A 1054285-nucleotide genomic window follows, 5' to 3' on the forward strand; every position below is an offset into this window, starting at 1 on the left:
TGACTTGAACAAGCATCTAGTTTTCTGGGAAGCAAAACAGAGCTCCTGTATGAAATGCTAGAGGTGTGTGTAAAAGGTTTGTAACTTGAAACATTTTGAAACCATTATTTTAAATCATCACAATGCTGTTCTGACTATTCTTGAAATATTCTAAGCTTAAAACGGCTCTGATGCCAACTGGAAACTCTTCTGGTAAATCAGAACAGCTGTTTCCGAAGTGTTTTGAGCCTAAAATGGGGCATTTCAGGTTGAAAACAGTCAAATTTACCATCCATGCTAAATAAGTGGTGTATGTTAGGGCACTGTAGAACTCTGAATATTATAAAACTGCTGAATATGGGTAGTTGCCAACCCATCTAACATAGCATACAGTAGTTATAGTCCAACCTTTAGATGAACTAAAACCCCAATCCTCCCCATCAAATGCAATGATCAAATTAGGTTATTGTCCAAATGGAACTAGGAAGACTTGGGTCCAAATCCTTATATATCCATGAAGCTCATTAGGTAATCAGTCAGTCCTACATTCACACTATTACCTCTAAAATGGAGGAGAGAGGCACAAACATTTTGAAATGGAAGAATCTAAATATAAGGAGTGGAAACATTATTTATGTTTATATCCAAGCAAGGAGAAAATCTCGTTTAGTTACATAAACAAGAGAACAGAAACATATAGGATTTAACTGAGAAAAAAAACATGCAAAGACTTCATATAACCCAGAGATTTTTCTCCCTGTTCAAAACAAAACAACAAAACAAAACAAAACAAAAAACATACAAGATATACTGAAACTCAGCAGCAGGCCACAATTCCTAACATAGGACAAATCTTCCCCAGCCTGCTACACTCCAGGTATGTTGGGAATTTTGCAGATTAGAGTTCCACTGCATTTGGAGACACCTGATTTGTTGGCTTTCTATAATGAAAATGATGAATGACTAACATTCCGAGCTCAGTTCTGCTACAGTTGCGCTCTTATTTTCTGAGAATTTCTTCTTCCTCTGCTGTCAAGCTTGACTAAAACAGGTTAAACCACATCCCATTTGAGAACTGAGAAAGATAGCTTGGCTCACTATAGACGTCTTTATAAATACATAAAATACTTTGCAAATCTAACAGTGCTGTATGGATGAATGGGATGTATTGTATTGTTTTGTATACCCCATATTCTTCAGGATGTAACACCTAGAGGTAAAAGAATTGGGGCTTTAAGAAACTAAGTCATTTTCCACTTCCTGCTGTGTCTCCAAGTGTCTGGAAACAAGATCCAGTTAGTAAAAGTTAACAAACAAAAAGTTCAGCTCCCCTCAGCTGCAGTGAACATACTGATCTCCTGCCCAGCCCAGAAGTCCTCTTCATCTCTACAGCAGTTCTTGCTGGTTTTCCTCCCTTTCCTCTAGTACAAGCCAAGAACAGAGCGTTACTGTGCTAGTCTCCCTCCAGCCTGGCCTGGGCCTCACACAGGGAGGACAGACCTCAGCTAATTCCCAGGCAAGGAGCTCAAAGCTTCCAGCCTTGCAGCCCTCCAGTGTCTTTAATAAAGTGTAGTCACTGTCCACACAATCCCTGTTGCAAAATAAAATATTTAAAAGAAAATGAAAGTTTTAACAAATGTGCAGACTAGACCACTGCATAACAGTATTTAGAAGAAATTTTGTTCTGGTGACTAACACACAGTTTGAATAGGAGTCTGGAAAGGATATAGTTGTAGATGTTAGAAGCAATGTTGTGTCTTCCTTCTCCCCTAAACACTTCTTAATCTCCTAAATTTTAAAAAATGTTATGTATACTATATTTTGTAGGACTGAGCAGTAATCTTGAAGGGGGAAAGGTGATTTGGAGCACATGGGGGTGCTCAGGCAGCACTTAGATTGGCAGATAAGGGACCATAATTCCTTATTTTTGTCCTTAAGTGCTCTCAGGAAAAAAAAAAATCCAAGATTGGTGATTCAGCATTCTCAAGAAATCCTTTGATGAGTTTAATAATTACTTAAAGCTAAGGAACATTTGCCATTGTAAAAGCTTTCTATGCAATTTTACACATGGAACTCAGGAGGAAGTTTCACTAATTTCGATGCAATTAACTCTCCCTAAGGGAATGTAAGATTTCAGCCTTAATCAAAGCTGAAATTGTTCACATTATGAGATAAGGTGGTCACAACAGCTATCTGTTCTCAGATGTTATGCCAAGGATATCTGAGAGACAAAAAATGCCTCACTTTACTACAACATCATATGTTGTGTTGTCAGAAATTTTCTGGATTTAAATACATGGTGGGAAATCATAAATATATTATAATGCAATCTAGCATCCAATGACTATAATTTTGTTTAAACAATTTCTATGTACTTTAATCTGTGCTAACTACTCAGTATAGATAAATCATGCTGGATCTGAGAGCCAGTTTGGTGTAGTGGTTAAGGTGCTGGCCTAGATACCAGGAGACTGAGTTCTAGTTCTCCCTTAGGCATGAAAGTTGGCTTGTTGTTAAGTGAATCACTGTGGTCGTTAAGCAAATCACATGGTCATTAAGAAATTCTGGCAAAAAACATCTATTGGGGATGCTGGATTCACTTAACAACCATGTAATTCGCTTGACCACCATGTAATTCACTTGACTACGGTGATTTGCTTAATGTTGTAAAAACGGTCATAAAATAAGGTCAGGCACATGGTGACTCACTTAATGACTGCCCCACTTAACAACCAATTTTCTGGTCCCTATTGTGGTCCGGAAGGACTACCTATGTATATAAAAAAGGTGGGATAAAATATAATAGTAATAAAAATAAAATAGTAATCTACAAACAACAAATTAGATATTTCAAAAAGTATAGACCTCTGAATTGTTGCATTTTGTATTTGCTACTAACTTATTTTGCCATATTACATTCCACAAGGAGAGGTTTTTTTCTCTCATTTTGCTTATCCTCTTCATTCCCCACACCCTTTTTTTACTTAGGGTCCCACTTTCCATTTTTACTTCTTGATCAGGAGCTGCGGGCCTAAAACAAATGAACTTCCACATGTATGAATGCTTATGGTATTGTTTTTATTTTAACTATATAAAAGCTAAAATAATTTAATAACTGAAGAAAAGCTAGAATAATTCCTGGCTTGGGGTAGGTAGCTGGTCATCTACCAGTTACTGAGACTGAATAGATACCATGTAACCAGGATATTTTGTTGAAGAAGAAAGAACCTAGGACAGATATGAGAAGTCCAGCAGTATAATCGAAGACACACAGGCTTTCAGTGTTAAAGTGTTTGAGATTTAATCAGTTGAGTCTAGTCCAAAATTATATTACTAGATCAGGAAAACAATACATAAAGCTGCCTATCTTGTATCCATCTCACACTGGCATCCCAAAACCAGTACAACTTCAAATAGGTCAGAAATTATTGGAGTCCGTCTTCAAGGAGTCATGACAGATCATGTTTAGATCACATATTTCATCCTGTTCTTTTCTGTGCATACTAAGCCCGGTGCAACCTTATACAGAGGTGTGTACATGTGTTAAATGTTGGGGACAAACTAAGAAAATGGGGTTTATATTTTCAAAGGCTTGTTAAACCATCAATAGGAAGAAGTTTATCCCAATTATTGTATCAAACTTATAAAATTAATCAACAATATTATTACATTGACTTAAGATAAAATAATTGCAGTTTGGATGAAAGCAACAGATACATTTGTAAGAAGTAAACAACAATAGGACATAATGCTTAAAAGGGCTCTTGGACTTCTTATTGCCCGCTCAACTGCTTTTTATAAACAGACATTGTGTGGACATTGTTAGCACGCAATCCTGTAAAATCATGTTCTTCTACATTCTACAACATGAAACCAATTTGTAGATATGCACAGATGTACTTGACCACTGATGTGAATTATTTTTAAAAATTCAGGAAGGTTTTGAACCACAGGTCAACCTATAGTTCAATAATATTTTTTAATCTAGTGATACGTGCCATCTAAATTTCATTTTCAATCTGAAAGCATTTTGGGGAAGAAAAAAATCTAAGAAAAAGTCCCTATGCCTGTTGAACTAATCTTTAGCATCATGATTCAGTTTTAATATTGATATAGAAAGGCAGTAGCCCCCTGGCTAAAAGACAAGAAAAGAGAGGAGGGTCTCTGCTTTATAATAAAAACATTCCTGGGCATCAGAATAATACTGACAGAGAGAATGTATTACCCAGGATGGCTTTTGCCTAATACCCAAGGGCCAAAAAGAAAGGCTGCCCACCCTGTTAGATGGCACAAACCACTTAAATAAATACTAGGGAGAGAACAGAAGTCTATTCAAGACCCAAAAGGAGACTGGAGACATGTCACTCTTTAAAAAGCAGCAACTGAGAGCAATAAGATATTCTCACATGTAATTACCATTCTTACTTCCAAGTTGAGAGGCAGTGTCCAATTGCAGATATTTCAAAAGTAGATCCCTTATGTATATATTGTGCTTATGAAGAGCCAATCTCTACAGTAATACAGATTTAAATTCTAAAGTAATACAGAGAGGAGATCAACACTGTATACTGAAATTTGCATCTCTCCACTTCTTCTAGGTTTCCTCCAAATGCACTCAGGATCCTAATTAATAAAGGAAGAGAGAGTCAGAAAAGGCTTTCAAATTTTGTTCATCTGCACGCTGAAGAGTAATTGGTCAAATTTTGCATCTATTAATTGTTGACATAATCTGTTGTGTGAACCTCGTGCAGCAATATAATTAGTTAAATAAAGGGAAAGAATACTACAGTCTTCCCTGGAGCATCCAGTAAAAATTTATCTTCCAAGATTAGATGATATGGCCACGTTTTGGGTACTACAGCCATAGACTACAAGGGCATGTTTATAACCGGAGAAGTAGCTTTGTACTTTTTCTTGCAATATATCTGAGTGAAAATTGTCCCCAATGACTGCACAGCAAGAAAAGAGACACCTCTTGAAAATGTACCTTTGAACTTCCTTCCCTGTCCCACAAAAATAAAACTAAATATACACGTGCCCTTCTACTAGTCTTACCTGAATAGGTTTGGGCAAAAACAGTGCAAAGCTTCCAAACGGAAATACCAATAATGCTGACCCCTGACATCATTTAATGAATATTCTAATTGGATTCAAATACCCCATAATTTGGGGTCATTGCCAGTGAGATGAAGGAATGCTAATTTTCCCAGGCAATCTTGTTGCAAACCTGGGCCCAGTTTGTGGCCATTCCAAGCCAAACAGGGAATGGGAATCCTTGTAGTCCTTATTGCCTTAATCGAGGATATTTCCCAGGATTCTCTTGCCTGAGGAATGCGCAGCGCTGAATGGCTCAAAACCTTTTCCTATTACATAGGCACAAACTATAACAATTAAACATATGAGTAAATAAGTCTCTGAATATAAAACGGACAAAAGCTTAATCAAAGGTTCAAGAAGTTGGGAATAAAGAGAGCTAATTAGTTTCACTCTCCATTCTTCCGCTCACTTAGCTCTGTTCTCAGAGAGGTGATGCTTAAAAAAAAGAAGCGTGCTCATGACAAAAAACAGGGTTATAAATATAAAAAGGAATTCATTGTCAAGCACCAGTAACATCGCCAGCTTTGTGCAGGCAGGGTGAGCTCAGAAATTCCCCCAGAAATAGACATTTTATTCAGAAGTGGGGGAAGGTCGTTTTTAGCACTGCAACTGTCTGGGCTGCTCCTTGGATGGCATCGGAAAGATATCCTTCTGGCAAAGAACAGTTTGTACTGAATGAAGAAACTCACAGCTAAAGGCGAAGCCATCGAGCTGGTATGAACCAAATGCTTCAGGAACTCAGAGAAGTGCTCCCAAATGATAGCCTTGGAGTTTGCCAGTAAAGCCAAATCGATACCTCCAAGGTGCTACAGAGTCAGATAAGCTTATTTCATTTCTTTTTTTAAAAAAAGTGGGATATGAAGACTGTCTGTTTGGCCTCTGCTGTGCTGGAGTGCTAGGATCCATTTTGGGGTGGTCACTGCAATCCTCCTGCAAGCTGCTACTCCATAATGGCCCGGTACAGTGCAGGCTCGATATAATCCTCACGGTAGCGAGAGTTGATCACCCTCTGTCTTTTTCTCTCTTGTTTGACTTCTTTCTCTGTGAAGATCTCTGTGAAGCGCATGTCAGAGGCAACAGACTGCAAATCGAGTAAAGACATAGAAATATTATAAGGACAATGATGAAAACTGGACTATGAGTTAGTTATAAGTGAATGATGATTCTTCACAATTTTCCTCATGCACAATAAAATGATATTATTTTGCTGGAAAAGAACACAGAGGGTAGATTCTAGGAATCTACATATGCAGTTGATCTGCTTTAGAGGATCTAAGTATGCACTTAGATCCACCTCAAGTTTTGAAGCCCACATGTGGGCATTCACCATTAATCTACAAAGTTGCAGAGTTCAATAATGGGTGCAACAAACAGTATTCTGAAAATCTATTGTTTCCTTTCCTTTGAAATGACTTTTAGAACCTTTAGTTTAATAATTTTATTATTCCCTTGAAGCATCTGGAACTGTCCCAGTGACAGAAGAGATGTCCATTACCCAAAGGTCAGTTCCTTATGTTGGAACTGATGTTCTCCTCTGTGAGAAGAACTACATGAATCAATAACTTTGGCTCTTTGACTTACCAGCCTTGATTTGACTCTTTTAGGAAGTTCTTCATTAAGTGTATACACATCATCCCTTTTTGCCATCAGCTGGGATCCATCTTCAAACTCCACCTAGAATCAGAACAATCAGGTGGATGTCAGATGAACACAAACATCAATAGCTACTTCCATATCATGCAATTCAGTACAGAATGTTTTTGTGGAGGAGGACTCCAGCAAACTGGCATGGAATTTCATGCACTCTACATCATGGAGGAGATAGCAGAACACTTGCTAGTACAGGAGAGTATCTAGAAACTAGTTCAGATAGCCAAAACTATAATGCATGAGAAATAACAAGTCTTTACACAAATGTTAATGTATCAATCAATGTATCTTTTGGAGCAACTAATTACACCTTTTTATCTTGCCCATGACAGGCCACAATACAAACTTCAGGGATTTCAGAACTCCCAAGTTAGCAATCCACAAAAACAAAGAGTTAAGAAGAGAGAAAATAAGAGAATCAAACCCATTTCCTTCCCTCACCTGGTACATCTGGATGACATGAGAGGCCACAAATGTAGCTCCATAGACCTGACCATCTGTCCATCTCACTTGAACAACTTCTCCTGGAGGGGGAGGACCAAGCTGGAGGCAGTCTCGACTCTGTCCATGTTGAGGAAAATTTGAGAAATATAAGCAACATCTACTGACTGGCAGACAGAAGCAGCATTGCCTAAAATAATGGACCCTGGAGAAGCTTGCCGACTGAGCTGGTACATGATGATAGATGAGGAGAGAAGGAAAGTATCCAATTTTCACTAAGTGGAATTCTGTTAGCACCAGTAGATAATTGCAATGAACTTAATCTTATAATCAGAATATTCCTGCCATGAACAAACTACAAGACACTCAAAACTATCCTTGTTCTAGAATTACTAATTTATTATATAGATATCTACATATGAACTAACACAAAGATTTGACAACACAACAGAATCTTCATCTGGAATTATTTTTTCTCTAATGGAAGATGCTAAAAGATACTGAACAGAAGGGAGGGAAAAGGGGAGAGATTTCTAATTCAAGAGTCAAATAATCTATGCTGTTTTGCTTTGCATTTAGCTTTGCATTCTGCAGTTCAAAAGTGTTGTCCAGATGCTTTAGAGATTTGACCCACTTCAGCAATCTGACGCTTTATATTTCCTAGAACTGTACATCTTCTGGTGCAATAGATTTTTTACTACAAAGCATACCACAATATCTTCTGGATATAGGTTATCACTGAAGGAGCCGTCATCAAAGTTGACCTCATAAAAAGTTTCCTTTGTCAGATTGACCACTTCACATTGATAGAAACGTCCGTTCTTGTGCTTGCTTATCACAGCCTGTCCCACAGCAAGATCCTGTAGAGCAGCCTTAGCTCGCTGAAGAAACAAAGGAGCTATAGTCAATATTATATTCAGAAGATAAACTCTATGGTTTAACCACTCACAATACTTAGAAGGTTGTAGAAAGTTGCACAAAAAGACAAGTGCTTCCTATGCATTTTCTGGAAAGTATGGAACGATTATTTCTGCGTGTCTTTTGCAAAGCTTTTTAATTTTGGATTTTTATGGTTTTTTTTTACTCTGTATTTTTTATTGCTATAAAAACTTTATAACATCAACTTTTAGTGAAGATATAAATAGAAAGTATAAATTCAATAGTAAATAACAACAAAAACAAAAGTAGCAGCATCTTTGAGCAGATAATCACCTTAGAACATGAGTCTAAGGTACAAAGCAAGCATTTCCATAATATAGTATGTTTTGAATTCCTGAACACTTTTACTACTGCCTTTCCCAGCTGATTAAGATGTTCAGAAGTAATGGGTCAAATACAAATGTTAAGTTAGTCTGAACTGAATATTAAGTTCCTATTACATACCTCTGCTTGAGATGGAATTTTATGCCTAAAGCAAGTAATAAAGACCACAAATGGCCAGTCATCTGGCTGCATCATGACTCCAGCTGCCTGAGCACAGCTGACATGGAAAGATGTAGGACAGCGGCCATGAGAGCACTGCACGCAACAACCAGCAATTCTCTTCCGCCGCTTCTTGCAGAAGACACATTTCTGTGAAGAGATAAGTTCAGCACTTCAAGCAAAGTGCTTCAGTTCCATATGTATCAGAAGCTTAGATACCTTGGATAACCACAAAAGACACACATGAGCCTTTTCAGATGTAGATTGGTTGTTAGATGTTGAAATCATGAACTATGTGTCGTTAGTATCCCTTGTACATGGTATGAGCCTCTAATGCTCACAAAACCTAAGTTCCAAATGGGAAATAACAATGGTCTCAAACTCTGGAACAGAGGCTTTGAAATAGCACAAGCAGGAGAATGCCAGTATGGCTGTGTGATATCAGCTGCAAATAAAAAAAGGAGAACAAATGCAAGGGAAGTAACTTAATAATCAAACAAAACAAATGTATGAAAGTTACTATGTCATACAGATCTTGGCCTTCACTGTTCAGCAATAAAAGACTCCAAAAGAGGCCTCAGAATTTAATCACTTTTTGGAAGCAAAACTATATAAACACATGTGACCTCTTCCTGACACACATCCTGAAAGATGCATTCAGGGATAACAGGAAAAGCTCTGAAAGATTAAATAGGATTAATGTTATCAGTGCCATCTCCATGCTAACTCTGGCCCCTAGTATTAAAGTTATAAAACAAAATATGCTGTAATGCAGATGAACTAGAGCCTTAAGGCATGCTATTTTTACTCATTACAATGCTTGTTTTCTGTGGAAGACAACAGACTATTAATCTAAGTAACAAAAATAAATCTCCATATAATTACAGAGTTTGGTTGTGTTACTGTAGGAGGATTAGGAAATGCACCCATCCCTTGGAACAAGTAACAATGGACATATCTGTTTTTCTTAAACTACATTGGAAATTCATTAGCTGTATCTTTGGCTGAAGGAGGATCCACATTTCCAATAGAAACCAGCAATTAATGTTCATCTCAGTGAAAATGATAATCTGCAGGATATTTTTGATGTCTGAATTTTTTGGATCCTCAGCACTTTTGTTTTAAACTGAGAAGTGGGTGAGAGGGTTATCAAATGTGAGTTTTTATTTTCAGGAATTCTGTCAAACCTGTATTCCAGGATTTATGTTCCATGTTTATTTCAATGGTACTTACAATACTCTTTAATGGCCAAGCACTTCCTTTAAATTAATACTACTATGGTACAATCTTATGAAGAAGAGAGAATACATGGTATTTAGTTACTACACAATTACACTGTATAGGTAGCTTATGTTATATTTCCCTGTAGATTCTTGTAGGGATTTTCTTGTTTTTACTTACATGCAACTTGCTAATATGTGACTATTGATGGGCGGCCTCCGTATGCCTCCTTTTGTTCATAATATATTACTGCATACACATTGGGTAAAATCAAAGCCCTGAATGTTTTTGTATTTTCATCTTCCTTTATATAATGGGATAGGCTTTGTCCTATCCCCTGTGTTATTTAACATCTATATGAAACTACTGGAAGAAGTTATTCACTGGTTTAGGATGAAGTGATACTGCTCTGTATCACCAACCTAAGCTGAGTTAGAGATGCCGTAGAAGGCCTGAATCAGTGTTGGGAGATTGTAAGGGTCTGAATGATGAGAAACAAGTTCTGTTTAAATTCTACTCAGAGTTGTTGTTTGTCAGTAAACACCCAGGAATATCAGCCCTAGTGCCGGCTTTTCATGGGTCATGCTTTCCCCAAGGAGCTGGTTGGTGACCTGAGGGTCCTCCTAGAACCATGGTTCCTGCTGGTGGAAGCCATGGCCAGGGATGCATTTGCCTGGCTCAGGCTGGCGTATCAGTTACAGATCTATCTGGATTAGGATACTCTGACAACAGGGACTCACATTCTGATCACCACACAACTGTACGATTACAGTACACTCCACATTGGTCTGCCTTGAAAACTATAACTGGTTCAGAATGTGGCAGTCATGCTGTTTACCAAATAAGCCTATTATTGCAAGATTAGACTTATTTTCAGGGCACTGCACTGGTTGTACTTCTTAACCAAGTCAAAGTGCTGCTCATTACCAACAGAGACCTATATGGTGTAACAGTGGAACATATCAGGGACTGCCTTACCAAACATGATTCTCCCTATCCAGTCCTATCATCAAAAGAGGATTTGTTGAGAATCCCATTCCCCTGATGGATATATCGAAAAGGGATAAGATAGGTATTTTCAGTTATAGACCCTATATTCTGAAGTACATTACCCCCAGAATCTTTACCCCCAACTCTTCTTTCATTTAGGAGAAATGAAGTCTCTTTTTTTTCCAGTGGGCCTCTGGCCCATGGTATGATTGTTGGGTGACCATTGGTTATTATGTTAAACATTATTTTATATCATGTTGTCTTATTCCTTTTTCTGTTTTTCCTTATCATGCACTACCCAGAGTGCTAGAGAATGGGCTACTATATAAAAGCTACAAAATAAATAAATAAATAAATAAATAATTATCAAGCTCTTTGGATATAATTCACATAGCTATTTCACAATTATACTGACTGATACTCAAGTTTATCATTCTTTTTTAGGAAGACTTTCTGTCTACCTAATAATTCTCTACCTAGGAAAGATACATTACTTCTGCACGTAGAGAAAGTATGAGTAATATTATCTAAAGATTATGGGAAGGGACGCTGAGAGTTGGAAAACATATTTTGAAAATTCTTTAACCAAGTAAGTGCTGGACCAGTTTGTTCTGAAGGTACATAGCATAGTAACATGACTAAACCCAAACATGATGAAGCTAATTATAACTAAGTTCTCTTGAAGAAGGGCAAGATACAGATAATGCAAACAAAAGCATATAAAACAACCAATGAAGAACGCACTTGAAATAGGGACATCTGTAGAATACTGTAATTTTTCAAAGTGGGAGTCTCATCAGCAGACTAATATTTTGCAATAAGATTGTCAAGTCAGTCTTGATATGCTGCTGAGAATGTTTCGTTATTGAGATTCAGCAAGCCCCTACCCTCTTAGCCTTCTGGAAGGCCTTGAAAAGCTGACTATTCCCCAGAATGTTGGGCTAAGGTGAGGCTGGAGCTTAGTAAATCTAAAGGTTAATGTATGGAAAAGTGTTTGTTTCTGGGGCACTAAGTTTTGGATGGTGGTTTTATTGTTTCCTTTATGTTTTTACTGCTGCTTTCGTGAGCTGTCCAGGGTTCTGATACATGATGGGTGGCCATATTAGTCAAAAAACAAACAAACAGATAGGACATAGACTGACCACAGCCACAGATCTGCTCAGTTTTCTATTGTGTAATAATCATTTCTCAGCTTTGACCTTTGGCATGCAATGTGATAACACTGGCCTTTCTTACTAAATTACTGTACAGACAGCACATATGCATGCCATGTGCTCTACATTATTAATGTACAGCCATTTGATTCTACAACTAATACAAGTAATTGTTAAGTTACATTTGTTATTATACTGCATACACCAACTTTCCTGAACCTGTCATCTTCCAGATGTGCTGGGCTCCAACTTCCATAATTTTCAGCCACCATGACCTTTAGCCCCACAGTCTTAGAATAACAGCAGTTTTGTCCAATACTTTTGGAGGGCAACAAGTCGATAAAGGCTGGTATATACAATCATCCAAAGTTCTATCACTTACATTATCACAAATCTTCTAATCTGAAGAGACTTTTCCTGCTTTCTCAGGGTTATGATACAAGAATCTCATAAAAGCATACAGTAAGCATGTTAATCAATTCAAATAACTATTTATTTTCTTACCAGTCTGAAGCGTTGCAGTGGAATTTTGCTGACATCAACTGGACTACGCTGGGCAATGTTTACAAATTTGGCCTCTAGAACTGCCACAGCACACATAACATGGACCCACCTGAGAAAAATCAGAAGTTTACTTAAGTACTTAGCAAATGTTCATTAAAAATTAGCTTCAGGATATGGAGAACCCATACTGATACTAGTAAAACAGCTGAAAAACAAATATCCCCTTAGTATAAAGAATAGTTAACCTCATGAACTACATGTCCTCCCCCACTCTCAATACAGCTGCACAAAGCATTTTAAAGAAGTGCTTTGCAAAAACATTTAGCATAAAAGTAACCACATACTCTGGAAGGCTCATGGCTGCTTCAAAGGTTCTCTGTCTACGTGTGAACAGATAACAGACTATCAGCAATGTGGCTGTCCATGCACACATGTTTGTGGACACCTTTTGAAGCAGTTTATGAACCCTCCGTAGGATGTGGTTGCTTTAACTATCTGAGAAGGGGAGCTTTGCTTACAACAGTATGCTTTGCAAAAACCTCAACTGAATGCTTTGCACAACCATAGCCTCAACCAGTATTGCATCAGACCAGGGGAACATCACTAATAAATCTGTTGTTTAACATTAGTTGATGCCTATTAGTCAAGGCCCCTTCCATGCTTATCACAAAAACTCACTTGTTGTCATTGGCTTTTTGAAGTGCACCTCCACGAAGTGAGCACAAGCAGCAATCCTGACAGACAAAAGAAAATCACATTACTGAAATCATACCAATTAACACTGTACAATTATAATGTACCATTATACTACATTTTATACTATTTTTAAATCTTCTCTGAAACACATAAATGTTCTGCAATGAGAATTGTACTGTGCAAGTTAAATAATTCTGTGCATTAACTGTTTTTCTCTCATAGAAGATCTCAAGCTAGTCCTACAGGAAATGAAAGGCTAGTGCTTACTAGAATGCATTTTATTAAGTCCAGTTATGGGCACACATAGCAGAAAGCTTTCCACACCTATGTGGAAGTGATGCAGGATCTGTTTTGTTCAGATGATTGCTCAAAAGCCTATGCCATTCTATCTAAGTAAGATGGTACTTCACCAGTGGTGCATGACAGCAGAGTTGCACATCAATGCTTCTGCACCATGAGAGTCAAATAAACCTGGAAAACATCTCGTAGTAGTACTCCATTCCCTAAACTAAATGTCTAAACCACGAGCTTGATAAACATTTCAAAATTTTAACAAGGATTCTCAATATCTGAATAAATGCTTGACTCAGAAGAGATTCAGGGGAGCTATCTCCAGTAGGGATTGTTAATTAAGCCAGCTTGAGCAGGAGGTTTCTGTATCCCAGGGCTAGATTCTGGAACACTCATGAATACACTTAATAATGGATGATACTGAGTCAACCACACCATTCATTTAAAGTATCCCATGAAGAAAAGTCAGATCAGAAACTAGATCTTGAGATTATATAGATTTTCTTTACATTTTAATGAAAGTCTTTCATGTATGTATATGCATCTATTTCAATAACTATCCCACAACTGCAAACATTTCAGTGATACTGAACTAAGGCTCATGCATGAACACAAAAGAATTTTAGCTGACACTGATGTACCTCTTCTAAAGCATTAGCTTTGCATCTAGAGCACTTCCAGTCTTCAGTTGCCTTCTCAGGAGCTACTCCATAACAACCTAAGATAAAAATAAGAATAGAAGGTCTGTAGGCTAAGCAGATTTTCTTAATGTTCTAACAAGAACCTGCAATGTTTCAATTTCCATAACCATTCTTATTTCAACAAATATTAGTAATGAATTTGTGTCCCCAAAATATGTTGGACCAGTCTTGGTTTAGAGGAAGAACCAAACAATGGCACAGAATATCACCCTAAGCATTCTATCATCTACTTGAAACATACTATTACTAATCAAAAAGCAATACTGATCTATTCATAATCTGATCCCTCATTTAAAAATATAAATTTCAAACCTGTGTTTCTTTATGATTTACTCAAGCCATGAAAATGGTCATGTTGGGTCAAATCTGTCTCTGGATCCTGTCAGTTCAAAGGATTTTATAATAGAAAAACCGATTGTTGTTATAAGTTAACTCCAGACATTAACTATTACAGTGCCCTACATCTTTGAGTTTCTCTTACTGCTTTAAAGCATCAGCGATATTCAAAGCATTAGGGAAAGGCACTCTTTCAAGCTGCTTAATAACTGGCATTCCATTGAGGTTTTTCCCTCTGAATTTTTATACTGTGGGTTAGTTTTCCAGTGGCAGCATCTTAATCTTCACATAGTATGAAAAGTATCTGGAGTGATATCTTTTATGTTTATTGCACTTTAATTTTAGTCTGCACCCATGGTATTCTCTGATTATTTTGTTCATATGAATCTGGTAGGCACCAAAATGCAATTCCTTGACTTCCTTCTGTGGTCTTCCTTACCCACAAAAACAACCAGGCATAAGCTGCCACACATTTACATTACTCCTTTTTAAAATATGGGAAAATGGAGGGCTAAATGGTAATATTTTATTTTGGGTGTCAATGGACAGTCAGACCTAAGTTATACAGTACTCACTGGCATGGACGCGGACCTGACAGCGCTTGCATGTGATCAGAATACTGGTGCCATCTTCCTCCAGATATGGGGTAGAGAGGCTGACATCTGTGCTACAACCAGTGGTAGTAAAACACATCTCAGGGATGAGGGGCTTAGTTCTCATCTTTCCATTAGGAGCATCTGGAACTGCCTGTGAGCTCTGACTTCCACAATCTGCCTGCCAATGAGAAATTATGCATTTTAGAAAGGAACAGCACTGCAGAAATTTAAAAAAAAAAACGCATGATCAGGAAAGCATACCAAATTTTTGTGCACTAAAAGGGTCCAAGGACAAGAATTGAAATAAATATTATTTTACTAGGTTATGCTTTAGGTAGAATGATTTTGAATTAAGTTTGATATAATGTCCTTCTAGAGAAGGGATACTGAATATTTCTGCTAAACAAATAATCAATAAACCTTTTTTTCCTGGCAGAATAAGGTAAAGAATCTATGTTTAACATAAAATTGATACAACATTGTCCAAATCTTCAAAGAGAAAGTACACACTACATCATCTCAGGTACACTTCTGCAAATATGACTCCAGCCCTAAGATTTTATTTTTTAATTTATTAAATATGTTACTCCCAATATAACAATCATCAAAAATACTTTTGGACTTGTTTTAAGCCTTCCGTGTGCTACTTAAGTAAGATCCAAAAAGTAAGTTATAGGATAAATTCCTTAACTGTTTTAAATAAGCAGTTAAAATTCCACACTATGCTAAACAGTTTCTGTGTTGCATTATTTAGTGAGGGAAAACTCTTCCATATGGGTTAGTAATAAATGACCCTAAGAAACAGAAACATGTGGATAGTGTTTGAAAAGCTATTAACATCTTAACCACCACACCATATAGGCTCTCAATGACTCTTCCCATATGAGATGAATGTGATACCTACTGAGCCCTAAGAGCCTACAGTCTCCCATCCATGCATTAATCAAGCTTAATCTTGTTTAGCTTCTGCTATCGGGCACTAGAATATGTGTCTGTGTGTGTGTATTTAAAAAAAAGCATACATTTGTTAGGATAGTATGACAGATGTTATAGAAAATCCCACTTACAATGGAAATACACTGGAAGCAGGAAAAAGTAGCTTCTGGCAATAATCAGTCATAAAACTGAAGTCACATTATTAACACAGCACTTTCAATACCTACACAAACTACATTCTACAGTGCTTCTGTACTACCCAGGCCAGGAGAAAGAATAATCTGCTTACCTGGTATGTTTGGAAGAGCATGCACACCGCACAATAGGGGGCCTGTTGAGCCATGGCAATATTATACTCCTTTTCCGCCTCAAAGTTTGGAGGACGATTCTGCCACAGCTGGCTGAGAGGCTTAGCCCATGCTTCCATCTCTTCAGTTTCTTCTTCAGGTGCTAACTGCTCAGACATTTCTGCAGTAAGGATCACAACATCAATCAAAATTTAGAAACATACATTTTCCCCTTTTTTCCAGGCTGTCAAAAGAATAACAGATTTAAACTACTGGAAAGATAATTAATAATGTGCCTCACTTCTCAGCCGTGACTGCCAACACTCTCTCTGTCTCTATTAGCAACCATTACAAACATTGCTTTTTACATTGTGTAAAAACTCAGACTCTAGCATATGGCTGCTCAGCCTATATAATTTGTGAGACCAATAATTTGGAAATAATACACAACCCCACAATTATAAAATGTGTTTGAAATACATGCTCTCTTTCCTTTGCCTGAGAGATCAAAGCGCTGTATTGGGTCCTAACTTGGTGGCTGAAATTCATCCTCAAAGTATATCAAGCTCACTTAGCCAAGGCTGCAACTTTCAAGGAATTGTGAATCAGATTGTGATTAATGAGTTCAGGTATACGTTGTACAAAATTCAAGAGCTTGCTCTAAAGATATATAGGATTAGTTTAAGACATCCAAAGACACTTATCAATCAGTGTCACTATCAGGCAAACACCTCTATTACATAAAAAGGAAGAAACGTGGAACTTACCATCATCACTAAGGCTATCTTTAACCAAGAGTGGGTGATGACGTGGGAGTTTGCTCAAGGGCTGGCGACGCCCTTTTGACTTCTTACGATCTTTTACAGATCTTATGTACTCCTTTGCCATCTGCACAAATCAGACAGAAATCAGTAGCTACAATACTATAGATTACAGTACAGCAATAACAGATTTTGTAAGAACTTAAAACTGTAAGAAGCAGTGGATTCCTTGGGGTCCTCTGAATTTGGTTATTTTCTTGTAGACATTTCATTACCCAGCTAGGTAACATTTTCAGTGCTAGAAGGGAGTGGGGTTTGCTCTCTGTTTATATACAGTAGCTTGCCCTGTCAGTGTTAGTGGGGGAGTTGTTTTTCTCCTTGGTAGTTCCTAGGTTAGGCTGTTGTTTACTGCTTAATTATTTGTCTGAGTTGGTAGTTCCTTGATTAGGATATTGTTTACTGCTTGATTGTTTGTCTGGTGTTAATCCTGGTGTTAATCCCTGTTTATCTGGGTGTTGATTGCTGGCAAGGAGGTGTTCTGGTCTTATTGTTTCTTTTTTATTGTCTCTTTTGAATAGTATGTAAATGTTATTATCTCTATGTGTCTATTGATGGCTGACTTGTCTGAATATCAAGCTTCCAGGAATTCCCTCGTGTTTTTGGACTTAGCTTGACCTAAGATGCTGACAGTTTCCCAGCTGAAACTATAGTTAAGTCTGTCCATGTGTTGTGAGATTAAGGAGTTTTCATCATGTCCTCTAACTGCTAGTTGGTGTTCTGGTAGTTTTCTGCCTGTCTGCCCTATATAGTGGGACACTATATGTTGTAGATGACTTCTGTTTTTTCTTCTTGGGCTACTGGGTCTTTTGGTTTACTTAAGATGTAAACCTTACACCCCGTCGCCAGCAATCAACACCCAGATAAGCAGGGATTAACACCAAGATTAACACCAGACAAACAATCAAGCAGTAAACAGTATCCTACCAACTCAAACAGTCAAGCAGTAACAACAGCCTAACCTAGGCACTACCAAGGAAAAAACAACTCCCCCACTAACACTGACAGGGCAAGCTACTATATATAAACAGAGAGCAAACCCCACTTCCGTCTAGCACTGAAGATGTTACCTAGTCAGGTAGTGAAATGTCTGCAAGAAAACAGCCAAGCTCAAAGAACCCCAAGGACTCCACAGTTCAACCCTGAGCTACATATATTCTCTTCTATTGTAAGAAGCAGGAAGAATAGCAGAAAGGTACACATTGTTTTTCAAGAAAGTACCTCCTGGACAGATCAGAAAGTGAAAATTACTTGTACTTTCTGCACTGCTTAAGCTCCATGGCATGCAAGACTTGTATTACGGATAATGTTCTAGATTACACTACAGCACTAACAGATTTTGCAAGAACTTAAAACTGTAAGAAGCAGGAAGAATAGCAGAAAGGTACAAATTGTTTTTCCACAAAGTACCTCCTGGACAGATCACAAAGTGATAATTACTTGTACCTTCTGCACTGCTTAAGCTCCATGGCATCCAAGACTTGTATTACAGATAGAATACTGTATTTTAGAATGCAGAACTACACCGATAATACATTTACTTGGTACCTAATGTGGCAAATATAGTCCTAGAAATATTTTCTGCAAACTACATATCAGCTTATAAGACTGTCACAAAGCAAAGATCAGACAGAAAGTACATTAGAAATTACAAGATTCCAAGACAAGTGTCTATTGAGAGCCCATCCTATGTATCACGATCAGTAAAATGTGTCTGTAGCATATACTATATAAGACAGATTTTGGATGTACCCTCTGATGTAATCTTACTTTTGCAAGCTCCTGTTCATCCATACGAGCTGTGGAACTGGTTTTCTTCCGGGAAGACTGTCCAGTCTCCATGCCGTTCACTTCTTCCTTAGCATAACTATGAACTGTGAGCACCTCAGCTTGTTCAATCGACTGCCTGGAAAGATCAGGAGGTTCAGAGTCTGAAGAGCCAGAACACAAAGGAGAGCTAGACTGAAGGCTGGAGACTGGGCTTGACTTCATGGCAGATTGGGTCAAAACTGAAGACACAGAATGTGAAATAGAAAGATCCAGGACAGCTGCTTCTGGTTCCTCTTCTTCTTCCTCCTCATCTAGTTTAACATTTTTCAGTTCTTCAAATTTTACTTCAGAGGAATCTGCATATTCTGGATCAAAAACAGTATTTGAAGAACTCTTCAGTAATTGTCACCAAAATAAAATGCTCTATGATATAAAAGCCTAAAAATTAAACTGAAACTAGGGTTTCAAGATGTGAACTATTAATTGGCCCAGTCTAGTTAGATGCTTTACAAGAGAGGCCTCACTCCTGTAATTTGAATCTCCTCTAGAACTTCAATAACAGATAACACAATGTCATATCTTGTCCTTTAATTTCTCACTATTCAAGCATTTAGTCAGTTTCCAGAATTTTTGTTATCAATTTATATATGCTCCAACCCTGTTCTTTAGTGTTGTATTCTTTCTCTCCCTGAGATTATCAAAACACATTTCCAAATCTTTTCAAGTTTTTTTTAAAAAAACACTACAAATTAAACCACTTTCTAATGATTTCATATTTCATGTCATAATTGTGGCTTCCATGAGAATTCTTGAACAACTTTGGGATGAATGTCTCCAATCCTGGAGGCTACTTCTCAATTTTTGAATTTGTTCTATGTTTTACTGACATGATTCTATTAATTTCTTATGTTGCTGAAGTCAAAGGAACACAAGTAATTCATCTAATATCTCTGCAGATGCTCCGGTTTCTTGAGCATATCTTCCATACCCAGAGTTAAGCACTACATCAGTTTACAAGCTGAATTTTTCCTCCCAATATTGAAATATTTTTCTATCTGTTGAAGACAGAAGTTGGGTTCATGCATCACACTAAACCTCAAATAGGTTGGCTACATTCAGACAACAAACCAGGCCAAAACTAAACAAATCTCATTATGGCTAAGCACATTGGAACAAGTAAAATGAGACTGGCTACCATGATAAGTAGCACCCAAGAAGTTACCTGGAGGTGCAAGCCCTTCATCCCCTTGCTGTATAGGTTCTCTAGCAGGTCCAACTGGAGGGGCTGCTTCCTCCATCTCAAACTGCACTGGGCCCAGCTCCTCCTTGGGAAAGGACTCGCTTTCGCTCACCTCATGAGGAACCTCTAAGCAGACTCGGTGCCGCTTGGTTCCAATGCGATGCTTTGGGACACTGCAAAAAGAAACCAACAAGTCATCTTTTAAATAGAACTCAGCCCAGCTTTCATATCAGATTGCTCTTTCTGAAGAATCAGTTGGTTTTATGACTTTTCTGAAGTATCTGAGAAAGCATAGCTCTAAAAAGAGATACACTTATCACTATGAAGCAAATATAAAATTTCTAGAAAAAATTATATTTAACATCATTTTGTCAAAGGATGATTGAGCACATGAACTTTCAATTCATATTAATATTTGGAACTGGTTTCTCCTCAGTTGTAAGAAACCCAATTTAACCAAAGGATTCAAATGAAACACACTTGACTATTATGTAACAAGATAGTAGCTATTTCAAATGCAAAGTATCTGTCATCAATATAAATTTACAACAGGTCAGAAGACAGTTACAAGAGAATTTAGGAAGATGAATTATTTAATTTAAAGCAATTCACAATATCCTTTGAAATGCTTTTTCCAATTTTTTCATGAACAGTCTGGTCCCAATCCCTAATTTAATTTCTGTTCATATTCCACAGCCTACTGAGGACTAAAGACTGCATACACATTTTCTAAAACTTACTGAATCTGGTAATTAAACAAAACAAGGAGAAAGGGAGAAGAAACAAGTCCCAATGTAATTGGTAGCCACTTAACATGGAAAATAGAAAAAGCTCCACAGATGCAACGGATTAATAAGTGAGTATCTAACATTGGTTAAGCCATCATTTATGAAAATAAAAACATTAAAGCATACTTCTTTTTCTCCATATCTTCATCTCCTTTGCATTCTTCCTCTATTTCAGTTTCCTCAGGGCACTGCTTCTCATTCTTAACTTTTTGAAGGAGTTCACCCTTAAAGAACTCAGCTGCTTCTGGTGTGGGAAGAGTATGGTCAATGACTGTCACATCTTTCCCAGCTTTCCAGAGTTTGTAACGATCTGGCTGGTATTTCCTCACAAAGACATCCATGGAGATTTTGACCATGTCCTTACGGCATGAGCACTACATGGGATAACAAAACAGCTGAGGCCACTTATATTTTCATTTCAATATTAACTTTACTCTGCAGCTATGCCTTAAGAGATTTATACCATTTCCTAGTAAGAATGAATAGTGACTACAAAGATTGGAGCCCAAAAGTAATTAGTTGCAAAAAGGGAGAGGAGAACAAAACAACATGCATCTAATATTTGTTTGATATCACCAGTTATAGATCTGTTGTGGGCTTTCCTTCTGACAAAGCATCTGTTGTTGCACTGCATACTTTAAAAAACTATTAATAATTAAATAAAATAACAGTGCACAGAATGGCCTTACAGATAGCTGAGGCTGCAGCTGTATGTCTGAAGCAGATATGAACCTTATGAGTTAACAGAAGAAGAGTAGAGATTCATTAAAAAATGGGATGTAGGAATGCTAACATATCAGAAAAATATGAGAACTAAACAAGCATTATTATCCTATTTCCATTTCACAAGCCTTACTGTTTATATAGCTGATGAAAAAAAAAGTCTCTCTTGAGAATTATGCAGACAGGCATACCTTATCCTTAACTAAATATTTACACCTGTCACCCTGACATTTATATCAAAAACAGTAGTCCTACATAACTATTCAGAGTTCTTAGAGTTCTACATTTCTCCATCTGAAGTCTTCTCTCTCCCCAAACTAACTAGAGGATTATTTGTATGAATGACTATTAATACATTTTTACAGATATCCAAACTTAAAATGGCTAGATCAACTTCAAAGCTCATGTTTAGCAGCAAACACAGTATTTGTTACATTGTTAACAAATAGGATGCATTCCCCATTGACCTCAAAATATTAAATTGATAAATGCTGATCCAAAATTCTGTTTGCCAATCATTTAAGAATAAGCAACAAGATTCTTACTAAAACAGACTGCTTTCCATACTCAATCCAACGAAGAGTGGCAAAATTAGTAGATTCAGCACAGTTGAAGCCATGATTAAAACCAGCATGATATCCATAAGGAAAAGTTATCATGAATTCACCTGCTTCCTGAGTCACCTGAAAGAGAAGCAGCTGGTATGGATTTCTGCACTTTATATAATCTCTAAAATTCATTTGATAATTATTTTATAATTTTCAGTACTACCAAGCTAGAAATAAAAGAGTCCCTATATCTAGCTTTTTCTAAGAATTATCTGATGAAAAGATAGCCCAGCAAATATCCTAGCAAAGCAAAAATTGTATCTTGGGAATTTATGGAATTCTCCATGAATTATGTGAAAAAAAGCATACACAGACCAAAACTGAGAGGGAGTATTCTCAGTATGAAGAAAGAAATTACCTCCAATCACATGATTCCTGCTATGTATTTTATTCTATTTCTCTCTTCCCACATGCTCAGTTCTCATTGGCTGTTTCAGGGTGCTCCCCACTCAAGATTCTTCCTCTAAAGATATTTTGAGCATCTGCAAAAATGGGAGGGGGGTGTTCTCCTAAGTCTGCTGATACCTCCCTACTGTGTGTAACTATTCCTAATTTAGAGAAGTGAAAACAAAATATAGGATGTATTCCCATCTGGCCTTTTCAGCTTCAATTCCTACAATCTTATAAGAACCTCAGGCTTTCTAGATTTCCTTAAAATATTAGCCAAGCCATAATTCTTTCCTTACCTTGTCAAATGGGATGCTGTATTTCTTCAGTATTGATGGTGAGATCAAGGTCATTTTGTGTCGGAGGAAAGCTTCACAACTCTGAGCACTTCCAGGAAAGAACCCTATTTAAGAAACAGATATTCAACATGCTATTGTTGAAAATGGCTATTCATACAAAACTTGTTGGCTGCAGGACTGAATATGTATTAGTATGGATTCTTCTAAGCTTAGCAATGTGTGAAAGAAAGACAAAGTAATCAGAGCCTAGAGGCAACTTTCAGACAAGAGGAAGTCTAGTTATATCCACTGTTCCAAATGGAGAAAAGAGAGATATGTACCATTTCTTTATTCCCTCTCTTGACACATAATGAAGCATCAGAGACATTTAGATTATTTTTTTAAGAGTCTTCATTATTTTTTTTCACAGAATGTAGAGAGAGCTTTAAGAAAGTTCTCACTTTCAAAAGTTCAAAAAGTATTATATTTTTGGGACATTTATAAATAAAGTGATATAACGGAACAAGAGTTCCATAATTTTTCAAAATTATTGCTCTTATATTAGTAAAGTCAGCTTAGGATTATTATTAGGTAAAAATTAAAAAAAAGCAGCTGCTACTGTTCTTTAAAAGCAATCAACTATACAGATCTATTTAGAGAGAGAGAGAGAGATGTTTACCTTTAGCAAGACGTTCCAACCGCTTCCCATGTTCTGGAGGAATGGAGTACCTGTTGTTGCAGACAATTACAAAAATAATAGCAAAAGGTTAAGCTTTTTTAGGCCTAAGTTATATAGTGATGCCAAAATATAATAAACCAATTTAATCATTTCCCACTTACTGTTTCATTCCTACACTGAGAAAATCAGCTTGCTTTTCCACAAGGTTACACTACTAGTTAATTTGAGAAACCTGAAGCTAAAGATAGGCAAAAGATAGCAGGGTTGCACAACCTGCAGCTCCTTCTCTCACAAAACCAGGGAAACTCAGGTACAAAATGTAATATGATAGAAAATTATTAAACACATGGGGAATAACATTAATAATATTTAATTAATTCAATTTAAATGAAATCAAATCAAATTTAGTTTTTATTCTGACCTGTTTGTGCCAGCTGCATATATTTTTAGACTGCAGATTTCAGTATGTCATTTGCTGTCAAATGTGATCCTCAATTAAAAAGGGATGCACATCCTTGATACACACACACGCACACATATACTGATACAGGCTATCTCACCAGGACTTTGGTTCTCCAAAATGCAGATAATTGATACTGTACAGGTCCATGTCCTCAGTATGCCAGGCAAAGGAGGTTTTCCACATCCCAAAGTAGAGATAAGGCGTATTTACTCCCTCAATGGTAATGCCACTTTCATTCTCCACTATATCCAGAATTGTATTCAGATGACCAATATTCCACTCATCTACATGCTACAAATAGATTAAACACAGTTTAAAAAAAGCAATAAACTAATAGCAATCACCTTGATATTCTTCACATAGAGGTCAAGACTTTTCTTTATCACTCTAGAGTACAGGATCTGGGATACTGGATTTAATTTACAGGAAGGTAGGTGCTTACCTAATGCCAGAAAAAAAATTCCTAACTGTACTAGCAATTTGACCAACAGGTGGTAGGCTCTCCTTCACTGAATATATTCAAGCATATACTAAATAATAACCTGTTGGGAAATACAGAGCAAAGGATTGAACTTGATGACTTAAAACTCTATTATTCTAATGCGACAGCAACTGTAATCATTCTTCCATTCACTATAACCTGCTTCAAAACATCTACATCTAGTTTCAATTTCTGCTAATATTAATATCAGTGTTATTTTTAACGTAAAAACAAACCTTTATTTTATTGTATCTCACTGTTCTTTTAGTTCCTGCCTATTTGTAATTTTAATTAGGGGGAAGGTATAGTAGTATTGAGAAAGGGTTTAGCAGAATGACCTGAAGATGACACTATATTGAGTGGAATCTGCTAATAAGATTATCATATTATGTCACATTATTGCAAAGAATCCTCATTGCACTCAGAAAACATAAGCAATACTTCATATACAGTATACATGAATAAAGTATCCAGTAAACTAGCTATCATTAGTTTAGTTTTATATATTCAAATATTTGTATGAAAAACGTCCTTTTGAAGGTACTCAAATAATTGTATTTTATGAACATTATTGTGGATTAATTTTGTATAAAGACAAAGTATATTACCAATTAGTGTAAACAAGAGGTCTCTAATAATGAAAGACAACACATATTTTATTGTTTATATATACTAGTCTCTAGAGCAGTGCTTCATATATTTCAGCTATATACACATTTAAATTTTCAGGGGTCAAACCTAGGAAGTTCAATTGATGCTTAGAACTCAAATGAAATTTCAATCAGTGCAAAAAACAAGTTAACGTCCATTAACAGATAGGGAAGCTATTAATTATGTCTCCTACTCCTCTTTTACCTTGTCATAGAGTGTGCCATTAACATCTGCACCATAGATGGGAGCATTAAAAGTGAGATTCTTCCAGTACTTGCGTTCAAGATCTTCAAAATCTGTATACCGAGGAGTACAGTACCTAAGGGAGCACAGGTTCACTGTCTTAATATAACTTGTCTATTCACTTTCCTTTATTCACTGACAAATGTCAAGAATTATCACAAGGCCAATTTTAAATAACGTATTACTGTAGATAAGCATCCCGGAAGTTAGATTTAAGAAGATAATCATGTACAAACATCCTAGATGAAAGAGCCAAAGACTCAACTTCTCTATCATTTAAATTTTTTAATAAAATTAACTAAGAGTTCAGCTGAATCATGTTCAAAGGCAGAAATCATTCACTTAGAAAGATGCTGCAACTTCTGCCAATATTATTTTAGTATAATGTTATTCTCTTAGTTTTAGTTAAGGCAGACAGCAGAAATAGATATCAGGTCAGCAGTATCTTACAGAAATGCACTTAAGAAACTAGGTTTTGATCCAGAGACTGCAACACACATATGGAGCTTCTCAGGGACGATCCATTGAAATATCTGCTCCTGAAGCAGTACAGTCCATTCACAAGACACTTCTTTGGAGCCATAAGGAGTATGATACAGAAGCAAATATTCTCAAGAAATTACATTCCAGTTTGGAATATACTGTATGCCAGATACTGAGAACAAAGACTTTGTTAAATTAAGACTCTTTGAGATTTGAACTATTACAAACTTATGTTCCATTACTACAGGCTGCCCACAGCTCACACTATATAAATACATATATTTGGAATCTTTCAATTTTAGACAATCTTTTCTTACTTGTCGCTATTTGCTATCCTCCTGAATTCTCGGACTGACATAGCTTTCTTCTGGATGTTATACTGTGTGAAGAGGCCTGATTGGCCAGTAACCACTTGCTGGATGGGAGCAGGGATGACCAGATCATCAATATCATCATACCATCTGCGTGGCTTCCATTCCTTAGGAGGAACAATCTAGAAAATTCAAGCAAGAAACAGAAAACACTCAGAAAATCTGGGAAGTAAGTAAAACCTTGAAGAAGAAGGCCTGAAGACGTCATTGCACACCTAGGCAGGACAAAGTGTTCATTGGCAGTATATTATGATACATAAACAGGTGCTCCATTAGGTTATAATAAAAGAAAGATGAAAAATTCAAATTATATGGTAAACTATAAGAATGAAAGCAGGAAATAACTCTTTAAGGGGATTATATTATACCAGAAAACCTTCACTGTAATTTTTATATGAGTAATTAATGGGAAAAATAAGCACAAGAATAGAACGTTCAAATGCTAGGTATCTAATACTTCCAATAGTCTGGCTCTTCAGCTACACACAGTAGCAGGATTATGCCTCAGCATCATATAGTAGTAATCCACATGCAATACTATCAACCCTCTTGACTACAAGTTGGCATTTTATAAAATTTTATAAAATTAAGCACAAGGTAAGTTAATATTCATAATCAAGAAATCTACTTCGGAGCACTACCATGCATCTGGCTCAGTGATTTAGTTTACAGGCACATATGCCAAAATGACTCTTATGATGACAGTGACCCATTGTCTCTAATGACCCGATTTACTGGGAAGACCTAAAGAAGACCCAAAATTAATTAAATACAAAGGGAAATGCCTACCTAAATGGTACATGCTCTTTCCACTGAAAACAATAAGGCTGTGCAAATCCTTTGAAAGCAGTGTCTCACAATGTGTGAATGTACAGAGCACTTATCTTTGAAACAATAAAGCACCCATGTGAGGCTTTGCTTTGCTTACTGGCTACATATGCATGTGTGTGTGTAAACAACTGAGAGCAGTTTTCAAAGCAGCCACGCAATCCTGGAATAAGATGCAGCTGCTTTATTGGTTCAACAGAGATGCTTTGTATATGCTCCTACATGTTGTGAAGCACAACTTTCAACAGATTGGCACAGATCTATGAAGCAACCAATTAAAATGAGTGCAGTTCTCTTTTTAGAATTCTACATACCCAAAGTTATAGATCAGTTTGTTCTAGAAATTAATCTTCATGATACCACACACCATAGAGATAAAAGTTGTAATATAGTTATGTACCTCTATCCAGAAATATTTAGGTTTCATTTCAAAGTCTATTTCAAACAATTGAAGTTAAAATAACATGCAACAAGAGAAGAAAAGTGGAAGTCCAGGATTTTCATTAAATAACTATTTGATTTCACCCCCCCAAAAAATAAGCACTATTTCCTCATCAATGGGATCTAATAAACTCTCTAGATACTATCTAGCCATAATACAACTTGCTCATTTGTATTATGCTATGATTGCCAACCAAATACATTATATTTTTCTGAATCAAATTTAATTATACTAAACATAAATGAATAAATCATAGTATTATCATCATTGTTCCCAGCCCTTCTTACCTTTGCTAGTCCAGCTCTATGGGCTCCTTGGGACTCTATATAGGCAATATAACGGCTGAAATTTTTAAATTCTTCCACAGTTGGATGGAACGTCATTATTCTGGCACTTGGATTTAGGTTCTCCAATTCGGACCCCATGGTTTTTGTTCACAATCTTTCTTCTCATATGTGAACCAGGAGAACTAGTGAACTAATACAAATAGTTATAAGGATTACAAGTTATAAGGATTATCCAGAATAGTGAGCGCACAATAAAGAGTGATGCATCAAAATATGTCCATTGCTTTCTTATATAACACTATGCCAAAGCCCCCCAACCCTTCTCAATTTTCATCATGTCTATTCTACACCTTTATGCTCCTAAACATCAATTACACACTCAGATTTGCAAAAGAAGCCTGGTAAATTACACGTACCAATTCTATTATTTGATAAAAATGCCTCAACCTTACATAACAGAAATTATTTGATGCTAGCTACAGAATGAGCAGATAGGATATGAATGTAAGAATTCAGAGTTTCATTTTAGGAAAATAGGTTATTTTCTTAGCTTAGATTATTATCTGCCATTGGGATCTGAATTACATTTCTCAACACAATTCTATTTTACACTTGGGCTATATATCAATAGTAGCAGGTTGGTTAGTCTTGATAAAGAAAAAATGAATGTATGTATGAAAGATACCTGCTTTACATGGAAGAAAGAAAGTTGTACCCACTAATGTTTCAATGTATTTTATTATAGCCATTGACAAATCAAAACCCAGCAAAGTGAACTTCTCTTCGTAGAAAGGTCTGTCTCAGACTGTGTTGACATATCACTCTCCCTTTTCTTGGAGGCTGGTTTCATATTAAAGAGAGGAGTGAGCAGCACCCTTTGGCTCTTGCTTTCCACAGAGGAAAGCAAGTTCCTACTCTGTAATCAATTTAAGACAACAAAGTATCCCAGAGAATTGTCCTGTTAAATGTCCAAACTTGGTCCTGAATGTTCTCCCACAGCCAATTTAGGCCACAGGTATTTGTTTCTGAAAAGAATGCTTCTCCAAAATGTCTATATTCTTGCCTTGCTTACTAGGCCCTCAAGAGAAACAGAGAAAAGAAAGATGACAAATAAAACTCTGAATTTAAATTATGTGTGCTTATTGTAATAGAGGAGGAAAGGGGGAATGGAATTTCATAAATCTTTTTTAAATATTGAAGCTGTTTTTAAAACTTAAAAAAAAAACTGGAAGGAAAGAAAGATTATCATCATTTCCCTGAAGTTCCTTGCTATTTTTTCTTTCCATTTTTTCCTTTAAATATCTCAAGTCATCCTGCATGACATAAAAGCAACTGTATTTGTGTACCCAATGCTCCAAGAGCCCCAACATCTAGAGGTTTTTTTCCCTAAAAATTCTTTCCTCATTTTATTTCCCTGCCCTGCCTCTTCTGTATGCAGCATGCCTTGTACCGACTCTCAAATCAATTCCGTTCCTCGGTCTGTGTTTTCTTTGCAACGCGCTGATGCTGGAGCAGAAAAATGTGTTATCTACGGACAGCTTTTGTGCTAAATGGAGAGGAGCCTGTTTTTTTGTCAAAATTTCGAAACTGTCCCTTGAAATTCCTCCGCCTATTGTGATCCTAACCCTCCTACACATGGATCGCCCGGAATGAGCTGCCTTGTCTTCCGCTGCAACGGGCAGCAACTGACTTTGACAACTGACTCCCTTGTGTCTGTGTTGTGCTGGGAGGAGGCACTGAGGAAGGGACCCAAATCGTCCCCCTCTCGGAAAGAGCCCAGAAGGCCCGGCGTTGACATAGCAACTTTTGAGCCTTGCTGTTTCGCCGGATGGGGGATCGGCTCGCTGAGATAAGGAGACCACCCCCCCTCACCCCGGGCTTCCCCTCTATCCCTTCCTCGTTTCAGGGAAGTCCAGCCTCCCCATGGTTCTCGTTTCTCCACAGCGCGATCCAGATCGAACGAGGAGCCCCGCCCGAATGAAGCTTTCCTTCCTCCCTATTCGCTACTCTCCCAGCCCACTCCAAGACTAATCCTTCCCGGTGGTCCCCCTTTACCGCATTTCCACTTACCTAAGGCCTCACAGGAACCACCTCCACTTCTGACAGGGCCCGAAATAGAGTACTGTATTAGCCTGGGGCCAACGCCGTCCTGTGTCCCGCCCCCCCGTCACGTTCCTGACGTTTCCCGGCCGCGATCCAATCCCCAGGAGTTCCTGCACTTGTTTTACCGTCTCATAGGTTGCATGAAGTGCCAATCACGCTCCTTTCCTTCGTTTCGTAAGCGTCGCGACGGCGGATCGTATTAGGGCTCCCCGCTGCGAAAGTAGTTCCGTGGCAATTTACGGGTTGAGCGCGACGCGGCTACGCCACTATGCGTTCGAACGATGTAGGAAGATCCCTCCGCTGCAGTTCTCTTTCTCTTCCTCTGGCGTCTTGCCCCATGATGCCAAACCGGCGTTCTCTTTCCATCCGCACAAGTTTCGCGTAATTATCGCTCAGATCCAGTCAGTAGGAAGTGTCTGAATTGACCAACCAATCATTGAGAAAGGAGCCTTGTTACTAGGCAGATATTGTTTCGATCAGAGGTAGAAGGGGCAGTGGAGAAAGCGAAGGAGAAGCTGCTGGTGCTGTTGAGGCTGTTATCTAACCGCTGCGTTTGCATTGCCAGCATCAAGTAGAGTTGGAGGGGAAAGTATTTAACGGTCACATTTATTGCTGTTTTTCATTTTGAATGCTAAACAAAAGTGATACCAGATCCCTTCTCTCCTGCAGCGGAAAATGGCTAATAGTTGATGCACTTTAAAACTTTTCAGCATAAGCTTGAAGTTCAAGTCGGATCAGGCTCAGGTGAAGTAAAGCGGTTGGAAATCTGTCTTTGGTCAAAGAGTGATTGAGACAGGGTAGTAATGCTACAGCGAGAGAGGAGGTTTGTCTGTGGTTCTCCAACTCTTCGTATCTCGTCCTTGAGGCGAAATAACCGGTGCTTTTTTGCTTTCTTTCAAGCGCCAAGTGACTTTTCCATTTCCATTCTTTTAAATACGCTTCTTTTTCTATCTTTTAAAATTTTTACTGGTGCTCTAATAACGTTATTATGGAGCATGATAAAATATGGACTATACATCTGAGAAATAAAATAACAAGGAAAAATCATAAAACTGATCAATAGAAGTAAATCCTGAGAGGGCCCCTGTACTTTTAAGATTTGAATGGCACTAGATTGCTGAAACATTATTTTTATGCTTACATACACTCCTCAACAGAGGAAGGTGCACCTGGCAGTCCTAAACTATATATTTGCTCATGTCTGCAACATTTCCATAGATGGTCCTTGGGTAACCTTTATTTCTGCCTTATCCACAGGTAGCCTCCTCTGTGGGATATGATGTAAGATAGCACTTTGAAATATAGCACACTGCGGTGTAAATCCTGGTTTACAAGCATTGAGACAGAATTTGTCAGATATATTTCTCCCACCCTGAGAGTGCCTGGGATTCAGTCATGGCAACATTCTGTGTATATTGACTTAGAGGGAAGTCCTATTAGGCTCAAATATATATTCTCAATAAACATATGTGGCATCTGAGACTTTGGCAGCACAAATTTGTTCTAGATTTCTGCCTTGATTGTAGCATGCAGCTTGTTTAGTTGGCCTGGAAAAGTATTGGTGTAGTACTAAAAACAATTGAATGCCAGATGTGAATCTAACCAAGACCCTGAATTTCTTAATAGTACTAAAGACTAAGATACTTTTTGCCTATGCCTTACCTAATACCACTAATGTGGTATGGAAAAAAATCCAAAATTGATAGTTTTCAATTGTTATATTTAATCTCTTAAATATTTAAGTTTCTAATAATTTAGCAACTGTTAGGGGGTATCAGAGTAATAATTATCTATTAAAAGCTTCAAAATTGTAATAAGTAGAATCATGACCTTAAGGTTTTTTGTTGTTTTTTTGGGGGGAGGAGTCCTATGTTATTCACATTGTATCCAGAATAACTGGATAATTGGTTCAACAGATGTACTCCTATATATCAAGTCTTTAATGAAGTGTTAAATCTTCTGGAATATTTATTAGGCTGTTTTTGATAGGAGCACAGACAGTGATATTGAAATCTTGGTTGTTGGCAGAAGATTAATAGACTAAATGATACGTTGTTTGGAAATGTTGAAAAGACTTCATAAACCACAGAGGTTGCTGAAGAAATGGTTCTTTATCTGACACATACAGTAGTCTTCCTTTTTATTCCAACAAGTTTGATGGTTTGTTATTCTCTGACCACCAAAACGTACAAGGAGCACTGACACACTGAACATTTGACATTTGAGTCATTGAGTACAATTATGCCATTTTAAATGGATGTTTAATAGCTCTTTCATTTTCCTTTGGTTTGGGGAATTGTGTTATGTATTTCATGTAGTTTTCTTACATTATTAACGCATTAAAGAAGCATTGTAAGAAAGCATTAAAGATGTGATTTGCCATCACCTTTTTCTGGGATTTTTTTTTCAACTTCCCATTCAACAAAAGTTAATAAACTCTTTAAAAATAAATATCAGTATAAGGTATTCTCACTTCTTAAATATAATCATGATAAAGAAGTGTATATTACTGAATCCTCACAAAATATTTACAAGTATATCAATAAAAGTTATTCCCAATTTTTTCTTAATTTATAACTTAATATATCCAAAAATGTTTGGATATTAGAAAACACTTGAATATCAAAACAACATGGCATACTGGTTTAACTTGTATATCAGATATCAGTTTTAAAAAAATAATTCACAGTTGTCCAAAGGCATTGGGTAGTGGTACAAATAAACGTTTCCAAATACATCTACATCATTAACTCACATTTTCATTATTAGGTTAATTTAATGTTAATTCAAGTTATACTTGCTTACAATAATACAGTTAAACTTTTAAGAGGGAGAGAAGAGCACAGAAACAGAAAGATTATGCTGGATAGAAATTTGGCTCTAGAATGATCCTTGGAAGGAGAAAGAGGAAAGAGTTCCTTCCAGTCGTAAGGAAAAACAATTAGTGCTTCCTATCTTGTCATACTTATTTATTGCATTTGTAGATCATCAAATCAAGAAATGACTTCCAGCAGTATTTATAGCAGTAATAATAGTAGTAGTGTCTTCTTTGAGTTGAGCTCCACTCCTTGTGATATAGAGCCAACCATGTTTTCCTGGGTTACAGCATACAAACTTGGTATCATTAAACAGCGTGGTCCTTAAGCAAGTCACCTGGACCCAATTTTTACAACCATTTTTACAATGCTCATTATTAAGCCAATCACTGTGGTCATTAAGTGAATCATGTTAAATGAATCCAGCTTCTCCAACAGACATTTTTTGCTGGAATTCACTTAATGACCATGTGATTAACTTAACAACTGTGGTGATTTGCTTAACAACCATTGTAAAAAAGGTAGCAAATCGCAATCATGTGACTGGGGATGTGTGCAACAGTTTGTGACAGTAATAAGTGCGAGTACAGGTTGTAAAGCACTTTTTTGGAGGCGTTGATAACTTTGAACTGTTGTTAAATGAACAGTTAAGTGAGGACTACCTATATTAACCAGTCCCAAATCTACTTAGCTTCTAAGCTCAGACAAGGGAACTGAGTGCTGCCATCTGTTGAATCACTTTTGTGTCAGGTGTTAGGTCATACTTTGGAGGCCTTCACTACCACCAGTATGTCACTGCTGAAATTAAGCTATCCAGAACAGGCTATCAGCAATATTCACATACAGGTAGTCCTTGTTTAGCAACAACAATTGGGACTGGCAACTTGGTCATTAAGCAAAGCGGCTGCTAAGTGAAACTGCGACGGTGCTTATGACCTTACTTCAACTTTGCTTTATAGACCTGTGAAGGTCATAAATGTGAGGACTAGTCACAAAATTACTTTTTCATCACCATCTTAACTGCGAATGGCTGCTAAACGAGTCAGTTGCTAAATGAGGACTACTTGTATGTTATAAGCCCTTGAAAAACAGGGATTCGTGTACACATTTAAATTTTTTTATCTCTCCTGAGCCACTGGCATCCTTTGGTATAGAAATCAAATACATATTTGTAAGTATATGTGCCACTAATCAGATACATGCATAGTATCCCAGGCCAAATGTGAAGAACCTCCGGAGGCAAATTCCTCTTTCCAGTCTTATGCTAAAGATGGTCTTATTGAATCTTTCCAGAACAAACCCAGAAAAAAATGGATTTTTTTCTTCAGCATCTAACAAGAAATGTAAGTTATTCTCAAGAATTCTTAATGCTCAGGAGAGTGGTACCAACAAATTTTAGCTCAGAAAAAATAAAGATGGCAAGAAAATATTGCAAGCTGGTCTCCAAAGACTTCCAGAGATACGGCCTGAAAAACTTTTTGTGATATTGAAAGAGCAAGCTGATGACTGACGACTAGCTGGGAGGGAAATGCTGTGTGTGCACAGCTTCTCCATAGGTTTACCAGGCACATTGTTTCATTTCCAAAGTCCTGGAGCAGCTTTTAATATCATGCAGGATGACATGAGCCATTTTTTAGGGTGATAAATGGTCTAGAATCAACAAAGGAAGTATGTAATGCTGGTGATACTTATTGTTACCATGGCTGCTCCTGGTTGGAGTCTACTTATTTAAAAAAAACAGCAAGAGGGCAGCAGTAGACAGTTGTTGGAAGGGACCAGAATTATTCCTGCGCTCAAAAACAATTACAACCAGGCTAAGTGAAAGGAAATCTGCCTCTAGGGAACTCATAAATGAAAATAAGTGAAAAAAAGTGTGAGATCTTTCTTTGATTTGGATTCCTCTATAAACCTTCCCATGTGGAGCAAACTTAATAGATTCCAATTTAAATTTACAATAATGCTTTCTTGATTGAAATAATCACACACTTGAGCAATACCATATAAATTTAAAATGTTTATATTTGGGGTCTGTTTTTCTCTTAAGGCAATATTACATGGGCTGTATCTCTCTTTTATTTCTCTTTTTATGCCATGGAAACACTTTCATGCCGTGCATTTTTCAGCTTTCCCTAATCTGAATTTTAACACTGAACAAACTAGTTTGTAACCACTGTGGGACTCTGCAATTTTCATAAAAGTGGTAGGGAAAACGTTGGTTCCTATTGGCTGAACTGACAGGCCTTATCATGGCTCTGAATATGCCGTCTGCTGAGGAGAATGATCAGCCATGCCTTTGGTTTCAACAGATGAGGTAAATATTTCTCACAAGAAAAAAGTGATGAGTGAGAAGCTTGATGGATAGAGGACCCAGGAGGTAGAAGAGCTGAAAGGCAAATGCTGAAATACGGGGAAGCTGAGGAAAAGTGATACAGAAGCTGAGGGAAGAGGAGACATGTGGCAGCCTTGGAAAAGAAGAAAATGTATTATCCATTCCTTTGCTGCCTTTCAGGAAGGGAAGGGGAGACAAGACTAAGGATTCCTCTATAAACCTTCCCATGTGGAGCAAACTTAATAGATTGCAATTTAAATTTACAATAATGCTTTCTTGATTGAAATAATCACACACTTGAGCAATACCATATACATTTAAAATGTTTATATTTGGGGTCTGTTTTTCTCTTAAGGCAATATTACATGGGCTGTATCTCTCTTTTATCTCTCTAAAATGTAGGTTCAAAGGAGTGCAATTTATTGCTGAAATTACTTTGCATGTTGTTATAGCTCCTGGTTCTGTCTGCAACAGTAGTAGATGGAAGTGCTTTTGTTTGAATCTCAACATTTTGGAGTCTGCCAAAGTGAAGATGTTAGTGGGTCTTCAACCCACATAAGCTATATCCAAAAGGTTGGGAGACTCCCAAGATAGAGCATACAGCAGACTTCTCCAGTCAGAACACCTCCTGGTGAGTTTGATTTGAAATTCGGTAAGGCTTAGCCAGCAGTGCTAACCTAGGGTATTGTGCTTCTCCTTACAATGAAGCAAAGTATGTCAAAGCTAGTAGTTTTGAGATAAAGGAATGGTAGTACAAAAAGATAATCAGCATGCACACATTTTACATGGGAAAGGAGTAAAATGCTCGAAGTACTAGGGCCCTCAGGAAATGCATGATAAAAAAGCCTTGAGGAAAGGAAAGCTAACAGCCAAACATATGTTTTCTGATTTAGCTATAAAGTAGGAAGGGGGATTAATTTTTACTATTAAAAAACTGGGGGGGAAGGGGATGCAAATCCACCTATTTCTGTTCCTTCCACTGCCTGAAAATCTTTTCCCTAAGCCCATTCTCAGTGCAAGAACTGAACTAATAGAAAGGCTGTAAAGTAATGCAATACTACAAAGATATGAGTTACCTTGCAATAAAGAATAGTAAGAAATATTAAAAACAAGACCATGGTATTGTCTTATTTGCTTTGAAAGTAGGAGTCAAACATGAGAGAGAGCAGCCTTTCCAAAACTAGGACCATCCAGATATATTGGTCTTCAACTCACATAAGCTATATCCAAAAGGTTGGGAGACTCCCAAGATAGAGCATACAGCAGACTTCTCCAGTCAGAACACCTCCTGGTGAGTTTGATTTGAAATTCGGTAAGGCTTAGCCAGCAGTGCTAACCTAGGGTATTGTGCTTCTCCTTACAATGAAGCAAAGTATGTCAAAGCTAGTAGTTTTATTTTCTCCTAGCCTCTTAGGGTATTTTCATACTACCACTATTATGACTCCCCAGACCCTCAAAAGCCATTTTAGAATGACCCATTAACATCTTCACTTTGGCAGACTCCAAAATGCTGAGATTCAAACAAAAGCACTTCCATCTACTACTGTTGCAGACAGAACCAGGAGCTACAACAACATGCAAAGTAATTTCAGCAATAAATTGCACTCCTTTGAACCTATATTTTTCTATTCCAGTATCAGTAATCTATTGCATAGAAAAAGCTGAGACAAATAATTTCAAGATAATGCTAGGTTTGCACAACTCACTGAGGCAACCATATTTTAGCCTATTGGTGCCAAGCAAACCCAGCCTATGTGGTCAATTTATGGTTCACTGATATGAGAGTACAGAAAATTGGCTGAGTTGAATAAGTCATGGTTAAATTAACAATGGATAAGCATCATGCAAACAAAATGTAAATCAAAAATATTTTTAAAATTTAAAAAACTTGCAAGCTATTGAGAACTTTTGAAACAATCCACATAGTACCATAATTTTTCCCACTTTCTTAGGGGACATTAGCTAAGCACTTGAAGGGTTTTTTCCCCCCCTCAGACAAAAAATAGCTGTGGAGTTTCCCAATCCCCAAGTTCATTCCCTTTTCTGCAATCATATACACAGAGAACAGATCACATAATACTATTTCCTGGTTTATATAACCCTGCTTTACTAAATGCATCATTTTCTGGACTTGCATGATACATGAACTATATAATAAATGAACCACATAATATACTGAACTATAACCAAAATCCCTCCTTCAGCTTTTCCCCACAAGATTGGGCTGAGAGACTGCAACTGGCTCATAGTCAAGTGAGCTTTCCTGACTGAGTCTGGACATAAACCCCTCCAATTTTAAGACTTTTGCCCAAACATACCTTAGCAACATATTTTGACATTGCCTTCATCTCACCCTCAGCTTATGAGTGAGGAAAAACTTACATCCCACTTACCTGAATAAGCATTAAAGTAGTATTTTCTCCCTTATTCTGCACCATCCAGGGCAGCTTCAAGGTACAAGTAGTCCTCACTTAACAACCACAATAGGGACTGGAAAATTGGTCATTAAATGGGGCAGTCATTAAGCGAGTCACCATGTGATCAAACCTGATTTTGTGACCATTTATACAACAATTGTTAAGCAAATCACCACGGTTAAGTGGATCGTGGTGGTTAAGTGAATCACATGGTCATTAAATGAATCCAGCTTCTCCAATGGATGTTTTTTGCTGGAATTCACTTAACAACCAAGTGATTTGTTTAATGACTGTTGTAAAAAAGGTTGCAAATCGTGATCACATGACCATGGGGGGTAGTGCAACAGTTTGCAATGGTCATAAGTGCAAATACAGGCTGTAAAGCACTTTTTCCGAGGCCATTGTAACTTTGAAGTGTCATTAAACCAACAGTTGTTAAGCGAGGACTACCTGTACTGAAAGATCTGTTAGGTTTTGTCACCAATTACCCTGGGGGAAAATCAGGTGTCTCTGTAACTTGAAATAGAGGCAGGATAGGGATCAGCAATGGGAACAACAAACATCATACTGATACCGTTTTTTGCCTCTTCAAGATAGGCGGACAGTGCTTCAACTCAGCAATGGTGAAAGGGCTGTAGTTCAGAACATTAACAAACGCATCATACCAGCTCACATTTATTAAGGGAAATGGTAGTGATAATGATGTAAAGATTCTAGTGTTCAGAAACAAATATGTGTCCTGTTGGCTCTGGAAAAATGAGAAAATCTTCCTGTATTTGAAATCCATGAGATTTCAAGAAAGACCTTAGATGCAAAAGGCAAGAATCAGGGACCAGACATAAAGGCCTGTTCATAAGTTCCAGCTAGCCCTACCCCAGCCTCTGCAGCTAATACTATTGCTCCTGGGAGGAGAGGGGGAAAAGCCAGTCCTTCATAATCAAGTTTGATTGGTTTTTTTCTGAAGGAAGGGAAAAACAAGGAATTTTGTTTGCAATTTCATCCTCAGTAAAATCTAGCCCATGGAGTAAACTTGGTAAAAGCACTCTTGACTGAATCAGGCATTGATAATAACTTAAACATTCTGGTACTAAGAAATTAATGGACACCAGCAGTGAAATAAAATCCCATTATTCTATTAATGGCAGAGGTGACAGAGCTCAATTTGGTAATTAACGCTCCAGTAACCCCCCACTGGAGCCTCCTTTTGAAGTTCCTTTGTTCAAGAATGACCACTTTAAGGTAAGTGGTATTTGGGGAGATAAAATGTTTTTCTACTATTTTATAATTTAAATTTTGTCCTTTTCTGTTCCTTAGCTTATGTTAAATTATACTTTTACTCTACCTTAAGAAAAGGTTCTTTTCTATGTGGAAGCTGCATCTGAGTTTGATATATAATCTATGTTTGCTTATTTGCTGTTTGGCCTATATTTGCTGGTTAGTAGTTATTTTAGATTGGGGACTATCTATAAGTAAGTACAGGTTTACACCTAGGCCAGCTTCTATATTGGTTGGTTAACTAATTAAGTGAGTTAACTTATTGAGTGAGCTGTAGCCTGCAGGTGTTCAGATAGCTCAATTGTGGAAGTGTGGATTTCTTATGGTGCTCACCGTATAGAACAAGCTCTCTATGGAGGTTAAGTGGGCCTCCCCTGGAATGTGTTGTTATTGTAAATTTAAAATGTATCTCTTTGTACAGACATTTCCTTAATTTCTTATATCTCTTTTTTGTTAGTTTTGGTAATTATTAATTGTGGTTTTGATGCTTTAGGACATTTGCATTTTATTATATTTATATTATGTAATTGAATTCCTGTATTATATAAATCCTGTAACTAAATCTCCAGGTTGATTTAAAACATAGCACATTGGAATTTTTATTTTCTATGAGTTACAAATAGGATTTTGTCACTGATCACTCTTTGTCTTTAGAACAGAAGTGGTATATGGTATGGAGCAAAGTAAGACAGAATTTGAAGTGCAATTGTGTACTGATGATGAACATGTAATTGCTAAGATGTATAAACTTTTGTTGAAATTTGAAATGGAAGAAGAACAGGTTGAAGAATGTATGATAAAGTGGGCTAAGAATTTTGGTTATAATATACAGATGGATCAATGGGAAAATATGTGGTCAAAAGGGTTGAAATTTACATTATTTTATGATCTTAAAGAGAATGTTTATAAAATGATGTATCTTTGGTACATGATGCCAGAGAAATTATCTAGAATATATAAAGACATTCCAAATGTATGTTGGAAATGTGATCAACATGAAGGGGCATCCTATCTTGCTTGGTGGACATGTAAAAAAGCTTTAAAAAATTGGATTCAAATACACACATTGATACAGAGGATTTTAAAGATTAATGTTCAGTTGAAGCCAGAACTTTTTCTTTTAGGATTGATGGATACACAGTTAGAAAAGAGTCATGGAACATTATTTCAGTATATGATTACTGCAGCAAGGTTATTGTGTGCACAAAGGTGAAAAGATTCAGCATTACTCACCATGGAGGAAAGATTGGTGAAATTGACAGAACTCGCTGAGATGGCCAAACTGACTTCTTTGATTAGAGAAAGGTCATTATTGACATTCATCAATGACTGGAAACCTCTTGTGGACTTTTTGTGTAAGAAAGAAAATTAGTTTGTGACGTATGGTTTTGATGATTAGAAAGAATAGGTTATAGAAAGAAGGGAATTATGATATAATCTTAGAGAGGTTTGATTAGAACTGTATGTATAACTGCTGAGAGGAAGATTGGGAGCCACTTCTTTATGTATATATTTTTTCATGTTTTCTGTTCTGTTCTTTTTCTTTTTTCTATCTCCTTTTTTCTTTTTCTTGTCTTTTCCTTTTTTTCTTTTTCACATTTATTACATTTTTTCCTTTGAATATACAGGTAGTCCTCAACTTATGATCATTCATTTAGCAACCATCTGAACCTCCAACAGTGCTGAAAAAAGTGACTTATGACTGGTCCTCGCACTTAAAATTGTTGCAGCAGTCACGTGATCAAAATTCAGGTGCTTGGCAACCAGCATGTATTTATGATGGCTGCAGTGTCCAGGGGTCACCTGATCGCCATTTGCGACCTTCCCAGAAAACTTCCAACAAGCAAAATCAATGGGGAAACATGTGATTCACTTAACGACTACATGATTTATTTAACAGCTGTGATTCACTTAATGACCACAAAAATGTCATAAAATTGAGTGTGGTCATGTGATGCCTTGCTTAACAACCACACTGTTTAATGACAAATTTTAAGGTCCTTATTGTGTTTATAAGTCAAGGACTACTACCTGTATTTATTATATATGTAAAATCTTTTAATAAAAAGTACTCTTAAAAAAAAAAGGAACAGAGGTGGTATATTATAGAAGTTTTTTGTAGACAATCTTGTGTACTTTGGGCTGTTGATATATACAGTGGTCAATCTGTTTGTAATACAATGAGTTTAAATCTTCAATGTAAAGCAATACGGAAATATCCAGAAAGTAAACTTGCTGTACAGGCTAGTCCCAGACCACTAATGGGCTAAATGTTTTTGAAGTTCTGGTTAAATTTCTCAAATGTTTTCTGTCTATGAATTCAGATGACAGTGATATTACATGTTTGTCTTAACAAAAACAGAAGCTGCAGCACTTTTCTCTGTGTTGTTGTGTCACTCTCCATGATCAGTGAGCTATTTTTTTTAATAAGGGGATCTGATCTCCCCCCGCCACCAAAATTAGTCCCCAAGTCCTTTCCAGCACATTCCTGAGCATAGAATATCGGGATATTGTAGATCAGTCCCAGCAGTCTCAGACTTAACACCAATATTTCCTAAACATCTGGATATTAAGTGTTTCAATGTCCAATATGGCTAGAACAATACTGGTTAGATACATGGATCTATAGTTTTTGGCTCAAAGGAACAAGTGTACATTGATACTATGTCAAGGTGTCACTACTGTTGCCTTGAAGAAATGCCCTCCCATGTTTACACTACCTTATTTTTATTAACAATTGGAAGAAGGAAGAAATGTGCTGTTTCAGAAAAGATGGCCTCAGCGTGTTTCAAATCCTTTGAAGCATTAGTTTCCAATTCCATAAAAGACCTGATTTTTTTCTCCTGTAAAAAATCATTCCTCCCCTAATTCCCCATATTGCTCAGAAGTTCCCTTCTTCATCCCTTTGTCAGACAAACAAACAAAAAAACCCAAATTAATGTGTTGACATATTACACCTATTAGGAATCCATTACTACAAGTCAAGTGCAAATGTGTTCTTTAAGTATTAAATAACAATTCTTTTGACCATATGTATGATAGATACAAAGTCATTGAATTTTGATAGATTTGGAGATGGCCCAGGGTATTTTCTACTTCAGACAAGTTTGGAAGAGTTAGTTTGTTTTTCAGGTGATAAAAAAATTGAGAAGCAAAGATTTAATGTCTCTTTTCTTGCATCAAATAATGTAGCCCAAATGCTTTTGTGAACTATGGATACTGAAATGAGTACGCTAAATGGGTTGCACAGGAACATTTTCTGATTCAAGATTTTCCAGAAAACTCTCAGCAGATGCTGGGGAGGAGAGGCAAATACTGGTCTGGGTTATTTTTAGACAAGGACCTGTTGTCATTAAGTTGCTACAACTAGCTATACAGTAGAGAGTAAGGCCAATGACAACCTAGAACTCTCTTTCAAAGAAATGGCCGAAATGTAGCATGCAGTTACTGTTTTCAGCTGCATAATTTCTGGAGTACAAGAACAGTATGTAAAGTACAACAATGCCAGATTACAGTGTGAGTAGATAATCATTTATGAAGGATGCAGTGAGGAAATGCTAGAGAACAACTGCTTTATTAAAATATTATATCTGCTCCTGGAAATGCAAGAATTTCACAGTTATTTCCTTTTAATTGTTAGACATTTCTGGCTATTAGTATATATTTCTATCACATTCCACAATATGATAGAAATCAATATAGGTTTTTAAAAATGCATTTCTCAAGGTTAAAACCTGAGCTTCTGGTCACAGAAAAAGTGTTTTTTTATGTTCCGGTTGAGCCATAGGATATTTACTGCTCACCCTTCCAGAAACTGATACAAATGCCCATTGTTATACTTTGTTATTATTTTCTAACATTATCAGGGGAAGTTCAAATTTCTACAAACATCTATTTCAGAGTCACTCTTGCTCTCCCCACTCCACAAAAGTAAAACATTAAACTAGTTTGGAAAGGGAACTACTGCTTTTACTTGTTCATGAGTATTTCTATTCAGTATAATGGCAAAGGCCTTTAAAGTCCCTGGGATTCTTGCTTTATAGCTGTAATTTACCTTCAGTGTGCTTTACAGATGCCTGCTGGAGCAAAGTGCAATTGGATTAGATAGGAATGTAGAAGAAAAACTACAGACAAATGCAGAATACATTAAGAGAATCAAGAAGTGGGATAAAACTCATATGAAAGGAGTAAAGCCTGAAAACATTATAGCTAATGATTGTCTGGGGAAACAAAGATTAAAAGAAGAACTTGAAGAAAAGGCTTAGCTAAAATTTGTTGGAAGAGATAATACCCTAGAAGAGAGGAGAAGGTGACATTTTAGTGGAATGGGAATAATGGGGAACATACAACTTAATAAATTTATTTTTGTTTTTCAGTTGTTAAGTCGTGTCCGACTCTTTGTGACCCCATGAACCATATCACTCCAGGCCTTCCTGTCCTTCACTGCCTCCCTGAGTTTGCTTGGTTTCATGCTCATTGTTTCAGTGATGCTATCTAACCATCTCATCCTCTGCTGTCCTCTTCTCCTTTTGCCTTCAATCTTTCCCAGCATCAGGGTCTTTTCCAAAGAGTCCTTCTTCGCATTAGGTGACCAAAGTATCTGAGCTTGAGCTTCATTAACAATCCTTCCAATGAGCAGTCAGGGTTGATTTCCTTTAAGATTGACTGGTTTGACCTCCTAGCAGTCCAGGGGACTCTTAAGAGTCTTCTCCAGCACCACAGTTCAAAGGCATCAATTCTTCGGCGTTCAGCCTTCTTTATGGTCCAGCTCTCACAGCCATAAGGTGGTCTGGTACCCCCATCTCTTTAAGAATTTGCCAGAGTTTGTTGTGATCCACATAATCGAAGGCTTTTGCATAGTCAATGAAGCAGAAGTAGATGTTTTTTGGAACTCTCGTGCTTTCTCCATGATCCAGCCAATGTTGGCAATTTGATCTCTAGTTCCTCTGCCTCTTTGAAACCCAGCTTGTATATCCGGTAGTTCTCAGTTCACATACTGCTGAAGCCTACCTTGTAGGATTTTGAGAATAACCTTGCTAGCATGTGAAATGAGCGCACTTGTGCAATAGTTTGAGCGTTCTTTGGCATTGCCCTTCTTTGGAATTGGAACGTAAACTGACCTTTTCCAATCCCATGGCCACTGTTGCGTTTTCCAAACTTGCTGGCATATTGAGTGCAGCACTTTAACAGCATCATCTTTTAATATTTTAAGTACTGTAACTCAGCTGGAATAAATGTATACAATGATGTTAAATTAATGGGATTAATTATTGAATGGTATTTTTTTCTTGTTCAAATAAGAATGAAAAGTTAAAAATTATGCAGTAAAAAAAGAATATACAAGACTTGGGCATGTCCAGTTTTGAAATGGTCTGATAATATATTTCAGATACATTTCATGGCAGTATCCTATGTAGCATATCCAATAAAAAAGTCTCCATATTTGTGGTAGGTAGCAGATTCTGATTGTCTGGTTTGTCACTCTTGTTTGAAGACATTTATGAACTACAGCTAATCTTCCCCAAATCTCTTTATCTGCTTTTCTTTGTGCTGAAACAGAACTTGTATGGTCCTCTATAGGAGTTGGAGATGTGTTTGGGATATGTTAGCAGCCTCTTCTGCTTTAGTGCCTCAGGAAGTGTTTCTCTCCCTCTTGACCTTTCTCATTAAAAATCACATTTTCTCCCTTTTACTTCTTGACCAAAGAACAAATTCACAAAGCCTTTGCTTTGGTCTTGTCCAGAGTAGATCAAGGGGATGTAGAGAAATAGATGTTTTGTTATTTAGTGGTGTTAGCTTCCCTCACTGATAGTGTTAGGTAGTGTTAGAGAAGGACTGCAAGTGAAGGATACATTTACCACAAAAAGTAATATTTAGTGATGGTGGTTGCTCCAAGTAAAGGTCTAAGATGAATTCTGAATGTGGTCCTCCTATTTCTGTTAGATCATTCTGTATTGTAAATGACAATAGTGAGCTTGAAACTTCATGGGTTCATTAGACTTGTTTGTAGTTTATACCACCAATGTTAAAGTAAAAAAATATTTTTGTTCCAGTAGTATACCCCGCATTCCCTCCCTTTAGACTGAGCTGTGAGCATGGTTATGAGCTGTGTAATGATAAGGAGAAAAATTGGTATGAAACATGCTTCTCAAGTGAGTTTCTTCCTTAATGGATTGTGTTTAATAGCACTGAAACTCCACTCTCAGCTGGCTTCTGCAGCATCCTGTTATTTTCTTTCCACCTAACAGCTGTATGTTTTGGAGCAAGATTGCTGTCTGGCTAAAGAACAGTTCTCCCTATTAGATAAGGATAGTCAAAGTGGAATAGCTTGGATTTGGAGTTTTGTGACGTTGCAATCGTTTTTCTTTAGCCGCAAGGAGTTTTTGATCTGCCTGGACAGGGGTGGGAACATGTAGCTCTCTGGATGTTGCTGAACTGCAGCACATAGCAGCTGGAAGTTAGAGTGGGAGTCCAGTGATATCTGGAGACCCACAGGTTTATCAACTGTGCTCCAGAAGAGGTAGGTTGCTGAACTATGTCAATCAAGAAAGCACTGAAAGAAGTACATACATTCAGAGATGAAACTCTTCAGCTTCTTATGCTTTATTCTTGGTTATAAAACAGTTGCTTTCTGTTGGGAACCTGCTTTTTCCATTACATTCTAAAGTTTACAGGAGGTCCAAAAAAATCCTCTCAGAAAACTGAAACTTAGAGGGTAGATGTCCAACTTACAAGGGAAACTAGAAATGTAACAAAGTTATGTTGCCTTTTGATACTTTAAGACTGGGAGACTGGGAGAAAGAACGAAATGATGTATATAATTATATGGTATAGTGGTTAAAGTGCTAGAGCAAGGAGACTTTATTTTATTTATTTATTTTATTCTAGTGCTCCCTTGCAAACCAAAGCTGGCTTTGGGACAGTCAATCTCTCTCAGCCCTAGACTCAGAAGTCAAAAAACATCTACCTATCAATCCACACTGCATCAGCATGATAGATTATGGTTTATAATATTCAGTGAAGAGGCACTCTTCCTGCAGAATTATCATCTGGATTGAATCAGGGTGATAATAATAATTCTAATTGGCAAGCAGGTTGCATTCAATGTTATGTGAGAAAGAATGAATGTAAGTTACTTAATGGGTATAGTTTGAATAGGAGAAACTTTACATAAGGGTGAATCAATTGTGGTTGGGCTTGAGAACCAAGTGTTTTTACTAGCCAGCTGTGCGTGCCACTTTGAATATCTGTTGCCTTTTAGAAGTTATGTAGCTAAGGATTTATGAACCTTTACTATGAGGACAGTGGGAGATTTGGAATTGAAGGATAACATGCGATTTAGAACATGAGCGGGCATGCACATGGCACTAGTTGGGAACATCTTAAAACAGCTGAGTCTTATTTTGAGCTTATGTGACTAAGCAATTAATTATGTGTTTCCAACTGGGGTTACTTGCATGCCCTTGGGCACTCTGAATCACATTTTGCCCATCAAATTCAGATCTCTGTATAGCCCTATTTACTATTTATTTTACTATTAACTATTTACTACTGAGATGAATTCCATAGTTTCAACAGTTTTTATCTTTTTAGTTTTTAATACTGGTTTTCATTACTGGTTCAAACACACATACGTATGAATATATTCTCTACATCACATACATTGATCAGCATTGATTAACTTTGTTATTGTTATACAACTATAAAATAGGTGGGAAGTGTAGAATTTAAATGAAGCAAATGAGCAATAGTGGTAGAAGGACTTCTGTTTTTAAGCCATTCACTTTAGTCCTGAGCAAAGTAAAAGAAGTGGGAGCAACAATTATTTTTTCTTTCATTTTCTCCCATAGTCTCTGTAGCAACACTGAGGCTTCCAGAGTGGCTGGAAATCTCAAAGCTCATCTCCCAGAAGCTCTTTGGGTCTTCACATCCTAGTTCCACCCTCTGCTTTGGGATAGTGGCTTAATCGTTTCTGCTGATATGACCTATCCTCTGTATGTGTGAGTGTGTGAAAAAGGGCTTTCACATCCTGGGCTGTCTTTCTGATGATTAAAAGGTCAGAACTCAAAGGTTGAAATACAGGTAGTTCTCACTTAATGACCACAATAAGGAACAGAAAATTGGTCTTTAAGTGGGGTGGTCATTAAGCAAGTCAGCATATGACTGGACCCAACTTTACGACCATTTCTACGATGGTCATTAAGCAAATCACGTGGTTGTTAAACAAATCCAACTTCTGCAATGGACATTTTTTGCCAGAATTTGTTTAATGACCATGTGATTTGCTTAACAGCCACAGTGTTTTGCTTAATGACCATCGTAAAAGTCGCAAATCACAATCACTTGACTGTGGGGTGTGGTGCAACAGTTTGCGATAGTTGTAAGTGTGAGTACAGGTTGTAAAGCACTTTTTCTGAGGCCTTCGTAACTTTAAACCATCGTTACACAAACAGTCATTAAGTGAGGACTACCTATAATTCCAGTAGTGCTTCCTCTTAGACTATGTAGTGTAGAGATATGGTGACTAAAGGATTCAGCCCTTCCTCTCCTCACCCGCTCACCTTTCATTTGGGAGATAGACTGATATCAGAGTAGGTAAATAAAGCCAAACTTTAAAGATACAAAACATTCTTTTTGACTCTGAAGTATTATATAGTGTGGAAGGAAATGATTACAGAGCTGCACAGAAATACAGCAGCTTGGACATTAGTTGAGAAGGAAAAAAAAAAAGCAACATCCTGGAATACTACAAATGAACAACCCTCTGCCCCAAATCTCTGAGAAGCCTGGAAAGAGTGTAAAATATTATAGATCCCTGTTAGGTTCAATAGATAAAATTACATCTTCATGTAATTACACAGGCTGAAATTAAACACTGTTATGACCTGTGCAGAGATATGAAGAAAATAAGACTTAGTACAATATCAAAATAGAAATAAAAAATCTAGCAAGCAGGTTCCTGGCTATAGGAATTCTGTATTTCTGTAGGAATTTACCTATTCCTAAAGAAATAGAAGGGTTCCTGAAGAATATTGTCCTCTGCTTCAATTTCCTGGACTTCTTCAGCTCCTTGGAGATTCCCAATGATGATCAAAGGCTGCTGGGAATGATGGAAACTCTGTGGCATACGCAGCGTCTCTTCACTGTATTTTATCTCTGTCCCTCTTTTTAACAAAGACAATTTTTTTCTTATATCCAGCAGAGGGAGGGGTTGAGGTAATTTGAACCTGAATGACAGGTGAATGACACATGACAGAAAGTCATAGCTCACTTCTGTCAACTTTTCAACAGATGAAGTTCTTAGCTCTGTTTTGGTGATATGGAGGGTTTTTCCTTACCTTGATTATACTCACAAACTTTCCCCCAACTTTTTGTGGTGTCTGGATCATAAGGTTGAGAACTAATATGTATATTTAGAAAAACAAAGAGCTTTTCAGGGTTTCCAGTATATTGACTTCTTGAACATAAAATACATTACAGCTTGAGTTTTCAGAGTCTAGAATTGTGTGCATTTTCTCACTCAGTCTGGATTACTAAAACTCTCTTCTAATTACATTTGGGGAAGTACTTTAGGGGTGTTTTTATTCTAATTAACTGCATTTTTGGTATTTAAATACCTTAACTTCTTAATTTGGAACCCTTAGAGCAGTTCGGACTTCTTCAATGTCCTTCTTTGTTGTCTGCAACTTAACTCTGTTTAACGTCATAATATTTATACATACATATACATATACATACTGTACATATCTACATACACACACATATACATATACATATATATATATATAGTGTGTGTGTGTGTGTGTATCCACCAGACTAAAAAATGATTCCTGGTCCATTCACTGCCCAAAAGCCCTCCATAACAACACTGTCTTAATAACTTCTAGAAACTTATTGTTATTATATAGTAATGGGATCAAAACATCTAAACTGAGATATCTGTCCAGAGCAGGGGTAGACACTAGACAACGTTTTTGGGCCAATATATTTTTTGGCCATTAGAAACTTTAAGAGAATATAATGTGCACTTTTACAAAATGGATCCCAAGGTATGGCTAATTAGAAAATTTCATTTGCAGAAGGCAAACTGATAAGATTGTTTCCTGCCTCTCTGCAGCCCCTCAAAATGTTCATCAGCGTTTCAATTTTCTTCCTGGATAGGTGGGCGGACTTTCAAAATACTGAGAGTAGCTATCCACTATTTTTATTTGCTAGACATTTCCATGGGGAATGAGGCCCAGAGGCATTTTTATAAATAAAGATGATGACAGAATGCCAGCTTTCCATTTATTTTCAATTAAAAAACATTAGGAAGGAAGGGAACTTGGCAGGTACCTAAAGAAGTCTCTGCAGGAACATTGGTACCCATGGCATAACATTGCTTTTCCCTGATGAAGAGAATGACGGAATATATCTGTCTACAGAGATTCCCAAGTTATAAAACTATAGAACTGTGCCCCAGGGAGATTTAAGATTGCTTCAAGAAATGTAATGTTTCCTATTGCTTTTGTAAAACTATGGATTAATTAATACAAACAAAGTTTACACATTACACTATAGTTTGATTATATATGGTTTGTTAATTAAGTCACAGCTGGCTGGATTCACATAATATGCTAAACCAGATGTCATGGTTTACAATAATTAAGTTTACACATTGTATTATATCATAATGTGATTTACTATTTGTGGCTTAGTGTGATATGTGGACCTAGCCACTATAAATAAACCATGATTTAAGGCTTAGAGTTGTACTTAGCTTCTAGCTTTTATTGAGCAAATCATGATTTACATTATCATAGCTTGGTGTGATGTGTGGTCCATATCCTTATGACATTTGTTTAAGGTTTTGATGGATATACTAAAGTTCCTGAAGTAAGTTGTCAACTTTCCTGCCCTAGTCAGTAAGAGTTTCTGCTATTGAAAACCATTGTGCTGTAGTAATTAAGATGTTGGGCGAGTGCCTGGGAGACCATTCTTTTTAATTTTTTTATTATATTTTCAAAAAAAATTAAAATACAGAAATCAAGAAAAGAAAAAGGAAAAAGGAAAGGAAAAAAAAGAACATAGAAAAGAAAGAGTAGCTTCCCACTTTCCTTGGTATAGGTATAAATGTAAAATATATTCACCTCTAATATCTAAAAGTTTACACAATAAAAAATAGTTTTTAATCTAATATTCAAAAAAGTCCTAAAATCAATCTATTTCAGTAATACACATAATTTGTACAAGATATTTCTATAAGTATAACAAAAATCATTCATTGAATCCCAAGATCAAAACTGCATTTTTTGAGTGCCAAGCAAAATATCTAAGAGCGGTTTCCAATTAGAAACAAAGCTAGACAATGCCCTCTCTTTGAGCAAAGTAGTCAGTTTTGCCATCTCTGCCAATTCCATTAATTTCAATATATATTCTTCAGCTGTAGGTATTTGTGAGTCTTTCCATTTTGGTGCATATAAAAGTCTCACCACAGTTATCATATAAAGAAATAAATTTCTGTTTTGTCTTTCCATTTGTTTATCCATTATACCTAAAAGAAAATTCTCTGGTTTCAATTGCAGGTCTAATTTCAAAATCTTTTGAATCAAAATACATATCATATTCCAATATTTCTTAGCCTTTTCACAAGTCCACCATAAGTGGTAAAATATACTTTGACATTGATTACATTTCCAACAGAAATTTGAAATTCCTTTATACATCTTTGACAATTTATCTGGTGTCAAATACCAACAGTACATCATTTTATAGAAATTTTCTTTTAATGTATAATTAAGAGTGAACTTTAATCCTTTATTCCACATATTTTCCCACTGGTCTAACATTATGTTATATCCAAAGTTTTTGTCCATTTAAGCGTTCTTTGGCATTGCCCTTCTTTGGAATTGGAACGTAAACTGACCTTTTCCAATCCCGTGTCCACTGTTGCATTTTCCAAACTTGCTGGCATATTGAATGCAGCACTTTAACAGCATCATCTTTTAGTATTTTAAATAACTCAGCTGGAATACTGTCATCTCCACTAGCTTTGTTGTTAGCAATGCTTCCTAAGGCCCACTTGACTTCACTCTCTAGGATGTCTGGCTCAAGGTCAGTGACCACAACAGCATGGACATCAGGGACATTAAGATCTTTCTTGTATAGTTCTTCTGTGTATTCTTACCACCTCTTCTTAATCTTTTCTGCTTCTGTTAGGTCCCTTTTCTGTCCTTTATCATGCCTATCTTTGCACTAAACGTTCCTTTGATATCTCCAATTTTCTTGAAGAGATCTCTAGTCTTCCCCATTCTATTGTTTTCCTCGATTTCTTTGCATTGTTCATTTAAGAAGGCCTTCTTATCTCTCCTTGCTATTCTCTGGAAATCTGCATTCAGTTGCTTATATCTTTCCCTTTCATCCTTGCTTTTCGCATTCCTTCTTTCCACAGCTATTTGTAAAGCCTCATCAGACAGCCATTTTGCTTTCTTGCATTTCTTTTTCTTTGGGATGGTTTTAGTTGCTGCCTCCTGTACAATGTTACGGACCTCTGTCCATAGTTCTTCAGGCACTCTGTCTACCAAATCTAATCCCCTAAATCTATTCATCACCTTCACTGTGTACTCACAAGGAATATGATCTAAGTCATACCTGAGTGGTCTAGTCGTTTTCCCTACGTTCTTCAATTTAAGCCTAAATTTTGCAGTAAGAAGCTCATGATCTGAGCCACAGTCAGCTCCTGGTCTTGTTTTTGCTGTCTATATAGAGCTTCTCCATCTTTGGCTGCAAAGTATATAATCAATCTGGTTTCGGTACTGACCATCTGGTGATGTCCGTGTGTAGAGTCGTCTCTTGTGTTGTTGGAAGAGAGTGTTTGCTATGACTAGCTTGTTCTCTTGACAGAACTCTATTAGCCTTTGCCCTGCTTCATTTTGTACTCCAAGGCCAAACTTGCCTGTTATTCCGATTACTCCTTGACTTCCTACTTTAGCATTCCAATCCCCTATGATGAAAAGGATATCTTTTTTTGGTGCTAGTTCTAGAAGGTGTTGTAGGTCTTCATAGAACCGGTCAACTTCAGCTTCTTCGGCATCAGTGGTTGGGGCATAGACTTGGATTACTGTGATGTTGAATGGTTTGCCTTGGATTTGCACTGAGATCATTCTGTCATTTTTGAGGTGGTACCCCATTACTGCCTTTCCCACTCTCTTATTGACTATGAGTGCTACTCCATTTCTTCTAAGGGTTTCTTGCCCACAGTAGTAGATATAATGGTCACCTGAATTAAATTCACCCATTCCTGTCCATTTCAATTCGCTGATTCCCAAGATGTCGATGTTCAATCTTGTCATCTCATGTTTGACCACATCCAGCTTGCCTTGGTTCATAGATCTTACATTCCAGGTACCTATACAATATTGTTCTTTACAGCATTGGACCTTCTTTTTGCTTCCAGATACATCCACAGCTGAACGTCCTTTCGGCTTTGGCCCAGCCGCTTCACTCTTTCTGGAGCTACTTGGAATTGCCCTCTGCTCTTCCCCAGTAGCATATTGGACACCTTCTGACCTGAGGGGCTCATCTTCTGGCGTCATATCTTTTAGCCTTTTGACATTGTCCATGGGGTTTTCTTGGCAAGGATACTGGAGTGGGTTGCCATTTCCTTCTCCAGTGGACCACATTTTGTCAGAACCCTCTTTCATGACCTGTCTGTCTTGGGTAGCCCTGCATGGTATAGCTCATGGCTTCACTGAGTTACACAAGCCCCTTCGCCATGACAAGGCAGTGATCCATGAAGGGGTCATCATTAGTACACAAAACATATTCAAACTCAATTTTGTCAGTGGTAAATTCATAACATCTTTTATCTAGTTTAAATCTTTCCAACAACTGTGCATATGTGAACCATTGGCAAACATAATCTAATACTAATTCTTCTCTCTTCTTCAGGTTAGGTTCTCCTTCAGAAAATGGTAAGACAATTGCATATGTATTGTCAAAGGCTTTCACGGCTGGAATATGATGGCTGGTGTGGGTCTTCCGGGCTGTGTGGCTGTGTTCTGGAAGTTTTGTTTCCTAACGTTTCGCCAGCATCTGTGACCGGCATCTTCAGAGAGATGCTCCGGTCTGTGCTCCTGCTCTCTGAAGATGCCGGTCACAGATGCTGGCGAAACGTTAGGAAACAAAACTTCCAGAACACGGCCACACAGCCCGGAAGACCCACACCAGCCACAATTGCATATGTCAACCATGCTTGCTTAAGTGCCATTTCTCTTCTATAAAAAGCTTCTTGGGGTGACAACCACAGAGGAATTTTTGGAGACAGTCTTACCTTGTATTTGTTCCAGATTCTCAATATAGTATGTCTGATAAAGTGGTTCTTAAAATCAATATTAACTTTTACTTTGTCATACCGTAAATATCCATGCCATCCAAATCTTAACTCATGTCCTTCTAATTCCAATAACCTCTTGCTTTGTAAAGTCACCCATTCTTTCATCCATACCAGACACCAAGGAGACCATTCTTAACTCTAGAAGCTCACATGGAAGCTCATTCTTTCTCAGCCTCACAGAGTGGTTGTTCTGGGGAAGAATTGAAGAAGGGAATGCTGTGTACACTGTCTTGATAAAACTGTGACACAAATAGAACTGTTGAACAGAGACACATGTCTGGGGTTGTAGCGATTTGCCACTTTTATTATCCAGCAGATTTTCTTAGAAAGTACAGTTGCATAAAAAGCTAACATTTTAACAGATGGCAAACTTAGTTCTGAACTGTGCACTAAGAGTGAGGAGACCCAGATCCAAGTCCAGGTTCAGCTGCTGAATTTCTTCAGGTGCATGTATTCCTTTGTAGTATGTAAAAGTAACATCACAAATGTATGTGTAATTGTTAAAATGTAATAAATGTTGATGACCAGGAATATCAGATTGTTTAAAATACAAATTAAATTTTCAATGAAATATTAACCTATTAAAGTCGCTATTGCTCATATAAGAATGATTATGAGTCAGTTCCACTTAACATCATATTAAATACAAATTGAAACAAATTGACTGAAAACATTGATTAATGCTTTCAGATTAATTAATTGTGATCAGATTATTCCTTTCTCTTAAAAAGATTGTTAACATTCTAATATTTGATGGTTTTATATTCACTATGTCAAGATGGTGTAATTGCCAGATTTTGATGAGGAAACCCACACTAAGTTCCACTCAGTCATAACATTCAGAATTACCATAAAATAAATTGGACTAAGAGATAGTAACTTGTCCAACTTATTTTATGGTAATGCTTTGAGGAGAAAATGAGATTCTAACGCTAGTCTCATGGATTTTCTTTAAGGAAAGCCAATATATAAATTATATGTCTTCCTTACTGCAAAATAAAAAAATACAGCTTGGATAATCCATGTATTTTAAGAATATTTAATTAAAACCATTGTAAGAATGGTGTTCTACTTTTTTTGTGGGTGATAGGGATATAAAATATCCATTTATCCCTTTAATTTTATAGCTACTAGGAGTTATTGGTACATCTGAACCTAACATAGTATTTTGCTAAGCTAAGGCAACCGAAGGAATTATTTATAACATATAATGAGGAACCTGTAAACTAATTTGGAAATGTATTTATCTTATGTTTTTCATGTAAAACATAACCCATGGGGTTTAGTTTAAATTTTCTGACTTTAGGATTTCCTTAGAACAGTGTTTCTTAAATGTTTTTCCCCTCAGGAACCCTTCCCACTTTTAAAAATTATGGCGGACTCCAAAAGAGCTTTTGTTTGTATAGGTTATATTTATCAATATTTACCACATTAAAAATTAAAATGGATCCATTCACTGCCACTACTGCTTCTCACAATTGTTTGATAGGATTTATTATCATCTTTGGTGGACCTGTGAAAAAGCTAAAAAAATTTGGGATCAGATATGTATTGTTATTCAAAAGGTTCTTAAAGTGAACATTAAAAAAACTCAGAACTGTTCTTATTGGATTTGATGGAGAAAGGATTGGAGAAACAACATGGAACTCTGCTGATTACAGCTGCAAGACTGTTATATACGCAAAGATGGAAGGATCCACGAACACCTACAGTGGAAGAATGGATTATTAAATGAATGGAATTGGCTCAAACAGTGAAGTTAACAACGTTAATAAGAGATAATACTGTTTTTAAATTTGTCTCCTTATGGCAACCCTTCTTAGATTACGTGCTTATGTGGGAAAAAATGAGGCTTTGATTGTGGGTTTTAATGATTAGATGGTTTATGTTGATAGAAATAATGTGAACTTGGATTAATTAGTGGTAAGAGATTAATTTATTTAAAAACTGTATCTATATCTGTATTGGAGATAGTTGGAAGTCACTTTCTGTTTCAATTTTCTATCTATCTTCACTATTTTAGTTTTTGTCTTTTTTTTTTAGCTCTATCTTCTCTCTTTGCTGTACTTTCTGTTTTGTATTTTAATTGTATTTTGAAATAATATAATAAAGTTTTTATTTAAAAAACAATTGTCTGATGGGATTTTAATATTGTATTATTTTTCAACATAGGCTGGCAAATGATTTTGGTTTTGCAGACCCCTGAGAGGGTCTTGGTGGGACCCCAGGAGTCCTTGGACCACACTTTGAGAACCACTGCTTTAGAATGTCCTGAGGCATACCTTGATCTCACACCTCCTTTAGGGTTATTACTGTTAATAATTTTATTGGAATTCCAACCCTAACCGATATAGTTCTTGGGTATGTTATGGGACTGCTGCTCCTATCAGCTCCCTATGTTGTGAGGAGATTACCAGAGTTGTGGATTATAACTAGAGATGTAACATTCAATCAGTTCAATTATTTGAGTAAAGAACTTGGGATTGTCTCCAAGTGTCTCACATTTGGCAGCATATTAAAATGAGGGGTGGGATTTAGTAGAGCTCTGCTTGAACCAGGGGCTGGTTTTGTGATCCTTCCCTTGCAGCCTTCCTGCTTTCTGAAGAGCTTGCTTGGGAGATTCTCTAGAGTAGCAATGAGAAGGGGGTACAGGAGAAGGAATTGGCAATGATTGTTTTTTCTTCCTGTTTCCCCAAAAAGGAGCCTCTGCTGGATTCTAGTGCCTGCCTTGAACAGGAGGAATGTCCAATTCAGACCCAAGAGCCATTTCCATTTTTTTTCCCCTCACAAAGGACAGCAGTCACCAGCAAAATCACCATAGCGCTGATAACTGCTTTTACTCATATGGGAATATAATCCATTAAGTAATTGCAAATTCATGTGCACACCAATTCCTTTAGTTGGTTCAGATACTTAGTGGTTAACAAGAACACCCTGGCTGCAATCTTACGCTCACAAACCTCCAGTCAGTTCTCCTGAATATATTTACCTATTTATTAATTATATTTATAACCTGCTGAAGTATTAGTAGTCTTCTGTGTGAATGTTGTTACTAGGTTTTCTTCTTGGAATCACTAGGAACTTTCTGTGAAAATGCAGTAAGAGAACAGCAGAATGAAGAATACTTCAGTTTTTTTTTTTTTGTATGCACAGGGTCAACTTTGTTTTGGGAAGTCTTCAGGAACGGCATCCTTCTTCGCACAAAAATGCAGGCTCATTGGATTATGCATGAGCCAAACTGGAGGAGAGAACAAGGAATGCTTAAGTATTGTTAAGCCTGTTGAGCGTATAACATGTATCATCTCCTTCTCCTCAATCATTCATGAGACTGGTACCGATGCTTGGCTGCATTTACCTTGCGTTCCAGTGCTGTCCCCAACAGGTACATTTAACTGGTGTATGTTGACTCTTGACTTGATACAGCAGGCATTCAGAGATGCATATGTGCTAGTTAGTGCAGCTTTCTTATTTTGCTCCTGGCTGCTTCAGAATTCAATCAGGAAATCATGTGTGACTGGCATATTAGCTATCATCGTTTGGGCCTCATTTTTATTTGTTCACTGAGTGTTAATTGGCATGTTAGAATGATCTCTTTCTTTGATTATATGCTTTTCCCAAAAAAATAAAAAAAAATGGGGAAGAGTTTATTGGATTCACAAGCTAACAGCCTTTTCATCAGTTGATTGTTTTGGATTCCACTGTGCACAAGCGTTTAATGGACTGCAGCATTTCTACGGCCTGAACGGCAATAATGCTCCATCCTGGTGGTGTACAAAAATTACCTCATCCTGCTGAGAACACTTCCCCCGAAACACGGTACTACTAAAATTACTGCAAGTATTTCACAGAAGTACAGAACAAAGGGTATGTTTCTTATGTGCTGTGCAGAAAATGAAGTGGCACAGTGGACTAAACATCTACAGTGAAAGGAAAGAGGAGAGGTCAAAGACCCACCATTGTGGTGGAACTAGTAGAAAATTGAACAGTAGTAGACGAGGCTGCAGTAGTTCTAAATTAAAGGACTGGTCTTACAAAGGAAACAGTGATAACTTTGGCTATGTTACTGGAATAATCATATGCAAATGGGAACTTTTCTTCCAGTAGCAAAGGCTGTGGGAATTCTGATGCAGATTAGCACAAAAGATGGGCAGGAACAAAAGCTTAAAGCCCCTTCCTTCCCTTGGAAGCTTGGTGATCCACACCTGCCCATCTCTGCCTCCTGCTTAGATTTCACCTTTAATAACTACATATACTATTCCTGGTTATGTGAATGGTGTTGCTTTAGTTTGGCCCTCAACTGATTTTAAAAAGGCATGTTATTTTATATGTGAAATGTGTATACTGTCTCAATTCAGTTGGACTCTATACAGTTTATAGTACAGTATATAATAAATAATAACAGAAAAATAGAAAACAATATCTATAAATAAAGCTAAGTATTAGATTGATGGCAAAGGCCCTCCGGAAAAGCCAGATTCTAACTACTTTCCAGAATGCCATAACAGTGGGAATCTCCTCCCCTTGAAGGATAAGCTCCTCCTAAGATGGGAGTCCCTACAGAGAATGTCTGCTCCGATCACACCTCCTGGTAGGTAGGGATGCTGACTGTCCAGAGTCTCTGATTGTTCGGATCTTATCAGGGAAATATAAAGATAGGCCCTGAGCCATTAAAGGCTATAGAATAGAGATCAGCACCTTGAATTGCCGTTGGAAGCCAACACAGCCCCTGCAACACAAGTGTAATATGAGAGTTTCAAAACTGACAACTGAGAATGTAGGCTGCTGCATTTTGGATCAGCAGGAGTTTCCAGGGAGTCTTCAAGGGCAGCCCCATGTACAATGTGAATTATTGTAATCTAAATGAGAGATAACAAGGGCATGAGTGACTGTCCTCAGTGCAACCTATTCCAGGAAGGGCTGCAAGTGGTGCAGCAGCTGAACCTGAGCAAAGGCCCTGTTGGCCATGGTCTCCACCTGCTCCTTTAGCAGAGCCAGATTGTGAACATGGTCTCCCCACAACCCCATCAAGAGTCAAAGATAGTACAGTGTTAGCCATCACTCCATCTTGCCTAGGCTGAGACTGAGCCCATTTCTCCCCATCCATGCTCTGGCAAATAAGGCAATGTAATCCATTCCTCATACGAAATGTGTCTTTGCTCCTCTCAGTTCCTGGTATAGTTAAATTCTTCTTAACCAACTTTGGACTTGTCAGGGAGGGGATGCTGCCGCTTTGCATATTATAGCATTTTCCCATGTCCCGTGTTTTGTTTGGGGGCCGCGTTTTATGATGACCAACTTCCAAATGTTTCTCGTTTAGGAGGATGGTTCATCTTACTGTACAGTACATTTGTGATTCCCAGTTGCTGGCTTCTAGTATTTGCAGAAGGGCCCTAAATGAAGCCCCCAGTACACATATTTGACTTTTACCTGCTGCTTTACTAAGCAAGAGGATAAGTTGGCAGGTATCTCTTCTTTGAATTTCCAAGTGAACTATTGCCTCATAGTTTTACTATGATGGGAGGGATGTCCAAGGAGTACAAAACTCTTATCTTATCCATTGTGGAGAAATTACCACAGTATTAATTTACAAATAGTTCAAGTGTGTAGTGTATGTATAGCATGATAGCCTAACCCATACCCTTAGGTTTAGGTACCTTATGAAAAGCAATGAAGACATGAAGCTCATTTTCTTGTAGGAATCACTTTGTAATAGTTTCAGGATGCTTTTTCTAGAGCATCTTTGAGAATTTCTAGGTGGGTAAAGGGTCCTGAAGATAAAGGGGATGCATGCATGAATCAATAAGCCAACTGGAAGTAATCATTACTAGGCATACCTAGAGTTCAATACCAGTAAAACTGTATGGCAGATGGAAGACCTGATTTTGTAGAATAGTGCAATGAAAGCCATATAGAGGCTTGCAAATACAACATCTTGCTGGTATTGGCACAATAATATATGCCCCAAATCTTCTCCACTGCACAGGTAGTGGACTGGGCACTATGTCAAATGCAACAACCGCATTTCACACCTCAATATTGTAAGAAGAGCAAAATTAACAGGAAAGCACTTTTTTATATTTACTGTACAATTAGATACTAAATTTCAAATAAAGCATGCTAATCATTTATTGTGGCTATTCAGTTATGGTCTAAAACAGAATGGTTCTAAAGGTATGTGTGGCTGACTGTTCCTTATGTATTTCTTCCCCAAAGTAGTAGTTTTCTTCCTTTATTGGGGCTTAGGATGAAATGCTTACCAGAGAGGTAATGCTTACTCTTTCCATAATACTACCTACTGGAAAATCTGGAGGCACAAAAGGGTAATTCTAAGTAGTAAATGCTGAATATGGTACAGTTCTGGTGTCTTAATGAAATCTTGGACTGTGGTCTGGTATATGAAGTAATAACAAATGAGCGAGATTTTGCTATTTGCTTTTTACCTCTTCAGGAAAAAAGACAGAGAAAACAGCTTCTGATCTAGATGAAGCCAAATATTTCATCAACAGCCCCACAAGAGTCATGTCAGGACCCTAATGCCATTATTGTTGACAGTTCTGCCTCTGCCAGTTCTATAAATAAAACAGCAGGCATAACAAATACAATGCTACTGGCTACTAGTGAAGTTATTACTCAGTGCTTACACTGCTTGAACTGTTGCAATAGCAACACTATTAAGTAAGGAAGGTAAGGCCATGCAACACTTCCAAGACTATCTGAAAATGGTGCTTTGGTTCATGCAAATAAATGTAACTTCAGACTCTTTAACAGAGCTGCCTCTTCTTTTGTGAAAGAAGAAAAAAATGCAAGAGGGAAGCCATGAGTTCCAGGAAAAGATGCAGCTGCTTCAAAGAGTTGTATACAGATGCTGTATTTGCATTTCCATCGAAGTGCTTTTTTGAAATTAAGCCTAAAGTGCTGCACAACTGTAGTATTTTATTTTACATTATACAGGGTGGAAAATTGACCTGTAAAGTGTTTTCTTTCTTCAGTATACTTCTACTATTATGTAGTGTGTTTGTGTATTGGCCTCTGTAAACATTATGCTAGATAGTTACAAAAGTTGAAGATTTTTTTTAAAATTACTTTGGGCTTAAACACGCACCCTACTTGTCCTGACTCTGAGATATTCTGCTTACTGATAGCCAAGGACAGGCCCTCACAATATAGCCTCCATCTTGGTAGCAGGCTTGATCCAGCAGAAGGGTGGTGTTTTCTACTGAAAAGCGCAATAAAAGATCCTATGCAAGCTTTCTGTGCCATGTGGGAGAGGCACCAATGTTAAGTTACAGTAAAGGAAAAAAATGCTTCTTATAGCTTATTTATGTATTTATTTCTACAAAAATAACCAAGCGTTTTGTGACACTTTAAAAATTAATCAATTTATTTTTGCATAAACTTTGTAGCATAGTCTATTTAATCAGATGCAAGCAGTATAGTCCTGTGAGAGATTACATACTTGCCCAGTTGTTGCTAGATATTCCTCTTCTTATACATAAGAAATGCTAGTCTTTGCTTTTAAAATAGCTACTAGCAAACAAAAATATAACATGACACATTTATACAGGCATGAGACCCAAATCCTGTGGCTGAACCAAATGCCAGTCCTTCCTCTGTATCTATGCTGGCAATACATAGGACCGAATAATGCTACTCACGCTTTCAGAGACACATATACTTGCTCATTCTCCAACACACCAGTGCCCCTTACCCTAGACAACTGTTCAATATTTATGCAAAAGAACAGGGATACAAATCAGGAAGAGCAATAGCCCAAATCCAGTGGGTATTTGAACATTTCAAAAGTTCCTAGGCCATTTTGTCTCAAATTTCAGTAGTAGCTTTTGAGAAAGAAATGACAGGGATTGATTTCATCACAGAACAAGTGAGCTGGAATTCAGTAATAGATTTAACATCATTTCTTCACAGATTAAACAAAGAGATATGCTAACTATGTATTCAATGGAAGACTCTCTTATGCTTGTTATTTTGTGCTTGCAAACTTTTCTCATCTTTCCTCTCACTGTTCTGCACTTCCCCTTCATTCTTGTCTTTCACCTTAGCTCTGTGTCCATGCAGTGCTTCTTTATTCACAGGACTCTGTCCACCTGATGAAGGGCATTATGATTCACAAATACTTTTGTGAAAATGATGCTACCCTTCAGGATGCTAGAAGACCTGTTATCATTATAACTGACACAAGCCAGTATTTCTCTTGAAACAAGGTTTTTAGTTTAAGTCACTTTATTCAGAGAACTGGGAAAAATGTGAACAAGAAATACAGTGGTGAAAGGAATTGTGGCTATATATTGCAAAAAGCTTGATCATAGTGAGTTGGACCTGTTAAGCTAGTTTACTAGAAATGAGGCCAAGAAATACTGCTGAACTGTTAAGATGAGAGGGGCTAGGACATAAAGTTGCTTGAAAAACCAAATTCTGAAAAAAAAAAACCAGTTCCCCCCTTTCGTTCACACACACACACACACACACACACACACACACGGCACCACTTTAAAGGATTCAACTTCTCAGAATTATTTACAAAACAGTAGATCAAAGTGAAAAGGAACTTCAAAAGTCAGATAAAATAATTGGTTTAGGCCAGGCATCCTTTTTGGCCTTCTGAGTGGGTGGAGGCAACAATTTCAGCCCCAGCCACTTTTGGTGGGTAACCCTTGACAAGCTGTGCAAAGAGTTGTGTGGTCTTTAGACCACAGAAATTGTAGATTCCAGCATATAGAAGATAAATAGAAGCATTGAAAAGAGATCAAAGGCAGTGTAAATAGTGCTTCCCTGGGAAGCAAATTCCAAAGGATGAACGCAGCTCACCTTTATAATGCAGGTGGTGTTTTTGGTGGTAATCTGATTCTCTGTTGTTTAGAATTTTGAAAGTTAAAACTGAACCTAGGATTCAGGAGCCTATAATCTTTATGACTTTATTCCAGATTTGGGGAGGTAGGAGAGAGCTAATCATGGATATGCAGGAATCAGAGAAATATATTCTGTAAATGCTCATAACCTAAACAATATAGATTTCATAAATTTCAGGATTATGAGTTCTGATTCAAGTTGGCACTAATAATTATGAGTGCTAATAGATAAGAAAAATATATTTAAAGTACATCTGCCTGCTAAAGCAAATCTAGGGCAACTACATAAATATAACAATAAGGAAATTAAGTACTTAAATCTCAAAATCACTAAGTAGCTGTTTTAGAAATCTTGCAGGCATAACAAATCTGTTTCAAATCAGTACTTACGGAGCGTCAGTGGATTCTTGTGATACCTTTGGATGTCCCAACTCTGCTATGTTCAGCTTACTTGCTTAGATTTGGTTTATAAGAAAAGTTCCTCAACTATGTGTGGATTCTGTGCATTTAAGTGATATATACTGATTGACAATCTAGTGGTGGGTTAATAGATAATATGAAGGATTTTGCCTTGGAGAGGAACAGGCCAATAAGAGTGCTTCCCTTCTCTTCTTTTTTGTTTCAAGTCTACTTTTTACTATAGGGACAGGTGCAATTAACTCTCCCACAGCTGTGATTTTGCAGAGCTCCTTCCTGAGGGTCTTATCTATGCTTATTTCCAAATAAAAGACAGCAAAACGAATATGTAGGAAACCCGATTATTCAAATTTATTAACATCAAGAATTATGCAATGATGCTGTAGAATTTTATTAACAAATAGAAAACAGACTGTATACAACAGTGACCCCTACAGCACTATGCTATCACAAGGTAAAAATGAATGTTCTCTCCAACATCACCACCCAGGATTGTTGATTTCAATGCAGTTTGGATACATTGGATAATACAGTTAGAGACCTTTCCACCACCTTTATTTTTAGAGCTATGCACCTGGGAGAAGACTGTAATCTCCCTGCCTTTAGTGCAAGTGTAAGTTAATAAAGAGTAATAATATATAGTACCATTAAATTAATTCCAGTAGTCTTGCCACATTGGTTAATTAAACCATCTTGATATTGTGGAAAATAATAGCATTCTAACAACTTTTAAATGTTTACAGGATAGCAAAATTTAGACCCAAACCCAGCCTCTAAGAAGTGATTTCCTTACCTGAAAACCCCCAATCCTTCTCCCCCTCCTATAACCAAGGCACCCCCATTTGGGGGCTGTTTGTGCAGGAAGGCTGGCCTTCCGGAGTTGTGCTCTTTTACCTTGGAAAATACTCTGATACGCTTCGTTGGCCACACTGTCTATGCAACCACACCTCAGGATGCTATTGGCACAGAAAGGACTAAATAGATGAATGTTGTGGTGAGGTCCCTTTTTAGAACTTGACTGTGTGATAGTAATGCCACATTTCCTCCCATCTTAACAAGACAAGCTCTGAGGGCAGTGGGTCTCTCTTTCCAGTGGAAAGTTTACATGGGATCTGTTGAAATATATGAGGTCACTGGACACATGTCAATAGGATCAAGTATCTGATCTAGCTGCTAGAGCCCCATCTGACAGACAAGCCTATGGAAAAAAAGACTTTAGAAGTAATCATTAGATTGGCTCCAGCTCTGTGGAAATGAATATTCTACAAAGGACTGAAGAGGGAGTTGAAGGATCCCAGAGCTATGAGCCAGGTGCTAATATTAACCTGGGAGTGCCCGAAAATGGGCAGCGCCACTATGGTTGAGACAACGTAAAGGGGGGGAAAAGCAAAAGAAAATTAAAACCCCACCACCTCTATTCTCCTGTTTTGCCTGAGCAAAACATTAAGACTTGCAAAAGAATTTTAAAAAAGAAAAGATATAAAAGGCTAGTTAACTATTTTACATATATAAAAAATCCTATCCCTTCCACCCAGTGACCCTCACCATGAAATGCTATGGGGGGGGGGGAGAAGGAAGAGGAAAAGGAGTGTAGGCATTAATGTAAATCCATCTGGTGCATGGAAATGTTAGAAGATGGTCCCATTTTTAGCATGGTGGCAATGTACCTAAATACTGTGGTCAAAACTGGTTGGTCATGGGGAGGCTGTTGCCGCAACAGCAGCATCTGCTCAGAACTAACAAATGGGTGGCTGGCTGGGAAGAACCCGTCTCTGCTCTTGGACATTCCTGCTGCAACTGGCTGAAAGCATTAGTTACGTTGCATAGTGATCAAAGCTGCCAAGATACTCCAGAGCAGCCCGATAACACAGCTGATACTGGTCCTGGAAGGAGAGAAATAAAAATCAGCACAAAGTTGTTAAGATAGCTATCAATTGCTCCATTACATCATGGTTCAGAGATTAAGAAGAAAATAGGAAGCCTTGCTCTACACTCCATATTACAGACTATATCTTTTTTTTTTTTACTTTATACACTTGCACCTCGCTTTAGTCGCCTCCTGTTCAGATTACTGCAATGTGCTCTACATGGGGCTGCCCTTGAAGACCATCTGGAAGCTGCAACTGGTCCAGAATGCAGCGGCACATGCAGTTTTGGGTGTCCCATGGTTCACCTGGGTAACACCACTGCTATGTGAGCTCACTGGCTGCCAATTGCTTTCCGGGTGCAATTCAAGGTACTGGTTATCATCTTTAAAGCCCTACATGGAGAGACCCTCTCTACCTGAGGGTACCTGCCCATCCTACTAAGTTAGATAGGGTGGGTGTGTTCCAGGTCCCCTCCCCTAAATGTTGCCATCTGAAGGGACCTTGGAGGCGTGCCTTCTCAGTGGCTGCCCAGTCCTTTGGAACAGCCTCCTACTGGAGATCAGAGGGACCCTTACCCTTTTAGCCTTCTGGAGGGCTGTGAAGACCTGGCTCTTCCCCCAAGTATTGGGCTGGGGGGGGCTGAACTGTGAGGATGTTTGGTCTGGAGCCTGGGGGGAAGGTTATGTTTTTAACTATGTTTTATGGATTGTTGTGAGCCACCTAGAGTCACTATATGAGATAGGTGACCATATAAGTCCTGTAAATAAATAAACAAACGTAGAAGGTGACTAGCCAGTACCAAGCAGATGCTACATCTTATACCAAATGAAAAGAAATAATCAGACTCATCTGTGTTACATATCACACTTCAGAGTGTCAAGCAATAAGGCTGTGCTGGGAGCTAATTCCCAGTAGAATTGGTAGGTTAAATGGCAAGCAGCTGGATGCTGTGATTATGTAAGTAACTCAATTATACAGAATTTTTGGCTGTGTTTACACTTAACCACCTGGAATTAAAATTGGTTTACTACTACATTACAGTACTTTTTTGGCATGCAGTTACCATAGGTATAAACTACAGAAGGAAAGATGAAGGATGAATATCTTTTCTCTCCCATCCGGTCCACTGAAAAAACAGACTGTCTTGACTGGCAATATCAAGAGTAGCAGTTGGGAATAAGATGTGTGGATCAGAAGGAGACTGTCTATAAAGATAGTTTAGTCTTTCCCCAGCAAATAAAAACTGCATTCTCTTGCTGCTCTCCTGCAAAGGGGTAAAGCAGTCCACTGGTATCTGGGGCTCCAGCTATCCTTTAGGCCTGGCAGGCTGACTGGGTATCATTAAATTATTCACAGTGCAATGGTATTCAGGTTGCCTTTCAGGATGAACTTATAGAGGGCTGGTTGATCCCTTGTAAATATCTCCTGGAGCTGTTCTTTTTTCATTCCGCTTGTATCTGTCTTGTCCCAGAGCTTCTGCAGATTATGGGGGCAGTTTGGGATTTGTGAATGCTTCAAAAATGACATGGAAAGATGTCTGCTATTTATTAAAGTACCCTGGCTTTTTTCAGGTATAAGATTAAGAAAAATATGACGATGCTTTAAAGAATGAATTCATTAAGTTAATTAAGTTCTTACAACAGCAGCATCTTTGTCCAGGCTTGTGAGGAAGCATGAATAAAGTCACTTTGAAGTATATACTATCTGATATGCTGTTGCATCATGTGATCCCTGAAAACTTTGGGTATTTTATTTATTTATTTGTTTAAATGTATTGGCTACCCAACTCCAGTGGACTCTGGGCAGTGTATTGCCCTCCAACTATTAAGTAATTGTAGCATGATAGGGGAGCAAAACTATTACCTACCTGACTGAAGAGTAACTGTATTATTCCATTTTAATTAAATTTGAATCAGTAACATCAAATTATATATTTGTCCTGACCCACCCCTCCTATTTTACAGTATGCCCCCGGCATACTATTCAAAGACCACTTGCAGGTCTTGACCGAGAAAAAGGTGGGGTTCCTTGGCTATTGCCTTGCATTTCTTCTAATATTTCTGTTTCTTGTAACAGTTTACACAGTACTCCAGGTACTTCTTTCCAGTAACTGAATAATTGGCCAAATCTGCTGTTTTCTCTTATTGTGCCTCTTATATGCTTAAAAAAGATACTACAGACATTTTGTTTGAATCATTTTTTGTTTTAACTAACTTCACTGTCCATATTCTACATCTCTTATGTGTCATAGGACACCATATATCATTACAGAAACGAGGGCAAGGTTGATAGCTGCCTAATTAGCAGATATGTTAGACTACTCTATTTTCAGAATTAGCCTTCCCATATTGTAAGGCACAACTTTGCTCCAGTCTCATCTAATGAATGTTCAAGTTTCGCCCTCTTCCATTAAAAGACAGCAAATAGCTTGGCAGGTGGCTATACCTCTGTCTGCACCATGGCTGGTCGCTGTGTCCTCAGGGTCTTCACAGTCTGGAACATGTCAACTACACCTTCATAGCGCATACGCTCCAGTACAATACTCAATGTGATGAACACCCCAGTGCGTCCGACCCCCGCACTACGTACAAGGAAGAGAGTAAATAAATAACAATCCCAGCTTGGACTGTGTACAAGGGATTGACACCCCAGAACCTCACAACTTCACACAAAAAACTGCATATTCTAAACAGCCTCAATTCAAATGCCATGCTGCATTTTTATGTTCACAACAGCAATTCTCTTGTCTTTCTTCTTAAAATGCTTCTGTGCACAGAACAGTGACATCATCAGTTCAGCAGCTCTCTAGTTTTCTTGGCAACCTTGTTTACCTCACCATTAACCTATCCCTAAGTGAGCTTTCAGAGATAGCTTAATGCCCAAACTTACCTGCAGTGTACTGTGATGGGTCCATCCTGGCCAAACTGCTCCTTAGTTTTATGTACTTGGCCAATGAAGTCAATAAAGCCTTCACCTGTTTTTGGTACTCCCTGCTCAGGCCAGTCAGTGAATTGGAACTGCCGGATAGTTCTTGATTGCCCATCCTAGTTGTGGAAAAGAGAGTAAAGTCACTGCATCCTGATTTCATCTTGCAATGTTGCTTATTAGTTCCTAGGAAGACGTGAGGGGAGTAAGTCAAATCTGAGCTCACTGGCTACTGAATTTTATACCAGAATGTCACTTGCTGTTAGGACAACAAAGCAATGCCTGATGATAAATGCCCTTCTGCACCATGATATTGCAGTTTCTGATCAGTGATGGAAACAATATTAAGGAATTCAGAATACACTGTGCAATACTCACTCTAGCATCAGTGACCTTAAACTCACGCAGGATGTATTGAGGCATGTTATATTCGGCCATGGGATCCACTACAAAGTACTGGTACCGAGCAGAGCGTTCTGCTGGCCAGTACTGGTGGCATTTTTCCTGAAAAGCAAAAAGAAAAAGAAAACAAAGAAAAGAAAAATTCATTAGTGGCAAACAATATAGAACTACTTGTATGGAAACAGTAAAAGGACTGAAGCTACAGTATTCAAAAGTGGCAATGTGAGACTCTTCTTAATATATGACTCCTCCCTCCCAGCAGAAAATGACTGATGAATTTCACCTTGAAAAGCTCTTTTTCCCCCTCAACATTTCCCAGTACACAATCAGGCTGTGCTTTCATCTATCTTCCCAGTTCCATGTTTGATAGGCTTCGACCTTTTCATTGTGTGGTCCTCAGTTGTTTCAGTGTCAGAGAGGATGTTCTTAGATGCTGCTTTAAAATTTGTCATCAGTGAGATGATACAGAGAAAAATCACAGAGATTCTTTAAATTACATTTAAAAATTCAGGTAGGTGCCTCACTAGATATTAATGCCATCACTGACCACTAAGTTCAGTGAATGAGAACTACATGGAACAAAACAGCTTGAAGGTTTAATTCTAAAATCCATATCTGCCTCCTCTGTTATTTCTATTCATGTTGGCACCAGGTAATGTTGTCCTAAACTCTCACATCATCTATTGAAATTCTCCAATTTTCTAGATTTTTAAGAAACATGATTGTCATACCCACTTATTTAAATAAATTCTAAAAAATGCCAAGACGGAGAGTCATTATTTGCAGGGAGATTTTCATGAGTTTCTGTTATTGTTACAAAATGCACCATTGAAGTAATTTGTTCCATATGGTTGGTGTCAAATGTGCAGTCTGGCATACCAGTAATATTTTCTTGACTTTAGATCTGCCACAATCTTGTGTTTGACTTTTTCTGCCAGTAACTGTATGATCTTATTTAGAATTTTCCATACATAGCGGTATGTATAGATTTCTTTGGTTGTGACTCTTCTCAGATACTTCTGGACTACAGCATCAAATTCAACCATCATCTCCACAATTTTAGGGAAGTTTCCATTGTTTGGCACATATAGCTGAACTGAAGAACCACTCAGAGCTAGATTTATGGTGGCAAGCATTCTTACGATAATGGTAAGCATTTTCAGAATGTTTTGGCAGGAATGAGACTCTGATGCAATCTTCTCTTGATGCTGATCATCTGTGGTGGCCTTGGTCTCAAGCTCTTCCCACTTATGGAACATTCTCTAATGGTTTGATGCCTTCTCACATGGCATGACAGATTTTTGTATTCCTTTGTTCCTCTAGAACCCAATGTAGCTTGAACTTTAGACTGGAAGAGTTTACCACAAAAACAACATGCAAGCCATGGTCTCTCCACTTCGTAATCACTGGGGGTTTCATGCGAGTAACATGTTAGATTAAAACTTCTGAATTCATTGTGCTTGGGAGCTTATTGTAATCCATGCAATACAAGGAACTCCCCCAAGCTACTGAGTCCACAGTCCTGGATCATACAGACTTAGAGAATTAAACAGCAGCAGTTGCTTTTTGTGCGACTTAACCACACTCTTCTCTTATCAGTACCTTTTTCAGTAACGTGCATGGTTATATCCATTTGAGATAGAGACACTGCAGTAGCTGCCAGGTCAAGAGTATCCTGGCTAACCAGAAGATCAGGCATCTCCTCACTACTCACCACCTCTCTGTGAAAGTCTATGTATCTCAGGAGAGCTCCTTCCTGCTTAAATACAAAAGTCTCCTCTACTTGCTTGCTTATTCTGAATGCTGCCCCGGTAGGTTATTGTTTTCTTTCATTTATGACTGTTCTCTGCCAGATTTGGAGACTCTCAATACTCAATTTAATGGGACAAATAAGCAGAGTGGTAGCAGAAGTTGAAGGAGAGAACATACCAGCATCCTAAGGGCCTAAGTGGCTCCTAGTACGATTTGGTCCTCTGTCTGTGAACAAGTTGACTGCCTGTTTTCCTCAAGTGGGTTCAGGGAATTAGGAGTTCCACAAGAGGCTCCCTGAGAAAGTGGTGTTAAATCAGCGCAGGGTCTTGGAGAAGCTACTAGATAAGTACAAGAGCTTTCCCCCCTCCTCCTCTTTCTCCTGCAGCTCCTAATGCTTACTGTTTTTTCCTCTCACCTCCTCTCCTGCCTACCAGTTTATGACCCTTGAACCCTCCTTCCTTCAGCACAGCACTCTATTATCTCTGTGCATGTAGAACTGAGAGAGCACCTATTCACCAACAACAGGCACAATTTTCTGCACTCTGCATACTAGTGATGCCTGCCTTCTCTGGTACTTGAGGCAATTGGCTCAGTTCACCATATGGTGAGGCCAGCCTCACAGACAGGATCAGAAGCTGGCTGAGTGGTTGCTCTCGCCCTCCCACTAGGAATGCCAGGAAAAATGCACCCTTGCCTGCTGGAGCAAAAAGAAGGAACAGCACAGTCAATGGATACCTTCTCCACTGTAGGAAAAATCCAAAGAACTCAGATGGTTCCAAGGATAGCTGTTTTGGCCACTAACTGGAACCCAGCAGAACCTATCAGCCATGAAGGTTTTGGGTAGCATCTTCTACCTTTTGTTAATATACTTGTGTCCTCAGTCCTAATGAGGGAAAGCATGTTTGGCTGAATGACCTATCCACGAATCTGGAAGCTCTTTGTGGAAATCAGATTTTGCAGTGCAATCTCCCCCCAGAATTTAGGATGCTTACTTACCCGCCCCATTTCTCGCAGTTTTGTCAGCATCACTACAATGGTGGAGTTGTGTTCCCACAGCATTCGCCAGAAATCCTCTGTAGTCTCAGCCAAGGGTCCCTGTGTGGCAATGTAAGCCTTCTGTTGTCTGCAAGATATCAAAAAGTTCAGATTGGTGGCCAAATCTGGCACTTCTGGGATGGGAAGGAGACTGTTACATACATCTAGGTCAGGTCTGGGCAGTCTTTGAGAGTTTTTAAAGTATTTTAGGGCTTATGTTGTAATTATTTTCATGTATTACTTCAAAATGGCAGGAAACTTGTACTGCCAATTTGGGGGAATCACACTGCCAGAATTCAGTAGCTTAGTTGGAGATTACATATCTTTGAGACTTTTGGTGAACATCTGATCAGCTACCATCACCTGATCCATCATGAAATAAATAGGACTATTCAAAGACACTCAATGCTGAAAAGATTTATGTTTAATATATATAAGAAACCTTGCATTTTCTAAAACATACATCTTGACTGGAATAACTGATAGATTATTGTTGCATTTATAATAAGACCATCACAGCTACTACCGGATAATCTGAGATGTGCCTTTTGCAAAGGAACCAAGCGGGTGACACATCACACCCCCCTCCCCCAAACTTTCTACCATCACAAAATCTAGGTCCAGAAAAACCAGAAATAATTGAACATCTGCATGCACAATGCACAGGACACTCCCTGTTTAAATATCCCAAAATCTATGTCTTGTGAAGGCAAGGATAGAGATCTAGATTCCATTGTGACAGTAAGAAAGAATGTAAATCCAGCCTGCTAACTGTGAGGCTGTGATACCTTTATCTTACCACTATGGGGCACTACAGATCCTTGAATATAACCTTAGGCTCTTCACTCACTTAATCTCTCCAGTGGTGCTAAAAATTAATGAATCTGGTGTAGGACAGCTGTAATGGTGCAGGACAGAGATGGAAGCTGCTCCAAGGTGGATTTATAAGACATCATAAAAGGTGAGAGTGGAGCAAGGGTGATGGGAGTAGAAACAAAGAAACAAATAGAGATGCAGTTTCAGAATTATCTATAGCACCTTGGGCCAGTTGATCCCTTTTGATAAGGTGGAGAATGATTGCTCACTTCAAATAGAAGGTTAGGAAGAGATAAACGGGAGCCTGCAGGGACAGTTTAGGTTAGACATGAAATGCTGTCTCCTGCAGTTTGAAGCAGGCACTTTCAGCAGCATCCTCTCCCAACAGTAGCGTTTCTGTTTTAGCACCATATACATGAATGTGGCACCTCACAGGGTTAGTGGTAGGATAGGAAGCAGAGATGGAGCCAGAAACCCATCTGCTTTTCTATCTCTAGCACAGCCCAGAGGCCTGACATCTGCTGAGGCTTTTTCCTGTTCTGTGGTGAAAACTTCTTTCATGTTCCTCTCTGCTACTATGTCTTTCTTAAGTCACCCTTCATACTGCTTTTGCAGCCCATAAGGTATCTTACAGGGGAGGATAATAAAATAAAGGTCAGGGCTTCCCCTCATGCAGAAACTACTATCCCGTGAAATATCTCTGCATCCACTGCTGTAGGCAAACAGCTCTGCAGCCTGATTTCTGTCTGCATCGTACCTTTCCAGTGATATCTGCTGGTATTGCAGTGCTGGGAGAAGATCTGACAGTAAGATGTGCGTGTGCCTGAGAATGAACTATACAACTGGCTGCCTACAGTGGGTTGACTGCAGGAAAACTGAGAATGGTGAAACCAGTACCTCCCGTCACTCAGTTAAATAGCTAATAAAGCCTGAAAGGAAAAGGAGGGAGGAGGAAAACCACTAGGAAAAAACAGTTCGATATACATGCCATGAACCTGACTGCCTCAGTATTGCTTGACAGAAGTGTTCAAATTAAAGAAGCAGAAATGAACATCACAAAAGAGATTCAGACTTTGGACAGGATGTATACTTTACCTGTAACCATCTACAAAGCTAGCATTGATATAATCTGAGCCTTCAACACCCCGGATTGGCTGCAGGCAAACCCGTGTCAGCTCGTAGGGCATGATATTCACTAGGCGGTTTTTGAATTTGTTGCATGGAAGATTGGCACTGATGAATCGTGAGGTATGTGCTTTAGAATTGGCAAGGAGCTGTAAAGAGAAAGGTGACAACTGGCAGGGGAAACAACACACAGTACTCCAGCAGCAACAGGTCCCACAACATCAAGTACAATTATTCATACTTAATACAGAAAAAAAAATACTGAAGAGATGATAGACTTTGTTTAGATAAGAATCACTAGCATGCATTCCAGCAGGGAGAATATTCTTGCTCATATTGAAAAGCTTCTAAGAATTTTGCTGCCAAGCCACTGTACCATTAAGATTTGAAAACACAACTGCCGCATTCCCACTTTATATTTTTAGAGGAGTATCTTAACACATCCTGCTCAACTAAAAATTCATGAGAACAGGCCCAAATTTGATCTACAGTATACATGCTTGTCAGCACTTCATAATATTGTCATTCAGCAACATTGTCTTTCTAATACTGATTGTGCAATGCCCCCCAAATAGCCCAAAGACACCTATCCATTATTTCTCTGGGTTTCCCCAATCCTCACTCTAAACAGGTATAGGAAGATCTATGAATATCCACATTTCTGGCTGATGCAGAATCTCCAGGAAATAGTTGTGCTCTGCCTCCTAGGTCTTGGGTCTGTGGAAGTTTATCTGCCAGGAAACCACTCATGTGCTCCATTATAAAGGAAGTATGCCTGGAAAGCAGGCAAGAGAAATTCCTATTGGCTTTTATCTAACGCAAGGTCGAACTGGGATTTTGGAATAGATTTTAGAAGCACACTCTCCTCCAGCAAGCCACTTCTCTCTCTCTCTCTGACTCTTGAGCCTAAGACCAAGTCACTTTTAGAGACAGGACTGGTATTTGTGTCCCTGGCAGTTGTTAAAATCTACTGCCAAGTCCCTGGTTTTATGTTCCTGCCCTTACCACTGCTGTCTGCTAATAGACAACAGTGAGAAGCAGCAGCAGCAGCAGCAGCAGCAGCAGCAGCAGCAGCAGCAGCAGCAGCAGCAGCAGCAGCAGCAGCAGCAGCCACTTAGAAACAGCATCTTGAGATTAAGGCCAATTCCTATCATAACAGAAAGGAGGTGATGCAAGAATGAGTACTGGTGGTTCTCTTGCTTCAGCAGTGTTTGCACTTGCTCTCTCCTCTTTCTCCTCTCTGGGAATGGTAGCGATGGGAGGAAGAAGCAAGTTTGCTGAGTCTTGCAACCCTGTCTCCTAACTCTCATTACAGTAGAATCAGACACCCAGCTGGTGCTGATGGCTCTTTCTTGCTTGCTCCTGCCACTCTTTCATTTAAAAGTAGTATTTATAGGAAAGACGAGCAGCTACTGTTAGCCATTATTCATTCACTACTTTCTCTGCATATATAGTTGAAGGGATTGAGCCCAGAAACAGAGGGCAAGTGAATGGAGGTATGGTGAGGAAAATCAAGCTAGCAATGTTCAGAATTCAGCACTGGTTTTGCCTTCTGCTGCTTGCACAATAAATCATTTTTTTGACTTTAAAATTATTTATCCCCATAGCCTCTTCTGTGCAAACACACATATGAAGGGAATTAGCAGAGCTATCAACCTGTATCAAAGGGTAAGAAATAGAAATAAGCTGGTGTGAAACTGCTACAGATGGGATAAGTGCTGACAAACACTGACCCTTGTGACCATGAGGGGTCTTCCATCTCTTGAAATACATCAAACCACATGCCACCTAAATCTGGCAGTCATCTCTTTTTCTTTTTCTCTATACTAGGCAGAACCAAGAGTGCACCAAGGCAGGAGGCATTGGAGCTGGTTGATTTCTCAAGTGTTTAAAGTAGTAATATTTCCAGGTCAGCTTTTCTTAGTGACATCACAAATACCCAATCTCCACTGGGTTCTGGATACAGCTCCAGCTGCTCTGCAAAGTAGTGCTGCTGAGAACTTCATTTCAATCTGCCTTCCTATATGCTTTCCTAGAAGCTTACCAGTACAGGACAGATATGTTGAGGACACACGACTCTGCATCCAAATGTGTTTTAATCACTTTCAACAGGGTTTAGAAATATACTAGCAATGGTATATCATTATCCTTAGAAATCTATCTTTCTTCAACCCAGGAATAAACTGTCAGTGAGTACCGACAAACAAGAGTCTTATCTAATCCTGCAGTTGCTCTGTAGATTTTACATACACAGGTAACATTGTAAATAATATTCTACTTGCCTTAAACTCCAGTTCCATTGCTGTGACACTCTCACCTGGAGGTACCTGACTCAGTTTCTGGATGTGGGCAAAGAGATTGCGGGCAGGCACCTCGGTGTTTCCACAAGTGGCTGCTTCTAGCAAGGCTTCGTGGATGAAGATATATTGATCCTCAGTCTGCACCATATAGTTTCTCTGTGAGCGCATGCATGTCACGTGCCCATAGATGTCCACTGTCTTTTCATGCTTCATCCTCTCAAGCATGGCATCAATTACAATGAAGCAGCCTGTCCTGCCTACACCAGCACTGTAAAAGCATGGCACAAAGCATGAAATTGGGCTCTGCACAGTGGTGAAGCTTTAGGTTATTCTGAATCTTTTCCTAGTATGATGCAAGAATAGCTTATCTTCAAGGTCACATTTATACTTCAGGTATTATTAGAAGTTCCTATATGAAACAGACTGACCTTTGGAAATAAAGTACAACCTGTTAGAATGCTGAGCTTCTAAGTAACTCTGTCTTGTCTTACATAAGCATCTCTTACAGAATAAGGCCAGTGTAACCTAATGTTACTTAGTTGAGGTAGTCCTTATGGGACAAGCAACTGACAACCCATCAACGAGCAACAGTTATGGTATCTGACAGCTAAGACTTCTGCAGCAGGACATTCCTTTGCAGCTGCCCACATGTAATTCTTTACAGGATCTTAATAGGGAGAGAGTATCTGTTAATTATACACAACTCCCATCTGAACCAGAGCATGAAGAGAGAACATTAAATACCGTTTCTAAGGAGTTTGTGAAAGCTGCAATGATGAAGAGGTTTGTTCAGTAATAGTTCCCTCTCAGCTGCAAGAAATAAATCACTGGCTGGATAAGATGCCGATTCCTAGTGAACCAAAGTTTATAGCTGAAGCACTTTTTTTTTTTGCCCCAGACTGCAGCATGAGAGTTTATTGCTGTACATGCAACCAGTGTGTATCTGTATATTTAGATAATACATGCAGTTTTATGCTTTTATGTACATGCAAAGTGATGCCAATATGTTGTTCTGTTGTCAGGCATATTTTAGCACCATGGTCTGGTTTTGGGATATTTCACCTTACTGTTTCAGTGAGATTTTTAATTTTTATTTGTTTTCATATTTCAAGTTTAAATGGGAAATAGAAGAAACCAGTAACAATGACATGTTTTGTGAAGACCGACATGTGTACAAGTTCAGTGAGATGGTGTGTTTTGCATATGCAGAATTCCATTCTAAAATTCCAGTATTAATGTTTTATTGTTTCTAATACTGTGGTTGTTTCTTAAAGAAAACAGTGGATTAAAAGCTTTGACTATAAAATGCTGTATATATTAGCAGAGGAATTATAATGCCAATACCATTGTTGCTGCAGCAGTAGGTTGCTTGTAAGTCCCAAATATGCAGCATTGCCAAAATATATACAGGTTTTTTCCCATCATGTTACCATGTTAGTTCATCAACATAGAACTCCTACATATGTAGGCATCAGCCTTACCTACAATGTACAACCACTGGGCCAGCATCAGGAGGATTGCATGCTTTCACTCGTCTTAAGAATGCTAAAATAGGAGTAGGGTATTCTGGCACGCCATGATCAGGCCAAGCCATAAACTGAAACTGCCGCAGTTCCCGCTTTTCACTGGAGCCATTCTGCAGACAAAGCCAAAATATTTCAGTTGGAATTAATGGGCAGTAAATGAATCTTTTGACTTGGCACTCATGTGCCACAGATTACTAAGGTCTCTTCAACGTGCAAGATAATTGTACATCTTCTCTCACTACATGCTTATTTTCTGTACCATTTGGTTCTATTTTTTAAATACTCTTTTAGATCCTTGCTGTGATTTGTTGTTCATTGAGTTTTCTTATGTTTGTAATTTGAACTCATATGCAATTCTGAAAGCCATATATACAGAAAGTAAGGTAGATGACCTTGACAGAGATATGCAGGAATTGTTACTAAGGCAAAAGGGGCTGAAACATTTTTTAAGTTGGGAGCAACGATGTAACATTCAGAAGCGGCTCAGGCAGATGCCTCCCTAATTCACTGAAGTATAAGTAGTAGTAGGAAGTACAGCACAATCAGACTTGCAAGATCCTGTTATAACCAATCTCAATAACAGTAGTTTCAGCCTACCTGTGGAATTGATTTCCTGGTCTACCTAGTAGGGCTGACAATATCTGAGGAATTCCTTTTAAATATTTAAAAATATTCCTCAGGCTATTCAAATATTTACTTAACTACAGGTAGTCCTCACTTACTGACTGCTGGTTCAGCAACTGTTTGAAGTTATGACAGCAGTGAAAAAGGAGATTTATGACTGGTCCTCAAACTTATGGCTGTCACAGAGTCCCTGCAGTCACATGATTATTATCCGGGTGCTTGGCAACTGATGCATATTTATGACAGTCGCGGCATCCCATGGTCACATGATCACCATTTGTGACCTTCAAGCTGGCTTCTGACAAACAAAGTCAATGGGGAAGCTGGCAGGAAGTTGCAAGTTGCAGTCATGTGACATCATGTTTAACAAACCACAGTGATTTGCTTAACAACTGCAGCCAGAATTAATGTAAGTAGGGTGCGGTCGTGTGATATTTCATTTTATGACTGCGCTGCTTAGTGACGGAGTTGCCAGTCCCAATTGCAGTGAGTGTGGACTACTTGTTCATCAATATATGTTAACACACCTGGCCTGCACTGCAGAGTTGAAATACATGAAGAGTCACAAAAGCTCTTCACAGTCAAGTGATGCACACATTTAGAAAGATACATAGCATGTACAAGACACTGGCCTGTCCAGTTCCATTCTGCTCTAGAATAGACTCATTTCAAACCGGACACAAAAGTACTAGATATGTTTCTGGGAAGTGAGGAAGATTACACTGTCTGTGGGGTTGGGATTTTTACTTTGGCTACCATCAGCCTTTTTTATTAATGTATTCTTATTATATGTCATGGACTATTTTATTTTATAATGCTATAATTGATTGTAATTTGTTATTCTACATCTATACTGCACTTAGTTATAAACATGTGATTCTTTCTCCTCTTTCTCAAAAATCCATTGTAAGTTGTGCATAGCCCCCTCCCTCTTCTTCCAGTACCTTGTACAGGGCAAATGTTCGGACTGTGTAAGTTGCAAGTTCCACTGTGTCCAGCAAAGTCACTTGGATCAACCCATAGGTCTCTGTGCCACGTCCAGGCCAGTATTGATCACATTTTACCTGTAATAAAACCCCAAAATTAATGGATAGTGCCTGGAATGCAATTTTCACTGGGTTCCATAAGATAGAGAGATTGATACTCGCCTCCTGTTCTAATTCTCAAATTTTACCTGCATCTACTAGGAGCCATTGATTGACAGAAGAGGACAGATTTGGGAATACAATACAGAAACACAAAACACTCAGATTGCATTTGGCCAAGACACACAAAGAAATTGAATACTTTTTGTCTTATCTTGCACCTCATTTTATAAGAGACTCATATGGCTAAATGACCAGGCAGAGAGCAAAGAAAGATAAGATACTTGATGCTCAGAGTCAGGACTAAGAAGCAAGGATGCTAATGGGTGTCAAGGAAAGAAACTGAGAGAAATGGTCAATTCAAAAGCAATTTCTTTCCATATAATTTTCTGTCCTTTCCCTGCTCTTTGGGAAGATTGGTATCTGTAGACAAGCATACTCATTTATCTTCCTCTAAGGGTGAATATGGGAAGCCTGTCTTCAACCTATAATCCTCTGCTTGGGATTCTGCTCAGGTTCCTAGCATAAGGTCACCAGCCTTGTTCCCAGGTATCAACTGTGAGAGGAGGGGCAGTGCTTTACTTGGGCAGGATACAGTAGGTTCCTAACAGAGACTGAGAGCAAGAAAGTTTGACCAAGGGATACCTAAGAAGGCTGACAAAAGCAACCGACTCAGGAGTGGAGTGGGTTCATCCTTTTGCCACAAACCCAATGCATGTGTATGTCTATGTGCACACAGGGAGAAGTTCCTTCAAAGGATAACTGAAACGGCTATTCTTGGCTGAGATAGGTAGTGTCCTAGGCTGGGAAGGGCCAAATAACTGGGAGATTAATCAGGCTATGATGCCCATTTTATTTTGTTTTTCATTCATACCCCCACACTTGCAATTACTCTTTGTCAAAGCCAAAGACTAGAGCTGGAATTAGCAGCATTTTTCTTACTCATAACACAACCACAGATGTGCCTGTCTAAATCTCCTTTTCTTCCAATGAGAAGGACTATGCACAACCCATACCGTGTGAGCAATGCTACATGTTCCAAGTCAGGTGGAAGTAGCAAAAAATGGACCATATTTCTCCATGTCCATTTGTCAGTATTTCAAAACATTCATGCATGCCAAAATTTTCCCAAACATATCTTGCCCTCTGCTTTCTATTCTTCTATATCTCTCCCTTGTCCATTTACACAATGAATCAATATTTGACTAAAATAGGAAAAAATACTCTGCCCTCTACAAGGAATAATAGGAATCAACTGGAGCTCTCAAGAAACAGTAAATGTAATTATACAGAGTGTGTGGAGAATGTGTAACAACAGACTAATTGGAAATCAATGGTGTTCTGCTTTTTAATAGTCAAATTTTTTAATGGGTGGGCCTTTCATTCCTGGATAAAAAATGAAAATGTATCCTAGATCTTAGAACAGTTCTACTGAGGTGCACCTTGTTTGCTGTGACTATCTGGAATCCTGTGTTCAGCCTGGATGGCCAAAGAGGTTTTTTACATACGTAACAGATGATATAACATAGGAAAACAAAAGTTGGGCTAGCAGTAATTTCAGCAAGGGGCTTATTTTCCACTCTTACTCCAGGGAAATTGTATTACTATGTATATACAAGCATAAAACAAACTTTGAAGTAATCTATCCCAGGGTTTAATAGAGAGCCCTAGCTGGTAATTGAAAATTATTTATTCATGACCAGATAAGAGTCACTCACATTTTCTGCCAAATTTACCCATAATGTTTATGCCCCATTTTCAAGCTCTGTAAATTTTATGCTGAAGCTGATGCACGATGGCACTAAACCAGATAAGAGAGCCTTTCTTCTGGCACTGCTCACTTCTCATTAATGTCAGGAACGCTCACAACCTGGAAATTCATTTACTGCTGGCAGCCCAGTGGTCCCTCAGTTGCTACGAGAATAAGGCGGGTTCTGCACACAGCTTGAACAATGGGAGAAGAGCTAGTCTAATAGACAGCAATACCTAGACCCATTCTAAAGCTCACTGTCTGCAAATCAGGGGAAAATCTCTAATATATTTGGACTTAAGCATATTTATTAAGTGATACAGAAATGGGAAGAGTGGCGGGGATGTTTTCTCAAGAAATGCCTAAAATCCAGGCAGCCTGGATTAATTTTGCACTTAAAGGGGCCTTAGAGGCTCAGAAAAGATGGCACATACTGCTGATTTTGTTGCCAGTTGCAAAGACATTGGATGTAGAAATGGATCTGCTCTTTGCAGCTTTTATGTAGTATACATGATAACTAAAAATGCTGCACCGCCAAACGGGTAGGAATTTCAGGTTATGAGTACCAAGCAGCTCACAGATTTTTCCCAAGACTGTTGCCATTTCACAGGATTTGGAAACTATTTGAAGCACTGAACTCCAGAAATCCCAGATGTCAAATGTTTAAGGCAACAATTCAAGGACAAAGCATTACTAGAGCTGAGAAAGTGACTGCACCTGCTAGCATTCGTCTGAAACAGCTCTCAAAACTCCTGGGCTGGGAAGAAGCCCTCATGCTTGGAGATAAGAAAAGGGTCAAGCTTGAATGAGCACTGAAAAGATGCTCAGAGGTGTTTCAATGTACATCCTCTCATTAGAGACTTCCCAAGTGCAGGGTTGAAGCTTTTAGTTCAGGTTTCACTTCTACCTCTTCAATGGCTGCTTGACTGATTCCATTCTAGGGTTATTATGATCCCTTAGAGGGGGGGTCCCCTAGGTGGGGGTTTCTGTTCTATAGCAGCTGTATTGTATCTGTGACTGCCAGCAAAGGCAAGCAGGCCTCTAATGAGTACTAGTATGAACTCTGTTAAGTGCAGAGGAACAAATGGGTAAGCGCACTCCCCCCACTACACTTGGCTGGGCGGGCAGGCAGGCTAGCTTGGTGAAGTATGTCACCTCAAGGGTGCTACTGCATCCTCCATCTCCTAGGAAGTAATTAGGACAGAGAAGGATGGGAAGTGTGCTACCAGAAGATAATGTGCATCTCAACAGCAGCAAGGCAGGAAACAGAGACAGGTGCCCAAAGGGCGTTACAAAACATGTTATCTTGGAGAAACACACTCTGTGGGGCATCTTCTGATAGCTGGGCAGCCCCCAAACAAAACTAGCTGGACTTTGGATATTCATGTATTCTGACACACACCAAAAAAGGGGAGGGGGCCATTTCTCTTTCACCTCATCTACAAACATTATTCTAAAACACAAAGGCCTCTTCTAGACTAATAAAGCCTAATTAATAAAGTACAAGCAAACAATGTGGCTACTGCTTAAACGCAATTATGCAGCAGCTGAATTGCTTAAATTACTGGAGCTTGTGGGGCATTCACTTCATACCCCAAACTGTTTAAGGCCCAAAGCTATCAGCATTTTGATATGCCTGAAGCACAATCAGATGTCACATCAAGAAACTGGGTCTTATTTTTTATGTTTGTAACCTATTTCTTGCCACTGCATTGCTAGAATAGGCTTATTATTATGTTCTTTCTCCTCCCCCACCCCTTCATCCCCACCATACACACAATAGTATTCTGGATGACTGCATATCATTCTGCTTGCCCCACCTCAAAAAAGCAAAGGGTACCACTGCAGAACATGCATAAAAGATGAGAAGAAAAACAACAGCATATATGGATTATCCTTAGTTGAATAAAGCTTAAACAATAGGGGGTATTTAGCTTAGAACAAAAGATTACTGAAGAGGGATTCAAGCGAGATTTATGAGACCATGAGTGATAGAGCAAGAACAATTAGGAAAAATTCACAGAAAGCTCGAAGTCACCCATTAAAGATAAAAGGTACGCATTTATGTATTTAAGTCAATCTAAAACATATTTTTTCAAAAATGCATGGCTAACTTAATGGAATATCTTGCTTTAGAATGTTATGATGCCACAGGTACACATTCTTTTTAAAGTCAGGGTATATTAATACATGAAAGACTGAACAGTAAATGGGCACTAGTCATGACACCCCAAATGCCAAGTAGGGCTTGCCATTCAACAGTACAAACAACACTTTTTCAACCTGAGATAGAAATACAGGCTCTTTCCAATGTGCTCTTCACAGTTCTGTAGTATTTTTATGACACAAAGAGTGGCATTCGTCTTTCAGTATTATTTCAGCAAAGCTCAGGATACATGGTTGTATGCATTGCTCTCCCTCCGCATATATCCCCCGCCTTTATTTAGCTGTTCCCTGAATATTCCCTATCTGTATTGCCTGACTCAAATCTATTTGACTAAAGAAATGAGTGCACCACAATCCTGTGGTTGGCATGGAAACATAATATATTCTGTGCTCATTACAAGAGATGCTACCTTCTGAAGAACTCTCTGCCCAGGATCTCCAGTTGAGCTCCATGTTTTGCAAGGGTATTCTGAAACATAGGCATCTTACATTCAGAGGCCTTAAGGTAAATAAATCCTGTTCATACATTCAAACTATGAGCACAGGAGAGAGAATTTAACATGGCAGTAGCTGTAACTTTTGGGTGCCAGACCTAGGAGAAGACATTTGCAGAATGGCTTATGCATGGAGATTACTTCCCCCCACCACAAATATCCATTTATAGATTATATATAATTGATACGCACATGTGGTGATATGCTTCCCAGTGTATGGGGGTTAATTGTGCCGAAAATGTGTGATTTGCTACTGTAGATATGATCCCTCCCTCTCCCTTTGAATGCTTTTGAACAACTTCTCAAAGAGTGAGATGAACTCAAGCCACTAATTCCCACAATGACTCATGTTGAGATTCTATCATTTATATGTTATTCCATGGATAAGAATTTCACCATGGCCCTTCAAATTATGAATCAGCCATAGCACAGGTGACAAATTAATCTCACAGAACTATTTGTACATAATTCAGTTAAGAATTTCTTGTATTAGCTGGAAAAGGAGGTTCCATGATGGACATGTTGGTACCATATATTATTTCCTTTTTTTCCTGCAATGTTGTACAGCTGTTATTTCCCCAAAGGTTTGCCCTCAGAGTTCTATTATATAAAGCTGCTAATATTCTTGGTTGCACTGTTTTCCCAGCATCACTTGTTTGTGATGGGCGGCTATACAAACTGAATAAATAAATAAATAAACATGGAATACAACTCTCTGAATTACTCATGATCTGTTGAAGAGACTGAGTTTGTCCATACCCGAGACTTTTCCTCCAGTCGGGTCATCATGACGATTGTTGCTGTACGTTGTTCCCATACCATCCTCCAGAAGTCACTGAGTGTCTCTGGCAGAGGCCCTTGTGTAGCAATGTAAGCATTCTGTTTCCGGTAGCCATCAATGTAATTGGCATTGATGTAGTCACTTCCAGGGACCCCTGCATGACAGAAAAAGGGCATGAGTTGAAAGTAAGCAGCAGCCTGTTTTGGTAATATGTTCTACGAAAGCTGCTTGAGCTAATTCCATTTCCAAATTCTGAAGAACAGCCAGAGAAAACAAAAGTGACAGGTCTCTTGATGCCAGTAATAATCAGGATGGACAATAATTCCTAATTTATGCCTTGTGTGGTGTTTAAAATTCACACTGGCACACCTGTGGATTCTTTTTTTTAAGTGCAGTTTAATATCTTTCGGGTTCTAGAAGGGTTGCCTTTTTGACTACTCTTTGATCTTTTTTTATGTGGAAATAAGATGGTTTCAGTTTTCACAAAACTTTTTGTTCTTCAATCTTTTAACAAGGTAAATGTTTTAACCTGCCTTTTCTTGATGTTCTGTGCGCTCACTAGAGCAGAAATGGAGAGCATAAATTAAAAAGTGTCCACTCTTCAAATTATTCTATGTACTGAAATTCTGTTAGTCATTTATATTCTGATTTATTCAATTTTCAGTGTGTGAAAGTATGGTCTGGAAGGTAGTGTATATAAGGTTTATGTATATAGTCTTTTTATAATTTTTTTAGCTAATTTAATCTGGATATTTATATTTTTAACTGTTTTTGATGTTTGATTTTAATTGTGAGCCACCCAGAGTCACCCTCTGGGGGAGATGGGCAGCATATTAAATAAATAAATAAATAAATGCATGCATGCATCTTCAGGACTGTGTAAGCTCAGAATCCTGAGCCATGAAGAGAGAGGATATTTATTTATTTATTTATCTGTTTATCGAATTCGTCACTGCCCATCTCGTTAAACAACTCTGGGTGGTTTACAAAACAATTAAAATCAATTAAAATTACAACATTACAATAATAAATAAAAAGATCCAAAATAATGGGCGATCACTCAGGGAGCATCTTCGAGGCACTAGCCACCCCAGGACTGGGTAGAGTTGTTATCCCCCCATGCAAGCTGGCAGAGCCAGATCTTCAATTTTTTACGGAAGGCCAGTAGGGTAGGGGTCTTCCGCACCTCTGGCGGGAGAATGTGCCAAAGGGCAGCAGGAACGGCCCTGAAGGCTCTCCTCCTGGGCCCCGCCAGTCGACATTCTCCCACTGACGGGACCCGCAACATGCCCTCTCTGCCTGACCAGGTGGGACGGGTTGATGTGACAGGGGTAAGATGGTCCCTCAGGTAACCTGGACCCATGCCATGTAGGGCTTTAAAGATGATAACCAACACTTTGAATTGGACCTGGAAGCAGACTGGGACCCAACGCAGCTCGCATAGTAAAGGTGTTCTTGGGGCACTCAAAATTATCTGTGCAGCTGCATTTTGGACCAGCTGTAGCTTCCAGATACTCTTCAAAGGTAGCTCCATGTAGAGTGCATTGCAATAGTCTAGCTGAGAGATGACCAGGGCACGAGTGACTGACTGGAGAGCCTCCTGATCCAGGAAGGGGTGTAACTGGCATACCACACGAAGGTGAGCAAAGGCTCTCCTGGCCACGACTGCCACCTGCTCCTCGAGCAGGACTCGTGAATCCAGGAGGATCCCTAGATTATACACCGGGTCCGTCCAGGGCAGTGCAATCCTGTCCAAAACCAAAGATGGTAAATCCTTGGATACAGAGGGGCCTCCAATCCATAGCCACTCCATCTTACCAGGGTTCAACTGAAGCCTGTTGCACCCCATCCAGACCCCCACAGCCTCCAGGCACCACAAAAGGGTGGTCACAGCATCACTCACCTCACCTGGGATGGAGATGTATAACTGGGTATCATCAGCATATTGATGATACCTCATCCCATGGTGACGGATGATCTCACCCAGGGATTTCATGTAGATGTTAAAAAGGAGCGGAGAGAGTCCCGAACCCTGGGGCACCCCACAAAGGAGGGGACGCGAGCTGGACCTCTCGCCCCCAATCAACACCGATTGGGATCGACCTTGGAGGAAGGAAAGGAACCAGTGCAAAACTGTGCCGCCCACTCCCAACTCCCCAAGTCTATCCAAAGGATACCATGGTTGATGGTATCGAAAGCCGCTGAGAGGTCAAGAAGAGCGAGGATGGATGTACCACCTCCATCCTGCTCCTGCCAGAGATCATCCATGAGTGCAACCAATGCTGTTTCTGTCCTATATCCTGGCCTGAAACCTGGATGAAAAGGGTCCAGATAATCTGTTTCCTCCAGGATCCTCTGGAGCTGCAACACCACCACCTTCTCAACTACCTTCCCTAAAAAAGGGAGGTGGAAGACTGGACGAAAATTGTCCAGTATGGTGGGATCCAGTGATGGCTTCTTGAGGAGGGGGTTCACCAGTGCCTCCTTAAAAGCAGCTGAAAACACCCCCTCCCTCAAGGATGAATTCACCATTGCCTGCACCCACCCACATGTCACCTCCTGGGAAGCTTTAACTAGCCAGGAGGGACATGGATCTAGTTGACAGGTGGTGGCATTGACCATCTGGAGGACCCTGTCCACTTCCTCAGGTTCAACAGGATCAAATTGTTCCTAGATAACAGGGTAAGAACATATAATGGGCATCTCTATAGATTGTGCCTCACGCTTGGTATCCAACTGGAACTGGATCCGAGCGATTTTATCCTCCAGATGCCTAGAAAACTCCTCTGTGCGGCCTTGTAAATGGGCTACTGAGCTGTCCTTTCCGAAAAGAGATTGCATGAACTTGAACAGGGCCGCTGGGCAGCGTTCTGCGGGTGCAATAACAGTGGAGAAATATTGACGTTTCGCCACTCTTACTGTCACAAGGTAGGCTTTAATAGCAGCTCTAGCTTGTGTTTGGTTGGGTTCGGTCCTTGTTTTCCTCCAGTGCCACTCTAGATGTCTTTTAACCCTTTTCAAAACCCTCAACTCCTCCGTAAACCACAGGGAGTGTCTGGTTCAATGGGTCAAGAGAGGTCGCACGGGCGCAATCTTGTCCAAGGCCTTGGCCACTTTCCTATTCCAGGTAGTGGCCAAGACCTCTGCTGGACCATGCAGCAGACTCTCGGGTATAACCCCCAGCTCCCTTTGGAACCTAATTGGGTCCATCAGTCGCCAGGAGCGGACCAATTGAATGGGTTCTACCTCCCTGTGGAGGGGAGTAGCTTAGGAGAATCTCAAGGCCACCAGGACGTGAACTGACCATGACAAGGGGGACAGATGTAATTCCTCCTTCAGATCACACTGCCACTGCTCTGACAAGAAAACCAAGTCCAGTGTGAGACCACTGTCCTGGTTTGGGTCATGGATAATCTGGGACAAGCTCATGGCTGCCATGGTAGTCATGAACTCCTGGGCTTTCTCTGAGGCACGCCCCAGGGACAGCAGATTGAAGTACCCCAAGACTGGGGTCCACTCCACTGCCAGCCCCGTGACAGCCTCCAGCAGCTCAGGCAGGGAGGTTGCTATGCAGCAGGGAGGCTGGTACAGTAACAACAATCCCAACTGTGCTTGTGAACCCAACTTCAGGAACAGGGTTTCACAGCCAGCCAGCCACTTGTGGAGCAGTGCCCCTGAAGGCCAACAGAGATTCTCTGATGACAACTGTTACCCCTCCTCCCCTACCCTGGGCTCTTGGCTGGTGCCAAACCATAAACCCAGCCGGTTTATGGTTTGGCACCAGCCGATTAAAGCGGGACAAAGATTATAATGATGCTGGTGCTACACTAACATCTGATTTTAACTCTGCTTGTAGTGTTCTGATTGATTTTAATGTATATTATCTTACAGGAGTCCTGTAGGAATGCAGCGGTTTATAAATGCAGTAAATAAGTAAGTAGCCCTTGACAGAATGCACATTGATGGGAAATACGTTTTAATGCACATTTAAGCATTACATAATAAGGAAATTGTGTGGAATAGGACAAACATCCTCAATCATTCTGGAGGCAATCATGGCCCAAGAAAGATTTATGCCATTATTTTTTTGCCTTGCTAATGCAGTGGCATAAAATCAAAGAATTAGCTATTAGATGTTAGGACAGCTTTGTAGCCTAAGTCTCTTTGACAACAATATATCTAGAATTCCATCTGGAAGAAATGAATAAACAATTATTTCAAATAAAGGTACAGTTGGTTTTGAAGCACATACTCCATGAATATCACATCCAATTTTGCAACCTGACATATATTTTGGAATTATTGACTTAAAATATAAAGCCATAAGGATAGACAATTATTACATTATTTTCTACTTTTGATGACCCACATCTCTTTCCCTTTCCCCAACCCAGTTATTGTTTTGTCCAAATACAAATATGACAACAGATTGAATGAATCAGGTCATTTGGGAATTGAGTGGTATATAAATTTAATAAATAAAATAAATTTGTAGTTGAATATACATAACTTGGAAAACTTAATTCCTGGCCTTACATAAATCCATGATAGTGAAAGTATAAGAACAAGGACTTATTTGGAAAGTCATAATGCAGAAATAAATAGATAAAACCAATAACACTGCTCAGACATCATGGATCTAAAAATTCTAGGGAGTGGTTGTCTACTCCTTGTTCTCTCATATATATGGTTAAGGAAGCAATGTACACTCTTAAAAATGCACTTTTTAAACTGACAGGATAGTGTCCATAGAGCAACATATATAGACTGACCAATTCAAAAATGTAAGCAATGAACAGTCTTTGGATCAAAGACCTATAAAACAACTGATTTGGATGTATTTATGAGTATTGAAGAATGTATGAAAGAGGCACTCTCTTTACAGTAAATACATACTTTCCTTAGGCAGCATTACTAACAACAAAGCTGGTGGAGATGACAGTATTCCAGCTGAGATATTTAAAATACTAAAAGATGATGCTGTTAAAGTGCTGCATTCAATATGCCAGCAAGTTTGGAAAATGCAACAGTGGCCATGGGATTGGAAAAGGTCAGTTTACGTTCCAATTCCAAAGACGGACAATGGCAAAGAATGCTCAAACTATCGCACAATTGCACTCATTTCACATGCTAGCAAGGTTATTCTCAAAATCCTACAAGCTAGGCTTCAGCAGTATGTGAACTGAGAACTACCGGATATACAAGCTGGGTTTCAAAGAGGCAGAGGAACTAGAGATCAAATTGCCAACATTGGCTGGATCATGGAGAAAGCACGAGAGTTCCAGAAAAACATCTACTTCTGCTTCATTGACTATGCAAAAGCCTTCGATTGTGTGGATCACAACAAACTCTGGCAAATTCTTAAAGAGATGGGGGTACCAGACTACCTTATCTTTCTCCTGAGAAATCTGTATGTGGGCCAAGAAGCAACAGTTAGAACCGGTCATGGAACAACCGATTGGTTCAAAATAGGGAAAGAAGTATGACAAGGCTGTATACTTTCACCCTGCTTATTTAACCTATATGCAGAGTACATTATGAGAAATGCCTGGCTGGAAGAATTACAAGCCAGAATTAGGACTGCAGGGAGAAACATCAACAATCTCAGATATGCAGACGATACCACCCTAATGGCAGAAAGTGAAGAAGAACTAAAGAGACTCTTGATGAGGGTGAAAGAGGAGAGTGCGAAAGCTGGCTTGAAACTCAATATTAAAAAAACTAACAGTAACAGACTTCATTTATTTGGGCTCCAAGATCACTGCAGACAGAGACTGCAGCCATGAAATTAAAAGACGCTTGCTCCTTGGGAGGAAAGCTATGGCAAACCAAGAAAGCATATTAAAAAGCAGAGATGCCACCTTGCTGACAAAGATCCGCATAGTCAAAGCTATGGTTTTTCCAGTAGTAATGTATGGCTGTGAGAGCTGGACCATAAAGAAGGCTGAGCGCTGAAGAATTTATGCCTTTGAACTGTGGTGCTGGAGAAGACTCTTAAGAGTCCCCTGGACTGTTAGGAGGTCAAACCAGTCAATCTTAAAGGAAATCAACCCTGATTGCTCATTGGAAGGATTGATAATGAAGCTCAAGCTCAGATACTTTGGTCACCTAATGCGAAGAGAGGACTCCTTGGAAAAGACCCTGACGCTGGGAAAGATTGAAGGCAAAAGGAGAAGAGGATGGCAGAGGATGAGATGGTTAGATAGCATCACTGAAGCAATGAGCATGAAACTGAGCAAACTCAGGGAGGCAGTGAAGGACAGGAAGGCCTGGCGCGATATGGTTCATGGGGTTACGAAGAGTTGGACACGACTTAACGACTGAACAACAACAACACACACTTTCCTTCAGCCTCATGTAAGTTTTTCATGTCCAAGCATGATTTTGAATCCTGAGGAACTTGTTTAGTAATCATCAAAAATGGAGTGCATCATATAAAGAACAAATAATGTTCCCTCTTTCAAACTGTTTTCAATTATGAAATGTTCTTGCTTGTCTTTGGCTGTTATCAGGATAACTGGAGAGGTAGCAAGACTCAAGTTATGCTTCATTTCAGCCATCACTTTATATTTACCTACATTTGTTTGCAAAATGGCCAAAACGGAATCCCAGATATGATATAGAGAGAGCATGGGTTATGGAGTCTTAGTGCCCATTCATTCATCTGCATCAGCTGATCAACACAGATTCCTGGCAGTGTTGCAACCCTGTTGCTATCTTATGTTTTGTAGCCAAAGTTGGATAGATTACAGTTGATTCCACATTACACTGCAGAAACTTCAAAACCTCAAAATCTTATGTCTGATGCTGCAGTTTATTAGCGAGAGTAGCTGCTAATAATCTTACCATCAATGGAGGTCAAGATGACACGAGAGTGGTCATAGGCAATCACGTTTGCATAGCGATTCTTTGGTTTGTTCACTTCCAAGTTGGAGTTCTCCCAGGTGAACTGCTGCCCAGGATCAATGGACTACAAGGTAGATGATAAAAGAAAAAGGAATGCTAAGATTCAGTGTCCCTCCTCTCTCTCTCATACACACACAAATCTTGTGGCATATTTATTACTTTCCCAACTATTATACATTTTCTCAATTTTGAAACAGTATAGAACAGCACACTGAGTAAACTTAAGTTTTATATGAGTTATCTGATTCACAGGATTTACTTGTTGGGTGGACATTCAATCTATGCTGGAGACAACACCCAGCAGTAATCTTAACTGGCCCTTTGCTATCAATTTAACGTTTATACCAGATGAATTCTCCAATATCTAAACCCCAAAACACACATGTGGTATGAATTGCTGAGTACTGTCCTGTATGAGTAAATTTTCATGTGCAGTATAGCTGAAAATATGTCACAATTAGCACTTTTTGATGGTTCAAAAAGAATAAGAGTAAAAGCTACTTATGCATGTACCAAAGCTATTTATGCCTGCACCAAAGAAAGTGGGAAGTTACTTTTTCCTTTTTGTATTCTTTTTCTGATCTTCTCTCTTTTTCTCTTTTCTTCTTTCTTCTCTTTTTCTGTATTTTACTCTTTGCTGGAATTTAATAAAGTTCTTTTTTTTTTTGAAAAAAGAATAAGATAAAAGCATACACACACACACACACATTAAGGGTGTGTGTGTGCATGTTACAGTTGAAGGCATCTCTCAAGAATGAACTGAGGATATGATGATTGAATTTAGGAGTACAGATCAGTGGACACAAAAGTGGAATGTGTGTATGTATTTATGCCTGCATATAAAATATAAAATGAACCGCTCTGTGCAACCTCTCTAGTAGCTTTTCCTAACTTGGCATGGCAAACATTCAATATTCAGTCTGAAATAAGCATCTCAGAATGTATTATTGAGTGGGTTAAAGCATAGTATCTCTCTCCCAACTGCTATTCTTTCCCTGCAAATCATTTCTCACATTACTTGCTAGCAGAGAAATCGCAATCCAGGTTCTTAGATCAATATTTGCTGTTCAACACTTATACCAGAACCAAATCCCTTATTTGCTTACCTCAGCTACTAAAAAAGAGAAGTATCAGTCATTTTTCCAATAAACCAGAAGTTTATATGCCAGGAAACTAAACAGCAAAGAAATGACAGCAGAAGTACTAAGGTACCCCAAGTAACAAAACCAACTAATCTACATTTAGGTTATTTCCAATATATTGAGGAAGGTCAATGGGTTGTATGCAATCCCCCAGTGCACCATTTGTAGTCCTGCATGACCAGATTTGATGGCAAAATGTCTACTTTGCGGCACTGCAATTCTTTGTGTTTCCTCACTTGAAGTAAGACGGGGAGGCTTCTGTGAGACTTCTGCTCCCATTTCTTTCTTTCAAAGCCTAAGCCTCTGACCAGTTCTGAAGACTTTAAAGGTGGAAATAGAAAGTGGATTTCCTCTCCTTTAAGGTCCTTGTGTTCCCTTAATATATATACATACACAAAGGCTTGTAAGTCCTCCAAAATGGATGGAAAAGCTTGGACCTGCCAAGCTGTTATCAACAAACAGCACACGTACCAGTGTCAATAGAAGGAATGATGGCCAAGTTCAAAATACTGAAGATGCCTTTCTGGCAAAATCGAACATCTCCACATCAATTGTAAAGGATTTTCATTTCAAGGAACACCAATTGGACATATAAAAGGGATTTTCACAGCTTCAGCAGGAAGGATAGGACATCATAACATGGCTAATAGGTGGTTTGGGAAATGCAAGATGAAAATAGACATTTCCAAAAGGATCCTCACAGTCTGTTATCAGCATAATAAGCAGGTAGTGCAATGTGACAGAACAATTTTTATAGCTAACTGTAGTCATACTAAGCACATTCCCAATTGATAAAGGCAGGTCCAGGGGTGGTTCTAGATGAAACTTTTATAGTGAAAAAGCTGTATTTCATTCATGGAATTTTATGAAGGATCAGCCAGGTCATCCTTCTACACTCAGCCAATATTTCCCTGTTGTCTCTTTCTAACTCTTCTAATCATCAAAGAGGGGGGAAAGAGTAGAGCAACAGTGCATTTTTTCAGCAGATGTGATGAGAAAATAAACAGCAGAGACATGTTTGGATGGGCTGTGGGGAATATGGATTTATTGCAGATGTCTCTCCTATCTCTAATCTAGAGAGATTGTGAATCTGACCAGGAAAAATCAAATAGGATTTATATTACTTACACACCCATCATCTATTCCTTTTTATGGTAAGCAACATTATGCAAAGCACAGGTCCCCTGAATGTAAATATTCCCTGGCAATTCAATGTTTAGGTTATAACAAAATGGCAGTGTTTGACAGCACTACAGAAAGCAACAAACTTCTTAGTCCAAAGTTGCCTGGGGCTGTTCATTTTATACTTAGGCAGGTTTGCTTTCTCCTAGGAAAAGGGAATTCCATCTGGGTTCCTTATAAAATATATTTCCCAATCTGCAATAAATCTCTGGTAGAAAGCTTTTGCTCTTGGACAGATATTTCACAGCTCCAAATTAGCACAAAAAATGGAGGCCATCTGAAATCTGACATTATCGAGAATGATGGACAGTTTAAAAGTAAGCTAATAAATAAACACAATTATATCCCAAACTACATTTCAGTAGATGTGATATAATATGCTCAAACTCAGAACTTTGTTCCTTCATGAACAAAAAGCTGATAATGCATTATACTAGATGTGAAAAACTTCTGCAGACACTTAAGAAAACAGTTACTCTGTCTCATACACATCCTTATATTCAAAATACCCAATCTACCTGGTATGCTGAATTTCATTATTTTCAAGTATATAAGAAGGGAAAACTTCCCCCAGAGCCATTTCACAGGCCTTGTTCAGGAACAGAAGGGTTAGGATCAGAAGTACAAAACACACCTCTGCTCTGTCACGCTAAAAGAGCTGCAATGTGTTGGAAGAGAAAGAGAAAGGTGGCACAAATCAACCATCCACCCCCAACTCCCAGCAGCCCATTACAGCAATTGTCTGGCTGTGAAGTGAGAAGGTGTAAAATCCTTGACTGTTCTATCATTAACAAGCCCATAAGAAGGCAAGCAGGTGAGAAAGGCAGGGGAAGGAATCCACCTGGCTGTGAAGAGGTGCTAATTAAATACGCCTGCAAATGACTGACTCATTTAGTAGTGAAATGATTTAATTTAAACTCTGTGATGAATTAATGTGCACCTGTTCTTCCCTTAACACAAACAAATGAGTAAATAAGGCAGAGAAGGAGGGGTGCTTAGAATGCACCTGAAGCCCATTATGCACAGTTCTACAGATGGGCCACACCAAGTAACTTTCCTCCTCCCCCTCCTGCCAAACTCCTTCTCTCATCTGCCCAGTGGTACTGCTTTGTTTGGTGGGATATTCAAGTTTCTTTGAACACATGGAGTATTCCTTAAGCCCTCATCCCAAGACATGGCTCTAACAAGTCCAACACGTGTCTTAATAATAGTAGCTCATTGTCAACACAACCATTGACCAATATTCAACCATAAAGCTGCTCAAATGGAGAAATAACAGCTCCTAAGTCAATCACATGGCATTATTCCTGCAGCCCAAAAGAAAATTTACAGCTTCTACAAAAAGAGTTATGTTTTTGGTAACTTGCACGTAACTGAATAAATGTACACACACTGGAGGAACAGGTCCAGACACCTGCATGCAAAATGCAACTGAAAACTTCACAACCCCAAATGTTCCTTGTCATAAAAGCTTGTTGCTACTGGTGTATTTTTCCACCAACTTTCCCAAATAGGATCTGCCCAAGTCTGCTATGGGCTGAAATATATGTCCTGTCTGCAAAGCAGAAAGAAAAGAGGGGTGGAATAGCAGAGTTGTACTCTGTTAATATAGAACTGCTCTCCTATGTGCTGATTTCTTAAAGTGACAAGCAGCATCTGAGGGAGCTCTAAGAAATGCCAGAGATCTTGTTCTGCTGTCAAATGGGGTCTAAGGAAACTCTGAAAGGGAAGGCTGGGAGGCTGCTTGGGGAGAAGGTAGAGAGCTGTAGTGAGGCACAGATCACATTTCTCTTTTTTGTCTGTAGTTGTCATCACAAAACTATGCATTTTCACCTTGCTAGAGCTCTGAAGGGTTCCTAATACTGTGGCAGATGGCTGCAAGGGAAGGGTTAGAAAATAATACAGCTCAGATTCACAGGAGCATTTGATAGTTTGATAGATATCAAGGGGTAAATATAAACATATTGTCTCAGCAGGTGGTTGGGAAGTGGAACATGTAGGGCTTCCTACTGCTTTTATAGGGTATCTCAGAGAGAATGTGCAGGACATACTGGGAGTTACAATTAGAGCTTCCACTCTAATAGCACAGAACAAGGGAAGAGGTTGCTGAAGGGAAGAAATATCCTGGGTTACTTTCCTTCCTGTTCCATGGTGGCAATGAATTAGAGCCAGTGACAGAAGCAGCAATTTTCAGGAATTTATCCAGTGCAAGCAGTGCTCTTTGACAGGCAAAAGGCTGCTGGGATTTGATCCAGAAATTCTTATGTCAATACCATAAGATTCTTATATATAAGAACATATAATATTATACAGAATTAACTGTCTGTGTATGTTTATAATCAGATTGTACCTGCATTTAACGAACTCTATGAATATGCCTTAGGAGTCTCAGAGTAAGGGCATATAAGGAAAACATTCAAATTTAAACCTAGGACACTTTCCCTATTTCCATAATATATCTACCCATGGAGGGAGATGCTCTGATATGTATCGACCAGGGATAAGGAAGTGCAGATACTTGGAATTCTGAGAGCTTGTTGTGGTACTCTCACAAAATGGCTGCTACTACACCCAACTGCTAGACATTGGACTGGAAAGGTTGCTCCCTGCTACTTCCTCTATTTATTCCTCCTTCACCCAGGATCCATTCCCTTCTCTAAACAAGCTGTAGCTATCTACCATTATCATTTTCTAAGATTATCTATGGTTCTACAATATGTGGGACACAGAGGTGTTCTTTTAAATGTATTTAATTAATTTATACCCTACATTTCTGCTCTGGCAAGTGCTCAAGGTGGCTAACAAAAATAAAAACTAAAAGAGAATATAAAATGTTTAAAATATACATTTAAATTAATGCTAGAATAAATACTAAAATCATTGAACAATTAAAAGCCTGGCACAAAGATCATCTTCACAGATTTCCTACATACTAAGAGAGGGGGGACCAATACGACTCAAGGGACTGCATTTGATAGCTTTGGACCAACACAGGTCTGTCTTTTCTCTTAGTCCAGAAAAAGAGTTTCTGATAACAGGGGCATGCTGGAAAGGGCTTTTCCCGCTGTTCTTATCAGGACAAGGTTGGTGGTTTCTTAGATCAGGGTTCTTCAACCTTGGCAACGTTAAGATGGGTGGACTTCAACTCCCAGAATTCCCCAGCCAGCCTGGGGAATTCTGGGAGTTGAAGTAAACCCATCTTAAAGTTGCCAAGGTTGAAGAACCCCGCCTTAGACAGTCAGATTCTAAGTTGTTTAGGACTTTAACGGTCAACATCAACATTTTCATTGTACAGTGGTAAGCAAATGGCAACCAGTGCAGATCTTTTCCATTTTTTCCTTCCAGTCTTGTTCTGTATTTGCTGATATACAGCTACCAGTACTTTATTTCCCTCTTCTGCAGCTCACACTATTCAGTGGGTTTTTCATCTGCACTTTGTACTTTTCTATTGGATAGTTGACCTATTCCTTGTGGTATCTCACTTTCTAGAAGTCATTTCCTTAATACATATTCTCTAAAGATTTCTGCAATCACATTTGTATAGAGTTTCAATACAATTTTCCATCTGCCTTTAACTCATTTGTCTCTATTAGATCTCTTCCATTATTATTCTTAAAATCTACTTATCTACATATTTCCCCTGATTTGTCTGATTTTAAAAAACAAAGTTATTTTCCTTTTTTAAATTTTCTTTTTGCTGACATTCTTGATTGAGATACTTTTCGTCCTTTCTTGCTTGACTTTCAAAGTCTATTTTCAGTTGTCGTACATCCTTTTTGCTGCCTAAGACTTTCATTTTTTATTTCTGTTTGGTTATCATGACAGTTTGTTCTGAAAGCTATTTGGATTTTATCTGAAATTTGTGAAGTATTCATTTTCTGCTTCAGTTCTCCACAGTTTCTTCCCATAGCCCCCAAGAATCTCCTTTAAATGTACCGAATTTATACATTTCCTTATACTGATCATTTGTAAGTTTTCCAGGTGAAAGCCTATGGGCTAACAATTGTATAAATTTAACCTGCATATTTATTAATTTTTTAATGATGGGGTTGTATTTATTTATTGATATATTTACTTATGTGAATTACCCAGAGTTTGTCTAAAGTAAGTAGGATATATGTAATGTATGATAAATAAATGTATACTTATGCCAGTATTTCATTTTTTCCCCCCATAGTCTGCATCTGGGAATATTCTAGCTGATTACACTGCATTTCTCTAGGAAATAAGAAACAGAATCCCAAAGCAAATAATAAGAATATATCACTCTACTAAAATAAATAAATAACCACAATACTAATGCCAGGCAGAGAAACTCTGCATTTGTTTTCCTACCTGTTCCCATTCAATTCTCTCTGCACTCATTTGGCTAGTTACAAGATGGCCAGTGGATGCAGGCAAATGTCACATATTTCATTCTATAATCATCTCTCTAGTGGTCTGCAATCTCCCTGGCTTCCCATATTTTACTTAATTCTTATGGCAAGACATCATGAGGGAACTCTACATGGACTTTTTCAGTAGTGAATCCTATTGTTATCTCTAATAAAGACACCTGTCCTTAGAAATTGTTGGAAATATTCTCTTTCTCTGGGGAAATTCAGAGAAATAGCCTATTCATTTTCTTTGCCCATAAATTTGATGGAGATTTTTAAAGGTCATTTGTTTCTAGTTCTAATAAATATAGCCAATATTTGCTTGAAACCTGAATTAGAAAGACTGGAGCTGGAAAGCTGCAGATCACAAATTTATTTATTTTATTATTTTTTAAAGCTATTTATATGGCTACCCAACTCATGGTGACTCCAGGTGGCTTACAGAAATAAAACCCCAAATACAAACCCACTACACCCCCACTTCCCTGGTGACAATATGTTTAAACAAACCACACGATGGGCTCCATATCAACCTGGGATCCCCAGGCCTGCTGGCAAAACCATGTCTTCAGGGCCTTTCAGAAGACTATCAAGATGGGGGGCAGTCTTATCTCTGTGGGGATAATGTTCCACAGGGAGGGAGCCACCACAGAGAAGACCCTTTTTCTTGGTCCCGCTAGATGGATTTCCTTAGTGGCGGGGGGGGGGATAACATACCCTGCCTCCCTGACCTGGTGGGTCGGGCAGATGAAATTGGGAAAAGGCGGTCCTTCAAATAACCTGGCTCCAAGCCACGTAGGACTTTAAACATGATAACCAGCATCTTGAATTGCACAAAACCATATATGAAATGCTAATTTTGAGAGACACTATTATTTATACTATCATTAATTTCCCTTGTAAAAGAGCAGGCAACTACAACTCCAAATGCTGCTTGCTGCTAACCTGACTTATAATCTTTTCATGTCATACTCCAGAAGAAAAAAGACTTGTCACAATCTCACTGTGTCCACATACAATGGGCTAAGTTCCAATTATAATGGGTTTGTATGAGATAAAATATATATGGATAAGCAAGCAAACAGGCACGTAGGAGGAGAATTCCAGTTTGTTTGTTTTGCATTCAGCCAAAAGCACTGATTTGAAGTGACACCCCTTTTCTTAATATAGGTAGATCAGCAATGTGAGGTTCACAGTTCTCCCCAGACTTCCTAGATTTTTCTCCCGCTTTTGAATACTAACCTTTAGGTAGCCAGTGCTTCTCTAAAGCTTCTTGGCCCCTATAATCTTGCCTTATGGATACAGCTTGTAAAATGTCTTCTGAATCAAGGGAGATATGCTACAGCAAGGGGAGGTGAGGAGCAAAAGAAGACAGCAGGAGCTATAATGCATATACAAGGCACATTCTCAATTTATGTTCTGCCTGTCCCCATATGAGTGTTTATTCATGATTTAAGCCTTTTGCAGTTGAGGTGGACCCTGCAGGGTTTGCTGCAAGCACATGAAAACATTTATGCTGTTACTGCTGCAGTGGAACTTTCTCCAACAAAGCAATTTTTCAAATTAATCATCCACCTAATAAATGGTTAATCATGGAGAAACCAGCTAGCAAGCAAGAGTCATGGTAGTTCTTGGGCTCTCAATACCATTATTTTGGACTCCATCACAGCATTAAGAGCGCTCCAGTGACCACTGCCAAGTTTCACCTTCCAACATAGTGATTAAGAAATGCAGGAGATACAGAAAATGTAATGGGAGAATGATCGGATTAGCATCTGTATTGCTTTCAGTGAACACCAACATCAGAAAGCTGCTGTATATAGTTTTTATGTTATGGGATTTTATAGAATGTATTAGAGTGAGGGATGTTTTGATGTTTATAGTTGCTGTGATTTGTTGTAAACCATCTGGAATCTCTGGTACCAATTGTAGCAAAGGGGGAAAACATCCTACCCCTAAAGATTCAGATATGAAAGAGCTAAAGGAAAACCTAAATGTGATGTGTCAATCTAGGTTGTGGGCAGAGACAAAGTCTGGGGAAATAAAAACTAAGCAGCTAATCAGGAGCAGGAAGATTTCCCTGTCGGATGAACTACTGAAAAGAGGAAAGGAGGCAGCTCAATTTTGTCTTTGTCAATGCCTTTTCTCTCAAAGAAGGAACTGGAGCATCTCCTTCTCAAAGCTAGAGAAGGAGAAAACTCCCAACATCTGGAATTGGAGATCTAGGAAGAATATAGTGATCTAGGAAATCATGGTGCTAGATGCAGATTAGACTTTTGGGATATTGTTTTATGGAGAATTATTTGAGTTGTGTGCTTTTCTTAGTCTTTTGTTCTACTTGTGTCTGTGTTCTCATTATTCCCATATTCCTGGGTGGGGAATAGCCACTGAGAAAAATCCTACAGAAATCACTGTGATTTCTTGTCCTCCTTTCTTCTCTTAGCTTCCAAATTCCATTTAATTCTTGAATCTTTACATACATGACTCAAATTCTTACTGAATAGGCTCTCTTTGAAAGGATTCTAATATTAGCACAATCCATGTTTTTTGCCTTGTTGGTTTGGTAAAGGATCTTACTTATTGGCAATGCTCTGATGATCATCAAATTTACACTGCCACCCTAGGCTGAACCAGAGATATTGTGGAAGTCTTAACCTCATATCTAGAGGCTGTGATGGTCTGGATGGGTAAAAGCAAGCTTAGACTCAATCCTAGCAAGATGGAGTGACTGTTTCTCCAGAGCCATTCTGGTCCCAGCTGTAGTTCTGGATGAGGTTACCCTTCCCCTAAAGGAGATAGTTTGCAATTTGGGATTCCTCCTGAATTTATGGAAGCCATGGCCAGAGATGCCTTGACCCGATTGAACTGGTATACCAGTTTTGGCCTTACTGGACAAAGCTGCCCCAGCAATTCCCTCACTGCTAAACAACCAGATTACCATAACATACCCCTCATTGGGCTGCCGTTTAAGACAGTTCAGAAGCTTCAGTTGATACAAAATGTGATGGACTGCCTTATATAAATGATTGATTGATTAGGCGACATCAAATTGGTGTCCATGTAGATAAATTTTCTCTAGGATGATATGTCCCCAGCATGGTCCTTCTGGTCTTCTAATGATGCACTATCTCCAGTGTAACTGAATCCATTCACCTTGCTCCTGATCATTCTTCTCTTTCCTTCCACCTTTCCCAGCATTACAGACTTCGCAAGAGAGTTAATGTGTCCGAAGTATGATAACTTGAGCCTGGTCATTTGTGCCTCGAGTGAGAAGTCTGGGTTGATTTGATCCATTTGTCTGTTTTCTTGATTAGAAAACTCAGGAATCTTCTCTAACACCAAAATTAGATTCTCAGGAATCTTCTCTAACACTAAAGTTCAAAGGCATCAATTCTCTTTCTGTCCTGCTTCTTCAGAATCAAACTTTTGCTTCCATTGAATGTACTAAGAAAAACAATGCCCTGTATGATTCTGATCCTTGTAGGTATAGACACACTTCAGCACTGGAATATTTTTCCAAGGCCTTCATGGCTATTCTACCAAGTGCTAGTGTGTGGCATGTTTCTTGACTGCTGATTCCTTTACTTCCACACTGCACTGATTGCTAATAGGTTTCCAGCTCCAATTCAATGTGCTGTTTTCAACTTTTAAAGCCTTACATATCTTGGCTCCAGGATAGATTAGTGATGGTCTCCTCCAAGTAAAATCTGCCTAGTCTATGCATGCCTTCAGGAATGCATGCTTACACGAATTCAGGAGGGCATGGGCCTGAAGACAACTCATGGTGGAGGCCCCCATGCTTTGGAACACAATACCCCTGAGCTTTGCCTGAACCCCACTTTGGTGAGAAGGTAAAAAGTGCTTTCTTTGAGTGGGTATTCAGAGTTTAGTAAAGCGGTTTATTGTATGGGCAACAATTTTAATTTTCATTTCTGCTTTTGTCCTATATTATTGTGCTATCTCTATTCTTCTATTTTATGTAAACCACCAGGAGTCATGACTGAGCTAAGAGGCACAAAAGCACGGGAAATAAACAGACGTTAGAAGACTTGAGAGTGGTGTAACTGGTAGTCAAACATTAGGATTTCATAAATTGTGAATATGGATATGGTTCTCTTATTACACAGTCAATGTCAGCCTTACCAGGTAGACCAGACAGGAAACATGACCAGCTAGACTAATTTTACTTTATTGTAAAGCTACATTAACAGAATCTTGCAAGTCTGAAAGTACAGTTCTCTGTTACCGTTACAGCCTGAGAACTTAGGGAGGGTCCTTCTGAGTTTCTTGCTCTGCCCACTATGCAGCTATGGGCTATGCTGTCTCTTATTTGACTATTCCCTAGCCAGCATCTCTTCGCCCCATCTCCCAAGTTTTTCCCCACATACCATTACAGTCAAGTATAGCATAGACAGTTACCCGTTTTTAGGATAACACAGAACCATCCCCCCCACCTCTAACCTCACCCCCAGACTCCTCACCTCATATTCCTGGGAGAATTTCAGTCCATCATTGGCTTTCAGTCTATCAATATTGTCAGCAAGGTCTGTTACTGGAATAGGAGGATGGTCACGCATGCCTGTTAGATCAAACAAAACAGAGGGGAACATTGTATGGGGAAGAATAATTGTTTAGTTAAAGGGAGAGGTCTTCTTTCATATGTGCATAGTGGAGCTGATGGCAATGTATAACAGTGGCACAGTGAACAGAACATGAATAAGTCAATATGGCATGCAGTGCCTGCACAATGGCACAAAGTATCTCTTCATGCTTAGATGAGACAACAATAACTATGTGGTTTACAAATATAACAACAGCCTAGAAAAGGTGAAGAGGCTTGGAGAGATGCCCCTGCACATCCTTAGGCTAAGATAGGGTTGCGGGGATAGCAATGAAGCACAAAGCTCCTGCAGAATGGGGCTCTGTCTTCATTTCATATCAACAGTATGCAGTACAGAACAGAAATGGAAATTGTGAACAGATGCCTGAGGAACAGTTTGTGTTTCTCTCAACAGCTTACTTATCATAAAGTGACTGGGGCAGACAACTCATAAGTATTAGTAACTATACTTCCATTGAAGAAGCATCAGTAAATCCTATCATTTAGTGAGACTGTGTGTATCAGCTTCCTTGAGTATGCATTCTGGGTGAGAATATACAGCCGAACAAAATAAACTTACAGAATTCAGTAAAACCCCATTTAATCATTTGAAGGGAGGTGATATCATGTCCATTTAATATGAAAGTACATCACTGGGGCAGTTTGCATCATTTGAGACAATTTTTGTCATTGCTGAAGGATACTGTTTAGGAAATGATATCAGACAAATGACCTAAATGGACATAAATGTTAAAAATTGATACAAAGGGTATCATTTGTGTCATCTGCATAATGACAAACTATGTAAATAATCTGGATGGTCACGGATGTTATAAAATTAAGGTAAAATTAACATAAATTTAACTGTTTCATCCAGATTACCTTGGGTGCAATGGACTCATCATTTGTTTTTTTTCCCCCAGGAGGGGGAATGAATCCCTGGGTAAAAATTTGGTCCACTGCATCTGAAATCTACTAAATAGGAGTCTGTTAAACTGAGGTCTCACTATAATTACTAGGCTTTGTTTCCTCCCCTGACATCTAATTTTGCCTTTGTTCTTTGGCAATTCTTCAAGCATCAACATTCATTTTCCTTTCCTCCATAGAAAGTGAAAACCAAAGTAAATTCCACAACCCTGTGGGGCCAATCAATTCACAAATGCCTTCTTTGCCTGCATAACATCACAATACCACTAAAATAACGCTTGTAGGTGGCACATTTTATTTGAAGCTCTGTAAGATGGAAGGAAAGAAAGAAAGAAAAAGAGAGCAAGAACACTTGGACTGAAGATGCTCCAGCAAGGTATTGCCAAGAAAATAAAAGCTGAAGTGTAATTCAGGGGATGAGTAAGTCTCAGCCTACTGGATAAGTTTTGGGTGGTGAGCATTTCCATAAAACATTACAAATTGGCTCCTCACAGCCTTATCCAAGGGCTACAGTCTCATGTCTCAGCCCAGACTGCAACTTCACTGGCAGATTTCTGAGTAGCACTGCTTAGAAGATTGTGAACCTTTAAACTCTTTTTCTTTCTTCCCATGCAAGCTGGAGCATCTTACGTGAGAAGCACCAAAAGCTTGCATTGATGAAACAGTCTGGCTTACTAGAAAGTGGTCATGATATCGCTAAATCTGTGGTGAGTGAAGTTGACCTTCATGACACTGAACAAAAGAAGATGAGAAAGAAGGGGTTGCGTGGAGTGAGAAATAGGCAAAACAGGTGGAAAGAAAACTAACTTGAGATATTCGGGCAACTGGGGCCACTGGCACCTGTAAGAACAGAAATCCCATTAGCTATTGCTGAAGGCAAAGTTAAGGAGTAAAAGAAGGTCAAAAGGTAACACAAAAGTTCTCATCACCACCTTCAAAACCAAGTTTGAGGAAAAGAATTTTAGCTCCACACTAGTTACACATATGGAAGTATAGTAGGTAAAGTATTAAGACAAGTATCAGTTACAACAAGGATTATTTTACAGATAATTTTATCACCAATTTTATCTTGTCTCAGATGACAAGAGTTAGAATTCTCTCAAACCTTATGATAAATGGTCTGGCCTTTTCCCAAGACTATGCGTTCTTTGTTACAGGACTCTTATGACCAAAGTGCAATCAAAATTTATACAATCATGTAACAGCAATATTACCTTACCTAACCTGCTTCAACTTTGTGAAAAAGAACATGAATATAAAGAAGCTGACAACTCATGCAAGAACTGTGTGTGAAGTAGAAACTATTAAAGTAGAAAGCTTAATATTTAATTAGTTGGATTAATTATGTACTAAGCAAGGCCCTTCTTACTTTAAGAGTTGTTACCAAGGATAACAACCACCAGACTGCTAAGGGTTTAGTGGCTGTCTGGCCCCAGAAAGCATCTATTCAACTCAGCCTAAAATTTAGAGACTAGATGGAGGCAACTGAGTGGTTCATACTGTAACAAAAGTGTCAAGAGTTTCTGTTGCACCCTAGTTGTTCCTAAAGATTAACTGAGAAAATAAAGTGGTGCAAAAAATGGGAGTAGGAGCTCAAAAGTTCTGGTCCAGACTGAACATAAAAACATGTATTCATTTTAAAGTTGATTTGCCTTCCTCAAACTGTACCTTTAACATGTCCTTTTTGCTATGCTTGGGTCATTTTTCACCTCCATGACCAGTTTCAACTATGCAAACTATATGTTGAAACAATAACTAAACTTTACTTGTTCATATTTTGTAGCCATACAACTTGTGTATGCATTTACTGCATAGCCTTATCCTCTGCTCTATTTCTAAGGTGACCTGAGTGGAGTAGTCATGTCCAACAGTAGAGAAAGAAAAGGGAGTAGGGTCACATGCAGCCATAAACAAACTTGCAGTTCTCACCTTGAAATGCTTCCCCCCCGCCACATAGTTTAGGGGAAAAAATGCCCCAACGTGATGTGAAGAACTTGAAAGCCAAATATGTCCTTTTTTAATGACTAAAATGGCTTAAATGCCTTCATGGATTCCACCAGCTAAGGAAGGCAGGATGGCAAGCTACTTCTGCATGAGCAAGTAAGAAAACAAACCAAATCTGCTCAGATGAGGGTGAAATAACCTCCCAAAAGCAGTAAATCTAAAAAAACACTCTCTTATGAAGAGACTCTATTTTGCTGAGGGTCAGTAGCATCTAATAATTTGACATATCATAAGAATTGGAAGGTAGGAAGCACTTCAGGAACCCAATCAGGAGCTAGCCTGCTAGCCTGCCTAGCTGATATCTGATCTATCAGCAGGCTGGACTTTCATTTGGTTGATTAATTTGAACCTAGTGTGATAGGTACACCCAGTGAGGAGATACCCATGACATGCGAGATAAGTACTGTATCTTTACAGTAACTAGGACAATACAGCTATAGCCTACCTGGTGTTTGGTAGTTGAGTCGTCTCATTTCAACAGGGTCAGAGGAATGGGCCAGCAAGGAGTCCTTCAGGCCAATGGAATGTTCATCCTTGGAAGAGGGTGAATTGGCCCTTTTCCTAAGGAAAAGAAGGAGAAGCTTATACAAGATAAATTTGGGAAACAATAACAAGATCATGGCAACAGTCTCAATAACATATGTAGCAGCAAGCAAAGGGACTATTAAAGCCCTCTATCAGACAGGAACACAATTACAAAAACTCATATTTCTCTTTCTCCTTTACTTGTAGGGGACTATTTCCTGTGGTGGAAGAATACAGAAGATTCTTTGTATTAAAAATTATTTAAAATGTGAAGAGTTGTAATGTACTAGGATAAGGGCTCTTTAGGGCGAAATTTATTGGTCCATTAATACTTGTCTTGAATTGCTGAAGGCCCCCCAGGCATTTGTTAATAGCACAATAAAATACACTGTTGTCTCTTCATGCTATATTTATGTCCACAGTTCTGCCACCTTACGCTCTTATTCTGGTAGATTTCACTAACTAAGCAGAGAGGAACCTGTCCAGTAATTAAATGGGAAAGTTTTGCAGGACATTTTGGGATAGCAAGAAATATTATTGGTGGGGCTCAATGATTTTCATTAAACTACATGACTCCATGTGGTGCTGCTGCTTCTTAGTAGTCACCCTAATGCATGTTACACATTTTTTTTCTTCAGCCAATTCAACACTTGCATAGGTGTATACATATATGTGTGTGCATGCATGCAAGTGTGCATGATTGTCTGTTTAAATCTCTTGAATACAGGTAAAGGCATTCTGATGCTCTCTTAGACAAAGCAAATGGTGACAGAATCACTTTCAGGTGGCAAAAGCCCGTTTGTTAAAAGGAAAAGAAGTATCACAAAATAGCATGAGCAGGAAACTACATGCAACTTATAGGAATTAGTGAGTGTCAGACTGCTCCAGGCAGATGCATTGCTGTTAATATGTTGCTTAAATAGCTTTCCATATGCCATACAAGGATGAACTCTGTTCAACATATTTATTATACATGCACATATATTTGTAGTGGGGGAGGAGAAAGGAGATAATTTATAGAGCAGCCATGCTTTATAACATCAGAAAAAAGTATTTATCAATCTGAATTCATCATCCAAACAGAAGTATGTACAAAGAAGCCAAGAAGCTTTGTTTTGGCCTCTAATTTCTGTTGAAAGTCAGTGCTACTCTATTATAATAGCATTACTTTGTTTTATCAATGATCAGTTAGGCCACAAAGTAAGCAACCAGGTAGAAGAAGTCTGGTTGGTAATAGGAAAAAGGAATAATTCAGAGAAAGGCTTGTTGAACTGATTTACAGATAGAGCATGCCACATTCTCAGCCAATCTCTGTGAGTGTGGACATGTATGTAAGCAAACAGAGAAACTCCAGGATACCAAATGCTTCCCTAAAACATGGTCATCTTATTTGTGAAGCTATTTATTTACCTCTAACCATGAGATTAAGTAGATAAAAGTTGAGGAAGTTCAGCATGGCAGAGTGGCAAAAGAGGCAGAGAAATATCAGAAACCAGGCTGGTCTGAGCAGCAAATGTTATGGCCTTAGCAAGATGAAACTTTGAATCTCAACAGATACAACAAAAAGAGAAAAATGCTAACTACCTTTCCTGTTTGCTAGATCCAGGGAGAGCAGAAATAAAAGAGGAAACCAGGATTATACAAAGATACTAACCATATATACAATAATCCAAAGTCACTTTCCTTCCCTCCACCCTGGAACCGTGCACATTTATTTAGAGCAAAATTATGGGAGGTTGCTTAAAGAAGAGATGGAAGACTTTGCATTTGCTGTAACTGAATAAATTGTTGCTATCTTAACGTCACAAGTAATTAATACTGAACATTTATGCCTAGAACATGGATCACAACTTTTATAACCATGATAGGGACTTCTGCTGCCCCACACAGAATCTTATTTTTTCCTGGATTAAAACACCAAGCCTTTCAATAAATTAAGGGGTGTAAGACACTTCTTGGCCAAAGATGTTATATAATTTAAGCAATAGGAATCCATGCACTTACAGGGAGTTGCTCATTTCCTATAACACACAAAAAGTTTATCACGTGTTAGCAGGCTCACTCATTCCATTCCAAAATGAAATGTATGGGCTATTATCTCCCATCCACCCTTGCCCTACAAGTGAGCAAAGCTTTGGGTAGAATCCAACTACCTGCTTAGAGATGGCTGATTTTCATCTTGGATTTAACATTATGTTAATCTCTGTACAGAATATAATGTCCTTGAAGCTGCCATAATATGGCACCATAGTCATCATGTCTTCTGTAAGCATAGGCTGCTGCTTACCTTTTGAAGAGTAGGATAGCAATAACAATAATGATGATCAAGATGACTGCAAGGACAGGCCCCATCACCCACAGCATCTCTGGTTCATCTTGCTGCTTTGGTGATACCTCCATCACAATCTCATCTGAATAGGGACTGGCTGCATACTTCTTCTAGAGAATGGGAGAGAAGAGTAGACATAGACAATTAATCAAGTTATTTCATCATTCTTTTGTTATCCTCTGCCCAATAACCCTATGAGGCCCACCTGCAATTTTCCTCAACAACAACCATCAAATACTAAAAACAATCTTCTCCCTGTTGGTAAGCAAAAATTCTGAATTACAACAGCCAGGAAGCACCTGGCTTGGTCCAGTTTTGAGCAAGTTGCCAGTCTCAAATGCACAAAGAGTCAAATTACAGTCTTTGGTGTTGCAGCCAATTGAACACTGTGGCTGATAGGTAATGACTAAGTAGTTTATTATACTTGCTATAAACAGACCACCGGGGTTGATTAGTCAGGGAACACCCCCTGGGCAAACTGCTGCACATTAAAAGAGCAAGTCACGGGTATCCCTGATGCAACAATGTAAGCCTTGAAAAGAAAAAGTTCACACAGGGTTTCTCACATATACAGGCTCTGAATTCAAAGGGCAATCTACAGAACTAGAGAAACCCTTGCCTGGTGTTCACTGGTCAGCACTTAGGTATGCTATTCTCATGTCAAAGTTGAGAGCATCTGTACATTCCCATTTCAGATTTGCCTTACAGGCCAGGGAGAGACACAAGAAGGAACATGATTACCCTTTTTGTAGACAGTACTAACTGCTGTGACCAAGGAAGCAGCATACATTGACTTCTTTTTAGCCACTGAAAAGACTCCTGCTGATCTAAAGTTGGGCAGCTTTAAACAGCCTCTTTGATTTCAGGCTTTTTTTGCAAGAGAAGCAGAAAACACTCTGGTATCAGTCTCTTCTCATGGATCCCCAGCAGGAAGCATATACAGGGCTTAATTTGAGCCACATTTCACCTTTGGATCTTGATTCAGTGTCAGACCTTAATGTAAGAACTTGTGAAGTAATAATCAGTACTTAGAGTCCATTTTAACACTACTGAAAATACATTCCAAATGTTCTGGGACTCAAGGAAGGAGCTATAGAGATTTTGAACTCCTGGCAATTCTCATTTTAGAAAGAAAATATGCTAAATGATAATATGATCTGTAATTTTAAAATTGCATGGTTCTTCAGCCAACATTACTCAATATAATGGTGATCAAAAGGGAAGCTTTAGTTTACAGCGAATATGACTTACCAAGCTCAATGTTGGAAGTAGCAGGTGGGTACCAGAACTAGAAGTAGCCAAGAAGAAACTCTAAGAGCACTGGAGCTTAGCTACAAAATTGCTGTGGCTGCACCTCAAAACATACCAAATACCTGGAAAGCGTGCTCTGCTAGCCGTGAATGTTTTAGCACATTCACTCCTGTATACATAGTTATACACAACCTTGTAGCACAGGTACAGGTTCCTCAGCTGGCTGCTCAGAGCCCTCCCCCCCCCCCACTTGCTAGCTGCACATTTGCTATGTCCGTCACCGAAGTGTTCAGACTGGGTGAGTAATGGAGCATTTGACCAGCTCTAACGAGCCATTACAAGTAAATGAGGCTGAAAGTGAGAGCCGCAGCATGGGACAGAGCAGAAAGACCCAAATATCTTTATTATGTCTGGACATTACTTACACATTTCATGGAGTAGCAGCACCACTATTACTCACCCTTTTCTCTCTCTCATCCATACTGGTTTGCAACAATAGATAATGCAAATGCTTATGTTGTTGAGGGAAACAAAGAGGTGCAAAGGAAATTAATTTTTCTCTTTTAGCCAGTCAGGCTTTTATACGGACAGGCAAGTGGAAGGAAAAACTTCCACAGTCTCCACTACGTTAATAATCCAACAGTGCTAACTCTTTAATTGTTCTCTTTTCTCTCAAGGTTCTTACCGTATCACCATCCTCCAGTGAAGCCAGCACAAAACAACGGTAGCTCAAATCTTCCGAAAGTGGCTTATTATAGAACCCTTTATAATTCTTTTCATCTCCCAAGACAAATGTTTCTGGCAGGTCGTCCACTTGGGCTGCAATATAAGGTTTGAGGCGTTCTGTCTGTCGACGCTGGCGCCTTTCTGTGGACCCTTGGTTTATGGCCTCAAGTAGCTAGATAGTGAAAGAAAGCTTGTGTAAGAAAAAGCTCTGCTACGCACCCTTGTGAACTGCAGTTCACCAAAGCTTATGCTTTTAATAACATTTGTTAGTCAAAAAAGGTGCTCCTGACTTTGTGCTACCACAGACCAACATGGCTCTCTTCCTACAAAAGACAAGTTAACCTTTCATTATATGAAGAAAACAAGAAAAATAGGTGAAAAGAGCTCAGGGTTGTAAACAATTGACAATATCTAATCCAAATATTTATTTATTGGATTTCAAGGCGACCCTACTCCAAAAAGATTCTGGATGGCTTACAATAGCTAAAAAAAAAAAAAATTAAAGAAACAGACTGCCTGGAGAAAACTACATAAATAATATCCAGGAAAAAAAAAAAGAACCTGGCCTGGAAACAGAGCCAGGTCTTAAGGGACTTGCGGAATACTTGAAGAATGGAAGTTGTTATGTATCTCTGGGAGGATGCTATTCCAGGGGGCAGGGGCTGTGACAGAAAAGACACGCTTCCTTGGTCCTGCAAGATGGCAACATTTAATTGAAGGGACCTGGAAAGCACCACTCTGCCTGATTGTACCGAATGGGCAGAAACAATTGGAGACAGATGAGCCCTTAAATAACCATGAAAGGTTTTATAAGTAATGACCAGCACTCTGAATTGCACCTGAAAGCTGGCTGGTAACCAATGCAGCTTGTGAAGCAGTGATGACACATAGGCATAGAGAAGTATCCATTACTGCCCATCCTGATGCATTCTGGATCAGCTGTAGCTTTCAGATGGTCATCAAGGGCAGCCTCACATAGAACACATTGTAGCAGTCCAATTGTGAGGTGACTAAGGTGTGAGTGACCATTGAAGGGCCTCCTGGTTGAGGAAAAGGTGCGACTGGAACACAAGGTGGACCTGTGGAAAGGCCCATCCTGGACACAGCTGCCATTTGCTCTTTGAGCAGTACCTGTGAGAACTAAAAGATCCCCAAACTGCATACTAGTCTCAAATGAGGAAGAACAAAGATGAAAACATCTCAGATCCAGGGGGGCCAAAGAGCCACAGCCACTTTAGTCTTGTCAGTCTTGACTCTGATGGATGTCCTCACTCAGCAGTTTCGTGTATATGTTAAACAGGAGGGGGGAGAGCATCGAGCCTTGAGGAACCCTCCTGTCAATACCAAGTGAGACCGACTACTGAGTAAGAAGGTGAACCACTGCAGTACAGTGCCCCAACTTCCAATCCCTGCAGCCAGTCCAGAAGGATACTGTGGTGAACAGTATCAAAAGCTGCTGAGAAATCAAGGAGCATGAGGATGGATGTAGCATCTCCACCCCGAATCTGCAAAGGCTGCTGACAAGCACAACCAGTGCTATCTCAGTACTGCATCCTGGCATGAAACCTGACTGAAATCGGTCCAGATAATCCACTTCCTCTAAGACCCTTTGCAACTGCTATCCAACCACCTTACCCACAAAGGGAAGGTTGGAAACTGGGTAAGAGCTTCTAAAATATCTATTGTGGAAGCCCATGAATTTGAACTTTCAGAGACAGATAATAATTCAGCAGGCTTTGAAATGGATTTATCCCATCCAACAAGCATACTTTGCAGTGTGCACTGGAGTACTGGCAGATATGTCATCTTCTTCCATATCTTGCCGTCTGCACTATAGCAAAGTTTTTCATAAAATCCCAAATGATACTAATAGATTTCATGGGGGATCCAAATAAAAAAATGATCAGAGTCACCCATAAATTCATCAAAAATGATATAAACACACCAAGAATTTAATTACATTGCTTGGAGAAGCTCTCAGATACTTAAGTGTGTTTTTCTAATGAATACAAATGAATGCCAGGCTCTGAACGGAAATTCTAATTTAAAATGAAGGAGGAGGCATGAAATATATTTCACACAAACTGGCAGAGACAGACATAGAGCAGCAGAACAAATATGTTGCCAGAAAGACAGAAGTTACATAAAATCATGCTGTTGTATTAGGGACAGAGGCTGTTGGCTTTTGGTCTCTAGAATGGTATTGTTGCCTTTTATCCATACACTGGGTCTTCAAGTCCTATCTGTTGAGATCAAATAAACATACACACAGAGTACAATATCTAAGCTTCAGTTTTACATCTTGCTTTGAAGAGAGATTGTGAAATAGAATTTAAGGGCAGGAGGAAATGAAGTGTGATCCATAAATGCAGTAAGTCCTCTGGGAATTTTAGTACAATGGCTTCTTCAAGTTAAAATGGGCATTTGAGCAAATTAGTACTTCTAAGAATGTAGGAGATGGTGATAAACCCTGCTATCCTAGAGGCATAATCTCACACATGCAAAGGCAATGATATCCAACTTCCGAAAACCCCAAATTCTCTATTAATACTACTACTATCCCCAGCACCACAGGGCTGGTGAATATGACTGCTATAATCTTCTCAGTTTAGTATATATGCTGTAGGTAACCCTGAAAGATTCTCAGGAAAAGATGGATCTTTACAAGTTTGTGGAAGGCCAGTAGAATATGGCCCTTACCATATTCTTGTCTTGGAGGGTAAGCAATTCCATATGATTGGGCCCCTGTCCCTTGGGATCCTGAGGAGGTATTCTCTGTTTGTGTAATGTGGGTAGATTTTATCAGGCAAAAGTGCACTTTTTAGATACCTTCATAGCATTAAGCGTTTTAAAGATATTAACCAGCATTTTGAACTGCACTCAAAAACCTACTCCTAACCAATGCAGTTATTCAGTTATTATGTTGTTTTATTCATGAGGGGAATCACACATATTTATCATTTAGGGGATCACAGATCCACCTCTCATCTGAGAAGTTTGAGAACCCCTGCATTAGTGTATTTCTTTCTTCTCCTACCTGGTCCAGTTCCATCTCATCTGGACTCTTCAGTCTGGAGGCAAGCATATTGCTTGTGTGCTCTGTTGGTACTACCACAATGTAATACCACCTGTGGAAGGAGAAGAGGGAAGAGGTGAGTTCTCCTAGAGATAATGGGATGCCCTCCATGACATTCCTGAACTGTTACTCACTACTTCACTTTCTTTGCACTCTCCAGACTATAGTCTGCTGTCATGAATTAGACAAATAATGTTATAAAGCTTAATTTTTTATAGCTCAGTACCAATTCCAGTGGTATGTTATGGAACCATAAACACAAATGAGACTTCAACAAGCTTTGTGAGGGGATTTACATACATTACATAAAGTAATTGGGCTGAATAAGGTCATCTTGGGTCCTTTCAGAGGAAAGGAAGGGAGATTATGGCTTTATGGCCTTAATTACCATAAAAAATAGATAACTGAAAGAAGCAAGATGCAGTGCAGAAAAATAATTGTCCAAAACCAGAATCAACCAGTAAGTTGCTGCTTCAAATCCTATACACTAACCTCTTGTATTTTCTCTCTGCTATTGTGAGATATTTTACAGCATTTTGTAGTTGAATTCACACAATTAATCAAAATATATGAAATCTGACATGATTCCCAGTTATGCCATCCTTACTGCCCATACAAAAATTTATTTACTTCACAGGGATTTCCTAATTTGAATAGGAAAATACAATACTAATTTCTACTACACTGTGTTTTTGGAGGATGAGAACACAGCAACAGATCAGTATCAGGGTAGAATCAGAATTGCGGGGAGAGTATACCTGACTGGCATAGAAGTCTTCACTTTTGGGAGAGTGAGGGTAAATTGTCCGTTATGGATATATTTGTATGTGGAAACAGGCTTGGTCTGGAAAACATTAGGTGCTGTCCGGATGAAGACCCGATGTTGCAATGCACCTGCACTACTTCCCCGGTTTGTTAGTGCAAAGGAATAATTTGTGTCTGGCTCCAAATCATTAATCAGCTTCTTCATAGAATGTCCATCTACCTCCACAGTCTGCCCATTGTATAGAATCTGAAAGCAAAGTAAATAATGCATTGCATCTCATACTCAGAAACTTCCTCCTAGGAAAGTAATGAATTTTGTCACCAAATTTCTATCTCCAACTGGGGTCTTTTCTATAATCTTCACACATGAGACTATGTGAAAACTGATCTTAAGTGTGATAATTACTAATATGAGGTACTATCTTGGGCATTTGTCAATTCTTAGATAGCACTGAGTTTCTAGTTCCACTTCAACTGGGCTGTAGATCTAGTTTTGAAACTGAAACTATCTTGAGCATTCTGTGGGAACATTGCTGTCAAAAATGTTACCTTATGGATTGTTTTGGAATTTACAGCATGTTTTGCTTCCGCAGATTGCAATATACTCCTACTTTTCCTATCTGAATGGATGATTTCAGAAGGTGGCACTAAGAATCTTTTATTCTGCAAGTCTCTGGAAGAAACAGCTTGATGCTGCCTCATTGGTTTTGTTACTGATTTTTTAAATATAATTTTTATTCAAGAAATTTTTAACAAGATAAAAACAATACAAATATTAGAAAAGAAACAAAGCAAATAAGGAAGAATAGTGAATAAGTAAGAAAGAAAATAGAGAGAAAAGATAAAAGATTATAAAGCGTTTGTTACTGATTTTCTATGTTTTAATTTTATGTTATTAAATGTAAGCTACTTGGACAAAGACACATGAAGAAACAGTAAAAATTCCTTTCCTCTCATGGCTGATGCAAACTTGCCCAGATAGGTGGTATCTGGAATACAGTGAGCCATCTCTGCTTTACTAGCCAGGGTTTGGTTCCATCTTTAACTACAGTCTAACTGTGACAAAGCAGCAGCAATTTAGAAAAACCCCTCAGTTTCTAAAATACAGTAAATATCTAACTAAATATTTGCTAAAAACTAAGATTATGGAAGGGAAGCCAATACTTTATATCCAGGAATATTCTACTTACCACTTGATGAAAATATGAAAAATCAGTCACATTTCACAAGAAAGTATATGCTCAAATACACTTTTAAGAAATAGGGAAGAAGCACTCTTATATCAGGGACATCAGGTTCTGATTGCAGCAGACCATTTTGCCATAATGCCACCACTTACTCATTCTACCAGACCAGTCTTTTTTTGGGGGGGGGGGTGTGCAAGGAATTTGTCTCCTGGTCCAGATGAAGTGATGATTCTTGCTGGAGGAAACTGAAAACCTCACTATTGATTCCAATGGAAGAGAATATGTGTAGCTCAGGGTTGAACTGTGGAGTCCTTGGAGTTTTCTGAGCTTGGCTGTTTTCTTGAAAATGTTTCGTTACCTGGCTAGGTAACATCTTCAGTGCTAGAATGGAATAGGGTTTGCTATCTGTTTATATACAGTGGCATGCCCTGTCAGTGTTGGTGGGGGTGTGGGTTTTATTTTTTCCCTCTGGTACTTCTTTGATTAGGGTATTGTTTACTGCTGATTGTATGTCTGGTTATAATCTTGGTGTTAATCTCTGCTTATCTGGGTGATGATTGCTGGTGAGGAGATGTTCTAGTCTTTTGTCTTCCTTTCTACTGTCTCTTTTGAATAGTGTGTAGATGTTGTTTATCTCTATGTGCCTGTTGATGGCTGCCTTGTCTGAATACCAAGCTTCCAGGAATTCCCTTGCATTTTTGGATTTAGCTTGGTCTAAAATGCTGAGTTTCCCAGTTGAAACTATGGTTAAGTTTGTCCATGTGTTGTGAGATTAAGGAGTTTTCATCATGTCTTCTGACTGCTAGTTGGTGTTCACGGATGCGCTCTGCTAGCCTTCTGCCTGTCTGTCCTACATAGTGGTTGTTACAGTCCTTATACTGTATGTTGTAGATCTCCTGTTTTTTCTTCTTGGACTACTGCGAGGGAATTCTTGGAAGCTTGGTATTCAAAAGACATAAGCAGAGATTAACACCAAGATTATCACCAGACATTCAATCAGCAGTAAACAATACCCTAATCAAAGAACTACCAGAGGGAAAAAACAAAACAAAACCCACCTCCCCACCAACACTGGCAGGGCATGCCACTGTATATAAACAGAGAACAAACCCCATTCCATTCCAGCACTGAAGATGTTACCTAGCTGGGTAACGAAACGTTTTCAAGAAAACAGCCAAGCTCAGAGAACTCCAAGGACTCCTCACTATTGATTTTCAGTAAAGAAATTCCAGAGGTCCCAGTTCTCCCCAATTAAAATAAGGAAAAAGAGAAAAATCATGAGATTTATCCTATACCTCCTTGTTATAACCCAGATAATATATGCTTTAATTAAATCTGTTAAAGAGAAAGATGACACCCTTTGGGATGTAGATTTAGTGTGAGACTGTTTATCAAGTGTAAATAATGCTAATTGTTCCCATGGAGATTTATCAGCAGTGCTTGTTAGATTATTAGGCTTTGGCATTAGGCATGGCATTCTACATGCTTGAATTAAACAGCTGGGCACAAAGGGAGCCTTGTTTGGAATATTCCTGCATCACAGATCATACCAGGGCTAGTTATAGGATGGTACCTAGCCCTGCACATAGCCTGCACAACCAGGATTGGCAACAGATATAAGGAAGTTCATTTACACTTCTTGTATTTGCATGGCTACTCACTGTTAGCAAACCACTAGCATCACCTGCTCCCAAGCCTCCGCATGGCCAGTTTGTGGGGGAAACTGGTGTCAACTCTTTGACTTAACTCTTACCAGTAGCCTCAGCTGTATTAATTGGGCCAGACCTTCTGAAACTTACACTGTAAGTTTATCAAGAATTAGCTTGATAATTCGTTAGTTCTACTAAGAACACACTGGATCTTTGGAACTGGAAATGAAGAAATCCCAGTACAGACGCCACTATTAATAAATGTGTCAGGCTTCCCAGTCCAGGACTCAGCTGTAAATCTTTAAATCCTGACTTTAACAGGTTTGACTACGCAACAGAAGTTGCATAGCTCTGTCAAGGTCATCCTCCTTACTCCTTCCAGTAAGCTTAATCTCCAGCAGCGGTTCTCTGTTCATTCAACACAGTGTAACTAAATAAAAATATTTATTGCAAACTAGAAGCCTTATTAAACAGTTGATTCCGCTCTGTCAAGTTGAAGGTACAGTTCCCTTCTTACACCCATGGAGTTTATACCCATTGCTGCTTCTTTCTGCCTTTCCCTTACTTCAGAGGATTCTTTGCTCTGTACTTCATGGCTCTGAAACTGAGTACTGCTGGTTGCTGAATAAATTTGCATCTCTGCTCTGAGAGCCTCTTGGCTTAACTCTCACAGTATATCATTCACTGCTAGCAAAGAACAGTAGACACAGCTACATACTAAGATGCCCTCAGCCTGCTCTAAGGCATTGTTTAGAGTGGTCAGATGTCCAGAATCATGCCAGACAGTCTGGATTTTGTAAAAATGTTCCTTGTCTTCCCTCTACTGGGTTCCCCTTTTGCCTGCCTTTTTTGTCGGTTCATGTCTGCTTTCCTGTAGGGTTAGCATATTTGGGCTGTAAAACTCCAGGCATCCATAAGAAATGGCATCTCTTTCCTGTCTTCTAGTGGAGGGCCAGACTTTTGCAGCCCAGATATAATAGTTCTACTCTCTGGTTTCTTGTAGAAGATTTGGAGGCAGTAAAAGCACATCCCGGCATGAGACTGACTTGGCTGTCCTCCAGGGAGTCTGCATGGTCATGGCAGAATGATCTGGGTAGAAAGGAAGTGGGAGAGATAAATACAAGACCTGATGCAAGATTCTGACCCTTTTATCTTTCTCCTGGAGGCCGTCAATACAAAATTAAATAGTTTGCTACAAGGGCAGCTGATGCTGGTAGGATCTGCTAGTTATAATGCCAACTCCCACCCCATGTTTGTTTGTGTGTATGAGTAAGAGAGAGGGAGAAAATGCATGGAAAGTTCTTTATGTATGTGAGAGAAAGTGTGTGTGCATGTGGTAGGGCAGAGTTATCAATATCAGCCTGGTAAGTACTCATCTAACATTTCTTTCTATTGTCAGAGGTTTTTTTAAGTTGGAGGTAAAGTTTGTTGACTCATCATTATCTTCCTTTCTTTTATCATGTCTCTTTTTTTAGGGTCACTATCTTCCTTTTTTTTAAGTATTTTAATGGGCACCCTATGTTTAAATATTATCTTAGGTAAGTGGAAGTTACTTTGAATAAGCTCCCATGGCACTAGGTTTATGTTTCTATGCCCTTTACTGATAGAGCCTGATAATTCAGGAGTAATTCCATAAAATTAGGAAACATTTTAGAACATTGAAATCTTCTTTAAAGCCAAGAGATTTTTTCTGGGAATGCAAGGGATTTGGACCCATACTTGGGAGGATTTGCCTAGCTGCTGATTGCCACACTTTAGTGATTGAGACTTAAAGAGGTAGGAACATACTCTGCAGCAGCTAAGACAAAGTACTTTGGTGCCAAAATCCTGATATGTGTCCCTAAGCTTACATGCTTAGATGGTTTAAACAAATAGTGACCTGATGGCAGCAAAACAACTGATTTCAGATAAATAGTCTGATCCCTTATCACTTTTATCGAATCAAAGCCAGAATAGGCCAACATGGAAGAGTCTACAGTAATTACTACTCTTAGATAAGGTTTCCATCCTGGACGCTGACAGTTCCTTACCTTGAATGGTACGGCAGATTTATAAGAATCAGGCACTTCCCAACTAAGCAGCACTGATGTTTTCATCACAGCACTGACACGGAAGTTCTTTGCGAACACTGCAATTAAAAAGACATCTCTTGAGCTTCTTCTGGGGAACAACGTAGGCAACTGTTATCAAATTCTGCCCTTTCACATCTTAGACTTAAGCTAACACAGATTTTTCATTTTCTTCTTTGGCTCATCATCACAAAAGGCCAAAAGGGAGTAGTTACTGGGTACTGGTTCCTCAAAGAAATCCCTTTTTGAAGTTTACATGAAATCAGTTGTGATAAAATGTTCATCTGCAAAGAAACAAAATCAATCATGCAACCCTCATGCCCATTCCTCCCCCCTCTCCTGTTATAAGGTATGGTAAGACTGAATAAGATAAAGGTAAAACTGAATGGACCATCTTTGATCCATTTTCTGTAATAGTAATTCAGAATATGACCACAGCAAGAAGTGCCTACCTTGTTCCATTGGCATCGTCCTCGACTGAATGCTGGGGCTGAGAGGTCCTGCTCCCTTGCTATTGTATGCTCTAACTTTGATGTCGTAAGTTGTATCAGATTTGAGATTGGTCAGAGTGATGCTTAGTTCCTTAGTAACATTGGTCAGGTTTTGCTGGCTGTTTATGTCTCTATACACAACTGTGTAGTTGGTAATTTTTCCATTCCTCTCAAACAGCAGGGGTGGATTCCAAGTCACTTTAGTGGTGGAGGTGGTAAGCCCCACCACACGCAGGTTCTGGGGGAAGCCACTTGGTACTTCCTCTGGAGTTGTTATTTCTTTCTCAAACTCCTCCCCAGGACCTGCCCTATTCTTTGCAGACAATTTGAAGATGTAAGTGGCACCCTTGTAGAGTTTGGTCACGGTGTAGTGATCGTCATCTTTTCCAAAGTGAATTATTGTCATCTTCTCCTCATCAGCACGTTTGTATCGCAGCATGTAGCCCAAGAGCTCTCCAATCATTTCTTTGGGAGGGAGCCAATTGATTAGGGCAGTATTCATGGATGTGGTGCTGATCATCATAGTAGGTTTGCCTGGGACTGTGGAACAAAAACTTTAGATCTTGAAGCACTCAAACAGCATTAGAGCTGAACTACATATTGAAAACCAGCAGCTACATAGATTTGCCTGGATTATGCTGCATCAGATTGCAGATAAATGATCCCATGTCTAAATGAATTAGCATGTTAAAAGCATTATGCACAACCAGAATGGCACATGTGGGAAATAGTTCAGTCTAGGAAGAGCTGTTCTTCATTGTATTTCTGAATGGGTAGTTTAGCTTCTACTACTCTCTATATTACATAATTAAATAAATAAATAAAAAACAAATAATTTGTCCACGACTTTAATTGGGGGGGGGGGGCTTTAGCTCCAGAACTAAAGAATAATTGTTAATCTAGCATTTCATTAAGTGATGTACCAACATGCAAAAGGAAACAAATTCTATGATAAATCATTTAAAATGCAGAAGATACAAGTATAGTTTTTAGCTTCATAAATAAACCCAAATTTAACAATTCTCCATGTTATAACCAAAATCAGTATCTATGGACTGCTTACCTATCTCTGTCTTAAATCATAATGCACCTATCCAAGCATTCCTTGAACCCCAACGTTTTTCAGAATGTCAAATAATCCAGACTTGGATAGTTTGAAGAAGGTGAAAAGTATTATCATAACATAGCTATTTGGTCACTAGCATAAGTTGTTGAGGACATGTCCAGACTCAGCGCTGGAATCCCTGCTAGTTTGATGCAGACAAATTTCATAGCAGCAGTTATAATTTCACCACCTGTGTGAGCTGGTGAGAGAGTGTAGCGTGCTGCTTGCAATCAAAATACACTGCGTTTGAGCTGATGAACTGGTTCCTGCTAGGAATGCTGATGTGATGCCTGAGCAACAACCTGATTCCAAATTTTATATGTGCAGTACAAATTAAGGGCTGCTCCCATCAAAGCTTAACACCTGCTGTATAAAATGGATGGTTTCATGTCTCAGTTACGCCCACAATAGACACATCTCTATCCCCCACATCAGGTGAGATTGATGTGTAAATCCATCAGCAGCAGAACTATTCAGAGCCTGTTTACTGCCAAAATAAGCATTAGCCTGCACTGGATTGTGGCACCCAGAGACAAATCACAACAGCACAGTAATATTCTGCCTATGGTTTGAGTAGGTTTAGTTAAGTTACGATGATGATGATGATGATGATGATGATGATGATGATGCTTCTCTGTGAAGACCACTTAGATTATGGAAAATGTTTAACAAACTTTACCTGTTTCATTGGATATCGTGGTGGTAGGGTGAACAGAGCTGGTATGACAGAGAAGCTGAGAGATAGCAGCACTAAAAATGTCATAAGGAGGAATTTTAAAAAGTTTCTATGGAAAGCTTATGTAAAACTGCGCTTGGAACTAATCTGAGATTTTGTCAGACTAATGTATATATGGGAGAAGGAGAGACTAACGTACTCTTTTCGTATGACAGCAACCCTCCAAAGATACTCCCCACCCCATCTGTTCTCCAAATGCCTAGCTTCTCTTTCTACCACTACATTAACATTTCTGGAACTAGTATAATCTTCAATGGAAATAAGTTTTAAGAACCATTACTGTTCAAATTGGGCAAATCCTAAGGAAGGGGTAGATAATAATTTCATTCATTGTTTTTGATCTGCCAAGTTCAAAATATGCACAAAATCTGGAGCCAACATAAATTAGCATACCGTAAACAACCAGGCAGCATTCCAAAACAAGAGACTACTACAGAAAGTCCTTCTAAAAAGCTCTGCATTGTCTCATTTGATATACTTGGATAACAGAAGACATTAACTACAAATCCTGACTATGCTAGGCAGTTTCAACTGAATCCTACTGTGCTTTTTATTGTGAACCTCTCTGTGTCCCTGAGTCCATTCCCTTCATCTGTTTGTTTGTCCTTATTTAGGCAGGAAGGAGGAGCAGGCATAAGAAATACAGCATTTCCCTAATTAGGGGTAATAATTTCTGTATTCGGGATCTCAACGCTCTTCTGTTCTATATTACATCTTTGCAGTTATATCTTCACTTCAAACAGCATTTCCAAACAGGTCCTCAATACACTCAGGAAATTATTCAGGGATATAGCTCAGAATATATGATTAAGACCTAGACATTACATTAGCTCATTAAAACTGTATACTTCAGTGGTTTCCAACTTAAAGCTAGGGACCACCAGTGGACTGAGAATGTAATAAGGGGGGTCACTGATACAGGTACTAACAGATTTTTTAAAACATTAAAGTCTCAGAAGATCACCAAATCTCATATGATTTTGGTGTTCACACTTGATGTTGGCAATTTCAGTATTTTTTAAAAGTTGGGGCTAATTTTTATTTATTCTGGGGATCTGAGGTATGTCATCAGGGGAAAGGTTACATGTACTGCATATAGACACAGTGTTGCCAACTCTTGGTCATGTTGTGTTCATTAAAAGCTGTTGTGGTGATCCAGATAAAGGAAAAGTTAGGAACTACGGATATAAATAAAGGTCTTTAAATGAAATCACCATGTGCTTGTAAACAGATATAATTTCTTTTCTCTGCCTGGTAAATTAAGGCCCTGATAGTTTAATCAAATTAATTATAGACAGGATCAGAACAGACAAAACAGTGTATAGAATCATCAATGTCAAGTGATGACCAAAGGACAGAGATAGACAACTTAGTGCTTATCCTTGCCATGAAATGTGATAATGGCCACCAGTATAGGTGGTTTTTAAAAAGGCAATTCATGGCTGATAAATCTACAAACAACTATTAACCATGAGAGCTAATAAGTGATGAGTGGTAACCTTTCAAATACCAATGCATGGGATAAGTAACACAATAGAGTCACTGTGTTCCTCTTCTGCTTGAGGCATCTGCTGGCTGCTAATACCTGCAGATTAGAAAGGTTGAAGTGGCCCTTGGGGAGCAGAGGTCCATATTTGCATTGTTTGTATTTAGTTAACTTCCATGCATCACCACCTGCAAACAGTCTACAGACCAGGTGAAAGAGGTAGAACTTTTCCATATACCTGAGTCCTCTGAAGATTAACATTTCTGCCAGCACATAACTCTTCAACTGCATTAATGATTCAGCAGCTCAAGAAATTAAAATAGGCCTGTCTATCAAGACATATTGTAGAACAAATGGCTTACCTGCTCCAGTTGTAGCAATCACTTTGGCTTTGCTGCGGGCCCCATCCCCTTTAGTGGTATAGGCTGCGATGCTGACAGAATAGGTAGTTTCTGGTAAAAGGCCCCCTATGATGGTTTCCTGTAGGGAGAAAAAGGTTTTCTTATATCAAGCAAATTGAAAAGGAATGAGTACCAAAGTATTTCTGTCTCTCAGATCTACTCTGGAGTTCCCCTAACCAATTTAAAAATTTGTTTGGTTCCAAGGTCTTTTATCTCTCACAGCTGATACATATACAGTATCTCTTCACTAAAACTACATAGGTGAAATTAAAAATTGGAAAGACAACTTTTTTAGATTCCATAATATAGGCCAAGAAACCTCTCTTTTATCAAATTATGTACACAGATATTCAACTTTCTTCTCCTAATTTGGATAGCAGCTGAAAAGATATGGTAGCATTTCTGGAGAAGCTTGTGGAACTCCACAATTATAATTGCAATGTGATGGGGATTACTTGTGGTCTGAATTTTAGTATCTCATAACTGAATGTCACCAGAGAAGAACCAAATGCTGTTGAGTAGATGATGATGATGATGATAACAGCAGCAGCAAAAGGCAGCTAGCTTGGAACAGCTTACATCCTGCGACAATACCTTTAATATTATTAAACAACATCTGCCTATCCCAGGTCTTTGGGAAGGACTTGATAGGTGGACAAAAATGCCAAATTCAGTCTAAACATCTGTGTGACCAACCATAATTTGTTATGGCTGCCCATTCCAGTAGACTCAGCAGCATACAAAATACAAATGCATAGTTAAAACATTTAAAAACAAAACAAAATGGACAGCCCAAACTAACATTAACAATAAAAACATGACAGTGGCCCCACCAACACATTAACCCCAGGTCTGGGAACAGAGCGTTTTGGAACTCCAAGTGAGTGGCTCATCCGTATCTCTGGGAGGATGCTGTTCCAGAGGGCAGAAGGAGCGATAGAGACACACAATATGGCTTTAACTGAGGGGACCTAGAGCACACCCACTCTGCCCAAAGTACTGGGCAGGCAAAAACAATTGGAGTAGCGGCAAGGAGAGATTAATCTGGCTTCATCTGATTAATAATTTACCTCTTCGGTCTGAAATTGTCAAATTAATCTCCCACCTCTATCTTTCCACTGTACTTACTTTAACTTGCAAAACTTTCCTTTTAGTTTGCAAATCTAAATCTTACTGTGTCTTAGTTTCATTTATGTACAGTGCCTTCCAGCATCTCTGTTTATTGAACTTTAATTGCTACGAACCACTTATGGGAGACAATTTTTATTTTCAAAAGTGGGATCAAAATTTAACAGAAAGGTTCCTCAGACCAACAAGTCACACTATATTATATGCATTTGGTGATAGGAAGGGTTTCTACCCTATCACACAAAAACAAACTGTGCTGCTATGTATCCCTTGGATAGATGGCAAAAACAAAAAACAAAGAACCCCACCACCAAACCCCAGGGCAGGGCAGGGCAGGGCAGGGCAGGGCAGGGCAGGAGACTAACATGGCTGTGATTACAAAAAATAACAGCACTTCTATCAGAATTGGCAAGGAAGGTTTCCTACAGAAGTCTGCAACACATACCAAGCTCACCAAAAGAAAACACTGAGATGGGCAGCAATATAGTGGGTGAAACTGCAAGTTAAACCACTTGCCATTGCATGCCCAGGTGTTCAATAAACTACCCATCCCATAAACAGGAGAAAACAGGTTGTAACAATAACTGAAGTGAGATGTAAACTCAACAGAAAGGAAAGACAAGGGATGCTAATTTTCCTTTCTCAATGATGTATTCACAGTTTTAAAGGAGGGGTGTCTAACCACATTTGAGGGGGTGAGGTTGGCTTTGTAGACTGGCTAGGGAAAGCTATTTGTGAGGTAGTTCATGCGCTTTTGTAAACTGAAGCCTGGTTTTGGCCTTGAATACATGAACGAGCAGTCTGCAGCAAGATTAATCAAACAACTTGATGTGTGAATGCAAAACCCTTGCTTAGTTTATTCAGAGAATTAAGGCATTCATAAAGTAGAGTAAGGATTCCTAGTTTCTTCTGCACTGACAAAGCCAGAGTCTTGTGTTCGTATGGCATGCTAACCAAACCACAGATAGCCTACTAGTTGCACCTGTTTGCAGGTGAAGCCCCTGGGTGAAAGAGGGCGCATTGGCCAATCGACCAGATGTATGGTTTAGTATGCTATGTAGATAATTCTGATAAGATATATTTATTCTGTGGCCACACTGGGATTCTGTCACAGGATTCCATGGAGAGCAACCTGTTAGAAAATGATCAAAATGTTTTCAAGCAGAATTTAAAAATACTAACCCTGTGCAGGGGAATTCACTGATACAACTGAATATCAAAGCAAATCTGTACTATGATGGATACAGCAGGACACTTCTTTGGTTTCTGAGAATTGTTAACATTTCTTCATTGTTTTCATTTACAAGCCCAAATTAAGAAACACCAATCGGAATGAGGCAGAAATTAAGAGTAGGAAAAAAGACTCCCCTTTTCCTGGAAGTTTGCATGAGTGACCCGAATCAATCAACACACATCACATCAATTAAAATGATGTGGAAAGAGAAACTAAAATATATAATGCTACAGGCTATAAGCATCCCCAAAATAAACATTTAACACCACAGTGCACACAAAAGAGATTCTTACATGCTATTGGAGAAAGTCAAGTATGCAGAAGGAAGGAAAGAAGAAAGAAAGAACGTGGACTTGGGAAAAAGAGTGATACCATTCCAAATACTATAGACATAGGGCTGTCACTGCAAACCCCTTCTAACATAGTCCTTCTGTTTAGGAAGGAATGGAAGTCACACCAGTTATGTAATTGAAGCATTCTTTTTCTCTCTCTGTTCCCCTCTCCCCAAAGGCAATGGTCAAGCTTCTTCCTTCAAATTTATACTTCAGAATTACTTGAAAAAAAATGGATTTGACTGTTTTGAATATGATTGTTTTCTTATTGTAGCCTGTGTTTCTATCAAAGGTCATAGCTGAGAGAGCAAAGTATTTTTCATGACTGGGATCAATGAGGTTTAAAGATTATAGATCTGATTCTGCCATGTAACCAGCTGGGCCAAGGATTGTAAAGAGGGGCTGCTCCCCCTTTATCTGCCTTAAATTGCATTGCAACAAGCTGGAAATAAAGATGACAGAAAATGTCAATTGCTTCTCTGCACTTAGTTGCAATCTAAATGCCAATTTGTTCAGGATTTGTAGCTGGTTGAAGCTCCACAGAGCAACTCCCCAGAATATCTGAGGATTGATGGGGATGTTTTGACAGCACTATGCAAAGATTTCACAAGCTGATCCTCAGAACCGTCTGATCCAAGCAAACACACTCATAAATGGTACTTACGTGGTCAGCAGAGTCCTTAAGCCTCAACTGACGGAGACGAGAAGGAGGAAAGAAAATGGAGATAGAATAAGGGAACGGTGATGACGGATTATTAACACGTTCATACGTGAGGTTTAGTGCTAGCAAGATCCAAATAATATATACCGTTCTTCCACAAACGTGTCTCTAAAAATGTACAAAGTATTAGACCCTGATATTTAACTTCCTTCCCCCTTTCTTAATTCCCATCACAAAACTAAGTAAGTTGCCTTTTCAACTTGTGCAGAATGAATACAGCTGTAAACCTAAGTATACCTGGGCATGCTTCACCAAAACCACCTGGGAATTAGGACAAAGTAGCCATGTATCAGGTGGCTTAAGGCATCTATTACATCTAGTGCAGGGGTTGCTGCCTTGGTGTACCTTTGATGTTTTAAACAAATGGCAGAATCCGTCACTATTTATCTTCATATTTACTGAGGAATTGAGGGAAACGGAATGGGTGAAGAGACGCCTGAAGTGCTGCTGGGGGGTGCTGATGAGAGAATCTGCCTCATGGCAGTAAGGGCAGCGAAATGTCACTATTTCTCTGTCCTTACTGTGTCCATGTATAGCTGTCCAGCGGCCTTCTTTGGGATGGCCCAAGCCCTCTTGAACAGAGCAGACTCAGAGGTCTACCTGCAGGGCTACTCAGAGGAATATGCTGGGCATCTGTCAGACAAACTCCCTCGGATCCGCTCCCAGTTAGACTCTGGCCTTGGAGGAGGTCCTATAGAGGTGGCTGGGGTGCAGTTTTGCTCAGTTATCTGGGAGGAGTTTGATTCTGTTGAACCTGAGGAAGTGGACAGGGTCCCCATAACTGAATTTGGTTACCTGTATGTTAGATCCATGTCCAGCCTGGTTGGCTAAGGCCTCCCAGGATGTGATATGTGGCAGGGTACTGGTGAATTCTTCCTTGAGAGAGGGAGTTCTCCTCCCCTTAAAAAGGCAATGGTTTGCCCCTTCCTCAAGAAGTCATCGCTAGACCCAACTGTTCTGGACAATTTTTGTCCAGTCTCCAATCTTCCCTTTTTAGAGAAGGTTGTCCAGAAGGTGGTTGCACAGTAGCTTCCAAGGATCCTGGATGAAGTGGATTATCTGAACTCCTTTCAGTCTGGATTCAGGCCTGCATATGGGACTGAAATGACATTGGTCGCACTTCTGGATGACCTCTGGCAGGAGGTCAATTGGGGTATTGCATCCATCCTTGTTCTTCTTAATCTTTTGGCAGCTTTTGATACCATCCAACATGGTACCCTTCTGAACTGGCTCTGGGGGTTGGGTGTGGGTGGCACTGTAATGTGCTGGTTCTCTTTCTTCCTCTGGGGCCGGTTCCAGTCAGTGTTGATCAGGGGAGAGAGGTCCCACTCTCAGCTTCTGCTTTGCAGGGTGTCACAGGGTTTGTTTCTTTCTCTGCTCCTGTTTAATATCTACATGAAACCGCTGGGTGAGGTAATCTCATGGGACAGGATGAGATACCATCAGCTGCCAACTCCACCCTCCTCCAACTAAGTGATGCTGTGGAGGTCCTGTCTTGGTGTTTGGAGGCTATGGAGGTTTAGACAGGGAACAATGGCTTCAGCTCAACCCAAGCAGTGGCTTTGGGTGTTGGGACCCCTGGTTCTGAGGACTTTCCATCTCTTGTTCTAGATGAGGTCACACTACTCCAAACGGAACTTTGGTGGTCCTTCTGGACTCCCAGCTCCTATTCAAAGAACAGCTGGCAGCCATGGCCAGGAGGGCCTTTACACAACTAGATGTTGTGCACCAGTTGCACCTGTTCCCAGAGTAGGAGGCCCTGCTCACGGTCATTCACACCTTGGTCACCTCTTGTATGGATTACTGCATCGCATTCTACATGGGGCTGTCCTTGAAGAGTATTCAGAAGCTTCCATTGGTGCAAAACGTGGCTCTGCAGACAATCATATAAGCTCCATGATCAATGCATGTTACACCTCTGCTCTGTGAGCTGCATTGGTTGCCAGTTTGCTTCCCATTTCAATTCAAGGCACTGGTAATGACCTATAAACCCTTACATGGCATGGGACCAGGTTATTTGAGGGACTGCCTCTCCCCAGTTACATCTACCCATCCCATCAGGTCCTGTAGGAGGAGCATCCTCTGGGTTCTGTCAGGCAGGGACTGTTGTCTGGCAGGGCCCAGGAAGACAGCTTTTTCTGCCATGGCACCCACCCTGTGGAACATCATCCCCCAGAGATCAGATTGGCCCTGACCCTGCTGGCTTTTCACAAGGCCCTGGAATAATAAACAAACAAAGCAGTTGTTTTGGTAAGGGTAAATAGGAACTGAAGCCCCAAACAGTTGGAAAGCATCACATTGCCTACTCATGATATTGTGGACTACGTATGGAAGTTCTGGAAGTCAACTCTAGAAATGGCATCTTGTTAATGTTACCCATAAAGAGTGAATTTTATCTGGTTTTTAAAAAAACAAAACAAAACACTTCTGAATGTCTCTTGTAGTCAGAAGCAAATATGACCTTAGCAGAAAGAGGGCACAGAAACTCTACTGAATGTTGTGGTTAGACTCAAAATGAAGAAGAAAACACAACATACTAAGTTTCAGGCAATAGTTGCACTTATTACCATCAATTAAAATTTCATGATCTGAATTCTCAGATTCTTGTATCCACAGTGGTCAAAGCAAGCAATAACTCAATGTGGGTCAACAGGCTTTTTTAAGGAAGATATACCAAGGCAGCAGGTTTCTCATCACTACTCTTATTTTCTATGTCTGTCACATTAAAAGAATTACTGAAACTCCTGCTGAAAGCACATTTACAAAATCACATTACAAAATAAGTGTATTTCTGACGTATAGCAGCTACTCACCTCTTTGCCTCCCCCAAAAACATGCCTAGGTTCTGAAAGCAGGGTCATAAGGATTCATGTCCATCCACTCTAGAAGGCTTAATTACCACATGCTATCTAGCTTTGTGATCTCTCTGCTGTAACTTGCTTTGTAGTAAAGGAAGGGATAGCAATGCCAGGGATGTTTTTACAATCAGCAAAACTCTGGACCGTTACTCAGACCAGGTGAATTTCAAAGCTACCAGTTATTGGCCAGCCACTTCTGTAGAACAGAATACCCAGGAGCAAGATGTCTTGAAGTACTAACTGAGAAAAATTTGTACTTGCTCACCATCCTATGTGCAAACTTTTCCTTATCCTGTTTCTCCCTCCCCAGCAAAATGTATTTATCTTTATTCATTTCCATTCCTAAATCAAAGAGGTAATGATTGCTGGTTTTCAGCTGCTGTATTTTAATTACTACTATTTTTAGTTATAGATAGATAGATAGATATTCTTTAGTTTATTACATGCTTTGGATTATTTCCAAAAAGTGCGGTTTAGGATAATGTCATTGCTAACAATAACAACCCCCTTAAAGAATTATATGGAATAAATATGTTAAAATAAGAATATACACATCAGCACTGTTACATAAGCTGTAAAAACAAACAATCTATATAGGTGAGCAAAACATTCAGAACTGCTCCACAATTACACATTTATTTCTTACAAGAACTGGGTAGAAATATATGAAATGAGCCAGCAAAATGGTGGTGCATATTCAATTTTAAGTTTGGTTTTTTTAATGGTTATACTGACAACTTCAGCATACTATAATCTTTCCCTTACATCAGAGGAACCTCTATTGTAGAAGCATCTCTGTGAAATTTGCTGCAGCTAAATGTTTGAATTTATGAAACTGCTACCTACCAGATAAAAACAGTTCTCTGCTAAAACAGCCCAATTGCTTCTTAAGTATTTAGTGTCACTGAGTAAGATGAATGGATTTTAGGAAGCCAAAGGCCTTAATAAAAAAAAAAAAAAAAAAAACCAGCTGCTGCTACTGCTTAGGAGTGATATAACCAATGCAAGCAGAGCTAATGTTGGCAGTTGATATTTATGTTGCCTACAATGTCACTATAACATTTATTTTTAGGTTTTATCTGACTTTTTGTAGCCACTGTCTTTATGACCAAGTCTACCGTTCTAATAAGAGCACTGTGAAATAGATTACTTTCACCAGGACTACTCTAAGACTTATTTTCTGCCCTGTTTGCAAACTAAGTTCTGCCCTAGCACCACATATATGCCTGTTGAATACACACTCTTTACTTTAGCTGTCAAATTGTTTTTAGAGCAGTGAATCTCATGTGGATCTTGTTAATGAAGCCAAACTCAATAGTCATGGAACTGTCTTTCCAGAAGAAAAGTTGCTACCCAGGACCTGTTTTTCAGAAAGGCAACAGCTGATTTAAAGTCTTACTGTATTTCTGGGTTTGTCTTATAAGTTGTTATCAGTCAATGTATACAATCAAATATCCTCCAGATGTTTTGGACAATTCTCACAAATTCCAGTCAATCTGACTAATAGCAAGGGATTGTGAAAGTCGTATTTCAGAACCAGGAGAATGCTCCACATTGCCTACTCCTGGGTGTAGGCAATTCTGTATGTTCTTATTTTATCCCTTCTAAGTAAAATACCTTTCTAACCTGACAATTAAAATAAGTAAAGTAGGGTTGTGTATGTGCTACAGTACAAAAATATCCTGTGTCTTGGAATCTTGAATACAAATCAAAATCTCCAAATATGACTGAAAAACATAAAATATATTGAAACAAAGCCCAGGGGGATTTGAAGTTTATATAAATGGGATGGAACACAGCAGTGCAATTTCTCTGATATTGGGAATCCAAAGTTAATGTCAGATTAGTACATTTAACTACTGTATTAGAAAAGGGCTGCTTCAGTTTTACACTTAAAAAGGTAGAATATGTCTGTGTGGTAAACCCTATAGCAGAGAGTACTGGCTCCTGAACACTGCTAACGTAATACAAATTCCTGAGATAAAGCATGGTTGTCTGTCCATGTAGGACACAATGATTGACTCTGTCCTGCTAGCTACTTATCAGCTGGAGGCAGAGATACAGGGCAGAAATTTACTTAAGTATAAAGTTCTCTGACAGAGCAATCAGTTACTGAATTCAAATGAAAGAAGGAATATATAGCATATTTTAACCCTCCCTTCTATTAATTTTAAACTTAGAATGAAGAAAAGTATATATGGCAAGATGTCCCTCTAACTGTTCTTGACCAATGTATAGCAGGGAGAGGAGGAAAAAAGAGGAAGCAAATGACAGGACAGATGTAAGCAGTAATATTTATCAACACAATATGAAAGCTGAGTGCATCTCTGATGATTAAATATGTCTTCAGGTAGGAAAAGCAGACTCAACGAGTTGATGTCCAATTACAGCAAGGAAAAAGCAGTGAATAATTGTATCAGCCAGAATCAAGAGAAAGGAAATATGGATGGAGACACTATGAGACACAGCAAGAACTCTAAGTCTCAATCTAATGTTCCATTGTTACGGATCATCCAGACTTCTCTTTAAAGGAAATGGCTACTCATAAGTCGTCATTGTATGCACTAACAACAGTTGGTGATAAGGAGGAGAGTACCTGCTCAGCCCTATCTGCATCTGAACTGGAAGAAGAAATTGGAATTCCCCTGAGAGACTGGGAAGACTGGAATCTGTGCACAGAGTGTAAGCATCAAAATTTCTTTCAGCACAAGGCAAAATGTAGTTTTTGAAAAAAAACCTCTCTTATTTGAGAAACAACTAGATGAGAGGAATAGCCCAGAGAAGCTCTGATTATAACAGCTTCCAAAATGAACGCTGTCAGATCCTGGAAACAAAGCCATAAATTTGTTCCAGTTCCAGTTGTTTATCTCAAGTGCTCAGCTCTAGAGGTTTCAAACTGCTCTTCTGACTACACTCTGGAACTTTTGACTTTGCTTTGTTTTGCCTTGATACCAGGATTTCCAATCCCTGGGTTATTCTGTTGATTTTGCTTTCACCTCTGTAGCTACTTACTGTCCATGAGAACTTCTGAGTTTAATTCTGAACTGATTATATGCTGTGAGTTTATTCTGTCTCCAACTTTGTTAACCAGATCAGATTGCTTTATTCCTAGGTAATACTGGTGTCCTCCAGATGTTCTGAGACTGGAATGTTTTGAATTGTTTGCAAGAAATTCTGGGAGTTCCAGCCCCATCACACCTGGAGCATGCTAGGCTAGAAAAGACTCAAATATTGTGATGTAAGGTTCATTACAAATAAAAGCCTTGTTTTAAAAATATAAATGGTCTATCATAAGGCAAGAGCAGAATACATTGGTGGAGTGGAGGAGGTAGCATAACTTAACAGCTTTGAAATATCACAGGAAATTTCCCTAACTATGTGGGCTGGGGTGTTTAGAGTTACTGTCCAAGGTATCTGGAGGGCAACAGATTAGGGACAGATGTTTTATAGATTCAAATGGCTCTTCAGTCTATTTGGACACATACATCCCATCCCCACCCAAAGACATATAAGTAAGGCATTCCAGAATCAACTGTAGGTGCATGATCGCTGCAGAAATAAAAATGGCTTAATCTATCTAACCAGGCGTTGTAATCTTCCCAACATTTTAGAAGGCAATATTATATGAATGTTTTTCTGACTTCATGACTGTTCTGAGGCAGCTGGATCATGTATGTTATACGTTGCTGCACCTTAGCCTTCAAGCCTTTCACCTGACAGTGCTTGCAGCTTTTCCATCTATCTGGTTATCATCCAAGAACACCACCAGTATAAAAATGGCAAGTGCCTTCAGGAAGCACAGATTATTTTAATTCCCATCCACACCAGCTGATTTCTTGGATGAGATCCAGAATTATCCTACAAACTGAGTTGACTTATTTATTTGCTAGGAATCCCTTGCTGTTTAAATACATCTCCGGTTTAGCCCTTACATTTCAACAAGAAAAAATGACTATAATCATATAATGAGATAAACTGGAAAACATCCCAACAAATGTCTGTGAACAGTAAGAATGAAGCCTCTTTCTAGAAAACAATTAATATTAATGTTAGCTCTTGTCTAGCAAATAGGACAATAGAAAGCTGTGCAAGGCATGGTCATAGACTATTATACTGTGCCTCTATTGAAGAAAGGTGTATACAGACTGCATCATGTAGTGTTTTACATCAAAGTTAAAGAAATTTAACTTTGTTCTAGTGCTGGCTGTTTCTGCATAGACTTCTTTACTTTCTTATACAAAATCTGTGGGTTCAATGGTTCTAATTAAATTATTTCATCCATCGGAGATTAACCATAAAGCTTACTGAGGGTCAAATCTTTAGCCCTACAGAAGGACAGCAAATTGTTGAATTACACTAGCTAAAGGGACAACTTTCTCAGAGAAAAACCACTGTGCAGCTTCCCAAAGATGAACATTTGAAAAGATTCATAGAAATTTTGATGATCTAATCCAAGAAGTATAATCCTGTGCTAATAGGTTCTTGTTTTATTCCTCCTCCTTACTTTTTGGGCTGGGCTTTATCTTCCAGTGTATGAAAGGTGTGTGTGATTTATTTTATTTTCTTATTTTTTGCTATGCTTTGCTCCCTGTTGAGAGAGAGATAAATAATTCATCTATACTCAGGAAGCAAATCAATTAGTCAATGCAGTTCTCCTGTAATTCTACTGGGTGCCATTAAAAAATCTAGCTTACAACTGATCACCCCTAGCTTGCAACTGTAGAAGCCCCAGGAACTACACATTTTTTTCAATATGAATCCTCCCTCCTGCACCCCCCAGTACCCAAGAGATATTCTGTTTTAGTAGATAAAAAAATTACAACAAATAGTTCAAAACTAAGACTTTGTTTCTTCTTCATTTCAGTGACACTATGAGTATAGTACTTACACTAAGCAAGTCCTGACAAGATACTCAGTTCCAAAAAGATAATATGCAATGCTTATGTTACCCTGCTCCCTGGAGTGCTGGATTATATTAGGAAGGGTCTTCGATTTCACAAAAACAATTTTATTCTAACCAACCTTTTTCCTTTTGCTTTCATCTCAGAAAGTTCTCTGATTTGACAAGTCATGTCAATCAAATATAACAAAACCTTATTAACACTTGTAGTAAAATGGAGAACCACCAGTAAAGCATAAATTTGTTTCCAGCATACTACTGAAGAATCCCAGACTTTCATTTAGGATAACTTAATTAACAGTTAGAAGGCAATTCTAAAACTCATTTAGTCCATTTTTAGCAAAATTAGCAACATTTAATAACACTTAACCTTTTGGATGTGTTATTCAAAAAGCCCATTTAGCTGTATTTTCCTTAAACTTATTCCAACAAATTAATTTCCTTAGATTAATCCTAACCTCTTATTTGTTACTTGAATTCCATTATTTGAGTTTATACTGGCAATCTCGAGTTACATGGCATTGTATACCACATACTGTGCAGTTGGCCCTAAACTCTAAATGTATTTATTTAGAGTAAATGTAAAGAATCTGTGGTCCTCTAGATGTATTTGGACTATAACTTCCATTATCCATGACCAATTAACTCTGCTGATTAACTCAGAGGGGATCTAAGAGTTCAGCAACATCTGGGACCATAGATTTCCCATCTGTGTTAGAATTTTAACTAGTCTTGTGAGCCAAAAAGTCCCTGACATATAGGTATTTCTGCAAATAAGTATGCACATTCATTCACAGTGGGCTATACCTGGGACTCTGCTACCATGACATCTTTGATGACATGTGGTCCAACTGGCTCATTGTTCTCCATCTTTACATAGGTGACTTGGTAACCTCGGATTTGGCCATGCTGTTTGTTGGAGATGGGTGACTTCCAGGAAACACGAATTGCTGTTGAGTTCACTGACTCTACCTCCACTTTCCGTGGGGGAGCACTAGGCACTGCAATGTACATGAGAAAACTCAGTCAGAGAAAAATCATCATACTGCATCTAACAGTGGTACTTTAATGGCTTAAAGGAATTGCTTTCTCTAATTCCCACTCTCCAAATAGTTTTCTCTGGAACAAGTATTTCTATACAATCATGTTCATATATGTAGACTTGTCATATTCCAGAGATTAACAGAAGAGTGAATGGCACATATTTACAACATCTTCAATGGCCTAGACTATCCTCTTATTACAAGAAGATGCAAAGCTTTCCTCAGACCTCTAAGGGTTCCCACCTCTATATGTATGCATTAAGGAGTGAGCAGAGAATAGGAAAGATTTATTAAGAAGAAAGAGACCTTTAGAACAATGTCTTAAGGTCAGTTGCTCCACTGCCTACAGCAAGAGGCAGTTCTGAAGATTGAGGTTCCTGCTTGTGCTTTCAGGTTATGGAGTGCTTTTTAATAAAAAGTGAAAAATGGCAGTTGCCTGAAAAATCTCAATTTTCTTACAAGGAAGCACTTTCTCATAAGTCAGTACATAACCTATTTACCATTTGGAAAAATCACATTCTTATTATTCTGGGTTCTCACACTGAGAGACAAAAATATCAATGCAAATAAAAAAGAGCATAAAGGGAGGGGATGGAGGAATGCTCTCTCAAAGAAGCTTTGCTTCTGCATATAAATAGGGAAATGTGTTCATTTTAGAGAGTCTCCTTGCCACACGGCTACTCAGCATTAGCTTGGAAGGCCAGAACAATATTCTGCTTCTGCAGAAGCAATCCATGGCACCCAAAAGCACACAGTGCTCCAATTGTCAGTACAATAGGAGGTTAATTGGAGACTGAGAACTGGGTGAAATCTGCAAGAATTATTCCACAAAAAGATATGGCTGTCCGGCAGGTGCTCAGCCTTAGGCAACAGATTATTTTTCACAGATCTCACTCCTAACTGTAGATAGTTACTGGAAATGGAGCATTGAGGGAAATAATGATTTGGTAAAGGAAAGGAGCAGGACAGAATGGGGAACAAGGTATGTTCTTCAGGCTTTCCAAAAAGCAAGTGGAAAGTAAATATAAAAACAGCGTTTTAACTAATTGACCCCTTTTCTTATTAGAGTCAGTTATGCCTTGGATATTGCTTGTGACAGCTCTGCAAGGCCCAGTTTTCGTGAATCTTACCTACAGAGCCTTATGCTAGTGGCAACTACCTGGGGATTGACTTATGCTGGGTTAGTACAAGTCACTCCAATTGCAAAAAGTATGTATTAACTACCAAATATATCTCAAGATACAAAAAGGATTTCACCCCACCTTACCTGCAATCTATGAAACATCAGCGTGTTGGAAGCTTTCAGAATCACTCCTGACAGAACCTACTTGGAATAGCCAACTATGCAGCCCTCAGACTATTGTTTCAAGTTTGCTGAGACATTTCTAGGGTCATAGCTTTCCTCTAGCTGAGGCTTTGCTAAATGAGAACTAAAGGAAACAAATCAAGCAGCAGAACATGCAGACGTACTTCCTTTCCTGGGAAGCAGTCCGTGAACACGGCTATGCATCACTTCCCAGAATCGCAGCAATGCAAAGAATAATACAGTAAAACCAAAGAATGCCTGCTCTCAGTTTAAGAGTGGCTCTCTTCCTCCTTTGTCTGCCTATGGCCTCTCTGGTCTTTTGCGGCAGAATGTAACATAAGAAGTGCCAGTCACTCTGAGTACTATCAATTTCTGGAGACGAGACTTAAGTTGAGACGACCTAACCGACCAGTCTAGCTAATGAAATGCGATGCAATGTTTTCTTTCAGTGTATCCCTGACAGAGAGTTACTCAGGAGATACAGAAAAGAAGCAGATCTGTACAGGCAGCAGCAGTCTGCCCATCAGGACTTATCTATGAACCCCACATGCAAGAGACCCATATTACTTATTGATTTATCTCAGGCTTCATATTCTAATCTAAACAGACTACAAAGGAGCTGCCCTACTTTTTAAAAACTGTGCACACAGTTGTTTGTATATTGTACAGTAAGGTCCACAGTTCATTCCTAAGAAACAAACCTGTACCAATCAACAGAGTCCCTGTTACCTTTGATCATACATCAGAACCTACCGTCTTCATCAGTGCGAACTGAGACAGGGATGCTCTCTGGTCCAGGACCAACATCTGTGTGAGCCCTCACCCAAACTTTGTACTCTGTCCATTTCTCCAAGTTGTTGATCTCCCAGCTGGAGTGCTCATGTCCAATGCCCTCAACCACATGCTTGGTGCTGTCCTCTCCTTCCACTGCCTGGTACGCGATGGAATATTGCGTGATGATTCCATTGCGGCTCTGAGCTGGTGGTGGTACCCAACTTACCCGGATGGTGGTAGAGCTGATGCTTACACATGCGACCTCTTGGGGTGGGGCAGAAGGGGCTAGGTATAAATAAATGAAGTGGGAAGATGTAGGGAAATGGTTCAGCAAAACGTATCATGTACAGTGAGATATTACCCAGCCAACAAAGATTCTCCTAATGTAGAACAAAGTCTGCATTTTTTGTTATTTAAAAAATATATGCACAGGAATTGGGTCCAAGAAAGACAACGTATACCATGCACAGGATGTAAAAAACCAGTTGTGCTTACTATAGTGTAAGTGTGCCATGTAGAGAAAATAAAATTAGAAATCACAGGACTTAGCTTATACTTAGAAGAGAATAGGAGAGTAGAAATCAACAAGAACCTGAGATTTGAAAAAGATAACAAACCAACTAAGAATAGTATTGCATCACTTTTAAATAATTTAGTGATATCCTTTCTGAGGAGTGATATTTGGGCAGTAGTTTGCCTGGATAATTTTGCTTAAACTAGTTAGTACATAATCCTGGAATATAAGGTCTACTGAATTTGATATCTAGCTCCACAGCTTTGAAGTTCCTGAGTAGGAACAGAAATAGAAATGATAAAGACCATGAAAAAAGAGATAAGAACATGATTTGCAGGATGGAAATATCACCAAGTAGTGATGGAAACCTGAAACACCACTTTCATTTGGTAAGCAGAACAAAAGTAAACGAACAACCCACAAAACAGATTTGTTTGATATATTCTACTGGAGGAAAAGCAGAAAAGTTATTAGGAAATGCATAAGAATTATGTGAAAACTCAAAGCTATACTTTGGATTGCAAGGACCAACATCAAGCTCAGAGTTATCTGAGGATGCTAAAGATATATGAATGGCATTTAAGCAAAAGTAGCAAAAGGAGAGATGGATACCATCAACGTAATATGAAAGAAATGGCAGAAGAATTTAAGCAATTCTTCAAAGAACTGACAACGGAATATTTTCAAACAACAAACTCACTGGAGTGTAAAACTTCTGATCAGTCACAACATTAACAAACATTACTGAACAATATGTGAAACCTTATTTTAATATGGCATAAAAAAAATAGATCTGGGGAAGGGCTCAGAGAATTGGAAAAAAAGAAGAAATTGGATCTCATGGAAGAATGGCTAAGCTACATCAGGAAGTCAAACTAAGAAGAAAACATTTCAAGAAATAAAGACATTTTAAAACTTTTACCACAAATGCTATTGTCTACTTAATGTCAACTATCTGAAATAATTTCTCAATTGTCAGACTGTTCTTTCTAAATGTAACAAGTGTGAAATAGGAGCTAGACATAAAGGCAGGTGCTATACAACCACTCCCTACTCAACCAGGTCAGATTATGGAAATCCTTGTAAAGCTGATTGATTGCTTGTTTATTAACTGGTCATGTTGGGTCCACTAGAGAATTTTAAAGGTATTGCAACTGTAAAAAAGTAATTAAGATAATATAGTAAGTGATCATAGTAAGTGATTCTCTTAGGAATCTCACAAAGAGGCCAAAATTATATATTATTTATATTAAAAGATCAAGCAGTGTGTGGGCATGTATCATTATTTTAAAATGATAAAACAGGCTTGCAAGCTCAAATGGACTAGAAATTTGGCTAGTAAAGGAAGAAAGACCCACCACAACAGGCAGATTGGTTTAGATGCCATTTTATAGTGCAGATTTTGCCCAAGTCATGGGAGGTTATGCCAATTTTAATGATCAGAGAGCAGGATTATGAAACTCTTTGAGTGAGATGGGCAGTGACTAAATTTGAAATATAAATAAATAAAAACTCACCTCCTTTGAACTTCTAGTATTAATTATAATCAAAAACTGATTAACATCATAGCTTTATTGAATACACTATAATACACCATTATATCTGAGGCTCAAGATAAAAGGAATTTGAGAAAAAGATGTAGATATACAGAAAACTGAGAAACTATGGGAAGCAATATGGAGACAAAATCTCTAACATCAGTGTTTGAAACATCAAAGTGCATCTCCATCAAATTGATTTATTGCCGATACCTCAGTCCTCTTAAAATGCCTGCTATCTAGAATATAACCTCACCAGTTTACCAGTGAGGTGTAATGATACTGGCACGTAAGTGTGGATATGGTAGGAATATCCAGAAAGTAGAAACTTTCTAGAAACAAGAACAAATTGAGTTTTTTTCTTTTTCTTTTTGTTTTAAAACCCTGAAGATCAGTCAAAGCTGAATTTACAGCTTGGCCTGTGTACTGATTCCAATAGAGATGCATTGTTCCTAATTAATTAATTAATTATTTATTGGTGGGTGCCAGAAAAAAATTGTCAAACCCTGCAAAAAAACATGGAATCCTGTCACTAGACCTATGCTACCATGATAATTCTGTTTCATTAGATGAAAAAGAAATGCAGATATATCCCATGCTTTCTGGAACATATGTATTACCTATTAGAGTTGTGTATGCTTCAAAAATAATTGGGGAGAAGTGCTTTAGGTCCCACAGAAGTATAGCACTTCTTTGCTCTACATTAAAATTAACTGATTTTTAAGGCTTCCATTTAACCTAAACAAGGGTGCCATTGCTTTAAGAATTACATTCACTTTAAAGAGTATGCTCCTTAAAGCAATGCCATCTTTTGTTCAGGCTTGCATGGAAGCCTGAAAAAAGTTGTGCCCCTATAATGAATAGCCAAGAAGTGCTGTGCCTGTGCAAGGTTGGAAGCACTTTTTCCTAATTATTCTGAAGCAGGTACATCACTACTACTTATTGTTTATACAACAGAAAAAAGAAAGTAGGAAGAATCCTCCACAATCATGGATGTGATCAAATGATACTCTCTGCTATAAGTATCTTTCCACTGTAAAATGGGACAATTATTCATTTTATTATCTCTGTTCACAACAGGTTGTTTTGTGTGATGTTTGATATCCTGGGATTCCAAGTTATGATATTTCCCTTTTGTTCTGTATGCTAAATAAAATTATTTTAAAATGATAAAACAGGCTTGCAAGCTCAAATGGACTAGAAATTTGGCTAGTAAAGGAAGAAAGCCAAGATAGTGAAAGTCAAAGTCAAGGAGAAAGAAACATGAGGTGCTTGAAACAGGTAGTAAACAGGTTCCCTGAGTAGAGATAGCTAAGCGGTTCCTTCCACAATTGACTCGTAAACAGATATTTTGGACAGTGGGCTTCACTGAGACAATTTTTGCCTGATATTACTTGACAAAACTCTTGGCAATTAGAAAAAGGAGAAATGAAAGATGTTTAACAAAGTACTATAACTGAACCAAGTGAGGCACAACATTATTTTTGACTGCTGATAGCTAATGGCTGGGTAAGAATCTCATCTGTGAAAGTGCCAATACACAAACAGCAAATTAACATCAGAAGAGGTTAAAATAAAATTCAACAATGGAAGCACAAAAAAACTGCATGAGATAAAAATATATACCAACATGCACCTACATATTCTGCACAGTCAATGTCATGACATTCACAAGTATTCATACAGGCAACACGATGACATTTGCAATGCTTAGGTTAAGTTGTCCCTGAAATATACAAAGGCCTGCAGTTCATGCTGACATGATGAATACTAGGCCTTTAGTAATCTAATTCCAATGTTTATTTAGGATTGGATGAACAGATCATTCCCAAACAGTATGCTAGAAGTGGTACCACTTTGTGTAGGGGCAGCATAACAACATACAGATTGATGAGAACATGTTTGTCAAGATCTTTCTCTCATAAAATTTAGATATAACTTTACAAAGTTCTAGATATTTTCTTTTAGCTTTCCATTTGAGCCAGGCTTGATCTAAAGTTGGCAAAGAGCCTTGGAATACCAGTTCCTCAAAATGACAGCCTAGTTCCAAGTGTGTAACTCTTCCCATCATATTCCACTGCTTTTCTCCTGCCAGATTCCTGATAGTTTAATTATTCAAAATCTTTGTTTATAATATTGAACCCCATGGATTAGGAAAATCAGCTATTTGGAGAAGAATAAAACATCTACTTCCCCTACCAGTTTTCCATTCTAAAGGATGCTCTCTAGTGAGTGCTTTACAGTGGTGAATGGGCCACTGGCTTAAGCATCTGGTATGTGTATGTGTGTGAAGTAATGTGCACCATTATGCAAAAACCACAACTGGTGAAAATTCTTGTCACTGATTTTCAGCATGAGATTTCTGAATTTTGCAGTGGTCTCTGTAGTGTGGACATACAAGCCTGGGACTGCAGCTTTGAACAGATATGTGAAGCATTATCCTGAAAAACTAATATCAACAAGTTCAGGGACTTCTTCCCTCTTTCTATATCTTCAATGCCAACTACATGCAATCTTTGGTGATAGACTGGGATCCACAACTGCTTATAATACAGTATCAGGATTATCCTCCTTTATTATGGGGTAGGCAAAATTTTTTATCTCTCTGTCTCTGTCTCTCTCTCTCTCTTCATCCGCCCATCTCACAGAAAGTGACTCTGGGTGGCATACAACAATTAAATAAAATAACAAGTAAACAAATAACAAATAAATAAAATAAAACAAGTAAACATAAACTATGTAGTTAGAGCCCAATATTTTGGCTTGGTAAGCACATTTGGCATTTTAAGGGTATGATAGTGCTATCACAAAAATAAATAAAAGAAGCAAAGAAATTACAAATAAAAATGGCTCCTCTGGGAATCACTCACACACTTCTTTCTGCATCTGTGAAGTGTGCTGTTGGTTCTGGATGTATTTTAATTTGTAAGTGGATGGAAGTGTTTTAAAATGAAAGTCTTGAGACACCTAATCACCTTTTATCCCCTATAATGTTTCTGTGCCCAACATAAACTCAGAAACAGTAGTAAACAGGAAGAAACAGGAAGTAAAGATGGCAGTAAATAGCAGACAGTGCTTCATTTTGATGTTGACCCTAGTAGTCCTGAAGAAAGAGATGAATCTCTCTGCCATGTCTAGTAAGGCAACCAAAAGAGGACTATGAAGGATCTAGGGAAGGGTTCAGGAGACCACCAGGACCAGGATAAGGATGATATTTTAATATGATAGAAAAACAATGTCAGGAGTCTACAGACAGTAAGAAAGACTGTAAGGCAACACTGAGATGATAGAGTAAGGAAGATCTGTTTGTAAATATGCATCTGTGTTTTTTAAATACATATGTTATGTAAGGGAGAGAATGAGTTATCTGGAGTTATTCCAGGAGGGAGGAAATGAATGGTCCAAAAGGATGGTATGGGCTAGAATGGGCTATTATGGGAGAGTATGGGTGAGTGGGGGGAAGTGGATCCTAAATAGGAGAGGTTGTGGGTTCAAAGGAGTGGCTGTATATTTTAATTTATTTCTGTGAATAAATAAATTTGATAAAGCTGGACCAATCACAGCAGCTATTTGAAGAATGGACTACCCCATTATATATTTTTGTGATAGCAATATTGTACTTTCAAAATGCCAAATGTGCTTACCAAGCCAAAATATTGGGCTCTAACTGTATAGGCATAGTATATTGCTCAGTTACACACAGCCTTCCACCACAATTCACATCCAGCACAATTCACAGGTGTATTGCTCTTTGTTTCTAAGGTCTGTCTGTTCTTTTCTTTTATGTACAATGACTGAGGAAGTACTAATTGTTACTTATCAATTCACGTCCTTCTTCAGTAATTGCTTCCAGTTCTATAAGTATCCCCATTCAGTGTGTTCTGCTATTATCTAATATTTACAACACCTACATTTGGGCATCATTTTGGCACTAAGATTACACAAACAGGGCTGCTGGAGTCCTTATGAATAATATGTTAATGGAAAATGAAAAGTAATTTCAGTCACAAGTGGACCAGTTCCTCCCTAGGCTGGTTCTATTTGGGAATGCACTGGCTCCAAACAGAAAGCTCTGCTGTTACTGCCACCACTACTTGCCCCATGTAGTCACTAAATTCTTTACAGATGCCATAAGAAATGTCTCTCTTCCACCCTGAATGTTTTCATAAAAGCAAGCCCTCAAATCACCAGTGAAAACAAGCTTATCTCACAGCTCTTTGATAACTTTAATCTGCTTACGTGCCACATTCTGAGCTGCCAATAAGTGGACACTGGGCTTATACTTCACTGGCACATGGGCTGAGAAGAGAATGAAAAGCAATCCACTGTGGGTCACCTTTTTATCTGGCTTTCTGATTAATGTTACTGTTGCCTAGTGCTGTATGCTATGTACCTGCAACATGGTACACCACACTACTTCACTCAGCATACATTCCATGCAGAATGTATTAATGATTCTCTCTACTTATAGAGACTGGAGATGCCCTTTTCCAAGCTAATTCACAGAGGTTTGCAACAGCAGTAACGTAATGTGTATGGCACATAGATAGCTGGATATTCTGGGAAGTATGGGAAAATGTGAGCAAAGGTGTTTCTCACAGGGTTATGAGCACATGCAGAGCAGGGATATACATGCACAAGGTGCAGAGACTGGATATCTAAACTTGTTTACAACTGAATGGAGGGTGGGAGAGGATGTACCAGTAAAACTCACAGAGAGACAGAGAATAAATCCCGTCTATTTGCTTTCCCCTGTACATCTGTGAGTCTACATGTTGAAAGGAAAGTATGATCTGAAAGATAAACAAGACTTACCCTGGCCAAATGGGCCTTGCTTCAGAACCATAACTGGCTTGTCACTCCTCATTTCTCTAGACAGGAGTTCTAATCCCCCCATTACCTCTCACACTGGCAACAGCATTTCCCTTTGCTTACATTCCCATAGCCAAACAGAGAAACTTACTGGACTGTGCTGTCCGGGCTTCCAAAATTGGAGTACAGACTCCTAGTCCCTGCTCAGAGCGGGCTCCTAGTTGAAACCTGTAGAGTGTGTCTGGCTTGAGCCCTTCGACTGCATAAGATGAAGTCTGGTCAAATTCTACCTTATGCTGGAAAAGATAAGAATCATTTTCTTTTTATTTGGAGAGGAAGTAAAGAAAGCCATAACTTTTAATGCTTTTTCATTCTTAAACTGCTTGGCCATCAATACTTACAGAATAATCAAGTTATTATACAATGCTAAACCGAAGTTACTGAATTTGCATATTCGTAGCCAAATCATGATCCTCACATTGAGGAAGCCAACAGTGCACAGCCTTGTACTCTTCAGAACAAAATATCTATTTGTAATGCAACTATAACATTCTGCAACATGTCAGTGTAAAAATGTCAGGAAGGCTCTCTACAAACAAAAAGAATGGATTTCCCCCCAGCATTCTGTTATAGCTGTATGTTGAGTAGCTTTTAAATCAGTGTTTGTGCAATCATAATATAGAAACTTATACAATAACTCCCTATCTGTCTGTCTGTCTCCATATATGTAAGTGTAATAGGAACCCAATGCATTCTGCACTAATCTCTTGGATGTAGTGTCCAGAAAGACGTCTTGGGTAGTACCGTGCATCCTATGATTTCATACAAGCATAGAAAAGTCACAGAAGTTAACGTTGGCCACAAAATTCAGCAACCAGTATCTCATTACCTTTAACTGTTAATGTGTAGGATTCTGAAGAAAAGTTATGAAAGACATGAGTTAAGCCTACTGAAAATTCAAAGTCAGAGAGGGACTTGATAGGGACTTCTAGTGAACATATCAGATGGGCTTCAGCACCCTACTGTCCCATTATCAGCAGAAGAAACTAACAGGCATATGCAGATTTGTTTTTATTTGTATAATTCATACCACAAAATCCAGTACTATAGAATACCAGTAATTTTTAAGGTACAGAGAACACAGAGCTTTGGTCTAGTATCATCCCAAATAACTCTTAAAGCCATTATTTTAGGTATTAGTTTACTGACAAATAAAAAAACTTTCAGACACCGAAGGCCCCAAAACATTTGTTAATGTGAAACAGCCTATATATGAGACAAGCTGTGGCTAGTTTTCACTTCTAAACCATAGCTTAACATCATAAGGACTAGATGGACAACCTCTGAAGCTTCATCTAAACATTCATAACAATGGGGATGCTTTCAATAATTATTCCTCATGGTCAAGAATCCAAGTGATTGCAGGAGTTCTTGATTCTCCCTCACACACAGAAATATATATGAAGGTTCACAATTATATGACCCCTTGTTTTTTCAGAAGCTATTTTCAACAACTATCTGCTGCACATACTTATATTTGGACAAGAGTCTAACTGGTACTATAGAAAGATCTCTCCTATTTCCATAGGAAATTACAGTATAGCGGTCACCTACTGTGATTCTCACCTGCATCCCATCTGTTCCCTCCCAGTAAACCAGCTCGTACTTGGTGATGCGTTCTTGAGAGGCTGGCAGCCAAGTCAGCATGATCCGGGTATCTGACTCTGCCTCAGCCTGGAAGTCTGCTGGTTGGGCTGGAACTAGGGACCAATGAAATAAGAATCAGTGGAGGGGGATCTGAGAAGCTTTAGGAAGTTTTCAAGATGCTAGTCCTATCATTACTGCATAACTTAACAGCATTTTCATCAACTCTGTTCAGTACATTCCCTTTCTTTTAGATTCCAATTTTAACAGTTTTTATTAAACTTATTAGCTAAGCAGATGTCCATTCTTGACAAACATACAGGGGTGATAAAACAATAGTATTTATAATCTGAAAAGGGTCGCATTTTCCTCGGTCCTAATTAAGAAGCATAAACTTGCTCCTCAATGGACATTGCCTGGGTCTGGACCATACCACAATCATGCTCTTTGCCTCAGATGCATGGTCCTTGGGAGAATTAGGGCAGAGCAGGACACAGAGGGGACAGTTTTAACACAAGCTTTTCCCAATCTATTCCTCCCTAAAAGTGTTGGGACTGCAACTCTGAGAATTCTGGGACATACAACCTCAATACACCTGAGGGGGGAATCAGACTGGGGAAAGCTCACTTATACCAAAAATACCTACCACCCTGCTGGGTCTTGACTTGAATAACATCAGAAGGGGGGCCATCTCCTACTGAGGTGAAAGCCAAGACACGGATACTATATGTAGTCTCAGTTATCAAACTGCCCACAGTGGTGAGGTGACTGTCATCAGTATTGTGCTTTTGCCACATGCTGAGTGGTAGATGGGGATCAGTGGTATAGTACACCCGGTAGCCTCGAATCAATCCATTAGGTTCTTCAGGTTGTTCCCACTGGACCAGCATAGTGCTAGCACTCAGCATCCGTGCTTGCACTTTAAGGGGTGGGCTTGATGGAGCTTGTTCTCCTGTCCGCGCCTCAACCAGTTCACTAGGGAGACTCCTTCCAATGTTGTTTACAGCAATAATGCGGAACTCATATTCTGAGAAAGGGCTTAGGCCACCAATACTATAGCGGGTGGTGGCCACACCATCCACTTCTTGGAACGTCCCCTCCAAAGATTTGGGCTTATATTGGATGACATAGTAGGAGATCGGGTCTGCATTCCCTGAGTCCCAGGTGAGAGTGACACTGGTGGCTGTTGTTTCAGTCACTAATGGCTCTGTTGGGGGCTTCGGCAGAGCTGAAAATGAGAAAAAAATCATGCTATTAGTGCAAACACTGCAATGCACAAAATATAAATGAGGTTCAAAATCTTAACATTCTTCTTTAAAGGCAGAAGTAATTTCACTGGAACATACATTTTATATTACACCCAACCATATATTACTTGAAGTGTTTTTTAATGAAAGGGTAAACATAGCAATCATGTTATTAGATGTGTTCACAGAGTTTGTTAGTAGCTGGTTAAATAACCATAATTTAAACAAGAATCCAAGTCAGGCTTTCAAAGAAAAAATGGTTCTTCAGCTGGGGTACGCTTCAGGAACTTTTGTTCAGGGCCAATTCACAAGACAACAGTACTTGCACTGTACCACTATTACAAAACACTGTTACGGGATGCAGAAATCTGTGGGAAGTGCATTTGGGTGATGGGATATTACAGCATCCTGGGTTATGATAACTCCAAGTATTAGCAGGAAAAGTCAAACTCTTCTTGTACTACCAGAGAGGAAAATCTTAGGCCAATATTGTGTTCTGGGATTCTTTTATATATTGATTTAATAGCAGGACTACAGATAAATAAATCAACATATAGGTCCAAATAAGAGAAGAATTACATCAGAGAAAGTAATATAGAAAACATCTCTCAGGTTTTGTTTTTTGTTTTTTTTGAGATTTGTTCTCTATTCTGATGTTTTGGTATCTGTTTTGTGCAGTAAAAAAAATTACCAGATACTAAATGAAAAGAGCTAAATGTCCAATGTTACTTGTGTCTGGGACAGAATTTGTTCTTAATCCCATAGTTCACAGGGGATTATATAGCATTGTTTGGCCAGTCCCCCAAGAAAAAAATAAGTATGTAAAATCCGAATATGATCTAGGAAAAGATAGCCATACCCAGATACATCTATGCCATAACTTCTATTTGGCCCTGTGAAGTGCAATAAAGGACATTTCTTTTACTTTGGGCAGTAATCTAGAACTTCTTACCTTTGACAGTAATTTGTGCTGTTGCATGGATTACGCCAAGTGAGGACATGGCTTCGCATGTATAGTTGGCTGATTGTGTAATATTGATCAATTCTAGAACATTCCTGCCCATTGGCATGTCATCTTCTTTTGTCAATTCCACATCTCCAACAATCCACTTCACATAGGGCATCGGAGACCCCACTGCTACACATGTGAGGTTCACACTCCCTCCAGGCATCACCTCATGGTTGCTTGGAGGGATTGAAAATCGAGGGGACACTCGCCGCACTGAAACAAGGAACAGACAACTAGTAGGGTCACAGCCTCAACTTCAGTATTACCTCTTGCTTTCAAAGTTGATGGATAGTGGGGACATCAACATTCATCCTACTAAGAAGTAGTAAATCAGTCTAGAAAAAGAGAATTCTGTGCAAAAAATGTTTACTAAGTCTCATGTTTACATGCCTCCTTTTTGAGTCATACTGGCATTATTTTAATCAGGAGGTCTGGCATGTTACATCATGACACTGAGATGCATCTCCATTTCAACTGCATCCTGCTAATTAGAAAATAAGTTCATTTCCCATCCATAAGGTGCACTAAAATTCTGCCGGGTGGAATTGGTTAGTATATCATTGCAAAGTGGTCTGCAGGCCAAATCTATGTTACAAGTACAGATTTTCTTTTAAAATTACTCCATGTATTATAACTAGCTACAAAACAGCATTCCCAGAGAAAATGTAAGGAGTGCCTAGCCCACGTCCAAGCTTAGTCAGTGTTTACTAGACAGCAGTTCTTTTTTGGAAAGGAGCTCAGATCCACGCTGACAGAAGAACACCTGGACAATCGGTCCTCCCCACCTTTAGGAATGCACTCCAGGGATGAATCACACTCCTTATTCAGTCATGCAGCATTCCTCACTGGGTTTATAGGCAAGCCCTCAGATTACTAAAGCTTGCTGGCTGTTAGCTGAAGCACTTCAGTTAGGGAAATGGTACATAAATGATGCTCTTCTCTAAGGCCAGTGTTACAGGCCAATTTAAGCAGGGACAGAGAAACGTAACTGCGCAGAGTAAATCTTTGTCTCCTCTGGGCAAACTCATTTCAGGTTTTATTTTAAAAGGATTGTGTTATGTCTCCTCCGGGAAGCCTGCTTCTCCAAAATGAAGTCAGTGCTTATGTGTGTGGAGTCCTCTTTTCCTTAATAGCACGGCCTCTCCAATTCATACAGCCTGGCTCTCAAGCAAAGAGCTAAACAGCAGAGAATCTATAGAAAAGACCTGCAGGGAGGGGGATTGTTGAGCAAGATGGGAAAAGCTTGCTCAAAGGGCCATGGTCTACTGGAAGTGTCGCCTGCTGGACTTCTTCCTGTGCTGGTTCTAGCACCACAAAATCATGTTAGAAAGGGACAGCTACTACCACATGGGTTGACAAGACTCAGTTCACGTTGATAAGCTAACAGTTCCCCTAATCAAATTTGCTTGAGTTCTTTTTGATGATTCATTCCTGAGCCAGCAGACTCACAGAAAGAAAACTGGCACAGAAGCCCCTACAGTACCATGAACAACAGAATGAAGATTTGAGGATAAATGAAACAATACTGTCAGTAATATGCGTATTACACACCTTTGTGGTGACAAAAAGGGGGCACATTAGATTCATACCAGCTGGAGGAATAATAAGGTACATGGTTTCAAATGTGTAAAAACAGGTTGTTTCTTTTTATCAATTATTCAATCTCAAATCAATAGTTACATGCATGGTTGCCAGTGAGAGACTTGCTACCTGACTGAAAGGAAGTACTTTATAAACACAAAGCAAATAAAACAGGGTCACATTAGCTCTAACACAATTATGAGGATATCCAGATACTTGATGGACATGGCAATGGGTCAACATGATGGGGGTGGTTGTCCAACATAGCCTGGATCTGATCGGCAAGAAGCAGGACTCTTCTCCTCCCCATCCCCCACACAATGAACATGATGCTGAGCCAGTAGAGGAAGAGTTTACTTATATATTAGGATTTCAATACAGTGGACCAACCAACTTCCCACCCACTCACCAACCAAACTGGTCTCAAACAAAAACAAGCTTTAGGAATAATGCTACAATCTCGTGCATGGCAATTATTCACTGACTTGACATGCGCCAGACAGACAAAAGACCAAAAAGGGAAAGAAACTAGTATATAGAATCTGAGCAAAAAAAAAAAAAAAAATCAGTGGGAGTGGTGGAAGTGCACAAAAATGCAATTACTGGAGTTAGAAATGAAGCCGGGAGAAATTCATGCAGAAGAGTCAAACACAATCAGTAGCATGCCTTTGCCATCTACTCCTGTGAGAACCAAGCAAGATAACTCCTACCTCCTGTTTGGATTATTTAAACCACATTCAAATATATGTGTGCATGCTCAGTAGTTAGAATTAAAGTAAGTTTTGACCAGAACAGAATTCCATGGCTTATCCCTCAAATATCAATCCTTAGCTATCTCCTTTGTTGCAATAAAAGAATCTGTCAGGACTATGCTTGGAAGAAAGAACACAGCTTGTGAATGTGCAGATAAGAGCTTTCGTTCGTTCAACAAAGTGCTATCAAGAAAACCTCTCGCCCTTTTTGAAAGCTGCTGTTTAGTATTCTAGTGGAAGAGGATGAGAAAAGGTTACTTGACAATATATCAGACATGGGGTTCTTCTAGCCTAACCACAGGATGAATGGCAATGAAAATCATTCCCAACTTCAATTTCTGGGGGGGAAAAAACAACCCAAAACAAGAAAAAAAAAAAGCAAATTTAAAAGAAGCCTGTAGGCAAGCCTTTCCCCCACGGTTTTGTTACCCAAAGATAGGACCTCTAGGAACAGAAAAAAAGATTTCCCCAAACAACTCAGCCAAATGCCAATCTCATGACTGAAAACAGATACACATCTCCTTAAGGCCAACGCTGACACTAAGCTGATGATCCCTTTTTTCCTCTTGTGGTACTTGATTTTGTGGTAACAGTGCCACATCTGGGACAGGGCATAAAAGTGCAGGAATAAGGTTGCGCCAGATCTTTTAATAGGCTATCCTGTTTCTGAGCCTTAGGCTAAAGGAATACATTCCTTTTTCCATTATGGCATTAATAATCCACACGCTGGCTTCCATCCATCCTAACAGAGAGGGTAATGGTGTTTCTGTTGCCCAAAATGGAGAAAATGAGGGTGAGAGGAACTGCCAGGTAAAAAATTCAAGGTTTACTGATGTCAGGCTCTGCTGTCTTCCTTAGCATCTCCTCAGTATTTCTGTTCCTCCCAGTCTGATTATAAATAACCATTAAAAGTACAGCAAATCAAACTGTAGTTCTCAATATGCTCAAGGGAAGAACAGGGACAGGGCAATCAATAGAAGCTCAGATTCTTCCTTATTAAATAAGGATCAGGGGAAAGCTATCCTTCCTTCCCTTCCCTTCCCTTCCCTTCCCTTCCCTTCCATTTTTAAAATTTATTTTAAACCTCACACTGAGGTCTTCAAGTCTGTAAAAGAGGAAAGGATGGACTCAGAGATGCTACAGTCAATCCAAGTTGGAATTCTCAAGATCAGAATATAACACTAGAGCAACTGGCAACTTCCTCATTTGCTTGAGTTCAGTGGGACGTGAAGCAGGACTGTCGGTCAGCCCTACAATTTTCTGACAGAGCACAACAGAGCTGGGGAATGTCACTTATGCAGCATCCATCCACATGTGCCAATGTTCTCCCAGGCTCTAATCTCTTGTTCTTCCGTGCTACTAGAGTGGGAAGTGAAGCAGAACTGTCAATCAGTATTACAACATTTTGACAGAGAACAGTGCAGCTCATGAAAGTCACTTACACAATGTCCACACGTGTCTAATTTCTGCCAGGATCTAGTTCCTGACCCTTCCTGCCACTGAAGTCAATTATTCAAGGAAATTCCAATCTGCCAATTACAGAAATCTTCATCTGATTTATAAAGCAAACTGCAGGTGCCAAATTGGTCTACACACATTCTAAAAATGCCTTTTCCCTGTCTTGCCAGAATTTGCTGCAAGGTGGGGGATTTTTTTTTTTAAATAAAAGCAAATAACAATTTCACATTTTGCAAGAAGCACATTGTGGAATGCTACTGTAGGATAATAATGTTTAGGATTTATTTTAGCAGATTTTCAAAGTAGAAATGCACTGTCATCCCTCCAGGGCACGGAATAACATAGCTTGCAAAAAAGATGGATAATCCACATGTTTCCCCACTGAGTTGAATATGTAGTCTGGGCAATAATTTATGAAATTATTCAGATAGAAAGTAAGTGACATAGTCTATCCCAAGCCACCACACAGCAATGGAGGTAGGAAAAATACCCCAGCAGAGACCAGAGGTTCCACTTTTAGAGGTTGGGATGAAGCAAACAATACTACAAAATATTGATAATTTAGCATACAATAATGTGCACTTTCCCTTAATCCAGGGCCAATGAGCATGATGCCTCTCCCATCACAATAGTGGCTTCTCAAATTTAATCAAATACTGAGGTCATTCTATTATAAGTCCTCCTCCCAGCAGTTTCCAGCTTCCTTTTGAGAATCTCCAGGTACAAGGCAATTGCTTAATACTGGGATGTTGTAATAATAATTAAATGGTTACAGTACAACAAAACTAAAATGAACAGACTCCCTGGAAAAGAACAGTGAGGATGGCTGACTTAACAGAATGTGAAGGCCATTAGCCAGCCTACTTATATTTGCTAAGGTTAAATTCAGACAGTTTTCCTGTTATATGGCAAATTTTATTTACTTATCTGATCCTATGAGAAAGTAAAATCTCTTTGCAAGATCATTTAAAAGCAGTTGATACTACTGCAGCACAGCTTTTCTTATATCATGAGCTTTAAATCTTGACTCATAAAAACTGGCCCATCTCCTACAGGAAATGTATTTGTTGATGCTATTTTTATGGCTCCTAATCCATATCATATTGGGTCAGAATTATGAGTTGTAAATTAAACCTCAAGTTATATAAGTTTTTATCTTAGGCATCCTGGTTTTGGTAAAAAAAAAAAAAAAGCCAGGATTACTCTCAATAGTCTAGAAAGAATGGCAAAATTGTTATCACCAGGACATCAAATGCAAGTGTTAAACAAATCTTTGACTTTTACAAAACTATCATTTTATTGAATTACCACTGCAACCAAATTATGAGGGGCAAAACATGCACATTTATCCCCCTTTCCTCATTTAAGATTAAAAATGGTAGAGCTGGTCTCAAGTAGAGCTTGACTTCAGCTGGCTGTTTTTGGTTGCCTTCCAGAAACATTTGCCACTTTCTGAGATTTTTCTTTTTTAATTCCCAGTCTAGCCAAGAACCATGGATTCCCCAGGGGGCTTTGTCTCCCATTCAAATAGTACAGTAATCAGAACTTGGCCATGTTTGATGTCCAAGGTCAGTTAAGGTTGGTTAGCTGTTACCTACCGAGGCTCAGTTAGGAGGAGTGGCATATAAATCACCCACTGAAAAAGTCTCTTGCACCAACAACAGTTACATATATATATTATATGGTTATAACACTCCTGATGTTTATACCCTTTTTTACTTGTCTCAGTTTAAGTACAGGACTTTTGCTTTGTAGGAAACATAGGCTAAGTCATGACTACTGGGATAATGTTTCCTTTAACTTATTTTGTTCAATTAATTTGCTTCTGGAAGTTAGAGAAGGTATAGACTGAAAATATTATGAATCATATCTGGGTAATTCTTTTACTCCTTTCTCCTCTTTACCACAATGATCTTAAAACAAAATCTTCTCATGGTATGGTGGTACCTGGGACCTTTCCAACCTATTGACAGAATCATCAGCAGGAGGAGAAAAATGGAAGAAGAAAAAAAATGCATTCAGAGGTTTATCTCCTGCTCAAACAATGCTGTACTATTTATATTTTAATGCATCCCTGAGTGCTGACATTTTATATACAATTTCCAAACCAGGGCTGAAACATTGTTGGATTATATTTCAGCTATAACTTTTAAGGCTAATTATTTGCACTGACAACCCCATATAACAGAGCATCTATCATTACAGCAGTGCAATGCCAAGGACCCATCACAGTTCAGTCTGGTGACATGCTAATAGCAAAGAAAGAAATCAGACTGCTGTTTTGAAATTTGCATTCATTTACTTCCGAAAATAACACAGCATTAAAGATGGAGAGAGAGAGAGAGAGAGAGAGAGAGAGAAAAAAGAATTGCTTTATCAACATAAAATAACTTTTTAATATATGACCTGGTAGCAATTGCAGAGCAGTAATTAAATGGATGGATGAACTCTTCATAACTGTAAGTAAAGGACAAAAAAAAGTCTAAGGTGTATTTGTTTAAATAAATAAATTTAGAAAGCCGCTTTACTCCCAAATGACTCTAGGTAGCTTACAAATTTAAACACTCAGTGCCAAACAAATTATAAACCCAGGAAACATCCCACTGGGTTATTTAGCACCTTCTGTATTTCACCTTATTAAATATTTGAGCTGTAAGGCATTAATGGGTGATGGACCTTAATGACATCCATTATTGTTTGGTGAAGGGCTGTTACAAATACAGCATTTTTTCTTCAAGGGTGACAAAAATATATGCATTTGGGAATAATTTTACATATGAAATCATTGTGTTTATTCTGGCAAATACCTTCAAACATGCATTGGAAATATAAGACACCTGGACTACTGCTATGTAAAGATGAAAACATTTTTCCTACAACTGAGGCTGGAACATGGAACTACCTCCAAACATGAAATGGTCCTAAGTGTCCATCTGTCAGCCAAGGCTGTTGGCAGTGATATATATTTCAAAGAACTCACTGGAAGAAATACTGCTATTTGATCTTGCACAGCCGAGCACTAGGTGTGAAGAATCTATGCAGCCTTATGATCTTTTCCCTATTTCTCAATTTCCTTCTGTGCCAGGATGTCATGGAATACTGCCTTCAATAAATTTCAGTTTAAGACTGGAAATAAGAAAACTTTTTTACTCCATTGTTGGTTAAGGGGAGCATGTTAAAAAAAGAATATTGAGAACAAAAACTACTGCCTCAGGACAACTGCAACAGCAGCTCATTAAACATACTCTAATTATAATCTTAATGAAGTATAGCTTGAGGGGCCTCAGTTTCAAGCAAATACAAACAGCAGCTTTACACAATTTAGGGCTATTATGCTATACATGAAGCACAAGAAACAGAAGAAAGCAGGAACCTTTTAATGCAGACTGCAAACATGAGATCACTATAAATATATGAAACAAGTCAGGGGACAATATGGGAAAAACAGTGGGGTGAGTGAACTGTAGGAGTTGGAGGTACATTACTTCCCCTTCAAAACTGATGTGTAAACATGCCGCAATTCCCAGTATGATTTGCTCTATTATAACTGGGACACATAAAGTAATAGATTTTGCTTATTCACAAAAGAGGAAGTACCGTGGGTAAAAATTTGCTGTTATGTTAGAATTACAGCTGGCTGGGGGACTAGCAACCTCAAAAACCATTTGTCCCTAATCCTAATAAGTAGCGCCATTTTGGAACTATCTGGCCTGACATTGCACTGCAGCAAAAATACTGGACTCACTTATTTCTGTCATCCAAGTTACTCCCCTCCTCTATAATACCTGGATGCCATGCAACAACACCAGTAATAGGAAAAAAAGTAAGACAGGGGCACCTTTTTCTTTCTCTAGTGCACAGTATAGCTGTTGCCCTTCTGGGAAAGACTAACACCCCTGAGGTTCAGACATACAAAATGAAAACACGAGGAAGTTCATCATTACCTACAGCTTTACAGTAATACTATACATAAACTTAGCATCTGAAAGTGATGGGGAAGTATTAAATGAAGTTGGAAGCCATTTTTTTCTTTGGGGGTGGGGGGACACCCTCAAGGCAAATGTATTTTAGCTATGCTGTCCAAATTAAGTTCCTTCCACTATTCTACTCCAATGCTTTATACTGTGTGTATTAATTGCCTCCTCACATCACACAACAGTCTAACTAAGTCACAAGTTAAGACAACACCCGCTTTACTACCTATGGTGCAAGTGCATGCACCCCACTCCCCCCAAAACAAGGAAAAATTTGCAGTGGGATTGCATGCAGATAAAGGTCTGTGCATATAAAACATCAAGCAACAAAGGCATGCAACTGTGGATTAATGCTGTCAGCAAGGTCATAGCAAGTTGGAAGCAGATTCCATCAGGGCTGCTGGGCAGTGCCTGGCTGGGAGCCAGTGGCCATCAGACCCCCTTTCTGCAGGGATGACTTTCAATCCCCTACTGGAAAAATCCCATCTGAGGTGGCATACTGTAGGTGGATAATAAGTGAAAAGGACCAACCTTCTCGCTGATCTGAGAGATGAAAGTTTGTTTTGTTTGATGACATTGTGCGATGAAGATGAGAAGGGAATAAAAAAAGACAAGGAGAAACACAGAGAGTAAAAACAGGCCAAGCTGCATGTGTCTGCACAGCACTGAAACAAAACATGATGATTGAAACCGGCCAGGACTACTAATTCTGCAAATTCACGTGCAGATATACAAACATCCACCCACCCCCACACACACACAGGTACACAAATTTGCCATTTTTGTTTCAAAACAGTAGATCCAGTTTCTTTTCATTTTCCAGATCCACATAATCCTCAACATGCAGTAAACAGCTTCACTCCTGGACAAGTATAGATAAGAATGTGCACACACTCAACCCAGAGGTACATACACACCAAATTTCATTCAATACAGGATCTCAAGTCAACCACTGCTCTAATATCAGAGGTACTTTAATCCCACCTATCCCACTCACAGTTTAATATGAGTACACCCACTCCCCCGCCCCCCCCATCATTGCAGAACACAGAGGAAGTATCTTGGTGAACAATGGGAATTCTTCTAGCACGAAGAGCGTCTTGCTCCCTCTTTCCAAACAGAGCTAAAGACAGCAGAGAAACATTAGCGCAATATGAACCCAAGAGCTGTATCAAAAATAAGAAAAAAAAAAGCTGGGCAAGAGGTGAAAATAACAGCCGCCCCAAATTGGCAGGGCAATCCAGTACATTTCCTGCTTTTGTTCCTGCAGGAGAGACAGTAAGAGGTTAGTTGTGTTTTCCAGAATATCTCATTTCATCTGCAGGAATGGCCTTACAGAAACTAGATACTTCTTGTGCTCTGTCTGAAACTGAACCTTTGCTGAGAGAATGTGGAGGCTGCTGTGGTGATTAGAAACTGCTTATGAGTCACATTTTAAAGCTGCAGAGAAATACAGGGGAAAAAACATGCTTATCAGCAGGCCATTCATTAAAAAACCTTCATGGGACAAGAGACATTGTAGATAGTACCATAAATAAATAATTGCCAAGGATAAAATAAGATGGGGCTTCCTCTACTTGGTCCATAATTAGGCTGTATCAAGGTTCCATGGAACCTTGGTACAACAATCCATGGAGTTTATCTTCAGCGTTGACGTAGTCTGAATTGAGAGAGGAGATTTAAGCCTTCTGGCTGTGGAGAACAGAGTTAAATAATCACCCAATGAAGGGCCAACAGAAATGTAATTATAATAGCTATTAATAATAGATATTAGGAATGTGCTATGCTTTGGATTTGAACCTCAAAAGGTGTTTTGGAATGGCTATGGGCATGTATGCTGCACTTGCTTGCGCCACCTTAAATAAGCCATATGATCCCAGGAAAATATGGCAACAGGGTGTAACAGGATGCTTTGGATTGGACATGGATATACTGGTACCTTTTTAACTCAAACGTTTATTTTCCTGGGATTGATGTGTTACTGTGCAAATCTAGGAAAAGACACAGCTTCTTTAAGGAGGCACTGGCCAGTGGGACATGTGCACCCATGCCCATCCTTAAGCACCTTTTTGGCTTCAGATCTGAAGTGTGGCATATCAATAAAGTACAGTAGAAATATACTATTGTTCTGTCTAAGAATGGATGGAACTGCCTGACTGATGTGAATGTATGTCTGAGCACGTAAGAAAGGGGCGGGGGGGAGGTTATACCATTTCCTTTTTTGTAGGACTACACCACTTTAAAATCTCAGTTGTTTCCAGGGCATTGTGGGAAGGAGCCAAATGTTCAGCCTCTGAGTATGTAGCCAAAGGAGAAAGATTCCATTGTTGACATAAGATCTGTTCTCATTGACAGGGAGACAGCAACTGGGAAGAAAGAACAATTTAATCTCAGGTCCCCAATTGAAGCCTAATTCTCACTAAGGAGACAGCATTTGGACTGTATAATTCCAGAACACAAGTGATTGCTCACCTACACAAAAATAATCTCTACACATAGAAACAAAGCTGTCATTGAACTGCAGTTCTCACTGAACTGCAGTTTTTATACAGTTTGGGTGATATTTTATATTAAGATACATTCAATAACAGGAGGATAATAGAAATTGATATTACTGGATATTTTACAATCACAAACAATGGGAATTATAAGATACCAGCTCACCCTTCCTTCTATATTTAAAGAAAATTTTACCACTGGGAGTCATGTTTGGAGGATATTGAGAAATTAGGGTTGTATATACAAATTTATATGCTTAACTCCCTATTTTTTCTATTGTTAAGTAAACTGACTTCTATGTTAATAATGTTAACATGGCATGGATATATATTTAAAATATTTAAAACTAGTTTTGTTTAATACATTAGAGATGCACATTTTTGTGATTCCCTTTTTTCCTCTCTTGCTCTCTGCAGCTATTGTTGTTATTCAAGCAAATAAGATCAACCATTTTATTTGATGTCACCCACAAACAAATTTACCATCTCTATGGGAACTGGACTTTAAGGTTTAGTTTTTTTTCAGAATTATCCACTTTCTATGAAAAGGACCTCTAGGACTGAGGTGAGCAGTATAAAAAGAAAACTGTGGTGTTCAAAGCATAACAGTGGGATGGTACAATTCAATAGTATATAGCCTGGCCTTACACTGGAGGCCAAACAAACTGGAATGATTTACCCACATGTATTTGCACTTTGGATTACAATAAGGAAGAGGTACTTATGAAACACACTAATATAAATAGCTACCTTTCTAGGCTGTCAGTCAAGAATAAGATTGGGGCCTGTAATTTGTTACTAACTGATGGATTATCTCTTAATCTCTTCTGATACTAATGGATTATAGGGAATAAATATCTAGAGCCGATTCTGCTCTGGAAAGACTGAGGGATGGGAGTAGCTATAGCTTTTCATTTCTAATGTTGAAATTGCCTGTGCTTTATTAGTAAATATTCCAACACTTACTGAATTGGAATGCTTACTGATCTCTGGCACTTTCCCCTCTTTTCAGAACCCTGGGACAGTAAAAACTGCAGTACATTACATCAGACATAGGAAGAACAACATTAAGATGCAATAACCATATAAATAAATAAAGGCAGCCACAAGCTCTTGTCCTACTAGCGCCTACAAGATCCAGATTTGGCTTTCATGGGCACTATTTGCTAAAAATAGCCATTAAGACTGCCTCACTTGATGAGGGCCAATATCATCAGAATGACAAAGGAGAAGCAATAACAGGACGCTATTCTCAGTGTTCAGTGGAGAAAAAACCCAGCAAAATATAGAGGATGAATCAAATCAGAACAATGGAGGGTTATTGTAAAATCCAACAAGAATATTAAACTAATAATTTAGGAACTATGCAAACAAATGCCAACCTTTCCATTTTTTAATCCTCTTCCTAAAAAATGGCACAGCTGGCCTTAGATGTTTATTACAAAAGAAGTTTCTTTTTTTCATATAACCATCTGGTCAGCTTTATTTCTCTGATTTATTTAGAAGAAAGGTGGGCAACTATTTTGCCCCTGAGGGAAGCATCCAGTGCTGGGTTCAACATCAAAAGTAAACAACTCAATAATGTACTAGATTGGCTGTAACTAAAACTAGGAAGTGATGGAAATAATATCTCCTGGCCAAAAGGGAATTGCATTGGTGGATTCCAAAGCCAACCCCCTCCATTTAGAACATTCATGTTTTGCATTTCTTCATTTCAATAAAAAGTTGTTTTACTATGAAGAGAACTGCAGCTTTTTAAAATTACTTTTATAGACTTCTGTAGTCCTGAAGGACTCTCAGAGGTTTACAAAGATAAAGTACACAATAAACAATATGCCATTTTAAGAAATGCAGCAATAAAAGATCCACAAACCAGTTAAAATGTTGCAGGCCCCACCAGTCAAGGAATTTCAACTGGTGGGATCTAGGAAGAGGGCTTTTTCTGCTGTGGCCCCTGCTCTGTGGAACAACCTACCTCCCGAGGTGCGGTGTGCCTCCACTCTCATGGCCTTCAAGAAAGGTGTGAAATCCTCGTTATGCCAGAAGGCCTGGGGGCCGGATGGGGGCTTGCACCAGTGGAAATGGCTTGTGGGGTAATTGACTATGCCCCCGCAGTCCTCTTGAATGTTTTTAGTATTTATGTATAGGGTTTGTTTTTACAGTTCATTTTTAATGTATTAATTAATTTTAATTATTTATAGGGTATTTTAATTGTTTATGGGTTTTTGATTTTAATTGTGAGCCGCCCAGAGTAACCCGTTGGGGGAGATGGGCAGCATACAAATTTAATAATAAATAAATAAATATAGAATAAAATTAATTAATCAAACCAAACTGTAACTGACCCAAGGTGAAATCAAGGCCCACACACCCTCTGGAAGAGCTCTGTTTTCAGCTGCTTCCAGAAGGCAATGAGGTTGGGAGCCAACTAGATCTCCACAGGGGAGGGTCACCACCAAAAACCTCAGCCCCTCCTCATATGGGGAGCTACTAGTAGCTTTATGTGCAGCTGTGCGCATATGTATTCAAAGATAAGCCAATTACATTTATGCCCAAATAAATAAGCCTAGGATTGCTGTTTTAATGAAAAAAGCCAATTTTGTTTCCAGCCTATGTTAAAGCATTCCACCGATTATGTGCCTACTATGTATAAAGTCCTCTTTATTCATTGTAAATCTGCAATATTATACAAAATGTATTTTTCTATTACTCAGCTTTATAAATCAGTTAAGTTTGTTATAAATTATATGAAAAATCTTCCATGTTCCTTGACTTTATTTATGTTTTTCCCTGTCCATTTTTAAATCTTTTACTCTTTAAACTATACAAGAATAAATTGGGCATTAAAGGGAAAACAGAAGTTACAATTCATTATGCAAAATCAGGGTTTATTTGGACAGAAGTGGCATAATTTTTCCAAGTTTATTTTTGAAGATAAATATTCCTTTAAGATCTCACTGCCATTAGCCCAAAATGATAAATCTAGTTTTTATACTGAGATTTGGACTTACATTGTCTGGCAGAATAGTCTCTAAGACATTGTGTGGGGGTGGGGATATTACTATTCTGTCTATTTACTCAGAGGACCAGGTGATCATTAAAACTTTATTACTTAACAATAACACTGAACAGATATCATAAGATATAAATTGTTTCTCTTTTAGGAGACTGACCAATAAATCTACTCCTCCATGTTTAATTACTCTTTGGCTTGTCATAAATTATCATACAGTAGTCTCTTTTCCCCCCTTTTCTTTCCCCTCTTTATTTTATCCAATTGTCAATGCTCTCTCTCATTTATCTTAAAATTTCTTCCTCTAAGTTATCTTAGCTTTCTGATTGCCTTCATTATAAGCAAATGGTCAATTTATCATTTACTTGCATTCTAGTAAATAGTAACAAGCTATTTTTTAATCACATATACCATTTCAGATGGTTGGCAAATAATATGAAATGGAAAGGAAGTGATTTAATTTCATATTATCTCATAATATCAATAACAGACATCTACTGCAGCTTTAAGGTAAAGCCAGTTTCTAATTCTAAATATGTGTTGGCTGTGTGCTTAAAAATGTTTGTACTGTTCTTTGTAAACCACCTCAAGTCATACGACTAGGTGGTATACATATACATGAAAGGAAGGAAGGAAAGGAAAACCCGTGGAAGAGATCACTATCAAATGTCTTTGCAAAAAATGTTACGCAATCATTATATTCAAACATTTTTTTTTCTTATCAAAGTTCTATTGCTCACTTTGAGGAAGAAATTTGATACTGACCATTCAAGTGATAATAGGTCCACATGAGGAACAGTGAATACACAAGGAACAGTGAACAGCCACCCCGCCCAATGGATACAACAATATAGCTTGTAGCAGGGGGTGCCTTCCTGCCTTTATGTGTGGAAAGTGCCAGCTCACACGGAAGCCTTCTCATGTTCACAGGCTTTCTTTAGCAAACAATTGCACTATACCATGGGTGAACAATTATTCCCTGAGATCACAGCATGACATAGAGAAAGGAGGGACTGCTCACCATTCCTCATGTGTTGAGGTCTACTTGTGAATGAATCATCTGAACAGAGCTATGTCTCCTGTGCTTATCTTATTACTCTTTTTAACTTCATTAGACTTATTCTTAATTATACATCCCTGCAGGAATGTGCTAGCAGGTGCTTAAATGAATTCAGCTATATTTCTTGAAATAAACCAATTCTGAAAATAGGGATGTTTCCACAGAATGATTTTATCTTTGAGCCAGTAGTTTCCAAACAGTTTCAGCTATTAGCATAAGTGAATCATACTCAAGCTTGACCCATCTAGTAAAATTATCTTAACTAGTTTTACACAGAGAATCTTTGCAGGGGAAGGAGCAAAACTCTGGCGGAGCACATGTTCTTCATGTGAAGGATCAAGTAGTAGGTGATATGAAAGATGCCAAGAGGCCAAGATGTTGGAGAGATGCTGCCAGGCAGAGCAGACAATATAGTGCTAGGAAACAAAAAAGCAGGCTCATATCATATAAAGCAGCTTCTTATGTCTCTTCCAAAATAAAGGGATGACCTTTTTTCTTTCTTTATGCAAACTTGTGTTTGTCCTTTGTGCTAGGAAAGTCATATCCACAGAAATACAAGGATTTCCCCCCATATTGGTTGTGAAACCAGAAACAAGTTGCCTGGCCTGAATTAATCCTTTCTCAAATACAGTTTTCACCAGAGTTGAAAACTAAGCATTGCTTAAAGTTATGCTTAAATCCAAGGAATTCCGGCATAACAGGATTTTAGAAGAACAATATGCATTTATATTACTGTTTGACTACAGTTAAGAATAACAGGCTGAAGTAACAATTAACAGTTACTGACCTTTAGAATTCTTGGGCAATCTCTGCTTGATTCTACTGAACGTAGTATTGCAGGCTTAAACTCAAATGTGTATCTTACAATAAAGTCTGTATCCACAGAACCTATTACAGTATGAGGCCAATCTGGCAGCAGGGCACCTTGAACAGTACAATGCTTTGTTACCACTGTTTTTTTGCGGGGGGAGGGGTGCTTTATTGACTCCTGGCAACTGCCCGGACTAGCCCCTGCAGTTTCCTTGACAAGATTTTCAGAAGTAATTTGCCACTTCCTAGGGCTGAGAAAGTGACTGGCCCAAGGTCACCCAGCTGGTTTTGTGCCTAAAACAAGACTAGAACTCATGGTCTCCTGGTTTCTAGTCTGGTGCCTTAAACCACTACATCAAACTGGCTCTTTGCCATGGATATACTACAGCACTATTCCCATCGCACCAGACAATCTAATTACCAGAGGTTAGATTTACCATATTGTGTATTTATTTCACAAAAATATAAAATACCTCTCTGGATTGCAGTGTCAAAGGAGGGTTGAAAAAGCAGGGCAAATTTAGTAAAAGTAGTTTTTAAAGGAGATAGGAATTGTCTATGTTACATTGTAACTCTAAAAAGACTTCCCAAGGCAACTTTAAAGAATTATGTGCCATAAAAACAATATCAGAATTAAGATGCAATACTAGACCTTCAGTCTCAAGTTAAATATATTACAAGATAGTCAGATTGAAAGTGATTTTGCTGCCCACCATAATCTCATCTAGATATCCTTGGAGAAGAATTTCTTAAATCAGCTTCTTCCACAGAAAAAGTCCTATCTTGCATTCCAACCATCCTTTTTTATTGGCAAGATGTACAGCAGGACCTCTGAAGAGGATCACACCCTACATACAATTTAATGTAAGAGAAAGCAGTGATCTAGATAGTCCTTAGATATCTTTTTTTTACTTATTGGGGTATGAGATCTATGTTTTTGGGATACAGTAGGCATAAAAACAAATACAGTGGTACTTCGGGATATGAACGCCTCTACTAACGAACTTTTCGGGTTATGACCAGCTCCGGCCACAAAAATTTACCTCGATGTGCGAACTCCGCCTCGGGGTACGGCCATTTTCCCGCCCCTGACACATGGTCCACGGCCATTTTCCCACCCAACACGTGGTCCGCAGCCGTTTTCCCGCCCCGCCCGGTCGTTTTCCCGCCGCGCCGTGCAGCGCCCGGTCGTTTTCCCGCCGCACCGTGCGGCGCCTGGCCGTTTTCCTGCCCCTGACGCGTGGTCTGCGGACGCCAGAATGGATTAACGGTAATTACATTGAACCTTATGGGAAAATTTGCTTCGGGGTGCGACCAAATTCGGAGGGCGGAACGGAGGGCGGAACGGATTAACCAGATTAACCCTATGGGGAAATATGCGTCGGGTTACGACCAACTCGGGATACGCCCAGAGTCACAGAATGGATTAAGTTCGTATCCCGAGGTACCACTGTATATGTATGCATGTGTGGGAGTTGCAGGGGGAAGTAAGCATCCCTTCCCTTCCCTTCCCTTCCCTTCCCTTCCCTTCCCTTCCCTTCCCTTCCCTTCCCTTCCCTTCCCTTCCCTTCCCTTCCCTTCCTTTAACCTCTACTGATGCCAAGCAGAAAGTGACCATCATGGCAGCAGTATCATGTGCTCCCAAGCAGCTTAATTATAATGTAATCATATGGCTACGCATTCCTTATTTTGCTTACTCAGATGTAAGAAGCAGGGAAAACGGCCTCCTAGTTTGACATAAAGCAGGTATAAAGGATAGTCTGGGAGTCAGAGAACTGGAAAAAACATTTCAGTCAGCTGGTTAGGGTATCTATTTTGTTTTGCAAAACAAAAGCATCTGCATAAATATTGTCTGGCTAACAGTACCTATGGCAAACCTCCACAGAAGACAATTTATGTAGTAACCTGTCTTTTATATACTATGGGGCTTTATCTCAATTCTGCAGCTTGGAATCCAACCCTGTAAAGATTATGTGCAGCAAAATGGAGTTTTGTTCCAAAATTTATGCTTTAGAAGCACAATGGTTAATAGAAAATGAGCCATACATGCAGGGCTGAAAAATCTTCCAACCAGAAGCTTGGCTCATGTCACCTTATCTGCAGAACCAGCCAACCAGTCAGGTAGCTGAACAACCTGCTCTTCGCATCAAGACTTGAGGTCACAGTTTACTGCACTACTTAAAATCCAAAGGGAGTTCTATATCTAAATAAAGACTGAGCAAACAGGGAATCAGGCAGGTTTGTGAAGTTCCTTTGCCTTCACAAGCTGTGCATTCAGGTGAAACATTAGCTTTCCCAAGTCTGTTTGCAAAGACTAGACAAAGGGAAAAGCACTTAAAACAGAATGTGGCTGAAAATGTACAATCGCTTATCCAACAGCGTAAGAGTGACATACACTCAAATAAACATTTCCACCCCTCCTGCTCTCTAGAGACAGAGAGTATTCATTTTAGTAGATTTGGTCTGATGTTTTTTTTTACAATAATACAAAAAATATAAGGTCAAGCTTAATCACGTTATGGGTATGAAATGGGTGTTTATACTGAGTTCTAAGCATATTTTAAACTTCAGCTTTTTATAAGTTTGTCAAAATTTTTCTGCAAAATGGAAAAGCAGCTGCAGAAAATGAGCCCAGAACACAATGAGAGCAACTGAGAGAGATAGAAGCAATCACCCAGCATGTCATCTTGGCCTCTCCTCAGAATAAGCATTCCTGGGCTTGGTTAAGGCAGCTGTCTGTCACAAATGGTCTGTATATGTATGTTCAGAAGTGTGGATGGGGGTAAGAATGAGGAGAAGGAAGGAAGGAAGATGAAAATGTTCCTTTTAAACAGGCAGTTGTTAGAATCCAGACCCTAGGTAGAAATAAAAGGTGGATTTAACTGCCCATCAAAAGGCACTACACTGATGGGCTTCCTCTTTTTTCCACTTTTAGGTAAGACCTAGAGCATACCTCTAAAGATCTCTGACATCACTTTTCTTGGCTGATGCAAAATCTCATCAAAGCGAGCACATGTTGTCTCCTGGTAAAACACCCCAGTGGAAAAAAACCCTGCTCTTAATGAAGTACTTGAGTCTTTGACCTCCAAATAGAAATCAAGGCTCCTCCTATTTTGAGCTCGGGGAATGAAACAGAGATTTGAAAATAGTCTGGCAAAATGGCTTTATGCAACAAACTGCAGCTGGATCACAGCAGGAACGGGAACTATTCTAATAGGTTTAGCAATTATTCCTGTTGTAGAGGAGGTGTTGATCAAGCAGAACTCATGAAAGCTACATTTATTCTAGGGCCAATGTAGGGTACTGCTCACCTGCAAGAGAACAGATCAAGCCTAGGAAGAGAGACCAACTAATTTTACACAGCCCCAAAGGCAGACTGTCTGTTTGTCTGTCTTTCTCTTTCTCTCTCCCTCACCCCCCATGAATGAATGGTGAATGGCAGATTCTGACACTGGCTCCTTCAATCTGACCATCACCCACATTATCCCAAAAGGCAAGAAAGGATCTTCCAGGGCTTGAGTTCATGGGCTAGAGATTTTAGTTTCATCACTCACAACATTGCTGCAATGTTGAATGGGTCATTTGAGAGGCAATGGCCATGGAAGAGAAGGGGGAAAGGGACAGAAGCTTGCCTTCTCAAACTTTACCTCGCACATAAAGGTTTGCTGGAGCAGAGTAACGGGTTCCTGCACTGTTTGTAGCGACACATTCGTATTTGCCTTGATCTGACTCCTCGCTGTTTTCAATTTGGAGAGCTCCTATGTAGAAACAAAACACAGACAACGCTGGTTATAACAAGATGTATGTTACTGCTCTGTACCCTCATTCCAACATGAACACAAAAGGACAGATGATGCCTGGTGCTTCTTGTAGGGTATCCATGCTTGTTATTATAAAGCATCTGTTGTGCCCAGACTTCATAGCTTCATAGTCAAATAAGTTATTGATACCTTTGTAGTTGCTTCTTATGCACCACATCAATTTCTCCCATACAGAGAAACTTTCAAAAGAATCCAATATTAAAATAACAAAGTTGTATATTGCTTTTTTCCACAGCAAAATACTATACTTATACAATATTTTAAATTGTTGTAAGCAATTCCAGGTGTTATATGGACACAAAAACAAAATACAACCCCAATAAATAAACACACAGTAAATAAAAAAATCCAAATGATTCTAATCTCAGTTTACTACCTTCAACTATTTCAACCTATAAAATACACTTCATTCCACAACAAAGTGTCATTAATTTACCCTTGAAAACCTACCAATAGAAAGGACCACAACTTTTTCACCTTGGGAAATTCCTTGTTTCTCTTGCATTTTACACACAATCATACTGCCCTGTCTACTAACAACATCTAAAAGCAAGCATCAGTAAATAGTACAACCAGAGCCTTTTTAGCACTTTGAGAGGCCCAGGTGCAGAAAGTTCATTTGAACGTTTTCCAGGCCACACATTTTCACTCACTGTATCCTATGCCATTGGTTTTTTGTCCACTGTAGTCAATAGTAATTGAAGTAACTCTTGATATTTCATTGGTTTTGCTGATTTGAATTTTGATCTATTTCAAAATTTAAAATACATTTTGGATGAGGTCCTCTCTATGCCACCATTCCCTTCCTTTAAAAAGGGTCCAAGTACCAATTATATCAAATCCAAGCAACCAGGCTGAATACTAAACTCTGCCTAGTTCACATTACAGATAAATACGTCTGAATCTGCACTCCTCTTCCTCCTTATCTTGCCACTTATGAATAAATCCTGAATCCTGTTTTGTTGTCTTCCAGATTATGGGAGATGTAGGCTTAGAATGATAAAGGCATAAAATGAATAAACAATGAATGTAAAAGCAGCCCTGATACTGCTATTCCAGGAATGAAATTGGTACTTCTTGGGGAATAAATACTTCATCGGTGATTCCAGAAGTTGAGATTCCATAGATGGTAGAAGGCAGCTTTCACTCACAAAAATTATGTACACACTTGAACCAAGAGAAAAAGCATTAACCTGTCTGCTTGTCAGAGTCTGAACCCATTTCTTGCCAAAGAAGACAGCACCATGAACAGAAATTGCTGTTTCTGGTCTCCCATTTCAAGCCATGGAGGTTAAATTCAGTTTTCATATTATTGGAATAGAAGGAAAACTAATGTGAATCAACTGCTGTCACCTACATTATTTAGAACAATAAACTGAGACTGTAGCCTAAGTCTGTATGTCAGGGAGAACTAATGAAGTCCACTGTGTTCTGCTATGTAATAAAAATGATACAGAGAGCCCTCTCGATTGTTGTATCCGGACTGGGGGAAAAAAAAATAAACTGATCAGGGAAGTCTGGCTCCTGCTACCTTTTGGGTACATTTCATACTTTGTACTTTTAAGCAGCCAGAAAATATACCTTTTATATCTTGCTGTTTAGCAATTCAGACAAAGTGTAGCAGCAACAATTTTGTGACTTTAAAGATCTGGCCCAGTCAATAATCAATTGTTATTACATGTTATAACAGTGGACAGTGAAGACATAATGATACTTTCTTGAGACTTGTGTTTGGCTTCCACTTTCTCTGAATTTAGAAAATCTGTAAATATCTGTCCCTCCACTAAACTTTTATAATTGTTAATTAGGTTTAGTATTAATTGTATTTTATACTTTTTGTATTTTAATTATTGTTAGCCATTCTGAGTACAAAACAAATATATTATTTGAACAGTGACTGATAACAATTGGAGGGAAGCACCAGGAAAAAAGACTCCTGATTGTCTGTTCCCTGATTGGGGATATATCCAAACCCTGGGTAAGTGAGTGCATGTATGTGTGACTACAATATTCCTCTCTCTAGCATATATACTGTACATGTGGTCTACCCTAGGGTGTGACTGGCAGATGAAAAACACTTGGGTAGCAATGGGGAAGGCTTTATAAAAGATGGCTAGAGGAAAACACTTTGGGGACTTTCCTTTACTCTCTATTTCTCTAGACAGAACTAGTCTAGAAATTAGAAATATCCTGGCTTTTGCTGAATCTGCCTTGCCATTCTAACACAATTTTTGGAAAGTAAGAAGTCTAAAAAGCAGGAACTGGAAATCTTATGCACAACTTCATTACTCATAGAGCGCTGTATTACAAGAAGCATGTACTAATTCTGGGCAGATCTGATCTTTTATTCCTGAGTGGATCAAAGCAACAATTCTGTACAGAGTTATAGGAGGGTAAAATTTACTAAATACAAGTGAGAGCCATGTCTGAGTTGCTCTGTAAATATGCATTTCTAATAATCACATGGACCTCAGAGAATGGCAGCCAAACATCTCCAAGCCCAATTTATTGGCAATTAAGCAAGAAAGGGAATCAACCCAGCAATTTTCCTATTGAAGCTCATTATGATCCTGCTTAATTGTTTCCTCCCTGAGGTTGATGATTGGCATGTCTGAGATCTGGAGTGAAACTGAGTTTCTGTGATTTATGCAAGGGCCGCAGTCACTGACAGACTTATTGAACTGAGCAGTTCACAAGGCAAATACAGGAATATAGTTCAGCCACAATTTGCCTTCTTTAGGTATATCATACCTCTGGTCTTCAAACACCCTCCCTCTTTTATTCCAGTTTAAAAAGGAGGGAGGAAGATTTGCAGGCTTTGCAGGCAGCAAAATTGCAAAATTGCCAAAGGGTGGCAGTCTCTTAGCAGGGTTAAACAGTATTAAATTTGTATAACATCAGAAGAACTACATGAAAGATTGATCAGCTTTTCTATTTTAAATTCATGTTCCTTTTGCTTTGAACACATCAAGCTCATATTAGGATAAGGAAAAGCATTAAGTACCTACTTTCACTGTTTCCCATGTATCTGTTATGCCAGCACATCACAGAAACTTTACTGCTGAGTCACTATAAAACTTTTGTGGCATTTGGCTGTATCACCAATTTTGGAAGATTACATTGCCATTAAATATTGAAAATAACTTGGGTGGGTGCCCTGGTGACTACACAGAAGCTTTTGGTGAGGAGGATGACACAGGTTGCCTGCACCAAATCTGACATGACTACACTTTCTGCTCCAAGAGAACAGAAGAACAGAATATCTCATTTTCCATTATGTTTATTTCATTCCACTTTATGGGAATAGAGAAAGTGGCATTTGATAAAGGAGAAATGTGTCAGTTCTTCTAAAGTTTCATTTGTTGCAGCCTATTGATCATCCCTGAAAACCCATGACCATTCATCTATCCTCTTCCCTAATGTGCCAGTCAGCAACCAGAGCCATATATCTCTGAACAGTCTATCAAAACTCACCCTGACCTTTCAGCCTGGGTCTCACCTGAAAAGCAAAGGGGGAACGTTAAAAGTGACAACATGCCTCGCAAATACAGAGCTCTCAGAAAAATGACAGCATCTCTGCACAGCAATGGTAAGGCTCATGGCTGCAAGGCCAACAGAAGGGTTAGTTTTCAAAACAGAATGCCCTGCTTCTGTGGTTGCTTTATCTGATTTCCTGTAACACCTTCATTCAAGAGAGATTGCTTGGCTTTCCCATTCAGTGTACCTATCAACTATGAATAATTGAAAATAAACATTCAACAAATTGCAAGCACAATAATCCATTAGTCTAGTCTCATTCTGATCAAATTAATACATCATGGAAATGCAGCAACTTACCTTTAGGAGGACCACAGAACAAATCATTATGTGAGCGTAACCTCCCTTCATAAAAATGCTTTCCTCTACCCCTGCTAGAGATTCAGTAGCCTGTATGTTTAACAAAAGGTGTCAGTCTGACAGAAATCCCGTATGAGATGCCAAGAGGTGGCTCTTGGCACTTAGAAAAATGTCGTCTTTGACATTCAAACAGGACACATGCGTTTTAAATAATGTCAGGCAAACTCTTAAAGTACCTCATTAGGACTCAGGGAGATTTATGTTTTATGAGATGAATGATTCTCATTATAACAGTAAGTCCATTCTCTCAAAAAGGATGTACCAAACATCTGGCAGTTCTGGTGCCAAGTTGTTGATGTCCTCACTTGTTAGTAAGAAACACATGATAGTTACATTCTAGGAAAAGCTTCAGTCTGGTGCAAGTAAAGATTGGGCTAGGAACATGTATAGCTTGGCTACTTAACATTTGGTTTTATATATACACACACACACATACACACACACACATATACATACATACACACACACACACATATACACACACACACACAAAATTTCTCACTGCCCATCTCGTTGAAACGACTCTGGGTGGTTTACAGCAGAGATAAATTAAATTTAACAAATTAAAGAGCTTTTGCTTTAAGATTTATGGTAGTTTTAGATAAATAGTTTAGAAGCTTATAACATTACAGCTGTTAGTCTTGAATCATTCCAAAGAGTAGATGACAATTAGGCCTATTCAAATCAAAATAAAGTTTATCATTTTGCCATGTGACCCAGATTTTCCAGAGAAACAACTCAATTCAAGTACATTTAAAATAATAATTCACATTTGCTCCAAAAACATTACACCACAACTGAAAACATTAACACCCAGCAACAGAACCAGTTCCAAAGAGCTGCTTTATTAACTCACAGCAATGATTTAGTGAAGAAAGAGAAGGAAGAAAAGAAAGGGGAGCACTGGACAATTGAGAGAGTACAATTTAGTGGTGGTAAGTTTCAGGAAATTCAGGGGTCAGTCAACAGCAGCAGTTACTGAAATCACAAGAGATCAGGATCACTGTATGTAGTACTGATTACAAGATTACTTCCAGGGACCACTTTGAGTATTTAGATTACAAAAATTACACTAGCAGGCTCGGGAATGCATAGCTGTCACTCTGGAGGTGGGCTGAACAACTGAAGATTTAAGATGACCAGATATATGTCTGATTCCTTTACTCTCAACAAATCTTTAGGCTATGGTGCACCACAAGGCTGTGTTAAGCTTTGGAAAGGATGGGGCTGGCTGATGGTATCTCTTCCCTCTGCCTTCATATCAAAAGGTCTGGCAAGCTGGATGGATGTACTTATAACCCTCATGCTTACTAAATGACCTTTCAAGAATTTATTTTCTTTTTAGTTGTTCAGTTTCTGTCAGCAGTAGTACCGAACAAAGAACATCACTGTTCTCTTGTGAAAATATTGCACCCTTCAGACACACACCATAGTGGAGATTTCAACTCTCCCTGGACTCAGTGCTCCAGATGGTAGCTGAATCTGAAAGATCAAAGAGCCCTCTGTGGCACGAACCAGAACTGCACTTTCGACTTCACAAATGTCCCATTGAATAACCCCCTTTAACCTATGTATGCCTGCAATGGATGATTCTACAAGGTGCCAGACACTAAAAATAAACAAAAACAAACACACGTGGGAGGGAATGGCAGATGAGCTTGTATACTGACAGAGTTTGTAATGAAAGAATAACTGGAGATGACATACTGCTGAAACGTGGCATGGCAAAAAAGGAATGGGGTGACGTGAACATTTGAGGCACAGTTTAGCATTCTTACCTCTGATTGGTGTACCACCTGGTGAGGTAATTTGAATGCAAATAAGATTAAAGAGAAGCGTTAGTACAACGAGAAAAGGGAGAAAATTATAACTAAAAAGTTTTTCAAAGCTAGAATCTGTATTAGAGCAACAGGAATAATAATAATAATAATAATAATAATAATAATAATAATAATAATAATAATATAAAAAAAGAATGTGCAGTAACATTGCCCTAGATTGGTTAGTAAAGCTCCACCAAGAACACAAAGTCTGACCTCAGTTAACATATCCTTGGCCCTCCCAAAGAAGGAGGGCCAACTACTAGGTAAAACCACTAGCATTCACTGTTACAACTGAAATGGAGCAGCAACTGGGAAATGGGTGCCATGCCCTTTTATTCTGCCAGAAGATGGGGCTGTGGGAGGATCAGTGTCAGTGAAATACAATAAGCATGTGTGTGTGCACGCATGTGTCTGTGAGTAAAGAGAAAAAAGAAGCATATGGAGTAGTTGGCAGGCCAATTCTTGGTTTAAGATTACCTGGACCACTGGGGACAAAAATCTGATTACATAACTGAAACTGGAAAACTGAGCAATGAATGCAGGGTAATTCCTGAACCAGGTTCCTCCTGAGCAGAAACTGTTGTCTTATGCCATTCAGTTTTAAAATATAAATGCAGGGGACATTCTTCTAGCCTTTATTTGGACTAACGGCTGAGGCATGCTCTTGCATATTTGTGCAGCAGGCCAAGAAGAGAATTCCTACCCTCTTTAACAAGGGAGTTGAAAATAATTTCGCATGCTATGAACACATCTTATAAAGAGGGCTTAGTGATGAAGCTAACTGCTTCCACGCATCAGGCAGAAGCACAGTTTCATAGAAAGGTTTGCTCAGTCTTGGCCCAGAGTGCAGAAAGAGAGTTGTATATATAAACTGACAGCAAAACCCTGGGTTTTGTCCCCTTGGTCTTATTTTGTGCAAATGAAGGCTGTTAGTAAGGACAGGGAAATTCATGCAGATCTAATTTGTAGGGAGTTTATGGTATGTGTTGGTTTAATGCAGATTTTGCACATCTGAACACCAAGCACTTACCAAAGAAAACTGGGAAGTTTAAACAGACAGAAAGAGAGGGTTAAACAGGACACAGAGCGTCAAATCATGTTCCGTGTATTGATCAATAAATACCAGTAACCATAGGAGTGCTGTGTATCTGAGATTAACTGCTCCCCACATTCCATTATCCACAGCACTGGTCACCCAATGGGTAACAAAGAAAGACACTCAAAGAGTTTCTGTAAATACAAAGAAGGCAGATTTTAAGCACATTTAACTTGCCTCTTAAAGAATAGTTAAAATATTTACATTTTTTATTTCCTTCTCTTTGCTCTCTCCTAGAGCCTATTCCTATAGGCAGTAGCCACCGCTTTTAATCAGTAGAAGCAGTTCCAGCTGCTTTGTCTGGCATTCTCCGCAGCCTAGATGATGTTATTCCATCTTCACTTTACAGGCTAGATTGTTTTTGCCAATGCTTTTGTTCACAGATAGGTGAAAAAAAGGAAAGCCCATACCAGTGCTGAAAGGGTAGATAATCTCTTACATAATAAATCTGCCTGTTTATCTGCTTCTCTAGCTACCACTCCATTCACCTCAAAGGAACAGTTCACATCACAGAAGCCTGCATGGCTCCCAAGTCATATCAACAGAAAGAAGAGGGTTATTGCTTCATTCACGTACAACAGAAAAACTGCTGAGTACTCACTCTTCTCCCCAGTCTCCCAATTACTACTGCAATTAAACACTCTAAACCCTGACTATCTTCTTCATACCTGCACTTAACTGACAACGAGACCTTCCACAACAGAGTGCAGCAATCAGTCTCCCAGTCAATGAAAGGACACCTGTTTTATGTTGGTCTCAAGAGGATGTGATGCTGATCTTGGAATGTACTCACATAGACCCCCAAAGGTCTGGAATTAATTGTCTATACAAACTGAAGAATCCCATGCAAACTCAAATTGGACTCCCTAAAGTGCAGCTGATTCATCTTTCTTGAAATTTGAACAGTTCAAGTTTTTTCTTGCCAGATCCCATGTTGCAGCTATTAAACAATTAAATAAGATGTTCTTATTTGCACAGAAGTCTCCAGAAGATTTCTGTTAAAAGTCAGGACTGCCACATAGATATCTGAACTACACGCCACCAAAGCAAAAATCAGGGCATTTTCTTAAAATCTATAGAACCACAGAGTTGGAAAGTATTTTAGAGGTCATATAGTCCAACCCTTTGCTCAATGCAGGATCCACTAAAATCTCTCTGACAGATGGCCTCTGTTTCAAGATCTCTAGTGAAGGAGAGCTCACAGCTTTGTGTGGCAGCCTGGGTGACATCTTGTACAGAGTCAGGGAATTCTTCCTGATCTCTAGCTTGGATCTACTTTTTACCCACTGGCTTTGATCCTTCTCTCTGGGCCAATAACTCCACTGTGAGACAATCCTTCAGATATCAGAAGACTGCTATTGTACTTTTCTGCAGGCCAAATATACCCAGGTTCTTTAACCATCACTTATAGGGCTTGTTTCTGGACCCTTCATTGTTTTGATAGTCCTTCTCTGAACTTGCTCCAATTTGTCACTGTCCAATTTGAACTGTGGTGTGCAGCACTGAATACAATATTCCAAATGAAGTCTGGCCAGGGCAGACTAGAGTAGAATAATTACTTCCCATGATCTGGACTCTGGATTCTATGATTCTGGATAATTTTAAAGGAGTAAATTTTCAAGATGGACCAGAATTCAGAATTACCCAGTGTATCGACTGATGAATTTTGTTTGCTCTACAAGAGGTTCTCATCTGATGTAGATGTGTTGAACTTCAATTCCCATCACCCCAACTACGAATGATGAAGCTGACAAAGAATGATGCAAACTTGATTCCAACACATTCATCTGAAGTACTATCCAGTGACAACACTTATTAAGAGGGAATGTTGCTCAGTAGTACAGCATGTAATTTCTTCTCAGAAAGTATCCAGATGTAGCATCTGCAGGTGATCAGATGTCTGCCTAAAACTTGGCACAACCTTTATGGGTTATGATAAGGAACACTGAGCTGAATGGATCAATGATCTGACACAATAAAGATACCTTCTTGGGTCCCATTAAGCTAACTTCTCACTTCTAGCCTGATCTTCGTAACTGCATAGTATTTATTGTACTGACCTAATACATTAGCAATATTTATTTATTTAATCAATGTATTAGTCACCTCAACCTCCAAAGCAATTCCAGGAATTATATTTTACATTTACAGTGGACCTAAGCTAAATATCTTGTGCAGCATAGAGTACAATGGTGCTGTCCAAAGTAATAATCATACCAGTTCTGACTTTCTTTATGGGGCAGACAAGAAAGCATTTGTATACAAAGCTTGCCCAACTTGCTGCTTAGCAAAAGGAATGCAACTCTCAGATATACATTATCTACTCACTGTTCTATCAGAAGTATTACCCAGAACAAGTCATAATCCTGGATTTCCTTTCCAGGCTCAGTTATGGAATGCCATCCCTGAGGCTATTTAAATACACAGCCTCCAAACTTTGTATAGTCCGTGTGTTAATTCAACAATATTTTATTCCAAAGAATCCACCAAGCCAGTATCAAGTAATTACTAATAAGGTACCGTCCAAAGAAAGGTTTTGAGGTAATATAATAAGATGTGAGCTAGCTTTTTAGTTTATACTTTTAAACTATTGGGGGGGGGGTTGTCCTGCATTAATATGATCAATTTTTCTCAGACAGCATTTAATCTACTATTCTCTGATAAATGCTCACTTGTTCTTTCCTCCTCTGAGATGTATGCCAAGTTTGTTCCAGAACAGGGAATGTCAATCTCCCATAAAACTTCAACATGGCTTGCCTGTAAATCTGTGTGAGAACAAAATAAAATCCTTTGGCAGAATAACTGATTTGTTCATTAAAAACAGAGTTTAGTGAGCACCAGTCTGTGTTATTATTTGATGTGCTATTATTTATAAAGTTTGACTATTAACATTTGCTATTACAGTTCTAGTTACTTTCCAGCTGATGCTGTGCGACTATTAATAAGTGAGATATGCCACTTTTCATGTAGTAATCCATTGTTTTCTCCTATTAGAGACTACTGCCTGATTCACCCAATACATTAAGTCCTGTTTATTTGGTTTTAGCTTAGTACAAGGGCACAACCAAAGCACTATGGTTTATAAAGCATGTTTTATGGCTTAACATAAACTTATTGCTTATTCTTATCTATTGCTGATGTATAAGTTTTCTTCATATCTCAGTTTATTAAACTCTAATTTAGCTATAAGGTCATGAAGTATACACTTTTGATTTCCAGCGTTACCCCATGTCATGTCTCTGGGTCAGCACATATTCTTATTTTGACATTCATTTTTTAGCCAAGTCCACTATGTTTTCATTTAAACATTTCATTTATGTTTTGTGTATCTTGGTGGTTCATTAATATCATTACATTGATATAGTTATTGTCACAATTTTCTCCTTGACAATAAAACATTTAATATGCTTTTATGGTGCTTCAAAGCATTATTTTATGAACAATAGCTTCAACACTGAATGATAGAGGCATGTGATAGAAACACAAACAACTATAATCACTGAAGTTTTATACCACAAATCAACTTGGAACAGAGGAATATTATTGCCAGTCTTTTCCAGATCCCTCTTCCTAGTTCATTTTCCTTTCCCCAACTGTCCTACATTTTGAAACCAACTTCCAAAATAGTTGAGATAAAACATTTAGTCATGTATGTATCTTTGTAAAGTCCCATCTATTTAACCACATATATCTTTAATCAAATGTAAATTGAATGTGCAAGTTATAGCAATCTGCCCCTCCTACTTTGACTGAATTTTAAAAATGTATAGTTATTGTATTTTGGGAAGTAGGCTTCTTTTTAAGTATTGTCCTGTTCAGATCTCTATAATCAATACAAAACTGCAGGGGAGTTTCAGTCCAAACCTGCAGTGGTTTTAAATAAATACAGTAAATGCATGAAAGAGATTTGAAGGCTTATTGAGATGGTGTTTAAAACATAAATGTATTCCTGAGCACTGTGATACCATGTTTCCAGTTAAATCACAGTTGTGGAATACCTTATCCTTATGTATGATTATGGAAGATGAACAGTTCTGTTACAAGTGTGACATACTTACTATTAAGAAAATTGTATTTATTACCTCTTTTCAGATATAAATAATTGGGTAGAGAGGAGAATGATACAGTCTATAGTATGCAGGATCCTAGAGAGTTCTGTCTACTTTCCCCCATAGACCAGACATTTAACCATTAATTTGATGATAGGAAAAGTATTATGAAGAGTGCTGGACAGCAGCATCGATTGGAATTGCTAGAGGAATTGCTCTGAACTCACAGGAGGCAAAGTCATTTGTTGACACAGGCTCAGGTGCACGGATGATACTCAAATCTACATCTCAATCGAGGCCGAACAGGTGATGCTCTCAAGATGCTGTCCCAGTTCCTGGAGGATATTAGGCTCTGGATGGGGAGGAACTAGATGGTGTGACTTTGGAAATCATATGATTCCAGGGATATTCCATTTTTAGATCTGGATAGGGTTGTGATGTTCCTGGTGTTTATGATGATATACTGTATGTTGAATTGTTTTGATCTTTATTTTATATGGTTAACCTGATTTACAAATCTCAGGCACATATGCTGCTCAGAGTTGTTAATGGCTCTAGTAGCTTATTGACCTAGTAAATAAATAAATAAACTTTACCCTTCAATGGTCCTGGACCACTGGGATAAGTTTTCCTGTAGTGGTCTTGATGAGGCCTGCTGAAGAGAGGGCAATATTCAAGTTTAAACCTGATATATTGTGTTCCTGATAATCCTGTGTGCCGAAACTTTTTTCCACAATAATCTCAAGTGTGCATGCGTGCACATATGTGTGTGTATGTGTGTGTGTGTGTGAATGTGTGTGTGTGTGTATGTGTGAGAGAAATATGGATATAATATGTGTGCTTTCTAGGCCCATCCACACACTCCCTGAAAGGAGCCACATAGGTGCTTATCCCTAAGATACGGCCACTGTAATACTGGAGAAGAAAAACTGTAATTTTTTTCTTATTTTTTAAAAATAGAGAAAATTGCCGGAATATGGGATTTCTATAGGCAAAAGAAAAGCCTCACAATGATAAGACTTACAATAACACTGTTTCTAAAGAAAAGAAAAAAAAGACTTTTATTTAGAAAGCATTATCCAAGGGGCATGAAGGAAAACAGATGTCCAGGCACTGTCCAGCAGTGAAAATCTTACTGATTCTGCAAGCTGGAAGAAAAAAACCTATTTTTCCATTCTGTTTGAAGAAGCCAGAGTCTTCAGCAGCTAAGCAGGTACAACACTGCTGCCTCTATTACAAGTTTCAGACTTAGAAAGTTTCTTCTTGCTGTTAAGAGAAACAAACTACTGGATTCTATCAGTGAAGCTTAAGACACATTTGTTTGAAATTGAATAAAAAAAAAAAATCTTAAGTTTCACTAGCATCTACTTAGGATCTTCATGAATATACTATTTTTGCTTATCTGAATTCCTTTCTGTCCTTACAAATAATGACCTCAAACTCTCTTCTGAATAAGTGGTATTTATTAGGCTATATGGTAAATATTGATTTACCATATAGCTGAATAAATTCTCTCTCAGACCTGCTAAGTCTCCTTCATAAATTAAATAACCAGAGAAAATTAGAATAGTGTATTAATACCAAATGAAATTCTGTGGAAATATGCTTGCAACACAGAAGGAAAAAAAAAAAACAGTCCAAATTTACGACATGATGGCAGTGCTAAACGTGTTTTGTTTTTAGACTCAAGTTTTCCTGTTAAGCTTGCTTTGCAGCAATGGAATAATGTGAAGTGAATGTTGCTGAGAGCCCATCCTGTGCTCAAGGGCTGCCCTACTCATTTGCAATTCCAGATGCAGAAATGTATTTAAAAGGCATGGAGAATAAGTATCCAATGGCATGCTTCCCTAATGCTGCCTGTGTAGCATCTTTCAAGTTAAATTAGTGAGGGTGTTATCTCCTTTCAGCACACACATCTTGAGATTAAGGTAAAGGTCACTGTGAAATTACACAAACTGTAAACGTATTAGTGTAATTATTGTTCACTGTTCTATATGGACAGAACTCGGTGTCTAACAGGTGTCAGTAAGGGACTAAATATAAACCCATAACTGTGGAATATACTTTGGGATGTAAGTACTGATCACAGCGGTTATGGGTATGCATGGTTCCTTGACTGAGGCAGATACTCCAGTTATCATTGCAGCAAGACCGTCCTTGCTTCTCTCCCTCTCTCACATCAGTGATCCAGCTTTTTATTACCAGTGGGCAACACTTCAGGAGAAGATAATAGCATCCTTGAAATGTTTAATTTCTTTCAGTACAATCAGAAATCAGACCGGAATATTTAAATTGTTAATAATTTATATGGCATGATTTTAAGGTGCTGTATGTTTTACAACCTTGATCTTACTCATTCTTGCGGAATTTCACAAAATCTTTTAGCTGAAAGATTTTCAATGCTGATGTTAAGATTTTATAGCCAGTGGGTATGATTGTTCAGAATTTAAAACTGCCAATTTCAATGTCCAAGTTTAGTGTCTGAATCCAAAATAATGTTTCAAAATTACAATAAATATTTCAAAATTGACTAGATGTTCATAATTACTTCTGTCCATGGACTAACTAAGCAACTGTTTTTTTTCAACCTGTAATTCTAAGTGGTGCAGTGAGTAATGCGTGTTCTTCTTTCCTGAAAAGAGAGTCTAGTAATGGAGTTGAAGAGACATACTACATAACTGAGAGATAGCAGAGGTTTAGGATATGAAAAGCTTTTTACCTGAACGAAGTTGCTTGATCCTGCCATTGCTAGCGGCTGTGTCCACAGGAAGGAAATCTTTGTACCAGGATATTTCGGGGTCAGGGTTGCCACTGGCAGCACAGAGCATTGTAGCTGTGCGGGCCTTCTCTACTACCTTGAGCTGGGGCCCCATATCTATAGTTGGAAAGCCAGGAGGAAGCTGGTTCTCTGCAAGAAAAACAACAACAAAGAAAATCCCATTAAAAGTCAATGATGAGAAAACTAGAGGCGAGTTTCCTATACTCCAAGCACCAATCAGTATATGATACAACCTTCCCTGGTTAATTGGCAGAAGACATTTCCTTGACCTGGATTCTGGACAGTAAATTGGACATCAGTGCAGAATAAAACAGCTCAACTGCTCTGTATATGTTTGCTGTGAACCCTCACGCAGCATGCATGGACAAAACGGACAAGTATCTTCTACTGAACTCTTCTGACTCTTGTTCTACTCTTCCAGCAGCAGATACGATTATTAAAAGAACTGATGAGCAAATGAATATTATTTATTTATTTATTTTATTTTATTTTATTTATTAAATTTTTCAACCGCCCATCTCCCCCCAATGGGGGAACTCTGGGCGATTCACAACAAACATTAAAACATAAAATATATAAATACATCAAACCTTAATTAAAAACATTACTAAAAAGAAGATGGAAGGACCAAGAGGATGAAAAATCTGAGGCTGGAGGCAGAAGGCCTCTATGGGGCTAGCCATCCCCATGCTTGAGGTATTCCCACCCTACCCCAGGCCAGGCGGCAGAACCAGGTCTTCAAAGCCTTACGGAAGGCCAGGAGTGTGGGGGCTAATCACACCTCTGGGGGCAGAATGTTCCAAAGAGCAGGGGCTACTACAGAGAAGACCCATCTTCTGGACCCCGCCAGTCGAAGTTCTTTCACTGAGGGGGTCCGAAGCATGCCCTCTCTGTGTGATTGGGTGGGACGGGTTGAAGTCATAGGGGAGAGGTGGTCCCTTAGATAACCTGGTCCCATGCCATGTAGGGCTCTAAAGGTGATAACCAACACCATGAATTGGACCTGGAAGCAAACTGGTACCCAATGCAGCTCGGGGAGCAGAGGCATTCCATGGGCCCTCCTTGGGGCTCCAACAATAGCCTGTGCGGTTGCATTCTGGACCAGCTGTAGCTTCCGGATACTCTTCAAGGTAGCCCCATGTAGAGCGCATTGCAGTAGTCTATCTGGGAGATAACAAGGGCATGAGTGACTGTTCGAAGGGCATCCCAATCCAGGAAAGGGAGTAACTGATGCACAACCCGAAGTTGTGCAAAGGCCCTCCTTGCCACGGCTGCCACCTGCTCTTCAAGCAGGAGCCGTGAGTCTAGGAGGACCCCCAGATTATGCACTGGGTCTGTCTGGGGCAGTGCCACCCCATCCAGCACCAAAGATGACAAAATCCCAGATACGGAGGAGCCATTAACCCACAGCCACTCTGCCTTACCAGGGTTCAGCCGAAGTCTGTTGTTCCCCATCCAGACCCTTACAGCCTCCAGGCACTGCGAAAGGGTGGCCACAGCATCACTTACTTCACCAGGGATGGAGATGTATAGCTGCGTATCATCAGCATACTGATGATACCTCACCCCATGATGACGGATGATCTCGCCCAGCGGTTTCATGTAGATGTTGAAAAGGAGCGGAGAGAGAACTGAACCCTGCGGCACCCCACAAAGGAGGGGCCGAGGATGGGACCTCTCGCTCCCTATCACCACCGACTGGGATCGGCCCCAGAGAAAGGAAGCAAACCAGCACAAGACTGTGCTGCCCAACCCCAATTCCCTGAGCCGTCCCAACTGGATACCGTGGTCGACGGTATCGAAAGCCGCTGAGAGATCAAGGAGAGCAAGGATGGTCACACTTCCACCATCCCGCTCCCGCCAGAGGTCATCCATAAGTGCGACCAATGCCGTTTCCGTTCCATATCTGGGCCTGAAACCTGACTGGAAGGGATCCAGATAATCCGTTTCCTCCAGAATCCTTTGGAGCTGTGATGCCACCACTTTCTCAACCACCTTCCCCAAAAAGGGGAGGTGGGAGACTGGACGAAAATTGTCCAGCACAGTAGGATCCAGGGAGGGTTTCTTGAGGAGGGGGTGTACCAATGCCTCCTTAAAAGCAGCTGGAAACACTCCCTCCTGCAAGGATGTAGTAACCATTGCCTGGATCCAACCACATGTCACCTCCCGAGCTGCTTTCACCAGCCAGGAGGGGCATGGGTCAAGATGGCAAGTGGTGGCCTTCACAGTCCCCAGGATATTAAATTAACAAACCAAAGTAATTGCAACAAACAGGGGCTGGATAGTCATCTATTGGGGACGGTGTAGTGAATCTTGCAGTGTGCAGGGAGTTGGACTTGAATGACCTCTTAGTTCCCTTCTAAACCTATGATTCTAGGGTGCACATTATGAAATTACCAAAACCTCTTCCAGACAGTTGAAGATACCTGAGGCACACTAAAAATGTGTAAAGTATCTCCCTGCCCTGCCTTAGTGCTTATGTACCACAGTGGTGGACCATTTTTAAAAACAGAGACAGAAAGAAGTAATTCTGTTCATAGTTGCTGCACTATTCTCACAGATAAGCGTGGCTAAGTTTATTATGAGGCCTCTCTTACAGAAAGTCCTCAAGTGCTCTAGAACAGCCTTTTGATAAACAACTGCCAAAGTGAGCTCGTACTTCCAAGGTAAGTGAACTCTTCTAAACATGAATTGCAATCAAGATAGGCAAATATATAGGAAAAGAGCCAGAACATAAAGGCTTTTTAAAACACTAGAACCTCAAAATCTTTGTTTGCAAATTAAACAAGGAAGAAAAAATAGTGCTATAAACATATACCAAATGTTCAACCACTACTTTTGGGTAATTATGGCTTTTCTAGTATCATCTGCGATTGAAAATTATGTATGCAGGATTATTTATTTCTCTGAACAGTCCCAACATTGCACCTTGAACAATAAGCTTAGCATCCTAAATTCAAAGACTCTATAGAGATCAAGACTGGCCTGAATACAGTATGCTTCATCTGCATCAACCTTTCACATCTAATGTACATATTCATAATCTTTGTAATATTTTCAGCTACTTAAAGCTTCAGTACTGGCCTTGTCCTGTATTTTCTATATCTCTAAATGATCAATTTGCAGGACCAAACTGAACTATTCAAATATTGACACTAAATACCTTCCTATGACATCCTATTAAAAATCCAAAACACAGCCTCAGCATTTTACAGCATGAGGCAACACAATGGATTGCAATCTGGCTTTGGTGTTCAGAAGGTAAGGGGCTCGGATGAAGAGCTACATTAAAAAAAAAAAGTTTTTTAAAAAACACAAAAACATAATTGGAGCTTAGTAAGAGCTTAAGCCATTTTGTATCTCCCAGTCCACCCTCCCAAGAAATCTCTTCTTTAACAGCAAACAAAAAAGTCTCTTTGTATAAAAGGTACCACTGAAAATGAAAGTTTTTTTAAAATTTGCTTTCTCTTTATTTTCAAAGACAAAAGGTACACACAGCTTAACTGGAAAGACACCAGAGCTAGCATTCATTGACAAGAAGCGGTAGTGCTGATTTAACCACAACACACACGCCTGTACAGTTCAAATTTTAACAAAAGCAGGAATATACAAGAGTATCACGAGACACAGCTTAGCTTGCAAGGCAGACACAAAGAGGAACAAACAAAAACTCTCTTTGAACTAGCCAAGTGTGCCCGATTTACCTTGCTGCTGGCAATATAAAGTAGGTGGTTAAGCCAAGGAGGCCAAACCCTCCAAGTGATCAAATGTAATCCCTAAACCTTCTATATATTTCTCAGTTTTTGTGAGATAATATTCTAAGTAAAGAATCAGTCAATTCATGTTTCTCTATGCATCTATACAAGTGCTCACAGAAAATGCAATGTAAGTATCTATTATTTGTATATGATTATTTATTTGAAGTATTTTTATACTGTGCCTCAGTGAAAAACACCATAATAGTTTACAAACTCAATAAAACCTGAATAAAAACAATCCAGTATATCAACTCGGGGAGTTAATGGTAGGAAAAATAACCTAAGTATAGGGGCCTGGGGTACAACAGAAGAAAAGTCTTTCTGTAGGACAGATGCTACTGTCACCATCAAGCTGCAGTCTCTAAATCAGGGCACAGAGCAAAGAACTCCTGAAAATCAAAAATGCCTGGGAGGCTGATATCAGTGGAGTCATTTTTTGGGTTTACCTTGTCCTGAGTTACTTAGGCTTTGCATGCTAAAATCAACATTTAACCTGGCTCAGTGGCAGCCCGACAGCCACTGCAGATCTTTTAGCACATGTTTAACCTGTGTGTGGTGTGGCACTCCAGTCAGTACTCTAGCTGCCTGCACTCAAGTACTCGGTGGTCTAGCAACAGCATCTGGAACAGCACAATATCAGTCCCAAGAGAAGCCTCATATGGAGTACATTACATTACTCTAGTCTTGAAACTACCAACCCACGAAGCTGTGGACAAGCTATTCCTGTCCAGGAAAAGGAGCAGTTGATGCACTGGCCTAAGCTAGTAATAGGTACTCCAAGCAAAAAGCTAGTAGTAGGTGCTCCCAGGTTACTTGGGTCTTCAGTGCCAGGGATGGATACAGGAGCACCACCGAACTGAAATGTGTGCCTTAAATGGGAGTACAACCTCATCTAGAGCAGTTATTTTCCTAGGTCCTAGACCTAGGAACCATTCATCCACAGTGCTTCCATCTTCTCAGAATTCATATTCAGCTTATTACCCCTTATCCAGTTCACCATTGCAATCAAGCAATTATCAGGTGTTAACCACTGCAGCCACAGCTCCAGGAAAAGATACGATGAAAAATAAATCTCTTAAATGTTTATTGACTCACTTTAGAATACCTTCGTTCATGAAACTGACACTTCACACTAATATTTTAACAAGATGGCAGAAATGCAGTGAAACTCGTCACGCTGACATCTTCCATATCAGCTGTTATATAAAAATTTAATAATAGTGATCTCTGTAGTCCTCTCATCTTGACAACAACACAGATATGGTGGAAAACTTCCATTTGTTGACACAATAAACAATTTAGTACTATTCTCATATAAAAGGGGAGAAACTATTTCACCCTTTCTTCTGACATTCTCCACAACTTCTCATAGACAGTCTTCTTGCTTACTCCAGGTTCCTGAAATAAATAGAAATAAATAACTCCCAAACTAGCTTTTTAGGTTTTCTTGAAATGAGAAAGAAAAGGTAAGAGTTGGGGTCTCTGACATGGCACCAGAGGCACAAATCTGCTGAAAGACATCTCCTTTGGCATTTTACAGGTTTTGCCCTATGACTTGTTTACATTTTTAAGAAATTATTGTAATTTTTTAAAAAAGGAACCTGGTCTGCTCAAAGAAAAGTATTAGCGTCCAGCATCATAATTCTTTCCAAAATCATCTCTGAACCCACATGGGCCTCAGATGTTTTTTTAAGATAATGAACATTACGGTGGCTGAAGCCCAGTTGTTTGCTTGGAAAGGTACCCATTTGTTGTAGAACAAAACAAAACAAAAGGACAAAGATAAGCAGGGTTAATACAGAGCCTTGTTCAGCAGGAGGAGGAGGCAGAAGGTAACATGTGGTACATCAGTTCTTTATAATTGGGTGGGTTTCTGTGGCAGCCATTTTAGATAAGTTAAGCACCCTAAGCAGGGATTTTTGAAATCTGTCCACATTTCTCAGAATTTCCAATATGTCCATCTGCTGGGGGATCCTTATGCCTAGAGGGATTTGATTCATTTTTAACATTCACAACCAATAATACTGGAAACAAGCTCATTCTTAGTTCTAAATGTTAATATTTTGCTTTGTTTTTAGGTTGCCAAATAAAATGTTTCACAGTGTTTTTGGACCTAGTCATAGATGTACAGAATGAGAAAGCATTTAATATTTGACAGATGACAATTCGATACCATTACTCTGATATTATAGAGCACAAAATCTGGGACAAAATTTAAAGTATATTATAAGAGAAATACAAAGGAAATTAATAAAGTAACTAACAGATGCAAAACTAACAGGATTGTTGCTTAAAATATACTCAAGTGTAAATATCAATAATTAAGCATATTCAAGATAATAAAAATTCTAGCAAGTGCCTATTTGAAATCCACAATATGACAAAAATTTAAAAAACCATTCCTCTCTGAAATTTCTGAGGGAACAATGTTTCCCATTTACCAAAGGGGAAAAACACCTACAATGAGATGGTGGTCTGATTCACACCAAAAAAAGGCCACTTCTTTATTATGTTAAATCCATGCTGTAGCTCCTACAAACCAATCCCAAACAGGGGATATAAAGACCATGACTTTAAATTCTGACAGTTTTCATTATTAGTGATTCCTAAAGGACAAGGGAAGGTTCTAAGAACCCAAGAAAGATAAATATGGAAAGGGTTGGTAGCTAACAAATGAAAGTGCCATTGCAAAATGGCAGAAGATGTGGAAAAAATAATATGGAGCTTAAGGAACAGATTGGTTAAGGCCATATACAAGACTGTAATCTTTTTTTCCTGACACACAAACACACACTCCAGCCTTTTAACAACAGAACAACAGGCACTTGACAGATGCAGTTCTCTTTTCATTCCATGTTGGAGAGGTGGGGAGAACTGCCCTGTTTCTTTTTGCCTGGCACACAGCTGTCAAGATATTCCCTCAGGCATTGTCTGTGTATTTCAAAGTTCTCGAGTAATTCAATACTGTATTATATATCATATTGATCCCATAAGAATATGAAAACATAAGAAAAACTATGCTGAATCAGAGTGAAGGTCCATCTCGTCTGTCAATGGCACAGACATGTTGTCTCTAGATTTCTGAATTAACATTCACATAATATATACTATCTTGGATATTATTCTAACAAAATGTATCCAGTACAAACCATACATCATTATGTTAATACGTCATATCTTGAAAGAAAATCTTGTCATCATAGTGTAAGGTCAGAGACTTCTCAAACCCCATATGTTGATAGGTCAAAACAAGAAACTATATATAAAAAAGGACTGGAAGCCCCAGACAGTGACAGAGTTATGGACTATACAAAGCAGAAAACTTTTCAGGGCAAGTAATTTCAGGTAAATAATGCAAGTTATATGTAGAATCTTCTGACTCATCCCAAAGTCAAGGAAAGAAGCAGTACCAGAAGTTTGAACTGAGTCAGTTGCTAGTATTTCAAAGATCTCAGAATGGCATTAATATAGATTCCTCTACAAATTTCAATTTTCTCTCTCTCTCTCTCTCTGAATGAATGAATGAATGAATGAATAATACAATATCACTGCAAATAAAATAAAACTTTAGCTTGGGCTGCCTGACATAGACTATATATTTCAAGAGACAAAATCCATTACCTATATGACTGGGGAAAACATGTTGGGAATTGTTTGCACTGCTAGTGAGGATTGGATAGCACTTTCCTCAAGAGAGAGAACCATCCCTCCAGTTTTAGAACCTATAATTTGAACACTTCTGAGGTATGATCAATCACAAAATTAAATGGATATCAAATTTGTCCTTTTTTGACTAAGTAAGTATTGATAGCTCAGTTCCAAGGATTTTAAAGATCAATCCAGTCAAGATATATGTTTCAATTCAGAATAGAAATGACTTCAGTTGTCCTGGTGCATAATCCATGACTAGATATAGGCACAGGAAGTATGGCTCTACTGATTTTTTGGGACATCTCAGCAGCTTTTGATACTATAGCATAGTTTGTCATCAAATTGCCTCCCTCTTCTTGACACCAAGACTTGAGAGCTTTTGGTATTAACCTAATCCATATTTGTTCAGCCAGATTTCAGGTGTTAAGTCTATACTATGCTTTCAGTTCCATTCTCCTATTAATGTCCTGTATTATTGTGTTTTTAGCTATTTTATGGCTTCAAATATCTAAGTTATTTAAAGAGGTCTGACTCAATTTTGTTCTTATTTTCACTGTCACTACCATCTTACTAGTATATTCTTTTAATTGTTTTTTTCCTTTTTCAAGAATACTGGTTTCCACTTAGCTTCTGGATCCGACATATCTTAGTAGGAACATTCATAATTTATTTTGTCATCTCTTTCATTCATTTCACGCTACTTTCAGCATTTCAATGAAAACACATTATGTTTTAAAAGTGAACTATCAGATTTTGAGTAAAAAAAAGCATTTGTTAATAAAAAGTTTACATTTCTAAGACTGCAACACATAAAATATGCCAATGATTCTGCTTCCTGAATATATAGCTTTTATCTAGTAACATGATGCTGGATTTCAATTAAGGCCGCATGATCAAGAGTGGAACAGCAATTCAAGAGCCAGACAAAAAGGCTGTGGTTTATGGAGTTTAGGTGCAACTCAAGTATAAATTATATATGAGCAACTGTCTCTGTGCATGTGTGCATTTACAAAACACATTCTTAAAACATATGGCCAAAAAAGGAAATAAATTGAATAATTTGTGGAGAGTGGCCCAATAGCTATGGTGGAACAAGTGATGTCCTGTTCCTGTCAAAGTCATACATATCCCAATAGCAACTGTGCGTCAGGTCCATAAAGAAGGGTTTCAAAAGCCATTTGGCATGAATGACAAAAAAAAACAAAGGATTCAGTTTACTGTTAGCAACAGATAGGTAGTAGTTAATAACAGCCCTGCCAGCAGACTGTGGTGTGGCACTCTGAAAAGACACACTGAAAGTATACTTTCAAAATGCTCCATTCTGAGTAGAGTGCTTTTAAGAGGATATTCTCTAGGGACATGAAACAACAGACAATAGCAGCGCATAAACAAATAGCAGAACATAAACAGACAATAGCAGAATATAAACAAACTGTTCAGAGAGACATACATAATCCTTAGCTCAGACATCTAAGGGTATCTGCATTCTTAAAAAAGAGAGAAAAAAGGTACCAATAAAGAAAAAGACCTGCAATCTTATTCTTTGGAGTGCCAATGAACCAATTTGCTAGATGAATTATACAAGATGATTCACATTATAATACTCCTGGCCTTTCCTTCAACTACATGCAGTTCTGTCCATATCATAAGCAACAATTTAATTGAACAGTTAGATCACTGGTGGCTCTGACATGGAACTCATTCATGTATTATATACATTAACTCAAAAGAAAGGGATCAAGAGGCATGGGAAATACCCGAACTAATTGGTTTGACAGAGAAGACAGAATGAATAATTGCAAGTTCTACATAAAGAGCAAAAAAATAGAGCAAGTAGCTGAACTTAAGTACCTTGGTGAATATTTAGTAAAAATCGGAAAATGTATGGAAAAATTGTAAGACATGCTAATGCCACACTTCCCAATCAAATTTTCTCATATCACCTGGTAATTCCTGAAAAGAATTATTTTGGTTAAGTATGCCATGCTGCCTAAACGTGAAATATTACTAGTTCTCTGCTTATGTGGCAGTCTTCAAGGTACTCACTGATGAAATCGTGGTCTACAAAAAGGAAGAGACTAAAAACGGCTGGTTTTTAATTGATGTATCCAATATTTCAGCTGGCCACTTTAGCACAGAATAGGTAGATCCAAATCTTGATTCAGTCCTGGGAGAGATCTTTTCATAAGGAAACATTTGGGATTCTACAGAACCACCTATCACCCCCATAACTGACAGTCTAAAGAAACCTGTGGCAGACCAAGTGTAGCCTTTAATCCTGTCTTAAGTCTTGCTGTGATCCTTGATTCTCTATCTTCATCTCTTGGCTGTTAAGAGCCAATTCAGAGATAGGAAACATACAGATTCTGTTGAACTATCTGTCAGACTGTATTCTTCAGGGGTCTATCCATCAGAAAAGTTCTATTTGTGAGGCAAGAAAATATTCATCTACAAGTAATGAACCTAAGAATTAGAAAGAGGAGGAGCTAACAGGATACATATAAAATCCTAAAACACCACTGGCTCTCTATGGATTAGCAATTCCTTTTTGAGTCCACTAAATTTTAAATCCTTGCTCCGGCTCTGGCTTCCTTAGGTAAACCAGGATTCAGCATACTTACCATGAATGAGCTATGTTCAATCAGGTGACTTAAAAAAAAAAAGTAAAATTTTGACTAAAATGTAATCTACCTTCTGGAAGAACAAATACTATAAACCTGGCAGTCAGAGCTTTATAAAAAACCTTTAAGAATTTTTAAAAAATCAAATAAAAGCAAGCTAGCAGTAAAATCATACCACAACCCTGGGATCAGAGTATTTATATTCCTTTTCTGTGTCTGCATCAATATAAACTCAATACCGTAGATCAGTCAAGTACCTGTGTAAAACTGCAGATATTTTATTCCTGCACATATGCTGATGTTGCATATGGTTATTATTCATGGAAGAAAAGAAAAATGTTTATATAATTCTCACACATATATATTCAATGAATGGTATTATAACATTATTTGCATCAGCAAAGCACTTACCCTTCTCATGTTAATGCCCAGATAGCTACATGATTTCTTTGTTACTGGAGAGGCTTCTGAGGCATCATTCATTAATAAAATGGCTCCTAATTTTTAAAACTCAGTATGTATATTTGGAAAACATCTGCAAGCTCTAGTAATAAAAGTTAAGGAGCACAGTGAAAAAATGGGACTAAAATTAAATATAAAGATAAAACTAATGACAACAGGTAAAACGACCAGCCTTAAAACTGACAATGAAGATACTGAAGTGGTGGAGAGCTTCTGCCTTTTAGGATCAACCCTCAATTGTAAAGGAACCAGCAATCAAGCAACCACAAGGCTAGTACTTGGTAGAACAGCCATGAAAGTCTTGGAAATGATATTCAGAAGCCATGATGTATCTATACCCACAAAGATCAGAATAGTGCAGGCAGTGGTATTCCCTATAACACTCTATGGGAGCGAAAGCTGGATTTTGAACAAGCAGGATAGGAAGAGTATTGACATTTTTGAACTTTGGTGTTGGAGAAGATTCCTGAAAATACTGTGGACAATCAAGAAAACAAAGTAATAGATCAGTTCAACCCAGAGTTCTCAAAGTACAAGTACAAATGACCAGGCACCAATTATTCTCCTTTCGATGCATTAAGCGAAGGGCTAGCTCTTTGGAGAAGGCTCCAATGCTGGAAAAGTTGGAAGGAAAGAGAAGAAGAGGACAACCAGCAGCAAGGTGGATGGACTCAGTTACAGGGACTCTCCTTGGGTTACGACCATTCATTCAGTGACTGTTCAAAGTTACAATGGCGTTAAACGAATGGTACTTACAACAGGTCCTTGTAGTTCCAGCCTTGGCATGCCCCCATGCTCATGTGATCATGATTTCCGACATTCCCTGCTAGCTTCCCACAAGCAAAGTCAGTGGGGAAAACGGCAGGAAGTAGGAAGTTGTGGTCATGTGAGGCCCTTGCTTAACGATTTGTGGGATCCTCGCTTAAAAATGACAACTGGGACTGCTGGGAGTGCCATTGCTAAGCGATGCAGTCTCATGACATCACGTTTACAACTGTGTCACTTAGCGATGGCAATTCCGGTCCCAATTGCCATCGTAAATCGAGGCCTACTTGTACAGTGGTAATGGGTATACCACTGGAAGATCTGAAGGATCAGGTTAAGGACAGATTGTGATAGAGAATATCTATGTGATTGCTAAGAGTAACAGCAACTTGATGGTACATAATCAAATGTATCTTTGGCTCCATGAAAGGGAAAGAAATGTGTTCCCTTAGCCCTAGAGTACAACAGCTTAATATGTAACTTCTGGGAATAAATCAAACACTAAATCTTGGACATGAGTATAACTTATTCAGAGCCTTTGGACTATCAAGGTTTCATATGCATGCATACTTTTTCCTAATTTGTATACCAGGTAAATGAAGGTTAGGAAGAAGAACAGAAATATTATTTCTGATATGATTTACTTTAACATACTATCATGCCAACTATATACAGCTAATTTTTCAGAAAACTGTATCACTGCTCAGGAAAATGTTATTCCATAAATATGTGCACTTAGGATTTTTCTGTTGTGGTCAATGTAGCTACCTGCCTCAGCAATAGATGAAATTGTTCTAAGTAGCCACCATTTAACAACATTTAAAAGTGAATGTAAATATACTAGTGCTGTAAATTTTGCCCGATAGTTTCCTACACTCTCCTCTAAAAATTAAGATAAAACAAGTAAGGCAGCCTGCAGATACTTCCTTATTTTCTGCCTCAGCAATGTAGACATACAAGTCTGACTTATTAATATTATAATATTAATAAGTTTATAATAATTAATATTATAATATTAATATCCTGCCTATTTTCAAAAGAGTTCTAGTTACAGTGAATCCTCAATTTAATAAACCATTCGAGAAAAGAGTTATCTGTTAAAGTAGAACAGCCATTAAATGCCAATGGGATTTTCCACATGAATATATTGCAAATTCTACCCATGAGTAAAATGGAAATGGGATTTTATATGTGGAATTTTGCTATTTTATACCTTTGACGTATGTGTAAAACAGTGGATGGAATTTTAGACATGTGCAGAAACATATAGTATACAGACAGATTTTGCATCCAAAGTCCACTAAATTGAAGTTACTAAATCCAGAATTAATTGTAGCTGTTTCTCCTGTTTCTTCTTCATATTTCTTAGTAAGTAACCAAAAGTCTTGCTACACAGAATCCATCATCCATCATTCTATGATAATACATTTGCTTATAATGAACAGGCTGATTCTTCTGACTGCCACAAAGCCATAAATGTTTCCTTGCCTGAGACAGTTGAAATCCCAACTCTAACATGACTTATTATTATTTTGTGCTGCCATATCTACAGTAACTAGACTTTGGTCAAGCAATTTGCTCAGTTACTATGTTAACATTCAGCACAGCTAAAGTAGCTTACTGGAAAGGCACTTCTAGAATCAGGTAATATCAATACTTGAATCTATAGGAAAGTCATAGTTCTCATCATCACGTCCAAAGTGAATGATCAGTATGAGCTTCAGACTCTTAAAAACGTATCACCAACTACATATTGTGCAGAAGTGATACTGTATCATTCACTGTAGTATATATTGGTCCCAAAGCACTCAACCCAGTTAAGATTTTAGGTTGGTAAAACTTCGGTCTCTATTTGGCAGCATCATTCAAATGAGAATCATGGAATCTCTCTGGAAAGCAGTGTATTCCAAGGCCATGCTAATTATAAATAGGTGCAGAATTCCTAATTACCAAAGCAGTAGGGATTTATGTCAAATTAAAGATAATTAATTTTTTCTTTCAATTATTTCATATTTTAATTGCTCTGTCTGTGACTTAAGTCATCCTTCATGTTTACAGCCATTTATGGTACATTTCAAACTTTGGTATTTAATTATTACATACCTTAATAGTTCTTTCCTTTATTCAGCTTAATCTATTATGTACATAGCTCTTTCAGGTGAAATTTAAACTTTGATGTGCATGAAGAACAGCTAATAAGAAAGTTCTGAATCAAAACCAAAGTGCCTGGAGAGTTAAGTAATCAGATCCTCAGCTGGTTCCAGATCTCAGATTAGAGGGGACACTATCACACATCCTTTTTTTCCCCTAGTCTTTAAAGGCATGAATTACTTCCAATCTTCCATTTCAGACACTTATTTGATGTATAGCACAGCAGAATACAGATAATCATGGTGGCTTTCATTAGCACACTGAGTGAAGTTCGTTAGTACTGATATACAAAAGACTATTTGAACTGCTACTGAACTAGTGCAGTGACATGCATAGGAGCCACACATTCAAAAGATTTTCCCAGTGATAACACAGCAAGAGGGAACCGTGTTCTTTGCCACTGAAGGTACATCATAATAGATTAGAAAATCACTTTAGAATGTCTGCATTTCTGTTTAAAATTAATAGCTTTGTTGAGATGATCTACCAACAGCTATTCCAGAAAAAATATTGACTAAATTAAATACTAATACAATAAAATTTATAAGTAGCAACAATAGATATTTTAGAGTATCTGGAAAAATATTACAAGCTAGAATCACTGGAATGGTACAACACATTGAATATTAATCTATATCAAGCCTGCACAACTCATAGAGGGGAAAGGGCCGTACCGATACCTTGAAAATAATTGTCGGTTGCAAAGGCATAGCTGGTGTGCTGAACACCTATTTGGTGGCTAGCAGTGCAGCAGAAGTGCTGGAGCTGGCAGTGTTGGTGAGGCTTGGAGGTGTTGGAGGCACTTGGAAGTGTGTCTTTCAGGGAGGAAGTAGCTGAAAAAAATAGGTGGTGTTGGATCTTTCCTGGCTGTGGTAATGTTTGGTGGCAGAGGATTTGCTAAGTTCTTTAAAAAAATGCTGGTGGGCTTCATAAGGCTGCTTGGTGGGTCACATGGAACTGGTGGGCGATATGCTGTGCAAGATTCGTCTATATTATAAAATAGCTCAGATGGTTGGCCCACTCTAATTTTTTTCAGTTCAATCCATTTTCCTGATAGTACCTGAACACTCAGATTTAGCAGTACCTATGAAGGCCCTTATGTAGATTTAAAAAAAATAACAGATACCTAAGTAAAAGAATCCTGATGTTACATCTTTACGTGCTACTTGGGACCTAGGGAAAAAAACTCTAACATGGAACTACAGCTATCACATCTTCTAAAATTATGCCTGTAATAACATAGGAAGGCTAGGTAGCATTAGTTACTGTCAGATCTATGCCAGCACTTCTCTGCCTGCTCTGATATTTCTACCTTGTTGGTTGCAGTGGTAGCAGCATTACTGTCTGAAAATCATAGCTTCTGTTCTTGACAGCCATAATTTTTAAAACCTCAAAATGCTTTACTTAATATTGGCGTCTATTTAAGAAAGGGGGAGGAATCAAAAAAAAAAAAAAAAGACTGAATAGGGGAAAGGGAGGAAACTAAGGGAAATGGGATGGCCAGGATGGAGAAAGAGATAAAACAAAGTTAGAGAGAAAGGATCCAGCTCCCAGGCACTGATTGGAATCTACAATCAATTATGGCCTTGATCTGGCTTTGGAATTCATATCCTTTCTTTCCTTGAAGCAGACTCTGATAAACTCCAGAGAATAAGTTTGAATAACAAAACTTGTAAGATGAGATTGACCATAGCCATTTTTGTTGAAAAGTATTGTGGAAAAGTATTAGATGTTAAGCACATAGATCAGTGACCTGCTGAGGAGTTTGTAATGAACACATCTCTATTAACTTCACTCCATAAGCTGACTTCCCAAATACAGTGGTACCTCTACTTACGAACGCCCCTACTTACGAAATTTTCAAGATACGACCAGCTCCGGCCCCAAAAATTTACCTCTACTTACGAACTTGCCTCTACTTACGAACCGGATCCGCGGCCATTTTCCCTGCTGCCACGCAGTCATGGCTTCCTGTGGGCGAGATCGCGGTAGCAAGGAGACATTCGGTGAGGCTTGTGGTGTGTTTTGTGGCGTTTGGAAGGTTTTTGTGGCGTTTGGAAGGTTTTTGAGGTTTAAAAATAAAATGCATATGTTTCAGAACTGTTTAGCCGTATTTACATTGAACCTTATGGGGGAAATTTACCTCGGGGTGCAACCAAATTCGGAGGGTGGAACGGATTAACCGTATTTACATTGAACCTTATGGGGAAATTTACCTCGACTTGAGACCAACTTGAGTTGCAACCAGAGTCACGGAACGGATTAAGTTCGTAACTAGAGGTACCACCGTACTTTCGAAGAGATGAACATACATCCAACTTGGATTAAAAGGTAGCATCATGGAGCTCAGTTGATTGCCTTAGAAAAGTTGTTGCTTTTTAAATTCTAATTATCAGTAGAGCTACAATAACAGAAAAATGATCCGAAAAAGCCAAATAAAATACAAAGTCATCAACACTGAGACAAGGGCATGAAGCAAAGGGGCTTTACTCTCCCGCACCAAAGGCCTGGGTGAAGAGCCAGGTATTCAGGGCCCTTCTAAACAACAGCATGGTGGGAACCATCCAGATCCTGGGGGGAAATCTCATTCCAGAGGGCAGGCACTGGTACCAAAAAAACGTATTTCCAGGGTCTTGATAATTGGCATAGTTTAATCAAAGGAACCTGAAGCAAGCCAATCCTGCAAGATTGAATTGGTTGGGCAAATACATGGTAGTCAGGTGGTCAGTCCCTCAAGTAACCAGGCCCTAGGCCATGTAGGGCTTTATAGGTAAGAACCAGCACCTTGAACTGTACCCAGAAGCAAACTGGCAACCAATGCAGCTCTCAAAGCAGATGTGTTACATGGGCAACTGAGGCATGCCCATAATTGCTCGTGCTGCTGCTTTCTGGACCAGTTGAAGTTCCAGGTGGTCAAGGGGAGCGCATAGCAGTAGTCAAGCCATGAGGTATGGGTGACTGTCTAAAGAGCCCCCCAATTTAGGAATGAGAGCAACTGGTGCACAAGATGAAGTTCTGCAAAGGCTTTCCTGGCCACTGCTGCCACATGATCTTTGAGCAGGAGCTGTGAGTCCTGTTCACAGACCTCAGATTGTGCACCACCCTTGAATGGGGAAGCGCAACTCCATCCAAGGTCAAAGATGTGGCACAAAAGGAGCAGGAAAATGACTTTTTGGAAACTTATCGAAACATTTTATACTATTATACTTATTTAAAGGTGACTAAATGAAAAAAGGCTTGGCCAGTCATCTTTCCCCTTAAAATTAGCAACACATGCAAAATTTTATTTATTTTCAAGGTAGGTTTCAAAATTTATGTTGATGGATATTTACTTTTTTTTTTATGAGGTAAGCTTTTTTATTTTTCTCTTTATAAGTTGGCAAATTGAGATAAATACTGCAGCTGGACTAAAAAGGACTGGACAATTTTATGATATTTAATAACATTTGTAGCTATAAAAGCTAAGAACAATAAGGGTAATGAAATCATATGCTGCAGGGCATAAGCAATTCTCCTATTCCCATCCCACATAAAGAAATATTTGCTAGCCAATAACAGCTAAGGAGAGTGAATGTTTCCTCCAAGTCACAAAAAAGGGTGTTTTGCTTCTTGTATATATAGTCCCATCTCTCATGTAAAGGATTTAATTTATTTCACCAGCAATTCTTCATACATTGCAACTGAGAGACTCAGTTTTCAGCTGTTTCTCTTAGTCACATTGCAATTGCTAGATTCAATGCTTTCTGTACGTATCCACCAGCTTGCTCACTCTTTTCCACTGTTATGTCAACCATGATATCAAGAAGGTCCATGATGGATACTAGTTTAATTTCACAAACTTTTCCGACCTTACCCTTGAATAGAACTAGCATATGCAGAACTCTGTTTTCCCAGTTTGGCCCCTTGTACAATGTATGAAGGAATGTCACTGCCCACAGCATCTCCCAAAAAAGATCCTGCAGCTTTAAATCCAACATCGAGGAAAGTGTAGATTCCAGAAGCTGGCTGACCAATATACTTTTATGGCAGCTATCATTTTAAAATACTGAATAGCTAAGGAAGTAGGCAGCTCCCTGAAGCTTGGCATGAAAATAACCCATGGCTACAATTTTACACACTAGCTCTCTGCAATGAAAAAAGAGCTGTAGCAATATGTTAGCCTTAGGGCTGTCCCTGTGCAAGTCACACACTGCAAGCCCTATCTATCTGCTTCACATAAACTATACTTCAGCCATGTGGAGTAGGGGTGTTCAAAGCAAAGAAGTGGCTTTCTTGAAGGAAAAGGAAAAAGAAAGGGCTATTGTGGTTCAGCTACATACACTGCATCCTGGAAAACTGTATCTGATCTTTCAGGTCCACTCATTCACTTTGTAGCTTTTTCATCCATAACCCAGTACCTGGGTTGCATTAACTCTGTGCATTCTGAAAGCTTCCCACAAACCCTCTACAACATGCTCTTGTAAGCATGAATGTTTTCTGTTCCCACAAAACATGTTGATCTTCCATCATAAGAGTCAACCTTCCTACTACCTTCAGGTGAGCTGGTTATTTTCCCATAACTGTGATGCACAAACACAATGTAGAATAAGAACAGTTGCTTACTTGCAACTGTGGCTATTCCGGTGGTCATCTGTGCTTCCACACAGGGAACTACTGACAGATGAAGAGTGGTTATGCTGTAGTACACTTACAGTTTTGTAGAATCTATGTGCAAAATACAAGTATAAAGGCAGAGTTTCTGAAATTGTGGTTGAGTTTCCCTGGGGTTTGCAAGCAAACTTCAGGGGGACTGATTCCCCCCACCAATGTGCACACTCAGATGCTTGTTCAGGCAGAGTGGAAACATGGTTTGACAGGCCTGTAACTATACTCAATCTGCTTGCTACACTTGATCAACTTGGGCCTTTAACAGATGACACATGCTTGTTTACATACCCACAGTGCTTCATTCGCAACCTTTACTTCCAAGAAAACTTTTCTGTGGAAGGGGATGTACAGATAGGCATGGATCAGCGGCAAGGGGGGGGGGGCTGTCTGAACAAAAGGACCTGGATATAGCTTGGATGGTTTCCATGAGAGGCAGAGATCAGATGGGAAGGTTGTTCCTGCAAGACAAGTGCTAGGAAGAGCCACTTTGGGGCCATTAGTGGGACTAAGGAGCAGAAGGAGTAAACTGCAACAATTGTGGCTGGTGTTCCTGTCAAAGGACTACATAGGGGGCTAAATCCTACATTCAGTCCTCCTTTGCCTCCAGTAGCAAAAGGCTTGGAAATTGGCCAGAGGTAACTGGTGGAAATAAATGTGTCTTCCTTCGGAATTTAAGATAGTCTGCCTACAGGGCCCAGCAACCCTAATCCTTCACTAGACTTGTTGCTGAGAGTTGCAATTCAGTGACATTTGGAGGCTGCACATTACAATTAGAAGTTGATTATTAAAAATAAGTGGTATTTTTATTTCTTGCCCATCCTGATACCAAAGAAGACATTAGTTTTGTTGGAGGGATGGGAGTCACACACATTGATTTATCATTTTAAGAGGTCATACTACCATAACATTTGAGAATCCTTGAGTTAAGATGTTCAATACTGCCTCCTTATGGTGATTTATGGAAAAACAGAACAATCTGACCGGTAGGAACCAACCTTAAAAAGCTCCACAAAACAGAGCTCCCCCCTTGCTTTTAGTACTGATATGTCACTGTCTTCCTGTACTCTTTGCTTCTTACCATTATGTCTGCTGTTGTCACTTTATGAAGAACATGTTTGCAGCATGAGACTTTGCCCTTAAGCAAATAATTAAATGCATCGCTCCTTTTAATATTAAACAATTGTTCAAATAATTACAGAAATTGGATAAGCAGAAATCACATAAACTTGCTGAAGTTTTCTCTCTCCCATCTGGTGTCAAAAGGAAAATGTGAGAATAATTACTCACACAATAATAATTTAAGTTATGCAAGCAAGACAAAATTAATATGATACAAGTTTCAATAGTAAAACCAAGGATAAAAATAAAAGGATACCAATAAGCCATGGGGAAGAGAAGCAGAAGGCAGCACCTGAGGAAGAAGACGTGCAGGTGAATTTGCTCCCTGAGCTGTACACCTAGGCAGACTCACCTATCAGGGACAGCTATGTATGGAACATAGCTACCTGTTCTGTGAAAAGCCAATGTCAGGTAACCTTGGCAACCAAAAGGTCTAGCAACGATAGGAGGAGAATGTTTCCTGAAATATTCATGGGACCAGGACAGAACATTCATTAGTGCTCTAATATCAGAAGGAATCAGTGGCATTTCCCCCAGCTCTCTCCTTGTTTATGAGGTGTACACAAACTTCGTGGCTATGAGGCCATGAAAGTGAGGAAAGCATAGTTCAAAGCAGAGACAAAAATGAAAAGAATAAGTAAGAAAAAAAGCAATTCTTGCTTGCTTTTTCAAGGCATGAAATGCACAGGGCTCAGCCTGGGAACTTGTGTGTATTATATGACGTGCTCATATGGGAGGAAATGAACAAACTAAGCATGTGCTCCATTAACTCAAGTACACAGTGTGTGCATGTACACAGACACACACAGCCAGCAACACTGATATTCAAGATCTCTCTAAACAAGCATCTTCAGTGCTCAAGCTGCATCAAGCTCTTATTGTTAGGATATTCTCAAGGTACATTTGTACTACTGCTTTATTGCTTGACAATTGCCAGGTAGACCTTATACCACTTGAACATTTGCACTTCCTTGGTACTAAATTTAGTATAAAAATCAGTTTAGCTAACACTGTAGCTGAAACATCAGCAGTTCTAACAGCTAAAGGCACAAACATTCAAAGACCAGCTCACAATGGTTAAGAAGTTTTACAATCATTCATATTGATTGCAGTTTTGAGCAGCTACTTCCAGTCAAAGACAAGAGGAAAGAGAAATCATAATGTGTATGAATTTCAGAAAGAGTAATACAATACAGGAAAACCAGAAACAACATTGTGGAGTTCTTGGTGCTCTCTGAGCTTGGTTGTTTGCTTGCAGACGTTTCATTATCCAACCAGGTAACATCATCAGGGCACTGTAATGAAACATCTGCAAGCAAACAACCAAGCTCAGAGAGCACCAAGAACTCCACATGTCAACCATGAGCTACATATATCCTTTTCTACTGGAGAAACAGCACTGTCATATTTCAAGTTACAGAAGTCAGTTCATATGTATGTAAGTAAAGTCTTCCAAATATTAGGCAAGTTTGTACCTACACTTATTCAGCAGCTAAAAAAAGGAGTACATGAAGGAAGCCCCCTTTTCCTATGCCAGCCTCAATCTGAATCAATTATTTATTATTTAAATACCATTTCTAGTTTGGCTGGCAGCTCACACTGTCTGGAAAGGGGCAGTCAGTGTATTCAGTCATTATTAACATATATTCTATTTCTGAATTTCAAAGGAGAGCGATCACTATTATTATACCAAAATGACAGCACCAATTTTAACTGCATTAAAAATCAATGGAGAAATCCAACTTCTTTACATGTAGTCCTCATTTAGTAACTGCCTCACACAGTGACCACTGGCAGTTACAATGGTGATGAAAAAGTAACTTTGCAATCAATGCCCACATTTATGACCTTCCCAGGGTCTCTCTCTCAGTCACATGTTCACCATTACAGTCAGTTAGTACACATTGTCCTGTGCCTCAGGAAGCTATCTTCCTGAGCTGCTTTTCTCCACAGCTGCAGTAAGTCCAAACCACAAGTTAACAAGCTTAGCTCTGTAATCTTAATTAGTTGGCAGCTGCTGTCTGAAATTGACCAGACCTTAATCAGTTTCACACTAAAGGCTTTCTTTAGCTTCCTAAGGGGCTTGCTAGACAAACAGCTGGGCACTAGCCATTCCTTTTGATGTGTATTCCCTACTGTGTGCCTGCTTACTCTTTTGTAATCCCTTCCTCTCCAATGAATGTAAATACAAACATCAATTCTCTTCTTGCTAAATTATCCTAGCTCCTGGGTAAGCATTCCAAAGGGCAGGGGAGTGGGGAATAAGGGCTATAAGATTTGTTCTTTTATTCAGAATTGAGTCCCAGAAACCTTCCTCATCATTTGGGCTCACCTGGCTGCTTGGAGTCATATCCTTCTGATGCTGTAAAGCAAAGGAAAGTTGATGTAAAATCATAAGCACAACTGTGGTCATGTGATTTTTCACTTAGCAACCACTTTGCTTAAAGACTGAGTTGCCAGTTCCAATTATTTATTTATTTATTTATTTAATTTAATAGACTTGTCCCCACCCATCTCCCCACAATGGGGGACTCTGGGCGGTTTACATCAAATTAAAACCATAAATACATAATTAAAAGTTATAAAAAGAACCACACTTACACAGATAGAAAAAAGATTAAAAAATCCAAGAGGCCGATGGAGGCCACACCAGGCCACTAAGGGGCTAGCCAACCCCATTTCTGACAACCTCCCTCCCCGCCCCAGGCCAGACGGCAGAGCCAAGTCTTCAAATCCATCCAAAAGGCCGGGAGTGAGGGGGCCTGTCTCACATCTGGGGGCAAGATGTTCCAAAGGGCGGGGGCTACAGCAGAGAAGGCCCGCTTTCTGGACTCTGCTAATCGGAGTTCTTTTGCCGAGGGGGTCCGGAGCATGCCCTCTCTGTGAGATCGGATGGGACGGGTTAACATTGTGGGGGCGGGACGGTCCCTCAGGTAGTTGGGTTGCTAAACAAAGACGACCTGTATTTAGTTAGAATGTGACATCAATTTACCTACCCCAATCTTTCCTCCTCCTCCTCCATGTAGGAAAAAGGAGATGTTTTCCTTTCTCTACTTTTGTTCTTATTTAGAGTGAAATGTTTTTTAAAAACTCTAGTAAAAATCCCAAAGTAAATGCAAATTCATTCTTTATGGAACAGATTGAACACTTCTGGGTTTATCTTCACACTGAATACAGCAAGTCAGACTCTAATTCAGTTACACCCATCCTGCAACGTTAGCAATTGCTTTTACTCCATATTGTGTCAACCTGGAAGAGTAGTACGCAACACCCCTGCATTATATTTTGTAATCAATCATACCTGTATTAGAAGCTAGAAGGCTATTCTGAGATCAGAGAACTTTTTAAAAAATCTGCCATAGCTCTCAGGTTACAGCAAATGTCAAATTATTGATATTTACTCATTTCTCTGTTGATTTATTTATAAGATTTACATGTTGCCCATTCCTTTTATGTTTCTGAGCAGCTTCATACAGTATGTTAAAGCAGCCATCAAAACAATCATTAAAAGATATAACAACTAAAATATAAAAATAATAACGAAAACATTAAAAGGCTTGGACAAATAAATAGGTTATAAACCTTCTCCTAAACTGTAATAAGGATGGAGGTGGCTTCAGTTTCAATGGCAATTTATTCTACAGCATGGGTCACATTGGAAAAAGCAAATTCACTTGTGATGTTGCACACATATGCAGCAGGACCCATAAAAGATGCCTGCTGATAACTTGACAGTGTGGAAGAGACTTTACGGGAGTAGGCATTCCCATAGATAGTTTAGGCCTAAGCTTCTAAGGTTTCAAGCACTGTTGTAATCATCTTGAATTGGGTCTGAAAAACAAAGGGAACTAGTGAAATTCTTTCAGCATGGAGGTAACAATTTTCAGATTGTTTCAAAGAGCTGCTCTGACAATATTCCAACCTTGTGGTTACCAGCAGAGGATTCACTGAAGGAGGTCTCCTTCCTCTAACTAGACTCCCACCAGATCTTTGCTCAGATCAAAACAAGCCACAAATGCCCTACTGATCTGCATACTAACTAGATATTTATATTCATTCATTCATTCAATTTGTATGGTCGCCCATCTCAGCAAGTGACTCTGAGTGGCGTATAAAAATATATACTTTTTATATGTTCAAAACCTAATATATCTGCACATGAAACAAGATCCAATTTGAAACAGAGACTATGATCTTTGATGCTAATATTAATCATCATCATCATCATCATCAAATTTATATGCCACCCAACTCCCAATGATGCTGGGTGGTTCACAAGTAAAAACATTAAAAACAAGAAAAAATACAATAATAGACAAAAATGAAGAATAGGAAATTGTAAGGATGACAAAAACCCAACAGAATTGAAAAAAAAATGGACCCACACAATCCAAAGGGAATTTAATCACCCTTGCCAAGGCCTGGGCAAAGAGCCAGGTCTTCAAGGACCTTTGAAATGCCAGCAGGGTGGGGGCCACCCATATCTCAGGAGGAATTGGGCACTTACGGGGTCCCAATAAATGGCACTATTTAATCAAAGGATTTCAGAGCTCACCCTCTGCCAGATGAAATCAGCTGGGCAGATACTACAGGAGACATTTATTTATTTATTTATGAATGGTTTGGTGATTTTCTCAAACATAGGCTCAGGTAGTACAGTCACAGTGAAGATATGCTGCAACATTTTCTTGCTATACACACACACAAGAAGATATACAAACAGAATACTTGTTCTCAGAGTGATTTCTGTAGCCATCTTTCACTATCAGCAATCTTGGGAGAATCTCAAGATAAGCAGAAACTGTTAAGGTATATGGAGATAAGCTTGAAGATGGAATGCAAGAATGGTTAAATAAACATCCGCTTAGCTCTGGGAAAGAAGAGGGTGTACGAAAGAAAGAAAAGTCAAAATAAGCCTGCCTTGATTCTCATTGGTGTAAGAGGACAGAACAAAACTGTCAGGCTTTCAAGATTCTGTTACTATATCTTACAACAATAAACTAGAGTTCCAATAATTCTTAGGGTGTCTGAACAACCACATCAGACTACCAATTTAAATAATAAGAAACCCATTAATAATGAGAAAGAAGGAATACATTTTCTTACTTGAGAAAATCAATTTAAAAATTTTAGTAATAAAAATGAAAGCAAACTCAAAAATAAAAGATATAAATATTGTGAGTAAAATATCAAATAAGCAGATCCTGAAGAGAAGGTAAACAACGTATGTCATCCAGTTGCATGATATTCCTAACAAAGAAACAGTGGTGGTAATCTGAAGTTGGGACTGAACTGGGAAAAGAAGCATAGTTTTTCCCACATCCAGAGCTTCTCACAGGGAGAAGTTGCAATGTACTAAGAAACAGCGGATAGTCAGCAGTGTTAGAGTTGGAATCAGAGCTGAAGAAAAAGAAAAATGGCTAGCAAAAAAGTTCAAGTTGTTAAGAAATGCAGATTCCAAGGTGATTTAAGATCACTGAACAAGAGGGTGACACAGAGAACCATCTATACCCAGCATATGTATTCAGAGGGAGAAGAACTGAAGATAGCAGAAAGAAACCCAGGTTTTGCTAACTATAAGTGGTTGCCAGCTAAGCTTAACCAAAGCCTGTGATTAACTCTTTGGGGAATTTAGTAGCAGCTCTATTTTAGGATAGGCACACTGTCATTTTAGCAGAAGCCACAGTATTGCTAGCAAAGAAATAATTAATCTCAGTATGGTAGATCAAGTAGACAATGAAGTAATTTACTAGTTTCCTTTGAAAGCCTAAAGAAGGGGGAACTGAAGCTCTGTATGCATTAGTTGAATGTCAGCTGCATAATTAACCAACTGAAACTCAATCTTGTAGAGAAACTAATGTCTTTCTATTGTTGTTATGTTAAGAATAAAGCAAAAACAATCTAAACAGTTCACAAGAAAGATCTTGCAAGCTGGGTCATGTCTGAACTCATAACAAGAGGCAATGCCTCTATATGGTTTACATAATAAATGTATCTCAGTCTGACGTGCTGCATCAATTTCTTTTATATAGTTTTATAAGGAACACAAACACATTTTGGAAAGATTTTTAAATGTAAGGTTGCGTTTAACCAGCCTGAATACAAAGAGCTGAGTTAAAAAAAAATCACAAAGCTCTACAATGCACTAGGCATTAATTGTGAACATTTGAATGAAACCTGGCTGCTTCCTTCACAGTCCTCCTTTCCTCCTAGAATTTGCATCAGCTCAGCCATTAGAGGCCAATTTAAGTCTTATGTGTTATACATTACAAGCATTTAACAAACTGTCTCATTATCAATTTAAAAGTAACACTTTCCATACAAGTCAATCTTTATGCTGATGCTGCAGTTTTTGAAATTTCCTAAAATAAACAACCACTCTCTTAATAATAATAAAAAAAAAACATAAGCTGGTGAATGAGCCAATTCAACTATAAGTAAAAAGTGCAACAGGAATTTTGGCAGCCCCAAAATGATAAATTTAGATGGCATGAATTCAAGAAACAATGAAAATGTACAATTGGATCTGCAATTAGATTATCATGAAAGTGACACATTCATGGTGATATCTGTACATCAAAATGCAAAAACTTCCTTAGTCACTTCCCTCCCAAAATTTACTCAATGCAATCATGTGACATGAAAGAGTAAGTTTTTTCAGCTATTGTTACTTCTACTTCGAGCCATAAAAGTCTGATGCACTCAATATCTTAAGTAACATGGACAAAACAGATATCACCTAGTGTGATTCTCTGAAAGCAATGTTGCAGGAAGGAGTAGAACCATCATATTCTCATCCCCATCTGACAAAGTTGGCAGAGAATATTCTAATAGTATACTCAGAAAAAGAAATAAGCTATCCACCAAGGTAACCAAGGCAGTTTAGAACCCAAACTCTGCCTGAAGGAGAATTGAAGAGATACCATTGCAAAGACAAAGAACTCCAACTGCAGTACCTCTTATCTCTTATGGCATAGTCTCCTGAAAGGTCAGTCTCCAAATGAAGCTTAATTATTCACACCAATAGATTAGCAGCATGAGGTAAGTTTCCTTCCTTCCTTCTTTCCTTTACAGACCGTATCCTATTCCCTGTTCCCTTCTCCAGTTTTCATGTCTGCTTCACTACAACCAAGAGCACAAGGAAAGCCTGGGTCTATGTCTGTTGTATAAAGTGTACATTATTCTGCTATATTTAATCAAACATTAAATGATAGCAACTGCTACAATTATGCCAGTGTAGCTGTTTTGCATGGCACCTGCTGGAAACTGAGGACACTGCAGAAATGTATCAGTGTGATAGAATATTTGTGGCACCAGCAATCCAGGACATATATATCAGGAGTTTTCCCAGGCTATAGCTGGCATTTGCTCTTCATTATAAGCATTCACACAATTATATAGTCAGATGTATAAACTGGACTCTAGTGAAAATAGAGGGAGAAAAAAGTGACAGTCAACTATGACAGATGCTCTAGGGTGATCATCCCAGTTGCATTCATCCTAAAGTATCCTTTGAATCATGGACATTCACTATAGAAAGCCAGAGTCTAAATACATTGCTCTCTCATCTAATTATGATTGTTCTTCTTTGGAATGACATCTGATTGCAAGCAATGATCTTTGCTAGGACAATTACCCAGCTTTTCTGTACCGAAAATCCAGCAAGAGAAATAACTTGGGATGGGAAAATACATAATGCAGAGGGAGGCATACCAAGTCTTTATATGAAACCATAATCTTTAGGCTTTACAATTCCATTTATTTCATTGTGGAGGCACTTTTCTTGCTAGTTACTACACAATTTGCTTGTAATCACCAGAAGAGTCTTTAAAATCTATTGTTCACAGTTGCTCCATTGTACATATTACACTGCATTTTGGCAATTTTGCCTTCAGAGTTATGCTGAAACATTAAAAATAGGTTACTCTAGTATTTCTTTTGATAATAAATCTTTTCTAATTTGAAAGGCTGTTTTTCCATTAACATGCATATAATTGATTGTACCCATATTTACATTTGGATGAAAAAGTTTAAGCATCTTTGGTTGTATGTTTTAATGAATTCCCGAGTGAACAGAAGACAGAAGCTCACACAATTTCTATGTGGTACAAAGTTAATGTGACAGCTTTCTGAAAATTTGAATGCATACTTGCTATTTACGTGCAGCTGTTTATAGATTCAGCATTAGAAAAGAATATGGCAGGTGCAGAAGTTTGGACACTCTTTCAGTTAGTACTTTGTAACATATTCTTTGGCAAAAATCACAAAAGTTTCTTGTAGCCAGCTAAAAGTGTTTCTGCTTTTGGTTTTGGAATATTTTCCTTGCAGAACTTTTTTAGCCCAGAAATATTCTTAGGTCTCCTTGCATGCACTGCATGTTTGCAATTTCCCCATAGATGGCAAGGGCAAGGTGTTTTTCTCCAAATGTTTCACACGTTCTTTCTCAAGAACGTGTATCTTGTATGGTTCTGGTTGAACAGTTCAATTTTTATTTGATCACTGCAAAGCACCTTGTTCCAAAACATTTAAGGATAATCGCAGTCTTCTTTTGCATACTTTAGATGATGACTTTTATAATGAGGAAAGGGAAAAGGTTCTCCTTCAACTCTCCCATTCAGACCACTACTGTATAAGCTATGATGTATTGTGCATCTGTGGATAACTATTCCAGTGTCAGGTAAAATTTTCAGCAGAGTGTTTGCCATGATCTGTGGGTTCTGTTTTGTAAATCTGACTAGCATTTGGATAATTCTAGCAGATTCTTCTTAATCTTCTAGATCTTGCCTTGATTCTGGTCACCAATCAGAAGCCAGCATGAACAAAGAGCCAATCAGGAACCAACACCACTAAAATGACCAATCAGGACTGGGCATAAAGAACCAATCAAGACCAACCCTCACCAACCTGCACCAATTGGAAACCAGCTCAGCAAAATGTGAAAGACGAATCAGAAGTCAGGGCACCTGGCTCTAAAGACAGAAGCCCAGTCAGTCCCTGCTCAGTTTTCTGTGGTCTGCACAGCAGCTCACTTTGCCTCTGAAGGTGTCAGCCACAGTTGCCAGTGAAAAGTCAGGAAATCTGTGGTCTAGACCACAGTCACTAAACTCTGAAGCCCAACACTGCCCAGTGTTTCTCACTGCTAGTTCAAAGCCTTTCAGATATTTTCTGAATATTTTTAGATATTATTTTAATAGCTTTGTAAGAGTGAATTATGTTCATTTTTAAATACTGGGACAGCTGCTTAGAAAGTAGACAGAACAACAATTTTGCAACTGTGAAATTGGCTTCACCTGACTAACTGCAGACCTAAACATATCTAAACTTCTGCACTGTTCTCTTATTTTGAATCTATAAACAACTGCACATAAAAAGTAGGCATTCAAATGTGCAGAAATATGCCATCTTTAACTTTTTACCAGGCAGAGATTGTGTCTGGATCTGTTCAGTTAGGAGTTCACTGAAACATAAAATTTGATCAAGTTACCTAAACTTTTACCTGCAACTCTACACACAATAAAGTCTTTTGCAGGTCTAATAAACCATAAACCTCAGTACAGTTACACATTGCTACTACTGAGTAAAATCTATCTATCTATCTGTCTGTCTAAGTTCAATAATATATTGAATCATATAGATAGATAGATAGATAGATAGATAGATAGATAGATAGATAGATATATTCAATATAATATTGCATTACGGAAGAAGCAAGACATTATAGGTTTATACGAGTTACATAATATTCCAGTGGAAAGACTCCTAAGCTTTCAAGTGGAAAAGGTTGCGACTAGTCTGAAGACATCTGAGAAAATCTTGAAAGGATCAAATACTTCACTGTAATGTTATCAAAAGTACTGCGACCAATACATTTCTTTTAAACCATATATGCTCCAGGAATTCTAACTGCATATCTTATCTGAAGCATGCCAGAGGGTGTATAAGTTCTGTATCTACTCTAAAAACATAATGTTGGTCTAGTTTATGACAGTGTAAGATACAGAAGGATAGGAAGCTATTAAGCCCAGAGCTTCTGCATAGTTCATTAAGCACTGCAGGTCTGTCAGCCCTACAAGGTAGACCAGACTAAGAAACCAATGCCATATTGGCCAGGACTACTTTTTTTCTACAGCTACAGTAACAGAATCTTGCAAGTCTGAATGTGCTCCCCACTCCCCCTGCTCATTTTATCTTTATGTGAACTAGGGAGGGGCCTGTCTGAGATATTTTCTCAAGTTAATTTCCTGGAATGGGCTCAAGACCCGCTTATCTGACCACTGCCTTGGTAGCAGCGCTTCTTCCTATCCCTCAAGGCCATTCCCTATGCCCTCTCCAAGGTCAGAGTAATAAAACAAAACAACTAAACCTCTTAGAAAAGAGATTTGATGAAAAAGAATTTGCTGATGGCCACTTCAAGCCATTTCCAATGTACAAATATCATTGAAATCTAAATAGGCAGATAAAAATGGATTATGATCTGAGATCAGACAGAAAAAAAGAACATCAAAATAAGGAAGAAGAAAATTAAACAAGATATACCAAAACTTATGAACATTGATCATATAGGAGAAAAGTAGTAAGTTCTTCTTTTGCTCTGAGTTCCCTATAAAAAGAGGTCAACATATTCCACTGAGTGAAAATTGTAGAAATATCTGGTCAAATGATTGTGTTTCTCCTTGAACATGTGTTCATTAATAAAAAAAAATATTCCAAATCTGTTCAACAGGAATACTATCAAATTTGTCCTCCAGTAGGGCTGAGGGTCAAGCATTGAGCTGCGCTAAAGACAAGTCTCTTCTTTGGTTAGCACATGTGAGATTAAAGAGATAAATAGCTTGCTGGTAATAAACCTCTCTGATCAAGACAGCTGTAGTGAAATAAAATACTGAGAAGAAAACTTGCAGTTGTGGATATCCATTTCAATTATGTTTTGCAGGATTAGTTAAAACCATCCTGAAAGGTTAGAAATGCCAGAGATTCATGGGAAAAGACTAATTTAAGGTTAGCTCTGTCCTTAATGGATGAAATATTTGACATACGATATGACAACCTACGTATTGGAGGAGGAGGGGTCTTTGGTAGCCTAAAATCAAGAAGGAGTCTGGTAGCACCTTTTTTAACTAACAAATTTTATTAAAAGGCGTAAGCTTTCATGAGATGCAACTCACTTCATCAGTGACTAAACTGACGTAGGATTTAAACTGGGGTTAGGTGGTGGGGGGAAGAGAGGGAAAACAGGATGGTTATATAGATGATGAAAATGTAACTGGACCCATGGAAATATTTGAGTATCTCATCAAATTACATTATTACTTAATAATTTTCACTACATTATCAGCCTGGACCTATTTACAGAACAAGTCCCCTTGCTTGATGTCATGGAAAATCTACATAATGGACACATAACACAATGTTATGCAGAAAACCTACGGATTGTCATGTAAACCTATTTATTTATTTCTTAAATTTATATGGCCAACCATCTCACATAAAGTGTCTCTGGGTAGCTAATACAATAAAAATAATCAATACAATTTTTAAAAACCCACAATAAATAAAACACATCAGAAAACAAAAAGAAAAATGGCCAGTGAGGATAAACCAGTCAGCAACAAATTCATTCAACTCATAGGCACAACTACCTCCCAACCTCCACACCTGAGAAAAAAGTCAGGTCTTTTATAAAAGTTCAGCAGTGTTGGGGCTAATCAAATATTGATCACCCCCTGAAGCCAACCAAATGTCAGCTCCTGAGAACCATTTACTAACTAGAGAGACATGGATCAAATACACAGGTGGGTGGGCTTATAGCCCTGAGAACTTGGTCCACATCCTCAAGACTAGCAAGATCAAACTCAGCCCATATAACAGTGGGTTTTAGTTAATACCATGGAACCTGTATCAAAGCCAGAGTTCAACTGTGAGCAAATCCAAGTGATTTTATTTGACAGTTGTCTACTCTAAGTCTAGTACAGACATGCTTCCAGCTTCCACCCAGAACACACCATCAAATCTATATAACCAGACTGTTTGTTACAAATGCATTTGTTCTAACCCTATTGACAGAAAGGCTGAATTAAACCAGGTATTCAGGAATCCCACCCAATGAGATTAATGGACAAATCAATAAAGCCAGAACACAGCCTGGAAGACCCATATCAGCCAAAGCCAGAACTATTCCCAGGGAGAACATATTAAAAGATAGACCACAAAATAGAGCACTACTGGTTGTCCCCTTCACCTCACAGTTCAAACCACTCAAATGCATTATTAATAAGCTACATTCCATACTGTATGGCATGCTCTTCCTCTAATGAGATATGTGCCATCATCAGCCAGTAATGCTCCTTTGGTTTTTACATAGGACATGGGCACAAGTTTGGCATTAGGACTCAAAACAAGGACAAAGTAGTATCAGAGCATTTCAACCTCCCAAGACACACTACTGCAGATCTCAAAGTGACCATTTTGGAAAAACAAGACTTCAACTGCATAATTGAATGAGAAACTGCTGAACTCACATACATCAAAAGGTTTTTAATGCATTACAGTTATTAATTGATAAGGTACTTGTAACCTGTATCTGCATAACCAACGTGTCTTCTCTTCACTCCACCACACTTCATCCCAAACTAAAATTACATTTGTTTAGCCACTCTATGCATCTGATGAAGAGAGCTGCAACTTACAAATGCTTATGCCTTTTAATAAAGTTTGGTAGTCAGAAAAGATGCTACCAGATCCTTTCTGATTTTTAATATGACACCCTAAAAACTGTTCTTATGAATTTGGACTGGACAATTTGCATGGGCCTACACTTCTTATAAACACAAACTCATTATTCACTTTGACCTGCCAACTTCTTAAAGCAGAGCTGTCTGTAGAACTATGCAAACAAATTTGCATTCTTATTTCTCCTAAACATATTTAATAAATATATATTTTAAAGTGACCAAATACCTTCTAAAATGATGCAGAAGGGAAGGGTAACAAAAAATTATGCAAAAATACAACTGGCAATGGACACCTGTTCTTATATTATTTTGATGTGTTTACCCTGCAGTTATTGAGTTGCTGCTGAATATGTAATAAAGACAGTGAACTGATTTTAGATTAGATGAATCATAGATCAGCTCTGCCTTATCCACAGGCAGATCTAATTTTGGTCAATCTGGTGTGAATACTGAACCAGCTGCAGTGTCACTATAGGAAGTGCTTGGAGACATAAACATATTACACAAAATAAGCCTCAACCAGCTTCTTATAATTGAGGATATAATCATTCACCAATGGATATTTGACTGACAGTGACACCAGCATAACTAAGTTATGGACTTTTCACAGCATCTGGCATGTGTCCTTTTCTGAAACCTTTTCTTGGCTAAGATGTAGCTAGACAGTTTGGAGGACAGATGCTTACCTTTAGTTTCTGCCAGATGTGCTGACAGTTTAGTGCTATAGTTTCTTTTCCATTTGATAACTACTGAAAAGTGACAACAATTTTCTGTCACCAGCTACATCAGTCACCATAATTTCTGTTGTTAGGATTGCCAATTTATTTCTATTTTAATTTTTTAAAATAATTTCATTTTCTAAGGCTGCCCACTTGCCAGCAACTTTGCACACGTGTTGGTCACAGGGAAGCTATCACCCTATCTAGATATGGTGAGTTAGCAGAGCTTGGCTTACAGGTGGAACACATGGTCCTATGTCTTCTGGATTTTTATGATAGGAGAAACAGAAGGAATGTAAATGTTACTGAATGCTTCAGCCAAAACTGTTTCTCTGTGCTTGTCTGACCGATAATGCTTCCACCACACAAAATTCTTATTTAACCAAGGACATTTCCACTGACCTGTGCACATTTCTGCTGTACATATGCTACATATATAGTCCTGTTCTTCATACCTTGAAAAATGTGAGTAATTTGGTAAGGAATGTTAAGGTGTTAGCTAGGAACATATATGTTCTGTGCATGGAACAGCTGTTTTTGGGTAGTCTGTGCCTGAATTGAAACATGCATGTTTTGGTCCATATACAAAATAAAATCAGGCTGTTTTGTTCTGGATATAGACCTAAATGTGGTTGTTCTGGACAGAGAGGGTTAGGGATGAGGTAAAGGCAGAAAAAGCCACAGATGAGGTGTTTCCATGGCGATGGCATATGGGGACCGCAGCAGCTGAAGGGAGGCAGGGAAGGGAAAGAAAAACACTAGAAAGACTGGGAAGTAGGTGGGACCATCAGATATGTCAGCTGAGACTTTGTCCCCTACTGAATTATTTAGTAAAGAACCAGTGCCTAGACTGGTACATTAGCAACCACAGCTGAGGGGAGGCAGGGGGACAGGGAAGGGAAGATGTGGAAAGATCAGGGGGTACGATGGCTAGTCGTAAATGCTGCACAGTGGCTGAGGTGAGGCATAAGGGGCGGTAGGGAAGATAAAATGCTAGGAAGAAAAGGAGGTGGGTGGGTAATGCACAGGCCATAAACTTAGTCTTCAAATGTAAAGGTTGGAAGGACCCCTGGAGATTATCTAGTCCAACTCCCTAAGTGCAGGTATCCATTAGTATAGCATCACTAACTCTCTTTGAATGAATTTTAAAAAGAGAGTCCACCACCTCCCAAGACAGACTGTTCAATTGTTGAATAACATTCATTCATTTGTTCATTCATTCACATGTGTTTTAAAGACCATCCAACTCCAAATGACTCTGGGTGGGTTATACTTTGAAAGCAAGAAACAATTTTAATGCAAACTGCTTATTTCTAAGCAGTTTGTCATTTCTTTATGACAACCATGTTTACTATGATATTTTCTGTTACTGAAATGTGGTTGTTCTGGACAGAGCCTATATACTGTAGTAAGTGGGAAAGCCTACTTACCTATAAAAAGCCTATATACTGTAGTAAGTGGGAAAGTCCCCATCTCAATTCTTAAAAATTGATGTAAAGAATAGCTTTGTTTTCTCTTTTCATAATTAAATCCTAAATTCAATTTGTACAAGCACAGAGAGGAGTAATCATGGTTATCATTAGTGGCCAGTAAATCATCACACATCCTGCATGTAGGCAGATGTACCCCTTGGGCACAGATCAGTAGTCTGTGAAAGACTAGCTTGCTTGAATCCATGGGAAATAATACAGTGTAGAAAAGAAGCCCACAAGGCCAAGGTCTTGAGTGGAATCCTGAGAGGTGTAGCATACCCCTCCAAAGGTCATCCTCCTCAAGACAGCATGAAGACCCACAGGCAGTTATGCTCAGGCATGTGCAAACTCCTTTGCACCGCCAGAAGGAATAAGCACAGAGAAGCACAGAGCTCTCTTGGTTGCAGAGAGGGAGATTCGTGGAAATACTGTATTTACTGTTGAAAGCCTCCCTCTTCTCAAACTATTCACTAGGATTACGAATGGCTTGTATTCTCCAAAGAGGACGTGATTATTAAATGCTGAAACTGCTCACATTGCCATACATGGCACAAATAAAAGAGAAGGCTCAGCTCTTAGCAGCATGCCAATTAAACAAGCAGGCAACACAATACTCTGGTAGCCCAAGAGGATGTCACTAACTTACTCTGGCTTTTATTGACACATGCTAGCACTTGTGGGCTTCATAAAGAGAGGTGTTTGTAAAGAGCAACTAGATGTCTAGGGAGGAGGATATAGGACTGCTTGATAGATAATATGAGCAAAACAATAAGACCAATCCTAATGGCAACACTATAAATCAGTACCTAGCAAGCAAGAGGCATTGAAAAGGCAGAATGCAGCATGAAAGCTTCAAGAATACAGCTACAATAGTAGTGAACAGACCTGAATCTTACAGGAGCTACTTTAGTTAATTTTTTATTACGAGATCCAGAGATACAAACAAACAAACAAGCAAGCAAACAAACATACCACTAAAAATAGTTGTGATCCCTATTGACAACAGCAGATATGAGCATAAAGAGTGGATAGGATAGTTGGTATTCACACCCTATCAAAGGATAGCCAGGATAGCCAGGATAGTTGGTATTCACACCCTATCAAAGAAGTACATTTACATTCCTTGCCATTAGAATCCTTTTACCATGATTGATCACTGAACATCTTTAAAACATTTGGTCATTAACAATGAAGCTGACACAGCATCACTTGAGTAGTATTGCATTTTGTATCAGGCCTTTTATTAGCTATGTACTGTAATATGCCTGAACTTCTAAAGTGAGTCCTTTAAAATAATGATAATCAACATATTTTAGTGATAATTGGTGGAAATAAGAGCTATCTGCTCAAATGATTTACACTTCATACTTAGCACTTCTTTACAAAGAAACTCCAACATTCAGTATGTCAAATATCCACCACTCAGAACCTATACCTCTGCTATAGTTTACTGAGCAGTACTCTGAAACACTGGAAGGCAATTTCACTATTAATGTTAGGGTTTACAACGTTACCAGTAGAATTTTCTTTTACACATGGAGAGCAAGAGAAAGTTAAATCAGTAATCATTAAAGGAAATGCTCCCTTAGGATATATATTCATGGCAAAGTATATCAAGTATATAATACAAATAAATATGTTATGAGAAAACTGGGATTTGAAAACTGAGTTCAAAATTAGTTACTTTAAAAAATGAAATAAAAACTGAAAATATAATAAACTGTTGAGAATTAACACATCTCCTGCTTATCATGGTACTCTTGACAGGGCTACCTACCAATAACCAGAATGCTGCAATCTTCTGAAAAATTTTCCTTGAATAGTTTTTATTTCTGTAGAGAAAACAGTACTTTTGGTTCTAAAAAAGAAGATTTAAGAATTTTATTCAAAGTATCTAATAATAACCATGTGGAAATTGTTTGTGTAAAGACAATATATCACTGAATTCTGCCTACTCCTGAGAGAGCATATACAGTTTCTCCTACTGCTTGCCAGAATAGACAATCAATGGAAGCAGCTTGAATACCCTACTAGTGAGCTTGCTAGATATGACGAACTAAACAGTACTGAAAATGAATGCTGGATTACATGTATCTTAGTCTGAATCCCTCACAGCTCTTCCGAATTATTTAGTTTTGAACATCAGTGAAAACAAGTATAAGATCAATGTAGAGTCCAGCCAGCTAAATGTATTTTTGATTGACCATCACAGGAGACAAAAGGAAAGTTGCCTTTGAGTGGACCTTGATTCCTGGCAATCTACAAGGTTGCATCCCAACACATAAGAGGTAAACTAGGATTTTTTAAAATTCCTTCTTCAGCCTATGGCCCTGGAATTCTCAGGTAGTCCCCACCCAAGTATTAGCCAGGGGCCATCCCTGCTTAGCTTTCTAGATCAGCCAAAGTGAGTTAGGAGATGCTATGTGCTAAGGTCTCTTAGGAAATACAAACAACAATGTAAATATCACTTCTAGTATAGAATATTCAGCATTAAAGTACTATTCACAAATCTTACTGACTAAAAGCAGCATTGTATAGTAACTTTAAGATACCAGAATTATAGCATCAAGAAGAGATTATTACCTATTTCTCATGAATCATATTTTCCTCCCAATATTGCCCTTTTAAGACACTAGTTTGGTGTAGTGGTTAAGGCACCAGGGTAGAACCCGGGAGACCATGAGTTCTAGCCCCACCTTAGGCACAAAGCCAGCTGGGTGACGTTGGGCCAGTCATTCTTTCTCAGCCCTAGAAAGCAGGCAATGGGAAACCATTTCTGAAATCTTGCCAAGAAAACTGCAGGAACTTATCTAAGCAGTTGCCAGGAGTCAACACTGATTCAAAGACACACACACACACACACACACACACAAAGCCCTTTTATATAGTAATTAGAAAACTTGAAAAAAACAGGAACATTCTGACCCGACTTAGCCACTATAGAGTCTCTTTAAAAAAAAAAAAAAAAAAAGTAAACAACTAATTAGATTGTCTTCAATTGTATCATTTACAAGCTAAACCAATCTAATTATATATTGCTGGGATGGGCAATTTTTATTGCTTAACAGTTTAAAAAAAAATGTTTGCAAGGCATTAAGCTTGACATTTTTTAAAAAACTAAGGGAGACTGCATGGCATAGACAATGTCTTAGTTGCACTAAGTAAAGGTTTGCTAACTGTGGCTTGCAGAAGTTATAACTGACTGGGTTTACATAGTGCATGAATAGGTAAACAATTGCTTACAAACTACAATGGCTGAATTCATACAATATGCTAAACCAAAATTAAACAAACTAAATTTTGGCTTTGTGTAATGGGCAAATCCAGTCAATGTCTACCTACAGCGACTGAATGACGTAACTTCTTCCAATGACAACAGCGGGAATTGGCAATCAAGCAGCTGATAAGAGTTTAATACTATTTAAGAGTTTAATTACTTTAGAAATTAAGTAATTAAAGTAATGGTGCTAGCAGCGAATTTGTTAAGCTATGGAGACAGTACAATCTGCAATTTACTCCTGCTGTATTGCTTGCCTGCCAAAGTCTGGCAAGAATTAAAATTGTACTGTCAAAGACTATGTTTTACATGATTACTCACTTTAAAGTTGATCAGAAAAAAATAAATATATTCAGATGTGTGTCTGTCAGAAATAGGAAAGATCTGACACAAATCTGAGACTCTAATAAGCTATTATGGGTCACTTTGAGTGCTTATTTTGTGTTTTTTTCCCCCCCAAACATGCTCTAGTGAATATAAGACAGCAATACTAAAAGTCTGTATTCCAAACAAAACTTCCTTTCCTCTTATCAGGGGGATCTATGTTCTCTCTCTCCCCTGTCCTATTGTATTGTACTCCCTTTCTCTTCTGCAGTTTCATATTCCAAAATGTTTACAAAAAGTCTCTCACTTTTATACTTAAAATTAACATTCTCTCCATCATCTTTTAAGGCAGTTTCATCTTTTTTTTTGTGTCTTTATTGGAAACAGAATACTTAATTCACTTTCCTTTCTTTGTCCTTTAGGGAGATGAAGAATTGGATGGTATCAGCTAAAAGGGATGACCATGGCAATTGTAGTTATCACATGGTTAATACAGGATAAAAGACATGACCACAAAATAACCAGAGTAAGGAAAACTTATTGTTGACCTGGATGATAACAGAGAGCAGAGAGCAAATCTTAGGATCCCAAACACATCATTATGATGCTTTAATTATTACTTCTAGCCCAATAATTATCCTTCAAATAGTATGAAGCTAAAATGATAGTATATATTCCAGGCTGCTTTCCCAGCTGCTGAGGAATTCAATCTGCTTCTGAGCTATGTCGATTCTGTCTTTCATATCAGAATGAGCTGTTTGCAACCAAACAGTACACCACAGTTTAAGAATGCACTAAAATTGGACCTTCTCCTATATCAGACTTTACCTAAACTGCAGAAAGTGCCCAGATTCTTTTCTTTTCTTTCTTTTCTTTCCTTCCTTCTCTCCCTCCCTCCCTCCCGCCTTTTCATTTATTCATTCATTCATTCATTCATTCACTCACTCACTCACTGGACCAGGTCTTGTCTTTGACCAAGAAGTTAACAAGAAAGTTACTCATGTCATGCCTGGACAAAGTTGATGTAATTTAGTGACCTCAGAGGAATCACTGAAGAAGGAAATTGCAGCTTAACAGCTTCTAAAAAGGTAGTCATTATAATATAGACAAACAGAGCCCTATTATTGGATGAATTTTTAAAAGGAGTTTAAAGAACAGCATCTACCCTAGGAAGGGCACTAGTTTTGAATGCCTCAATTGTCTCTGGATTTGAGAGAATTTTTTTTTTTTTTTTAACAATGAAGTGATTATCTTTCATTCCTTCAGCTGAAAACTAACACCATTTATTCTCTACCTTGGTTACATCAAACTTGGCATTTTAAAAGCTTATTTTGTTTTTTAATCTCAGTGCTATTTTGAATTGGCTTTAAAATGAATGTTTTTTTCATTCCCATCATGGGATTCAAAGTGTACATTTTGGTGCCTCTGCTGCATTTTCTCTACATGTAGCACTTACTAAGATATTATAAACTGATTCAAGCAGAAACACTTCATTTTTTACAGCTCTGCCTTTTAGAGAACTCCTTTTTAAATTCCTAATTGTACAGACTGGAATGCCACTAGCACTCCACCTAGCTTCTACAAGATGGTCTGCTGTCAGAAAGCATTTTTGATCACCATTGCTTAATTGATAATAAAGCTTATTTAATTCTGTTCTCAACTAATCATGCCTTGCCTACTTAGAATTTTAACAAGTGGCCATTGGATACATATAGTGTAATTGATTGATTATGTGCCATCAAGTTGTTGCCAACTCTCAGCAATCACAGACAGATTTTCTCCATGATGATCTGTCTTTAACCTGGTCTTTCAAGTCATCCAATGATGCACTCATCACCACTGTAACTGAGTCCATTCACCTTGCTGCTGGTCATTCTCCTCTTCTCTTTCCTTCCACCTTTCCCAGCACTACAGCCTTCTCCAGAGAGATAGGTCTTAAAGTCACCTTCAAATTAAACACCTGATAATTTCATGGACAAGTTTTCTTGGTAATCCTAAAGAAACGGTGCCACTGCCTTCTTCTGGGATTTTTTTTCCCACCTCCCAGTCTGGTATTCCCTAGAGGTCTCCCATCCAAAGAATAATTAGGCCTGGCATTGCTTAGCTTCCTAGTCCAGATGATGAGGCTGCTGAAATAAGAGCACACTGTTTCCCCAATACATGTATGATGTTTCAGAGGAGAAGTTAGATGCAACCATATTTTATGTTCACTAGGTGAGATTGTGAAAGGAAGGTAGAAGAGATGGAGAAAACTTCTGGCATCTTAAAAACTAATTAATTTCCAAGCCTTCCCCAATGGCTACTGCAGCTGACATAATAATAACTGAAACAGGTAAACCAGTTTATTGAGAATGAGAATAACAGCCAAGTATTTACTGCATAATAATCAATCTTGCCTACTACAGTTCAGAATATTTACAGTATCACGAATCTGATTAAACTTTTCCTATGAAAGGTCAACCATGGATAACAACAGGCTTTTTCTTTCAGCAGAATCTTCATTTTTTATGAAGATATTCTCTTAATACTTTTTGAAAACATATGTCCACAATGGCTTCTGAAGCTTTTTGAAATCAGTCCAAATGCTTATGTGGGTTTCTTTGGGAATATGCTAAAGTGTTTTTATAAATTTATTTCTGAATTTAAATTCAGATCCTAACAAACTCAAGGCTACTTTAATGCACCTCTTGCATGACCCCATTACATTAGTGTCATTGAATAAGAAATGGAAGCATATAAAAAGGTCTTTCAAAGCCTGGATTTGGTGCTATAATGTGAACTGATGAGGGGAAATTATTTTAAAAGAGATCTATTATTATCCATTATGATGCCTAAATAAAAGAGCAAATGCCACTGGCATTACTGCACTGAAAAGGGAAGTTAGAAAGGGCCAGATTCCAACACTAATGCTTACCTGGTGGCTATCAGGGCTTTATGGAATCTGTTTTTGCATCTTTCTTGTTTTAGTACCATTTATCTTTCTCCCATTTTAGACTAAATAAGCCTCTGCTATGTTTGGTAACCATGGAATGGGGGAAAGGAAGGGAAGAGAATGGACATGAAAAGCTGCTTTATACTGACTCTGACCAGTGCCACTTAATTCAAGATGGGGTGCCATCAACTTTCCACAGTTTCAGGAGATATTAGGGATCCCATCTGGAATCTTTATATGTAAGGAATTGCTCTACCACTGAGCCAGCTTATACCTTTTCATCACTAAGCCTATATAGGCAAACATTGTCTTTACAGTAGTAGTACTTTACCAGACTATTTCTCTCATATACTCCAGCTTTCCCTTAAACTCTAAAGATAAATAATAAACTTCTTCCCTTTAAGGTCAGGAAAGTTCAATTTGTAACTCACAGATTAGCATATATAGAAAGAGATTTACAGTATCCTGTATACAGGTAAGACTAGAACAGAGCAATCATATAAATCTCAGAACAGCCTTTTAGATTTTTTTTCTGAGCCTGATTAGAGTACTAAATCAATTAATAAGAATTAGGGAGTTTTTAGTTACGAGATAGATATCAATGAATATTCTGATGTTCTCAACTGTTAAGGATACAGTCTTATTACAGACTATAGACAATTTTGTGTGGAACTCTTAAAACATAATAAATTCTTCTAGAACAATAAAAAAGCTTATGATCTGAGCAAATGTTCAAACTTACAAAGGAGCAAGTTTACAAAACATCCAACAGAAGCAGACAGATTACAGACATCATCCGTGATGAAGAAATAGCATTATCAGAGACACAAACTGAATACTTTATTATAAATGGGCAAACTACGCAAAATGATTGGCAAAAATGACACATATGTTAACCACGCTGTACAAATTTCTTATGGTCAGTGTGAAGGTGCAAAGAACCCACTATGCTGTAGTACATGGACACAGAGCACGAGGGCATGCCAGAGTGGCTCCTTAAAATTTTAAGGGAAGAACAAAAATAGCTGGTCTTCAAATAAAGGACGCAAAGATATAAAGAGAACTGAGAGCAGGAAAAAGAATACAAAGAAACAGCTGCAGGAAAAAGATAAAGGTAACTATAAAGAAGTGAATTAATACTGCCAAATAGCGCTTCAACAGGGAATCTACAGCTCTATTAGGAATGAAAGGTCAGTTATTAAGAAAAGCTGAAGAAGAATACTGGTGGTTTCAAGAAACTTGAAGTAAATTTTAAGGAAAAAAATGCGTATGTGTGTTTGCATTAGTTCTGCACAATTCTGGGTGATGAAAGGGAGGCAAGGACAGTAACAGTTACTACCATCTGATAATCACATTCATTTTGTCTGAACTGAGAAACAAAGTACAATTTAAACCAAATAAAGCATGGCTTAACACTTTGGACACATTATGTGAAGACCTAGCTCTCTGGAAAAGGCTCTAATGCTGGGAAAGGTGAAAGGAAAGAGAAGAAGAGGATGACCAACAGAAAGGTGGATGGGCTCAATTATGGTTGCCATGGGAGACTTGAAAGACCAGGTTAGGGATAGATTGTTATGGAAAAAATCTATCTATGTTGTCACTAGAAGTCAAAAAATATTGATGGCAATCAATCAATCAATCAATCAATCAATCAATCAGTAGTATTCTATATGAATCTAACCAAAGTGTAATGAAAGGCTGATGAAGCAAGACTTCTTTTGTGGAGGAGCCATGCTGATTTTCTTTCAGCAAGGATTATACTTCTGTATGTATATAATCATTTTGACTTTAATACCACTTTCTAGATATTTACATGGGATAACATTTTAACTGCCTCTATTCCCATAAAATGTTAATTAAACTTGCCAATGCTTTGGCTATCATCCTATCCTCTGGAACAGAATACAATATTAGTGACATGCTTCGCTAGAGGATCAGCAAATTCCAATTTGATTTAGGAACTCTTGTGGGTATCTCACCCAGATTTAATGACACTGAGCTTTAATTAGACTTGATGCATCACCTTTATGTTGACCCTCCTTCAAATTACTAGTTCAGACTGAGTGTAGGTCCATTATTTTCCACTATGAAGATTGAGGCAAATAATTATAATAGCTTCTCTACAATCTCCCCATCCTCTTTCAATAATCTTTTCACACCTTTTTTGTCTTAACAGTCTTGTTTAAACAAGGAGAAAAAAAAAAGAATCCGACAAAAGATTTAATACACATCTGTACTTAGCACATTCAAGTCTCTGAGAAAGTAACCAACCAAACAGGAAAACAGATGTTTGACACCTGAGGCCCAGAAAATGGCCCGAGCTCTGCAATTAAATCTGCAATAAGCCTTGAGCCACTTATAACAAATTATGCAATAAATGGATACAATGCTAAACCAAATTGTGGAATGGATTTTTGAATCAGCAGTACAATTCATGATAGCCATTTCATTGCTATGAGAATTATCTATCACTTGTTGCCCTTTTCCTTCCTATTTCCACCTATAAAACTCTGAAGGGAGAGCCCTGAGGATTAAAATTTGTTACCTTTTTTTATTTCACATCCTAGCAACCTGCAGAGTGATGATGTATGTGCATAAGTTTATCAGAGACAGAATGTGTGTGAATGTTAAAACAGGTGTGTAGCTATACATGTGCAAATAACATGGGTATATCCTGGCTTCATCCACAAGCCCTGTGCACTCAGGTAGCTCCCTATCCCTGCTCTACTCAAGAGATCAGGAGACATTTGGGCAAGTCTGTTTCTTTCCCCTTGCCTAAACAATCATGAGAGCTCATTTGATCAGTTTTCCCCAATAAGTCAATGTACAGGAAAGTCTCCTTCCCACTTTCCAAATTACAGTTTCTGTTTGCTGATCATAGCCTGTACTTGGTCTATTGGTCAGATTCTTATTAATCATGATTTCAAAATGAGAGCTAGACCAGCAGGAAGGAGAACCAGATCAACACACACTGAAATGGAGGTCACAAACCTCATTTCATCAACTTCTGTAACACTGTAAACTATTCTGACCATAATCAACAAATTAAAAAGAGCTAGTTGAAAAGGCATCAAGGTAGCAAACAGATCATCTCTCTCCCAAGAGTACAGTGGTACCTCAGGTCACAAACTTAATTCGTTCCGCAACTCTGGTCGCGACCCAAATTGGTTGCGTCCTGAATCAAATTTTCCCATAAGGTTCAATGTAATTACGGTTAATCCGTTCTGAACCATATGTATTATTTTTTAAAACCACAAAAATATGAAACAAAATACAGTACAGTGTAGTACGAAGAGAGAGAACGCTAACCTTGCTTGAGGCGACTTCTGGCGTGGAGGACAGGAAGGCAGGTGGGGAGGCGGTTATTGCTTGGAGGGAGAGTCCCCCTCCCTATAGGAAGCCACGACCATGTGTCACAGGAGGGAAAATGGCCGCGGATCCTGTTTGTCACCTGATGTGGAGTTCGCGGACGGAAGCAAAATTTTGCAAACGGTGCTGTTCGTGACCCGAATTGGTCATGAACAGAAGCGTTCGTGACCCGAGGTACCACTGTACTAAGAAGCAAGAAGGAAAGTGCTACGCTGTAAAATCTTAGGTCATACTGTTTGAGAAATAACTCAGTCTGAATAATCATGGACATCTCAACAACCTAATATTTTACACTTTCAGATGGACTGAAAGCTTTCATCCTCTGCTTTAAAAAGTAGCTATCCAAGATTCGTAAAACAAAAGCTACCATGAATGACTTATCAGCATAACTGATAAGCAGGAATAGCACAATTATAGTGAGGTGTTGCCTCATCTCAAAATTCTCACTGCAGTACAACAGCAGAACATTTTTTCAGAGGTGTAACCTTAGTCTGTTGCACCAAAATAACAGTCTTGTAACTCTTTAGCAATGAACAGATTACAACATAAACTTTCATGAATTACAGTTCAATTCATCACATGCCTTAAATATTTTGAGAAGTGTATTTGTGTATATGCACATACACAGACTACAGAAGAAAGTAAATGAGGTTAGGAAGAAATTAAATGCAAAAAGTACAGACTGTAACAAGTACATTAAAGCTTAAATACATTAAACTCCCAATTAACTGACTAATGAGGGAAAGGGGCATCTGTTAAAGCAGAATGCCTATTATGAAAATAATAGGCATTCTGCTTTACTATGTGTATGTGTTTTTTATTAGCTTTATGCATAGATAGAATGGTGAACAGGATTTTATACATGTGCAGCAACATACAGCCAAGGTCTGGTGTGTATGTTATCAACTATGGTTATGCAAAACCATAGATAATGAAGGCCACTTGTATGTCATTTTAAGTGAAAAGAAAACTCTTTAGGCTAAAAAGAAAAAAAAAGTTTTAAACAAAAAGTTGCAAGAATGAATGAGAATCCTTAGTTGAAAATCCATAGTAGGATATAACTTAATTAGACTAAAAGGTCACAAAATAATGATAAACTTCTGAATATTGTGGATTTTATTTTTTTCCCTAATAGGTAGCAATGTTACCTATATTTCTTCTGTATCACTAATAACCTGTAAGAAATAAGTCAGAGTTAGAGCTAAATTACCACGATTATTTTCTACTTTACCAAAATGTATAATCTATCCTTAGCTACTAAGATCACCTACCTTAAATTGCTTTTAAAATGTTTTGCTAGCCAAGGGGATTTAGAAATCTAAGGCTCTGAGAAGAGTAAACAATGAGCAATTATTGTTTCAAATGAAACAAGATGTATGAAATGATTTTTTAAAAAAAGATGTAGATTTTGTATATATTAGTGGCAGGAATTCCTCCCAATATTAATCAGTAACCCCTAACTGTGTATAGTATAAAATAAATTAAGCAGTGGCAAAACAACCTCAAATTCATACTAACATAATAATATGCCTGGTTTGGAGAGAAAAGAACAGCAGATTCTCTTGAGATGCAGAAGCAGACTAATGTCCCAGGCTGACAAATGCATTATTTCTCTGTCTCTCCCATAGTATAATTGACTTGCCCTTCCTGGCATTACTGTCTGCTGCATTTGCACGTCCCATACAAAGACTGGTTTCATTCTCAACACCAAATTCTCTGGAATAGCTGTAAGTCTAAAAATGCTCATCTTCTGAGACCTTTTCTGTTAAAGTGTTCTGAATAATTTCTTTCACTTTTTGGCAATGTCTGTTACAGAACCTCCTCCCTGAAGCACAAAACATTTTTCTTTTCTGAATTTTCACATCATTTCTCTTAGGTTCACAGCAAAACGGATCCATGATGGGCTGGGCAAAGTTACAAGCTGATTATTCTTTTTCTCAGGAAAAAGTCTACGGTTTCACCATGAGGGCAAAACCTCAGGTAGTCTATTCACTTCCCACATGCAATGGAGAAAAATAGCTAAAAGAATCATTCAGAGCACTTGTAAAAGGAAAGCTTTCACTGAAGAACTTAGACTCGAGGCTTTAACAAATGGCTGCAATTTTAAGAGATTCAAAACCTCAACCTTTCCTAACAAATTTGTTGTGAAGAGCCAGTACCAAAGCTTAGTTTGGAAAAGATACCTTCCTCTGCTTCAGATGACAACAGCTGATGGAGGTGGGGTCCCTACAGCTTGTCCATCCAATTACACCAAGGAGCTAAATGGAGGAAAATTGGTAAAAATCCATGTCTTCAACTTCCTTGCCAAACTTCAGTGGAAACTCACACCTGCCTTCACCTTTGGCCCGATTCATTCTATTACAAGAAAGGAATTGCAAAAACAAAACAAAACAAAAAAACCCCTAGCCGCTGAATCAGAAACTTTTTGCACTGTATGAGAGAAATTAGAAGATCGGTTGTCATGCTCTTGAAGTGGACCAGGAACTGCGCTCAATAACCAAACGTCATTATAGCCACAGTAACAGATGGGTGAGATGAAGGATAAATGACGCACAGCACAAGATAAACAAGCAAACATAATGTGATTTACACTTGTATTCTTTGTCTAAGAAAACAGCAATGTCTTTGTAGAAAATGGATGTCACTTGCATATGTTTCTTCTCTATTTCTCTCCAATCAAAGCACTAACAGATTTATGACATTTAGGTTAAAAGTACAAATAATGGTATGTTTGATAGATAATTATTAATTTTTAATATAAAGCCTTCATCTTCATTTAGTCAACTGTATAATTAGATCCCATCCCCATGCACAACAGAATTGGTGCTATACCCATCAACAACCTTCAATTATAATATTTCATCTATTTTCAATGGCTCACCAATCAAATTATTTATATTTTTAATAAGTAAAGGTTGTTCTGAAACACTTTTATATTTTTAAATGTATATGCAACTTTCTTGCTCTGAGGCTTGCTTGCTTATTTCTTTATTTATTTGACTTAAACAGCTACCCATCTTATGTACCGTAACCCTGGGCTGCTCACAGAACAATAATAAAAACATAAAAACTATAAAAAGCACAACAAAAATTTCTGGCACTCCAAAGGCAATGCATCTCCACACATCCACATTCAACTGTACCGGACTCCAGCCTTTCTCTACCCCAACACCTGCAGGAAGAACCAGCTTTTCAAGGTATTCTGGAAGGCTAGGAGGGTGGGAACCCGCTGGGTCTCATGGGGAGGGACGTTCCGCAGGGCAGGGGCTACCATGGAGAAGGCCCGCTTCCTAGGTCCTGTGAGATGACAACACTTAAGGGAAGGGACCTGGAGTGTACCTACTCTATCAAATCTGGTGGGTTAATATAGCTGATAAATTAAAAAGGATGATCTATCTGCTTGGATTTATAAGTCACCCTTCTAAAGATCTGAGCAAGTTTTCTAAAGTAGACATAGAGTAAGAATATGTGTTATCCCCAAACAGAGATCTATATGATCACATTTGAGATCTTCACACTGCATGCTTAAAATGAAATTTTTTTTCCTGAATTAAGGTTGTAGAAAATAACTCCATATCCTTAGAATTTATTAACTAAATTTAGTAAAGTTTATCTTGATCCTGAATTCTACTGCCCATCTGGCCAGTGCTTAGTTACTATGGTTTTATTTTCCTTTACATATTAAATATCTGAATATGCACTATAAATCTAATTTTGTTCTCTTGGTAAACGTTCAGACGATGCCTTGAGATTTATTCCAACCTGCCATTATATCTTCTGCTTCTTGGAAATCATACTGCATATTATAATAATATATATTTTTTGGATGAGGAAGATTTAAAGCTTGGCTTATGTATGTCAGAAATGGACTTTATGTCAGTGCAAGAAACATTGGAATTATTATTTGCTTGATTGTAAAGAATATGGTGGCAGCTATTTAAGATTAAACAGAAATGATTGGTGAGTTTGACAGAATTATCTCTGGCTCTGCAATTATTATAATTCAACCACTGGAATCAGGCTTGCCCTCTTATGGGAAAAATGTCCAAATAAGGAACCTGTACTCTAGATGACTAACCACAGATTTATCTCATGTTAATATTCCTATCACTAAAATTCATGCTACTCCTTTATAAAGAATCCCTCCTGCAAAGTCTAAGCACTGTTGAATCTCTTCAACTTCTTCAGCCCATCTCCACCACTGAAAAGCCTTGTGTATGTGGCTGAATACCTATATCTTCCTTCTGTATGCACAATACCTACCTAACTTAATTGATAGGCAGACTCTGCATTAAATCCACCATTAATTTCAGATGAATTATGATAAAACAGATTTGGGGAAGAGGTTTGGCGAGGAGCTCCAAATATAGTAAAACAGCATTCTCCTTTCCAAAGTCTAAGCTGACTGGAAATTCTGGGATTCTGGAGTAACAGTCTAATCAGATCAGGAGGGCACCAGGATAGTGAATAGTATAACACAACTCTGCTGTAAATAAATTTAACAAACAGCCTTGGAATTTTGCTATGTCAACCTGCTTATTCTGGGATTCCCTAATAAGTTGATCGGCTCAATAGATTTTCTGAACTTAGCTTCTTTGAAAATGTGGCTCTGCATGATTTCCAATTTAAATTGTTTTGAATATTTCAGAAAGTTAATTTTATATGTTACAGTCAATCATATTAATTGCATGTAGGATGGGTAACAATTATATTGCATACACACACATAAACAGTTTTCAGCAGTTCATCTCACAGCTATGTCAAAATATTTTAGTTACTAAATATTGTAACTAATGTGGGCAACAGTGCTTCAAGCCATATTCTATAATGAAATATTTTTCAGATATGGTTATCTAATATAATAGCATTGGATTAGACCCTTGTCTTCTTGATAGAGCATTCTAGCTATTTAGCTGAGAAGTCATACCCTCTCAAATCTGGCCTGTTGAATAAAACACTTATTTTATTCAATAAATGCTTATTTTATTCAACAACTTTTGGTCATGCTTTTGGATGACCATTGGTGGGAGCAGGATGGGGGTAGTGCATCCATCCTTGTTCTACCTGACCTCTCAGGGGCTTTCAATACCATCGACCATGATATCTTTTGGGACCAGTTTTGGAGGCTAGGGTGGGCAGCACTGTATTGTGCTGGTTCTCTTCCTTCCTTCAAGGTCAGTTCCAGTTGGCATTGATTGGGAGTGAGAGGTCTTGTCCTTGACCCCTACCATGTGGGGTGCCACAGGGCTCGGTACTCTCTTCACTCCTATTTAACATCTACATGAAGCTGCTGGGTGAGTTTATCTGTCACCATGGGGTGAGGTATTATCAGTACACTGATGATACCCAGCTGTACATCTCTGCCCCAGCGAACTAAGCAATGCTGTTGATGTCCTGTCTCAGTTTCTGAAGGCTGTAGGATTGGATGGGGAACAACAGACTTTGGCTCAAACCTGACAAGACTGGGTTTTGGGGTCTTCTGGATCTGGGAATTTACCATCTTTGCACTGATGGGGTGGCACTGCCCTAAACAGACCTGGTACAAAATCTGGGGGTCCTTCTGGACTCATGACTTCTGCTGAAGGAGCAGGGGCAGTCGTGGTGGGGAGGGCCTTTGCACAACTTCGTGCTGTGTGCTAGTTGCACCTGTTCCTGCATCAGGAGGTTCTACTCTCAGTTACTCATGCCCTGGTCATTTCCCAAATGGATTACTGTAATGCACTCTACCGGGTTTGCCCCTGAAGAGTATCCGGAAGCTTCAGCTGGTGCAAAATGCAGCAGTGGGGGCAGTTATGTGTGCTCCTAGAACTGCATGTTACACCTCTGCTCCATGAGCTGCACTGGTGGCCAGTTTGCGCTCATGTCCAATTTGTTATGGCCCAGGACTCAGACTCTAACTCTGAAGAAGCTGCTCCAGCTGAACCAGTGGAATGTCAGCCTCAGGAGACACCAAGCCAGGAATCACCTGAGGCTGATCAAACACAGACACCATCAGAACAGCTGGAGTAGTCAGATGATGATGTACTGCCTCCAAGCCTTCAGACTTGACAAGTCGAGCAGAGAGCAGAGCAAAAATGCTCAATGAGGCTCCCTGTCAAGCAAGGGAGTAACTCTCTTAATTAAAGATAGCTGGCTGCAGCCTGATTTAAGAGGCAACCCTGACCCATGTTTCTCCATTGGAAACAACTATCTGATCTCCTGCTCTGGCATGTTGTTCCTGTGATCTTACTCATGATTCTTGAAACCCTGGCCTCTGGACTGGCTGACAAACCTGACTTGGCTCTCTGAACTTTGAACTGGATTTGACTTCTCTTCTGTGTGTTATTACTGAAAGCGAAACTCCTCAGGCAAGCTTTTTTTCCCAAAGATTCTGTTTTGATTTACATTCCTTTCCTTGTCTACCATTATCTACTCAGCCTTGAGTAAATTGCTATTTTTACCTAACAAATGTGTGTGTGAGTTTGAAACCTGAAACAGGATACAATTCAAGGTGCTAGCTATGAACTTTAAAGCCCTAAATTACATGAGGCCAGGTTATTTGAAGAACTATCTCTCCTAGGTTACATCTACCAAGCTTTGTTTGGTGGGACCCAGGAGGAGCGTCTTTTCTGCCATGGGACTCACCCTTTGGAACATCATTCCCCCCAAGGTGAGATTGGCCTCAATCCTACTGGCCTTTTAGAAGGCCCTTAAAATTTGGTTCTGGCATCAGGCTTGGGGATCCCATGGGAGCATGGAGCCTGTTACATGGTTGCTTTGTGTGTAAGTTCAGAATGCACTCTCCTGTGGTTTATTTTAATTATAGTTTTAACTGTTTTAATTGTATTTTTAATGGCTTTGTTCTTAATTATTTTGAAGGTTTGGTTTTTTATTCTTTTAATTGTGAGTGCCACCCAGAATATATATAAATTTAATAAATAAATAAAATGTTCAATTCCAAAATGACAATTTTTTCCAATAGCATATTCTACGTGTACAAGAAAATAATCTGAATTGCTGCAAAGTATTTGTTGCTTCCAAGTTCTTAATCATAATTTTATTTGCTGATAACTTTTCAAGAACAAAATGAGGAAAAGCACTGTTAAATGAATCACAGCATAGCATAAAACCGCAGCATATTCCTTATGATGTAACAATGCTGAACAAAATGGTATTTTCAGCTTGAACAACACATCAGTACTACTGAGGAAGCTTTTATTTTATATTTCATTTTTAATAGTAATTACAGGTCATATGTATGACAAGGAAGGATACACAGAGACAACGTTGCTCACAGTGTCAAGGAAGCCATAAGTGTCCAACAAACTAGAAACAGAATCACCATGACTAAGAGTACCAGACCCCAAAGTAATTTAGCACTGAGAGTTTCCTAACGCCATTCTGGATAAAATGCTCAGGATAATCTTGAGACCAAATATAACAATAGGAAAGTAACAAAAGGAGAAAAAAATGTAATGTATGACTTCAACTTAGATCAGAGAACTGCATATACAATTTGTCATTAATTTTTGATTTATACTCAGACCTAATGCAAGAGGTACCATTAAATCTATTATAAATGGTGACAAATGGTATCTATCATGATTTATTTATAAATAATAAAAATGAAACTTTATAGGGAAAGTCAAGATCAAATTTGAGTAAATTTCAAGTTTACCCAAAATTATAAATATAAAATGTATGTTAAAGATCAGGAAAAGTACTTCTAAATCCAAGAGGTAACCAATGTAGTTAAGCAGAAGTGTCACAGCAAGTTTGTTTTTTTAAGGCTTCCTTCAGAAAATGGAAGTCTTGCCTAATGAGAAAAAGGAATAGAAGTTTGCATCAAAATGAATGCAAGCAAACAACAGAAGCTTCTTAAAAAGGAAACCGAGGAGCATAATACTAAAAACATTAAGATCAATAGTAAACATTTCTTCATTATGCAGTGGTTAAATGAATTTATACAGAAGCTAAATGAATTACTGTATGAGTACTGTATGCCTTTGTTCTAATTTCAGGAAATTATTATACTGCCCAATTTGAACTTCCATGTGGTGCAACAATGCATGACTGCCAATCATCCCTCTGTGATTAATATGAAAGAAGGAATTTAAGGATGCATTCACTCCAAGATTCACTTCTACATGAACATGAAAAAACACCCGGCTGCTGTTTTAAGGAATCCATTCATTAAAGTTAAGATGATTTAACAGAGACTGTTGGGGAGTCTATCATCCCGTGACCAGAAGGATACTTTACACTACATCCAACTGCCATTCTGAGCCACCAGGAAAACAGTATCCCTGCGAGGCCTCAGCCAGCTGAGAGCATTTTCTATATAGCCAAAGGCCATGTCTGCAAAGTGAATTTGTCTATCTTGTAGTATCTGGTAATATGGAAATGGTAACCTGCGTAGCTGTCCAACAGCTGTCTTTCAGAAACAGCCCTGCCCCTTCACTGAGTGGGGCATCATTCCTTCGAGGATTTGCTTCTTGTTTACAGAATGGGCCAGTGCAATCCTTCTTTTAGCAGCTTTTCCTCATTTGCTAGAAATAGACAGGATGATTGATGAAATTGCAGTGGGTATTATAAGTGTACTGCATATATCTAGCTTATATCACATATACTTGGGTGGGATGGGTTTAGGCAAAACCTGTTCACTATGAAAGTCAATTTTTACTTTGGTGTGAAGGAGAGGATCATTTACTAGACCATCTTGTCCTGATGACAGATATATAGATTCCTCTCCCCCACAAGCCTAATTACATTCTTCTTGCCAGGCTTAATGCTACCATATTTCAGGTCAAAATCTAGGTAAGGAAATGGTGCTGTACTTCTACTGGGGTTAAGAGGGGGTCTCCCTAAAGAAGCAGTATACCTGTTAGTGATCAAAAAGAAATATTCTGACCTCTGTTAGTACTTGTGAGATTTAATTTTGATCTTTTCTCTAGGACTTCAAGGTGGTTTACATAGGTCGCCCTTTATTTTATCCCTACACCAACAATGTTATAAGATAGGCTGACTGGGACTGGCCCAAAGTCACCAGTGAGTTTCCACGACTATGGATGGACTTATAGCTGGGTCTCCTAGTTCAATACCTTAACCACTACATCACACTGGCATCAGCATGTTGGCAGCAACCCTCCCCCCCCCCCCCCAGCAGCAACTCAGACAAAGAAATCCAAGAGTTCTGGAATATTTCTCAATTTTGCCTCTACTTATTATCTTTTGGACCACCTCTGGAAGGTCTACCAGTAGATCTGGTAGATCGTGTGGTGACCAGAGGCTTTGAGAATAAGATAGTTTTAAATATATAATCAGTAAGGCAACCATTCAGGAGAAATCTTTATTCAATTTCAAGATGCATAACTGGAATCAGTCCAGATGTGAGTAAAGGACTGGTTCTTGAAATGCCTGGATACCTTGGGAAGTGCTGTGAGAGTTCTAGCTCATCTCCATCAGTCTGAGAATCACAGCCTCCATGGCAATTAGGAAGAATGACATGAACCACCCGCATCTTTATCTTGTGGAGAACTCTGAGAATACTTCTACTGGAACATATGCATATGGTCACCCAGAGGTCATAGGGGATGAAAGTGTATTGATCACTTCTGACTTGCCGTATGGAATTAAGAGAAGCAGTGGAGTTGCTTGTTCGTTGTTTCTAGGCTGACTAAAAGGGACTCCCATTTTGCTGATAACTGCTGGAGAATCTCAGGGCCTATATTCTACTCTCACTGGCTCACCTTGTCTTGTTAACCCTTTACTGTTCATACAGAAAGGAGATTACGTTCATGTGGATCATTAGCTGAGCAACTTTCCCTTGGACCTGGATCCCCCAAGAATATCTGTATGCACTCACAGAGATGTTCTCTGCATGCACCAAACTATGATACCTTTGAGTATGAGAGTCAGGTTGATCAAGGCCAGGCAGATAGACCTGAGATCTAGTGAGCAGACAGAAATATTGCCTCACAATTATGACCATCTCCTCCTGAGTGCTGCACCAATTAGAGGAAGGTTAGAATGAATGTAAAATTGCAGAAAATCTGCAATTAGAAACAATAATATTAATTGGTTTCTCCATTTTTAATACAGTCCAGAAAAAAGGGTAAGATTGCTAAGAAAATGGAAATGGAAAATCTAATATTGATGAGGATAATAAACCAATAATTAAAAGTTCAACTACTGCATTTGTGACAGTAGAAGATACTACAGACTATAACTCAACAGCTTCTGGTCCAACAATGGCTGATACATAATTAGCTACAGTTCACAATCATGATATCAGGATTGTTATGATAAAAATACATCCGAACTCTGCCAAATGATCCAGAAGGCATTCATTCAGATTTTTGTCCAATCCTATTATTTAAATTGTTTTGTTTGCAACTGATGCTTGTAAATTATTGTAGTCTGTTGAATTTACACTTGTTAGTAAACTGAAAGATTGCCTGGAAATCTCATGGGAGCCAGGTTTCACATTCTCTTTCAAATTCTGTATTGGAAAACATGTAGAAAGGCAACTCTTTATCAAGACTCAAAGCATAACTTTGATATAAAGCAACAGTCAAGTACAATAGCACACAGGGAATGTGCCACACACTGCAAAGCCTTATAATAAATACTTTCTGAAAGCTAATGCCAGATTTGATCCATGCTATCCCTGTGGCTGTTTATCATCATCATCATCATATAATAATGTGCCTTGTTTTAGAGGAAGCTGGCTAAAGATGGCTGTTAAAACTATTTCCAATAATGGATTACATGTCCTGTACTTACACTATTTCAACTTCAATTCTGACCAGCTTTGTTGATTTATAACAATGTTTCTCAGTTTAAGAATCAGTAGTCATTTCAAATACACAGGATGTAATGAATAGCTTCAGCAGCTCCTGATCAAACGCAAATTATGCCATGAAATTACACTATGAAGTACAGCTAACATGAAAAGGGTTCTGGATGAGCTTTTCCCATGTAGTCCATATATCATGTCTTTATTTATTTGCAGATTAACCTAAACTGAAATTTTAAATTGTGCTAATTCCTTATGAGGACGCAATCTTTCATTATGAACCCAAGAAGCTATCATATACAGAATAAGATCATTGGCCTGCCTAGTCCTAAGCTGTCAAAACTGAGGAGTAGCTGCTATCCAGAATTTCAGGTAGGAGTTTTTTAAACCCTAACAGTAGATGCCAGGGATTGAAGCTAGGACCTTCTATATGTGTAATATGTCACTGATCAGTGACCACACAGCCGAAGTCTGATTTGTGTTTTCTGCAGATAGAATTGTTACCTTCAGAATTTTGTTAAATGTTATTAATTATGATACTTTTCAAATGAATAACTGAAGTGGTAGATTGCTTCTGTCTTTTAGTCAACCATCAACAGTAAAGGAACAAGCAGTTAAGAAACATGCCGCAGACTAGAACTTGGTAGAGCAACTTTGAAGGCCTTGCTAACAATGTTCAGATGCCATGATGTGTCTATATTTTCAAAGATCGGAATAGGGTAGGCAATGGTGTTCCCTGTGACACTTTATGGAAGTGAAAGTTGAACTTTAAAGAAGCAGGATAGGAAGAGTATTGACATCTTTGAACTTTGGTGTTGAAGAGGCTCCTGAGAATACCATGGACAGCCAAGAAAACAAACAAATGAATCCTCAAATAATCAATACAGAGTTCTCACTCAAGGATAAATGACCAGGCTCAAATTATCCTACTGTGGACACATTATGTGAAGATCTAGCTCTCTGGAGCTTCCTGTAATTTTGGGAAACGTGGAAGGAAAAAGAAGAAAATGACCAGCAGCAAGCTGGATGGACTCCATTACAGTGGTGATGGGTACACCATTGGAAAACCTGAACGATCAGGTTAGGGACAGATTGTCATGCAGAAAATCTGTTTATGTGGCCACTAAGAGTCAACACTGATTTGATGGCACAATCACTATTAATTATGGTGATATTATACCTTTCAAATGAATTATCCTTCAACCAAAATCTCCCAAGTATCTTGTGTCTATTTAATAAACTTCTTACTACTATTCTCACATGAAGCTCACTGAATATGGACTACCTATAATGGATAAGGACTACTATGTATAATGAATGATCATGTATTGAAAAAGTACTGGACGAAAGAGTAAGAGTTTGTGTATAAAGTAATTTTATGGTAGAGAAAATCTCTTTTTGACAAGGATGGAATTTACATACAAAAATGCAGCAGGTAAAGTTCTTCCTAGTTAAAAGATGAAAACTTAATCAATGGGACCAAGAAAGAGACCAGCAAATTATTTAGCTAAACCACATCACCTCAACTATAGTCTTGTTTGATGAGTCTATATCCCCCCCCCCCAAAAAAAGTAAAGCTGATGCTTAGTCCTGGGTTCCATAACAACTGCAATCACAAGCATAAAACTATACAGGATGAACTATGAGCCTGCATAATTGAGCATCTGCCATTCTTTTTTTATTAATCCTAAGGAGCCATGTTTTTCTCCTTAAATTGTCTTCCGACTGGCCAAGATGCTCAGGTTCTTACACACCTTTTCAAAACACTTTCACTGCTGTTTTGCAACCATTACTGACCACAGAACACATATATAGTAATAGTTAATAGTATAAGTAAGAATTAATGTTTCATCTATACTGATTGTCCATGCAATAACTACTGGGAGATGCAACTATCTAGCATTCTATCACTAACAGGCATTACATATGTAACTACTACAGTAGACAAAAATTATACCATTATGTCTGAAGCTCTGTAGAAATAAGTAACATAATCTATATGTCATTTTGGCCAGATTTCTTTCATTAAATTCAGCTAAAAATGTGACAGTAGGACATAAACTGATGTAGATGAAAAGTATATCCAAATCACTTGTGGTACTACACTTTCTATGTATAAGCTTACTGGAAAGTCACTGAGCCAGAACTATGAATTTATTATACTTTTACTCACAGATATAGCATTCTATAGTTTCGTGAATCTCATGGGACTACAAACTATTTGAAGAGCTCCCATTGTCTACTAATGACAGTAGAGCAAATTGTACTGCGTGTGAGCAAATCTTTAACAACTGATCAACTATCTTCATGAAGGAATTTCTCTGTATTGTACTATGACCAAAGAAGGGAAAAAGTACCCGTGTATTTTAGCTTTTCAAGTAGATGAGAGGAATTCTCAGTAAAGGCTAACTAGATAACAGAGTTGGCCCTTGAATAGGTCATGCTGTATCATTTATCAAAAGTGTCCTAAGTAAGAACGTCATTATTTTCAGTAAGTGGAATGAATCTCCAGCACTACCAAAGGCTGGGACTTAACTACAGAAAAACTAAGTACACCTTATGATTCAATAGCTTGTAGAACCACCTTTAGCAGCAAGAACTTGAAGTCATCGTTGTCAGTATGACTTTATCAGTCTCTCACACCGTTGTGGAGGAATTTTGGCCCACTCTTCTTTACAACATTGCTTCAGTTCACTGAGGTTTGCAGGCATTTGTTTATGCACAGCTCTCTTGAAGTCCCACCACAGCATTTCAATCAGGCTGAGGTCTGGACTTTGACTGGGCCATTGCAACACCTTGATTCTTTTCTTTTTCACCCATTCTGTTGTAGATTTGCTGGTGTGCTTGGGATCACAGTCATGTTGCACGACCCAATATCGGCCAAGCTTTAGCTGTCAGACAGATGGCCTCACATTTGACTCTAGAATACTTTGGTATACAGAGGTGTTCATGGTCGATTCAATGACTGCAAGGTGCCCAAGTCCTGTGGCTGCAGAACAAGCCCAAATCATCACCCCTCCACCACCGTGCTTGACGGTTGGTATGAGATGTTTGTGCTGTGTTTGGTTTTTGCCAAACGTGGCGCTGTGCATTATGGCCAAACATCTCCACTTTGGTCTCGTCTGTCCAAAGGACAGTGTTCCAGAAGTCTTGTGATTTGTTCAGATGCAACTTTGCAAACCTAAGCCGCTGCCATGTTTTTTTTTAGAGAGTAGAAGCTTTCTCCTGGCAACCCTTCCAAACAAACCATACTTGTTCAGTCTTTGTCTAATTGTACTGTCATGAACTTTAACATTTAACATGCTAACTGAGATGTAACTCTTGAATTTTTTTGCAATTTCTCTGAGCATTGCACAGTCTGACCTTGGGGTGAATTTGCTGGGACGTCCACTCCTGGGAAGATTGGCAACTGTCTTGAACGTTTTCCACTTGTGAATAATCTTCCTCACTATAGAACGATGGACTTTAAATTGTTTGGAAATGGCCTTATAACCCTTCCCAGATTGATGGGCAGCAACAATTGCTTCTCTAAGATCATTGCTGATGTCTTTACTCTTGGGCATTATATTAACACACACCTCAATGCTCAAGACCAGCAAACTCCTAAAACTTCAGCTTTTATAGAGGTAGTCACACTTGCTGATGATCAACTGATCCAGGGTATTTGATTAGCAGCACCTGGCTGCTACTTAGCTTCTTCATACCTATGGAAGCAGTAAGGATATACTTAGTTTTTCACACATGGCTTCTCCATTTTGGCTTTCTTTTTGTAAAACAAATGATGACATGGTGTAATATGTCATGTGTTGTTGTTCATCTGAGGTTGTATTTACCTACTTGAGAACTGCTAAGGACCAGTTGATTTTTATTATGTCCTGATACGTAAAACCATAGAACTCAAAGAGGGTGTACCTTCTTTTTCACATGACTGTAAGTGTTGAAACAGGTATGCATTATGTTTGTATATGATTTTGGAATACCACAGATATGTGGGGGAATATTTCCCAAACATCCTTCAACATTTACCATATTGTAAAACTGTCATTACATCTCCCTTTTTTCTACACATTTTTTATACTGCAACATACCAACACTCAGTTCAATTTATAAATTTCATAAACTATTTCCAAAGAAATCCCAACACGAGTCAGCTAAATGCAACAAGAATTAGCCACATAGCAACAACATGGTTCCCAGCTACCACAGATCAAAATGTAAAAATGACAGTCCAGTTTTGATACAAAAATCAAAAGGACAAAATATAAAAATACTCCAAAATAAAACAATTCAATCAAGTAAATTCTGAAAAGCCAGTTCAAACAAAATAACCTTGACAGTCTTAAGAAAAGCCAGTAGAGAGGGTACCAGACTAGTTCAGAAAGCAAGGAAATCCATAATGTTGTGGCCCTCATAACAAAGGACTGTCCTGCGCCCATTTCCCTTTAATGTTTTTTTTCACCTTCCTGGAAGCAGGCAAAAGATGGGGAAAACCACTTTGGAGGAGACAGTCTCTAAGGTCAAAAGCCAAAAAAGGCTTTATAGGTCAAAACCAGCATTCTGAATTGGGCTCAGAATCATATTAATAATGAACGCAGTGACTACAGAACAGGTATTATATTACAATAGCGGCTGTTATTGCTAATGGCCTAGCCTCTGCATTTTGTAACAACTCCTGTTTCCAAGTCTTCCAAGTCAGTCCTGTGTAGAGTACATTACTTAGTACTATAACTCTGAGGGTATGAATTACTATTGTCAAGTCTACAATGTCAATCCAGAAAAGGCTACAACTTGTGAACCAGCTTAAGCAGGGCAAAGGTCCAGCCACAGCCCCCAAGTTGCAAATCATTTCCTTCAGGAAAGAATGCCCCCCATCCAGTGCAATTACTGGTTCAAAGTTAAGCCATGATATTTTGGGATAAATAGCAACTCTGTCTTATTGGAATTCAGTCTGAGCTTATTGCTTTTCTAACCAATCCCTGAAAGCCTCAAGGTGCTGGATCAAGACTTTCATGATATATACGGTCTAGCCTGGGACAGTGATGTAAAGCTGAGTACAGGTAGTCCTCGCTTAATGATCACTTGTTCAGTGACTGTTTGAAGCTACAACAACAAGGAGAGTTATGACTAATCCTTGTAGTTGCGGCTGTCACAGGGTCTGCAGTCACATGATCATGATTCAGGTGCTTGGTAACTGGCTTGCAATTACAACAGTCGCAGTGTCCCGTGTTCACGTGATTGCCATTTGCGATTTTCACTGCTGGCTTCTAACAAGCAAAGTCAATGGGCAAGTTGGCAGGAGGTCATAAAGGACAATCACATGACGTTGTGCTTAATGACTGCACAAGGATTCACTTAACGGCAACTGGAACTGCTGCAACTGCCATCGTAAGTCAGCACAGTCATGTGACATCACACTTTACAACCATGTTGCTTAGGGATGGAGCTGCAGGTCCCAAAGAGAGATGGATAACTTCCCCTCAGCAGCTTCATATAAATATTAAAGAGCATGAAGAAGATTGATATAAAAAATAGGTTTACAGAACAAGAAGGGGTATACTCTTCTCACTCCAATCCTAATGAAGGTAATCAATCAAGGCAACCAATGCAGATTTGGTCCCATGCACAGCTCTGAATCTTGAATGAAAGGTATCCAAATAATTTACTTCATCTAGGATATCATCTGTAGCTTCAACCTTCTCCAGTACCTTTCATAAATGAGAAGGGTGAAGACTGGACATAAGTTGTCTAAAGCAGATAGATCAAGAGATGACTTCTCTACCACCTCCCTCAAAGAAGCCTCCCATATCCAGCCACTTATGCTTCCACTAGCTGCTTTAAGTAGCCTGGCAGATATACAGTGGGGCAAAAAAGTATTTAATCAGCCACCAATTGTGCAAGTTCTCCCACTTAAAAAGATGAGAGAGGCCTGTAATTTTCATCATAGGTATACCTCAACTATCAGAGACAAAATGGGGGAAAAAATCCAGAAAATCACATTGTCTGATTTTTAAAGAATTTATTTGCAAATCATGGTGGAAAATAAGTATTTGGTCAATATCAAAAGTTCATCTCAATACTTTGTTATATATCCTTTGTTGGCAATGACAGAGGTCAAACGTTTTCTGTAAGTCTTCACAAGGTTGTCACACACTGTTGCTGGTATTTTGGCCCATTCCTCCATGCAGATCTCCTCTAGAGCAGTGATGTTTGGGGGCTGTCGCTGGGCAACACGGACTTTCAACTCCCTCCAAAGGTTTTCCATGGGGTTGAGATCTGGAGACTGGCTAGGCCACTCCAGGACCTTGAAATGCTTCTTACGAAGCCACTCCTTCGTTGCCCGGGCGGTGTGTTTGGGATCATTGTTATGCTGAAAGACCCAGCCACGTTTCATCTTCAATGCCCTTGCTGATGGAAGGAGGTGTTCACTCAAAATCTCACGATACATGGCCCCATTCATTCTTTCCTTTACATGGATCAGTCGTCCTGGTCCCTTTTCAGAAAAACAGCCCCAAAGCATGATGTTTCCACCCCCATGCTTCACAGTAGGTATGGTGTTCTTTGGATGCAACTCAGCATTCTCTCTCCTCCAAACACGACGAGTTGAGTTTAGACCAAAACGTTCTACTTTGGTTTCATCTGACCATATGACATTCTCCCAATGCTCTTCTGGATCATCCAAATGCTCTCTAGCAAAGTTCAGACGGGCCCGGACATGTACTGGCTTAAGCAGGGGGACACATCTGGCACTGCAGGATTTGAGTCCCTGGCGGCATAGTGTGTTACTGATGGTAGCCTTTGTTACTTTGGTCCCAGCTCTCTGCAGGTCATTCACTAGGTCTCCCCGTGTGGTTCTGGGATTTTTGCTCACCGTTCTTGTGATCATTTTGACCCCATGGGGTGAGTTCTTGCATGGAGCCCCAGATCGAGGGAGATTATCAGTGGTCTTGTATGTCTTCCATTTCCTAATTATTGCTCCCACGGTTGATTTCTTCACACCAAGCTGCTTGCCTATTGCAGATTCAGTCTTCCCAGCCTGGTGCAGGTCTACAATTTTGTTTCTGGTGTCCTTCAACAGCTCTTTGGTCTTGGCCATAGTGGAGTTTGGAGTGTGACTGTTTGAGGTTGTGGACAGGTGTCTTTTATACTGATAACAAGGTCAAACAGGTGCCATTACTACAGGTAACGAGTGGAGGACAGAGGAGCCTCTTAAAGAAGTAGTTACAGGTCTGTGAGAGCCAGACATCTTGCTTGTTTGTAGGTGACCAAATACTTATTTTCCACCATGATTTGCAAATAAATTCTTTAAAAATCAGACAATGTGATTTTCTGGATTTTTTCCCCCATTTTGCCTCTCATAGTTGAGGTATACCTATGATGAAAATTACAGGCCTCTCTCATCTTTTTAAGTAGGAGAACCTGCACAATTGGTGGCTGACTAAATATTTTTTTGCCCCACTGTAGGTCCAGTCCACATATCCATTTCCCCAGATTCAAAAAGTTAAAAGGTATCTCAGGTAACCTTACAAGACATTGCAGCAGTCACCTCAATAGAGATTGTCCAAATGGTGCCCATGCCAGGTAAATATGAGGGGCTTTATCCATGGAGAATCTTCATGGTTTCCTTTAGACATGTCATAGCAGTCTAAAGGAGTAATAATTCAATAGGGAATAGGTAATCTTAGATATTGCTAGAAAATACAACTGTGGATAAATAAGACTGCTTTATCATTGTGTAAGCTCAGACATGGGCTTGTACCTCTGCTTGGTCATATTTACTCTTAGAATTTCACCCTGGTCACTCTAAGCAACTTTTCAGATGCTTCATTCCATGGAACTCCTCGATAAACTAAGAAAGCTCCTCTGGATTGGTGATTGGGAGAAGGTGCTCAGAAGTAATCTCATCCAGCCTCCTCCCCAACTCTGTCCTGGAGAGATCTATATTGCACAGTGGAATTTCTTGCAGGATCACTGGGAAATTTCCCAAGCACCAGGCATTTTAATTAGTCCTCTACCTTTACAGAACTGATGGATGGTGACACTCTGCAGCTGCCAAAGGACTGTTAGTAACACCTTTTATATCTGGATCATTCAACACTTGCTCCAATGGAAACACCAGGTCCAACGTGTGGCCACTCACATGAACTGGAGCTGAAATAATTTGGGATAGGAACATAGTTACCATGGAAATAATGAATTCCAGGGTACACCTGGACCTCACTGTGGAAGAGCAGGCTGCTTGAAAAAAATTGCAGGCAACTTTACTGCCTTCTTTCCCTTCCTTTGAGCCTTCTCCCCAGTGTCAGCATGGCAGAGTTGCCAGTATAGCAGCAACCTTGACACAGGTATGGGAGAAGACGGGAGGAGATGTGTGTTTTGCAGCTCTACAGCTACCAGCAAACAGAGTACAGCAGCCAAATGAAAGGTGTTTTTCCTTCAGAAGGAGTGGATGGTCCAAAAGAGAGGAAAAGAAGTATAGAGGCCCAGCAAGATGAAGCACAACGTAAAAAAGGCGCAAGAGCTCTACATGCTGGCCATTAATAGAAAAAGAAGAAGAAATATCAGAGAAAGGGGACTTAAGATAAAACAGGTTTAAGAAAGAAACACTGATGTATACCACTAATAATATAGAGCATAGTATATAAGTAATTGTAATAGGTAATAGAGAACAAGTAATAGTAATAGAGTATAGTATATTGAATAGTAATAGTATAGTAGTCTTAGTAATTGTCATAATTGTCTTAGTAATAGTATAGAAATAGCAATAGAACAGAATATAGGAAGCACTCACATATCATTTTTATGTTGTTGTTTTTTTTACAAAATAAAATATCTTCCCAACTTTTATAGGGAGATATAAAGAAACCATCTGTCCAGGGTCCAGTGCTTTTGTGTCTCTCTTGAGTTTTGGTCAATCCAATTAGGCATGGTTTGCAAAAGAACCTGTGACACTCACCCCAGGGCACAGAGGTTGATATCCCCAGCATAAAATCCTGGGAAATTCTACCAAGAACCCTTGAGATCTAGGACTCCAGGAACGGCTGTTGCCAACAAATGGACAAATGCTAACAAATGGACAGTATACCAGCAGCAGCCCTAATATGTCCTCACAGCCCAATCCCACAGAGATGCACTTACATCATGGAACCCCAGAAGCAGCACAGCTGCAGCACAGCTCAAGTCTGTCTAATAATCATTGCCACTCTCACTCACCCCCAGCCATTGCAGCTGATGGAGGACCTGAGACCCAGGAGACAAACTTCAAACAGGAGTATATCCTGATCTTCATCCAATAGATTTCAGTAGGTTTAATACCACAATTAAGTGGCACTAAATTTTGTAGCAAAATTGTCTCAAATGTCCTCCACCATATTTTTATTTTGAGGTTCTATAACATTTGCCTGACAACGAACTGCACAAAATGTCATCACTGATATGCAATCTATTTTTATTTCTCCCTATGTACGTGCTATATAATAACTGAATCTGATACTCAGCTATAGCATCTGGCATTGGAATTAGATGTGAGTAAAAATATCTTTTAGTGGCAGTCAGTGAAGTCTGAAGGCCTGGCACATCTCTCATTTTTCTCCCCATTGTAAAATCAATCTCCAAAACTTTACCAACATCCATTCATTTTTGACAACATATTCCTTCCTCAAAGTACTACATTATTTTAAAACAGAACACTTATAAACAGAAACTATATGTCAGTATATAAATATCTTTAGCATGCATGGTTACAAAAGACATGGCTATTTCATATACAATCTAAGATTTAAAGGTTTACCACCAAACCTATGTTCAACAGGGAGATGCAACCAATCTCAATTTTGTGACAAATCTATTTGTATGGTATTTACACTTTTCAATTTTAAGTGTAACCTAAAATGTAATATGTGAAGGGGTCACTGAATTATTTTTAGATGGATAATCAGAACAGATGCTGATGGCACTGAATATACATCTCTGCTTCTTTTCTGGATCTTATGGTTTGTATTAGATGAAAATAAGCATGTTCATAGATATATATATACAGTATGTGTGTGTATGTATGTATATATGTACATGTATGTGTGTGTGTGTGTGTGTGTGTATGTATCTGTATCTGTCCGTCTGTCCGTCTGTCCGTCTGTCCGTCTGTCCGTCCATCCATCCATCCATCCATCCATCCATCCATCCCCCTCTTCAGCACTTTCCATTTAAAAGGGATCAGATCAGATTAAAACAGAAATAGGAAAAAGGACAAGTCAAACAACTAGATGCTGGGGGATCATAGGCCCAAAATACTCTTTAAATCAAGACTCTACACCTGACAAGAAATGAATTTTGAATCCTGCAGTGGAAAGATGTTTCTCTCTTCCATATACGGAGAGAACACAACTATTTATATTCTGTGCATTATTTTATACGCATTGTTTCTCTTCTGTTTGTTCAGCACTCCTCCCAGCTGTGCTCAAACTTTTCATCCCCTTAATTTATTTCTTCTCTCCTTTGAATGATAGGATGCTGCCAAGATAACGAACTATGCACACATCTATGTCTGAATTATCTGTGCCTTCGATGATAAATTCTTTTAAGAATTAAAGTTGCCCTGTTTCTAAAGCACCTTGTCTTAGCTCAGGACATGTGAGGGTTTTAAATACTGGAATATTACTTTACTCTGTGTTTTTAGTACACAATTTGAAAGCTCTGTACAGCTCTGAAGTGTTGCCTTAAACATCAGATCCAGATGATGCCTTTGTAGTATAAAGAAACATTCAAATTAGGTATAGGTTAGTCTTTATTTTTATATAACTCCTGAGCAGAGCTACAAGGACAACCAAACCTTTCTCTAAGGAGAAGCCTTATTTGGTAGCAGATAAGGATAACTCCTCTAGAGGGTGAAATGCAGAACTCACAGGTCTTATACAAAGAATTTAATAACACTATTAGTTTCAACACTCAGGTCCCGCATCCAGAAATAAGTCTTAAGATACACATTTTAAATAATAATAATTTACAAAACATCTCTTTCATCAGGTTTACTTTTTGCTTCTATGCTCTTTCCTTGGACTCTTCCAAACACTGTCTCGCTTTGACCCTTGTATTTGTAATTCTGAATGTATGCCTACTTTGTGCTTACAAAGACTATTTGCAGAAGAGGTGAGGAACCTATGAATATTAGCCCTCAATTTTCTGCCTGACAGGAAACATGTGGCCAGGCACTTGCTGCCTCCTACCCTAGCATTAGTCACATTGCTGATGGCTTGGAGTCATTAGTTAGTTAAAGTATATTTAGTTGGTCTCAATCCTTTAAATGAATCTTGGCTGGACTTCAGAAGCAGCATGTACTGTGGCAAGCTTTCTCTGATGTCAATTTATTCTTGTAAAATAGGAACCTGACCAAATGCAGTTTCTCTTCATTTCTGATTGATCTTGGGGTGAGAAGAAAATGGAGCTTACAGAAAGCAGACGGCATGTAAAATGACATGGTCCTTTGAGGCCTAACTTTATTTTCTTTGTTTTATAATTTACTTGGGTGACTATTGCTACTATTTAGGTAAAAGTATATTATTCATAATAGAGCTCAGATGTTCAGTGAAATGAATCCTCAAACTAAACATGTATTGGATCCTCGATTTCCTACAAATTTTCCAATATCTTCCATCAAATATTTGCCAGAGACAATCTTACTTTTAAATTATTGTTATAAAAAAGCTAAATTGATTAAGCCCTGGAACATATGAAACGTAAGTGATGTGCAAAGTAAACTTAGCCAGGCTATACTCATTTGAAATGAGAGATTGTAACTTCCAAAGCAAGAGGGCCTTTTGAGAAAATAATGAGCAGTTGTTAGCCTTTTAATATATGACATTAAGTGTTAGGGCCAAAGAAAAGAAAAGAGCACCATCTCTCCACTTGACATGAAATAGGTTAGGAGAGGGGAAAGATAAGGTTGCAGTCATCTCCACCATTTGCTGAAATTAAGTGTAATAGAAGTGATATAGTGACAACTTTTGTTTGGAGATAATAAAAAGTAGAAAATTCATTTTGTGAGCGATGGTGACCAGCCCCAATTCTAATGCCAGAAGTCTCAATAGAGATATCACTCAAAGGTGAATGTTTCCTTGCACAGTGTGAATGCCTGTTCCATGGAAGCCTTTGAGCATATACTTGTACATATATTGGCCTTCACACAATTTGTATGGAATTTGTAAGGAAACCAATTTGTTTCAGCTATACAGTGGTACCTCGGTTCACGAACTTAATTTGTTCCACAATTCTGGTCACGAACTGAATTGGTCGTGAACCGAATCAAATTTCCCCATAAGGTTCAATGCAAATAAGGTTAATCCGTTCTGACCCCTATGAATGTGGTCACCAACCGATTTTGGTCGCCAACCGAATCAAATTTTCCCATAAGGTTCAGTGCAAATAAGGTTAATCCGTTCTGAACCACATGTATTTTTTTTTTTTACCACAAAAATATGAAACAAAGTACAGTACAGTACAGTATGAAGACAGAGAACACTAACCTTGCTTGAGGCAACTTCTGGCGTGGAGGACAGGAAGGCGGGTGGGGAGGCGGTTACTGTTTGGAGGGAGAGTCCCCCTCCAAAAGGACATTGGGGAGATCTCCTTCAGGGGTTTCCTCTCGTCTCTTACTGCAGGCTGAGTTTTGGTGAAAAATCTGTCTAATGTCACTTGTTTTTTCCTGAGCTGCATAACCCTCTGGAAATGAAAGACCAGTAGTGGTTTAATCTTCAGCTTGGCGCTTGCGTTCGCTCACAGCAAAAGGGTCAATCTGTCCTTCATGGGCTTGTGCCCCGGCAGTGCCTTTTCCTCCTGCGTGATATAGGTTCTGTTCAGCATCTTCTTCCAGAAGAGCCCTGTTTCATCGCAGTTGAACACTTGCTGAGCGACGCATCCTTCCGCCTTCATGAATTCCACAAATTCTTTCTTGTAGGCTTGTGCAGTGGCCTTGTCAGAATTGGAAGCCTTACCATGTCTTGTCACACTGTGGATGCCAATTCTCTTGCGGAATTTATCAAACCAGCCTCTACTGGCTTTAAATTCTTCACTTGTTGCGCTTGTAGAGGGGTTTTTTTTTGCAGTAAATCACTGTGCAATTTCCTGGCTTTTTCACAGATCATAGCTTCACTAACGCTATCACCTGCTGGCTGTTTCTCATTCAACCACACTAACAAAAGTTTTTCCACCTCTTCCAGCACTTGTGTCCTCTGCTTGGTTAACATCGTTACTCCTTTTGCCACATCAGCTCCTTTGATGGCATCTTTATTCTTCAAAATAGTGGAGATTGTCGACTTCGCCATCTTGTACTCCAAGGCCAGATCAGTCACACGAATACCATGCTCATGCTTTTCTACAATTTCCTTCTTCAATTCAATGGTTATTTTCTTCAAAATCTTATTCTTACCATTCTTGCTCTGCACTTCCTTTTTACCACCATGCTTGCTCTGCACTTTCTTTTTACCACCATGCTTGCTCTGCACTTTCTTTAGAGCCATGCTAAAAAGCACACCAAAAAGCTTCACAGCCAGTGTCTGTCTGCGACCGCGATCTCGGCTACAGGAAGCCACAACCACGTCTCAGAGCAGGGAAGATGGCCGCGGGTCGTGTTCGTCACCCGATGCGGAATTCGCGAATGGAAGCAAAATTTTGCGAACGCTGCTGTTTGTGAACCAAATTGTTTGTGAACAGAAGCGTTCATGAACCAAGGTATTACTGTATATGAGAAGACCTCTGCATTTCAGACTGCCTATTGTATGTACAGACTGGGGATATGGTGTGCTTTGGATCTGAAGCTGAAAAGGTCCTTGACACCTATCAATACCTCCTTAGAGAAACCATGTTTTTTTCCTGGGCTTGCCCAGTAGCCACACAAATCCAGGAAAATAAATGTTAAGTGAGCTAAGAAGGTGCTGAGGGGGTCCTTTGTTAATTCAAACTTTTAATTTTTCTGGGACTGCATGGTACCATGTGAGCCCAGGAAAATACCGAGTTTTTTTTTTTTTAAAGAGGCACCAAAAGATGTGACATGTACATCCACACCTACTCTAAAGCTCCATTTCAACTTCAGATCAGAAGCACAGCACATCCTAAATGCAGACATATACCCTCAGTGAAAGTTACATGTACAATGTTGTAAGAATCAGGGCTGTTTGCATGATGAACATGACTAGTTTACTAGAACGAGGCACTTACTTCCTCTAGATAAAAAATTTCTATTACAAAATCTTAACAGCTAAAATTAGACTTTCTGGGGAAGAAAAGAGAGAGGGCATCAGTGATCTGCTGTTCTAGTAATTGTGTGGTTTATGTAGGAAAATTATGAATACTGAATTTGGGAAGGCAGGCTGTAATCATGCTTCAGGTAGTCTTTTGTTATCTGTCAGCTCCTAAACTAATATTTTCATAAGTCTTAATGCATGCATTTACAGTAATTTTCAGTTTTTATAATTTTACAATCCCCCTTGCAGTGAGAATCCTAGAGAGAAACCTGCACCCTAGAAACTCAGTGAATTTTGCCTAATATTACCATTTCACTGAAACTTCTTGTCCAGTTTTGGTACATTCGGTTTTCCTGTTTCTAATAACTATAAAAGTGTGAACATATAAAACCTCTAAGTACTTCCATTCCTAATCCATCTGAACCCTCAAGTAATGGTCCCTGTTTTTGTCAAACCAACAAACTTAAAACTAGCCTATATCTATATATTTTAGGAATAATTACATGGCCAACATTTCACTATGATCAACTCTATGTCTTCCATATTCTCATTTATTATATAGATATCTGCAATGATATACATGGTGTAGAGTAAGAGAAAGGCAAATTGCTGTGCAACTAACTTCCATTTTCCTGTCTGTTGAATGCTCCTTTGAGCATGGTCCACCTGGGGACAAAAGCTGCAAAAATAAAATCCTAATATGGCGTATTCAGTAACAAGTTTAACAGATTAGCAACAGGGTATGAAATTGCATGTTTCTTACCAGTTTTCCCTTTTCTAAACTAATTTCAAATGCTGCTTAAGACTCAGTGTGACAGAAATCTAGAAAGTAGATAACCTTATTTATTATTCATTTATTTAAATCTAATGTATGGCTGTCCATCTCACTGATGTGACTCTGGGTGGCTAACAAAAGTTTAAAAATACAACACAAAAAATGTGTATCAACGACAAACTAAAAACACAAAATGGTTGCTGAAGAAACCATATGCAAGCAATTACTGTCCAGATTCCCATGCCTGGGAAAATAGCCAGGTCTTCAAGATTTTCCACAGGTGAGTAGGGTCAGGGCCAACCTACTGTCAGGTGATATGGTATTCCAGAGAATAGGCATAGCCATAGAAAAGGCACACTTCCTGGTTCCTGCTAGATTACAGTCCCTGATCAATGGGACCCAGAACATGTCCCTCTTGCCCAACATAATGGGAAGAGGAGAGAAGATGGGAGTTATGTGGTCCCTCAGGCACCATCTGCCCATCCTGTTAAGCGATTAGCCACATACAGAAACACACCTGTGCTGATTACTTGAGTCTAGAAAAGAGTTGAGATTAGAGTCGGACACATTTTTCACACAGGAGTTGGCAGGAAATTATTAGTGTTGGAACTGGAATCAGGGAGAGGAGAAGAATATGGCTAGCAAACAAGAAGAAGAGGAAGGAGGAGAATGGCATGATGAGGGTTTGTTTCTCTGGTGCAAATATTCAGAAGGAGAATAGAATCTGAAGAGACAAGAAGAAATAATGGTTGTATTAGCCATGAGAGTTTGCCAACTATGTTTCAGTTAAAGCCCTTGATTAACTCTTTGGGGAATTTAGGGTAGACACACACAGTTATATTAGCAGAAGCAACATTATTGCTGGCAGAAAGATGGTTAATCTTGAAGTGGTAGAGCAGTTAGGCCATAAAACAATTCACTATATCCTTTGAAGGCAGAATCTGAAAGAGGGAGAGGGAACTGAAGCTCTGTTTGTGTAGCTGAATACTGCTTGCACAGTTATTTGAAAGAATCAGTCTCACAGACAAACTAATACTTTTCTATCCTGGATATGTCATGAATAAAAGAGAAAAAGAAACTCACAACATTAGGAAAAAAGAACTGGCCCCTTGAGAAATATTATCAGGTCAACACATGTAACAAACCAATATATACTACAGGGAAACTTCTTGCTACAAAGCATCTTCTTGCATAAAAGCCGCCACTCATTTCAGCGATCTTTCAAGGGCATGTGCACAGGGATGGAAATGTTTACCTACTTCATATTTTTAAAGGAGGCATTTTCCTGAGGCGAAATTCATTGTTAATATGGTGAAAGGCTACTTTTCTGGAGGAAAGTATCACAGACCCTGAAAGAATACATTTTCCACAGAATAATGAACCCCACAATATTTCTCACAGTCACAGAGTATATTTTCCTGCCCACTGGCATTTAGACAGCAGGGGCAGCAAATTCTCTCCTCTGGCTTGGCACATTTTATGGCAGCAATTTAAATGCCAGAGAACCTATTAAGAAATTCAGTCATATCTGAATATCACCAGAAACCCAAAACTGGGAACTACTAGAAGAAAGCAGTGGCAATTCCCTTCCATTTTGTTACCAAGGGAAGCTCAACAAAACCGTCTTTATTTTTCTATCCAAGCACCAGTGCAATTCTGGTATGGGATGCAACTAATTCAAAGACAGAGTATACTGACTATTATATAACCATGCTTTACATCAAACGAGATTACTCTGGGACATTCAATTATATACTTCATATCCAAAGAAAAGAGGCCTTCTAGGTTCTTCAAAGGAACTCTCTACTCTGGCCTCATCTAGAGGAATTAAAACAAACAAACCATGCCAACATATATGTTTTCCCTTGACTGATTCTTAGATACAACTGCGAGCTAACTGGCCACAGGGCCTACAAAGCAGGCACTACTGCATATCCACCTTTTGGATTATCATGAGTGACGTTCCCTGCATATCAGTACCACAGATATCAGACTGAGGAAAAAAACTGCTCCCTGAAATCAGAACTATCTCAATATGCTTCAGTCCTAGCTTTGTAAAGAAAGTAAGGATCCAAGATATGTTGGCTTTTCAGCAAGAGCAAGAAAAACAAGATTAGTTAGCTTTTTTGCTGTTATTGTTGCTAATGTTATAGGAGTATTTAAAGTTGCCAAGAAAAATAAAACTTTTTCATTATTTATTATAAGCTGTGAGCAAGATTCCATTATGCTCCTATAGGAATGTGCAGAACCAAATTCAACTCACTATCTATAAACACAAATGCATTTACATGTATTCTGAATGTTCAGGGACTCACACTCTTACGTTCCAGTCCTTCCCACTGGTATTTTAAAGGTTCTTATTAATTTTGTATAAACTGTGGCTATCTCTTCAGGAGAGTATCATTATATTAATAAATTCTATTTTAATTTATGGAGATGTTGAGCTAAAAATGCAGTATTTACTTAAAAAAAATAAATATATTTCAATCATTCTATTTACAGGAGTACAGGATAAATTTACTCTGCACAACCCATTAAATCTATTTCCACCTTTCCATCCCCCTCACCAGGACCCTTGAACTCCATAAATATAGACTAGAAAACACAGTACCATTTGCTGGTGAACTGCTGAGAAAAGGTTTCAACATGACTGGTATTAACTGTGCAGATCTGCAACCTTCTATTTATATATAAGATAATTGGCAAGTAGAAATATTTGCATTGCTAATTTTCTTCTATTAAGAACAAATCCAAGGTCTCCATAATAAAGCTTAATGGTTGCACTTAAATTGCTGTCCCCTCCCATCTCTTTCTTCTGATAGAACATTTCATCCCTACAGCTTACTAAATTCTCAAAAAGCTCACTGTGTCACTGCTCCATTATTACAGAGGTTGGTGCAACAACAACAGGATGCTGACATTAGAGACCACAGAGAAGAATACCCCCTTCAAAAAAAAAAAAAAAAAAAAATCCACCAAATCCCACTTTTGTGGGTTGCTATCTTCTCATTAGAAATTAGTGTTTCCAATTAATACATTAAATACAGAAATTCTAGTGTTTGATACTTCAATTGAATAAGAGCTATAGACATATATTTTAAAATCTTGAATTGGCTTGATAAACTGTATTTTTGTTTCTATTAAATAAGATATCATAATCCTTAATGGTTATTCTCCAGGACAGTTTTCCCTAATTGGTGCCACCCAGACACATGTCAGGTATGGCAATAAATCCTAACTTTCTTACAGAAGAAGCTCAAAGATACAACACAGCTGGATTACCTTGCTTTATTGCAAAAAAGAATTAAGTCATATGTGTGCAGAAGAGCTGCCTACTATGATACACAAAACTCTCAAGGCTAATGTATGTCTGCCTCAGGGTTTAAATTATAAGCCTCTTCCTCCTGTCTTTTTGAATCAGTGGAAATTTGGATGTTTTCTTCAGGGTCTTGAGACTGAAAGACACTTGTTCATTGTTTAACACTTCTGTCTTGCCATGGGTTTCTGCCTGCCAATCTCAGTCCCTACATATGTTGGAACTATATGCAATTTCATTACACTGGCTGGGGATTCTTTAAGTTATAGTTCCAGTACCCAGAAGTTCTGGATAGATCACTAAGCCCTGAATCCTAATCTCCATCTGTGTTATGAATTTCACAGATGGCCATAGGCAAACCATTACTGCAGCTTCCCACCTTACAGTATAAGGTTAACATGGATCTATCCCAAAGGACTATGATCAAGATTACAAAGCAATATACATGAAAATTCCTGGACCAACCTGAAAGGGCTATAGCAATGTTTCATATTACTTTTATGACTATCTCCCCAAATACAATATTCGTTTGTAGAGAGGAAGAGAATATACACAAGCAGCATTCCACATTAGAAGTGTTGGTGAACTGCCACTATACATGTAAATTCTGGGGCATTAATAATCACTAAGTATATCAAAGACAGCAGTTCTAAAATCTGCTTCCTTCTTCTCTGCTCATTGTCTTCTGACAACTTCCTTACTATTATCACCTACCTACTGCAATATCCTCCTTATTTTTTGAGTTTTAATAATCACCAAATGTCAAAGCAAGTAGCAGCACTTGGCTGATCATGTCTGAGCTTAAAAGCTAAGCAGGGCCTAGCCTGGTTAGATAGGAAACCACCTGATAATTCCAGGGTTGTAGGTCAGACTGTTTGATGAAATATAAATCCCAGAAGAAGACAATGACAAAGTGTGTCCAATACATATACTGTATACTAGGAGTTGACTTGAAGGAGACTTTATCAGAGAAAGCAGTTCTCCAGTGTGATCCTTCTCCTTCACTGGTCCACTTCTGACAACCTCCTTATCATTAGCAGCTTCCTATAACAATATCCATCCTCTGCAGGATGTGACCATTACTCTTGCATGCAAGAGTGACATACCCTCTGGCAGGGAGAATTAGTGACTTTTCATCTCCTAAATTATAAAAATACAAGAAATATTTTAATAGCGTGATTTAGCTAATTTTCATGAGAAATATTCAATTGCTATCTGCATTGTACAGGTAGTCCTCGACTTACAACCACTTATTCAGCAACTGTTCAAAATTACAATGGTGCTGAAAAAAGTTACTTACAACCAGTGCTTGAAGTTATGGCTGTTGCAGTGTCTCTACAGTCACACAATCATAATTCAAGTGCTTCACAGCCCGCCCAAATTCATAGCCACAGGGGTGCTTCAATTCCCCCCATCTGCCTATCTTCCCCTGGCCTCTGCCCTTTTGGCTGCTCTACGCCCTGCCTTGAGGGGCAGGAAGCAGCCCCAGAACCCCAGAACCCTTCCAATGGGGAAGGCAGGAAGTGGCTTCACCCAATGAGAAAGGGCTGGGAGTTGGTTCAGGGAGCTACATGTAAGAATTATTCGCCAGAGAAACTGCTTGCAAAGGGGTTTGCTTTTGCTGCCTTCATGCAAAAGGTTAATAGTAGTAGTAGTAGTAGTAGTAGTAGAGCACGAAGCCGACAAAAGCAAGCCCCTTTCCAAAGGCTCAGGGAGCCACATGTAAGAAAAGTTCATCAGAGAACCTGGGTTCAAAAAGGAGACAGCAAAAGCAGCAGCGTGTTTCTGCCTCGCCTGCGGGGGCTGGGCACAAAATGCATAAGGTCAGTGCAGGGAACTGGGAGAAAAGGCAGCTGTGTGAATGAATGCTTCCTGGGGCAGCTTTGCACAACTGGGCTGGGGCAGCTGCAGCTTTGTGCTATGCTGTGGCTCAGGGGCTTCTAACAGTCCCAGAGCCACATGGTTATGGGGCTGCTTACCGCCCCACAAGGCAGGGTGTAGGGCCGCCAAAAGGACAGAGATGGGGGTGGAGACAGGCAGGTGGGGGGAAATTGGAGACAGTCTCTTACCTTACTGAAGCTTGAGGCTGGGAGGTACCAAGCTTAGAATGGACTGGATTGGGGTGGTCCTCAGCTAACGACCAGTATAATTTTCTTAATGATGGCAAGGGGAATTGCCAGGATTGTGTCACTAAACAATGTGGTCACGTGACATCTCACTTTATGATCGCATCGCTTAGCAATGGAAATTCCATTCCCAATTGTGGTGGTAAGTTGAGGACTATCTGTAAAGGGTCCTTCTCACCTTGCTTGCCCCAAGTCATACTGCATTTCAAAAGGAAGAAATCTTCATCTTTTGCACCTCACAATGTTGCATTTGTGTATATGACAACCAATCTCAGAATCTCTCATATGTATACAGTTAATCTTTTCATTTAAAATCTACATCAGAGTTGAACTTGTCTCCTGGTGACTTGATGAATATGTCTGTGTAGTTTTTGTGGCAACAACACGCAAGCGATTTGCCTCTTCCTTAGTTCGGGATGGTTTTTCAATTTCCCAGCCTAAAATACCCAGAAGGCCATTTGATAATGATATCAGTAATACAATTTGCTTTTCTAGCTACGATTCATGGAAGCTTAAAACAAAAAATACACAGTGCCTAAAATAACATCAGTTGCAATAATAATAAAACAGTAACGTCTCAGTTGAGTTGAGCTTGACTGCATATCTGTATGTTTTTTGGCAACTACTTGGAAGAGATTTGCCATAGTGTGTTTTCCATATTATTTTTCAACTTTTCAGTTTAGTCTACAGCTGTGGGTTTTTCTGGTTGTCTCCTGTCCAAGCAGGATGCAGGTTCAGACCTGCTTATATTTTTTGAGATCATCATCATCATCATCTACTTATTTATTTATTTACTGTTAAACTTGTATGCATCATCAATGTTGCCTAGGTGCTGCCAACTGAGCTGGGTACTGATGTGGAATCAAATGCAATACAGGTTTTACTTTTATGAGCAACATGAAAATACCCATAAGAAGATATGTTTGCCACTTCTTCAATATCTTAATTACAAATGTCAAGAACACAATAATCTCCTATTCCTCAAGTGGCTGAACGAGGAAATGGTATGGTGTGAGTAAGAGAAGGCAAGCTGGAAAGAACAGGGTTAGAATCTTCTTGGAGCATGGTAGTAGACAAAGTCATTCATTCATTCATTCATTCATTCATTCATTCATTCATTCATTCATTCATTCATTGAATTTAGATACCGCCCATCTCACAAGGAAGTGACACTGAGCGGTTCACAATAAAACAACAAATAAATATTAATTAAAATACAATTATTATACATAAAATACATTATTACTTTATTCCCAAGCATTTCTTAATAACATGTTAATCTCCAAAGCCAGTAGAGGAAGTCAAAAGAAAATGCAGAAAGACTTTAAGAAGATACTGGTAATAAAAAGCTATAACAATGTTGGTACCGGCTTGGCTTTTAAAACAGTATTTTCTGCCATAAAACAACAATCTGAAGGTAAAAATATCAAATCCTCATTAAGCACTCAACATCCTGACCCAAGTTCTATGTTTTACACTGAAATTCAAAGCACATTCTTTTTTCCTGCTATTGGAAAAATGGTAAACATTTGTTCTAGTGTATGTATTTGAATAACATATTCTAGAATGTGGATCTAGGTTACATCACTTTTCCTATTGCCTTTCCTCTCACAGTAAGGAAGTCAGTGGTAGTCACTATTACATTAAAAGAAAAACTAGGGTTCAAAACAATAGACTAAACCAGAAAGAACATAGGACAGATAGAACATGCACCCAAATTATATGGCAATAGTTACCTATATTCCTTTTCCTAAGTCTAGTATGGAAGGGAAAAACTTAAACTTGGAGAATATGCAGCAACGGCAAAACTAACAGTATATATTCACAATAGAAGTTTAACCAAATTTAAGCAAGAATGGTTCCCATGCATACAATAAATCACGCAGCGTGGCAAATACAATCACTTACAGTTTGGCTTCTAAGGGTGCCTAAATATCTACAAATGTTGTAAATCAGCAGATGTATAAAAAGGGGGAAGTTAGAAACCCAATAGTTATTTTTCTTTTTTTAAACTGTTAAATTTTCTTTGCCTATCTACTTTTTCCTAACGCGTAAAAAAAATAACAATACAACAGAGACCTTAACACTAGTAATCAGCTGAAGACCAAAACCTTTATTGTACAATAAATACTTTGATGCAATCTGCAGCGTTTTTTGTTTCTAATGTTATATTCAATTCTGGATGAAAAAGGCAAATAATCTTATGCTTATAATACCGACATCCTAAATTGTAATTAATATTGATAGAATACTTCTTTTTCCTTTCTTTATTTCTAAGTTATCTAAACAGCAGAGTATCAATGATCTTTAGTTAATACGGCAGAAATATTATTGTACTGAAACAATATAACATATTAAGATTTACAACTTAAACAACAACAAAATTACAATTACTTAAAGCATCACAGCTGTACAATTTATGATGGAGAAGCAGAACAAAACAAGAAAAGCAATACTTAAGGTACAAATAGTCATATTATGAAGATGCAAAATCATTATCTGTACGTACAGATAGCAAGAGCAAGTATAGTATATGTATATCGGACGGCGAAAGCCGGCACGGCTAGAAGTAAAGAGTCTGAGACCAGACCAGACCTTCATCAAAACACTCTGCAAAGTGTCCTCAACACCCAAGGATGAGAAACAGGCTGCAAAAAGTCTGTTAACACATAACGGTGGGGGAAAAGGCATAGGGTTTAAACCTGGAGCCAACAGTTAAATATGGCTAGTTTCCTAGATTCTGTAGTAGCTAATCTTTGTTATTATAAGACCTTCTTTTGCATCTGTAATAAAAGCAACTTTTCTGAGCCTCATCCTTGAGTCTTCTCATGGTTAAGCTCATGAATGCATGTATACATTCCTAGAGAAAGATTTATTGTAAGTGACAATACATATGAATGAAACCAGCTCTGTTAACTTATGGAGGATCTCTTCATACATTATGAACAAAGACACTGTTATTATGATTTGTTCCAAAGTTATACAGTAATTAATTGGAAATGATAGGCAATGTGGTTTGAATAACAGAAGTTCTGTTATAATTAATCAAGTAACCATCAGGAGATATGTGAAAGCTTAAAAAAGAAAACATAATCAGAAAAAAACATTTTTTCCATTTGTTTTCCCACTTTTTTTTTTAAATAGCAAATTGGGAAAATTTTGTAAACTCTAAGATCTCTTTATTTATTAATTCAGCTTATATGCCACTCCATTTCCAAAGAATCTAAGAGGCTTACAAGTAACAATATAGAATTAAAATGTAAATCAGTAACATAAAAAAAAAAATAAGGCCCTGATGTGTTACCATTCTGGTAGCAAAATCTTCCAAATGCCTTTCTGAAGAGTCATGCTTCCATGCCTCTTCAAAAATGTAATGGAGAGCAGATGATCTGGCTCTCTGGGGGTTGGCTGTTCCAGAAGCAGGGGTCTACCACTCGGAAGGCTCAAACACAAGGTCCCCATAAATGAAATTTCCTCAGGTTCGGAACACTCTACAAGCCCTCTCTGTGTGATTGTACTGGGTGGGCAGATTCAATTCAGAGAAGACAGAGATATCCGGGCCCTAAACCATGTAGGGCTAGATGTCTTTGAGGCTTGTCTTTTAGAATGAAGAAGGCACTGATGTGCAAAATGTACTCTTATACTGCTATCCTTTTCCCCCCAACATGTTTCTATTAACTTGTAATACAGGTAGTCCTTGGTTAACTATGGTAATTGGGACCAGAACTGTGGTGAGCAGGGCTGGGGGAGGGTGAGCGAGTGGCCAGTGAGGTGCAGTGTGAGCATAGAGGGACTGGGGGAGATTGTATGGGTGGCTGGTAAGGTGTGGCACAAGTGCAGCGGGGCTGGGGGGAGGGTGCATAAGGGTGCGCGGATGGCCAGTGAGGCATGGCAGGGGTGGCTGCTGCTGAGTAGGGGAGGGTGAAGTCACTGAACAAATGGAAGTTAAGCAAGGACTACCTGTAGAAACACTTCTAGAGTTTTAGAGCTCTACAATTCCTATACATAGAGGACAAGCAGTGCAGCACAACTCTCCAAAGCAAGAGTAAGTTACATTTCTGCTTCCGGTGTGTGTAGGGGGCTCCTACCATCTTCTATGAAAATTCAGTGCCTGATTTTCTTGCAGACTTGTCTACTGATGACCTTAGAGATCAGTGGAACTGCTCCTGGCTAGGCTCCATAGGACAGAAAAAACACAAATAAGTTCCAAATATTTTAAAAATATTTGAATGTAAATTCAATTAATAGATGTAATTATTGCCTGACTGAATTATACTTTATACTGAGCACGATTGTATCAGTAAACCAAGTTATACATATTTTGCTTATCTTCTTAAAATGGCAGAGTGAAGCTAAATCACTAAAAAGTGGTATAAAAATAAATGTTGGATATATTTTAATTTTTCAAAAAATGATTGCTTTTTCTCTGAAATCCCTCTTTTTTTTTTTTCCTTCATAGCTTCAAGAATTAACACTTCTAACAATCACAAATTTTAAAGTAACAGTGTGGACATAATCAAAACACCACGCCAATCATGTCCAAAGAAGTTACAGGTAGTCCTCGGGTTGCAACAGCAATTGGGACCAGGATTGCCATCGCCAAGCAATGCAGTCGTAAAGTGGGATGTCACATGACTGCATCACTTAGTGATGACAATCCCAGCACTCCCAGTTGCTGTCATAACCTCAGGATGTGCGGGTCATTAAGTGGGAAAAAGTGGGAGTCCCAGGTAAAAAGTGCATGGGTGCTATGGGGGCGGGGGAGGCCTTGGGCAGGTCGGCGGAACCTGCATGTGGGCAGGGTGTGTACTGTGGACAGGAGAAAAAGCAGCAGGAATGACTTACTGAAGTGACTTTGCAACCTTCCCAGCTTCCCTGTTGACTTTGCTTGTGGGAACCCAGAAGAGAAGGTCGCAAATGGTGATCACATGACTGTGGGGCTGCTGCAATGGCCAGAACTTTGAGGACTGCTCATATGTCAATTTTTTTCAAGCTCCGCTGTAACTCTGAATGGCCACTGAATGGATGGACCTAAGCTGTATCTGTATCTCTTATTGCATTACTTGAGCACTAAATAGTTTTTTTTCCTATCGTTCTCCTACTAGTTGTAAAAACAGGAATTCACTCAATTTCTGGCACTGTTTCTTTATTGATTTGGAAACATTTATGTGCCACCCACTCACCTTATTCTCTTCTATTAGCTTTGGAAAGAACAGAGCAGTAGGGCAAGGGGGACAGTAAGCCACAGATTAATCCACTTTTCTCAGGTGACCTGAAGTTACACATGCTTTAACTATTCCTTCTACCTGGGCACATTCGACAAACGTGGCCTGGTTCAACTAGGACATGCAAAAATATGCTTTTACAAATAATAGCTGTTACAGACAAATGGACAGTTAAAGCACGGGATTTTATTATTTTGGTAATAGCAAAATGTAACAGAAAAGAGATGATTAAGGGGCAAATCTGCAGGAAAAAAAATGAAAACAAAACCCCAAAGCACTAACCAACATGCTTTATAGATTTTTGTAGAATATAAAATATCCAAGCATTCCATACATTTATTTATGTTCATATAAAAATAATACAGCTTTTTTCTACTACTTCTTGTAAATTTTCTTAAGACTCACTTAAGATAGGGCTTCTCAACTGTGGCACAGTACTTGAGAATAGTGCCTCTCTAGGGAGATTTGGCTTACTCCAATATCTTTGGGGCAATTATCTTCCTAGGCTTTTAAGTTCTGATGAATTTTTCCTGCTATTTTTCCTGTATTGGGTCTACATAAATTATTGTGAGATATCATTAGCTATTACATACACTTTTCACTGATTAACCCACCCACCCCCCAATTATTCTCTAAAGGAATTTTTATCATGGTTCCCGCAGAGGACATCCGCAGAGGACAAGGAAGAACCAGGAAACACCTTGGTTCTCTCCTGTTAGGAGCCAGGCCCTAGCAGGGAAGAACTGGCCCAAGCTACAAGAATAATTGCTGCCTCAGATTCTAAGCCTCCTCCCGCTGAAGTTCTCATCATATTGTAGAATATAGAGTTGATCCAGAAGGGTGTAACAGTTGGACCCAATCATCCTCTTCCCCTTAACTATTTTTATATCTCAGACCTGAAGGCAATGAAACAAATGAGACAATAGCTAGAGCACTGTGGAGGAAGACTCACAGTGAATTTCACTGAATACAGGTGAGAATTCACTGTGAAGTTTACTATGAGGCAGTGAGGGTAGTAAAGAAGCAGAGTTCTTTCCTACCTCCCCTGCATCTTCACAAAACAATTGTAGGCAGTTAAGGGCTTATTATACTCTGACCTTAAAAAAGAATTTATAGAACCACAATTGTAGATTCAGAAGTGTTACCAGAGGTCATCTAGTCCAACTCTCTGCGCAGTACAGGATCCACTAGTTCACCTCTGACAGATGGCCATCCAGCCTCAGTTCAAGACTTATAGTGATGGAGAACTCTCCATTTCATATGGCAGCCTGTTCCATTAGTTAACAGCTTATATAGTAGGAAATTCCTCCTGCAATCTAATTTGTAATTTTTAACCAACCAGTTTTGATCCTGCCCTTATAATACAGAATAAGTTCATTCCTATCCAAATATTTGAGGACTATTATCAAATCTTCCTTCCGTCATTATGATCACATCCTCAACCACTTGCTGTGAAAAATTTGCAAGACACTTTGAAGATGAAGGCACCTGCCTCTTACTTAAGACTCCACACAGTTAATGCAACTGTCTAGATGTCTAGAATGTTATCTAGGTGTATGGAATGAATTCCAGTAGCTGAAGGCTAAGGACACATGTAAGATCTCTGGACAAGTTCAACTGAGCACTTCTAGGCTCAGCTGTTGCCCATTTTGGTTTGTACAATTTAATGATGAGGGAATATCTAATTGGATTCAGAAGATAATTAACTCCTCTTGAAGAGACAAAGTTGGTAGTTGTCAATTTGAAAGCCATGGTGATCAGCTGCTCCTGAACAAATGTAATGCGAATCTAGAAGTGGTGGACAACTACAAACTGGTTACTAACATCCCACTGCTTGACTAAGTAGTTGCCATCAACACCAGGTACTGGGAGAAAGTGATTTCCAGTTCCACTCCCTCATCCTATAGAATTATCTCTGTTGAAGGAGTGACATGGAGAATGTAGCCCAGACTACTGAATTTTCTGGTGGCTTTCAATATCATCAAACTCAGGGCGGTTTGTTTGTTTGTTTTTGGATCACCATGAATTGGAGGCACTGTTTTACAGTGGCTTTAATCCTAGTTGTTTGTGGGTCATTTCCAGAAGATGATGCAGAAAGATTATGTATATCATAGAGGTCCTTAGAACTCAATTTTATCCTGCCACATTATTTAACATCTAAATGAAAATGGTGGGGGTGTTATTCAGGGATAGGAACTGTCATCAATGTGCAAATAATACTCTACTTTATCTCTTCTTTTCATCTAAGCCAAAAAGGTAGTGGATATTCTGAATGGGTACCTGAACATTATAAAAGACTAGATGACAGCTGATAAACTGAAGCTCAATCCACACAGGACAGTATTTTTCTGACTGGGCTGCTTGCCAATATCGGAGATTTCTCCCCCTGAAAGATCAGGTATACAGTTTTGGGGAGCCATAAACGGTTTGTTTATGGACCCATCATTGTCACTGGAAGCAAAGGTGGTTTCAGTGACTAGAATAACTTTTTATTACATCATGTGGAAGCTCCTGTAGAGAGATAGTCTGGCATCTCTTATACTTGTGCTAATAACCTCTGGGTCAGACTGCTGCAATGCACTGCATGCTCAATACCTCTAAAGACAATTTAGAAACTTTAGTTACTCTCAGACAGAGCTTTAGGTTATTAACTTTAAACTGATCAATACAAGGAAGAACCAGGGAATGCCTTGGATCTCTCCTGCTAGGAGCCAGGAGCCAGGCCCTAGCAGAGAAGAACTGGCCCAAGCTATGAGAATAATTGCTGCCTCAGTGAGTTTTTAGGTGCAATTCAAAGTATTGATGTCGAACTTTAAAGCTCTGATGGCTTGGGGCCAAATCATATAAAAATATCACCTCTTATGCATGCATGTCTGGACACTTTTCTAATCTTTGGAGGCCCTCTTTCCAGTGCATCATGTACTGAAGCTAGAGAGGTGGCTGCTAGACTGTTCACAGTTGTGGGATTCCGCTTATGAAATCTCTCCTAAAATGCACGGCCCGGTGCTTACATTGTTGCCCTTTCTGTATAAGGTTACTAGGGCATTTCCTTCTCCCAGGCATTTCTGTTAGTTTAATATTATTTTAATTGTGTCTAAATTATACTTGGATAGAAGTTAAATCTATATATGCGTGTGTGTGTGTGTAATATTTATTTCCTGCAATATTTATTGATGTAGTTATTTTATTGTTTTTATTCCATAGTTCTGCCATCCACCCAGAGAATATATGTTACTGGAGGCATTAGAAAGTCTAACAAATAATAGGCAAACTTAATTGTCATAAAGAATGCAAAGCATTGAATAGAAATGAACACTTATATGCTATTAACCTGATGGAAAACAGATAAATCTGCAAGAACACTCTTCTACCCAAAAGAAGTGGTGAAAAAAAAAGCCTTTCCAGGGAATAGATTGGCACGTGAGGCCCCCAGGCAAATGCTTATCTGAGCTGGTTTTAAAACATTACCAGATAAGCCTATTATCTTTTGTGGCTGCCAAGAGAAGGTCCAAGGCCCAGAAGTGGATATCCAGAGAGGATATTTTATTTCAAGAACATTTATGCGAACTATCAATATGTCTTGTGATTACTTAAAGGTCATCTGACAAGTGCTGGTGAGCTTTTAGTATTAAATGGACCCCAGTCTTTGATTTAGTAGAACTTGCTATATGCAATTACTTAAAACATTAATTTCTTACATTGACACTATCCAACACTGGCCTGCCTTTCTTCAGCAATGTCTGCAAATGTGTTGAGCTCATTATGTCAAATGTTTTAGTGTTAATATCCTCTGCAATTGCAATGAAAAAATGCATTTAATTCTGGACTCTTACAGATGGAGAATAAATTGAACACAGAGAAATTGATTGTGGTTTGTCAAAGAAAGCCAGATGTTGTGAGAGAAAGTTCAGTTTACTTCATTTCAACTCAACATGGACTTTTAAGGGATGTGATAATCCACCAACATAGGGAAACAATGCCAGACACTCAAAATGCTTCTGTATAGACATCTTCATCTTCTGCCTGTGGGAGAGGCCATAATACTTGGTGTGCCTACATTTTGCTGCCCACCCACTGATAAAATACACAAAGAAATCCATCTTTTACAGAAACTCCTGAGCACAGTCACTGCCTTTTCTCCTTCTTGTTCTCCCTCTAAGTAAATTGCAGCCAATTATACAGTTAGAACACTGAATGGAAAATCCTTCCTCTCTTTGGGTTAGAAGTTCACAATACATATATAATTGCTCTAATTTTTCCCACCTCCTTTAGGGAGAAAGGCTATTTCTCTTTTTTAAAGGATATTACTAACCCTCTGGCAATTCCATTTATCTCCCTGGCACAATGATTCTGAATGTATCAGCTCTCTTTCACAGACACAGAGACAGAAAAAGAAAAGGAAAAAAGCCCAAGGAACACCTTCTGAGACAATGGGAACAGCAACTGTACATTGCACACATGCACAAAGACAATCTCTCCCTCTCTTTCTCTCTCTCTCTTACAGAAACTGTGACAAGGCCAACACAAAACAACAGATGACACTTTCATAAATATTGAAGTGCAGATACCCTGTAATAATGCAGAGTTAACAATGTGCATATTTTATTTATGCAACAGACAGCAGGGATCTGCTGATTTATTTGCTAGAGCTAAAAGGTTTGGAGGCATTACTGGTGCAACCAAGCAGGAGGGGTTAAAACTAAATTTTAACATAAAATCCATCAGGAATCAGCATTGCTCCCTTATCCCATTTTCATAAATCCTGCCTGTTGCCTTCTCCCAAACACAGAGATTGTCAAGACTTTAACTCCCTTATACTTTACTCTTATTACATAATTAGTAACCATGTCAGCAGATTCCTAGGAATTAAAAAGACATCCTGAAAAGCCACCAGTCTGCCACTCTGCATGTTTAACTTCCTTTCTTGGAGTCTGAATGAAATAATCCCCAGGAACAGCCACAAATCATGCTACTCTTGATTTATTATTATCTTCAGATTCTTCCAAGACAGCAGTACTTCTCTCATTTAGATCACAGGATGCTGCTTCCCCATATTCATCCACATTCTGGAACTTGGAGTATAGCATAATAAATAATATTGCACTTATTTGCACACACAAGACTATTATTTTAATATCACACAGTAAACATTTTTATTTTATTTCTTATTATTCCAAGTAAACGAAGTCAGCTGAAAGCCTACAAATGCTATATAGGAAAGTGCTGACATGTTTTCAGCTTTGTGTCATCAGGACATTTTCTTTTCCCTTTCTACCCCTACCCCTTTCACTTAGAAAACTCACAGAAATATCCTGTCAGATGTACATCACACGCTCATGGTCTACATGCTTACTTCTCTTTGCTACCTAATCACCAGGAGAGGAGATGCAGTACTGTGGACCCAGGGTCATGCCCTGAACACCTGAGGCCCAGATGCAGGGGCCAAGAGCACCATAAATTCTGATTTTCTTGAAAAAACGATTCTGACAAACTGTCTTCAGAGAACCTGGAAGGTATAATGTAGACAAAACTTAATATATGCAGTATCTTCCTGGATGCTGAAATTCTGAAGCAAGCCTGACTTTATCTTCTCTAGAGCAGTTTAATCCTCCATTGAATTAGTAGAGAAGTTAATCTATAACAGCATAATATGTTGCAGCATTTCCAAAGTTCAGGAAGGTGTTGTCAACACTTCTCAGTTTCATTCCTTACTTCCAATATCTCTCGACAATCTAGCTCTTTTTTCGATTTGCAATATACAAAGAATTGGCAGGGGATATCCCTGATGCTTCACTGTGGACTGAGGTATGACCATTAGAATTTGGACTGGCACTGGAGTTTTAGACAGATGGAATATCTAGTGGGTGCAATGATTTGGTTGATAAATTCTTTGTGGAGTTCATCAAGCAATGACTAGAAGTGCAACTGACCAGCTATTAAGAAGCAACTAGGCCAAATGTTTGACTTATTTAATAATCTCTGTAAGTGAAGCTGCAGATAAGTTGCTTTATAGGTTATTACAGAAATATGATTCATTTCATTTCATTTATTTAACAAATGTATATGGTTGCCCATCTACCAGAAGGAACTCTGGGCAATGAACAATAATAAAAGGGCAGCTGAATTTTATTTTATTTTTTATTTAGAAAGCCACCTGACTCCAAAATGACTTTGGGCGGCTTACATAATTAAGAAGGAAAAAAGGACATAAAGGGAATGGGATGTGTACATCTAGCAAAAATCACTGCATAGATTGCTAAAGAAAATCTGCCAACCTAATCACAGGCCTGGGAGCAACGCCAAGTCTTTAAACCCTTGTAGGGTAGGAGCTGTGCCAATATTCAAGGGGATGCTGTTCTAGAAGGCAGGCACTGCAACAGAGAAGGTGTGGTTCCAGGGCCCCACTAGATTACATTGTTTAATTGAGGGGACCTGGAGTGCCCCCACTCTATCCAAACTTGCTGGACAGGCAGAAACCACTGGAGATATGCAGTCCCTCAAATAACCAGGCTCTGTGCCATAAAGGGCTTTATAGGTAACAACTACTATCTTCAATTGGAATTGGAAGCCAACCAGCAGCCAGTGCAGCTCATGGATCAGTGATGTCACATGGGTGTATCAGAGTATTCCCATTACTAACCACACTGCTGCATTTTGGATTGCCTGTGGGTTCCATTAGTCTTCAAGGCAGTTCCAGGTACAGTACATTACAATAGTCCAATCAGAAGATGACTAGGGCATGAACAACTGTCTGAAAGGCCTCCTGTTCTAGGAATGGGTACAACTCATGCACAAGATGGACCCATGCAAAGGCCCTCCTGGCCACAGCTGCCACCTGCTCTTCAAGTAGTACCAGTGAGTCCAGGAGGATCCCCAAGTTGCACACTGGTCTCAAATGGGGAAGTGCCACCCCATGTGAGGTCAGATATGAAAAATTCCCAGATCCAGGAGGCCTGAACAGACAGAGCCTCTTGGTCTTGGCAGGATTGAGCCTGAGTCAAGATTTTGACTGTATCATCTGGAGAGCCCAGGGTCACATAATTGGGTATCATTTGCACACTGATTGGCAGCCCTCCCAGGTAAACCAGACAGGAAACACAACTAGATGAGTTAATTCTACTTTACTGTAAGGCTACATTAACAGAATCTTGCAAGTCTCAAAATACAAATCTCCCACCCTCCCTATTTACCGCCTGAGTAGTTAGGGTGGGTCTTTCCTAAGTTTCTTTCTCTGGCTGTTATTCTGTTGTGGACTCTTTTATCTGATCACTCCCTAGGCAGCATCTCTTCCCCCCATCTTCCAAGCTCACCCTCACATTCCATCACATCAATCAACCAGCATGATCAATGCGGTCTCCATACTGTACTGTGGCCTGAGGGCTGACTGAATCAGGTCCAGATAATTTGTTACCTCCAAGAGTCCTCTGCAATTTTGCTCAACAACCTTTCCAAGAAAAAAAAAGTTGAAGACAGGATGATAATTGTCTGAAAAGGTTGGGTCCAGTGATGGCCTCTTGTAGACCATATGGAAGATGACCTTGACAGAGATAGGCCAGATCCATTACCAAAGCAATGAGGAGAAAAACATGACTTAAGTCCAAAACAAGCAGGAAGTATGCATAAGTGGTTCAGACAGACACTTCCCTACTTCATATGGTTATGAGAAGGGGAGGAGGCACAATACAATCAGACTTGCAAGATTCTGTTATTATAGCCACTCTTAATAAAAGTAGTCTCAGCCTTCCTGTAGAGTTGTTTCTTAGTCTGGTCTATTTGGTGGAGCTAACACCTCTTCAAGAGGGTATGTACCACTGCCTCTTTCAAGGCCAGAGAGACCACCTCCTCCCTCAAAGTGGCCAACGCTGTCACATGAACCCAACTACATGGATCTTCCTGGGTTGCCCTAACAACCCAGGGAGGACTTGAATCTATTAAACAAGTGGCTGAACTCACAGTTTGGAGAACCTTGTTCAAACTCAGTAGAGATAACCCCCCGAGACCATGTCTCAGGCATCTCACTTAGATCTGTTCAGATACTCGTTTTCTTTGCTAGTTTAATTTCGTTTTAGAATGCTCATGTTTCAGATTCTGTAATGAAGTGGAATTTAAGATTTTTAGGAACAGAAGATATTTGCAGTTAGTTTGAAAGAATCCTCATGTTCCATACCTCAACCCTCTTTCAGGCCTTTAAGCTTTTTTGATATCCACTGTGTTCTTCAAAACACTGTGTGTCTGCCATCCACATTCAGTGACAAAACAGCTACCATCAGCATCACTATTACTGTTTATGTATATGACATTTGTAAATATTCTTTATGGTACATTGCATATAAGACAATTGGATGTGTATGGATATTGTCTATGAGAAAGACACAGATGCAAAAATAATAACAACAACTACTACTAAGGGAAATTCTTTATATCCTCAAACAGACCTCAGTTGCTCAGATGGGGCTCTACACCTGCAAATGTCATCAAATTCTTCCAAGGGCATTAACATATAATCTTCTTAGAATCAATGTAGAAGATCAAAAAAGGAACATCTACCCCTCCCACCTGTGCATCCACTGCTGGATGAGACTGGCATCCCAAATGATGCTTTAAACCAGGGCAGATCATACACACCATTTCAATAGGTGAGTCTCTCTTCTGTGTATCTAAATTAATATCTTAAGAATACTATTCCTAAAGTATCTTTCTGCAAAATGGCACATTATAAAGGATCGAGTGCCAGCAGAATCCTTGTGGGACTATTTAGCCTAATATGAAAAGTATTCTTCCATAATTCAGATTATTCACCAAGGGAGGGAGCTAAATTATAGTTGCCTCTAACTGACAAAGGATTCCTGGTACACACAATGGAAAGATACCCACATTTGTAGCAAATTTGCAGTCTAACATAAAATTGCACTTTAATTTCTTTGTTTGTATTTCAAAGTCCATGTAATTCACACAAATGCCTCTGGGGTGTCAATAAAACAAGCACTGAACACATATTAAGCAAACACTTAATTGTGTGTGTTTGCTCAAACATGTGATTTTTTTGGAATGCAGATCAGCAGAGAAACTGACCTGATTTGTCAGTATGAATTCTGTATGAAAGCATGATGTACATTTAAACAAATGACCAAACAAACAAATGAATTTTGAAGTAACAGCAGATCCTACACCATTTTCTCTCTTCCTGGTTCCTCCCAAATCAAAGTTAACACAAACCAATTTAGTGTAAGAATTGTCTAAGATAAAGCTTACTGCTGACTTAAAAATGTTTCCATACAGTAGTCAAAGTGCATGCATTTTGATAGCCTCATATCAGTCTGTTACCATTTCTCAAGAAGTGCATTTTATATCAAAATACCACCTACAATAAGAAAAAAAGCTTAAGACCTCTTTGTGCTTTTGGAACACTTCAAATTATTTCCATATGACAGATAACTGACTCAGACCATTTATATGTCACATTTCTTGCTTAAATTGTTTCAATACCTTCTAAATTTTACAGGACAAAAAAGGTAGATTTCCTGAACTCCACACTGCACAATACAACTAACTCAAACTGGCTATTATTTTGGCAATTTTTCAGCAATACAGAAGTGTGCAACCTGAAGGAAAAAATTGCATAATTTTATCCCATGCCTTGATATCTACTACATTTACCTTTACAAAATAAAATTCACTGCCATTTTAAAATGGAACAAAAAGATTGTTTTCTACACATTAGGAGGATTTTAATTCACTTCATCTTTCCTGATTTTTGTACTCATATCAGAGATATGAGGAACACTGGATCTGCTTCCTGTAGAAGCTGAATTTGACTTTGAAAGGCAACATCATGTGCTTATACTGTAAAGAAAGGGTTAGAAACTTAATAGTGAGCCATATGATTAATTTTTAAATGTGTACATCTGCATTATTTTTCCTTCCCTATCTCACACATGCAGATGAAATTATCATCATATAAATATATATGAAGGAAGGTTACCTCAACCTTTAGCATGAAGTAGAGGAAAGATAGGAAAGCATGTTATGCTCTGTCTCACGTAGGCAGGCAAAGCGTTGTGAATAAAGGAGTAGTGTCTTATTTCCTGATTATTTCAGCAGCAAGTTACTCATTGAAGCAATTATTTGAGAAGCAATCACCAGTGGCTGACGTGAACTCTGTGGTATAGAGGCTTCCTCTATGGACAATAAGACCTACCCTGCAATTCTGGTTGTATTTCCATTTTCCTTATTCAAATAACATTATTAAGTCAAGTCCTGCTTAGGTCTCTTTCATCACCTACAAAAATTAGCCTGGCATTAATCCAAAATAGACCAGAAACCATACTTCAAATGAGCAGATAGCATCTGAGAAACAATCTGACATGGTCCGCAAGAGTTGTAGCTCCCTTTATCTTTTGAAAATACTTAAAAGTCAGAACTATTAGTATAATATATCATAATGTTTATTATCACATCATTTGTAATGTTCCAGTTTGGAATTTGTAAGTCTCTAAACATGCTGAGTATAGCTTTCACCAGTCTCAGAAAGGTAAATGGTAAATTTCACCAATGGTAAAATATGCTAGAAGTTAAAGCTCAGTATTATCATCTGGAGGGCGAGAAGTCCACAACAAAGCTTCATGAAGATTCAACTTCAATTCTAGATATTTTTTTTGGTAGGGGGGAGTATACATTATGATCTTTGAGTAAGGCTAATAACTTTCAACTTTATTGATTAGTCTTACAACCATATCAACAAGAATAAGAAACAACAGCAAAGGTGAAACAAATAACTAATACACAAAATCCATGATACAATAAAATATTATAATAATAAAATGGGATAGTACAAAATATAATACTACTATAAGATAATAATGTATCACTAATATCATAATCCAGATTCATATAAGACCATCACCCCTACACCCCTACATGATACTCCAATCTGTTCTATATATCGGGCTCTCAACTGAACTGCCTTGTCCACAAACTTGGCAGTCCTACTCACAATAAAGATATTTGTGCCCGAAAGAAAATAGGATAATCTGTGTTTGGAGCCCCAATGGACTGTTCTTTCCAACAGAGAGGACAAATAATTAATCCTAAGTGAGTCATAAAGTTTACAGTCGAACAAAACATGGGCAATATCTTCTATGGCTGGGTCCCCACATACACATAGCCTATCATAAGGCACGTGATGGAAACGACCATATTTGACCATGGAGTCCAGTAATTCAAACCTAGCTCTAGTGTAGGCCCTTCTTAGGTTTTGAGTTAGACTCATCGACAGATATTTTTCAGAATTAAAGGTAATTTTATTCTTAGCTAACCATTTTAATGACCCATTTTTAGCCAGTTCCTCCATGTCTGTTTGGGAACTGATATCCAGGACTTAAAAATATCCTTTGCCTGCGAGGTATTTATGAGTACCTGTTGAGTAGAAAGCCCATATTGTGAGATAACTTTAGTAAGATGTTTTAGCCAGGATATGGAGAGGTCCATACTTATTTGTTCCAACAGGCATAATTTGGGAGTAAGGCTAATAAAATTATTGCTCTAATAAAATTTTTGGAAGTTTTCATTTAGATCAGTACAGATATGTTTTTCTTTTTGTAGGAATATTTGTATCAATGGTATGTGTGATTCTTGAAGAAACAAACCAAGAGTCTTACCAGCATTGCATTTTTTTAAAGATGCAATAAGCTTTTGAATGAATCGTCATCAAATTCACAAATTATCAGAAACTAGAAACTATCAGAGAACATGGCTGGAATCTGAGGTAACAAATGAGACAGAAAGCGACAGTTTTTCTGATTCTTTCTTCACTTAGGAAGATGTAGAACATATATACATTCACAGTTTTTTCCCACAGTGATAGCTCCTGAGAACCGAAACAAATAAAGGTGATAAGAAATTAAGACATATAGATTTCCAGCAAATGAAAACCTGATACAGTTAAATCTGGAAAGTTTAGACTTAAGGACACATTTCAAGGGTGAAATTGATGGTCTTTTATGAAATATGTAATGAAATAACAACAATATTTTTAAAAAAAATTCTGGAATCTGGATGATGCATATATCTGAGTAAGAGGGAAAAAAAACTGGCTAGTACTGCATTTTTCAGATAAATTGGTGGAAAGCAAGATTAAAGATAGAATTATTAAGCACAGACCAGATAGAAAATATTTTAAGGATTTAAAATAATCCCAATACAAAAAGACAAAAACCCAATGTGCAATTTTGATGTTTTAGGCCATCATTTAATGGTAATATGAATAAAGACAAGGAAGGCACCTAACGATTTATGCCACACTGGTTGTCAAGGCAACAAGGTAAACGTATAATGAAAAGCAGAAATGGTCACCTGAATCAGTCGACATCAGAGAAAGGATCTAAGAAGTGTGGCTTAAAAAAATACTTTAAAGATACACTTTTAAGATGAGAAGCACATTTAATATGTAGCACATACTATGTCACAAGAAAATGAAACAGGAAAAAATAAATACACAGAACCTTATCCTGTTCTGACTTATCATACAAATATTCTATCTATCTATCCCATCACATTCATTATAAATCTCAACACCAATTAGCATCAAAGCTGAAGACATGCACTAGTGAAAATGGCAAACATCCTTGTTTAGTTTCTTAGATATACATATTGCAGTATATGAACCATTAGTTTGCTATCCACTGATTTAGTATTTTATCTGGAGGTTCAAAGATTGAAATTCAAAACTATTGATCACTTAGCTCATATCTATAACATATATGTATTAACATTTATTTTGGCATAACTTAATATAATAATTTTTAAAACAAATTTTAAAAAACACAGTATATCTGCCTACACACTTTCAGTCTAACGAACATCAAAATACTTTCAAAGATTTCCTTTTAGAATAGTAAATGAAACTGCCATTAAATTATATCAGTTAGTAAATCACCAGTTCCAATTTGGGAACATTTAGACATGCAAAAATATGATGAAGCAATGATGTGCACATAAAATGCATCCTCAAGAATCTCATATATCCACACAATATTGGACTATTCCACACGGAGTACAATTATCTGTAGAGGAATTAATTGTAAATGCTTTCAATTTAATGAACTTAAAACCTCCCACTGATTAGGAAACATGAAAGGCAGAATGCCTGAAGTCTAAGGATGTTAAGAGCCTGCATTTATCCTCATCATCTTCTTAGTACTCATGTGTGCACTCTAACACTGCATAGGATTTATGTATTTTCTGTTTCCTGACAGTCAGCAGTAACAGAAGCAGCATGTTTTTCTTTTGATGTAAGAATGCTGCAAACATATACTGTCTTTGTGGTGTATATGGGAAATTCTACAGCAGTGAGGTAGACAGGAAGTTCTACAGCAGATTATGAATCTTGCATCATATTTGTAAGACCATCTGTACAACCTCACTCCTATCCCCACATATAGGTTGCATTCCAGATTCAGCCAATTTTAAAGAGAAATTACCACCTGTGTATCCAAAAGTTTGAACTGCAAATTCATGCAAAACCATTTCTTTGTTCACTCCTCTGAAGGCTGACATGTGTAGATTCCAGAATATCAAAATGAAACTCCCTACACCATTATACCTACACCTCCATTATAAGGACTATGTTGAAAACTGGCAGTTCATTCTCAATGATCATGGTAGTCAAACTCAAGAATATAGACACTTCTCAAAGGAAAGTTCTGTATCCAAAGAAATATGAACAATTTTTGATCCAATCAAACCCAATATCTACAAATCAGGATCTACACATAACTCTTGGGCTATGGGCTGGGGAACATTCTAACCTTTATCAGCTAAAGGAAGGTGTATACATGCATACTGCTCCCTGCTATGATGTTCCATGCGTAGTCCTCAAAGTTTAGGGCAAGCTGGGCTTATTTCTTCCTTTCTGGGACCCCCTCCCCAGGCCAAACATTTCAGGTATAGTTCTCACTGCATCCCCATTTTTCTGCCATGTGTGTTTGTATGATGTTACTAAACTTAAGCAGGGAAATTTGATTTAAATGTAACTGTTGTGATATACAACCTGCTTTAATTCTTGTATTTGAACTTTTAAGAAATTGTGCTTGAATTATCACATATAAGTTAATTAAGGGGTTCTTTTGGTGTGTATGAGAACATGTGCCAAGGGAAACAGTAGCTAACAAAAAATATGCCTCTTAACAAATGAGAAAGGGAATTAAATTAATGAAAACATGAAAAAGTTGTGACAGTGCATTTAAAAACTTAGCCTTCAACAAGAAGAATACAATGATTAGTAAGAAAGAAGGAAAAATATATAACTGAATAGGTGTGAAAAATATTAATGTGTAGATTAACTGAATAGTCCGAGACAAAGTAGGATGCGAAGTAGGAAAGACTGAATTACAAAGAGATCATTGCACACATGATCTGTCAGTTGCCAACTTAAAACACTGCCATGATATCAACAGGAAGAAAAAAAGCTTTACCAACTTTAAAAAGGGAGTTTAGATAAGCCAAATCAAAACTGATTATTTTCAGAGTCACAAATACAAACCAAGGAAATGCAAAAGTGACTATTTAAAAACCAACACACATCAAAGTCAAAAAGTATAAACTATACATGTACAGAAGGAAGGTAAAGCAGGATGAACTGAGAGGAATGCACATGAAGCAGTAATGCCAAATAAGTAAACCTACTGACTGGTAGCAAATTCCACATGAGAATACAGCCTAAGGGAAGGAAAAAGAAGAAGGGGAAAGACAATAAGCATTACAATGCTGAGTTATTTTTATCTAGAGATCTCATCTCAGCACCTTCCTTGTCCTGTAATTGATTGACTTTTTGATAAGTGGTTCTCTTTTGTTTTCCTATTTGCAAAGTGAATGGTTGATTTGTAACTCTAAACAAAAGATAAATGTTCTGCAAAATAAACATTCTAGAATTAAAAAGTTAAAGCAACTATCCTCAGGGTATCTTTCTCAGGGAAAGGGAGAGTTTTCTCAGGGAATGATTTAGGATAAACACAATCAGAGTAAATAAAGAGAATGGTAAAGAACTTATAGGAGCACTGCTAATCACTAGGCACTGCCAATCACAGTTACGTCCCACTATTATTCTCGAATTTCTTAGAAATATGCGCCAGAAGGCTGATTCCTTCTGCATCAAAAATCTGTTTTGAAAATAACTGACTTTGTTCAATCGTCTTCAGGTTGGTTTGTTTTTTTAAAAGCAGCACCTGCCCCTCTAATACTTTCACATTGTGCTACAAAGCATATGTAATCTGTTTATGATAGCAAACAGAAGGAGTGTGGAGGAGCTTTCCCAGCTCTAATTAAAGCAAGCTGCATCCTACAGTGTTATCCATGTAGAACAGAACTAACTTATTTGTTTAAATACACAAACTTCATTTGTTACTGCTAAATACTGCTAAGATGGGAGTTTTTTGCCAATTTTTTAAAGATAGATGTCACACAATATAGAATATCTTATAGCACACATTGAACTAGGGGACAATAATTAGGATATATTTCTACAATAAATCTCTTTATCAGAGCTTGTATCACTGGAAGTCTATTTATGCCAGTTTATTGCCTTGCCAGTCAAGAGAAGCCTAACTTCATCAGTTCAATTTGGTTTCAAGGCCAGAATTCAGCATAGAAGGAGCTTTTGGTTAGTCTGAGCTATGACTGGATCCACAGACTGGGGGAGTATGAATTGTCTGGCTCTCTTAACCAGTTCAGTGAAAAGAAAATTGGAGGTACAAGTAACCTTCTTACCAAAATCAATACTGGAAGACAGCTCTGGTGAGATTTCAGTTTGGCCCCATAGCTATCAAGCTGAAGTATGCCAGAGGTTACCACTTTATCCTTCCTGCTGATTAATATGTAACACCTCTACATCTGAAGCTCGCTCCTGATACTGGCTGTAGAAATTATTCCACCTAGCCTGTATTTTTGCTATTGAACTGGCTGCATTCTTCTTTTGCATCTGAACTTGAAATATAACCACAATATTCCTTATACAAGGAGACTCACGATATAGGATCTCTTTTCTGAATAAGCTTCAAGAAGAAAAATAATATGCTTTAGAGCATTAAAGTCAATTCAGATTTAGATTTGTTTGAATGAAACGTATTAAATGAAATCACACTGCCGCTGCAGGCCTGATGATAATGGAAGAAGTTAGTTACGGGGCATTAATGGAGTTCACAGCAGAAGCAGTTCTGAACCAAGGCCTTTTCCTTCACTGTCATACTAGTCAACCTGCTGGGCCTTTAGAAAGCTTTTCTGACCAATCTCAAACATCATAACCAAGAAACAATAATTCTCCATTGGGCCAGTTGATGTTTTGTACTCCACTCAACAACAGCCATCCAATATACAAAAATGATTTGATATGTCAGTATATAAATGTCTGTAGGTGAATCTTAAATCCAGGGACCTAGCTTTATGAATAAAGAACAGTTGCCAGTATACCAATTTTTCACAGCAGAAATACCAATTAAGAGTTATACTCTATAGACACCTTAGGAATTAGGACAAGTCAGAAGACACTCCTTGTTTTATAAACGCCAGGCTAGCAGGACAGTTGGAGGTCAAAAACAAAGTAACAATTTTCATCATTCTTGATTATCTTGGGGAGATTCTAAAGCAGATGGAAGTTGCTCAGCCATTCAGTCTCAATTCTATATTTCATCTTGACAACACTTGGCATCCCAAATACAACAGGACCAGAACAGCCATATGTATTTCTACATAAATCCCCTAAACTTTCAAATCTGACAACATGCTACCAACATCAAAGCCCAACTAATTACATATACACATCCCTCTCCCTCCCACAACATCAAACTTTAAATAAATCTTCCTATTCATTCCAGAATAGAAATATTGAGAAATGTTTCCTTTCAAGCATTAGGGCTACTGAATGTTTTCATACAGAACAATGTTATTGCATTTTCCAAACACACATACACTCACAGTGTCCTAACGGCATTGATACTTTTTATTGGGATTTATCCCCAGATTAACAAACTGGATCAGTATAGATGAGGCTTGTGACAAGTTCCATTTCCCAAATTAGAATAATTTATTGTCAGACCAGCTTGTTGGACAAGCAGTACACATCAGACTATTACTACTAACAGACCCTTAAGTAACCAAAGGCACCGTTCTCTTCAGAACAGAATACAAGCAAGACTACCAAATGTGTCCACCTAATTAGTCTCATTATCTGGGGAGTCCTCATATTCATTTTTTTAAAGAATGAAGATGGGCATTGCCACTGTTTCATGCTGCAGATATCTGGCACTAGAGAAAAATAATAACGAAATATAAGAAGCAGTACAATAGTGGTATGTTACATCAGGTTACATTACTTTAGCTGTGCCTGTATCTATAAGCAGACACATGCCATCTCATTAGAAAGTTAAGGAAACTCAACTTCTGAGAAGAAAATGTATTCCAAGAAAAGTTAACGTTAGACAGTTATAATTCTGGGATGTACCCATTTAATTAGTGACAAGAACATCTGCAACCCACATTTATATACACCACATGACTACACATTTTTTCTTTACAGGAAAAGACAATGAGCCCAGAGATGGACAAGGGAAATCGGTCAGGCCATTTCAATTTGACATAAACGAAAGCCAACATATCTGTGCAGCAATCTTGTTGAATCCAGTCACAACTGATTTTGCATGCTTCCTCTTTGCCTCCTTCCTATGCACCTACCACAGATATGTGCTTTCAGATCCAGATGCATACCGACAAGCTAACCATTAGCTGAGTTGACCAGACATAGTCAGGTTTTACTACTGTGCAGTATACCTGAGGATAGTGAATACAGTATTGCTGTAAACTGAGAAAATTGGTTAATTAAATGCTTACTGTACATATACATTTATTTACAAATACATTTATTTATTTAAAGTAGTTGGAAGGTAAAAAGGAGAAGTTAGTGTGATATTTCTGTCCTTCCCTGATCCATTATGCATGCTTCTGAAATAGTAAGGAAGATTTATCAGTCTCCCCCTACAATTTATTCAGCTTTTCCCTTCTCAGCCCAACAACACTTACATATTCAAATCAGACACAATCTACAGTAATTCCCTGCTCCCAGGAATGAAGCTAAAAGGATTTCAGGCCCTTGAGACTGCAGTGCATGGAATCAGAGTTTCACAAACACTACTCTCAGATATAGGGAATTTGTTACAGGTGTTAAAACACTCGTTCCCTGGATTTCACATTGATGGACCCTCTCCTTCTCCTCTTCAGCTTGATCTTCTTAAGCCTGGAAGTTATGTCTTTATCTGCTGTGAAAATATTTTATCAGGGTAATCTGGTTACGAATATTTACACAATTTGCCCAAAATTCCCTCATTACAGCTGTCATTCTCAATTATTCACAGGTAATGGTACATGCAGTTTCCGTGGAAACCAGCCGCTCACAGCTAACAGATGTACAATCTATTGCAGGCAATGGGCACTCAAGCAAAACTGGTGGACTTTATAATTATGTTGATGCTTGACTATCTCAATCTACTGGTAACAAAAAGCTGCTTTTCATTTCTACCTCTTATTAGAAAGTCTTCGAGGAGATTCTTAACAATAGCTGTGAAGAAATGCTATTTCATTTGCTGGGTGCAATTTGCAATGCATTTAATGAGAAAGCTGAAATGTTTATGATGCATCACATTTCTCACATTTCTACTATTTACAACAGTAAATATAACACCAACTCTAAATCAGTCATAAGTGATTCACTCCACATTTTGCAAGTTTGATTGTAACTAATTAGTTAAACCACCTAAGCCAATAGCTTCAAGTGCTATGAAGGAAAGTCTTCAGAGACACTAAAATCACAGAGTTCATCCCTCAGGGCCTATGATTTTACCTGTGCAGGAAAGAGGGGGACAAATCACATATTTGAAGTTTCAGTCAATGGCAGAAACTCATAACCAGTAGAAAGCTAGTAGCTTCATTAAAATAAGCTATCTAGTCTTGGCAAACTAGCTTTCAGTGTTACAGGTATTCATTTTTTTCCTTTGAGGAAAATGCACTCGTTTTTTTATACTGGCCATGCTACAGTCCCAGTAGGCTATATATTTATTTTATTTGTAAGATTTATAAGGCTGCCTGACTCCTTGACAACTTTTGGTGGCTTACAACAATAAATAACAATGCAAAAAACTATACTACAGTATATATATTTTTATGAAAGTATAGATCATCTTTAAACTGAACAAGGAAGGTATGTGATAGAATTAGACACTGACACTTTCTTTCTACTTATTCCTCCATTTAATTTCACAGATTCCCCTAAAAAACTGAATACCTCTGGATATAATAGGGTAATCATCCCACTGAATTCAAAGTAATTTTTGACTGCTCCATCATATAAAGAAATTTGTTTGCTTGAATCTTCCATGGAAGTGCATAAACCTCCAGGAAAATACCTTTGTTTCATCAAGGAACTCTATACAATTGATAATTAGGCACATGACAACTGTGGAAAAAATGTTTCATACTGTCTGCTAATCCATGATTTATGCATACACTGCTTACCAAATGGGGAACTTGGATTCATCACTTAAGACATATTTAAAAAAATAGAATTCATTAACACATGCCAAAGAGACGTACGCAGCCAATTTGTCCAAGGTGAGATGCCTTCTCTTGCAAGCTTTTGTTAGGCATCCCTTTCCACTGAACAAGTTAGTTGTCCATTACTTTGCTGACACTGTCCTACATTACCACCTATAATATGCAAAGACCAAACAAATAAGAATGATTTGAATTAATTTTCTGCAGAAGTTGAGATAACAGGATTGTAAGGACACAGACTCAAATCTCAGGTATTATCTAACAATCTTGTCTTTGTAAATCACGCACATGTACACATGTACAAAATATACAATGCATTATTAGTTTTCTTCTATGGATCAGAATAAGCATTTTGTACTTCCTTACAAAACAAACATGTTTACTGCGATAGCTAAAAAAAAACAATTTTGCCTAAGGAACTTATCTAGCATATATTGAACTCACTATATTGTGGTACTGCTGGGATAGCAAGCAGAAGGAAGCCCAACTTAATGCATGTAAGAAGTGGGTGCCATTTTGCCCCAAACCATAGATATGACAAAAATGTGTAAAAAATAAAATTAAATGATGTTACATCTCAACTCCTCTTTCTCTGAGTGTGTGTGTCTGTGGGTTTGTCTGTGTTTGATTTAAATTATATATAGGTTGCTTGGTTTGAATTGTAGTAAGCAGAAAGAAAGCAACAGTTGCCACCTGTAAACAAATACTGCTACATCACTCCTCAGCCACACTGCAGGTTAAAACGAGTGCAGAGGTCCAAGCCTTGAGGTCATTGTCTTCAATGTAGCCATGATACAACTGTGGCATGAATTAAGCACACAGACTCTCCCTAGAGGCCAGTAACTTTCACACTCATCTGTCACTCCATGTTGCTCATATGAAATGGTCTGCTGCCAAAAATAATCACCTTTATAATGTTGAACATGTCAGAGATTCAGATACCATAATAGAGGTACTCCATGCTATCTTTACCATTATAATTTTTGAGAATCAAATGGAAATATTACAGGTTTAGGCAAATAAAGAAGAGTCTGTTTATACATCTGCCTGAGCTGGTCCTGAAAATGTACAATCTTTGGAATATCAAGTTTCCAGTGTGGTGATACCATTACTGCCTTTTAAAAAAGGGAAAAATGTTGAACAAAATAACTATTTTTCTATGTTATATATTGCATTCTTTTGCTATTCTTTGTACTTGATTTACCTTTTAATATACAGTGGGGCAAAAAAGTATTTAGTCAGCCACCAATTGTGCAAGTTCTCCCACTTAAAAAGATGAGAGAGGCCTGTAATTTTCATCATAGGTATACCTCAACTATGAGAGACAAAATGGGGAAAAAAATCCAGAAAATCACATTGTCTGATTTTTAAAGAATTTATTTGCAAATCATGGTGGAAAATAAGTATTTGGTCAATATCAAAAGTTCATCTCAATACTTTGTTATATATCCTTTGTTGGCAATGACAGAGGTCAAACGTTTTCTGTAAGTCTTCACAAGGTTTTCACACACTGTTGCTGGTATTTTGGCCCATTCCTCCATGCAGATCTCCTCTAGAGCAGTGATGTTTTGGGGCTGTCGCTGGGCAACACGGACTTTCAACTCCCTCCAAAGGTTTTCCATGGGGTTGAGATCTGGAGACTGGCTAGGCCACTCCAGGACCTTGAAATGCTTCTTACGAAGCCACTCCTTCGTTGCCCGGGCGGTGTGTTTGGGATCATTGTCATGCTGAAAGACCCAGCCACGTTTCATCTTCAATGCCCTTGCTGATGGAAGGAGGTGTTCACTCAAAATCTCACAATACATGGCCCCATTCATTCTTTCCTTTACACGGATCAGTCGTCCTGGTCCCTTTGCAGAAAAACAGCCCCAAAGCATGATGTTTCCACCCCCATGCTTCACAGTAGGTATGGTGTTCTTTGGATGCAACTCAGCATTCTCTCTCCTCCAAACACGATGAGTTGAGTTTAGACCAAAACGTTCTACTTTGGTTTCATCTGACCATATGACATTCTCCCAATCCTCTTCTGGATCATCCAAATGCTCTCTAGCAAACGTCAGACGGGCCCGGACATGTACTGGCTTCAGCAGGGGGACACATCTGGCACTGCAGGGTTTGAGTCCCTGGCAGCATAGTGTGTTACTGATGGTAGCCTTTGTTACTTTGGTCCCAGCTCTCTGCAGGTCATTCACTAGGTCCCCCCATGTGGTTCTGGGATTTTTGCTCACCGTTCTTGTGATCATTTTGACCCCACAGGGTGAGATCTTGCGTGGAGCCCCAGATCGAGGGAGATTATCAGTGGTCTTGTATGTCTTCCATTGTCTAATTATTGCTCCCACAGTTGATTTCTTCACACCAAGCTGCTTGCCTATTGCAGATTCAGTCTTCCCAGCCTGGTGCAGGTCTACAATTTTGTTTCTGGTGTCCTTCAACAGCTCTTTGGTCTTGGCCATAGTGGAGTTTGGAGTGTGACTGTTTGAGGTTGTGGACAGGTGTCTTTTATACTGATAACAAGGTCAAACAGGTGCCATTACTACAGGTAATGAGTGGAGGACAGAGGAGCCTCTTAAAGAAGTAGTTACAGGTCTGTGAGAGCCAGACATCTGGCTTGTTTGTAGGTGACCAAATACTTATTTTCCACCATGATTTGCAAATAAATTCTTTAAAAATCAAACAATGTGATTTTCTGGATTTTTTCCCCCATTTTGTCTCTCATAGTTGAGGTATACCTATGATGAAAATTACAGGCCTCTCTCATCTTTTTAAGTGGGAGAACTTGCACAATTGGTGGCTGACTAAATACTTTTTTGCCCCACTGTATGTTAGTTTAAATTACTATGTTTTGCATTTCTAATAGTAATCAAATTGTTTTTATCACTTTGTTTTATAAATCCAACATTATAAAATCCTTCAGCCATGAGGGTTTAGGACATTCATTAGGTAAACTGAGATCTACACTGAATGTATTATTTAAACGCCTGTGGCACATATCTGATTCCAGGGAATTGGCTAAATGTCACCTCGTGCTAAGACAGAAAAATGATCCATGTATTGATCTGAAGTGCAATGATATTACTCCTTAGGCATACTTTATTCAGATAAGTTTCATAATAAATATCTGAAATATTTATTAGCTAAATAACTTATAGAAGTTGCTCAAATATCTGGAATATAGGTCTGTCCATTTTATATTGCTGGATCTGAAAAATTAATTCCAGATTTTGAACATCTAGAAGTTAATATAGTTTGAATAGCAGTTCAAATTTGAGGCATCTTGCTGCTTAGGATTTTTGTTTTAAATCAATGTCATAAAATAAAAGGTTAAGAGAAATATTTCATTTCCATGTTCCAATGACATCAGTAATATAGAAAAGATGAAGGTTAAGTATAGAAAAGATGGAGCTTCCCATCTGCTAGAGAATTACATTTGGCGGGTCCCAGGAGGTGGGCCTTCTCTGCTGTGGTGCCTGCTTTGTGGAAACTTCTGCCCCCGGAAGTGAGATTAGCTCCACCCCTCTTAACATTCCGTAAGTCCCTCAAGACCGGGCTATGTGTTCAGGCCTGGGGTTACCAGGGGACCAGGGAGATTTTATGATGGCTCCTTTATTAATTTTATCCCCTCCTGTTTTGTGTGTTTTTACTGTTTTTTATATGTAGCTGTTCTTATGTATTTTTTTTAATTGTTGTATGCCACCCAGAGTCACCTTGTGTGAGATGGGCAGCTATATAAATATGATTGATTGATTGATTGATTGATTGATAGATAGATAGATAGATAAATAAATAAATAAATAAATAAGCAAGCATCAAGTTATGTAACTTAAGTTATACTCTAGGTAGGTTTGTTAATTTCCTTTTTAATTCCAATCTCCATTTCTGGTACATTTTCTCTCCTTAAGAAATAACTAAATTGATTGTTTTGTGGATACAAGATGGCCAACTGAAAATGTTTCAATTAGAGATAGGTGACAGAAATTAACAACAACTACTGCTTCAACCACCTCCTGTGTTATTAAGATTAGTTCCCTCTTTCATCAACTCTAAAACCTTCTATGTTACTTACTGGAGTAATAGGCTAGGTAGCCATCAGGACATGAAGTAAGGGTATGTTTATGTATTTAATCAAGGAAAACATCCTGACTCTACTGGGTATATCTACCATTAGTACACTTTCCTCACTCTTTTCTCTTCAAGTATGTGAGGAACATTTTACTTCCCTAAATTAGAATTCCTAGCACTTGCCCTGAGAAATTGTTCAGTTCTAAATCTAGATGGAAAAATACAAAATTATAAAAAGATATATAGGCCCATGAATCCTTCCTGATTGAAAGACTACAGTGAAGGAAGTTGCAGGAGCAGCCAAATAGTTCTTTGGGAAGAAAAAAACCCCACAACAATAATTGAGGATATATTTTAGAACCAACCAGTCCTTAAATGCTACGTTATTGCCACCCACGGTCTATAAGCTGAGAATTTAGAATGACAATTGGCACTTGGTGTGCAGCACATGCCTGCTACCAAGAGCCTTTCTTAAATAATTAACACTTGGAGAATGCTCAGATGTGTCCTTCTGATTCATCTGCACATTGTAATTTCTACACAGATCACAACTTAATGAATCATCAATTGTGACAAGATCAATGAACCAAACCTAACAACAAACTAAAGTTAGTAAATTCATGCCTCAGGCAAGAGGCTGTTTTAAAAAAGCTTCCATCATCTTTAGAGTCTAATTAGCAAAGACAGGACTTCTCCTGTTGCTTTCTCCTCTTGCTTTCTCTTGAGAGATACATGGTGAAGGTGGAGAGGGGCAGTTGTTCAGTTTTACTGCATACAAATCTTGACGCTGCTTCTTTGTTCAATAACAATGTCTGCAGCAGTAGGACAAGCACACATTTGCAATATGGGAAACAGATTCCCTACTCATCAAATGAATTCCTTTCATGTAGTGGACACAATAATGGTTCAGTGGGCCCCTTGAGGAAGGGACCCCCCCCCCCTGTTTTTTCAAATATAGCTGGATCATTCCAGATAGGATAGAAGAAGATCAAATAATAGTTGGATAATAAGACATTTTTAGACTGCAAGATACACGTTAAGTTATTCAATTGGAATATTCAAGGAATTCGTACACAGAGAGATCATCTATTTTATAACTGAGAATTCATGGAGGATGGAAGAATCCTCTCTGGATTTGATAGTAATAAATACAATACAGTCCCTTTAAACACGGCTATACAGTTCATTTTTGCATCTCATAAAATCTGGTCCCTCACGAAACACAGAACTAACTGGAGTTGAATCGGCCACATGCTTAATGGAGTAACTTATGGCTAAGCTATGTATTAATTATGGGTATCAATATTTGCAGAGCTAGTCCTCTGCCCTTCTATAGTAAGATGCAGACTTTCTCACCCAGCATAGTTATAGCACCATAAGAATCTCCATATTCGTCTGGGAATATCATTAACATGGAGGTGGGGCAGGGCTACAATGTGAGAATGTCCCAACATGTACTAATAATTTCAGCTTATCACAATATTATCTATCTATCTATCTATCTATCTATCTATCTATCTATCTATCTATCTATCTATCTATCTATCGAATTTAGACACTGCCCATCTCCTGAGGAAGTGACTCTGGGCAGTCATGATGAAGCAATCAAATTCCTCCTGGCTAAATGAAACCAAAGTTCTGAGCATACCCCAGAAACCCCAAAATCTAAAATTAGAGAATAAAGCAAGAGATAAGTTAAAGTAGAAAGAAAAATCTGTCCCTGAAGTTTGTATCCTCCTAGATTAAAAAAAAAACTTCTGTGAAACTGTTGTGAAGGTTCTCCTTAGCTTTTCCTTACTTAATTATACTTACGTTGTATATGTGCTTCATTGCTGCTTCTTGTTCAGTTTTTCTTTTAATTATTGTACTGTTTTATCTTCTATTGTCAGAGACCTTGAAAATACTGAGGTCTGTGGGATATATATTTAATAATAATTATAATAAATGCATAAACTTTCCTCAGAAACCTGGAATTCTCTCTCCTCAAAAAGTTGGCAAACCGTATCTTATTTTCTACTGGATTTCAAGGGTGAAGCCTGAGAACACAAGTGACTATTCCTGAATTTGGTATGGCTTCTATATAAAGGAACTTTATATGCCTCCTTTTAAAATTTGATAGCTCTGATTTTTGAGGTTGCAAAGATTTTCCTGTACCGTTTAAGAAATTTACATAGCTTAGATACTTACAGATATTCTTAGCAGCAGTGATGCTTTATTTCATGTTTTACATATTTTATAGTTTGTTTTTTTAAAAAACTTAAGTATCTTGTTTGAAATTTGAACTTACTTATTCTGAGTCCTTCATTCCATTCATAATATTGAGGAAGCTGGACATCTGTGAATCATACATTTAGTAAGTCTGTGAAGCCACAAGCTTTTAGGTAGCTTCATACAGTTGTAAGGACTGGGTAATTAAAAAATAAATAAGAAAATTTCCCAAAGAGCTGGGATTTTTGTTGCTCTCACAACCTATCTCCTTGTAATTTTTTTCCCCAATCCAAAAGGCTCTATTCCTTATTTTCTATGTAGCACATATAGTGCTTCTTCCTTTTAAAGTATTGTTTAAATACTTCTTGTGTAGGGGAATTATATCACACTCATTTCTCCATTTGAGACAACTCAGTAGCTGACATCTCTGTTTCCAAAGACGTTTTAGGCTTCTACTGCTATCAGAAATGTAAACAGAACTAAGCATAATTAACTGTAGGATAATTAATAAGATACTTCTAACACTGGTTTCTGAGAACATTTCTCTCACTGGTGAAGTGACAGCTGCTGGCAGCATTTACAACAACTAATTCTAGCTAATTTTGAAAAAGCTAAGCAGGTTCTGGCCCAGGTAGTACTGTACTTGATGGAGTATCACCAGAAAATCCCAAGGTTGTACACTAGACTAGGAAGTTGAAGTATTCCAGAAGAATGTCAGAAGTCTCGCAATCAATTAACCATCCTGCTAGTTTGCTTGCTACGTTTCTGCCATTACAAGAGAAAGGGGGGGGGGGAGAGCTAGAAGATGAACCGGTAGGCACAGATGGACTGTTTCTGTTCTGTTTCTCAGGAATACCCAAGGTTGCACCACCATGAGGCCAGGAGAGACTCAGGGGCATGTGTAAGAAGGTTTCTGTGGTATAAGGGGGGAGGTGAAAGGGAAAGTGGTTAAAACTGAGTTTGGCGCATGCGGGCCTTTAGTTTCAGCAGTGCTTTAGAACTGTACACTAGTCCTCAATAAATGAATTCTTCTTTGAACCTACATCGGTTTCAACGGGAGTTGCTTTCGTTGGGAACTGAGCCTTGCAGATTCTCACAAAGAAGCAGTAGCCAACCAATGTTGTATCACTGCCAATCAAGTTAGATGCATGTGTGAAGTCACCAGGAGTTGAACTTCAGTTGAGGAAGGCTTTATGTTTTACACCGACACTGGCAGGGCTTGTTTGGGTATCAATTTTTTTAGGGGAAAAAGCCTCTCTTCATATACCTCTGCATTCATTGCTTAGAAAATACTGCACACTACCTATAGACTTTTATGTGTGAGGGCTTTGGGTATAGGGACATTTCATAAATGCATTTTATGTTTTTTTTCAGTTTTCCTTCAGACATTTCATACTGGTTAATAATATATACCTGTTCTATACTTATCTAATTATGGCTCTTCCATGATGCAGCCTTAAACTGCTTGTCTCCCATGCATAAACCAGCTAGAAATGAAGCCAGATTAAGAACTCTTCCCAGATTTCAATCCCTTCCTCACTGCAATCATGATGATGGACTGACGTTTCACTTGGTTTAAAATTTCACTTGGTTTAAAAATAAATATTCCATTGGCAGAGAATGGTAGAATTCCTGGGAGAAATCCCTGAGAATAGATGAGTGGGATTACAAATATATAGACATTAAAATATGCTGAAGTATTAGGAAACATCTTATAATTTCTTTTCTAGGAATGTATATTTTCTAATAATGAGATGAAATAAATTTGATATTTACTGTCTACTTGCAAGATTTTTTAGAAACACATATTGACCAAAAGGAAGGAAAAGTACTAAGATGTTGTCATCTATTTTCCTGAGGTTGCATAAGAATGGCAAAAAAGACGGGATGGGGGGTGCAGGTATACTGTATATTTTCAAGCTAGATTGCTTTTCATTTAGAGATCTCACAATACCACTTTTTGACACTGAGATTTTCTTTCCTCATTCTGTAAATAAAAAGAAATGTACCCAAGTCTGTAACCTATTACAGACTATCATTTGGAAGGAAAAATTATTTTTCTGCACTATTTATTTTCTATGCAATTATTATATTACCTAGTTCTTTTAAAAGAAATGTTTAATATTTTATGTCTTGAGATTCAAGGGAATATGCTCACCTGTTGTGAGACTTCCTCCATCACTGATCTGAAGCAGTTTAAAGTTGATGCTCAAACTCTAACAGCCTTAGCTGATGGGAGAAAAAAAATGTTTGCTTGAGGCTCATAAATCTGCCTAGTGGACATTCTCTAACATTCAGCCAAACCAAACCTTTGAAGATGTCGTGGTTTGGCTTATTTTTACAATTTATGAGGTTAGTTTTCTTGCTGCAAATAAAAAGATGCTAAAATTCTCCTGGCCATGAGAAACTGGATATAGCTAACAGACATTTTGACCTTTTACAATAAAATGTAGTGACTTATCCTTACAGTGCAGGAAATTCCCATGGGACAGAAACCACTCCAACCATTATACCAGCAAGTATTTAGTTAGTTACTAATGTTTGCAAACTGCATTGATAGGTTGATTCATAGGGTTGCAGCACAGCTAGAAACATGCTGCTAGTGAGCAAAAATGTGGTTACTACTTGACTTACAAATTGGTGTTTCTTCACTTAAGCTTGCTAAGTAAGAACTTGGAGAGATTTTAGTCCAGCTGGACTAAGGTGATAAATGGACTGAAGAGGGAAGGATTAGCATGACAAATAAAACAGGGCAGTTTTCCATGTTAAAAATTAACGTAATTCAATAAGGGGTCATGAAGATGTCGCAGAGTGGAAGGAAGATCATATATTGCCACTGAGGTTTCTTAATATAGATCTTATTTCCTGGGACAAAGGACTATTAAATTCTAGCTCTCTAACACAAGAAAGAAACTGAGTTGGCAAGAAGTATCTAGAAGCATTACCAAGCAGTCATTTATATGAATTTATAGCATGAGATTTTGTATTTTGCTAGGGAACTACCTGTAGTTTGCAATCACTGCTGCAGTATCTAATAAATTCAAAGAACAGAGTGCTGGGTTTTAAACTTTTTACACAGAGCATATGCTTAATGTTGAAAAAGTACATTTAATATAAGACCTGGTCTGAACTTTGATTATACACTCTTCCTAATTATTCAAATTATGTGCACATTCACCCCCTGGCGATGCATATAAATAGTATCCCTATGAAACCAGCAATCTAATCAAATAAATGAGGTAATACAAGTATTCTTTGTATCTCTTTTACTTCTGACTTCCCACATGCATAAGTAAGTCTAGGCTCTATTATTCATACTTTGATTTCAGGGAGAAATTCCAGAGTTTATTGCACTAAAAGCTAGAAAGATGTCCAAAAACTGGTCTTCTCATTTTGAACTATATTTGTTTAATGACTGAGGATATTTTATCAACATTTTACTTTACCGAACATTAACATACCATTCAACAGATTTTGTGGACTAGGAAAGAGGAACTGGTTTATGGTTATAGGCTCTCTCTAGTGTATTTTCTTACATTATTTGATGCTGATTTCTAATTTTTAGCTTCATGACACATTATACTTTTCGCATTTTGTATTTTTACAAACATGTCGATAAGATTTACTTGCTTTTATATATATGTACATACACATCCATACATCCATCCTTTGGGTTCAATTTTACCTTGTTATACTCTTGGTACAAATCAGTTTTTTCACAGAATTATTAACAAGAGTTCTTATATTTTTTACTAAACTAGAACTGGTTATACAGTTGAAAACAATAGGAACAATTATTTGTTTTACTTCTACAGTTCTGGAAATCCTAGGCATTTTCCTCTCTGCATTTGCCCCCCACTCTACAAACCAAACCAACATACCAGAGAAAAACAATTTCAGGTGGGGGAAAAGGATCACTTTCTCAACCAAAATGCAGTCATTAGGTTAAACAGGTCTCTATCCATGGGATCAGCTGCAGTCAAATTGCATTCAAAGCCTTAAAAAAAATCTCTGCTTTAAAAAAAAAGATCCAGGAGAGGAGATTAAGAGAGTCATATGCTTTGACTACACAATAATTTCTTCTACAAAAAGAATTAGTGTTAGAAACATGCAACAGTTAAAAGCCAGTTTGATCTAGTGGTTAAGGCATCAGGCTAGAAATCAGGAGACTGTGACTTCTAGTCCCACCTTAGGCATGAAAGCGAAAGCTGGCTGGGTGACTTTGGGCCAGTCACTTTCTCTCAGCCCAACTCATCTCACAGAAGTATTAGGTATGTTCGCCACCTTGAATTATTGATAAAAAATAAAGGCGGGATAAAAAAATCTTTTTTTAAAAAAAACAGGGCTTATTGCATTGATACCAACTGCTAGAGTACGTAATCACTTCTGGTAAACACTGCAACAAACCTTTCATTTTTACAGCTTATGCCACAGGCCGGAATCAAGCGGTCAATCAATAATAATGATGTGATTTTGTTTTGGCTTGAAGAAAGGAGGGAAGGAAATGAGTGGATGAAACTCCATCTTCCATCAATATTACAGGTAAAGTTTTAGCAAAAGTACTTTTTTCTTCTGACCTGGCTGCCAAATAGTACTTGGATCTCTTTCAGAGGATCTCTTCTCTCAGTTCCACAAACTGAGAAACTGCTAGAACTTGTGTGTGCGCGTGTGTGTAAGGGAGGGTATTGTCCACCTTCCTATTTTCCAAAAAGCAATTATTGGGAGAAATAGTGGTATACACAGAGATCACCAACCTAAAGTACAGAACAAAGACAGCAGAATTGACCTTCCTGAGTGCTGGATCCCTTGCTCAAAGCTTAACCAAGACAGTTTAGGGTAGGTTTGAGCCTCTTCTTTACATTTCTTCATGCTTATAATCAACTCAGAACTAATTACATCAATGAAAAATATTTTTATCCTGTTCCTTCTAGTTTTTGTGTTCAGTTTTTAAAATTCTGTTCATGTGATGAATGGAAAAAAGAAATTGGCTACTGTGGCCATTTTTTTGTCTCTTCTTCTTTTCATCACCTTCAGAGCCTTTAAATCATTTTAAGATGGTAAGAGCTTGCAGAATTTTTAATGGAAGCATATATTGTGGTTCTTTCTCTCTTTTCCACCACCCTCAAGAATATGCTTGTGGATCCATGACAAACCTTTTAGGAAGGGGCCTCTCAAGGCTGAGACAGAACACAAATGGTATTCTGAAATGTCATGGATAAGTATCCAAAGTTAATTATGTTATCCTGGTTCTTGAGGAGAAACCCACAATAATATCACATTTATAGTTTTATGCTTTTTCAAACATAAAACAATCTATGCCATAGCTATAAAGCTGGCCCACCCTCCTTTTGAGGATGGAGAAATGCCTACCTTATCTCCAGATGCCCCATCACCACTGTAACTGATTTAGGACCAACAGGTTTACCTTGGAAGGATTAAAATATTTGTTTTCTCCATCCACAAATAAAGAAAATTCATACTTATGGCCATTTTGCTTGGCTGAAGTATGATCCAGCTATATTTTCAATCTTTGCTTGGTATCCCTACATGTCTCTTCTCAATGGCATCATTTATACAGGGTTGTGTAGAGAATGGAACTATCACTTTCCATTACTCATTCTTCCTAGTTGTAAGGAGCCACTGTTTCTCTATATCCTCTACAATGCAGCAGTATCTAGGTCTTAGGAAGGTGCAAATATACCAACAACAAAATCACCATTTTATTTAATGGAAAGGAAAAGTGGATCCTATCAAGTTATACACTGATATTAATAATACAAGAAGAAAACTACCAATTGCAGTCATTAGCTTTACTGCAGAAGTACAGAACTGCTGCTGTTGACTTTATGTTGCTTATTTCTCAATTTGTATGCTGCCTCTATTAGGAAGTGACTCTAGGCATCTTGCAAAATAGGATTAAAACATCCTTACTGTACTGCTTTCCACTGCTGTTCAACATCCTTTTATTGTTTAAAATCTATTTGTTCAGCACCAAATAAAAGGAGGATTTTGGTTTTTTATTTATTTATAATAAATAAGTAAGCAGTCTTGACCTCCCTCTTGATCATGAATATCTCAGTAAGTAATTGTTACTTGTAGCGATGGAGGATATTTCCTACCCAAAATATTGATTCAAAGTTGTCATAAGTGATAATCTTCCTTTTCCTGAAATAAATGTATTGCTTTATTTTTAAGCCTATGCTGAATTCGAAGATCCATTCATATCCTGAATTCATATATAGCAACTTTTTGCCAAGTCAGCTATAAGTCCAAAGACTATATCTGAAACAAAACGAAGGAACTATTATTGGGGAAAAGTAATGTCAACATTTAGAGGGCAATTATTAGGTCCTGTCCTATCTTCAGTTCAGGGTTTTCACAGAAGGGCTCCTTTGAACATTAATTTTTTAAAGATTCATTTAAAAACTTTTCAAAGTTGATATTTTCTGCTTCAAAAATCTTGCAAAATGAACTTAAATTGATCACACTATGTCCAAAAATCTTTTTGGTAGAACTGTTCATTGTGGAAATGTTACATTTTCATATGCCATTGGTTACTTATTTAAACTGTGATAAGACACAGAAACCGATAAATTGTATACTTTCACCGACAGTATCCTTTTTGGGAGAGACTGATAACTCAAAGCCTTCTATGTTGAGAAAGTTGCTTAAATTATCTTGTCTCCTATAGAAACCAGTACTGATACTGTATAAAAAGACACATCAAAATTACGTTATGCAGCTTTTGGAGCTTGACATAAGTAAGAGAATTAGAGAATAGAAACACCAAGATCACAGATACTGTGCAAATATTTAAAGCTGAAAACCTGAAACCTAAATGTTAAGCTCCTTTGGAAGCTCCAAAACACTGGAAAGCAGAATATGACATGCCTAACAACTATTTCATGCGTTGTATTTCCTGCGAGTTGGACTGTTTTCATAGTTGAAAAGGTAAAATGAAGGTTTCAGAACCAAAGGAAATGTAAAATGAGAGCATTGCTTACAATAGCTATTTTTTTTAGGCTGACGTGGTAACATGAATGATTCAACAGTTTTCACCTAAAGATTTTAAAGATGTTTCACTTTAAAGAACACATTCTAGTATAGAAATATGACACTTCTCTTCATTTTAAAATGATTTTTAATGTTAATTTATTTGCTTGTGCTAAGAGACAATGTTCAAATATAATCTCACTTTAATTTTTCTGATTTTCTAATGAAGAACCATTTCTTGGCACGAATATATAAAAGAGAGTAAGATAAACATGAACAAACTTGCTTCTTTTTACTGATTCTTGTGTAACTAATGAGGTGTGTGTGTGAATGGGCAAAACAAAGTTAACACTTCTTTACTGTGGAAGTAGAAAGGTTGGTGTTAGATGAGTTTTACAAGAACATATTGTCTCAGGCCTTGGGAGATCCAGCTTTCTGCAGAAATAATTTGTAACTGTCAAATGTTTATCACTTACTGCATTTCATATTGGGCAACTCCAGGAACTGGGATGGCCAGCAGATGGTGATAGAAATTAAACTTATGATACGGTTCAGTAATCAGTAAGGCTTGGAAACATTGAGAAGCTCTTACCTTCTTCATCCTTATGCAATATCTTCTCTAAATTCCAAGCGAAACATGATAAATACATCCTACCCTCTGCTCCATTTTCAGTCTACAATATCCTGTCTTTCTAGGCACAGACAACTAGCAAAGTTGGGCTGACTTAAAATCTAAGCCATCTAAAGAGCCATCTTTAATATCATTAAACAATGTAGCTAGTAATCATAAACACATCTGAACAAATCACTGGGGGAGCCATCATTCAGCTAATACAGAACTGTGCAGCCAAGTCTCAAGACAGACTTACAAAAATAACTCAGATTGGGGGCAAAATTATAAAATTTTAACTCTCATTAAAACAGCTTAAAACAGAAGAATTAAGTTATATATTTATCGGCTCCAAACTGCCTTGACATGATGCAAATTGCTTAAGGCTACTGTGGGAATAAAAACTACCCACGCTGCATTGAAGTTCCAGTTGTGAAAGCCATTGTTTGCCACTATTAACATGCTTACAAGAAATTAAATTCATAAACTTATAAATCCAAAAGCCTAAGAAAAAGAGATTAACTCTCCTTTCTTGCCAGAGTTCCTTTTGGACCCCATTTTATCAGGAGATGAGCAGAGAAAGAATGCAGATTACAGTATACAGAAGTGGTTGCCAATCCGATCTTGCCTCTATCATGTCCAGAAGAGCTCCTATCCTTTGTTAAAAAGGAAGATATGGCAAGTCACTCATTTTGGTGCAGTACAGGAAACACCGCAACCTTCTTCCCTCTCTACGTTCTATATAATGCCCCTACTTAAAATGCTCTATAAAGCAAGCTGTAATTCCCAGTCCAATAACCCAATCACATATTTATTAATTTGTGACACCATGCCCACTAACTGTCCCTGAAGCTTCCCTTATGAATGTGTGTATGTGTTAGATTATTGATTCTACTCTCTTCCTGCTTGCTTTGCTCAAACCTTTCTTCTGCTAGGCATGCAAGAGCATTTCACTATTGCTGCAGGTCATAATTGAAAAAGACAGAAATGCTCAATATGACTCATACATTATTCAACTTATCAGCTGCCCAAGAGAAAAAGAAAAGGAGAGGTTTGCATGTCTATCACTTCTCCTATGAACAGAAAAAATAATTTTCAATTACATTACATGTATGCAGTTCTGTTCATCAAGAGAATCTGGAGCCAGAGAGACAGAAATGCATAAAAAAGGATAGGCCAGGGAAGCAACTGCAACAGATCTGCTTATGTTTAGATTCTTGGCTCCAGTTTGCTTCTTTATGATGTATCAAATTGAGAATGTTAGCAAATAAAACAAATGTCAAAATCCAGGGCAGAAGTCTAAATCAAATCTTGTATTAGCTATCTGAAATGACACCACTGAAGCTAAATAAAACCTGATTGACTGAATGTGAAGTTCTGCTTTAATGTAAAGTCCTATGGGGCCCTTGTAATGCCTTTGTAGCATATATTTATAAAACACACAAGACTATCGTGACAATTATTTAAAGGAAACACATGCCATGGCATTTCTACATTCCAGTATTACTTAGAGAAACAAGAGAACAACTGGAGGACTCTTGAGGCAATTTTTGCATCTTTGCCACTAGCATCCACAATCTGAAAGGATTTTAAAATATCAGCAAACCCAATAGGATAGGAAAGGATAGTCAAGTTTTTCACAGTAATCCTTTAAGAAGTTGTTGCAAGCCAATTGTTCAACTGATAAAATGGACTTGAAATACCATTTTCATGAACATCAATCTCATTTTCTACTCTAAATGCAATTATTTAAATTTATAAAGGTTCCAGAGACAATCTGAGGAATCAAAATATCCTATGCTATTATTTTATTCATATAAAACATTTCTCAGTCATGAATTTATTCACTTGGGAAATAATAATATAGGACCAACAAAATCCCACATCAAAGAGAAAATGTTCATGGATTTGCTCTTGAAGAGCCCAAAAAGCATTCAAGAACCTGTCATGCAGCCTGGGTCAGAGCTCACATTTTTCAGGACAAAGTCTACCCTTTCAAGTTCCTGAAAATGTATTATTTGCACTTTTGAGGAGGTCTAATAAGCAAATAACAAAATATATTAAAGAACCACAGCTAGTACAAGGACTATCAACTGTTTGAAACCACCTGTTCTATTCATGAGCTCTAAATGTAGGTTCCTACTAATTCTGCTGCAAACACATGAAATACTACAGACTGATTGTTTATTCCCAACAGTGCATGCATCAACATATATGCTCCATTTGAATAACATTTTTTAAAAGCATCCATTTTCTTTAATTCATATATTCCAGCAAAAGTCTGCATTACTAAAGAATTTACGCAAGCCAAGATACCTGCTTAACCTTTTGTTTGAAAACAGATTTGTTTTATTTGAGATTAGCAGAGCAAATAAAAATAGATTCAAAGAAAACAGTATACTCTGATATTTTCAGTCTATTTATGAAGCTATTAGACAGTTAAATACTACTAGACAATTAGGAGACCTGCAAAAACAAGAGGGGAAAGTATTTCCCTTTTTTTATTTTCCCTCTCCATTCCCCATCCATATATATCGTCTTACCTAGTCTTGCTGGAGAAAACCCAGGCCTAAAGCTGTAGCACACCCAAATGTTTATTCCAGTATTTATTACGTTTCTCTGCACTACAGAGAATGTGCATCCCCCCCATACCTTTGATATGCATCTTATTTACCTTATAGCCCTTTAAAGTGTGAGGGGCTATTGAGCACTCAGTATTTAAAGAAGGGGAAGAAAAACCCTTCTCTGTCCACTTTAATCTTTCTAGAATTTGAGTGGGTCCATATGCCATCTATGGGCATTATCAAAGCATAAAGAGGCAACAAGAGTGGCACATACACACAACCACTGATACACAACCAGCCAGCTACCCAGCCAAAAGCCAGGCAACCTCCACTCCTCTCTTTTCCTTCTTATGCTTCCCAATTGGTATCTTTTGTTTCTGATACATGCTTCAGAGGGAAAAAAGGATTTGTAGGATAATCTAATATTCCTAGTCGACTGTGTCCTGATCCGCGTCACTGTCTCTCTACCAAGAGATAAGAACAGGGAGGTGTGCAGGTAACTACATGACTCTGTACTGTACTGTAGTATAAATGTAAAACAAGCTGAACAATATTTATAAAATGAAAAAAAAGCTATAACAACCAAAGGAAAAATAAACAGAAATTTCTGGTCTCACACACATGCAAGACATAGCCCATTTTACAGTATTAAACTCTGTTCTCACCAAAATATTAAGCGAGGCTGTTACCAAGCAGTAAATTGCCCACCTTTGCTATCACTTGAAGTATTTCAGTGCAACACAGCAATTAAGCAAGTTCTACCTACCTTCTAACACTGTAAGTTTGGCACTAGTGTTTATCTCGCCAACACTGCTGGTAGCCATGCACTCATAAATTGCTTCATCCCGAAGGACACGTAGTGGTTGAATGCGCAGAACTGATCCAGATCCATCATCAAATTCAATAACCTTTTTCAAGAGAGGGAAAAATTATTACCAATTAATTACTAGAATTGATCCATAGAAGATCACTGCCTCTGCATGTGTTAATATTCTAAATTTTTCAGCTATAATTGTGAAATTAAGAAGTGTTGGGGAAATCATATATTCTCTCTACAGCTCCTTCACTGTCCAGTGCAAATTTTTCCACATGATTAAACATGGTTAAAACTTACATCAACAGACATAACCAGAGCTCACTGCTTTTCTTCTTTGGTATATCTATGTAGCATAATGAATAAAATACAAATATCAATACTAAACCATTCTATGTTGAACAAATGAAACGGTTTAAATTAACAGGATAACAATATAAACAACATATATACTATGAAATCAAAGAGTTCAAAAATGCCTGGAAATTTATTATAGAAATAGAACAACTCAAGGAACTGTTTGAAAACCCTCTTCCATGCTTCTTTCTCAAAACAATCCATTGGTGCAGACTGGATATATATTTATCCTTCCAATGATGTACCATAACTCTGACTTCCTCCATGCTCAAAAGGTCCATAATGCTTGATGTAAACAAATGCCCATAATGCTTGATCAAAACTCTTATATTCAGTGATATCCAGCATTTGGAAACAAGACTTTAAACTTTTGTTTCTCATCTTGACTAATAATGAATCCTTCTTAGCAATTAACTGTAGTTAATATCCAAAGGAACTCAGTGTTCTACTATCCAATTCAATATTAATTCAGAATTTTGTTTTTATTTGATGAAAACTAGATGATTTCCTATCTTTGGTCACCTTGTACCTTTCCTACTGAGGAAAGCTGTAGTGAGGACAGCTGAATCAGAGCCATGATTGTAGATACCCTACCTAAAGTACCTACAATCATGATCAGTGCTGGCTTTGGCCACCTAGCGTGTTTGTTTGGTGTTCAGGCATGATGAAGGGGGAAAGTGCCTTTTTCAAAACCATCCTTGTTTCAGTGGCTAACCTAGTAGGCTGGATTAGGACCATAGACCATAGATTCTAAGGTACAGGCCCTCTAAAATATTAGGTAAAACAAGTAAACTGAAACCAAATGGTATAGTTTCAGTAATACTGGGAGAGAATATACATCCTCAGGGAATGCAGTTTTAGCTTCAGATGTTATAAAATCCTATTCTTATAGTGTAGAATCTTGCAGATGTATGGATAGACTTGGTATTATTCAAGTCACACCAAAAGCAAAAGTACCATGTTAGCTGTAAATAAAATTTCAAATGTGGCAGGCAGGCAGGCAGGCAGGGGTGGTTGCAAGGTTCAACTCAATATCTATTAGTACTTAAAGACTTAAGATGGAATGCGCTCATAGATTTCCAGTTGTACTTAAGGTCCTCCAAAGATAACTGGGATAAAATTTACCATACTATTGAACTTGGAAGTACAATTAAATTAACATTTTTAATCCCATCTTGTATAAATCATGAATTATGACCACTAAGATTTGGTTGGCTACTGTAACAAACCACTATTTGCTCAAATTAGGATAGGAATGGGTGCATTGGAAGAGGGATGAGAAAAGGAAGAGGGAGCATAAACACTCAAGGTATAGCACAGAAATTTCCTGGGACAGATAGAAATAGTAAAATAGGGCCTTTATATTTCTGTTCCATGGAAGTTAAAGTAGTATTTAACAATCCTAAAAAACAAAAGAGTTTTTGGTTATCTATAAATTGACCCTTAATAGCAAGAGGTGGAATTTTTATTTTATTTTATTTTATTTTACTTTGCTGAAGGAAGTGTTTCTGTAATTGAAACTGGGTGGGAGCAATTCCATCAGTCCCTTGCAGTCACCAGGTGCACCATCACATTCTGCTCTGTAGTGTTGGGGATTTCTTTAGAACTATCTGGGAGAACAAGAAGGGACCATGGAAAACAACAGAGAAAACCATGCTATGTAAGCAGTTTCCCACTCCTTTGATACTGGATTCCACCCAAAGACTTAAAATCAGTAGACATAGGAATTAAATGATTTTACACTAATCTAATTTCAATTTGTAAACAGAGTGAAATTACATCTCTGAAATGATACAGTGATTATAGAAGGAAGCTGTACAAAAATGGGATGAAATTTCCTTTCCTTCAAATAAGAATTAATTCTTGTTAAATGAGAACCTGATGAGCAGGATATAACTGTACCAGCATTCTCCTCCTCTCCTTCTCCAACAATTAGTACTTAGAAGCATAGGGCCCCTGAGCTGACAGCAGTTATATTCCCATCCTAACCACCAGTAGTTAACTGTTTTATTTTCATCTTCCTTTAGAGCTGTTCAAATTGGTGGCCATCTTACCACAGCAAATCCTACAGTTTAACTGTGCAGTGTATAAAGTATTACTTAGTCTTACTCAAGAATGTATGTACTCAATATATATTACTCAAAAATGAATGTATATATAAGAAAGGAAATACTCCTTCCAGTCCTCAGGTTTTATCCTACTTAATTCCATTCAATGTATGAGCCATTCCAAAATTACAAGCAAATGTTCATTCTCTACATACCTCAAATCGCTGGGAGCTGACCTTTTTTCCTTTCTTCATCCAAGTGATGCGTGGCTTTGGCTCCCCTGTTGCTTGGCATACAAAGGAGGCTACACCACCAGAAATCCCAATCTGATCTTCAGGAGTTTTCATAAAGTTTGGTTTGCCTGTAAGAGAAATAAACTGACTGGTGAGATATAGGGCCTAAATATACAGCATTTCAAATTAGGAGTTTTAAGCACTACCAAGTAAATCCAACAGTACAAAGCTGCCTTGCACTGCTTTCTCATGACAAGCTTGTGCCAGACACGCACTTCTAAACACTTATGTTATTTTTCCTTGTACACTTGTCTGAATTAAGGACTAGGGCAGGAATATGAGGGTATTTCCATCTTAAGTAGTCTATTAATATTTCACGACCCGAAGACAGTGGTGATGATAGATGTAGTGGTGCCAAGTAACAGCAACATCAGGAAGAAGGAATATGAGAAGCTGGAGAACTACCAGGACTAAAGGAGGAACTAGAGAGGATATGGAAAGTAAGGGCCAAAATAGTTCCAGTGGTGGCAGGGGCATTCAGGGCTGTGACTCCTAAGTGGGGAGAATGGCTCCAACAGATCCCAGGAACAACATCAGAGCTCTCTGTCCAGAAGAGTGCAATGCTAGGAACAGCTAAGATACTGTGCAGGCTTAAACTCCCAGGCCTCTGGTAGAGGACCCGAGATTGAGGAAGACACATAGGGGTGAGAGGGGATTTTGTGCCTTTAAGTCAGTGTTGACTCCTGGCAACTGTGTGGACTAGTCCCTGCAGTTTTCTTGGCAAGGTTTTTCAGGAGTGGCTTGCCATTGCCTGCTTCCTAAGGCTGAGAGAGAGTGACTAACCCATGGTCACCCAGCTGGTTAAGGGGTATCCCTTAGCACATACCTGCTATTACTATATTTTTGAAAAAAAAAAAATCAAAACTCCTGGTGATGCCAATCCACAATAATTACATACTATTAAAAATCATGGAGAGAGACTGCCCTTTTCAGTAGAGTTGAGCAGAGATGACTTGCTGATTCTGCAAATTATTCTCAGACTGGAGAAGGGAAGAAATGTCCATCTAGCTAGTCTTTTTATTCAACATAAATACATTCCTTTAAAAAAATGTTTTCACATGATGAAGTGTGTTGAAATGATAGAATCATAATCCCAAGTTAAGTTGAGCACTGGAAAAATGGATCAGAAAAATATGATTCAAATGTTAATGGAATAATACAGTCACTTTATTTGCCAGCAGGTCATTTGAATGTTAAAATTGGAAAGGGATACTGGATATTAATCAGAACTGAGACCATCACACTGCAAGGTCTTTGGAGAAATATTTAGGAATCTGGAGGTTAGAAACAATTAATTCCTTTTATATCCTTTGTGTGCTATAGTACCTCAGAATAAAGAGCTAATGCAGCTAAACTATTTCAACCAACACCATTCAGTCCACCTCCAATTTGCCAGATATTTATGCATACAATGTTTTTTGAAAATGCTTTAAAATCTCTGGATTTTGAACAGCCATTTAAGCGTGAAGCTAGAAAATCTTTCTGAAATGCAGGAAATGTGCACCTCACTTCATATTGCCACAATATGAGACAATATTTTGAGATTAAAATCAATGATTTATTAGTTGTGATTGGTTAACCTATATTGATAAGTATGTTTACTTCCTAAATTCACATCTAGTTAGCATTTATTTATTTATTTATTACATTTATCTCTACCCATCTTCCCCTAACGGGGGACTCTGGGCGGCTCACAAAATCCATTAAAACAATAAAGATATAAAAGATATAAAAGATATAAAACATAAAATATATTGCTTCATCTTTATCTTTTCCTTCCATTAAGATTTAAGCTAATGTTGATTGTGTTGTAACTGATAGTTTTGCAATACAGTTCAACTGTTTCTATTAGACTTCTGCACTTCACTTGTTCTTTTGCTGTTGTTGAGGCTTGAGGAAGCAGACAAGGAACTTTATCATATTAATTCACTCACTTTTATGCTAAATTTTGTTTTACTTTGCTTATTGTATCTAATAAACAGGGATCTTCAGCTGAGTCCAGGAAGCAGCAAATTCCAATTTTAACAGGAGGCAGATACCAGTATCTCTAAAACAGGCAGTACTCTCTCTACTTCTGAAGAAAACCTGAGCCCAGAAGATGAAATCAATGGTTTCAATGGTTGTCAATATACTTTTCCTAGACAAGCGCTTGAAGTAGTAGTTGTGGGTCAAACTCTCTGTACAGGTAGTCCTCAACTTATGACAATTGCAACCGGGATTGCTGTTGCTAAGCAATGCGGTCGTAAAGCACGACGTCACGTGAGTGCATCTCTTAGTGATGGCAATCCTGGCAGTCCAGGTTGCCATCTTAACCCCAAGACACATAGGTCATTAAGCGGGAATTGGCAAGAGTCTCAGGTAAGGAATCTGGGGTGCCGCAAGGGGTGGGGAAAGCCAGGGAGGTCTTGGGAGACCCAGTGCAGGCCACATGTGAGTTGGGAGAGCCTGGGGAGAGCCTGGGAGGGCTGGCAGAGGCTGCGTGTGGGCGTGTGTGTGTGTGCTGCAGATGGGAGTGAATTACTGGAGCAACTTGTGACCTTCCCTGCTGGCTTCCCTATTGACTTTGCATGTGGGAAGCCAGCAAGGAAGGTCACAAAGGGTAATCACATGACCATGGCTCCCTGAAACATCATAAGTGCGAGCCAGGCTCCTGTGCCCCCAGACTGCAATCACACATTCCCTTAGTGAATGTATGAATCCATTATATGCCAAATTTAAAGTATATGCAGACAAACCTTTACAATTTTAAAATGCTAACCTGTCTACTTAAATACATTTATCTGACAATATAGTGAATACTGAACTAGCAGACAAATGTATGCAGTCCCACAAATTATGCCAGGGCAATAACATGATTTTAGTTTATAACAGGCTTCAGCCACCATAAGAGAGAAAACAAAACAAGAATAAAAAAAAGAATAAGATAGCACAACTTAAAATCAGCAAGCTATTCAGCAAATATCAACTGGTATAGAGCACAAAGTAACTATCAAGCTGATTGGATTGATTTGATCCATCAGAAGCAATGGAACAAAATAGCCACTTCTCCAGGAACTGCTAGAATCTCATCTGACAGAAGAAAAAGATACATAAAATTTGTCAGACCTGCCTAATATATTTTCTGGAATAAAAAAAGATTAGAGCACAGTGGATATCTCTGTCGTATTAACTAAGCAAAAAAAAATGTCTCCCTGCTTCTTCCTCATACAATCCAGAAGGGTATAAATGTTCAGTGAACATATTTCAATACCAACTCCACAAACAGGGTTGGTGGCAAAAATTAAAGCCAGCCAATATGAAAGTCCTTTGCTAATTTAAAGCTAAATGATTAAAAATGTAACATCTGGGTACAAACCTCTTCCTAGACCATTACATCTAACATAACTAGAGACAGTTAAATTCTATATTCCAAATGCATTGTCTCAGAATGAGTTTTGCTTAATAAAATCCTGATGAAACCAAAAACTCAGATGAGAACCCACATGAATGAAGTACTTCCTTCAGTGACTTCTTCTAGACAGATTATAAACTATTTAGCAGCATGGTTGAAGCACTCACACCAGCTAAGCCAAAAAATTAAATAAACTGATCCAAGTTCAAGCCTCAAATCCAGACTCCAAACTCAATTCTGTGATAGATACACAGTGAAGATCTGCAAATAAAGTTCTGAAGAATTAACACTAAATACCCCAAAGGCCAAATTCCTTATATGCATGTACTTGGTAACAGCACAGCAGCTCAGTCACTACTTTTGCCTTGAACTCCTTAAATGTAGAAGGAATATACTGACCACCTCGAGGAAAGTTAATGCTAAACCAATCTCCCTCAGTCTCCCCCCCCCCCCCACTAAATGTGTTGGGATTCTAACTGCCAGAATTTCCAGCTAGTGACTCTTGTCACACTAGCTGGGATTTCTGAAATTTACCATCATGGTATCTGGAAAATGCCAGGTTCAAAATAGTTGTGCTAAGCTAAGAGATTGTAATGAGCTATGTTTTGTCATGGAGTGTGAAATAAATGCTAATTAAACAGAATATAAAATATTACAAGGTGTGGTTAATGCCTCAGGCAACAACCTCCTGCCATCTGATTCTTATCCAAACTGATGTCCTTGCTAAATATTGCCCTCTCTTCCTCTAGAGTGACTCTGCCAATTAAGTTAATTGGCTGCACCAGAGAATCACAACCCTAACTCCAGGTCAGTCTTTTAAAATATAGAAACCTCCCCAGGCATTATTTTAAGATAAAGATTTCAGTTTTTAATTATTGAAGGAGGACAGGTGTGTTAGTCAATGTTGACAAAAAAAATCAGGAGACTGGTAGCACCTTTTCCAAGTAACAAATTTTATTAAAAGGCATAAGCTTTCGTGAGCTGCAGTTCACTTCATCAGTCTATCCACTCTACAGTATGCCTCTGATGAAGTGAGCTGGAGCTCGCAAAAACTTATGGTTTCTTTATAAAAAAATCTGTTAGTTGGAAAAGGTGCTACCAGATGCCTCCTGAGTTTGTACTTATATGTACTTAAGTTATGAAAATAAACAACAATTTGTGAATGGCAGAATATGCCCTTGACTGGTGGGCTGAAAGACATTTTGGCCTAAGGTCACCAAGCTGTTCTACTAAAATAAGTCTCACTTTATGTTTTGAATATCTGGCTGTCTGGAGGGCATAGAAGTACAGAAAACCAATTTAAATATGAACAAAAAACAAATATGCAAAGCAGAAGAGGTCACAAATGAACACAAAGATTCTGCAAAGGATTTAAAGGGGTAAAAAAGCCTTTCGTGAAAAAATTTGCTTTTTCAGATACTTGGCATTCTTCGTGATAAAAGTGGCATTTACACATTAACTAAGCAATAAATATAGAGATGAATGAACAAAAGGGATTCTTTTCACTTTGTTGAATGGGTCAAGATCTACAAAACACAGGCAAAACATTCGTCTCATCCATAGCCTTTAATAGAAGGAGCTGCCTATTCATTATCCAAGACTCTGTGGCAAAAAGAAATTACTAACAAAACTGGCAGTAAACCACTTAAAATTAAATTATCTCATAGAGGGATCTACTGGATCAACTGCTTGTGCTCAAATTGTTCCTACCTTGCATCCAAATTTGTCACTGTATCTGACCATAATTAACACTGATGACATGAAATCATAGGATGCTGCCAACCTAACTGTATTCAGAATTCACTTTCTTAATGGGAATTTAAAAGCATTCTTAGGTATGCAGGAAAAAAAGAGAGCAGGGAAGGAAGGAGTGTGCAATTTTATTTATTTACTAGACAACTTGTGACCCATTGGGTCATTGTTTCAGAGATATTTCCTTACTTAAATAGAGAAACAGAATGATCAAGGGCAAAAAAACAGTGCGACTTACAACTTGGTGCCAGTTTCTCCATTGACTTTGCTAGTGGGAAGCTGACAAGGAATGTCAGAAATCTTCCTTCCTTCCTTCCTTCCTTCCTTCCTTCCTTCCTTCCTTCCTTCCTTCCTTCGTCCCTTCCTTTCCACATATAATGTAGGCTTGCGCCATTTGCCTTTACCTCACAACCCTCAGGAGAGCCCCAGTGAAGCCTCCACCTCCTCCTCGGCTGACCCGCAGAACTGCCGACCACTTTGCTGGGGAGAGGTGGGACAAAGGGAGCCGTAGAACATGAGGAAAACTGCATCCCTGCTCCTCATTCTGGTGTGTCCCCAAGGGCCCTCTCCTTCGAGGGAGGAAGACGACTCATCTGTCAACCACTGGCTCACCCATCCACCACCGGCTCTCCCCCAGCCAGCCCTACCTCACCAGCAGGCATCTGAGTCATTTCTTCATCCTTCCCTCAACACCTACCACCACTAAGAGATTTCAAATTTTGGCCTCAGTTCCAAAGCAGTCAATTACTGCTTGCCCATTGGGCCTTGCCACCAGCTGATTGAGTGCAGGGGCCAAAGGAAGGCAGGAAAGAGGTCAAGGATCCCTCCCTCCCTCCCTTTCCACATATACAGTAATACCTCAGTTCATGAACGCTTCTGTTCACGAACAATTCGGTTCACGAACAGCACCGTTCGCAAAATTTTGCTTCTGTTCGCAAACTCCGCATCGAGTGACGAACATGACCCACAGCCATTTTCCCTGCTGTGACACATGGTCGTGGCTTCCTGTAGGGAAGGGGACTCTCCCTCCAAACAATAACCGCCTCCCCACCCGCCTTCCTGTCCTCCACGCCAGAAGTCGCTTCGAGCAAGGTTAGCGTTCTCTCTCTTCGTACTGCACTGTACTGTATTTTGTTTCATATTTTTGTGGTTTAAAAAACAACAACATATGGTTCAAAACAGATTAACCGTATTTACATTGAACCTTATGGGAAAATTTGATTCAGTTGGCGACCAAAATCGGTTGGCGATCACATTCGTAGGGGTCAGAACAGATTAACCATATTTACATTGAACCTTATGGGAAAATTTGATTCAGTTCACGACCAATTCGGTTTGCGACCAGAGTCGCGGAACGAATTAAGTTCGTGAACCGAGGTACCATGTAATATAGGCTTGCACCATTTGCCTTCCCCTCATGACCCTCAGGAAAGCCCTGGTGAAGCCTCCTCCTCCTCCTCAGCTGACCCGTGGAACTGCCTGCCACTTTGTTGGTGGGAGGTATGACAAAGGGAGCCATGGACCATGAGGAAAACTGCTCCCCATTCCAGGGTGTCCCCGAGGGCCCCCTCCCTCAAGGAAGAGGGTTCACCCATTGACCACTGGCACCCCCTATCCAGCCCTACCTCACTCACAGGCATCCAAATTGCTCCCTCATCCTTCCATTAATGCCCACTGTTGTTAAGAGATTTAAAATTTCTGCCTTGTTTCCAAAGCAGCCAAACACTGTTTGCCCGTTGGACCTTGCCACCAGCCGATTGGGCGTGGGGGAGAGAGGGAGGCAGGAAAGAGGTCAGGGATACGCCGATGACGATCATGTGACGTGGGCTGACCACGGTGGCAGGGCAGCATAGCAGCGCTGAAGCAGTCCCAAAGTTTCCAATGGGTCCCAGATTTTGTGTGCATTCTGTAAGTTAGCCCATTTGAGGTACCTTGGTTCAAAAATTATTGCCATATGATGCACCGTTTCACCCAGTTGAAGATTACAGACATGAGAGTTTTAGTACTATATAGATTTATCAAATTTATATGCTGCACATCTCACTGTAATAAGTGACTCCAGGCAGCTTACAAGTAAAAAAAACAATTAAAAAAGATAAAAGTCTTTACAAAAATATACAAAGTTAAAAGACGAAGAGAGCATTTTCAAGCCACTGACCACTCCCGGTGCTATGAGCCCCCATTGGAACCCCATGCTAGTTGACAGTTCGAGGTCTTAATGCTCTTCCAGAAGGCCAGAAGAGTGGGGGCCAATCCCACCTCACGGGCAAGATGTTCCATAGGACAGGGGCGACAGCAGAAAAGGCTACTTCTCGATTGACGACCAGTCACATGTTTGCGATTTGGGCTCTTGGCAACCAGCTTGCACTTACAACAGTTGCAGCGTCCTGCTATCATGTAATCACCATTTGTGACCTTTCCTGCTGGCTTCCCACAAGTAAAGTCAATGGGGAAGCTGGCAGGGAAGGTTGCAAGTTGTTCCTGCAAGTCACTCCTGCTGCTTTTCTCTCAAACAGCCCGCTACAGAGTATGAGATCCCAGGGATTATGTACTCTGTAGCTGTCAGGCCTAGCCCAAGGAACTCCAGGAGACCATGCAGAATCAATCCAGCAATGTTTATTAGCTACAACCCCTTAACAAGAATCTTCCCAGAATGAAACCAGTTCCCAGGCTCAGCCAGTTCACACCGATGGAATTTCTTAGGGAGATGCCAGTCTCCTCTGCTTATCTCTTCCTTGCTCCTCTGGAGATGAGAGCACATTCTTTACTCCCCTCCCACCATTCCAGTCCTTCACAGTAGCGCACACGTGCCTGCAGCACCCCCCAGCCACATTCCATAGTGCCTGTCCACCACAGTGCCCTCTCCCCCGCCTGCCCGCACTTGCGTGGTGCTGCAGCACACCACCCCGGCCGCACTCTGTACTGCTCACCTGTCCTGCTGGCCTGCTTGTGAGCCCCCCGGGGCTTGCGACTTCTTACTGGCTTCTCCATTGACTTTCTTTGTTGGAAGCCGGCAGGAAGTTGCAAGTCACGGTCACATGAAGTCTGCACTTAACGACCTGCAATCCTCACCTAATGATGGCAACTGGGACTGCCGGAATTGCTGTCACTAGGCAATGCACTCATATGACATCCCGCTTTACAACTGCATCATTTAGTGATGGAAATTCCGGTCCCAATTAACATTGTTAAGCAAGGACTACCTGTAATCAGATTGTACATTACTCTAAACAATGATTTAGTATTAAGTACTGTAATATGTCTGAAAACCATGAGCAAGACTCGGGCTCATGAACTTTCTGTCTACCATGGCTGTCAGAACTTAATGGGACCGAAAAAAATTATTTCCCATTTTTTGGGAGGATTCTTGTGGGTGGACAGCAAGGATCCTCCAGAGTCCACCAGAGTTAGGTGGTTAATAAATTTAAATAAATAAACAAATTTGATTGTAAAAATTCATTGAAAGTATTAAATTCGTGCCTGGCCTCCCAGGCTTCTTTTGTAGTCCAACATGAAGGTTACTAATTATGTCCTTTTAGAATGACAGAACTCTTCGAACAAGAGTTTTGTTTTGAATGCAGAACAAATAATTGTGTTCCAGAGGTTCTGCTGGACTGTTTTGGATCAACCATGGTTCAGAAGAGCCAAAATCTGATGTCAAGCCTCTTAGCTGCAGAACATTATCAAAGAAGTGAGATTGACACAGGCTTTCTTTAGTGAATTTAAATGCTGAGGACTAAAAGTTAGAGTACAGAATTTTAAGAATTGAGATAGGAACCCTCTAGCTCTCCTTTATTAGTGAGTTCATTACAGCAGGATTTCTTTGAAACTTTTACATTTCTTTTACTCAGGCAGTTTGCATGTCAGGCTAAGAATCTGATAACTTACTAATGACCTCTCCCATCTACTGATTGTGTGTGTGTGTGTGTGTGTGTGTGTGTGTATTTTCTCTTCCATTCTTAGCACAATCTCTCACAACAGTATTTTGGATTAAGCAAAACTGGGCATATTTACATAATTAGAAAAATGTTATATAATATACAATTTAGGATGTCTAGATCTGGGGAATGTGGCATCCTTATTAAAGGAAACCAATGTATTACACCATTAAAAAAAACAACTTTATACTACTTTAAAATTTCAAGTGAATAAATCTAAACTTTGTTTCCTGTAGATTTTTTTTACAGTTCCAGAACAGAACAGATATCTGGAAGAGTAATTGCTTTCTATAATATACATGATTAGTGATTTTTTCTCAAAAAGTGTTTTCAATCTATAATATGCACATTCAGTATGTTATTAAAATGTTTTGCAGGCTACTAATTTTAACTTTATTTGCAAAACCAGGCTGTTATTACACTAACTGGATTTTAATGGATTCTTGCAGGGAGCTTACATTTCAACTTAGCATTCCTGTATTCTCTGTACATACAGAGAATTCAAAACAGAGCATCAGCAGACAAAAAAAGGATCACATACAAGTTGCTAAGATATTAAATTTCATTTTTTGGGGAGGAATCAAAAATATTAAAATACGCATTTATACAAATTAAAATAGCTGTTTCATGGATATTCCCAGTTATATACAGTATAGTAAATATGGAATAATTGTTGCCCAGCTTTCAAGAAGAATGGAAATAGCAAATCAGTTTGCAACCTCTTCATGTGCAAAATGTCAACCCCCTTCCCAAACCTTGATTTTTATAGATTTAAAGACTCTTCATTGTGGATCAAACAGAATATAACCCAATTTCAAAAGCACCACAGTGGTTTAATTAGAATCATCTCCTTTGGAAGGCTCATAGTTTGGACTTAATAACATTATTTTGTACGAGCTATTGAAAAAGCTAATTATCTTTACTATTCTAGTTCTAATCTGTCATATTCCTGCACCCACTTTGTATGCATGTTGTATGCAATCACCAGAAGTCAAGCTCAACTTGAGAGAGTCTACCTTTTCTGAGAACAGTTTTGTATTTCAAATTTCAATTAACTCTCATTTAAGTTCAGGTCCAAAGCCTGAACATTTTCCTTTCTCTAGTAGAAGGGTGTCACTATTACTATCTTCTGTGAATAAAACAGGAGAGGAGTAGATGAAAATTGCATGCTTCTTCAGTTATCTTCCCTCAGTAACTCCTCCTTTCTTGTCTTAGTAAGTTTGATGCATGAACCAACTACTTGGCCTATAGGAAAAGTTACTGAGTTGCAAATTCACCAGTCATAACAGATCTCCAAATCAAGAACCTTACTTAGGATAGATTGAAATAAAAGGATAATTTAAGACAAATCAGCATAAAACAAAATAAAAATATATATTCTCAACTTTCAACTGAATTTATTTATTTAACCTGTACCATCTACTGAAGTTTTCAGTTGTTTAAGATTAAAAACATAAAAGGAGACTTAAAACCAGACATATTAAAATCAAAGTTAAAATAACCAACATTTACAGTCCCATTTTTAAAAATGTGTTTGTAATGCCTTTTAAAAGCCAACCAAAAATCCCCCCACTAGGTCATCAGACAGCATATTCCATAGACCTAGGGCAGTTACCTCTAGTCAATCCAAGTTAAGCTGTTGGCATCTCAGGTAACCTCTTTAGATGATCTCAGTGAAGAAAGGGAAAAGGTGTTATCTAAAATTGCCTGGACGTAAGCTATATAGGGCTTTAAAGGTCATAGTCAACACTTTGTGATTTGCACAGAAATAAATTACTAAGATCCAGTATCAAGTTCTTTGCTTTTGACTGTGTGAGAACTAGTTCCCAGACCATCTCTCTATTCAAGATCTCCCCCTTTCCTCCTACCTAGATTGGACTAGTGGCTCTCTGGATCTAAGCTATATAGGGCTTTAAAGGTCATAGTCAACATGTTGTGTTTTTGCACAGAAATAAATTAGCAACCAGTGCAATGCTTTTATCACTGGGAGCTGGTTCTCACACAATCAAAAACAAATAGGTTGACATCACATGTGGTTATTGCTAAAAAAAGGAACAGATGGAAACTGTCCCTCTTACCCAAAAGAGAGTCATTTCTAATCTTTAACATGTGTTAAAGTGAGTAGTGAGCAGGAGAAAGGACAGGAATTTGAATACTGATCAAGGCATAAACAGCACTCACATGTAATACACTGCAGTTCCTGAAATTCTTTTATAATGCCTTTCTAGATTTTCTACAATAAACCAAAAGTTCCTGTATCCTTGTGTGCCTATTTGTGTGCTAGACTGTTCTAGTCTAGTTTTCTAGGAAGAAGCCTGACAGATAAATTCCCCCTACACAGGAAGCAAACTTACTTTGTCATGCTACTGATCTCTGAAGAGGTCACTAACATCTTTGTTCCAAGTAGACTAGCAGGAGAATCTGGTAAATACACAGTTGAATCAAGTAATGAACTTAAAAGTGCAAGGGCCTGACCAAATCCAGCAACCGCCAGCCACTGCACTGTTTCCTAATGCCAAGTTCCTTCAGTCTCAGAGTTATTGATGGATAAATACAATGAAACTCCAGAGAGGTTTAATATTTCATTCAATGTGAGTTGTACATGTCCTTGAGACAGGGGAAGTTACATCCTCAACTGATACACTTCAATAGAAGAATCACAGAATCTTTCTGCGAAGGAGAGAGGGAGGACAGAACCACTAGTCCAATCTAGGTATGAGGGAAGGGGGAGATCTTGAGCAGAGAGATGGTGTGGGAACTAGTTCTCGCACAGTCAAAAGCAACTAACTTGATACTGGATCTCACTGTTACTAAAACAAGGAAGAGATGGAAAAAGTCTCTCCCAGTTCTACTCTTTTCACAGAGCTGGCAGAAGAAAGAGGCAAGAATTTGAACACTATAAATAGAACTTGCATTTGATACATAGTGGTATCTAGAATTCTTTAATAATGGCTTCTTAGCATTTCTATAATAAATAAGAAGTTTTGTGTCCTTGTGTGCTTGTTATCTGTTCCAGTCCAACTTGCTGAGGAGAACAATGACATTATCAAAGATATATTTGATAGTAGTCTTACTACTGAATTCTAAATATGGCAGCCTCATATATAGTGCATTGCAGTAGTCAAATCTGGAGGTTACCAACCACAAACTACATATACAGTACATGCATCTTACAGAAGAATGTAACCCTATTCAAAACACAGAGAACTATCTTGTCTTTGGAATTATGACTTTTCACAATTATAACCTCTCACCTCTTGTCTGTATTTAATGTATTATCCCTTATCCAACTCATGATCAATTTCAGGGAGGCATTTGGGGAGGATATACTATTACCTGAAGGTGTTAGAGAGAAATAAATGTGGGTGTCATCAGCATACTGGTAGCACCTAATTGCAAGGATCAAGAGGTAAAATTCTGGAATGTGCTTTTTCCAGGAGTCTGTCCCTGTCCATGGGTGATATGAATTGAAAGTGATCCATTTAATGTACAAGAGGTGTTAGGTGTTAGTAGACACCTTCACAAACTGTTCATCATTGATGACATCAAACTGGCCCAACAGAAGAAATGTCATCCACTACACACACACACACACACACACACACACACAGAAGATTGTTTGTTTCTTTTTGATGGTTTTAAACTAACTGAAGGTTCTGTGAGCAAACTTTGTAAGGAGAAGGTGAGGCAAGTATTAGCCACTTCACAAATTAAAACAACCTAGGAGACCATTACCTTGTGGGTATAAGACGTGCAGAGAAAAATTCCTGTTGCACAGAGTTTATGGTAGATTTTACTGTACCTATCCTCCAGTTTGCCATGTAACTTGCCACTTCAGCTCTTACAGTTCATCCGGACAAATTAGGGTCATTTTTTGAAGCACACTGCTGGGAATCTTAGCAGTACCTGTCCTATTCCAGGCCCACCTATGTCACCGAAGAACCATTGGTGAAACCAACCACACATTCTTCCATGGCTTCTTGGAATCCAACTGGATCCAACAGCCTCTTTGGGTGAACCACCTTAATAAGTTCATTGTTTTACAGAAGTGAGATGTAAAGCTACCCTTCGCCTTAACTAAGCTAACCTTAAATGTCTGTAGTCCATCTATACCATGAAACCTGTGATGTTCCCATCTATGGAACCCTAATAAGTAGAAAAGGTCATATCAGGCATTTGATCTGTGCCATGCGCTGGCCTTATGACCAACTGGGATAGGCCCACAACTGTCATGCTGTTGTGGCTCTGGGAGACTGCAACATTAGTTCCAAAATTAGTACTACCAGCTGTGTGAAGGCACTGAACTGAGTAGCATACCAAAAGAATCCCCAATTATTCATCAGTATTTGAGTATTGTCCTTATGATCATAGCTATGCCACCCCCTACCCCCTTCCCATTCCCTGCCCTTTTTCTTGGAGAGATTGAGCCCATATTGGCCCACCAGTCTCCCCCAACCCATCTCTACTGCACAAGCCAAGTCAATTATGTCATCCATCATAAGTGTCTAAATTTTGCAAACTAAAGGATACAGAACTAGAATGGAGGAATCAACAGGTAGTGGCAGATGGGAGTCTGGACTCTAAAATTGGGAGCTGCTGAGCCACAGCAGGGTCTGCATGCTTGCTATGTTGTATAAATGTCAAGTCTCCAGGGTAACTCGGGGGGGGCACTATATTTCAGCTAAGACAAAGTCTAAGAAATTGATATGCATGCTCATCTTTTTATGACCTTCAAAACTATGACAATAAGATGACTTCTAGTCAATAAATTGTCATTTTCACCAACAGGTTCTTGTGTTCTGAAAAGCAGAATTTAAAACTATCAAACTGATCTTGCAGCGAATACAGTTTATGCTTCTTTAGGAGGTTTATGTGATAACATTTTCCCCAAGTCAACAACTGTTGAGATTAAAAAAAAAAAAAGCACATTATGCTTTACATCAATACAAAGGGGAACATGAGGGAATCTTAGTTATATTGGGAAATCAGTTTCAGGTAGCCAGAATATGGACTCAGATCATAACATCCTCACTTGGGAAGCTCTGTGTAACTAAAAACATACATACCACTATAAAGTTGGACAATTCAAATAAAAATGTTTTTGTTATTAGTCCTGTAAATCTCATACAAAGAGCACCTAAGACAGCCAACGATTGGCTAGGAACTGCTATCAAACCTAATTTCTTAAAATTATATAAAAATATTAAACATGTATAAGCCAAAGATCAAACAGACTTTCCATGCATTTACAATAGCAGTGTTTAGCATGTAACTTGGCTTTAACAAAGACCACTAATGATAAGCCTATGTCAGGGTATCAAAAGTGGTTTACAAGTAAACAAGTTTTTGCTTGATATGTACATTATCATTCGTAACTTTTTGAAGTAATAATAGACCAGGATCCTATGCTAGGTCTTTTACATCTGCTAATTACTTTACTATACACAATGACTATACAGTATTAAAAATAATAGGAAAGAAAGTGATGTCTGATTAGAACAAACGAAAATATATTGAAATAAGAGAAATTACTTTAATTTAAGGGCGGGAAGCCTCTGGACTCCAGGTAGTATTGAACCACGGTTCTCAGCATTTCTCATATGCAGACCAAGGCTGCTGAGAATTATAGATCAGCAACATGGGATGGGGATACCAGTATGCACCCATGCTTTAATGACTAGGTTGCTAGTTCTACAATTCTGAAAAAAAAAAAAGTTCTTCTTAAAACTATCTATTAAGCCACCTTTAAAAAGCAGAAGATTTCTAAATAAATCTTTGAGATACTTTTATAGGATGGACCTCAATGAAATCCCTTTCTTTATTTCCTTGTGACCAGAAATACAATTTTGTCATCTTGTTAGAAACATGGTTAATGCAGGGAGAAGCACTTTTGCTAGCCCTACAGCATGTCTTCTGTCTCTAAATGATCGGAAAGAAAATCCCACAAATTTAAAGATGAAATGGAAAAGCAACGACACCTCTAGCAAAGCTGCTTCTTGACTTCCATTACAAACACATTAAAGTGATGGTCCCTTAAAAGATTTGTGTTCCAGCATTTGCCCACTGAACAATTCACTGTTCTGGACTTTGATTTACATTCACCAAAGTAAAACTTTGATTTACATTCACCAAATCAAGATACTCCGTATCTTGGAGGTTGCAAAAAGAGAGAGAGAAAGAAAACCAAAGACAAGACAAGACAAGACACGACACTGTCAATTCTATACTATTTTCAGCTTTGAAACAATTGTGGTTTTTCCTAGATTATGCATTTGATTTGGAAACTAAACTGCTGGGTAGCAACAAAATAAGGGTGGTAGGCTGTTCTTTACTACAAGCAGGCAACTTTCCAAAATTACAGGGTTTAAGAGCTATTTATATTTGCACACAGTGGTCCTGAATAACTTTTAGAAGACACTAGAATTCCCACTGTGTAAACTCTCCCAATTCAATACACTCTGAGTTCAATAGCATCACAGCAGCCAGAGTCTGGAATCTATCTTGCAGATTCCTGTAATGATTATTAACAATGTCACCAGCCACTTTTGTTTTGCTAATTTGGTGCTTTACCTACGAATAAGTGAACTTCATGGAGTAAATTACATACACAGGGTAAGCGCTGTTCTTATTATATTAACAGGCACCCATGTATATAATTCATCCAGTATGATTTCTGAGTATATCTACATTGCACTTAACTCCATTAGGCAATGATGGGCTGGCATTCAACCAAGCACACTTAACAGACTTCTTTGGGAAGTCAGGTGAACTGAATTTATCAAGATAGATGAGCAGGGAAAAAACTACAAAAAGAAGAAAAGAATATATCAGTATTGAATTAATAAACAATACAATCCAAGTTTATATAAAACATAAGAATACAATTGCTCAAATGCTGAAATAATTTCTGTTGTCTAACCCATATTTCTAAATATTAAATGCATCTTAATCTAGTCTTGAGTTCAACCATGAAAATGCTGAATAAAAACTGATAATTTTAATCAACATTTCAGTACAAAAAAACTCTCTCTTCTAAATTTTCTTTTTTTGAAACAAAACATCACACTTCCTTTTAAAGAAAAACAACTGCAATTATTTATTGGACAGGAAGCACTTGACAAAGTAAATATTCAAATTATAAGATAGAGAATGAACTTAAGCCCACTCTTATTCTTTCCTATTTATATAAAAGGCTTATCAAGAAAGAATAGGAGATGGATTTCTAACTTAGATGCGATATAAAAAATACTGGAGATCTGATGTCATCTGAAATCTAAAAGGATGGGAACAATTTTTTAAAATATTTGTACAAAATGAGTGGTGTTACTACAGCAACACTTCTCCAAGCTGAACACAAGGAGTCTATAACCTTATTAGCCAGAAAAATAATCTTACTTTTTAGCAGTTGGGGGCAGAGTAAGTTTTCACTGGAAGTCCTCCATCTTGCACACGTTCAGTTCAAGACTGCACTATAAAAGTTCTCAATTTGTTTTGTTTGCTCATTTAGTAACTAGAACCTAGACTCACTATCTCTTGGGCCAAGCTTAACAGGACAGCACTTGAGAATATCAGCAACCTTGCTCCTACCCTCTTGTACAAGAGTGTGTGTTTTTGAGGGAATCTGCAGAGGAGGAAAACAGTGGGAAAACCTGACTGGATGTTTTTAAAAGGTTATTGCCTATAGGAAATACTAGTAAGGTAAGAATTGCCATATTTTTTTCCCTCAGATTCTAGCTCCCCATCTTATTAATCTTAAATACAATCCCTAAGAAATAGTGTCATTTCTCAGCTACCATTACTCCAGAAGTAAAGATTTTGTCTGCTTTTCTGGAAGAACAGTAATAAAGTGGATAGTGCATTAGCTCTACATAACCTTTAACCCTTTGAATCTCCTGAAGGAAATGAAAAAGAAAATGATTTGTTATCAATTCATGACATCTTCTTTGGATATCAAAGGCTCACATTAATGGCTGAAGATGGCTGTGCAAGATACCTGCTCCCTAAAGACCTTATTATATTAAGAGCCCATTAAAATTATGAATCAGAATGGTAATACATCTTCCTGGGTTGTTAGAACTGAATGCCCAGTAAAATGGTCAATTCTCTTCCTTCTGTTCTAGCCTCTTTACTTATAGTAACTCTCCTGTTGGAGTCGGGAGCTGGAATACATCTTTTTTATGTATTTGCTTATTAGGTTTATATCCTGACTTTTTTTCAGGAACTCAAGCCAGTCTCCCTTCTCTCTCTGACCCTAGTGGGGAAGTCTGGCGGAGAGGGAATGGGTGGCCAAAAGTAACTCAGTGAGCTTCTATGATGGAGGGTGGATTTGAGCATTTGTCTCTCTAGTCCTAGTCCACTATACTAATCACTACACCTTATTTTTGTACTACATCTGCCAAGGCGACATGTTAATAAGATAACTACAATGTGTAATTCAGCTGTATGAAGGCAGAACTTCATATTTGCTGCCTAAACTCCCAGAAGAAAGGTAAAATGTTAATATGATAAAAAAAATAAAACTGATTTTGTGCCTTGCAATAATCTGAGCAGTCTTTTAAAAAATTATTCTACAAATTTATTTGGCTTTCACACACAACTATTGTTTTATCACACATTTCAAGTCAACATTACCTTTGCCTCTATGTAATCTATTTCTAATGCACTAAAGGCTTTAATTGGGAAAGCCTGCTATTTATACAACTCATTTGCAATCTTATTTATTCTGTAGGATGCACCTGCAGTATTATTTATTTCTAACAATGTTCATAATGCTTGGTTTCCAATATTGTTTATGTGTATTTATTTATACACTTTTTTTACACAATTTACACATATTTATTTATACACATTTATACTCTCATCCTCAAGAATGATATATCTCCATATACCATATACTTATAGCTACTCCCAATAGATTATGCACAATTAAAAATATCCAAGCAAGTTAGGAAAAGTTAAGCTGGCTTGACTTTAAACTGTATAGATCAGGAGGTTAAGTTACGTTCCAAGTAAGTGTGCAATGCTCAGCAAATATCTACGCTCAGGAAATATCCCCATCTATGCAGAACCACACAAATAAGACTTTACTGCTCAATAGCTATGCTCTTTCTTCTCAGGAACAGAAGGCATGACTTCAAACATCACAAAATCCTTTTACGAGACACAGAAAAACAGTGAAGAGACTGCAGAAGAAAATGTGCATTTGGGACAGGCAAACAGTGAATATGGCTGCACTATTTATATACTCTATGTATACTGCAGGTATATGGGCGTACCTGACCATGTGGGTCTAAAACTGAGTAATGCTAAATAAAAAGGCCTCATATTCCAAAGCCATATTTTTCAACATTATTTGTTCTGAAGGATGATGACATGCAGCATAATTTAGCCAAGGGCCAACTGCACAGAGAAGCAACTCTGCACGCAGAAGGGAAAACTTGATCAGTGGGAAAGCACGGTGTACTGCCAATTACTTTTGAATCAGCTGCTTCACCTGAGGAGGTCCTGCTATTCAGAATTCAAGAGAATATGTTTTGCCCATTTCCTAAACTATGCTCTTTGGGTAATAAAAGTTGTAAGAACAGCTACAGGGTAGAAAGGACTCTTAGAGAGGATGCTAAATACTCTTCCAGATGAAGTTCAGAAATACAACTTGTTACTAACATTTTAAATAAATGTAAAGCTTTCCTGCACCGTAGGGGGAGTTAGGCCATTCTAACCTTCAGCGTTACTTTAATCTCCTTTTAATAATTCTGATGATGAGACTGAGATTTTATTGTAGGAGATTTTATATTATGAAAGCTACCCCAAACACTATAGAAGAGGCAAGTTATAAATTCTTAAATAAAAAAGCAAAGAGCAGCTAAAAAAATCCAAAACAAACAGAAGTGAAAAAAACTGTATATATTACTAGTATGGCAAATAAATTTTGATTTATAATTATATTATAAGCATGCATACTGTATACATTTGTAAACTATGGGCATCAAAAAAAATTCTAGGCAAAGCTATTCTCTCAAAAGAAAACAAAATTAATCTTTATTACAGAAAGCCACTTATTAGCTGCTTGGAAGTAAACAATAAGGTGCCATCCCAGAAAAATTCATTTAACAATTTATCCAAAATCTAGCTTATGAAGCATTTACATTAATTTTCAAAAACAAAATTAGTTTAACCCCTTTATATCTGGAATATTACTCATTCTGATATGTAGCTCTTACTCCATAAATCATTACTATATCATGATTGAATTCAATGGTCATATTAAGTTAGGGTTTGCTTAATGATTATTTACTATATAAACCACTATTGTCTAATTAAACAAAAGTAATGGCTTATAAACCACAGTTGCTTATAAATTCAGAGTATCTCAAGTTAATAAGAACTTCAAAACTATGATCATCAGAGGAAGAATAAAGTTGCTGTCCTCTATCATACTGCTTCACTTCTCTGATCCTCAGGTTTTTCAGTTTCCAAATGGAGTGAGGATGACTCAATCAGCTCTGAAAAACCTTTAGCCAGTTTGGTATATTGGTTAAGGTGATGGACAAGAGACCATGGGTTCCAGTCCTCCCTCAGGCATGTCAGCCCGCTGGGTGACTTTGGGTCAGGCACTTTCTCTCAGTCAAACCTACCTTACAGGGGAAAACTAGGAGGGAGCATTATGTACAGCACCTTAAGTTGTAAAAAATTAACGCAACAGGAGCTGAAGCATTTTTTAAGTCCAGATATCCAGATAACGTTCCAAAGCAGCTCAAATAGACATCTCCCTAATTCACTGAACTATGAGGAGGAGGTACAGCACAGCCAGGCTTGCAAGATTCTATTATTATATCCAAATTTCAATAAAAGTAGTTTTAGCCATCTTGTGGAATTGATTTCATGGTTTGATTTTCTTAGAGGAGCAGACCGCAGGCTATAAATTTAATAAATAAATAAAAACATAGCTACTACCAATGGTCCTTGTAGTAAATGAGGGGTCTTCTTTCTTTTTTGCCCATCACTAGTGTTAAAATCTAATGTCCAAAATTATACTAAGATAAGCAAATCAGTTTTTGAAGAATGTAGGTATCTCATAAACTATGGGGCAATTTCTATACCACTTTTTTTCCAATTTATTGGGCTGGAAAGAAGACAAATCTCTTCCTAACATGCAAATTATCAAGAGTCCAAATCATGTCTCTGCAGACCTACTTCATGGAATTTGGCAAAGTATACACCAGTTCTTTCAGATATTGGAACATGTGCCCTTTGGTCATGTTCAATATGTTTAGCATATCAAGTAAGAAACCTTAGAGGAGTATAAAAATAAGGTATGTAGCTTATACATACTTTCACTTTCTATAGGGAAGTGAACATTTTTATGAATTCTGTAAGCATTTGTGTTTGCAGTGATGGTAATTTTTCAATGTTTCAGTATAATTCTTCACAGCAAGATCATTTCTCATCCTATAATAACATACTTACATGTATTCCAAAGTCAATTTGGTTTAAATAAACACACACACACACACTCATTTTGTTATAGCAATAGTAAAGATTTAGAATCCCATTTCATGTAAAATCACTTACAGTCATAGTCTTGGTTTATATTCAAGAAAAAGACAAACTATCCTTTCATCTACAGTCATGCCTAAACATAAGCCTACTAGTTTCACTAAGTCCCTCTGCAGCAATAAGGTCTATAAACAAAAATTCATTTTAGAAAGAACACAAGAAACACTGCATGCATTTATGTGCTTTCCTACTAATAAGTACCTTATATGAAGAGCAAGTTTCCTCCCTAGAGAGACAAATATCTAAACCACAACTTTTCCATAAAAATTAATTCGATAGCACCAAAAAAAAAAGTATTTTATTCTACTCACTTTAAAGAACATTATACTGATGCAAAATATATGCAATGTCCTTTTTATCTGATGATTTGTGGAAAGTCTTGGCATGCACCTTCAGGGTCTTAAAAAGAGCAGGAGACTACACAGCATGTAACTATCTCCAGGGAAATCTAGCACATCTGAGACATATTAATAAAGAGCAAAGATAGTAACATTTCCATATGTCATGCAGCATTGAGCCATCGCATTTCAATTTTTATCTTTGGGTATTAGCAATGGAGCCTCTGACAGGTAAATGTCAACAGGAAAATGGCAGGATCCTTAAAATTTTAACTTCCATCTGGCACCTATCATATGGATATAGGTGTCCAATACCTACACACACACACACACACACACACACACACACAGAACCTCCTTTGATACAATAGAAGATGTCTCCAATAAACCAAATCAACCAAAGGATACATTTAACCAAAAGTTAAAACTGAAAGAATCCTTCTGCGGGTGCCAAGATTTGTATGCATGCATAACAATTTCTACTCTCTTCTCCACTGCAAAAGCAGTTCCTTATGCTGAATGAGAATCTATGACAGCTTCCTTTACGTTTCAAGGACAGTGCAGGTAGCTGATTCTAGGAAATCAGTAGTGCCTCATTTATGCAAAGCACAAACCACTCAGTTAAGATCTTCTTGCTGACATCCAGAATAGGCATGAGAGAAAGCAGTGTTCATGCTTAAAAAAAAAGGGAAGAGAGACCATTTTCATCTTTTCCTCCTTCTAAAGTGTTCCAGCATAGAAATTGCATAGGAGATAACACAGAGGACTGCAGAAAGTAAAATCTGGACTATCAAGCCACACTATGCAGCCTCTGATAAGAATCTTTCACTTCCTCTGTCGCTGGTAGAAGATGGCACTTCTGGACTCCACTGAAGAGGAAAAGTACAGACATCAAAAGCTATCTTTTAGGGAGCTGCTGTGGCCATCTTCAAAATATCTCTCCTAGTTTTACCACTAAAATTGGAAGCCTCCATCTGAGAAGGCTGCACTATGGCAGGGGTGGAGTACAGGGGTGGAATACAGGAAGAAGGTGAGACTTCCTCTTCACAAAGCTTTGTCCCTAACAAATTAATTAATTAACCTATCCCACTAGGTTATGCTGAGGAGGAGGGGGGAAATGAATGTGGCCCTTGAGCCCAATTCATTTCCCCACACCTGCTCTAATTTGTATTTCTCTAATGCAAGCACCCCATGCAATATCTGAAAGAATTAAAAAAAATAATTAAACAAGGAAATAAACTATAAAGGATCCCAATCTAAAGCAGAAGAACAATAATTTTCTCTTGGCATATTATTACCTTTTTCATGTTAAAATCTTATGTGAGGTTTCTGTTAGAATTAGCTCCTTTTTGAAGTGCTGTTTACTATTGCTTCCTTCACAAGTTTACAAGCCAGTTCTGTCATAGAGGATTGTTGGACATACATGAAATCATGGCAAATCTAACTAATAAGAAAGTAAAACAGATTGCAAATGCAAGAGTATCTGAAATAATGTTATTTACAACTCACCATACTTAATTGCGTGAGTCTGCATTTGCAATTATGTTTAATAACAGAAAAAGTAGAAATATTCCCTCATGCATCCAGGAATAGAATTGTACCAGTGCAACTCACATTCTGGAGAACAGTACCAAATTATTTCAGAAATCAGCAGAAAATCTGGGAGGTAGTTGGAAAATGAAAGGTATCTTACATTGGATGTGAATCAAAATTCTTGTTCCTTCTCTTGCCTTTTCAAAATTGCTTCATATATTTTCATTGCATGTAATGAAACGTGTGAAAATGCAGCCTGATTTCCTCTTACCTGTGTTGCTACTTCAGAAATTAATGTCTTCGTAGCACAGGCAACTGGGGAACGCTCTCATATCAGCACTGGTTCCAAGTCAGTCTGGCTTAAAGCAGAGCTGACTGCACACACCTAGCTTGAAACGTTTCCAGAAGAGTCAAAGGCTCATTTCACTTGGATCTCAGTGAGGGTACTACACGAACCCAGGGATATTTCTGTTTAAAAAGCATCAATTTCAAGCAGTTAACCTCCCTTTGTTTCTAGGTACCAAATCCTTTCAACGCAATTGGCAAAGGAAATATTGCTAAGATTGAATATATTTCAGTGAAGATAAGAAGTCAAAGTTGGTGTGGGGGAATTAATTAAGATTCTTGACCCTATTCACACCCTACTGAATAGAACTACAGAGCAGCTATTTGCAAGTGGCATTATCAAGTAGCGGCTACAGGGAATCAACATCCTAGACAGAAGCTTTTCTTCTAGAAGAAGAATAGATCTTACTCCAAAGAAAAACCTTAGGAGTAATTATTTTCTGTCCTTGACTTTACTTTTGCATAACCTGCATACATTAGCAGTGTTCCAGATTAATTTGGCTTTCTTTCACTTTCAGGGCATAATTCAACCTGCTGGCATTGATGTAAAAAGCTGTAATTTGTTGGGCCCTACTTAATGCAGAGATATCCAATAGTGCTATCACGATAGTATCATTCATGTTCCATTTATTACAGTGTATACTGTTTTATACTTGAATGCTAGGTTATTATCATCAGAAAGATCAGCATACAGAATATTTGAAAAAAGAGATAAACACACAGAACAGAACTTTTATATAATCTAAAACTTAAAATGTTGCTCATAGTAATATGATTGGAACAGCATATAAACTCAGTAAATAAATTAATAAATTAAACAAATGTTAAAATGGAACATATACTTTTGCCAAAATGTGCTGAATATCTTCAGAAGAGACAGGACAGAAAGTGAAATAAATATAGGTATTTATTTGATGCCTATCACTTCCACTCAATGGTCTAACATTAGCAAGGAATCTATAGTTTATCAATTATGGGATTTACTGGTTTTGTTTGCAAATACAGAATCTAACACTGAATACATGTAGTTACACATGACAGAGCCTAAAACAAAATGGAAACCATGTAATTAAATGAGTACGGTGTATTTAAGAATAAGAACACCTTAATCCATTTCATCCAACAAATTAACATTAGGGTCACAATCCATCAAGTAATACAGGGTGGGAACATTACTTATAATACCAGTAGATGCATTTTGACCATAGAATATTCAAAAACATTACAACTGGAAAAGAAATGAATCTATGAATTGCAGAATGTTCACAGAAATCCAGTTTAGTAAAGAAGAAATGTTGCTTTGAGTAGCGTTAAAATTTCTATTAAATTTTAAATTTCAATTTCATATTTTACTGTTTCATCATTAAAATAGATGAAAATCTCCAAATGTAGGATCCATTCTTCCTGACACAAGCCAGTTGGCAGATGATAACTCTGTGCCAGGCTGTTACCTGGACAATCCTGCTTCCTGCAAATCCCAGCTCTAATCCGAGGCAGTTGCTAAATTTTGCTCTTTCCAGTTTCTCATCTAGCAACCTCTGCTGGATTTTAAAATGAGAAAACATTTTTCTCTGTTGAAGAGGCTGGTTTGGTGGACCTGCTTGTTACATGTGTGCCCAAACCCATGAACATCTGCCAGAGACTGAACGTATTAATTCAAATATCTGACCTTGCAGCTTGCCATCTGGAATATTGTGAAGGCAGGCTAGCTTTACAACAACTCTGAGTTCTGAAGCATCCTTCTGCTCTTCTCTCTGTCTCTAATGGTACTGGGAAAGGTAACCATCTACTTTTTACATCTCTGCTCTTTTTGCTTCTTTAGGTGTGTCATTCTTTCTTTTTTTGTATGAGCATGAGGAGGATTGCAAATAGGCAGAGGATAAGAAAGAACAGAACTCATTTCATGAGCTGTGGGAGTAGAGTGACTGGTTCCCCGCTGTTCCTGCTTGCTCTGGTTCATCACTCTCAAGACAGAGCAAAGAGAAAGGCCACTGCTCTTCTCTACAAGGCAGAGGAAAGACTGAAAGACTTTCCTCCTTAGGACAGGAAGGTATGTAAGTTCTGCCTTCTAACTAAAACAGAAGGCATTCACCCTTTCCCATAATTTCCAATAACTTAGAAAACCCTTTCTTCATCTTTCCTCCATTCCAGTGTTACGTCTTTTTTTGTTAGCATGAATACAATATTGTAGATATCTTTGGCAGCAGAGGCAGGAAATGTATGTTTCTTCAGGTCCATACATAAGAAGACAAGTCACTACAAACAGAGATCTCTCAAGTTGCTATCTCACAGCACTGCAACAGATACTGATAATTTGACTACAGGCAAATTACTGCCCAAGCTAAGGACTTTGCATTTCAGTTTCCTGGCATGAAGCTGAAGGATTTCCTGCTCCATATCTGGCCGGTTTCCCAGCCAACCATTTTCTGCAGTTCAATTCCTTACTCAGGATTGGTGAGGTATTTGGAGGTGGAACTTAACTTTAAGTATTTTCCTTAGGCCGCACAGAACTTACAGATACAACTCTAAACATTTCAATATCAGCTAATATTTACTTCACAAATTCTTTGTCAAAAGATACATGGCAGAGGCAAAGAATTCCAAATGCTAGCTAGCCACAAAGAGCTTTAGATTTAAATCAGAGTTTTTCAAACTTGTTTAAAGAAATATGGAATATTGCTATTAATGATAAATTGACATGTGAACTAAAATATAAAAAGGGTCTGGCAAAAAGGAATGATTTTGATGTTACATGGCGTGAATTTCTGGAATATGTTTTTGTTAAAGGAAAGGGAGTAAAACCAGTTCAATATATATCATTCTTTTGGAGAGGAGGGCTTATTAAAAATTATTAATAATAAAAATCCATGTTAACAAAAAGTAAAGCAATAAGGAGGGTTATAAGTCCCACGGGTAATGGGTGCACATAGAGATTAAGTTATATGTGTTTTATTTTGGTTGTTTGAATTATTTTATGTTTTTTTTTATTATTGGTTTTGTGTTTTGTAGTTTGTATTTTAAATTTTTTTAAAAAGTGTTTTTCAAACTTGGCAACTTTAAGGTATGTGGACTTCAACTCCCAGAATTCCCCAGCCAGCATGCCATTTCACTAGATGCAACTGAAGAAGTGGGCTTTTGCTCACACAGTCTAATGCCTCACTCTCATACAGAAATAAATTTATCAGCGCTTATAATACCAACAAAAACACTGCAGACTTTATTGCTGCTGACCAGAGGTTGGCAGCGTAACAACTAAAGGCACTAGGTCATCCATACTTTAAAATGGCCACATTCTCACTAGATTACCAAATCTCATAAAGTGTCAATGTTCTTGCATGCAATTTTAGCACTGTCACATGAGAGCTTGGCCATTTGGGGAACATCAGGTAAGATTATAAGATTAATGTAAGATGAATACAGTAGTGCCTGGGGCCTGAAAAGACTGATGAAAGATCAACATCTGGAAGACTAGAAGACAGCAAAAGGAATGAACACATTACAAACAGAGGAGGAATTAGTTGCACTTTAATACTGACAATTACTCTTCAACTACCTACCTACATTTTATTCATGTAAACGTTACATTGTAAGGGATGCTGTGGGGCCTTATATTATAATCAACTTACTAACAGTACCTCATTATATTTAAAGAAAGCCTGAGGCTATAACTAATCTTTCTCTTTGAGTGCAGCACAGAGGGCAGGGAGAGACAGCTACCATCCTTTGCTGATCACACAAAAGTCCCACTTCAAAAACTGTAAAGTGCTGTAAAGACCCCATACCCTAGGCTCAGGGGAAATTGGATCTTCAGTAAGATAATGCTATCACCTAATCTGATTAGCCCCAGAGACAGGAGATAAACATAACAAAGAACAGTCGGACACCAGCTGTAAATCCAATTCAGTCAAGTAAATCAAGGCAGCTGTCCTGAGAAGCTCAGCATCTGGGGCCTGTCACATACAATGCTTTTAGGGAAATGACAATCTCTCAGTTCTCATGTTAGACATGGGAAAATGTGTTAATCTGTTTACCTTAAATAGATTTACCTCAGCTCCAGTTAGAAAGGATTGATGTTGGAAAACACTGCCAAAGCAGTGGCTGAACAGGAAGAGAAGAGTTCTGTGCTAAGGATGCTGGGTTTATTGCCCAAAAGAATCAAATACAAAATCTAAATTACAACACAATTTAATTCAACAATGAATTGTAATAAAAGGTATAAATCAGAGATTGATTCTTATACTATGACTATGTCTGTGTCCCATTAACCTGTGGTTTCTCATGATCCTGTTAAAATTGTTTACTATCAATCCCATCTGTTTACAACAAGTGTGGAATGCATGAAAGCATTCTTTCCTAAACAGGAGTGATGCTGCAGCATTCCTGTTAAGGTAGATATTACGTTCATTATATTAACACTATCATTACAACAATCTGCCAAGCAAAAATTGGGTACAAGGCAATTCAGGATAATACAAAACTCAAATATGGATTGGACAGCATTCATAGAACATTTAATGCATTAAACAACTTACATCTGCAACCATGGGAAAATACATACTTAGGTGCAGGTGGTGATGGGGTAATAATCTCTGTAATTTCTTATTACAGAGTCCAAAGTCATGTTCCAGTGGTACTGTCTTCACTTTTCTAAAAGCCAGAATCAACTTGGAAAGTGAGCTAATTGGGGTAAATAGAAGAGAACTTCCCAACATGTTAGAAGAGAGTCTTTCCTGACTCGGTGTCCACTAAATGTGTTGGGTCTACATGTGTTGATTAAGAATTCTAAGAGTTGTCAGCTGGTACACTGGAGGATTTGAGGCCAGTGAAGCTGAAAATGTTCCTTTATGCCTAGATGATTAGCTTCCAACCCTACACTTAGGGGGATTTTGCACTGTATACTTAAGACTATTTCAGGGTTCCACAGCTGTAAAGTAAAAATAGCATGCATGATACTTAAGAGGGTTAGAATGAAGCAAACTTTCATTATGTATTCATTTAGTTAACAGGATCTTTACTACATTTGTAAAAATGCATGCTGAGCTCTCTCCTTTACATTTGGTATGTGTTTAAAGCACCTGGTAATTAATGATATGACCCAGCACATTCAACTCCATTTTTTTCAATTTAACCTGTCAATTTATGTTGGTAAAAATTCCCTGAGATCAGGGAAGCTGTATGAGAAAATAACTTATCAAATCCAGAGACCTGAAGCAATGATAACTGATGTTTGTGCAAAATTGGGAGGGGGAAAGAAAGGATCTGGGGAAAAATACAAGTTGCTTGCTTATAATTCTAAATACAGATCTCTGAATGGAACTATGCAGTCACATATATGGCTTTTTAAGGTAGAGATATCTTCCTCTACCTTAGATAACACATCCAAGGGAATATGACTTTATCTTCTTATTAAATGCAAATTTCTGACCTATTTCTGGCATGTTTTCTGGTATGACAGTATTGTAGGGATTGGATGGGTGGGGAAAGAAGAAAACCAACAGTCAAGCAAGCTGCCAAAAAGATCAAAGCTGTGGAAGTCCAAGCAGAGAACCTTGCCCTAGTCCTGAGGTACCATATCTCTTTGGAGACCTAGCATGTGAAAATTACCGCCTAGGAATTGTTCCAAGTTCATGAACTGGACTGATGAGGCTATCAAGGGATAACCAATATGCATAGTTACCACTTATAAATAATATTTGCTACCATACAAATTAAGAGCAGGACTCAAAAGAACAGGTAAAAAAAGACCCTGACCGCTGATAAGGCCTCAGCAGTTTTGTCTTACTCCCATCTGCTTTGATATAAGTTGCACTGTTTGTTGGAGCATGTGGTAAAGATAGCTCCAGGGGATTCTCCAATGACAGAACAGATGGAAGTAATAATTTTTCTGCTCAGAAGGTCAGTCAACAGAAAGTTACCCCTTGCAATATAGATCTCAACTGGAGTCACCCTGTGTAGGACTATTCCCAGCACTGTAATATTAGTTATAGGGGAAGAATATACCCCTTCCCTCTAACATAGCATATAATGGTCTGTTACAATCTGGATGTTTCTGTCATCAAACCTGGAAAATGTCAAGCTTTTATTTGAAGTCTTTTCTCTGCAGCAGTCATTGATGTCAGGGCTTCACAATGTGCTCTCCATAGCTGATACATCAATAATGTGATAGAAATTGTAAATTATAAAAATATAAAATAAAGTATAAAGTAAAGAAAGTTTAAAACGATGCACAGAGTTCTTCATTTCAGGAGAACAGGGAACCACAGCCTCAAGACTTTTTCCAACATTGCCTCATGAGGGCTTGATTCTGCCCACATGAATCCAAGAGTTTTTGCTCAAACACATAAGCTAATGGGAATTATGTCCATTTGATTCTGTCATCAAACCTGTTTAGGACACTTTGTTGCACCTAAATCAGGTTTTTGGATGCCCAGTCACATTTCACAGTCACATGTTAGGGTATCATACAATCACAATAAATCCTTATTAGTTTAACTCCAAGATATGAAATACAAATATCTCTATTAAATCCAGAATAGCCTTAGGACAACCCCTACTAGTTCAGCTCCTACATATAAAGCACAACTCATGCAACCACCCTTCTCAGTCTACTTTCTCATTGTATGGCCATAACATTCCACTCAAACTATATCCCTCTGAGTCCTTTAGGTAAGTTGTAACATGAGAATCAAGAACCAACTCAGCTTAGGCTGTTTTTGTCTTTTTACATGATAAAAAACATTTAAGATTACAAAATTAAACATCCTAATCTAAAAGTGGGGGAAGGGAGAAGAAAAGGAAGAAATAGGAAGGAGAGCAGGAAACATGGATAAGGGAAAATTCTGATGCCCTCCTTGCAGCATTGTCTTTTTTTTAAAACTCAAAACTTCTTAGAGTACAATACTATCTCCACTTGACACTTTCTCCCTCTCATTGACTCTTTCAACCCAATTCTCCATATTTGGCCAAGGCCACTTAAAGTCCTGTTTTTCTGACTTTATGGGCCAAATTAGGGTTTTCATACCTTGCAGGTCCTTCAACAGACTATGTGGCAGTGTTTCTCCAACTTCTTTCCACTTAACTTTTTGTGGATAGCTAAGAACATCTGGAGTCTGGAGTTCAAGCAGCATTAATTACCTGCACATTCTGATAATACATAGAAGAGAAAGGGTGAGAGAGGAAGAGGGGTTGTTTTAAAATGTCACCATTTCATGCTACATCCTTCTGGCCTACTTCTTCAAGTTTTAATGGGGTCATTTAGCTCAAGCCAGGGAAGCAGAAAATTGAATTTGTTGCATATCAATTTCTCAGTTTCCCACTAGAAGAAATGCCTTTGCACAAGACAACTACTATCTTTTGGGATACAGAACTTTGAAGATGACTCAGAATACCAAATACACCAAACACATAAAGGAAAAAGAAACTAATCACCAAAACATTGAATTATAAATTAGAGGGAAATGACAAACAGAATAAACTAATAAAGAAAAGTACACAGAAAAATCCATTGTTCTCTCTTCCTTTATTTGAGAACAGTTTCTGATGCTTCCCCTGTTGCCATCAAAAACTGAGCGAATATGCCAAAATCTTGCAACTTTGTGTGATTGGGAGAGGTGCTTAGAATGCCAAAACTCTTTTTCAGCTTTAGAAGCTTCCTGAATTACATTATGCGCAGGCACAGAATTCAGAGCTGAACAGACCATAAAGAAGGACTGGGAGCTGTAATATTACAAGAGAAGAGGCACACAAAAGATGTCTGGGTGAATGTGGGCAGGGAATAATGAGGTGATATGACTGGGATATATGAAGCTCAAATATTGAACTGGTTCAACCATTCAAATGTATACTTTGTTAGGAATTATTCATGGGCTCCTAAAGATAATTATACTAAGTGTAATAACAAAAGCAGAACAAAACAAAACTCTCTGATATATATAAAATTGCTCTAAGATCAAGAGTTCAAGATGATCTAGTATTCATGAAAGCCACATTCAAAAATAGCTGGATATAGGAATCAGGGCAAGAATTAAAAAGAAATGTAGCACAAACCACTGACAAGCTGTTACAGTTTACATGTCCTGCTAGAGGGCAATTGTGTAATTATTCTCAATAGCATTCATTCTGGAGATTGATGGGATTTACAGAACTGATGTTTAAAATCTGTACTTTCCCGTTATATTATTTCCTTCTGTACATACAAAATTACTTTGTTTCCTAGAAATTCATGTATGTGCAATAAATCAATGTTTAAAGATCATGCAGTTCAAGTACATCTTCATATAGAAAAGGAAAAAGGGACTCACAAAATAACTAACAAAAATAACTGCTGAAATAATATACCAATAAAATTTAAAGAAAATAATCTGAAGAAGTGTTGTTTTTCATTTTCTCCCGTAGATGTTCACATATGTAAAGTTATTCAGTAAGGATTTGGAAACACAGAAACCATATTGGTATAAGATTTAAAACATCAATATAGTTAACCTAAAGTTTTCCTAAATATACATTTTTATTTCAATTTGTTTCTGAGATTTAAGCCACAGCATTTTGAAGTTCAATGTGGAGCTCATACTGACACACAGAATTTGATGTCATAACATTTGATTCAAAGCAGTTCAGAGAAAATTCTGAGGATTTCACTAAAGCCAATTTCAGAAGAAATAGGACTTCCTTATGTATCATTAAGCAAACTGTCACTGTCATTTTTTTTTTCAAAGCTTAGTTTCAACATTTGAAATTGTTGTTTTGGTCAAAGACCAGCTTAACACAAACAAAATGACTATTACAACTCAAAAAAATAAAATTTAAAATGTAAGATATTGATAACATAGTAATAAAGATTACCAAGATAGAATTGTAGAATATGTTTACCCCTGATATATCTTTAGAATTACATTTATAATCTCAAAATTATATGTGGATAAGAGTAAGAAAAAATAGAAAAAGAAACATTACTATAGAATCTGTAATTGGACTAAAAGAGAAATTAAAACTGGTTTCACTAAAACGCTATTGATAGATGCAGTTACGGCACTAAAATCTATAAATCACAATAATACTTATTAGACTTGACTAGCTTCCAAAAGGCCTAGTAGTACTAGTTTTACTATTTCTAAGAAATGGTTGATTACAGAACACCAAACCAATAAAAGGAGAGAGGCATTAAGATAATAAAGTAGAACAGAGTTAACTAAATAATATGCTAAAAGGAAAGGAGGACTTATTGAATTGTACTGCCCTAAGACAAAGTTTGGGGTCACCTTAATTGCAGCAGTTGTTTACGTTCAGTCACAACTAGTCTGCAAAATCTAATTACTCTACCTGAAACCTCCACTTCCTGATCAGCTAAAAGGAGGTGAAGATAATCAGCTTCTGTCCCACCTAGGTAGCATGTTATGAGTGGGGAGATGTATAAAGCCCATAGATCTCTATAAAAGAGGCAGTGCAGCAACACATCTCCTAATGTCTCAGTTTCTCTCTCACCACAAAGACAAGGACAGTTGCAATAGGCCAATGTAAAAGTTCTTTTGGTGTTTTAGGATACCATGGTGAACAGGTACTGAGCAGATCCAACACTTTTTTCTTGTCTCGATGGGATAATGTAGGATGGAGCCTGACTGAGGTCTCTTTGCAGATTAATATTCCTGGCATGTTGCTTGAAAAATGTTCTGGGCCCTCCACAAATCAATAGCATGGAAAACAATTCCGAGGTGTTTAAATGCCTGGACTTTTTCAATGCTTTGTCGAAGGCTTTCACGGCCGGAATACGATGGCTGGTGTGGGTCTTCCGGGCTGTGTGGCCGTGTTCTGGAAGTTTTGTTTCCTAACGTTTCGCCAGCATCTATGACCGGCATCTTCAGAGAGCAGGAGCACAGACAGGAGCAGTTCTCTCTCTGCCCAGGATGATGTGATCCCCCCAATCCCCCCCCCCTTCAGATCTCCATAAATACCCACAAAAGGTCACATCATCCTGGGCATAAAGAGAACTGCTCCTGTCTGTGCTCCTGTTCTCTGAAGATGCCGGTCACAGATACTGGCGAAACGTTAGGAAACAAAACTTCCAGAACACCGCCACATAGCCCGAAGACCCACACCAGCCATTTTTCAATGCTGTTGCCATTAACTTACCATCTATGTTTTTATCTAAATAGTCTCCTTGAGAAAGCTATGATTCTTGTTTTTGATAATTAAGAACTAGGGTTGTTATCCATTCATTAGGAAGCTACTGATCTTAATGCTCTCCTTAAAGCAACGAGTGTGGTTGAGGTAATGGCTGCCCCATCTGTATACAGAAGTAATGCAATGGGTTTACCAACAAGGGTGGGGGCATGATGTTCTGGTTTTGTAAGATTTTCCACCATGTTGTTAATGTAAAGTCAGCATTATAAAATGACATGTATCAGACAAAAATAGGGTACCATTGGGGGGGGGGAACCTGAGACTATAAAGTAACTAAATACATTTTTTAAAAAATGTATGAATTATTGGGAAAAGGGCAAAGAAGGCAGGATGCTCAGCTTTAATCTCATTAAGGGCAAGCCTTTTTTTATTCAGGAAGATTGGAGACTGGCTTAAGGCAACTTTGGAAAACATTTTGTAAACTTAACTGCCTGCTTCTTAGTTTGTATATAAAAAAATGGGAGAAAATACACACAGGTATAATTGAACTTCAAAGCTGTTTCTTTTTTGAAATAGCACTATATGTACATATTGTATATTCAATCTTTAAAGTTTAAGGACCAAAAAGGAGGACTGTAGTTAGTGTAGGAGGCCTGTATTGGAAGTAACCATATTATTGGTTATAATACAGTTTTGTTGCATCTTAATAAGTTTTATTCTTAATAAGCTTTCCTGGACTAGAGCCAGTTAGTTAAGAGCATGAAGATCAACACTGCCAGCAGAATGGAAGGCTGGAGATCTCAAACCTCCTCTCCCAGAATCCCTCAGGGTATTCCCACTCTGGCCATACCTCCTGCTTTGGGGTAGTGGCTTGGTAGTTCGTTCTCTCTCTCTCTCTCACACACATTGCTTTTTAATTAATAACAAAAAATAAATAAAAGCAAAACACAATGATAATAATGATGGAGATGCATATGTTGTCAAAGAGAAACCCCCCCCATAAAAATGCTTTACAAAAAAGTGAAAAAGTACGTCAAAGAAAAAAAAATAGTATATGTCATTGTCATTATAACAGTAAACAGTTACAATTCTATATATATTTATCTAATGCAAATATTATTCAAGTACATATATATTTCTAATAGATTTATATGACTATTATAGTTTTTTTACCTACTGTATTTTGTATAAATGAATCCCATATTCATTATATTTGTTCATACAAAATCTACGTCTATAGACAATCCACTCATAAGTGTCAAGTGCAATCAGGTCTTCAATCCATTGAGTAAATGGGGCCATACATTTATCTTTCCAATGCTGCAATATCAGTCTTTTGGCCACAGTAAGGGCATGGAGAATCCATTTATGTTGTCCAGTTGTCAAGTTCCGGGTACTAGGTATGTAATTCAAGAGAATATTATCCTCTGAAAATTTTAGCTTTTGTCACACGGTTACATTTATTTGGTCCAGTGCTTTCTCCTAAAACTTAGTAAGTATAGGACATTGTAAAAACATGTGTTTTAAAGAAGCATTGTCCTTACTACATCTCCAACAAAATGCTGTCTTAGATAAATTCTTATAATATTGCTTCCTGCCTCTACAGCATTAAGCTATGGCAGCTACAGGTTTCAGCCCTTCCTTGGAAGATACGTTTATCATAAAAGATAAACAAAATAAAACTTTATTTTAAAAAAGAGATAAAACTGCAATAACTTCATAACTACAAATATTAAAATGCCAGCATTTTCTGTTGAAGGAGATAAATATAGAGCCCTTGAATTACTGGAAAACTGCAGTTTTAAAAGGAATTTCATAAGTAAATACATTGCTCCAGGCAGATCACAAGATGGTGCTAGTCTGCTATGAACAATAGCCGCCACCACAACAAAAGAACTAGCTGTTAAGAACTAGCGATGGGATTTCAAATTATTATTCCAAATCACAAAAGATTACTTCCTCATACACAATCTGGAATATGCAAAAAAAAAAAAAGTATAAACAATTACTTGGCTTAAACAGAAAAATAAAAGACAGGAGATTTACACAGCACAGAGAAATAAACATAAAAACTCTTAATGCAAATTCCTTCCTAAATTTGTTAGCTATTCCTTCAGAAATAATTGTTGAAGCATCTCTTTCTTGGCTTCAATTTTCCTGGACTTCTTTTTATTTGCAAATTCTTATCTTTAATCTCAGGCTCTGGGGAATGTTAATCTCCTCTTTTCTCAGCCTCAGTCCAGTAGTTCTCCCTTGGTTTTAAAAGGGGAAAAAAGTCTTTAACCCTACAGTAGAAGAAAGGGCTGCAATATCCAAGTCCTGCACAACTCTTTAAGTACATGACCAACAGCATCTCTCCCTCACAAAAATGTGGATTCCAAGTTTTCTCCTGGCTGGCCTGTAGGGTGGCTGACTGTAAATGTTAGGCTTGCAGACTCTCATTCACAACACTTCCAAAATGTTATCTTGGGCAAGGGATTTGCTGGTAATATAGTACGGTAATCCATACTACATTCAGCAATCAACTACTTTTACTAGATACCATCTGTCATGGCAGGGTCTACTGAGAATTTGATGGCAAAAACAAGTTTTGCCATATTACACAAACTTTTATTAATCTCAACCTGAAGTCACAACTGCAGCATTTGTTTTACAAAAAAGGTTTGTTGATATTACTTCTATTAGAGCCATCTGTCAGATTTTAGTTGCTGAACCTTCTTCTGTAGAAAATAACAGGGCAGTGTCAGAACACTGTCAGTTTCCACACAGAGACAGCCTTACAAAGTTTGTTTTGGTTGCATCATTTTAAATTGGCTTTTGTGTTTGCTTTGAGAATTCAATGTCATTGTAAGCACAGACACTGAACCAAATATTTTATGATAGCACTAAGATTTGTGTATTTTTCTCTCCAGATAAAAAATTAACTCTTCAGAGGTGATTACCATACTTTTTAAAATATGGATTAGGTAAATTACCATGGTTCTTAAAAGGTTCTGTATAAATCACAGGTTTCTTTGCATATAATCATGAGAAATTAACTATATATTGCTGTAAAATGCAAAGTTTTAGAACTAATGGATTTCTGTTTTTGAATAAAACAAATTGAGTAAAAAAAACAACATTTTTTACTATTGTCCAAGAATGAAAAACAAAACGTAAATTACAGGAATGAAAGATAAAGGAAATAGACATATGTCCCCTCTGCTGAAAAATGAAGTCTCTCACATGAACTTGAATTATAGTTGCCCCTGGAAGCCTGCCAACACAGACAGCATCTTCAGCTCTTTTGAGCAACATTTTCATTCCTGCTCCTCTGTCTCTTCCCATGCCCATTGGGGAAACTGCCTTCTTAAAAAATGTGCTTCATAGGTAACATCTACCTCAAAATTTAAATTTATATATTTTGTCACTCATCACAGAACTCATATCCTTCAAAATAAATGAAATTTTGTTGAAATATTAAACTCAGTCCACTAGGGGCAGGAGGCAGAAGGAAAAAAATATGCCAAGAATCACAATTTAGGGGGAATTTGGAAAGGAGCTAAAGACAGCTACAACCATAGGTAAATGGTGACAAGCTCTCACTTTCTTTCCCAGTTCAAATAGAAGCTACAGAAGATATACACCCAATTTTATACATCTTTCCCCTCACCCAGAACTGGGAAAAATGTATAAAATTGGGTGTGTATCTTCTGTAGCTTCCCTCCTTCCTGTTTGTTCCTAGAGTTATACGGTGAAGAGTTGGTCACAAATGATATGGTTTGTGTGGATGTGACTGTTCTCTATTGGCCAGAACAGATTGAAGGCTACAAGCCATTACACAGACAGACAGTAAGTGATTACCCCCAAACAGAGAAAGGGAAGAGAGAAATGTTGGTTTGGTATAAGGAGGTCATTGTTCCACTCAACCTTCCTGATTTACCTATTGCCAAAAATACATGTCTTTCAACATGGATTTACAACTATACATTTTCCCATAGTATTAGGATACACCTACAAATATTCTAAAGACAGCCTTTAGGTTCTCTGTAACAGAATCATTTATATTGTGACATGATTCCTGAGGTTAAGGAGCTGAGGTATTCAGGCATTTTCTGAAGCTCTTCATGTCAAACGTAGACTCTCAGCTTTCTAAAACATCACACATATACAGGTCATTTATGCAACAGCTTCACAAAATATTTTGCCAGAGTAATCCACCTTAACAGTATAGCCCTTGGGTTTGTGAGAAGCTTACAGTTATGCCTTTATGCAATTGCTATAGACGGGAATAGTCTTCTACAGCATTACAAAAAACGGTGTCTACGACAAGGTAAATCCCTTTATAGGGATATACAGTTGAATTAATCATTGTGAATTGAAATATAGAAGCCACAGACAAACCAATAGCTAAATCTAAAGAAGTGCTAGGTTTGTATTAGCAGGAGAAAAAGCTCACTTTTTTCCTCATTATTTTCTTTTCCAGCTGTGTTTGATCTCCATACTTTTCTTCCCCAGTAAGAGTATACACAGCAGCATACATGCATTTCCAGGAGCACATCAGTGTAATTAGAAGAATTTGGATCCAAAGTCTTTTCTGATCTACCTCTTCTTCCTGTTCCTGATATCCTAATACTAGTGGTGGAACCATGGAACAACAGAAGTTTCAGTGCCTAGAATAGAATAGAATACTTTATTGGCCAAGTATGTAAACATACAAGGAATCTGACTTCGGTGCAAAGAGCTCTCAGTGTGTTTGCATAGCATCGAGAATAAGTATAAAATAAAATAATAATAACAACAAAATTATACTAAAAACTATGCAGTCAGAAGAGGAGAATTAGAGGAAAGATAGTACTGCGGCTATTAACTAACATACTGTATATTTATTTTTTTAAAAAGAGAAGCTATTATCTAACATATATTCACATTTACAGAACATTATCACTCATGTCTTAGCAGTCATATTAAAAAGTATTACCATATTAAAGGTAAATCAAGTTTCAGTGCCTATATTATGGAGAATTACAATGTTGGCCAGAGTTCTTATTAGAGCCCTCTAATAAGGTGTTCTTATTAGAGCCCTCTCTCAGAGACATGGGACTATGGATTGTTTTTCTAGATAAGATTAGCATCAGAGTCAAAAAGCAATGGGTTGATCCTAAAGCAATTGTCTCAGATAATCCTTAAAAGGCTCAGGAAATCCAGCTCTACTACTTTATTTTATTTATAAAAATTGTTACCTTCATTTTACTATCACCATATTAATCCCAAAGCAGGGATGGATTCCCCTTTATAAGAAGCACACTGTAACATAAACCACGTAATCTGGAACATGGATTCAATGGAAATGGAAATCTTCATCAAGAACACCTTAATTAAATGTTGATACTCTTCAGCTTTCTGAATTACAGGTAGTCCTCTGGCTGGGGGATTCTGGGATTTGAAGTCCATGCATCTTAAAATTGCCAAGGCTGAGAAACATTGTTGTAGAACAACAACTTGGCAAACTATGTTATATTTTTTTGATCTGTGAGCACTTCTGGAATCTTGAGAAGATGTTGTAAGCAATAGTGTTGATGCGGGCCTTGCTTATTCACAAAATATTTGCCATGGAGGAAATAATCTGCTACAAACCATGGATTTACCAGTATAACACCTCAGAAACCCCTTCTTCCCATAAGATACTCCTTATTGTCCTGTCTTCCTTTGTCCTTTTCCCAATCAGCTGAGTATACTTTCAAACTAAAGCTGGCCTAGAACTGCACATTATTTTTATTTTCTAGACCACTTAAGGACACAGTATGGAAATAAAGATATGTCGGGATTCATTTAGCAGCTGGAAGAATCCAGCCTAACATGAGAGCAAGATTAAACAGGTAAATAGCCAGGTAAACATCATCAACAAACATGATAAGAGCTACCATTAAGAGGAAGAGGAAGGGCTATTGTTAAGAGGAACAGAACTCAAAAAATTTGAGATCTGACTAGTTATAAATTCTGAGCTACTGTTTCCTTGTTCAGAACCTGTCAACTGTTAAACTACTATTTCATGGAATGAAATAAAGATACGAGTTTCTAACTGGGTTCATCCTTGTCTCTGCAACAGCTGACAAAATGGTTCAGAAGGCTGGCATTTTTCTTTGCAGCACATCATCTTCCCACTTTTTAAAAGTGTTTTTGTTATGGAAAAAATTGCAGGGGTGGGGGCAGGGAACGCAGTTGACACCAAGAGAAGTGTCAATGGGAATTCCAGGTTTACAGTGACTGGCTGTAGCTCTCCAAGGTTTCAGTAGTATTAAGAGATGCATTGTAATATTAAGTGTGGGACATAGAAAATGCCTTTCATTGTACTATGAACAATGAAATAGTGAACAGCAGGAGAAGATATTAAAAGAGGTTGCAGCTTGGCTGTTGCAAGGAAAAGAGACCAGTAGAAAAAGGAAGGCAAGTCAGTGGCTGTCCTCTATTCATTTCAAGTTGCAGCCTAATCCAAGAAGTCAAGGTGTAAGAGATGGGAGCCTAAAAGTCCTACCCTTTTCTGTCAGATCTGTTGCCAATAAAGCATCTACCTGGATAAGTGTGTGCGTGGGGGGGGGGGGCGAGCTTTGAGTCCATGTTGACTCCTGGCAACTGCCTGGACAAGTCTCTGCAATTTTCTTGGCAAGCTTTCGGGAGTGGTTTGCCATTGCCTCCTTCCTGGGGCTGAGAGAGAGTGACTGGCCCAAAGTCACCCAGCCAAGGTCCCCTAAAGTGCCTTAACCACTACACCAAACTAGCTCTTATCTGGATAAATTCTGGGTGAAAAGGGTGACCTAGCATGTATCACAGTGAACTGACTGACAGAAAAGGGAGTGCATTACTCTCACTGTACTCTTTGACTACAGAAATTTCATCTTTCAGATCAGATGCTACATATCTGAATATTTATTGTTGGTGTTTAAGTGATCAGGAGAGCACAGGGATGCCTAACAGTCTCTTCTCTTCATGAAGTAGCTGAGGTGAGTGGTGGACTACAGTGTCAATGATGATATTCCCCAGACAGGAGCAGATGAGGATTTCATGTTCTCCATGATGGTTATGAATCAGGAAATATCTACCTGACCACCCACTACACACACACACACAGCAGCAAAGCACACATTCGATCAGCTTTTCTATTCAGATATAGCTGATGACTTAAAATTGGAGAAGCATGTGTGACTCAGTTGTGAAGAGATCAGTGCCTGGCCAGTTTTAAACACATGGGTATAGTATAAATTAATCAGTCTCTCAGCCACTGTCCTTCTTTTTGCAAGATGTATTTAGTAATGATAAGCTTTAGCTGCACGCATTGGCACTATAATTTTGTACACAGTAAAGTAAGAATTAGAACTATTACAGACTCCTGTCTTTGGTCTTTTTGCTTTGGTTAAATGTACTTCTTCCCAATTACAGCTACACCAAAACTATGGATTTCTGAATTATTTTTATGAGGACCCATCAATTCCACTAGTGAATTTTTTTTTCCAAATGGTCTTCTTTTTCTAGGGAGTGGGCTGATCAATAATTGTTTACAATGTTGAGTTACTGGATAACAATTCAGAAAAGCAAAGATTAGCCCTGCTTCTAGAAAGGCTAGTGACTAGTAGTTGTTGTGGTTTAAATAAGTAACAGCCAGGAACCTAACATTACTCTTTAGTAGAGCAGAGGGGGACACTTTCCCTGTCATTACAGATACCCATGAAAACTGTCCACCTGAATGAAGCTGCACTATCATTAGGAGATCAGGACTAATTCTGCAGTAAAAATCACACAGACATCAATGATCCTACCCCTTTTTCTTCCCCATGTAGGATCATACCAGATAGCGATACATATATTCAGCTCCAATAGCTGTTACTGCCTAAAGCAAAGAAAGCATGACTTCTGTCAAAAATGAGTAGAACGGTTCAAGGTATTTTATGAACATAATGTTTAAATCTATGTTCTTTCATAACAAGACTTAGTCATTTTCATGACAAGATTCAGCCATTATAGACAGGGCTGGTCACCAAGGGCCTGTTACATATTTTACATATTTTGGTAGGCGCACATTCCCTAAGGTGGTACTCACTTTCTTGAAGGCTTTCCCCTCTGAAATTTATGAGATTCCCACTATTACAGTTTATATGTGCCTACTAAAACCTCACTTCATCAACCAGGCTTTCCCAACATGAATGTTGGAAGTATGCTTACTCCTCCACCTGTTTTTAATAAGTATATTTTGGCTTTTTAATGGAATATTGTTTTATATTATTCTAATGAATTATGTATTTTACTGCTGATTATATTGTAAACTACATTGAGATGCTTCAGCGTAAGAAACAGTCTAAAATAAATATTAAATACATAATAAAATAGTTTGCATACTTGTGCTAAATTTGATTGGGAACCAGCACTATTGACAGTGTTGTTTATAGATCCAGAAAGACAGAGGAATCCTTCAGAAGACAGAAAGTTAAATCCAGTTTTTCAATACATGTGGGCCCAGTCATAAATCCCCAAATGCCCCAGTATTTTGATTTCCTATCCTGTCCAAATGTAGGCAAAAAAGCAAGTCTTTGCTACATGCATGAGCCATCCTCCTCACTTTATACAAGTGCTACACTACAAAGAAAACAGCATATATATGTTAAACTACATTTGGGATTACTTATTTATTATTCATTCATTCATCACAGTTTATATGGCTGCCCATCTCACGAAAAAGTGACTCTTGGCACTATACAATAAAAAGTATAAAACAGTGATATAAAAACGACATTGTTAATTTTATATGTAACAATTAATATTACAAGTGTATTTCAATAACATAACTATTTCCACCAAATGTAATTATGTGGTTCTTAACATCACTGACTATGTACCTTATCAGTCTTCCATATTCTCATCCCAATTATATTTTCTCTTGTGTAAAATATTGCTTTTCCTGTCCTTCAGATAGGGGGAGTTTTACAGCAGTTCTGGTGTGATCCTCAATGAGCTGCCCTCATATGTTCTATCTCGTTCCCTTTGTCTTCTGAGATGAAATGCAGATTTTTCTATACTTGATATGGATGGTATATCAGGAAAAGAGAAAGCTTCAAACTTGTAGAAATTGTTTCAGGTAGAAGTAAGTTTATTTCAATGCAAAGCTATCTGTATGGTGGTATTATGAGAGAGGCAATGAAGATTCCAAGATTGGAAACTTCAGTGTCAGAAAATAAAACTAAAAGATCCATCTACATACACATCTTTTTAAAAAAGCACTGAAATCTAATTATTCCATGTAGGCTTTGTTATTAGGAACAGACAGAATTTCCTGGATCTGAATATTTTTCTCCCCTTGATTAAGAGTTCATAGTGGGGGAGGGATAGGTAAAGCCACTGTCTCCTCTTTAAAAATATATAAGTCTCTCCTAATAGGAATTTACCAACCAAATATAAGTCTCAAAAATAATCAAGGATGTTAATAATGAAGTGCAAATTTGTTTATACAAAATTCTAGGCTGAAGGTGACAATGGAGGGGAGCCTCTCACATTTTTCAATGTGATAATTTAAGTAACAAATTAAATCTAACTTACAACCTAATATAACACTATTAATAATGTGTGATGAGTGAGAAGCTTAAAGAGTTGAAAGATTTAACCAATTATTTTCAGAATGTGTTAAATATATTCTTGAGGAACAGTCCCTGATGTTTCAGAAACACCACTCTCTGACTCCTTCCACTTTTAGTTTTGTTTATAACTTCCTTCAGTAACAATTTTACTTGTTTCTTTATGTCTTAATTTCCTGCAACAATACATCTGCTATGAATAATTAAGCAATGCATTTTCTGTTTGCTGAAAGCCAAACAAATGCTATAATTCAGAAGTGAGATCCACAGCCAAGTATGGAGACACAATCAGTGAACAGCTTCTGTACAGACTTTTTAGTGCAGACAGGAAATTAAGAATCAGCAAGCAAAGTGTACAACCTTTTGTCATCAGAAATTAAGTCTTCAGCATCCATTAACAAAACAGGATACCCAAACTCCAATTGTGACATTTCTAGTTAGCTCTTTCAATATTCAAGAGTTGTATTCTAGACATTTTAAAAAATATTTCCCATCAAGAAAGAGATCTGATATGTATCCTTTATATTTATTTTTGCCTGCAAGTTCTCTTCATTGCTATGTTATCCTTGCTAAGATTAGGGTGTTCTCATCAGAAAACAAGTTGATGTATGAAAAGAACTGTTTCCCCTGAGGGACAACGCTACATCTAATAGTTCTGTCCTATTTTGGAAGCAAAACATTTCTTGCTTCAACAAAGCAGGGGATGCTTTGCTGATCAGTGTTTTCTATCACCCAAGCATCTCAGCACATGAGAGATTTCCTTCATTTTTTAAGATTAATATCTGCTATAGGAGACAAAAAGCTTTAAAAAAGCAAATTATATCCCTTTCTTAAAATCTTACTGTTTCCATGCATATCAAGGGATGGAAGCAATAAAATAACTTTCCATTACCCGAATAGCATCACCTTTTAATTGGAAAGAGGCTTGCAGTGCAATCACTTCACTTCACAGAAAACTAAGCCACAGTGATCACTGGTGTATCAGGCTCAGCAAAGCGGGCCGATTAGAAAACTAATCAAGTTCAGGTACTCAGCCAACAAGGTCTAGCAAAATGTCAGTGTGGCCATTAAGATTCTGCATGTCTTAATTTAAGAATCTCACCAATTCACTAGAAGATGCAAAACTTGGAATATTTGCAAAAGGTCAAAATGCAGAGCAGTTTGTCATTAAATTTTCCTACAAAATTCCCTCATGCAGAAATAATCCATGTAAAATTGTCGTTCTTAATTCTGATGACAAAGGGTTGTACATATTTTAAAATCCTAACTCTTTTAGCTGCTGTGTTGTCAGTCTGCAGAGCTGTTTTATGCTGCAGTATTATCATATTCTATTATTCATAGCAGGCTGTGGTATTTCATTCTTACTTCTATAAAAATATATTGTTCATCCACATTCCACAGGAAAGTATCCTGCCATAGTAAAATGTGCCTGCTAACTACACAGTATTATATTTTTAATGTATCTCCAGCTGGTATCACTTATTTCTGCTCAGTCCAATTACAAGAAATAAACACTTCTGGAAAGTATTTCAAAGTTATTCAGGCCAACACTATCATGGCAGTAACAACCACATTATTATGCTTTCCTGTTACAATATATAACAAAACTGATTATTTGCTGCTACTTTAAAAAAATTAAGTTAAGCTCATAGTAATAGTACACAATCAGCTTCCACTTTGTAAAATGAGAGCATAAAATAGGAGCCAGCCTTCAATAAGTTCATACCTGAAACACAAAAACAAAATGTCCTTACTTGGTAGCCATTTTTAAATTAGAACACTGAAATTGGAGAAAGAAAAATTGAACACATCCGTACCAACTCTACTTACAGCAACCCTTAAGGAAACATAACATGGGGAACAGCCATTAATCAGAACTATATCTATAACCTTAGCTTCATCCTCCTAGCATGTACATTATAACTGAGTCATTAAATCTGTAGCCATCTAACTTTTCCTCACAGAAATGCAAGGAATATTTTATGTGGCATTCAGTATTACTGCATTTCTATGTTGTCTCAACAACATGACATTACTAAACAATCAAATGTTAAATAATAGAGACAATAAATAGCAATTAGCCTCTAAATTAATCTCAGCAATAAATTAATCACATACAATATATTTGCAATTTTCAGTTCATAAATACATTTTTATGTTGTTCAACACAAAACCAAACTACTTTCTTACAAACTTTATAAGAAGTTTATATTCTAGTACATTTCTCCTCCAATCTCTCTATAAGTAGTTTAGCAAGAATATTCTGCATAACATTTACTGAACACATAACAGAATGTTTTTCAGGAAACATCTCTACAATCTAACAAATTTTCATTAGAACATTTTCACAAACTCAACAAGACTTTTATCTTCCCTGACAAAGATGTGGTTGAATTACTCTGAAACACTATTACTAACTCTTTAGGTATATATTACAGCAGAAAGGTATTCTATATTTAAGGCCACAATTAGGTGCATTTTGTTTTATATTTGTACAAATTATTTCAACCTAGTGCAAGACAGGACAGTTCTGATAATACTTATTCCATGATGCCATAAATGTTTGTGAACCTAACCCCTGGTACTACTATCTCTTTTCCATCCACACCTCACATGGCATAGTTGTTGATAGTGATTATACTTTCACCACTTTCTGCAGAGCTTGTTCCAATTCAGATGAGCAATTAGAAAACAATTACATTTATGGGTCTTTGCTTCCATTCTACAAGAAGTCAGTAACTCTTTAATACTATAAGGAAAAAAGAAATCTATATAAACAAATTTGGTTAGAAATCCAAAATGTATAAATTAGCAAAAAAACCCATGCAAAAGTAGGATTGTTCAAATCATATTTATTCCTGCTGGATGTTCAATAATACTAATTTCAATAAATTTGATGGAAATGTGTTAAGATCAATTCACAATGAGGAAAAAAGTAGTCAACACTACAGGCAGTCCTCACTTAACAACCATTCATTTAACGATGGTTTGAAGCTACAATGGCCTCAGAAAGGATGCTTTGCAGCCTATAAAGCACTTCTGGCTGTTGTAAAACACTCCTGAAGAATTGAGCTCCATTTCTCCAGCTCCAGGAAGGATTTCTCCTCCGCCCACAGAGGGGAGGGCAAACCCTTCAGTGGGCTTTAGGAACATTTGAGAGCAAAAGGGCTGCCCGCCAGGAGAATTTCAGCTCCACATGGAGCTGAAATCATCTGGCAGGCAGCCCTTTCACTCTCAAAGAGCTGCCTGCCAGGAGGATTTCAGCTTGACACTGAGTGAAATCCTTCAGCAGACCGCTCTTTTTCTCTGTCCATTTAACAACCCAGATCGTTTAACAACTGCAACTGGGAGTCACGTAGGCATCTCTCTTAACCAGCAGTCACATGGGCATCTCGCTCAACGACTGCTTTGTTCAATGACCGAGATTCCATTCCCAATTATGGTTGTTAGGCAAGGACTACCTGTATTGGGGAAGAAGAGTTTATATCACTAAGAAGTAAACTATAGTTGGGAACTTTTTTCCAGATCAGATGGATAAAAATTCTTTTCTGAACTAGATCATGTTAAGATGAAATTTAACACTTTTTGGCCCTCCCAGGATTGCTGGGAAGAAGACAGAATTTAATCTCAGTCTTCCCAGTTATCAGGCAAGATTGCTTTTTCACCACAGCTATTAGCAACAGGGAAACGATTATCTTGATTGTCTTACAATCACTAGGGGGTGGACAAAATTAAAGTCTCTTCGCAATACCAGTGGCATAATATTATTGGGAAAAAAGACATTAACCTCATGCCTTCAAGGTAACCATGATTGCAGGAGAGGAATGTCTTTAATCCTGCTCTTCCCTAGCAATCCCAATGATCCCTGTTTGATCTGTTCACTGTACTTCTTCAATCAATGTAATTTATTTGAAATAAAGGAAGTCCACACTTAGTTAACAATATATTTGAGCAACTGGACTATGTCCCTCCCTATATTGTACAGCAAGGATGTTTAACTCACAGCCTTTAAGCTAATGCTATATTAAGACATCATTTGTTTCCCTCGAACCCCCTAGAACAGGACTGACCTTACAGTTGGAAGCAAGTGGATTTTGAAGAAGAAGCATAGAAAGAGTATTGACTCTTTGGAATTTTGGTATTGGAGGAAACTCCTGAGAATACTGTGGATAGCCAAGAAAACAAACAGATGGAACATCAAACAAATCACTCAAGGCACAAATGACCAGGTTCAAATTATCATACTTCAGACACATTATGGAAAGACCTAGCTATGTGGAGAAGTCTATAATGTTGGCAAAGGTGGAATAAAAGAGAAGAAAAGGATAACCAAGCAGCAAGGCAGAGGGACTCAATTACAGTGGTGATGAGTGCACCACTGAAAGACCTGAAGAACCAGGTTGGGTGCAGATTGTCATGGAGAAAAACAATCTATGTGGTTGCTAAGAGTTGACCCCAGCTTGATGGCACATAATCAATCAATCAGTTGGAGGCAGGGTAACTTAATGGGCAAAATAGGTAATTGCAGTGATGAAAAAAACATACCCTACAAGCTGTACAGATTCATATTGTTTTAGGAGAATTTTAAGGAGCACATGGGGCATCTTCAGACCCTCCCCAAACCTGTTCAAAGATCAGGCTGAAAATATCAGCCTTACTCGCTCTCGTGTCGTCATGACATCATCAATCTTGCCCCTTGTGGCTCTTAGGCTATAAAAATAAATACAAGGAATGTATTGCAACACTTGAATTATGGCTCAGATCCTGCAGGGATGCTTACTGTAGCATTAATGAACAACAAAAGAAAATATAATTATTAAATTATTTCCCCTGCAAAGATCAGAATGGTGTAAGATAACCATACTTTTTTTTCTGAAATAGTGAGATGCAGGATCTCGAGGCAGCAGAATATAAAGCTGCTTGATTCTGAATTGACTAATGAATGGTTCAGAAAGTGGCAGTAGCTGAAATTACAATACATTAATCTTTTATTTTTTTGGAGACTTCTCCAGCTCTGTTACTGGTGAAACTATGACTTTGCCAAGGGCTCAAAATATATATTGTAAAGAAAGCCAATAGCTAATGAATGATGTTTAAATGTTAAATATCTGTAATTTCTGCAGATTATATTATTATTACAACAAATGATCTAATTTATACCATGGCCAGTTAGGTTTGGTGCCAGAGGCTTATTCTATACCAGAGACCATCGGCTATATTATGAGAGCAAATCCTTGCCATCTCAGTGAAGGAGTAGCTGTAGGAGGTAGGCTCTGTGCCTCTCTTGAAAGTCCCGGTGTGCCAAATTGTGATAAACAGAGACTATCTGATGCTGAACAAAAGTGCATCAGTGGACTCTGCCTTTTAGCCACGGAGAACTCTCCTGGGAGTAGAGTTCTTCAGATGAATTGTGACGTTGGCTTCCAAGAAATGAGCTAACTTCGAAATCTACTTATGTTTTTGATAGGGAGGGGAAGGGGAGCTATGGGTCTGTCACTATCTGCTTTGCATCTTTCCTGAACTGTGCTTCCTGAGAAAAATATCAATATTCTGTCTTTTTTTTACTAGGCAGTACTATTTACTATTTTCTGAGTTTAATATTGTCAAACATGTCCAAATACGTTTTTGATCCTCAGACTAGATGACAATTCTTAAGGTATTTTCACTCTTCTTTCTTTGAAATACCTACGGAACTTTATTTGACAGTTGAAAGTATGTTCATGTTCTGAGAGTTTAGACCATGAAAGAAACTGACAATTTTTTAAGACCATGTATTTCTATGTTCTTCCTTTTGAGCAAACCCCATAGTTTTATGCAAAGCATTCACAAGAAAGAGTGAATTGGTAATGGTAATATCCAATAACTGAAGCCTAAAGACTGCTATCATAATACTCATGCTCATTCAAAATGAATGCTTAAGTAACATTTCTACCCCTATTCTGAAATCAAGAAATATATAATGTATACTGTCCCATCTGTCAGTCTTGCTTGTTCTAAAGCCAAATGAAAGATGGAACAGAATGCCAAATGAACAAAGCAGATGTAACTTAACAGCTATTTTCTAACCATATACATTGCACATGACTACTGGTAATCTATTATGTTAATGTTCCTAAAATTTAGCATATGAGGAAGACTGCATCCATACATAATAATTATTTTTTATATTATTTGCTTTATTGACACACTGCTCTTCTTCATAAAGCTTCAGCAGGTGGCAGCACCAGGTCAAACTTTTCTGGGCTGGGGACCTAAGCAAGATTGGACCTGGTCAGTACTTACAGGGGATTCCCCCGAGGAACACTAGGGCTGTAGGCTAGACTGGGAAGTTGAAGAAATGTCCCAGAAGCACCCAGCGGAAAACCATTTTTGTATTGTTGCCACCAGGATTTGAGCAAGAATTTCACCACTGTTACTTCTTCCCAAAGAAGCCAGTTTATATGTCAAATGATCTCTAGTAATATGACACTTAATCTCATTGCTCTTCTTTGTATATGCAGCAGAAATTCTGTAATCAGCATTATGGGTACAGTTTTAGGAGAAGAAAATGCAACCATCCATATTAAGAATGCAATACTAAAACAATACATGAAAAAATGAATAAATTGCAGGGAGGCCAGAATTACAGTCAAGACAGTCACTCTGTACAGATATAGATTATTATTGTTACAACGGGCTAGTTATGAAGATATTAGATGACACATGATAATGAAATAATGATGGTGAGAGGAAATCCTATCAATAGTTTATCAAAAGAAGATGGCATTTCTCAGTAAGAGTTGTGGATTGGATAAAAAGTATTAGACTAAAGATTGACTGGAATTATAACATTAGAAATTGCAGAGTCAGTTTTGTGGGACATGATATTGCTCAGATTTGTTAGATTCAAGGCAATCCCATGCTCTTAATCTGAAATATTACTGATGTCTGCAGACTGAGGACAATTCAGTGTTGTTGCTTTCAGAAGGAAGTACCGTATTTTTCCGACAATAAGACGCCCCCATGTACAAGACGACCCCCACTTTTCCAACCCAAAATTAAAAAATCAATATTTTAAAGATAGTGCAGAACACATTTTTATTTAGTAATTAGTTAACATTTACCTGATACACTCGGTGGGAGGAGGTCCAAACCGTCTCTCTGCAGCTCTATTTCCAGGCTCTTTTGCTTAACTGATTACATTCAAGCACGAGTGAAACTGCAGATAGCTTGTCTCTGCAATCAGCCTTCCTCTAATTGGTTTGTTCAGCATCAGCTGACGTCAGTTACATCAGGCTCGTGATTGGAGGAAGTCTGTTTGGGAGACCAGCTATTTCACTCGTGATTGGAGGCTAGCAATAGGAGGAAGCCTGTCTGCAGAAACAAAGTATGGGCAGTTTGGAACCGCGCGATTCTCGGCTGACTTCCTTGAATAAGACGCCCTTCAGTTTTTAGGGTAAGGATTTTAGAAAAAAGTATCGTCTTATAGTCGGAAAAATATGGTACTATGTGTTCAGTGGGACTTAACTTTTAATAAATATGCATTAGACTGATGCCTTTCCTAATTTTGTCTTTTTTTAAATTTGTCCTTGCTTTCCCAGATAACTTCTATTGATTGCAATCAAATTAAGAAAGAATAAAAATGACCCCCCCACACACACACAAGCCAGGATTCTAGAAAAACCTAATTTACTGTGAATTAACTGCTTTAGCTTTTGTCACTCGAGTCAGCATGATCGATGGCAAAGGAAAATGGGACTTGCAGTCCAAACCCCAAAGCACATCTGGTTCCCACCTCTACTTTAGTTTATTATGCTAACAGAAGATGCCAAGCAGAATTAATCAGCCCTGACTGACTAGCATCAGTTCATTCATAGGACACCAAGGTTTTCCAGAATGCTGACATACTGTGCTGTGTGGAAAATATACTGTGTGTGTGTGTGTGTGCGCGCGTGCAAACATATACATATATGTATTACGAATATATGTATAATGCTGTGTAGAAAACATATTGTGACAACATAATCTGAAGATAAAAAGTTATTCTTTCCATTTTAGGAAAAATCAGGATATGAGAATATTAACTACAGACTGTTGATTTAAAAAAAAACCAAGTACAATCATATTAATGGCTTTAAAGGATCAGTTTGCAAAATTATCTTAAGTATTTTCTGGTATTAGCATGTTAGCAATCTTTTATCACATACATATGCTTCACAAGGAATTAGCAATTACAGGCAGTCCTCGACTTATGACAGCAATTGGGAGCGGAATTTCCATCACTAAGTGATGTGGTTGTAAAGTATGACTGCATTGCTTAGTAATGGTAATCCCTGTAGTCCCTGTTGCCATCGTTAACCGAATCCCATGATCATTAGGCGAGGCTACTTCCTGCTGGCTTCCCAGGTAAGTGATTGCTGCCAGGTGGGGGCGGGTGCAAGATGGTGCATGAGAGGTGCCATGCAGGTCAGGGAGGGTCAGCAAAAGTATACAAGAAGTGTGGCATGGGTTGGGAGGGTACATGAGGGTGGGCTGGAGAGTGGGTGTGAGGGGATGCGTGAGAGGTGCGGTGCAGGTTGGGGAGAGTGCAAGGGGGTGTGTGAGAGGTGCTATGTGGGTCTGATAGGGTGTGAGGTGCACAAGAGGTGTTGTGTGGGTCGGGTAGGGTGCGAGGGGGTGCACAAGAGGTGCCGTGCAGGTCAGGTAGGGTGTGTGGGAGTGCAGTGCGGCTAAGGGAGGGTCATGCGGGTGCTGTAACAGAATCTGAGAATGGTCTTGGAAGACGGGGGTGGGAGAGATACTGCCTAGGGAACAATCAGATAAAGGGAGAGGAGCCTACAACTGAGTAACAGAGAAAGAAACTTAGAAAGGATCCACCCTAACTGACCAGGCAGTAAACAGGGATTGCAGGAGATTTGTACTTTCAGACTTGCAAGATTATGTTAACGTAGCCTAACAATAACACAGAAGTAGCTCATACAGTTGTTTCCTGTCTGGTTTACCCAGAACGGCTGACAGGTGCGGTGCAGTTTGGGGAGGGTGTGCAGGGGTGCGCAAGGGTTTGGGAAGGTGCACAGGATCCACAAGTGGCCAGCGCAGCATGAATGCAGAGGGGCTGAGGGTGTGATAGAATGTATCTATGAGGAGGAGAGTGATGTGGGAGATCAAGGCTATCAGGAAGGAGGGGCGGCATTCCAGCAGGGGAAAAGAGGCAAAAGACAACACAGTCTGAAGGGGGAGCGTGAGAAGAGTAAGAGATTCAGGATAGCCACTCCCTAGAATCTCACAGGGTATATCCACTAGTTGCTGTAGTATAGATTTAGTTTGGCAAGATTCTGCCTATAAGGTGTAAGCAAATAAAGGAACTGTACTCAACTGGACTGTTTCATCATTGTTCTTGAGCTGTGTCTGACAGTGGGTGGGTATGCAGGTGGGGGAGACTTACCCCAATGACTTGTAATCCTCTCTGCCGGCTTCCCCACTGACTTTCTGGGGGAAGCTGGCAGGGAAGGTTGCAAATGGCTGAGGCGCTTGGCAACTGGTTGTAAGTGTGAACAGGTTGCCAAGCACCCAAACCATGATAATGCATCCACAGAGGTGCTGGGATGGCCAGAACTCCAAGGACCGGTCATAAGTACCATTTGTTCAGTACTGTCATAACTTTGAATGGTCGTAGATCGAGGACTATCTGTAGCAATGAGTTAGTTGTCTCCCTGACACAAAGACAAGAAGAAGATTTTCAAGCCATCTGTTTACATTTTCAGTTATTTTTTTTTAAGATATAATTTTCTAGGCCTTTTTCTTTAATCTTAAATTCATTGCTATGTCATGCTATTAACACAGTTCTATGTATGTCAATCCTTTTTTCTGTTGTTTATTTTGATGTAATCATAACAAAAATTCAGCAGTGTAGCATGTGAGGTTTTTTCTTCATATTTATAGTAAAATAAATCTAAAGAAAATGGTTGTTATATCATATTGCTTGCTTTATCAGTGAAATTATTACTGAAAAAAACCAATGTTGTTCTTCATACATAGATCTTTTTTATGCAAAGTTCAGTCCAAACCCATGGACTGTGGTTTCCCAAGAGTTCAAAAAGAGACATTTACTTTCCTATCAGTAGAAGTGCAAACTGAGTTTGGTTTTAGAAATATGGATATTCAGCTAATTTAATATACAGCCATCTCTATTACTCTAGCCAGTTTCTAGATCAAGTTGGAGCACCTGCTCCATAGAAAAAATGAAGACCAGCAGGTGACTGGGGAAAGACTGCTATGTATACTTAAACATGTATTACAGGAGTACAGTGGTACCTTGGGTCACGAACGCTTCTGTTCACGAACAATTCGGGTCACGAACAGCTCCGTTCGCAAAATTTTGCCTCCGTTCACAAACGCCGGATCGGGTGACGAACAGGATCCGCGGCCATTTTCCCTTCCATGACACGTGGTCGTGGCTTCCTGTAGGGAGGGGGACTCTCCCTCCAAGCAATAACCGCCTCCCCACCCGCCTTCCTGTCCTCCATGCCAGAAGTCGCCTCAAGCAAGGTTAGCGTTCTCTCTCTTCGTACTGCATTTTGCTTCATATTTTTGTGGTTTAAAAAAAAAAAAAGATTCAGAATGGATTAACTGTAATTACATTGAACCTTATGGGGAAATTTGATTCGGGACGCGACCAAAATTGGGTCGCGACCAAATTCGGAGGGATCAGAATGGATTAACCGTATTTACATTGAACCTTATGGGAAAATTTGATTTGGGTCACAACCAATTCGGGTCGCGACCAGAGTCGCGGAACGAATTAAGTTCGTGAACCGAGGTACCACTGTAGGTGTCTGAGTGAATGTGTGTGTTTCTATGCAAGCTTCCTCTCCCCCCACCCCCGCATTCCTTCTCTCTAGCATGTCCAGCTTTCTACTCTACCCAGTTGAATTATTACTTTTCTTAATAATGATCTAGTAGAAGAGGCCTTTGGGTCTAGCAAAAACTTGAGCTACAACAGTTTCAGCAAGTAACATAACCTTTCCCTGAACATCTATGATTTGAATCTGCTGATGCCTGGCAACGGAATCACCAATTTATAATTGACTAAGATTTTTTATTGCTGTTCTGGCTTTTTAGTAGCTGCTCTTATGCTTTTCTTAAAAAAATATCTCTATCTCTATACATCTGTTTGCTGTGTTCCTTACCAGGTTATCTCTGAAAGAGAAATTGAGGTGGTTGCTTTTGGCATACCCTATACTTTCCTTTTTCAGGCTCTAGAAGGCATATAACCTCAGTAAAACAGCATCTGCTGAAATCACAATTTTCACTGGCCTATGCAGAAAAAGTTTACCCCAAATAATTTTTGTATTTTTCTTGAAGACAAGGAATTGGTAAACATCTTCATTATATGTAGGGGGCCTTTGCATGTTGGTTCAAGAATGTTACTGTGTCACATATCCTTGAAGCATGCTGACTTAAAAGCAAATCAGGGTATGAAATCCCTAAGAAGGTGTGTAAGGTACATACCTGCTGGCCCATGTGAAATATTTAATTCTTTAAATCCAGAGAGTTCTTGTGTATTTGTCCTGATCAGAACCTGCATGAATAAATGTGATTGTCCTGCATTTGTGATTACTGTTTTCCTCCAGTTGAAGAGTGCAAGTATGATTTAAAAAAAGACACAAACCTTATCTTTGCACCATTATTGTCATGTAACACTATGAAAACTGTGTACTTGTGTATATGTGCACCTCACAGAAAAAATACCTGATGAATAAGCCCCTAAACCCTAGACATATCCATACAGAAGTCTCTGGCCCAAGATCAAGTGGATGAGCAAACTGGTTTTAGAATAAAACGTATTACACAGTGTCCCCATCTTCTGATCATTCCATGTTTCTCCTTAGATTCCCCAGGCCAATCCCTTTTCTCTATCCTATTCCATTATTGCACTTTCCCTCTCCAATCTTGAGTCACTCTATTTATTATCCTTCTTCCTCTGCTTTTACTGCTCTTTGTTCTAATTTCTGCTCAGCTCCTCAGATGATGATCTCATATGCCTCTCAGCCAAATCTCAGGGACTAACCACTCTGCATATTGTTAATTAAGTTCCATTAACCAGGTAGTGCATTTCCTTCAGTTGATGCAATCATTTCTATTTGAAATGTTCTCACAGAACTGCATTTGTCAATTTAAACACAAATGTACTAACATTAATCAACCTGAACATATAAATGAATGAATCCCAAAATCCTAACACAAAATAGAGTTGGATTATTCAAATGTCCAAGCTAAAACCAGTCATGTGTACAGTCTGATTAAACTCATACATTTGAAGTATTATTAATAATTTAAGTAAATGACTGAATTCACTGACAGCATTTCATGGGCCAACAGTTTGTGTACGTGCCCAGAGAAGTCATAAAATTGTATCTTGTCAACTTTATCAAATACACATAATACTGTGATTTAAAAAAACACATTTCTCAAATCTGCTTCTGAATACTGACATTTTAGACATACTTCTGGTCTGAGGTGAGCAGACCAGAATAACATCAGAGGGTACTGATAAATAAATAGGAGTCTGAATAGAAATCGAGTGATTAAAAGCGCAACCAAGATCTACAGGACACATTTTCAATTTCCCACCTCCATTCCAACCCTTTTTGAACTTGAAGCTTATAGAAGATTGGGATTTTTTTCCCCTTAAGATTCCTGTTTAAAATGATAACTCAAGAATAAATGGGCAAATGTTAATTACAATATGAAGGATTTTCAGATAGGAAGCTTAATTACATAATTACATGTGATGCTCAAGCACATCAGTGATTAACACATGCAAATCCCTAATATAAGCTTATCCATGAAAACAGAAATTTCACAATGTAAACAAGAACAAAAGCCACCTTAAGCAATGCAAGAATAATTATTTGTCAGAAACACAATCAATAACTCAATCACTCATGTGGCTCCAGTCAACACAATGAATGAATCACCCAAAATATAAATCCTGGGTGACACTAAATAAAATGACATGATGATGCTTCCCTCTGGACAACAACGCAGCAGAGCAAGAATTCTTATATTGAGTGTATTGTAGTAGTATTACTACTATATTCCATTATATTAATCCCCCCAGAGCTATGCATACTCTGAAGACAGGCTAATAATTGTGACTAAAAGCCCCCTGTTTACAGGGGATAACAGTAAGATGAAAAGAATGTACAGCTACATGTTAAAATTATATTTGCTCATTTTTATCCTTAATTAACTTACGACTTCTCAAACACTCCTTAAATTTAAATTTTAAGGTTCAGCGCCCCATGTTTTGCTCACTGAATGACATGTATCAGAAATACTGTAAACTATCAGTCAAGATTAATGAATCTTTATATTCAAGGTCTATTAAATCTCTGGCAACTGCAAAGAGTATCTCTAATATCCATTCCTATAAACTAAGAGGACAGCAATTTAATTGGATCCCAGTAATGGTTAACACGAATGGATAAAGGAATTTATGGATACTAATGGTTACTTTTTACCCCTCTGTGGCTACATTTGTCTAACAAGAACCAGAGACCTTATGGTATCATCATACGTACATAAAGCCATTAGAAAAATCTTCTCTTTCTTTTTTTTTTTAATGTGAAACTTTTAAATAACCTGAAATTCAGCAGCAAATGCTTGGTGATATACATACAGGCCACTACTGGACATTTTAAGGATCTATAACTGGGACACCAAAGCAAAATGTGAATAGATTTTCTCTTCAAGGCCCACCACCCTGAGGAGGAAGCAGCAAAGGAGGCATTCTTGTGGCCAGAAGTTCCAATATATTCCTAGCCTCTTAGCAGTTTCCAAGGCTATCACAGTTGTTTTGATGGCTGGTACAGTGAATTTCTCATGCTGGGAAGTAAATTCTTTTATCTGTTACAGAATGTTCTCTAGCTATCTCCTTCCAGATACCTTGTATGTTTCTCTCCATCCAATATGCCATAATGATTAGGTACACAACATCATGCTAAGCCATAATGTTGTTTGTCTGGTATAATGTAGGAACTGCTTTTAGGATAGTAAATTATGATTTGCTATTGGCTTCCTGAATGCAGTAACGTGTTTTTTGTTTGTTTGTTTGTTTTTCGGCATTCAACAGTGGCTTACCATGAAGTGCAAATGAAAGTCATGGTCCATTTGTGGTCTCCTAGCTTATTCCTAGCTTGTGTTTCCGCCTTCCCCAAGCCTCTAAGCAATCCATGAAGCTGGAAAGGCTTTACTGCTGGTAAAAAGAGAGAAAACAAGCCAGAAATGCAGACTACAAAGTAACCTGGCAGCTTGCAAGGTACTAGCTATTTGTCTGTATTTAGACAACATGGGTTAAAACAGCCAGGCGAATAAGGCAAGAATAAATTAGGACTACAGATCATGATTAAGGCTTAAAAAAATGAACCACTCTGTAGCCATCTGCCCAAACCTGAATGACACCTTAAAGCTAACTACAGTATTTATTTACATTTATACAATATGTCTTATATATTGTGCAAATGTGCTCTGATGTATTTTCTGGCTTGTTCAGCAAGCTGTTGTTGAAACAAATCTTGATTTAATCTGGAATTAGCTCATCAATAAACTGATCAGTGTGTTCCTTTTTAAAGGATACAGACGTTATTGTGTTGGTATACAAAGGAAAGGGGCAAACCTTTACTTAAGCTTCAGCAATAAACAGAGCAGAAATGTTAAACCCTAAAAACAGCCTTTATTTGTGTGGAAGAAATTACATCTTTTATATAGAATACATAAACAAGGGTACATCAACTTTAGTAGCATTTAATGGAATTGTACATAGAGTGTTGGACCATGTACTGCTTGATTTGCATGCATGCATTCTGTGTACTCAACTTTAACAACATAAAGGTTCTTTTAACTTTAAATCACTGTGTACTATTGGAAAATGGACTTCTTGATATTCGGGAGTCAGAGAAAAGCCTTTTAAAAGGTATAACAGATTATTTATTAAGAATTAAAATGCAGGGAAAATTGAACAGTTTATTTTAAAAGCATTAAAATGAGAATCAGCATTCACTGATTTAAAAGAAAATAAAAAAGTGCATATACATTAGTTACCATAGTATAATCAAAACAATATATAATAAGGATATAGAGCATACATGGTATAATAGTCCAGTGAATCTATGTGTCTAACCTAAAATGAAAAGGGGGAAGCAAAAAAGATAAATAAGGTCCACTTAGCAGTGTTCAGGCCAATGATTTTATCCTTAGTTGCACTCGATCATTTTAACTAGAACTGGGAGATACTTAGATGTATAAATGGGGGGAAATGAGGTAAAGAGGACAAGAAGAAAGGACTTCCTACCAATTCAGTATGCGTCTTAACACTTAGGACAAATAAGAAAATAAATTTAGCTAGTGGATGGGCCAGAACTTCTTGGGAGATGGGGATGCTGAACAGCATTATGATATAACTGGATAGAGATCACAGTAGATCAGAAAGTTCAGTAGCAAAAGAGAGCAGGGAGAGGGATAAGGGCAGAAAGTGAACATTCTTGGGGGGAAAAATACCTATAGTCTAGGGACTTTCTATACCAAGCCAGTTCTGGTATATTACTGGTGTGACTCAGCAGCAGTATTCAGTCAGTATATCTTCTTTACCCTATCACAGTTTACAAAGGCCAATGACTTTAGCATGCTTTTTTCACAAAAACGTGATCAAGAGGAACAGACAGTAGTAACTTAATGGTTGACTGTTTCTGATGGCATGATATAGCCTTCCATAGCAAGAGAAAAGATGCAATGAACTTCCTTTGTATGCTTTCAAGTGTATATTGATGATGTTACCTAGTCAGGTAATGAAATGTCTGCAAGCAAACAACCAAGTTCAGAGAGCACCAAGGACTCCACAGTTCAACCCTGAACTATATATATTTTCTTCTACAGGAACTTCCAAGTTTGCAAAGTGGGAGTGAATGTAGGAGTCTGATCACACATTCATCAACGAAATGTTTCCATGCTACAGAGACTGGCCCAAGACAGAAAAGGCTGAAAAAGGATTTTAATAAGCAGTTATAATATGCAAATCTTACACAGAAATGTAAGGGTGAATGCTAAATAAAGTAGTCCACAGACATACATCTTTATTACCTAATCAAGCCACAAAGACTTCAGCCCATCCTGTTTTTGCAAGTTAGTATTCTTTGTAAGTTCTTCTGCATGGTTGCCTCAGTTCTTTATCTTAAAAAAGCTTAAGCTACTAAAACAGATTGTTGATAGCCACACTTAATCACTTGCAATTCAGAAATGTTAGTAAGCAAATGCCATCCATCTTAATAAAACTGTATGCATGCAAACAATTTAGGAAGATAAAGTATAAGGAAGTAGAATGAGATAAAAGAGCGGTGCTTTTTTCTTTAAAAGCCACTCTGTGTTGGTCACTTTTGAGCCTTTTCAGGTAAACAGTCACTGTTAGTGAAGCACTGGAAAAGACCAATGAATGACAGAAATACAATGAGTAATTTGTTTCAGCACAGAAAGCTAGAGCTACACTTAAAGACGGGTTACATTTCTTCTTCAGATGCAAATTCTGAATATGGCTGCTTGCAACAATCCCGTAAGTGTCAAGTTACAAGTGTCACTTTATTCTGCCAGTTAAAACTCTGACTGACCTCCAGGCAAAATTGGATGACGAAAAGCTTGAGAGTCTCAGAACATTTCACATGGCTACCAAGAAGATCCCAGCTGTGAAACCCAAAGAAGAAGGGAATCCAGAAATGACAAACTACAGTATTAAGAAAAACCAAACCAGCTTGTTTATGGAAGGTACAAAATCACAGCAGTATAAAGTGAAGGCCTTACACTTTTCAAGGAAGAGATGCCCATCTGACATTACACACACACACACATAGGGTAATCTACTTTCAATAAGAGGAGGCCACATACACTCCAATACCTGTAACAGAAATGGTTATGCCCCACTGATTTGAAAAGCTGCTGTTCTAATCTCTTGAAATGATGCTATTTATTACAGGTTTCCATTTGCGGGAATTAATTAAGTGCACATATCTGTATGTTGTAGAAGCCATTAGTTATAAGACTGAAGGAACCATGCAAGGGACATCCATATAAATCCCAGATTCAACAGTGCAAGTGTCAGATGACAGGACAGGTGCCCTTACTGAAAGCACATCCCTGCTCTTTCACTGAAGAAACACAGTTCCTCTCAAATGCCAATATGTCAAATGTAGGTAGCTGGGCATATCCTCTATTAGTTAACACCTCCATTTATATAAGCACTACTTTTGTTCTTCCATCAGGCAAGGTGATTTCTGATCCCTGCCCCCCACCCCTTCCAAAGGCTTGGAAATTGTGTTTGAGATAATCTGAAACTCACCTGCCATGGAAACGGAGCTGTGGTAGGTCACTCAGACCTGCCCTTGGCTAATGGAAGCCCTGCTCCAAACCTCAAATGCAAAGCCTAATAAAAGGACAAGAATCGTGCAACGGCCTCCCCTGGAAGAATTTATTTTCATTTTCTGGTTTTCAGAAGCGGGGAGCAATGTTTGGGATTTTAGTAAGAAATATATTCCAGGAGCCTGGTAAAAGCATCTTTTCTTTGACAACTGAAATGAACATTAAATGAAATCTGAAAGCTATTTTCCATTGCACAGTCAAAAGCTGACAGAAGGGGGAAAACAGAGGTCACATAGAAGAGAAACATGAAGAAGCAGACAGAGAAAGTGTAGAACAATCATTCTGAATCACTTCTAAAAGTGCTCTAATGGCATTAGGGTCACCCTTACAGAAGCAATCAGAAGAAATTCAGTATTTTTTCTCTACAATCTGCAGCAAATAAATAAGTAAATGGAATACTAATTGGTCAAATTAACACCTGAGCATTAAAAAGACAAACACCAGCTCAGACCTCACCTCTATTTTTACTAGCACTAGCAAGTCTCATGCCACCTTAATAGAAATGTTTGACTAATATGGCTTATCCTAATGCTTTTTACAGCAGGGTAATCAGCAAACTCCCTCCATTCCCATACTGAAATGTGACTACTTTCAAGACTACTGTGTAAACCTAACTGGAGGAAAATCCATATTTTCCCATATTTAGTACCAACTCCTAAATGGCATTTCAACAATCTATAAAGCCTCACTATAGGGCCAGCTGACTACTTATCCAGAAGTTAGAGCAGCAGCAACAGCAGCAGCAGCAGCAAAATTGCTGCAGCAACAACAGATTTTGAGAGCGAGAAACCCAAGGCTCTGGGCTTTCAGATACATACAGCACAAATGATCCATACATATCCTGCTGCATTATCAATTATGCTCTATTTCTACATATAATTCTCTTACAAAGCTCAGGGACTTAGGTCAATTATAGCTCTAATCTGTACTATAGTCTTAGAACAGAGGAATACAAAACATTTAGCAGATCTTAATTGGGTCTGACGTTCCTATGGTACTTTTCTGTGACTTCAGAGCAGTAGGGGGAATGGCTGTGTATAAACTAAGGATACAGGTTATGTTCATAATTATACCTTCTCAACTACAAGGAAATTACCTGAATGCAAATTAAAAATATAAATGAAAGAAGTCATTAATAAGTCTCTCTCCTGACTCCCCTTTTTGAGTAACCATTTTAATGCTATTCACTATCATTCAATTTCTCCACAAAATCAATAGGCATATAGGTGTTCAAGGGATTTGTCTTTTCTGTAAAATACACATGTCCATGTCTGTATAGTATCAGCACTTAACTGTACATTTGATTGCTGTGAATCCTGTGAATTGCTGTTGCACTGACTGCAGGGAAAAATGAAATTGCCAACATTCAGGAGGTTGATGAAGATTCTCAGTCACCCAGGTGGAATTATCTGGAGGGCGAGTCATGGCAACTGGACTTTTCTTTTGGTTAGATACATTTCGCTGCTTGTCCAAGCAGCTTCTTCAGTCTAGAAAGTTGGTTAGGGGGGAAGAAAGCTCTCAGCTCTTTCCAGGGAATAGCACCAACCCACTGGTTAAGGTACGTGGATGACACCTGGGTTAAAATCAGAGTCCAGGAGGTACAGGCCTTCACAGATGATATAAACACCAAAGACGCAAACGTCAAGTTCACCAGGGGAGACACCCAGGATGACACGCTGGCATTTCTAGATTATGAGGTTCTAATTGGGACCTGTGGCAAACTAGAAATAGGGATTTACAGGAAACACACACACAGACCAATACCTGCAGTTTGACTCCCACCATCCACTGCAGCACAAACTAGGAGTCATCAGGACATTACATCACAGGGCAGAAACCATCCCCACCTCCATAGATGCCAAAAAGAAAGAAAACAGACACCTGAGGACAGCCCTTAAGGCCTATGGGTATCCAAATTGGGCCTTTATTAAATCCACGTCTAGATCCAACAAAAAAACTGCAGAGAGAGCTAAGACCCAGAGTCAATGGAAGAATCTTGTCATTCCATACATGGCTGGTGTGTCAGAAAAGATAAAACGGATATTTGGAAATACCACACACCTGTGTTTTTCAAACTCACTGACACACTGAGACAGAGCCTGGTACATCCTAAAGATCAAACACTGAAACATAAGAAGAGCAATGTAGTATATGCAATCCACTGCAGTGAGGAGTGTTCAGAGCTGTACATTGGAGAAACCAAACAGCCTTTACACAAGAGGGTGGCCCAGCATAGGAGGAGCAACAACACAGGACCAGAATCAGCAGTTTACCTGGAGGCCTCAGACACAACTTGTCTCCCATTTTTCATGCTGCTCTTTCATCAGTCCCCAGGAAGATTAAGACCACCTCACAAGGTCACCAGGGAGGCACCACTTAACGACCCACTTGGGGATGAGTGAGGGATTAAGTGTAAGACATTCACATCCCAAAGACTCTACTAATCACTCTCCTATTGTCCCTTCAATGAGACCATCATGTAAGTGAGAGAAGCAGCCACCCTGGAAGACATTTATGGGGTTCCCCCTAACCAACTTCCTAGACTGAAGAAGCTGCTTGGACAAGCAGCAAAACATATCAAACCTAAAGAAAAGAAGTCCAGTTGCCATGACACAACATTCAGGAGTGCTATCAACTGTAGCTGATCTATTGTACTTCCATTCTATACCCCTAATGTAGTAATTCAGGCCAATTTGCTCTGAACAATATCACCTTGTTATCATGAATACCAGTAAGGACATATAAGGGAACATTTGGAATTTAGAGTCACTTTTCAAGTCCAAATCCATCCATCACATGCAACAAAGCCATTCATTAATTTGTATGCTCTTAGAAGCAAGTATGCAATATATTCTGGGTTCCAGAATTCAAAATATCTGTGCATTTTTTCTGTCCTCTATACATCTCAGAGCCACTTAACAGGCAGTAGTTTTTTTTCCTACATGAAAATAATCTCTGAAAGAAAAGCAGCCAGTCAGTCCTTTATTACAGTCAATGACTAATATTCCATTTAGAAAAGCATAAAGGTTAAAACACAAGATTTTAAAAACCCAAAATATTATAAAATAAAATTTGATAAAAATAAAATAATAAAATTAACAACCATGTCTAAATATCAAGGTAATTAATGGCAACAAATTATAAAGACAATAAAGCAAAATTTGGCCACACTGAAAGTAACTGACTTATATTGGTCAGCTAACAACAATTGTACATAAAATAAACCCATACAACAATTGTACATAAAATAAACCCATACAACCTGGAAATGTAGTTAATAAAGGGGTTATAAAACGTAACCATGCATCTTTATACAATGAATGATAAAGTAATACATCTGTCATAGCCCCTTTACCACAAAACAAAGTCTGGAAGAATAGGTGACATTCCTAAACTTTTCATCAAGTACACCTGTTGGGAGTGCATTAAAATGAACTAACTATTCCCATTAAATTTGAAATTAGTTATCTGATTTAGATAACTTGCTGGTCTAAAATAAAGAGATTGGCCACTGAAGAACATATCACTGGGAAGAGCCAACAAATATAATTACCTTTCTATATCCAACACATTTTCTTTTAAATTTCCACCACACTTTTGTAACCCATTATCAGTAATTCATTCTATGATAGGGATAACTGTATAATATTTGTGAATTGATCTTCTTCAAGCTGATTCAAAATTATCCACAAGAATTAGGGGTCCCTGGTCCAAGGGTAGAACATTAACCAATCTAAAAATACACACAGCAAAATGCTGGTCTCCACCCTAATCACACTTGCCTCATAGTGAAGGACTACACTAGGCACATTTCGTACTACTTTAAAAACAGACCTTAAAAATTTAGCTTGTACTCTCTCAAGAGGAGCAGAAGAGCTATATGGTCTGAGATGTGCCCCAAATAAAACCTGTGTAAACTTCTACTAAGAAACAGCAGCGGGTCTAAATAGTGGCCCTCTGGAATCATCACATGGCTGTAGCTGATTGGGGGCATTTTGAACAATATAATCCTGATAGGCTCTGCGCTTACTGGAGGAGTGAAATACTATTCCCAAATATTTAAAGATTTTAACCTGCTCAATCTGATGTCGATTCAGCTGCTAAGCATGCAGTCTAGGGCATTTAGCAAACACCAGGACCTTAATTTTAGAATAATTTATCTCTAATGCTTCATCTTGACAGTATTCAGCTAAAGTGCACAGAACTCATTTTAAACCAACTGGTGTATAAGGTAGCAGTACTGCATCATCCGCATCCAAAAGGATCACAATGTGTTTATCGGCTAGTTTTACAGAGTGGTTTGCAAGGCTATTTAACCTAATCACTACAGAATTAATATACAAATTATATAACAAAGGTTGACAGGATGCAGCCCTCCTTAACTCCTCTATGAATAGTGATTTCTCTGGTGTAATCTCCAGGGATACTACAATGAACTTTTAACCTAGAATTTTCATACAATTTAGTCAGCAGCAGGAGCCAGCGTCTATCCACAAGGGCATTTTTAAGTGCGTACCACATCCTTGATCTAGAGACACAATCAAACACAAACCTAAACTCAATCAAGGCAGCATATAGTGTGAATCCAGCTTTTGTTGTTGTTCAGTCATTAAGTTGTGTCCGACTCTTTGTGACCCCATGAACCACATCATGCCAGGCCTTCCTGTCCTTCACTGCCTCCCTGAGTTTGCTCAGTTTCATGCTCATTGCTTCAGTGATGCTATCTAACCGTCTCATCCTCTGCCGTCCCCTCCTCCTTTTGCCTTCAATCTTTCCCAGCATCAGGGTCTTTTCCAAAGAGTCCTCTCTTTGTATTAGGTGACCAAAGTATCTGAGCTTGAGCTTCAGTATCAATCCTTCCAATGAGCAGTCAGGGTTCATTTCCTTTAAGATTGACTGGTTTGACCTCCTAGCAGTCCAAGGGACTCTTAAGAGTCTTCTCCAGGACCACAGTTCAAAGGCATCAATTCTTCGGCGCTCAGCCTTCTTTATGGTTCAGCTCTCACAGCCATACATTACTACTGGAAAAACCATAGCTTTGACTATGCGGATCTTTGTCAGCAAGGTGATGTCTCTGCTTTTTAATATGCTGTCTAGGTTTGCCATAGCTTTCCTCCCAAGGAGCAAGCGTCTTTTAATTTCATGGCTGCAGTCTCTGTCTGCGATGATCTTGGAGCTCAAATAAATGAAGTCTGTTACTGCTTCCATTTCTACCCCTTCTATTTGGCAGGAAGTGATGGGTCCAGATGCCATGATCTTAGTTTTTTTAATGTTGAATTTCAAGCCAGCTTTCGCACTCTCCTCTTTCACCCTCATCAAGAGACTCTTTAGTTCTTCTTCACTTTCTGCCATTAGGGTGGTATTGTCTGCATATCTGAGGTTATTGATGTTTCTCCCTGAAATCTTAATTCCAGCTTGTGATTCTTCCAGCCTGGCATTTCTCATGATGTACTCTGGACATAAGTTAAATAAGCAGGGTGACAGTATACAGCCTTGTCGTACTCCTTTCCCTATTTTTAACCAATCAGTTCTTCCATGACCAGTTCTAACTGTTGCTTCTTGGCCCACATACAGATTTATCAGGAGACAGGTAAGGTGGTCTGGTACCCTCATCTCTTTCAGGATTTGCCACAGTTTGTTGTGATCCACACAGTCAAAGGCTTTTGCATAGTCAATGAAGCAGAAGTAGATGTTTTTCTGGAACTCTCGTGCTTTCTCCATGATCCAACCAATGTTGGCAATTTGATCTCTAGTTCCTCTGCCTCTTCGAAACCCAGCTTGTACATCCAGTAGTTCTCGGTTCATGTACTGCTGAAGCCTAGCTTGTAGGATTTTGAGCATAACCTTACTAGCATGTGAAATGAGTGCAATTGTGAGATAGTTTGAGCATTCTTTGGCATTGCCCTTCTTTGGAACTGGAATGTAAACTGACCAGCTTTGGCAGTGTATTTTTTCACTAAATGCTATAAAATTAGTATGTTATCTATAATCAAAGGCTGGTTCTAAAATTTTCCTGCTCATTGGCATATATATATCCTGTCCTGACCCAATCTGCAAGTTTGTTATAAAGATGTTTAATATAAAAATGTGCTAATTATGTTTAAAAGACTTATGGGTCAATAATTGGCAGATAAATCATGACTGGTTTTTTATGTATAGGCACTATCATAAATGAGCCCCACATCCTTGGAATTTGGGCAGTTCGCTTTTGTAAAGTGAACAGGAACGCAAATACTGGGGTTGAAAGAAAAACACCAACACCAGCATATACACAAGAGCAGGAAAGCATATCACATATTATGAAAAAGCTCAGATAAAACAATAAGGGGAAAAAGGACATGTTTAGTTATATAATATGAGAAAATTAACTAATTCACTTTATCAGCTCAAATACTGCCACATAGAACTGAGAGAATAGAGAACCTAGTTTTTTCTATGTTCTGTTTTTTCCTTGGTTTGGGGGAAGTTCTGAGGGGTTTTTTTTTAAATTATATTACATCTATTTTAGTATTTATGCTACAGAATGTGTCTCACCTCAAAATAGCAAGAACCAATGCTGCCAATTAAGTAGTTAAGGCCAGTGGTTCCAGGGAGCCATAAGGGGGTTCAGCTGCTACATATGACCCTGTTTGGCCCAGGCTTAACTGAATAATGTAATTGGAATAATGTAAATGTGACTCCTGAAACTAAATTATGGGGGAAAGGATATGAATTGCCAAAAGATTGAACCATGCAGGAATCAGCAACCATAAACAACTGCTTCTTGAGGCTGGGGAAGAAGAGGAATTTCATCCCCCCTCTGTATCTCTTTTTCCCTACGCTCTCTTTTTAGGCAGCAAGCATATATTCTCTAGCTCTAGACTGAGCAAAATCCTAAATAATTTTACTTCTATTTGTGGTAGGAAAAAGAGAGCATATGCATAATTAATATAGTGGAAAAGAGGAAATGTCCAAGGACATGACTAATATAAAGTCGGTAGGTTGAAAAACTAGATTTGCTGGGAGCAGCCTGTGCATGTAGGCCAAAATAATTAAGATAAATCCAATCAAGACAGCAAAAGAGTTGGTGAGAAACCTACATTTGTTTAAACTGCCTAAAGATGCTGCCATTTTCATTCACTCCCAGGTTGTGTTAGGATTACAATTCCTGGATTTTCCTGAGAATTCTGGAAGCAGCACATCTAAAGGAGACTAGAATGCTACAACTCCTTTTCTAATACTATATCCAACAAATTTTGGAGTAATTATACTGGCTCCTGGACCTGGTTCCTTTCCTATCACAAACTGGTATCTTCATGTCTTTCATAACGTATCTCCCTCTGTACTTTAAGAACAGATGAGAGAATATGCTCCTTTCAATTACAGCAGGAAGTCAATGAAGTGAAGTGCTTCCAATGGTAGCCCTAAAGCTTTGGAGTGAGCTTCCTGGTTCCCACTAGGGGCGTCTCTCTATCTTTCAAGGGTTTTTTGAGGGGGTGGCGGGCGAGTGAATATTAGTTTGTGAATGTCATAGAATCACAGTGTCACAGCATGTATGAGTTTAAGGTGACTTTATCGTTCATCTTATCCATCCCCCTATTCTAATAGTCATTTCTAAACGAGTAACAGACAGTCATCAAGCTCCCACCCCCTGCTAGAGTGGGACTAGTACTGTTCTAGGCAGAATGTTCCATTACTAAACAATTCTAATCACGAGGATATTCTTCCTTATATTAAAATTAAATCTCAGTTCTTTTCATTACATCCCGTTGGTCCTTATCTGCTCTTAGTTTCAACAGACTCTGCTTCTTCTTGTATCTGATAGCTTTATATATATTTATAGACTACAGCAGGGTTTCTCAAGCAGGATTCTGTGGAATCCTAGGGTTCTGTGAGGTCATTAGGGGTTCCCTGGGAGATCATGATTTATTTAAAAAATTATTTCAAATTTGGGCAATGTGCTCTCATAGTGATGAGCAGAGACCAAACAAAAATCTAGTTACAACACTTTCTGAGATCTCTGGTAGTGTGCAGTAGGACTATGTTTATTTGGTTGAATTCATTCTTAATTTTTGATGAGAGATAGGGGAGACTGTTGATAAAATAATGCTGTATTGCAGGAAGGGGGGAATATATTGCAGGAAGGGAGAGAGAAGTGCATTTTTCAAGAAATTAATGGACTTGTCCAACTTAGTCTGTGACATCAGTCTCCCCCTCCCGCATCTTTTCCCTGCAGTTTTCCTGTAGTCATTTTATCCCATTATTTTAAATAAATTTCATACATGTTTATTCAGTCATGTCTGAGGGTCCAATGTGGCAATTTTTGAAGAGGAGGTGTGAAAGAGAAGAGGAGGATTCTAGAACAGACAATACTTATAAGTTTAATGATGATAATGATAATGAAGAATTTAAATCTTCTCAGACATTTCCCTGCACTGGTACATCAAAGGACTCACAAAAAAGGTCTGTCTTTACAATGAAAGCTATTTATCAATGGGTTTTACATGGACTGGTGATCCAAGATGTCTTATTCCACTGTGCCTCATCTGTGGCAAACAACTTACAAATGCAGCAATGGCGCCAGCAAAATTAAAAAGACACTTAACTACAAATCACAGCCATACGACAAGCAAATGTTCTGATTATTTTAAACAACTACTGGAATCACAGAACACACACAGTAAAGCTTTTGTTAATAAAATAACAGTAAAAAAGCCCAAGAAGCAAGTTATTTAGTCACTGAACTTATTACATAGCAAAAGAAAAGTCATGCTTTTGGTGAGAAAGTAATCATGTCAGCATGTAAAATAATAAACTAATTGTTCGTTTAAGAACACTGTTAATGTACATATACAGGCCTAGGCATGAAACGAATAGAATAAATTTGTAACTTCAGGCCTATATTTGAGCCTGAATGTGCAGGGGTTCCCTGAGGCCTGAAAAATAGGGTTCCTCCAGGGTCAAAAGGTTGAGAAAGGCTGGACTACAGAGTTCTCTTTGGAAAGCTGAATATACCCAATTCCATCAATTCAGTTGTTCTTCATAAGGTTTGGTTTCCAAATCCTTTATGATCTTAGTAACTCTTCTGTAAGACTACTCCAGCTTCTTTATGTCTATTGAAACTGCAATGCTCAGAACTGGAGACAGTACTCCAACTAGAATCTATCTAGCAGAGAATACAAAGTAACTATTACTTCTCATGATCTGGATGCAATTGTTCTGTTATATGGGTGAAGACTGGATTGGTCTTTCTAGCTGCTGCATGACACTGCCTGTTCATGTTCATCTGGTTATCAGCTAGTCCTAGATCCATGTCACATGCATTGCTACCAAGCAGAAATTCTCCAATCTTGTACCTTTTCATTTTTCCTAATCAGATGCAGGTCTTTATATTTGTTGTACATCACAGAATGTGTAGAATCTTATCAGATTCATATCAGTGGAAGTAGGAGGACCGTAGTTAAATTTCCAGTATACTATTCAGTTTAATAAAGGATTATTGACTATACAGCAGTACTGTCAACAATTAGACCAATATAATGAATACAATTCTTAGTGACTGGCGTGGATCTAGGGCTAAAATTCCACAGCATCTTGTGAGACCAAGCTATCGCATGCAATTCTTGCCATTATAAAAAAATCTGAAAATCAGCGCAATCCCCACCCTTTCTCAGATCCTGCCAACAGTCTCAAAGCCTTCCCTACTCTTAATGAGCATGTAGATTCTCCTTAGTTATTCAAACACTGAATGGTAATTGAACTGTATTTATAGGATTGTGTGTGTTTGTGTGTACATATACGTGTATATGTATCCATACACCATTCAGTGCAGAAAGTGGCATGTTTAAGAATAGATCCTGCATTACTACACAAACCCCATCTACTCCCATGGTTGGTGATCTGAATGTGCTTATGATCAATTTCCTAAACAGATAATTCTAATATATAATTGCTGTTCAAAAGGAAGAAGTGTTACTAAAATTAAGAAGGAATCCATCCATCCATCCATCTATCCATCCATGCATGCATGCATCCATGATTTAAATCCTGCCTCTTGTTCAGGAGCTCCCCCTGAATTAGTGTACAAAGGAGTCCCCTCTCATTCTTCAGAACAACAACTCTGTGAGATGAGAGAGAATGAATGGCCCAAGTCACCCAGGGAGCTTCTATTACTGAAGGTGGACCTAAATCTGTATCTCCATGGTGCAACACTTTAACCACTACAACACAGTGGCTCTCAGAATAAAAATAGCAGAAAACAAAATAAGATATGAAAATGCTATTCAAGTTCATGGTATAAAGATTTCTATACTGTAGCTGACCTTAAAAAAACATTTTTTTTCCTTTCCTTTCCATCAAATTCAGTGAATCCTAAGTGGGAGTGTACGGGTGTATGCAAATAACTATATAAAAGACAAGAACACTCTATAAGTTGAGAGGGACTAAAATGATTAGGGCTCTTTTTAACTTGAGGAAATGTGAGAAATTTATAACATTAAAAAAAAGGAAACAACGTTAACATTAAAGGATTGGAGATAACAAGGCAACAGCTTTGTCCTTTCAAACAAGAACAGGATATTGGACAAAATATGGAATCAAGAATTGTCCTGGTGTCCACACACATTGAACCGAAATTTAGTAATGGAAGACAATGAAGGAATTCAATACACTTATGGTAATTTTATTATTTGTTTGCCAGCACCATACATCCTGAAAAACTAACTAAAAATTCATTCTACCATTTGAAAGGTAAACTTTTTATGATAAAATCTCTGACAATGATCCTAATCATAAAATATTCCCATCAGAAAGTTACTCACTATCTGCCTCTGTTGATGACATCAAGCAGCACAGAATAGCTGCTACCACAACAAATGTTGAGATGCTGAAGTTAGGCTTCATATTCCAAAGCAGAGAAAGTGGTCAATACATCCAGTGTCACAGGTGCAAATTTATTCCTGCAATCAAAGAAAAAACAAATGAATCAGACCTCAAACAACTCCAAACACATTTGAAAAGCAGGCTGCATTTCCCATTCCAATGAGCAGATGCCTCGTTCCATAGCACTCATGCAAACTACAAATCTTGACTGCTTACTGTAGCTCTGTGTTACACTACTTTATTTCATGGCAAGTACTGCAGTTCACAACCATTGGCTTTTATATGTATAAACAAATAATTCTTACAGACCTTTTCAGATGATATGTTTTCTTATATAGGTAGCAGGAATGAAGGTATCCATGCTACTTCTCAAAGTGAATGGAGATAAGTATTTACAAGTAGTTCTGGAACAGGGTCAACTAACACATTTTTTAATTAATAGAACAATGATATGAAAAGAAATGACAAAGAATTAGACTGGAACCAAAGCAAATGATGGACACAAGTTACTCTTGTTCAATGTACTGCTTCCTACTGTCATTTGCTTCATTGAGAAAAATATATGTATATCCAGTTTTCTCCTACAAGACAAATGGTTTTGAGAGAATTGAAAATCAGTCAAATAATATGGTGAAAAGTACAAACTCATACCCACAAGGCTCAGCTCTGGAAAGTCACCTTATTTCCCTTATTAATTATTTTAAAGATGAAAGAGGGTCTAATCACAATAACTAGATCATATATACAGTTGTTAAATATGGTTCTCTCATGTATACTCAGCTAAAGTATCTACTAGCAATGTCTTTCTCCAGATAATAACCAAATATTGCAGAGTTGACAATCTGATCTTCAGCGATAACTATTCAGTACATCTGAAATATCAAATATTTCCCATATTTTATGACACCCTCAGAAAATAAATTCAATTTTGATCTTAAGCTAAACAGATTTATGATTTTCTTTCAGCATCAAGATGGCTATAAAGTCTACTAAAAAACTCGATGAACTGCATGTTATCTAAATGTCATTTCATAGTTCTGCTCTCTCAAACACCATTTATTGCTTTCTATGTGAGCTCTAGGAGTATGAGTTTTATTCAATTTAATTTGGAGACCCATCAACTAAAGCTTTAATAGCAGATTAAAATTTCCCCTCCACCAAATTAGTCAGTGGAGCTAAGATTGAAGACTATCATGCATGCCTCACAAATATTCTGGCACTTTCTTTCTTGTGCTAAGTTTGATTTAAAATAACTTTTAAAAGATCCTGCCTTATACAATCGAAGTTTTTTTTCAAGATATGGTAAGTCCCTACACATAAGAGAAACTATACTCTGCCTCCACTATTGGTAAAAATTCCCATTTTGGTTAAGAGAAAGAAATTCTACTAAAACTGGTCTAAGAAATCTTAAGGCCACATTCCCATTCATGTAATCTTTTGGGAGCCACGCATCAATGGTAGGATGGATCCCTTGCCATTCAGCATCAACAATACTGGGCTAGATAGATCACTGGCTAAAGTAGTATATTAAGTAATATATCTTCCAAAAAAAAGTGAAATGTCCCAGGAACATTTAAAATGTCAAACTCTAATGGAATCATATGTTCTATCTCAGTGTCGAGTTTTCATTCTGCTTTCAGTTCTTCAGGATTACTCAGTATGCAAAACTGTACAAATTAAAAATATAGCATCAATTAGAACTAACTCTCCTAAATGTATTAAGGGCACTATCATAGCTAACAAGGTATTAAATCACAAAGAAAAAAAATGTGCACAAGTTTGTTTGAAATTCTGACATCTCTTTTCTAAAAGAAACCCAACTGGACAGATTGGAGAGTTGTGCCTTTCCCAACCTCAGAATCATTTTAAAAAACTCACAAAAATGAAAGTAGTAGAAATATGCAAAAAGAATTTGATTATTCAAACAAAGCATGAGAAATAGCATTTACTATTTATGCCTAGAATTACACAAATTATTGCGACAGCATAAAAATTGATGAATGAATAAACGAATGAATGAATGTGCTTGCCTAGTAATCAACCTTATGGGAATCTCTAAAAGCAGCCTTCCATAGCCCAGTTCCATTCAGTTTTTCTACAAAATAATCACCCAGCCAATCAGGGGATGATGGAAGTCATATTTCAAAACCTATGAGAAGCTGCAGATTCAGAACACTAATATGAAGACTTGAAACATCTCCTCAAATGGTCCAGCAAGTAGGTTACTCAACTGAGCAGCAGATAGAAAAGCTAAATCTAATATCAAAAAGAAAATGGAAGGAACAGGCTACAAAGGTAAAGTACATAGCTTATAGTACTTATGTTGTTTTAATTTGAAAAACAAAATGTGGACTAGATGAATGAAGTTGCCTTCAGTTTCCTTGGCATGATAATGCACGTGATTTGTCATTGCCTTTATTCCCCTAAGAATAAGCTGACTCACTAGGTTAATTAAATTCTGACTATGTGAAGGGGCATAAGTTGGCCAAGTGATTGTGAAACTAGTGGATGTCAATCACCTTTTGATACAACACCAAGGAAAAAAAAGTGTGCATAGTTTATGACAACGTTTACACATTGATGGATGGGAGAAGTACCCTAACAGAATATTCTATAGATCAGTATGGCAATATTAGAGGAAAGAAAGCAAAATCATTGCCTTAGAAAGTATAATTAGAGGAAGACAGTAAGAGAATTGCTGTGGCAATAGTGACATGTATGCATGTCATTCTGTATATCGACTACATTAGTCTTTTTAACACTTGCAGAGTTTATTAGCTATATTAACGCTGTATTTGATATACAAATCAGGCCTGGCTTTTATTCTCTGTAAGAATTCTACCTGGAATAGATATTATAACCATTCAGTTATTACCAAACAATTCCTCTTCACTAAATCTCAAACACACATTATTAATCTTGTCTTCCTTAGTCTTGTTTTATTTGGAAAACTATAGCATAATAAATAATAGAGTAATTAATTTCTAATAAAATAATAGAACCGAAACTGCAAAATCTCAGGAACTAGTCCAGCACTTTACAAAGACACTCTCTAGGAATCTATCACATGTTCCCAGGCCACAGTTGCTAGAAAACCAATACAACAACATCTTAAGTAGGAACAAAGCAGTCCAGGCATGATGTTACTAGAGACCAGAAACACTGAAATGAACATTACATATATCAGAACTCTCTTTAAGAGATGTCTCAAATAAGCAACTCTAAATAACTCTCCAAGTTATATCTGTAGATATTCTACTTAACAACTTAAGATAGAGGGCATAATCGCTATATTTGTGAGGCTCATAAAATACACCACAAATAATTTAGAGATATTACTATAAGAAAGACATGGTATCTGTGATGCTGAGGGTCTCTTCAAGACTATTTATCCCTGTAGAGAGAGTCTTACTAAAACTATTATTATTCAGCAGGTATACTTGTTCACTAGCAAAGGAGTTGGAAAGCTCTTTTAAACAACTGAAATGTTGGGCTAAAAAGTATGCATCTCTTTGTGCATCTGAATCTTCTCATCATCAGCATGCTACACTGGTCTCACACACACACACACAAAACACAGGGTTCTTTTTGTCACCCAACTGTGCTCAGCATATCACGCCTCCTTAATTGAAATGCAGGAAGTGTTTATAGGAGTAGTCCAAAATTCCGTAAGGGCTTGTTGATTGATTGGTACAAAATCACAGTTCTAGCAGAGGAAAGAAGCTTTGTTGTGGAACAATCCTTTAAAATGTCACAGAGCTGCCTCTCTCACCTTGATCCTGACATGATGTATAATCAGTTCACATGTAAGCAATGAATGATGCTTCTTATTACAGCTTTATTAGGTTTAATTCCCATTTTTTCCTCTCATTCCACAGCATAACATTTCCTTCACCCTGCTGTTGATACACTCAGAATTGTTACAGTGATGAGAATAGTAGCAATACACTATTAGGCAGAGAGTACAATCTTAAAGCATGTTTATATTCTAACTCAGGAACATTTGTGAAACAATTCTTACTGTTTGTTAATGTGTTTGATGGGGAAAGAACCTTTCCATTTCTTTGAAAAAGCTAAAGTATTCATGGCTACAGTAATAATAAGAGCCATGCATTGTGTTCCATGTCAGACTACAGTAAAAAAATAAATCATTATGACTAGTACTTTATCTCTGAAGGCCACTGTAGTTAGGAGCACTTAATAGAAGGTTCATGAATGAGGTGGTGACTCACTGACTAGAGTTTAGAAACTTGTAAATCGGCTATAAAAATGGAGCTAGTCAAATATTCTACATAATAAGACACAGAAGGCAAAGGGAATATAAAATTTGATTAAAGAAGTCAGAAGATGATGAAATAAGCATTATGACCACTTAATTCTTCTTTTTAATATTTATTTATTTATTTATTTGATATGCTTTACAATATGTTTCCTGGTTTCTTAAAATACAAGCAAGTGCTTGAAAAAGGATAAATATGCTGCAGATGTTGCAAAATAGCTAGATTGAAAAATACCAAATTCTCCTACATCAGTCAGAGCATATAATAAATTAACATTGATTGTAACAATGCAAGACCAATTTTGGGGAGTAATAAAACAGGCTTTAGAAATAATTAAACCAGATTTTATTGTCTAGGGTCTTTTCATTCAAAGAAAACCAAACTGCTGAATATTCAAGACTGTTGTTTTTGGCTTTGCATGCTGGACAATATTATAAGTAAGAAACTACAGTTTACTAATCGCAATGGATGAATTTGTACCTCATGAAAAATAAAACGTAAATGAGCCACATTATGGCTTTGTTATTAGTTGGTGCTCTCTCCCTTCTCTCTTGCAAGATGCACACATGCACGGATAAAATAATTTAGTAAATAAATGATTTAGGTAAGACAGTGTAATTTTCAGTACAACTGCTAATACTTATCCCATCCTCCTGGAGAGATGCAAAATCATTTAAGAAATGGTTCAGGAAATATTTCTAACCAAGAATTAAGGTCTTGACTCATACATCTTGGTCTTGACTCATACATCTTGGTCTTGATGGTTTTCTGAATATTACAGACTGGTAGACAAAAGTTGGCTAGCAGTACCCACATATTTGGGCCAAATTGAGATTCTATACAAAGCAGACTTTTCACTTAATGACTTATATTTAAAGTTTGCTGATCATAGTTTCCTGTACAGTTTTCTGATTTATATGTGTAATCAAAGATCTATTTGAGTATAATTTTTAAAACATTCAGGGGTGGGGTGGGGTGGGGAGGGCGGGAGAGATCTTCTTTCACATCTAGGTATGTTGCAATTTCCCTGCATGGCCTCAGTTCAGTTTAACACTACAAAAGATTTATCCAAACAGATAATATAATCAAATAACAGTGACAAGCATAAATCACAGCTCATTTGTTTTCACTGACCTACATTTATTCAGTCTGTTATTATTCTTAGTTATTGGTTACAAATTGGGTTGAATAAAAGTACCTAAGTCTTTGGGAGGGAGGGAACTGGGCTGACAGTCAATGATATACAGTACCAGTTTCTCTTGACCTGTATCATACTTGTCTCTTTGAAATTATTTCCTCTGCATCATCCCTCTGTATTAACATATGAGCAAATGAAGAGCAGCATATGCCCCCACTTGGATACTGAATGCTTACTGAATCTTTTAAGAGAGAAAATCAAGACAGAAGCATAGTTACTTTGAACGATACCAGAGAACTACTAAGAGATGGTAGTTTCATTCATTTAAAAGTTGGGAAATGAAATCAACAGAAAATTTAAAATAAAACCTCCACCGACTTTTAGAAATAAGTCAGATATGAAATTTTAGAATGAATACCCAAGACTCCTAAAGGACAAAACAGGTTCATCATTTCATCTTTTCTTCACCATTCTTGCATTCAAATAATTTAAGAATTCACTTCTATAGAAGACCTATAACAAATGTTCCTATTTCATCTGTGGCATACTGAGACCCAGGACCCATGTATTTTGACTCAACTTAGTAACCAAGTTATTACTTGTGGCCATTACTGACCTCTCCTTTCCCAGGCTGGTGGCCTGAGCAAAGAGTGAAGAGAAGAGAGGGTTGTATGTCCTTGCACTGGACTTTTGCAGCAGACCCATGACAAGGCAGAGGAACCATTCCTCATTTCATGAAGTTTAGTTTCTTTCTGTTCTCTCTGGCTCTTCTGAGGAAGAAAGCAGCACAAAACTAATACTGGCAATCTCTGCAAAATGCTTACTTGAAGGAGAAAAATTGGGCATTTTTCTCTCCCATACTTTTGGATTCTGCCAGAAATAAAGTGAGGAAAATCACTTCTCCTCACCCTTCCAATATTATTCATGGAAGTGCTTCTGCCACTTGTCACCTACTGTTATGTCCATGAGATATTTCTCTCTTATTTTATGGAAAACTGTGTGTATGTAAAAACAAGTTCCCTCTTTCCCATGGGGTTTTACCAAAGGCAGCAACAAAAGGACTTTGCAGAATAAGAGTTTTCCTCCCATAAGGCAGTTTTATTGAATTTTAATTACCCTGAGAGAACAGAATTACAGAAGTCATAAAATCAGCAATGAAGCAGCAAGAATACAGGAAGGATACAACAAAAAGCACATTTTGAAAGACCCTGTATGTGGGCATGTATTATTTGTCCTATAATTTATATCCTGCCCTGATTCAGCAGACATTAGGTGGCTCATATTCTTATAGCGGCATATGTACTACAAGTGAAATAAGATGTACTTTAAAAAAAACAAACTGTGCTCAGATGAAAGAGAAACTATCTACAAAACACACAACCTGAGCATAGCCTTAAAAAAGCATGCTATTGAAGATCCTTCTGCCACAAATTACAAGTGTATTTCCCTTATATCTCAATTATAGCTCACAATTTTTATATATCTTGTTCAGCAAGGGAATTGTTCTCCACTAACAGACTGCTTCAAGATAAACCTAGATTATAAGAGAAGATCAACCTCAATGAGTTATATACCTCACAAAAGAAAGTGGCCTTTTATAATGAAGATTTTTGCTGACAGTAAATGGAAAGACCTTTCAAAAGGGGTGCTTTCCATCTGCTCTCCAGGAATGTCAGTGCTCTGCTATTGATGTTATTCACTTTCTTTCCAGACTACAGTCTTTAACTGACCGTGCAAGTTATCAAAAGGGAACACAGAATGTTCAGTCCCTTGAGAAGACTTTCAGTAAAATATTTACTGAATTTGCTAACTGATTTTTCAATCCATTCAGGCATTAATGTGCTGAAATGTACACGCCAAGTCATTATGATCAGATTCGACACTCACATACACCCATTATACATCACTTAGCAGAAAAGCCATAATAATTCTGTTGGTTGCCAAAGCTTACATTTCTGAAGGGAAAAGCTTTATGGAAGGGGGGAAAGTCCAACAAAGTGAATGTAATGCTACAAGAGACACCTAGCAAATGTTACAATTTCAGCCTGTTTTTAATTCAAAGTAATCGAAAATAGTAATAAAAATAATAATGAGCACACTGCAAACACATCTCTTCCAACAGCAGAAAATAATCAATTCCCCAATACATACACGCACACCCCTCACCCTGCCTGATTTGTGCATATAGTACTACCTTTACATATGTGTTACTTTGCAGTTCTCAACCTTTAAGGTCAATTAAACATGAAGTAATTTTCTGCCATTTCAACCATTTCCTCACAGTCTGGAACCCAGCTACTATATAGAAATGTGGATTTAGCAACACCGTCACTGGCATTACTTTAAGTTCAACCTTCAAATGACACTTTTGTTCATATAGTGGGTGTGAAAGGCAATGCTATGCCTAGGCTCCATATGCTATACAGTGTAGCAGAAAATTTAATTTTTCAAAATTGCCTTTTATAGATATGTGTGTGTGTATGATGTGAGAGAGAAAGAAATGGAAAAAGACTTCAAAGAAGCTAACAGTACTAAAATTCTAATCTTAATGTTTCCTTAAACTCTCCCATTCACAATTAAACTCACCAAATGCAACTATGCATATGTGAAGAGAAAGAAAAAAGAAGCTGAGGCTTCATACTGGTGTTTATTTAGAGTAATATGCTTAATCTGAGAGCCAGTTTGGTGTAGTGGTTAAGGCACCAGGTTAGAAACTGGGAGACTGTGAGTTCTAGTGCCACCTGGGCACAAAGCCAGCTGGGTGATCTTGGGCCAGTCACTTTCTCTCAACTCTAGGAAGGAGACAATGGCAAACCACTTCTGAAAATCCTTGCCAAGAAAACTGCAGGGACTTGCCCAGGCAGTCTCCGAGAATCGAACATGATTGAATGGACAGAAAAAAAAAAAAAGCATAATTAGAACAGAAAGTATATTAAGATTCCAGAAGGGAAAAGATAATAATTATCATAGCTTCTTCTATTGTCAAGCTTTTCATTAGATCTCTTTCATTTCAGTCTCTGTGGCTTTTAATAGTGCACGTTAATCAGAAGCTACTATAGGCATATTTTAACAATCATGTGAATTAACATTTCAAACTGCAAAGCTTTTTTTACATTTTAATTATTGCTTATTAGCTGCAACCAATCAACTTACTACGCTTTTGTAATAATTCAGCATAACCCCTGCAACAGTTTTTGTCTTAGTCTGGCTCAACTACTGCTTCATTCATTTAAAAATATGGGAAAGAATTACGAAGTAATAAATCCAAAATCCATACAGGATTTTACTAGACTAACTCAAAAGTTTATAAAATAGCGTGTAAGCTTTCAATTTCCAACATGGAATATTAAAACCTGGCAACCTGATAAATGTCTACACATGTGCACATGGAATATTAAAACCTGGCAACCTGATAAATGTCTACATATGTGCACATAATTAATATTATTAATTAAATAATAATTTTATTAAACATAGTTAAACAGATAAAAACTAATACAAACTACAAAAAATAAAATAGAAAAAATAGAAAGTGCAGGAAAAAAATTAGAAAGAAAAAAGAAAAATAGGAAGGAAGGAAGGAGCAGAGGAAAAGAAATATATTTTTTAAAAATGACTTCCCCTTTGTCACAAGTATAAACAATTTTAACAACTTATCATCTTCTCTTAAAATACAACAAAAAATCTCTTCATACCATATCTCATATCTATAAACAGTTCCTTATAACCTCATCATTCACTCCCAGTCAGCAAAAGTCCATTAAGGTTGCCAGAAATAACAATGTATCTATTTTAACCTTGATCAAATAAAGCCACTTTATATTCCTTCCTTTTACTTTTACAAATCTTGATCTTTAATCCCTTCAGATAATGTCCAAAAACTTGTTTCTTTTCATTTTTTCTTTGTTCCTTTTCACAAAATCCTTCAGAACTTTAACCTATTTCTTTTGTAGATCCAATATTAGAAAGTTATCCAAGACCCTCTTTTGGTTTGCCAGTTGCACATCCCTTTCAATTATTAAGACATCAGCTGATTTCATTTCTATACCCAGTATAACATCTCTCCATATTCCTCAACTCTCAGCCGCTCAACTCTGCAGAAACCTCAGTTCCTGCAGTTTACTCATGAGGAGCATCTATCCAGAGCGCAAGTGGGGAATCTCACAAATTCTCCTTAAATCCATAGGGGTTTGGCCAGCCAGAAAAATGCCATCTGGCCGCCAATCTTGCCACAATGCCATCTCCGCTCCCTCTGAGACATCTAGTTCACCATGAGTCCTCACAGGAAGTTGCACACGAGCAGAGGTGTTTTTTTGTTTTTTTTTAAGTGTTTCAACCATGTCCCTACAGGTTACAATTTAGAAAAGCATGGTAAGTATAATAATAGCATACTGACATTCAAACTGGATATTACTTAAGTTAAAAAAAAAAATCCTAGGAGAAGGCAATGGCAAGCCTCTTCTGCAACATTGTCAAAAAAACTACAGACACCAAGAGTCAAGACTGAGCTTCACTTGAGGGGATCTTAAATCTCCATAAGCGCAGAACTGCTTTTATATTGTGCCACATACTCTCGCATAGCTTGATGGGAAAGAGAAATGAATAACTGCTCATTCTTCTTCGTGGGCATTCCAAAATTAGAAGGCCAAGACATGTTCCCTCAGATAATTGTGTCCTATGCTATTAAAGGCTCTATAGATAACCACCAACATTTTGAATTGGGTTTAATAGCAATAGGCAGCCAATATAGCTCTTTCTGAACTAAGACACATGGCTCTACTTAGATAGGATTGTGGATAAACTATTGCCAGATTCAGTTATAACAACTAAACCTTTATTTGGCCAATATATAAATGCTGTATCCCAGAGATTCCTTTCCCTCTATGCTCCTTCACTCAATATCTAGGTGAACCAATTTTTTTTCAACTAACAACTTTTGTACTACTTTCTAGTGTTGCTCACAATTAGCAACAGTCACCTCACAATGCTTTTGCATTTTGTACAAGATATTCTGCAGTCATTAAATTTTTAGCTTACTAATTACCAACAAATTATGCTCACAACAAAAGTGAAGAGCAGCCAAATACCTTCCCATTAAAAAAAAAAAATAGCTGAGTGAAAATATCTTACTTTTAAAACCCCATGAATCCAAATTAGTCATGATGCAGTCTACTTAAATATTACTTTTGTGTCTTGGATGAACCATAATATGTTTTAAGAAGTTTGCTGGATAACTGGAGCAGATATGTTGCATTCCACCCAAATTTCTGACAACTGAAAATTGCAAGGTTTGTAACTCATTCAGTATCTGGCTGAAGAATGGGTTAAATTTTCAAATATTCCAGTTGTATGTTGTTTTTCCTGTTAAAATGCCAGGCTTCATGGGAAAAAATGGTCAAACTTCAACTAAGGCATAAAGTATTGAAATATTTATTAAATGATTATCTTCAAACATTTCCAGTTAACACTAATGCAACAAGATTCTTACCTCTAGGGATGAACATTTATGGCATGAATCTACAATTTATAAAGTGCTTTTTAGCAGAGTTTAAGCTGCTAATTGCCAAGACAGCATATCTGAATATGTGATTGTTTTTTTTAAAGGAAATGTTAAAAAGTCCTCTGCCATCAATAACTTACTTTGATACAGTTTGTCATTTTTCTGGACAGATGAAAGCTTTAGGAAACTATAGAAAATACAGCAAATCAGTTAAGTTTTTGTGTATTAGAAACCTAAATTTATTCATGTAGCTTTGAAAATCTTGAACTGTGAGAGAAAATGTTTTTTTAACCAATAATACTAAGACACTTGGGCTGCAAGGATGAAAACAGAGTCTTAAATCTTTATATGTAAAAAAAAACCCGAACTGATACACACACACACACAAAATCATCACAACTCATTTATATCAAAACTCTTGAGAATTTGTATTTATCACAAAGACAAGTCTTACACGCAATTATTATTGTCAGTCCATCTTCAATATTAAAAAACCACAATAAGTATTAAATATACTTTGTGCTAAATACTATTAAGGTCTTTGCAAGACATAGCTATAAACAGCAGGCTATGGAAAGCTGGGACAGATAAAATTTTGAGTGGCTAACTGTAATTCAGGCAGCTAATACAATGCTAGGGAAATTAGTGATGTCTACATACCAAATTATGCAGGCCATTAAAAAAAAAACTTAGGAATTTAAGGCAGCTAATTGGTCTCACAATTCACTTAATGCTGAAGGAAACAGAGTTTTCCTTGTGACTAATTCCACTCAGCATGAAACAAGTAGCTCAGGTAATTGATTTCATGGAATCTTCTCTTCACTGAATACAGCAGCACAACACAGAGGAAGGGGTGGTAGAGAATTACTGAATGAATCTGTGGTATTTCATTACTAAATGACTGCTGACAGCTGGGCAGCCCCATTCGTTGCTCATGACATTCTGCCAGAAGGCCCAACAGCATTTTATAGCAGGGACAACTGGGACATTTTTTACTGCATTACTTTATTGCTTTTCCCCCCAGGAACTCTTAATAGATGAAATAGGTACTGAATACCATTACAGCACTCCATATCTGAATGCCTTTGCAGACAGATACAAGACACAGATTTGATGCTAATACCTGCTATAGCGATAATTAAACTAGAAAATATACTGCAATCTTCTTTAAATTACCTGCAGGATTGAACAGATTCTTCATTTACAGGATGCTGATATAAGATTCACTGGTATCATGATATATTTTTCATGAAATACATGCATTTTCAGTCAAATGATTATAGCATGGTATATAATATATAATAGGGTCCCTCAACCTTGGCAACTTTAAGACGGGTGGACTTCAACTCCCAGAATTCCCCAGCCAGCAAGCCTGGCTGGGGAATTCTTGGAGTTGAAGTCCAGCTGTCTTAAAGTTGCTAAGGTTGAGGAACCCTGATATATAGAACAGTATAAGATCCAGGATTAGACCACTGTTCTGCATGATCTACCTCCGCTTGAATATTATCAGAAAGCTCTTGCTGCCACATATCAGAGAGAAAAGCATGACAAGCAAAGTCTTCCTGTAATTAAGATCATGTTTAATTACATCCATGTCTCTGACCAACACACTAGTGCTATATACCAACTTACTATTTTATAGATCTATAAAATCTTACACACCAAAAGCACAAATATTTGCTTTAAAAAAAAAAGCAGTGGGTGAATCACCAGGCCTCAGTTTCAAAGCAGTGTTACAATAATTATGTTTTTTTAAAGCCACAATACTTTTATTATATGTTTATCACTGTTTAGTTACCATATTTTTCTACTATTCCATTCCACGTATGAATACAAAATGTTGCAATTATGGAGTAGGAAAGAAAGGGAGGTGTTAAACAGGATGGAAGAATCTCTTCTGAAGAAAGCATACTATCGTTTGGGAGAAAGTCTTCACAAAAGAGGAACAGCTCTGCAACAGAATGGCTGAGCCCAGGAGTTTTCAAACTGCCTCTCGCAGAAGCCCTCTGGGTTTTCACATCTTGGTGTCATCTCCTGCTTACGGTTAGTGGTTTGATAGTTGCTGCTGCTACTGTTGATCTTCCAGGAGCACCTCACTTGGCATCTTCCTCCTATCCTTGGTGTGTGCCTGAAAGAGAGCTCTCACAACCTAGGCTGTCTTTCTAGAAATTAAAAGTTCGGAGGAGGAGGAGGAGGAGGAATATGATATACACAATCCTACTTCTTGATCCTACTTCTTGATCCATGTAGGACATAAATGTGTCACTAAATATTTCAGTGTTTCTTTTCCTCCTTGGAAGATAAAGCAATCTCAATGTACAGTGGTACCTCTAGTTATGAACTTAATCCGTTCCATTACTCTGGTTGCAACTCGAGTTGGTCTCAAGTCGAGGTAAAGTTTCCCATAAGGTTCAATGTAAATACGGTTAATCCGTTCCGCCCTCCGAATTTGGTCGCACCACAAGGCAAATTTCCCCATAAGGTTCAATGTAAATACGGCTAATCCGCTCTCCGAATTTGGTCATACCCCGAGGTAAATTTCCCCCATGAAGTTCAATGTAAATACGGCTAAACAGTTCTGAAACATATGCATTTTATTTTTAAACCTCAAAAACCTTCCAAACGCCACAAAACACACCACAAGCCTCACCTAACGTCTCCTTGCTACCGCGATCTCGCCCACAGGAAGCCGCGACCACGTGGCAGCAGGGAAAATGACCGCGGATCCGGTTCATAAGTAGAGGCAGAGTTCACAAGTAGAGGTAAATTTTTGGGGCCGGAGCTGGTCGTATCTTGAAAAATTCGTAAGGAGGGGCGTTCGTAACTAGAGATACCACTGTACTTAAACGAAATAAATAAATAAATAAATAAATAAATAAATAAATAAATAAATAAATAAAAGATTCAATATAGCACTTCTTAAAACTACAAAATAAAATGTAATGTTCCAAGCAGAACACACAATGGAACTAGTCTGCTATAAATGACAATTTTCTCTCTGTAACATGGGAGATCATGCAATTTAGTTTGCAGACTACCATAAATTTATAAATAAAATTAACACCTTCCAGCCCAGCCAGTGGAATGGTATGCAAGGTGAGGAACACAGTCAATTTTCCTAATTTGTAGAAAAATAAGAACATTAGACTTAATTCCATGTAGAATAAAGAAAGAAAACATCTAATGTAAATTCCTGTTAGATGTTCATCACTGCGTCACTTATCATTTCCTGGGGACTCCAATGAGTTAATTCTGAGGCTGCTGGGGAGATTTTATTTAATTTCTATATCTCAACAAATGACTCTGGGTGACAAGATGGTAAACCCCTTCTTCCAGCTTCAGTCCAGCCACTTCTCCTTCTGTTCCTTCCCCTGCTCCTCTTTCAATGTTTGAAAGGTCTCTCTGCCTTACAGAATGAGGGGGTGGGGTGTCTATGTCACATAAAAAGCTTTTCTCCCTTGTGAGAACCCATGTGGGTTCTATGTCAGGCAGGCAGCCTTGAGTCTTGTTAACAGTTGGTATACAAACCAATAAGGTCTCAGGAGACAGTTTTGTAAACAGCTACCTGTAATTTCCTCTCTTATCAGTGAAAAGAACTGCCTTCTCACCAGTTCACAGGAAAGTTGTAAAAAAGAAACTAAGAAAGTCTCTGCCTAGGGTATTGGGGGATAAATTGGTTCTAAATTGAAAATAATTCAGCTGCTGAAATTTTTATAACCCTATCACTTTCATCTCAATACATCTTGTTGAAGGCTGTTTAAGAGGTCTGTATAGAAAAAATGTCTGGCAGGAGGAGCTACATTCACAACAGGCATATATGTTGCAATTCTAAATGATTTTCCACCCACAGAATTACTTCAATATGACAACCATGGGTCTGTCTCAGCTTTTTACTTGTCCAACACATGCAGCAGGACACACTCTGGATCTGTACCTTTTTCCTACTCGGTAGGAGGAAGGAGATCTGAAGCTATTATTTTGTCATGGTTTAAATACGTTCCCTTGAGATGTATGCTTGCATGAACTGTTCCTCGGTAACAGGATGGGGAAGGTTAACATCAGAAGTTAATGGATTCCAAATAACATTCCAGCTAGTATGGTGGGAGTTTCTGTTGAAGCCTTAGCCACCTATGGAAAACAGCAATGAATCAAGCAACTGCCACAATCACTTCTGAATACTGAGCAGACTCTACAGAGATCATGGAGGCAAAGAAGCAAATTTTGTTCTCCATTACCGGGCTACTCAGTGTCACCCAAAAAACACTTTTCTGAGTAGCTCTGGGCTTTTGGATTTGGCTCAGCACAGGACCATGTTCAACCTCTGGGAATTTGCTATGGCACACTGATTAGATTGGTGACAGTATTGTTCATATTTGCTATCACACAGACTCCACAGTTCTGGCAGTTCAGTCTGGTATCAGCATCTGGATAGATTCTTTGGCATAAGTTTCAGTTTTTAAAGAACTGAGCATGTGGATAAGGAACTTGTCAGAGTCAGACCAACCACCTATTTAGTCAGTTTTTGTTTTTCATGGTTTATTACTTCTAGTATGGGACTAGGGCTCAGCTGGATCCAGGAGATTATAAATTCCTCCTTACAAATCCTAGCTACAGTGAGCTGCTATCGGAAGGAACGTTTATTTCTATATGTTCCCACCCATATCCTAATATGATATTCAGAAGTCTCAATGTGGATGAGGTGGCTATCTGGGAGTGGGTTTCCTTGATGGTAGTCTTCCAACTTAATCCTAAACTCTTTTAAATTTTGATTTCATTTTTATTCATTAAAAATCAAATGATGTTCAGAATCTAGATTTTATCTATTTGGCAAAACCTTATTTCAGCCAGGTTGTTAGAATTCAACATACAGAAGTGTGTATGTTTTTGAAAGCAGAGAGTGTTTGAAATAAGAGTGTTAAAACATAGTAGCAAGAACACTGGTACTTAATTTCCAGTGGAAGAATGAGTGCCAAATTCATACACAAGAAACTACTTGTCCAGTTCAAGAATGTACATAATGTAAGAAGAGCAGGGGGCAGCAGTTCATCAAAACAGACAGCTGCTTCTATTACCTGAACATTAATGTACGTACTATTGTACTCAATAATAAATAAGCTTGAATTATAGCCAACTGCTTCTAAACTGATCCATTATTAGCTGGTCAATGAAAAGCATAATGTTTCTTCACAGACTCTTCTATTACAACTTTGCAAGAAAGAGTAATTAATCAAAGCCCCATTGTAACATATAAAATGAAAATGGCTTTAAGATATGCCTGTACACATCAATTAATTATTTAAAAGACATTAGCTAAAGCTTTACACCCATCATTTACAAAATTAGAAGTTGGATGACATACCATTCATTCAGCTAATGCACTTATATTCATCAATCCAAAACATCCTTTTTGATGCTCACAGCTGCATTTCTGTGGTGAAGCCAGTTCCAACTGCAAGCTGCTCTCCAAACACACCCACAGGAATAAGTTCAAATAATTAATGTTCAAAGGAAATGTGACAGGTGAACAGCTAGAGTGAGAGGAGAAAAACTCTAGACATAACTCAGTGAACTGAGAAACATATCTTTCAATGTTTTAATAAATGATAGGATGTCATGACATTCTAACCTGGAGTCATTTTAAGGTAGACCCTGATCTAGACCCAGAGCTAGATTAAATCTCTCACAAGAAATGAAAATTATGCATGACAACACCAATGGGACCTAAGCTTTACTTTAATTGTTTAAACTGAAGATTTAAAATGTTCAAAATACAGAATATTTTCCCCATGTGACAATGGCCATAGCAAAGTAAACTTAGCAGAAGGTTATAATATTGAAAAATATTAAACTTGAAGCATTTCACTTGTAATATCATAAAAGTATAAATGTTTGCCTCTCATCATCTATTACAACCCTTAAAATCTATTTTTCTGAATACAAAATATTTCACCTATTTAAATACAAGATTGTATATACAAATCTGTACCGGATTTCTTGAAACATTCCTATGTCTACTGGAAGTACCCTACAGGAATGCTGCAACAGTGAGATTCTGTTGAGATTCATATGTAATGAGCCTAAGAAAGTCAATGCCATTTTTAACCATGATCTTATAAAACCAGACATTACTGTATGGGAAACAGATAGGGGAATTAATCTTAATTCTAAGAGTCCAGATGTTTTAAGCTTCTAAACACTTAGTGGATAAAGGATACAATAGTTTGTTTAGCACATTTAAGACTGAGAATGTTCCGAAAGTGTGCATTGTTCCTCTCTAAAATGGACGCCAAGCAAAATTCTGAGTGAAGAGGCAAGGAGATAATGAATTATAAGTACTTGCTTTGTATTTACTATGTGACTTCTACTTTATGCTAACAGTTAGAAGCAATGAAACATGAACACCTTGCAAATATCAGGCACGAGGATAGGGGCACAAAAAGAAAATAGCATGCAACCTTACTTTGCAAATATTTGTTCTCTTGGCTTATCACAGCAATTTCATGACACTGATTACCATGCAATTTGGGGTACTTCTGGTAATATGTGTCAGTAGCTTGTTCTCATATATGATTCTCATGAATATGAACTGCTACTAGCAGCATTAAAGCAAACCACACAGAATACGTGAGGGCAAGTTAAGATAACATGCCCACCATGGTTTATGGTTTGTTGTAATAGTGACACCATTCTGCACTGTTCCGTGCAGCTTGCCAGCAACCATACTGATTTGTCTATGTTCTCATAGACTTATCTTATGCTGCTTATCTGCCAGCAACTTCTATTGAGTGATTAATAGAGAAACAACCCTAAGGTAAGCTGTGGATTATTTTCAGTTTATTTTTGGTTGACAAGAGAGAAAGTTTTTGTTAGTTGACACATGAACTGTTAAACAAACCAACAGTGTTCACTGATAAGCTCCCCTTAGTAAAAACATACTAACTGTGCAAGTACAATTTCTGCATAATATAGAAAAGGGACACTATTGTCTTCACACAAGACAAAATGGTACCATAGGATCTCCAAGTCAAAATAATACTTGACTAGTTGGTTTTTCTGCTCTAGATTCTCTTTCAAAATATTTACAGTGTTAGGATATCCTAACAATATTTTGTGCTAGACTAAGAAGCACAGTGATTTGACATGCATTATGAGTTTTTTACCTGATTTTTTATTTTTCATCTGATCCAACTTAGCCCTTCAACTGGATAAAACATTCATCTTCTTGAGTAAAAATGTCAAGTCTGTATCACAATCTGGAGCAGAAAGTGCTTAACAAAGATATTAAATGGTTGCTTAAGGTATTAAAGGTGTAATGGAGAAAATATTTCTAACTACTAAAACAATATCACAAAAACTATTTCTTAATGTCATGATAATCTATATAAATTGTGTGTGTGTGTGTGTGTGTGAGTCTGTGTGTGTGTCTGTGTCTGTGTATGTATTATGTGGGTGGGGGGTGTTTTCCAGTCACCTTTTGACTCCTGGCGACTGCCTGGACTAGTCCCTGCAGTTTTCTTGGCAAGGTTTTTCAGAAGTGGTTTGCCATTACCTGCTTCTGAATCCCAAAAGACTCCCATATTGCACACAAGCTCTGAGTAGGGGGAGTGCAACCCCACCCAAAGCAAAGAAGGAAATTCTTTGCAACCCCAAATCCAAGTGGGGCCAAAATGAACTGCTACTCAGTTTGCTAGGATTTAGTTGAAACCTGTTCTTCCCCATCTAGACCCCAACGGTGTCCAGCATTGAGACAGCAGCATTTGACTGGACAGGGACAGAAATGTACAACTGAGTATCATCAGTATATAACCCCAAACTCCCTCTGAAACCCAGCTGAGTCCATCAGGTACCTGGGAGGGCCAATCAATCCTTTCTCCCTGTAGCAGGGAGCAGCCACAGAATATTCCTAGGTTGACAGGAGGTGATCTATCCATAGCCTGGGACTGATAGTAACATCCTTAAATTCTAAATACCACCACTGCCCCAAGATAAAAATCAGATCTAGTGTGCAATACCCTGCTCCTCTTCCCCGTGTTGGGTCTTCAATAACCTAGGTCAGGTCCATGTTTGCCATGTTGGGTCTTCAATAATCTGGGTCAGGTCTATGTTTGCCATGTTGGTCATCAACTTCTGAACAGCTTCTGACTCCATGCCCAAAGGCAGCACGTTGAAGTCCCCCAAGATCATAAGCCTGGAGAACTCCACCAACAACCAGCAGCTCAGGTGCAGAAGCAGCTACACAGGGTCTCACATCCAGTTATCAGCAGAGCGGCATCCCGAAAGCCACAAGACCATGAACAGGCTCTCCCAATCCAGAAAAGGATGCAATTGATGCACAAGATGCAGTTGTGCAAAGTGTCATGGCTGTGGCTGCCATCATAAGCCTGGAGAACTCCACCAACAACCAGCAGCTCAGGTGCAGAAGCAGCTACACAGGGTCTCACATCCAGTTATCAGCAGAGCAGCATCCCGAAAGCCACAAGATTCTCCCAGGTGATCAAAGCCACTCGTCCACCCTGCCCTAGGGTTGCAGCTGATGCCACACCTGAAATCCAGCTAGGCACATTTCTGAGAGGGGTATCCCCCCCCCCACCTGATGCCCAGACAGGTCTCAGTAATATGTTATAGTTAGTTATTACTATAGTATTACTACAGTTAGCTATAAATGAGAGTTCTCCATTTTTATTTCCCACTAACTCCCAAAGACTGAAAAATCACACACTTCATTCCTTTGAATTATCTATCTTTCCTACATTCACCCTGGGATTTAGAATTCAAAACAGGGAAGCATAATTCAGGATTTAAACCACAACATTATAACAGAAATGCAACTGAATGTTGTGCAATATGAGTAATAGATTAATAGTTCTGAATATTCTCTATTACAATCACCTCATCACTAGGCTGCACAACTGTTGTCTGGACGGCATTCATCCTCAATTGTGTACAGACACATGAGCTAAATTCTCTGTGGGCTGAGTATTTCACCTGTTAATGGAAACACATTGGAAAAAAACTAAAATGAGACATGGCAGATGGAGCCATATATTCTGCCCATCTCTTGAGACCAGATTTGTAATGCAAAATACTAGATTCAAGATGCGACCCATGGATACTAGGAAGCAATCAAGAACCAAAATGATTAAACAAGGCCCAGTTCTCAGTATGGCACACAGAATGCTAAATAGAAAGAAGGATGCCCTGGAGGGAAATAAATCACACACTAAACTGCAGGCCAGAAAAGGTTTCATTTTCAAGATTATGGTCCTCTTCTAAAGATCACAACACTTCAAATAACTCATTGCATCCAAATACAGTACATCCATATCTAAAACACATTTTTAGATAAAATAAACTCTTGCAATCTTTACTAATTTTAAATAGAACAATTTCCACAGGGGCAGTTTAATGGATGAGCAAGCTGAGTTTGTACTCAGGACCCCCAGCTGAACACTGTGCTTTACTGATTTGTTGAATAAATTACCTGCAGTAAGCTAGAAAACCAAAAAAATAAACAAAACAACTGCAGTCCTAATGAATCCCATATATGTCTACGTAAGATCCCACTCAAAATGTTTTTAAATTTCCCAAACCCAAAAGGACATTAAGCTAAACTTTGAAGCTTGTTTCTTTAATCTCCCGCCCCTCCCCATGTTCTACAGGTTCTTTCAGTACAAACTGAATTTTTAAATTAGCCTTAACACATGCTTTTTTTCCCATTTCAAGTTCGATACAATTTATTCTAGATCATAAAGCTCACTAGAAATAGAAAACTGGAAAACTTTATAGTAAAAGTCCTACAACTACTGCCAATGCTATAAACATTCAGCTAGAAGAATATTTGCAAAACTTTTTAACATTTTAAAAGAGAAAAGTATAAACAATCCAAAATTGCATTATTTGCAAGCAGCAATGACCCAAGAGGATACAATGCCCAAGGAAAACTAGCAAGTCTCCATTACCTCCCTCTCTCATCTTCCTCACCCACTGTCTCCCTCTGAGAGATCCTCAGAACAAGGTATTCTGAATGCAGAGGCTATATACAGAGACTCTCCATGCCATAACAACTTTGCTACCTACCAACAGTGCCCTCCCAGAAGACGATTCACAGCAAAATATTTGGATCTGCTATGTGCTTTAGGCAGCTATACTAGTGTTTCATTTTGAGGATTCCTTACAGTAAGATATTGAATTAAACAGCTATGCTAGAACTCTATAGTGATCTACAGAGAAGGGTTTGTCAAGGAAACATGGTCCCAATCCACTGTCTGTAGCAGAACGTTCACTCTGCTTTTTGAGTGAACTGGTCATGCTCACCAGATTATTACTAAATACTAACTAAAGATGCAAAAGGTTGAGTTTCCTCTATATGAATATCTATTTATAGCCATATGTTGAAAGATACACTGGAACAGTTGGAAGAGCAATACAAAATCTAAATAAAATCTAATTTTGGAAAATAATTGGTCTGTGATTTAATTTCTTAGCATTTACACATCCACACTATTATTGCATGAAATTGGCTGAATAAGCTTCATATGAATCTACATCTTTCTGCAACTAGACCTATTACAGTATTTCGTTTTTCTACTTTAAGTCCCAAACAGCTTTTTGGAACTAATTTTCACAAATACATCACTATGGTATGCAGTATTGTGGTGTCAGTCTTATTTGTACAACAGAACTACCTGACATGTAAATTGGTTCTTATATTGGGGTCATTTGGTTATTCACCTCCAACTTTATATATTCCAATACAATAGGAATTTTCAAAGTTAAATACACACAAATGTATTAAATGCCAGACTTAATATGTATTTGATGAACTCTCTTAATGGCTAAATAAAGTGTTCGGACTAGAACTTTCGTGTAGAGAGACCTGGAGAAGATTGGACAAAGAATATTGGGTCTATTTTTCTCATTCTGTTTCCTTACAAGGGAAGAATTAAAGATAGATGGGAAAGTTATTTCATTCAGCCTTTATCTTGAAAGAGCATTGACCAAACTCGCAATACTGTAATGCAATATTCCTTCTGCCCAAGTCTCCTTCCCAAATGTCTAGCCACTTGCCAAACTTCATCAATTTCTAACCTTTCAGACTAAGACCTTCCCCCATTTACATCTAGAGAGCTGATCTCTGACACTTTCCTTTTCCATATCAATACTGATCAGATCCCACACCTAGTGATTCATCAACTAATGGAAGCCTCTATCACAGCCATCTTAGTTTCCCAGTAATAACCTCCAATGTAGTTGTTCTTTTTGCAATAGCCACCAGAAAAACTAATTTAGATTTCCAATATCATCTTGGAGAAACATAAAAACAAGACATCACAAACCTGGGTTATTCTGCTCCCACTCAGCAGGAAACCAGAACTCAGACTGCAGGAATTAGCTCACTATTTATCTGAAACTCTCACAATTATCTGTAGAACAGATAAAATCACAATGCATGCCTACAACAGGAGCATCTTACATGCAATAACTAATTAATCAAGCTCTGCTAAACCCTAAATGGGGCAGGTTTTCTATTACTCCCATGATACTCTGGTAGGTATTCTTCAGGCTATATATGAATCATCTCTCCAATTCAGCATTTGCAATTCAGCCTGTTGATAAAATAACTATCCTTTTAAAAGAAAGAATGTGTCTACTGAATCTACACCCCTGTATGACTGGCTGTATTTCAAAATATATGTAAGAGACATGGAAACCCTTTAGGCATCTAATTAGCTTAATTAACTTTATATTAAAAATGGAATAGATCAATGCTTTTGTTTTCTCCAAGAAAATTTTATTCTTTGTATTTGGCAAATACAACTGTGTTCCAAACACAAAACAGTTCTAGTGTCTTTGGTTTAACATAAAAATTTAAAACATCTTATTATATTAAGCAGTCTACAAGCTGAATAGCATCAAGCTGCTTTGGAAAGAATATCAGATTCTTTCTAAATGCTCCAGAGACTCTTGCTCCATGTGTATCTCTACACTCCTAGCTTCATTGGAGGGGAGAGGTAGAATTTGAGGTGAAATATAATTTGGACTCCCAGTGCAGAAAACGCAGACAGGACAACTCAGTTTCCTTTGACAGTTCTGTTTGCTACATCCTCTTAACCAATCATGCATTCCCGCTGCTCATGAGCAGTTCTGATTCTGAGGGACACTGAGACTGGTCAGAGGAATTGGTGGGGAGGGGAGACATCTGCATGACTAAGAAGAGAGACTGACACTTCCAAAGCAAATGCGGAGAGTTCTGTGAATTCTGTACCATCTTTCACAAATGAAAGGATTCAAGTTTTGTGGTTCCTGAAAACTTGTTGAATACATGGAAGAGCTGTCCCAGAGCTGGTGGAGAGTGAAATTGGGAAATGAAATAAGCCATCTTACAAACAAGATCAGTTACCATCAAAATGTTACCTAGGCCCTTCACCTATCATAGGTCAGTAATAAAGTCCAAGGAAACTGCCCCTGCAGGGAGGGGAGGAGAAACAACAATCCAGTTTTGTTTGTAAGATGCTTGATATAGTGAAAAATATGGAATAAGTCTTGTCATATGCTCCAACACAAGGTCACCAACAATCATAAAGAAGGGCATGGGTCTTTTTCAAATTATCCAACATGACCAGATGGCCAGCTGTCATGGCAGAAATACAAGACTTTACTCTCAGGGAAGAAACATACCCATTCATTGTGACACAGTTCTCTCAGTCCTCAAGAAAATAATAAGAGGGGTTTACCCGAAGGTCATCTATCCAAGCTTGCAGATATGGGTTTTCTCTTGATGAGTGCCAGTTTGATCAAGCAGAAAAGGAGTGAAGAGAAGAAAGCAAACAGGATGTCAGAACAAACCGTGGAAATTGTCAAGAACAGAAAAGAAGCCAAAGCCAAGAAAGAAAGAACATCTCAGAAAGTAAAGAGTTTCAGACAGCTGTTAAAAGAGACAAGAAGCAGAATTACAAAAACATCTATAAAGTCACTGAAGATGGAAACAGACATGGAAAAACCAGGAAAGTCTCTCAAAAGATCTCTAAATTCAGAAGGAGGTTCCAACCTCAAATTGGTATGCTAAAGGACACCAGTGGACAGATAGTAACTGACTCAAAGGAGATCAAAGGAAGATGGAAGGAGTATACTGAAACACTATACAGTAGAATTGTCAACATCCAAGGTATCTTAGAAGATATTCCTTACTTGCAAGAGCTTTTAGTACTAGAAGATGAAGTTAGATCAGCACTTACCAAGTCAAAAGACTACAGGAAATGATGGAATACCCACTGAAATATGGCAAGCAACATAAGAAGAATCAGTCAAGGTTGTAATCAAGCTATGCCAGCAAATCTGAAGAACGACACAGTGGCCAACCGATTCGAAGGGGTCAATTTACATTCCAATACCAAAAAAGGAGACTTAAGAGAGTGTGCAAACTATTGTACACTGTCCTTATTTTCACATGCTAGTAAAATAATGCTTAGGATCATCCAACACAGATTAGAGCCCTACATGGAAAGAAATATGCCAGATGTTCAAGTTGGCTTTAGAAAAGGCTGAGGAACACGAGACATTATTACTGATGCATGCTGGATAATTGAGAAAGCCAAAGAATACCAAAAAGAAGTCAGTATGTGCTTCATCGTTTATAGAAAAGCCTTCAATTGTATCAATCATGTCAAGCTGTGGAAAGTGCTCAGAAAAATGGGAATCTCAGAACATCGCACTGTCCTCATGAGAAACTTATATACAGGTCAGGAAGCCACAATATGGGCAGAACATGGCAAAACACAATGGCTCTAGTTGGCAAAGGAGTGCAACAAAGCTGCATACTCTCTCTTTGTTTATTCAACCTATATGCAAAATATATATTACAGGAAGCTGAATTGGAAGAAAATGAGCATGGTTTTAAAACTGGAGGAAGAAACATCAATAACCTGTGCTATGCTGTTGACACTACCCTGATCGCCACAAATGCAAAGGACCTGCAAGCCCTAGTGCTAAAAGTCAAAGAGCACAGTGAAAAAATGGGACTATAATTAAATATAAAGAAGAACAGACTAATGACAACGGAACCAGCCTTAGAACTGACAATGAAGATATCAAAGTCATGGATAGTTTCTGCCTTTTAGGATCAACCATAAACAGTAAAGGAACAGTCAAGAAATATGCCGTAGACTAGCACTTGGTAGAGCAGCCACGAAGGTCTTTGAAAAGATATTCAAATGCCATGATGTGTCCATATTTACAAGGGTCAGAATCGTGCAAGCCCTCTGACACTATGGGAGCAAAAGCTGAACTTTAAAGAAGCAGGATAGGAAGAGTATTGATGCCTTTGAGCTTTGGTGTTGGAGAAGACTCCTGAGAATACCATAGACAACCAATAAAAATAACCCAGAGTTCCCACTCAAGGCACAAATGACCAGGCTCAAATTCTCCTACTTCAGACACATTATGTGAAGACCCAGCTCTTCGGAAAAAGCTCTAATGCTGGGAAAGGTGGAAGGAAAGAGAAGAAGATGACCGGCAGCAAGGTAGATGGATGCAGTTACAGTGGCGATGAGTGCACCATTGGGGGACTTGAAAAAAACAGGTTAGGGATAGATCATCATGCTAGGAGTTGAAAACAACTTGATGGCACATTATAAATCAATCAATCAGTCAATCAATCTAATCTAATCTAATCTAATTATTGATAGTCACATAAAAATGTCGCCAAGTTTCTTTAGTTATTCTTTGAACCCCAAACTATAAGAGATCTAGGTTCAATTCAACATCCTGGTTATGACCTATAAAGCCCTACTTGGCATGGGGCCAGGTTATTTGAGGGACTGCCTCTCCCCAGTTATATCTACCCATCACATCAGATCTGGCAAAAGGGGCATGTTACGGGTCCCATCTACAAAGGAGTTTCATCTGATGGGACCCAGGAGGAGAGCCTTTTCTGCCATGGCACCTGTTCTTTGGAACATCATCTCCCCTGGGTTAGATTGGCCCCAACCCTATTGGCCTTTCAGAAGTCCTTGAAGACATGGCTTTGCCATCAGGCCTGGGGATCCCATGGAGGTATGGAGCCTGCAAGGTGGTTGCATTGTTCAAAAGCTGTTAGTTGGCACCCTCCTGCATTTTATGTTTTTGGTTAATTTGTTTTTAATTGTTTTAACTTGTTTTTTAATCATTTTTTATTTGAGTTTTGTTTTATATGAGTTTTATTTTTTGTCATTTTAACTCGTGAGCTGCCCAGAGTCACCTATGCGAGATGAGCAGCTATATAAATTTAATAAACAAACAAACAAGCAAATAAATAAACAAATAAGCAAAAGATTTAAAATAATGCAAGTTGATATGCTTCCTCGTCATTTATTCTATTTCAGTTCTGAATCATCTTACAAAATTCAAAACCCAAAGCACCCTTTTCTGAGCTGCTTCTAACTTACTACATCTGATCTTCAGATTCAAATTATTACACTGATACAAGTGTAAAGTTAAAAAATTAAGCCACATGCTAGCACATCCCTAGCTGAAATATCTATACTGCCATAAGTAAATCTACTGTTACATCAAGCAGCCTTAGTGAAGGCCAAACCAAAAATGACTCTTGTAAACATATAAATGCTTAATGTTTTAAATCCAAGCCCATCACATCACCGTTTCCTTTGGAATTACAACATGATAGTGGGTTTAATCCTCCCTTCCTAGCCTTTAAATTTTAATTAAAATTGAACCTGTGCTGCCAATATCTTTGGGAAAAGAAATTCTGAAGAGCTGTAAAGTTGGGAACAGTTGTTCAGAGCACAGCTTGGGAGAGAAGGTTTAAACATATTTGTTGTGCTTTATTTTATTTATTTTTCAAATTGTATGCCACTCTTCAAAACCAGACTTCAGGCTAGACAACATACCCCTCCATCTTATGCCTATATTTTTCAAAGAGAAATCCTTTGAGATGATATCTTTAATGTCACATATTCTATTCTCTCCACTCATCAAATGAGAGATTCACATTTTTTGTAATTTTGTAATATGCAACAAATGACTAGTCAATATTTAATATATGGCTTCAAACTATACATGCAGTGCAACACATTCCAGTTAGCAATAGAGATAACTTTACTATGTATTTGCTAATTAATTTTTAACTAAGAATAAAGGTCAGCCATACACTGTTTTTGAAGAAAAGCCACAGGGTATGATCTGTAAACAAATCTAATAACCTAGCTGATTACAATAGACCTTTAGACTTAAATATCTTATTGACACTTACATACAGAGAGATGTCATTAAACCTGATTAAAACTGCTATTTAGTCAAATTGCTTACCTAATGGCTGAGGAAAACAAGAACTGTACAATTCCTTTTTCAAAATAAACAATGAATTGGACTTCTGCCACCCTAACTTTCAACTGAAAAAGAACACAGGTTGCTAATCAGTCTTCAAAATCAAAGCTTTTTTTTTTTTTAATGTGACTGGATGATCACAAACTAAATCTAAGGGGACATCATATAAAGAATGAACAAAAAGCAATTTCATGCACATAGAATTAGATCAAATTCCATAATGTGCATATTTATCAGACCAGATTATCTGAGGAACCGCCTTGCCCTGGCTATTTCGGCGCGCCCCACTCGGTCCAGCCGAAGGGGCAGGTTGCAGACCCCACCAGTCAAGGAATTTCGATTGATGGGGTCTAGGCAAAGAGCCTTTTCTGCTGTGGCTCCCACGCTATGGAACATCTTGCCTCCCGAGGTCCGGTGTGCCCCCTCCCTCATGGCCTTTAGAAAAGGGGTTAAATCCTGGCTCTGCCAGAAGGCCTGGGGGCCAGATGGAGGTTCGCATCTGTGGAGATGGCTGGTGGGGTGATGGGTTTCCCCCCCAGCATCTTGAAGGTTTTTAGGGCTAAAAATTATAGGGGGGGTTAGGATATTTTTAATGCATGTTTCTATTTTTAATTATTTATGGATTTTAGCCATTGTTGGAGGGATTGGTGCTTTTTCCTTTTTTGTTATTGTGAGCCGCCCAGAGTCACCCGTTGGGGGAGATGGGCGGCATACAAGTTTAATAATAAATTTTTTTAAAAAAATTCTTTTACTGTGTTTAAATCCCACCTTACTGACAAAGATTGCATCATAATAAGAAGGAAGAAAGAATTGTGGACTAAAGTTAGCACCTGCTCTCTGTATTTATAGGCCAATACAAAATACTACTGTCCTAATTTCAGGAACACAACCAGTTCTGCTTAAAGTAGACAACTCCAAACCCCTCCCCTCTCCTCCCAAGTCACTGCAAAAGTAATATAAAGCAGCAGTGACAGATGGCCTCTCCCTTTTTCCCTGAAAAGGACTTTATCCTGGCACTGGCCATGTCCACAAATTAATCTGTAGAGAGTTATCAGACACTTTGCACTTCAATCATTGAAAGATCAAAAATCTGATTATTTCGGAGAGAAAAATGGAGACTGGTAAATGTTTCCCAGAAAAGAAAAGCTTATTTAGAAGCGTATGCTCCCAGTCCCAGTAATTTTGTCTCTACTCATGGCAAACCAGCAGGACTGTAGGTTGGGCAGGTTTAGGCTTTTCATATATTCTGAATTGCCTCATTCTCTCAATACAGAAGCTACCACAAAAACTAGACTAAGATATCAGAGCTTCCATGCCAATGCTGACCATTCTAGTATACAAGCTATCAAGAAGTACTGCATACTATTATTCTTGCAAACATGAACTGCAAGATGCAGTCTCAATATTCTGCTTGTGCCTATTAGATTAATTGGTTATTAGAAGAGAAAGCAATGTTGACCTGTCTGGTCCATTCTTCCACCAGACTTTTCATTCAGTGGCTATAACTATATTTACCATACTGCATTTACAGGAATAATTTGAGACAAAGGGACTGATGGAGGCACAGAAGGGCTGCACCCTTTCTATAGCCTCAAACATCTGAAGGATACAGACAGAATTACATTATGTGACAAATCTATATACAGTAATCTTTCATCATTATGTAGTCTGTGCTTTAGTGCATCTTTCAACAGATGAATATTACAGAAGTTTTAAAGTCTGCATTTCAGACCAAATGACTTGCATATAGAAAATCCCAGGTCTGATTCCTGACATCTCCTGCCAATGTATTCAAAAAGCTTACCACACTTAACACTAGCCTAGGTTAACTGCTAGGTCTTGGCAAAATAAAAGAGCAAAGCAAAAGACAAAGATCACACAATGCTCTGATAGAGCATGGATCTGCCCTGCAGGCATGCTCTCCTTTTGCAGCGGCTGAACTTAGCCCATAGGATGAAAAGGTGGAGGTCTCAACAACCTCCTACAGAAGTCCTCCATTTTTTTCACACCTTGGCTCGCCTTCCTGCCTTGGTGTTATGCTTAGTAGTTATGGCTGCCATCACCTATTTTCTCAGGGGATTACTTGGGCATCTTCCCCCTTAACGGTAGCCCATGAGAAAGTTATAAACCCCATACTCTATGGCCTTACAAGGGAGGGAGGGAGGCAGGCAGGCAGGCAGGCAGGCAGGCAAGCAAGCACACAATATAACCTCTTGGCCCTTGTAGGCTGGAGGTGTGTGGCTAGGGAAAACAGTGCCCTTCCTGTGAGAGTTGGATCACAAAACATAATCTAGGATTTAAAAATAGGGGAAAGTGAAATACTTCTATTTCCAGTACGGTAGTTCACAAAAACTTATGCCTTTTAATAAAATGTGTTAGCTGGAAAAAGTGCTATCAAACTACTTCTAATACAAGTCAGTATTAATGTCCTTGGAAGAAGTGTATTCAGCTCAGATACCATCTGGCTTCTAGATTACTCAGTAAATATGGGAGGTTTGCTCATTTGCTTCACTTTCTTTAAAGGCAATCAACTGCTTAGAATACAGTATCTACAGTAGACAGGTATCTAGCCAACCTTGGTTGATCCGGAAAAAGCTATCGACAATTGGATCCGGTTATTACTTGGATGGGAAACCAACAGGAAAGTCCAAGACTGTAGGCTTAAATAAGAAAAATTTCCCAGAGAAAGCAATGGCAAACCATTTCTGTATTATTACCAAAGTAAATAACATGAATTTGTCCATATGACTGCTAAGACTCGAGCCCAAAACGAGGAAGTTCTTACAATCTCAGTATGACGCAGCTTCATACAGGCCAACTAAAATATTAGCCTATTATATATTAGCAGCAAATTGCCCTTAACATGACAACAAAATAGACAGTGATAGGCCAACACATAGGGGGACTATTCCTGCACAAGCCAGATGCTGCCAGGATGACAGAGACTGACAATAGGATATAGGACACTATATTGTACAAGGAACGAGACAACAAAGAATAAACTCCTATCCCACAAAGGGTATCGCAGGGAGTCACACTGGAAGAATTCTACCATAAAGCTCTGCTAGTACTTAATGGTATTTGGCTTCTCTAGAATGAACTGCCTATACCCCAGAATTTAAGATATTAACAACTGAAGGAACAAGAGGAAAAGAACTGCCAGCACAAGATGGATGGATCTGATTACAACAGCAATGAATGCTGTTCTGTGAGACCTAAGAGTTGACACCAACTTGATGGATCTTAATCAATCAATCACCCTTCACCATTTTCCATCTCCTATCTATATAAGAAGGAAGTGGTTTTGTAGCAGTCTTATCTATCACCTGACTGGATTAAGGACTATATTTCTTTTAAGGAAAATATTAGCTCATACTTCTCTGGCCCACAACCCCTTCACCACAGTCTGCTTTCTACATTCAAGGAGGAGTATCAGTGCACCTTGCCTGAAATTTGCAACAGCTGTTCCTCATTATGGGATCCATATTCAGTGGAATTGTTATTATGTTCTTACAAAAATGCAATGGGCACTGTTTTTATGACATCAGAATTTAAACCAGCGTAGGTCAGTATCCTCTGCACAGGGTTCCCTGAAATCTGACCATGCTTTTTTCTCAACATGGATCTGGTTTTATTGTAAATTTAATATGGTTGTGATGAACAGCAAAAGGTTATCGTCCTAAAAAAATTACAAAAACAAATGTTAAATTTATGATTCATACAGAATTTATATAATTTTTATATTTTATATAAAATGATATGAAAGCTATATAAAAACACACATTAATTGTATTCTAACGGAAAAACCTATCCTATTTCTATGAAACCTGACATACTTCCTCTACTTACAATGTTATAATTTTTCTGTAATATCAACCCATTCTAGCAACAGGGAGACCAGAACTAAAAAATATGGTATCCTTGACATTTAAATAGGGAGTGGGTGGGGATTTGGCTGATCACTACCATATACTTCACTAACATCACACCCACACAAGGCGGCAAAAGAAGTTGCTAATCAACATATTTCATATGCTGATTCAGGATAGATATAGCACCCAGGATTAAACATTTCTTGGACTGGGAGACCATCAAAGTGAGAACTGAACTCTGAAAACCTATCTCATAAATAACTTCAAATAGGGCAACTGATTCTCTTGCAACTTACTTTCTTCCACCAATATGTATCCCAAAGCACACCCAATGTCTCTTATCCACATATATTACATCAATCCTAAATTTAGATTAAAAGCTTTTTAGCACAGAGCGTGTTTCTTTATACCTTCCATGGTTTGCTAGGACACCTTTAGTTACTATTACATAAAAACAAGAAAACAGGCTTTGATACTAAATCACAGATGTATAAAGACACAAATCTGCATATTCAATTATGCAACTGCTTCTATCTCTGATGTTCTACTTTTTAAAATTTGAGATTAAGTAGTATTGCGGTGGAATCATGTCCATGCACACTATCATTTAGTAAGTATCAACATATAACAGTCTTCCAACATACTGTAATGACATGCCATCCCAACTCATAGCCAGGTGCTAAGCCCTACAAGGAAGAAATATAAAATTCCAGTCTCAATGTATAATTCCTTTCATTTGTTAAAGTAACACAGATTGTGTTCTCCTCCTCAATCCCCTCTCTCTTCCTTGGCATTCATATCCCAGTTGAATCCACGGGCAGCCATTGTATCCAAAATAGAAAATAGAGGTTTAAATATTACCCTTTTAAGTGTCTGCATCCTTCCACAGCAACATGCAGCTTCTCCCCTGCAGCTACCTTATGATCCTGGTTTGGTTTAAAGACTGGCCAAGAGTGTTTGGTTTAAAAAGTGGCCAAGAGGTGATATGTCTGTCCCTAGGCATACTCTAAGATACCTTTATCCCATCAAATTCAAAGCACTACACAGCCTTAATAACTAGAGTAGACAGTTAAAAGAAAGGATAAAAAGAGAATATGCACTTCTGTTGTGCTCATTCTGGCTGTTCAAATATGATTTAACAAGTCTGGTATGGAGCTCTGAATTAGATCAAACATGTCAAACTTAACAAGTCTTCTACTATGGTGACAATGTAGAACTGCAGTGGTAAATTATAAGGGACCGGGACCCACAGCATGAGGGGTCAGTTCAAATACAACAGGATCTCTTGGAAATGGAACAGAATTAATTGCAGGTAAGGAATGAAGTAACTAGGAAGAATGAAAAATGTCTTAGAAGGACTAGTTGAAAAATTTGGGCAGCAATCTGAACACCTGAAGCCTGGGGAGATAAAGAAGGCTGTTGATAGGCAGCAAGTCAAACTAAGAAGGAATTCAGGCACTAGGTTTCCATCAACTCTATTTGAGATTGCATTTACTACCTGGATTGTCCACCATTCTATAATGGTGCTACTAACAATATAGCAGTGGAACATTAAGAATGCTAGCATCTCTTAGCTTCCTAATACACTCTATGTATCAGTGTGTGAACTACCTGCCTTCTACAGAAACAGTTCAACATCTTTCCCTGAGAATCTTCCCATCTTGCAAACTAGGAGGACTGAGCGTACTACAAGAGTCAAATGTAGTATTTCTCCTCTCCTTTTTCCTGTGACTATATCAGAGTGCACAACTTTTGTTGGACTGAAGACTAACTAGTCTTTGAATAGCATGTCCAAAGCCGCACTGTAAAAGGAAGAAAGGCCATAGTAAAATATTTAACAACAGAGGAAGAAATGAAAACTGAACATAATACTATTACAAACATTTAAACTTTAATGCCCACACACACAAATAGTGATCTCCATCTCACATGCTGATTACCAGGTATCAAAGGAATGGAAAATAATGTGAGCAAAAAGACCAAAGAAAATATAACATACAAATATTTTCTCACAATTGTACATACACCCAGTTGTAATGGAGGTGGCAAGATAAGGCAAGAAAAGGCAGCAGTGGTATGTAGCCTGTGGATACATACCTTCATGAGGGTAACAGAATGTGTCCATAGATATGGTCTGTGCAGCAACAGGCTACAGAGATGCTTCTTTCAAATATGCATAATCTTGTCCACCTACCCCTTAGCTTCTCTGAACCCAGATGTTGCTGACAATGTGTCCTTTCATAAAACAATGCTGCCACAAAAGTATGTATCCACAGGCACTAGATGCTCCTAAAAGGGCTTAACATCATGATGCCATAACTGAACATGGCTTTTTAAAAAGGGAGGGGACAGAAGTGGGCAGGATAATTAAAGTTTGGGGGCAAGATGGGATAGAAGTTCAAGAAAAGCTGTGCCTGCTGAGTTCAGTTCAGGCATACAACAGTGGCAGCCTGCACAACATAAAGCTTGGAAACAAACTGCAGTTCCCCTTTCTATATGTAATCCCCAAGTAATTCCACACCTATCATTTTCAGCCTTTTCTTCTCTTGGAGGAAATATCTGTAACTCATTGAGATGAATGAAGTACAGGGTGAGAATTCAAAAATGCCTATATTATGTTCTCTGTGGTTCCATTCCTTGAAGAAGTCAGAGGTGTATGGTAGATCTGGCACCAGATAGTTGTTGTTCTGAACAGTCGATTGCCAACTTTTTCAAAGTCTAATTATGTACTGTATTAAGAATTGCTTCCTTTTGTTAATCCTAAATCTTTCCACATTTGGTTTCAAAGGATAAATCCAAATTCTAACATGAGAGAGGGAGAAAAACTCTCTCTGACCATATCTTCTACCCCACCATATTAATATGATTTTATACTCCTCTTATGCTTTCCCTCCCCCTTCCATTGCTAAGCTCCTTGCTCCTACAAATATTGCAACCTTTCCTTATGCAGGAATTCCTCTACCCCCCATAATCATTTTGTTTGCCCTTTTCTTCATTTTTGCCAATTCTACGAGCTCCATAGATAACATAATAGAATGGGTCTCCCAATTTTAAAAAAACAAAACAAAACGGAGAAGTAGCCCTCAGGTTACATACATATCACTGATCTACTCTATGGAGTAATAATTCTTCAATGTATCCAATATATGTCTCTATTGATTTGTCTCTATTGATTTCTGTGATCTTTTTTTTTCACAGTTGTCCAATCTTGTTTGTTGGATCTCATTAAATATATACATACAGGCTATGGGAATAGGAGTTAGCAATGATGACTTGTTATCTCTCTTACAGACCCTCAAGTGGCAATATACTGCTTTGAGTGGTTACAGAGTCGCTCCTGAACAAAGGAACCTGAGTCTTAGTTCCCTGGTTTGATTTCTAGAACTATCATTTAATTTAAACCAGTGTTTTTCATACTTGGCAAATTTAAGATGTATGGATTTCAACTCTCAGAATTCCCTAGTCAGCCAGTCATTGCTTATAAAATGGCAGTAACAGTAGCTGTAGACACATTCTGACCTGTATCTCCTACCCAGAACCAGCCTTGCAATACAGAATCTACCTCAGGCAACATCAGGAAAATAAAAGGCAGGAAGGATACAATGCCTGACTGGTAACTGTTGGCATTAAAGGGGCAGCCATTCAACCCACTTGTTGCAAGCTGAACTGAAAATATAGCTTGTAAACAATTGTTACAGCTGAGATAGAAGCATCTGGAAGCTTTCAACATACATTAGAACCCTAATGCATATTCCTATTCACTTAGCTACATTGTCAAGCTTCACAAACTGACTGCTGACTTCCATCCTTATAACCCATCTTGACCATTCCACAAGTGTAAATATGTGTATGCATTTCCAAATTTCTGCAATCTTCCCTTGACAACTGGATGAAACTTATTTCCAGACACTTTCCCTGCATGCTTGTAAGGGTAGATAATTTTAATCAACTCCCTCCTGCTTCTGTAATGCGCCCTGGTTTTCAAGGGAAGATGTTCTCTTCTCTGCCATATCTGCTGGATTGAAAGGCTTTCATAAGTAGAAAGACTTCATTTTTTTCAGAAGGCTCACTCAATACCAATGCCACAATCTGGAGGTGACAAACCTGGGAAGCGAAGCCTCATGGAAGCTATGTATTCAGTAAAACCAGTTGCCATTATGCCCCCATTTCTGGCCATTTATCACTATTCGCATGTTGTTAAGGTGTCTCTAAGAGAATATAAGTCATTAATTCTGACAATAATAATACTATACATTTGCTTTTCAAACAGTCCTGAATTCGGTCCAGTCTCATGCATTTAAAGCACTGTGCTCTGGATCCTTGAGAAGGATATGAGAGTTTAAGGCATCTCTTCACTGATATTTGCACCAAGCTTCTGTGACTCTAAATTCATGAATAAGGATTTACTGCCCTAGACAGAGAAAAATGGACAAAAAAAAAATAAAAAAAAATACCAGAGATGTTGGGTCCCCTGGTTGGTGGACAGCAGAGCAGATGTTTATTACTGTGCCCAGCAGGTTCACATTAATTGACCAATTTACACCTGCCGGGGGAAGTCAGCAATGTATTTCACAGAGTTGCAAGAACCCCACTCCTGCATCATTTATGGATAGTATATTTTACCCCTGGGCCTGAATTTAAAATGAGTGCTAATATAATGGGGCTCTCTATCTCAGGCAGTCAGTTTCACCCATCCGTGGCAGAAATCAGTGCTGTTGCCATTACCAGATTATTTAATTACTATTGTTGCCACATTGTGCAATCAATCCCAGCACTTTAAATAGTACATTAAATGTGTAAATATGTACACGTTTTCTTAAAGACAAAAACTGTTTCATATAATTAGAAAACATCTCACAGCTTGTAATGTTTGTATCCTCTCTTATGCATAAGAGAAAAAAACTGAAAAGGTAAAATACACAAAAATTAAGACTACAGTATTCCTCAAATTATCACTAAATTAAAAGCCTTATTTATTTTTAACAATGAATTTGTATGCTGTTAATCACCAAGGGGCATAAAAGTTGATAAATAATAGATGGCCACTCTCTCTTGGGTGGGATATATGGATATATTTATTTTTGGGACTACTGGCCAGATGATTTCAGGTGGCAGGCTGAATGCCCTAGACAGAGAAAAATAGGCATTAGACTCATATGTGGAGGATCTTTATAGGATTATTATCAATTGTAGTATAGAATGGTATAGTACAGAAACGTGTGCTTTCAAGCAGTGAATCATGTATATATTTTTAGAACTATTATGTGATAATCTTAAAAATATGAAGTTGACAAGAGGTTTTCAGTCCAGAGCTCATGATTTTAATAATGTTCTGCTTTTATCAGTTGGAAAAAATGGTTACTTTGATAGACAAATCATCATCATCATCATCATCATCATCATCATCATCATCATCATCCTTTTTCCTAGAGTGTTCCAAATTAGGTCAACAAAAATGTTAAGTTTTGTGATTATATTTATATTAGTTGTCCCTAAGGGTGACATAAGACATTTTGCTGCTTGAAGCAAAGGACACAATGACATTCCCCACTCATGCTACAAGGAGAATCCTAAAGTTAGGCAGTTAACGCTTAATTCAACACAGAATGTGTTTATATACCATACCTGAGAGCTATAGGCTTGCTTAAAACGGTCTGAAAAGATTGTGGGGAAATAGATATCTACCTAAGCACACTTCCTCACTTTGTCTAGTGGTATCTCTGGTCCTTGACTTCCATTGTGATGAGCTTGTAATCAGTGTGGGTTTTATGTACTGATATTTTAAGAGGGCTGACAATAGGGACTTTGCAAGAAGTGGCACAAAAATATTTTCAAAAGGTAAATTATGCATACTTACATAGGATGCCGATCCATTTTGAAGGAACAAAGAAAATGGAGGCATTATATTAATGCTACCTCTTTCTGGATAGGCTGCATTGTATTTAGTATACAGGTAGTCCCCAGTTTAAAAATGAGTTCCACTCCTAAGGTCTGTCCTTAAGTCAAATTTGTATGTAAGCTGGAACAGTATTATTGTACAATACTGTATAAGTAGTATTGTGTAATGAACTTGAACAATTGTGTATTTAACTTGAATCACTGTGTATTTAATTTGAATTTTGTTACAACAGGCTCCATTCTTAACCCAGGCATTCTTAACTACCTACAGTGGGGCAAAAAAGTATTTAGTCAGCCACCAATTGTGGAAGTTCTCCCACTTAAAAAGATGAGAGAGGCCTGTAATTTTCATCATAGGTATACCTCAACTATGAGAGACAAAATGGGGGAAAAAATCCAGAAAATCACATTGTCTGATTTTTAAAGAATTTATTTGCAAATCATGGTGGAAAATAAGTATTTGGTCACCTACAAACAAGCAAGATGTCTGGCTCTCACAGACCTGTAACTACTTAAGAGGCTCCTCTGTCCTCCACTTGTTACCTGTAGTAATGGCACCTGTTTGACCTTGTTATCAGTATAAAAGACACCTGTCCACAACCTCAAACAGTCACACTCCAAACTCCACTATGGCCAAGATCAAAGAGCTGTCGAAGGACACCAGAAACAAAATTGTAGACCTGCACCAGGCTGGGAAGACTGAATCTGCAATAGGCAAGCAGCTTGGTGTGAAGAAATCAACTGTGGGAGCAATAATCAGAAAATGGAAGACATACAAGACCACTGATAATCTCCCTCGATCTGGGGCTCCACGCAAGATCTCACCCCGTGGGGTCAAAATGATCACAAGAACGGTGAGCAAAAATCCCAGAACCACATGGGGGGAGCTAGTGAATGACCTGCAGAGAGCTGGGACCAAAGTAACAAAGGCTACCATCAGTAACACACTACGCCGCCAGGGACTCAAATCCTGCAGTGCCAGACGTGTCCCCCTGCTTAAGCCAGTACATGTCTGGGCCCGTCTGAAGTTTGCTAGAGAGCATTTGGATGATCCAGAAGAGGATTGGGAGAATGTCATATGGTCAGATGAAACCAAAGTAGAACGTTTTGGTCTAAACTCAACTCGTCGTGTTTGGAGGAGAGAGAATGCTGAGTTGCATCCAAAGAACACCATACCTACTGTGAAGCATGGGGGTGGAAACATCATGCTTTGGGGCTGTTTTTCTGCAAAGGGACCAGGACGACTGATCCGTGTAAAGGAAAGAATGAATGGGGCCATGTATCGTGAGATTTTGAGTGAACACCTCCTTCCATCAGCAAGGGCATTGAAGATGAAACGTGGCTGGGTCTTTCAGCATGACAATGATCCCAAACACACCGCCCGGGCAATGAAGGAGTGGCTTCGTAAGAAGCATTTCAAGGTCCTGGAGTGGCCTAGCCAGTCCCCAGATCTCAACCCCATGGAAAACCTTTGGAGGGAGTTGAAAGTCCGTGTTGCCCAGCGACAGCCCCAAAACATCACTGCTCTAGAGGAGATCTGCATGGAGGAATGGGCCAAAATACCAGCAACAGTGTGTGAAAACCTTGTGAAGACTTACAGAAAACGTTTGACCTCTGTCATTGCCAACAAAGGATATATAACAAAGTATTGAGATGAACTTTTGATATTGACCAAATACTTATTTTCCACCATGATTTGCAAATAAATTCTTTAAAAATCAGACAATGTGATTTTCTGGATTTTTCCCCCCATTTTGTCTCTCATAGTTGAGGTATACCTATGATGAAAATTACAGGCCTCTCTCATCTTTTTAAGTGGGAGAACTTGCACAATTGGTCGTTGACTAAATACTTTTTTGCCCCACTTTATACATAGCATTACATTTAGTTATTCTCAGGATAGATGCCAGTATACAAACTATCATAGATTGTCTTTAATTTCACATATTAGCAAAATAATTCTTAGGATCATCCATCACAGGAGAGCCCCACATGGAAAGGCAGATGCCAGATGTTCATGCTGACTTTAGAATAGGCCAAGGAACAAAGGACATTATTGTTGATGCATAGTGGACAACTGAGCGTTGATTATAGAAAGGCCTTTGTGTTCACCAGGTCAGATTGTGGAATGACCTTAGGAAAATGAAAATCCGAGAACATTTCATTGACCTCATGCAAAACATATGCATAGCATAGGAAGACCCAGTCCTGATGGGACATGGCTCAGGTCAGTTAAGAATTTAGACAAAGCTGTATACTTTCTCCTGATTTATTCAATCAATATAATGAATATATATTGAGGGAGGCTGGATTGGAAGAAGATTAGTGTGCTGTTAAAAACTGAAGGAAGAAATATCAATAACCTACAACACTATTCTGATGACCCTATTCTGATAGCTGAAAATGCAAATGATCTGGACACACTGGTAATGAAAGTCAAAGAGCACAGTGAAAAAGTGGGACTAAGGTTAAATATAAAGAAGACCATACTAATGACAACACATATAACAACCAGGCTTAGAATTGACAGTGAGATATTGATATAGATTCTGCCTTTTAGAATTGACCAGGAACAGTAAAGGAACAAGCAGTCAAGAAATACCTGCAAACTAGCACTTGGTAGAGTAGCAAGGAAGGCCTTGGAAAAGATACTCAGATGCAATGACATGTCTATACCTACAAAGATCAGAATAGGGCAGGCAATCCCTGTGGCATTCTAGGGAAGCAGAAGTTGACTCTGAAGAAGCAGGATGAAAAGAGCATGGAAACTGTTGAACTTTCGTATTGGAGAAGACTCCTGAGAATGCCATGGCCAGCCAAGAAAACAAACAAATATATCACAGAACAAATCAATTCAGAGTTTTTATTCAAGGCATAAATGTCCAGGTTCAAATTATTATATTCTGGATATATTATGTGAAAACCCAGCTCCCTTGAGAACTTTATAATGCTGGGAAAGGTGGAAGGAAAGAGAAGGATGATCATCAGCAAGGTGGTTAGACTTCATTACAGCACTGATGGGAGCACCACTGGAAGACCTGAAAGTTTAGGATGGGGACAGATCAGCCTGGAGAAGATCAATCTATGTCTTGCTAAGATTCAACACCAACTTGATGGCACAAAATCAAGAACTAATTTTTAAACTTCACATGTATTTTGGGCAAGGGAATTTATATACTACAGTTAAGGCAGGCTATATAGATAGTTGTAAGTCTTTAAAGTCACTATATCTGCATCACTGTTTAATCGTTAGCTGCAGAAATTGCTTCCTACAATGTTTGTAATTATAAATGTAGGCTATCTTAAAAGTAGGCACTCTTTCAGTCAGACACCCTCATTAGTTTAATGGAACTGACTGAAAAAATGACAACTATGTGATTTAACTTAGGTACCAGATAGATGAGTGAAGCACACAATTGCTCTTTCACAGTGGCCAAATTGGTCCCGTTAAGTAGCAAAGTTAACATTTTGAGGAAATTAAGAAAACTCCAAGAAGACCCTTTACACTAAATTCTTCAATATTGTGTGGAACAAAAAACTTTCAAGAAACACATTTTCATTTAATTGTTTATACAGTTCATGAAAGAGTGACTGCCTTTAAAAATAAGAGCTTACTGCATCAAGAATCCTCATTATGAAACTTTCAAAAGTGCTTTGAAATTTCATCATCTGTAAGATTCATTCTTGAGCTTTAAACATTCCCTATGCATATTAATATTTAACCACCACACATAATGTATTGTGTTTCACTGCATCCATTACAAGCCATTACTTTGGCTAGATACTCTCTCTTGCAACTGATATGTTCAACTGAAAGATTTATTGAGCTCCATTTAAACAGAACCTTATGTTTACTGCATGGCCCATTCTAGACTATGCACCAAAAAAAAAAAAACTGCAGTAAATTCTAGCACTTCGGTACATACAGCATATGAAGATCAATAAGAGCAACAAAGGACATAATACTGTATACCCAAAGATTCTAAGTTATAAAAAATGGGGGGTATATTCGACTTTTCCATACCTCTAAATAAGTTAGAAAGTATGGGGTACTGTATAGTGTAATGCACTAAAGGACTTTGCAGTAGTGATTATTGCTTTTTCAGTTATTGCCATTGATTGCATACTAAAATAGTTCTAAAAAGGAATTCCATACTCGTTACAAATTATTCAGATCAATATTTATTTCAAATTGCAAAAGTTTCTCCATTAGTAATCAGCATTTTGTTTCATCCTAGAAAGAGGACAAAATAAGTTCTTGAAAAAACACTGGAAAACTGACGCCCAATAAGTAGTTTTTGAAAACTGCTTAATTTTTAAGGAGGAATAAAGTGGTACCTCGGGATACGAACACCTCTACTAACGAACTTTTCGGGTTACGACCAGCTCCGGCCGCAAAAATTTACCTCAATGTGCGAACTCCGCCTCGGGGTACGGTCATTTTTCCGCCCTGACACATGGTCTGCGGCCATTTTTCTGCCCCTGACACGTGGTCCGCAGCCATTTTTCCGCCCCTGACATGTGGTCCGCGGCCATTTTTCCGCCGCGCCGCACCGCGCCCAGCCGTTTTCCTGACGCACCGCGCCTGGCCATTTTCGCGCCATGCCGTGCCCGGCCGTTTTCCCGCCGCGCTGCGCCCGGCTGTTTTCCCACCCCTGACGCGTGGTCCGCGGATGCCAGAACGGATTAACGGTAATTACATTGAACCTTATGGGAAAATTTGCTTCGGGGTGCGACCAAATTCGGAGGGCGGAACAGATTAACCGGATTTACATTGAACCCTATGGGGAAATTTCCTTCGGGTTACGACCAACTCGGGATACGCCCAGAGTCACGGAACAGATTAAGTTCGTATCCCGAGGTACCACTGTACTTGAGACTTTTGTTAGCCAGGCATGCATGAGATTATTTATCACTTTTAATTCTTGAAAAAAAATGTCGCCTGTGTTAAAGAGAAGTGTACCTCTACCCTTCCAGATTAACTTGAATTAAGTCATTGTCCTCTACCTTGCCAATTATGTTTTGATTAATGTTTTATACTTTGTCAGACTTATTTTAATCACCTGATTTTACCGAATGCTATCATGCCTACCTTGGATGAATCTTGGCTGAGGAGAAGGGACAACTTCCACTGGAACAGGAGCCAGAAGAAGCAGTTTAGAAATAACTCTTTGATTAAGGTGAAGTAGTGCTCCTGAATGTGTCTCCTGCTCTCTATCTAAACCATGGTGTTACTTAGGACCAGTGAATGGGGAGGGAGAAGGGAGCTGATTATCTTACATCTCAAGGAGTACCCCTTGGCCCAATGTCAGCTTCATTTTAGAGCAGTGCCTCAGTTGATTCTGCTGCGCCCTTTTCCAGCAGTTCTTCTTCCTCCTCTTCATCTGAAGATTTATCTGACTAAAGACTTTATTATAAGCTCAGGCAGCAAAGGGGAATTGTTCATAGGACTGTTTAGGAATTAAATAAACATACAGGCACAGACATAGACTTTAGTATAAGTACAGAATAATATAGCTTAGACTTAGTGATAAGTGTTAAGGTAGAGGTTAGGAAAATAAATAAGTTTGTTAAACTTATATATAATAAAAACCTCCTTGGAAACACAGCAGTTCCTTTGTTGGTGGCCTGTACATTTCCCAAAAGAACCCCCTCACAGACATAAACATGACAAATGCTAATTTTTTCTGAAAGCTGCTTAAAGACCTTTTTTGGCCTGAAAACTGAGGCATAAATGTTTCTGTCTATCCGTCAGACAGCCAATCATGTCTTGAAAGATCCATTAGCGAAAGTCTCAAGCATACATACATACGTAAAATAAAGGTGGGATAAAAATCTAAACATAATGATTAATTTTAAGACACAGATTTGTTACAATTAATGCAACATCTAAAGCAGCAACATTTTTTTTTCCAAACTCCCATGGAAACCTGGAAAGCACAGCCTGCTTTAATGAACCGTGGAGAGGTACTAGGCTGCTCAGTGCCTCAGAGTTCTGAATCATTTTCAGAGCATAGTCAGCCCTCATAGATAGCTGATCTGTCCAATTTAATCATGCGCATGCTATCTTCTTTCAGTAGTTTTCAGTAGTATACACTTTTAGCAGTATATGTTTTTATTATATTCACTTGAATTCATTTTTTATATTTCTCTTTATTCACATTATATGCATTCATATTCCAATAATGGAAAAACAACATGTAAAATAATAAAAATTGGTCTCTGACTTCTAAAAATATATCAAAGAGAAAATTATTTCTCTCAATCTTTGATTTAATCATGCTACTATCTGTTATCACATTACTATCTTTTGTGCTAAAATTATAATTTATTCTTCAACAAAGCATCACATCTTCAGATGCTACTGCTTTATTCTTTTCTACTAATACATGAACTAGGTTTGTGTGCCCAGTAATCTACTAATCTATTCTGTAATCATAATTACGTTCATCCAAATGAAACAATATTATTGTTGGTTGCACAGCCAGCCAGATGTTTAGACTGGATTTGGCATTCTTATCCACCTATCAAGTCCTTCCCAAGGACCTGGGATAGGCAGATGTTGTTGTTTAATGGTATTAAAGGTATCATCGCAGGATGTAAGCTGTTCCACGTAAAGTTGCTTTTTGCAATTGACTGATGTGGATTTTGACTGATGACATTGATGCTGTTGATGGTCTTCAAGTGGCACCCAAGATGTTTTGGGATTTCACCCAAGGTGCCTATTACTATTGGTACTATCTTTGCTTTCTTTTGCCACAGCTGTTCTATTTCTATTTGCAGGTCTTTTTATTTTGCTATTTTCTCCAGTTCTTTCTCTTCTATTCTGCTGTCTCCAGGTCTACTATCATGAATTCAATGTCCACTATGACCACTGCCATGTCCGCTATCCAGACTTTTTTTGTCTTTCTTATCAACAATTGTTAAGTCTGGGGTGTTCTGTGGCAGGTGCTTGTCTGTTTGAATTCTAAAGTCCTAGAGCACTTCCGCTTCTTCATTTTCTATTACTTTGTCTGTTTTATGGTCCCACCGGTTCTTGCTTGCAGGCAAATGGTATTTCTTGTAGATATTCCAATGCACCATTGTTGCTACTCTGTCATGCCATTGTTTGTAGTCAGTCTGTGCGATCTTCTTGCAGCAGCTAACTAGGTGGTCCACTTGTTTCTTCAGCTTCTTTGCTGAGGTGGCATTTGCTGTCTGTTGCTGTCTTCTCAATTCTGGCTTTGTATGCATTTGTTCTTAAGGCTTGGTGTTGTGCAGCCAGAATTAGCCCCTCTGTCTCTTTCTTCAGCTTTTCTGCTCTTAATCATTGCCAGGTCTTATTGTTATCTGCTTTGCCTGCTAGTTGGGTGTGTGTGTGTGTGTGTGTGTGTGTGTACTGGCAATGTAATACTTTGCCTTGCCATGTCTCTTTTCTATTCTTCATTTGATCTTTTTTTGGGCCAGTCTGGTCTCTTTATTATTCAGTAAGCCTTCATGGTGTATTAGCTTCAATGCATCTTCTTCACTGTCCTTCAGATATTCTTCCAATGCCCTTTTTTCTTCTTCAACTGTCTGGTGTACTTGCAACATTCCAGGCCCACCAATGCTCCTTGGTAAGTAGAGTCTGTCCACATTGCTGCATGGATGAAGGGCATGATTCATCGCCATTATTTTTCTGGTCTTCTATCCAGGGCTTCTAGCTCTGCTTGAGTCCAGTCCATTATTCCAGCTGTATATCTAATTACTGGAATTGCCCAGGTGTTAATTGCCTTTATGATATTTCCTCCACTGAGTTCGGACTTTAAGATCTTCTTCACTCTCATGATGTATTCACTATTAATCTTCTTCTTGACTTCAGTGTGCTTGGTTGTCAGATCAAAGGATGCCTAGGTATTTGTAGTGATCTTCTTCACCCAGACTCTTGATGTTATTTCCCTTTGGCGTCTTGATTCCTTCTATTTTCATTATTTTCCCCATTGATGGTAAGGGTGGCACATTTCTCCAGTCCAAACTCCATCGCAATATCTTGGTTGTATATTCAGACAGAGTTGAGCAGTGATTCTATTTCAGATGGTGTTCTTCCATACAGCTTCAGATCGTTCGTGTAAAGGAGGAGGGATAGCCTGGCAAATGTTTTTGATATTTGCCAGCCATGGCCTGGCTTGTTCAGTATTGTTAACAGAGGAATCAATGCAATGATAAATAGCACTAATGATAGTGAGTCTCCTCAAAAGATTCCTCTCTTGATATTAACCTCTCCCAGTCTATCACCATTGACCAGCAACTGTGTCTTCCACTGTACCATTGATCTTTCCACAAAGCTTCTGATGTTTCTACTGACTCCTGTTATTTCTAGGCACTTGATTAACCAATCATGTGGCAGGGAGTCAAATGCCTTCTTGTAATCACTCCAAGCTACATTCAAGTTGGTGTCCCTTCTCTTGCAGTTTTCCAAAATCATCTTGTCAATTAAGAGCTGATCTTCTGTTCTTCTGCTCTTTGGGCAGTTTACTGTCTGCTCAGATGGAAATAGCTTGTTTTCAACTAGATGCTGTTGGAATGCATCAGCTACCACACCAGTTAGCAATTTGAAAGTTGTTGGTAAGTTGTTGGTAATTGGCCTGTAGTTGCCTGGGGCTGCCCCTTTTGTTGGATCTTTCATTATCAGAAAGGTTTTGCCAGATGTTAACCAATCTTCAATTTCATCTCCTTGCAGTATCTTTTTAAACCGCTTGGCAATGAGTGGGTGCAGACCAGTCAGATGTTTCAACCAAAAACCATGCAGTTCATCTTCACCTGGTGCTGACCAATTTTTGATCTTCCTTGCCCTTTTCTCCACCATTTCTGCTGCTATTACAAGTTCTTTCATTTCAGCTTCTTTTTTATTCTTATCCACCTCCTTTATCCAAGCTGCATTCTTATTGTATTTCTTTGGGTTGTCCCACAGCTGCACCCAGAACTGCACTGTTTCTTCTTTGTCAGGTGTTGACTGATTCATGCAAACCCTCCATTGATGGATTGGTAGAAACATTTCTGATTCAACTGAAATTGGAGATTCTGCCTATAGTGTGCAATTTGAACTTCATATCTGATCTTTTTGGCTATGGCTGTTATTTGCTGCTTTATTATTTCCAGTGCTTCTTTGATCTTCCTTGTTTCTAGGTGATATTTCTTGATCAGGTATTTTTTGGTCTTCTTGTTCTTCAGCTTCTTTTATCTGTTCTAGCTTGCTTGCATCTGATCTTAGCATGCTGAACTTATTTTCCAACCTGATCTTCCATTTTGGTGGTGCATGTTTGGCTTTTGTTCTTGTTTGCTGATTTTGCATCCAAGGTATTCAGTTATAACTGCAGCCGTGCTGTACATTAGTTGGCTTGTTTCTTGCAGTGAGCTGGTACTTATATTTGATATTACAGTATTGACATTTTTAATACTTGTGCTGTTTCTCTGTAACAAGCTTCAATGCAGGCAACCTTATTCTGTTCTTTTTGTGCTGTTCTAGATGCTTAGTTATTCTTTGTTTCAATTCCTCTTGTTTTTTAGTTAGAGGGCTTTGTTCTTTCTGAGGAGAAGGCAGAGGAGAGGGTTTGGGAATGAAAATGATTCAATAGCTATGCTGGCTTCCTCTCTATGGCCACTCTCCCTGGTTTGCCTCTAGAGTCTGAGCTATTTCTGGCAAGGCTTTGATTTCATTGGCCTGAGTAGACGTTTGCAGTTCTTCCAATTCTACCTCTGTGAATACTTTATTTCATGTTATAAATCGACATTGATCTGCTAGCCTCTGTTCTGTTATTTCTGATTCTGGATGTTCTTTCCAGAACTGGTGCATTCTTTTCAGATATCCTCTTCTCGCTGGACTTGATTTGTAATAGCAGATCATTATCTCTTTGTTTCCAGTCTTCATATACAGTTACAAGAAAAAGTATGTGAACCTTTTGGAATTTCATGGTGTTCTGCATTAATTTGTCATAACCCTTGGAATCAATAACTGGTTGACACACACACACCCCGGCAGCAATAACCTCAACTAGGTGCTTCCTGTAGCTGTGGATCAGACCTGCACATCGTTCAGGAGGGATTTTAGCACATTCTTCCTGGCAGAACTGCTTTAGCTCTGTCATATTCTTTGGACATCTCATGTGTATGGTTCTCTTCAAGTCATTCCATAGCATCTCTATTGGGTTGAGGTCTAGGCTCTGACCTGGCCACTCCAAAAGGCGGATTTTATTTTTCTGAAGCCATTCTGTTGTGGACTTGCTCCGGTGTTTTGGGTCATTGCCCTGTTGCATCGCCCAACTTCTACAGTTTCAGCTGATGTACAGACATTCTCACATTATCCTGAAGAATTTTTTTATACACTTGGGAATTCATCTTCCCTGCAATGACTGCAAGCTGGCCAGGCCCTGATGCAGCAAAGCAGGCCCAAATCATGATGTTTCCTCCACCATACTTTACAGTTGGGATGATGTTTTCATGATGATATGCAGTGCCCTTTTTATGCCAGATGTAGTGCTGCATGTTCTTTCCAAATAGTTCAATCTTTGTTTTATCAGTCCACAAAACATTTTGCCAATACTGCTGTGGAGTGTGAATATGCTCTTTCGCAAACTTCAGGCATGCAGCAATGTTCTTTGTAGTAAGCAGCGGCTTCCTTCGTGGTGTCCTGCCATAGACACCCTGCTTGTTCAATGTTTTACGTACTGTAGACTCATGAACACAGATGTTAGCCAGTTCCAATGATGCCTTCAAATCTTTGGCTGTCACTCAGGGTTGTTTCTTTACCTCATTGATGAGTCTTCGTTGTGCTCTTGGGGTCATTTTGACTGGGCGCCCACTTCTTGGTAGACTAGCCACAGTCCCAAAGTGTCTCCATTTGTAGATCGTTTGCCTAACTGTAAACTGGTGAATTTCTAAGGTCTTTGAAATCACTTTGTAACCCTTTCCAGCTTTATGTAAATCAACAATTCTTGATCATAGATCCTCGGAAAGCTCTTTTTGGTGAGGTATGGCTCACATAAGCGTGCTGTATTCTTGTGCAAAGCAAACTCAAAAAGTTTGAGTGGTTTTTATCAGTCAATGTGGCTCTAGTCCACACCTCCAAACTCATTTTCTTAACAAGACTCTAGGTATGCTAACACCTGACTCCAATTAGCTTTTTTCAGGTCAGCTCAAGGGTTCACATACTTTTTCCACTAGCACTATGAGGTTTTTATGGTTGTTCTCAATAAAGACATGAAGGTTCAGAATTGTTTTTGTGTTATTATTTTAGGCACATTGTATTTGTCAATACTCTTGACTTAGATGACGGTCAGATCACTTTTATGACAAATTAATGCAGAACACCATGAAATTCCAAAAGGTTCACATACTTTTTCTTGCAACTGTATAACTCAAGGCGGCAAACATACCTAATGCTACTGCCTCCTATTTCCCCACAACAACCTGTGAGGTGGGTTGGGCTGAGAGAATAATTGGCCCAAAGTTGCCCAGCCAGCTTTCATGCCTAAAATAGACCCAGAACTCAGTCTCCTGGTTTCTAGGCCAGCACCTTAACCACTACACAACTCTTCATATTTAAAAAACCATAATTCAAGAATAGTACCTTGGTAGATGTAACAAATCTGAAAGACCCAACATCTTAGATTTGTTATAGTAAGTTTGTTCTACTCTCCTTGGATAGTCACACTTGAATTTGTGGAAAATATTAATTCTCCCCCCCCCCAAAAGGAATACATCTAATTCTTTAGTATGTCCACAACAACAAGTTTAACATTTAAACATCTTAACTCAAACCATTCATTGACTTTTGAATCTTAGAACAGTCTACTCTGACCAACACCACCTTTGTTGTTGGTGCTGTTTTCAATTTCAGACAGAATCTTTACTGTCATCTGTGATTTTACAACTAGAGATTACCAGGTTGGAACCTGACACATGGGAAATCATGGTAGTATACCATGGTAGTATACCACTTTCTATTTTGCTGTTCCAGTTTAAAATATTAATATATGCCACACAAAATTAACCACTGACAAATTGTTAGAGATGCTAGAGCTAAGACAATTTCTACATTTCAGGTATTTAAATATTTGCTTTTCTCTTAGAAATGTTTTATACTTTTGTCTTTTATGTTATTCCTTGGAGACTGCAGAATTGCTCAAGTGTAGCACAACAAATAAGTTGAATGTATGTGCATTCTTCAGTCTCTGTTTCCATCCTGAAAGCTGCCATAAAGAGTCCCAAAAATTCTTAGAACATGCCTAGAAGTTACATTTATAGGTTCTTCCTTGCTATCATCTCTCCATACATTTCCAGTTCACTATATTCTTAAATATCTTGTATTTTTTTTAATATTCACTGAATCCCACACCTGACATAAATACACCATGGATGAGAAATTTAAATCCATGGCCACTGAACAGGTTGCAAAATTTTATATGGTATCAAAGTTAATTTAACAGATATAATAATTCTAAAATCAATTTTATTATATAAGCTTCAGAAACATGAATTAATTTAGGGTTTGACAATGAGAAAACAAAAACTGCCAAAGAATATACTAATAGAAGAAAGAAATCAAAACAAAGCAAAAGATTTTACCTGATATTTCAGTTCAACAAATAAGGCTAAATCTGTACAAACTGTGGAAAAGCTACAAAACACGTTGAGGCCCAAGCTGGCACCACCCAATTCTACATCTTCTATATGCAAAGAATATGTAAGGACCCTTTAAGCTGAATTCAACTCTTGCAACTAAATGGATTATTTCCTTGGCATCAGTGAGGAAATTGTTTGCCTTAATTTCTTTAGTTCTAAATGTTTTAACAGTTGTCAGGAATTTCTGTCAATGAAACTGAGTCCTCTATTCTTTCAAAACCCATCTCCAGGGACATCTGCAAATATAAAAACATCACAGCATCTTAACAGATTTATCTAAAACAACTGCATCCAAGTTGAGTTTTTGTATTTCATTGGTATTAGCCATAATAATATATTCCTTAACAGACATTTAACCTTCCAAACCAACCTTTCTTTTATTCACTTTAGCATCAGATATTAAACTTCTCACTTATAATTAGCATTACGAAAATAATAATTCTGAACATATTATATTTTGTAATGTTTATTATCAAATGTTAAAAAGATGGTATAAATGTTCCAATTTAAATAGCACATTTAATATTGTCCTGCATCTCAATAGTTATAACACATTTATAGAATTGTCCAGTACAGTAAAAACAGACTAAGTAAAGATTGATATTGTTGGACTGCCAGTCACAATGGTTAATTTTTCCACCTCAATTACTGATTGATATTAAGAAGCCTGCAATATTTCTGCTACAAGCCAGGCATTCTAATCTAATTTTGAGAAAACCTAGGGCATGAATATGAGCAGAGTGATCTGTGCATATCTACATGCAACACCACCACATTCCAATGAATTTGACATACTGTGATTCTACTTCTTCCTCACTGTGAGTTCTAGTCAGTGGGGTATAGGGAAGAGAGGTCAACCTAGCAGCCATTCCTGGGTGGGGTATCACAGGAATTGGTCCTCTCACCCTCTGCTGTTTAATATTTATACGGAGCTGCTGGAAGAGGTCATCTGGAGGTTGGGAGTGAGGTAATCATTACTATACTGATGATACTACATTATATATTGGCACGCTGGACCTAAATGGAGATAAAATGGAAATCTTGTCTCACTGTCTGGAGGCTGCTAAGAGTCTGGATGGGAGAAAACATATTAAACTTAAACCCTAGCAAGACAAAGTTGCTATTGATCCAATGCAGCTCCCTGTCAGTTCTGGTGGACCCTCAAGAGAAGCACTGCCCATGGGGAAGCAGGTATGAGACTTGAAAGTCCTGTGGACTCATGATTACTGCTTAAAAGGGGGCCTTTGCTTACCTCTACTCGTCATTCAAGTTGTGGCCCTACCTGGAGTGGGAAACACTGCTATAGTGGCTCATGGCCTCATCACCACATGGCTGGACTAATGCAGTGTACTTTACATAGCACTGCCTTTAAAGACCATTTGCAAACTACAGTACAACTACCCCAAAATATAATGACCTACATACTGTCAGGTACCCAATATTATGACCATATGACACCAATTTTGCAGGCTATGCGCTGGTTATCATTAGGTTTCCAAGTGTAATTCAAGGTGCTGGATTTACCTACAAAGCTTATGTGGCTTGGCACCTTGCTACCTTTGAGCCTGCCTCTTCCAACCAGATTCAACCTGTGTGAGACATCTCTTCCAGGAACTATTGTTAGCAGGGCTCCATTTCAGGAAGGGGGTGCAAGGCCCAGAGTTCTTGTTTATCTGTGATGGCCCTGGTCCTCTAAAATGGGACTCCCCTTGGAAGTGAGATTGGTTCCATGATGGTAGCCTTCTGGAAACTAGTTAAGGCCAAGATATTCTGGAGAGTTTTTAATTGAACTTTGATACCATCAGGGTTGTGTTAGTTGATTTTAATTTTAATTTAATTCAGTTATATTTTAATTTACTGTGGACATTTTATCATTTATTTTATAACATTTGTGAACCACCAAGAGTCACAAAATGTGGTGATACAGAGATTACATAAATAAATGGATTGATTTCAATGCTCTGTTTCAATAAAGCAACTAACATTGATGATGGAGATAGAATCAATAAAAATAGAATAAAACATAGTAAGTATTTAAATTTAGAAAGGAAAAATATGTTTGTAGAGTATGTTTGACATCAGAATGGTCTAATGCCCTCATTTCACTATATACACACAACACAAACGTGCACACAGCCTAGCTCTTTCTCTCCCCCACCCTGCCTTTTTTGTTTCTTTTTGATGCCTTCTAGTCAGTTTTGACTGCTGGTAACTACATGGGCAAGTCCATGCAGTTTTCTTGGCAACATTTTTTGGAAATAATTTGTCACTGCCTTCCTCCTAAAACTCATAGTCTCCCAGTTTCTAGCTTTGTGTCTTTAACCACTACAAAAATTTGCTTTCAAACTGAGACTGGGAAACTATAGGTAACACAAACTACATGGTCAGAGATTAGGGCCAGATTTCTATGAGCTGACCAATATTCCATTTGGTTTTTGTTTTGTTTTGTTTTGTTTTGGCCTTCAAGTCAGTGTCGACTCTTAGTGACTGCCTAGACTTGTTTCTGCAGTTTTCTTAGCAAGATTTCAGAAATTGTTTGTCATTGTCTCCTTCCTAGGGCTGACAGAAAGAGACTTGCTCTCAGAAGGTCACCCAGCTGGCTTTGTGCCTAAGGTGGGATTAGGACTCAATCTCCTGGTTTCTAGCCTGATGCTTTAACTACTACACCACACTGATGAAATTGCTTTTACAAAACAGATGGAACAAAAACTAAACTGGCTCTTACTCCATCTGTATTGGAACATAAAATAACTGGAGGAAAACTGATACACAGAATAAGGCACAGAATGTGATTTTTTTCAAAAAAAAATTGTGAATACTTATGGGAGTCTCTTTGCCCCAAAAACAGTATATAAGTATCTAATTAAATAATTAATATTTTTCTTTACTTCAAGGCCAAGTTCATGTTTCAGAGGGCAAATAGGGAGATTTGAACAGCTGTACTTTTTTCTTGGCAGTACTGCAAATGTGGTTTGCCATCTTTTTTCCTTCTCTGTCTAGCCTACAGTCCTAGGATTTCATGGTGGTCTCCCATCCAACTATAAACGTGACCCTACCTGAGTCCAGATGCTGCTATATGTTAAGACTCACCCTGAGAGAAGCAATGGTTACAATAAAGCATGGATGACTTACAAAAGACCAAGGAGGTTCATTTGGAAAAGAAAAATAAAATTAGCTGTCTTTATGAGACCAAGAAATGCCTTTGTGATGAAAAATGTAATTTCAGACTCACCAAGGTAAAAATCCCATTATACATTTCAACAATATGAACATGCATGAAGTATTAAAGTAAGAACCACACTGGACTCTTTTCTTTAAGTTCTTGAAAATATAAACCACAGAAAGTTCAAATAAAAATATTATGAAGATTTTATTAGACAAGACTGATTTATTCCAATACGCTAACAAAATGTTCAGACAGAACAATCTTTAATTTCCATTTTCACTTCAAACAGTTTCATCTGTGGGCATGGTTTGGCACTTGATAGGAAGAAATCACACACCAAATTATATGGCTGTCTATAATGGCAAACAACATTTACAGAGGGGCAAAAAAGTATTTAGTCAGCCACCAATTGTGCAAGTTCTCCCACTTAAAAAGATGAGAGAGGCCTGTAATTTTCATCATAGGTATACCTCAACTATGAGAGACAAAATGGGGGAAAAATCCAGAAAATCACATTGTCTGATTTTTAAAGAATTTATTTGCAAATCATGGTGGAAAATAAGTATTTGGTCAATATCAAAAGTTCATCTCAATACTTTGTTATATATCCTTTGTTGGCAATGACAGAGGTCAAACGTTTTCTGTAAGTCTTCACAAGGTTTTCACACACTGTTGCTGGTATTTTGGCCCATTCCTCCATGCAGATCTCCTCTAGAGCAGTGATGTTTTGGGGCTGTCGCTGGGCAACACGGACTTTCAACTCCCTCCAAAGGTTTTCCATGGGGTTGAGATCTGGGGACTGGCTAGGCCACTCCAGGACCTTGAAATGCTTCTTACGAAGCCACTCCTTCATTGCCCGGGCGGTGTGTTTGGGATCATTGTCATGCTGAAAGACCCAGCCACGTTTCATCTTCAATGCCCTTGCTGATGGAAGGAGGTGTTCACTCAAAATCTCACGATACATGGCCCCATTCATTCTTTCCTTTACACGGATCAGTCGTCCTGGTCCCTTTGCAGAAAAACAGCCCCAAAGCATGATGTTTCCACCCCCATGCTTCACAGTAGGTATGGTGTTCTTTGGATGCAACTCAGCATTCTCTCTCCTCCAAACACGACGAGTTGAGTTTAGACCAAAACGTTCTACTTTGGTTTCATCTGACCATATGACATTCTCCCAATCCTCTTCTGGATCATCCAAATGCTCTCTAGCAAACTTCAGACGGGCCCAGACATGTACTGGCTTAAGCAGGGGGACACGTCTGGCACTGCAGGATTTGAGTCCCTGGCGGCGTAGTGTGTTACTGATGGTAGCCTTTGTTACTTTGGTCCCAGCTCTCTGCAGGTCATTCACTAGCTCCCCCCATGTGGTTCTGGGATTTTTGCTCACTGTTCTTGTGATCATTTTGACCCCACGGGGTGAGATCTTGCGTGGAGCCCCAGATCGAGGGAGATTATCAGTGGTCTTGTATGTCTTCCATTTTCTGATTATTGCTCCCACAGTTGATTTCTTCACACCAAGCTGCTTGCCTATTGCAGATTCAGTCTTCCCAGCCTGGTGCAGGTCTACAATTTTGTTTCTGGTGTCCTTCGACAGCTCTTTGATCTTGGCCATAGTGGAGTTTGGAGTGTGACTGTTTGAGGTTGTGGACAGGTGTCTTTTATACTGATAACAAGGTCAAACAGGTGCCATTACTACAGGTAACAAGTGGAGGACAGAGGAGCCTCTTAAGTAGTTACAGGTCTGTGAGAGCCAGACATCTTGCTTGTTTGTAGGTGACCAAATACTTATTTTCCACCATGATTTGCAAATAAATTCTTTAAAAATCAGACAATGTGATTTTCTGGATTTTTTCCCCCATTTTGTCTCTCATAGTTGAGGTATACCTATGATGAAAATTACAGGCCTCTCTCATCTTTTTAAGTGGGAGAACTTCCACAATTGGTGGCTGACTAAATACTTTTTTGCCCCACTGTAAAATGTTTTGGATTCAGTGTCCCAAATTGCGTTTGAATATCTGACTCCCTGAAATGTGAACACATGCTCTCAAGGGAAGTTCTGCTTTATGCAGATTATTAGAACAGAAGAGTAACATGCAATGGGAGCTGAAAAAAGAATGTACAATTCCAGATGACCTGAAAAGTCAGCATTGTAAGTATTTACATAGGAACTTATTTGCTTTCTTATTAGTAGTACATTTTATTCAAAAATATTAATTTTTAGATGTCAACTGTTACTGACTGCTCCTACACCAAACATATTAAATTACTACAGAATCTTTCCCGTCCAAGCCTTACAGCTGCCACACTACTAGGAAATTTAATTTAGTGCCCAAACACAACATTTCCACTACGCATCTCAAAAGGGGAAGCAAATAATTACTGCTTTATGCCATTCATTCACTGAATGATTGATGCATTCCAAAGGGCAACCTGCTTTCCCCCAGAAGACAAGGCTATTATTGATGCTGGAGAAAACAGATTTGATGTAAAAAAAACTAGAAAAGTCCTAGAACACAGAAAACTCTACATCTTTGATATTAGGTCTACCCCTGAAACAGCCAAAAGAAAGAGGTAACAGAGAGAGTAGCCTATTTTGGGGACACTATGTTGTAAACAGGGATGGCAAATGTGACAATTTCAATTTTGTTCTGATTTCTCATTTTCTAACCCTAAGTTAATTGTATCTTGTTTCTGCAAAGTTCTCTACGAACAAGCATGGGAGTTTTCACATAAAAACATTTTGTATGTATCTACCCAACTACAGTTAATATAAAGTGTTCTTTATAACACCAATATGTGCGCACTATTCCAAGTAAAATCTGGAAACATAAATATTGACTATGAGTGGATTTGTAAGTTAGAGGTAAGTTTGGATAAAAATTATAAGCAAGCACATTCTTCCCCCCTCCAATCATATGGTTCTGGCAGGAGTGGGCAACCTCACCAACATAAGGACCTCCACTGATCTCAATTCAGACTTTAATTAAGACACTCAAGAAGCCTTTAAAAACAATTGCATGGGAAGTGTGGCTTAAACATTAAGCAATTAACTGACCCAAAGCACTGAAACTATATAGGTAGATCTTGACTTACGACCAAAATTGGGACCAGAATTTTTGTTGCTAAGCGATGCAATCATAAAATGTAATATCACATGACTGCATTGCTTAGTGATGGCAATCCTGGGCAATCCCAGTTGTCGTCGTAACCCCAAAACGCATGGGTTGTTAAGTGGGAAGAGGTGGGAGCCCCAGTTAAGGAGCATGGGGTGCTGCAGGTGGTAGGGGAGGCTGGATGTGCACGAGTTGGGGGAGGGGGGTGCTGTGGTGCAGCACGAGCTCAAGAAGGCCAGGGAAAGAATATGCTGCGGCTCAGGGGCTTCTTGGCATGCTGCGGCTCTGGGGCTGCAAAAAGCTCCAGAGCTGCAGCATGCCAGGAATTGCGCCACACTGCTGGGCTGGGGCTGGGCGGGGCTGGGGCTGGGCAGCCCCACAGCCCTGGCATACCAAGAAGCCCCTTTGTGCCACGCGAAGCCCAGCCCCAGCCTGACCCAGCAGCCTGGCACAAAGCCACCGTGCTCCAGGAAGCCCCAGCCACGCCAGCCGAGTCCCAGCAGTAGTCGGCTTTGCCACCCTGCACTCTGAGACCCCTCCCACCCGTGCTCCTTGTAAGAGGATGTGCTGTGTTTGTTACCTGGAGCTCCTGGATGAAAGGTAGGATATTAATCTAATAATTAAATGAAATAAATAAAATTTAAACTGCTTTCAACTTCTCAAGGAAATGCAGAATATAAACCCAATAAGTAATTAATAAATAAAATCCCAAACCTAATCAAAATATTTAGCTTTCCTGTTGCTTTTTATGCAAAGTTTAATGTGTTTTGAATTTAATTCTAACTTAATCAGATTAATACAATTTTTTACACTTCTCTGAACTATTTTTTTAACAAAATACTTATCAAGGAGGTAGAATATGGTAGATTGAAGTAGCATTTAAATTAGATTTATGCTTGCCTTTCTGCTCAAATGAACACTAAAGGTGGGAACAGAGACAGCGCTATATCTGTAAATGTCTTACACATTATCCACATTCGTATCTGCATCAAAAGAGAATTCCCTTTACATAAGTATGTTTTACTGTGATCCTGGGCACTGAGGCCTACTTATTTACTTTCTTGTTTATTTACCAACACCTAAGAATAAAAAGGTACTTAAGGCTATGTAGCAGAAGCAGAATTCCCAAGCTATCCAACAGAAATGCCCTACCGTTTACATAAGCATTTAGGAAGGACACAGCTCAAAAGAAACAAAATCTCTTATCTCAGCAACACTATTTTTCTTCTATTATTAGAATTAAAGAATGGAAAATTTATGAAGTTAATGGAAATAAACATATTTTTCATCTTCCTAGTATTTTAATTAAACCCTTTTGTCGTGTCTGCTGAGCCAGTTTGAAGTGTTGCAATGCAGCAACAAAGAAAACGCAGAAGCCTCATTATGTTTGAAGAAAGAAATGTTTTTAACTTACCCCAAATCAACTACTATAATTACAACAGAAATAAATCAAATTTATAACAGGCAAACACAGGGTATAATCCTTTTTCTGTAGCAGTAATTGAGTTTATTTTTGTTGAATGCAATAAAAATTTAGTGTTTTCTGCATGTCAGATAGACAATTCTGATAATATTCCTTGCATTCCCTTATTAATGGGATGAGAAATTTATTATTCAGATATTGAAGTCACCACAATCTGTCTTCTTAATGGATAAGCTTCAAGACGACCTAAAAATGCTTTCCAGAAGTGCTAACATAATACAGCCACAAAACTGCCATAAATGTTATACAATATTCTTTCAAAAATATCAATAGCTGAAATTTAGCAGCATGGTAATTTGTTTAGGTTGCCTTTGTTTCAGAATACTGCTACACTGAAGACAAAGAAAGTTCTAATTTTCATTATTTTCATGGTTTTTACCCTGTTCATTTTAACAGAATGTGTAGAAAATGTTGCTTTTTACCATGCCGCAGACTACAGATGTTTTTAAAAAGCACATTCAGCCTCTGCCCTCCCATCATTTCCTTCCACTAAACTGTTCCAGAAGATGAACAATTTCTGATTTCCAAGCAATTTATCATTTGCTTGCTCTCTCCACAATAATGAAGTGTGAGGTGGCAGGCTGTGGAAATTATTATATAGCCTGAATAGTTTGCATTCATACAACTGATTATGCCTTTACAGAAACTAAACATAATGTTGTCAAAATGTGATCACTTGTGTATACAATGGGAAAACTCACTGGAGAGCAGCAGTAAAAACATGGATGTTGGAAGCATTCTCTTTAGCAAAGCAGTATTGTAAGCATAAACAACATTTGTGCCTGGTTAGGAAACCACTTTTAATTATATGTATGTTCATCCATTTGTACCTGAAACACAGTATGATTTTATACCTGAAAAATGTATTTATTCCTAGGAGCCAGCAGACACACATCCTGAAGCCCACTCCAAAGTCATAATCTGCAATTGCTGATAACTTCTGAACACCCAACCACTGGGGAAGCCTTCCCCAATCATGTGCCATTCAGATGGCTAGGAATGATGGGCTGTAGTCCAACACATCTTGCAGGTTTCGTTTATGGTAATATAGCTGCTCCTTAAGATACCTCATTTAGTAACACCCATCAGCAATTTCAACAGAGTAAGTTCAACATGACTCAGACAAAAATTCTAAGACCTTCAGCAAACCAATCTTTCTTAATGCAAATTTTATTCCAGACCCAAGATACTGCAATTATCAAAAATAAAATTAACAGAATTAAAAGAACCATCTTCTCTGAGCTGTTTGAAAATAAATATATTGAATTAAGAGTTCTTGAGATTGATATTAGATCAAATATGACATAATAACATAAAACAGTACTTTTCAATGGAATAATTTTACACATTAACCTGTAAAAAAATTAAATGTTATACATTCATGAATGGTTTTGAGACTTCCAGGTCGATATTTCAATCATTTCCCAATAAATAAGTATAATTTCATTTCCAAAACCACTATATGGGAAGTACTTGATCTCTCCTTGGCTCCCATCTGGAAAATCACTACAGGAAAGCAGAGCATAAAAATGCTTCATGTAGACAGCAACCTTTTACTAAACAATTACCAACTTAAAAGAAATGTTGATTCTGAAAACATTTCTGGAAGACCTCTGCCTTTACCAGGTAGTGATATAAATCTACTTTCCACAAAGAAGCCTTCAGGTATAATGTGTCAAGAGAAGATGTAAAAAGCAATTCATCACTGCAAATAGAAAAGGTAATCTGAAAATAATACCAGATGAGAACAACACACTGTTGAATTATGTAGATTGGTCACCTAGCCCCTGTGATCAGATACTATCATTGCGGGTTTTATGTTGATAATCTTTGTGGCTAAATCTCAGCAGAAACATGCTACTAAGCCTAAATCAGAAAGCCTAGCATTTGAAAGATAGCAACTTTAAATATCCTAGAGTGTCCATATAAAACTTCATGGAATAAAGCTCAACAGTTTCTTGGGGAAAAGGACTGGACCTATGTTTAGGGCATTATAGGGATCATACTATATAGACGAAAGATTCAAGGAATATTTGTAATACTCCATTTTACACCTTTAAAAAATATCAAGTAGAAAATTTACCTATAGAAGGCAATGAGCTGAGATATTTCAATGTTTTTTTTTTTAGCAACGTATCTATCTCCCAAATTCTAGCTCAGACTTTAAAGCCTTCTAAGTATTCTAAAAACAAGAAAACCAGAGGGCATCTGCAATGTAAAATTTTAGAAAATTTCCCTGTTAGTCAAAATAAGTCCATAAGCACTGAATAAAGATTCTGAACATACTGTTCTACAACATGGTCAGAGACTGACCTCTAATAAGACAAAGATGCTTTGGCTTAGTGGCTTACAGGATCAGAAAGGAGAAAATCTTTGATTCTGGATTGGGTTGCACTTCTCCTTAAGGATATTGCCAAAGTTGCCTTAGTAACCTGGAAAACCTTTGAGAATTTCCAGCTTGGCCCATCAGCTATGATGTTTCCTGATCACAGTAGTCAGTGTCTGGTACCCTCATTATTAGATTCCTGCAATGTATTTTATGTGTGGTTATCTCTGAATATGATGGTCTAGAATTTGATCTAGAATTTAGAAGTAAAGCTAGTAACTGGAACAAATTGAAGAGACTACATAACACTGGTCTTAAGGGAAATGCAATGGCTGCCTATATGATATCAGCTGGACTTTAAGGTTTTAGTACTGTTTAAGGTTTTAAGTATTTGGGAACCCTAATACTTGAGAGAGCACATCTCCCATGTTATACCTCCCAACATTCAGATCTGGAAGGCTGTTTGATACCAGGTGAAAGTATTTTTATCCTTGCAGTTTGGGCTTAGCTACAAAAGCCTGGCCATGGCCTAATGCCCCTTAAGAAAAGTTACTTGTCTCCATGATTGTATTATGGTAATTACTGTTTTAATCTCTTGGATTTGGACTGTAACATATTTCAGTTTTTGGAGAGAGTGGATGGGCCAGAAATAATACACAAATAAATATATTTTCTTCTTTATATTCTCTAGATGATCTCTTCTCTATAACCCTATAACAAAGACTATCTCAACCTCATATATTTCTTCTTATCCATATGTATTATAATTCCATTTCTACACTGTTCAGTGCCTGGATAGAGTAAACACATAATAAAGATCTAATGTACAGCAATGTCCTATGTTTGATGAGCAGCTACTTACATAACTTGCTGAGAAAATAGTTCAGTGGAAAATATTACTTGAGCTCTTTTATCTGGGGGGGGGGGCAGGCCTGGCTTTTACTTCTAATTTACTTTTAATGACTTTAATTTTGTTGCTAAATCAACAGTTTCCCCATTTATGAGGAATTTTTGGTGTTTTTTTCCAATCAGATTTTCCTAAGATGCTTTTACTTCTTTCCAGTTCAATATGCTATATTGATTGAATAAAAATTTTGTCTAGTCCTTTGCCCAAATAACTGGGGGGGGGGGGTGTTAACAGTACTATATCCAATATTGATCCCTGCTGAGCATCACTCAATAGTCCTCCCCCACAAAACATCAACAACAATCCACTGAGTGGTGGGGGGAGGGGGGAGCTGGTTGGCTGGCAAGGGACTGAAACATATTGTATAGCAGTTTCTTCCATTTCACAGTGTTTAAAGTTATTTTTGAATTACAAATTTACAAAACAGTTGTATGATTATGGAATTACCTGCAATCCAATAAACAGAACAATTTTGCAATCTGAAATGTTCAGTGAAATGATGCAAAGAATAAATTGTACCTACCACTAACAGAGATCACAACCAAATGTAATGTAACAATAAATGCTTAGGATATGTGGAAGCTACAAGTGATCTGCCAAGCTTCAGCTGTTCTGCTCCCCTCTGCCTTGTCTATAGCTTTCTTACTCCCAGTTTAAAAAAAAAACAACTTCATAGACAGTTTCCTAAGCATTTTCTCAGTCATCAGGTAAGCAGTCCCACAGTGCATCCAGTTGATCTCTGGGATTCAGAAATCACAAGGGCTAGACAAGACTGCCCCCAAAGTGGCCTTTTCTGGGCTGTAGGTCCCAGAAGGCTACTGGCTTTGTGTGGGACTCCAGGCAATGGAATGGCTCAAGAGACACCTAGAGCAACCACAGTGAAAAACTGACTGTGACTGAAAACCATGGCATACTCATGCTTGGGAGATGCTGTGGCAATAAGAGTAATGGAACATTTTATTTCTCCACTTGTACTGTGTCTACAAACTGTCATCCAGCAGCCTTGTTTAGAGTTACCAGTATCTTTTCGAGTAACAAAGTGAAAGAAAATTTAATTGGAGAACATTGTGACATTTTTGCAGACTCTTTCCATATGAAATTGCTCACATTTGCTGAGAGTTAGATGGCTGAGCAGTGTCTGGTAAGATGACTCGGGCAATATCTTGCAAGATTAGCTGGGGTTCTCTCAAGTTTGTACAGGCTGAGGAAATATGTCTATCTCTACTGAACCTCTCAGAAGCATTTGATACATTCACCATGGTATGGACTACCTGGAAGGATTGGGCTACAAGGCACTGTTCTTTGGGGGTTCTCCTTGTACCTGATCAGATAGTAGCAGTCAGTGTGCCTGGGAGATGAATAGTCAAGCCCTTGCTTCCTCCAACGTGGGCATCCAAAGGCTACATCTCTCTCTCATACTTTTTTATATATAAACGGAACCACTGAGAGAGATCATTAGTCAGTTTGGGATGAAGTACACTGATGATTGATTACGATACACTGATGATATTCAATTATAATTGCCACCTCAGGACATGTTGTGGAGTTCTTGGTTCAGTTTTTGGAGGCTGTAATAGGCTACTCTGATTACAACAGGTTTCCAGGCCCATTTCGCATACTAGTTTTAACCTTTAAAGCCCTATATGGCTTGGCATACATGGAGCTTCAGGAATGTCTCTCCCAAACAGAATCAGCCTACCCTACGCATTCACCTCAAGAAGTGAAGCTCCAGGTCCCTACTACAAGTAAGGTTAAGGAGGTGGAAGAAGGAAGATGTGCCTTCTCCTCTGTGACCCCATGTTATGGAACAACCTGGCCCTGAATTAGGGGGAGCCACATTACTTGCACCCCATACAGCTATAAAAAAAACCCTTATTCTTACAGAATGTGGGGCAGATGGTAGACTGGACTTTATTTGCACCTCATTTTGATAATTTATTAAGTAAATCATTAGTTCTAAGAATATAAGGCAATATAGAAACATTATTAATGTCAATAAATACATACATACACACAGAGTTACTGATTTTAAAAAAAAGAGTCAAGATGCTACTCATGGGATAGATTCTTTACACATACAACTTGATAACACTATGAAGGAATTCCCTTCCAATCTATTTGAGCATTATGCAGTTGATTTTAAATAATGAGAATGTGTTATAAAGCAAGAGTCACAATGGCATTAGATTTCAGTTCCTAACTCAGCATATGTTAATCTCATCTTTATTAGATTTGGATTTGTTGGTTTGCTGCAAACAAAATTAAATATGCTACTGACTAGCATCTGGATCTTGTGGCACTGAAGTTTGTGCTGGATGGGTTCCAGGACCTCAGAGAGTGATAGCAAGGTTTGGGAGGGACAGGACCAATGAGGGAAACAGGTAAGCAGTAACATACCTCATGAAGGGCAGAGGAAATTATGGCAGAAATCTGGGACCAGGCAGTTCACAGGTAAAATAGTATCTTAGGCCAATTCTGTCTTTTGGCCCTCAGTGTTCATCCCCAGTACCAAGACACCAGATCCCCAGTGGCCCTAGTCTCTTAACTTTTTCTGCTAAATGCCAAGCTAGTCTGTAATAAAACCTTCCTTGTTTATGAACCTTTTGCAGATGAGGGGGCTCACAGGGAATTTGGAGTTTTCCTGGGGATCTGTTGGGCAGTTAGGAGGTTTCTGAGTACAATTCAAGGTGCTGGTGGTCACCTACAATGCCCCTTATAGCATAGAGTGTGGATATTTAAGGGACCCATCTTTCTCTAATTGCCTCTGTCCCTCCCATTAGATCCGACAGGGTTGGTATACTTGAGGCCCCATTTGTTAAGCAATGCCATCTTGTGGACCCCACAAGCATGCCTTCTTGGCAGGTGCCTGCTCTCTGAAACAGCATTTCCCCTGAGATCTGGACAGACCTGATCCTGTTGTCCTTCAAGAAAGCCTTTTCTCCCCAGGCTCTGAGTTACGATTGGATTGCACCTGCTATGTATAATTATGCATTTCTATGTTTACAGTTTTTCCCTTGATACGACCAACTTTTTAATGTATTGGTTCTTTGTTTTAATCCCTGTATGCTGCCCAGAGTTGTTGATGAGTGGGCAACCCTAGAAATTTAAATTATAAATAAATAAAAATATGAAAAGACAAGGGAATCAAATTAGGAATTCAAGCAGAACATTACTCCTCCCATATGCTTCCAATTGCAACCTGACCAATTCTACTTGAATACCAGATCAATGACTACATATTAGTGAATCTTGGTTCACAGAAGATCTTGCCCAATGGAAAAACAGGCACTGAAAGGTTGGAAAGATGACGAACTTCTCTTTTAATGTAGGAATGAATCATCTGCATCATTCATTAAGATACTACTGTCTATGCAACCTGTAGTTATTTTGTCTTATTACTCTGTACTTTAAAATATCACCTCTGAAATTAGATTAACTTTGCACAGTATTGACATGACATTTTAAAATGAACTCTGCATCAAAACTAATCAGCTAACTAATTCTGAACTTGCAAACAAAATCAATTAAATGTATTTCAACTATGATATATTCACAATTATGAATTATTCTAAATTACAGTTGAAATTTAAAATATGTTATATAGTTGGCTGGTGTGGGTCTTCCAGGCTGTGTGGCCGTGTTCTTGAAGTTTTGTTTCCTAACATTTCGCCAGCACCTGTGACCGGCATCTTCAGAGTGCAGGAGCAGTTCTCTCTGTCCCCAGGGTGATGTGACCCTTCTGTGGATATTTATAGAGATCTGAGGGGGGGGGAAGGGGGGATTGGGGGTGTGTGTGGGGGGTTGAGTTACTGAGTGGCTGCTTGTTTTGGTGTCAGCATCTGTGTGTATCTTCCTGGGGATTAGGCAGGGTTTTTTTCTTCTATTGAATTGTTAACGAGGGGCTGCTGGGGGTGATTAGCAAGTTCATTGTGTGAACTGTTCACATGTCCTGGTGGTTGAGCTGAGTTCGTTGACCTTTTGCAGGCTGTATTTTTCAGGATTGGTAGCCAGGTTTTGTTGATTTTTAGGCTCTCCTCTTTTTTATTGAAACTGTGCTGGTGTTTGTGAATCTCAATGGCTTCCTGGTATAGCCTGGTATAGTGGCTGTTGGTGTTGTCCAGTATCTCTGTGTTTTCAAATAGGATTTTGTGTCCAGTGTGCCTGAGAGCATGTTCAGCTACTGCAGATTTTTCTGGTTGCTGTAGTCTGCAGTGCCTTTCGTGTTCTTTTATCCTGGTATGGATGCTGCGTTTTGTGGTCCCGATGTATACTTGCCCGCAACAGGTGCTGGCAAAACGTTAGGAAACAAAACTTCAAGAACACGGCCACACAGCCCGGAAGACCCACACCAGCCATCATATGCCGGCCGTGAAAGCCTTCGACAATACATGTTATATAGTTGCTTGCTTAAAAATAAGCAATAGAAATAAAGAAAAATAAGTTTTATTAGGACTACAAAAGTCTTCTACAAATCACAACTGATGCAGCAGTTTAGAGAATATGGAATAATGGTCCCAGTTTCATTTCTTCCCCAACTCTCTACCAATCCATCTACATGGCACAACTATTTCACAGAAGACTCACTTCATGCATCAAGGGACTGATGTCACTTACCACGCAGCATGTTAACACAGATACATCAGAGCTGTGCAAGTATATCTATGTTTTGTATGTCAAGTTATCTTAATCCTTGTTATAGACTTTCTGGTTGGTTGAAATCAATAAGGGGTTTTCTCTTTTTGCACATACACCCTAAGTGTAGGTTTTCTTACATCATCATTTTCCTCCCAACATTACAGAACTCCTCATAATCTATAGAGTAAGTTTTGCAAGCACTGCTTCTACTCTTGCTTTCCTCTTGCTCTCTCCACCAGCTGCAATGATATAGGTTATCCCTTCTCATCCTTATCCTCCTATATGAAATGTCACAGTGCCACCTAGATCAGAGGTTATGATCCTGGCTTCTTCTTGAAAATAGAAAAAAGAGAAAGCAGACGAAAGGCATGCTCTAAAGAAAAAGACTAAACACTGGCTTAAAGAACTACTTCAATAGACTGCATTCAACTTACTAAAAAGTAGCCTCCATATTTCTGCAACAAATTCAAGTTTTTATTTACTGGATACAATGTGTGGTTTAACATAATGCTACCAAACAGGAACTGTGAAACTTGCATTCATTATTTCCGTCTTTCTCTAGAACTCCAATCTAATACTACATTTCTCATATGGAATTTCCAACAAAATGCTATGGTAGATTGACTCCTGTTTAGTGTTCCAGCCAGCAACAATTTCCCCCCCTTGTTTTATAGTCTTCCCCTTTGTTTATATGTCTTCTCCATCCCAACAGTCTTTCAGAATGTAGTCACCACTAATATACTTGGTCCTCACTAGGTTGACTGTGAAGGTGGCTGGAGAGAGAGGAGCTCAAGATATTTCCATCCACTAAACATGTTTTGGAAACAGCATTTAATATAATTTCATTTGATGTGGTAAAATATAGAAATGTTATATTTAAATTTCTTAGGCTGTACTGAATGTGGGTCAACACATACCATAGGTTAGAAGAATTACTTATTAGCCAAAACTGTTATTCTTCTGATCCCCTTTCCTCTATACATAGTTAGGCCAGCTGACAAAAATAAAATAGTAAAACCTTATAAAACAGATGAATTAAAACTGAACTATTAACCAGTATTAGGTGCCACTGTTTGCTGTTTTAATGTCATTTAATTCAGGCTGATGGAAATTCACTGATTTACTCTGGAACTAGGTGTTCTTCTATTGGGAAAACATTCTTAAAAATTTACATACACCTTCTGTTCAATCAGTAGCAAGGGGACTGACAGAAGATCACTGATTTGTACTGATTAAAGGCAAGCTTTTTTTTTTAGATTTTTTTTATCTCACCTATCTTATTTTTATAAATAACTCAAGGCACCAAACACACCTGATACGTTAGGCATGTTCACATACCTTCCTCCTCCTGGTTTCCCCACAACCACCACCCTGTAAGGTTGAGTTGGGCTGAGCGTGTGTGACTGGCCCAAATTCACCCAGCCTGCTTTCATGCCTAAGGACTCAGTCTCCCAGTTTCTAGACTGGTGCCTTAACTACTAGAACAAACTGTCTCTCTGTTGATGGATATCCTATTCCTATGGTATTATAAAAATCAACTGATGCTGGTTTATTATCAGTTTAATCATCACTATTTTTCCGACTGAATCTTAGCAGCTACGTTCTCAAGTGATGTTTCCAGATTCCAAGGGCTTATTATTGTTTATTTATTTGATTTATACCCTGTTTTTCTGCTCTGGCAAACATTCATCACATTTAAAAAAGAAAACAGTAAATCACCATGAAAAAAATAGAATTTATCATTTATAGTAAAAGAAATACTAACATTTGCTAACATTTTTAAATGTGTCTTTACAGATCTTTTACACACTGAGAGAGTGGAGACCAAAAGGTACACCTGAAGAAGTGCTGCTTTCCATAGCCTGACAGCAATGCAGGAGAAAGGTCTTTCCCACAACCTGTTCCAGCTCCTTCCTCCGACAACTCAGTGGAGGAGATGTCCCAAGTGTAGAAGAATGCCAGCCTGTTCCATGCAGACAAAATGGAGGCAGAAAAGTAAATGTTCTTTGCTGTTTCCCCTGCAGCAGATTAGGAGTTTCCATGAGTCTTAGGAGGATGTCACTCCATACATGATCTGATTCAGTCCAAGAGTTTCTCTACTTCCCTTCCTGCTGATGTCCCATTTGCTTTGCCTCTCAGCTTCAGAGTACATCAAGAGGCTGATTTGACTCCACGAGAGGGAAGAGATGTTTTTGTGAAATTCTGTCAACTGCACAGGCTTGGAAATGATAGGAACATGAGGGTCTGGTCTGGCTTGTTTTCACCTTCAGAAACAGTGCAAGTAGGTACAAAACAAAAGATGAGTGAAATTCCTATAGTGCTGTGGAATATCCTACAGCAAGGTCATATGGAGATATACTTCTGCCTGATGCTTCAAAAGGACTATATGCATATTCCCTGCAGCCTTGATTATGTAGTCCAGGACCACCAGGCCAAAAGTATTTGTCTCTATTAAGCTCCAATCTCATCCAATACAAAATTATTTATGTCAGCCATTTATGGGATTATATTCCTACTGTTAACTGCTCAGGCAAAGACATGATACTCTGAAATATGTTTGTTTTTTTAAGTTCTGAATACTACAGACTACCATAAACATGCCAATGCCTCCCTTTTAGTTTTTTTTCAGTAACATTGCTTTGTTACCATAGTTATCATAACTTGACACCAGTTCGTTACTTTATTTCATCTTCCCTGACTTTTCTCCCCCCACCCCCATACAGTATACTGTGGCTATTGAATATGTACAAGCCATCTTTGGCAGTTCCCTCACTACCAAAATCATGGTAGTATTTCTGAAAAATCATGATTTGTATTTCTGCAAATCTTTATGGCTCTCTACGCCTTCTGAAATCTGCCTCTTTCAGCTACGAATGTATCTGAACTCATAAAACGCTGTTAGTGATTAATATTCAAGATTGTGTATTCATTACAACAATGAAACAGTAAAGTAACATATATTTAAAACAAAACAACAGTTGCAAAAGTGTTGAACAAGTGCTTCGGAAGATCTCATTCCCCCTATTCCTTCTCCAAATTTCGCCCCCTATTCTCGCGATCCTTCAGAAATCTTCTGGTCTTCCTCAGGTCTCGCAAGAATGGGCATGCTCTTTGGAGAAGGAATGGGGCGGGCAATTTGGGGAATGGGGTTTTCCGAAGCACCACAAGAACAGGGTTCCTGCCATTCTCCAAATAACGTGCCCATTCCTGCGAGACCTGGGGAAGACCAGAAGGTTTCCAAAGGATTGCAAGAATGGGGCATGCAATTTGGAGAAGGAATGGGGTGTGTGATTTGGAGAAGGAATGGCACAAGCAGCTTGGAGAATGGCGCGAGCGGCCTTGGGAAGAAGGCCTGGTGCGGTCAGCAGCTACCTGGCATACAGTAGGGTCAGGCCAGGTGTGCCTCATCAGCAACAAGAGCAAAACAGCAAAGGGCAGCTAGGCGCAGCAGAGCCTGTCGAGCACAGGGCAGCAGGGGCATTTGGGGCTTTGCGCAATGGTGCTGGGGTGGCTGGCTGCAGTGTGGGGCTTGAGGCAGCATTTCTCAGTGGCGGCGGCGGCGCTGAGGCTTAAGTAGAGGCCTGGGATTGTGGTGGCAGTGGTGGCAGCTGGCTGACCACCAAATGCCCTGGGCCTCTATTTCAGTCCCAGTGCTGCTGCTGACAAGTGCCGCTGTGCAGGGTGGCCAAAAGGGCATAGATCAGGGGGACAGATAGGCGGGTGGGGGGAGTTGCAGCACCCTTGCAGTTGTAAGTGCGAGTGGGCTGCCAAGTGCCCGAATTTTGATCACATGACCGCAGGGGCGCTACAATGACCGTAACTTCGGGCACAGGTTGTAAGTCCATTTTTTCAGCACCATTGTAATTTCAAACAATCGCTAAATGCAGCTACTGACGGTTTCAATACTTTACTGGCATGATCATAGGAAAAACATTCTCCAAAACACTGATAAAACATATTGTCTAATGATGTGAAACAGTATGCTCCATAACCAATCAGTTCCAATAACTTTTCTTACTATAAAACTACATAGTGTAAATGCTTCAACAATCAAACACAGGCTTCCTTCACTGCAGATTCTCAAGGATGAGGCAATCTATTACAGAACTAATTTAACTGCACACACATGCAGGCAGCAATCTCTCTTAACAACAGTTTGGGGAATGATGCAGTTATCTCAAAGCTAAGTTAGCTACAAATTTACACTGGCTATATATGCCTGCAAAATGTTGTATTTACAGCAGTTTATTATCGTAAACAACCACAATGTGCTAGTATGCTTCTTAGAATGCTTCATAGCTTCAGCTTGAATCACCCATGCATACAAAGTAAGACTGTACACAACAAGAACAGTCAACACTTAAGACAGCATAGACCACTTCATGTTACAATACTGATAAATAATTGAAAATATTAAAGATATTGCCAGGCCTAGAATAAGAAGTTAAAACTTCTAAGTATCTGCCAAAGCTGAAGAAAAAAAAAGATGACCAATAATCTTTTATATGTAAAATATATAAATCTTCTACATAAATAAATCTTTTATTTCATCTTGAGAAGAGGCCTGGGTTGTTGTGAATATCTGCAGGGAAGCTCTAGCTTTTTTCTCTGGTAACCATTATTAAGAAATCAGACTGTTCCAGAGACTTCTGTGGTACTACGGGATTTCTTAAACAATCTACCAGCATTTCCCAGCAAGAGAATCATCTAATGATACTTCAGAATTATGCTTTCTGAGGCTCTCCCATGATACAGTATCACTGACACAGAGATACTAAGAGGTGACATCTGGTCATAGCAACATGTAAATCTAGCATTATGCTTTTACCCAACCAGTGACTGGTTTGCTTGAAAGAGTACAAAGCAGCTTATTTTCAGGCCATTTCTAGGCCACAAACTTCCATAGTTTTCCAAGAAAATTATATGGATGTGTTAATGAAGCTACCAGGAGTCAAGGTGACTTAAAGGAAACTTTACATCTAACCACAGTCCCTGTATTTTATATTCATTAAACTCCATCATCATGCATTCCGAAAGTGCCTACAGATACTTGTTTTTCTAAGACAAATATATGTAAGGGAGCTAGTTATGTGTCTTAACGCAAATCTCCAATGATTTCTTCCCATGTTTTCATGTAAATGTTAAATAAAATGAGAGACTGAATATACCCATTTTACAATGCCTAATCTCTTGAAAGCATTACTTAAATGCACATTATATGATGCATTATCTGATCTATTCTTGATGACATTATATATTTCACATATTGGCTCTGCTCATGTTTCTACTTCTTGTTTTGAGTTTCTGCCATGCCATCCTGAATGAATTTACTATGTCAGACTGTAAAGATTTCATACAATATGTAGAAGCCTATCTGAAGCATTTCCAATCACAAATTAATACTTCAATTATTTTACTAGCATAACATTGCATTGGCGTTACAGAAAAGATAGATTTGTGGCTAAACATAGGATCCAAATTAAGTCAGGTACCTCTTGTAACACATTTTAGTTTCCCACTTTTGGCACTTAACAATGCATTATGGTGGGTGTAGTCTTAACATAACCGGGGTGTCAGTGTAATATGATATAGTGCCTAAATCAGATGTTAAGTAGTAAGTCAATATCAAACCATCATAACTGGGTTTGAATTGAAGGAATTCGACTGAAATGAATTTAAACTGTAGTTTAAAGAGATTAGAAAAGGAGTGCTGAAGCCAACAGAGATGAGGGTAAGAGGAAGGGATAACTGCATAGGGAAAAGGAGGGACAAAACTGAATAGAGATAAGGCAAAGGGAAGAGGTTATTGGATAACAAAGAAAAGAGAAGCCATTTCTTGGGAGTAACAAAAGGGCTATAGAATATTTCAAAATTGTACAACCAATTAACAGTTACTAAAATTAAGTAAAATAATTAGCATAATTGCAATCTAAACGAAGATACTTCATGGTACATGATACATGATGTTTTACTTCATGGAAGAAAAAAAGTATATACATGATACAGCTCTCCAAAGTACTAGGCCTTCATCTGTTTTTCCTGGGCCTTAATACAGTGACAGGTTGTTGAAAACCCAATGAAGCAGCTCATTAACTTCAAGCATGCATGTATTCCAAGTCCAACTTACTTGCATTTCACAATATAATCCTAAGGGAAGCTATGTTGAGGAAACAGCTTAGTTCAACCACTAAAGCAACCACATGAAGAACAAACACCTAAAAGGCTGGGAAGCTGAACAGACACAAGTAATTCTAGATCAAGAGAATAATATTGGTAACCATTCTACCCTCATTTTTTTATTTTTGAATTTTTTTCAACCCCCCTTTTCTCTCTTACTTTTTGCCAAGACAACTGGTTTGTTGTTTATGTCAGAAAACTTCTATAGCATTTAGAAAAGCACTTTTTCCTAAAAGATAGATTCTCTTAAGTCAAACTTGACTGCTCATGTCCTACTATCTGATCTGAATATTGAAAAATGAATGGTGTACACAAGCCAAGACTCTAAAAATAAAGAAGCAAGGCTACTATTTGTATTTAAACAATAAATCTACTGCTCAACAGAAAATCCAAGTTATAGTTTGAAGATATTTAATTAAAATAATTTCTCAGCTAAAGACTTCAAATTGGGCGAATCATAGTAACAGATTGCTTTAATGAAGAGATACAGATAATATCGGATGATGTGTGATGCAAATGTGGGCAGGGGACAACACTGATTCATGTCAATAAAATATGTATGTGAAAATTGCTGTTTATAACTCAATTTTTCTAAAAGCTATGCTTTGTTTTGACTTATTTACCTTTCTTAAACAGAAGATATTTTATCTAAAGTCTCATGGCATCATTTGTCATGTGTAATGACATAAGTCTCCCATAAATACATTCAAAAAGCTTGGTCAAGGCTCATTTTTGGAATTTAAAACCCTTCTGAACAGTGTAGTTAAGGTCATCACCAAACAAAAGTGACTAATGGTGACAGGCAGCCTTGGAACCAAGAATGGAGGTAGGAAATTATTGTTTCTTCTTACTAAGACTGCTTAATATCAGAGATCAAGTAATAACAATGTATTTAACCCAACTGAAAAAAATTACATCCTTTACAGGATCATAAATCAAAACATTCACAAGTAATATTTAACTATGTCTGGGGTGTGGGCATACAACTGTTTCTTTTCCAGCAGCATGAGTCTGCCTGTTGTTCAATACTTGGAGAGACATTTTAAATGGAAATATAAAAGATCTGGTACATATTTTGTAATTGTTTACCCAGGTTAAAAAAACTGATAATATGGATACAGGAATATTCAAAGTGAGCTTGAAAATAAGTTATGGTAATTCCTAATCTAGACTCTGTTGCAAAATACGTCAGCTACTGAACAACAAAATTACATTCCCTGGTGACTTTAAAATTGTAATGTGGAAATCTTATGTTCTTAATACCATAACCATAGCAAGGCAGAAACAGCTCAAATTTGTTCTATTTCTCCAAGTTAATATGAACAAGAAAAAAAATAAAACAAGAAAAGATAATTATTAGTATTTGGGACAACTTCTTACTAAGTATCACTGAAAAGTCATTGTGCAGTACAATAATATGTTGAAGCATGGTAATACAGAGTGCTGAAGTTAAACTTACATTTGAGACAAAAAAACACCTTTCAACTGGTTAACAGAATCTGTACTGGGAAAGCAAAATTATACTATTACACGATATTCTAAGGTAAGCCCATGGCCACACAAGGAATAGCTAAAATTATTTTCAGGATTCAAATATTTACAATAAAGAACTGCCTCAAGTGCTCATACATCATAAAATAAACTTATCAAATAACATATTGTCAATATAATATTTAAATAATAGCAGACCCACTGAGCAATGGAGTAACACACAAACAAATAAGAACAAAAAGATTCACTACTGGTTTGTGTCAGAAAAGATTCTAAAGTTTTTCATCAAGAAGTTAATGTCAAAAGCGTAGTTATTTGCTTCATAATCTCATTTCTTACATTCAAATTCTATGATGACTCGTGGTAGATTCTGGATATGGGAAAATATATTTCTACTCTTTACTTAACTGTGACATTAACATTTCTCAGACTGCTTTATAGTCATGGAAATGAAGGCAGATAATGAAGCAAAACTCAAAATTAACAAATTTGGTGGAAAGGAATGAGAAATAACAGGAAGACCCGAAACATGTAATTCAGCTAGAACTTCTTCACTTTTTGATTTATCTATGGGATAGTAAATCAAGCTATCCATAGGATATGTATAAATAGATTATTCCACTTTAATGAATTTTCATAATATAAAACAAGTAGCATTATTTGATAATGGAAGTATTAATAACTTAATAACTTTTGCAAGGTAGCTTGCTATTCACAATACTGTGCACCTTCTCTCAGTTGAATGTCTGCTCCTAGCCCTAGAATCTATAAAGGAGAGAATGGATGAGTACATTTGGCCAATTTATCCTCTGCAACTTTCTATTATAACTTATTAACACCACTCCCTATTCATTCAAGAGACAGAAATGGAAATGAACCAATACCCATTCTTGAAGACCTAGGACCCTCAGGGACCCAAGAAGATCCAACATACCAGCAATGTCTCTCTACAAACCAAGACACCAAGCTGTCTTCTGATTTCGTGAAGAATTTACAAGCAAAACTGAACCACAGTTGCCTCAGCAAAACCTGAGACTTGGGAAGGCGGCAATTAGCTATTAAGGGTAAAAAAAAAAAAAAAAGACAACTCAGTCCTAGCAAAGTGGAAGGCATGAGAAAGAAACTCAAAATAACCCCACCTTGATTTTGCTTGGTATGGATAGATAGAAACTAGGACAGGCTTTTGAGATGCTGTTATTCTACCCTACAACAACAATGAACATTCCTTGAATCCATGCTGTTTTTATTTCTTGACCTTGCCTACACTGAAGGGCTAATAACTGGTAAGTTCCTTAGTAACAGGACCTTGTTTCCAAGGGATAATACCTCTTAGTCTGTGACTGAATTCTTGCCAAAGCAACAACTCAGTCAGAATTACTCCCAGGTCTGCTACTATTCATTTACAAACTAATTTTCTCAGCCCAGATTTTCACTCTAAATTGATTGATTTGGTTAATATTTTGCCAGCAAAGCTTGTCCATTCCTGACTTAGGAAATCCTATTTTCATACATCAGGTCTCAAACATTTTGGATTGGTGGGACATATGAAACATATGTATATGTTGTAGGTATGCTTGCAAGATGGCTGCTTGGAGAAGTTCCCCATGCATAAAATGGCTGCCATGGGGATATAAGTAGGTACAAACACTAACTGCAACCCTCCCATGGTATACTCCCTATTACCTCTGCTTCTCTTCTGGGTATGTAGACACACTTACAAAGCAAGCAAAGACACCAGCTGCCCATCTTTTTCTTTCTTTTTTTTTTTACAAAGAAGCCTAAAGCCCCACTTGGAGCCCATCTCCCTCCCTCCCACCTCCCTCTATCTCTCTGGTAGAGATTGATACTTTGCTCTGAATCAGACCAACATTCAAAGGTTTTCAAGGTCAGGTGGATCAGAGACTATGAATGGCACCAAAGAAAGCACATGAACATCCCCAGGACTCTACCTATATGTCTTCTTCTCTGTGACCATCACCATTTGGAATTTCAAATTGTCTATCTTTTATTCTGCCCTTGACACATATTGTTCTCTTACCACAATCACTGAATCTAGCCAGTGGGATTTGATGAATATCTAGCACAGACTAGAGTATAGGCAGACTCCTGTTACACTAATCTATACTGTTCTTAAAGCAAACCATTCAGTCTGTAGGAACAGGAATCCTATAGAAAACAAAATTCAACTAATTTTGCATCAAGACTTAACACATTTTAAGCAGTAATACAATTTAAGGTCTACAAGAGAAACTTCTTAGTCTAACCTGAACATCAGTGTACAAGCTGATTAAAAGAAGGTAATTTGAGAACTAATAGCTAAAATTACATCTGCTTGTTCAGATTGCTAATGATTCCTAATTAACAACACAGCTGAATATTTTGCTCACTGCATAAAAACCAAAAGGGAATTGTTCTTGGCAGATGAGTCAATGCATCTTTCAGGTTGATAAGCCTGATCATTTGAGTGCTTTTGATTCTGGTGTGAGTTGTAAACTTATTAGCCAATTGTAACAATAAAGATGACTACTTTACTGTCTCAGAAAGGTTTAAAAACAATCTATAAAAGGCCAATTTTTCCAAGTGTTAGCCAAAATGTAGCCATAGTTGCACAGAGTAATAATTTGATGTACATGCCATGTATTACCTAGATATATCCTGCACCCCACTAAAACAGTGGTTACAGGTAGTCCTCGACTTACAACCACAATTGGGACTGGAACTTCCACTGCTAAGCGATGCAGTTGTTAAGTGAGTTGCACCTGATTTTACAATCTTTTTGCTGCAGTCGTTAAGTGAATCACAGAGTCATTAAGCGAATCAAGCTTCCCCCATTGATTTTGCTTGTTGGAAGCACCCTGGGAAGGTCGCAAATAGCAATCACATATTTATGACAGTTGCAGCATCCCAGGGTCACATGCCAGTTGCCAAGTGCCCAAATTCTGATCATATGACCACAAGGACACTGTGACAGTTGTAAGTGTGAGGACTGGTCGTAAGTCATTTTAACACCATCATAATTTTGAACAGTCATTAAACAAATGGTCATAAGTCGACAACTACCTGTATTGCTATTTTTTATGTTAAATTGCAGAAAGAGCACCTATAGCAACTGCAAAGTCTGTGTCTGCTAAAGGAACCCCTGCTGTTCATTCAATGCCTGCAGTTTTGACACACTTCTCATGAAACAAAGAAGATTCTAAACTGCCTGTTGAATCCTTACTGGTGTTCAAATATATAGCCACTGCTAAGAAAAATAGCTCAAAATTAGATATTATATTCTCCCTTCAAAATGAATCTAAATATAGCCATCTATTAGACTGATTTCAGGAGAGGGGGAAGAGCGGTCAGCCGTGGCTGCAGCTGAGGGTAAGGTAAGCATTTGTGGGGGAATAAGACAAAGGTACAAGTCTCAAACTACTAAAATCAAACAATAACCCTGAGTTGAGCAATTTTCCTGGGAGAAGACTTCATAAGAAGTTTCTTTGATCATTTCCAGTACCTCCTTTGAACAAACCTATGAGGGGTATAGAAACATAATCTCTCACTGAAATTCTTTAAACTGCCAGTTCAGGACTTAACGGGACTTCAATCTTGATATCACTTGCTAGAAAACTATCATAGGATCTTTATATTGGAATGATTTTAGGTAAACAAAAATATTAGTATATTGCTGATTTACACACATCACTTTATATCATGACAATTTGTATTGTACTGACACAAATCTAAATACAGAAAGGGCTGTACTAATTTTTTCCCTTCAGCTGAAGTAATATGCATTCCTAACTTATATATTTCTTTGTTCTTTTTCTCTTTGGATTTTCCATCCTCAGCATGGCAAACATGATGAAGATAGTATACAGGTAGTCCCAGTTTAAGACTGACTTCCATTCTCAAGATCTGTCCTTAAGTTGAATTTGTATGTAAGCCGGAACAGCATTATTGTATAATACTGTGTAAGTGGTATTGTGTAATTAACTCAAACCATTGTGTATTTAACTCGAATTTTGCAACAATAGGCTCTGTTCTTAACTGTGGGTCATCCTTAAACCAGGTGTTCTTAATCTGGGGACTGCCTGTATATGATATTTCAATATGACATCATGTTTCCCCTGAACAGATTTAAATCTGTTAAATAAAAATTTCTTGTTGAATATAAAAGGATAACATCCGGATATTAACTATAGAGTTTCTTTTAACATTTCTTTCCAGGATGAGCATCTGATTCTCAAAATGCCCTTAATTTCACTGTTAAGAAAGATAATGAAATGAATGTTAAAAGTCTTTTAAAGAAATCAATTACCGTCCATGACAATAAGAAAATTCAGTTTTCAATTATCCTGTCCTTGTAAATGAAATACATCGAGTGCATGTTACCAAAGCTTTGCATATTATGTACTGCAGGAAAAAAAAATCTGCATTAGTTGTGTCATTTTTATACTACAGCTCCTAGTTAAAATAAAATGACAACACCATTTACACTTAAGAACAATTTGTGTAGCTGCTTTTTTATTATTTCAGTGGCCATTTGGGAAATAGAACTGCTCTATTTTCAAGAAACAGCAAGGAAGCACACAGGAGGCAAGAAATGGGAATGAGAAAGCTTGGATCAGGCTGTTCACGGTGAGACTGCTTCATACTTGCATGAATTTGTTTCCCCAAAGCCTCCACAAACTGCAGGCAACAGGATAAAAGCTTTTCATTTTGTAAACATCTACTGCTTTTCAAGGATTTATCTATTGTAACAAAAGCAAAACATGCCAGTAGAAACATTAAGTGAAAGATCCCAGAAGTAGCTACAGAATACTGCCACGCCCCCCCCCCCCGACCTCCCCGGAAAAGGCAGGATCTTTAGCTATATTCAGATGCAGCTTTTAGCACAACTATTATAAAAAATCATTGTCTCCGTGTCTAGACAAAGCAGTTCTCCAAGGGAGGAAGTTTTAGTACTTCACACTACGCTTGAAATATTAAAGTAGGAAAGTACCATATTTTTCCATGTATAAGATGATACTTTTTTCTAAAATCGTTACACTAAAAATTGAAGGTCGTCTTATGCAAGAAAGTAAGCTGAGGAGAGAACCGCGCAGTTGCGAAACTGCCCATACTTTGTCTCTGCAAACAGGCTTCCTCCAATCACAAGCCTTATGTAACTGATGTCAGCTGATGCTGAACAAACCAATTGGAACACATCCCATTGGAGGTGGAGAATGTGTAGGCAGTGCGCAGATGCGACAGGGACTGGTAATGTCAGAGCATTCTGAGCCCATAAAAATGTCAGAAAATAAAAAAATAAATAAGCGAATGTCATACTCTGCAAAATTCAAACTGAATGTAATCAGTTATGCAAAAGAGCATGGAAATAGAGCTGCAAAGAGAGTTTGGACCTCCTCCCACTGAGTGTATCACACAAATGTTACCTAATTACTAGGTAAAAATATGTTCTGATTTATCTTTAAAATATTGATTTCTTAATTTTGGGTTGGAAAAGTGGGGGTCCTATTATACATGGGGGCGCCTTATTCATGGAAATAAGGTAATCCTGAAAACTACCACCAACACTGCTGCAAGAGAGACATATTTGTCTTTTAAAGCAGGTACTTGCCCGGGATGGACAGCCATTCTCTCTCCACTTCATGTGACCCAAGCAATGTAAAAATAGAGAGAATAATGCTACCTTTTAAAAGAGAGAAGGAAAGCAGTACACTGCTACATCTTTGTCTGTGATAATTTCTTAAGGCTTCAGGAATATTTCTTATATTTAATAAACATATTTTTTAATAGATGCGCATGGTTCTCCAGCAAAACTGGCTTTAAACTTTTAAAAATGTTTGTTCCTTTCTTCCACGTGGGCAGTTTCAGGAGAAAAGGCCCAACTATTCTGTTGTATACCGCTTTAAACACTGCCCTGTTTGTTCTTAATTCAGATATTAGAATGGACGCGGCTCCTTTCTTTCCCCCTATTCCATTACCACCACGTAATTAACACCTCATAGAGCATTATGTCAGAGTTTTTGTTTATTGGTAGGGAGATTTAAAAATTTTTGTGCTTTTCAATTATTTCTATTGTTGAATAGAATATGGTACTGAATATAAAATGAAAAAGAAAAGCAGAAATAAGGAAAAGTACAAATGGGTAAAGGTAGACAGAAAAGTAGCTGGTGTGTGTGTGTGTGTGTGTGTGTGTGTGTGTGAGAGAGAGAGAGAGAGAGAGAGAGAGAGAGTTTATTTATTTATTTATGGTGGTTAATACAAGTATAAGCTCAGGATTAAGACATATCAATTATTTTAAGTAGCATTTCTTGCACTTCTATTGCAAAGATATTGTTTTATTTGAGAGAGATGATTTATATATTTTACTAAAACCCAAGTTAGTTTGAACAGTTTGAGAACAGTGTCTATGGCTATCCTAAGGAAAAGAGAATCCTTTATGAAGCAACAAGATCTGAAAGGCACTGTTTGGGCAACGAAGTTTACAAATATTATTTTGCTTGCTCTTTTCTATATATCAAAGGCAACATGATGGAGAGAGGAAGAAAGAGACATGAATGGCTGATATACCTTTAAGAATTTCTATAGTTTTAACAACACAAGAGTCTTCAGAAAGGTTAAGGGGCTCTATAAGCCCAGATTTCAGAGTCAAGAACAATCAGGGATGAAGCTAAGGAATCACCTGGTTCTTCAGCCTTCTAATGGCCTAAAATGAACATAAGAAAGTGTTTTGAGTAACAGTCACTAAGTGAGGATCACAGGTCTTTAAGAGAGTCCCAGGTGGCTTGCTAGCAGGCTGGCAGGCAGGTAAGTGGGTGCTGCTGGGCAGGGGAGGGTACATGGGTGGCTGATGCTGCACAAGCACAGCAGGACCAGGGGTATCTGCTGCTGGGCGGGGAAGGGTGTGTGGGTGGCCCACGAGGCACAGTGCAAGCGCAGCAGGGGTGGCTGCTGCTGGGTGGGGGAGATTGCAGATTACTTACCACGGCGACTTGCAACTTTTCCTGACGGTTCCCCCATTGATTTTGCTTGTAGGAAGCCAGCAGGGAAGGTCACAAATGGCAGTCATGTGACCATGGGATGTTGCAACCATTGCAAATGCAAGCCAGTTGTCAAGCACCCAGATCACAATCACATGACTGCTGGGGTGCTGGGATGGCCAGAACTTCAAGGACCACTTGTAAGTAGCACTCGTTCAGTGTCATCGTAACTTCAAATGGTCGATGAATGAGTGGTCATTAAACAAGGACTATCTGTATATTGAACATTAACCCAAACTGGATTTCTTGAACTGAGCTTTCTACTGCTCTTCATTCTGCTGGAGAGCAGACCTATTTTGTCTATTCATTTTAAGTACCTGGAGTCATAGAGTTTGAAGGGCCATTTAGACCACTGAATCCAACCTTTTGTTCAGTGCAGTAATCAAAAGTAAAGCATCCCATGTATGTAATCTCTGCTTGACACATCCAGGGAATGAGAACCATCACTTATTTGCATAATTGGTTCCACTGTCAAATAGCGGTTACTGTTAAGAAGCTTCTCTTAACATGAAATCAGAAATTGCTTTCTCACCAAGTGACCTTAGCTGGTCTTGCAAAAAAAATAAGCAGATTTGGTCATAATTAGCCTTCCAATGGAAAACCACTAGAGAACCCCAGGTATGTAGGCCAGATTATGAGATTTAAATAAAAAACATTGCGGAAGAAGGCAATAGTAAACCATTTTGGTAATGTTGCCAAGGAAACCAACATGGATATGTCCATACAGTCACCAGAAGTTGAGCTTGGCTTGAGGGGATCTTTATTAATATCTATCTCTGTGTAATTTTTAGGCTTCAATGTAATTATTTTCAGGTCTTCATGAAGCCTTTTGTGGAATTATGTTGTTTTCTTCTGCTGTGATAAGTTTTTTGTTTTTCGTTTTGCTCACTGGAATTGTATATAGTTTTGATTTTGGTCATTCATTCATTGACATTCATTCTGAGCTCCTATTAGTTCTTGTCACAGAATCCCACATAATTGCTTTTAGTTAATTAAAAGCATTTTTTTTGAAATGCAAGCATTTCATGGTCATTTTCCCCCAGTGTTCTGATACTTCACTTCCTTGACTAAGTCCTCTTTTTTAGATATGCTGACCCTCTTGTCTCTTTCTCCAACAACTAAAGGAGAAAGTTGTTAGCAAGAAAGGTCAGGAGTTTCTTGGCAGGATGTTTGACAGTTTGTCACCCAACAGACTTTGGGACAACTGAAGTCTCGCATCACTATAACTTCATGTTTGTTTGAAAAATCTGTAATTCACTTTAGAAGCCACTACATATCCACATCCTCTCCTTAGTTGGGAGGCAATACATGATACCAAGAATTCTGTGAACATAGTTTTCTATTAAATAACCTCTACTGTATCCTGTCCAGTATTTTTCTGCTGTCTTTTGTGCTTGAATGTGTATTGTTTTTTAAAAGTAAATCTTACCGTATTTTTCCATCAATAAGACGCCCCCATGTACAAGACAACCCCCACTTTTCCAACCCAAAATTAAGAAATCAATATTTTAAAGATAGTGCAGAACACATTTTTATTTAGTAATTAGGTAACATCTACCTGATACACTCGGTGGGAGGAGGTCCAAACCATCTCTCTGCAGCTCTATTTCCATGCTCTTCTGCATAACTGATTACATTCAATCACAAGTGAAATTGCCGATAGCATGTCTCTGCAAACAGACTTCCTCCAATTGGTTTGTTCAGCATCAGCTGAAATCAGTTACATAAGGCTTGTGATTGGAGGAAGTCCGTTTGCAGAGACAGTATGGGCAGTTTCATTCGTGATTGGAGGCTCGTGATAGGAGGAAGCCTGTTTGCAGAGACAAAATATGGGCAGTTTTGCAACCGCGCGGTTCTCTCTTCGGCTTACTTCCTTGCATAGGACGCCCTTCAATTTTTAGCATAAGGATTTTAGAAAAAAGTATCGTCTTATAGTTGGAAAAATACGGTACTTTATTATTTCATGTTTCTATAATTCAAGACCTTCAAAACCTACTATGTTACCTAAATATTCCTAGAAGAAAACATTGTTACAATGGAGCCACTTATTATTAAAAATAAGGATACTGTGGTTTGGATCACTCTCACTCCTGCTTATGTTAATCAGGTATTCTAGCTACTATGATAGCATGCAGGGCCAGCTACATCAATACTGAGATAGACAGATTCCATCAATTCCAGATTCTCTTGTCTCATCCATGTATGGTTTGTGGAAAGTAAAGGCCAAAATGGTCCCAGTGGTGGTAGGAGTACTCAGGGCTGTGACTCCTAAGCTAGGAGGGTGGCTCCAACAGATCCCAGGAACAATATCAGAGCTCTCTGTCCAGAAGAGTGCAGTGCTAGGAATAGCTAAGATGCTGCGCAGAACCCTCAAACCCCCAAGCCTCTGGTACAGGACCCAAGATTGAGGAAGACACATACCACCCATTGGTATGTAAACGCTAGTGAATATTCATGACATGAGTCACATCAACCATTCTTCCTCTAATTCAGCATCACAAAGGAATGTCAGTAAAACAATATACAAATTTTGTTTAAGAAATGTATATTCTGAATAGATAGTAGAAATTGGTTTTATAGAAAAAATATATTACAATTCACTAGCATTTTCTCATTCTAGAATTTTAAAGACTGTTAATAGCAGTGTGCCTATTTTAGTAAATTATTCCAACATCTCTTCTGATGGTTTTCCACCAAACACAATGAAAAATAAATGTACAAAACCATTATTTTAAGTGTGATGCATTAAAGTTAATCCAGCACCTGTGTAAGATTTGGCAGTCATATTGAATAAACAATTTCAACCATGATGTGCTAATGACTAAGTATTCCACCAGAGAACACTGGCATAGAGCTTTCTGCACCTCATTACAGTGTTCCACTAGTCAATATATACTATTTGCTAGCAAAATACTGTCACTCACCTAATCACTCAGTACAAGATCAGTCTAACTGCAAAATCACTCTCTAGAACCACCAAGCCATTTTATTTGCATGTAGAACAGTTTAAAAGTAGGCATTCTTCCATTATTAGGAACATTTCTTGTTGAAGTGACTTGAATATACTACATCTTCTAAAAAAATCAAAGGGGAAAATATACTGTATATCTCACTGTTATACGATGGCAAAGCTTTATTTTCCAGCAAAAACAAACAAACAAACAAACCCATAAACCATGGAATCTCAGACTGACGCATCAGTTGCAGGAATATTTTGCAAGAAGATTATCAACACTTGCCAAGAGTGATTATTAAAACCTGAGAGCCACAGGAGAGAACTGCTTCTCAATTCACCCTCTACTGGAATTCTGCAGGCAACAGCTCTAAGTTACAAAAATGCATCTTATCTAATAACTCATTTGTTCTGTATTGCATTTAATAATGTTGGACATAATCTTCTGAAGGCATGCAAATAATACTATTTCCTGTATCACCTAGGAAATTAAATGCTGCCTTTTACTTTACCTTGTTAGTAAAAGTAATGGAACTTCCAGTGAGGATTATGGTGGATGTCTCTGAAGGAGCGGGACGACATTATGGCTGAGAACGGCAGCCAGAGGGCAAATGATGGCCACTGAAATATCTCCAAATAAAAGAGAGATTGTGAGATAGACCACTTATATTACAGACAGCTGCTCCTCACGAGTAAACTGAGGAATGAAGGTTTTTGCAATCAGCTCATGAGTCGAGCGGCTGGGAGTCGTGGGATCCCATCTAAGCTTACAGCCATAATGTAGCCTACATGGACATGTCAACTATCCCCATTTCTTAATCATGTTTGGATTTAATCAATCTACAGATAAACAGAGATTTTCTTTGTGGCAAGATAAGATTCCTCTTGGTGAGTGTAACTTTTTTTTCTGGATTATAAAAATAGAAAGAGTCCTTAAGAATTTAAAGACACAAGAACTTTTGGCAAAAAGCTTAACAATATTTAAGAAAGTTTAAAACAGATAAAGGGGACAATTATCTTCTTATTTTTACTATTTTTACTTTTGGTGAAAGTGCTTTTGCATAAACTTTAATTAACTAGACAAATAGACCAGACCTTCATGGGAATGTTTTCTGTTTACTATTAAAGAGTGCAAGTAATTGGCGGATTTTACAAGGTAATATGAGCCACACTATGATACTTCATTGCTATGGAGATGTGGACTGTGATGTGATGTGGATTAAAACTATGGAGTGCCATTAGAGATGAAAGTATTAAAGGCACAAAAAGACAGAAGAGAGAAAAAAAGGAGAGGAAGTTTGCCTTTCCCTTTCCCCTTCTTTGAGTCACTTTTATTTATTTTTGGGTTATAATATCAGAATGGCAACTATTAGAAAAGCGGCAAGAATGGAAGGGAGGAGGGGAGTGTTAGAAAAACTGCAGAGAAAGGGACATCAGATTTGCTTCAGAAAATATTTGAGCAACTGAGTATTGTTATAATCACTTGATACTAAGCTGACAGCCTTTGAAAAAAGAATGGATGGAAGATTTGTAAAGATGAAAGAGGAGGTGAAAGAAGAAGTTAGGAAGATGGAAAGCTCTGTAAAACAAATCTCTGGAGAAGTAAAACAGATTAATGACAAAGTGGGAATTTTAGAGAGCAAGACAGAAGTAATAGGCAGAGAGTTAGAAAAAGAATTAGATAATTTGGTTCTATTGGAATTGAGAGAGAAGGAATTTTGTCTGAGAGCAATCCCTGAGAATTCAGATGAATATATTAGACGAAGGATTATTAAAGCCCTAGTAATTTTTTTGGATTGGGAAGAAGAGGATACTGAGGCAGAAATCAATAAAGTTTATAGAATAAATTCTAGATTTACCAGAATGAGAAACGTTCTACGGGATGTTTTGGTGCATATTGTCAGGAAAAAGATAAAGGATCAAGTTTTGCAGCAGCATTTTAATACAAGATTCAAAACTGATAATACAGATATAATTGTTCTAAAAGAAATTCCTATCAGAATTTTATGCAAGGAAAAAGAGTTGGGATTTTTTTACTGAAACATTAAAGCAGAAAAAGATCCCATTTCAATGGGATAAATTGGAAGGAGTGATTTTTACTTTTAAACAGCAGAGATTTTGATTGAATTATCTTCAGAAAGCGAGAGAGTTTCTAGAAAGATTCAAAGAAGAATTGGAGGAGATTCAAATGGATATGCAATAGGAATTTGAAAGGGATGATACTGAATTAGGTGCTACAGGTATTAACGTTTCTAAATTTTTGGCTTGATTATGGATTACAAATGTTTAACGTGGAATATAAATGGAGCAAATGTTCCTCAAAAGAGAAAAATAATATTTCATTATTTGAGAAAAAAAAAAAGATATTATTTGCCTACAAGAAACTTACCGTATTTTTCCGTCAATAAGACGCCCCCATGTACAAGACGCCCCAACCCAAAATTAAGAAATCAATATTTTAAAGATAGTGCAGAACACATTTTTATTTAGTAATTAGGTAACATTTACCTGATACACTCGGTGGGAGGAGGTCCAAACCGTCTCTCTGCAGCTCTATTTCCATGTTCTTTTGTATAATTGATTACATTCAATCATGAGTGAAACTGCCGATAGCTTGTCTCTGCAAACAGACTTCCTAATTGGTTTGTTCAGCATCAGCTGATGTCAGTTACATAAGGCTCGTGATTGGAGGAAATTCGTTTACAGAATCAAGCTATTTCACTCGTGATTGGAGGCTAGCAATAGGAGGAAGCCTGTTTGCAGACACAAAGTATGGGCAGTTTTGCAGCCGCGCGGTTCTCTCCTTGGCTTACTTTCTTGAATAAGACGCCCTTCAATTTTTAGTGTAAGGATTTTAGAAAAAAGTACTGTCTTATAGTCGGAAAAATACAGTATATTAGAAAAATGAATACAAAGTATTTTATTTATAAAAATTTGGGTTGAGAATTTATCTCAGCAAGTACAAAAGAAAAGAAAAAGAAATGTAGTTGTTTTGTATATTAACCCTTAACTAAAACCAGAACTTGTACTGACTGATGAGCATGGTAGATTTGTTGGGGTGGAAGTTAATTTGCATGGTCTTGGGAATTTATTCCCCAAATCAGGATAAAGTGATGTTCCACAAACGACTTATAGAGAGGCTAACAGATTTTTCTTATGAAAACTGGTGTTTCATGGGACTGGAGTAGTAGAACTGGATGAACTTCTGAGAAGCTATTAAAAATACCCAAGGTAAATTACCAAAAGTTTTTACTTGATGGACAATTTAGGGCTGGTTGATATATGGAGACAGAAAAATGGCAGTTAATGACAGTACACCTATTTTTCAGAAAGACATAGATCCTTCTCAAGAATAGGTATGATTTGGATTTCAGTGGACTTGGCTACTAAGGTTTCTAAAGTAGAGATATTACCGAAGACCTTTTCAGATCATAATCTGAAAAAGTTTGCTTATAAAAGAAACCTAGTACTTTTAGATGGAGATTGAATGAAATATTTCTACAGAAAGTGGAGGATTGTAAAAAGAAATTAAAAGCATTTTTTGAAACTAATTTAAATAAAAGCACTGATTTGAGAATGGTTTGGGATGTAAGTAAAGCTTTTATTAGAGGTTATTTTATACAACATAATACTGAACTTAAGAAGAAGAGGCAAGAGAAAGCACAAAATGTTTTGGATGAAATAAAAAGAAAAAATCAAATAAATTTCCAGATAAGATAAGTTTCTCTCAACAAATTAAACTTTTACAGCAACAGCTAACTATGTTAACAATGAGAGAAATGGAAATAAAAATGAACTATTTAGAGCAAAAAAAAAAAAAACCAACTTTTGAATTTGAGAACAAACCAGGGAAATAGCTAGAATATAAACTACAAAAAGAAAGAGAAAAGAAAACAATACTGAAACTTCAAGAGGGAGATATTGTATTAAAGCATTAATGTGGTAATGCAAGAAGCATTTCATCAGTATTATTCCATTTTGTATAAAGGACATATTTCTTTGGAGAAAACAGATGAACATCTTAGAAAACAAAATCTACTGAGGATTTCAGAGGAACAAAGACAAATTATGAATGGACCTATAACAATAAGGGAAGTTTCAGAAGCTATAAATAATATTAAGCCAGGAAAGGTGCCTGGACCACATGGATTACTGGGTTTGTACTATAAATGTTTTGAGGATGAACTTTTACAATCTCTACAAAACATGATGAAGTCTTACAGTGAGGAAATATGCCAGAGACTTGGAAAGAGGCCAATACAGCATTAATACCCAAAGAAGGATAAGGCTTGACCTTAACAAGAAACTACAGACCAATATCACTACTGAATAATGACTAGAAGTGTTCACAATGATTCTAGCTGAAAGACTGAAAATAATTTTGCAGGAATTGATTCATGAGGATCAATGTGGGTTTTTACCTAAAAGATAGCTAAAGGACAATGTTAGAATTGTGTTGGACATTTTGGAATATTTGAAACAACATAATGAAAAACAAGCCACAATGATTTTTTTTAGATGCAGAGAAGGCCTTTGACAATTTGAACTGGACTTTCCTATTTAAAGTTTTGGAAGATATGAATTTTGGAGAATTTTATAAAATGGGTAAAATCGATTTATACTTCACAGAAAGTGCAAATAATTGTTATAGGAGATCTAACAAAACCATGTGAGATACAAAAAGGAAGAAGACAATGTTGCCCATTGTCCCCGCTCATTTATTTTGATTCTTGAAATACTGAATAGAGACATAAGACAGGATAAGAGGATTGTGGGACTAAAGATTAAAAAAGAATCTCATGTTAAAGCTTTTCCAGATGACTTGATGTTGGTTCTGGAAGATCCTCTAAAGGGAATTGAAACATTAATGGATAAATTAAAAGAATTTGGTGCATTAGCAGGTTTTAAGATTAATAAACAGAAGACAATGAGGTTAACAAAAATATAAAAATACAATATCAAACAGAATTGATGAATAAAACAGGTTTTAAGACTGAGAAGAAGGTAAAATTCTTGGGTACCATTTTGACCAATATGGATTGCATGTTATTTCAAAATAATTATGTTAACACACTGAATTAACTTTAAAAAGATATATTAAGATAGGAGAAAATACAATTGTCATTGCAGGGGAGAATTTCTGTGATTAAGATGAATTTTTTACCTAGAATGTTAATTTTTGTTTCAGACGATACCTATTTTGACAAGTGATACACCATTTAAACAATGGCAGAAAGATATATCTAAATTTGTGTGGCAGGGAAAAAACCATGAGTTAAATGTAAGGTGTTAAAAGATGCAAAGGAAAGAGGAGGATTGGGTTTATCTGATTTGAAATTATATTTTGCAACTTGTCATTTACTTTGGATGAAAGAGTGGGTGTTGCTGAGAAATAGAAGGCTTGGGTGGCATGGGTATTTGTGGTATGATAAAGCTAAGTTTAATTTACATTTTAAACATCATTATGTTAGTTGTGCCATATTGAGAATATGAAATAGATACAAATCCAGGTTGTGCCCGAAAACACCTTTGTGGCTCTCAGCACAAGAAGCATTTTATAGATGAGAAATGATAAGCAAACACAAATGGTTAACTTATTGTGCAATATTAGAATTTTTTCAAGGGGAATGTAAAATAAAATCAAGAGATCTATACTTGCAAATGGTTTTCTTATGTACAATTATTAGAAAGATTTAAAGCAGACAAAAGAATTTCTGATTTTGAACTGTAAGACTGAGTTTGAAATAGAACTGTGTACAAATGATGAACATATAATTGCCAAAATGTATAAATTTTTATTGAAATTTGAAACAAAAGAAGTGAAAGCATATATGATAAAATCGGCTAAAAATGTTGGTTACAATATACAAATAGAACAATGGGAAAATATGTGGCTTAAAGTATTGAAATTTACATTATTTAATAACCTTAACGAGAATTTTTATAAAATGATGTATCATTGGTATATGTCACCAGAGAAACTGTCTAGAATGTATAAAGGTACCTCAAATCTATGTTGGAAATGTGAACATGAAGGGACATTTTATCATGCTTGGCAGACATGTAAAAAAGCTAGAAAGTTTTGGATACAAATACACACACTAATTCAGAGGATACCAAAAATTAATATGCAATTGAAACTGGAGACTTTTCTTTTGGGATTAATGGACAAACTGCTGGAAGAAAAGTCATGGAACTTTGGTTTTATATATGATAACTGCAGTGAGATTATTATATGCACAAAGGTGGAAATATTTGGCACTACCCAGAATGGAGGAATTGTTGGCGAAGATGATGGAACTTGGTGAGATGGCTAAATTGACTTCTTTGATTAGAGAAAAGATATCTACGTTTATTGCTGACTGGAATATGGACTTTTTGCATGAAACAGAAAAAAATGAACTTATGATTTATGGTTTTAATGATTAGAAAAAAATAGATTATAGAAAAAGGGAGGGGTTGGTAACCATAGAGTAAGGGATAATTTTGTATTTGTGCTTATAATTGCTATAAAGAAAATCAGAAGCTACTTCTTTCTATTTCTTTACGTTCTTTCTTTTTACACTTTTGGCTTTTTCTTTGTTTTCTTTTTTCTTTACTTTAACTTTATATTAGTTCTTGTTAGTTTTTATCCCCTTTTAAAATTTTTTAATAAAAATTACATATATGCACACACGCACACAGGCAGAAATCATTACACCTCTTTTCATAAGCCAAGATAAATTTAACACAAAATCATAGGCTTCCTGGGGGGAAAAAACCTAGGATGAAGTAATATTTAAAATGCAGTTAATTTGTCTCAGTTTTTCAAACTATATGAAACAGTATTACATTTACTGTTCAGCATGTCAGGTTTACTTTTCTAATACTAGAATAAATGGCTTTCTCTGGCACATTGTCTGAATTTTCATAGCTGTTTACTACTATTAATTTGGCAGTCTTGTTTCTCAACTGTAAGTTTTATTAAACTTGGAAAAAAATGTACTGTTATTTCCTATTTGTTAACCTAAAAAGTTTCACCTATGCATCAAAAGCCCCTACATATCCATTTGTTTTCTTGGCTTTAAGAAGCAAGTTATACAAGAAACCAACAGAAAAATTATGTCCTCTTTTAGTCACGAAATTTATTCCTTAAAAGTAGTCTTTAATATTTAGAATGCAAATTAATTTTTAAAACAGAGAAGAAAGGGCTTTTTTCAAAATATATTATAAACTGTAAAGGTCAATCACAGGAAGAAATTCTATATTATTTTATCATGAAACCCCCATGCTTCAGACTAGTTGGCAAGTTTTGTTTTAATACCTGGGATGCAATATTTTTTCAGCAGCTCAATTAAAGGTACTGGTGGTTTTGTAGCAACAGACCCATTTAACAAATATACTCACAATTTTTATTACCTTAAGGTATAATCTGGACATGGACAGTTAGGCTGTCAACTGGGAAATATAACAGGAAGAGATACAAACTGCAGGATATACCAAGTATTCCAACTGACTTCAAAATATGCTGAAATTATTTTTAAAATTATTTTAATTGTCAAGAAGAAATTTTGATAAACTATCAAAAGAATGAATAAAGAGAGCAGAAGATAAGAACTGACTCATCTCAAGGATAATATCAAGTATCAGGTAGTATTTTAGTCAAGAAACTGAACAATATCTAAATACTATAAGAAATTTCCCTCTCTATGCAGATGCTCGCAGTTTTTTGATAAACACCCAGGTCTTTGGACTCCTTCTATCTCAAGTTGCTCCTATCAGACCACTGATCTTATTTCATTGTCCTCAGCCAAATTCTGTTTTACAATCTATACAATAAACTGTAACATCCCTAATCAGGTGTGAATCTTATGTCTAACTTCCTACTCTGTGACCAAATAATAATTGATCTGATACGACAAGTTAGTATAAAAATTTATTACTCTTGTATAGTCTTTTATAAATTTTAGTATTATTTATGCCATTTTATGTTTGTTTTAGTCAATTACAGTATTTAGATTATTTGCTGTAAAATTAACTGTAACTACAAAGGATTTTCTTTGTTTATAATACCTTCACACTGTAATTTTACCTCAATAATTCTATTCACATCCTATTTTATGCTGTTAACATGATTTTTGTTTTTATACTTACTGAAGCGTAAGACCTATGTCATTGGTTATATGCTGGTTTATGACCGAAATAAAATTGATTGATTGACTGATCCTGTAAGAAATTTTATTTTGCTACTTATTCATGAGGCAGTGAAACTACTACATACAGGCTGTGATAACTTTACTCTTTAGCTTACCCAAATAATGATATCTTCAAATAATATTTAAAATTTATTATACTAGTACACAGAGAAAACTATGAAAAGCAAATGCAAATTTAAGTACAATGCTTAGTTTTTAGAATGAGCACTCAGCACTTCCAATTTAAAGTATAAACATGATTTGAGCACTCAGCACTTCCGATTTGAAGTATAAACACAAATTTATTTATAACAAGTCATATACCAACAGAAGTACAACTCCAGACAAGAACAGAATTTTGAGTAGCATTTTTTTTTAAACCTGAATTTTCAGATAAATATAAAATGTATTAAAATCAAAACTCTCCCATGAGGTCTAACTTTTATTGGTGGGACAGGAGTACAGATATGGTCTTGAAGAAGGAGTTCAACAGCCATTAGGTAAACACCATCTTAACCTGGAAAGGGCAGAGTGAGTGAGAAAGAAACTCAAGATTCCCCCTTCTTAATTCTCTTTGGGTGTTTTTATTTTGGAGGGGAGAGAAAGCCTGTGTCAGGTTTTCAAGCTTCTGCTATCATAGTAGAGTTCCAATAGTTCTTATGGCATCTAGTTTCCTGACCTAGCCTATCGCAAAGGACTAACAATTGTTGTCATACATTATCTGGCCCTAATCCACTCTAACCTCTAATCATTCTGACCTAACAATTACAATATTTAACAGAATGATTAATTAAACTGTAACAGGGTAGATTATTTACTTTCTAAAATCAATTATTCATATAAAGTATTACTGGACAAGACTCAGAGTTAACTATCCTTAGACTAGACTATGGCACATGCAAAATCCGATTAATTTCAGTAAGCCTATCTTAGCTAAATTTAAAAGTAATAAAATTAACTAATTAAAGTAAAACTTTATTTTTCCCAACTTTGATGCAACAGACTTCACACACAGTGGGACAAATTCCATTAAAATTTACACTGTTCACTATATATGCAATGGCAACACTATGCAAGTGATATAAATTACATCATTTACATTGATATGTTACTATCATATTTTATGATTTACTGGACTTCTGAAATTAACATCCCCCTCCCCCCCATCAGTCCATTAAACAAGATTTCACTGTATCTTAAAATAACTGAACAAACCAAGGTAGACCATACCATACCTCTACAACTTTCAGGACTTCATCCAACCAAGCAACCAAAATTCATTAGCAAACTACTGAAAACCAAAACTAACCCTAACCCTAAACAAAACTAATGCTGTGTTTTAAGTACTTCAAATTAATTCAAAATATAATCTTCCAATAGATTCCCCCTCAACCAAAAAGCAAATCCTGCCCACGCCTATTTAAGTAGCATTGCCTATTTTAATTTATACATAGTCCCAGCCAGGAGAATTATTCACTCATGTTTTAAAATAAACTACTGTTAGTTTAAAGAAAAGAAGCTAAGTTGCTAAAATGTTATTCTACTCCTAGTATAAAGAATATACTGCCGTGGATTTTTAGAGCTTTTACTGATTTTTATTTCTTGATTTGGGAGTTTCTTTTTTGTTTACTGTTTTGTGCACCACCCAAGTTTATTGTTACAATATGGGCAGCTACACAAATCTTTTAAAATAAACAAATATGTAATAACATGGTCATTTTCTTGGGGAAAGGGGTTATTCTTTCCGCACTGAGTAATTTCAAAGAATGATAAACACTGGGTGAAGAAAAATCTCAACTTCTGAGATAACCTGTACTTTCACAAATGTATGCTACTGATTTAGGGTAAGTCTTTTAGAAATCAGTTTAATCTGACCAGACAATATTGTGTTCTTACAAAGAGATTTAGATCTGTGATGCAGAAAATCTAAATATACTGGTTAAGCATTAATTATTCATTGCTCAGGCTGAAATCCTATATTTCTAATTTAAAGAATAAACTATATTAGCAGGAGCATTGTCATGATATTACTAAATAACTATTGGTGTGTAGATAAAATTATATAATACTGACTCTAAATTAGAATGTAACTGTTAAATATTATGTTAACATAACTCAAGTGATTCTATTTTTATCCTGAGCCAGCTTTAGAATCAAATCAATCAACTAGAGCATTAACTTTTGCCTATTACACAGTAGGCTTCACAATGCACAATATATATACTGTGTTCAGCATGAATGTATATTTTAAAACTAAGTACAGGGTGTTTTACAAACAAGTCATAATGTAGAATCTTTTAACAATTGATGGTGTATTGTTTTTAACATTTTCCTTTCTCTCTAATCTTAGCAGCGATTACTTAGAAAGGTGATCGTTCTTTTTCATCTCAGTCTAAGCTATGTAAGTGTCTCTTGGTCCCTATATCATTGCAAATGTATGGCAAAAATTTACAATTAAAACATGGCTTAGCCACTTCAGAGGTATATGAAATACTTGGATGTATAGGACATTCTGTATTTGAAAAAAATATATATAAAACTAAGAAACAGGATATATTGGTAACATATATAAGGAAGTAGATTTTGAAAAATCACTGTATCCAAGTTTTAGGAAATATAAAATATACTTCCTATGATCTAGGAATGAAGTTAATTCATCAGAAAATCCTTCTTCCTTATTTACTGGACTCCTTGGAAAATATATTTAAAAGGTTGGATATCAGATTTTTTGTTGGCACTGCAAGAAATTTGAAGGCTTTCTGAGTCATATGATTCAGTCATATCCATCTCTGGATTTTGTTTTTTTTTTACTTCAAGTCATTACATAACTCTGGGAAAAATAGCTTTTTAAATAGAAATGTGATCTTAAATTATATTCTTAAATTACAGAATTTGATGTTTTATGAAGAACGTTGGCTCTCTCAAGCTTGCAGTTTGGCAAAGGGAATTATTCTATGCAGGTAAAAAGAAATGTACACTCTTTATGTTAGAGGAGATTCAAGAGATGTATTTTCAATAGATTTTTGTAATATATTTATATTGTAAAGGTGAGAATATGGAGCAATGTCTTTATAGAGGGTCTAGATTTATTAATATACTAAAGGATTAGAGCTAGTTCTATATAAATATTATATGGAACAAGTCAAATATCATTATTATGGTCTTTGACCAGCCTTTACAGTAGAAAAAGAGAATTAGTTTAGTACAAATATTACACGGAACCTTTTATTTTAAATTTTAGTTCAATATAACCATTGTTACTTATTAATTTCTTTTTGAGTGCATTTCTTTTTTTAATTGATATATTTCACCAAAAAAACTTTTTAATCTAACGTGCAAGAAAATAAAATACAACGGAGTGTATAACTATTATACATAACTTTGTATAATGCACATTTCAAGTTTTGTTTCGAAGTTTTGCATTTTGAATTATGGGTATCTTATGTTTATAATGTTATGTTATAGAAAGTTATTGTTCTATATTATGTATAGGGAATCAAATTCTGTACAGTATAGCAGAAGAGCCAACTATGTACAATGCAGTAGCTTTACTTAAATAACCCTTTAATGTAGGTAACGTGTGGCTTTTATTGATTATTTTTCTCATTTTACTATTTCAAAGAGTTTTATTGATGTTTTCAATTATATCTTTCTTTTTTCCCCACCACAGAAATGTTATACTGAAATGTGAGCTATATTTAATATATATCTTTCTCGTGATATGGGTGATGTCTAAATTTGAAATATAAATAAATAAATAAAAATAAAATAAAGGGATAAATATAATTTCTGCAGATGAATATACATACTACACAATAGTTAATTGTATGCATAAAATTATGTGAAGTACTCATTTTTAAGCACTAAAATGCCTTGTAGACTTTAGATTTAAAATATTTGAAGAAATTACAGATTGATACTATAATAAAATGTTTTCTGTTCATTTCCCATAGTCATGCTTTTTTGTGATCCATTTTTCCCAACAGCTGTTGCCAGAGACACTTAATTACAAGGGGATAGTGGACGGCCTTGTTTTCGACGCTGAATAGCACATAATTTGTGAATGCATGGAAATTACACATTTCAGATGCTAGTTGTTTAAAGCAACTGCAATTCTTTTTAATAAGATTAGCTAGGCAACTAAGCAGTTAGGAAACAAGTCTCTCATCCTGAATATCAGATACGTAGAATATGTTTTAACCTTACTGCTCTTCAGCAAGGTATAATAAATACTATTTAAAACTCAAATTGTATTTTACAACTTTGTACGAAATAAGCAAAATGTATACACTTTTTTAAATTGATGTTCTACATATTAAGAAAATGTCTTCTGGGACTGGGAGAAAATCTGTTCCTGTAACTCAGCACTATTCCTGTTACAGCTTAGCTTTGTCAAAGTACAAATATGATGGAGTCTCCCTTGAGTCACAATGAAGTGACTTCATACACATGTCCACACTGTTTTCTCAATCATATGAAAAGTTTTGCCAGTGCCTTTTTCCAATGTAAGTTTCAGATGACAGTTAATTGTGAAACAATTCTAGAGTAGAATGAACCACCTTTGTCTACATTTCCATACCTCTTCTCAGAGTAGCAATTATAGTGAATCTGATCACATATACTTCTCTAGTCCTTACAGATCCCAGAGAGAAAGTGAAAAAGTGCCTAACCACGCCTTTCTAGATTTTTCTCTGACCAACTGCTGAGTGTGCATTCAGCAACACCAGGACCCCTACACATGGGCTTCAACAGATTACCTTCAGACAGACCCTTCGTCCCCACCATCTGCTTTTTGTGGGAATAGGGATAACAATACCACAACATTCTGCAGCTCTACCATGACAGCCAGTGGGCAGGACATTTTGGAATATATAAAATTTAGCGGCTTTGTATAGCAGCAGTCATCAAAGTCTATATATCTTCTTTTCACACCTGCTCCAGGGCAAAACTCTTAATTGCTAATTTAGCTGGACTGCTGCACCCCCCACCTTCTATACAGAAGTCATGGGAGACAAATTCTTTTAACTATTACAACCTGGGTGCCATTTTGGTTGCATTGACCATTTTTCTAAAATAACTCATTTTATCAACCCACTCAAGAAAGCTCATTTTTTTACTCATGTTTTCCAGTTTTGAGGCTTGCCCAATCATCTCTTCTTAGAAAGAGGCCTATGGTTCATGGGGTGTTTTTGGATGGCCTTTTTCAATTGTTGAATGTTAAACTTCACTTCTCCTCTGCAGACCAATCCAGTAGTGAAAGGGGAGAGGACAAATGATATCTTGAAGCAGTACCTCAATATGATCAAGTCTGAGTTTATCCCTATGGTAAAGTTTATTTATAATAATTCATTCTTCTACTCAAATGCCACTCTTCTAGGCTACATATGACTACCAACCATGTCAATTGCCCAACACTTCCCAAACATCCCCTATTCCTGAGGACTCCCATTTTCTCCAAGAATCCCAAGCCAAACAGCACCTCCTCAAGGAGCAACTGGATTATGCCAAGACCTCCTACAAGTGTAGTGCTGACCATTATTGCTAGGATAGTCGCCCACTGCTGTTTGAAATCACATCTGGCTTTCAATCAGACTCTTCTCCTTGATATGACTCTCCAAGAAGCTAGATGCCAAGTTTATTGGCTTGTCTCTTATCCCTGCATGGGTCAATCACACTGTTTTTCATGTATAACTCCCAGCCACACTAAAAATGCAACCAGTTTTTCCCCATTGCCTTTTAGTCCTAGTCCATCCCTCCTTTTCTGTCCCAGTACTGCTGGCTGCCAGCCAACAAGATAGCATGCCTGCCACAGTCCAGCAATATAGGAACTCAGGCAGAAGAGTATTTTGGAAGCAAAACACCCTCTTTATCAGTATTGTAGGACTGTATCAACAGGCTTGGCATGGGGTCAGGACCAGGAATCTGCAGTGCCCCTATGAATTCAGTGTGGTACCCCTGTGAGTTTGCCTGCAGGACACAATTTCCATATAAACCAGAATTTCTACTGTTACCCACTTCCCACAACTTGAAGATACATATAGTACATATACTGACTTACACCCAGGATGAAAGATGATAGCTGTTATAACCCAGCAATATCTGAAGGGGTGCAGACTTCCCATTGGGATGTGTTATGCAGGATTAGCACCAATAAATAAGTTATGCTGTTGAGAATAGGAATTGTTTTTAACTCCTTTTTCATGATTTGATCCAGCATTTTAGCCTTACCAGATGTCGAGCTCTAATCATATTTGTAAAAAACTATGGAAGCAGGTACCTTGAGAATTATTAAGTATGAATTCTATAACAAATATTACTAGTGATTCAATTGTAATACTATTTTATGCCATTCACTGGTCTAAGACCATAATAAAGTCATTTGCTTGCTATTATATGTCTTCAGGAGTTAATTGATGTCAGTTTTTTGTTTCCTCTACAAATTGGCCTGTATATACAATGTTTGTAATAGAACAATGAACACAAAGGCATTTACAAGTCATTTGCTTTGTCAGTTATGTCATTTAGTTGCTTCTCATACAAAATATATGTTTACTAACTCCAGCCTAATATGTTTAGAACTGAGAACTCAGCAATACAGACTCCAGTTTTAAAGTGAGCATTAGATAAAATTATAAATATAATTACTATTAGACTGAAAGACGAAATTAGCAAATTAATTAACATTAAATACATATTGTAGGCAAAGCCAAAATGAACCGTAAGCTTCCTAAATGCAACTAAATGTGAGCCATTGCTGATGGGTTTAAGATATCTCCACAGCATCAACACACTTTGTCATTTCAGATAGAAGAGAGAAATGAAGCTGGAAGGATATTATATGAACAAGAACCACTGCTTTAAAAAAATAGTAGTTGTCCAAGAACAATAATGAATCTTCTATCCTTCTGCTTTACTACTGAGCATATAGTTTGACTTCTACATCTTTATGAAATGCTAGTAATCAAGTTTAAAAAATATTATAGGTACAATTAAGAAGTTATTACGCGACTCCTCTGATGCCAGGTCAAAGGCTTGGTTTCACTTTTAACACTACTTCTACTGTATTTTCTACATTAAATGGTATAAGGCATATTTGGAATATACTGGGATGAAACCTTAATTTTAATCCTTATACACATGATAAATTTGTGAAGTGGGATTGCAGTGGCACAGGTGAGCCCATATGGTAAAAGAAGTTCTTGTCTACACATGCCTACCTCTGCCTCCTGCGTTGGTGAAGCAGCTTGGCAATTAGTGCTATCACCACCCATGTTCCAGAGGGAACCTTCACCTGGTATTCCCCCCTAACGCTGGAATGTGAGAGAGATAGGCTCCATACCATATTTTCCTTACTGACAAGTAAAAGGAAAAAATACAATAATAAAAGAGAAGTAAATTCTATAGCACTACTTCCTAGCCCTGCTTAGGCATGTAACTAGGGAGATCAGCTGCCCCTTTGGGAGACAGATTAATCTCACAAAGCATCATTAGTATCAAATGTTTATTAAAAAGAAATGGCATTCAAGTAGCAAAGGAAATTTTAAAAATAGGAATGATACTTATTTACTTATTTAACAGCATTTCTAAGCCACACCACTCCCAAAGGACTGTAGGCAACAAATAGAAAAAGAAAAGAATACAATGAAAATGTAGTTCTGCAAAGAGATAGGAATGATACTTGTTTTATGTCATTCAAAATCATTAAGCTTATTTTGTCAAGCTTATTATATTCTGACACAATAATTAAATTTATTTATCCATTTTTGTTGTGGGGGATGTGGTTTTGCCTATCTCTAATAATGTTTACAAGTTTGCTGTGGGACACAGGTTGAAATTTTCATTTGATTTGCCTAAAACAAGCCATTCCCTATTAGTCTAACCTATTTGGAACAGGCAGTGTAAAAAGTTAGAATAGTAAAAGTACTTTATATACTGAAAGTTGTTGTAGAAATTAGTAACTTACACAAGGGCGTTTGATGCACAATTTTGTGTTTATTCGTGTATTTCTGTTTGTTCCATACAAGTAGAACTTACTGTAGATCAGTGAAGCACAAAGGACAGAGTTATGCTAAATCCTAATCATAATACTTCCCTTCTCCTTTCACTGTTGTTCCCCAGAAGAAAAGATGAAAAGCGAAATAGCAAATTCAATAAACTCATTGGACTCTGGTCTGCTTCAAAAAATTCTGCATCAGTTGCTAAGAATATTTCTGCTTGTCATTCTAGGTAGAGAGCAAAAATGAACTAATAAACTGTTATACAGAGTCAGATCATAACAATCAATGTTTCCAAATTAATTATTTATCTTTTACTGGCATTTATTTGCACAGTACATTCTTGTATTAACACATTTTGTCTCAAATAATAAATAATGAGCAACCAAGGAAAACAGTGACAAATTTATAGTGGCAGAAGCAGGAAAAAAGAAAGATAAAAATAATATATAAACACCATCTGTAACACATTGCTGTAGGGGAAAGCCTCCTGACAAAGTAATCCCACTTTTGATTTTGAATAACTCAGAATCATTTCTCTGCATCTCATACAAGAGGCTATGTTTTAGAACCAGCCAAAGCTACTTGAATATCCTGTAGCCAACCATACATTTCTAGGAAGCCTATATAACAGTACTATATTAAGGCAAGGATCCTCCCTAGAAAATTATATTTAGAGGCATACTTTATTTGGATCTAGAGGTCCTATGTAGCCATCTTCAACAGTAACTTTTTACAGAGGTTTTCCCTCCACAAGTAAGTTTAATTCTGTGGAGAGGGAGAGGGAGAGAGAAGCAGTGTATCTTCTAGCAATGAATTTAAGAAAACACATAATCAAACACAGAACTCAATGGAGAAGAAAGGCAATTTATGTTTTAGATCAGAGCCCTTCTGCAAAAATGAGCATATATGAAGATAAGGAAAACCTGTTATTCTCTTGAGTCCATTACTGATCCTGGATACCACATATTCTTGAAAAAGAATTTCAGTTCTTTGAATTATTCATTTTAATGTTTGGGCAGATAGCAATTTTAAAGCTTAGCAAGCAATTTCCAAAACCTTTATGGAAACTGTGTATTAAGGAAGATGGGTTGGGCCAAAAGAAAAAGTTAAGTAGAGTATAATGTTTTAGAATTGTTACTCGTGTGTTTACATTTAAAAACTAGTACAAATCTCTTCAAAAGCCAAAGGATGTGTCCCAAGAGGCTTAAATATCTATACTCCAACTTTTTCCTTTTCACACATTAATTCTTCCTTTCTCTTAGAGTCATGTTTGTACCAGCATATTTTAACCATGACTGCAAATCCACTTTTAACTAAAGTTGCAAAACATAATCTGAAGCTCACCACTGCTAGCAAAACCTTAGTACAACTGAAAGAATTAATGTTGGGAAATGAACATTAGAGGCGAAAATAACAAAGGTTTTGGGAACTGCATATCTGAAGGAGAAAGTATCACCTTTTTTTTCCTGTGAAATCGTTATTTTATGCACTGTCTATGAATTGGAAAATATTTTTATGCAAATGAGTATGATTCCAATCAGTATTTTCATCTCAATAGCCATAATATGCACAAATATTTAGGTTACATTATTTAACATGACCCCTTCATGGATCACTGCCTTGTCGTGGCGAAGGGGCTTGCGTAACTCAGTGAAGCCATGAGCTATACCGTGCAGGGCCACCCAAGACGGACAGGTCATGACAGAGAGTTCTGACAAAATGTGGTCCACTGGAGAAGGAAATGGCAACCCACTCCAGTATCCTTGCCAAGAAAACCCCATGAACAATGTTAAAAGGCTAAAAGATATGACGCCGGAAGATGAGCCCCTCAGGTCGGAAGGTGTCCAATATGCTACTGGGGAAGAGCGGAGGGCAATTCCAAGTAGCTCCAGAAAGAGTGAAGCGGCTGGGCCAAAGCCGAAAGGACGTTCAGCTGTGGATGTATCTGGAAGCGAAAAGAAGGTCCGATGCTGTAAAGAACAATATTGTATAGGTACCTGGAATGTAAGATCTATGAACCAAGGCAAGCTGGATGTGGTCAAACATGAGATGACAAGACTGAACATCGACATCTTGGGAATCAGCGAACTGAAATGGACGGGAATGGGTGAATTTAATTCGGGTGACCATTATATCTACTACTGTGGGCAAGAAACCCTTAGAAGAAATGGAGTTGCACTCATAGTGAATAAGAGAGTGGGAAAGGCAGTAATGGGGTACAACCTCAAAAATGACAGAATGATCTCAGTGCGTATCCAAGGCAAACCATTCAATATCACAGTCATCCAAGTCTATGCCCCAACCACTGATGCTGAAGAAGCTGAAGTTGACCGCTTCTATGAAGACCTACAACACCTTCTAGAACTAGCACCAAAAAAAGATGTCCTTTTCATCATAGGGGATTGGAATGCTAAAGTAGGAAGTCAAGGAGTAATCGGAATAACAGGCAAGTTTGGCCTTGGAGTACAAAATGAAGCAGGGCAAAGGCTAATAGAGTTCTGTCAAGAGAACAAGCTAGTCATAGCAAACACTCTTTTCCAACAACACAAGAGACGACTCTACACATGGACATCACCAGATGGTCAATACCGAAACCAGATTGATTATATACTTTGCAGCCAAAGATGGAGAAGCTCTATACAGACAGCAAAAACAAGACCAGGAGCTGACTGTGGCTCAGATCATGAGCTTCTTACTGCAAAATTTAGGCTTAAATTGAAGAATGTAGGGAAAACCACTAGACCACTCAGGTATGACTTAGATCATATTCCTTGTGAGTACACAGTGAAGGTGATGAATAGATTTAGAGGATTAGATTTGGTAGACAGAGCGCCTGAAGAACTATGGACGGAGGTCCATAACATTGTACAGGAGGCAGCAACTAAAACCATCCCAAAGAAAAAGAAATGCAAGAAAGCAAAATGGCTGTCTGATGAGGCTTTACAAATAGCTGTGGAAAGAAGGAATGCGAAAAGCAAGGGTGAAAGGGAAAGATATAAGCAACTGAATGCAGATTTCCAGAGAATAGCAAGGAGAGATAAGAAGGCCTTCTTAAATGAACAATGCAAAGAAATTGAGGAAAACAATAGAATGGGGAAGACTAGAGATCTCTACAAGAAAATTGGAGATATGAAAGGAACGTTTAGTGCAAAGATGGGCATGATAAAGGACAAAAAGGCAGGGACCTAACAGAAGCAGAAGAGATTAAGAAGAGGTGGCAAGAATACACAGAAGGACTATACAAGAAAGATCTTAATGTCCCTGATGTCCACGCTGGTGTGATCACTGACCTTGAGCCAGACATCCTAGAGAGTGAAGTCAAGTGGGCCTTAGGAAGCATTGCTAACAACAAAGCTAGTGGAGATGACAGTATTCCAGCTGAGTTATTTAAAATACTAAAAGATGATGGTGTTAAAGTGCTGCACTCAATATGCCAGCAAGTTTGGAAAACGCAACAGTGGCCACGGGATTGGAAAAGGTCAGTTTACGTTCCAATTCCAAAGAAGGGCAATGCCAAAGAATGCTCAAACTATCGCACAATTGCACTCATTTCACATGCTAGCAAGGTTATTCTCAAAATCCTACAAGCTAGGCTTCAGCAATACATGAACCGAGAACTACCGGATGTACAAGCTGGGTTTCGAAGAGGCAGAGGAACTAGAGATCAAATCGCCAACATTCGCTGGATAATGGAGAAAGCACGTGAGTTCCAGAAAAACATCTACTTCTGCTTCATTGACTATGCAAAAGCCTTTGATTGTGTGGATCACAACAAACTGTGGCAAATTCTTAAAGAGATGGGGGTACCAGACCACCTTACCTGTCTCCTGAGAAATCTGTATGCGGGCCAAGAAGCAACAGTCAGAACCGGTCATGGAACAACCGATTGGTTCAAAATAGGGAAAGGTGTACGACAAGGCTGTATACTGTCACCCTGCTTATTTAACCTATATGCAGAGTACATCATGAGAAATGCCAGGCTGGAAGAATCACAAGCTGGAATCAAGATTGCAGGGAGAATCATCAACAACCTCAGATATGCAGATGATACCACCCCTAATGGCAGAAAGTGAAGAAGAACTAAAGAGCCTCTTGATGAGGGTGAAAGAGGAGAGTGCAAAAGCTGGCTTGAAACTCAACATTAAAAAAACTAAGATCATGGCATCTGGACCCATCAATTCCTGGAAAATAGAAGGGGTAGAAATGGAAGCAGTAACAGACTTCATTTATTTGGGCTCCAAGATCACCGCAGACGGAGACTGCAGCCATGAAATTAAAAGACGCTTGCTCCTTGGGAGGAAAGCTATGGCAAACCTAGACAGCATATTAAAAAGCAGAGACGTCACCTTGCCAACAAAGATCCGCATAGTCAAAGCTATGGTTTTTCCAGTAGTAATGTATGGCTGTGAGAGCTGGACCATAAAAAGGCCGAGCGCCGAAGAATTGATGCCTTTGAACTGTGGTGCTGGAGAAGACTCTTGAGAGTCCCCTGGACTGCTAGGAGGTCAAACCAGTCAATCTTAAAGGAAATTAACCCTGATTGTTCATTGGAAGGACTGATAATGAAGCTCAAGCTCAGATACTTTGGTCACCTAATGCGAAGAGAGATCTCTTTGGAGAAGACCCTGATGCTGGGAAAGATTGAAGGCAAAAGGAGAAGAGGACGGCAGAGGATGAGATGGTTAGATAGCATCACTGAAGCAATGAGCATGAAACTGAGCAAACTCAGGGAGGCAGTGAAGGACAGGAAGGCCTGGCGCAATATGGTTCATGGGGTCACGAAGAGTCGGACACGACTTAACGACTAAACAACAACAACAATTTAACATGAATGAAAAAAACATAATCTCTGTTTTTCAGTTTTCAAAAGTATAACCTGAAAGCAATCAGTTCACCTGAAATGGAAAAGATTCTGGGTGATAACTCTGATTTTGGGGCAAAATACTTAGTTTATCATCTATCTAAGGGTCAAAATCAATCTCTGTGTTACATTGTTTCTTGAGTGAGTTTGTTTTTACTTTTCCGTGCGGGAAAAGGATATTCTATTGTCCTATGATGGTCAAATGTATTATTTGGTATTTCAAGAAGAAGTCTAAGTAATGTAATGAATGAATGTTTTCTACAGGGTTCAGTAACTCACAGATATCTACAGCATCACCACTAATATTTACTATGTCTTTTATTTATCAATCCAGTCATTCATTACCTTCTAAAAAAATTATCAAAGCAGTCATCATTCCTATTTTGGCATGTCATGAGGGGTAAAATTTAATTTTGCATACCATTAAAAGCACATCCAATAGACAGTAACTACTCAGCTCAAAAGCCAAACCAGTTCATATAATGAAGATCTGCCTGGACACACAAAAAATGTATCTGCTCGTGGAAGAGATTAGCTGGTCTTCCTTTGCAGGGAGTTTCAAAGCTCAGAAGCACCCACAAAAATATGCTTTCTCGTTTTTTGTGTAGGTATGGATGGTGGCACTGCCAAGAAAAGAGTCCTACCCAAAGTTTCTGAAGTCTAGGCAGGCTTTGGAATAACACAGTTCAATGTAGCTTCTGGTTTATGCACTGTATCATAATGAACTACGCCTGGAAACAGACCAGTCACCAGTAGCACAGTTTTAATAAAGAAGTCACATATACTCCATAAGCTTAAGAATTTCACTGGGCAGAATTAAACTTGTCATTTCCAACATACTAGACAGAAGAATGGGAAAGAAATCTGTTTAATAATATGAGAAAGACCATTTAACCACATAAGCTTCCACATTGCAGTATGAACTGATAACGCAAGGCACAGAAATATAAGCCTATTACTGTTCCTTTAAAATGTGAAACAATGGCATATTGTTCAGATGTCCAGATCAACACAAATTAACTCTTAACCTTGTCTGCAAATTAAACTCTAATCTGAACTAATTAAAAACTCTAAACCAAATACCAAAATGAAGAAGAAAAAAATTCAGCAGAGGATTCTCATTAACTTGTCCCTAATATTTGCAATCAACTTTGTACAGTGAAGAATTAATCCTGTGTAGCCAGAGAAAACTTTAACAGTTATTTATGATGCTGCATCTTGTTCTTAAGATGAAAGTCATTTCCTAATTGCTGAAAATTAGCTATGTCTTATTTCTAGGCCACAAATATTCTCATAACTTGTGGGTTATGCATTACATCATTATCCACTTTCAGAGCAGACATTTAATTGGAATTTCTGACAATCCATCTCCAGCTGTGCTCTCAACCCCTAATGATGTATGTCTTCTGATGAAATATATATAATGACTTTACGTGCCCTGTGAAAACATTAGCATTAAACTCTGTAGCTGTGGCTATTTCAATAGGCTTTTATCCTTTGCCAGTAACTACTACAGATTCAGACTGATTTAAAGATGTGCTATACTTTTGCTCTCTTGTTCAACACAGAAATATAATAGCTGAGGAATTATATCTCAAAATTTAAGCATCAGCAAGTATCACCAATTGTCCAAACTCACAGCACAACAGTTCAGGGTACTTTGCTAGCATGCAAGGGTATACTATCCTTCCTTGCCCAATAGTTTTACTGCTTAATTAATGAACTTCTGTTTCCGAAGTGAACTGAAAAATGCTAGCAACTAAACCCCTGAACTAGTTTAAAACCAACAAATGCATAGTTTCACTTAGTTAAGCCAGAACATACTGTGCAAGGTTTTAATATTTCTAAACAAACCCACTCAGTTTTCTTTGAAAAGTTGTAAAAAAAGTTTCTTCTCATTTTGTTTAAGCAAATTAATATTTAAACTGGAGCTATCTCAAATGATTACAACTCTAAAGGTTGCTGTTACTAATAGCAAGACAGACATTTTTCTTCAGTGAGGTAGTAGTGATAAAGCTCTGCTAAATGTTAGTGTTTGCTTATCTGAAGTCAATGATTCACCCATTGTTTTCTGCAATTAGCCTTAAAGAATTTTCTGATCTAAGGGTTTGGCCCGCCAATTATTCATCTCAGGGCTTGGGATGAATAATTATACTTTCCCATTAAACAGAAATCCAGTGAAAACTTATAACAGCTATTTTGTTTCCTATAATATTGACTTATGTATTTCAGCCAAGCTTTTCTTAGCATTTCTACTTTACATAATTTGCTACTATTACACATTATTTGGAGAATAGGAAGAAATTCAATATTTCCTACTTAGAATATAGCTCATAAATATGTAAGTGAAATCTAAGTAGAATACATTTATGACGAAAAGCTTTTACAGTTCAGCAAGGCTTGAGAATTCAAGAAGGTTTTTCTAAAGTTTAAGAAGATAAGGTATTCAAATAAAATTTAATTTCAGCATTTCTTTAATCTACCAAGAAGCCTTTGAATGTTTGTAAGTATTAGCTACCCCATCCAATTTTGCATGATTAGCATTTCCTCTACTTCTTCACTCAAGTCATTACAACAAATTGGAAAGAAGACCCAGAACTGTACCTCGTGGCACCCCACTTAATACCTTTCTCCACTTTGATGAGAAACCACTGATGAGCATTTTTAGCACAAGGTTCAAGCTATCTATGTATCTTAATTGTTTTACTACCAACTTGTATTTAAAGACTTTCCTAATCAGAATGTCACAGGATACTTTGTCAACAAAAGAATATTGCCTGAGAAATGAGAATGTAATTACATACCTTATGATTATATACAAAAAGCTAGAGAAAACAGGATCTAAGATAACAAAGCTTAAAATAGCAACTTTAGATACAATTGAGGAAGATTTTTAAATCTCCCAGGACCTGTTATAGTTAATATTAATTAGAACATGCAATCTCTAAACGTAGGTTTTCTTAGAAAAACTGACATTGTTTATCAATAGTTTTCCTGTTAGTCAGTTAAAGTTTCCCATGTAAATTCTCGGCCTGTACAAGTATTATGCGTAAACAGAATATATAACCATATTTGAAGCACAATACAAGCTGTACTGGTCTCCTCTCTGTTTTTGCCAGCTCTGCTTCTTCACTAAGTAATTCATTCATTCTCAGAATTCTGAAATCCAAATCAAATTTATATTACTATTAACAACCATTTTCCAGCTTTGAATCATTCCTCAAATTATTTTCCCAACAATGCTTCTTAACTTCCAACGCTGAAGCAACTTAATTGATTGTAATGTATCAAGTACACATTCAGAGATGACTGGAGCCAGCTCTGCATTAATTACAAATACAATAACTAAAACAAAAAATAACCCTATGCACAAATTTAATTTAACATTTAAGGCAACCAAAAACTGAAAATGGCAAAAAAAAAATTAAAAATCCATTTCCATTTCAATGTTTTACTGAGATAAAAAAACAAACTTTATATTCAAGCTGTGCATTTTTAAAGACATGAATTGCTGCACTTTCTTAGAAATTGTAGATTTTCTGTTCCTTATGACTCCCTAAAGTATCATCTTTATCAATACAAGTAAAACATGTACTTTCACATGTGTTTTATTTGCTCTAAATTATCTTTTTGGACACTTTCCAGACAAAATCAATTTTAAATTTAATATGCACTGCAGAAAACCAAGTATTTTCCTGTAACTTGTAACAATACTTCTATCATCTTTGAAAATAAAACAAACAATAATTCCTGACACTGATTTTAATAATTTATAACTATCTCTCTACTACTGGATGCTTCAGAGACTATTCCCTCCTTTTTGAATAAAGTAGAGGATCCACAAATTACTAGACAAAAGGGGAAGAAAATTAATTGTAAAAAGATTTTTCCCCTGAAGAATCTCCAATGCACTGCAGCTATTTCCTGCTTTAAAGCACACTGGAAGATTTTTATTTTGAGGTCTTATTTCTCTGATCTGAGGCTGCAATCATATAAGTATAAGCAAACTGTGTAATTTACTTCTCCCACAACTATTCAGGAGGCAGTTTCTTACTGGTGCTTCTTCATACATATTTGAAATACAAATGTTTTAACCTGCAACAAAATGTTGTAGCATAAACAAATACCAGTGCCCTCACCGCAGGATATTCCATTCCATTCCTCTACCTATACAATTAATTCAATATACCCTCAGCAGTTTCTGCCTATTAAAAATGTATAAGATTCTCACTGGACTTGATTTCTTGGTTTCAAAAAGTCTTAGTTTATATTTCAACAAACTTCAAGCTATGGAGGTTTATAAGCAACAGCCCTCATGCCTGAAAATTTGAAATAGGTATTATTTTCTTCTCACAGAATTAATACATTAATATCATTGGTTTTCCTGTGGCTAAAATAAGCACACAGAACAGAGAAGGAACCTATTTAGATAGTAAAATTTTCCTGGCCCATTCTGATACGTCATCAATAAATCAAACCTTCATCTCAGGGGACCATAATAAATAAAAATATCCACAGCATCTTTTGTTAATAATCATTGCATAATCTCCAAACACAGTGATTCTGAAATATTTAACTTCTTTCAGGCTGCATATTACTTCTTTAGAAATGTCTGCCAAGTCAGTAAATTTTCTTGCCAAAATATTAATTCTTAACAATATTAAGAATATTAGTAATCTAAAGTTAAAGATTGTTGTGTAATTTGTTAAGTGAACTCCAAAGTTCCTCACCTGATTGCCTAAATACTGCTAGAACTGAATATTGTTAGCAGTATTCAAAAATTCAAATTTTCCTTCCTTAGCAGGTTTTTTTAAAAACATAACACGGCCATTTATGCCCCATAAAAGGCTGTTAGAATTGTTTAGAATTTACTGTCTCTTGTTGATATGTAAGTTCTAATATATACACTTTAAAAAAAAAAAGATACATAAAGAGGCTGTGGTCTAAACAAAATAAATTAAAATACTCTACCATTTCCTATGCAATTATCTTTCAAACTTTATAATGCACACACATACAAATGTATCTTTTTATAAAAAATTCTAGAGTGATATATACAGCAAGCTCCAAACCAATTTAGATGTCTGAATATTTTATAAAACTATAGATGTAAGAAAGGTGGCTTTATTTGTTGGTTGTTAGATTTATATTCCAACTTTCCTTCAGGAGCTCAAGGCAGCACACCTAGTACACTTTTCCATGTTTTCTTCCACAACAAAAGCCCTGTGGAATAGGCTGGGGTGAGAGAGAATGACTGGCCCACAGTAACCCAGTGAGCTAAAGATTAAGAAAATTCCTCTGTATGATAAAAAATAACTAAAGAATACAGTGGGGCAAAAAAGTATTTAGTCAGCCACCAATTGTGCAAGTTCTCCCACTTAAAAAGATGAGAGAGGCCTGTCATTTTCATCATAGGTATACCTCAACTATGAGAGACAAAATGGGGGGAAAAATCCAGAAAATCACATTGTTTGATTTTTAAAGAATTTATTTGCAAATCATGGTGGAAAATAAGTATTTGGTCACCTACAAACAAGCAAGATGTCTGGCTCTCACAGACCTGTAACTACTTCTTTAAGAGGCTCCTCTGTCCTCCACTTGTTACCTGTAGTAATGGCACCTGTTTGACCTTGTTATCAGTATAAAAGACACCTGTCCACAACCTCAAACAGTCACACTCCAAACTCTACTATGGCCAAGACCAAAGAGCTGTCGAAGGACACCAGAAACAAAATTGTAGACCTGCACCAGGCTGGGAAGACTGAATCTGCAATAGGCAAGCAGCTTGGTGTGAAGAAATCAACTGTGGGAGCAATAATTAGAAAATGGAAGACATACAAGACCACTGATAATCTCCCTCGATCTGGGGCTCCACGCAAGATCTCACCCCATGGGGTCAAAATGATCACAAGAACAGTGAGCAAAAATCCCAGAACCACACGGGGGGGCCTAGTGAATGACCTGCAGAGAGCTGGGACCAAAGTAACAAAGGCTACCATCAGTAACACACTACGCTGCCAGGGACTCAAATCCTGCAGTGCCAGATGTGTCCCCCTGCTTAAGCCAGTACATGTCCGGGCCCGTCTGAAGTTTGCTAGAGAGCATTTGGATGATCCAGAAGAGGATTGGGAGAATGTCATATGGTCAGATGAAACCAAAGTAGAATGTTTTGGTCTAAACTCAACTCGTTGTGTTTGGAGGAGAGAGAATGCTGAGTTGTATTCAAAGAACACCATACCTACTGTGAAGGATGGGGGTGGAAACATCATGCTTTGGGGCTGTTTTTCTGCAAAGGGACCAGGACGACTGATCCGTGTAAAGGAAAGAATGAATGGGGCCATGTATCGTGAGATTTTGAGTGAACACCTCCTTCCATCAGCAAGGGCATTGAAGATGAAACGTGGCTGGGTCTTTCAGCATGACAGTGATCCCAAACACACCGCCCGGGCAACGAAGGAGTGGCTTCGTAAGAAGCATTTCAAGGTCCTGGAGTGGCCTAGCCAGTCTCCAGATCTCGACCCCATGGAAAACCTTTGGAGGGAGTTGAAAGTCCGTGTTGCCCAGCGACAGCCCCAAAACATCACTGCTCTAGAGGAGATCTGCATGGAGGAATGGGCCAAAATACCAGCAACAGTGTGTGAAAACCTTGTGAAGACTTACAGAAAACGTTTGACCTCTGTCATTGCCAACAAAGGATATATAACAAAGTATTGAGATGAACTTTTGATATTGACCAAATACTTATTTTCCACCATGATTTGCAAATAAATTCTTTAAAAATCAAACAATGTGATTTTCTGGATTTTTTTCCCCCATTTTGTCTCTCATAGTTGAGGTATACCTATGATGAAAATTACAGGCCTCTCTCATCTTTTTAAGTGGGAGAACTTGCACAATTGGTGGCTGACTAAATACTTTTTTGCCCCATTGTATTTACCTTTAGTCTCCCTTCTACCTGCAAGAATTACTAGGCTGAATCTGGTATGTTAATCCTGCCTCTTCTAGTCAAAAGGCAAGGCTTACAGATTTATCATTTAGCAGAAAAAAACTCTCATTTGCATGCATTGATTTCATCTGAGAGTAATTTACCAGCATTTATCAACCAGTTTCTGTAAATACACACTAACATATGGAAAAATAAAATAGATACAGAATGCTGAAATAAGAGTTATAGAAATAACCCACACTCATGAGTTGATATTGTGACTCTTAAGTCTCTTACAGTCAGAAATAAAATCCCCTTCTGTTGGGTGTGACTGTTGGTGACCAGATTGGTACTTCACAGTAAGTCCAAGGACTATTTTCTGTCAGCATGGATGGTTCCAACAGGAAAGGGATATACCAGAGCAGTATCCCAGGGAGGTTAAAGCATCCTCTGCAGAATGAAGCATCTGAAGGCCCCATTTGTGGAGGCAAATTTATCTTATAATGCATAATAAAAGTAACTGATTCTACCCCAAAGATACCTATCAGTGGAATCCCTACTGACAGAGCTGCTTAAAGCAGGTGCTTCTTTGATGGAATGGACTATGATGGTGAGGGAAGTTGTTTGTTGCTAGCAGAGTATTGGTAGGTACCATCCTTGACCATTTCTACTATGGCGGAAAACCAGGGTCTCCAGGGGCAGAAAGAGTTGATTGGAATCACTTGTGTCTTGAGCAACATTTGTGAGTTAATTGGACAATGTTGGTGCTGATGAAAAAGCTCAGAATAGGCTTTCTGACCGTGGTGCTACCCATGCATCAATTCCTTCTGCTCTGTTGCCTTGGAATTGGGAGAGGAAACGTCTCACTTGTATGTTGTCCACTCTTATGAACAGATCAACCAAGAGGGCACACCCCCTCCCTGAGATGTCCTAGAAAATCTCTAGGTGTACAGCACATTCCTCCAAGACAAGAACTATCAATTCAGTTAGTTTGTTATTGAATACAGTCACCCCTTTATGTATTCCACAGATAGGGAGACTAAGTGCCTGTCCATCCTCTTTATCACACACGGGAGTCCCTCCAAAGGTGCTTCAACCTCATTCCATCCTAACAATAGATGCAGGCTTCTAATGTAACATTGTTCATTAGTATTATACACAAGAGTCAGGCTGATGCTGTTCATTGCTTCTTCCCTTAAGGGAGCCCTGAAGAGCAAGTAGGCATAGTGTTCTACCACAGCTACTATCACTCTGGTGAACACTTTGGGTGTTAAAACCAGTCCAAAGAGGAGTGATTTGAACTGGAACTGCTCCTTTTCGTACATGAATCTGAGAAACCTCTGATGTTCAGGTCCGGTGGGAATTTGTAGACAAGCTTCCAACAAGCCTATGAAAGCTGTTTGGTTTGACAGCTTTTCCCATGCATCTCCTAATCCCCAATCTGAAGGTTAAATTTCTGAAGAACTTGTTCAGTGGAATGAGGTTCAGGATGGTTCTAAAAGTTCAATGACACAGTGAAGAACACACTAAAGAAACTCTCCTGTGCACAAATCCTTTCTATTGTGTCAATGCCTAATAGCACGCCCTTCCCTCTGTGATGTTGTTTGTTACTCTTGCAGATAGGAAACAGCAAGAACCTCTCTCTTGACTTTCATTTCAATTCTAGCACATAGTTCCATGAGACAGTCTCTAGCACATTTGTTTCTGTATATTTGTACCCAAGTGTGCCAAAACCTGTGTAGTCTATCCACAGGAATATGATGCTATCAGTTGAGGAGCACTGTCCTTGAATGATGGTTCTTCTCAGCTGTTTTCCTTACCTATTTCCTGTTCAAAAGAAACCTGGTATCTTGGGAGATCAGGGCTGCCATCACATCATCAACACAAGGAAGGGTCTCATAAGAAAATTATTAACTGTTTTACGGAGTTCTTCCCACTTGCACTTCCCTTAGCTCAAATAGCACTGGCTCAAATTATTCAGACTTGGATATGAATTGTACAAAAGAGGTAGAAATATATTCTACCAAAATTATTTTTCAACAGAAACAGTGAGCAATTTTATATAGACACTTTCATCGGGGGGGGGGAATCAATGTTGCAGCTATCCCAAGAAAATGCCTTTTTTTTTTTTTTTTTTTTTACAACAGACGCCACTAAATTTGTTCTCTTCCAACTTGATTTCTCTTAAACTTTTTAGATGGTCTTACCATTGAGTTGTTAGACAGTGCAAATACAAAGGCAACTGCCTTGCCAGTGAAGATGCAATAAATGTGACTGAAGATTCTTTGCATGAAAATGCTGTAAGCAGAGCATAACATGCCCAGGATAGCAGATTTACTCCACTTACTATTACAAATCTGCTAGGGAAAGAGAATGCTAGGTCACAAAGTAAGTGACCTGAAAACTCAGCATTATGCAAAGTACGAAGCACATGTATTAAGAAGTCATCCAAATTACTTGAAGTTTCACACCATGGTGACCTCACTGAAGTGAAATTACCTTGTTTGAATTATGCAAGCAGCTGAGGATATTGCAATGCATTTTAGGTACTCTGCAAAATGAGTAAAATGCTTTCATTTAACATATAACACAGATCTGTGTCACAGGTGATGCACTCTTGGTTTGCTTAGGGTGAATAGGGCAAAAGATCAACACTCTTATGGTCAACATTACTGGAAATTTAAAAGATGTGTAGAAATGAGGTGATTTTATTATCTTTATCTTGTATTTCTCTCCCCTGTTGAATGAAGTGAAAAAAGTAAACTCTTAATTCAATAGAATATTCTAAAGCAGGCCTGCACAAGTTGTAGAGGGGAAAGGGGCACATTGATAAATTAAAAATCATCACAGTCCGCAAAGGAATACCTGGTGCGTTGATCAGCTGTCCCACTGCTAGCAGAGCAGTGGCAGCAAGGCTTGAAGGTGCTTGGCAGCATGTCATTCAGGGCAGTGGCAGTGACCTTTTTAAAAATGCTGGTGGGGTACAGTCCTGTTCTACATTATAGCTGCAACTTGCCAAATAAAACATGAAGCTGGCATAAATAAAAATAAATAAAGCATGGTAGGAATCTGCTTCAGCCAATTTTTACAATCACTCATTAAAGCAACTGCCCATGACCTAAAAACTATTTTCTGAAAAAGCTGTTATTTCTACAGATGTCACTATGCAATTCACTATGTGGACCCCCAAAACAGCATCTTAATCCAGCATGCAAACTCAACATCATGCAAACTCAATAGCAATATAGTGTTATGCACCTGACAGGTTTTTTTGTGTTACGGTTTATGTTTTCATTATGTTCTGTCATCTGCTACATGGAATTTGTATTTAAGAGGATCTTACTGTATCTACCATGTTTACTATGAATTTAAAATACTGTAGTGAACCTACAAAAGATACATTGTCTGGAAAGTGTTTAAAATTACTTTTTTTACTTGTAGCAAAAGGTAAAACGGGGGACGCAGTGGCGCAGCAGCTTAATGACGCTGAAAGTTGCTGGCCAGAAATGGTCGATGCTTCAGCGGTTCGAGTCCAGCCTTCGCATTAACAGGGTGAGCTCCTGTTTCCTCCCCAGTTCCTGTAAACCCAACAGTTCGAAAACTCACGTGAGTAGATAAATGGGTACTCTCACTCCGGTGGGAGGAAAAATGCTGGCGGCGCCTTGCAAAAAGGAGTCGGGAGCAGTTGCCGGTAAGTGCGAAAAACCGTGTGTGCCCGAAAAGGGCGCGAAGCAACAGAAACCCCGCCTCCTGCGCTCGCCAGCTGGGCTCTGCTCTAGGAAGCAGGGTCTGGCAAACCACTTCTGAAACAATTGCCTTGAAAACTGCAAGGACTCGTCCAAGCAGTCACTGCAGAGTCGGTAACGACTGAGCGCAGATTAAAAAAAAAAAAAAGGTAAAACATTAACTACTTGTTCAAACCCAGATAGACCAATAGTACATTATAATTAGTCTAAATTAAACTGAAAAGGCAGAAAATCAAAGGATAAAACTATTTATATTTTTTTGCTAATATGCAGTATTTGTCAAGCTTCTACCTGAGACAAGTTGGATTGGAACAGGCAACAGATACTCAAAACTCTGATTGATTGTAGAAGAAGCCATTACAAAAGAATTCCAGGAACTGCTGTGTACCAAGTGTGAATTCTGCTTATACGGTAATCACGATTCAAATTCTTGCACCTTTTCCTTCTGCTATTTTATATAAAGGGCACAAAGCAACTCTCTTTTAGATGGACTGTTTCCATCTGCTCCTTGTTTTGGTAACTGCCAGTTCTCGTGTCAGGCTGTTCGCTTTGGACCATCTGAGAAGTAATTCACACAGTACTTGTAGATGAAGAGATACCTTCACAGAACAGTTTTTTAAGCATTCCTACTCATATAATTCTTTTAATATCACTGAACTAGCAATCCTGAAAAGCATTAACAAAAAACTTTGTCTGAAAGAGGTGCAGAATCATAGTTCTTAGAGCTCATTAATAGAACACACACTATACAGGACAGATGCAAAGGTTACAGTACCTAGTATCTGAGTCTTTATCATTGCTAGTTAAAAGACTTCAGCAACACAAACAGAATCTCAACGAGCTGTCACAGTAAACAGCTGAATGAACCACTGGTCAGAAAGGTTTTGTGATACCGGGTCTCAGCACAAGAAGCATTTTATAGGAAAGAAACAGTAGGTAAAGAAAAGTGGTTAACTTATTGAGAGTTGTTAAAACAGGAACATGGAGAACCTAAGATGAAATCAAGAGAGCAATTGGCTGCAGAGAGTTTTCAATGATTTTGATATGTACAGTTAAGGGAAAGATTTAAAGTGGATATCAATTTATGACCATTTGTTCAGTGGCTATTCGAATTTATGACGGCACTGAATGAATAGTGGTTATGACCGGTCCTTGGAATACTGGCAGCACCCCTGCAGTCATGTGATCACGATCTGGGTGGTTGGCAACCCATTCACACTTACAAATGGTTGCCAAGCACCCTGCAATCACACAATCACCATTTGCAACCTTCCATGCCAGCTTCCCCAGAAAATCAAAGGGGAAGTCAGCAGGGAAGATCACAAGTTACTGGGTTTAAGTCTCCCCCACCTGTGCACTTGTGCCGCACCAACCACTCATGCATCCCCAAGCACCCTTCCCAACCCACTGTGCACCCCTGCACATCCTCCCCAACCTGCACTGCACCTCTCGCATACCATCCGCAATGCACATAGCACCTCTCACTCACCCCCACACTCTCCTTGACCCTCACCTCTCATGCACCCTCCCTGACCCATGTGGCATCTCTCACACACACCCCTGCACCTTCCCCCCAACCGGCACTTTTCATGCACCCCCATGCAACCTTCTTGACCCTTGTGGCACCTCTCATGCACTGTCTCACACCCTGGCATTCCTCTTGGCACCACACTTCTTGTCACCCTCTCTGACCCCCCCCCCACACACTCACTCACTCCCCCACTCAGCAGCAGTCACTTACTTGCCTGTGGGACTGGGACTTGCAACTTCCTATTGGCTTCCCCACTGACTTTTGTTGTGGGAAGCCGGCAGGTATTTGCCTCACCTAATGACTATGGCATTCAGTTAACAATGCCAACCAGGACTACAGGGACTGCCATCGCTAAGTGATGTGATCACACTTTACAACGGCATCACTTAGCGATAGAAATTCCCATCCCAATTGCCATCATAAGTCAAGGACTACCTGTACTTCAAATTTACGTTGGAAATGTGGACAACACGGAGGGTCATTTTATCATACCTGGTGGGCTTGTAAAAAAGCCAGAAATTTCTGGGTTCAAATACATGTAAACGATACAAAGAATTTTAAAGATCAACATTCAACTAAAACCAGAACTTCTCTTGTTGGGATTAATGGCGGTGAATTAGAAAAGAGCCATGGAAGACTATTTTTATATGTGATTACCGCTGCAAGACTATTATATGCGCAAAAATGGAAAGACTGAAATACCCAAAACAGAAGAATGGTTGGTAAAGATGACAGAACTAGCAGAGATGGTAAAATTAACTTGTTTGATTAGAGAAAGATCAACAACTACATTTATCAGTGACTGGAAACCCCTTATGGACTTTTTGCTGTAAAAAGAGAAAAATGAATTTGTGATTTATGGGTTTGAAAATTAGAAAGGATAGCTTATGGAAAGAAGGAAATTATGATGTAACCTTAGAGAGAGGGGGTAAAACATAAATTCATTTATAACCACTGTCAAAAAGATCGGAAGCCGCTTCTTTATAATCTTTTCTTCTTTTTCTTTTCTATTTCTTTCTCTATTTTCTTCCTTACTTATTCACTATTCTTTTTTCTTTCTTTCCTAATATTTGTATTGTTTTTATCTTGTTAAAAATTTCTTCAATAAAGATATTTTTAAAAAAGGCTCCGTGGTACCTTAGCACCCCATTTATCAGTAAGTTCATTAAAGTTGGGATTCTTTGATCCTCTTGATGATTTCCTCTTGAAGCAGTGGGGAGGTTGCTATTTACTTCCCTGATATAGGAGGGATGTGCAGATGTTCCAGCCCTGTAATATTTTGTAAACCACAGACCCCTTTCCCAGCCTCTGAGAAGCCCAATACAGCTTGAACCCTTAAATTTTGGCCTCACTATCACCTACCTCAAAACTTAAGGATTCTCTGGCATTTTTTTCTCAAATTTTCTTTTCATTTCAGGGCCAAGACTTCTAGAAACGTGCAGACCCACGGCATTACATGATGTGGCTATCCATTATGTTCATAAGTTCTCTTTGATTCTCATATTCACAGAGTGGGGAGTTCTTTGATTAATTGATTAAAAATGGAAATTACAACTATCAACTTCAGAATGCCATTTAAAACCAGTAGTACAGTAAAAGCAGATTATCAGAATTTCTTTCAGTACCTCCACTGACATAATTACAAACTCCAAGTTGAGAGAATACAAAATAGAATGAAGCTACCTAAAGAAGTAAATGGATGTAAGATTAAGAAAAATAACTTTTCTCACTTGCAATTTTAATTCTGCCTAACTTTTTGAATTATCGATTTTCCTCTGCCAATATTGAGACAAAGCCTTTTCTTCGGCCAATTCAAGTTTTATAAAATGCAGCAGAAGCTCTGAATCAAGGTTTCTTTCCCCACAGCAAACAGGAATGCTTTTTTTGATTTTTATGACCCGGAACATACAAATGTAGTTGTTCCCCAGCATCACCCTATGCTAGACAGCAGATGCTGAGGCAGTACTCTCTGAGTGTACATAACCTCCCAACACTAGTTTATCTGTTTTGGTTTTTATTGACTCTAAATCTAATACACTGTAAATTGTCTCCATCTTTGTTAATAAAATGCTACTTAATAGTTTTTTTCTTTATGCATTTATTAGAATTACAAAGGCTGCCCCATTCCACATGGATTCTGGGTGAGGGTACAGTTAAAACTGATATAATTTTATTTTACACTTTTAACATTCTATAAGGCAAGAAAGAAAACAAAAATACATGATAATAGACCAGAACAATATATCTCAGTGTTTAAAATATCATTAAATTTATCAAAAGAAGAGTTATTATTGTTGGCATAACTTTCCAGATCTGATAAAAATGTGATTCATCTCTCTCAGATCTAACCATCACAAATGTCGGGTGTCCACCCTGCCGACTAGTGAGAGAGGTCGTGCAGGGTGGCAGATGGTGTGGGGGGGTGAATGGTTCGGTGGGGGGGGGGTCCTCACGGTGCTGACAGTGTGAGCTGGTGTGCCAGGGTGACCCTCCCTCACCAGTAAGCGTTTGGGTGTGAATGTGGATGACTAGGTGGAAGGAGGGGCCCTTGCCTCGGATTGGGGGCCCGGGAGGTCCAGGTAGGGAGGTATTTGGGCCCAGAACCCGCGGTGGGCTACACCATCACGGTGGTGATGGGCAGGGGACGTTATGGCGGGAGCTGGAGGGCGGGCCATCTTCGGGGAAGACACCTCCGGTATGTCTCACTGGTGGCGTGTTCTGGCCATCCTGGCTCATTCCCAGGTCCTGGTCAGCAGGTTCGTAGGGACCCTGGCTTTCAGCTGCTGCTGCTTAATGCCAGGTCAGTTAACAAGAAGGCTCCCCTCATATGTGACTTGATCACTGAGGAGGGGGCAGACCTGGCATGTATTACCGAGACCTGGCTGGGCCCTGAGGGGGGGGTGCCCCTCTTGGAAATGTGCCCGGCTTGGATCACGGTGTGGCACCAGCCGAGATGCCAGGGCAGGGGAGGAGGGGTAGCTATTGCGAACCGGGAATCTCTAGTGGCCTTCAGGGGCATTGCTCCAAATGTTTCTGGCTGTGAGACACTTTTCATTAGGTTGGGCCCCCGCGAACAGTTGGGAGTTCTGCTATTGTTCCAGCCTCCCTGCTGCGTGGCAGCCTCCCTGCCTGAGCTGCTGGAGGCCATCAGTGGGCTGGCGGTGGAGTTCCCCATGTTTATGGTTCTGGGAACTTCAACCTGCCATCCCTGGGGCCGTCCTCGGACATGGCTTGGGAGTTCATGGCTACCATGGCAGCCATGGTCCTGTCGCAAATGCTGCGAGACCCAACCCGAGACAGTGGCCACATGCCGGAATTGGTTTTCTTGTCAGAGCAATGGCAAAGTGATCTGAGGGGAGATTTACAGGTTTCCCCGTTGTCATGGTCAGATCACGTCCTGGTGACCCTGAGTTTTTCCTATACCACCCCCCTCCTCAGGGAGGCAGGACCCATGCAATTGGTCCACCCCCGGCGCCTGATGGACCCGTCAGGGTTTCAGAGGGAGCTGGGGGATATTCCTGTGGACCTGCTGCACAGTCCAGTGGAGGCCTTGGCTGCTGCTTGGAACAGGAAGGTGGCTGGGGCCTTGGACAGGATCGCGCCTATGCGACTTCTCTTGCCACATCAGCCCCGACACTCCCCATGGTTTACGGAGGAGTTGAGGGTGCTGAAGAGGGACAAGAGACGTCTAGAGCGCCGCTGGAGGAAAACAAACATTGAATTCGACCGAACACAGGTTAGAGCCGCTGTTAAGGCCTACATTGTGGCAATAAGGGTGGCGAAGCGTCAATACTTCTCCGCCCTTATCGCGTCCGCAGAATGCCACCCGGCGGCCCTGTTTAGGATCACTAGGTCCCTCCTTGGCAAGGGCATGTGGGGGTTCATTTGCAGGGCCGTGCGGAGGAATTTTCAAAGCATCTGCAGGACAAAGTCGCTCAGATTCATTCCAAGTTAGACTCCGAGTGTGGGGCAGGGTCTGGGGAGATACCAGGGGACTGTTCTTACCCAGTTATCTGGGAACAGTTTGATCCTGTTGCTCCTGAGGAAGTGGACAGGGTCTTAGGAACTGTGAAGGCCACCACTTGCCATCTTGACCCATGTCCCTCCTGGCTGGTGAAAGCAGCTCGGGAGGTGACATGTGGTTGGATCCAGGCGATAGTTACTACATCCTTGCAGGAGGGAGTGTTTCCGGCCGCCTTCAAGGAGAGTTGGTTAACCCCTCCTCAAGAAACCCTCCCTGGATCCTACCATACTGGACAACTTTTGTCCAGTCTCCCACCTCCCCTTTTTGGGGAAGGTGGTTGAGAAAGTGGTGGCTTTACAGCTCCAAAGCGTTCTGGAGGAAACGGATTATCTGGACCCTTTCCAGTCAGGTTTCAGGCCCAGTTATAGAACGGAAACAGCACTGGTCGCACTTATGGATGACCTCTGGCGGGAGCGGGATGGTAGAAGTGCGACCATCCTTGCTCTCCTTGATCTCTCAGCGGCTTTCGATACCGTCGACCACGGTATCCGGTTGGGACGGCTCAGGGAATTGGGGGTGGGCGGCACAGGCTTGTACTGGTTCACCTCCTTTCTTCAGGGCCAATCCCAATCGGTGTTGATAGGGAACGAGAGGTCCCATCCTCGGCCCCTCCTTTGTGGGGTGCCGCAGGGTTCGGTTCTCTCTCCGCTCCTTCTCAACATCTACATGAAACTGCTGGGTGAGATCATCTGCCACCATGGGATGAGGTATCATCAGTACGCTGATGATACACAACTATACATCTCCATCCCAGGTGAAGTAAGTGATGCCGTGACTGCCCTTTCTCAGTGCCTGGAGGCTGTAAGGGTCTGGATGGGGAACAACAGGCTTCAGCTGAACCCTTGCAAGACCGAGTGGCTGTGAGTAAATGGCTCCTCTGTATCTGGGACTTTGTCATCTTTGGTGCTCGATGGGGTGGCACTACCCCAGACAGACCCAGTGCGTAATCTGGGGGTCCTCCTAGACTCATTGCTCCTGCTTGAAGAGCAGGTGGCAGCCGTGGCAAGGAGGGCCTTTGCACAGCTTCGGGTTGTGCATCAGTTACGCCCTTTCCTGGATCGGAATGCCCTTCGAACAGTCACTCATGCCTTTGTTATCTCCCAGACAGACTACTGTAATATGCTCTACATGGGGCTACCCTTGAAGAGTATCCGGAAGCTATAGCTGGTCCAGAATGCGGCCGCAAGGGCTATTTTTGGAGCCCCAAGAAGGGCCCATGTAACACCATTGCTCCGCGAGCTGCATTGGGTGCCAGTTTGCTTCCGGGTCCAATTCATGGTGTTGGTTATTACCTTTAAAGCCCTACATGGCATGGGGCCAAGTTATCTAAGGGACCGCCTCTCCCCTATGTCTTCAACCCTGTCCCCCGATCGCACAGAGAGGGCATGCTTCGGACCCCCTCAGTAAAAGAACTCCGATTAGCGGGGTCCAGAAGGCGGGCCTTCTCTGCAGTAGCCCCTGCTCTTTGGAACATTCTGCCCCCGGAGGTGCGATTGGCCCCCTCACTCCTGGCCTTCCGAAGGGCCTTGAAGACCTGGTTCTGCCACTTGGCCTGGGGTGGGGAGGGAATACTTCAAGCAGGGGGATGGCTAGCCCCATAGTGGCCAGCTGTCCACAGCCTGATTTTCCATCTTCTTGGATTTTTCTTTTTTAGTATTGTTTTAATGCTGGATGTATTTATGTTTGAGATATATTTATAGTTTTTAATGTTTTTTGTAAGTCGCCCAGAGTCCCCTATTGTGGGGGAGATGGGCGGGGGAGAAATCCAACAAATAAATAAATAAATGTCCTGATGGTAATGTCCTCCACCTTCAGATCACATTGCAGTTGTGCCGAGACAAAAGCCAGATCAAACATGTAACCACCTATCTCCACTGGGTCCTGAATAATTTGAGTCAAGGTTCCCATCCTGAGCCACCCTAGACTCTACACACATGTGGATAGGTTAAACTCTCCCAAAACTATCAGTCCTAGAGACTCCACCGCCAACTTAGTCAAGCACCTCAGTCAGGGAGATAGCTGTGCTTGGGGGTGGAATGTGGGAATGACCTTGAGAGGCGAGGAGAAGAGATGCTGCCTAGGGAATGATTAGATAAAAGGGGGAAGAGCCCGCAGCTGAAAAACAGACAGAGAAAGAAACTTAGAAAGGATCCACCCTAACTTATCAGGCTATAAAAAGAGACAGCGGGAGGTTTGTACTTTCAGCTTCCAAGATTTGGTTAATGTAGCCTTACAATAAAGTAGAATTATCTCATCTTGCCGTGTTTCTTGTCTGGTCTACATGGGAGGCTGACAGTGCAGCAGAGAGAGCAGTACAACAGCAACAAATTGCTCCCTAGAGCCTACAGATCTCACATCTGGTTATCCCTGGTGCAGAGTCCTTGAAAGCCATTAAGGCTTCCTGGATGACAACTGCCAACCCAGTCACCCTGCCCTGGGACTGCAGCTGGTACCAAACCAGTACCCGGAGTGGGCACATCTCCAAGAGTGGAACACGCTCCTCTGAGCCCACCCAGGCCTCTATTATTGTGATGGTATGTGGGAATGAACTTGGAAGATAGGAGGAAGACCCGCATCCTAGGCAACAGTCTGATAAGAGGCAGCTCAGTCTGCAGGTGGGGGAAAAGCATGGGAAGCATTACAGAAGGGACTCTCCCTAGTTTTCCAGAAGCTAAAAAGAGAGGAAGGGAGAAATACTTTCAATCTTACAAGATTCTATTTAATGTAACCTTACAATAAAGATAGTGCTGGTGCTCTTGGTTGTGCTTCTTGTCTGGACTACCTCAAAGGGTAAACAGTTATGCCTGGCAGGTTGGTTGCCTCATCCACTGTAGCATCATGGATAAGGAAGCCTTATTACACACTAACCTGGCATTTAATGGTAGCAGCTAGAGATGAGGGGCACTGAGGATCTGGTGACCTGAGAGCTAGAATGCAATATTGAGAGGCTAGAATGCAAAATCAATATAAAATATCAACCATACCTTCACCATGCATGGCCCATTCCCATTTCTCACCATATCTTTGCTTTTTACCACTTGGATGGAACTGCCTCTGTCAATCGCCCCAACCCCCACCCTCTGCCCCCTCTCCCCCAGGACCAGGAACCATCTAACCTAAACATCCTCAACAACCCACCAACCACCCTCAGCCCACCATACAACCACAGCAAGCCCCCACCCCACTGCTTCCATGGTAACATGCTCAGTAGGTACAGGGAAATCAAGTTCTCGTGAAGGCTACCCATATAATTCCTCCCACCCAACATGTTCAACACATTCCTTATACCTGTACTATCCCAATTTCAATGCTGATATAATACTAAAACCACACACTCAGACCTCCAATACAAAACCAATCCAAGATTTTAAACCTTCAATTACATGAGCAGTCCCAGAAGCCATCCTACAGGCAAGCCCCACAAGCAGTCAAATAAAAAGTATCTTTACAGTGATGACAGAAAGCAGAGATCATAATCCACATTTAGGAGACCAATGCTGAGGCAGCTGCAAGGTTCAGGTGAATCCATTACCCGCAGCCTGCCCAAACTGGCTCCCAGTTCCTCACCTTGACCTTAGAGTCTCTGCTCACCAAAGAACCAGCTCTCTAGCTCCCACAACTCCTCCCAGTTGGTTGGGAAGCCCAAAGCATCAGGACTTCTAGTAGGTCTCCAACATTGTGACAAACCAGAGCTTTCCTCCCTGACACAGAGAGAAACCTACCATGTGGCCAAGACACTTACATAAGGATTTGTCTTTGCACCATTGGGAGGCTATAGACTAATTTCTCCATTTTCTCCACAGGGCATCATCCTACTCTCACTCTGCTCTGCTCCATATCCACCATTACCAACCAGAGCACAGCCCAATATCACAGCAAACAAAACCTACCAAAATCTATCCAAAACCTACCAAAATCTATCTCCCAAAACAGAAAAAAATCTGCAAAAACCAATTACTCTTACGTCCAACACTGACATTCCATTTCTCCCTGATTGCCATCTTGGGAGGAAAAAAAAGAATGGACATAGTTTGATTTTAATTGCTTAGTTTATATTTCCAGAAAGAGATAGCTAGTAATTGTTTGCTTGTTTATTCTACTCAACAAACTTTGAAAGATTCCTTGGTGCATCTGACAGGACTTGATTTAAGCATCTTCAAACTATTCTCACACTCACAGTGTAGACATGTCTAAAATATCAGCTAATATTTATGGTCATTGCCCTTCCATTTTTCTTGGATTATTTTTACTATCTTGCCTGCTTAAAGAGTTCTTAGAAGTTTTGTGATCTTATTTTTTTCCCTCGTCGTTAACACAGCTGTTTTTGCTTTTTACCATCTTACATACTTATTTAAAATCCTTTTTCTCTTCTTCTTTCTCTTAAATATTATTTTAAACTATCCTAAGTAATCCAGTTAAAAACAGGTAGTACATACATTCCCAACTGGCCTATTCACAAATTGCAATCCACTGAGACATTTTCAAGAGATGTTTGAGAAGCAAAATTTTCCACTGTAAGACTAGAATCCAACTACAGGGAGTAAATATCCCAAGTGTTCTCCTCTACAAGTATAGAGCTGTTTCTCCAACAAAAGCTATCTCTTTCTTATAAAACAATAGGAAATTCCTTAATATATATCAGGGACACAGAAGGCTCTTTCACTTTTTTTTAATTTGCTACCTTAACTGGAAAAACATTTTTCTTACAATTCAAAACTTTTAATTCTGTGTTTCCTTAATACATACTTTATACTAAGCCAAGTTTTGTTTTAAAAATAATGCATTAAACCATTGTGGTTTCTTCCACTTATTACAAGCCAAAAGCCACAGTTTACAAATGCAATGGTTAAACTGAAGGTTAAACCAAAACAGAAGAAGCTACAGTATAACTTAACACAAGATGGATTTTTTTTTTCACCCAGAGGCCACTAATCTGTTTATTGCCGCATTTTTTCATGCTTGCTGTATTTTTCTGCCAAGATTTCCCTTCTTGAGAGTTGTAGTCATTTACTTATGAATTTTAAAAGAGTACTTGAGAGTAGTTTATATACAAAGGCATCTTTAATTAACAAGTCCCCCCCAAAAACCATAATGATTATCTATCTGACTGTCTGTCTATCCCAAGTTTATACTTACCTGTGTGCAGCAAAACTCCTCACACCCCTCTGCAAGCAAATGTTTTAGGTCCTTTTCACACTGATCAGCCCATTCAAGTCGTACCCTACAGAATACAAAAGATAATCTCAGTATGTATCTAAAGCTACCATAAAATTATATATGCAACCCATCTGCAGGAGAGCATTACTTAAGTCAGTTACAGCTCCACATGCACAATTAGCACACATCTGCCAAAGGAATACTAAACATAGATTTGTTTTTATGGCTATAAGATGCTACAATCTTTCTTGGAGGCTTCCAGAATGCTAGGATTATAGGTGGGGAGAGAAATAATTGAAGCACAAATTGGAAAAACGGCCTAATTAATGTGTACCAATGAGGCTCTCATCTGAACAAACACTGCTGGAAACAAAAACAGTTTCATAGCAATAACCCTTACTTTTGGGGCCGACAGAAATTATCTGGGCAACAATAGAAATACTTATATTCTTTATCATGGAAAAGTTACTGCCTCTGCTGGCTCCTTAGATTTGACCAGTTCATCCACTGGCATTTCTTGAAGTATTTTCAGGAACCCAACATTGCTCTTATTTGTATTGCTGATAATAAAAATAACCACAAGATCCCAACCATGCCAGTAATAGTAATGGCTGAAAGGAGATACCAACTGCATGTTTTTCATTACATTCAATATCAACTCATAATTACGTAGAGCAAGTCATCAGAAGACCCCTGAAAATAAAACCTAAAACTTGATTAACCCTTATATTGTATCTCATATATGCTACCCATCTTGCTGTATTCAAAGAAAGGATCCAAGGAACATTAACACATAACATCAGAAAGATTTGGAATGGGATTTGCAGATAACCGTTTTATCCAAGGATTGATTGTTTACTTATGTAACAATCTGTATGTCACCAATTTCATTCAGATTCATTATACTTACATTTAAAGCATCCACGATTTAAAAAAAATAGCATGAATAAAATCTACATGGTAAATATAAACATTAAAACATCCACAGTAAACAACAATAAAATCTCCACATAACAATATAATAGACGTTATTACTTCCAGCTACATCAATGAATTAAGATACTTAATACAGCAGTCTTGTAACAGTTGCATAGGGACTCACAGCCTTCAATCACCACAGGCAATCAAGAAGGGACTACAACTAAAGGCTCAAATGCTGCTGAGAGGCCCAAAAGGACTGGAAGGGGGGCACTTACCTCACCTAAATTGTGACACAGGTCATCAAATAGCATGAACAATACCACTTCTACCCCATGCACATTTTATTGTTTGCCCCCACTTACCCCTCTGTGGTTACCTTGAGTATACCTCTCTGAAATCAACTCCCATCAAAATAAAATATGATTTGTTACAATTTGGGGCACAGGGTAAAAAAAAAAAATCTTCACCATAGCATTTTATGATTTATATTATTATTTTAATCATATTTTATTTATAATATGTATTTGTGTGTGCATGAATAAATAATCTGGCTCTTGCTTATTTGTTCAGAGTTCAAAACACAGAGAGTTTTTTTGGGAAATCTTTGCAGGAATTATGGCAGAATTTTATAAAGTAGCACATTAATTTCAGCAAGAGCAACTGTTACCTAGATTTGTAGTCTTGAATCTGCATCAACAGGGACTCTAATCAATTATTTCCTATATTTATTGTCTCTGAGGAAAATGAGATCCAGAATTAATAGCAAGAATTCCAGATGATCTTCTCACGTTTTATTCATTTCTTCTCCATATAATTCAAGTTCAAAGATGTTGTATTTTCAGGACTAAACCATATATTTTTGATGCTGAGGGAAATATCTAAGAAAGGTCAAAACTATATATTTATAGATTTTTGTCTAGTACATGACTAAAACTTCAGTGGCCATGCACTTTACCTGATACTTGAGAATCACCTATTTTATCACCTGGTAAAATGCTGGTTTAGGAGTTGAAAGTAACACTTCCTTTAGGAGGAAACACTGTAATAGCAATGCATGTGTCATGATTCCATATTTTCCTGGTTCACTCTAGAAGCTGTTAAAATGCACAAAGGTTTACTTTTACATATTGCATGATAAATATACACTAAAATTATTTTTAAAAAATCAATGTGAACATCAAGCATTAAAAATGTTCCTTGTTCTATCCTTAACTCAATGCATTATCATTTTCTCCAAAAATATTCCAATATTGATTATTTTAAACCAAAATCATAATTCTCACAAACCATAATTTATGAGCTACATTTCAAACTATGGTTCTCAAGTCAGTTATAAACTACAACTGAAACAAATATTTTTAATATCCTCCTTGTAATTCATTAAGAGGAAAGCATAGGATGAGGAGGTTCATCCATGCTCTGCTAAAACCATGTTTTAAATTACATCTCAAATCTCTCATTGTGCCTGATATAATTCTGTTAGATCAGTATTGGAAACCCAATCCTATAAAGTACTATTTATGTCACATAAGTTAATGCAAGTTTCCTGGGCTGCTACAGCAGAAGATAAAATGTTAGAAATATTTTACCTAAAATGCAGGCCACTTTAAATATGCCCTCATACTGCTTCATTCAGTTATTCTATTTAAGTGGTTTATTAAATGTAATGGGGCTACATGGAAAACAAGGTTAAAAGCAATAACACTACAGTGCTACAAATTTTCAGATATGTATTTGTGATTACAAGGAAACAACACATGATACTAAAATTAAATGCAACTGGAAGAGCAACAGAGTTCAGAAAGCATGATTTCATCCTTGAAATCAATTATTTTATTCTATCCTACTCTTTCCTCCAAGTCTACAAAAAACTTGTGAGATGTTATCATCTACCAGTTTTAGCCACTATTTAATTACACCCTGGGTTAGAAAAGTATCTGTTTAAAATAAAGTGCAGACCATGAGCTGCAGAGAGAATGTATTTGTACCCCACTGTTCAAGCCATTTATTCCTAATTGACAATTCTAGCAATAAGTAACATAGCATAAAAATCCCTACAAAAAATGCTAAGATGCAAAGAACTATGTGAACCCAACCAACAGTTTGAAATCAATAACAACTTCGTAATTTGACAAAGGAGATTAAATGAATCTGTGAAAATTACTATCAGCATACCTCTAGCAAATTCAGTGAGGTGATAAAGGCAGGGTATTATGCTGACAGATGCCAAATGCTTTACATTAAAATATTGGCACACCAAATATAGCCTTCAATTCTCATTATAATAATATATTTTAATAGATGACTAAAAAATTCAGTCCTTAATTTTTTAAAGAGAGAATAAGAAAAGATAAATGGAAATGCTACGATTATGCATCAAGGTCCAAGTATAAATATTAAATAACTAGCATCTATTGTCTCCTGTTATTTTTAGCCTTTTAGAATTATTTTTTTCAGAGCCAAACACCTTCAAATAAGAAACAATATCTTCCATTCCTGCTTCTAACATCTCTACCCAAAACATTCAATAAAAATTACTGGGACACTAAGGGCCAAATTGAGATTTAAAAGATAGTAATCACAAAACATTTAAGTTTGAGTTGGTGCAAACCCAACTCAAAAATGGAATTGCAATTTCATTTAATTAAATGTACAATAAATGCAACTGCATTGCCATATGAAAACACAGTTTAATAAAATATTCTAATAGCCTCCATAAATTCTGCTTGCTATGCTATTTTAAAAGTACTATATCATACAATTTAATCCCTGGAAAACATCATCAACCCCATAAATTGTGTATTATATAGGTACTACCTAAGTAATTTATGATAACAATAGAATATTATGAAGGTGACTATATAAAATGCAGTAGACACATAAACATTCAGAATGTTAAATATCAACATAAACCATTTACATATTCATTTACAATTCTACACTGCAGATCTTCTAGAGCGCAGTGACTGGTGACTCATCAGAATTAAAGATTTCTCTCTATAGTTTCTATCTGTCTTTATTTCAGAGTTTACCAATGCAAAATGACTTTCAGTAGAACAGAACTGACATTTTTTGTGAATGGGTCATTTCAGTAAATGTTGAAAAGTTTACATGTTAGTCAGCCATCAGGAGATCTTTTGGGGGGGGGGGGTTGGCTGTAATTCACTGGCAACTATCGTCTATTTCCAACTCTTGATTTTACATTTAACTTCACATCACTGAAAAATAAAGAGTGGGGATTTTCACACATCTGAAGGATTTCTGAGCTATCCCTAAGTATGCAAAAATAAATAGAGTCTGGAAGAAGTCCCTCCCATTGAAGGAAAAATATCATGTATATATAAAAATAAGTCTAAATAAATGGATTAAAGTTAAGACTTCTCTACAACTTGAGTGATGGTGGTGGTGGTAAGATCTAATTATCAAATCTATCCATTCATGGTCACAACTTCCAGTAAGCACTGGACCAAGCCATCATCACTTTCAATCCAATGCCCTTGCTCCTTCTAGGGAGGAAACCAACTGGCTGGATAGCAGTCTATACACTGCAGAACAGACAATCTACTTTTCAGTGGAGAGTCATAAAATCCTCTTCGTTATATTGCAGGGTCATTAGGACACATTAAACATTCCATTGCTATAACTGCTGCTTTACATCTTGAAGTCCTTCCCATTTCCATGAGTAAATGGCTTTCATAAGCCATTCCAATATTTATCAGAACTACAGTAAGTGATTTCATTCCACTCCATGCCAAGACTCTTTGGGGTGGCAAGACGGGGAAAAGAACAGAACCACATATTTCTGCTCAGCCTTATGCATGATTCTTCAATGGTGTTAATCTATGTGGGAGGACATAAACTGCACAAATCAGAAGTAAGAAAATAGTTTTCTGAATTTGCTATTATTCGAACTAGTGAATTCATTGTCAGAGCTAGAATTCAAACTCCTAGTTTTTGACTGTGCCCACACAGTGCTAGCACAAGCTGGAAAAAAAGAATAGGGTCTTTTATTTACCCTTACCAAAAGGTGATAAAGATTTCACACTAAGTACTTCCCTTAGCTTAAGGATGCCAGGATGCCGAACATCCCAACTCTTTAATTTCAATGAAAAATAACACAAAGATCAGATTTGTCCCCTATTAATCAAGCATAACAAATAACATTACTGAAGTATATAAGAATTACAGTGGGGCAAAAAAGTATTTAGTCAGCCACCAATTGTGCAAGTTCTCCCACTTAAAAAGATGAGAGAGACCTGTAATTTTCATCATAGGTATACCTCAACTATGAGAGACAAAATGGGGGAAAAAATCCAGAAAATCACATTGTCTGATTTTTAAAGAATTTATTTGCAAATCATGGTGGAAAATAAGTATTTGGTCAATATCAAAAGTTCATCTCAATACTTTGTTATATATCCTTTGTTGGCAATGACAGAGGTCAAACGTTTTCTGTAAGTCTTCACAAGGTTTTCACACACTGTTGCTGGTATTTTGGCCCATTCCTCCATGCAGATCTCCTCTAGAGCAGTGATGTTTTGGGGCTGTCGCTGGGCAACACGGACTTTCAACTCCCTCCAAAGGTTTTCCATGGGGTCGAGATCTGGAGACTGGCTAGGCCACTCCAGGACCTTGAAATGCTTCTTACGAAGCCACTCCTTTGTTGCCCGGGCAGTGTGTTTGGGATCATTGTCATGCTGAAAGACCCAGCCACGTTTCATCTTCAATGCCCTTGCTGATGGAAGGAGGTGTTCACTCAAAATCTCACGATACATGGCCCCATTCATTCTTTCCTTTACACAGATCAGTCGTCCTGGTCCCTTTGCAGAAAAACAGCCCCAAAGCATGATGTTTCCACCCCCATCCTTCACAGTAGGTATGGTGTTCTTTGAGTACAACTGCAGGATTTGAGTCCCTGGCAGCGTAGTGTGTTACTACGGTCCCCTTTGTTACTTTGGTCCCAGCTCTCTGCAGGTCATTCACTAGGTCCCCCCGTGTGGTTCTGGGATTTTTGCTCACTGTTCTTGTGATCATTTTGACCCCACGGGGTGAGATCTTGCGTGGAGCCCCAGATCAAGGGAGATTATCAGTGGTCTTGTATGTCTTCCATTTTCTAATTATTGCTCCCACAGTTGATTTCTTCACACCAAGCTGCTTGCCTATTGCAGATTCAGTCTTCCCAGCCTGGTGCAGGTCTACAATTTTGTTTCTGGTGTCCTTCAACAGCTCTTTGGTCTTGGCCATAGCAGAGTTTGGAGTGTGACTGTTTGAGATTGTGGACAGGTGTCTTTTATACTGATAACAAGGTCAAACAGGTGCCATTACTACAGGTAACGAGTGGAGGACAGAGGAGCCTCTTAAAGAAGTAGTTACAGGTCTGTGAGAGCCAGACATCTGGCTTGTTTGTAGGTGACCAAATACTTATTTTCCACCATGATTTGCAAATAAATTCTTTAAAAATCAGACAATGTGATTTTCTGGATTTTTTTTCTCATTTTCTCTCTCATAGTTGAGGTATATGTATGATGAAAATTACAGGCCTCTCTCATCTTTTTAAGTGGGAGAACTTGCACAATTGGTGGCTGACTAAATACTTTTTTGCCCCACTGTAAGTTACAGTAATTCCAGTGGAATATTTGCTACACTGGAATACCAAATAATTCCTTGCATGGTTTTGGAAAAGCTCTCCACACGTTAGTGGCATCAATTGTTTTAAAGATATACCAGATCACCTATTGTATCCTTCCATGGAGTTATTCGTAAATATCTTATTTAATTGTAACTAAATTATATTTGACTTTGGTTATGTATTATACAAAATTATAAATCAGAGATCCCATGACACAGAAACAAAGGCTTTTGTGGCCTTAAAGATGAGGAGATTTATGGTGGCAAAAAGAATTAATCCTCCATTAATCAGTTGGAATTGAAGTATAATTATTATTGAAACAAGGCTGTGAATTTGATCAATAAACCTATTCTACCATTCTCTTTACTTTTCCAGTTTTTAAGTCAAAAGTCCAGATGTCCAATAAAACATATTTTTAATAATAAAACTGTCTTTTTAACTTGTGGCCTTTGTTCTTCATCTCTTTCACTGACCTTTGTTCTTTCTTTCGTTAAAAATATTTCTTTTCAATTTCAGAACTTTTGTAAGACCTTGCAAAGGATTCCACAGAGGTCCTTCATGAAGTGTGTCAGCATGAGCCAAGCACCCTTCCCAAAGCATTAAATGTTCTTCGGATGGCTTGCATGGCTGCTACAAAGGTTGTCCCTGACTGTCTGCACTTTATATATGCACAGCTATGGTCCCAGAGGAATGTCCTGATGCTTGTGCATGCATGTGCAGATAGCTAGTGAAGCCTTTGAATAATAATCAAATCAACATCTGCTTAACTTTTGGGATGAGGGACTCTGCTCATGTAAGGATGCAAAAACACTTTACACAGAATTAATTTAAATTTTTTCCTAAGGTGTGAAACATTTTCCTTTCACTAATAATTTTCCATAAGCCCTAGAACTGTAAAACTCTAATACATTTCTGATTTGGCTAAATCAGCCAAAACCTTATTCACATATACTGATATAAGGGGAGTCTAACTCAAGGGGAGGGCAAAAACTCAGATGAAAACTCTCATGAAGATTTTATACAGAAGTTCAGGCAGCAAAATCCTTTATTCCATCTGTTCAACAAGTGTCAAATAAATTACAGATGCAAATGCAGAAATTATTAATCATTTTCCATTTTAGTTTAAAATTACAAGACTTGACTTGTTAACTGCTTTTACATATTTTCTTTTTAATTATTTTCCAAAGTTAAACTAAAAAAAACCACTTTACACCTCTTATTGTACTGTAGGAATTTTTAAAATTATTATATATATACACGTGTGTGTGTGTGTGTGTGTGAGAGAGAGAGAGAGAGAGAGAGAGAGAGACTCTGACTACATGCTACTCAAATCTGTAGAGGATCCAAGTCGTCATGAATGTAGAATTTCATTTAAGGTTTTCTAATTCTCAAAGTGCCCTCTATCTAATCATACTAATTTATCAAGTTGGTCAACTTTGGAGGGGAAGGCATTTTCCCTTACAAAAGTTGACATGCTGCTCCCAAGGATAGATACTATATTCCTTTCATAGCCATTTACAAAATATTAACTAGATGGTAATAGCTTTTTGTTTAATTTAAAAGCCCATCAACATTTCATTAAAACTACTGATTTAGCATCAATTAACAAACTGCAATTTTATCGCACCCCTGCCTCATACCCATAATACCACCCCTGCCTCATGCCCATAATACCACTCTCCTATAATCTTTCAATCAGAATTATCTGTCATTTAGCAATTGCTACATTAGACAAATTTTCTTTTACTTTTTCATACTGACTCACTGAGAAACAAGAGCAGAATGGCGATCCAGACATCTGTCCCCACAGGATGTTACACAGAGGTGTACAAATAGCATGAGAGCTTTTTAAAAGCTGTTTTTCAGAAATCCTGTTTCTAAAACAGTAGAAACAGAAGGGTTCCAAGACAGATGACTAGGGCAATTAGAAGTCTAGAGAGGCTTATATGTGTGAAAACATTTTAAAGATCGGGACCCTTCAGCTCGCTGAAGGAGATAAAAGGGTTACCCAAGATAATCAAAACAATGAATGACAGGGGAAGGTGGTTTCTCTTTTTTAATACACATACTTCTGCTAGAGAAACAAAACATTCTTTTGGACACTTTTTTTGTTCTCAGAGCAGTATGATCTAGAAAATAGTTGTTTTAGTATCCTATAAAGTCTTAACTGCTACCAGTAATTACCCAAGAACAAACAATCCATGCTGGCCATTTGGAAAAAATATATATATTGGTTATTCTTTTCTGTGATCTTGAACTGGCCTAATAAAAGCATTCCCTCATTGTGGATTGTTTTCACCACGCAGCCCCACATATTTATAAAAAACAGTGGTATCACTATTGGGTAAATGCCTCCAAATTCACTGGAGGAAGCCAATTGGACAATTCATTTGCCCTAGGGGGCAGGAGCTAGCATTGCAACAACTATATATTTCCCAAATGAAGTCAGTGCCATTTTGCAGAAATAAAAAAACATGTGCAGGAACACTTTCCTTTTGCAGATAAGAACAGTGTTCACGGTAACAGGGGAAATCAACTTCTACTTCCTTTTCTCTCCCCCGCAACCATCATGAAAGCAAATGTAAATTTACTACTACACCAGAAAACTACAGCAAATAATGGAATCATGTTGAATATGCCTCTATGAAACATGTTTACCAAGTTATACACAATATTTCTGAGTACTACTTGAAACACTGCACAGGTAGTCCTCGCTTACCAACTGCCTCAGTCAGTGACTGTTCAAAGTTATGACAGTGCTGAAAAAATCACTGTATGACCAATGCCCACATCTATGAACTTCACACTATCCCTCAGTCACAAGATCACCATTATAGTCAGTATCCATTGCCCTGTGCCTGACCTGTTTTTTCCCCCCTTGCAGAGAGCAGAGAGATTAGAGAGGAAGGGATTACAAGAGAGTAAGCAGACACATAATGTGGAATGCACACTGAAAGCAATGCACTGGTACCGGGGAGGGGAGGGGAGGGGAGGGGAGGGGGGAGAAAAAAAACCCAATTTCTGTAGGTAATCTTTTCGGTGCCTGACCTGTTTTTCTCCCCAGCAGAGCAGAGAGATGGGAGAGGAAGGGATTACAAGAGAGTAACCAGGCACACAATGAGGAACACACTGGGCTGTTTGTGTAGCGCACTCGTGGCTGCCAGTGCCAGCGCATTCCTTTCTGTGTCTATTCCCCATTGTGTGCCTGCTTATCCTCTTGTAATCCCTTCCTTTCCAACGAATGTAAATACAAACATTGATTTGCTTCTTGTTAATTACCCCAGCATCGGGGTAAGCATTCCAAAGGGCAGGGGAGTAGTTAAGAGGCAAACAAATAACTAAGGTGTGAAACTGATTAGTCTTGACAGTTTCAAGCCGTAAAGCACACTCATAGTCACGTGATTTCCCATTTAGCGACCGCTTTGCTTAGCAACAGAGTTCCCAATTCCAACTGTAGTCATTAAACAAGGACTACCTGTAAATGCACACCAAGAAAATATAATGTGTCTAGTGAACTTCTGAGAATACAGCCAGTAAGAAAACCTGTTGATAAACAATTCCTTCAAGAGCAATGCTTAAATTTTGATGGTGTTAACCAGAGGACCCACGTTGTTTTAAATGCTGAAACACCTATTCTTATAACTATCAGAGGCCTAACACTGTCAGGTGGAACTTTTCTCCAAGTATCTCAGATTTATTTATTTACTTGATTACCTGAAGTGCTTTTATGCTGCTTCAATCATTCTAACTCTAAGCAGCTTTCAGCAAAGCATAATACAATAAACATTTAAAATCTTAGACAAAAATCGTCAATGTTATCAACTTATAACATCTCCTCAATAATGTAAGACCAACTTACCATAACAAATCAATAAATTAAATTCATACTAAGAACAGTCATACATCATTTACCCAAAGTGCATCCATCCCTCGCCCCAGAGTCCCAAATGCTCTCTGAAAAAGCCAAGTTTTTAACAGTTCTCTAATTGTCAGGAGCAAGGGCACAGATCTTGTTTCCAGTGGTAAGGACCTTCACAAGTGGGGAACTGACCCTCAGCAGGCACTCTGCCCTTCAGCGAGCAGAATCTGTTTGGAGTAACCAAAATCATAGATAATCAGTCCCAACATAGGACTTCACAGGGTATTACCAGCACCTAGAATTCTATCAAGAAACCGATCAGCAGCCAGTGTAACTCCCACCATACTGGTGTTATATGGCTATGCCAGGCACTCTTGGTTAATGAACAGGTGGCCACATTCAATATTATGTGATGACTTGTTGCAGCTCCTCTGGTACAGTACCCTGATTATCGAACACTTTTTATGAGGCAGAACATACCATGGTCATAGTTAGATCCACCAGAAAGGCATGCTGTGGGTCCCGCCTACAAAGGAGTATCATCCTTTGCTGAGACCCAAGAGGAGAGCCTTTTCTGCCATAGCACCCGCCCTTTGGAACATCATCTCCCCTGAGGTGGGACTGTCCCAATCTTGTTGGTCTTCCAGAAGAGTCTTGAAGATATGGCTTTGCCATTTGGCCTGGGATCTGGTGATGCTGGTGGAAAGCCTGCTAAATGGCTGCATTTATAGGAAAATGACTGGTGTTCTTCCACAGATTGTGGGGTTTATTTACGGTTTTAAGCAGTTTTTTTTTTAATGTTTTTAATGATTTCTGGTTATTTTTTGGTTGTTTTTGTATTGTTTTTTGAATTTTTAACCTTGTAAGCCGCCCAGAATGCTTAACATGTCTACACTTCACAGTCAGCCCATACTTGAAAACAGTGTTTTTACATTTTCAATGTAAGAGGTGGAAAACAAGTTACTGGAAAAAAACTAAGAAGCTTTGGAGACAGTTTCCAAGAATGCTATTGGTTAAGGGGTTCTAGATATACCATGTGAAATAGTAAATGTATGATGACATTTCGCTGGCCATTTTAGAAGCTAGCAACAAATGGCACTCCCTAGTATACTGTTCCTGTTCAACAAAGCAGAATGCCCACAACTAATCGCTAACTTCCATATAAATGACAGTTGATAACCCTTCTCCCTATTTCTTTTGCCTTGGTAATAATTCTGGGGAAATATCAGTTACACTCTATCAGGATGCCAACATTTTTCAGGTCTACTTTGCGATTTGGCCCTTGTGATTAGCTTTCAGCTAGTGTGCACTGTCCCATGTTTTTAAACCTAATATTCTTTTCACGTTTTTTAAATTCTACATTCTGCATTGGACAAACTGGACCTTCTGTAGAACTCCATAAGACAGTAAGTACTATATAAGTACCAATCACTAAATTACAAAATAGACTTGGCCCAATGTAACAAATATTTCAACAGAAATGTATAAACATACAAATAATTTAAATAGATAGAAATGTTATTAACTGTAATGTACATGGTGGTTAGCGACTGATTGTATTTTACTTCATTAAATAGTTGTGGTATGTGACATCTGTTACCAAATTCTGTTTCAGTTCTGCTCTGAAGAAGCTAGTAACACAACTAATGAAATGTCAGCCTATGTTCCTTGTTTCACACTGTGTTATCCAGAAGGTATTCCACCAATACATGACAGCCTTGAAAATCCAGTCTATGAATGTCTATCATTCTTTCTAACCATATCTAGCTACCAGAACTGCTACTAAGTTTATTGGTTTTCATCCTGCACCAGTCTAGATAATCTAATAAATTACTATCAAGCCAAGCTGAAACAAAGCCTAAGAACTTGACATTTCCATGATAAGTTCCACAGCATTTTTAGCATAGTTTCTTTTCAATTCCTTCCATATTAATTATTCTATTGTGTTTATGGCTAGAAAAGTGATTTTAAGGAGAAAAGGAAGGTTTATTTGTGACAGCCATTGGATGCCCCAGCATTACTCTTGTTCTGCTAACTAAATCGGTAGCACAAATGTTAATATGTAGAATTGGCAATTCACCGGCAATTATAGCCAAATGATAGATATGTGGATTATTATAACTGAGGTCTACACTAATGAGTAGAAACCTTTTTGCTAAGAATGATAACTGACCTAGGAAAAGCCAATCAATGATGGGTGAATGCAAATCTGATAATGAACAGAACTGTATTCTGGTATCAAGGGGGCACTGTGTTGTGAAGATCAGGACTTTTATAGTGAATACTCAGAATTCTGTTCTTTCAATAAGGCAGGACCTCCCACACTCACACCTGATTATGATCCCATTGATTGAAACACCTGGCCCTAATTTCCCCTTCAAATGAACTGATAGAGGTTCGCATACTTTTGCCACACACAAATATGTAACTTTGGATCATTTTCCTCAATAAACAAATAATCAAGCATAATGTTTTTGACTCATTTATTTAATTGGGTTCTCTTTATCTCGTTTTAAGGACTTGTGTGAAGAACAGATCACATTTTAAGCCATATTTATGCAGAAATATTAAACATTCAAAAGGATTCACAAACTTTTAAGCACCACTATATGCTTAAAAAAAAGCTCATGCAACTTCTGCATGGTACCAAATTAAAGACATCTTTCTGCAAACATAAAAGCATACTCACTATTTACATATAGTTGTTTACAGATTCAAATATGAAAATAATGAAATTTGCAGAAAGATATTGTGTTTAATTTTGTATCATGCAGACTTTTATCAGCTTGTTTTGTAAAGCTACAGATTCACTGAAAGATACTGTTTGACAGATTTTTGTGCGGATACTTCCTTAACCAGGCTAGATCACACAGAAGACTGTCAAAACCAGTTCTCTTTCTCCAGAGTGCTGAACACAGCATAATAGATTTAAATTACAGAAAAGGGGATTGCAACTGAATATTACAGGGGGGGAAACAATTATCCAACAGATGCTGGCCTGGCTCTCCTATATGGGATGCATTCAAGTAGAGGCTAGATAGCTATTAGTCTCATATTCTATAATTGGCTTCCTGCATACGGCAGGGGGTTGAATGTGATGGCTTAAATGATGTCTTCCAATACTAAGATTCAGTAGTTGCACCACAGCATAGTTTATCTCCTCGCGAGTGTCATCATCCCTTCTCTATTTCTCTTTTTTTTCTTGCGCATATAATTTGTATTAAGAATTTTGATTGTAACTGTAAAATCTAACACAAACTAAAGAAAATAGAGAAGAGTAAAAACTGCAAGGAAAAAGAAAGAAAAAAGGAAAACAAAGAAAAGTAAGAATATAAAGAGAAAGAAAAGAAATATATAAAGAAGTGACTTCCAACCTTCATCACAAGTATAAATAAATTTAGAAACTCTTCACCTTCTCTAAAGTTACAAACATTTATCTCTTCATCCCATATCCCACCTCTTATCTATAAACAAATCCATAAAACTTCCTTTTCAGTCCTGGTGTCAGCATAAAGTCCAAAAAGGGTAACCAGAAATAACAATTTATCTTATTTTAACCTTGATTGAATAAACCAACTTTATATTCCTTCCTTTTACTTCTAACAGTCTCAATTTTTAGTTCATTCAAATACTGTCATAGGATTTTATTTCTCTTCATGTCTTCTTTGTCCTATCACACAGAGTTCTTCAAGACTTTAACAAGCCTCTTTTGTAAATCGAGTAGGAAAAAATTATCCAGGTCACTTCCTTGGTTTGTCATTTTTATTTCCTTTTTAATTTAAAACCTCAGCCAATTTCTTTTGTAGATCCAGTGAAACATCCTTTTCTAAATCATTGTCTTGGCCTGTCAGTTGTAAATCCACTTTCAATACCATTTCCATCTTGTCAGATAAAATTCATTCTACATCTGACATTTCTTCAATAACATCTTTTGGACATAGTTATTCATAGAAGCAGACATCGTTGATATTGTGGCTACTATTTTCTGATTCCATTCTTCAAAAGTCTCCATCAGTATTTTTATTGTCATAACCATCTTGCAGGCCTATATATCTTTCCTCTCCCTAAAATCTTTAGTCGCCTCTAGTGTCCAATTTTTGAAATCATGAAATTCTTTATGTTGTGTCTTGTAAAAACCAAAACAGGGTCTATTTCCCAGGAGAAGTTGTTTGTGCTGTATAATTAATTCCAAAATCTTATTGTAAAATTTTCAATATTCCAATTTTATCTGGACCCTTAGTCTGTTTATGACTTTCTAAGATCAAAATCTTATTTAGTTTTTTGCTGTTTATTTCAAATTCTTTAAATTCTTAAACTTATAAAGTTTTCTTTCATTCAGAATTAAAGCAGACTCACACAGCATTTTCAAACTCGTCATTTCGAAGGTCTCTAACAGCTTAGAGGTAGTTAATGAGCTATTTCCGAAAGTGATTAGAAAGTGAGGTTGGAGAACCTAGTGTCCTTTAAATGCCTTTACCACAGTTGCAAGCAAAATGGCTAATCCTGTTATCTCCCAGTGCTCAAACCTGTGGAAAACCGCTGTCCTGCAGTCTCCATGTAGAGCGCAGCCATCTAGAGCACATGTGGGCAATCTTCGTTCATTCCTTATCCAGAGATTTTCCAAGGAATTGGTTACTCACCAGTTCTTTGATTCTTTGCCACAGTTGTTAACTCTACTTCAGTAGTCATCTTCAGTTCGCCATACTTTCCCCAGAAGCTATCCCTTCTCTACCTCTCTCAACCTCATGCACACAGATATAAAATGGAAGCAATTTCCAGAGGTACAGTCAGAAGTACAAAAGTGGAATGCTGTATCTAAATGGGAGGACTGTGCTGAGAAATTAGTTAATTCATTAAAACAACCACCTCTTTTCTCAGGCTTGTTAAGTAGTTCTGAATTTGTGTTCCCACGTGTTCTGAAGCACCTCTTCTGAATCACTTTTGAAGCATGTATATCCCTATTACTGTATTAATGGTACCTGATTCTGCATATTCTCAGTTATATAATATCTTAGACTGCTTTTGTGGAAGAACTAACACTGGCCATCTGAGACTGTTTCAAAAACTGAATAAAAATAGTATTAAAATACTAGAAGGCTAATACATCATCCATGCATTTATGGTACCTTGCACATTCCACTTCAAATCTAACAGATTTTTTTCCATATAACAAAACTGCCAAACTGGCTTATAAATCACCCACTCTTCTTGTACACACAGCTGTCAAATTTTGACTACCAGCTTCAGTGAAAATTACAAGAATTCCTTGTTAACACTGCAGGCCCCTAATACTTGTTCTTTGATCCCAAGCACATTCTTAACAAAAAGAAAGACTAAGAATCCATTTGTTTTTACACTTCTATGATAATTCATTCAATTTATTTAACAGATATGAAAATGTTTAATAACTGATTAACAACAAAAAATAGAAATAAATCACTAAGAATATTTAAAGTTTATAATGAAGAGAGCTCGAATCCTTTAACGTTTTTGATCCTACTTCCAAGAGTGCTCTATTTCTACTTTAGGGAAACTATTTTAAAATAAGCACTAATACCGTCTATAAAAGTAAATGTCTGAAGATTCTAATTTCATAATGTGTGAATCAAATTTATGCCTGCCAAGTTTTCTTTCTCCCTTTTTAACTTTTGTATTCTACATACTGCCACAAATAGAAACCCTTAAATTTAAACTGGAACATTCACATTTGTAATACACACATTCACACACACAAACCCTTCAGTCTATTTTATCCTTCTTGTCATCATTGAAGGGGCAACACATGCTTAATAGAGCATTTTGGAAACCACTGCTGCTCTCATGGATAAACATCACTGTCATAAGGTGTTTTAGACAAGAAGTTAAGGCAGTTATCAATATCTACCCTATATGATTGTATAATTAATAACTCAACTATATAGGCTTCAATTTTATTTATTTCTTCATACATAATACACATACACAAATACAACTTACTAACATGCAATAGAAACCAGATAGGGCTTTTGAAGAATATTCTCAGAATGAAAACACTGGGCTAATCATTAATCTTCTGAATTATGAAAAGAAATAAGGAAACGTTACTCGTTAGGTTCTTGGTGTTCTTTCAGCCTCTGAGTTTTCCTGCAGATATTTCTTTACCAGTTAGATATCATCATCAATGCACAGGAGAATGAAGTTTGCTGGTTGTTTCCATACAGTAGCTTGCTCTGCTACTCTTAGTCACAGGAGCTATCAAGGAAAAATCCATGGCCTAACCATCAGTGCAAAATCAGGAGAAGTAAGAGCAATCAATTGAAGCAGTTGATTGTGAAATCCAGTAACTACCACCAATACTGGAAAAATAAGGATAAATTTAGTTGTACCCTTTCTCCTGTTATATTTTATACTTCAAAGATTTTACCATTTGTTCAAAACTAGAACAAACTATGGTACAAATTTTTGAATTTCTGTAATATGAAAGTGACCCTTATACTGAGAGAAATTGTGTTTAAAAACACACCTTTCAAATTAATAATCACTCCAAAAACGCATTAAGTCATAATACATATGTACACATGCACAGAAAATAAATACAAGAAGGCTACATCATACATAATCATGCTATTGGGAATCTCTCTTACTGATCCCTGAGAGAACAGTAAGAAAGCTTTCTTTTTCCTTGCACTGCCAAAGCAAAGGAGCTGGTGATAATCCCCTTCCAATGCAGTATTTAACACCTATCAGGCAGGTGACAAGTACTGCAGTGTAAGGAGGATTAGCACAGTGTAGCCCTTTACAGTGAAGTGAAATTCTCAGCAAGCACCAGAGTGAAGATACTATGCCCTGATCAATACTTCACACACTGTCTTTTAAAAAAGCTTTGTGTCCCACAAAACTCTGAAATCAAATAAAGGATAACACAGCAAAGCATGCTATATAATTTCTTCATCAAATATCTTTCTAAGTAAAGGAAATAATGCACAAAATTATTATTAATATGAATTTAAACAGAAATATTTGTCAATATGTATTGATAATGATACCAACCCTACATTTAACAGCTACAGAATACCTACATCCTCAGTGAATATACTCCAATTCAGCAGCACAGATTTTTCAAGCAGCACAATGCAACTGACAGTGAACTTTCACATTTCCTTGAGGGTCAGACTGCTGAAGTCCCAATAATATCAGCAGGCATACAAACAAGCCCTATGGCTGTAACCATACAAATTTCTGGAGAATAAGCCCATTATCATACAGGTGGTATCACCAATATCAAGGCACAAAACAAAACCCATTGGCCAGAAATAACTAGGATACATCGGGAAGAAGCCACTTCCTTCTTGCAAATTCTCTGGGTTTTAGCTATGTCAACATTTCTGGAATGTAGATTTCTGAAAGTAATTCAATAGCTATAATGGGTTAACAGCTGCACACCAAGACTGTGGCTATAGGCAGCAGATAGTTTTCTGTCACCTTGCTAACCTTTGCCATTCCTCTTCCTAAGTTAACCTCTGCAAATAAATTAGATACTAGGAGGACTGGTCAAAAATCTGCACAGGGTCTTGATGTGCCTCCAAAATCTTTTAAGTTTTTCACTGCAACGGTAATCTTGGCCCTTTTTTATCCTTCCATTCTTCCACATTTGAAGCCTCTTTTAGTGCAGGTGATACTCTGCCACATAAGTGATCAGGAAGAGCCAAAAGACAAATGGATTTGGATGGAGAAGCAGACAGGGGAAAGAGACACTGCTTCATTCACTGTGGGCTAACTGTGCCATCAAGTCTAAACAATGGGAAGTTAAGGTTCTTTCCATCTTAGAATCAGCCTGATTTTACACAGCTATGCATGCTGCTAAGTTATTTCTCCCTGCTACTCCTTCATGGACAGTTCTTTAAGTTAGCACAAACCCTAGATTGAGATGCAGTTCAAAGGTTATGGCATCAACAGCCTGAACCAAGACAACCTATTTTGAAATAATTTGGACACTTCCAAACTGAGGCCACTTTAATCCAAAACGTTCCAAAATTAAGCTGACTCATTATAAAGCTCTGGACTGGCTATGAAGCTTCAAAAAGTAATAATTGGTTTTTCTTGTTAAATACCATTTGATGCATTTTCCCCAAAACTGTACATAAAAATGCAATGCAAAATAGGGTAAGCCATAGAGAAAACTGGATATGCTAACAATTCTATCTTCCCTTTGGATCCAAACTGAAAGATCTGAACAAAAACACCACTCTGCTTCATCTGAAAGAAAATTAACAGATATAACCATATCTATAACTGCACCTTTAAAATATCTGCCAAAGAGATGGAGTAATAAAGATGGAAGATGGAAATGCAGAAGGGAATGGGAGCTTGATAGCACATTTTTAAAAAGTGAATTGTGGATGTAAAAATACCATATTTTTCAAACCTCTGGGGGGCACTCTTCACAAAGCCAAGGCACTGGGGTAAGTCACAAGAGCCTAATTCCCAGGATTTGTTTGATTTATCAATAAAGGTTTACAATTCTGCTTTCTGTTGCCTAAACAGATTCACTAGGGCAAAAAGACAGGTGACTGCTTGCACTCTCGTATTCAGTGCAGATCATTATATTAAGTTTCCCATGTCATTTCTTTGTCTGCTCAAGAAGCAATTTGCAGGGCTTAAGTGTCTGGGTATATTTGCTGATTCTGCTCTGTTCTTTTGCACCCTCTCTGGTTCTGGAACTAGAGCCATTTAACTATTCAGAACTATAAATTCAGAGCTCAGAATAGGGAATGCTATTTGTCATGTGTAGGGAACAAGTTTAAGGTTGGAAAAGAAGTAATCTGCATTGATCATAATAAGACTTCAGGATAGTCACCTACCTGATTTCATTAGCATTCACTTAATAGTACACTTGATTTTGTCCAAATACTTGTTCAATATTTTGTCACTTGAAAATTGATATTTCAATCCACTTTTTAAAATATTATTCAAACAAGCACAAGTGATCAATTCTTACACTTTCATTCTAATTGTAATTTGAGGAGCCTAGGATTACCATTTCTGTGTCACCATTGCTATCAATATCTCTTCCATACCAACTTCTCTATGTAAAAGCATGAACTGAAAAGACAGTATTGTTGTCTTTTATGGAACTAGATTGTAAAAAAAAATATTGAAAGTCTTGCTGATTTTCCAATTAACTTTAAGCATATCATCATCATCCTATATTATATTATATTATATTATATTATATTATATTATATTATATTATATTATATTATATTATATATTAACTAGAAGGTAGTTAATAAGAATGTTTCCATCCCCAGCAGCTGAAGAATTCTTGCGGAGATCATCCTACGTAGTTTCACCATAGCTCTAACTAAAATTACTATCAATAGTTAATTATAGCTGAATGAATATTGGTGGTTATCATTATTATTGACTGAGGCCTTATTACAATTTTCCTTAAGTCTGTTGACAATCAATTTAGGGTAAATTGAAATAGGACACTTATTGACCTGCAACAGCAGCAGATCATCACTAATGCACATACCTTATAATCAACATTTTAAAAGTAATTAAACAAGTGGCATATCATCCCTGCTGTCCTAAAAAGATGTTATTAGAACTAAGAACATCATTGCTCCCGATTTGCAACCAAAAGTAGGAATCTAGGAATTTACTAGTTCATCGTTTAACATAAAATTATTAGCTATCTACCCCCAAAATTCCTTTGCTTTTCAACATATTTCAGCTATATTTTTCTTGCACATAATACATAGCAACAACCACAACAACAAACCCTGAGCAAAATTGTTTCAGCAGTCCAGCTCTCATTTTCACAAAGTGGAAGAAAGGGCAAAGTTCAGCACAATCATAATTCCAACTTTCTTTCATATAAAACAAACTAGACCTTCTGGAAATATCACAACACAGAAGCACAATTTTATCCTGACAATTGCTTCTATATGCAATATTTTCAAAACTATTTACTATTTACTACTGCCTTTTTTTTTTTTTAATCCACTTTCAATCATGACTAATTCTACAAAGACTCCCTGGATGAGTCCCTGCAGTTTTCCTGGCAAGGTTTTTTCAGAAGTGATTTGCCATTGCCTCTTTCCTAGGGCAGAGCCCAGCTGGCAGTGGCAGGAAATCAAGTCCCTTCCATTGCATTGCGTCCAGCAACCGGCAACTGATTCCTGCTTTCCCATACAAGGTGCCACCAGCGTTTTTCCTCCCACTGAGGTGAGAGTACCTATTTATCTACTCGCTTACGCTTTCGAGCTGCTAGGTCAGCAGGAGCTGAGGGAGCAAGATGGGAGCTTACCCCGCCCGCGCAGAGCTTGGGCTCAAACCACTGAAGTGTCAACTAATTCTGGCCGGCAACTTCCAGTGTCATTAAGCCGCTGCACCACCACGTCCCTTATTTACTGCTGCTTACCTCCTTAGATTCCTTGACTTAGGAGAGGAGAGTATAAGGGTATTTACAGTATGAGTGGCTTCATACATCATGTCAAGCCATATTCAAGCAAAATTTGGTGAAACAAACCATATTATTACTTAGTGTGGTAAGTGAACCTAGTTTATATTAGTTTTATTCCAGTTTAATTATCATAGCACCCTCCCAAATAATAGACAGAATTGTAAGTTGTTGAAAAGACAATACCCCCTCCTAGGACAGCATAGCACCTTTGATCTGAAGACAAAAACTTACTTCAGAAAACCAGGGGTGTGAATGTAGCAAGTTCTTAAATCAAAAACTCAAATTCTTCCTGGGTTTCAGCAACTATAGAAGGCACATGATCCAAAGAAACAGTTCAGTTCCTTTAAGAAGTTGGAGTTAGGTATACTTCAAAGCATCTTTTTGCCTTCAAGTCTGAATACCACTAACAATACTCTCTAATTTCATCTTAAGAAACAGTTCACTTCAGTTCCCTTAAGAAGTTGAAGCTAGGTAACTCTCAAAAAGCATCTTTCTGCCTTCAAGTCTGAATGCCACTAACTATACTCTCTAGTTCCATCTTACCTCTTCTCAAGAACTGGAACTTACAAGATTTCCCAGGAGGAATTATTGCTAAACTAACCCTTGGAATCCAAATGTTGTTCAAATCTTTCAATTCAAACTTAACTGCTATCAGAATAAAACCATAACTCCATTAGAAATTTACAAAGTCCTCAAAAGACTTTGGGACATGAGGGAATATGTATAATCTACCTCTTTTCAAATTAGTAAAGCAGCTGCGACTTCTTCCAGGTTCCCGAGGGTGGCTTGGAACCTGCAGCTGTGTCAGGTGCAGCTTCTGAAGCAACCACAAGATCCTGGAAAATGACACAGATGCTGGAAACCCTTTATGGACTTTTTGCTGAAAACAGAAAAAAAATGAAGTTGTGATTTATGGGTTTGACAGTTAGAAAGAAAAATATGAAAAGAAGGAAGCCACATAACTTTAGAAAGAGAAGATAAAATATAAATGCATTTATAACTACTGTAAAGAAGATCAAAAGCCACTTCTTTATATCTATCTTTCTTTCTTTTCTTTTCTATTTACTTATCACTTTTCTTTTACTTTACTTTCTTTTTTCTTTAAATCTGTATTGTTTTTACTTTGCAAAAAACTTCTTTAATAAAAATTTAAAAAGAAAACAAAATGACACAGATGTTTTGAAGATTAAAAAAAGGTGCTTCTGAATGCTTTCATACATTCTGAAACACCACTTTTAAAGGATTTGCAGCCATAGTAGATATATGATGCTACTTTTGATATGAAATTATTTCAAAAGCTGAAATAAGAATGTTCTATAGCCTACAGTAAAAAGTATTTAAAAGAGGTATGTGCAATATTCTATACGCTGTCATTGGCTCATCTCAACCATGGGTTTGCACCTGAGTGTACGTGCAAATTTTTAATTGCACTTCCCACAGGTGAAAAAGCCAGTCTGGTTCCCTCCTGTTTTACTCATTTGATGCTGTCACATGGCCACCTTGGTCATGGCTTTCCATATATTTTTCTTACATATTTTGCTCAACCCTTTTTAATGGTCTAAAGAATTTTGGCCACAGAATAAATCTTGTATAAAATATAGTAAAACAAACATTTCAGGGTACCTGAGTAATGTAATGTAATGTAATGTGTGTGTATGTATGTGTGTACACACACACACACACACACATATATATATATACACACACACACACACACACACATATATATATATATATATATATATATATATATATATACACACATACATACATACATACATACATATATGTTACAGTACATACATGCACACACTAAAATCCTGGACAGAACTACATGATAAATCAAGAGGAAAAAAAATTGAATACAACCTTTTTTATATTAGAGCTGTTTTATACCAGAGTAATAGAATATATAAATAATTTTGTGGGAAAATTTTGTTCAAAAGCAAATTATCTAGTTTTCCATCATAAGAAATCCTCTTATTTATAAAACAGATTAAAAATTACTAAATATTCATATACCTTGCGATTTTCATCAGTAAACAATTCTATTGCAAATCATTATCAGTAGAGTATGGTATTTAATCATGCATATACGCCTCTGTAATAAAATAAGTTGTTTAAGTATTAAATTAATACAGGTTTATTCTTTGTTCTATAGGAAACAAATTAAATAATGTATGGAGCTTTGTACAGGAAAGAGATTTCTAGGAAAAGGTTGATTTGCTGGTATTGTGCAGTATTTCAAAGGAGACTTTACATTTATGGTATCTGCAGTTATATTTAAAATGCATCAAGGTTTTGATGACATCTCTTCCTGCAAAGTTGAGTGTATAAAGCTTAACTAGAGGGTGGCTATGGCAACAGCAGTGGGAATAAAGAAAATGCTTAAGCAGATATTCAGGATTGTCTTTGTTTTCATTCATAATGGGACAGATAGCAATATCAACAAAGATATCAGAGGGTGTATAAAAGGAAACCATTGTACTAAGAAAATATTTTAAACATTCAAGAAAACACTTTTTCAGTATTGCACTATATAAATAAATACACAGTACAGGCAGTCCTCAACTTGCAACTAGAGTTGGAACTGGAACTTCCATTGCTAAGCAATGCAGTCATTAAGTGAGTCCCACCCACTTTTATGACCTTTTTGCCACGGCCATTAAGCGAATCATGCTGTTATTAAGCAAATCCGACTTCCCCCATTGTCTTTGCTTGTTGGAAGCCCTCTGGGAAGGTCGCAAATGGTGATCAAGTGACCTCAGGACACTGCAACCATCATAAATACACAGTGGTTGCCAAGCACACAAATTTTGATCACATGACCATAGGGATGCTGCAATGGTCATAAGTGTGAGGACTGGTCGTAACTCACTTTTTCAGTGCCGTTGTAACTTCAAATGGTTGTTAAACAAATGATTGCAAGTCAAGGACTACTTGTATGTCCCACTATATAATACATAACTAAAAAACTGTACTGAAAAACTCCACAATACCCATTAGTCTTTCCTTATCCATGCGCATCCATATCCAACACACTTTGATCTCAGCCCCATGCAAATTGCCAGAAAAGCATTTATTTTATAAACTCCATCTCCAAAGACAAATCCAGAAAGGTAATGCTGGAAATTTGACATGAGAAAGTTTCTATTTCAAACCTCTAAAAAGATCTCAACTGCAGTGAATACATACATAAGAATGCAAGCCTATCCAAGAATAAAGACTGAAGTTTACATTGTGTATATCCTTACTATATTGTCTAAAACAAAAACAAATAAAACATCTGAGCAGATTCAAAGTTAAGTTCTAGTCCTTCTGGCTTTCAAAAAATAACTACCACAGCTCCATCCACAGTTCTACGTTAAACTTCTGAAAACATTCTAAAAAACTTTCAGTTCCAAAGATATGTGACACCCCCCATAAATGGCAATGAATAAACAACTTCTTAGCTATCGTTCAATAAAACATAAACTGCTTTACAAAACTTGGATTTTGTGCTCAATTATGACAAATGACCCACAGTATTTTTTAGTAAAGATGTTTATAATTAGTTTATAATGAGACTGCAGCACATGTCACTGGTAAAATGCCATAATAATCTACTCAGAGTTATTTAATAATTTCAGTAATAATATAAGGAGAAAATAACGAAATTTTTAGAACCAAACTACCAATGCTGCAGAACACGGGGTGAGAATTCTATCTTAAATTTCGCATTACATTGTTGAGGAAAGAATAAAAGAATAAAGAGTAAAATGAAGAGTATCTGAAAGCTACAGCTGGTACAGAATGCAGCGGCACGGACAGTTCTTAACGCCCCTAGGAGGGCACGTATAACACCTCTGTTGCGTGAGCTGCATTGGTTGCCAGTTTGTTTCCGGGTCCAATTCAAGGTGTTGGTCATCACCTTTAAAGCCCTTCATGGCATGGGACCAGGTTGTCTGAGGAACCACCTCGCCCCGGTCATTTCAGCCCGCCCCACTCGGTCCATCAGAAGGGGCAGGTTGCAGACCCCACCCGTCAAGGAATTTCGATTGGTGGGGTCTAGGCAGAGAGCCTTTTCTGCTGTAGCGCCCACCCTATGGAACATCTTACCGCCTGAGGTGCGGTGTGCCCCCTCCCTCATGGCCTTCAGGAAAGAGATCAAATCCTGGCTCTGCCAGAAGGCTTGGGGGCCAGAGGGGGGCCCGCACCTATGGAGATGGCTGGTGGGGTGAGGGGTTGTCCCCCCCCAGCATCTTACAGGTTTTTTAGGGCCAAATTATAGGAGGTTTTAGGCCATTTTTATATATGTTTTTAACTATTTATAGATTATGTCTATGTCTGGAGAGTTCTGTGTTTTTTCTTTTTTATTATTGTGAGCCGCCCAGAGTCACCCATTGGGGGAGATGGGCGGCATACAAATTTGAAAATAAATAAATAAATAAATAAATAAATCAGATTATAACACATCCTGTGTATGTTTACTCAGATATTTTAAACAACAGGACTTTCTTCCAAGTGTAACCTCCCCAAGACTAGTGCCCACAGATATGCTAGGAATTTCCAAACAATGATGGAATAAGGAGATATTCATTTTATTCACTAGATTTATATGCCATATTTCTTCCACGAATACACCGCTCATTCCTCCAATTTTATCTTCACGAGATCCACCATGTGAAGCAGGTTCTGCTGAGAGAGGTATCACCTGGCTCAAAGTTAAGCAGTAAGCTTCTATGGATGAGGGCAAAGTTGAACCAGGCTCTTCCTGATTATAGCCCTGCAATTTAACCACTATAACAAGGCTTTCACAAAGCAAAAATGATTATCAGCTTCATAATCAACTGCACAGTTCCTGATGTGCTGTTTCAGGGTTCCTCTGAAAATGACCATGGAATTCTGGTAAAGTAATTCCCAGATAAGCAGACCTGTTCCATTTCCTCTTATCCCTCCAACTGCTTGGGATTAAATTTATTAAATTGGAATTTACAAACAGAAAAGACATGAAGTGGACTCAAAGCAAGATTCATCTTGCTTTACTTGCAACCAGTCACTTCACCTTGGCTAACTATGTCCAACTCTCTAAAAATAAGCTTTTGCAGCTTAATTTTCAAAGAAAGTAAAGCAAACATTCATGGTATTTGAAAAGTACCTGCATTTGGAACACATTTCCCCATTTTGATGCCCTCCAGACACATTTCCCAGAATCCTCTTTCAAGGAAACTAAATTAATGAACATTCAACTGGATCCTAATCTTATATAGGGAAAAAAAGTTATTTTCTATCCAGTTCTATCAGTTTGATCTACCATGGTTTTTTGTCCACATTTTCTTCTTTGGGGGGCTACAATGTTTATATTGGGTTTTTGGGGCGGGTTCAGGATGGATGCGGCTTATGCTTTGTTCTCATTTCCAATATTTGTAATTCTGTATTACAATGTCCTTTGTAACATGAAATGGTAAAGAACTTTTAAGAATAGGCAAATATAGTCTGTACTGAAAATAACTGGAACAGAAATTGCTTTTTTACATATCTCCCATCTTCTTCCAAAAGATAAACAGCTCTTATAGAAAGCTTTGGTGGGGGAGATGAATGGAAATGTTAATTCTAAATTTGCAAGGGTAAGTGGATGGGAAAGGAACAACAAATGTCCCACAAATCTATAGGGAAAACACTTATTGGAGAGTGGCAGTCCACAATTCATAACACCGTTATAGATCATCCCTACCAACTGAGAAGGTTCTAAAACAGATTACATTATACCTGGCAATGCCACTGGAAAAAATAAATCTAGTAAACTATTCGCATTTGCCTTCAATAAATGGCAGCTGGTTACCAAAAAAAAAAAAAAAGTTAAGCTGTGTCAGACCTAGCTAGTGTGTGGATAGGAGACCATCAGGAAAAATAGAAGTCTAGTCAGAAACTTGAGTGAGAATAAAACAGAGTATCTAGAAGACATTTGCGAACCATTCCATATTGTAGCCAAGGAAAAATACATGGATATGCACATATAGTCATCAGGACTGAGTCAACACCAAGGAGTCTTAACAGTTTTTATAGTAGTCAATATTGCACCATGTCATCCTATCATAATTATTGTGGGAAAGAATGCACAGACTCAATAATCATTAGTCAAATTGAGTTTTATTTTAAATTTATATTTTTAATTCCCCGTCAACAGACAAGATTGATTTCTTTCTACAATATTTAAGACTCTCACAAATACCACAGAACCAGGTTACTAACCTCACTTCACCTCTACAAAATATAAAGGCTGTAACTATAAGATATGGAAGGTTCCTAGCTCTGATGGATTAGCTGATTACTTTTAAAAGTACTGTATATTAGCTTTTATTTTCCATTTTATTAGAATTACACAATGCAGCATTTTCTTTTACAGACTGCTTTTAGAAGCTTGGATGAGATGCTTAAGAATCCTTCTGTGTATTGCAATTTTAGAACATTTCCTTAACAATCTGGGTATTAAGATTTTAATGGCTACTTTGTTCCACCCAATTATTGCGCATCCAGCTCAGGTTGGATTTACATGGATTCATTTTATATAACACAAAAGGTTACTGCTGATGGGCAGTTTAAAAATTAAATAAATATGTTGTCATCAAGTATTGATAATATCTGGTTTCTTCTTGATGTAATAGTCTTACATTTTAAACAGAGAGAACCAACAGTTATTATTTCTGGTTGCTGAGAAAACTCTTGATTTGTTTCATGAAGGTAAATGGTTTTGATTTACACAAATTTCCATGTGATTACCAATGGTGTGTTTATTCATATCTATGGTACGCCTCAAGGATGCTCTGCGTGTCTTTTAGAATATGTGTAATTCAAAATTTTGACAATATTAAACATATTGTTGCTAAATATAATAATGCAAATAATGTTTTATGTTTCGTAGATAATATAGACTTTCTGTGTTATTCCATTAGTACAACAGCTTGGTATCTTACCTGGCTAATCCAGCATTTCAGTAACAATTCTGACATGTTTAGGGCTTGGAGTTTAGGGTTGTTCCAATTATTTTCTTTATCTTGAACTTATTTCTGATTTTGGAGAGATGATTTGTAACTCCATTAAGTAATTGCGATAAGATAAATATTATCCTAAGAATATGTGCTTTCCATTTATTTTATAGTCCTTATGCTTCTATTTGTTTCCAATCACATTTTGATTTTTTAAAACAGAAATGTTTGTTTTGTAGATAATTAAGTGACTAAATGATGAAAGACAAAGGACCATTTCAAAACGTTTATTTTTGTATACTTCTCCCCTTCACTTTTCTTCACTCCGCAGTTGCAACTAGCTTCTGTCATTCATGGGTGTCTACAAGAGGTCAAATGCCAAAACATGACATTCATCACTTAATGATGCTGAGATGCAGCTACAAACGGTCAGCATTTCTGTGATGATGTCATCACATTATCTTTTGGGTTTATGGTTTGCTGCAATACCACTGTCATCCTTTCCACACCAGAAAGAAGAGACAAAATGGAGACCAATTCCCTTTGTTTTGTCCTCTGGCAGCAGATTAAGAAACAAAGATTATGAAAGGGGGAAACTATAAAGAAGGAAAAAACCTCAAGAGTAGCTTCTTTAAAAGGGAAAGAACTACTCTGTCTCTTATCCACTTTAACCCTGGTGTTAAATAGAGATGCTTTCTGAACTATGCTGGAGTGTGACAGGGAAGCAGGGCAGTGTTTAATTTTCTGAAATAAATCTGCAGAATACTCAGGCTTATAGGGACCAATGTGCTTTTGGCTATTCCTCTAACTCATGTTAGAAAGGTAAAAATACCCTGCATGTAATCAGAAGCATTTTTACTATAGTCCTATGGGTTGATAAAACGGGTTGCTATTAAGTCCAGGCATAATTTATGGATGCTTGCTAGGATACAATGTATGAAAATTACAGACTAAGAAAGGCAAACAACACTTCCTGTGTATCCCCTTAGTCCCCACCACTGTGCCTGTAACTGCTCCCAGGCAGGCTCCATGCCACCCCCAACAGTTTAATTTTTAAAATAGGAAGCCAGTACACTATAAAGTAAACTTGTAGCCTTAAACATAATCCTTTTTTTCTTTTTTTCCAGGAATGTTTCTGCATCCATGATAAGCATTCTCAGAAAATAAAAACAAATTGCAAAGTTGGCTCAATGTGCTCTGTTTGGAAATGCACTAGAGGGAATGATAGGGACCACCTCACTATCTTGTGTTCTAGAAAATGAGTTTTTTTACTACTGATCACATAGTCATTTTGTGATAGCAGAGAAGAACAGTCAAACTCCAACAATACTACACTTCTTTTTCTATTACCTAAAGAATAAATATAATTCAGGGAGAGACAGATCCAAATGGAGCTGGCCTCAAAACAAACCAGATGAAGTAGCAATAGCCCCATAAGTTCATCTTCCGGCAACAGTCTAATGGAATGGCATCATTAGAATTACATCCAAACTTTATCCACACGCCTGGAATAAATTGTTTAAAGTACTTATTAACAGAAAATGGGAACTATTATAAAATTAGGCGATTTTAGCTACAATCAGCCTCTGATGCAATACAAAAACAAAAATGCCCCCTTTTCCATCAAGTTATCCACAGAATGAAGTGGGAAGGACGGGGTGGTGGTGGCTGTGGTATTTTGCTATAAAGAATAAAATATCATTTCTCTGGAGCAGAAAGACAAAGTCCACTAGTACACAGAACAGCAGAATCAGGAAAAAGGCAGATCACTAACAAACATCACACTGGGTTCTAGAGTCCTCCAGTATCACATGGAGAGTCATAAACCAAGTCTTTATAACACTTCCAGTGTCATTTGGTGGTTTTATTTATCCAGACTCAAGACATGTAGGAACTAATGCTTATTTACAACTTTAATTCACTGCCTGAACAAAAAATGTCACTCGCTCACATCTCTACGCATACTCACTCAACTCAAAGCTACTTAAGAAGATGATGTCCACCATGCACTGTACCTCATTCTATGTGATGGTTCTAAAATACTACAGTTCCCATCCACTTCCAACAAGGCTTGACCAGACCAAGGTAGGTACTGTTCTCATACTTTTATATTTGAGAAGCATCCCCTTGGGGATTATGTTGTTGTGTGATCAATCTCTTGTTCTGTCTTCTCAGAAACCTCTACTGGAGAGCCACTTTGGTATAGTGACTAAGGTGCTGACCTAGAAACCAGGAGACTGTGAGTTCAAGGCTTCCCTCAGGCATGAATGCTGACTGGGTAACCTTGGGCCAGTCTCTCTCTCAGCCCAACCCACCTCACAGGCTTGTTGTGGGGGAAACAGGAGGCAGGAGTATTAAGTATGTTCACTGCCTTGAGTTATACAGTCAGGTCCAGAAATATTGGGACATCGACACAATTCTAACATCTTTGGCTCTATACACCACCACAATGGATTTGGAATAAAACAAACATAATGTGCATTAACTGCAGACTGTCAGCTTTAATTTGAGGGTATGTACATCCAACTCAGGTGAACGGTGTAGAAATTACAACAGTTTGCATATGTGCCTCCCACTTGTTAAGGGACCAAAAGTAATGGGACAGAATAATAATCATACATCAAACTTTTCCTTTTTAATACTTGGTTGCAAATCTGTTGCATTCAATCACAGCCTGAAGCCTGGAACGCATAGACATCACCAGATGCTGGGTTTCATCCCTGGTGATGCTCTGCCAGGCCTCTACTGCAACTGTCTTCAGTTCCTGCTTCAGTTTTGTCTTCAGCAAGTGAAATGCATGCTCAATGGGATTCAGGTCAGGTGATTGACTTGGCCACTGCATAACATTCCACTTCTGTCCCTTCAAAAACTCTTTGGTTGCTTTTGCAGTATGCTTTGGGTCGTTGTCCATCTGTACTGTGAAGCGCCGTCCAATGAGTTCTGCAGCATTTGGCTGAATGTGAGCAGATAATATTGCCCGAAACACTGCAGAATTCATCCTGCTGCTTTTGTCAGCAGTCACATCATCAATAAATACAAGAAAACCAGTTCCATTGGCAGCCATACATGCCCACGCCATGACACTTCCACCACCATGCTTCACTGATGAGGTGGTATGCTTAGGATCATGAGCAGTTCCTTTCCTTCTCCATACTCTTCTCTTCCCATCACTCTGGTACAAGTTGATCTTGGTCTCATCTGTCCATAGGATGTTGTTCCAGAACTGTGAAGGCTTTTTTAGATGTCGTTTGGCAAACTCTAATCTGGCCTTCCTGTTTTTGAGGCTCACCAATGGTTTACATCTTGTGGTGAACCCTCTGTATTCACTGTGGTGACGTCTTCTTTTGATTGTTGACTTTGACACACATACACCTACCTCCTGGAGAGTGTTCTTGATCTGGCCAACTGTTGTGAAGGGTGTTTTCTTCACCAAGGAACGGATTCTTCAGTCATCCACCACAGTTGTTTTCCGTTGTCTCCCGGGTCTTTTGGTGTTGCTGAGCTCACCGGTGTGTTCCTTCTTTTTGAGAATGTTCCAAACAGTTGTTTTGGCCACGCCTAATGTTCTTGCTATCTCTCTGATGGGTTTGTTTTGTTTCTTCAGCCTAATGATGGCTTGCTTCACTGATAGTGACAGCTCTTTGGATCTCATCTTGAGAGGAGACAGCAACAGATTCCAAATGCAAATAGCACACTTGAAATGAACTCTGGGCCTTTTATCTGCACATTGTAATTGGGGTACTGAGGGAATATCACACACCTGGCCATGGAACAGCTGAGAAGCCAATTGTCCCATTACTTCTGGTCCCTTCACAAGTGGGAGGCACATATGCAAACTGTTGTAATTCCTACACCGTTCACCTGAGTTGGATGTACATACCCTCAAATTAAAGGTGACAGTCTGCAGTTAACGCACATTGTGTTTGTTTCATTCCAAATCCATTGTGGTGGTGTATAGAGCCAAAGATGTTAGAATTGTGTCGATGTCCCAATACTTCTGGACCTGACTGTATATTAAAAAGGCTGGAAAAATCTAGTAATAATAATTTTGTTATTTTTCCATGTGCTGCAGAAACTAACATCTACTAGAATAATCCTTCTGCCTTTATGGCCTATTCATATACCCTTCTTCATATATGTATATAACTAAAAAAGTCACATATCAAAAACCATCACAACTGTATAATAACACTGGTAAAAATATTACATCAGCAGCAGTTTTTCTAAGAACTGCACAAAGTCAGGGAGGAAATTTCCACCTGAGCCAGAAGACCAGAGAAACGTAGAATCTGTACAATCACAAATTATTTACCAAAGATAGCAATAATTTATTGGCCTTTAACAGTAATTAGAATTGAAAATTATGTAATTTTTTTGTAATTCCTCTAACAAAAGTATTTGCTCCTTGGAGTTGTGATTACAATACTGTATAAAAATAATGGATCAGAATTAGCATACTGGTCTCATTAATGCATTTTACATCTTACCACACATTGCTGGAACAATTAACGCTAAATTGCTTGAACTATAATTGAATACTGTTCAAAAATACAATAAAAACAAAGGCAGTGTATCTGTGAAGCAGCCCTTAAAAACTACAAATGTATTACCATATCCTTGTGTATATGAACACAGTTTGTAGAAGATTTCTTAAAGTCATGGGGTACATCTTGGTGTCTTTGTGTGCATGTGAATACACAGATAATAGTTTTGCAAGCAGCTCACCATTATACAGGACCTGAGTAAGGGAAACTCATATTACAGTGAGATTAGAGCTGAAAACTTTTTCAAATGGTTTCATGTACAAAAACTGTAGTATTCTGTTGAACCCTTAGAATCTCAGGATGGGTTTTATGTAACTCATAATTTCTGGCATATATAGCAACATAAAAGCATTTATAGGGTGTCTAATCAAGATTCAGAATCTCAAAGGTATTAGTGGTATGGAAGCAAGAATTCTGTCCTTTGCAATCCTGATGTTATTTTCTGCACTGCCCCTAACCCCCACATTCCCCAATTCTGATAGAAATACCATTTGCCTGCCAAGAGCCCATTAATCCTAGCCCATCTTCAGGGATGGAACACTGCAATACCCTGGTCACCAGTAGCAACAGCTAATGAGGTCTGGTGCCTGGGAGAGAGGAAAGAATGCAATGTTTTCCTTCCCCAATGCAGAATGAAGGAGCAGGAAAAGCTGAAGTAGCTAAGTTGCTCAGGGCAGTCTTGCCAACACCACAGGCTGTAAGCATGAAAAACCCATAAGGTTACAGTCACCCTGGTGGTTTTATAGGAGGATGGATCAGTTTGGCAATTTGTTTTCTTAAGGGTCAAATTAAAGAAAGAGGCTGATATATAGGTACCAAGGGCCTAGTGACTGGAGTATTCAATGGGAATGCTGGTTCTCTTTGGCACAAAGCAGAAGAGACCACAACATTAAATATATAACTTAAAGATTATAAAAAGCATATTTCACTACTGGAAAAAAAAATCACTTAAAAATCTTACTATAAACTTCACAGTATTTTTCAAGTTAGTCATGACAATATCTTTCCCAATACTTTCAAAATATGTTGAAGTTGGGACAATTTATAAACCATGAATTCATTCAAAAGATATGAAAAGCAACATGTGTATGAGAAACAATATTTTCAAAATTACTTTATATTTACAACTGGCACTGAAATATATGCATTGCTGGGTTCTGAAGTTTGGAGGAGCTGAAACAGAAAAAAACTAATCAGGAAGCCATTCTTCATAAACAACAATCACAAAGCCAATTCTTCTCACATTTCTCTCTCCTTTATCATACATATACCTTTCACAATAAAAAATTAAGCAGAACAATGTCATTGTTTTTAATTATTTTCCTAATCCTGCATTCATTTTAATGATCAGAGCAAATCTTTTGTGTAAACCTTTATATGCATCATTGCTGAGATGCAGATAATTAACTCCTGTTAATAATACAACAGCTCTCCATTACATTTCATTCCCTGCAAACAGTGCCAGCTTTAGGATTTGGAGATCTTTCACAAAAGGCACTCTCAATGGATCTGAAACAGGCAACTGACAAACACTTTCATGCTAGTTTTTCAGTGCTTTGTAACAAGTGAGAAATGCAATGTTTTGTGGCATTAGCCACTGCTAGTCTAGTGGCCATGGCAAATGTCTGATAGCCTTATTATCTTCAGCTGGCTCAAACTTACAGGATGTAAATAAATAATTTTAAAGCAACAAATTTGAGCACTTGCTTCTCTTAGGATTATTTTAGTGCACTCTGAGTATTCAAAGGATTTGTAAGATTGTTTAAATATCTTCAGCAAGAATCACATTTAGAGGAATCTATTATTCAAAATAAAACAGTAAAAAATACAATTTAGAATGATATAAAATTATCAAATTGTGCACACTAGTTGGCTGAATTATATTTCATAATTTATTTGCATGCATGTCTAAACATTAAATATGACCATTAACGGTTAAGATTTTTAAAATAAATTTTGGAGTGTTTATCAAACCTGAAGGTTTATCAAACCTGAAGGTTCTCATATCACCATTCCATTATATTCATTATATTCTTCAGAAATTATTCAAAATAGTCATACCAGTTTGACAATAGTCTCACCAACTCTATTCCCCCAACCCACATCTACCTTGGCTTTTAGCCTAGAATCTGGCAATATAACTGAAAAACATTCCCTGTTAACTGCTGCCTATTTACTGTAAGCATACCTTCAAAACAGTAGCATTATCTCTGAATCATTAAGGAAATATTTAGCTGGTTATAATTAAAACATGCAAAAACAGCACAGCATGAAAAGGAAAAAAACCAAAATTAGTTTTTTTAACTTAAATTCCAAGCATTTTAAATAAAATTGTTCATCACCTGCTTACTTTTATATAAGGGATGCAAATACATTGAAGACCCAGTAAATATTGGGTGATCCTGAATGACAACTATATCCTCCCTCAATATTTTAAAGGCCAAAATTTCATAAATTTAATAAACTAATGAGAATTAATCTAAGAATACTGAAACCTCATAAAATGTGACAGCATTATATGACCTGGGTTGTCTATTATTTTTAAATTTTCAATTACTGGGGAGGGGGGGGGAGGCTGGGACTGCCATTGTAGACATACAAATAAATTACATGATGCAAACCTGCTTAATATAATGCATGACCGCATCATTCTCAAAACAGAATGAATGAGTACTGTTTGCAAGCAACTGCAAAATAAATAATGAAACCATACTGACACATGCATTCTCCAACTACAACATGTCAGTATATAATTCAGAATTCAGAGCATCTCAGATTTCATATTAATTTATTTTTTCTTTAAAAAGCCCTCTTTAAAACTGTGAATTTTAAATAACCATGGGAAAATTCAATTATCAAAGGATGACACCATTATCAAACCAAAGTATGTGACTTTAACATGTACTATTTCTTCACTCTTGCCATCAAACGAAAATACTCTACATACAGGCAGTCCTCAGGTTACGTTCTTTCATTCAGCAACCGTTCAAGGTTACAATGGTGCAGAAAAAATGGACTTACAACCGGTCCTAGAAGTTCCAGCCGTTGCAGTACCCCCACGGTCACATGATCACAATTCAGGCACTTGGAGACTGGCCCACATTCACAACTGACCCCCACTGCTGCCACCCTCCAGGCTGACTTTTATCATCTTCTCTGCCGACCTCCCCTCTGCTGGGCTTACTGAGACTGGCTGATCTAAAATCCTACAGCGTGGGGTCTGTTAGCCATGCTGTGCAGGGCATCCCCACCCCTCACTGCCGCCTCCCTCTCCAGCTGCCTTCCCGACCAGGCAAATAGCCCGAATAGCCGCCAGGAATCGCCGCCAGGCATCCTGGTTATCTGTGGGGGAGACACCATAGAAACATCCCTGCCTCACTGCCCAGCAGGAAGATCTCCCTGGCCAGCAGTGGTGTGCAGCACAGAGGACTCACGGTCCCAGCCCCTTTCCTTCCCAGCAGGGGAACAGCATCCCCACCCCCTGCTCCCTAGGGCCCACCCAAGGCACCCCCCGCCTGCGCTCCCTAGCACTTGCCCACAGCACCCAGCCCCCCACCTGTAGCTCTCACCTGCCAGCCAGCTTGCCTGGGACTCCCACCTCTTCCCATATCAGTCACATGAGGTCCTTACTTAATGACCCACACAGTCCTGGAGTTACAACAGCAACTGGGACTGCCAGGATTGCCATTACTAAGCGATGTGGTCATGTGACATCGCACTTTATGACCATATTGCTTAGCAACTACCTGTGTAATGCTGAGTTGGGCACCTAAGGCCCTCCAAATGTTGCTAAACTACATTTCCCACAGTCCCAGACAACTTAGCCAATTGTGATAATAGTATGAGATGTAGTTCAGCAATATTAGAGGATCACAAATTATCTGCTCTTAATATACATAAGGCACCTTTTTTTAACTTTAGATTTTTTAATAGATTTTATTTACAACTGTGGATAGGCCGAGAAGATTGGATGAAATTCAACTATAAAGATTTCACTTTAACAAAAACAAGTTTCAGCATGTATTCTCTATCATACATTCAGCATAATGTGAACACAATTCAAAAGTTCACTATTCCAGTTTTGTTACAAATTGCACTCCTTGAGCTTCTCAAATTACCTATAATTCGACACGATATTCCCTGTATTTGTACACTGTTTTCTGTACCAGTTAAAGTCACAAGACTCACAAAAAAGGCATGAAAATAAAAATTTAGTACATTAATAATACATTATTTTTGGTTAACAGCTATCAATAAAACATAGATCAAGACAGTTCATAATTTACACAGAAATATTACTATATTAACACAAGTCATTCAAATGCATTAATAACAGGGAAAGGGCAAGACAGTTTCTGTCCCAAGAAACAGTCAAAGCAGTAGAATGAGCTCTATTAAAGAGCTGCAAAAAGCAGCAGGGCCAGTTTCCAGTTACTGATGTTGCAGGAACAAGATGAAACCGTTTCTAGTCTAGACTGTAAATAGCAAAGGACTTTGTCTCTCTAGCATACTAGTTAGGGCATGTCATTCACTGCTTCTTTTCCCACCCCAACGTGTCATTCAGTCCACAATGAATTCAATACATACACTTCCACAACTTTTCTCCAATGGTTCTTGTCATTCCTAATATTGTTTGGCATACAGATGTATTAGAAATAAATTATATATGTGCCAAAGTGATGCATCTCCAGGGGCAAGGCCAATGCTTCCTCTTGAGAAAAATTCTTAAACTTGTGAGCAAGAACCTAGAAGAAAGTTGGGAATTATTCCAATTATTCAGCAAGATTTTGCTAAAAGAATTATTAAAGAGAAATATTTGAATACAATGCCTTGGAGGGCTAGTTTGCCAAAAATACTGTTAGCTAAACAATGTATTAGGAGAGACTGGGGAGCATGTCAACTGGGTAATTCCTTGAAGATTAAATAGGATACAGATTTCTTGCTTATAAGTCAATTACTGTTTTAACAGTATTTATTTGCCAAACAGAGATAAGACCAGCTTTCAGAGATTTCTACAGACCTATTTTCCATCAACACAGCCCTTGAATTCCTTCTAAAATCACATATTCAATATAAGAATGCATAGGAAACTTGGGAATGAGGTAGCTGTAGTATGGGTACATTTTAAAGTCCTAGATCACAGAAAAGACTACAGTATAGCTATGTCAGGCCCAGCCCAAGAACAACAGGGAAAGTCCAGCCAAATTCAGTTATTTTATTGCTTACACCGTATATAGAATCTTGCCAGACTAAATCTGTACTACTGTAACCTAGTGGATATACCCTGGGAGATTCTAGGGAGTGGCTATCCTAAATCTCTTCCTCTTCCCACACTCCTGCTCCAGACTGTGCTGTCTTGTCTCACCCCCCCTTCCTGAAATGTACTCCCTCCTTCCTAAGAAGCTGCTGCGCTATTGCCATCCATCACATCACCTCCCCCTTCATAGATACATTCCATCACAAGCTATCTACTTAAAACAGCTGGGTCACACTAAATTTTCTCAGCACGGGTACATGAACCAACACACCTTACATCTATTATAAAGTATTCCTTGTGACTCTAATGGATTTTAAATCAAGGGTGAATCAACTGCTTATCTCAGTCTTATTTCACTAAGTTAGACGTAGTTTCTCCATAGATTTGGACAAATCAATGGAGAATGAAAAAAGAAAGTAGTGTTATTGGGGGGGCAGTGTCACAGAACAGAGAAGGAGCATTGCCATCCACCACTAGCATGCTGGCCTGGACAGATAATCTCCAAATTGCCTTTAGAAGAAAAAAGCTTTAGATCAACTACTCTCCACATAGTTAAGTATGCATCTACTACATTCTAACCCTGCTTGCATAGGAAAAGAAAGATTATTCTCAAGAGATCCACAAGTTTTGCTGTGCCTGATTAGCAACTTTCATTAATTTCTCCTGCAGACAAATTCCTCTATGCTTTCAAGTAACAGGACTAAAGAAATCTCTTTTCTCCAACAACACAGCAAAAGCCAGCTTTCATGCAAGTTCGTCTTGGCTCAGCATAAGACATCCCCCAACTTGGTAGCAGGGATGAGAGATCTCATATGTCATAGCAATTAAGATTTGTGGAGACTTGCCCATTCTTTTGTCATTCTGACTATGGTATTTAAATGTATCCGAACATTTAAAAAATCCTCTTGATTTATCAAATGAAGCACATAAAATTGGAAGATTTTCAAAAGTCTTAAAGTCTGAAATTACAGAACATAATATGAGTATTCTAGAGTATGATAACTGAAGCATTACTATTACATAAATTATGGAGTTACATGGTTATTTGTCAATTCACTGGTACACTATTAAAAGAATAAATGCACTCTGAATAGCTCAAAACTTAAGATTTCAATGAATAATTGAAAGAAAAAATGGTTTCTATACTTAGTTGCAACATAGAGCTTTCAGGAATATGAAAAAACAGTGCAAGGTTTGTATCATGCTGTGATTGCATTTAGATAAATCAGTCTTCAGGAGCAGTTGAAGAGCAGTAGAAGTGAAAAAGTGCTGGTGACTTGAAAAAGTATTGTTACAAACTCATAGTATCACCTTTCAAATTAAAAATAATGGGTTCCCATATTTGGATAGAGCAGCAAAAGAACCAATTGTCACCAGCATACTGCAGAAATCCTATCACAAATAGAAAATGAAATAATGTATTTCATTTCCACACCTTCTATTTATTTCATTTCCATGCCTTCTATTTATTTTATTTTTGTCCAATCCTTTCTTCCATGGAGCTGAAGACAGAGTAATTGTTTATCCTTCAGAAAAAGCCTGTACATTAGGATGCAAAAGAGAGACTAGCTCAAAGCCACTCAATGAACCTCATTACTCAGTGGGGATTTGAAATCAGGCCTTGTAGGTCCTTGCCCAGTATTTAACTACAACACCAGGTTCTGACTTTGTATGTAGAACGAAATCAAGCAGACCAAATTATTTTACCCATTGATTCTAAAGCATTGGGTCATATCTTGCTTTACTAAGGTTCTATAGTACATCTAAACTGGGAATGACCACAGAAAAAAATAATTGTGCATGTAATCATATACTATCTTTCGCAATGCCAATTCCTGCACTTCTTCATAAAATGAGACAAAAGGAGATGTCAAAAGTATTGTGAAACTCACATAGTATATACAATTTCCAAAGGGCTGGACAATGGAGAAAAAGTAGGGTTGATTAGATCTTAAGACTAGTATGTAGTGCAGCAGCTGCAAGCTGCTTATAAATTACAATGAGCAGTATTGTGCAATACTGAACAATGATTTCACAAAAGGGGACATAACTTTCCATTTTCTCGCTGCCTAAAAAGGCAGGCTCATTTTGACTCCACTATTTGCCAAGTCTTACCGCTCTTTCTCATCAAGAAGGTCATGGAATAGGAAGTAAAGATCAAGCAAAGAGCAATGAATGAAGATGATTCATAAGCAGATCTAATTGTCCTCTAAAATGTTTAAGTATTTGGTCACTTTGTTTCAAACATTAAGGGTCCTTAAAACCTGTTTTAACAGGGAAATATAGATATACACCTACTTTTGAATAAGTAATAGACTGCACACACTTAGAAAAAGGAAATGTAGTTTCATAATCTCTTGGAAAAAGTAGAGGAAGCTACTTTTATATACAGGTAGTCCTCAGTTAACAACCATTCATACAGCAACCATTCAAAGTTAGGATGCCACTGAACAAGGAGACCTACGGCCCGCCCTTGAAGATGCAGCCATCACAATGTCCCCACAGTCACGTTATGATGATTCAGGCACTTGGTAACCAGCTCGCAATTACCACTGTTGCAGCATCCCATGGTCATGTGATTGCCTTTTGTGACCTTCGCTCCTGGCTTCCAACAAGCAAAGTCAATGGGGAAGCCAGCAGGGGGTTGCAAATGGCAATCATGTGACGTTGCATCTAACAACCGTGCAGGATTTGCCTAATGACCACAATTGGAACTGCTGAAACTGCCATCATAAGTCGGTGCAGGTATGTGATATCGCGCTTTATGACCATGTCACTTAGCGACGGAGTTCCTAAGAGTTCCCAATTACCTTTGTTAACTGAGGACTACCTGTATAAAATAAGCTTCTCTCATTTTTGCACAACCTCCTTGACAATCTGTGCACGACTATGTGCAACATCACCAATTTGAATGGAATGTTTCTCTAAATGCAATGTTATTTTCCCATAATATTAGCAGCTAAACAACTGTAGTTATATAACTTCCCTGATATTTTTTTTCTCAAATCTTCACACCAATAGATAGAAAACAAAGGAAGTTGTGATGCAATACCTGCTAGTTGCTAATACTAATATAAAGTGGACTTCATTTAATCTGGGCTTATTTAAGCAAGAGTGCTATCTCTTGGATATTAAATGTATATGTGTATGTATTTTTATTTTATAAAAGTAAAAACATAGATCAGCCTAGAGAAACATTTTTTGTTTTGTTTTTAAATAGCAGTCCATGTAAAACAGAAATCAGTCAGCCTCTTGTTTATGTGGTTCTATCTAAATCCAAATGTTGTTTTCTTAGCTCATGTTTCCTACTTGTCCCTTGCAGGAATAAAGACATATGATCAATTCCTATTGTCTTTTATGAAATGCCAGGTGTGACATGATTGAAATATTATCAGTCAAGACAGAAGGATTCACATTAGCTGCTCTCAGTCACACTAATAAAAGTAATGGGCCCATCCTGAATGATGCAAGTACCTAAGTCTAGAAGTTGATTATCAAAATAACATTTGATATTCAAATTGTATAACTCAAATTACTTCTGTTCTAAGTAATTCTGATTTATAGTTTAAGAACCTACAAATTATGTTGTTTATTCAACTGTTAAAAAAGAAACAAGACTATTCTTAGAATATTTTAAAATGGTAATTTGGAGAAAAATGGGCACAAGACTTGTCAAATGAAGAACACTGTCTTAGAATAATGTTTCTAATGATGTACTGCATGTAATGAAGAACTGTCTCTCTTTGATCTCAAAAGAGTTGAAACTAGAGAAGAATTAAATGAAAGAGAGACAAGATCCTAAAGGAATCAGATTCACCACATCCATTTATTATTTTTTCTAGAGATTTTTAACATAAAAAGGCTGTGAAGAGAAAAACATAAACTGAAGCAACTCCACTCAATTCTTTTCAGGTATTTCCAATGCTTGTTTTCAGATCATGTGATCAATTCTGACCTTTACAATTTTTTTGCCTCTACCTCACCACAGTGTCTTATTCAGACTATCAGATTCAATTAATGAAACTATACTATTCTTTCACACTTGACTTCTTTCACAGATGAACAGTTCATTTTCATGCAGTTCCACTTTCAACTTCAAAAGGTTCCTTTACATCTTAGCCTCTTACAACTCTTGTTTAAAACACTTTCAGATACATAACTTAGGGGGTGGAGAGGATATAACTGCTAGAAACTGCTAGATGAATAATGAAATTCCCTAATAACCACAGCAAGGCAGCATACATCCAGAAATGTCGCAATGCCATAGTACTGTGCATAGCTGGTCTACACACAGTCAAGGTCAGGGGGCAGATGCTTTGAAATCTAAATCTGCCACTAGGAAGCTGTGCTATTGCTTAGCTTCACTTTCATGAAGATGCTTGCCTGTACAATATTCACTTAGTGAGTTCACTTACATCCAGAAAATACACAGTCATCCTCTCAAAAATTATTAGTTATTTCAGAACAAAGAAGAAGAGAATCTGCTGGAAAAGTGACACATTCCACAAATCAAAACAGTGTCTTACTCACGGCAATTATATATTGTGACAAATGTGAAACAATTTTCAATTACCAAAAGAGATAGAAACTGTTTACTCTCTTCTTTAAACTTCAAGGCAGAGGTAGTGGCTGGGACTATTACTGCCAATTAACACTAACAGGGCACTGAACAAGGGAGAGCATAAAGACACTGCCTCTGCCCTGCAGGCATATAGCAGATGTGAAGGATAAGGGTGAAAGGAAAGGTTGACAAGATGGCTAAATGAAATCTTTCCAACAAGCCATTTTTTTCCCCTGCTTTTTATGTGCTTTGGCTTCAAAAAATACTACTACAGTACCTGGAAGTACAAAAAATGCAAAAATTATTTCAGGTCAGGCTATATATAATAGGACTGTGCAAAGCCTCAAAGAGGCAATTTGTTTTTATTTCAACAACATGTCTCTCTGATGTATGTCTAAAAAGCCAAGTCTTGTTTCTAAGCACTGCAGCAGAGAGGCCAACCAAGTTGCTTTACTGGCTTTTAATGGTCTTCTATGCATTTACAGAAGACATTTCTGTCAAAGTGAAGCTGCCCACTCCAACATTTCGAGTGGAGAAGTTGAGACAGAGTGCCTTATTTTCCCCTGTTGCAGCACTACTTCACACCAGTAACTGAAGTTAAAGCAGCTTCACTTTTTCATAAAGAAAAGCAGTGGCCCTATGTACTATCATCTGTTTGAAAATATTCCAAATGCTAAGTATTAAACATACAGCAAAGTCCATCTCTTACTTTCTTATCCATAGGTGCTAAATAAATAATTCTGTCAGGAAAGCTATTCATTCTTCCTTTTAAATTCTCAAAGCAGAGATTTCCCAGCTAAAAATGGGTGATTCTTAAAGAGGTTCAATTATAGAACATTTTCTAATAAAAAACCATACCAAAATATGAGAAAAAATTTGATTCACTATAGTCTTAATATCCCTGCCAAGAACAGTTGTAAGGATAAAATGAAACCACCTAAGCCACAGAGAGTCCATTTTAATTGCAGTGGCATAGAAATGTTTAATAATTAAATAAACAACAGACAAACCTTTCTTACCCATATTCATGTGTTTTTCAATGACTTGCTAATTTGCAAAAATCTGGTTTCCACGCCCCCTGCCCAGCATAAATCAACACTGTACTTCCCAAAAGTTGATCACTGAAAAGATATGAGAGGTGGTAATCAGGACTCTGCCAAACATCTCAGGCATGATTAAGAAATTAATCACTCTCTATTTTTGCATTTACTCACTCCTTTCCCTTTGTATTTTTTTGGGGGGGGGAGGTGTTTTTGAGTTAGTCTTGATTCCTAGTGTCTACATGGACAAGTCCACGCAATTTTCTTGGCAACATTTTTGGAAGTCGCTTGCCACTGCCTTCTTCCTAGGGCTGAGAGAGAGTGACTGTCCCAAAGAGGATATTGCCTTGAAGGACAGGTGGAAAAGCCGCTACCAAAGGCAATGGTCAGATAAAAGGGGCCTTAATGGGGTCAAGAAAGTAATTTGAGAAAATATCTCAGAGAAGGCCCTCCCTAGTTCGCAAAGATAAAGGGAGGGAGGGGGAACCACATTCAGACTTGCAAGATTCTGCAAGATTAGAAGGAATACTGACCTATATGGCATTGGTTTCTTAGTCTGGTCTACCTTGTAGAAATGACATCAATCTTGCAAGTCTGAATATGCTATGCTATCATATTATTAGAGCAGAATGCTGTCTTATTACTATTTGAATAAGTATTATTGAATGTGTATCTGCCTTTCTACTCAGAGAGCACTACTCAAAGTGGGTAGTAATAATAGCAAAACTTCAGTCTCCAGCTGTTTGTTCCTCTAAACATTGTAAGGATAATATGTGGTGGTTAGACAGCCTCAAGAATCACAAATAAATGTTTTGCCATTTTTTGTTGTTTGTTTACCCAATGGCAGTCAAGAAGTCTGTCTGGAAACCTTGCCTTTATGAGGTGTCAGAATGAACTCCATGAACTACATACATTAATATTACTTTTGTGTCCAAGGACTGCAAAATCAGGTTTGACTAAGAATCTTAGTGTTTTGCCTCAAGCTGTTTCTCACCATTTAAAAGTTTGTTTTACTTGGGGGAAGGGAAAGAAGACTTCATTCTTGCACAGCCTGTGGCTAACCATATCATTAAATACCGCTTTTGTTCCAGTCAATGTTCAGAAAAGTCGCAATTTCTACACAGTAAAATGCTGTTTATCATTTTAAATTAAATTGTCTTTAACACCTTTTATCTACAATAGTTGCTCTTTTTCAATTTTCTATAACAGGGTTGAATGTAAATGTAAATGACTTCCTAAAAATCTGTTTTATATTTGCAACAGGATTACAATTTCACTTAACGTTATGGAGAAGAAGGGGAGGAAAACTCCAAAAGTTTCCAGGAATTGGAATTCCCCTATTAATAACAGCACAAGGATAGCTCCTTTTTTCCCTTTAAGGGATTTTTCAGATTTTGGATAGTGTTGCAAATACACAACTATGTCAGCTATTCTGCATTATCTAAAACACTGAGACCTAGAATGTCAGAATGGTATAGAACAGAGTTGCTGAGTTTGCTGCAGGCCCCTATCCCTGTGTCTATATCCTTGGTATAATACTCCCAAGAGACCATTATTCTTACAGGGCTCTTCAAAGCAATCTAGTCTGCCTCTCAGGCTTTCTTATTTATTTATTTATTTATTTATTTATTCATTCATTCATTCATTCATTCATTCATTCATTCATTCAGAAAATGTATATAGCCATCCATCTTAAGCAAGTAAGTTTGAACGATTCAGAATACAGAACAATAAAAACCATATATACACAAGCATAATATATACCAAATCAAAATTCCAAAGCTGAAGCATCTCAATCATAAACTTCAATTGCAAATTCACCAATGTCTGGTTCCACTAACATCCCAACCCTTATATCTGTGGGAAAAGCCAGGTTTTTACAGCCTTTCAGAAGGCTAGCAGGATCAGGGCCCTCCAAATCTCCAGTGGGAGGCTGTTCTACAAGATTCTTCCTCTATGTGGCAGTGGCAATGGTCAGAAGGTGTAGCACTTTGTTCTACCATGGCTCTAATGCTATATACCTTAGCTCCCAAAATCAAGTCTGCCTAATGAGTCCTCTGCCCCTAATCTTCTTTCTTAGATGAAGGTCCTTCTGATAAGGCCATAAAATTGACCCTTTAACATACTATGATACTAACTCAATCCTTCTAACTATTCTGGCAATATTTATTCCAATATGATATGCCATCATTTAACAATAATGTCCTTCTGCATTTTCCATCAGACAGATAGTGTAATCTGTATGCAAAACAACAAACAAATCTGAAGTCAAAAACTACAATATTCAAAGACCAGTGGGAGAACATTTAGCTGTTTAGAATGCTTCAACCCTGACTTTAAAGGGATCATACTTGAGCAAACAAAACTTCTAAAGATAATTAGAACAAATATCAACATACTCAAGTAATCATTCTATCACTTGTATTTTGAATTTGGATGAAGTTGTTTTTTGTTTGCTTGCTTAACATACTTACATGTTTTAACTGGCTTATGCAAAGCCTGGATATCAATAACTGCTTTGTGATTTGTGACTGTTACATGTGGTTTCTTACTATCTATGCTAATTTTACTGTTTACAAACCCCTGCCCCACAATTATGTATACATGTAATTTTAATTCAGAAAAACAACCTGTGCATCTGATTTATTAGTCTCCAATCCGCAAAACCTTATGCCATAATAAATCTGTTAGTCTTTAAAGTGCCACAGAACTCCTTGTTTTTGCTGCAATATATTAACACTGCTATCCATCTAGAAATCATTATCACAGAACTCAATATTGGGTAGCATATCAGTTATTAATGCCTGATAATACAGAAAGCAAAGATAAATATATTTTCAGCATAAGATGAAAGATAAAATAACTGTTATAAAGTTTACATTTTTGAAATATCAATAACCATAACATTTTAGCCTGGTAGTTATATGAACCCTAGCCCATAAGATACTATTCTGATTTAGTTGGAAGAGAGGTTATAACCTATGTTTTCTTCTACACTTGACCTTTCATTTATTATAGAGAGGTGTATTAGGTAGTATGAAGTGGATTGGCAGACTCTAGAATAATGATTTCCTATGCTTGGAGAAGAGAAGATGTCTATGAAGGCTATAATCCAGATTAGTGGAAAGAAGATTAGGAAATTGCTATCTATTCTTTCTGGTTTTTTCTTCAATCCAAAATTCAGGGTAACTCCCCACCCTCTCGATAACAGATTCCAACGCTAAGTTGGTCTTTAAGTCTGTATATTTATTAATTTTTAAAATGTAGGCCTCATATTGTTACATACTGATGCAGGACAAAATTGAGCTTTTCATCCCATACTGTTTCATGTATTCCAACAGGAACAAATGAGAACTCAACCCTTCCTTATTCATTTTTGGCACAAAAAAAGGTAAAGTGAAAGTTAACCTACAGAGGATTTTGATATGCGAATTTTTTAAAAATAAATTTATTTTAACATTCTGATAGCAAACTATTTTTAACCATTTTTTAATTTTTTTCATAACAAAAAGTAGTGGAACAAAACACTTAAGATGATGCTCAGGTAAATGTTGCAGATAACTTTGTTTTCTTAGGCTCAAGAACAGATAAAGATGGGTAAGTAAAAAGGTGATTAATTGTGGGTAGGGAGGCAATGATAAACTCTGACGAGATCATGAAGAATAAGTGTATTTTATGATACCAAAGATCAGAATAGCTAAAGCAATGTCGTTCCCCCCCCCCCCCCGCCCAGTGGCAATGTATAGCTGTGAAAGCTGGACTTTGTGACAGATTCAGAGAAAGGAGACAGATACCTTCAAATTATGGATTTGGAAAGAATTACAAAGAAAAAACAATCAATCAATCAATCAAACCTGGACTAAATAAAGAATGACTGCTCTCTTGAGGCAATAATCAGGAAGCAGAAACTGACATACTTTAGACATACGATAAGAGCTCATGATGGATTAGAAAAAACTACTATACATGGCAAAGTTGAAACAAAAAGGGAAGACAACAAACATGGATGTAAGGGCTTAAAAAAAATTACATCTTGAAAAAGTTACAAGTTATTACTTGAAACAGGTCAAAATAGTGAGCATGTCATCAGAGGCTGAACCTGACAAGATAGCAGCTATCTACTGATTATATTACAGGTAGTCCTCAGGTTATAACACTAATTGGGACCAGAATTGCTATCGCTAAGCGAAGCTGTCATTAAGCAAAACATCATGTGACTATGCTTCATTGTGTGGGGCAGGAATGCGTGGAGAATGCAGACCCCTCCTGGCCAGTGGTGGGCTGAGACTGCTGAATTGTTAGCAACGGCAGTCCCAATGGCAGTCCCAATTGCAGTCGTTAGCCGAGGACTGTGCAGTCCTTACCCGAGGACCTCACACTTCTCCTGCCCTGCATAACTGCCTCCACTTCAACTCCCCCCAACCTGCCTGTCCCCCCATCTCTGCCCTTTTGGCCACCTTCACAGCATGGCTGAGATGAAGAAGCTGCTGTATGCCACCACTGCCTACCTGCTGCTGCTCCCTACCTGCTGACGCCCCCAGTTAACCATCATCTTCTTTGCCCACCTCCCCTCTGCTGGGCTCACCACCACCAGCCAGTCTCAAGCCCTACTGCATGGGGGCTCTGTTGCCCATGCTGTGCAGGGCTCCCCCATCCCTCGCCGCCACCTCCCAGCCACTGGGCTCCTGGTGGACTGCCCCATTTCAGCAGTCTCAGCCCACCACTGGCCAGGAGGGCTCTGCATTATCCACACATTCCTGCCCCACACAATGAAGTTCCTCTGCTGACGCCACCCTGCATAACGGAGGGAGCCATCCAGAGAGCACCATCCTGGTCCCCGCCGGGAAAGAAACGGGCCGGGGCTGCAAGTCCTCCACACCACGCACCACTGCTACGCGGGGTGATCCTCCCTCTGGGCAGCAAGGCAGGTATGTTTTTACAGTGCCTCTCCCACATGTGGCTGGGATGCCTGGGGTGACTCCTGATAGTGGGGCAGCTGTGGCAATAATTTCACTGGCAAGCGCATGGAGCAGGGCCAGCCCAGCCTCATGAGTCCATAGCCAAGCCAGCACTTCACCAAGAGAGTGGCAGGCAACGCCAGTGGCGGAAGCAGTAGCTGAATGGCCCCCACTTCCCTATCCATTAGGCAAGAGCTCTTGGAAGACATAACAAGAATATGTTCCCTGTATACTGGATACGGAACACAAAGGCATGAATGACAAAGAACTTCTTTCTGAACTGGTTCCACCACTGCTTCCTCCCCATAGTCAAGGAACACTTGGAGGAACAGGGGCTTCCATTTAAAGTCCTCTTCGTGCTGGACAGTACCCTAATATACCCAAATGATGCACAAGACTATAAAAATGAAGAAATAAAGGTGATCTTTCTACCCCTTAACACTACCTCCCTTATCCAACTGCTTGGCCAGGGGTAATCAAGGCCTTTAAGGTCAACTACACAAAGAATCATAGAGGCCTTGGACAGCGATGACAACCTCAACATTATTCAGTTATAGAAGGGCTCCATCATAACTGTCAGTCTCTTCCTAATAAAACATGCACTGGAAGACATCAACAGCAAGTCTTGATGTCTTCCTGTTTGAAAAACCTGTATCCCAAGGTTGTACATGATGTCCAAACTACAAATCATTCCAGACAAACAAGGCAAGAAAACCATTGTAGAAATAAAGGGGTTGGCCAGGAAAAAAAAGTAGCTTATTTTCAAGGATTTAGAGGAGGAGGACATCAACAATTTAATTGATGGATAGGCAACAACACTAACAGATGATGAACTCAAGGAACTTGTTTGTTCCAACTCTGAGGATGAGGAAGAACCATGCCAAGAGAAGCAGCTCAACTTGGAAAATCTAGTACAGGCAATACATGACACCAAACCCCTTGCAGACTTCTACAAATACAACAACGTAACACCATACACAGCCACGTTCAACAAGTTCAAACAAAAGAAGCAGCAGCTTCACATCACAATGTACCTGAAAAAGACAACTTCTACATCAATGCCAGCTTGTACCCCCAAATCAAAACTCTTGATGTCAGCCAACCCTGCTTCTTCTTTAGCCTCTGAGACTCCTATTACTAAAGAGTACCAAATTCAGTGGTCAATATCCTGGTGCATGCCTTGTTCTTAACCACAGTATATAATAAAATTTAAATAGAGTCTTGTCAGAAACATGAGTCTAAAACATTATTAATTATTGAAAACACAATTAAAACCTTTTAAACACATTTAAACATATTTCTAATTATTGTAAATGGTTACAGAAGTGTTTAGGTGTGTGTAGAAAACATCAGGGCTATTTCAGCAAGAGTATAGATTTTCATGAAATTTAATGTTTTTATGGAAAGTGTTGATACCTATCCACACAAATACAGAGACCTGACTATACCATGTAACGTTAGTTGTAAAGGAAATCTGGCAAAATTTCCTCTACAAAATATTGTTAAGAAGCTTCCATAGCATTCTGTTGAGCCTCTGAAATCATCAGCAATTCACTGATTACTTACCATCTATTTATGTGTGAATAATTTTGTCTATCATTGCTCAAAGAAGCATCAGCTGATTTTTATCTGATGATTTTCAAAAAATGAAGAAATATGTGTTAGCATTCTCTCAACCTTTTTTCAAGTAGAATACCCACCTGGAAAAACCAATGGCTTTAGTCAGCCTGGTATAATTATTTATTAGGCATTAAGAAGACTTGTGCAAACTGAAAACTAGATTATCACTGCCCTTTTAGGTGATGGTATTTGGACAACTGCGGTTGTTTTTTCATAAAGTTGCTATCTAGATATGGATTCCCAATGTTGCCCTGATGTATGATGTTTGCTGACAGCAGTTTCAGAAATTTGGAACTAGATGTTCATTTAACTATCTATCAACCTTCTGGGTTTTTTAAAAATTGTATTTGATCCAATATGCTCACTAAAAAAAATTCTGCCAAGATGCTATTTTATGTATCATAAATATCATACAACAGCCCAGCTAGGTAGCACACCAAGTGATTCTTGTTTGATTTCCAAAAAGCTAAGCAGGGCTGGATCTAATTAGAAGTTGGAAGTGAAACTACCAGAAGAATACAGGGCTATAGGGTAGATTGGGAAGTAACACAAACATCCATCTCAGAAGAAGGCAATAGAAAATCATTTCCAATTATTGTGAAGAAAACTATTATAGGCACGTCTGTGTGGCCATAAAAAGTCAAACTCAACTTGAAAGGAGACTTGACTTCTTTGCTGTAACTAGAAACAATATGTCTCTGTGAATTTTTAAAGACAATCATAAAATTGTAGACCTTTTTCAAGGAGACATTACTTTTTTATCTAAAAACATTCTTTCAGTGATATTGGCCTTTTTATTAAACAAACTGACCTGTCAATGCAGAACAGAAATATTGCAAATAAAATACTGAGCATTTTACAATTATTTAATTAGTTCTCAAAGCATTCTCTGTGCAGATAAATATCTCATTTTACAAGAGAGAATAGAAGCCAAGAGATTGTACATAAAATCTCAGTTACATATACAACCAAATGCTGAATCCAATTCTTCCAAACAAATCCTACCATTAAAAACCAAAGTTTATTGCAGTTTTTTAAAAACACGCTCCATTTAATCATGCAGTGTTGGCATCCGTAGGCAAATTACATATCAATACACCCAGATATAGTTGGACAAAATGGCTTCTGGTAGCACTTAATCTTTTTCATTTCCATGCAAGCCCAAATGCATACATTACGTTTCTCAGTCTGGAAACCCTCTCAATGTGCTGGCATTGCCATTCCCAGCCAGCTGATAGTCTGAACGCATCTGGAAGATGCCAAACTGGGGAACCCCTGACATATACATGACAGGCACAGTTTCTCATTTACAACAGATGCAAAGTTGTATTGACCAACTATAGATAAACTTAATATGTCTGAGAACATGACCTCCTGTCCTCAAATATTAGCTATGTCTATTAAAACTGCTACAAGGTTCTGTCAGTTCTGCTGCAATTAATGTGGCAACCCTACTGAAACTGTTCTCTATCCATTAGCTCTTTATCCAGATTAGGGTTATACCAAATAATGTTGGTATTACATCGTTTAAGCAATATTTAATTATCTATGTAACTTAGCTACATTATGGCCAGTAAAAGGCTTACATAAATATTTTGAGATAAGTAGCCTGAGCTGTAGTCAAAAACTAGGAGAAAACAAGATCACAGTACAAGGCTTCTACCAACATACCCACAAACCATGAGAATCTGAGTTTCATACAGAAATATCCGAAGTGTTTCCTTTTCCTATTGCATTTTGCTACAGTAGGCTCATCCAACCTGATAGGAAATCAAGACAATTTATTTGAAATATGAATGCAACATTAAAATGTCCACTTTTTTATCTGGACTTTTGTTATATCAGGTTAGAAGTAGCAGCAGACATTTGCACAGTCTACTTTTGTAAAGGAATTTAGAGATGACCTTGGGGAAGGTGTGAAAGAACAGTTAAGAAGGGACTTGCAGAAAAGATTATACAGTCCAGAGACTGAAGCAAGTGTTAAGAGAAAAACTATTTCTAGTTCTAGTTGCTTTGCCCAATAACCTGTCTTCAGTAGTCCCTCTTCAAATAACCACATGCGCATTTATCCCATCACAGTGACACCAGCTTTACTATGACAACACGTAATAGGTGCTCCAACTCATCCTCCTAATTCTATTCTTGTCTCAAAATTGTCTCAAAATTCTGAAGCAGACTATGCCTGTGAGTATGGCTGGAGCAGCCACATCTCCTTTGGAGGCTACTAAGAAGCAAGACACAGCTGTAAAGAGAAGAAAAGAAATAGAGAAGTAAAACAATTTCTCCACTCAGCATGATCTAGGCCAGCAAAATATTGTTTTCTAGGAGAATTATGCTGTAAGCAATCCTAGGAAAATAGTGTAAAAAAAAACTTTTACTGTTTTTCTTGTTACTTTTTTTTCCAGTAATCAGCCTTTTTCCCACTGCATGACCACAATGCTGCAAAGATTTTAATAAAATATTAATGTATTAACTGTTAATTTGCAGATACAGAGGTATGCATATAATAAATGGATGTGAGTAAAAGCAGCAATTGGAGCCTGGATTGCTATACATTGCTACTTTTGTCTGGACTTAGAATTTTGTATATTAGGGGATGCTTTGTACCCTCAATGTAAACAGTGAGGATTTATTGTTATGCTTCCATCAAGGAGCAACTGCATTAGGTGCAAATGCTGTACTGCTATTCCAGTGTCTTATACTTGAAATAGAACAGATGATGCCTAGACTACTGTAATACACATGGGCTTCCCCTGAAGACAATTCAAAAACAGCATCTTGTGCAAAATGCAGCTGCCCACATATTAATTGCAAGGCAAGGCAAGGCCAAAACTGCCTTAAAAATCTATACTTACTGCCTGTTTGTTAGCAGGCCCAATTAAAGATTCTGATCCATAAATAATCAGTAATCTAAAAAAAGTCAGTCATATAAAGAAAAAGAAATTATCTTCTTACGTGATCCTGGCTATGATTTGAGATCTAGAGGGTAAAGCTCTAATGGTTATGCTATCACCAAACAAACCTGGAGTTCCAAAATTCATGAAAGGTTCTTCATAATGGCACTCCAGCTGCAGAACATCCATCCCCCAGTGATTAGACAGGTGCCAATGTTAGCTAATTTTCAGTGTTGCAAAAAGGCAACCTTTTCATGACAGATATACTATTACTGTATATATTTATTATATGCATTTCTGTACTGTCCAGGTCCCAAGACCCCACGCAGGTTACAAGAACACCTAAAAAATAATTCAACCACAATGCAACCAAACATCAGCAGTCACAATAAGCAAAACCAAACTCCTCTGGCTAAGAAAACAAAACTCACATAAAAATAGTATATTTACACATATAGTGGGGCAAAAAAGTATTTAGTCAGCCACCAATTGTGCACGTTCTCCCACTTAAAAAGATGAGAGAGGCCTGTAATTTTCATCATAGGTATACCTCAACTATGAGAGACAAAATGGGGAAAAAAATCCAGAAAATCACATTGTCTGATTTTTAAAGAATTTATTTGCAAATCATGGTGGAAAATAAGTATTTGGTCACCTACAAACAAGCAAGATGTCTGGCTCTCACAGACCTGTAACTACTTCTTTAAGAGGCTCCTCTGTCCTCCACTCGTTACCTGTAGTAATGGCACCTGTTTGACCTTGTTATCAGTATAAAAGACACCTGTCCACAACCTCAAACAGTTACACTCCAAACTCCACTATGGCCAAGACCAAAGAGCTGTTGAAGGACACCAGAAACAAAACTGTAGACCTGCACCAGGCTGGGAAGACTGAATCTGCAATAGGCAACCAGCTTGGTGTGAAGAAATCAACTGTGGGAGCAATAATTACAAAATGGAAGACATACAAGACCACTGATAATCTCCCTCGATCTGGGGCTCCATGCAAGATCTCACCCTGTGGGGTCAAAATGATCACAAGAATGGTGAGCAAAAGTCCCAGAACCACATGGGGGGGGCCTAGTGAATGACCTGCAGAGAGCTGGGACCAAAGTAACAAAGGCTACCATCAGTAACACACTACGCTGCCAGGGACTCAAATCCTGCAGTGCCAGATGTGTCCCCCTGCTTAAGCCAGTACATGTCCGGGCCCGTCTGAAGTTTGCCAGAGAGCATTTGGATGATCCAGAAGAGGATTGGGAGAATGTCATATGGTCAGATGAAACCAAAGTAGAATGTTTTGGTCTAAACTCAACTCGTCGTGTTTGGAGGAGAGAGAATGCTGAGTTGCATCCAAAGAACACCATACCTACTGTGAAGCATGGGGGTGGAAACATCATGCTTTGGGGCTGTTTTTCTGCAAAGGGACCAGGACGACTGATCCGTGTAAAGGAAAGAATGAATGGGACCATGTATCGTGAGATTTGGAGTGAACACCTCCTTCCATCAGCAAGGGCACTGAAGATGAAACGTGGCTGGGTCTTTCAGCATGACAATGATCCCAAACATACCGCCCAGGCAATGAAGGAGTGGCTTCGTAAGAAGCATTTCAAGGTCCTGGAGTGGCCTAGCCAGTCTCCAGATCTCAACCCCATGGAAAACCTTTGGAGGGTGTTGAAAGTCTGTGTTGCCCAGTGACAGCCCCAAAACATCACTGCTCTAGAGGAGATCTGCATGGAGGAATGGGCCAAAATACCAGCAACAGTGTGTGAAAACCTTGTGAAGACTTACAGAAAACATTTGACCTCTGTCATTGCCAACAAAGGATATATAACAAAGTATTGAGATGAACTTTTGATATTGACCAAATACTTATTTTCCACCATGATTTGCAAATAAATTCTTTAAAAATCAGACAATGTGATTTTCTGGATTTTTTCCTCCATTTTGTCTCTCATAGTTGAGATATACATACCTATGATGAAAATTACAGGCCTCTCTCATCTTTTTAAGTGGGAGAACTTGCACAATTGATGGCTGACTAAATACTTTTTTGCCCCACTGTATCAGAAAGTATACATAGGCTTGGAAGCAGCTATATGGCAGCTTTTTTTCTTTTATATTGACTGATAATTGCATGTCATATTGAGTTTTAAAATAAATGTGTATATTGTGATGACCCTACAGTCATTTTACAATAAAGGGACGTAAGTAAATTTATAAATAATTAAAATAAATTGCAAAAATATTAAATTCAGCAGGCAGTAGCTGGCAGGCTTATGTCATTCTTTTTTCAAGGTAGTGTTTTTACATGATAACATAATAATGAGGTTAATCCTCATTCTTAAAACTTGTAGTTGGTCAACTGACCAACTACCATTTTCTTTTAAAATATCCTACATGTTTGTAAATAGCAATGATTATGTTAGCAAAGAAGAAAACAAGACAACAACATTTCACATCTTCAAAACACTTACTGGTACTGAGCTATTATCGATCTGGAAGAACTTAGTTTGCAAAAATTATTTTATCACTGTGTTGCAGAATCTGCAGCACTGTTAAGGCAATGGGTTCAAAAAAATCTGTACCAGCGTCCTCTTTTTTAAAGGGCAAATTAGAAAGCTACTTATTTAGTGTCCTCAACAGTCTTTTTTGACAAATAAACTATATTTGCTTGACTCTCAGATATACTAACTCTTCCTTCCAAACACAAAATTAAAACTTAGCAAGGTTGTTCTAACAGATGCAGATCTAGGTAACACTTCATAGTCTAGTAACTCCCTCTGTATTTTATTTATAGATCATTCTAATGTTGAGTCTGTTTTTATTTTTATTCAAATAGGCAGCACAAGGTATAAGATTCAAATTTTCAGTCATGACAAGACCTCCCAAGAACAACAGAAATTGGCAGAAATTCAGAACTGGGCTGTTTTGCCAAACACAGCATGGCTACAATTCATTTCTGTCTCTTCAAATACTACATTCATCTACTTTAGGTACACAGTACAAGAAAACTAGGGGACTAAGTATCCCTATCCCTATCCCTGTCATATACAGCTATCAATTGACACTACTGTATATTCACTGATGTCTCAGATGAGTTGACAGACTGCACTAAACTATAGTATGGGCTGTTTGCTTTTGCCCAAGTGAGCATTATGTACCCAACTACTGACATTTATAAACCATGGTTTATGGCTTATCACAGTACAAGTTGATCCAGTGAATATATATCTGAATGTTATCAATGATCCAACTGCATTTGTCAATATTTAAAGCTAAATGTGAGTTCTACTGTAACTTCCTTATTTGCATCAAATGCCATTAATATACATCTCCAAAGTTTGAGGAAGTCACACATAACTGTATACAAACTAAGATACAGAATACAAAGTCACTCAACGTCTCTGACATTTACTTGAAACAGGAATGCCGAATTACATGCTTGCACTTGCAAACTTCCTGCTGATAACGTATTTGAAAAAAAATTGGAACCCAAAGTAGACCTAGACATGTTTTTAGAAAGTAAGGGGAACAAGTAGCTGAAGGATAATACTTCGTTCTGAAGGGATCCTTGGTACTCTAATCTCCTGAATGGGAATGAAGGGATGTAGCCCTGTGCTACTGGCCTAGCAATGGAAAAAATTGGGGTTGGAGGTGGATTGGAGATGACCCTGAAATCCTAAAAATGATCTAGTGCAGTGGGAGACTAAATGACCAAACAGACAAAAGGAAAAAAAAAGCAGTAATTCTATGTTAGAGATGCCTGTGATACAATTCTGGTTAGCAGAAAAGAAGAAGTAAAAACTGATGCACAAAACTAGATTCCAAGATGCAGATGTATGTGTTGGGCCGCCTTTGCTTGGTTTTCATGTTCTCAAGCAAATTTCTTGTTTTATAGTACCACTATTGTGCCTTACTTTACTATGAAGAGGATATATCTGAGTGAGATGGGCGGTGACTAAATCTGAAATATACATAAATAAATAAACAAATTACTAATTGCACCCACTGTAGACATTTAATAAGACTCAAGCACTTTCTTAACATTCCAGATGTGCCTTCCGATTCAAAGAGACTGGAGAGTTGATCTGATTTTAAAGGTATGCAGATCTGTATAGTAGCAGAAATTACCATGAGTCACAAAATCATAGATTTGGAAGGCACTATCTAGGTCATTGAGTCTAACCCTCTGCTCAGTGCAGGAATCAAAATTACAACATCTCAGACAAACGACTATCCAGCCGCTGCTTGGATACACCAAACCATTAATTTAAACAGACATGAGTTTATCCAGCTGTACAAACTGATTTAATAAAATGTGTATGAAACAGAGAATTATAAGCAAATCAATGAGCACAACAGGTATGACTTCATAAGTATTCTGATAGCTAGATTCATAACAACTGAAGTCAAGCAATAAAACCATCAGAAATGGGTTATTAAAAATAAAAAAAGAGAGCACATCCATGTTCCCTTATTCTTAACAAAAACATTCCAGAATGATAAACAGCCACTGGGATGGTGGAGAGAAGCTTCAACACAGAGCTGAAAGTGACTTTGAAACAACAGTGCTAGCAAACTGCTCCCATTTGCTCCATATTAGTTCTGCACAATTTCTTTATAAAAATAAAGCCACAAGAATTTCTGATATCTACCTGTCCAATGCTGCTAAGGCTTCCAAAAACATATTTCTAAATAAATGATATTCAAGGAAGGCCTTGCACTGAATTTTAATTGATTCAGATGTTTTAACTGATTCCTAACAAGCACTTATTTTATGCTTGTATGCTTAGAAAACCTGGGGAAAAAAACCCATGCTTTACTACACTTTTTTTTTTTTTACTCTTTTGTCTTTTAATGTCCCATTTGCATCTAGTAATTACTTCCTTTTAAATAATTGCTTTAATTTCTCAAAACATTTTGTTCACATCAAGCAAACCAAAAGACATGTTTAAACCTGAGGTTGTGAGAGACAACTGCAACAGTTAAAAAGCTGTGCCAATAAATTCAAAGAATGTAGCCCAAATCCACTTAAAAATGCCAAACTGAACTAAAACAATAACAATAAAAATGTATTAGCTGATACAGACCTAATGTTTTAATAACAACAGAAGAAATATCTGTGAAGAAATTCACATGGAGCATGTTAGAACAAACCCATGACTTTTACAGAAATTCAAAATGAACTGCTAACAAGGATACCAAAATATCTACTTTCTATCCATTGATCCTTAATGCAAAATCATATCCTATGATGAATTAACTGGTCTTCAAGAAGTCACAAAACTGTGTGAGTTCCGCATTCTAGTTCAACATAGTTTTTCATGGATTTAAGTCATGTAGATAGACCTTCAAAACAAAAGAAAAACAGGTGTAGATTTGTTATATTTGTGTCATAGGCCTCTTCCAAAGACATCAGCAAGATTTCTGACCTGCCCAAAGCTTCTGAATGAGATTCAGCTTAGATATTCCACATTTTCCAAATTCAACTCTGTAATGGCTAGCTAGGGGACAAAACTGACTCTCCATCATTAGGTTTCATTTGGAGAAGAATTATCAGCATCAGTTGCTGTATACAGCTGTTCTGTCAGCTTGAACTCACATTTAGACAGCAAACCAAAACAAAACTTTGAGGCAAATTTAAGAACACTAGTAGCACTTTGACAAATCTGGATTGTTAATCCAACTGTTCATCAAGGCAATTTAAGCAGTTCACAGGGGAAAAGTCCCTTCAACAAGGAGCAGAAGCCTAGGAAATGATTTGGCTCTTAAAAGGTATCCCAGTCCTTCCTTCCTTCCTTCCCTTAGGATAGGAATAACTAAGATAAATAATATTTTTTTAAAAATCAGAAAATGCTTTCCCTTCAATTCTTTCTGTAAACACAAAAAATAAAACAAAAACAGAAGAAACAAAACCCCTGCACAGCCACCATTAAGAAAAACATCTGGTATATTGCTCTGATTTTCAACAATAGACACTGGACAGAAATGAAACACTGCTGCCCACCCCCACCCCCCAAATTTAATACTTGAGCATTCACATCCACACATAACCTGTCATTTATTTCCCTCATCAGCAACTGCCGGAGTCTGATAGAATTAAACACTCAAGTCGGGCAGATTTTGTTAAAAGCAATAATTACATTATTACTAGAATATACAATTAAGTAATGAAAAAACTAGAATGACACTGTGCAGTAATATTTTATGCACTTTCAAAAATATCACTGGACTGAAAACGTACAGAATAATAGAAATAATAATGAAAACACTTTCACTGTACTATGACAGTGCTGAATTTAAAACTTCAGCCACAGGCAAAATATATAAATGATTAGCATTATGGTGTTTATTTTAATTACACTCTGCAATTAGATCCAACAGGCTGTCAAATCATTTAAGATACTGAGAAAACCATTAATTTTAAAATACTAAGCTCTCCTTAGAAAACACATCCCTTGTTGCTACATACATATTATGTCAATCAACTTCTAGCCAATCAAACAATTGTCCAACCACAAATTGTTTCTTACTCTAATGTTATCTAATCATAATGCATGAGCTTTTAGTGGTACATGGTAATCATGAGAGAAAGTTCATGGTAATGTAGTTTAACACTGCCCTGCTGTAACCTAGAAATACATAGCAACCTCCAAAGATTCTTATGCGTCTCACAGACACTACATATATAGTTCTTACATTACTTTGTATAATGGATACCCCAATAGGGCTGCGAGTCCTGTACCATCTGAGTAAAATGGAAAGCTCAGAACATATAGTAGAAGCCTACACTGAACGAAACTCCTTACTATCTCACTTTTCACCCTCAGAAAACTGGGTTTCCACACTGATATGGGAAACAGCCACAACATGTCTCCCAGCAGCTCAAGAAGGAGCTATGCTATTATAGCTCCCAGGGCAATGATGAACCTGGTCTAATACAGTGCAGCAACCAAACATTTTTTTGTAATGCAGACAACTTTCTTTCCAATAGACATTTCCCTGCTACACTGGTTGGTTGGTTGGTTTAAAAAAATCTACACGCTCTGGTAACTCTAACAATCTTTCTTCACTTTAGTTGTTATCTCCCATTCCTCCTCTATACACCAGCTCAAAGTGAAAGGAATAGTTTTCTAGCTTATTCTTGACTCACAAAAATATTTCCGGGGGAGGGAAAAATAATAATAAAAGAAAGCAAAGTAGCAGAATGATTAAGGAAGTAGACTGGGACTGCACTAACCTAAATTAGGTTCAACTCCCACTCAACTATAGAGCTCATTAAGTCAGCCTGATTTCCTCAGCACAACCTAACTCACAGGGCTGTTGTTGCAGGGAGTTTTCCCATCAGTATATATTGCCTTGCACTCTCAGAGAAAAGTTGTGATGTAACTGCAACAAATAAATAAAATCCAAAAAACAAGAATAGGGTTAATTCATTTTAACTTCTATGACCAACCACTTTCCAGAACCTGAATTTTTCATGATTCATCATAATTACTATGTACCAATTTTGCTTCTAGGCAAGGCTATTACACTGCAAAATATGTTCATAGCAGAAGGTGATCATTCATACAATTATGAATACTAAGCATCCTGAAAGCGTCTCACTACACTACATGGACCTCCTAGCTGGTAGGATGTGAGAAAAAGTATGTTGGCTTGCAAGGAACACCCTACCTTTAAACCCATTTCTTCTTTCCCTAGAATACGACAAAAACGTAATTCTACTTTGGCTTCAAATTAGACAATTATTTATTTGTTTGCTTATAAATTTATATGGCCACCCAACTCACACACAGTGACTTTGGGCAGCTTATAGAAATCAGACCCCAAATATAAAACCAGTACATCCCCACACACCCCTGGAGACAATTTACACTAGCCATTTGATGGGCTCCATATCAACCTGGGATCCCCAGGCCTGCTGGCAAAACCACGTCTTCAGGGCCTTTCGGAAGAGTATCAAGTGGGGACCAGTCTTATCTCCAGGGGAATGATGTTCCATAGGAAGGGAGCCATCACAGAGAAGGCCCTTTTTCTCAGTCCCACTAGATGAACCTCCTTAATGGGGGAGGGGACCCATAACATACCCTGCCTGCCCAATCTGGTGGGTCAGGTAAATGTAACTGGGAAAAGGTGGTCCTTCAAATAACCTGGCCCCAAGACATGTAGGGCTTTAAAGGTAATAACCAGCACCTTGAATCGGACCCGAAAGCAAATCAGCAACCGATGCAGCTCCCACAAGAGAGGTGACACATGTGCAAATCTAGACTTATGCAAAACCATGTGGGCCATTGCATTTTGAACCAACTGAAGCTTCCAGATACCCTTCAGGGGCAGCCCCACGTAGAGTGCATTGCAGTAGTCAAGACAGAAGGTGACTAGGGTGCGGGTGACTGTGAGCAGGGCCTGTTGGTCCAGGAAAGGGCATAACTGGTGCACAATCCGCAGTTGTGCAAAGGCCCTCCTGGCCACAACTGCCACCTGCTCCTCAAGCAGGAGTCGCAAGTCCAGGACAATCCCCAGATTACGCACCAGGTTCATCTGGGGCAGTGCAAACCCATCCAGAACCAAAGATGGCAATTCTCCATGAACAAAGAGCCCCAAACCCAGAGCCATTCCATCTTGCCAGGGTTCAATTTCAATCTGTTGCTCTCCATCCAGACTTTAACAGCCTCCAGGCACTGCAAAAGGGAGGTGATGGCATCACTTAACTCATCTTAATTGACTTTATACTGAGGATACCTCACACCATGGTGACAGATGATCTCACCCAGCGGCTTCATGTAGATGTTAAACAGAAGTGGAGAAAGTACAGAACCCGATGAAAATTATCCAACAGGGCAGAATCTAGTGATGGCCTCTTAAAAAGAGGGTGGACCACAGCCTCCTTAAAAGGTTGGGGCATCACCCCCTCCCCAGAGAAACATTAAGAATATGTGGTTTGCAAGGGGGTCTGCAGGAGGACTCAAAAGCATGAGCATGCAGGAGAAACTGAGCAATCAAAAACCTGCCTCTTTTTTCACATGTGCCACACACACACAAAAAGAGGCAGAGGCTTCTATCACCCAGTCATACCCACCATTTTAATTTGACACTACCACTCTGCAGATGCCTCTGGTTCTTTGATAGGATACTGTAAGTTATTACAAAGAAATGGTAAATTACACAGCTGTCTATTGGTGCAGCACAAATACATTACCACAGAATTGTACAGTAGTTTGGAATTGAACTTCAAAGACTAGAACGATAAATCATTTCCCCAAATTCCAACCCAGAAAGATATTTAAGCAGACTATCCATAATAAATTACTTGGGAAGATGTTTGAGGATCTGAAAAACTCTCCATGGCCTTCCAGTTTATGTTATTTATCAAGACAACCAAAGCACTTCCACTGGCAAAACCAGGCCTGAAGCCCCTCTGAAACAGATCTAGATAATTTCACAGAGATCATATAACTGAACAACAATCCCCCGCTTGAGCCTAAGGAGGAAATGTAATAACAGACAAATATTACAGTCACGCAAGGACCAAAAACTGTTTTTTCAGGATTATCATGTACACATTCAGCTCTGTGCAAAGGTTCTCTGCACTTGCACACCAAAGGAAGTATGACATATATAATATGAAGGAGAAAGGTTAACATTTAAGAAATTTGAGAAATACCACCCTGAGAGCTTATATAAGCAGAAGAGTGAAGTAATTATTTATTAATTTTATAAACTATAGCTTTAACTATATTCACTGCATTTCTTCTATCCAAGAGAATTGTTAGTTCCTCTGGAGAAACATACAAAAGTAATTCTTTAGTTCTGCCAATTTAGAGATTGTGCCAGAAAAACTATACAGTAAATCCTTTCCTGAATATTGAGAGAAGAAAATCAGAAAAAGCCAATTATTAGCCTCCTTTCTTGAGTTTTAATCTCTCTCTCTCTCTCTCTCTCTCTCTCTCATATACACACACACACACACACACAAAGAGGATCTTGTCATCTGGGGAGGGAAGCCAATTAAATAAGAAATGTGAAATGTGGCAAAGGTATTGAAAGCTGCATAGCTATACCATGAAGAAAGTTAGAATATTACAGTAGTCACATTTGCATGAAAGTCCTTTTTAAATGTAACTTGACTAAAAACAAACCAGTTAAAGTTAATAAACATGGCTAAATTGAGATATGGATGGCTGATATGATTTCCCCTGCCTTTATGGAAGCAGCAATAGGATCTTGTAAAGCCACAAATAAAAACAGCCATACTAAATTATAAAATCAGGTTTTAGGTCTCTAGGCAACCATACTCTTTCAGAAATGTATGATTTTCATTTTAACAAAAACTGATAAATAGAATCAAAGCTTTTCCAGTTGCTGAAATTCTTGTTTCTATTGGCTTAATTCTCCTTTATACCTAGCACTACAAAACTGAAAACTCCCTAGAACGATATCTGAACAAAAAACCAATTCAGCAACTAAATACTCCATAAGGGGGGGGGGGGAAGAATTAAAGATGATTCATATGCTTGAGGTTAACCACCCACTTAAAAATAAAAACAGCTGCTCTAAAAAGATTGGTTTTAATGATAATTATTTATAAATTATAATCCCTAAAAAAACATAAAGAGGAAAAATGCTGTACACAGTAACATTAACAAATTTATTAAAAAGTTTTATTTTCATGTAAAATAACCCACAAAAGTATAAAAAGATTTAAACACATGAGTTAAAGTATTTTAAAAGTTACCAAAATTAGGAACTTGATAATCCAACTATCTGAACTTACTTGTACTATATGCAGTACTAGGGCTATACATATTTATTGATGATACTGTTTGAATCACTTGGTCACAAAAAATGTTCAGGTGTTTCACATAATTTGAGGTTTTTTTGTTTTTGGTAGATCAACTCAGTTTTGCAAACTAATGTAGTCAGTGAAGTGAAAGAATGATTATATTACATGTGTATATGCTATAAGTTTTTAACATTTATATTGGTCCCAAAGATTATCAAAGTACCCATACTGCTTTAATTCTGTACTGCAGTAAATGACGTTTAGAAAATGGTGCTTGGAGATGGTTGTTCTGTCTTATGGCAATAATACTGAGGTATTCAATAGAACATTTTTTCTATCTCCATACAGCTTAACCTCTATATGAAACTGCTGCATGGGATTTCTTTAAATCCAGGTGAATTGAAACCAAGGAAAAGAAGTGACAGTGGGCCAGGGGGAGGCCAATAAACTAGAGTTCAATCTGATAAACTAAATTGGTAGGTGGGACTTCACTGTGGTGTTCAACGTGCTCTAAAGCTCTGCTCCCCAAAGATTTACATTCCATGGATACACCTGGACAATAGATATTAAAGAAACTTCCAAGACATGAGGTGGTTTTTTTTTAAGGATAGTTGCTACTTTTTTTGAGATCCTGCCTTCATTTATGCTCTGGTAATAACAATGTCCCATTTGAATAATAGCACTGCAGTGTACCTTCTCTGTTTCCAAATGTTTTCATAAATTGCACTTATGTCAGAAAACAGCACAAGTTTACTGACTGTAACTTAACGTAAGGACAATTTTAAGACATCTGCACCGGATTTCAGCATGCTTCTGGAATTCAATTCAAACTGCTAGAACTGGCCTACTATCTCTATGACCTAGTTCCAGGTATCTCAAGGACCACCTCCTTCAATACAAGTCAGCCCATGCCTTGGAGATGTTTTCAGGGTTAACCAGCAGCAGTTTGCACTGATGCCCTTTCTTCGGGAGGAAGACAAACATTCCTTCAGTGCCAGGCATCTTCTATTTTTCCAGTCCTTTTAAACCAGTAACTACAATTCTTTTATCTGATTATCCTGTTGCAGATTTTCATAGAATTCTTATAATCAAGTTTTGTTTTAATTTAATTGCAGTTTTCAAAGTTGTATTGTGAGCTATTATGGTAGGGTTTTTTTTAACTGAAAAGCAGGATATCATTACCTTCAGAAATAAATAAGCTACCAGGTCTGGGCTAGACTTAAATGGGAAATGCCTCAGGAACTCTACATAGTGCTCTGATATGGAATGATTATTTAAATCCACTCAACAAATCAAGACTGCAAGGTGTATGGAACAGAGTAGTTGAATAGTTCCCAGGATTAGTTCAGGTTTTTGAATTTTTAAATTTAATTTTATGTGCCTTGTGGAGACATGGGACCAAATGGTAATTGGGCTGATTTTTTTTATTTTTGGAGGGTAATGTTTTAAAATCACTATCTCTGTTAACATCCACCAAAAAGCCTTTAAATAGATGGGCTTCAAAATCAAGCAAATGTCAATATTCCCATTATTAGTCTCACAATAATTATTTTAACCCTCAAAGAGGCTTATTTGCTTTTGAAGTACTGTTAAACATGTGCCAACATAAACAACAAAAAAAAAGGATGTAGATTACTGAAAAAATGACAGCATACTTATTGGCTCAATGGATAATTTGGCCCAATGGAATGAAAGTTTTTGAAAAGGGAACAGATGGCCTACAGCTATCAAGAAAAGCAGCTTTTTCTCAGTCTACTGACTTGTTACACTACACTTCTTGTCTCACAGAAGATATTTCTGCCTTTTTAAGAAACATGCTTATGTTTTTTTGTCCATGTGCTTTGAGAAGTCTTCCTCATTTCCAATATGAAGAAGAAAAAGAGTTCTAACACTGGTCAGATGAATCAACAAGCTGATAAGGCTTTAGACGATAGCTTTCTTTTAACATCTTCCTTATTTAGTCATTCCTCCTTATTAATCTACATTAGTGTAGTTTTTTTTTAACAATAACTTTTCATCCAGTAGCAGAAATATCTGCCTACTCATAAGAGATTCTACTCTTCACTCTTTTCCAAGAGCACAGGATCAAGAAATATGCAGAAATGTTTTGGGATTGGGGGCAATACAATGATTGGGTACTGAGGCCACAACACTTCATGAACATATGTGTGTACATACAACCGCTTGAGTTTTTAATCTTATTCATCATCACACACCCGAGCAACCCAATACAGGGAAGCCACTGGGATAATAGCAGAAGAGACTCAATTCCAGGCCATAAGGTAATTCAGGGATGTATAGGTAGCAATTTAAGGGATAGAGGTGACAGTATAGATATCTGTGACAGACCATATGTGATGACCACATGTGAGGGCCCTCAGTTGTTCATACATGCCAAGAAAATCTCCTATTTGTAGACTATTCTGATTTCTGAAGAGTCATATTTTGCCTTGTTTGGAATTTGGGCAGAAAGGAATTTGCCATTCATTATGCCTTCCCTCATTAAACAAGAGGAAACACACGAGGAAAATTGGTGTGAGAAAGAATGTATACTTTATTATAACAAAAGTCCCAGTGCATTTCAAGGGAATGTCTGTTGGCAAAGAGGTATTCCCTCAAAACATGTTGCAGTTTCTGGTATAATGAAGAACAGAATCTTTCTTATACCATTTTTTCCTATTTGGCCTATCATTAAGCAAACAACGGAAAAAGAACTAAGACCCAAAACCTCGTCCTAGGTCCAACTGCATCAACAGAGGGTACTAAGTAGAAGATCTTATTTCAGCACAACTGCAGCGATGAAAGAATGTGAAAGTGTCTTAATATTTAGGCCTCTTTACCTGAATGCAACACTCACATGCTCTTATTATTGTCAACCAACCAGCTATAGTAAGAATATTTCTCAGTTCCTTCCCTCTCAATATGTTTGGAGATATAAGAGGAAGGCAAGAGAGAAATGGCCAATGCTATATAAATTTCCTCATCCTTCTCTACAGTCTGATTATGTGCCATCAAGTCATTTTCAATTCCTACCAACCACATACAAATTTTCTCCATGATCTGTAGTTTAGAATGGGGTTAATCTTTCTTCTTGGCTACCCTAGCTACTTTTTTCCATAACTGTACTACTTCCTTTAAATTTGCCTCAGTATTGCATCTGCTTGTTTTTGCAGATAAATGTCCTGCTTGCTCTTAGACTCCTCTTCAGACTTATGAACACAGATGTCTATAGAAATCTTTTTGTTCATTTTTTTCTTGTCTCAAGGCTAAAGGAAAACCAAAAGGGGAGACTATTTGAATACAATATGGTAATACCCACTGTAAGATGCTACTGCAATGGATACATGATCTTATAGTGCAGCAGCAGCAAAAAAATATTATAGCTTACCTGAACTGCAGCTGAAGGAGAGCCTCCTAAATAATATCGCTTCAAGGGAAAGAACATAGAAATGCAAACTCTTTGTTAACATAAAGGAAAACTAAATTATTGAATAAACAGGCTCTGTCCACTGCAGTACTCTGGGAAGCTCCACGTGCAGCCAAATAGGAACTCTTTGAGGCATGGTCCTTTTTTCATTTCACTACAGAACAAGGGATAGTGGTGATGGAAAATAATCTAGCTCATGAGCCAAAATAAAATTTATGGTTTTAGCTGCATTGATGCAGGCTCAATTTCCACTGAAGAATTGCAATTATGAAAAAAATAACCTCTGTGGAGTTGAATTACACCAGTGTTATTTGATCATGCATATGAGATCTAAAAATGCCTATACTAAACAAGATTCAAAAGAATATGTCTATAATGTGCAAGGCCCCACAAGCAATTTCAAGAAAACCATTCACTATCACCATTCCACTGGATTTAGTATTACCATTTTTATTTTACAAGCATTCCTTCTATATAATTTTCCCTCAAGCTCCAATCTCTTCTGGTGTTAAACTCATATGAAATACAAATGCATTGCATATATTACCTCATCAATACTTTCAAATGTTCTGTCCAACCAGATCTCCTCCAGATGTGTTTGAGACAAGGATTCCAGAATTCTCAGCCAATATGGCCAGAGGCTGCAACATATCTGGGGGACATCAGACTGGGAAAGGCTGTGAGAAACAACACTAAGAAATTGTGCTCCATGAGACCAATTAGCCAGGCATACCGTATTTGGGTTGCAAAAATCCAAACAATCACTGGATGGCAGCAAAGAAATGGCATTTACTGTATCTCTTTGCTGTAATCTAGTTGGTCTCTGAATGTTTCAGCCCAGACAAGGGCTCCTGAATTAGTACATTCACAACAAAAGTAAGTTTTGAATCAGACTTCGTAATCCACACACAGCTAACTACTGACGTTTCTCAAATCATCATTAATAGTGACAATCTTGAAGGAACTTCACAATTTCAGCATTTCAAGGGGAAAATTATGGGAAATCTTTAAAACAGCCCTATTAGGACTGTGTTCAGTGTCTCCAAAATGCTGAGTGGAATTTGGGGTGGGAGGAACCAGGCAGTATTATCCCAGAAGTTGCCAGGAGTGCTTGGTTGGAATGCTGAAAGTGCATACTAAATACTGCTACATTTTACTGCTGGTTCCATGTGTAAACTATAATAATATAATTCAGATATTTAAAATTTAGTTATGCAACCATCCTTTTCTGTAAAATGCAATTATTTCTCTTTTCCCCTCTGGGATGCAGTCAGTGATTCAAGTTATATAACAGGAGGCTCTTGTCCAAAAGAGCCTTTAGAATATTCTAAGTAGCAATACCCATGAAATCTTAACTAATTTTTAAACAATATTATAAATGCTTTGTTACTGCTAATCAGAAAAGCAAAGCATCAACAATCATTGAAGGCATTCTTGTTTTAAAATGTAAACATACATTGTTTTGGGGACAAGGCAGAGATAACCAGTGTATCAATGCAAACTTGCATTTATTTAACATTAAAGCATTTGCACAGGAAATAATCCAAGGGCAACATTTTGTATTCCATTTCTCTCTCCATTCCATTTCTTCTCTACCCACTCCTTCAAACCATCTAGTCCAGTGTTTCTTAAAGTGTGGTCCTAGTACCCCTGGGGGTCCTCCAAGACCCTCTCAGGAGTCCACAAAATCAAAATTATTTGCCAGCCTATGTTGAAAAAATAATCCCATCAAACATCGTGAGAAGTAGTAGAAGCAGTGAATGAGTCAATTTTAATTTTTAATATGGTAAATATTGATAAATATAACCCATACAAACAGAAGCTCTTTTGGGGTCCTCCATAATTTTTAAAAGTGGGAAGGGTTTCTGTGAAAAAAAAGTTTAAGAAACAACGATCTAGTCCATAAAGCCCTCATACCCTTGAAGCAGATTCTGAGGGCACACAAAAACTGTAAAGGGAAGAGAAATCATATCCTAACCCATTCTACTCATAAACTATGTTCTGCAGCAAAGATATTCAAACCAAGATACTAAATGACATTAGTCCTCTTTCTTATTCATGCCCACCATAAATGTCTGCTCACATAACCATTTTCTTTCCAGGGGATGCATTTTTGCAATTGCTTCTAGAGAGCAACATAGATGGCAGTACGTTCTACAAGTCAGATATGAATTCTGTAACTTCACTACTATAGGACCAAAATTAATTTGCTAAACCTTTTACAGGTAGGAAGAATCCAGAGATGTGCTCAATACTTGGCATATTGTGAAAAATGGTTTAAAATCATTACCAGTGACAATATAACAAATAATTTCTACTTATGAAATAATTTTCCAATCTTATGAGTGCATCAACCATACATACTGCAAGCTTACAAACAATGGAATGCTGTATCTTAGTACAGTGGTACCTCAGGTCACGAATGCTTCTGTTCACGACCAATTCGGGTCACGAACAGCACCGTTCGCGAACTCCGCATCGGGTGACGAACAGGATCCGCAGCCATTTTCCCTGCTGACACACGTGGTCATGCCTTCCTGTAGGGAGGGGGACTCTCCCTCCAAACAATAACCGCCTCCCCACCCGCCTTCCTGTCCTCCACGCCTCAAGCAAGGTTAGTGTTCTCTCTCTTCATACTGTACTGTACTGTACTTTGTGTCATATTTTTGTGGTTTTAAAAAAAATACATATGGTTCAGAACGGATTAACCGTATTTACATTGAACCTTATGGGAAAATTTGATTCGGGTCGGGACCAGAGTCGTGGAATGAATTAAGTTCGTGACCCGAGGTACCACTGTATTATGGAAGAAGACTCAACCCACCACCATTCCATAAACACAAAAACATTTCTCTTTATTTTGATTACAAAAAACAGACTAGCACTTCAAATAATACAATATAATAGCTTGGTCCCTTAACACTCTTGCAAACTTAGCAACCCTGAGGAACAATTTTAAAAGATATTGCAATCTCCATTAATTTTTTGTCTTCTGAAAATATTTTTTAAAATCTCCCAAGTCATCTATAAGAAAAGCGAGAAAGAGAAAAAGAAAACATAACAAACCGAATCTCAAGATGACAGCAGAATCATCATGCCAGTAAATTTATGATTCAGGATTTACGCTTGAGAAATATGGAGGTTTCTAAGAATTTGTGCACAACTTATACAGCATGCAATTTTAAATACATACAATTTCAAGCTGAATTGTTGAACTATTTTGTTTCTCAATGTAATTGTCTCATTCTGCATTGTATGAGGGACACTTATTTTTCTGTTGAATTAGCATTATACATAAGCATTTGTCCTAACATCTTAGATTTAGGGTTTTTATTACTATTTTTAGGTGCATAATGGAAATAAAGTAGTTTTAAGCCTCTTCTGAAAAGCAATTTAGAAACCACTGTAAAACTGGAATGGAAAAAGGGTTACCCTTCATAATATATCGACAAGTCCAAAAAACTGCTGCCTAGTGATATTTAGCTGGTCCAACACATTCTTGATGCGTCTATAAGTTTACAATCCTATTACTGTACTAAATACACACTTAAACTTTTTTCAAAATCATGCAAGCTATTTTATACAAAAGTGTCAATTACAAGCTATAAAACTACAGTCATGTTAATCTCACTGCATTGGAGCAGTTTACAAAGTAATTTCTGCTTTTTATATCTTTCAAGAACAATTGAGGAATCAATTTCTATTGAAGAACCACTGCACAGGTTAACCTCACTAAAAGGCTAAAGCCACACATTAAATTAATGCAGAACAGAGAAAAATAAAATATATTTAAGACCCAAATAAGGTTTCATAGTCAACAATAATATTCCTTATAGAAGCTCCATTGAATCTTTTAGAAGAATTTCCTGAAGATATAAGGCTAAAATTGAGATACATAACAGGATATGTTCACTGTCCTGAGTATGCATGTATGTATGTATGTGTGTACATATGTATATATGTAAATATATATATCTAAAAATAAAAAAGCCAGAATAAAAATATTATAATAATAACAACAACAACATTCTAAGAACTGTAAGGTTTTTTAACAATATTCCATTAGCAGCCTCCATCCCTGCCAGATTTAGGTATATACATTCCAAAGATAATTTACAAAGCTATATTTTAAATGGATTTGTAAAGGCCAAGGTCTAGTATTATGCAAACATAAAAAATGAGATCACACGCTGCACTAAGCCATGATTTCTTTAACAGTAATTTGTGCAATAAATCACAAATGGCTAGGCTACAAAGGTCAAAATCAAACAAACCATATTAATAGCTTAAAGACAATGTTTTTCTTCTGTTATATAACTTACCACTTTTCTTCTTTGGAGGCGAAAATTCAACAACTGTCATTACAAAACGGCCCAACAAGCACATAAGGATGAAAATAACCCAAGTGTCCCTCTCAGTGAGAATCAAAGGCATCAATCCAGAAATGTTCTTTCTTTATTAAAATATTTGTAAAATAATTTCAACAGCAGCTTAGGGAACATTTTTATTTCTTTTACTGTTTCTACCAAAAGTCAAAGTGAAATCATAGATAAGCAATACATAAACAGTGGAAAAGTAGATGGTATTATGTTTAACCAAACTATATTACAAACATGATTAAATAAAGTAGGCCCAAATTAATATGTAAATGGGCCTTTGCATCCTTTGGGTCACCCCAATCATAAACACAAAGAGCCAAGAGAAAAACCTGGATGAGGTGGGATTGAACTCTTATGGATATTCTTTGATTATACTGTAAGTTGTTTTAACTTTTTGCTATGAATGCCTTTTCCAGAAATGGAAATGGCTTCCCAAAGCACCCTCAAAATCAGATGAGGCTGAAGGCAACTCAATCAATAAAGTAAACATAAATGTAAAGTTTATATAATATTAGACCTAAAATTAAGCAAAGACATAACCCACATCATATTTCTGTAATTAGATCCTCTGCCCTTCAAGATTCACCCTATAATTAACCTTACAGATCTGAAAAGTTGCATCCCAGTTAGCTTTGCATCACACAAAATCATACACTCATGTATCCAGCATTGTCCAGTAAATGATGAAAATGAAATTTATCTGTCCCAAACTGTTATATCTGAGCACAGCACTGCTATCTCTGGCATAACATGGGCTACCTTGTGTGAAATTCAACACAGCATTATCAGTAACATGACATAAATATTCACTAATATATAACTCCAGACCTAAAATTAATTATAGAACTAAACCACATCATACACATCACGTATTTTAAATCAAATACATCTTATTTTTCTTTTCTTTTCTTGGGATTATTCTTCAGCAGCTGCAAAAGACAGCCATGTGATCCCAGGAAAAGATGCAGCTGCTTTAAGGAGTTACTAGTAAGTGCTACATGAGCACATCCATGCTCTTCTTAGCACTGTTTTCCCTTTGTATCGAAATGCTGCACAGCCCCAATACTTCTGTAAGCAAGACACTCTACCCTTCAAGATAAACAGTAATTTGTTATAATAAAAACAACTATATACGTAATGCATGTAATGAAATACACAAGCCTATATAAGCACTAAATTTAAAGACCCAAAGTGGTGCATCCCACAATTAATTTGGGATAGCCCAAACTGTACACACTGGCACATATAACACAGTTCTAAATGGTAGGGGATTGCAGCTTGTCTAGACCAAAGACTTCTGCATACACAGAACACCACCACCAATGGCGTGTGACACCAATTTCTGTTCAATTTGGCACAATGACCCCATCTAACTCAGAATAGACAGAAATAAATAGGTCCTTGCATCTCAAAATAAGGGGCAACTCAAATCCAAGCCCATATGTCCAGCAGACCATCCTGGATGTGACAAGAATGCAGATCATTGGGCCTGCACGACAAGCCCAAAACAGTTTTATATTGGATTAGCATGCATTACATGTTCTTCAAATATGACATTTATTATATCAAATTACAGCTTATCGTGAAGGGCACAGTGTCCTGATTACAAAGATTTAGAATAAGCATTAGTTCTACAATTAATTTCAGGCCCAATGTTATATATAAATGAAGGTTTATATTCATTTTACTAAGTTGTCTTGAATTTTCATGCAGATGTGGAACTGGAAATAAGTAACAAAGTCTAGCCTTTTCAAAATTTATGGATAAAAGCAAGCAAGAATCTAAATTAAGTACATAACTATTTCACAATTTACTTTGAGCACAAAGATGGCGGTAGTGACTACATTTATTTCTTACTTAACACTGAGTTTGTTAATTGCATTTTTGAATATAAGAACTACATGTATAATGACAACTTGGCAAAGTAATAAGCCAAAGATTAAAGTACACTGACAGCAAAATAAAACCAGCTACTCTGCGGTAAGAACTGAGATAGTAAGTTACATGCAAATTATTTTTATGTGATTTTTATAATGAAGTCACCACCCCAAGACTGGCCAGTACTCAACAATACTGGCAATCTAGTAAATATCTGCTTTGTAGAGATAGCATATATAGTGATACTAACATAAAGAAAAGGTGATCAGTCCCTGTCCAAGCTCCACAAAAACTTAAACCATGTTCATCGTTTCTTAATCCTTTGAATAAGACTTCAGTGGGAGACATTCCTGTTGAATAGGACACTATTTGTTCATTTTTTACCATGCTGACCTTAACTCAGACTTGTATTAGGCACTCATATTTTCACCTGGAATAAGCAAAAACTGCATCCAAGAAATCAGACAACTTCTTTAAAGTTATAGACAAAGGAGACAAAGACCATTCTGAGCAAACCCATTGTTAATTCAGACATGGCTAACTGCAGGCTATGGTGGAGAAGCAAAGTCTTTATTTCTCTTCCAGACATAGGGAGGCAGACACAGCCCAACACATGGAAACTATAATACCATTTTCTTCTGTCTGAAGTCTGTCAGGTAAGAGGGCAGTGGTAAAAGTAGTAGAGCAATGGAAAAATATCAAAAGAATGAGCATGGATTAATAATCCACCCTTTCAACTTTTTATCTACAAGAATAAAATATATTATTATGAATATTAAATATTATAATTATGATTATAATTATATTCATATTCAAAATACTACAAACATTAAAGCAGCTAATTTCTCAACCCTAATCACTTTGTATTGAACAAGTGCAAGACAGGAATAATTTCTGGTGATTAGCAGGCACATCAAGAAAGATCCATAATCTGAACCTAATAACAACAACACTGGGGAAAGGGGGAGAACAGTAGTGAAAGGCCCTACAAACTTGGTTATGGTCACATAGTCCTAGACTGAATGCAAGCTCAGAGGCAACCTGTTTCTTAATTCTTTGTGTGTCCATCCATCTGAGCTGTTTTTCACTTAACTATAGTAGTGGATACCTGTATTCTAGAAGAAACAAAATAGATCCTACAAACTAATTCAATTATTACTTGCCAAATGGATATTTTGATAGATGACAAAATTAGGATGCATTGTCAACATTCTCAGTAGCAGTTGATATAAACCACTAGCACTTGCATTATTAAAGTTGCACGAACAAATGCTTTAAGAGTTCAAAGTGAATAGTCAGACTGCATTTTCAAAGTAAGAAATTATTTTATAGAAATGGTAAAAATAGGAATGCATCTATGTGTTAAATAAACCCAAATAATATTTTAGTTATAGTGCTTTGCATAACAGTGCACTGAAATTCATGAGAGTGTTTCTCTAGTCCACGTTTTATACAGCTATGTAGAGCCAGTATTGGAAGAATTTAAAAATTAACAAGTGGAACAATGAAAATATTATTCTAGTACTCTCACTCCTGAAATTCAGAAGTAGTCTTGGGATTTCATATGATCTACCGGTCATTCTTCAGTTAAAAAGAAACCCACAAGTTGAGTGGGAGCTGGCTAACAAAGTGCCTACACCATTTGCATTTTAAAAGGGTTCTCTCTTTCCTTTTCATCTAAAGTACTTCTGCCAGTCCAACAGGGGGCAAAAGTTTAAATCTTGCATACAAACCTATCAGGACCTCCTAGAACAAATGACAAAATGGAATTTAAGGTGGCAGAATGCTCTATTATCTAATTCCAAGGAGAAATCTTCCACTGTTTAATTCTGTCTTAGAATTCTGAGAAATGCAAAAGTTGTTTTGTCCCTAACACGCTAGCATGTAGAAATTTCATTTAGTATTTAACAGTCAGTACAAAAAGCTAGTTAAATGCTGTTAAAAGAACAGAAAACTGTTTCTATTGTCTTTTTTGTCTGAAAAGGTATTTCAAGAAGCCCGCATTCTAGAAACAAAACATGCAATTGGTAAGAGCACCCAAAACTCTCCATGATTTTTATGCACTCCTTATTTTAAAGACAATAAAATGATAAACGCTAATAGCTAAATGTCAGAACAGAAACGTAAGTAATCACCCATTTCACTTAAAACACAAAGTGCAAACTCCGAAGCAAGAAGGCACCTCTCTAAAGCTGTCTAGAAGTGCAAAACCACAAACTAGTATGGCCAAAGCCCAAAACACTCATTGTTTCTCTCAATCCTTTCCAACGTGCATTCATGCATAAATAAAGCATACATGCATAAATAAATACATAAGTATTAAGCTCAGCGTCCTGGGTTGCGGATTGAAAAAAGCAGGCATTCTGAAAGCATCTGGTTTGCAGAGGCATTAGAGTTTCTCTTCCAGATTGTACTGTAAACCTGGGAGAAATCCAAAGGTTTTGTTTCTGAACGTTTGTCTCAGGGTGGAGAAGCAGGCGAGGCAGCATTCCAGGCCGTGAGAGTCTGAAGCACCGCAGGTGAAGTCAGCAGATCTCTTCAAAACGCCAGGGGGGGGGGGGATACACGGAGAACGATTTCCTTACAGACTTCGCTGACGATTCGTATATTATGTCTTGTACAGGGAAAGGTCATCAGGCCATTTTCATTAATAAGGAACCGTATTTCGTATTTCCAGGCAACAAGAACATTCAGACAGTTGATGCATCTCCTTTTATTCCTTCAGGTTTTAGGGAAATCCTTCTTTATTTAAAACTCCGTGAGCGCGCAATCAGGAAGAAGAATCTCCTCAATCTTTAAATCGTATTTTTAATGAGCATCCGCAACCGTCTGGTTACAAAACAGGAGGCGGCGGATTGTGTCTATCATACAACATACATCTTGAGTACAAATCACGGAAAGGGAGAAGTGGAGAAAATGCAAATACCCTATCGTGCAACAGTTCCCAAATAATTACGCCGACACACACAGCGCAGCGCATAAAAAGCAGCCGAGAGTAGGTGCAGGTGGAAAGGAGGAGGAGGGGAAACGGCCCACGATTGGAATTCGGATTCCGGAATAAAAGGAAAGAATCGGCCGGAATGCCGGCAGCAGGTGAGAGACGGGCTGGTCGCGGAACATTCCACCCCCCAACCCGCACGCAGAACTCCACACTCCGCGAGTAACTGGATGCAAGAGATCCCCTCCCTGGCGAGGGCGAGTTCCCGCCGCTGAGGAGAAGGAAGATTCCCAAGAGGAGCAGGGGGAAGGAGGCTGCTTTCTGCCCGGGGGCGGGTTTAGGCTGGATTCTGCGGAAAGCGGCGGAATGACCAGAATAACTCTCCGGTGGAAAAGCTAACGACGTGACGGGACAAGTTGAACGTGGCAAGAGGGGCTTTGCTTTTAGCCACGGGAGAAGCCAGCCTTTCTTACTCTGCTCAACAGGCAGCGAGGGAGCGATCGGGAAGGAGGCGAGACATTACTCACCACGCGCGCCCAGAGCGCCGCCACCCGCATGCTGCTTTGCTCCGACCCGCCAACGAGCCGCGGGCACCGGGCTCCGCCACCGTCTCTCTCCACCCGGGTCCACGTAGACACCGGCCGTTCGCGGAGCCGTCCGATCGGTTCGCACACTCTACTCTCCTCGTGCGCGCGCGAGAACACGCATCCCGCGCGCGACCGCCCGCCCGAGGAGTTGCCAGCGCAGCGAAGCCGCCTCAACTAGGCCCGCGCTGCGCGTGCCCGGCGCCTACCAGCCCGCCCGCAGAGCATTACCTTGCACCCGCCTATATCAACCCCTCCTACTCTCGCGCGCCGCTCCTCCCGCTTTTTTTTTTTCTGTGGGCTGCTGCTCCGCTTGCTCTTCGTGCTCTCCCGCTCGGCGTCACACTCTGCGTGCCTCGCGCACCCCAGAAAGCCCTCTTCGCTCGTGCCACCCCTCCTCCCTCCCTCTCGCTCCGCATTCAGGCGTTCTCCCATCCCGCTCCCCGGCCAAGGAGCGCTGTGTGCGGCTCTTAATCTGCCCCTCCCCCACACAGGCTCTGGAGCGAGACAGTATTCCCCAGGTAGCCGCCGAACGCTCACCTCTCGGGGACGGGCCCCAGGAAGTTCTCTTCGCGCTGCAATGCCAGGCATGCGCTACTTCGGAGTAAGCCCAGTTCAAACGAGTGGGAATGACTTCCCAGTAAACCGTCTTAGAATGCCATCGGGATCCAGGCTTCTGTGAATTGAACTGAGGCACACACACCCCAGGATACACTTTTCTCTGCCCTGCTCCTCCCCGTTTCTCGGTTCCTCCCTCAAAACCTGCTTCACCCTTTCCTAACGTCTTTCATAGAACCGCCACCATTAAAATCCATATCCCCGCAGGATCTCAGTGCCTCTCACTCTTTTCCGTGTTTCCTAATCTCAGACTCGCAGCTTCTCTGTTGCAACCCCTGCAGTACTTCTTCCCCCGCTTCAGCCTTTCTGTTTTATTACGCGCGACCTCTTGAAAACCCCTCCCTAGTCCGTTCGTTCGCCCATGGCTGTTGCAGGGAGGATATTTGCACACCAGGGACAGCGCTCTCACAACAGCCAGATTGTTTGCACTCTTTTGTGTGGCTGGAAACGCGCAGACTTCGTTTCTCCACCCTCTCACCCCCGAAATGGTTCACTCCCCTTTCCACTGCATGCCATTTTCGACAACAATAGGTGTGAACTGCTTTGAGGCCCGAGGGCTAAAGGTTAGCGCTCAGCCACCTCCTCCCAGGTTTTCTTTAGCTGGGGTCCATAGCTCCTCCTCCTTCAAACGACATATGGAGGTGGGGCTGCGTTTTCACTGGTGCCTGAACGCTCTGGGCCCCGCCTGCAGAACCTCTTCCAGCCACGACAGGTAACCAGGTAGGTAAGAGCACTCTTTGTTAAGGTTCGCGAAGAGCAGGGAGTTTCCCTCCAAACATTCGTGTCGTTTTGTGTTAGCTTGCTCTTAGTGTATCTTACCCTTCCCCAACACCTTCCACTACAAAAATAAATACTTTAAATATCTATTATTGTCTAAAGTTGTACATTTTAACCAAGTCTTTACAATCGAACTTCTTTCAGTTGCATTAAGCTTGTTGAAGCATGTCCAGCCTTGGGGGCAAACGGTACTGCAGGCAATCACTTAGCTGCTACTTCTTTGAAATTAAGAAGCTAATACAACAAGAAAGGTGAGGTAGATAGAAGCAAGGAGTAGCAATCTCTAAGTTAAGCTAAGCAAAGCAATTCTGTTTCCTTCCAATATACTGGCAAGCCCTTCATTCATCCACAGTGTCAACATAGCTGAGCTGGTCTCCTGTGTTTGCCCAGTGCATGGGAGGAGAATGCTTTTGAAACACGCACTCAGAACAGAGCAACAATGACAACTATGTCTCAGCACCCATAGCAACCTTACTAAGTTACTACCTATTGTAAGAGGAGAAATGCACAAGTCTTAAAGGCAGTTGTAACAGATTGATCATCCATTAAAGCTCTGACAAGAGTAAAACAATGACATGTTTTTTATACATGTTTGTATAGATTCTTATGGAATGTATGTATACCTTACATGAAGTCAGAAAAAAAATAGCCCATATTGAACACTCTTGTCTATTGAGACCTATATTCTGCTGTTGCTGTCATGTGATTAGTATAATGGTTGTACTGATCACACCTTGTTCCATCACAGTATAGTATGCAGAAAAAAATATGGGTAATCTCTCTGTAGTAGTCCTGCACTTGCCTATTTGTTTACAAATTTAAAAAGAACAAAGTACCTACCTAAAAGACTTCAAATATTAAAACTGTCGACCTAACAGAAATGTATAACATGTCTCTAAGATTGGGTGTTTTCTGATTCAGAATTTAGGGGCAATGTAATATTTAGAAAAGGAAAGGGAGATCCATGAAATTGCAGAGCAGGTAATGTATATTCCAGGTAAATTGGTAGAAAGCCTTAATGAAGACCAATTTTTCAGAAGAAGTAGTGTAGCTTCTGCAGAGGGAAGTCTCTCTAACTAAGAAGGACACCAAGGAGTTTCAAAAGGACTTTGCTATTTGAGTGCTAATCCCTAAAGTTTGTAATTGCAATACAGTATAAGCAAGTAGAAAATTGAAGCAAAAAAACCCTATCAAACCTTAATTACATCTATATCCTGATGTGCTCTGAGATAATAATGACTGACCAGAAAGGAGATTTTAGGATTGTTTTGGATGGGTTGTTGAAAACATCGATGTACTCTGAAATTGCTAGGAAAAAGGTTAAATTGGGCATTATTCGCAAAGAAATAAAAAATAAAGCTGCCAATATCAGAAAACATTTACATGAAACTATATGATATTTAAAATACACTATACAATTATTATTACATGTCAAAATGAATATTGTAGAGCTGGAGAAATTGAAGAAAATAATCAAGCAGTTAGCTTAACTTGTTATGAGAGAAAATTACATTTGTGGCTTTTTAACTTAGAAAAATGAGTAAGAATGGAAGCTATGGAGGTATATAAACCTATGTATGATGCAGAGAAAATGGAGGATAAATTTTATTTCCTCATACTAGAACTAGAGTGGTGCAAGATTTAGGATAGTCATAAAGAAGTAATTCTTACACAGTATAGTGATAGTTGATAACTCGAATAGCTTTAAAAGAGAATTAGACAAATCAGTGGAAAGTACTGCTGGTGTCTGTCTAGTATTAAAGGCAGTAAACCTCTGGACGTAATTTGTTGGAAAACGAGCAAAAGGCAGCAAAGAAAAACCACTGCCACTTGCAGTGGGAGTGAGCTCATTGTCCCCTTTCTTATATCGACCAAATACCTTTGTCTAAGAGGTATATATAGGTTTCTCAGTTGACTCTGCATATATCTAAACTTGGTCAATTTCCAGGCTTCAGCTGGATTTTATTCAAGACATTGAGCATATCTCTTATTACCCTAAATCAAGCATCCAGGCTATGGTCTGAAGACCTGTAATGTAATCTATAGTCTTGCTTCATGGGTCTAGTCACTGAATAAATGGAAAAGCTTATATACAAATACTGCTTTGAACTTCAAAATACTAGAAGCATAACATGCAAGAGTTGCTATTTATGTATAAAACCAATTGCCAAATCCATTTGTCTGGAATTTTTTTATTGTACAAAGAAGTGTGTATATAGGTCCATTTTATTTGCTATCTTTAACATTTTAATTCATTGTAACTTGTTTTAAAACAGTAAAATACTGTTTATTTTAACTTTACATTTTCATGATCTTCGTCTAGTTTATTTATATTTATAGCATTTATATTCTGTCATTCCACTACAAAACCATGCTTAAAGTAGCTAACAAGTAAAATAAAATAAAAGAGAAACTTTTATCCTTCTAGGCTTTTCTTCTGTATAACTGGTACTTGTACCCAATATCTGGATATTACCTCTGTGATATATATTGTTTATTTCTTTTAATAGGTGAGCCGAATAGCATAGAGTATTACAGTTTTAGATACATCTTTGATTTTTATAGTGGAATTATGACATTTAATATTTTTACTAGCATAAACTGCAAAAAATACAAGTAAGATAGGAGCTAGCTGTTCAAATATCAGTATGGTAGCAAACTTGAAATATTTGTGTCCCCAATCCAGAAATCTAAGATTCCAGGTAATTGTTCCCCACATGCAAATACAGGGATAGAAGTTAGATACTAAAAAGGATGTTGATACTATCTTTTTATGCCTGTGGGATGTGCCCCCCTTTTTTCACCCTAAAAACAGAATGAAAATGCAGGAATCTGCAAAGTGTTCATGCTATTGTTGCAGCCAAGTTATTGAGATAATATGAGCTTTGAGCACCATAGTTATAAGCCCTGATTCTCCAAGTAGTTCTCTGCGTAAGTTTACACTATTCTTCCAGCAGATAGTCAGACCATGACTATCCTTTCAATACTTAACTGGAAACAGATGACAGAAGAAAGATAAGTTTTCCATGACAAGATCGGTCAATTTTCTGCATGCCAATGTTGGCTCCTGACTTAGAAGCTTAGAAGCATCAGTTTGTTTACACAATCAGCAATTTCCTACAAAGAATATAGATCAATGTAATGTTTCCATCTGGGCACCAAATCAACTGTTCATTTCATTCCAAAATTTCTCATTACTGCCTTTTGGTACTCCCTGTTTTCTAGTAATTTTCTGGCCAGTGATTGGAAAATTACACACTCATTCTTTATATGGCAGCCAATTTAAATGGAGATTCCACCAGTTTTTTGCCATAATAAATTTATAAAACGTGAGAAAAAATGTGTACCTCTGAACAGGCTCCTGACAAGCTAGAAGGATGAGCTCCTTGTAATGCTCCATATTATGTCTTCAGTACTTAATATACTTCCTATTCCCACTTCATAATCTTAACTGTGGCACATGTTGGTGGAAGAGGAGCACATCTACAAAATAAAAGTAATTTTGAGATGTAAGTTTTTATGTTTGATACTAACTGTACCTAATCTATATTTTCTGCTTTATAACTGAGTGTTGACCTTTTTCAGTAATAATTTAGGAAGCTTCTAGTAACAGAATTTTCAAGCATACATTGAAAATCAAGTTATTGTATCATCTTTTAAGCTAATTAAGATAATTAAGGCTAAACACAAACAATACCAAAGAGGAGGGGGAAAAAGCAAGAGACTCCTGAAGAGACCAGCATAGTTGAACCAAGATCTCTCCAACAAACTGAGAAAAAGGACAAGTTAAAAAAATGAAAAGAGGGACATAAAATGAAGGCAGAATATCAGGAAATAGCCTGAATCTATAAGGATGGGGTCAGGAAGGCTAAGGCTCATTTTGAGTGCAAAAAATAACAAAAAAGGGTTGAGGTATGTGCAGAACAAGAGAAAAGTTAAGGAAACGGCCACTGGTTGGAGAAGATGGCAAGATGGTGATGGACAACAGAGAGAAGGTTGAACTGCTTAATTCCTACTATGCACCTGTCTCTTCACAAAAGGAAAAAATAGTCCTGCTTGCCAGAAGCTGCACCATGGGGAACAGAAAAGAAATGCAGATCAAAATAGGTAGGGTATTGTTGAGAGAAAACTTAGCTGCTTTGAATGAATTTAAGTCTTCCGGACTGGATGGATTACATCCCAGGGTGTTAAAGGAAGTGGTGGATGGTATCTCAGAGCCATTGACTGAAATCTTTGAGAAATCCTGGAGCACAGGGGAAGTGCCAGAAGACTGGAGAAGAGCCAATGTTAGTCCAAAATTTTTTTTAAAAAAGGACAGAGGAGTGGACTCAGGAAACTATAGACCAATCAGCATGGGAGAAAATCTGCTTGTAAGAAAGATTATTTCCTTTACTATTTGTTCAATCCATACTTTCAGCAGTTTTTGTCTTAATGACAATGGGAACAATTTGTCCCACTTAGGGTTACCTATATGAAAATAGTTTTTCTCAGTAAAACATAGAAGTTTGCAGTAATGCATGACATGCTATTTCAGTGTTTTCGAGGATATAAATATAATGGAACAATTGTAACATATATTAGCTAAACTGTGCATTTATTAAGCAAAACAATCCTATTCTTTATAAAATGACTTCCAGTTAGACAATAAGAGTTTATAAGAACTAGATATATAAACAACTTATAGCTGTTTTTCTTTTAATAGATAGGCTCATTCCCCAACTCCTGCTTTTGTTTTTTCTAGTTTCTTCCTTTCCACATAAGGTACTGGCTCTTCCTTTTCCTATTCACTGATTAGAATCACATTTCTCTTCCTTTGAGTTCTGAACTACATATACTGTAATATGCAATATGCAAAACAACATTTATTAAAATTTCAAATTTTCTGTGAGGTTATGAGTAGACTATTAGTAACACCTGGAATTATTCTTCCCCAGTAAACAGTTGTTGTTTCTACCTACACAAACAGGCTCTTTAAGGTACTGATTTGCAGCTCATTCTGCCTCTAGAATTCACAATTCTGGGCTTGAAGATGGGCATATAAGTTTAAGGATGGTGATAGGATGTTGTCATCCTTTGGTGGTACTATCTCTGTTTCAGAGTTTTGGTTTTGTCCTTGACCCTCTTTATGGAAATTCCTGTAAATGTAAGGAATGCAACTCTTAAAAGAGGCTGGACGGTCATCTTTTGAAGATTCTGTAGTGGATCCTGCGCTTAGCCAAGGATTGGACTACATGACCTCAAAGGTCCTACCAACTCCATGATTGTATGATTTTCTACAACTAGGTGTATGCCTGTTTTAATTCTGTCAGTTGTGCCTCTGTTGAATTTGCTAATATAGGATTGTGGTATCTGTCACTGGTCCTGCAAAGTTGCTGCTGGTTCTTACCATCTCTTTGATTATCTGACTTAATGTGTACTTGAGATCCAGATGCAATTTCTGGCAAAGCATGCACTCCCATGATGATTTTCAGCATGGAATCTGTAAGCTAATTTTATTTGCATCTGATGCATAGATTTCCTTGAACTTAAGTGACTGAGGGTATAGAGTTGGCACTGGGATTCATAGCTATTGACTTATGATTAATTGTTTGGGGCTTATTTAGCGGCATGAATGGGAGTTCTTTAACTTAATTAAGCTAAGAATGGATCTTACAGTATTAGAATTTGCCTTGCAGTTTGACTGTTTTTTTCTGCTTCCATGTTGGTTGTGGATAGAGGAGGCTGGGTGTAATATGAGTGAAATTACACTTCTTTACAAACAGGTCAAACTTTTGCCCTGTGAATTGCAAAACATTATCAGCTATAAATTCATGAGGCCACACTAATCTAATCATATAGTCTTTAAACAATTAATCTCAGTATATTTTTGTAAAATTGCTCATGTTTGCAGTCTCTGAAGATCTGGAAAAATAATGTATAAAACTAAGTCCTTATGATCTCTAAGTTCACAGATAACAGTTCCAGTCTTTTTTCCATGCCCTTCTAATACTGGTGTAACATCAATGATTTGGTCCCCCCCCCCCACTGAGAAGGTTGATTCTTCTGACAAAGCCTGCTACAAATGTTTTAAAGATTTTGATTCAACTGTGATTCTTGCACATACTTTGCATCTAATGACCTAACGTGGCCTTCATGAAGTTTTTCTTGAAGTTTTCTTGTCACATCTCAGCTGGAAAAACAATGCTATTACTATAGATAATTAGGTCTTAGGATGCTGTAAATCTTTCTCTCTCCGCAAACTATTTTATTGAAGCAAACATTTGGAAATACTTTACTTCAAAAAGGCATTCTCCAGGAAAAAATCTTTTTTTTCCTAATCAGTTTCAATATATTATCTGTTCAGTGTCATTGTTTTATCTGTATATTTTCATTTTAAAATTACCTGCAAATTGCTTTGATCTTATGAAGAAGTGGTATAAAATTCACAGATTTTGTAATCTCTGAAGTCAGTCACAAAAATATTGTAAATTATATGTAGGCTTCTTCCAGAGGTCGAATTGTTAAAAATCTGGAAGTAGAGAAGAATAAATAATGGCTAGCTCTTAACTAGGAAAATAACATGGATTCCTGATAAGATACATTTTGGGACTGGCACTTTTCAACTGAGGGTTGAGCAAACAGCCACATTTGTAAAAGACATAAAAAAAAAAAAACTAAAATATGTGATGGCCAATCATTCTCTACAAAGTGGGGATTGTTTGTAGCTTTGGGTAAAAAATAGTAACATTATGTGTATGCTGAGGAAACTAATTAGAAATAGATTTTGAGGCACACAATACTATTTTGTAAGTCACCATTTCTAAACGTTTAATTGAATCTGGATCAGAGAATTGTGAAAACAAAGCATCTGCTTTTACAAGTGCTTTGTATTCATCAGGAAGGTAATAATAATAATAATAATTTAATAATTACTATACTTGTATGCCACCTGACTCTCAACGACCCTGGGCAGCTCACAGTAATAGAACTCATCATCTGGAGGAAAAGACTAGGATGCATCATTGTACCCAGTTCAAAACTTTGCAATTTATTAGGGGGATTGAAATGGAATTTATTTATTTATTCATCACATTTATATAGCCGCCCATTTCACATATGTGACTATGGATGGCATACAATAAAACAGACATGAAAAACAAACATTAAAAATTACACCATAATAAAAACTATTTCAAAATAATAAAAACATTAATATTAATTAAAAAGAATAGGAGAAAGCATCTTGATATTATGTACAGTATAGCCATCTCATCAGTTCTCCATTTCCCTGAGATCTCCAAGCCTGCTGACGTAGCCATGTTTTAAGGGACTTCCAGAAGGTTGGCAGAGATGGGGCCAATCTCACCTCCATTCCAGCAAGTTACTTTAAGAATTGTTTGTCTGTTTACTCTTTTTATGTTTACTAAACCTAATATCCTCACAAAGTATATTGAACTAACATTGTACATGGTAACTCTGCAGTTCCTACTGGAAAGGACTTATGATTCCTTCTGCAGAGGAATTATTAATTAAGTTGTGGGAGTCTGTCTCAATGTGCAAAATAACTTCATATCTCAAAAATAAGTCTGAGACAGAATTTAATTCACCTTGGAAGTAATTTCTAGACTATAATTCTGTATATGGGTTTGTATCACATCCTCCATTGCCACTCCATGCATCTGATGAAGTGCACTGACACTTACTAAAGCTTGTCTTTAATAACATTTGTTAGTTGGAAAAGGGCTACCAGATCACTTTTGATCTGAAATTTAGGTTTGTCTGAACATCTTAATATCCTAGTTCTATAAAATCTGTTAAATCGGAGTAGATCTTCAGTAGCTTGGATAGAATTTATTGTAACCTCTAATCTTACAACCAAATAATGAAATGTTGAAATTTTTAACCTAATTCTATGATATTTATAAATTCTTTGTTTATTCACTTTGTGTTTTATTTTTCTTTTTTCTCTTTGCTGATTTTCTTTTCCCCTTTTTAAAACATGCTTTGTAGAAATATAATTTTAAAAAAAACTGTTTATATGTTGACAGTGCTGTTTGCTTCTGACCTCGCCAGAACTAAGTAGCAAAGTAGCTGAAGAACAAAAGAGAGACTAAATTTAATTTAATTACAATTTAATCTAAAATTTAATAACTATATTTTAAATAATTACACCCTGTGAAGTCTTAAGTTATTGAAAGGATCAGGCCATTGGCGCGCACACACATACACCCCAGTTCTTGTAATAGCTGCCCTTCTACAAGAAGAATATTATGTCATTGTATTTTTGGTAGTGCTAGTCAAGCACATAAAAATCCATCTTCCTTGCAGTATATAAGATTCATGATGTAGAACATTCCCCCCCAAGTCAGTTTTTACATAGCTATACATAGAGTGTGGTCTGTTAAGTGTTGCCTTACTGGCCACATTTTCTTCCTTAACAGGTGTGTCTCCAGATAAAAGCAAGGATGTTTGTAAGCTGTGTGCCAAGCCTCTTAACTACAGAGCACAATCAAGGAAGAAAGACTTACACAGAATTTCTTTAATGCATTTTAATGCCAGGAATTAGGTGTTCCACTACAGAATCTTGAGAGCCGAGAGGGGAACTCTCCAGCCCTCCCTTGTTACTGAGTTCATTAAGGCAGAGTCTCCTTGAAGCGTTTGACTTTCTTTTTCCCAGGCTATTTGCATGACAGGCTACAAATCCATTTCTTTGATAAGTCAGTAACAACCTCTCCCATCTACTGATTGATTGTGTCTAAAGATTCTCCTCTTTCTCTCAGCCTCAGCACAATCTCACACTCTTTTTGCTGCTGAGATATCCAAAGAACCCTGTGAACGGTCAGTTGGTATTTGTCTCCATCATATTGGATACACTAGCTTTGTAGCATAGGCACCAATTAATGAGCAATAATGGCACAATGTCCATATCATTATGTTCAATCATATACCACATCCTCCACATACAGTTGGTAAATGAGATATCTGTGAATAGAAAGAACACTACCTCTTCTGATAGAGACCAATATTAAATTTAGTCATCACCCAGTCGTCTTATATATATATAAATAAATAAATATTGGTCTCTATCAGAAGAGGCATGATGTTCTTTCTATTCACAGATACCTCATTATCAACTGTATGTGGAAGATGGGGTATATATGATTAATCATAATGGCATAGACATTGTGCCATTATTGTTCATTAATTGGTACCTATGTTACAAAGCTAGCATACAACAGTAGCAGCAGTCTAACTTGTGATTTCTTAAAAGCATCAGAATTATCAAGAGTGCTGTGTGAAAGTCTGGTAATATTATGTTAGTGTTTGTTTTATAGCTGCTACACCTCTCTACGTTATACTGACATTAGCCTTGATGAAGCAACGGCCAACATAGTATGACCGTACAATCCTCTTACATGGTAAATGACTTTCACATTATTCCCCCAAAATAGAGAACATGTTCATATAGAAAAATAGTATGTGTGAAGTGGCCCTTCACTAACAGCTGTTCATCTTCCTATTTCCACTAATTAGTTTGGTCCCTACATTTGCACAGCAGCAAACAGAAAACAAGATAGTGCCATCTGGATTTTGTCTACTCATTAAAAATAAAGAAGAAAAATATCTAAGAATGTGGCATTTTAATGGTGATGGAAGCATTACATCTTAATGTCACAGACATCATAAAATGTAAAAGGTAAAATAGTCTAATTAAGTGGATCCCTTTCATTTGGGACAGTGCAAGAATCCTGTCAAGAAGCTGAAGTAAGATGGAACTATTATGACATAGGCAACATCACTACAATGCATTGCATGAGAATGAAGAGGATGGCTACAGGGATCTGCATAAATAAATAAACCTAACATAATGTGGAAGTCTTAATTTTTTCCCTACCATTCTCAGTGGATTGAAGTCACACAAAATTTCATACTATGTTCAGAAGAGAAGACAAATACCAACACGTGGCTTCAATTGTCCTGAAGCTGCAGATAAGCCATGATAGATAACAGTTATTGTGAATATACATCTATATTAGCATCAAAATATTCATCCAGGTTTATTTAATCAGTCTCAGGTAAGCACTGAGCTGCACTATAGTTGACCTTTGAACAGTTGGGGAATTAGTCTTTTAACCTGTTCAAGGCTTCAACCTATTTAGAAGGTGAGAAACTGAGGAAATCTTTACGAAAATTGCATCCTTTGTATGGAAGCCCTTGGTCTCCTGGATAATTTTGGAATTTTAGTATTTTTATTTGGTACACGCTTACATCTAAGTGCGGTACAAGACCTATTTTTCCCCACAAAAACAAATCTATGAGATGGGTTGGGCTGAGAGAATGTCCCAAAGTAATCCAGTGGGTTTGCATGGCTTAAGGTAGAACCAGAACTTGGCTCCCCTTGTTCAAAGCCTCAACACCTTAACCACTATACCATGTTGGCTCTTGTTGCTTACTTAATGGGGAGAAACTCAACCAATTAAACATATAATTACAGTAGCTGAGATTTATAGTCATAGCTATAAATGAGCATTAAATAGATTCAGGATTCAGTACCTAAATACAAGCAACAGGACTCTTCAAAAATTGAATGATAAAAGTAGATGGCTTGAAGAACTGGGAATAGTGCGGAGACTGTTGGTATGGCCCTTTCTCAGGTCAGCAGTAACCAAAAGATACTGCTGTCTGAGGAATAGGTTACACATTTATAATAAATGAGCTTCCAAGTTTATCCAAATTTTTAATGAGGAAATACTCTGGGAACAACTTTGGGCATCATAAATGAAAGACAGATGATAGCATGGCCCAGGGAGACTGATATCCAGACATTTAGAAGTCCTCCTTTTAGAAGCAGATTGAACTTTATTGCTTAAGTGTTACTGGAAAAACTATTCCATTGTCAAAATGTACTTCTTTTTATCTTTATGTATGTATGTATTTATTTTGCTATCAGTATAAACTGGGCAGGCAGAATTCTGCAGATGTTTCATTCATCAGGGTCCTGCATCATTTTAATGTACCCCATGTTGCTTTTTCTTGGGCTGCTGAAATGTTCTTTCTGCAGCTTTTGCTTCACCAGTTCTAACAACTTTTGTGTATTGCATTTGTTACTATACTTTTCAGTTCATTATTATTTTAGCTTAGTTATGTTCCTTTATTTTGAATGTACAAGTTCCAGAGAAACTGGAAATTGGTTTGTTTCGAATAGGTTGCATAAATGGAGTTTATAATAATATCACAATCAATTTGAAATTTCACGTGTTACGTTGGTGAGGAAAAGGAAATATGGTACTAAAACCATCACTCAAAGCATGGCATATATATTTAGTGCCAGGGAAGGTAAGGGTTTGCAGTCTGAAGGTTCTATTATTTTTTATGCCTTCAAGTCAATCTTGGCTCTTGGCAGCTACACGGACAAGTCTATGAAGTTTTCCTGGCAACATTTTTGGAAGCGATTTGCAGTTGCCAGTTCCTTCTTCCTACTGCTGAGAGGGAGTAATTGTTCCAAAGTTCCCCAGTAGATTTTGTGCCCAAAGCAGGACTAGAACTCACAGTCTCCCTGTTTCTAGTCCAGAGCCTTTAACCACTACAGGTAATCCTTGTTTAGCGACTGCCTCATTTAGCGACCATTTGCAGTTACAACGGTGATGAAAAAGTAACTTTACAACCAACCCTCGCATTTATGACCTTTGCAGGTCTGTAAAGCAAAGGAAAGCTGAAGTAAGATCATAAGCACAGTTGCAGTTTCACTTAGTGACATTTTGCTTAACAACCAATGTTGCCGGTCTCAATTGTGGTTGCTAAATGAGGACTAGCTATACACCAAACTGGCTGTCAAGTCTGCAGATACTTTAAAAACGTATAGAAGTTACTACAAGTCATCTTGTGGTACAAGCTAACAATTGGTGGTTACGACTGGTCCTCAGAGTTATGGCTGTCCCAGCACCCCTGTGGTCACATGATTGCGATCTGGGCACTTGGCAACCTGTTCATGCTTACAACCGGTTGCCAAGCACCACAAGATGATATGATCACCATTTGCAACCTCCCCTGCCGGCTTCCCCAGAAAGTCAATTGGAAAGCCAGCAGGGAAGGTCACAAGTTGCTGGGGCAAGTCTCCCCCATCCAAACACCCTCCCCAGCCTCTCTGTGCTTGTGCCAAGCCGGCCACTCGCGGACCCTCCCTCGCACCCTACCCAACCCGCATGGTGCCTCTTGCGCACCCCCGTGTACCCTCTCTGACCTATGCTCACCTCTCATGCACCCCGACAAACCCCCATGCACCCTCCCTGACCTGCGCAGTGCCTCTTGTGCACCACCACACACCCCCATGTGCCCTCTCCAACCCGTGTGGTGCCTCTTGCACATCCCTGAGCACTCTCCCAGACCCTCCTGCACATCCCTCACTCCCTCCCCCACACAGTAGCAGGCATTTGCCTGCTTGCCAGCCTGGCTCTTGCAACTTTCTGCCAGCTTCCCCACTGACTTTGGTTGTCGGAAGCTGGCAGAAAGTTGTGTCACCTAATGACCATGGGATTCACTTAACAGTGGTAACTGGGACTGCAGGAATTGCCATCGCTAAGTGATGCAGTCGTGCTTTACGACTGCATCATTTAGCAATGGAAATTCCAATCCCAATTGTCATAAGTCAAGGACTACCTGTAAGTAAATTGTTTTCTCAAGGCATATTCATTTTTTCTTTCAATCATTTCTTATATTTTCAAATATGTGTTATACTGCTAATGCTGCTTTAAAGACACCATTTGAAGTGTATATTCTTTTTTTCTCTAATAAATGTTCCTCATATGGTTGTTCCATAAAATGGTATTTTTCATTTTCAAATGATACAATTCTAGAATTTCTATGTATAATTGTCAATGTGCAAACACTGGTTTTTGCACATAGAACCCAACATTATTTTGTGTTTTTCTTAATTTTTATTGTCATCATAAATGTCAGCATTAAAGGAAATTGTTATTTTTGCATTTTGAAATAAATGAAGTGTCTGAAGGAAAAAATCTATCTTGGAAGTAGTTCTTGATTCCTAGATTCTTCCCTTGTCATTATCTTGATTTTGAATTGTTCTGTGCATAATCAGTAATGTCAGCCATATTACATTCATTAATCATTCGTTTGAATTTCTTAGAAATATTAAAATTGCTCTCTTTGTAATTTGAGTTGACATGGAGATAATCTACTAGTTTCTCATGAATTGTGTAATTCTTGGGTTCTTGATTTGTTTAGCAGTTTCTTCTGTGATTATTATACATGGAGCAGGGGTTCCTAAATTTTTGTCATCACATCTCCCTTTAGTGTAATCTTAATGTGCGCACCTCCCCTAAAAATCCAAACCCCAAAATGAGCACAAATAAACAATGAAAACAATATAGTGAAACTTTGGAAAGGTGAATTTATTGCAACAATGTAACTAAAAGGTTCTCCACACCTCCCTTGGACTCCGTCTGCACCTTCCCCAGGGAGGTACACCTCACAGTTTGGGAAAACCTGCCATAGAGGTTTTGCTTGATTGCTTCATTTTTAAAAGGATAGTGTAGTTAGTTATAACCTTTTGGTCATTGTTTTGAACCAAGGTATCAGATATTGAATGTAAGCAAGGAGCCTTATGAGGACTCTTTATCTTGCTGCTTCTCTCCCACATCTAATCCTACTTATTATACAATACCAGTGCTACTGGCCCTCCATGGCTGGAGTAAGGACATCTCCTTTGAATTTTTGTTCAAGTAATCTATAGGTAGTAAGGTATGTTCCATTTGCTTATTGGCACAGGAAAAGTGTTTCTCTTGTAGGAAAGGCCATCCTTTTACGATAAAATTTGAACGCGTTCACTGAGATCGCTCAACAGTTCTAAGTACCTTTTATCCTTAATAAGTTCTTGTGAAAGCTTGGTAGCTCAGCAATATATTCAGTAGGAGATATACTGGCATGTTTCTTGATATTCATTTCATTAACAGAGTTCCAAGTAAATATCATTTATTATTCTTTTATTAATCAGTGATAGACATTGCTAGTCCAGATGAACTAGGAAGATTATTGTGCAGGTAATGGCTTGTTTAACCATGATTATTTAATAAATCAGAATTGCCTGGATTAGTGCAACCTAAATTAGGGGTTACAAAAACCACAGTGCTTAGGTTTGCTTAGAATGCAAAGCGAACATAATTTGTTGTCCCAGTCATTGTGAGAAGGCAACTAGGCAATTGATTTAGGCAGTCCAATCCAGAGAGAAGTAAACATTCCTGGCACAGTATCACATATAGAACTAAGAATCTTAAAATGAATAGCCAGTGGGACTTGGGAAGAATGAACAAGTTATTATGGCCTCTTCCTCCAGCACCTGCTGCTAAGAAGACACCTCACACTAACTTGAAAGAGTCAAACTTCCTTCCTTGTTTTGCCAAGCCAGTCCATGTGCTAAAACACCAGCACAACTTTGTGTTCTAGTTCATATTTCAGTTTGGAAGTAACTTCCCCTTTCTTTCTAATGCTGATAGGAGCAACAACTAAAGAAGGCTGAAGATGTGTTTTTCTGCAGCACCTACTGGATTAGTTCTCTGTCTAGCTCCCTATCCAAATTACATTTTCAGCAATGTTTTTTATGTATGGAGGTGAGATTGTCTGATTTTGTTTCATGTCTTTTCTGCTACCATTATGGAAAGAAATGCTCACATAGAAAAAGTAATTAACATCAGTGGCCAGGAGGAACAGAAAGCACAAGGTTGTGTTTGTCTTGCAACTTAACACCACAGCAGAATCATCATTGATATTTGGATCTGAGATTGCAGATGGTGCTTGCATAAGACACACGGTCCACATGTGAGTAAATTTGATTGATAGAACGTTGTGGTTTAGATAGAAAATATACCTAGCAGCAATTACCAAGCGTATAGAGGGAAAATATGTTAGAGCAGCCTGTGCTAAGAAAGTATAAGTAGATTAGCAAGAGAAAAGTGGGAGATGAACAAGAGCAGAATGGGCAGCTCAGCCATGGCTGATAAAAGTTTATAGCGTGAGACATGAGTTACTATATATCTTACTTTGTAAGAGTGTCTTCTGAAATATTCATTAACATACAATCTGGAAAAAATATGAGCAAATCAAAAGTTTACAAAGAAAGAGACACTTCTCTTGCCCCTACCTCACATTTCCAGAATCACATATTTATGAAAAAGAGGAAAAAGCCTTCCATGAGCTAAACTGATTTTTTGGAAACATTTTATTTCAGAACCATATGGTATCCATCTACAGTATAGTGTATAGATTTGAATGCATAACAGCTATTTAAATAACAACAATTCTTATGACACCTTCAGTATTAACATATTTATTCTAATGGAATGTTGTTGCACAAAAGCTGGTCTCTAAGATAGCGTAAGACTCTTGGGTGGTTTTGCTACATGAAGTGAATAGAGTGACTGCTCTTTAAATTGGCTGTATGTCTGCATTGCAATGCAAAAACTTGCATTGAGTGGTTAAACAAAGATGCATTGGTTTCAACAATATTATCTTGCAAAATTTTTATGGCAAAACTAAACAGGCAATTGTTGAGAAAGCTTGGGAAAAATGCTGAGATTAGAAACAAGCTTTTAAAATCAGCAACAAAGAAATGAATTGCAGGAATAATATACAGTAAGTAACATAAATTAGGAAATTTTCTTCATTTTTCTGCCACTGCCAGAAAAAAAAAAAGCACCTTGTATGTAGTATAATTTTACAAACACTAGATAATTTATGCAAAATTGTGTTATTTAAATACACTTTTTACTCAGGAACTTTAAATCTATATTCTTTTTTTTAAATTTCAATAGATACAATTTTAAGCATTTCTAATCTACTTAAAATAAAATTATGGATATTACTAAGATTTCTAAATAAACTTCAAAACATTCCAGAATTGTATAAATTCCAATACTGTCATTAAAAGGAGTTAGGACAATACTATTTGACAGAATTCAGTATATGAGACAAGATTTATGCATGTGATTTTTCTCCCACTGGTAGATTGAGTGAGTGAGTGAGTGTGTGTGTGTACACATACACGCACACACAGAGCCAATTAGAATTTTTCACATGCTGCTTGGATGTGATTAGCGCAGTTTTCTGGACTGTATCACAGATATCTGATCCAATGTTTGAATTCATTCATGCTGATGCAAGAGAATGTTTCCATCTGTAGCTTCACTTTGCAATACATCTTGAAGACCATATGGCTGTGTTTGGCATTTCCCAGCACCTTTTCAATGTTTTCCTGCAACTATCCCACCTCCTGCTGTAGACAAGTCTTCAAGAAATCTCTTTGCTTCTCCTGAATATCACGGAATAGCTTTATGCAGTTAATGCTTTGTCCTTTGAACCCAGAGAAGCTATAGGTTTGCAAAGTTAGCTCTAAATATGAAAATCCAAGCCATACTGACCAGCAGCAAAGATTCATCTGTGATTTTTTCCCTAGATTTGCCTTAAAAAGAAAATCTGTACTTCATATTCATGATATCCTGTTTCTTTTTAATGAATGATCTGGATGAAGAATTAAACATATAAAATTTGCTGATGGAACAAAACTGTTTGAAGTACATACAGTTTGAAGGAAACTCTATAATTAAATTATCATATTAAATTGGAAATCTGAGCTGAAAAGAGAAACAAAATGTAACTCAGTAAAATAATGACATTATTACACATAACTAAATGTACAAAATTGAGTTGATGGGATAAAAATTAGTAGATGAGAAGGACATGGGGCCAAGTTCCAATGAATCATAGTAACGTTTGCAGTATATTGTAGGAGTAGAAAGTAAAAGTATAAATTAGAAATGCATTAGCACAAATATTGTAATGAAGACATAGGAAACGACAGTATTACTTTAGTTTGCTATTGGTTATCTCATTTGAAAAATTACACTTAATTGAAATCTCATATTAGACAAATCATTTAACAAGTAAACAAAAAGTAACTGGAGAATGCAACAACAATATGACGGACATGAGTGATGGTTTGCTATCTCCAAATGGTCACTTTTATTGTTTCTTACTTTTAATGTAAGCTGGTCAAAGTTGTTTTAGAGTCAGGTGGCCTCTAAATTTCAATACATATTACATGTAATATAATTAATATAATATAATGTAATACATATGTTTCATTTATTGAAAGAGCTGTTAAAAAGCTTAGAGAACTTATCAAGAGGCAATGTGTTAGATTTGCAGGAATATATTAATGCTGAATATTAACAATCATCCTCTCACAGGGAGTTAATTGGGTAATAAGAAGTTACAGTATTGCTTAGTAAAATGGAAGTATGTCCTTTGTTGGAGGGTTTTTTTAAAAACATCTTTCAGTTATTGGGAATACTACAGGGCGTTGGAAAAAATAACCCATAAAGTGTCTTCCAATCTTATGATGCTACAATTATTAGAAAGGAAGTTCACTGCTTCTAGAAGAGATATTTCTCCATGACTCTCCTCCGGCAGTGGCAGCTAGAATTAGATTTGGTTTGAAATATGACTTCTGTGAAAGAGTTAGGGGAACCTGTCTGACTTGCACTGATCAGCATGGGAACTTGGAGTATGGAACGTGCCTTGCCAGAGGGCAGTATTTGAAGGACACACCAGACATTAGGTATGTGCTATACTGGAGAAATAGACTGTAGATCAGAAGATCTGTAAAACAGTTCTCAGTTCAACAGTTCAGTAAGACGAATCCACAGTACAATACCAGATAGGAGGAAGGCAGCACATTTGGTTGGTAAATTGCATCTCCACTGCAGGAAAATAGAATGATAAACTGCAGTCTCATGGCAGCACCAAACTGAATATTTTCAGAAGGTGAAGATATTAAAATTATTTAACTAAGATAGTATACATAATTTGACATAGGTAGTGGCAGTTATTCATAGATATCACAGGTTCCCTATATGATTAAAAAGCACTATAAGTTATGTATTATGTTGACCATAATAATATTAAATGTAAGATTAAGAGGTGGTTTCTTGAACTAATTGCTTTAGATATTGTCCTCAGGCAATCAACATCCCTTGAGAAGTTTCTTGAATTCATTAACGCCAGACAGATACTTGCCTTCCAACCAATCTTACCATGAAGCCTATTGCTTAAGGCAATAGATTTTGGCAAGTTGGCTAGGAATTATGTGAGTTCGTAGTTCAGAATATCTGGAAGGGATCCAGGCACAGAAGGCTGTCATTTAAAAGCTAAATTGCATTATTTTCAGTGAGAATGTAATTAGATTTTGACAATTGTGCCTGAAACACAGTGGTAATAGTAGAGTTGTGCTTCCTGATTTCTCCTGCCAAATTCTCCTTTTCACAACATTTAGTAGTTATATAAAATGTTGTGTTTCACAGATTCAATTTGGCTACAGAAGCCTATATTACAGACTTGAGGATTAAAACTTTGGAAGAGAAAACTGACTTTCGAAAGAGCTCCCATAAAACATAAAAAACCAAAATGTATCTATGGCATTATTATATTTAATTTCTGACTCTCTAATGTAGCTTGCCTTCTCAAACCCATCACCCTATTATAGCGAAAAATAAAGGCCCTTCTCCATTAAATGGATAGGTCAAGTATCAAAAAACCTGGGTAATTGCACGTTAGGATATTCTAGGATGGGAAAATGACCAATCAGTGTTTTTAAAAGACCATAAGGAAGAAAGCGCCTTGGTATGTGCAAAAAAAAAAGTAAGCTTAACCATATATATAGGGCAAAAGTATATATTAAACCCACAAGAAATGGACACTATGGTTATGTTTACTGTAACTCTCCCTATGCTGCTATCTGCTCCTGTGGGACAAATCCCATTATTATTGTTGAATAAACTTTTCACTTGCTGGCCTCCTCTACTTATTATTATTATGGAATTAAAATTGAGTCATTATTCTATTATATACTTCAGGAAAAAAATATTATTTTATTTGTAATAATACTGTGAAGCTCCATGAAGTTATTTGGAGTGCTGAAATTCCCCATTTTCTATGCTAAAATAGGTTATTCAGATAAGATAAAAGATATAAGTAAATGCGGTGATAATACCAAAACTAATTTCAGGCAGAGTATTCCCCCACATTAAAAATAGAAATGTTACTTACTGAAACAATTATACAACTAAACTGGATAAAATGTTTGGGTAAGTGTTTTTGGACTGGACTATCTGCATGCATTTGCTTGTGCTAGTAGCACGGGTGACCTAAAACATTTTGCTGCCTGGAGTAGCACATATTCTTCTTCCCCAATTTGAATCAAGGTGGATAGTATGAGCAGCTAAATTATTTTGACACCAAGACAGAACATTCCATAAACAAACCTTCCCATCCTAGATAACAAAATAGAATAATAAAATAACTAATCTGCTTCCTTTTCACAACATTCAAAATGAAACTACTTGAGGTGACTGCTTTATTCTGCCTGATAGCATAGTCAGCAGTTAAAAATTGCACAAACTTACTGTTGCAGCAACTTGGCCAGAACAGAAAGTCTGTGTTGCAGTGAGGGAAATTTTGGAGGACACACCAGCTGAGAACCTACGTGCGCTGTGTGGGAAAATCAAGCTGAAACAGAACAGCTCTGTAAACAGTCGTTCCCCAAGAAGTAGTTAATTGTTAAGCCAGAGTTGAAGACATATAATTATTAATCAGCACATACTGCATGAAACATTCTTGCCACTAGTTTCCATCCCAGTTATCTTTAGAAAAGCAGGATTGAGGTTAATAATTACCCCTTTCCTAGATGCCCATGAACTCTCCTGTCTGTGGGCAAGCAACTGAATAAAAAACCACCGAAGTACCAACTTCCACCAGCTTTCATCAATTCCAAACTCACTAGAAAAATAATCCAAACTTCAGAAAAACTAACATTAAATCTATAAATTAAGGAATTTTTTGAACAAATTTATTAGAGCAATAATTTGAACAACTAGTTCAAATTATCAGATAAGTTATCAAAGAGGCATAATCCAGTCTCTGTACAACTTTTGCAGAATTAAACCAAGTAGCTGCAATGAAAGGAACTGAGTATGTATTGCAAGCACCGCAGCAGGTACAAAAGCATGATGTATGTGAAAGGCTCAAAGAACATTATATATTAGATAGAAAATATTAGTATTTGCCATGTAGTATCATTGATATTAAAAACAGCTTCCTGTTAAAATGGTACAGGATTTAGGATTGGCATGTTTATCCTGGATGGATTCTTAAACCTTCACTTTCTCTTACAGTAAACATTGCCAAAGTTTCTTTATATGCATGAGAAACCGGTAATATAACAATAGAACATTCATTAGTGGAAGAAAAATTATGGTACTATAAGATGCAGTTACTCTGATAAAATAAATGGCATCTGCCGTGCCGCTCATTCAAACTTCTCTGTGACCTGTGCCACTCCTGTTTTGCTGTCTTCCTTAACAAAACTGGGATTTGCATATTTTTCACTCACTAGCAGGATTCCCCCCCACCCCCACCATCCCACATCAGTAAATAGATTCTAATTTCAGGCCTTGCTTGTGTCATTATTATGTCTTTCTGAACAATAGGGGCAACTTTTGGACAAATTTAGAAGCAAATAGATCTTGTTGAGAAAGATTAGTGCTGTGAAGCTTTATTTATTACTCTAGCTTTTCTTTCAGATCCTAGGGCTAGTTTATAGGACTGCCAACTAATACTGTTTCTTTTTCTATTTAAGGATGACCTGAGAAAATGTGACTCTGAAATTCAAAAACTTAATAGATATAGAGCATACAAAGTAACATATTTACAAAGCTCTGCTCAGAGTAGAATGCGCTCTGAATTTTTCTGCTGATATTACACAAAGGTAAGAGAACCTAAGTTACCGTTCCCACAGCAACCGCCTCCCCAATCTCTTGTATGCAGATAGCTCTCAGAATCCCACAGTGGCTCCAGCTCTTTATTCTGGAGCTGGAAAGGTCACAGGAGCTCTAAACTCATACTCATCATCCAAACTAGCTCCAAGGAAGATGCAAGGGAACTAAATATGTTATGTTTGCGGTGTTCTGTGAAAAGTCGTCTAACCTATGAAGGCCTGAAGAATGCTCTCTATTACATGATAAAATAAATTTTGATATGTTAGAACTATTACAAAAAAATTAACTACTATTCTACCACCCCCATCCCCATACAGAATGTAGGAAGTATCTGGTATTCAGTGATACCAGAATGATGAGTAACAATTCCTAGTGTTTTAAGTAAGCCTTGAAGGGGTTCTGAACACATAAGGGACAATCACTCCTAAGTAATCTGTCTGCTCTATAGGTTCCCTTATAGAGAACTTTTCTGTGCACCATACATAATGAAGCATATTTATTTATTCAGATTCAGAAGGCTCCATGACTACCAAAGGATTCTGGGTCACTTGCAATTAAAATGTGGAAAAGAGAGAGAGAGAGAAGGATATGTATGCCTGGGCAAAATCACCAATTCCGTTAAAAAAACTTCCAGGGTCTCAACAAAAAACTTCACCCTAACCCTAGGAACAAAGTCAAGTTTTCAAAAACTTGTGGAGCCCTTATAGAGTGAGAGTTGTGCGAATTGCTGGAGGATTGCTGTTCCTGAGGGTCAAACCATGAGAAAGAGTATTTTGTGTAGTTATATTCACATCATGGAATACTATATTTGATGAGGTTATAATACCTGCCCCTTTACTTTCAGTAGCTCTTCCAATACCAGTAGTTGCTGGAAAAAAGAATTCCCCTTGGTATTTGACATCTAATGGCGCTGTCCAAGTATTCATAGCCACTAGTTTTGCATGGTTATATATTTTAAGATATTTTAATCCTTTAAATTATATATATTTTAATTAAACTTTAAAGTATATCAAAGATATTGCAGTATTACACACAGCCAGAGATGAGTGGCATAACAGTTACTTAGAGGCTTTTGGGAACTGACCGGGATATAAATCTCAGAAATAAATAACTGGAAGTCCATTATTATTGTAAATAAATACAGTATTTTCCCCTTTTTCCAAAAGAACCTTGGTTCAGGTGAACAGAATAGAGGACAACCTAGCTGCCAGAATGAAATAGTTTCATACCAGCCTAACAATTTCATGGTGATAATGCATTCTTTCTAAACACAAAAATATCCATGAAGCAAATCTGGATGGCTGAAACAAACAAGTCTTCCTGCACTAGAGGGCTAAAGACATCAACAGCAGCCTGATCCAGCAGAAAATTGGCTCTGAGCAAATAAAGCTGCTCTGTCCACCTCCCAAGTCTGGAATTTGTTTCCTGTAATTGAAAACAAGAATGTGCTAATTACCAATAAGCAAATGAGATAAACACACAACTGTAAATATTTGGGGCAGGGTAAAGGGGTCAAAGGAAAAAAAACTTTCTGACTCCAATTTAGATATCAGCTTAAAAGATACTATGCAGAATATCGTACATATTTATCCAAATTAATTGGTTCTCAGGATGGAGCTAGTGGAAACTATTCCAAAAATTTCATTCCTCTGATTTTCCAGTGATCAGAACACTCTTAAACTGGGCCAGGAGGCAGGAAGCAGCAGTGGATCATCCTGAACCCTCTTGGCTCTTGTCAGCCAGAGCAGAAGGGGTGGGTGACAATTTCACTGGGCTTTGCAACATGTTAGATTCTTGTACTATTATTTATACTTTAAAAAAACCATCATTAAAAAGAAATATCAATGCATTATCAAATGTTATGGCAGCTCTAAGACTGACACAGCTCATCAAGGGGACTGGACTGGCTTTGAAATGAGACAATCTGAATTTGGGTTATTTTGCTTACTGTCACCAAGTAAACCATTGGCAGCATCTATTTCCTGCCAAGATGTATCTAAGCATCTCTGTTCTGTATCCTATAAGATTCATTTCAGCTACTTTTTCTCTACCTGTGTTGTATGCGCTATATGTGAGGTGAGTTTTGACAGTATCCAAATCCAAGTTCTTTATGTTGCAGTGTTTTTCTATTATAGCACTTCCAAATTTTGTATAAGTAATTGACATGTTTTACTGTATGCAGTGGAATGCATGCAGTGTTCTAACAATTAAGGATTTGGGGATGATATTTAGGAAATCACAAAGATAAATATTTTGAATTGTATTTCCACTGATTCCCACCAACGTTACATTCTGTTTCTTTCTGAGATTCAAATATTCAAAAGTAGATTGATTAAAATGTTTCAACTCCTCGTAGATTTGTTTTTAGGGTTCTTTTTTCTGTAGTATGAACAAGATAACTGGGACCTTTGACTGTGGGTACTTCATTTAAGTCATAGGTTACTGGTTATTGGCTGCCCACTACTGTTCTAAACCATTTGATTTGCTACACAAGCCCATTTGCAGACTGGTCAACAGTCCAGAGTCTTGATTCTTCTTCCATATATTAATGCCTTTCTTCCATGTGGTTTTGCTGAGCATAGTACTTCCTTGGAACTATTGGGGGACAGCAACAATGAAGTGGAAGAGCGCTGATACAGCAGAACTGATTTCTGCTATTTTGTGGAGTTTACAGCATGGATACAAAGACTTGTTAAATCAATTCCAGCTAATGTTTTAATGGGATAGTTCACAGAATCAGGCCCTTACATGAATGTTTCATTCAGCGTCTGATTCAGTTTAGTGCCATTGCCACAGGTCTGCCTTTCTAAAGAAATCATCTACTTTACATACTATGCAAAGCACATCCTGGTGATAACTGAACAAATGAGAATTGAAGATAAACATTATAGGATGACCTTGCATTTCTAATACTGTACGTCAAGTGCCTCTATCATAGGCAAAATGCATAAGGGACAATCTGATACCTTATATAGTGACACACAAAGCACACCCCGTCATGCAGTGGGAAATAAAGCCAATAATACTGGGAAGGAAGCTGGTAAATATGAGGCAGGGAGTTGTCAAGATGGATTGTAGACAGGTTAGAGCATTATTGGCAAATTGTGCCAATGGGAGTGGTTTCTCTGCAAACACTCCAAGCATGGCATTTTTTTCTTGTTGATACCAAGTAATCTAAGGTGGCTTTTCTTCAAAAATAATGCTTGGCATGCTCATTAAAGGTCATGACTGGGATAATCAAGGACTCCTTATTTATTAAACCGCATACTTTTGTTTCCTCAAACACAGTTTCTAATTAAATACCCTTCCCTCAACTTTGCTTCTCTGAATTGAGATCTTTGTGGCCATGTAGTTCCCAGCTCCTGAATTCTTAAACATTGAAGTCATAACTTGAACTCTCAGTCACGTATCTCTAGTTTGTTCTTTACTAAGTTTTCAAAGATCAATACTCCTGAAAGCACAGACACACTAATTTTGCCTGTTCCTTTGTTTGTTTCTTTGTTTACAAGTTCCCATTTTTGGGGACCAGTTTCTGTAACAGAAGGCAGCTCTAATCTTTGAAGGCTGTTATAAATTAGCATTTTATGTATGAGCTGGAAATCCCATTTTTTGTTTTGAATGCTGATATTTCACGCCAGCCTTGGGACCAAAGTACAGGCTGTGTAGAAAAGTTACTGATGGATCTCATATTTCACATTCATGTTAGAGCACCTGTGGCTCAAGCTTTGGGTCATTGGCATGGGAGGAGTTTGTTCTTTTCTGCTCTACCATTTTGTTTACCTAAATCTCTCTTCCTTGAAGTCTTGGGGAAGAAAGGTACCTATATTTCCTCTATAGCTCTAATAACTGTTCTAGGGGGACAGGATTTGATTGGGTAAATGGCATAATAAAGTTTCTTTGAACTGACCTGATGACTTTATGGACTTATTCATGTAGTTTTATCGGCAAATGTTTTGCTATTGCTTTTTCAGGAATGTTTTTGACTTTTTAGTCTAACCTACAGCCCTGGTACCTTCTGGTAGTTTTCCTGTCCAAATACTAACCAGGCCTGAGCCTGCTTAACTTCTTTTAAATACATCTTTCCCAAATGCTGTAGCTCTGATCAATTCAGCATCATCCATAGCTGCTGCCAGGTAAATATAAAAATATTGGGAGATCAAATCACAGATCTCCCACACAAACTATAGCCAGGTAAACTACTATCAAAATCAGCCACTCCATTTGTAATATGGAGATAATCCTGCCTTATGGGTTTTAATTTATGGGAATAATATATGTGATAATGCAGCTGGAGCACTTAGAAAACACACTATATAAATGCCAAGTATCATTATGCTGAAACTTTCAACTTGCATAAACTATAGGACATATAATCGCTAAAATAGTATATTTCCTTTGTTCCATGATATTCCTAGTCATAGCTTTGGATGCCTAAGATAAATCCTGTCCTTTCCTTCACCAGTACATAACTGTACTGAACACACAGAAGCAGGTTCTTCTTTACCTGCACCTCATAAAATAAGCTACTCTTTAGGAAGCACGATTATTTTGCTCTTTAAGATGGGTAGATATGTAATTGCATTTGAGAACTTACTACAAAGAGTAGGTATTTTTCTCTTTCTCTTGGACAACTGTCATAATATTTTGTCCAAGAAATTTCAAAGGAGGCCTATACAAAAAGCAAGAAAATAAAATTCTCAGCAGTTGGGAGTTTGCAAATAATTATCCTCTGCCTCCATGCAACCTTGGCTAAGACTCTATTTTATATGTAATTTCATTTCATGGCTAATATAACCCTATTATTGCTACCTCTTTAACACAGATGAATGCATTGCAGATGAATGTACCTGGGCTGAAATTAATATTCAGGATGAAATTGGCCTGTTCTACACTTTTTGTTTGTCTTCCCCCTTTTTAATTACATGAGGACAGCATCAGGGCCTTTTAAATTTTTTACTATATGTGTTAATCACAATAGTTCTGTGAAAAAATCATTATTGAAAGGAAACAGTGCAATTATCAGATACAAACCTGGTTTAAAACATCATCAGACTTCTTTCCAAAGCATGGCAATAAATCTTAGCTCTCCAGAAACTCTACTTCATATTCTATAGCTAGCAAACAGCAGACATGTCAAGGACCCAACATGGATAGATAAATTGCTTTTTGCCAAGAAATAAATTATACTGCATACTACAAGATTTAAGCCTTATATATAGGTCAGACTCAAGGTTTAAATCCTAGGCCTTTTCTTTCTGCCTTTTTGAGGCAACAGATTCTTGGTCATTCTTTTCCAGCCTTGAATTTTGCGAATATCTGTTCCATATTTACACAACCTGCTTAGGCTGAGAATCATAGCTTTCTGCCTTGCCAGTTTCAGCCCTTATAGATATTTACACACTGTCCCATCCATAAGTCTTCAGATGGAAAAAAAAAATGTTCTAGACTAGACTAGTTAAATATGGAGTAAGAACCCTAATTGTTCCAAGTACTCACAGATTATTAACAGTCGCATGTAATCTAAACAGGTCAGAGTTCTAATAGACAAACAGCTGTTAGGACCTTGGGTAACATACTATAAATGATACTGGCTGGAATATCTATCATGAAATGAAACTGCAGTCAACTAAGGTCTTAAGAAGTTCACCAGACATGGTCTTCTACTGCTTTCAGTTTCAAAGCTACTGGGAAATCTTCCTCAGAGTTCCAGGTTGAGGGGAGGACTGTCTTCACTCTAAAAATTATAGAAGGAAGTGCCCAGGGTTCTCCCTAAGTTGACCCTCTGAGTTAGAAGATAGGATACTGAATTAATTCCATCACTGCAATTAAATAGCATATGCCTGGCCCATACAGAGGTGAGAAGATGTCTACCTGCAAAGGCTCTTATGCTACAGATTTTCATAATTGTAGAATAAATAAAATTGTAATAAGTAAACATTTGTATTCCATTATTGATGTGTAAGAGCTTTTTAATATAGAGTTTGAACAGTGTAAATAAATGTTGCTATGGCATGGGAAAATGCTTTCAGAGTGGATCATTCAAATGATAAGGTATAGCTACTACCAAGCCAGTTCACTAGCCCATCTAAACCAATATTGACAGATGTGACGGACATCCTGAAGATTTGAAAAATCCCAGGGGCCTAGTCACTTCTCTGCCTTTGAATAATTTTTATATTAAAACTTGCAAAGGATTGGCATCTAGTTGTTTTATAGAGATTGGGAGATTTATTTTCCCCAATCTAGAGTTGATTTTTCCATCTCTAGGACTTCATAACTGGATATTATTGGGAGCGATGAAGTCAATTTTTGAGAATGAAAGGAATATTAGCTTCTATTCCTTGACACCTTTAAACTGGCAATGTTTTTTTCACCCCAACAGTGGTGTGAAATGTTTAAATTTATCATTGTTTCAAATCCAGTACAATTGGCAGTTTTACATTTGGATAATCTAAATGAATTAACATGTATACAAATGCATTTTGGCCAGTGTGTTCCTTCTTGTCAGAGAAAGATGGTCTAGTATTATTTATTCTGCCTTTCTTCATATAGTCCAAGACAGCTGTCAAAAACACTAAAAACAGCAATATATAAAAGGAACAAATGCTAGTTAAAAAACCAACCAATTCAGTTTTTAAAAACAGCTGCGGTAACACACATAATAAAATATAAGAAAAAGGCAGAAAAAAATAAGAAAAAAAGGTTTGGGCATAATTTCAATGGGCAAGCAATGCAAAAATACATTTTTTTAAAAGGAGTTCATGAAGCCACTCTGCAAGGTTAGCTAGAAGGCAGCAAAGTATAGGAAACTTTTTTTTAAAAATAAACATCTCTAAGGGTTAACCACCCCCACTGCAACTCTTTTGGGGTAGAGACTGCTTATGGTATCAGTGATCTGATGACCCAGTTCTCTATTCTGTCTAGATCTGTAGGTTAAGTCCCAGAGAAGACTTACATGTTGATTGGTCCAACACAGACTACAGTAGTCCACTGAATTCTCCACCTTCTTTCCATAGGCTCCTCTGATATTTAAACAAGTACCAAGGGAAGGTGTCCCTCCCTATCCTTCAGCAAACTACCATGATCCATCTCTCCATCATGTACAGTGGGGCAAAAAAGTATTTAGTCAGCCACCAATTGTGCAAGTTCTCCCACTTAAAAAGATGAGAGAGGCCTGTAATTTTCATCATAGGTATACTTCAACTATGAGAGACAAAATGAGAAAAAAAATCCAGAAAATCACATTGTCTGATTTTTAAAGAATTTATTTGCAAATCATGGTGGAAAATAAGTATTTGGTCACCTACAAACAAGCAAGATGTCTGGCTCTCACAGACCTGTAACTACTTCTTTAAGAGGCTCCTCTGTCCTCCACTCGTTACCTGTAGTAATGGCACCTGTTTGACCTTGTTATCAGTATAAAAGACACCTGTCCACAACCTCAAACAGTCACACTCCAAACTCCACTATGGTCAAGACCAAAGAGCTGTTGAAGGACACCAGAAACAAAATTGTAGACCTGCACCAGGCTGGGAAGACTGAATCTGCAATAGGCAACCAGCTTGGTGTGAAGAAATCAACTGTGGGAGCAATAATTAGAAAATGGAAGACATACAAGACCACTGATAATCTCCCTTGGTCTGGGGCTCCATGCAAGATCTCACCCCGTGGGGTCAAAATGATCACAAGAATGGTGAGCAAAAATCCCAGAACCACATGGGGAGACCTAGTGAATGACCTGCAGAGAGCTAGGACCAAAGTAACAAAGGCTACCATCAGTAACACACTATGCTGCCAGGGACTCAAACCCTGCAGTGCCAGACGTGTCCCCCTGCTTAAGCCAGTACATGTCCAGGCCCGTCTGAAGTTTGCTAGAGAGCATTTGGATGATCCAGAAGAGGATTGGGAGAATGTCATATGGTCAGATGAAACCAAAGTAGAACGTTTTGGTCTAAACTTGTCGTGTTTGGAGGAGAGAGAATGCTGAGTTGCATCCAAAGAACACCATACCTACTGTGAAGCATGGGGGTGGAAACATCATGCTTTGGGGCTGTTTTTCTGCAAAGGGACCAGGACGACTGATCCATGTAAAGGAAAGAATGAATGGGGCCATGTATCGTGAGATTTGGAGTGAACACCTCCTTCCATCAGCAAGGGCATTGAAGATGAAACGTGGCTGGGTCTTTCAGCATGACAATGATCCCAAGCACACCGCCTGGGCAACGAAGGAGTGGCTTCGTAAGAAGCATTTCAAGGTCCTGGAGTGGCCTAGCCAGTCTCCAGATCTCAACCCCATGGAAAACCTTTGGAGGGAGTTGAAAGTCCGTGTTGCCCAGTGACAGCCCCAAAACATCACTGCTCTAGAGGAGATCTGCATGGAGGAATGGGCCAAAATACCAGCAACAGTGTGTGAAAACCTTGTGAAGACTTACAGAAAACGTTTGACCTCTGTCATTGCCAACAAAGGATATATAACAAAGTATTGAGATGAACTTTTGATATTGACCAAATACTTATTTTCCACCATGATTTGCAAATAAATTCTTTAAAAATCAGACAATGTGATTTTCTGGATTTTTTCCCCCATTTTGTCTCTCATAGTTGAGCTATACCTATGATGAAAATTACAGGCCTCTCCCATCTTTTTAAGTGGGAGAACTTGCACAATTGGTGGCTGACTAAATGCTTTTTTGCCCCACTGTATACTAAAAATGATATGCTGAGGCCCTGCAAATAACCTCTTTCAGTGTTATCCTAATGCATGCCAGTTCCTTGCACTGGCAGCTGGCCTGATCACAAGCAAGGGGAGAACATGTATGTCTATCCATGATTGGTCTATTTGCATGGTACCCAAGGGGGAGATATTTTTCCTTGACAGAAATTTCCTAATTGCCCCAGGAAACTCTCACCCTAATGCAGGCCCTTCTACACATACTGGTAGTATCTGCTGTCCCCAGAAGATAGCAGCTACATGTTGTGTGAGGTGAAACTGAGATTGTGCAGAATGTGTATTGATATGGAAGAAACTGGAGGAATTGGGGCACATGAAACAACATACCTCACTTAAAAGTGCCACAGCAGGACCAACCCCAAACACTGGAGAAGGTTTAAAGAAATTCTGCATAATGAAATAGTAGTAGTAATGCTGCAAGTTCCTTGAGGTATGAAAATCACAGCATAAGAGCAAACAAACACTGGCTTGAATTTGTATGTGTAAAATATACTTGTGTGCTACAGTAAAACATCTGAAAAAGTATGTGGTAACAGATGTCTCTTTCTTGTCTCATATGCATCCATATGAGATGGTCTTTTTAAAATAAGAGTTCATATCCTACATGCCCTTGTCACTCTCTTTCATGACAAAGTTTCTAGTGACAGGGAAGATTGCATACAACTTACTTAATGGGGCGATGGGGTGATAGAAGATAAGTTCATTTTTTCATCAACTGGATAAATTTAGGCTCTGAATGTGACCCCAAAGTCTTGACTTGATGGTACTACTGATGACTTCTGCAGTGCATATGACCTCAGTAATGATCAAAGTACAGCCAGTCTGTAGAGAGTGGAATTTCAGCAAACTTTCTTATACATTATGCTATCAAAGAATTTTTAAAAATGCATATGCATTTTGCATATGTAAGCTTCCCACCCAGAGTAGTTTTAAAATATACAAGTTAGCCCAAGGAAGAAGATACAATAGCATTTTCAATCATTTTTGTTTCCGGCATTATGGACAAATCTGTAACAGCTGTTCTTAAACATCTGTATCCATGTCATGAATTTGTTAGCTGATCATGTCACAAGAGAGGCGGATTGCTTTGACTAGACTGGCAACAGCAAATTTCACTGTAACTTTAACAGTCTTTGAGACATGGGGTGCAATCTGTGTTTCCCCAATTATAAGGCATTGGGGAGCTTTTTCACTTCACAGGATGCCAAGTGTGGTGTTCAGAGTGCTATTGTGTTTATAATGGTGCTGCTAATAAAAGTCTTTGGCTTTTGTTAACTCATAAGCTTTTTATTTGTTTGGAATGTTGTTGCAGTTTTGGCAGAGAGCAAGGAAGCCAATCCAAGCAAAATTGACATTCCCTTTATTTAATCAGTTTAGTTTTTGCTAGTAAGAGTATATGCAAACTCTTAAACTCTCCTTTAGGAACCCTGTACCCTCTTGTATCAATATGTAAACACATTACGGTGGAACCTAATTTATCCAACTATAATTAAGCAGCTATCAAGAAATTGGAATGTCCTACACTCTAAAATTTCACATTTGAGACAGGACATCTCATATTAAAAGCCTCTTCAGGAAATAGCCTATGTAAAAGCAAATAGCCTATAACTGAGACATATAGAGACAGAAAGTCAGAGAGTTTACTTTAGCTGGAGCTGTGGAATATTTGGGGGAATCTGTTGGATTGTTTAGTTGTGAACCTCCATCTATGCTCACGTTTTTATTTGTAAATAAAAATAAACACCAAAGGCATCTAGTGAACTTATTCCAAAAGAAATAAGCTCAAGTAAGCACTGAATTCCAGAATTTTTTTCAATACATGGAGAATTTGGATGCACAAACCAATACCTATGCAAGTTTGAAGGTCTGGTGTCAGCATGAGACAGTTGTGGAAGATGCCAACCTATATAAGTAACGTGCTTTTCCACTGTCCCCCTCAATGGAGTCTATAAATAGCAACATCCAGAGTCCTCATCTGTTCACAGTATTCATTTGGGACCCACATTCCTGTATCATCAACCTAGAAGACAGAAGCTCCCAAGAAAAATCTCTGCAATACACTATTCTATGCCTTGATTTTTTTAGTCCCCCTCCTAAAGTGGTGCTTGAAGCTAGTGTGCTTGCATTTGCTACTGGAAAAGCTATAGTGAGCAAATGTGTGGTGTACTTCCTTAGGAAGATGCCTGAGGAGCTGCTAATCTTTTCAGTCAAATAAAAAGAGGATCCTGTCCAAGGTTAGTTATCTAGTCTGTCAACACTACATGCATACCAAAGATACACAACTTGGTGCCCTTCAGGAGTTTTGCATCAGAAAGCTCAGAAACTCTTCATTGGCCATGCTTGCCTGGGTTGATGGGAATTGAAATCCAAAATTTCTGGAGGACAGTAAGTTGCCTAGCTCATGGATTCTGTCCATTTTAAAAAAGAACTTCCTCTACTGCAGAGCCAACTCTTGTTCTGGAAATGGACCAGTGCCAATTCATCTCTAACCAATATGGCTTCATAGTGCTTAGTACTTACAGCAATAGATTCCAGCAAACCAGTGATTACAGAAGACCATTATAATCTTCTCCACCCTGATATTGTACAGATGTGATGAACTTGGACCATAAGACCCATTATCCATGCAACCAACCAATGGCTATGTTGGCTGAGAATGATGGGAGTTGTGATCCAGCAAGTCAGCATTAAGCTAGGGAATGCAGGGCTATGCAGCTGGTGCCATTTCTGTGGTCCCAGAACTCCAAGCATTTAAGTTTTTCTTCAGCTCTTACTCTAAAAAAAGAACAAGGAAAGGCTTTTCTTCTTTGTCTGCTTGCACATCTGCTGGGCATGTTCTGCATATTAATTTTTTCAAGCTGCTCCATCTTTCAAAATGTGTCCCTCAAATCTTATTTGTCTTTGCCTATCTGATCCTTGCTGTATTCTATCTGTTGTACTTTGAAGTTCTAGATGAAGGATGCTTTGTAGTGCAATGTACAGATAGTCCCTGGGTTAAGAATGCCCAGTTTACGGATAACCCATAGTTAAGAACCGAGCCTATTGTAGCAAAGTTTGAGTTAAATACACAATGATTTGAGTTAAATATACAATGGTTTGAGTTCATTACACAATCCTACTTCTACAGTATTATACAATAATCCTGTTCTGGCTTATATACAAATTCAACACTAAATTGTACACTATGGTGCATTGCTACATCACATGGCTTTTCACATATTAAATATAATCATTTATGACTCTATAGATATCTGCTTGTCATAATGGAATGATCTACCACACTGTATATCATTTCATACTGCATGAACTTACTATAAATGTGGATTATACTGGACAAAATCAAGTATCATTTGTTGAAGACTTGCAGCTTGATTCTTGCAGATTGTTTTAGCTGCGATGGCTCTAAACTTGCTGAAATAAACAATCTCTAGTTCAACCATGTTTATTTAACAAGCAAAGATTCTTCTATAAATTGGATTAGCTCATGATTGCCCTAAGCTTTACCTACTCAATTTCTAGGATATTATAAAAGCACCCAGAGTCGCTTTTTAACGAGATGGGCAGTGACAGACTTAATAAGTAAGACTCAGATTTGGAAAAAGACAGATCAGTGCTAACATTGGCTCCTTTGCCAGTTCTACATCTGATTTAGTTATAAATAGTTCTCCAATCTAGTACCTTCCAGATGTACTGGACTGAAACCTTCTGCTAATCAGAGTTATAGAAGTTGAGGTGCTATTCATCTGCAGAACACCAGGTTAGCAAAGCGACTCTGCAAATGTAAAGGAGGGCAGGTCTCTTCTATTTTTTAACATTTCTTGAAAGATTTTCTTTGTAATCTTTGCAAAACAAAAACAAACACCACTGACTCAACCCACAAAAACAAAAAACAAAACTGTTTATTAATGTGTGTATAAAAGATGGGCACATCATCATCATATTTGGTTCATGATGAAATTTGAATTAGTACTCAAGTCAGTACATATTTTTACTATAAAACAAAATAGTAGAAAGAAATACCTAGTGAAATGTTTTTAATATATAAATACAAAAAAAAGTTATTTGTATCGATTTTAACATTCAGACAGTTTAAACAACTATTACATGGAGTAAGCAAACTAAAGAAACAGATGAAATGGGCTTGGCTTGCAGCAAGAAAAGGAGCACGTTTTTGCAGATAAATATCAATTGTAGATTTGTCATGCGTGTACATTGCAGCCAGTGCAAGAGAGCCACCTGTGTTCCATAGCATATGATAGTGGCAGTGCAAAAGCAGAAATCTCACACACAAAAGGGCCTCATGGCTAAATAACTCATTATGCATCTTTTAAAAAGGCATGATATTTATACAGCAGCTTCAATCATGTGCATAATCAATTTATTTGCAAACATGCTAATTATGTGTTTACCTGATAGAAGAAACTTAGAGTCACCTTGGCATGCAAACCTGTTTTGTAAATTTGCCTGCTCTTGTGTTTACCCAAGGGACCAAAACCAGCAGCAAATTGCATAACCATTTTTTAAAAATCCATAAAAGATACAGAACAAAAGCATCTAGAAATATTACAAGAGCTAGATCCCTATCTCCCAGTTTTTCTGCTATACTATATGAGTATATAATTTAGCATATGTATTGACTTACCAGTTTGTTTAATTGTATGCCTGTGAGAAATTCCATTTAGCGCAATTAGATTGCTTACCGTACATAATCAAAGCCTAATCTTTTGCAGGCTTATATTTGAATATGTTGACATTTTTTGAGTTATTGTGATAGCTGCACTTTTGTGAACACAGAACTAGAAATTCATTATACTGCACAGATCAGCAACCTTTTAAAGGCCAGGGTAATTATACACAGTTGGGAGAACAGCCATTTTTCCTAGGTGTCTTTTTAAACATTCTCTTAAGCCTATTTTAGGACTTATGCTGGTGTTTGTATGTTTTCTGCCTCAGAATGGTGGGAAATCAGCTATAGTAGACAGGAGAGGTCAAAGTTATCCACTCTTACATCATAGACTAAGCTCCGAACATTTTATACTCCGAAGTAAAGTACCAGATGGCTCCCCCTGCCCCCACCCTTCCAGGTACAAAGCCAAATTAGTATTACTTCAACATTGACAAAATTATCTGAGATCCACATCTTATTAAAGCACAATTTGTTTTAATCATAGTTTACTTAATAAGCCACCATTGGTTCCATCATTTCTTTCTAGCACCATGGTTTAACATGAAGAGGGAACTCAACTATCTACCACTGCCCCAGGTTTAGGGAATGCAGGCCAGATCATGTTGTCTCACACCTTACTACTTTCCTCTTCACCCTCACTATCTATTACCTAAGATGATCCCTCAGAGTAAGAAGCATCAGAACAGTTGTGATTTTTTACCTGAAACAAAATTATTCCACATTCCTTCAGTGCTTTTCAAATATTTCATAAGGTTTAAAATTTGGACCTACCCCAATATTTTTCACCATCAGATGGATATAAAGTCTGATCTGTTTTCAAAGTAGAGTTTCTGATACAATAATATCTAATTTAACTTGCAGCTTGTAGTCTGGATATTTTCTTATGCTAAGAGTCATTGGTTGAATTTGCATATCGCTGTAAGTCTATATGTGGTTGGTTAGTTTGTAGCTTACTGTGTTCTGTGATTTAAAGCCACTGTTGTTTATAAATCATGATATATAGCTTAGCTGAACTCTAGTGAACTCAACACTAATTCTGGTTTATTCAATTAACTGGGGTCAACAAATCATAGCTTAGCTACAATATATGAAAGCCAAGGTGGTACAGTAGAAAATGTATCATAAAGTAGTGAGATTGTGCGATTAAAATTTAAATTCCAATTCAGTCATGAAATTCTCAGGCTAGGCATTCTAATCATGCCATGCATATTTTCTATACCTCAGTTGTTTTTATTTTCCCAAGATAAAGAGTCCCAAACATAACCAGAACTGTACACAATATTCTCATGTAGATGTACCATAGATTTGTAGGGGATTAGAATATTAGCATTTGTATTTTCAAGTAATGGAATTTGCCTTTTTCACAAATGCCACACACTGAATCAACATCTCCACTGTGTTATCCAGTAATGATTCCAATATCTTTATCTTAATTACAGTCAGTTTAGACCCCATTCATGTATACATAAAGGTTTTGGGGTTATTTTTGCCTGACATGCATCAGTTTACACTTAAACTGAGTTATATTTGTCATTTGATTGACCATTCACCCAGTTTAAAGAGATCCTTCAGAAGTAGTTCTTAGTATGGCTTTTACCAAAAGTGGGGAGATGTTTGAACAAAACAGTTTAGTACTATTATCCACAAACCTGGCCAGCTCACTGGTTAAATCAAATCATAAACTACGGTTCATTGCAACCAAAGCCCACTAAATGGAGGCCTGGTAAATTAAGGTTTCACTGTATTTCAACTGGCATTGTATTGAAGACAGATGTAATACTCAACCCAATCCCTTACAAAGAGTCTGGCAGCAAAGGTAAGTTCCATGGGGGATGAGGGGAGGGGCAGTTATATCCTGGGGATTAGGGTTTGAGCTTCCTTTACTGGTGAAGCACTGATTGCCAAACAAGCACACAGGTTTAGACTTATTTTCTTTTGGAGAGCTGCTCAGGATGCACCAGCATCTGTGTTAATAGCAGAACAAAACCAAGAAGATATCAAATCATGGAATTAAGAAAGAATTGAAGAACTGCTTCCAACCTGTCAACCAGCAGTCTGTGAAAATGCAGCAAACTCTGCAACCTTGACATTACCTCTTTAAATCACATCAGTTATATAATGTGCTGGAAGAAATAGGGTGAATGAGAATTGGCTGACTCCAGCCTTAACTCACAGGATACTATCTTCATCTGCTTTATACATACTCTCAAAATTTCAAGGTGATAGCTTTCCTTGGCTGATAATTTGTTCTCCATGTTGTATAAAACAGAAGGGATGTATCATCGCTTTTCTTCTGCCTATAATGTAGGGGTTGATATGTCCCCCAGATGGTTTTTGGATTTTTATACCAGTCAGTACCAAAATATTGTAAGAGTTGCAGACCAAAACGGGTGGGAGGTACCAGGTTGCTAGAATGCAAAAATGAGCAAACATTTAATTATTAGGACTCAAGACTTAATTACTAGTGAGGCCACAGACCACAGTGGACTGGTGATCATACAAAGAGGGTAGGGGCTGAGATGTGTCCTACAGAAGCAGGGCCTGGATTTTCAGGGGGATTTTCTTGAAGGTCTGGGGCATTTTTGGTGGGCTTCTGCTAAAATATTCATTCTGTTTCCTGACTCCATATGGCATGAATAGAAATTAAATAGTGCCATTGGACTCCAGAGACCAAAAACAAACAACCAAAAACCTACCAGTTCAAGTATTTCATACGGTTCTGAGGCCATAGGTTATCATCACAGCAGTGATAGGTACAGAACTTGGAGAAATTCAACAGGTATACTTATATAATGTAAAGCTAAACCACTTGAATGTTAATCTGTCATGCTGCAGTTAAAGGAACAAAGCCTCTGTCAGGAGAAAAGGTGGCATGTCTAAAGCAGAAATCAGAGTCCTTTGTTTTTAAAGGGATCCTCTTACGCTGACATTTAAAATGATGGGTTTGCTCCTTTATCTGGATTTTGCCATTAATAACTATAATGGAAGATGTCCATTAAACTGGGTCTCTCATGTTAAACAGTGATAGGTGGCTTGTGGACATGAAGGGTTCTCTTCTCAGGTTATGTGCGATTTTCTAGCTTGCCCATCCTATTTATCACTCTGTAGCTAAATCTGCAAACAAGTGTATACCTTCAAAGAACCTATATACATTCTATGATGACTGCTAATTGCAGCATGTAGGGAAGCATAGATATCAATACATTATTTGATTACCAGTTTTACTATATGCCCAAATATACAATTAATGCAACCATGAGGCTAGTAAATCAAGTGCAATAATATCAAAGTTACATAAAATACTTATCTTGTTGAACATGGAGTAAGGAAGGCTGATCTTTAGATACATGCTGTAACTTGTGACATAGAGCCAAGTGGTTGTTTTAAAAATACACCAGATATTTGATGAACAATACTAAAACAGCCCTTGTTAACAGCGTTGAGTAAGTACAAGATAGTTAAATTTCATGTTGTAGCACTTAAAAAAAATTCTTAATACGCTTAGCATTCTCTTCTCAGCTATGAAATTAAGCTAACCAATTTAGAAGTAAACATGCTGCCTTCATGAATGGGATGTAAATTGTTGGACTAGGAACCAGAAGAGCCTGGTTTTAATTCACACTCAGCCACAGAAACTCATTGGGTGATTTTTGGACTGGTCACTCTCAGCTCAACCTACCTCCCATGCTTCTTGTTGTGGGTACAAATATGAGGGGGTAACTGTGTGTGGTACCTGGAACTTCTAAATGAAAAGTAGAATATAAATCGAAGAATAATTCTAATTCCCAGCTTCTAGTTTTGGTTGTTAACTGATTTTTTAAAAAACTGACTTAGTCTAATCTTTAACATTTTTTAAAAAGCCATACATATTTGGACAGAGGCCAGGAAGATGTAATGTGACAAGCATTACTGCATGCAAACAATGCTTCTGGTAAAGATAAAAGAACTGTAGCATTAAAAAAGTTGGAAACTCTGCTTCAGAAAGGCAGCCACAAAGTGGTTTCTGCTCTAAATTGATTCAGCCAGATACACTGAATATTTTGTACAAACATACTTATTTTGCAAAGGTACGCCCAAAGTCAGAAGCTGAAATATGTGAGAACAATGTCCATGCACAGAACCAGGATTGCATCTTATTCTAATTCAATAAGTGCAAATGGCATTGGATTATTAATTTGAGGCACTTCTGAATCTACATTCATTCCTCAGAAAGGCACACAACTTTTCCAGGGGTAAGAAGCATAATAATCACCAATTTTTCCTGCATTGCTCAATTTCCTGCAGATTGATCAAGAACCTAAAATTACCAGAACTAGAAATCAACCTGAAGCACTGCAATCCATGAAGAAGGTGGATGTGGGCAATGTTCCTCATATAATAAAAAAAGCAAGACAAAATATTACATCTGTTAGCATGTATGTAGAACCAATTAATAATTCAGCATCTTCAACTTGGCACCCTTCAGACATGCTAGAACTGCATCTCTCTGAGACCTATGATTATGCTATCCTGCCATACTCCATAACCAATTCTGATTTCTACAACTACACTCCCCAAACTGCAAATTCCAAAACTAACATCTGCAATAAAACAAGATGCCACAAGGACCGATAAGCTATCTTGCTCTCTCCAGACTTTCATACAGAATATCATTTTAAACCATGAGGACAAAAAGAAAAAGGAAAAAAAAACCTTCAAGAATATAAATGTAGGGATTTCTCTTTTTTTAAAAAAAGCCTACAATTATCCTATCCTAAATAATACCCGTCTCCAACAGCTGCAGAAAATAGGCTTTAAAACAGGCCAAGCAGCAAATGGAACTGGTGCACCTGCCTCTTCAAACCCCCCCCCCACACCATTTCCTATCAGATAACTGTCTCTTAGAGCTAAGGAAGATTGATCTGATTTTCCAGACACTCATATGAACATTGGCTATCACCAATGCCCTAGCATTACCCACAGCACAGGAATATCTCTCAAAAACAAAGAGCATTTTCATCAGACTTCAGTGATTCACAGGACTATCCAACTGAAATCACTCTCATATATTTATTGTCTTCTTACTGACAATAGACAAAGGCAGGATTTGACCATAGGCAAAAATTATATCTCCCTTTTACTGCAGATTCACTATCAGGTTTGCATGCATCCATCCACCACAGCCACTGCCTATTCAGCTTCTGTTCTGCCAAAGAGGGCTTGGGGTCTGCCAAGAAAGCAACTTTCACAAGCAATAAAACAAATAAACCTGCTGTGGGAAGTAGAACCTGTCTCTACCTACATTATGAATTCTTAGCTCACACCATATTCCTCCTCCACCCCTGCTTTTATTTCCCAGAAACCCATGCTCTTTTCAAAGCCAACAGCTGCATTAGACAAGCCTTTGTTTTACCCTTGGGGGTGTAATTTAAACTAACCCTGGAGGAGGACCTCTCCCCTTTGCTTAAGAAGATAGGTCTCCCACATCTTCAAAAGCTACCTTGCTGAAATTCCTGTTATGCTAGTATAAAAGGCACTAGGACCCTGTCTCCTTCTCAGCATTCACAGCTGGAACATGTGAAATAATAAAAGAAGAAAGTTCCTCTGTATGCCCACCATATGCTGTACTGAGTAACCATGCCTTCTGCAGTGGGGACTGTGGGCAAAATCTCTGAGGGAGATTTAAATTTGAGGAACAAATTGTGTAGTTTTCACTCTATGCTTTTGGGTGATTTTCTGACCTGTAATTAGAGCCTTGCTTCTGTGCAACTTTTTTTTCTATGCCTCCTGAGCATTCACAATGCTTCCCATATGCTCTTTTTAAAACAGACTTAGTTTCTAATACTTAGCCTGACCCTCTCCTGCTCAACTCCAGGTGATTACTCATTGTCCTGATACCCCCTAAGCCTGAGAATTAATTCCCTTCACTCATTTATACAATTACTTTGAAGGTATTTTTAGACAGAGTCGTCCCCCATGATTTTTCTTTAGGTAAATTATAAAACTAGATCCTTCAGCTCTCTTCTTACATATCCTTCTGCTTTGCTCCCTGAATGGTCCCTTGACCACTTTTCTTTGGTTGTTTTAAATTCTGTTAGAATAAGAGGTTCATCCAAATATTCTGACATAGATAATTTTAGTTAAAAGGGTTATATACAAAGTTACATTCTATGCCCCTGAAATATGAAAATAGACTTTGGAGATCTGCACTGCATCATGCTGTAGAATTGCTATTTTCTCTTTGCTTTACTATGTTTTGGAGAGTTGGGGGTCTCCTTTCCCATTTATGTATACAGGCAGTCCCCAGGTTAAGAATGAGTTCTGTTCCTAAGTCTGTCTTTAACTTGAATTTGTACGTAAGTCAGAACTCGTACTTACAAACGGGCTGCCTATTACTAAAAATGGTGGACGGCATTCTTTTCCCTCGAGCTGAAGCTGCGCATTTTTAATACACAATATGTTTTCAGCGGTTCATTAAAATATTGCACAGCTTCAACAGTTTGTCTGATCAAGGGAAAAGAACACCATCCACCATTTTTAGTAACAGGCAGCCCATTCGTAAGTATGAGTTGTCTGTAAGTCGGACGTTCTTAACCCAGGGACTGCCTGTATATTTCAAACCACATTTTCTGATCTGCGTAAGTACAATTCATGAATACCCATTTATAGATTAATCTGATTAATGATTAATCACCAGCTTTTGGGTACATAGGCTAATCTCATGAGTTGTTTGACTCACTGAAGTGATGTGCATGCTAAATTGCGATTCATTTCAAGATTCAATTGTAATATAAATTGCTGCATTTAGATTTGGTAGCAGTAGATTTTTACTTTATGCTTGACCTGTCTCATAAAAATAGTGCAGTAATTTCTAACTACCTGGAAGGAATAGAGGCCTTCATATAAGTGACCTGGTTTGTAAACTACGCTAAGCCAGAATATGTTTGTTTTTGACTTAGAATAGTAGGTAGTTCCTGCTGTTATGATTTGTAAACCATAGTCAATAACTTAATTTGCTGGGTTACTTGAACCAATTATAGTTTAGTTAGCAAACCACTGAATAATATGTGTGAGCCCAATTAGTCTCTCAATTTATATAGCTCTTGGTTCTTTCCAATGGAAGCGAATATGTGTAGCTCAGGGTTGAACTGTGGAGTCCTTGGGGTTCTCTGAGCTTGGTTGTTCTGAAGATGTTACCTAGCCGGGTAACAAAATGTTTGCAAGAAAACAACCAAGCTCAGAGAACCCCAAGGACTCCATAGAACTCTTTTCCCTTACTTGCTAAGATAAGAGATGACACTGTCATGGTGTGACAGGGTTCTTTTTGAACTGGAGGTATATTTTGCTATGCAAGGCTGGCAATTGACACAGAAAAACAAAACAGTGGAGGCTTTTATGCTTTTTTACTATATACAGTGACATTATTTACAATAGGTATTTACGACAGGTGTATACAACACAATACTGGTGTCGGGTTTTCTCCAGGGTCTCCTTCCCAGAAACTATCCCCCTCTATCTCTCCTGCTTTCTTCCCCTTTCTGTCTGTCTCTTTTCCTGTTTCTGGGCATGACAAGAGAGAGAGTGAAAACAAAGGAATTGGCTGGAAATTTGCTGTAGGGTGCTCAGCACAGCTTGACTTTCTCCTGGATCTGCTCAGCTGAACACCTACTGCTTCTCCATTGGGAAAGAACCTCTCTCAGGGTCTTCTGCCCACTCCTTCCCCAGAGACCAGGGCTTTGCCACTGATAGCTGATGCCCTCTGTCCCCTCTTGGGTCTTGCATGAAGCTGCTTCCTGCAGCCAACCAGGTCCCTTCTTCCCCTCTTGGGCCTTGGGTGGAGATCTTGTCTCTTTGGATCTTCACTTCCCTTCTTCCAGAGAAGCCATCCACGGACCTTTCTTCTCCTTTCTAACTAGGAACTGACAACTGCTCTGCCCTCTTAACTTCTCTCTTCAACTTTTCTCTCCATCTACTCCACTCACTCAGCGCACAGACTTTTTTCTCTCCTCCTCCTCTCTCTCTCCAATTTTTGGTTAGACTGGCAAGATGTCTCCCAGCAACCGAGGAGGTGAGTGTCCCCCCCCAGGGGTCTAGTCCCCAACACCTATATGCCAGGCTCAACCAATGAGACTGCTGCCTCTACATATGCCCACAACAGCCCTGGCTAGCAGCCAGGTCAGATCATCAGCCCTTGTGAAAGCACAGTTGCCCTTCAAGACTAAAACCGAGCTGCTTCTCCTCTTTTACTCACTCCAATGGCTGGCTCACACCAATAAAGCAGCAGATATGCCACAGACTCATATGCCACAGAGACCCAGCTTAGTAGATGTAGTTCTTCCACCAAAGGATGTAAAAGTCTCTAACACTTGAGTTACTTAGGATTGAGGGAAACGTTAAAAGTAGGAGAAGGGGAAGATTGTTTTTTCTTCATGATGGAGATTTGATTAAGTTCACACAATGTGTTTATGTACTATCAAGTTGGTATTGATTCTTAACCACACAGGTTTTTGTCCAGTTTATTTAACCATGATTTATTGAGTAGGCCAGAGTTGGTTTAGTTAACACATTATGCTAAGCCATAAATCATGATTTATAAATACAGTGGTACCTCGGGTTACGAACGCCTCTGTTAACGAACTTTTCGGGTTACGACCAGCTCCGGCCGCAAAAATTTACCTCGGTTTGCGAACTCCACCTCGGGGTACAAACAGGATACGCGGCCATTTTCCCTCCTGTGACATGGTTCGTGGCCATTTTCCCGCCCCTGACACGTGGTCCGCGGCCATTTTCCGCCCCTGACACGTGGTCTGCGGCCATTTTCCGCCCCTGACACGTGGTCCGCGGCCATTTTCCGCCCGACACGTGGTCCGCAGCCATTTTCCGCCCCTGACACGTGGTCCGTGGCCATTTTTCCGCCCTTGACATGGTCGTAGGGAGGGGGAGTCTCCCTCCAAGCAATAGCCGCCTCCCTGTCCTCCACACCAGAACGGATTAACGGTAATTACATTGAACCTTATGGGGAAATTTCCTTCAGGTTGCGACCAATTCGGGGTGCGACCAGAGTCACAGAACGAATTAAGTTCATAAACCAAGGTTCCACTGTAGCAGTATTGGGTTCACACAACCCACTAAACCAAAACCAAACCACATTAGCAAAACCTAGTATGTAAATCAAGATGTGTTACAGATGTGTAATGTAAGGATGAGGAATACATATGCAACAAGGAAATCAATAATGAATAAATAAATCTCCCAAATCAAGAAAAAACGGATAAATTCACTGGCACTTGATTTTTTAAAGACTGTATAAGACGTTTTGCTTTTGACTTACCTGGTGGCAAAAGTTTAAGTGCTGTGAAATGGAGAAAGAAAACCTAAAATACATGCTTAACAAGTCCTCATATCTAGACTGGTAAAAATGACAGGCAATATCACAAGCACTGTCAGATTATATCTCTTCAGCCTATTACTCAGAAGCCTGTTTATTCAATGGTACTTACTCCTGGTACCATTGCACTTTAGTCTTTTCTGCCCGTCATATTCCATGTAGCAGAAATATATAGAATTGATGCCACATTACAGTTGTAGACAATATGCCTACTACAGAAGCACCCCCTAAAGTAGGGGGGAAGGTCTAAATCTGCCTTTACTGAGTGGCAATTGCATTTCTTTTTTAAAAAACTGAAAAAGCATTAGAAGAAAATCTCAACATGTAGACTTCAAAGGTAGTGTTTTAGGGAACAAAGGGTTTCAGTAATTCTGAGAATATTAACATCCTCTAAGAACTTTGTGAAGAGAAATCTGAACACTGTGTGCTTCAGCTGACACTAACCGATATTGTTGTTATGCTATGCAAAGTGCATCCTGTCAGAGTCCCTGTATAATTTTGGTGAAGGTACAGCTATCATCAAGATGCCTTTGTGTACCAATTCCATGGTGCTATGTATTATAGAACTGGCATCATGACATATTTAATTCTAAAACAGCTTTGAAAATGTTCTCCTCCCTGATTAGCCCATCTTCCTATTCATCTCAGAACAGGAAGGGTGTGTTGGTAAATCGTAGGGCTAGCAAGAGGACTGGCGCTTCTCACCATCAAAAATAATGCACTATGCCCTTCAGTCTCCCACAGTCTGGTGCCCTCCTGATATACTGGAAATTCTGGGCAAGACATGTGGAAAGCACCAGGTTGAGGAAAGCTGCAAGTGCATTGCAAGTTGGGTGCAGTTATTTGCACGTTCGTTTTCCTGGCTTTTGAAAGACTGCAAAGGCAGTCTTGGGAAGGGGTCATTGCTCACTGAATAATTTTTTGTCTATATAATTCTTGCTTCCTATCCTATCAGCATAGCAGAGGGGAATGGTGCAAAGACAGCCTTACGGACTCTGCTTTCCAAATACAGGAATTCTTTATTTCTTTCCATTTAGCATATGGATTTCCCAGTTATCAGCACAGAATACATTTTCCCACCTTGGATTCCTTGCTGCTGTCTCAGTGATATTACCAGCATGCCTATATAGAAATGGCTAGATAGTGCATCTCCTATTATCTTATGAAAATTTAAATTGCTTTCAGTATTTGCTTTTCCAATATGTTCATTGGAATGCTTCCCTCTTTCAGGAGCTTTATTGCTAATGGGTTGACTTACTATTCACCTTCCTGAATTGTCAACGCAGCTAAGACAACCTGAGATTATGGAGATATTAAGACCTACCTTTATTAAGCTTCCCAAACAAAAGTGACTGCAGGAAACACCCTTGAACATGCTGCCACTTAAGCTGTGTCCCAATAGGTAGTATAGTAGTAGTAGTAGTAGTAACAACATACTTCTTTTATTATGGCATTAAAATCCATTTAATCAGTTGCATGGAGTATAATCCATTGCTTTTGCTGCAAAAGTCAACCAGTATTATGCATCCAGTAATATGTGTATAGTGGTAACAAATGTTAAAGGTAGGCTGCAGGAATGGAGTGGCGTAGAACTATTAGTAAATAAATAAAGCAATTGTCCTTTTTACCTCTGAATATAGTATGGAAAATACGTAGCTCTCCAGAAGTTGCTGAATTAAAACTCCCAACCACCTATGGCCTTTTGTGAGGGATAATGGGAATTGTTATTCAACAGTATTCAAATGGCCAGAGGTTTCCCAGGCCTTTCGTAAGGTAAATGATCATCATCACCATCATCATCATCATCATCATCATCATCATCATCATGCTTTCCCCCAATACTACAGATTCAAAGACCGGAGAGAAAGGGGCTTGTTTTAGGGCTATCTCTGAAGGCCAATTTTAACTGTTTGTACAGTTGTTTAATTATTTATTACAGTACCACTCAAGAAAATAGGGAGAGTCCTTTCAGTACTATTATGGCAACTGATTTCATTAATCTAAATGCCCATAATTCTCTGAGAAAATAGGAACATTCATACTTTGCCATTAATTCATAGGTAATCTCAATACGGAGTACAAATAATTCTCTGTGTCCTGGTAGACCCCTCCAATGTGATGCACTTGGCTACAATTCCTAGGAATTCTCCTGTCCACAAAGCACAGGACACTTGGCTTGGACACATGCATATGGCTATAATTCCTAGGAATCCTTCTGTCTTCCAGGCACTGAGTTATTTGGATGCAGAGCCGTTGGCAGATAATCAGCAGGCAAAAGTATTTACCACATAGATGTGGTAAATGTTAATGTTAACATTGAAAAAGTCATATTGTTATATTCATGAAAAAAAACCTATTTCTTAAGTACTGGAGCTTGAAATTTACATGGTACAAAAGCTACTTACAATACCTACCGAGGATAACTAACTATGTGGTAGATAGCTCTGTAGCTTGGTTTGTGCCATGTGCTAAATCATGGTTTGCTTAATCATGGTTGTGGACTAAACACAACTGTCAGAGCTAATTTAACCCACTAATCAATAAACCATGGTTTACAAACCTTGATAATTGGGATCGCACATCACGGTAAACCAAAAAAACAAACCACATCACAGTTTAGCAGCTATGATACGTATCAGCTTTCCCCAACCTGATGTGCTCCTCTGGTGTTCAACAATTATTCCCAGAACTGGGCACAATAAGTAGGAATTCCAGCAATCATAATCCAACATATTTAGAGATTACCATGTTTTTGAAATCTGGCACACGAAATTTTAAATAGATCTTGCCAAAAAAGAAAGTTTCCAATTTCAAATTAGACAAGGGAAAGAACAATCACAATTGGGAGAAGATAAAGAATAGCAGAGGTTAACAACACAACACATTTTATTCTAGGGATGTAATGGTTTTGGAACAGTATTCTCAGAACTAAATTTTTATTCTTATATTTCATGTTTAAAAACTTTAGTGAACACCAACTTTTGGTTGCCTTTTCAGTGGCAAAACAACAGAACTTCAATACTGCTAGTGGGAAAAATATAAGCAATGCTGAAAATACAAAACTGACAGGTCTAAACCCAGCATCCACATCTCTGGACTTCAGGAAGCACATGTTTCTTGGAAAAAGTGAGAACCATGGCTGGCTAGTTTGGCCAACTGATTTGCATTTATCTGTCCTTCTTCCCCTGCTTTTCTTAATAGGGATGGTACAGAGATCAGTTTTCAAGGTTCCTTCTAAAGTTTGTTGGCCTCCTGCCTCAGGGATTCTTCCTTAATAAGAGATTGTACAGGACTCCCATATCTGGACCGCAGAAACCCAAATGACCAGCAGATAGCAATAAAGAGCTAGACTTTTCTGCATATCTTTCCTGCCATATAGTGGTCATCTGGATTTTTGCAGTCCAGATATGGTAGCCCTAAGGTTGAATTAGTTTTGACTGAGGTTCTTTAAAAATTTGCTCCCGTTGCTTTTGGCCTCTTTAGTTGCTGTCTTCTATACACAACTTCTAATACTAGTTTCCCTATTGTTCTCTTTAGCAGTGAGCAATGAGCAATAATGGTTCACTCAACTCTCATTTCACACTGTCATTCCTTCACACACAAACCTTCTATGTATTTCTTTTTTTGTTTCTTCTTTCTGTTGTTCTTACCGAAATGTTATTCTGATAAGAAATGCTACAAACTAGCAAGTCCGCAGTTGTGCAGAAAAGCAGTCGGGGAAAAACACATTGGAGTTTTTGATTCTGTCTTAGACATGCAATGTTTTATTGTCACCTGCTGATCTCTGGGCTGTCTTCTGCTACACTGTTCTTGAAACATGAATGAACAGGTCAGGCTATCTTTGTGTCTGTAGTCTCTTCTAATTCCCTGCATCTTTTCCTACTTGGGTAAGTACATGTTGCTTTTTTTTTTCCTGTTGGTTTCGGTCCATTGTCTGCCTGCTAACAAGTGGAGAAGACCACTTCCAGGTGAACAGCACCCTCTGATTAATCCACTGCCCATCCAGCTGCCGTTCAGCAATTATTTTCTGGAAAAGTATTCAATTTAGAAGAGAAAAAAAATCTCAAGGAAATAAAGCAGATTCTTCTAATTGTTGAGACAGTACCTGAGCTGGGAGTTATGGAAAACATAGTCAGCTGAAAGGCTGAATGTAGCTGAAATCCTAAACGCATTTGCTGAAGCCTAAGCCCTACTGAATTTTGAGGACCTTCTTTGATGAATCCTGTATAGGACTGGACTATGGGCGCATCCAAGCATATGGATGAAATGCTATGATACTCAAGTAGGTTAACAGGATATCCTCCTCACAGCCCTTTAACAATGATCTTTTCTGAAGCTTATCTAAGGATAAACATGTCATTTGAACCTTTCCAGTCATCAGACGATGAAACCAGCAACTAATTTAAACTTCTAGTTAGCTAATGCTAACTAGAAATGGCATTATACAAACATACTATGTTCTGACCCTTAGTTAACTTAAATAAAGACAGGGGCAACAACTGGTTTTATTTTTTTATTTGATTTTTTTATTTATTTTCCTTATATGTCTCCTACTCCCAAAGCCTCTAGGTGCCTGACAATGTCAACATATAAAATAATGGCTCCAGAAAACCCAAAATACATATAAAAATAAAACAATTAAGAAAAGATAAAAACTCCAAAATACAAATGCTATGTGCCTTCAACCCCACCTTCAAATTATAACACACCCTTCTCCTGTGCAAGATGGAACTAAAGAGTTGAACCTAAAGCCCAAAGAGGACAAGAGAGAGTTATTGGGGGAGGGGGAGGCTACTGAAAATACCCACTTCCAATGCCCCATAAGGTGACAGTCCCATAGGGATGGGACCTGGTGGGAATTAACTCTATTTAATCTGGCTGGATTGGCAGATGAATGTAGGAGAAGGGGGTCCATCAAATGACCAGGTCCAGAGCCTGGAATTGTTAGGTCCCGCAAATCCAAAACCACTCTGTCTTGGAAAGATTCAGTTGGAATCTGTTACTCCTTATCCAGACCTTAATAGCCTCCAGAAACTGGGTCAGCATTTCCACTGCATTACTTCTTTGGCCCAGAGTCAAGTTATATAACTGAGTATCATCTGCATATTGATGATACTGAACCTCATGCTGATGGATAGCCTCCTCCTGTGGTGTCAAGTAGATGTTTAAAAGAAGTAGAGAGAGGAGAGACCCCTAGGGGACTCCACAGAGGTCTGTGGGTTGACCTCTCTCACCATCACCAACAAGACCCACCCCTCTGAGAAGGAGAACCACTACAGAACAATACCACACTACAGTCCCTCAGAGATGATCCAGGATGATACCATGGTTGATGGTGTCAAAAGCCAGCAAGAAATCAAGGAGGACCAGGAGGATTCTATTCTCCCCAGTCTATCTAAAGGTCACCCACAAGTGTGACCAATGCAGTTGCCATGCTGTATCCTGGCTTGAACCCTGATTGCCACGGGTCTAAATAATCCACTTCCTCTAGGGTTCTTTGCAGTCGTAGGGCCACTAATTTCTCTACAACCTTTCCAAGAAAAGGAAGGTTGGAGGCAAGTGTACAGTTGTCCAAAATCGTTGTATTGAGTGAAGGCTTTTTGAGCAGGGGGCACTACTTCAGAGGTGATGGAAACACCCCCTCATTCAAAGAGGCATTGATTACTGCTCAGATCCAACTGTCTGCCATCTCATGGGAGGCTTTAACCGGTAATGAGGAGCAGGATGAAGCTGAGAAGTATAGAGCTAATACTGTAGAGGGCCCTATCCACTTCATCAGGACTCACAGTTTGTTGTAAGCTAATTGCAGAAGCAGCAACACCCTTTCGACTGAGTCAGTGCTGCTTATCCTTTCCAACACGTTTCAGAGCCTTTTAGTATGAATTGTGTTATAATACTTGTTTTGTAAATAGAAGTCTGCTGGTTTGAAACCTGGCAGAAGCATTCTTTTTTAATTACTATTTTTCTTTCCCGGAATTTCCTATCTTTCCCTTGCACTTTTTTAAAAAATTCATCCTCATCTTTCTAGTCAACTGAGGTAGGTTTTCAGGATCAGCTCCCAAATAACTGTAATAACTAATGGATTATTAGGGAACTGGAAATGAAACCCTTTTACCTTAGGCAACTGGAAAAGCAGTGAAATAGTGCACCACTGGACATTTTCTTTTTCTTTTAAGCACTTTATGGAAAAACTAGGACACTCAGGAAAAGGCCTGTACATATGTGCATTTTAAAGCTTTGAAGATGTATATCTAAATCCAGTTTAACCATATGCATGCACAAACAGTGTCAGGCTCTGCAACAAGCTGGTTGAAGAACAAACCCCTTGTTGCATCATGCATTGATGCTTTGCCATGTGACCTAGGCCTGTGCAATGAAAACAAGCAAGACAAATGCTAAGAAGAACACACACACAAGTATGTACATCAGAAGTCCTGTCCATAGGAAGGAAAATGATTGGCAACTGTTCTCCTTGAAGAGAAAGATGGAAGGACATAGCAGCAAGAGGCCTGGCTGACTGAAAGACATGGTTGTCTGCTGAATACCTTGCAAGCTTTTGCCAAAGTATCTCAGTCTGAACAGGGTTTTTTTTTAATCTGATTTAGAGTCAAGCCAGCATGAGCATGGGACAGGAGCAATTTAAACAGTAAGCGCAAATATGACCAGAGGCATTACCCTCCTGCAAAACCCAAGAAGCAAATGTGCCCATCGCTTGGGGTACCTGGAGCAGGCAAGCCAATTCAGCAACAGGATGCAGTATGGCACCCCTCAGAAAAAAACCTCCAAATTTAACCTGTTTGCATGAACTGGACCGAACTATTTAGATAAGATTCCTGCGCTAAGACCTTGCAGAAACAGTCCCAAAACACACTAAGCTTAATTGATGTTAACCTTGGTTACATATTTAGTGGCTTAGCATATTATACTAACTAAACCTAGTTTTTGGTTTAATGCATTGTGCTACTCCCAAAGTAAATTAATTCAAGAACCAAATTAAGGGTTTGTGGGAATTCAATCACTCTGATGTTTTCTAATTGATTATACACAGATAGATCTGGTTCACATACTGGACTAAGCCATCAAATGCTTGGTTAGGTTTAGCTTAGAATGTTGTGTGAACCTGAGAGGTCTGGTTTGTAAATAATGGTCTGTGGGTTAGCACAATGTATTAACCAAGGTATATATGGCTTATTCAACAAACACAGTTTAGCATGATGTGTAAGTCTAATGTCAGTCTTAACTGCCTACTTGAGAAAGAGTCAGTTAAAACTTGCACACAATCCTATGAAAGTTATTGCTTGACTAATAGTATGACTTTTATTTTTCATGATGCTTGAAGGAAGGAGGAGAAAGTGTTTCATTCTACAGCTTTAATTCCAGGCAACAGTGCATCTCCTAACTGCATACATTTGCATGAATAAAAATATATATTGGAAAAATACCCGGGGGAAAAAATTAAATGTGAACTGCTGGAGAATCTGAATAATGTCAAACACAGGTTGTTCAACGGGGGATATTTTACCCCTTAACCTACTAGCAGAGCAAAGAGGGAAATAGCACAGTGCAAGCGGGCACATGCACCACTGCCCAGGTGGAGTCTGGAAACAATGTGCCTAAGGTAGTACAAATAGCTTGTTTATTAGTTCTTTGCTGTTGTGTGGATGTATGGTGGTCTTAGCCTGGCTGCCCAACCAGCCATGGTTTTACTACTTGCAGATGCTCAACTCAGGCTGTTTAGTAGTATCTTAGGGCCACAAGGGTCCTTTAGCCATGCCAGCTCATTAGTGCCTTGTTGGGCTTGTTAGCACATTGGCCCTTTCACCCTGCTGAGCTCCTGATCTATAAACCACGGTGACAAAGTAATTGTGCAGGCAGTTGATGGGCAGCAGGTGTAGAGCCATTTGCTCAGATGTGATGGTTAAATTGCCTGGTGGTAACAGCAGCAGCGTGACTGTTTCCCTTTTCTGAAGTGACTGAAGAACAGTGAGGGAATGAATAAAGAACTTTGCCCAGGGCAGGTAAGGAATAGGAGAGAAGGGTGCTTTCCTTACCCTTTGTTGTTTGATTGCCCTCACACAGGCAGTGACTTATCATCACTGGGATTGTCTGTTCCTCATTAACTAAAGAAAGAGAAGGGGACGAAACATGGGAGAAGTCTGCCTGAAAGCTTCTGTTGAATCACACTGATACAGTCATCAGCCATATTTATCAGATCTCCTTTTTGTGTGCTTTGTTTTTATACCAGTTGGCTCAATGAAGAGTTCTTGAAACTTCAAAGCTTGAATTGACCATGAAAAGGGAATTGGCTAGGTTTCCATGACATGCTTATCCGTGTTCTTCTCAATCTACCTTTCTGAACTGGTGCAGCATACTAGAACCTTAACTAGTAGGGCTGGTTGTACAAAATACTTGGCTAAAACATGATACAGTATGTCACATGAACCAATTGATCGTGTCAAACGGATTTTGATTTTTTTCCTTCCCATGGCCAACACAGCTGCTTATTTATTTTATTATGCATGCTTTTATTCTGCTTCAATTGTTTCAGCTCTTCAACTCTTAAGTACCTTTTGCTTTTCACATTACTTGGAAAAATGCAATAACAGTTCAACTCCTGATGACTACATGGATGCATCCATGTAGTTTTGTTGAAATAACATGGGAAAGGTTTGCCATTACCTTGTCCTGTTTTTGTTTACTTCTTTGTTTTTTGCAGTCTTGGAATTTCTTGGTTGGCCCTCCTCCAAGAACTAACTAGGTCCAACCTCAATAGCTTTCTTTCAGCCACAGTGCCAAGTTACAAACCATGGTTTTGCAACTATAGTATCTGAGTTTAAACAATATGCTAAACTAAAACCAATCAAACCTTATTACACTTTAACATGTGAGGCTAAAACACCTTACGGAGCTTATTAGAAAAACAATGACATTAAAATATAGCTGGAAATAAATTAAGCATTTTTAGAACACACGGTACAGGTTTCTCCTAAGACAGCCATGACAAAAGTAAGTAAAGAAGCAATGCAGTTAGCTACCTATTTCTGAACTTTGCCTTTCCTTTGGCAACCTCAAGTCAGAGTCTTTTTCTCTCCTACTGTTAGAAACTCTGTTCCCTGTGGCAGCAGCGCCCATGTTTCTTCCCCATCTATTATCACCTTTCTTGCTCCTGGAAGTGTGAGTTCCTGAAAAATGTTATTGGCCTCACAGTTACTCCTTATTGCCTTCTGCCTGTCTACTTTAAAACAAAATTAAAATTAAAGCTCACCTTTATGGATGGATATTTTCTTTCATTGCTTTGTACCTCTGGTTTGCATGCATATGTTTATATGTCTAATTCCTTGGTTCAGCTCCATGCCATTTCTACACCTATTGCAATTGCGGGTTTCAGCAGCTGCTGGCACATTCTTTCACAACTTCAATCTCCCTTGTCCCTTAAGTAGCTGCAGTCACATTACAGTTTTTGTATCTTGGATGCTATTTAAGAGATTATTTCTCACTCTGGCCTGGTGAGACTAAAACAACAGAGAAGAGAAAGAGGAAAAGATTACAGGGAGGGGCACAAGCAAGACAACATGGCATTGTTGCTCAGATGTGAGGGGAGGACAAAAAGGAGCTCTGACAAAGAAAAGCATCTGTTAGCCCCCTCGAGGGTCACAATAAAAGTGACTGCAGGGCTTTGACTGAATACTGATGCCTTAGTCTAATTCTGCCTGTTGTAGAGCAGTGGGAAGAAGTTGTTGAGAACATATTCAAATGTTTACCAGAGGCAAGTACTGAAGTCCTCCAGAGAGACTGCAAGGATGAATGCATCCCGCTCCTCTGCTCTTGCCTTAAACTCTTCCTGCATAACTAAGGATAGCAGACTGGAGGGAAGGCTTACTGACTAGTTACGTGCAAGAAAGGTTTGGACTAAAGCAGTGTTTTTCAGACTTGGCAACTTTAAGATGTGTGGATCACACATCTTAAAGTTGCCAAGTCTGAAAAACACTGGACTAAAGGGTGCCTTTTCCTATATAGTGTACTGTAATCCACCCATGTAGATACTGAAGTAGTAGAGTGCTCCTCTGGAATGAATGAATTGTTGAGTAATATTTTGTGTTCATCTTGCTTAAAACGCCTCCCAGTACTGCTGCTTAGTTAGCAACTTTTTATGGGACTGTAGCCAAATCAGGCACAATTTTCTTTTAGGCCTATTCTCCTAACTTGTTTAAGGCAAAACAGCTGTAGCTGGGCTTGTTAGTCACCAGCTGGATTCATACATCATGCTAAGTCATAATGTAGGATGTATGTCCCAACTTTGTGTGTTGTGTGAACCCAGACATTGGTTGAAAGCCATGGTTTATGAGTTAACAATGTGTGAACCCAGCCCATCTGTGCTGACTTTTTGATATACTAAGCTAGTTTTATACACAGGTCACTTTGTGCTTGTTAACTTGGATGCTCCCAAAAGCAAGCTGAGAGTAGCACATAAAAAGCCAATCTGTGCCAAACTGGCATATCTTGTCTGCATTCACATAAATGGCATAGTTCATGGTAGCACAGCTACGGCTAGCACAGATTACTAAAAACCATGCACACGGGGGGGGGGGGGGTCATGAGAACAGGCCTGGAATAATGCAAATAATGACTTGACCCTGTGGCCATGGTACAGTTGCTAGCAGGACAAATCAATTACCATATAAATAGCTCTGGGGCTCTGCCAAACATGCAGTGAGGGGGAGCAAAAAAATCCTGTTTACTGAAATTGAAAATGAGGAAAATAAGTGAAGAAAATCAACAAATATTAGTGAAGCAGCAGACTGGAGACAAATATAGTTTTGTGTGAGGTATGTCTAGGAAGACATTGCTAAACTATGTCTCTCTCTTCAGCTACACTCCACGCCATTCATGTCTTCTTATTTCAGAATTTGAGTAATAAAACTGGTTGTATGTTACACTACCCTAAGCTACCTATTTCATCCCCATAAATTTTGTATGTTTGCCTAAAAGTCATCCTTCTTGACTTGGCAGGCCCTGGCTTTAATCCCAGATCTATTAGGGTTGGTTTTGTTTTGCTTTGTTTTTTTTAGATTTTGCCCTCCTTTTCTCTCATGGCTCAATGTAGTTTACAAGATATTAAAACAATAAACTATGATGGTTCAATAAAATGTAAAAAATTTGACATAAACCCACTGAAAACTAAGTCCACTGGATTTGTGTGCAGTTTGACATGGTTATTTGTTGATAAAGGAAAGGGGCTGGGGCTGTGTCAACTTGGCCTGGCAGTATTGTTATTTCCCAGGGTTTCAGGCTAGACCCTTCAGCATCCAGGGCAGGGAGAGAACACGGTTGCTAGGACAGTGTGGCAGGAGTTGACCTCACTTTCCATCATGGGAAAGGATGGAAGGGAATACTTGAACAGAAGATTAGGATATGACAGATGGTTGATTTTTCTGTCTTCAAGCCTAATTATAATTTAGTGATTATAACATCCATTTTTATATGTAATACCATACAGTTCTTCTGTTAGTTATTCTTATAACAGTTCTGTAAGAAAGGATCTTGTCCAAGACTGCTCATTAAGTTTTATAAGTGAGCAGGAATTTTTAAAATTCTGGGCCCAACTAGATGTGAGATTATTCATATTTTTAGTCCTTGCATGGCTTTCCCCCCCTTTTTTAAACAGGCAGCAGTGGGAGATATTTCAGATTAGGATCATAGCATGAGTGGAGGGAGGTTTAACTTTTTGGCACCGCTGTATCTAGCCTTGAATCATATTCCCCACTTCAGGAAGTAAGCTCCCATTGGGATAAAAAAAAAATTATCCCACTGCAAATTGTAAATGTGAGGGGAGCAAAACCTAAAAACTCCTTTGCTCTATGCAAAAGTCCTGAGGCAGGTGAGCAATCCCTTCCTGTCTTTTTAAAACCAAAAATAGTCATTACAGCCCTAGCATTTGTTGTTTGGCTCAGTATGCTTTCCAGCTGAGCTGTCTCCCTTACAAAAGCTAATACGTTAGCTTAACTGGCACCTAGATATATTTTTAAGCCAATATATTAGCAGTCAAGTTGAACATTAGGAAAAAAATTCCTGAGAAAGAGCAGTTCAGATAGAGGTTGGACAGCTGCCTGTCAGGAATAATTTAATTTTGATTCCTGCTTTGAGCAGGCAGTTCACCCTAATGGTCTAAATGGCGCCTTCCAACTCCATGATTCCCACTCACTCACTGAGATGCTGCAATGTGCAATAGTGGCTATATTTAAAGCACCCCAATCAATATGGTTTATTACCGCCACCTGACAGTTCTAATAGCAAAGAAAACCCAAAGCATTAGCAACTATTTCCCGGGCATCTTTCCTACTGCTTGATTGTATTGTTTCATAGGTTTCTCTAATATTTATCTTTCATTTGTAACGGAGTATGCTTGTTTTAGCAGAAAATGAAATCCTGCTAGTGAGGGGGATGAAAAACACAGCCTAGCTAAATTTTATGGGGTTTGCTGGTTATTCCTGCTCATGTTCCTTTCAACAGTGAGATGGACAGGCCAGGAACGGTAATTACTTGGCCATTACTGCTAATCCAGGTGACAGTTTCTCATGTTCCCAGGTGGACAATGTATCATAGAAACAGATATTGGGGGAAAAGCTATTTCTGTCTTTTGAGCAGTGCTGAACTTAGTCGTTCTGCTCCAGGCACTGTTCTCACTTGATCTGTTCTTCCATTTCCCTTCCTTGTTCATTCCTCAGCTCCAGCAGCAATGTGTATGAAGGAGTGGGATGCAGTTCTAAGAGAGTACCAGAGATCTCCAAGGGAAGAGATGCACCAAAACACCCAAAACTAAAATAAACATGTCTTTTGTTTTCTTCTGGAAGAACAAACATATAAATGTTCACTCACTCACTCTCTCACACAGAGGGTTTTATAATAAGCAAATATTATATAATAATTTTAATATAAAAACAAAACATAAGATGCCGAAGCATGTACACAGTCCCCTGACCTAAGTCAAGAACAATTTGTTTTAATTAAAAATCACTAGTTCAATAGGTCAAAAGTCTGTCTGAATTACAAAGCATTCACATGTCTTATGAAGTCTGAGAGAGAGAGAGAGAGAGCTCTATTGACTACAAATTCCATCACTGAAAGTCTTCTCATGATGCTCCATCAAATATGCCTCAGATGTTGGTGGGATATATTCAAGGATATCTCCATTTTCAAACCCAGGCAGTCCATGTGGGAGAAGGTGTTTGTGATTGCACATGGAACAAAGTGCCTCTGTACTAACAGATTAAAAACAAAGAAAAAAGAGATTTAATAAAATGAATTACAATAAGCTGTCACTGTAGGCTGAAATTAGTTAGAAAAAAGAAGGAACACAGTAGGGAAAAAAGACCAAAAAGAAGACGACACATAATGTTTTATATTTAAAAAAAAGTTAATCTAATTAACTTAGCTTCACTTTCTTCAGGCTTATGCACAGTTTTAGTCATGAAAATATGAGTAGAGTTCTTTAAAGAAAAGATGGCCTGAGCAAGTGAAATCTGTGATGGGCTATACTCAGCCAATGCATTAATGTAACGTCAAACAAGATACAATACTGGGCTGATACCTCACATATTTATGGGAATTTGAGACTATTGGAAGCTGGCTTTAATTCTGAAACAAATAATTTTTTTGGCCAATGGCAAAATCAGCTCTATTTCTGAAATAAGTGGTCAAAAAAGAGAAGTGATCATTAGGACAGAAATTTCATAGAGGATGTTTTTATATTTAAGGGAGTTGAGTTTTCATAACAAAAAATGCAAATAGAAGTGAATATGCGTGGCTCAGGGTTGAACTGTGGAGTCCTTGGGGTTCTCTGAGCTTGGTTGTTTTCTTGCAAACGTTTTGTTACCTAGCTAGGTAACATCTTCAGTGCTGGAATGGAATGGGGTTTGCTATATAAACAGAAAGCAAACCCCATTCCATTCTAGCACTGAAGATGTTACCTAGCTAGGTAACAAAACATTTGCAAGAAAACAACCAAGCTCAGAGAACCCCAAGGACTCCACAAAAAAAGCAAAGCAAAACAAAACAAGACAAAATATTGTAAATGGTTGAGCTCAGGGATTAAACTGGGAGAGTAAATTTGATAAAAAACCAAGGAAGCTAGGAGTTCTCAGCAAGGAACTGAAGCCTCAGAAGAGTCTAGATAGTACTCCTTATAAGCAGTGGCATACCTAGTGTATTTGACATCCGCAGACATATCCACATTTTTACCATTCTCCCGTGTCCATCACTGCTGCACTGCTCTGCCAATTGTTGAACAGCTGATCTGCACACTGGCAGCAGCAACCTGACTCTATACACACCACTGACCCTCCAGATAATCTCCTTGTCATCCACTAGTCACCAGACAATGCACCTTCTTATTGCCTGCACCCAGGGCAAACTGCCCCACCCTCTGTACACCGCTGCTTATAAGTGTCAGAATATAGAGATTTCTCATAATGATCCTTTAAATAACATGACTTCAAAACATTTAGGCCTTTACAGATCATAACCAACAATTGAGTTGTGTCTGGAAATGTATAAGCAGGCAGCAGCCAATGAAAGTGTTATAATAATGGAGCCAAATACTTCCAGTGATTGACCTCAGTCAATAGTCTGGCTGCATATTCAGGACCAACAAGAAATTTTGAAGAGTTTTCAAAGGCAGATCCATGTATAATACATTACAGTAATCCAATTGAGATGTAAAAATATGTGTATCACCAAGACCAGACCAGATGTTTCTTGGATTGAGGTCAGATAACATACCAGTGTCAACTATAAAATAGCGTTCTTGGCTGTCACTCCTCCCCCTCCACTTAAAAAAAAAAAATTGTGGAATATATTCAGACTATGAATCTGTGCTCAAAGAAAGTGCAACACCATTCAAGGCAGGTTGAAGTGTTATATCTTGATCTACCATTTTGCTTATCTGGAACAATTCTGTTTTGTCTGAATCAAGTTCCAAAGAACAGTATCTCAGAGATGCTACATCTCTGTTATTACAGGAAGATTATAGAGCTGATAAGATTAGGATCCAATAATGGCATATTCTAAAAGTGTTTCAAGATTTATCCCCACTAAATTGTTCCTCAAGGTTGTTTACTTACATGGAGCTATCATCTCCTCTCATATTCAAGCTTGTCACTGTGTCCTTGCATTATGTAAAATGGCAGGAAACAATATGATCCAACTTCACTGGGAAGGTATGGTCTGAAAACACTACAACAAAAGCTTGTTTCATACCTTAAAGCTGTTTGGATAAGTCCAAAAAGGGGAAGTTGTGTGTCTGGTTAAATGTACTCTCTTCTGACATTGCACTGATAGTTTTCAGATAACGATGGCATTGTAATGTCTTGCAATCTTTCTCTAGGTAACACCCACACCCTAGATAGCAAGAAAGTCTTTTATTATCGCTCAGTACAGGCAACATCCAATGACAAATGACAAACACTAAATTCTCTTTGCTTTTATACATAGCCCATTTGAGTTGCTCTTAAAGCAACAGCCACACGTTGATAGTCATAGTCACAGAACATGTACTACTCCGTCCCATGTGTCCTCTGCATTAATGCATTAAAACTGACTCGCTAACTTCAATTCTTCAATTGTCTTAGAAATATTGGCAGTAGGAGGATGGATGAGCTGCAACCTTCTCCTGCTCAGCACCAGGACCTTATCAATTTCCAGTGGTTATTACCCGATAGAATTACAGTGAGGCTTTGGGGGGCAAAGAGATAGACCCAAACGTTGGCTCAATAGCTTCTGTATTATACCCAGTGGCTCTGTTTCTTACTTATGTTATGAACTAGTGCCTGGCTGTGGGAGAATCTACTTGTTCATGTGTTAGCTGCATGAACATTTCTGTCAATCATAGACTTTTCCAGAAATGAGCCAATTCGGCATTTAGAACTGGGTGGGCAATTGCAGTTGGTTACACCTAATTCAAAATGCAAGGACATCTGTCAATCTGTCTGCATTTTTGACAGTCACATCTGGTCAATTTGCACATTTTAGGGGGAAGTTCAACACTGAAAAGCATTCTCCAATGTGTAAGCTGATAAACCTATAATGATTTTTATGGGCAATTACCATTTTGAGTGGGAACATGCTTGCAAACAATTACTGTTATGCAGGTAGAATATCACATGGTTGGCCTACCAAAACTCATAGCTGAGTGCAGATACTGTCCTTGGAATAAAAAATAGTATCTTTCCCTTTGAGGTGCTTGTATGATCATTGTATAATGCCAGGTATCTGGACTGCAAAGTTCAGAGTCAGCCCAAAACATGTTATTGCTGGAGGCAAAGAACACAATGATATGTTTCCCATTCCATATAGAAAAGCCCAGTGGATTGGTCATGAATCTTTCTCAACAAAGGTAATAGAACTTCATCCTCCACATCTGAAGGTGCCAGGTTAGCTTTGGGGACACAAATCAGGTTATGTAACATGCATCTCTCTTCCCTCAATCCTTATTGCCACCCCCCAGAATTTGCTACCTGAGCTTACTGCTTTGTTCTGCCCGAGTAAGGCTGGCCATATTACTTTTGCTGATTGTGTGGACTGAGAGGGGATTAGCAGCTACTAAAACACCACACATATCTACATTGTAGAGACTGGACATGCTTAAACAAAAAACCACTGGAAACCTTACCTTCTAATCTCTCAGCAGTGAGGGTGATTCATCCTGAATTTGCTCAGAATTGCTTATTCTAACGTTTTGTTTCACATATTTCAGGGATAAGTCCTGGTATTTGAACTTTGATTCAAATTATACTCTAGTGCCATTTTACATGTGTACAAAATGGAAGGAGTAATTCTTTGTCTGCACTTGTTTTTTCCTCAGAGATTGTTGATAGGAAATAGCAAAATACCCTTGTTCCACAGGGTGACTAGGCAGCATGAACAAATTACTCCATGCCCAGTCTGTCACCCTCCACCCCTCGTGAATCTGCTAGAATTCATCTGGCTAGAAATTCTCAGAGTTCTCACATCTTGAAGGGTATCACACTGGGGAAGGTGGGATTACAAGATTAAATGGTGACAGTATGGAGAAAGAGGCAAGGAAAGGGTAAACTGGTAGTTAGGGAATGAGAAATCATAAAATGTTTGAAGCCCATTAGGACAATTGATAGTCTTGATTTATTATGTTGGGCTATAAAGTTGTACTCATTAAGCAAAAGAAAGTAAAGGCAACCAAAATTATGGGGAAGGAAGTAGTTTTGGATTTGGAAGGATGGGGGGGGGGAATTATTCTTTGTGTGAATGATGATGTTCTTGGTAGCTTGCTGTGCTAAGCACCTCTTTATCTACTCTAGGGGAAATGCTGAAATCATTGCTGACTGAAAGCTAATTTGATGATATTCTGAAAATAATCTGATATGCTGTTGGTCAGGATGGTTACATGGAACTTCCATACTCAGAAATAGCATGGTACTAAATATTTCTTATTGAGGACCGATACTTTCAAACTCACCATTCAGTTTCCTAAAGGATCTGGTTAACTGCTGTTGGAAGCAGGATGCTGGACCAGATGGACCTCTGATCTAATCCAGTAGCAGCCTTCTTATGTTTTTGAACCAGATTGCTGAAAACTCACTCTAGGGAAAAGTGCCAATTGATTTTATCTGGTGGAGATGACAATTATAAGTAAGCTAGTTGAGCAAGAATGCTTGCAGCAAGAAGCAACAGAAAAAAGAATACCTAATGACTCAGAATTATTTACTTGTGTATATGATTCACTGTAGAGCAATTGTCCAAACTAATGTATGGAAGAATGGTAAGGAGTTCTCAATTGGATTAAGATCTATTTTAGATTGTCTCAGGGCTAGATTTGGCATGGAATAATTTTGTGCATCTTAATGGATAGCAGGATAGATAATTAATAAGGTCATCCTTTTCCTTATCTCTGACATCTTGATGGCTTTCAAACCACCAAATATGATATCCTTCTTGGTGGGCTACCTAGGATGGGAATCATATGCACAGTGTTTCAATAGTTCTGCTCTTATGTATTTCCAGAAGATGGTGCTGCAAGGCTATTGCTCTTCCCTGTGGCATTTGTTATATGATATATTCTAGTTTATCTCCTATGCTGGTTAACACCTACCTAAATCTTCCAAGTGATATCAACCAGAGGATTTGGGCTGATCTCATTATAATGATGATACCCAACTCTAGTCTTCGTTTTGATTCAATTCATGGTGTAGAATTAATTGCAGGGCTCAATAACAGATTGGATAAGAATTAATAAACTATAGCTCAGTCCAAACTGTGTCAAAATGTTTTTCTGGATTTTTTCACAATTTTTATTAATTTTGATAGAAATTTTTCCCCATGGGTGAGGTGTGCAGGATTCTGGTACAAACCTTAATTACTAAGCAGCTGTAGGGAGTGTTTCCCATCTTTTATTATGCAATCATTTAAGTAGTGCTTTACAGCCTCCCTGTTTTCATACACTTTAATTAAATTCTAAGAGAAGAGAAAAGGAAACTCCTTCCACTCAAGCTATGTGGGCAGCCAGGGAAGCTGCAGAGTAATGAAGAGATTTATAATGCAACAAAAGAATAGTAACAACAACCTCTGCCACTGTGCAACTTAAAAAAGTAATCTGAAAAATGTCATCAAAAGACATTCTAAGGAAATCCTTTTGGGAAATGGGAGGACAGATTTTTGACAAAATAGTAACCAATATTGTTGGTGGCTGAGTTGATATTACAGATTATGAGAATGGGACTGTACTTTCTTGAAGAATTAGCTTTTCTGACTATGAATGGCAATAGATGTAATTTTATTTAAGTAGCTTATGTGACCCAAAGCATAATTTATTATTTGAGGCTGAGAACATAAACAATAACTCCTACAGTGATTCACATCTGGTAGCATCCCATCTGGGTTCTTCGAAATGATGTTTCTTAAACTACTTACTAAAATTAAACAGGGACAATTTTAAACAGTTACATGGGCTCCTAGTCAATATCTGATCACGGTAATCTATTGACCCTAAATGGAGTGGAACCATGATAAAGGACATTTCTTCCATATTATCCTGGCTAATCAGGAAGATCATGCTTCTCTAGATCTGTTCTCTACAACTGGAAGTAAGGTAAGCAGTAACTAGAAAGAGCACCTTTTCTATAGTAGTCTATAGACAGTCCATGGCTTTGGACTGTCTTCCCCAGGAGACTTGTCTAGCACTAGTTTGCTTTTTATTTTTCCAGACTTTGTAGATTTGTTAATTTCAGTCATATTTTACCTCTAGAATGTTGCCTTGCTCTACTGCTAGATGCTTTTGCCTTGTTCTGTCACTTTTTAAATTGTTTTATCATTGTTTTAAAATTCTTTTATAAGCTGCTCTGAGACACTTTCTAGCCTGAAGAATGGGATATTTAATATAATATAACAAAGGCTTTGGGAGCAACTAATGGTTCTTCTGAAGATTCTGGGGATAGGAATATCAGTTGAACTGGGACCATATTCCTTTACATGGCAATGTGATTTAAGGATAAATGTTCTATAAGATCTGCTGCTTCCAGGTTTAAGAAATTATATGACTAACTTTGATTTACCACCTAGATATGAGAGTGGGTAAATCTAGCAGTTGTATTATTAATGAGCCATGCTCTGGAAGTCCATTTTCTTTGATTTTGACTTAGGCTATGATTGCTGGGAGATCATGACTTCTTTGCATCTACATAAGCAATAAAGCTTTTACAGCAGCAAAATTCGTCTGTGTACTTAGATCAACCAAACCACAGAACATAATGGTGAATTGCTATGGGCTAAGCATCATCCTGATTATTACCAAGGCACCATGTTGCACTTAGGGACACATTTGGGTCATTTATCTCAACCCACTGACATCAAGAGGGATATGACTAAATCACAGAAATAATGTAGCACAGAAAAGTTGCTGAGTGCCAGGCTGTTTGAGTAAAACTGAATACAAGGGGATGAGTTTTCAGCTAATGCCTAGATTTGGATAGAGTTCTTAGGGAACCACAGTCCTGGTTAGGGATTACATCTTTCTGAGTAGGAAAAGGTTAGATGTGCTTTTGTGAAGCAGTTTAGCTATTAAGAAAATGAGAGAGATTCTTAATATCCTGTAGGAATATGTAGCTCCTTTCTCTCAGAAAATATAGAATATTTTGGGTGCCCTTCATAGTAAACAGCTGAAGATACATTATGTGGCTTGAGAAAAGCCTTTAGCAAATTGTTCATGGACATTTTGCTGCTCTTCTGTATGGCAGAGACCCTTGTAGACAGAGAGGTGTGGGGAGCTGACTAGTGAGTAACAAAAAGCAAATACTGGTCTCTCCAAAAATGTAGAAAACCTGCTGAAGTATAGTCTCCCCAGATGTTTGAGCATTCAAAGATAGGGGTTGTCAATAAAAACCGACTCTCTGGAGTCTCAGCAATCCAAACCAAGAACTCAAAGTAACTCTCAAAATATCAAACCAAGGAAGTAAATGGGTCTGCTAGCAGCAGTTTGAGGCTTGTTCTCCTGCTCTTGCACCAGGAGTCTCAACAAGCCTTCCAGCCTCAGCTGTGGGCACATAGGCAACTCCTTAGTTGCGTAGTCTCTGGCCCCTTCCTTCCCTCTGAATAAGGCTTCCCAATATGAGGAACCGGCTCTCTTCTCTGCCTGGGCAATGAACTGAGCCCCAGCCAGGCAGCACAGAAGAATGGGAGAGTCTGTTTATATAGGCCTAAGGAGGAGTAATCCAGCAGGCCTTCCTCCACAGGCTTCTCTTTGTCATCCTCTGACATCTGCTGATTCCCTCAACCTTCTCCTACCCCCACATTTGCAAGCACTTATTATTATTACATTTTTATATCACCTTTTTAATATATAACTCAAAGTGGTGAACATACCTAATCCTCCTGCTTCCTGTTTTGTCCACAACAAGAACCCTGTGAGGTGGGTTGAGCTGAGAGGGAATGATTGGCCCAAGGTCACCCAGCTGGCTTTGTATCTAAGGCAAGACTAGAACTCACAGTCTCCTGGTTTCTAGGCCAGTACCTTAACCACTACACCAAACTGGCTCTCTTACAGACTGGAGCCATTGCTTATTCCCAAGGAGGCTGGTGTTTTTCCTTCACCACATTCCAAAATAATGCTGTCTTTCCTGGATCCAGTGGAGGGGCTATGGAAAGTCTTCCTTCAAGACCAGGAGTTAGGGAAGCTTATCACTCTCCAGATGTTCCTGGACTACAGCTCCAAGCAGCTTCATCCAGTATAGCCAATGGTAAAAATTGCTGAGAGTTGCAGTTCAATACTTCAACTCTGTTCTAACTTTCATTGGAAAGGGCTCTCAGCTCATCCTAGCCTAGACATTGTGTGGTGGCAAACTTCAATGCTCTACTAACAGCTTTGGTTGGTGTGTGGGACTTCTGGCAATGCAGTATAGAAAGACTAATTTTAGTGAAGCTTTACCTGTTGGGTTTATGATAAGATTGGGCACCCAGGCAGTTGCATAAGAGGTATAGATGCTGGTCCTAGCCTGTGTTGGTCTGCTTTTCCATTCAATTTCCCTTTGCTTCTTTTTCATCTTGGCGAATAAATTTAAGGGCAGCAGCAACCTTGTTTCCATTCTCTTAATTAAGCCTTACTCTTGTGCCCTGAATTCTCATTGAAGCATTAGGAATCCTTCTGGTGCTTGTTCCTCCTTCACAGCCAATCTCACTGTGCTGACTTCCCACATGTGGGAGATAGCATGAGGAAATTTTGCTTAGTGATATATGACTTTGAACAATCCCATTACATCAGACTCATAGCAAAAACTTTGTGGTGACATTTATTGTCAGACCAGGAAGATCAGTACCCACCTTGCCAATGTCACACAAAATTTGCAAATGATGCTTATTTTATAGCAATATAAACAAGCAGAATATATGCAAAGGAAGAGTAGTAAATTTAAGGAATCTAGACAAAACTCCAAATGTACATGAATGGTTTCACTGCAACTCAGATAGCAACGATGGGATGGAGGTGGGGTGACCAATATTTTCTCCTGCATAATTTGGGTAGTAAAAATCCTTGAAGAGGGAAGCAGGGTTAGCAGCAGGTCTCCAAGATTAAAGAAAGGGGCTCAGAACATTTATAGCAATGGTAAATAGCTTCATATTTCTGGGTATCTACTTGGATTTTTTTTTACTAGAACCCCACAGTTTGCCATTTATAGCCAGGTGCTCAAGATCACACATTCCTCATCAGAACAGTCTGAACTAAAGCCCTCCAAAATATCTTAAGTAAACCAAAAGACCCAGTAGCACAAGAAGAAAAAACAGGAGTCATCTACAACATACAGTGTAAGGACTGCAACAAACACTATGTAGGACAGACAGGCAGAAGGCTGGCAGAGCGCATCCATGAACACCAACTAGCAGTCAGAAGACATGGTGAAAACTCCTTAATCTCACAACACATGGGCAGACTCAACCATAGTTTCAACTGGGAAACTGTTAGCATTTTAGACCAAGCTAAATCCAAAAATGCAAGAGAATTCTTGGAAGCTTGGTATTCAGACAAGGCAGCAATCAACAGACACATAGATATAAACAGCATCTACACACTATTCAAGAGACAGTAGAAAAGAAAACAAAAGACCAGAACATCTCCTTACCAGCAGTCATCACCCAGATAAGCAAAGGTTACCACCAGGCACACAATCAAGCAGCAAACACATGCTAATCAAAGAACTACCAGAGGAGCAAAACAAAAACCCCACCCTCACCAGCACTGGCAAGGCATGCCACAGCACATAAATAGAGAGCAAACCCCATCCCATTTTAGCACTGAAGATGTTACCTAGCCAGGTAATGAAACGTTTGCAAGAAAAGAACCAAGCTCAGAGAACCCCAAGGACTCCACAGTTCAACCCTGAGCTACACATATTTGCCTCTAATGGAAACAATAGGAGCCCAAATATGCTTGCAACTTGTTTATTTATTTATTGACTTTTTCCCCATCAAAGGATGGTGTTCTGACTGCTGAAAGACCCACAACACTGGAGCATATACCACAGGCTTTTAGGTGTGAGCATGGAATTGAGAGAGGCATGTGGTGTGGAAAATCAGGCTAGTGCCTCTGCTGCAGAGAACAGGGGAAGCCTTTCTTCAGCACCACTTTCTCCCCCACACTTTTTGCCACCAGCCCCACTTAACCTGATACTGTTGCCTGTAGTCAAAGTTGCATCAAGATTTCAACCGCTATTGTTATCTGCCTCTTTTGCCATTGAAGCTACTGCTGCTATTTATTTTGATGATTAATTGGGAATCGGAAATCCTTGCCTATCATTTTCAAATCTCTTAGATGATCTATAGTACTGCCTTTTCAGCTAATAATTTGGATGGACGAGACATAATTTACTTCTGTAGGTTCACCATTTTTACCTTCACAGAAGCCCATTTCCCTATTCGCTTGAGGCTTCCAACCTGCAACTCGGCTCCCCTTGGCTTGAAAGCTCCCCCATCTGGCCTCTCTGACATCACAGCATGTTCCCATGAAGAATATGAATGACAGGGTCACAGAGCAAGACTAAAGCAAACATTGCAGGGGAACCCATCGGCAAATGTTCTTTTAGAAAAGCCGAGAGATATTATTCATCAATCAGAATTCTTTCATCAGTTAACAGAATTAATTTTAAGCACCATTTGATTTTAAAGAGCTGGAGCCTGCTGCCACAAGAGACTCCAAATAGAGTGCAAATGCAGCTTTTAAGAAGCAGTTGATTGAGAGCTGAGAGTCTACTAATAGGCTTCCACCTTCCTTTCTCTTCACTCCTGCCTGTTGTAAAGTACTGGGAATAGCAGTACTTTGCTCTGGGTTCAGCTTTCTGGCAATGGCTGGCATACAAGACTCTTGTACCTTCCCCTGCAAGAGGCCACAGCACTTGGGGGGAGGGAGGACTGTTTTCCACAGCCCCTAGTTGCCAGGCAGATAGCTCACCTGATGCCTTGAGGCCTTAGCAGTTGCAAAGAGGATGTCAGGTGAAACGTTGGGCATGTTTGTTCCAGGCACAAACCAGGACTCCCGTCGGGGAGGGAGGGTGCTGCAGACAGAAGCCATGTGTTTGACAGGCTTTCTACAAGCCCAGGCCCAAATGCAGCTGGTATTGTGATCTGTGACCATTGCCCCTGAACAATCCTGCTCTCCTGAGCAACATAGACACTGTTGATTCCCAGAGGCAAGTCAAGTTGCATTTAGCTACTTACTTTTTTTAATAAGTCCTGAATATTCCCAAATAACTGCAGAGAACTCCATGCAGATTCCTTAAGTATTGTCTAAAGTGCTGACTGTCACTCTGTCCAGAAGACTAGAGGTGGTCCCTGCAAATCCCCCTGGCATGAAAGGAATAGAATAATGCCAAAAATCATGGGCAAATTGAAGGCTTAGATTTGCTGCTTTGGTTGTCTTACTGAGAAAACTCTGCTTACAGACCAGCAAAACAAAAGTTGGTTTATCAAAGGGCAGAGACTTTATGTTCTATTACCAGTTGGAGCCTGGAGTTGCATGCAGCCCTCAGCCTAATTTCATAAGGCTCTCTGCCCAACTTCTCAGCATCTTTGGAGGTGACCATTTCCTACTTCTAGCCAAGGCATCTAATTTTTCCCTAGCAGCATCTCTATGGAAAAGAAGAGGAAAAGAAAGAGGATTTCAGAAAAAAGGAAGATTAGACAGCCTCATCAGCTTTTGACTCTGGCCTTGCACATGTAAAGGTTTTCTCACCATTGATGTGTGATTCCGCCCATATCAGATTAGTACTTTAGGAATACAATCCTCACCAGAAAACAATGTTGCCCACCTCTGATCCAGTATGGGGTGTCTTTTAGGTAGTTTCTGGAGGGAGGGGTGATTAGTCTGGGTACATTTAATGAATTCTGAGTTAAGTCACTGCATTTATAAAAGCCAGAAGTCCTGAACTGAGTACAGAAAGACTGGCCCAAGGGCTGCGTATTGTTCATTAGCATCCCTTTTGCAGTTCCAAGAGGTATGGGACTAAAAATGTTGCTGCTGCTGCTGCTGCTGCTGCTGCTGCTGCTGCTGATGATGATGATGATGATGATGATAAGTTGAAGAGGCAAAATGTAGAGGCTCAAGCTTCAAGACCTTTTACCAAAAACTGTTCCCTAAGAGGCCCCCTCCCCCATCTACATGTGGAGTACAGTCCTTGATGTTCCAATAAAGCCTAACGTAGCTCTCAATCTGCTGTAAGTTACATTCTGCGTACTGAGATAAACTCTTACCCTTCCTCAGAGTGTATAAAAAGAATTAGAAGGGATGAGAATTATCTGGCATTGATATAGGATTGTTAGCTTCTGGACAAGGTCACAGCCTGGTCAACTGAGTGAGCAATTCAGCGCTGCCCAAGTCAACAGACCTGCTGGAACTTTCTGGGTAATGTCTTATTGTTTCTTTCATACGGCTATTATTCAGTGGCATGCGACTTTTGATGCGTTTATTCAAGCTACTGTTGTGTCATAAAATTGTATTTTCACAAATGTTACTCTCTGTGGAATCTGCTACTTGTTATAACTCCTCCCATGTTTTGAGAGTTTCAGAATTGACCACAGTTGGATTCTATGAGATTTTAACTTAGATTGTGCGCTGACAACATTTAGCAATATTTCCACAGCATGATAAAAATGCATGAATACCAAATGAATTTGACAAACCTGGATTTCAAAAAGAAGTTGGTAGGTCTGGCAAGCTAAAGTCCAGCTAGGGGTTTTTGACTTATTTTTGCACATAACTAGTGCTATTTTGACCATGAATGCTTGACTGTTAGGGAAATCTCACTCTGTACATCAGAAGCAAAATCCATTCATGCAATTGGTCACAAATTGCCTGCTTGGCTTGTTCTGCTGGAATGCTGATGGTGGGCCTGGCTTCTGCTGCTGCATTGTAAATCATTCAGTATTTTCTGTAATAGTTTTTGCAAACAGCAAAACTTAAGAATGTTGCTTGGCAGGTGCTTAGAAATGAAGTGCTCCTAATAGTAAGAAGACACCAGTTATCTTGCATCAGTTGCTGAAGTGGGACTCAACAGAGACAGTGACTGGAAAGGGGGGAAAAAAGCAAACTTCAGCTCCTCTATTTACTTCCTTGTGCTGCTCAACCTGTCCCAGCCTCTCTTCTAAATATGCCATTTTGGCAGTCCTTTCCACCAACTACACGTTGGCCATGCTGGTTAGGAGCACTGGAAATTATAGAAGTACTGTAGCGTTGGACTGGGGAAGGCTGTGAAAATGCTAAAAGTGAAAATGTTGAACTAGGACTAGAGAGATCAGATCCAAAACCTTGTGGAGGCATGAAATTTATCGATTAATTTGGTCCAGCAGTTGTCTTTTAGTTGCAACTAGCTGCAAGCCCTGCAAGCTTGTTTTGAGGATAAAATGGGAGGATGGGAAAACTCATTAGTGGGAGAATCAGATGAAAATGAAATGATAGCATTGTTGCATTTTCTCTTAGGCCTAGACTGGATTACAACTATGTTTGCCTTAAATTCCAAGCGATAGAACTGGCAGGCTCCAGGGTTCCAGTTTAGATTAGGACCACAGCAAAGGGCAACAAATTAAAGATCTCTGTGCCCCCTCCCCGTCCCAAATTATTGTCTTCCTGCAAGGTTTTGATTGATGGGTTGTCTACAACCAATATAATAATGCTATGGTGCAGCATGTGTGAATTCATTCTGCTAGTCTGTGTTCCACCAATTCAGAGCTATTAAAAATTATATGGTCATATTTTAGGGGTATGGTTACTTTGCTCATTATTTTCTTAATGCTTTTATTGAGATGAATTAGGAAAGTTTTCCTGTGTCTTTTAAATTGTGATCAATTTAACATCCTGTCCAGCTTGATTAGACTCACACTGGAATGTATTTGCTTTGTCAAATGCTTTGACTTTTCTCATTTTTAATAAATTATATTGATAAATTAATAATATATACCAGGTCAGTTCAGCATACTAGGAAGCAGGTTCTTTTTCTCAGCTAACTATCTGCACTTTATCAAATTTTCCCAAGATGCAGCTGATATACAAAGATTTTGTGTACTTGTATGTTGTACACACATGTGCATGCCTGCTGCGCAGAAGATAGTTGTGGTTAAATGATGGCCGCAGATAGTCTGTCCTAAACGGAGGCTACCTAACAGTGCAGATATGTACAATAGCGTCCGAGGTAATAAGCAGGCTGTTGAAAGCTGACACGGATAAGTTAGGAATGTAGTCTCTGAGTGCGGCAAGATGTAAATGTCCTAAGATATTTGGTATCTGTCCTCCCCCATTCTGGCAGAATTACGGCGCTTTCTCTGCCTTTGTTTGTGCTGAGGTGTAATGGTACTATCAGGAAGATAGCTTCCTCTCGGGCTCCTCCTCGCTGCTTGAGTGCTCTTGATGGGCAGAGCAAACATTCCTCCAGAGAAGGCACTGCAGGAATTTACTCAGGCTCTGAGGATGCTGGTCCTTTTGTCAGGGAGCCGCATTCCACTGCCTCTATCTCTGCCCCTCCCTCCCTCCCTCCCTCCCTCCTCCTCCACATGCCATTCCTAGCCAGAGTCCATGTGGGCTGTTCTCGCTGGTATGAGGGCTCGAGCAGGGGTTAGCCTGGGGACGTTTCCCGGCTCCAGATCCCATTAAAGAAGACAGTGACTGATGGGAGAAGCAACCCAGTAACGAGAGAGAGATTCCTATAGCATGCAATCTGCACGGATGAAAAAGGTGTCTCATCACAGGGTCTCAGTTACCCTTCTCCCTCTTGTGTGCTAGTTAGAAAGGGGCCACAGCCTACATGGAAGAGTGGAAGGAAGCAAGAAAGAATTAAACTTAGTATACAGGTAGCTCTTTGGAGTCCATAAAATGCTGTTCATAGGCAGGACTAGCAATATGCTCTAGACTAGGCTTAGATGGGGTTTGATAATTTGTGGTTCAGTGTGTTTGGGGAAACCCAGCCACTACCTTAGCATGTTGTCTGAACCAGACTGAGACATAAGATGCTTTTATTTGAGAATACAGTACCTTGATATGTGAAAACAGCAAGTGTTTGTGAGCCCCTGCCATAGATTATCTCAGTAAAAATTTCTCACTCCTGAAACGTAGGGCAAAACTAAGAAGTCAAGGAAATAATAGTTTGATTAAGATTGTTTTGCAAGTTAATGGTTGAGACAGGATTTTAAGTGGGAACTTCCTGGCTTGCATTGACCATCAGCTACTGTTCAGCACCAGCTATTGAATAGGGTTGCATATTGCAAAGAAAACACAAAGTATCTAATTTTGTATTTCCTTTATAACTGAATACAGGGGCCAGGTGCATTTGCAGGGGAGAAACAGGCTTGCCTCCTGTTACAAGCTGGGAGGAGGATAACTTACAATCTCACTGGCAGGCCCTTTCTTCCAAGAGTTTCTAAGGAAAATATAATCATGACAGGCTGTCATCGCTCAGGCCAAACTACCTGAGATGTCCTTGTCTGTATCACTAGGAAGTTCTTTTGTTTTGTTTTCCTTTGTTAAGCACTATTCTTACAGTTTTAGAAGATGTGGAAGATATGTGATCCCAACCCCTTTGAAAGAGGCTGATTGCTGCTTTGCCCAATCAAACAAGATGCCCAATCTGTGATGTCATAAGTCTAGCCAGCAAATCAGAAAATTACCTGGCAGTTGGATTCTTCTTCCTAATGATCTTGTGGTTGAATAATAAAGGCCTATACTAGTTTACTGTATAAAAAGGATTATAATGGTAGAGGCTTTCAGCATTTTTGTTTCTGAAACACAAAAGATGAATTTTGTCTATTCAGACCTCTCAGCTTGGAACTGTTAATCAGATGATTTAGATAGCACTGTTGTGTCATTCCAAAACCAGGGATTTGTCATACTTCCATTTAACTATCTCCTCTGTAAATAACTTTTAGCTTTTAAAATGTTGGGTTTTAGATTTGTTTTTTGATTGAAGCACTTGCAATAAAATTGAGGCATAAAAGCGCTTGCAATAAAATCAAAAATAAATCTTATTTTCTTTTGACATGAAACTATCCACTTTTTTCCTAGCTTCAGTAGTGGCCAGGTACTGCAAGGAGAATGGCATGGGCTACAATATTAGCCCATATTTATGAAGTCTGCAGAGGACTGTGCTTCACAGAGTAATTCTCTGTGTCAATAGTTAATCAATATCCTTGGTCTAAGATTATATAAATATATGCACATATACCCATAGTTAGAGGTTCACTGTCTTATAGCATTTTAAAGAGGAACAGATTTATTATGACATGAACTTCTATGAACACTGATCTCCATTTCATATTTCCTTTATGTAATTTTTTATTGCTTTTTAGTGCCCACTTGTTTTGGTAACTGGGCTGTCTGTAAGCAAGGACAGGCCTCCACTTCCTAATTTTAATTAGTCATTCTCTAGCAGTAATGGGCCAACTAACAGTACCTAGCTCAAGGATTGAAAGAAACCCAGATGCCAACCTGATCCTCATTTCCACTAAGGCAGAAGTATTGCAGGGCCTAATCACTTCAACCAGAACATCAAGGATTAGCTGGTTATCTTATGATAATGTGATCTTTATACCCAGTATTCTCCAACTGGGTGCCTTCCCACCAGTATCTAAATGTTTCATGTCTGGAGAGCTCCTATCTCAGGGTATACTGCTGTATATCTCCAACTATCAGAGATGTTCTTAAATGTTCTATCATCAGATGTTACACAAAGAATAAATGGTCACAAATCTGATTTAAAAAATGGCAGCAATCCAAAATATTTTTCAATATTTATGGAAGAGTTAAATACGACTAAATTTGGAATGTTGCAGAAAATTCTCCATTTTCCCTCACTTCTTTTGTGTCCTTTCCATTGATTGATTCCTTTTCCTCACTTTGGTGTCTTTTCCCTTGGCACCATTGTAGATTTCATGTCTCAGATCAATATTTTAAAGGGGCACTGTTACTTTTGAAAAGCCCAGGCTAGAAATGTCTCATCTGCTGATCGAATGTGGGATAAAAATACAATAATAAATAAAATAAATTACTGAGTTCAGATTTTAAGGCGTAGAAATAATCCCAAATCTGAACTCCATATTAAGAGCAATTCAACCATAAATGATTCAAACACAATATTGTATGACAGTTTTCAAGAGCAAGATTTCTGTTAACCATCTCATTATATTTTTCATTCATTGGCATGCATGGTTTATGGTTCTTTAGCCCAACTGAATCATGGTTGGTTCTTGGCTATTTATGCCAGTTTGACATTTTCTCATGAAAATTCTCATGTAATCTATAGAGGACAAATGTCTATTAAATAGTACATTGGATTAGCATTGATTCTTTAGAAGAGCAGACATGGAATTTGCTGTTTTGCAACAGCTGTCTTATTTAGGAGCCTCAGAAACAGCAGGCTTTTTACAAAAATCTGGAAAAAATAACGTGTGCTATCCTGAAACAGTGGTAAAACATTGTTTTAAAACAGAGGTAAAGGACAGTGTGGCAGTACGGGGAAAAATCCAAGTCAGAGTTTTGGCTCCATCGCTACTGATATGGGAGTGGGTTAGGAAGGACAGAATTGTAATTCATCACAATACAGGGGGAAATTATGAGCTGAATATCAAGGACAGTCAGAAATTGTGAGTATAGGGAATTAAAAAATAAAATCCTGACATCTGCAAGGAAGGGCAGCTTGCCAAAAATTTTGTAAATCTGGAAGCACCTTATAATTGCCAGAGTAAAGTCAATCCTTACCAGGATGTTGGCAGAACAAACAGTATGCTGGTGCAAACCCCTAAAGTTTCCCTAAGGGTTCTAATGATAAAAGTGAAAATGAACAAGTAAGAGTATCTGGAAAAATATTTCACCTCATTAGATGTGTATCTCTGCCCCTTTCACATATGCAGTAGAATTTCTTCAAGCTCTTTTCTCTCAGTCCAGCCCTGATATTAGAATGAGGTGGGATGGGGAGGAAGTAATGAAGGGTTTTCTCCATCCTGGATATGTTGAGACTACAAGTCTTTGAATTCGGAGTTGCATAGCTGTTGCACAGCAAGGAGAATCTGGAACTTGTAGTCCAATATTGACAAGTTTCTCCAAGCAGGCTAGATTGGAAACAATTCAACAGGAGCACATTTTATCAGGAGGAACTTCTGATAAAGTAGCTTTATTATTTAAAAAAAAAGCTAAAAAGTCATTACAAAAGAATTCCAGTGAATATGGTGTGCCAAATGCAAATGAAACTAGTGTTTGAATTCTTGCACCTCTTTCTCCCACCCAAGCTATGCAACATGATAGATATCCCTCTCTGCCTTTTGGTTTAGTAATGGATGAATCTGATACTAGGATGTTTTCTTCTGAATGTGTAAGAACCAACTCTGAGAAGTAATATTGGAGAGCTCCAGTTGGGAAAGCCTGATGCAGATCATAAATCCTCTTCTGTTTATATGCAATCAGGGGAGATACGTCCTTAAATATATATAACTTTCCCCATCACATCTAATTTGGCCCTGAGCTGAAGTACCAATATAATATTATGGGAATTCAGAGACACTGTTCATGCCTGAAGTATAATTCAGTTTCATTAGTAGCTGGTTTATTCCTCATCTGGCAGTAACTGAGAATCTGTTCCATGCCATAACATTCTTACTTCTCCAGCAGGCATCCTCTGTGCAGCAGAGCATCAAGACAGAGTATAGGATGGATGTGCACATAATAAAGGGTGCATTTTTTGTACTCCTTCTGAAACATGTTTTGTATGGCAGACCATTGATTCTCATACAAGTCACCTGTTGTGTTCAGTGATGCCTGATCAGAAGGCATTTCTTGCATGCAGCACAGCAGCAACAGAGCACCCTGCTGGGATCAAAGCAGTCTTACCTAGCATGGCTGCAAGAGACAGCAAGTACTTCCTCTGCCACCTGGACCCATGGCATGGTGCACTTGTGTTCTGTGCTAGCACATGGGGGAAAGGCACACACTCTGGCACACACTCTGTATCCTAGGATCATAACAGTCTTCCATATTTTTGTGTAATTACAACTGTATTTTTTGTGTGAGGCTATGCTCCCCACAACAAAGCAATAACCTGAACTGATAGCTTCATCCATTACCATTCATTTAAGAGTGTTTTGTATTTAAGCAGTGAGTCAAGAAGATCCCCCAGTTTATGAGCCAGTTCCATATGAGAGAATGCAACCTTATCCAGAACTCTCAGGAATTCGATGGCTCTCTGGGACCAAACTATGCTATCTTGCAGGGACTGAGTTTAAGCCTGTTCCTCCCCATCTAGACCCTAACAGCCTTGAGGCACCAGGACTGTGGCCTTGACAACATCATTTGCTCAGCTCAGAATCAAGATGTAAAATTGAGCATCATGACCTTGATACAAGACCTTGTGCCAACAGGCAGTCTCACCAAGTGATTTCATCTAGATGTTAAATAGGAATGGAACATTGAGTCTTATGGTACTCTGGAAAGAAGGAGCCTTGGGCTTGATCTCTTCTGACACTGATGACTAGAACTGCCCCTTCAGGAACTAGAACCATTGCACAATAGCGGTCCTCATTCTGTACCCTTGGAGGCAGTCCAAAGGTCCCATCAGTATAGTCTAAATGCTATACCCAGCCATGAAACCAAACTGAAATGGGTCCAAATCACCCATTTCATCTATGGGTCTGTGCAATTGTAGCCCCATCATATTATTATTTATTATTATTATTATTTATTTGACTTGTCCCCGCCCATCTCCCCACAACGGGGGACTCTGGGCAGCTTACAACTCATATATACTCATATCATATACTCAACAACCTCTGTCAAAAAGAGAATATTGGAGACAGATCAACAATTGCTCAGAATTTCTGGGTTGAGTGATGATTTCTTGAGCATGAGCATATCACCACTTCCTTCAAGGCAGATTTACCACTGCCATGACCCTGCCACCAGTGACTTCTCTTGAGGTTTTCAGGAAGGGCAGAGATCCAGACTACAGATAACAAAGCTGATGTCAGACAGAATCCTCTCCATTTCCTTGGGAACCACAGGCATAAATTCATCCCAGATGATCTTGTAAGCATAGCTTTGGTCATTTCATCAAGACTTGCCCTGCTGGCAGCCAAGTCTGAGCAATTTTATCTTTCAGATATCTAGAAAATTCCTCACAGCAGCGGTGGAGATGTTTTTCCAGCCCATCCTTCTAGGTCATTTTAAAAAGGGCTCTTGGCTTTGTTCTATGGACAGAATAAGAGTGGAGAACAATTGATGTTTTGCTACTGTTATTGACATAGTGTAGGAATATGAATTCTTTGTGTTCACTTGGATTAGCTTTTCATCTTTTTCTAGTGGTGCCCTACACATCTCCTTATTTCCTTCAGCTACTCAGTAAACCAAGGATTTTTCTGACTTGGTGAACAGGGAGAGGCCCATAAGCCTGGGCGGCTCCACCACCGACCTGGTGACGAGGTTGAGCAGCCAGGGCAGGGTGATGAGCAATCCCAATTTGTCCCTGGAGCCCAACTTCACAAATACAGCCTCATATATGTTATCAATGGATGCCATCAGTTTCCCATATGATAGTTGCAACACCTCTTCCCCTGCCTTGTCTTATGGTAGATGCCAAGCCTCAAACCCAAATTAGGCACCTCTCAACAATGCAAACAGTTCCTCTTCATCCATCCAGGTTTCATTAATACAAGCCAGGATTGCTCTAATTCAAGACTGGATCATGGATGAGGGAAGATTGATTGCATATCTGGTGTTCAGCAATAATATCTAGGCACTCTGAAAATCTGGTAAGCTGGCTCCTGCATTGAGAAGAGGAGGCCAGAAGTGGGAATTGGTCTTAGATGGCCAATTCCCCTTCCCCGGCCTATTATTATTATGGTTGGCTACACAGTCAGCCAGATGTTTAGACTGGATTTGGCATTTTATCTACCCATCGAGTCCTTTGCAAGGGCCTGGGATTGCCAGGTATTGTTGTTTGATGGTGTTAAAGGTATTGTCACAGGATATAAGCTATTCCAAGTAAAGCTTTTGACTGATGGTGATTTTGTCAATGCCGATGGTGTTCAAGTGGTGCTCCAGATGTTTTGGGATTGCACCTAAGGTGCCTATAACTATTGGTACTACTTTTGCTTTCTTTTGCCATAGTCATTCTACTTGCAGGTCTTTATATTTTGTGATTTTCTCCCGTACTTTCTCTTCTATTCTGCTGTCTCCAGGTATTGCAATGTCCACTATCCAGACTTTTTTCTCTTTCTTATCAACAATTGTTATGCCTGGGGTGTTGTGTGGCAAGCGCTTGTCTGTTTGAATTCTAAAGTCCCAGAGCACTTTAGCTTCTTCATTTTCTATTACTTTTTTTTTAGATTGTTTTTATCCTGCCTTTCTTATTTTTACAAATAACTCAAGGTGGCGAACATACCTAATACTCCTTCCTCCTCCTATTTTCCCCACAACAACAACTCTGTGAGGTGAGTTGGGCTGAGAGAGAGTGACTGGCCCAAAATCACCCAGGCAGCTTTTGCTTTCATGCCCAAGGCGGGACTAGAACTCACAGTCTCCTGCTTTCTAGCTGGTTGCTTTAACCACTAGACCAAACTGGCTTTGTCTGTTTTGTGGTCCCACCAGTTCTTGCTTGCAGGCAAATGGTATTTCTTGCAGATATTCCAATGCACCATTGTTGCTACTTTGTCATGCTGTTGTTTGTAGTCAGTCTGTGTGATCTTGCAGCAGCTAACTAGGTGGTCCACTGTTGCTTCAGCTTCTTTGCAGAGGAGACATTTGCTGTCTGTTGCTGTCTTTATTATTATTATTAGCTCCCAGTGAGGCACTACCTTGACATGGTTGTGGGGCTTCCATGCTCTGAGGATGACAGCTATGCCAGAGGTTCAACCATACTAGGCAGGTCTCAGCAGAGGAGCCAGACGAAGAGTGACTGCCCCATAAACAATATGGTGAGACGTACTTTACAGAAACCCATACCAGATCGGTCATTGCCTGGGTCAACAAAGACCGTGCTAGGTGTTCTAGTTCCTGGATATTTGGTGACAAGTGGGCTACAGGACTCAGGACTGTTGTGAACCACATCAAGATAGTGCCTCACTGGGGGATGATGATGATGATGATGATTCCACCTTTTTATATATAACTCAAGGTGGCAAACATATACATAATACCCCTGCCTCTTATTTTCCTCTGTGAGGTGGGTTGGGCTGAGACAGTGACTGGCCCAAAGTCACCCAGCTGGCTTTCATGCCTAAGGCAGGCCTAGAAGTCACAGTCTCTTGGTTTCTAGGCCAGCACCTTAACCACTACACCAGACTGGCTCTCATCATCCCTTGCCTCCCACCATAATTTCCTCAACCCATCGTTATTTTGATCTTCATCCCTTCTTCTATATCCTCATTCCTTCCCAAGGTCTCCAACTCATCACAGTGCATATAGGGGTTCCCATTTATCATTTGATTTAGTATATATGGATATCCCAATCCATATAGGTTGGATATGTGGATATAGGTTGGATATATGGATATCTCCATCCTAATTTACTGTCCACTCACCCCTCGGCCCATATACTACCTTTCTAAAGGGCTGCTCTTGAAATAGTCATCCAGCAACAACTACCATCAAAACCATGTTCATGACCAACCAGCCAATCAACATAATGCTTCTCCCACCATCTCCCCACTTAGACCCCAATCTCTCCTGGGTTTTATCATGAATTATTATCTCTGGACTGTCATCTCAGCAACATTTCTCCAATCCTCTCCATTTCTCACACAAAACTGACATTATTTTCTACCCTTCTCCGCTAGCTTAACTAACTCCAGAAAGTTAATTCTTGAAGTCCACTTTCACTCTTTTTTCTTTCCTTTTTTTCCTCATCTTTCCAAATGCCAGACCCAGCCAGCAATCTTTATCTTGTTGTTCATTATGAAATCCTCTTCATAAAAAACCCTTGCTTACGAAGTCAAGTATAATCAAAAGGCAGCTAGATGGCTTTTCCATCAGAGATTGCCAGCAATAAAATAGTAGCTGTTCCAGTGGGTATATCTGGCCACAATAGACATTGGGTTCGGGCAAACAAACCATATTTCCTGGGGAAGCCCATCCATGGTTCTGCAGCTTATATTCTCCTGCAAAGGCTCCTGCAAAGGAACTGCCCAACATAGCCAAAACCAAATTAACTTTGTCTGGACTCTTTTTTCTCCTGGTTGGTCTGCTCTTGATAACACTCTTTGCTGCTGGCTTCAGTCATGTGATCTCAGGCTGTTTCACACTCCAGGATCTGGCTTGTCCCCTTCTTTTGCCACACCACTTCAGTTTCCTCTTCATACTTCTCCATTATTTCCACCAGTTCCTTCATTCTGTACCACCATAATGTCTCCCACTGATTGCTTCTCAAAACCAAACTCATTACTTTCAAATCTATTCACTTCCCCTAATTTTCCACTCACTTTCTTATCTTCACACTAATTTTCACTGAAAGATTTTGTATAATTGCAGGTTCCCTGGCACCATCAAAAAACATGGATTGACTAAAGGATTGTTTCCATCATATGTAGTTAAGTTCTCATCAGGGTGTAATGGCAACATGACCCATATCACCCACTAAAGAATATTCCCCAATCTGGAGCTCTCCAGAGATCTTGGGGTACAACACTCATAATTCTTAGCTAGCAAGCTTTCTGCTGTGTCCAATACATCTGGAGGACAGCATGTTGGGAAAGACTGTTTTAAAGTACGGGCTACACTACCTGTTCAGCTATAAAGCAGGATGGAGGGAATAATCTATTGAAGCAAAACACTCCTTCGAGGTTTCACACAAGCCTATTATTTCTAGTCTATATTTAAAGCCTCTTAAAACAAATTATCTAAAGTTGTACAACAGCAAAAGAAGAAAACATTAAAAAGCACGTTAAAAAGCAGCACAGTATAAACACCTAATACAAAATTTACAAAAGAAACTATCATGTGCATGAGTTTAAAAACATGTTGCAAAGTTTAGTGCCATACAATTAAAAATAGTTGTCTTCATGTGTCCATTTACCAAGTCATATTTCTTTCCACTTTTTGTACTCATTCCAGTGCTTGTAAATTAGCCTCAGCAAGATCCTATGGTGTGTGATAATCTGCTGCTAACAAAGGAAAAAAGGATTGCATAGTCAGCCTCTGCTGATAGTTGCATGTCTACCGTGAAGTATCCCCATTTGATCATGGTGACTTTTGACTATGACCTTTGTACAAAGATGATTTTGGACCTTCCAATGATACTTTCCTCCCCTGATCCAGCGGGGATCTGTTCTTTCACATTAATGCCCATGTCATAGTCTGTGGTTTCTTAGGCCCTTCTCCAGTTCCACTTTTCTCTTTTCGCCTTTGTCCTCTTTCTTTGTCTATCTTCCCCATTCTTTTTTAATCAGCACATCTGCAATTCTCCTCCTGTGGAGCTGGTATTTAACTTAAAAGGGTGGTTGGTACTGTACATTTGAACATAATTATCATATACAGTATAATGGATGAATGAGCTGGAAATCCAGGAATATATCTTGTTTTATAATCTCTTGGTATCAACTGAAGATTTAACAAGTTTTCATAGATTTGTGATTTGTTTTGATATATTTCTGTGTTGTTTCAAGATGAACCCTGAAACCTTGCTAGTTAGCTTTTTTTTTTAACTGAACCAGTGTCAGAAATATATTTTCTTTGATGGAATTAGTAGATGAATTTGAACAGCAAAAGGCAATGACAGAACTATGGGTGTAAGACCACCTTACTGAGTAATGATGCAGTATTGGTGCTGACAAAAATTGAATGTGGATTATAGCCTCACTTCCATAGAAGAGAATTAAAAGAAATAGGGAACTTAAAATCATGTATCAGATTCAGTTTGTTTATTTCTGCCTGGGTTTTTGTGTTTGAAATGTAACATTTATGCATTTTTGCTCCAGTGCCAAAAAATAACATGGATATTAAATGAGCTTTCTGGGGGAGAATTTTGCAAATAACTATTTCAGCAACTCTTCATCACTTGCCACATTTAGACTGCAAACCTAATGATCACAATATTTGTTTCAGTTTTGGACTTCTAATTTCTTCCTACTTCCCCTTTTTGTACTAGTTTATCTGGTGAAGATTTCTAGAGAACTCAGAAATGTGCACTTTTGTTCTGGTTGATCCTGAGAAAGATACTACTCAACTCGATTTGGTGTTCTTTTTCCTTCTCATGTATCAGCATGGCAGCTCTTGTTTTGTTTTTAATTTTCAGCATGCAGAGCATCTACATTTCAACACAGCACTTGCTTCGTCACATCTGGGTAATCCTGTAGTAGCTAATTTCATTTCTGTATGTCACTGCTAAAACGCTAGGAAGAAAAAACAAATTGCTATGGAAGGAGGAGCTCTTTCCAATTATTCTGTTTTTCCAAGGAAGAACGAGGAATTGTAGTGAAGAGACAGCAACATTTTTTTTATCTTCTGTTAGGAGATGTAGCCAGACCCTGAGGCTCTCCTTTCATCACAGACAGTGTTTGCCTAAGGTTTGCAAGAGCATGTTAAAGGATCACTGTTAATTCCTGGGTTGGCCTTCTTATGTGAAAGAAGATGAATTGAAGTTGTTTCTGCACTAAAAATGCTCTGTAAACAGCAATAGTGACACTTTCTGCTAAGTCAGCTAATGCATTCCAGACCCACTGACCCCTTGTTTTGTTTTGCTTCTGTGACAGATTAACAATACCTATTCCCATCCCCAAAAGCTGTTAGGATATAGGGATCAGGAATTTTCAAACCTCAAAAGTGTGATTTTATTTATGTATTTCATGTATAAGGCCACCTTACTTCACAAGAAGTCTGGCGGTGTACAATAATATTATTGCTAAAAAGAAAAAGTAAAAACTTATAACATCCAAGAATAAGAAAACATTCAGGACCCACTACTCGGTCTAGCTCAAGAGCCAAATTTTCTGGGCTTCTTTAAGCATGGAGGGGAGGGGCCAGATGGATCTCAGGATGAATGTTATTCAAAGGGGCAAATGCTGTGACACAGAAGGCACACTCCCTGAGTCCCATCAGATGGCACCGTTTAATGGAGTGAACCTGGAGCATGCCAGTTGTACAAGACAGGCAGAAATTATCTAAAGGAGGACAGTCCTTTAGATAACCAGACTCTATACCATAAAGGGCTTTAGAGGTGATAACTTGCACCTTGTGCTGCACCTGAAAGCCTATTGGTAACTAGTCCAGCTCATGGATTAAAGATTTTGCATGGACATGATATGGCATACCCATAATTATCTGTGTTGCTGAATTCTGGACCAGTTGCAGCTTCCAAATAGTTTTCAAGAGCAGCCTCAAGTAGAATGCATTGCAATACTTTGGTCATGTGAGGTGACCAAATTATGAGTGAATGAACCCCCACCCCCCTCCGTCCAGATAACAGTGCAATTTGCACACAAGATGGTGCAAGATTTGTACAAAGGCTTTCTTAGACACAGCTGCCATCTGCTCCATAAGCAGATGTAAGTCTATCCTTAAGGAGCTGTAAGTCCAGGAAGGACCCCAAATTGCATAACAGTCCCAAAGGGAAAGACAACCCATTCAGGACTAAAGATGAAACATCCCAAGTCCCAGAGGGTCCAAAGATCCACTTTGGTCAGAAGTGAACTTGAGTCTGTTCCTTCTCATCCAGGCCCCCAGAGACTGGGAACAAGACCTTGACAGCATCACCCGATGGGTTTGGGGTTGAGATGTAAATAATATATCATCCACATATGGATGATACTTGATCCCACACTGATAATAATCTCACCCAATGGCCTCCTGTTAAACAGAAGGGGAGAGAGTGTTGAGCCCTGGAATACTTCACACATTAAGGACCTTGGCCTCTACCCTCCTGTCAATACCAATGGGACATGACCACAGAGAAAGGAGGAGAACTACTGCAACACCATAACTCAGTACTGTGTCATGGCCTAAACTCTGACCGAAAGGGATCTAGATAATCAGTTTCCTTCACAGCCCTCTGAAGCCACAGCACAACCACCTTCTTAACAGTCTTCCTATAAATAAATAATAATTTTTAAAAACCCAAATAAATAAAAAAATTAAATTTTCCCTTAAAAGGGGAAGTTGGAGGTGATGAAAATTGTCTAGTACAGCCTCTTGAAAAGGGGATGCACCACTGCCTCTTTCAAGGCAGTGGGGACACCCCCCCCATGAAGTACATACCACATCATGGACCCAATCACAGGTGACCTCCTGGGCATCCTTCACCAACCATGAGGGACATGGATCTAATAAACAGGTGGTCATGTTTGCAAATCAAAGATCCTGTCCACCTCCATAAAAGTTATAGCTCAAACTCTTCCCAGCCAACTACACAAGAACATGCTTCTTTCACCTTTATAGGATTTACCCAGTTGGAATCCAATTCTGAGTGAATCCAAGTGACATTATCCACTAGATGCCTAGAATGTTCCTCACAGAGGCCCTGTGATAGTCCTGTGACTGATCCTTCCCTAGGAGAGTATGAGTCACTTTAAAAAGGGCCATCAGGGGGCTATCTGCAGATGCAATGAGGACAGAAAAATTATGTTTTAGCCTGTTATTGTTATGACATAATCCACAATATGGGCTCTTACTTGAGCTTGGTCAGTTTCTTTGTCTTCCTGTGGGTTATGAGAGGCTATATATGAGCAATATGGCCCAATGCTCTTGTCACATGCCCATTCAGGCAGTGACCAAGACCTCAAGCGAACCACCCATCAGATCCTCAGGAAAACCCGAAGATCCCTTTGGAGTGCAACAGGGTCCTGAAAAGCAATCAGACGGTGATCTATCCATGGCAATGGACTGATGGTAATGTCCTCCACACCCATATCATGTCCCAATAGGCCCAAAGTAAAAATTAGATGTACGTGTGACCTCCTGGATATGTTGGGCTCTCAATAACTTGACTCAGGGCCATAGTGAGCTGAGCTGCTCCAGCCTCAACGCCATTCAGGGGGAGCTTAAAGGATTGCAAGCCTTGGGGAGTCCACCACTGACCCAGTGACAGAATCAAGCAACTGAGGTAGGGATGTCGCTGCACAGCAGGGAGGCTGATACAGCAGCAGTGGTACATAAAAGGTGTCCTTTCTGTTATTTTAATTACCACATACTGAAGGAGAGAAGATGTCACAAGCAACACCCATGAGAACCTTGTTAAGCCTTTAGCTGTTTCTGCTACTTAGTGAAGAAGCTTGCAAATCCTGCTATTCTTTTTATGCCAATATCCATCTAGTGCTATGACAAATCTTTATAGTTTTATTAGGACATCCCTCTTACTGTTCAGTTCATTGGATCTTGAGCATGAATGCAGACTGCAGTAAGTCTCAGGGTACATCATCCCCCTATTCTCCTTCCCTTTACTTTGCATGTTAGAAGAGGAGATCAGAAACTTTTGATCTTAATTTCCAGTAGACTGTAGTTTAAAGTTTCATTCAAATATGAGAAAAAATAGTTTGTCCTTTTCAGACCAGATTCCAAAACTGTTTTATTGGTTTGTGTTTTATAGCATGGGGCTGGGATCAGATGCTGTAGAGGGAAGTGACAGTCAAGCTGCCTTGAAAAGGGAAATTATTTATTATGATAACCTATTTTCTGGGTACTATAGCCTGCTTCCAAGTATGAGTCTGGAGTGGAGAGTGATGTAGGTATTTCACTCATAGCATAGAACATTTAGATCCAATATTCCAAGTTGCATTTCTGCCTGTTATTTTTGGGTTTGAAAAAATCTTTCATGGATTGGCATTGCATACTGCCTATACAGGACTAAACACAGGAGATATTGTTCCTTAGCTGCTGTCTGCCAACATGTTCACCCTCAACAGCTGATGACTGCATCGCTCATGCTTTTGACCTTAGTCTTCCTGCAGGATGCATATGGAAAGCCAGAGGTCTCCTTCAGGGAAAGCAGCTGGATCCAAAGTTGATACAGAACAGCTGCCTCCTTTTTCCTCTCCTGCAGTGGTTTAGCTCTGCTAGGCATGTCAGGGAACAATTGCTTTATTCGCTATCTGCTAGATTAATCTGTGGGCTGAAGGAGCTCCAAGGATGATTCTTACTGCTGTCCCCAAGATCCCATCTGGCTCAGGCACTGGAATAAGAGCAGCCAACTGACTTTTGTCCAAGGTCATCCCCCTTCTCATTAATGCCATACATTTCTTTTTCAATATTTCTAATAATTTCAAGTCTGAGTGAATCCATTTCAGTCACATTAACATGAATAAGCTCTTAATCCTTGCCGGTTTTTCATGTTCAGCTGGCTAAACCAGTTAGGTGGATATGCCTCTGGCACACTCAGTTCCTGCCATTTAACTTCTGGCTGCCTTGGCAAGAACGGTCACTGTTCCATTGCTGGACAATTTGATCTTGTAAGGGTCCCACCACACATACCAGCATCTTACTTGATTCACAGCACTAAGATATTTGAGAGTGATGGGCTTCTATATAAAACTTCAAGAACCAAGCCTGCAGATTAATTACTTAGAAAGGCTGTCAACTAACTGGAAAAGATACAGAGGAAACTATGGGGGCGATACAGAGTCCACTCTAGTAGGTTGTCATATGAGAAAAAACTGAACCAGGAAATGTTGAACCAGAACAAAAAAAAAAAAGGGGGGAGGAAGCAATTTTCAGCTATTTAAAAAGATCTCAGAAAGAAGGGGGGATATAATTATTCACCATATTCACTGAGGGCAGAAGAATCTAAGTTACAATCCATTAAAGGACAGGACATAAAATTTAACATAGATTGGAGATTTAATATAGGCATTTGGGGGATTTTTTTTTTTTTTAAACCAACAAAACAGTCTCTTCAGAATCTCCAATCAAGGTAAAGATGGTCAAAGATCCAGCAGGGACATTTTGCACGTAAGGTGACTCTCTTTATTACAGGAAATTGCTCTCAATGGCCTTTGAAATGTGTTCCAACACCACAATTTTCCAATTTTGAATTGACAGGCTGTTACATTTAGCACAGAAAAAGCTGGAGATATGAAAATCATATGAGAATAATATCCATAACACTGCCTGCATGCTACAACACACTGCATTATTGTCAAATTTTACATATGGTGAGAACACAAATGCAAATATAATACAGTTAGGACATTTATGGCAGGTTTTGGATCTAACTCATAAAGGCAATGATTTAGAAAAACTGAATCTGTAAAGAACAATATACACATCCTGAAAAAATGTGCATTTTAATTTGTTTTTAAAAGTATTTCTTTCTTGGGTAAAACATTTCTTGCTGGTAGAAAATTAATATGTCAGGGAAAAGAAATTTAATTCTGTCATCAGTGTGACAAGTTAGCTTTCTATGAGCATGGAAGAGTTGTTTTCAACTTGCAATCTCAGTCTTTCATTCTATATTGCTTAAGTCCTTGACGGCTATGCTATTGCTACAGTTGTTATGGTCCTATGAGTCAACCCTGACTCCTGGTGACTACATGGACAGGTCCAAGCATTTTTCTTGGCATTATTTCTGAAAGGGTTTGTCCTTGCTTCTTTCTTCCTAGGGCCTAGAGAGAGTGGCTGGCCCAACTGACTTTGTGCTTAAGGCAGGACTAGAATTTAAGGTCTTCTGGTTTCTAATCCAGGATCTTTAACTACCATACCATACAGGCAGTTTTGGAAGCCATATCATAGGGCAGCTTTTCCAGTGTCTGAGTGAAACACAGTGAGGCTTAGTTTTCAGTGAGCTCTGTTGGAGAACCTGGTCTATCCCAATATAGATTGGAAACAGAATTTTAACTTTGTGAATTATGAGTGGCCCTGAGATTCAAGTTGATACCACAAGAGGTGGGGGTATCTTTTGGTGTTTCTAATAGTATACAGTTAATGAGTGGAGAGGGATTAGGATGATGCATGCTATCCTCTTCTCATTCATTATTTCTTTGTGAGCCAAGTCTATCTGCTTACAAGTTGTGTGTGCACAAGCTCTGTACATGCACTCAGGGATTCTGCAAAATGGCTCGGCTTTGTTTGCAAAGGAATAATGAATGCATGAGGTCAGAGGCAAAGATAGTAGACCAATTTTTGCTGCCCTCCCCCCTTTCATTGCATGCTGTTTTCTAATGTTGAAAGCTACTAATGTTCAGAGCTGCTGCGATGTCTTGTAAGCAGGAGCAGGACACCACTGGGGGCCTGAAAAAAGAGCAACATGATTAATTGTGTTGGCTTGTTAAAATGTTTTAATTAAGGTAAAGAAATTTCCTGTCTGCAAATAAGCCAGATAGTATGAAATTCAACTAAAACTATCATGACTGGCAATTTGACACTGCTAGCAGAGTTCCCAGATGCTGCTGTGGTAATTGATGGCCTTGTATAAATTTAAATTAGGGCTTCTGTTATTAATTTTATCCCTGGAAAACATATTGGTTTTGGAATAAATTCTTGCCAAATCCTGCATGGTGCAGAGTAGCTCCACCTGGGAGCACTCACTGTCCTTTCTCTAATAGTGGAATTAGTAATGCTCTTGCAATGAGAGGTGGTCTCCTTGCTAAGTGTATCTTCCTATTTTAAAGCAGAGAAACACACTTTTCCTTCTTTTTACTTCAGAATTCAAAAACTGGCAGTTAGCACAGCAATTAGCAGAGGATCTGCCTTGAGTGGGAATGTGTGTTACAGTAAAAGGAAGGGAGGATATTGCTACACACGGAGGGCAAAGTGTTCAAACTTTTATTTTTCTGCAGCCTCCAAGGGTACAGCTGCAGAAATGTCCAAAGTTGTTGCCATCTTGTATTTTTGTGGCTAATTAAAAGATTTCTCTTTTAAGCTCATTTGTGATGTGATCCTTTTGAATGAACCCCTCCCACCCTCATCCTGAAATGACATTAAACTTAAATGCAGGTCCTCAGTATTTGCTCACATCTCTTGTTCTTGTCATTCTTGTCCTTCCCTTTCTCTACTGCTTTGTCAGCCGCATCCTTCTTCTCTTCATTACTTCCTCACCCACACACTGTCCATACTTAGATTTAAGCACTTGGGTCAGAGACCTCTTTTGCTTATTTTCCTTGACAATGTAACATGAATAATTATTGTAATATATACATATTCATTCATTCATTCATTCAATTTATATGGCATTTATATATTCATATCATATATAAATGACAATGAACTTCTGTTCTCAGAGGCACCAAAACTCTGTACCGTCCTTTACTGTTGTTCAGTGTGCACAATTTCCTGCAGCCTCAGCCGCCAGGAAATGATGTCCCTTCCCTGTAATAGGGCATGGGGCATCTGGCATGATTTGGGCATTGTCATGATTGATTGAGAACGCTGCAGCAATGACTGCATCATTTGTTCAGGGTGCCTGGGAGCATTGGCAAGACAGTGATTCTCCTCCAAGCAGAGCAGTGACCGTGTGCACACTGGGATAAAGCTGGGGCTTGTTGCAGGACAGTTCATCTGAAAATCCCAATCTGTCACTTGCATGATCCTGGATTCCTGCTGCTGCTGCTGCTCCAAAGGCAGAGACTCTGTCAGCATCTGAGCAGAAGCGGGAGAAATTTGGGGGTGGAAAGCATAAGTGTTGAAGAGATGCGTGTACATATTTTACTATGCATATAAAAACATTGGGCTCCCAAATCTGTAGCAGCTGACGTAACAGCAACCTTGTGTAGTCTGATAGGAGGTTACTCCTCACTGCAGTTACATGTCCTGCAAAAGTGGCATGAGAGGTATTGGAGAGAAGACATCAGCTGCGCCAGAAGAGAAGGGCTCCACCATGCAGTTGGCCAGGTTGCCAAGGGCAACAGCTTCTCTGTTTTGGTGACTCCCCATTCTCCATGTATTGTAAATTCAAGAGAGGGTCTCTCTCACACTTGTTACCTAGAAGGCAGAAGCAGCACAAAGCTGTCCCCAGGCACTGGGGGGAAGGGAAGAAGCTGGGAGGAGTTGTATTTCTTCTCTCCTTTGTCAAAGCCTGGCAGGAAGGGAAGGAAAAGATCCTGTCCCTTCTCCCTCCCACATGTCCTTTCTACATGCCAGAATAGCTGGGGGGGGGGGGGGGAAGGCATGGGCTTATTTACTCCCCTCAGCTCTCTGCCTCTCAAGCTTCCTTTTTGACTGCACAGGTGACAGGTGTTGGAACAATCATCTAAAGCAGTGTTTCTCAACATTGGCAACTTTAAGCTATGTGGACGTCAACTTCCAGAATTCCCCAGCTAGCTATGCTGGCTGGGGAATTCTGGGAGTTGAAGTCCACATAGCTTAAAGTTGCCAATGTTGAGAAACACTGATCTAAAGCCATGGGGTTGTGCAAAGCTTCAAAGCAGGGCTTTGCTTTCACAGGGCTTCAAGCGAAGTACCCCTTTGTAACTATTTTGTAAAGTAACATCACCCCTGCATCTCAAGAGTGAAGCAAAGCTGCTAGGGCAACTCCCATCCTCCCCAGTCATCAAGGCCAGATATGGGAATTGAGAGACGGAGTCCCACCAGGTCAGCAATATATCAAGTCGGGAAGGCCTTCAAAGTGATTTCTATGTGGCAGCAAGGAAGCGCTTCATTAAGTAAATCTGTGCTACTCAAGTTGCGCCAATTGTGCTGGTTCCCAGGATGTTTAAGGGTCCAGTTCAAGCAGCCTGGGCCCTGCCTATCTCAGAGCTTGCCTTTCCCTATATCAGCCCCCATGGCAACAGTGATAATCTTTGTATTCGTAACTATCTGGGAGTGGGAGTGGGGGCAGAAGAAGATACTGTTTTGGCTAGGAAGGAGGCCTTGGCAGCAACTGCCCTCAGGCTGTAAAATAATCTCCCACAGAGAATATCACAGTTCTTGCTGGCTTGTGAGGGTGTGTGTGTGTGTGTGTGTGTGTGTGTGAGAGAGAGAGAGAGAGAGAGAGAGAGAGAGAGAGAGAGATGTCTTTTTTGCTTGGCCTTTGGTCTTGCCAACTGATCTTTTTAAGGAAGACACTCTAATGGATGTGCTTTAATTTACTTTAATTTTCCCCCCTTGGAAAGGCAACATAGAGATGCTTTAAAAAAAACCCAAAGAAACAGGGCTATCTTTCTATCTCAGGCTGAATTTAGATCAGGACTCAGCCCCATTCACCATGCATTTCATTGGCAGGTCACAGCTTTGAAGTATATGAAATAATGAGAATGTCAAAATCCCACAAGGACTATAGGAATGTCACTATCAGTGTGGAGGCCTTGAAGAGGGGGAAAAAATTTCCTCTGAACTAACATTTCCAGCCTACCAACATACTGGATGCTCAGACATGTTCCATCAAGAATTTCATTGTAAAAGTTGAACTAACCCATAATTCCTTCCACGGAAATATCTGTGCTTCCCTCTTTCTCTCCATTTCTCTCATTGCTGTCAATTTCTCAGTCCTCTTTTTCTTCTTCATCACCCACCCACCCAATTTTTATTTTCTAATATTTCACATTAAGGTTTATCAATATGTTAAGTAAGGAACTGGAATGTATTATTCCATGTCCCTTTTATATTTACTGACTTAGTTGCTCGGAGAAGTATGCTAGTTGATAACTAACAGCACAGCACAGGGATGGGCAGCAACCAGGCATCTTCTGGCTGTTTTGGACTACAGTCCCCACAATGCTTTGCCAATTACTGTGTTCACAAGGGCTAATAATGGTAGAAGTTCAGAAAACATCTGAAGATTAGTGGATTTGTATAAGGCTTTTATAAAGAAAGTTCAGAAGTTGCATTTAATTTCATTTATTAAATTTGTTATAGCCGCCCACTCCATTAGACTCTGGGTGGTTTGCAAAATTCAGAAAACAATAAAAACAATTAAACACACATGGACAGGCAGCCTGGGTTAAAACAACCAGAACGATAAACTGTATGAATATGACAGGGGCTCCACAAATACAATAACAAATGCATTAACCCCATGCCTGGATACAAATATTTTAATATAAATTTCTTTGCTTACCTCAGACCATATAATTTATAATTGGGATATCTATGTTTAATAAAAATGTATTGATTCCAATATAACCAGGGGATTGTCAAAGCTATAGGGCTATTCCTGCCATTTCCAGAACAAAACACTTGGGGCTTCAATGGGGCATTTGGGGGGGCTTCAGTTTTAATTGTCATTGCCGTGGCTAGCACAAAGTAGCCTTCTGCAATGTATGTAGTACCTTTGATGTGCTGGATATCAACCTCCATAATCTTGAGGCAGAAGAAATTGATCCAGTACAGCTAAAAGGCATCAGGTTGAGGAAGGTTGATGTAAAGAAAAGAAAAAGGAGAAACATGAGAAAAATACATTTGAAAATGTGATTTTCATGAGGAAAAGTCTATGAGAAACATGGTAGCCCTGGCTAAAAAGGAGCAATTGGAAGGCAAGCAATTGGAAGAAAAAAAATAGAGGTGTGCCTCATCATTCTCTAGATAGACTCATCCCTTATATCCAGGCTGGGTCTGAGGAGAGACAGTGCACCACAATACTTGGAAGTCCATAGACTTATTATCTTCTGCACACTAAGACCCTGGTCTTCAGTCTTTGCCTACACAATATATGCAGCTTGGAATTAATAGAGTTTGAATCCCTGTTTTTGGGGAGGGTGGCAGAGCAGCCATATGACATGCTGCTCTTCCCCATAACACCTGATGGTCACACTCTACCTAATAGGAGAGCTGGCCCTGGGTTTCAGGTATAATGTGTTTACTTGTATGTTTTCTTCCAATGAGTATACCATGGTTTACAAGAAAGGAAATAAGAAATAAAAATAGAGAGGAGAGCAAAATTTTCTTCCTTGCCCCATCTCTGTTTTGCAGTTTCAATAATTTCTTACATGAAGAGAGGCTATTACTGTTTTTGCAATCCCTAAGAAAGACTAATATATGTTCTCCTATGTCACCATTGGGTTGGCCTTGAGAATCCCAGAGAAACTGAGGAGAACAATTTATTTTTTTTCTTTTTCTAGCTCACACTGATGCTAGAACCAGAGTGCACCTCTACAGGTTGAAGATACTGGCCTTGAGTTGCATATATAGTACTCATTGCCTATGGTCAAGTTGATCTTTAAGCCTCTTTCAAGATCATCAGAGACAATCTGTTCTAACATCTTTCTCACTTCATGTCATTCATGGCTATCAAATCACTCCTTCCTCATCTACTGAACTGGATGAATGCAAGTGACAGTGACTCATCCTTGCGTATGCTGTGGGCTCGAGACGCATTGTGTTTTGATTGTTCCTTGAATTATTAGTGAATATTTTATTGTAGGGATCAGGAAACTGTCACATTTCTATTATCACTCTCTATTCATTTCTTTGGCATTCTTGGCAAGCTTCAGAACCCATCAAAGAATGACAAAATGACGTTAAGTATAGGGATCACTTTGTTGCACCCACTGTTGAAAGTAAATCCCTTTGGGTGTGGGATGCATTGGCTTCAAATGTTCACAGTGAAAACCATGTTTTATGCTACAAATTGCAAAAGCCCACATGCTAAACTATATAGTGTCAGATCCATAATTGAGGAGTGTTGTGGCTACCCTTGAATTTTGACCCAAAAAGTATCTTGTGGCCAAAACTGATAACTAAAATCCAAACCCCAGCAAATCTAAGCAGGCAAAGGCTGATGACCAGGTCTTAGCATGCACTTGATCATTAAATAATCTAGAAATTTTATAACAGAAGATGGTAAGTCTATGGACCTCAAGTATTGTTGTACACCATCTCTCCTCAGTCCCAGCCAAGGTATTAGGAATTTCAATTTATCTGAAGGACTATAGCTTCCACTCCTATTTTTTCTCTTCCAGTTGCTTGCCCTCTATACCATGTCACTACCAGTGTTCAAGGAATAATCTCTGCCAATCCAGGAAGATTACATGGGGAGTTAGTGTAGGAAGAAATAGTTCACTCACCCTATTTCCTCAGTACATCTTGATTTGATTTCACTGCATACTGAAAGATCTTTATCCCATATCTTGTGTAACATGTCTGGTTATATCTCTGATGCTGGCAAAGGATGAAGCACTTCATTAGAGTTTGTTTAAACTCTAATTTCAAACAGGAGATCAGGAACCCTTATTTTAAATTTAGTTCTCTGAAGTCCTTAATAGTCTCTATTAGAGGGTGTTGAGTGTGTCTACTGCACTGCAGTCATAGTACTCCCGATGCAGTCCTTAGAGGTGTGAGCTGCTTGTCCGGGTAAAGACTTCTTCAAATCAGGATAGCTTCAGACTAGGGTTAAACACCAATAGTGGTTCTTGTTGCATTGTGACAGTCTGACTATAGAGTAAACATGAGTCTTCATGAGCCTTGTGGGAAACCATCAACTTCACACAGATGGCAAGAGTTGCTATGAAATTAAAAGACCCCCTAAAGAAGACATTAGTAATGTTGCTGAATTTCATATTTCCAAGTGAGGAAATGCAAATCTCAGCAGCTCCTAATACTCACCTGAGATGGAAACCTCAGAGCCTTAATCATCTTTCTCTGTATCCATTTTAATTTGAGTTGGAGAATATTTTAAGTCTTCTCTCTGTCACTTATTCACTTACTAGTTTACAAGACACAAAGTGATGGTCAATGACTGTAATAAAGTAATACAATTACAAAACACTAAGAAGGGAGTACAGAAAGGAGGAATAAGGAGAGAAGAAAATGTTTGAGAGGGAAGGAACTTTCAGGCTTTCATGAAAGCAGATGGAAGGGATGTTGTCATATTCCTACTGAAATTATTGGGAGTATGACCAAATGCTCAGAATTTAACTTAGTTGCTTCTTGAAGTTTGGAGAAAATTGCTATCAGTATCACTATCAAATTCTGCTTTATAATATGAAGCCAAGGTGAATATTTCTATTGTATGGTAGACAAAAGAGGCATTAGAATGCTGTGCCAAAATGTCACCTTAAAGGCAACAGTTAACCTATATCTCCATAAACTGACAGTTTCGGCCAGTCATTCTCTCTAAGCCCAACCTACCTCACAGGATTGCTGTTGTGGGAATAAGGCCACTTTGAGCTTCTGGAGGAAAAGTAGGTTATACATTTAACAAACAAATAATTAAATTATTGTAGCCCCTACACTGAGATAAAAACTGTGACCCAAGATAGACACAGGTGATAGCAAATTCAGCAGTAGAAGTCCCTGACTTGGATCCAAGCAGCAAGCCTGGTGCCCCATCTTGCTGACTTTGTAATGGCAAGAACTTTATTAGGACTGTGAGGACACTGTTTGTTATTGTGTATATAGTGTATATTTGTGTATATTTGTGTATATTTGCATAGCCAGTGCATGCATCAAACAACCTGGCAACAGTTTGCATTTCACTTTCTTCCCTGACTGGTATCCTAGCTAGCTGGTGGCTAATTGGCACTCCTGTGTTTACTCTGTTGTAAGCAAAACCTCAAATAACAACAGTCCAATCAGGCTTGGAGCAGGGAATAGAAGAGTTAATCCATCTCTTAGTCTTTACTTTACCAAGAGCCCCTTTATTAAAGACCCAATTTGAACGGGATGAGAAAGAGAACTAGAACTGTGTAAATCAGTGTTTACATGTGACTTCCACACATCTTAAAGTTGTCAAGTTTGAAAAACATTGGTGTAAATGCTATGGCCAATGGTGCTTTGATTTACAACTGCTCCTATTGCCTAGTTCTAGATTTGGAAGCTGGAAAGGGGAGTTCATCATTTGTTAAGCCATTGGTCCAGGTTTAGACAATATGGAGCACCACTACTAAATAAGCTAATCCAAAATAGATTCAGACTTTTAAGATTCTTTGTGTTTAGTCAGTGCATATGTAATGTGTGTTGTGGATCTCACCTTGGGGCTAGCAAATTATGAAGAATAAGAGAGAATACTAGCTAAATATCATGAGAAGAGAGACCATGGTGCTTCTCACTGCTTTGGACATCAGTTGGGTTGGGGGAACCACAGTCTGCTTCTTAATGCAAAGTGCATCCTCACTCCCTCAGTCCTGGTGGGGGCGGTCACAGCTACTGCTGGTTGACTAAACAAATGCTAAGCTATTACACTTTTTCTCCATCTTCCAGAGACTGAGAATACATCTATAATCATGTGATAATTGAGGATAGATGGAGAATGTAAAAGAATCACATCTGAGAAACTAGTTCTCCCTCAACCTCATTTCTTACATTTTTACATCCTTATAAAATCTTTATATCCTTCTGCTATGTTGGCACTTATTCCTTTGTTGAGGTTGGTGGGTATTTGTTTGTGAGTCCCTGAGACAAGTATCTGCAAGGGATCCTCAAATACACAAGTGCTATATTCTGCCTTTCTTTTTAGCTGTAGATATTTGTTCTTGGGTAGACAAAACGTTTCCATTGTACTAAGTAGTCCTTTCAACTAACATTTTCCACTCCCAAGTAACCACTTGATGGTCATAGCTCTATATAGATAAGGATAAAATAATCTCCTCCTTATATTCTGTGAGATAAGATTTATTTCCTTGTGGGATGTTTATTCTCCTGCTGTTGTACTCTGATTAACTTAATAAGAAAAGTTAGAATTAGTAAGGACCTTATCCTGCTGTACAGCAAGTTCCACATGGAATGGTCATTAGAATTTTTCTATGACTTCCCAGGATAGACAGAGTAATAAGGAGATAGATAATTTTTGTTAGTTTCATACAGCCTTCCTTAATTTATTGCCTAGTATATTGGTTTGGTAATGATGGGCACCGTAGTCCAACATACCTAATGAAAGAGGCCACACAATTTCAGAATCCAATGGGAGTGAACATCCCTTCCTTCCCAAGATTATAGTGCCCATTTTCCCCTTGTGTTGATAGCGTTTCTCAGGTCTCAAAGACTCAGAAGCTCAATCTAACACCAGCACAGTTACTGTATATTGTTTCATTGAAAATTGTTCAAGATGCTAGTATATTTTTCTGTTCAGTCTGGTTTATAGGACTTTTTGTCATTAAGCTCTGCACTGATCAGTGGACGTAAGTTAAAACTAAGGTGGTCTCTGTTTTAGACATCCAGTGTAAAGACATATATTTCAATTAATATTCTACTCCATGCTTTTTTCCTTTTGCTTCAGAGATTCCTTCTAAAATTCTATGAAGTGAGACATGATTATGTGTCTTTGAGTTATGGAAATTCCATTTCAGTTTTCTATATTAATTTCATACATCAGATCATACCAATCATCTCTTGATACTGACAGTATTTGCTATACACCAGTAATTATTTCTATAACCTGGCCTGTTTGCAACAATTGTTGTGTATGTTTCCCAGGTCCCAAACCAACCTGGGTAATTAGAGATGTGATCTGACACTTCTAGAGCCCTCCAATCCTTTTGATCTCAGGGCTGGAAGTTCCACCTTCCTACTCCTGTTCCATGCAGATTAGCCAGTGGCACGCTCCAACTGCTTAAGCCTTCACTTGGGGACCATTGGGGCACATCTATATGATAGTGTCTAATTGAGTTAGGGAATGATTAGCTTGATAAAGATCTGGACTTAGCCCCATAATGCAATTTGCAATTTGTCTCAGACAGGTGAGTTTCTATTTCCTTTACAGTATCCAGTAGGGCTCATAATGCTACATGCTGACATGTTTATAAAGCTGGAATGAGCAGCTGGGACCTGAGGGATGCCTGCCAATTACACTTATTGTAGAGGGATAATAATTTTGTTTTAACCTATATGGTTTTTCATATACCCCATTGTGCTATACTACCCCTGTAATACCTGAGCACTTCTGTTACATTTAAGAGTTTGTTGTGCGACAGAAAATCTAAAATGTCTTGTAAAATTTGGAGGCTGTTTTGACACTTACCTGCATTGTTTCTGGCAAATAGCTCATAATTGATTTTAATGTGTCTGCTAAGGATCTCTGGTACTGTTGGTGCTATAGAACATCATGGGTCAGATTCACACATCAAGCTAACCCAGAATGTGGCTTGTTGGGTTTTGATTTTGTGCAGATGAGAATCAGTGAATAAAGAAGGGGTTTAAGGGCAGTAAATCACAGTTTAAAGCTATGACTTGTGGCTGGTATATTGATCAGAAGATTGGCTTGGCTTATTCCTGGTTTGTTTTTATGTCTTTATCCAAGTTTCTAACTAATCTATGCTTGTGTACAGCATCAGAATCTAACAGTAAGAGAAAACAAACCAGAATTGACCAAGGAGGCCATGATTGCTGTATTTTGCCCATCTGTAACTGGTTCTGGATTGTTCAGCAAATCATGGTTAAAACAAACCATAATTTCATGGGATGTGTGAGCACAGCCCATATATAATAATTAGTAGTAAGAAAAGAGTGAATCCTTCTTCTCTTTTCACTTATGGGACAGCTCTTTATTTGACCAATCTTGTCCCAGAACACTATTTCATTTTATACTAAAGATAGTGACATCAAATCCAAGAAATGCATTCTTACCTGATTTAGCATGTGCCTGATTTAATATGACAAAATGAGATGGGGCTCAGCCAGATTGCTACCAAATTCCTCTGGGCCTGGTTTCAGTGCATGGGAAAGGTTTTGGTTGGGGATAAACTCTAGGAACAGAAACCATGGCCGACTACTGATTTGCTATTTGATTCTGCTTAATCTATTGCTTGTTGTTGATGTTCCTTACTATTTATCTTGCATCTGCAGCTTGTATCTATTAAATCAGCATCAGGAAATAAGCCCTGAAGCCTATTAATTAGGGTGATGAGGAAGAGATTGAGCATCCAGCCCAGAAGCTATGATTGCACCAGCATAAAACTCTGGGATGATATGCTGGGATAAGACAAACCTAGAGAATGGCCAAGGAAGATTCATGTCCTTCCTTCTTGCCCAACTGCAGCATAGCAGGCTGCCCAACATAGTTTAATGTGGTCACATGGAGCTGCTAAAATGATCTATTTGCCAACAATTCTGGCACACCAGGGTCCACATATAATTCTAAACCATAATGGGTGCATTTGCACATCATGCTAAACTAAAACAAACAAAGCAGATTATAGTCTAGCTGTATTATGTGCAAAGTCTTTCTGTTGCTACACTTGGCAGAAACTTTAATATGTTCTAGTTTTCAAGTGTCATCTTCAAATTGATTTCACTCTTGCTGCTCTCCTTAGTTCTGATACAATAGAACTGCAGCTTTCAAAGGCATAGGGATCCTGCCAAAATACAAAGGTTGACAACCCAATGCTTTGCAAAGCTGCCAGAATGGATGCTGTTCTATAAAAAAAAAAATCCCTCTGTTCTTAAGACAGTCGACTGATAAGTTGCTTTGCTGGTTATTCATCTTTGCTGTTACTCTCCTCTCTTTCATAATAGGACATAAAATTGGAGAGGAGGCAGAAATTCTCTGCTATAATACTCACCCAAAGCTAAGAGTCTGCATCTTGGTTATTGTTTTGCCAGGTCCCAACAGCTCATTGCCTTTCTTGACTCTGGATACTGCTGGTGGGATTAAAGGCAGAGAGGAAGTCATGATATAGTCTTCTGGGAAAATAACTGGTACCTCCAGATAAGCAGACAAATGCACATTGGATGAGAAGAGCTTCCTGAAAGGGATGGAAGGGGATGGGCAATATGACTAACAATTTGGGACTGACTTGAGCCTGTCAAGATGAAGCCACTGGTCCTTGGATTATTTATGCCAATTGGTACCACACTGAGCTTCACTCAAGTAAGCAGTTGTAGGCCTCTTGTTTCCCTGTTCTTTTTGCTGGAATCAATCTTGTAACTTCTTACATGCAAAGCACAGAGCTACAGCTCTGCATGAAGCCTTATTAATTCTGGTCCACATGGCATCTAGAGATGGATGTCATGGGCCTCAGGGTCAAAACCAGAGTTTCACATCCTTGATGGCCCAAAAGCCACCCAGAGACTGATAATGAGGAGGGCAGTTATTATAATATAAGAATATGAAAGCATCTGTAAAATATAGGAGAAGGGGGAGAAGAGAAATATTTGTAATATGCTTCATAATTGAAGTATTAACAGACATGGCTGTCTAAAGGGGATACCTGCAAGCCTACTGTCCAGCGTGTAAATGCGTTGGATAGATGGAACAAATATAAAAATATTTGTTATATTTATATCTTGCCTTTCATGCAGCTGCTCAAGGTGGCATATATAGTGCTCCCACCTCCTCCTATTTTTCCCCACAACAGACCTGTTGGGTACATTGAGTTGAGAAAGAAGACCCAGGGTGCATCTGGGGCTGAGAGTAATCTGGGTCTCTCTGGTGCCAGTCAGGCACCTGAACTACTACATCATTGGTTCTCTAAGAACATTTTATCTGGGTGTGGAGAGAGGGCCAACTTCTATTCTTGTTACCTCTTCCTTTTCCATCTTCAGTTTACTGTAACTATTCAGAGTACCAGTTTTGTCCCTGAAGGTCACCTCCTCTGTTCCAGGAAGAGAGATGAAGACTTTTACTTGACTACTGGCAATGACAGGATCAGAACTTTGTTATAACTCCATTAGACCTGATATACCAACTACTAGCATAACAAGGCCAGAGCATCAATCCATGCATTGATCTGGCGTCAGAAGTTCAAGAGAGCACCGTATGTAGTTGTTTGGTATGCTGTGAACTCCTTTGCATTTTAATTAAATCTCTACAGAATAACATTCTTATTGCGTCTGGGTTTTTTTCTTCCAAATGTCTAGTCTCCTGGTATCTGTTAGAAAATACCCCTCTGCACAGTCTATCTGCTCTTAAGTGTCACCAACAGTAGGTAAATCTCACTTCTGGAGTTATTTTCAGTATTACAGTTATTTAAAACTGAATTCCTTGGAGTTGGAGTTTTTTTCTAACTTTGCTCTATAAACGGCTGGGAATATAATGTTTATATATATTTGCATTTGAAAAATTTACACAGCTAAGTATATACTCAGCAAAGTCAAAATGATTTGCATACTAGTTGCATAAATTCACATATCAATAAATCAGTGTCCACATACGTATAGGCATATGTGCTACATACATTTAGCAATCATGAAATTCGCACCAGGCAAGAAGAGCAGTTCTACACAGTTGGATGCTACATCTTCCATTAAATTCTCCCTCCCAGAATATATGCACAGTGCTGGACACATCAATTCTGATGTAGCAAGAAGTGGGTACAAGGATTAAGATACACATACAGAGTGCAGCTTAACAATCAAAGCACAGTGACATGCAGCTTTATATAAACTGGATTTCTTCATTGGAGCTTCTCATCCCTGCGACCTACACAAGAAGTTTTAATGGCTACTGGTAAGCCAATATTGCATTCTCATCTGTCAGTATTGTAAGGAAGATTGATTTCAGAGCTGCAAAACATTTAGCAGCAGTTGCACAGGGATGTCAGCACTGATAACATGGAAGAACATTGTGTTGATTCATACAGAGAAATTAAAGCCTTTGTTAAAGTGTTAGTTTAACTGAGCTGCAATTGCAGGAAAATACTGGGCATCTGCATTCTTGGAATGGTATGTGGCAGAGAATCATCCAGTTCTGACTGATGTGGCCTCTGATATCTTGCCAGTCTTCCCCAATGCGTCTTCTGGATGTGGTGGACTTTAGCTCCTATAATCCTCACTTAGCATTGCCTGTGCTGTCTTGAATGTAATGGCTAGCCCTGCTGGATCAAGCCAAGGCCCATCTTAATCCAGCATTTTTTCTTACAGTGGTCCGACAGATGCCTCTGGGATGCTTGCAAGAATAAAATGGAAACAAGCCTGTCTCCACTGTTGTTCCCCTGTAACTAGTATTGGGAAGCAACCCAACCAGAGGTAACACTAAGCCTTGATATTCCTGCTCTCCATGAATTTATCCACTACCCTTTTAGAGGCATCCAAGTGAGTGACCATGGCTTGTGCTGATGAATTCCACAGGTTAATTCTGTACTGTGTGAAGAAATACTTCCTTTTGTCTGTTTAAATCTTCTTCCTATTAGGTTTATTAGATGGTTCCTGCTCCTAGTATTTTGAGATGGGGGAGGCCTTCTTGTTGCCCACTTTTTCCATTCCATGCATAATTTTCTACACTCACTCCTGTCCCCTCCCCACCTTTTTCCCAAGCTAAAGAGTCCCAACACATTCTAGGAAAGGTGTTTGCACTTCCAGTTGTCCTCTTCTATACCCAATCTATGTGAGTGTTATAGAAACCCCTATTTATTCCAAAAACTTCTCCAAGAAATACCATCCCACTTTCTTTCAACATCTCAAGATCACCATCAGTATTTTGATCAGCTGGTGATAGCGTATTTCTAAATCTAATAGACATTTGTAGGCAATTACTATCACCCACTGTTATTGTACACCTTTCTGAACCAGATGCTGCCCAGCACCCCAGGGATCAATTTAAAGCTGCTTTGTCAGCTTTTTAATGTTATCTAGCAACAGCTTGATTGTGTTTAAGTTCAAGTGGAGCCTGTCTCTCTTGTACAGGTTTGGCTTGCCCCAAAATGTTCCCCAGTGCCTAACAAATCTAATTCCTCTGCATAAAGCCACCATCTCATCTACACATTGAGACTGCTGAGATCTGCCTGTCTTGCTGGGTCTGTGCACAGAATAGGTAGCCTCTCTGAGAATGCCACCTAGCAGCCTAAATGTGGCTTCTAGGATTGGCCAACTACATTTTTCAGTGTCACTGATGCCAACATGGAATACAAATACTGTGTTTCTAATGACTGAATCATTCAGACCAAAAGCTCTCCATCTCCAGTGTCGTTGGCGTGAGAGGATATGGCTCATCAACCAAGGGTTAGATCTCTCCTATGGGAACATCTCCCTTATATTTGCAATGATGTCTTTCTTCCCTAAGACCCTTGTTTCCTGACAGCAAAAGGGTTATCATCCTTTGAATGGAACAAAGCTATCTTATCCTGGAAATTCTCATTTACATATTTTCTCAGCCCTCCCGGTTTGAAGGAACTGACTTTCTCTCTGAGAGCCTGGAGCTCAGTCATCAAGCATAAATCCACAACATATGCAACAGCCAATTAGTCCTACATTTGATACCATATACAGTAAGCCAAAAAGCACACCCTTCTCAGCTGGCTTTTCCCCTTCATAATAACTGCTGTTGGTAACTTTGTATTCTTCTTCTTTAGGAGCTCCTATGTTATATTTTACAGAGATTAGATCCCTGGCTTCATCCCCCAACAGCTAAACTTACCCTGATGCTTAGTGTTTGGATATAGGTGGTCAGTGTGTTCCCTTCCCCTGCTAAACTCTTTTGCAAAATCCTTGTTTCTTTTGTCCCATTTGCTCACTCTAGTTGTGAATTCCCAACTGCCTTTCCTCTTTCTGAAGAGTGCTGGTTAAGACTAATATGAATTATAGGAGTTGATATCCAACATGCCTGAAGGACATTAGGTCAAGGAAGGCTGTGTTATGCTGATTGTAGTAAAGTCAGCAGAACTATTATTGGGCTGCTCTGCAGGATAAAGCATAGTGCTAAGGTGTAGTCGTTTTCATCTACTGTGCAATCAACAATTCAGTCCAGTCCAGCATTTGAGTAAGAAGTACACTGCAGTCCAGATACAGCCTCTTAACACAATCACACTATCTGGTAACAAAGAGCTACATTCCAACCACTTTTTCCTAATATCCAAAGCTGAAACTTAATCTAGGCAAATACAGACAAGTCCACTATCTTGTTTTTCTCGTCTGAGTGATGTCATAAACCTGATTTTCCAGCTTCATTGTGTATTTAGCTATGGTATTAATGTATTATTTTCTTTTAGAACAACCAGGACTAGTTCAGCCCTTTGCAACCTGGTGCCCTCTAGCTGTATCTGACTATAACTCCAACATCCTAACCAGGACGGTTGGCAGGGGAATTATGTGATTGTAGTCCACCAAATCTGGAAAATGCCATACTGTGGATTGCTGAATTGTCAGTGAACAGTGCTCATCTGTCCTACTCTTGACCAGAGCTTCTACCCATAGCTCCTTTTACCTTTTTTATTTGGCCAATAGCATGTGTCTGACCATGTCCTCTTGTTATGGGGATGTTATGAGTGGAAAACATTTAGAGCATTGCTATTTTTAGTTTTGCATGCAAGCTTCATAAATAAGATGCTGTTTTTATTTTGAGTGGTCTCTTTCATATGTGCTACACATCCCCACCCTCTTTTTTCCCCCAATACCCTTTAATGTAATACTTTTGCCGAATAGAAATGACATAAAAATTAGTCACCAAGCCATCAAGAATAGCAGTGCTCAGACTTGGCCAAGAGTCTACTGGCCATATTTATTAGTCTAGCTGTTGGTGCTGGTATAGTGCAGTGGGCATGAAGAAGGTTGCAGAGATTTAATCTCAGGCAACATTTTCAGAACAACAGGGATTCCTCCATTTATCTCAAGCTGCTCTCTATCTGCCTCAAGCCATCTACAAGGAATCTGGCCCGCTGGGCTTTTTATCCTATTTTCCATTCCACAGATGCACTGGGCTGCCCTATTTTCCTGCTTTCAGCAACTTTCTAAATTTCTGGAGATCCTTCTGCTGCCTGTATACCTCCACAGCACCCTCTAGTGAGACAGCCTGGCTAGAGTTAGAGGCAATGGCTGTCTGGTCTGTGGGTCTGCCTTATTTATTGCGCCATCTGCTGGAAAGAAGTGATGAGTGGGAAGTCTGAGCTTTTCTGTAGGTTTGTGGATTAGATATGGCATCTGGTAGTTCCAGATGGGCTCAGCAATCCCTGGCCTGTATCTAAACCCCTGGGTGAGTATCTTTTTACCCCACTTAATACCAGAGTGTAACAATATTGCAGGAACCATGCCCTGGGGAGCTGGGTGAACTGGCTGAGGTTTAAATAGCTGAGATCTAGTTAGCAAAGTAACTGATATATAAAGCAAATTAATTTGCTCCCTACGGCATGGGAATCACTGTCAGGAAAAGCCTTTATCTGCAGCTCCATTACCAGGTTCTTTGTAGAGGCCAAACAGGAGCAATGCTGGTGTGAGAACATATCATGCATAATACAGTGCTGGTTCTTGCTTTTCAGTGGCACTAGAAGTTGGATGGAGGCTCTGGTGGAGATACGCGATACAGGCTGTGCAATGCCGGCAGACTCTGTCAGCTGGATTCCTCTCCTTTTTGATGTCTCTGTCAGGGGGGCTTTCTTATTCTCCAAGGGTGGTTGATATCAAATTTTCCTGCCTCCCTCCAATTTTTCTGGTAAGAGAGGATTGGGATAAGATAAAATTGCAGGGAAAGTAGTTCTTCTCTGGAACTACATCAGGGCTGATAATTGAAACCAATGCTTCTTCTACTTGAAGGCTGTCTGGACTTTGTGAAGTCTTCTTTGGTTGAATTTCTAAGGTGTCAGTCCAGAAATATCTTTTCCTTTTTTCTTCCTCTTCCTCCTCTTCTTTCTGCGTGTGGGATGGTCTGTGTATGCGCATGCATGCATGTTTTACTACTGTTCCAAATCTTTATAGTCTCTGTTCTGGAATTGTTGATCTGGTATTTATTACTGAGAAGTTGATCTGTTCATGGTAAGATCACTTTCATTCATATATTTTCTCTTGCACTGCAGGGCAAGCTCATTTTCTCACAGCCCATCCCTGCCTGGCCAAGCCTTTTAGTAAAGCTTTTAGTTCTAAGTGGTCTTTGACTCCCTTTAACATTGATATTTGGACACAGAGATTGATGGCATTGTGAATTATTCATGGCAGGGTGGGATCCATTCCCATAACCAGATGGTAGGAAAGGGAAAAAATTAGTCCTTCGCAATAAGACCAGTTCTGAGACTGGATTCCTGTATTGCCAGCCCGAGATGGTTTCATTTTTTCCCTAAAAAACAACAACAAACAAAAACAAAAACAAAAAACAGAACTCCAGTATTTTGGCTGGAGTTTTTGCCCTACAGTCTTTGGCCTCAGCTGAGCACAGTTTTACCCAGCCAGCTGCTATCGTATTTAATTCACAACAAAGGCAACAGAGGAGATCAAGTGCCTTGGTAAAGGAGAAGAAAATGCTGGTATTTGGCTATCATTTCTTTTTGGCTTTGATAATAAGTTCACTCCTTCAAAGAGTAGCACAGTGGCTCAGGGCTAGAAATCCCACTCCCCGCCAAAACTGTTGTTGGGTTTTGTGATGTGGAGCCATCGGAGTGTTCACTTTAATTAAACATTACGGGCCCGTAGAAAGGCCTGCCCCCACCACTATACACAGAACTCCAGAGTGCTAAAGGGAGCAGAAAGGGGAATCTTCTACAAACCTAGTTGGCTGCTTGGATCAGATGCAGAATTATTCAATTTCTCCATCATCCTGTATATTCAATTTCAGTTCCCATTCTTTTCCTTGGTTAGAATTGTTGCCTATTTGTCTCTACGCTGATGAATCTTCTTTCTGCATTTCTGGGATTACCTGTCTGCCTAATTACTTCCTGTCTAATTTGGAAATGATTCTTTCATAGGTTAAATATTGCTAGTTAACCTCCTGCCAAGAGACATTTTTCTGTTCATCCTTTTGTTAATTCTCTAACCTAGTGCCAATAAGTCAGTTCCTGTAGGATATTAGTTTTGGCTCAAATCATGCATTTAAAAATTAAACATTCGCCACCTAATCCTGCAACTTCAGCAAAACAGCGATCTTTCTTATCCATTTAATGCTGGCACAGAGTAGGCATGTCTTATATGCATCTAGCAACATTAAGTCAGCCACCAAAACTAATAGCCATTGATAATGTGACACTCCATGAATAAAAACAATATAATTTGGTGGCCTACTTTGGACACATTATGTGAAGAACTAGCTCTCTGGAGAAAGCTCTAATGCTGGGAAAGGTGGAAGGAAACAGAAGAAGAGGACAACCAGCATCAAGGTAGACAGACTCAGTTAAAGTGGCAATGAGTGCACTATTGGAAGTCCTAAAAGACTAGCTAAGGGACAGATCATCATAGAGGAAATCTAGCTTTGTGGTCCCTAAGCGTTGACACCAACTTGATGGCACATAATCAATCAATAAATTTGGTGGCTACAAGCACATCTGTAGGAACCAAATTCCATAATTCAAATCTGCATTGGATAAAGATTACAGTTATAGAAGGAGCATGGGAATGGAACTAGGCCCTAAACTACATAAAAATGAGGAGGTATGGCTGCAGAGGAAAGAAAGCTCCCAAGCTCTGGGAGGTAGTTGTGCACTGTAAATTCCAAAAGGGAGTTAATTGACCAATCACTTAACCCTGTGAGGGCTTGGTTTAACTTGTTTGGAGTCAGACTATCTCAACACAATCACACATCTCCTAACTTGCACATGACATCTAGACCCCTTACTTTAGCCTACTTCTACGACTGACCTCAGTCCTAGAGAGATCTTGCCAAAATAAGACCACTGTAGCCACTTCTTCACCACAGATGTTTAGATTTTCATCCTTATAGCCACACAGGGTGGGATTGAAAATGGATGGATATGGGACCCAAAAAAGGTGGGGGAGGGGCAGAAATGGGACTGAAAACCACAGTCTCTTAGTTTCCTTGACAAATGGTGTTATAGGTGACCTGAAAATGGGAGGGCTGAGTCATTTGTTATGTATATACAAAACCTACGTGAAGTCTTGATTCAGGACTCAGACACTGCAGACATCATGACTTCAGTATAAACACTCTTCCCTCCCCCATTCCTTCTGTAACACCTTTCTGATGAGGAGATCTCAAAGGTTTGCACATTCTTGTGACTTTTGAGTTGACTTAATGAAAATATTGGCCTGACAGGGTTCGGGATTTTTTCCTATGACCAACATGCTTCCCTTCCCTTTGCATTGCTTTGTTCTTAATTACCAAGGATTTTGAAAATGAGAGAGAAAAGAAGAAATACAATAGATGGAAAGCAAAGGGACAGACAGAGGAGCAAAGAAGAGAGATTAAGGGACAAGAAATTACACAGTTTGTTTTACAGGAACGTGTTCCCAGAACACATGCAAGGTTAACAAGTATGGCTTGCTCAATAAATCCAATTGCTGAGCTTGCATGGCACACTGAACCATAAATTAGCCACACAGGGTGGGTTGGCATGACATATTGGGCTAAAATGTAGTCATCTACTTTGTGTTTTAGTGTGTTGTATGAACATAGGGAATCTGGAGCTGAACCCCACATGAAGCCAGCTGTGATTGTTTGAAAGCCATGGGGTTGCTGTAATATTTAGAGAAAAATAAAGGCCTATTCTAATTTAGAAACTGTAGGCTGCCAATTTTTTTTCTGGCAGACTTGCTTTTCCTTTAACACCTATAAGACTAAAGGAAATCCAGCAGGCTTTCTTTCTCCCTGTCATATCTCTTGAAAAGCTACTTTTCACACTTCAGTTAAATGCACAGGAATCCTCTCCCCCACCCCCCACTTCACCCCCCCTAAGAAAAAGGAAGAAACAATAATTTAAACTCCCATTTCCAGATGCCTTCCCTTTTTTGGAAGAAAAGGTGGAGGAGAAGAGGAAGCCTTTGATGAAGTTAGGGATGCCACAACTCTCATAGGACTTCTGTTCCTTTAAGGATTGCATGCTAATTCAAATTAAACAGAGGAAGTTTTGACCACTTCTGCATCCCCACAGTGCAGTTAGTTGCAGGGGAAGAGCAGTTTGCTTGTAGTGGCCTCCCTCGTATGCATTTGGACCTCATCTTGAAGAACAGAGTGCTGAAATTCGGGTGACCAGGTGGGAAAGAAATCAGGGCTGTTGCACCTTTAAGAATTGGGCAGAAACAGAAATGTCAGAAGTAGTAGCTTGTCATGCGACAGAAATTCCCTCTTCCATTCAGCTATGAAAAATGCAGAAACCTTGTCTCTTCTACATCTTGCCATCCTACTCTAGTTGCAGGAAGGAAGTTGTACTGAAAATGTTATGAAAAAGCTAGTAGAGAGAAAATGGTTTGACTGGTATGAGAAAGGATAAAGGGGTGGCTGTGTTTCTATTGGCTGATGTGAGAGATTCCAGGAGGCAATATTTCCCTATGCTCCCCTCCCACCCCATGTAGGCTGCTCAAGTATACTTGCTCCTAAGGGACAGGATAAGTTGGAAGAACATGAGGCTGCCCTTTCGTTTGAAATGTTCCTTTCATTATGCTCCTCATTACAGAGAGTTCTATGGGATAAAGGACACCTAGTGCTGGTAACTATGGCAACAGTTAAGAGGATGTGTCGACAAGAAAGGGAGACTTGTCACCCCTGGGAAACAGGTACAGCCACTTCAGTCAAAGGGGCCATCCAGGCTGTGGGTAGTGGTGTACATGGCTGGTGCTCCAACCGGGTGAAGCCTCTGAATGACACACCCTCTGATGGAGGCCCTTGAGGATGGCTACTGGGAAGTTATAAGGAACACTGAGAGAAGACCATATGGCTGATTTGGATTCTACCCAGCCATGGTCTATGTGTGTGGAGCCCTAAATTGGGCATGAGTATGCCAATGCTGCAAGGCCAACACGTTCTCTGCTGCCTGGCCTCTCTTCTTTTTTGAAAAGGTTGACAGCTCACACCTATAACAGTAACATCACCTAGACCAATTAAGCAAATGAATGTTTTCCTCATAAGAACATAAAAAGGGCATATGGGATCAGACCAAAGGCCTATTTAGTCCATCATTCTATAGTGACCAAGCCCTGGGAAGCTCACAAGCAAGACATAACTGTGATTGCCCCCTTCTACCCAACATCTGATACTGAGAGCCTTAGTGTCCCTACTATCTGTAATACAGTGGTACCTTGGGTCACGAACTTAATTCGTTCCGCGACTCTGGTCGTGATCTGAATTGGTCGCGACCCAAATCAAATTTTCCCATAAGGTTCAATGTAAATACGGTTAATCCGTTCTGACCCCTACGAATTTGGTCGCCAACCGATTTTGGTTGCGACCCGAATCAAATTTTCTCATAAGGTTCAATGTAAATACAGTTAATCCGTTCTGAACCATATGTATTTTTTTTTAAACCACAAAAATATGAAACAAAGTACAGTACAGTGCAGTATGAAAAGAGAGAACACTAACCTTGCTTCAGGCGACTTCTGGCGTGGAGGACAGGAAGGAGGGTGGGGAGGCGGTTATTGTTTGGAGGGAGAGTCCCCCTCGCCTACAGGAAGCCACGACCACGTGTCACAGCAGGGAAAATGGCCGTGGATCCTGTTCGTCACCCAATGCGGAGTTTGCGAATGGTGCTGTTCGTGACCCGAATTGTTCGTGAACAGAAGCGTTCGTGACCCGAGGTACCACTGTATATGCCCATTATGTCTAGTAATCACTGAAAATCTTATCCTTCGTTAATTTGTCTACTTTCTCCAGTTTAAAGCATTCATAACATTTTGTGGTAGAAAATTTCATTGTTTAATCATATGAACTGTATAAAAGGGTATTTCATAGAATCACATAACGTAAGGATTAAAAGTGATCCTTGAGATCATCTAGCCCAATGTTTCTCAACCTTAGCAACTTTAAGGTGTCTGGACTTCAACTCCCAGAATTCCCTAGCCAGCATGCTGGCTGGGGAATTCTGGGAGTTGAAGTCCAGACATCTTAAAGTTGCCAAGGTTGAGAAAAACTGATCTAATCTAATCATCTGCCCAGTGCAAAAATCCTAACTCCAATACTATTCAGCTTCCTTGGATGACTCTTGAGTTCTGCACATCATACCAAAAGATACACTGGAACAACATTAGCTTCTGAATAATTTTTGCATCTCAGGTTGCTGTTTAAGAAATAATAGCAGGAAAAGGTTGCAACTGTAGAGCTGAAGTGCAGCTTCAGTTTCTATTTTCTAATGAAAAGGGGGAGTGGGGCCATTATTAGCAGCACTACTGACTATGTTGTGAAATTTGGGAAGTGTTACATTCATACTGATCCCAGAAATTGGTAGTAATATTTGAGTGGCCTTCTCTGGATTTGGAAGGTTTCAAGATGAATGTTAAACCTCGTAAGGCTGGCAAGCTCAGGAAACAAGAACCACTTAGATTTCTGGAAAGATCTTTATTCCTAATAGGATAATGTAACAGAATCTTGAAAGCCTACCAAAATGGTTCTCCCACACAACATCTCCCTAGTGTAATTAAGGCAGAGTTACTCTAAGTTCTTTTCTCATGCTTCAACCCTCCCCTGAACTCAAGAATCTCTTCGGTAATAGTCCTGTTTCTTCCATCTCTTAACTGTCTTGCTGCCCCCCCGTGTTCCCAAGGTCTGTTGAGAATTCTATCACAGTCTGGCAAATTGAAAAAATAACCCAGAAGAATCTGTATGGAATTGAGTTCCAACTCTATAGTATTTACCTTTATATTCATGTTGATTGGTTTTATATAATGTGTTACACCATGGTTTGTATAACCACAGTTAGCTGAATAAATTGAAAATGGCTGGATTCAGATTGGATGTTACAAATTAAGACATACTTTTTTTTTCTGAATTCACACAACACGTTATGGTTTAATGCAATGTGTGAACCCAGACTGGAAAACACTTATTGTTATAAGTAGACTTGAGGCCAAGAGACTGGCAAGTACATATCCTGGTCTTTAAATGCATTAGATAGCCGCTATAAAGGCTGAGGCTGCCAGCTAATGCAAAAGCAGCCTGGCCTGATCCTTTGGGATTAGCAGCAACTTGATTTGGAGAGATCTATAGCTAAAGCTTTTCATGGCATGAAGATAAGCATCGCTGTTGGCACATGTCATTAAAGGCAATGAGCAGGGCCCATAACATGGAAGTGCTGCTAACTTTGCTTCAGTACCAAGCAAATGATCTTCAGAAGCATAGCTCATTGGCATGAAATGCATACTTTTTATGCAGAAGATCTTGGATTCTATTCTTGATATCTCTAGTTAAAAGTATTGGATGATGTAAATGCATGTATTTCTGTCTGGCAAATCATATCAAGCTAGTCTGTCAGTGTGAATGTTTGTTATGGCCTATCTCTTGACCAACACATATGATTGATTGATTGATTGATTGATTGATTGACAGACACACACACACACACCCACACACACATATAGGGGATATATATCATGGTGTAAAAATAACATGGAATAGGTTAGCTTGCATGGAACTATCAAACAGTATGTTTTCCAGTTGCCTGAATTAAAAGGCATATTCACTGAAATAATATGAGTTAACAATACTCAGACTCCTGGGTCAAGATATGCTTTGCTCAGTAGGCGGCAGCACAAAATGTTGCCATGTTGAGAGTCTTTGATGTTTCAGTTCTGCAAAAAGGAAATATGTATGATTTTATGAAGTTTCCCTGATCTATTCATTAAAAAGGGGGCACAGAGTGGCTTAGAACAGAATAAACAATGCAAGAGGATATGACTCACTGTTTCAACTTCCCTCCTTCTAAATAGACAAAACTAGTCCCCAAAGGAAATGTTGTGTTACCATTCTTGTAGAAATGCTGAGGGAAGAGCATTGAAATGAGCCAATGTGAATATACTACTTTGTTTCAAGGTCAAAGGATACTAGGCAAATAGTAAGCTTGAAAAGTTTTGGAAAACCTCCCAGAAAGTTGATAGTGTATGTGAGAATGAATTTAAATCCAATTGCCATTCACTATTGAAGATTTGCTACCTAACAATTTGTTTAGTATTTTCAGATCCCTGGGAGATTAGAAAATTAGCAGGGAAAACATACAAAACTAATTTCCTCTTTATCTATACCAGTTTGACTGAAAATGGTCAAATAAGATAAGTGGGATGGGGACGTTCTCGTCCCTCAAAAGTACAGTTAACCAAGAATTTTAAAGTCAAGGGCCAGCTCTGGGTTCAACTTCATTAAGCCTGTTCCATCTGCAATGGGCACACCACTACCCACAGAAAGAACACTTCAAAGATATGTAGGTTGCCCCCCTTCCAATTGTGCAAAACTGTGGTATAGACAGATGTGAAAGCCATGCAGTGGTTGGACCAAAGCCTCAGCTTCAAATAGTACATAATGGCTGCATGTATGTGAATGAATGAAAGACTTTGAGGATACTGTGATATTTCTTCAAGCATCAGCTACAGCAAACTCACTTGAGTCTTTCAGGGACCAGTAGTTTAAAAACCAAACCCTTAGATACTTACAGTTCTTTACTTATTTCTTTTCCAGAAATTTACCATTTACCATTTGGTTTGCTAAAGTTGCAAAGACAGACTAAAGTTCAAATGGTTATTCTCATCCCTGTGAATGTCCAAAACAACATAACAGTGTTGGCAACATATTGGAATATTGCTGTTCATTTTCTGGCCAAAATACATTGATGAAAATCAACTTTATTGACACATTTTACCACTGAGTTTATGTAGTAATTCAACAAGCCAAAGGCAGGCAAAAATACATTCCTGCTTGGTGCTTCTCTAGGTTAGCATCATATCACAACTTGCCCTAAGGGAGGTATTATCGTGTTGTTTTCAGAGGAGCAGGAATAGGTACTGATTGATAGAAGAAGGTTCTACCTTAATCCAAAGCCTACCCTGGAAAATGGAGTGGCTGTTTGGTTGAGGCAGCCAGTATACTGCTGATAGAAGGCTATTACCAATCTTCTTCCCTTGTTCAAGACCTGCTACCTACTCTCTCCTCTCCAACACGGCTGTAATTATTTCTGCCTGTTCTCCATAATGCCAGCATAGGAATCAACTGCAGAATTGTTCTTTGCGCTGCATGGCTTGGTTCCTTCTCACTACGCTGTCTCTGAGCAGACTCCTCCAAGAGGTGAGCTGTTGCACAAGGATGGTAGTGTCAGCCACATTACCCTTGGCAATTAGTCTTTTCTGACACAGCTGGGTGGCACACAGGGACCAATGAAGAAAAGTGGCAGATTTATAGATCTCGCTCTACAAGAAATATCAGGGCAGTAAAAGCTGTGCACGAGTTCCTAGTGTGGCTGGAACAAACGTGCAGCTTCACTCTTCCAATTGCAGCTTTTCCTGCAGTCTGAACAGAGACTGTAATGGTGGTAGAGAATTGTTCCATGTCCAGCCAGCCAAGACTGATTTAGGCTAAATAAAATAGGAGAAGGAACCGTGTCCTGTATATGAGCTGGTTAGCTCATTTACAGCGTTGAACAAGCCAGAAATAAAGTTAGAAATACTCTTCCAGTTGAGTAAATGATTGATTTCTCTCATTTGTTTTTCCTTCCATTTTGAAGCTATGCCTGCTTTGCCTCTTTGTGAATTTATTATATGCTTGGGTGGGGCAAATAAACCAGGAAGTCACAAACTGTATATCATAGAAAACCATACCTGCAACCAGCAAGCTAACAGCAAACCATAATTTCAGGTGTTTATTACCTAAAACATGTTTTATTCCCCAACTCCTTTCCTACATCACATTCTGCTAAAAATAACCCATGTTATGGTTTAGAATGATGTACAAGCCCAGCCAGTGAGACAGTCTTAATCCATTATATGTGTAACAGGCTTTTTAAAATTTTTAAGTAGCAATAATAATAATAACAACAACGACGTGTGTCTAAAGAATGACCTTCTTTGGGCTAGGAAGATAGTAGCTGGATCCAGCTGCTGCTTCATCTTTATTGTGAAATCTCCATTATAATATGTCTTAGCCTGAGTGAAGATAGCATAATTCTTCTTCTGGCGGACTCTAGAAAGAATGTCAGCATTTTACTGCTAGATTTTACTGCAATGCAGCCAGATAGCTGACCCAAGAGAAATGGTGATGCACCAGACAGGTGAGGATTCTATTCTAAATGGTTGCAAAATTCAGTTGACACAGGCCTGAAAGTTCCACCATAGACCCACCATCTTGTTTGATAAGAGGGATAAGCCCTACTTGCTCCTCTTTTACAAGATGATAAACTTTGCACCTACCAGGAAGCCCATGCCTTCAGCATCTCTGCCCACACAAGCTCAGTTGATGCAGGCTGCTAAGCCATAAACCATAATGCCTGATTCACACATTATGATAAGAAATGACTTAGCCCAATAGATTAACACCAGCCATTTCTTCAAGAACATTCTGCATTTTTCCTTCCTGTTTTTATCACAAAAGCAACCTTGTATGGTAGATTAAGCTGAGATGTGATGACAGGCTTAGGAAAGTCATACATTGAGCATCATGGTGGAATAGAATTTCAAACTCAGGTCATCTGGTCCCAGTCCAGCACATTATTCTTGCACCATAAGTGGGAGAGTGAGTTTGAATTCTCATTTCAAAAGTAACTGAGACCAGAAGGAAGGATGAATTCAGGATGATGCTGACATTTGACTTAGTAAAATGTTTTGTAAATGTTCAGGAACACCATGGACCTACTAGGTCTTGTTGGATATTGACACTAACCACAGTTGATGGCCCAGCATAATGAAGTAGGAAACGGAGGCAAATTCCACCCAAGGTTAAAATTGGGGACAGCCAATACGATCTTCTGAGAATCAAAACCAAGACATCTAACATGCAGACTTTTTGGATTTTCAAGGATCAGAAGCAATATTCCATTGACCATATTTATTTTTCCTCTGGAAAGTAGTTCCACTTTTTTTGACTTCATAATGAGCAAAAACTTAGCAGATGATTTGTTTCTCAGCAGCCAGGCATAGAAATAAAGTGCACTACATCGCTGCTTTATTTTTGCCTGTCTGACAGATGTTTAAAGCCCAGGAGCCCTGCCTGAAAAAGTTTGTCAACATCTCTTCTCCAGGTTCCAGGCCTCAGAGCAAATGGGAGCAGAATGATTTGTTGTCCCAGTTGTGTGCTAAAGAAACAGTTTTGCTCTGGCCAGAGAAATGAGGCTACTTTTCATCTCAGTAGTTTAGCCTTTCTTGACTTGGATCCTGGGAGCTGTGTGGTACTCCACTTCCATGATCATCCCCAGCCAGCATGATTTAGCTGGTGGAGATGATGGGAGTTGTAATCCAAAATATGAAGAGAATTCCCAGTTGGGAAGGATGGAGATAGTTTTACTGGAACAGAATAATTAGCTTGAAGGCAGAAGTAGGCAGGATGTTTCTCACGGCAGGCTTTAATATGAGGAATAAACCACCTCTCCAGTATGTAATGGACTTTAGTACTAGAGGACAAAACAGCCAGGAATATGCTGGCTAGGTGCCAAAAGAACAGGGCTCCTGTAGCTTTAATAGCTGTGAGATATATCTCTATCTCTATTTGTGGATGGATGGATGGATGGATAGATATAAAGCAGGTATGGCTTTCTTACCTGTCTCCTTTACCTAAGAATGTGAAAATTTGAGGGTTTTGTGACTTGACGTGTGAACCCAGACTGGTTCATTTTTGTTTCAGTGTATTGCAAAAATTCAGAAAACTGGTTAACTCAGTAACCAGGTTAGACATGTTATATCACCCCAGCTACATAGCTGAAGTTACATGCCCATGCATTCTTATGGGGAAATAAACCAACCGGGATTTATTTCTGAGTAAAAGCACATAGGAGTGTGGTAAGATACATTTACAGTTCAAGTCCTTGCTAGAAAAGTAATTGAATTAATCTGGCTCTACTCTTTCATAAACAGTTGCAGGATTGCATTTTTAGCAGCTGCTTAGGCTGATTCATATATAACATTAATGATACAATTATCAATCCATCTAGGTAATTTGAGGAAAGCCAATAGTAGTGTTCCTTTGTCTCTGTAATCACAGATCACAGTCCTAAGGTGCATTTGCTGAATCTTCATATCTGCAACTGCGTATTTTCTAATCATTTTCCTCTGCATTGTGGAAATAGAGCTACAAAATGCTCTTGAAATTCTTTTATGTGGGCTTACAGAGTGAAAAAGTGAGAAGAAATGAATGCAAACTGCTTTTCGATGAGGGAAGTAAGATCTTTTCTCATTGCTTGTTCAGTTACCATGGAATGTTCCTGTAGAAGTCAGTTTTTGAAATCCTTTGTATCTTCCAGCCTGAGAAATGATATCTCCGTCAAACCACTTCAAGGGTGGGATTCCTCGTTCAGTATTGGCAGCCCTTGATTCACCTGGGACTGTCAAGTGACCTGGCAGGGGAAGTGTTCCTTGTATGCAAACCTAGAAGAGGGGGGAAAGAGGAGGAGAATATTATGCCTGGCATCTAGTTTTTGTCTGCATGGCTGTGTTTATTCTCTCATCCTGCCCCCTGAAGGGAGATGAGCAAGCAATAATTAGCACAAATTGGAGTTGAATGAAAACAGGTGGTAAGTTAGTCCATCGCTGCTAGAGAAAGGCCTGGAGAGGAGCAGCAGGGATGGTCTATGCCAAGGGATCATGTGAATGGTGCTGCCTCCCTGTGTGACCCATCAGGAATTTTGGTTTAGCACTGGGAAATCCTTAATTTGCATATCAGTACATAAATGAGCATTCTGAAACTTGACTAAGGCTTGGTCTTTTTAATCTGAATGAGGTGATAAGCCTAGCCGGTAGGCTATTATAGCTCACCAAGATGCAGTAGTAATAAAACTAGCTAACCACATTTTAACCTAGGGAGTTGTACAAACCTGGTTTATGTGCTAGTTGATGATTCAGAAGCCATGTAAACTCAGAAATCTAGGTGGTGAATTGAAAAAAAGGGAAGTTATGCTCTGAAAACACAACCATTGAGGACGGAGCAGATGGTTCGTCTTACCCTTGCCCTGTTATTGCATCTTGAATTGCAGTCATAGGCTTCAAAGCTATTAGTTCCAGAACGTTACCGTCTAAGGTTGCAGCTCTCATAATTCCTACTGGAATGACCAAAAATTGTGCTGACAACGAATTCTGAAAGTTGCAATACAAATGAATCTGGTCAGCAGTAGATTGGGGAAGGCTTGAGTCAGGACACTAGCCCTTGTGTTACTAGGAAGCACAACAAAGCTACAGTTTTAAATGGAAGGCATTTTGTGCGTGTCTGACCAAGCTATTCTGTTGTCAATTCAAGGAGATTTCAAAGGAACGATAGTGAGCTACTGAAGCATGAGGACAAAAAAAGAAAAAGAAAAACCACTGAAGTACAAGATTGTAGAGAGTTATCTGTTGCAAGCCTGGATTCCTCCCTTTTTCCCCTGATAGGATTTCCGAACACTTAATAGCCACAGGGGTACCCGCTTTCAGTTCAAGGCAAAAGACTTGGCTTCTTTTACAGCTCTGAATGCAAAAGGAAAGAAGACAGGAATGGCTTCCGCTACACAGCTATCCTTTTCCTTCTTTGCTCCAGCAAGCACCTCCCCAAGTACTCTGCATATACTTAAATGTGCATATTTTTATTATTAAACATGTGTTCCAGGTCTAAATTCTGACATTTAAAAAGTAGAATCTATGGCTAACTTGGGGGGAGGGGTATGCACAACAAGAGGTTATTGCATGCATGTCATCGCAAGAGACCATGCAGGAGTTCCCAGCATGTGCAGTTCCAGTATTAACTGTTTAAGTAGGCTGGAACACAGTGGGCACGTGCAGGGGTCGGCATACTGGGCTTCACCATGGCTTGTGCTGCTGAGTTTGACTCCATGTCACAGCGGTGCTGCATCTTCCTCTGTTGCCTGGTTACCTAATTCCCCAGCTCTGCAGAGCTGCTACAGCTGAGATGCTGTTGCTGATAGGAGCCTCTTGTGTGATTCCCCTGTAATGTTTAATTGGAATGGAGATGGATGGTTTGCATTAGGACAGAGACAGCTTGGACCAGGCAGGACTGAAATGGAGCTGCCTCTTGGCTGAGCCAAAAAGGCAAGATGAGGGCAGATCCAGGGCCATGAAGGGAATTGAGACAGAGGGTTTGTGAGTGCGATTGTGGGATGGCTGTTCATGTAGCACCAGGCCAACAGCAATCCACCTTTCCTCCACCTATGCTTCTTGGAAAAGAGTTAGCTGCAATCAGTGAGAATACCAGCATGTGTGGAAAGAGAAGGGGCCAAGGGGCAATGGTCTGTTTGCAAGCTTCAGTGAATCCATAGAAGAGGAGGTGTAGTGAGGTCTTGTTTCTAGATGTATCTCACTCCATTTTGCCCTCATTCTTGCTACAATAAAACAGAATGCAGATAGATTTCTGGCTGCCATTGAAATCTGTGAGCACGTGTGACGTCTATAAGTGGCATACTAGCTCACCAATTCCAGTCATGCCAATTTCTCACATGGTAGGGCTGCTGCACGTGGGCTGCAAAAATCTGGATGACCATTAGATGGCAGCAAAAGATACAGAAATTCAAATTCATGGTTGCCATCTACTGGTCATATGGATTTTTCCAGCCCAGCTATGGTAGCCCTACATATGGGTATGCTGCCAAAGGTAAGGGATGGAAAACTCCTCAGCTTTTGCATGGAGTTCAGCTTACCTTTAAGGCTAGCATAAAGCTGTCACTGTGTGTACTTTTACAAGGGAAAATTTCCCCTCTAGTCATCTAAAATCATTTACGTACCTCCTCCATGCAGTATGTGGCGGTAGGTAGGGGTTGACTGTGTCCTGTAAAGTACACTTCTAATTTATGTGGGGCAGCAGTAAAGCTGAGTCCCCTCTGTGAACTAAGAGAGTACCTTAGAATATGTCCGCAATTCTGTTCACCCATCTTCCTCGTTGCTTATGTGGATGAGGTTCCCTGATGAAAGTCTTAACATTGTTGGCCTTCAGATACATACGGGTGGATTATGTTAGACTTGCACTTTAAATGAATCCATTTATGTAGATGAGCAAGGGATTCTGTTTTCCCCTCTAAGAAAGGGACAAGATCCAGTGGGTTCATACAATATACCTGCTAACTGAACTAGGAGCACCACCTACTGATTCACCAGAACAAGAGCATCTCAAGATATCTGGGTGGCCTCTTGGGCAACCTTGCAACTCTTCTGACTTAACTCAAGTTATTGATTAGTCACTTCAGCCAGCATTATCCTCATGGCTATCGATTGGCTACTTCAGCTAGCAAGAAATAACCAGCTATAAATACCGTATGTGTTTTTATGAACAAAATGACAGGAATTGCTGAGCATGGTGGTACTTATTTTGGCCTCTGAGGGCAGAAGCACAAGCAAGCACATCCTTTATTTAATCTCATTTAAATCTACGTGAGAAATGATAGTATTCCAAGATGAAATTTGGATCCATGTTAAAAGACTAATTTAGTCAATGTGATTACAGATGAGTTGTTCAACGTAAGTGTGTGTACCACATCCAAAGTGATCCTGAATTCTGTAACCATAACCCTGAGTTTACAATACTTGTCTTTTCCTCATTTGTCTTTCTTCCATTTATTTGTAAAATGTGGAGTTTCATAGATTTTGGAATTTTATAACAGTGTTCTGAATTAGTTTTATGGATGTTCTCAAGGCAGTGCTTGGGAAAGGAAATTAATACAGCATTCAGTCTTATAAGTGAGCATGAATAACGGGGAAATGAGCTATCAAACTTTGTGGAATGTAGGTGGACACGCAGGCTAAGAAATCTTGATTTCTCTGCTGGAAACTACATGTGAAATCTTTCAGACATTCCCCTGATTTTCAGGTTATGAAAAAGCACTTCCCATGTACTTCCTAGCTTTCATTACCTGGAAAATTAGAAACAGGAAAACCTCACCTGCCTTCTATTGCCATCAGTCCCATTTCTTGAGAGAAGGCATGGCACATTCATCACACAGAATGCCCTCGCTTCATCACCACTCATATTCTACCTTTGGGGCAACATGATGGGTTTTCTTCCCGTATCCAGGAGCACGGGTAGGCTGATACACTGAGCAGTAGCAAGCCACCAGACACCTACCTCCCAAGTCATTTTGGCCTTTAATACCAAGTGAATATACAACTAACACAGCTGCTTTGAGGGAGGTATTTCATGATCCTAAGCAGCTGGTGCTCTCAGCTATGTTTTGCTTGAGATCCTGCTTTAAACATAAAAGTAAATTGGGAATACAGTACATCAAACCCGTGTGTCACATAAATAGATTTAGCAGCAAGTTGTAAGTGGCTGCATCTCCTTGCCGTGTTTATATTTGGTAGCAAACATCAGCCAGCCTGCATCAGCATAATGGGTGAGATGGCCTAAGATGTTGCTGAGGATAAGGGGACAGATAGATCTCTGCAGAGCAGCTCTTTCTCCTTATCAGCACAGCACAGTACACAGTCTATTAGTTACGAGGAAGGACATATTGCCCAGGTTTTCCCCGGGTTGCAGACATTCTTCCCATCCTGTAGCTGCCCTTCTACCTGGGCCTGCCTACTCCTCTGGGAACCGCTCTCTGATTGGCCCCTAAGCACTCAGCCAGCATGGAGCAGCGCTTGCCTGTGCCAGGCTTAGCCCTTCTAATGAGCAATGTTTAGCTTCTGCCTCTCCCAGGGAAAACACTAATTATGCATCTATAAATAAAATATGGGCTGTAGCTGCATGTGGCTGGCATGCCAGGCAATTCTGCGGAGGCCAAGGATTGTGCTTCTCCACCCCGCCCACCAGCAATTCCAGGAGGCTGGTAAGTGGCTTTCAGGAAGAAGGCTCCTGTGGAGCAAGCAGAGAAAGGTTCTAACACCTCCTAAGTGGCTGGTGTGCCTGAGCTGACCATAGGGGATGCCCAAATGCTGGAATCCAAGAGGAAAGGCAAACTTTTCTGCCAGCCTGATTTGGCTCTGATGTTAGCCCTTCCCTTCCCCAGGGAAACTGTGGTCCACTAATTCAGGGGCCAAGAGTTAGTTGCCTAAACAGGGCCAATATCCTGAGGTCAAGAGGGAATTGCTCTAAGGGGCAGCTCTTGCCCCTTTATAGGCTGAGCTCTCTCAGGCCTCTTCTTTAGGGCCTTCTCAGGGCTGAGCACTTCATTTTGACTGTGGGAATAATGGATTTTTCCCTCTTAGGAAAAGGGAAAGATGTTTGTCTTACTACTACTTTGGCTGGGTAACTTGAGCTCTTGGATCTCCACAGTGATGTAACTGGCAAGGCTTTTCCTGGCATGGAGAGAAAAGGTAGGATGGAAAAACGTGATTCTCTCATGACAGAGCAATGCTAATGGGAAGATTACTTAAAGCTGAAGTGATAATGCTACTATGTACCATAGCTTTTTGTATAGCCAGAGAGATGACAAAGCTAAGGGCACAAAAGTAGAGCTACCAGATCTGAGCCATAAAAATCTAGATAACCACTAGAGGGCAGCAGAGAGACACAGAAGACGCTAAAACTTTGCTGCCACCTAGCAGTCATCTTGGTTTTTGCCATCCAGATTCTGGTAGACCTAACAAAGATGCCTTAAGAAGCTAAGGAGCACATACTTTCCTCCATACGATGTATGTCATAATCATTCATCCCTACTTCCTGCTTAGCTATTCTGCTTCTTTTGTTTTTCTCCACCAGCTATCAAATGCCCCTTCACCCTCCCACCCCAATGCCCATCTGCCACTGCTGGGTTGCTTTGGCTGATTTTTATCATTTGCCCATTTCCCATCACAAGTGCTGGTAATTAGATCATAATTGTAATATTTGCATATTCATAACAGCTGAAATTAATCACATTTGCATAACAGTAATGAAAGGGGCTTCATTAATTCCTGGGTTTTCCTTGAATCTGTGCAGATAAATGGCAGCACTGAGTTCTTCATCACTGGTGGCAGGTGACAGGTTTGGTGTGCAGATGGGGAAGCTATAGGTTTCTACAGTGTTAAGCTCATGGAGATGCCCCCTCAATCTGTCATGAAGATGGAAGGGGTACAAATACACATTTTTGGAGGACTGTGATTCTGAGTCTGTTAAGCTCGGTAAATGTATGCAAACATATACATATAACATTGACTTATTTGAGATTGTTCAGAGCAAGCACAGACTGCTGAACAGTACTCTTAAATATGGGGTCATAATAATACTCAACTCTTAGCCAATCTCTCCAAACAAAAGTTAGTTGTTTGCAATTCTCTTACATACGATTAGGGCAACCTTCCCCAACCAAGTCTCTCCATGTGTTTTGGACTTCAACTGCCTTGGGAAAGTTTGCTTTAAGCTTTTTCAGATGCAGCAAAGCTTTTCCAAAGAGGCTTGTAACATAGTCCACAATGCCCTGCAACTGCTTTTGTTAAGGGGGAGTAAAATGTTAAGCTTCAATTGCTGGACAAAAATGCTTGAGCCTCAAACAAAATTGTTTGTCTCAATATGCTGTGGCAGTGGGTATTAATCTGGTGTCATGATGAGGTGTCAGTGGCATTTCTGCACAATTCCATACCTGTCTTCCTGTACCATTTTATATTTGTGCTTCCCTTCTGTACAATGCTCACATATATATACTGTACTTATGTCATATATATATATACACACACACACACACACACATACATACATACATACATACATTCTGTATAGGAGGGGTGAGAAACCTGAGACCCAAAGCCAATGTGGGAACCCTTCTCTTTTTATGACTCCTAGAACTCACATTCCCTGACTACAATTGCTGAAAAACAGCAGTCGTTATCCACCATTTTGAGATCAGAAACACAAAAGACATAGTGAAAGCTTTAGAATAGGTTTAGCAATTAAACGAACAACAGTCCACCTCTAACCACAGGGGGAAAACCCAGAAAATCCTGATTTACATCATTAGGGTTCCTGGGCCCCGAGGAATCAAGGTGTTTTGGAGTAAATGGTTTGCCTTAACCCAGCACACCAGGAAGCCGGCAGCATTTAAAAGCCCAATTATGGGAATTTTATACACAATTGCTTTTTTTTTCCCATGAGTTGCAACTCATTTGTATTTATGTAAGATCCAAATGTGCTTTCTTTAAATAGCAATTTTGCTAAAGGGGTGGGGGGGAGAGTCACATTTTCTGAGAATTCAAACAAGTTGTTCCAAGGAAAATGCAGTTGTTCTTTCAAAGAGTACAACTACTGTGGTTCCTTCCAAATCTCTTTGTGGGCACAAAATGAATAATGCCTGTAGTATGATAGGAGATAGGCATCTCTATTCCTTCCATTTGATGATTCTGTTTTAGTTAGTTGTTTGTTAGATACGTATTTATCCTGCCTTTCTTCAAGGAGCTCAGTGAGGCTCACCTGAAGTCCTCACTTCGCTTTATTCCCACAACAAACCTATAGGGCAGATTGGGATGAGAGATAGCGACTGGCCCAAAGTCACCCAGTGTCTTTGCTTGACCAATGTTTTGCATGGGGCAACAGCCCTTTTATACTTTATTAAGATTAATATTTATTTTACAGCCAAAAGGCCCAAAAATTTTTAATACTTTTTTCTAAAAGTTAGAATACTATCCTGTCTAGTATAGAAAAAATGTCAGTTTGCACACTTTTATAGTTTCAAGTAATGATTTATTTTCTGTACTGCTACAGCACCTGTCACATGACCATGTTGGATTTCCGGTGTCCTGTATCTTTGGGGAAGGTTATGCAGTTAAAGAAAGCATTCCAAACACTGAAAGTTTTCATACTTTGTATTACGCATTGGTTTCATTATCGGGAGTTTACTGAATAAACCAAAGTTTGCTAGGGTCACCCAGCAGGCTAAATTTTGAATGATGACTGGGGTTGCATAATATTCTAAGTAAGATCCAAATAAAGTACCTTATAATTTAATGTGATGTGTGGACCAAGCCATTGTATGATCAAGGAAGGTAATACATGTAAGTTTGAAGCACATGGGGATTTTTTTTTCTTCAGTCCTAACATGATGCCTCCAGGCATTTGCCACCCCACAGATAAGCTAGCTTCAAATGGGCAGGAATGCCTGGAATTATTTCACCCACAATAGTAGGTTGAGCAGGTAACATTCGTTTCTACTGGGTCTTGCACCGTGAGACGTGAATCTTCCATTGCTCTTTTTTCATAGTTCATTTCTACATCCTGACACCCAAACACCCAGCAGCCTACTCCCTGCCATTGATGGAAGTCTCACTAGTGTTCTATAGAGTCTGTTTCTAAACCTAGTCCAAAACAGGTTTCTTCACCAAATACTTTTTCTTGACGTAGACTAATGAACTGATGGATTAATGAACAGATTAATTGATTAATTAATTGATTCATGAACTGATTGGTATATACTAATGAACTGGCAAAACAACTCCTGTTATTCAGAAATGTTCCCTGAAAGAGATTCAAATGTTAAGTTTTCTGTACCAATTCTGATTCTCGGTCAGGGCCATATTTATAGACTACGTAATAACTCTTGTATAGGATGCACCTTAAACAGCTTTGCTAGTGAAATGCTAGATTGAAAGCAATGTATTCCTGTAGGTCAGTGCAATTACACCCACTGAAACCAATATCGTTCCTTGCCACCTGAACCAAAGGAGTAGGAGGGAGGATTTGCTCTCAACTTCAGAACCTCTTTCATCATTGCCTTAATGGGGATGAAAGAGTGAGAATAAGTTCCAGAAAAAAAGCAGAATGCTTCCTGTAGTGACAGGAAATGGAGTATACAAAGCCCAGTCTTCCTTCCTCTTGTGTGCTGGTGGGGTTGGTAGCTGGTTGCCTTCATAATAGGAACTACTGGTTGTGTCCCCTAGGACAAAGCTAAAAGTAGCGCTGCTTAAGAACAAGTGGCAGCAGTTTGGCCGCTGCAGGCTGCTATGGGAAACAGATGGTCTCCTACTGCCTGCACGCTTGTTCCTACAGCATCTGCTGGAGCCATCATCCTGGTGCCTTCCTCTCGTCTCCTTCTGCTTGCATAAACTGAAGAAGACCTCACTCCAAGGACAATTAGTTAAATATTTCAGTGCATACTGTACTATCTGATCCAAAACTCTGTGTGTGATAATGCCCTTAAAATGGAGAAGAGTAAGAAATGAAGGTTTGAGCCCTATTCTCCCCAAACATGGGATGTTTGCACCAGCCAGGGGAAATGGATTCAGGATAGTTCAGACTCGAGCCTTGTTGAAAGTGGACGCTCAGGATTTCTGGAGACTGAAGCAAAGTTCCATCAGCAGTTCATATCCTGCATACCTCCAGCTCTGGGTTACTAGTTTCTTCCCAGACTTGTGATTATCCATGCAATTGAGAGCCTGTCAGTTAATGGTTCCTTCTTATTCCCTGCTGTCATCACTAACTTACCATTGCTTAGCTGACTGTGGGTGATCTCTTTCTCTAAAAAAAAATGCTTTTATCTTTTTTTTTTAATCTGTTCTAAGTAAATCAACCTGAGAGGCAGATTACTGCAGTTAAAGATTCTAAATGAGATGCTAATTGTTCTAGTGGTGACAGCAAATGCTCAGATGCTGCAGGTAAGTTCGTGCTTCAACTCCTGGTATTCCCGTGCTGGTGTTGGCTTGCTTTCTAAAGCAGCTGTCGCCCCATAGAGCACTGGGGTTGGAGAGCGGGTAGCTTATTATCCAGTTTTGGAAACCCTGAAAAGAAAGAAAAACCTGAAACTCAGATGGAAAGTGTAATAGCTCCTGAGGATTTCTCCTAAAAATTCTGGGCTTGTGGCTGGAAAGCTATGATGCATGGGGCTAGTATTTATTAGTTTGCAAGTCCAGTGATGACATAAGGTGCAAGTTTGTGGAAAACCAGCTGCAAACTAGGACTAAAGGACAACCCTTGCCAAGATATTTTTAATGGGTCTGGTCTTCTCTTGCTACACTATTTCCTGTTGGCTGGCTGTGGTTCCAGATAATCATCATCTTTCAGAATATCTTGAACCGACTTACCCTATCAAAACAAAATGGCAGGGGTGGTACCATTCAAATGTGCTGACAGAAGTCTAGCATATTCTAAAACATTTGAAGGGTACCAGACTTACTTTTGAGGTAGGTTCCTGTCACCATCCAGATGTTGCTGAGCCACAACTTCCAGTAGTCCTGACCAGCATAGCTAATTGGAAGAAATGCTGGAAGTTGTGGTTCCACAACATGGGGGGAATCACCACTATAGGGAAAAAAATATACAGGTATGAGGTACACTGTCTCAATTTTCTCTTGATCTCAGTACACGCCCAGACTTTGCAAACAGATACCTGGTGTTTTTAACTGTACTCCAATAGTAGCTTATTCAGGCCAGAGCTTTGGAGTTAGAAGGCCATGGCCCTACTTAGCAGTATGGCCCCTAAATGCAGCAGGGCTGGCTTATCACATTTTGCAGTAAGTGGAGCAATTCACATCGCCATGTAAAGAATCCCCAATTCAGTAAGAGTATTATGTTCACGTGGGCCCCAGAAGACCACTAAATTCAGAATCTAAAATTACCTAAGTGCTGCACTGTACTCAGGCTGAGCACCAAGGTCGTGAAGGGAATATTAGGAGACCTTCCAGAGCCAACAGATTCTTTCAAGATCTTAATGACTCAGCACAAACACAGAGCAAAGTGAGAATACCTAATATTCATATCCTATTTTTCCACTCACTGAGGTGTGTGTGCGCATGTGTGTGTGATAGTATTCAGCAATTGGCCTTGTTACAGCTGGGCAGTCTAGAATTCATTCAGGCTGGATCTTTGGGGGAGTGATAGAGGTGCCAACATCAGGCACCTGGGGGAGGGCATCCAGCTGCATTTATGACATACCAGTGTTTGTTAGTAAGCTCTATAAAACCAAAGAAGCACTGACACAAAGTAAATATCACTGCTATACCTCCAAGTAGTCATTTAATATGTCCATTTTATTATTATTACTCATTCTTAAAGATCTATGATCTGTGCTGAAGTAATAAATCAGAGTGCCTGGCGTTCAAATCTGGAAATTACTTGGGAATTTGGCACCAGAGTCTGGCCATAACTAGGCTGACAGGCCAAGAAATGGTGGCAAATATATCAGCTGCCTGTTCTTTGTGCTTTATTGATATTATCCTTATTAAGCTGTAGATTCAGTAATGTTGCTGACTTGGGTAAGTAAGTGACAGTCATTTCTCTTTCTTTCTCTTTCAGCATTTCAGAGCATAGTGTTATAATAATGAGGAGAAAGTGTTCCATCGTGCATTCCATATGCAGATCCAACCTAAGGGCATGGGCTGTCAACAGGCCTGAGAAAGGATTAACAACTCAGTGCCATCCAAGGTGTCTCCCTTCCTTGAGTGATCTTCAGCAATGATGGCAGAAGGAGCACCAAGTGTCATTTGTTGCTAACAGTCTTGGGTGATTGTTCAAATGACTTCTAGGACTCCTTAATGACTATGTTTGCTTCAGGAATTGAATTGACTACTAGCAGGGTTGCCAACCTTCTGATGTTGCCTCTTTACAGACCTTGGTATGGCCTGGATGAAGATCCAGAAACCAGGACATTTCTGAAATAGTTGCAGCAGGGGAACTATTTTGAAGGAAACAAACTGTTATCCCCAAGTGCCCATAGCAATGGGGTAAACACCCTGCTTCCAGATTTCCTGCAATAGCTATCAATTGCATCACTATGTGCTAAGGCTACCCTCTTCTGTTTAGTGAAGGGAATGCAGGCCATCTCCTCACAGAAATCTCAGTCTGAAATAACTTAAGGAAAGAGACCATATCTCTATAGAAACTGGGACTAGATCTGATTAGCCATTATGCAGGTGACGGTTGCATAGGACATAAGCTTTTGTCCACAGATTCTGAGCCATTAAAGGATCATTGACCATCATTGTTGGCTCAAGACATCAGGCTTGAAAATGTATGTTACGAGGATCCCAGCATGAGTTTCATAGATTCAGAATTTATGCTTTAAATATGCTCTCAAATGTTATATATGATTTATCCCTCATTATAGCATGGAGAGTTATAGTAAAAAAAACTATGCACGGGGCACTCAAAACGGAAGTACTGTGTATAATTACAGCAACTGGTTTCTGCGGAGAGCCATAGAAATTTAGTCTAGGCTTCTCTTCAGTTGGTGGAACTTTGGAAGTATCTGTCCTGGACCTGACAGCTTTGGCTATATTTTTTTTAATGTTCTTGCCATTTCCCACTGAGATGGAAACCCTTTGGAGCAACACAGGATATGGCTTGCAATTTGCAATTGTTCTTTCTCTTTCACAGAATTGTTTAAGAATGTGGGCAGGGAAATGATGATCAAAGCACTCTCATCTCCTACCTGCAGCCCTCCTTTGTTTTCCCATTTTTTTATTTTTCTTACATTACAGAAAATGCTTGAGAGGGAAAAGACAGAATTGCTACATGGGCTTTTTACCGGTAGCAGTTAGAGCCATTGGTCTAGAAGAACTTGTGTCACATTATTGCTAGCAAGGTCTCTGTTTGGTGGCCTGAGATGGTGTTGCTATTTTAATGCTTTTTTTCTAATTTGGTTTTCTCTCTCTCTTATTGTGCTGAACTCACATGCAGTGTACATAAACTTTACATATATCCTCACCATACCCAGTCTGTTATTAAAAATAAAAAAAAATAAAGGGTGTCTTTGAGATTTCTTTAAAAACCTTGGATACCAAAATTTATTGGGGGGGGTGGGGGAGAGAGAGAGAGAGAGAGAGAGAGATTGCAGAGGCCAAATTTTGCTCTGAGGGGAAAAAAATGCAATTTTCTCCCTGAATTTTCTATTCCTCAGAACAAAGCCTGTATCAATGTTCAGAAGCTTGGCTTTGGGTTATGATCTGCAGGAATGAGATCTATTTTAACCTCAGACATATGTTATCATATTGTATGTTGTAGATCTCAGGAATATAGAAGAAAAAATTCTAAGGAAAAATCTACAGCAAAACATTTCCTTCCACGCACAGATCCTCCAGTCTTCCCCAACCGAGTATATTCTCCAGGCATGGTGAACTGAAATTACAGTGGTACCTCGGGTTACAAACGCCTCTGCTTACGAACTTTTTGGGTTACGACCAACTCCGGCCGCAAAAATTTACCTCGGTTTGCGAACTCTGCCTCGGGGTACGAACCGGATCCACGGCCATTTTCCGCCATGACATGTGGTCTGCAGCCATTTTCCACCCATGCCACATGGTCCGCGGCCATTTTCCGCCCGTGCCACATGGTCCGCGGCCGTTTTTCCGCCCTGCCGCATGGTCCGCGGCTGTTTTTCCGCCCTTGACGCATGGTCCACAGACGCCGGAATGGATTAACGGTAATTACATTGAACCTTATGGGAAAATTTGCTTCGGGTTGCAAACAAATCGGGTTGCGACCAGAGTCATGGAACGGATTAAATTCGTAACCCGAGGTACCACTGTACCACCATACTTAACCCATATGGCCATATTGGTTGAAGATGATGCATTTGGAGGGGGAAGTTAAAAAGGATCCAGCTTGTGGAACAACTTTCTGAACCACAGTTTCCCTCACATCTATGCTACTGACTGAACCTTTGGTCCCCACTGTCCCTCCTATCATCTAGATAAGCAGCTGAAGTGCCCTCTGCCCATTTTCATCAAAACGCTCTGAGACTTCCAAGCTTATCTACACCAAGGAAGCATCCTCTACAGCAGTGTTGTCCAAACTTGGCCACTTTAAGATGAGTGGACTTCAACTCCCAGAATTTCCCAGGCTGGGGCATTCTGGGAGTTGAAGTCCACTCATCTTAAAGTGGCCAAGTTTGGACAACACTGCTCTACAGGGTCCTGACCCTGAAGAAAAAGTTCAGTTGTATCTGTGCAGCTCCAAGATCTTGGAAGTCAGCTTCAAATTTCTTTTTTAAGTGTTATTGTTGCAGATTAAGGCTGACAAGTCATTTCATGACACTGATACAGGTAAATCAGTGGCAACTGTTGTGAAATCAAAGAAGAGAGTGAGAAGTCAGGATGGCACTACAATTGATGAGATCTTAAGTAACTCCCACTATTTTATTAATCATTTTATGGCTGCCCCTTGTTTTTTTGTTTCACATTTTTTAGAAGTTAGGTTTACTGATGGATGTCTCCAATACATTCCTTTGACACATGAGTTATGTATTGCACTAAGCTAGAGTTGTTTTAATTATGTTTTGCTAAGTAAACCTCAGTGGGCAGAGTTCACACAGAACATTACGCCAAAATCAGAGAAGCCAAACTATGGCTTCACATAATATATGAATCTGCGCAACAAACATTAAAAAGGGGCTGAGGTCATGACTGCCATTTTGACTTTTTTGACCCCTCCCACAGATGATCTTGTTGTACCTCAACTTTCATAATTCCCAGCCATCTGGAGTGCACTGGGTTGGATGATGGTGATCTAATTTAATAATGTACTGGATCAGTCTAGCTACCCTGGAGACAACAACTATACACTGATGAAATACCACCTGAAATCTGGACTGAAGTCACTGTAGCCCATAGGAGCAGCAGAGCCAAAGTGCAGGGCCTTTGGGATGGGAAGAGGAAAATCACTCAAAAGACTGCCATCAAATAATTGCTGGAGATCCCATGGCCTTGGATACCTTAGGAGAGGAAGAAAACCAAACCAAACCCCAAGATCACTTATCTGAACCATATGTACTCCTAGACATAAACGTTTGCAATGAATACATATCAGCAAGCAGGACTGCATATTTAAACCACTGTGTAAGCCTAAGGAGGAAGAGAAGGAGTTCAGAGTTTTCCCTTAGGGTTCCTACTACTTTCAAGAGCGAGCCATATGTTGCTTGATTGTGAGTTTTCAATAAATTTATTGCTTTGTTCATCCTCTGGAGACATCCGCAACTGATTTCATAGAGCTGCCACATCCCATGATCAATCTCTATTCCTACTTTTGAGTGATAGCCTGACTTTTCTTGCTTTCTATTACACTGCATACACTTCTGGAACACCTGCAAATCCCAGGAGAAGTTGCTGAATGAAGATGTTAATCTGTGTCATTCCCTAAGTGAATGAGTGATACAGAGCACTCTGCCACTGACAATCTCATTCATTGCTTATTGTTACCTAATGATAGTTAATATGGGCTGGGCCCATTTAAAACTGATTAGGAAGAAGTGACCTCATGTGAGCTTCCATATGAGCCTGAATAAAGATGCCGCTGTTTTAAGTACTGAATTAAATAAGTTTTAATGACTTGATTTATTCAAGTCTGAACAAAGCCTGTATGCTTCGAAGAGCAGCTAAGAGGTGCAGTGCTTGCATCAAGTCCAAAGTTCTCCTGAATAAATTTTGAAGGGTGCTCAGCCCTAACAATTAACAGGGCCAACATTTCAGGTTGCATTTAATCAGTGAAACAATGCACGCAGAACTCGAAGCCATCCATGTGGGTTATCTAAGGGCCAAAAGGCATAAAGCAGTGGTTCTCAGTGCTCATATATATACACATACCACAGATGGGACTCAGACACAGGGTAAGTCACTGAAAATGTTTTTCTCATGATGGAACTCAGGTTCTTTGACAGAGTGAGTGGTAGCATTTAAGAGAACAGTTTGCAGACCACTTCTGTAGAGGGCATGCCACAGTATATATGCAGCACTTAGGTGATCTTGACTGATCTAAAAAAAAGCAAAGCAAGACTAGACCTGGTTAATACTTAGAAACCAGGAGGAAATTCTAGGACAGAATTCTACCCTTGATTTTTTTTAAACATAATGGAAGGTGGTGGAAATAGCAAACCTATTTCATGTTGTTGCCAGCAAAACTGCATGGATTTGTCCATGTAGTCAGCAGGAGTCAAGCTCCTTGAGGAAGTCTTTACTGGTAAAACCCAGGGTTTGTAAGATTGGTACACTGTACTCTATTAGTCATTGCTGTCTTGCTTTAAGGAGAACATGCTTGACTGACTTCGGGTTTGCCTTATCCACTTTTTACATCATTAGGTAGAAGCAGATGCTTTTCTGCATCATTTTAAAATCTTGTTGTTGTTGCTATTTTTAATGTAAAATATTTTTTGTAGTAAGTTTAACATCCTGACAGAAATACTGCAGAATTTCCTTAAATCCTCACACCTTCTCCCACACTGGCTCTTATATTACATGTTAGAGGGGGCTCCCTTTGATTCATTGTTTTCGAATGTGACTTCTTTAAAGAAAGGAAGGAAAATTGAATTGAAACAAATAAAAATGGCTGGATTCATACAATATGTTGAACTCTAAACTTGAAATAACAAAATGCAATTGCTGTGTCTGCATAATAGATTATGCACAAACAAATATAGCTTAATGTATCAAGCTGACTCATTCAACTTGCTCAGACAGGCTGGATTGGATTCCCACAACATGCTGAGCCATAAATTACTCAGCCCAATAATGTAGCGTGTTATGCAAATCCAGTCAATGTGTGGCAGATGTCCTTCCTTGCCCCCTTTTCTAAAAAATAAAAACAGGCCATTCCAGAACAATTTCAGAATGCCACTATTCTTGCATAGTGCCGTTTCAAATAAAACTTGACTGAATGCCAGCAAGAGGATTCCAAACTTCATGCCTGCTTCTACACATTTACTTAGAAGACAATATTGCTTTGTTCTGTGGGATTTTTCCATGGTTTGTAAGTTCAGAGATACTTTAGGGGAAGATGGTTGCTTTGCAAGATGACAAATGGGTCGGCAACCAGAAACGCATACAGGCAATATAGCACAGATGGGCAACTTTTTGGCAAACAGTGCCTACCCTTAAAAAGAAAATGATGACCAAAGGGCCACACTAGATAAGGCTGTTATGCGATAGCATTGCATGATTATTTGAAGCTAGCATTTTTTAATTTATAGTATTTCTATAACACCATATTCCAACATGACTCCCAGTGGTTCACACAAGAAAACCATCAAACACAACCAACAAGGAATGAAACAAGTTAAATAATAATACTCAGAGGCACCCAATGCCAATGATAACAATTAAAACTCAAACATTAAGTGGAATGACATACTTTTTATGCTTTCCTAAAAGACATCAACCAAACCTTGAAGGGAGGGGATGCTATTCCAGAATGAAAGGGCTGTACCAGAGAAGCCCTGCCTCTGTATCCACCCTACCGCCTCTTGAATGAAGGGATGGGTGGGAGGTCTGAAACATCCCTTCATGAGATGATCATACAGGATGGGAGGGTTATTCTCGGAGGAAATGGTCCTGAAGATTCCTGGAGCAAAGGTGTGAAGGGATTTATCGTCTAAAGCCAGCACTTGGAATGGTACAGAAAAACTATTGGAGCTCCACACAGCACCCCCAGAACTGAAGTTATATGGCTAGAAGACTCTTACCCTCAAGTAAGAGGGCTGCCACATATTGCATGTTTCTGAAGAGTTTCAAAGGCAGTCTCATGTAAAGCACGTCGTAGAATCCTAGCTTTGATGAGATTAGGGCTTGCGTTACCATTGCCAGGACCTGCAACTGGCACACCGGTCACAGCTGCTATTTGTATTATGGGGAAAAGAGGGGCATCCCTGGTCATCTTCCCCAGGAATGCCTCCCACCTGCCTCAACTGCACATTTTTCACGCCTGTGCACTTTTAAACAGGAAATGCCTCTTCTGGAGAAGTAATTTCAGATTCCTGAAAGGCTGCTTTGAAATTAAAGAAAAACAGCTTGTTCTAGATTTGGGAAAAGACAAAAAAGTTCATGCATTTAAGGAGGGGCATCTTGTGATCAGAGCAAAAAAAAATATGGTGTCATTTTCTAACTTAAGGAGTGGTGTGGCCCCCTGGCACTCTGGTCCCTCTTCATCCAGTTAGAGTGTGAGTGTAGGGAAATGCTCGCACCATGGGAGCAAGAGGACCGAGTGGTCTCAAGTGAAATGAAAATTACTGTAGGCACGTGCTTGCAGGTTGATTACAGCTCATTTCTATTGCCAGGGCAGCCAGCTAGCCAATGGCTTCTTTTTAGGAAGTGAGTCCAAATATGCTTGAGTTCACAGCAAGACCAAACTGAAAGACCAAAGCAGATCAGGAGAAAGGGAGGGGGTGGGCAAGCAGGTGCTAGAAAAGGGAAATGATTTTTTTTTTTCTATGATGGGTTAGTGCTTAAGAATCCCCCTCCCCCAGATTGCTGTGCATGTACTATTTTCTGTTTCCAAATATTTTTTATTGTTTGTTCTCCAGTAAATAAATTTTAGTTTGGCTTACTACAGTGAGTACCTTTTCTTTGCATTACAAACAGAGATTTCAGTAGTGGTGACTTCATTAGAAGAAGAGATCTTAACAGTGGTGACAATGAAATCTTTCTGTGGTCTCTTTGGGGAAAATCAAGGAGTTTAATGCAGATTCAGGGAATTGGTAGGAATATACGGTGTGACTGGACTATTTATGAACTAAAGTCACTGATGGAAGCATACAAAAAGTGGATTTTTCAGTGCATGTGGCAGTTGATGTACTCTCTTGAGAGTTTGTAGCAGCCACAAAAGCTATGAGGCAAAAGTTTGGTAGAGTTGCCTATGTTCTTGTTTGAGCGTTATACATGAAAACCAGATATGATGTGGAACATTTCAAATTCCACAACTACAGGAGGTAGTTTGGTGATTCTATATCAAAATATACTGGTGGTTAAAAAAAAAAGCCCTCACATTGTTCTTTTGGAAATGTTCTAGAGCAGGGTTTCTCAAATTTGGCACCTTTAAGATGTGTGGACTTCAACTCCCAGAATTCCCTAGCCAGCATGGGGAACCCAGCATGGCTTGCTAGGGAATTCTGGGAGTTGAAGTCCACACATCTTAAAGTTGCCAAGTTTGAGAAACCCTGCTCTAGAGGATATGCTAAGGAATAGATTCATTTTAGTGTAGGGATGTTACCACCTTGGCTGATGAGGCCCAAGTTACGCAGATGACACCTGCTACAGTAGAAGCAGTGAAAACTCTAAAGGATTAATAGTTAGATAAAAGACATTCTTCAAAAGCCGGTAAACACATTGCAGAGCTCACTTCCAAAGTTTAGAGAATTGTAGGGTTTGTTTAAACAGTGCACTCTGTTATAGTTTGCAAGCATAAAATGTCTCAGTCTTATAAATGCCAGAACACTGGACATGTGCAAGGTGTTGCAAGGGGAGCTATTTGATTGTTATTTGTTCAGACAGAACAAAAAGCAAAATGCTAATAATTTAAAAGAGAAAGTGGGGGAAGAATCAGATGAAGAAGTCCACACTATTGCATAAGGGAATTTTATGCAGTGGAGTTTTATAATGTAGCTGTATGGGGCAATCAACCTATGGGCATGGAGATGCAAGAGCGCCTGTGACAGCAGCAAAGAGATCAAAAATTTGAAGCATATTTAGGTCCCTTAGGCTAGACAAAAGTGAAATTCAGAACTTATATTGGGGAAAAGTTCCCAGTTATAGGTTCAATAAATGTTCCAGTCGCATATAAAGAAAAAGGAAAGCCTTGAAGGCAATAATAATAGTAAAGTGGGAAAGACCAAATTGGTTTGGCTGATCATGGCCAAAAGAACTCAGATCAGACTGACATGAAATCTATAAATTAAGTGTATGGGAAGTACAAGTCCTACAGAAACTTTGGAAGACTACCATACATTATTTCAAGAGGGGTTAGGACACTGGGAGAGATAAAGGCCAGAATTTACATTCAGACAGAACAGTCAAAAGCCAGAACATTCCCATATGCCCTTTAAGAGAAAATTGAAACAGAACTGAGAGAATTGGAAGAAAAGGTATAATCTCTCTGATGCAGTTTTCTGAATGGGCAACACTCATCACACATGTGCTTAAGACAGAGGGAACCATTTACTTCTGTGGGGATTACAACGTAACCCTCAACTAAGGATCTAAGTCAGAGAATTGTTTCATTCAATGGACAGAAGATTTGCCTGCAATATTGAGGAGGAGTTGACATGTCCCAGGCTTGCCAACAGATGGAGCTTGAGGAGGACTATTAGAAGTTTGCTATTACCCACAAAGGGTTGAATCAGCATAACAGATTGTTCTGTAGAGTTTCAGGAACTTCAGGCATATTACAAGGGCCATGGAAAGCCTCTTAAAAGAAATTACAGGTGTCATGATAAGGATTGATGACATTCTTATCATGGGCCAAGGTCATCAGAAACAACTTTCCACATTAAAGAAAGTGCTTCAAAGAGTGGAAGAAGCAAAATTAATTTGAAACAAAATATATGAACAGTACTTAGGTTATAAGGTTGACAAAGCAGGGTACACCAGCAGCAGACAGACACGTTTACTGAAAAAGCACCATCACCACAAAACAGAGCTTCAAGCATATCTAGGAAAGTTAAATTACTATTATAGTTTCTTGCTGAATCTTTCAACCCTTTTAGAACCCTTGCGCTTGTTAATGAGAAAAGGTAAGTGGCGGCGGCATTACAGAGAAGAAAACATTTTCCAGGACTCTTAGGGACTACTCCAATCCTCAGAGCTACTGGTTTATTTCGATCTTAGGAAGGAGTTGATCCTTTCATTTGATATTTTATAAAGTGGAGCTAGACCTGTGTTGTTTCATATAACAAGTACCAAGGAAGAATGACCTATTGAATATGCTCCTAGAACATGAATTCAGGCAGAACAGGACAGTTCTCAGCTGGAACAGGAGAGTTTAACTATCATATTTGACTTCAAGAAGTGCTAACAGCCTCTGCACAGAAACCCTTTCACCATTGTTATGGACCACAAATTATTGGTAGGATTATTTAGGGAAACAAAGCAATCCCCATTGTGGCAGCTACCCTGACTACTATGTTGGTCATTGACTTATAAGATGGTTTACAAGGCAGTCAGTCAGCATGGAAGTGCAGATATTGGAAGCAGACTCCCATTTCTCATTCAACACCCCATTAAAGCATCCCCAGGAAGTACTCCTCTTGTTGGAACATCTGGATAATAATCTTATGAACATATCCAAGATAAGAATGTGGACTAAGCAGAGTTCTATCTTTTTGAGGATACTGCATTACATTTTACAAGACTGACCCCAAAAACACCCTGAAGCAGAACTTCACTCATTTTAGATGCAACTAGACATAGTGGATGAGTGTATATTGTGGAGATACCAGTGGCAGTCAGACATCAGAAAATCCTGATGCAATTACATGAAGCATATTACTATTGGTGGTTGCCATGGTTGGAAAAAACTAGACAGTGTGTACAGTGGTGTCCCCAGTGTCTCCACAAAGCTCTCTTGATGCTCATGGAAATATCCAGGATTATTTGCATTCTGATTATGCAGATTCCTATATAGGAAGAATGTTTTTAGCCCTAACAGATGCTCATTCAAAATGATTGGAAGTGCATCCCATGAACTTTACAGCCTTAGAAGTAACCTGCAACAAACTCAGACAGATTTTTGCCATACACAAACTGCCTGTTATAGCAATCACAGATATTGTGTCAGACTTCAGAAGTCATGAATTTAATGTGATTTTGAGCAAAAATGGAATCAAATACATTGAAACACCTCAATTTGACATCAAAAAGGTTGGTATAGACAGCAATGAGATTCTTTAGAGAACATATAAAGAAAATGAGTACAGAGAGTTTGGAGGTGAATTGTTTGCCAACCCTCCAACTAGCACCTGTCCTGTAAAACTCGATACGGAGGGAGATCTTGTCTTTTAAAGTGGGATTTGATAATAGTTGAATGTAAGGTGACATCACAATATCTCACTTTGTACCCATGTCCTCTTGCAACAACTCAAGAGGAGTGACATCCCATCAGAACTGGACTCTAAATCAAGAGGCTAGGATCTTAGAATCCAGTGACTTGGGTCCTTCACCAGTTACTCCTAGTCAAGGTCTCAGAGATGCTAATAACCCCATAGCAGAAAGGGAAATACTACTGAAGAGAGGTGTAATCCAATGAAAGAAAGAAGCATTCTTAATCATTTGAGGGATGATGCTAGGGTTGGAAATTAAGAGGGGACAATGTAGTGAAGGGAAATGAAGGGCTACATTTGAAGTTTCTCTATTATGGGTTGGAGCTTTATGTTGCTCCTCCCCCAAATTCTATGTATGTGTTACTTTCCTTTGTTTGATCTCCACTAAACAGTTCTTGGTTTGGGCTTACTGCTGTGAGTAAATTTTGTTCTTATTAGAAGCAGAGATCTTAACATAGAGTTGTGTTTAGTTCCCTGTTGATCAATTATTGTTTTTAATGAGCCCCTGGTTTGCATGGCAAGTCCTTTTGGGACCTTTTAAAGATACCTAATGAGGTTCTATCTTTGCACTGCTGTGTGTATCAGACTCCTTGACTTCTGGGAGTTTACTGAACCCACTAGGGACATGTCTCCAGAGGGCAATACAGGAAAGTAAGTGAGCGTAGAATCTCTTGGTTAGATATATATCTGGTTGCTATCTTAAGCAACAATATTAATACTTCATCCAGCCTTTCCCACCCTATTGCCCTCCACAGAAAACTCAGTCAGCATAACTAATAGAAGCTCTAGTTTTAAAAAGCCAGTTTTGGAAATTGTAATCTCAGACGTTTGAATGGGAATGAGGTTGGGAATGGGGAGTTAATCTCATTCCTGAATGTTTTCTTCTTTCAGGATGCTTAAGACTAGGCTCCTTTTTACAATCGGGAAATGCACATGTCATGTTAATTTTTAGATACAGAAGCTTGGTCTGTATTATTATTATATCTAATAGTATAATTAATGTTATTCATATTCCCTCCCAGAGACCAAGCTCTCTAGTTAAGCATAAGAATGATGGAAAAAAGTGTAATTTGTCATGTGCCTGTTGCTTTAATATTTGCAGTATCTCTAAGGCACAGCCATTCCAATCCAGAGCTTAAACCACAGACTTCTTAAAAACAACCTCTTTTTTCCCCATTGATACAGATAGGTTTTTCAGCTGTTTGACATTTTGTAACAGTATGTCCAAAGAATATTTTTGCAACCAGCCAAGCTAATGAGCCTCCTTTGCCATTTTCATAGGGCACTTGTGTTTGAGTTTTAATTTAATGAATGACAACAGAATTATTATAAGATTCCATATTTGATAACTGCCATGGAATGTGATAGTACAGCAGCCTCTGCTGAAATAAGGTGGACTAATGGATGTCCTCTCATTCCACTCTGCAGTAGACAGGATAATGGTGTGTGTGTGTGTATAGATTTAGAAAGGGAAGTCCTTTCATTTAAGACTTGCTCCTAGAACTAATCATATTCCTATCATTTATCCCCCTGCACTGAGAAAGCCAATCCCTTCACTTTGCAGAAGGAGAAACTACTTCTGAACCCTGGGTGGGAAAACACCTTGGGCAGTCAGCAGTAGAGCAATTTTGAGAGCTAAGAAACAGAAAAGCAGCATATTTCTCAGTGTAGGGCTTCTTATGTCCAGCCAACTGTTCTCTGGCCACTGAGAGAGAACATTTGGAGAAACGGATCCAGCCAAGGTAAAAAGGAAGATGCTGGCAGGCAGAGATCTCCCAAGGTCTGCCTTGCCCTTTTAATCCATGATCATGGAACCAGGAACTCAACTTTAGCCCAGTTTCAGACTTGATACAAAGAGCTGCTTTCTTGCAGACTTAAATGGGGAGGGGGAGAAATGAGAGACTACTACAGCCTCCTTAAAACTTCTACCTTAAGATGATGGAAATACAGTATACTGCAACTCTGTACATCATCAGTATATAGTATCCGTTATATATATCTGGGAATCATAACTAGGGCATATAACACATGGCATTGTCTTCTAGATCATGTTTCTCAACCTCAGCAACTTTAAGATGTTTGGACTTCAACTCTCAGAATTCCCCAGCCAGCATGCCTTCCAGGATATCTGGGTTTCATTGCATCTGAGGAATGACTTGGCATTTCACTACATTTGCACATCAGGCTAAGCCCTTGAAAATTATTAGGGCAAATTTGTTTATTTATTCTGTTTATACACTGCTGAATCTGCCAAAGACTCTTGGCAGTTTATAATTGTAAATCAACAATTAAAACATCCATGATAATAATATAGTAATCTAATGCAAAAATTAATATAAACATAATCAAATCATAATAATATTGATGGAATAGTCAATAAACCAATCATAATAAAATAATGGCAATAACATATCAGCTATTCAACATTCACTAGAAGAACTCAGTACTTACTTCTGGAATAAGTAAGAGCAAGTCTCATTTCTAAGAGGAGACTATATGCAATCACTGTCTTCTTCCTTGGCTAGCAAGTTATTCATCTATGATTTGTTTCAGGTCAAGTAAGCTGTACAACTATAGAGTGCATGCGCCTTCTGTTCCACATTAGCCATAGAACTTAACCTAAAACAAAACATGATTAGCACGGAAGAGAAGTAGCTTCTCTTTCGCAGTAGCAGGATAGTACTTAGTCTTAAGTAAACCACAGAGAATTGATTTGCTAGTCATGGAGTTTAGAAAAGGAAGGACCATTTGTGAGCACGCACATTCAGTGGAACTACTTTCAACAGCTAAACGTGATGTGTAAACACAACTGTTGAGAAGTTAAGCTGGCTGTATTCAGAAGTTTAAAATCAGGATGAGGGAAGGCATGCAAGGGAGAGTAGGTGTGCACATCTTAGTCCAGTCCCTCCATTGTATCACTCTGCTGAGTTCTGCAGCTCTACAAGTAATACAGGTAAATTTCTCCAGAGGAAAGCTTGATGTCATCTAGGAAATTCCCTGTGTGATTTACAGCAGATTGGGGCAGAGCAAGTTCTCCACTGCACAAATTTTCTGGCAGTGTGTGCAGAGCTCTGGAGCCAAGGATGGCAGTGTGACAGCAGAGCAGGATTAACAACCATGTCCTTGCTCTTGCTTTTCATGCATTCTCTTTTCCTAATTTTAAAAACCTTAACAAGCCTGATCTTTTGTACAATGCTTCATTCAGTTACAACCAATCAACCCTTTTGACATGTAATTTCAGAGTCATTAAGCAAGTGAACCTAGTCTCTATATAATTTTCTGACTGCCTGGCTAGATCACTGACATCATAGATGGAACACACTGCCCATCTCACACCACAATAGTCCCTTTTCTCTAAGACACTGTTTTTGTAGGATTTTTTAAGCAGATCATAGAATCCCATAAACACACATTTTGCTTTGTCTGGGCCTACCTAGCAACATTTCTTTCTCTTCATATGCTCAAAACCAAAAAGTCCACTTAAACATACAGCTAGCCAATTAAATTGACTTTATTGATTTCTATTAATAGAAATTGTGAGTGCTGCTTTCTCTTGTTCTTCCCTTCACTATAAACCTTTCTTTATGCAAAACTGCAACTTCCTAAGACATCTCAGGAAATTTTATACAGTTTTATAATATGGGTTGGCTTTGGGGAGGAACATCCAAATAGGGGTGTATGAGGTATCCAGGGAAGGGTAGCACCTCTGGTGGAGGGGCCTGCCGTGACCTTTCTAGGGCTGCTCGTTCACCTTCGGTCCCCACCTGGCGCTCAGCTCTCATCAGTGGCTCCAAGTAGCTGTAACACGTGCAGTGGCCACACCCAGGTAAATAGTCTTGGCAGGTGGGCCAAACCAGGTGAGGGTAGCTGATGGGTCTTTGACTCTCAGTGAGTCTATCCCAGCATGGGAAGTCTGGCCCTGGCAGACTGAGCAGAGGAGACTGATCAACGGTCCAACGGTCAAGAAGGCAGGCCCAGCAGGCGTTGTAGAGTGCTAAGAGCATGACAAGACACTTAGATGTCCTGGCCATACACTGCAGCAGGAGAGGTCTCCAGCCACAACAGTTCTCTGTGCCACTGGATTAAGGTCTCTTATGCCAAGAGAGTGGGACTGCCTCTGTGCAACGGCTGTTCCACTTAAAACTCCATCACGTACAGGTTTCTGTTATGCAGTTCATCTTCATCTACAACTCATCTGCAAATCATCTCAGTCCAAAACTAATTTCTTGAGCCCTGTGGCAATGGGGGAATGGTAAAGCAACAGGTGGAGATAACCACTGGCAGTTGTAGTCACAAACCTGCATGTGGGTGGCCCTTGGACCAGAGATCATTTATCTCAGTACCCGGGGCAGCAGAGATGTCTGGCAGCATCCAGGGCAACTGGGCAGCCCCTCTAGGATAGCACTGCCCACCCTCGCATAAGGAAGGGGGTTAGAAAAGGTGCCCTAAACATTGCGTGTTCTACAACATCTGGTTAGCTAACTGCAGCTGGCAGATCATCTCCTTGGCAGTTGAGTATCAAAAAAAAAAATGAATCAAAGAAAACTTAATTTTGGAGCCTGGAATGTCCATAGTTTGCTGGATAAAGCCAAGGCAAGGCCTGAAAGACGAACAGCACTCGTAGCAGCTGAAATTCACCATTATAGCATTGACATTGCTGCAGTCAGTGAGACCAAGCTGGCAGACGAGGGTTCATTACAGAAAGCAGCGAGTGGATACACGTTCTTGTGGAAAGGGAAACCACAGACTGACAACAGGACTCACAGAGTAGGTTTTGGAATCAAAACTGCTCTGCTGAAGAACATCTCTGGTATACCCCCTGGAATAAATGAATGCATTATGAAGTTACACTTTCCTCTTAGCAAGTCCCGGTATATCACCATTGTCAGTGCCTATGCACCAACTCTCATGAGTCCAGATGAAGAGAGGAAGGTTTCTGCAAGGACCTGGACAAGATTATTTGACCAACCTCCACCAGCATCAAACTTGTCATTCTGGGCAACTTCAGTGCTAGGGTGGGGACAGACAGTGACTACTGGGACAGAGTCCTGGGGAGACATGGGGTGAGAAAACTAAATAGCAATGGCCTGCTGCTTCTGAGCAAATGTGCTGAGCACAACCTGTACATCACTAACACAATGTTCAGACTTGCAAACAAGTACAAAACTACCTGGATGCATCCCAGGTCCAAACACTGGCACCTAGTTGACTAAGTCATAGTACATCAGCACGACCTTAAAGATGTCACCATCACTTGAGCCATGCGAGGTGCTGAGTGCTGGACAGATTACAAGCTTGGTCCAGTCGGTCCTCAACCTGCACATAGTCCCTTTACATCATAAGCAACCATAGACTGTCAGAAAGTCATTCAGCATCGGCAGACTGCAAGACTCAGGCCAAGTCAAACATTTCCAAGATGTACTTAATGAAAATCTCTTTGGCAATTTACTGCTTGTAGGAAACTGTTCTGAAAAGTGGACCCACTTTAAAGATGTCATCATGCAGATGGCAACAACTGTTCTCAGATTGAAAACCTGGGCACATCAAGACTGGTTTGATAAAAACCATGAGACCATTTCAGCAGCCCTCCAGGCCAAGAACAAGGCCTATGCAGACTGGCAGAACGATCCATCATCTGTCTCAAAGAAAGACAAGTTTAAGTACCTGCAGTCCAAAGTACAGACGGAACTGCAACAAATGCAGGACAAGTGGTGGCAGAGAAAGGCTGATCAGGTGGAACGCTATGCAGACATGCATGCCACCAGAGTTCTTCAACACCATAATCAGTTTATAGTCCTTATAAATCAGGATGCTCCCCCCTGCTGTCTGATGTGTCGAGTCTGATCAAAGACCAGGAAGGACTGAAAAACTGCTGGGCTGAAAACTTTTCCAACCTATTCAATAGGCCATCCACAGTTGATCATGATGTGTTACAGCAGATTCCTCAGCTGCCAATCTAGACCTGGCTCCCTCTACTGATGAGATCAAGAAAGCAATCTTACAGATGAACTCAAATAAAACAATGGACAGGATGGCGTTCCTGCTGAGATCTACAAAATGCTAGACCCAAACACCTTACAGGCATTCCAAGACATCGTGGAAAACATTTGGTCCACAGAGGAGATGTCCGATGACTTCCGCCATGCCCTCATTGTGGGTCTCTATAAAAATAAGGGAAGCAAATCAGACTGTGGAAACTACAGGGGTATTTCATTGCTGCCTGTTGCAGGCAAGATCTTTGCCCATATTCTCCTGAACAGACTTGTCACTGTCTCACAAAGAAACCTCCCAGACGCGCAGTGTGGTTTTCAGCGAAGTACATCAGACATGATATTGCTGTGAGGCAAGTTCAGGAGAAGTGCATCAAGCAGAACAAGCTTCTTTACTCTGTTTTCATTGCCTTGACAAAGGCATTTGACACTGTAAACAGGGAGGCTCTCTGGATCATTCTGAGACATTATGGATGCCCAAGAAAATTTGTGAAGTTGATTCAGCTTACAATTACAATCAGGATGCAGGAAATCAAACAAACGGCTATTCCACCCCAATTGACGGGTTCATGCATACACTAAACCATGCTGTACAGACTATTACTGTATATACTCCACAACAGACTAAAAGACAGCACTGGGCAGTGATCTGCATTCAAAGGGCAAAAGGTGGTTTGGGACATACAAGGCCCTCTCATCACACTTGTTGGCAATTCCTTGAAGAAGTTGCATTTTTTCCAAGGAGGTGCAGATTGGTGTGATGAGCATACCTGTATGCTTTCCAAATGGACTTTCCCACTTCAACTCTAGATTGCTACACATCTCTACTAAAGGATAAGCCACCATGGCTAAGCCAAAGTCATACCAAACTATAGTATGGGGTACTTTGTGAACTTGGCCAGTATTTCACGCAACCCTCAGTGGGAAGAGGGAAACAAGAGCATTGCCCTGCTTTCTCCCTGAGTGTTGGCTAAGTGTCCCTCAGAAGACAAGAGAGGCTTTCCTCTCTCACTAACACCACTCTGTATGCATGTTCAAGAGCTCTTTCTCTCCCAAATGCTGGATCTATCCCGCCTCCCTTCCTTGATCGTCACAGGGAGGGCACACTCACGACTGGCAGCAGCAACTGGGTTGTGAGGCAAAGGCAGGTTGGCACTGCTTTCCTTCTTTTCTGAGCATCTTAGCAGTGGCAGAGGCCCATAAGTGCCTTGTGATCTCCTCCACGTCCCTGCAGCCCTCTTAATTTATCTATTTAAACAACTTATATAGCCACTCATCTTGCTTCCAGGACTCTGGGACAGGAGATTAAGGCAGCTGAATGTTGCATAGAGCAGGCCCTGCAATAGAAAAGGTGGGCACAGCACTGATTGCCCTATTTACATTAACAGCTGTAACTTTCCACTTCACAGCCACTTAGATCCTAAAATCTTCTGGAGTTGGTAAAAATAGTAAATATTAGTTGTTTTCCAATATTTAATTTTGTCACACTCTCTTATCACATCGCAATAAACATAGGAAGAGGAGATGCAGGTTGGGAATGGCTTATTTCATAGAGGAATAGAACAAGATTCAGTAGCACAGACTCAGCGGAGCAAGCATCAGCCAAGCTGGGGAACAACCTAACCCTAGGATCTCCCAGAGTGCTTTGCATGGACCAGCATCCTGAGATCCTCCATTAGGTAACCTGGTATCAATGACTAACTATACTAGCTAAGCTACAACTTCTTTTTAACTTACCATTTCTTGTCATTTTATCATCTTGGGCTGCCTTCTCACCTGAAACGACCAGCAGCTTTTATGTGTGATACACATAAAAATAGATGGAGCTTCAATCACACCACCATGGCTGCCATCTTGACTCTTTTTACCACATCCTGTGGACACCCGTGATTGGGAGAATCTGCATTTGTCTTGATGCTATATGTGAGTCATAACTCCTCCTGTATGCCTTCTCTGTAATACAATAAAATCTCTATAATACAGTAAATCTTACCCCAGACTTAAGAAAAGCCTGGAATAATAATATAAGTTTAATGAAGCAAGATCAGTGAGATTTCTGAATGAGATCAGAATAAGGTTTCCTTTCTAGGCATGTGGTTCTCTCCTTTTGCCCTCCTCAGCTTGACTGTGCAAAAGGATATGGCAGCTGTTCTACAGGTAGAGCAGCAGCAGCAAGTTGCTCCTCTCTCCAGTATAGTGTGAATAGAGAACAAATGTGTCCATTAGAAAAGTCAGAAGATGCTTGATAATATTGCCAGTTTTGCTAACTTAGAGCTATTTATGCATTCACATCATGGTACTGGCACCTGTTGAATTGGAGTGAATCGCAAACATTAGCTCTGTTAGCCAAATCATCTCTCTCCCTTTGCCAGACAACCCTGTCTGCAGATTCCCAACCAAGCCAATAACTATATCGAGCATTTTCCAGAATGGAAACGATGGCAGTGGGGAGTTATATATTTGAAGAGACAGTGTTAAATGACCTACTCCAATATTACTACTTTTCTACTCTGGATTGTCCCAGGGCAGCCAATGGCAATCAGTTCCACTTTCAGTAGGTGGAAAAGCCTTGGGTGATACCAAAGTAAACCAAGAACAATAATTTGCCTGTCACTGGCACATAAGGACCAAGAACTTTTCTGGATAAAAGAAAATTTTGTATTGTGCTACTGAAGATATTAAGGCAGGGTTTTTTGAAGCCATTTGAGACAGTAATCAAATAAGAATTAATTGAAACTTCCAGAAGTGATGTTGGGATAGCTACAGCATAAAATATAGGTGACAATCATTTTAAGATTGCAAATGTGGTTAAGAAATTCCCTTTCCTGTCTAATTAAAAAAAGAAGGCAACTTGAAAGTAGAGCTGAAAGCATTATTCCATTAATTGGCACAATGATTAATCCAATGTATTAACCACAGTTTAAATGTGTGAATTTTAAAAATCACACATTAATTGGAACAATCCCCTTTGAAAATGTTTCATGGCTGGCAGCATTATTTCAAACAACCTTTGCATATTTCTTGATTTTGGTAACATATGCAAGCTGATTCCCCCAAACCCTGAAGTATGGTTCTATAAGGAATTACTGAAAACTGCTATTAAGTCAATGTTTATCTTCAAACTTAAACATATGAGTAATTTGATAATTAATTGATCAAATATGGCCATGTGTGTATACATGTGTATACATATCTATTTGAGACATACAGTATATGATTGTAATAGTCTTTTCTTTGGTACACTGTTGTATATTTCAGGTTAGGAATATACTTGGAACAAATCCTAAAGAAATATGTTTCATGGGCTACCCTGTATGTAAAAGATATTTTCTGTAAAGGAAAAGAAAATATCCATTCTCTTGTTTATTCAGGTTTCCCATTAAGTAATGTGTGTTAAAGCTCTCTTCCACCCCAATTTGAAACAATAGAGCCCATGCAGAGAACTATTTTCCTACTTGTTCTGTTAGCTTTTGCAGCTGATGGGTGTTATTCTATAACAGTCTTCTTATGTATTGCCTTCCTGAATTCACAGCCCAACAAATCAGGAGGACATTAAGTTGGGAAAGACTGACCTGCTCAAAAGATAGTGACAATGACAATATGCTTTGCATCTTTTTTACTTCTTCTATCATGCTACCATGGCATGTGGCTTTCAGGGCTTCTCTGAGGTCAGGTGAGTCTCACCTCCACTGTTGAAGAGAGATGGTGGCCACCTGAATTGTGTCTCTCACTTCTCCTTCTCTTTTTTGAACACAACAGATCAAAATACACCAAGAAAAATCCCAGGAAGAAAAGACGAGAGGAAAACTGTTGGTATTCTGCAGTCATCTGAGACTGACTAGGGCAGCCTTTCCCATTCTGCTAACCTTCAACTATGTTAAATACAAGTCCTATCACCAGACTGTAGGAAACTTCCTGAGGTCCTTTGCTTATTTTTTTTTCCAGCTTTTACATTTCCAACTCCCAGTCCACCTTTGGAATGATCTGAGAGTTATGATCCTTAAAAGTTGAGTGGAGAGCTGGCAGCCATTCCCACACCTAGGAAATCCTGTAACCACATCTCTGCTTTCTAGAGATAGACAGTTCAGGTTTGCCAAGACTGTATCCATCATCACTACAAATCGGATTAGAGGGATTTGCTCTTTGCCTTTAGTCTCTGCCCATCTGCCTTGTCTCTGTCAGCTAAGGGGCTCACAGCCATCCTGTCTGTTCTAAAAAGAGAGATAGAGAAAGAAAGAGAAAGGATTTTTATATAAGAAAAACACCTTTTCCAATCTCAAAGAATGCTACAGAAGTCCTTTTCAGCTTGGTGCCTTCAACTTTGGGTTGACATAACTGAAAGATAGCTGGTTGGGAATGATATACTACACCAGGGTTGGACAACATGTGACAACCACCCCTCTTTTTTTGCAATCCTAGCAGTGCTCCAAAGTTTTGTGGCAAACTATCAAATAACAATAGCACAATCTCTCACTATATTTTTTACAGTAAGAAAAAATGATGTATTTAGCATCCTACTCAAAACAGAACAAAATCCACACACAGAGAGAAAACATTAAAAGGGGCCTGAAAATGAAGGTTATGACACCTTTGATTATATCATTGACTTTATCCTTTGCATCCCTCAGCAGACAAAGCAATAAATAAGGACCAAATTTAAAAATTTGCTGGCCCTTGGTCTGCATCCCAATCCTAAATAGGTTATTTCTATTGCCCTATTTTCTTGCCAGGATGGGATTCTTGGAGTTTTCAAGCAGAATCCCAGCTAGACTGCAAAGGAATGCCCAAGTATTCCCAGATACTTGACTCATGGCATGTGTGTGTTTGGGGAAGGGCAAGCTCAGAAGAAATATTCTTTTGATGAGGACCATCATAGTATACTAATTTCTAAAAAAAGAGTATATAAGAACATCTAGCAGTTTGTTTTTCAAAGTTACTGTTTCAACATGAGTGTTTCAGCAAAGGAGCAGTAGAAATGTTGCACAATGAAAGTGAATGATGGATTCGGGTCTTCCTTCTCCCACTGGACTCCCCACCTTCAGCAAAACAGCAGACTGTTAAGGATGCTTTCTCATATCTAGTTGGGGTAACACATACTTTGGCCCCAGCTTTTTGGAAAAAACAGCAGCATTCTATCCTGTCCTCTCTGTTCCTCAACCAAGCAGGGCTCTTCACCTATTCTCAGATACTCTTTGCTAGCCTCTTCCATCGGTGTACTGGAATCAGTTCTTTACCCAATGCATTATTTACAGAATAACAAAACAAAAACAAAAAAGTCAAACCATGTTGCATAAATAGAGATCAACACTGTGGTTTAAAATATAGCAAAGTATTAGGGTTGATTAATAAATGGAGGTCAATCGATTGAGCTTCTGCAGCAATCTTAATTTCTTCAGGACAGGAAGAAAGCATAAGATGGCTTAATCTTTCCTGCAAGCGCTGAAGGGGACAACCCTGTTAACAGTGGGGCCTCTCTCAAGCTAGGATTCACCATGACTGTCTGACTGGGAGCCCTGGGCAACATGACAATAACTTTTCTTTTTAATGTTCTTCTTAAAGAGAGAAGAGCTAGGTTGGAACACCATGAATGATATCATTGAGCTAATAAAAGGAAAACATTATTTATTTCTTTGTCTGCTGAGGGCTGCAAAGGATATAGTCAATGATATAATCAAAGGAAACCAGTGTCTGGAGCAATATCTTTTGCTTTTGGGCCTTCTACAACCTGGTATACTTCAGATGTCTTGTGCTTCAACTCCCATAATTCCCTGCCAGCATGACCGAAATGTTAGTGAACTTTTCATCTTCAGCTAAAGCTGTCGTGTATTTCTGCTTCCAGAATTTTGCAGCCTAATCCTATGCAGAGTTAGAAAGCCCATGGATTTCAGTTGGTTTAGAGGTGTCTAGCTGTATGTTGGATTAGGCTCTTGGATCAGGCTTCTGCTGAGCATCATCTTGGGTTCATGGCCATAGCTTTATTGAGTCCCACAATTTCAGAAGCCTATGTAAAACCCAAGATCTCAAGACCCATTCTGAAAGAGTAAGAATTCCTGGAAAGCTTTAATGTAACAGGTGGCTGCAGCACCAGCAGGGGAAGTAAAGCAGATGAACTCTCAGGTCTAGGTAGCAGATGGCAAAGAAACAGAGCCCCAAATTGACTACTTTGAGCCAAACGCACACTGCTAGAAATTCACATACAACTTGTGCTAGGGTGGGAAGCAGCATGTGTACACATTTTTTTGTTGTTCTGCTGTATGAATTTGGGATGTCTGATATTGTATTTGTTGATATGCATTATAAAAGTTACTTGATATAAATGTTATCTTATAAGGGTATAGCTCAAAATGCATGACTGAAATCTGTAAGAATAAATATGAGAAAAAGAGGAAGGTCAACAGGAGAGCCAGTGAAGGAACAGGGCAGAAAGCACAGAGCTGCATCTTGTCTGGGATCTTTGAACATCTAGCAGTTCAGAAGTTGCTTCTGGTCATCCATGGTGCTTAGTTCCTTTATTCTGCTTCATCAGTCCTGCCCTTGTTACATTCCTAAATCATCACTCAGACTTGGGCTGCAATCCTAAATATAATTAAGGAAAACCAGAAGTATACTGAAATTAATGAGCCTGATTTTTGAACGAACTTGGGACAATTGTTTGTTTATAATTTCCAAGCTCAGAATTCCTCCATGATGGCAAACAAAATAAGGGCATCTCCATGGCTTGGAATGCTGGTGAGATGAGTTGAAGCCTTTCTTTGATGTTTCTATCTGGCTTGTGCTGGCACTGTTATGTATATGTATATGTATATGTATATGTATATGTATATGTATATGTATATGTATATGTATATGTGTGTGTATATGTATGTGTGTGTGTCTGTATATATTTGAAGTTGACAAAGATAAAAAACTAATACAAACTAAGAAGAATATAAAAAATAAAAAGTGCATGGAAAAACAATAATAAAGAAAAAAATAGATATATAAAGAAATGACTTCCCCCTCTATCAAGACAAGTACAACTTCAGTAACTTATCACCTTCTCTGATATTTCACCAAAATATCTCTTCCCATATCTCATCTCTTATCAATAAACAAATTATAAAGCCTAAATCCTAATCAGCAAAAGTCCATTAAGAGTTACCAGAAATAACATATATATTTTGACTTTCATTAAATAAATCAGTTTTATATTCCTTTCCTTTTACTTTTAACACCATAACTTATCACTTCCTCTAAAAATACAGCAAAAAAACTCTTCTTCCTATCTATTCTTATCTATAAACTAATCTTTAAAGCCTTGTCATTCAGTCCTAGTAAAAAAAAAAAGTCCACTGAGAGCTACCAGAAACAACAACATATATTTTAACCTTGATTAAATAAACCCACTCTTAATCAAATAAGCTAACTTTGTATTCCTTTACTTTTAACACCATAGCCTATCACTTTCTCTGAAAACACAACAAAAAACTCTCTTCTTCCCATCTTATCTATAAATAAAAAAAACCTTTAAAGCCTTGTCATCCAGTCCTGGTTGAGAAAAGCCCATTAAGAGCTACTAGAAAGAACATCATATATATTTTAACCTTGATCAAATAACCCCGCTTTATATTCCTTCTTTTTGCTTTTAAAAATCTTGATGTTTATTCCCTTTAAATAGTGTCCTAAAAGCTGATTTCTTTTCATTTTCTCTTTGTCTTTTCTCAGGAACTCCTTCATAAGTGTAACACATCTCTTTTGTAAGTCCAAGATAAGAAAGTTGTCCAAGTCACACTTCTGATTTATTATTTGTATGTCCCTTTTAATTATTAATATATCAGCAGCTTTCATTTGTAAATCCAGTGTAACATCTTTTTCCATATCATTCTTGTAACTTGTCATTTTTAAATCCAGTTCCAAAACAGCCTGATTCGCAGTCATATCCTCTTCTATCTCCTCTTTTAACCCATTTTTATGGTAGCAGACAATCTTAAGAGAAATTTTTGAGTGCATTGTTCCCAAATATCCTTGAATTCTTCCAAAGTTAAAATATTTTTCTCCATTGTGCATTAGTGGGTGTCTTCTCCTTTAATTATAATCTTTAGTTATTTCTGGTTCCCTCTAATGTCCAGCCTTCAACTTCACCTCTTATCATGTTTTCTTCTAATCCACAACATTTTCCCACAGGAAGATTTCTTACACTTAATTTCAAAATCTTCATATATTTTAAATAGAATTTTAAATAGTCCACAGGAAAGATTCTTATAATTAATTTCAAAATCTTATTTCCAATCCATCTGGCCCCTTAGTTCATTTGTAACTTTCCAAAATCAACATTTTTCCAAAATCACCCTTTTGCTGTTTATTTCAAAATAATTTTTTTAAAAAATTGTTAAATGAACATGAAACTTCTTTCACTGAGGATTAAAGGAGAATCACCCAGTGTGATGAAACTTGTCATTCTGAAGGTTCTTAATGTCCAAAAAGCAGTTAACAAGCAATTTACAGAAGTGATTAAGAAAGGAAGTGGGTGAACCCAGTGTCCTTTTGAAGTGGGGAGCCTCTGTAAGGAGTGCTTGTGGGCAATCCCAGGTCCTCCTCTTCATATGGAGAGGAATTTTGAGGCGCTGATCCATTTATCAACTCCTCATTCTGAAAGTGGAGCTGTCTTCAGTTCGCCATTGCTTCCCCAGAAGTCAGAGCTGTCTTCAGTCCACCATTGCTTTCCCAGAAGTCCTGGTACTGTTGTTCACTGTCAGCCAGTTTAACTAAATAATCAGCACTAAGGATAAAAAGCTTCCTCTGTTTCCTTTCACTGGGTCACAGAGAAATTCTAGACCATCGTAGATGGTAAATGGCAACAATAACCAGAAATCAATTAACATGGTTGTTGTTATAGGATCTGCTTAATCACCACATTTTTCAGGTGCAGTTCTGGTAAGGTTCTCAATATCTAAGAGATAACAGGAAAATCACACTAGTGATTGTTTTTCACATTACTACATTTTAATACTGAAGACCCAGCCTAAGTACCCCTAAACAATTACAAGAATGTTTCACTGCATGTAGCAATTTGCAAACTCTTAAAGAGCTTTAAAGTCAGAAAGTGAAATTTCTGGGCAATAATTGCTTTCCAGTCTGGTAGTACGATTGGCAAGAGCATGTCTTGCTAACTATACCCTTGGTGATCTTCAATGGATCCCTTTTACCACCATTCATGGTTTGCCTGAAATACAGCTTCTCTTTCTGTAATTTGCAAATGTCCATCACTGGCCAAGATTTTTATTATTGCTGAGGAGTGGAGTCATGCTTACTCTCATTGATTAATCAATAACCTTAATTGAGTTGCAGCTCTTTAATGGATAGCCCACTGGCTCTTGTTTTTTAATCTCCTTGCACACATTGACCCGAGCCACTCACCTGCAGAAAACTGCTTATGCAGTAGAAAGAGCTGCCAAGATCATGAAGGTCAGGCATTGGCCTGAGCCCAAATTCAAGACAGAAAACAAGGAAATATTTCTCAAAAGCTAGGCATTTTCCCCAACCCTCACAAATAGAGGAATATAACCACTTTTTAAAAGAACAATAGTAGGGGTCAGTGTTCATCCTAGCCATTTATAAATCACTGCTCAAACAGTCTCAGTTTCTGGTCAACTTCAAGAAAGAGGAGGAGGAGGAGGAGGAGGAGTAGGAGGAAGAGGAAGAGGAAGAGGAAGAGGAAGAGGAAGAGGAAGAGGAAGAGGAAGAGGAAGAGGAAGAGAAGAGAAGAGAAGAGAAGAGAAGAGAAGAGAAGAGAAGAGAAGAGAAGAGAAGAGAAGAGAAGAGAAGAGAAGAGAAGGTCTTTTAGGCTACAGTCTTACAGCTGCTTACCTGGGATAAAACTGTATTGAACTCAGTGGATTTACTTTGAGTAGAATAAGACTACATTATTAGAGAAGAATAGAAAGAGAAATTTCTTGACTTGGCCCTGATAAATAAGGCTAGAAGAAAATGATATTTTAGTACAAAAAGTCTTATTTTTGTACTATTGTTTTTAAGCTCAGAGCCAGTTTACTGAATAATTAACTAAAGATGCAATTGACAGATTAGGATAACAATGACAAGCTTTTAAGCTTTTATTGTGGTGTTTGGGGTCTCATCCAATGTGAGCTTTTATAGCCCTAGTAATGTGTGGATATCAGTCTACTCAACTGGGTTTCCAATCCTCACCTGCTTACTTTGACATTAACACAGATGATATCAAAGGCAGCCATAGAATTGTCTTACACCATCTAGTGACTTCTAGATGTGTAGGGCTGCAGATACTTGTGTTCCCAGAAGGTAGGAAATTATGGGAATTGTGTTCCAAACATATATGGAGGATGCCAGAGTAGAGAGATTTGTTTCTGATAATTGAAAATCCCAAGGAACCCCAGATATGTATATGTGTGCTCTGTGTGTGTGTGTGTGTATCCTGAGAACTCAGCCAGTGACTTCACAACAAAATCAGTATCCTTTGCTCCTAAAGTTCTTCTTGTTTCCTTTGCTGTTTAGGATAAAGGCACTTTTCCCCCCATAGGACTCTTATATCAAGCCACCACTTTTATCCCCAACCATCAGAAACATTGTTGTGTTGTTCCACAAGTGTTTTCGACACTGCTGTTCTTGGTGGTCACAGAGCTCTCTGTCAGCTGATGGGTACTCCCCCAGTAGACCAGCCATGGAATGCAAAAACTGAAATCTAGCCATCACCCCATCCAGCAGTGTGGGAGAAAAAGCTGCCTTCTGCTCAGTTTAAGCCCAGTGAAAAGGTATCAGGATGTTATGGTATCTTGGTTTCAGCAGGGAGAAGAAGGAGCTGAGGACCCATAGACAGGATGAGGTCATAATTCCTGCCAATGGGACCAGCTGCCCTGTGACTCAGGAATTCATGCTGCTAAGCCTTTCTTGCAGTATTTCCTCCTGCGCTAGAGTTCTGCGAGAAGTTGATCAGCTGAGCTGCAGATACCCCAGAACATCACGGGAACATCAGAGCATGGTGCCAATCCCAAATCAGTGCAAATGCCACATATGGAATGGTCGGTATTTTAGTATTTGCAAAACAAATCCATTCTTTCCATTGTGAAGATCAACATGTGCTGCTTTTGACTGGGGCCACAGTGGAGTTAAAAGGTTAAAGATAATCCCACCCTTCACAACACAGTGCCAACTAAATTAAATACACCCATGACAACTTTTTAATTGCACTCTAAATTACTTGACACATGGTGACAAATGTCACATCTATTGTGACCCTTGGTTTCTGACTTATGCTGCATAACAAAAAAAAAGGTTTTCCTTTTTTTCTGCTCATCACTATACTTTATAGTCCTACTGCTGAATGTGCTATGTCATGTCTTTCAAATTATTTATGATTAGATATTATTCAATGTAATAAACATACATTATAATATATAGCTTTGTTCAACACAAAGGAAATTTGGGCTGACCTCATTTTACACTTTTCAATATGGATAATAAGTGTGGAAAAAAATCACGCATAATGTGTATATTTCTTTTGTCACTTCTTGTATTTTCTTATATCTGTCTTTTAAAAAAAACACCAGTATTTTAACATTACAGTTTCTTTCCAATTATGGGGTCTAATTCCATAGAAAAAAGAACAAAGGAATCTGATCTGCAACCATCCTTCTTTGTTGGCCTAATAAGGAAGGAGTTCTGTATTACTGAAAGGTTTGCATACTTGCAAAGAAACAACTTTCCTGCACACATATTCATTTTATGTATTTCAAGGCATTTCATTTCAGACTAAAATATGCAGTGCTAAAGTAAAAAGAGCAAACACTTTTTCCATTAATGAGATGTTGCTTTGAACTTGCTCCCTAGGAAACTAATTAATATATCTCTCTTTGGAGACATCTGCCTAACACCTGGCTGAAAATGCCTCTTGCAGAAATACAGTTCTTTGTAATGTGCTATGCTCCTCCTATTTTCCTTAATGTGACAAATTCTTGCTAGAAAATGTAGGCTTCAGTGAGAACTTGGGCCTGTCTGTTTGTTCTAGATCACATTATAGCCTTTTTATAGAGCTGCATCTGTCACTGGGAATGCAGGCATCCACTGAATAAAATCTTCAGAGTTTATTTTACATGGACTCCAGACAAGTCAGAGGCAGCACTGTTCTCTCAGTCTTCCTGGGGGACTGGTATAATAAGAGATGTTGCCACCTACAATCTCTTCTGCAATGTATAGAATATTTGGAAAGGAAGTCATGATGTCCTCCCAGCGTTTCACAAGCAGATTTAATATCCCCTTTTCTGTTTTTCACCTTCCAAGATAGCTTTGATGCTGACATCAGGCTCCCCAGAATCATGTGTAAAGGTAATGTGAGAACCTAGTAGAATATGATGAGTGAATTTAAGGAAAGAAATATCAGGATTGGAGGTGGAGAAGGAGAAAGGGAGAAGGAGAAGGAGAAGGAGAAGGAGAAGAAGGAGAAGGAGAAGGAGAAGGAGAAGGAGAGATAAACTGGGAGCAGGAACTTGAGATGACATTTCAGGGATAATAGCAAGGCACTATTGATAAAAATGGAGGTATAGGAAGAAATTTTATGCAAGAAAGACAGGAAGAGTTCATGCTCCTAGTGCTGGATATGGGAGACTGAAGTCTTCTTTGAAAGTGCTGTGGAAAGCAATCGCTCTAGCCACATGGATTTCTCCCACCTTGGTACTCTTCAGATGAGATGGCCCTTAAGTTCCATAGCTCTCAGGCTGGGCTTTATGGAAACAGGTCCAGTCCAAATGAAGAACATAGTTATGCAACCCCTGAGCATACTTCTCTGCGCTAATTACATCTGCAGAAAATCACTGGTGGCCCTCCTTCCTGATTCCCTCTGGGTAAGGAGGACTCGGAGGTTTACCTGCAGGGGTGCGCTGAGGAATTTGCTTATTTTCTGGCAGATAAAGTCACTCGGATTTGTTCCCAGTTGGACATTGGCATGGACACTGGCCCAGTGGAGATGCCTGGGGTAGGTTCTTGCCCAGTTATCTGGGAATGGTTTCACTCTGTTACTCCTGAGGAAGTGGACAGGATCCTAGGGAATGTGAGTTCGGCCACCTGTGTTTTAGATCTGTGCCCTGCCTGGCTGGTAAAGGCCTCTTGGGAGGTGATGAGAGGGTGGGTACTGGCAGTGATTAATGCATCCTTGAATGAAGGGGTGATGCCCCGGCCCTTTAAGGAGGCTGTGGTTCGCCCCCTTCTTAAGAAGCCATCGCTAGATCCCACCCTGATGGACAACTTTCATCCTGTCTCCAACCTCCCTTTTTGGGGAAAGTTGTTGAGAAGGTGGTCGCATTGCAGCTCCAGAGGATCCTGGATGGAACGGATTATCTGGACCCCTTTCAGTTGGGATTCAAACTTGGTTATGGGACAGAAACGGCATTGGTTGTGCTTTTTGATGACCTCTGGGTGGGAGCAGGATGCGGGTAGTGCGTCCATCCTTGCTGTACTTGACCTTTCCGCGGCTTTTGATACCATCGACCATGGTATCTTTCTGGAACAGCTCTGGGGGTTGGGAGTGGGGGGCACTGTGCTGTTCTGGTTCACTTCCTTCCTCTGAGGCTGTTTTCAGTCACTGTTGGTCAGGTGCAAGAGGTCCAACACGTGGCCCTTGCTTTGCAGGGTCATGCAGGGGTCAGTGCTGTTCTCCTGTTTAACATCTACATGAAGCCGCTGGGTGAGATCATCCGTCACTATGGGGTAAGATATCATCAATATGCTGATGATACTCAGTTATACATCTCTGCCCACAATGGGTTAAGTGATGCTGTGACTGCCTTCTCTCAGTGCCTGGAGGCTGTTGAGGTCTAGATGGGGAGCAACAGGTTGAAACTGAACCCTGGCAAGATGGAGTGGCTTTGGATTTGGGGCTCCTTGGTTCTGGGAGAATCACCATCTTTAATCGTGGATGGGATTGCAGTGCTCCAGACAGACCCGGTGCACAATCTGGGGGTTCTCCTGGATTCATGACTTCTGCTCGAGGAGTAGGTGGCATCATGGCCTGGAGGGCCTTTGCACAACTGTGAGCTGTGCATCAGTTGCACCCATTCCTGGGCCAACGTGCCCTTCTCACAGTCACCCACGCCCTAGTCACCTCCTGCATGTATTTGGAAGCTTCGGTTGGTTCAAAATGCAGCGGCCTGCGTAGCTCTGCATAAGTCCAGATTTGCGCATGTGTCACCTCTTTTGCGGGAGCTGCATTGGTTGCTGATTAACTTCTGGGCCCGATTCAAGGTGCTGGTTATCACCTTTAAAGCTCTACATGGCTTGGGGCCTGGTTATTTGCAGGGCCACCTTTCCCTAGTTATATCTACCCAGCCCATCAGAGCAGGGAGGCTGGGTATGTTGTAAGTCCCATCGTTGAGGGAAGTGCATCTGATGGGACCGTGAAGAAGAGCCTTTTCCGTGGTGGCTCCCTTCCTGTGGAATGTTATTCCCTCTGAGATAAGATTGGCCCCCACCTTGATGTTGTTCCAGAAGGCCCTGAAGATGTGGTTTTGCCAGCAGGCCTGGGGACTCCAAGCTGAAAAGGAGTTGATCAAGTGGTTGTTTTGACTATGTTTTTGGCCACCGTGGGGGGTGGGAGTTAATGGGTTTTTGTATTGGGGATTTTATTCTGTAAGCCACCCAGAGTCATTGTGTGTGAGTTGGGCAGCCATATAAATTTGTTAAATAAATAAATCTGGTTGTGGGAGGCTGGTAGTAATCTCCTGCAAGGCTGAGGCATATAAGAAAAGTGGGGAGCCCAGATCAACTTTGATGTTGGTCCCTAAGGAACTGGAGTTTCTTGCCATCTCCTTGGTGTGATTTTTCTTCATGCCAAATGATCTCTTGTCTCATAGAGTTTTGAAGGAGGTCTTCCTTAGCGATGGAGCCAAAAGTCAGACTAATTAGAATGCTGACATTTATGGGCTACTGCCTATTACTAGAGATAAACTAGATGCCAAGGATCAGCCAGCTGCCCTGGAGACTCAGCTGAGTCTTGTGCTGTCTCCACCTTTCTTTGCTTGGCTGTCATGGTGTTGCTGTAATGAGCTGACAAAGGCCAAAGTGGGTTATTTCAGTCTTCCTCATCTTTGATGGACAGGGCTAAGCTACACTATCTCATAGCAGGCGGTAGTATAATTACCACAAAGCTTGTCTAACCCTATTAATGATTGGAGCCTCAGGTTCTTTCATTTATTTCTAGAACCTGGAATCTAGGAATACAAAGAAGACCTGTTTGGACAGGTGGCAGGAAGGGAGTAGTACCACTAGATATTTTAAAGGAAACACTGACTCACTGAAGGGCTTGTGATTAGGTTTGGAGAATTTGAATGCTGCCTATTCTAACAATCTCAATATGATTGTGTATCCTGCATGTTCAAAACTGATAGACTCACATGCGCACACGTGCACCCACCACACACACACACACACACAAATGTAAACAAACAGCCTGAGATGGCCAGCCACGTAGGTGGTTGGCACCATACAAAAAGCAATGCAATGCAAAAATAATAGTTTCACAAATGGATTTTTGGAGCAAACAAGTTTCCTTGTTTTCAGTTATGGGGCTTTCCTATCTGGTTTTGTTATATACTGTTAAATCATGTGATAAATACATTTTGCCTTTCCTAGTTTCTTCTCCAAGTCTCTGTATCTTTCCACTCTGCATTCTTGCCAGTTGCTGTCTTTCCCACCACATCGCGCCCATGGCCTTTAATTTCTTTTAAGAGTATGATTACATTTAGTACCCAAACACATTTTCTTAGCTTTTCCTCTTGCTGTTGCATTCCATATTGAAGTATATTTTAAGGAACTCTTCCCTTTTACAGCTTCTAAGTTATTTCATTGCCAGTAAATTGACAAGGTTACAGTCTTCTCCCCAGCCCCCAATATCTGAGAACAATACTACAACTTTTTGTAGTACTGAAAGCAACCAGTTCAAACAATATATTCTAATCTCAGCAAGCTTTTACCCTAGTTACATAATTATAGAGGAGTTACCCCTTCGCTGCAGGGTTCTCGTACAATGTGCAATGAACCTCCCTAAGTCAGAAAGGAAATTGCTTTCACCACTCTGAGGGCAACACAAACAAAAGAATGGCTGATTATTTGTGTATCAGCAAATCCGAAGAAAAGGAGGGCAGGCCCATGGAGCGAGTCAAGGTTCTGAAGGGTAGCAGAACAGAAAACAAAGGCTTGTCATGAGGCAGAAGTCAGTTCCTTAATTAGTTGATGAGTTCCTTCAAGGGCCAGACATTGGACAAATGGACTATATTCACCTACAGACAACAGCAGATGAAGTCTGTCTCATGGAAACAGAATTCATCCTTGTAACTTATGCAACAGTATTCTGCCTTTCCTTCTCCTTTCCAATTGGCTGATATGTTCAACTGTTGAAGAGGGAAACTGACGGAACGGCGCAAGTGATTCTTAGCAATTATCCACGTGTTTGCTGCCAAGGGAGAGGAAGCACCAATAGAGGGCAACTGATCAGCAAGTCACCACAACTGAGCTTAGAAACTGCCAGTTGCCAACCACATGCATGTAGAATCCCTGCGCAGTTAATTAACACAACAAGGGAAGTCAACATACTGTAAACCCAACTGTATAGATATGTGTTTATGAACTGTCAAATTCTAATCTAATTATGTTGATGAATCTTCCCTGTTATAAAAGTTATTTCAACAGTCTCTCTGAGAAAGATGTGCAATTAAACCCTGAATCTGCCTTCCCCAGCTTGGACCCTTTGATTGTACTAGCAGAGGTTGCTGGAAATGCAGTTCCAATGCAACTGGAAGGTGACAGGTTGGGAAAACTGGCTTAAATAAATCTCAATTATATTTTAAATCCCGTTTTGGTGATATAATAATCATGTAAATATTTTCATTTATTTGCAAAGTATCAGCTTACACAAGTAACACTCATTTAGATTATTCCTTGCTTCAGGTTACAGAAAGTTAACATTGTGCATAGGAGATATCAGAAATAGGTGGAAATTGAATATATCAAACTATGAAATAGTGTCTCTGGAATGGTAAAAATCATTTAAGTACATGCCTCCCATTATTACTGTATATTCAGTAGTAAATTTCAAAACTGTAAAGCAGAGGGAATATTAACTTGTTTAAAAATTATGAGGAAAATTAATGTATCCATGCATAGATCAAGTTTCTGAAAATATTGTCATTAATGTATAGAGAGAGATTGTTTAAACTCAGATGCCCTAATCAAATATCCAAATTCAGGTTCCAAAGGTCACTCTAGCACATTCCACAGCTTGACATGGTCAACACAATCAAAGACAGAATTACAGTGGAAACGTAGAACATATAAAACTCAACACAATGAAAGATGAAATGAAACAACTATACATTGATATCTTAGGAGTCAGCTAATTGAGATAGATTGGGGTTGGACACTTTCAGTCAGAAGATCACATTGTTTACTACTCAGGACATGAAAAATACAGAAGGAATAGTGTTGCTTTTATAGTTAGGAAGGGTATAGCAAGAATAGCTCTATTCCAATAAAAATCTTTTTGTGATGTAAATATTTCAAATTGTTTCACTGATATTAATATTGGTAAACAGATGGTTTAAAATTCCTATCAGTTTGTGGGGAAAGAAAAATGTAAATGTATGGGCACAAAAAGGAAGTTTTTACATAACCCTCTTTGAGAACGTGGCAGGGCCTCATTTCTGCTTTTAGTCAAAAAGATCTAGACTCATTTTAAAAGCTCTAGACAGCTTGAGAAGTGGGCAGAAATGAATAGGATGTAATTTAATAGGGAGAAATGTGAAGTTCTCATTTGGGTAGTAAAATGTAAGGTACATCTATAGAATGGGGGAAATCTGGCTTGCCATAGTATACATGAAAGTGTCTGAGTGTGCTTGTCAATCACAGCTAAACAAGAACCAATGGTATGATACAACTGCTAAAAAGGCAAATGCATTGGGATGCATTAACAGGAGCATAGAATGCAGATCTATCTATTGTTCCACTCTACTCTGCTCAGGTCAGACCCATGTGTCCAGTTCTGACCACTACAGTTAAAAAGGACAGCGAAAAATTTAAGCAAGTTCAGAGGAGCGCTTTGAAGATAGATAGAGGTCTGGAAATCATGCCCTATGAGATATGATTAAAGAGTCCGGTTATGTGTAATCTACAGAAAATACGACTAAATGGAGATACGACAGCAGACTTCAAATATCTGAAGGGTTGTCACACAGAAGAGGAGTGGTGGGTTCTATTGCTCCAGGAGCAGAAGCAGAAACAATGGGTTAAAATTATAAGAAAGGAGGTTCAGGCAGAACCTTCTACCTGTATGAAACGTCAACCAGTGAAAGAAGCTGCCATGTGACATGGTGAATTCTCCTTCACTAGAGGTCCTGAAGCAGAAGTTGGAGGGTCATCTGTCAGAGGTGCTCCGGTGGCTCCTGCGCGGAGCAGGGGTTGGACTAGAACACTCTGTAATCTCTTCCAACTTTTATGATTCATAATTTGATTGCACTTTCAGCAGCAAAAGGCTACAAAGTATACGGTATTTGGAAAATGCTGCTAAACATAATTTTGATCCTTATCTACTTGATCTTATAATTTGTTATAATCTCAGTTTGAAAATTCCAGCTAAACTTTTTTTGGGGAACTCATTGGTGAATAGAAGTATCAGTACTTTAGATCAGTTCATTGCTAATATATTTTTAACCATTTGAATTATTGCGCTTTTATTGCCTAAAAATTTAGAATGGCAGTATAACCATTTTTCTATAGAAAACTGAAGAATATTTCACAGCTAGCTGTAAGCTAATTGCAAGAACTTGAAAATAAAGAGTTGAAATATCCCATATTGATCAATCAATGGCCAAAGGACTTTATAAATATATTAAATATGTTTCCTATGGTCATATGACTAAGTCAGCAAAATATTTTTTATGTTTATTGGACACTACAGAGAATCTTCAGAAGGCATTGTCAATTTCATTATGCTAGAAATGTAAAATGATTGGAGAGGCCAGTTACATATATGACATGGGCTTGCCTGTATATTGCCCTGTTTTGGTTTAATAATCATAAATTTCTTAATAGAAGGAAAAGTAGTAATTTTAAACATGTCTGAATGTGATTTTGAATTATTTTATCAAAAATTTGAAAGTATCAATATATGGAGACCTATGTGTTTATTGAGCATGGGATATGACAATACTATAAAGGTCATTCTGATACTATGGAAGGATTATTGCAGACCAGATTTACAATTTCGGATTGATGATTTGGGTTATTCTCTACTTTTGAATTAGTCTCCTTATGGAAAAACAGAAAGATCTACTGCTATTATTCCTTGTGGTGAGGTTTAATGTTCCATTTAAAATTTGAGTTCTTATAAGTATGATAATATGCTTTTGTATTTTTCTTCCATTTTAGTTTTTTTTCTTTTTAGTATTTCTTATTGTTGAGTACTAAAGCAATAAATGTTTTTAAAAATTAAAGCCTATAGAAAATGTTATTTTCTACTTTGAATAAAAAAATATGCTGGACTTTTGATCTAATCCAGCAAGGTGGTACATTTGTTGCATAAATTAAATTGTTAATGTTATTCTGGAGAAAATAGAAAGATGTGGCTATATGTAAATAAGAAGCAAAATCTCTCTACCTTGAACTTGACTTGGTGACTTCATGTTGTTAAGGAATCTTTGTGGATTCCTTAACAACAGAATGCAGGTGATCACTGCTGCCTTCATATTGGATTTGGGAGGGGGAGCCTAACCCTTGGGAATTGCTGGTGATCTTCCAGCCAAATACTAGCCAAATCCAACTCCACTTAAACTTCTTGTGATGAAGTAAGGTTGGCTGGAGGCTATCAACTACTACATAAACAACAACCAGCCTTATACTGTAGGGCAGGGTTGTGCTGCTTTTTGCTGGCCAAGAGCCCCCTGGATTTTCAGTCTGCAGTGGTAGGATAATAAATAAAAACAGACACAATCATTTCATGAATATGGATTCTCTTCTATGATAACAATCACAGTAGCAAACAATGATAACGATCACAGTAGCAGAAAAGGACATCAGAGACCATACCAAGCTTTGAGCCTCAGATCATCCACACCTACCATCAATCCATTGTAGTTGCCCTGTGGCCAGTAAAAACAGACACCATCTAAGCTACGGAAGATTGCTGCTTGGCTTGTTACCCGATCAATTGTTGGATCAGAAACTGAGAAGATCCAGCTGGAAGCACGGGGTGGGAGAGGACTACAAAACTGTATAGAGGACTGGTTTTAGGGCAATTACGTGCTGCACTGTTATTTAATGGTAGAACTATGAATTCTCAAATCTGCTTTTTGGACTAGCCCAGAACTGGCCTCTTCTCTGTGACTTCTATGGCTAACAGATACTTTGACTTAGCAAATGTTACCTTAGAAAATCTTAGTCTAGATGCCTCCTAATCGCTAAAATGGCAGGTTTTCGGGGGTTCAAAATCATAATCTTTTTGACTTGCCAATATATGTTACACTGTAATTATAAAGCCTCACTCTTGTTCAGGTCCCATTTGGATCTGAACAGCAGCCTTGCTACTTCAGTCCTCGGGGAAGGAAGAAAAGGTGGCCAATACAAAGATGCAGGCAAAGAAGAGGAGCTAATGCCCCCGAAGCCTGTCTTGTCATTCTAGGTAATGAAAACAAGGTCTCTGGAATGGAGAAATTCACCAGGGACTTCAATGGATGGTTGGAGTTTGATGTATGAGGCGAGTTAAATTGGTATCAATAAATACTAACCCTGGAATGACGTTCTTTAATTATCAGCGCAGATTATACATCACTTCAAAGCAAACAAACAGCATGCATCAGGCCACAGAGGAGCCGTGTGCATAATGCAAAGCAGAGGCTAGCCTTACCAGTGCCGCAGAGCAGCTAAGAACTGCAACCTGCAGAAATAGGAAGGTGTGTGTAGTGTGTAGTGTAGTGTGTGTGTGTACAGGATACTGAGCAAAAAGCCTTTTTTTAGGTTCAGTCTCTAAGAAGTATTTGATGTCAGTAATTATTTGGGAAAAGATGGGGAAGAGAACAAGTTGGGTGGGGCATGGAGGGTTGCAACATCTAGTAAAAGAAAATCGGCGTTCACCCCTTCTCTTTTGGTGCCTGGTTGGCTTTACATACATGATGTGTGCAGGTCTCTTCATCTTAATCTGTGCTTCCTTCCTGCTTGAACTGCACTCTGATCTGAAGTGCAAAGGTTGCTCTTGAACATCTTGGATTGGTCTCAGAATTGAACTAGGTAGATTTTAGCATAGCTTTTCAAACCTGACACACTCCACATATGTTAGGCTACAATACTACCACTTAATCATTCATTAGTCATGTATGCTTATTTGGTAGTGATGGGGGTTGTAGTGCAAAACATCTGGAGTGCAGCAGGTTGGGAGATCTCAGAGCTATTAACATAGGGACCGCCTATCTCCAGTTGACTCTGTCTGTCAAGTTCAGTCCAGCAGGGTGGGTGCGCTCCAGGTCCCATCAGTTAAACAAAGTCATCTTGCGGGACCAAGAAATCATGCATAGTCTCCTGCAGTTCCTACTCTCTGGAATGATCTTCCTCAAGAGGTTCGTGTGCCTCTCACTGTTACGTCATTCAGGAAATGACTGAAGATCTGGTTGTTCTCCTAGGCTTTGGAAACAGAGTGTTTGTGGAGCCTCCTTTTTGGTTTTTTGCTTACTCTATATTGTTTGTTTTGATCTTGTTTTGATTACTTTGCTCTTTTTTGTATCTTTTATATGTTTTTATATATGCATTGGTTCCTAGTTGTAAGCCACCCAGATTTGCATGGGAGTTGGGCAGCCTATAAATAACATAAAGTAAAATAACAAATAAATTAGATTATATCTAGTGTTTCAACCATTCTCTGTGAGAAGAATAGCTTATATCTGTCCATTGATCTAATACTGAAAGGAACTTCTCTCCAAATCCCGCAGATATTTCAAGAGATGGTAGCATTTCTGTATGCCCTCTGCTAGCCTTAGATATCTTTGCAATTAAACAAGTAAGAAAAACGAAGTCTAAATGAATGTTTGGACAAATTGATCCTCAGAAGTTATTTGCATCCCTGTAAAGCAGGCTCAGGTTCTCCATTGGAAAAGCAACATATGAAGTGAAATGAGAACCAGAACAAGGGACAGTTGCCCCACCACAAAAGAGTGTCTCTTAGTAATCCTGGGACACCCAGGGTATTTACCACAGTAGGTGGGTACAAAGACCATGGAAAATAGTCCTCAGAAGACAATTGCACAAAAATGCAACAGGAAAAGTAAGTGACCAGTCAGCTCTGCTGGAACAGGTGGACATTATCTGTGACCAACAAGGCTAAACACCATCCAGGCTGTCTGAATTGGTCACTGGCAAGGGAGGTCTAAAAGCAGTTTTTAAGCATCTGAAAGGAGGTCACATGGAAGGAGGTCAAGCCCTGTTGTCTATCTTTCCAGAATGTAGGGCAAGGAAAAATGGATTTAGCATATAAGATGGCAGGTATCAATTGAATCCAGGAAAAAAAACCCCTCCCTAACATTATAAGCAGTCTGACAATGCAGCCAATTATTCCGAGAACTGGTGGCCTCTCCTTCTAATGGGTGTGTTCAAGTAGAGTCTACACAGCCATCTACTGAGGATGCTTTAGTTGGAATTTCTGAAATTATCAGGGAGGCTGATTCAATAGCCTAAATGACCTCAGCCAACTGTAGGATTCCAGCTTTTGCCTGGGTTTGTATAATACCCCTATTTAGAGCGGATTTGCCCACGCTTCATTCAATTAACCCCTATCCTGTGGTCACACAACACACGGGATCATAACGGAACTGCCACAACATGCTACGCTAAAATGCGGTCCACTCATTTGTTGTTCAGTGTTCAGTTGTGTGAACACGGCCGTAGTGAGATGGGGGTACTACTGCCCAGAGAAAAGGAAGGAAATAAGCAGACGTTAGGAATGCAGTGCAATGATTTCCCATCAAATAACAGGGTTCTTTTTTTTCTCCCCGGGAAGGGAAAAACGCCGCGTCGCCGACATCTGCAGTTCGGGAGAAGCCCTCCGGCTCCACTTGAGCGCCCGTGGCGCGTGGCCTCCAACTGCGCCAAGCAGGAGCACCTTCACTCCGAGCAGCCGGAGATTCTCGCACAGACCCCACGCGACCCCCTCCCGGCTGCGGCTGCGCCTTCCCGGAACGGCGGAGACTCCTCCCCGCGCGCGCAGTGCGAACTGGGCCGCAGGCGGCGCCTCGCCCCCCTGTGCCATGGCACCGCTGCGCTTTGCCGCGAACCTGGCCTGGCTCTTCCAGGAGGAGCCGACGCTAATTCAGCGCATGGAGGCGGCTTCGCGGGCCGGATTCCGAGCGGTGGAGCTGGGCTTCCCCTACGCCTGCAGCGCCCCAGAACTGCGCGCGGCAGCAGAACGGGACGAGCTGGAGGTGGTCCTGCTCAACACTCCGCCCGGTACCCGATTGCATTGCTAATTGCTTCTCGGTGACTTCGCCTTCTCTTTATCTGCCTCCTCCGACCGGTATCTTTGCGCCCATTCTCTTCCCGTGATTTGCGTAGCAGCGACTGAAATCCTAAGGGACGCGTTAGAACGCAGTAGTAGACCGGTGCTACCTGTGTTGATCAGGCGAAAATCGAGAGATGCCTCTTCTTTGCCTTCTAGCTCCATACAACGGACATACTTTACTGTCCACTCTTTATGAAGCCACCCAGCTGTTAAAGGCATAAAGCCTTTGCTTGTTAAACAAAAGAAAAACATCACCAGCACCTTTCTTACTTGTTTCATCATCTGGAAGCATCTGCCAGTTATTTTGTAAGAATCAACATAATTTATACTCCAAGTTTTTTGAAGGGGCTGGAATTAGTGTTTTAGTAGACTATCTGCCTTCTAAAAACTCTGCCGCATTCCCCACTGATGCTTCCTAGAATATCTACCCCTCTCTTCAAAATAGTAGCAGATGAGAGGGAAAGCTGACAAATTTTCCCTGTCAAAGAACTGTTTTCCCAGTGCTGGGCTGACTGAGCACATCTGGAGATACATTTGTTCTGCCCTTTTTTTCAGGGAGCCGAGAGAAAGGTGATATGGGATTAGGAGCAGTGCCTGGACGCCAGCCTGAATTCCGGGAAGCCCTGGCTTTGGCTGTGAAGTATGCCAAGGAGCTGAAATGTCCAAGGTAGTAATTAATTAAGATAAACCTTGAACCAATGATGGACTTGTCCCTTTGCCAACTGGGCACCCTCCAGATTTACTATAATACCCTCGCCACAGTCTGTCAGAGAGCATGTTGGCTAAGTCTGTGGTCCAAGACTTCTAGAGGGTGTCTAGTTGGGGAAGTCTGGGCAAATTCCTGTACAGGTAGTCCTCGATTAATGACCATTTGTTTAGCGAGTGTTCAAAGTCACAACATTTGTGAAAAAAATGATTTATGACTGGTCCTTGCACTTACGACTGTCGCAATGTTCCCATGGTCACATGATTGTGATTCAGGTGCTTGGCAACTGTTGTGCATTTACAACGGTCAGAGCATCCCACAATCACGTGATTGCCACTTGCGACCTTCCCAGCCAGTTTCCAACAAGCAAAGTCAGGAGGTCACAAGTCACGTGACATCACACTTAATAACGGCAACCGGGACTGCTGGAACTGCTGTTGTAAGTCAGCGCGGTCACATGATGTTTTGCTTAGCAACGGAGTTGCTGGTCCCAATTAGGGTTGTTAAGCAAGGACTACCTGTATATAATGCAGTATCACTACAGTTCCACCTTTTTCTTTGACTCCTGGTGATTGCCTGGATCAGTCCCTGCAATTTTCTTGGCAAGATTTCAGAATTGGTTTACCATTGCCTGCTTCTTCCCGGGGCTGAGAGAGAATGACTGGCCCAAAGTCACCCACCCGGCTTTCATGCCTAAGGCAGGACTAGAATGCACAGTCTCCCAGTTTCTAGCCTGATGCCTTAACCACTACACGAAACTGGCTCTCGCATCTCTACCATAGTCTGTTATAAAATATGTTGTTTCATTCAGGAACTAATCAAATATATGTTTCCTTGTGGCTCACTGCTCTGTTATTGAGGGAATTTTTACAAATCTCCTCACTTGCACATTAGAAGTAAGGGAATGATATAAGAAGGTGCAGCCTTGTTCCTCCCAGATCCAGGTAAAAGTGGATCCTTTTAACTGGGAAGAAATCAGAGAATAAATGGATGTGTCTGTTACTTACTGAGTCTGGCAGCAGCCTTGATGGATGTTGTAAGAGAGAGATTTACTTGCTTTTATCTTGCTTCTTAGAAGTGGGGGAAGGAGAGGGGGCTCCAGAGCTTTCCATGTCTCAGAATGGAAGAGGAGGAGGAGACCTTGGAGATCATTTAGTGCAAACCCCCTCCCTAAAGCAGGAACCCACCGATAAATAGACATCCAGCCTCTGTTCATGCACATCCAGTGAAGGAAAGTCCATTTCCTCACGAGGCACTCTGTTCCATTGTTGAATAGTTCTTAGTTCAGATGATTTTTTCCCCTCATGTCTCACTGCAGTCTCCTTCCTTGTGGTTTAAATCTTTTTTTTCAATCCTGTCTTCTGGAACAACTCTGAACAATGTTACCCTGTCTTCTATCTGACAGCCCTTCAGATACTCGGGAGACCGCTGTGGTGTCTCTCTGCAGTGTTCTCCGGGCTAAACATTCCCAGTGACTCCAGCCCTTCCTCCTAAGCTTCCAGGCTCTTGATCATATTGGTCGCTTTCCTCTGGATGTGTTCCAACTTGTCAATGTCCTTATTAAAATGCAGGTGCCCAGAATGGAGGTAATATTCTATTTATAGGCTGACCAGTGAAGAACTGGGCGGAACAGTGCTTCTTAATTGGGAACATAGGATTGCATTTGCTTTTTTCCCAGCTGCATCACACTGTTGGCTCATTTCAGTTTATAATCCAACAAGACATTCAGACCCTTTTCACACGTACCAGCTTCCATACAGCAAAAGAGATCCCAACATGCTGGAACTTATCAGAGTTACATTGCTATCCATCTCAATGGCACCATATCAGAGAAGGCTGCAATAGGGAAATTATACCTGATTTCCTGATGAAAGCAGTTGGCTATATTCATACAACACACTGAAATACAATGGCATTTTAGACTAGCATGCTGTGCCGAGCTAGCACATGTAGTTTTCTGAATGTCATGTAAACTCAAATCATGGAACTGAGTGAACCCACTGTTGCGAGTTGCATTGAGTCAACTCCGTAAAGCAAAGCATCTTTTTTCCGATTGGTTGTGAAGCCTGAGAAAGATGGGCTGCTTTAACATATAACGGAGAAGTACTGTACTCATGTACAGTCCAATTTAATTCTTCCGAATGATTTAAAGACACTCTTGTAAGCACATCACAGGGTTGACCTAAAGCAGGCAGCTCAGTTTAGGTTGACAGTATGTAGGCTTTAAGGTGGACAGATTGTAGCAGCTGCTATGGTCCAGCAGAACCATGGTATCTTGAGTTTCAAAGCTGATGGAAGAAAACCTGGATAACAACATATAACCATGCAAGTAGTGATTAGTGGTGCTTGGAGGCCGTTCTTTTCCTGAGCAGAAGCAATGATGCCATCTTCCACAGTGCCAGAAGCCAGCAGCAAAATTCTTTGTGCTCTGTTGAATGAGAGGATAAACAACTTTCAACTCTTGCTCTTGTTGGACATAGAGAAAGTATAGAGCTGGCCTTGGACAAGAGGGAGGAATGAGCGAACCATTGAGGGAAAGACAACTCAGTCCTGAGAAAGAGGAAAGTGTGAGAAAGAAACTACAAAATAAATTTATGTATTTATTTAAATAATTTATATGGCCATCCACCTAACAACAGTGACTCTGGGCAGCATCCAAGGATTAAAACACAAACCTCAACATATAACCCACAATGCCCAAGGCTAAAGCAATAATCCCAAGCACAAAAAAGCAGCAGTAGAGCTCACCTAACCTCCTACCTGGGAAAAATAGCCCCACCTTGATTTTGCTTGGTGTAAGATGGGGTAAAGAGGAGCTCTGGCAGGCTTTTAAGTTTCTGGTGTTCTACCCTACAGCAATAAAGAGCACTCTGAATCCCTGGCGTGCCTGTTTCTTGACCTTGCCTGTCTTGAAGGGCTGATGGCATTGCTGATTGCTGGTAGTTTTTACTAAAAGCAAAGGGTTTCTCTTTTTATTAATTGTGCATCCTGCCATTTCCTCCTCCAGTTTTTCCTCACAGCTACCACTTTGTGAGATAAGTTGGGCTCAGAGAGACTGGCCCAGTGTCATCAAGTGAGCTTCTACAGCAGTGGGGGGACTTGGAGCTTGGTCTCCCCTGTATCACACTGGTGGCTTTTAGGTTGTCTCTTTTGAATTAATAGAAAAGCCAGAAATATGTACTCATATAACTTATAAGTAGAAATCCCACTGGGGAACATGGATGTATGGCATCTGTCATTAATAGTGACAGATTCCCAAGTCCAGTGCTCTTCACACTGTATTTCTTGTTTCAGGTTGAGAAGAAAAAAATAAGTGGTGAAGCACATATAGCTTCATCCTTTTATATTATATTAACTGATTGGGAAAAATGAATACCATTATACAAAGATAATCTTATATGGCATTGTTGATTAGTACCTATTCTTTATCTGTAAAGCAAGAAATGAAAATGGGAGTGAGAAAATCTTTCCTACCCAATTGTATATGTCCAACTTGCTTTTTAATTGACACAAAGGTACAATTAATCTTCCTATAGTGAGCTTGTGTGTACAGTTGGTGGTGTTTGTGCACTGATAATCTAAGTGAAGCTAGGTGATCTTGTATTAAAAAACGAACTGCATCTTGTATAGTTCTGAATTACAAGATTCAGGATGGAGTGGATTCACTTGCCCCCACCGAAGTCCACATGCAGTGATATATGTTGACTGTTCTGAGTGCAGAAGATCACCTTATGGATCATTGCCTCTTCTCAGGGCATGATTAAACTGGGAATAAAAGCATGTACCATAGTCACACTGTAGAAGCAGCTGAGATATCTTGATCCAAGTACAGAAAGCACAACTTCCCTTATTCTTATCCCTGCTAGTCTGTAGAAGAAACAGTTGACTCAGCTTACTTCTGCACTGATGCAGCTCTATGCTTCTAGGATCCATCTTATGGCTGGCCGAATTCCTATAGGTGCTAAAAGGGATGCTGTGGCAACTGAGATGGAAGCCACCTTTATTGAAAATCTCAAATATGCTGCTGACATCTTGAAACAGGTACGGACTGAGTGGAAGTGGAGGGATTAGCAGATTGCCATGCCTCTTCCAGAAAGGGGAAGGACTCTATTTAATGCTGATTTTATTTGGAGAGGGGGGAAGAGACTATCTCCAGATGTTGCTGAACTGCAACTCCCAGTATCCTCCTATGGGAGCCAGACAGGCTACAGCTGCTGGGAATTGTTACTAAAACTTTCCTAAACTCCAATTCCCAAGAATTCCATAGAATCAGAACAGCAGCAAGAACAAACTGCTCAGGAAAGCTGTAATCCAATTACAGATAGACCTCACTTACCAACTGTCTGTGCAGCATTTGAAGTTACGATGGTGCTGAAAAAATAACTTTGTAACCAAGGGACGCATTTATGACCTTTGCGGTCTCTCTCTCTCTCTCTGTCACGTTTGTCATTGCAATCAGCTAGTGTGCGTTGTCCTGTGCCTGACACTTTTTTTTTTTTTCTCGCTCACAGAGCAGAAAGATTGCCTGAACAAGCAATCTCTTTAGGCCAATGTTTCTCAACCTTGGCAACTTTAAGACATGTGGACTTCAACTCCCAAAATTTCCCAGCCAGCAGTTACTTAGCAGTTGCTAAGATTGAGAAACACTGCTTTAGGCAATCTCTCCTGTGCCTGACCCATTTTTTTCCCCTCTCCCCACCGCAGAGCCGAGAGATTGGAGAGGAAGGGATTACAAGAGAGTAAGCAGGTGCACAATGGGGAATACACATTGAAAAGCGTGAGCACCAGCTGTTTGCCTAGCGAGCTTGTGGCTGCGAGTTTGCTAGGCAAACAGCCGGCACCAGCACATTCCTTTCAATGTGTATTCCCCATTATGTGCCTGCTTACTCTCTTGTAATTCCTTCTTCTACAATGAATGTAAATACAAACATTATTTCCCTTCTTGCTAATTATCCCAGCGCTAGGATGAACATTCCAAAGGGCGGGAGAGTGAGGAAAAAGGAAAGCTGAAGTAAAATCATAAGCACAGTCACGGTCATGTGATTTTCCACTTAGCAACTGCATCACTTACCAACTGCATCACTTAGTGACTGAATTGCCGGTCCCAATTGTGGTCGCTAAACAAGGGTTACCTGTAATTGTCGGAGTTACTAGCTCCAGGAAGACAGGCAGCAAGGGAAAATAGTTAGAATCTCTGAAAATAATATGAACTTGGTACAAAGGGGATATGGAACTATCCATGAAGACTGGGCAGAACTGAAACACAAGGGCTGGAGCCTAAAAACAAACTTTCCATTCTAAGCAACTCCTAGATTTCCGAGTGACCACTCCCACATTTTTGTCTGTCCCTGTAGGAAAATCTGATTGGATTACTGGAGCCTATTAATAACCGGATTAGTGATCCCCATTACTTCTTGACCACACCACAGCAAGGTAAGCCAAGACATGAAACTTCCCTTTCATAGGCAGGACTGCATAAAGGGAATGGAAGTTCTCTTTCCCTAGCAGTTCTTGATTGCACTAAGAATGTAGAGGAGAGGAAGTTAAACCCTTCTCAGGTACCATCCCACTTTGCTTCTAATTCCCAGTGAACCCTTTCAGGGGAAAAGCTAGAAATGCTGTATTGAGTAGTGTTGGTTACTGGGCCCTTGGTGGCAGCAGCTGCTAAAACAGAATGAGGAGGGTCATTAAGATGTTGGGATGGGCTACATCAACAACTTGGGGAAGTTACACGTGGCCTGCAGGTTCCTATCTGTGTTTTAGAGTTGGCTGTAGTGCTGAGAGATGTAGAGAATAAAATGAGTTGATTCCCTAAATCTCTATTCTTTCAGCTGCTGCCATTTTGGAAAAGGTGAAAAGCCCCAGTTTGAAGCTGCAACTGGTAAGTGTTATTAGATATGTTTCTAAGGGAATGTTGGGCTCTTTCACTTGCTAGGCAACTCAGATTAGCCTACTCACTGGTTAGTGCTGTCCAGGAATTCTCAACCTGTTACGGTTGGTGGCATTTTTAGAATTTTAAGAACGTCTCTGCAAAATATCTGCTGGGGCAATTTGTACATTTCAGGCCCAGAGGAATTCTCTGAAATATACTACAGGAGGCTGGCCCATTACTTTGTAGCATGCCAACTTCCCATGTTTAATATTTATCCATACAGGTAGTCTGCGGCTTATGTCCATTCATTCAGTGACTGTTCAAAGTTATGGCGGTGCTGAAAAAATGGACATACAACTTGTCCTCAAAGTTCCAGCCATTACAGCACCCCCACGGTCACGTGATTTCGATCAGGTGCCTGGCTTGATTACAATGTTGCAGGGAGCCAGGGTCATGTGACTGCCATTTGTGACCTTCTTGTTGGCTTCCCACAAGCAAAGTCAATGGGGAAGCCAGCAAGGAAAGTTGCAGGTCCCTCTGGTAAGTCACTCTCACTTCTCCTCTCTCCTGCAGCACTCCCCTGCCCACATGCAGCATGCACTGGCCATCCCCCAACTCGCATGTGGCCTACACTGGCCCTCCCAGGGCCTCCTCCATCTCCGCCCCCCATGGTGGTCCTTATCGGGGACTCCCACCTCTTCTCACTTAATGACTCATGCGTCTTGGGGTTATGATGGCAACAGGGGCTGCGGTCGCTAAGCAGCAGCCCCTGTTGCCGTCATATGACACCGCACTTTATGACCGCATCGCTTAGCAACAGCAATCCTGATCCCTATTGCTGTTGTAATGCGAGGATTACCTGTATTTAAATTCAAAAACTTAGGTGGGGCTCCTGGGTGCCACTTTGGACCAGCAGGGTGCATTGTGCAGTCTGCATCCAACAACCAGTAAAGTTGGACTCCTGGTTTCTAATATGTGAGAACAGCCTTAATAGATCAGGGCAAAGCCCACTCTAGTGCATTGTTCTGTTTTTCATGGTGACCCAGACCAGATACCTCCATTCACAATCAGGAGACAGAGATATACTCCTCTCCTGCTGTTCCCCTGAAATTGGTATCTGAGACTTGCTGCCGCCCTCCCCTCCCCTCCCCAATCCAGAGGTAGTATTGAGTTTGAGAAAGGAGACAGAATATGTCTTGAGCTGAAGATCTACTTTTTGCTCTACAGGATATTTTCCATTGCCAGATCATGAATGGTAATCTGACCCAGAATTTAAAGACATATTTCCCAATTATTGGTAAGCTAGAAAGAGTGATATACACTGTTGGTTGTTTCAATTTTTTTTTTTTAATTATAAGGACAATGCTAGACTCAAAGAGAGCAAATAAGAAATAACTGATGTTACTGTCTTCTTCTGTAGGACATATTCAAATTGCCCAAGTACCAGGACGACATGAACCTGATAGCTCTGGAGAATTGAACTTCCCTTACTTATTCCATTTACTGGAATCAATGAATTATAGTGGCTATATAGGCTGTGAATATAAACCAAAAGGCAAGTTTTACTTTATCTTATTAGATGAAATTGATCATTGCATGTTGGAAGCTTTGGTTAGCCCTGCAACCTTAAAGAGCCCAGGTTAGCTGTCAAGATGTTATTTTTGCTTAATGGAAATGTTTATGGTTGTCCCTGCAGGTGACACACTGGATGGATTAAACTGGCTGTACTCATACTGGGAAAATCACTGTGTGGGAATAGTTGAGAAAAAATTGAAATAAAGACCACTATAGATGGAGTAACCAACAGCAACCATTGCTATATCCCACCAGAGGGAATGACCACCCTTTTGCCACTGGCTGAGCTACCAAAAACATCCCATTTTGCCTTAATAGGATATTTCTTAATAAAGTAAGATGGCCAATATGTTTATTGTTACTTGGATTAAAGCTGAAAATCATGTCACTTAGTGTTCCCTGATAAAATGACATTCCTGCTGAGAGCTTTCTTTCTCAATTACGTATTCTACTTTGATATTTTTTTTAAAGATGCAAAACAAAACCCCAGATTCTCAAAGCAATGATAAGGACTGACAGACCAGAGGAGTGCAAAATTACAGTAAGCACACTCAAAGATGCTGGCATGCCTTCTCCTTCCTGCTAACAATGAATGGGAAACGGTTTGGTACAAAGGAAAAAAGGGCACGTCACTCCAGATTTAGCTCAATAGTACCACTTAGTGGCTCTAGAAAAGAAAACACTCCTGGATTTTTTAATTTGCCTTTTCCTTGCATCATGTCCTGTTTCTGTTCAGAAAAGAAACGGGCTCCATCATGTAACATAAAACCTGACAAGTAGTTGACAAAACTCATGACAGTCCAGGCCAACTGTCTTAGAGAATATAGCAGTATATCCTATAAGAACAGGGTAAGAATCAGGCAGTGCTTCCATATATCTTGGCAGAAAGGTGGTTTGGGCAAGTAAGCAGAAGCCTACTCTGCTTCTCCTTAAGGATCAGTGCAACAGCTTGTTGGGCAATCTGTAACAAAGTCCTTTCACATTAGCAATCCATTTATTTAATAAATAAATTAGATTTGTTTAATCCATTTATTTAATTTACTGTACATTCACTTCATATAAAACATTCCCACTATTGTGCAGAACTTTTCCCCATATGCTTTAATAGTGTCACTCTAGCTGACTGGCCTGGTCAGCAACTCCAGTAGTCTTTTGGCCTTTCATCTCAAAGAGCCCACAGAAAGACAGCACATCCACCAGAGGCCTCCCGGAGCAGTTTCTCCGGATAAGCATACACTGCCCCTTTAAGCTGGGCTAGCCACGATGCTTTCTCAACTCCTGGAACTGCTCTCCCTTCACGATTCTCTCTCAGCCCAGTCAGATTCAGTGTTCTGACTTCTTATCCAGCAAGCTACAGCTTCAGATCACAGTCCTGTCAGGGCACCTCCATTCTAGGCTGGTTGCAGATGCCTGTATAGCAGTCAGAAGGTCTGGCTGATTCTAGAGCAGCCCTGTCCAGAGGTTGAAGCAAGCTGTGTTGATCACGGATTCCAGGTGGTGGTATGTGGACACAAGTTGCGGCAGAGGGCTTTCGCTGTCCTGGGGTTGAACTGGGAACAGCTCCCGAAAGACTACTGTCAGGCTCTGCAAAGCAAAACCGACAAGATAACAGAACTGCTGTCATCAACGCATAGAAGACCAGTGCCAAAAATATACCCAAATATTATATATTTGTTTTTTCAGTCACTATTAGGATTGGAGAACTACAAATGTGACTGGATGATTATGGTTAAAACTGGCCATAGAGAAGATCAGAACTGTCTGGAGGCAGTTGTTCCAACCCAGAAGAAACCAAGAACTCCTGGATTAGGGTCTGCAATTCTGGATACAAGAAATCTCTGTGGTTAAAAATGGAGTCACCCTAAAACCCTACTGCCTTCCCCTTACCTACAGAGGATAAAGTTCTTACTGTTTTTCCTGAATGTGAATCAAGGAATACAAGCACAAAACAGTCTGTGAATTTCTGATTCAGAACAACCTGTAGAGAAAAAGCAACAGTGCTGTGTAACAGTCATAATATGCAAAGAGGTTCTGCTCAATGGAAGGATGGGGGAACAGAGAATGTGGTTAAGGCAACGGGATTATCTATAAAACTTAAACACTGATTTATGTGTGTACACGTATATAAACAAACTGGCCGAAAACCACATTCTGTACTGTACTGGAAAAGCAACAAATACAAATGTCATTCCAATGAAGAGTACAGAACTAAATTTCGCTCTAGAGCGAAAATGCTCTACCACCACCAGTTGACAAGGGTGGATAATCAGGAATTATTTTTGACTGACCCATAGCGAGCTAATTAGAGAGGTCCAGCAGGACACAATTCTACTGGAAATCTCTTACCAGGTACTGGGTACCAGCATCTGCGTTCTGGAAATGGCGACAGCTCTGTGGGAAACGACTCAGTAGGACTTTGATAAGACTCTGGTACCAGGAGGCGGTCATGGTGAGGAAGCAGCTCTGCCAAGGAGAGAGGGGACAAAGGATAAGCTGAGGGGGAGATACTCTGCAGCACAGAAGGAGGTAATGAAGTAGGCGCCCGGAATATGATTTCTGGAATTCTTTCCAACTCCTTTACTAGCAATGGCCATAGAAAGTGTTATGTTCTTCTGTGTAAAGAAATAACCTGTTGGGTTTGTGTGGGGGTCTAATCAGGGAGAGTGTGTATGTATTGCTCATTGTTGTATGTGCGCACTGGAAAACCTGGGATAGGCTATATCCATTCCACTCTGGGTCATGTGACCAAAAAGGGGAAGGGAGGGGGACCTAGCATGGCCCAAGCCACTGCCCAACTGTCTCTCCCACTGGGATGTATTGGGGGAGGTTTTCCGAAACGTTTCTCTCTGCAGCCACAAGATGTATCTAACCCAGTGGCTCCCAAGGTTGAGAAGCACTGATCTAACCCATTTTTAAATTTAATCTTTCTTTTGCTGGATGCTTTCTCCCAATGTTTCAAATTTGGTGTTACTCTGCTCAGTTTCTAGATGACTATCATGCTGGTGGCCAGAATTCTGACCCCTTTCTTCCCAACATTCCACTGGGTTGGAAAGAATAACAGTGGGGTCTTTCTCACCATAATAGATTATTAGCACTTTCTTCCCTTCTGAGTTTGCTGTAGGGTGAAGCTCAATGATACATTTGTATGAATATGGAATTTGGGGGCCCAATACAACACCATGTTTAAAGGCCCTCCCCTGGCCCTAGATTAACTTTTGCAGATAGATTCCTGCAAAATAAGATGTTAAAACCATGCATTCAGAAAGGAATACTCCCAGAACCTGAACTAAAGATTAAAGATGTATGTAGAAGAAACATACTGCATATCAGCCACCCCGCAGTAAAATTCTTACCCTGTTGGCTCAATCTACTCGTTGACTAACATGGAGTTATATCAGCCTATTGGTGACCTGGCCACCCAAAACTGCATCACCCCAATCTACCTTTTGACTAACACAGACCTGTGTAAGCCTATGGGTAAACTTATCCACCCCAAATCCTACTGGCCCCAAGCAAACACAAGGTGCTCTCTCTCAAGTCTCTGTTTGCAGTGGAGGCAGGCTGTCAATATCTCTTCACTTTCATACCTTTTCTTGCTCACAGCCTGCTTCTGCCTGCCATGCTTGTTCTGGGGCCCAACCCAAATGCATACATTGTAACACCCTTAAACTGACCCTGTGTACCCTTGATTTAGTTCAGCCACTTACCAACTGGGGATCAATGTCAGCAATGGACTTCTTGTGCACAGCGTCCAACAGCTCCTCCAGCTCACTTAGAGAGAGCTTGCCCAGTTTAAGCTTGTCAGAAGCCAGGGGCTCCAACAAGAAGAGCCGCTTCCAGAGGTTGTCACGGCGACAGTGGCCCTTGGCACATTGTACCATGTTGCTGAGCTGTTTCTGGGCAGCAGCAACCTCAGAAGCAAGGAGTGGAAATAGTGGGGAGGTGTAGAAGAGTCCTGGGCCCACCTTGACCTGGGGGCCACCTGCATAGAACTCGCTATGATCATCCACCTCCTCCCAAGGCTCTGGAATTTCCTTCCGCTGCTGGCCACCCTCCACTGTCTCCCATGATGAGCGTCCCAGGACGGGTTCCAGCGCCTCTCGCTGTAGGCGTGGCAGCTTTTTGAAACGCCGCATGTCTGCTGTTAGTCGAGGGAAGAGCTCCCGTTGGCTTGTCATGATCACATAATACTGCAGCCTGGAAGCAGGGAAACAATTGTGATGCCTTTCCAGATGGCCCTGTTTACTAAGAGCCTCAGTATACAGCCCAGCAACTTTTGAGAAGAAGCCTCTTCCCTGCTCTTTGACTCGTCCATGACCTGTCTATCCCAACAATCTTTAGACCAGACTAAGAAACCAATGGTTTATATGTCAGGACTACTTTTATTGTAATAGCTATAGCAACGCAATCTTGCAAGTCTGAATGTGCTTTCCCCCTCCCTCATTTTATCGTTGTGTGAACTAGGGAGGGGCTTGTCTGAGACGTTTTCTCAAATTAGTTTCTTGGCTCAAGCTCAAGCCCTGCTTTTCTGACCATTGCCTTAGTATTAGACGACTGCTCTTCCTCCTGTCCTTCAAGGCCACTCCCTATGCCCTCTACATCTTATGGCCTTCCCCTGGATAGTCCCAGGACATCTATCCGGTAATGTACTACAGCTAGGCTATATCTCTGCCCACCTCTTCTCTAACATTGTAAGCACTCCCAGTCTTCTACACTGCAACCCTGAAAAGGTTGTCCCTGTACCCTGCCTACCTTCACTCTTACCGTAACATGTGTCGGTCTGCCTCACTCTGGTCTTCAAAGGGCACAGCACTGTGGCACACAAGCAGGGACACATCAAAATCATCATGGTGACGCAGCCCCTCTGAATCTTTGTAGGAACCAGAGCTGTAAGCAGAGAGGAGTGTGGGGAATTCTCTCAGCAGGGGAAAGAAAGCAGCTGCAGTTCTTTCCACCACAATGTTTACTATCGCCAGGTAGGCTACTATTGCAATAGGCTGCTTGACACAACTAAAAACAAAAAGACAACTAACTCTCAACTGGAGTGCTGGTATACCTATAGTTCAAGTCTAGAACTTATAGACTTGGGGTTTATAACATTAGTTGTGCTTTGTTCAGTTTGAATTGAAAGTCATTCAGCAGGAATAGCTCAACAGGTATGGAGTTGCAGAGGAAAAGACTAACTGGAAAATCTTAAGCTGAATCTAATGCAAAGGATAAGTCAGGAATGTGGGCCTCTGTACTGTCGTTACACCTTGAAACCATCCACCTAGCACAATCAACTTTGTATTCTCGTGTAATCATGTCTGTTATTGTGCATACATTAAACTGGATTATATGTCCCCTAGTGCCAGAAGAGATATGAGCATACTAATATGCTTTGTGTAGGATGAGTGGCTACCATTTAGAGCTTTCTCTTCTAGACTCAATCCTGAATAATCAAAACTCTTAATGCCATATCATGTTTTAATACAAACATTAGCATTTCATAAAGATGCAAATCTTTGCTAGATTGTTCAGAAGCAGGATGATCTGAACTGTTACAAGGCAAAATCGGGGAATTCTGTGTTAAAGATTAGGCAGCAAAGGAATACAACTATAAAGACTGAGCACTTCAGTTACACAGGTGCTTGACCCACCTATTGGAAATCAAAGCGATTAACAGCTTGGAAAAGACTGCCTGGTGCTTTGAAGCAAGAGCCTAAAACACAGGCAGCAAGAACTGAGCTTTACATGTGCCACAATTGGAGGAGGGCAGAAGGCCTGTATTCTATTGCAAAGGAAGTGGACAAGACAGGTTTTGAAGAGAATAAAGCACCCTGTGGGAATCAGACTCCAACAGAAGCAATAAAGAAGTCAACCAAAAGACATAAGTAGGGAGAACGTGAGGGTGGAAAATCATAGTTACAAGCAATCTGAAGATCATGCTGCTCACGTGAGATTCTCAAAAGGATCGGATTAGTTTAAAAAGCACAAACAAAGAATGACTCTAGAAGCAAATGTTTTATCTTTCTCTCCTCAGCTATTTGCAATAGTAAGAAATGAATGACAGGTTAAACTTTTATTATTTTAGACTCTCAGGGGACATACCAAATGTAAAATGTGAGGCCTGGGATTAAAGCAAACTTTTTAAATCATCATCATCGTTTACAAAAAGCAATTTGAGTATGGAATGAACATCTGTTCTGTTGCTGAAAATGTGAAGGGTGAAATATGTAAGATACAGGTGCTTAACTTGAGACTCCAGGCAGCATATAATCCCCCAAAAGCTTGGGTATGCCTCTCCCAAACCTCCAGAAGTTGTTAACAAATTGAAATTTTTAAAGTGTCAGAAAGTTACCATTACTCCCCAGTGGAGTTTATAACAGTAACTGTATTAACCTTTGATTTAAATATAAATGAAATCCAATTCCATTTTTGTTCTAGCCCCACCTACTACTTTCGTAATTGTGGTCCTAGCATACCACTTAAAAATCAAGTGTGTGTTTTTTGGCCTAGAAAAAATTGTGCACTCCTGAATTTATTTATACATGCGCGTGCACACACAGCGAGTTTTACTTTGTTTTTAAATAAATAACATGCTTCAAAATTACATTACATTCATACTGTCTCAAAATATGTATTTTGTATCTGGCCAATTAGTCCCAAGAAAACACAAGAATCTAGTCTGTAAATTACAGGCAATGGCCTGTGTTATTTTTATTTCTATGAAACCCCTAGCAGTATTAGATGCCTAACAAATGTAAAGATAAATTGCCTTTTACATGACTGCATTGGAAAATTCACTGACCAGACGTTGCACGTGGAATTCTGGGAGCAAATAGGTGATAGCAACTTTTACCAAATCCTTAGAAATGCATTAGAATCACACACCTGTTCCAAATGGAAACCAGGGCATATTCATTTTGTTCAGAACCAGGAGTCCCTTTCTTGCTCTCAGTGCTAGTTCCTGGCCGGGCCATGCGCAGGGGTTTCATATGGTAGGTGCTGGCATGATCAGTTATATAATTATATAGCTGATGGGCTGTGATGGTGTTGGTAGGCAAGGCTAGTGTACCTGTTGGAGAAGAGACAAGATAGTGTGGGTTATTTGTTTTTTGGTGTGAAGTAAAACAAAAACTAAAACCAAATATTCCTCCCCATCAGAGGGTGGCGGGGGGGCTACATGAGAATGGAAGGCTTCTTTAATCTGTATTCTAGCTTTCACAGTTAGGCTATGTTGCTTTATATTTAGTTGTTATGTCTGATATCATGATCATGATGATGATCATCTACTCACTTGCTTTTTCTGTGTTCTTTAATTAGCTGTGACAACAACTCAGTTCCCATTGCTTGTTTATTAGCTATCTTTTGTAAGGATCCTGTAAAATAGTGCGTCCCAGATTTCTTGTACCACCTGAATTTTATATAAATTGTATTGTTCTATTTAAAAAATAATTCAATGGAAAACTAGCATGCTGCAAAGCAAATTATCAGTCTCCAAGATAATTCTGAAGTGTAAACCCATTAGGTTGTCTTACACAATAAAAATGTTGGATGGCTGTAACTCATAGCTTTGTTTAGAAGTGTTCTACTTGCCCAGAAAAGGCAAAATTAAGTTAGGAGTTGTTGGGAATATTCTGGGGGGTTAAAATGGAGAGGAAAGGAGCAACCTCAATTTACTTGCCTTTTGGTTAAGGCATATTTTGTGACTGAAGATCCTTGGTCTTTTAATACAAGTACGTGATGATATTATAAGACACAAGGGCAATTATAGATTTTTTATGTTTTGGTATAGTCCTGTTTATGCATTCATATGCTGTATTGATTTATCTAGAATTATTGTAGTAGCTATCTAGAAATTAGAAGCAAAGTAAAACTTGGATTGTCTCTTATCCATTGGTAAACTTTCCTTAGACTCCTTGCTAAAAACTGCCATAAAGACAGTGCATCACAAAACATAAGTGGCAATAAAAATACTGATAGTGCCATTGTGATATTCCCCCCTCTGCCCTTGAACTGTAGACATGCAGAGGTGGCCAAGAACTATTCAGATGGACCTGTTCCTTCTGAAAGATCTCCTCAAACACTCTGCTGGAATCCTCACCTTGAAAAATGTGGTTGCGTCCAAACTTGGGGATGTCAGGATGCTGGGTGATGAAGTCTTCCAGGAAACTTGTGAGGTGATAACCTTGCCGTAATGCCATGTGAGATCCAAGCAGATACTGGTGCACAATACGCAGGTGAAAATCATAGCTGAATGAATGTACGTGCATAAGATCACGTACTTTGTCACACTCCTCCGTGAAGAGCATAGAAAGCTGAGGAGAGAGCAATTGGGAGTGAGAGCCTGGCAAAACTAGCATATTGTCATATGATTTGGGTGCAATGGATCCAAATGGTACTGAGAAAAGGGATAATGATGGAAGATATCTAAGTGAATACTCATTTCATTACCAAGCTAAGCAACATATAATTATTGTAGAAGGGCTTTTTGAACAGAAGGCAGTTTGGTCAGTAGTCCTAGTACACTGATTCCTGGGGCTGAAAAGCTAGCTAAGCTTGTGCACTTTTGCTCAGCTACCAATAGAAAGCTCTGTGCTTCATATTATATAATCTTCGTCCAGCCAGCAATCTAGCCTGGTGGGTGAATTGCCCATTTTGCAAAAGCAGCATAGGCAAATTATGTTGGGGGAAAAAAATCTACAATGTAAGTAGAACTCCTCGGTCAATAACCATAAAGGATGCATTCTGGAGGAAATGTTGAATTGTACAGAATAAGGCTTTTCTAATTTCTCCTTCAGGAGAATTAGGCAGAATCTTTTACTTATTACACCTGGAAGACCTCTAGTACAGGTCATAATCCATATCATGAGAATGCATCAAGCAAGTATGGAAAACTCAAAGGCCTCTTTCTGATACATATGCTGCTCCATAAGAAAGAAGGACTGTGATAATACAACCAATATACAAGAAGGGACATTTTAACTAGTCCAGGAAATTTGGTTGAAGCCACTAAAAGTTTAAGCTGTCAAATATAACAAGCAAGTAAACTTATGAGGATCTAGCCCTTTCTCAAATGAGTATACAGCAAAACTTATAAAGGTGAGAGAAAAAGCATGTTGGGAGTTGCTGGCTTGGTTTAATTCAGTAGGAAAATATATTAATGGTAGTAGATGCCTCTATTAGGAAAAACAGAAATGATCTGAAGGATCTGCCTTTTCTCAAGGTGAACAAATTGGGAATATAGAGGAGGTTATGAACAGATTCAACTAATACATGCAGCTTCCCCAAATGCAAATGGGCATTTATGTTTCACAATTCTAGCGTAGTTTCTTTTTTAAAGAGGAGCAAGCTTGGAATTTTTGACTGGAGGGAAAAATTTGAAATTGGAAAGGTAGAAGACAGCATCTCCTAAATGCTCAGAAAATGTGTGCCTTTAAGTAACTTTTCACATACTTCTGAAGTTCACTTTTATTTTATGGTTCCCAATCCCAACTCTTCTACAATCAATCGTAATGTCCCATGAGTGCCATTCCTCCTCTTCTTCTTCCTCTACCCCAAATTTACTATTGAAACTAAGATAAAACAGTGCAACATGGATTGTAATGTGGTAAAAAGATTTACCAGTTATTTAGTTTCATATTTATTTGGTTTATTCAATATCCCAGAAATTGGTTGTGTTTAGTTTCAAGTTAAAGAATGTCAGTTTCTGACTTGCAATTAATGAGCAGATTCAAAGATGGCAGCCTTTACTTAGGAGTGGGAAAGCCCCTACAGATGTTGTTGGGTACAAATTCTCAACCATTGGCTATGCCAGTTGAGACTTATGAAACTGGAGGCCAACAAGAACTGGAGAATCCAAGGTTCTCCCCTCAATACAAAAAACCTGCAGAAATGTATTTTCACATTTTGGTGCTTTATGCAGCAGGCATCCAATGTAAAGATTAATTGTTTTCTGGATCTGAAGGAAGGAATGTCACTCAGTCGGATCAATATCCTGTGCTCACACTACTCCGTCAGACTGGCTTCCCCAGTGCAATAAGAGACCCAGTACAACCAGGTGTAGACATGACCAAACAAAGAACAAACCCAAACAAAAAGGGAGAGTCTCTTCCTCTCACACTGTGTCCACATCTCCACCTAGTGAGATAATAAGAGGTGGTCTGTAACTCTGCACTCCGTGGATGGCCTGTGCAGCAATTTTTCAGCAAAAGCTACAGATAATATAGGAATCAAGATGCAACTGAGATGCACTCCGTTCTGGAAATCAAAGCTGAAGACTACTGAATGGGTTGTCAGTATAATGTGACAGGAGAAGAAAAAACCTACATTTATACACAAGACTAGGGAAAGTCTGTAGCATGAAATCAAGCTTTCTGCATACCTAATCTTAGGGAGGTCAGGCCTTCCAGTATCATGCAACCCCAGGCCTGACAGAATGTAAGAAACAGGGATTAAATAACAGTGACATATGGGAGGATGCTCCCCTCAAGTCCTACTAAGCTGCCTCATTATGGGGGGGGGGAGTAATTCCTGGGAGGGATGAGCAAAGAATTCCAGGAGTGTATGCAAATAGTATATACTCCCAGCTGGGTCACCTAAAGTCTGCAGGTCATCCCAGCTGCCTAGCTAAAGCAGTCACCTATATGCAGCAGCAGCAATATAGGAAAATACCAGAGGTGGATGTACACTTTATTGACAATGGCAAAGGCATCATTTCATACTGTGAGGGAGAAAGCAATGGTAAACCATTTTTGCACTTTATCATGAAAACCATGTGGATAGATTATGTAAAAGGATTGATGATATAGTTCCATATGTCAGGCCTCTCAGGCTGGATGGTGCTTAATATACTCAGGAAGAGCGGAGGATCTTTCAGAGTACTAATGCCATTTATGATGTGGCTATATTAAAGCCTTCCAGATGTCTATCTGCTGACGTTGCAACATAGGAAAAGAAAATCTGAAGCTGCAAGGACATTATTAGAGTAGGAACATGGAACATCAAAAGCATGAACAGTGAACGATGAAATGAATTGACTACACATCGACTCTTAGGCATCAGTGAATAGAAATGGACTGGAACTGGACTCTTTTCAGTCAGAAGATCATATGGTTTACTACCCAGTACACAAAAAACAAGGAAGGAATAGCACTGATTTCATAGTCAGGAAAGTTAGAGCAAAGAGAGTTAATGGATACAATGCACTCAATGACCAAATAACATCTGTGAGACTTTACAGACAACTCTTTAATATGACAGTTATCCAGGTTTATGCCCTAACCTAAGTTTTATGGTTAAGTTCAATAAAAATCAACAAAACATGCAAGCAAGATGTGCTGCTTGTGGTTGGAAGGAGTAAGGAGGAAAATTATTTGGACTATATGGCCTAGGGAACAGAAATGAAGCAGGAGAATGACTTATTCATCACTAACCAAAACAATGCCTATATACATGATCACCAGATGGATTACACAGAAATCAAATTGACTATATTATTGTACAAGGAGGTGGAAGAGCTCAGTAACAACAGCAGGGGTGGACTGTGGAACAAATCACAAACTGCTCATGTGTAAGTTTCAAGTCAAGTCGAAGTGGAAAAACAAACCCAACCAGTTTCCACAATATGATCTTGAGCATCTGCCCACCATTTTCAAGGAGAACAATGGGAATCACTTTGAAGCCATGAACTGCACTGGCAGGAAACCAGAGGAACTGTGAAATGAAATCAAGTAACTTGTTAAGGATAAATGTGAAAAGAGACTGCAAAAACCAAGAAACAGAAGAAAGCAAACTGGATGATAGAATGAATGGTGAAATTGCCAAAGGAAGACAAGCTAAAGCCAAGAAAGGCAATGATCTCAAGAAGGAACATAAGAAAGAATTTCAGAGACCTCTCAGAAGAGACAAGAAGCAATACAATGACATCTGTAAAGGCACTGAAGATGGAAACAGACATGGAAAACTAAGGATAATCTTCCAAAAGATCTCCAAAATTAGGAGGAGGTTCCAACCTTGACTGGTATGCTATAGGATGTCAATGGACAAATAGCAACTATTCAAAGAAGATCAAACAGATGGAAGGAGTATTTTGTAGAGATGTCAACATCCAAGATACTTTAGAATATATTCCTGATTTACAAGAAACTCTAGTACTAGAAGATGAACTTAGATCGACAATCCAGTTATAACCAAGTCAGAAAGCTGCAGGAATTGACAGAATGTCTACAGAAATATGATTAAGAGAAGAAAGAATCAGTAAATGTTCCAAACCATGCCAACAAATCTGGAAAATGACACAGTGACCACAAATTGGAAGAGGTCAATATATACACCAACAGTAAAGAAAGAAAACAGTGTGTGCAAACTATCACACAATATCCTTAATTTCACATGCCAACAAAATAATGCTTATGACCATCCAATGCAGATTAAAGCCATATATGGGAAGGGAGATGCCACATGTTCAAGCTGGCTTTAGAAAATGTTGATGGACAAAGAATGTTTTTCCTGATGCACACTGGATATTTGAGAAAGCCAAGAATATGAAAAAGTCAGTATGTACTTCATTGACTACAGAAAGACTTTTGCTTGTGTTGATCATGTCACACTGTGGAATGTGCTTAGGAAAATGGGAATTCTGGAACTTCTCATTGTCCTCATATGAGGACTTATACACAGGTCAGGAACCCAAAGACTGGACGGAGCATGGTGAAACATAAAAAGATTGGCTTCAGATAGGCAAAGGAGTGAGAGAAGACTGTATACTCTCTCCTTATTTATTCAACCAAAAGCTGAATATATAATGAGGGAGACTGGAAGAAGATGAATGTAGTTTTAAAATTTCAGGGAAAAACATTAATAACCTGTGCTATACTGATGATATTATTCTGGTAGCTGAAAATGCAAATAATCTGGAAGTTCTAGTAATGAAAGTCAAGGACCAATATTAAATATAAAGAAGAACTAATGACTACACGTACAACCAACAGCTTTAGAACTGACAATAAAGATACCAAATGGTGAATAGCTTCTGCCTTTTAGAACTGACTATCAACAATAGCAAAAAAAGGTCTTGGAAATGATATTCAGATGCAGTGAATTGTCTACATGTTCAAAGATCAAAGTTATGTAGGCAATGGTTTTCCCTGTGACACTCTTTGGATCAGAAACTGGGCTTTGAGGAAGCAGGTTAGAAACAGTATTGATGCTTTTGAACTTTGATGTTGGAGAAGACTCTTGAAATGCCATGGATAGCCAAGAAAACCATAAAATGGACCATAGAACAATCTGAGTTATCATATTTTGGACACATTATATGAAGAACTAGTTCTCTGGAGAAGTTATAATGCTGGGAAAGGTGGAAAGAAAGAGAAGAAGAGGACAACCAGCAGAAAGATGGATGGTGTCAATTACATCAACAGTGGGTGCACCATTGGGAAACCTGAAGGATGGTCCCAGAGAAGGTTTATCTATGTGGCCACTAAGAGTTGCCACTCACATGATGACATGTAATCAATCAATCAATCAATCAATCAATCAATCAATCAATACTTGAGAGTGGCTCAAGTACTGGAGAAACATGTACATGTGATGAGCAGGATTCTGGATTCCTGGGATGCAAAATCAAGAGAACATGTGGCCTTCAAAGTTCAAGCTGCTTCCTGCACATATATTTTGATGACATTTTCTATATCCACTGAGTTTTGCCTCTTGGGGAAACCCAAAACATGGCAGTATTACCTGTGAGTTGACTGTTTGGCCCATGGGGATTCGTGAGCATTCCAGCGCATACTGCTTCACACAAAAATAGCATCCCTAAGAAGAGGAGCAAAAGATGAAATATCAACTTTCATCAGCCCCTAACAGCCACATGTTGCAGATCCCTTTGTTAACTATCCCACAGTGAAGACTATCCTCGGAGATTATCCTATCTGCTTCTTGTGGTGGTGTGTATTGCAATGTTTATTTAGAAACTGTGAGGCAGATAGGTTTGTGTGAGTCTGTGTGTGTGTATGTAATGTGTAAAAAGGGAAAGAAGTATTTCAAATATGTCCAAATTCCAAAGGGAATTTGTACTCAACAACAACAACAGAGATGTAGTTGTATGCCACATAAACATATGACTGAAAAAGCATATGTTAAGAGCTAAAAGCACCTGAAAGAGAGTAAAACAAAATAAATATTATTCTTTAAAACAGCTAATTCAATGAAGGAAACATTGCCTCCATCCAAGATGGTTATCTCAACTCTATTTTTCCTTCTATAGTTCAACTGCTGCATGTGGACCCCAAGACTTCCAAAATTTGTTGCAAATAGTAGCGTTTAATCTGATATTAAGGGGAAATGATTAAATATATAACTGAAGGCATCATAACAACTATATTTGATTTTAATTACATTTGAATATAAATGTAAATGAAATGAAATGAAGATTAGTTTGCCCCAGATTCAATCCATATTTTTAGAGTGCCAATCCAACAGAGTACTCAAAACTGAAATGTGGCCTTCAGCCTAGGAAAAGTCCCCCCAACCAATTGAGCAATTCTAGTGCACACCATCTCACAATGATTGGCCATACCCTTATTTTCCCCATTGTACTTGTAGTTCATCTTGAGAATGTGCTAATCTAGGAACCCTGACAGTGGCTCTTCCTACTTAAGCCATATGGTCTGGTCATGGCAAAAGGCAGTTTCCACTCACCTGGAAAGCCAATTCCATTAGTACAATGCCTCCAGGCAAAGCTCTTTGCAAATGGTATGTAGTGACAGGAGGGTTCATGGTCTAGAAAATCAATACATTTTTTTTTTTCAGGAGTACACCTCCAGGATTATTAGATGATAACTAGAAAATATAGCTCCCAAAGGAATCATTGGCTAGAACATGAGGCTCCATCCCTCTCTTAGATGGCCCATCCTCCCTCCAGCTAACTGCCCATCTAGGATGGAGCAACTATGCCAACAGATCCTGCCACCACCCTGCTCAAATCTAGGTTTCTTACCTTTGGACTCCCATCCACCTTTGGCCTGGAGTATGAGAAGGAGCCCCGTGTCTCACTGCCCATTGATGCCAGAGCTCTGATCCGGCTGGTGCTGCTGGAAATCCAGAGTAATACAGAAACTGGAAGATCAAGGATCTACAAGAATAGCCTCCCATCACCTTTTGATTCAAGAGATCTTAATAGACTTAAAATCCCACATGTCTCCTTTTAATATTTCCAAGCTTTTCCAACTGATAATTTTTCAAACATATTTTGCAAGAAAGCATGTCTATGTCATGTGCTTTGCTGCTACCCACAACAGTTCAAAAAGCTCCTCCCTCTTCACTTGTAAATCACCTCTCCTTGCTAATTTATACTAACCTGCGAGCAGGTGAGGCTGGGCGCACCTGTACCAAGATGAAGCCCATGCTCTGCAGATACTGTATATATTGCTGCAAAAAGGCATGACATAGTTCCAGCAGCCAGGCCTCATCCTTGGATCGACAAGGTAGCCCTTCTGCAGAGTCACAACTGTGGCTACGGTCTCTACCAGATGCTGTAGAGTCATTGGAACGATGGCGCTTCTGAATGCAGCAAACAATCAGATAATGACATTTTCTCAGAGAAAATTTGAACTAATGACCTTATAGTGACATTTGGGCTTCAGTCTTGCAGTGAACCCATAAAACAGCTTTGACAACTAAGAGAGAACCAGACCATATTAACTCAGCCCCAACTTGTTTCGAAAATACAATAATAATAGGATTTAATGGACCTCAATCTAATGGACTTGAGATACAATGGACAAAATCCAAGTCTGGACATTTCCCCAAAATAATAGACAATGTCCATGAAACTGAAGTTTTCTGTTTCTGAGAAGATTGGAAGGGGTGATAAGCCAAAGGGAAGTCTGGTGGTGGGAAAGTTCTGGAGCAGGATGAGGGTCCTGCAGGAAGATTGGCAACAATGGTGGGAGGGCACCATTGGGAATGGAGTTGAAAGCACCAGGAGGTCTGATGTATACTTTCACATATGTGTAAAATGGCAGATAGTCTGCTTATGCATATGCAAAAGTATCTCTCCAAATGAATAGATGGAATCACCCCAGTGATTCTTTAAATGGAAGTTTTACTCTAATATCTTTTATCGGGCTCCTGTCAAATAGTTCATTCAATTAGTTCAATCTGGGAAAAATCCTCTTATGTGCCTCCCTCATATAGTAGTTAAGGAGGAAAGCGATTACAAAAGGTGCATTTCCCTTTCCCCGTGCTTCACCTTGCCTTCCAGCTTGCTTTGTTGGTCAGCCTGAATCTGCTGCCGGAAACCTGGATCAAAGAGCAGGGGTGTGGCACAGTAATGGACCAAGCGTGATGACTGCTTCAGGGTTTCTAGGTCTGCAAGCTGCACACATACACATAGGAGAAAACATGTGCATAATGCTAGGCCTATTTCATTTGTTTATTAATGCCCCACTGATGTAAAATTCCTGGAAACAAAGGGGAAGCTTTCAAAGGCAAAGGTGCCAAAATCTCCCTCTTAAGTGTTTTTTTCTCTGGACCACAGGCAACATATGGAGGTATGGCATACCACTGATCCTATCTGAATGTCTGCTCTGTTAAATATATTGCAGAGAACCAAAGAGGAACAAGAGGTAAATTTATCTGCTGCTTCAAACTTACTTATCTGGCAAAAAACAGCAGACTATGCTGTTTCAGGTGGAAAGAAAAACTGTATCACTGATTATCAGATCTGCTCTGACATGGCCAAGACACTATATGAAAATTAATTTTCCTTGCACTAGTGGCAAATATAGGTAGTCAGGGTCGAACTATTGGGTACTTGGTGCTCTATAAGCTATATAAAAACAGCCACGAAACCCATATTGCATATTAATGTATTGATGGTGTTCTGAGTAAGGTAACAAAACATCTGCCAAATGAGAACCAAACTCAGAGAGTGCCAAGAACCCAACAATTATATCCTGTCAATATTTAATGTAAAACTAATTTATTCCACTATAAGATTTGACAGTGGAGCCTGAATCAGGATATCATTCTGGTTTCTCTTCAGATCATATAAATCTTTCTCTGCTTAAAGATATTCAGAGCAGATGAAAGCTGATTCATCTGTTCTTCTGAATGTAGCTGTTTTTGCTAGCTCCTGAGTTGCAAACATGATTAAAGTCTATTGTGTCTCTTGGACAAAGAGAGGGTGACACCCTGATATGCCATGATTTCTGGTAAGCTGCCCTTAAGGTTTTTTTTTTTTTTGGCACCTTCAAATCATTATTGACTTCTTGCGACTGCCTGGACAAGTCCCTGTAGTTTTCTTGGCAAGATTTTTTGGAAGTAGATTGCCACTGCCTCCTTCCTAGAGTCCTGAATGAGAGTGACTGGCCCAAGATCCCCCAGCTGGCTTCATGCCCAAGACAGAGCAAGAACTCATGGTCTCCCGGTTTCTAGACTGATGCCTTAACCAAACTGGTTCTCGCTTGCCCTTAAGTAACAAGTTAAAATAATTGTTAAACAATCCCAAACCATATCTCCATTTTATAAAGAATTCTAACAGAACACTCATTCCAATGTTAGTGCTCTTCATCTGTGAGTTCTCATATAATTGTCAGTATTTTTGCTTATAGTAATTTTATACCCAGAGTGATATTTCTTATCTACTCAACTCCAGAAAGTCCTGATCATATGTTAGAAATAATATCTGGAACATCTTATCTGTGTTCTTCACTAACCTCATAAACATTCTTTATGAATAGTGTGTTACATGGAGTATGTAACCGTTTGGCAAAGTCAGCAATGGCAAAGGAACAATTCATATGCCAACTACCCTTATGCTGTTTTTCTTCCCTGTTCCTGAATGTTGCAAAAGTGAAGTAACACATTAGGGGAACTAGTTGTGTACATTTGTATTATGATTTGTATGATAACACTGGCACTTTTTAAAACTGCTGTACTCACAGAACTTACAAGAGAAGTGCATGATTTATAAGCTCCACACAATGCCCACATCTAGGAACAGATATAGGAGGGAGGAGAGGAGGGCATTCCTATGAGTAAACTAGGATTGTCCAAACAAGTGATAAACACTGGTAATGAACAAAATTGAGTTTACACCAGCATGAGAACAGCAGCAATGGAAATGATCCCTAGAGAACTATATTCCAAGATTCCACTGGCTTAATTCACAGTCTTTCCTTATAGAAAAGAACATTTTATGCAAATAAAATCACTCTTGTAGCTTCTCACATCCCAGCCCCATGTCCCATCCCCAAACTCACACTGATGGGCATGTTGGATTGAGCGGAACGCTGTTGCCATGTCACAAAAAGGTTCTCAATCTTCATCTGTTTCTCCAGCTCTGTGGAACGGGAACAGGAGCAGGAGCTGAAGAGAGCAGGACTCTGAGGTTCTTGATCTATCAGGTTCTTCTTTGCCAGAGAGCATTCCCAATTGAAAACTTATGCCTTTAAGGTTTCATACAAATGCATATACTATAGATTTGACATCTTCAGAAATGGGAACTAATGCTGGCTCCATTCTATTGCCTTGTCTTTGTCTGCCTCACTGAATTCCTCCTTGGCCAGTTCTCACACAGGGATTCTCAGAACAGCCCCAGAACTTTAATAATGCCAGACCTTGCCTACCATTCCCCTTTATAGCTAACTTTACACCTACCTTTCCTCTCTGTGTTCTTGATCTCCAGGAACTGAGCTCCATGTTGGGCTACAGGGTCATGAACACCCTGTTCTAGTTTGTGAACAATAGGCTGGATGACTGAAACATCTCGAAGGGCTTCATCAAAGGGCACCATATCAGGAGGGAAATGTAAAGGCTGCAAGATGCGTGCAGAACTGCTGAGACGACCTTGCTCCTTGCTTGGAGGAACACTAGGGCTCCGAATCAGAGCATCAATTTCCAGGGTAGAGTTTAGGAAGGGATTTTGCTCCTGGACAAAGAGAGATGCAGTATTAGTTTAGAAGCAGAAAGTCATGAAAACAGAAGCAAAGAATATAAAGAAGCAGAGATACCTGCTTGCTGTCCTCATGCCATGGAGTGTCCATATAACAGTAATGATGGAATAGCCCAAGCTTCTGGCTAAGCAGACAGTGTACCACGTGGGCTCGGGCATTCTGCCACTGTAGTAAGCGAGTGAGAGAGTTGTTCAGGGCACTGCCCAGGTCTACCGACCAATTGTAAGTGTAAAGCACCAACTGGAAGGAAAAATGAGACAAGAAAAGCTCATTCTCAGCACTGCTTGATCAGACCACCAAATTAATTTTATTGTTGCCTAGCTTTCACTCATAAATACATACCTTTTTGTCAATGATTTCCATGAAGAGGAATCTTTGTCGGGGAGCAACATCACAACCCTTATCTGAAGAGCCAAGCTCAGTACTCTCAAAACGCTGGAATCCTTTGACAGCTGGAAGATAGGATTGCATAATGGAATACAGTTCCTGAACCCAGAGGCAGTAAAAGAACCAGACTGCTTTTCTCATTTCCCCCCACTGTGTTACTCACCTTGTTCTGTGGTGCAGCGCCACTGGTGGAAGCTCCGTCCCAGCAGAGTAAAATGTCGAATAACAGCTGGTCGAGCACTGGTGCCTGGTGTCAGGGAGTATGGCAGAAAGGACATGCCTTGAGGACCACTGCAGCAAAGGATAAGATATTACACAGAGATATCCCCTTCCACATGCATTATTTCCATCTTTGTTAAGGAAGCTCCCTAAGACCATCGGCAGCTCCCTATTATCTGGACAGTTTAACCTCAGCATTTACCTGACTTTTTCAAACACTTTGATAGTGGTGTCACTCGCTAAAGTAGTGACAAGATTCACTACTTCCAGCATGATGGAAGGCAGCAGGAAGCGGGAGACACTTTCTAGGACACACTGTTGCACAGATGGACATCCTGCACAGGGAGAAAACCAATATCTATCTGAACAAAATTCACCAGCAAAATATTTTTCAAAAAGGCCAGTTCCTTTGTGGCTCATCAGTAAGATTCAATTATTATTTAACCTTATTCTGGATTTTGAGCTTTTATCATCATTCTTATGACTGCAAACTATTTTTTCCCAGCTAGAGGAGTTGGACTAAAGGAACAGAATCTGTTCCTATTGTTGTTGTTTTTTTCCCTGAAAGGAGATCCAGATTTAAAATGTTGTTTGAACACAGAAAGAAAAGCAGAATCTCCATGCTTTTAAACTAAGCTGAAACCAGGGAAACAAGGAAATGATCAGGACACAGAATTAGAAACATACCCAAATGGTTCATGAAAGCCATCCAGGACTGGCATGTCTGACTGAAAACTGGGTGCAAAATTCCAACATCTCCCTCTTCTAGCTGGCAGGTCCGACGTCTATGAAGAGAAAATCTATTATTTAACATCAAAATCCAAGTGATTCAAGGATAAAAAAGATCCAGGGAGGAAAAATTGGGCGGGGGGGGGAGAAAGCAGATCTCTTGCTTACCCCCTTCTCAAATGCCCAAGGTTTACACTATGATCTGTACCTAGTAACACCTAGTTGTCCTATTACTTATCAGATTAGACCCATTTTGAAGATGTGGGAGTTTCATGTACATTCCAGTGAATAAAAAAAAAAGTGCAGGATTTGGCATGGAAGAAATAACCCCTCCCACAATTTCCTAGAACAGTGTTTCTCAACCTTGGCAACTTTAAGATATGTGGACTTCAACTCCCAGAATTCCCCAGCCAGCATGTCCTAGAAGAAGATGTGAGATAGAAAGTACTATCATGCTTGCCTTTGGGTCTGTTCCTGCTCTGAAGCGGCACGCTCCTGGCTTGAGGGTTGCTTTACACTCTCAGTCTTATGGCGACGGCGACTACGACTCTCTTCAGGCCGCTCCAACACTATGTCATCTGTGGTCTTGGGGCTTCCTTGTTCGATCATCTCTGGTTTGCTCTGACAATTAAGACAGAACACAGAAAAACCTGTCTGTTAAGCTTCTGTATTACTCAAGCTTTTTTATTACTGCCACATTCTGCATTTATATGGTCTTTTTCAAACATTCAAAGAATACTATAATAATCCATTCATAATAGGATACAAATATCTATAGTGCTTGACACATATTGTTGGTCTGATTTAAAACAGGTATGCAACTATGCCATCAGACCAGAGGCCTTTTCTAGAGACCCTTTATGGGGTAAATGTCAAAGCATTCCTGGAACCTGTGACCCACTAAGCTGAAAAATACCTCTTAACAGTCTGGAGCTGGAAAGGGTTGAGTTATGAAGTATGTAGGGGGTCACAAAATGTGGCTAGTGTACCAACAGTCTTATGAAGTTTCTAGGCTTGCGCTCTGCCGTAACAGTTCTTTAATTTAGTTTCTGTTTGTGAGTTTTGACCCTCCCCCTTCACCACACTCAAAGCAGCTCCCACCACCATCTTCCATAGTCATTACCAGCATATCCCAGAAGCTCCGCCGTCCCATCTTGCTTGTAGGTGTGACAGGTTCACCCAGAATTGTGCTGGGCACTGGGAAGGGCAGAGATGGAGGGCACACTCTGCCTCTGGCATGCTGAGTCAGTCCTTTTGATTCAGACATTGTCCGGCGCAGGCTTCCTGAAAGCAGAGTCTCTATTACAGCTACAGTAAAGATCCCACACTGTTCAAACCAGAAATTCCCTCTCTTTTTCCAGTCACAGTTCTTCTCTATAGGAAGAACTGTCTTAAGCAATGTGGCTTTCCATGTCTTTTAGAAGCTGTTTTAGCCTCAATGAGTTCGTTTTATGTGGCAGCCAGCAAAAAAGAACTCCACAAAAAGCAATCACAACCTTGGAAAAGAATTAGAACTACATGGTAAGGTGTGTGCCTTTGCACACGAATGTTCCTAAGTTCAAGTCCTGCTATCTCCAGGGGAGTTCAGGAAAGACAGACTCTTATCAGAAGCCTCAAGAGCAATTAGATAATACAGAATTAAATTCACTGAGACAGTTTCCTTTGCTCCTAAGAACAGTCATATGAGCTTGTCTGGAGGTTCTAGCAGGGAAGCGCAGCTACCATATACCCTTGACAGAAGATTGGTACATTCCTTCTATCTGGGATGGTCGTCGGCTTCCACCACGCATGCAGCTTCAGGAGGGACACACATGGAGCAGTAAGGGAGGAAGGGGACACCCACCTAGCCAGCCAGATCGGCCGAATCAACCCTGGCGATTGATAGAGTGACAGATGTCACAGTCAGATCACCCTCACATCCAAGAACAGTTATATGAAGGCCAGGAAGCACTTGGCTGCAATAATTTCACAGAATTTAGTGGCACGGAAACTGAAAGATCTTACCCGGATCCTCTAACTCAGTGGATGGCTCAACACACAATGGATTGGGTAGCACATGAAATTCCATGAGGGCATCACAGAGGGCATGGCGCAGGGCACTACGCAGTCTTTCAGACAGTTGCAACAAGCTGATGTTTCCCTTCTCCCAGATGTCAAGGCGCACTAGAGGAGAGAGGGCTGCAAAGAAAAAGTCTGTTTCAAGACAATGCCTCTTAGAAAAGGCATGGGCAATTCCCAAATGATCCCTGAACTTAGGCAGCCAGATGTGCACCTGGTCGCATTATTTTGCTCCCAAACTATCTCTCAGAAAACAGAAGCCCTGCCTTCCTACCTGGCTGTGATTTGCCAGGTTCAGACTCATGCTTGCTGACCATAGTCAAGCTCTCAAAATCCATCTCTGGTAGAAATGAAGTGCTCAGCAGGACAGCGGATGGCCTCACCCAGCGAGCCAGTGAAATGGGATTTCCACAGTCATCCACAAAGGACAGGGCAATGCATGCGACACCTGCAGGGAAATAAAAGGTGTGCTTGAGCCCACTCACCTGGTACTTGTTACAGAAACTCAGCATCCTTGGGATGCTACTCAGGAAGGTTAAAAAAAAGGATGGGCAGAGAGAAAGGGTAGAACAAATGTGGACAAGGAAATCAACATACATGTGGATAATGAAGAGACCGGCCCCCACTAGGAATGGGCTTTTACCTACAGAACAGTGGCATTCATTGCAGGCTTAGCAAAATTCAGCCAGCAAAAGCATCAGACAACTGATCAGCCCTCTCTAGATTATTTTTACTTATTCCAGCAAACAGCAGCAAGCAAGCAAGCAGCTCCTTTCCTATACTGTGTCAAGATCCCTTGAAAACTGGGGATCAACGTTTGTGGTGGGACTCTTTCAGTTCTTCTAACCTTCTTTTGGCCTGTAAATACACCACATCAATTACTACCCATGGAAAAACAAGAAAATGACAAATGGTCAAACTGTAGGAATCGTACTTTGCCAAGCAAAATCTCTTACTAATATTTTCGTGCCCATGTTCCTAAGAAGGATGTGCAAGGAGGTAAGAAAACACTCTATAGATAGCATCAGCAGACACCAACAGCATTCTAGGTTTTTAAAATGGCATCAACTATAGTGAGTTTCCTCCATGCAGAAGGTGGCATGATGGCAGAGGCATTGTAGATGCTATCACAAGCATGCACCCCATCGTCAAAGGTAATCATAACATGCTCAGCACCTCCTATTAGCATGGCCTCGGTTTGATATAGCCTTGCATGGAAAGAAATAGATCACGTGGAGATATGCCTCCTAAACCACGCCTAGGAAAGAGAAAGAGAGCCTATTCCAGGCATGCAATAAGCCCTCTTACAGAAGCAAACTGATCCTCCTTGCCTTTAAGTATATTCCGTCTCCTATATTCAGCACTGCTGAAACATAATCATGTTATTGACTCAACAGCCACATGAGAACAGAGGTGAAGGAAGAACTAGTAGTGTCATCTATTCTCTGTTAGGTACAGAATCATAAGGCCGAAAGTTGCCAAAAATACTTAGAAATCCATCCATCAATCTATATGTAAAGAACCTGCTCCAAAAGGTGCATAAGACAAAAGGCACTCAAGTGTTCCAGTCCCATTTCCACTGATCCAGCATGCAATAAGCCCTCTTACAGAAGCAAACTGATCCTGAGCAAGGTCCTGAGCAAACATGTCACCAGGAAAATTTCTTGCCCAAGCTTGGCATTTATTCTGACCTTGAGCGTAAAATCCATTTAGTTAGGACTGTTTCACAATGCACTGCAGGATCAGGCATCTCAAGCTATCCATCAACCTGCCATCAGCTGCACAGTGCTCCACCATTATGCCAGAGTATTATGGAAACCCACTCCACAATTCCAAGATTACAGAATAGAAGAAAATAGCCTATTGATCTGTGCTGCAAAATAAGCCCTACAGTAGCATATGCTTCATAGATTTATATAGATCTTCTGAAACATGCAAAATGCTTTGCTCCCATCACTGTTTCAAGAATGTTATAACCGGGAGGTTTAAATGCGAAAAGAAAAATAGTTATTCTATCTCCATCTGAAGCCACAAAATATGCAGAACATACAGCCATTACTTCCTGTTTTTGTTGTGAATTCTTTAACCTCAACAAATAATCCTTGCTTGAAGAAAGGCTTCTCCTTGGAACTAGAAGAAAGGATTGGAGCTGGAAAAGGTCTGGGTGACAACACTGAAGAGGAAAAATGGGTGACACGGTAAACAACAGAGCAGAAGCCAACAGCACAGCAGGCAGGCGATCAAAATGAAGATGGGAAGCAGCACTGGAAGAAGTTCAGTGGCCCACTGGAATCTACAGGAAGCTACCTTGAAACTGGGAAGGTGGAAACAGGTGCTGCACAAGATCCAACATGGAACCTATGTGACAGAAGAATGGTCAGACACACTTTGAAGTGATGCATTACCCACACAACCAAACCACAGTGCAGGTGGAAAGGGAGGCAAGAATATGTCAAAGTACATGCATTACTCTCTTTGCGTATGGGCAACACCAATCAACACAAATCAACATTACCAGCTAAGTGAATGGGCCAAAACCCAGAAAGTCTTGTTCCAAGCAGAAGTATTTTAATTCCTGCTCAGTTTGGCTCTCTATTCAAGAACATTATATCCTCATCTACCTGTTGTTTCATTTTAGTCTCCTTCACCATGGATCAGAAAATGTGCAATCAGCACTGAACAACAGCCATCACTGAATTACAACCCACAAATGGCAGAGAGGGATTAAAAAATTATTTAGTACCTCTCCATCATATTGGGGACATAGCATCAGACCTACTTTTGCTAATCCTCCAGTACACTATACTTCCACTCTGATAATGCCCAGATAACATGGCCATTGACTATGCTGGTTGAAAAGAATGGGTAACACATCTGGAGAACACCATACTTGGAAAAACTGCAAGATATGTAGATGTATGGAGATCTCATAGCTTGGTTCATATGGACCAAGCAAGAGACAGATGGCTTTTCACAGAATCTTCTAATTTTTGTAGCCCAGCTAGCTTTTGCTCTCACCTATCTAAGACTGCTCCAAAATGCTCTAGTTTGCTGCTACTCAGCATTCTATATCATGTTCTAATTGAGCAGAGATGCTTATTACCTTTGCCACCGGTGCCTTGACCTCCTGGCTTATTATATAGATAGAGATCCAGTTCAGGGCTGCTGCTGCTGCTGCTGCTGTTGTTCTGGTTAAAGTAGTGCTGAAAAGCAGGGATAGAGTGGTGAATTCAGGCTAGTGTTAAGATAGGTCTCCTCAAAAAAGAAAGTTTAATTTAGAGTCCTCAGGACTAAAATTATGACACTTTTTAAAGTATAGATAACACATTTATAGCTCTTTTTAATATGAGAGTATTACCAGACCACAGGGTTGATCTTCAGTCTAATAAGAGATTATATAGCAGTAAAGCAAACATTTACTATTAGCCACAAAATTACTCTCCAGCATGACTGGTTTTCAGTGACTGGAACCAAAATAACCTGGCATCCTATAGATGTCCATTCAGTCCCAAAGACTGAGCATGCAGTTCAAGGCAACTACACACTCACCTTGAAGTGGTTCTCCACATTGCTGTCTGTGTATTTGGGTGTGTGCAGAAAGATCAGCAGGTTCTGTCGCAGATAGCAGGCCACAGCTGGAAGCCAAGGCAGGCAGGAAGTAGGAAGGGTAAATTGCAGTACTTCAGTGGGCAGGCTGCCAGGAGGTTGTATGAACTGCAGAAGGAATAGGCTATCAACGATTTGACATTTTTGAGACCACAAAGCCCAAAAGGTGGGAGATTTTTGCCAAGGAGTAAAGCTCTTGTTTGAAAGGACAAAAATGTATCTTCTGAATCAGAAGATACAACAGTCTTGGGAAGCAAGACAGCACTTCCTTCAGCCGATACCTCCACATCAGCTGGAGTGAGTTTGCAGTTCCGCACAAGCATAACTGTGATGATATCCAGGGTGGCTTCATCCAGACGCCTACGCAGAACCTTCACCAGCTCATCTGTGATCTCAGGTCCTACAAAAGGAGAAGTGTCTGAGCTTCTTATACCTGAACTCCATTAGAGTTCTTGAATCTGCTACAGTGCCCATCAATTAACCTATTTAGGATACTGTTTTTGAGATCTGTCCTGCCATTCCTCTGCTCTTTCACCTGCTGTTGCTATGTTAATTACAATTCCAGACCAAAGATCTGCATATATTAGAGTGAGCTGTGTCACAAGACAAAACCTATCCCAAAAGTGCCTTTATCCTATGCCTAGGGGAAATGCTTGGAACAAAGAAACTACAATGGAAATATATACAAATGTAATTATTAAATTACAGGAGAAATTTAAGAGAATACAGCTTCTAAATCTTCGTATTTTATTCTAACAGCATCTGTGCAGGCCTTCCTTCCTCCTTCTGTCTTATCCAATACTGGATTAGAAATGCACGCCCAATCTACCTGCTGGCGCCACTCCATGAACCACTAGCTGGATATGTCTATCGACTTGGCTTATAGGACGAGCTGAATCCACACTGCGGCAAGAGGCTGTTCCCAAGGATGAGTGAGAGCCCTATTGAAGAGAAGCAACATCACGATGGCATGCCTGGCTGAAAAGAGAGCATAGCTCCCATTGAAAGCATTTAGTATACAGGTAGTCCTTGACCTACAACCATTCAGTCAGCAACCATTCCAAGTTATGATGGCACTGAACAAATGGTGGTTACCATCATTTCTTGGAGTTTCAGCTGTCCCAGCTCCCCTGCAGTCACATGATCATGATCTGTGTGCTTGGCAACCCTTTCACACTTATGACCGGTTACCAAGCACCCCGCGATCACGTGATCGCCATTTGTAACCTTCCTTGTTGGCTTCCCCAGGAAGTCAATGGGAAAACTGACAGGGAAGGTTGCAAGTCGCTGGGGAAGATTGCAAGCCAGCAGGGAAGGTCACAAGTCTCCCCTAGCCCCTCTGCACTCATGCTGCGCTGGCCACTCGTGTGCACGCTCCCTGACCAGCACAGCACCTCTTACCCTTCCTGACTTGTGCGGTGCCTCTTGCGCACCCTCCCCATCCCATGCCTCTCACACACCCCTTGCACCTTCCCTGATCTGTGCAGCACCTCTTGTGCACCCCCTCACACCCTCCTGGACCCTCCCTCGCACCCTCACGTACCCAGCAGCAGCCACTTACCTGTCTGTGGGCCTGGGCTTCGCAACTTCCTCCCAGCTTCTCCACCAACTTTGGCTGTGGGAAGCCAGCAGGAAGTTGCCTTGCCTAATGACTGTGGGGTTCAGTTAACAATGGCAACTAGGACTATAGGGATTGCCATTGCTAAGCAATGCAGTCACGCTTTATGAACACATTGCTTAGGGATGGAAATTCTGGTTCCAATTGCTGTTGTAAGTTGAGGACTACCTGTACTCTCTCTTAGCACCAAGGGCACAGGGGTTCCATGTGCGTGTAACAAATACTTACACTCAAGTCTTCAGTGCAAATGGGCTCCTGGCTGCGTGAAAGTGCCAGTGAACGGCATGAGAGACTTTGGATTTCATTTTCCCCGGCCTTCCCACCAGAAGTGGTCTCGGAAAGCCTGGGGCAGAGTAACAAAAGAAGAAAGTAAGCTGAAATGAATGCAAAACATTCCAAGAGGCACAGGTGAGACAGCACCTGAGTCAATAATAGGCTATCGTTCAAGTAGGGTCCTCTGAACTTTGAGAACAGTGCAGTGGGCATGTCCAGGGACACTCTGAACTTACCGTAAATAAAAAACAGACTTGGTTGCACGCTCCTGGTAAACAAACATATTTTTCCTGTTCACAACTGAGAAGGCATTGAGCACAGAACGCAGGGCTTGGATAGCTACAGGACAGAGAGTGAGAGAGCGCAAGTTTACAAAGAGAAAGATTTAGTCTAATGCACCATCTATAGCGATTTTCAGACATCAACCCAGCAGTCTCTCCAGGGTTACAGCCCTTTCATTCAACCCAGCTTGATAATCACCAATCTCCCGGATGTATCCAAATCTTTGAAAACTGTCTTAATTTTGATATTATTAATAGGCATTAAGCAATACTAGTGAAAAAGTATTAAATGCTAGCAGAGTTCAGGTTAAGGTATTATTTATCAGTGAATATTTGGAAAAAAAACCTTTACTAAAGAATGTTTCAAATACATGCTAAATTCATATATGGTAGTTAGCAGATATGATTTTAAAAAGATGTTACTTCTTAGAAGCAGTGCTTTAATACGACTCTTTCAATTATTGAGAAGGTACAATCTCATCTCACTGGTTAGATCTATTGCAATTACTTTGCTCAAATCTTGATTCTAAAAGCATTTTTATTCTAATATAAGAGCCCCCTCCTGTAAAATTATCTCATTTTTTAATTACATGATATACTCTTCCAGTTACTATTTATCATCATCACCACACTCCAGATCTGCAGCCCACTTTTTTCAGGAGACTGCAGCATCACTGCCTGATCTCTTCTCTGACATGAAGCCCTACCCTATTCCAGGCCTACCCTAATAATATCTTTCCTAGGAACTGCAACTAACAGGAGGTAGAGGACTACTGTGGCAAGACACAAGGCCCTGCCTAAGAGTGGATGGTCTGGGAATAGCTTGCTAAACATCCAAATACTTACCACGTGCAACACCCATATTGGGCCCCATCTTGAGCCTTGAATGCACATGGATGGTGGTGCTCCAGACTGCATCACAGGCAAAATGTCCAGGCATGAACTGCATAGTGGCTGCAAGATAGTCGCGGGGCTGGTAGCTTTCCTCTCCAGGGTAATCTGAACAAGGGGAAAGATCTGCTGTCCACCACTTTTCAATAGCTAGCCCAAAAATCAAGCAGAGACATGTTCCATACATACACCCACCCACCCCAATCAAAACCCAAAGATACCCTCAATAGATACTGTTGAGCCCTTGCAGAAAAGTATGGAAACATATAACTAGCAATGGGCAAATGGAAACACAAGCAAGGGGGATTTTCTACTCAAGATACTGCCATAAGTCTTTCAGAATAAAAAGGGACTTATGTTCTTCTGTTGTTGATGGGAAGTCTGTTGATGCAGGTACATCAGAATTAACACAAGTAGTTCTCGCTTAATGACCACAATTGGGATTGGCAACCCCATCACTAAGTGACACGGTGGTTAAGCAAGACATTACGTGACTGTGACAGACTTACAACCTCGCAGTTGTTAAACAAATCACCTGCGCTTGTTAAATGAGACATCACATGACTGTGGCTTGTGATTTTACTGCTGGCTTCTCCATTGACTCTGCTTGTCAGAAGCTAGCTGGGAAGCGCACAAATGGCGATCACGTGACTGTGGGATACTTAAACGCCCACTGGTTTTGAAGCACCTGAATCTCAATCCCATGACTGCGGGGACGCTGCGATGGTGTAAGTGCAAGGATTGGTCATAAACTTACTTTTTCAGTACTGTTGTAACTTTGAATGGCCACTAAACAGGGAAGTCGTTAAGCAAGGACTACCTGTATTATCAAGGGACAACTGTGAAATTTCCAGCACAGCCGATGGGAAATCAGATACTTTAAGCTATAAAGCTCAGCATGCTGGCAACTGCATATATGTGAATAAATCTTGAAGCTCCTACCATCAGGCCCAGTGCGCTGCCGATAGGTATAAAGTGTTTCACTTTTCCAGATATCCTCTTCACTCTCAGCGACCAGCAGAGAATTACAAATGTGGCTATCATGTAGATCTTGTAGCAGCAGCCGCTTCAAAGAGAAGGGTATAGCAAGGATGAATTTAATTATTTTCTCACATCAGGAATACCTAGTCAGAGTTTTTTGCCCCCTGGTTTTGTTTGGTTAAAAACTGCCCAAAGGGGTAGGAGTTAGTAAAAAAGTAAAGTTTCCTTTGATTCTTGGTGACTTCACGGACCCATCCACGTAGCTTCCTTGGTAATAATACAGAAGTGGTTTGGCACTGTCTTCTTCTGCAATGTTCTTTTTTTACCTCTCCATCTATTCTATATTTATTTATTTATTTGATTTATATTATCACCCATCTCACACATGTGACTCTAGGTGGCTTACAATAAATAGATACAATACACAATATAAAAAATAAAAATAAAACACAGAGCAGCTGGGCATCATCCAACCAATTATCCACACAGCCAGGAGATGGGCTATATCACATGCCCAGGGTCCCAGGCTCAGGCACAAGCCCAAGTTTTCAAAGCCCTAGGGAAGACCAACAGAGATGGGGCCAATCTAATCTCAGGGGGGATGATATCCCAAAGGGCAGGAAATGACTCTCCTTCTGGGCCCTGCCAGCAGACACTCCTTAGCCAACAGGACCCGGAGCATGCCCCTCCTGCCACATTGGGTAGGACAGGCAGAGCCAACTGGGGAGAGATGGTCCCATAAGTAACCTGCTCCCAAGCCATGAAGGGCTTTAAAGTGACAACCAGCACCTTGAATTACACCAGGAAGCACACTGGAAGCTAATGTAGCTCATGGAACAGTGGTGTCACATGTGCCAAGTAACCAGCACCAGTAACTGTCTATGCCGCCACATTCTGCACCAGGTGAAGTGTCTGAATACTCTTGAAGTATTCAGCTCCATGTAAAGTATATTGCAATAGTCCAATCTTGAGGTCATAAGAGCATACATGATTATGAGCAGCCCCCCCAGTCCATGAATAGGCAGAACTGATGTACAACTCGAAGTTGCACAAAGGCCCTCCTAGCCATGCCTGCCACCTGCTCCTCAAGCAGGAACCACAAGTTCAGGAGGACCTCCAGATTGCACACTGGGTCTGTCTGGGGCAGTGTCATCCCATCCAGAACCAAAGATGGAACATCCCTGGAACCGAGGTCTAACAAGCAGAACTACTAGGTATTGCTTGGGTTGAGCTGAAACCTTTTGCATCCCATCCGGGCCCCCATAGCCTCCAGGCACTGAGACAGCACTTCCACAGCATCACTCAGATGACCTGGGGTAGAGATATAAAGCTGAGTACTATTAGCATACTGATCATACCTCACCCTAATTCATCAGATGACTATACCCGGCCTCACATCAAGTAGATGTTAAACAGGAGGGGAGAGAGTACCAAGTCCTGTGGTACCCCACAAAAGAGGGGCCGCTGGCTGGATCTACCCCCACCAATCAACTCCAGCTGGAACTGATCCCAGAAGAAAAGCTAGCACAACACCGTGCTGCCTACTCCCAGAGTCAGCCCAGAAGGATACCATGACTGATGTTATTGAAAGCCACTAACAGGTGGACTTCCGGTCATGATTCATGGCAAACTAGACGTCCCTGAAGGAACGGGGATGGCATTGTGGCAGAGATTGGTGGCCAGACAGCAAATTCTGGCTGACAAAGTTTCTCTGGAAAAAGGAGAGATCATGAGTTCGCCCACTTGTACTCTGGACAGCTGCTTCTCATGTGTAGACTGAAGGAACTGAGGTTTTTGTGGTTGACTTGTGAGTCGAGTGGCTGGGAGTCAAGGGATTTCAATCAAACTCACAGCTGTAATGTAGCCTATATAGACATAGGGTTTGCTGAGCCTCATTTCTGAATCACTTTCGGAAATTGCTTCTTAACTGCTTTTTAGCTATTACGAACAATGACAAGCTTTAGAGCACCAGGCGAGTTTCCTTCAATCCTTACCAAAAGAAGTTTTAAGTACAAGTTTAAGGACTTAAAAAAAATTTTTTTTTGAAATAAACAGCAAAAGGGTGATTAGAACGTTAATTTTGGAAAATTACAAATGGACTAAGGATCCAGATGGATTTGAAATAAGATTTTGAAATTAATTATAAGAATCCTCCCTATGGGAAAATGCTGTTGTTTTCAATTCTTAAAAAAAAAACCATGATAGGATAGGACTTCGAAGGTTGGACACTAGAGGGAACCGGAAAGAACTAAAGATTACAATTAAAGGAGAGCACTTAAATTTGACTTACTAACATAGAATGGAGCAAAATGCTTTAACATTGGACGTACTAAAGGATATTTTTGAACAATGAACTCAGAAGTTAATTTAAAAAGTGTCTGCCATTATAGATAGTGCCTAAAAGATGTTATGGAAGAGGGACAAGTTTTAGCGGATAGAACTTATACCGATCTGAAAGTGGATTTAAAAATGACAGGCTATAAGATCAGTATGGAAAAAGATGCTACACTGGATATACAAATGAAACTGGCTGATGTCTTAATAATTAAAAAGGATAGACAAATAACAAACCAAAAGAGTGACCTGAATAAATTTCCTATATTGGATTTACAAAAGAGACCTCTTAAAGTTTTGAAGGATTTTGTAAGAAGGGACAAATAAAAAATGGAGAGAAATCAAGTCCTAGGAAAAAGTAACCTCCCCATATTAGACAATGCATAACTGTTTAAAAGCTCTAAAGTTAGAGAAATTTTGATGGGTATTTCCAGTCACCAAAGTGATAATTTCTTCAATTTACTCATTATTGCAAATACTGAAGGAAGATTGCTACTGGTGAACTTGTTGAATTTAGAAACAGAGCAGACTTGCTGATTCTGGCCAAAGCCCAGGCTAGTCCACAATTTTATTCTTCCTATTGGCCAATCAGATGCCTCTGGGGTGCTCACAAGCAGAAGATGGTATCATATACCTCTCATGTCACTACTCTTCTACAACAGTATTTGGAGGCATGTTAATCTGACCCTGAAGATAACACCAAACCTTTAAGACTAATAGCCCTTGATAGACTTAAACTTCATGATTTTTTGTTTCCCAGCCTTCTGAACAGTTTGATATCAACCACAAACCTGACAGAAAACCACTTACCCCTAAGTCAAGATAATTAATGAACAAGTTAAAAAGTACTGGTCTTATCAAATACTCTTCTATCCTTTGAAATACCATCTATTTATTCCTACTCTTTGGTTTTTGTTATTTAATTAGTTACAAAGACAGCCCTCTTATTTATTCAAGAGCCTTTGATGAGGGCTTTTTGGAAATCCAAGTTCTCAGTGTCAATGGGGTCACTCCCATCCAATGGGATTTGCTCTTGCGGAATCTATGCTGAATTCCCTTTCCTCTGTCTGGGAAGGAACAGATGTTAATAATTTCTCAATTTGGCTACCTTCTAACTGACTTGTGGGACAATTTTTTCTAAGAGGTTAGTGATTTCATTTTCTTAAATCACAAGAAAGCAATATTCCTTCAGGAAACTATGGGGGAGTTTTAGTCATTTAAGCAACAGGTTTTATAGCTTGCATGTACCCTACTTACCTGGTTAACAACACGGCAAATCTCTCCAACCTTCTTTACCACTGTCCGGTGAAGTTGCATGCAAGCTCCTTCCTCATTCTGTGTTGCTTTTACTGCACTGTAGCTGCTATAAAGAGAGAAAAAGGGAAGTCTCAGAAAGACTCATGAGGAAGCCTCCATTTCCAACCACAAAGTGCTATATCTTCCACTCTGATGTCCTCCAGATGCACTAGACTAGTGTTTCTCAACCTTCACAACTTTCAGATGTGTGGACTTCAACTACCAGAAATCTGCAGCCATCAATACTGCACTAGGCTATACTACATAATTCCCCAGCCAGGTGGAATTATAGGAATTGCGGTCTATGACATCAAGATGGTATCTAGTTGGAACAGGCTGGGCAATATATGTATATATACATACATACACAGACATACATTTTCTTTCATTATATCACTGAATGAATATAATGATAAATGATAAAACAAGGATGAGAGGAAAGCAGCATATTGACAGCTGCTAATATTGTATTTGATTCAGGGATGTGAAATTCACAGCCAACAAAACTGAAACTTTCTCTCCTTTTCTCTTTCCCATTTTGAGCCTCCAAAACTGCACATTCACAGATCATCCAATTCCATGCCTAAAAAATCATTTGAGGGAATCATTCTGCCATCTCCACTTAGGAAGCCATGAGAATCAGGATGTTACCGTGTATGGGAATAAATTTCCACCCGGTCCTGGTGGATCTTGATGATCAGCCAGAAATCAGGTATGAGGGGGCACCTGGATTCTAGGTCACTCATCACTGCCTCCTCGCCTTCAGAATCACTGCTACCTCCATCATACCCTGGAAAATGAAAATGTACCCGGCTATCTATGAAGGGCCCAGCCAATCCATCCTAAATATATCAAAAGAGTCCTGGGGAGTCCGATGGTTCTAACATAGTCCCACATCTATGAAGTTGTCAGGAAATCCTAGACATATATTTTAAACCATAGTATGACAAAGTTTTCCCAATTCTCCAAAACTGACCTTCCCCCTCGCATGGCAAAGATGCAACCTATCCACTCACCTAGAAGATCAGAATCCATGCTTCCCTGGCTTGACACTAAACTTTGCACTCGACTAGGCTGCTGCTTTCTACAACCTGTAGAGAAAGAGTCAGGTGCTCTTAAGAGACTTCTCCCAGGATGCAAGATTCCTCACATCCCTGAGGAGAATCTTTGGTTCAAAGTAAACATCAAAATTGGGAATCTACGTCTCAAGCAACAAGAATTGAGCCTGGAAAGAAAAGGGTATAAGCATAATAAAAGTATACAAAGTTGTTGTTTTTTTTAAACCCTGACTGCTGCACAGATTGTGAAATTTGAGAAATTAAGCAAGATTCACTTCATACCAAAATTGAAAAGCAAGACATGCAGTAGCTTTCTAGAACTGCAGTCTCATGTACTCAATAGCACTAAAATGATTTTGATTACAGAAAAATCAATCTTGGAGCAAAGCTATCAAGGAAAGCATTTTCATAAATACCCACAGAAGATCACAGTTTTTGGTGCTACAGGGCTGAGGAAAGGATGATGATTTGAACATGGAGTTTTTAGCAGTATGAAGTGATACATTTTTGTTCAAACAATTCCAGTAAGAAATGGAAAATACTAGGAAGAAATGCAGACTTGGAAATACACAACAGCAAATGGAATACATAACAAAAAGGTGCTAGATCCTCTCTCTCTCTCTCAAAAAAGTAGATTTAATACTTGAAAATTGAACTTCAGTACATAAAATTTAAAAAGCAGTTCAGACAAGTATAAACCTTCCAGATCTGTGAGATTAACTGTCCTTCAAAGTGGAATACCAAGAATAAATAATATTATTAAAAATAAACACCAAGAATAAAGTCAACTGATGAAAAGTTACTATACTTTAAATCAAAGTAACTCCAAAACATTGATTATAATTAGTTCTATTGAAGGTAGAAGAACAAAAGAACAGCACAAGAAAGCTGTAAGAGTTCAGTACTGTGCCACTTATTTCAGAAGACCAAATTCTATTCAAAAATGTTCAGCAACTCATTTTATATTTCATAGATTGTTGTGAATGCTTGCTGAAACATCAGTGGGGAAGCTCTGCAGAGCTAGCATAAGAGAGAGACTTTCCATTTCCTTCTTCCACAGCTAAACCTGTAAAGCAGTATTGAGTGACCTACAGCTAGCCTAAAACAGGCTTTCCCAACCTCCATTTCCCAAACATTGTTGGACAGCAACAGCTATAATCCCAAACTAGTTCTAGTTAGCAGTGATAACTGGGCAGCCACATGACTGAATTCCTGCTCTGTTATGCATCTCTATCACCTGGCCACTGGAGTAAACAGACCATTTGAGGTAGTTTCTCACCTTCCTTGCTGGGAATCACAGAATCTGTTAGACTTGGTACAGATGGTATAGCTAAGGGAGACTGCTCACTGCTCCACTTCTCTGAAAAGGAAGCCTGATGTTGCGTCTGGGTCAAAGTAGTTTCCTCACCTGGACAACCTTGCTCCAAAATACTGGCCTGATCCAGAGATGTTAATTGTTCTGACACCTGCATCACAGAAAAGAAGTAGAAGTTCTACCCATAAGGCAGTCCAGGATGTTTCCTCAACAGTCAGCCTTGCAGTCCCATATCAATGACCATTACATCTCTCATCTGGTTCAAGTATATCTAACACATACCTCAACAGATACTTGGTTATTTATGCCCAGACATTCTCCAGTCTTGTTTTCGCTTGTTGGCCATGCCCAGAGACTTTGAGCTTCATCAGGGGGAGTAGAACAAGGCAGGGAGCCTTCTATTTTGCTGCTGCTTTCACACCTGCCTCCTGTCATAGTGCTCTCAAGAGTAACAGAAGGACTGGGTCCACTCATTGACACATGCAGGCGACTAACAGATGCATAGTAGAAATCACTCCCCTCAGCATTGAGAACATAGCCAGACAAGGCCATTCTCTGGAACTCCTACAAGAGAAACAGCACATCCCAACAAACAAGAAGCAGCTGCAAGGGAATCTACTCTGTAGGCTTAAAGTAACTGAAGGAACGGTGTAGTTGGATGGTTGGGATACTAGTGTTGTCAAACTGCTGGGACCCTGTGGTTACTGAGGTTATGGCACAAATAGCCCGAATGTCTGAGAATACGTTGAGGTAATGGGCAAGTGTGTCCCAGTTATGGTAGATTGAAGGATATATAACAGGAAGCACTGTGTTTGCCATTATAGAGAAAGGAGCAGACAATCTGCAGTCAATCTCCACTTATAGTCTCCTGACCTCACTCCTGAGTTCCAGTAGTAGGATCATTCATGACCTTAGGTTCAAGCTGCTGTTGCTGATAAATACCAGGTCTGTTTGCAATAAGACCTTGTTTATCCTGACCTGGTAGTGGACAAGCATGCAGACCTGGCATGTATTACCATCTGAGAGATATACCCTCCTGGATTTCAAATCCTTCAGCAGTCTTGATATCACGGCCCAGGTTAGGGAGAGAGCACTGATCTTTAAAGACATCTTGTTTGTGATCAGGGTCTCCACCATTCAGGTAGTGAGATGCAAGTATCTGTGTGTTTACTTGGGCTGTAGAGGCAAATTGGCAATCCAGTCTGTGTACCTGCTGCCCAGTAGGATACTTACTTAGGCTGCTCAATTGGTCTCAGGGCTGGTGTTAGAGAGTCCCCTCCCCTGTTCAGATCGGGTGACTTTAACCTCCGTGTCCTTGTGTTGGGTAATGCTCAATAGTTCATGAACCCCGTGGCAACCATTAGCCTATACCATGTAATCTTGTACCCAACATATATAAGTGGTCACATGTCAGACCTCATTTTTGCCTCAAAGCAGTTGATAAGGGATCTGGATACAAAGGGCATTTCTATCAGCCTTTTGCTATAGTCAGATTACTTCCTGGTTCAGATGAGATCAGCCACCTAGAGGTGAAGTAACTGATTAACACAGTCTGCCTCAGGTGCCTTATGAATCCAGATGGATTCCAGCAGGAACTTGAAGATTTTTCCAACAAGCTTGCAAGCAGTTTCATTGAACACCTAATTAGCCACTGGCAAAAGAAGGATATATAGGCTCTTGATGGGATTGTTCCTGAATGGCCTCTCTCTACTAGCTGATCTTGGATGGCTCTCTGATTTACCAGGGAGATCCAGGAGAAGCAGCAGAAGCAATACCTGGAATTGACCAGGTGGAGAAAGACCAAAAAAAAAAAATCTGACAAAGTATGGGGATAAACTCAAGATGGACCTATACCATGATTATAAGAGAGGTGAAGTGTTGTTCCTTCTCTCTTATTGCAATGGCAGGCTATCAATTGATAGTCTTACTTAAGGGAGTCAACTCCCTTTTGGGGGAAGACAGCTCACTACTGGGAACAGTTTGCACAGCTTTTTATCAATAAAATCATTCAGACTTGCCAAAATCTTTACTCTACATGGGAGAATCTGTCTGCCAGGCTTTTGGGCATTTGCCCCAACTAAAAGCAATTCCTTTTCCAAGCACAATTCTCACAATCTCTTTAGCAAAGCTGATGAAAAAAGAGATAGAGTTACAAGAATTCCAGCAACTGATCTATTTCCCATCCACTAGGAAACTAGTGGATCTCTTCACTGATAACAACGGTGCTTATGGGTGATTGTTTATAAAACTATCACTTGAATCCTTGACATTACACTGACATTACACCATTGTAGTGACTACAACAACATCTTGTTCGGGTGTCTTCTGGCTTGTGGATGTGGATGAAGTAAATGTTTTCTGAGTACTTCCCAGTCATTTGTGGACTGGTCCCATGCCCAGGGTCCAGGCATAATGGTCCCATGTCCAGGGATCCAGGCAGTTGTAAAGACCTCACTTTGGGAGAACATGATGCTTGCAATTTTGAAAGAGTTTGTGGTAAGTTCCAGAACTTCTCTAGGTCTGTCCATACTCACTAAGATGACTTTGGGCAGCTAACAAAACTTTGGCAAAACAGACTTTGTACACATAGGCACTGTGGCAATTGCAGTGTTGTCTCTTGATGGGGCACCATTACCCTTGAGAGAGCAGGTCCATGATTTGATAGTCCTCCTGGACTTATCGCCACATGGCAGGTGGAGGCCATAGCCAGAGGGCCTTCACTCAGCTGTTTGGTGTAGCAGTTGCAACTATAAAGTAGAGGACCTTACAAAAGTTGCTTGTGCTTTCAACATTATTTGTTTAGTCTACAGTAATGCATTCCATATGAGGCTGCCTCTGAAGACCAGTCAGAAGCTACTGTTAGTCCAAAATATTAGTTCTAGGTATTGGTTGACATATACTGTATTGGCACGAGAGTACTATATTGTTGCTTCAGGGCCTGCACTGGCTTCTGGGTATAATTCAAAGTGCTGGTTTTAACCTATATGGTACTTGCAGGATTATCTTCTCCAGACAGAGTCAACCTGCTTGACTCATACATCCCAGGACAAACTGCCAGTCACTCCTCACTTCCTTGAAGTGAGAGGGGCTGACACTTGCAGGTGCAGCTTCTCAGTGGGTACACTGTTACGGAACAGCTTTCCCCCATTCTGCTGGCTTTTTATAAGTTAATAAAAACAGGCCTATTTTAGAAAGTCTTTAAATGAAATGATGTCATCAGTTTTTTGTCTGTGGATGTGTTTGGGGTTTTGTTTCATTTTTATTACTTGGTAATTTTAATTTTGGACTGTGGATGTTTCATTGTATTATTATTTCTTATAGCTGTGGTATGTACAGCTGATTTTTTTTTTTTTAATTGTGAAGTGACATTCATAATCTGGTTCAACATCCAAGGCAGGGATGCACAATTTTTCCAGGCCGAAGGCTGCATTTCAAATTTGGCATCCAAATGCCTATTCCAAAAGCAAGCAGGGCTGGGATAAAGAAATAAATAAGACCTAAAAAAAACCCCTAAATTTAATTTAATTTAATTTACATTTCATTAAAATAAAATATTCCTGCCTCCCATGTATTTGATCTTTTTTCTCTTCTGTTTTATAGTTATTTTGTATACAATACTGTATATTGTATTGTATCGTATATTGTATTGTATATTGTATACAACATAGTTATTTTCCACTATGCATGCCCAGGAAAAGGGGAGGCTTCTTCTAGCAGCAGCCAACAGGCAGAGAGAGGCCACTGCAGCTGGATCCAAGGTGCCCTTGCTTGCTTCAGAGCTGGATACAGCACACCCTTTGTTTGTGAGCATTTTGGGGGTCCCTTGGAGCCAGAGCTCAGGCTTTTAGGGGCTATGTGCAACCACAGGGCCTTAGGAATGTTCATCCCTTACCTAAGGAGTATGGACAACAGAAATCATGTGACATCTATCAGAAAAACTGTAAAAAGACAAAGGGATAGATTCCTGCTTACTTCACGAAACCTTTCCAGAGAATTCTCAGGTCCAAATACAAATTGCAAAGGGACGACCTCACAATGGCAGCTTGGGCGGCCCTGGGAACTGTAGATGTGGGAAGCTGCTTGACTCAAGATGTCAGCAGTAACAGGCTGTGAGTAACGCAATGCTGACACAATCTCGTCATCCAGGAGCCAGCGGATCTGAGAGAGGAAAGAGAATGTGGCAAAGTCCAGATCAAAAATGGAATACTCTCCAGTGAGAGCCTGTTTCTAGCAGCTGTGTCCCTACCAAGACTGGCTCTTAGCCAGGTCACACTCTAGTACAGAAGAGAGAGTAAGGTAGAGGAAAGATGATAATGCCCAAAGTTTAGAGTGGCCCCAGTCCCAGGGGCAGATAGACTCACTTCAATCATAGTGGCTTCAACAGCTTGCCTATGCACTCCAGGAAGATTGGAGAGTGCTGGATGCCTTGAAAAGAAGATGAGAATGCACATCCTGAGCACAAAAGTCTTCAATTCATACATCCCAGCACAAACACAGATAAAGAATATTAATACCAATCAGTTGAGGTTGATGGCATTCTGTCCAAGGCATGCATAAGCTCATCATCTGAACGGAAAGAGGAGGGCTGTCCTGGGGAACGGGTGAAGGAGACACTGCTCTCAGAGGTGTATCTGTGGAAGGAGAGGAAAGAATGTCTGAATTTTTTTCAGGCTTTAAAACTCCCAAACCCATTGCCAATCATGAGTGCCCACCTATTGTGATGCAAATCGTTCACCATTTCGATCTCCAGAGGAACAGTCAGGACAAAAATGTCAAGGGTCACACAAAGGTCAGAAAGGTCAATAGTGTGAAGTGCCTTACAGCTTTCAAGGCAGCCCAGCACGTCTCCTACAGAAAGCAGCAGATATTATTCATAGAGACTCCTCTTTATGTGTCTTTGCCAAATGCTCAGGAAGATGTTGGAGCTCAACCATAGGACTCCATCAGTCCACCTTTCCTTTGGGAGTTTCTATCTTGCCATCCACATCTCCCATACTATAGTTCTACCACTCCCACCCCAAACCCTCATCTTATCCATTTTTATTCACCTAGACAGGTAGGTAGTGAGCAAACAGGCATGGAACAGTGCTGACTGCGTAGCTTCACAGAACAGGTCAAATGCACAAAGAGGGGAGGCATGTCTTGCTCCAGCAGCTCCTGTTCTGCCAGGGAGTCTCCCAGGACACTGAAGGAATCATCATCCTGGTTAACAGTGTTGGAGTCTGACAGGGAGCCTGCTTCTAAAAATTCTTGGTCCAAGCGTTCCCGATATTCTACCTCCAATTCTGGGTCACTTTCAGTGCCAATACCATAGCTGGATGTGTTCCCTATTTAAAAAGAATTTGTTGGTCAATTTCAAAAGTTGTCAAAGTACAAAAAGAGGTGGATGGTACCTCTTTAAAAAGTGTTGCCTAAAAGGATTAACTAAAAGTAACATTAGCGAGATAAACTGGCTTTGGATACAACAGACAGGACTAGCAGCCAGATGCAAAAGTACATGATGGTAATTTATATCAGAAATGTCAAGTTGTAAGCAAGTATGAGCTAAAATCATTAAAGTGACTGTATAATCACTTGACCCGGCAGTGTCTGTACAGTTGGCCAATCAGCAATTGATAGCCCGACATATAATTCTGTTATAACTAAGGTTAACATCCTGAATTTTAAGAATATGTTTTCCTTTTGCAGAAATTGTATTTTCCAATATAGTACAACTAGCCATATGTGCTATGATTTGTTTTCCTTCTGCAAAACTATCCTCTCCATACTATTTTGCCCACTTCATATTTCATTGGCTCTATCACAACCTTTAGTTTTCTTGTAAACCGGCAGGTGTCTGGTTCAGCGTTTACAGGACTCTTTATGGAGACCATGTGCCCTAGAAAATCAGTTGTGGCTGATATTTGCTATGGACTGATCAAAAACACCTTTGCAAACCTATGGATACATACAACCGATTGCTTCAGAGTAACAGGAACACTCTTACCTGAATTCCAATCTTTAAGACAAAGGCAGGGAACATGTTGCCCTCTAGATGCTGTCATTGGCCATAAGCCATAGTCAGCACAGCCAACAGCATTGAATGATACTGCGACCTAATAATATCTGGAAGGCCAGAGATCCCCACTATTGATATAAGACTATGTTGGACAATGTTTGTGCTACAGGCTTTCCATGACAATTTGGAACTGTAGGTGAGTTAAATGAACTAGGAATCTTTCTTCCGGAAACAAATTATTCTAGGAAAACTGAAATACACAGCTATCTTCACTGACCACAGCTTGGGCAAAAGCAAAAAATACAGGCATAGCTGGGGAAACAAGGAAAACTTTGGTCAGGTATGAAGCTGTAGACCTGTCTTCATTCATACTGTCTTCATTCTCCAAAGCACTGCTCATCTAGGATCCTTCTCTCTGCATCTAGTTTGCTTATCCAAACAAAAATGATCCAGCAATGCTGGGTATTCAGACATTCTCCCATAGCAAATTTCATTCAATCAAGGTGGTGGTGGGAAAATCCCATATTTACTTTTGTTATTTGTTTAATTTATATCCCATATTTCCTCCAAGAGCTTTTTTCTGTAACTCTCCATCTTCCATTTTTTCCCCCATAATAACCATACTGTGATGTAGGTTGGGCTGAGATGTAGTGACTGGGCCAAAATGAGCTTCTGTGACTGAAAGGTGCACTTAAATCTTGGCCTCCCTCACCCTAATTCAACATCTTCACTATTGCACTATTCTTGACCAAATTACTGACCTGCATCAAACACAGCATCTACAGCTTCAATTCTCTCATCAGTGAGTACTGAAAAGTTTTAATACCTTCATCAGCTGCCAGATCATTTTCTGAGCTCTCTACGTCTTCACTGCCTTTTCTGTCTTGATGGTCCCGTGAAACCTCTTCCTAAATAAAAAAAAATCTGTCAGTGTAACACATCCAAAGTCTCTGCATTGAATCCTTCTACTTTCAAATTTAGGTGCCTACTCTTTCATAGGACTCTCCCAGAAAAGGATGGTGGCAAAACTATAGACATATGCTCCTACCTCTTTTTTGGTGGAAGGAGGGCAATAGAAGTAGTAATGGGGATTGGATGGCACTGGCTTAAAATGTAAGCTGCCAATTTCCAAGAATTTCTCCTGGATGGAAAAGGAAGAAATAATAAAGGTAGCAGTCTCAATCTTTAAAAAGCTATCATATTACCTCACTCAAAATGAAGCAGTCTTCTGTTTACCTGGATGATCCTTTGTAAGTCAGGTTGCACTTGGCAAGGTTGCTTGCTGTCTAGTAGTGAGAGAGGGAATTCTGGGCCACAGTGGGGCTCTTGGGAAGGACAGGTAGAGCCATGGGAATCTGGTTCACTAAAATCCTCTGTTTCAGCACTATAGTTCAGAAAAATCAACCTGGTCACAAGCACGTCTATGTACCCCTTCTTAAGAACCATCCCCCAGCATAATTTTTCTTAATCTTCAATAAATCTTTTCTAGACCCCATATACTACAAGTGTTCCAACAGACATAAAAGTACACCCATAGATGCTCACAGGATTGCTTTAAGTGAAAATATTTTGCTGGAAGAGGCACTCGTGCTTTGATCACTTCCTGGTTAGATTTCTGGAATATGTCCTACATGGAACTACCCTTGAAAACAATCTAGAAGCTACAATTGTCCAGAATAGAGCAGTGTGGATAGTAATGGGCATATGTTGGTATACTTGTATAATGCTACTATTCTGAAGTTGCAATGGCTCCTGAATTCTTCTGTCACAGCCCCTGCCCTCTGGAATAACACCCCCCCCCCAGAGATACATATGGTGCCCACTCTTCTAAGGTTCTGGAAGACATTTAAAACCTGGCTCTGTTCCCAGGCTTGGGGTTAGGGTATTTGTGGAGCCCCTGTTGTGTTTTTTTTACTGTTATGGCTGTTTTATTATCTAGGCTGTTATATTTTGTTGTTATGCTTTTAATTGTTTTAATCATATATTTGATATGTTGTAAGCTGCCCAGAGTCTTTTGGAGTGGACAGCTATAATAAATCTAACTTATTAGTTATAATCTATAAAGCCATACATTATTTCTATTTTCTCACTAAGTTGCACAAGGTAGGCAAGATCCAGGTCCTTTCTTGAAGCAAAGTCATCTAATAGGACATAGAAGCATCTTCTCTATTGCTGCACCTGCCCTTTGGAATGAGCTCCCCCCACTGCTAAAGTTTGGGTGGCCCTGCAGAATTAGGAAGACCTGGCTATTCTGCTGTGCATTGGGCCAGGAAAGTAAGTGAGCTCATCCTATTGGAGAGTGAGTATTTATTATTCTCTGCCTTGGCTTTGGCTATATCTATGTCAATACATATGTGTATTTTGATTTGTTAAGTGGGTTTTATATTATTTTTTGTTTAATTTTTATTTTTATTGATGTACACCACCCAGAGTCTTAAATTGTGATTTGCATGGCCTTATAGATACGTTTTATTTTAAATAAATAAATAAATATAAATAAAATATAGATTTTATTTGTAAGTAAATAAAATAAAATCTTGGAGCAGGATCTATGAATCTATGAATGAATTTAACAGAAACATAGGAGATATTCACAAATCTATCCCTAAAAAGTTACATAGTGAAGTTCTGACCACAAATTCAAAAGCTTTGAATGCTGTTTGAATCAGCTCTACTCAGTCTAAACATGGATGAAATGTAGTGGAAAGACCAAACCCCCCGGCAGGGGATATTCAATTACCCTCCACCCTATGGTATCTCTAAGTCACCTTTCCCAGAGAATTGTATTGCAACATTTGACCTCAAAAGAACCTTCAAATCACCTAGTTCATTGTTGTAGCAAACCTTTCCAATGCTAATTTGATGCAAGTTAGGTCAATTGATTTTTTAAGAAGTCCTATACCAAGAAGAGAGTAGGCAGAAGCTCAATGGACAGACTCCTTAAATACAGACCAATGTGGATTTATTGACTCAGGCAAATGGAGACAGAAAGAAGAATAGCTGCTGAATAATGCAAATAATAAAGGTGGTGATGTTTTTAGTGTATTTTCTTAGAATAATCACATAACCTTAATGTACATTATATTGCGATTGAATTGATTCATTGCAGTTTTATATAGATTAGATAGATTTATATAGCTTATTAGTAATTATTTTATTTTTTACCTTAGAAATTTATAAGGCTGACCAATGCTACAGCCATTTACCTGGAGTTGTAAACATTTACAAGATGAAAGAATGGGGGGAAATCCAAACTCTGACATATCAAGCTTCCTCATAATTAGTCCTGTCACAATATAACCCCACAAATCTTTGCTTTATTTTTATTCTTCCTCAGGCAGGCATAGGAAGCCATTTTTCTTCCTGTCCGTAGATGTTTTCAAGAGTCTTTAACTGTTGACAGTTTCTCTTTCCCACTAGATACAAACATGCTTGATTTTTTCTATTCCTCATTGCAGATTATTCTCATTTTCAATATTTTTAATGATTTCATGGTCTATTTGTAATAATTCTCTACACCAGAACTTACTTGTGGTACCTAGGATAGTATAATGTTAACTGTAGCCCTGAAAAATGCATTTATTATGTGAGCCAGCTGCCTCTTCAGAACCAGAACAGCAACACGTCTAGCCATAATACTGTAAAATCACTTCTAGTTCTAGATTCCTTATACTGTACTTCAAAGATAGTACCAAATAAGTCAAGAAGTTATGAAGAGCAGAGACTGGGAATCCGAGGTTAGAAAAAAATATCTATCAGCTATTAAAGCTTAAAGATAGAACAAGCACATGCTATGTCTTGCACAGCTATCAGTCAGGCAAACACATGGCAAATTATTAGCTTACTTTGATACAAACTGAACTGAAATTCAACTCTTCTTGATCTTAGTTGGGTTCTCATATCATTAAGCCATAAACAAGCAAATCACATTAAAGCTTAGCACAAGATGTGAACCTAGCCAGTCCATCCATTTTCAGTGTGTAAATCAAGTAGATCTTCAGGCCTGCACTGGATCTTAGGTACAAAATAATGCAAATTAAAATTAAAGTATCATTCTCATGATGTGAAGATCTAGAAATCTATCACTGGTAATAAAATATTATGAATGTTAAAAGCTTGCTCCATATGAAATCTATTTTTCATTTTCTTTCTTTTGTTTTTGATAAAGGCATGATATCCTGAAATTTCTGATCAGAAACTATAAATGAGAGAAGCACTTCCTTTTATTTCTCATAAAACAATGTTTTTGTCCTAGAAAGTTTGATTTATCCGCATGCCATATCCACAATCTTCAATCATTTAAAAAACCCTCAAATGTGCAGCAAAGTTTACTATATTTGTCTATGATAACTTAAAAGTTATATTTGCATATAATGCTAAATCATAATCTATTTTATGGAGCCTAGAAACAAGCCTATGCAAAGCCCGGGCTCATGTACTTCCCATCCTCCAGAACTCAGAGGAGTAATAATCAAACAGTTTTGCTTGGCCAAACTCTAGCTTGTTAAATAAAACAGCAAAACAGTGTTTATTTCTGGCTTTTTATCAACATGGATTTACAAACCTGCTAAAGGGAAATTCACTTCTGCTTTATTCCTCTTCCTGGTTCCACAGGGAAGAGAAACATGAGAAGTACGTGGACTTTTTGCTCTACACACAGTGCTAAAACATAGTTAGGGAATGTAGCCATGAAACAATTTGAATAGTTTCTCCTAATAAAGAAAGCTTGGGTTTTCTATTCAAAGAATTATTATCCTTCACAAAGTTCTGAGTTACCTTTATCCTTGGCAATTTAAAAATATGAAGCAGGACTATCTGTATTCTGCATAAAAATGTCCAAATTATGCATTAATATTGTTCAAATATTAGAAAGAGTAAAAAAGCTATGCATACATGTATTTTACATAATTTATGCTATTTCTGAAAGCTATATAGTGCTTTAAAATTCTGCCCTTTGCTAGAATTTCTGCTAAGCCCCACATTTCCTCATGAGATTAACCTGCCTTGTTAACTTTTTTTCCGAGCTAAATTTTCCACAGGCAAAAAGTTACAAAATATGAATAGGGAGCATAAGGTGAAATTGTTAAAAGGCTAGGGCAAAATATAGAAATCCATAGTCTGAGCAAAGAAATTACAAAAATTTATAGGATAAATACACACTATGTGTTATTATGAGCGAAACAAAGGTGCCTTTAAAACTAACAAATGATCACGTGCTTTCAAATCCACCTCATTCATAAAAGCTTGTGATAACACATTTGTTAGTCTTAAGGTGTTGCACGACCTTTTATTGTCTGTGCTACAGAAAACTAACTCAACTAGCCTTGAAAGCCAGCAAGTCAGCCCAATGAATCATACTAACAAATCAATCTAACTTAGCAGTACAAAATGAAGCTGTCAATAATTCTTGAAATTGTTTCCCTAATATTTCCAAGGTAAGGGCATCCCAGTGCCTTTAGATATTATGTGTCATCCTTGTGCATCCTTGTATGCACAAGGATGTACTTTTTCACTAAGATCAGATTATTTATATGTTTATATTTATTTCTGAGCTTCCACCAGTTTCATTTTCAGAACTATGACCTAACAATCTGACTACTTCCTCAGTTTACAAAAACTAATCCCATCTTCCTCCCAGCTTTTATTTCCCACATTCTTTCTTCTGATTCCTGGGTTGCCCAAAGGAAAACAGAAGATGGGACTGTCAGTCATTTCAAAAGCCCAAGACCACAATGCCAAAGCATTATTTAATATGAAATTGTTTTCTTCCCGGTTGTCATGTACTACTGAAGGAGGCAATATATATTTATGTTTCTCCTTTGATTTTACGTATTTTTTTTTCATTTCACTTCAATTATTTTGTCATAAGTGGTAAAATCCCAGTGAAAAGTCACTCCAAACTTAAAAGATAATTTTACTACTGGCTGAAGTTTTTGCAAATCCCTCCTTATTTTCAGTATTGTTATTCTTGTACATTTTATACTTTCTTTTTCCTTATGTAAAATCCTGAAAAGCCACAGAACCAATGTGCTAAATTGCTTATAGTCCTGTATAAACAGTACAGGGTATAAGCAATTCCTTCTGTTCTTTCTTTATACTAAATGCCAATCCCACCTGGAAACTGATGTTAGTACACCTCGTGTTTGGGAGGCTTGATATGCTCTTCCTTCTAAGCTGGTAAGTGGTTGCTGCTGAGAGCGCTCACAGAAGGTGCGCACATGATTACACAGTGTCAGTAGGAAGCGAGTGATGTCTATCTCCTGCAGAAGTTCCTCACAGTAATCCATGGCTATGAGCAGATCAGGAGAGCTGATGTTGTGACCCTGCTGCAGGCTCCGAAACAGCCCTGTCAAAGCAGAAACATAAACGTTCAATGTCCATGCAAAAGTGCCTCAGATAGTTTTCAACCAAACAGCAGGAAGGATAAATGTTGAGAGAAGGCATCCCAGGTTTTACTGTTTGAAGCTCACCAGGATACAGATTTGTTATATGGCAATGTCCAGGTACCCCAGACACTAGTTAAGCTTAGGGCAAACCCAAAGTGACTTGGAGTAATATCCCGCTTTCTCCAACCTCATCACTCCCAGCAGGATAATTCTGTCCCTTACCTTTCACGTAGCACTGGTGAGAATGTTCCTGCAGTAAAGTGCAGTAACTCACCACTTCCTTGTGCTTGGGATCTAGCCAAGGAGCACTAGTAGGGCGCTCCACAGACTGGTTTCTGGAAGACAGAAGTGCCCAATCAACCTAAGAAAAACATCATCTAAAGCAAGGCCCCAAAACCCCTTCAGCCCACCTCCAGGTTTGTATTCATGTTTTAATGGTCCTGGCTTCAATACAAGCGCTCGGCAGACTGTACATACTTTTATACACACTCCTCCATCAACTGCTAGGATGCTGAGTCCTGATTACATCAACTCCTTTATCTCAGTCCAGGAACTACCTATTACATGTACAAATGCTACTGAACTTCTTGTGTTCTTCAAGCTGACCTCACCTGAAAAAGATATCCCGTAGAGGTTTCTCTGGCCTGGAATTTATCATCTGCTCCCGTAGCACCTCTAAGGAGCAACTGTACACAAACACAGGACAGCGAACTCGGCAGTTCTCACCCAGGTCAGGCTGAGATACTTGGCGGCTGAAGGAGATGCGTCCTTCTCTTTTGGATCCAGCATCTGGATCTCCTACAGCCTGGCCTGTTTCTGCAGATTAAACACATCCTGGGGATGAAACAGCCTTCTCATGATCATAATATAAATTAAAAGGAAGGTGTTCCTTCTTGAACCTGGATACAATTCACACTGTACCTCAGACATTCAGAGCAACATGGCAGTCATATAAGCTCTTTACCTTGCCTAACATGCAACAGCTGTTGTCCACTGCAAAGTACCAGGAGTGGCACACTGCATGCTTTCCAAGCAGAAGACCCTAGGTCCAATCTCTGACTATTCTATTCCAGAGAAGATCAAAGAAGTGATAGAGAAAACTTTTCCTATGACCACAGAGAGCTACTGCTAGTCAGCCAATAAAGATCTAAACAGACAAATCATTGGACTAGATCTGAAGTGATTTATCTGCTCCTCAAACGGTCACGTGAAATGTCAAGGAGGAGAAGGCTGAGTTTTGATTTGTACTTGGTCTGTCAACTGAGCATATGGATGAGGAAGATGGAAAATGGGCCAGGCAGGGTTTGGTCTCAGGCAGATTTCTTTTTTAAGTTTATTGTTTAATTATGCTCATTAATTAAGCAGGCACCATAAAGGGATGCTAGTTTCTACAATTACCTGGAAGCTGAATTCATCTCCATAAGGCCACTATTGCTGATGATTGCTATTTAATGCTGGGAAAAACCACCCTTTGTAGCAGGAAGCATTCTTCATATGCTGTGCCTCTTGGGCAGCAATAGAAAATAGTATGATTAACTACCATAAAGATTTCTTTTGGCTTAATAAGAAAAAGTGACAACAAAAGTCTTTGCTATTATACTGCCTGGGATTACATGTTTTACCTACAGAGATAAAATCCATACATCATTCTTGGTTAGAACTAAAGAGTTCCTACGGCAAATGACTGAGAACGGCAGAGGAGCATCAGTTTTGCTTCCAGTTCCTCTGAGGAATGGAAGAGGGCTGATTTGGTGCTGTTTCTCCTAAAGGAGGGAAGAAGATTTTGTATAAATTGTATAATTTTTTTATGTTTTATGTATTTATATATATTTATCGTTTTAATGCCTTGTGTGAGCTGCCCAGAGTTCCCCATTGGGGGGAGATGGGCAGAGAGAAATTTAATAAAATAAAAATAAATAATAAATTTATTAATAAAATAAAAATAAATAAATAAGAGAGTTCTGAAGACTATTCCTCTTCCCTGAGCTGCTTATAAATGCATACAGTATATGCATGCGTGCCTTGGTATATGAAAGAAAGAAATAATTGGTCATTTCAGATCAGTAACTGCAAGTTCATGCCTAAATTGGTCTTAGACGAATAATAATAGCATCACCAATGGATCAAAAGTATGGCAGCCAGAGATGCTTGATTAAGGCATCTTTCCTTGCTTTAGCATTTAAGATTTCTGATCTGCATTACCATCTAGTGCAAGTTCAGCTTTCCCAAATGGCACTGCATCCCTGCACTGTTTACTTTTCTGCTATTGCTGGTCTGTTGCTGATTGCCCCATGGCAGCTGTGGTTTGCATGACTAGATTCCAGGCCACGAGGAGGACAAAGCTCCAAGCTCATCTAAATAGCTGCGCCTGGACTACAGTATATAGTCATGAATGCTTATAATTTAACGTCACCAATGTTTCCTCCACTCAACATTCCCTACCCAGCATTTGCAGCATAGCCAAACAAAGCAAAGCAGGGTTCGTACCATTAGCTGGTGTGACACTAACAGCTGGAAGCAAGGCCACAGGTTCCAGCTCTTGTGCTTCTTGGGATAATGTAGGGTCTGTCTCTTTTGAAGGCTGGTCTGGGCCAGAAGCCATCAATCTCTGTACATCTGCAAAAGAAAATCATCGTTGAGGACTGCCACACCCAGATACACCCAGGGCATATAACTGGTGCTTTCTCTGTCTTTACCATCAGTAATGGATGAAATGAAGGTTATCATCTAGGTAGCTACAAAACATCAACCACAACGAAGTCATTTTTTCCCCCATCGGGTCATTAGAAATTGACAGTGGGAAGGGAGTAACTGTGATACTTCTCTGGGCAGGCTTTTAGTTGGCATATTAATTATTTAAACTTAAATTATTTTGCAGTTGGTATATACCCTTTTGAGATATTACTAATTTGTTAGGCAACATACCTACCGTATTTTTCCGACTATAAGACGATACTTTTTTCTAAAAATCCTTACCCTAAAAATTGAAGGGCGTCTTATTCAAGGAAGTCAGCCGAGAATCGCGCGGTTACGAATTTAATCTGTTCCGTGATTCTGGTTACAACTCGAATTGGTTGCAACACGAGGCAAATTTCCCCATAAGGTTCAATGTAATTACCATTAATCCGTTCCGGCGTCCGCAGACCACGCGTCAGGGGCGGAAAAACGGCCGCGGACCACGCGTCAGGGGCGGAAAAATGGCTGCGGACGTGTCAGGGGTGGAAAAATGGCCGTGGACCACGTGTCAGGGGTGGAAAAACGGCCGCGGACCACGTGGAACGGGCGGAAAAATGGCCATGGACCACGTGGAACGGGCGGAAAAATGGCCACGGACCACGTGGAACGGGCGGAAAAATGGCCGCGGACCACGTGGCACGGGCAAAAAAATGGCCGCGGACCACGTGGCATGGGCGGAAAATGGCCGTGGATCTAGTTTGTAAGTCGAGGTAAATTTTTGGGGCCGGAGCTGGTCGTATCTCGAAAAATTCGTAAGTAGGAGTGTTCGTAACTAGAGGTACCACTGTACTTTGTTTCTGCAGAGAGGCTTCCTCCTATTGCTAGCCTCCAATCACGAGTGAAATAGCTTGTCTCCCAAACAGACTTCCTCCAATCACAAGCCTTATGTAACTGACGTCAGCTGATGCTGAACAAACCAATTAGAGGAAGGCTGTTTGCAGAGACAAGCTATCTGCAGTTTTCACTCGTGCTTGAATGTAATCAGTTATGCAAAAGAGCCTGGAAATAGAGCTGCAGAGAGACGGTTTGGACCTCCTCCCACTGAGTGTATCAGGTAAATGTTAACTAATTACTAAATAAAAATGTGATCTGCACTATCTTTAAAATATTGATTTCTTAATTTTGGGGTGGAAAAGTGGGGGTCGTCTTGTACATGGGGGCATCTTATTGTCGGAAAAATACGGTAGTTCAATTTATATTGCAACTTCCTCAAGATATCATATATGAACACAATCTGAGGGTAGATTAAAAAGGGAAGACATTAAACTCTTCTTTAAAAAACACAAACATTCCCCTAAGAAAAGGAAAATTGTGAAACCTGAGAAAGCAAATTCAGTAACACATTTTGCATAATTTATACAAGTACAGGATTAGCTTTGGTTGACACACCTTGGTTTTTCTTTTTTTTTTTTTTTTTAATACTGAGACCACGCATATTCTACAGCACAGCTGGACAGCAGATATACACATATATAGCATACTCACACACACAAGCACTTACGTATATGTAATCTGAATTAGGTAAAAAGAGATTGCTCCCCCCAATTTATTTACAGGTAATCCTCGCTATCCAACCACAATTGGAACCAAAATTTAGGTTGCTAAGCGATGCAGTCATTAAGTGAATTATTACATGACCACTTTGCTTAGCAACTGCAATCCCAGCATTCCTAGCTGCTGTCATTAAGTGAGAATCATGGGTTGTTAAGTGGATGAAGTCCCAGGTAAGGAGTGCGGGGATGCCTCAGGGGGTGGGGGAGGCCCTGGGAGGCCTGGTGCAGGTCCCTGTGGTGCAAAGCCACAGCTGCCCCTGGGAGCCTCAGGCACCCCAGCGGTGCTTATGACTGCAGGGGCAGTGTAACTCCTCCCACCTGCCTATCTCTCCCCCCCATATATACCTTTTGGGCCACCTTACACAGTGGCACTCATCAGCGGCAGTGCTGGGGCTGGGGCTGAAGTTGGGGCCTGAAGCCTTCAGTAGTCTCAGCCAGCTGCCACTGCCCCCAGGCCTCAACTTCAGCCCCAGTGCCACCACTACCACTGAGAAATGTTGCCTCATGCCTCACACCACTGGCCTTCGCTGCCTTTTCCCAAGCCACACCTCTCGTTGCATCTCTAAACCTGGTATCCCATTGCCGATTCCATCCTGAGGCCACACCTCTCCTTCCTTCCATAAACCTGGTGTCCCATTCGTGCGAGACCTGGGGGAAGGTTCACAAGAATGGGACACCTGCTTTATGAAAGGAAGGAGAGGTGTGGCTTGCAGAAGGTATGGGACACGTGGCTTCAGGAAGGAATGGGGCGACGGGATTCCAGGTTTAGGGAAGGAATGAGGGGTGTGCTTGGGGAATGGTGTGAGGCAGCAAAGGCCAGCGGTGTGGGGTGTGAGGTGGCATTTCTCAGTGGCAGCGGTGGCGCTGGGGCTGAAGTTGAGGCCTGGGGGCAGTGGCAGCTGGCTGAGACTGCTGAAGGCCTTGGGCCTCTACTTCAGTCCCAGCCCCAGTGCTGCCAATGAGTGCTGCTGTGCAGGGCAGCCAAAAGTGCATAGATTGGGGCAAGGGGGGAGACAGGTGGATGGGGGGAATTGCAGCACCCCTGCACCCATAAGTGTGGCTGGGCTGCCAGGTGCCAAAATTTTGATCATGTGACCATGGGAGCACTGCAACAGCTGTATCTTTGGGCATGGGTCGTAAGCCCATTTTTTCAGTGCTGTCATAATTTTGAACGGTCGCTGAATGGTTGTAAGTGAGGACTACCTGTAATTTCTTCTATCCCATCTAATTACATTGCTGAAATGAAGAAAATTTGGTGGAGTGAGAAGACCAGGAATGGACTGTTGTTTCTGAATTCTATGAACACAGTTTATATATGATATGACAGCCCAAAATTCTTTAATAAAAAGAATATCCTTTATCCTGAAGCATTTTAGGCTTCTAATTAAAAAGCAAAGTAGATCTTGCAAGCTTAAATTCTGTTCACGTTATTCACTGCAGCATACAGGCAAATACCGGTCTCATCTCTTTATAATTGAAGAACCAATGCTATACTTCTCTTCCATTCCCTAGATAGGTTTACATTCCCTTTTGGGAATATAGAGTCCTTTACCTGAGAACACAGCTGGCAAGAAGGTAAGGAAAAGATGCTGTGGATTTACCAGCTTGGCATAACATCGCCATTGGGGAAAGAGTGCAACAGATGTTGGTGAAATATCATTTTTTGACTCCTTGATATTATCTGGAGTCTGAAAGAGGAAAAATAATTGGATTATGGCATAGCTTTCATATATGGCTGTCTTGCTCTCCATCCTGATGAAGCAAGCAAAATATACTGACAATTTTGATATCAAAGGTTAATTGCTCCCATCATTTGGTCATGTAGACCTTAACATCCATGAGTGGGAAACTTGTGGCTCTCCAGCTGCTGCTGAACTATAAATCCCAACATGCCTCAAATTGGCCATTCTACTTATGGCTGCTGGGAGCTGTGGCACAATAATATCCAAAGGTCACAGGTCCCCCATCCCTGCTAGATCTAAACATAATAACTAAGTTCACAGATCACATGAAGCTATAATGGCTCATTTTGGTTTAACATGATGTGAACTAAGATGCTACAGTTTGCAAATCACAGATGACTTAATATTATGCATGAAGTATGAATCTGGTCTACAAAACCTTGTTCAGTGTCCTGAGGCTTTTCATGATAGGTGAACCCAGTTAACGTCTTATGAAAACTAAGATACTACATTGAAAAAGATCAAGGGATCACTTTCAACTAATACACAGCATTCCCCAACCTGGGATATCACCTCCCCAAAATGCCTTGATAAATGAAATGCATCTATCTTGAAGAGGGCCAGCTGGAGAAGGTTAAGCCATCTATCAAAGAAATGCCAAGACTTCTACACATAAGTCAGACTCTTCCATCCACTTATCTACCATAACACATTTTAGATTACTTCAACAAAACCCTCCAAAAGATTTCAGTTATTTCCTACAATAGCTAGGAAACTCAAGTCTGGAAAATCTGTGACATATTTGGGATCTTGACATTGAGCTCAAAAAGATCATTGTACCTGATGTGTACTTGAAGATGTTGCTGGGTCCTTGATGCCAAAAGAGTGGTAACTGTTTTTTGGATTCTGACATTCAGAAGGAATGGAAGCCTTTGGCAGTTCTGGAAGGAACCAAGTGGGTGAGAAACTGTCAGAGGAACAGCCCAAGGAAAAATTAACTACTGTGCCTCTCTTACCTTGGACCACTGAGAGCTTAAATGGGGGTGGGTGGCCATCTCTGTCTCGCTGAAGCACATGCTCCATGAAGGTTACATGATCTGTATCCAATAGTGCGATTTCTCTATCACTGAGGTCATGCTGGAGACAGCCATGGAAGAGGCCAAGAAGCATTTCATTGGGGAAGGAAGAAGAATCCTTTATGATTCCATCATCTTCTACAAGAGGATAAAAACTATGAGTAAATCCTTCTCCTGCTGCTAGGAAAACACAGCAATTCACTATATATAGATCTAATAGCCCAGATAGACAAACAGCGTCAAATTTCCCTACCCAGTTAAAAAAAAAATCCCATACAATAGAAATAATACAGTAAGGAGTATTAACTAGTAGAGATCTTCCCACCATTATTACATGTTCAACCACAACACCACATTATGACACCAATGTCAAGTTTACTCAAGGAATACTTTGAATAGAAAGCTCTACTTATTAAGTCCAGATGATGGTGGGGTGGGGACTGTTCAAAAGAGGATGGCACACATTACAGATATGCTCATCTTCATTATTGCTTTATATGTTTCAGAGTTGGGAAGAAACAATGCGCTGATATCCTTCCCTTGATATACATACACACAAAAATCTCCAGTTTAACTTGCCTCTTGTCAGCATCAAGAAAAACATTTCAATCTGCTGGCATTTTGGTAAAAGCTTCATGAGGTCAAACTGGAAAGGAATCTCATGTACACGGGAGCCACTTTGAGCATCACGACCTACAGCAAAAAAGTAAACTGTCATAAACTTGACAGGTCCACAGGATGAGATTCATGAAGGAATGTCTAAAAACCATTAAATAAATCAGTTACCTTCAGGAGCAATGGGCCTTGAATCGCATGCTGGGAAAACCCAGTCCTTATTTTGGCAAAGTTGGCTGATATACTCAAAAGCAAGCACAGTATGGATGCAGGTAAGATCTCGAGGATAGATCTGGAAAAGGGATCTTAAATAAGATAGCAGACTGGACACCAGTTCACAAGGACCCAGAATAGGATTATTGCTTCAGAAATGCATTCAAACTGACACAGTGGTACAAGGATAATTCAGGGCCAACTATACAAACAAGCCATGTCTCAGTCTTCAGTGAGACAAAACCTCCCCAAACATTTGGCTGCCTAGGTTGCTTTGACAATTCTTTCACTGCCATCCCTAGACAGGTGGCAGTCCCTGTCTTAATCCCTTTCAGATCAAGAAACATTAGCTTCCAATCAATCACCCATGCAAGAGTTGCTTCTCCCCAGCACAAAAACACACCGCTTTGGGGATTTTCTGGTAAGATAGGCCATGTAGGTGTTGCCAACTCTCCTGAACGCCATCCACGTAACCACTTTGAGGCTCTACCCAGCATTCTGTGACAACGTTCAACTCCATGTCCACCTCAATGGCCTCCACTTCTGTATCATTGTCTTCATCTGTAGAGAAACTTGAAGGCAAGCAAGTAATGTGAGAGACTTCACAGCAGGGTGTGGGTCAAAAAAGCTTTTCCAAAAGTTGCTAAACAATGTTAATTCTACAGGAGGGAGAAAATGGCATAAAACACACAAGAAATAATCATAATAACTATATTTAATTACTTTAATCCAAGTTATATAAAAACACATCTAGTATGCTTTAGCCTCACCCACATTTTCTCCTGGCCTGACACAGGTATTTTCTGGGACAGCTGAAGATCCAAATCATCCTTACATATGAAACATATTACAGCAGCTTACCAGCAAGTAAGTTGGCTTTTCAGCAGAATTCCAACCCTCCTTGCCTCCAAGCTTGAGACTAAAAGAAATTAACTTCAGCAGCCTTAGGGTACGTATCACGTTGCTTAAACTTACAGAACAGTAAACTCAAAAGAAAAGCAATGGAATGTTGATCTTGGCTAATTTATTGATGCCAGGATAAATATATTAGTCATTACATATTCACTGTGAAACTTCTACAGATTTCTTTATTGCACCATTATGTTTTTACAATTAATTTTGTGGAATGGCATTCCATTTCAGCATAGAGCACTCTGCAGCGATGTAGCAAAATAAGGCAAGCCAATCAACATTTGTATATATGAATCCAATGATGTCCTTTTTTTTTAGCATTTTTATTTATTTCAGGTTCAGGAGAAGCACAGCTGTGGGTCCCTGTGAAAGGTACACATTGCTGGCAAAGATTGCACAAGGGCTTGCTTCTAGCTCAAGAGGCCTATGGAGTGTTAGTCCATAGGTCCAAAGAAATGGGTATCCATTTGTGCTCATTTTGGAGAGAAGTGGGGTTATCTAGAGTCTGGAATTCCAGAAAGGCACATAATAATCGAGCAGAACTTGGTACAATAATGTGAGTGAAACTGTAAATACCAGAACCTCAAGTTTGCAACAGAAGGCTTTTTATTCATCAATAGAATAAAAATGAAGATGTGAACATTATCACATGTTTATAGTTGATGATATACTCATAGACATTAACTGGTTTCAGAATGGATGATTTGAACGCCTAGATATTATTTATGTATTTATTATAACTTTTATATGGTAATATTACTTCTGTAAGTCAGCACTGTCTTAAGTTAATGAAGAAGACAGCAAATCAAGAACTGTGGGATCTTTAAGCCAATGTTATCCTTCCGGGCAGGAGTGAGGTAAAGAGACTTGTGTGCACTAGAACCAAAGGCTCCTTTGCAGTAGACAAAAACAAAGGTCGGTACTGTTACTACCTCCTAGGCATCCACATTCTTATAATGGCAGCAACAGGATCCAGAAGACTCTATTCCCGCATGCTCCCTTATAGGGGCAGGATTCCTTCCTCACCTGTCTTTAGTAGATGTAGCATGTGGAGGGAATATCACATATTGGACAATGCAGGTGTGCTTCTCATTGCCACTCTCTCTTGTGGATTCACTCTGTGGAAGAAAATCAGCTGTAAATTTGTCATGTTCCTTTGCTGCTTCTCTCCCAGGACACTGGGGTCTCAGGACTAGAAGAGAAGCAGTGCAATTTGCGATCTTCTTGGCCAAACCAAGAGCAGATTTCTCTCAAAATATGATTTAATGTGCTTTTTCTTGGATGAGAGACTACAGAGAAAAGAACAAGGAGCATGCTTATTAGCCAATTATCTATGAATATCACTTTCACAGTATTCCCCTACACTCACTTGCTACTACAGACTCCCCCCTCCCCATCCTTTTCCTACCTGAGTGATTAATAAATAAATAAATAATTTTTGGGGGGGGTCCCAGATTTTCTATATAAAGAACAAACCACTATGGCAATAGTTATACCACTGTGGAAAGAATGAAATACAGGAATACTTTTTGATATACCAAGACCTAAGATTTCTATAAAAGAACCAGGTTGGTGTGCAGTGGTTAAGACATCAGGCTAGAAACCAGGAGATTGTGAGTTTTAATCCTACCTTAGGCACAAATCCAGCTGGGTGAGTGACCTTGGGCCAGTCACTCTCTCTCAGCCCTAGGAAGGAGGCAATGGCAAACCACTTCTAAAATCTTGCCAAGAAAACTGCATGGACTCATCCAGGCAGTCACCTGGAGTCAATGCTGACTCAAAGACACACACACAATATTTCTATGCACCCTGTTATCACCAATTTCCTTGTGAACAGGAAAGGGTGGCACCAGAGAAGATAAAACAGGATTTACCTTCATTGGTAATTCTTGGACCATACTGATAATCCCTTCACCACTAGAAGCAAAATGGAAGCCCTCAGACAGGCGTATCCTGAACATTCCAGAAGAGAAGAATAAGTTATAAGGCTGCTGCATCCTGGTCTCCCATGAGCTAGAATACTTTGTTCATTCAGCACAATGTTCTTTTCCCACAGTGAAAATGCAACCCCTCCCCCAACCTAACTCTTACACTGGCAAAAGCAACTGATCTTCAGAGAAAGAAGTGACTCATATGTAACTGCTACTTTTTCACTTTTACAACTCCTCTATTTGCAGATTCCAACTCATCTCAAGACAAAATGGGCACTTACTCAGTGAGAGTGGACAGCAGTTGTGCTACAGCTGTGATGGGCACTGCCGGGACCAGCCCTGACTGTACGCACCAAATCCAGCGCTGGTGATAAAAATAGCGAGATAAGGAGGCCAGGGTAGAAGAAGCTGTGCGGTTGGCCACCATAGTAAGTGGACCTGACATGGGGGGATTCTCCAAGGGTAAAAGACATGGAACATGATAGTCGGAGGGCAGCTTCTCATATCTGAGAATGAGAAAGAAGAAGGATTGAGGCAACGGGTGACAATGGAGTTAGAATTCTCATAATGGCCTCAATACACTACCTGTGCAGGATTTGTGAGCTACCTCTGTGCCTTATTTCGGCTTTAATTCCATCACACAAATGTTTCTCAAGGTATCATTTGAGAGGATTATGTATGCACTACAAATAGACCACTTAACATATCCCTGAATTCATAAAATGTCTTCGGCGTACAAAATTTCCCTGCACATATGGCATGCCTGTCTGGGTACAAGTACGCACAGAGGAACATTTTGTTTTCTCTGCATATTCCCTTTGATTCTTGAATCCCAGAAAGTTAAGTACTTTTTTTTAAAGTACTCTTTAAAATAAAAAGGAGGAGAATATTCAAGAACAGTCAGGGACAGATAGTACTATTTATGCCCCATGACCGGAAACCAATACATCATCATCATCATCACGCTGGCTGAAGATACTGGGAATAATTCAAATAATTCACTCTGGAGAGTGCTTCATCCTGCTATACATTTTGCAAGACTTGTTGAGCTTTTATTTAAGTATGAGCTTTCCCTCCCAAATTCTATACTATATCAGTGTTTCTCTTTTTAAAAATTTATATTTATTAAAAAATTTGCCATACAATAAAAGACAAATTGAAAGAAGAAAAAAGAGAGGAAAAAAAAGTGCAAGAAATGAAAAAAGAAAAGAACTAAAATGACTAAACTTTAGTAACTTCAGTTCTAACTTTAGATCAGTGTTTCACAACCAATGGCATGTATAGTCTAGTGAGATGTGATTCCCCAGCAAATCAGGAAAGAACATATAAGAGGAAAAAAACAGAGGAGGAGGATAAACCAACTAGTCTCCAGTCTCATATACTGAGATAACTGGAATCAGCAATACCACAATGCATTTATGAGTCTAGGAATGGAGTGCCTTCTGAAAATGTTGGGCTTGGAGCCAAAATACAATAAAATTGTTCTGTGCTAGTAAAAGCTCATGCTCTCTGCATTCAGGGAGGGCAGCATGGAGAAAACTGTTCTCACAGTGGCATACTGCTTCACCTTCATTTGACTTTCACTCATTATTTTACAGTTACAGTAACTTTAAAAAAATAGTACTACTGTAATTTTAAATGTCTTTAAAATTTACCTAATTAACAGGATGCCTATAGGCACACCCACACTATATACTGTTTCTCAGAAAAAAAGGACTTTTTCTATCAGCAAATTTCTTTGCTGATGATTTATGAAATTTCAGATATGGAAGGTTAAGCACCACAGTGCCAGAGCATCTTTTTCCAATGAGGCAACCTTCCAAGATGTTCCCACTACACCCAGCCATCCATTGTCCATTGGATAAGGAAGACAAAAACTACAGCCCAAGTCATCTGGAAAACACCAGCTCGGCTAAAGCTATCTCAGGGAATTAACATTCTGTGTGTATGTATGTATGTATGCATACATGCTCCATATACAATACCTGATAAGGAGTTTCTCCAGAGGTTTATGTAGTACTATAAGGCAAGGTCTGTCTGAGAGGGGTGGCTGGGCTACAGGCAAACAAGATGATTTTGATGGGGAATTGCTGCCAAGGGCCTTTCTCTTCACTTTTGGAGTTGCCTCTTTGCTCTGTACTCTGTGAGGAAAGCGTAACTGAAGGATACAGTCTCTTAGTTCTTCTACTATCTGTTGAAAGGTAAGTAGATAGGAAGAAATCCTTTTTATATAAGAAGTTAGCACTGCTCACTTGGACTGAGATGGGCAGCTATAGAAATTGCATAAATAAATACATACATACATACATACTGTTGCAGACCCCAAACTCCTCTGTAGCACATGCTGTTGTACATTCCAACATTTTCCCACATATTTTAATGTATTCATGTTATTAGTTTAATTTTTGTAATACAGGTAGTCCCCAGTTTAAGAACAAGTTCCATTCCCAAGCTCTGTCTTTAAGTCGAATTTGTATGTAAGCTGGAACAGTATTATTGTACAATACTGTATAAGTAGTAGTGTGTAACGAACTTGAACCATTGTGTATTTAACCTGAATCACTGTGTATTTAACTCAAATTTTGCTACAATAGGCATTGTTCTTAATTATGGGTTGTCTGTAAACTAGGCGTTCTTAACCCAGGGACTGCCTGTACATGCTGGCTGGGGAATTCTGGGAGTTGAAGTCCACACATCTTAAAGTTGCCAAGGTTCAGAAACACTGGTTTAGGCTTTCATTATGTTATGAACTTTAAATCATTTTTATTTTAAAAAGTTAAATTGTAGTTTGGGTGTTGTAATCTACCCTGGCAAAAGTATGCATGTATTGAAAATAAATTTAAATAATAAAAATAAGGTAGCCACATTCAGTCCCAGAATCCCCACAGAGGAGCTACCCTGCTCTTGCCAACAACAATGCCTTAAATGTTTTATTAATAAAGTTCATCAGTGCCACATAGAACTGGTTTACCTCAAAACTGTCCTAAGAGGCCAAGTCCTATCTCTTCCTAACATATTCTAGTTAGAAATGACTTGCTTCGTAAAATCTTATCACTGGGAAGGTGACTTATCCAGCCACCTTTAGGTACTGATTCCACTGCTATTTAGGTCTGGAAGCAAAGCTTCTTATGTAAGCCCAATGTTTTTATATGCAACCTAAAAATATGGATGCAAAACATGCTTCTTAGTAATCCTAAAACTTTATTCCAAGTGACAAATATCCACCAAGCAAATTTTTGCTTTGTGTTTTTTGCAATTTTAATCAATGTTCACTGTGACTCAAGAAAACTTATCCAGCACTTACTTTATTCCTGAGTTTTGCAAGTGTCCCAATGGGGAATCCCAGCCGAAGAACCATGCAGGGGGCTTTGGAAATAATCCTCACCACATAAAATGAAAAAGGAGGCAGATCCTCAGAGCTACAGAATGAGAAAGAAACAGCAAATTTGAATAGATTTATGGTGGTACTGAGTCTCAAGACAGGTATCAAAAATCTCAGTTCTAGAGTTGGTACTTTACCATTTCAAAGTAAAAAATGTAAGGTGTACAGGAAGGAATTGGAATTGCCCTACGAACAAAGGCCTACCTGCAGAACCATCTAAGCCTACAGGAGCCTTGCAAAAACAGCTCTTGTATATTGTTTCAGATGCTATGTACTAATGAACAAATATGAAGTATTTAATGAGCCTTTCCCCTTAAGAGTTATTTACTCAGCACGACTGGATTGACTACTTAAGAGGGGGAAAAAAAACCCAGGTTCAATCTTATGCAATAATCCTTTATCCTCATTGGACTTTACACCTTCATGGACTTCAACAGCTCAGACTCAACAGTTTCCCCCCTCTGTACCTTAATTCTCTCACCTGTGCATGAGCTTGACATAAGAGTAGCCTTCTACCAGCACAAAGCTACTCCAGTCACGCAGCAAAGAAGTCAGAGCTGAGTGGGAAATGCGACACTGGATAGTGCTATAGCGACCATTGTTGCCTGGGGTGTGCAAATGCTTTGGGACTGGTCTGTCAAACAGATCAAACAGTTAGTTACTACCTATTGCAGGTAACATCATCATCCCCCATTCTTCCTGTCCCAGGAAAAATTTACATGCAAGACCTTATCTCTCAGCCTCTGTTATCTTATCCTCAGCTCTCAGTACTCAATAAGAACACAATGGCTGGTAAACTCTGAAACTTTTAAATGTTAAATATAATTTTTTTTTTTTTTTTTTTTTATCTGCGCTCAGTCGTTACCGACTCTGCAGTGACTGCTTGGACGAGTCCTTGCAGTTTTCAAGGCAATTGTTTCAGAAATGGTTTGCCAGAGCCTCCTTCCTAGAGCAGAGCCCAGCTGGCGAGCGCAGGAGGTGGGGTTTCCGTTGTTTCGCGCCCTTTTCAGGCGCGCACGGTTTTTCGCACTTACCGGCAACTGCTCCCGACTCCTTTTTTGCAAGGCGCCGCGCCAGCATTTTTCCTCCCACCGGAGTGAGAGTACCCATTTATCTACTCACGTGAGTTTTCGAACTGTTGGGTTTACAGGAACTGGGGAGGAAACAGGAGCTCACCCTGTTAACGCGAAGGCTGGACTCGAACCGCTGAAGCGTCGACCATTTCTGGCCAGCAACTTTCAGCGTCATTAAGCCGCTGTGCCACCGCGTCCCCCTAAATATAATACCAAGCCATGATACAAGTCTTGTATGTTTTCTTGCACTTACATGTCATGTTCCAAGAGGATAACAATGCGATGCATGTGCAACCACCTCTGCCAGAGATTGGCATCCATAGACAGGATGGGCTTCCAGTAGGCTGCAAACTGTGAGTGACTGGAGTCTGAGCTACTGTGCTGCAAGGACAGGACCTGAAAATGGCAGAAATTACATTTCATGAATCTAGCTGCAACTGTGACAGTTTTTAAACACTCTAGCTCAGAAAGAAAAGCCATACTAGGCAGTTAAGCAAGGGGTGGCTAAATTACAGACACAACTCTCCTTAGAAATACTGTATCCAACAGCACAGCTAATAGCTTCCATCATTAAATTCTCACAAGCTAGCTGTATTGAAAGCTCATTATAGGTATAGGTTGCTTTAGACTGGCCTTCTGTAAATTGGGGCCTTCCAGATGTGCCAGGTCTATAACACTCAGAGTTCCCAGTCAACATATTGGCAGTTGTAAACCTTACATGGGGACCAGGCTGCCCAAAGCTGCTTCAGACAGCGCTCCAAACATTTCCCCCCAAAAAGCATTCTATTATTCATTCCTAATTGGCTATCCCCCAAAAAGCTATAAGCCAAATGACATCAGGTATGTGATGATCCAAATTACCATAACAAGCTAAATTTTACATAAGCATAGTTTTCCTGCACTACTTTCAACTTTACAAAGAAAATACTTACAAATATCAAATTAAATTGAGGGCTGTATTTTGTGTGTTTTTGATGCATTTTGACTGTGGTCTTATTTATATTTATGTTTAATTGTTTTTAATGCTTATTTAAGATTCGTTTTAATTGTTTTGTTTTATTGTACGTCACCCAGAGTCACATTTATGAGATGGGCAGCTATATATATCTGATAAATAAATAAATAAACAATAAATAAATTGCAAATACTACCAAGATACCCATAACAATAAAATATAGGCTATAGAATAACATTTCTAAAAAAAAACTAAGAAAATAACATTGGAAAAGAGGACACATGCAGATACTTAGCATTAACACGCAAGATGATCATTTACTCAAAATAGGAAACAGACAACTGCCTGAAGACCCCAAAAAGATGAATTTAAGCTGTATAATTCATTTCTCACATTTTAAAAAAATGGTGTACTGCAGTAGTCAGTCATGATAGTTCTATTGAGCAACACACAGAGAACACTCTAGATAAGTGATAGTTTCTACAATATTTGCTTGGCATGTTAATTTAGCATAGCTGCTCTTTCTGCAAGATTTGGCTATATTAACTTAAGGTAAGAGCAAGCATGCTGAATCTGTTGCTTCTAACCTATTGCTACCTCAAAAGTTATGATTCCAAATAATTAAGAATCTAAACACCCTCACACAATTATTACTGTAACAGCACATACATTTTCCTCTGGAAGTGAGAAAGCAGAACAGAAAATACAGAACTGAGACATATGGCACACATTTGAAATAGGATTGCTATTAACCTTTCATCCTTCTTTCATCCACCCACGGAATCAGGTGCCTTATTTTCCTAATCTGAGGTGTTCAGAGATAAATATAAAGCAATTCAGTTTTAAACCCCCTAAGACCGAAAAAAATATTCTAGATAGGTAGCAACTTAGCTATTACAACATCTTGCTTGCTATTAGTTCAAAATAGGCTAGTAATATATGAATTATGTACCGGTGTAGTGGATCCTGGAGGAAGATAGAACAGTGGCACCCCATTTCGAGTGCTTTCAGGAATGGTGAAATGCTCTGGGACGCTGTCAAAGGATTGCAGATGAACCAGCATCTGGTCAGTTTGGTTGATACTGAAAAGAACAAAAAATCCCTCTCAAGGATCTTTAAGTCACAGCATTTTATATCTCATTAGTGTTAGTTGGATGTGATCAATCCAAGATAGTCTCTAACTCCCATTATGGTTTCTCTGGAAGCAAACATAGTATTTTTTGCCCAACACTGAAGTTCTCTCTAATGTCCAAACACGTCCAATACTAGAAATGAGGAAAACAATAATGGTCAGGAACAACAGGAGCCACAACAGTCCTAGTTTAGAAACATTCATCACATTAACAACCTTATTGGGACTACACATTTAAACAAACTAAAGGGCAGAATTACATACTGCCCAGTCCTTGGGAAAAGAAACTCCACTGGAAGGGCATACCAAGCAAATCTTCACCTTTGCAGGGTGTTCCAGAAGCGGCGTATCACAGTGGTGCGATAGAGGCTGGTGATGGGTTTCCGCACTGTGCAGCTGATGTCATGCAAAATGTCATAGCTGCCCTCCATAGTCACTTCCACCCATGTGCTACGTTTTGAAGGATCTAGGGGCCAGGGGGCCACTGCCAAATACTCAATTCTCATATTGTGCTTCCACAGCAGGACAAGCTTCACTTCCAGTTGAGTACCACCTGTAAGTGTGCAAAATGAGGAATGTGTTGTAGTACAACAGCCCTAGACCCCTCCTTAATTCCTACAGTCTGCCTTTGTGAAACATTCAAACACAGCTTGTATCAAAAATCAGCTCATTTATGGGCCAGATTAATTTCCACATTCTTTTGCCTATTTCTATTTGAGGTCTACCTTACTGATTCATCTAGGTTGTTCTGAAAGTTACATTCCAGTGAATGGTGATGTTGGAAGAGCCAGGAAAGTGGCTGGGAATATGCTCCATACTTATTTAATATTTCTAGCTTTAATTGATCTCAGAACTTGGAGTTCTAGTATCTGTGCTAATTTTTATGAAATGCTTTTCTGAAAACACTCCATTAATATTTTCTAAGATGGGAAGTATAGCAATGACAAAGTCACTTTATAAAAACCAACTAAGGTAACAATTTCAGTCTCAATATAGCGGATAATCTGTTTTGCTTGCCAGCTTGAACCACTGTGAAATATTTTTCCTAATGAAAAGTTCCTCCTAACACAAGAGTTCTCTTTTTTTTATTTTTACACATTTATATCCTATTTTTAAACAAATGCACACTAACAATGGTGCTTCTAACAGTTATAACTCATTACAGTAACTAATCCAGCTACCAATAAACAGACCATTATATTAATAATAGACAAATCCTACCATTATGCAGAATCCTGTTAATGCCATCTGTTGAACAAGAGGAAGGATCTTTGCCTACTCTACCCACCTATCTTAAAGCATGAATCAGGCACTACTAGCATCCAGAAACAAAGAAACATTTGGCAGGCAGTCACCATAAAACAAAATATTATTTTGGCATATTTGTATCCCATTATTGTTTCATGGAACTCAAAGCAGTGATTTACTCTAAAATAATTCTGAGATGTTAGCTTGTTATGACAAACTAATTGGGAGTTCCCAGTTGAGCTGGAATTTGACAATACATTTCTCAGGTACAATTCCAGAGCTACTCCCACAAGTTATACTATAGATTAGGAATAGGATAATCTCCTAGCAATATTTTTACAACCTCCAGAATGCTTAATACTGTGAAATTCAGCACGATTGATTTCAGATCACATGGTTCTTTATAGGCTTTGTTTTCGGGGGGGGGGGTGTCAAATGGATGCTCAAAGCCTCTGCAACACACCTACTCTGCATTTTAAAAAATTCTCAACTCCAAAAAGAGGAACAGGTTTTTCAGCCTTATCTCCTTCAATGTCTTCTACTGCATCGCCAGCCATCCCCTGTGGGCCTTGGAAGCCATTTTAGGAAAAGTACAGCTCCCAGAGGGAAAACACTGTATGTACCTGGTCACAATAGGCAACAGTCATACACTACACAAAGCAGACTAGGAACATTGAATAATCACCTTTTGTAATATTGACCTCACGGATACTATAACCTTCTCGCAGCCGCACAGAGACTATACTAATAAGATCAGCATGGACCTCCTTTTCTGTATGCTTCTTTCGTCTCATGGCAAGGGCCGGGTTGCTGCTTGCAGAAACAAGATGTTCATTGAATAATCTGTGCTGGGAGACTGCAATGATAGCAAACATCATGCAAGAGTTACTTCCAACCTGATCTATCTCCCAAACTATTTCTTCCTCCTAGGAAGGCCTGAGCCATTTCAGTGATCCCCTGCAGTCACCTCTAAAGACTCATTATAGAACTGAAATTCCTAGGCAGGAATACTTGCCCCCATCCTCAAGGTCTAGGAACTCAGGACTAACTAAATGCTAACAGCTTGATGGCAAGATTTTATTTTGTTAGTAGCATTGTGGCTATCTCCTTTTCCTTTAGCTAAGGTACAGATTCTCAAACTTTGATGTACCATGATTTTCTAAAATAGTAAATGAATTTATGAGGCCCCCTTAAGTAAAACAATGATTTCACTGGGGTTTGGATTAATCACAAAATTAAAATACCATGTATTAAAAGATATATAACTTTCATTTTAACCTCTTGACTTAGGCTTACTGTTATCAGTACTATCAGTAGATTAGTCAATTTTAGTTTTTTCTTACCATCCAACAAAAGCATTTTATTATTTATTAGGATTATATATATTGTATTAAGGTAGCATACAAATGCTCACATCTATTTTCCCCACAACAGCACCTGGTGAGGTGGATTGGGTTGAGAGAGGATGACTGGCCCAACATCACCCAGCTGGCCTCCTTGACTAAGGGAGGATTTTAACTCACAGTTTCTAGTCCAGCACCTTAAAATAATGGATAAAAATCCTGAACTGCACTCACAGATACAGTCATACAGACTCTCCAAAGACTGCAGATATCCTATTACATATCATGCTGGAAGTCACTAGCTATCAAAAACCATCCACCAGTCACAATGCTGTTACTTTCCTGATCAAGCCTGACTGACTAATTTTTATGATCCATTTCCTCACCAGGTAGCAACCCACAATTTCAGAATTACTGAGTTATTCAGAAGCCCAGCTTTAGGCATGCCTGGGGCAAGGAGGAGAGAAAAGATAGGGGAGTTTAACCCTTGCCTGTTACATAATCTTTTTCTTGTTTAATAATAAGGAACAATGTTGCACCATTCTTATAAATTTCAGCTCAACTGTTTGTGATTAAATTGATCTTCATTCATTTACCCAACAAATCATTCATGGGTGATTTCTACATTCTTCCCTCAATTTACTATTCCACATAAGCAAACTCAACTATACTCTGTAAAACCTGTATCCTAACAATTTATTCAAACTTTTCAGTGTTTTTGCTACAACAAATTAATACAGTTACCTTTCTGAATAACGTTAGCATCTAAATTGCCTTTTGTTCATACTGCAAAGACAGCCATTTCTTATTTTAAGAACTGTTTTTGTTATGCATAAAATAGGACTGAAATCCTTAGAACGTATAAAAAGGAGATATGTAATATGTCTCAAAAGTAGGTGATTGAATCTGATTCAAAAATAGGGGCACTTCTCTTTTCAAGCCATGATTTCAATAGTCACACAACTTTGGACATCTTGCACCATTCTGTTTATTCAACAAGACTTGGAACATCCTAGTTGATACCTTTTATTCCTCCCATTTGGAAAATTTCACTAAGGTCAAACCAAGGGCTGGAACATGTATTTCCAAATGTTTTTCACTGTAGGTACAAATGCAAGCACAGCAGGAATTGTACATTGTACAAATGCAAGCACAGCAGGACTTCATTATGTCCCTATGCACATGGGTGATAAATGCAACTGTGAAAAATATTAAACATAGCCCTGTTTTTCCTAATCCTATACATCATCACCTGCAAGAAGAATAATGAAGACTAGGCAAATCACTATAATCCTCAGAGCATCTGAAGAAAAAAACTAATCCCTTCAAAGTCTCTATAACTAACAGTACCATTTTTGTTTAAGCTTTGGCGAATTCAGCTTACAAAACTGTTGAATGTGACAAAGAACACATAGAACCATAGAGACCCATCTATTCATCCTTTCATCTCTTGCAAAATCCATTATTCTCACTACATTGCAAAAATGGACTATTATACAGTCCCACATTTCAATCTAACCCAAGATTGTCTCCCTGGCACCGATGAAGATAGGGTAGATAAGACTGAGAAAATGCATCTAATTCAATGGAAGGTAAGCTTACCACAGTAATATTCAGGATTCAGGGATTCTCCACTGCGGAGAAAAGAATATGGAAGAAAAGCTTTATGGTAGACATTCATGTCTAAACTAGAAGGCTCAGCTTCAGGACACGTGGAAAGGTATGTGCCAAATGTTGCCATTGCAATGAACTTCATGAGCTCAACATTAGGGACATGACCAAAACTGCAGTCATAAGAATAGACTCCTCCCACCTGCAAGAGAAAAAAGAATGCACAGAAGCATCAATAACTTTCTCAAGAACAGATTCCATCTCTTACATTGCACTTAGCTCTATTTCAATTCAGATGTCAGGGATATATTCAATGCCATAGTTGTATGACAGAAAATATTTCTAGACATAGGCATATTTTTACTCTAGTCTCTAAAGCAGAAAGAGATGAAAGAGGGAAGCAAATCTTATCACCAGTAAAGTTATCTTCCCCTACCTTGAACTGCTGCATGAAATCACCCTGCCTCTGAAATGTGCAAAGATTCCAATGGGTTTATATGCTTACATAAATCTAAACTTATACCTTATCTGTAACTGATAAAAACTGAAGTTTCAAACCAAATAATGCATATATGTGGTGTGTGTGTGTGTGTGTGTATATGCACATGCATATATATACATATACAAATACAAATACACACCACACACACACACTAAATGCCAAGACCTGATCACTTTTTAAATCATTCTCATGAGCCAGAAACTAGAGAAAGCTCAACACACTGGCTGAGTTCATGTAGCAGCTAAATCATATAAGGTATGATTTTGGCTTAGCATGCTTGATGAATCAGCCTTTGTGAGTTTATCTTAGTACAATAATCTTTATTATCAACTTGCTCCTTTAGTAAGTGACCAACTACAGATACATTTAACTGGGTAATTAAAGTTTCTCTCATGCTAGTTTATGTTTGAGGCTAGGTTAGCTTTTCCAATCAGGGTATTATCCTTTGCATGGCTTTGATAAAAACATATTGAAGATGTGGAGGAGGAGAAATAAAAGCCTCATATTTAACCTGTGTTCAAGGTACAAACAGAATTGAGCATATGTGAATTTGTGTAAGCAATAGCCAAAGGAGTAACTGCAAGTCAGGGTTGATCCAAAGTTTGTCGTCATCTTACAAAAATCACAATCTCCTCTTCCCATACACTGAACATAACAAGAGTTGATCAGACCACTTACAGGTAGTCTGCACTTATTGACTGCCTTGTTTAGTGACCGTTCAAAGTTACAACAGTGTAAAAAAAAAGCTTTGCAACCAACCCTCACATGACTGTTGCAGTGTCATGCAGTCACATGATCATGACTTGTGTGCTTCACAACTGGCTTGTGACAAAGTTAACAGAGAAGGGAGAAGTAAAATTCTAAGTCGTGATCATACGATGTTTCACTTAACGACCCATGGTGACTCGCTTAACGATCAAAGAGGAAGTAAGGTCGTAAGCCTGTCATGGTCATGTGATTTTTTTGCTTAGCGATTGCGGCACTTAGTGACAGAGTTGCTGGTCCCAATTGTGGTTGCTAAATGAGGACTACCTGTATTAAGTTCAAACGCGTTATGTGTACTTCTACAGATCTCCACTCAGAAGTAAGAACCCCTAAGTTTAACAAGAACTTCTCCTGGTTAAGTAAGTGTGGATTACAGCCTTAATGAGCAAAGCATGATTCAGCATTTGCTCATTTGAACTAAGTAGTATAACTAGACTCCTGGTATCATCATAATCATAGCTAATTTTTCCTTTGGTTATAAATAGATACTGAAAAAGTTAATAAACAGGAAGCAACTTTCATATTAAGAATTTACCAGGTGAGGCAGATCACTTCTGTCTTTAATATTAGAATGGGCCTGACTACAGTACATTCACAACTATGCAATCATATGTCAGCAGCCAGTGTACTCCCCACAGCACCTGAATAAAAGAGCAGGCCACGGTCCCACTGCGTAGTTGGTTGAGCAGAGTCTCACAGACTGCTACATCTGGCACACTGGTGACACCATCCGTGATCACAATGATCCCTGCAAATAACAACAACCATTATCAGCACTAGATAGATAGGAGTGAAAGGCATGGAAGGCAAGAATTAAGTTTTGAGACAGATTTGCAATTGACAAAAAGGCTGAGGAACAAGAAAAAACTAGAAAAGAGCAACTGTCCTTTTCCTGAATCTACAATATACATATTAAACAAAATTGATGCCAAGAGCAATCTAAGATCAAATGCAAAAAAATCAGCCTGTTGGTCTATTGTAATGTTTATGTCCCCATTATTATGGGGGAAAAAAATAGAAGAGAGTGAGCTATATATTCTACTGCTCTTGGAGGAAAGGTGGGATATACAGTGGTACCTCTAGTTACGAACTTAATCTGTTCCGTGACTCTGGTTGCAACTCGAGTTGGTCTCAAGTCGAGGTAAAGTTTCCCATAAGGTTCAATGTAAATACGGTTAATCCGTTCCACCCTCCGAATTTGGTCGCACCACGAGGCAAATCTCCCCATAAGGTTCAATGTAAATATGGCTAAACAGTTCTGAAACATATGCATTTTATTTTTAAACCTCAAAAACATGAAAAAAAGTACAGTACAGCACAGTATGAAGAGGGAGAATGGGGTGGGGAGGCAGTTATTGTTTGGAGGGAGAGTCCCCCTCCAAAGGGACATCAGGGAAATCTCCTTCAGGGGTTTCCTCTCTTCTTTGCCTCTTAGCTGCAGGCTCAGCTCTGGGGAAAAACCTGTCTAAAGTCAGTTGCCAGCCTGCTCTGCATTTTCTTTGGAGCCATGCTGACAAACACACCAAAAACCTTCCAAACGCCACAAAACACACCACAAGCCTCACCGAACGTCTCCTTGCTACCACGATCTCGCCCACAGGAAGCCGCGACCACGTGGCAGCAGGGATAATGACCACGGACCCGGTTCGTAACTTGAGGCGGAGTTCGCAAGTAGAGGTAAATTTTGGGGGCCGGAGCTGGTCGTATCTCGAAAAATTCGTAAGGAGGGGCGTTCGTAACTAGAGGTACCACTGTAAATTTAACAGAACTGACTACACAAGAGTTGTTGTTCAGTCGTTAAGTCGTGTCTGACTCTTCATGACCCCATGAACCATATTGCGCCAGGCCTTCCTGTCCTTCACTGCCTCCCTGGGTTTGCTCAGTTTCATGCTCACTGCTTCAGTGATGCTATCTAACCATCTCATCCTCTGCCGTCCTCTTCTCCTTTTGCCTTCAATCTTTCCCAGCATCAGGGTCTTTTCCAAAGACTCCTCTCTTCGCATTAGGTGACCAAAGTATCTGAGCTTGAGCTTCATTATCAATCCTTCCAATGAGCAATCAGGGTTGATTTCCTTTAAGATTGACTGGTTTGACATACAAGCAGTCCAGGGGACTCTTAAGAGTCTTCTCCAGCACCACAGTTCAAAGGCATCAATTCTTCGGCACTCAGCCTTCTTTATGGTCCAGCTCTCACAGCCATACATTACTACTGGAAAAACCATAGCTTTGACTATGCGGATCTTTGTCAGCAAGTTGATGTCTCTGCTTTTTAACATGCTGTCTAGGTTTGCCATAGCTTTCCTCCCAAGGAGCAAGCGTCTTTTAATTTCATGGCTGCAGTCTCCATCTGCGGTGATCTTGGAGCCCAAATAAATGAAGTCTGTTATTGCTTCCATTTCTACCCCTTCTATTTGTCAGGAATTGATGGGTCCAGATGCCATGATCTTAGTTTTTTTAATGTTGAGTTTCAAGCCAGCTTTCGCACTCTCCTCTTTCACCCTCATCAAGAGGCTCTTTAGTTCTTCTTCACTTTCTGCCATTAGGGTGGTATCATCTGCATATCTGAGGTTATTGATGATTCTCCCTGCAATCTTAATTCCGGCTTGTGAGTCTTCCAGCCTGGCATTTCTCATGATGTACTCTGCATATAGGTTAAATAAGCAGGGTGACAGTATACAGCCTTGTCGTACTCCTTTCCCTATTTTGAACCAATCGGTTGTTCCATGACCGGTTCTAACTGTTGCTTCTTGGCCCGCATACAGATTTCTCAGGAGACAGGTAAGATGGTCTGGTACCCCCATCTCTTTAAGAATTTGCCAGAGTTTGTTGTGATCCACACAATCAAAGACTTTTGCATAGTCAATGATACACAAGAGTACACAAGACTAACTTAATCTCCCTTCTTTTACTCTGTCTCCCTTTGTCTAATTAAACATAACAGATGGACTTTGAAAAAAAGTTAAAAAAAGATCCCATCTGCACACCCACCTGCAGTGGAGTTGGAGGGAAGCAGTTGCAATGCCAAAATTCCCTGCCGAATCATACTGACAAGCCCAACATCAGCAGTAACCATTGAAACACCCAACTTCTTCCCTGATGTTTCCTGAGAGTCACATAGATGCTCCTGGGTAAGGGATGACAAGTCCACCTGCAACAAGAAAAGACATTCTATTAACTATACCTCAGAAGCACTTTTCATTACAGGTACTTCAAGCCCTTATTATTAAATCCTCTCAAAAGTCAATTTTCACTGATCCATTCCTTCGTACAAGTACAACTGGACTACGGAATTCGCTCTACGTGGGGCTGTACAAGAGGCTGCCCTTGAAGATCACCTGAAAGCTTAAACCAGATCAGCATGCAGTAGTCTAAATAATGATATGTACATCTAGATTTACTTACGTAACAACTCTTCCCCTAGGAGCTGCACTTGCTATCCTTCAACTTCCAAGGGCAATTCAAGATGCTGGTTATTACCTTTAAAGCCTTGCATGATTTAGGGTCTGGCTGTCCTGTAAGAACTGAGAGACAGGTCCTGCTGAGGGTCCTGTCCCCTAAGGAGTTCCATCAGTAGAACCCCATCATCAGACCTTCTCAGTGGTAACCCCTTCCTGTGGAATAGTTTGCCTTCTTATATACAGATCATGACTAATACTTTCTTGTAGGTCTTCTCATTGCTGGATAGGATAACCATATCATCATCAGAGGTTAAATTTGGAATCATTGAACTGGAGGAATACATAACAGTGCCACCAGCCTTTCCAGACAATGACTTTTCCCAAAATATAATCCGTGCATATATTGAATAAAAGTAGCAATAGGGTACCATCCTAATGGATTCCAATTTTAATGGAGAAATCTTGACTGTGGACTCCATACGTTCTCATCCAACCCAATAATTTGCAGCTTGGTAAAAAAGCCTTCAGCATATTTTAGATGTTACTCCATATACCAGAAGCCTGGCCCAAAATGCTATCAAATGCTGCTTTGAAATTAATAAATGTTATATAAGACTTCGTCTTTCATTCACTGTTACTGATCTTTGCTGAGAAATGTTTTCAGCTTTCTAAACAAATATGGGGAAATGCTCTAGAAATTGCAATGGGAAATCAACAATACAGAACAGCAGCAGGCAGGAAAAGAAAGAGTAAGTACTTGTAAACGTGTCATGAAAGCCAGCTTTCTCTCACCTAGATTCTATCTATTTTAGGAATGAAGGTAGAAGTAGTCCTTGTTTAGTGACTGCCTCAGACAGCAACTGTTTGCAATTACAACAGTGATGAAAGAGTAACTTTGCAACCAAAGCCTGCATTTACAACCTTCACAGTGTCTTTCAGTCACATGTTCACATTACAGTGAGTTTGCTGTGTCCCGTGGCTGATCCATTTTTTCCCCCTCTCCTCACAAAGCAGACACATTGCCCAAATAAGCTATCTCTTCATGAGCTGCTTTTCTCCTCAGCCCAAGTTAACAAATTCAGCTCTGTGATCTTAATTAGTTGATTACAATCTTCTGGCTGGTTCAGGCTGCTGCCTGACACTGACAAAACCCTAATCAATTTCACACTGAAGGCTTTTTTGCCTCCTAAGTGGCTTGTGGCTTAGGCAGCAGGCACTTGTGCATTCCTTTCGATGTGTATTCCCCTTTGTGTGCCTGCTTACTCTCTTGTAATCCCTTCCTCTCCAATGTATGTAAATACAAACTTTAATTTCCTTCTTGCTAATTAGCCTAACTCTGAGGTAAGTGTTCCAAAGGGCATGGGAGTAGGGAAAAAGGACTATAAGATTTGCCCTTTTACTCAGCTTCCTCATGAGTCAAGTTCCTGAAACTGTCCTAGCTGTACCAGTTCAGCCGGCTGCTTGGGGTCATATCCTTCTGATGCTGTACAGCAAACAAAAGCTGAAGTAAAATGGTAAGCACAGTTGCAGTCATGTGATTTTTCACTTAGCAAACGCTCTGCTTAATGATCAAGTTGCTGGTCCCAATTGCATATGCTGAATGAGGACTACCTGTACAATGTTTCTCATTAGTTCTCACAAAAGTAATCATGTTACAGAAACTTGAAAAAGAACCTTTAGTAAGAAAAATTCTATTTACTCAGCTAGAAAAGTGAAGGGTCATTAGAAATTTCTTCAAAAATCCTTTTGACTCAACATCCTGTTGGACACACCTTCATAAATACCCATTTAGCTAAGTTGTTCAGGGCACTGTTTCTGTTGCTCCAGTACCTGCCAGACAGGAGTCATCTGAAGCAAGGCTAGAATTATTCTGATCCTCAACAGAAGTCTGAAGAAACTTCCCATTATCAGGACAGTAAATCTCTATTTTAGAGCTTCAAATACTCCCTTGAGCACAGTCATTAGGCTCTTTCTAACAAGCTCATACGTCCTGCCCTTACAAACAGCAACTTTATACACTACTATTCAGTGCTAACAATTACCACCTCTGAACTCCAGGACATAAGAAAGACAGAGAGCAATATTATCATCCATTCCAGATACCTTCAGGTTTTACATTCCAGTAGAGCATTGAAGTCATTAAAGCTAGTCTCCTCTTGCACAACTAAGATTTAATATTCCATAGTGTTTTAATACACGTAGAGCATTTTAAACATATTCCTTCTCGCAAACTTCTAAAGCAGAACGTTATCTCTATGGTGTCATCTCTACACCATAGGCTAAGACACTGTAATTTGTGTAAGAGCTCCTAAGTGTTGGCTCCTTTTCTTCCCCCTTACTTTTCAGCTCATCAATTTGCCATGGCTGAAGAAGCAAATTAAGTACTATATATAGCAAAACCATTTTTGCAAGGCTTATTAAGCCAGTTTCAATGAAATCCCTCTGTGTAGATAACTTAGTTAAGTCCATTTTTTTCCCTGAGGGGAAGGTCCCAACATGGACTGGTGGGCAAAATAGAAAAGGCCCTCACCAGGCTAATCAGGAAAGAATATGAAGAGATTTCCCACTCATTCAAGAAGAAAAAAGTTACTATGGTTTCTCACCTGAGTTTTGGCCTCATACTGCTGCTGGAGCATCTCAGCCACTTTGTTTTCAAAGGCGCACAACTGTGTGTAAACCTGGTTCAAAAAGCTTTCTATCTTTGTTCCATCCAGCAGGCAACCCTGGAACAGTACCTGCCATAGACAAAAAAAGTTTATTTTTTCCGATTTGTGGGTTTTATTTGGCAATGAAGTAAACAGCATACAACAAAACCCAAGAAAATTTGAAAAGGGAACTGTATTAGTTCACTAGCTAACAAAGAATAAAATAGCAGATTGAAATATACAGACATACAAAACAGCGGTTAAAACTAAAATGTTCATCTGCTTGGCAAACTGAAGACTTGTATCTCTCTGTAGCTTTAATTTTTTTGCTAGTTTGCATAATTGAATTTCAACACAAAGGATCCACATTCTATGTTAGATGACTTAAACAATGAATATATTATACATCTAAATATATTTTCAAAAACATACATTACATCTATGAAAATAGATAGATAATAGAGCAAGGGTGCAAAGTTCACCTGGGCCAACAGTCACCTTTTTTGCTGATCATATCAGCAATATATTACTAGCCTGTCCATTGCATATAAAAAGTTTACCAGGAAGATATGTCCACACGCAGCACGCTCTAGTCAACAAACGTTCTTTAGAACACAGGCAGGCAACACGATATCATCAGGTGCTTTGGACTATGTTTTTCATAAAGCATATTGCATATAGCCAATGTTACAGACTATAAGAGCTGTAGTCCAAAACGCCCAGAAGTAATTCAGGCTGCCTAGCCCTGCTTTAAAATGCTGCAGATTATAGCCTATGTACTGTATTCCCTAGCAACAAGAAGTTTTTACTATAAGCTGTTTAAGCATTTCATATTAACATCTCAACACTGAAAGTATAAGAATTACCTGATGTGTCTGTAGGCTAATGATGGAAGAATATACTTGGATAGTGATGAAAATCTCAGGTTGGAATATAATGGCAGAACCTGGGATTCTAAAGGGCTTTAACAATCCTCCTAAACACCGTGAGAGGGCATAGAACACTTCGTCAAAAATTATCTCCCCAGTAGAGTCATCCTGAAAAAAAAAATGAGAGCATATCTGACTTTTCCTCAATTTATCTCAAAAATAAGTACCTCCACCTATCTGGAAGTACATCATAGGAATTTTACAATGTGAACATTTTTAATACTTGGAACTCACAATAATTTTTACCTGTGGAAATATGCAGATTAAACCGCTCTACAAATGTAAGCTAGATAAAAAACAAGAGCTACCAGGCAGGCTTCCCTCCAAAGGGGATATATTTCTGAGAGTCTTGAACAGGAAGCACTCTCAGCCAAAGAAAAGAAAAGGACGGAAAAACGCAAACCACAGTTTGGAGAGATTAACATACTTACTACAATCCCTGTAGATGGACTCAAATCCAGTTCAATCACAAAACGGTACCGGCGTGCAAGGAAAGTGACATGTGTCGAAGGCACCAGGAGGTACGTCTTAGTTTGCAAAGGCTCATTGGGTTGCCAGCTGTTTGGCAGGATGCTGAGAACATCTAACTCACTGTCTGACTTTGCCTTCAACAAAACAAAAAACTAAGCAGAGACAAAACTAAAAACAAAAGTTGAAAGAAGTGACAGGACTTCACATGTTAATTTATCTTCCTAGAGTCATGTGAACTCAACCCCTTCCTGCTTCTCCCACAATACAAAAACATTTGTTTAGAAGCTTTGCAATAAAGTTCACTCACCAATTCAGCTTCAGACATTGAGGAGATAACCTGATGCAAATGACCAAGAAACCAGGCTAGGCGCACATTACGTGAAATTCGATAGTCCTTCATCAAGAGAAATACCTGCCCAGCCTCCTCTATCTGCAAGTAAAAAAAATATTACTTTGCAAAAAAAAAAAGCCATGCTTTTTTTTCAATTATTAAAAAGCTATTTGGCATTTAAATTGTTCCCTATATTATATGTCAAAACAAAATAGCAAGTATCATTCATGCTTACTTGTCATGCTCTAAAGCTGAAAGGGGAAAAAACTACCGAATGTATAAAACAATGTATTTGATTGGACTTTTTTCCCCATTTTGTAGAGTAATTCTGACAGATCTAACAAAAAGCTGTAGATAAATTGCTGGATTAAAAAACAAAGATGCTGAAAAATCCATTAAGTTAGAAATGAAAGGAGGTAGAAAATGATACCTGATATTACTTCCTAGAAAATTTGACAAAGGCAGTAGTGTACTGGATTAAGAACCTAGACATTTATGATCAAGTATTAGATTCTTTTAACCTGCCTTTTCTGTCTGTCTGTCTGTCTTTCTTTCTCTCTCTTGCAAACATACCTAATACATCTATCTTATTTCCCCACAACAACCCTGTGAGGTGGGCTCAGAGAGAGAGTAACTGGCCCAAAGTCACCCAGCTGGCTTCATGCCTAAGGGAGGTATAGAACTCAGTGTCCTGGTTTCTAGGCCAGCACCTTAACCACGATACCAAAGTGCCTCTTTTTTAAAGGTTTTATAATTACCAATTTCTTCAGGTTTTTTTCTTAGCTCTAAATAGTTTAACAATTATTTTCTACAGGAATTCAACATGGCAAGCAGAGCACTACTTCCTATTTTCGCAAAACAACCATCCTGCAAGATAGATTGGACTTTAGAGTAGCGGGATTGAAGCCACTGAATAAGTTTCCACAGGTAATTGTGGACAAGAACCTAAATTTCTCTAACCCTGGTCCAACAACATAGCCACTACATCAGACTGGCTCTTACAATTGGATAATGTAATTATGGACAGTAATGGCTTCTACTGATATGCCATGTAAATGATTTAGAAAATCATTTTTCAATAATAATTTTAAAAAATCTAATGAGTTCAACCAGGTTAATTCTTGTTGTAAACAGGATTTCAGCAAGCATGTTCCATGAAACTAGATAGTTTGCACATTATTACAAGTAACAGAAGATGATCCAATGACAGCCAACAGTATCAAGCAAATATTTCTCATAGTAGCCTTTTTTCCTAGAAGTACTGATCTGAACAATTTTATTCAGAGTCCATCTTTTCCCTTCACAGCAAATTAAGTCATAGGCAAACTTACTTGAAAGTAAATTCTATTCTATTCAGTGGGCTTTCCAAGTAAAGATACATACAACTGTTTAGTGAATGATTGCTGGAGCAGGTGGTCTTCAAGTGAGTGATATGTCACTCGTGTGCTAAGGAAAGCAGGACCCTGGGAAGATGGGGGTTGGAAGTGATAGCCTCTGACTTTGACAGGATAGCATCTACAGCTGGTTTACAGACCGTTCACCCTTCGCCCCAAATTAGGCTGAAAACATTATCTAAATTCACACTTCCTCGTCTGGCCCAATATCAAACAGGCTCAGCGGCAGAACTGTGCAAAACCGCACCACAACTTCTGCCCGGAAAAAGCCTTTCCGCTTGTGAAAGCTAGAGACTGGATTCTCTTTTCGGTCGGACCCTCTCCGTCCGAAACCTGCTCAGCCGAACAGCCTCGCCATTCCCCAAGTCCGGCGCTGGGACCGGTCCCTGGGAATGCACCCCGCTGCGCCCTCGCTCTGCAAACAAGAGCCTCGAGTAGCTACTCTCATCTGAGCCCTTTGCCTCCGCCACCAACCCTCGCTGCCCGCATCTTGGTCGCATCTCAGCCAATTCGGTTCGAAGCTCCTCAAGCAAAGGCACGCCCCGCGGCTGGGCACGTACAGCCACCACCCTTTCTAAACAAGCCCCGCGGGCGCAGCACGTGCAAACCCGGCGTACGCACCTCAGTCTCCAGTCGCTCCGGAGCCGCCATCGCTGACCCTCCAGCCACCCCTCCCTCCTCCTGCCCTCGCCTCGTGACGCTCTGACCCGGAAGAGGAAGAGGCGTGAACAGCCGCGCTTGCTTTTTATCGCTGACTCCGGACTCCGTTGTCATGCAGGTGAAGTCGTTGCGCCGGGCTTTTGGGTGGGGCGCCGGGCGGTTTGAGGGCCCAGCAATCCTGGTGATAGCCGGCAGGATTGAGTAGATGTTGGCGTTGCTTTTTAAAAAGAATTTAAAGGATCCGATTCAAGAGCATCTAGGCTCACGGAGTGCGGTAATCCATGGTTTATTGTTTTATTCGCCCAGTTACCTGGATTTGTTCAACACACTGAGCCCCAAGCCAAATTCTGACCCACTATGTTGCTCCAGCCTAGCCCAAGATTAGCAATATCGATCAAAAATGGTGTAGAAATAAACATGGCTACCTGCTGTCCCAGCTTCCTGTAACAGCAGATTGCGGGAGTTGGCGGAGGATTTGGGTCTGGAACAATATACCGAGGTCCCGCCTCGCGAGTAGCGTACACTGAGAAGAACTGGTGACCTGCACATCAACCCTGTGAGATCTTTGACAGTCCAGCTCTGAAAACTGTTGGTTCGGGTAGCAGGAATAGTGTTTGTCCATTGGTTTGCTGCTTTTGCTTGGTTTAGCACGCTGATCTTTTGGCTGGTATACATTATAATCTTCACCGGCCTTGTGCTAGTCTTTTGCTCCTGTGGCCTGATTGGCTCTAGGTTGCATTCCCAAACAGTGGATGAAAGTAAGAACTATGTAGTTCCACTCAGACTAGAATAATTTTCCCCAAAACGATGCTCACCCATTGTGTTGCAATACAGCTTTTAGAATTTCTAGCTAGCATAGTGTATTATGATACCACTGATTGGTTTGCTGTTAATACTTAGCTATTGTTATCAGATTGAAGAAAGTTACAACAGGGCTTGCTGACAGAATCCTAGAAAATATCTTTTGGATAGACAATATAAAGAGTTATTTTAAGTCAGAAGTTATGAATTTGTATGCCATCTGGAATGACTGAATATTAATACATACGTTTTAGATAACTGCAGGTGCCGGTAATTCTCAATTACAGTAACAGGATTTTGACAGGTTGCTAGGTGACATAAAATGCAGCAAGAACAGTCTTAGCAAAAAGACTGCAATTAAAATAATTTTGAACCACCAATTTCAGATTGTGCTTACAATATACTTCAGATTCAGATCAAGATATCAGTGATGGTGCTTGAGAAGTTTTGAACAAGTAAAAAATATATATTCTCTGAACTGATGTACATCTCCACAGGCTACCCAATCTGGGTTGCAGAAATTTAGAGTACCACTAGATGGCACCTGTTAATTACAGGAGTTAGTTAATCTAATCAGAAAGGGGCCAAGGAGCAACAGTTCCCTGACTTGCAATGGAGCTATCCCTATTGATTTTTAATGTATAATAAAAGAAAAAAGGAAAATAATAACTAGATACAATAACAAATGATAATACAAGAAAAAAACAAGATAAGCCAGGAAATAATTAAAGTACAAAGAAAAATAAATAAAAAATAAAGTTAATACATAGTAGAATGTACACAGGACATTCTGGGCACAGAGAGAACTGCTCCTGTCTGTGCTCCTGCCCTCTGAAGATGCCGGTCACAGATGCTGGCGAAATGTTAGGAAACAAAACTTCCAGAACATGGCCACACAGCCCGGAAGACCCACACCAGCCATTGTATCCGGCCGTGAAAGCCTTCTTAAAGAGCAAGTTAAATTTTGACCCCATGGAATAGCAGTTCATATATAGAAAGTATAAATATGTCTTCCATCCCGGATGTTAAAATGTGTATGTTACAGTCTTTCTATTATAACAGAACAATCATCTTAGTTGCTGCCCATGCATAATAAATGGAAAATTCTTCAAAATTATATAGGTTTCAAATTTTCACAATATAGTTCAGCAGTACATTTACATCTTTGACCCTTATTTCTTTTCCCAACACCCTATTTACAACCTTATGCATATTGAACCAAACAGTGTCAATGTAAGGACAAGCCCAAAACATCTTAGAGTTCCTCCTGGCATATTATGTTTCCAACATACAAAATTTGAAAGCCAGTCATTACTATACATCTCCTGAGGTGTCCAATACTCTCAAAAAATTAGTTTGTTAACTTAATCTCATCTTAAGGTCATGCAATACTAATTTAACATTCTTTAAAATCCTAAGTGATTGGTTTATTGAAATAGAATATTCTACCTTATTATTTCAAATTTTAGGGAAATTAAGATAGATCTACCTTAATTCAACTTTTTTCCATTTTGAATAAAATTAACTGTAATTAAAGAATTTGAAAAAAAACATATTCTAGTGATACTAATAACTAGAATAATGAATCTGACCCAAAATGTACAGTTAAGAGATGTTTTCACTGCACATATTGTTATGGGGCAGCATTGCATAATCTATGTGTTTTTTGCAAAACCTCAAACATTTTGAAAAACTGATTAGCAGCATGCTAATTCAATTTTCAATTCTAGAAAAATGGTTTTCAGGCATCTTTAAGTGTGATTATCCCATAAGTGCTCATGAGAATTTAGATAAAATCTGGTTATTTTTCCCAGCATACTCTAAAAATGCTTTAAATCTAGGAAAAGCAACTGAGTTAATACTAAAACTGGAGTCTTTTACCAAGTTATTAAATAATTTAAAAAATAATGTTCTAACTGTGCCCATAATGGTTTTTGAAATAAATCTTTTGAATTCTAGGAAATAATAGAGGTTAAAATATAAGCCCAATAGTATGGTTGAAAATCAGGAAGATTAAAATCTGTATCTTTTTTATGAATGCCTTTAATTCAAGATGTCCATTTACAGCTTTGTCATCTTTCATATGTATTTACTGCAATTTTTTTATGTGGGGCTGTCCTTGAAAACTTCAGTATACTTAGTGCACAGTCCCATTACTGCCACATAACACTTTTGCTGTGGGAGCTGCACTAGCTCATGATATGTTTCCAAATGCAATTCAAGATGCACCTATCCTATATAGATTCTGCCTGCCCAATCCGAGGGTACAGAATGCCTGCTGAAGATCCTCACTTATTAAGAGGTGTGATAGGAGGGCCCCCCAAATGGGCACTCTCTGTGGGGGCTCCCTTCTCTGGAAAAAGGATATTTCCTGTTCCTGGCTTTTTGGAAACTTACAAAAACTTGGCTGTTCCAGAAAGCTTTGGGACTTGAGTGCTGCATTGTTCCCAGTGCCAGGAATATTATTCTGGGAAAATCCTAAAAAGATAATGAAGCACTGGATTTGCATGCATTTAGAAATAGACAAGATGATGACTGGAAGTCAGCATGGATTTGTTAAAAACAGGTTGTGCCAGACAAATGTTATTGCTTTCTTTGATAATGTGACTAGATTAGTGGATCAAGAGAATGCTGTGGCTGAAGTGGATTTAGACTTCAGTAAGGCATTTTATAAAGTAGACCATAGCCTCCTTCTTGATAAACTGGAAAGTTATGGGATGTATGGTCCACTATCAGATGGATTAACAGTTGGCTAAGCAACTGTAGCCAACACATGGTCCATAATGATCTATATCCACATGAAGGGAGGTATGTAGTGGGGTACCTTAGGGTTCTGTCCTGGGCCCAGTACTCTTCAACATCTTCATAAATGGCCTAGATAAAGGAATAGCTGGAATGCTTATAAAATTTGTGGATGACAGAAACCTTTGGGGGATTGCTAACAGAAGACAGCCTCAAGGTTCAAAAGGATCTTGATAGACTTAAATATTGGCTCTATTCAAAGTTTTTCAGTGGTGAGAAATACAAGATTCTGCAACTTAGGCAGGAAAAACCAGATGCACAGGTACAAGATAGGCAGTATCTGACTCAACAGTAGTACTTGTGAGAAGAATCTGGGTGTCCTGATAGACTATTGATAAAGCATGAGCACAAGACAAGACAAATCTGTGTGAAGGCCTCCTTAGCGAGGGCTGCCACCTGCTCATTGAGTGGTAGCTGTGAGTCTAGGAGGACCTCCAAATTGTGCACCAGCTATGTCCATGGGAATGCCACCCATCCAAAGTAAAAAATGGCATATCACCAGACTCTGGGGGCCAAAACCCCAAAGCCACTCTGTCTTGCCAGGGTTGAGCCGAAGTTGGTTCCTCCTCATCCAAACTCTCACAGCCTCCAGGCACTCAGCCAGCACCACAACAGTATCATCTTCCCAGCCAGGGGTGGAGATGTATAACCTTGATCTCTTTTGCAATCAACCACATCATCCCCTTCATAGATACATTCTATCACACATAATTATTCCCTGATCCTGGGTATTCTGCAGCATCTTTTCCTAATTTCAGAATTACAGCTATAAATGATTAATCAAAGGAAAAGGGAAGGGTTTTTTGGGGGGGGAGAACCCCTTTGTAAAATCTCCCAACAACATGGAAGCAAAAAAGTCAATAAATACTTACAGGTAGTCCTCGAGTTATGACCATTCAAAATTATGACAGTGCTGAGAAAGGAGACTTATGACCAGTCTTCGAAGTTGCATCATTCCAGCACCGCCACGGTGACGTGATTGCAGTCTGGGTGCTTGGCAAACTAACTGTACTCATGACCAGTTGCCAAGCGCCCCTCAATCACATGGCCACCATTTGCAACCTTCCCTGCTGGCTCCCCCAAGCAAAGTCAATGGGAAGCCAGCAAGGAAGGTCACAAGTCACTGGGGTAAGTCCCCCCGCCTTTCTTTGCTTGCACACGTGCACTGCACCCTCCTTCCCCTCTTTGCTCGCACATACCCCACACCTTCTTTCCACAGCCTCCCTGCAAATCACACTCACGCATGTACCCCATGTCCTCTTTCCATGGCCTCCCTGCAATCGCACATGCATGCACATACGCTGCGCCCTCTTTCCACAGCCTCCCTGTGATCACAAGCACCCTGTGCCCTTTTTCCTCAGCCTCTCTGTGATCACACCTACTCTGCGCCCTCTTTCCCCAGCCTCCCTGAAATTGCACTCTGCGCCTTCATTTCCCGGGCTTTCTGAGCTCGCACCGCACCAAGTACCCCTTCCCCCAATTTGCACATAGCCTGCTCCAGGCCTCCCAGGGCCTCACCCACCCCGCTGTGGCACCCCTACGCTCCTTACCGGGGACTCCCTCTGCTTCCCACTTAACTACCTGCACATCTTGGGTTACCACAATAACTGGGACTGCCTGGATTGCCGTCACTAAGTGATGCGGTCATGTGATGTCATGCTTTACAACCACATTGCTTAGGAACGCAATCCCAGTCCCATTTGCAGTCATAACTCAAGGACTACCTGTATATCAGTCAATAGGAAAACCATCAGAGCCCAGAGCATTACCTAAATTCATTGATTTAATTTTATCTGCGGTTTTATGCAGAGATAAAAGATAGCTAACTGAATTGCTTGATCCTGAGAAATTTTTGGAAAATTTATCTAAAAAATCATTAATTTGTAAATCTGACACCAATTAATATTATAAAGTGGGATATAAATTGAAAAAAATGATTGATTAATTTCAAGTCATTAAGTATATTACCCTGGAAATCTTAAATTGTAGGAATATTATTAGTTTGCTTTTTTTTTTTTTTTTTTAGTCTGGAAACCAGATTTTACAGGATTTTTCCCTTGCTCACAAGTCTTTCTGAAAACTTTAAATAATAACAAGTCTGTAAAGGTAATTGAGCTCCATTTTAACAGATAAGTATATAGACAACTGTCACCAGTATCATATAATTTTTATATGATTTTGGTGAATTATGTTATATGTTTATTCAAGAAATGCTTAACCTTATTTTTCATTTTTTAACAGTCCAACTTTATTTTTTTCTTTTTCCAATAAGTCAGCTCTAAATATTTGCCTTAAGAGTTGCATTCCTTTTTAAGTTGCCTTAAAATTAGTTACAATTCCTAAATTTGCTCAATATCTGTTTCTATATTAAAAATTTGTGAAATAGTAACTTTTAAATAATGACATGTTTTAAGTACATGCCTTCAACTTGTTCATGCTATTCCCACTCTCAGAATTTTGCATATTCAGTCACATTCCTACTAAATCCAGGCCTGTAAATATTTTGTCTTAACCTTTCTTGGTTTATAATGCCCATGTGCATGGTCATTTGCCAAGCTTAAGACAGTCTATGAAACCTCCTGGGCACAACTAGCTGTCTCTGTCTCTCTGTCCTTGTGAAAGATACTCCTGCTACAACAGCTGTTTTCTTGTGATGAACTTCAAAGTCTCAATTTGCCTGAGAAGTGGGGGTGGGGTTTCATTCCACCTCTTCTCAAGTCATATACAGATTCTGCTCCTCTTCTTGCTCTGTCTAGAATTCCTCTGTTTTGCAACTGAGGACAGTTTCTGGTGTTTCTGCAGATTCACTTTCTTCTAGAGTGTCTACTTAGACTGCAAACTTGGTTGGGAAAGTTTATTCTCTTCTTGAGTTACCTGCCTTTCCACCTCATTAATTTGCTGAGAGCCTGGATCTGAACATGATTCTTTTGCTTTAATTGTGTCTGCTGCAGGTATGTCCCTGGCTTCCATGGAAAGCTCTGAGCAATCATTTGCAGTCAGGAATAGCAGATCCATCTTTGGTGACCCTCTTTCTTTCCTGATTGGTCTCCCATATGTGTTCTGCTAGATCTTCTCTATGTAATAAAGCATAGGGATGATCCTCCATCACAGCAATCTCCCACTTTCCATTGAAAATGTAGTTTTACTAGTGCAGTTTCTATTTGACTTAGATAAACAGCAATTGCACTTGTGATGCCTAGGCCAAGTGTTGGTCATTAATGAATGTGGCTTTTACAGTGGAGATCATGACTTCAGTATCCCTCCAGGCCACTACTGGATGTCCATTCACTATTAAAATTATTTATTGCTTGGGTAGAAGAATATCAACACTCTTACTGGAAGGTTCTTCATTAAATTTGGATTTGGCCTGTTCACTTGGGTCTTCACTTTGGGACAAACTTAAAATATCCCGTTTTTTCATAGTTGAAGCCATTGGAACCTTGCTCCTAGATTGGGTGACATTTGAGGTATTGTAGCTGGTGTTTGGTGTAGTTATTTACCATGCAGCAAATTGTTGAGGCTTGCAAGATGAAAAGGATGAAATCTTCTCAGTCTTCATATCCTGATCCCCCCTCAAGACAGCTTGATATGTCTAAATCTCTTAATAAGTGGACAAATACCAGATTTTGGGGATATAATTTAGCACCACGTTAGCATCTTTAAACCTTATCTTCCTCCCAGGAACTTGCTCCATCATATAAATAATATCTAACCAACAATTTCTCTTTTAGTGTACTAAGTAAAATACTGCTCTGCTTGGAACATCTGCTTGCCGCCTGTAAATGGATAACGATTTCTACCTCCCTGCCCTGCTTTCTCTTCTTAGAATTAGGGTTACACAAGGAATTAATTCATCTTAGTTGGCAATTCCTCAGCCTGGCAGTATCAGGTCTTCATAAATCTTCCTCTAGAACATAGTCCCACGTTGGATTATTTATTCCTCCTCTAGATACGATCTGACAACACAATTATCTCCATACATCTTCAGTGATGTTCTCTGGACCCTATCATGATCACTTCAGAATTCTTGACCCAACCTTCCCTAGAACAGGCAAAAACTTCAGCAGCCCAAAGCTGTCTAGTCCAGCATATTTTGGCAGCTATCATCTCTTTCTCTCTTCTGCCAGCCTAGTTCATCTTAACTTGCTGTCTCCCTGCTCCTGGAAATCTGTGAAAAGTGAAGACTTCTAGCAGATTCATCATTGTGGAAGAATACTTTGCTTGTCTAGGAAGATTACCTGACAGATAGCACTTCAATGTACTGTCACACTGATTACAGGTATTCTTGCATCCCAAAATGCAAATACTGGCTGTGTTCATATATTGCATACAGTTTGCTTAGTTATAACTTCGTATTTTGTGTACATACAACCATTCTAATTTATATATCACGATTTCTGGGGATTAGCATAAACCAGGTACTCATGGCTACTTGAATAATGTATGATATACAGATGTATTGATATATTAAATCAGATCTCTGGGTTTTCCTTTCTCTGCACAGGGGCTGAATATGTTAATTGCTATTCCAACCATCTCATTTACTCTTCTCTGCCCTCCCTGACTTGAAGCAGAAATATTACCTCAATTGTTTTGTAGTGTATCCTGAGTATCATTAGTGTGTGGTTGTTTATAGGACTGGCTAGGTTAAAAGAAAAATATTAAAGAATATCTCATTCTGGCCTTTGTAACAAAGAAGGACAATTGAGCAAGCTTTAAGCATAGTAGTTTGGCAGAACACTAGATGCTGAAAATAGATGAATGCATACACTGACTTTTATTTGTATCTTTAAGTCTCAGGGTTTTAACAGAAATGCCAATTACTTCATTTTAATCTAAGCAATTTTACTTTTAATATAAGATATAACAACATAATCACAGCCTAATAACAGTTTTCAATGATAGAAAGTATTGTTACAGATCTAATCAATCAGTATCACAATCTACTATCAAGCATAGAAAAAATACAGAATAAGGGTTACATAGTTGAAAAAGGAGATAAAAATGTTCAAACATCAATACACTTCAGGCAGACTGAAGCAAACTCCAATATAGATCCAAAAAAAAAAGGGCGGGGGAGAGCATCTAAAAGCAAAATCAGAAGAAAAATTAGATGGAATTTTAACATTGCCACATATAGCTTACAGACTGTTGGTTTTTATAAAACTAAACTCCAGCCCCTTAATAATTACTTCCTGCAGATAATGGCTAAGACAGCTACTCAGCCAATAGAGTCTGCAAAGACTCACAAACTAGCCATTGAGAGAGCTGGATTTTACTGTTGAGTAATTTAGTGCTTCACATTACTAAATTCCTGCTCTTTTTGCAATTGATCCTGATAATTTGACCACGAATAGCCAGTCAAATTCTCGTTTCAATATAGCCATTGAAGTATAGAGGGGTACCTTATTAATTTTTTGGGGGGTGTACATGTCTGTTTCCTTGAGTCAGTGTTGACTCCTGGCGACTGCCTAGAGTAGTCCCTGAGTTTTCTTGGCAAAATTTTGGAAGTGGTTTGCTATTGCATTCTTTCTGGGACTAAGAGAGAGTGACTGGCCCAGCTGGCTTTGTGCCTAAGTCATAGCAGTATTGTAATTACTAACTTTAAAAGAGCTGTAGTTCAGAGATTTTGATTGATTGATTATGTACCATCAAGTCAGTGTCAACTCTTAGCAACCACATAGATTTTCTCCATGATGATCTGTTCCTAACCTGGATTTTCAGGTCTTCCAATGGTGCACCCATTGCCAGTGGGTGGCAACCTTGCTGCTGGTTGTCCTCTTCTTCTCTTTCCTTCCACCTTTTCCTCTTTTTTTTCTTGATACAATTTTATTAAGAATTTTGATTATAATAGTAAAATCTAATACAAACTAAACTTAAAGAAAGACAGGATAAAAAATGCAAGGAAAAAGAAGGAAAAGAAAGAATATAATAAATAGAAAAGAAGTATATAAAGAAATGACTTCCAACTGTCATCACAACAAGTATAAACAAATTTAGTGACTCTTGACCCCCTCTAAGGTTACAAATTATCTCTTCATTCCGTATCCCATCCCTTATCTATAGACAAATGCATAAAGCATCATCTTTTCAGTCCTGATGTCAGCAGAAAGTCCATAATGGGTTGCCCGAAGTAACAACTTACCTTGTTTTAACCCTAATTAAATAAACCAAATTTATATTCCTTCCTTTTACTTCTAACAGTCTTAATCTTTGATCCATTCAAATGTTTTCGTAGGATTTGATTTCTCATTTCTTCTTTGTCCCATCGCACAGAGTTCTTCAAGGCTTTAACAAGCCTCTTTTGTAAATTCAATAGGAAAAAATTGTCCAGGTCACTCGCTTGGTTTATTGTATTTCCCTTTTGAATTTTAAAACATAGCCAATTTTTTTTTTTTTGGTAGGTCCAGTGAAACATCCTTTTCCAAGTCTTTCTCTTGGCCTGTCAGTTGTAAATCCACTTTCGATACCATCTCTATCTTGTTAGATAAAATTTGTTCTATATGTGTCATTTCTTTAATAACATCTTTTGGGCATAGTCTATCCATAGAAGCAGACATAATTACTAACTTTGATGATATTGTGGCTACTAATTTCTGACTCCATTCTTCAAAATCTCCTTCAGTATTTTCATTTGTTTTAATGTTTTGCATTTTATAGGCTTGCATTTTTTCCCTCTACCTAAAATCTTTAGTCCCCTCTAGTGTCCAGTTTTTAAATCATGAAATTACTGATCTCTGTTATGTCTTCCAAAAACCAAAAGAGATCTATTTCCCACAAGAAGCTGTTTGTTCTTTATAAATAATTCCAAAGTCTTTTTGTAAAAGTTTCAATATTTCAAATTTATCTGGACCCTTAGTCCATTTATAACTTTCTAAGATCAAAATCCTATTCAGCTTTTTGCTGTCTATTTCAGATTCTTTAAATTCTTAAGCGTATAATTAATTTTTCTTTTATTCAGAGTTGAAGATAAACTCACCCAATGAAGACTTTTCATCGGGTGCATCATGAAGGTCTGTAATAGCTAGTTTTAAAATGGTTAATAGGCAATTTCCAAAAGTGATTATAAAGTGAGGTTTGCGAACTTAGTGTCCTTTAAAAGGCTCCGCCCTAGTTGTGAGCAAAATGGCTGATCCCATTGTCTCCTGGCATTTAAACCCATGGAAACCACTGTCCTGTGGTCTCCTCACAAGGAGCAGCTGTCTGTAGTGCATATGGACAATCTCCCATCATCTCCTTATCCGGAGAGGTTTCAAGCAACCGGTCTACTGACGGGTTCCTTGATCTTGCCGCAGTCATCAGCTCCACTTTCGCAGAGCTGTCTTTAGTTTGCCATACCTCTGCTGGAAGTTCTCCTTCCACCTTTTCCAGCATGAGAGCCTTCTCTAGAGAGCTAAGTCTTTATATTATGTCGAAGGAGGGTAATTTGAATCTGCTCATTTGTGCGTCTCATGAGTACTCTAGATTGATTTGTGCAATGATCCATTTGTTTTCTTGGCTGTCCATGGTATTCCCTCCAACACCAAAGTTCAAAAGTGCCAACACTGTTCCTATCCTACTTCTTCAAAGTCCAGCTTTCACTTCCATAGAATGACACAGGGAATACCATTGCTTGCGCTATTCTGATCTTGGATCAGAAATACTGTCTAAAATCATTAAGTTATTTCCATTATTTTACAGTACAGTATGATGTAAATTGACTGAGCTCATAAAATCATAAATTCTAAATTTTAAAGGGGATGTTGGGGATCATCTAGCCCTTCTGCTACCCAGTGTCAGAATCCACTATTACTGAACCCCCAACAGAGCGACATCCAGCCTTTGACAAACAGCTCCAGAGAAGTCTGCAAGCAGTTTGTTCTACTGCTGAACAGCTCTACTTTGTAATTTAAATGCATTTTTCTTGTCCTTTCTTCTGGAACAATTCTAAACAATTCTGCCCTATCTTAAATTACCCTTGGGGTCCTTTCCAACTGCACAAGTCTATGATTCTACATGATAGCACTTCAGATACTTAAGGACAGCTGTCATGTGTCCCCATAGTCTTCTTTTCTCCTGTCTAAACATACCCAATCCCAACAGTCATTCCTCATAAGCTTTGTGCTCCATATTGCTTTCATTTTGGTTACTGTCCTATGGACATGTTCTAGTTGGTCAGCGAGCTTAAGATGTGATGCCCAATAGCAGATATAGTATGCTAGGTATGCCGTCCAACACATTATAGAGAGGAAGTGACTTCTGTTGATTTTGACTCTATATTTCTATTGGTGCAATGTTGGTAATAGATTAGATGAGTTGATAATAGATTTCAGGCTTTTGCTTTTCTCTGACTCTCACAGCAGCCTAGGTTTGCATTTTTTTTTTTCTGCAGCTGCATCACATTATTACTTCACATTCAGCTTGTGATCAGCCAAGACATCCAGCTCTTTTTGCATGTACTGCTGCCTGTTAGTCTTCCTGATCCTGGACTCATGCCTTTGATTTAATGCATGCCCAAATGTAAAGCTTTGCATTTGTCCCTGCTGAAATTCATCTTGTTGGTTTCTGCCGTTGTTCCAGATTGTCAAGATCCTCCTAATGCTTGATAATATTCTCTAAGGTAGTTTATTACCCACCACCCCATCTTTATGTCATCTGCAAACTTGATAATCATATTTTCCAATTTCTCATCCAAGTCATACATAAATAGGTTGAACTACTTGGAGCCCTGCAGTATATAATTCAGCACTTTTCTAGCTTGTCACAGAGTCATTCAAATATATTCACTGAATACAATTGTTCAGTCAGCTGTATATTCATCAAATGATAGACAGTTCAGTCCACATTTTACAATCTTCTTTACAAGGATTCAATCAGGTATCTTAGTGAATCCTTTGCTGAGGTCAGGGTGCACTATGTCCACTGTATTCCTGTGGTCAACTAAACTGGTTACTCTATCAAAAAAAAGTATTTCAGATTGATTTACCATGACTAGTCCTTGATAGACCTATGATGGCTCCTGACAAGACAGGCATTCTGTCAGGCTCTTTGACAGCTGCCTTAAACTGAAAACCATGATTCTCACAGAATACTCTAGCAAGATTTGTTTAGATGAAAGGCAACCAGGTTTAGCGTCCTGGCTTCAGCGGGTGGGGTAAACAGCCATGCATTTGGCAGGCAAGATGCAGGCACTGTGCAAGCAGTTGCATGCAAGGTTTGTAGAAATATTAGGGCAGAAACGCACACTGTGTAACAGGCGTCATAGAAGATGCAGATGTGGCAAAGCAAAGAGGCACAGAGAGTGCTGACACGGGCAGTTTCTTAAATTCTCAGGCTTAGGATAATTGGGACACTTGCTACCAATATTGGCTTTGATTTCACAGGTACAACTTCATAGCAAATTTGAGGCTGGAGAGATAACAGGGCAGGCTTGTGCAAAATATCTAGCAATATATAATACAGTGTGTGTCTGCCTAAAACTAAAAACTATTCATTTCCAAATGCAATTCTCAACAGAGATCTTTCCAGCAAGATTTATTAAGATGAATGGGATGGGATTATAATAATTGCAGCAACTGAACTCTTTTCAGTTTAGAATTAATATATCTCTGTGTACTTTAGGGTAGAGCAGACACTTTCTGATTTTCTTTTTGACAACCTTGCTGTGATTCAGCAAGGAAGCAGGCTTCTTAACTGATAATAGGAAAGCTTGCAACTATCTGTTTACATAACAATCCCCTGAATCTTTATCAGTCTGGAAATTGACTAATACACATTCTTTTCTAAATGCTCAGAACTGACTGTTTAACAATTTTTCTGAAAGTTCTGTATTGTATCGGTGTCAGGCTGACCAGTTTGTAGTTATCTGGGTCCTCTTATTTCTTATTTTTCAATATAAGAACAGCATTTATCCTTCTCCAATATTCTGGCATTATGTCTATTTACTGCACTTTCTCAAATATCACAAAAAGGGTTCTTAGATTTCTTTCTAGCCAAAACACCACACAAGAAGTCTGTCACCTACTCTAACTCAAGGCCTGTGGATCAACCAGGTCTTAAGGATTCATTTAAATAAAGTCAGGGTGGGTGCTGTATGAACAGAGGAATGCTGTTTCTAATATCAGTTTACGTTTCACAAAAGGCACAGATAATTGTGAATGGGGAATTAACAAAACCTTGTGAGATACAGAAAGGGACTAGACAAGGATGCCTCTTGTCACCTTTGCTATTTATTTTAGCTTTGGAAGTACTGAACAGACATACAAGGCGAGATGAGAGAATTCCTGGTGTGAAGATTAAAAGAGAACCTTATAAATTGTGGGTGTTTGTGGTGATATCTTGGAAGATCCTCTGGAAGGAATAGAATATTGTGATGGAATGTGAGGGTGACCTTGGAAGACTGGGGTGGGGGGTGGGAAGAGATGCTGTCTTGGGAACAATCAGATAAAAGAGAAAGGAGTCCACCAAAAAAAGAAACTTAGGAAGGTCCTGACCTAACTACTCAGGCGGTAAATAGGGAGGGTGGGAGATTTGTACTTTCAGACTTGCAAGATTCTGTTAATGTAGCCTTACAATAAAGTAGAATTAGTTCATCTAGTTGTGTTTCCTGTCTGGTTTACCTGGGAGGGCTGACAAATATTAATGGAAAAACTACAGGACTTTGGGATATTAGCTGGCTTTAAAATTAACAAACAAAAGACAAAGATGTTAATGAAGCATATGAACATTGAAAAACAAAAGGAATTGATGGAAAAAAAGGTTTAAGATTGAGAAAAACGTGAAATAACTTGGGGATCACTATGACTAATATGAACAGAATAATTATGTTAAGACATGGAATGAAATTAAAAAGGACATGTTAAGATGAGGGAAATTACAGTTGTAATTGTTGGGGAGAATTTCTGTGATAAAAATGAATGTTTTGCTAAAATGATGTTTTTGTTTCAAACAGTACCTATTTTGACAACTGATGTACCATTTAAACAATGGCAGAAAGATATATCTAAGTTTGTATGGCAAGGGAAAAAAACAAGGGTTAAATATAAAATGCTTCAAGATGTAACAGAATGAGGAGGATTGGGACTACCTGATTTGAAATTGTACTTTGCAGCCTGCTCCTTAGTCTGGATGAAAGAGTGGGTTCTGCTGAGAAATAAAAGGATCTTAGAATTACAAGGGCACAACCTGAGATTTGGATGGCATGGTTTTCTATGGTACAATAAAGTTAAGGTTAATGTAGATTTTAAGAATCATTATATTTGAAGTGCCATATTGAGAATATGGAACAGATAAAAACACAAACTGTGCCTGAAAATGCCTTCATGGGTCTCAGCACAAGAAGCATTTTATAGGAAAGAAACAGTAAGTAAAGAAAAACGGTTAATTTATTGAGTGTTAGAACAGGAACATGGAAAATGTAAGATGAAATCAAGAGAGCAATTGGCTGCAGAGGGACTTAATTTTCAATGATTTTCATATGCACAGTTAAGAGAAAGATTTAAGGTAGATAATAAGACATTTGGAATTGAGCAGCAGAAGACAGAATCTGAAGTTGAACTATGTACAAATGATGAGGATGTAATTGTTAAAATGTTTAAACTTTTATTGAAATTTGAAATGGAAGAAGAACAAGTGAAAGACTATATGATAAAATGGGCTAAGAACTGGATACACTTTACTGATGGAACAGTGAGAAAATATTCTCAGTTAAAAGGATTGAAATTTACATTATTTCATAACTTAAAAGAGAATTTTTATAAAATGATGTACCATTGGTATATGACTCCATCAAAATTGTCTAGAATGCATAAAGGTACTTCAAATTTATGTTGGAAATGTGGATGACATGAAGTGTCATTTTATCATGCTTGATGGACTTGTAAACAGCCAGAAATTTCAAATACATATAGTATCACTATATCAAATACATATAGTGATACAAAGAATTTTAAAGATCAATGTTCAACTGAAACCAGAACTTTTCTTGCTGGAATTAATGGACAGTCAATTAGAAAAGAGCTATGGAAGATTATTTTTATATATGATTACTGCTGCAAGACAGTAGTACATGCACAAAAATGGAAAGATTCTGAAATACCCACAATGGAGGAATGGTTGATAAGATGACAGAACTAGCAGAGATGGCAAAATTAACTTGTTTGATTAGAGAAAGCTCAATAACTACATTTATCAGGGACTGGAAAACCCCTCATGGACTTTTTGCTGAAAAAAGAGAAAAATGAACTTGTGATTTACGGGTTTGAAGATTAGAAAGGGTAGCTTATGGAAAGAAGGGCATTATGATGTAACCTTAGAGAGACAGGGTAAAATATAAAGGCATTTATAACCGCTGTCAAAAAGATCGGAAGCCGTTTCTTTATAGTCTTTTCTATTTCTATTTCTTCTTCTATTTTCTTTCTTACTTATTCACTATTGTTTCTTATTTTCTTTGTTTCTTTTTTAATATTTGTATTGTTTTTATCTTGTTAAACATTTCTTCAATAAAAATTATTGAAAAAAGAGGAATGTTGTTTCAGTGGGCAGGTACCATGACAGAAGAAGTCTTCCTGGGCCCCACTAGGTGACACTAGAACAGGCAGAAATTAAAGAGTTGGTGGTCCCTCAGATAACTAGGCATTATGCCATGAAGTGCTTTATACCTTGAATTGCATCCAGAAACTTACAGTACTATCCACAAGCTATTCAAGACTTTGGATGTAATTAAGGTCCTGGAGACTTAAATTCATTCATGGTAGTCAGGTGGCCCCTAACAATCTGTTTATGTACTATACATTACCAGTTTTTCCTTGTGTCAATTGTTCTGCTTAGGTCCATTGGAATACGTTCCCCCTTTGAAGGAAAGCAAAGTAGGAATTCAAGAGTTCTGCCCTCTCCTTGGCACCCATTATTTTGCCTCCATTTTCTCCAACCAGTGGGTGTACCCTTTCCTTTTTCTTTCTTTTGCTACTGATAAAGCCAAAAAACTCTTTTTGTTGTTTTAAGTTTCAATTGGGAAGCTAGTTGTCATGATATATCTGAAGCTGAAAACAAAGGAGGCATCAAGAAATTGGTATTTCAGTGTTTCTCTGTTGAATGATAAAGAATTTGTACAACAAATGTGGGTAGAGACTTTGCAATACTTTGATTTGAATTCAGAAACATCAAGTGCCCAAATTTTTGAATGGGAAGCATATAAATCTTATATCCGAGTGTGAATTATTGCTTATGCATCATATAAAAATAAGATTAAAAATAAAAGGGAAAATAATTTGAAAGATGAATTGAAACATTTATGGGCACAGATGGTTAGAAGCCCATCTACTACTTTGTATAGAGAAATACAGAAGAAGAAATATGAATTAAATAATATCACAGCAGACAGAATTCATGCTAACATGTTTATGACAGAGATATTGGGAGAATGGTGAAAGACCAGGTAAAATTTTGGCTAAAACAAAAGAAAGATAGGGCTATGATTCCAATTACTAGAGGTGAAAGTGATGAAATATATAAAACTTCAAAGGATATAAATTGTCAATTTTTAAAATTTTATTCAGAATTATATAGCAAACCAGAGAATATATTGAATGAGGATATAGAGGCCTTTTTAGATAGTATAAATCTACCAACGTAGATGATACACAAAAACAACTTTTATTTGCTCCACTATCTGAAACAGAGATTAAACAAATAATTTTAAAAATGGCAAGTGATAAAACACCAGGATTGGATGGATTTCTTATAGAATGATATAAAGCATTTATAGATCTTTTGGTGCCAAAACTTTGTCAATTGTATGATGAGATACTTGATAAGGGAATATTATCAGAGGCATTTAATCAGGCTTATATTGCAATTGTACCAAACCAGATAAAGTTATATCATACTCAGTGTGCTAATTATTGCTCAATTTCTCTGATTAATGTTGATACAAAGATCTTAACAGCAGTGCTAGCAAATAGATTATAGCAAGTGATATCATTCATTATTAAGAATTATCAAGCAGGGTTTATAAAAACTAGGCAAACTGCTAACAACATTAGGTTAGTTGTAGACTTAATAGATTTGAATAAAAATAAAGACCAATTTGTAATTCTGTGTTTAGATGCAGAAAAAGCTTTTGACGAAATATATAGACAGTACATGTTTGCCGTATTAAATAGGTTTGGATTTCCCTTGAAATATATAAAATGGATTAAGATATTATATGAATCACCTACATCTAAAGTAAAGGTTAATTGTATTCTTTCTGCTACTTTCCCATTATTTAGAGGAACTAGACAAGGATGTCCACTTTCACCCTTCCTTTTCAATATCTGCGTGGAACCTTGGCTTGTGCTGTTAGACAACATCTGGAGATTTACAGAGTAGTACATAATTCAGTTGAACACAAATTGGTTTTATTTGCAGATGATATTTTGTTTATTACTAAACCTCATACTACTATTCCAGGGTTGATGCAAATGATAGATGCCTTTAGTAAAATAGCAGGATATTCTATTAACTGGTCCAAATTGGAATTGATACCAGTAGGTGAAAGTTTAATTACCCGTCCATTTAAGAAATATCAATGTTGTATTTGTACCAAATCCATTAAATATTTAGGTATGTGTATATTAGATGTTACTGATATAACTCAGTAACATCTAATATAAATAACATATGTAAAGAGGTTTTTTAGATATGGATAGCTGAGAGTCAATAAACCTCACCCTTTGGGGAAAGATGAATGCTCTCAAAATGAATATTATTCCCAGATTAATTTATATTCTGAAAGGAATTCCTGTTCAAATATCTGGAAAATATTTTCAGAAAATAAATTCTTTGTTTAGAAAATTTTTATGGGGTTCTTCAATTCCAAGAATATCTTTACAGAAAATGCAACTACCAATTAATGAGGGAGGATTCAGTTTTCCGAATCTGGAGCTATATCATCAAGCTTCCCTATTGTCAAGTATTAAATACTGGAAGCCAACAATTGGTGTTAATTTTCTGACTTGGGCAACATTGGAATGAATATATGTATATATATATAGAGAGAGAGAGAGAGCGCACGGGTACGCGAGCACCGTTGGCTGGATGGATAGTATTAGGATCTAAATACAACAGAACTCTAATATATTTGGAAACTATTTGTTTTCAATTTGTTTCCAATTTGGAAACTATTATGTCAGTTACAAAGCTATGGAATGGAATGTCTAATAAAAAAAAAGATTTGATCCTTTTCCCCATGCTAAATTGACTCTCTGGGGAAACCCAATATTACAATATTAAAAATTGGGAAAAAGATAGTGATATGGAAAAGTTGGATGGAAGCAGAAATATTGACTCTGGACCAATTGATAGATGATGAAGATGAATTTTTAACATATGCTGTGTTAACTGATAAATATCTATCAGATGTATCCCAATGGCAATATCTATAGCTACAACATTTGTTAACAACATTGTTTGGACCAGCAGCATTTTCAGCTTCCAAGACATCCGAGATACTAGAACAACTTGTTAAATCCTTTAGAAGTAAAAAACCTACTATTAGCTTTTATAGATATTTGTTATCAATAAATCAATTTGATATGCAGATTTTAAGGGCTGAGTGGAATAAAGAATTAGAGGTTTCTATATCAGCTAGACAATGGGAGAGTGTCTTAACTTCTATAGCAAGAATGTCAATGGCCCTTAAACTATGACTTATACAACAAAAAATAATATTTAGAATTTATTGGATTCCACTATGCTTGTATAGAAAAGGATTTTGTTGGAGGTGTAATAAGGACAATGCCTCTTTAAAGCATATGTTTTTACAAACTCCTACTCCCTAAGTTTTGGGAGAAAGTAGTGGACAATATAAATTTTATTTATTTATTTATTTATCTATCTATTTATCAATCAATCATATTTATATAACCACCCATCTTACATAAAAGAGACTCTGGGCGGCATACAACAAATATGATTGTGTGACAAAAGCTAAAATTTTCAGAGGATAGTATTCTTTTAAGCTATATACCTAGTACATGGAATTTGACATCTGGACAATGTAAATGGAAGTCAAAAGACTGATATGGCCAAAAAACTGATATTGCAGCATTGGAAAGATAAATGTATGGCCCCATTTATTATGGATGAAGACCTGATTGCGCTTGCCACTTATGAGTGGATTGCCTATAGACGTAGACTTTGGATGGACAAGTATAATGAAATATGGGGGTCATTTATACAAAATATGTAGGTTAAAAAAATGATAGTCACATAAATGTATTGGAAATATATATGCATCTGAATAACATTATTATTAGATAAATATATATAGATTTGTAACTATTTATTATAATGATATACTGTGCTGTTTTTTATTTTCTTTGTTGTATTTTTGTCACTTTTTTGTAATAGCACTTTTTAATGTTTTTCTTCTTGATAGTGTATTATTATTTTTGTGTTTTGTTTTTTCTTTTTCTTTTGTTATTAATTAAAAGGCAATAAAATATATATTTTTTAAATTTGAGGGACAGTTTGCTATTCTGTTGGAGACCTGATATATTCAGTCTTATTTTTCAGAGAGAGGAAAAGCAGCTTGAGCTATCCCTGGAGGCTCTTATCAGTCAAGTGGCTGACCTGAAGAACTCGTTGGTCAGTTTCATTTACAAGCTGGAGAACGAATATGACCGTCTCACTTGGTAGGGTTTCATAACCTGGCGTGGTGGGAGGGGAGAGCATAACAACATTTCATATAATTTAGGATATCTCCCAACATATATTGAAGCCAATATGTTGCAATTCAAAATTTAATCCTTACTAGTCCCTAAATTACATACATTTGGAGAGTGAAGCAAATTTTCTGATTTCAGGATGTGATTGCCTATTATGTTTTTAACAAAGACTTAAATCCTGTGCATGTGCATCTTGGTGTAACTTTCATTAAATTCAGTGGTAGTTATTCTGGAGTAAATATGTAATGGCTCAGGCTGTAAAACAAATGAAGCTGATATCTTGACACTATGTTTTGCTTGAAACATAAAACTGATCCCTGTAACAATTTCTGTTTGATTTGCTATATACTTTAAATGTAATACTATAAAATCAGTATATTTACTCAGAGTTCATTGGGCTTTGAAATAATTTTCTGGAACCAGAGGCATTTTTAATTTTTTGGCCTCACAAGGAGGTCAAAACTCTGATTTGTTCAGCTCCATGCAGCATTCACATTAAGATCTGTCCTGCTATTAAGTTCTACAGGAGTGATCCTTTTGAAGATGCCCTGGCTGTCAAAGGCTCATTTATCTAGCACACAGAAGGCATTCCCCTGTGCTGCAACAAGAGCGTAGAATGAGCTCCCCCAGAAGTTGTGTTTGGTATGCATGTCTCTTTTAAAGAACAGCCAAGACACATTTCTTCACCAAACTTGCCATTGTCACTTACATTACATTCAGTTTCTAAATTTTGTATTTTGCATTTAATCGTTAGCTGCCTTGAATGCATAGAAACCAGAATATATATTATATAAATAAACATTCTTTATAGGGAAATCTATGCATGACATCTGTTAGAATTAGAGTGGTTATGTTCAGTGAGTTTTATTTCTTTGTTACTGCACTCTGATCCAAATAATTATTTTAATTCCCTCAACCATATCCACAGATGCTCTTTTGGTATAATTCATGTATTTCTATTTCCATCTTTCTGCCTCAGGCCCTCAGTGCTAGATAGTTTTGCTCTGCTCTCAGGGCAGCTCAACACTCTGAACAAAGTGCTGAAGCATGAGAAGACTCCACTGTTGCGCAATCAGGTGATAATTCCATTAGTGCTGTCCCCAGATCGGGATGAAGAGATAATGGTAAGAATCTGATTCAATTTGTACCTTTTCTTGACCATGGTAATTATTTTTTGGTTCTAGGAGCAGGTAAGATATTGAACAATGGATCTTTTATTAGTGGGAGAGGAGTTGAGTAAATAATGCAAAGTTTGCAAAACTTTCGCAAAGACAACCAAGAGAATTTTTCTTCCTTCTACAAAGTAGAGTATTGGTTTATAGAAATAACTATTATGAATTCTACTCTGTATGACATTAGTAGAATAACAGGACATAAATATGTTGTTATTGAATAGTAATAATAATAACATTTATGGTCTTATAATAACTTTACTAAATTTTAACAAAAAACAGTAAAAACTAACAACTAATATTAAGGAAGAAGATAGAAAGATTAGAAAAGAGAAATAGTCAAGCTTAAAAATGTGAAAAACAAGAAAAGAAAGAAAAAAGAATTGACTTCCAAACCTCCTTACAACAGATACAAGTAATATACATCAAACTCTTACTCTAAGGTTACAACATAACTTCCATTATTTCTATTAACTCATATGATTTCTAATTATCAAATCCATACAACATATTTTCATTTTTTTCTGTTTCCTGCAGAGTCCAAAAAAAGGTTTCCAATTAGCATTAAAATTACACAATGTCTTATCTTGAATCAAAACTTTCAATTGCTCCATCTCACGCAACTCCATCCACTTCACCATGTTGCCATATATAAAAAACAAAAATTCATAAATTTAATAACAAATATATTTTAATTCACCAACTAAGCAGCTACAACCCTAAAATAATGCATAAAAGCAGGCTTAAATATAATAAGAGCAATAAAGCCACCATATAGCCTGCCAATTAAAATTTACACATACTGTATATGAATTAAAAGAGAACAAAATATAACATAGCAAGACAGAATAAATAAGAATAAAATTTAGATAAAAGAATAAAATGACTCCTTTGTAACATCATTCCAGGATTAGGACTCCTTAAGCCTTCTTTTAGCAATGGTGCTAATAAGAACTTGGGAATTCTGTTTGTAATAGCAGGTTTCTGGTCTGAGAGTAGAAAACTCTCTCCCTCATTGGAAGTTTGATCTCTACTAGGAGGTGGTATAGGTATGCCAGCACATAGATTCTTGTAGAAGGGATAATGAAGAAATACATGCACTAAGATCTGAGGTTCATTCTGGCCAGAGGAATAATTTCTCTCATTAAATGGGATTTTATGAAACCTCCCATCCAATACTGCTAAGGGTAGAACATGAAGGCTTTACGGGTACAATTTGCTGAGCAAACCAGATTGAACAGATAGTTTGCAGGTCTACAAGGGTTGCAAAAAGGATTCCATCCTTGAAGATTGCCTATAGCACTTAATTCTGTCTGATAAACAATATTGTAATAATAGACTTGAGACAGCAGTTAAGGAAATGCTTTGCAGAGCTTTTAAAAAAAAAAGGTAGTTTTAGTTTTTTGACGTGAGATGAGCATTAAAAAGATTCTTTTTACTTACATCTTAATGAAAGTTCAGCTGCCCATTCTGCTGCATATAGGTCAGCAAACTAGAACAATAAAGCACAATTACCATATTTTTCTGACTATAAGATGATACTTTTTTCTAAAATCCTTACGCTAAATATTGAAGGGCGTCTTATGTAAGGAAGTAAGCTGAGGAGAGAACCGCGCAGTTGCAAAACTGCCCATACTTTGTTTCTGCAGAGAGGCTTCCTCCTATTGCTAGCCTCCAATCACGAGTGAAATAGCTTGTCTCTGCAAACAGACTTCCTCCAATCACAAGCCTTATGTAACTGACGTCAGCTGATGCTGAACAAACCAATTGGAGGAAGTCTGTTTGCAGAGACAAGCTATCGGCAGTTTCACTCGTGATTGAATGTAATCAGTTATGCAAAAGAGCATGGAAACAGAGCTGCAGAGAGACGGTTTGGACCTCCTCCCACCAAGTGTATCAGGTAAATGTTACCTAATTACTAAATAAAAATGTGTTCTGCACTATCTTTAAAATATTGGTTTCTTAATTTTGGGTTGGAAAAGTGGGGGTCGTCTTGTACATGGGGGCGTCTTATTGATGGAAAAATACGGTATTTAGCCCCTGAAATGGATTGGATGAGTATAATCTCCCTATGTCTTTTAGATTATATGTGTCTTGGCATTTCATCTGGTCCTGTAATGAGTTGTATTGCAATACCATAAACTGGACTATATACAGTGGAACCTTGGTTTACGAACTTAATTCGTTCCGTGACTCTGGTCGTGACCTGAATTGGTCGCAACCCGAAGCAAATTTTCCCATAAGGTTCAATGTAATTACCGTTAATCCATTCTGGCGTGGAGGACAGGGAGGCGGCTATTGCTTGGAGGGAGAGTCCCCCTCCCTATGACCACTGTCAGGGGTGGAAAATGGCCGCGGATCATGTATCAGGGGCGGAAAAATGGCTGCGGACCATGTGTCAGGGGCGGAAAATGGCCGCGGACCGGGTCACGGGAGGGAAAATGGCCGCGGATCCTGTTCGTAACCCGAGGCAGAGTTCGCGAACCGAAGCAAAATTTTGCGGCTGGAGCTGGTCGTCACCCAAAAAGTTCATGAACAGAAGCGTTCGTAACCCGAGGTTCCACTGTATTTTAGGACTTGCTTTTGATATCTCTAGGACTTGTTTCAAAATATTATTGTCCAGTGAGTTATTTACATTATGCAACTCATATTATCAGATACTCCTGAAAATGAACATGAAGCTGCTCAGAGAAGACTCATTCATTCCCTGTATTTCAGCCAATATTGTTTTCAGGATGAATCAAAATTCACAAAGCAGTACAATGTAATGAATAATATGTTGGTGTACATATAGCAGTTTAGTGTTCCAGTCCAGGTTTCAAGCTATTACTTCATAATAGCTGACTTGCAAATGGTGAAAATGCAACTCACTCAAGTTGATTTTAATTGCTTCATTTAGTTATGATAAGAAAGAGAAGGACTGAAAACTTGCCAAGATAGGCATTCTGAAGTTAAATTTCCAGTAACTTAAGGCCTATGAGTTTAGCTTTGTATTGTCTGATTTTGTTGCAAGATATGATTGTGAGCACTAATAGACTGAATGTTGCAGCGACAGACAGAAGGACGAGTACCAGTGTTCAGCCATGAAGTTGTACCCGATCATCTTCGGACCAAGCCTGATCCTGAGGTAGAGGAGCAAGAGAAGCAGCTGAGCACTGATGCAGCTCGTATTGGTACTGATGCGGCACAAGTAAGACAATGACTGATTAGTAGGACCAGGAAGAAAAGATAACTTGGAGCCCAAGGGAACACAAACATAGCACCTGTCTGCAGCTCTGAAAGCAGCAGGGTCTTTTCCTGAGATCATGTGGCTGCTCTCTGTAAAGGAAAAAAAGTGTCAGCTTTAAAGAGATGCAGACATGTTTGTGCCCCTGTGCACTCCAAAGCACATTTTTGGAATCAAATGTAAAGTATTACATACTGAATAGACACTGTTAGAATCTAAAATCTTTTCTTGGTAAATGTTTATAAGTGAGCATGCTGCCCCCACAGTTTAATCCTCTGCTTAGCAAATGCTATTCGGTAGCATGTAGATGAATTGCAACTCTATTACATAAAGAACAAGATGTGTTTAAAATATTATTGCATTTTTCATGTGTGAAGGACATTTGCAAAACAAGTTGTTGTGATTGCTCTATTCTATATTTCCTTCAGGAACTCAAGACAATACAGGATATATGTACTCCCTCTATCTTTCCCCACAACAACTCTAATGTAGGATGGACCGAAAGATAGTCATTGCCCCCAAATCATATTGTATCACATTTCCTTGCAACAAAGGTTGCTTGAAATCATCACATTCCACTGCCCTTGCTATCAGCAGTAGTGAGTCTCTATATCTCAGGAATTATGTATTTGTGTATAGATATGCTCACATGCTCGTTTATATAGGTTCATATGCACTCTAATAGGCATGTTTCTCCCATTCCCAGGCCTAATTTGGCACCCATGAATTCTCAGATCCAAAATGTTGCCTATCTCTGATTTTGTCAAGGCAATGTGAGATTTCCACCTTGTACATAACAGTCTCCAGCTTCCAGAATATCTGGGGATAGGCTTTAATGAGTTTCATCTATCTGAAGTCAGGTATTGTGAAACACTTATAAATTCTGACATGTGATTTTTATGGTTGCAGAAACAGATTCAAAGCCTAAACAAAATGTGTTCGAACTTGCTAGAGAAAATCAACAAAGAAGACCGAGAGTCTGAAACTGGAGGTATGGTTCTAGAGAAGGAGGAATACTGAGCAAGCTTTAATGGGGACTACACTATCCAAAGATAGAAATCTCAGAAGCAGAGATAAAAAGTATGGTGAGGAATAAAACCTAAACCTTTGGAGACCAATATGAATGTTTTTCCATCCTATAGGTTTACGCCAGAACAAGCAGACATTCAACCCCGCTGATACCAATGCCCTAGTTGCAGCTGTAGCCTTTGGAAAGGGATTGTCGAACAGACGTCCACCAGGAGTGGGAAGTTCTGTTCAGACCAGTCAGCAAGGTGCCAGTGCCATCATAGCAGGTGCTTCTACCATGCAGCAAGTACAAATGTCTGGAGCACCTAATCAGCCACAGCCTATGCTTGGAGGAGTGCAGATGCCACAAGCAGGCCAACCAGGTAAATAAAAACACAGAGACAAAGAAATATACAGTAATATTGTTGGGACCATAAGAAGTGTTGTCCTACAGAAGTTAAACATTTTGTATAAACAGATAGGCTTTAGGGAAGGACAGCTATTTGGGACAAGTTATGCAATATCTGTTTCTTCCACATCTCTGGGCTCACAGCCTCCTGGATAATGATTATATAAATTATAGGTGGGATATGGCAACTTATCATTTATATTATCATTATCCAGGAGGCTGTGAGCCTGGAGATGAGATAGGATAGCATAGAATATATTACATATATTCAATATAGGATTGTCCGTTATACTGAGAAGAAGTTGCTAGTATTCAAAATCAGGAGCAGGCTATTCTCCTTATGTCCAGCTGGGTGGTATTCTCAAGAGGCATTTGCTTACTCACCATAGGAAAATGGGATATTGGGGCTGGTTAGGTCTTTTCTCTTATTCAACAGGTTTCTTGTTTAGCTCAATAAGTGTGTAAAATGTCTGAGAAACTTGCACAAAGTGATGATAGAGAGTGTGTGAGTTAGTGACCGAATGTACCTCCCTCAAAAGTATGTGCAAGAAAGATCCCGAGGAAGTAATAAAGACATTCTCTCCTAAATTGGTCTGATTCTTAATACATTGCTAAACCCAGCTTTTTTCATATCTCCAGGTAAGATGCCCAGTGGCATAAAAACCAATATTAAATCTGCTTCAATGCATCCCTATCAAAGGTGAGTAGGAAGTATTCTGGTCTATTGCTGCTCCTGGACTTCACTTCCAAGACAACACTTATTCAACTTGTTCTCAACAATGAAACTTGGTCTCTTCTTTAAATATCAGTGGGATCATTTATTCATACAGCTGCATTGATCCAGGACACAAGAACATAAAAGTGTATTTTTCATTACAAATGGTAGAGGCATTTCTTTGAGGACAAGAAATCTATCAAGTAGCTAAGCCAAGATGATGAACAAATTTACTTTCCTGATTCCTTCAGGTAGTGCACCCCTTTGGAAACTGCCTGTTGATGACTGAGATATATGAGACATGCAAGTTATAACATTTTTCAAAACAATAATAAAGTTCAGGTGGTCTGTCTCATGTAGCTTTTCTGTATTTTTAAGGTGGATCATGGGAAAATTTGTGGCTTTGACTTGGCTGCATTTTTCATAGAATGCTTGATTCTTGTACCATTAGACAGGCCAGCATATCATCTGTTTTGGTTCCTGTCTGAGATTCTTTTGTTTATGCCATTTTTCATTGACTGAGGATTAGCACTCTAGCTCTTGGTTTATTGATATAGAAACTTCAGCAAATTGTCAACTAGAGGGCAGGCAAGATAGATAAAAGCTTGCCCAGAATTTATCAATATGAACAAATGAAAATGTTGTTTTTAAGTGTGATAAATGGTAAATATTACAGTGGATTTCTGAAATGTAGAGCAGTCCTGACACATCTTCCCTGCATCAGTGGCAAATGAGGGGTACTACCTTTTTGCTGAAATTGATGTGGGAGGGGACCTAGCTAGATGTCAGAAACAACCAGATACTGCCATGTAGGATCTTTCACTGTACTCTGTGACTCCAAATCCATCACCATAATCACTTGCAGTCTATTGGTTGTTTTAACCACTGCATCCAAGTTCTGCTTGAGAACAGGTATCTTACTACTAAGCGGCAGCATGAGTTATCTACTGCTGCTAGCAGTGGAAAGGATATTAGATGATGCCTAAACAGGTGTTTAAACATTTTCAAGGTTGAAAGACAGTTAGTGTTCTATTCCTAGCAGTGGCTAAGCTCAAACTTGATCTTCAAGCTCAGAATTTAAGTGTTCCCATACAAGCCTGCTAATGGCCTGCAGCTTGCTCACTTTGGTGGTAGTGTGCTATTCTGCTGGATCTTCTGGGCCAGTAGCAGGAGCTGCAGCAGCTGTGACTTCAGATTTGGGAGGAGCCTCATGTTCAGCCACCTCCTCTTATGACTGGGAAATAGCCCTTCCTCAACCTCACCTATCGCAACATCGGTGGAAAGTATCACTATTACAGAGTTCTACAGAAATTAAAAGGATTGTTTAAGCATATGAGAAATACATCTAAATTCATGGGTATACAGTCTACATATATGTAATAATGAACCTCGTTCTTCAACAAATTGGTGACAGCTGTTAATCCTATGAAATTTCAATGTAACATAATTCCTGACTGATCTTGACTGATCCTGGAAACTTGGCATTAGTATGTAGATGGGAGAGCACTTGGAAAGAACTGTATGCTAGACGAGAAGTAAAGAGAGAGAAAGAGAGAGGGAATGCTGAAAGAATGCAGCGACAAACACCTCTATAACACTACATGGATACATCTCTCTAATCAACAAGCTTGAGGACATCGTGACCTTTTTATAATGCATCAGTGATACTGTTTTAAAATAGCTTTACTAATTCAAGCAGATCATGGAGAAAATCTATCTGTGTGGTTGCTAAAAGTTGACACCAACTTGATAGCATATAATAAATTCAAGGAGATGTTCTTTTAGAGGGAAGAATAATATAAATCTGTTGATATTCCTCATTTGTGGTTAGTGCATCAAGGTACATCTTTAAAAACTATTATCAATCAGACTTCTATAACTGGGTGTTAACAATTCCTTTGGATGAACTAATTGTGATAGTATATAATTTTCATTAGTTGTTCTCTTGGAATTTCCTGTTGTCTAAAGTGAAATTAAAAACTAATTTGAAACTTTATCTGTATTTATAATGTCATAAAGCTTGTCTTGAAGATCCCTTAATATAAAAGATTTATTACAGTGAAATAAACCTTTTAATTTGTAAACATTTCTACCTGTCCAACTTTTATATTGCAAATAGTTATTTTTTTAAGTGTATCTTTTAAAAGAATTCTGTATCTTTAAAATTATCTTTAAAAAGATGATCTAAATGGAGGAAAAATGAGCTAGAAAAGTTGCCATGCCATTAAGGCTGCCTTATAAAATGAGTTGGCAATGTCTTTTATTAAATATTGTAAAGGGGAGATCTTGCTGTCCATAATCAAATCTGCTGTGACCCATTATAGTATATGAGATGAATTAACTGTTTTACTTGATATGCATCAAATAAAGCTTCAAAATTAGATACAGCAATGCTTCCCTGTTGTTTCATGGCAAATTTAAAATACTTTATTAATGAATCTGTTTATATTTTTTGCTATGGAGAAAGCTTGTCTGAAGATGGAGGAATCATTAGTAGAAAAATAGTAATTTGGAAAAGATCATTTTAATTCTGTCCAATATTCTTCATCAAGTTTAATGTATTTTCCCATTCTAACACTTTTCCTTTTGACTACCATGAGAAAGGCATACAATTCCAAATTGTATTTTCATTAGAATTTGAATTAAAAGGCGAGTTTTAAATTAGTTATAGTTTGTGCAGTTTTTTAATACTTTGAGTAGTGTTTTGAGTTTCTAGAGGTACATTATACAGAAAAGATCAGAATTTTTTACATGGTATCTGAATCTAGAGGTAACCACCACCTCATATCATACTTGGAAACCAACTGATAACCAGGGCAGCTTCTGAAGTAGCAGAGTCACCTGAGCACATCACAATATATCTATCACTGCCAAGATTGCCATATTTTGCACCAGCTGCAGGACTTGTGACAAAACATTGCAATATGGAGTGCTCCTATTCCAGGTACTCTTTCATTCTGCTTTCAGTGGCTGCTGAAAGTTTTCTGCCCTCATTATATTGATTCTATGGTTCCCCATTTAGAAGAAATTTTTTTTCCTTCTATAAGCATTTTATTTGTTTGTTTGTTTGTTTGGCTGCCCTTTTCAAGGTCAATAAATAAAACCACACTAGCAGCACAGCGTGCTTAATCTCCTGGCCCAAATGCCTGGAGGAACAGCCAGGTCTTCAGTGCCTTGCAAAAGACCAACGGGTGGGGCCATCTGAATCTCCAGAGGGATGCTGTTTCACAGGGCAGACATTACAACAGAAAAGTCATGACTCCTGGATCCAACAAGATGGCATTATTTGATAGAAGGTACCCAGAGCATAGCTCCCCTGCTAGATCTGGTGGGGCAAAGAAATGATAGGAAACAAGTGATCCCACAAATAGCCCCATGTGCAGGGCTTTATAAGTGATAACCACCACCTTGAATCATACCCGGAAACCTACTGGGAGCCAGTACACCTCATGGAGCAATGGTGTTATATAGGCATAAAACAACAAACACCAAAACCCACCTGCATTGCTGCATTTTGGACCAGCTGCAGCTTCCAAGTGCTCTTCAAGGACAGCCCCATATAAAGCGCATTACAGTAATCCAAATGATGGTGGCTAGGGTATGAGTCATGAGTAAGTTCTCCTGTTCAAGAAAGGTTGCAGTTACTACAAAAGATGAACCTGTGCAAAGGTTCTCTGGCCACAGCTGCCACCTACTCTTTGAGCAGGGGGCATGAGTCCAGGACCCCCAAATTGCTTCCAGGCACTGGGAAATAACCATGGAGATATACAGCTTGGTATCATTAGAGTACTGATGATAGTTTATCCTGTGTCAACAAATGACCTCACCTTGTGGCTTCATGTAGATGTTCAATAGGAGCAGGGAGAGAGTGGAGCTTTGAGGCACCCCACAAAGCAGGGGCCTCAGGCTTGATCTCTCCCCCACCCCACAGCAACTGGAGAAAGGAGAACCACCACTAGATTTACTGTGAACATCCAATCCCCTAAGCCAGCCCAGAATGATACTGTGATCAATGATATAAAAAGTTGCTAAGAGATCAAGGAGGGCCAGGATGGATACACTATCCCCATCCTGAGCCCACCAAAGATCATTGACAAGTGTGACCAATGATGTCTCAATACTATGACCCAGCCTGAGTGCAGATTGAAAGGGGTGCAGATAATCAACTTCCTCCAGGGCCCTCTGGAACTGTAAGCTGATTACCTTCTTAACAACCTTCCCTACAAAGGGCAGATTGAAGACGGGATGAAAAGTGATGAAACAATATGGAACCATTCCTCCCTCACCTCATTAGTTAATTAGTCAGATGTCTCTTATTAAATAGTACTTAATAACCATTTTCTATGAGAGTTGAATGAAAAGTAATGTTGTAAGTCACCAGTAGCAGTACTGATGCAATTAAAACTCTGATGTGTTATCAGTGTCTTTTCTTTCACTTAGGCTGGTAGCTGCTGTGAGAAAAATTGTGTTACTACTACATTAAATGGAAGCCTGTGGTAAATATTCATCAGCGTGCCATGATTGGATTTTTGACTGCCAAAGGAGTACTTTCATTTGAAATTCACCAAATTCAGGTTGTTTTGATGACTGACACGAGTAGTGTGTTGCTGTGCCAAAAATGTAAAGATAGTAACTCAGGAACAGATGATTTTTTAAAAATGTTTTTAAAGTTTTTTTTTAATCCCGCCTTTATTATTTTTATAAATAACTCAGGGTGGCAAGAGCAAAATGGATGACAGCAATCAATGAGTTCACACAAGAAAGATTGATGAACTGATTAAGGACAATTAGCAGATCACTCAAAGGGAAATTACTGCCAGGTTTGGCATTTCATAGGAACATGTGCATCACATAATTGATGTTCTTCAGAAGGTTTGTGCAAGGTGGATTTCTTGTATGCTGACAGCAAAGATTAAAGTTTCAAGAGCTGAAATTTGCCAGCAATTGTTATGCTACAAGAATGAAGGTAAGGAATCTATTCACAGCATCATGACAGCTGATGAAACATGGGCTCATCATTGTGACCTAGAAATGAAGAGTCAATCCATGGAATATCATAAAGCTTCACCTGCCAAAAAAAAATTTTTTTAAAAAATCCAGGCTTCAGCAGGAAAATTCATGTTATAATTTTTTGGCATGCAGATTGCCAGCCTGACATGGATTTCTTGAACCTAGCACCACTAATACCTCAGAGCAGTACACTGCAAAAGTAAAAACTTTGAAGGGACAATTAAGCAGAGGTAGGAAGCTGAAAAGGGAAACTTTGCTATAACACAACAATGCTAAGCTTCACAATTCACAAGCACCCAAGGCAACTGTCAAGTTGGATCCCACTGTCTTACTCCATCTGCTATGCAGTTCAGACATGGCGCCATGCAACTTCAATCTTTTCCCAGAACTGAAAGAATACCTTAATGGGCATCAGTTTGATTCAAATTAAGAGGTGGAAAGGTCTGTCAAAACCTGACCAAAGAGACAAAGTGAAGTGTTCTTATCCATAATTGGTAGAAGAAGCTTGTCTATCATTGGTAGAAGTGTGTAGGGAATGATGGGGATTATGTAGAAAAGTAAATACAGTTACTAAAGAGCTCATTTCAAGGATTATTTTCCTGTTGCATTTATTAAAATATCTATATTTAAACTAAGGTAGAGGCATTACTTTTCATTCAACCCTCATAGAATTAATTTCTTCTTTTGCTTTAAAGATCTGGTAGTGAATGCCTTGTATATTTCCATAGCTTGTTGTTGAAAATGGTATGACTTGTTTTTATTAATTATTTAATCAGAAGTTTGGTTGAAGCTCTATATCTGATCTCAACTTTAGCATATCCATAATTGGTATTAAAGTGTGGCAATTTCTCAGAGTCCCAGGTGATGACCGAAAGACTTGTATCTTGAATCCTTTCTACTCTAAGAGTTGAACAGTTGCCTAACTTTCTCAGAACTTGAATTGTTTGTATTAATTTTTGTTTGGCGCTATGAAGTTAGGCCTTCCTAAAAGAAATCAGGTAGATTGGTGTAAGCTATCTCTTTCTTCAACTCTGCTTTTCCACTGCAATCGCTCCTTGGTTCCTATTCCCCTTGGTAAGGAAACACGTATGTGGAACCTAAAGCTTATAATATTTGAATAATTCCTAGCTCCAATACAAAGAACTTTTAAAGATTACTGGTTTTCTTCCATTTGAGATTTAATGAGCACTTTCGTTTTGAAAGTCCATCAGCTTGCATTAAAAGCTGGGCCCCCATTACTGATTGTTGTTTTTGCCTTCAACCTATTGTTCTTCTTTCTAAAATATTACTCATGTTCCCTTTTGAGTATCTTTTTCTGCCTTGCTGTGATGAAAACAATAATTGGGAAATAGTATCCTATTGAGGGACATTGTACCCAACCTGGAATTTAAATCTGGTAATTCAGTTCTGGCTGGTTGTGGAATTTCAAGAGGTAGGAAGACACAAGGATGCCATTCCTCCTCTTCCGGAAATCTTATCAGATTCCAAAAATGAACCACTGGATGTGCTGGATGCCCTACTCAGCCAGGAGCTCAGGAAATGCAGATTCAGCTTTGGACAACTACATGGCAGTCCCTAATTAGAGGAGAGACTGAAATTGCAAATGTTTGCAGGTTTAGACCAAAGTTTATGTTTTAGGTACAGGCATCCTTGGGACCAAAAATACTAGCAAAGAATTTCTTCTGAGGTCTTACTGGCTGGCAGATGGAGCACAGCAGTTCTGGGTTCAGTGAACAGCCAGTGTTCATTTTTTATTGTACTGTGTTCATGATTTACCTTTGGTTTATTGATTCCCTAGCTCTTTATTTCTGGATTGACTTTGGTTCCTGCTCTTAGACACTGATTGATACTTTGTCTCCTAATTCAATTTTATGTTTTTGAATGTTGCAGTGTATGTTAACAGCCTAGTCATGTTCTTGTTTTGTGTTATTATATAAACAGTGGCTCAAGGGACAAAAATGATTTATTAAGATGGGAAAATTTCCACCTATCTTTAATGGGGAGAATTTCTATGATCAAAATGAATATATTACCTAGAATCCTATTCCTATTCCAAACCATACCAATATTAATAACAGATAGGTCCTTTTGCCATATTTTGAAGGCTTTATCGAAATTTATTTGGCAGGGAAAAAACCAAGGATAAAATTTAACTTATTACAAGATGCTAAAGAAAGAGGAGGATTCGGTCTACCAGATCTAAGATTATACTATGAGGCCTGTGGTTTTATATGGTTAAAAGAATGGATCACGTTAGAAAACCATAGGTTATTAAAATTAGAAGGACATGATTTAAGATTCGGCTGGCATGGCTTCCTATGGTATGATAAAATCAAAGCAAATAAAGACTTTAATCATCATTGCATTGGAAGATCCATTTTTAGAATTTGGGGAAAATATAAACCAATACTAACACCAAGCCTCCCCCTCTGGATATCTCCACAGGAAGCTTTCACCAGGTGAGAAAATATAGAAAATTATAAATGGTTGAAGTACAGCAATCTATTGAAATATGAAGGAGATAAATACGTAATGAAAACAAGGGAAGAATTAGAGAAAAATGGTCATCCTTGCCATTGGTTTACATATACACAATTAAAGGAACAATTTAAATTAGATGTGAAAAGATATAGATTTACAAAAGAACCAACCTGGTGGGATAGTCACATATATTTCGAGACTGATCACATGATTGCCAAGATATATAAAATATTACTACAATTAAAATTGAAAAATGTACAAACTAAAGATTGTATGATCAAGTGAGTAAACAATTTTGGATACAATATTGAATATGACCAATGGGAAAGGATGTGGACTAGGTGACTTAAATTTACATTGAGTTACAACCTGAAAGAGAACTTTTATAAAATGATGTACAGATGGTACATAACCCCAGACAAATTATCAAAAATGTTTAACAATACATCAAATATTTGTTGGAAATGCAGAAGGGAAACAGGTATGTGGTGGACTTGCATGAAAGCAAAAAGATTTTGGACATTAATACACAATACTATTCAAAAAATGTTGGCAATTGATATAGTTAAAAAAAACCGGAACTACAGTGGTACCTCGGGTTACGAACGCCTCTGTTAACCAACTTTTCGGGTTACGACCAGCTCCGGCCACAAAAATTTACCTCGGTTTGCGAACTCCGCCTCAGGGTACGAACAGGATATGCGGCCATTTTCCCTCCCGTGACACGGTCCGCGGACATTTTCCGCCCCTGACACGTGGTCCACGGCCATTTTTCCGCCCCTGACACGTGGTCTGCGGCCATTTTTCCGCCCCTGACACGTGGTCCATGGCCATTTTCTGCCCCTGACACGTGGTCCGCGGCCATTTTTCCGCCCCTGACACGTGGTCCGTGGCCATTTTCCGTCCCTGACACGTGGTCTGCCACTTTTCCGCCCCTGACACGTGGTCTGTGGCCATTTTCCGCCCCTGACATGTGGTCATAGGGAGGGGGACTCTCCCTCCAAGCAATAGTCGCCTCCCTGTCCTCCACGCCAGAATGGATTAACGGTAATTACACTGAACCTTATGGGGAAATTTCTTTTGGGTTGCAACCAATTCGGGGTGTGACCAGAGTCACGGAACGAATTAAATTTGTAACCTGAGGTTCCACTGTATATCTCCTGGGTTTAATGGACAAAGAACTCGAAAAGAAACACGGAAAGCTCTTGCTGTATCTGACAACTGCAGCTCAGATTATTTATGCTTCACGATGGAAGGAAAAAAATATCCCAACAATTGAAGAATGGACTATTAAGACAATGGACCTAGCTCAGATGGTGAAACTTACGGATCAGTTAAATGACAAGAATATGAATGATTATAAGAACGATTGGCGACCTTTTCTTAGATACATGGAATTAACACAAAAAATAACATTGTGTATATAAACTGTAGTTTTCAAATATTTAATTAAATAGAAATAGAGGAGATATTTATTGGCACTAGTAAAGATGCAAAAATAACATATTTGTAGATACATTCACCGTACAGACAGTTAGAAGCCCTACTTTTAAAATAGAAAATTGGTTTTTTTTCTCTTTTCTTTCTCTGTATTTTTCCTTCTTTACTAGGTTTCTTCTTTTCTATGTATATATTGTTCTATGTCATACTTTTGTGTATATATTGTTATATGTCACTGGTGTTTTGTATGTATCATGCAATGTCTTATATGTATTCATTTGCTATTTTTAATTAATAAAGTTTTTTAAAAATTATTTTAAAAAATGATTGACAGCTTGCAGTGTCATCTGGCCCATTCTCCATCACCAACATACCTGCAAACTCAACACATCTCTGTAAAAATTCCAAAAAAGTTTGGTAGCTCTCTGGATCACATAATAGCCTTCCTGGCTAAAAGGAAATTTATATGGAAATCTATCTCAACAAATTCTGGATGATTAGGTGTGGATGGGGTTTCTCATTTCTCTAAAAATTAGTTATGTAGTATTTTTTCAGCATAATCTACTCTGACTTTGTGGGCTTTGTGGCCCAGATGTAAGTCATGTACATTTGCCACTGCTATGGCAAATAGAAGAGTTGCTACCTTCAGCAATGTTAGGTACTGGAAGTGACTTACAAATTCTGGTTCCTTGCCCAGAATATCCAGAAGGAACAAGGGATAGAACTGTTGACTGGTGACAATTTGATAAGTTTGTAAGCCCTGGCTCAGCTTTGAAGATAGACAATCACTTTGTGGGTTGCCAGATCAAACTTCACTAAGGGAGCACTGGAGGAGCTTCTGTGCTGAAATGTCACCTAACAAAGAGTGTTTCACTGGGCCTCAGAAGAGTCCATGCATAAGAAATAAGAATAGTTCTAATGGATCAAGCCAAGACCCATCTTAACTGAGTATTTTGTTCTTACAGTAGCCAACCAGATGCCTCTGGGGTCCTCACATGCAATTGGAGACATAATCTTCTCCTGCTCTTGTTCATCTGCAGCAAAGTATTGGAGGCATGCTATGGCCAACCTGGAGGTAGTAATGAGTCTTCAAGACTAACAGACCTTGATAGGTCAGATTCCTCCTTCAAGCTAACTTGGAAGAGCTTCCTCCTTCAAACTAACTTTGAGCCCCAGTTAAAAAAAAGATACCTGAGGCAGACTGATCTGTAGCAATGCACTGAGATATTATGTATCCGTGTGCCCAGTTGATCAGTCTACCTGGAAAATTGTGGGGGTGGTGGTGGTGGTTGGGGCTGCCATGAGCTCATATGGGCCATGATTCAAGCATATAATCAGGATTCAAACCCAGGGGTGTCTGCCCCAGAAAACCTTGTTCAACTCATAGCCCTCAGATCTCCAAGCTGGCTGCTATTTAAGTAGTGACTGTAATCAGTTCAGGAACTGCTAGTAACCTTGTGGACACAGCTGAAACTCACTGAGTAACCAAGCAGCCCATTGGCTGCTTCATATTGTTGAAGATGATTAAAAAAAGGCAACTAAGTTTCAGCCCATGGTCATGAGATGACAGGCTAGGTGGGGGTTTGAGGAACTCATAATTATACTTTGTGGTCATCGCTTCTTAATAGTGCTGGGATGATCTGATTAACACATCATGATCTACCATTATTGTCATTCATGGAAACTAACCTGGCAAAATATCTGGACTTCCAGAATATATTTGGAAAGCAGGAGGTAAGCCAATTGTTTTCCAATCAGTTATGTACTTATCCCATAGATTTGATGCCTGGGACATAAGTGTTGGTCAGTCAGATTTATTCATTATAGGAGCTCCAGTTGATTATTGGGCTTTTAAAATAACAACAATGCATGGAGTGAAGAAAGGAAACACAGCAAACATGCAGCAGCCATGTGCTCATTACATTATTAGACTAGATCAATTCGCATTTGTGACACATGAAGACATACTGAGCAATATGTTACAACACTTGTTCAAATTGTAATCTAAAATGTAATAAATATGTCCTATTTATGATTTTAATACTTTTTTAGGAGTGGCAGGATCCTTTGAGCTCTTCTTGCTCAAAGAAAGCAATTAATAATAAACCCTTTCTTAAGAAGCTTATGTTGGATGCCTTAAATTTTAGCAATTATAGGCTAATCTCCCATGGATAAGGTGATCAGGTGGGTGATAGTTTTCCAGCTGCAGGGAGTCCTGGAAGAAACAAATTATCTCAATCTATTTCAAGACTGCTTTGGTCATCTGGATGGGTGATTGGGCTTGACAAAGGGAACATGACTCTTTGGTTCTTGATCTATCAGTGGCTTTCAAGACTATCAACTATGATGCCATTCTGAATCATCTGAGAGATCTCTGAATAGGAGACATGATTTTGCTATGGTTCTTACTTTTCATTATGATTTTAAATAGTGTTATTTTGAGACATTTGCTTCAAGATGGGAGTTGTTATATGATGTCCCTAACAGCTCTGTTCTGTCTTCAGTGCTCTTTAATATCTATATGAAACAATACAAAGAGATCATTAAGAGATTTTAACTGGATGTATCTGTGTGCTGATGATAGTCAAATCTATTTTTTTGTGACATTAAGATGTGATTGGCCTTAATGCCTGCTTGTAATCAGTATTAGATTGGATTAAAAATAATACTGTACATTGAAAGCTTCTGTTTCCAGGCACAAAAACTAAATAAAAGGATTTTATATAGACCTCAGAAACAGAGAGGCTGGGGCATGCCCACTTTGTTAATATATTATCAAGCAGCAGAGTTAGGGCATATGATTCCACTTATTATGGGAGATTTTTCTAAACAATGGAGTCATACAGAAACTATGCTAGCACCAGATAAGTTTATAAATCCATGTTTTTTTCACCCAAAATATTTTTTTAGAATAAAACAGATAGAAAATGTTTTTACTAAAACAATGCTTCAAATCTGGAAGAGTAGATACACAGTTTGGATAAAGGATACTTCCCCTTTAACTCCTCTAATAACATATATTGATCAGAATGATTATTGTGGTTTGGCTAAAATGAAATCTTTGAGAGAATATAATCTTATAGAAAAAGGATTTTTATAGTAATAGGGAACCTTTCAATAAGGATCAGATTGAGCAACAAATAGGTGATAAGTTACCATGGCTCTTCTGGTATCAACTTAAATCCCTTTTGGTCAATAGAAATATTAGAGACTCAGCAACTATGCCAGTTTTGAGAATTTAATACTTCATTATTTAGAACAACCAAAAGGAACAATTTCAAAAATGTATAGGTTATTATTGCAATCAGAAATGGGGGATCCACCATGTGGTTTAAAGGAAGCTTCTGATACTGATCTTGGTAATCCCATACAGGAGACAAATTGGCAGAAGTTATGGAAACCGGGTGGATTTACTTCAGCTTCAATGGAAGAAATGCAGGGGAAGATTATACATCATTGGTATTTGACTCCTGTTAGGTTGGCACATATATATCAAAATTATTCTCCCAAATGTTGGAGAGGTTGTCATATAAAAGGGTCATTTTTTTTCATTTGTGGTGGTCATGCAATAAAGTTATATACCCTTTTGGTGAAAAATCTTTGGAGAGATAAGTACTATCACTAATCAAAGAATGGAATACTCCTCAGTGCTAGGCTTACTGCATTTATTTACAGGGCCAAACCATAAGCTTAAAAATAAAGAACTTATTATTTTTTATTAGCAGTCAAAATAATAATTTTGTAACATTGGAAAATTCTAGATAACATAACAACTGAGTTGTGGATTAATAAGGCCTTTTCAATTGCTACATTAGAAAAAATTACAAAGTTAAAGAGACACCAAAGGCAGGAACCACAATTTTATCAAATTTGGATGGACGTTATAGTTTATTTCACTAGCAATAGATCATAATCTGGTATACTTTATATATATGGCAACTTTTCAAATGTATAGTACCTGTTTCTTTATTCACATTGCAAAATATCTCCATTGTATTTTCTATATTTTTCCTTTTTGACTTTTTCTTCTCTATATGTATCTTGGATTTATGTAAATATAGTTACTGATATTGTTTGGTAAATATATAATACATAATAATTATAATATATAAAATATACAATAATTAAAAATACTGTACATTGAAATTGAATGGAGATACTTATTAGGTGTAATAGTATGTGGGAAAGACCTTGGGAGACGGGGTGAAGAGATGCTGCTTAGGGAATGGTCAGATAAGAGACAGCATAGCCCGCAGCTGCATAATAGCTGGAGCAAGAGGCTCAAGAGGAGACCCTCCCTAAGTTCTTAGGCTATAAAGGTGATGGTGGGAGAATTGTACTTTCAGACTTGTAAGATTCTGTTAACGTAGCTTTACAATAAAGTAGAATTAGTTTATCTGGTCATGTTTCATGTTTGGTCTATCTGGTAAGTCTCACTCTTGCAAGTCTCATACTCTCTTCCAAGGAGAGGAATTTCAGGAATGGCCTCCGATTCTCAAGGGACTCCACTATCTGCCAAGCATCTGACAGCAGCATTGTTGCAACACTAGCAACAAGTAGATGCACCAATTTGCAGAATGCCATGATACAACTAACACAACAGCTGGGGCAGAATTTGCTCCAAGCTATGGCAGCATAATAAATTGTAGCTCAGCCAATGCTCCTGCATTCCCATGGGAGCTTGCTGGAGAAGTTTGGAGGGGACCGGGATCAATTCCAGACATTCACTGCTCAGTGTGAAATGTTTATGGCAGGCAGGCTGGTGGAGTTTCTCACTTATTGCTCCAAAGTGACTTTTGTGCTGAGTTTGCTGACAGAAACAGCAGCTAAACTGTTCATTGAGGGGAACAATCTGGTGCTGGACAACTATCAGAACTTCATGGATAATCTCAAAGGACACTTTGGGGATCTCATACAGCTCCAAAGAGGGGCCCTCCACCATTTGAGAAGAGCTCAGTCACTCAGTTAGCCAATGGCAGGCAAGCAGACTTATTTCTGTTATTCCAGGCAGAAGGTGGAACTTTCTGCTCTTATAGACTCTGGGGCAACAACTAATTTCATAGATATAGAAACAGTACAGAAACTAAAGTTGCCTACTCAAGCTCTAGAAAGTCCAATGATAGTCAAGATGATTGACAGACAGCCATTAAGAGCAGGGCTGATTCTGTAGCACATAGCTCCTTTGTAGTTGACAATCAAAGATCAGACAGAGTTCATAATGCCCTATGTAACTGCCTTCTTGCAAGTGTCCATCATCTTGGGAATAGAGTGGCTTCAGCTGCACAATCCAGATGCAAGTTGGGCACAAGGGATACTCTCATTCCTCCCCTAAATGCCAGCAACATCACTTACAAGCAGTGGAAGCTTACCCTCCCCCCCACTCCAATACAGAACAAGGGAGGATTGGCACTGCCAATAAAATATGCAGACTTTGCAGATGTGTTTGGGGAGAAATATGCAGCCATGTTACACCCCCCACCCCCACTGGGCATGTCATTGCCCCACCAATTTGGAGCCAGGAGCTGCCAGGACTAGCCCAAGAACAATGATGAAACAGTCCAGTCTAGTACAGTTCCTTTATTTGCTTACACCTTATAGACAGAATTTAGCCAAACTAAGTCTATACTACATCAACTAGTGGATATATCCTGTTCTAGGGAGTGGCTATCCTGAATCTCTTTCTTTTCTCATGCTCCCCCTGTGGACTGTGTTGCCTCCTGCCTCCTCCCCCCTCCTAGAATGCACCCCCTCCTTCCTGATAGCCTTGATATCCCACATCACTCTCCTCCTCATTGATACATTCCATCACAGGAGCCCAAATCCCAGCAAAGAGATAGTATCCCATGTCTATCCTTGAGTTAGCCATTCTCAAGGAATATTTGGATGTCAACATCAAAAAAGGATTCATTTGCCCTTCCAACTCACCAGCATCAGCACCCATGGTTTTTGTCCCCAAAAAACAAGGAGAAGCAGCAGCAACTCAGAAGGGAAAGACAGGAGCCCCCATTCATACCATTCATGACTACAAAGACCTGATCAGAGACAATTAGACACCATTATCCACTCCCACTTATCTCAGATCTAGAAGATTGGCTGCAAAAGGCATGCATCTTTACAAAACTAGATTTGAGAAGTGTTTAACAGCCTTCAATACAAGATATGGCAAGTGATGCCTTTCGGCCTGGTTAAATGTGCAGCTGTTTTTTCTAGATTCATGAATGACATATTTTCAGAAACTCTAGACAAATATGTGGTGGTGTACTTGGATGCATATTAGTTTTTCTGAAGACCCCTCCTTGCATGTCACCCATGTCAGAAATGTATTGCAAAAATTACAGGACAAGCTCTTTGCCAAACTAGAAAAATGTGCATTTGACCTGCCTCAATTAGACTATTTGGGCTACAGAATTTCCACAGAAGGCATACAGTCTAGTCTATCATGGCGTGCACACACACGCACACACACAATGTGAAAGATGTGCAATGCTTTCTGGGCTTTGCTAACTTTTACAGGAAATTAATCCCTAATTTTACTGACTGTATAAAACTACTGTCCCAGCTCCTAAGAAAGGGTTGGCGATTCTCCTGGTTGCCCCAAGAACAAGTGGCATTTCAAGAGTTAAAACAACTCTTTGTTTCTCAGCCCCTCCTCCACCACCCTGACCTCTCCCTCTCTTTTGTGGTGCAGATAGATGCTTCAGATGTGGCCATAGGAGCAGTCCTGCTACAGGTAGAAAAGGAAGGGGGGCAGATTTACTACTATGTGCCTTTTACTCCAGAATGCTCCTCCCAACAGAAAGGGACTATGATATTTTCAATAAAGAGTTGCTAGTGGTAAAAAATGCCTTTCAACAATGGAGACACCTGCTGGAAGGAGCAGTCCACACTATACAAGTTTGTACAGACCATAAGAATTCACAGGTTCTGCAAAACAATTTCTCACCCCTCAGCAAATAAGGTGGGCACAATTTTTCTCCCACTTTGATTTTTATATCTCATATGTTCCAGACTCCCCAAACTTGTATATGCCCTCTGATGTAAACCAGAGTATGAGGTGCCCCAGTCACCCCCCTCCTGCAACGACACTCCAGCCATGCAACTTTGAGTCGCACCATATATCAGACCAACATGAAAACCTGGGAGGAGGAAGACAAGTTGTTGATCTCTTCGATCGGATTAGGGCACAGTAGCAGCAGGATGCATATGTCAGGACCTGGATGGATGAGCTCCAGGGAGCCCAACAAGGTACTATTGCACCTTTCACGGTGGAGGGAGGGCAGCTGTTGCACAATGGATGTTTATATGTTCCTCTTCCCCTATGGGAGGAGGTACTTCAGCTGTGCCATGACAACAAAACAGCAGGGCACGGGATATTTAAAATCCAACATAGACTTTTCAGAGAGTTTTGATGGCCTTGTGCCCATGCCAACATTAAAGTTTATGTTTCCTCTTGTCATGCCTGTCATAGAGCAAAACCAATCCCTGGTAAGCCAGTTGGGTTACTGCAACTACTAGAGACCCTGTCACAGCCCTGAGACACTGTTTCTCTAGATTTCATCACCGATCTTCCCCCAGTGTGCGGATATATTAGCATACTGCTAGTAGTGGATTTATTTACCAAACTGACTCATTTTATTCTTTGCAAGGGCCTCCCAACAGCCCAGGAAACAGCTCAACTCTTTTTGGACTATGTCTTTAGATATAGGAGATTGGTTAATCATGTGATCTCAGACAGAGGAAGTCAGTTCACTTCAAAATTTTGGAAGGCTCTCTTGCATTTATTAAATGTTAAAATTAATCTGTCTTCTTTGCATCATCCGGAGGCCAACAGAAAATCAGAGTAGGTTAACCAACTGTTGCAGCAATATTTAAAAAGCTATATTTCATATCAGCAAAACAACTGGACTAATCTCAAGCCTCTTGCCAAACTTACTTAGAACAGTGCAACACACTCCTCTATCGGTATGTCTTTGTTCCAGGCAACCTATGGATTCTACCCATGAGTCTTACCAACAAGGAGACAAGAAAGCACTGTTCCTCACACTGCAGATTTCCTGCATAGGAGGCAAGTAGCCCAAAGCCTCTTAAAGGAACAGCTTGAACTAGCAAAGGCAACATATAAAAAAGCAGTAGATGTACATAGACAAGAGGGAGCTAGAATTGCAGAAGGGGATTTGGTGTGGCTTTCTACAAAATTTCTGACTTCCACAAGATCTTCCAAGAAACTAGACTCAAAATTTGTTGGCCCTTTCTCAGTGACCAAACAAATAAACCCAGTAGCATTTTGTTTGCAATTGCCAGCATCAATGAAGGTTCACCCTGTATTATATTGGTCTTTGCTTGTGAAAGAGGCACCGCCCTGCACTCTATGTTGACAGACAGCCCCCCCATGCCATACTGGTAAATGGGGAGGAAGAGTATGGGGTGGAAGTGGTGCTAGACTCTAGACATAGACAGAAGCGGGTTGAGTACTTGATACACTGGTAAGGCTACCCTGAGTCTGAGAGGTCATGGGAGGCAGCACAATTGGTGCACCACTTTCACAACCAATACCTTAACAAACCCCGTTCTTAACAACTACTGGTTTTGCAGGAGTTAGGCATTGACCAAGATGAGCAGGAGGAGTTCTATGGGGTGGAGGACATCTTGGGGATAGCAAGAGACCAAGTAGGGGGCCTGGGAAATTACCCAGCTCCTTCCACATCAGGCATGCAGGACATAAGGGGGTGGGGAGGCCAACAGATTCCTGATGGAGGGCAGCTACCATCTCTACTGGCACAGCTGATTTATGGGATGTCTCATGGGATTTCGGAGAGTTACCAGCAGAAGAGGGGAGCAACACAGCTACATTTTATTCTCACAGCCCACAATCAGTTTCCCTTGGGAATTTGGGAGGGGATGGATGAGTCTGAAGGGGAGGGTGATGTAATGGTATATGGGAAAGACCTTGGGAGACAGGGCGAAGAGATGCTGCTTAGGGAACGGTCAGATAAGAGACAGCATAGCCCACAGCTGCATAATGAGTGGAGCAAGAGGCTCAGAAGGGACCCTCCCTAAGTTCTTAGGCTGTAGAGGTGACAGTGGGAGAACTGTACTTTCAGACTTGCAAGATTCTGTTAATATAGCTTTACAATAAAGTAGAATTAATTTATCTGGTCGTGTTTCCTGTCTGGTCTACCTGCTAAGGCTGACATCAGGAGAGGTCACAGTTACAGGAAGGTGTGGTTACAGTTTTCCAAAACAGTAGGCGTACATGTTGAGGTTGCTTCTCAGTCTAGTTCCCAGACATAACTTTGTAAATAGCCATTTATTTATTTATTGCTGATACACTTAATGTTGGTTTTTAAAATTCTGATCTTAGATTATTAGCTTTGACTCTCGTTTAACTCTTGGCAGAATAACAAATTAAAAAAAAATAAACACATAAAATATTTTAACATATCATTCTCTTCTTCTTTGTTTATCTGTGCAGAGCACCTCATATAATCATCAATAGAAAAATGGTATGTCATTTCTTGTTATAAATTTATTTGGGGGTAAGATATGATTCTGAGGATATGACCCTGGGATTCTGAGAAGGTAAGTGTCAGTAGCATCCAATATTTGTTGTTCTCCTTGAATATTTGTACAAAGTTTTACCTTTGTACCCTTTTACTAGGCCTTTTATCATCAGTTTCCCCTTGTATGCTCCAAGTTCTGTAAACATGCCATGAGTTAAAGTGATAAAAATCCATCACTTGTATGCTGAGATTTAGGTTTTTTATATTATACCTTTTGTGTCGTGTTTGACCACAGAATTATGTTTGAACTTGGCAGGAATATTATAATTTATAAGTATAAATCCTTAACTCTCTGTCAACACTGTTCTGCCCCCTTATGATCAGTATATCATATGGCATTAGACCTGAACTTCCAGTATTGCTTATACTGACAATATAATGGCAAGTATAGATTTCTTTAGGATCAATCATCTCCTTCTCACCACCATCAGGCAGGTTTCATTTTGGAATATGATTGAACTATAATTCTGTAATAGCCTTAATTTTACTTCTTTTTTCATTATGGTTTCTGTTTACTTTATAAATTGTTTAACAATATGACTTGTTCAACAACAATGATTAAAAACGTAATTTATGTCAAAATTCAGTCTCTGTTTCTCTTCTCTTGAGATTAACCTTTATTCTTTTGGGCTTTAGATGTAACATAACTGCAATGTTCAGATAAATCTGTTTTGTTTGAAATTAATCACAAAAATATGACATCATGTTGGGCAGTATGCTACACATACATACATACATGCATGCATTCATACATAATTCCCTGAATCATGAGATTAGCTTTTCATGTGAACATCTAACTCAGTCAACAGCAAAGGTGCAGGGGATACGTTTTGGTCCCAGACGGGCTTGGAGTTCTTTGGGCTAAACTATTTTCCCCCCTCTAGTCAATTTGTTTATGTGAATAGCAATAGCCAAACTTTAGCCCTCTGTTCCTGCTTCTGGAACACAGTTGACCTAGAGTGGCCATGCTAAAATGGGGTTTCTTAGGCATTTTGTCACTGACCTGCTTTATATTTTGCCTCCCCTACTTGGGGCAGAAAGAATGGATGTCTCTACAGATTTTATTTTTTAAAAACAAATCTTGGAAACCTCTATCTTCTCAAGTCTCTCAGCTTCTTTTATAGCACTGAAAATGGCTACTGAATAGTGGATTGGGTTATCATCAATCATGCACTGCCAACACACAGTTGCATTATGCCACAGGAAAAAGGAGTGAGATTTACTTTCTTAATGGTAACAGTAAGGAAGGACATATTATCTATTTAACTGAAATACATTTTTTCTCTAAGTAAAAGATTGGATGATATGATGCTTGTGGCAAGGAAGATGCTCCTAATCATTGCAGTGCTGAATTTGATTTTTGCACTAAATGATACAGAATAAGGTAGCAGCAACAGCTAGTCCAGAAGATCCAGAAGGATCCCTTGCAAATAAGGTAGCAAAGAATCAGCATCACTTAGCATGCCAGACTCTCATCCACATCTCATGCTTCTTACTATAATTCTCTTTCCCACTGGACTTGTAGTGTCAGTGATTTCTTATTAAACCCTATTATATATATAGTTATACAATGTGTTTGCTCATCCCTTTTACTTATGCAATATAATAGCTGAGTTAGAATAATGCAGAGGTTGCAACTCATATCGTCTATTTCTACATAGCAATTTGCTGAGTGAGTACTGTGCTAGGTTAGACAGTGCTTGTTGGAAGTTGAAGTCTTTTGTATCTGCATGTGAACATTGTCTGACAGCTGGAATATAACCTGAGCAATTAGTGAACCAGGTTTTTTAACCATAACAGAAAGAAAATGTACAGTATTTAAGGAAATACATTATAGGCATAGGCATACTACCAGAGGGACAGTCCAAAAAGATGTGTTTGGTCCATATATCCTGAAAAGCAAAGCAAAAGGTAGTGACCTCTGTTTTATAATCTCTTAAACAAGGAGCAAGCAGATTGATGATAACTTCAGCAACATCATCAAAGTATAGTAGCATTTCCCAATTGTTCTTCATAGGCAGCATCACAAAGCAAATTGCAATAGTCCATTATAAATTTTGATTACAGAGATTAGATCCTTATTTCTCAAGAGATGAAACTACTTGCATATCAGATCTGTTTTCATAAGGGCATTCTTAATAAAGGTTACCACCTGGGGATTACATGACAAAACAATGAGCTGGAAAAACCCTACCTTCCTCTTCTCCCAAATTATACCTGATCTTTTAGGATAGCTTTATAAATACACATACAAAAAAGGGACTTCTAAATTAAGAGCCAGCAAGTAGACGGGCTCTTCATAATTCCTCTCTGGACAAGGAGAGGACTTGAGATTGCCCACAAGTGCTCCATACAGTTGCTCCTCGCAAGGAGACTGCAAGACAGCAGTCTCCAACAGATTTAGAGCTCTGGGTCATGAGGAAATAGCCCATCTTTTTTGCTCAAACCACGGTTGGTGCCTTCAAAAGGACACTGGGTTCACATACTTCTTTTTCTAATTATTTTCGGAAATTGCTTGTTAACTGCTTTTCAGCTATTAGGAACCTTTGGATCAACATGTTTTACAGTACTGGATAAATTTATTTATGTATTTATTTATGTATTTATTAAATTTGTATGCTGCCCATCTCCCCTGGAGGGTGACTCTGGGCAGCTCACAGTTAGAGTAAAACCTGAAAACAATTAAAAATATAAATACCCACATTAATTAGTTAAAAAGTCAGACTATATAAATAAATTTCCTTCAATCCTTAGCAAATAAGTTTTAAATATAAGTTTAAGGGTTTAATTTTATTTTCTTTTGGAATAAACAGCAAAAGGGTGATTAGAACTTTGATTTTGGACAGTTACAAATGGACTAAGGGTCCAGGTGGATTTGAAATAAGATTTTGGAATTCTAAGAATCCTTCCTGTGGGAAAATGATTTTGTTTTGAACTCTCTTAAAAAAAAAAGATAGGATGAGACTTTGAAGACTTAGTTCATTTGTAACTGTCCAAAATCAAAGTTCTAATCACCCTTTTGCTGTTTATTCCAAAAGAAAATAAAATTAAACCCTTAAACTTATATTTAAAACTTATTTTGCTTTGGACACTAGAGGGAACCAGATGGAACTAAAGATTATAATTAAGGAGGAGAAGAGGAGAAGTACACTTAAATTTGACTTACTAACACAGAATTGACCAAATATTTTAATACTGGACATATTGAAGGGTATTTTTGAACAATGGACCCAGAAATTAATTTTAAGAATGTATGCCTCTATATATAGAAGGAAGAGGAACAAGTTTTACTGGACAGGACTGAGACTGATCTGAAGTGGATTTGAAAATGATCTACAAGAGGCTACAAGAATGATATGGAAAAAGATGCTATGCTGGACATACAAATGAAACTGGCTGATGTCTTAATAATTAAAAAGGATATACAAATAACAAACCAAAAGAGTGACCTCAATAACTTCCTTATTTTGGATTTACAAAAGAGACTTCTTAAAGCTTTGAAGAATTTTGTGAGAAGGGACAAAGAAAAAATGAAAAGAAATCGAGTTCTAGTACATTATTTGAAGGGACTAAAGATCAAGATTGTTACAAGTAAATGGAAGGAATATAAAGTTGGCTTATTTGACCAAGGTTAAAATAGATATGTTGTTATCTCTGGTAACCCTTAATGGACTTTTGCTGATCAGGATTGAACAATGAGGCTTTAAGGATTTGTTTATAGATAAAAGATGGGAAATGAGAAGAAGAGATCATTTATTGTGTTTTAAGAGAAGGTGATAAGTTACTAAAATTGTTTATATTTGTTGCGATGAAGGGGGAAGTAATTTCTTTAAATATTTCTTTTTTTTCCTTTACTATATTCTTATTTTTTTCTTTCTTTTCTATTTTTCTATTTTTTTCCTGCTTTCTATGTTTTCTTTTTATTCTTTTCTCTTTTTAGTTTGTATTAGTTTTTATCTTTTTAATTGTAATTTTTAGAAAAATTATTATAAAAAATAAATACACACAGAAAAGATACTAATAATAACAACAAAAAGCTGGTTGTTTCCATTTCTATTTCCGTGTCTCTGTTTTCAGCAAGCCACTTAGATGTCTTCTATCAGGTGTTGAAGAGAATGGAATGATTTGTTCACTTTGTATCAGTTCATAACATTTCCATACTGATCATGCTGAAAGAGTCTCCTGCACTAATAATCTGAAAATTCAAGCAGACTAATAGAGGAAATAGATCCCTGTTAGGACTGTGTGAAGCTTCAAAGTCATTAATTGTTTTGATGGAAGCAACACTGGTCACTTCTAAGACCAAATCAAAGTAACTGGGTTGCTTAGCTTTGGTCTGCTTCAGAGGCCCTCTCATTTTTCTTTGGCAGAGCTTGTGCTAGGGGAAAAGGCTGAGAGGAGCCTTCTCTTGCTGTCCTGGTCAAAGTGGCTACTTTGACGTTGGTTGGCAGCTTATGCTCAGCAGAAAGAATTCATGTAAAGACAACAAAGTTGGAGAATTACTTTTGTAGAAAGAATTATGGAGGCTGGTATATGCATAAAGTCACCAAATATACTTAAGAGAGATTCCCTAGAATATAACTATTGTGCTCATGAAGGAGTTACTGAAATGTGACTTTAGACATAGGGGGAAAATGGCTCCAATCAGAGAAGAAGAGAATTGATTAAGTTGTAGAGGAAGTGTTGCTGGAACAGTTTTTGCCAGTAATGCTGAAAGCAGTATACTTCTGGATATAGGAGCATCACCCAGAGTAAGGCAAGAGAGCAGCTGAACTAACTGAAGGCCAGAAAATAGAGCATCCCAGAAAATAGGGGAAGTCCATGAGCTCTAGCAAACCTTAAGAAGGGGGCAAGGAAAGGAGGCAACCTTTCAAAGAAATGAAAGGGGCAGCAGGTAAGGAAGAACAGTCACAAAACTGAGAGCCTAGTTTTGACTACAGGAGAGCAAGGAGGTGTTGGAAAGAAAACAGCATGTTAAGTGTATGACAAGTATGGTAATTTGTCCTGAGTCTGTCCAAGCTGGCCTTCTAAATTACAATTTTCAGTCATCTTCTAGAAACTACAGAAAATGGAAGGAAAAGTCCCTGCTAGGATTAACCCACAATGTATAAGATAACAAAAGAACTGGGAGTAAGGGAGATAAGAGAGTAATAGATGCTAACATCCAAGAGCAGGTAAGAAAAAGCCAGGAAGAAGGTGGGGCAGAAGAAGACAAATTTCTGCCACAAGATGATAAAGCTAGGGATCTATCATTAGACAACAAAAGTCAGAAATGGGAAACTTCTCTAGAAGGTGTTTGGAAAAGACATAGAAAGATAGAAGGGGCATTTTATCTTCATTTGTGAAGACTGAATATTGTATAGAATTGGGAAACATTTATTTACAGGAGAGAAGTTGGAATCAGTAGTTCCCAAGGAGTTCTGGATGAATATCTTGAAACTCGCCATTGAGAACTCCCTAGCAGGACATCTGGGAATAGATCAGATGCTGGGGTGGACCTTAGAGAAGTTCCATTGACTGTGAATTGTCTTAGATATTGGGGGCTATTGTTGCTCATACTATTATTACTATTCAATCTGACACTATGTTGGAATAAAATGCTTGCTTATCAGAAACTTGATTCAGGCTTCTGCAGTGTGGCCAGGCCAGTGGCCGACACACGAACCAGAAACCTAGGATGAGGGAAGGTACCAGATAATAAAAGCACCTAAAAGCACGATAAGGCGATCACTGCTTGAAAAATACCTGATGCTACGTAAGCAAGTAGGGAAACGTATAACCATGACAGGCTATACAGGAAACATAGAATAAACCAATAGTGTTGCTTAAAGCTGTTGCATGACTATAAAAGGCTATATGCCCCCACAACCTGCCCCCACCACCTGCTTCCTGACTTGTAATACCCAATAAAAGAGTAGTTCAGAACACGCTCTGGGCTCACTCACCTCGAGGAAAACCTGCGTGTTTGTCTTCACTCTCGCCTGCCGAGACCCCATGAGTGGCCCACCCTGATGCGGACAGCAAAACCGCATTGTGGTGACCCCGACGTGATCGCGTGATTTCACGAGGTGCGTCTCGGACCGTCCTTACTTATTCGCTCGAGGGGAGCTGTGCACTCGTCCCGTCTGAAACACGGCTGGATATTTGTAAGTATGGGCGGAAAATTCTCTCAACAACAGACAGCGCATCTGAAGGAATTGAGGGAATTAACCGAATCTTCCTCTAAAATTTCTTCAAATGGAGGCAAAACCCTCCCCCGTTTGAAAAACAAAGAATTAATTGGCCTTTTGTCTTACATTTGGCAACAATGTCCATCATACCCTGAAAAAGGGTCACTGAAAATATCCACATGGACAAAATTGGGGGAATACTTCCACGCGGCCCCTAGGGCCCCGGTCCAAATTCTGACCTCATGGCGTGTGGTCATGGAATGCTTAATGATTCACCATAAATTCGAAAACCAAATGCCGGCAGAACCCATACCACCCCCGTATGATTCTGTTAAAAATTCTCCGGCCACTTTACTTCCCATGTCAGCAGGTTCTGGGTGCCTTGATCCAGCCAATGGTCCCACGGCTCCCATGGCTCCAAGCTCCCCCCTGACTATAAAACCTCAAAGGGGAGGTCACATAATCAGAGCTATGCAGACTGCTCAGCAGTCAGGTCAACTCTCTGCTGAGGATCTTGAAGCGTGTGCAATGTTTCCGGTGACCTGGGTGGTGCCCGCCGGAGCTGCTGCGGGTGCTCCCGGCCAGCCGGTGCATACGCACATAGATTACAAACAAATCAAAGAGATTAAAAGTGCTGTTAGAGATTATGGCCTGCAGTCGCGTTATGTTATGGGCTTGCTTACTTCGCTTTCTACTGCTGCTGTGGAAATGCTGCTTGCAGATTGGCAGTCGCTTTTTGGCATGATTTTAACCCCTGCTCAATATGTAATTTGGAATTCGGAGTACGGCAAACAGGCTGCCGTTGCCATAAATGCTGGACTCCCTCAAAATGTTACTGCTGACGATGTCCTGGGGACTGGCACCATCAGCACTATTGCACAACAGCAAAACTCCGATAGAGCTGCTTTTCCTATTATTAAAAATTGTGCCTTAGCAGCCTTACGAAAGGTTGATGACAATCAGGGCAAACCTTTGCAAACCTTTTCTAAAATAATTCAATCGCCTACAGAAGACTATTCTTCCTTTATTAGTCGCCTTCAAGTTGCATTAGAACGCCAAATTGACAACGTAGATGCTAGAGGTGAACTGTGTATGAAATTGGCTTATGAAAACGCTAATTCGGACTGTCAAAAGGTGCTCCAGCCCATAGCTAACAAACCTGGCATCACCCTGGCTGATTTTCTCCAAGCATGTCGTATTGTCGGAACCACCAGCCACAAAATGGCTGCGCTGGCCTCCGCCATTACCACAACCTTGCTTCCGCCTTCTTCTTCCTCCCTCACGCCACAAGACGCACGTCCTGTGTCACGCCCTGCCGGACCCAAATTATTTCCTCCATTTATCAAGCCTACTTATCCCCCTCTATCGAACCAACTCTTCTATCTTTGTTTCTGTCCTTACAACACCTCATTTCTCAAAGGACTCATTCTTTCCCTGTTGCACACATTCGTAGCCACCAACCGTTCCCTGGTATCCTCCAGGAAGGAAATAGCGTGGCCGACGCTGCGGCTGCGGCTGCATCCTCCTCCCCACTCATTTTTGCCTTTTCCTCTCCCACTCCGTGGGAAAGTCATTCCTATTTCCACCAGAATAAAAAGGCGCTCATTAAGCAGTTCAAAATTTCTGCTACAGAGGCCACTGCAATTTTACAGCAATGCCCCACCTGTAGCAAACAAGCGCACTCTGTGCCCATGGGAGTTAACCCCAGGGGGACAGAGTGCAACCAAATTTGGCAAATGGATGTTACCCAATATGCTTCTTTTTCCCCATGGAAGTACTTACACGTTTCCATTGACACTTACTCGGGGTTCATCATGGCCACCCCTCAAAGGGGCGAAGCCTCTAAACACATTATTAATCATTGTATTCGAACCTTTGCAACGCTGGGACGCCCAAAAGAACTTAAAACAGACAATGGGCCTGGCTATACAGGCAGTGCTTTTGCCGCCTTTTGCCAGAAATGGGGAATCACACACAAATTCGGCATACCATACAACAGCAAAGGTCAAGCCATAATTGAAAGAGCAAATCAGACCTTAAAACATGCTCTTGACAGATATATAGAAACAAAGGGGAAAGGGCCCCTAGCCTCCCAGCGGTGCAAGACATTCTCAACCTTTGCCTCTATACTCTTAACTTTCTCAACTTGACCGGACTACCTGCCACTTCTGCTGCTTGTCGTCACTTTGCCTCACAACCTGCCGCTGACCACCAACGACCACTTGTCTACTATCGTTGCCTGCCAGACCCCGCCTGGAGAGGGCCTGCGCAACTCATCACCTGGGGTCGAGGTTACGCGGCCATTCAGCTTCCCGATAAGGTTCTGTGGGTCCCTGGTCGCTGCGTCCGTCCTTGTCATCTCCCGCTTTCGCCGGATGCCCAAGACGCCCCTCCTCCTCCCCACATAAGAGGCCTTACTGGTGTCACTCCGGAAGCTGACCCTCAACGTACGGCCGAGGAAGAGGACAGCAGGGACAACAGAAGGTAGACCAAGGGAAGGGCCCCAGTCAAAATGTCACATCTGCCTCAATTGGGAAGAATACTGTGGTTCCCGGTTGCCCTTCAGCTACTGAGCGTTGCCCTCTGCACACCTAACTATGCGCAGCACAATCCCCATCAACCCCAGAACCTAACGTGGGCGGTATTGGACGCACACGCAGACATCCTGAACTCCACTTCATCTATGGCGGTGCCGGGGTCCTGGTTTCCTGACCTGTACTTTGACTTTGGTGTGATGATGGACACCACCACTTCTCCCAACAGACCGGGTATGGTTAGCCACAGATGGATCAAGAGATGGCCCCTTTATGTCTGCCCCGGCCATGTCAGGGCAACAACATACCGGAAGAAGTGTGGTGGGGAAAACGATTACTTTTGTGTGGACTGGAGCTGCGTCTCCACGGGAGAAATAACATGGAACCCCCCTTTCAGAGGTGATCTTATTACGCTCAGACGGACTGGTGAGAACGTACGATGTGAGCAAAACCAATTTGGAACATATGTTAATTGTAATCCGGTTAAAATCTCTTTCACTGCTGAGGGAAAACGACACACGGGGTGGCAGTCAGGGGTCACTTGGGGAGGCCGAGTTCATGATAAAACCGGGGAGCCAGGGAATATTTTTACTATACGCCTAACACAAACCCCCATAGAACCCCCGGTACCGGTGGGCCCCAAGACAATACCAGCCAACCGCAGGGAGCCACCCCCACAACCCACAGATGGTTGACCACCCTGATAGGTACCATAGCAGGACCACTGATATTGCTACTCCTTGCATGTACATTTGGCCCCTGCATTCTATCTCGCCTAACAAAATTTGTGGAAACTAAAATAGGTGCCTTGGAAAATATGGTACTGGAACGCCACCATTACCAACCAATACGGTCTGGAGAAAATATGGAAAAAGCATCCCTCCGCATATTAGACTCTGACGAAGAGTTGGAATCCACCAGTTTTATTTTTAAAACAAAAACGGAGGAGATGTTGGAATAAAATGCTTGCTTATCAGAAACTTGATTCAGGCTTCTGCAGTGTGGCCAGGCCAGTGGCCGACACACGAACCAGAAACCTAGGATGAGGGAAGGTACCAGATAATAAAAGCACCTAAAAGCACGATAAGGCGATCACTGCTTGAAAAATACCTGATGCTACGTAAGCAAGTAGGGAAACGTATAACCATGACAGGCTATACAGGAAACATAGAATAAACCAATAGTGTTGCTTAAAGCTGTTGCATGACTATAAAAGGCTATATGCCCCCACAACCTGCCCCCACCACCTGCTTCCTGACTTGTAATACCCAATAAAAGAGTAGTTCAGAACACGCTCTGGGCTCACTCACCTCGAGGAAAACCTGCGTGTTTGTCTTCACTCTCGCCTGCCGAGACCCCATGAGTGGCCCACCCTGATGCGGACAGCAAAACCGCACACTATAACATGGTGAACATAAGATGGAAATGAGAGAGGTCTGAGCTTTTCAACAAAGGCTATCCAGGATCCCAGATAAAGTATGAAAGACCCTAGTAAGGGAAGTCCAGAACACGAAAAATCTAGGAATCACTGAGCCCTTGCATAGCAAGTGATCTTCACCTATAGTGCTTATTCCCAAATCCAGCAATGAGGTTAAATTCTAGGTGGACCTCAAATGGTTAAATAATTAAATTTGACAATAACTATATACCTAGAATAGTTGGTTTACTCATTAGGTTATGGGGAGCTAAGCACCTGCCTATGCTGGATTTAACAAAGAGGTACTGGCAGATTTCTTTAAAAGAGAAATCCAAAGAAAAGACCCGCAGGGCTCTTCTATTTTGTGAAATGTTTTTTGGATTATACTTCTGCTACTTTCCAAAGATGCATAGATGAAATCTTCCCTGGTCAAGGGAAATAGTATGAAGCCTATCTGGTAGGAGTATTTACGGCACCTTGATAATAATAGCATCCAGACTCTGAAGGGCTGGCTTGATAATTAATTCTACAAAATGCCATCTGGAATTTACAAACATCTAGTACCTTGGCCATGTTGTAGAAAACCAAGAATTCAAACTGAGTTAAAGAAAATCACTGCTATCCAACAAGCAGATCTTCCCCAAACAAAAAAGAGGTATGTACAATCATTCCTTGGCTTCTGGAGCTATTATAGCCAATTCAACTGTCATTATTCCAGCATCTCTCATAATTCTTATAGACCTAACAAACAAGATGTGGTGAACCATTATATATGAAGAGGCAATTCAAGGAATTGAAATCTGCCCTTTGTGCCAACCCAATGTTGAAAGGGGCAAATATTAATTTACTCTTTTTGCTACCAATAGATGCCTTGTATAGTGGGCTTGGTGCAATGCTGATGCAATCATATGAAGATGGAGAGCATCCATTATTGTATCCCTTCTCTTGACTCAAGAGAAATTGTACAACACCTTTGAAATAGACATATCTCAAGTTGAAACTCTTAAATGCACCTCTGGAGTTGGGATTTCATGGTGATAAGGAATCACCAGATACAATTAGAAAGGATAAAAGGTACCAGCCAATGTTGCATACAGGCAATGTTGTCAGAACAGATGTTGATGTACATGGGGAAGGTAGGCTGAAATTATGTTTTCTGTGTTGATAAACATGTGGTTCCAATTGGTTTTGCCAGTTTTCTGTGGCACCCCCCTCTTTGATATGGTCCCTCACCTGTTCTCTGATACATCAAGCTTCTTTTGGCTGTGATGGAGACCTGAATACTGATTTCCATAGCCATTTCCATTTTTCTTTTTCAAATGGGTTGATCTATACTGGTTGACCTAGCGAGCATGAAACCTTAAACTGACTTACTTGTGACTAATTTAACACATGTAATTGAAAGTGGAATTGAAAGGACTTATCCTTTGTACTTTTGCAGCCCTCTTAGCAGGGAATTCACTTCCCAGTGGTTGCTGCACCCATGGAATGTTCTTAGGGCAGTTGATCCCCGCAGCTAAATCCCTTCCTCAAGCTCCTGTTCTACAACAGCATTTATCCAGCACTTGCACAAATCTGGGTGCCCACTACATGGTCCCAAAGTGAAACAAAAAAACGTGTTTTCTGTCAGTGGGTTAAACAGTCAACCGGATGACCCATAGTTTTAAGGAATAGAGTTCAGATGATCAACAGGATAACAGAAAAGGAAAAAAAAATGAAGGGCACGAAGTAACCAGAACATTATTCATGCCAATTGGAAGAAGCTTCTTGGCTGGTGGATTATTTTGGGCAGGACTAGAATTTCAGCCAAGGGAACCATCATCACAGTCTTAGAATGCAGTGTGTTAAAGCTATATGAACAAGAGCACAGCATAGACCTGTTCTGGGTATGTGATACAGGAATGCTGTGGGGCAGCAAGATTTAGTGCAGTATAATTTCTGGTCAGCTTCAGGATGGGAGGGGAGCACAGCAAAGTTGCTGTGTGGTTATATCCTAGAAGAGAAATAAAAAAGGTTGCAGCCTATAACTGTATAGTTTGTTTGTTTTTAGATTTTTTATCCCGCTTTTATTATTTTTATAAATAACTCAAGGTGATGAACATACCTAATATTCCTTCCTCCTCCTATTTTCTCCACAACAACCACCCTGTGAGGTGAGTTGGGCTGAGAGAGAGTGACTTGCCCGAAGTCACCCAGCCAGCTTGGGTGAATTCATAGTCGCCTGCTTTCTAGCCTCATGCCTTAATCACTAGGCCAAACTGATTCTTTGTATCAAAAACTTTATTTGTATAAAACCTTTTGTAATAAAATCCCATAACCATGGGAATTTTGATGCTTCATGCATGTGACTGATGCCATTCTAAACCAAACCTTTACAGAAGTATATGAATTCTAAGTCTGTAAATATTTTCTCTCTTGAAGCTCATCCTCTTTTACTTCATATGATCCCATTACGTCCTGGCCACAGTTCCCATAATACTGTCCTGTTTTCTGTTTTTTAGACTTTGAGAGTTAACTAGAGTGATGCAGAATCCTTTACTATAATGTCACTATAGAAGTCACCCCTTAAACAAGGAACATGTAACTTCCATTTGCTTAAGGAGCGTAGCAGCAGGATTTACGGGACCAAGATTTGGTTTTTTTGGGGGGGCGGGGGTTGTTAGGAGATAAAATGTTGCTTTAAGCCTCTGTATCTGGGGAACCTCTGGGGAGTTACATGCAGCCCGTGGACCAATATTTTGTACCTCTCTCCTGAATACTGTTGTCAGAACTACAGGCAATGCTGTGTATGCTGATTAAAGAAAAGCAAAGCTGCCAGAACTTGATTTCACAAAAAAACAAACATTGTATTATGTGGTCAAAGTAATCAGTATGAGGACAATACTCTCTCTGTCTTTAGAGGCTACTTTCAGATCCAGAATCCTTTCAGATCTGATTTTGCCTAACAGCAGCAAAAATGCAAAGCTCTTTCTCTTCCCAAGTTGACCCAAGACAGAAGTGCTTAGAGGTTATTATGGTTCTTGCTGATTTATCTAAGAAATGAAGGTATGATTTCATCTGCTAGGCCATGATGTCTAAATTCCTGCACTGAGATACTATACCAAATTTATTTATACAAACTTCAAAAAAGTTTGATAATAATGATGACCTGCCCTCAGAAAGGCCTCTCATAGGAAGAATTATCATTATTATTACTCTTATAAATAGTATTATTTTTGGTATGAAGTTAAAATATGATATACCCAACTATTAAGTATGATAATTACATATGTTGTTTAAATGCTGAGGAAGTCTCTATATTATGTTTACATTTGTTATTTTATTGTAGTGAATTCTTAAGTTTACCAGTTGTATACACAACTCAGATGCTTCTTGTAATGAAGAAGTGGTATATATACAATGCCTTAAATTATTGTATGAAAAAAGTTTTAAAAGCTTTTAAGATAATTCTTTGTATTTGAGTATTAACTCTTCTTAAAAGAATGAATTCAGTCTCATCAGTCTTTCTTCATTGACAGCCCTTTACAGATACATCTTTGTAACTGGCAGTAGCTTCATAATGTTATATTCTTTCTCATTTGTTTTTGTTTTTGACTTTGATATGGTTTTTCCCTGAATTCCAGTCTAACTTTTACAGTTTTGCTCTAATTCCACTTCATTCCAAATGTCTATGATCAGATTCAAGTCAAAGTCAGGATCAAAATCCAAATTCAAACCTACCATCATCAACCATGGAAACTCATTGAATCACTCTCTCTTAGACCAACCTACAGCAATGATAGTTGCTGTATGGATATTATGGAGATCTCCATGTATACCTTCTTCCTAGTGGAAAGGTAAAACAACAACTGTAACAAACAAATCCTAATAAATCCTTATACTGAATCATATTATATTATATATTAATTATTAATTATACTAATTGTACTATGAAATTATATTTTAGTTATGCAATCTATCACAAGTCTTTCTAAGTAACAGCAATTAATATGTATTCTATTAAGCCAATGTAGTAAATGGCTTGCTAAATCCAGTCAAATCACCTCACTAGTGCTTCTGACACCAACCAGTCACACTAACTAGATGGAGGGAAATCACATACAGAATCCCCATCCATTCATTTTTCCTAGTAAGATTTCACTGTTCCATAAGATGCCACATCAGAAGCACCCTAGAAGGCCTTCATTATATTGCTAGTCCCTTATCTGTTGGCCAGCGGCAGTAGAAATGTGGGCACTGCAACCAATTAATTCTGTGCTGAGTTTTCTGATTGGGACAGGCTATAAAAGTTGTAAATATATTTTTAAGCCTTTTTTTGTTATTTCCATAATACTAACTTAAAGGATGTAGTTTTGACTTACTTTGTAACTGAAATTGCCATGGTTCGGAACACATTTTATTTTTAATACTTTATCCAATTTTAAAGCATGCTTTTGTAGATCATAATAGCAAAATGAATAGCTTTTAAGTGAAAGAGTGTACATAGTTAATGTAGGGAGGAGAAATCCATTTTAATTACCATAATTTTATCAATTATAATTTTATCAAACAAGAAATACACCACAGAATAGAACTTAATAGAATAGCCATGATGTCTTTGCAAAAGATATTCATATGCTATAATGTGTCTATATCTACAAGGATCAGAATCAGGTAATAGTTTTCCTTATGATGCTCTATGGAAGTGAAAGATGGACTTTGAAGCAGGATAGAAAGAGTATTGATATTTTGAACTTTGGTGTTGGGGAAGACTCCTGAGAATATGTTGGACACCCAAGAAAACAAACAAATGGATCGTTGAACTCATCAACCCAGAGTTCTTACAAATGACCAGGCTCAGATTATCACATTTTGAACCCATTGTCAGGACTTGGCTCTCTGGAAAAGGCTCTAATGCTGGGAGAGGTGGAAGAAAAGAGCAGAATGACCAGCAGCAAGGTGGACAGACTCAGTTACAGAGACAACGGATGCAACGTTGGAAGACCTGTAGGACCAGGTTGGTGACAGTTTATCCAGAAGAAAATGTATGTAATTGCTAAATCATAGCACATAATCATCAGATTTTATCAATCTACTTGAATGAAAAAAAAGTTTAAACACTATTACAGAATGGATTGCTAAAACTGGTTGAATAATACAAATATTACTTAAATAATACAAGTATTACTTAAAAGCCGTTTTCATACAAGGGCAAGATCAAGGTCATATGTGTATAGACAGACAGTAGCTGGAAGTAAGGTAGGATTTCAGTTAGGTCCGTGACCTGAGGGATCCAACATTCCTCCCCGGGCAGAAGGCAATTCCAGTAGAAGAGAATGCAATTATTTGAAATTTAAATACGGGACACATTTATTCCACGGGTCACCCCTGGCGTGGCTCTCGTCACACTTCCACCCAACCAGCCCAGGATGGCGTGGTGGACCAGGAGCCCTCGCGACCCAATTCCGGAGTCGGGCGAATCTGTCCCAGCCCTCCTCGGGAGCCTGGACGAGACGCAGCAAAGACGCCGAGCGGCATCCTCCCTCCAGCCAGAGGAGCGCGGCCTCCTTGCCCCTCCACGCACCACCCGCCGGAGCTATCGGCCTATCAACCCGCTAGCGTACTCCCCTACGGGGCGAGCCCGAGGACTGGCTCCTCCTCAGTGAGGTAAATCGTAGTCAGCACGGCTCTGCCAATCGCCGGCAGAGGAGGGCTTGGGGCGGCCCCCTTTAACTCTGGGGTGACTCCGAAGCGAGTCCACCGAGGAGGAAGTCGTGCTCGAGCCGCTCTCAGGGACGCGCCGCTTTCCTCCCGTTTGCCTGGCCACCGGCGGGTGAGTGCGATCGTTCGGGGAGACTTTCTCGGTACTTTTACGAGGCTTTTCGGGGCCTGCCAGAGGGTCGCGAACCTCGTCTGGCTTCACGCGGCTGCCTTCCTCCCTGCCTCACTTCCCCGGCTGCCACACCCTGTTCGCTGCGGGCTTGGGACCGGTCTAGCCTTCTCCCCGTCCGCGTTCGGGACGGCAGCCATACCCGGGAGCTTTTTCTTCTCTTTTCTTTTTGCTCAGCCGGCGGGGAAGCGGCTTCCTCTCCCGCCTGCCTGCATGCGCGTGACGCAGGCCGACTTGACAGGAGCAGCTCCATGAGTCTTAGAGGCGGGAGCATTTCTGGGTGAAGCAACGGGAGCTGGGCAAAGAGGCTATTTCCTTTCCCAGGAGACTCTAGTACCGGTTCGCTTGCCGCATGGGTTGGGAAAATGGGGGACGGGGGTGGGGGTGGGGAATGCTGCTCCAGAAGAGGCCGAGGGTAGCCGTAAGACAAATGGGGCCGGAGCGACTGAAGCGACCTGGGCAGCGCCACTATGTACTACTTCCCCTTCGGGCTGGTCTTCGTGACGGATTAATCCGAGGCAAAACTTCGAACCGTAAAAGAAGGGAAGAGGGCATGGTTGTTAATCAAAATTCACCCCCCCCCTCCTTCAGCATACACAAGCCCAAGGGCTTCTGACGTCAGTGTGACAGACAGAAATTCAGTAGGGGAGGCCTTTTGTAATCTTGCTGTGTGGTAGTAGATAAAACAATCTAATGTTGACATGTAGCGGTTAAAAGCATAGGAATTTGGGTTTGGTGGAAATGGCATCAGTAGACTTCCTTTGAATTTTTTCCCTTCTGTTTAGGTGGGTGCTGAGTTGAATTTAGCCATTCATTTCTTGTATATCTTTTTCTTCTCTCTCCATTTTTAATTCAACCTTGTTTGTTATCCTTAGAAAAATAATTTTCTGAGATAGGATTAATTGTAAAAAAGAACAGAAGATTTCTGTAGAAGAAACTTACATTTGTGCCTGCTATAAGTTATTGTCTGTAGTCTTCTGTATTTTCACAAGCTCTTTAATAATTATAGAGGTGTTGGAGGTACAGTAGTAATATCAGAATGTGTAAGTAATAGTTGATAACCTCCATTCAGTTAGATGGGGAGAGAAAGAAGTGAATCTTCTGCTCCCCTTTCATCTTTGTTTTCTTTTCTTTTAAAATGTATAGTGACTAATAAAAACCTTGATCTAAGCATCTGTTCTCAAAGACTAGGGATAAGGAAGTAAGGAAATGATTTATTTATCCAATTAATGTGGCTGCTCATCTAACCAAGAAATTCTGAGTGCCACACAGAATAAAAACAGAATTTCATTAGAACAAAAAACCAACTACAACTGATGCTTTTGTTAGTATTTGACAAGAATTTACAATAGTCAGTAATCTCTGAATTCTTAATTGTGTGTTAAATTGCTTAGCAAGTCATTGCCAAGTTGATTTCCACAAAATACAGTGCTGAAAACCTCCTGAGGTACTATAAAGTTTAGCAATATTTTGTATCACAACTTTTGTGGAGTAGAGATTGTTTATCACAACTGATGGTGTCCAAAAGTTATGCTATAATGCATGTATTTGTTACATACACAATAACTACATTTTATTGTAACACTACATTTTCATTGCAACATAGAGGAAGAGGGCTACCTCCTACTCTTAAAAGGCTGAAGCTGATGTGGTTGGAATTTGAAAAAAATATAAAATCACAGAGGCTTATATAAAATTTATTGGACATATTTGTATTTTTAATGTTTTAACATTATTCTGTACCAAACATAAGATGTTTATGAAGCTTACATTTAGACATAACAGCTCTTCCCATCTTACAGTTTAACGCTGTTCTTGCAACACTTGAGTTAATGAATCTAAATCAAATGTACACGTCTCTTTGCTCATGAGTTTTTAAAAGGTTCTAAGCGAAGGATTCATAGATTGCTTAATTTTTTTTCCTCTATTTTTTCTGTTTAAATTTCCATCTCCCACCATGCAAAGTTAGAGGAACCTTCTGTTCCAAAGTTGTTCCAGTTTATGTACATTAGGAATAGTAAAGATGAGACCTGAGAAAAATGTCTATGAATGGAGGGTTTAAATATATTATGTAGTCAAATCATATTTTTTAGAGTCAGTAGGCAGAGAAATCATAGATTGTTCCACTCTACCAATTTATTTCAGTTATACATCAAGACAATTGTAATCTTAGAGATAATATACTTAAATCTGACTTGACAATAAATATAATACTTAAAATGACATACTCTGTGAGTATGTCATCACTGTTGACTTGTTAGAACTAATTTACGCCCCCTCCAAAGTCCCAGCTAAGCACTGTAGTAACTATTTTCTTCTGTACATTGCTAGGCTACTTTTATCCTGCATTTGGAGTTGTTCTTAAAGTTGTCAGGTCATGAATAAATGAATGTCTTCTCCTTGCACAATCCAATAAGTTTTCTTCCAGATACAAAGAATTTCTTTTGATTGAGATGGCCTGTAAACTCTGTCTCCCCAGCTTATATGCCACATTCCTAACGAGCTGAATGTGTGGAATGTACTTGTGCGGGAGAGCACATTTCTGGCACATTACTGTGCTTAGCTGGCACCTCAGTCTGATCAAAGAAGAGGTATTATGGGGTAACAGTATCTCATGGAAATCACATTTGCATTTTAAATTATTTTAATTATCACTCATAATCTTCTACTGACTGTTTCCATTAATTTCATTTCCACTAAACTCAAGTTATGCATTTTGCATTTTAAGTGTCACCATTCTCTGCAACTTCTGAGGATGAAGACGTTCACCTGTCTAACATGGATGTTGGCACATATTGCTGTTTAGTAGTCTTGAATGCATTTCCAGCTGTTTCGTTCTAATCTGCCCTATCACCATTTCCTTCCTACACCATTCTGAAATAGATGAAGTTGGGAGACGTCTGCTCTTTTCAATCTCTTTTTTTCCCTTAACTATGCACAATGCTATAGCATGTAGATGCCTACTGAAGGCAGTATTCGATGTAATCTGCTCTACATGGGGCTGCCCTTGAAGAGTATCTGGAAGCTTCAGCTGGTACAAAATGCAGCAGCACAGTTATGTGTGCTTCTAGAACAGCACATGTTATACCTCTGTTCCGTGAGCTGTATTGGTTGCCAGTCTGCTTCTGGGTCCAATTCAAGGTGGTGTTTTTGACCTTTAAAGCCCTTCATGGCATGGGGCTGTGTTAACTGAGGGACCGCCTCTCCCCAATTACATTTGCCTGTCCCATCAGACCCAGCAGAAGAGGCATGCTGTGGGTCCTGTCTGTTAGGGAAGTACACTTGGTGTGCCCAAGGAGGTGTGCCTTCTCTGCCATGGCCCCCTCCTGTTGGAACATTCTCCCCCCAACCCCCCAAAGCGAGGTCAGCTCCATCCCTACTTACTTTCTGGAAGCCCTCAGGACCTGGTTTTGTCATCAGGCCTGAGGATCTCAGGGGACCAGTGAGATCTTGAGGTGGCTCCCTTGCTAATTTAATCTCTTGTGTGCCATATACTTTTAAAACTTTTTAATAATGATTGTTTTTTTTACACATTTTATATCTTTGTGGTACGCCACCCAGAGTCACTTCTTGTGAGATGGGCGGCTATATATAATTTGATATATAAATATCTCTCCATTTCCTTCTCCAGCAGGAGTAGCAACAACAGTAGTAATAAAAGCCATGGAAAAGGATGGGCAAGGAAAAATGGATGTAGATTTCCTTCACTTGTTTATACATATATGAAAAATAAGACAAAAACATTGTGGGGGGGGGGGTTCATGGAGAATAGTGGGCTTAAAATGTAACTTGCATAGAATGCATCTGTTCATAAGTGACTCTCTAAAGGCTCAGAAAAATCAAAATTCAGTTGATATGTTACAAAATGTTTTGCTGAAGAGTAAATAAAGAGCATTAACGTGTGCATATAATTTGTAAGTGATAGTGTGTGTAATTGTGTAGTATTGATTGGGAGACTCTGCCACCTTCTGGTTTGGGTGATTGTTCAGGTGCAGATTTAGGAGCAAATGGGTACTGGAAAGTCAGACTCAGAGGGTGTCTGTTAGGTGCTATTCACATAACAGTTGGAACTGTCTAGAATGTATAGAGCCTAGGATGTACTTGTTCTGTTAATGATTGAGGAAAGGAACCAAGCATGCTTCTTGTCTAGGGGATTACATGGTCTAGGAATAGTTTGTTGTCTGAATCATTATGTAGAAGGAAATTGATATGAATGGCCACGCTGGTAAATAAAAGCAGAAAAAAATATTCTGTGTATCTTAGGGATTTTATCAATTGTTTAAGTACTAAAGCCCTCTCTTATTCTACTATGGCTTGTGGCTTTCTGGTTACCTGGAGCACATACATTTTTCTCAAGTCTGCCCATGGAAGACTCATATGATATCCCATCAAGGCTGTCCTCTTTTGAGTTATGGATCTACTTTTAATTGTCCTGGAGCAGTCATTAGTAGAAAACTGTTTATCAACATATGGTGTTTTAGGTGGCTTTCTAAACACTGCAGCCTTCACTTAATTCACAAGATATTGCCTAAACTTATTAGGTGTTAGATGGAAGTCACTGGTTTAACAGGAGGTGAATACATGGGGTGAAGTTAGTTAGTGGCCTTTGCTTGTTTTCTCCCCTGTCCAAAACATTAATCTACAAAGAAACTTCAATTGTTTTGAGGACTCAAGAGTTTTAGTTGCAGGACCAGCAATAGTTCAGTTACAGTGAAATGTCTTTTGCCTTAAGGCAGGTAGTATTGCTGTCTATTCAACTCTGGATTATCACTGAGGAAATGCATGTGACTTTTATTATTGACACAATCTCTGTGATTTGTAGCTGGAGAGATGGTGGCAGGGTGCAGCAACAGTTGCTGCTATAGTAGAGTTTGTAGGGGCAGTTATCTAGAAGTCTCTTGAAGTTAAATGAGCCTAGCTTGGCTTCTGACAGTAAGCCAACACTATTAATTCTTGCTCTTGTTTGATAATTTGACCTGATAATTATTGCAAATAATAGCTTGCCTTTTAATTTTATTCAAATATGACCTTCCAATGTTTTACTGAATTGGAAAGAAATATTTTTGTCTTTTTCACAAAGAAATATTTTGGATCTCTTTCCTGAGCCTATCTGGCTAGATGCCACCAACATGAGCCAAATATGGCCTGTAGGAGATAGACCTTATAGATTTGGAAAGGTTTAACCTATCACCTCAGTGTGCATATTGGGGAGCTAAGGCTTGCTAAGAACTATTAATATTGTAGGTTCCAGAGGAGAACATGATTGGAATAGAGCCCATTTACTCTTCCCTTTTGACCTTAATCATCTTTCAAATAGCAACTCTGCACTAATTCTTTTGACTTGATCAGTCTGTTTCTCTGTTGCAAGCTTTAGAGATTCTGTAGTTTTATATGATTGTCAGAACCATGATGGCCCTTAACTTATTTGTACTGTTAAGGCAGTTTTGTCTTATTGTGGCCTACCATACAGTACTTCACTGAACTAGGGGAAATATTTACTCAATAAATCTTGATTTATTCTAGAGGAGAGATAACAATTTACTGGATATACAGTTGAACTAGTAGAAATTAGCATGTGTGTTTGTGATCAAGACAATGCTTCAAATATAGAATTGGAGTTGGCACTTTTCAGGTGTTGTCCTCCATTTTCCCTACTGATCTGGATGTTCTGCACAACCTCACTTGGCAGGGCAGGCATAGAAGGATTCCAATCCCCTCCTCCATCTCTATGCATCAATATGCTATTGAGAGTTTCTTCCCTGCATCCATGTGGGTGGCAGTACCAGGCACAACACTTCTATACAAGCAACTCATGTGGGTGTGGGGTTTTGTGCTGTTGGCTTCAGAATGTCAGTGGGTTGGCCTGATGTATCATGTTATAATTTTGCCAGAATCCTGTTTGTACAGGTGGGTGGAGCTGGAATCTGGGAATTAAAGATTACAATAATGGAAGCTGAAGCACAACTGGACTTTATCTCAATAAGTATTTCCAATTAATGTTTCTGTGGATTCCAGTTAGAAAATGCATAGTGAACGGGTTCCTGTGTGGATATTCAGTCCTCCTCCATTGTATGTGATGGATGATTTTCTGACACTCTTCACCCTCATGCTTTGAATTCTATAGCACTTGAACTCTGATACGTTATTTCTTCTACCTGAGGTTGTTGGCAGTTTAATTTTAGTGAGCAGATGTCAACTAAAACATTTTTCTTCTCAAACCAGTGAGGGGTTGGGGAGGACTTTCAATTTTAATAGCCATTTTAGCAACCTATAGAATGTTGCAGGTAAAGATTTCTACCTCACTGTTCCAGTCTGACCTGTTCAGTACTTTGGTATGCATTGGTGCCAGGACAAGATGGTACCTGGACAATATTACATGGCCCTGTGGTGTGTAGGAGTGGGTTTCTGAGAACACTGCAGATCTCAGCTGCATTTTCTAGTTTACTTAAGGAATGAGGAATAATTGTGCTGTATTCTTGGTCTGAGTATTTGTAAGGCATAGCTGCACCATAGGCTAGAATATGAGGCTAGGCTTCTTATGTGGCAGAGCGCTGAACAGAATTCCCTGCAGCTCCCAAACAGGCTGAGCAGGTTTGTCCCATATAGGGACAGTGATTGCTCTATCTCTATACTCTACTGATTCAGCAGAAAAGTGTCTTGGGTACTTCATTTCTCTCTCTCTTTCTCTCTGTACTGTGTAAAAGTAGAAATGTTTGAGTCTGATTAGGTTTAGGTCTTAGTCTTTGAATAGACAGGCTCATGTGATCATCTGTAAGTAAGGAAATATAACTAATTATAGTATAGAATGTCCAGTGGGAAAGTTGATGCTGGGAGAACTTATTAATAATATCTCAGGCCAAATAATAATCAATGTCCTATTAAATACAACAGCATAATGCTATGGACAAGCTCCTGTCCCTTAGTCCTGTATTCAAGGAACCATTATACCTGGCAATATGTGTCTCTCAGTGCTATGCTTAGCCCTCAGCGCTATACTTATGCAGGAACATGAAAGCTGGTGTTGTACATTAGTGAATCAACAAGGAGTAGCCATTTCCAGTTGCCCAGATCAGTTGCTTGATTCTTGTCCCACTGCTTCAGTTGAGTACAGATGACTAGACGTAGGAAGATATACAACTTGGTATCTCTTTAAGAAGCCACCATATTCCTCCATGTCAGTTCAACAGCAATTGCCATGGTTTGAATAGTGGGGAGAGTTTGTGTTGAGTTGTAGCCATGCATAGGAGCCACCTAGGAATGGGCAGGATGGGAGGTAAAAAAAAAAGTGTCTTAGATTAAGGGAATTGCAAATCACTTTCATAACACTGCCAAGAAAACTGCATAGATGCATCATGAATGTTTGGACAAAAACAAACAAACAAACAAAAAACCCTAGACTCCTTTTCCATATTCTCAGCAAATCTATGATGTGCTTCCCATTTTAAATGTAAATTGTTTCAGGAAAAAAAGTTAGTCTTCCTTTCATGTGAATATTATACTTAAGGACAACACATTTTGAAAGAGCTTTAAATAAGACTGGCCTTTATCTGCACTTCTTTTTAACTTCACAGCCAGAGTATCTTCTTGTATATTATGGTGAAGACAGGAAAGAGCTATCCATAATTGTTGTAGACTGTTTACTTTGATCCTTTTGCCTCTGTTGTACTTTTAGAGCTGTTCTGTTCTCCTGGTCTTGCCTGACAAATTTCCTAAACTCAGAGAAGCTGAGAACAGAATTGGCAGCTTGACGCCACCAGACTCCTGGTATGCTTTTGTTGTTGTTGTTCAGTTGTTTAGTCATGTCCGACTCTTTGTGACCCCGTGAACCATATCGCACCAGGCCTTCCTGTCCTTCACTGCCTCCCTGGGTTTGCTCAGTTTCATGCTCATTGCTTCAGTGATGCTATCTAACCATCTCATCCTCTGCCGTCCCCTTCTCCTTTTGCCTTCAATCTTTCCCAGCATCAGGGTCTTTTCCAAAGAGTCCTCTCTTCGCATTAGGTGACCAAAGTATCTGAGTTTGAGCTTCATTATCAATCCTTCCAATCAGCAGTCAGGGTTGATTTCCTTTAAGATTTGACTGGTTTGACCTCCTAGCAGTCCAGGGGACTCTTAAGAGTCTTCTCCAGCACCACAGTTCAAAGGCATCAATTCTTCGGTGCTCAGCCTTCTTTATGGTCCAGCTCTCACAGCCATACATTACTACTGGAAAAACCATAGCTTTGATTATGCAGATCTTTGTCGGCAAGGTGATGTTTCTGCTTTTTAATATGCTGTCTAGGTTTGCCATAGCTTTCCTCCCAAGGAGCAAGCGTCTTTTAATTTCATGGCTGCAGTCTCCATCTGCGGTGATCTTGGAGCCCAAATAAATGAAGTCTGTTACTGCTTCCATTTCTACCCCTTCTATTTGTCAGGAATTAATGGGTCCAGATGCCATGATCTTAGTTTTTTTAATGTTGAGTTTCAAGCCAGCTTTCACACTCTCCTCTTTCACCTTCATCAAGAGGCTCTTTAGTTCTTCTTCACTTTGTGCCATTAGGGCAGTATCGTCTGCATATCTGAGGTTGTTGATGTTTCTCCCTGCAATCTTAATTCCAGCATTGTGAGTCTTCCAGCCTGGCATTTCTCATGATGTACTCTGCATATAGGTTAAATAAGCAGGGTGACAGTATACAGCCTTGTCGTACTCCTTTCCCTATTTTGAACCAATCGGTTGTTCCATGACTGGTTCTAACTGTTGCTTCTTGGCCTGCATACAGATTTCTCAGGAGACAGGTAAGGTGATCTGGTACCCCCATCTCTTTAAGGATTTGCCACAGTTTGTTGTGATCCACACAATCGAAGGCTTTTGCATAGCCAATGAAGCAGAAGTAGATGTTTTTTGGAACTCTCGTGCTTTCTCCGTGATCCAGCGAATGTTGGCAATTTGATCTCTAGTTCCTCTGCCTCTTCGAAACCCAGCTTGTACATCCGGTAGTTCTCGGTTCATGTATTGCTGAAGCCTAGCTTGTAGGATTTTGAGCATAACCTTGCTAGCATGTGAAATGAGCTCAGTTGTGTGGTAGTTTGAGCATTCTTTGGCATTGCCCTTCTTTGGAATTGGAACGTAAACTGACCTTTTCCAATCCCGTGGCCACTGTTCTGTTTTCCAAACTTGTTGGCATATTGAGTGCAGCACTTTAACAGCATCGTCTTTTAGTATTTTAAATAACTCAGCTGGAATACTATCATACCCACTAGCTTTGTTGTTAGTAATGCTTCCTAAGGCCCACTTGATGTTTGCTCTCTAGGATGTCTGGCTCAAGGTCAGTGACCACACCAGCATGGACATCAGGGACATTAAGATCTTTCTTGTATAGTTCTGTGTGTTCCTGCCACCTCTTCTTAATCTCTCCTGCTTCTGTTAGATCCTTGCCTTTTTTGTCCTTTATCATGCCCATCTTTGCACTAAATGTTCCTTTAATATCTCCAATTTTCTTGAAGAGACCTTTAGTCTTCCCCATTCTATTGTTTTCCTCGATTTCTTTGCATTGTTCATTTAAGAAGGCCTTCTTATCTCTCCTGGCTATTCTCTGGAAATCTGCATTCAGCTGCTTATATCTTTCCCTTTCACCCTTGCTTTTCGCATTCCTTCTTTCCACAGCTATTTGTAAAGCCTCATCAGACAGCCATTTTTCTTTCTTGCATTTCTTTTTCTTTGGGATGGTTTTAGTTGCTGCCTCCTGTACAATGTTACGGACCTCCATCCATAGTTCTTCAGGCACTCTGTCTACCAAATCTAATCCCCTAAATCTATTCATCTGTTTCTAAGATTGACCACTGAAATATACATTTTTAGTCATCATATAGCACTTTCTTCCTAAAATGCTGTCCTAAAAGCCTTGGTTGCTCTGATGTATAACCTGTTTGGTTGATCAACAAAATAAGTTTCAGAAAGTAACAGTGGCATTTTTTATTTTGGCCTCACTGCAAGCTCATTTTGCCCCCGCCTCCATATTGGAGTCAGTATATCATGTATTCTTTCCTGTCATTTGAATCAGGTTAGGCTATATTATATTCGGCCTCCACCTGGACATTATAAATAAACTGGTTGTAGGCTTTTCTAGATGGGTTTGCTCTTGAAAAAAACCCCAAGTGTTTAATTTGAAAGTGTTTGGTGATTCATTTTTGTTCTTGAAGGAGCCAAGGTGCCTAAAGTGTTTTTGGCTGACTTTTCTTACTCAGCTAAAAAATACTGTCTTTTAAAGGGATGGTCTGGTCATAGTTGTTCAGGCTATGTTAATGTCCAGTCTAGATTACTACAGTGCGCTGTACAGAGAGCTACACTGAGGACAATCTGTAATTAGCAGCTAGCAGCAACTACATTGCTCTCAGGGACAGTATATATAAAATAATTGCAATAAATTTCTGGTCTGATTGCAAGAGGTGTCAAAACATTTGAAACCCTCATGCTTTTGACATTTGAGGGAGTGGTTCTTTTAGTATGTACCTTAAGATCTGTTGAGAGTATCTTATTTATTCTGTTGTTGGAGTTGTGCATCATGAGAAATGACAGGGAGAGTCTTCTCTGTTATATCACTGATTTGACCAGCATCTGAAACAAAGTAAATACCTCATTATTGACATAAGCATTTTAGTATGCTTAAGAGCAGTTCAGTAATTTTCAGTATATATATTTTTTATTAATGACTGTTTTTAAATAGTTATATTTATTGTGTATTTTTCATTTATTGGTTGTAATAACAAATAGAATCCAATTTTGGGGAAAATGGGATATTTCTTGCCTTCAAAATCCCGTAAACTCTGGAGGCCACGTTTCTGCTGTTATAAACCATTATTTCAGAACTAGCTGATTTTTATAAGCCCAAATGTTAATCTATTTCTTATCATAAATCCACAGCTAGAATATTTCTAGGGATCTTAACACTGTTGAATATTATTATCTTCTGTATACAATCAGTTTGGTCAGAGAGATGTAACCCCTAATCCACAAATAGTAATTTGGGTTGCAGTTTCAAATGCATCAATTTCAGTTTGGTAAAACCCACCCTCAGCCTACTGTTCCTTCTTGGGAAGGTCTTATGACTTGTATAACACATGCTGGCACTGATTCCTTATCTGGAAGGTTAAATGGAACTCTGTAGAGCTGGTTCCTCTAGACTGAATGTATTTTGTGTCTGAGTAGCTTTATTCTACTTGTACTTTATTCTATTTGTCTTGCTATGGGTACCTACCAAAATCATTCATAGAAAATAAAGTGAACCCTAGATGTGTACAGCAAGAACAGCAGTTTTAAAGTTGAGAAGTTCCCTTGGTTTTTTTGTGAAAGGGAATTAAATCAATTACTTCATCCAAAAAATTAATTATGCTCTGCAGGGAATTGGACAGTAATGCAGAGCCATTCATTACTTGCACCCAAATTAAAGCATGATTTGCAGGTTATCCAATTCTAGTGCATTGACTAACATTTTCACTTTTTATGCAGAACAGCTGCCAATACTGTTACCATGGATGTGTTGGTGAACAGATATCGAGACTTCATGAAGGGAGCAGGTAAGCAGATCTTAGGCAAATAAATGAATGACTGAAACCTCAACTACTTTTTATTTTGGTATTCTTTTCCTCCCCCAAAAGGAAACAAGCCAGGCTGGTAACTGAATGTCCTCATTAGTATCACAAGTACTTCCCACTCAGATACAGTGATGCTTAAAAGTTTGTGAACTTTTGAATGTTCAATATTTCTGCACAAATAAAATGTGTTAAATGTGATCTGTTCTCCACACAAGTCCTAAACCTAGATAAAGAGAACCCAATTAAACAAATGAGTCAAAAACATTGTACTTGTTCATTGATTTATTGAGGAAAATGATCCAAAGATATATATTTGTGTGTGGCAAAAGTATGTGAACCTTTGCATTCAATCATTTGTGTGTCCCCCTTGGGCAGCAATAACTGCAGCTAAACATTTCTGATAACTGTTGATCAATCCTGCACGTCGGCTTGGAGGAATTTTAGCCCATTCTTCCTTACAGAACAGCTTCAACTCAGGGATGTTGATGGGCTTCCTTGCAAGAACTGCCTGCTTTAGGTCTTTCCACAACATTTCTGTAGGCTTAAGCTCAGGACTTTGACTTGGCCATTCCAAAACATTAACTTTCTTCTGCTTTAACCATTCTGACTTGTCTGTTTTGGGTTGTTGTCTTGCTGCATGACCCACTTTCTCTTGAGCTTCAGTTCACAGACAGATACCCTGACATTCAGAATTCATAGTTCCATCAATGATGGCAAGCAGTCCTGGTCCAGAGTCAGCAAAGCAGGCCCAAAGTATGATACTGACAACACCATATTTCACAGATGGGATAAGGTTCTTATGCTGGAATGCAGTGCTTGCCTTTTGTCAAACATAATGCTTTTCATTCAAGCCCAAAAGTTCTATTTTGGTCTCATCTGTCCACAGAACATTCTTCCAATAGCCTTTTAGCTTATCCACGTGGTCTTTCACAAACTGTAGTTGGGCAGCAACATTCTTTTTAGAGAGTAATGACTTTCTCCTTGCAACCCTAGCATGCATCCCATTGTTGTTCAGTGTGCTCCTGATGGTGGTCTTATGAACACTGACATTCACCAATGCAAAAGAGGCCTTTAGTTCCTTAGACATTACTCTGGGGTTCTTTGAGACCTCCTGGAGTACTACACATCTTGCTCTTGTGTGATCTTGATTGGTCAGACACTCCTGGGGAGGGTAACAATGGTGATGAATTGCCTCTGTTTGTACACAGTCTACCTGACAGTGGACTGGTGGAGTCCAAAACTCTTTGGAAAGTTTGGTAACCTTTTCCAGCCTGGAGAACATCAACAACTGTTTTTTGGAGTTCCTCGGATATCTCCTTTTTTCTAGCCATGACACAGTTCCACATCCCTGTGTTATGAAGATCAGACTTTGATAGTGAATACCCAGAATTCTCTTCTTTCAATAAGGCAGGACCTCCCACACTCACACCTGCTTATCATCCCATTGACCGAAGCACCTGACTCTAATTTCCTGTTCAAATGAATTGATAATCCTAAAGGTTCACATACTTTTGCCACATACCAATATGTACTGTAGCTTTGGATCATTTTCCTCAATAAATCAACGAACAAGTATAATGTTTTTGACTCAGTTGTTTAATTGGGTTCTCTTTATCTAGTTTTAGGACTTGTGTGGATAAGAGATCACGTTTTAGGTCATATTTATGCAGAAATATTGAAAATTCTAAAGGGTTCCCAAACTTTTAAGCACCACTGTACCTAAAAAGCATCTACTCCAGGTGCATTGGCTATTGATAACAAAAGATTTGATGTGTTGTGGGATTTATATATGTTTCTAAATATTTTTTTTGCTGCAGACCCCCGGATTGGTACATACCCACTTATGGATTCTCCTTGGCTCATGACGGGTATCTTACTGAGCTATGTCTACTTTGTATTATCGCTGGGCCCACGGCTCATGGCCAACAGGAAACCTCTGAACCTTAAGAAGTTCATGATTTTTTATAATTTTTTTTTGGTAGCACTGTCACTCTTCATTGTTTATGAGGTAAGCCCCTTCTTCCTGTATTAAATTTTATCTGCAGCTCTTACATATACCATTATTGCTTATAGTGGCTCCCCAACATCAGTTTCAAGGTCTCTTTCTATTTTTGCATATCTAAAACAGTATGAGTTCAGAAAAGAGCTATGAAACTTTTATCATTCTAGAAAAATTGCTAAAATACAGCCCCCTTTCTTTGTTTTGAAATATACAGCACACATTTAAACTATCTGTAATAAATATATTAAAAAATACCACAATTTCTGACTTTCTGACAATCTCTAACTCACTGCTATTGCATGTTCAGGTTTCCTGCTTTAGTAGCAAGTTGGAAAGATATTTATTCTTTCATACATAGACACAGCTTCTTCAGGAAAGAGACCTGTAAACATGGATAGATAGAAATGTTTGTACTTGCCCTCGGTACTTTTCTGGAATACAAAGGCATACAAATCAATGGAGATTAGCTAGAAGATTCAGTTCAACAGAAGATTTCAGGTTCTTCAAACTTGTTAAAAATGCTTCCTCAAAATGAGAGTGTTTGGGTTGTTTTTTTTTAAGATAGTAGGTATTAGAGAATTTGATACAATGAAGAGAACTTACTTCCATGAATTTTGAATTTTCCTACCAAGAATGGTACAAATGACATTGTAGAAGTACAATAAATGATGATTAATAGGCAATCTTGCAAGCTCATTTTATAAGCTAGATAATAGAAATTATACCAATTGGCCATTAGCATACTAGACAAGATCACATTGTATTTCTGTCAGCTGTTATGTTGAATGACTTCTCTGAATCCTTTTATGTTTTACTGTGAATGCACATTTTTCCCAAGTATAATACCATATAGGATTTGTTCTTGAGGTGGGAGAATACAACATTATTACTGATATTCCATTTAGTTTCTAAAGAATTATATCAGTTAGTGTTATTCAGTGAGGTAAATATAGTACATCATACTTGCATCTTAAAAACTTCCTCTGGTGTAATGCAAAATAAGTCTATAAGGCTTGCATTGTAGCAGCAAAATATGTAAAAACTTTGCTTCAATAAAAATATTTGAAACAAAATTCCTCAGGTAAAAAGATATATATAGATATAGATATAGATATATATGCAAATTGTATTGATATTTATTTGAAAAATCTGTAGTGTTTGGTCTGATCCTGCTCATAATATGAAACTTAGAAAAGAAAGCTGTTATGAAATACAACTGATGAATGTGATGTTATTGGGAATGTAGTTATAATAGAGTAGAAGGCTGTGAATGATGAGTTCTTTCTTGTAGTTTCTAATGTCAGGCTGGCTGAATGGTTATACATGGAGGTGTGACCCTGTTGATACATCCCAGGATCCCAGGGCTCTTCGGGTAAGCTTGTTTTTCATTTTCCTGTCTTGTCCTCCCTCCATCCTGTCTCTACTCTGTGTTTGTCTCCCTCCTGTTCCTCTTGTGTGTTTCTTTTCTTTAGTTAGTTCAGCCTTGGGTGAAGCTGATCTAAGAAGAGGGTTGAGGAGGGAGACTACCAAAGGGAGAGAAGAGTGGAGGGAAAGATGGGATTTGATTCTTGTGATGGCTAGGATCTGACTTTAGCCTTGTCTCTAGATGGTCCGTGTGGCATGGATCTTCATTTTCTCCAAAATCATTGAACTGATGGATACAGTAAGTGACTCTGGACTTCTTATGTTTGCTCCTATTTCTCTACTTAAGACACAGGTACTTTTGACCCAGTATTACTATTATCTAGAAAAGCTGGTGGTCACTCAAGTCTACCTATTCTTTCAGCATTTATATTCTTATAAAATTATAGTGGTTAATCTTTGCATACCTTACTACATTTATGCAGCAGGATGTTCTGGATGGGGCAGACATGTGCTTTCTGATAAATGCAGTTATATTTAAAAGATTGTCTAGCAATAATTTGACTGTCATATTTTGAGGACTATACCATGGTCCTTTTTTCTCTTATTTTACATCTGATCTAGATGGTCAGGTAAGGATAGACTTATAAATACACTACTAGCCAAAAACTGAAACCTACATCTCACAGTGTACTGTTGTTTCCAGGTGATCTTTATCCTAAGGAAAAAGAATGAACAAGTGACCTTTTTGCATGTGTTCCACCATTCAGTGCTACCTTGGAGCTGGTGGTGGGGTGTGAAGTTTGGTCCAGGTGAGATTTTAAAAAGGGATTTACTCTGTGGCTTGATACCAAGATCTGAAAAAATAGTATCCATAATTGTTTTCAGACATGTCTCTTTCTCACACAGTATCTCATGAATACATGCAGTATATTTGTTCCCTTATTATAGGTGTGTGTACTTGAATATATAGTTTGGCTGTCCAGGACATGATAGGAAGAGCAAGGCAGTCTCAGCCTTTCAGCTGTCAGCCCCCATCTGCTTCCATTATTAAGGCCATACTTGGATACTAGATACTGGTGAAGTCCCGGATCTCTTCAGACCTTTGCTAATTTGATTTAAGTCGATTTTAAAATAGACTCCCTCTTCTTTTATTTTTTTGTCATCATTAAAGTCTTAGCAATTACAGTTAGTCATCAACATCACCATGGTTCCAGATGAAAGAATATATGTGCATGCTTGGGTGTGTGTATGTGTGTGTATAACAATTGAATGCATTACTTATGAAAAGTCAAATATACAGTATATATCCACAATAATAACAGAATGCTAGGATTTTTGTACAAATGCCAGTAGAATAGTTAGGAATATGGGAGTGATTATAGAAAAGTCAAGCAGGATCTTAAAACATGAAAGATTTTAAAATTCTTATTTCAGATACAGTGGTACCTCGGCATACGAACTTAATCTGTTCCGTGACTCTGGGCGTATCCTGAGTTGGTCGTAACCCGATGCAAATTTCCCCATAGGGTTCAATGTAAATCCGGTTGATCCGTTCCGCCCTCCAAATTTGGTCACACCCCGAAGCAAATTTTCCCATAAGGTTCAATGTAATTACCGTTAATCCGTTCTGGCATCCGCGGACCATGTGTCAGGGGCGGGAAAACGGCTGGGCGCGGCGGGGTGGGAAAATGGCTGCGTGCCACATGTCAGGGGCGGAAAAATGGCCACAGACCACGTGTCAGGGTGGAAAAATGACCGTACCCCGAGGCGGAGTTCGCACATCGAGGTAAATTTTTGCAGCCAGAGCTGGTCGTAACCCGAAAAATTCGTTAGTAGAGGTGTTCGTATCCCGAGGTACCACTGTATTTTATGCTGCTTTTCTAGACTAAAAGAGGGTCAGTGTGGTATACTGCTTAAGATATAATTGAACTGGGAGCCCAGGTTTAAATCTGCCCTTAATCATGAAACCTCACTTGGTGACTTTAGGCCAGTCACTATCTCTTAGCCCTACTTGCTTCACATGGCTGTTACAGCAAGAATTGGAGGAAAGAATGGTATGTACATTACCTTGAGCTCCTGGAGCTGGATAAGATTCTCATTAAAAAACAAACAATAAACATCCTTCCAAACTGGCCTATTACTTAAAGAAAGATGCAACAATGCAGTATCTACTCCAGAATGTAAAAAAATATATTTAAAAATGATATGGTTGGAGATCTAAAACAAATAAGTAGAAAGTATCTTCTGGTTAGTGATAGTAGAAAATACATTTAACAATTAAAACAAGAAGAATAAAAAAATGACCAACTCAACTTTTCTCACAAAAGCAGGTTAAATATTGTCTCTGGGATTTGCCAAAAAAAAGGGGGGGGAAGTGATCTCAGAACAGGGATTTCCACAAATGAGCAACCACCGTGGAAAAGAACATATATTCTGTCCTTGCTAGCTGCCTCACTGACAGATCTATAAACAAGGTCTCCACTGGTCAGTCCAGCATATTTAACCAACAGTTTTACTTTTCAGTATTTTCATTCAGTTGTGAATGTATTTTGGTGGATACTTAGATTTACCTTTTCAGAAATGCTACAGTTATGTGTCCTAAGCTATGTTACACTAATATAACACTAATAACAGGCGAACGTTTTTGAATAAGTATGGGCTGAATAAAAATTACTGACAATTTTTTTTCCTGTCATACCATTTTGATCATGATCCCAGGTGCCCCAAATTAATTCTCTTTGTTTTTTCAATATTTTTATAGATTGTAAGGTCTAGTTATGTTACTCATCACTATTGTATGGATTTCTCCTTTTCCTTTGTTATTCTGCAGGAGGAATGGGCTCCTTCCATGCTTTGGTGAACTCTATGGTACATGTTGTGATGTACTTTTATTATGCGCTCTCAGCTGCAGGGCCTGCTTTCCAAAAGTACCTGTGGTGGAAGAAGCACATCACTGCCATTCAGTTGGTAAGTAACAAAGGGAAAGGAATAGGCAAATTATGCCAGTATCTCCAACTTTGATTCAGTTCTACAAACCAGCTTTGTCACTGGTCTGATTCTGTTTCTTTTGACTAGCTAATGACAGGAACTTTATAACCTAACTTGATATTTGTTGTTGTGTTGAATTTTCCCTTTTCCTCCAAGAATTATTCATCTTTGCCTGTGGATGGAAGGAGTCACAACTGTCACCTTTACTCATATAATCTTTGCCTTGCTTCTGTTCCTAGCTGCAGTTTGTGATCGTCTCCATCCATATCTCCCAGTACTACTTCATGCCTACCTGCAATTACCAGTTCCCAATCTTCATCCACCTCATCTGGATTTATGGCGTTATCTTCTTCATTCTCTTCTCCAACTTCTGGTACCAGTCATACACCAAAGGCAAGCGTCTGCCCAAGACCATGACACAACCTCAGCAAAATGGCTTCCATGAGAATGGTGCCATTGCTAATGGCAAAGTCAAAGCCAACTAGGGGGTGGGATCAAGATGACTCAAACCAACTAGCTCCATATCTGGGCTTCTTAGCCAGATTAAGTGCCTACAGACTGTTATCTTGCAGTTCAAAACCACCTTCCCAACTGCCCCATTTCCCTCGTTGCCTGGCTTTCACCCTGCCCCAGGGGCGACAGGCTGCCTGGGCTGTCGGTGCTGAATCCAGCCCAAGGTTTCCAAAGTGCCTGTGTCTGCCCTGGGCTGGGCTCCCTTCAGAGCTGGACCAAAGCAGAACCCTGACTGATGGGACACATTTATCCACTTAATTCTATGTACTCAATGTGATCTAGGTGGGGATTTTTGTTACTTTGCTCTCCCTAAGTTTGTGTTGCCATTTATTAATTCTCTTTATTTATCATTGGTGTCCTGCCATTCCTATTCCATTCCTACTTGAATGTAAGTGGTCCCTTCTTGCTGAGGGTGGGATATAACTCCTCTAGGAGCTAACTTTTCCTGCTCTGTATGCAAATGGGGTACTGCTAGGCAAGGCTCCTTTCTTACCACCTTGGTTGTATTCCTCCCTTGGCATTACTCCACAGCTTTGGTTGCTTTGATCCCAGGACCTTAGCAATAACTCTGGTTTTCACTCTCCATATGGTTTGATGACTGCAAGCTCTTATTGCACTGAGGCCCAGGGAGAAGAAATAGGACCCTGTTGTTCAGCTTGCATGCCATTGCTCTGTGTGCCTTTTTAAAACGTTGTTGGATCTGCTCTAAGGAACAGAGGCTCCCTGTAATCTGAATATTGGGGAGGACTCCTCAAGAGGAGGTGTCTCTCTCCTAGCTGAGTTTTCCACTTGTATTCACAGAAATAAATGGATAGAAAGAGAATAGTCATTCTTGTTCTTGATTTCAAGGCCTTGATCATTGCTGGTTGGGCCTGAGTGAGAAACAGAACAACTTTACTGTAAGTAGCTGTGTTAATTATTGATTTTCAGTTCCAATGACGACTACTGCTCTTGCAGTGATTTGGTGTCTTACTTGAGGTCGATTTACTGGATAAGAGGAGCTGAAAATCTGAGATCAAATTCCTGTGAAGCATTATAGTGGAGTGGTGGCTACGTTCTGGCTCATCCACAGCGTATGGTGTCAGGCCTCAGATTACTTCTGCTCAAGAACACAGGAATTGCAAATTAAATTTTTACTAGTTTTCTGTGTCTGTAGAATAGCTTCACTCAAAGTTCAATACAGCTTTTATATCCTAAGCTCCTGCTTGTCCTCTCTGCTGCTCCAGGCAAGAGAATGTTTATTCCTTTCTCTCCTTACATGGAAACTCTTTCAGGCCAGATGCTTTTCTGTTTGCACTGGCTTGTATTCTTGCTGAAGCTCCAACTGCTGGGCATTATCCTCCTGAGCTTGAAGAGACCTGTATTCCTTGGTGCTATTGCCTATGATCTGGCTGAGTGTGATAAGTGGAAAAGCTGCAAGTACTGTGTGGCATACAAAATAATCCTGCAATAGAATATATTGGAAAAGTAACCTTAGTAGCAGATACTAGAGCTGTACTGCATTCTATGCTCAGAGTGCCAAAGTATGACAGCAAGGATATATTGGTGAATATAATAAGCTAAGGCATTAAAGAATACCTTTTTTGTTGTTAGAATAAATTTGTAGTGGTCTCTCTACCTCAGTGCTAGGGGTAGACTAACCCAGAGTCTAGATTATGTGCCATAAACTATGCTGTATATACAATTGGAGAGATTTGTATAACCCAGAATATTTTGATATATTCACTGCCCATTCTCAAATAAGGTAATCTTGTTTAAAAGCCTTTAAGCTAAGTTCATTGTTAGGTTGAAATAGGTTTTGTAACACTACTTAATATCTTTCCTACCACTGATTATCCTGCTGTGTACTGTTTCCCCACCTGTGTCTGAGAAACCCTAAACTAATGCTAATGGCAACCTTTAAAATTGATACAATGTTTGACTGAGAAGCTTTTACAATGTAGGGGGTACTTAGGGGACCATTTGGAAAAAAGTAAAATATGCTTGTTTGTTCTCCTATGCGTGTGCTTGCTCTCAAGATTTTTTGCCGTTCTTAAATGGATCAGTATTTGAAGATCAATCTTGCAAGGGTGATGAAAAATCAATATGTGACACTGTTCCCAAATTAGGCAGTATAGCTTACCCATTCTAAAATGCCCTCTCTTGTAAACCTGAAGTAATTTTCTCTTCTAAGAATCATTGGTTCTCATGAATTCTAACAAGCAGGCCCTCATAGACAGTATCGATTTTTTCAGCATGTTTTACAAGTGCTGACTTTAGTACTGTCAGTCAAATTATGTTGCCCCAATGTCTTTCCGATGTGATGCATTTTTGAATAGCCATGCGCCTTCTGAATAGGATGTACAGTTAACTGCTCTAACTTTGGAGTGTGATTATCTTCAGCTTTGTGAATGACTAGGCATCATAATTTCCTGCTTAGACTAGTTAATAAAGCTTCAATATAGTCTCCATTAGGTTGCTACAGGACTAGCTTTTTTGAAATATGAAATCCAAAGAAGAACTCTATCGCATGTGGGAAGAGAAGTATTAACATCTCCTTGGGCACAAGCAGCTTCACTCAGTTACAACCACGGATAGATTTCATAAAGTATCTATAATAGGCTACACTTTAAAATAAGCTTGAAACTATATTAATGCTTTATTTGCCCTACTGATGAACTGAAGGACCAAATCCTGAAGCTTTATTAAAAATGTACTTCATTCATGTAACCGGAATTATAATCTTACTGCATCTTTTTATTATTATTCATTAAATTTGAACACTGCCCGATTCCTAACAAATTGTCAAAATAGTGACACTACAGATTTTGTTTGCAGACCAGTGTCTGCCAAAATGGTAATTGTCCAAAAACGTCTACTGATGTCATTTTGATTTCTTAATAGCAACACCATCTCGGATGAGAAATTGCAAGAGCATTACCTTTGTATTCTAAAGTGTGAGTGTTCCATTTGCCTGCATACTTCTTGCTTAACAGTAGGTGCAAAAAGTAGCTTTTTTCTGCAAATCATAATCAGAACAAAGTGGTTGGAGTTTTTCCCATGTTCTGTTATGTTAACTCTTATAATAAGACCTTACATTATCGTAGATGTGACTCTAGCTCTATTTGCTTTATATATTTTTGCTTGATATTTAAATGAAGTGTTTTTCTCCCCCGCGAACTTAACTAGTGTAATATTTGCAATAAGATATACAATTCTTCTTTACCAATTCAGACTAAATTGAAATAATTGATGCTCTGATTTTAAGGAAGGTAGTGAGATCTTTATGCCAGTATTCCAGTAAGGGCACTTCAGGTCACAGTTGCATAGTATTTTACTTCAATAACTTGCCTTTGACAGCTAATAATAAGTTTAAAAGATTGATAGAGATGAGGTATGTACATAGCTGCTGTGAACTTTCCAATACCAATAAAGTTTTGTGAGTTGTACCCCTAATTTGCTAATTATATAATGTAGCTCAAATTCAGTTACAGTGACAAAGTCATAAATATTATAGTCTCTAGTAGTAGGCTACAGTTCACCCTATGTAAATTAAGAATGTTCTTATCAGTTGCACAAATCAAAAAAGCAAAATGGTTCAAATGTAGAACAGCCAGAATTCAAGAAGCTGGAGTCAAATGTGGTAATTAGCATATACCAACATATTCTGTCCCTATTTTCTTTGTATCTTCTGCAACAAGAGTACTATAGAAAGAGAAAGAAAAGGATGTATAAAATACTCTATTTTGGACAGCGAATGCAAGGAAAGATATTTTAGTAGTTGATTTTGTGTGTGGGTTTGTGTCTTCAGGATAGTGTTGACTCCTGGCAACTGCCTGGACAAGTCACTGCAATTTTTTTGGCAAGATTTTCGTCACTATATAATTTTCTATTAAGGATTTTTATTACAATAGTAAAAACTAATACAAATTAAAGAAAAAGAATAGTAAGAAAGAATAAAAAGTGCAAGAAAGAAAAGAAAAAAGAAAATATGAAAAAAGAAAAAAAAATATATAAAGAAGTTATTTCCAACCTTCATTACAAGTATAGACAAATTTAGTAATTCTTCACTCCCTATAAGGTTACAAACAGATTTCTCTTCATCCCATATTGCATCCCTTATCTATAAGCAAATCCATAAAACATCAACTTTTCAATCCTGGTGTTAGCAAAAAGTCCATAAAAGGTTACCAGAACTTTGTGAATAAATGTCTTGTTTTAACCTTAATCAAATAAACCAGCTTTATATTTCTTCCTTTTACTTCTGTCTTAATCTTTAGTTCATTCAAATATTGTAAGATCTGATTTCTCTTCAATTATTCTTTATCCCATTGTACAAACTTCTTCAAGGGTTTAACAAGACTCTTTTGTAGATCCAATAAGAAAACATTTTCCAGGTCATTCTCTTGGTTTGTCATTTGTAGTTCCATTTTCAGTACTTTCTTTTATTTGCCCTACTTTCTCTGTCTTATCAGACAAAATTTGCTCCACATCTGTCATTCCCTGATTGATATATTTTGGACATATCTATCCATAGAATCAGACATTGTTACTGACACTGTTGATATTGTAGCTACTAATTTCTGGTTCCATTCTTCAAAGATCTCCTTTAATATTTTATTATTTAATATTTCCAATTTTATGATGTTTTGTGTCGTTTTGTAAGTCCCAGTTAACCAACACCAAAAGCTGGCTTATTTTTTCCCCCCCTTCTACTTAGAATCTTTAGTCCTCTCTAGTATCCAGTTTCTAAAATCATAAAGTCGCTTATCTTTGTTATGAACCAAGATAGCCAAAATAACTCTGGTTCCCCTGAGAAGCTGTTTAATTTTTCTTAATTCCAAAATTTTATAGTAAAAGTCCTATATTCCAAATTTAACTGGACCCTTAATCCATTTGTAACTTTCTTAGATTAAAAAAAAATGTTTAGCTTCTTGCTATTTCAAATTCTTTAAGTTCTTAAGCTTGTAATCAATTTTTCCTTTGTTCAGAGTTGAAGCTAAACTCACCCAGCGACATTTCAAACTTGTTGTTCTGAAGGTCTCTAATAGCTTTAAGATGGTTAACAGGTTAATTTCCGAAAGTAATTAGAAAGTGAGGCTTGTGAAGTTAGTGTCCTTTAAAAGGCTCCACCATAGTTGCGAGCAAGATGGCTGATCTCTTCGTCACCTGGTGCTCAAATCCATGGAAGACCGCTGTCTTGCGGTCTTCTTGCGAGGAGCCGCTGTCTGGAGCACATGTGGGCAATCTCCTGTCCTCTCCTTATCTGAAGAGTTCCAAAGAACCAATCTACTCACTGGTTCTTTAGCCTTTGCTGTGGTCATCAGCTCTGCCTTTGCAGAGATGTCTTCAGTTCTCCATCCCTCCCCCAGAAGTCCAATTTTCAGATGTGGTTTGCCATTGCCTAATTTCTAGGATGACTGGCCCAAGGTCATCCAGCTGGCTTCATGGCTGAAGTGGGACTAAAATTCACTGTCTCCTACTTTCTAGGCTGGTGCCTTAACCACTGCATAAAACTGGCTCTCAGTAGCTGAAATGTTGACCCAATTTATCTAACCTGAATAGCAGCATAGCAAAGCTGATAGTGTTAGAAGAATCTTTATCCACTGTATTTAAAGTAAATACATGAATCTTTGATCATAACTCTACCCTTCAAATTTTCAGCAAGCCAGAATGTGGGACACAACTTAATTTTGAAAATCTAATCATAGAATATATCCACTAATAGTCATATTGTTGGATACTTGGTACCCTTTAATAAAACCAGACTGTAGGATAAACTATTGAAGACAATCTATTTTCCAGAGTTGTCAAAATTTTGCAAAGAAATCAGACAATAATTTGTATATTGTCAGGCCTAGCCCAAGAATGACAGAAAACCAGTCCAGCCAATTTCAGTTCTATTACTTACACCATATAGAAAGAATCTTGCCAGACTAAATCTGTATTACTCTAACATAGTGGATATACCTTGGGAGATTCTAGGGAGTGGCCATCCTAAAACTCTTCCTCTTCCCAGTTCCAGTGTGTTGTCTCTTGTCTCACCCCCCCACTTCCTGGAATGTACTCCCTCCTTCCTGAGAACCTGCTGTATTACTACATTGCTGTATTGCTACATTACTGTGGTCCATCACATCACCTCCCCCTTTGTAAACACATTTCATCACACACATGAACATGTTGTGGCAATAAGTTAAAAATAATGGTTATAACTAACATTGACCAAATACACAACAGATATTTGTGTTTTTTTATGAACAGTATCTGTCAACCAAAGAATGCTTTCCATTTATATAACACCAGCATTTCACAAAATAGACAAAACACAGTAAGGTATATTCTAAATGTGTGAATAAAATAGATTAAAGAATGAAAATAAATATTACAATTTGGCTAAGTATTTTGCTTACTATATTTTTTCTACTTGACTGTCAGACACTAATTCCAAAGATTAGTACTCTGCTCTACCCAGGAGACAGAATTCTTAAGCTGAAGGACTGGTAAGTGGCATCTCTTTTTCTCCAAAGCCAAAAGCATCCATACTTGCATATGACCTACTCATTGTGGTGCCACCCTTCAGGGTGGTAATGAAACCACTATTTGGTGGAAGTAGAGTTCTCACATCAGGAGAATGCTATTTTCCCTTTTAAGCATTATTGAACCAAATCTAACAAATTAGTGTCTCCCCATGTAAGTATAGGAAATTACAGCATGAATTCATAGCTGAATTGTACACACATTATTGACATTTGTTATAAAACATGTTAATATTTATACTAGAAGATATAGACAAAGATGTCCCATCCTAGCATTTTGAATTAATTGAACACATCCTGAGTACTTAAACAGATAACTTTTAAGCTGGCCTCTAATATATAGGATTGTAGTAAACTAGGTTTATTGTAATGCCTGGAGAGTAATTTATTTCCTGATGATTTGGCCCCTAGGTAGTAAAGCTGAGATGTTAGCTACTATACTTTCACTTGATCAGGACTTAGAACTAAAGTGGTACCAGGCAGATAGTCCTTAACAGGACTCAAGAAACCCGAAAGGTAGATAAAGGAACAAGAGTTATGCATAAGGAAGCAATGAGTGACTATTGCAGATCATGTTCATCTTGTTCTTGCACAATTCTCCAAAATTATAGAAAAGCTCTACTGCACTTGGCAAAGTTGAGATGAGGCTAAGACTGGGCTTGGCTTTTCACAACTTCCACTGAATCAGAAGGCAGTAAATTCTTGATAAAGGTGAGCTAAAATCAGAATGATCCAGCCTGAAGAAATACAGAATTGCATTTATAGGAGAATTTGGGTTACAGTTGCTTTGATGGAGTGGGGGGAAAAACATAGGAGGGATAGTCTCACCGACATGTTTGGGATATTAGAATGCCTTGAGTTTAAAAGAAGTGCAAGAAATAAGCAAAGGAATAGAAGGATTATCTATCAGGATAGTTGAGCAGCTATTCCAAGACTGCTGAGGCTGAGTTCAAACAAAATAGTTTTGGAAGAACAGAGTCTTAAATATTAGTTTCCATGGTTCAGTAAAATCACCAAGTTCAGTTAGGCAAGTTAACAGCAAATTTGCAATGTCTATCTGGTAAGGCAACAATGGTTGGCAAGACAAAATTCTCAGTTATGTTTTGGGAAATACTTAGAACATTTGTTCCATAACAGGATGTTGCACCTTAAAGTTGACACCTTAATGAACGGTTCAATCAGGTTCTGCATCTGATGTGTGGGGGCAGGATGGTAGCTTAAATCATGACTTGAAAACATAGTTCAGATCCCAAACTAATATTCCAGGTTAACTTTCAGTTCTGGTACCTGATCTGTCCCACAACTCAAGAGGGCTGGAAGAGGGAAGCTGATTTGTTTCTTGAAAGCCAGGAAAAGACCATACTAAGACAATTTGCCTAGTGATAAAGCTCTCACAGTGATTTAGAAAAGGAGCAAATTCTTACCAGTTGGAGGCTGGCTATAATTGGATTCAGGAGGAACAGTCTGGTCTTAATTTTCCTTTAATAGTTAATTTTTATTACAATGGTATACAGGCCAAGTCCTAGCAAACAGCCAGAATCAATTAAATGGCACACCATTTTGTGATTCATATATCAATCCATATACCAACACTATTTCTAGAGGAGAGTGTAATATTTATTAGTAGTTTAAAATACTGTACATAAAGCAATAGATTGGGAGGGAACTAGATGAAACTCAACGAATTCCTTGGTGGATGATGCTGGTTTTAGTGCTGCTCTCTTTCTCCTTCTTACGTGCTGGATCCAACTCAAAGCAGCGCCAAAGCCTCAGTGTTTCATCTGCTGCTGCTGAAGCAACTGTGGTTCCATCTGGACTCATGGTCAAGCTCAGCACTCTAGCAGTGTGACCTACAGAAAGATATTTTACAAATGACTGTAAATGATAGTTCGTAATATATTCAAGTAAGCACAGCACTTTCTCTTTGTGGGACAGAGCACCATAACCTGTAGGTTAAATTAATCTAACCTAGGATATGCAACCATTTTGGCCACTGGCACATTTGAAATTTTAGGAGCATACTGGAAATAAGAGATTTGCCTGTTTATAAAACAGCTGCTACAGTGAACATAACCAGCTCTAAAACATCCATTTACCAGAGGAGAAAATAGCCCTCAACATGCTTAATACCCCCATGGGACATTTGTTGGGCTCAAGGGCAATTTTGTAAATAAATACGTTTGAGATTTGTGCTGATGTCAGTATTCTGTAATTTTTATTAAAAAAATCTTCAAAAAGTGAGACAGGGAATGGTAGGTACCAAGAGTTTTGTTGGTATACATTGATGTTCATGGGCATCATACTACCTTACCTGTGATATAACTGCAATATTTCCACAATGGATCTTACCTTTCAACTCAGTGACCTTTGACATGGATGGGTACTTCCACACTACCAGCTGGTTCTGAGCAAAGCCATGACCAGACACAATTTCTTTGTAGTTTGTAGACCATAGTACTGCACATACCTATTAGTACCAGAAAAAAAAGTGTCCAATAAGTAGAATATTAGCTGATTGGAGATAAACTCATTTAAAAAAAGGTGCAGCATATTAAACTTACCATTGAAATAATCCTTACCTTCCTTTGAAATGTACTAGGCAAACTTACCTGGGACTGTGCATCTACTGTGTTGAGGCAGGTCCCAGAGCACACATTCCAGATCCTTATGTGCCGGTCGCTTGTTCCACCTCCTGTAGCCAGCACGTTGGATTGCCATGGACTCCAAGCCACAGCCTAATGGGGAAAGTGTAATATTGTCACTCTTCTCTTTGGTTAGAAATACCGGCTGTGTTTGCACACTACAGGTAGTCCTCATTTAGTGACCACAATTGGGACCGGCAACTCAATCGTTAAGCGAAGTGGCTGCAAAGTGAAACTGCAACTGTACTTAGATCTTACTTCAGCTTCCCTTTGCTTTACAGACCTGTGAAGGTTGTAAATGTGAGGACTGGTTGTAAAGTTACTTTTCCTGTCAGACATAACTGCAAACTAAATGAGGCAGTCGCTAAATGAGGATTATCTGTAATCTAAGAAGCTATGTGAAAATGCTATTTTAGTTTCTTGGCATGGCTATTTAACAAAATATTGTCACTTGCTTGTGCTGTCAGAACTTAAAGTGGCTGCCATTTTAGATTTCTAAAAATCACAACTCACAATCCAGGTTTGATTATTACAGATTCCAGTTTCCAGGGGAACCTAAAATACCATGTCTTGGATTCAGACCACATGGCAAGCTGTAGAACTTGGTTAAAGGGGTACCCAAATGACCATTAATTGAGCTTTATAGCATAGAACTTTGTACCAATAGAGGCATGTCTACTATCTACAGATATGTGCTCACCTTAACAGCTCCCTGATGTTGTGTAAAGGTCTGCACAGGACGAGGTGACCAGTTATCTCCTTGGGCAATTGACCATATGTTTACAAGATTATCATTTCCTCCACTGGCTAAGTAACGGCCATCAGGTGCCCATTTGAGCCCACATACTTCTTGTGTATGACCAGCAAGTGTTGCCACATGGTGTTCTGCCACACGGACGTCATGGTGATGTATGTGACCAGTCCGTGATCCACTGTAAGGGAAAATTATCATACTCTCCTATTTCAAATATACCAGAAGGCCAAGTGTAATATATATTCTTTCTCTTCACCATGAGAAATGATAAGAAGCCGCATGGCCTCTTCTCTCATCAGTGCCCTTGAAATCCATTGTGTAGGAATTATTACCTGGACAGGATGTAGCTATTCCAACTTAGAGAACTCACACGGGATGAATGACTGACCATATTTCGTAGACGCTTCTTCTGCTGGATGTCCCATAACTAAATCAACATAAAGAGTCAATATACCCCATCTTGCTAATTTTTATTGTCCCATGGAATACAGCCCTAGTGAGAAAATGCACAAGTCTGTTCTACTTGTCATGAACTTACTTCTTCTCAGATATATAGGAATGAGAAATGAATCAAATCACAACCATAATGACTATCAAAGAAATCAGCTCGGTCATGGTTTTCCAATCCCAAACATAAGCCCACATTGGTTTAAAAACCAAAGGTCTCTCTTAAAAGTTTTCCCTCCAAAAGAGAATTTAACTTGCTTTAATATTAAAAGATTTATTTATTTATTCCCTGCCCCATTGCCAGAATATTAAGTTGCCAATATGCAGAGGTCATCAAACACAGCCTCAGTTGCCTCACCTGGACCTCAGCATTACTTGTGCCAATTGCAAGGTAATTTCCTTCTTTGATCCACGACACAGAAGAAATGTAGTCATCAGGGTTTTCCATCTGCATGAGTTGGATTATTTCTCGGGAATCATAATTCCACAGATACACTGATTTATCCAGAGCCACGGCCAAAAAGTTGAGGGAGCTCCAATCAACTAGATTCAGATCTAAATGAGAACAATGCACACTTAGTAGGGCCATCAAGGTAATAACATTGGAAAAATAAAGCCAAGTCAAGATACAATCCCTTCCTGCCCATCTATGGTAGCTATATCTAATACAATATGCAGCATAATTCTTCCAAAGAAAGCTGTAATACAGCAGAGCAGATAACCATCCTATGCACTTTGGAACAAAGCCTCACTGAAATGAAACTCCATATCCATGGCTGCTTACAGTAATCGTTTCGAATGTCTGGGGCATCTAGGATCCGCTCTGATACAGAGGCTATGTATCTACTTATCTTCCTTGTGGAGCCTGGTGTGCTCTTCTGGCTATAGAGCACTTTGAGATTGTTCTGGTAACCTAGAAAAGAGGCAACATGATTATCAGCACAAACCCAGATCAACTCTGCTCCTATAATTCCAAGCTAACATAGTCAATGGCAGTTCTGGGAAACTGAGTCTTCATTTAGAGGGCACCAGCTGTATTTCTTCCAATAGAGACATCAATCTCAATGTGTCCATCAGGCAGTAGGTTAGAGAACACTAATAGATAATACAGAGCTTACTTTCAAGGACATGTTAGAATTGCATTGAGAAAGTCAAGTTTTGTTTTGCTTTTTTTTTTTTAAAAAAAAAGCTGAACACAAACTAATCCAAGTTAACATCGTTGTTATTCAGAAAGTGCAAAAATGCTGCCTTTTCCAGTGTGGTTCTAAATGGCCACTTGAAACAAAAGATAAACAAGCCTATAAGAAGCCTATATATGTCAGCGTGCTAACTGAGCATTAGTCAAGGATTGCCTAGACTAATTCCCATTTAAAATGCAAGCACAGCAGATCAATTGAATCAATCTGAATGAACTAGATTATGTATCACTGCTGCAATACCAGTTTAGAAGCTAGCTATTATTGGTAGGCAGTTTCACCCACAAGGGATGCGTTTTGAAATCCACCATGCAATGCACTTCATGTTTCAATTTACCCTGTGCTGAATAAACCCAATGCAGACTTACCTTCAGGGGCATTCTGAGGTTTCCCACTGAGTCGCAGGATTTTTGCCTCTTCTACATCAAAACCATTAAGATTCATTGCCCAGGCTTTCTGATGCTCCTTGGAGGGGAAAAAAAAAGCATAAGAGATCAGTAATATTATACTCGATCACACAGAATTCAGTAGGCACAAACCTGTGTGACCATGACTGTACCAGACAAGAGAGAGAATTAGAGTTAGGAGGGTCTATAGAACCATTTCATCCAGTGTCTCTAAAAAAACCCAGTATTAACAGAGTGTTTGGAAAACAGATGACTCAAGTTATATGCTGTGGATTATTTCCATAATTGTGCAAATGATGCACTTCAAGGTAGGGATGTATGCTAGACATTTCATTTTTAACTTAGTATGTATAGAAGGACTTGCATGTTACAGTTGTCAAGCATTAAAAGCACTACAAGACTTGCTTTGTCTAAGCCCTTCCTTTACATCTACTGATCTCTTCTGTCAATCTATAATTCTTAAAAAAAGAGCCCCTATATCACTACTATATGGTTAGCATGAGAACAGCTCTTGATTCCAAGAACTTGAATATCACATATACACACACTTAAACTCTTCACCTTCTTGGTGGGTGTCTCCTCAGAGGACTCCTCTTTGGTTAAAAGAAAATTGGCCACATCCATTTGCATAGCACTACGATTAGGAATGTATCTATCACCTCCAGTTTTGTTTGGGGTATTTTGTGATTTGGAACCGGCCTTGCCTGCAAAACATAGAGATTTCATTAATCTGTATTCCCTCAGGTAATTGCTAGCTTGAGAACAAGGTTCTTTTATTACGATCTCACAGTGTCACTGAGACAAACAATAGATCTCCAACACTGGAAAATGAATTGGAGAAATAGAGCACAAAGAGTTGGCAGTTAATGTCTGACTTCCTCCCATATAGTGATGTTTATCCTCCCCCTGGTTGCAAAAGACATCTTACCTGGTGTTTTGGAGGGAGTCTTGCTGATACTATGAGGCCTGTTAGCTGGCTTCATGGGTGAAGGAGCTGTGGAATCTGAGGCAGTTCCAGTGTTTACAGCAGCACCATCCTTAGCCTTACGCTGCCATCGGGCAGGGGGTACATTTGGTATCGGGGCATCGAGTTTCAACAGCCCGTGCAAATCACTCTCAAACAGAAACTGGGCCATAGGGACGCAGTGCTGTGTAACCAGAGCCAGGGAAGAGAAGTAGAGTTGATCTACAGATAAGGAAGGACAGTAGACAAGCAGAAGAGGAAAATGGACACAACTGCATCCACAGGATGACTGTAGGTTCACACCCCTCCTCCTCATTCCAAAATAACAAACCAGATTAAGGGCTAGAGTCAAGTGACTGAATGCAGTCCTAGCAAGCAAAAGTTACCTCGTGGCAAGAAAAGACCACCCCCTTCTCTGCAGTATTGTGTTCTACCCGCGAGGGGCTTTTTCCCTTGCGCAAAAGCATTCAACCCCACAATCTGAGCAAAAATAGCTCAATAGGGTGGAGCTTTCTTTGTACTTAACGGCTTATCTCCTGGAGATTAAGCACTATTTTCTCTTATTGCAATACGTTTGCTGGTTCAAAGCAGCACGCGTTCTTCCTCATACAATTTCTGGGTCTGTTTCTGGCACTGAGGGGGGAGGAAGACCTCGTGCACCGCGGCGGAATATGTCACAAGAAATATTGGGCAGAAAACCTAGAGGACGGGAAGAGATCGAGAACCGGAAGAGAAACAAAAATGCTTTTAGGATCCTCAAAAGCTCGGGTCGGCAAAACCTCTTACTTACCACTGCTCTGACTCCAACTTTTCCGGCTCCTTCCGCCATTCAGGATTTAAACTTGCCACTTTGATCAACTATTGGCCATTTCGAACTTAACGTCCGCCGGATGACTTACGGCCCGCCTGCCTCACTTTACTCTCATTGGTCCTTCTATGGTAGGTGGGTGTGGCTTTACTATCAAAAAGTTTCCTAGGGGGTAACTTGGAGGGTTCCTTGTGATTTACATTGTCGTAACAGTGGGAGGGGCGTGCAGGGAATTTCTGACAATGTTCGGCACGGGGGGAACGTTTCCATGGCATTTGACGCTATAATTAAAATGTTCTAAGTTCAACGTTCTAAGCAAACGGCTTTGGCTCGATACTTAGGGAGAGGCAGGCCAGACAGAAGCTGCAAGAAATTACTTTGGGATATTAGCCTTTTTATGATTGCTAAGCCTAAATTGATGTAAACTTTTCTGCTAGGCATTCAGGTGGTAAAATCGGAGGAAAGATTATATGACCAGAAAAGAGTGTTCTAAAGTAAAGATTTATGCAAACAAACTAGGCTAGTTTTCATAAGGCATTATACCATACGATGCTACATATCTTCTGGGTGGTAAGCCCCTCTGCATTCAATGGACTTTACGTGCATTTAGTTGTGGGCCTACGGCCTTAATCCAGTTGTATTAAACCTACAAGGCCAGAGCCTTTCAGTTTTCCCAGGGACAAGATAGCATCCTAAAATGGACTGGATTACTTTTGTCACACCTGTAATAGATTTAATACAGAAGGTCAGTTTGTTCAATTCTTTATTGGTGATCAAATTGCTATTGATCTCTATTTACTCTCTATTTACAAGAAAGACCGAAATAGGTAGTAAAGAAGCTGTTTAGCAAATGCAATTTGAACTCAGCCATTTAAAAAATGGGTCCAAACTAAAAGTCCAATGAGGCAGGTCAGGATCCTCCAATCCTTCAGATGTTGCTGAATTATTTTCAGGTGGTCCTGCTAGCAGGGTCAATAGTGAGAGATGCTGAAGGTTGTAGTTCACCAACTACAGATGAGCAAGTGAACATTACCTGCTGTATGTGCTCCTTTTTTTTTTTTTTCCATCTCATTCTGAATACTCTTGCAAAAATCCTCCATGTTCTACTTGTGTGCTTTTCTTAATACGTTTAATCCTTCACCTACTCTTATACGCATTTTGCAAAATGCATTTTCAATATTTCTGGGACAACTATTCCATTGGGGAAATTTGCTGTGCTTATCTACATTTGTTATTACGCTAGATATAATTGCCATTCTTCTAATGGTTGGCCTCACAGAATATATTTATCTAAATAGGAAACATACAAGGAAAATGAGAGGTACTTATTCTACACTGCCTCAGATCCCAGTTTCTTTTCCTTCCTTGCTCCAACCTGGTCCAGTGAGAAGAGAGTACATTTAAATTCAGTACATCTCCAATTCTCTAGCTGGCATTGGAACTGGCATCTCCAACTCTTTTGCTGACATTTTATTATAAAAGTGATATATACAGTGTCACCTTAAAATTGTAGCTGCTGTTTATATTTTCCCCATCAGAAGAGTCTTGCTTCCTTCACACACATCAGGTGGCTGCGGTCATCCCATCAACTGCAACACTGATTTAGTTCTCCATCTGCTTCCTTCAGTTAGAAATACCCTTTGCTCTGGACCTTTCTGTGGAATTTCCACCCATAGATCTTAAGTAAGACCATCTGAGGCCTTGTATCAGTTGGATCCAAAGGACTTCTGAGGAGCCCAGGAATTGGTCCCCGTTAACTGTTGAATTGCAGCTCATACAGTTAATTTGCCTGCTACAGGGGCAGCATCAGAACAGAAAGAACATGCCTCTTGCCCTGGCTAAATTAAGCCAGCAGAATTTGCTTTTCCTTTACTCCGTTTAGATTACTGTCTTATTCAGTTAAATGTTGGGTCATTATCATCCTTCTGTTTTTAAAGCAAAAAGAATTTTCAAAGGTTAATCAGTACTGTGTGAACACCTAAATTTGATCCCCATGAAAAAAAAAAGGTCATTTAACTGCTGTGAACTACAGCAGCTGCATTATTCAAATAACATTACATTTGTGTTTACAAGCAGCCATGGCAATGCAAATAGTAACAGTGAATCCTAATCTGTACAGGTCAGTAGTAATTTGTGTGATTTAAAATGAGTGCAACAGACAGATATGAACTTTACAGTGACCCACCATAGAGTGATGCTTATCTCACAAATTGCTGTTTGTATTTTTGTGCTCAGCATGGTACATTTACCGTTCAGCTGCTTCTGGTTATGCTAAGCAGTTTTATTCCTGCAATTCTTTCAGCATTTGCTTACTTTGCAAGAAGGTAGTTGATCCTATTTCTCCAAAATGGAGAAAGTATTTAGAAGAGCTTGTTTTACTTTAGGTTGTCATATAAATCACTGGAACACAACTTTGTAAGAATCACTTTGCATTTGGAAATCTGTGATTACCAGATGCAATGTGGGCATGTCTTGGGGTAAAGTTCCACATTCTACCTCATAGTCTAGTGCCTGGGTGCGCAATCTGAGGCCACAGATCCTCAAATCCTTTTGCGGCAATCAGAGTTCCCTTTGACCACAACTACCAGAATTTGGCAGTATGATTCCCTGTCATTTTGAAATGAGAAACACATAAAAATTGTAGTGTAAGTCTCTTCCCCTTCAAATCAGGAAAAAAAAAAATCCTGTGAAATGCTGTACACCTTTAGCTGCTTTGCATCATTGCCTTCCAAAAATTAAGGGCAGCTTTTGGCCATGAAAAATTGTCCAACTCTGCTCTAATACAATCAGCTGCTAAAGCCAGTAGGTCTACAAGAAACAGACTGGGGGAATAATGGCTCAACAGGTGCCCTACAATTCAAAATTGCTTGTATTGCATTACAAACATCACAGGACCTAATAATTTCTCATTGTGTAGTCCCCTAATGGCAGACACAATCAGCCCATTAGCAAATATGTCTGGTTTGAAATGTCAGTGACAGATGTGGCTTGGTCCTCAGAATTTTCCTGTCTTCTTTCTTCTTTAATCTCTGATGGTACATTCAACATGGCAAAGGATGTTATTTGGATCATTGGCTCTGACATTATGTGTAGATCATGTTCCAAGGACTGTGGGAAAGCATTTCCATCATCATTTGTGTCATCAAAGTATTCATTTTCATGGTGGCTGCCTTGGGGATTGTTAGAACTCAGCACCATGTAGTGCTGGTGGGAAGAAGGCTGGCTGCCCCATTCTGCCTGTTCCACTGAAATTGTATCTAGAAGAGGATCAAAGCTTGGTGCTTCCAGGGGTATCTCAGATAGAACTTCCAACAAGGAAGTCAAAGGCACATCCTCCAACATTTTGTTGCAAAATAAAGCATTTACCTAAAAGTTCAGAGAGAAACAGAAATTCAGAAGGGCCTCTGGATTATTCCATCCCTCTCTGACATTCACTTTACAGGAGTCTGCATGAAATAACAATGTAAAAGACCACATAACAATGAATGAGCAGTGTATTCCAACTACGAAGACCTGAAAATCATGAACAGTTCCACCCAGGGTTTTAGCATGTAATCTGAACAAGGGAGCATGGGAGAGTTCTTGGTACAAGTTAACATTACATCATTTTAGTTCTGTACATAATACTGTCTCCATCATCACATACATCACAGAACTAGAATGGAACTGAAAAAGTCTGCATCATGGAAAAGACAGATGAAAAATGGCTTTGCTCATATTATTCCTGAAACCTGGAAAATATGCCCACAGAATGATGCAACTTTCCCACAAAAAGTATATTGGAAGAAATTAAAAAGAACACGAATACCCACCTTCTTTTCTAGTTTAAAAAAATGACCCAGTTCTGCTTCTACTGATTTCCTGCATTAGAATTACTATACAGGTAGTTCCTAGTTTAAGAACAAGTTCTGTTTCCAAGGTCTGTGCTTAAGTTGAATTTGTACGTAAGCCAGAACAGTATTACTGTATAATACCATATAAGTAGTATTTTGTAATGAACTTGAATCATTGTGTATTTAACTCAGATTTTGCTACAGTAGGCTCTGTTCTTAACCATGAGTTGTCTGTAAACCTTGAAAAGAAAGCCTCACCTGCTGCTGCTGTTGCTTGCCATTATCCTTGAAGAATCCATCCAGGACATGGTGTAAGTCTGGAATAGGTGGCCAGAGCTTTTGTTTCACACTACTACTAACAAAAAAACAAAGATGATCTCAAAAGGATAACATAACACATATCCTAAAGTGTGTTTTTTGTTCAATGGCTGAGCTGCACAGAATTCAGTTACCTGTAATTAGAGAGGCAGGTGAATCCCAGTCCCAGCACAAGTCCTGCACACAGCAAGAGTGCAATGGCCACAATCATAATCACGGAATCTAAAGCAGAAGCATAGGGTGGTGAGTTTGTGGCTCTTTTTTCCTGAGGCTCAGCAGTCCTTGTTTCATTTGTCAACTGTTTTCTCTCCACAACTAGCAACTTCTCCCCAGTACCCACCACTGATGTTGCTTACCTGCACCAGGTGGGACGTCAACACACACTAATTCTGACCAGGCGCTCCAGCCCCCACGGAACTTCTGTCCATCTGGCTGAGCACGAAGCTGAAGGCAGTAGCAATCCTGGGTGGCCAGATGAATTTCACTGGTGTTTGAATACTGAACCTGCAGAGTCTACCCAGAAAATGGTCCCATCATGTACACTCTACTTATTAGACTCCTAGGTTTCATATCCCAAAACTACAGCAATATCCTAGGTATTATTCTACTGTCTAGGTCACAGCTTTGGAGCTATTTTTCCTCTGTATGAGACACTCCTTATGCTTCATTTAGTACAGGACAAATTGTAGTAGTGTCTTCCCCTAGTGAAAGTTACGGCATGTTTGAAAAATGGGAGGATTCATTGGAATTCTTAAGCCTTTTAAAACCTCTTTTGTTTAAGCTGTTACACCTTTCTGGTTGCTTTAGTTCAGGGGTGTCAAACTCAATTGCACAGGGGGCCAAAATCCAAAACACACTTTAGGTCACGGGCCGAACAGGATAAACATTTATTGAACACACTAAAACTAAACTTTTAAAACTTTAAAACTTTTAAAACTTATCTTTTTTTAACATAAATATGAATAAAAACAGACAGGAATATTATTCCGGAATAAATCAACTCAAACCTTAAATAACTTATGATATTTTGCTCTCCAAAATATATCCTCTCTAAATTATACAAGTTAGAAATAAAGTAAACGTTAAAAGAACAAACATTCAAATTTCTTTACTCTGTCATTTTATATAAAAAATAAACTTAAATTTTAAATATCCCAAAAGATTTTGCTCTCCATAAAAATATATCCTGTTAAAATTATACAAATTCAAAATATGAACATGCTGCATAACAAAACCTGGAAATATAAATAAAATTTGTGCTTTTCAGCAATAACAAATCAAATCATTCAGTTGTCTTTGCTCTTATGTCATTTTATCAGAGCTGGACGCCTGGCATCTTTTTCTGGCAACAAGTTCGTTTATATTTGGTGTGAGGTTCTGTGTTGTGGAGATTCTCAGGATGGACTGCAGGTGCTCATCAGTGAGACGACTCCTGTGTGCTGTTTTGTTAGTCTTCATCACTGAGAAGAGCTTCTCACACAGATATGTGCTACCAAACATGCACAAGGTTCAAGCTGCATGTAGACGGAGCTGGGGCATTTCTGCGGGAATGGAGTGAATAAACTGTGCGGGCCATGCAGTGTCGTACTTTGCCTTCAGTGTACCATTACACTGCAGCTCAATCAGCTCCATCTGAAGCTGCACAGGTGCGGTTTCCACATCGATGGCAAATGGGTTGCAAAGCAACTCAAAATTCTTTTTTTGTTCTTCAAAGTCACCAAAGCGCCGTGCGAACGCAGTGCGCAATGCGCTCAGTTTATCAGCAAAGTGCGTATTTGGGAATACCGTTGTGCCGACTTGGTTCAACATTACTTGGCAACAGGGAAAGTGGGGCAAGTTGCACTGGTGCATTTGTGTCTCCCATAAAAGCAGCTTCACTTGAAATGCCTTCACTGTGTCATACATGTCAGTGATCATGCGGTCACGTCCCTGGAGCTGGAGGTTTAAGGCGTTGAGATGAGCTGTATGTCAACCAGAAATGCCAACTCGCATTTCCACCTTTCATCCCTAAAATTAGTGGAGTCTTTACTGTCCATGAACTGACAGATTTCGTTGCTGAGCTCAAAAACTCTGTTGAGAACTTTTCCCCGACTTAGCTAACGCACCTCTGTATGATAAGGAATGTCAGCAAACTCTGAATCTATCTCCCACATAAAGGACTGAAATTGCCGGTGATTTAAACCTTTAGCTCAGATAAAGTTTACGGTTTGTGTTACAGTGCTCATTACATTGTCCATCTTCAGGACTTTGCCACATAGTGCTTCCTGGTGTATGATGCAGTGATATGCCGTTAACTCACCAGTACAGTTCTCCTCCTGCATCTTTACTCGCATCCTTCCCACTAGTCCACTTTTTTCACCACACATAGATGGTGCTCCATCAGTTGTAAGTGCAATAAGTTTGTCCCAGGGCAGTTTCATGTCGGTTATACTTTGACATACATTTTCAAAAATGTCTTTTCCAGTCGTTGTCCCGTGCATCGATTTAATGTCCATTATTTCCTCTGTAACGTGCAAATTGGAGTCCACTCCACGGATGAAGATGGCCAGCTGTGCAGTATCAGTTATGTCAGTACTTTCATCCACAGCAAGAGAGTATGCAATAAAGTCTTTGCTTCTTTCACTCAACTGTGTTCTTAAATCAGTGGCCATCTCACAAACTCGATCAGCAATCGTATTTCTACTCAGGCTTACATTTGCCAGCATGTGCTTTTTGTCTGGACATAAGACGTCAAACACCTTGATCATGCAGCTCTTCAGAAATTCTCCCTCGGTAAATGGCCTGCCTGATTTGGCGATCTCTGCCACAATAAAACTTGCTTTCACAGCAGCTTCACTTTGTGATTTTGCACGGGTAAAAAACGTCTGCTGAAGTGTCAGATTCTTCTTTAACTCTTCTGCTTTCTTTATCTTCTGCTCTGCATTCAGGTCTTTCAGGTTATCCTGATGTTTTGTCTCATAGTGCCGTCTTAGATTAAATTCTTTAATTACAGCCACATTAGCTCCACAAATGAGACACACGGGTTTACAGGCAATGTCAGTAAACATATACTCAGCCTCCCATCGGTTTTTAAAGGCTCTGTTTTCAGAATCAACTTTTTTCTTCGGCATTGTGAGGGCTAGCTTCGCAATAACTTGCAGCATCATAAGTTAGACTTGATTAACGCGGGAAGCATTCAGCAAGGCAGCTGAAGCGCTGCATTATGGGATCTGTAGTTTATTGTGTTACCAGCGCTTCATATCGCCAGGCCATTAATAACAATAATATATAAAATGATCTCGTGGGCCGGATATAATTACACGCCGGGCCGGATGTGGCCCGCGGGCCTTGAGTTTGACACATATGCTTTAGTTGTACCTTGAGCTGAATACAAAAGTATGGGATGCATTTATCTCATTCTCTAGTAAAGGTTCCATTAGACATTATTGCTTGGACCAGAAATACAGTCAGTTTTTCTATGTATTACACAGACCAGTAGATCAACTTGTTTGGTCATATATATAACAGTGGGGAGTGTATATTTTAGGATATCCTTAGGATCACAGTGTTTTTGATTACATGGTGCTTGTCCCTTTTCCCACACTCCATAGATAATGGTCTGAATTTTGCAGCTCAACTAAGTTGGCTCCTGGTCAGTGCAGAAAACTCAGACCAAAGGATCTCCTAAAGATAGCTCTCTTTTCTCTGCTTGAGGACCTATGTCCCATTCCAAGAAATTTCTCTGCTACTGAACTAATCTTAGGTATGCCCACACCATCATTTTGTACCGCTTTGTGATCAATGCTGGATCTTATTAAACTTGTACCATCATATGTCTCCCTGAGTTGACTTGATTTGTTCTGGTGTTTTGGAAATCACTGCAAAGCTGGTATTTTCCTTTGAATTGCTGTGGTCCTGCAGACACTATGAATGGTCTTTTTTCCCATTCAAAGGAATTACCCCCATTTTCCAGTCATGGGCAATTTCTTTCTCTTTATCTCTCCCCACTCCCACCCTGATAGATTTAGTGTCCTGTTTCTGGAAATGGTCTTGTCTCTTTCTGTAAGCATTGTGTAGAACTTATCAAGATGTAACTATGGTCACAGCTATTGAACAAAATACTCTACCCAGTTGAAAAAGGGGCATCATGCTAGTATTTCACCCATATATTTCATAGGGTTTTTAAAATGTAATAGAGGAATGGCTGCAAAACAGCTGAAAAACCTTTGAGAGAGTTCACTCAGGGACAACTGTTGGGGGCGAGGTTTGTAAAACATGTCAAGATGGCAGCCAGGATTACATGATTAAGGCCCTGCCCCCTTTTATGTGTGTAATGCATGCAAGATGCATAAAAAGGAGATGAGGCTTCAATTAATGAGTTGCAGCCCTGATCATGACTTTTTGCCTCTCCAAGTGCCCCGATTTCCCATTTTTCCCCCCATTTTTTCCTACCAACCTTCCCTTGCAAACCTTTCCCTCATAGCAAAAAACTGTCAAAACCTTTTGCAGTCCATTAGATAATTGTATAGAAATACATGTACTGAAAAAATGTGGATGTGAGGGAGTGACAGTAATTTTCTTTATATATGAAATGGGGTTAAGGGGATTTATGCTAGTCCCAATGTGCAGTACAGTACAACAGCAGAACAATGTTTGTTGTTTTCTTCGGATGGTCAGCTGGAGGAAAAGCATGGATTGGCTGATTGGTATTTTCCTTGAATTCTCTTCTTAAGATTGGCAGACAAACACTATTGTGGGCCTGATTCCAGTTGCTTTCTGAGGAACTGGGGAGAAGAGCTCTGGGGGTGTGAAACTGTTGTTACTGTCCAGAAGCTTTTTTTAAATCTTCAGTTGAAAATAACCCTCCTGAAATTTAATGCATAGGTACTCCTTGCTTAATGGCTGCCCTGTTTAGCAACTGTTCAAAGTTATGACAGGGCTGAAAAAGTAACTTTGCAACCAGTCCTTGCACTTATGATGTTGCAGTGTTCCTGTGCTCATGTGATCAAGATTTGGGCATTTCGCACCTGGCGGGCATTTATGACCATTGCAGCATCCTGGGGCCACGTAATTGCCATTTGCGTGCTTCACAGCTGGCTTCCGACAAGCAGAGTAAATGGAGAAGCCGGCAGTAAAATCACAAGTCACGGTCATGTGATGTTTTGCTTAATGACCACATTGCTTAGTGATGGAGTTTCTGGTCCCAATTACGGTTCTTAAGCAAGGTCTTTAGCATTGCAATAGCAGAAAATAAATGGTTACTGTCTCTCTTTGGATATACTGTACGAAGAATGCTCTTTTATCCCCTCTCTATCTTCACTTCTCCAGTTAAACATGCTCATCTCCTTCAACCATTTTTTACATTGCTGATCATCTTTGTGGCTTACCTCTATATTATTTTTGTGACATAAGAAGAATATAGAGGTCCCAGAATGAGAGACAGCATTCCAGATGATTCTTGCAGAATAAAGTAAATTTAGGATATCATTTCTTATAACTTGGAAGCCATAGTTCTAAATCTGCAGTATGGAAGCATTTATTTCTTTATTTGCAACTAACTGGCACTGCTAACTGGATATCGCAAGGATATCTCCTGGGAAAAAAATGCATTACAAGAGACACTATACTTCTATTTATGCTCTGGAGTGCTGATTTAGAGCAAAAGGCAGCTCCAGCATGGCTTTTTCTTAAGCTGTCCTGCATCCACCCATCCTATGCCAACATATTACCTTCCATTTCAAGGTGTCCTGCACTGTGTACCGTATCTGATATACCATGTGCTCAGCTATCTCTTCCAGTGGGGAGGCCCACTCCAGTCTTAGTATATCTCTGTCTACCGAAGCCTGCAGGATTCTTGGGCGATCAGTGTGCACTATAACAGGAGAAAGGGAGAGAGAGGTGGCTGGTTAAGTCAGCTCAGCTTCTTGGAGAAGCAGAGGTCCACTGCAATATTAATAGTATTACGTCTCTCCTAGTGCTGCTGCTCTTCGATGCTAGACCATCTCAGGACAGCTCATTCTTTGGGGCTGAAAGTCCTGATGGTGCTGAGGCCTAGAGATATGGAAGTTTCTTACCTACGTGGTACAGTTTGAATGGCTCTTCAAAATAGCTGACCTCTTGCTCACCCTGGCTGATAGTCACCAGGATAGAAAGGTAATTGGTGTTACTGGGTTGGAAGGTGCATGTGCAGGAAAAAGGGTCTTCCTTCTTACATTTATGCCAGGCTTGCCCTCTGAAAATTAAAATAGAAGATAGAGTCATAGTATGCTGAGTTGTCTGCTAGAACTACCCGAGGTTGCCTTTTAAACACAATTTTTAAATTATCATCAACACTAACATTTTCCTTGACAATTAGTACCCCCAAGTTTTGTTTAAACTTACCCTTCAATTTAGGGGATTTTGCTAATCATATTGGAATGAATATGATTAGCGAGATCCCTTAAATTGTAAAAATTTTTAAAAAGCACCTCTCTCTCTCTCTCTCCCTCCATCAATCATCCCTAATGCATAATAATGTTGAAGAGCCATCATCAACTTCTATTGATTGAAATATACCATTTGAAATAAAGGCTCTGTGAAGATTATGTATTACCAGGGCCAAGATACAGAAATGACAGATGAAGCTCACATGTTACAGTGTACCCCCCTCCTAAACTATGGCAGTCTGAGACTTGGGATTTGGAAACTTAAACGTTAAAGAGGTACAGTTGTTGTAAGTGGCACAAAGTGAGTCACTGTCAAGCAACCAAGAAGCAGGACTGATGTGATAGTATTTTTAACTGTTGTACTAGAACTGAAGAAACTTAGGTTAAAATTGCCACTCAGTCCTGAAACTCTTACAGTGACCTTCGGTCAGTCTCTTCATCTCAGCCTAACCTATTTCCCAGGGTTGCTGCTGTTAAGAAGGTAGCTTAGATAGGGGAACTATCTATGCCACCCAAGCAATCTGAAAGTAGGATGGGATGTGGATTAAGTAACTAAATAGTAACCTTGTTTGTATCTCTGGAAGTGTACTTCCTCAAATATGGCTCAGAGAAATGCCTACATATGGATGTGAAAATTGAAGGGGAGGAAGGATGCTACTTGGAGTGGCACCTGAAACAGGAGCAAAAACCCAAATGATGGGACAAGACAGGAAGGAGAGGACCTTGTACTGTTCACTTGCCCATCTCGTCACCTTGTACTGCTGCTGTTGCCTTCCATCCAGTACAAGAGGCTGTGAAAGGGGCCGGAACCCATGAGCTTCTTGTCCCACTGACAGTGCAGTTGATGCAAGTCTGGAGTGAAGCAGTGCAGACCAATTACCTCTGTCCAGGGGAGAGAATAGATTTAGAACAATTTGACAGCAAACTTTTCAGTATTATTCTGTGTCCCACACGCTAAGTCTAAGTTATTTGATGCATATACAATATCTATCCTGTCTTTGCAGGCAGTAGCCAACCCACAGTGATATCTTCTAGAAGTTCTGTGTCACTGAACTAAACTCCCCATATCTCCCCCCATTGCTCACACTGGGTAAGGCTGCTTGGGACTGTAGCTCCGAAACATCTGTAGAGCTGTGGCTATCTATCCCAAAGCAGTCTTTGATGCTTTTCAGAGCTTCTATTGCATGCTCCAACTCCTTCCCCAAATTGGATTTCTGACACTTGAAAACCTCTTTTCATGAATTTATTATTTATTATAAAATGTGGAAAAAAATCTTCATTAATACGAAAAATGGTTATAGTTGGATTTTTTTATTTTTATTTTTTGCTGTGCCCTGGAAGCAAAGCTCTTTTTGGAAAAGAAAGGACCAACCTGCATTTTGTAGAAAGCTGGGGTGGATCCAGATGGAAGATTCCTAGTGCCACCAATCAAAAGGCGTTGGCAGCTTTTCTAATTTTTTCCTCACTTTTTTTGTGTATGTGTGGGAAAAAAGGAGTCAGAAGATGCAGAAGGAAAGCACGGATTTTAAAGTGAAAGATAATAAGAGGCTTCTCATAAAATTCCATAAATGAGGCATGACAAATTTAGAAAAATGTACAGACATACAATACACTTAACTGGGTCGGGGAAGGGAATTAATTCTTAGATCAAAGGACCAACTAGTGCCTATGGAATCAGGTTCAGCCCAAACCAGAGTCAGTCTTCCATCCCATTACCATGCTTGAAGGAGCACAAAACTTACTCAACTGCTCCATTTTGCCTACCTCTCTCTCCAAGAAAAAGAACTGGAGAGACAAAATGACAAAAAAATTACTGCCACAATCTGGTAGCACAAAACATATCCCTAAACACTGATTAGCTGTGTTATTCAAACTGTGCCAACTGCTGTCTGCTTGCCCTGGACAGTGGAAAAGGGGCTGGTGATGTCATGAAGTCTGCTAAGTGCTCTCCTGGCACAAGGGCTCATGGGATACCAGTCACGTTCTTGAGAAGCAGGCAATATTCTGAACAAGTGCCTTTTGATTCAGTTAGTGTGATTGTGTGTTGCTAGGATCATTATGAGGAAATTTGACTGAATTAATGACTGACTGGGTCAAGTGTGTTATGCTAGCAAAGCTGTTAGGAAGAAAATACCCCAAATTCTGAGCAGTGAAGCAAATGATGAGCAGGAAGACATGCAGGAACTAATGGAAAGAGAAGGTAATTAGTCCTTATGCCCTGGTTGTTTTTGTCCTCCATATGCTCTCCAGTACTCTTAATCATGCCCACACAGCCTAACAAACTCCAGAACTGAAATGTAAACATCCATGCCTCTCTGTTTGTCTCTAGCAGAGACTGTCATGCAGTGTCTAGAAACTATAGCACTCCCAGTCTTCCATCCCATCACCATGTTTACCACCATTCAAAAGAGATAATAGAAGAACTAAGAAGGAAACAAGAGACCAGAACACATCTTCTCCATCAGCCTATACCCAGATAAGCAAGGATCAACACCAGACAAACAATCAAGCAGAAAACAATACCTAATCAAGGAACAACCAAGGAGAAAATCACACCCCACCAGCATTGGCAGGGCAAGCTAATGTATATAAACAGGGAGCAAACCCCACACTCACCAGCACTGATGATGTTACCTAATCAAGTAATGAAACATCTGCAGCCAAATAACCAAGCTCAGAGAGCACCAAGGACTCCATAGTTCAACCCTGAGCTACATATATTCTCTTCTATTGGAATTTCATTTATTTTAAATTTTCATTGTGCAATAGTAATATTGATCCAGTATCATTGTACCAATTGTAGTACCTGGGTACCCTGCTTCTACCTAGAAATGTTGCATCCTTCCGTGCTATTGCCCTAAGGTTGCACCATTGAGAATTCCTGACAGCCACTTCCTAGCCAACAGGCCACTCACCAGGAAGATGTGGTGTTTCTCCTATCACTGCTGGAGACCAGAGTCCCCAGATGCCATCAAGAGAGAGGCCATCGGGCTTGGTGCGGACTTGGATGTGGTACTGCTGCCCTGGGAGTAGATTCTTGAGCTGGCACATGTAGCTGTTTTTCACTTCAATCTATAAAAAATTAGAATAGGACTATACAGTTTCTTAAATTAGACCATTTTTACTTAGAAATAATAGAACAAAAATAACCTGCAGCCCTTATACCGAAGCCATTTTTCCCTATATTAACCATACCCTGAGTGGTGGCTGCATGGAATCCTTGGCACCATAACGAACTTCATAAATCAAGAAGTCTGCATAGTCGATAGATGGGGGCATCCAATTTACAAGCAACTGTTGTGCAATCCCAGGCCACATAGCTGTTATATTTGTTGGTGGAGCAATGAGACCTTAACAACAACAAAAAAGCAAAACAAAAATTAAAGCTCTTGCATATCTCTATGCTATTCGTGTGATGACTGAACAGAAAATAACGGCCCTTCTAGATTGAATAGAAGGCAATCTAATTAATATATTTAGCATTCCAATTTGCTAGAGGAGAAATTGGGAACGTCTGTAATAATGCACTTGTACTTCCTTTAGAATTGCTTTAGAAGCAATTCTGGGCAGTTTACAGCAGAGATAAAATCAATTCAAATTATATATATATATATATAATTTGAATTGATTTTATCTCTGCTGTAAACTGCCCAGAATTGCTTCAATGAGATGGGCGGTGACAAATTCGACAAACAAACAAATAAATAAATAAATAAATAAACTTGTTTAGGAGCACTTATAAGGAAAGAGCAGATGCCATTCACAATCCATCAGTACCAGAAACCTACCTATAGTCTTCCTATTTGCAGTGTGTATCTGTGCTGTCTCGAAGTTTGCATATATGCTTGTAATTAAATAAGCCTTGTGACTAAACTATCATGAATCTCCAACCTGTAGACCAGATGCACTGCTTCTATCAAGCTTCTCCATCTGGCCTGCTAAGACTTAGGTAAAGCACCACTCCCATCCCATTTTTTTGTTTCTCAGCATCTTCATGCACAAACAAACCTGGAGTAATTTGGCAATAGAAGAAAAAACTTGGTTTCTTCCTCCACTGCTAGATCATTGCTACTGGGATTTCATGGAGGGGAAAGGTTTCAAGAGGAGAAAAGAGTTATTCATAACACATTCTGGTTCCTAGAAATACCCCAGAGGGCAATCAAGTAGTGATTGCTATCTAACAAATGGTTTTAATTCCAACTAAACTAAGGATACCCCTTCATGGATCACTGCCTTGTCGTGACGAAGGGGCTTGCGTAACTCAGTGAAGCCATGAGCTATACCGTGCAGGGCCACCCAAGACGGACAGGTCATGACAGAGAGTTCTGACAAAATGTGGTCCACTGGAGAAGGAAATGGCAACCCACTCCAGTATCCTTGCCAAGAAAACCCCATGGACAATGTTAAAAGGCTAAAAGATATGACACCGGAAGATGAGCCCCTCAGGTCGGAAGGTGTCCAATATGCTACTGGGGAAGAGCGGAGGGCAATTCCAAGTAGCTCCAGAAAGAGTGAAGCGGCTGGGCCAAAGCCGAAAGGACGTTCAGCTGTGGATGTATCTGGAAGCGAAAAGAAGGTCCGATGCTGTAAAGAACAATATTGTATAGGTACCTGGAATGTAAGATCTATGAACCAAGGCAAGCTGGATGTGGTCAAACATGAGATGACAAGATTGAACATTGACATCTTGGGAATCAGCGAACTGAAATGGATGGGAATGGGTGAATTTAATTCGGGTGACCATTATATCTACTACTGTGGCCAAGAAACCCTTAAAAGAAATGGAGTTGCACTCATAGTCAATAAGAGAGTGGGAAAGGCAGTAATGGGGTACAACCTCAAAAACGACAGAATGATCTCAGTGCGTATCCAAGGCAAACCATTCAATATCACAGTCATCCAAGTCTATGCCCCAACCACTGATGCTGAAGAAGCTGAAGTTGACCGCTTCTATGAAGACCTACAACACCTTCTAGAACTAGCACCAAAAAAAGATGTCCTTTTCATCATAGGGGATTGGAATGCTAAAGTAGGAAGTCAAGGAGTAATCGGAATAACAGGCAAGTTTGGCCTTGGAGTACAAAATGAAGCAGGGCAAAGGCTAATAGAGTTCTGTCAAGAGAACAAGCTAGTCATAGCAAACACTCTTTTCCAACAACACAAGAGACGACTCTACACATGGACATCACCAGATGGTCAATACCGAAACCAGATTGATTATATACTTTGCAGCCAAAGATGGAGAAGCTCTATACAGACAGCAAAAACAAGACCAGGAGCTGACTGTGGCTCAGATCATGAGCTTCTTACTGCAAAATTTAGGCTTAAATTGAAGAATGTAGGGAAAACCACTAGACCACTCAGGTATGACTTAGATCATATTCCTTGTGAGTACACAGTGAAGGTGATGAATAGATTTAGAGGATTAGATTTGGTAGACAGAGTGCCTGAAGAACTATGGACGGAGGTCCGTAACATTGTACAGGAGGCAGCAACTAAAACCATCCCAAAGAAAAAGAAATGCAAGAAAGCAAAATGGCTGTCTGATGAGGCTTTACAAATAGCTGTGGAAAGAAGGAATGTGAAAAGCAAGGGTGAAAGGGAAAGATATAAGCAACTGAATGCAGATTTCCAGAGAATAGCAAGGAGAGATAAGAAGGCCTTCTTAAATGAACAATGCAAAGAAATCGAGGAAAACAATAGAATGGGGAAGACTAGAGATCTCTTCAAGAAAATTGGAGATATGAAAGGAACGTTTAGTGCAAAGTTGGGCATGATAAAGGACAAAAAAGGCAGGGACCTAACAGAAGCAGAAGAGATTAAGAAGAGGTGGCAAGAATACACAGAAGAACTATACAAGAAAGATCTTAATGTCCCTGATGTCCACGCTGGTGTGGTCACTGACCTTGAGCCGGACATCCTAGAGAGCAAACATCAAGTGGGCCTTAGGAAGCATTGCTAACAACAAAGCTAGTGGGTATGATAGTATTCCAGCTGAGTTATTTAAAATACTAAAAGACGATGCTGTTAAAGTGCTGCACTCAATATGCCAGCAAGTTTGGAAAACGCAACAGTGGCCACGGGATTGGAAAAGGTCAGTTTATGTTCCAATTCCAAAGAAGGGCAATGCCAAAGAATGCTCAAACTATCGCACAATTGCACTCATTTCACATGCTAGCAAGGTTATGCTCAAAATCCTACAAGCTAGGCTTCAGCAATACATGAACCAAGAACTACCGGATGTACAAGCTGGGTTTCGAAGAGGCAGAGGAACTAGAGATCAAATCGCCAACATTCGCTGGATCATGGAGAAAGCACGAGAGTTCCAGAAAAATATCTACTTCTGCTTCATTGACTATGCAAAAGCCTTTGATTGTGTGGATCACAACAAACTGTGGCAAATTCTTAAAGAGATGGGAGTACCAGACCACCTTACCTGTCTCCTGAGAAATCTGTATGCAGGCCAAGAAGCAACAGTTAGAACCAGTCATGGAACAACCGATTGGTTCAAAATAGGGAAAGGTGTACGACAAGGCTGTATACTGTCACCCTGCTTATTTAACCTATATGCAGAGTACATCATGAGAAATGCCAGGCTGGAAGAATCACAAGCCGGAATTAAGATTGCAGGGAGAATCATCAACAACCTCAGATATGCGGACGATACCACCCTAATGGCAGAAAGTGAAGAAGAACTAAAGAGCCTCTTGATGAGGGTGAAAGAGGAGATTGCGAAAGCTGGCTTGAAACTCAACATTAAAAAAACTAAGATCATGGCATCTGGACCCATCAATTCCTGGCAAATAGAAGGGGTAGAAATGGAAGCAGTAACAGACTTCATTTATTTGGGCTCCAAGATCACCGCAGACGGAGACTGCAGCCATGAAATTAAAAGACGCTTGCTCCTTGGGAGGAAAGGTATGGCAAGCCTAGATAGCATATTAAAAAGCAGAGACGTCACCTTGCCGACAAAGATCCGCATAGTCAAAGCTATGGTTTTTCCAGTAGTAATGTATGGCTGTGAGAGCTGGACCATAAAGAAGGCTGAGCGCCGAAGAATTGATGCCTTTGAACTGTGGTGCTGGAGAAGACTCTTGAGAGTCCCCTGGACTGCTAGGAGGTCAAACCAGTCAATCTTAAAGGAAATCAACCCTGATTGCTCATTGGAAGGATCGATAATGAAGCTCAAGCTCAGATACTTTGGTCACCTAATGCGAAGAGAGATCTCTTTGGAGAAGACCCTGATGCTGGGAAAGATTGAAGGCAAAAGGAGAAGAGGACGGCAGAGGATGAGATGGTTAGATAGCATCACTGAAGCAATGAGCATGAAACTGAGCAAACCCAGGGAGGCAGTGAAGGACAGGAAGGCCTGGCGCAATATGGTTCATGGGGTCACGAAGAGTCGGACACGACTTAACGACTAAACAACAACAACAAAACTAAGGATATTGAAGCCAGTCCATAAAATAATAGTTCATCTGCCATTATTCTAGTCTTGGAAGCATTTGCAAATTATACACAGTTCAAACCAGCAGAGGCTGCCAAACCAAGGATAGTTTCGGAGTTACACTATCACCATGAATGCATTTCTGCTATAGCTAAGAGATTCTGTAGCTCTGGGAGAGAGGGCTTTTCAAAGATTATGAGCAACAACTGGGAGCTTTGTCTCCTACAAATATGAGCAGGTTCAGGGTCTCAGGTTGCAACAATAGAAAAAGGTTTAATCCTTTCCTAACCACCCCCAATTTCTGCTTTATTTCTGGCCCTCTCCTGCACTTCACACTTTTAAAGCTCCCATTAAATCCAGCAGTGCAGTAATGTGATATTTGTACTTGCTTATCTACACATTTTTTTTTCTTAGACAAGTCTATCTTCTAGACTAAGGCCCTTGAACTGTGCAATCACATTTTAAAGATGAAGGCCTTTTTTCTTTCTTATGAACATATGAAATTTTAATGAAAGCACTTACTTAAATAGAAGTAAGTATATAGTGGTGTCAGAGGAAAAGAAAGAACATTTGAAATCAATTGCTCACAATAAAATTACCTCTTTTTGCCCTATAATTGCCCTATCTGCAAATCACAAGATTCAATTTATGTTTAATTTATTTAATCCCCAACAGGCATACCTTCTCCAAGTGCAATTCTTGTATCCGTCACACACACATACTCTGATTCAAACCCTCTCTTCCAGAAAAGGCATTCATATTAAATTATTTAACAATGTGAATGGCCAATTTAGCTTTCAGTGGAACAGCAGCTTTCAGGAGAATGGACATTCAGCCTGTCACCCGTATGTGCCTTGCAGTATAGCTATAGCATTCGCAGTAAGAAGTACTTAAGCATGTACACCAGAATGCATGCAGTCTATCTGCTTTGCACCATTGTAATGGATAGGACACTTGGGTATATATATAAATGTGTACCTAAATGCACGATTCTTTGAAAAACAATGTAGGCCATTTTAGACTCAGATATGTTTTGTATGTACATCCTAAACAAACCATGAAAATGTTTTTTGGTTCTGCATTTCCTTAACGTAAGTACAAAACAGAAATAAAATTGTTGGTGTTCTAAATGGAATGATATAGTATCATAATTTTAAAGTTGCAGCAAGTATTGTTCTAAAAGCTGAACAATAGGAAATCCACACAGAGGCTAATAAACACATCACAGTGCACTTGTAACATGTCTTCTATCTATCTGTCCACTCATGTCGGAAGGCTTCCTCGCGTGGTAGAAGCAATTGGGAGAACAGGAAACTGCAGAGGCAACAGGAATGTGAGAACGTGATTGTATCAATGGCAAAGCTGCTTGATGGGACTCTCAGATCCCTGCTACATGGACAAGCTGAAAGGCAGGAAAACCATTTTCTAATCGGTCTGTAGAAAAACTCTGTGCTACATGATGGGTATCAGTGCAGGAGCGTCTTCTAAAATGTCAGATAGGAGCTAACCTTCTGGGTTGGGACGCTCTTGATTCCTGGATGGAAGGGAAAGGACTGCCGTGCGAGCAGAGACAGACTTGAAATGAAAATTCTCAGAACTGCTGGTATTGTACTGAGTTCAGGCATGAAGCCTATGAGTATAACTGCATTTGCTCACATTTTATTACCTTCCTCTTTGTCTCTGCCTTTTCCCTACAGTTATATTTTAGGGTAAATGGCAACCTCTTTTCTGTATTTCACCAGCAAGAGTTATTAGGCTGTTGGGAATATCAGGGACAGGGCTTTCTTGGTGGTGGCTTCTTGTTTTTGGAACTCCTTTTCCCAGGGAGAAAAATGAAGCCTTGTTACTTTTTTTTTTTTTAAAGAAAAACAAAGTGAAGTCATTTGTATTGTACTATATCTGAACTATTTTCAGTGATAGGAAGGGTTGTTTAATTTTTTGTTTAAGTAATTAGATAAATAAATAAATAAATTACTTAAGATTAAAATTGGATAAATGCACTGTTTTAGCCACATGCTGTCCTCCAATTCCTGTTTTGCATTTTCCAGAAAACCCATCAGATTGTACTGCAAACGTCTGTGGACAAACCACCTATTTTTGTTAGTATTGTTTTCTACCTCTCCGTGCTATATAAGATGCAAAATAGATGTGTTAAACCTTTGAAAACTCAATGTGCCTATTTTGAACTTAACCTCTTTCTCGGGTCCCTTGCAAAAAGCAAAATACCTGGGTGAAAAATTTTACCCTCTCTTCTGGGGACATCAGTAGCATCAGGCACAGCCCGTGGAAACTAACAACTGTACACCTGAAAGATGGCTTGAAATAAATACCTGCATATTGCTTTTACCATGAAATGTTATGAATACATAAATAAATAAAAAGTCCACAACTGTCTTTTATTACCTTTGAACAAGAATTTACCTGTCACTGCCAAATAAGTCACAGAATTAATAAAATTCAGCTAAATTCATCAGACAAGGGTCTGTGTGATTCACAGACTAATTCCAGCAATCATCGAATTATAACATAGAAATCATTTTTGAACATGACTTGGCTAAAATTGTTGTGTCAAATACAGGCCATAGTATCAATGTGTTTTAGGATGCTGGACAACCCTAGAGCGACCAAGATGGGCTTTACCCAATCCTCATCTCTTTCCCTGCTTCACATACTGTATATGGAAGAAACTTACCAACAGTGTTCACTCTGAGATACTGTGAGAATACGGTGTGATTACTAACGATATCCAACACCTCAACACTGAGTTCAAGAAAGAGCTGAATGCCATAATAGTCTTCAGGAAAGAGGCAGGTGTGGCGCCAACCTCCACCTGTATTTTTCATGGAGATTAAAGCACATTCTCGGCTTTTGTCTCTGTAGGAGTGAAATAGAGTAATTAGGATTGTGATACTTCTCCACAGCGATTTAATCTAATCCTCCTCTGAAGTGGCAAAAATGAGTTTCAACCATCCCTTTCCCTCTACAGACTCCAAAGTAATTTGCTCAGAATCTGCATCTAGGTTTATAGCTATTTGGCTAAACCCTCCACGTCAGACCATTTGGCCAGTCTATGTGGAGAATAGCCTCCTACCCTTCATATGTATAGAAGAATCGATATGCTCCTTTCACATGTGTTGGCTCATCCCAGAAACAGGTGAGATCCTCAAAGGTTCGGGAAAAGCAGAAGACATCTTGAGCTGTTTTGGCCAGTAGAATAGCTTCTATAGAGAGAGAGGTTTTTTTTAAAAAGGGGAGGGTGGAGAAACGAAAAATGGATTGAGTTCTCAATAGTTTTTTAGTTGAAAAGAACAACAGCTATAACCCCCAAATATATCCAGGCTATTCTGGACTATGAGATGCAGAGAATAAGGACTGGCAAACGGGATTGTAGTAGTCAAGATTACAACATCCTTGACAAAATATTCTATTGGAAGCATGCTGCTATTTTTAAAGAGATCAAATAGCTTAAAATAGAAGTTGTGAACTGTGTCTGTGCATAATGCTAAGCCAATCTTTTAAAGCCATAAGATCTGGATCACAGATAAACACTAAGAGGGATTCACACATCCAATTAAACCTGTGCAAGCAAACCAAATTATGATTTAGCAGGATTTGTGAACACAATATTAGTTCAGGCCTATTTGCACAGGGGAAGGGAATGAGTTTCAGGAAGGGAAACATTACTCTTTCTCTTTGCCATTCCTCTGAGGCCTTCTGTATTTGTGTGAAGAGACGTGAAAATCCTTTTCCAAAGGGCTGCAATCAGTAAGACACGCAACATTAGGTATAATGGGCCAAATAGATTAATAGATTATAAGAGAGTATAGAGGTTCAGAGCACTTTCTATCTCCTCCAAGATTCTTACTTGAACATTCTCTTCCTGTTTCTTACAACAGTTTTCTCCAGAGAGGTCAAAGGGGCCGATCTACTTGTCAGCTCCTTGTTCTTAGCTGCAGTCGTCAGCTCTGTGAACTTTGATCTGCCACGTTCCTGAGGAAGTCCGACCTTTTTGGATTTTTCAAAGCAATTACTTTTTGCTTAATTTACAATCTCACATACAATTATGTACTTAAAATGTCCTGTGGTATCTGAAAATCACTGTTTTTTCAGTGTCCCATTTTCCTTACAAGCTGATTTGAACTCAGTCATTCTGGTTTGTTCATAAAGGGAATGAAAAAAATAGTAAATTGTATAGAAACATTCTAATCTGATAAAGAAAGTAATGCTGATCACTTCTCACGAGAATAGTTTCATGTATGTTTGTAGGGAAATGGAAAAGAAACGGTTGAAATCAAATGATGCAACCTTTGTTACATCAGGTTAGTCAGATGAAACTCTGATTAATGTAACTGAAAGCTTCAAGCATTTTTCCCTGTTAATGAATGCCAGGGTACTTGCAAAGGTTTAAAAAAGCCAACGTGGAAGCCATGGCCATGTGATCAAAGCCCCACCCCTTTTTGACATGTGTCACAACTCATGTAAAAAGGATGAGGTTTTGGACAGACTCAGTTACAGTAGCGATAAATGCAGAGTTGGAAGAGCAGACGGACCAGGTTAGGGACAGATCATCATGGAGAAAATCTATCTATGTGGTCGCTAAGAGTCAACAATGACTTGATGGCATGTAATCAGCATCATAATCACACACAAACAACCTGGTGTCAAGCGCAGCATCTTACCATTATGCTGTTGTGCTTTCTACTTTCAGCTACCTTTCCCTGCTTTCATATTAAGTGCCCAGAAAATGAACATCGTAATACTGGAACTAAGCTTAGACAGGATTGATAACTGTTTTACTCATCTTAGAGTTTGGTTATATTCTTTTAAAAGGAAAGAATATCAAGGTGGCATTCAATAATGTTGAAAAAGTTCAGAGCAGGTGGCAGCATCAGGAAAATACATCATCATCATCATCATCTGCACTTTCTGGCGATGGCAGTGAAATGGCATGTACTTAGCATCACTTTCTTTTTGTGGTTATACATCTGTGCTTTGTATTATTTTAATTTCTACTGACCACTTGCCCAGTTTTGTTTATTAATGCCAATAAACCTAAGTGTCATTGGTCTTAAGGTATTCTTGCTCTCTTTTTCAGGTAGAAATCCATACTGGATAAACAATTATGATGATGATCTGAGAGAACGTGAGATAAAGGAGCTGTTTATTAGGTTATCCCTCATGGCCTTTGTGGCAGGGGCATGGGAGAACCCTTTTTCACAAACAAAACATTCTAAAATAACCATGTGGTTTTGTGATAAGCATTTGCTGAGGGCTTGGGGACAAAAGCTTCCTGCTTTAGGGAGATAGAACTCTCAAGTAAGGGGGAAGGAAACAAGAGGATCAACTATATATTGCATGCAAATGTCCATAACAAAACCATACTATTTTGAAAATGGAAAAGCAGTCTTAGAAAGCAGAGAAGAGAGTTGTATGACTCCTTTCTCACTAGCAAGGCTGCCTGAAGACATTTTGCTACCTGAGCTGAAAGACAAGATGATCTCTCTCCTCCAACCCCCCTCCCCAATTTCAGCTACAGATTGGGAGTGTGATCTTATGTTGACGTTGATGATAAGTCAGCATTCTATTCTCCTAGTCTCTTTTATATCTGAGGACAGGTGACTAATTTAGGAAGATGATGGCAGGGAGAGAAAGCGGGGGGGGGAGCTAGGAATCTGGCACAGCCCCCCCCCCCACATCTTTTGCCAGAAGAAAGTACTTCATACATTGATGGGACTACATAAACAATAATAAATAGGAACATTTAATGGAAAATATAGCATTTTAATGTAGGATTAAAGATATAATATCTATTTTTAAAGCCCTTACTTGAGAAACCACAACATTTAGAGCATTCTAGCATAAGGGTGCCCATTTCTGACAAGTTTGCAACTTCTGGACTTCTGCAGAAAAATAAGGGATCATCATGGCATTTTAACAGCAGGGCTTGTTCCCACTCTAAGCTTTGATTAATATATTTCATTACCTATAACCACAAGTCACACATACTAAGCTGTACTCAGACTCTTTTACAAAATCTATATCTAGTTTGCGGACACAACAATAGATGTGAAAATCTTTCTTTTGTTAGCATTTTTTATAGGAGCAACTTGCAATTTTTTAAAATAAGGAACTGGATTTAAAGATAAAGATGGGACATGAAAGAAACATCTTTAGTTAATTGTTTCAGAGTAGACATGTGATATGGCAGTGCTATATTCCAAAGAGTATCCGCATTTGATTCTAATATCAAATAATCAAGATTATGATGGTAGACACATGTGTTTACATGTCCACTAATGCATCATGTTTCATATTCCAGGCACTCTAAAAACACTTAATGGGCTTTAATAGAAATATCAGCCATTAGTTCCAAGTTGCATTGTCCTGTCCCATATCTTTATCCTAACAAACACTCAGATTTTCCTCTGGACTAAAGAAAGAGAGCCTTGTGGTGTTAGTAAGGAGGGGCTCCTGAAGTTGATTTCTCTTGCTCAGTGTCCAACTCCTATGAAGCACTTTCCCTAAACTTGGGCCACAACTAGACAAATGTGTCAGTTCACTTAAATGCAGAAGGGAACAATTCAAGAGCCTGAACTGCTGCCTCAGTAGACATCAAGACATAACCTTTTCATGCTTACAGTATTCACTGGGATTTTGTTTCCTTTCTGGGCACCTGCTTTGGGCCCTTTTCCTTCCAGCATCACCTCTTTTGCATGTTATTGTAGTCATTCAAAAACTATGTTATTAATATAATGGCATCACAGTGATAAATGGGCCATTAGATTTGTCTACCAATGAAAGCAGCAAATTCAGGGAGATAGCCAGTGCTTCCTGTGTTGCATCACTATCACTCAGAATGGAAGGAGGACATGTTGATGAGGTCATAAAATTGTGAAAAGTCAGAGTGTGCCTAAGTTCTGTTTACAACTGACAGACTGGCTTTCCAGAAAGATCCTCCCAAATAGATTCCCTAGTTTTGTTTGTAACACCCATTTCTCTAGGGAGTCTCTTTCTACTGGTAAGTTCTTCTTTATGCAGAAAGAACATCTCACTATGCAAGTGCTTAATGTTATAGAGTGCAAATGGAATTACCCATTTGATAAAGGACATGAAAACAATTAGGACATATACCCTCAGAATGCAAGGTTGAGGAAAAACCATTTCAGCTGATTTTATAAAGTTAGGAAAAATGGAAGAGTTCACCTCTCAGTTGGTAAACTATAATGTTATATTTCTGGATTGTACTTGAGTTTTTAAAATTTATGTCTTACTAGTCTTGGACCATACTAAAGATACTACTACCATACCTATTTAAATTGTACGCTTTGTTTGTTTAAGATGGACAATATTCTCAATCATAATCATCTAATTATTTTTAAGTTTGCAATCCAGAACATTTTCTTTAAAAAACCCTATATTTTTTTGCTATTTTTCTGGGAACATTGAAAACTTCCTTCTTGGGCTGCAGTAATGGATTGCTTACCTTGAAATTTAGATCTATCCTGAACTATTCCTTGGGCTTAACTGAAGAAAAGGCAGCTAGGGAAAAGACTTTGAATGAGGGGAACATGAAGGGGCAGTAATCCTTTCTTAAAATATTATGCAGGTTTTCAAATATTCCAGAATTATTCTTCAGATAAATTAGTATAGGCAAATCAGGTGGTACTGAGTTTTGTGACGGTATCTTGTTGAACTTAGAACTGTCCACAAAGGAGTTGGGATGACGAAACAATGTTTCTGAAAATGTTACTTAGATCTGTTTCCAGACTTAGTGAAAGGTAGAGGTTCCTTGATGAGTGGGAAAAATGAGAGAGAACTTAAGACAGTCATCAACCAGCTTAATAAAGAATTCTGGAGAGTTAGAAAACTTGCTTTCTCAGTCTAAAATTACTTTGTTTCATCATGGAGTTCTTGATCATAACCATTACTATCAGTAGCACATTTACTAATATCAGGTGTCCTGAGGAATTTCTAATAATGGCATAGCAAGGAGAAATACATGAAAAGTAGCTTCTTTCATCATGTATGACATGTTCAGCAAGCATGAGAAGTCATATTACTAGACATTTGTGTGCCCCACCAGAATTATGTCCAGGAATTAGCAATGTCAAATAAACCGACTAAGATGCTTCTGGACATCTTTACTTCATCCAGTTCCCCCCTTCCCAGATACTGCAGCCCAATGGTTATTCACCCACCTGGCTATACTATATTCGTATTTAGATTTGCAGAACCCCAGAAAAAGCAGCAAAAATCATGCGCTCCTCCCAAACAAAGGAAAGTGTAACAATGTTTACTCTTACCTTCATCTGTGACAAGGGCAAAGTGGAGTGTACGTAAAATGGTGAGCAGGAGCATTGCAAGGAAAGGTAGTGGTGTCATTGAGCACAAATGGACTGCCATTCTAACAGATGATGCAACCGTCACCGTTTTAGGCATCTAAACTGCTGCTGCTGAGTATGATCACATAACCTGATTATAGGTTATGGACATCTGAATGCCTAGGAGGCCTGGAGACTTGCTGAGCATGGTGGGAGCAGTAACTGCTCAATTTGATGTTCTGGTTAAGAAGGCTGAGCTCCAAAACTCTGAGTCTCTGCTGTTGGACCTCTGTAGTGGAAATTTATCTGCAGAGTGTCAGCCCAGCTGCTTAGAGGAAACTTTGGTAAAAGCCTTCTCCAGTTCCAGTCCTCTGCCACTTCCCCAGCCCCAAACCACCATGCTATGGTCTGCAAGAGGGGAAGCCCTGCCTAGAGGCTGTTGCTATCAGATAGGGTGAATGTCCTGCCCTTGTGGTGGTGCCTTGAAGGATAGATCCTTAGACAGGAAATAAACATCCTCTGACCCTGCATGGGATAGCATGAGGGGCAGGCAAGCGTTGGCAGTGCTCTTGAAATAGAAACAATCCATATTGGCTAGCAACCCTTATTAGTGAAGGGGGGCACTCTCTCCCCACTACCTAATACACTGTTCAGAATATTTAATATTTAAGCAATGTGATAGAATCATATGGACAAGCAAGATCCTGGGTTTCTGGAAAATGAAGAGAAAAGGGTTGACTGGCATTGACTGCCTCAGGAACATCTGAAGATGAGACACCAGTCAAGTCTATCCTGCTGTGCTACTTATTAATGCACGCTAGTGGTTTTATTACTTTGTTTTTTATTGTTGCTTTCATGTTTTAAGGAATGACGTAATCTGCCACCATCATCATCATCGTCGTCATCATCGTCGTCATCGTCATCATCATCGTCATCATCATCATCATCATCATCATCATCACAGCAATGGAAAAGTGATGGGGGGAACCATCCACCAGAACAGATATCCCAAGACCTGAATGCAAAGACTACTTTAGAGACTTCTGGGGGAAAGGGTCACAATAGAGGTGATGTTTGCTCTTCCTATGTTTTTCTGTGCAAAAAACACAGAGAGACTCAAGGCATATTATTATTTAACACAGAATAGCAGCCGAACTCCACCTTAATTTATTATGTGTTTGGTTGATATTTTGTCTTTCCTTCAGAAACTCAAGGTGGCATGGGTAGTATTCCCTCCCCCAATTTTATTCCATAGCAACAACCCTGTGAGGTAGGTTGGACTAAGATAAAAGGGCCCACAGTTACCCAGGGAGCTTCTACAGACAAGAGTCTTCCCAGTCCTAGTGTAACACCTTAACCATTACACACTGACTCTGAAAGAGCACAGCAGGGATGGACAATCTTTAGTTGTCTGGGAGTCAATGTTTTAGATAGAATGAGGGCCTCAGTGGGCATGGATGGTCATGTCACACATGTGCCCAAGGCCAGGATTTTCTATTTTTATCTGGATTTCAGGGTTTTAATTTTAACAGTGTTGAGTCCGTTTTAGGCCTTTATGCTATTGTTTTTAATATTGCCCATCTTCAGATGGCAGGATCCACATCACTAGTTTTCAACAATTTTAATTGCAGGAGACTTTGAAAGCCATAAAAATGATTCAGGAAATCATGTCTATATGTAATAGTCAAGGCCAGCCAAATCTGGGCCTCCAAGGTAGAGAATTCAACAAACCTGTTATCACATATTAAAAGAAAATTATAAACTAATAAATATCAGTTAATGTTTCACATGCAAATGATTTATGGAGCTCCAAATATGTGTGTGTGTGTTTGAGCACAGAAGCAGGAGATGGCATTTAATAGGGCTGTGTTAAACATTCAAAAGGTATATTTCATCAGTAACAGGTAGTCCTTGCTTAACAACCACAATTGGGACCAGAATTTAGGTCACTAAGTGATGCTGTTGTTAAGCAAATCATCATGTGTCTGGACCAGATTTTACGACCATTTTTGCAGTGGTCATTATGCGAATCACTGTGGTCATTAAATGAATCATGTGATCGTTAAACAAATCACATGGTTGTTAAGTGAATCACATGGTTCCCCATTGATTTTGCTTGCTGGAAGCTGGCTGGGAAGGTCGCAAACGGCAATCACGTGACCATGGGGGCGCTGTGATGATTGTAACTTCGGGCACTGGTCGTAAGTCATTTTTTTAGCATCGCTGTAACTCTGAATAGTCACTAAACAAACAGTTGTTAAGTGAGGACTATCTGTACAATAGTATATTCAACCTTGATAGATTAAAATAGCCCCATCCTTCGGATAAATATTTTCTTAGCTTGCCGGAGGAGCGTGGGAGCTACAAGAGGATGAGACTGGCACCTCCCTGAGGAATTCACACTGTTGTGATTGGCTGACTTGGGAAATGGGGTTTCAGTCTGGGAAGATTCTTGCTAGAGGTTGTAGCTAATAAACATAGCTGAACTGAATTTGCATTGTCTCTTGGAGTTCCTTGGGCTAGGCCTGACAGGAGACAACCTTTGAAACAGCAGTATGAACTTTCTAAAGGACATGGTTATTTTAGCGCTTTGAAGAGGAATGCTTCTCTCACACTAAGTACATGTTTTACAAAGCACTGTTTCAAACGCTTTACATAGTCCTAGGGCTTAGCCTTATTCCGAGCTCCGAGATGCAACTGCTGTTTTTTTCCTGCAGTTTCCCTTCCCCATGACTCCTGACCTCCTTTCTTAATTGTATTTAAATCATGAGTAAACATAAAAATGTACCCTCAAGAAGCCAAGTGAACCTTTGTGGCACTTTTCTGCCATATACATGAGAGAAAAAACAGTGGCAGAGTTTGTACTGCATGCTAATTGAAACATGATGTACTTTCCAGCATTTCATTATGGAAAATTAATTCCCTGTTAAACAGAATTTCAGTCTGCAACAAAGATTGCAGACTGGCTCTGTTGGTGCAGTTTTCATTGGTTCAGCACATCCTCGTTGGATGCCCAAGAGCAAAAAGTGTTGGAGACAGACATGTAAAATAAACCTATGCATTTCCCTGGGCAGAAATTGCTTAACGAAGAAGATGCAATCTTCATTCTTAATTTGAAAAAAAATAACCACGCAGATACAGCTGGCCTCAGATTTTCTCACACAAGAAGAATAATTACCTGACATGGTATGGCTCTGCTTCCTTCATATGTTGAACGCAAATAAATAGTAGAACTTAGGGGTGATTTGCAGGAGATCAAAGTTCAAATTATTGCCAGTTACATGGACTACACTTAGGGATGCCATGTGACCATTTCTCTAGAATACAGTTCTCTCTTTGAAGGAATAGAGTGAGTGAGGGACTATATATTCAAAGAGCCTTTCCAGATGAATGTTTTGCCTCAGCACTAGGATGGTCCATGCCCTACCAATCTCACAACAATGTAGTCACGTGAGACTCATACCATCATTTTGTGCCCAGTGCTATTTTACCTCTGCTTGAAGATTTTTTTTAAAAATAGAAAGTGGTATATAAATATTTTAAATATATAAAATACATCAGAAACTTTAACCCATCCTGGGGGGCGGAGCTGGCGTCGCGGCGGTACGGCGGGCGATCCTGGGCTCCCAGGATCGCAGCCGATATCTCCCCCCCCGGACGGTCCCGATGGACCTAAGCCGTCCCGTAGAGATGGCGATTGCAAAGGGCGCGTCCCGCGGATCTCAGGGACGCCGCAAGCCCCAGATTGATCCCGGGAGAAGCTCTTGAAGCCGGCGGAGGAGAGGCAGCCAAAAATGGCTGCGAAAGCCGGGACAGCTCCAAAGGAAGAAGAAAGAGAGGGGTGTCAACCGGGTGAGATGGACCTTTACTATTCAACTATTCTTAGAGAACACCTTAAGTAACTTAAAGAGATTGTTAAAAGTGAAGAAAAATGGATCAAGCGGCGAGATTGAGCCTTATAAAAAAAAAAAGGGAAAAAATATTTTTTTTTAACTTTCCCTTTTTAGTGGAATTGGCAAGATGTTTTTTCTTGTAAAAAAATATATATTTTTAATTGGACTGGCTTTTTCTTTTTAATACTCAATAATTCTTTATTTTAAGCCTCTTTTTTGACTAAGATTTCTTTATTGTTATAAGAAATTTACATTTTTTGATTTTGAAATGGGGAAAGTGGAGTTAAGAGAAAGTAAATGAAAGAAAGTTGCACTGCCATCTAGAGGCTCGATATAGTGCCTTTTTTCTTCCATTGTGATGCATGCTCAAGGACCCTGGGCTTTCTAAAAAGATAGTGGGATGTGCATGTTTATACAGGTGCCACCCGAATAACTATAACAAGAAAGTGGAGTTGAAAGCAACTTTGAAAATATCAAGATGGAAAGTTTGAGTTAGTCACAAGAGCCTTGATTAGTGGCAGTAGCTCTTCTTTCTGCTAGAAGCTCTGCTTTGCTCTCTATTCCCCCCTCCAGTTGGATTTTTAAAGAGATCCAGCCTTTCCTCTCCTCTTCTTTTTTTTTTTTTTTTTTGCTTTTTGTTCTCTTTCTCTTGGCAAGAACAAAGATAAAGAATCCTTTGACTCAATGAAGGTTTATACAAGATAATAGACTATACGAGAAACACAATGCAGAAAAAGATTTTTAAACTATCGAGGATGATTATAAAAAACTGGAAGAAGAGCTGCAGAAATTCCTGCAAAAAAAAGAAAAAAAAAGATATTAAAGCTAAAATGGACTTAATTAAACATAAAACAGGATCAATGGAAAAGGAAGAAATAGCACAAGAAATCAGAGACATTAAACAGAATTATTCTGAGGCTCATAAATTAAGAATTAAAAGGGTTTATCAACTGATAAATGAAGAGGGACAGACTTGTTCTTGGTACTGAGGGTGAGAAAAAGATTATACAAGATTATAATGGAAAATCGTACTAAGAGAATGTATAAAAAGAAGAAGTAAAACAATATTGAAAGAAACTACTTCAGATGCTTAAAGAAAAAATGAGGGGAATACAACAATGATGGAACTGACAGAAGCTTCAAAAAGCAGAATGTCTGAAAGGACATTTATTATTGCTTTCTCTTATCCAATAATATAGAAAAAGGAATAAACAGCTAGATGTTTTGGGATATTGAATGAAAAGGGTGAACTTAAAATTATGCAAGCGCTGGAATAAAGTATAAAACTGAGATATATAGTTAAAAATTGTATTTGATCATAAATGTTTTAAGAGATTAGACTAAAATTTATACATGGTTGCATATAGTAACATATAGATTTTAGACTAGAGACATTTTTGTTGAAACATGTAGTGAAGAATTAAGTATGTTTTGATAGTGGTTAGAACTGTAACTTTTAAGAATTGGAAGAATGAAAAAGTACCTATGCAGGAGGAAGTTATTGAAAATTATGGAATGTGCAGAGATGAGTTAAATTGAGATTTGAAATTAGAATAAGAAGATAAGTAATTTTATATGACACGGGATTTGTTTTATTAATGATTGGATGAGAAAATATAGTAATGTAATGGATTAGGAAATTTTATAATAGAAATTTGATATCAATTATTATATATATACACATATAATCGATAGATGAAAATGTACTACTAATCCTATTGAAAGTTAAAATTTCTTGTAATAAATGATTCTATAGACTAGCTATGAATGATTAATAATTGTTAATTGATGAGTACACAAGTATATTTTGAATAGATATGAGAATTTAAGATTATGAAAGGGGCACCAACGAGTTGGTAACTGGTTGACACACGGTATAAAATGGAAGATGGTTTTTTTTATGCTTTTCTATGTTCTTGTTTGTTTATGTATGTTTTGTGTTTGTTGTAAAAAATAAAAAAATTTATTAAAAAAAAAAGAAACTTTAACCCATCCTGTTTGCAAAGTCACCCCAATATCAGGATATTTCTGGCCACTTATGCTATGATGTTTCCCTCAAAGAGTGTCTTCACACTAATCCTTGCCCCTCAAAGTTTCTCAATGTCAAGTTCATATTACAGAATTTCTGTCTGGAAGAAAGTATTGCTGCCTAGCCATTCTTTCAATCAACAAGTTATTTAACTTCCAATGGCTTCTTGCATTATGTTCACAGAAGACAAATAAGTAGATTGAGGGGGTGAGATGGAATAACTAAGAAGGTTTTTAATTTTCTTTCTGTGGAAGGGGTAAATGAATGTTATAGATTTGAGTTCTGTGTATACTTAGATGCTCCAGGTGAGAGAGTCCAGAGAAGGTGTAGTGAAGATTGCCATTGATTGGCCTGCTGGAGAGCACTAACAAGAATTACGTAGTCAATCTCTTCGGTAAACATCCTGGCGTTCCTGCATTCATTCCTCCACAGACATTACTGTGAAATGTAAAAGTACAGATATCCAAAACGATTTCAAGTGCTTTTAACCCTATTTTTACACGTGTGGTAATAAATGAGCTGGTCATCTAGAAATGAACTAAATTCTATTTAGAGGTAAGTATCAAAAGGGACAGCAGGAAAGTAATTTGAAGTTGTCAATTAGTAATTAGCACTTAGCCAAAGTAACTGGATAGAGTTTTTCCTTATGGATAAAATTATATTGTATTTCTATTTAGAGTATGGATTGATTGATTGATTATGTGCCATTAAGTCAATGTTGACTCTTAGCAACCACATAGATTTTCTCCATAATGATCTGTCCCTAACCTGGTCTTTCAGTCTTCCAGTGGTGTACCCATCACCACTGTAACTGAGTCCATCCACCTTGCTGCTGGTTGTTCTCTTCTCTTTCTTTCCACCTTTCCCATAGGTCTTTGCATAATGTGTCCGAAGTAGGATAATTTGAGTGTTTCAATTATTTCTAAATGTACACCTATAGGAAAAATAGAATTTCAAACTGAATACATTAACACCCTGTTTGGTTCTCCTTTTCGATGAGGGATTTTCTTCTTGTTGGTCATTATAAGTGATGTAAGGCCGCTGTACCATCAGTTACACAATGGAGATACAGAGAATTATGGAGATTCTGAATCCTACAGGAGGGAAACCTGTATGTGGTTTATGTGGTTTATAGGCCTGACAAACTTTTGCGGCTATATGTACACACACTACTACTAGGGGTAGCAATTATATTTATAGTTGTGCTTATCTTTTCATACCAGGGAGTTATTTTTACTGGTAATTTGGATCCATGTTGCCACCAATGGCCAAAATGGAGCCAGCCTAAGGGTTTGGGTGTCTTCAGCCTTTCTTCACTTGCACCTAATGATAGCACAAATATGCTCCAGCAACATATTAATTGTGGGTATCACCATGACATTGCCTTCAGCTCATCCCCAGCTGGTGCATATGACAGGATCTTTGGCCTTCCCATTTTCATACCTCACAGTTCTTTATCCAAAGTATCCCTTTTCATTTCAGCTCATTTTTGCCCAATTTTGTTCCTTTCTGTCTCATTAATGATTTATATTAAATCACTCTCTTCCTAGAACAGTGGCAGGAACCTATGGCCACGATGGCTGAAGCCACTGAAGGATTTTATAATCAGTGAGAATTGCCTAAGCAAAGGCAAACTATAGGCAAATCTATGCAGGTTATTATGTGATTATTTCAAGACCATTTTTGTCATCAACGAAATCAAAGTAAACTGATGTATTAAAAGTGATAATGCTGTATTGCCAAGTTACCTGCATGCCTAGAGAAAATAAAAGTAATTGTTTTCTCAAATAGCTGTTGCTGAAGAACACAAGAGGCTTGTTCTTCAGAAGGGATTGAACCCATCTTTCTAGGAGCACTATTGGCATGTCATAGCATCAGACTGATTCTTCACATATCCATGCAGAAACCCATCACATTGTCTGAGTTAACTCTGTGCTAAGCTGTGCTAATGAGCTGGGAATAGAAGATAGGTCAAATCTCATAGGGCACAGGGCTCATAAGAGAAGTGGGGGCAGCAGATGCAGAATTAGCAAAGAGGTCAAGTTAAAAGGCCATCAGAGGGGACTCTGGGAAGCAGAAGTTTGGAAATAGAAGTGATAGTTAGCATCAAAGGATTACCTACCCGAAAAAAAATCCAGCAGATAACATGATGCAAATCTGATTTATGCAGGGATGCTAGCCAGTAAAACTTAAAATTTTAGATAGAAATAGTTCTAATGTTTAGAAACAAAAAAAGGTGTATTCTAGGTGCACACATATCTTAAATTTGTACCATCAGTTGCTAAAAGATTCATGTTTAAAATTTTGTAGGTTTGAGCTTGAAGATAGAGAAAAAAATGCTCATTTTGTACTTCTGCATCAGGATGAGTCAGGCTATCAGTTGGGAAGGGAAAACAGCTGCGCAAGAAACAGGGAGGTTAAAAGGGAGAGGCAAAACTGCTTGACTGTTCTGATGAAGCTTGGCTAGAATACTATCTTTTAAATGAATAATAAAGTGGAAAAACTGGAACACTGAGGCATCTTTCAATCAGATGCAGTTGATGACAACTATGATGTCTCATTTCGAGAAGTGTCTTGAGAAATTCTATGACTAAGGAGTAAATTCTATGTCTAAGGAGTAAATCACAAAGAATTTCTCTTCAGGAGAAACCTAAGGGAGTTCTAGCTTGTGTCCTATCCTAGATGTAGTTCAGACAGAAAGCTTAAGCTGGGATAGCTGGGAACAGCTGCAGTGGTAGGAATCATTTCAATAAGTCAGTAACCAGATATCAAATGAATAAATTCAGTCAATATACAAAAACATAGTCCATTAGTTCAAAGACAACTGCATTCAGGAGCTGAGTAGTGGGCTACTTATACTAGTATTGCTAGACAGATATCAAAACTATTTCAGTATTGACCTACTGCCAAGGCAGTGATTTCAGAATGTTTATCCTCAGACTCAGCTGCTGTTTATCTAGAGGTGAAAAGGTTTGTTCAGGACCAATAACTGGCTTTTCTGTGGAAAAGTGTACATGAGTGTTTCTATGCCTCTTTGCTTGCTGGCTCTAGCAGTTGACTCGTGCACTTGCAGAGACTTGGCAGAGCCTCCATGTCTGGGTTGGAGTCAGCTAATGGATCTCTGGACATAGCAGATGACAACTCTGGCATAGTCTCCAAGTAGATCCCTGATCTAAATTTTCTTGAAGCTCTGTTTGGTCCTCATGAGGATTCCATGAGAGAGTCATGACAGGTTAAATTAGTGTTTTTGAAACTTGGCAACTTTAAGATGTGCAAACTTCAACTCCCAGAATTCCCCAGCCAGCATGTTGGCTGGGGAATTCTGGGAGTTGATGTCTACACATCTTAAAATTGCCAAGTTTCAAAAACACTGGGTTAAATGAAGCTCTGAGATCCAAGGAGTTATTAGATTTTTTAGAGAAATATTTTGCCTTAGACCATCTCTATGGAGAAGGAATTCACGTAACAAACAATAGTGAGTAATCAGATAATAATTATCTTGAATGATTCTATAAAATATATCTGTATCTAATAAAAAAAAACCCCAAAAACCTCAGTTTTGCCAGGGAGCGATACCTGGTTCTAATTGGGGCTGTGATACAAACGAACATTGGTAGGCAGAGCCAAGGGGTGGGAAATAAGCCAGTGCAAGTAAATCTAATTATTTCTCCTAATCCTGTCCTGAAATAGCCTAAGGAAGCTTATAATTAACTAATAAAAAATAGTTTGCTAATAGTGGTTCGGAGGGGTTGAGTGCTGTGACTCAGGGTTTAGTTGTGTTAGGATAGGTGTGTTTCATTTATCATCCCTTAGAAGCAGCTACACCACTTGACATTTGACATATAATTTGTCCAGAGTTTGAAACAAAATTTGTTAGGAAAAACTCATTTATGAAAAAGATGTTTGAAACTATTTGTGTATTGAACAAAACAGAAGTTTGGTAAGGACGAAGAGATCCACACAGCAATGCCCGAAGTGTACTTTTGAATCCACAGGAGCTACTTGTTCTGGGGCAAGCAACATTAAGGTCCAGAATGCAGAGTGGGAAGGGGGAACCAGCAAATGAACCTACATTTCTGCAAAAATACAACAGTGGGGAAAAACTGATGAACGTGTATACATTGATTTTCCTTTTTTCTTCTGTTGTCTCTTTCCTATTCTGCATCTTAAAATATTTAATTTAAACATATCCTAGGAAGAAAGCCAGAAGTAGGCCAACTCCCTATACCATGCCATAATAGAGGAGTGCTAAAACCTAGTTTAACCCACACAGTTGCCCCACCTGCTCTGCATAATTTAAATGTACGTCAATTTCATTTGCTAAATAGCTGTTGCTTTCTTAGTCAGCTTTAACGGCTAATTGGTATAACTACAATGGAGTAAAAGGGAGTGTTTTGTACATCCTACTCTTTCCTGCCTTATCGGCTATTCTGGGCACTTATAAATGTAATGGAAAAAGGGACACTAGGGGCACCTTTCAGTAAACATTGTACAATGGTAACAATGCTTACTGTATACCATAGTAATGAACAGACAGGCTACTTACTGAAATAGGGATCCGGAGATTTCTGGATTATCACTACTACCTCCTGTCTTTATTATAAAGTCACCTCTGCTGACAAACAGTCTTATCCTACAATAAACATCTGAAAGTATGATAATCCCCCTTAAAATACTGGAAGCCCTTCCCTCTGCAAATCCAATTCAGTCTTCTCTACCCTGGTGTCCTAAAATTTGTTTAAAATCTAGATGAGCTAACAAATGCCTCTGTATTTTCCTGGAAAACTATTTTCCAAAGTTCTAATGATTCCAGGGAGCAGAGGCAAGGCACAGCAGCTTGGAAGGAATTAATGTTGTACAGTCAGCTCTGTTTCTAAGCAGGTGGGTGTATAAAACTTCACAGATAAAATTTTCTGGAATTCTTTACCATACTTTCCTTATTGTTCACTTAATCTGATCTAATAATCTCCACCAACCACCCCTTCCTCCAAATCCTGCTGGAATTCATAGTTTTCCTCACTAGAAAGCTATCAGTCCCTTTTGAAGGAGAGAGGACTGATAGTCAACTCTTAGAAGTATTATGTGTCTTGGTTTGGTTAATATGGTTGAAGGAGAGTCCTGTGTAATGCCCTAACTTTCTGGGAACTTTATGAGTTAGTGGCTTAGACTGAGAAGAGGAAGTGACAGATTTTTTGCCTTTCCTCCCTTCCTTCCCATGCTTCATAGAAGGGAATGAGGATGGGACTTCCCTCCTTCTTCTAGTCCACACTTCAAAGATGCCAGGCACTTGCTCCAGTCTCTTCACTAGCTACTTAGTATATCTAGTGGCATATCTAAGTACTAGAATTTCAAATGTTGGGCTCAGTGTCATATGGTCTTATCTCAGGAATTGTTCAGGTCATCATGTAATGAGGAAAGAGGTATAGAAAGTAAGGAAGATGACCTTGATGGAGATATGCAGGAAATATTACCTAGGCAAAAAGGGCTGAAACGTTTTTTAAGTCCAGAACAATGAGATAACATTCAGAAGCGGCTCAGGCAGATGCTTCTCTAATTCACTGAACCATAAGGAGGAGGAGGAGGAGGAGGAGGAGGAGGAGGAGGAGGAGGGGCAGCACCATCAGACTCACAAGATTCCATTATTATAGTCAGTCTCAGTAAAAGTGGTTTTAGCTTTCCTGTGGAGTTGCTTTCCTGGTCCGGTCTACCTAGTGGGGCTGACAAAGTTGATCGTTATGGATAGACGTTATTCCTTGGAGAATTGGATTCTGGAAAGAATTGCCCTGTTTGCCAGCTGCCCCACCTTTTCAGTAATGCTATCCAAGGAATTTGGCAGTAATGTGGGGCTGTCCTTTCTTGTGTGGTGTGCATTGTAGCCACAGTGTCCTTGACTGGTTCCCAATCTTCTTAGCCTTTTTTTCTTCAGTATGGTGGAACACTTTGGATATGTTCTCCCTTGGAGTGAGGTGCCTCTCTCTTATACAGAAAATACCTATAATGTTTGATTTTCAAAAGCCCCACATACTGGAACAATCCATTCAAGGGTAGTCTCCTCCAATGTAGGGAAAGTTGACATGTTAGGTTCCTGCAGGATCTTCTAAACTAACAGCATCCAACTGTACACTGTGCCCAGCACAGTCTGTATAATAAATTGCTGACAACACCATGAGGCAAATGTACAAGAAAGTCCCAATCATCTGGGCTCTATTTGTAGCTAGAGATGAAGGAGTTAGGTCCCTCATGCCTCCTCAGCCGTAGCATCAATTCCTGCGTAAGTGAAGTTCTCAAATAATGCCATGTTCACATATGCCTGACAAAGGAGAAACAGAATCATGTTGAAGGCTACTCAGCAGGGAGATTTCTTCTCATCCTTTGTTTTAAATTACATTTTCCTCCTAGTTTTAATTACAGACTAAATGATAAGAGTAACTCATGATCTAACCTTACACTGAGATAGTGCTCAGAGTAAGCTCCACACCATGCTTGATATACATCCCACTGCTTTGTATCTCTAAGGACTACCTGTATCCCACTATTCTAAAATAAATTGAGAGATACAATTGACAATGTGTCCTTTTCAGCTGAAGGCCATGATAACAGTGCCTTGATTATTCTATTGGTGACATTGGGCAGTGGTATCGGATTATAAATACTCCAGAGCTCACAATAATTGTTTAGATCACAGCAGGAATATCTCCTGATATCAATACCTTCCTAGCTTCTAGCATGCGAATGAGCTGCACTGAGATCTGAGCAAATGGTGGACGTTCATATGGCCGGTCCCGCCAGCATTGACGCATTAATTCATACCTGTAGGAGGAAGGGACAAGTTAAAAACAACAACAACAATGACAAAACGTGAGGGAAGAGGAACTGCCAGGATGGTCTACCCTGAACGGCTAGTCTGTTTCATCTCTCTTAAGCATTTCCAGCAGAATGAAACAACGAGAAAGCCAAGTCCTAGTTTACCAGTTCCCATCAATGGAATGTGATTGAATATACAATGTACAGAATGTAGGGGATGAAATATTCAGAAAGTGAATGTTTGAATAGGGCCTCCACTTACACTTCATCATCACAATTGAGAGGCTTCTCCATGCGGTATCCTTGCGGCAGCTTTTCATAAAGCTCAGCACACGTCATGCCACAATATGGTGTCCCTCCTAGCAAGAGGAAAGCCAGATCAGACAGGACACCATATGTACCCATTTTGGGATATAAAGCATATGTATAGCAGCCTTCTACTACCAGGACAAAGCCTTGAATGCTGCCATCTCTTCCAGAACTGTCCATTTCTATATTAGTACCATATTATCTTTTGTCTCCACCCAGTGAAAAGTCTAGCATACTTGGAAATATCAAGGCAGCAAGAATGAGGTGGGGTGCTAACTTATGTAAAACTTTTCTTATCCCTCAAAATAATCCTCAGAATGTCCACACTTTGTGCTTTCCCCCAAAGTAAATGTTTTAATCTGATTATTTCACCTCCCTGAGACAATGTGAAAGAAGTTCTCATGCCACAGAGAGAAGTCTGAGGAAGTGGAACAAATGAGAAGAACAAGCCGTACAAAGCAGTGTGGGGCCCAAATAGGGTGCAGACAATCGAAGGACAGTTGAGGGAACAGAGTCCAGCCTGTTCCCACTAGATAGGAACTTACCCAGGCTCACAATTTCCCACAAAAGGACCCCAAAGGACCACCTGCAACAGAAAGATAAGTTAGGATGTGGGCTGTGGTCCTTTAGTACATTTAGCCTAGTTATAGAATGTGTTGATTTTTTGAAGATTATTTTTGTTCTGGCCTCTTACATAACAGAGAAAGGAAAAGAAAACATTAAAAAGTCAGTATCTTCTGTTTACTAATTGTAAGTCATTTTACATGTCTTTCAATATCTAAAAACTTGCTGGATGTCAGCTCCTATCATTTCTAGCTAGCATGGACAACCTACCTAGAGGACAGCAAGTTGGAAATGGCTGAATCAAACATTGCCCCCAACGTACCTTTCTTATCATGTCAGCCAAGAAAAGGATCAAAAGACTTGGTGGAAGACTGAGAATTGCCTACCATTTGAAATCTGAGGTGAACCCTGTCCCCAAAGGATAAGTCACTCACACATCACTCTTGGTTGTATATACGCTGTAATTCAAGGATTCAATGGCCATCCAACGAACTGGTAAACGTCCCTGCAGAAACATTTTTGAAGAATCAGAAATTCACAAGGGAAGGATGGGCAACAAAGAAAAAGAGATGGAGCAGTGTTCTCTTCAAAATAGAAAAGAACCCTAAGCAGTGTGGGAGAATGTTTCCCGAGGAATATTCTACTTATTCTAACTCCACTTTGCTGTGATTCTCTACCAAGCTCACCATTGTCTTCTTTACATAAACTTCCTCTCCTCGGGACAAACCAAAATCAGCAATCTTGGAGGTCAAGTTTTCACCCACCAGTATGTTCCTGGCAGCCAGGTCTCGGTGGATAAACTAGGGAAGAGACAACAATAATAAGCAATATAGCTAGTGGCAGAGAACGTGGGCACTCTGTTTTACAGGCGATAGCAATAGTCACATATTCTACTGTGAATGGACTGGAATTCCTTGGTGCATCTCAAACCTAACACTTCACATGGAGTTCTTTGAAAATGCAAGACCATCTGTGATTCAAAATTCTACCTCATTCAGTCCTAATTCATAGTAGGACAATTTCCAGTTGCCTCTAGCTCTTAATAATTCTCAATAATTCCTTCTGAAAACACTTGTACTATTCTAGTCCTGTGAAGTCATTCCCTAGAATGCTTATACAGTGGTACCTCTAGTTACGAACGCCCCTCCTTACAAATTTTTCGAGATACGACCAGCTCAGGCCCCAAAAATTTACCTCGTGTTGCGAACCACCTCGAGCTACGAACCGGATCCGCGGCCATTTTCCCTCCCGTGACATGTGGTCTGCGGCCATTTTTCTGCCCGTTCCACGTGGTCCGCGGCCGTTTTTCCACCCGTTCCACGTGGTCCGCGGCCGTTTTTTCGCCCTGCCACGTGGTCCGCGGCCGTTTTTCCACCCCTGCCGCGTGGTCCGCGGACGTTTTTCCGCCCTACCGCGTGGTCCGCAGACGTTTTTCCGCCCTGCCGCGTGGTCTGTGGCCGTTTTTCCGCCCTGCTGTGTGGTCCGCGGACACCGGAATGGATTAACGGTAATTACATTGAACCTTATGGGAAAATTTGCCTCGTGTTACAACCAATTCGAGTTGCAACCAGAGTCACGGAACGGATTAAATTCGTAACTTGAGGTTCCACTGTAGCTCTACCATTCTGAGAATGTGAAACACAGCAGAGACAGAAGCTACATGCATAGTCCTTCTCTGTTTACCTCCCTGGCTTTCCCAGCTGATTCCCATAGAATAGCTGATTGGTGAGTCCAGAGAGTGGGGCTGTTTGGCATACAGACCTGTTTTTCACTCAGATACTGCATGCCTTTAGCTACATCAGATGCAAACTGCAAGAGCTGCTGGGACGTGAGGGTTGAGGCGGTTCCATGCTCCCTGGCAAAGGCAGGATCTGTCTCCAACACTCGGCTTTTGCGTAGGAAATCTAGCAAATTCCCATAGGGTGCATATTCAATAGCGATGTATAGGTAACCTAGAAGATTAGGCCAAAGTCTGTCAAACTGGGTCATCTCAGTAACTCAGCACAAATATAAGTGAATGTAAGAACATTAGTACAAGTATACTGGATCAGACAGGACTTATCTACACCAGCCTGCTGTTGCTACAGTGATTGATTATACCCATGGGAAACCCATAAGCAGGGGGGCAAATGTATAATAGCACCTTCCCATTCAAGATACCCAGCACCTGCTTTTGACAGCAAATTACCTGTAATAGTGAAAGTAACCTGTATTTATCATGACAAATAGTTGCTGATAACATTAGTCTCCATGCATTTATTTATGCCATTTTTTAAACCATCCAAGTCTATGGCTATCACTCCACCTTATGGCGAATTCCATAGTCTAACAAGGCACTGTGTGAAAAAAAAAATCCTTTTGCCTGTCCTTGATCTCCCATCATTTAGTTTATTGGATGGTCCCAGGTTCTAGTATTATGAGTGAGGAAGTTTCTACCCTATCCCATTCTTTGCTTTTTAATTTTCTCAAAAAAACCCTAATCTTGCTTTAGCTTTAGCAACATTTGATTTGCTTTATTTTATTCTTTTTAAGGGCGGTGACCAGAGTTTTACACAATGTTCTCAAGTTAAATATGCCCATAGATTTGCACAACAGTATTATAATACTGGCCCTGTTATTATTATGATACACATGTGTTTTGTCCTTTTATTCATGTTTCCTAATAGGAATATACTTTGTTCAGAACGACCACCCAAAGATTTGGGGTTTTTTTCCAAATAATTTTATTAAAGATTACAAATAGAAAAAAGAAAAACTAATACAGACCACAAAAAATATAAAAAGAGGAAAAAGAGAAAGAGAAATAGTGTAAAAAAGAAAAAGAAAAAAAAAGGTGGGGAGGGGAGAAGTGGCTTCCCTATTCATCCCAAGAAGTATAAAGAATTTTAGTAGCTTATCACCATCTCTTAATACAACATATACTCTCTTCACCCCATAACCTATCTCTTAACTAAAAACAACATCCAAAAGCCTTGTCATTCGTTCCTTATCAACAAAAGTCCAATAAGGGATACCACATATAACTACTTATCTATTTTAACCTTGATCAAACAAGCCAACCCTGTATTCCTTCCCTGTATTAAGTCCCAGAGCTGGATTTCTGTTCATCTTTTTTTTGTCCCAAGAACAAACCTCTTTTGTACAGAGGTTTTTAACAGACCTCTTTTGTACATCCAGTAAGTAAGGTTTGTCCTTTTTTTGTCACTTCTCAAATGATCCTTCAAAACTTTAACAGACCTCTTTTGTATATCCAGTAAGAGAAAGTTATCCAAATCACTTTTCTGATTTAGTAATTGTACATCTCCTTTAAACAACAAAACTTCAACCAGTTTCATTTGTATATCCAGTACATCTTTCTCTATATCCTTCTCATTACTTGTCAGATTTAAATGTATATTCCAGTTGGTTTCAAACTTATCTGATATAGATTGTTCTTCTTCTGTAGCTTCATTGACACACCATCCATCCATCATATCAAATAATTTTGAGGACCAATGTTCAAAAATATTTATCAAAAGTTTTTCGCTCCATTCTTTATTGACAAGGCAAATTTATTATCCTCTAGCTCCCTCTAGTATCAATTCTTCAAAGGTCAATTATCATGTTTCCTCTTAAAGAAACTCAAACAATCGCCATTTCCCATGGAAGGATTCTTTTAATTAATTTAAAATCCTCAAGAAGAATTCTTCTAATTATTTCAAAATTATAATTCCAAGTCCATCTGGACCCTTAATCCATTGTTAACTTTCCAAAATCAATATTCTAAAAGTAATATTTTTCCAAAACTTTAAAATCATATTTAAAAATTCTTTCTCCAAGGAGAAGATGACTCACCCAGTGAATACCATATAGCTTGCCATTCCAAAAGGTCTTAATATTTCCAAGGCAATAAAAAAAAAAGCAAATCTGAGGTGATTAAGAAATGAGGCTTGGTCGAGCTTAATGTCCTTTCAAAAGGCTGTGTTCATGACTATGAGCAAAGATAGTTCCTCCCTTGACTCCCAGCTGCTCAACTCATAAGCAGACTGCAAATTATCGATTCCTGCGGTTTACTCATGAGGAATGGCTGTGTGGTGTCACATGGGCTATCTCAAGATCTCCCCTTGCTCCAGGGAGATATCAGCAGCCAGGATCCTGCATCCAGCTGCTGATCTCCATCGAAAATGCTGTCCCCCTGCAAGAGGGATGTATAGCTCCCCATAGTGCTCACTGGAAGTCCCCAGTCATGTGTGGATTGAGCCACCTGCTGTAACCTCAACTGCTTTTCCTGACAACCAGCTCAGATCCCAACACATTTATACACTACAGTGGCATGCAAAAGTTTCAGCACCCTTGTTCAAATCATATGTTTCAGTGAATCACTAAGAGAACAAAAAGTGACCCAACCTCTAAACGGTGCCTAGTGAAACATGATATCTTTCTGCAGATTTGAATGCCTTTTGATTATTTGTGTGCAGTTGTTCACAGATTCAAAATAACAGTGAATATGGCAGGTGCAGAAGTTTGAAACCCTTCCGGTTGATTGCCTCTTCCCTTCTCCTTCCCCTTTCTTTCTCTCTCTCTTGTGGTTAATTATATTCCCCCAAAGGTGGTTGACTCTTTAGGTTTGCAATAGTTAAGAGAAGACAATATAACAGATGAACAAATAATCTCAGCCTTTCGACCCTTCAGATTGTGATTGTTGTTCTTCCTACTTTTAACAACTTTGGGCTACTCTAAGCAGTTGTCTGAGCATTTACAAATGAAGATAATTTTCTCTTTCAAAGCAGAGGAAGTCTAGCAGGATTGGGATAGGTGCTGGAATTCACCCCGTCCTCTGTGACTTCTTGGTGGCTTTCAATACCATTGATTATAGTATCCTTCTGGATTGAGTTCAGGGTTTGAGAGTGGGATATTGTAGTGGTTCTCCTTTCTTTGGGGCTGGTACCAGTTGGTGTTGGTGGGAGAGAAAAGATTGAGCCCAAGACCGCGGCTTGTGGGGTCCTCAGGGCTCAACACTCTCCTCTCTCCTATTTAACATCTCCATGAGACCATTGGGGGGCATCACCTGACAGCATAGGATCAAGTATCATCAGTGTAGTGCTGATACCCAACAGTCTGTCAATCCCTGGTTGACCAAGTGATGCTTGTTGATGTATTGTCCCAGTGGCTGGAAGCAGTTAGAGTCTAGAAGAGGAGAAATAAGCTCAAGCCCAACTCTAGCAAGACTGAGTGGCTTTGAGTACAAAAAGACCTAGTGTATTTCTGAGCTAGGAGACCTCTACAGGGAAAAGAGGGGAAAGCAACTTATATTCCAAAAGCAAGAATATAATGACAGAAAAAGTTTGGAAAGTGTAATTTCTGCCAAAGTATTGACTGAAAGGGGTTGAAACTTCTGCACCTGCCATATTCACTGTTTTCCTATTTTGAATATGTAAACAACTGTATATGAACAGTATGTATAACATTTACAGAAAGATGTCATATTTAACTTTTAGTATTTATCTTTAGAATATATGCAGTCCACCTTCAAAACGTTTGGACAGGGATGCCTAAAATTTTGCATGCAACCATAGATAGAAATGTTTGCTCTAACATACTTCACTGCATGTTATACATTATACGTATATGCTTAATGTATATGTTATATGTATATACATTAAAATACATTTGCAGTTTTAATACCCATCTCCCCAGTATGGAGAGAGACTTTGAACATTTTGCCCTCCTTTGCTGGTCTATCAATTCTATGCAACAGGATGTGGCTGGATTATATTTGCTTCAGGAGACACGTCATTCTGCCTCACCATGGTGAAATGTTAACATCAGTTAAATATTGGGCAGGGTCATTCTGACTCAATCAGTTGATCTTCCTCAGGGACCATCTTGATTGTAATGATTCTGCCCATATTGTAAGATCATTTAGGAGGGCCTGCTTAAGAACCAGCCTCATATGAGGTGAGGGGGTTGTGGTATAGAAAGCAGATCTTCATAATTCAGACTTCTAGGGGAGGAATGGCAGACTGAAGATGTCTCTGAAAGTGGAGCCGATAACCATGGTGAATAATAAAGAGCTGGTGAGTAGACCGGCTCTTTGGAACCTCTTTGGACAAGGGAAGGACAGGAGATTGCCCACATGTGCTCTGGATGGCTGCTTCTCATGAGAAGACTGCAAGACAGTGGTCTCCCACAGGTTTGAGTGCTGGGAGATGACAGGATTAGCAATCTTACTTGCAACTACACTCAGCACCTTTTAAAGGACACTAAGTTGGCTAACCTCACTTGCTAATTGCTTCTGGAAATTGCTCATTAACTACTTCTAAGCTATTAGAGACCTTTGGAACGACAAGTTTGAAAACGCTGAGGGAGTTTGCCTTCAATTCTGAATGAAAAAAAACCCTTTAATCATAAGCTTAAGAATTTAAAGAATGTGAAATAAACAGCAAAAAGCTAAATAATATTTTGATCTTAGAAAGTTATAAATGGACTAAGGATCCAGATAAATTTGGAATATTGAAACTTTTACAATAAGATTTTAATTCAAATAATTACGAAGAACAAACAACTTCTTGTGGGAAATAAATATGTTTTGGTTTTTGGAATACATAACAGAGATGAATAATTTCATGATTTAAAAACTGGACACTGGAGGGGACTAAAGATTTTAGGTAGAGGAAAAAAATACAAACCTACAAAATGCAAAACATTAAATCAGTGAAAATACTGAAGGAGACTTTTGAAGAATAGAGTCAGAAATTAGTAGCCACGATATCAACAATGTCAGTAATGATGTCTGCATTTTTGAACTATGTCCAAAAAATGTTATTGAAGAAATGACAGATGTAGACCAAATTTTATCTGACAAGATAGAGGTGGTATTGAAAGTGGATTTACAAGTGACAGGCCAAGAGAATGACTTGGAAAAGGATGTTTCAGTGGATCTACAAAAGAAATTGGCTGATGTTTTAAAATTCAAAAGGGAAGTACAAATGATAAACCAAGAGAGTGACCTGGACAATTTTTTCCTACTCGATTTACAAAAGAGGCTCATCAAAGCCTTAAAGAACTCTATGTGATGGGACAAAGAAGAAATGAAAAGAAATCAAATCCTATGACAATATTTGAATGGACTAAAGATTAAGGCTGTTAGAAGTAAAAGGAAGGAATATAAAGTTGGTTTATTTGATCAAGGTTAAAACAAAATATAATGTTACTTCTGGCAACCCTTTATGGACTTTCTACTGACACCAAGACTGAAAAGATTATGTTTTATGGATTTGTCTATAGATAAGGGATGGGATATAGGATGAAGAGATAATTGTAACCTTAGAGGGGGTGAAGAGTCACTAAATTTGTTTATTCTTCTTATGATGAAGGTTGGAAGTCACTTCTTTATATATTTCTTTTCTCTTTCCTTTTTATATTCTTACTTTTTTCTTTCTTTTCTCTTCTTTCTTTTTTCTTCCTTTTCTCTTTTCTCTTTTTCTTTTTCCTTGCACCTTTTACTTTTTCTTTCTAAGGCAGGCTTTCACCATAGTGGTCCTTACACTGAAGGACCTTACATGCTGTTAACCTCCTGCTTCTGGCCTTTAGAAAACTTAAAACTTTTCTTTTTCAGGTTGGTCAACTTTTGACAATGTTACTGCCTATTGAAGAGGGAGGGTGGCCTTCTGATTTTATTGCTTGCATTTCTCTTCTGCAAATATCAATCCATTTATTTTTATTCTCTGTTTTCAGTTTTCTTCAATCAGCTCATTACCAATCCATAAAAGGACATGATTGCTAAGACTGATCAAGAGTCTATGATGAAACACTTTGTCAAACACCTTTTAAGTTGGCTCTTTGGAAACATTTGAGTGCAGAAAAAGATAGAGATATGAAAAAGATGAGATACAAAACAATAATATGGCACAAGTCACTCCTCTGTATATCCTGAGATGAAAGGGGAAAGCAATACTGCCATGTAAGAGATTACTAAAAAGTTCATTACTTTATATCTCTTCAGCCATAGATGGTATTAGCAGAATGATACTTCAACCCATAGGCTAAATTTTGGGAGAAAAAGAAAGCTGACAAGTGGACATAATGATAAGTACTGAAAGTAAGATTAAGTGCAGAGATTATTTTGTCTTGAATCATTGGCACTCACCCTTGTTCTCACAGGCTCCCAGCAAGTTGATGATATTGGGATGATGTCCCAGCTTGCAAAGAACTTCCAGTTCTCCAGCAAAGTCCCGGTGGTCATTCTCAGAGGCAAATTCTGAAACATAGATGGGGATGCCAATTTTGTCATACTCAGGAAAGCTAGCTAGCATGAGGATTCCAACAGGGAACTTCTTCTGTTTAATGTGGTGGAAAACCTTCACATGTTCAATGGAAAAGATCCTCAGCTGACAGCCCCCAGCATCTTCAGGTGTAAAGATCATCTAAAAGTCATGAGCTATTTCTCCTGTCTCAGAGTCAGCAGAAAATATGCCTGCATAAATTGCACTACTCTGATGGTTCACCTCTGATCTTCCTCAGGAAAGAGACTTGTAAGTGGGACTGTCCTCACAGCTTTAACATAGGACAAGTTAAGGAAAAACTATTGGTGGATTTCCTGCCAGTAGAAAAAACATCCAGGAATTGCTGTTATATATAACATAGGCTAGGGTTGAGAGAGAAAGAAAATTCTAACCAGTAGGTTTGGTCATCTGTCAAGTCTTGATTGATGGGTGGGTGGAGGTATCCTAGTAAACCAAGAAAGGAACATTCTTGGTTTATTGGAAAGCCTCCTCATCCCAGTTTGAAGCCCCTCACATCTGTCAGGCAGGCTGACTGGCATTAGGGGTGGGAAGCTGACTCTTTCCCTGCCAGGTCATGGATCACATGGTTACATTTTGTGCAACTAGAGACCTGGCAGGGGAAAAACGCCACTTTTGCCACCCCCCTGCCACCCCTCTGAGCCCTGACAGCCTGCTAAACTTCAGCTTGGGCAGGAGAAATGGAGAGAGATGGCTTTTTACTTGCCAGGTCTCCAGTCCCACAGTTCCATGCTGTGAGACCAGAAATGTGGCAGATAGAGGGAAAGAGCCCAGTTTGAAAGAAACAGGCTCTTTCACTGACACATGCAGAATAGCTCTGCAAAATGTGCACTTTCTGGAGGGAAGTGGGTGTGCCTACAGCGGTCCAAACTGGCCAGTGAGAACTGGGCAGATACCAGCCCCTGACCACATGTGAGGCATTGAAGATCATTTGTACAGCAGGACTTTGGGAGAAGAGAGAAAATAAGATTTTAGTACCTTTGATTATAGCTAAAGATGAATTTAAGCTACCTCTGGGTTGGGCTGGGATGAGATGAGAGGAAATGCCATCAAAATATATCCTTCAAAAACAATTAGCAATGCATCTTTGTGTCATGGTTTGCAAGGTGTGAAGATGAGTCCACTCTGTGTCAGAACAGGCAGGATTGAGGCATATCAACATATCTGCTATCTGATTTGGCATAAAGCAGCTGCATATATTATCTTAGGACTAATTACATGATGCATACAATGCATATTATGTAAGATTCCTTTGGTATTTCTTTACCTGATGTAAAATTGAATCTAGATCATAATAGAGGGAGAGGATAACCTTATTCTTTCTCCAGCCCTTTGTTTATAAAAATTACACACATCCTACACTGGCATGCTTTTCTGTTTTTTTTTTGTTTTGTTTTTCAACTATGCTGTTTTCCAGGTAAAGTTAATCTAGAAGACCTCCTTCAAATGATCCATTTTATATATTGCATACTTTCTACCTTCTTTTTTTCAGCTCTGGAGGTTGGACTAGGATATTCCTTGGAGCGCTATGAAAATAGAAACGTTTTTGCAGTGTTAGTTACAAATCATTCTGAGTAACCATGACTTGCTGCATCTATGTATAGCATCCACATGTCTAAATTTTATGATGCAATATGTGAAATCAGCCGCAATGGAATGGTTTTCTAAGCTTCTCATTCTGTGAGAGCAAATGAATACTTTGCATCTGACTTCAAAGATATTTTCACACTGCTGTCAGCCTTTGAGGGAGGCCAGATCAGGAAACAGACACTTCCTAAACTACTGGAACTCTATTGTCATAGGGCAGTGTTTCTCAGCCCTGACAACCTTTAGATGTGTGGACTTCAACTCCCAGAATTCCCCAGCCACTGTTATAGGGTACTGTACAGTAATAGGATCTTGAAAGTCTGGGAGAGTTTCCCTCCCTCCCTCCCTCTTATACCAGAGATTGAGAAGGTGGTGGCAGTTCTCAGGTGGCAGAGCTTGGTTCCAAAAGGTTTAAGCTTTTGGAAAAGCCTGAAAGTTTGATCTGTCACTATCTAGCTGTCTTTCAGGAAGGCAGTAAACACTGTTTTATTCCACAGGGTCTTTGGAGAATAATAGGTGGTCAGCTTTTTAGGCACAGATACTGGAGGTTTTGCTGTTTATTCTTTTGTTCTGAGGGAATTTATTTTTAATAGTTTTATGGTGATTGTTCTGTTTTGTTTGTTTTATCTGTTACCTGTTTTTATAACTATTAAGCACCTTATGGAGGAGGACTGTATATAAAGATGGTAAATAAGTGAATGAATAATTAAGTAACTAAATAGTTCTCCAGTTTCCTGCATAGATTTGGATTTTGAGGAGAAGAATTGTTATGAAACTAGTTTAATCTAATTTAACTGTGTGATGCAAATGTATTCTAAATATCCATGATTTTATGGCCTGAGGATAATCCTTAATTTGTCCTCTGAGCAGAGGTGAAAGGAAAGGCTGGTGCATCTGTTATCTGCCGGAGGAGAATCTTGCACTGTGTAGGGAGAGTTTGTATTTATGTGTTGTAACAAATGTTATTAACATTTCTCCCCTCCCCCCAACTAAGAGGTCAGGGATCAGGAGTGGTGGGCTAATCATAGATCCATTCTGCCAGAGAGGGAAGCATGATGGTCTGGCATTAGCAGGTTTGGTCCAACAGTCCTAATAGACATCTCACCTTTCAGCATCTTGATGGCAGCATTCATTCTCAGGCCGTCTTTCTTGATCATGGCTCGGATTACTTGTCCAAAGTTCCCTTCCCCTATCATGTCCTCAAACTTGATGTCTTCCCACTCCAGGATGGGATAGCTGAGTGGCTCAGGCTGTGGTTTGGGCCGGCGTGTCAGTGTCAGGGTGCCCGAGTTGAATTGCAGAATAGTTTCTTCTCCCTGTGAGAGGATTTGTGGGGAGGATAGTTGTGGGTAACCCTGGGGACCAGACAGGTCAGCAGCATGGGGGCACAAGTACAAGAGTGAGGAGGCTGATGGAAGGGAGAAAGATCATTGGAGAAGTGCAGGTGAAGGGGCTGGGGACAACAGCACTTACCGAGCCAGACTGGTAGGTGAAGGTGCGGCGCCGATGAAAACAATTTTTCTTGATGAGGAAAAGAGCCAGGAGAGCAAACAATATGGTCAGGCAGGTAACAGAGACAGACCCCACAATGGCTAATACCAATTGCTGGTCCATGATTGATGGAGGCAAGTTTTTACTTTCCAGGGTGGGCACTTGGCTCAGGGCTCCTGTAGGACAAAAATAAAATGTCTGGCTCTGTGGTGCACACCCAGCAAATCTATATCTCAGTACAATAAAGATGGCATTTCTGCCATTTGTTCTTACTATTCTGCCTCCTGGATAAATTGGCCAAGATTATTGCCATTGCTGGCTTGGAGAATCCTGGCCACTACATGCTAGATGTATGTGGAACTTTCCCTGGCTTTTCCATGCCAATATTCTGCCCCTTCCATGATTTTTTCATTGGATCATCCAACCAAATAGGCTTTTGGCCCACTCACCATCGCCCAGGATTTCAGCTCTCACAGGCTGGCTCCACTCGCCCGGTACGTAAGAGTTGGCTCGCACCCGAAACTGGTAGATTGTGCTGGCATTAAGCCCTGTGATAATCTTTGTGGTATCCCTGCCATTCTCTGTGTCCATCCATTGTGGATCACTGCTGCCTCCCAGCTGCTGCACTTCTACAATGTATTTGTTGATGCCCCCATTAGAGTATTCAGGGGCTAGCCAGGACAGCCGGATGGTATTATCAGCGAGGGAGTTCACCGAGAGAGAGCGTGGTGATGAGGGTCCTGAGAGAGGAGGCAAACGGCACAGCTGTTAGCTCTGCAATTGTTCCTTTTGGCCTGGAATATATGCCATGCTGTGCCATAATGACCTAGGCACTTGGGGCCCTCTGATTAGGGCTTAGCATAAAAGGAACAGTCTGTTTCATTTAAGAATTTACTTTTGGGGTTGAATCTCCAATCCAGCAAATTTTCTTGCCATTTTTAAGCTTTACTAAAAATCTGTAGAACTATCTTCCAGATCAGATCCAAAGAAAGTACAGGAGCTATCTAAAGTGTCCAAGTTGGCTGAGATATGTCTTCTATCCTTTGACTTTTAAAGGCCCGGAGTGCTTCCAAGAGCTCTGGGCATTTTGCAATGTAGTGACTTGTTTCTCAGCAATTCCTGAAATGTCGAAGAGACCATGCCACATTCCTGCATGAATCTTCTACTCTTTGAGGAGCCAGAGCTGCTGTAGGTGCATTAGATACAGCATTTAAGTATGGAAAGTAAATGCAATCTCTGTCTGCTCTTATTACAGACTACTCTGGTAAAGAATACACACTAGCTGAACTTTGTTCTGGCTCACAATGATCCTATCATGGAACTGCTGGCAGTGAAATTCTTAAATCTCCTTGCTGCAGATTCTACACAGAATTATTTGAAATCTCTCCTTCTGAGCCAGGGGGCATCCTATTTAAGAGGGATTTGATCAGCAGGATTGTCATCATGCGGGAATATAATGAGCAGCTATAGGGAAATGCCCTATGATACCCTCAGCTTACCATGGCAACGCAGGAGATTCAAAGAAATCACTGTGCAACAAGAGGTCTCTTAGATTGTCTGTCTGTCTGTCTGTCTGTCTGTCTGTCTGTCTGTCTGTCTGTCTGTCTATCTATCTATCTATCTATCTATCTATCTATCTATCTATCTATCATCATCTATTTATCTCAATATGCAGTGGGAAGGAATTTGGGTTTTTTTAGGCCATCAGTCATGGCCAGTCAAAGCCTGGCAACTTTTAAAACCCTGATCTGCGACATAATAATTATTCTGCAAGGGATCATTTGGAAACAAACTATATTGAATGCTCCACTCCAGAACCATCTGTTTCATTTTGAAAGTGGCAGATTTCTTACCTTTACTGTTGATCTTGAATTTGTAGAGATCAGATGGTGGTCCCAAGCTGGTGCAGTGATAGACCATTACTTCTAGGCTATAGTCCTTCTTGAACTTGAGATTCGGAATATAGGCTGACTGCACAATCATGGAAGTGATGTTTTCCTGATGAACAAGCTCTTTGGCTGCGTCATAGAGCCGGACAAGGAACCCAGAACCCACATTGTCACTATTGGGCAAATTCCAGTTCACACGTAGATTGTTGCTCCCCTCAACAAATGAACCTCCAATTACAGGTTTGGCTGTTGGCTCTATATGAAATAGAGAAATATAAACCCATCAATCTGATTCAACAGCACAAGGGAGCAAGAAATTCTGTGTCTTCATCCTGAGCCATAGGTTTAGTATAGAATTTCCTTCTCAATGGTTTTTAATGCAGCACACAATTACACTTGCTACTTCTGCAATGTCAACAGTATATTAGTTCCAATAGAAGAGAATATATGTAGCTCAGGGTTGAACTGTAGCATCTTTGGTGCTCTCTGAGCTTGGTTGTTTGACTGCAGATAGTTCATTACCTGATAAGGTATCATCATCAGTGCTTATGAGTGTGGGGTTTACTCCCTATTTATATATAGTAGCTTGCCCTGCCAGTGTTGGTGGGGGTGTGGTTTCTCCTTGGTAGTTCCTTGATTAAGGTATTGTTTTCTGCTTGTTTTCTGCTTGATTGTTTGTCTCCTAGATAGTTCTTTGATTAGAGTATTGTTTTCTGCTTGATTGTCTGGTGTTAATCCCTACTTATCTGGATGTAAGCTGCAGGAGAGGATGTGTTCTGGTCTTTTTGTTTCCTTCTTAGCCTTCTTATTGTCTCTTTTGAATGGTGTGTAAATGTGGTTTATCTCTATGTGCCTATTGATGGCTGATGTATCTGAATTCCAGGAATTCCCTAGCATTTTTGGATTTAGCTTGGTCTAGGATGCTCAGAGTTTCCCAGTTGAAACTATAGTTGAGTCTGTCCATGTGCTGTGAAATTAAGAAGTTTTCATTGTGTCTTTTGATTGATAGTTGGTGTTCATTGATGCCCTCTGCTTCTGCCTGTCTGTCCTACGTAGTGGCTGTTACAGTCCTTATACTGTATGTTGTAAATGACTCCTGTTTTTTCTTCTTGGGCTACTGGGTGTTTTGGTTAAGATGTTTTAGAGGGCTTTAGTTGGTTTGTGTGCTACGGAGATGCCATGTGGTTGTAGTAGTCAGTTGTTTTTGAGATGCTGATGATGTATGGCAGTGTTATGCTTTTCATAGCTTTGTTGGTTGTGCTATAATGGGTTGAGTGGCCAGGCACTTTTTGATAAAGTTGCGTGGGTATCCATTTTGTTGGAAGATGTTGTATAGGTGGTCTGTTTCCTCTTTCTGGTGTTCTGGGTTGCTGCAGTGCATTTGTGCTTGTCATGTCAGGTAATGAAATGTCTGCAATCAAACAACTAAGCTCAGAGAGCACCAAGGATGTCACAGTATATTAGTTACTTCAAACTTCAGGAAGTCACTATCCTTACCCCAGAGATGGTCAGAGGCACCACCACTCAGTTGCAAGACATTTTCTTTCCCAGCAATCAGAGAAGGTAATGCTAGCTGAGAAGAGAGGTGAGCAAGTTCTCCTTGTATAAAGTGAAAGGGCCATATTAAAGAAGTGTCTTCCTCTCCTGTTCCTTTCACTAATACTGAGGCTGACATCTCCTCTGCCTCTGCCTCAAAATATAATGTTCTGTAGATACAACTGGATACAAGCAGAAATTCATTCCCCAACCTGAAGATGGGGAATTCTGAAGGTAACAGCATTGGAGCAATTAGCCAGTGTCTACCTTTATGTTATAGGCATTTGTTAATTGCTCCTTTTCTGCTACCGTTCTCCTCTGAGTTGTGATTTTAATGACACATTCATAGAATTTTCTTGGTAATAATGTGGAACTGGTTTGCTTTTAACTTCTTCCAGATTTTTTTAATTTCTCAGGCTATCCTACAGCCCCAATATTTTCCATCAAAAATATCCTGTTAAGCTTTTCAAAATTAGCCAACTTGGCTAGGTGTTGCCAAACTGAAAATGCTGATATGTTATAGACATATATTAAAAAATAAGGGTTAAAGCAAATTCAGAGAGCTTGGATCTAAGTTAAGGAAAAAGTATTCCTTCTAAGTTGAACACTATATAGAATATAGTGTAGAATTGTGCTATTGTTGTTGTCGTTATTACTCTTGTTGTCATGGAAAACATCTGGGACTGACATGTAAACCTCTTTCCACGACTGGAAGAAGCCAAATAATGTGCATAAGTGGTAAATAATAAATATTCTTTTATTTCTTGATGCTCAAGTCAGGATGATATGATTTTGATGTTTTTTACACACGTATAAAAGCATAAAGTATATCCGGTCTTGGATTTATCATCTCCAGCTGGAAAGGATGACTGAACAAGACTCATATCCTGATTGGTTCCAAGCCAGAATAAATATATCCTTTTTTTCCTTCACAACCTGTGCATGACTGCTCCTAAGAACAAGCTGTAGGACATGTAAAATAAAATCTACACCCATTAGTACAATGGACTTTTTCTCTCTGTCCCATGTTCCCTCTTTGCTTTCTCTTTAGTCATATTTCTTCTCCCTCTCCCCCCTCAAACTGCAGATCTGACTAACAAACATTAAGCACTCACCTTTGCAATCCGTTACCATGATAGCACTGGGGCCAGCAGCACCTTCTCCTCCCTCTCCAGGGCGTGTTAGCTGAACCTTAACAATGTAGGCTGTGACAGGTCGCAGGTTCATGAGAGTGATGTTCTGGGCGTTATCAACTGCTGATCAGAGTAGAAGCTGTTAATTCAAGGGACTCATATCATGGTCTTGCTTTACCTATTCTATTACAGAAAGCTCAATGGGCAGGACTCTGAAACTGAGATCCACAGCTCTCTGCTCTGGTTAACATTAATCCCTTTTCTGTTACTATCTATTGCAAGGAAACCCAAGATTTTATGTTTAGCAACTTTCTCCTTTGAACTGACATGAGACTATTTGTATGTTTGAACTTCATGGTGAAATAGAAAACTGAGATGCTACCCTTTACTGAAGATTCCTTTCTTCATTATAAGCATTCTATGAATACAAGGCCAGAAGCAAAAACAAAAACAAAACCCCCAAAACAAACAAACAAACAGCAAGCATAAACATGTCCATAAGGGAATTGAACATCTCTTTAATTGGAATAAGGAAAGATGAATAACAGAATGTAAGGGTTGGAAAGGATCTTGGAGTCCCAGCCAACATATCCAGGTACAACAAATTCCTTACCTTCAATAGATGACCAACTACTGCCAGTTTGGGGCTTATACAGAACTTTGATGCAGATGAGGGGTCCATCACCTGCAACAGGCCCCACAGGGGATATCACCAGCTGCCGGCTCTTCTTGGCCAAAAGTCTGGGAGGGCTTAATGGCACTGGAGGCACTAAAGAAGGGAACAGTTGGAGAATTCATCACAAATGAACACAAAAGGGGAAGAGTATGCAGATTTTATTTCTTGCTTTGATGGGAAAATGACTTGACCAAAAATGGTCTAGATCAGTAATTTCTCAAATCACTGTTCCCTGAACTGTACTTGGCACAATCCTCTTCATGCATCCTGACCCTGATTAAAGTTCCAATAATAATTTCCTTTGTTTGAGAATTAATACTACAGTAAAAGTAGTAGCCTTTCCCTAATAACCATACCTTGCCTGGGTAAGTGTTGGTGGATAGAAGCTAGAGATAGAATTTCCTCCTAAACAGAGAACAATCTGAATAGGGCAAAACCTTAGAAACTCTGGAAACATTTCAGTAACTTCTCTGCATCTCAGAAGCAGAGGGTGAGCTCTAACTGTGATGTGTCACTACCTGTGCTGCCTTCTTACTTTTTATAGTAACTTTGAACTTGCCACTATCTTGTCCCCCAGTAGTAGAGACACGGCATTCCCAGAGGCCAGAGTCAGAAGAGATCACTTGTGACACTTGAAATTCACAGGTTGTCATGTCCTTTTCCATGATGGCTTTTGTGGGCTAAGGAAAGACAAAAACACCATCATATCCTGCCAAAATCTGCTAACAGACATTTGTGAAAAAACAACCATATTGTTGAAGCTCCATTCAAACATAGGGCATCCTGAATATCAATATAGAAAAATAATACAGTAGAAACTAGATACACTCTTGGAAATTGATCATCTGGTCTAATTTTCACTCTAGGAGTTCATGAACTCATTTGGAATTATATGGGGCCTCCAGAATTTGCAGTTTTTGCAATTCATGACAGTTATGACCATGGGTGGGAGAAGGGGGGTGCTACTGTGCATGCTAGAGAACAGGAGGGGTCGCTAGTACCTGGTCAGAATTCAGAGGCAGTGGACCCTCCTGGTGAGCTAAGGCCTTGGTCACTATTGGTTGCAGGATCCAGACAAAAGTTTACTTAACCAGACAAAATTGGGATGGAAATAGATTTCACATGATAGTACAGAATCAGACAGAAGGTAAAATACATAAATGGGCAGATCCTTACTATTATCACTGTTCCATCAGGCTTGCGTAGTTCAATGTTATCGCGCACAGGAGGTGGGTTGCCTGTTGCTATGCAGGTAACTACAGTCTGGGAGCCTAGGTTAAACTCCAAGTGAGACACCAAGTTGATGATCTGGGGTATACGGTCTTGGCAGAAAATACCATAATAAAGTTAAATCATTACAGTTGTACTAAGAAAGCTTTTTAACATACTTCATGATATTGATCCACTCTCTTCCATTCACCTCTAATGACAGGTATTGGAGATATACTTGTTTTGATTTAATATAATGTATGAATTATTACTTTTATTTTATATGTAAACCAACTATATATTATTTTATATTTTATGTTATATGTAATATAAATTATTTTATATTTTATTTTGTATGTAAACCAACTAGAGTCCACTAGGATTATGAAAATGGATAAAACGCATGCATGCATGAATAAATAAACAAATAAAATAACTACCAAGCTTGGTGATAGCACCTAACTAACCTTGACTGATATTAAAAAGCAGCAGATTTGGATCTAGTTAGTACTTGGATAAGAAACACTAGAAAATTCCAGGGCTAGACTTGGAAGTTGAAAACACATCCCAGAAGAAATAAGTGGAAAACATTTCCATACAGTTACCAGAAAATTTCATGGATAGGTCCATGAAATCACTTGGAGGCAAGCTTGATATAAAAGGGAGATGTTTTATATTCAATAAACAGTGTACCCTATGCGTACTTGTGTGAGGATGGCTCTACCTGCCTCTCACCAAGATCATAAAACATTCATTAGTATCTCCTACCAGGAGTGTATGCCATGCTATTCATAAACAAGTGCCTTTCTAGAAGTGGGGAGGGAGAACTGACAAGTATTAAACAGAGGCAGGTAAGAACTAACCGTTTAGGAAAGCTGTTATTTAGAAAAGAGATTGCTGCTTGGGAGAGTATCAAAAAGGCCTACTGGAGATGGCTGGAGAGGGGAAAAAGGAAGGAAAGGAGAAGGAAAGGAGAAGAAAACCAGAAGTCAGAGAGCCCATAGAACAGTCCATCAAGAGTGATGACAGCCAGAGAAAGAGGGAGAAGCCACTCTGTGGAATCCATGAGGGCTGGAAGAAGGCTGGCAAAATTGATTCAGGCATTCACTTAGAGGAAAATTTCCACCAAAGCCACTGGCAGAAGAGTGAGGTCTGAGAGAGAGGAATGGGGTCATCTCAACAGGAGAAGATGAGTGACAGCTGTACCTATTGAGAGAAACCAAACACACACCCAGGTGCTTCCTGAAAGAAGCAAAACAAGTGATTCTGGGGAAATTAAGAGGGAGCAGGGAGGAAGGGAGAGAGAGAAGATGCAGTAAAAGTAATAGAAATCTAAGAGTTAGGCTGTAAAGCAAAATGAGTCAAGAAAGTCTTAACAACAGATAGATAATCAATGAGGAGTGAGAACAGGATGGGTGAAATGAGCTTACAGTCTGAGTGGAGAAAGTTTCAAGGCTAAAAGTGGATGTGTAACTATAAGAAATTAAGTTAAAATAACAAATCAACAATATAAAAGGATTTGAAGTGACACAAATAAGAAAACACTCTTTTTAGTATGTGAACATCTTGTATATATTGTATATAATTGTATACAATTATTTTTTTGTACTAAAAACCTGATCTCCTGCCTGACTGCCACCATCATTTATAAAAGAACCTACCAGGGGATGGTAGCCATGATAATGTGATGGTAGTCATGTTCATGTGATCAAACCTCACACTTTCTTATGTGCATGGGTGCCATCTTGACTTTTTTTTTTACACCCCACCCCCACCCTTCCCCAGAACCTCCAATAGTACTCCATGTCTGGAAGATCTCAAATATCATTCCCGTTCCCATCACTATTGCTTTACCTGACTTTTCACAATGCTGTCCATGCCAACCAGATGAACAGATACAACCGCTGAATCGATTGCAGGTGCCTCCATTCTGGCAGTTACACTCCAGGGTACAGTCAGGACCATATTTGCTGGGAGAACAAGCTGTGGGAGAGCAGAGGAATTGAGACCTCAACAACTTTACCCATTTTAAAGATGGAGTTCATTGGTCAAGGATAATGTGACAGATTGCATTTGTTTTAGTTAGAGCATTTATGAATCTTTCTCTTTCTGCTGGATATACAGATACATGAGTGTGTTTTCTATAAATAATCTTTGAAAGGACATTTTTAGTTTCCTAGCCAGAATTTTTCCATGCTGCAGAACACAGTGAGGAATGACTTTTTCTTATTTTAAACTGTTATAGAAGCTTATCAATATGTATATGTTGCTGGGAAGAGGAAGGTGTCAACTTTATCAATATAGAATTCCTTCACTATTGCTTTCTACTCTCTGGTGAAACTGATACGTTCAGGGGAAATCCTTGTCAATTCCTTTTACAGGGTATGGAGAACTTCCCAAGACTGGGAGAAATACTGGTTGCATACAGGTAGTTCTTGCTTGACAACCACTTGTTCAGTAACCGTTCAAAGTTATGGTGGCACTGAACAAGTGGCATTTATGACTGGTCCTCGTACTTGCAGCCATTGCAGCATCCCTGCAGTCACGTGATCGTGATCTGGATGCTTGGCGACTGGCTTGCAATTACAACATCACAGTGTCCTGCAGTCATGTGATTGCCATTTGCAACCTTCACTGCTGGCTTTTGACAAGCAAAGTCAATGGGGAAGCTGGCAGGAGGTTGCAAATGGCGACCATGTGAGGTTGCACTTAGCGACAGTGCAAGATTTGCTTAACAAAAGCCATCAGAAGTGCCAGAACTGCCACTACTAAGCAGCACAATCATGTGATGTGGTGCTTTACAACTGCGTCGCTTAGCGACAGAAATTCCGGTCCCAATTACTATTGTGAGAAGGCAGGGAGAAGTGAGGGCCTCAAACGAACCATGTTTGCTAGGGGAGAGCGCTGTGCACCATGGGGCAGCCTTGGGGGGGTGGCAGGAGGGAGGATGGGCAGAAGGCACACTCGCACCAGAGTGGAGAGGGACGGCAGGAGGGAGGAAAGACTGCAGGCAAGAGGCACGATCGCACCAGAGTGAAGAGAAACGGCAGGGGCGGCTGTCGGGTCAAGTGGGGATTGGAATGTGTATTGCGCTGATTGGATTCGGAAAGTGGAATGTCTGCGGTTTTGCGGTTAATTAGCGGCGCTCCGGGGCGGTAAAAAAGGTGAGATTGTGAGCCAAGCCCTCGCAGGAGGGGGAGGACAGATAGGGGGTATAAAAACCTGTCAGACCTTGCTTCGGGGTTCCTCCATTGCTGCGGGAGGGACCCACCTTTGCAAACGTGCCCAATAAAAACTTCTGTCTACTGGACAACCGAACCCGTGTCTGTCGTTTTCTGACACTATAGTTAAGTGAAGATTACCTGCATATACAGAGAAAATGTCTCCCTCTCACTCAGGAGTAAGAAGAGGAATTATTTTTTAAAAGTGACATATATGCTATCAAACACATAACATTTTAAAATCAAAATAAAAAACCATGACAATGCTTTCATTACCCTGATCTTGTTAGCTTCACCAAAGGTAGTTGATGTGGTTGTGAAGGACTGTGAAGGAAACTGTGATTGGTCAAGATCACTATCTGTGACTATCTAAATCTAGTCACAGATCGGTACAAGTCAGCTTCTAGAACTGACCAATGCAAAAGGTATTTACTAGGCACAAAGCTGAAAGGTGTCATAACATTTTTAGCAGGAAAGGCACAACTTTCTGATCATTGGCAATGTGTGAACTTGACATTTCAAATTGAAAGTGGTTTCAAGAAGGCAAAAAGTTGCATTCCACCATTATTTTGTGTTTCAGTCAGCAAAGAACAAAGCAAGCTCTACGGTATACAAAATATCATGCAATTTTTGGCCTTGGGGTAATGTGAGCCGGGGTGGGCATCCTAGTGCTTTCCAAATATTTTGGACTTCAGTTCCCATCAGCCCCAGTCTAATGGTGAAGGAGAAGGGATTCTGGAACTTGCAGTCCAAATCACTGGGAGTGTGCTAGGTTGCCTAACCCTGACTTGGAACACTTCCCTCAAAAGCAAACAACAATATAGGAGAGACGTTTGCTGAGGAATGAGAAAATCTAGCATTAGAAAGAGGAGGGCACAGACAGGACAGGGTTACTTCTGAAACTTTTTTTCACCCAGTGGAACTTCCTGCTTACAAGTATCTTTCTTTTTCTGTCTGTATGTTGGGGCCAAGCAGGAGAGAAACTATTCTGAAGAAACAAAGGGAGGAAGCTACTCTCTCCTGGCTATGAGCCAAGTACAGCCCCAACAGAGAAAGCAACCAAAGCTGGATAAAACGTATGTACCACCATGTGTCTGAGATGAAGGAGAAACTGTTGTACTTCTTTTCCATACACCGATTTTCCAGGAAACATGTGATTGTTCTGTTGATGGTGACAATGAAACCAGCAGTTTACATACATTAAGTATAACAGCAACCACCCTTGTTGCACCTCTTTTGTTTTTGTCAGATATGGTATAATTCTTGTTTTCTCCTGATTCACTCGAGTTAGAATGAGTTTATTATAAAAATGATCTTCATAAAGAATGTTTTACCTGAATTCTCCCTTAGCTTGCTGAGAAAAGCAAATTTTAATATCTGAACTTTTGTCTATAAGTGGTAAAATATTAGTTTTCCATAAGATTTCTACATATTATTCTCAAAGCATTTCAAATAATGGGTTCTTTATCAAGTGGGACTCTAACAAACTGGGTGCCATTAATCCGGATGCTATTTAGTAATTTAATAAAACGGAAAAGGGTAAGGAACAACCTTTGATTTTTTTATTGATTCCCCTGGATAAAAAACCCTATAGGTCAAAATCCACTGGGAATAATACAGTGAAGAAATAAGTACAGCAGTCGTTTTATTTGGGAGTTTTTGTGTGGTGGTTCAGTGCTTCCATTTTGCCTTTTGAAAAGTAGGTCAGCTCTTGCCTTTCCTTCCTCATTCCATCCATTTGATTATGTTTACTACCCCAGTAAGTATAGTAGTATCACAATGCTGGGACAAATCAACTACAAGCAGACATACCTGAATTGCATTGGAGACCGCTCCACCCAGCAGCACAGGAACAGCCGTACGGGTCAGGCAGACAGAAGGATAACCCTTTGCAGCCCTGCTCACTAGAACACCTCTCTTGGCAATTTCGTCCAAACCAGCCTTCCCTACATGCTGCAAAAGCAAGAAGAGAGAGCTGCGTTCACTCCAGCAATCAGTGACTCATGCACTATTTGTATATGGTATTCCTGTTCCCAAAAATCCTAGAACTAATCTCACAATTATCCCTTTGCTCACAGGATGCTCATTAATCCCTCTGCAGAGCTTCAGGTAGGCTAAAAATTGTGTGATTTTCTACCTATACCTCACAGTTGAAAAAGGCATGTGTAAGTTTGAGTAAGTCTGTAGTAACCTCTATAGGATGCCAGACCATGGGCATGGAATTGGGATCCTGCCATTAGGTTAAAGCCAGTGGGATGCTGCCATTTGGGGCCTTGCTTTCTCTCCCTGGCTTTGTAAAAGATTAAAAAAAAACAAAAAACCCTAGAGATGAATGACTTCCAACATCTGCATCCATGCAGTTTCCTTGGCAGAGTTATAGAAGTGGTTTGCCATTCCTTCTTCTGGGATGATGATGATGATGATGTTGATGATTTCTCAATCTAGTCTACAGCACTGGAACTCTCTGGTGCTCTTCCATCCAAGTATTAAACAGATCTCTCTCTGCTTAGCTTCAGCCAAGGGTATCAAGATGTTGCCACCTACGGAGGATTTGAGCCCATCTCCAAGGTTGCAAGGTTAGCCAGATGTTGCCACCTATGGAGGCTGTGTGCCAATTCCAATGTTTCAACTAGGATTTCAAGGAAGCTTTTTAAAAGCCCAAATGTTTTTAACCCTACCCTCAGTGTGCACTATAATCCACTGAACTTGCTATCCATTCTCAGTAATTGTTTTGAAACGTTTATTACAACAGGTGAAAGCTCTTTAAGCAGCTTAATTGCTATGGATGTGATTCTGTTTTGGATGGTGCTTCCTCTTGGGACACAGCAATTCTCCTTGAATCACCCCTATTCAGAAATAAGTGTTTGGAAAATGCTGCCTTTGGTGTGTAGGAGTGTATTTTGTCAAATCCCTATTGCCATGTAGTGGGGTAGGATAAAGCAGAGAACTAACAAAGTGAGGCAGAAAGCAAAAGGTCAGAAAAATAGGAAGTCAGAAAGACAGAAACAAAGGTAGTAGAAAGAAATGGATTAGTGAGGTATGATGAAATGGGTTCTGGCCTGGTTTCCTTTTAGCTTTGCCTTTCCACAACAGCTTTCGCTTGAAGGAGTGTGCCTTTGGGATGGGGCGCACTCATGCCATTAGCCCATATAACCAGCCTGCAAGCCCTAGGCAGATCCTACGGGCCTTCTTAATGCAGGGCATTAAACACAGGTTTATTGCCATTTAAGAAGAATGCTGAAGTAGTGTTTGAAAGTAGCCCAACTGACAGGCGTGGTGGGTGGGTTGCACTGTGAAGTGGCACAGAGAAACAGCTGGATCCTTCTCTCCCTGTTCACCTCATCATTCCCTCACTTCCACTCCTGATCCTAGTCTCCATGCCAGAGATTGGCTCAAAGATCTGATGAATATACTGGAGCCTGGTTTGAAAGATCCACTCACCTGTTGCCTGAAGACAAATGGCCACAGAAGAAGAGGTGAGGGGTTACACTTACAGCAGTCTAAAGTGCTAATAGGTGCCTGGTTGGCTCATTTTATCACTAGTGGATCACCTGAGTGCAATCCCAACAGAATAATTGGTGAAGAACATCAAGCTGTATCCACAGCAAAACTGCTGCAGTTTGTTGCCTGCTCAAGAGTTGTAACAGAACAGGTGAGGATGACTTTAAGACACCTCAGGTATGTGAACTGCAGATGAGATGATGGCAATGTGATAAGGACATGGCAGAAAAATGAGGCTGCTGGGGCAGTTTCGTGCCACAGCTAGGTGCAAGGTGGAAAGGGTCTCAGTCAACCATGTCCTCCAAAGAGGAAAAAGGGGTGTGTGTATCCTTCTCTTTGTGCTGCCAGCTCTGAAAACTCTCTTGCTGCTCATTTTATTCCCATCCTTCCTCCCCCATTGCAGTCACCCAGAAGGGCAAAACATGAGAAGGGATCAGGGCACTCTGTCTATGGTGTCATTGACTCAGATTTTCTACAACCTGCAAAATGTAAGCAAACAAACACTCAATTTTCTGGCCACTCATCAATTTTCCAGTGAGGGTCCTTCAAAGATGGCCACTTCCTATTTGACTGGGGCATTGGTCATCATACCCTGCTGATGCAGAAAGGGGTGGTTATCCTGATGTAATTGCAGATTGGGTCTGTTGTGTCACATTTTATACAAGGATGAGTAACCAGCGTGCTGTATGTGGGCTCCCATTCTTTTTTTGTATACCACGGAGCACCCATAAATCAAGTCTGGGCAGCAAATATGGATTTTGGACTTTCAGTGACACATTGTCATTTAGGGTCATTTAAAACTTGAAAACAGATGTGTAAATCCTGGTACATATATTTTTGGATTTCATATCCTCTTAAGCCTGAAAAAAGGGGGGACACAAAACTTTCCACCCTGGTTCCCACTATAGTATTTCATCACCAGATATATTCCCTGCAGCCCACTATAATAAAGACATTCCTGATTTCCAAGTTCAGTTCACGCTCAGGAGTATCCCTTTCCACCAGAACAATACATGTTGCTTCTAACCTTTTTCACAGCGGGTGCCCATGAAACCTGGTGGACAGATGCATTCTCCCACAATGTGATGGCAAATGCCTCCATTCAGGCAATCAGGACAGTCTTTGTCACAAAATGAGCCCCATTTCTTGGCTGCACAACCTGGAGAGACAAGAATGATGAGAAGAAGAATTTCAAGGCAGCACCAGGGAGGAAAGATGATAGCAGAGTCACTCACAACTTTCAAGTGTAATTTCATACACTGTGTGCACTATCTCTGGCAACAACCACAGGAAATGACTTGTGTGTTAAACAGGCATCACTGAAAAAGCCTTCAGATCAGTCTAACAATAATTTTCACTCAAATTTCTTTACATCATTGTTTCCTAAATGAATGTCCTTCATTGGCCATGCTGTTTGGGAATGGTAGGTATATTCCCAGCATATCTGGAGTACATCACATGAGGGAAGGCAGTTTTGAGGTCACTTGTGAGTCATCAAACCATAAGATGCTGAGTGATAAGTGTGTTCATCTATGAATTGCATATATATCATAACCAGATAGTGGATTAGATATTAGACTGCTACTCCCACCAATTGCTTTGATAAACCTTACAAAAAACATATTATGGTGATCACATTCGGCATTGCCCTACTTGATTTTATTAACAACTACTTGAGGCGGATGGAGAAATTCTAAAAATAGTTATGCCATATTGTGCATTAAATAAAAATATGGCAAGGTTTTCTTCCATCAAGTGCTGTCCAGATATATTGGACTTCAACTCCCACAATCACTGGTTGTAAAATATGATATCAGTCATTTCTGGAAAATTGTATGAGTTAAAATTTTCCTTACTTCTGTTGCACAGAAAAGGCAATTTCTGTAGATGAAGATCATCAAGCTATTAAAATGCTCTTTTCTGTGCAATTAGTAAAAAGAGAGAAGTATTGTTCTTTTTAGGAATACATATTTGAGAATAGCTTTTCTTAGTCTGGAGAACTTCTGATGTTTAGAACTGTGCAGTCATCATTCCTGACTAGTAGGAGAGATTGAGAGGTATAGTCCAAAGTATTTCTTGAGCACTAGGCTGGGGAATGCAGTTTTAAGAAGAGGCATTCTTGTATACTCACAAAAATGTGTTAGGAAGCATTAAATGGTTGCCTTAGGTATGCACAGTCTCACCTCGCACAATCAGTCTGAAGAAGGCACTTGACAAAGGACTGTCCTCTATAAATGTGGCACTGTAAATCCCACCATCAGCCATGGTAACAGATGATAAGATCAGAATGGACTGATTCTCCTTTAACTCACCCTGGTGCATGGTGTCATAGTAAGTCCCTGCACAAAAAAATAAGAAACAAGCAAGAAAAATAGAAAAGCCAAAGGCTGAAGTACCAAAAAGTACTACTGAATTAGAGATTCATATTTTGGAATATGACTTTCATGCAGAGGGGTGAGAGGGTCATGCAGCTGGATATTTGCTATTGGGAAAGAAGGTAGAACAGTAGGGAAACTAAGGAAGTCCAAGGCACCCATTTGGAAACCAATGGATAGATCCATATGTGGATGACCATTCAATGGATCAATGGTTCTTATAGCACAGAGGTTCTTAAAGTGTGGCCTGGGGATCCCTGAGGGTTCCTGAGACCCTTTCAAGGGGTCCATGAAGTCAAATAAATAACTATTTTAAAATTTCTCAGTTTTAATTCCTAATACAGTAAATATCAATAGGTATAACCCACATAAACCAAAACTCAATCTTTTTTAAGAATGTAAAAGGGTCCTGAGACTAAAATGTTTGAGAACCACTGGATGCCTAGCTTGTTGCACGTCAACAGGGAAAATCAAGCTTTAAGAATATTTTCCAAGAGAGAGTTGGATGTCTTGGAAAAAGGGCAGATCTTATCACAGACATGCAGTTAGATGAGGGAAGCACTTACCATTCCTTTTCCACCAGATATCTGTTTTCTTCCCATTCTTTATCCTGGCAACAAGTATGGCTGACTGGGAGAGGCTGATTGTGTGTGTCACTTTCTCTGGGATCAGGTTGGCTGCAAAGTTGGACAGAAATAGGGATTGGATTACAGAATAAACCCTGAAATATTTTCTCTTCCTTGTTCATTAGAGGAACATGGTCTTGATATCTGAAGAAGACCTCGGATAACTGTCATGGCACTTATGCCTGGCTTTTCTACCACCTACCAGAGCACATCCTGTTTGATGGCACATACAAATGACTAGATACATTGCCAGGAAGAGGGGAACATATAGAAAAAAATTATACACTTCACTAAGTGGGGTGAAGGTAGGGTACTCATTCTGGGAGACTTTTTCCCCACAGAGGAATGTGTTCTCTTGGGGAAGCTATTAATTTGGAGACTGAATGCTGTAGGGGTGGGCAGGACTGAAGCAAGAACCACCCAAGAGTGCTAAACCTGCGTAAGCCCATGTAAGACCTTACAAGCATTTCAAAAACCACCAGTCAGGCAACTGCCTCTGCAGAAGCCACATGTCCAGTTTCTTCTGCAGCCTGAGCTTAAATAGCCATGGAGGAGAGTGTCCAGCATCCTGGAATCATAGCATTGTGGAGCTGGAAAAGACTAGAAGGATCATCTAGTCCAACCCTCTGCAAGCTACATAGTCAATGAACTGATCCAGATCATATCCATACAAAAATTGGGTTGAGAAAAGAGGGAAAACACTACGTTAGAATTGGAAAGCTAAAGATGACAGCTAAAGCTGCTCAATGTAGGCTGGGGGTGAGATGAAGGAAATATCATGAGGTTATAGTATATAAAAAGGGCTAACGAGGCAAGCTTATGCCACAATGGAGGGGAGATAAGGACTGTAGGCATCCAGAACAAGCTACAATGAAATCAAAATGTTGACACCTGTGCCAAGATGTCATAATGTAAATGACATTATTATATAATTTGCGTCACGAGGTCTAATGAAAGTATGGGTGTTGCATCTTTTACATGATGACATCAAGATGCACTTCTACACACACACACACACATTTACACACATACCCTTTGTGGATATCTGTGGGAGGATGAACACTAAAGGTCTCCTGTTTTCTGTTTGGTTAGATAGGCTTAGCATTTTTATTAAGTGAGTTATAAAGGAAAATCATTTACTAGCCCGTGAAACCTAAATGTTTACCTAAATCCTGAGAAAAGAAGATAAAAATTGGCTAGAAGTGAGAATGCTATGAGGTTTCAAGTCCTTTATATGTAATACTTTGCTGGTTTCTCAAGGAATGTGAAATAACCAAAACCTATTGGTCTGTACAAAATTTAATTACCTCCAATGAAGTATTGAACTGTGTGAACTTTGTCATTGCCAGTTCCTACATGCTTTGTGAGATTCTGAGGATCTACTCAGATCAAATCAGTGTTTCTCATTATTGACTTAATATGAGCTTATATCATTTGCACAATGGTAAAAGACATTTGGGGACGCGGTGGCACAGCGGCTTAATGACGCTGAAAGTTGCCGGCCAGAAATGGTTGACGCTTCAGCGGTTCGAGTCCAGCCTTCGCGTTAAACAGGGTGAGCTCCTGTTTCCTCCCCAGTTCCTGTCAACCCAACAGGTCGAAAACTCACGTGAGTAGATAAATGGGGACTCTCACTCTGGTGGAAGGAAAAATGCTGGCGGCGCCTTGCAAAAAGGAGTTGGGAGCAGTTGCCGGTAAGCGTGAAAAACCGCGCGTGCCCGAAAAAGGGCGCGAAGCAACGGAAACCCTGCCTCCTGCGCTCGCCAGCTGGGCTCTGCTCTAGGAAGCAGGCTCTGGCAAACCACTTCCGAAAAACAATTGCCTTGAAAATTGCAAAAGGACTCGTCCAAAAGGCAGTCACTGCAGAGTCGGTAACAACTGAGCGCAGACAAAAAAAAAAAAAAAAAGACATTTGGGGTTGACCAGAACATTCATTTTTGTTTGTTTAGTTTTTGGTTTATTTTCTATGTCTAATTTTATGCCTATTTTAATTCTTTAATATTTTTCTTAAATATTTTCTTTGAGTCTATTTGCTTTTGTTGTTCTGTGAATATTTGCTTTTGCATTACTGTACTACAGTGAAGCCTGCAATACTTGTATCAGACCTGACATTTCATATGTCATTATGGGAAAGAAGGAATCAAACAGGCATTGAAGGACAACATAAAGGTGCAATTTAGGATTGGGTGGGTTTGGGATAAGAAATGAAGAATTACAATCATTCAGTGGTAGAGATGTTCTGATTTTGACCAACAGTGGGATAGAGCAACATTCTCAGCCTCTTGTTGGTAGAATTTATATTTCAGAGAGGTTTATAAAAGGGTTAGTAGAAATAAAACAACATAAAATATTTCTGAGGACACTAAGGTCTTCAGAATACTGTATGTCTAAAGACAGGAAGGAAGAAGACTTAGTAAACTTCTCTGAGACATACATTCCACCATCTAGAGCAGTGTTTCTCAACCTTGGCAACTTGAAGACATGTGGACTTCAACTCCCAGAATTCCCCAGCCAGGCTAACACAGATTTTTTTTATTGTTAAAGAAGTTTTCTTCTAAAAACTGTAAAGTATGTGCATTCTTCCACCCCCATGCCCAAATTTAATTTATATTTTTGTTAGATTTGTTATATCCCAACTTTCATTTAGGAGCTCAAGGTGGCATACGTAGCACTTCTCTCATTTGCTCTTCAACTACAACCCCAGTGCCAGTTTAACACCTCCACCACTATACCACATTGGCTCTCAGCGTTTCAGTGCTATTGGCTATTATTTCCCTATTGACTGACAAAGACAGATGAATCTCTTGTTCTCTAAGCTTCTCTAAGCTTTGTGTTTAAGTCTGGAAGGGAGACCTATGCCTCTCCTTATGTGAAAATTGTATTTGATGGGCTGGATGAAGAGGTGGGGAGAATGCTTATTATTAGATTTGAAGATGATACAAAATTTGGTGGGATAGCTAATACCTTAAAAGACAGAAACAAAATTCAAAATGATTTTGATAGGTTAGAGAAATGGGCTGCAAATAACACTGGGACATTTCACAGAAACAAATGCAAAGCACTTCACTTAGGAAAATCAAATCAAATATACTGTTGTAAGGTAAGGGATATGTGACTATGAATATGATGTGGCTGCAAAAACAACAACAAAAACAAATGCAATTTTATACTGCAATTGCAGAAGTATAGTATCCAAATTGCAGAGGTAATGGTTCCAAAGTATTTTATGCTATGAAGCTTCCACTTTGAGTATTGGGTCCAATTAAGGGTACTACTGTTGGAGGCAGATTTAGAGAACGTGGAACAGGTTCAGAGAAGGGCCATGAGGATGAGCACGAGACCAGAAATGAAGTCTTAGGAAAAGAAATTGAGTAACAGTTGAATCTTGAAAAGAAAAGACTCAGGGGGACATGATGAAAGGAAGTCACAGAGAAGAAGGTGAAGATCTCTATTACCCCATAATGCAACAGATAGGATAATGGATTTAAGTTAGATGAAGTCAGATTCTGACTGAATTTTAGAAAAAAACATTGTAACAGGAATAGCAGTCTGACAGTATTGCAAGTATTATCCAAAAAAAGTGGTGAGTTTCTCTTCACTGGATATGATCAAGTGGAGACTGCTATGGATAATTTAATTTGAATTTCTGAACAGTATTGGGGGTTGGACTTGCTGGCCTACTTCCATTTCTATCTCTGTGCAAGGAGTGTGTGTGTGCGTGAACAGGAGTGTCTCCAGGGGAGCAGGGACAGCTGAGGTGGGTGGGAACAAGTTTGTAGGAATTAAAGTACAAGCCATTAGACTTTTTCCTCTGTGGCAGATGGTATAAAGTAGGTTCTTTGCCATATACTCTCCCCATCCCTCCCCTTGGACACATTATTCTGATGCTATGCTGGAGTTCCACTCTCAGCAAACAACAAAAAAGCAACAACATCATTTGTAAGAAGGCTCATATCAGGGCAGAGAACATTACATCATATGAGATAAGGAGCGAATGTTGAGAAATATTAACTTAAAAATATTCATTCTTGCTATTACTCAAGTGTAGAGTTTGGCTTTTAGATACCACATATCAGTGTATCTTGTCCATTGTCACATGAATCTTTTTATCACACTTACCGTTAATATCGTTGTGCACGTAAACAACTCTGGTTTGCTCTGACTGTGTCTTCCCCAGGCAGTACGTGATGCCTACCAGGCCTGCTCGGGAAAACCCTCGCATATGCACCTCCTTGCTGCTGTTCCTATATATCTGGAACTTGGATGTGGTCTTGATCATGGCATTGTCTCTGTCAATCTGGAGGCTGGCATTCCGCTCGCCTGTCACACAGGACAGGTAGAAGTTGTTGTGGGAGGGACTCAGAACATTGGCCACCAGAGTGATATCCAGAATTGCTCCTGCACCAAAAGAACCAAAGAAGGAACCAATTTATGGACCTGGAGAGCAGATAATGATAAGCATGATTCAAATGATTCAATGTAAAATCTTGCCTTGACTATATAAGATTGTATGATCCTTGCCTCTCTCCTAGAAAAGGGAAATTTAGGAGAGGAAAGCCTCAAACTCAGATAAAGACTTGGAACTCCTAGAACTCCTGGAGCATAAATAAAGAAGAATAATCAAAAATACTAAACAGTCAGAGCTAACAGAAGCTGACATTGATTAGTCCTCTGGTTTTTCAAAGTGGACGAGGCTTTTCAATACTCGTAGCCACTTAGGTTTATAATAAGAATGAATAAGAGTAAACAGACCAATACAATAACTCAGTGTTATTACTATCATCATCATGCAAATCCTATTTCTCAGTTGACTCTATTCTGGTTTCATTTCTCTTTTCACTGTGGATCTCAGTTGCCTTTCCTGTAGATATATGCTAGGGAATTTTTCTGGATTTTTTTTCTCCACAGTCCCTGCCCTTAACTGGCCCATTTTCAGATTTGATCTTTCTTTTGGTGGCCTCTTCCCCCATACCAACTTTGGTCACGTTAAGTTTTCAGAGAATTATTGTGCTGATGGACAGAGTTATGAACCTATTTACATAATTTCTTCCCTTAAGTTGCAAAGCATAAAAAAAATCCTTAGCCTTGGTTATGACAATTATGCTGGGCAGTCATGAAAATGATTGTAAAGCACTCTACGCATCCTGAACGCTTGTAAATTTTATTCATATGCATTTCTGTGAGATACAGTTCCTCCCCATAATCTGATCACTATTTGGGCTCTTGATCCCACCTCAGTTTTTAAGTCCCTATAGCTAGACAGCACAATCCCAGCAAAATTAATTTCAGGAGTTCTGTTATTTCTTTGCCATTTTTGTTCCTTTGGTTGTGTTGGTTTTGTGTTTTTAAATGTTTTTGCTGGGAGCCAGGTGGCATATACATTATAATAATAATAACAACAACAACATTTTTTTCTATTTTCTGCTAATTAGTTAATCAACAGGGCAACTGTAATAAGAATCTTAATCAGCTGCTTCCTGTAGTTCTTACTCTCAAACTTCTCTGGATGAGATGAGGAGTTGTGATCATATCATATTATGATTATCTTGCTCTACCCCAGGAGTGGAAAATCTTTGTCAGCTGAAGGGCCATGCAGGCTTTGTGCAGCACACTGAAGGCTGCATGCCCAAAGTGGATAGGGCCCAAACCATCAGTTACACCAGAACTGTAATTTTTTAATAGGATTAACAAAATATGCTGTGCAACCTCCATAGATGTCCACCATCGTGGTTTGGACAAAGAGTCCATTCCAAAGGCAACGTTACAGACTGCCCCTACCTTTGCATTTTTTGACTGCATGTTTCGTACGATTTAGCCAGAAACAGAAAGGATGCCAATATAGCGCAGGCTGATTTCTAAATTTTTGGTTGCCTTGTTAACTGTGCCAGAACATGATCACCATTCTCAGGAGTAGGATCACAATCACGGCGATCCCTGCAGTTTATTGCATTACCACATAAAACTCTGGGTCAGACTTCATTTATAGAATTCATATTCAGAAAATAATGGAACAGATAGCTGTGTTATATGAATCAACGTTGTGCTTATACACTACCTGAAGTGTCAGTAATGACTTTGTAGAATAAATCATATTGTGATCAATAATCTGAGAGTTGTATATAACCCAGAGCCTAAGTTATTATTTACCACTTATTATTAGTCATTAATGGGCTTAGTCTTTTTGAAAGTGCAAGAACTTACTCCCTGCCATAAAACACTTACTGACTAAAATCTTTGACAATCTTACTGGAAGTAGCCTATTGCCCTGCTGCTGTTCAATCATCTTAAGGTGCTTGCCATATTGCAGTCCTGCCAAAACTAACATGTTACCTGCAGATATAAAAAAGGAAGGACAACTCAGACTAAATATATACAAATACTTTAACTTTAAACTGTTGCATTAGTAAATTCTAGGACAAAGTTCTATTCATATGCCTTATATTCTCTTGTCTAAATTAATTAAGTCACTTTATGTAGAATTATTTTTTAATAATATTAGAACTGCTTTTGAATGAATACTTCTAGTTATTGAATACAGAGAATGATGTTCTGTATCTTTGTACATGTTATTTTGGTACCAAACATTTTTGAAAAATAAAATAACACATATAAAAGTGTGCTGGATGACATTTCCTAGCACAGAGGAAACTAACATATAAAAATATTATTCATTTAACTCAGGACACATTCAGTGTAGCTTGGAAATCAGATCACTAATGTGTTAGTTTATTTCTCTATTTGTTGTGACTTGGAAAACAAATTGAGAATAGAATGACCTAACAGTCAAGGATAATAGCTTTTGATCATTTATAAATGTGACAAAATTCCTTAAAGTCGGGCTTTCACAAAATTACGTGCATCAAAATACATGCATCTAATTAGCACATGTGAAATTCATCCTCATATCAGTTGCATACTATTTTGAACGTGGAAATCTAGAAAATTATTTCAGATTGTATTGCTAGACAACTAGAGGTTCTGGATAGCCATCTCTGCATATGAAATGATTCATCTATTGGAAACACTTCTCTGTGATGCCAATCTTCTCCTGAAGGCTTAACATTATTTTAAATTCAGTGCTAGATATTACATTCTGATGTTATTTTTCATAAAAATGTTAACTTTAGTCTGATGTTTTGCAGATGAGATTCCTGAAGTTCACATTCTCTATGCTGGTCAGTTAAATCACTTTGCAAAAAATAAAAGAATCACGACCCACATTGGCAACAACAGATGATGTGCACTGGGAACATGGCACAACCTTTTTCACTCACCCACCCCCATAATGTTTTCTGATAAAATTCCTCAAGCTTCCATTTTTCTTATTAGTAAGACATTGGTAAGAAAAATAGGTTAAAATGTTTAAATCCCAAATCCAGCTACTAGTTTCCTGATCAGAACTTAATCCAGTTTGAGGCCTAAAGCTTTGGGTGTGTCTCAGAACTGCCCCTAAAAATTGCCACTGCATTGTAATACTGAATGCGATGGAAGGGATCTTTTATAAAATACATAGACACTGATTATGTTAGTTGTATCTGGTATTTTAATTTTAATGAAAATTAAGACAGATTTAGTTTTTGATCTGTTCACTTCTTAATACTGGTACAATCACATTGTGGAATCTTGCCCCCACCAAGATATTCAAAGGCCGCCTACAGCTCCCGATTTACAAGAAAGCGGTACATCTCTTCAAAAGAGTGAGTACTTTTGAAAGTAAGAAGCTGCTGATTGTGTGTCTGATAGTGGATGTAGTATCTAGATATAAATAAAAGCAACACAACAAAAGAGAACATAAAGTGATTTATCTGTTTTTCTGCATCATTCAACAATTGCCCATCTGTTATTAGTTTTTCCAACTACCACAGTTTATTAAAGGGCATAAATGTTTGCATCTGATGAAGTGAGCCACATGCCTTTTAACAAAATCTGTTAGTGCAAAAATATGCTACCAGATCCCTTCTGATTTTTTGCCACCATAGATTAATATGGCTCTCCTCCTACACTATTACTGTTGATTATTTTCACTGTGATTCCCCAGCTTTCAGGGTAGACTGACAGATGCTATTGGTCTATCTAACATTGAATTAAAAAGAAGAAAATGCATACGTGAATCATTCTACCTAGAAATACAATTTTTCAAGGTTCTTAGAAGAATCAGATGGTTCTGTTCTTTGCATCCCAGACAATAAGGTTTGGTGGGGTTAAATTCTTGTTTGCCACTAGTTCTGGAATCCCCTTCAGGTTCTCTTCTCTTTGATTCTGATATACCAAAGTGAGGTGGTTGGGTACTACTTTCAATAGTGGGCTCCAGTGTGGAATTCTTTCCCCACTGGAATAGATTAATGTCCCACAGTGTCCATAGTTTGGCCTTTGGGGCACCATTTCAGATACTTTTCTATTCAGGCTTGTTATTGTTCAAATTGTAAACATTGTTTTTAGAACCCTGTATTGCTTTCATTTTATAATGTTGGCTTTAGCCTGAATTGATTAGTTTTATTTTTTGCATTACATTTTATTACTTTTTTTTTTTTTTTTACATTCCATGATTTTTTAAATCTCAGATTGTGAGCTACCCAGTTCTCTTTGGTTCTTTGACAGAATAGTTGGTATAGAAATGCAGATGATAGGTAAGGTATAGTTAGATAAGATAAAGTAAGAATAGATTTTACCTGCCAGGTGCAAGAAGAAGCTTAGAAGACCAATTTTATCCAATTTCATTTTCAGGAATGTGTTCAATGTCAGGAGAATTGAAACATCACTATTTCAGAAGAAGAAAAGGTGTTATGGATTATTTCTGTTATTTCTCATTCGCTATATGCATCCTTTAAGCTTGTTGTTCTTGCATCCTCCATTACTTCACAAGAGTTAAAGCAGTTACAAGAAAGTTGTCACCAGATCAATCAGAATAAATGTTTATACTTCTTTGATTTGAAGGAACTCAGCAGAAGAATGCGAAGAAAATCTCCATTTAGTTAGCCATAGGAGCTGGATTTTGTTTGTCTCAGGAACTTCATTCATTCAAGAGTTCACACTGGCACCCAAAGGCCCATCCACCATTTTAACTTGTTGTTTATTGCCACACGTAGCTGCAGGGGGGATACAATCCTGTTGCTTCTCCCACGCTCACTTGGAAGTCTAACTGGAGAGCCTCAGCATGGCCACAAAAGAAAACTGGGCAGGACAGGAAACTGATTAAGAGTGGAAATGGACTGAGTACAGCGTAAGCTGCTGGGACTCAGTCAGAAAAAAAAATCTTGGCTGGGGTTTAGCCGGAGCAGGATGGAGGAATGCCTATAGGCCCTTACAGACAGCTCAGCACTAATGCGAAATCCTGTTTCTCATACAGCATTTCCTGCTCTCCACCCATTGTTCCATGTCTATCTCAGGATCCTGCCACAGAAGAGAGCAGCATAATAGGAAGTCATTCGGCTGAGATACCAACTAAAGAGGTGTGACAAACCTCTAGTTTTTGGTATGGCACAACTATGTCATCTAAAACATCTGATAAGTTGACCTCATGCTAAGAGACAAGAATAAATGGAATTCTACTTTTCCAAAAGAAGTGTCTGTATGTAATCCCATTTATTCAAAGGCACAACTGATGAAAACTAGATTCTGCCATTATCATTCAATCAAGGATCATTAGGACAGTGGGTTTAATATCTGATTTGCTGTCTAGCCCATGACATCAAAGATGGAGAATTGGGCAAAGCAACAATCAATTTCCCCAAAGAGGCTGGTTTTCACTTTCCTCCACATTCTATTAAAATGGGGATGGTTCTCAAGAAAGAAGGAAGGAAAGAAGAAAAGGAGAATGATGAATTGGAGGAAATAGAGCCTGCCTATCAATGTCCAAACACACCCAGATAATCTCTCTCCAACCATTTTCTCTGCATTGTACTTTGAACATGTACTGAAACTCCAAATCTCAGGAAAGTAGGTAATATGTAACCAGTTTAGCTAGGCTGACTGCACTGATTTATCTGGAATTCTGTATGTGAGATTGTTTCCTTCCTTCCTTCCTTCCTTCCTTCCTTCCTTCCTTCCTTCCTTCCTTCCTTCCTTCCTTCCTTCCTTCCTTCCTTCCTTCCTTCCTTCCTTCCTTCCTTCCTCCCTCCCTCTATTTCACTTTGGCCAATACATTTATTTCTATATCTAGAGATTTGTTTTTATTTTTATTAAAACCTTTCCCTCATGCAAGACCCCGTCATTACACAGTACTCTTTTGCTTCAGGACTGGCATAGGTTTTTGGGATTCTGTATCGCTGGGCTTTAGGATGGAAGATCCAAATTGCCTTCTATTCTATTTTTCTTAGGACTGGGCCGAGGGGAGAAACTGTTGGTAGAAGGGCTAAAATCTCTCCAGTGTCACAATCAATATATTGCTTCAAATGTTGATGACAAAATAAGAGATACACAAGTTACATACAATTACATAACTTCAGTGTAATGTGCAAGAACATGCAAACAGAAAGACTACCACAGCTGATTTCTATCTTTCTACACTTCTGCTCCTCCATGCAATGGCACCACACCCTGCAGGTTACCAAATAGTATTTTGCTAGTTGCAACATAATTTTGAAGTCTTGGTCTGTTAAAAAAACAAATTAAAAACCATCTGGAGCATCTGGAAACGTTTGTGTTAAGGGAGCTCTCATGCTGCCCTTATAGAAGAGGTAGAACAGAAAAATATGAGCCACCTCACATGGGCAGTCTTTCATTGGGTGGGATGTTCTTCCAGCTAATCTTGAAAATTACTGAAGGATATTAAAATGATCAAATGATCAATTTCCTCAGGAAATAAGCTGTTTGAGATATTGAGCCACCTGGGATATCCATGGCTGTGTGTGTGTGTAAAAGCTAAGATGGTTGTGTGACCAGAGCCCAGTATGTTGCGTGCATAGCACACATATAAAGTGGCAGACCAATTGTGTGGTAGTGGCTGCCTTCTTGACTTTTTTTTAATGCTCCCCATGGATTGCCTGATATATAACCAAATCTTGGTTACTGGACTTACAGAGATTCCACCTTAATTTTCCTTTGTATTACTTCAGTAAGCCCCTGTTTCAGTGTCTCTCTTCCTTGATCATCACCCCCTTCTGGCATCTAGATCAGTGTTTCTCAATCTTGGCAACTTGAAGATGTGTGGACTTCAACTCCCAGAATTCCCCAGCCAGCCATGCTGGCTAGGGAATTCTGGGAGTTGAAGTCTACACATCTTCAAGCTGCCAAGGTTGAGAAACACTGATCTAGAGGAAAAGGCCAGTCTTCAGCATTTTTTGCTCTACCTTTCATCTCCAGGAGGCATGGAAAGGAGCAGGAGGAGTTAAAGGACCAGGCCAATCATGACAAATTCAGCTTTAACCAAAACTTTAAAATCCTCATTCAGGTCCTAGATTTAAGCTTTATTAGGCCTACTTCTAAGTGGAGTGCTGCATTTGGAACACCACATGCCACTTGAAACTCTTTCCTTAGAAACTTGGTCTGAATGGTCTCAAGTACGCATTTCTTACTTCCTGGTCCTAATTTCACTTCATAGAAGAATTGCACTAGAGGGTCAGCCTCAAAAAACTTGATAGCAGTTGGAATATATTGTGGTCCCCTCAGGTTGAAGAAAGACCAAACATTGTAGTACTGTTTTGAGCCTTCTTGGCTGCATATGAAAAGTGTGTATTTTAATTACCAAATAAATGGAAAATCATCCCCAGATAGGTAAAGCAAACTACCTCATTGAATTTCTGCTCATTAATTATCCACGTCAAATTTTGGGGGACCTTTTGAAAATACAGTGATCTTTGTTTTATTGCTGTTTGACTAAGTTGCTGCTCCCTTTGGAAGAGTGATAGAAAACTGAATGTCCTCATTAGCTCCATGGAGTCATGATAGGTTCACTTCATCTTCTGAATATATTAGCACTGTCTACTGTGTGCCTATCTGCAATCTTTGGTGGATGAAATGCTTTTTTAGTTAACTGATCAACCACAGCATTAATGAAAAATTAAATAAAAGTAGGTCAAGAATACTTGTTTAACATGTCTTCTAGTAGGAACAAAATTAGAAAGGGGGTCTGCTGAATTACATCCTACCTTAATATTGGTGTTCTCATACTTCTTATAGATAAGATCAGGCAGACGACAATCAGTTGTTGTACCTCTACATTTTCCTCATCATTCTAAATTTATGATCAAATGCCTGTTTAAAATTAATACATGTGGCTTATAAGGCCAAGTTTGTTTTGCTTCATTTTTATTCACCAGGTGTGTGGTACAGAAGTCTATTCTCCATTGTACTTCTGCCAGCTCTAAAATCTGCCTGTTCATTCCCAACAATGATTTATTTACTTATTTGTTTTAAAATTTGTATGCCACCTGACATCCAATAACTCTACGCGGCTCACAAGTAAAAACATTTTCCAAAAAGATTCAACAAAAATAAGGAATAAAAGATAGCAAGATGACAGAAACTGGAAGGAATGGAAAAAATAATCCAAGGGAGTTTCACTCATCTTCACTAAAGGCCTGGGAGAAGAGACAGGTCTTCAAGCCCCTTTAACACCAGAAAGAAGGGGGTCACGTGGATTTCAGGAGAATCTCATTCCAGAGAGTCAGCACTGCTACAGAGAAGGCATACTTCTGGGGTCCCAATAGATGATTTTGTTTAATTGGATGAACCTGGAGCGTGCCAACCCTGCTGGATCGAATCAACTGAGCAAATACTATGGGAGATGGTGGTCCCTTAAATACCCAGGCCCTATGCCTTGAAATGCTTTATAGATAACAATCAGTACCTTTTCCTAATTCTACTAGTCTAAAGTTTTCATATATGTGTCTACTCTAGAACTTACTAATGAAGCTTAATAAACAAATTGGTCTGTCATTGCCAGGAAAGTCTTTCTTTCCCTTCTTAAAAATTATAGCAATTATTGCCAAACTCTAGTCTTTAAGAATCTATTATTTATATATGTAAATAATGGGGCCAAAATTGGTGCCAATCACTCCAAATTGTTTCTGGGAGAGGGGATAAAATCAAATCTTTCCCAGGTGCCTTTGTAAATTTCAGCTGACTGATCACTTTGGAAACTTCTGACTCTGACATTTGTGGCCAGTACAGCACCATGTCACAGAATTATTAGTGGAAGAGTTTCTACATTCAGTTTAACTGAGATTATTGGAGCTGCATATATCCAAGCCAACTCTATGAGGTCCAATAAATATAACCAAGCAATTGAGTTAGTATTGTCAGCATGAAGCTAAACACTAATTAGTACCTGCTATGGGAGATGGGCGGCATACAAATTATTAAATTGGGGAGGCGGCTCGCAGTGAAAATCAGAAACCCCATCAACAATTAAAAATCCCCCATAAATAGTTAAAATAAATAATCCATTAAAAATCAAATCTAAACAACAAATCATGTACATAAAAACTAAAAACATTCAAGATGACGGGGGCAAGGTCAATCACCCCACAAGCCACCTCCACTGGTGCGAGCCCCCATCTGGCCCCCAGGCCTTCTGGCACAGCCAGGATTTCACCCCTTTCCTGAAGGCCATGAGAGTGGAGGCACACCGGACCTCGAGAGGCAGATTGTTCCATAGGGTGGGGGCCACAGCAGAAAAGGCCCTCTGCCTAGACCCCATCAGTCGAAATTCCTTGACCGGTGGGTTTGCAATGTGCCCCCTCTGCTGGACTGAGTGGGGTGGGCTGAAGTAACTGGGGCGAGACAGCTCCTCAGATAACCTGGTCCTGTGCCATGAAGGGCTTTAAAGGTGATGACCAACACCTTGAATTGGACCCAGAAGCAAACTTCAATGCAGGTCGTGTAACAGCAGTGTTATATGTGCCCTTCTAGGGGCATTCAGAACTGTCCGCACCGCTGCATTCTGCACCAGCTGTAGCTTCTGGATATGCTTCAAGGGTAGCCCCATGTAAAGCATGTTACAGTAATCTAAACAGGAGGTGACCAGGGCATGAGTGACCATGCGGAGGGCCTCCTGATCGAGGAAGGGGCATAATTGCTGCACAACATGAAGTTGCGCAAGAGCCCTCCTAGCCACGACTGCCAGCTACTCTTCGAACAGGAGTCATGAGTCCAGGAGGACCCCCAGATTACGCATTGGGTCTGTCTGGGATAGTGCGACCCCATCAAGAACCAAGATCTTGAGGCTCCCCATATCCACAGCCACTCCATCTTACCAGGGTTCAGTTGAAGTCTGTTGGCCCTCATCCAGGCCCCCACAGCCTCCAGGCACCATGAGAGGGTAGTCACAGCATCACTTAGGTCACCTCGGATGGAGATGTGTAATTGGAATCATCAGCATACTGATGATACCTCATCCCATGGTGCCAGATGATCTCACCCAACGGTTTCATGTAGATGTTAAATAGGAGCGGCAAAAGCACCGAACCCTGAGGGTCAGAGTAGGGGCCGTGGGTTGGACCTCTCACTCCCTATCAACACTGATTGGGTTCGGCTTGGAGAAAGGAGCTGAACCAGTACAACGCTGTGCCACCCAGCCCCAACTCCTGCAGCTGACCCAAAGGGATACCATGGTTGATGGTATCGAAAGCCACCGAGAGGTCAAGAAGAGCAAGGATAGATGCACTACCCCCATCCCACTCTCACCAGAGATCATCCAAAAGTGTGACCAATGCTGTTTCTTTCCCATAACCGGGCCTGAACCCTGACTGATAGGGGTCCAGATAATCTGTTTCCTCCAGGATCCTCTGAAGCTGCTGTGCAACCACCTTTTCCACCACCTTTCCTAAAAAGGGAAGGTGAGAGACTGGATAAAAATTGTCCAGAAGAGTGGGATCTAGCGATGGTTTCTTCAGGAGGGGGCAGACCAAAGCCACCTCAAAAGGCTTCAGGAACACCCCCTCCTGCAAGGATGAATTGACCACCACCAGTATCCACCCTAAGGTCACCTCCTTGGTGGCTTTAACTAACCAGGAGGGACAAGGATCTAAAATACAGGTAGCTGCACTAACAGCCCCGAGGACCCTGTCCACTTCCTCAGGGCCAACAGGATCAAACTGTTCCCGGATAATTGGGTAAGAACGTTCCCTGGACAACTCCACCAGACCCACCACATGCTTGGCCTCCAACTGAGAACGGATCTGAGCAATTTTATCCGTCATGTGTTCAGCAAATTCCTCTGCACGGCCCTGTAAATAGTCCTCCGAGCTCTCCCTACCCAGGAGGGACCAAGTGACCCTCAACAGGGCTGCCAGGGGACACTCTGAGGATGCAATAAGAGCGGAGAAATACTGGCATTTCACTGCCCTTACCGCCACTAGGTAGGCCTTAATAGCAGCTCTAACCCGTGTTCAGTTGGACTCGTCTTTAGTTTTCTGCCAGCGGTGCTCTAGATGTCTCTTAGCCCTAACCCTAACTCCTCTGTAAACCATGGGGAGTGCCGGGGGCGATGGGCCAAGAGAGGCCTCACAGGCATGATCCTGTCCAAGCCCTCAGCTACCTCCTTATTCCTGGCGGTGGCCAGGGCCTCCGCTGGACTGTTCACCAAGGCCTCAGGAACAACTCCCAGCTCCCTTTGGAACCCTTGCGGGTCCATCAGTCACCAGGGGCGGACTGTTTGAACAGGTCCTGCCTCCCTGCGAAGGGGAGCAGCATAGGAGAATCTCACGGCCACCAGGGAATGGTCTGACCATGACAGAGGGGATAATATAAAGCCCCCCACCAGATCAGGCTGCCACTGCTCCGACAAGAAAACCATGTCTGGAGTGTGACCACTGTACCGACTCGGGCCACAGATGACCTGGGATAGGCCCATGGCTGCCATGGTAGCCATGAACTCCTGGGCCGCCTCTGAGACCAACCCCAGGGACGGCAGATTAAAGTCCCCCAAGACCATAAGTCTGGGGAACTCTACTGCCAACCCCGAGATGGCCTCCAGCAGCTCGGGCAGGGAGGATGCTATGCAGCAGGGAGGCTGGTACAATAGCAAGACTCCCAACTGATCCTGTGTGCCCAACCTCAGGAACAGGGTCTCACATCCAGCAACTTGTGGAGCAGAGCCCCTGAAGGCCAGCAGAGATTCCCTGATGACAACTGCCACACCCCCTCCCCTGCCCTGGGGTTTTGGCTGGTGCCAAACCCTAAACCTGTCTGGACACAATTCTGAAAGAGCTACCCCCCCGCCCCCCACCCCCCACCCCCGTTCTGGTGCCAGCCAGGTCTCAGTAATGCATGCCAGGTCAGCCTGCTCCTCCCCAATAAGGTCATGAATAAGGAGGGCCATATTATTGACCAACCTGGCATTCATCAGCAATTTATATTTATATCAGCAAATGTCTCCTAGACTTGGCAGAATGTTGCCTGGAGTCAGGACTGTTGGCTTTTCCAGAGCTAAGTAAAGTTTGCCTCCTTGTTTTCACCTCCCTACTGTTGCTCTGTGAGACCTCGTGTTTTATTAGACATAAATAACACTAAGCCCAGGGAGGGGCTAGACAGAGAACAATAGAAGTCGCCTGTTCGGGTAAACACGCTTGGGATGAAGTCTAGCATAATTGGCAAAACATCTTTCCTGAGCCATTTTCCATCCTCCTATGTAGCACTGGATCCAACATATTCCTGGGTACAACGTTATAAACACACAAAAATCACCTATCCTTTTTAGTTCTCATAATTTCTAGAACTACACACGTGTTCACACTCCTAGGACCTTTCCCCGTGACCAAGTTTAAATATTATTCATCCATCCCAGAGTTGGCAGAAAATGATACCAGCATGAAATTGCTACTTGCCTTGCTGCTTTTGTTGCAAGTCAGTACAAGCACTTAGCTTCTCCCCAAAGTAATGGGTAACAAAGCCTAACAGATTTTATAGACTTTGAGGCTGCCCTTGGACAACGTTGAAATAAGGGGAAAAATACTATTTTAACACCAGTACAACTATAGATAATCTTTGCTTATCTCACTCATGTTCTGTGGACAATTGAAGGTCATGTTATAGGACATGTCAGAAAAAAGATTTGCCAGGGCTGGGTCCAGTGGCACTCTGCTGTGGTTAGGTCCAAGTATGAAAGGATTCTAGAGTGAAGTAGTCAGAAAGTTCTTGTATCACACATAGGATGAGCTTTCAAAATCAGGTCAAGGAATTTTTAAACAAGTGACGTGGCCCCGCATTGTACTGTTTTAATTGCAGATTAATTTAGATTGACATTAAAGATGCTTCTGAGTAGTAAAACCCTACAGTTCAGACTAGCTTGAAGAATATGGCCATGGCTTAGAAGAATTCACACAAACATGTTGGGACATTTAGATATAAACCCCAAGAGGCTGGGTAGCCTGGCATAATCTGAAACCACACATTATCTCTCTAAAATCTAAAGTAAGCAGGGGCAGGAAGAGGAAATCCATTCATTGTTTCCGACTATTGACATGGGACTCAGGAAACCAGGTGCCCTTGTGAAGCATAGAGTGGGTGAACTGCCATAGGCTCAGGCTCCCTCTCACAAACGCCAGGACTGCCAGTAGCCTGCAAACGATCTCCCTCGCTGCATTATAGGAGTATAGAAATAAACAGTAGGTAAATAATCAGAGAGCAACAGAGATAGGGCTGGTTATAGAGCATGCAGCCCAATCCCACACAGGATGAGTTGGGAGTTAGTCCTATTGTATTCACTGAGACTTATGGCCAGACAGGTCTGCATGAACTGTAGCCAAGTCATGTTTAAATATCTTCCACATCACCACTCTTTTCACTCCCCAAACTTTCAAATGCAGAATTGTACATCAATGTAAGGCCCTCCAGCAGTAAAATCTTAATAATCGTTCCTTTCCACTGAAAGGAAAAGAAAGGAAAATGCAGCAGCTTGGTGTTTTGCATGTCAGCTCCTCCCGTCCTGAAGAGAAGAGGAAACGAACAAAACAATTTCACCCCTGCTTATTTTGAGTACTACCACCAGAGGATTTGAAAGCAGTTAAAAGCAGCTCTGGACTTCTGGTATTCCCATGATGTCATCGTGTTGGAGAGCTGGGCTAATTTTATATATTTTAAATTTAGATTTATAGATTTATTTCTGATCTCGATTTTGTTGTTGCTGTAGTCCTTTGCTTTGCTTTGCTTTGTGAGATGCTGTGGCTCTGCTTCTCCATTAAAAGGGACTTTTTCTCCATCCTCCTCCAGCTTTTGAGCTTTGCAAGGAAAACTGGAGCTTTCTGCACTGCAGAAATATTCCCTACAGATCATGGTCAGATGCTGCCAGCTGAGAAGCTTTTTGGGGGAGTGCCACCTGAAGAGCTGGTCCAGAAAAGCTGACATGAAATGAAATTCTAGGTTTATTTAATAAATTAAGTAACCATGTCCAAACTTACATCCAAGTTCTTAAATGACCCAAATGAATGATCTTCATCTTTCAACAAAAATATATAACTGGTGTCTGAAAGAAGAAAATAAAAAATGAGAACAAAATTAATGTTTAAATCCTTCTGAATACCATCAGTACTGAATATCCTGGCAGGCAGAAGAACCCCTATCAGTCAGTCAGTCAATCAGTCAGTCAGTCAGTCAGTCAGTCAGTCAGTCAGTCAGTCAGTCAGTCAGTCAATCATAGCATATACAGAAATGGGGTGATCTCTGATATGGGGCTAAACTGTTTCTGAGATTGGGCCTACACTACATATTGATCTAAGGTTTACTTAAGAACCATTTATTGAACAAATCACAATTGATTTGCTTCCCATGACACACTAAATATTGGAGATTTGAATTCTGTAGAAACCCCTGTTAGTAGATGTGCTCCTGAATTTGAGCAGAGCACTGAAACAATACTGAATAATTAAGTAGCAGGATGTCCCACTGAAGAAAATGTTCATAACTCAAAGGAACGTAGTTTGTCTTGGATGCAAAGTATGGGCTTAGCTCGAGCTCAGTGAATGCTAACAGATTAGGATGAAGTCTGAAACACAAGAGTGAGAGAAGTTTCCTTGTCTCTTAAAGACAGAGATTCATTTAACTAACAATAGGACAGGTGAGAGAGACAGATACAGAGGGTCAGTGCATGAAGATCCTCTCCTTAGCTTTTCTCTTGTCATTTTTCTGAAAGGTCAAATCGGCTCATAGGTACAAAGAGATCCACTTAGCACTAAGCCACCATCAAGTGAACCACATTATGGTCCAAGTATGTGAACCAAATATTTGTATTGGTCAATTTGCAAGTCAGCCATCTATTTAATTTCTAAGTCTTGTAAACTGGCTAGACTCCAACCAGACTGAAACTGAAATTCATTCATTCATTCATTCATTCATTCATTCATTCATTCATTCATTCATAAATATTCTCTAAGTTATTTCTTATCATAAGAGATATTTCTGCAACCAGAATCAAAGTATAAATGTGAGTTAATTCAGAAATTGCTTTTATTTCCTGGATGATATTTTACCTAAATGATTTCATGGGTGTCAATGGGAGCTTCCCTTCATGACTAACATCAGCCCTGGACTAGAGAAAAGAGGTATTTCCATCAGGACTATAGTGGGAAAAAACTAAAATATCCCTTCCCAGACGATAATCCTGCTGAAAAACCTATAAAGTTGCTTTTTCAATAGTATAAACAAGGGCACTAGTAATGCTGCTGTTAGACACATGAAGAGGCCTGGCCATCACCTGAGCTAAGAATGAGAGGGCAGTGATGGCCTTGGACCAGATTGTGCCTGTGCAGCCTCTCCCTGTTTGTGGATCCCAGAGGACTCCCTGGTTTTCAGAAGAGTCTAAGAGTCATATCAACAGAAGAGATGTCTGGAGCACAGCTGAAGAAAAGAAAAGTACAAGTTTATCCAAACAGGTGTAACAGCCTATATATTAAGGGCTACATCATGGTGATAAAAGTGACAAAACACAATTATTTTTATGCAGAGTGCCGGGTGGTGGCCCTGTTCAAGGTGACCTGACCCCTGTTAGGAAAGACAGGGTCAGAGGAACATTTGCAAGGCTGCTGTGAAGGTTAGTTTAGGCATCTGACAGATAAAGATGCTCAGATCTACTCTGAGCTGGACTCTGGCTGTGCATATCCTCTTGAAGTGAATGAGCCATGGTTCATTTAGTGTTTTGGGGGGAATTTGACCCTCTAAGTCTCAAGGAAGTCAGAAGGGTCCTCAGAGCTGTGAGTATGGCCACCTGTTTATTAGCTCTATGTTCCTCCTGGGTGGTCGAGGTCTCCCAGAAAACATGTGAGTTTGGTCCAAGCAGTGATGAACTCATCCTTGAATAAGTGGGAGGTTTGCCAGGTCTTAAAAAGGTGGTTGTCTGCCCCTTCCTCAAGAAACTATTGCTGAACTAATGGTATTGAATAACTTTCAACCAATCTCCATCTTCCTTTTTTTGAAAAGTGGTAGAGAAGGTGGTCAGACTGCAACTTCAGAGGGCCCAGAAAGAATTACCTGTTCCCCTTTCATTTGGATTTCAGGTCTGGGCATAGTACCAAGATATCATTGATTGTTCTTGTGGGTGATTTCTGGCTGGCCCAGAATGCATCCATCCCGACTCTTCTTGATCTCTTGATCTCTCATGCTGCTTTTCATACCATAAATTATAGTATCCTTTTGTCCCAGCTGAGGGAGTTAGGAGAGAGGTGCATTGGGTTGTGGTGGCTCTTCTTCTTCCAGCAGAGCTTGTTCCACTCTGTATTGGCTGGGGGAAGAGATCCAGCCCTAGTCCCTGCTGTGTGGGATACCTCAGGGCTCAACACTTTCCCTGTTTCTATTTAACATCTACATGAAGCTGCTGGGGGAAGTCATCCAGCAGTATAACTGACCAAATAACACTGTCAGCATTCTGCCTGGAAGGTGTGGGAGTCTAGATGTTGATGAATAAGCTTAAACTCAAACCTAGCAAGACCAGGTGGCCCTGGAGATCTTTCATTGTTAGTTCTGGGTGGGCAGGCAGTGCTCCATAAAAAGTGGTGCACAGTTTGGTGATCTCCCTGGATTCCTAGTTCCTTCAGGAAAGGCAGGCAGCAGCTGGGGTTAGGAGGGTCTTTGCACAAATTCATCTTGTGCGCCAATTGCACCTGTTCCTGGATGGGGGGGGGGTGCTACTCACAGTCACTCATGCCTGTGGTTACCTCTTGTCTGGATTATTACAATGTGATCTATATGTGGTTCCCTTGAAGAGCACTCAAGCTCCAACTAGTCCAAAAGGCAGCAACGTGAGTAGTTATGGGTACACTTTGGTATACCCATGTATCACTGCTACAGCAAGAGCTGCGCTGATTACCAGTGGGCTTCTGAGTGCAACTCAAGGTGCCAATTGTCACCTATAAAACCCTTCATGGCACAGTACTTGGATATTTGAGGGACTGTCTGTCTCTGGTGACCTCCGCCCATCCTGTAAGATCTAACAGTATTGGCATGTTCTATATCCCATCAATTAAACAGTTTCACTTTATGGGATTCAGAAGGCATGCCTTCTCCCTCATAGCACCTGCCTTATGCAGCAGCCTCCCCCACTCCAAAGTTGATTGGCTCTGACCCTGCTGGACTTTATAAAAGCCCTGAAGACCTGGTTCTTCCCCTAGGTGTTGGTCCAATTGTAACTATATGCAGCATGCTTTATTTTGCTTTATACATTTATTATTTTCCTTTGTATTGATATTTTAAATCCTTACTGACCGCCCAGGATTGCCTGGTGAGTGGGTGAGGATATAAATTGAATGAATGAATGACTCAACTCATCTCTGACTCTAAATTACAGCTGTTCGTAAGTTGTACCTAGTACAACTTAAGCTTTATTCCTAAGCAAGGGACTCTTTCTTGCATTTCCTGGCTTGATAAACAAATGAAGTGGGCCTTTTCTTTCTTTCTTTTAGATTTTTAATTGTTTTAAATATAAGGAAAAGAAAGAAAAGGAAAAAATCAAGAAAAAAGAAAAAAAAACATATTAACAGACATAAGGAAAACAGCCCAGTTTTTAAATGCAGTATTGAACCTTGACCACATAGAGTAATATTGGTCAGATGTTTCATTATGTTTAGAGACACCAAGATTCATAAGCAGAGAACGCACACATATAATTAATAATGCATTGTAAGACTGGGGTGGTGCTGTCTTTCTGCAGTAACAGATTAATCTTCTTTGCTCTACCTATCACACTTGATAAATCCAAAGTTCTTCATATCTTGATAAATTCCAAATTTCTGAAATATAATCCACTCTCATATGACATCTTTAAATCCTATTCCTTTTCCCAAAACCTTTTAAAAAAGTTAATCAATATAAACCAAAGTGAGCCAACCCTGTGCTGTAAATGTACTTCCATCATTTTACAATTTTACACATAATGACATCGACACTCAAAACTTTCTGTAAATTCTCTGAGGTGCCCAATAACATGAAAACTGTTTAATTAATCTCATCGTAAGATCAGAAGAAACAATTTTGTGACTCTTAATCACCGATTTGTAAATACAGGTATGGCATTTTCACATGGTGCTTCAAGTGCTGTTATTTTTTTTTTCCATTCAAATTTCTGCTTTCAGGGAATATGAAGCCTTCATTTATTCAGATCAGCCTTCTTCAATCTTTCACCGTCCAGATGTGTTCAACAGCTATGCTGGATCAGCATGGAGCAAGTTATAGTTCAACGTACCTGAAGGGCAACAATTTTGGGGAAACTGTTTCTTCATGTTATTTATTTTCCACATTTTATACCATATTTGAAATATTTACATGTACAACACACACAAAGCGTTGCATGTACTGTACATGTTCTGCACAAAGACTGTCAATGCTAAAAAACATTAAATTGCTGGCATTTGCAAAGTTATTCCCCAAGCCCCACTCCTTTCTTTTCCTGTTTACTTCTGTGTAAACATGGAGACAGCTTTGAAGAACCTGACTGCAGTCTGACAATAGCCCTGGTGAAAGCAGGAACTGGCCTCTCCTTGACCTAATTCTCCAGTAAGACACAGCAGGAACCTGCTGTTTCTTCACCGAAGTCGACAGTAATGCTATCCGAACACTGAACTACAAGGCGCAGATGAGCAGGAACTGCTTCAGGGTATCAAGAAGACTACTATAAAAATAGCAGGGCAAAACCTGAAATAACTTGTTTGACTAAGTATGAGCCCTACGTAATACCAAAGCTTAATGGTTGGGATAGATGTTGATTTGCATGGGACTAAGACTTTGATACTGGGAATTTATGCCCCAAATGAGGACAAAATATTGTTTTATAAATGGCTTATGGACAGATTAATAGATTTCTCTTATGAAAATTGGTGTTTGATGGGGGATTAGAATGGAGTGATCTCCCCACAACTGGACAGAACTTCGAAGAAAAATATTAAAATCACTCAAGGCAAATTACCAAAAGTTTCTTTGATTTGATGGACAGTTTAGGGCTGGTTGATATACGGAGACAGAAAAATGGCAAATCCAAGAGAGTATACCTACTTTTCTGAAAGAGATCCTTTTCAAGAATAGGCATGATTTGGATTTCAAACAACTTGGATACTAATGTTTGTAAAGCAGAGATCTTACCAAAGATCTCTGGAATAAACCACCGGGAGATCTTATGATCACTTTTTCAGATCATAATCCTGTGAGTTTGGTTTATAAAGAAAATCTAATTCTTTTAGATGGAGACTAAACAAAATGTTGCTACAGAAAGAATGTCATTACTATGCAATTGACTAACACTTGGCTGGAGTGGCTTCCTAGTAAGATGGGCTGTTAGCAAATCCTGCTGACATTCAAGCAGTCTATAATTCCAATTATGCTTTTTAAAATGAAGCCCATGCTGACCACTTTCCTAATATTTCCAAGATGTGTATTTTGTGAGACACAGATCTCCCCACTTTTTGAGTCACTACATCAAGATGTTCCCGACACTTTAAATGAGAATCAAGGAGTGGTGGCGGCGGCTGCTGCTGCTGCTGCCAGTTGCAAAGATAACAGACTGGCCCTGTCCTTGGGAGAAGCTTATTCAGGTAAGCAATTTCAGGCAGAGAGGGGAGGACAGACTGCAGCTGAACCGCTGGAAGCAGAATTAATTAATACCTTTGAAGCCTTGCCAAGCTGTGAACAAGAAAATTTGTTGAAGAAGTTAGAGCAGTGTTGTCCAAACTTGGCCACTTTAAGATGAGTGGACTTCAACTCCCAGAATTCCCCAGCCAGCCATGTCCCCTCATCTTAAAGTGGCCAAGTTTGGACAACACTGAGTTAGAGGATCTTACGCAAACTTTAACCACAGTGCACAAGACAGCTACTCCACTAACTGACTTGGTCTCTGTGCCCTATACAGAAGGCTGCAAAAGCAGTGCTACTATGAGTTCATCTCTATCACCCCTTGAAGACAGGAACTAGACAGACAACCAGTTTGCGTCACTGACAATTCGAATACACCACCGGGAGATACAAATTCAGTCCCACAAATTACAGAGATTGAAAATCAGCATTTACTGGTCTCCATCTTAGCTGCATTAAAGGGCACTTGGATATCTGACATAGGCTGCTCCAGTGCAACAGTTGGCAATGCAGGAGGCCCTGGATATACCCCCCACCCCCCAGTGTTTCCCAGGAAGCGTCTACAGCAATACTTTTGCCTGCCCAACTGAATGACATTCAACTAATATGACTTCTCTATTCTTCATTTCCTGAAACATTGTAGGGTGAAAATCTAGAAGTAGAGATCCATCATTTCTGACATATATCTCCAGCTATGACATAGGGTTTTTCCCCCCCAGGAAACATGGTTGTTTTTACCTTCTTGCCACACTGCAACAGTGGCTGATGACTTTTGCCCCATTCGTTCTAAATGGACATCTCAGCAAGCGGCAATAATCACTAACTTTGTTAGAGGGAAACCAGCCAAGTTTCTTTATTCAGTAATAGTGGATGAAAGAAAAGAATAAGGGTATTTGGATGATGAACCACAAGGCTGGGAGCAGTGTTATCTGAGAGTTCAACTGGAAGTGTAGTTGATCTCAGATAACACTGCTCCCAGTGTTTATCTTGTTCATTCAAAAAGAAGGGTTAACACCCTGAAAAGTGTTTATTGAATAAAAATCCTAGCCCTATACACAGAAAGAAGAGGTAGGCTTCTTTCTCCCACTTTTAGTGTTTCACACCACATTTAGTCCTAAATGTGATGCCTACCAAGTTGGGTTTTGTGACCAATGGCTGTGATGGTTTTATTACCATTTAGAGACATGTGGTTCTGCTGTAATTTAATAATTGATTCTCAATTTAATTTCTGCTGTATTTATTTTATACAACAGTGTTTTATGTTCTTGATTAGCTTGAGGCTTTTAATGCATTTTAGATTTATAATTAAAATTATCATTTCCCCAATCTCCATCATTCAGTATTTCTCTGCTATAATTATTAGAAATAGTATGCCTGTCCACATGTTAAAGATATAACTATCAAGCTGTTTCACTCTGCTGTAATGTATTTGCCTATGTGATTTTTATTAGTATAAATTAAAAATAAATAAATAAAACCCTGTGAGATACATTAAGGAACAAGACAAGGATGTCCACTGTCTCCTCTCTTGTTTATTTTGGTTCTTGAAATACTGAATCGAGATTTAAGACAAGATGAGAGCATTGTGGGAATAAAGATTAAAAAAGAAACTTATAAGTTAGGGGCTTTTGCAGATGACTTGGTGTCACTCTGGAAGATCCATTAAAGGGAACTGAAATATTAATGGGCAAATTAAAAGAATTTGGTGCATTAGCAGGTTTCAGAATTCATAAACAGAAGACAAAGATATTAACAAAAAACATGAACACAGAAAATCAAACAGAATTGATGAATAAAATAGGTTTTAAGATTGAGAAGAAGGTAAAATATCTGGGTATTACTATGACAAATATGAATTGTATGTTATTTCAAAATAACTATGTTAAGACATGGAATGAAATTAAAAAAGACATGTTAAGATGGGAGAAATTATAGCTGTAATTGCAGGGGGACATTTCTGTGATAAAAATGAATGTCTTGCCTAGAATGATGTTTTTGGTGCCTAGAATGATGTTTTATTTCAGACAATACCCAGAAAACAGTGGCAGAAGGATATATCTAAATTTGTGTGACGGGGAAAAAAACATGAGTTAAATATAAGGGGTTACAAGATGCAAAGGAAAGAGGAGGATTGGGTTTACCTGATTTGAAATTGTATTTTGCAGCTTGCTGTTTGGTTTGGATGAAAGAGTGGGTGCTGCTGAGAAATGTCAGCAAAAAGGGACATTTTATCATGTCTGGTGGAAAATTCTGGATTCAAATACATATACTGATTCAGAGGATTTTAAAGATTAATGTACAACTGAGACCAGAGCTTTTTCTTTTGGGATTGATGGACAAACATTTGGAAAAAAGTAATGGAACTTTGTTTCTGTACATGATAACTGCAGCGAGGTTATTGTATGCACAAAGATGGAAAGATTTGGCATTACCCACAATGAAGGAATGGATGGAGAAGATGATGGAACTTGCTGAGATGGCTGAATTGACTTCTTTGATCAGAGAAAAGACAATATCTATGTTTATTGGTGACTGGAAACCTCTTATGGGCTTTTTGTGTGAAACAGAAAAAAATGAACTTATGATTTATGGTTTTGATGATTAGACAGGATAGATTATAGAAAGAAGAGAGTCATGTTGTAACCATAGGTAAATTTATAGTCGTACTTATAACTGCTGTAAGGAAGTTCAGAAGTTACTTCTTTGTATTGTTTGTCTTCCTTCCTTCCTTCCTTCCTTCCTTCCTTCCTTCCTTCCTTCCTTCCTTCCTTCCTTCCTTCCTTCCTTCCCCCCTTTCTTGCACTTTTAGCTTTCTCTTTGATTTCTTTCTTTCTTTTCTTTTTCTTACTTTATATTAGTTTGTATTAGTTTTTATCTTCCTTTTTTAAAAAAATCTTTAATAAAAATTATATAATACCAAAGCTTAACAATGAACTGAAACTATAAACATGGCAAAGGTGGAAATGGAGATGGGGCAGTGGGGGGAAGGAGAAGAGAAAAAGACTTGCTGAAACAAGCTGGTCTGGTCTCTGGGTTGTATAATTATTATCAGTTCCCAGAGTGTCTTTGAAAGAGGGCAAAGCAGAATACAGTGGTACCTCGGGATACGAATTTAATCCGTTCCGTGACTCTGGTCGCAACTCTATTTGGTCGCAAGTCGAGGTAAAGTTTCCCATAAGGTTCAATGTAAATACGGTTAATCCGTTCCGCCCTCCGAATTTGGTCGCACACCGAGGCAAATTTCCCCATAAGGTTCAGTGTAAATACGGCTAATCTGCCCTCTGAATTTGGTCGCACCCCGAGGTAAATTTCCCCCATAATGTTCAATGTAAATACGGCTAAACAGTTCTGAAACATATGTATTTTATTTTTAAACCTCAAAAACCTTCCAAATGCCACAAAAACCTTCCAAACACCACAAAACACACCACAAGCCTCACCGAACGTCTCCTTGCTACCGCGATCTTGCCCACAGGAAGCCGCGACCGTGTGGCAGCAGGGAAAATGGCCGCGGATCCGGTTCGTAAGTTGAGGCAGAGTTCGCAAGTCGAGGTAAATTTTTGGGGCCGGAGCTGGTCGTATCTTGAAAAATTTGTAAGCAGAGGCGTTCGTATCCCGAGGTACCACTTATCTTAGAATTTGGATAAGGCTCATCAGATATGGTTATAGAACCCTCCAATGGCCAGTTCTAGAACTGTTGAGTGAAACATGGTATTTGCATTTACTTATTTCATGTATTCATTTCACTTCTGTTGTAGTTAGCAGCCAGTCCCTCTCGGCAAGAAAGCTTGGGAAGTGTGGTGCGGTGAGATAGCAAGGTGAAAGGAAGTCCCTTTCTCAACACTCTAGTAAAACTACAGTTGCCAGCTTCTTACTACTAAATTGTATGCAACTGTGACTTAAAAAAAAAAAAATCTATTGCCACACCCATCTGTGAAACATAGCATGTCTTTTAAAGTGACTTCACAAGAAAAAGGCTAGACAGGCTGCTAAATCAGTTGGCTGCTGGGGCAACTTCAAACAGGAGAATTCAAATAAAATAGCCATGATTGCAGCAATCCTATGCTAATAGAACGTGGGTATTTGGGCTACACTAGTGTTTCTCAACCCTGGCAACTTTAAGTTGTGTGGACTTCAACATCCAGAATTGCACAGCCAGCATGCAAAAAGTCCCAGAATCAATCTTTTGCATTCCCAGTCTGAAAACATGGACAGCTGTTCCCAAATAGTGCCAACAATATTACACTAGGTAGAGTAATGAGTATGGTCCTGTTCCCAGGACGCCCTTAATTAGGGCTATCAGATCTAGGCTGGGAAAATCCAATCAGCCCTCACTGGCAGCAAAAGTATACAGAAACACCTTGCTGTCATCCAGTGATCTTCTGGAATTTTTCAACCTAGATCTGATAAACATGCCCTTCAGTAAGTCAGTGGGGGTGAGGTGTGGTTACGGTATTGTGAAAACACCAAAAAGGGATTAGCTGACCAGATCAGCTATCCCCTGAGGGTTACACATATATGCAAAATGAATGAGTTTCACACAGATTTCAACTAACTCCACCCAGATGTTAGCAAAATTTGAGAGTTTCTGACTCTCCCCAATTAGGATTCAGTCCAGCAGAAGATCAAACACGAAAGTACCAGCTGAGATTTTAAAGTTTTATTGAAAGCAAGCCAATTGAGTCAGCTGGGGTCTCCCCTTAAGGCAGAGGAGACCCCTCCCATGCCCAAAGAAGACAATTTTATACATATTCCTTACAAAGAGATACAGCAATTAACAAATGATTGGTTGAAATTGGCATAAGTTTTGGATCCTCCTTATTATTGGGGGAAATTTATCTTCCTGATGACCTATTGGATGCTAGTCAGAGTTCAGGGCACCCCCCCCCCCTTTTCTTTATGGCCTTGACCCTTATGGAGACAGGATGTCCGAATGAGAGAAATGTGTGAAGATTCATGAATGTCTGTGTCTGTATTATCCCTTTGGTTTTCAAATGTAAAGAAGTAAAGATGATGGAAACTAAGAGCCCTTTTTCATAAGGTTTCACAGTCACAAATAAAATCAAGCAACCGATCTATTTTGCCTACTTAATCCTGCAATAAATTTCTTTATAATAGAACTCACTGCTAAAGTTTGGAAACAAAAAACACGTCTCCAAAACACTGACTGGCGGCAAGGGCCAGGCCAAGTTACTGCCTCCTTAGTCATCGGGGAAGGGGGTAGCTACTAATATAATGAATATTATATTCTGACCTATATTATATATATATCAGTCTGATACAAAGATTGATGGGATACTAGTTACTTCCTGGGGAAAGTTGGTTGAACCAGCTAGTTTTGATTGTGGGCTGCCAGAGTCACTGCTAACGAAAACTGACTGAATCGATGGCTATTATGTTATACATATTGTGAGAACAGGACTTAAAAAAATCAGTGTTCTGTGCTCCTGATTCCAGATTTACTCTGACTGATTTAAGGATTACTTTCACTCTCCCTAGAAAGGGGTAACTGAGAATGGTTGATTATCTCAGTCTCACTCTAATAAAAGCTGTGCTCATTCTTGCTTATTTTTAATTAAATGCAGTTAATATGACTATGCCCCATGTATTTAATTCCTTCCTCCTGTCAGAGTAAAAACATCTGGGTGCCCACAACACATTATAACAACAGTGTAAAAAGCATGGGCTGGGGATTGCAGGTGGCTCATGAGTAGCCCCCAAAGCCCCCTAGAATGGGAGGTGTCCAAAACTGCAACTTCCCTTTTTTGCATTTTTGGAATTTTGTATGGAGGCTAAGGGGTAAAATAGGTGATATAAACCTCTATATGCCCCTTAAAACCTCTGGGAACCGCCCCCCAAGGGTCCCCGCTTTGCCCATTTTTATAGGATGGCCCTCAACATGCTGTGGAAAGCCTGCTGCAGCACTCAAGTTTTGGAAGTTACCCACTCTTGCACTAAACCCTAACCCTAGATTAACAAAACTCAACTGCTGTGCTCACTAATAGAAGCGAATATGTGTAGCTCAGGGTTGAACTGTGGAGTCCTTGGGGTTCTCTGAGCTTGGTTGTTTTCTTGCAAACATTTCATTACCCGGCTAGGAAACATCTTCAGTGCTGGAATGGAGTGGGGTTTGCTCTCTGTTTATATACTGTGGCCTGCCTTGCCTGTGTTGGTGTGGGTGTGGGTTTTGTTTTATTTTTTTCCCTCTGGTAGTTCCTTGATTAGGCTATTGTTTACTGCTTGTATGTCTGGTGGTAATCTTGGTGTTAATCTCTGCTTATCTGGGTGATGATTGCTGGTGAGGAGATGTTCTGGTCTTTTGTTTTCCTTTCTATTGTCTCTTTTGAATAGTGTGTAGATGTTGTTGATCTCTGTGTGCCTGTTGATGGCTCACTGCTGGGTTTTGAGATGTATTTATTTAAATCCAAATGAGAGATTCACATAGAACAAAAGACAATTTATTATGACTTTGTTATTCAAGCTTTTATCTAATTGTCCATTTCTATATTAAATATAAATGTATATTAAATAAATGCTACTACTTAAAAACATGGACTGGATTATTTCCAAATTGTGTTTAGTTACAAACATTTAAAAAACGTGAACTGGACTTTTAAACGTCCATCCCTTTTTCTTGAAAGAAAGAGAAAAAATGTTTTTTTCCTCTAGGTATCAATTTGGTCATAGTAAATTGTTGACAGTAAGTTGTTGGATTTGGAGCCAATGAACCCACAAACGAGATGAAAACAAAGGTAATTTATTCAATAAGACCAGGCACGTAACAGAAATATGGGCAAGTAATGAATTAAAGGAAAATTATACAGAGCGAAGAATAAGCCTTATGTCCCTCCAGCTGTTGGAAACATCTTCTTCTCCTGCTCAAAGAATGAATGCAAAAACATTCTCATACAGCCAGTTGGTGTGTAGCCCTGTCCTGGCTCCAGTCTGCACTGGAGACTTCCACCTCTGAGAAAGTCCCCAAACTGTTTATAGTATGCCATTCCATAATTCATAGAGGTACACACACTTAACTTGCTCCCCATGGCAAATATCATCTGCAATACAGTATCCTACACAAACTGTATACATGTTGACCCAGGTACACAATCTTATTTCATAAAGTCCATAGGCTGGAGATGGCGTATCACATCATTAGTCTTTTAAATGTTCAGGACATTGGCAAATCATATAGTCAGGACACAGAAGACAGTAATTTTCCACAGATGTTGTCATAGCTGATCCGTCTAGTTCAGGATCTGTTGCATGTTTTTGGGATGCATTTCAGGCCAACTTTATAAGGTTCCAATCATTAGCCTGCATCTGAAAAGTGCCACCAAGTCTTGAAATGATAAACATTCCAAGTCATCTTCTGATGTTCCTATTAAATTGTGATCATAGTAATGTTAACATGGGTGGCACAGTATGGTAGAGGCACATAGACTGGAGATGTTTTGTTTTATGGCTACCCATTTTCCACAAAAGCACAGTTCCCTATTGCAAGAGTGGGGTGTTCAACAAGTCTGTGCTGTCTGCATCTTCACCTGCTGTTTGTGCTGTGTCCCCGTTCCTACAGTTAGCACCATCCTTTTGCTTTACTAACAAAGGTGGCAATTTAGTGTGCAGGAGAGGTTCAAGAAGAATGGTTGCAGGGAGTACACCCACTCTAGGACACAGTGTGATTGCCTTTCATAGACATTTTTGTTGTGCTTGGTTGGCATTTTGTCCTTCAGCCTCCACAATTTGTAGGACTTTCTGGATGGTGTGTACCAGTTTTTTTTCCAATGAGGCATTTCTTTCTGAAGATGAAAACCCAGAATAAGTGTCATTTAAAGGAGGATCTATAACAGTTTTGAGATATGCTGTAGGTTGAAAAGATGAAATCAAGATGCGGTATTACAGCCCTCACTGAGGGGGAAGTGTCTGGAATGTCTGGAAAATGAGAATAGTCATTGATGAGGAACAGTGCAGAAATCAAAACTGATTTCTTGACAGGAGTAAAAAGGCAGAACGGGCATTTAAACAATTGGCACTATGTAATCCAGCAGTATTGATTGACAAAGGAGACAGGCATGATAGTTCTAGTTGCTATGAATGATAGCACCTTCCTTTCTTAGTTGTTTGCAGTCTCAGACTAAAGAACTATAGATGTTAGTTTGTCTGGACTTCATACATGAAGTTTCAAGACCAACCCCCTAAAGGGGTGTGTGTGTGTGTAAAACTTTGTATTACAATGATTGTATTCACTACAGGCCCCCAGGAGGCACTATATGACCAGTTCCAACAAGAATAAAATTGGTCATATATTGCCTCCTGGTGGACAGCAGTGAATATAACCACAGTAAGTCAGTTATAATTACCCAAAGACCTCCATCCATTACAGTAAGATATTTTCTGATATTAGAAAAAGATTGTAGAAAGGGATGATCCTGGAGCTAAATACCACCCAGACTTTCAGAAAATAAGCTCATTTCCTTGCTGAACTGTGGCTATCACTTGTAAACAGGAGTCAGTGTCTATGGCTTCTTTTATGTGTTCAGTGCTATAATTTTGAGAAAGAACATGCCATGTCTATAGTGGGATGACTAGAAGAAGCCTGATTCCTAGAGAAGTAACCAGTAGGATAACTTCTGACTCCAAAGAGAATTGTAGTCATAAACCTATACATGTAAGATCCAACATTTAATACTAACAAGTGGTTGAGCTGAGACTGCAAGATCATATGGTCAGTCACAACAGTAAATGGCTAATCATACAGATATGAATCACAATGTAAAAAGACCCTCATGACAGCAAGTGCTTCTTGTTCAGTTTATGAAAAGTGGCGTTCAAAATCTGATAGACCTGTACTGGCATAACCAATGGAGAAAACATCACTTTCATACCTAATCTGTGTTAGAAAAGCATGTAGGCCTATGGGCTGGCATATTCAATAAGTTCTGTTCATTTCTAAAGATCAGTATAGGCCATGGCAGTACCTCTAGAGAAGGAAGCATTTAAAAACGATAAAGTCTCTTTGTAAATGGGTATTTGTGCCCACAACTTTATTTTGTGAGTTTTTGAAGAGATGGCATGGGGGCAGCCAGCTCTAGGACAAAACAATCACAATCCATGACAACCCTAAGAGGAGTTCCACGTTCTGCAGAATTACTGATGGCTTTGATTTTGAGGTGATCTGGTAAAACAGTAGCAGCTAAAAAAAGGTAGTCAATTATGTTAAACCAGATACTGTATTGGCTATGCACATAAAACTACAAACTAGCAATGCCACTTGCAAACCTGGATTCATAGTATTTAATAGGTTATGTGAACTCAGAAGCTAACCATGGTAATAATGTAATTCAAACACAGTAACATTCAAAGAACCTTCAGTTTGTTACGCTATGGAGCAGAAATTATATCCAGCTTTCCTCTGGATAGTGGGAGTTGTACTTTAGTGGTGGATCTACTGCCTGACAAAATGTAGAAGATCCAATGAGCAGTGTTTGGACTCATCTGGTTGCTCTTAATTATATCAAAGGATCTGTCATAAAACTTTATAAAGAAAGCAGGAAGTTGCTCTATTGTGACTGGAGCCCTTGTTTCCTTTAAGACAGCTGGAGAAGCCACATCCCTTCACCAGAGAATTCATCCACAAGGCAAAATGACCATGCTCCACCAATTCCCAATGATGCCTACAATGAGTGAAGTATTGTTATAGTAAATCAAAAAGTGAAAGTGGGGATGGGGAACTACATCTAGAAAGAAACACTAAAGAGGACAGTGTTTACTGCAAAACGTGGACAATGCTATCTCTATTGCATCCGAAGGATGGCCTTAGTGTGATGTGTAGGCCAGTCATTGGCTGCATTTTCATAGCACATTATTTTTAATTTGGGTTTGAATTGACCATAAATATCCACAGGAAGGGATGGGGGGATGGGGGATGGCAAATGACAACATGTGCGTTATGTGATTAATGCTGACAGGATTCATTTATGTACTTGTGTCAGTCACCATGAAGGGACTGATGCAAATTACATAACTGCACCATGTTATTGTTTTAATGTCATTGTGGATTGTAATCAACGTTTATGGAACTTGACCAACTTCCTGAGTTCACAATACACAGTGAGCAATAAACTAACTACAGTAGCTGGATTTTTACAACACACTCAGCTTTTGTTTATAATAACAGGAGTAAGTAATAATCGCAACAACAGTGACAAAAATAAAAAGGAGCTCTCCCCAATTATTATTTGAGCCAGTTGTTCCCTGATTTACATAATTGCCCCACGGGAGAGGCAGGATAGGGATCTGTAATGGGGCAGCCAACTTCATGCCATGATAATTTTCTGCCTCCTGAAGGATGGGTGGATTGCGCCACAATTCAACAAGAGGGACAGGCATACAGGGTTTTTTCCCCTGTATCTGTACCTGGAGGTACTGGGAACTAAACTTGAAGCTTTCTGCACAAAAAGGATATGCTCCATAACCAAACAGTTGTCCTTCATGCACGTATACCCGTGTTTTATATTAGGAAATCACGGTTAATGCATAGGCCTGTGTAAACAAACACGTGCATTCTATACATGACTTTTTGGCAACAGCTTCTCCGACTGTGCTACTTAAGTTGCCTGTGTTTGTCCAATCATGCCAAAAAGACAAGAGAAGCTGATTCCAGTTAATGTGTAACCAGCCTCCTTACCTTTCACCCTTTTCTCATTTACCTTCCATTTTCTTGGGCACCTGCCACTCCCCTAGTGCACAGATCCAGGAAGGAAAGAAAGAAGAGTGCCAGGGAGAAAGCAGAAGAGCACACCCAGAGAGAGCCTGGCATGAGGCCTGAGGTAAATACTTGTCCCCCTGCAGGGAGTGTCTGGAGAACAGTGAAAAGTATGCAAGGAGGAGAAATCTTTCCGATTGAAATGTCCTGCCTCATGGCCGTGCACAACTCTTTGTGAAATAGGGCAGGGGTAGGGTGTGCATGTATGCACTGGGGATGGGGCAGGGGGAGTCTTCTCCGGACAGGAAACCACACGTTTGCTGCTCCATCAAGCTGGGGGCAGAGTGGTCAGAATCAGGAAACCAGACTTCTTTTTTTAGCAGAAGGTAAGCAATACGGAACTCCTTAAGTCTGTGTGTCTTGCATGTGAAGAAACGTGGGGCCAAGTTCTATATAGAGACAAAGGACATCAGCACTGAGGCCAATCCTGAAAACCTGGATGACCGATGCAGGTCAGTGTAATTTGGCAAAACCAGTAATGCCTCTTCAAAATCCAGTTTAGTATAATCTGTTTCCCTGTGTTAGCCAAATGCTTCTGCTTTTTTCAGAACTCCCTTTTTTTCAATTTTTGCTTTGTTTTGTTTTCTTACAACTACCTTGGACTTGGGACGGTGGAGCAGAACAAAGAAAGGATTGTTTCAGTTTATGGTAAACACAGTGATGCTTGACAGAGAAGGTAGACAGCCCCAGGAAGAACCATGAGGTTTGAATCTTAAAGCTCCCATTATCAGATTCAATTAGTAAGAGATAACCTGTTGCCCTTCAGGGGTTATGGGTTTCAGTTTCCAGCAATGACAACCGTTTGTAGCATATAAGATATCTTGCACCTCCTGTAAGAGAGAGCATCTGTTGTCAATCCGCCAAGGCTAAGCCCAACAGAAGCTCAAGGGATCACAGTGAGCACACTTAATAAGCCAGATAAAATTTAAGCCCTTATTGAATGAGGACTAGACCTACTAGACAGAGTGGCCTCAAGTAACTCAGGTTGGTCATTTAAAAGAAGCCACAGCAGCAAAGTGGTACGCAATAGCTCTACAGGTCACCCAGCATCCCCTAAGTAGTTTTGCCTTATAGCGCCTTTAATAACAAATTCCTCAGGACATGCCGGTTTGTTTTACTTAAAATGATTAACACCCTGACAGAAATACCTCTTCTCCCCTAAATGTGGGAAATACTTCATTGTCAGCCATTGTCATGTCAGAGTATGTGTCATCTTACTGCTCTATTGTCTACCCCGTATGCTTTTTTGTTTTATGCTAGCTGGTCAATGATCGTAATAAAAGAAATCTGTCTGTCTGTCTGTCTCTATCAATCATCTATCCTCCTTCCCCTAAGCAAGCACACTACTCTCAATGATGTAAAATTTAACTGAGCTTCTGTTTTTGACATGTACAGCAAAACATTTTGGTATCTCCATATGTGTGGCCTGGGAAAAAAACCAAAGCAAAACCATCAGCTGCTGAGTGGTTAAGTCCTTTCCTTCCTTCATTATTTTTTTTCCTTTTCTTCTGGGTACTTCCAAACAGTGAGGCTTTCTGTCTCTCAACCCTTCTGATTTCAGTATATAATATACTTGAGACTGTTTAAGTGTTTGCAGATCTATTCTCTGTCCTCCCTTCCCTGCAATTCTTCTCAAACATATTGCCATCCTCATGAAGCAAGAAGGAATAAACCTGATCACAATTAACTGATGAGGTGGATGTCTCATTTGTTCTGAGTGGGCTAAAGAAAAGTCCCCCTTCTCTTCAACAGGGGAGAAGCTGATGTGGACATTATGAGCCTGCTTGTCTTATTTGCTTTTGTCGCTTGTCACTTCTGTTGAGAGCAATTTATTTAAAACAGAAGTTTCCATCCACAGAAGCAATGAGATGCAGCAAAATTTCATGCAGTCGCAACTTCTGATCACAATGTGACTTGGTCAGCAGGGGACTTATCTCGCACCAAACTGGAACCGACTTTTCTTCTCGCAATCCCTCCTGCTTCCTTGAAGTCAGGCAACTGGTCCTTTTCCATTCCCATATCAACTTGATTGTTCCGCATTCTAATGTTATTTTATATTTTGGTTTTATTCATTTGTTTTTTGCTTATCTGTCCATTCTGGCCTGAATTTTCTGCTTTACTTTTTTGATAATGCTTCCTTCAACATCACCCCAGTATGATATCTCAACTTGAATCATAATTTTAAAAACTGGGACTGGATCCTGGTATCAGATTAGTGCTCAAGACCAGATATTACAACCATCACCACCATCCTGTGGATGGTGTATGCATGCACGTATACACTATATTATAAATATAAGTAGCACGCATGGTCCCTAACTGGATTCACATATTGTACTGTGGTTTGTGTTAAAATATTGTATGAACCCAGACATTGTGATTTTTAAATAATTGCTTATAACATGGGGCACTGTGTGAATCAAGCCAATGTGGTATACTGGACAAACCATGCTTAATACAGTTGTGAATTTGCAGAATGTATGAAGCAGGTTACCAAGCTGAGAGGTGTACTAGCCTTTTGGGAGGCTGAAGATAGCCATGCTTTACTTTTCCTACCTACATTACCACCTTGTTACTATACTGTTAAGGTGAGGACAGTCCCTAGGGTTGTTGTGTCACCAAGTGTGCATTGCATTCTTTTTCTCTCCTGCAGCTTTTTAAAGCAAAATGAAATATATTTGGTACCTCTGGATCTCCAGCATCCTCTTGGCATGGTATGTGGTATCTGGACATCCTTGTAACATTGATAAAATGGTAAGCAAGGAGTGATCTTTATCAGGTGTAGACTAAGTTAAATGTTCTCCGTGGAAGGAACCTAGACCGTGGGAAAGCCTGATCACTGTATTTGGTTGAACACAGGTTTTGTGGATAAACTCCAAACAATAAACAGTTAATTTACCATAAATAAATTATTATTTATGACTGCCTCAGGCATGAATTGGAGGTGAGAGGAAGGCACAGGGACACAGCAGAAAAAAGAGGTGAAGGACCCGAAAAGTGTTACAAAATAAGTGCTGCCTGTTCAGTGTGAAAGTAACTAAGAAGTAACTGATGGTATTTAACTCTTCAGTATAACCATCTGGCAAAAAAGGAAAAAGTTTCTAAAAACCATATCTATTTACAAACAGTAACATCAAAAACTACCTGTGAGGTAATCTCAAGGTTCCTGGCAAATAATCCAATTTTTAATTTAAACTAATTTTTAAACTAAACTAATTTTTTAGTTTTATGTAAAAGGAAGGAACAGAATCTACCTTTCTAGGTTCTGTCTCTCAATGATTCTTGTGGAAAGAAAAAATCCCCAAGTCAATTTGAAACATTAATTCCATTGAAGGTTGCTGAATTTCTTCATCTTTCACATGTGGATATGTTTTTGTAGGGACGGGCTACCTGCAGTGGAAAGAGCCTTCTCCGCCCCCCAAATTGTCTTCCCAGGCACATTACCATCCTAGATCTGTCTTTCAATTCCCTGACGATGCCCAAGAGTGGGCCTTTTCTGAGGAGCTTTTCTTCCCTGCATTCCCTAAACATTTCCAGCAATAGCATTCCTACCCTTTCCTCCTCTCTCTTTTGTAACCTCGGTGGTCTTCGCCTTTTGGACCTAAGCAACTGTGGCATTTCGTATGTACACCGAAAGAGCTTCCAAGGCTTGAAAAGCCTTCACTCCCTACTTCTGAACAACAACAAACTTCAGTCTCTGGACCTCTCCATGTTTCCTACCTCTGGAATCCTTATCCATTTGGATCTGCGAAATAATGAGCTGTCCTGCAGAGATGCACTTGTGCAATTAAAGGTGCAAAGAATCCACCATGTCAAACTTCAGGGGAACCCTTCCATGTGCAGTGACTCCCTAACTCCTTTCCAGCAGGAAGTGCCAGAAAGAGAAGGTGAGGTCAAGACCGCCCAAGAAGAGGGCATTCAGCAATGTGTTCTTCTATCAGGATAAAAAAGCTATGCACATATAGAATCAATCTTTGTGTTAGTATGCAGATAATATTATTTCATGGCTGACTTTCCTGGGGGTGCACATAGAAGGACTTATCCACTAAAAACTTACTTTTGAATCATGAAAAAGCAATGATTGTATGTGTACACGCACTGTAGACAATTCAGATTAGCATAAAATAATCCTTCAGCCTGCAGGTACTCACGAATGAGTAGCTTGGGTGATTTCATTTAGTGTTTTGGTATCTAATAAGTTCTCTAAAAGAGCACAAGGCCAGTCTTATAAATGTTTGAACCTTTCCAGTTTCATGGGAAAAACCCCCACAAACAACCCTTACTTTGCTTAATTGCTGAGTGACACAAGACACCAAGGCATCATTTTCAGTGATGGTTTATTGAATAAACAATTGCTGAGTTCACATATCACACTCTGGTTTATAAATCATAGTAACTGAGGTTACACTTCACGCTAAAGCAAAAACAAATTATAATTTAATGCAATGCATGAATCCAGCCAATATGTTCAACATATCTCATCCTTAAATAATTTTTTTTTTTTTTGTCTGCGCTCAGTCATTGCTGACCCTGCAGTGACTGCTTGGACGAGTCCTTGCAGTTTTCAAGGCAATTGTTTTTCGGAAGTGGTTTGCCAGAGCTTCCTTCCTAGAGCAGAGCCCAGCTGGCGAGCGCAGGAGGCGGGGTTTCCGTTGCTTCGCGCCCTTTTCGGGCGTGCACGGTTTTTCGTGCTTACCGGCAACTGCTCCCAACTCCTTTTTGCAAGGCGCCGCCAGCATTTTTCCTCCCACCAGAGTGAGAGTACCCATTTATCTACTCATGTGAGTTTTCGACCTGTTGGGTTGACAGGAACTGGGGAGGAAACAGGAGCTCACCCTGTTTAATGTGAAGGCTGGACTCGAACCGCTGAAGTGTCGACCATTTCTGGCCGACAACTTTCAGCATCATTAAGCCGCTGCGCCACTGCGTCCCCCTTCCTTAAATAATGGACTGGAATATAAACACATGTGGAAAGTAATTTAAAAATTAAAGCAAGGATATTTGAGCAGCCTAAATTTATGAATGAAAAAGTTTTGTATCTATTGTATTACCTTATTAAATGTTGTAAAAGAATGTCAGCACGTATTGTATCAGTGAAATGTAAGAACCAACATAAATCAAGATGTTTGGCAACAGAAATAAACAGTGAAGCTATTTCCTTTAGTAAACAGATTTTCTATCATTTAAACCTAGAACTCCAGACTCAAGAGATTCGAGCTTCAGATTATCAGACTCTGAGATACAGAAGAAAACTTCAGTTCCTTCAGACTGAGGCTACAGAAAGGCCATCACCATTAGTGAATGATAGTAAGTAAAGCAGGATATACAACTTCAACCTTGAGATTCAGTGTAATAGCATAATCCTACAGTATTTTTTCATTTGGCATCCCCCCGCCCCCGCCACAAGTGCCAAACCATCAAATAGTTCTCTAGCAATGTTTTCATTGAGGAGAACTAGAGTCCCAGTCATCACAAGCCAGGTGACGTTTACTGTTCTATTCATTGCTGATCCAGACCAACTGGGACATTTGGCAGTGGGGAAGTTCCTATTTTGATAAAAGTGTGATGGGAATCCTGAACTGCAATAATAAGAAATATCACTTTTTCCCACTGTTCCCCAAAAGGTACCTTTCCAAGGTGTTTGATTGCAACTCCATCACTAAGAGTTATGGTGGGTGTATGAAGATGGCTGCATGAAATAAGGGCTATAGTTGAAATCATGGTGGAAGACAATAGGCTGAGAAAGTCTGTTCTACAATGATTATATCTAGACAAGGGTTTTAACACAAAACAATTCCAGGAAATGCATACTAAGTTTGAGTAAATGTCCACCTGACAAGTATACTTGTTCCCACTGAATGGTAATGGCACACAACCAAAGGGAATGTTTGTTTCCTTTGCTTTAGAAGCACTAATAGATTCCCCAGTGATATTTCAAATATATCTATACAGACTGAACAAAAAATACTGCTCCCATGAGTAGGAGACAGAAGTCTAGTCTTAATGAGTGCGCTGTGACAAAATGAAGTAAAATGGGGGGGAGGGGGGCTATCTGATTTGATCAGTGTTCTCTTCCCTATCAGTCTTTGCAAAATCGTCCCCTTGAAGATAAAAAAAGAAGATGACTTTAGGAAGATGACTTTGTTTTTGTATTTAATACCCATCTTTTTAAGAGTAGCTACTAAGCAGCTTTTTTATATTGGGGTAATCAGTCAAACCCTAAATCTGCACACAGACTCATGGATGGACACACAAAACAAAGGAGGAAAAAAAAAACTGATCACAAATGATTCAGTCCTAAAACAGCCTGATATCTAATGCCCTGACCAATGAACTAGCCACTTATGGTTTTTGTTGTTGTTCTTGATTTCTTCTTTGGGAGATTATCCCTAGCACATTTTTAGTCACTATTATTTTAAGTCAAGATTATGTATGGTTGTAAAATGTAAAAAAGCCCCAGAAGGTATTTCAGTATCAGTCTCACTGAAGTCCACAACTCTATACATGAAATGGTTGTACTTCGTGTTGATATCAGCCTATTTGGGTATGGTACAACCCTTACCCATAACCATGGTTTACTCAATTAACCCAGTTGCCTGGGTCTATACAGCACACTGAACCTATAAACTAACAGCTTAGGCTGGGCTTGCACATAATGCTGGGCCAAAATGTGGTCAACCACTCTGTGGTTTAGTATGTGATGTGAACCCAATTATATCTGCTTTTCCCATTTCTCAGTCTATACCTCAGTGTATTCCTCTACCTCAGGTTATATTGAAGAATTAAAAGGGTCATCAGTCATATAACTGGGTATGGATTTTCACTACTCAGCTCACTCCACAATAATGGATTTCATTTTCTAGGGAATGTCGTCCATTGCAACAGAGATGACAAATGGTGTTTTATTTCTTCATAAGGGAAGCTAGATCTCTCATGGAGCTTTTTTCCTTCTTTTTATTCCCTGTTCACATTTAGTAAGGGGATAATACAGAGGCAATCATATTTATTCAGAAGCAAGTGCTATGAGTTCTATGGGATTTGCTTCTACATAAAAGTTTAAATAGGATTTGCAAGCTTGGAATTGCAACTAAAAGAGAGCATTGCCCAGGTCATCCACAGGGGGACGGGGAGGGCAAATGGGGGCAAGTGATGAAATAGTATGATGATGCAAATGCCACACTTGCATACTTGCATCATATGTCAGGACACAAGAATGTAATGGCAGCATTTACACAATGACATCATCATGCCCATGTTATCATTTTGGCATTATTGTAGTTTGCTGCAGGTGCCTCAGGTCTTGCAGTACATTAATAGCTCTTGAACCGTATAACCTTTCTTTTCTTTGCAGCATCTACTACCACACCTTCCAATAAAAAGGGTGGGAAAAACTGGATCTACTTTGCTGGTTTTGTGCTTTTGGCTGTCATCATCTCCCTCCTGATTGCACTGATTGCCAAATGCAAATTGCTCCAGAAAAACCATGCCAGTTACCACCATCAACGGTTGCCTGATTCCCGCTCCATTGGAAGCAGCCATGTTGAGGAAGGAGACATGGACATGACGTATGGTAGGAACCAACCAATTAGTGGAGTTCCTGTGTGCCTTCCAGAGGATGATGATGGTTTCATAGAAGATAACTATATTGTGCCCAATCAAGACTTGAAGGAGGAAGAGGAGGATCTGGAGCTGGAACCTCATTTTAAAGTTGGAGGGCCCTTTTAGGAACAGAGTTCAGTTTGTTATATGCTTCAGTTTGTGCACACAGCCTTTCTATTTCGTTTTTAGGGGTTCCTGATACTCTCATTACAGCCGAAGTGGGAAACAGATAATGAATCCAAAGGCAAATTTGACTCTGGGCAAATAGGTCAGCTGCATGCACACAGTGGTTAGGGCTCAGTATGTTTTCTTGCAGCCGTAGTCAAATGTAAGTCTCAGTTCTCTCTTACACACTGAACCCATTCTCTTACTTGTGCATATACACACGTACAGGCGCATACTCGGTTCATTCTTTTGCACTTGTCTTTCTCATACATACATCAATTATCATTTTTTAGAGCTTGTGTTAGAACTGGTAGAGATTTCTAAAGTGTCTGGGGCATAGCAAATAATTTTTCAAAAGAACTGCAGCATTTGGCAAGAGCAGTTAGTCCTTGGCATTAATTGATGTTTTTTAAAGCTTGATTGCTATGTAAGTTAGGGAAAAACTCTTTATTTCCAATCAGCTGATGGGAAGGACCTTGCCCCTGGGCAGCATTAACCATAAATGCTATGCATCGCATTGAAGAAGTCTCCCCATGCTTATCACAGCTGGTGAGTGCTAGCTGTGGGGTGTGGGAAGCTAAAATGATTGCCACAAAATGATACAAAAAAGCAGTTATAAATTGATGAGGCTGTAATAAAACAGCTTGAGATACTCCTTTTTCCTGAAAACTCACTGATTTACTAAAGGGAATTTGGAGCAAGTGATTCATTGCTGTTACTGAACGTTTCTTTGTTAATTATTTACAGCATCACTGGAACATCCTGGCAATTACAGTTTTACTCTTGTCCCTCTGATGCTGGCCTGGCTTCATATTGAGGACAATAATAATACTACCTTATCCTAGTGTTTTCTATACCACAAAATATCCACCAGTTGGAAAAAACCAAGGAGAGCAATGAGTCAGGATGACACATAATCATGCTGGAAGCAATTACCAGCACCACTCAAAAGCTGTGCTATGCTAAGAATTACTATTGAGGAAACCTCAGCGTTATCGCTTGATGACATACAGAAGGTGTATGTACAGCATTGCAAGCAAAATGCCCTTGTTGCCACTGTTGGTCACCATTTTAAAATAGCAGAGTTAAACAACAAGGAAAATTATGCAACTACAACAAGACCAAGTATCTAATACCCTAAAATCACCAGGTTTCCCTGCTGACAGCCATGCTCCATGGATTGAGATGGAGGGACATCTTATTGTCTTGTTATCTAATCATATTGCAAAGGACTGATGGTAAGCAGGTTAGCTGTCTGTAAAATTCATGTATGAAAAAGACAGTGTTGTTGACTCTGGATTTGTTGTGAATCACTGAGTACATAAAGTGTGTGGGAATTCTGCAACATTCACTATACCTTCTCTTTTCATTGTGTATACAATATTTGTGTCTCAGTAAACTTTCCCATGCATCCTTTGTAAAGTCTAATAAGCATCACCAATTTCTTTGTGATGAAGAATGTGATGTAATGGATTTGTACGAAAAACTGCAGTTAACTTTCTCATTAGCTACTCTTTATGATTCCCATAGACTGTGCAGTTTTGTTTGACAGGCAGTTGGCCATTTTCATGGTTAGGTTAACATTCATATAAAAGAGTAGAACCTCTACCATGTTTTGGAGCAATACAGGCAGATGAACTGCACCATGATATCTTTCAGATAATTTGTATATGCATGTGTGTGTGTGTCTGCGAGTGTGCATGCATGAAATTGCATACAATAGTCCTTTTATTTATTTATAATTTGTATTGGATTTTACTGTTATAATTGAAATTCTTAATAAAATGTGCATGTGTGTATGTAAAGAATTTTGATTATAATAATAAAATCTAATACAAAGTAAACTTAAAGAGAATAGAAAGAGTTAAGTGCAAGAAAAAAGAAATAGAAAAAAATATATAAAGAAGTGACTTCCAATCTTCATCACAAGTATAAACAAATTTAGTGACTCTTCACCACCTCTAAGGTTGCAAACATTTATCTCTTCATCCCATATCCCATTTCTTATCTATAAACAAATCCATAAAACATCATCTTTTCTGTGCTGGTGTCAGGAGAAAGTCTGGGTTGCCAGAACATTGCAAAAAAAAAGTCTTATTTTAACCTTGATCAAATAAACCAACTTTATATTCCTTCCTTTTACTTCTAACAGTCTTAGCCTTTAGTTCATTCAAATATTGTTGTAGGATTTGATTTCTCTTCATTTCTTCTTTGTCCCACCACACAGAGTTCTTCAAGGCTTTAACAAGCCTTTTTTGTAAATCCAATAGGAAAAAAATTATCCAGGTCACTCTCTTGGTTTGTCATTTGTATTTCCCTTTTAAATTTTAAACCTCAGCCAGTTTCTTTTGTAGATCCAATGAAACATCCTTTTCCAAGACATTATGTTGGCCTGTCAGTTATAAATCAACTTTTGATACTATCTCTATCTTGTTAGATAAAATTTGTACTACATCTGTCATTTCTTCAATAACATATTTTGGACATAGTCTATCCATTGAGGCAGACATCATTACTGACATTGTTGATATTGTGGCTACTATTTTCTGATTTCATTCTTCAGAAGTCTCCTTCAGTATTTTTATTGTTATAATGTTTTGCAAAGGCTTGTAAATCTTTCCTCTTTGGTCCCCTCTAGTGTCCAGTTTTTGAAATCATGAACTTGCTTATCTTTGTTATGTCTTGTAACAACCAAAACAGAATCTATTTCCCACGAGACCTGTTTGTTCTTTATAATTAATTCCAAAATCTTATTGTAAAAGTTTCAATTTTCCAATTTTATCTGGAAAATAAAGTCCACATAACTTTCTAACAACAAAATCTTATTTAGCTTTTTGCTGTTTATTTCAGATTCTTTAAATTCTTAAGGTTAAGATTAAATTTTTCTTTTGTTCAGGATTAAAGGCAGACTCATCTGGCATTTTCCAACTTGTCATTCCGAAGGTCTCTAATAGCTTAAAAGTAGCTAATGAGCAATTTCCAAAAGTGATTAGAAAGTAAGGTTTGTGAACTTAAGTGTTCTTCAAAAGTCTCTGTCGTGGTTGTGAGAAAGATGACTAATCCCGTCGTCTCCTGGTGCTCAAACCTGTGGAAAGCCACTGTCCTGCAGCCTCCTTGTGATAAGCAGCCATCTGGAGCACAGTGGGCAATCTCCCATCCTCTTATTATCCAGAGAGGTTCCAACAAAACTGGCCTATTCACTGATTCCTTGGTCTTTGCCGCAGTTGTCGGCTCCACTTTTGCAGAGCCGTCTTCAGTTCATCATACCACCCCCAGAAGTCCAAATTGCATACAGTAGTTGTCTTCTGTCTCCTTTGCAAGTAGTTTCTCTCCATAACATGAAACAGAAGGAAACAGTGATTCATAAGCTCCAAAACATAAACCAATAAACTCTAAATCTTACTTAAGAGCAGATTAAACATAGTTATCTTATTTGCTATTTGACTTCCTGCTGTGGTCATTATAATATTTTGTGCATGAAGTGTATGCGGCTTTGGATTCAGAGGAGGTAGTACAATTGTTCTTGAGTATGCAAATTATTAAATACTGATTGTAGCAAGAGATAATTTCTCATTTAAGGAGTATGAAGGCTATGGTATAGCTAGTGGGTACATGAATAGGAATGTACAGAAATCTCTGTGGGTGAGACTGTTATATAAATAAATACATACCTATGTATTTAAACATATGTCAAAATTGTGGTTTAGGACTTTGAGATAATTGCACATGGTTGGACCTATCAACAAGTCTGAAGAGGTATTGCCTCACAGCACGTCATCTAGCAGAATCATCTTTCCCCCGGATCACGTTCATTCACAGTGTTGCACAATTTTCCCCTAAACTCATCTCTGATTCTTCCATTATCATGATTCACTGGAACATAACATGCAACTATCATCATTCTATGGAGACCTCCTTTCATATGCATCCACAACAATCCAGATGACACCTTTTCATACTTTCTGACATGCATTTTAGTTCTTTCATTCATCATTAAACTACACCTTCACTTCCCTGGAATATTCATCAATTCCATTCCATAAGATCAGACTATCTTCACTGAGATTTATTACATTCTTTCCCTTTACAATATATCCATTTTTCTTTTCATTTGTTAATTCATGCTCCTTACTATTTACTCCTCTTTACATTCCAAGTCACAATCTTCCATATGCCAGACTTGCCATATGGACATAAAGATATTGATCTCTGCCACCCATCATGGCTTTGGTCGAAGTTTTCATATAAACCTTTTAGAAAAATAGAGACAATATAGATTAGCTAATCAGACCTAGCCAAACTTTCTCCCCTTTAAAAAACCCTGCAGTGGAGTACTGAGCCATAGGGTGGAAGCCTAGAGGCCCGTCCTCTCTTTCTGAAGTCCTCTAGGTCTTCACACCCTGGCCCACCTCCTGCTTTGTGGTAGTGGGCTAGTAGTACCTCCACCTTAGTAGTTCCTGCTTCTACTATCTATCTTCCAGAGGAAACCAAACTCTGCTGTATGGTGCTACTTTTGTGGTGACTAAAAGCTTAGAATACAAAAATCGAAATAACTTCTAAAATACTACCTCCTGGCCATACCGTATATGGATCTGTGGCTAGAGGATTAGCCCTTCCCTCTCTCTCCCGGGAGACAAGCTGATCTCACCAGAGATAAATGAAATCAGACTTTACTGTAAAAATGATTTAAAGCCTTCTTTATAAATATATCAAGACACCAACCTTAGCACTGAAGGTGTTACAGAGCTGCTGGTATACAGAATATAGCTCCTAGGAAATGAATTAACAGAAAACTCCACATGTTCTGATTAGATCACAAGATGGTGGTCACCTGCTTCAAATGTTTAAAAAAGCTCTCAGAGAGATTGGATTCAAATGATTAGTGATTACAATAATGTTCTAAATAAATAAAAATATTCCTTCATGTCCACTTTGAATTATAAAGGCTGGAATTGCACACACTTCTCTAGCTTGTACAGAAAAATAAGAACAGGAAACCACCTGACCTAACGTAGCACAACAGAGGAAACAGGCATGAAACTGACTGCATTTCCTGGCTGGACTTGTGTTACCTATTTCTACAAATGGCAGTTTCTGAAACAGAAGTCCCTCTGCATATCCTCTGGCACTCCAGCTTCTTGGAGATTTCAAACTTTAATCAGATGCTGTTAGGAATGATGTTAGTTCGATGCTCTCCTCAGCCTTGTTCACAGCTCTTTTAAACTATGCTCTTAATCTTAAAGGGACCAAAATTTGTTTGCAGCAGAGAGAGGGCCATTATTGTACATATAATTAAAACGACCTTAAACACCAAAAAGAAGTAGCAAAGGAAAAAAAGAGAGAGAACCTTGTTTTTCCTTCTGATAACATCACTTGAGACTCCTAAACCAGGGCAAGGGAAAGTGCCCATCTGCCACGCGTGGCTTAGAGCAGTGTTTTTCAAACTTGGCAACTTTAAGATGTGTGGACTTCAACTCCCAGAATTCCCCAGTCAACATACCAGTCTGGGAATTCTGGGAGTTGAAGTCCACACATCTTAAAGTTGCCAGGTGTGAAAAATGCTCCCTTAGAGGTTGAGAAACAGTTTGGTAGGTACAGGTGCCAAAAAAGTTAGTAGGCATGATATGCTGTGAACTCAGTAAATTAATAATTCAAAAAGCTAAAGTATTTTGCAAATCCAGCCAAATTATATTCTGCAAAAGTTCTTTGTCTTATCATTTCAGTATTCTGTAACATTAAAAAAAAATAGTTATTAATCAGAACAAGAAGACTACATTTTCCCAAAGCCAAAAGCCGGCTGACACCTCAAGGCTCCGTGATGCAGCAATTCCAAGCCCACTCGAGGCGCGAACGACTCTTGTCTTTTTAAGTCTAAGAGCCCTAACAAGGAAGTAGAAAACTTGTCGCGGATGACGTCACCGCGCGGAAGTTTGAAGACACGGAAGGAGGGGATGTTGTCAAGAAGTGACTGAGAAGTATGTGGGCGGGGTGGTTTTGTGAGTTCGTGGCCCGGCTGCTCGCAAAAACTTCTGGTAGCCAGGCAAATACAGAACAAATTAGACTGCAAAAATCTGGATGACCACCCTAGAATTGAGGGAGAAAAAGTGGGTCTGGAACCATCAGCATCTTTTCCCAGGTGGTTCCTTCCAGCATAGCCACTTACCTGGAAGGCACATGGCTGGGGAAGACCGGGGTAGATCGTTGCATATAATACTTCCACTCATGGATTCATGTATGTTGCATAGTGTTGTTTGTGTATGTACTTGCATTTGCAGACAATCAAAGCTGACCTGATCCCACAGACCTTCACATTTGTGCAAACACGACAATCACCATCTGAGTGGGTCTGAGGGACCCCCAAAAACCTGGGTGGGTTTGAGAGCCAAACTCTCTGGAATGAGATTCCTCCAGAAATTTGAATGGCCTGCTGGTGTTTCGAAGAGTCCTGACAACGTGGCTCTTTGCCCAGGCCATTGGCGAGGACTGTGCGAGCCTTCTAGAGGATGCAGCCACTTTAATACTTAAGGGAGAGACGCTTTGCTTGCACTAACATGCTTTGCCAAGTGTCCCTTTCAGTTGCTTTGTGCAGTCCTGTTTACTAATTTCAGACCAGTTGCATCCTGAGCTCTAAATTACCTTCCACCAGGTATGACTCAGCGGAGATATTTCTTAGCGCTTGCTGCCTGTGATCATTTTAACCAGGGATTCCTGTAACTGAACTTGCAGACTTTTGCAGGTCTAGCTTATGGCTACTATGACTAACTTAGCTGTAGCTCCTCCATAACACGTGCATCCCAAATTCCTTGGGTCTGAGGCTGGAAAGAAATTAGACCTTTTAGGATGTCTGCTAGTTTTCCACCAAGAGGAGGAGGGAAACTGTATTCATATGATGTCGTAAGTTGAAACTACTGGATAAGGAATGTGGATATGCTGCTATCTAACCCCTCCCCTCCCCCAATTATATACATCTCTTTATTCTAGAATTAGGCTTGCCATATCAACTGATATTCGAATTATGAATTTACAGAAACTGGACATTGTAGCAAAGGATTTACATTTAAATCCTATAAGTCCCAAATGGTATCTAGCAGACATAGAAGGCCTTGCTTAGAGCCACTCTGCTGGGAAGATAAGATGGGAATATAGTTGACTTTTGACATAGCGTGTGTCCAGAGTGCTTTTAATCAGATATTCTTCCCACTAAATTCATTGGAGCTAACTCCCAAGCAAATGTGCAAAGATTTTCAGTATAGTTTGATGAATGTCTCAAGTATTGATGAATTTCTCAAACTATTTAATGTTTATAGCAAGAAAAAAAAGAGCATCTTCTCTGGTTTTTCATATGCTTTTGTAAGATGCAAAGTGAGGAGGGTAAGTCTGATGCCATAAATGTGAAAAAAAAACCTTTATTTATTTATTTAAATTTATTGGCCACCCAACTCCAGTGGACTCTTGAAATGGGAATGGTTGCCTGACAGTTTAATAATTCACAACCGCAGTCTGGTTTCTTTGAGGACGTGTGAATGGAACCTGGGTTATAGTTGTAGAATAGTGCTTGGTAAAATAGAGATCACAGAGATATGGAGAATAGTGGCAGATTTCTCCACATGTTTTTTGTTTGTATTCTAGTGAAAACTGCTATGACAACATCTGAAGAAGAGTAGATAAGCTTGTTTGTGAGAACTAAGTTGTAGTAGATAGTGAGTAACTGGATGTAAACTATCCATAGGTATATGGTGAAGCTACAAGATGTTACAATATCTTATTTAATCTTGATTTTTAAGGTACATGTATGAATCAAATGACATTTCAAAATGGTTTAGAAGCTGAACAAAGCACCACCCTGTTTCTTCTAGATCCAGTATGGTGGATGGTGTTAAAATCATTTAAAAATGATATAAATGGAGCTGTATTGTACTTCACTTGAGATAAAAGGACCCCCTATCACTGCAGGCACCCCCACCTTTCTTAAACAACATTATCATTTCACTCATCTCCTTTTCCACATTTGCTGTCTAAAGCTTGACAGAAGTTGCATCTTGAACAAAAAAGTGTGTGAATTTGTATTTAATATGCAGTAGGGCTATGTAGCTTTTCTAAGTAATCAGAAAATGTGCAAATATAGCACCCGTCCACAACAATTTAAAGCAGCTTCTTCTTTTCCAGGGATTGCATAGTTGCCATGTAATCTTCGGAAAAGATAGAGTGTTTTAAAAGTTGCCGACATTTGTACCTCCACGTGCTCCAAAGCCTTCTTTTGGAACTGAACACAAAGCATTGCACATTCCTAATATGCGTTATTCTGTCTGAATGCAGAATTTGGAATGTCTTTTTATAGAAATACAGATTTCTCAACATGTACGTATACTGTATGACTCAAAATTGGTATAGCCTTATCTTACCGTTTTGTTGTATGACTGGAGGAGATACTTCTAGGCCTCTTTGCTTACTATAAACCTTTCAGAAAGACTTTTTAAAAATTTTTGTCAGTTTTGGCTCTACCGCAGATGAAATCCAAGTTAGAAACAGCTGATTCCAGACTTCCATAAAGCAAGACTAAGGTCCTCACTTGATATGAACCAAGTCAGCTTAAATAGACTGAGAGAAACTTTAAAAATCTAGTTGATACAATTTAAGTAATTTTACTGATTTTGTCTGCTACTTTACAGCTGTTGGGAAAGTTGGCATTGCAGGAAGTGACAGATATTGTAAAGCTACTAATCTGTAGATGCTGTACAGTCATCTTGCTCTTGGTCTGGGGCAAGATGTTTCTTGAAATAATCAGACTTAGTGATTTCCATTATAAAAGTAAACAAAATGAGTATTATTTCTTCATACATCAGGAAATAGGCACACCTATACCAATTTTGTTATTAGTATAATACATGAATTGATGCTTCCCTGGATTCACACATACAGTTTGGTCCTGCTGTAAACTTTCTTTTATAATTATAATAATTTATTAAATGTATGTGCCACCTGACTCCCAACAACTCTGGGTGGTTTTATCTTGTTTCCAAACTCCAGTATCCCGAAGTCTTAAGACTGGAAAATATTATTCCTATCATCTATTTTCTATCAAGCACCATTGGCAAGTGGCAGTTAGAGTTGCCATGCCTGGGCTACAAAAATTTGGATGATTGCTAGAAGACAGCAAAGAGAAACAGACAAATATAACTTGTTGCTGCCATCTTGTGATCACCTGGATTTTTGCAGCCCAGATCCGGTAGCCCTGCTGGCTGTATTGTAGGGTGTGTTTTGCCATGGTCCTCAGTGTTCTGGCTAGGAAGATACGCTTTGTTGGAAATATGCTCTATGTAGCTTAGTTATTTAGTCTTCATACTTTGGTTGTTCTAAATAGAACTATCACACCACATAAGCTTAAAACTGATTCAGTTTCTACAGAGCTGCTGCTTTCATTTTTGTAAAAGCAAGCTTCTAGTCCTTTTGAATGCAAAAAAGAAATAGGTGGTAATGCCTCATAAACCAACGTTAGTCTGAAATGGATTTTCAGTGGAACTGCTGAGAGAGATGCTTCTCCATGTATTCAAGGTGCCTTAGTTATTTAGGATAAGCACAGTCCCACTTTGGAATGATAGCCACTTGTTTTCCTCCCGTTACACTTCTTTTGATTCTCCATGTGCCCCAAAGCAAACTTCAGAGAGGTTCTGATGTCTGACCAAGCAGTGAAAAGTTCATTAAGGTGCTGAGTTTGGGTCAGATGGCATGTAGGGAAATGCCAACCCAAAGTCAGAGTAATCTCAGAGTCAGCGGCAGTCACCACCATGTCCTTGAGGGTTAAATTAGGTTTGCCATGCTGGAGGTAGGAGGAAATTGCTGACTGGCAGAAACGTGTCCTGATACGGTGAAGATGGCACTGTTGTTTTCAGCCCCCTGGTTCTGACGGATAGCCGGACGGCAGGAAGTCCATGTCAAATACAGCAACAGACTGAGCAGGATAATTGCTCCCGCAGCTGTGAGCACAATGCCACTGATAAACATGCTGGCAAGGGGGCGTGGGGTTGGGGGACTGGTGCTGACACTGGTGGTGGAGAGGGCTGTGAGCACTGTGCCACACACCAGCAGCACCAAGGCCGTCAGCAGAAGCACAACGCAGTCAGATGCCCCACCGCTCTTCAGCAACTCCACCTGTTCTCGTCTGCGAATGCAGTTCATGTCCTGGATGGCAGAGCTCAACAGTTGCTTCAGTAGTACCAAGAGTGCCAGCAGACAGAGCGTTGTGCCCACTGCCAGCCTCCACTCTCCAGAGCGACTGCTAGTACTGTAGAGCAGGGCAATGCCACCCACCCCACAGGCTAGAATCAAGGCCACCGCTATTCCATAGCAGATGAAGGACTTCCTGGGCTCCTGGAACCACCATAGCTCCACATGCTCTTCCAGGATGTTTCTCTGGATCTGGCTGGCATTAGCCGGGAGCCTGGGTTCATTCAGGTGCTGCAGTTCTGGCATGGGGGATGCTGAACTGGCTCACACACAGAAAGGATGAGCCCTGGAGCTGCTGCTTTCAGCTGGCCTGATGCGTGACAGCAAGGAGGAGGGTGGGTACTTGAGACATTTTCCTGGGGATAGAGGCAGTGCGTTATTTTTTGGTTCCTACCCAAATCACAGTTTGTCTTGCTTGGATGGAAACGGTTGGAGAGGAAACAGCAGCAACGGAAGACTCTTCTATCTGAGGCTGAGACCAAAACCTGCTTCAGCGTCTTGCAGCTCTCTTCTGAGCACACCCGGATTCTGAGCACACCCAGATCCAGCCAGCTCTCTGAAAAGGAAACAATGACAAAATATGAAAAGAGAGCTTTCTCTCCAAAAGGTGAAAAGAAAGTGTGATGAAGACCACTCCTCATGGGGTCAACCAGGGTCCATGCAAGTCAAACCAGCATTTTGTGGGCCAGGCTATACTCTTCCATGCCTTGCCTTCAAAAGGTAAGTCAAAAGCCTTCCTTGTGGCACAATGTATGTGCCAAGAAAAGCAAGATTCTGCCTTCATGAGTAAATTTTAACTGAAACTTCAGTTGCCCTTATGAAACATTTGGATGCATTTTCTCATTTACACAGTTTGAATAATTTATAGCAAAATGTAAGCATGCAAGAAATGCTGCTCATATTTCTACTCACAGTTTTTTAAACTATTTTACTAACACCCCCACCCCCACCAATTTGGAGACAATCATCTTCATAATACTTAAATCTCTTCTTTAAGAAAAGATGGATTTGATAGTCTCAGGATGCTTAACTTGGCTGTTTGTACTAACTTCTGTCTTGATGGGAAGCAAAGATTAATTATAATTGGTGTCAGCATTTCTCATGACATCAGGATGATAGATGTTGAAAGAAAAAAAATAAATAAAACAGTTCTCCAGTGAGGAAAGGCAAAAATAGGTTCTGTATTGAAGTTATGTTTTTGTCATTTTGGGATTAGCTTTGCATTTATTAAAAATATTTAGTTAGCTTTGAATTTATTAAAAATATTGAGTGTTAACATGTTCATTACAAAGACATATTTCACAAAATAATTAAAATTAAGAAATATCCTGGTCCTACAGCTCATCCTCATGTCCCCCTAATTACTGTACAAAGATGCTTCTCTAATCACTTTTAAGGGACACCTTCTCATGACATCACCTCTGTCTTTTCCCCAGTTCACTGCAGAGGCACCCTGAAGATGTCTACAGTTGTTCCACTGTTAAAGCAGTATTTTCCAGTTTTTTCCAACACATCTTGCCATACAGTCTAAAATGCCTTGATGATGAAGCTGGCAATAACATGGACAGGGCAGGGAATTGATTGTCTAAGTCTGCTGTGGATGTAGCATCTCTCTGCCTGGGCTATGGCTGGGGCTGTGTGAGAGTCCAGATACCTGGCAGTCTTTTTTGTTCATTTGTTTTGAAGTGGGAATATCGATCTTCTGGAAGACTGATAGGTTAGCATTATTGTAATTTTTGTATCAGTCTCCTGTTCAGCTGATGGCTTTTCATGTTGGTAGGTGATGCTGGGTGGGAGGAGAAAGGAAGCTGGACCATCCACTGTCCTGCATTAACTCTGTGAAGAAAGCAGCGCTGTTCCCTGGCTTCATGCTCAGCTGAGGAAGACAGCACAAATTATCCTGGTATACTTTTCTGCTGCTTGAAGGATGGGAGGAATATATGCTGACTATGGCTGGGAAGAAGGATTCTTAGAACAGAGGAGAAAGGCGCACATTTTTGTGAAATAACAATAGTCTTTTCTATATTCCATCACTTTCTAGGAAGCATGTAGGGTGAAAGAGTAGCATTTACAGATTATAAAAATTGCTTGAATTTAATTCCAAAATTTGTTTACTGATTTTTAACCATTGTGATTCCTAAAACATTTCACACTGCACATTAAAACAGTGTAAAATTACTCCTGAGTATCACGGAATCAAAGCAGCAGATTAAAACAGGATCATAGTACCAAGGCCTCACAATTGTCCCAATAAAATGGGAAAGACATGATTAATTTTTTGTGTATTAACACACTTGTGAAACGTCACCCTGAAAGAGCAAGCAGGAATCATGCAATGTGCTATCTAGGTACAAAGTTCTGTCAATTGCAGGAAAAAGGATGCAGCTATTATGTATCCCATGAGTACATCTTAATATCATTTGAAAAAGACAAAAACAGATTTTGAAAGGCATAGTGCAAAAATATCAGAATTGCTTCTGTTGAAATAAATGGCTCATCCTTATTTTGTAGTTTTGTAAATTTGATGAATCTAGTGATATAACAGGCTTTATGACTGTGTGAATAAAAACAGTCAATATCAAAAGGAATACATATACAATAGAAATACAATATCTTCTGTATAACATATGCACTAGGAACAGGTATATTGTGATTGATAATAGTTGAGAATAGTTTGATAAATATGAAGAGGGGAAATATTATTTTGTATCATAATAGAATTAGTGGTCATCCAACAAAATTGAAATGTGATTTTAAAACAAGATGAATTTTCTTATAAAGCACTTACTAAATATGGGGTTAGGGGGAAGGAGGGAATATCCATAGCTATAAACAATAAATGACTAGAATGATCATAAAGCATCAATTTCCTTGGCTGTTACACACATCCTTAGTACTTGACTATAAAGTGTACATTGGTCTACTCCAGAAAGGTTGCACACATGCCTTATAAAGAAGCTTCTTCCATGCAGGCCCTCAAGGACTGGTCCAAAGTTCCTGTTTTGAAATTACCTTCAATGTGCTCTTCTGGTTATAACATCTCGATTCCAGGGTGGTGGGTCAGTGGCTCCATGCCTTCTAGGAATTCCACTCATAGGTGCTGCAGTCTTGGCTAAGTCTTCAACAAGTTGGCTGTTCCTGGTGTAAGGGTGTGCATGTCATGCACCAATTCTTAGCTGTGTTTGGGCTCTTGATACAAGTCTTCATTTTAGTAGCATTTGCTCCTTGTACTGATGATTGAGGCAGAGATCCCACACAATAAGAAAGCTTCTTTCACTGTTCCAGTCTCACATGGTCCCTCATCAGCATCTGCCTCTTGTCACCAACTGGTTCTCTGGTTTTGAGACAATAGAAGCTTGCATCTAAGCTGTCTTAACCCTTGATGTACATTTTTTTCTCAAAAAGCAATTGAGATCTGGACTAAGTACAGGAGTTTGCTACATTTTTAGCTTCTCTTCCTCTGTCCCTGCTTAGGATACAAATAACACTTTAATTTCATCCAACTTGATAAAGTTGTTGGCCATGGTAACATTTAACCATTTTGTATTACTTTGCTCTTAAGATTTTTTCCTTTAGGTATCCTGGTAATAAAGCAGGAATCTAAGTGGAAAGTGGATGCCGAATATGTTACTTAGGAAGAATTGATAAAATACTTCTGCTAGCCTATTCTTAAGATGGTGAATCCTTGCTGGACCATTTTGAAATATTTTCAGTATTTAAGCAGGAGTTTACAGTAGATTTGCTGGCTTAAATGGCCCTTGCAAATTTTATGATTCTGAGTCTTCCTCTGTACAGTAGAATATCAAAAGTATCAGAGGCCTGAAAATAAAATTATCTTCATAGGTAAATATGATGGTGGTTAAGTCTAGATGTTGCCCCTTAATCTTCTGAAGCCAGTTTATTTTGCTCAGCTCTGAAATCAGAAAGTCACTTTATTTAAATAAGCCACAGTGTAGTATGGAAACTAAGTTCAGGATCTGAAGATATTCAGGAGAGAGTACCTTACATCCCGCTGTTTACACTGGTAGCTGAAATCTGCAGTCCTTTGCCTTCCTACCTAGAACTGTACTCCAATGAATATAGTGGAGTTTCTAAACAGGATGATAACCTAAAAGTGCATCCTGGCCTAAAAACCATTAGGCCCTTATATAAATGGAATGATAGTGCTTAGTACTGCAACATGAAATTTTGAAAAAATGGCTTAAAATCCTTTACATCCTTTTCACAGGCTTACCAAAAAATCTATTCCCCAACAGTGTTTTTCTTGTTTTCTTTCTGCTTCCCTTGGATTTGTATGCATATCAAATGGACATACAAGATGTAACACTGCCCACCCCTCCTTGAAAGTAATAGCAACTTCTGCCAGCCTGGTGTTCAAGAGATGTATTGGGCTACAACTTCCATGATTCTCAGTATAAAAGTTGTAGCTCAACATATCTCCTTGCAGCAAGTTAGGGAACAGTCCAATACAGAAAGCTGGCAGTCCAAATGGAATAGACCCCAAGTGAGGATGTTATACCACTGCCCTGGATTCCTGCTACTGGGAGGAACTTTCAGAATAAATCCCAGCTTTAGAGAGTTTCAGTCTATTTGCCTTGCAAAAGGAGACCTGCACCCCACTTGCAATCAGTTTAACATCCTTTTTAACAAAGATTGCAAAGATGTCTGCAAAGAAGGAGATTCATATCTGAGGGAGAGTGTTACCTTGATTTGGCTCAGTGCTAAAATCATTGCCCTTTTTTGTATTATAGCAGATCTTAGCAGTGAAATTAAGTAGGATAGAAGAAGGGACTTCACTAAATGTAGGCAATACGTATGGCGTAGGAGTCAAAGCAATGTGATGATCATTTATAAATCCACCACTAGCCAAAGGCAGCAATTCAGTATGTTTGGAATCAGTAGGATGCATTAGAGAATGATCATGTGTGGAAATCTAACAGCAGGTAAGGGATTTAGAGGATATTTAGTACAGCATATAAGAATGAAAGAAGTGTTATTAACACCCTCCCCCAAATTCTCAAATAAGAGATCCCATTTATCCCAGGCAATTGTTTAATAATTTGATTAGAGGCTACTGGAGTTTTCCCTTGGCAGAAGCAGTGGACAGAAAGAAGAGGCTTCTGATCCAGACACAGCCTGACAGCATCAGTCCAAACCCCCCTCTCCAACAGGGACAGAACATGAGATCACTCTTAAAACCATATGGAGATCAGGCTTGTTTAAGGCAGATTGCCAGCTAAGCCACGTGATTGGAGAAACCAGAATACTAAATCCAGTACCAAGTCACTGGAAAGTGGACCAAGATAGAAGATAACCCCACACACACACACAACACCCCAACATCTTTTTATGTTAATTATGAATGAAGCTTAAATTCTTGAGAAAGAAACAGTTGAACCCTGTGGATGTTAAATTATGGGTACTGACATGAAATCCATATTCATGACTCCATCCATTTCATTTAAATACCAAACAGTGAAAAAGAATTGTTATATGCTTTAGGCAATACTTGCCCAAGGCTATGGATGGATGAATGGATGGATGGATGGTGCACGCTAGCTTGGGACAATGTTTGCTAAATTTTGCTGGAGTACCTGTAGCTAGAAGTTAGTATCCAGCTTGGTTTCAGCTATTCGGCATTAACCCATATGGGAAAAGACCTGTCTTCCTCATCATTTCTTACTTTGAGTTGGTGAAGCTACTGGATAAGGAAACCTAGAGAGGAAGAATGGTTTTAAGACTTTAAAAATATGCCAGTTCTACCTACTTTGATAACTCCTGGAGTTTAAATGAACATAAAAAGTAAACAGAAATACATGCAAATTAATATGGAAATAGGTACATCTGTATGTTGGTATGATATAGCTCAGGAAAGAAAGAATGTATGTGAGTGTATAGTCCTCTGAAAAATGTTCAGAAGGCAGCTTCTCCAAATCTTGACTGAAAAGAGAAAGGGTAGCATGGCATGGAGGCAAACAGATATTTGCTGGGATGGGCATGGAGTTCACTCACCTGCAGCTGATTGATCACAGAAGATGTTGCAAGAATCTTTTCCTGGGCCACGCTCTTAGGTTTCCTAGGATGGTTGTGCCATAGTCCTCTTCCATTGGGGTTGACTAATGGGTCAATTTTTAGGATATGGTCCAAGGATAAAATTGAAACCTACCTTCTACACTCTCTGCCTGTATCTGCCTATCAAGCAACAGGTGCTAGTTCCACCTCCTTCCTCAGTCTAACACCAGATGCTTCATCTGATAGGTTTACAGCAGGCACTGACCTTTGCCCAGGCAGGTACATTCTGTAGCAGGGTGGAGTTGGAGAGACAACCTGTTGTCCTTGGAAACATTCCAGCCTGATGACGGTGTGCATACGGGAAATGAAAATAAGGCTGGTGAAGCCAACAAAAGAAGGATATACATTACAGGTAGAGGTAAACAGTACAGGACGACAGAGATCGATTGCTCATTGCAAGACAATTGACATTTTTTCTTCAAGGAACAGCACATGGGCAGTAAGGACATGGTACAAATTAATGTCAAGATAGAAATACAACTTCTCTTCATCTTCTGTCTCTATAGGGAACCTTTGGCAGACTTTCTGGGAATAGGAATGGCTCTTGAGTCCTAATAGGAAGTATTAATTGGTTTGGGGAATGAACATTCTAATTAAACTGATCACTGATGATCTCTACAAAGGTTAGAACAGTATGCAATTATCATTAAAAAGACCATAGACTGTTGGAGAAAAATTGGCTAATTGGGCTGGATTTGGGGTCTGTTAAAATGCTATCTATCCATCCTACAGTTGGTAGAAAACTATACCAGCATAACATTTCCTGTCCCCACTGCTGATATCTATCCTGCACTGATTGCCTGTCTTGGCTGGTAGCCAAATAGTGGTGCCCTTATTTCATGTCTGCAGGTTGCATTAAACAAAGTAATTGGTAAAACCTTTTCACCAGCCAGCAGCAAGCCAGCAGCCAATCATGACAGTGATGAGAAGATGGGGCTGGGGTAGGTGGCAGGTGAACAGGTGAACAGGTGGCTTGACCTGCCTCTCCTGTTCTGATAAATACACTAAAGGATGAGAGTGCAGATCTGCTTGCTACTTCTAGAAGTCCATTGAACAGCTGTTCAGTGGCCTTCTGGAGATGGTGAGTTTTGACAAATAGCTAGATTCATGCACTCTGCAGGAAGGCTTTGGCCTGTTTTCCAAACTTGTTCCTTTTGCAAAATTGAACATAGCTGTGGCCTCACAGCTATGTCCAGTTCTTCCAGGAAGAGGGGGAACAACCCCCAGAAGGTAGAGGTAGAGAATGCCCAGGGATTGGCAGGGATGTGCCCACACCAGCCTGAGCTGGCTACTAGATGCTAAGTTGATCCCATCCCCTTATGATCCCCTGACTCTGCTTCCAACAGAATGGTTGGTGAAGCACATCATATTTTACACACTTTGGAACAGGTGTGAGTTGCTGTCAGTTTAAGGGGAAAACTCTTACTTTAGCACTGGAACAGCTTACGCCTGCCTCACATATGGGCTGAGGACAAGATGAAGGCGATATCATGGGGATATAGTAGAAAAAAGATGTTGTCAGGCAAATTTGTCCCATGGTTAGGTGCAACTTGGGAAAGGCCCTCTGAGAAGCATACAACAAAATTGTTAGATCCTCAATTCTGTAAGGATCTAGCAATTTAGATCCTTAGGCAAAGTGACAGGAAGAGTGTTGAAACTGAAGTTCACCTTATCTGGAGGTCCAACATTAGGGAAAATTGTACAAGCTCCTTTCATAATATTTCTAAACTATGGCAAATTATTGGATGTTTTGACTCTTCTCTGTTTCGGTATCTTGATTTCTTTCCTTGTTTGTGGTTTGTAGCAGAGCACATTCTTCTCCAAGTGACAATGGGAATTTTTCTTATACATACACACAGGCATTTTAACATCTTGAAAAGTTCCTCCTGCAATATGACCCCCTCCTAGCTGATATAATTATTACTTTGATGAATATACTGTAACTGAAGTCTCCTTCAAGTCAAACCTAAGTCTTAGTGACTTCCTGGACACAACTATGTAGTTTTCTTGGCAGTAATACCAAAGTGGGTTGCCATATTTTCTTGTCAGGCTTATAACATACCCCCTCAGTAACTTGTGGCATTGTTTCCACCACAGACGTTTTAAATCCTTTTTAGCCACCTCTCTTGAATGTTCTTGTTTAAATTACAGTGTGTTTTAGCAGGAGGTATTGATATTTAGCTTACATTGATTCCTGTTTAAAATGTAACTGTTACTAGGACAATACTGACAATATTAAATGTACACTGTGTGCTCAATAATGGGAAGTAAGTTCCATATACCATGGATGCAAAACAATACTAGCGCCTATTCATCTAGAGAAAACCTACCTTTGGTGACACTGGCATGCCACGAGCACAGTTTGTTATACTACCTTAGAACCCCAAATAGAGTTGTAAGTTTGGCAAATTTAATGAAGCCAACATTACAATTCTGCAGCTAGCCCATAAGTAGCTTCCTGTTTGGGAATTGTCTTCGCACTAATGCTGGATAGTAACCATATGGGAAAGTGCTTCTTCAGCATGAGTTGCTTGGCCCTTTTTTTCAATCAGGAATAATCAACTTCTTTTGATCAGGTTCTTATACTGCATCTTTAGAAGTGGTGTATGCACATGTAAAGACATGTGGTACAGAGAAAATGTCTCACCTAAGGGCAGCACTTCAACTTGATGAAGCCAAAACCAAACTATTTTAATATACCTATCAGAGAATAATTAGCTAGTAATTAACAATTCTAGAATTGTGTCCGCTTTCATTGCAGGAAATGATAGACAGAGGGAAGAATGCTGAATATGAATGATCTAATTTGTAAGATATTATAAAGAGCTGTGACCAGGACCTTCCTTTATAAGGCATTATGCCTGAAGTACTTATCCACTTCAAAAATCAGGAAAAGCTGCTTCTGAGCACTGAGAAGCACAAAGATAGCTCCCATCTGCAACTGTTTTAAACAATCGTGTCTTCTCCCAGGAACATGAGGTTGTCATCTACAGCTGCCACATCCCAGGGAAAAAGTGCAGCTGCTTTAAAGAGTTGCAGAGAAATGTTATGCTTGCACTCGGCCCCCATACTCTCCAGAATACCCTTTTGGAATCAAATCTAAATTATCACACAGTCCTACTGTTCTCTTATACCAATTCTTATTTTCTCTAATTTGCTAAATGCGTTTCTCTAAAATGCACGAATCACTCATACATTATCTTTGTTATATATATATATATATTTTATAATTTAATAAAATATTATTTTGACTTTCAATTTGTTATTTAAAGCCTTGTTAATTGTTATGGTTATCTAAATAATATCTTCCTATGACTATTAAGTCATGCCAGCTAGACTATAGTCCTAAATCTTCCTCCTTGGCTTACTACCTGTCAGAGTCCTTTTGCTTTTATGGTGAACAGAGGCAAAAAAACCAGCTTTTTTTTTTTTAAAAAAGAAATTCTACCAAAATATTTCCACAGAATTTCTGTGTTATCTATGCTATATTTTCAATACAAAGATGAATAGTGACAACGTTCAAAAGTTAAAGGAGAGGAAATTTTAGATAAGACCTTTATAGTAATGAAAAGATCATTAGCACCTATACCAAAAAGGAAATATTAGTGCAAACATGATTGGTAATATGTGTCCAGGATCTATTTAAAGTACTGTTGCTTACCAAAAATCATTCATCATTTATATCCGAGGGGCATTATTTTGCTCTATTGTTTCCTATGGTAACAGTTAAACGAAAAGAAATATTGTAGATTCAACAAATTGTCAGATGTAAACACCTCTATTAATATCACTATGGCCATAAAAAAGAGGCAAAATTCTGGCCCTACCCTTCCAGTGATATCATGATGCCACTGCTATGCCCCTTCTAATGCTTGGCCATAGGAAGAATATCTCTGAAATATATTTTCTTTAAAAAAATGTGGCCATTGGTTGGGAAAAAAATGTTACATTGTCAACAGTTATGACACATTTTGTGCACACCTAATTATATATTTCAAGACATAGTGTTTTATTTTTCTTTCTTTTCCCACTGGTGTCTTTTTACAGTTTGGGCACTTCACTGACAGTCACAGACCATAGTGCTCCAATTATTTTTCAGATGTGAAGAATCAAAATCAGCATGTGAGCTATGAGATAAAGTGTAAAGATAAAAACCCTAATGGTTATAGAAAGATGAAGGAGATAACATTTAGATGCTATTTAAGGAGGTCTCAAC

The 1054285-nt window shown here is 39.0% G+C and overlaps 11 protein-coding genes across 40 annotated transcripts; 4 read left to right on the forward strand and 7 right to left on the reverse strand.

The window, feature by feature from the left end:
- Positions 1-3263: 3263 nt before the first annotated feature.
- KDM4A (lysine demethylase 4A) lies at positions 3264-30258 on the reverse strand. 3 transcript variants are annotated; one of them, XR_455781.4, is made up of 23 exons: positions 29912-30037; positions 27842-28031; positions 26231-26406; positions 25392-25506; positions 24153-24346; positions 23593-23642; positions 22935-23038; positions 22186-22323; positions 21044-21291; positions 20112-20302; positions 18890-19254; positions 17069-17189; positions 16304-16482; positions 15058-15256; positions 14087-14163; positions 13137-13192; positions 12459-12567; positions 8551-8739; positions 7878-8048; positions 7168-7287; positions 6658-6750; positions 5766-6157; positions 3264-4602 (listed from the first exon to the last, which is right to left on the reverse strand). XR_455781.4 is itself a non-coding variant. In XM_088153519.1 (22 exons), the coding sequence occupies exons 2-22, from the start codon at positions 27977-27979 to the stop codon at positions 6017-6019; spliced, it is 3174 nt and encodes a 1057-aa protein (XP_088009645.1). In that variant the 5' UTR covers positions 27980-28031; positions 30070-30258; the 3' UTR covers positions 3264-6016. The 3 variants fall into 3 exon arrangements, 2 of the variants coding, with proteins under 2 accessions (XP_088009645.1, XP_007420033.1); XM_088153519.1 differs by lacking the exon at positions 29912-30037 and adding an exon at positions 30070-30258 and having other exon boundaries at positions 3264-6157; XM_007419971.4 differs by having other exon boundaries at positions 3264-6157.
- A 30289-nt stretch (positions 30259-60547) lies between these two features.
- On the reverse strand, positions 60548-573603 carry PTPRF (protein tyrosine phosphatase receptor type F). Of its 6 annotated transcripts, XM_088153592.1 has the most exons (36): positions 573129-573603; positions 517488-517635; positions 495876-495960; positions 370492-370629; positions 299602-299747; positions 296934-297075; positions 179633-179821; positions 165875-165985; positions 147025-147294; positions 145472-146053; positions 144808-144941; positions 143333-143477; positions 136297-136602; positions 134002-134195; positions 125380-125406; positions 121983-122100; positions 118255-118833; positions 117764-117861; positions 112891-113144; positions 112094-112184; positions 109016-109228; positions 107038-107189; positions 104671-104786; positions 103029-103061; positions 101176-101273; positions 89935-90058; positions 83067-83242; positions 77757-77876; positions 76144-76298; positions 74645-74930; positions 72333-72511; positions 70383-70509; positions 67611-67736; positions 67197-67351; positions 66753-66888; positions 60548-64322 (listed from the first exon to the last, which is right to left on the reverse strand). In XM_088153592.1, exons 4-36 carry the CDS (start codon positions 370571-370573, stop codon positions 64254-64256), a joined length of 5733 nt encoding a protein of 1910 aa, XP_088009718.1. In that variant the 5' UTR covers positions 370574-370629; positions 495876-495960; positions 517488-517635; positions 573129-573603; the 3' UTR covers positions 60548-64253. The 6 variants fall into 6 exon arrangements, with proteins under 6 accessions (XP_088009718.1, XP_088009716.1, XP_088009717.1 ...); XM_088153590.1 differs by lacking the exon at positions 517488-517635; XM_088153591.1 differs by lacking the exons at positions 517488-517635; positions 573129-573603 and adding an exon at positions 572532-572826.
- A 167354-nt stretch (positions 573604-740957) lies between these two features.
- HYI (hydroxypyruvate isomerase (putative)) lies at positions 740958-749755 on the forward strand. The gene is made up of 8 exons (XM_007434324.4): positions 740958-741201; positions 741809-741920; positions 745886-746000; positions 747314-747392; positions 747791-747840; positions 749059-749128; positions 749252-749386; positions 749528-749755. Exons 1-8 carry the CDS (start codon positions 741003-741005, stop codon positions 749608-749610), a joined length of 843 nt encoding a protein of 280 aa, XP_007434386.1. The 5' UTR covers positions 740958-741002; the 3' UTR covers positions 749611-749755.
- A 376-nt stretch (positions 749756-750131) lies between these two features.
- SZT2 (SZT2 subunit of KICSTOR complex) lies at positions 750132-830356 on the reverse strand. Of its 10 annotated transcripts, none has more exons than XM_088153753.1 (72): positions 830299-830356; positions 828260-828382; positions 827913-828086; positions 827419-827589; positions 826511-826642; positions 823498-823657; positions 821151-821257; positions 819234-819444; positions 816974-817144; positions 815362-815593; positions 814861-814990; positions 813207-813349; positions 812362-812514; positions 811803-811917; positions 810484-810689; positions 808780-809004; positions 808442-808520; positions 807594-807685; positions 806059-806227; positions 805614-805734; positions 805407-805520; positions 804768-804965; positions 804592-804692; positions 803622-803757; positions 800268-800396; positions 798392-798596; positions 798003-798115; positions 797509-797740; positions 792631-792778; positions 792443-792535; positions 792221-792302; positions 790445-790723; positions 790109-790244; positions 789911-790027; positions 789758-789821; positions 789369-789554; positions 785679-785960; positions 785490-785547; positions 784040-784114; positions 783675-783813; positions 782985-783090; positions 779355-779478; positions 778368-778520; positions 777477-777579; positions 777196-777310; positions 776179-776290; positions 775631-775749; positions 775293-775457; positions 774847-774946; positions 772018-772191; positions 771690-771863; positions 770809-770969; positions 770146-770306; positions 769644-769741; positions 769159-769291; positions 768901-769028; positions 768693-768802; positions 768408-768590; positions 768055-768325; positions 767658-767737; positions 765644-765769; positions 764750-764952; positions 764390-764483; positions 764092-764172; positions 763132-763206; positions 757493-757706; positions 756280-756463; positions 754171-754293; positions 753114-753603; positions 751753-751869; positions 751316-751384; positions 750132-750990 (listed from the first exon to the last, which is right to left on the reverse strand). In XM_088153753.1, exons 1-72 carry the CDS (start codon positions 830326-830328, stop codon positions 750847-750849), a joined length of 10521 nt encoding a protein of 3506 aa, XP_088009879.1. In that variant the 5' UTR covers positions 830329-830356; the 3' UTR covers positions 750132-750846. The 10 variants fall into 10 exon arrangements, 7 of the variants coding, with proteins under 7 accessions (XP_088009879.1, XP_088009878.1, XP_088009877.1 ...); XM_088153752.1 differs by having other exon boundaries at positions 764390-764480; positions 785361-785547; XM_088153751.1 differs by having other exon boundaries at positions 785361-785547.
- Positions 830357-830376: 20 nt separating this feature from the next.
- On the forward strand, positions 830377-859813 carry MED8 (mediator complex subunit 8). Its single transcript, XM_088153758.1, has 7 exons — positions 830377-830455; positions 850477-850595; positions 851608-851752; positions 854850-854990; positions 855936-856017; positions 856169-856417; positions 857083-859813. Exons 1-7 carry the CDS (start codon positions 830450-830452, stop codon positions 857145-857147), a joined length of 807 nt encoding a protein of 268 aa, XP_088009884.1. The 5' UTR covers positions 830377-830449; the 3' UTR covers positions 857148-859813.
- A 31506-nt stretch (positions 859814-891319) lies between these two features.
- ELOVL1 (ELOVL fatty acid elongase 1) lies at positions 891320-912076 on the forward strand. 2 transcript variants are annotated; one of them, XM_007442578.4, is made up of 8 exons: positions 891320-891582; positions 903130-903192; positions 905028-905218; positions 906504-906584; positions 906819-906875; positions 907281-907386; positions 909408-909544; positions 909805-912076. In XM_007442578.4, exons 2-8 carry the CDS (start codon positions 903147-903149, stop codon positions 910048-910050), a joined length of 864 nt encoding a protein of 287 aa, XP_007442640.1. In that variant the 5' UTR covers positions 891320-891582; positions 903130-903146; the 3' UTR covers positions 910051-912076. The 2 variants fall into 2 exon arrangements, with proteins under 2 accessions (XP_007442640.1, XP_007442639.1); XM_007442577.4 differs by having other exon boundaries at positions 891322-891582; positions 903125-903192.
- Positions 912077-918068: 5992 nt separating this feature from the next.
- Positions 918069-924003, reverse strand: CDC20 (cell division cycle 20). Of its 3 annotated transcripts, none has more exons than XM_007442576.4 (11): positions 923794-924003; positions 922968-923187; positions 922601-922743; positions 922001-922097; positions 921221-921349; positions 920795-920991; positions 920322-920416; positions 919936-920167; positions 919203-919328; positions 918943-919060; positions 918069-918443 (listed from the first exon to the last, which is right to left on the reverse strand). In XM_007442576.4, the coding sequence occupies exons 1-11, from the start codon at positions 923830-923832 to the stop codon at positions 918271-918273; spliced, it is 1569 nt and encodes a 522-aa protein (XP_007442638.2). In that variant the 5' UTR covers positions 923833-924003; the 3' UTR covers positions 918069-918270. The 3 variants fall into 3 exon arrangements, with proteins under 3 accessions (XP_007442638.2, XP_007442637.1, XP_025031674.1); XM_007442575.4 differs by having other exon boundaries at positions 922968-923225; positions 923794-923931; XM_025175906.2 differs by lacking the exon at positions 923794-924003 and having other exon boundaries at positions 922968-923771.
- A 514-nt stretch (positions 924004-924517) lies between these two features.
- Positions 924518-953335, reverse strand: MPL (MPL proto-oncogene, thrombopoietin receptor). Of its 2 annotated transcripts, XM_088153508.1 has the most exons (13): positions 953313-953335; positions 950117-951149; positions 944905-945034; positions 944506-944687; positions 937562-937716; positions 937282-937438; positions 935119-935248; positions 934016-934173; positions 933671-933813; positions 928319-928475; positions 928097-928184; positions 927903-927996; positions 924533-927177 (listed from the first exon to the last, which is right to left on the reverse strand). In XM_088153508.1, the coding sequence occupies exons 2-13, from the start codon at positions 950250-950252 to the stop codon at positions 926749-926751; spliced, it is 1959 nt and encodes a 652-aa protein (XP_088009634.1). In that variant the 5' UTR covers positions 950253-951149; positions 953313-953335; the 3' UTR covers positions 924533-926748. The 2 variants fall into 2 exon arrangements, with proteins under 2 accessions (XP_088009633.1, XP_088009634.1); XM_088153507.1 differs by lacking the exon at positions 953313-953335 and having other exon boundaries at positions 924518-927177; positions 927903-927999; positions 950117-951155.
- Positions 953336-959958: 6623 nt separating this feature from the next.
- TIE1 (tyrosine kinase with immunoglobulin like and EGF like domains 1) lies at positions 959959-1000450 on the reverse strand. 4 transcript variants are annotated; one of them, XM_088153506.1, is made up of 23 exons: positions 999929-1000450; positions 995379-995657; positions 991200-991310; positions 990442-990597; positions 989286-989417; positions 986570-986710; positions 983391-983519; positions 981504-981649; positions 980887-981007; positions 980265-980420; positions 979634-979774; positions 976947-977237; positions 975543-975833; positions 975076-975269; positions 974708-974918; positions 971862-971972; positions 965495-965685; positions 964420-964533; positions 964168-964238; positions 963715-963755; positions 963123-963219; positions 962767-962866; positions 959959-962366 (listed from the first exon to the last, which is right to left on the reverse strand). In XM_088153506.1, exons 1-23 carry the CDS (start codon positions 999975-999977, stop codon positions 962295-962297), a joined length of 3345 nt encoding a protein of 1114 aa, XP_088009632.1. In that variant the 5' UTR covers positions 999978-1000450; the 3' UTR covers positions 959959-962294. The 4 variants fall into 4 exon arrangements, with proteins under 4 accessions (XP_088009632.1, XP_007436839.1, XP_007436840.1 ...); XM_007436777.4 differs by having other exon boundaries at positions 980863-981007; positions 999929-1000448; XM_007436778.4 differs by having other exon boundaries at positions 979634-979771; positions 980863-981007; positions 999929-1000446.
- Positions 1000451-1025964: 25514 nt separating this feature from the next.
- CUNH1orf210 (chromosome unknown C1orf210 homolog) lies at positions 1025965-1035204 on the forward strand. Of its 6 annotated transcripts, none has more exons than XM_025172255.2 (6): positions 1025965-1026073; positions 1026382-1026461; positions 1028663-1028723; positions 1029389-1029896; positions 1031203-1031316; positions 1033361-1035204. In XM_025172255.2, the coding sequence occupies exons 1-6, from the start codon at positions 1026062-1026064 to the stop codon at positions 1033732-1033734; spliced, it is 1149 nt and encodes a 382-aa protein (XP_025028023.2). In that variant the 5' UTR covers positions 1025965-1026061; the 3' UTR covers positions 1033735-1035204. The 6 variants fall into 6 exon arrangements, with proteins under 6 accessions (XP_025028023.2, XP_007436843.2, XP_007436845.2 ...); XM_007436781.4 differs by having other exon boundaries at positions 1025972-1026073; positions 1026330-1026461; positions 1028663-1028763; XM_007436782.4 differs by having other exon boundaries at positions 1025979-1026073; positions 1026333-1026461; positions 1028663-1028763.
- Positions 1035205-1041122: 5918 nt separating this feature from the next.
- TMEM125 (transmembrane protein 125) lies at positions 1041123-1050218 on the reverse strand. Of its 2 annotated transcripts, XM_025172259.2 has the most exons (3): positions 1050010-1050218; positions 1047010-1047331; positions 1041123-1044553 (listed from the first exon to the last, which is right to left on the reverse strand). In XM_025172259.2, the coding sequence occupies exon 3, from the start codon at positions 1044241-1044243 to the stop codon at positions 1043572-1043574; it is 672 nt and encodes a 223-aa protein (XP_025028027.1). In that variant the 5' UTR covers positions 1044244-1044553; positions 1047010-1047331; positions 1050010-1050218; the 3' UTR covers positions 1041123-1043571. The 2 variants fall into 2 exon arrangements, with proteins under 2 accessions (XP_025028027.1, XP_007436850.1); XM_007436788.4 differs by lacking the exon at positions 1047010-1047331.
- Positions 1050219-1054285: the final 4067 nt, after the last annotated feature.

The sequence above is a fragment of the Python bivittatus genome, unplaced genomic scaffold, assembly GCF_059951505.1.
Source record: "Python bivittatus isolate LINGU-HERP-01145 unplaced genomic scaffold, Pbiv_v1 ctg000700_np1212, whole genome shotgun sequence".
Classification (NCBI taxonomy): Eukaryota; Metazoa; Chordata; class Lepidosauria; order Squamata; family Pythonidae; genus Python; species Python bivittatus.

Bases quoted from the DNA above. Each gene is read 5' to 3' on its own strand.
- SZT2 (XM_088153751.1), bottom strand. From the start codon at position 830,328: ATGGCGGCTCCGGAGCGACTGGAGACTGAG. The intron at 817,145-819,233 runs GTAAGCTTACCT...CTATCATTGCAG, and splicing joins GAATCCTGAATATTACTGTG to TCTCCCAGCACAGATTATTC. The intron at 768,803-768,900 runs GTGAGTAACACA...CCTATCTTCCAG, and splicing joins GCGCTGCACCACAGAACAAG to CTGTCAAAGGATTCCAGCGT.
- TIE1 (XM_007436777.4), bottom strand. From the start codon at position 999,977: ATGAAATTGGATAAAATTGGTCTTCTAAGCTTCTTCTTGCACCTGGCA. The intron at 981,650-983,390 runs GTAAAGCAATAG...TTTTCTGCCAAG, and splicing joins ACAGCATTGTGAAAAGTCAG to ACCGTATACCCCAGATCATC. The intron at 964,534-965,494 runs GTCTGTATGCCA...TCTCTTCCCTAG, and splicing joins AGTATCTGAGTGAAAAACAG to TTTATCCACCGAGACCTGGC.
- CUNH1orf210 (XM_025172254.2), top strand. From the start codon at position 1,026,211: ATGTATGCACTGGGGATGGGGCAGGGGGAGTCTTCTCCGGACAGGAAA. The intron at 1,026,336-1,028,662 runs GTAAGCAATACG...TCTCTCCTGCAG, and splicing joins ACTTCTTTTTTTAGCAGAAG to CTTTTTAAAGCAAAATGAAA. The intron at 1,029,897-1,031,202 runs GTGAGGTCAAGA...ATTTAAACCTAG, and splicing joins GGAAGTGCCAGAAAGAGAAG to AACTCCAGACTCAAGAGATT.
- ELOVL1 (XM_007442578.4), top strand. From the start codon at position 903,147: ATGGATGTGTTGGTGAACAGATATCGAGACTTCATGAAGGGAGCAG. The intron at 903,193-905,027 runs GTAAGCAGATCT...TTTTTGCTGCAG, and splicing joins AGACTTCATGAAGGGAGCAG to ACCCCCGGATTGGTACATAC. The intron at 909,545-909,804 runs GTAAGTAACAAA...TTCTGTTCCTAG, and splicing joins ACATCACTGCCATTCAGTTG to CTGCAGTTTGTGATCGTCTC.
- TMEM125 (XM_007436788.4), bottom strand. From the start codon at position 1,044,243: ATGCCAGAACTGCAGCACCTGAATGAACCCAGGCTCCCGGCTAATGCC.
- KDM4A (XM_088153519.1), bottom strand. From the start codon at position 27,979: ATGGGGTCCGAATTGGAGAACCTAAATCCAAGTGCCAGAATAATGACG. The intron at 23,643-24,152 runs GTGAGATAGCCT...CTGCAACAACAG, and splicing joins TTTGGAGAACCAAAGTCCTG to GTACTCCATTCCTCCAGAAC. The intron at 23,039-23,592 runs GTAAACATCTCT...TTTCTTAAATAG, and splicing joins GTTGGAACGTCTTGCTAAAG to GGTTCTTTCCTGGAAGTGCT.
- CDC20 (XM_025175906.2), bottom strand. From the start codon at position 923,319: ATGAGGAGGAGGGGTGTGAACCTACAGTCATCCTGTGGATGCAGTTGT. The intron at 922,744-922,967 runs GTAAGATGTCTT...TATGTTTTGCAG, and splicing joins GACTCCCTCCAAAACACCAG to GCAAGGCCGGTTCCAAATCA. The intron at 922,098-922,600 runs GTGAAGAGTTTA...TTCCCCTCCAAG, and splicing joins AGGAGACACCCACCAAGAAG to GAGCATCAGAAAGCCTGGGC.
- MPL (XM_088153507.1), bottom strand. From the start codon at position 950,252: ATGCCTAAAACGGTGACGGTTGCATCATCTGTTAGAATGGCAGTCCAT. The intron at 935,249-937,281 runs GTGAGTGGCCTG...TCCCCTGGACAG, and splicing joins AGAAACACCACATCTTCCTG to AGGTAATTGGTCTGCACTGC. The intron at 928,476-933,670 runs GTAATATGTTGG...TTTTCTGGGTAG, and splicing joins AGGACACCTTGAAATGGAAG to ACTCTGCAGGTTCAGTATTC.
- HYI (XM_007434324.4), top strand. From the start codon at position 741,003: ATGGCACCGCTGCGCTTTGCCGCGAACCTGGCCTGGCTCTTCCAGGAG. The intron at 746,001-747,313 runs GTACGGACTGAG...CTGTCCCTGTAG, and splicing joins CTGCTGACATCTTGAAACAG to GAAAATCTGATTGGATTACT. The intron at 747,393-747,790 runs GTAAGCCAAGAC...CTATTCTTTCAG, and splicing joins CTTGACCACACCACAGCAAG to CTGCTGCCATTTTGGAAAAG.
- MED8 (XM_088153758.1), top strand. The intron at 850,596-851,607 runs GTAGGGTTTCAT...TTTCTGCCTCAG, and splicing joins GAATATGACCGTCTCACTTG to GCCCTCAGTGCTAGATAGTT. The intron at 854,991-855,935 runs GTAAGACAATGA...TTATGGTTGCAG, and splicing joins TTGGTACTGATGCGGCACAA to AAACAGATTCAAAGCCTAAA.
- PTPRF (XM_088153590.1), bottom strand. From the start codon at position 370,573: ATGAAGCCTAACTTCAGCATCTCAACATTTGTTGTGGTAGCAGCTATT. The intron at 109,229-112,093 runs GTAGGAGAAGAA...TTCACTATCTAG, and splicing joins ATGAGATGGAACTGGACCAG to CTACTTGAGGCCATAAACCA. The intron at 83,243-89,934 runs GTAAGATTATTA...TCTGTCATGCAG, and splicing joins CATCTTGACCTCCATTGATG to GGGTCCCTGGAAGTGACTAC.